Genomic DNA, 1,153,433 nt, shown 5'->3' on the forward strand with positions numbered 1-1,153,433 from the left:
TTTCTATGGAAGCTGTTGGGAAAAGTCCAAGAGGCTTGAAATTGAGGTAAACAGATGAACAGCTCTCCCACTGCACCCCCTCTACTTCCCCTGAAGCCTGCACTAGGCAGGCCTCCAAAGCAAGCAAAGGCAGGTGGCTCTCGGAATGTGGTTTGTCCTGAGCCACTCAGAGCTGTGTCAGTATGTCCCAAAAGAGCGTTAGTGAGGGTGACTCCTGGGCCTGGTTGTCCCTAATCCAGCCCAAGTTCCATGCTTTGCCACCCATTTTTCCTCATATCATGACAAGCACAGGGAGAATTGCAAGGAACATTCTAGACTCTACTCTTACGTCCTTCTTTGTAAGTAGAACAACCAGATCCTGGCACTATTTTGGATATTTTGTGCCAGTATGACAGAATAGAACACTCTAAATGGCAATTAAAAATAACCTTCTCGGCCTTCCCTGGTGGCGCAGTGGTTACGAGTCCGCCTGCCGGTGCAGGGGACACGGGTTCGAGCCCTGGTCCAGGAGGATCCCACATGCCGCGGAGCAACTGAGCCCGTGCGCCACAGCTACTGAGCCTGTGCTCTGGAGCCCGCGAACCACAACTGCTGAGCCCGCGTGCCACAGCTGCTGAAGCCCGCGCACCCTAGAGCCCGTGCTCCACAATAAGAGAGGCCACCGCAGTGAGAGGCCTGCGCACCGCAACGAAGAGTAGCCCCCACTCACTGCAGCTAGAGAGGGCCCGTGCGCAGCAATGAAGACCCAACACAGCCAAAAATAAAATAAAATAAAATATAAAATAAAATAAATTAAAAAAAAAAATAACCTTCTCACCCCTTGCCCCATCACCTTACATCATATTGCCAGTTCCTCCATGCACTTACCACTATCTGAACTGGTATCCTGCTCGTGTTCATGTTTGCTGTAATGTACGATTGTTTGTCTCGTAGAATGAGGGTTCCAGGAGGGCAAAGTTCTTGACTGTCTTCCTTGTCACTGCTGGATCCCCAGCACCTGGAACAGTGACCAGAATATAGTAGGCATCCAGTGAATATTTCTGGAATGAATGAATGATACTTGCCCCAGAGCTCAGCATGGTGTCTGTGTTCCAGACACAATAATCTCTACTGATAATCTCTGCTCAGCCTCCATTTCTCCTCTGACAGAACCGATCAGTGTCTTCCCTCAGTGCCTCTGCTTCTGGGGCCCCTCCACATTGGGAGGCGGGTCAGAGGATCTCCCCCAAGACACACACTGCCTCTGCCATCATGGCTGATTGGACCTGGGGTGAACTCCTTCCCTAAGCTGAGACACTCCTAATTATGTTCTGGGAAATTTTGGTTTGGCACTCAGAGATTCTGATTAATAAGGGTTGGAGCAGGGACTTCCCTGGTGGCGCAGTGGTTGAGAATCCACCTGCCAATGCAGGGGACACGGGTTCGAGCCCTGGTCCGGGAAGATCCCACATGCCACGGAGCAACTAAGCCCGTGCGCCACAACTACTGAGCCTGCGCTCTAGAGCCCGTGAGCCACAACTACTGAGCCCACTAGCCACAACTCCTGAACTCCGCATGCCTAGAGCCCGTGCTCCGCAACAGGAGAGGCCACTGCAATGAGAAGCCCGCGCACCGCAACAAAGAGTAGCCCCCGCTCGCCACAACTAGAGAAAGCCCGCGTGCAGCAACGAAGACCCAACTCAGCCAAAACTAAATAAAATAAAATAAATAAATTTATAAAAAATAAAAATATATTAAATAAGAGTTGGTGCTTAAAATGAGAGACTGGAGTTGTCTGGTCTCAAATATGTTCAAAGCAGAAGGAGCCAGTATGAAGGTAAAGAGAATGAAACGCGCTGCAGAGAGGAAGTGAGATGAGAGAGGAGCGGGGGCAGAGAGAAGGAGACATAGTCTGGGCAAGTGAACTCGCTGATTGGAGCATGCTGGTTTCGAGTTTTTCATCTTATCCCTCAAGACCTGGCTGTACTTCCAGCCTTACTTATTTTTTTTCAGTTCACATTATTAGCTGGGTTTTTATTTCTTGCCCACAGATAGTTCCTGACCACCAAACCCTAGCACATGGGAGGCATCCTCAAAACCTTTGTTGACTTGATTTGATTTTTCATTCATTCATTCATTCATTCATTTGTTCACTAACTCAACAAATATTTATAGAGCCAGGCACTGGGCTAGAAAGTAGAGGCGAACAGGTATGCAAAAAGTTAGACACCGCCCCTGCCTTGGTGGAATTCTGGCAGGGAGACAGCCATTAATAAAATAAAGACAAGAAGAGAAATAGTGAATTTAACTATGCGTCATACACTGCCTAGTATGTGCCAAGAATGGTGTTGGGCTTAAGTCATCTTAAGTATTATGGTGACCACCATCTGCTCAGAATGGGGACCCGCATAGAGTTCTTTTTTTTTTTTTTTTTAATTTTTATTTATTTATTTATTTATTTATTTATTTATTTATTTATTTATTTATTTATGGCTGTGTTGTCTTCGTTTCTGTGCGAGGGCTTTCTCTAGTTGCAGCAAGCGGGGGCCACTCTTCATCGCGGTGCGCGGGCCTCTCACTATTGCGGCCTCTCTTGTTGCGGAGCACAGGCTCCAGACGCACAGGCTTAGTAGTTGTGGCTCACGGGCCTAGTTGCTCCGCGGCATGTGGGATCTTCCCAGACCAGGGCTCGAACCCGTGTCCCCTGCATTGGCAGGCAGACTCTCAACCACTGCGCCACCAGGGAAGCCCCCGCATACAGTTCTTTACCAGAGAGCTAGTACACATTTTATCTGATTTGACTCTCATGCTGATTCCACATGACTGGTCTTAGAAGATGCCCATTTTTTACAGGCACCCACAAGGGTTAAGTGACTTATCCAAAGTCAATGAGGCCCGTCAGAGGCAAAGCCAGAACTTAACTGCTGTCTTCTGTCTCCAAAGCCCAGTGGGTTTTTTTTTTCCACTCCTACAAAATGTTGCCTCTTCTGTGAGATGGCACTGCACAGCCCTGTGGAAAATACAGGCAGAAGGAATCCAGGCAGGACTCGCTGTCCTATTTTTAGGATAAACTCTGCCAAAACAATGCAGACAGCAAAGGGAAGAGGCATCTAGCCAGCTGTCTCTGCTGAAGCACTGGTCTATCCCCAGGGCAGGATCTCTGATAGAGGCCCAGGGTCCCCCCAAGAGGCAGGGTGGATGGCTGAAGTGTGTGAAGCCTCCTATCTCTTCCCCAAATCTCCCGGGCAGCCAGGGTCTTGTACCCGGGGGTTTCATATTCAGGTACCACAGTGAGACGATAAACACAGTCTGGCCACAGAGCTTCCAGGAGGCTCAGACCAGGCTCATCACAATTACATTAAAGGACTCGAATAAACTGGAACTCCTGGGGAACCTTGTTTTCCTCCTGACCCATCTCCCAGCACTCATAGGAAGGATAGAAATTACCTCGTCGGAGCTATAAAAATGAATGTCAGGGCTTCCCTGGTGGCGCAGTGGTTGAGAATCTGCCTGCCAATGCAGGGGACACGGGTTTGAGCCCTGATCTGGGAAGATCCCACATGTCGCGGAGCAACTAAGCCCGTGCGCCACAACTACTGAGCCTGCGCGTCTGGAGCCTGTGCCCCGCAACGAGAGGCCGCGACAGTGAAAGGCCCGCACACCACAATGAAGAGTGGCCCCTGCTTGCCACAACTAGAGAAAGCCCTCGCACAGAAACGAAGACCCAACACAGCCAAAAATAAATAAATTAATTAATTAATTAATTTTTTTAAAAAAATACGCATGTCAGTAAAATCCCCAGAGCTTTCTCGGTGCGCTGAAACCCTGTCTTCAGACAATCTTTCCTCCAAGGAAGACAAAATCATGAACTAGCTGGGGTTTTCATTTGACTCTATAAGACTAAGGCACATTCTGTTCCTGTTTCTCAAGGTGTGCTCTGTGGAACACCTGTATTCAAATCAACTTTATCAGGATAAGCGTTCAGTTGACTGGACCCCCGTTCCAGACTGGATGAACCAATACCTTAGAGCATGGGACCCAGGAAGCTTCATTTTAAACAAGCACTCCTGCTAATTCTTAAGTACAGTAGAGCTTGAAAATAAATGACCATTTTATACTGTATATTTCCCTACCAGTGTGCCAGAATATACTGCAAATAAATCATCGGTTCTAACATCTTGTCCCTCTAGGTCAGGGGTCCCCAACCCCCGAGCCGTGGACTGGTACGGGTCCGCAGCCTGTTAGGAACCAGGCCGCACAGCAGGAGGTGAGCGGCAGGCGAGCAAGTGAAGCTTCATCTGCCCCTCCCCATCGTTCCCCATCGCTCGCATTACCGCCTGAGCCATCTCCCCCCACCCCCGCCTGACCGTGGAAAAATTGTCTTCCACAAAACTGGTCCCTAGTGCCAAAAAGGTTGGGGACCGCTCCTCTAGGTCAAGGGTTCTCAACCTCCATACTGTCAACATTTGGGCCAGGTAGTTTTTATTTGAGGGAGGGGGTTGGCCTGTGAATTAGATGATGTTTAGCACCATCCTACTAGATACCAGTAGTGACAACTAAAAAAGGCTCCAAATGTCAATAGAATGTCAATGACAAATGTCCCCTGGGGACAGAATCCTCCCCCCTACCCACTACTGAGAAGCACTGCTCTAGGTAAGTGGTTTCCAACCCTGGCTGCACATTGGAGTCACTCAAGGATCTTTGTAAAACTTGGATTATTGGACTTTACCCCAAGAAAGTCTTATTTGTTTGATCTGGGGTGGAAGCTAGGCACCTATGTTTTTAAGGTTTCCCAAATAATTCTAATGTGGCAGAGTTGAGAACCGCTGCTCTAGGTAGACACTTGGAGGCAAGGGTCCACATGTATGTTTGTGACTTCATGGAAGGTATAAACACTCAAGTCACAAAGATGGGATTATTTGAGCACCTATGTATCATCAGGACCAGTCACCCAGATAGGACGACATGAGCCACCTTTTCTGAAACTAACAGACAACTTCAGCCAAATACATTATAAATTCCTCCCACTTCACCCCATACATAACCTAAATCAGAGTTTAAAATAGACCTTTTCTTGATGGCTAGGAAAACAGAAAACCTCTTTTCTACTGGTTGGTAAAATATAGAGATATGACAGCTGAAAGAGCTACAGTCATTTTGCCACCATCAGAGAAGTCGACCAAAAATGGAAAGGGCACTCAGAGGAGGGGAGCACCAAGAGAATCACAGAGAAACAAAGCTGTAACCTTGATCAAATGGTACCTGAATTCCACCCTGTCAAGTTATATTCAGTTACATGACTGTCTCCTGGCTTATAATCCTCAATTTGGCCTGAATAAAAATTTCCATTTCTTTCTTAGATTGACTATTTTTAAAATTTATTTATTTTTGGCTGCATTGGGTCTTTGTTGCTGTGCATGGGCTTTCTCTAGTTGCGGCAAGCGGGGGCTACTCTTCGTTGAGGTGCACGGGCTTCTCATGGCGGTGGCTTCTCTTGTTGCGGCTCACCGGCTCTAGAGCACAGGCTCAGTAGTTGTGGCGCACAGGCTTAGTTGCTCCACGGCATGTGGGATCTTCCCGGACCAGGGCTCGAACTGTGTCCCATGCATTGGCAGGTGGACTCTTAACCACTGCGCCACCAGGGAAGTCCTAGATTGACCATTGATTAATTTTTTTCATCAACAAGGCTTGCTACACAAAGAGTGGTCCTTGAACCAGAAGCCTCAGTGTCACCTAGGAACTTGTTAGCAATGCAGAATCTCAGGCTCCTCTCCAGATCTACTGAATCAGAAACTGCCTCATAAAAAGATCCCTGAGGAACTTGTATGAACGTTAAAGTTTTAGAAGCCTGGGCTTAGATAACTGCTCTCTCAAGCACTGGGCTAGATGATAGGGAGCCAAGGATAAGGAAAAAACAGACTTGTTTACTTGGCTTCTCTGACTTGATTAGATGCCCTGTTTTATACTTGCCAACACCTCAACTTCATCAGTTCATTCATTCTTTCACTCATTCAACAAGTATGTATTTAGCACTACATTTAGGAGTTTAACAAAATTAGCAAAAATATTAAAAAGCGAGCAAAGAAGAGAGAAGAGGCAAACTCTGCCCTTTAAGAAGCTCCCTGTGTATTTGAGAAAACAGATATCGTAATCACACAGGTAAATGTTAAGGTGCCAATTACGTCTAAGCGCTACCCTGGAGAGGTACTGTGGGGATTCCTCCCATGGGGGATATTTGATCTGATCAGGATGGTCAGGCAAGCCTGCCCTGAGGAGATCAGAAGGGTGGGTAGAGAAGGGTGGGACAGGTAAAGAGGAGAATGCTCAGGGCAGAAGGAAAGGACAATGCGTAAAGCCCTTCCACGCAGGAAGAAGCGGGTGAACTCAACAAGTTGCCAGGAGACAGGGAGCGTGGGATGCAGAGAGCTGACCTGGGAACGGGGAGGGTCAAAATGAGCTCAGACAGGTAAGCAAGGGTCAGCCTCTTTTAACACTTTAAAACCCACATTAAGGAGTTTTTCCCCTTAATCCTCAAACTAACAGAAAGCCACTGATGCATTTTGTTTTATTTTAATATTTATTTCACTGTGGCAAGAATACTTAACATGAGATCTACCCACTTAACACATTTGTACATGTACCTTATTGTTGACTCTAGGCTGGCAGTGTTGTACAGCACATCTCTAGAGCCTATTCATCCTCTTTAACCGAAACTTAATGCTCATTTATTAGTAACTCCCCATTCCCCCCACTTCCAGCCCCTGGCAACCACCCTTCTACTCTCTGATTTTATAAATTTGACTATTTTTGATATCTCAAATAAGCAGAATCATGTAGTATTCGTCTTTCTGTTTCTGTAACTGGCTTATTTCACTCACCGTAATACCCTCAAGCTTCATCCATGTTGTTGCATATTGCAGAGCTTCCTTTTATCATAAGGTTGAATAGTATTCCGCTGTGTGTATATACTACATTTTTTTTATCCATTCACCTGTCAATGAACATTAGGTTGTTTCCACACGTTGGCTATTGCGAATACTGCTGTCTTGAACGTGGGAATGTTAATTTCTCTTTGAGACCCTGATTGCAATTCTCTGGGTTAAATACCCAGAGTTGGGATTGCAGGATCACAGAGTAGCTCTATTTTTTAATTTTTTGAGGAACCTCCACACTGTTTTCCATGGTAGGTGTATCAGTTTGCATTCCCACCAGCAGTGTGCAAGCCTTCCCATCCTCACCATATTCCTCGCCAACATTTGCTGTCTCTTTTGATAATAGCCATCCTGACAGGTGTGAGGTGATATCTCATTATGGTTTTGATTTGCATTTCCCCAATGATTAGTGACATTGAGCATCTGTTCATATACCTGTTGGCCATTTGTATATCTTCTTTGGAAAAATGTCTCTTCAAGTCCTTAGCTCCGTTAATCAGGTTTCTAGTTTTTTTGCTGTTGACTTGCAGGAGTTTCTTATATATTTTGGAGATTAATCCCCTATTAGATACGTGGTTTGCAAATATTTTCTCCCATCCCATAGGTTGGGATCACTCTGTTGATTGTTTCCTTTGCTGAGCAGGAAGTCACTGATGCATTTTAAATATAGTGTTTTCCCGCATAGCACAGTTTATCAACTGAGAATGTGCACAATCTGAGCCCTGTCCCAACATCTTTTGTCCTTGTCTTTCCCCTTCCTTTCCTTATCACCCAGCAGAGTAGACCAGCATAGCTTAGCATGTTCACACCACACTTGTTATTTGGGGCAGACAGACAGAATGGAGCCGTGGGTCAGGCTGACTTGGATTAAATCCATTTCTACATCTTCTTTGCTGCGAGGGCCACAGTGACAGTGGTCCTACTGCAAGTGACACCATAATCACAGCATGCTCAGCACTCCACTGCATACCCAGGCCCAAAGAAGGATGGACTAAATAACTGTTGGATGAATGGCCTAGCCCAGGTTCCTTCACCTCAGAGAGCCTCAGTTTCCTTGTCTGTAAAATACGATAATAATAGTACCCGCTTCCTAGTGTTGCCTTAGAGATGTGACCATATAGTTACATAGCACAGCCAGACGTTCCCTCAACACACACACACAAGAGGTCCCAAAGGAAAGATAGTATGAGCTGCCGGTTTCCACCATCACCTACCGCAATCACAGAGGGTCTATTAAATATTGTCCAAATAACTCCGGAATTATCCAGACGGTTTTGCAAGTGGATGGAGAGAAGGAAATGTCCTCATTTACTACTATCTCATAGTTTCTGATACTGTCTCAATTTCATCCTGTTAACTACTATTCTTCTAGGTGCCATATTATACGTTTTTTCTTAATTATGCATTTTTTAAGTTCATACTTTTGTTGTTCTCACAGCACAAAGCTACCTTTTAATAAAGTCACCTTTGTACGTCAAGTTCCTCTGGTTTGGAGATGTGGACCCAAGCCTTTATCACAGCCTAAACTTTGATCTCCTGGGCTGTTGTACTGACCTGTGAATGAGGAGTCTCTGAACCTTGAAAAGCCTCACGTTGGGTCACAGACTAGACACTTGTCACCGATCGTTCCCTTCCCTCACCCTTCTCCTCCTACCCATGGAGCTCTGACGTGTGCTAGCATGTGACCTTGGATAAATTACTTGTCCATGTCTCAGTTTCCTCAACAGTAAAGCAGGGCACAGAAGAATCATGGTAGAATGGTGAAGAGCTAGGTGAACCCCAGTTGGCCTGGGACAGTCCTGGTTTGTGTTTAATTATTCCAGTGTCATTATAAAAGTGTCCTGGCCCAGCTGATAAATTGCATAGTTATTTTATTAAAAGCATAGGTTTGGGGTTGAGCCAACCAGGATCTGAATGACAATTTAGTCCCTTAGTGCCGTTAGCAAGTTACTTAACCTCTCTGTACCTCAGTTTATTTACCTGGAAAATGGCGATAAGGATATTATTTCCCTCGGACTTCCCTGGTGGCGCAGTGGTTAAGAATCTGCCTGCCAATGCAGGGGACATGGGTTCGATCCCTGGTCCGGGAAGATCCCACATGCCGCGGAGCAACTAAGCCCATGTGCCACAACTACTGAGCCTGCATGCCACAACTACTGAAGTCCACGCGCCTAGAGCCCGTGCTCCACAACAAGAGAAGCCACCGCAATGAGAAGCCCGCGCACCGCACCGAACAGTAGCCCCCGCTCGCCGCAACTAGAGAAAGCCCATGCACAGCAACAAAGACCCAACGCAGCCAAAAATAAGTAAAATAAAATAAATAAGTTTATTTTAAAAAAAGAATATCATTTCCCTCAATGGTTATTTATTTATTTATTTTTAATTATTAGCACCTTTTAATTATTATCTATTTATTTATTTATTTATTTGGCTGTGTTGGGTCTTCGTTTCTGTGCGAGGGCTTCCTCCAGCTGCAGCAAGCGGGGGCCACTCTTCATCGCGGTGCGTGGGCCTCTCACCATCATGGCCTCTCCTGTTGCGGAGCACGGGCTCCAGACACGCAGGCTCAGTAGTTGTAGCTCACGGGCCTAGTTGCTCCGTGGCATGTGGGATCCTCCCAGTCCAGGGCTCGAACCCGTGTCCCCTGCACTAGCAGGCAGACTCTCAACCACTGCGCCACCAGGGAAGCCCTCCCTCAATGGTTATTATAAGAATAAATGAAAACAATATAGGAAAGAGCACCATGAACAGTAGCAATGACCACCCTCATCCTTCTCATCAGAGATTCTGTTCACTCAGGACACTTTCAGTCTCAAGTGTGAGAAATACGCCTCCAAGTAACATAAGCAGAAAAGAAAACTTAAACATAAAACTGCAATGTCCAAGGGATTTTCTACCTTCACGTGCTTCAGGGTTCAGGGGCTTCAGTGATGTCATCAGGAATCTATTATCTTCTTCCGTCTTTCAGTTCTCCTTTCCTCTGTGTTGGCAGCGTTCACCAAAAGGCTCTCTACATGGTGGCAAAGGCAGCCGCTGAGCGCTCCAAATTTAGGCTTTAGAGTTCCTGATTTCAGAAGGAGAAAGATCTTTATTTCTCAGCATCCATACCAATCCTTGGGAAAGGTCTCTGAGTGGCTCCAGTGGGGTCCTGTATCCACTTATCCCCATGCAGAAGGAGATGGAGCATGCTGATTGGCCAGGCTGGGTCACATGCCCCCACATGGCAAAGGAAATGGGTACTCGTGATTAATGGCTCCATCAAGTAGAGGTGGGCAGAAAAAGTTGCCCAGAAGGAATGAAGGATAGACAAAAAAATAACAGATGTCTTTCACATATATCCTTAAGAAATGATTATTAAACTACACTCAGTTCTCAGTGTTCCCATGTTGAGAGACTGGTCTCTGATACAGACACACAGAATTTAGTTCAATTCCATGAAGAGCTAAAAAGAAGAAAATAATGGATAATAAAAGAAAAAAAGTTCTTCAAAATGGCGGGAAGATACAAGAGACATAGCCCATAGCAGATAATGTATCTTTATAACGTGGTTGCCTCTCCATTTGCTCGGGCACATCCATTATCCTCAGCTCTCTGCCCAGCTCTGTGTTCTTGAGGCCCGCCTCTTAGGAGGGCCTAAGCCAGGTTCCACTGGGATTGGATCAGGGGAAGAAATAGGGGCTGGCATAATTGTTTCCCCCAACTCAGTCTCTGTCTTGCCAAGATCCTGCCAGACTCAAGCTTTCTCCAGACTCTGTAATCACGTTCCTTCTCCTTGGCCTTTTGTAAAGGTTGTTAACAGCTTCTCATGTTGCGTCCTTGGGTGCTTCATCATGAACTATTGACTTCTTAACCCTGCCCACTCCTCTCTACAAAGTGATTAAACTCAGTTCAACTCTCTTTGCTGAAACTCTTGAGTATGCCTTCTGTTTATAGCCAAGACCCTGACCCCTAGTTCGCCTATATTAGTTTTCTCTTTTCCCCCCATATTAAACAAATAATACAGATCATTGTTAAAAAATGTGAGAATACAAAAAAGAAAAGAAAAAAATCATACCTTATCTTACCCCTAGATGTGATGATTACATAAATTTTGGGATATACCCTTCCATAATTTATTTTTTGCATGTAAATACATATATACACATTGTTTTTACAAAAGTGGAATGATTATCCAGTTTTTAAATAGAAAGTTCTCAAAAGTGAAAAGTGCGTAAGAATAGTCTACCTTTCCTATTAAAACAGATCATAGGAAGCTAATGTTCTCAGATTAAATTTCAATCATACAAAAATTAACTTTATGTTTGTAGAACATTATTATTATGATTATTATAACTTCACTTTTTTTCCAGAACAATTACAAAATGATTATTTTCAGAGTTCTCACTTATAAAGTGACTTAACTTTCAAATTTTACTCAGGCTGGGAAAAATAAATGTGAGGAATATTTTTTTACTTAGCTGGTTTTCAGTGAATTTCTTCTACAATCATAGAGGAGAAGGAAAAAAAGAGAGAACTGAAATGAGATGGCACATTTTCTAGTTTTGATTTCCATCTGGAGGGGTTATATTTAGCTCAAAATGAGGATATAACATTTTCCCTAGGTACCTCACTTTCAAAGAATAAAAAAAAAATTGCCAAATGGTGATGAGTATTTTAAAAAACACAAAAGTTATGTGTCGCACAATCTGAATGGAATGCTGATTCAGCAATGCCTGTCAAACAAGGCAAAAGAATTTGGGACTTTGTATCTTGCCAAGAATTGTTTTATAACTGGATGCCCAGGCATGGCTGAAACTATTCGAAATGTTCTCACCAGTTGGTACTTTAACAAAAGTAATAAATATGAAGTCCACTTTGGAACCTGATGTGGTCAGCAATGAACTGAATTATTTGTCTCCCCCCCACCAACCAAATTCATATATTGAAATCCTAATCTTCAATGTGATGGTATTAGTGGGGGGAGGGAGGGCTTTGGGAAGGTAATTAGCTCCTGAAGTTGGAGCCCTCATGAATGGGATTAGTGCCCTTATAAAAGGGACCCGAGACAGCTCTCTCACCCTCTTTCCACCATGTGAGGATACAGTAAGTCCAATTTGCAACCCAGAAGATGGTTCTCACCAAAACCCAATTATGCTGGCACCCTGATCCCAGACTCCCAGACTCCCAGCCTCCAGAACTATGAGAAATAAATGTTTGTTGTTTAAGCCACCCAGTCTATGGTAGTTTGTTATAGCAGCTTCAAATGACCAAGACAGTGTCCTTTAAAATGAATATGACCACATTTATCGGTCCAAGTTATTCAGAGTGATCTAAAATAACAAAGTGTTTATCTACCAAAAAGAACTGGGAAACATTTACTCATGCAAAACTTGTGAAGCATTTATACTCCCACTCAATCATTTCTGTGATCTGATATCTTCATTTTCTCCTCTTAGATGATATTCACTGCTCTTCTCTCAGTGTTTCTAATACTGCTTAGGGAAGACATGGCAAATATAGATTTTTTTCCCCCCAGTCTCCAGCCCCATTAACTCAGTTTTTTAAACCATTGATTTTACAGTAATTCCTAAAAGATTCCTTCTGGACTGCATCACCTCTCTGACTCACCCACCCCTGCCCTCATGGCTCCAGAAAATTCTTGGCTTGGGCGTAAACCCTGCTTCTTGGGCTGGGGCTTCCCCAGTTGCAGAAGGAACTGCAAGGTCAACCAAACGTCTGACTCTTTCACCTATATAGTCCTTGTAAATGTTGTCTGGAGTCATGTTCTTTACATTTATTCCAGTTCCCAGAACTTTATGAGTATTGAGCTTTTGAAAGCATGCTGAGAGAGGCGAAGAGATACAGAAGCCCTCAGCAGTGACGTCAATGCAGTGTCTACTTCCATTTAACTGTGTCTGGTAGTGTGTACGAGAGTCTGCACAAAAATCACTCTGTGCTCTTGGCCTCAGTTGAGCCGCCTTTACTTCCAGGACTCTGCTCTTAGAAACCCACATTCTAAAAAAATAAAAAAGAAACCCACATTCTTAGTCCATCTCAGGAGACAGTCTTCGGCCCTGGTGGGCATTATGGTATGCTTCTTATCATCTATTTGCATCCAATTGTCTTCCACACACACCACAACCTGCCACCCCTCAGCTCAGCACTCCTGCAGATCCTACGCATTCTCTGTGAAGCAGAATACAGTTTACACATTCAGTAAAATCTGGGGCCTCCCGGGAGGGACCTGGGGAACACCAAGTGTACCGTTTCCTGCTCGTTGAGAACCATGGGTCCAGAGCCTGAAGTTACCTAGACAGCTTCAGTGGCTTCATTCCAAAGAACAGGCCCCACTTTTTACTGATTAAGATTGTAAGAGCTTGGGGGCCTTCTTCGAGGAGCGTACTGGTAGAAATCATAATTCAACACAGGCTGACGTCACCAGGCTCCAGCCACAGTGGCCTCCTTTTGTTGTTTTGGTTCCTTAACTACACCAAGGGCATTCACGCTTTGGGGGCTTTGTTCAATCTGTTCCCTCTGCCTGGATGCTCTGCCCCTAGATCTTGATAAGCTGCTTCCTTTTCATCATCCAGGTCTCAGCTTGAACATGACCTTCTCAGAGAGGACTTTTCCCACCACCTATCCGAAATAGCTCATGCATTCCCGGTTGTTCTCCATCATGTGACCCCATTTTGTGTACTTGTGGGTGCTCAACAGCTGAAATGACCATATTTATGTTTTTTTTGTCAGGGCTGGCTTCAGGGTGAGTGACATGTGAAGTCTCTTGGAGTCCCGTGCTGAGAAGTGTCCTCCATGTGGTTTAATGCTCTGCTGTTGCCATCTTGAAATTCTTAATAATTTTTTTCCAAGGAGATCTTCATTTTCATTTTATACCACAAGTTATGCACTTCTCTGGCTTACTGTTTATTGTCTCTTTGCTAGTAGGGTACAAGCCCCAGGAGAGCAGGGACTTTATCTTTTAGGTTCAATATTGTGTTGTCAGCACTTAGAACACTACAGGGAATAGTGTAGCTGCTCAATAAACAGTTTTTAAGTTAAACAGAGGATTATTATGTGACCCAGCAATTTCACTACTAGGTATATACCCAAAAGAACTGAAAACAGATGTTCAAGCAAATACTTGTATACAACTGTTACACTGGCATTATTCACAGTAACTAAAAGGTGGGAACAACTCACATGTACATCAGCTGTTGAATGGATAAACAAAATGTGCTATATCCATACAACAGAATATTATTCAGCCAGGAAAAAGAATGAAGTACTGATACATGCTATGACACGGATGAATGTTTTCCTTGGCAAAACATGTTAAGTTAAAGAAATCAGATACAAAAGGTCACATATTTACAATTCTGTCTTGTGAAATATCCAGAAATAGTAAATCTGTAGGGATAGGAAGCAGATTGGTGGCTGCCAGAAGCTAGCGAGGGCAGGGGAGGGAGGGGAGATGGAAAGTAAATGTTTAATGAGTATGGGATTTTATATATTTTGGTGTAATAAAAATGGGTGGGACTGGATAGAGATGGTGGTTTCACAACATTATGAATGTACTAAATGCTACATAATTGTTCGCTTTAAAATGGTTGATTTTGTTTTAAAATGATTAACTTTATATTATATGAATTTTACCTCAATTTTTAAAAAAGAAAACTGAAAAAAATATTTGTTGAATAAATACATATTTATAGAACTTGTGTCAGAACTCTTTCCACAACTAAGTACAGAGTATTCTTAACTCAGCCTAGGGCATCAACAATTTCAGTCCAAAGCTTTTGAGTCTGCATGAAGATAAGGACACATTCACACCACTATCCGGAAGAACATTTCAAATATTTGCTTCCATCAAGATGACATCAGACATTGTTATCATCATGATGCCAACACTTTATTACTTTTTTTGGTGGTTGTTTTTGTTTGTTGGTCTTATGTTATTTTTATTTTTAAAAATTTTTATAAAAGAATTTTTAAAGATAATTGTAGATGCATATGCCACTGTAAAAAAAATTACGCAGAGAGATCCTGTGTTCTTCCCCAGTTTCCCCCAATGGTAACATCTTGCAAAATTATAGAGTAATATCACAACCAGGAAACTGACATTTATACAATCCATCTATCTCATTTAGATTCAGTGGTTTTATTCGTACTCATTTGTGTGTGTGTGTCCTGTTTCTATACTGAAGTGTAACAATAGTTCCTTTTAGTATTATTATAGTCTGTCGATGGGTAAGACATTCCAGAGAGATTGTGGCACCACCAGAATAACCACAAGTAAATGGTCCCAAGTACAAGTTAAAAGAAAGAAACATTTCTAAAGTAGTAACAGGGGCTTAGCAGTCTGGAACCTGTTAGTTCAGCGATGCCTTATTTACATTCACTTGACCCTTTCAGCACCAGGATTCTCAGAAGAGCTGCTGCACATTTTGGTAAACTCAGCAGACCGAGGGATGGGGTATCGTAAGACGTTCTTCTTTCATTTGAGAAAATGGGGAACTTAAAAGCTGGCAAACACTTAGTGGTGGCATAGAAAAGATGTCAGAAGGATTGTTTTTACTTAGGAGGATGTTCCATTCTACATTTCATTGGTTAAAGGACTAGACATCTCTTCTGCCTAGTCGACATCCCTCCCACCATCATCTGCTAATAGCATGTAGATTTTCCCCTGAGGGGCCACTCACCTCCTCTCCTAGTCTAGTTGTTTTGGTGGTGCTACACACAAAGCACATTTTCTCCTCCCCACCGCCCCCATGGCTCAGGAGAAGGACTCCATCAAAACATTCTATTCTTCTGGACACAGTGATTGGTTCAGAAAATGCACATATCCAAAACTGGTCAAAGAGATGTAATCCATGATCTTTTCCTTGGGTTTGGAAAGAATCTCTTTCCATTGGGTGTGAAGGTGTCAATACACAGGCATAGAGCATCAGTGGACACCAGCAGTGGCATCATGCTGGAAATAAAGCCAACATGGAAGGGAGCAGAATTGACAACCCTACCTGAGCGTCTAGAACCAGCAATACCTGAAGGTCTGAACTTCTTAGTTACACGAACTAATAAGATAATAAATTACCTTTTTGTGTGTACTTAAATTTTTTTGAGGCTTTTTTTTTTTTTTTTTTTTCTTTTTTGGTCACTTGCAACTCAGTGAGAAGGATCAAAGCAAATAACAGTTGTTAGGCTAAGCTTGGGGCCATAAATCCTTAAGCTAATTTACTACTTGTACTCTCATCATTCAACAATTCCCTTATCTTCTCATCTGTCTGCATTAGTGCCTGCAATAATTTGCCTGACCCAGGCTTTGGTTCTCAGTGTAAAAAGAAGTAGCTCAAGTAGAGTGAATGAATGGCGCTGTGAGAAGACTAGTGCTTCTGCCCCTACAAATGTCGTCTTTTAAATAGGTTATGCATGTGTAACGCTGCAGCTGACCATCTGCACTGATTATTTAAGTTCTGTAATGAAGTGGTCGGGGGCCCTCATTGTTTATTTATGTGATGCAGGCAGCCACTCTCTAAAACCTAATTCAATCTTCAGTCACTGTTTTGTAGGTTAGGAGCTCTAATGACTGCAAAAGAAATGTTTGCTGCTTCAGATGGTGCTATTAAAAGAGAATTGTTTCCAAAGAAATTCTTATCTCCTGATGGGGGGAGCTAAATCACTATAAATTATGGAAAAAAATTGCAAATGTGTCTTGCTTTCTCTTTATTGGAGGCATTGTTTTATCACAACCGTCAAGGAGAGCGCGCACCTATTTTGAAAAGCTTTTTACAGCTTTGAATTAAGCCCAAATGGAGAAATAAGAGGCTGCACAATTAGAGCAGCTGACTGTAGTTCTGCTTTGCAAGGCAAAGGCAGAGTTTCACCATTACTTTCTTATTCACAAATGGCACCAGCGAGGGGGCAGGGCGGGTCAAGATTCTGGAAAAGCCGAGAAAAGCAAGAGCAAAATACAGTTAAGAGAAACAACCAAAGAGATCACCAGAGACCTGGCAGGAGAATAATAAGAATCTTGAAAAGAAAAGGGGAGACCTTTAGAATTTCATTACCCTGGGGAGGAGGGGAGATGGGGGGGTGTGGATTCTCATTTGTTTCAACCGAATAAGCACAATCAGTCAATCCATCAATGTTGATGTAAACTTTGATCTTATAAAAATTGCATAAAGGGTGGCTGTTTCTCGTCTGTCCATCACAGGTGATTTCAAAGGCCTCCGCTCCTCTGTAGTCAGTGCTCACATTCATCACGCAGTGAATGTGTTCGGTGAGACCAGCAGAGGGAGCGCAAGATTAATGGGTGGTTCCAAGAGTCACCAAGGCAACCATCTCCCTCATTCTGGACCTCCCAATCCAGTTTGCGCAGGTGAAGCTCTGTCTCCCATGCCTCCTTTCCTAGCTCCCTCCATCCCTCCATCTCCTTCTCTTTCCCTACCCTGCCCCCCAAACAGCCCTGCCCTGCCACCCAAACTGTCTGACTGGTCATCTGGGAACATTCTACCCAAGAGTTCACAGGTTGACATTCTGTCGGCATATCTCACGATGGATGAGAAAGGAAGGCCCCACTGTGAGGCAAACATTAAAAATCGTGCTGAGCGAAAGAATTCTCAACGCCAAGTAAAAGGCTTAGGATCTGATGTTCAGAGAAAATAACAGGTTGCAAAACTATGTAGTAGTAACAGGAGGGAAGGGAGCAGGGCACAACCTTTGAAAGAATGCCATAGCCCGAGGACATGACATAAACGGATTAGAACCAAATGGGTCCAAGATGGTGGACAAGTCGACTTCCACTAGACCTTGAGCCTCAGTATATGCTCATTGTAACACATCAGCAAGCTAAATGACACACCCACAGGCACCGTGACAGTTCTAAGGCGACCACAAGGATCAAAAAGTGGGCGGTGGCCCAATTCCTGGAAATCCCTGACCCTTCCCGAAATAGCTGGAATACTCCTCCCACTCATTAGCCTATGAGATTACCCACCACTATAAATACTGTCAATCCCATACCCTGGTGCCTTTCTCACCTTCTGAGATGGCCCACACTCTGTCTGTGGAGTGTGTTCCTCTCTAAATAAATCCACTTCTTACCTATCACTTTGTCTCTCACTGAATTCTTTCTGCGATGAGACATCAAGAACCTGAGCTTCATTAAGTCCTGAAACCAGGTGTGTGATCTCAGTTGGAAGACTATGGGTTTTGTCCGGGTTTCACTCCCAGCCACATGGGTTCAAGTCCCAATCTGAGGTGCACGGTTTCAGTAGTATCTCAAGTATATAAAGTTTTTTCTTTTTTTTTAATTATAGATACGAATGGAAGTTTGACAAATTAAGAGTGGCTGACTTTGAGGTGTGACGTGTGTATAGGGAGGTGGGATTTGAGGGAGGACTTGTTTTCTTGCTTTATTATCTTTTCCTGTATTTCATATGTATATTCTGCGTGCAACATATACAGTGTATACATTGACCATATACAACTTTGATAATCACGGGGAAAAACAAAAGATTGAAAATGCTTGTGTATATTTCATGTGTTCATATGGAATACTCTCTGCTTTATAATAACATAGGAAGTCCTGTGACCATACTAAGTAGCACCACAGAAGGAAAGAAGAAAATAAGCTCTAATTGAGTCCTATGTGCTAAGGAATGTGTGAGAAGCAGAAGGATAAAAAAGATAAACTAGGTATGCCCTGTGACCTTGGGAAGCTTATAGTCCCCTGTGTCATCTTATTTCCTGTCACAATGACTGTGAGGTAGATAATAGTATTCTCAATTTGATGGGTAGGTTCCTATTGGTAAGTGACCCAAGGCCAATTAACTCATACAAAACTGACTGCAATAGTCCTGGATTTTCACCTCCAAAGACTCTCCTCCATCCTAAATTTGAGGCCTCATAAGAGTCATAGTTTTTGCCATCTCCTAACTCATAACTATTATCTTGACCTATTTTTAACAGCAATCTATTTTAAAAGAAGCTTTATACTACTAATGTAAATGCGAAACAGAATGATTTTCCATAAGTAAAAGATTAAATAAGCACAATAAAAACAAACAAACAAAAAGAATTACGAAGAATTACTACTGACCCTGCTGGGGAAGCTCTGAGTCTCTCTCCTTGTCGTAAGGAGAGTAGCAAGAACAAGAGAGATGTTGAAGGCACACACCCACCTCACTGAGGCTTTCTTCTTGACATAATCAGAAGGCCTGAGCAGGCACTGAGTGGGAGTAGCTATGTATGCAATTGAATGCATACCTTAAATGAGACCAACTGAGGCTTTGAGAAATATGGTATTATTTGATGGAAAGCCAAGAAAAATATCTCCGCCAAAGCAGAACAGAGAAACCTAGCAGTTAGAAAGACAAAGCTGAAGTCTGAGACTATATAAATCAAATTTAACTACTATGAATCTCAAGATAACAGGAGTATCCTTTATTTTATTTTATTTTTTGGATAAAAAGTAATTACTTTGAATATCAGCATCAACTGGAACATTAAGCTAAAAGCAGTCTTTTAAAGAATAAAAATCTATTTCTCAGTAAGAAGGCAGTGCTAAGAGATAGAACAAAACAATAGTTTAGGAACTGAATGGACATGGATTCAAATCCAGCTCAGCAATTTATTACCTGTATATAATACCGTGAGTTTCTGTGAGCCTCACTGTCTTTATTTATAAGCCTAGGGAGAGGGGTAAGTGGCTTTCTATGACGCAATGGTCATTTGTATATCTTAGGTTAAAGGATAATTTTCCCCAAAAGGTAAAAGCATGATTCTCATACGGATATGAAAGGAATACCTCGTAAATATTTTTTTTACCTCATTATCAGTGAAATGTGACAACCCATTCAGAGGAGAAGTCAAAGAGAGGAGACATGTATAGATGGGAATGCTAAAATAAATTTACAAATGGACACAAAGCTGTCTTCTTCCACACCAGGAGAGGAAAATCAGTTGACTATCCACAGGACAGAATTTCTTTGCTTGTCTGTGGACAAGAATTCTTTCCATTACTACAGTTTTCTCATCAACTTCTGAATTGTTCTGGTCAATTAAAACAGTTTTCAAGTTGACTTTTATCTCAACAGACTTGTAAAATAGCTTAGTCACAGGCAAAGATATATATTCCTGTAGGGGTGTATGATCCCCAGAGATGCCAGTATTCTGCTAAAGGACTATCCAATCATCCCTTTTTTAATTCCAAAGTCTTAAATTTTTCCTTACACTTTTGTCAAGACCTGATCTGCAGAAGTTAACACCACTTTTGAAAATAGCAGATTTATAATACAAAATAGATGAAGTCGGGGGAAAAATATTGTTCACCTTTAAAATATCACCAGTGTTAATGATTCTGTAGTAATCATCTAACTGATGGGAAAGATGGAACAGGAAAGGCTCCTTCCAAGCCTAAAATTTTAGGGTCCTATCATCTAGTAGTTTACAATGTTTACTTGTATTTTACAAAAGCTAAGTTTCAAAAAGGTTGGGAGTAAATTGAAAATCAACCTGATGCAGTCACTGTGGAAAAGAGGGAGGTTTCTCCTAAAACTAAAAATAGAACTACCATATGACCCGACAATTCCACTCCTGGAATATACCCCAAAAAAACAAAAACACTAATTTGAAAAGTTACAGGCACCCCCAATGTTCCTAGAAGCATTATTTACAATTGCCACCATATAGAAGCAACTTAAGTGTTCAACAACAAATGAACGGATAAAGAACATGTGGTATATGAATACAATGGATGTTACTCAGCCATTAAAAAACCCCAAATTTTGCCATTTGCAACAACATGGATGGATTTGGAGGGCATTATGCTAAGTAATATAAGTCAGACAGAGAAAGACAAATACTGTATGATATCACTTATATGTGGAATCTAAAAAAATACAACAAACTAGTGACTATAACAAAAAAGAAACAGACTCACATATATAGAGAACAAACTAGTGGTTACCAGTGGGGAGAGGGAGGGAGGGGCAATTTAGGGCCAAGGGGAGTGGGAGGTACAAACTATTGGGTCCAAGGCTACAAGGATGTATTGTACAACATGGGGAATATAGCCAATGTTTTGTAATAACTATAAATGGAGTGTAACCTTTAAAAATTATATTTTTAAAAAAGATGATAAACACTTAAGTGTATTATGTCATCAAATTCACCTTAAAAAAAGAAAGAAAAGCAACCTGAAATAAAAATAATTGCTGAAATTAAAACGTAAGTCAAGAAAAACAATAAGAGTTAACAACTTCCCTGGTGGCACAGTGGTTAAGAATCCGCCTGCCAATACAGGGGACATGGACTCGAGCCCTGGTCCAGGAAGATCCCACAGGCCACGGAGCAACTAAGCCCGTGCACCACAACTACTGAGCCCGTGTGCCACAACAACTGAAGCCTGCGCGCCTAGAGCCCGTGCTCTGCAACAAGAGAAGCCACCGCAATGAGAAGCCTGTGCACCGCAGCAAAGAGTAGCCCCTGCTGGCCGCAACTAGAGAAAGCCCGCACGCAGCAACAAAGACCCAACGCAGCCAAAAATAAATAAATAAATAAAAAATAAGAGTTAATAATAGAAAAACAAAATAAAAACAACTTTCAGTAAAATTTGAATTATATAATCCCAGCCTTTTCCTTATTTCAGAAATACTGACAAAGAATGACACTATCAAAGATGAAGGATGACAAAAGCTCTAACTCAATGTCCTGGTCATCACAGAAATTTATGGTAAAACAATTTCCAAGACTTTCTTCAAAGTGACCTACATAATGATTTTTAACTCATTCCTTTGCAAGTTCTTAAACCCTGTTCCAATAACAAAGAGTATCACTTTATACAGCAAAAAAGGTAACTCAAGCTGCATTGTCTAAGCAATTAAGGTGGCTTGTGAGCAGTTGGAAGCTGATTTCTTAATTTCATTGATTTCTTAATTTTACTGTGAACTCAGATTTCCCAGGAAGCTCTGTAAGTCTCTTAATATTTCGCCACTGGCCCCAAATGGGATGATTCTTATGGTCAGTGCAGGGGCAGTTCCCAGGGACAGATCAACAATTCAATAATTCTCTCTTAGCCATTTAAACCACCCAAGTCCTCAAATAAATTTAGTGAACAAAGCAAAGGAGTCCAAGTGACATTTCCTTCTATTCACAAAAACGTCAACTTTTATGTTCAGTAATTAATGGCACTGTTTAACCAGGAATGACATTACAAAACGGGAGCAGTTTTTATTTACCATCGTCTTTTAATAAAGTGTCAAAGGTTATCACAACAGGATATCTGTGTTTAAATGGCAAGAGATAAAGAGACAAAGTCAAGCTAGTTTTCCCTGTTTTGTTTTCCAACTGGAGGGAAGTCTGCTAAAATAGACTTCTAAATACCTACAGCTGCCATCTCAGCACCAATGGTAATTTTGATGTCCTAGCCCTTCTTTCCTTCCAATTGGGGGTGATAAAAGCGAATATTAGAATACAGCAATTCTGACTGAGTGCCTGCAATGTGTACTATTTTGCTGGCATCTTCTCATGATCTGTATGGAATATGCATTTTCATTCCCATCTTATAGAAGGAGGGTAGGTTGGTTCTAGAAACAGTATGGAAACAGTGACAGTGAGCCTGTGCCGATGGTGGTTTGGGAGTGTGGACACCATCATGCCTTCACTATGACCACCTTCTCTCTCATGCTTTCTCACAGATTCCTCTACCATCTTCTCATCAGGATTCTAACAACTGCCATTTCAACCCTTCATCTTTATTTTTATTGAAAAAGGCACAGCTTTGGAGGACCACTCATCCCTCTCCCTGGGCTTATTGAGGAAAGACTTTGAAGCTTAGAGGTTTACATTGCGTATGCAATCAATGGTCAGTTGGGTTTGAACCCACGTCTATTCAGCTCCTAAGCTGATGTTCTTTCTCCCTCATGCCCTCCCTCCTAGCTTACTTTGTATTCCTTTAAAAATTGCTTTTAGAGAATTCCCTGGTGGCCCAGTGGTTAGGATTCTGAGCTTCCACTGCAGGGGGCACGGGTTCGATCCCTGGTCAGGGAACTAAGATCCCATAAGCTGCAGTGTGGCCAGAAAAAAGAAAAAAAAAATTGCTTTTACCTGTTCCTAGTAAACGTAATTCAAACTACGCAGGAAAAAGCAAAACGAGGGGGCTTCCCTGGTGGTGCAGTGGTTGAGAATCTGCCTGCCAATGCAGGGGACACGGGTTCGAGCCCTGGTCTGGGAAGATCCCACATGCCGCGAAGCAGCTAAGCCCGTGAGCCACAACTACTGCGCCTGCGCGTCTAGAGCCCGCGCTCCGCAACAAGAGAGGCCGCCACGATGAGACGCCCGCGCACAGCGATGAAGAGTGGCCCCCACTCGCCGCAACTAGAGAAAGCCCTCGCACAGAAACGAAGACCCAACACAGCCAAAAAAAAAAGCGAAACGAGGAAGTAAAAATTACTCAAACTCCCACCCTACAATGGTTAATACATAAATATTTGGTTTTCTGTGCATCTTAGAAAATTGGAATCATCCAGTAATTACATTATTCTATATCCTCCATATTTTTATTCAACATGATACTAACACCATATTAATATTTTAAGAACGTGGTTGCTAATAACTGCAAATAATTCCTTTGTATTAATGGACCAGTTTATTAAAACCATTCAAGAAACATTTAAAAATCATTTTGATTATCAAAATCTTTCATCTGAGATCTTTATCCTGTAAGTAGAATTATTACATGAACAAGCTACAGAATTCAGAAATTAAGAGCATAGGGTTTTGTTGTCAGAAGTTTCAAATACAACTGATTAAGCAGCAGGGACTCCCTCTAAAGCGAAGATCATTACCAAAAAAGTTATAGGTGCTAAAAACATGAACAGGTCTGAATCCATTATAACTCAGATTTCTCACAATTAAAAAGAAAAACTTTTCACTTAGGCAGCATTTACACAGTACCAAAACATCCAAATAAAGAATGAAAAAGTCATCTGGATGTGGCAGTTTTGCCAAAGTGCTAAGTTATCTGGGCAATCATGGTAATATCGGGGGTAAAAAAGTGCAACACATAGCACAACACTGCAACCTAAAAGTGAAATGTGATGGAAAGCATTTTAAACATTTCTATATGAAGCATAAAAAGTCACTGGTGAATGTAAGGGAAGGTAGTTTGTTACATCCATGTTACAGCCCCAGTGTACACTGACATTTTCCCACCCTTCTCCTGTTTTGTTTTGTTTTGTTAATATTTATTTATTTATTTAGGCTGTGCTGGGTTTTAGTTGTGGCACGAGGGATCTTCATTGCGGCATGTGGGATCTTTAGTTGCAGCATGCAGACTTCTTAGTTGTGACATGCATGCGGAATCTAGTTCCCGGACCAGGGATCAAACCAGGGCCCCCTGCATTGGGAGCACGGAGTCTTATCCACTGGACCAGCAGGGAAGTCCCCCCTTCTCCTGTTGATTCTCTTGAAAGTAGACTTGAATGCACCTGGATTTGGGTCTAGGCAGGAGTTTTAGGAGCCATAGTGGTCAACTTGCACAAAGTTGCAATTATAGCATAAAAGGATTGAGAAAAAAGAACTGGCAGCAAGAGACCATACATCAGCAGTCTCAAGAAAAAATAAGTCCAATAGCATCTGAATCCGTTATTGTGGCCAGCAAACCTTCAGATGTAAAAATCACATTTCTACTGTCTTACAACACCTGGGCACTTGAGAACCTTTCTAAGGCTAGGTGTGAATTAGAACGTAACACAAATAGAGTTTCACCCAACATCACAGCCTCTTGACACTAAAACATGGAGCTCTCAAAGTGCATCTTCTTTAATATTACCTACATCCACCAGACTAGCTTACGGGTTCAACAGAATTTCTCTAAAATTACTCCCTCTCTTATAAATTGCCCACATCTGGCTTGTTTTCTGGAAATATTTTTTTCTGGCATTAACCTTTACCAGGCTTAAAACAAACAAACAAAACAAAACAAAAAAACACAATGCCCTTCAACCCCTCCACCTCATAACCATTTACCATTATTGCCAGGAACAACATCATTTTTGCTCTGTGTGTCTGGCAGAAGAGAGGAGAGAATTTTAAAAAGCATCAAAAAGGAGAAAAGGACTCATCACAGCTTTGAGAGAATGTTTAGGAAAAATAAGGTTGATTTATCCCACATCTTGAAAGCTGGATTTTATAGAACTAGGCAGACATGGTTATACTGCTTTCTTGTCCTGGATTAAAATATAATCTTGTCCTGGATTAAAATATAACCAACAAAGGATCAGTAAAATTGCAGTTGATCTTGGCAAGGTTGCCTCTGTTTCCTCATTCAGAATTCAGCTGCAGTGTCACCTCTTCTGAGAGCTGCTTCCCTGACTCCTAGGTACAATGTAGCATCTGAGTCTCTCTAATGCCTCCCCTTATTTTACTACTTTAGCACAGCACTTGTGGGTATTTGGCTTTTTTTTTGGCAAGGGGGTATGTATGTATTAGTGGGTGTGTGTTTGCTTTCTGGTTTTCTGTTTGCCTACACGACAGTGACAGTTTCAAGGGAGTATGGTTCTTACAAGTCTCAGGGCAGCAGGCATTGCTAGCCACTTACTCAAGGATGCACTTAATTGTACCCTTCTTCCCAACTCTGTTTACAGAATTACCAAGGAAATCAAACTAACCAAAAAATGCCACGTTTCTTAGCTTCCCTGCTGCTAGGTGGCCAAGAGATGGGTAAGACAAGGTAAGCGGGGATGGTCCGGTGGAACTTTTCGGGAAGGGATTGATCATAGGCTGAGGAATCCTTTGGAACACACATTTTTCTTTGGCCATTCCCTCCTTCCTGTCTGGAATGCAGATGCTGCCAGAATTGGAGCAGCAAACTTGGGACCACATGGAGAAGGTAGAAGCAGACAGGGTCCCTGATGGCCCCTTGGAGCCACTGTATGAGCCCTGGACTGCCTACGTCTAGACTTCTAATTATATGAGAAAAATAAAACCCCAACTTGATTTAAGCCATTGCTTTTGATGTTTCTGCCACTTCCTGCCAAAAGTCATTCCTAACTGATGTAGGGCAGTATTCCTAGAATTTAAACAGTGCCTGGCACGTGATAGATGGTCAACATTTTTGAGAGACCATGAGGGCCATTGAAGGCCATTCATAACCAGGTCCTAATAGGTATATGTTGGTGTTCGTAGATATCGATTAGTCATATTTTTCATCTCTTGGGGATTATAAGTCAATCGACAAATAGACACAGGAGACAAATAGAGACTTTTTAAAATGACCTCTCAAAAAAGAGAAAAAGGGCCTGGGACCTACTAGGACATAAGTAAATTGTTGTTGAATAAATGCGTAACAAGTTATGAAGACTTCCACTTTTTATCTGAGAGCATATAGCTTAAATTGCAGATGCAAATAAAATCCATATTTTCTTATTGCAAAAAAAAAAAAAATGACCTTTCCTTCATTCATTTAATATTTATTGAACTCCTACTATGTACCAGCCACCATGCTAAGTATTGGAGATAAAGCTACAAACGTAACAGAGAAAAGTCCTGCCCTTGTTGTGCCTCTGCAGAGTGGGTGAAGAAAGACAATGAACATGATACACATGTGTGTTAAAAGTTGGGTGGCAATTTAAAGAAGGTGATCAGGAAAGGCGTCGCTGAGGAGTCATTTGAACATAGACCTGAAAGGCTAAAAATGCAAACATCAGAGGGAAGAGTGTTCTAGGCAGAGGGGACAGCAAATTCATGGCCCTGTAGTGGACACTTCCAGGATCTCACCCACGCCTCAGGCTTTATTACTTGAGGGCCAGCCTGACATCAAATTACCAACATTTGCATCCTTTTTGCCTGTAGGCTTTCTCTGGGCACTGGAGACTGCTATGCCCAGAGACAGACAGACAGAAAGACAGACAGGCACGCACACACGCACACACACACACACACACACAGTGCTGGCTGGCAGTGGTGAGATCAACGCCTGCCAAAGACAGGAGAGAGCCGGGGTATTAACCCCCCAGGCCCCTTGCCTCTCGGGAGGGCTAACCCTGAGGTGTCTGTCCTACCCTGGCTCCCAGACTTTGCCAGTGGAACTGAGATCAGTCACCCACAGTAGTAGGTGGCTTAGTCTCATACTGTATTAGGAGCCTTCCCTTTCCTATCTCTCTTCCCAATGTCCTACGGGTATTTCCTTCACTTTCCCAAATAAATAATTTAGACTCAAATCCTTGTCTCTGAGTCTTCTCCTGGGGGGGACACAACCAGAAAGGCCCCAAGGGTGGGCACGTAAGGAGGCCTGTATTGCTGTAGGGAGGGAGGGGAATGACAAGGGAAGAAGTCAGAGAACAAGGTAAGGTCATGTGGCACAAGGCTTGGAGGATGCTCAGATTTTACACCAAGTGAGATGGGAAGCCATCGGAGGGTTTGAGGTAGAGGGGTGATGTGTTCTTTTCTTTTCTTTTTTTTAATTTTTATTTTATTTTATTGTATTGGCCACGCCACGCAGCTTGAGGGATCAATTCCCCGACCAGGGATTGAACCCACACCCTTGGCAGTGAAAGTGCGGAATCTTAACCACTGGACCGCCAGGGAATTCTTGAGGTGATGTGTTCTGACTTATGTTTTAAATGCTCGCTTGAGCTGCTGTGTGGAGAACAGATTTTAGGAAGAGATCATATTGGAAAAAGGGAGACTTAGCAGGAAATTATTACAACTAATACAGGTAATAAAGGATGAGAGCTTGGACCAGAGTGGGAGCTCTATGGCCATTAAAGCTGGAGGGAAGAATACTGCCTAGATACAGAGCCAAAATAATCTTCCTGTCCCTCCTCGCCTCGGATGAATTTATCCCCCAAGTACAGCAGCTGGAAAACCACAGACCTCCCAGCACTGGGCAGAGTCAGCATTCAGTAAGTTCCACATCCCTGGGTTAGAGTACTGGCTCCGTCACTTACTACCACTGCATCTTTGCACAAGGTACCTAATTTCTCCAGGGCTAAAGATACTACCTACTACAAAAGGCTGCTGTGAAGATCAAATGAAATGCAAGAATGTTTGAAAATTGCTGAGTGCAAATGCTTGGACCAATAAATTACAGCTTTGATATTATCATTCTAATTATCAGATTTCATCAAAATATAAGACACCATTGTTAGTAAATGCATTGTTATTTACCTACCTCCAAGGAAGAGTAAAAATGCTGCCAATCAGGGCTTCCCTGGTGGCGCAGTGGTTAAGAATCTGCCTGCCAATGCAGGGGACATGGGTTCAAACCCTGGTCCGGGAAGATCCCACATGCCGCGGAGCAACTAAGCCCGTGCGCCACAACTACCAAGCCTGTGCTCTAGAGCCCACGAGCCACAACTACTGAGCCTGCGCGCCACAACTACTGAAGCCCACGCGCCTAGAGCCCATGCTCTGCAACAAGAGAAGCCACCGCAGTGAGAACCCGCGCACCGCAACGAAGAGTAGCCCCCGCTCGCCGCAACTAGAGAAAGCCCACGCACAGCAACGAAGACCCAACGCAGCCAAAAATAAATAAATAAAACAAATAAACTTTTTAAAAAAGCTCTACATTAAAAAAAAAAATGCTGCCAATCAAACGACGACACAAGGCCTTAATGACAGTCCTGCATGACACCTGAACAAGATAACATCAGCTTCTCGCTGCTTTAAAATTTCTTTCATCTATTTCAAGGAATTTGGCCATTTATCCTTCCTTCGGCTGCGTGGCTTGACGTGGGATGGGAAATGCTTTTGCACATATCTGAGAAACAGCATGAACTCAAGTATGATTGGCAGCTTCATCTCCTTGAGGGGATCTGTGTTCTTAGGTTCCTTCCACAAATATTTAGAAGAACCGATGTAATCCTCCCTTGACGAATATTTGTTTCATCACGTCATTTGCACCCTGCTACTCTGTTTCTGTATCCACAAAAACTGTGGATATTATAACTTTCCATTCTGGGACTTCCCTGGCGGTCCAGTGTTTTAAGACTCCGCGGTTCCACTGCAGGGGCCATAGGTTCCATCCCTGCTCGGGGAACTAAGATCCTGCATGCCCCGCGGCGTGGCCAAAAATAAAATAAATAACTTTCCATTCTAATGCTGAATCATTATGTGCTCTTTTGTAAAGTTTATCAAAAATCAATCAAACCCAACACATGTAGTTCCAACAATGTACAAAATGTCGTTGAAGAAACAATGTTGAACAGATACGACCAAATTAACAGACTCACAGGGAAGAACACCTATATTATAACCCCAAAGAAGTGCATACGCGTGTGCACCAAAACTCATGTACTAAAATGTTCAGTTACCCTCTTCCTCCTAAGAGCCTCAACCTGGAAACCTCCCAAATATCCATCAATGGTGGAATGGATAAATTTCGGTATGTACATACTATGAAACACACAGCAGTCAAGAGGAATGAGTAAACCACTATCAGCAATGACAAATATAAATCTCACAGACATAAGGTGGAGACAAAGAAGGCAGATACAAAATATAATTTTATTTATATCGAGTTCAAGAACAAGCAAACCTCACCTATGCTATCACAAGACAAGAGAGTTATTTCTTGAGGGGAGGATGGGGCAGTGGATAACTGGATTCGAGCATGAGAGGAGAATTCAGGGTGCTAGTAAATTTCTGTTTCTGAAGCTAGGTGCTGACTACCTGGATGTTAAGAGTTTATGAAAACGAGAACTCACTGAGCTGTACACTTAGGAGTTGTGCACTTTTCTGTGAATGTATTATAGACCACAAAAGTTTAAAATATTGAAGTTCTGGAACATTATATACACACATACACAGGTGTGCATATATAAATGCAAAAGTGATCTTTTCTGTATTAGGCTGCAAAAGTGGCAGTTGAGTAAAGGGTGACTTGCCCTTTATCATAAAATTTTATGTGTGAAAACTTTATGCCAAGCGAAACAATAAACACTTGATTCATTCTTTGCCTCTTGCAAGTCGTTGCCATCAGAAATAACATTTTATCGCGTAAGAAGTAATTTCTTTTTATTAATTTCTTTCAAGGTCAAGTCCCGCTAAGCCTGCCCTTACACCAAACCCACATCCACACTAAGCACTGAAGCTTGCACCTCATTTGAAGTTTTTATCCAGTGCCAGTTTTCCTCACATTCGGAGGACCTCCCATGGGTGCAGAACACTGCAGAACAAACAACCGCTTCTGCCTGGAGGAATCTGGAAAGCATTCCCTGAGAAGTGTGTGAAACAGCGGCTTCTGCACAAGGATCCGTAGGTCACGAGGTCAAGGCTCAATTATGAGATGAAATGAGAGTGATGAGCTAGAGGAAGGCCCACGCTCCGATGGGATTCTGCTTCCTCTGCACACGTGTAAAGTTGTCTCTTCTTAATCATGCTGCAATTTACCAAACGTTCTGTCATTTCCCCCAACTTCTCTAACAGCCCTAGGGCCTGAGAAGACTTCAGTCTTCTTTCCAAGAGTGCCCATTCTCTCTTCCTGCACAATAGAGGGTAACTGATTTTCATTGGCTCTAACGTGCTTGGCTGTGAGAGTCAATTTACATTTCTCCTCAATGAACATATTAGTTTACCCCCAGCTGAATACCAGTGATAGACTTCCAGCTACCCCCCATGGATCAGGACCACCCAGCCCATATTCTGTATCCACCAAACCATGAGATATAATCAAATGTTTTTTTAAAATTTTTATTGGAGTCTAGTTGATTTCCAATGTTGCGTTAGTTTCAGGTATACAGCAAAGTGAATCAGTTATACATATACATATATCCACTCTTTTTTAGATTCTTTTCCCATATAGGCCATTACAGAGTATTGAGTAGAGTTCCCTGTGCTCTACAGTACGTCCTTATTAGTTATCTATTTTATGTATAGTAGTGTGTATATGTCAATCCCAATCTCCCAATTTATCCCTTCCCCCCTTTCTTCCCTGGTAACCCTAAGATTGTTTGCTACATCTGTAACTCTAAATGTTGGTGTATTATGTCGCTGTTTTGGTGAAGCTTGGTACACAGCGAGAGATAAATGGAACAGTAACAACTGGATTCAGATGATGAATAATTTAAAGGAAATACATTGAACTGGGGAAAAGACTGAAAAAGTTATTACCCCATAAGGATAACAGAATAAGACAATGGAAATGAACCTTAGAGAACCACTGGGACAAACCTTTAAGTTTTGGGGGTCTTGAAGCTCAGTCCTTGGTCCTCCGGTCTTCTCTAAACACTCCTTGGGTGATTTCTTTTAGTCCCATGGCTTTATAAACATCATCTATACGCCAATAACTGCCCAATGATATCTGTAGCTCAGATCTTTCTCCTAAAGTCCAGACTCACTTTTACAACTACCTGCTCAGTTGCCCCCTTGGACGTCTGTCTAATAGACACGTGGAAATTAACATGGCCAAACTCCACTCCCCTTCCTCCACCCCACCCCTGACTTGTTCCCTTTGCAGTCTTTCATATCTCAGCAAATTTCCACTTCCTCTCTCCAGTTGAGCTGGCCAAAAACCTGGGATTCATCCTCGTTTGCAATCTTTGTCTCACTTTCCATATCCTATCCACCAGGATATCCTGTTGGCTCTACCATCAAATTGTATCCACGCTCTGTGTTCTTTTATGAGACAGTCAGTAAGTCATGGCCACAAGAACAGACACAGGAGTGGCTCAGGCAAACAAGGTTTAATATCCTCACAGGCCCTAGAAACAGGAGGCAGGGCAGGCCACCCAGGGCCATGCAAGGGACACAACGTTTGGGTCAGGGGAAGGAAGACAGGAAAGAGGGGAAAATCTAGGCCAGAGCCTTTATTGGGGTTTCTGCAGGAATGGCAAGGCAAGGTAGGGCAGGGTAAACAGTTTAGGATTGGCTACTTGGAATAATTTCTCTGGACTTTAAGCTATTAAATGTGGTCTCTAGTTGCCTTGTCCCTGGCTTTGGGATGATTAAGGCAGAGGAACATTGCCTCCTGGGAAGCAGGGGCCACATAGAGGAGGTCTAGTTCTGGATTGGTTAGTTTGCATATCAAAGGCCTGCTGAGCCCTTTACTATCTCTAAGAATCAGCTAGCCCTGGGAGGGGCAGTCCCTCCCCAGCCAGAAAGGGTTTTGTTTTGTTTTGTTGTTTAGGCAGCGCCACAAGGCTTATGGGATCTTAGTTCCCTGACCAGGGATGGAACCCGTGCCCCTGCAACGGAAGAGCGGAGTCTTAACCACTGGACCACCAGGGAAGTCCCCAGAAAGGTTTTTTAAAGATGTCAAAACATGGTAACATACAGAAAACTCAAAAATATAGACAACTCAATCCAGAATCTGATCCCTTCTAACATTTCTACTGACAATACCCTGGCCCAAGTCATAATCTTCCCTCACCTGGATTAAGCCAACACTTGCAGCCACTGGAGAAAGATAAAGGCGATGGCAGGGCACCAACAGCACGGACTGCAGTGACATCACACAGAGCTGCACCTATGACCCAAGTCATCTGGCTGTCCACGTTAGGGTGCTTTGCCTTCCGGCACAGACACATATTCATTCAACAAACATATCATGAGTGCCTACTCCGTGCCATGCGCTTTTCCAGGCACCATAGACACAGGGCTGAGCAAGGCAGGCAAGTTTTGTGGCGCTCATAAATGCTCCCCTTCATATTCTAGGGGGGGCAGTAACAAACCTGGACTTGGCAATGATCAGAGTGATTCATTTGCCTTATCTAAGTGTGACTGAGAATTATTTTAGATTCTTCCTTCTTACTTTATATATTCAATTGATCTCCAATGAATAGAAAAAATCAAATACATACATATATAAATATGTATGTATGTCTTTGTATATATGTGTATGTATATGTATGTATACGTGTATATGTGTGTGTGTGTGTGTGTGTGTGTGTGTATGTAAACATTCTTCCGGTTTTCTTCCTTTGCTTCCCACCTTGGAATGTTGAAGGGACTCAGGGTGGATCCTGGCCTAGGCCACCATCTTTTCTTCTTCCTTCATCTGCCTACTTTGCTAACTGATGTCACGAAGTCCCATGACTTTAAAACCCACCTACTTATTTGTGGACCACCCTTGGTAAAAGAAAAAAGGAAACATGGTAAGGGAATTGCTTAGTACTATGTACTGGCAGTGAAGGAGGTCACCAGCTCAGATTTCACTTGGGGGCACAATCTTAAAAGTACCCCTTGGTGAACTTAGAGCAGAAATTAAAAAGCCTTTATCTAAAGCAAAGTCTCCACAAAGAACAAGCAGCCAGAGTGTGAAACTGATGGTCCTATCTTTTTCTATTACATACAGACGTTTCCCACTGGAAGAATTTAAGAATATAAATGTGCTCCGCTGGCCCACATGTAAAATCAGCTTCTCCAGCCCAGCTGGGCTTCTGCGAAGTAACAGAACCTCTAAACACCACTAAGGCGAGGGCCACTGTTCTCAGCCGGGGCTGTTTTGTCCCAAGGGAACATTTGCAATATCTAGAGACATTTTTTTTGTTGTTACAGCTAGAGGGGAGGTGCCAGTGGCATTTAGTATGTAGGGGCCAGGGAGGCATCCGGCAATGCACAGGTCAGCCCCTGCAGCAAAGAATGACCTGGCCCCAAATATCAAGAGTGCTGAGGTTGGAAAATCCTGGGGTAGGGATAAGTACCTTCCCTCCTTCTTCCCACCCCACCCCACTCCATCCCACTAGGCATCTCTCAGCCCTTCAATGATCTACTAAATTCAATAGTTATGACTCTAGCAGCTTAGACCACAAGCCTTCACAGTCTGGGTCTCAGTTTCTGAGTAGCTAATACGCACAGATTGCCCCCAATAAAGCACACCCACTGATACACACGGCCTTGTATAGTCCTCTACCCTTGAATCTAAATGGCCCCGTGAAGAATGAAATAATGCCATTTCCAGCAATATGGACAGATCTAGAGACTGTCATACTGAATGAAGTAAGTCAGACAGGGAAAGAGATAATATCTATAATATCGCTTATAATGTAATATCATATAATATTGTTTATATGCGGAATCTAAAAAGAAATGATACAAATGAATTTATTTACAAAACAGAAACAGACTCATAGACTTAGAGAACAAACTTATGGTTACCGGGGGGGGGGGGGCGGGGGGGGGGAAGAGGGGGGAGGGATAGTTAGGGAGTTTGGGATTGACAGGTACACACTGCTATTTAAAATGGATAAACAACAAGGACCTACTGTATACCACAGGGAACTCCACTCAATATTATGTAAGTACCTAAATGGGAAAAGAATTTGAAAAAGAATAGATATATGTGTATGCATAACTGAATCACTTTGTTGTACACCTGAAACTATCACAACATTGTTAATCAACTATACTCCAATATAAAATAAAAAGTTAAAATAAATAAATAGCCCATGACTCACTGTCACCAGTAGAATGTGGCAAATGTGACACTATGCCCGATCTCGGCCTAAGCCTTAGGAAGGCCCGGGTGGCTTCTGCTTTTGTGCTTTGGGGAGCCCTGAGGTGCCATGTAAGAAATCCAGCTACCTGGCTAGAGAGAACAAATGGAGAGGCAAAATGGAGAGGCCATGTGGGGAGAGAGAGGCTCTGAGATGACACGCAGAGAGAGAGAGAGAGGCCCAGTGTCCTAGCTGAGCCCAAACTTCCAGCTGTTCCTGTCAAGGTAGACAAGTAAGCCCGTTGAGCCCCCAGGTAACTGTAGCCCAGCAGACGTCACTACAAGCAAAAGAACTGCCTGGCTGAGCCCAGTCAGCTCACAGAATTGTAAGAGACTTCAGGCTGCTGTTTGAAGCCTCTGTGTTTGAAGGTGGTTTGTTCTGCAATAATAGACAGTTACAACTCTTTCCTTATCTTTAAGATGAGAAGAGGACACAAGATCACGGATGTCTCAAATTCCTTTTAGCCTCAGACTCCTTGATCTAAACAAAATCTTATCTGGAAGCACCCTGTGTGTATATCTCTCAGGAATGCTTTTTTGGACGCAAGTGACAAAAACCCAAATGAAGAAGCCTAGACAATGAACCTAGGGGGTTCGTTTCCTCACGTGGCAAGAATTCTGGAGCCAGATGTTTGCTGGCATTGGTTCAGTGGCTCATTGATCAAATTCCATGTCCCTCTGATTCCAGGCATTCCCACCATGCTTATGGACACATGGTGACAAGATTGCTGATGGAGTAGCAGACGTGATGCTGGCCATGAAGGGAGGGGAAGGAAGAAAGTCAAGGTCAGAACAAGCCACACATGTCACTCACTAGTGGGGAAATCAAAGTTTCCCCAAAGCTCTAGCATCAGGAACTTCTCATGTTTCCTGAGCCAAAGCTGGGTCATATGCCAATCCATAGCTGCCAGCAAGGTGAGGAATTGAAGGGCGGGATTGCCATGAATGACTTTGATCAGACCCTAACTTGAAGTTGGGTCCATTGCCACTGCACACAAAATCAGGGTATAGGAAGGAAGTGGGGGGGGGGGAGGATTGAGCTTCTGAACTAGCTTCTGAAACAAGGCAAAAGGCATGAAAAGGAGTCGATTGGACTGGATTAGGGGAGGAGGGGCAGAGATTCCTGTCACCGCAGTCTCCCCTTTATTAAGATTTCCCCTCTACCGCAGTGAGACTCCATGGGGGCTTCCAAGAAGACCCCAGGACTCCAGAAATCCAAGTCTAAAACTCACTTGAGGACTTCCCTGGTGGTGCAGTGGTTAAGAATCCACCTGCCAGTGCAGTGGACACAGGTTCGAGCCCTGGTCCAGGAAGATCCCACATGCAGCAGAGCAACTAAGCCCATGCACCACAGTTACTGAGGCTGCACGCGACAACTACTGAAGCCTGAGTGCCTAGAGCCTGTGCTCTGCGACAAGAGAAGCCAGCGCAATGAGAAGCCCGCGCAACGCAACGAAGAGTAGCCCCCACTCGCCTCAACTAGAGAGAGCCCGCGCGCAGCAACGAAGACCCAACGCAGCCAAAAAAATTAAAAATAAATAAATAAAACTCAATTGACTATAGCTTGACATTTATTTCTGCTTTAACTTTCTAGAATCTGTACAGTCAACATATGTAATTTCTTCAGATAGTAACTTCCATATTTTTTTTTTTTCTGAGTAGGATAAGCATCTTACACTTTATCTGTCTCAAATGGTAAGACTCCCTTCTTCCCATGAGATTCCATTCATCCATTCACTAACCAAGGTCCTTTAGGAAACCCCGGTATTTCTCCCACATGAAATAATAACAGGTTAAAAAATTTTTTCAGGATCATTGTTCCCATGATCTTAACGGGTACTCTGTGAGGTAGGTATTAAATATTATCTCATTTTACAGGTGAGGGAAGGACACTCAGGAAGATGGGGGAATGAGCCAAGGTTGCTCAGTGCCGGAAATGCCACCCAAATCATCTGATCCCTTGTCAAATGCTCTTTGGTACTAAGGACCACGGTCTCTTCCAGGAGCTGGGGATGGAGTGGGGAACAGGGCAAGTGAGGGTCTTGCTCTCATACACCTTGTGTGGTAGATGGGAAAGACATAAAATAATCAAACTGGTAGGGACTTCCCTGGTGGCCCAGTGGTTAGGACTCTGCACTTCCACTGCAGGGAGCATGGGTTCGACCACTGGTCAGGGAACTAAGATCCCACAAGCCACACAGCGTAGCGGAAAAAAAAAAGAAAAGAAAAGAAATGGTAAGTGAATAAGCAATAATTTCAGAGAGTCTAATGGATTAAGAAAACAATAAGATAGGGTGAAGTGTTAAAAGAATATTGCTGGGGTGAGCTGGGGGGGCTCCTTTCAGCAGGGTGACTGGGGAAGCCTCTCTGAAGAAGTGATCCTTGAGTTGAGAAAGTGCCAGGCATGAGAAGATCTGGGGGGAAGAGCTCCAAGTCATCATGGAAGAACTTGCATATCTGAGGGGTTGTAAGGAGACCAGTGTGGTTGGACTTGAGGGTGGAAGAGGTACTGAGTCGAGAGGAGTGGTCCGAGAGAAGCCAGCCTGTTCATCGGTCCACAACTTCGTAAGTCTCAGACCTCACCTTGGTTTCACTCTTGGACTCACTCTGGCTTCACTCTTGGACTCACTCTGGCTTTACTTTTGTCTTCTTTGAGGGTCAAGAGCTAGAAAGGTCAGATCCACTGATGCTGATTCTGGAACCCATTGGTTTTATAAGAGTAGGCTTGGAGGGGAAATGGTAAGAGAGAGCCTACGGGTGAATCTTCCTAACGCTCTTTCTTTTTTTTTTTTTTTCTTCTCATTTGGAACCTGGCATGGACCAGATGAATCATGGTCTTTGCAGCTAAGAATTGCTAAGTCAAGAAAAGATGATGCTTTGCTTTATGGGACGTACGCTCCATCTGTAATACATTTATCCTGAGGTGGAAGGGCGGGGAGCCACTGCAGTGAAATATGCTCCAAAATATGAAGGGACAGCCCTAATGTCCTTAGTTCCACAGCTGCAGAATTTATGGGATAAGCTTTTGGTTTCTGTTAGAAACCATAGAACAGACTTTATAACTGCCAAATTACCCTAGACCAAGTGTAAACAAATTGATTAATGATGCCTGCCAGCAATGAACAATTCCTCAGGATTATTGCCCTAACAAACTCTGCTAACATGAGATAGGAGTTTTGTTTTGTTGCTGGTGTTTTTAAGTAAGACAAGGGAGGAATTTGACTGTTGGGTGTGATGCTTTTGAGCCAGAGCATCAAGAAGCTTCAGTGGACAAGGAGAATCTTTCACTATGAAGGGGAGACCTGGAATTTCCACAGGGCTTTCAACACTCCCCACGTGCTATTTATAAGGCTTCCTAACAAGACAATGGGAATAAACTTGAGCTAACTACACTTGTCCTCTGACGTGAGAGCTATAATGACTTTTAAAGGAAGTTTAACATAATGGTGGTATAATCTGTAACCAACCAATGATCGGAAGACTGATCTACAAGCACCACCCTTGCGTGGCCTCATGCCTTATGATGATGGCCATTATCCCTTTAATGAAGTGAAGTTTCACTAAAAACCCTCAAATGTTAACAACATGGAACAATATGTCAACGAATGGAACAAGAGTGACCCATACAATAAAATGATGACAGTGATGACCATGATGATGACCATGATAACTTCTGCCTTTTATTAAGAGCATATTATGTGCCAGGAGCTTGACATGTGTCATCTCATTTGGTTCTTACAACATTGCTGCGAGGTAGATACTAGTATAACAACAAATACTATTATAACACTACATGTCGTTATAGTCCCCATTAAACAGAAAATAAAACTAAGAGTCTGAGAATTTGGTAACATGCCCAAGGGCACTGAGATACTTAATTCTAGGTCTTCTGATTCTACAGGAAGTGAACTTAACCACTAAGCTTTCTGCCCCTTAAACAGAATTTGTGCCAATAAGATCAGATTTCTGTTTTTAAAGATCCTTTGAAAACAGGTGTTTCGAAACCCCCAGAGGCTGTTTCTCATTGGAGGGGGGGCTTTTAGTTACGTTTTGATTTGGCTGTATTTCTAAATCCACAGATTCACAGTAAACAAACATGTCAAGCTCAAAGACGACCTAAAGTATACACTGATTTGGTTGGCTAGCCATCCACGTTCCATGTCATTTGAAATGGTTGGTTTGCACACTGCTTGTTTTCCAGGAAAAATTCCGTGAAGGAGTTTAACCTTCTTAACAAAACAAAGGTAATCACACATAAATCTCCCTTTGGAAGGAAGGAAGGAAGGAGGGAAAGGAGGAAGGACAACCTCTCATAGCACTCTAATTGACATCAATGGAGGGAGGAGACCAAGGAGAGAAAATCATCCTTTAAGTTCCTGAGATGCCCAACAAAAGGCATCCCTCAGCATATACCTGGAGAAAACCATAATTCGAAAATATACATGCACCCCAATGTTCACTGTAGCAAATAGCCAGGACATGGAAGCAACCTAAACAACCATCAACAGAGGAATGAATAAAGAAGACGTGGTACATATATACAATGGAATATTAGCCATAAAAAAGAACAAAATAATGTCATTTGTAACAACATGAATGGACCTAGAGATTGTCATACTGAGTGAAGTAAGTCAGACACAGAAAGACAAATATCATATGACATCGCTTATATGTGGAATCTAAAAAAAGGGGTGCAAATGAACTTATTTACAAAACAGAAGTAGAGTCGTGGATGTGGAAAACAAACTTATGGTTACCAGGGGATAAGAGGGGGAGGGGTAAATTGGGAGATTGGGATTGACATATACACGCTACTATATATAAAACAGATAACTAATAAGAACCGGCTGTATAGCACAGGGAACTCTATTCAATACTCTGTAATGGCCTATATGGGAAAAGAATCTTAAAAAAAAAAAGAGTGTATATATGTATATGTATAAGTGATTCACTTTGCTGTACACATGAACCATATGCCAATAAAAATTGTAAATCAACCATACTCCAATAAAAATTAAAAAAAAAAAAAGAAAGCCACCCCTCTGTCAGGAGAGTTCTTGGCCAAAGATGAAGGGAGCGGAGGCTCCCTTCTCCGTACCAGCCTCTGATCAGTTAGTTCATTTTGTAAGGTACTGAGCGGCAGGCTCAGAACTCCAGGAGGTAGACTTCAGTTAGAACCGTTTTCAACAAAGTCCTTTTTACAGTCCACTCAAAACGACAGTAAGGGCTTCCCTGGTGGCGCAGTGGTTAAGAATCCACCTGCCAATGCGGGGGACACGGGTTCGAGCCCTGGTCCGGGAAGATCCCACATGCAGCAGAGCAACTAAGCCCGTGTGCCACAACTACTGAGCCTGCGCTCTAGAGCCCGTGAGCCACAACAACTGAGCCTGCATGCCACAAATATTGAAGCCCGCGTGCCTAGGGCACATGCTCTGCAACAAGAGAAGCCACCGCAATGAGAAGACCGCACACTGCAGAGAAGAGTAGCCCCCGCTCGCAGCAGCTAGAGAAAGACCACGCAGCTACGAAGACCCAGTGCAGCCAAAAATAAATAAATTACAAAAAAAAAAAAAAAAAACGACAGTAAGTAATGTACTAAAACACATACCTCATACATTTTCTCAGATTCTATCTGCCCCCCTTTTCTCTCCTGGTTAGTGCTTCATTCACGTGGGGTTCTTCTTCTACTTCCGGGGCAGGGTATCTGTTTCCTGAGCAGTTGCCAAGGGATTGGGTGATACAACAGGAAGAGAGGAGAATTAGCTCCCCATGAGGGTAATTTGACAATGGGAAATGGGAACTGGGAGGAAGAGGAACAAATAAATCCCCTTCCTTTTCTCCTTCCATGGATTACTCCCAGGCACAATGTCTCCTCGCAACCTGCAGAAAAGCATTGTGTGCAAAGCCAACAAGCCTGAGGACTGTGGTCCATGTGTCTCTTCATCACTGGCTCATCATGCAAAGCATCACACTGCTTCCCATCTTTCCTTTCCTGGCTATAATTTTCCCCTCACCATCACCTCCCTGGGTTTGAACCTCCCAAATCAAAGTTTTAGTGCCGTACCCATGGCTTCACAGCGAGAGACCAAACCCTTGCATCTGGGTGTGGCTATTTGACTAAGTTCTTGCCAATGGGATATGAGGAGAGGTGGTATATACAAATTCTAGGTTTTGCCCTTAAAAACAACTGAGTATACACCTCCCTCCCATCCTCTCTCTTTCTGTCTCTCTATGACCCCACTCCTCACTGGCTGGGAAACAGCAATGATTTGAACAGTTTTGGAGGCTACAAATCAGTGATGGCTGAGCTGCCATGCCAGTACTGGACCGTTCATCACTGGGTCTGTACGTAAGAGAGAGAAACTTTGATATTTAAAATGAAAATGTATTAGGTGCCTCGATCTTTGCCTCAGGCTCTACTTTCTAAGGAACTCAAGCCAAGACCAGTAATAATCAGGTATTATCTGCATTCTGTTTGCCAGCTTTCTTCTGGTGAACACTCTTCGCCTGAAATATACTAAATATCCTGGTTGAAACCAAAGTTGCTACTCCAACTTAGGAAGGCAGGTACATCTGAAAAGAAATGCTTCCATGCTCAAGCATCACAGCCATAACTTGGACCCAGCTTTTCCCCCTGCAGGGTGACCTTCTTTCATGCCTGAAATGATTGACAGATGACATCCAAAATCAAGCATTGATCTCTGGACCACTGAGCAGTTGGTTTCCTTTACTCTCAAATAAAATTATGACAAAGATAGAAAGTATGCTCAAATTCTCATGATGTAGAGAAAGACAGAAAGACTCAAGAAGCTCCCAGACTCCCATTCACTTCCACTAGTAAAATCACTAAATTAACTCTTAAGAATAAAATAGCCTGTGTGCCATGATCTTTAGCACTCGACTCTTTTAATATGAAAGAAGGATCACTGCAAGGCAAATAGCCAAGGTCTTGGCCTGCTGACTTAGGATCAACCAAGAGTCCTCTGACAAAATACCTAAAGCTAAGGACAATGTATCTGGAAATAGATTAGAGGGATTTTGAAAATGAAACAAGAAGGGGAAAAAAATCCCAAATATCTCCCTTTGATCAGCGATGTACTTCCAGGAATTTACCTTCAGGAAATTACTAAACAGTTAGAATTACTCTAAAATGATATTCATGGCAGGACTGTTCACGTTAATGTAATAATATGAAACCCCAAAATAGTAGAAGTATCTATTATTAGGAACATGGTTTTGCAAGTTCTGATGGAGCCACACAATATAATACGAGGTAGTCACTCAAAATGATGATAAAGATTTGTAGTATTCATTGACATGAAAACGAAGTCCATGAAAGATTTGAGTTTTAAAAGCATGTTGCTAAATATTGTAAGATGGTGGCTATATTCTAGAACAGCAGTTCTCAAAGAGTGGTTCCTGAACCAGAAGCTTCAGCGTCACTTGGGAAAATGCCCTATTTCAGACCTATTGAATCAGAAACTCTTTAATGGATTCCAGCAAGATAGCTTAATAAGCCTTGCAGGTGATTTTAATGAATGCTGAAGATTGAGAACCACTGGTCTAGGCAAAGAGGAGGTTGCTATACATATTTTAAGGGATGAGTAACAGCATTCCTTTGTTATTTTAACACAGCCTAATACCAGGGTCATTAGTTACAGAGGCAGGTAATAAAAAAAACCTCAGCCCAAATGGTCTTAAACAATATGTAAATTTATTACTTTGCATGAACTTGGATAGGGCAGGTTCCAGGACCTGCTATTTAAGGCTCCATCTCCATTTCTTGTGATTCTTTCACATATGTGCTTCATTTTCAGCCTGGCAGTCAGATGGCTGTTGCAGTTCCATGTATCACATACCACATCCAGAGGCAAAAAGGGATCATTTCTTCTGGAAGCTCCTTCTTAATAGTAAGAAAACCTTTCCTAGGAGCCCCTGTCTCCCTCAACAGACTTTGTTCCTTTCTCATGGACTGGATGTATGTCAAATGCTTATTCCTTAGCTAATTACTGGTGAAAATAATAGGAAAACCATAAGTAGCTTAATCAGTATTCACCCCTGAGCTGGTGATCATCGGTTCACCTCCCGTGAAGGATGGCTGCTGAACAAAACTGAGGTCCTGCTAGTAAGCAAGAAGAGAGGAAATAACTTTTGAGTAGGGCAACAAACTGTGTGCAACACTGAATCTAGGCTAATAATTGCTTTTTTGTACTTTTTCTATAAAACTGAATTATTCATTACTGCTATTAACTTGTCAGATGAGATGAAAAATGGGGCCTGCTGTGTTTTGTTTTGTTTCTTTCTTTCTAGGGTGTTCCTTGCTTTGGAAATGTCTCCTGAGTCTCCAGAAGAAGGACTTAAGTCATGCAAAGTTTTTTCCTTTTTCTTTCTTTTCCGTAAAGCGACTGAAAAGGCTGACGATATCAAATGCTGACAAGGGTGTGGAGCAACTGAAAATGTCATACATTGCTGGTAGGAATCTAAATTGGCACAAACACTTTGAGAAACTATTTGGTAAGATCTACTACAGCTAAAAATATCTTACTCCATGACCTAGCAATTTCACTCCTTGGAATTCCTAAGAGATGTGTGGGCGGACAGGCATAAGAATGTCCATAACAGCTTTCAAACTGGAACAACCCATATGCCTATCAACAAGAATGGGTAAGGCAATTGTGGCACAGGCATATAAAGGGATACTACACAACAATGAAAATAAACAAGCTACTGGTACTTCCAACAATATGGATGCATCTCACAGATATATGATTAAGTGAAAAAAACCACAAAAAGATTAAGTGAAAGAAGTCAGACACAAAATAATACACAATGTATAGTTCATTTATATGAAGACCAAAAACAGGCAAAATTAACCTACAGTGATGGTAGTCAAAATAGTTGTTCCCCATTCTAGGAAAGAAAAACTTCATGTGTGGTCTTGCTCTATCAGATAAATGGTCTTTATAATTAAAACAGTGTTGCACTTGCAAAGGAAAAGACACATAGACCTGTGGAATAGACTAGAGAGCCCAAAAATAGACTCAAGGATATATGAAATTTTAACATATGATAAAGGTGGCATCTCAAATCACTAAGGCAAAAGATAGATTTTTAATAAATGGTGACGAGATAACTGGGTAGTCAGTCATAAAAGATAAAATTTAATGCATACTTCACACCTTACATAAGAATAAGTTACAAATGGATTAGGAAGCCAAATGGAAAAATGAAAATCAAAATCAAAAAGAAACTATACAAGTGTTAGAAGAAAACATGGGAGAACTCCTCATCAACTTTAGTATAAGAAAGCCTTTCTAAAAATGATGTAAAAATTCAGAGGCAATAAAAGACTGATAAAATTGACTGCACAAACATTCAAAATTTTTCATGACCAAAAAACACCATAAACAAAGTAAAAGAACAAATGACAAACTGGGAGAAAATATATGCAACAAGCATCATAAAGACTAAAACTTCTAAAATATAAAGAACATTTTACAGTGAAATATCAGAAAGGGAATGCAAACAAACAGTCCCTTTTAAAATTGCAGCCAAAAACCAAAAACTTAGGAATAAACCTCACCAAGGAGGTGAAAGACTTATATTCTGAGAATGACCAAACATTAATAAAGGAAATTGAAGATGAGTCAAAGAAATGAAAAGATATCCCATGCTCTTGGATTGGAAGAATTAGTATTGTTAAAAATCTCCATATGGGCCTTTCCCTGGTAGCCTAATGGTTAGGATCTGATGCTTTCACTGTGGAGGCCCAGGTTCTATCCCTGGGTCAGGGAACCATCCTGCATGCTGTGCAGCGTGGTCAAAATGGAAAAAAAAAAACAAAAAAAACTCCATACTACCAAAGCAATCTACAGATTTAATGTGATCCCTATCAAATTGCCCATGACATTTTTCACAAAACTAGAACAAATAATCCTAAAATTTATATGGAACCATGAAAGATGCAGAATTGCCAAAACAATCCTGCAGAAAGCAGGAGGCATAACCCTCCCAGACTTCAGACAATACTACAGTAATCAAAACAGTGTAGTATTGGCACAGAAACAGATATATGGATCAATGCAACAGAATAGAGAGTCCAGAAATAAACCCACACACCTATGGACAATTAACCTTCGACAAAGGAGGCAAGAATATACAATGGGGAAAAGACAGTTTCTTCAGCAAGTGGTGTTGTGATCCAGCAATCCCCTTTCTAGGAATTTATACTGAAGCTACATCTCCAGCAATACAAAAATACATACACACAAGTTATTTATTACAACCTTGTTTGGAACTGCAAACTACTGGAAATAATCTACATGCCCCCCCACAGGAGACTGGCTGAATAGCCAGGGTGCACTCAAACACAGTGCAGTGCTGTGTTGCTGTGAAGGAAGAGAATGAAGAGGGTCTCAATGAATGGATATAAAGTGATTTCCAGAGTATGTTTTCAGTGAAAAAAGCAAAGTGCAGAAGAGTATCTGTAGTAGACTCGCTTTCATGTAAGAAAGAAAACATTTTCTTATGAAAATATGCATGTGTCTGTTTATGTGTACAAAAGAAACACAGGAAAGGTAAAATGGAAACTAATGAAAATGGCTCCCAATAGGAGCTGGGTGGCAATGGGGTGGAAAGAATGGGGAAATGGGAATGAGGTAGAAAAGATGCAAAGTAAGCAACACTTCTGAGTACAGTTCTGGATTCGAGAACCATGCTAATATTTTGCATTCTCAAAAATAAATACACAATTGAAATCAACCAGGACATGGGGGGAACCCAAACACAATATAAACGGTAACAAATGAACCTGTGTTACAACTGAATAACAGAATGACTCAGGATGAGAGGTGATATGAACTTTTTTCTAAAGTAACTTTGGAAAACAGTGTTTCCACTCTATGTTGTAGCACTAAAGAACTGTCTTCAACAGGGGTGTGGTTAGCAATTCTGAAGCTATCTTATGTGTATTCAAGGATGGAGCAAGTTAGTGAATATATTATGGATGAGATATGGGTTTCTCACTGTCAGAAAAAAGACTTACAAATGAGAAAAAAGGAAGACTAGAATATCTAAACCCTGTGGTGTTGGGTTGGCATTAGAGTTATCAGTATGAAACCATGAGGTATATACATACACACACAAACATACACAGTTATACACATAGATAGATGCAGAAACAGATGTAGATTGTGTTAGTCTACACGTATATATAATAAATATAAATATTTATATACAAGCATAAATATATATATTTCTGGATCCTGCTGAGAGGATCCAGAAGTAATGAAAACAATGACACTTAGTGGCAATGAGCGTCTGTAATTCCCAGATCATGGTCTCTATACTATTCCCCAATAAAAGGAATCAGGACTTCTTAAAGAAATGGTTGATTCCAGGGCTGGGGCAGGGAAAATACAAGATGAGCTTGGAACTTCCTATGGTTATAGAAAATAAGAAACTGCTCAAAAAGACTAAGCCTCCCCCCACAATGTTCACTGCAGCACAGTTTACAATAAACAAGACATGGAAGCAACCTAAATGTCCACCGACAGAGGAATGGATAAAGAAGATGTGGTACATATACAATGGAATACTATTCAGCCATAAAAAAGAATGAAATAATGCCATTTGCAGCAACATGAATGGACCTAGAGATTATCATACTAAGAGAAGTCAGACAGAGAAAGACAAATATCATATGATATCACTCATACGTGGAGTCTAATTTTTAAAAACGATACAAATGAACTTATTTACAAAACGGAAACAGACTCAAAGATTTCAAAAATAAACTTATGGTTACCAAAGGGGAAACGTGGTAGGGGGAGGGATAAATTAGGAGCTTGGGATTGACATACACATACTACTATATATAAGATAGACAACCAACAAGGACCTACTGTATAGCACAGGGAACTCTACTCAATATTCTGTGTTAATCTATATCAGAAAAGCTGAAAAAGAATGAATATATGTATATGTATAACTGAATCACTTTGCTGTACACCTGAAACTAACAAGGCATTGTAAATCAACTCTACTCCAATAAAATTAAAAAAAAAAAGATAATGGGACATGTTTAAAGGACACAGGAGCCAACATGAAGGCACTTCCAATGGCCTAAGCTGCCCAATGGACAATTTGAGAAAGAAAATAAATACTGATAGTAATGAATTATAACACATAGAATAAAATAAATCCCCACGAGTACAGACTAATATTAATAAATAATTAAGTGAAGAAATAAATGGAGGAGAAGGGACAGCTGTTCCTTACAGGAGAATTTCAATTCATAAATGGAGAAGGAATGATAAAAATAGAAAACCACCGTTTGGCAAATAATGGATGCTAAAATTAGTCGGTAAATGTCTGAGTAATAAGATACTTGCATGGTCTCAAAATATCTCCCAATAAGATAATCATTAATTAGAAAGGGGAAAAAAACATCTTTACATTTAAGAACTCCGGGAGACATTACCTTCATGGTGTGATCAAGGCTAATGTCAATAATAACGAGACATTATCATTTGTCTCCAATTAGAAAGCACTAAGCAGGCCACAACATTATTTCTGGGGCATTCTTGCCAAAAACGTATAACCTGAATTTCATCTGAGGAAACATCACACAGACCTAAATTGAGAGACGTTGCGCAGAATAATGGAACGGTCTCTTAAAATGTCATGAAAGACAGGAAAGACGGAGGAACTGTCCCAGACTGGGGTAGACTAAAGAGATATAACAGCAGGATACAATGTGTGAACCTGGCTTGGATCCTGGACCAGAAAAAGAACATGAGCGGAATAAATGAGATAAAGTCTGTAGAAGAGTTAACAGTATTGCATCAATGTTAATTTCCGGGTTTTGATAACGGTCCGTGATTAAGAAATATGTTATCGCTTGGGAAAAGTAGATGACGGGTAGACAGGAATTCTTTGTCCCACTTTTGCAAGTTTTTTGGTAAAGATGAGATTATTTCAAAATGCAAAGTTACAAAAAAACATAAAAGAATATTTGTTCCCCTTGGGGGAAGTACCAACTGGGAGGGATATAAGGAAACCTGGGGTACTAGATATTCTCTATCTTGATCCTGGTTGGGAGTACAGGGGTGCATACATATTTAAATTTCCTTGAGCACTACACTTAAGATGGATGCATTTTGTTGTAGGTATGTTATTCCTCAATTTTTTTAAAGCGCTAAAAAATAAAAGAAGAAGAAGAATCAAATCAACTTTAAGTAAAAGAGATGAGCCAGCTCAGTGATTTGCATGGGGCTAAGCTCCTAATAAAAGTCCAGACATGTACTATTATTTATCATCATGGTGCTCTCAAAGAATACAGCAAGTCCCCAGGAGAGACATCAGATGTTAAATTCACAGCCCAATTCAGCACTTCACATTATGTGAAGTCATTTTTTTTTCACTGATTTTTCCTGACAAAACATTGAAGGAGATTTTAGTAGCCTTTTTGAGATGAGGAAACCAGGTCTCAGAGAAGCAAGAAGACATTGACCCCTCAGGCAGATACTGGCAAAGCCAGTCTTTCAAGACAGATGCATCTGCTTCTAAGTCTTGGAGGTTTCCTGCTATCCCACACCGCCTTAAACAGGAAGATTTTGATTTGTATTTTAAAAGAAGGAATTCCAAGTCATTTTATATAGTTCTTAGCACCCGGATTATGGTCATGATTTTAGCTGCACTCTATCCCCCCCAAAATACCTAATTTAAAAAGGGTTTGGACATGACACTTGATAAAGAAAATGTGACTTCAAATGTTTGGAAAAAGATCTTCCAGTTTAGCTTTTTATCAGCTTGATTTATTTTTCTCCTTTTGCTAACTTTCGGACTTCACTTCATTAACTTTCCCTTGAATTTAAGTTGAACGTCTATCACTAATTTTAATAAAATAAAAGAACAAGTTCAGACAGACTCATTGTCAAGTCAATGACTAAGCACAGTAATTCCTTCTCAAAGTGCTTCTTGGTATCTCTTTTCCACGCATATTAAAGACGGGTCTACCGCACCTCGAATATCTCTTATTCCCATCAGTCCAGGAATCCAGAAATCATCTGCTTCTATCCAGAGTTCAGCAGTCCCTCTGTGGGTAATACAACCTGGTGTTTGAGACTAGAGCCCTTCAAATCTAGACACGTGGGTCAAGTCCTGGCTTTTTCGTTTTTCAGTGGTATGACCTTGGGCAAGTTATTGAACTTTCCTGAAGTCCAGTTTCCTGATCATTAAAATGAGGTGACTGCTGCCACTACTGCTACTACCACCTACAGTCCTTGGATTTGGGGCAGGCGGAGGAGATCAAGCAGGTAAAACACTTCGTATATCCTTCAGCACGTAATCATGGTTAACTATTATTATTTTCTGGCACGAACCCAAGCTGACGGATATTCTGTTCATGGTTCAAGTGTTCACTCCTGGTATTTGCAATGAGGACTTACTATGCACAAAGCACTCTGAGGGACACAAAGATGAATTCTTTCAGTACATCAAAGCGAAATAATTTTACTCTGGAATTCATTATAAAGATATGGAATGGGCATCTACCACACGCCAGCCATTGTATCAGGTACAGGAGAAACAGTGGCAAATAAAACAAAGTCCCCAAACTCCTAAAGCTTATATTCTTTTGGGAGGAAACAGGCAATAAACAAGAAAGACTCAAGATGATTATGGCTTGTGCCAAAAGTAAAGCAGTTTTGTGTGGCACAGAGCACCTGAGGGAGTCACCAAGTGACTTTGCTCCTCGCCCTCTCTGCCCTGACCTTTCTGATCGCTTAACTGCCCACAGAACCAGAGCATCCCTACTGGACAATAAAGTGGACGTGGGGGACCCGAGACAGAAGGAGCCTCCATCCTGGGCGCCACGCTGCCCCAGCTGCTCTCCTCTGAGCCACTGTTGGTCCATGCTTTTGTCACTCCCAGCCAAAACAATGTCGTACTCTCTGCTGGGGATGTTTCTGCTTCCCACCTTATCAAATATGGAAGTCTGGGGGCTTCCCTGGTGGCGCAGTGGTTGAGAATCTGCCTGCCAATGCAGGGGACACCGGTTCGAGCCCTGGTCTGGGAAGATCCCACATGCCGCGGAGCAACTAGGCCCGTGAGCCACAACTACTGAGCCTGCGCGTCTGGAGCCTGGGCTCCCCAACAAGAGAGGCCGCGATAGTGAGGGGCCCGCACGCCACTATGAAGAGTGGCCCCTGCTCGCTGCAACTAGAGAAAGCTTTCGCACAGAAACGAAGACCCAACACAGCCAAAAATAAAAATAAATAAATAAATAAATTAATTAAAAAAATATGGAAGTCTGGAAGAAATTCAGAATTTGATTCATAAAAGAAGAGTTCTCTCCAGAGACTACAAACCAGTAACAATTTAAACTTATTTTGTACATTTTTTTTTAGTACTTATTGAGTACTAATTTGTGAAGCTTCATTCATACTCATGTGTAAATATCACAGTTACTTTTGATTCTCTACCTCAAGCCTCATTTGCAAGGTCAAACAAAATTCCAGTAGTCAAGCACTTAAATAGGTGACTGAACTGAGATTTAAACCCAGGTGTGAACTAGTGTCAAGGACAAACTTTTACCCCCTGCCCCATACCATCTCCAAGGTCGGCCAGGAAAGGCGAGAAAGTAAACTGAAAACATAGAGGTGCACGACAGAAGAAGGCTGAAAATAAAGAATCGGTGTTAGACCCACCTCCAGAGCCCTCTTGGTGGTGTCCAGTTCTAATTTTGTGTCTGGAGGCAATCACATTTGCAAATTTTTATAACTTGAAGGTACTGCCCAGAGCAGGATTCCCTACCTAGGGGAAGAAAGCCCTCACGCTCTGCTCTATGGCAAGCTTAGGGATGGCTCTCAGGCCCAGCCCTGCCCATTGCCTGTTTATTTTTAAATAAAGTTTTATTGGCACAGAGCCACTCTTGTTCATTCATGTGTTGGCTGCTGTTGCTTTTGTACTACAGTGGCAGAGGTGAGGGGTTGTGACAGAGCCATTTAAAGCCTTAAGTATTCTCTACTCAATACTCTGTAATGACCTATATGGGAAAAGAACCTAAAACAGAGTGGATATATGTATATGTATAACTGATTCACTTTCCTGTACAGCAGAAAATAACACAACATTGTAAATCAACTATACTCCAATAAAAATTAATTTTTAAAAAGGCTTAAGTATTGACAATCTGTCTTTTGTAAAATAAAATGAAATAAATAAATACACAAACAGAAACCTCAGTTAAATAGAGTCAGGAGACCAGAAGGGGGAGCCCTCATGCCCTACAAAGAAAGACTTTTCCTCTTTCCTGGCAAGGACTCAGCCAATGAAAAGCCATAGACCCTTTGTTTACTCTAGCCCTCCCAACTTCCCTTTCCCCTCTATAAAAGCGGTCTCCTTCCCTGGCCGAGCACGGCACTTGTGCACGGCTTGCCAGAGTTGTAGACCCCAAATTGCAGTTCTCTGCTGATCCCAAGTAAACCCTTTTATTTTGCTGGAGAAATATCCAGCAGTCTATTTCAGGTCAACACCTTTTACATAAAAGTTTACCAACCTTTGCTCTCTCATGTGGCTACAGTTCAAAGGTCTTCCTAGTTGCACTACACCAGCTCCCCTGTCACATCAAGCTAAAGACTTGGGACCAACACTAAAAATCTGTTTCCAGGGACTTTTCCACTGCTGAACCCACACATTCAGGGGAAATGCTGGACCTCTGTACCCTAATGAAAACTTTAAGTAAATGCTTGGCAACACCAAACCTGTTCAGACCAACCCCCCTCCTGTGTGCATGATCAGTCTGTACACCAGGAAGGAGACACTCCCTGAATCCTGTTAGCACACGCCCTTGTGCACGGCCTGCTGCCTCGCTGAAAAACGTGACGATAGCCTTAATTAAGTTTAAATCCACTTGATTCATATTTTATCAAGTCACAATAAAAGAAAGTGAAAGAAAATGAGGAAAGTCGCCTTGGGGAAGATGGCTTTTAGAACGTGGTTGGGAAATAGAGGGAAAATGGGCATCTTGGCTGTCTTTTTGAACTGGCAGAAAACTGCAGGGATTACATTATTCAGCTAGTAATGAAATGTTCTCACACACTTATTCTCGGAGGGGAGAACCTGGGGTTTTAATCAACTGGTAATGCACTTCCCTCAAATCTTGCAGATTTGTCAAATGCTATAAATGAACCACAGTTTTCTCTCTTTCCATCTCTGGGGGCCAGCTCTATTTTTTTCAATCATAGCACAGGCAACTTTAAGCAGACAGGACAGCTTAAAGGGAAATCATCCTTCCACGTCTGAGCGCCACGTGCTGGCCCCACTTGTATGAGAAGAACTAGGTGAGGGGCTGCCAACCCCGCCGATCACTCAGGTTTTCCTGAAGCCTCCTTTAAGGCAGCAGAGGCAGAAGGAACTGCAATATGTAAAATTTGCCTGGGCTCCTAACGGGACGGCTCCCTTGGTAGAGTCTGGTTTCTGTGCTCAGTTCACAGCGGCCACACACATGCTTTGATGCCTGACTCGGTGTGATCCTTTTCCTGTGTAATTTCAGCCACTTGTCATTTCTGTTTCCTCTTGGCTTCAGATGCATTGTGGCAATCCTTTCCTGGGGGCGGGGGAGGGGGTGTACCATCAATCTTCCTGTGGATTATTCACTGGGTGGATTATGCGAGGCATGTTTCTAATCCCAGCTGGGCTTCCACATGCCACCCAGCATGATCTCAGCAAAACCCTCCTCTGTCATCTTGCGTGCTGGGGAAATGAAAGCCAGTTTGAATTAGTTAATTCTGGTCTCTGCCTAAGAGAAACAGTACTACTGGAGGATTAAGAGGAAAGGCTTTTGGAGTAAGACAAACTTGGATCTGAGCGTCACTTTTGCCCCTTCCTGGATGTATGGCCTGCAGTCAGTGGCTTAGCTGTTCTGAATCTCAGTTTTCTCATTTTATTTTTTATTTATTTATTTTTGGCTGTGTTGGGTCTTCGTTGCTGCGCGCTGGCTCTCTCTAGTTGCGGCGAGCGGGGGCCACTCTTCGCTGCGGTGTGTGGGCTTCTCATTGCAGTGGCTTCTCTTGTTGCGGAGCACAGGCTCTAGGCAGGTGGGCTTCAGTAGTTGTGGCACGCGGGCCCAGTAGCTGTGGCTTGCAGGCCCTAGGGTGCAGGCTCAGTAGTTGTTGCGCACGGGCTTAGTTGCTCTGAGGCATGTGGGAATCTTCCCAGACCAGGGCTTGAACCCGTGTCCCCTGCATTGGCAGGCGGACTCTCAACCACTGTGCCACCAGGGAAGTCCCTCAGTTTTCTCATTTTAATATGGGGTGGCAATACTCAACTCCCAAGCATGTTATGAGGATTAAACGAGGACACGTATAAAGAGGACTTAGCTCAGATCCTTAAAATAAATGTTCATAAGTAAGAGTAAATCCGCCTAGAAACTGTGAAGAAGAAAATGTCAGCAAAGCAAGAGAAATATGACAGGAACACTGACAGGTCACAGAAAAATAAATGGCTCTTAGCCATTTGAAAAGATGTTTGACCACCTCACTTATAATAAGAAAACTGCAAGTCAAAACTACACCAGTACATCATTTTTCACCTATCAAGTTGACAAAAATTCAATTCAAAAATTTTATGCATCATGTCCTATAATAAATAGCAGAATTAAGCATTTTCACACATTGCTGGCAAGAGTGCAAAATGGTCCACAACACTTTGGGGAGGTCATTGGCAATCCCTATCAAAATTATGACTGCATTTTCTTTTTTACTGAGCAGTTTCACTCCTGAGAATTTTTTTTTTTTTTTTTTTTTTACAGCTCTACTTAAACCAGCATGAAGTAAAGTGACATAAACCCCATTACGGATCGCAGGGCTGTGTGCATGCATGAGCAAGTGACTGGAAATACCCAAGTGTCCATCTAAAGAGGAGTAGATAAATAAACCATGGAACTGCCACACAGTATCACACAGCTGCAAAAAGGAGAATGCAATTCTCCACGCTCTGTGGAAATATCTCGGGAAACCTATTAAGCGAAACAGGATGCAAAACAATACATGTAGTCTCCTAATTTCTATGTAAAAAGGGGGTAAATAAGAATGTATTTATATTTGTTTATATCTGCACAAACACAAACACTAGAAGGCTATCCAAGAAATTAATGAGTGGTTACATACAGGGGGCTGAAGATGGGAAATTGGGTAGGTGGAGTCAGGAGTGACAATAAGACTTCTTTTGATTGCAATTTATTTTTGAGTCATGTGAATATAGGACCAACTCCAATAATAAAATCAAAATAAATAAAATTATTAACATCTAAAATGAATATGGACTTCCCAACTTAGAATCCTTATTTGAATTCTCTGTCTTTTTTTTTTTTTTTTTTTTAATTCTCTGTCATTTTGAAAATACTATGGCCCTGTGCGAGGTTGTACGCAACCCTGTAACTGGGTGGCCAGGCATGTGTCTTACTCTCAATCAGGGAGTTCAATGCATACTTTTTTCCTGAACCAGTGAATAAACAAATGAGCTTTTCCTGCTTTCAAGTGCAGAGAGAATGATCATTAGCTGACTGTCAAAAACTATCAGAGAACCAAGGAATGGCATGAAAACAGTGAAGTTTTCATTTTTAAAATGGAAAGTAGAAAGTAGACCACTGAAGGAAGAGCTTAATGACCTAAAAGGGAAAAAAGAAAACTATAAATGTACTCCTTCTCTAATCCAGCTTCCTTTCAGGGATTTACATTTGAAATTGAAACCCCAGTGCAACAGCAGTGCTCTCTCTACAGGCTGGGAAAGAGGCACTTACCCACCCAGTCATGTTAAACCTGGGGAGGGACTTGTTAGGTCAAAGAGGATGTTTCTCCACAGAACTTTCAACTCTTTCCTCATCATCAATCCCCTAGGAAGAATAGGGAGGGAAGATCAGCCCAGACAGATGACCAATAAAATGACTTCTATGCCAAGAAGCCAATAAAAATTTGTTCATCCATGCTTTTTCTTCCTGGATCCATAATAATTTATACAAAAATGCCATCTCCTTACTGTAGGGTGCCTGATTTATAGATGGGGGCATCTGTTTCATATCAAGGGGCCCTGGATGGAAAAACACTCCACGTTCTAACAAAACAGAGAACTCATTTCATAAATCACTTTCAACCCATCAGATATCTCACACTGAATTTCTTTTAAATCCAGGCACATTTTTCTTTTCCTTAGAGCTTGCCCTGCATGTTTCTATCGAGAACACAAAAACACACATGTACTTGAAGCTTTGAAAAGACTCCAGAAGAGCAATAGCAAACCTAGTAATCAGTCTATTTCTTTCGTTTTATCCTATAAGAAGAACCTTTTATAAATGTTTTCAGGAGGAAATATATTTAAAAATCAATGTCCTCAGAGGGCCCAGAGAATCCAGGAATTTGCAAACAAATGGAACTTACTTTGTCACTTTCTGTTCCTTTGCCCATAGCAGACATTACTAATCAATCAACTCCTTCCCGCTGAGCTGGCTTGAAGTCCTGCTGTCATTCTGGGCCCCAAATTCCAGGCAACCTCTATTAGGAAGCAGCAATTAACATGCAGGATGGAACAGTCTGATCTGATCACGTCTAAGATAATAGAACTGAACCACGGAAGAGGAAGAAGACTTTGCTATGGTTACACAGCGAATCAGCGATGCACCCGACACGTACTCCTGAGTACTGAACCCCTACACGAACACATGACTTCATTCAGAACTCAGATATGAGTTTGGGGTGAGTGTGGTGGGCAGGAGGGTGGGGTTGTTTTGTTTTTCAGCAGAGTTTTCTTCAAAAGAAATCCTTACACACCAAACTGATCCCAATTAGCCATCTTTTCCAAATGAAGAATTTACTAATCATTCCGATACAAATGATTTAGAAGCTCCTGGCAGCCTGCTGCTCTAAATATTATTTTGTTTCAGCAATAATCTTCTTTTCCCATCAAATACACTTCCTTCTCAATGAAGAAGAGATAATTGTTATTAAACAGGAAACTATTTTTCATTTGGGCTAACACAAAGGACAGCGCAATGTGCTTGAATGCATGGACAATACCCTCCATCCCAGTTACACAAGGATGTGGTAAACCTGCAGTGGCTCTTTAATCAACTTATTACAGAGGTTAATAAGTCTCAACTTATTGTTTTCTTCTGCTTCACTGAAATTTCTTTTTTTGTTTGTTTGGTGTTTTATTGTTGTTTTTTTGGTCACGCCACTCGCCTTGCAGGATCTTAGTTCTGACCAGGGATCGAACCTGTGCCCCCTGCAGTGGAAGCACAGTCTTAACCACTGGACTGCCAGGGAATTCCCTGAAATTTCTTAGAATTACAGAAGGTCAGAGCCAGATGGGACCTTACAATTCATCTGATGAAACAACCTTGAGAAAGCAGAAGGAGAGTCCTAGAAATGACTTGCCCAGAGTAACACAGCTAGGGCCCAGGTCTCATAATTCCAAGCTCCCACTAACTCAGCATCTCACAATCCTGAGAGTTCTCTGATCAATGCTTCTCAAACTGTAATGTTGGGGCTTCCCTGGTGGCGCAGTGGTTGAGAATCTGCCTGCCAATGCAGGAGACACGGGTTCGAGCCCTGGTCTGGGAAGATCCCACATGCCGCGGAGCAACTAGGCCCGTGAGCCGCAACTACTGAGCCTGCGCGTCTGGAGCCTGTGCTCCGCAACAAGAGAGACCGCGATAGTGAGAGGCCCGCGCACCACGATGAAGAGTGACCCCCGCTCGCCACAGCTAGAGAAAGCCCTTGCATAGAAACGAAGACCCAACACAGCCAAAAAAAAATAATAATAAATAAAATAAATAAATAAATAAGTCAGAAGCTCTTTAAAAATAAAATTGTAATGTGTGCATAAATCACCTGGGGATCTTGTTAGAATATAGATCCCTCTTATGTAGGTTTGGGATGGAGCCTGCAATTCTGCAGTTCTGACAGCTCCCAGGGGACACAGATGCTGCTGGTCCCTGGACAAGTCCTCTGTCTAGTCAGAGAGCCACCTGGTTCTAGCAGAGAATCTTCATTTGATCCCAAACTAACAAGTCACATATGATTATTGGGTCAATCAGGTCATCTCAGGTTGTAAAAACTGAGATACGGTTTACATAGTAATGAAGGTTTATCCGAGAAACTGGCTAATTAAATGAATTGAACTTGATAAGAGAAAGAAGGAAGCAAATTCAATTCCCCCACTGCCATCTTCAGATCTTCTCTACTGTGCTTTTCTCCTCTACCCCAGGTCAATATCTAGGGCAGATTCCATGGCTTGTTCGGGAACATATGAGTATTAACAAACTCATTTTCAGGTATTAGATGTCCAATGTAGTTTTAATATCAAAACTTCAGTTTTTCATCCACTTCAGACTTTTTTCCCCAGTAGCTCAGACCTAACCCCCTATGGTAAGGCAAAATGATTTGAGGCTTCTCTCTTTGTTTGGCCTCCAATTTTAGCCACTTTTGGCTTCTTCTGGATCACGGAGAGTTGGGGCTGAGAGAGGGGGAGGAGCTTACGGAAGCAGACAATATGGTCTTACTGAACACCAAAACCAGGGACTTCTGACAGTGCCCTATTTCCTTAGTTAATGTACTCTTTCACCAACAGTTGTGTCGCCTCCCAGCCTACTCTGTTGGTATAGCCCATAATGCCACATTCAGCTACTCTCCTCTTCAGAGGGGGGGAATCTTCAGAGAATCAAACAAGGTTACCAATGCCAATGGAGTGTCCACGCTCTTAGTTCACAGGCCGCTCTATATGCTTTGCCAGGAGGGATTATCCCTCGGCTATTCATCTTTAGGCTATTCCGTGTAAGTCAGGTTCTGGGCCCTCCAAACTCCAGAAGAAACTAGTCAAGCCCTTCTATGAAAATTTCCATTGTGCACCAGTAGGTGACATTTGCCTATTTTTTTTTAATTCACGACAAGTGTACAGTACAGAATGATAATCTTTGGACCTTAAATCCCTAGAGGTGTACGTTTGTAGACCGAAGTATGTTTCTGAATATAGAGTGGTTTTATATGTCTAATAAAATGGTGTTAATTCTACTAGCATAAAGGTGGGCTAGATGGCATTGAATATTTCTTCTAATTCCGTTAATTACAGCAGTTGAGCACCTACTAATTTCCAGGCACTCCTTGAAGACTTAAAACCCTAAAATTGCTATGAATTAATGATAAAAGTACTGTTAGAATTCCAGTAGGTGACATTTTAATTTTTTTCTCCCCATGAAAAATGGATCATATAGAACCTTAATCTCGTGGTATATTCATACAGTGAAATATCTACCTATATGTTACTATGGAAAGACGTCTATGATAGATTTAGTGAAAAAATGTTTATAGAACAGACTATACACATTATGTATGTGTAAATATAGTTTGTAAGGGTACAAGTCATCACGTTAACAAAATGATTCAGATTATGGGAGAGCTTTTGCTTTCTAATTTATTCTTTTCTGTACTTCTGACTTTTTTTTTTTACTGTACTATCATACATTTACAATCAGAAAAAAAGATTATTAAGAAACAAATAATGATGCCATGGAACTAAATCTCCAGTTTTTTTCCTTTGCAGGTATCTTTTGCAATACGTTAGATTAGCCTACCCAATGGAAAATAAGCCACAGATAAAATTTTATTCTAAGTAATAAAATATTTTACTTAACCCAATATATCCAAAAGATTGTCATTTTAGCACATAATCAATGTAATGCCATTGATATATTTACATTCTTTTTTTTCCCTAAGCCTCCGAAATCCTCTGTATTTTACATAGCACATCTCCGTGTGGCTAGGGGTGGCTGTATTGGACAGTGTGGTTTTAGGTAGGCATGTGCCATCATTCTGCAGAACAATAGGGTAATGAATTCTGTTTTTTGGTAACTTTCCACTCGCTTTTTAAATTCAAACAGATCATTAAAAAACAAAACAAAAAACAAAACAAAACAAAGACCTGCCCAAGAGTTAACAGTGCTTATTTTTAGGAGAGTCTTTAAATTTATAGGTTTTTAATTTCTAAGGTTGCTTGATTCTGTTAAAATGATCGTGTATTATAACGGTAATCTATCTTTCTTTCTTTCATTCTTTCAATAGAAAAGGTGTTTATATATTTTTTATTGGAGTATAGTTGTATATCGGTAATCTTTAAAAGACAGCTGGTGTTGGGTTGTTCGTTTAAAGAAACTGCAGCTGTAAGGGATGCTTGGGTGAGGCCCTACCTCTCATCCTCATCTCTACTTTCATTCTCCATTGTTGACAGGAGGGGTCAGAAGTCAGAATCTTCAGTAGCTACAAGTTTTGCTGGCCCCTGGAGGAAGGAGGGGCAGGGAGACAGCAATAAAAGGCCGCACTTAGCAGAGATCACTCACTGCACCACGGGAGAATGACTGGAATTATCATCAAGCTTCTCTGAATAATTGAAATGACATATCACAAAGGTCTGATTCCTTCTAAAGAGTAACTTCCCTGCTGCCTTTTTTTTTTGTAGTAGAACCAACCCCAAGGGGAGATTTTTATTGCCTGACCATGAACGAGAGGGACGGGGCTGCAGTGTAACCAGATGGGCATGGGTTTGTGTGTCTCTGGGCTTCCATTTCCTCAACTGTAAAGTAGAGATCATACCATACAACTTATTTCATAAGACTGTGTCAAAATTTTTTTTTAAGTTAATTTATTTTTGGCTGTGTTGGATCTTTGTTGTTGCGCGCAGGCTTTCTCTAGTTGTGGCGAGCAGGGGCTACTCTTGATTGCGTTGCTCGTGCTTCTCACTGTGGTGGCTTCTCTTGTTGCGGAGCACGGGCTCAAAGCGCGGGCTTCAGTAGTTGTGGCACGCAGGCTTCGTAGTTGTGGCGCATGGGCTGAGTTGCTCCGTGGCATGTGGGATCTTCCCGGACCAGGGATTGAACCCGTGTCCCCTGCATTGGCAGGCAGATTCTTAACCACTGCACCACCAGGGAAGCCCCAACTGTGTCATAATTTGATGAACCTTTCATAATATTGTATTGATATTCTGTACCAATATACAAAATATAGATAGAAAAGTGCAGACATCCTAAGTGTAAAGCACAATGAATTGTCACAAATTAAAAATATACTTGTGTAGGGAATTCCCCGGTGGTCCAGTGGTTAGGACATGGCACTTTCATTGCCGTGGCCAGGGTTCAATCCCTGGTTGGGGAACTAAGATCCTGCAAGCGGCGCGGCATGGCCAAAAAAAAAAAATTTATACAGACACGCACATGCGCACACACGCACACGCACACACACACACACACACACACACACTGGTGTAACCATCACTCGGATCAAGAAGCAGAATGCTCTCAGTGCCCCAGTAGCTCCCTTCCAGTCCCTACGATCTATATTAATTTTCTACTGCTATGTAACAAACCAATTTAGTGGTTTAAAGCAACACACATTGATTATCTCAGTTTCCATAGGTTGGGAGTTGGGGCGTGACTCAGCTAGATCCTCTGCTCAGGTCACAGGTGAGAATAAAGGTGTCAGCCAAGGCTTGGGTCTCATCTGTGGCTTGAGCTCATTCATTTTGTTGGTGGAACTCATTTCTTTTTTTTTTTTTTTTAAGCAGATATTCATTTTTAATTATTATTTTTTTATTTTTGGCTGTGTTGGGTCTTTGTTTCTGTGCGAGGGCTTTCTCCAGTTGCGGCAAGTGGGGGCCACTCTTCATCGCAGTGCGCGGGCCTCTCACTATCGTGGCCTCTCTTGTTGCGGAGCACAGGCTCCAGACGCGCAGGCTCAGTAGTTGTGGCTCACGGGCCTAGTTGCTCCGCGGCATGTGGGATCTTCCCAGACCAGGGCTCGAACCCGTGTCCCCTGCATCGGCAGGCAGTTTCTCAGCCACTGCGCCACCAGGGAAGCCCCGGAACTCATTTCTTTACGGTTGAATAACTGAGGTCCCCTCTTTCTTGTTAGTTGTTGGCCGGATGCCAATCTCAGCCCCTACAGGCTGCCCACAGTTCTTGCTACATGGCTTTCGTCCAGTTCACACTGCTGCTTTCTTCCAGACCAGCAATAGCTCGTCTCTCTGACTTCTATCTCTGACCTCTAAATGTTCTTTTAAGAGTTCACCTGATCAGTTCAAGCCTACCCAGGCCAATCTCCTAGGTGATCAGGGATCTTAATTACAGGAGTAACATCCCATCAAATCACAGGTTCCACTGTATTCAAGTGGCAGTGATTATACAAGGGAGTAAGGCTACTGGCAGGGATGACATGGCCGCCTTGGAATTCTACCACACCATCATGTAGGTGTAACTACTCTCTGACGTCTAACACAGGCATTTTACCTATTTTTCAACTTTGTAAAAATGGAATCATACAGTATGCCTCTTGTGCTGGCTTCCTTTATTCAACATTATGTTTGTGAAATACACTAATTCTTCTGTATGTAATTGCAGATCGTTCATTTGCATTGCTGCAACTGTGAATATACCACAGTTCATATACCCATTTAAAAGTTGATGGGCATTTGGGTAGTTCCTCTTTGGGGGCTAATACTAACAGTGCTCCTATGAACATTCTAGAAGATGTTTTTTGGTAAGCACCTGTACACATCTATGTTGGGTATATATGCACTGAGGAGTGGAATTGCTGGGTCATAGTGTATGCATACGTTCAGCTTGGGAGATAGTGCCAGTTTTCCAAAGTGGCTTTACCAAGCTGTACACGCACCAACAGTGTTAGAATATTCCATAAGCCTGTTTTGAAGGATATAAAATATGATCATGATAAAGAACACAGGACAGAGCTTGGGATATAATAATGACTAAATAATAGTATTCCCAGTAGAAATTAATTAATGCCAAGTGTTATTTTCTGCTACACTATTAAAGTCTTTGAGATGTGTATGTCCAGCTTATTGATATACCCCTAGTGCCAAGCCAAAATGTATTAAACAGCCCAAGGAACACATCTGTGTTGAGCAGTTTTCTGATCAGAAACAACTTCAGACTTGCATTTACTTTTCTTTTCCTTGGTCTCTGCACCAAGGCACGAAATAAGAGGATAATCTCCATTGCTCAGATCTGAAAGTAGTCTGTACAGGCCTCACGGAGAAGGTAGTTTCTTTGAACAACAAGCAAGCCAGCAAGATTAAAATAAAGCACCATGGTGCTTTTGCATACAGCATCTATTTCTAGAACAAAACCACTCAGGTTGTGTCTTTGCAGAACTTGATTTAAAAAAGGTAGTTCAGTTGATGGGATCATCAAACCACAACAAATACTTTGCTTTAAAACCTAGCCTACGGAAAGATTTTTGTCTCCCTTTGCAGAGGATTAAGACTTGAAACTCAGGCCACTTAGCAGCAAGGAAATGCTAATCTTCTGTACTGGGTTATCGTTTTATCCAAGGGCTCAGGCATACCAATCAGCTCTTCCTAATTGTTTGTTTGTCGTTATTCCTAATAGGAGTGATGAGTCACCAGGTTAACTGCCTTTGCTGCAAGGCCTTAGAAGGCCAAGTCAAATCAAAAGGAATAGTAATAACACCAGCCTTTCAGCAAATCAACGTTCTTGCCTAGACCAAAAGCTCTTCAGAGATTGGTCTGACTTTAATCAGTGGTCACTTAGCCTCTCTAAACTTCTAATTCCTCATTTGTAAAATAGGGCAGGGACTTCCCTGGGGGCACAATGGTTAAGAATCCACCTGCCAATGCAGGGGACACAGGTTCAAGCCCTGGTCTGGGAAGATCCCACATGCCGTGGTGCAACTAAGCCTGTGCGCCACAACTACTGAGCCTGCGCTCTAGAGCCTGCGAGCCACAACTTCTGAAGCCCGCACGCTCTAGGGCCTGCATACCACAACTGCTGAGCCCGCGTGCTGCAACTACTGAAGCTCCCATGCCTACAGCCCGTGCTCCACAACAAGAGAAGCCACCGGAATAAGAAGCCCGTGCACTGCAATGAAGAGTAGCCCCCGCTCGCCGCAACTAGAGAAAGCCCGTGCACAGCAACGAAGACCCAGTGCAGCCAAAAGCAAATAAATAAATAAATAAATTTATAAAAAAATAAAATAGGGCAAATAAAGGCATCAACTTTATGAGTATCAATCATTCATTGATTCAAGAAATATTTAATTTCCATTATTACTAGGCTCTGCTTCAGGCAAAGTATTTATCAAACGCTAATCATGCATCAGATATTGTTTAATAACTTAATTATTAAATAATTATTTGCATACCAACTATCCACTGGGTGGGAAAGTATCTGAAACATCTGGAGTCTTAGGCTGGCTTCATAACCCACCCACCCCTAAACTTACACACAGCCACATAAATAAATCATATGCCCACTCTCGGCCACTGGGGTAAATCCAACTCCTCAAGCCTATATCCTCAATTATTGTGAACCAAGAATGAAAACTAATTTTATTATCAGCCTAAGTGTTTCATAATTTAAAAGGTAAATATGCCACATTTCAAAGTCAGAGAGGAAAACAGGGGGGATTGATTGTCATTTTCATTATCTGCCCCACATTTCCCCTCCCATTAAGCATGTTAGGGGGCAGATCAGAGATGGGTCTGAAAGTAGACAGATTCTTACTCCCCCTTGTACCCTTACCTCCCCCATCTCCTGTCCCCTCCGCAGCCCCACTCCCAGCCCCACTCCTAGGACACTACATGAAGCTAGCAGCGAGCAAACATTTCTAGAATGCTTTTTTTTTTTCTTTGATAGAGAAATCTTCAAATTTGCTTAGGGCCTTATTCATATAATTAAGGAACAAATACTAATTTAACATTGGAAGAGGAACAAAGTCACAGAAGCCAGAGAACAGTACGAAACAAACGCTTCATCTCTGGAGCCAGAATTCTTGGGTTCAAATCTGGGCCATTCCATTTTAGGACTGCCAGATAAAATACAGGGCACCCAGTTAAATTTAATTTTCAGATAAACAGCAAGTACATTTGAGCCCCAAATCTGCTTATGAGGTATTTGTATTTATACTAAAAAATTATTTGTTGTCTGAAATTAAAATTTAACTGAGCATCCTATATTTTCATTTGCTAAACCTGGCCACCCTACTCTATTTACTGCTTCTGTGACCTGGGGCAAGTTCCATAAACTCCCTGTGTTTCGGTTTTCTCATCTGTAAAATGGGCATAGTAAAAGCACATTCTTCATAGAACGGTTGCAGTCGTCATTTTTCTTGTTCAATAAATATGTCTGCTTCTCTTCCTTCCAGAAACATGCTAGGAAAGCACTGTTTGGTCCTCCTCAAGTTAGGTGAGGCCTATTACTTGCTTCAGCCAATGAGAAGTGAGCGGAAGGTGTCACTTCCAGGTAGGAGTCTGTAAGTACTCCTGCACAATTTGCCACCCTCTCTTCCCTTGTCACAGAGCTTGCAATCTGCCAGGTGCAGTCAAGGTAGAGAGTGGATGACGTGGAGAGGAGCCCCCCACCTATACAAACACCAACCCAAGGAAGACTTAAGTGTGAGGGAGAACTAAAACACCTGTAGTTTTTTTGTTTTTTTTTTTAATTGAAGTATAGTTGATTTATAGTGTTGTGTTAAGTCCTGCTGTACAGCAAAGTGATTCAGTTACACATATATGTACATTGTTTTTGGGTTTTTTTTATTTTATAAATTTATTTATTTATTTAATTTTTGGCTGCATTGGGTCTTCGTTGTTGCGTGTGGGCTTTCTCAAGGTGCAGCGAACGGGGGCTACTCTTCGTTGTGGTGCGCGGGATTCTCATTGTGGTGGCTCCTCTTGTTGTGGAGCACAGGCTCTAGGCGTGCAGGCTTCAGTAGTTGCAGCACGCAGGCTCAGTAGTTGTGGTTCGCGGGGCTCTAGAGCGCAGGCTCAGTAGTTGTGGCGCACAGGCTTAGTTGCTCGGCGGCATGTGGGATCTTCCCGGACCAGGGCTCGAACCCGTGTCCCCTGCATTGGCAGGCGGATTCTTAACCACTGCGCCACCAGGGAAGTCCCTATACATTGTTTTTCATATTCTTTTCCATTATGTTTTATCACAGGATATTGAATATAGTTCCCTGTGCTACACAGTAGGACCTTGTTTATCCATTCTATATATACTAGTTTGAATCTGCTAATCCCAAATTCCCAATCCATCCCTCCCCCTTGGCAACCACAAGTCTGTTCTCTATGTCTGAGTCTGTTTCTGTTTCATAGACAAGTTTGTGTCACATTTTAGATTCCACATGTAAGTGATATCATATGGTATTTGTCTTTCTCTTTCTGACTTACTTCACTTGGCATGATAATCTTTAGGTCCATCCATGTTGCTGCAAGTGGCATTATTTCATTCTTTTTTATGGCTGAGTAGTACTCCATCATATATATATATATATATCACATCTTCTTTATCCATTCATCTGTGATGGACATCTTGGTTGTTTCCATGTCTTGGCTATTGTGAATAGTGCTGCTATGAACATAGGGGTGCATGTGTCTTTTTGAATTACAGTTTTGTCCAGATATATGCCCAGGAGTGGGATTGCTGAATCAATTGGCAACTCTATTTTTAGTTTTTTGAGGAACCTCCATACTGTTCTCCATAGTGGTTGCACCAATTTACATTCCCACCAACAGTGTAGGAGGGTTCCCTTTTCTCCACACCCTCTCCAGCAGTTGCTATTTATAGACCTTTTAATGATGGTCATTCTGACCTGTGTGAGGTGGTACCTCATTATAGTTTTGTAAACACCTGTAGTTTTTTAAAATTATTTATTTATTTATTTATTTATTTATGGCTGTGTTGGGTCTTCGTTGCTGCACGCAGGCTTTCTCTAGTTGCGGTGAGCAGGGGCTACTCTTCGTTGTGGTGCACGGGCTTCTCATTGCGGTGGCTTTTCTTCATTGCGGAGCACGGGCTCTAGGCACGCGGGCTTCAGTAGGTGTGGCATACGGGCTCTAGAGCGCAGGCTCAGTAGTTGTGGCGCAGGGGCTTTGTTGCTCCGCGGTACGTGGGATCTTCCCACACCAGGGATTGAACCCATGTCCCCTGCATTGGCAGGTGGATTCTTAACCACTGCACCACCAGGGAAGCCCAACACCTGTAGTTTTAAACACTGAAATATGAGTTGTTACTTACTTAGCATCACTGAGTCCACCCCGATTGAGAGTTGCTATGAAGATTGCATGACTTAATAGTTGTTTAGCTTTGAGAACATGACTAGTAAATAGTAGGCACTATGTAAGTAATTATTAAGTTAAGAAAAAGTATGCAACACTCTTTTAATACTAAAAAGGGATTGAGATAGGCCTTGCTTGCGGTCCGAGTTTTGGTAATAAGCATGTCCAGTTTTCTTTCTCCAGGCCGAAGAAATCGAATCTACCTCTTCCCCATGGTGTTTGGTAATAAACTGTGTAAAGTCAGCAGCGTTGAGCTCGGGAAGTTTCTTGAATCATTAGACAGAATTTTCATGTCGAAAGCACCCCTGATATGGGTCCACTCAAATTGCAGTGTGGGTTCCAACGGAGCGGCAGACTGGATGGCAGATGAGCGGGGCTGAGCAATCTGCGGAAGCCAGCCATGTGCGCAGTAATTCAGAGAGGACCAAGGAGCCAGATCCAGGGGGGGAAATCATGGCAGTTAATGAGAATCAGATGCAGTGTAATTCAGACCGCAGCGCTCGGTCCTGATCTCCGGGCGCAGGGAATTACATCCATAAACAGACCAGGCTTGATTTTATACAGCACTTTCATCCCCCAAAGAATTCCAAAAGCGTTCCGAAAGAATGCTCTGGTTACTGGTAGCTCAGTGATGGGGAAGACAAACAGGGAAATTGTTGTGTTCACAACTCAGGCTTGGAACCTTCGTTAGAACCCGTGCCCGCCACAATAGGCTGGCTTGGGAGGCCAGGGACCCTTTCCTGTTATGAAAAACATACTCTCCCCTCCCCCCTCCAATGTAAACGTGCTCATAAAAGAAACCCCAGCATGCACTCAAGAGGCTTTCAAACTTTGACCAAGACTCACAGTAAGAAGCACATAGTTCATGTCAGATTCAGTGATTCACTATATTGATTTCTATGTATACATGGATATATACATTTTTTTATATACAACTGAAATGAAACTAAATAAAATAGTACTTGCTCTTCTTATATCTGATGTATTTTTTTTTTTTTTTTGGCTGCGTTGGGTCTTTGTTGCTGCGCACAGGCTTTCTCTAGTTGTGGTGAGCGGGGCTACTCCTCGTTGCGGTGCGCGGGCTTCTCATTGCTGTGGCCTCTCTTGCTGTGGAGCATGGGCTCTAGGTGCACAGGCTTCAGTAGTTGCAGCACTTGGGCTCAGTGGTTGCGGCACGCAGGCCCTAGAGTGTGCGGGCTTCAGTAGTTGTGGCACATGGGCTCAGTAGTTGTGGCTTGAGGGCTTTGTTGCTCCGCGGCATGTGGGATTTTCCTGGACCAGGGATCAAACCCATGTCCCCTGCATTGGCAGGTGGATTCTTAACCAGTGCGCCACCAGGGAAGTCCCTATGTGATGTATTCTTGATATTATCTATTCTATTTCATTTATTTTAAAAAGCTGACCACTTCCTGTAAGTTGATACTACAATCCACGTATGTGTAGGATCTTACATTTTGAAATTCATCTCATTGAAAATAGTGAAAGACAGTGGAAGACTCTGACACCAGGACACTTCAATTATACCACAACATACGGTCCTGGGACAGTAACTTCACCTTTTTAGGTCACAAACCTACTGGGAGTCTTCCAGGTTTAGCTTGCTGAAATTTTTACATACGGCACCTGTGTGTAGATAAAGCAAAATATGCTGAACCCAGATTCACTCGCTGAGACTATTTTCAAATTCTGATGTTGATTCAGAGGTGGGGTTTAAGGTATGGAGAAAGCCCATTTTCTTTTAGTACTAAATACAGCTTTGGGTGACCCCTAAATCAGTCGGAATTTTTTTTTTTTTTTTTTTGGATTGCAGGTAACAAAACCCTCCCTCCATCTAAACACACACAAAAGAAATCCTTCGTTTAAATAGTGGACTACTGCAGGGGCTGTATAGGTTTTAGCACAGCTAGCACTGAATGCTGAGATCATGCCATGGTAACCTGTCTTTCCCCATCTCTGGGTTCTACTTTCCTCTCTATTGGCTTTGTTCTCTCCTATTATAGATAGGATCCCTCCTTGAAGCCAGAAGAAGATATTCATCAGCACTTCTAGACTTCAATTCTACCAGCCTAACGACCCAAAGGAAAAAGGGCACCTTTTTTCTGACTGTTTAAGTGAAAGCTCTAGACTTCTCATTATCCCAGCTTGGGTCACATGCCCATTCGTGAGTCCATCACCGTGACCAGGGATACGCATTGTTCCAAATGGTCTCGTCTGCCTACCCCGGGGCATAGTGATGGTGTCAGAACAACCAAACTACATGAACTCAAGAATTTCACAAAGGAAAATCAAGGTGCCATATCTAGAAGTCAGGGACATGAATTTTAAGTAGATGATGAAAAAAAAAATGGCCATTACTGAGCTCTGTGCAGATAGACCACCAATCCCTGCCTCCTACTCAGTCTTAAAGTACAGAGACAAAGCTGGCATTCTGTCACTACACTTGGAGAGTACTTTTTTTCACCAAGAGAAACCCTGACATTCTCTCTCTCCAATCATTTTGAGAAGTTAGAAGCTGTGGGAAGGGATTCTCTTAGCTTTCAAATGGAAAACTTAATGTGCCATGAACTTCTGGTCATAAGCTAAGAAGTAAAACCTCTCTTTGGGCCTTTTAGAAATCAGCTCTCCAACTTTATGTCCATGGTTTGTAATGCTGTAATTGCCTCCATGGCTGTATTGTAGCTGCCTTTGCAAACAAAGTTGAAACATGCAGGTCACCTTAGATTAACTAATGTATTGTGTGCACAACTGTTGGGGCCCTGAATACGTGCTCTGTCTTGCACTGAAAACCACACGAACAGGGAACACACACACGCACACAAAACAACTTCGACTAAATCTGACAAAAAGGAGGAAAGCATATTGGAGAAAGGTGGCTCAGGTATGATTATTTTCCTGCATTTTGCGGAACACCATTTATCATCTGGGAAGCAGTGCAAACAGAGCTGTGGCCTTTAGACTCTGCAGATATTATTGCTATGCACGTGAGGAGATTAACTCACTGAAACGTAGAAAAAGACAGACTATAAGGAGTAGTGTAGATTCTTTCTTTTGGCTTGTGCCCTTCTCATACCAGATTATCAGGGCCAGGGTTTTGGTTTTTTGTTTGCTTGCTTTGTTTGGGTGTTGGTTGTTGTTTTTTGTTTTTGTTTTTTAATGATTTCTCATAGAATAGTTCAAACCAAACTGAGAAAAGGCAACCTTGTTGTGATTCAGGCACATTAATCACCTTCAAGAAATTGACAGTTTTCCTTTGATAACACTATTTTGCCTTGGGTTTAAGATGCAACATACAATCGTTATTACTTTATAGGTACCACATCAGGAATAAAGAAACTGGTGCTTTTCCCACTGCCTAGAACATTGTCCCTTCCCTCTCCCTTGGCTCTTTCTTTTTTCAGCCTTCATATCTTTGCTTAAATGTCAGGCTTTAGTTTCTTAAAAATTAAACATATGCAAAAGTAAGTAAAATTACCACAACAACTGAGCAGTTCTATTTCTAGGCATGTGCCCAAGAGCAATGAAAACATAACATCCACACAAAACCTTGTGCATGAATGTTCATAGCAACATTATTCTTAAGAGCCCCAAAGTGGAAAACATCCAAAGATTTGTCAACTGGCAAATGGTTAAACAAAATGAGATATAGCCATAGATTGAAATATTATTCAGCTGCAAAATGGAAAGAAGTACTAATACATGCTACAACATGGATGAACCTAAAAAACGTTATGCTTGGGACTTCCCTGGTGGTACAGTGGATAAGACTCCACACTCCCAATGCAGGCGTCCCAGGTTCGATCCCTGGTCAGGGAACTAGATCTCACATGCATGCTGCAACTAAGAGTTCGCATGCCACAACCTGACTGCTGCAACTAAGGAGCTCTGGAGCTGCAACTAAGGAGCCCGCCTGCTGCAACTAAGACCTGATGCAACCAAATAAATAAATGTTAAAAAAAAATGTTATGCTAAATCAAAGAAGTCAGTACAAAAGATAACATATTGTGTGATTCCACTTGTATGAAATGTCTAGAGAAAGCAAATCTATAGAGACAGAAAGTAGATGAGTGGTTACCTGTGGCTGGAGATAGAACAGATATTAACTGTACATGGGAATGGGGGAGCTTTTGGGGTGATGAGAAAGTTCTAAAAACTGGATTTTGATGATAGTTATACAACTCAGTCAATTGAATGAAAATCATTGAATTGTACACCAAAAATTTTAAAATAACAATAATAAGGCCAGGCTTTTCTTAGCCTGAGATTAAATAAAATGCCCTTGCTATACCTTCCCTTGGCCCCTACTTTAGAAAGCTTCATCCCACTTGCAAGTACTTGGATTTGGTCTCAGACACATGTGGATTCTAGTCTCAGCTGTGCCATTTGTTGGCATGATCTTGGACAAGTCACTTGCCCTCCTTAAGACTTCAGGAGATAGATACCTTTGTATTAAATTATTTGTCATAGTCTCAAAATGTTGTCTATGTTTGTGTCCTTTCTACCTAACTGGACCATGCACTCAGGGCTTGTTCTTCCATCTCTCTTGTACCGTACCCTGTGACACAGCTCAGGTCTCTGGGCAGTGCAGCATGGTGGGTAAAACCTCTGCAACCAGGGTGCTTGGATTTGAACCTACTCCCCAGCTGTGTGACCGTGGCCAAGGTATTTAACCACTCTGTTTCATCATTCTTAAATGGTTTTTTGTGAGTTATTAAGGTTCTTGTGAAAATTAAATGAGATGATACACGTACATGCTGATACATATACAGTGCTTAGAACAGTGCCTGGCCCATAGGAAGTGCTATGTGTTAGCTATTATCTGTATACCCCGTATTCGGACAGATACAAATAACATACATCTGCTTGGCGTTTCACTTCCCAGGAGTGTTTGGGTCCACTCTGGACATGCATCACCACCAACCAGCTAACACTCTTCAACAGCAAATGCTCACCTTGACCTCTGAACAACCTGGGTATTTGTGCTTCTCCCAGCAGATCCTTTAATCCCTCACCTCAGTTTCTCATCAAGGTAGGCTGTCTTGGGACTTCCCTGGTGGTGCAGTGGTTAAGACTCTGCACTCCCAATGCAGGGGGCCTGGGTTTGACCCCTGGCCAGGGAACTAGATCTCACATGCTTGCCGCAACTAAGGAGCCCACAAGCCGCAACTAAGGAGCCCACAAGCCGCAACTAAGACCCGGCACAACCAAATAAATAAATATTTTTAAAAAAACCAAAAACAAAGTAGGCTGTCTTTTAGTAAAAACTCAACAAATGCTTTTGTACTCACATTATGTACTAGCAAATTCCATTAATTTGTTGAATTGTGCATTTAGCATACAGTATTTGAAAGCTGACTGAGTGCCAGAGTCCTAGGAGGTAGGGACTAAACACATAACAAGGTATTGATATAATCCTTGTCCTCAAGAAGTTTGTGATCAGAATCAGAGGTTCCCAAACTCCCTGGGCATCAGTGACCTGGAGAAACAGTGGGGTGGTAAGGTATGGCATGGGAAAGGAAGGTTTAAGCATCACTCCCCCGCCCTATCACCTCCATCCACCCCATAAAGTTACTTTGAAGTAAAAACAATTTTTTAAAAACAAATGCAGTATCTGCAGAAAGCCATCTTTAGAAAACTTTGCTATTTTCATTGATCTGTAACATGCAATCAGTGTAAACACAGCATGCTTGCTATGCAAACACAGTCTCAGGTAAGTCCCCTGGGGCGGGGGGACTTAAATTATTTTTAAGCACTCTCCAAAACAAACTCCTGAGTTTCCCCTATATTGAAATTTTGGAGCTGTCATCAAGGTATCAAGCTTTGTTTGTTCATTTACTTATTTAATCAGTATGCTGGTGGTTTTATAAAATACAGATCCACTAGACTTTCTGACTCAGAATCTCTAGGGGTAGAATCCAGGCACCTGTACTGTTAACAACCTTCTCGGGGTTCAGTTAACGGATCTGCTTTGGGGAACCACTGCCCTACGTCACAGGTGGCAGGAAGGGAGGATGGATTAAACTAGACAGGAAAAAAAAAAAAAAAAAAACTAGACAGGAAGAGCAGTGAGGAGGTGATAGGTGAGGACAGGTGAGCCAGGCAAGGAGGATGTGGTGGGCTTAGCCCCCCCAGATGTCCATGGCAACATCCTGAATGTTGAACCTGTGAATGTTGCCTGACATGGCAAAAAGGACTTTGCAGATGTGATTAGGGATCTTGAGAGAGGAAGATTATCTGGATTATCTGGGTGAGCCCTTAACGTAACCACAGTATCCTTATAAGAGGGAAGGAGAGGGAGATTCAGCTGCAGAAGAGGAAGAAAACCTTGGATGAGTGACCACGGATGCAGCGAGAGAAAAGCTGATGTGCTTGGAAGAAGCAGCCATCAGCCAAGAAATGCAGGCGGCTTCCAGAAACGAGAAAAGATGAGGAAATGGATTCTGCCCTAGAGTCTCCAGAGGGAGCCAGCCCTACTGACACCTTGATTTCAGACCTGTAAGACTCATTTCAGATGTCCGGCCTCCAGAATTGTAAGAGAATAAATTTGTGGGTTTTTTTAAGCCATTACGTTGATGGTTATTTGTTACAGCAGCCATAGGAAACTAATACAGAGGATTAAAAAAAAAACGAATACAGCTGACCTTGAACAACATGAGTGTTAATCCACATATAATTTACAGTCAGATCTCCCTGTCAGTGATTATTCTGCACCCTCAGATTCAACCAATAGTGGACCATGTAGTGCTGTAGTATTTTCTATTGAAAAATATCCGCACATAAGCCGAACCATGCAGCTCAAACCTGTTGTTCAAGTGCCTGATGTACAGAAATACGTAGGTGTGAAACCATTAAGATCTGGCAATTGGTAGGATATACAAGCTTTAAAAAAAGAAAGCGAGAGAGAAGGAAGAATCAAGAATGAGTCTAGGGATTTCCCTGGCAGTCCAGTGATTAAGGCTCTGTGGTTCACCTGCAGGGGACATGGGTTTGATCCCTAGTCTGGGAACGAAGATCCCACATGCCGCGCAACAAGGCCAAAAAAAAGTCTAGATTTCTAATTGTTGATGGATGAATTGGTTTGGTTGCTGACCCCAAATAAAGGAGGAGGTTAAAAAAAAAAAAAGAATTCGCTGTTTGGGCCTTTGCTCAGGGGATGTACAAGTGAAGATGGTCAGCAGGCAGTTGGATATACAGGTTTAAGGTTTGGATTCTATCATTTGCAAAAGGGAAGGATGAAATATTCCACATCTGGTGGTCATGAGGACTAAGGAGACAGTGTGTGTGGAAGCCTGGCATGTGTAGGTATTCAACAGATGTCAGAGGAAATACCTCCACCACGACATAATTCCATGATCTGGGGTTTGTTTCCAGGCAAAGTGGGCTATGAGACTCTGCCCCTTATCCCCACCCCTACCTCATCAGTCCATTTGGCAGAATGCAAAATGCTAACTGGAGCGATCGTTAAAATAGTCACTAACACCAGCTAAGGTTTAAGTGCCTGGTGAAAAGTGCTTCTATTGACCCCAGAGGAAGACGCAGGCTAATGCAGCCAGTCAATATTTCTTAAATGAGTAAAGCCTCATTAATTGGGACACAGAGAGGCTCAACGAGAGTTTAGGTTTTCCTCTCTTTAAAGAGAAAGAGTTTGGGAAGCAAATGAAGAGTTTAACAAGATTTCCAGAGGGACTATTTAAATGCCTTAGAAAAACAAGCTGCTTTTAATCACCTTCAAACACTTGAGGAGCACCACTGGCAGTCCAACCGATTTGTGATTGGCAAACCATTTCTAAGTCTCTATTAAACAAGTGCTGGGGATCAACGAAGGAATCATTTTAAAGCCTGGTTCTATTTCCTGGAAATAGTGAAGCTGTTTCCTTTAAAAATATTTCACCGTCCTGATATTCCATTCATTCTGACTGAACTTCCTCTAACAAGTAGTCAGACAAATGAGGGTTTCATAGATCTTTTTCTCCAGAGCTCCTCCTCCACTGCCTTTGGTTTCTTTCTCTTCTCTCCTCCCCAGGGGTCAAGGCGGAGGGACTGAAAGTTCCAACACTCTAATCACATGGTTGGTTCTCCTGGCAACCAGACCCCCCACCCTTAGTTGTGATACAAAAGTTGCCTCACTAATATAAAAAAAAATTGTCACTTTCATCAGTTAGGAAATTCCAAGAGTTTTAGGAGCTCTGTGCCCGAAATTTGATGAAGACCAAATACATATTTCACAACAAGTCAGGGAAAAACCTAGGGTTGACCCTCAGTACTCTTGCATGTCCCTATCAAATCCGTCACCAAGACCTGACCATCGCTACACATTTTCCTTTATTTTCACCCTCAAAATTCTAGTCCCTAACATCTATTTATGATAAAAACTCTCAACAAAGGTGTGTAGAGGGAAGGTACCTCAACATAATAAAGGCCATATACAACATGCCCACAGCTAACATCATATATAACAGTGAGAAACTGAAAGCCTTTCCTCTAGGATCAGGAACAAGACAAGGATGCTCACCTTCACCGCTTTTATTCACCACAGTATTTGCAGTCCAAGCCAGAGCAATTAGGCAAGAAAAAGAAATATAAGGCATCCAACTGGAAAGGAAGAAGTAAACTGTCACTAACTGCAGATAACATGATATCATATATACCATATGTCATATGTAGAAAACCCTACAGACTCCATCAAAAAACTGCTAGGACTAATAAATTCAGTAAATTTTTAAAAATTTATTTATTTATTTTTGGCTGCATTGGGTCCTTGTTGCTGCACGCAGGCTTTTTCTCTGGTTGCGGCAAGTGAGGCCTACTCGTTGTTGAGGTACGTGGGCTTCTCATTGCAGTGGCTTCTCTTGTTGCGGAGCACGGGCTCTAGGCGCACAGGCTTCAGTAGTTGCGGCACGTAGGCTCAGGAGTTGGGGCTCACGGGCTCTAGAGCACAGGCTCAGTAGTTGTGGCACATGGGCTTAGTTGCTCCATGGCATGTGGGATCTTCCCGGCCCAGGGCTTGAACCTCTGTCCACTGCGTTGGCAGGCGGATTCTTAACCACTGTGCCACCAGGGAAGTCCCTAAATTCAGTAAAACTGTAGGATACAAAATCAGTACACAAGAAATCTGTTGTGTCCCTATATACTAATAGTGAACTATCAGAAAGAGAAATTAAGAAAACAGTCCTATTTATAATTGCATCAAAAGGAATAAAATACCTAGGAATAAATTTAACCAAGAAGGTGAAACCCATGTACTGAAAAGTATGAGACGTTAATAAAAGAAACTGAAGAAGACACAAATAAATGGAAACATATTCCATGCTCATGGATTGGAAGAATTAATATTGTTAACATGTCCATACTACCCAAAGTAATCTACAGATTCAATATAAGCCCTATCAAAGTTCCAATGGCATTTTTCAAAGAAATAGAATAGGGCTTCCTTGGTAGTGCAGTGGTGAAGAATCCGCCTGCCAATGCAGGGAACACAGGTTTGAGTCCTGGTCCGGGAAGACCCCACATGCCGTGGAGCAACTAAGCCCGTGCGCCACAACCACTGAGCCTGCGCTCTAGAGCCTGTGAGCCACAACTACTGAAGCCTGCATGCCACAACTACTGAAGCCCGCATGCCTAGAGCCCGTGCTCCGTAACAAGAGAAGCCACCGCAATGAGAAGCCCGCGCACAGCAACGAAGAGTAGCCCCCGATCGCCACAACTAGAGAAAGCCCGTGTGCAGCAACGAAGACCCAACGCAGCCAAAAATAATAATAAAAAAAATGAATTTTTAAAAAATATATTTAAAAAAAGAAATAGAATAAATAATCCTAAAATACATATGGAACCACAAAAGACTGCAAATAGCCAAAGCAACATACAGTAAGAAGAACAAAGCTGGGGATATCATGCTTCTTGGTTTCAAACTATATTACAAAGCTATATTAATCAAAACAGTATGGTATTGGCATAAAAACAGACATATAGATCAATGAAATAGAATAGAGAGCCCAAAAATAAACCCACGAATATATGGACAATTAATTTACAACAAAGGAGCCAAAAATATCCAATGGGAAAAGGACAGTCTCTTCAATAAATGGTGCTGGGAAAACTGGACAGCCACATGCAAAAGAGTGAACCTTGACCACTGTCTTATACCATACACAAAAATTAACTCAAAAAGGTAAACACTTGTGGGGCTTCCCTGGTGGCGCAGTGGTTGAGAATCTGCCTGCCAATGCAGGGGACACGGGTTCGAGCCCTGGTCTGGGAAGATCACACATGCCGCGGAGCAACTGGGCCCGTGAGCCACAACTACTGAGCCTGCGCGTCTGGAGCCTATGCTCCGCAACAAGAGAGGCCGCGATAGTGAGAGGCTCACGCACCGCGATGAAAAGTGGCCCCTACTTGCCACAACTAGAGAAAGCCCTCGCACAGAAACGAAGACCCAAGAGAGCCAAAAATAAATAAATAAATAAATTTTTTAAAAAAAGTAACAAATGTTCAAGTACAATTGGTGTCTTTAAAAAAAAAAAAAAAAAGGTAAACACTTGAACATAAAACCTGAAACCATATAACTCCTAGAAGAAAACGTAGGCAATAATCTCCTTGACGTAGGTCTTGATGATGATTTTTGGAATCTGACCCCATAAGTAAAAGCAACAAAAGCAAAAATAAATAAGTGGGATTACATTAAATGATAAAGCTTCTGTACAGCAAAGGAAACCATCAACAAAATGCAAAGGCAATCTACTCAATAGGAGAAAATATTTGCAAATCGTATATCTGATAAGGAGCTAACATTCAAAATATACAAAGAATTCATCAACTCAGTGGCAAAACCCCAAGAAAATCTAATTAAAAAATGGGCAGATATGCTGAATAGATATTTTTCCAAAGAAGACATACAGATGGCCAACAGGTACATGAAAAGATGCTCAAAGTCACTAATCACCCGGGAAATGCAAATCAAAACCACAATGAGATATCCCCTCACACCTGTAAGAATGGCTATTATCAAAAAGACAAGAAATAACAAGTGTTGACAAGGATGTGGAGAAGTGTTGATGGGAGTGTAAACTGGTACAGCCACGATGGAAAACAGGACAGTGGTTCCTCAAAAAATTAAAAATACAACCACCATATGATCCAGAAATTCTACTTCTGGGTATTTACCTGAAGAAAACAAAGACACTAATTTGAAAAGATATATGTACCCCCATGTTTTTAAACACATACACACACATATATATGTACAGTAGAACATTATCCAGCCACAAAATAGAACTAAATCTTGCCATTTGCAGCAACATAAATGGACCTTGACGGTATTATGCTAAGTGAAATAATTCAAAGAGACTATTACCAAATGATCTTACTTATATGGGGAATGGAAAAACAAAAACACAAAAAAACAAGATCATAGATACAGAGAACAGAAGATTGGTGGTTGCCAGAGGTAGGGTGGGGGAGGGTGAAGGATGGGAGGAATGTGTTAAAAAAAAATTAAGAAAAAATTCTAGTCCCAGCTCCCATCACCTCCTACGTGGACTACTGCAACAGTTCTTCCTCTAGTTTGTTGGATCTACTCAATGCCCTTCTAATTCCCCCTTCTGACAAGTGCCAGTGAGATCTATCCAAAATAAAGTGTAGCCTCTAGAGTCAGATGGAATGGGATCATTAGCCGTGGGGCATTTGTCACCCATAGCCTTTCTGGGCCTCATCGTGTTCATCTACAAAACTGATAATAGTCACTGCCTCTGAGGTTTCAGGTGAGGGTTAAGGGAAAGTGAAGTGCTTTCCTTTGTGCCTGCAGATAGCAACTGCTCAGTAAATATTAGGTCCCATGACTATGACCACTTGGCCTGCCCACCAGCCAGCCATTTAGGACAATCTCACCCCAGCTATTATGAACAAGCACATGTTTATTCTACAAAATTCATTCATCAGTTTATACAGGTCAAGTGCAAAGTTAGGTTTACGTCTTGTTTTCTTTTTCATCATTTTTGAGGGGCACAATTAGGAGAAAATGCATATAACTTAAACGAAACCAATCATACTTAGGAACGGTTTAAGTCACAGATATAAAAGGAGCATTTAAAATAGGAGTAGATGGACCATTTATTAATTCTTCCTTTTAGGTTAATACAATTCCTTTCACACTCCTAACAGATTCTTCCCATAACTTATCCCTTATGGCCCCCAGTAAAAAACAAAAACATGTTCAAAGAAATAAAAAAATCAACTATAAGTAGAGTGGGCCATTAAGCATTCTGAAGGGCACTTCATCAGAATATGAAGAAAGAATTTAATCCTTAGCTGACCAGAGATAAACAACGAAAAATCAGAAAGTAACGCTACTCTGAAATCTTCACTGTAACTCTCTCTAGACACAAATAAGTGTTTTCTATCAGGTGATTCCTTTTATCTCAGGAGCTGTTCTAATTGCTCAAAATGTGCTCCGAGTTGCATAATTCAAAAGCAAAGTCTTTCACCACCATATTTTGCTGGAAAAGCTCATTATCTCAATGTGAAGGAAGCTTTCTCTAAAATGATGAAAAGGATAGTTTTAAATGAAACACTGTTTTATTCCTTTTAAAGGACGCAGGGCTGCAATGAGTACTTTAAGAGGCTCTAAAGACCAAAGACATTACAATGGCTTCTTCCCTCACCCCACCTTGTATTTCTTTTTTTTTTTTTTATAACTTTTTTTTTAAAATTAATTAATTAATTTATTTTTGGCTGTGTTGGGTCTTCGTTTCTGTGCGAGGGCTTTCTCTAGTTGCGGTGAGCGGGGGCCACTCTTCATCGCGGTGCGTGGGCCTCTCACTATCGCGCGGCCTCTCTTGTTGCGGAGCACAGGCTCCGGACGCGCAGGCTCAGTAGTTGTGGCTCACGGGCCTAGTTGCTCCGCGGCATGTGGGATCCTCCCAGACCAGGGCTCGAACCCGTGTCCCCTGCGTTGGCAGGCAGATTCTCAACCACTGCGCCACCAGGGAAGCCCCCACCTTGTATTTCAAAATAAAAATGACCCTAAGATAAGTGGGAAAAAAGGCCAAAGTTCTACTTTTCCCCAAGGACTACATTATTGATTTCCTTGAAATAGCATATATTTAATTCTTTCTCAAAAATTTTTTCTTGGTGAAGTTGCTTTGTTGGTTTAATTTGCCTGCCAGGGACTCAGCACTGTAAGGACTCATACGACTCAAACTTGTTTGGCACAGAGTGTGGTCTAGCAAAGGCAGAACTTAAAGACTTGGATCCAAATCCCAGTGGAGCCACTTACCACCTGTGGGACCCTAGGCTAGTTCTTTCTCTCTTAGCATCAATCATTTTGTCTGTGGCTAAAACGTGGCTGTGTGGGGATAAGAAAAAGTAAACAGCAACGCAGTCCCCTAAATCTGTCCCCTCAATTTGCTAACTAAATAATAGTATAGAGCTCTTTGCCATTAACCCATCACTTGTATGTAAATAGTGCCTCAGCAAAGCACTATTGATTTCCCTAAGTAAACTAAATGGGCACTCTTACATGGTTTATTTACTTCTAAAATTTGCTGAGCATGTTCAGATGACAGAGAGTGTTTCAAAAACTCCACAGGTTTCAATTTATCAGAATTTAAGTTAATGAGTTTTTGGTATCCTAACATGTGGAGAGAAGGAATGAACAAAGAAGAGAAGGAAATTATGTATAATGACCATTAAAGATAACAGAACAGGGCTTCCCTGGTGGCGCAGTGGTTAAGAATCCGCCTGCCAATGCAGGGGACGCGGGTTTGAGCCCTGGTCCGGGAAGATCCCACATGCCACGGAGCAGCTGAGCCCGTGCGCCACAACTACTGAGCCTGCGTGCCACAACTGCTGAAGCCCACTTGCCTGGAGCCCGTGCTCCACAGCAAGAGAAGCCACTGCAATGAGAAATCCACGCACCGCAACCAAGAGTGGCCCCCGCTCGCCACAACTAGAGAAAGCCTGCGTGCAGCAACGAAGACCCAACGCAGCCAAAAATAAAAATAAATAAAATAAAAATAAATTAAAAAAAAATGATAACAGAACACCTTATTGTCAGTAGATTTTAAGCAGTTGGGAAGTAAACAAAATATTTGTTGCAGGAGTATCCTTGACACCTGCTGTGAAACTCACTTCCATGAGAAGGTGAAGGCTTTCGATACCTGCTCAATTACTTCGTGCCTTGTCACTACGTTAGGTGACTGAAATTTTAAAGAAAAAAGAGATGGTACCAGTTAACACATCTGAATACACCTCATCCCTGCAGGAGTCATTCATTCAGCAAACATTTTACTGAGTCTACTCAACACCAACCCATTGTGTTAGATAATTAGGATGAAATTACCAACAAGACTCATATATGGCCCTCATCACATGGAACATACATGTTTGGAAGGGGGAAGAAAGGTGCTCTTGAGGACACTTATTTTCCAGTAACTGTGTGCCAGGCACTGCTTTAGCACATTACACATGAATGGATTTGTTATGAATTTCACTGACAGTACTGAATTAGAAGTTATGCAATTCCCATCTCTCCTTTTCTTGCAGTTACCATCAACAGTTGTTAACTGGGAGGGATAAATTAAAGGTTGGGATTAATACACACACACTATACTATATCTATCTATCTATCTATCTATCTATCTATCTATCTATCTATCTATCTATAATAGATAACCAACAAAGACCTGCTGTAGCACAGGGAAATATACTCAATATTTTGTAATAACCTTTAAGGGAAAAGAATCTGAAAAATAATATATACATATATGTATATATATATATATATATACACACACACATATATATATATGTATATATATACATATATATATATGTGTATGTATATATATACATATATATATGAAACTGAATCACTGTGCTGTACACCTGAAACTAACACAACATTGTAAATCAACTATACTTCAATTTTTTAAAAAAGTTGTTAACTGAAAAACAATAACCACCACCATTAAACCTACATTTCTCCAAAATTTTTTTCTATGTAACTTATTTAAAGAGGGACCTGTGTTCTTCAAAAATATCAGTCATGAAAAAAAAAAAACCAAACAAACGAAGAATTGATCAAAATTAAAGGAAACATAATAACAAAATGTAATATGCAATCTTGGTCTGAATCCTGTACTGTGGAAGAAAAATACAATAAAGGTCCTTATTGGATCAGTCAACAAAAGTGGAATGTGGACAGTAGATTAAATAAAAGTATTGATCAATGTTTAGTTACCTGAGGTGGGTAACTATAGAGCGGTTATGTAAGAGAACATTTTGTTCTTAGGAATACACACTAAAGAACTTAAGGATAAGGTGGCATAATGAATGCAACATAAGTACAAATGGTTTGGGAAAAATATTTTATATATGACAAATGACAAAGTAAATGGGGCAAGACTTTAACAATGGGTGAATCTAGGTGAAGGGCATTGTGGAGTTTTTTTGTACTATCCCGGTAATTTTCTTTTGATACTTGTAATTCTTTGCAAATAGAAGTTTAAAAATTCTGTAAATCTAAAATGTAGGATCCCTAATAGCACAAAGGTAGGGATGAAAATTCCAAGTACATACTCTCTGCAGCTGGGGATCATTAAGAATGATGTCCTTGTGACCAGATATTAAAAGTCTGATCTGTCATGGTCAATTTCTATGGATTTGAGCAATAAAATGGAACACTCTCCCAGTCCAGGATTTTATTATCATTCCTCTGAGAACGTATTCTTTGTCAGATATTCTTTACTTTGGCTTCAGATCACCTACAACTTCAGATTGTGTTTTGAAGTCAATTCATTTCTAAGGCCATCCAAATATTGAAAACGTCATTAAAATACGAAGTAGAACTGAACAGATTTTAGTGTTAAAATTCTTCCAGGACTTCCCTGGTTGCGCAGTGGTTAGGAATCCGCCTGCCAATGCAGGGGACACGGGTTCGAGCCCTGGTCCGGGAAGATCCCACATGCCACAGAGCAACTAAGCCCGTGTGCCACAACTACTGAGCCTGAGCTCTAGAGCCCACGAGCCACAACTACTGAGCCCACGTGCTGCAACTACTGAAGCCCACGCACCTAGAGCCCAGGCTCCACAACAAGAGAAGCCACCGCAATGAGAAGCCCGCTCACCGCAACCAGAGAAAAAGCCCGCGTGCAGCGACTAAGACCCAACACAGCCAAAAATAAATAAAATTAAAAAAAAAAAGCAAACTAAAGAAAAAATTCTTCCAATCCATTCCCATTTCCACTCATCACTGGGAAAGTTTTACTTGAAATCTAAAATCCCTTAGTAGCTTATTCTCTGGATAGCTCAAACATAACTTTTTGCCCTGATTTAAAGTTTTAACAATGTGATTTATGTGCTAACTTAGACATATCTCAGGAGGTGAGGGATTCAAAGAGCAGCCATGACTTGGGACTTTGGGAGGGAATAATTTTATGGAGGCTCAGTTATAAATGAGGAAAATCATTCTTACCTCAGAGGGGATGATATAAGAGATAATTATCATTTGCAAAATGCCTCAAGGTCTTGAGATAAAAGGGGTCATTTTGGTGTATCACGCTGTCATTTTTATTATGTGCTCTCTTATATTTCTTTTACAGAATATGGGGCAAAATCGTTTTAAATGAATTGAAGGTGGTTGCCTTACTTCACTGATTAAACAGAACAATCTACTTGCCCTTGGCCACAGGCAGAGTTCTTATCAATGGAATGAGGAATAAAGAAATTCCTAGCCTTGTTGCTTCTCCTTTTTCACTGGCTTACTTAATGAGCTACATTATTTTCAATTTATTATTCTACTTTAATTATGTTCACATTATTCTTTTAGTTTAATATGATACAAACGATGCTTGCCTTAGCACTTTTTAATGGTAAGTGTACAGCCAGGGTAATTCAGTTTCACTGTCTTAGTCTATTTGGGCTGCTGTAACAAAGTGCCATAGACTGCATGGCCTATAAACAACAGAAATTTATTTCTCAGTCTTGGAGGCTAGAAGTCTGAGATGAGGGTGCCAGCATGGTTAGGTTCTGCTCAGGGTCCTCTTCTGGCTTGTATACTGCCTCCTTCTCCTTGTATCTTCACATGAAGGAAAGTGGGTAAGGGAGCTCCCTGACCTCTTCTTATAAAGGCACTAATTCCATTCATGAGGGCTTCACCCCATGACCTAATTACGTCCGCCTCTGAAGTCCATCACACCGGGAGTCAGAATTTGGTGGGGAGGGGGACACAAACATTGAGTCTATAACATCCACCAGTATTTATTGAACACCTGTCATGTGTTAGGCGCTAAGAGAAAACTGATGGACAAACAGACCCACTTGCAGAGCTCACAAAGCTCAGAGTCCAGTGGAGCAGAAACACGGGAAATAATCGTAAAATAAATATTCCATTTTAAAGTTTGACAAAAGACATAACCAGAGACCTGAGATTATTAGGATGGGACTTGATATAAATAAACTTCCAATAGATCTTCCTCTTTCTGTTTGTAATAAATGTGATCACAGATGTCCTCAGAGTTAAAACATTTTAATAACACACTAATTTGTCAGGAACAGTATATCTAGGTCAAAGGAAGAGTTCAGTCTCATTTGTTAGAGTTGCTTTTGATTTTCTCTGAGTTTTAATATTTTTGAGGATATGATGGAACATTACAACTGTAGAAAAAATTGCAAATGCTGAGCAAAAACTGGTTCTTATATAATTGACAGTAAGAATCAAGAGGAAATAAAAATTTCTAAAAATAAAAATACAAAATAAACAATATTGCAGTAGTGAATTTAGGGACAAAATATTTATGAGTCATTGCAATTCCCTAGTGAACATCTAGTTATCATTTACTGAATGCTTTCTATTTGTACAGAGTGCAGGCTCAATAAATGATACCTATTACTATGTTCTATTTTGGGGGCTCGTAATGCGGTAAGGACTGACTCAGAAACGTGGAGATGTCAAAAGGACCTGAAAAAAAAAAGGCAACCAGGAATTTCAGCTCTGTGGTAGAATGATCTCACAGGGACCCAGAAAATGCAACGCTCTAGCCTAACGGTAAGAAGAGGACCCATCTTACTTCACAGAGACCTGAATGGATGGAAGATTTCCCTAGAGCAGTGGTTCTCAAAGTGTGGTCCTTGGATCATCAGCATCAGCGTCAACTAGGAATTTGTTAGCAATGCAAATTCTCAGCACCACCCTCCAGACCCACTGCATCAGAAATTCTGACGGTGCAACAAGCATCTCTGTTTTAACAGGCCCTCCAGGCAAGGGCAGAAGATTGTTTCTGGATTTCCATCACCCTTACCATCTAGGATGATTCAGACAACAATCACCAATTAAACAGAAGTCTCAAGATAAACAAGAAGTGGAACATATGGACTGACTTACTGGAAGAGTCCAGAAGCATGGACTGTCTCTGCAAGTTTGAGAACCATTGCCCTAGACCAGACCTGACCTTGTTAACTCCGGTTAGTCACTGGGTTTGGAAACCTTGACTTCAACAGTTAACATGACTAGGCTTCTCCTCTCCTTTGGTTTTGCTTCCTTAGCTAACATTTATTTTATTTTCTCTGTATCTCAATTCAAAAGGATCTGATTGGGGCAAGTTGTTACCAGCATTCCTATTGGACAAAGCTTTGGAGTCAGGCCAGATCATAGGCCACCAGCCAACCTATAAACTGGTTGCCCTGAGGTCCCATGCCCACCCCTGGTCCAATCAGCCAAGGCCACAGAGCTGGGGCTACATGTAGCATGGAAGCTACATGGGCATTGATGCTTAATGAATGGCTTAGAGCTGTTTCTTGCAGTAAGAGATTGTAGGGAATGCTCTCCCTAGAAAGGGGCTGTTGGTCCCTTGCTTTTATCACCTAGAAATATTGACTGACCTAGCATAGACATGACCCCTTCTGATACAGGTCCAAGACTGAGTTGGTTTGTACTGAAGTAACTGTGAAGCTGTTACAACTAAAGTCACTTAAATATTAATGTGTATAAATAACCACAGATGATTGGCCGTCCATTGGACCTATTATCTTCTTCTCCAACGAACATGTCATGTTAGGCCCTTGAGGTAAGGATCGGCACCAAAATATTCCCTGGCACATAGTGAGTGCTCAATAACTATTTGTTGAATGAATGAATGGATGGATGGATGAGTGAGAAAAAGGAATCCACCTGGACATAGAGACTATCATGCTAAGTGAAGTAAGCCAGAGAGAGAACGACAAATATCATATGATATCACTTATATGTGGAATCTAAAAAATAACACAAATGAACTTATTTACAAAACAGAAACAAACTCACAGACATAGAAAACAACCTTATGATAATCAAAGGGGAAAGCAGTGGGGAGATAAATTGGGAGTATGGGATTAGCAGATACACACTACTACATATAAAGTAAACAACAAGGATTTGCTGTACAGCACAGGGAACTGTATTCAATATCTTGTAATAACATCAATATAATGGAAAAGAATCAAATATATATATATATATATATATATATATATATATATATATATATATATATATATATATATATAACTGAATCACTTTGCTGTACACCTGAAACTATCATTATATTGTAAATCAACTATAATTCAATTTTTTAAAAAATTTATTTATTTTTGGCTGTGCTGGGTCTCCGTTGCTGCGCGCGGGCCCCCTCTAGTTGCATCAAGTGGGGACCGCCCTTCGTTCCGGTGCGCGGGCCTCTCACTGCGGTGGCCTCTCCCGTTGCGGAGCACGGGCTCTAGGCCCGCCGGCTTCAGTAGTTGTGGCTCGTGGGCTCTAGAGCGCAGGCTCAGTAATGGCACACGGGCTTAGTTGCTCTGTGGCATGTGGGATCCTCCTAGACCAGGGCTCAAACCCGTGTACCCTGCATTGGCAGGCGGATTCCTAACCACTGCACCACCAGGGAAGCCCCTATAATTCAATTTTTTTAAAAAAGGAATCCATCTATTTGTTGGGGGGTGGGGAAAGGTTAACACACACACAAAAAAAGTCAACAAAAAACAATTTTTGAATTCTTGTATTCAGTCTCAGGTTTAAAACTTTTGATTGAACAGCCTATATTTATATAGACTGTTGTTGAGAACATTTTATACAGCTTTCAAACAAAGGAGCATACATAACATTTGTTGCAGCTTTGTGTAAAGTAGCTAAAGGTTACAGCCTAAATGACTCTCTATGGGAACTTGGTTAAATAAATCACAGAACCAAAAAATGGAAGAGTTTGGAGCTGTTTCATAATTTTAAATGAATTTCCTCAGAAGTGTATGAAAGGTGTTTGCTACCATTGTTTCATTTCACTGATTAAACAAACTAATTTACTCACCCTTGTTTGCAGGTAGCAGTGAAATGAAGAATGAAAAATTCCTAGCCACGTAGCCATATTTAAGAAGCAGCTTTTTCATTAAAAAAAAAATCTGAAACGTAATATTGCCCATCAACTGTATTTCAATTGAAATAAAAAATAAGGAAGCAGCTTATATCTTTTCTGATATGGAACAACCTCTGAGATATATTTGTGAGCAAAAAAAGCAAGATGCTGACAGCATATAGCAGCATTTGTGTAAATTAAAAGGGAGATCTATGTACAGACTATCTTAAGAAGTACACATAAGGGCTTCCTTGGTGGCACAGTGGTTGAGAATCTGCCTGCCAATGCAGGGGACACGGGTTCGAGCCCTGGTCTGGGAGGATCCCACATGCCGCGAAGCAACTGGGCCCGTGAGCCACAACTACTGAGGCTGCGCGTCTGGAGCCTGTGCTCCGCAACAACAGAGGCCGCGATAGTGAGAGGCCCGCGCACCGCGATGAAGAGTGGCCCCCGCTTGCCGCAACTAGAGAGAGCCCTCGCACAGAAACGAAGACCCAACACAGCCAAAAATAAATAAATAAACAAATTAATTAAAAAAAAAAAGAAGTACACACAAGAAGCTTGTAAAGGAATTAAAATGTTGCCTTTGGGGAAGAGAACTGAGAAGAATGGGGTGGAGATGCCCTTCTCACTGTCTACCCCTTCATACTGTTGTCATTTTTAAGAAAACATGTATTTTTACTTATTCAAAATGTCATTAACATACTTAAGGCATTAACTCTTGGAAGATTTCACTTAAAAAAAATTAGGAGAATATGGATCTTGCAGCAATTACACCTGCATTCTGATTTTTTGTACATGCTACTATATTTTTAGAGGACAGAAAATTGTTTCTACATTTCTATTACCCTTACCATCTAGGATGATTTGGCCACCAAATACAGAAGTCTCAATTTCAATAATAAACAGAATGTATGGACTTACTTCATGGAAGAGTCCAGAAGCATGGCAGGATTCAGGTGCAATTTGATTCTGAGCTTCACCACGTTTTGGGGCTTCACCGCTCTCTCCATTCAATTCTCTCAACCTGGCCTCCTCTGAACTAGCACTGGCCCCAGGGTGGCATGCCCTATTGGTGACAAAAATCACCACCGCTGTTCCAGGTGCTGCCGTTACCACGCAGCCCAGCATGAAGGAAGCCTCTATCCCAGCATTCCAAGTGCAGCGCCCGAGGTTCGCTCCAGGAACCAGCCTAGCTCCCACGTGCAGCCCCGGATCCGTGACTGTGGCCACGTGAACAGAATGGGCTGCACCTGGCTTCCCTGCTCCAACCCTGGGGAGGGTAGAATTCACTTCCCTGGTACCACAGGCGGCCTCAAATGCAAGATAACAGCTGTTGGGAAGGAAGAACCGGGGAGTGGAGGCTGATAGGAAATACCAGGAATTGTCCCCCAAAAGTTGATCTTCAGCTTTGCAAAAATGAGGGCTTGGCTAAATCTCTGCACTTTGTCCCAGAGTTATGCTATACACCCCCTCCCTTTTTTTTTTTTTTTTTTTTCTCACAGTGAAGATGCCTTGGCAATCAGTCTACTGGCTGGGCAACCGGTGTCTTAGATGACATCACACGTTCTTGAAATAAAAAAACAATATTGTTTTCTCATCTGACAGTTTGACTCTTTAATACTATGCAATGAGCACCCAACCTAGAAGTACACTATCACCAAGTCAAGATGAAAACGTCATCTTAGTATGACGAAGGGAGAACAGTGCCATTTGGACTCAGCTTCTCTGTGGGAGGAGATCTCCATGGTCACAGTCGGCTTTTATCTATGATTTTGAAACATAAATCTCAGCTCTGAATACTGCCGAGTTTGCTGGCCTTTCCTGAACCCAGAATCTGGCAGAGCCAACTACTCACAAAACGCGAGCTGCTTGTTACCACTGAGGCTCTCAGCTGGTTGTGAGATTGCTGGAGATATTAGCCAGCCACGGAGCCCACAAATACAAACCGTGCCCTTGCAGGGGGCCACACCTGGAGTAGGAGCTGGGGATACAGTAGTGAAAGGAGACAGGGTCCCAGCCCCCTGGAACTTGCTCCAGCAGGGAAGGCAGACAGTAAACATACTCATTTAAACAGTTAAGTAATTACAAACTGCAGAAATCCTGTGCGATATGTCCCCTGCTCATACCCTCCTGCTTATCAAGGAAGCTTTCCCCCTCATTCTCTGCAAGGCAGATGCCTGGATCTTCTTTGTCCTAGAACCAGCCCTGTTCCCATCCACCCCTCTGAACACAAACACTTCGAGCACACACTGTTCCCTTTACAGGAAATAGCCTCCCTAATACCCTACCACCTCCTTCCCCTTCACCAGGTTAACCTCGCTTTCTTCTTTGGATTTCAGTTTAAACTACACTTCCTAAGGGAATCTTTCCCTGAGATTCGATCAGCTATTTTTGTAGGATCTTCCAGCCCCATCTGTGTTTCCCTCTTGGCACATGGGCTCTTCAGAATTAGACATCTATTTGGGAGATATTTGATTACTCTCTGCCTCCACAACCAGACTCTACGTTCCAAGCAGGTAAAACCAGTGTCTAGTGTTTTCACCTTTCTATTTCCGTGCCATACCAAGCACGCTCCACCCCAGGGCCTTTGTTCGTGCTGCTCCCTCTGCCTGGAACACTGTCTCCCGGATGGCCACATGGTCCACTCTCTGACTTCCTTCAGGTTTCTGCTCAGATATGAACTTAACCATGAGGCCTTCCCCAACTCCTTCACACAAAATAACAGTCCCAACTCAGGGCATCACAATTCCCTTTATCTTGCCCTGCAGAGCACCTCTACTATTCAAAGACTCTATTTTCTTCATTTTTGTATTGCTCCACTAAAATGGAAGCTCCACGAGAATAGAGCTTTTGTTCATTTCGTTGACTACATTTTCCTTGGAAGCTCACCTGTCTGGTACATATTAGGTGCTCAGTAAATATTTATTGAATGAATGGCTGAATCAGTACCTAGTGCTTAGCAAATTGTCATCACATAGTAGGCACTCAGTAAATATTTTTGAGTGAGTAAGTGCCTGTATGAAGAAGTATAGGTGCTGCTCAGAACATTTAACCTCCTTGTAAGTCATATAAGGTATATAGAATAAAAAGGGGGTTTCAGCCATTTTGATTGCATTAAGCCAATATAGGCATACCTCGGAGACACTGCGGGTTCAGTTCCAGACCATTGCAATAAAGTGAACATCGCAATAAACCAAGTTGCAAGGAATTTTTGGCTTCCTAATGTCAAAAGTTATGTTTATACTATACCATAGTCCATTAAGTGTGCAATAGTATTATGTCTAAAAGAACAATGTATTTATCTTAATTAAAAAATACTTCATTGCTAAAAAATGCTAACCATCACCTGAGCTTTTTTGCTGGTGGAGGTACTTGCCTTCATGTCGATGGCTGCTGACTGATCGGGGTGGTGGTTGCTGAAGGCTGGGGTGGCTGTGACAATGTCTTTTTTTTTTTTTTTTTATAAATTTATTTATTCAAAAAAAAAATTTATTTATTCATTTATGTATTTTTGGCTGCGTTGGGTCTTCGTTGCTGCACGCAGGCTTTCTCTAGTTGTGGCGAGTGGGGGCTACTCTTCGTTGCGGTGGGCAGGCTTCTCATTGCGGTGGCTTCTCTTGTTGCGGAGCACGGGCTCTAGGCGTGCAGGCTCCAGTAGTTGCGGCACGCAGGCTCAGTAGTTGTGACTCACGGACTCTAGAGCGCAGGCTCAGTAGTTGTGGCGCACGGGCTTAGCTGCTCCGCGGCATGTGGGATCTTCCCGGACCAGGGCTCGAGCCCGTGTCCCCTGCACTGGCAGGCGGATTCTTAACAACTACACCACCAGGGAAGTCCTGTGGCAATGTCTTAAAATAAGACAACAATGAAATTTGCCACACCAATTGACTCTTCCTTTACCAAATGATTTCTCTGTAACATGCAATGCTGTTTGATAGCATTTTACCCACAGTAGAACTTGAAGCCAACCTTCTCAAACCCTGCTGCTGCTTTATCAATTAAGTTTATGTCATATTCTAAATCCTTTGTTGTCATTTTGATAATCTTCACAGCATCTCCTCCAGGAGTAGGTTCCATCTCAAGAAACCATTTTCTGTGCATAAGAAGCAACTCCTCATCCATTCAAGTCTTATCCTGAGATTGCAGCAATTCAGTCACATCTTCAGGCTCCACTTCTAATTCTAGTTCTCTTGCTATTTCCACCAGAGCTGTGGTAACTTCCTTCACTGAAGTTTTGGACCCCTCAAAGTCATACATGAGGGTTGGAATCAACTTCTTCCAAACTCCTGTTAATATTGATATTTGACCTCTATTAATATTGACCTCTTCCCATGAATCTTGAATGTTCTTAATGGCATCTAGAATGGTGAATCCTTTCTAGAAGGTTTTCGATTTATTTTGCCCAGATCCATCAGAGGAATCACTATCTAGGGCAGCTATAGCCTTATGAAATATATTTCCTAAATAATAAGACTTGAAAGTAAAAATGACTCCTTGATCCACGAGCTGCAGAATGGATGCTGTGTTAGCAGGCATGAAAACAACATTAATCTTGTTGTACGTCTCCATCAGAGTTCTTGGGTGACCAGGTGCACTGTCAATGAGCAGTAATATTTTGAAAGGAATCTTTTTTTTCTGAGGAGTAGTTCTCAACAGTGGGCTTAAAATATTCAGTTAACTATGTTGTAAACAGATGTGCTAGCTGTCATCCAGGCTTTGTTGTTGCATTGATGGAACACAGGCAGAGTAGATTTCGCATAATTCTTAAGGGCCCTAGGATTCTCAGAATGGTAAATGAGCATTGGCTTCAATGGCAAATCACCAGCTGCTTTAGCCATAACAAGAGAGTCAGCCTGTCCTTTGACGCTTTGAAGCCAGATATTGACTTCTCCTCTCTAGCTATGAAAATCCTAGATGGCATCTTCTTCCAAGCGAAAGTTGTTTTATCGACATTGAAAATCTCTTGTTCGCTATAGCCACCTTCATAAATTATCTTAGCTAGATATTCTGGATACCTTGCTGTAGCTTCTACATCAGCACTTGCTGCTTCACCCTGCACTTTTATGTTACACAGATGGCTTCTTTCCTTAAGCCTCGTGAATCAACCTCTGATAGCTTCAAACTCTTGTTCTGCAGCTTCCTCACTTCTCTCAGCCTTCATAGCATAGAAGAGAGTTAGGACCTGGCTCTAGATTAGGCTTTAGTTTAAGGGAATGTTGTGGCTGGTTTGATCTTCTATCCAGACCATGAACACATTCTCCGTATCAGCAGTAAGGTTGTTTCACTTTCTTATCATTTATGGGTTCACTGGAGCAGCGCTTGTAATATTCTTCAAGAACGTTTCCTCTGTGTTCACAACTTGGCTAACTGTTTGGTGCAAGAGGCCTGACTTTTGGCCTATCTATGCTTTTGACTTGCCTTCCTCACTAAGCTTCATCATTTCTAGTGTTTGACTTAAATGAGAGACATCAGACTCTTCCTTTCATTTGGACACTTAAGAGGCCATTGTAGGATTATTAATTGGCCTAATTTCAATATTGTTGTGTCTCAGGGAAGAGGGAGGCCTGAGGAGAGGGAGAGAGACGGGGAACAGCCGGTTGGTAGAGCAGTCAGAACACACACAACGTTTATCAGATAAGTTAACTCTTACTTGGGCATGGTTTGTGGCCCTCCAAAACAATTACTATAGTAACATCAAAGATCACAGATCACCATAACAAATAAAATCATAATGAAGAAGTTTGAAATATTGTGAGAATTACCAAAATGTGACACAGAGAACTGGAGTAAGCAAATGCTGATGGAAAAATGGTGCGGATAGATTTGCTCAAGTCAGGGTTGCCACAAACCTTCAGTTTATGAAAATACAGTATCTTCAAAATGCAAGAAAACGAGGTATGCCTGTAGGTCAGTGAAACTTTGTTACAGTTGTTGGTAAGACTAGAATGCCTGAGCAGGAGTGGAAACTGTTAAACCCTTCCCTTCCCTTCCCTTCCCAGACACCTATCAGACCCACCTCCCTGCTCTTCATATAGTCACTCAGCTGGCAGCTTTTGTTGTCCTGCAGTTTCTTGCCAAGAACAAAGATTGAAAATCTCCCAGAGAGCAATTAGTGTCAGGGTTGACCAACTGGAAGCCAAACCCTGCAGCTATTTTCCCCGCATTCCTCAACTCCCAGGAGGGCTCCGGAAGATGAGGAACAGAGGTTAGAGGGCAGGGTTCTAGAAGTTTCTTTCTCTTACGAAAGGCTGAGTTGTGTGGGTGGAGGAATTGTATAGGGTATAGAGCAGAGAGCACTGGGTCTGAACCTTTGGGAGATGGATTTCCTCTGCCTCTTTAAACGTTTGGCCTTTCAGTTACTAATGATACTAAAGGGGCTATATGGTTTCTTCTGGAGCTGTGTCAGGATTTGTTCCATAAATTACCTGGGAGGATGCCATATGCAAATTCAAGAAGAAATAGCAGTCTTCATATTCATGGGGACAGCTTAGTTATCCTCAAAGGGAAGGGAAGGAAAAATAGGTATTTTTTTTCTTAATAAAGTCTTTCCTATCAACTCCCATATTCCACGACTGTTCTTCCTTAGTAACAGGTTGGGAGCAGCCTAGAAATTTTACTAAAGCAATTTAGCCTGAATTTCAATATAACCTCACATAATAGTTATAGTGAATTGCTAGACTCCTTTGGAAGCTACTTTTTTTTTTTGGCCGTACCACGCGGCATGTGGGATCTTAGTTCCCTGACCAGGGATGGAACCCGCAACCCCGGCAGTGGAAGCACGGAGTCTTAACCACTGGACCACCAGGGAAGTCCCTGGAAGCTATTTTAAAGATCTGTTCACAGGATACTTTTCCTGGGATGTAGAAAGACACATATGGTGATAAAACTATGATGGCTGTCTCCCTAAACCCTTTGCTTTTAATGAAATGATCATTAGGAAGACAAGCAACACTCAATTCACATATATACAAAGGAAAAAAAGATCAAAGTATATATTAATCTTCGTCATCATATTTAGGCTAAGTGACAACTTATATAAAAAGTATTACATTATAACTAACAGCAATTACACATAGTTGATGAATGAGGACAGCGAGTCTTATACAGGTTATAAAACTTGCCTAAAGATAACTAGTCATTATGTGACAGCACAGGGCTTTGATTCTAGAGCTGCTAGTTTTGAAAGTCCATACTCTAAATCAGGATGCTGTACTGAGTACTGGTATTTCATGTAATATTTATATTTTTTCCTTTGTAAATTGTATCGTATATCCCAGCACATTCTATATTATTTTAGTATGCCACCTTTTTAAAATGGTGTCAGGGGGCTTCCCTGGTGGCGCAGTGGTTAAGAATCCGCCTGCCAATTCAGGGGACACGGGTTCGAGCCCTGGTCTGGGAAGATTCCACATGCCGCCGAGCAACTAAGCCCATGTGCCACAACTACTGAGCCTGCGCTCTAGAGCCCACGAGCCACAACTACTGAGCCCACGTGCCACAACTACTAAAGCCCGCATGCCTAGGGCCTGTGCTCCACAACAAGAGAAGCCACCACAATAAGAAGCCCGTGCACCGCAACGAAAAGTAGCCCCTGCTCGCCACAACTAGAGAAAGCCTGCGTGCAGCAACAAAGACCCAATGCAGCCAAAAATAAATAAATAAAAATAATTCTAAAAATAAATAAATAAATAAATAAAATGGTGTCAGAGTGAGTTTTTAAATTTAGGTAAAATTCACATAACATAAAGTTTGCTATTTTAACCTTTTTTTTTTTTTCCTGGCCTCCTGGCTTGCAGAGCCAAGGATTGAACGGGGCCACTGCAGTGAAAGTGCCAAGTCCTAAACCCTAGACTGCCAGGGAATTCCCTATTTTAACCATTTTAAAGTACACAATTCAGTAGCATTTAGTACATTCACAGTGTTGTGCAACCATCACCTTTATTTAGTTCCAGAACATTTTCATCACCCCAAAAGGAAATCCCATAACCATTAACCAGCACTCCTCCTCCTGCCTCCCCACAATTCCTGATAACCACGAATTTGTTTCTTATCTCTATGAATTTGCCTGTTCTGGACATTTCAGATAAATGGAATCACACACTATGTGGTCTTTTGTATTTGTTTTCTTTCACTTGACATCATGTTTTCAAGGTTCTTCTATTTATAGCGTATATCAGTCCTTTGTTCCTTTTTACAGCTGAAAAATTTTCCATTGTATGGATAGCCACATTTTCTTTATACATTAATTTTTTTGATGGACTTTTGGGTTATTTCCATCTTTGGCTATTGTGAAAATTGCCGCTATGAACATTCATGTACAAGTTTTTGTTTGTACACCTGTGTTCAATTCTTTTGGATATATATACCTAGGAACTAAATTGCTGGATGGTATAGTAATTCTGTTTAACTTATTGAAGAGCCATCAAACTGTTTTGCACAGTGTCTGCATCATTTTACAGTTCCAGCAGCAATGCATAAGTGTTCTAATTTCTTCGCATCTACACCAACATTTGTTATCTTCCACGAAAAAAAAAAATTGTACACAGCCTAGTGGAGGTATAGTAGTATCTCACTGGGGTTTTGGTTTGCATTTCTCTAATGACTAATGAAGTTAAACATTATTTTTTCATGTGTTTAGTACTGTTCTTTTAAAAAAAATTTAATTCTAGAATAGATAATAATAAATAATCTAAAATTTTAGATTTATAGAACATTTGCAAAAATTATATAACAACATTTTAATAACACAATCTCCATATCAAATGTACTGGAAGGCATTTCTCTGCCTCCTCTACTTCTTCCACCTTGAGTTTTTAACTTTTTGATAGAGAAATATGTCATTGGAAAATATTATAGTTATTGATGAAGGTTCTGATACATTGTCTATTTTGCTTACAAAATCATGGGGGTAGATAGTATTACAGTGACATTAGAAATTAATAAATGGTGGTACATAGCACAGTAATTAAGAACATCGTCTGTCTTAGTCACCCCAGGTCTAAATATACTGGCCATGTCATCTTAGGCAAGGTATCTAACCTCTCTGAACCTCAGTCTCTTCTTCTGCGAAACAGGGATAGCATCTACCTCATAGTGTCATTATGAGGGTCAATTGAAAAAATGTATTGAAAGCACTTACATGCAGTATTTAGCACTCAATAAATGAGGGATTTACTTTGTTTGTTTGCTTGTTTCTTAAAGCACCAAGCAATCACCTAATTTATCTGTGTTCCCATAGTTGGTCAGGATTTATGGGATACCATCATTCTATCTCTGCATCCTTCATTCATTCATACATGTATTCATTCATTGTTCAAATATGCATTGGGCCCATATTATGTGTTAAGCTGTGGTCACAAAGCTGCAAACATCAATAGCATTAAGAATCAAAAGTCTGGAAGCAGAGAAACCTAAGATTAAATCCCAACTGCCACTTCCTAGGTGTGTGATCCTGGGCAAGTCACATAGCATCTGTTTCCTCATCTATTAAGTGGGACTGCTAATACTCCCTGCCTCATAAGGTAGAAAGGATTAAGTAAGTGCATCACTGAAAGCATTTACCAAAGCATCCGGCACACTGAGCACTCCCTCAAAATATGTTAACCACCAGAGATTTAACAAGTTAATAAATGCAAAGATTTAGAAGAGTACATGACACATTGTAAATATGTCTCAGTATATTTTGTTTGTTTTTTAACCACTGAAAAACATATAACCATTCTTAGCTTGTAGGTAATACAGGGAAAGGTTAAGAAATAAATTTGGCTGTGGGCCATAACACAAGGCATAGTGCATCATATGAAGGAAGGATAAATATGGTTTCTTGAAACTTTTGTTTCAATTATTTATATACATGTTTATGCGTGTATATGTGGTGGTAAAACAAAATGCATTTCTTATTCTGAACAGCAATCAAAAAATTTGAAAACATTAACCTAGAGAAGGTTATCTGGAGAGCGGTGTCATAAATGCCAGCTTGCCTTAGCAGGTGGATCACATAGCTTTACTAGTTTTAGGCTTTAGTGGTATCAATTCAAAAATGTAAAGTCATACCAAAGTGATAGATTAAAAGGAAATTAATAACTGAAGGGGAAGTTATTTAGACTAGGGGTCTAGTCTAAAACAGAGTAACCTAAGATTTAAGCAAAGAAAAAAAAAGAAAGAAAAAGAGAGAGAGAGAAGAAGAAAAGAATTGCTATCTGTCTAGTTTTGCTCCCATCACTCAGCTGTGAGTGTTCCCAGCACTCTCAGGATTTTAGAGGAAAGGTCACAAGATCAAGGTCAAACATCTGAAAAATGCACATGCTGTGCGTTTGGAAGCAGAAACATTCCCAAGCATATGCCAGCTTTTAAGTTCACTGAAGCAGGGAACTAACTTAATGATTAAAACTGCAATGTCTTCCAACACTTAGCTTAATTCAGCAGTTCTCTGCTGCATGTAAAATCCTTGGGGTACCCAAACTCAGGCAAGCTGAATTTCTCAGCCAGGAGTGTCAGGAATGTTCAGGATACAAGCACGCCAAATTTGGGCACTGATTCCCTGGGGGACGCTGCTCTTAACCACTCCCGGTTTGGCTAAGCCTCCCCTCACCTGGGCAAGAGTCCACAAAAATGAGTTTAAAATTCCAGGAATGTGCTAAATCTGGAAAGTGAATAACACATTTTTTGGGGTCCTCATTCATCTGGCTACAAGGTTTTATGGGGAACAATTTTCCAAAGGTGGTACAGTTAAAGGAGCAAGGTTGCTCAGATTCCAGATTGCTGAGTCATTTTCTAAAACTCTGCCTAGTGTTTGCTGGATCGGCTTTGTGGCAAGACAGGGTTGTCCTTTATGGAACCATATATTCACACTGTGGGCAACTGTAACCATCTGGGAACTCGGTGAATGGTTCCATAAAGCACACCTTCAAGTATCATAATGTGATCATAAAACTGGACATTGTCTTTCACTTATTAAAATACGATTAAAATAAATTATAGGTGGAGGATACAAGAAGTTCTTCTAACAATGGCACCTTTAGTTTCTGAAGACATATTTGTGAATTACAATCCTCCCGAAAGAGATGTCCACCAGGATCACCCTAGGGTCCCTGGCATTGAACTTACCCAACACTATTGAACTGGTATGTTTTCTTGTCTCAGTATCCAATGAGTATTCGATTAGGAGGTAAGCTTCCTCCAGCAAAAAAACAGCGTGTCTTTTAGTGCTGTACCATCAGTGCCTAGTAGGAATTGACAAAATAAGTATTTCATGAACATCTGTTGAATGAAAAAATGAATGAAAACAATCTGCCAACTGTCATGGGCCATCTTAGAATACTTAATTTTCTTTTTTAGTTTAGCTTCAGAAAAATTTAAGATTCATTTCAGAATATTTGAAATTGATGTCGTGTAGTTTAACAAACCATCTGTATTAAACAAGTGTAACACTTGACTGGCTTCCTTTGTAAAGGGTACAATTCTGCACTACTGCCAGCTTCAGAATATCTTCAAAATAGCTACCAATGTGTGGGCCAACCACTGCAGTTTCGATTGAAATCAAACTCACACTACGTTTGAATTCTTGGAACTCTTAGTTAACTGTGGAAGAGGCGACCACGATCGGAACTTGTAGAGGAACTCACTTTAATGAGGTTTCCCTGAGTCGTCTCAAGTCCACACATACTCTGCCAGGCTTGATCAGGCAGCCAATCATGTCTGTGACTCATTTGTGTTTATTCTCAAAGCTACTGAAAAGTAGGCAGACTCCGTCTACTCTCCACAATTGAAACTGAAGGCTTTAATACAGACTGAAATGTCTCTCATTGCTCTTCCCATCTGTTAGTGAAAAATCTCCTTTATTTTGGGATTGCTAAACCTGGATGACGTAAGTTGCACGTGGCTATCTTTCCCGGCTGTCGGGAGAAGGCCAATCTGTATGTAGCAGGAGGGGATGAGGGCAACAGAGGAAAAAATAACCAACAGATGGAGAGAGAAAGCTGAGGGCATCGCTTGGGCCTCTTCATCCAGCCTTGATGAAAACTAGTTTCATCTCTACTCTTGCCAGTTATATGGAGTAATATATTTCCTTTCTTGCTTAAGCTAGTTCAGCTAGGTTTCTGTCACTGGCAACCAAAACATCCTAATACAAGTAATTACTTCAGCCCCGTTCAGAATCCTAAATGATCACTAATAGGGCATTGGTTTAATACATTTTGGAACATTCAAAGAATAGAATATCATTGAGCTAACAAAAGTGGTCAGTAGAGGTTTATATTTAACAAATAGAAAATTGAGGATATATTGGTAAGTAATAAAAGGTATAAAGGATTATTTTATTCCATAAATTAACTGTAAATCCCAAATGGGGAGAGAGGGAGAGAGAGAGACAACTTAAGAAAGTAGATTGCATGCACGTGTACATACTTGTATTGACCAAAGTCCAGGAGGAGATAGATACACCCAAATGTAGAAAGTGCTTATCTTGTGGTAATACAATTTTTTTTTTTGGCCACGCCCCAGGGCAGGTAGGATCTTAGTTCCCCGAACAGGGGTCGAACCCAGGCCCCCTGCATTGGAAGTGTGGAGTCTTAACCACTGGACCACCAGGAAAGTCCCTTGTGGTAATACAATTTTGAATAACTAAATTTAATGTTGCCTTTTTAGTTACCTATTTTTAAAATTGTTCTGCAACAACTTACATTACTAGGGTATTTTTAAAAATATGGGCATTCCATCTTTGATTTCAACGTGTATTTTCCTTCTCTCTCATTCAGTTCAGTTTCCGTGCAATAAATTGTTAAAAACATACAATAAAGAAGAAGACATATAATGAGTGAACACCTTCAATAATAAAATCCTGTATTATTTAAGCATCTACCATATTCCAATTACTATATTTTCATAGAGTTGGTGGGAGATGAAATAAAAGAGATACAAATATCTATTAGGAAGAAAATGCAAACACCCTGTTCTCAAGGAATTAACAATATCATGAGGTATATGTTCAGTGGAATTATGTAGGATGATATGCTACATTACAGCTGAACATTTTGGAAATTTTAGGAGAGATTCCCATGATAAATTCTTTGGTTTCTCTTGCTTTCTCGGACCCAATGTCAAATTTCCAATCTTCCAGTTACCAATATTCATTTTTTTCCCATGGAAGTGAACCAGAACATTAGCCAGTATTAAACTCTCTTCCTCCTCTGGGGTATTAAAATAATAGTTCACATGTGATGTCTTGAAAGGTCACAAGAATTAACATTTTATTTATTCTTGCCTAGCTGAAAGGACTAAAGGGAGGGGTACCATGGTCAGAAAAAACCCATCTGCCTCCCTGTGAGGAAAAGAACAAGTTATCAAGCGAATCATAAAAGCCTCTCCAGGAGATGACTTGGAAAGTTGTCCTGTCTGTTTCCTTCAATTTGAACTAAGGGCTTTAACCTCCTCTGTTGATCTTCTGCTCTAAATTACCAGTTTGGCGTCAGTTACCTTTCTTGAATACGAAATATTTACCTTGATGTCTATAATATACGCCTCGATGGCATTCTTCAGAAACTAAAAGATAACCAATTTTCATGTCCTCTTCTGCCCCACACCAACGAACTTATCTCCCATCTGCGCATTTTCAGAAAAAGGAGGTAAGTTACCACTTTAGACTACAATAATGATTTCCTTACTCACAACTAGAAAACTTTGAAAAGAAATGTTATTTGTGAGAAAGAAAAGCAATGTACAATTTATATTTGTGGATTTTTTTTCTTCCTTTTAGTTCACCTAGCTATATGAAAATTAAATCATCATCTGCGCAGAGTTCATTGTGTCACAGTTTACTTCTCATCTCGATCCACTGTGTTTATTAAGAGTTCATTGTTGAAATGCTTCCGCAATAACAGTTATAAGGCCATTTGGCACGTCGCCTGTACCGGAGCCCACAGATCTCCAAACACTTTAGAAATGTTTGCAAATTAATCCTCTTTACATTACGGTAAATTATTCGATCTTCAGAGCCTACAGAAGGGGAACTGGAGATTGGATTCTGGAGTGGAACACTGTATTCTTCCAGTTTCAAGGGAAGAGATAGCAGGGTGACTTAATTGATATGCACACACTATGTGGCAGATTCAGGAGCCAAAGGATGCTGGTACCCAAATATGCTAGATGGTGGATGGCCACGTCCTACACCTTCAGAGTGCAGTGGTTCTCAGAATGGGCTTTGGTTTGTGCCTCTGGGTTCACATCCTAGCTTTATCACTTCCAAGCTCTTGAGCAAGTTTCTTTACTTGCCTAGCTTCACTTTCCTCAATTGTAAAATCAAGGTCATTCATGCAAATCAAGGTCATACCTACCTCACACGATTGTTGTAGTGATTAAATAAAATAATGCACATAATTATCCTGGCACACACGGTAAACCTCCAAGTTAGATATTTTATGGCATTATATTGTCCACTGGAACGTATTGTCAAAGTCACAAGGTAAGTGAGAGAAGCCAGAACACTAGGATCCCACTTTACATCTATTCAAGAAAAATATACTCCAAGATAACTATAAGCTCTTTCAAAAAAACAATCTATAAATCGGTTCTAGCCACCGCATCTAAATGGGCTTCATGCTGAAGGCCATATATTATCCAGTTTAAGATCACACTTAATCCGGGCATTCATGCATTTTCATTAAGTGTGTATGGTGCATACTCCCCTCAAGGCATGGATTTAGGTGCTGAGGATTCAAAGGTTGGAAAAGGATAGATATGATTTCTGCCTTGAAGTTGTTTCCAATCTGGGACATAGGCACTGCACCAGGAGAAACAGAGTAGACAGAGTGTCAGAGGAGGAGCAGAGAGCCTGGGAATATCATAAACTTAATGAAAAATTGACAATCTTAGCTGCACCGGAGGTTCAAATTACTTCTTTTTATGTTCCTGGATGATAATATGTCTCTCTATACCTCTCTCCACCCTGCTGTCTGTACCCTTAGGTATCCCTTCTTTTTTGGGGGGTTATTCCACATCTAAAATCTGAAGTGGGCTAAATTCCAAGTCCTTTCCTCTTCTCAGCCTCAGAAACACGTGGAATCCTGGAGAGGGAAGGTGGTGCTCTGCCAGTGGGAGGAATCGCAAACCACTTGGTCTTGCCCATCCTTTGGACTCCTCCAGGTGGGAGTGAGGTAGGAGGTAGGGGACCAGTGATTGGAGGCAGGTGGGGGAATTCTTGGCAAGCAATCCTAGAATATGGGCTGCAGAAGTGAGGAACATACAAGGTCAAGCTTACCGGTGATTTGTAGGGGAATCTGTGATTTCAGTCTAAGGTGTTACACAAAAATGTGCATTTGGGGGGAAGGATTCACTCACCAAATACTTGAGCATTAACCAGGTACCAGGCACTGTTTTAGGAACTGGGAACGCACCAGTAAACCAAACTTCACTGCCCTCCTGGAGCTTACACTCTACAGGAAGATGTGGACCACAGGTTTCTTCTCCTAAAAGGATCTGTGATGTAAAAAATGCTCAGGAATCAAGATGCTAGACTTGTGGCCTTCATGTTGTATACCAGCACCACTTCAGGGGAACCTTAGAAGTCCAGATGATAGAACCCATCCCTAAGAGTCTGACTGGCTACATCTGTGTTTGGTTTTGGGAATGAACCTTTTGAATTTCTCACTCATCTTGATTCAGTCAAGTTGGAAACAAATGGGTATCTTCCAGGAAAAGAGGCTGAAGACAAAGTTTCCCTCACCAAGAAGAGCCATGGAAAACTGGCCACTTCCTTTTTTTACAAATACTACAAGGCAATAGGATTTTTCAGTTCTGGATGTCTCAAGAGAGAAACAGCAACATTCTTCTTTTATTTATATTGGCTTAGAATAGCACCCTACAAACAGTGCTTTAAAATATTTAAATGTATGCCTATATATTTTAAGCTTTAGAAAGGAGAGGAGGAATTATCATCATCTAACTTGAAACCCCAAATGATTCCTAATTTTTCCAACTACTACTATTATTACTAATACTACTAAGTTTTTATTATATGCCACTTTACAAGTGTTCTCCCTGTAATACTCCCAAGAATCTTGTGAGGTATTGTTATACTTACTTAACAAGGGAGAAACGAAGGCTCTGAGGGGTCCCGGCGCTTGGTCAAGGTCACACAGAGATTGGACCGGTGGGAACCTAAACCCCAGAGCCCGGCTCTCAACCGTGACCTCTGCAGCACCGCATTCTTTCTGAGTCCTTTACAATCACCTCCCTTATTTAGCACTTGAAATCTCTCCTGTGACCAAAGATGAATAAACAAGTTATAAATCACTGAGGGAAAGAAAATGCTTGGGAGACTATCGCCCAGGCCAGATGGGGAGTATGTGGGGAGTGCAGCCTTGCCGGTGCACGGTATTCTTTCTGTCCGCAGCCCCCGAGCACGTTCCGAAAGCTAGCAGGGATAGAAACTGGCTCTACCTCAGTCCCCGGAGCTGCGAATTCCGAGAGGTGGCTGCCGCGCCCACGCCCCCGCGGGCGCCAGGACTCGGGTGCAGATCCCAGACCCAGAAGTGATCCTTATCTCCTGGCCCTGGGGCGGGTCCAAAGGTTGCCCAGCTCAGCCAGGAACTTGAGCCCGAGACAGATGCATGGCTCCAGAAGTCTCTCCCGGCGAGAGAGTTAAAGAGCTAGACCCCTTTTCGGTTGAAGACCCGAACCCCCTCTTGCCTTTTGGCTTCTTTCCCTCACCTATAGTTTTCCCCTGTGTCCAAAAAAGTTGGCCCCAAAGTGTAAGGGTGTGTGTGTGTGTGAGCGTGTGACTCTCCAGGGATCCCAGTTGGGAGACCCAGGGTACACTCACGGTCCCCCTCCACAGGATCGCAGACCCACGGGCAGACCCCGCTCCAGGAGCCGAACCCGAGGGCTTTGTGCAGGCGGCGGACAGAAGCTTCGGGGTCGGGTACTGCGTATTATATGGAAATGCGGCCGGGGGCGGGGGTGGGGGGCGGCAGACAGTGCGGGCTCGGTGACCGACAGCGGGGCCAGCCACTGGCCGAGGGCGGTAAGGAAGCTTAGGGCGGCGTGAGTGCGTGCGTGTGTGCGTGAGTGTGAGCGCCAGGGTGAGTGTATGAGGCTCCCCAACCCCCACCTGTTTGAAACGGTTTTAAAATGCCAAAGCCAGACTGCCTATGTTTTCAGAAGTTGCAAACGGTTGGAGGAAAACACTTGCGCATCCCGCAAACTCCCAAAGGGATTTGTCGAGGCGTGGGCACTGAAAGAAAAGGAAGAATAAGAGGGGTGTGTGAAGGGGGGGAAAATTGCCTGCTTCTGCTAGAGCGGCTTTAGGACCCAACGGGAAGCACATTGGAATCTCTCCCTTCGGGAAGGCGGGGTGGGGCGGGCCGGCCGGCAGGCGGCCGCGGGGCGCATGCGCGCGCGTCTCCTCTCGCCGGCCGCTGCGCTCGGCGGCGCGGAATAGAATGAACTGTAACAAAACAAGCCGAGCCTTTGTATCTGCTTAAAGGGGACGCAGGCACTTCCCTCCTGTCCCTCTCCCCCGCCCCCCCGACCCCCCCCCCCCCCCGCCGCGCTCCGCAACCGCGTATCCAGGGCTCCCAGCAACTGGCTGGAAGGGCTTCCCTAACCCTCAGGAACAGCCCGCCAGCGAGGAAAGGCGAGCCAGGCGGGAGGCAAAGAGGAGACACCGCATTTCTAAGAGGCAAGAAAGAAAGGAAGGAAGGAAAAAAATAACCCAAGCGGCGCAGAGTGGACTCTGGTCCCGGAGAGCACGGTCAGGCGCCGGAACGTGGACCTAGAAGCACCGGAATGCAAACAAAGCTCGCGGGCGCCTGTGCAGGGCTCGCGGGGAAGCCCAGAAAGTTTGTTTTATGATGGCTTGAGTGCGCGAGTGTGTGCAGGGAGCGAGTCTGCCAAGTTTCTCTCTCCCGTTGCGTTATTTGAGGGGAGATGTCTCTCCCTTGAACCAGCGTGGGCTTGGGGGCTTGTGCTGTGGAAGGCACCTGTCTCTCATTTTATTGTTATTTTTTTTGGGGGGGGGAGGAGGGGCGTAAGTCATCATGTCGAAAGTGATCCAGAAGAAGAACCACTGGACTAGCAGGGTTCACGAATGCACCGTGAAACGGGGACCCCAGGGCGAGCTGGGGGTGACGGTGCTGGGGGGCGCGGAGAACGGAGAGTTTCCTTATGTCGGAGCGGTGGCGGCGGCCGAGGCGGCGGGGCTTCCTGGCGGCGGCCAGAGCCCTCGGCTGGGCGAGGGGGAGCTGCTTCTGGAGGTGCAGGGGATCCGGGTGTCCGGTTTACCCCGCTATGACGTACTGGGAGTTATCGACAGCTGCAAGGAGGCCGTCACCTTCAGAGCCGTCAGACAAGGTAAGACGGGACGCGCCTCCGGGAGGCGCCCCCAGAAAAGGGGATCGGCCTGCGGAGGCTCCCCCCGCCCCCCGACTCGATTTCCCGCTTTTCTCCTGCGAATGCGGCTTAGAGGGGAAGTTGAGGCCGTGCGCCCTGTGATAGCGAAATATACAAAGTTGCTGAGAGGTTGTGGGTTGTTTGCTCACCTGCATTGGGAAGAGGGGCTTGGGTTTGCGCGGGGAAGCGCGGAGATTTTTCCCAGTCCTGGTTTGCCAACCTGTTATCTCCGCCACCAAGTGCAGCACAGCTTGCCTGCACCTGGAGGAGAGTTGGCAGGGGCAACGTGGACGCTCTCCTGACTCCCTGGGCGAGTGTTGCAGCAGGCGCAGTTGCTGCGTTCTTTGGCCACTTGTCTGTTTTCAGACCTGGAGAATGGGTACGAATGGAGGTGAGGGTCTTTGGGTGTTGGGCTTCCTCCATCAGAAAATCAGCGTCACCCGCGACCGCCCAGGTGAGTCCGGGCATCACCGCCTGGCAGTTCCAAAGCCCGCCGCCTGAAGATCCTGCATTCACCCCACAGCAGGATGACGCATGTGTCTCGACCGTGTGGCCCGGCCCCAGGCTCGTGGGTGGCGGTGGGGGGAGAGAATGGAGAGGGTATTTCAGTGCTACTCAAGCCCAAGTTTATACTGCCACCAACATCACCAACATCACCACCACTAAGACCGTCATCATCCCTGTGATGATGGTGATAGCTGCTATTTCTTGTTAGCTTACTACGTTCCAGGCTCTATGTAAAATGCTTTCCTTGCACTATCTTGTTCTGATTGACAACAGTTCTGAGAACGAGTTGTTCTTATAAACCCCATGTTACAGATAAGGAAACTGGGACTGATGTTGGTTCAGTTACTTGTCCAAGGTCACACAGATGCCAAGAGTGAGGGTTTGAGCCCTTGTTGCAGAGCCTTAAGCACTGAGGAGGAAGCAGTGGGGGAATGACCGTGGGAGCCCCGAGGAGCGCACTTGAGAGGAGGGAGTGGAAGCAAATTCATCTCTCAGAAGCCCGGAGAGTGATGACCTTTATGATGGCTGCTGGTGGGGGCGGGGAGCCCCTTACATCTTAGTTCGGTGTAGGCATGGGGCTGTCCCTGATACAGTCCAATAGAGAAGGACTGGACTCCCTTAAAGGGAGCCCTTGTACGACCATGCACCATGACGCAGGTTCTCCCCCGTGAAAGCGCCAGGTTGAGCCCTGGTGAAAAGTTCCCATATGTGCCTGCGCGGGCTTGGAAGGGCAAGCAGCAGCTGGAGGAATGTGTCAGAGGAAAGAAGGGTTGGGCTGAGCTAGTCCTCTTTTGGAAACAGGCCCGTTCCAGATGAAACGGAGGAGGGGGACAGGGAGAAGAGCTGGGCCTTTTGGTAGCTTTGGGAGCTGAGGGACTGACGGTTATGGAAAGCTCCTTCCATTTATGTCCTCATTGTCCGCTTGCACACCTCCTCCAAGAAGCCCTCAGGCATCCTGCCCAGATGAACAAATCCTTCTTCCTCTGGACTCCCCTAAAGGTGTATCTTGTAGTTTTTTACTTACTCTGAACTATGTTAGTTCCCTCCCCTCATTTCCACACAAGGTGGTAAGCTCATTGAAGGGAGAGACTGTGGCTCATTCATTGCACATCTCCCCAGCTTTGCTTGAGGTCCATCACCTTGCCTCACTTGAGAATGTGTCCTCCCTCATCTGTAAACTGGCTTTCTTGTGTCACATAAACTAATAAGCACAAAGGGTGCAGAACAGTGCCTGGCACATAGTAAGTGCTCAATAAAGATTAGCTATTATTGTTATGTTTAAAGTGAATTGGGGCAGTTATTTATTTCTAAGTCTAGCTTTTAGTGTCAGGAACCTGAATTATGAAGTTAATACCAGTACCTGGATTACTAGGACTTGATAGAACTGTAGAGAAAATACTGTAGCATTTGACGGGATCAGCTGCTGGTCGCCGTGCAGGGGCATTTTGGAGAAAGGGCTGGTGGAAGGACCGGCAGGAGTTCCTGCATATCCTGTGCGGGGGTCTACTGGTGTCTAATGGGTCCAGTGGGGGCTTGTTCTCAGTGTGCAAGCTACTGCATGTGGCTGAGCCTCCCTCCATCAGTTACCAAAGATTGGGAGGCATCGTCCCAGGGCTACCTCATCATGGCAGTCTGGAAGGGTTGGTCAGCTAACAAAGTGTGTTTGGAGTCAGGTATCTCTGGGTTCGAAGGAAACTGTAGTGTCTCCCCATCTTATTTCCTTTCACCCGGAACTATTCTGTGTGCTCCGTAGGAATGCTCATAGAACGTGTGTGTGTGAATATGTGTAGGCAAATCTACTTGTTCTTCTTGTAATGGGATAGAATAAAGATATGGATGGGGACGCTTGAATGGCCTGGAATCCACCACAGTGTAAAAGCTACTATTTCCTGTAATGATTACACAGGCACAGGTAGCTCTTCTAACATCTTCATTACAGAAAGACGGCACTAGAAAGCATTTCACCAGCCTTCTCTTTTATATTGAGAATAAGATTTAAATTATACTACGAAATTGCTCTTCCTGTGCTTTCATTACTGTGTTTTAATCATATTAGATAGGCTTCTACTTGGTACATGGTAAAGGAAAATGTTACTTTTGTGTTGTCTGCACCTTGAACTAGCCACTACCAGGGACACGCGTCACTCTGGGTGCTGTCTGTATGAAAATGCCACGGTCTTCTTGTGGGAGAAGATTCTGCTGTTTCTATTTCATGGCAACTCTGAAAAGATGCACAGACCAAAATAGTCTGTAGCAAATGGTATTATGTGAAGCAGGACTGGATTGTGAAAGAATCAAGCTAAATGGATCTACCAGGTTAGAGTTGATTCATTTTAAATGGAGAGGACAGTCTTTTGTCACAAAAGTGCCTAAAAAGAATGTACAAATACATATATATGTTATATAAAATATGTTACTTTATATATATAATAAAGCATATATATGTACTATATATACTATAGGTATATATTTACCTGTAATAAAATGCGCAGATCTTAAGTATATAGTTTGATGGGTTTTGACAAATGTATATTCTCATGTTAGCTTCACCCAAATCAAGATACAGAACATTTCCATCACCCCAGAAATTTCCCTCCTGTCCCTTTCTAGTCAGTCCCCCCCCACCTCTTCCAGCGGCATTGACTGTTTGATTTTTCTCACCATGGATGAATCTTGTCTGTCATTGAAATTCATATAAATGAAATAATGCAATGTGTACTCTTTTGTGTCTGGCTTTTTTCACATATTGTGTGTATCATGGTTGTTTTGTGTTGTTGAGTAGTATTCCATTGCATACATATACCAGATTGTTTATATTTTTGCTTGTCAATGGACATTTGGACTGTTTATTTTTTCATCTATTATGAGTAAAGCTGCTGTAAATGTTCCAGTTCTGCCACGTCTTTGCCAATCTTTGACCTGGTCTGTCTTTTGAACTTTAGCCATTCTAGTGTAGAAAAAGCGGAAAAGTACAATAATTCCCCCTTATCTGTGGGTGATACGTTCCAAATTAGGCACAGTAAGAGATTAAAAACAACATGAGATAGAACAAATTATAACTATGTAGTATAATAAAAGTTATGGGAATGTGGTCTCCCTCTCTCTCAAAATATCTTACTGTACAAATTTATTGCCTTTTCCATCTTAACTAAGCACTTATCATGCACTATGGCTACAACTTGTGCAGTTTTAAGTACGACAGCAAAACTAGCACATATTTCTTTTTTTTTTTTAACATCTTTATTGGAGTATAATTGCTTTACAATGGTGTGTTAGTTTCTGCTTTATAACAAAGTGAGTCAGTTATACATATACATATGTCCCCATATCTCTTCCCTCTTGCATCTCCCTCCCTCCCACCCTCCCTATCCCACCCCTCTAGGTGGTCACAAAGCACCGAGCTGATCTCCCTGTGCTATGCGGCTGCTTCCCACTAGCTATCTATTTTACATTTGGTAGTGTATATATGTCCATGACACTCTCTCACCCTGTCACATCTCACCCCACCCCCTCCCCATATCCTCAAGTCCATTCTCTAGTAGGTCTGTGTCTTTATTCCCGTCTTGCCACTAGGTTCTTCATGACGTTTTTTTTTTTTTCCCCTTAGATTCCATATATATGTGTTAGCATACTGTATTTGTTTTTCTCTTTCTGACTTACTTCACTCTGTATGACAGACTCTAGATCCATCCACCTCACTACAAATAACTCAATTTCGTTTCTTTTTATGGCTGAGTAATATTCCATTTTATATATGTGCCACATCTTCTTTATCCATTCGTCCGATGATGGACACTTAGGTTGCTTCCATGTCCTGGCTATTGTAAATAGAGCTGCAATGAACGTTGTGGTACATGACTCTTTTTGAATTATGGTTTTCTCAGGGTATATGCCCAGTAGTGGGATTGCTGGGTCGTATGGTAGTTCTATTTTTAGTTTTTTAAGGAACCTCCATACTGTTCTCCATAGTGGCTGTATCAATTTACATTCCCACCAACAGTACAGGAGGGTTCTGTTTTCTCCACACCCTCTCCAGCATTTATTGTTTCTAGATTTTTTGATGATGGCCATTCTGACCGGTGTGAAATGATATCTCATTGTAGTTTTGATTTGCATTTCTCTAATGATTAATGATGTTGAGCATTCTTTCATGTGTTTGTTGGCAATCTGTATATTTCTTTTTCCTTCTCACAATTTCACAGATAGAAAATTCATTCTTACTGTAGATCTTAGCATCCACAGCATACGATTTTATTAAGTCGAGAACATTCACCTTTTCACTTCAAGGAAGCACTTTACGGCTTCTGTTGGGCAGATCCGAACTGCCAGCATCACTCCTCTCGTGCTTTGGGGCCATTATTGAGTAAAATAAGCGTCACTTGAACACAAGCACTGCGGTACCTGGATAGTCAATTTGATAACTGAGCTACTAAATAACTAGTAGCAGGATACCCTGGACAAAGGGATGATTCATGTCCTGGGCAGGACAGAGGGGGAAGGCGGGAAATTTCATCCTGCTATTGGTGTACAATTACAAAACACGATTTTGTGTTTTTCTGGAATTTTCTAGTTAATATTTTCAGACCGTGGTTGACTGTGGGTAACGGAAATCACAGAAAACAAAACAGCAGATAAGGGGGAACTACTACAATTAAGGAAGTTTAGCTCTAGGATATAGCTAGTATTTTTTGAGCACTTGGTTTAGGAAGTGCCAGGCCCTTGGCTAAGCTAGTGCTTTATGGGCATTTTGTTCTTTATTCCTCTCAACTGGACTCACGTGTCAGAAACTGAGGTCCAGAGAGTGTGGGTGGCTTTTCCAAGGGTCATACAAGTGGGTGAAGTAGAGCTGGAACTCAGCCGTGTTGGATTTCAAAACCCATGCTTCTAGTTCCTGGGTCATTGAGTCTCAAAGTAGGCTCCCCAGACCAGTGGTATTAACATCACCTGGGAACTGGTTAAACATGCAGATTCCCGGGCCTCAGCCCTACTGATACCTGAACTTAGGAGGGTGGAGCCTGTGCCGTGTTTTTAACAAGGTGACTCTGATGCATGCTCAATTTTGAGCACCACTGGCCTAGGGTATGGACTGCATTGAAAATATGGCATCGAGGGGGGCAGGTGATCTGTGTTCTAGAACAGGCTAGGCCACTAGTGCTGTCATCTCTGGTGAGTCACCTCTTTGGGCCTTTCTTCATACCTAAAATAAGTAGATGTATCCTTTTAGGTCCTTTGAGCTCCTAAAATGCTAAGATTCCCTGAATAACCCAGACTCCAAAAGTTTAGAAGGGTGTGATTGTAGTTTCCCAAACTGGTAATATTGTAGGTCACACTTACATATTTTTGTAAGTGAATTTTGTGGCTTTGCAAATTACCCAGGAACCAAACTGTCCCTCCACTTTTTTTATAGACAGAACGGAGGCAATAAATAAGACACAATTTAAAAACCACAACACCACCACCAGACCCTTCCCCTCACCGTAATGAGGGACTTAGGACCACATACAATTGAATATAGTTCTTTGTGCCCTTCTGGGTTTTGTTTTGACATTGTGTGTTTATTTTGACCAGTTGGAATATATTACAACAGCTCTGTAACAAAATAATTCTGTTCTCATTTTGAAACACAGCTCCATGTCTTGCTTAGTTTCCTGTGCATTCTGCTTCGGGGTCTCCGGTCTTGCTTTTTCTCTGCTTCCTCCCCACCCCTACACTCCGCCAGAATGGTCACAAGATTGACTCCTCTCCTTAGTGTCTCTTCAGAAAGACCTTCTCATCCGGTGGTGTGCTGCTAAAGGCTTAACAGCCGGCTCCGGTGGAGGGGAGACTGATTTGTAGCATCACTGGAGTTGGGAAGAGATGCATGTAATTGGTTCTCCAGAGCCAGTAGGAGCTGGCCCCACCATTCCACTGACCCCATATAAGATAGCGCCTTGGATCACATGCCATCCCCTCATCGTAGTTTGTGTTTCAAAGCTTTGACATAATTTCACATTATTGGGCTTCCCTGGTGGCGCAGTGGTTAAGAATCTGCCTGCCAATGCAGGGGACACGGGTTCGATCCCTGGTCTGAGAAGATCCCACATGCCACGGAGCAACGAAGCCCATGAGCCACAACTACTGAGCCCGCGCACCACAACTACTGAAGCCCGCACGCCTAGAGCCCGTGCTCTGCAACAAGAGAAGCCACCGCAATGAGAAGCCCGCACAGCGCAATGAAGAGTAGCCCCCTCTCGCCACAACTAGAGAAAGCCTGCGTGCAGCAACGAAGACCCAAAGCAGCCATAAATAAATAAATAAATTTATATATTAAAAAAAAAAAAACCGTGTAATTTCACATTATCTTCTTCTTTTGCTTCTTTATTGTCTGTCTCTCTTCCCACTGGAATGTAAGGTCCATGAAAGCAAGAAGTTTATCTCACTTGTTCACCCCTCTATTTCCCAGCACCTAAAATAGTACCTGGCAAGTCATAGGTGTTCACTAAAATTTGTTGGCTGCGTGAATGAATTTTCTCTTGTTGCTTCTTATTCGGATGGTAAGTGCAGACCAGGACATGCACATCTTTCCTTCTTTCCTCCCTATTCGTCTTTGATTTCTTGTCATTTAGGATCCTAATATGTTCATTTTCTCATCACCAGATTTTACAATCAGCTGATTCTCAGTGTCTAATAATTTATACCGAGCTATAAATAAATAAATGACTGACAAGGCTTAATGAATTGTATTTAAGTATTTCTGCCTGTTGACTCCAGGTGGAGTTTAAGAAGTGAAATTTCAGATGTTCATTCAGCAAGCAGGATGATGAGGAGCTTTTCTGTTTTCTGTTCATGCGGGACCTGGTCTATGTCAGCATCCAGAAGAATGACACGTTACCTCCATTTTCTTGTAGCATTGTCCCTGTGTACAGTGTTTCCAGCTGACAGCAAACTGGATCTTTGCTACAGAAAATAGTCTGATTTTTGTCCCCTCTTGCTCTTAAACTGTGCTTGGTGTTTACGTCTTTTTTTTTTTTTTAACTTAAACTTTCAAAAATCAATCTATTTTTGTTCTTGCTGCCAAAAGATCACTCTCTGAAGGATATTTTTAGGTTACATTGTGGAACATTCTACGGCTTTTACAAAAAATAATGCAAGGACAGGCAACCCAACATGTCCATTGTTTCTGGAGGCCTCCCTTTGCCAATGGCTGTGTTATTTAAAAATAGATTAGCTTGACCTTATGATGCAGTGGCATACAGTTGGCTCACTGCATTTGTTGGCATTCATTACCCAGCTAGTTTCGGATGGCAGAATTGATGATATCCACCAAGGGGAATTAAGTGGTTTATAAGAGAAAACATTCTGACATCTCCTTACCACAAGGGTTTACATGAAGGATGTTGCTTTATAAACGATGGTTATTTAATGCAAAACACCAGTCTCTGATCTTAGTGGTCCCTTCCTTGAGTTTGTATATATGTGTAACAGGATATACTGATTTTGTATACACTGAGAATAAAGGCTGTCAAATTCGTTAAGGGCTGACATTCATATCCTAAAAAAGTAGGTTACTGCCTTCCTGCCTGTCTTTATGCAGCTCATATGTGAGATCTATAACCTTGAAAAATCCTTGGTAAATATTGGCGCTTTGCTCTACTGCACCCCTATGGATGTCGACATCCATATAGTATGTCTGGTGGATTTGTTTTGGTGTGTTCACAGCTGAACCCCCATGATGTCAAGGACAAGCAAGTGATGCTGACTTTTGCTTTATAGTATAGGGGCCCATGGAGGGTCCAGCGTGTTCTGGATGTCATCCTTTCTGAAGGCACGTAGCAAACATAATTTGAACAATGTCTTTTGTTTTATTTTATTTTTAGCCGTGCCTCAAGGCTTACGGGATCTTAGTTCCCCGACCAGGGATGGAACCCAGGCCCCCGGCAGTGAGAGCGCCGAGTCCTAACCACTGGACCGCCAGGAAATTCTGAACAATGTCTTTTATGATTAAATACTAATCTTCTCTTTTTATAGCCAAGTGATTAAAGTATGGAGTAATCCATTACATACAATCATTTCTCTAGTCCCTTTCTCTGAGGGGAAACGGAAGTCCTCCCAGTGACTCACAATCTGTCCTGTGACTTGTCTTCTCTCTCCCTGGCCGTGGCCTCCTGGCCCGACCTGGACACCTGGGAGGCTTACTCTCTCACGAACTTCAAGTCTTTCCCACTTGCCTTGTCATTCCCTATTCCCTCCTCTGCTTTATTTTACTTTATCATATGTCGATCATTTCAAAATAACTAAGTTCCTTGTTTTGTCTCTCTTTCTTTAATATAAGCTCCGAGAGGGCAGGGCTGTTGTTGATCCCAGTACTGAGAATGGTGCCTGATGCATAGTAATTGCTCCAGTATTTCTTGAACGTCCACTGTCAGATTTAGAACTAGAATAACTCTCTCCTGAGCTCGGTTGCCTCTGAAAATTCCGATATTTGAAAGTCTCTGAAAATGTAGGTACTTTGTGATGGATCGCATTAAACTTGATAAGGGTTTAACATTTGCAGTCCATGACTTGGGCTAAATAGAGCTTCACTGATTGATCTAGGAATATTCTTGAAGACAGTGAGCGTTGCTGGCCGGGCTCAAATGGTCTTTATTTTAGGGATTTAAGGCAGCACCATGCTGAGTCTGTCAGCGAACTTTGCACACTCTCTCACCCTCCAGCGGACTGTGAGATGTTCTTCTGGGCACCATAAGCTGTGTGTATAGACTTTTCCTGTTACCATCTGCAGTGTGGTGAGAATGAGTTACGTAAGAGAATTACATCCTCCCGGCTCAGGTGTCAGCCCCATTCCTATTGCCAACAGAGCCATTAGTGTGCGCCTTTAACGGAATGCAGTTATGTTTTCCACAATAAGGCTAATCTTTCAGCCCATTGTGAGACTCGAAGCTCTCTTTATGGACAGTGGCATGATGGTGCAATTAAAAGGCCATTATGCCCTGATTACAAGCCATGTTTCACAAGTATTGCCATATACAGTGTTAACAGGACTGCAGTGCCGCTCGTAAGATAATCCACAAGTATCCATTTATTGATGTGTTGTAGATCGGCAGGTTTTGGACTCAGGCTGATCGGGGTTAGAAACCAGGCTTTTCAATTTAGTAGCTGGGTTACTCAGGGCGAGATACTTCCCCTCTTTCTTGCAAATGGGGATAATGATACCTAGTACCTGAGGCTGATGGAGGAATAAAATGAGGAGATTGAGGTAAACCACACGGCACAGGGCCTGGCACGTGTTGAGCGCCCACAAAATATTGGCTTCTGTTATTGCTTGAATGTTCCCTGTTGGAAAGCACTTGGGAGGGAAGAAAGAATCTCTTGAGAGACAGAGATTGTGGTACACAGTTCCCTGGAGAGCTTTTCAAGTCTAGAAAAAGCCCTCATTTTCCTGCCTGATTCAGATGCCACTATTTAAAAAGGCTGAGACTGGATTAGTTCAGACAAGTAAGAAGGAAACCTCTAGATTTCACCGTGTGGTAGAGGTCTGAGCTGCCTGAACTTCTACGTTGTCACTGGTGATGAATTGATTCTAATGATCGTCATCGGGACCCAGGTTCAGTAATGTGTAGAGGAAGGACAGGTCCTCTCCTTACTCCCTGGAGGTCCTGGGCAGGGCAGTACCAGCAAGGGTGATCCTTGAGAACTTGACACTGAGGTCCTCTGATCTTCCTGGCACCATACCTGGGCTCCCAAATCAGGAAAGGCTGGGGAGGCAGTAGGGCTTGGTGTTATAAGGGTTTGGAGTCAGGCTGGTTAGGTCCAACTCCAGCTGAAGAACCATGGGCATGTTAGCCCCCCCAGAACCTCAGTTGTTCCGGTTGAAAATGAGAATAATACCTACCTCATAGGGTGGTTGTGAGGATTAAATGAGAAAACGTATGCAAAATACTTTGTCCTCTGCTTGGCGTGTAAATAGTGCTTACTGCAATACCTACCTAATAGCAGCCATGTTCACTTTCAGTTGAGACGTGAAGACCCATCAATGATTTCCTCTAAAGCAGTGATTTTCAACTGGGGGTGATTTTGACCCCCAAGGGACATTTGGCAATGTCTGGAGACATTTTTGGTTGTTACAGCTCAGGAAGGGGGAGTGCTAGTGGCGTTGAGGGAGCTGAGGCCAGGGATGCCGCTAAACTTCCTGCACAGTACAGCCCCCATGGCAGAGAGGTGTCCAACCGCAAATGGCACTAAGGCTGAGGCTGAAAAACTCTTCTCTAAGGTATAACTTCATGGTTGAGACGGAGAATCAGAAATAGGAGCAGTAAACTAATCACTGTAATCACTATTATATATTGATCTTCTGACATGTCCCTGAGACCCCGGTTAGGTTTTTACCTGGGTAGATGATGTCATTCTTATTTTAGCCCTGAGAAAATCAGCTGGAGAGGTCAAGTAATTTATCCTGGCCTCCAGGCAGCTGACAGAGGTGAGATTCAAGCTCAGATCCGCCTGGTTCCAAAATCCTTATCCCAGGCTTCCACACTAGAAGTGTGTTGACCTCTGTTAGGCTGTAATATTGCTGCCTGAGACAGCATACCATGCCTGGTGACGCCACCAAAGAGAGTCCCAGAAATTAAAAAAAAAAAAAAAAAGGATTCCCAAAGTGTTTGTTGGCCAGAACACAGAGGGTGCTGCTGTATAGTTTCAAGCAATTCTGCTTATTTGCCTTCTCCTTCTGTTTTCCCTGATCTCCCTCACCAACACTGTTGATTCTTTCCTCCTCTGTGCTCTCTCTGGCTTTTCTTTTTCCCCACACACAACATGATTTCAAGAGTCACAATAGTGTCTTGTAATGTAGATTTGCTCTTCTGTCTCCTGTACTGGATTATGTGTTTCTTGAATTCTTGAAAGCAGCATCCCTGTTTTATGTCTCTTTGCAATCTCTGCCCTCTCTAGGTACGCAAGCAATCACTTTTGAATTGAATTCTTTTGAGGTAATGGGTAGGCATAACTTTTAAATAAATAAGAAAAATTCTTGCCTAAGATCTTGTTGGCTCGAAGATCCGCGGCTTATTTTTAAAGCATATTAAATATACTTAGCCATATGTCTGACTTTTCTGTGATGATTTAAAATGGTTGTCTGCCAGTTGTTGTAGCATTTTGAACTGTCGGGAAAATATTGAATTAGTTGTGTTGAAGGTCTTAGAGGGCCTTTATTCTGACCAGATGTGTGCAGTGATGGAGCCTATTGCTTATGTAACGCGGCCACAGAAGGCATCACTTTGGCTTGATTTAAATAGAGTCAGTATTTTACCACCTGGATTCTTGGCCAAGCGTTGGAATTTACATCTGATAGGGAGAGCCTGTTCATTTCCTCCTCCAACTATCAGCCTGTTTAAGTCTGTGTGACTTGGTTAAGAATTCAAAACTCAAGATCAAGTTGTTAAAAAAGGACTTTCTTTGGTGTTGGAGCATGTAGATTTTTGTTTTTTGTTTTTAGAAAGCATAGGCATCATCTAGATTTTTTTGGTTTCTAATCTTTTAAAAACTCAAAATAGTTTTATGATCATGGATGACTGTCAATCACTCCATTGTTGGTCTGTGCTTCCACAGCTTATGGTTTTTTCATGGTGAAATTTAATTTTTTCCCTCATTTAAACAATGTGTATGATAGAGAAAAATGTGAATATATGAAAGGAAAATGTATCCACGTGGCCCATAATCCCACCTCCAGACATTTATATATGTAAACATATATAAATACACACACATGTTTTTTTGGTAGATTTTTTTGGGAGGGTCTTTTTCTTCTGAAAATTGGATAATCCCACACACGCTGTTTTGGTGAGATTTTTCTTTGTGCCTCACAATATATCACAGACTTTTTTTCTATGCTACATGTAGATCGACTGTACCATTTTGGTGGCTGTGGAATCAGTTTTTGGTTGTGCTGTAATATGTTAAATCATGCTTTCAGAGTGAACATTTAGGTTGTTTTCAGTTCCTATTTTACACAACACATTGATGAATATCCTTATATATACATTTTAGTGAACTTCTTCAGCTATTTTCTTTGGATAGATATCTAGAACTTCTTGGCTCACATGAATTTTATCTTTTGAAGACCTAATTCCTACCATCATCTTGTTCTTCAGACCACTTATCAACTTAAATCCTTGCTGCCTGCATGTGAGAGTCCTGTATTTCTTTACTTATCTCAGTTAGAACAGATCCTACGAAGGCCTGGAATTGTTCCTTTATAATAGTCATCACAAACGCAAATACTGACTGGGTATTTTAAAGGGCATTAGGGAGTGGTGGGGACTAGGGTAAAAGGGAGCAGTTGCCACTCAGCTTCGGCCTGTTGTTGACATGTGGGGGCATTGCCCACCGTTGCCAGATTTTTCAAGCTTTCAAGAGAATGCAGAAGCTTGAATTGTTAAAAAAATGAACTTTGCCAATGTAAAAGTGTTGATTCAAAGTTATCCAAAAGCATGGATAAACCAAGCCGAACACATCTGGGAGCCATATTTGGTCCTCAGGCAACAAGCTTGCAGCCTCTGGTTGACATATTTGTCTTTCTCACTTGATGTCTCTCACACTTCATCTCTTCAAGAGCAGTCATCACATTTCTTACTCTTGTCTGTGTTCTCAGGGCCCAGGATAGCGACCAACACACAGTAAAGGTCCACAAATGTGGGTTGAAGTGAATAATAAGTTCCAGAAGTAGTCCAGTTTGTCCCTGTAGCCCACGTAAGATTATTGGAGGCTCAGCCAGTGACAGCTCTCCCAGTCGAGTTGCGAGGAGTGGGGGAGAGGATATATTTTGACAGCTGATCGTGATTCTTGGACTATTTTATTGCAGGGTCGTGGTCTGCTGAATCTTAAAACTGGGTGCAAAATAGTGTCTCGATGATGACATTTATATGAATATGTACTGGGAATAGTATACATTCTCTGCTCTAAGGTGATTTTACTGGGAAATGTGTGGTCTTACAAATAAAAGAATGAGTTTTATGTATACTTCTTAGGGCGGTTTTAGATATAGCAAGAAAATCCCTAATAACATGACTCGTTTGGGCATTCTACAGGTAAATCAGCACCCTGACTTTTACTCCAAGAGTGGATGCTTTCAGAACACAGTTAACCTATAAGACTGGCGAGCATCTGTTCTCCAGGCCAGCGTTATCTGGTAGAATTTTGTATTTTGAAAACCAGAGCAGCCCTTCTTTCTTGCCTGCGAAATAGGTTGTTCTGCGTTGCAGAGTTCATGGCAGGCACCAGGTTTGCTGGACTAGGATGGGGAAGGGAACTTAGGTAATTCAGATTAGAAGTTTAGGCAGTGCAGTTTTTCTGTTAAAGAGCTAAGCAAGGAAGGGCGTGTAAAATGAAAACTGTGTAGTTGTCAGCAGAAGCCCGACATGGAGTTCAGACTCTGCCAGGTGTGGATTGGGACTGTTTCTCTTCTCTCTTCTCTCGTCTCCTTCCCTTTCTCCATATCCGTATCGGAGTAAGAACATTCCAAGAGACTGTCTAGGAATTCAGATTCTAGATAGGACATTCTATATGTGATCCAGTACTCTGGATGTGAGACAAAACTAAGGAGCGTTTTCCAGTTGAGATGACTGTATGCCCTGATCTACCTCCTTCATTATGATCACCACCTTTGGGGCACCCAGGATTCCCCCAAGCTGACATGAAATTTGGCTTCTGTTCTACTTTAAAATGCCCAAGGGGGACTTCTCTGGTGGTCCAGTGGGTAAGACTTCGCGCTCCGAATGCAGGGGGCCGGGGTTCGATCCCTGGTTGGGAACTAGATCCCGCATGCCGCAACTAAAGATCCCGCGGGCTGCAATGAAGACCCAGTGCAGCCAAAAATAAATAAATAAACAAATAAATACATATTTTAAAAAAATCATAAAATGCCCAAGGATAGGATGTAGCAGGAAAACTTATATTCTGCGGTGTCTGAGACTGGACAATCATTGGTAAATTTCCCGAGCTTTGGTCTTTGGTAAAGAGTCTAGCCATAGTGAATCATGCCATATGCAAAATCACAGTTTAGTACCTGCACAGGGTCTAGGAAGACTTTAGAAAACACAAAGTGTTGTTTCAATATTGATACAATGTACACATATCATGATTTATAAGAGAAATATCAGAGAGATAGGATGCCCAGCAAAGGAAAAATTGATGCAGCTCTTGCCTATTTCTGTCTAAGTCTGCGGGAAAAAACTGCCATAAGGAAGAAAGGACCAGGCTTTCTTAAGCAATGTGAATCTGTTTCTGAGACATTTTAGCTAAAAATGTAAGCTTAAGTTATTCTGCATGAAATAATTATCTCCAAGGAAGACAATTGTGAGAAGATGGCATTAATGGGAAGATGATAGCCGGTTGTCACTGTTGGAGTCTTTTTTGGTGGAAGGAACCCATCCATGGGTTTTAATAAAACATGATGAGTCACCCTATTGCCTGAATTCCTGAGGGAAGAGAGACATCCTGAAAAGGCTGTGAGGGAAATTTGCAGCCCTGGGCACCTGTTACCAGGCACTTACATTCACCTGATGGCTGCCAACAGCTTGCAGGCAGAGCTGATTGGAGAAAATGATCAACTTCAGAACCAGTGGCCCACAGATTGGGTTTTAGGTAAATGGGAAGTGCATCAGAATCACCTGGGCGAGTTTGCAATCTCTGGGCATCTGCGGGCGAGTTTGTTAGTGATGCTGACTCACGTCTCCCTGCCCAGCGGAGTCCTGATAACCCCAGCTGCAAAGAAAGATCCCCAGAACGGTCACCGGTTCAGAATCATCCAGAGGGTTTATGAAATGTGGGGATTACTAGGCGCCATCTCAGACCTGGGGAATCAAAAATCCTAGGGGGTGGTCCCTGTGAATCCACACATTTTAGAAAAAGTTCTGGCTCGTTGTGGAAATTTAAAGCTTGAGACTCCAGGCTCTAACATGCTGGCCACTTCAAATCCAGTTCCCTAATAAATGATGGTAACAGACCCCACTGTATACTCGAATGAACACTGATTGGGGAAGGGAGTCGAGAATAGAAAGACTAACTGAGTTACTCGAGCCTCCGGTTCTTCTAGGGTGGCACGTACTGGCTATGTGCAGGTGTGTATGTGGAAGGTCATTTTCTTGCTTCAGGATCCTAGCATTAACCTGGCAATTGAAGAGACCTCTTCCTCACCACCACATGCCTTTTTAAAATAGGAAAGGAACTCTGGAGGAAGGAAAGTGCAATCCAGTAGAACTTTCTGCAGTGATGGAAATGTTCTTTACCTATGCTGTCTGGTATTTTATCCACTAGCCATATATGGCGGTTGTGTGCTTGTCATGTGGCTGGTGTGGCTACCTTTCACCAGCCACACTATGAAAATGAATTTTTTCATTTTATTTACATGGAATTTATTTAAATTTAACTCTCAGTAACCACATGTGGCTGGTGTCTACCAGACTGAACAGTACGGGAGACATTGCCATTACAAATGGTGAGGACAGTCATATTTCTTTGACACATTCAGCTGCTCCAAGAAAAAGAGGCTGGAGTGACCCTTTGTGTTGACGTTTGTTAAATGTGAAAGCCTGGGATAGGTAGTTTTTAAGTGTCTTTTTGACCATTTTATCAATGTATTTACTGGTGACAGTTTTCTTAAAGAAGTTCAGTGTATGGCGATGTGCTGATTCTCCCAAATGGAGTGGTTTATATGGAACAGATATGTTCCGTGAAGCTAGGGATGATGTTTTTCCTGTGGACTGCTCTGTCTCCAGCACCTAATATAACAAATGGTTGAATAAATTATCTCAATTTGAGTATTTTATGCAGAGAGGGAGACTCTGAGTTATCTTGGAGTTGCATAAACCATTTTATCACCTTGATGCTTTTGGTTACAAGTCATAAAAATCAACTCAAATGACTTAAACAACAAAGAAGATTAACTGATGCAAGTAACCAAGAATTTCAGAACAAGGAGGGAGCTTCAGGTAGGGTTTGATCAGGGCATGGGTCCTGTTTCTCTGATTTGCTTCAGAGCTGCCACTAGCCCATATGATGTCTTTGTTCAAAGTAGAAACTATATATCTCTTCTGGGCAGACACATTCGTGCGTGGCCTGGAGAGCAGAGTATGGGCTGGATTTCAGCCTATACTTCTCAGCTGTAGGGACACAGCCTAGATATTGTAAGGGATAGCCTTGATTCTCTCAGTGCTGCTCTCTTCACAGTGCTGGCTTGGCCTTAGAATGGCTTCTGTTGTTTGCAGATGGGTGATCATGGCAAAAGGGGTGACATGCCTGCTTATTTACAGCTAGGGGGAGAGAGACTGAGAGGAATGCCATATGCTGTGTGCTGAGTGGCTTAGGTCTGCAATCCCTAAACCAATTCTGGAAGCTTAAGCAAGTCATTGGCCACTTGTAGCCTACTGCAGTAGAACCAAGATTTAGAAACCCTGGTCCAGACTCAAGTGTTACCTTCTCATAGAACCTTCCTCTCCTCCACTCACTCATCACTTCATCACTCTTCTTTTGTCTTCACCCTCATCACTATCTGACATTAGCCCCTTTGTTTATTATCTGTCCCACCAGAGTATAATTATCTTGAGGGCAGGAACCTGAATCATATACTTTCTTATTCTTATGGTGAAGCAGTACCTGGCACCTGACAGCTGAGCAGCACAAACGTTTGTTAAATGGACCAGTGAATGAATGAATCAACCCAAATGGCTGCCTTCTCATGGTGGGGAGGTGCCTTCAGATGTGGAAGTGGCTCGGGGAAGAGATGAAAATTAACCAGGAGCCTTGAGCAGTGCTGGAGAGCTATGGAGACGTGCTGTGGATTCCCCAAGGGCAGAGTGAGAGATGAGCAGACAAGTTCTCAGTCTGCTGGCAAAGCTTGACAAGCACTGACTTGAAGAGGAAAATGGGAGGTAAGTAAGCAGGACAAGCCTGTGTTGTGCTGAGTGAGGTAAGAGCCTGAGCTTGGGTGGCTGATTAAGACCCTGAGTACCCAGAATGCAGGGGATGCAAAGAAGGCCACCAGCCCCATTAGCTGTAGCACGTACCTCTGGAACCCAGGCCATAGGGAACCATGATCCCTGTGAATCAAGAGAGCTAAGTGTTTACAGTGGGCTGCCCTGATTTCAATTCCAGCCCACTCCTTACCAGCTGTGTGGCCTTGGGCATGTGACTCAGCCTCTCTGTGCCTCAATTTCCTCATTTGTAAAAAGCAGTGATAATAATAGTGCCTGGCTGGAGGCCACACAGCTCCATGCTTAAGAGTTTTGGAATTGCACATTGGGTTCAAATCCTGGCTCTGAAAACCCTGGTAGGTCGGTGGAGGGGGGGATGCCATCTTTAGGGAAAGAGAATGTGGCCAAATGCTGTTACCCAGGCAAACAGTCTTTGGAGGAAAATAGTCTGCTTTTACATCTCCTGAGTGGTGGTAGCAGAAAGTTACAAATATGAGGATATGCATGGGCTGCTCGTGCGTGTGTGTGTGTGTGTGTGTGTGTGTGTGTGTATGTGTGTGTGTGTGGTGGTAGGGGAGTGGTTAAAGGTATTTTGTTCCAGGTTTGTAAAATATAATAACATCAAATGTGCACATGCACACAACAAAATGTCCTCACTTTATCTTTGTCTCGTGTGTGTGTGTGTGTGTGTGTGTGTGTGTGAAGTATAGCCAGCAATAATTAGGGACCCCATCTCTGACCAAGATAAAAGGGAGAAAAATAAAGGAATCTCAAATAATAAAGCAGTTGACAGATATTAACTCCCAAAGAAGAGTAAGGATGTTTGCTTTTCCTTTTATCATGTTGGGTCATGGCATTCTCACAGTTCAACTCTAATGCCTTTCTCCTACTTTATCGTGTGAGCCTAAAAGTCTGTCTTTCTTGTCAAAGTCGGGAAGCCTTCCAGCTCTCACCTCCTCACATCGTCTGCCAGTTGGACTTCAAGTGTGGGAGTGAAAGCCTAGCAGAGAAAGCTAGTAGCAATGATGCCAGTGAGAGCAAAACGAGATTCAGTGCTGGGCAGGTCTGGCTTTGCTCTGAGGGCTGCCCAAGCCTGATCTTTAATCCTCAGCACGAGCCATGAAGCGTGTGTACAATTCTCCCATTTTAGAGGTTGGAACACTGAGGCTTGAGAGTCATTACTTGTCCCAGGTTACTCCTCGGATTTAAGTGACAGCGATGGGTTTCCTCCAGGCTTCCACCAGCATGCTGCATTATTGCCTCGTGCCATGTGGTGGGATCTACTTCAGATGGCACTGCACCACTGTGCGAATTCAGGGTATAGAAGCTTCTGGAGTGTGGTCTGGGGAAGGCCGGAAGCCAGGTACCCTTTCTTGTGCTCAGGGAGGCCACAGTCCTTGTGTCCTCCATGAGGAAGGAAACATCGGTGCCCCGGGGATGCTTTGGGGTGAGTCTCCTTGGCTCATCACAGCTCAGGGCTTCTGTTTGTCCATCTGCAGCCATGCCCTGTGCAGGTCCGGACACAAGTGCCTGCCTCTTCCAGTGCAGACACACAGCTTTCTCCTGACATGGTTCCAGGCAATGGAACTTGCACTTTATGGCCATAGCAAGGTTCTATTTGACTTTTTGAAAAATGGTGGTGAAATACATGTAACATAAAAGTTTGATCATTTCAGCCATTTTTAAAATGTATAGTTCAGTGGCATTAAGTACGTTCACATTGTTGTGCAGCCATCACCACCACCATCCATCTCCAGAACTCTTTCATCTTCCCAAACTCTGTATCCATTAAACACTAACTCCCCATTCTCCCCTCCCCTCGTCCCTGGCAGGTACTGTTCTAGTCTCCGTCTGTATAAGTCAGACTACTCCAGGTACCTCATATGAGTGAATCATACAGTGTCTGTCCTTTTGTGTCTGGCTTCTTTCACTTTAGCGTACTGTCCTCAAGCTTCATCCATGTTGTAGCATGTGTCAGAATTTCCTTCCTTTTAACAGCTGAGTAATATTCCATTGTATGGATATACCACCTTTATTTATCCATTCATCTGCCAATGGGCATTTGGATTTCTACCTTTTTCTATGTGATTTTTGTCTTCCCACTGCCCTCAGAAGCAGGTGCAGTTAGGTTTTCTTGATGTCTTGGCCTCCACTCTTCTGCTTTTTCTCCTTTCTCATAGCTTTGCCTGACCTTCCCAGGTCTGTCAGGAATGCCATTTGCCTAATGTCTCTGGCTCTGAGGATGGAGAATTTGTAGCCTGAGTAGAGCTTTGCCAGCAGTGTGTCCTTGTCATCTCTTTGGCAGTTAGAGCAGTTTGTGAAGCATATGGGTATTGGTCACAAGGTTTTTTCTTCGTTGTTTTGTTTTGTTTTTTGCCTTTTTTTTAAAATTAATGCTGCCCCTGGTCACCTGGTCTTGGAGGCTTCAATCCCACCATCAGCTTTGACTTGGCCAACATTTCACCTTTTTGGGTTAGAGACCGTATGCTCAGTAGTGATACAGGCTTTGCATTTCAGGTAGTCTGGGTTCACATCCAGTCCCACTACTCACTTGCTATGGGACCTTGTGTGCATGATTTTACTTCTGTGACGTAGTGATAATAAGAACACACACCTCGTATGGTTGCTGCAAGGATTAAAGGAAACGTTGCAGGGAATCTCTCAGCGTGGAACAGAGAGCAAAGGCAACATTGAATGAATGATAGTTATTATTATATTTGTCAGTTTCCCTCTTTTGAATCTGATCGCTTTTGATTTTAGGTTTGTGGAGGTGCTGAATTTACTGCATAATTGACTCAAAACACTTCTTTTAACACTGGGTTTTAATCTTCTTTCCTGGCACTAACACTTCCTCTTAGATTTTATGGAGCTGAATTTGTTGGACCAAATTATATGGAGCAGATTAGATAGAGACACATTCTAAGTATACTATCTTTATGTCTTTATGTTATTTTTCGTAGCTCTCTCTCTTGAAGTCTGAATTTAGTCGCCACTCTGTGGAAAGCTACAAATGATTATAGAGCAATTAAAAAGCTACAAATGATTATAGAGCAATTAAATGACTCCTGAGTCCTTAGAATTCTAGAATGATTGATATAAAGATAGGTATTTTCCAGTAAACTTGATACCAGGAAAGTTACCTGGTTTGTTGAGTTTTTCTTGCAATTGATTGTTCCAGCTGTGAATGGGATCACAAGGGAACTGCTAGACATTTATTGCTTATTAAAAATTTTGTATACTCTTCTCTCATTTAATCCTTATTAAAAGTACTAGTTAGGGACCTCCCTGGTGGTTCAGTTGCAGGGGACATGGGTTCGATCCCTGGTCGGGGAACTAAGATCCCACATGCCGCGGGGCAACTAAGCCCACACACCACAACTACAGAGCCCACGTGCCGTAACTACAGAGCCCATGCACTCTAGAGCCTGCACGCCACAACCACTGAGCCCGCGCACTGCAACTACTGAGCCCGTTTGCTCTTGAGCCCACGCGCCACAGCTAGAGAGAAGCCTGCGCACCGCAATGAAGAGCCCGTGTCACAACGAAAGACACAGCGTGCTGCAACTAAGACCCGACGCAGCCAAAAAAATAAAAAGTGCTAGTTAGATCCTTGACTGTGTGCTATGCTTGCTGTCAGTGCTCTATATTATTTCATTTTCTCCTCAAACAGCTCCATGGAGTGTAGATACTATAATCATTCCCATTTTACAGAAGAAGAAATTGAGGCTCAGAGAAGTTAAAGTATTCTCTACCATTGCTGTTAATGGCAGAGTGCTGGGATACAAAGTAGGTTCTCAGGTCCTGGGATGATGGATGCCCTTCTGAGCATTGGGAGGTGGTTGGTGGCATCTTCACTTATTGATGAGGAAATGGACCTCTCTGGGGTCAGCAGAGCCCATCCAGGTTTTTTTTTTTTTTAATTGAAGTGTAGTTGATTTACAGTGTTGTAGTAATTACTGCTGTACAGCAGAGTGACTCAGTTATACATACTGGCTTGGCCAAAAAGTTCGTTCGGGTTTTTGGTAAGATGGTACGAAAACCCGAACGACCTTTTTGGCCAACCCAATATACATACATTCATACTCATGTTCTTTTCCATCATGGTTTATCACAGGATATTGAATATAGTTCCGCCCATCCAGGTCTTTGATGCTGTATCCTGAGCTGATTTTGACTTATCACAGCAATCCCCATTTATCAATTAGCACATGTACATTATGTCTTCCATTTTTCCAAATCCAGAAAGACCATCGATATATGACAGGGGCAGTTTGGACAAGCCCTGCAAATGATGTAACAGATCAGCATGGCTGTTGAAGGGAAAACATTGTACTTCCCAACTATTCCATTTTATTCCTACTTTCAAGTGATAAGTAGGAATACTTTATAATGCTACTTTATAATGCCGGTGCCTCAGTTTCTTCATCTGTAGAGAGGCTACTGTGCCATATTTGTAGATGTCAAGACAAATTTCTGGAATTCAGCGAAGTTATTACTTGCATGTCTACCAAGGCCAAGCATCTGTCACAAGGACGTGGTCTCTGTGTACCTTAAGTACCAGCAATGGCTTTGGCTGTGCAGTTGTCCCCCACAGGGTTAGAAGTTGCTGATATGGTGCTGGCGCAAGGCTCACTTTGGACTTGTTCCCCAAACTGCTGCAATGCCCAGTCTTGTTTCCTGTCTTGGGGCCGCAGGCTGAGGCAGAGCCATATGAATCTGCCTTGGGCCTGCAGGCTGCAGTGTGGGAGCAGCTTCAGGACCTGCAGCACTGCAAGAAGCCTTGGCTGAGCCTGGCCTCAGAGCCCTGGCATTCTCCCTCCACAGCACTGTTTCATCTGTCCCTGCTGTCTGGGCTCCTTTTATTTTTATTTTTTATTTTTTATTTTTTAAGATTTTATTTCACGTTCAGAATATTCCGATAATGTCAGTGTTTTATTAATTTATTTATTTTTGGCTGTGTTGGGTCTTCGTTTCTGCGCGAGGGCTTTCTCTAGTCGCGGCAAGCGGGGGCCACTCTTCATCGCGGCGCGCGGGCCTCTCACTATCGCGGCCTCTCTTGCTGCGGAGCACAGGCTCCAGACGCGCAGGCTCCGTAGTTGTGGCTCACGGGCCTAGTTGCTCCGCGGCATGTGGGATCTTCCCAGACCAGGGCTCGAACCCGTGTCCCCTGCACTGGCAGGCAGATTCTCAACCGCTGCGCCACCAGGGAAGCCCCTCCTTTTATTTTTAAAGTAAATATTTGGTTTCGTTGGTGGGGAGAGCTGGTGAGGGGTGGGTGAGTCAAGGACAGGGACACTTGAGTGGTGATTGCACTAAGCAGCAGGTTTTCTCCCCTCTGAAAATCCAGGCCCTACGCATATGAAGGTATTTATTTTATATTCTAGGAAAGAAATCATATGTGAGTAAGACGAGGAGGTCTTGGGACTCTGTTGACTTCACTCTGTAGTGTGATTTTAGCTGCAGTGTGGGGGGCAGCGTAGGGACACAGACTCAGGAATGTGTTAGGTATAGACTCTGGAGTCAGGTAATTGTGGGTCTGAATCCCCATCCACCTGTGGCACTGGGTAAGATTTATAACCTCTTCAAGTCTCAGTTTTCTTATCTGTAAAGCACCTACCTCATAGTATTGTTTGTGAGGATTAAAATACGATAGTGGATGAGAAATATTCATCAGAGTGCCTTGTACATAGTAAGTGCTCAATTCACGTGAGATGCCTTTATCATTATTTTTATATGATCCACTGAGCAACAGGATTAAAGTCTTCATTCAACAGATGCATGTATTGTAGGATTTCTACATGCAAATGAATGTGCGAGATTCCAAAGGACTCACGAGTGAATGAAACATGTCATCAAGGGATCAATTCCACTATTAAATAGTAATAAATTGTTAGCATTTCTTTATCTCATCTTATATGTTAAGTATTTTCTATACATTTGCTCATACAATTTTCAAAATAAAACTTAAGGTAGGTACTATATATAATCCCCATTTTACAGATGCAGAAACTGAGGCCTGGAAATTGGGGCAGGGCAGGTCTTTGTGCCTGTGCGTGCCCGTAGCCACTTGTCTCTGAGTCTGCACGATTTAGGGGTGACTGTGGACGCTGATTCAGGTTATGAGGAATGGGTGCAGCAGGGGGAATTAGCAGCGCTGTGGGCTTTCCTAGGAGGAAAAGATGATGTGAAGACAGTTTGTAGTCAGGCTCAGGACAGGCCTTATGGAGGAGGTTATGTTTGTTGTTGGTAGGATATTTATAGAGATGGGTGGAACGTTATTCTAAGTGGATGGAACAGCAGAGCAAAGGCCTAGAGGTGGAAAATTCCATGTACACCCAGGGCCCAGACTGTCTGGAGTTGAGGGACCACATAAGGAAATCATGGAATGAGATGACATCCTTTTTATTTTTTTCAAATTTGGCACAGTTTATCAGGGTATGAGGATAGAAATGTCTTTGACATCTTATCTTGGATCATTTGGTCAAGTCTTTTGGAGCGTGGTCTCCGACCCCTACACAAAAGGCCACTTTACCTGCTTATCTTTTTTTTTTTCTTTCTAATTTGTGTACATTTACTTAAAAAAAAATTGAATAAAAGATTATTTAAATTCCATAGTGCTTTACAGTTTTCAAAAGTTTCACACACATGATTTTATATAATCCCATAATAACCCTTTTTATTCCCCTTACCCCTATATTGTCCCTCCCCTGCTTCCCTCTCCCCACTGGTAACCACTAGTTTGTTCTCTATATCTGTGAGTCTGCTTCTTTTTTGTTTTATTCGCTAGTTTGTTTTATTTTTTTATATTCCACATATAAGTGATATCGTACAGTATTTGTCTTTCTCTGTCTGACTTATTTCGCTAAGCGTAAATACCCTCCAGGTCCATCTATGTTGTTGCAAATGGCAAAATTTCATTCTTTTTTATGACTGAGTAATATTCCTTTGTGTATATACTGTATACCCCATCTTCTTTATCCATTTGTCTGTTGATGGACACCTAGGTTGCTTCCATACCTTGGCAATTGTAGATAGTGCTGCTATGAACATTAGCACTGCATAGCATGCTTCGTTTATCAGCTTGGCAGAAATTCAAAACTGTTGAGTAACTGTTGGTCTTGATGTGATCTGAGAAAGCCTTTGTGGAGAGCATTTCGGAAGAACCCTTCAAAAATGGTAACATTTGATTTAGCATTTCCACTGCTAGAAGCCTATTCTGTGGAAATACGCAAGCCCTTAAAAGATGTGTTTAGGGTTATGTTCCCTGTAGCCTTGCTCGTAATGACAAAAATTTGAAGTTGACTTTATATGTGTTATAGGTGATTGAAAAATTATGGCACCTCCGTACAGTAGCATATTCTGCAGTTAACTAAAAAAATGAGATGGATCTCTGTGTGCTGACATGTAGACACATCATGATATATTAAATTAAAAGAGCAGGAGACAGAGGAGCATCTAGAGACTCATCCCATTGGTGTAGCTCGTTCACAGGTGACCTCATGGGTGTGTTTGTGTGTGCCTTAAAAATGTAAACGACGGGGAACCATTAGCCATGGCTACCTCTGAGTAGGGTGGCCATCTGTTCCGGTTTGCTGGAGAAATATCTGGTCTACACCTGTTATCCTAGTGTAATTATTCATTGTGCTCCCTTTTGGTCTTTAGTGGCCTGGTTGGGATGATGAATTATATGGTTACCCTACCTTCCTCTGAGGATTAGAATTGGGGCAAGAGGAATGGGAAACTGGCTGTCACACACGTGACTTGGTATAGTTTACAGCAGGCAAGTATTATTTTTATAAGGTATTGAGGATTGTGCCCCTAATACATTATGCAGTGGTTCTCTGCTGAGCCACCATGGGTGGTCATTACTTAGGGAGAAGTTACCTTTTTTGTTTTTGTCTGATATCTGAGCATCTACTTTGTTCTGCTTAAATAAGTCTTCAGTCAACTCATTGAAGATATTCCTTTGTCTGAGAAAAGTACTTATTAGCATTCCCACTAATATGCTTCTTCATTGACCTAGTGGGGATTTTTGCATTTCCTTCTTTCATTTGGCTCCTAAGCCATTGAATTGAAATTCTCCTTTGGAAAAACAACACACCTTTAAAAAAAATGTAAAAATTGTGGCCTTCCCCACCCCTGGGTTCCTCAAACGTAAATTTAGACACAATAGGATTCAGAATTATTAAATGAGCTAAATGCAAACTCTTGACCTAGAGTGGGCTTCAGAGTTGGCTGGGTTCCTCTTTTCTTTGCTTCCCAGTAAAATCCTAGAGGAAATGGGGATGGGTGGGAAGTAGCTGCAGTTAAAAAATAGCAGTGATTCAGATTGCCCAGACATCATGGGCACCTTTGATGTGCCGTGCACTGTGCTAGGTCATTTGTCATCTGCCATCTCATGTGTTCTTTACCAGAACTCTTCAAGAGTATTTTTGGGCCCTTTTTATGCCGATGGAAACCGAGGCTCAGAAAAGCTAAGTTCCTGCCCCAGGTACTGGGGATTCCATTCATGCTCCTTTGATCTGGGATTTTAGTGCTCACTCCACCCCACTAGGATTTCTCCACCTCAGCACTACTGACATTTTGTGCTAGATAATTCTTTGGGTTGGGGGCCACGGTGAGTGTTGTAAGATGTTTAGCTACATCCTCGCATCCTTGGCCTCTACTCATTAGATGCCAGTAAACCCACTCACCCACTAGTTTTAATAACCAAAAAATGTCTTTAGATGCTGCTAAAATTAGTCCCCAGGTGAGGCATGGGCTGTGCAGAATAGTCCCTGGCTGAGAATGGCTACACGACACCAAAATCGAAGACCATCATAGAATCCAGACAAATCAAGAGTTAAGAACAGGCAAGCAAAGGTAGAGACTCTTACACTTGGCTGGCTGTGTATTCTTCCAGGTCTAATTTTCTTTGCATGCCGTTTTTATTACCTGGGAACTAGGAAAAAGCAGTTGAAAATCATATTAGTTAACCTTGGCTCTGGTCAAAATGTTGCAAAGGTTGAAAATATTGGACTAAGAAGACATTTCTTAGCTGATTAATCTCGCTCATCCTCTGGTCCATCAGGGATGTATGTATGTGCTCTAACCATGAAGGCTCATGTTACGAATTCCATATGCCTCCATTCAGAGTTATAGCAAGAGGCTTTGGTGACATTATTTAGTGATATTTGGCCTTTATGCCATGCATAGATCCTTAAAGACTATACAAGTCTATTGCTCAGCCAGTTAATGGCTCGTTCCTGGAAAATTCCTTCTAAGTGAGTTAACAAAGTCTCGCCATCTGCTTTTCTCTCTCATCCATTTCCACCTCTGCTTTTTGTAATTAGCTGGTTATTTCTGAGCCTTAAGATCTTTGCTTTGTGTTTCAAGGCAAGTCTGGTGACAGGGAACTTTTAATACATCTCTTTTCATATTTCTTTTTTTTTTCCTACTTTACCAGGAATTTTTATTCATTTTATTTTTTAACATCTTTATTGGAGTTTAATTGCTTTACAATGGTGTGTTAGTTTCTGCTGTATAACAAAGTGAATCAGCTATACCTATACATATATCCCTATATCTCCTCTCTCTTGCACCTCCCTCCCGCCCTCTCTATTCTTTCATATTTCTATGCCTAAGAAAAACTGGGAATGACTGTTTGCTAGATAAAGTATCATTCGTATTATTCAAATTTAGTGGATCAGGGTATAATTTCTTTGTCCTCTGCTACAAAGTAAGTTTAAGATATTACTGGATTACTTGTCCAAGAAAAGTTTTGTTTAAGTGTTTAACAGATTAAAGCCTGTATGCATTTTTAAAAATAAATAATTTATTTATTTATTTATTTTTGGCTGTGTTGGGTCTTCGTTGCTGCACGCAGGCTTTCTCTAGTTGTGGCGAGCGGCGGCTACTCTTTGTTGCGGTGCGCGGGCTTCTCATTGTGGTGGCTTCTCTTGTTGCGGAGCACGGGCTCTAGGCACGCGGGCTTCAGTAGTTGTGGCTTGAGGGCTCTAGAGCACAGGTTCAGTAGTTGTGGTGCATGGGCTTAGTTGCTCCGCGGCATGTGGGCTCTTCGCGGACCAGGGCTCGAACCCGTGTTCCCTGCGTTGGCAGGCGGATTCTTAACCCCTGCGCCACCAGGGAAGCCCCTGTATGCATTTTAAAGTTGGCTGTTTCAGGTTAGCTGACTGTAAATAGTGTCAGTCCTGGTCATTCTTTTTAATTTAAAGGATATAACTTTCAAATATCCACTTTGCTGTTCATTCCAATGAAAACAAACACAAGCATATCTGATGTAGACAAGTTTATGTGATATAGGGAGAACTGGAGCTAAGTAAAGAGGAAATGTTTAGTGTCTGTTGGCCACCATGTAAAAAAATTACCTCAGTTTTGTTTTTTGTTATTCAGATTTGCATTTTACTTAAACCTTGGAGAAATGACAGTCAAATACTATAGTACTGTGAAGTGGTCATAGTTTGCTCTCCCTCCCTCTAGTTTCTTGGTGAAGTATGTTGTTTGGCTCCCTAGAAAGCAAACTCAGAGGTGGAGATTACCATATGGGATGTTTGTTCAGCAGTGCTCTAAGAATCAACCCCTGTGGAGGGCTGAGGCTGGAGGAGAAGTTAGGTTGTGGGGTCGTCTCAGCAAAGGCCCCAGCTGACCCACAGGAAGCTTTGAAGTTGAGCTGGTTCTTCATCATTGTCCTGAGCTGGGACGAGAGGGTTAGGGTGGCCATGTCAGCTAGCCATTGGAAGTGGGCTGCTTCTGGGGGGGTGATGTGACCCTTGGGATGGCAGCTCCCTACTGTCAAGATGAGTCCTGACCGGGGATCCTGGAGGGAGGCGTAGACAGTATTCATTTCACATGAGCGTGTAATGCAGGTGAGTTTGTGTGTGTGTATTAATTTACTAAGTGCCACTTTCTTGAGTAACTTGACCGAGAACACACATCTGGAAAGTAGATGTGTCTGGATTTGAGTTCACGTTTGACTAGTCCCCAGACCTGTTTTGGGACTTTTACTGCTTGCAGTGTTAGTTGCCACAGAAAAGAATACCCAGGGCAGCCCCTTTCGTTGTCCGTGTGGCTTTACATCTGCTGCAGTGTGGGAACATCCTTGAAGTTTGCTGAATTGGCTTTCTCCAACATACCTTTTGTCACAGGGGGTGAAAGGAAAGGTAACATCATTTGTCCTAAATGAATCATCAGTCTGAAAAAAAGTCTGAACTCTAGCCCTCTATTATGTTCCTCAGCCGGGGTGACTTTGAACAAATTGGTGTCCTTCCAGTTCCCTGGGGAAGCACTTGACTCACCAGGCCCCTTACCGTTAAAATCCCACAGGGAACACTTGGCTTCCTCTGAGAAAGTTCTCAAGTCCTGGTCCTTTGCTTACAGCTGGCTGGCATTCTGCACGTCCCCCGACATCACTAGAACAGGACCGGCTATGAAAGATTTTCTGTATGCTTTTATCACTGCCTGGAAATCCTGAGGGCAAAGGTGTTTTCTAAATACCAAGCTGGTGGTGGCCATGGTGTGCAAAAAATTGGAAAATAAAGGTAGTTCAGTTCATGGTTGAAAGAAAACAGAGATGAAGCAATTCCTCTAAATGCCCCAAACAGGAAATTCCAAAGAGAAAGTTTTATCTTACCAAAACTCAGTCCTGAGGGATTTTTGGGGTCACTGGCCTGCTAAGGACACTGCAGACCAGCCGAGCAAGAAAGGTATAGTGAGGTGCTCCTGGGATGTACACTTGTCTTCAGCCTTTCTTCCTCTTCACCTGATTCACAGGGTCAGATTCTTTTAGGGGCAGCTTCCTTCATCCCAGCTTTCATTCAGTGAGAATTTGGGTGCACCAGGCCTTGTTGGGCGCCGGTGAATTGAGAGTGCCGTGCTTCAAGGAGCTCAGGGGTGAGTGGGAGAGCCCTTTGTGGGAATCGCCTCCCTTACCACACGGGGCGTGCCCACTGGGAGCCCTGAGGAGCCACGAGCCTGCTTAGGGCCTGGACTCACTTGGTGCGTGAGCAAGCCGCTTGTCCTCTTTGTGCTTCGTTGTACGGCAGGGCTGATAGCAGCATCCACTTTGCAGAGCTATTGTGGTGACTTAATGAGATAATAAACCTGAGGTGAGGGCTTAGCATTGTGTCTAAGCATTTGCTCCATGCTAATGATTATTATCTTTTAACGAAGAAACTTGTAGCTTCAAGAGTTAATAATGTGTCCCTGGAGGCTGGCTGAGAACCACAGTGATGTGTAAAGATGCTACATCTTCCACTGAACACCTACTGTGTGCTGAGTGCCTTGCTCCGGGCTTGTAGACTCTGTCTGCCTTGTTCAAACCAGTCAGACCCTTGTGACGTAGAGATTATTATGCCCTCTGAGTAAATGGAGGCTCAGAGGTGTCCAGGTAGTCAGTGGTAGAACCAGGTCTGAATTCGGATATTCCGTGTTTCTAAGAGTCTTAAGTACTACTCAGCATCCCTCCAACATTCCGGGAAGCCATTTAGGCTCATTCACTAGCCTAAATGTATGTTTCTCTTGCTGTAGCGTTGGGGTGCTTCTCGCCTGCTCTTCAGTACGAAAGGGGCTCACTTTGTCTTGTGGGATTGGTGGCAGGCAGGATATAGCCCAGGATCAAAAGGAGGGAAGGTAAATTGTACAAACAGGGTTGTCTGGGGTCTCAGTCTTGCTTCCAGAGTAAAACCTCTGGGATCTATCCACTTCTCTTCACTCTCTTTTCTTCTCACCTTGGGTAACCTGCTTAAAACCTGTCAGGGGCTTCGCTGTGTTGTTAGGATCAAATCCTTCATGGATCTACAGGAGCCTGTATGGTCTGGCCCCCGCCTCTCTCACCAGTCTCATTTTGCATATGCTGTTCCCCTGTAGTTCCTTTAATGTGTGGTGTTCCTTCAGGCCACAGGTCCTTTGCATATGCCTTTCCTCTCTACCTGAATGCTGTTCCCTCCCCTCCTTACCTAGTTAATGTCTAGTCCCCCTGCAGATCTCACTTCTATCATCAATTTCTCTAGGGAGCCATCCCTGACAGGGTCTGATCTCCTTGTTTTATACTCTCATAAGACCACACGTTTCCCTTTGACAGCACTCATCACACTTTTTTGTTGTACTTTTATGTGTATTTGTGGTTGTATGAGTCGTGTCTGTCCCCCTCTCCCCGCCCCCCCCACCCCCCACCCCGCCACAGTGCTGAACTCTACGCTGCATGAGGGCCAGTAATGTTCTGTTTTTCATATCACCACTGTATCCACAGTCCCTGCCAGGGGTGGTGCCTGCATGCTGTGGGTGCTCACATTTTGGAGACTAGCTGAATGAAGACAGGAGGAGAAAATGGAACCTTCTGGGTTCACCAAATGGTGTAGGGCCCAGGAGGGTAAATCCACACACAACTTGAATGTGGATGTGAATCTCCTGGGGATGTAGATTCTGACTCCGTAGGCCCAGGTCGGGCAGCTCTAACAAGCTCCCAGGTGATGCTGATGCCGGTCCCGGGGCCACGCTTGGAATAATAAGAGTCTGTGCAGCCAGGTAGGATCCAGAGAACACGTGTGGCTGGGGTGCGTACCCCGCACCCCCATTCTGTACCTTTCGTTCTCTTCTGCTCCTGAGCAAAGTATAGCAAATACACTGACATGGTTACCTCTGTGCTGTGGCTTGTCACATTTAGTTGTTCTCTGGTTTCCTTCTTGTCTGCAGTATATTTTCTCTTTTGTGTCAGGCTCGTCCACATCATGTCCCAACACCCGTGATGAACGGTCCTGAAACGTTTCCTCCTAGACAACTCGGCAACAGCAGGTCTTACCGACTACAGCCGCTTGGGAGGCAATTAAGGGATTTCTCCTTGGCCTGGCACCGTTGTTCTTATCCCTGTACATTTGTGCAGCTGAGTTTCTTTGTCCTCTCTCCTCCTCCCCGTTGGGGTTGGACTGCGTTGCTGACTTGCCGTGTCAGAAGGCTTGGAGGCAACTCCTGGTGTCTCAGGCATCCATTAGGTTTCGAGTGTATGGCTCAGCTTTTCTGCTTCTTGTTGCCCTTATCCCCTTGTTTGCAACTTGATTCTTGCCAGTTAATTAATAAGATGGGAAAAGAGGCAGTGACTCATTGGGAAGATGGTAATGCCACTGTGACCTGGGGCTTAGATGAGATAATTAGATAGAACTGGTAAATGTTTACCAAGAAGGGACCAGGGACTCACTCTCCTCCCCTGACTCTGGGATCCGGCCTCTGCACTGTGCCCTGAGCTTTGTGGAACTCAATCCAATTTATAGGAAGTTTATGCTTTTTAAAGAGAAAACTGCTGAGCTAAAAACAAACCAAAACAAAATTTTAAAATTTATAATCCCATTCTCTGTAAATATTCATGTGTCTGTGTGTCCAGGTGTTTTTATGTCTATATGACATTATACTTTAAACAGTATAATATGTGACATCATTAGAATCTTCCTTAAGTCCTGGTACCGTAGGATGGTTACCATGAAGCCAGTAAAAAAGCTTTATTCGGCATTTGCCTAGGGTTTGGTATTTGCTGAAAATAAATCCTTTTAGCTTGACTTAGGTACACACACGCACATACATACATACACTCAAATATATACTTAAATGTAGCTATATGTAAACTCCTATATACGTATGTGTGCGTGTGTATTTGTGTTGCAAGTAAAAAATTACTTGCTTGACACTATGAGAAGTTCCTAAGACTTTAAAACTCCAAATAAAATCCTTGGCCGTTTTCTCTCTGAGAAAGTGGGAATTCCTTTTGTTTCGCATCCACCACTGGCAGTAATTTTTCAGCCTCTCTTGAGTTAATTCTCCTTTGCTGATGTTATTTGCATAATGACAACACAGATGCCTCCTTTCCTGGTTGCAGGTCCTGACCTGGTGAATAGCTCATTCTCAGGAGCAGTTGATGGTAAGGGCTAAATGTATCTGTTTGGATTTCTATTTGCCTCATAGTGTGATGCAGTGGTAAATCACTTTAGTGACAGGCAGAACTGAGTTGTCACTTTTCCAGTTACTGACCTTTCTAAGCCTTTAAGCCTCCTTCTATTTTTTTTTGGCTGCCCTGCGCAGCTTGCAGGATCTTAGTTCCCCCGACCAGGGTTCGAACCCAGGCTCCCTGCGGTGGACGTGCTGAGCCCTAACCACTGGACCTGCAGGGAATTCCCTCTAAGCCTCATTTTTATCAGCTGTGTGGACCCCAAGGAAATCTAGAGATCCTAAGTGGCCGACTCTTGGAGCAGTGTCTCATTCAAACAAAGAGGGTCCAAGGGTAGAAGTGATTCCCATCTTATGTCTCTTGAAGAACATTTAGAAGAACTCAGGCAACACTTTCCTTCTCCGACAATTTGGCTTTAGTCGCATTCTTGGTACCTGGTAGATGCCTTGACTGTCTCCTCATTGTATGTTCTTTACTCTCTACTAAGACATCCTGCTGCCCTTCCTCTTGGTCTCTTCCACCTTCTCTTTTTCTTTGTCCTTCAGCTGCTATTTTCTTGTCTGCCTTTACTTGCCCCTCGTCCACCCACACACACACTGATTGCCTCAATATGTAGGGTAAATCACAAGGAGTTTTAGGAATGGGGTTAGTAGTAAGTGGCAAATGCCAAAGATTTTCTTGGCAGGTGAGGGGAGGCAAAGAGGCAGTGAATATTGATTATTGAACAAGTGGGGTGGGACTGTTGCAAAATAAGGATCTTAGCTTAATATCTGATAGTGATGGTGGCCCTGGTTCGTGCTGGCACTAGGAACCTGCGAGACGGGTCTGTTGCATTCTAAGACAGAAGAAGAGGCTGGAGTAGGGATTTTAGGTTTAAGAAGGGGAAAAAGTGCTGAAAATCATGGGATACTCAATGTCGATCGTCTGCTCTGCCTCTCCTCCCCTGCCGTCCTGGAGAGCAGGACTGCTATGAGGTGCCGCATTATTGAACACTGAGGTCTCCCTTGCAATACATCCAAAGACCTGTAGGTCACATCAGCTCCAAATTAACCCAAACCCACGTCTCTGCATATGGGGTTGCTTTACAAACAGCTGCTCTCTGTATTCAATTAAAAAAAAAAAAAAATCTGTTTAACATGGTCAATTCATAGTTTCATAGATTTCATCTCAATGTCATCTGAACTTTGGAATTGTAATTCAGCAGATGCTTTATTACTCTTGTACATTTAAATCGTATGTCAGTGGGATACAGAAAGAACCAAGCTGTAATAAAACAGCAAAGGTATATATTGTCTGTCGAGGACCCATCTAATTGTTACCAGAACCAGTGTTTGTAATCGTGGCTTCAAAGGCAACTCGATGGGCTTCTGTGGCTAAAATGCCATTCCTCCAGCTCCTGGCTGTGATCTTTTGCCTATCAAAGTGTTGGCTTTAAATCTATAATATTCAAGGGTGCCTGAGACCCAGATTTTTGTACTTCTCTTGTTCCTGGGATTCTTCTGTCAGGGGTCTGTCGGCATGGTAGACCGCACTTTCCAAAGATGGAGGCAAAATAAGTCCCATTCCATGTGCTCATCTTATAACATGTCTGTGACTCTTCTTCCATAGAGTAGGGAGGGGGTGTTTATATCCTCTGCTCTCGAACCTGGGCAGACCTTTGTGACTGTCTCGACCAACAGAGTATGATAGCAGTCGTACTGTGACTTTCGAGGCAAGACCATAAAAATGCCATGTGTTTCTGCCTTACTCTTGGAAGGCACCATGCTGTGAGGAAGCCCAAACTAGCCCTTGTAGAGAGACCACATGGAGAGGCCATGTGTAGGTGTTCCAGCTGATGGCCAGTGTCAGCCTCCAGACATGTGAGTGAAGATGCCTCCAGATATTCCAGCCCCCAGCTGTCAAGTCATGTCTCCATGTTGCTCCATCTGAATTCTTGAACTCTAAGAACCACTGAGCCTAGTAAAATGGTTGTTTCATACCACCAAGTTTTGGGGTGATTTGTTTCAGAGCATTAGTAACCAGAGAGAGAGAGAGACTGGAAAAAGGCATTCCGTTCAAGTGAATTCTGAGTTGTCCGCCCCCCCCCCCCCCGCCCCACCATATATATATTTTTTGTTGCATAAAGCATCACCTTATGAATTGTTTAGCTTGCCTCCCAAGTATAAAGGAAGTAGCACTGTCAGCTTAAAAAAAGGGTACAGGTAGATGATTGTGATGTACTACACCTTGTTCTTGGTACTGTTCTATTATTAAAACAAATAAGCAGGAAGGTGAGAATTTGCTCCAGTCAGTTACCAAGTTAGCTTTAAATTACCAGGTTAGCCTTAAAAGCAGTTGAAGCTTCTCTCCTTAACTTGGAGCGTTTGAAAGCTTTTGGTTTCCTGACATTCCCTAGGACCTGCTGTATTCTTGGTTTTGAGTTAATATCTTCCTTTCTAGCTCCCTATCCATGATGATTTTTCTAAACCAGATTTGACATATTTGGTAGAAGGCACTTTCTGGTAAAGAGTCTCGGGGCTAGAAGGGACCTTGGAAGTCACCTCATCTGTTATCTTTATCTTACAGAAGCCCATGCCCAGAGAGAGAGATGACTTGGCTGGGGTCATACAGCCAGGATGTGGGAGAGCTTAGACTGGGGTTCTGGCCTCCTGGCTCTCAGGCCAGCACTTTTCCTGGGACACCACACACTGTTTAGAGGCAGAAGTTGCCTAAAGCTCGGTTTAGTGTCAATAAAAGCTCTTTGCATTCACAAGAGATGCCCTGGGGACTACTACATTCGTTTCTTTCCTGGTCCAAAAATACGTAGATACATTAAAAAAATTTTATCCGCCCATGAGTGATAGAAACAAATAATATGACAGTAGATTTTCCCTTTTTCTGTAGTGTAGTAGTTTTCTCTCATGCCTACCCCCTTTCAACCTTAGGAGTCAACAAGCCAATTTACTTTCCATTATACTGTGGCCAGATTGCCAGTGCATAGTGCGGATGCCAGTGAGAAAGGGGTGCGGCTGGGAGGGAGGGAGGGAGGGAAGGGATAGTTTGGATGAGAGTTTATGGCCCTCCCATGATGCTGCTGTTCAAGGGAAAAGGGCCTTACGGTTTTGCGCCACCTGTCCTGTTCATCGTCACTGTTTTATTAGGTATCAAAGTTACCATTTCCTCTTCTTTCATATGTTCATGGCAAACAGGTCTGAGTAGTTCAAGGGGAAGTTTTGCCTCATGTATGAATATAGATCTAATACTGCTTGGATGATGTGTGTTTGTGTGTGTATTGTTAACGCCACCCCTGCGCTGATTCTCCTGTTGGGTCAATCATTAATTTACCTGCCTGAGCAAATGGTGCTTCTCATGCCAGTTGTACCTGAAAATATTAAAGGGCAGCTCTGAAATGTAGTGAATCAGAAGCACTGCTTTTGATTTATTTATATTTTATTATTATTATTTTTGGTCTATGTTGGGACAGGCAAGTCTTAAGAAGTACCCACTCGTTTTGGTGAAGACACACATCATCTTGCGCCCTCCAAAATGTCTTAAAAATAGGCTCTAATTCTTGCCTGAGACCTACATCCTTACAAATAAAATTGGGGCTGTAGTGTTGTCTGCTGTGTATTTGCATCAAAAGGAAACAAAATGTCAAGTGATTAAAGTGGGTAGGTAGGGAATTCTTTAACATAGAGACATTTAAAATAGTGAGATCTCACTCCCTGTGCAAACATATTTTTTCTTTTCTGCAAATTTGCCCTTTGTTTCTAAAAATGCTAATTAAAAATTCTTGATTTCTAAGCATTGATCAGAAGTTGATTGTAAGCATGATTCGAGGCATGATTATGGAAGTTAATGATTTGTCTGAGGACAACAGATGCGAGTGCCTTTATTGGCAAGAGATTTCTGTGCTGACCATTTGTTTTTGTTTATGAGACTCACTCCATGAGATTGAGGCAGCAAGCATGTCAGCTGGCTTCAGAGGCTGTGAAGGCTTGAGGCAGAAAGTGGTTTGTTAAGCCTGAGCTTTCTGTCATGAACAAGTGCAGAGGCTGGGGGAAGATTTGGACCTTGACAGTCATCGTAGAGGGTAGCTTTTGTTTTATATACACGAGAGCTTTTAACGTCCATCTTTTTCTAAGGACTTTCCGGCTTGGCCTGTGGGCAAGCAATTATTTCATTAAAATTGGCACCGATGTCCAAAATTTTCCATTGTTCTTCAGACTACTTGTTTTTGATTAGGCAGACATACTGTTATGAACTGGACAGGAAGTGAAATCTGAAGGGCAGGTAGGAACAGTCTTTAAGGCAGAAATCATGTACGTTTCTGCGTTATATAGGAATGGAGTCTAATCACTTATTTGCCATGTTACTTAACCCCCACCTTGAGCCTCAGTTTTCCCCACTGTAAAATAGGGCTAGTTATAGGACCTACCTCCTTTAGCGGTTGTGAAGATTGAGAGAGATGCTGCCAGTCACGAGTTTATGACAATGCCTGACGCATAATAATCACACTGATTTTTAGATGTTATACATCTTTTTTTTGAATACTCAACGTTTATTTCAAGATTTTCCCTTTGAAAGCCCCATGGAGGTGATTTTTTTCATCCTGGAAGGTCTTCACTCCCTTATCTCCCCCCTCCATCCCTGTCAAACCAACCCCTCATTGTCCTTCAAGACCGAGCTCAAACACCAGGGCCTTGGGAACCTCTACCCCAAATACCAGCTTAGGGCCCTCTTTTGGATACCTTGTACTTGCTTCTAGTTCTTACTACATTCAGTGACCGTCTGAAAACCTTTCTGTCTCCTCTGTTTGATGGCAGGCCCCTTAAATATAGTTGCATCCTCTTCATTTCACCACTTCCAGTACCAGGACAAGGTATCTTCATAATATGTTACTGCGTGCTGACTGCAACTCTTGGAGCCTCAATTTCCTTCTTGCTCACTGGAACATCGGAGTGATTAAACAAGATCATGGGTGTGAAGCACTTTAGACAGGGCTTAGCCTGCCGTGGATTGTCACTGGGGTTGGTGGACTGAGAACATAAATAATTGCTGCCCTTTCAGAAAAGCCTGATAGAGAAGATTGAGCCCATGATACAGGGGACTGCCCTGTCGCCAACAGGGAATAAACATTCATTAAGTGCACACCGCCGGCCCAACCCCTTGTGCTGAGTGCTGCACTAAGTGCCCCCAAGGGAGGCATGGGAGCTAAGCCAGGTTCTCAGCCCACCTGCTTCCTTTTTTGATACTCCAGTTTGGAACACTTTTCATCTTGCCTGGTGTCTTTGGATAGTCTTCGTTTTCATTCCCTACAGACCCGTCATGTACCATTCGTCACTCTTGGTAGATAACCAGGGTTAAAGCATCAGAGTGTGTGTACGGGGAGTATTTTTGCCTTAGTCATATTAAGTTTATTTTTTAAGCCTACTGTTTTTTTCAATAAGAAAATTTAATTGAGATAGGAAGAAAGAGAAGGGAAACTAAAGATGAAAACTGCACCTGGTTTTCTGAGTCTCTTTGGAGTCCTTAAAAAACCTTTGGGGAGGGAATCTCAAGTTTTTTTCAGTATTAAACGAGAACAAAACCTAGTGGACAAAAAAGAGGTTTTCTAAAGATACAGTTACCTAGGTTGACTAAAATATCAAGTTTCCTTACTTTTAGTTGGAATTATCTCAACTCTGTTGGCTTCATTGGCTATCTTGGGAGCAGATAAGTTACTGATTAGTTCATAAGTGCAGCGGGGGATCACAGACTTTTCATGACGGGGCTGTATTTGCAGAACATGATGCAATTAGCTCTGGATGGCAAGAAGATTATGGACCACAGGTATATCCTATCACGGCTTGAAAGGGAACTTAAAAACTTGACAATAAAGAAGAGAATAAACCAACATTACTACCATGTCTCAAAAAGTGATTTGAGCTTTCCAACATAGAGAACATGATGGACTTCCCAAGGTGTCCTAGAGAGCATTTTGAAGTAATCTGGATTTTAGGTCATCAAAATCGCTGAATATTTCACCATATATTCACCATCGGGCCCGGGTATTCTGTTAGGTGCTTCTCCCATATTTTTTCACACTTGGAAGGGGAGAAGGAATCGATAGATTATAACCATCTGCACATTTGAAATTTTGGTATTTCATATGCTTGGCACATTCAAATTAAACGTATCGTTACCATAGCTGGGAGACATATTGGTCTCAGATTTTTTTCTTTTTTTTTTTTTTGGTCTCAGATTTTATTGGTCCTTTCCCCTTTCTGTCTGTCTATCCTCCACATCCCTGACATTGTAATTTTATTAAAAAGAGATTTCTTCATAGCCGTTGCCTTGAGTGTTAAAGGGTCAGAATGAAAAGGTACTTAGAGAATGTAATGTGGTTTTATCCCCATTTAGATGTGATTCTATTCTCTGCTAAGAAATGAAGTCCATGGCATTCAGCAGTAAGTATTTATTCTCACACTCCCAGGTCTGCAGGTTGGCTAGGGAGCTCTGGTCTACGTGTCTCATTCTGGATGGGGAATGAGGGGCTGGTGGGGATATTGGTAATTTGGGGCAGGTTCTCGTTATGGCAAGAACCCAGGCTCCCAGAGGAACAAGCAGGAACGGTGTAGACAAGTAAGTCTGGTCTTGGAACTGACATGACGTTGTCATTTAGGCACATATCCAAAGCATGTTAATGAAGTATATTCCTCCCCTATTGGTTAGAGGAGAAGGAGGGAGAGATATTTGCCAGAAAATAATCGAAGCCACCACAGCTCCTATTTGCTCTATACCTTGTGAGGTCAAAGTTACAGTGGTGAACAAGATTGATAAAGGCCTTGCTCTCAGGGGTCTTTATTCTTGTTTTCTGTGGGGGGGCAGGAGTGGAGGGAAAAGATGGTAAACACAATAGCAAATACTTGAACAAGATAACTTAGACAGTGGGTGAGGTGATGAGGTAGAACATACTAGATGAAATGTCATATATGTATATTAAACTTTGTCATTTGTATTGAGTTCTTTAGGGCTGATATTCTTTTCTTGCTAGTATGATATTGCTATAGTGTTATAGGTCTTGGCAAATCTGAACTTTGGTCTGTGGACAACTTGGTGGAGGTTTTCGTGGTTTGGATCTTGTATAAAGTTTCACATGTGCCGTTCAGTGGAAGTGAGGAAATCTGTTGTCAGACCACGTCCATCAAGGCCGAGGTGTGCACTCATACATGTTTTTAAGTACTCCCTGGAGCAGAAACTGTTTTCTAGGGGTTGTCAAGGGCTGGAGGCAACAGTTACCTGCAGGATAAAATCTAAAGAACCATCTGCATCCCGATTAAATTTCTACCCCCACAAAGCACAGTAGGAGCCAGCAGCCCAGTTCCTTTTCAGGTGTGAGAAGTTGGAAGTTGAACACCCAACAAGGTGTGTCCTGGAGATGACGTCATTTGAGACTGTGGATGGCCCCAAACAGTTGCTTAAGAGGCAGGCATGCTAGTTATTTGGTGATTGAACCTTTTACCCTGGCTGGCTGGGGCCCTCTCACAGTTCAGGGTGCTGATATCATAGGAAAATACCCCAGAAAGAATGGTAGAAAGCTTCCTGAGTTCCCAGCCTCTCCCCCCGACTGTCCCAGCTGTCAACACAAATTGCAGTGTCTCTTGCTTTACCTGGCAGAGAGCTCCCGGGCCCAGAACAGGAAATGTGGGAGTTCTCCACCCAACCTTGACAGACGGGAGTGGAAAGGAGCAAAGCTAGCGGAAGTCTAACTTCATTTTTGGTTTTCAGACCGTCAGACTGGGAGGGTGACTTGAAGTTGGGGATATTTTTTTTTTTTCTTAGTTTTTCATTTATAGTTATCACTAAATATATTCCAATGATGGAAAATTGCGGCTTTTTACTTTCCATTTGGCAGCTGTGCCTGTAACTCTTTTTTAGTTTTTGGTGCATATTTGAAATTCAGTTAGACTTGAATGGGATGGAATTAGGAGACTTAAAAAGAATGGAGTGTCTCACTGCTAATGTAGGGTTAGGTGCAGTATAAAAAGACAAGTTATAATAGTAGCTAGCAATTATTGAGAGCTTATTGGGTGCCATGTCCTGGGTGAAGCACTTGACAGACATGATATCATTTTTTTTTTTTAACCTCCTAACATCCTTATGAGGTGGGTGTTATAATCCCTTATTATAGATGAGGAAACTGAGGCTCAGAGATGTTCAGTAGTTGCCCAAGGTTACCAAGCTCATGAGTGGCGGGTCCTAGATTGCGATCCATACCTGTTTATTTTTTAGAAAGCAGAAAAAGAGTCCTTTGAACTGGTGCACAAACTTTTGTTGCAAAGAACCTATTCCCAGGGTTCCCACAGCACGGATTTGGTAGACATTGAGTACTATGGAAACGAACACACCTGAATAATTACAAATGGGAATAGAAGGGCCCAGCGGAGCTGTGCTCTCTCAGCTGGAACAGATTATGGGAGGTTGTTAAGTTGGTGTATTAGGAATGTGCTTGCTGGTTCCTTCATTTCCCCTCCTCCCCTGACTATAGCTGGAGTAGGATTTGAATTCATTGTTTGGGGCCTGGAGACACACTTTGGATCTGACCCCTATCTCCAAAAAACCTTTAAGGAAGCCATCATTCCCTACAGAGAAAATGGGAGAAAAGAATGTGTCCTATTGTTTCGATCAGCTATACTGTTTAAAAAATATTTTAAATTTCTAATTAATTTGAGCTTCCAGGGGGACCAAATCTGTCTGTTATTATTTCTTGGCTTCCGCATGTTGGGACACCTCCAGCCACTTGCCTCCTAATGACTCATTGGAGTTATTGGCCATCACCAAACCCTCTGGACAGGCACCACTGGGTAGCAAATCCACCCCAAGACCCAATTGCATGTATTATTTATGCTGCTGCTTATCTCAGCGCGCTTATGGAAATGTGTTTCTTGTTGTCTGCGCCAGGGAGAAGCCAAAGCTGGGTGACTCATCAGAGGGTCGCGGTGCCTTCCGTGTTTGTTTGGGGCCTGTAGTGCGTGAGCCTCCGGGGGTCAGTGAGGAACAAGACAGTGTTCTCGCCCCCTGAAGCTTGTACATTGGTGGAGGAGCTTCCTGTCCAAGACTCCGTGCCCCTCACATTTAGCACCTGACTTCTTAACCTTTTTGTAAGCATTTCTAACCAGCCTTGCCTGTTTCAGCCATTCTTGCTGGGACCCCAGACTCGTGAGTGTACAAAGTGTCTGGGACGCCCCAGTCCCAGCAGATACCACTTGCGAAATAATGAAATGGTTGTTGTTTGTTCTAAGCCGCTAAGTTTTGGGTAGTTTGGTATAAAAAAGATAATCGAAACAGATGTATTCAGGAGATACTTAGTCAGCACTAAGTGTAGGTCCATCACTGGGCTGGTCTCTCTACCTCTGGGAGCTTAGTATATGGATGGGAAGAAAGTGATTTGATACAATTTCCCAAGTTACAAGTATTTTGAAAAGGGCATTGGGTTGCCTGAGTTCTAGAGCATTTTGTGTTGGAAGTGTTGACTTTGGCTTACCGTTTACCATTTTCTGTGTTTGTTGAACTGCTTCCCCCTGTGGGTTGTACTCTCTTTTTCATGAGATGGTAAACTTCTTGAGGGCAGGCAGGGAATTGCTTCTCTCCTCTGAGGAGGGAGCTCAGACTAGAGATTAAGAGCATGGATCTTACAATCAGGTGGGAGTTTGTTCTTTGGTATTTATTAGCTGTGTTACTTGGGAGAAGTTTACTTAACCACCCCAAGAGAGGTGTGTGTGTGAGAGATCTCTTTTTTTTTTTTTTTTTTGGCCGCACTGCACGGCATGAGGGATCTTAGTTCCCTGACCAGGGATTGAACTCGAGCCCCCTGCAGCGGAAGCGCAGAGTCCTAACCACTGGACTGCCAGGGAATTCCCTGTGATTCTTAACTACAGATAATGTTAACCTCATGGAGTTTGAAAACTATGTAAGATGATGTAGCAAGCGGTCTGATGAGATAGTATTTGAACTGCCTAACGCAGAGGCTTGTTGTGACCAAATTTCATTCAATTTGATTAAAAAAAGTGTCTTCCAAGGCTACAGTAGTGAACAAATTTCTGGGTTCAATCTACGGAACCTAGAACAGGTTTGGCACAGTTAGTGCCTCACCAGTGTTTGTTGAATGAATGACTAATGTGTGAAGTCTGTTTGGATGTAAGTTATTCTTGGCCAGTAGGTGTTCAGTAAGGGCTTGCTGGTTCTTCTAGTTGCCTGTGGATTCCTACAGCGACTCAGCAGCCTCTAGCTACATCGGCTCTTGTTCCACCAACGCAGGGCCACACCCTGCGGAATAATAGGCCACAGAGCTGTCAGTTTGAAGCGTCAGTGGGGAAACTGACATCAGATGGGTTGCCAGTAAAATCAGGCGAAGTAGGCAGATTAGTTCTGTGTCATTATAACTAACTACATAAGGCCCGGTGCAATGGTTCTCCATTTTTAAAAATAATTTATTTATTTATTTATTTATGTTTGGCTGTGTCGGGTCTTCATTGCTGCGCGCGGGCTTTCTCTAGTTGCAGAGAGCAGGGCCTCTTCTTTGTTGCGGCACACGGGTTTCTCATTGCGATGGCTTTTCTTGCTGTGGAGCACGGGCTGTAGGCACGCAGGCTTCAGTAGTTGTGGCGCATGAATATTAAAGTAAAAGTGCTGCGTACGGGCAGACAAGATACACTATTACTACACAATTAATTTTTTAAAAAAATTTATTTATTTATTTATTTTTGGCTGCGTTGGGTGTTTGTTGCTGCGTGCGGGCTTTCTCTAGTTGCGGCAAGCAGGGGCTACTCTTCGTTGCGGTGCGCGGGCTTCTCACTGCGGTGGCTTCTCTTTGTTGCGGAGCACGGGCTCTAGGCGCGCAGGCTTAGTAGTTGTTGCTCGTGGGCTCTAGGGCTCAGGCTCAGTAGTTGTGGCGCACAGGCTTAGTTGCTCCGCGGCATGTGGGATCTTCCCAGACCAGGGCTTGAATCCGTGTCCCCTGCATTGGCAGACGGATTCTTAACCACTGCGACACCAGGGAAATCCCCTACACAATTAATTTTGATCACAAGGCTGTTCACTGTTTTTGGCTCAGTACCAACTGTATTCAATCCATGTATTTTATTACGAGAATGAAGGATATCACTCGAGGACCTAGGGAAGGAGAGCAAATACTTGTCCTAAATTATTATGGACTGAATGTCAGTTGTCAGGACATTGGTGAGGTACTGTTGCCTTAACCGTGTAACTGGCTGTTTTGCTCAAGAAAGGGAAAGCGAGCTGACATTTATTAAGTGCCTCTTATATGTCAGTGTGCGAGCCGCCTTCTGTGTGTTATTTCATTTAATCCTCTTAAAACTTCCTGGAGATTTTGGGAGATCAATTCACTTGCCCATGATCAAACCCCACATCTCTCTGGCACCTACACCCTTCTATGCCATCATCCTGCACACTTCTTTCTCATGCCACTGGGATTTATTTTTTAAACCAATATCATCATGAGATTTCGGGAAGAATCTAAGTAAGAAAAGAGTCCAAGTCAAAACACATATTTGATCGATCAGAGCAAAGTCTTAAATGTAATAGTGGTTGGTAAATATTTGAATTTCATTGCATCAGAAGCAGGCCAAGGAGACAGTCTGCTAGGACTGAGCTCATACGAGCTATTTTTTCAGTTTCCTGGGAATGAGAAAAAGTGATGTCTAGGTCTGCATTTCCAACACCTACGTTTCATAAATACATTGAAGCTGTAGAGAAACATTTATAATGCCATTGAAGAACACTAAAACACATATCTGAAGCAGAAGTCCTCAAATATGAGTCACTTGGAAACCACCTTCACGATTTTCCCCCTATTCACATACTATTATTGTACAATTGACCTGTTTTTCTGTAACTGATTCACTTTTAAAGAATTAGGTGTATTTTAGGAGCAAGCTTTTTTTAAATTTTTATAAATTTATTTATTTATTTTTGGCTGCATTGGGTCTTCGTAGCTGCATGTGGGCTTTCTCTAGTTGCGGCGAGCGGGGGCTACTCTTCGTTGCAGTGCACAGGCTTCTCATTGCGGTGGCTTCTCTTGTTGTGGAGCACGGGCTCTAGGCATGCGGGCTTCAGTAGTTGTGGCGCATGGGCTTCAGTAGTTGCTGCACACGGGCTCAGTAGTTGTGGCTCGTGGGCTCTAGAGCACAGGCTCAGTAGTTGTGGCACATGGGCTTAGTTGCTCCGCGGTATGTGGGATCTTCCTGGACCAGGGCTTGAACCCGTGTCCCCTGCATTGGCAGGCAGATTCTTAACCACTGCACCACCAGGGAAGTCCAGGAGCAAGCTTTATATCACAGTCATAAGTGGAAACCTGCACTATTTGCTATGAATATAAGCTATACCATAAATACAAGCTTCTGAACCTGAGTCCTGTTGTCCATTCATTAAAGAGTGCAATTAACCAGTGTAAGGTGGGGGAAAAAAACCCTATAGTTCCAAACTGTGGCCTTCTGAGATCCAAAATCTGAAGGATTGAAAGAGAGTTAGGAAATAATTTTCTCAAAATGTGATTCACTCTTACTTATTTCTGTGTCTGTATACCATTGGAATTCTCCTGCCCATTGGCAGATATGCCTGAAGATAAGTAAGTTTTCATGGTTGGAATTCTCTTTCTAGAGTCATCCCTGAGCAAGTGGTTTAGTTTATAACACGTCGACTTTGGGAACATTATATTATACTGAGTTCAAGTTCATCATTTACCCTGTGTGCGGAGGCAGACTGCCTCAAAGGAACATAGCACCATGGCAGGAGCTGAATTTGAAGAATGAAACTTGAAGCTTGCATGTGCCTGAGAATGGCTTGTCAGCTATGCTCAGATGGTTTTAGAAGCTTCAGCTAAATAAGGAGAGTCTCCCTTACCCTGGGGGCCGTTCTCTGGCAGGCTGCCATAGTAGGTGGCATCTTCCTCAAGGGACTTGTAGATCTTTCTAAGGCAACTAGCCTGAGCAGTTGATTTCGATGTTGGTCTTCCATCAGCAGCCTCCTTAATCTTTAGCTTTTCCATTTCTGCCCGTGGTGGAATGCTTACTGAAACCCTAGCAGGTGTTTATAGTACTTGAAGCAAGATAGAGAACTGAGAACTTGACTTCATTTTCCTGCACTTTGTTATGACTCACTGTTTTTTTTTTTTTTAAGTCTTCATTGAATTTGTTACAACATTGCTTCTGTTCTGTGTTTTGGTTTTTTGGCCCCGAGGCATGTGGGATCTTAGCTCCCCAACCAGGGATTGAGCCTGCACCCCCTGCATTGGAAGGCGAAGTCTTAACCACTGGACCGTTAGGGAAGTCTCATGTCATGGTTCACTCTTGTTCACTCCTTCTGCCTCTTCCCTGCCTCCTGCCGGGTCTTCCTCTCCTCCTGTGTCTGCTTTTCCCCCTCTCCTTTCTCTCCAAGACCCCTCTTTCCCAGCTTTTATCATCAAAGATCTAGACTTCAGTCATACTTGAACCACCTTCATAATTTCTTCGTATCTGTCTACCACCTGTACAGGTTTTTACTCATATTTTTCTTTCGGTCAGAAACTTTTTAAATGATAGTCTGCAAAAATCTGTAAAATCATTGGTTTTATACGACTACTAATGTTTCCCAAATATTCATTAAAATGAACACACAACTGTTAACATTAAAAATTTTTTTTTTTAATTTTTAATTTTTTTGCCTGGTCTGACAAAATCATTTCACCTACCATCCTTGCCCATGTACTTTGGGTACCAAGCTCTGACCCATAGCAGTGGTTTTCAGCTGAAGTATTATATTAGATTCATGTGGGAAGATATTAAAAAAAAAAACCAAACAACTGAGTGAGTTCCCTGGTGGTCCAGTGGTCAAGACTCTGAGCTTCTGCTGTAGGGGGTGTGGGTTTGATCCCTGGTCGGGAACTAAGATCCCACATGCCGCGCGGCATGGCCAAACAAACAAACAAACAAAAAACGATGTCCCAAGCTTCATCAGTTAAGTCAGAATTTCTGGGAATGGGATACAGGTATAGAGAGGTTTTCAAAAAAGTATATCAGGTGAGTCCAGTGTGCAGCTGAAATTGAAAACCACTGAGCCTAGAATAGGGTCAAATAGTCTTACTATCTTTAATCTCTACCTGTTTTAATCCATGTTTTACATTATTTTTATGTTTATCTTCTTAAAACTGTGATTTTCAAAGACTTTTGGTTATACAGAAATAATTACAGTGCTGTGAATAGTATCTGCAGAGGGAACATCTTAGGTATATAATTTTGTGATACTGGAGTGAAAGTGAGCAAACGTGGGTTCTAGGCTCAGTTCTGCCACTTTTTAACTTGGGGATTGTAGGCAAATGGCTACATCTTTTTGAGCTTTGGTTACGTCAGTGGTCACATGGAGAGACTCATCACTACCATGTGTATCTCCCAGCTCAGTAAGGATCAAATGAGAAAATGCATTTTTAAAAAGTGCCATCAACTGTCTTAAGGGTATCATGGCGTATAACTATTATTAATTAACAAGTCTGGGGGAAGATAAAAAATAGGATAGGAAGAGTAGGAGGAAAAATATTTCACATTAGTGGTGGTGATTTTAAAAAAGACTTCTTGCTAATTGTAATTATAGAACCTACCCTGTATTTTTGCTCTTGGACTACTCACAGTCTTCGAAATGGAACAGCTGGGCTCATCTTAATGCTTGAAATGAACAGTGGCTGCTAATTACAACTAAAATAAAATATACAGTCTGGTCTGATTTTGGTGTCTCGAAGTTAGATTCCCTTTCACTGTACCTCATTGTGTTTGTTTTTGCTGCAGTGTGTTAGCTCTGGATTTGCCCTCATTTGTGGTGGAGTCTTGGAAGTTGCATGTTTCCACATCGGTGGTAGAAATCTTGCTTTGCTCTGGAAGATGGCCCAGATGGAGGGGTGTGGGTGAAGGGAAACATCTACCCTTACCATCTCCCAGTGGACTTAGGGGTGCTGTGTGGATTCCTCCTTTACTAGGGACAGTTTTTAACATTGTCAAGAACAGAATTATGCCTGGTTTAACCTTCAAGTTGAAAATAGCTGGCCTCCCTGGCTTCTGGGAACCATAGGCTGAAAAACATTGGATCTCACAGGCAAACTAGTACCTTGAATTTCAGGACAAGTGGAGATTTAAGTGACTTGGAGAGACTCCCGAATATTTCCATTACCTACTGGCGTAGGTTTCTTTTTTGATTGGAATGTCGTAAGTCCCCACTAATGAGCTCCAAAAAATTGAGAAGATTTTTGTTTTTCAAATTTTAAAAAAAGCATTCAGATAGTAACTTACACCTGTCTTCTATTTTCAGTGCATTTGCAGATCCCCACTGTCATTTTAGCCTTGTAACACTATGAGGTAATCAGGAAAGGTGTCATCCTCATTTGACAGAAGTAAACGGTGGTGGCAGTTAAAATCCAGCTTTAAATAAGCTGGAGTCAGGAGGTAAGTGTTTTGAATTCTGGCTTCTGCCGCTTACTAGCTGTGTGGCACTGGGCAAATTACTTAGCCTCTCTGAGCCACATTTTCATGGACTATAAGAATAGAGTACCTGGGTGTATGAAGAATTAAAGGATAACATGTGGGGATCCTTGTAACTTAGCAAAGAATTTCTAATTAGTAGCTAAGTTTCACACTGGTTAATTGTAGGGTGTAGGTCAGAGAACTAGTTTGTACACAGGTGTCCTGATGTGTGATACTGAGGAAAGAGCATTGGCCTGAAAGTTTGGAAGTTTACTTATTAGTGCTGACCAGGCCACGGATCATCCATGTGCTCTAGAGCGTACCCTGTCCTGTGTTTATACTATTTACATTTGAATAATTACAATGAAATGAATAGCAATTAAATAAAATCATACATTTAATGCCATAGTTACACTAGCCTCATTTCAAGAGCTCAGTATCCACTGTGGCTGGTGGTTCCTGTAATTGGATAACTCAGCTCTCGAACATTTTGGTCATCACTGTAAGTGCTATTGGACAGTGTTGCTGCAGCAGGTAATGAACCTTATGGTCCCCAGTTTGCGTTTTGCGGATTTGGTAAAATGCAGCCATCAAGAGTAGTAGATCTTTGGAGTTATACTGTCTTCTGGTTCTCATCCTGGTTTCTCCTTCTTGTCAGTTATCTGACACTGTGGACAAACTGCTTATCCTCTTTGAGCTTCAGAGTGATCGTCTATAAAATCGGGATCGTCAGAGCCCCCTTACAGACTTCTTGTAAATATTATATGAGATGTTGTATATACTAAGAGCTCAAGAGATGGCATATATGTATTTTACATGAAGCTCAGCACTTGCCCCAGGTCTTGTAAGCGGGGGCCTCTAGCTGCCTTCAGAGCTCAAGTTCTTTAAACATCACTGCAGTGCAGCACCTTCTGACCTTGTAGGAGTGAACATCTTAATTATGTAACTTAAAATAGTAGAGGGATATTTTCCTTGCAGTGCCGTTTTGGCTGCAGCTGGGTTTAGTCTGAAGACAAGTGGCTGCACCTCTTGACCCAGGCCCCTGGGCATCTGGCCCTTTCCTAGTGGCTCTGGGAAGAGCACTTGACTTAGGGAGAGGGTTTCCATGACCACTTCAGCCTGAGATTGGCTTGAGGTTCAATTCCCACCCTTTCCTTATCTCTGGGGCTAAACTTGGGCAGGCTGTGTGCTCCTTGTCTTGTGCTAGATTTTCCTACGCAGCGTGCAGCTTCCAGAATAAAGGCAGATCCTTGTTCTGTTACCTTTCTCCTCACCGGCAACACACTTCATTCCAAGTCCTGGGCAGAGGTCGAGAGACACTCGGGTACTTTCCACCATGCGTTCATAAAGGGAATAAATGCCAAACACAGCTATAAAAATGATGGTGTATTTTAAATATTTATGCCTAATAAATTAGTGCTCTTACTGCATACAAAATAGCCATGTAGAGTGACTGCCATTATTAGATGATTGTGGTTTCATAAAAGATATTAATTACTGATGTCTCGGAGGATGTGTGGTCTGGTAATGAGGCTCCTGTGTAAAGTTGTAGTGACAGTGGTATAATTTCATTCCAATCAGTAGATTATAGTCACGTATATCTAAGCTCACTATGAGACAATGCTGGAAGGCTGAATTTGAAGCCCTCTGTGACTAAGAGATCCTGGGACTAAAAGCTCTCAAAAGCTCTCATGATAGCCCTGGGAGGGAACAGTCTAGCCTATAAAAATTAAAAAAAAAATTTTTTTTTTAACAGCAAGGAATGTGGATATTTTAACGCATAGGGATTCTTAGAGGAGAGGAAAGATCCAGGCTACCTCATAAAGCAGAACTTGTTTGCTTTCTGACATAAATATTTGCTTCTCTTTTCTCTATTATGTGGACTTACTATTTATTTCTCTCATCTTGCTTTCTACTTCAGTAGTTCCTGATTTATGGACCATTGCTTACTTGTGTTCCCCTTTGAAGCTGTGAAACGAAATGAAGTTCTTTTATCCAAATAATGTGAAGTACAGTGTGGTTTTCTGAGGTCTCTGTGAAGTGACTTTAAAACAACTGGCGAGCATGGCAACTCTGGGCTTTTCTGTCTTTTAAAATTTGCTCACATAATTGGGATTAAAAGAACTGGAGCTGATGGGAATTCCCTGGCAGTCCAGTGGTGAGGACTCCACGCTCTCACTGCCGAGGGTGCAGGGTCAGTCCCTGGTTGGGGAACTAAGATCCCACAAGCTGAGTGGTGTGACCAAAAAAATAAATAAAAAATAGAAGAAAATGAGATAACTGGAACTGACAACGAGATTTAGAAAGCATGATTCCAAATTTGAGTGCTTTTCTCTAAGTACGTTTTCTTTTTAGATAAATATTATGTTTTTTAAAAAACCAAATTGAAGGGTTTGGTGGCCAGCGTTTTAAATAAATCATTTATCTGCCCCTCCATATCCCCCTCTTCCTCTCAATTATCCTCTCATTATTCACTCACACCCTCACTCATTCCATCCCTCAGCACTCCTAGAGTGGACGGAAACATTCATTAGTTGGGAGCAGCTACTTTCTGGTAACTTTGCCAGATTACTTAACCTTGCTGCGTCTTAGTTTTCCAGATTTGTAAAATGGGAATAGTGATGTTACTAGCCCCAGAAGGTAAGTACCATAGGTACAGTTTATAAATTGGTGGGAGGTTTGAATGAGTTAATGCATATAAAGTACCCGGCACCCAGGAGGTCCTCAGTACATTGTCATTAATATTGGTTTTTTTTGATGTTTTTATTATTGGTCATCATCATCATCATCCTTTAATTCACTTGCTCCCTCGTTCATTCAATAACTGAATGCCTTCTTCAAAGGCAGTGTGCCAGATATTAATGGAAAGAGGTGGTTTTGCATTCATGGATTCTTGAAACTAATATTTATTTATTTTAAAAAAATTCTGTTTATACTGGGAAGGGAATGCTTAATGGAATTGTGATGGCCAATCTGCATGTTTGTATCTCCCTCCCCCTTTTAAATATATAAATATAATACCATTTTATTCGCAGATTCATGTTGTGCTGTGGAGAGGAGGGGAGATTTTTTTTTTTTTTTTTTTTAGGAGGGGAGATTTTTCCTTTGTTTTGCTTTGGAGCAACTTGAAGTTCTACCTGAGTCCAGTTTTTTGTAGTAGCCCTTGCAATCCACCTTCGGTACTGATGGCAGCCCCATTTCCTCATTTATTGAACATGTATGTGAGCCTTTTGTAAGACTGTTAGCCTCTCGAGTTCTGTGATGAATTAGTAGCCATTCTCTGGCCCTGAGCGTGTAACTAGAAGCATGCTGAGTATTGGATGGAGTTTGCAGTGTTTCAGGAACATGTGAGAGGTTGTTCTTAACATCATCTGAGTAGAGGGTGGCAGGTCAAGGACTTGCAGGAAATAGCATTTAAGCTGGGACCTTGTTCATGAATTCAGTCTCTTCTGAGAAGGGCCAAAGTGATCACAGTGGCCTACTTGGTGGCCTGATCATTTTGGTCATATGCAGGGATATTGTCAATGGCTAGTTGGAGCTAGTTGGTATCCAGGCTCTTCCTTGTTGGAAATGTACGTGGTAAGCAATTGGGAAAAGTTGGAAATGCCTATCTACCTGTCTTGGTCTCACTGAAAATTCTTTACATGTGTCATTCTGAAAAGTTCGATGAGATTGAAGGTTATAGAAGTGAGTACAAGACTAACAGACTGTGTAAAGGACGAATCCCTTGCCTTTTTTCCCCCGGTACTTTGAGAGTCTAAAATAAACTTCATTTCCAGTATTGGATTGTTTATTTACTAACCACCTTTTTGGAGGAAATGTCATATTGTCCCAGAACAATAGGGCTCTGATTTCAGACAGTGATTTGGGATAGACCCAATTTGGCTCAAGTTTTTTGCATCTGTGAGTTCAGGTGAAAAGGCTAGTGGTATTGCAGAAAATCCAAGAGAACTGGAAATAGAAAACTAAAACAAAATTAGTGTCCATTTTTAACCTACACCATGACTCAATTTAGAACCATAAGTCAAGAAGGATGTATTGTATTAAATGCTGCAGAATTCTACCCTAGTTGATAGATCCCTCTCCTTCATTGGCTTTTGGATAACCAACTCAAGGGTAAGGGTTTAGGACTGGGGTAGCAAATAGGTTAGGTCTTGTTTCCCCAAGCCCACGGCAGACACAGCCTATCAATCTTGGCACCTTCTCCCACCAAAACGTAGTTGTGTTTGCAGAGTTATTCTCAAGTTATGAGAATTGGTACATGAAATGAAACGTGTGTTATTCATGATAATATGACATGATTTTTTTTGATGTGTCCCAGATTTTACCCATATTAACTTTAAAGAAAGATTGGCTTATCTTAGAAGAAGAGTTAATATTTGCAGAGATCCTTAGGTTCAGTTGAAGAAATAGGTTCTATAAATACATTTACAACCTATACGAATTTTATCCATGGATGAGTTGGGGTGTGCACCTGAATTTGTCTCTTGCATCTGAATCAGGGCCAACCTCTATGCTCTACTAGAAGTATGTAATTAAGGTAAGGGGATTCGAACAGGCCAGCCAGTCCTAAAATTAGCTCTTGCTTTGATGTTCCCCAGGTGCAAATGCACACATCCCTGTTCCTTTCACCCTTGATGCACTTAATCTCGTTTTCTAAGGCTTGTGCATGCCTTACCAAGGTTGCGGAAAGTTTGGTTTTGGCTCATATTGGGGAACTGAGATTGTTTTCTCCTGTGGTTCATTAATCATATTTGAAACATCAGTTGGAACCTGAGAAGCTTGTTTGTCTAAATATTCTTTTAAGGGGAAGTCTTACATTGCTTGTATTTCGTTTGTGATAGTCCAATAGTCTTCTTTCAAGCTATTTTTGGGCTGATATATTGGGAACTATGTTGTATTCCTCGGTCGCCCTTTCTTTTAAGTGAAGATAGGCAGTGCAATTAAGGAAGGGGTTTTAAGCTTACCTGTCAAGGGATATCAGTATAGCTACAAATTTCCCACCAGCTGCTTTGGGAGTGAAGCCCTTGGACTCCCTGCATCTTTGGGCAAGTTACGTAACCTGTTTTGAGTAAAATGGGAGATAATAACAGTACCTACCTCTTAGGGTTGTTACCCTAAGGATTAAATCAGATGACATAACAGAGATGAGTAAGTCAACTGGCACGTGAAGCTTCAGATGTAGGCAGTTACTCCACAGAGATGGGCTGCCAGGGCAGGGACTTGGATGAGGCACTCACCTTGGCTGTAAAATTTAAGGGGTGCCAAAACCTCAGTAACCAAGGTAAATAATAGTGAATGCAATAGTTCAAAAATCAGAATTAATGAAAACATTTATGAAAGACAAAATATTAAAATTTAAGATAAGTTCAGGATCTGACCCTGCACTCGGACGCCCCATCCTCAGTCGTCTTACCTGCATCTAGCCCTGGCTGTTATTCGGGGGTGCTCTCACCCAGGGCCAAGGGCTCAGCAGCTCTTTCAGGAATGGTGATCCGTTGTACTGACCCAGTTTGCAGGCCAGTTCTTCTTGAGTCATCAGCACATATTTTCAAGATGACTCTCTAAACCCAGGGGTGGGTGCAGCTGAATCCTGGAATATTGCTGAGCTCGTAGTTTATAAGGAGACTCACTTTGTATCCTTGGTCACATAGCCTGGTGCTAGAACCGTCTGAGCGATGCTGCCATAGACATTGGAGTAATTGGCATGTCCTATTATCGCATAAGGTATTCACTCTTAATGAGTTCCTTTGGACCGCATATCATCAAGTGTATCAATGCAGCTCTTCTTTAGAGAGATGAGGTATAGGTCCCAGGTCCTACTGCTGGCCTGCGTTCTGCAAACAAAATGAGGAACAGGGAGAGAGAAAGAAGATTCCAGAAGAGGCATCAATTTTTGCTCATAGTTCTCTGGGTATTTTACGGCTGTAGTAAAACAGAGATGCTGCCGTTCAATTCCCTGAAGTGAAAACAGTTAAGAGTTTTACAAGCACATCCCCAAAGAAGCTAATTAAGGTTCTTTGGGGTTGCTGGGCTACATTGCTTTGAGGAAAAATAGCACAACCCTGAAGAGTAAGAATAGCTGAAACCACCGTCCCAGTGAGCTTTCAGCCAACTGCTTCTGAAGGAAACCGAACTTAACCTCTAGGAAGGTTTTTGTTGCATGGTATTTTGATTAAGCAGCAGGCTACTTCCCAGCCTTGGGAATGTGACCTCTTGTAGATAGAAATATTATGGTCCACATAGAAGCTGGAGGAGCAGCAAGGGCTTGTAGGCTGAGGCTGTGCCTTGTTTGATAAATTACTGTAAAAAAAAAATTGGACTGGGCTTTTAATGTTGAATTCTTATGTATTGTTCCAGAGATGTTGAGATCTCTGTGTATTGGCTGTGGCAGAAAACAAAACAAACAAACAAAAAGAACAAAACCAAAAGCTGGCTGTTCTCTCTAACCTGACTCCTTTTTCTGGAATTAAAAAAAAGTGAGTGAGTAAAGTGGATATTTGGTCTCTTTGGATGAAGGAAGAGATGCTTTCTGTATCCTTAAAATCGTTACTCTGTGATTGAAGAAATGTAGAGCTGTGTCATCCATGTTATATGATTTCAGATTACACCTGGCAGTGAAGAAGCTGAGCCCACTGGTGGAGGTTGGTAGTATTTGGGGTGATGGGGAAGGAAATTGACCTGGGGTAGGAGATAAGTTAGATCCCTTCATTTAACCCTTTCTTCCCAGCATCCAGCAGTAAGCAGAACAGAGAAGATCTCTGCTCTGATGGTAGGGCACAGGATGTGATGGTTAAGAGTATGGATTCTAGAGCCACATGCTTCTGGATTTGAATCCCAGCTTTACTACTGAGTAGTGGTGTGTCCTGGGCAAGTTATTTAACCTCTATGTGCTTGGTGTTCCCATTTGTGAGATGAGGATAAACGTATTAGCTGCCTTATCTGGTTGTTGAGAGAACTAAGGTACTTAGAACTATGCCTGGCACCTAGCGAGTCTTATATACAACATCAGCCTTAGTTTTTTATCAACTGCTCTTATTATACAGCTTGCGGCTTTATGTGTACCCATATGACAGGTGATAGGCATGTTAATGAATAAATGTAGACAGAAATAACAGCTAATGATAAGAGATAATGGGAGACGCAATATTAGATTGGCTGGTCGGGGATGGCTTCTCTGAGAAGTTGATATTTGATACAGGACCCGGATTCTGAGGAGTTGGCCTCTTGATGATCTGGGGGCAGAGGGGCAGGCACCAACAAAGGCCCTGAGACAGAAAAGAACTTAGTGAGCCTGAGGAAGAGCTAAAAGACCAGTGTGACTCTAGTGGCATACAAACGAACGATGGCTCAAAGACGAGGTAGCGGCCATTTCATGTAGAGCTTTGTAGACCGTGGAGGTGAGCTTGGATTTTCTTGTAAGGATATTGTAAGGTGGGTGTTGTAGTGAGCAGTGATGTGATCTGGTTTTGGAAAAGCTACCCTGGAACCTGTACTTAAGTGTGCTCTCAGGATGAAGTCAAGTGGAGTTGCCCGCCGGTTGAAGGTGACAATGACACTGGCAGTGATGTTGACAACCCTACAAGCATGCCATCGGGTGGGGAAGGAGACCACAGGGTTAGATTCTATGATGACCTCTGGTCTCCTTTCCAACACTGAGGTGCTTAAAGTACAAATTAAATGGAAGGAAACCCCATAACACCACCATCTTTTATAAATAGGTATTGAGCGTCACTAAAAAAGCCCAGGGTTAAGTGCTTTAATTGACATTTTGGTTTCCTGAAATTAAAATTTGAGTGATTGCCTGCTGGAGTGGTTTCCTTTTCTTATTAACTTGAAATATTCAGATGATTTGTGCTTGAAAATACCTGTAAGAGATGCTGCTGAGAAAGAAGGTGTTCTTTGAAGATGCCTTCTGCCTGTTGTTGCTTTTGAACAAAGCAAGTGTGAAAGTGTGTAATTTGAATTAGGGCAGGTAAAAAGCTTCTACTAATTTAGTATCACGACTTCTAATGCTTTTCTTGGTTTACCTGTCCTTTGAGGTAAGTGCGTTTTGATTGATTCTTATATGTAACTGAGTTTGGTTCAAAAGATGAACAGAATCAAATGCAAGAGTAATTAACTCTAAAACATGATCAAAAATGTTTTACCATCAATAGACTCAATGGTGAGAAAGGATTTTATATATATATATATTTTTAAATTGAAGTGTATAATTGATTTACAATGTGGTGTTTCAGGTGTACAGCTAAGTGATTCAGTTATACATATAATACAGTACAATACGATACAATATAATAGTATGTGTATAACTTTTTCAGATTCTTTCCATTATGGGTTATTACAAGATATTGAATATAGTTCCCTGTGCTATACAGTACGATCTTGTTTATCTATTTTATATATAGTGGTGTGTATCTGTTAATCCCAAACTCCCCATTTATAGCCCCATCCCCTTTCTCCTTTGGTTACCATCTTTGTTTTCTATGTCTGTGAGTCTGTTTCTGTTTTGTAAATAAGTTCATTTGTATCATTTTTTTCAATTCCACATATAAGTGACATCATATGATATTTGTTTCTCTCTCTGAGAAACCTGAGAAAAGTCTTATAAATAAATTTTGCATGGCCTGTATTTTAACACTCCCACCTCACTTTGTTTAAAAAATAGTCATGCACAATAATTTCCATCATTTGAAGGTGTTGGCGATGATTTGCTTTACTTGTGAATATCTTACGACTCAGCAGCTTTTATAATATCATCTAGTGTCACATACAGGCTGGCTAGGGAGGGGCAGCAAGGGGTGATAACTCACAGAAAGAAACACAATTGAGGTTACCAAATGCTTCTGGCTTTTTCAGCACTTGGAGTAGAACTTTGATGAAACATTTGCAAAGGGCAATTTTGAAGGTACCAGGATAGGAAGCAGCCATAAAGACTGCCCTTTGGGAGAGGGACCCTCTCCATCATTCAGTGGCAACTGAGTGCAGCCTGGCATTTGTTTCTCCTTAATTCCAGATTAAAAAAAAAAAAAAAAAAGATTTAAAGTGCTTTGTATTAATATATGCTGGCCACTGCCACCATCCTCTGGAAGCATTTAAAAAGAGGAAGAATGTGCCATATACGGATACTCAGGGGCTTGCTTGATCCAGTCACGGAAGAGCTCAAAAACAAGGGTCAACATCTGTCAGTTATGACTTAATTTTAGTTCAAGTCTGAGTGACATTTGATTCCAGACAAAGAAATAGAGGGAAACTGGTGCAAAGCTTTTGGTGATGTAAAAGCCATCTTCCAATTCACACTTGGGTAATAAGGCATTCTAGAAAAGTGTTTCCTTCTATTTTATGCCTTACATAAAATGTAATGTGTTTATACAAGGGCTAGAAACACCAGCCTATTTTGTGGTCTAAACTGTTTTTTCATTTACATCTAACCTGTGCTCCAGAAAGAGCGGGATGTGATTTTGGCAATTTGCCTTCTTGGCACTGATGTGTTTGCTGAGTTAAGTTCTGAATTTTTAGAGTGAAAACCACTATTGCCATGAGTTAGAGGTTAGACAGTAGGAGTATTTCAGTCATTTTTGGGTCAGGAAGAAAATCAAAGTTGACATTTACCATAGATAGTTACTTTTTCTTCTTTATAGATATTTCCTTTTTTATCTTTCCAACACAACGTGAATGATTTGTATAAGCTTTTGAAACTGTGCAAAAATAAATCTGCCTCTGATGCTGTGTTAATTTGTCAATGTCTGAGCTTGGCTCCAGGATTTAGAAGATTTGATGATCTCAAACTTTATAGCCTCCAAGATGTCCCCCAATGATTCCTGGTATTCACACCCTTGTGCAGGACTGGTCTGTGTGACCACTAGCAGAAGTGATGGTATGTCTTTATAAAAGTCTGCTTTCTTTCCTGAGCATTCTTTCTCTTTCCCTCTCTCTTGGATCCCTCCCTCTGGGGAAATCCACGTTGTGAGCAGCCCTATGGAGAGGCCCATGTGGTGAGGAACATGAAAACAGCCATATGAGTGCGCTTGGAAGAGTATCTCCAGACCTAGTCAAGCTGCAGATGACTGCAGTCCCACTAATGCTTTGACTACAAGGGTGTGAGAGATCCTGACGCAGAACACCCAGCTAAGCCATTGCTGGTTTCCTGACCCACAGAAACTGTGAGATAATAAAGGTTTGTTGTTTGAAGCTAATATGTTTGGGGTAATTTGTTATACAGCAATAGATAACAAATACAGTCTGCTAATATAAGATTGGTTAATTTATCCACCCACCATCTACCCCTCTACCCATCTACCCATCCATTCATCCATCCATCCCACTCTCCATGCTTTCAACAAATATTTGAGGACTTACTCTGTCCTGGGAACTGTGCTCGGTGATTAAAAGCTAAAATGAATGCCACAATCCGTGTTCTCAAGGAGCAAAATATCTAGTTTTCCCCATTAAAGCCATACTTGAATTCTCCCTTTTTCACTATATTAGGGTTAAATTAGACTTTGAAAAGTGAATAAATATTTAAAGAAAATTCTTGTTTTTCTCTGTCTTTCCTTTTTTATGTTCTTTATGCTACTTCAAAACAGATAACAATAAACATTAATTTAAATAATATTTGGTTTATATTATAAAAATGAATTTTAGATGAAATTAATGCAAAATATATGGCATCAGTATTTATAAGTTGTATATAATGCTTTAATTGAATTCTTGATATTACTTGTTTATAATTTCCCCTGATTATATGAATTGTTCCAAAAATGAAAAGTTACTAAGGAATTTCAGGAAGAAAATCTGATTTGAGCCAAATTAATACGTAATAGTAAATACTAATATTGATTGGAGTGCTTTCTCCATGCCAGATTCCATGCTAAGTAATTTATGTACATAACTTCTGTTAATCCTCACAAGGTATTATAATTATTATCCCTATTCTATGGTTAATGAAACTAAGATTTAGAACAGTTAATTAGCACAAAGTCCAAAAAGTAAGTAAGGAGGTGACTTTCAAACCCAGGTCTCAAGATCTTAGCTACGCTGCTATGCATAGATGTATATGCTTGTGAACTGATACACAATGCCATGCTACATGTTTCAGGAGTTTATAGTTTTATCCAGATACTCTCAGTTGTCCTGTTTGCTATGTGTAAACAGACCCCTTAAAGCATGATTTGGCCAAACTTGTATCAGAATATCATGGGGGCTGCAGTAGTCAGAACTTTAAATGGAGGTTTCTTATCAAATCCTGTGCAACCCAGAGGAACTCTTTGGTACTTCCTTTGTAAAGGTGATGAACTTGGGAAGAAAAAAAAAAAAAGAGAGAGAACATACCAGATTAGAGGTTTCAGGAAAACTTTATCTCATTAAATTTTGATCACTGTGAAGAGAGGGGGCTGAGATGAGTCGACTAATGTCTCCTGGAAGAGAACAAGCCCCCTTACCTTTTGTCTTCAGAAAGCTGTGTCTGTCACCCACCTGGAGGGCAGTGCACTAGGGAAGTCCTTCAGAGATCAGGACTTGAATTAATTGGCCCTGGCTTTAATCCAAGCACCACTCTACCAGGTGTATGACCTCCGTAAGATGCCTAAGCATTTTTGAGTATATTTTCCCATATGTAAAATTAGAATAATATTAGCATACTTTTATGTTGTCCTGAGGACTGAGTAAATGCATATATGTGCTTAATAAATGTTGACTGTTAATAGTTGAATATAGGGTCACTTTTCTTGCTTTTTTTTTTTTTTTTTTTTTTTTTTCCTTTCTCCCCCTCTTCATCGTCATCCTTATCATTAGCAGGCTTCAGAGGCATCATCATGATTTTAGCAAGAATACACGAGATTATAGGCTGGATAGAAACTTCAAATAAAAATTAGGGAAGGAAATGGTTCCAGCCAAGTGAAGGTCAGATGGTGCTGACTACCCAGGAGGTTACATAATAGAAACTAAGTTAAAAGAAACATCTTTAGTTCATTTACAATTTAAATAAAAGAAGAAACATATGCATATGACAATACACATAGGGCAATGGAATGTTACTGCATCAGGAAATGTTTAAAATTGACAGGGAAAACCCCCCAAAAATAAAAACCCCCCAAAAATAAAAAGAGAATTGCCAGCGAAATTTCATCTTTTGATGAACCTCTTTCTAAAGTATTTATAGGCTATGCTCCTTTTTACATTACTTAACATTTTCAATTTAAAACAATGACTTTCTGTCACAAATCCCTCTTTTAATGGTTTTCTCCTTTCTACTTTTTTCACTGCTGCTAGTGTGTTTTTCTCCTACCTGCTATCTTATGTCTCTGTCAGTTTTCCAAATGAGAAATGGGTACTGCTTTGCTCTGTGATGTGGCAGAATTTGGGACCGGCTAGAAGGCTGCACAGATGGAGGGGTGTGCTTGAGAAAGCCTTGATTTAATACCTTCTCTCTTGTGCCCTAGAAATCAGTCTTTTCCCAGGTGCTGTTCCTCTCATCCCCTGGATAGAATCTTTTTCCATTCGCCCTTGGATTTTTCTTCTGCTCCTTCTTGCTCGGTGCAGCATGATTATTTATTTATTTATTTTAAAAAATAATTAATTTATTATTTGGCTGCGTTGGGTCTTTGTTGCTGTGCGTGGGCTTTCTCTAGTTGTGGCGAGCGGGGGCTACTCTTCGTTGCGTGGCGTGGGCTTCTCACTGCGGTGGCTTCTCTTGTTGTGGAGCACGGGCTCTAGGCGCAGGCTTCAGTAGTTGTGGCATGCGGGCTCAGTAGTTGTGGCTTGCGGGCTCTAGAGTGCAGCCTCAGTAGTCGTGGTGCACAGGCTTAGTTGCTCCGCGGCATGTGGGATCTTCCCGGACCAGGGCTCGAACCCGTGTCCCCTGCATTGGCAGGCGGATTCCTAACCACTGCGCCATCACGGAAGTCCATCAGCATGATTATTGAATGTGCCCAAGGGTGGGCTTGGGGCCTAGCAGCCTAAGACATTTGCCCCTTGGGAAGAAAAATAATCCAAACCATTCCTCCTCCTTCGCTCACTTGGTACAGAGGTGAAGGGAGGCTGGGGTAGGACGTGGAGCTCTTGAAAGCCCAGAGAAGCACATCAGGAAGAAACCGGGAAACTTCCTCCCAGCAAGATGCAGGAAGGCATCTGTGTTGTGGAAGTGATAGTGTTTTGGAGTTGGCTTCACTGATCTTTGTGCATGATGACAGGGCTCCTGTGAGCCCTCTGATTGTTCATGGTTTGGTTTCTTTGACTTGCGTCAAAACACGTGCTCGACTTGGATGCGAATTTTATTTCCTCCGTGGGAGAGGGGTCTCAGATTGTAGAGTCTGTTGGCTGCCAGCTTGGAGTGACTGCCAGGGACTGCTGAAAGGAGAAATTTTAAAAGGAGAATGCTGAGTGAGGCTTGAAGTGCTTCAGGGAGCATTTCAAATTGGATCCTTTTTGAATCAGATGGTCTTCTCGGATGATAATGCCTCATGAGAGGTGCCAGAATTCGTTTTCTTCAGGTTTATCACCACTTAATACCATAAGCCACAGGGCCTTAAGGAATGAAGCACAATTCTACGTTGGACTCACCTTCTTCAAGGCTCTGAGGCCTGGTGGGCCTCCTAAATATTAATTCATAAAAGTTTATAGTTCAGGGCATTATATTTAAAAGAACAGATATATGTATAATTCTGGAATCCAACTCCTCCTAAGCACCCTTGTGGCAAGTACTCATTAACTCTATGATGATTCTCTTGGTGGCAAAGCCATGACCATTGAAACCCATTGTATCAGGTAGCTCTTGCTATAAACATGCTGTGTAACAAACTGCCCCCACGTCCCATAGCCTACAACAACAGCATGTCTTTCTCTCAGTTACAGGTTGGTGAAGTGGCTTTATGTCAGGCTGTGGGTTGGCTGGTCTCGGCTCCAGAGTATGGAGTTGAGTTTGTGTCTGTTCTATTTATTTCCTCTTTCTTCTCTCACAAGCAGCTACCGTGGCATTTTCTTCTCATGGTGTATCACCAGAGTGTGAGAAGGCAAGCCAGACTGCCAAAGCACATTGGAAGCCTCTGTTTGTGTCATGTCATCCTGGGAACATTCCATTGGCCAAAGCAGATTGCATGGTCAAACTCGACATTAGTGGTGCAAGGGAAATATACTCCATCCATATTAGAGAAAACTACAGACTTACATGGCAAAGGGCATAGGTGTATAATTTTAATACAGAGGCAGCATGAAGAATCATGAGGCATGCTTCAGTCCACCATACTGTATTAAGCTTTGTAGGTCCGTCTGTCCATCCATCCATCCGCCCATCCTCCCTCCTTCTCTTTCTTTTGTGGTAAAATATACAAAAATCTAATAGTTCTTTCTGTGGCATTAACTACATTCACATTGTTGTGCAACCATTACCATCATCCATCCCCAGAACTTTTCATCTTCCCCAGCTGAAAGTCTGTACCCATTAAACACAAACACCCCATTTTTTCTCCCTCCCAGCCCCTGGCAACTTCCCTTCTACATTATGTCTTTATGAATTTGACTATTCTAGGAATCTCATAAAAGTAGAATCATATAATATTTATTATTTTGTGACTGGCTTATTTTACTTAGCATAATGTGTTCAAGATTAGTCCATGTTGTAGCATGTGTCTAATTTTCCTTTCTTTTTAGGGCTGAATAGTATACATACACCATATTTTGTTTATCCAGTCATATTTCAGTGGACACTTGGGTTACTTCCATTTTCCTGATTCCTTGTCACTGATTTTCCATTTTCTCTATGGCTGGAGTCATCTGACTTTGCCTAATAATCCTTTTCACTCCAGACGCTGTGTTCAATCTTGTCCATTCATTTATTCATTAATTCAACGAATACTTATTAAGCACCTAGTATGTGCCAGCAGCTTTCCTAAATGACCCTGAAATTTCTCAATACATAGAGTTGTGCTTTCCTGTTTGGTAGCCAGTAGTGACATGTGGCTACTTAAGTATAAATCAGAGTGAAACAAAATTTATTTATTTATTTATTTATTGGCCGTGCCTTGTGGCTTGTGGGATCTTAGTTCCCCGACCAGGGATCAAACCCAGGCCCTCGGTAATGAGAGTGCAGAGTCCTAACCACTGGACCACCAGGGAATTCTTGAAACAAAATTTTAAAATGTACTTCTTCATTTGCAGTAGCTGCATTTCAAATGATTAATAGCCACATGTGGCTGGTGACTACTGTATTGAATGGTGCAGATACAAAACATGGCTATCGTGGCAGAAAGTTCTACTGGACAGAACCGACTTAGGGGGTTTAGGGGAAGCCATATGGTAGTTGTGGAGCAACAGCTCTCTCCTTCTGAAAACTTTCTTCTAAAATCACAAGCCTGTCAAGGTCACCTTGTGAGTGCAAGATGGCCATAATTTATTTGTCCAGGTCTGAGCAACAAGCGAGCCAATCGGAGCCCTTCCTCAGCACTTTGGAAGGTAAAGTGAACAAGGAATTCAGATTTCTCTAGGTCAGTAATAATTTTACCCCGAGGAGGCATTTGGCAGTGTCTGGAAACAGTTTTGATTGTCACAGCTGCAGGGAGAGGGAGGTGCTATTGGCATCTCATCTAGAGGGTGGAGGCGGCCAGGGATGCTGGTAAACCTCCTACAATGAGCAGGGCAGTCCCGGCACCACAGAACGGCGGCCCCAAATGCTAATAATTCCAAAGTAGAGATGTGTTCCTGCTCCTGGTGAATTGTTTACAGATAAGAACCAGGATCTGAGAGCCATGTTTCCTGGCGTGTAGAAGAAGCTGGTGTCAGTGAGAGAGAATGCAGCCACAGAGTTGGGGACTCCTGACCGGGGGTCCAGCCTCCAGCTTCCTCGTTCCTGAGACCAGCCTCTCTCCCTCATTGGGGTTCTGTGAAGGACCTCAGTATTGGAAACCTTTCCTCTTTCACGTGAATTATTTTGAGTTGAGTTCTTAGCCTTTTGCTACATGTTCCTTCCTTGTTTTAGTTCCACCCTGTGTAAATTGGGTATTACATTTAAGGCCGTCCTATGAAATGTCTACACAGAGTAGGCATTCAGCGCAGTAAGCTCATGGAGACGTTTTAACTACATTCCAAATGGACTGTCACCTGTATGGACTGAAAGACCTGTATGTACTTAAAGGGGGACGTCTGATTTTTTTAAAGAAGACTTGAGTTTTAATCACTTGGAAATGGTATGAATGAACACGATTTCCCAAAATCCACAGCCCAAGACTTTGATTTTGTCACTGAAGAAATCCTTGACAGAATGTCCATGGGAGGGACACGTTTTTGTGCTGGAGATTTTAATCAAGAGCAGTTAATTGTACATATACAAACGTTCTTTTTTGTATTCTTTTCCATTTATCCCTTTGCTGTACAGCAGAAATTAATACAACATTATAAATCAACCCAACTTCACTTAAAAAAAAAAAGATTACACAAAACCAAAGTCACAAGGTTTCAAACCATAAAAAAAAAAGAACAGTTAATGCAAATGAAAGTGACTAAAGTCATACAAATTTAAAGTATTTTAGGATATGCCACTAATTGTCACAGCCCCTAGGGAAAATAATTTAGTACAAATTCACAAACAAAAACAGTAAATATATTGTGAGCCTATATAAAAGAGCCTTTTAATGGTCTGATTTAGAATATCTGCATATGTATTTACTTTTATTTATAGTGAAAGAGGAATGCAGATGTGGAGTAAAAAATTCAAACAGTACAAAAAGGTATATAGAGTGAAAGGTCTCTGACCTCTGTCTTCTCCAGTTTTCTCCCAGGTCTAACTACCCTTGATGGTTTCTTGTTCTAGAAATTGTTTATACTATATAAGGATATTCTTTCTCCTCTTCCCTCCTTTAATAAGAATAAATAGAAAAAATATAGATAGAAACGAGAGTATGTATTTATGTATGTGTGCTACATACACACACACACACACACACACACACTCTGTGTATTTTTGGATGGTCTGTATGTGTCAGGCTCTGTTCCTTATTTTTTTCAGTTAATATTTACAACTCTTCCTTGGAGCTGTTTTTCCATCAGTACTGAGATTGGCTTCATTCTTTTCAATGACTTGGAGTTCGCCTTCGTGTCAGTGTTCCATACATAATTCACTGAACCAGTCCCCTGCTGATGCGCATTACAGGCCTTTCCAACCTTTTGTTTTTACAAATAATGCTGCAAAGAGTAATATATTTTTGTATCTTGATCTTTATGCATATACAATTGTATTTATAAAATAAAATGCCAGTAGTGGACTTTCTGGTTCAAAAGGTAGGTACATTCTATGTTTCTATGACCTATTGCCAAAATCCCCTTTTAAAAAGATGCACCATTTTTAAGATGTACCTTGACCTACTGTTTATGGACATGCCTAAAATTTCATTCTCCTATTTCCTTACAATCTTTTCCGCCTCATTTCTCTCTCCAAACCCCCTTCCTGCCCCCGGACACAGTCTAGAGGTTGGGAGGCCTTCAGTTGAAGGGTTTATCTCACAGGAGCTTTCTTGAAAGGCGCAAACCTGTTCCCTTTTGTGAGCACTGCTCAAATTTCCTCCCTCGCTGGGGTAGGCAGTGCTGCTGGGCCCCCCCCCACCACCACCTTCCCCTTTATTTGCTGGCTCAGCCTCATCTGGGTGAAATCCCTTTCCTCACTCTTTCTGCTGTTCGTTCTCTTGGGAGGCTTTTAAGAGCTGGTACTCATCTCTAGCACCCAAAAAGTCAAAATCTGTTCACTTGTCTTGGGTGCTTGCCAGTACTTAAAGATAGGCATGGTTGGACCACTGCATTCTTTGCCATTTCAGAAGAAACCGTGTATGTTTGCGTGTACAGTGTCAAGAAATGATTTCCAGATGACTGCTTTGGCCTGGCATCTCCATTAATGCTTTCAGTGGGGAGATGGTTTCTCCAGCTAAGCTGGCAGAGGACCAAGGTTTCCATCCCCCCAGCTCCTGTCTTTCTCAGCCTTCCACCCCATTTGGGGTTACCTGTAACTTGATTCTTTGGCCTATGGAATTGAACAGGGACACTTAAAAAAAAAAATCCTTTCACCATGACATTATTGGCAAATCCTCTTTTCAGTGTTCTTCCATTTTTGAGCAGGAAACAGCATACTGGGCTTTCCCTTGCTCTCCTTCCAATATTTTATTGTGAAAAGTTTTAAACATACAGCAAAGTTGTAAGAATTTTATAGCGAACACTCATATGTCTGCTAATAGATTCTGCCATAAACATTTTACTATGCTTGTTTTATTGCATAGCTATCTCCCCACTCGTCATTTGGGGTTCTTTTAGTGATATCTCTGGCATTTCAGAGGCATCATGGCACGAGGGTGGTTTGGAGGGTGAGCTGTGGAGCCTGAGTTTGAATCCTGGCTCTGCTGTTTGAACCCTGTGATCTTGGGCAGGTCACTAAACCTCTTTGTTGCCTCAGTGTTCTCATCTGCAAAATGGAAATAATAATAGTGTCTACTTCAGGGGGTTTGTGAGATTAACTGAATCAGTATATGTCCAGCATTTGGAACAGAGGATACAATATATTAGTCATTTAGTACATGCCATAAAGTGCTAAATTAATTTTAATTTCCTGGATTAAAAAAAAAACTAATAGATTTCCTGGATTTTAGGGAGGAGCAACTGTGTGTCTGGTACTGGGCCAGACATTGTATGTACATTGCCTCATTTGATCCTCACAATAATCTTAAACAGATTATCCCATTTGCGGATGAGCAAGCTGAGGCCCGTAAATGGCAGGAACGGGATTTAATCACAAATCTATCCTACTCCAATGGTCATAATCTCTAGGCTTTGCCCTTTCTTTTTAAATCATGAGATGGAGAAATTGCTGGATTATATAAGGTGGCAGAGATATCTATGGTTGGGGAAAAAACCTTCCTCTGAACTCCGGGAAGCAGGTACAAGTACCCAAAGTTTTACCACTTTGGTGTGACCTTGAGCTGTTGAAGGTCAGTCTTGTAGAAGAAAGAACTTGCCATTTTTTTGTGTGTCTTGTTAAAATTCTTTCCTTCCCATTAGCATTTCCAGTTCTGGGTCCTCCTGCTGTCTGGTGTGCTGGCTGATCTCGCTGGGTAGGAATTACCTTGGGGTGTTTTGGCGTGCCATCATTTGTCAACTGTTTAACTTCTTACGTGCTAGGCATAGCTCCAATTTGCTGTCCAAAATCTTTTGTGGAGAGAAGGGCAGCAAATAGAAATAAATGTGACAGTTGACTTTCTAGCAGACCTGGATGTTTGGAGGAGAAGCTTTGCCCTAGTTGGTCACTTGAGGGTGAAAGTTGTGGCCTTGATAGCATCTCTGTCTTGGAAAGGAAGTCTGCAGTAAGCTGTGTTATGCGCATACCTTAGGCAGTAAAGAGGAGATTGAAATAAAGCCTCGGCTTTTGTCTTCTTACTGGAGTTCCTGCCTCCATTCAGATTCAATCCTTTCCCCTTAATTCTAGGTGCTAATATGTCTTTAATACCCTTTAACATTTGCTAATCTCCCTTTCTAATTGAGAGGCCATGGTTTTGAATGCCATCATTTTGCCTTGTTTGTATTTGCTTTTGGAGTTATTTATTTATTTATTTATTCAGTTTTTGAATTATTTATTTATTTATTTATTTATTTATGGCTGTGTTGGGTCTTCGTTTCTGCGCGAGGGCTTCCTCAAGTGGGGGCCACTCTTCATCGCGGTGCGCGGGCTTCTCACTACCGCGGCCTCGCTTGTCGCGGAGCATAGGCTCCAGACGCACAGGCTCAGCAATTGTGGCTCACGGGCCTAGTCGCTCCGCGGCATGTGGGATCTTCCCAGACCAGGGCTCGAACCCGTGTCCCCTGCATTGGCAGGCAGACTCTCAACCACTGCGCCACCAGGGAAGCCCCTGGAGTTATTTATTTTTATGGCAACTGATTCTATATGTTTGCTTATAGAGTAATATAAAATTTCCACTTAAAATACATTTAATTACATAAAAAGAAGGTTTTTTTTTTTTGAAGCTAAGATGGGATAGTAAAATGGTACTCAGTTGTGGCAAAAGTTGTGAGAACGGGTATGCAAATGATGGCATTTAAATAATTAATTAATTAATTAATTTAGTTTTGGCTGCGTTGGGTCTTCATTGCTGCACGCGGACTTTCTCTAGTTGTGGCGAGTGGGGGCTACTCAGCGTTGCGGTGCGTGGGCTTCTCATTGCGGTGGCTTGTCCTGTTGTGGAGCACGGGCTCTAGGCGTGCAGCTTCAGTAGTTGTGGCACGCGGGCTCAGTAGTTGTGGCTCGCGGGCTCTAGAGCGCAGGCTCATTAGTTCTAAGCGGCGCATGGACTTAGTTGTTCCGTGGCATGTGGGATCTCCCTGTACCAGGGCTCGAACCCGTGTCCCTTGCATTGGCAGGCGGATTCCTAACCACTGCGCCACCAGGGAAGCCCAATGATGGCATTTTAAAAAAACACTAACTGATCCTCAGGGTTGTGTGTCTTGTCTCCTTTGACAGTAGATGCTCTGGGCAGAGGGGATATTTATCAGAAAGTTGCATCTGTCTTGAAGATGCTCAGTAGAAAATCCTTTATACCCTACATCTGTTTCTTGGCTAAGAAAGTATATGCAGTAGGTTTTGGCCTCTGAAAGGTTTCAGAGCAAGACTAATTATAATTATGCCTTGGGGCGTTGGGCAAGCGTGCATATTTTCATGAGACAGCCCTTGGTATCTTTGGCACCTAGAGTAGGTGAGTTGGAGGCTGATTTCTTAACTTCTCCTTGAAACCCTTTGAGTTTCTTATGTGTCTGGACACCAGGAAATGGGTACTGTATGTCTGTTAGTCTTGGGGTGACTTCATAAGGCAGAAGACCATCAAAAAGGGGCATCCTCAGAGAGTGCCCTGCAAGTGAATCGAGGATAAGCCTGAGGATTGGCATGATTCTTAGCGATTCTGTTTAGGAAGGTAAAGGTTTGCAGCTGCTCACAAAATCTGTCTGAGCTGGGTTAGTGCTAAATCACCTGAAGTTTGGAAAGGAGGGAAGGTAAGGGCAAGATCTAACCTCGGAAAGAGAAGCAGATGCTCACTGGTAAGAGCTTGTTCCAATTCATGGACCCTTGAGAACGGGAGCAAATGAAAAAGAGAAAAAGAGATTGATTGAATGATCGATTGATTGACAGATTGATTGGGAGAGATTGGGAGATTTTTAGGTACATAAAGGGAAACTCCTTTTCTTTGCATCTCTTGGTAAACGGGGAGCCAGTGACTCATGCCCCTGCTCTGTGAAGAGTTCTTCTCTCCCTTTGAGTCACTTGCTGACAGGCATATGGGGCCCATTTGGAATGTCAGGGTGATTTCAGATGAGCCACGTCTACCCTTTCCTTTTCCCTTCTCCTTGGGACTGATTTTGATATCAGTACGGAAGTGACTTCCTCCAGCAGGGGCCATGGTATCCACAGGCCTGTGGTTTGGCTTCTCCTGAGTCCTGGCCATCTTCAGTTCCCCATGGAGCTGTGACTCTAAGGTAATTCTTGGGGGCCGAGGTACACTGTGAAAGAGACAGTGAAAGGACAGTGAAAGCCGTGGGTAGGGCACTTACTTCGTTACTGGGTTAAAACTGTGTTGTTTCTCAGTCTGCAGGATGGTGTCTCATAGTTGCCTTGCAGAGAAGTGTTGTGATCTTAAAAGTGGTGTTAGAAGGACCAGACCCACAGTCCTGTCGGGACTCAGAAATGCCACCACCTTTTCTTGGGAGCCTGGTTTAGCCACTTAATAGTCTTGTGGTCTCAGACAAGTTGCTTGAGAGTTATGAGCTGCATTTGTCTAACATATGACCTTCAGTTAACAGACTTTATTATATACCTACTGTGTGCCTGGCACTGTGCCAGATCTTAAGATAAATGAGTGAAAAAGCAGGCAAAGCTCTCTGCCCTCACAGAATTTCTTTCCTTCTCATTTAAGATTATTTTGAAATTTAAATAAATTAGTGTCTGTAAACGGGTATAGGGCTCTTCTAAAAATTAGAAAATATCTATTATGGAGAAGTTATGAGCTACACATTCTACATTGGGGTGTCATTGTTCAATAACAGAACTCTTGGAACAAATGACTTCATTATTTTATACACAGTATTTGAAAAAAAATGGATGTTCTTTTAATGTTCTTTTTCCTTGTTTTGCCTGCTTATGAGAGGAAACTTAATTTCTCTTTGCCCATTGTGTCATGACTTTTTAATCGCTATTTTGATGTAACAAAGTCCATCTTCTCAAACAACTGAGTTGGAAAGTACATTTGTTCTGTGTGTGTGCACGCATGCGCGTGTGTATAACTCCTGGAAAAACTTGAATACGCTTGAGCAATATAGTTGAGGAGTGTCTATGAGAAAAAACAAGCCAAATATGATTCCTTCTTATCCTGATACTACTGATTATGAGAAAGATAGTAGAAGAAAAAGATCCTGTTGTTGAATATTATGCCAAGTCTAATCATGGAAACTGTCCCAACTGGAGAAATAACCTTTTCCAAAGAACTTAGCTGATTTGCTCAGGTGGCTCCCAAGCGCTTAGCTCAAACCAAGCAACTTGTCGTGAGCTTCTTTCTTCTCAGCACAATGGAACATTCATGACGTTCATCAGGCAGAAACTTCATTAAGGCAAGTCTGACAGGAAGGTCAGGGGGAAGAGGAATGGAGTCTGTCTTTATTGGAAAGCTTGTTTTTTGAAACATGTTAAATGACACGAACGGATGTAGTTCTGTGTAATCTGTTCAGCTCCTGACTGTATTGAAAACCAGGATACCTGTTCTTCATAAAGTGCCTTTTGAGGCACGATCTAGGTACCAGACCTTCCTGATCTCATTGGTATCTCCCAAAGGGCTCCATTTTAGTATAGTTTCCCAAGATTCCCAGCATAGCACATATACAAAGGTATTTCTACTGTTAAAGTCAGCCATGCAGTATGCACGTTATTTTTCAATGGATTTTTTTGGTTTTATATTTTTTCTTAATTTACATAAGGAATCTTCAAGACCCTAGTAATTTATTCAGTGCTGACAGTGTGCAGTTCATTTACACATGTTCAGTGTTGCTTAAGGAATTTGAGCTGAAAATGATGATAGCAGCTACCACCCAGGAAGGAATGGGCTGAGTTACTGAATGAACTCAAAGAGGTAAGGAGAAGTGGATGCTGAGTAAGCTCACCAAGATCAAGGTGACTTTTGTTTCTATAGATTTGTGTTGAATAAGTTTTTTTTTTTTTAAAAACATCTTTATTGAAGTATAATTGCCTTACAGTGGTGTGTTAGCTTCTGCTTTATAACAAAGTGAATCAGTTATACACATACAATATGTTCCCATATCTCTTCCCTCTTGCATCTCCCTCCCTCCCACCCTCCCCATTGAATAAGTTTTTGACTTGATCTAGAGTAGTTTCCTGTCTGTCCTCCTTCTGATATATCTCAGCACATGGAAATAGCATGAGGCAGGGGTATACCAGATGGCAAACAGCAATAATCTTATCCCTCTTTGTCCCTAGAAGCTTGGTGTCCTGGAAGTTCAAAAGGTTATTCTGGCATTTCATGTTATTTCACAGCAGAAAAGGAACCTAATTCATCCATCTAGCCTATCAGCATTTGCATGCCTGCCATGTGCTGCCTAGAACATGGAAAAGACAGATGAGTCCCTGCCCACCAAGAGCTTATAGCTTAGAGACAAGGTACAGAAAGTCAGTAAGAGTTAAGGGTTATTAATAGACAAGGAAGGAATGCATGTAACTAGAAACACATTTCTCAGAATTTTTTTCCTTGTGGCCACATAGGAGAAAGGATAGGGAAATTATATGCAAACTAAGGTGGGGAAATTTTAGGGGAGAGGTGGGAGAATTGAAATGGGTGAAGGGTACCAAGAACCCACTTCCCTGCATAGTTCTGTTCCAGGGCAATCTTGTGTATATTTGTATGGACAATAAGATCCACAGTTCCAGCTTGAAACCTGGGAGATTTTTCTCCTCTGTGATTTTCTCCTCTGTGATTTCAGCATAAAATATTGTAATTAAGTCATGATTAAGCACTTTTTCACTCTTTTGGAGTCATTCCATAGGACAGACCTCCTTTTTTGTTTGGCAACCACAGGGACCAGTGACATGGTAGCCTTCTTAGAATTGTTTGTACTTATGGGTTTGTTAGAAACCACTCTAAAGACAGATGTCTGCCCACCCATCCCCCAGCTCTCTTCTCCAAAGATGTCAAAACCCTCGGGAGGAATCTGTGAAATGTGAACTATGACTTGGTTATACGAGGTTCAGTGAAATAGCTGGAGGTTTTCCCAGCAGAAGGCTAAAGCAGAATCGTCTAGACATCACTTTCTCCTTATCTCGGCAAGCCTTTCTGGGAGCTTTTCCACATGGGGAATCTAGGCAGAAAGGAACATGAACTTTATCTAAAAACACTTCTGACTTTTAGATCACTCCTGAAACTTACCAGGCTGCAGTTGTTGGTTTGAATAGAACAGGAAGATATTTGCCTTTGTTGTTATTGTTGGTATTAGGAGAGATTTTTTTTTCATTTGTTCATTAAGACTTTATCAAGCACCCACTATGCACAGATATTTTGCCTTAGGGAATCAAAGATGGGCAGAAAAGCGATGTTCTTTGCAGTGAATCAAATGATTGTATAGATAAGGACATAATGACGATTTGAGTGAGGGACTGATTGGAAAGGAACAATGTTCTAAGGGTCTAGAAGGGTCTAAGGGTCTAGAAGGGACTAACACAGGGAAGGGGAGGTCAGGGAAAGCTTGGAAGCAGTGAGCTTGAGGTGGGTCTGAGCTGTTTCAGGGAGTTAACCAAATGAAGGGGCCGGACAGACAAGCCAGTTTGGAGTCCCAGGGTCTGTATCTTTTGGAGCTACCATGCCCTCAGGGGCTTCTGGAGAGTTTGAAACCTCATTTGTGCTTTGGCAGGGGTGAGAAGCAGTGGAATTCTTTCTATACTGGCCAAGGGACAAAGTGAGTATTTTTCCTCACTAGGACCATGGACATTTAAAATTTGTTGACCTCAGTTATATGGGCCATATTATATTATGTAGAGCCCTGTTGTCTTCTCTAGGACTGTTGGAAGTAAGGCTGCCATTTTGAATAGGACATTTAAAAGCAGACTGGACCTTGCTTCTCTTAGGAGCCGCTGCAGAGAATGCACAGTTTTTACCCTGACTTAGGGTACTTGTGTGTTAAAATAGTAAATGACTTCATCATTGCAATAAGAGAGTTATCCTTTCAAACCCCAGGCACTGTGTGTGTCTGCCTCTTCTTGAGACGGATTACATGTGTGCCTCTTTGGTACCACAAGAAGCAGGTCTTTACTGAATACAATAGGTTTGTCTGTGTTGCGGATAGCTAGAGTTCATTCATTTTTATTTTTGTATGATATTATAGTATGGAGATAGCAGTGTTTACTCGGGTGCTCTACTTTTTTAAAAAATATTTATTTATTTATTTATTTGGCTGCATCAGGTCTTAGTTGCGGCACGTGGGCTCTTCGTTGTGGTGCGCAGGCTTCCTTCTAGTTGTGGTGCATGGGGTCAGTAGTTGCGCCGTGCAAGCTTAATTGCCCCGCGGCATCTGGGATCTTAGTTCCTGGACCAAGGATTGAACCCGAGTCCCCTGCATTGGAAGGCGGATTCTTAACCACTGGACCACCAGGGAAGTCCCTTGGGTGCTCTACTTCTGATGACATTTGTGTTGCTTGCAGTTGCGGACTATTATGAATAATATTACTGTCATTATGACCATCTATGACTTTTGGTGCACATGAAATGTACTTGCATTTCTCTGGGGTGAACCCTGGAGTGGAACTGCAGGATTGGGGCATGGACTATGCATTTATCTAATTCCAGTAGATAATTCCAAACAGTATTCCACGGTGGTGGTTCCAGTTAACATTCCCACCAGCAGTATATGAGTTTCTGTTGTTTAACATTCTCACCGGCTTGGTATTGCCAATCTTTTCATTTTAGACATTGAAAAGTGTGCCTACTTTAAATTTTTAAAATTGATCATTATGGAATCTGGGGTTTTGTTGAAAAGAAATGAGGCTGAGGTTTGGAGCCCAGAAACCTTGAATGAATTTCACTTAAACCCTGGTTGAAGGACGTGGGCCAGTCTTTTTATTTTTATTTTTATTTATTTATTTATTTATTTATTTTTTAAAAGCAGGCAGTTTGTTGAAATGCAGGCATTAAATTTTTTTTTTAATTTTTATTTATTTATTTATTCATTTTTGGCTGTGTTGGGTGTTCGTTTCTGGGCGAGGGCTTTCTCCAGTTGCAGCGAGTGGGGGCCACTCTTCATCGCGGTGCGCGGGCCTTTCACTTGTCGGGGCCTCTCCCGTTGCGGAGCACAGGTTCCAGACGCGCAGGCTCAGTAGCTGTGGCTCACGGGCTTAGTTGCTCCGCGGCACGTGGGATCTTCCCAGACCAGGGCTCGAACCCCTGTCCCCAGCACTGGTAGGCAGATTCTTAACCACTGCGCCACCAGGGAAGCCCCGGGCCAGTCTTTTTAAAGTTCAGCCTCCACAGTCTAACAGACCAGGGTCCAAAAGCTAGGAGCAAACTATGTAAACCTACACTGTGACTTAACCTCTGTGAGCCTCAGTCTTCTCATCTGCAAAATGGGAATCATTTCAAATTCATCACAGCTTTGGTATGAAGAGTATGAGTCAATCCACCAACGAGCATGTCGTTCCTGGCCCATGGCCCACAGTCATTATAAAAAAGAAGCTATGAGATCGTTGTGAGTCACAAGAAGAAGTGGCTGGCTACACTGCTTTGGAATACTCCTATATTTGTTTTAGTTTATCTATTTTTAGGGGAAACAAAGTTATTTCACCCAGTGCGTTAGACGTCAAAACCCAGTATATCCTTTCTGGAATGAACTCGTTTGTTTGATGTTGGGTGGCTCTGTGTGTTGTTTTGAAGGATGGCGTGTTTATGGCTCCGCAGGACCATAAACACTCCTTGAGCCCAGGGCAGCTCTGGATTTGTGTGTGGTTGACACAAGGGCAGCAGAGAAGGAAATCATCTTCAGCTTGTGTTTTGACACAGAGGAGTTTTGTTTTTCCTTTGTCAACTGTCTGCATCCTCTACCGAAAACAAACAAAACACTCTAGCCCTGGTAAATATTGTGATGGGCAGCCCCGTGTGGTTGTTTTTTCCTTTCCTGCCATCACATGGTGACCGAGGGTGGCATTTTTGAAAGATCAGTTATTGTCATGCTGATACTCGAAGGACAACCAGCTGTAGCATTTTTCCATAAATGAAAAAGTGATGTAAAGAAAAACAGAAGCCTCAAGGTAAATATTTCTTTTGAGGGAAACTGGGAGACATCTCAAGGAGGAAAAAGCATAGGAGAGTTATGTGTGTTGTTTGCGTTCCCTTCCGTGAGCGCCCGGATTTATTGTGCTACCTCTCTTGAGCCTTAGGAGAGATTTTTCCAAGACAGTTGAGGTTTATTGGGTCTCTTCCCTATGAGCGTGGCCTTCCTCTGCTCTATTTGCCTGGCTGGGGAAAATCAGCTAGAATTGAGGTGCAAGCCAGGCCAGGAGGGCAGGAGAGGAGTAACCCCTCATCTTGTAGCCTCCGAGAGTTTGACTTGGTGGAATTTCATTTGTCATTAATTAAGATTATTTTTCTTAGTAAAAAAAGTATAATATACCCTAATATGCTTTTTTTTTTTTTCTTTTAAACTTCCCCCATCTTTTTCTTTTTTAAGAGAAAATAAGTTAGAAAAGAAAAGCCAGGGACTTCCCTAGAGGTCCAGTGGTTAAGACTTCCACCGCAGGGGGCATGGGTTCAATCCCTGGTTGGGGAACTAAGATCCCACAAGCCGTGTGGCTTGGCCAAAAAAGAAAAAAAAAAAAAAAGGAAAGGTAAGAAGGAAGGAAGGAAAGAAAGAAAAGAAAGAAAGAGAAGCTAACCCTGCTGATTTGAAGTAACACGTGAGAATTGCACTCGCCTAAAGTACTTGGTATATATCCATTCATTAATCCTCACAACAGCCCTGTGGGTTGTGGGCTCTCATTTATAGAGGAGGAAACTGAGGCAGAGAGTGTTTAACTAACTTGACTCAGCATTACTCAGGTCAGAAGGAGCAGAGCTGGGATTTGCATGGGCGGCAGTCTGGTTCCAGAATCTATGTCCTTCGTCACAATATTGCCTTGTTCCCACTGTCCCTCCATCTTTCACTCTTATCTAGAGATAAGCATTTCACAGGTTGGTGTAACCCCTCCTATGTAATTTGAAGCAAGAAGCCTGGTCCACTCTGTGTATCTCGCTTGTTCCCTGACAGGCTGTCACAAACGTTTTTCCAGGTCAGTCCCTATAGCTCCACCTGTGTCAAAAATTAACCACCTTGGCAAGAGCTGGCCATTTAGCCCAGCCTTGGCGGGGGCTGGCTGGCTTTCAGAACAACCCAGTTCTAGCTGGCTTGCTGCCTAGGAACTGGCTTTCTTTCCCACAAAGTAGCTTCTGAGAAAAACTGTGGGAAACAAATGACTTCAGAGGTTTTTAGAAACAAAAGTGCAAACTCTAACAAATTTCATCTGGCCCCAAAATGTTATTACCCCAAATCTTGAAAATATTTTCCTATAGGATTATTCCCCCAAGGTTGTTAATCTGAGAATGAGCCAGGCCTATGAGGCCTGACTTTTTGCCCCCTGCTATTGGAGTGCATGTATTTGAGTGCCAGAGTGTGGGAGTCAAGGTAAAAATATTTCTCTGGAGGAAATGAAGTCATTTTATTTCATATTATAGTTACCACTGGGACTCTATCATTTCAGCAAGGGGATGGCAGTTCACACAGCCAAGAAGAAGCTTTTAAATTAGTCCAAGAGATCTTTTTAAAGGTAGCAGTTGGTTTTTAGAGCCACAAATATTAATTGATTGTATCCGCCCTGAAGAATCTTGCTGGAGTTACATTTTACCTAAGGAGCGTTGTCTTTCTAGAGAAATGTTATTGTAACATTATCTGCCTCTTTCTTTCAGTGCTTGGCGTTCAAAGCCTTTTTACTTCCGGTGCTACAGAGTGGCAGCCTGCTAAAATGTTTCTGTGTTGAGATTACTGTGTGGGGGGGGGTTTATCCGGCCTCGGGAGCCCAGCACAGCCCCAGACAATCTTGGCGTTTGTTCACAGGAGGGAAGAATGCAGCCCTTGTACACCTGCCTCCCTGGATACACCTGTAGGGCTGGTTTCTCTGATGAAAACTCATGGCTGAGCACCTGACACAGGCGGGGTTTACTCGGCCCTGGCAACAGTGTCAACAGTGACTGGACCCCTAGGAACTCAGGTTTCTGTGTCATTCTCCTGCTGGTTCAGTCCTGCGAGTATGTGTGTAATTTCTCTTAAGCTGGTGTGGTGAAGTCCAAACTTGGCTTATCAGGGGCGTCAGTTCTCCTGGAACGTATATTAGATAAGAGTGGAAGAAATGCCAGGCCCAGCATTCTCTGCCCTAAGATACAGAGGAGCTTATTTTTCATCACAGACAAAGAAAGGCATTTGGTTTAATTTTGAAACCTGTTTGTGAATCGGCCAGAAGGTATAAAGGTGGCCTTTCTTACCTCATCTAGCTTTGCTTTTTCAGCGAGTGATTTAGAAGCAGGGGATGAAGGTGGTAAAACAAAATGAAACAAAACAAAACCCTTAGCTTACTTGTTGTAATGAGCAGTCTTAAGGTTCCATTGTTTGGTATTTTCCTCACCTTGAAAATACAGTAGGCAGCTGGTCTCTGTTGGAAGTCCAGCTGTGTGACCTTGGGAAAGTTACTTAACCTCTCTCTGAGCCTCAATTTTCTCATTTGTCATATGGGGATAATACTAATAGTACCCAGGTCGTAGGATTGTGTTAAGGATTAAGAAGTTAATACTTGGAGTCCGTAAGACAGTACCTCACACACAGTAAGTATTGTAGAGTGTTTGTAAATGAAAATAAACTTGGAGATACTTTGTGCAATTGTATTAAGTGCCACTGAAATTTATGTGGTCTTTCTGGTTGCTGAATATTGTGACACAGAAATTAATCATTAGATCAAAAGAATAGTTGTTTTGGTACTATGTAGTTAAGATTTTTTTTTCCTTTTAAATATATATTCCTAAACAAGGTCTTACTGTATAGCACAGGGAACTATATTCAATATCTTGTGATAAACCATAATAGAAAAGAATATAAAAAAGAGTATATATGTATAACTGGTCACTTTTCTATACCACAGAAATTAACACAACATTGTAAATCAACTTTACTTGAGTAAAATTAAAAAAAAATAAATTTACATTTCTTACTGCTCTTCCTGTTCCCTTTGGCAAGCAAAAGTATCGGAAAAAAACAAGTGCAAGCGTTTCCTTATAATATTGGTTTGGTTGTGGTCAAAAACAGGAATTGTGAGTCATAAACTCCAAATGAACAGGAATGAGCCAAGGTAAAATGACATCCTAAAGATAGGGGTCATCTTTGACAAACAGATTCAGGAATTCACCAGGTATCAAAACAGCCCTCTTAACCTAGAGTCTATGGATCCCCAAAGGGGTCTGTGGGTAGAAATCAGGGGATTCATACATTTGGGCAGGGTAAAAATTACCTCTACATTTTCCCTCACCCCGAACTGAACTTGAGCATTTCCTTCAATTATGAAAGTAGGCAACAAACCACAGCAGCATAAACAATACCCACAACTTTGCCATCAATAGAAATCTCAGCTATTTTAATATGGCGTGACAGTTTCATTTATGCTTGTCTCTAGTTAGAAATTATACTAGTTTTTAGACTCATCACTGTTTATTTATGATTTTTCAGTGCCTTAATTTTAAGAAAAGCACAATTATAAAATTATTTTTTAAATTATTTGGGCAACTGTATTTCAGTATAATTGGTTTCCTTTATACTCTTACGCATTTTATTTTATTCATTTATTATAAACATCATTCAGAGAAGGACCCATGGGTTTTATCTGACTGCCAAAGTCCAGGCACAAAAAAGATTAAGAGCAAGTTTTAAAGCTGAAAGTTTAAGCTGATTTGAATCTGAAGAGTGGTGCTGTCCAATGTAAATAAAATGTGAACCACAGGTAATTAAAATTTTTCTAATAGCTACTTTAAAAGAATAAAATGAAGTACATTTAATTAATAATAATACAATTTTATTATTGTATAAATAAAATTAATTTTAATTGATGAATTAATTATAATAATTAAGTTAATTTTAATGATATATTCAATTTGACCAAATCTATTCTGGATATTATCATTTTAACAGGTTGTCAATATTAAGTTACTAATGAGATATTTTACATTTTTTTTTCATACCAAGTCTTTGAAATCAGGTGTATTTTTACACTCAGAGTTTGGATGCTACAGTTTCATTGGAAATACTTGATGTGTATATACGTTTAAAATAATTTAGTTGAAAAAGTAGATTCAGGTGGTTTTAAATGTAATGAAAACTTTTCCATTAATTGCACTGTCATTTTAATTTAAATCAGTGAAGTTGAAATAAAATTTAAAATGCAGTTCCTCTGTCACACTCGCCACCTTACAAGTACTCAGGCCTATGTGTGTCATCCTGTTAGCCCAGCTCTGGGCGCCTGACTAGACACAGAGCCCTTGACGAGGAGAAGCAGGAAGAGGGCACTGGGGAGATTTCATTAAGACAAAACATGATCTTTTGTTACTTTGTTTAGTGAACCAAGTGCTTATTTTTGGTCCTCTCCTTAAAGTCTCCCCAGCACTCTGCCTGTCCCCCAGTAGACCCACACAGAATACAGAACTCTGGCTGGAGCTTTGTGTGATACAAGGCAGGCATTTCCGTTTAAGTGGTGGCTTTTGCAGATCAGTTGGGGGTGGCATATTGTAATTTCCATTCCAACTGGGAGAAGAGGGATTAACAAATTCTTGGAGAGATTCTAATTATTTTCCTTGAGCAATCCTTTGGCATAATAAGGGAATTTAATTTACATATGAATTTATAGTAGTTGTATCTGTGTCTTGCAGGACTCAATTTAATAATTTAATCTTTTACCTTAGTCCTTACTTTTTGGATTCAAAGCCTATCTTCTTTGACTATCATTTACCAAGTAGGGCAGGTGCAAGCCTAGTGTTTTGTTTTGTGTGTGTGTGTGTGTGTGTGTGTGTGTGTGTACTGAGATATAGTTGATGTGCAATACTATATGTTTCAGGTGTCCAACATAGTGATTCACAATTTTTAAAGATTATACTCCGTTTATAGTTATTGTAAAATATTGGCTGTATTCCCTGTGCTGTATAATATACCCTTATAGCTTATTTATTTTATACCTAGTAGTTTGCATCTCTTAATCCCCTACCTCTATCTTGCCCCTCCCCCCCCTTCCCTCACCTCAGTGGTAACCACTAGATCTCTATATCTGTGAGTCTGTTTCTTCTTTGTTATATTAACTAGTTTGTTTTATTTTTTAGATTCCACATATAAGTGATAACATACAGTATTTGTCTATGACTTACTTACTTCACTGAGCATGATGCCCTCCAGGTCCATCCATGTTGTTGCAAATGGCAAAATTTCATTCTTTTTTATGGTTGAGGAGTATGCAAGCCTAGTGTTTTTAGTCTTTTGCGGGGCTGAGAGGAGATGTAAATCCACGTGGAGGTCCTTTACCAGGAAGGTTAAGCAAAGCTCCACATTTCCCACAACTGACTAAAGTTGTCCCATGTCTTTTCCTTTGCAGGAATGGATCTCTGAAGTTAAGCTAGGTAATTTCAGCCAACACCAAGCTCTCCACTTGGGCGGTCTAACTCTACTTTCATATTCCAATGTGTGTGTCTAAATTTTGATCCCGGATGTGGCTTTTTCATTTCTTTTGCTCAAAACTGACAAGCTGTGATGACATTATGAACCAATAGAGTAGCTAGTCCTGATCCAGTTTACTGTTTCCTAGATATAAAAGTTTAAACATTTGGGGTTTAGGTAGATGTGGAGGGCAGTCGGATGCTGTTGGTAAGTGAATTCTGCCCATGAGTAAATCCTGGGTGTATTTCGCTCTTTGGAGAGAATGTTGAACTCTTTGGGACTTTAGAAACCTGGAAGCATGTCTCACACTTCAGCTGAATGCTGGGCCTGTATGTTGAATATTATACTGTGCTACTGAAAGTGAACGAAAGGCACATTACCTGCTCTCCGGGCATCGTTAGTCTTGGTAAAATGAAGGTGTAAATTTGGACAAGTCTAAATGATTGAGACAGAAGGAACGTTTGTCAGTGGATTCTGTTTTGTTTATTTAATCCTCCACCTAACAAAAACGTAACAATTTCCAGCCAAGCAGTAGTAATAACGACAGAAACAGCAGTGGGCATTTATTGGTTCATTCAACAAATGTTTAGTGGGTGCTTCCTATATGTCAAGCACTGTTCTAGACTATAGGGACCCACACAATGGATGCAGGGTTTGCTTGGGTTTATTGTGCAGGTGCTGGGAACGTATCTGATGTGACACAGGCACACTTGCATTTTAACGACTTGAGTGAAGAAAAATTTATAGCTTAATGTTCCACTGCCACGGAAGTGTGCTCAGGAAGTGACAAATGCTTGGAAGAATATAGAGCGATAGGTCTGGTGAGGACACTTGGAGGAGCGCCATTTGCCTTCTTTTCCTGTGCTTCCTTCACTCTGCTCTTGTCATCTTAGGTTGGTTACTGGGCAGTTAAAGGAGACTGTGGGTGAGTCAGTTCAGTCCTTTTGCTTTGGCACATAAAATTCAGCTGCATGGTTCACAGTGTATCTGCAGAAGCATCTTCATGTCTCATAGATTTTATTTCTTAATATATCTCTTAAGAGATTTTATGATGTTAAAATCAAAACAGATTTTAAATTGTTCAAACAATTTCAAGCAGTTTAAATTTTAGGTAATTTAAATTGTTGCTTAGACATTATTCCTGGGCATAGATGGCTTTTGAAATCTGTGAGTTGAAGAGAAATGTCTTCATTTGTGACATACAGTGATTTGTTTTACAAATCTGTTGAATAAGCCGAGCCAGTGTGAGTCTTGTTCTTATCTTTTAAAGGAAAGATTTCCAGAATTCAAACATGGGTTTTGAGTTAGCTCGACTGAACTTTTCCAAGAATTTTCAGGCTCTTGGGTCTAACACAAACTGTAATTTAATGAGGCTGGCCAGGTGACTTTTAATCCCATTTCAAAGTTTACCATAGCTGTACTTGAGCAGTTTGGATTTTATTATAATAAAAGGGCAAATGTACTGGGCATTTTATTCAGGCTGTTACAGTAGGGAAAACTTTCATTAATGAGGAAAGTCTCAAGGTAGAGAGAGAAAACTCGGGTTTGTCTTTTTTTTTTAAAATAAATTCATTTATTTTATTTATTTATTTTTGTCTGCATTGGGTCTTCGTTGCTGTGGGCGGGCTTTCTCTAGTTGCGGTGATGGGGGCTACTCTTCTTTGTGGTGCGCGGGCTTCTCATTGCGGTGGCTTCTCCTGTTGCGGAGCAGGGGCTCTAGGCGCGCGGGCTTCAGTAGTTGTGGCGCATGGGTCAGTAGTTGTGGCTCACGGGCTTAGTTGCTTCGCGGCATGTGGGATCTTCCTGGACCAGGGCTCAAACCCGTGTCCCCTGCATTGGCAGGCGGATTCTTAACCACTGCGCCACCAGGGAAGCCCAAAACTCAGGGTTTTATAAAACAAGAGAATCACCCTGAGGGAGGGTGGAGGTGGGTCTCATCTCAGAGTATTCCAGAGCTGAGTGGTCTTTTGCCATTAGCCCTTTCTTTGAATACAAAAGGGTCACCAAAAAGAGGCAGTATATATTGAACTGGTCTCCTTTCCTTGGGCTTAAAGTTCAACACTGTCAGAGCACACAGGGCAAAGTATTTTTAAAAAGGTACTGCTGATTAAAGCTTTCACTTAAAAGCTTCAATAGTTAATCAGAGATGTGTAAGTTATAATTAGTGTTATTTGATCATATAATTTCATGATAGCTTGTCTCAGTGTACTCATTTGATGATTTTAAGGTATCAGTACAGGATTTTTAAATCCTTACAATTTATCTTAAGCCAGAATTTAGGGAAATGCTGTTGTTTATTCTTCCCATCCCCCTGTCTTAGGTTAGTGGTATGATTTTTGTCCGTTCTTAATTCTCTGTGGGGAATAGTTCTATCTTGCAGTTCTGTTTGGGGGTTTTACAAATTCTAATCCCAGCCCTAGTATCTATACACCCATAAATATGAAAGGACAGAGGCCAGATCTCTTAGCACTTTGTTGGTCTGCTTTCAGGAACTGTTTACTGTGGTTTATAGATCTAATTCTTTTGTAACTTTGGGGTTCTGTTTCAGGGACTGTAGGAGGCACAAGCTGGGGAATTATTTTACGTAACGTATTTACAAGCTACGCAGGGCCTGAAGGCCTTAGGGCACCGAACATAATTCAATATAGAAAACGAACCAGTTTTCTTTGACATTTAGCTGTAAATTGAAATTAATTCATATAAAATACCTGAGATGAAACACTTCAGCAGTGGAATTTTGGGTACTCCTTGGCTTTCATGGTTTTGTCATTTTAGATTTAATTTCAGAAGTGTGCCATATCAACTCATTAGCTGGATAAAATTCTCCAGCTATCCACATTTTCCCGTACTTTCTCTGTAGGTGAAAAAAATATTTGCGTATTTAAGATTTTTATGTGTTTTGTTCCATATGGATTGTATCTTTTCTCTTTTTTGTTCCCTTGTGCCTGGCCCTGCTTCTTCTGGAGTCAAAGCAAGCTGGAGGGGGCCAGGGAGGCAGTGTATTGCTGTGTGTGTGTGTGTGGGGGGGTGTCACAATACCATTTTTGGGAAATGGATGACTACAGAACAGCCAGACCTGACTACTTGTGGGCAAATGACATAACCAACAGCTTACTGAGTGCCTTGCCAAGACAAAAAGGATTGAGTTATCCCCACTGGTGGCTGGGGGATGTACTCAACTAGTACATTCCTTTTTGAGGGAAAAACAATTCGGGATCACTTTGTGTGAAATGATGTTAAGAAACTGCAAAATGCTTAATGGAATTGAGTAAGAATTCCTAAGCACCTCCCTTGAGTTAGGCACAGGTTTAAGGGACTTGTAGGCTGAGTCACAAAGAATGCTTCTCTCTGAGACTCTTTTTTTTTTCCTTCCATTTGAGAAATATAAGAATTAGCTAAGATTCCTCAAGCTTTGTGATGCTATTCTGTTACCATGGAAGAAAAAAATGTTCCCAGTCTATAAATAAATTTGAGGCCTTTGAGTTCTACAGAATTAATCCATTTCTTAATTGCGGAATTTCTCAACTTGTACTGTGTGTGGGGTATATGAAATAAACAGTTTCCCAAACTTATTTGACCACAGAACCCCTTCTTTAATACCTGCTGATCTTACAGTCTGGGGGATACTTGTCTGAAGTGGTGTTTTTCAAATGGTAGGACAAGATTCATGAATGACGGTAGGGAAATCTATGTAGTGGGTTGCAACCAGAATTTACATGTACATGTATATAAACAAACACACACACACACACACACACACACACACACAATTAGTGTATCACATATACTGGGGTATTGTTTTCTGCAAAAAAAAAAAAAAAAAAATTTTTTTTTTTTTCAGGATGCGAGTGTGTCCTGAAAGTTCAGAGACAGAAAGTGACATTTCAAAACAGTGTTTCTGCACCTCCTCCCACCAAAAGAAAAACAAAACAACACAAAAATACAGCCAATTTGACATGAAGAATGCCAGTATAAACATTAAAATTTCATCTTCAAATAACAGGGCCATGTTAACTTTATTTATTTAAAAAGCACTTAGGTAGTATTCACTATGTGCCAACACTATTGTGAACCTTTTACAAATATTGACTAATTTGATCCTCATAACAACCCTGTGCTATTATTATCCCCATTTTATGGATGAGAAAAGTGAGGAACTTGCTGGCATTCTGTCTGATACAATTAACTGTAAACTCAGAAAGTGGCAGTGCAGTAATAATTACTCTAGTATGTGTAACTTTGACCTAATATTTAATAATGGTAATTAAAACCAAAAAGAGAAGCCAACCATATTATATTAGAGTTGGGATCATGCCAGATGTTCTTTCTGGCCCCGTAGTAATGGAATTGGGGGAGGAAGCAATTTATGCTCAGACCCTAGAATGATCAACTGTCTGTTTGAGGGCTCTTAAAATGTGACAGTTCCCCAAAACATGGATAAAACTTCTTCAGATATTGCTTGCCAGCCACCCCCAGTAAGGAATATTTTTGTTTTATAAGGGAGTATTTCACTAGTGTCAGGACTACTCCTTTTGTTGGTTTTGTATCTGTCTTTCCTGCGGATAGTATAAAACACTCATAAAAGTAACACTTCTCACAAACTGAACTGTGTATATAGCGACATGCTGAGTTGGCTACAGCTGAGGAAGGGGACAGGGTTCAGGACACACTACCCCAAACTGTGGCACCTTGGTATATTGAATTTTTTTTTTATTGGAGTATAGTTGATTTACAATGTTGTGTTAATTTCTGCTGTACAGCAAAGTGAGTCAGTTATACATATATATATATTCTTTTTCACATTCTTTTCCATTATCGTTGATCATAGGATGTTGAATATAGTTCCCTGTGCTATACTGTAGGAGTTTGTTGTTGGCATGTTGACCATTTTAAGCTGAAGGAGTCTGAGAAGTGGCATTTGCAGGAAGGACTCTCTGACCTTCCCCTGAAGCAGGCTTATGACCCTTATATGCCCTGGAGGAAAGAAGCATCCTTATTTCCTAAGACACCAAGAGGAATCTGAATTAACAAGTCTTGCTAGGTTTCCCCAGTTCACTATACCCTTTGCTTATATCCTTCTGTCCTGTCACCTTTTTCCACGACTCTGTGCTCTTCATCAAACCTAATATAAAAAATGCTCAGGTTTTACTACTTTGTTGGGTCTTTATTTCCTTATGAAGGCTCCTGTGTTGTGTAAAACTTATATTAAAAAAATCTGTACCCTTTCTCTTGTTAATCTGTCTTTTGATACAGAGCCCCAGCCTAGAACTGAGCAGGAGAGAAGAAAAGGATTTTTTCCCCCTCCTCTACAAAGGAAAGTGGCATTCTCTAAGAAAGTCAATATTCTTTTCCTCGACTGCCCCATACCCATTGGGAAACACTTTTTAATTTCTGAAGAGTTTACTTGATTCACTTACGAGAGAAGCTAAACCCATGAGCTTCTGACTTTATACTAGAGTCGTGGTTCTCATTTCAGTGACGTTACACTAGCAGTGGTTCTCCACAAGGTTGATGGCGTCTCCCAGGAGACATTTGGCAATATCTGGACACTTTTTTTTTTTTTTTTAAAGGGAACGCTATTTATTTATTTTGGCTGTGTTGGGTCTTCGTTTCTGTGCGAGGGCTTTCTCTAGTTGCGGCAAGTGGGGGCCACTCTTCATCGCGGTGCGCGGGCCTCTCACTGTCGCGGCCTCTCTTGTTGCGGAGCACAAGCTTCAGACGCCCAGGCTCAGTAGTTGTGGCTCATGGGCCTAGTTGCTCCGCAGCACGTGGGATCTTCCCAGACCAGGGCTCGAACCCGTGTCCCCTGCATTGGCAGGCAGATTCTCAACCGCTGCGCCACCAGGGAAGCCCTGGACACTTTTTTGATTATCACAACTGGGAGAGTGCCATTGGCACCTAGAGGGCAGAAGCCAGGGATGCTGCTTAAACGTCCTGCAATGCACGGTACAGTTCCTCAGAGCAAAGAATTTTCTAGCCACAGAAGCAAAAAGTATTAAAGTTGAGAAAACCTGCTTTGCAGCAATTAGATACAGTTCTGTATTAGCAAACCCTCTTGGTTTTAACTAGGAGCAACAGAATTCAACTCCTTTGCACCTAGATTATATTAAAATATTTTTCTTGGCTACAGTTTCATATCCAGTTTCAATTTTTTGGGGGGCGGGGCGAAATACTGCAGTGGCGAGAAGAGGTGAGAAATGGTGTCAGTTGCCAGGAAAATTGTGGTACTGGGAATTTCTCTAATTGTTGAACTTTGGAATAAGAGGGGGTTGTTAGGGGTTTGGAATTGTGAGGTGGTGGAGCTCTTCCTCTGAAACACATGCTACAAACAAACTAAATCATGGTTAAAAATTTCAGGTTGTCTCTGTGTTGGGCAGTGTGATAAGTGCTTTGCATATATTATTTTGCTTACTCTTAATATCCAATAAAATTCAAAATGTACCCATTTTAAAGATGAAAAAGAATCTCAGTAGTAAAATAACTGGACTCCCTAATTCTTTGTTGAAGCACGGAGCAAATAGTAAAGTCTTTGAGTGGACATTCCTAAGTGTTGCTTTCCTTGTGAGCTCTGCTTTGCTTGGGATAAAGAGAAGTGAGGTGTGGATAACTCCTTCCTAAGTGTGACTCTGGTGCTTTGAAACCTTCCCTTCGTGATGGTCTTCTAGCCCAGCTCCTGGTACTTGACTACCATTCATGTGGAGGTTCTGTTACTAAGGGACAAAGGGGTACGATTGTCAACAGGCAAATTACAGCTTGTACTACACTGATATTTCAAGATTCCTCTTTTTTTTTTCCACTTAATATTCTTCTTTCTCATTTTATTCTTCCTTTACCTCGAGAGACTATGAAATGATCCAGAAACTTAGTAATATTTTGAACGGCCATTTATCAAGTGGCCACAGTGTGCTTACTAATGTTTAAAGAATATGAGGAATGTCAGCTTTGCTTCCAAATCCTCGTTAGCCCCAAACTACTTGATTCTGTGACTGCTTAAGTCTTTTTACTCCCCAAATCAATCACCCTTTCCTTTCTTGTAGGGTCTTAGATGCAGATGATACATTCCAGGGAAGATCAGAGGGGCTGGTGTGAGTGATGGAGAAGTAGGAGTTGGTATTTTATATGGCCCTGGTCACTCCTACTAAATAATTTAGATAGCCTCATCATTTCCTATCCACCATTGAAATGTTTTCTCTGAAGTTAGAAAATGAGCCATTTTTAAGACCACTTGACAATGTTTCTTTGGAATACTCTTAAATTATTCAGGTCTGTCTATGAGTAATTCAAGATCAACTAATTATCTACATTTAGCTGTTTTTTGTTTAGAATTAGCATTGGTGATCTGTGTGGTTATTATTTTTTTTTCCCCCACACAGTGTGTAAACATGAAAAACTGTGAAATAGTGATCTTGGTGGTAAAATGTAGTTTGTATATTTTTTAATAATAAAGATTACACATTTTGCTATTATACTGGTCTTCCTGCCTATAGTAGTGGGAATGTGGAAACCTGCAGGACTTGAAAAAGACAACTTAAAAAAAGGCAGGAAATAAACAGAAAAGACTTCATGTTCAACTGTGGAGCCACAATAAGTTCAAAAGAGTGTATATCATTGATGATCTGAGTGTCCCATTCTCTGCCTGATCTAGGTTAATTTAAAATATAAATAGACTGGTTTATGTTTTTCTCTTTAGCTGCAAAGTCGGTCACAAAGGAATTACTAATGCTAGTTATCACTCTATCAGCTTAGGTTCTCCTAAATTAATGAGTTAAACAGGACAGGATGTAACAGCCTTTGCTGTTTACCTCCAATGGCTGCATCCTCTGTAAAAGAAAAAATATGCCCCGCCCTCTGCTACAAAGGCTGTGCTCTGCCAGCCTACCACAAGAAAATGATTTCAGTGAAGTGGTCTCATTTCAGGAAATGTTTAATGAGTCTCAGGAAAACTATAAATATATCTCATGTCACTGTTACACCAAAGAACAAGGACATCTCAAGGCCTTGGATAATTAGGATGTCCCACCGCCCTTCATTACAAGCAGTCTGCATTCCAAGGTGTGCATGTTTGACACTTTGTTTTAATTTATTTCATTCAGGGCTTTAAATTGTTTTGTCTAAATGCTGAAAGGGGAAGAGTATCAAGTCTCAGTGAATGTGGCTAATGGGGAGGTTTTTCATTTTGAACAATGTCATCTTAAGACTGAAGGAGACATTCAGAGGTTGGCCATCCTATCCCAGCGTCTATGTAGTACTTGAATCACCTTGAGCTGGTAAGTGAGAGCAGAGTCCTTGTTAAAGGCCGTTAAAGAATTATGTTGCAGAATTTCCCCCGAGTAACACTAGTTAATTAAGCTGAATTGAAAGGAATTGTTCCTTTCCATGGATCAAGTTCTGTATTTCTCATGGCAACTCTATTTTTATTTGTAACGTGGATAATTGAAAAAAATTGTCAGTAGCTTGAAGATTGTCTTCCTTGTATGTATTTGAACTTGAGAGCAAGGAAGATCATATTGACATTTAATATGGAATATACCACTTAAGGTCAAGGTGTGTGGTTAAATAGTTCATTCTTAGAAGATTATTATTTTGTTCATATTCTTTTGATTCTGGCAACTGCTCTTAAAAAAAAAACCCTAAATACATAAATAAAATTAAATAAAGAGTAAAAGAATTGTCATATTTTGTTTTTCATTAAATTGACTGAGATCCTGACTTCACCTATTTCTAACTCTTTTGGACTAAAGTAATCATCAAATAGAAGAATGTCCTCTAGGGAAAGTTCTTATTTAATTTCGATGTAATTTCATTCTCTCTCTCTTTGCCCTTCTTTGAATGAAACATCACCCTTTGCAATAGCTCTCCTGTTTGTCAGAAGTTAAGTTGGAAGTAAAAAAATAATAATAATAAAATAAAAAGTATGACTTAAAATTTTTATTTAGCAGGTGAGGGATAGTGAGTCCTGGGTGGTGCTTATCTGAAGCAGTCCATACATCAAACACACATCTAGACAGGTAGCTCACATTGCAGAGGCTGCCCGAGGCTAGGCGGTCAGTCCATCATCCACAAATTGGCCGGCCAGGGGAGCGCTCTCAGCTTCAGAGACGACCTCCCTGTCTCCCTGTGGGCAGTCAGGCCACCTCCAGGAAAAAGCTGACTTCCAAACAATTTCCTGGTGAGCCAGCTGGGGAAGGAGGGGATTTCCTTAGCTGAACACTATGCACTGCCATTCAAAACAGACAAAGCTGGTTAGCCTGGGAAATATGAGGGAAAGGGCAAGGGAGATGCATGCGACAGGGAGGGGCAGGCCGAGGTCTGCAAACTGGTTGAAAGCATTTTCAAGGTAATTGGCTGCCATTCTTTTGACAGCTCTTTGTAATCTCCAACAGTCGTAACTTGCTATTGGAATTTAGATTCCAGAAAATAGGCCTTCCTCTCTTTTGCTAGTTTACTTTCCTGATGAGATTCTCTCTCTGGTATAAGCACACGGGTGTCGGTTTGCTTTTTGTTATCTGTACAAACTGGCTCCTGATTGGGATGAAAGATACCGTCTATAGAGAAAAATAGGTGGAGAATTTTTTTTTTTAAATTTTAGCAGTTGGACTCAAATTTCTCTGAATTTTCTTTATTTTATTTTTGGCTTGCAAGGTAAATATAATTTCTTCTTCGCTGTATTGATGGGTTGGCACTTTGGTGTGGTAAGCCTTTTTGTCTCTTTGCTTGCTACTCTCACTTCTGAAACCTTCTCTCTCTTCCCATATTTGCCATTTGAAGATAGTCAAGGAATGGGACATTTTGGAGAGCCTCCCTTCTGTGGCTAATCCAACAAGTTAAAATGTACCCCACCTCCCAGATGAAAAATAATATGTGTAACTACATAAGAATTGATTCACAGTCAACCTGCTATGGATTGCAGACATCTAATGAAACACGGATGAGTTCTGATCCTGCCTTTTTTTTTTTGTATTTCTTAATCCATCCCCTTTCTCCTACCACCTTTACAACATTTTTAGGCCCTTGGAAATCTTGTTGGCCTAGGCATTGTGTCTGTGGTACTGATGGATTATGTTGCTCTACTCTTAAAACCCTTCCGTGGCTTGCCATTGATTTCAGGATGATGGTCAAAGTCTTTCACCTGGTCCTGTGCTATCTGGCTTCTTTCTGTTTGCTAACAAAATCCCCAAAGCTTAGTGGCTTAAAAACACAACAAACCAAAACAATAATTTGTTATTTCTCGTGATATTTTGAGTTGGCCAGGTAGTACTTGGGCTAGTTTCACCTGGGTTCCCTCATCTGATGTGCTCAACTGGAAGGGTGACTGAGCTCTAGAAGGTCCAAGGTGGTCTCCATCATGTGTTTGGTCTTTGGTTCTAGTGGTCCACTGGGGCACCTTGGTTCTCTTCCACGTGGTCCCTTTGCCTCCATTAGGCCTGACTGGCTTCCTTCCCTGGTGGTTTCGGAGCAGCATTCCAAAAGAGTGAAGGTAGATGTGGCAAGGTCCCTTGAGGCCCAAGCTATAGAGATTACACAGTGTCACTTTTACCGCATTTATTGGTCAAAGCACGTCCCAGGCTGGCCAGAATTTAAAGGGTGAGGAAAGAGACTCCATCTGTTGCTGGGATTTGCTGCAGAGAATTTACCCTGCCAAACCATTCCTCTCCCCCCCTTTTTTTTAAAAAAAAAATGTATTTATTTATTTATTTTTGGCTGCATTGGGTCTTCATTGCTGCGTGTGGGCTTTCTCTAGTTGCGTTGAGCAAGGGCTACTCTTTGTTGCAGTGCGCGGGCTTCTCACTGCGGTGGCTTCTCTTGTTGCAGAGCATGGGCTCTAGGCGCGCGGGCGTCAGTAGTTGTGGCACACGGGCTCAGTAATTGTGGCTCGCGGGCTCTAGAGTGCAGGCTCAGTACTTGTGGCACACGGGCTTAGTTGCTCCGTGGCATGTGGGATCTTCCTAGACCAGGGATTGAACCGGTGTCCCCTGCATTGGCAGGCGGATTCTTAACCACTGCGCCACCAGGGAAGCCCTCTTCTCTCCTTTTCCACTTGCCCCCTTTTACTCTACATCCTAGTCTCTCACTTCTTTCAGTTGCTCAAACTCACCTTGTTTTCCAGATTTTGGCCTGAAAACATGTATTCCTTTCTTGCCTTTTTTTTTTCCAGTTAACGCAAACACATACTTTAACTGCATTATCATTTAATCAGAGTGCCCTTCCTTGACAGTGTCTTAGATTTCGGAAAATATAATCCCTCTTCTATGATCTAATAGTTCCTTTGGATTTTTCTTATCATGGTAACACTCATCATTCCCTTATCAGAATTAATTTTTTTCTTTTTTTGGCCTTTCCTGATAGACTGTAATCTGTCAGAGGGCAGGACTGGTGTCTGTCTTGTTCTTACTGGGTGTCTAGTACCCAGCACAGTGACTGGCTTCCAATAGCTGCTGTTAAATAAATGTTTGTGGAATCACACAATCAAGTTGGTGCAGATTCCATATTGGTGTTTGCTCACAAGATGATTTTGAGGTTCCCCTTGGAATACTGCCCTTCCCCCCCTTAATTTTTTTTCTTTTTTTTTCTGCTCAGCCCACCAATCTAGCATCAAGGAAATAGCCCAACAGAAGAGGAACTTAGTTATATAATTAGGGTGGAAGCCTTTTTCTTAGACTTACTGAGTCATTAGAGCTGTTAAATCACTTGCTAACCTCAAATGAATGAATGTTTGGAAGAAGTCCTACCTGTAGTGCATAAAATAGGTGGTTAAAAATGTGGACTTAAGCTAAGCTTTTGTTTGTAAAGAGTGGAGAAAGGCTTTCCCCTAGCTCAGCCACCCTATTAGTTCTTCCTTTTCTGAACCTGTATTGCACTTAGAATCAGTTTGTCACTCTAATTGCTCTCTAATTATGCCATGTGCAAGTCTCAGCTTCTCACCTGGAGTCAGCTCTTTGAAGGAACAGGACTGTGTTTCATACCCCATTTATTTTCTTCACAGTGCATACTATCATAAATAATTAATAAACCCTGGCTTAGCCAAGACATCGTCCTTCTTTTTTCTTTTACTCCAAGCATTAGATTTAGTGTTAACTTAAGAGTTTCAATGAATGTTTCAATGAATATATATTCTAATCTAGCCAGTTGTGGTAGACAGCCTCCAAGACATCCTCCCCCCACCTTAGCAATTCTCACCTCCTTGTATTCATGCCCTTGTAACCATGCCCATGTATAGTCTCTTCCCACAACAGATAGGACTGACATTTGAACCAATGCAGTATGGTGGAATGGCAGTGTGTCACCCCCAAGACTAGGTCATAAAAGACCTTGTGGCTTCTGCTATGCTTTTTTTGATCACTTGCTCTGAGGTAAGGCAGCTGCCACATTAGGATATGCAAGCAGCCTTCAGGAATTGTCCACATGGTGAGGAACCCAGGTCTCTTGCCAACTGCCATATGAGTAAACATCTTAGAAGCAGATCCTCCAGCTTTCATCAAGCCTTCAGATGACTCTAGCCTTGGCCAACATCTTGACTGCAACCACATAACAGACTGAGTTAGAACCACCTTGCTAAAGTGCTTCCAAATCCTGGCCTTCAGAAATAGTAAATATTGAGATAATAAATGTTTAGTATTGTTTTTGGCTGTTACACTTTGGAGTAATGTGTCACGCAGAAATAGAGAACTAATATATCGGCCATGTTGCATTCTCCCTGGACTCCAAGAAATGAGCATGGCCTTTGTCTGCAACAGGATTGACTGAGTTTAGCCCTGGAAAAGATCCTCCCAAGCCATACATATTTACACAATATATCTAGTTATTGGGAGAAGCATAACTATAACCTTTTCTGGATGCCCAATTTTCAGTGGAACGTTGGGTTAGATGCTACTTAGAAGCAGAGGTGGGATCGTGTCATGTTTCATATCATTCATACCTCATAAGATTAAAACTTTGAAAAGATAGAAATGTTAAGTAAATGAAGTCTGGTATAGGGTAGCATAGCATAGTGCTTTATTTAAACTTATGAATCAGCTTTGGTTTCAAGTAACAGCATAAGCAGGAGGGAAATTTATTATATAGAAAGAGAAATGTCTCATGGAACCCCAGCTTAAGGATGGAGGAGGGTCTCATAAAGGGTCTGGAACTGGAGTAGAAAATTATAAGGACTCTTATTTCATCTCTTCTTTGCTCTGAATATCTTTTTCTCTAGATGGTCTTTCTCTGATTTCCCATTTACAAGGCGGAATTTGAAAGTCCTAAAGCTCCCTAATTTATAATGTGACAGTTTTAGTCACACAGAGACTCTGTTCTCATTTCCCCCCAAGAGAGAATTTGATTGGTAGAGTCTCTGTCAGTTGTCCATTCCTGAGCCAATGAGCCATTGCCCTGGGGAGGAGCTGGAGGTGGGGTGTGGGACTATGGGGCTGCCTGGAGCATTTTCCTGTTGATTGTATAGGTATGTATAGGTATGTGGGGCTGGGCTGGGCATGAGGGGGTCGGGTTGCTGTAGTGGGGGGATTAAGTTCTAAAGGAGCCTGTGGGACAGACAGATACCTCAAAGGTATTTGCTCATGTAGGGGAGAACCAGTTTTAGAAAACATGATGTATTATCTCAGCTTTATGAAGCAGCGAATTCTCAGCCTGTTGTTCTACAAAACGGCAATCGATGATAAAACCCTAAATGTAATTTCCCTTCTCTCCCTTATTCCCCCTTAGATCCTGGGTTATAAATGTTACTACCAAGAGCTTTAGTGAGATAATAGCTAATCACCCATGCTAAAAGTCAAAATCAAAGACTATATCGATAATGTACTTTTATGACACCTATGTGGAGAGTCAGCGTTCTTGGCTTTTCCAACTCATCACTTGTAAAGAGTGAAGGGAGTGAGAACAAATATCCTTCTCTGGTCAGTGTAAACTCAAACATTGTCTGGGAATTTGGGCATAATACACGTGGCAGTTCTGATGTTCTTATTTGCCACATACAACTTCGAGTCAGGATGTCTGAAATATTTCCTCCTTGAACAATATAATGAAGTAATTTGAATAGAGCACTGGTCTCCAACAAAGCTTTCTTTGCATTGTTTTAAACAGATCGGAAGAGAAAATGAACAAGAAAATGACGTACTAGTCAGATTAAAAAGTGCAAGTTTGAGGCATTCCTCGCTGAAAAAAATAGTTCACTGAGATCTTTTGAACTGTTTCTAAGCATTTGTGTCCACACAAGTGTAGATAATTTAATGAGGTTTCTTTCTATTCCAAAATGCTTGTATTCTCAATCTCTTCATTTATCTCTGGTTTATTTTCTGGAATATTTGGCATCTCTCAGTTTCAATGAAGTACTTTTATATGTGATGGTATTCCAATGGGGAGGGGGTATTTTTAAACACATAGTTTAATTAGTGTCATAAGGCTTTTCTGTGAGTGTACATATGCACGTACTCTAGTTATAGTACTGTTGCAGGAAGGGGGACCCCTTCCAGGGCCCGAGAGTGGGCTCTTGTCTAACGCTCAGAAATGAATTGTCCAAGGAGACACACATACTGTTAAAGCGAAAGACTTTATTGGCAAGGGGCACCTGGGCGGAGAGCAGTAGCGTAAGCGAACCCAGGAGAACTGCTCTGCCGTCTGGCTCACAGTCTCAGGTTTTATGGTAATGGGGTTGGTTTCCGGGTTGTCTCTGGCCAATCATCTTGCTCGGCCCGTAGTCTGACTCAGGGTCCTTCCGGGTGGCGCGCGCATCTCTCAGCCAAGATGGAGTCCAGCAAGAAGGACTCTGGGAGATTACCGTCTCCAAATTCTCCCGGTTAGTTTTCGGCAGCACCGTCCGTGTTCTTTATCGGGACCTTCTGTTGTGAGACACTCAGGCAAGTGGTTATCGTGGTTCCTGCCCATGAAAAGTCAACTGTAAGACATAGGTGGGGATTTTCGCTGTGGCATACACAAAATTGGGGTTCAAATCCACTTTTTTAAAAAAATTAACTAATTTTTATTTTTGGCTGCGTTGGGTCTTCGTTGCTGCACGCGGGCTTCCTCTAGTTGCGGTGAGCGGGGGCTACTCTTTGTTGCAGTGTGTGGGCTTCTCATTGCAGTGGCTTCTCTTGTTGCGGAGCACGGGCTCTAGGCGCGCGGGCTTCAGTAGTTGTGGCTCGCGGGCTCTAGAGCGCAGGCTCAGTAGTTGTGGTGCACGGGCTTAGTTACTCCGCGGCTTGTGGGATCTTCCCGGACCAGGGCTTGAACCCGTCTCCCCTGCATTGGCAGGCAGGTTCTTAACCACTGTGCCACCAGGGAAGTCCCTCAAATCCACTCTTCATGATAGTGTTTTTTGTGCCCTGGGGAATAACGCATAACCTGTTTTTTTTTACCCTGTAATATAAGTTGAAAAGAAGTTGAGCAAATACAAGAATGCAAGTGGTCTTTTCGATAAATACTTGGAGAAGCTAGTTAAAGGCCAGAACATAATTGGAAGAACTTGATGCTTTAGATACAGTGTACATTTTTGTTATTCAGCGTTTGCTTTTAAAGAACTTACATTGGCATACTTTTAAGTGATTTACACTCTAGGAAAGGTGTGAGGTCCACAGGGGAGTATTTTTCTTTTTGCTGATGAAGAAAACTATAACTTCATTTAATTGCTTGCCCAAGGCCACGTAACTATTAGTGTGTCAAAGAATGAACTAGAACCCCGGATTTCTGACTGACCACACGTTCCATGTTACAGCCCTTTGGTGCCCCTCAGCTTCTCATCCTGAATTATTCCCCTGTGTTGGTTTGCTCTGAGGCCCCCTGGTTTGTGGTTTGTGGTTTGTGGTTTACGGTACCTTGTTTGTGAGGATTTGTTTTCATTTCTCACTTTTATAGCTTTTGCAGCATGAAAGGGTCTCAGGTAAAGAGGTAAAATTGTCCAGTATCTTACGCGGATTGCATTGAATTCTGGCTATAAATCTTTTGATTCCATTCTTGTGTGATGGTGGGGTTTTTGTCAATTTGGGAGAGGATACTGTGTGAAATGAATTTCGAGTCAGGATGAGGAGAAAGGATGAAAGAAGTACAGTATAGGTAGGTTTTCAGGACAGATGCTCTGCAAACATGTTCATTGTCACAGGCTTTTTTCATTGAATGCCCCGCCCACTCGTTATCATTGCATCTCTGAAAACTCCTGCTAATTGCATCATTGTCAAGGTCCCTTTGAAGAACAGAAGTGATTTCATTGTTTTGCCAGGAGGCTGGAATGAGAACACTGCAAGGTGTAGTTTTCCTTATGTAACAGCTCCCATTGTTATTTTCTTATTTGAAAGGTAGGTTTTAAAAGGTGAAACTGCACCTTTTATATTTAAAAGAAGGCACTGGTTCCCTAGAGATCAGAACCAAGGAAGTTAGACCTAATGTAATTTGATAGGTATTACAGAATTTTAGAATCTTGAGGGAGAAGGAAACAATTGAATACTGCTACAATACGCTGCGCGCTTGCCCCTGTGGCAGTGTCGGGAGATGCAGACATGTGGACAGTGGAGATTCCTGGGCTCATTGAGTCGGTGTGAAAACAATGCATTGACTGCATCTCATGTAGTCCTGATAAATGATGTCCAGTGTCTGTTTAAACATGCTCCTGGGGCCAATCTGGAGAACTCTCTCATTTGTAAGTTTGTCCTTATGTTACTCTTGCCCCGAATTCTGTTCTCAAGTGTAATCAGTGTTGTGCTGGTTAATGGTTATCAACCTGCTCTGGGCAGCGAGCACTGATTTGTAGTGTTTGCCAGTTTCCATTATGTAAATATTCCCACCTTGGCCAATGTTAAGTGACTAATGTAAAGACACTGAACACAGGGTTGGGAAGAGTTGCATGCAGTTGGCTCTTTGGTGTTAATACAGGTGGCTCCTGCCACCACTGAACTCCACACACAGTAAATTATCATGACTGATAATGTAATAACCATAAATGAGGATGGATAATGGTTCATTGGGAGCAAGAGTTTTAAAAGCTCTTTTATACACATTATCTTATTTGAGCACCATGATAACTGGGAAATAACTGCTATTAGTCTCCCCATTTTATACAGTCTCTATTCCCAAATACTTGGATTCTCAATCTCTTTATAGTTATCTCTGTGAAACTTGAGGTTATCCAAATATTTAGAGTGTAGTTGCTTGTAAGTGGCAGATGTCAGATTCAAACCTGTGTCTTTCAGATTCCAGAATCTGCACTTAAAATCACTATAAAATATAAAATTAAAAAATATTTAAAATTAAAAGCTGATTGCATTTTATCTAAGCTTTCGCCTTTCTGGTGGAAGCATCCACAATTCTAATCAAATAGTTCATTCATTAATTTAGTTTACTGAGCATCTGTATGCGTCAGGCATTGTTCTATGCACTCCTCGTGCATCCGTGAACAAAACAGTAAATATCCTCGTCCTCAGGGAGGGAGATAGACAACAGACTCATGTAAAAGCAAGGAATGTTGCATGTTAGGAGGTGAAAATGCTGTGAAACAAAATAGAACAGAGTAAGGGGGATTATGTATACTGGAGGGACTTGGGTTGCTATTTTAAATAGGGCGATAATATTCCTCATGTGGCTTAATTTTCAGACCTTTCTTTCACCATCTCTGATTGCCTTTCCTGAAAAGGACATGCTGTGTTAAGTAGTTGTGTGCCCTGAGTACCAGGTGTGGTCCGCCAGGTTCTTGGTGCAGTCTGGGCTCCCCTCCTTCCCTTGTTTTGGTCCCTAACAGGTTAGGAATGTAGCCTAAGAGGCCCTTCTCTCTCCACGGACCCACGTCCCATTCTTGGCTGCTGTTGATCCTGTGGTCAGTGCAACCCACAGGTCCTTTGCCTTGGGAACGCCCTCCAGCCAAGCCAGGTTTCCCTCATCAGATCATTTTACCACTGAGTGATTGAACCTAGAGGCAAAACTTTACATTTATCTCTGTGGTTTCTCATTATGTAAAATACCTACAGGGGTAACTTGATTTATTGGCAGAAAAAATCTTTATTTGTGACATCTCTAGGTCTTAATGCTCCTTGAAGCAGTGTTTTCCAAAGTGTGGAATCACCCATGAAACGTGAAGGGGTTGGCATTGAATGACACCAAATCTTCAAGTGAGAGGGTCACTCCCCCTTGAAGTTCACTGTCATTGGGTGTGATTCAGTTGAGGAGACAGTGTCATTTTGGTGCCAATGAGTCTTTAATGTCTTGTAACAGTTGCTGATGTACCTTTTGACAAAAGAAAAAGGGGTAGGGGGAGAGAGAGAGAGATGAACTTCAGTCTTGGAGTTTCAGCAGATGACAGTTTTTAGCTAGAAATTAACATTCCTTTAGTTATATTGTATTTATTTATCTTTAGGGCTGTTTTTTACTTAGAGTAGATGATACTGATTTTCCTCTCACAATAATGAAATAAAATATCCTTTCAAATTGAAACTATTCATGTTAAAAATGTGTTTATTTAAAGAAATGTGAAATAACAGGCGGTTTTCAAGCATGACACATTATGAAGGTAAGTCTTCAAGGTCTGAAGTTTTGTTAATATTTGTCTAAATAATGCTGCAGGATCAGAAGTGGATACAAATCCTTTTAAGAGCCCAGGTTGTAAGATAAGTAACAACATTTTAGAACTATTTATCTCATCATAATGGTGGATGTGAATAGCCATTAAGAGTGTGAACCGAAAGTCTCCTGATTTGAATCCCTCTTTTTACTAGTCATGTGGTCTTGGGTAAGGTTCTTAATGCTTGGTGCCTCCTCAGTTTGCTCACCTGAAAGATGGGGTTAAAAGTCTTCACATCAAAGGGCAGTTGTGAGGATTAAATGAGTTACACATTAAGGATAGTTATGGCTACATAAGTGTGAGCTATTATTATTATTTTTTACTTATTTTTTTAAGAGGGTGAGGTTCTTCATTTTTTGGTGGCAGGGAGGTTCTTCATTTTTATCAGTCTAACCAACATGTTCTAGTTCTTAAAAGAGTGTTACTTAGTGTTCTAGGTAAATAGAAAAAAGAATAAGCCATATTGTGTTAATATGATGAACAAAAGTTCCTATTGTTTTCCTCCCAGCTCCACATTATGTTTTCACTGGCCCTGGGTTGTTTATAATTGTCCTCAGTGAGTCAAGGTGGGCTTTTTTACACTAAGTCTGGGCAAGGTGCCCTTTATTGTCATTTCATGTGACCTTTCAGCCGATTTCTTATGTATAAATAACACATTAAAAACACCACCTGGATTAAGGCCTTTTATTACTTTGGAATTAAATTCCAAAGGAAATATCAAGGACGATTCAATAGATGAGGAACTGGAAATTTAAAGGTGGCCTAAATATGGGTCTGCTTTTTCTTCTTATGCCCTCTCGTGACTTATAAGTTAAATCTCCTTCTGGATTCCTGAATGAGCAGTGGGAAGTAAACACGGCAGAGACACAAAGCTGGAAGCTGGGTGTCCCACGGTGAGCTCTGTAGGACTTGAGCTCCCCTAGTGATAGAAAGAGGGGAGAGAAAAGGATCTGGTGTCCAGACGAGTTCGGGAAAAACTGGAACACATAAAGCTCAACGGATTTATCTCTTTGCACTTCCATTCAGAGGGCTTTGTGTATGGAAATCCATCATGATGCTTTAAAAATGAAAATAACAGTAAGAGTTAACTTTTATTTAGCACTTACTATGTGCCAGACATGGTTCTGAGCACGTTGCATGTATTAACTTGTAAATCCTCAGAATAGCTCTAGGAGGTAATAAGCATGTCTATTTATTCTCATTTAATATATGAGGAAACTGAAGCCTGGAGTGTAGGATGTGGGATTTCTTAAACGTTATCTGACCGGAGACAGGTTTTGTGATGCACCTCATGTGATGAGAGCCGTGGGAAGCCTGGTCTCATGCTCTAAGCACACTGACTCACATTTAGATGATTTTGGAAGTAGGATGGCCTCTCTCTGACTGCATGTTACTAGGCCTCCTGGTTTCTGCCCAGGAAATAAGTGATGGCTTCTCTTAGAATAGCCACGTTATATAGATTTGTTTCCCAATGATATTCTTGCTTGATTTGAGGCTAGAAATTCTGAAAGTGTGGGACTCAAAAATCTTAAAGTGACAGGTTTAATTTTCCAACTTTACGATCTCCTGGTTGGGGAGAACAGATCCCATTTCTGCAGACCAAACTTTCTTAATTTCAGCATTTTAATAGCTTCTCTTGAAGGTGACAACTTGCTATGGGGAAATGGAAGACAGCTTTGAATAGGGCCTGTGATCCTACCTGAGTCAAATGAAAGGGCATCTGATTAATAAAGCGTTTAAATCCTCCTGAAGTTAAGAGAATGAAAAAAGCTATATTTTTCATCATGGTTTTAAATGCACATCAGTTGGTGAAGAGCCAAAATGGCATTTTGACAGATGGTCTTCGTTTCAACTATTTATACCTGTCCTTGAATTATTTCAGTATTACACAAGTGACGAAATCATGTTGGCTAAATTACTGCCTCTGCTCCCCTAGACAGTTGAGTGTAGTATGTAAAAAACTCTTCCAATATTTCCCATTACGCTTAATGTAAAATCCAAATTTATTAAGGCTGCCTGCAAGATCTTGCCCCTGTCCTCTACAGCTTCAGGGCTGGTGCCAGTTTTAATTGCTTCTTTGTGGTAATGAGAAAATAATGCTCTTCTGGTCAGGCTGTACATATGGACAGGGTTGCAATTTAGCTCCCACATGTTCCTCGGCCAGGTGCCCTTGGGCAGTACACAGCCTGCACAGCTGCACATGACTGGCCACCTCATCTCATATCCCCCATAGTATCTTTTATGTTTACTTGGTAATTGTCATCTCACTTAAACTACGAACCAGTAAAATGCCAAGTACCCAGTAGGCTCTTTATGATGTTTATTGTTTATGATGTTTATTGAAAGCAGGCTTGACAGTTGCATTCATGGGTGGGCTCATGGATACATATGGAATGGATAGAACAAGCATAGGTCTTACATGGAAGGATTAGAAATCTTTTGCCTGGGGTATTCGAACCTGGGATCTTAGAATCAAACTTGCAGGCTGGTATAGAATAATCAAGTTTTATCCAGGTGCTTCTCAACCCTTAGGGAGGCTGTATTTTGCACATTTCTTCCGTTGTGAATCTCTTACATTTGACATAACCAGATGTTCTTGCTATCAAGAAAAAGTGTTATGTTTTCTCATTATGTGCTGTGCTGCCAGAGCTCATCGTAGATGTACATAGTTGCAAGCTGGGGTTTCCAATGACAGTTGGAAGGGACTGTTAATACACCAGTGGTTGATATTTGACGCTGACCTGGTGGTCTTCTGACTTTCATATTGCTGTCTCTCCCTTTCCCAGATTTTCTTTGGGATGCAATGCTATTTTGAATCATTACATCCTCTTCCCAGATGTATTTGTTTCCTAGGGCTACCATAACAAAGTATCACAAACTGGGTGGCTTAAAACAACAGAAACTATTCTCTCACAGTTCTGGAAGCTAGAAGTCTGGGATCAAGGTGACTGCAGGGCTTTGCTTCCTCTGAAGGCTCTGGGGAAGAATCGTTTCTTGTCTCTTCCTAGCCTCTGTTGGTTGCTGGCAGTCCTTGGCATTCCTTGGTTTGTGGGTGTATCATTCCGGTTTCTGCCTCCCTCTTCCCATGGCTGTCTTCCCTCTGTGTATCTGAGTGTCCCCTCTTTTCTTACAAAGACGCCAGTCATGTTGGATTTGGGGCCTACCCTAATCCAATCTGACCTCATCTTAAATAATAATACCTGCACAGATTCTACTTCTAAATAAGGTCACCTGAGGTCCTAGGTGGACATGAATTTGGGGGGCTTGCAGACACTAGTCAACCCACTATTCAACTCTTTCCTTGGCTGCTAGTCTGTGAGTTTAAGTCTACGCTCTGCTGTTCTTTGTGTGACCTGCTGCGTGTTGTGTCATATTTTAGAAGCTCAGTTTCTGTAGAAGGGCACTAGTAATGGTACTTGTATCTTACGAAGTTTTCAGCATTAAATGCGATGATGCAGAGAAACAGTGTAATACATAGCCAGCACAGGGTAAAGCATTTACTACACTCTTATTGTTATTCTCTTCTTTCATATCTAACCTGAGCCTAAAGGTATTTTCTAAAAAAAATTTTTTTTTTTACTGTTTTTCGAAATCAATTCTGATTTTCTTCTGTTTCTCTAATTTTTATTAGTAGGTTGCATTCACTTATTAGTCTTTTTAATTGATTCTTCTAGGACTGATTGGGCAGAATGATTACTCCTGGGGGGGGGGGGGGGCGGGGATGTGTTGCAAGAGAGGTAATGGTATCTGCATTGACTGGAGATTATTCCAATCTGGTGGTAAAGGTTTTAAGAAAGTTGTAAGTCAAGGCTCAAACACAGACTTTAAAAAATTGTCTTTTCAAGTCAAATTTTTCTGATTGCATATTGGCTTGAGCAAATATCATGTGGTAGGGTTCTTCCAACTTGGCAAAACCACATTAAATAATTTCTGTAGCGGGTTGAAATGGTAATAAAAGTCAAAATCATATGTTTGCATTTTTAGTGCAATTATAATTTGAACTGAACTTATTTTGGCAGTGGAGTAGATTATAAGTATAAAGTTGCAGCCCAATTCCATTTTGTACTTAGCGAATGTAAATGTTGTAATATAAATTAAAACCCATGTATAAATAATCACAAGGGATAATTCAATTTAACATTAATTTTCATTTTCTTCTGAAATGTTGAATTGAGTAACTGTTGTTAAGTATCTTTTTGAGCAGGGGCACAATGGACTAAATTTAATTATACTGTATTGTTTAAAAAATATGTAAGTCCCAGGAGAGAATGAAGTTTATAAATATGGAGTGCCTTGAGGTGATTGAATCTAAGAGAAGAGAGATTAGGTTTTCACCTGACGCATGTATTATAGCTTAAAAAGAGATAGTTCAGGATTAGAAATTTATATGGTGTTTGTATGTGACTGTCAGAATTTGATGGAAGATCCAATATGTTTTGTTCCACACGGCTTAAAACTAAAAGGAAGGTAATTTTAGAACCACTTGTTCTTGAATATCACTGTGTCTTTAATGACTATCACAGAGGTATTACAGAAAATGAGGGCAGAGCCTGAGGTATTTAGTTGGAAGAAAATAATATAGCAGAAAGGAGGTGGAGACCAACACTTTGAATGGGTGGACGGCTAATATTTGTAAATGAACTTCAGTTTGTTTTCTGTGGACCTAAGAGATGTGAACAGGACTATGGCAGTAATTGGTGACTTGTGAAGCTTCCTGAAATGAGATTTAGCCACCTAGAAAAATGGGTCGTTCATTGGCATCTGAGCTCTCCAAGCCCAGCCTGGGTCATTCCAAGCACAAGTTGTGAATGGACCCAAATATTAGATGAGAAGTTGGACCAGGTGACCACTAAGATCTCTGTCATTCCTGAGTTTCCAGGAATTTTAAGCAGATGGCCATTGGATACAACTGAAAAATTTAAAGGGGGCAATATGATTGAAGATCTAGAATATTTTGCTAAAAAGTAGAGTTTTGATATACAAACGAGTAGCTGGATACTAGGGAGGAGGCTAAGAGTATGTATGAGGAAAATTATTGCAGTAGTATTTAGTGGTCATTGTCAGGAAAGCCTCACATGGGGGAAATTGTGTTTTTTTTAACTTGGCAATATGAGAGAGGTGTGGAGGCTGGAGAGAGAGAGAGAATATGAATATGAATGAGAATCTATCCAAGTTCCCGTCTGTATTCCTTCTCTTGTTTGTAAAAGTGTTTTGGGGGTTAAAAAATGGAAAATTTGTATAAAAATATTGAGTTCTTATGTTGTACACCTGAAGCTAATATAATGTTATATATCAGTTTTACCTCAATTAAAAAAAAAAAAAGAACTGGTAAGTTATGTTGTTATTACATATATAGTTTCAGAATGAGAAGTCAGCATTTTATCTCCTGGGTGGGAAAGAAAATCTCTAAAATCAATGATATTAATTCATTCTTCTCCAGAAGAGACACTGATGAAATTCTGTTGAGCAAGGGTCATGAAAACTGATTGTCTTCTCAAATCAATGTTTACCGTATTACCTGATTCCATGTTCACTGAATCCCCAGTAGACCTGCTATTGCTGTCTGCCAGAATAATATGGGACTCAAATTTTATGCCCTTTCAGCTAGTGTTCATTTTGTGTTGGTTTATTTATTTATTTTTATTTTTTGGAAAATGAGGATTAGTATCCTTCAGAAGAACAGATCTCTCTGGGATATGATTTAACTCTTTAGTACTTTTTATAAGCATTCTCCTTATGTGGCATTTGTTTATTGGGGGGACAATTTGAAGAGGAGAAAACCATTTGAAATATTCTGATTTTAAGCACACATTAATTTTCAGTTCACATGTCTAGCCACCAAGCAATAGGATAAAAGCAATTTATTTGTTGCAAATAAATCAGTTGAAGAATGTTGTGGAGCTAGATATTTGTACAGATTCTCAAAAGAGTACACTGTGCAGGTGAAAGTTTCCTACTACAGATTTTTAATCAAGATAAGCAAAAGTAAAGAGTGCATAGGGGAGGGCTTCCCTGGTGGCACAGTGGTTAAGAATCTGCCTGCCAATGCAGGGGACACGGGTTCAAGCCCTGGTCCGGGAAGATCCCACATGCCGTGGAGCAACTGAGCCCATGTGCCACAACTACTGAGCCCATGCACCACAACTACTGAAGCTCACGCACCTAGAGCCTGTGCTCTGCAACAAAGAGAAGCCACCACAATGAGAAGCCCACGCACCACAACGAAGAGTAGCCCCCACTTGCCACACCTAGAGAAAGCCCACACACAGCAACAAAGACCCAACACAGCCGAAAATAATTAAAATAACAATAAGTTTTTTAAAAAAAGAGTGCATAGGGGAAAAAAGGGGGGTTATTATATAAAATCATGTGTGTGAAACTTTTGAAAATTGTAAAGCACTATAGAATTATAAGAATCTTTCATTCAATAAATAAATACATAAAAAAAAGAATTTTGTGTTAAATATAACACTGTGATTAGACTCACAATAATTACGAAATACATTGGAAACCCAGTTGGTGCCAATAGTCAAATAATGAATGAACTATTTGAGGGGCATAGACATCTTAATTTTAAGTACTTTTAAATTATTCATAAGTGCACAAAATCTGTAATCAAGAAATAGAAATATTCCTGTATAATAAATTGGATCTGGAAGATTAAAAAAAAAAAAAGTGGAGAAATTAACCTAGTATAATTAGTTAAATCCTTGTTTAAATTATAGCTGTCCTGGGCATTTAATAAAAATGCTTAAGGATAAAAATTTATTTGTAATGATTCTGACCCTACCTCAGTAGGTAGCCATTCTCTTTGTAACCATAAAATTCATTCAGTCTCATTCTGATATTTTTCTGTGTAGCTTTTTTTTTTTAAGTAGATTTTATTTTTTAGAGCAGTTTTAAGTTCACATCAAAAGTGAGAAGAAGGTACAGAGAGATTGTGTGGTAACACTATGTTTAGTTTCATAAGAAACCACCAAAATGTTTTCCAGAGTGGCTGTACTGTTTTTCATTCCCACCAGAATGAATGAGAGTTCCTGTTGCTTCTATGTCCTTGCTAGCATTGGGCATTGTCAGTGTTCTGGATTGTGGCCAGTCTAATAGATGTGGAGTGGTATCTCATTGTTTTTCCTCTGTGTAGCTTTTACTTTAATTTAATTGTTCAAATTTTAAAGGTGATACTATTGCAGAAAGATAGAGAAAAAAGCAAAATCTTTAGTCCCAGGCAACTCCTTGTCCTTAGAGTTAGTGGTCTGATGTATAGCTTTCTAGATATTTTATATATATACAAAAAAGAGAAATATCCATGGATAAATTTGAATTAAAAACAGATTAATGTAAACATTTTTAGTATTAGTAATTTGAGATGTAAGAAAATACCTGGCAGTCCAGATAAAATTTTAAAGAGTCAAAGGTAGGGCTTCCCTGGTGGTGCAGTGGTTAAGAATCTGCCTGCCCATGCAGGGGACATGGGTTCAAGCCCTGGTCCGAGAAGATCCCACATGCCGAGGAGCAACTAAGCCCATGCGCCACAACTACTGAGCCCGCGCGCCTAGAGCCCATGCTCCACAACGAGAGAAGCCACTGCAATGAGAGGCCTGCGCACTGCAACGAAGAGTAGCCCCCGTTCGCTGCAACTAAAAAGAAAGCCTGTGTGCGGCAACGAAGACCTAATGCAGCCAAAAATAAATAAATAAATAATAATAATAATAATAAAAAAGTCAAAGGTAAATTTTGGGGGACCATTAATATATTCACCTTTATCAAAAGATAAGGGTATACAATGAAGAGTAATTGCTCCCTCAGTCAGCTGGGTTCCTCTCACCTCCGCCAGTGGGCTTTCCTTGAGGTAATGACAAGGTGTGTATATGTGTATGTGTGTGAGTTATATATATCTGACATAAATGGTAACTTTATACTTAATTTTGCATCTAGCTTTTTTTATGCTGACAGCACTCTTTGATTTAAAATAAAGCTTGATTTACTAATCTCTGAGCCTCTTGCTTCAAGGTTACTTAATTATTTTTAGAATTAAGGAAACACAGATGAACTGGGATGTCCACAGGGAGGAAAGCCAGGAAGCAGAAAATACCATTGCTTACCTGATAGTCATCATTTTACCAAAGCGAAGAGAAGGCAGTTCTCAGGAAAGCATATGGAATATGGCTCTTGATGGAGCTACGTGCCACTTGAAGGATACACGTGGATAACCCACAGGGATGATTCACTACCAGTGCAGCTGTAAACTTCTTTTAATGAGGTAGGAAGCACCTGGGTGTTATTACTTCATCATTTTTCCTCTTCCCAGTCCAGTTTCTTCAGGGATTAAAAAAAGAAAAAACCCAACAAGTTGGAATTTAAATTTTTTGTAGGGGAGAGTGTTCAGTGTCTAAAAAAGGGCAAGTATACAGGTCATCTGCTGGAAGACGAGGTGAGAAGAGTAGCATTAATGGGCGTGAATTTTGGAGGACAAATGACTGTGCACATTGCAGGGTGTTTGGCAGGGAGCTGTGTATTAGCATCCTGTGTGTGTTTGGATTTGCACTTGTGATTTGTGTTTAAAAATATTTAACAGAATTAATGCTAAATGTGTACAAGCTGTTGTTCAAATTCTAATGGCACTAGTAGTTTTTAATCTCCTCTGGGCTCTGAGCATTTCCCTGAGTTGGCACTGGCATCTTTCCATGACTTCTGGAAAGTGACTGAGATTGGTCACACGATTAGTAGCTTCTTCCAAGGGGCTGATCAGCATCATTTACCTAACAGTTTACCTGTGAAATTTACTCTATCGCCCCATGAATTGTTCTAAACATCACTTGTAGTAGTAACTGAAATATACTTGGTAATAAAAATTATTAACCATCATTAAATTGAGTGTGTTGACCTGAAATGAATATATTGCCAGAGACTTCTCCAGCAAAGATGGGTTTATTTGGGATCTGCGGAGAATTGCTGTTTGGGAGTCTGCAACATTGGCAAGCCTCCTGCAAGTTCCCTCTGCAGCAAGGGAAGGAGACCACTTTAATAGAGGGGAAAGGAAGTTGGGGGAGGGCTAAGGTAAACAAAAGAGTCCATGGCTTTTCATTGGCTGAGTCCCTGCCTGGAAAGAAGAGTATTTCTTCCTCCCATTGGGCTCTGCTATTGCAACAGGGCATTGACCCAACTCTATTTAATTGAAGTTTCTCTTTATTAATTTTCTTACAAATGCCTGCTGTCTGCTAAGAGTGTTACAAATGTATTCTTGTGTAACCTACACTACTACCCAGAGGGGCTGGTATTATCATCTTTATTTTATAGATGGGGAGACTGAGGCTCAGAGAGGTGGCATACCTTGCCCGAGGTCACTCAGCAGGTGATTGTAAGGCATTCACCTCAGTTGTGCAGTGTTGAAAACCTATCATATTTGTATATACACCTTGCAAAAATTTGTCCACCATAAGCACATTTATTTGACACATCTGGGTTGACACTCTGTTCTCAATTTGGCAATCTGTGAATTTAATGTGTTCATCAGGCATTTGTAGAAGAGGAGCTTAAAATCCTCTTAAGGATAGTGGGTCTCCCAGAGGTCTCAAGCCAGCAGCCTGTGGGCCGAATGTGGACTGTACCTGTTATGCTTTGTTTTGGAAGGAGAGGGGGAAGGGAAGCCAGCGCTGTGTTTTAATTGAATTGAGCATGAAAGTCTTGAGGCTTATATGTGCTCCCAAGTTCCCCCCTTAGTCCCCATAACTCCCTATTTCCTTAGGCCCTGCCTGCTTTACTCATTAAGGTTATCTGTATGGCCCCTGATGGCATCCGAATATGTGATTGCAGAAACCATTAAACCAGGAAGTATGCCGGTTAGGATGCATTCATTTGTGAGTTCAGATTAATTAACAAATCGATTTTTGCCCTGAAATAAACATTGCTGGTATTGACATTGCTCTCTATAAGACAATGGATAGACTTTATTACCAATTCACTGTTAACATTTTTCACAGAAGGCCCTTTGATGGTAGAATTTCCCGCCTCATTTATGTCTGCTGACCTGTGTGGATAGAGTCATATGGTGCATGTTCTGAAAGCTGATGTTTGATTGATTAGAATAATATGCCCCGAGGTGAAGTTCTTCATAAGTCTAAATCTCTTGAAGAAAAAAATGAAAGCAAGTTGGTTGTTCAGAAGCATTAGGAGAGAAAGGAGAGTCTGTGGTTCTTTTTTCTTTCCTTTTCTCCTCCCTCCCTTTCTTCCTGCGTTCCTTCCTTCCTTCCTAATTTACTCTCCAGTTTTAGTTTTATTTATTTATTTTTTAACATCTTTACTGGAGTATAATTGCTTTACAATGGTGTGTTAGTTTCTGCTTCATAACAAAGTGAATCCCCAGTTTTAGACGAATTGCATTCTGGCCCTATATGAGTGTCTTCTAAATTATCAATAATGTTCAGGAACTTAGCACTCCTCGAATAGGGTGAAGGGAACCTGGGATAGTGGGCCAGTGGCAGAACTTGCCTCCCCCATGCTGCTATTTATGTACATTGCTGTGTGTTTTGAAAAATGGTCTGTTCCATGTATTTCCATCTTTATTTTCTGCCACATTTTCAGTGTGTTTCTCATGAAATTCTTCCCCGTGTTTTCCATGAATTCATTCCCTGTAGGATGCCCCGTACAAATAAGTTTGGGAAATGCTTTTTATTTCAACACCTACTCAGGGATTTGAAATGCATACCGTGTCAGAGGCTCTGAGCAGTACCATATTCAAGGAACATACTTTGTTTTGCCTAACACAGCATTTCCCAAACTTAGTTGACCAGAGAACCCCCTCTGGAGCCCATCCTTTCTGTACATCACCTCCCTGTCCTCTAAAACTACTACATGTACCTATCAGCTTTCTACAGAACATACTTGGAGATTGCCTCTTAGTAGAAGTTGCCTAAAAGCATGGAGCCATGTTTTTTTTTGGGCGGGGGGGAAGGAGCATAATCCTGATTCCATTTCAGTGGATTTATTTTGTGAAATGCAAGTTTGTCGAATATGAATAATTATTAATGAAGAATTGAACTTCATGGCTTGGGAGTATTTAAAATGATTATGCTACATAAAAGCTATGTCATTCTTCATGATATCTGGTGGGTGGATTGCTTGATGACATGGGGACTGGGTTTCTTTTTTTTCTTTCTTTTTTTTTTTTTTTTATAATGAAACTCTCTAGGAGTTAAGCCAGCATTTTTTTTTTTTTTTTAATTTATTTTTGGCTGTGTTGGGTCTTCGTTTCTGTGCGAGGGCTTTCTCCAGTTGTGGCAAGCGGGGCCACTCTTCATCGCGGTGCACGGGCCTCTCACTGTCACGGCCTCTCTTGTTGCGGGGCGCAGGCTCAGTAGTTGTGGCTCACGGGCCCAGTTGCTTCACGGCATATGGGATCCTCCCAGACCAGGGCGCGAACCCGCGTCCCCTGCACTGGCAGGCAGACTCTCAACCACTGCGCCACCAGGGAAGCCCTGGGTTTCTTTCTAGTTCGGTGACTCGCAACTAATCTGATCCTGCAGTTTATAATACACTGGACAAACTTGTCTAAATGTCAACTCATTTGGACCTGCATAGCCTCTTCTGGGCATATTTGTTAATATCTTGTCATGGTGTTAAATCTTTCCCACGTAAAATGCTTTCCTTTGATTCTTATAATAATCCTGTGAGATAACTACCAGAAACATATTTCCCAATTTTATTAAGGAAACTGGTCCTAGGAGATTAAGTCACTTGTTCAGGATCTTATGGTGAGTTAGTTCAGTGAATTAGCCTTTCTAGCTGCATGTCTGCATTCCCCAAACTAACTCTACTTTGTGTATGATTTGAAAAAATACCTTTATGTTACCTAATTTTTTTTAATCCTAAAGCCAGAATTTCTTCCTTTTTGCCACTTGTTTATTAGACAAAACAGGGAGCCCAAATAAAACCAGATGTGAGCTGTTTTTAACCATGCCCAAATCCTAATGATCCATTTGTGAATTATCCACTTGTAGCTAATTTTTAATCCCCTGCTGGGTTCTTCCCAGCTTCTCTATCTGCTATTCTGTCTCTGTGCCCCTGCTGTGGCTTTGTCAGAGCAGCATATAAACCAACCCTAAAGTCTGAGGACATCGTATATGTGATTTAGGATGCAGACATCTTTCTTTAGAGGACAGGATTTTTTTATGTTTAGCCGAAATAATGGATTGTTCCATTTAACTCTGAATAGTTTTCAAGACAGGGCTTGTGGACATTCAAATTGGCAGAGTTTTTAAACCAGACCCAAGAGAAGATATGGGTTTGGTCATCTGTAGCCAGTTAACAAAATTAAAATTCCCAAGGTACAAGTATTTTCATACCCATCGCCTCCTCCCCCTCATCAAATTTTTTCATCAGTGGTTGGGAATTTAGGTTTTTGAGGGTACACGTGGGTTTAAATCCTGGTATATTCATTCCGTAGCTGTGTAGGTATATTCTTAGGCAAGGTAGTCTCTTTTCAGCCTTAGTGTACTCATCTGTTAAATGGGATAACACTGCCTATCTTGTGTGGATTAAATGCATAATGAATGGTGGGAATAAGTACTTAGTAATGGTAGATAAAAAACTTTATCACCTTCTAGGTGGAAATTCATTGCTGGAAAATCACAGGTCAGTGGGCTACAAAATTTTGCTTTTAAATTTTATTTGGAAAAAGTAAATAAAAAATAAGAGTACATGATAGGACTCATAAAAGCTACGAGGAGGGAGGGTCATGGTGTTGGGGTGGTAGCATTGCGGGACTTGGAAATTATCAGAGACTGGGTGTTTTTGGTACCAAGGTACAAGAATGATCTTGGCAAGCATGTGAGTTGGTATATTTTGGTTGCAAGCAGCAGAACATCTGCCCTGAATCCACCTTCAGCAGAAAATACATTTATTAAAAACAAATAATAGAGATATGGAATAGCCTATGGAGTCTGAGTGACGCCTGAAAAATAAAGGTTACGAACTGGGCACCTCCAGGGCTGCTAGATGGAGGAGGGGATGCACCATCTCTGCCAAGCGCCTCCTCAAGGATGAATCATCTCTGACCATTTTCAGTCTTTTTCTGCTGGAGAGTCAAATGGTCTGGCTTGGGTAAAATGCCCACATAGAACACCTTGACTGGTGGTCCCACTCAACCAGAGCCAGTGAAGAAAGGATCTTGTCCTTCAACAAAATTGGATTGCTCCCACCAGGAGCAGGGAAAAATGGATGCTGGGTAGCAAAATCTACCATGTATGAAAGAGACTTGAAGGCAGAAATCCATCCATGATGTTGGGTAGATGATGAGGAGAGATTTGACAAGACCAAGACCTTTACATCAGGAGGATGTTGGCAAGGAAAGTTGGAGAGCAAGTTGGGGATTACGTCCTGAGGGTATTGGGAAGCCTTGGTACGATTTTGGTGGAGGTGGAGGGTCACATCTTGTTTTTACAGCAAGATATTATAAATAAATAGTTCTTTAAAAAGGAACACCGACTCTTTCCTTAGATTAGTTTGTTATTTTTCCTGGCTACCTCAGACCTCCACGTCCCCCATCATATTAGTTTTTCCATCGTGCTGGCCCAGCAACCACTTTAACATATAAATGAGAAAGACACTCACAAATGGTGACGTGCTCTTTTGGTGTTTTTCACAGGCTTATTTTCAAGGGTGTTTGATTTTCCTCTGGAATGTGCCTTTGACAGACTTGTATATTGTCAGCACAGTATTTATTATCATTTTCTACATATTTGCTTTGAACTAACTGGTATAGTCAGCTCTCTGTATCCACGGATTCAACCAACCACGGATCAAAAATATTTGAAAAAAAATTCCAGCAAGTTCCTAAAAGCAAAACTTGAATTTGCAGCACATTGGCAACTATTTCATAACATTTACAATACACTTACAGCTACTTGCATAGCATTTACATTGTATTAGGTATTATACGCCATCTCAAGATGATTTAAAATATATGGGAGGATGTGCACAGGTTATATGCAAATAGTGCACAATTTTATATAAGAGACTTGAGCACCTGTGGATGATGATATCCACAGGGGGTCCTGGGACCAGTTCCCCCAGCAGATACAGAGGGATCACTGTACATTCTTTTCATGGGGATAAAAAGTCTCCTCCCAAATTTGACATTCCCAGTTATATCTAGCTCTTAACAAAGGTAATCTTTAAGTCTTTAAATTAATAGCCCAAACTACTCAAACTATTTATTGTTTTATATTCAGTTATTCAGTGTAATTTTTGCCAAACACAGACCTATGGTTGTGAACTAGCATTGTGTTGATATTATCTGCGTTTGCTTAAGTTTGGAATCCCCAAATCTCTGAAATAAAGCTGACAGCGGCTACTTTGGGAAGAGGTGGACTGTAGTACATAATTTTGACACCAGCATTTCATTGATGGTGTCATTGCAGGAAAAGGGATTTTATACACGTGCATACAGTTTGAGGGTCGCCCCATGGGGAGGGGAGGTTCTGTGAGCAGAAAGCATCCTCTAGTAAGAATTCACATACTCTACTTGGAAAGAGTTTCACTTTAACTTGATTCCCAGTTGTGTACAGGGTTGGCATTATAAAATTGGTTAGTTTCTCATAGCTGGGAGTCATCCTTTTATATTTTATATAAAACCATAAACTTACTATTTTTATTAAAAAATTGATCTGCATCAGCATAACATACTAGGGCATGAGCAGACTTCTGAGTTTCAGCCCCACTGTGTTGCACATGGAAATGAAGGGCCTGTGAATGGTCCTTATGGCTAATGACCAAGAGAATCCTCTAATGATAAGACACACTGGAAAGTTGCCCTGAGGACAGACGTTGGAAAGAGTGATCAAAGTTTTTGGGAGCAGAAGATGGCCGGAGAATCCTGATATATAATTTATGTTGGACAGCTTAGTTATCAGTTTTTACTTAGCTGATTTTTGCAACCTAACCTATTTCCTAGAGGGAGCAATACAGCTGATAATTTGTAGCCACAGTTAAAAAGTTATTTTAGAAACATTAGGGATTGTGGAGGACGATATTGGCGGAGGGAAGCGTGTTAAACAGCAGGAAGAAGAGGTTGTTTTTTTGTTGTTTGGTAGAAATTTTCTGTATATACAGCCTTTGCGTGCCTCTCTACCAGCACAATAGTAGAGCTAGCAAAATGGTCAATATTTGGTGTCTTCTGTTATTTTGAATTTACTGACAGGAATATTTCCTTCAGGGTATGTTTGTTTATGAAATGTGGCATCTGGTTCATTCATTCTGTGTTAACTTTGATTCTTTCTCTCTTTTCTTTTAAATTGTACAGAGTTTACCTGTCCAATGAATGAATAAGAATCTCTGATAGTGATAAATGCGAGGGAGAAAGTAAAATGGGAAGCTAATATCGGGTGATAGGGGGTGGCATGAGACAGTGTAATCCTAGTAGGCCTCTTGGAGGAGGTGATGTTTGAGTTGGAATATTGAGCCCAGCCAGGCACATGGATATTAGGGAAAGAGTTCCCTGCAGAGAGGATGGCAAGTGTCGAGGGCCTGAGGCAGGAACAAGTCTGAAAAAGCCACTGGATGTTTGAGGAAGGAAGTTGGGGTGGAGAAGGAATAGTTTGAAACAGGCTCCAAGGACACTGACAGTGAAGTTACCCAGAAGGATGAATCGTGACTGTAAACGAGGATTCAGGGCTGGGCAACGTGAAAAACCAGGGCTACTGAAGACTTCAACCTGAAAAACGTCAAGCCTTTAGTTGGCCACTTCTGGAGAGCAGAGTATTCCAGATTTTAAAACGATTTGTGCTTTTGCTTTTAACATGGCCTGTTTGCTTTCATAATTGCTTATGTTTCAGTAGCCGAAACTTGACTGGCTGAGCCGTTACAAGATTTAGGCGGGGGGTGGGGGGTGGGGGTGGGAGTGAAAGCATTTTGCCGGTGGTGACCTTCAGAAGATTGGGCACCAGAGACCTGAGTTTGAGTCTTATTTCTGTCACTGACTATCTATAGGACTTTGGACAAGTAACTTCATCTCACTAGAACCTCAGTCTGTAAAAAGATGGTGATATACACCCACTAGGGTTTTCTGCAGGATGAACAGGAATAACATATAAAGTGTTTATTGTTAATAATATATTTTACATCATGTTTAAACCAAAGGGGGAAGTAAGCAGTAATATTCTTAGAAATTAAAAAATCTAATTAAGGGCTTTCTTAGGCAGTAGAGTGACTAAAGCTAATACTATATTTGTACTTGAGCTCTTTCTTTTTAAAAATCCTTAAGCTTCACCAAGCTGAGCTTGTTCTGGTGGTTTTTGTTTTATGTAAACAAGAAGCAAGATTTTTCTCACTGAATTTGTGGGTAGATCCTAGAGACAATAGGGGAATCTCATTTTTCTCACCACGGCTCAGATGCACGGCTCAGATACAGAAGTACATTCTCAGTTCTCCTTTTTAAAACTTCCTGGGAAGACCATGGCCTTTGGTTTAGATCATATTTAAACTTTTCTCTGTCTTTCCCTTGAGAGAAATGCATTGACTTTCGTGTATACTGAGGAAGGCAGGAATGGGCCCGGAGCCTGGGGGACTGTCCCTTCCAGGAAAAGACAAGTACTCACCACATCCCTCTCTCCCTCCCCATGGCATAGCCCTTGTGCTACAATTAGCCAGTCGTCTTGCTGTCCATCATACTGGGCTGAAGTCCCTCCTTGCTGCTTCTATCTGCCTGTGTAATCCTAACCATCTTTAAGCCCCACCCCTAGTGCTGCTTTCTGCGCAAAGCATTCACTTGCTCTTCTGAGCCTCCCTGGTCTCTCCCATCCTTTCATTAATTTTAGACCATGAGTCTCCCATTCCTCATTTAGTCCTGGTTCAAGCCATACATTCTCTTTATGGTTAGATGCTATCATTTCCAACATGTGCTTTCCTGATAGGGAGAAGCACATTTTTAGGGAGCATATTTTTAGGGAGAAGAATGACACACCTCTCCATTATTAGGTAATGCAAAACACATGTTCCAATATAGGGACGTTAAAACAAAAAACCAAGCGAACAAATGCAAGGTTATTTTTAAAAAAGGAAATACTTTAATTGTGTATAAACCACCCCAGAAATTCCACTTTTTCAGCATTCTAAAAACACTCCGAGAATGTTTCCTTGTCCCCAGAAGCAGCAGAAAAAAACCTATCAGAGGACGAGTCTGTCCTGATATCTGTCGTGTTGCTGTCTGGTTTAGATATGCAGCTGTTTAGTGTAGTGTAAGTTGAATGGTGTGCAGTCCTCAGCTAAGTTGTTAGACTATATTTTGTTGCTTTTCTGTTCCGTCTGGATAGTGCTGCTCTGAACATGGGCTTTGTAGACTCATGTCAGGGTGCAGACTGTGTTTTAGTTACTGATGCATAAAGTTATAAATACAGAAATTGAGAGTAAGCATTTAGAAATTTAATAATAATGGCACAGAGCAACTGTACATCACTTGAGTTTAGTAATAAAAAAACTTGAGGCTTGTATTTTGTACGTGTTTTCTTTTTCTGGTTATTCACTTTTATTGGGTTTGGATACTTTTGGAAACGAGACAACTGGTCCTTCCCCACAGAATGCTTGAGAAGCAGTTCTCTAAAGTGGTGGTTAAAACCCGGGCTGCACAGTAGCCTCATGTGAGGGAGCTTTTACCGAAATCCCCACACCGGGGGCTATACTGCATGTCACTTAAATCAACATCTTGGCGATGTAACCCAGGCATCAGTATTTTTTTTTTCCTTTTAAAGTAATTTTTAAAGCTCCCTTTATTGTAATATGGGGTCAAGGTTGAGCTCCCCCGTGTGGAGACTCTGACATTTTGCTGAGATGTTTGTGAAGACTTGTTGATCCTCATAAAAGATGGAAAGTCTTCAAGGTGAAGCCTTTTCTTTGCCTGTTACCTGATTTAGCTTTGTCTCAAAATGCTGTACAGAGAGGAGCTAGATGGGCTTGGGGATCAGCATGTGGCCCTGCCCTTGGGGACCTTCCAGTCTCGTGGGGGGAGGGAAACAGGCTGTAGAACAGGCTGTGAATCTGTAGGGGGAACAGAATCTGCCACCCCAAAATGTGTCTCTTTGGCGTGAGGATAAATTTAGGCTGATTATTTCTAAGAAACAGGAGACTCAAGAAGTGTTTCTTGTTATTTCCCTTTAAGTGCCTAAAATTATTTAGATAAAGGGCCTCTTCCTGGGATAGAGATATCACCAGACCTGTCTACGAAGAATACGGGCTCTGTGGTGGGAGAAACTGGGCAGGGCCTAGAGGTTAGAGTTTGTGTCTTATGGCCTCTGGTGCCCTGCCAACTTTTGTTTACCAAGCATTTGCTTTTCCATCTCCATGTGAATTGCCTCCACCCTTTTGAAGTCCCAAACCTGTACCCTCCACATCCTCTTTTGGTTGTAGCTGCAGATGGTATTTAAGGCAATCATTTTTGGCAAGTTACTCCGTTTTCCGGGGTCTCTCCCATGTATACATGTCATTAAACTTTTGTTTGTTTTTCTCTTGTTAATCTGTCTCATGTCAATTTCATTCTTAAACCAGCCAGAAGAACCTAGAAGAGCAGAGAAAAATTTCTTCCTCTTTGATGGAATGAAATGGTAGGGGGTCAATATTAGGTAGAGTGGTCTAAGACCTGGAGAATGAGAAAGAGCTAGAGGTGGGAATAACAGAGAAATAACATTCTGGGCTGAGAGAGGGTGGGAACAAAGTCTCAGAAGTGGGTGGAGCTTGGAGTGTTGGTTGAGGGTGCGTCCAGGGAGAGTGGTGGGAACTAGATGGGGGGTGGCGGGAGCAGAGGCCAGCCCACTGGGCCCTGAAGCCCATGGTAAGGGGTTTAGATTTTGTTCTAAGGGCAGTGGCCAGCCTTTGGGGGTTTTAAAGCAGGCAGTGAGCTTCTTGTCACCCAGGTTGATAACTCAGAGGCTGAATAAGCCTTTGGAGATGTGGTAGGTGAGAAGGGCCTTGAGAGTGGGTGGCTTTATTGCCCCTTCTAATCCTGAGAATCTGATTTCAGGTCAAGCAGGGAAGATAGAAAACGAATTGGGGTTGGTCAGTGTAGGTCACTCTGGCCCTAACCAGCTCTGTTCACCTCATAGTTTGTAGAACTATCAGCCATCAATGTGATGTTGTTTCTGTACTGTCTGGAGTTAGCTGGAAAGGTGAGAGCTGAATCAAAAAGTTATTGCACAATCTAGATGACTTCCCCAAAGGTGACGTATTCTCCTTTCTAATTTGCTAGGTTTATGTGGTTTCAAGGAATTTAAAATTATTTTCTGTGCCTGGCTTCAGGCAAATCGAAAACTGGGCCATTTGTAAAAGGTACTTAGGAACTTTGATGAAAGCAAACCAATTGGCAAGGAATAAAAACAAAACCTTTCAGGGAGTATCTTCTTTTCTCTCTCTTCAGGAAACTAGTCTCTGGGGAAGGTGTGAGTGTGTGTAGATTCTTCTGGGTTGTATTACCCTGATAATGACATTTCACGAGTGCTTTCTGTGTGCTTGGAATTTAATTCTCACCCCACCCTATGAGGTGTAGGCACTGCTGTTATCCCTGTTTTGTAGATGAAGAAACTTTATCCCAGAGAGAAGTGACTTGTCCAAGGTCACGCCCAACTAGGAACCGGCAGAGTCAGAGTATAAGCCCAGGTCCCATAGCCCTAGCTCTTATCTGTTGTTCCTGCACTACATTAAGACCTCTAACTCAGAACCCCTGGCTGAATGTGGACTAATTCCATGGCTCCTTTTTAACCATTGGCCCTGTGCCTTACTCCAGCCATTTGAGTGACACCCATGACCTCTTTTGTTCTCTTCCTTTGATCTTTAATTTCTGATTCTGGTCAAGGTCCTTAGGGCAGTTTTAGTTTCCTGAGGTTAATAGTAATGCTGGAAGGTCAGTGCTGATGGCCTGCTTTCTCTCTTAAGCTTGAGATGAGGGGGGCATCCTTGTCCTAGCATCTCCCTGGTGAGGGAGCATGCTCAGTTTCCTGCACGCAGGTGCAAGCAGTAACTCCAGCAGCCCCGCCCCTTTCACAGAGTTGCCGGAAGAGCCCTGGCGGCCTGTCCCAAATTGGAATAAGGGGGAGGGAGCTGCTGGCTGGTACAGGTAAGAAGAGCCCGAGCTTGGTCTGTTGTTTTACAGGTAAAACTTATCCCCTCTGCTTGTGACTCCAGCAGGGCCGTGGGTGCTTCCTGCAGCAATGAATGACTCCATGTGAGGGTTTATTTTCACACGTTCAAGGGGCTGGGGCTGTCCCTGCCTCTGAAGTCAGTGTCGGTGGGTGGCTGGCTTCCTGCATTGTTGGAATTTCAGTGTGAAGGAGCCATCTTGGCCCTTGTTATTTTTATTCCACTCTTGGAAGCTGGGCTTCATGTAGAGGGCTGGCAATCTGTGGCTTCCCTTCTGGATGGAGAGGCAGTGTTCCTGGGACCAGTTCTTTGAGAAGACAAAGCTCAGAGATGCGGGAAGTCCTTTCTCCTTCCGCTTTGCTTGTTTGCCTCCCTTCTATTTGTGTAATGCTAACATCCCAACCTGTACGATTGTTCAGGAAGCAGAAGCAGATCCAGATATTTATTCCCTACCCTTGCTATATAAGAAGATATCATTAATTCATAGCAGAGAACGCTCCCAAAGAGGTTTTATTTTTGTTTTCTTTAATGTTTAGTATCATGAGGAAAAATTAAGAGGTATGTTTGTCCACTGGGGGAGAACAGGCTTGGTAGTTCTTTTTGTATGGTGAAAGGAGTGTTTTTAAATAATAATGAATTTTTCAACCTGGCAGGTATCTTCTGAAGCAGAATGAGCATGTACTAGTAAAAGTGGTAATTATTGGAACTCTGTGGGATAGCAAACATCTAGGGGAGTTTTTAGCCATTCTTGGATATAATCAATGCCAGTGTGTGGAGGTCGCTTAGGAAATGAGAACAGTAGAATTAGTCTCTACAAAATTAGCTGTTTTCCCAGAATCTGGGGATTGGGCCAGAGCCCTGGTGTAACTTGAACAGAAGTTATTTGTGTATGTAGATAAGTGATTTTCACCGTTCTGAAGCTTAAGAGAAATATTTTTCAATAGAAAAAACTCCCTTGTCACAGCAGTTCTTTCCTTTCCACAGCGGTAGCAAGTGGCGAGTGAGAGAATGTTTTTAATTGAAATCACAGAACTTCATCTCAGCCAACATTCAACTGCTTCCCCTGTGCAGCATTTTGCCAGAGTTTCAAACAAGACTGTACAAGAAAGGAAAAGAATGTGGTATTCACAAATACTAGCACATTGTAAAAACAATGCTGATGTCTGTAGCCAGTGGAGTCACTGTGTTCCCCACGCCCTTCCACAGGTTGTGAACAGAACTGCAATTCATCCACTTTTTCTGAGCTCTCCTGGCTCTGTCCTGGCCCTGCATGGCGGATTCCTCATCTGTTCAAGGGCCACCCTGGATCATTTGACCTTCCCTTTCTCATCCTTCTTATCTGTTGGTTATTATTATTATTTTTTTAATTAATTAATTTACTTTTTTGGCTGTGTTGGGTCTTCGCTTCCGTGCCAGGGCTTCCTCTAGTTGCGGCGAGCGGGGGCCACTCTTCATCGCGGTGCGCGGGCCTCTCACCGTCGCGGCCTCTTTCATTGCGGAGCACAGGCTCCAGCCGCGCAGGCTCAGTAATTGTGGCTCACGGGCCCAGTTGCTCTGCGGCATGTGGGCTCCTCCCAGACCAGGCCCGAACCCGTGTCCCCTGCGTTGGCAGGCGGACTCCCAACCACTGCACCACCAGGGAAGCCCTGTTGGTTATTTTTGTTAGTCTTTCATGTATGGCTACTGAGTTGTGAGTAGTATAATACTCTTGAGCAAAAGCAAAAAGATGGTGTATATTTTTAGGGTATAAGGTGCCTGAGGGATGCTCAAGGTAAGGGATGTAGTCAAGCCTTCAAAACACCCCAAGACTTGGGGCTGTGAACCTTATTTGGTTTTCCTACAGGTATCTGTCTTTTCCCCCTTAATACGCTCTTGCTTCATTCTTCTGTTTTTTAAAACTAGACTCATCTGCCTTCCATAGCAGAGCCTGGCTGCCCACAGTTCCCAGCATACATTTCTTACCCTCACCAGCTCAGCCAAACTGAGGCTGGAATCTTTTAGTCCTTGTTGTGAATTCCAGGGGCTCTGTTGGGTCCGTAAGGGCTTGGATCCGTAAACGGTGGCCAGTGCAATGGAGTTAACATGCAGATGTGGTAGCTGGAAGTGTGTCTCCTGAAACCAATAGATAGGGGTATGACAATGGCTAGAAAATTGGGGGGGCAGCAGAGTATTTGCTAGGCTACCCAATGGTGTTCACCACAGTTGGATTTTATGCTTGTTGGTTGGACTTTGTTGGACCTCTTGCTAATTCCCTCCCCATCGTAACTTCAACTTTATCAGAACCTAGTCAAACGCTGGTGAGTATTTATATGCGTGGTGTTGGATAGACAGGTATGGCAAAGTAATTGTGTCTAGAATATTATTACTTAGTGAGCATTTATTGAGTGCCTACTGTATGCTAAGCCCTGTTTCAAGTCTAGTACTAGACATCAGTTACATGAGTCATTTTATTGTTGTCCATACCTTTTTACTACCTCTTCCCAAAATTTTTTTAAAAAATTTAATTAATTACTTTTTTGGGCTATGTTGGGTCTTCGTTGCTGCGTAAGGGCTTTCTCTAGTTGTGGCAAGCAGGGGCTACTCTTTGTTGCGGTCGCGGGTTTCTCATTGCGGTGGCTTCTCTTGTTGCGGAGCACGAGCTCTAGGGCACGCGAGCTTCAGTAGTTGTGGCACACGGGCTCAGTAGTTGTGGCTTGCGGGCTCTAGAGTGCAGGCTCAGTAGTTGTGGCACATGGGCTGAGTTGCTCCGGGGCATGTGGGATCTTCCCGGACCAGGGCTCGAACCCGTGTCCCCTGCATTGGCAGGTGGATTTTTAACCACTGCACCACCAGGGAAGTTCCCCTCTTCCCAATTTTAACCCTCTGTTTTCTGTCCACCTGTCACCCATCATGTTCATTATAGTGAGCTGCATGTTACTTTGAAGTTTAGTGAGTGATGTTTGATTCATACCTTTTATGTCCTGGGTGATGGGTGTGACTTTAAATAGCTAATGAATTCAAAGCGGCCTGACAGAGGAAGGATTAGATCTATAACGAACTGCATGTGTCCTTGAAGGAATATCCAAGGCAAGACGATTGGGTATCTACTGCCCATCACTTGTCCCAAAGACATGCAAAGAAGCATAATTTACCAGTAGGCTAGAAAGCTCATTACATTTTGGGTCCAGGTAATTGTAATCATGGGACACATAATAATGTGAAACCTGAACTGAATTTCTTTTCGAACTTTATTTAATTATTCTCTTTGATCTAAGCATACAAGTGATTGACTGCAGGTATGTGTAATACATTCCTTTCCCTCTGTCTTTGGAGGCAAGATGTGGATTTCCATCGACTTAAGGCCATTTTAATACTCTCACTTTGGACTTGACCAAGATTTCTATGGTCTCTGGAAAAGTAATACATCAGGGAGTGTTTGTTTTAATTTGCATTCCTTAATCCAGTTTTAACTTTAATCCCCCTTTGCAAGTCTAATTCAAAATGTAAGCGAGTTACCTGAAGTATATTATAAATTGTGTTAAAAATCTCTGTGGGTCTTTGGTGCATGTATGGAAAATTAACATTGCTGCCAAGGTCCTTGGTATAAATTAATTTTCCAACATAACAAATGAGGACAGCTCATAATTGTTCTGTTTCCAGCCCTCTTCATTTTATTCCTCTCGTATTGTTGTCTATTAAGGATTTTAATCCAGTCATGTCAAAGGGCTGGTAGTTTTTGGCGTGGGTGATATTTCCACTATTTGTCAGCGCCTCTGAAAAGTTCTCATTTTTTTATGAAGTTGGCATTCCTCCTCTGCCTTCCTGTGATCTGTTTTCATTTCATGATAAGCCTGACTTTTTTCAGATGAATAATCATAAAGGTACATGTTATTAGTAAGAATTATCGAGAGAAAATAGACCCAAGTAATTTGGAACTTCCTGCCTCTGATGGCTGTTTTCATGGAGCTGAATCCTCTTGGTGTGGATTTCACAGTGTGAATGCGTTTTCTGTTTCTGAAGGACAGCCTTTTAAAGTGTATTGCTTTGTCATTGGTTGCTGTTGTGTTTATTTGTTGCTCTAGGTCAGTGTATTTTGAAGGACTTTGTATAATAAGCATTCCAAAATAGTAATAGGAACTTTTGCCGAAATGAGTCATACAAATGAACGAGCCATTAACTTACTCCTGTTTTTTGTACTTGCCGAAATTTGAATTTCAGGTTATCTTTTTGTTTTTGTTTGATGTGTGTATGTGTGCATAATTATACACACATACACACGTGGATACATAATACAAACAAACGTGTATTTATTTTTACAAACAAATGCCTGCATTTTTACGTTGCCACACCAAACTCTTCTATGTTACTGCTTTTTCTTAAGGTGTTATAAAATAGTACCTTTCCTCCCATCCCTTCCCCCACCCCCCCTTTGTATTTAAAGTTGTCAGTGGACTATCATTTGGGAAGAATGAGAATTTGATCCTTTATGTCATAATTAAGGTCGGACTTCTGGGTGAAAATACCTAGCAAAAGTAGATAAATTGAGAAGGGTCATTTTGAGCCTTGAAAGAATCATTAAACCTACTGGCATGTCAGACTCTCTGGCTAGTGGTCAATCTTATCTCAAGCACATATTCTTAGGAATTCTACAGAGAAAAAGAGCTAATTATGGAATTATCTTGGGTTCAATATTTGCATTTGGGCTACAAGTTAATTTTAGGGAGCAAATATCTGTCTTCTCTGAAAACAGTATGCCTTTAAAAATGCTCCATTTAAAGGCATAGAATGTGGGTGAAATGCTTGCATGCTTTCCATTAATTGTCTGATGCCAAAGAGTGCTATGTGTTTGTTATAGAAATATTAGAACAGATCCAAAAAAAAAAAAACACCTTTAACTCCACCAATGTTATCCTTTTGGGATATGTTACTCTAGATGTATATTTGTATATAAAATTAAAATTTATATTGAATGTGTACATGTTGCTACTTGAATTTTCACTTCCTAATAATTCGTGAATATTTTGTCCTGTCAAAAACGCCCCCATGTGGTGACTTCCCTGCTGGCGCAGTGGTTAAGAGTTCGCCTGCCAGTGCAGGGGACACAGGTTGGAGTCCTGGTGCGGGAAGATCCCACATGCCGCAAAGCAACTAAGCCCGTGCACCACAACTACTGAGCCTGCGCTCTAGAGCCCGGGAGCCACAACTGCTGAAGTCCGTACACCTAGAACCCGTGCTCCGCAAAAAGAGAAGCCACCGCGATGAGAAGCCCACGCACCAAAACGAAGAGTAGCCCCGCTTGCTGGAACTAGAGAAAGCCCTCATGCAGCAAGGGAGACCCAATGCAGCCAAAAACAAAAAAACAAAAAAACCCCCCAACACCCCCATGTGACTTTACACTGTCACTTTTAAGGTTTGCATAGTATGCCACCGTATGGACATATTACATACATATAACTGTTTCCTTATTCTCAGGTATCTTGGTTGTGTCCCGTTTTTCACACTTTAAACAACTCTGTGGTGAACATCCTTGTACCTAAATCTTTGCCGAACAGATGAATGATTTTCCTGGAAGGCCTTCCCAGATGTAGAACTGCTGAGTCCAAGATGTTTGTTGTTTGATATTTCTAAGGCTTTTTTTTGGAATCACATATAACCAAATTTTCCTTTATTGATCACCTTCCTACCAGGACTGGGCATGGTTGTGTTCTCATTGTTGTGACTACTGCTGCTGTTGTTATTATCATGATGATGATGATTTAACATCCTGGTGGTTTCTGTTTTGACTGGGGCCTCAGTTTTCTTCCTTGCCCAAGTCTGTTTACTCATGCCTGAATTTGAGGTCTCGTAACATTTGCCTTTTGGCCGCTGCCTGTAAGGGAGAAAAATACCACAGCTAGTAGAGATGCGGTTTGTCTGGGACTTTCTCAGCCAGGCTGTTGGGTGTTATTGATAGGATCCTCTTTAAGCATCCCTTCACGAGTGTGGCAGGGATGCAGTGGGAGTGAGTCTGTAGTCCTCTCCTTGCTGGAGGAGTGCTAAGCAAGTGTTTCCACTGCAGAACAATCAGGGTACCTCTGGGCTTCTAGGCAGCTAAGGAATGCTGAATAATTAATCGGTTTCCAGGGAGATATTAATTTCTATGGTTGAATACTCTTTTGGGCTTAATGCCAATTATAGTTTGATTACTGAAGAATCCATTAAAGGCAGAAAAGTGTTTAGAAGTAAGTGTATTGATGACATAGATAGGCATTGCTTTTCAACATTAATATGGAGGGTGACTTTGTGTAATTTTGGATGAGGCATCACCATTTAGATGCGTTTGTTTTGATTTTAGCTATTAACTATGCACTTGGCACTTCAAACCGTAATTAATTTATGTTATTCCCTTTGATAAAGAAAGCTGCAGGATAGGTAGATAGTGCTTAATCATTTCATGATTCTTGGTGGGGGTTTGGAAAGAAAAGTTGTGATTATTGTTTGAAGACACAAAGGTAGTGTCTGCTGTGCCTTGCCTTCTGGAATGAAGGACAGTAATTTTGAGAGTTCTGGCCTCTGACTCTGAGGTGTCAGTTTGATTCTGAACTATTAAGACGTCACATGATTAAGCCCAGACCAGGAAACGCTGTGTGTGTTTCACATAATATGTTCTTTAGTGTCTTGGTCAAGGCTTTGGGTGGAGAGAAAAGGGATTGAAAAAGAGGTTCTGAATTTTAAAGTAAAGCATTCGGCTTATTGTACTTGATATGTACCCATCCTGGGAGCAAGTGCTGACACTGCCACTTAAAAGATGCATTTATTCAAGAGGTACAGTCACTTTCATGCCTGGCATTTTCCTCAACCCAGTGGTGCAGTAGAGGACTGATGGATTTATTGTCAAGTTATACAAGACCATGTGCATAGTGCTAAGTCTCCCGTGAACACCACAGATCCCTAAAAAAGAGACGTCTTGATTTGTTTTAATAAATAACATTATTAGGTGTCTCTGTTTCCGATCCTCATTGTATTGTTCAGTTCTCTTTGGAAAGGTCACAGCGATGGGTGTGTGTTATCTTGACCTCCTGTGAAGGTGCCATGACAACAGTAAACGTTCACATTACAGGTTTTCTTAAGGCAGTAAATGTGGATGATGCAAGCAGCCTCGGCCTGCAATAAAGGTGTGTTGTGAAATTTCCCATGCCAGAGGAGACACTCATCGCTGGGACTGGCACTTTCAAGGCTGTCGATGGTGATGACTGAGAGCTCTCTTTTTGGATGTCTCTTGACATCAGGTGGAGATGGTAGCTCATTGGGTTCCCTGTGTTGCCTGGGTCTGTCCTGTGTAGGCTTGATTGGATGGTTGCACCACTGCCCTAGGTGGTTCCGTTCTTCTCAAGGATTCTCTTTGCAGAATACTCTTGGTATTTTATTTCTCTTTTCTTACACTAATCCTCAATTAAAAACAAACAAACCCTAGTATTCAACATGATTGACAAGGCTAAGGATGTAATAGGATTTCCACTTGCCACCTTTCCAAAGTCTGATAATTCATATTTGGATATTCTCTTAGCTATGGGATGCTTTTCTTTATTTTTTCAGAAACATACATGTGTACTAGCTTTTGCCAAAGAATAGCACAGTTTCAATGGCATGTTTTACAAGTATGGTGTAATGTAAATTGCATAGGATTTGAAATCGCCAAGGCCTGTTTTAACATCTTAGTATCGTTTATTAATTATGTCAACTTGGGCAGGTCACACAGGCTTTCTGAAACTTAGTTTTTCACTCTTAGTTAGGAATCATAATACTCATTGTGTTTTAGGGAATATGGCAGCAATTGAGTGCAGTGATAGCTCCCATTCCACATACTCCTCTTACAGTGTGACTTGGACACTGCTTCCATGGGGAGGTAAGGGGTGGTAGTGTCTGTGTTACTTCTCTTTGAATCAAGGGGGATTTATGATGATGGTGGGAGTGGTGCTGTGAGAATTCCATGATAGGGTCATAAAAAGTGAGAGAGCTTCCATCTGAGTGTCTTGGGACATTTGACTTCGGAATCCAGCCAGCAGGCTGTGAGGAAGCTCAGGCAGCCACGTGGAGATGCTCCCATTGGTGTTCTGGTGGACGGCCGCAGCTGAGCTAGGTGGATCCTGCAAAAGTCTACCCCTCGCTGTCGAGTCACCCTCAGTCTTCCCAGTGGAAGCTCCAGGCATCAAGGAGCAGAGACAAGACATTTCCACTGTGCTCTGTAGAAAAGCCTGACACACGAAAATTGTAAAAGATAATAAACGTATGGTTGTTGTCTGAAGCCATGATGTTTTGGGGTGATTTGTTGTGCAGCAATAAATAACCAGAACAAGTTCATTGTGAGATTCAAATGAAACAGTCGTTCTCCTTATAGGTTTGAATACTGCCTCCACCACTTAATAGCTGCATGACCTTGGGCAAGATATTTAACTTCTTTGTATTTTGTTTCCTTATCTATAAATGGGGCTCCTTCTAGACTTAATGATAATTAGTGATTTAATACCTGTGAGATGTCAAATAAATGCTCGTTGTTATTATTTTCTTAAATTAAACTGTATTGTTGGAGTTTGAGAATGTGTGGATAGATTTATGTTCATTTTATTATGATTTTTAAAGGAGTTATGCAAATGTTGTTTAAGTGCCTTTCTCTAGGTAAGAAACCCATGGGGCTTTTAGTTTGAAAGTCATTTTCGTGAAATGAAAAATGAAAAATAAATCTATTACTAGTATATTACTAGTATCTGCCAAACATTTATTTTACATATTTTGCTAAGATTGTACATGTCCAAGAACCTTTGGTTTCAGTTGGTAGAAGGAGGCATTAATACTCCGTTACAGGAAGTCAGTAGAAGAACAGGTGAAGAACAGGGGATAGGAAGGAAATCTTGTTTTACTCATATTACGTACCAGGATCTGTGCTACAGGCTTTTATCAGTGTCATTTTCATAGACACTCTGAGGCAGATAATGAGAAAAGAATCTTATGAAATCTTTGCTATCCCTGAAATTAAGTTTGTTACTGTCCTTCTCTGTTGTGTTTTGGGGAAAGAGGAATTTGTTGTATGTCACTAATGTTATTCAACTAATGGTATTCAAGAATAGTCATCACTATGGCTCATTGTGTAGCTGAGTAGACAGAGAATTATGACTCTGGACTGAAAATGTTGAGTGTATCGCTAAGCCCAGAAGGGAAGGATCTGTGCTGACGGAAAATCCTCAGAAGCAACGTGATCTGTACAAAGACTCCTAGGAACAAAAGGGAGTTTTTGCCTTTTTCAGTTGATAGATCTTTCTCTTCTCCTTTCACATGTTTTCTCCACTACAGGTCGGATGATTGTTCTCTTTGCTTAGTTTATTCAGCCATTTCACTGTGACCCAGGGCTGATTTAGTTACTCTTGCTAGCTATCAGACAGTATATTGTCCAGGTCAGTTGAAAGATCACTCTGGATAAGGGTGGTGGTTTCTAGTCTTTTAGAGTCTATATTTCAAAAAAAATTTTAGACACTTACTTAATATTAGTTATACTTTTAGGATATGTTAGTTTTGGAAAACCACAATGAATCTGGTAGTGCCTATTTATTGTATATCACATCTCTATATTATTACATCTGTTTGCACATGTGTGTAATGGAAAATACATATATTTAAATTACATTGTTTATTTATTATACAGCTAATTCTAGGTATCCATATAGAATACCAAACCCCTTGGAATAACTGTTTTCCATCTATCAGATTTTGTGACCTGCAGTTCATGGGAGCATTGGATTGGAATGTCTTGAACCATCTGGGCAATCTTTATGCTTTCTGTTTTTTTTAGAATGGGGGAATTAAAGGCCTTTAGTTTTTCATAATCAGTATTTTGTTTTTGAGTGTTTTTTTAATTGTAAAGAATATTGTTTTAGCATTTTAAAATTTAATATCTGTGTGTGTGTGTGTGTGTGTGTGTGTGTGTGTAAGACTATTGTGAATCAATTTTCAGTTTTGGTAGGTTCTAAATCTGTGTTCATTGGTATTAGAGATTTTATCCCATTTACTACGTGAATACTTTTATTTTCTTAACCTCTGCCAGTAATAATTTTCAATGAACACCAACGTTTTTTTCTTCTCAACTTAGCCTCATAAGAGTTCATTTGGACCTTGAGAGTTATAATGAGCCTCTTAAAACTTTGATTGCCTGCATTGGACATATACTAAGTCCCTGATAAATGCTCAACACTTTTCCTTGGTTCTGGCCTTGGAGATGAAAGATACAGTCCCTGTTTTCTCCAGCTCTCTTTGAATACCCTTGGGCTTTTATAAAGTTCTTGAGATGGATTCTAGGTGCTTAATATGTCTCCGTAGATTTAAAGTCCTACAAAGATTTGGAGCACTCTTTTCTAGGAATACTCAAAGTTGATGGTTTCACACACTGTTATGTGGCTGCTCTTTTACCATGAGGCTGGGCAACGGTGATTGTTTTACAGTAATGAGAATGTGATTTAGCTAATCCACCAGGCACCTTTTATAAAGATTGGGTGCTGCTGATCTAAAGAAATTTTAAATTGATGGTATGTTCTTCATGAAACAAGTATACTGTATTGAACTAATGGCAGCCTGAATGAGATAGCCAGTTATTGATACTGTATTACTCAGGCTCTAAGAGTCACTAACATTCAGTGTATATGATGTTAATGTGTGTTTGATGTGCACTATTATTCAGTGTAGTGTAGCTGTGCTGTTGTTATGTGAGAATAAGTACTTGGCAATGGATAATGTATCAATGCCCAAGTTTGATAACAGGCAGCCTTCCATACCCTCACAAGGTCTTGATAGCCTTCAGACACTGATTGAGGCTCAAAGATGAACCGACTTAACATCCAAATTGAAAATACTGTGCCTTAGATCCACGGTTGTCCTGTGATTGTTAGTTTATTGATGTCTTAACCAGATATAGAATGTGTATTTTTCTGTTCCTTTCATTTTTATCAGTTTTCTTTTTTTTCTGTTTACTGTCTCAGTCTGAGAGAAATTTTTGTATCCATTAAAGGAAAAGAAGTTAAAGAAATAGATTTTAAGTTTTACGGTGTGCTACAGTTTTTTATGTACGGTAGGAGTTACGAGTGTATGGATTTACTTCATTGACTTCAGAAGGCTGTGGTTTTATTTGTACATGGAAATTTCATTGCCTCCTGCATCTGCTTTTTTTTTTTTAAAACCAGTGTAACTTAGAGTTCTAATATATGCTTTATTGTTGAAACTTTTGTATATTATTAAAGTAATACATGTTTATTGCAAAAAATTCTAATAAAACATATGTATATTTAGAAGAAAACTACATTTTTTCCTGTTACCTCCCTCTTTCCCCAACCCAAAATTCCAGGCCTACAGAGGTAAACCAATTTGAGTGATATTTTTTAAATTTTTTTCTACACATATAAATTATGCACATGATCGTTAGAATTTTTAAAATCTAGATGGCAGAAATACTTATTTTCCTTTTTTTTTCCTTTAATTTTGTGGCCATGTAATAAACTTCTTTTTCTTTTTTTTTCTTTTACATTAGCCAGAGTTGGTTTCTGTTGCTAACCAAAGAAACTTATCTGAAATGTATTTCACAATAGTTCAAGGGAAGCTTGTGCAGCAGCCAGGGGGCCTCCAAGGAGGGTATTTTACCCAGCTGCCAGGAGCAAACTCGCATTAATTCATCTCACAGAATGATGAGTTAGACTGATCACATATGAATTTATAAAAGAAAAGCAGCCGTTTCCTGTTGGCAAGCCATGTAGAAGTCAGGAGTTTCCCAGATAGAAGGTTGCTTGGTGAATAGGATGAGCTAGTTGTATGATCCTAGATAGAAACCTCATCCCCTCTTGACAGTGCTTGGGTGGGCTCTGCCATCCTACAGCTCTTTCCCCTGCTAGATTTCCAGAGGCTCCCATGCCTTTTTAATTTTTAAAAATTTTTGGCTGCATTGGGTCTTTGTTGCTGCACGCGGGCTTTCTCTACTTGTCCCGAGTGGGGTCTGCTCTGTTGTGGTGCGCCGGCTTCTCATTGCAGTGGCTTCTCTTGTTGTGGAGCACGGGCTCTAGGCGCGCGGGCTTCAGTAGTTGTGGCGCACAGGCTTAGTTGCTCCGCAGCATATGGGATCTTCCCGGACCAAGGATTGAATTCATGTCCCCTGCATTGGCAGGCGGATTCTTAACCACTGCGCTACCAGGGAAGTCCCTCCCGTGCCTTTTTAACCGCCTTTTACTTAGGTGAGGAAGAGAACTTTGAGCTTCCTCTCCCACCCAGCTCACCTGCTAGGAAAAGTACCTGGACGAATTTAGAAAGATGCTAGGAGCTGAGGCCCCCCACCGTAAATTTGAGAACACATTCTTCTCTAAACCTAGACTTTCTTAAGGCTAAGTCCAATCCTTTGATAAGTTTACTCCAAATGTGAGATGAGCTTATTACATACACCCCCATGATGGTCCCAGCTTCCTAGGACTTCAACCAGACCACCTGGATTGGACTTTGGGTGCTTCTGAATTCTTCAGTATACATTAGAGAAAACCTCGTTGTTCACACTGTAAAATGGCTATTCACAGTTGCTGGCCAAGAGGAACAGCTTTATTCCCTGCCTCCTTTCCTTTATCTTATTTTCCTCCCAAGATCTTGGGGGAAATCTGCTAGTAACAACTCTAGATTATAGATTGGTCAAAGGACCCACCCTTCCCAGAAAGATAGCCAGACTTGACTTCCCCCGATGTTTTATATCATGTGTACGAGTCTAGTAGGTCTTAGGATAGTTGGTACCACTGATGTTTCTTTGCTGTCACTTTCCCTTCCCTCTGGATTACTATAACCAGTTTACTTGGTTTCCCTGATTTTAGTCTCATTCTTTCACTTAATTTTGTTGATATGATCAGAATAATTTTCCCCCAAATTACTTTGATCATTCTATTTCTGTGCTCAAGCATATAAAGTGGCGCCCTCTTTCTGTAGAGGAGCCATATAGCACACTCCTCTAGAGCCCAGGCTCTGGAGTTCAAGTGCTTGGATTGACCAGTTCTTCCCTCGGGTAAATTATTTTCCCTCTCAATGCCATGATTTCTTCATCTGTAAAACGGGGGATAATAGTAGTACTCATATGGCTATTGGGAGGATTAAATGAGTTAATACGTGTTGAGGGTTTTGAATATTATTCTTTGTCTTGACTGTTGTATCTGGCACAGTGAGAACCATGCATGTGTTTGGTATTTAATCAATAGTCATAGGTTATCAAAATGGCCTTCTTTGTTCTAATTTTTAAGGCTCAGTTTGATTTCCAGTTCTTAAGCACTAGTATGTGTCATGTACTATGCTAAGTTTTGTTAATATGTTGTGAAGTAGACTTTCTGCCATAGCCATTCAGCTAAGCCGGTCTTCAGCTCCATTTTTCATGTGGGAAAATAAGACTTGGAAAGATTAATCCCCAATGTCAGGTTATTTAGCTGGTGAGGTAGTAGAAGAAGAATTCAAACCAAGTTCTGCTATCTCCATGCTGTTGCTCTGTGTTCCTCTTGTTAACCTCTGTACTGTATGAAATTCTAACACACGTGGCCATGGTCATTTGGCCAGTAGTGTGTCTACTTTCAAGTTTTCAGTGTTGCATGGCTTAAGAATTAGGGCATGCATTATTTTTCTAATCAATGTAAAGGCTCTAGCAGAGATTTTTAAACTACTTAGAAAAAAAAATACATAATCTCTTGGAATAAAATTCCTCCGCATCAAAAGACTAAACAACTTTTAAATACTTTCAAATAATTTTTTAAGTTGACTCTATTACTGAATCATTTTAAAGCAGATTCAGTGTTACATCTTGGCAGTTCTCATAAAATTTCAGTGTTTTTAGAAAAGAGGGTCATTCTGGATAATCATTTTATAGACAGAGAATTGAAGACAGAAGGATGTTTATTGACTTGCCAAAGGTCACCTGGTAAATTAACAACAAAACTGGCATTAAAACCCAAGTTTTCCAGCTCCTTCTGTGCAATTTCTACCCTGAGACCATCTTGTCCTTTAAGACAAGAGAGTGATTTAAAATTTATATGTGATGCTTCCTGGGAAACGAAATCTGTTTGATATGGTATTTGGGAGGAATTGACACATCTGCCAGGCAGCATCAGGCTGATATGTGTGGATTTTAGTGATGGAGAAAGAAGAGATGAAGGTGCCTAAAAATTGGTTACTTTTACAATGATGGGATGTCTATAGTGTGCTGGTTATTTGTAACCTTGAATTCAGGCTTGATGTAAATCTGCTGTTCCTTCCACCTGGGAGGATCCACACCTTTTCTGTCTCTCATCCTCCTCAACCCACCTACCTTAGTCTTAGTCATAGTTTAGGTCTCAGCTTAACTCTTTCTTGGGTAACCTGTCCCTTGTTCACTACTCTGATTCTTCCTCATTTGACCTCAGTTCTGTTCTTTAAAAAATCTCCCCCAATTCCCATTCCAGTTTCTCCCTCCCTCTTTTGGTCGCCAACATGTCAAAACTTGACTTTGAATCATTCCTATCGACTCTCCTGCCCAAAACATATTTTTCTTGTTGGTGAAATCATGATCATCAAAATCTTCGGATTGAATCTTCATATTCTACTACTGGTTGTAAAACATACGCAGTGTTTCCAGATAAGCATGTTCACATGGAGAACCTCTCACAAGGATCAGTTTTCTTACTTGTTACTTACCCCAACCTTTCCTAGCCATGTAGACACAGTAAACTTTTCTCCTCATCAGTACCACCCATCTGTATTGTTTGAATAATTAACTCTGTAACATGATTCTTCCCGTTTAAGGGTGAAGGCTGCTTGGGGGCTGGTTCAGTTCCTGTCTTGGTCATTGTTATATCCCCAGGGCAATGTATGGCACAGAGGAGGAGCTCAGTAAATTTTTGTTGGATGAATGAACGTTTTAATGAATACATGCAACCAGGCAGTGTGTGGGAGGCTGGGGGTGAGTGGGAGGGTAGAAGGATGAACCCAGGCACCCAGGAGCTTCTAGTCCAGAGGGAGAGACAAGTGGTGAATGATGACATTCATTTACAGGATCAGTTGAACTGAGGGTTAATTGGCACATCAAGGAAGGGGCTGAGTTGAAGACAGAGAGTAAGGAGTGATTGGTCCCAACTGGGCTCGGAAAAGACAAGGTGGACCTTGCAGAGGAGATGACATTTAATTTGGCCTTGAAAGATAACTGATTTAGCAGGGCGGGGAAGGTGCCAAAGCATGACAAATTACGGTTGTGTTTATGCATCTCTGGACCCCTTGTATGATATCTCTCCAGTCAGGGTAGGAGAATAATCCTAGAGTTGGAAATCAGGGGACCTGAGTTTGCTACTACTGCCTATCCATGGGACCTGCGCTCACTGCTCTGGATTTCAGTTTACGTGTAACAGAAAGGCATTACACACAACTTTGAAGGACTGTTTCTCCTCTAAAACGCTAGAATTCTATGGATGCCGCTTTGTCCTTGATCACTGTCTGACTCACCTGAGAAATGTGCCTTGCTTTCTTTTTTTTTTTAAGATTTTTTTTTTTTGATGTGGACCATTTTTAAAGCCTTTATTGAATTCATTACAATATTGCTTCTGTTTTATGTTTTGGTTTTTTGGCCTCAAGGCATGTGGGATCTTTGCTCCCTGACCATTGGAAGGTGAAGTCTTAAACCACTGGACCGCCAGGGAAGTCCCCCTTCCTTTTTTTTTTTTTTTTAGATTTTTTTTGATGTGGACCATTTTTAAAGAAATGTGCCTTTCTCTTGTGACCTTTTTTTCTGCAAACCATGGAAAACGTCAGTGAGGAGTTAAGGATGTGTCACGGTCCTCTTCGTGGCTTGCTGACTGGGGACATCTTTTAGGGTTTCTCTGGTTTGAGTTTTATAGGTGAGACGTGCGGTTTGAGCATAGGATGTGTGGTAGGACCACAACCTCTTGGACTCTGGTTGTATTGTTCCAGGCGCAGAGGGCAGGGCTTCATCAGGCTGAGTTGGGCCCACTTGACTTGGGAGAATACAGATGGCGAGCAACCCCATTGATGTAGACTTGGTCATTCTTACTTCCTACACGTGGATTTGGGATCACAGAGCCTTTTGACCTGCAGGTGCTGAAATTCCTTCTTGCACATGAGTTCCTAGGAGAGATGTCAAATTATGAGTCACGTGGAAGCTGGGGGGTCTGAAGAAAGGAACAAGTCTGGAATTGAGTCAAACTGCAAATATTACAAGGGTGTCTATGGCCTTTGCAGATCTAAAATTATTTTATTATTTTATGTTAATTATACTATGTATTGAGAACATTGTGTCCTGAGTGTGATTTTGTTTTCACATGAAATTGCCACATCTCTGCTCTCCCTCCAAGGGTAAATTGAGAAGTTTGGTCATTAGATAATCTTTGATATTTCTTTCAGTTATAACATGCTATGAATTTTTTAATGAAGGTAGGCATAGGGTTGAGTAGGTAACAGAAAAATTGGGATAGGGGAAGCATCTCCTCTTTCTTAAAACAGTATTACCCGTCCCCTCAAAAGAATTCTGTAATAAACTTTAAAGTTAAAATCTCGTCTTTAGTATTCATCTCTTCTTTTGGCCAACTGGAAGTAGCAATCTTGGATTTCTCTCTCCTTCACTTTTTGCCCTCAAGGAGTTTGCTCTTTGGTTGGAAGAGAAGAATCAACAATGATGAGCTTCCAGGTTGTGAAAACAATAGTGTCATCTGGTTAATTACCTTTTCTGCTGTGTGGATTTCTTCTGTCTTCTCTAGGAAGGAAATGTTCAATATATACACAATAAATTGCAGGGGTTGTGTGTGTGTCTGTGTGTATATGATTCGAGTTTGATTTAAGCCCTCATTTATGATGGCAGGGATCTGTTCGTGAAATGGTGAGTTGCAAACGTTCATCTTTTTTCTTTGTTTGCTTCTGACCCGCTAATGAACTTTGCATGTAAGGCTTGCAAATTGTGAGGATCCAAAGAAATAGACTGACCCTTCTGTAGAGAAAAAGAGAAAATAATGATAATCAGGTACCATTTATTTACGGAGTCCTCAGTGTTTGCCTGTTAAGAGATTTATATACATCACTTATGCTTTCAGCAAATATTTATTATCTACTTAGTATGTGCCAGGTACTGTTCTAGGTATTGGCTGTATAGCGGTGAACACAACTGAACCCGTGCCCTTATAGAGATTAGGGTGAAGAAGAGGAATTAAAATCAGACCCAGAGATGTTTCATTGTCCATGAAAATGAAGACAATGTAGACGAGGATGAAAGTGATGATGTGGCATTGCTGAGATGTGTCCCCAAGAGTACCGTCTTAACTGTTAATTTAGGAAGTTACAACGATTTCTCAGAGCAGTGACTTGTATTTGATTTTCTCTAGTGGAGAAAAATTAAGGCCACTTCCTCCGTGCCTACCCTGCTGAGAGGGTCTAGCAAGGACGCCTCCCTGTGATCTGTGGTTGTCAGCTGTTCATCAGCTTCTCATATGTGAGGTGTGTAGCACTTACTTCTATGGCATGAGCATTTGATATGCTGATCCGCCCACCCCACCTGTCATAAAGATCCTTGTTTTGGGACCATTCAGCAATATTTCTTGTCCATAATTGTCCTGCAATTGCAGAGCTCCCTTTCTGTGATATCACTTCCGGATCCCTGATGTTTTAGCTGATTCGTGGAGTCTCTCCTGACAGGGGAGGTGAGATGTTGTATATACACACCTTAGCCCACAGTGGTATGCCAAGGGTCACTGACTACTGCTACGATGATGACAACCACCACCACTGCCACCACTACTACTAGTATTACTACTATATGGGCTTTTTAGGGAATTTCAGTTTTTCTTCTAAGATATTTTATCACATAGACAAGCCAGTAGCTGATGTCATGTATCCACTACGGACAGTAAGGAGAAGGGTACAGGGGAGAGGAGAGACTGTGACAACAGTGGGAGCTCTGGAGCCCATCAGACCCACTTCTGCCATTTATCAGCTGTGTCACTTCAGACAAGCTTGTGGTCCCTTCTAAGCTGCTTTCCTTCTCTGTAAAACAGGAATAATAATAATAACCATAAAATAATGTTGATTCCTTATTATGAACCAGGCATTTTACCCAGATTGTCTATTTCGAACCTTTTAACTCCTCTTTGAGTTGTAGGAATCAATTTACAGATGATTCTCAGCACAGAGGGGTTAAGAGCTTTGTCCATGAACACACAGCCAACGTGAAGGGGGGCTGGGATTGGGACACAGGCGGTCTGGTTACCCTACGTTGTTATAATACCTGAAGCTTTGAGCATCACATCACTGAATACATTGTCACGTTTATTCAAAGTATAATATCATGATCACAAACTGGGCTTTAATCATCAAAGAGACCTGCTTCTTCCCCCATGGAGGTGGCCCTGACTGCTCTGTGCCCAGAACCTTTACTCCCATTTGGAGTTCTGCCGCTGCAGGTGGAGGTGGGTCTGGTATTCCAAATTCCAAAGTAAGAATGACTACTTATTGAGTGTTTTTAATGTCCATCCTGGGACTCCCAGTGAACTTAAATTGCTTCTATTCACTCTCTGCTTCCACTTTAACTTCTGGCTTGGCCTCAACAAGTTGAGAAATGTTAAAGGAGCTTTGCAGCTAAAGTCTCTGGTGCACTGATGAGCTGAATCACCCACCATTAGGCTGCAGACCTGCCTGGTGGGGATACTCCTGTTTACTGAGGAGCATTTCTTTTTTTTTAAGGTGGATTGATGGCATGGAAGCCATTCCAAAGCAAGATCTGTATTGACTTCAATCACTCCAGCTCCCACCTGGAAGAGCTCTGGCCCCAGGGCCAGGGGAAAGCAGCTCAGATGGGGTCAATGATGAGAACTGGGGGGAAGAAACTCTCCAGTGCAAAAAACAGTTCCCACCTCAGTCCCTCTGTCCACCCCCACCCTGCTGCATAGATCAGTTGGAGGTACCTTCTGGTCGGAGCTGATCGCTAAGTCAATCCAGGCAGCTTTCCTTTGGGCTGTGATCAGGAACAGGGTTCTGGGCTATTTGTAAACAGGTTGACAGCATCGAAGCAAAGTGTAATATTGAAACTGTCACACACGTAACATGCAGTCATGGTGGGAAACCTATCCCGTCTCTGGTGTGATTTGTCCTCTACTTTTATTTCTTCCTTCTCATCTTAGGGTATAAGAAACACTCATTTGAGGACTGGAGAGAATGATAATTCATTTTGTCTTTATTTGGGCAATTAAAGAATGGACATAGGTTCTCACATCCAAACTTTTGATTCGAAGCCTGAACATTGTTACATGAGGATTTCATCCAAAGCCAGAGTGGTTGTGGGATGTACCATGGTCCTGGTTTATCATGGGCTGTTCTATTCTTGCAGGTGATCGGGTTCTTTTCTGATGATCAGAAAGCTTCAGCACATTAGTTAACTGAAAATTCAGGTGACTATATGTGGTGGGCAACTATTTCTCTGTCTTTTTCTTACCTTACTGATTCTGTTCCTGAGAGCTAAGACACTTTCTCTGTGGATGAGGACTGCTTGCTGCAGCTGGACGCAAGCTCAGGTCGTCTCTAGGGAACCTGTCCCCATGGGTGCAAGTGAAGAAAAACACATTAAAATGTCTGTGGGCTTTTGAGAGCTGCTCATACTTGTAGGGAGGCTGCTGGTGTTTATGGCCCTGCCTAATTACTAGTGTGACTCATCTCAGTTCAGTGTTAGAAGAGAGGGAGTTCAACTGTGGAGGGTTTCATCTCTTCTATGGAATGAATGAACTCATATTGATGATCATGTCAGAATGTCTTAAGATGTTTTCTAAGACATCTCCAAGATCATTTTATATAAATTCCAGAGGGGAAAAGGCCCCGTAGGTAGGGCCACAGAGTGTGTTGATCACAGCACGGATTTTGGACTGAGACCTACATTTGAATCACAGCTCAAACTTGAATAGGGTTTTTGGTTTTGTTTTAACTTAATTTTTATTTAAAAAAAAATCAAAGCAATACATGTAGATAATTTTATGAAACTCAAAAAGGACTTTAAGATTTATTACAAAAATGTTAGAATCCCCAGCGTCATCCCTCCCTGCCGTTCGGGGGGATCCCCCAGAGGGTACCATTTTTAACTCTCTGACCTTTTTCTTCTAATATTTCCCTTTATGTTTAGAAATCATGTTTGCGTTTCTGTTTCTTTCAGTTTCAGATGTAGGTATCATCTATTGTTATCTATTATTATCCCTAGAAAGGACCTTGAGGATTGTTTTCTCACTTCACCTAAAACCACACTTGCCCTTCCTCTACCCTCCTAAACTCTACATATCAATATCAGTATATCAGCAGTTTTGCTTGAACATTCATAGCTGAGTCACATAGTGTACTATAATTACGTTGCTTTTTATGGCGCTGATAAGTACTTTGCTTTTTCTGTTCCTTATTTTTCTTTGTGCCCATGTCTAATTCTTCTCCAAACTCTAGCAGAACTGAAAAATCCTCCCAACATAGTCAAACCAATCAAACTCATTAGTTCCTTTAAAATTTTTTTTGAGAGTCCTGTCTCATGTTGTTTAGTGTCCTCTGGCTCAGATCTGGACTGGGTGTTGTCTGTGTCCACATCCCATAGTTGTTGTCCTGGAATTTCCCTTTATAAAGTCCTTGAAAGGGAAAGTATTTTAACCCTTCTCAGCCATGGCTCTTCATCCGTGGAATGGGGATAATATTATCTATCTCAGGGAGTTATTGTGAGAATTTAATGAGCTAATAGACATGGAAGGCAGCGGTATGAAGTAAGAACTTAATCAGTATTAGTTACTGTTGTTAAAAAAAAATCTTTCTCCTCTTCTTTATCATGTTAAACTATGATCACTAATCTGAAATGCATCTTTAAGAATCAGGCATATTTTTATAGCTGATAAAGAACTGAGACATAACCCTTCATTTTACAGTGAGACCCAGAGTAGATACATGTCTTTACCAAGGTCATGGGTGTAGTCAGTACAGAGGGGTGGAGCCAGAACCAGATCCCGGCAACTGTAACTTTAGTTATAGTCATGTGTTCTTTCCATTTTCTCACACAGCCTCAGTAGCCTGCAGGGTTTTTTGTTTTGTTTTTATTGTGTAATGCCTTAGCCATTTCTTCTCCCTTTGCCTAATTTCTTAATTAAAGAAAATATATAGCAGCTTTATTGAGATACAATTCAAATATCAACCAACCATTTAAAGTTTATAATTCAGTAGTTTTAGTATATTCACAGAACTGTGGAGCCATCACCAAAATCTGACTTAACAGCATTTCCACCATCTCAAAAAGAAATTCTGTACAGTTTCGCTATTACTCCCCTGACTCTCAGCCCTCAGTAACTACTAATTTACCTTCTATGTCTATAGATTTGCCTGTTCTGGACATTTCATATAAATGGAGCCTACAATATGAGGTCTTTTGTGACTAGCTTTATTTAATTAACACAGTGTTTGCAAGATATATCCATGTTGCAGCAGGTATCAGTATTTTATTCCTTTTTATGGCTAAATAATATTCCATCATATAGATAGACATTTTGTTGATCCATTCTTCAGCTGATGGACATTTTGTTTGTTTATAATTTGTGGCTACTATGAGTCTTGCTACTCTGAATATTCATGTACAAGTTTTTGGACATAAGTTTTCATTCTCTTGGGAACATATCTAGGACTGGAATTACTGGTTCATGTGGAAAATATTTTCAACTTTTTGAGGAATAGCCAGACTGTTTTCCAAAGCAGCTGCACTATTTTTACATACCTACCAGCAGTGTATGAAGGACCCAATTTCTTCATCTCATCACCAATATGTGTTATTATCTCAAGTGCATGAAGTACACCAACCTTAAGTGTACTGTACTTTTGGTGTATATTTCCCTGGTGGCTAATGGTACTGAGAATCTTTTCCTGCCCTTACTGCCCTTTGTTTGTATTCTTTGGAGAAATATCTATTCAGATGCCTTTTCCCCTTTTACATTGTGTTATTTCTGTTGTTGAGTGATACAGTTCTTTATAGGTTATGGGCACAATTCCCTTACTGGTTGTATGATTTGCGAATATTTTCTCCCATTCTGTGGGACATGTTTTTGCTTTCTTGATGGTGTTATTTGCAGCACAAAAGTCTTATTTATTTTTTTCCTTTTATGTTTGTGTTTTTGCTTCATATCTAAAAATGCTTTTGCCTGCCTCAAGTTCATGAAGATTTTCTCCTATATCTTTTTTTTAAAAAATATAAATTAATTAATTAATTTATTTTTGGCTCTGTTGGGTCTTACTTGCTGTGTGCGGGCTTTCTCTAGTTGCAGAGAGCGGGGACTACTCTTCATTGTGGTGCGCGGGCTTCTCATTGCGGTTGCTTCTCTTCTTGCAGAGCACAGGCTCTAGGAGAGCAGGCTCAGTAGTTGTGGCGCATGGGCTTAGTTCCTCTGCGGCATGTGGGATCTTCCCGGACCAGGGCTCGAACCCATGTCCCCTGCATTGGCAGGAAGATTCTTAATCACTGCACTGCCAGGCAAGCCCTCTCCTATATCTTCTTCCAAGAGCTTTATAGTTTTAATTCTTATATATTTAGGTCTGTGGTCCATTTGGAGTTAATTTTTTGTATGGTGTGAGGAAAGGACCCCAACTTCATTATTTTGCATAGATGTATGAAATTGTCCCTGCACCATTTGTTGAAAAGACTATTCTTTTCTCATTGAATTATTTTGGAACCCTTGTCGAAAATCGAATCTACAGGGTTTTGACGTAGTGTCAGGCTATCCTGCTCTCCCACAAAGTGTGGGTGAGTAATGTAATAATGTGCATGATAATAAAATGAATGGATTCCCAGTAATACCCTTTGTCTAAAACCTTTGTGACTAGAGGGAATAAACATTTTGGAGGAATGCATTCCTGGTCTGATAAGGGAGTATCATAATGTACCAACTAAAAACCATCAAATGTACCAGAAAATATGAAATAGGAATTATTTTGAGGGTTAGAAAAGAACACAACACAGAGTCAGCACAAGCAGCCCAGCTGTGGATGAGCTGTGCTCCAGCTTTTGCTGCAGATCTCTGCAGGCCTGAGAGCTGCTCTGGGACCAGAAGATGTAGACAGCAGAAGATGCACTTGGCTGTGACTCCATTGGATGTGCCCTGATGTACACCATTCCTAGCCCTGCACAAAAGGTTTTCTCAGGTCTCAGCCAAGAGACAAATCAGCAGTTTGCCTGAGGACAGTACCAAAGCCCGCCATCTTGGCCACTGCCCTAGAACCCTGGAGACCTCTGCAGTGGAGTGGATTTAGATATTTTCATTGTCTTCGTTCTTCTTTATTGAAGTTTAAAATACATAAAGTACATAAAGTGCACTAATATTAAATACAGCTTGGTGACCTTTTAACCTATGTATTCTTGTGTAGCTGTCACCCAGATCAAGATATGGAACACTGATAGCACCCCCAAAGGTTCCCTCCTGCCTCTGCCCATTCAGTGTTCCTTTTTCAAAGAGGTCACTGTTGTTCTGGCTTCTCTTACCATACATTTGTTTTGCCTGCTCATGAATTTCGAGTAAACAAAAACTGTATGTAGTATGTGCTTTTTTATGCCTGGCTTAACTTGTTCAGTATGTTTGTGAGATACATCCATTTTGGTGTATCAATAGTTCATTTATTACTGCTTCTGTAATATGACCATACCATAATAGATTTATTCATTCTTCTATTCATAGATGTCTGGGTAGCTTGTAGTTTGGGGCTATTTTCAATAACAATGCTGTATTTATTCTTGTCTGGCAGGATGTTTCACTAGATATAAGAAGAGCTTGGGCGGATGGTAGGTTTGTATTTGGCTTTAGAAGACACTGCCAAATGGGTTCTGATTTTTAAAAAAAAGATAAATATATTTATTTATTTACTTTTGGCTGTTTTGGGTCTTCGTTGCTGCGTGCAGGCTTCCTCTAGTTGCGGTGAGCCGGGGGCTACTCTTTGGTGCAGTGCGCGGGCTTCTCCTTCCGGTGGCTTCTCTTGTTGTGGAACACGGGCTCTAGATGTGAAGGCGTCAGTAGTTGTGGCTCGCGGGCTCTAGAGCACAGGCTCAGTAGTTGTGGCACACGGCTTAGTTGCTCCACGGCACGTGGGATCTTCCCGGATCAGGACTCAAACCCGTGTCCCCTGCATTGGCAGACGGATTCTTAACCACTGCGCCACCAGGGAAGTCCTGGGTTCTGATTTTTTATCCTCTTCGCCTGTTTACATCTATCTCTGAGCTCTGTGGTTCAGAGTATGTGTTCATGTCCTCAAGTATACGTAGGTTGGGGACAGGAAAGAGGTGGAAGAGAAACTGATGAAGGAAGAGAGATGTAGGGGGATGGGGAAATGTGTATTAAAGGAAAATAGTGAAGAAAATGGAGAGAATGACTTGGAAACAGTATGATCATGAGTTGGGAGCACGAGCTTTCAATCTGGATTCAAAATCTCGCTCTGCCATTGACCACCTATTTAACTTTAGGAAACTTATGTCACTTCGGAGGCAAATTTTTCTCACCTGTGAAACGGAACTAATAATAAGCACTTGTATTATAGAGTGATTGTGAGCAGTATATGAGGCATTGCCTAAAAGTAACAGCACAGCTTATATTTATTGAGCGCTTCCTGTGTGCTAGTCACTGTGCTAATGTAATTCTCTAATATAATCTTTACAACAACCCTGTGAGTTATGTGCTGTTATTTTACCCATTAGGAAGCTGAGGGTCTGAGATGTTCAGTAACATGCCCCCAGGTCACAGTGTTGGTAAATTAGCCGAGTGAGAACTCTGATAGGTTGACACCAATGTATGGATTGCAGAGACTGTGGGAAGTAGACATGAAAGGCAATGTCCTTGTTTGTAGACACCAACAAATGGAGAACTACTATCCATGTAGGCAGGATAAAACACCGGGTGACTCATCCAGGGTTTTCTGGAGTAGTTCAAGAAGGGACAATGACCATATGGGGTGAAGGACAAGGGAAAGTTGGCAAATCTCTTTCCATAGTATTTAGCCCCATCCCCAGGGCAAGTTTTCAAGTTTCTTTCTCAGCATTCACTAGAAACTTTGTATAGAGGTGATGCTAACTGACCCAGATCACTCCTTCCCCCCCCACTTTCCTGAAGTCCTTTAGCTCTTTCTGAAGTCTCATCCCTCAGTCTGGTCCCAGGTAAAAGTGCCGTCTTACTCCTTTCTCTCCTCCTCATTCTGCCTGCCATGTTTTGCACTCTGTTGGCCTTACACCACCTTTCTGCTGCTTCTGAGATCCAGCATTTGCTTCCTGGGGAGCACCCAGAATTCCATAATTATTTTTCTCCCTTTTCCCCTTGGCAGTTCCCACATTGTCTTCTCTCAGTGCTGTGCTCCCAGCGGGATAGCTTTGCTGTAGTCACACAGTCCCAGTACCGGAGCAAGTCACACATTACAGAGGTGCAGGAAGAAAACGTTAACCCATCCTCCTTCCCCCTCCAGACTCACCCTTCCCTCAGCCCCACCCCAGGCATCCCGTGTTGCCAGATTGACTAGTTTTTCACGCCTGTAGGAACATATAAAGTGTAAAGACCATAGTATGTCTTCATTTCTTTACTAAAATGGTAGGGTGTTGCTATGCACACAATCCTATTTTCCCCTTCCCTCCTCAACTCTCCTCCTTCCTGTAACCGTTCCTCCTTCCCTCCCTCCTTCCCACCTGCTTCCCTCCTGGTCCATACTCTCTCCCTTTCTGGCTCCTTCCCTTTCCCCCTCACTTCTCCCCTCTTTCCTAATTTCAGTGAGTTGCTTCCTTGGTCCAGTCATTATGCAGGGACCAGAGGATGTAAAGGTGCATTAAGATAAGGCCCTTGCCCTCTAGGAGATCAAGGTCTTGTGAGGAGATCAGGATATGCGTAGATTATTGTTATGAAAGTTTTCTCTGTCATTTGGATCATCCTCCTCATTCACTTAGAATGAAATTGAAGAAACATTGGAGGCCCAGGCCTTCTACTCAAGTATTGAATTGACCTTGGGGCCTGAGAATTAAAAAAAAAAAAAAAAAAAATGTATCCCAATGCTCAGGCAGCCTATTAAATTAAGTCCATTCCTACCCTTCCCATTTTGTTCACCGATCATTCTAGACATTCCTGCATACTGTAGGCTTCTGTCTACAGTAGAAATAAACTCTCAGCATCTTTTGTAGAATAAATAGCTCTTTCTCAGAGGAATTGCATTTAATGAAGAATGGCTTTCGCAACCTCAGAAGCAACTTGACCCATTGTAAAGGTAGCAATCAGTGGCTCAATCTATAAAGCCAGGTATGGAACACAACGCAGATTTCATTTTCTGTGTTGAAGAATAGGGAAGATCTATTGACACTTACTCTGTGCCTGGCCTTATACTGCATGGCCCGCACGTATCTCTCACCCTCTCATTCTCACTGTCAGGCATGAAATAGGGAGCGCTAGAACCATTTAATTGTAGTCAAGGAACGTGAGACGCCAAATAGTAAGAATATTCATTTCAGTTTAATTTATGTAGAAGTATTCATTGGGTGCCTACTGTGTGCCAGGCTCTGTTGTAGACACTTGTAATACATCATTAAATAACAAAGAGTCTTGCCCTTGGGCAGTGTACATTCTAACAAGGGTGGGCAGGTAGGGTAGGATGGATAATAAACTATAAACATAATCAATTAGTAAATTATGGAGTACAGTAGAAGTTGATAAGGACCGTGAAAAAAAAGAAAAAATAGAGCAAGGTGAGGAAATTGAAAGTGGTCAGGGTTTAGCAGTTTATAGTATTTAATGGAATAGTCAGGTTAGACTTTATGGAGAGGTCAAGAATTGAGTAAAATATGCAAAATATCAATATTAAAAAAAAGACTACTCTGTCCTATCATCTTGCTAAAAGGGTTGAAGAACTCGTTTAACAAGTCTTTGTTGAGCTGGGAGATGCAGGAATGGTTCTTCCTGTCACCCATGCTCCCTAATGGCTTATGGTTTCTCTAGGGAGATCTGTTAGCCCCCAGGAAATGACTGGGTGTCCAAGGGAGTAGGGCCGACGGATCTCCAGTGGAGTTCAGAGGAGGTAAGACTGGATGTCGGTAAGCACCTCCCAGAGATAAATGCTCAGCACACATGATGTGGAGGCCCTGTGACTGACTCACAGAGATTCAGAAACATTTTTCCAGAGTGCTGGGAATCTCTCTGGGAGGTTAAGTGGTGAAGCCTTGTCTTGGGAGTCAGACTACCTTTTGAGTCTGAGCTCTAGCATTTGACTATGGTTAGTGTGTTCCTTCAGCTCTTTGGAGATTTGCTTTCTTCCTCTGTAAAATGGGAAAATTAATACTTAACTCAGAGAGTTGTTGTAAAGCTGATGTAAGCATTGTTGACAGCGTTTAGTGTGGTAACTGACACGTTGTCACAATGGTGATTATTTTCATCCATCCTCATCTGTAGGATCATCCGAGGTTTTGTTCCAAGATAGGAGTCTCTGGCAAGATGGCTAAGACAACAGTTAGCCTCACCAAGGGCCCTCGCCTAGGCCGGGTGAGAGGCCCAGAGGAGGGAGGCCCTGGCATTTCTCACTTCCTCTTCCCGACACAGGACCAACTTTCCAGAATACCACATGGACCAAAAAAACTCATAGGGATTTTTCTCAGCAGGTGGACTTGTAAACAAGTGACAGGGCGGAGAGAGGTGGCTTGGGGAGTCCTGATAGATGAGCAGTTGTCGGGAGTCACCCCTGGGACTGCCATCTGTTCCCATCCTCCCCAGACTTGTCACAGCCCACCTCCAACCCAGACTGGAATTCCGAAAGCACAAGTAAAGGGCCAGGGTCCTTGGGACCGGATTGAGGGCAGCCTTACGTGGTGGCTGTTTTCTGTGAAGCCTAGTCACACCCTTTGAGATTAGGTAGGTTTTGGGCTGGTGATGCAGGAAGGGATTCGTGGACCTTAACTTTTTAAGAAGTATTCCATGACTGATTCATGTATTCAGAAAACACTACTGCCAAAACTGTGCTTGGGGTCAGGTAACCAAAGCTAGTAGAGGCACAGGCCCTGTCTTCAGGGAGCTTCTAGCCCTGATGTAGCTTCTAGCCATCTTCAGGCTGGCCCGTGGGAGCTGCTGGTTGGATGATGATAAACCTGGAGTGTTTATCTTGGGCCAGGTAACGTTCTAGCCTCTCTATACATATAAACGAGACAGTGCCTCTCTTTAATTCTTTAGGTCCAGAGCCCAGATTACATAGGTTATTCTTTCATGATCTGGTCTTTCTCAACTAGCTCTTCTGAATCCCAGCCTAGGATTCCTTTTTCCTTTAGCGTTTTCTTTCTTTGTTCCCACCTTTAAAAAAAAAAATTGCACATCTCATTTTTAAAGAAAAAAATAGAAAATACAGGAAAGAAAAAATGAAGACAGCCAATATCCACAACCCCTCCCAAGCATACTTACTTTCTTCATATGTAGTATACCTTCATTTTATATATGTCTTATATATTTTTATATCCTATATAATATTTATATTTTAATGGAATAATACATATGTTTATTTATACATATAAGTTATATGTTGAAGTTACAAAATTTGAATCAATATATGTAGTATTTTGCAAACAATATAGTGTTTTGAAGTTTGTTTTTCATTTAATAACATCATGAACATCATTCCATGTCAGCAACTGCATCTGTGGTTTTTAAAGTATGCAAAGTGCTCCCTTTTTTGGTGTGCCATAATTGCTTTAACTAGTTACTGCTTTGGATGTTTCTAAATTTTCATTTTGGCACACATCCTAGATTATTTATTTGACAAATTTCCAGGAAAAAAATTGTGCCGTCAAAGGGCAAAGATTATCAGCCTATGCTGGCTAGCTCCCCCTACTGCTGATTTTTTTTTTAACCATTACCATTTATTATATGTACCCTCTACATATGTATGTATGTATGCGTGTGTGTCTGTGTGCATGTATTGTTTGTATATGCACGTGTGTGTGTATATATGTATGTGTATATGCACATATGTATGTGTGTATATGTGTGTGGCAAAATTACAGATGTCCTTATCTGAAGTATCAGAGGACAGAGCTGCTTTTGTATATCATTATGATAATGGTGGACATTTACATATAGTCCTTTATCCCTGCCAGCCTTCCCTATAAAAATCTTCATCTCCCTTACTCTGCAGCCTCAGTGAAATCTCCATTTTGTGACTGAGGTTTGAGTTTAAACAGCCACAGGGTGACTAGGCAGGACTTTCCCATTGGCTCAATATTTCCAGTGAATCTCCTCGAAAAGCCACCTGGTTCTCCCCTACAGCCTGGAGGCAAGTGGCAGGGAAAGGGCACACGGTACTTTCGCCCCTTCCATCGCTCATGTCTTGTCCATAGTGAGCTGGCCTAAGCTGGGTAACTGGAGTGAAAGGTGCTGTTTTTTCCAGTTGGATGTGCAACTGGCTACGCAGTGCCGGACACAGCGGTCTAGCCACTCGTCACATGCCGTGGTTCCCACTGGATGGACAACCTGGGCTTTCCACACTTTCCCATCACAGCTGCTGTTTGCTCAGTTGGCGAGCAAAACAGGGAAGCAGGCCACGTCCTCCACCTGCTCATGGAAGTTGTCCATTCCATTCATCACTCAGGGGAAAACTCCCCTGGACTGGACCAGGGAAGAAGAAGAGCCTGGAATCTTCTGAATGGGGTCACAATCACCCTATACAGATCTTTTCATCTTGGCTAGAAAAACCCATTGTTGATATTTTGGTGAAGAATCTTCCAGAGGTTCCTCATTGTGTGTGTGTGTGTGTGTGTGTGTGTGTGTGTGTGTGTTGGCAGGCGGGTGTAACATTTTTTCCTTTGCAAAATAGGATTATGTTGAATACGTGCTTATGTAACCTGATTTTTTAAATTTACAAGTATATTTATTTTTCATGTCAGTATTCTGTTGAATATTCATTCATTTATTCATTCATTCATTTAAAATCTAACATTTAAAAATAGGAGAACATTCTTTCCACCGTCATTCATTTAATATGAGTGGGAGAGACAGATAATAGTCAAATAATTGTAGCAGTGAATGTGAAGGAACTCTGAAGGAAAGTTAAGTGGTAGGCGTACTGCAGAGGGGACACGATCCCTGAGGAACTGTCACTACAGTTGCCATCTGAGGACTAAAATGTGAACTTAGAATGAGAAAAGATGGGTCTGTATCCATTTTTATAGCTGTGTAAAAATTCCATTTATGGATATGTCATAAATTACATAAGAAACTGTTAGACTTTTTTTCAGCTTTATTGAGGTATATGGGGGCCTTTATATTATTGTTGATTTTTCATCCATTTTGTTCATTTTTATGGACTGATTCGATCTTTGAACTCTTGATCTAGCAGTGGAGTGGATTTGCCTGTATTTACCAACATCCTCATCTGGCTCCTGGTATTTAATGATCCAAGTTTTCAAACCTCAGCCTGGGCTGTAGACGAAGGTAATAGACCTGCCAAGGAATTGCTCTGAGGAAGTGGCCTCATTTCAGGGATGTTGAGGCCAAATAGCCACACCTGGACATACTATAATCTCATGGTAGCTGGAATATATGAAGATACAGAGGCAATTCACTCTATAGTATCCTAAGCCATCCTCCTGTAGTAAAGGAGTGAACTTAGTCTGTTCCATCTATTCTGAAAGCCTGAGGACATGGTGACCAGCTCTACATGAGCTTCTCAGAGGAGTTTGTGAATGAACTGATCCTTGAAGGCTGATCAGAATTTTGTCAAATATTAAGGGATTTGGGGCCTTCTGATAGAAGGAACTCTAAGTGCAAAGATTTCAAGGATTACAGAGGCCTGGCGATATCTGGTACTAGCTTCTTTGTGGGAAATGGGTTTGGAGGGAGGATAGTTGGGGCTGGATTGGGAGAAACCTCGATTGCCATCCTCGGAAGGTTAGGTCTCATTCTGTAGGTAGTGAGGAGAAAGTCATTTCATCAGGTTGATTATGTTAGGAGAATGTTAGCTGATATAACAGATTAACCCCAGAGCCTCTGTGACTTCATATCATAGAAATTAATTTCTCCTTCACATAATGTCCGAAAGAGGTGTTTGTAATTAACAGGCTGTTCTCTAACACGTGGTGATTCAGGGTCCCAGCCTTTTCCATTTTGGAGGTTCTGCCATCTTCAGCCTGTGGCTTCCATGTCACTATGCATATCTGCAACAAGCTGGTGGAAGAAGGAAAAACAGAGTAGCATGAAGTTTTTATACGCCAAGTTTGAAATGGTCTCTCACGTTACTTCTGTGCACATTTTCATTGGCTAGAGCTCAGTTCCAGGATCCCCCAAGCTGCATGGGGGGCTGGGGAATGGAGTCTAGGTGTCTTGCATGGGATGAAGAGGAATAGAATAGCAGACCCTGCTGCATTGCTGTTTTAGTTGTGGTGGTGGGATTGAGGGTGATCTAGAGGAGAGGAAGGCCAGAGACAGGGAGGGAAAAGGGCTCAGCATGAAGGCATGAATAATTAAGGTTAACATTTATTTGGTACTCAACTCTGTGGCAGGAGCTAAATTATTTCGTAAGCATCAACCCTATGAGATAGGTACTGTTGTTTCCCCCATTTTACAGAAGAAGAATCCGAGCCTGGGGGTGACTTGTTGAGAACTAGAAGAACCAGGGTTCAGACCCAGGCAGATCTTAGTCTAGTGCCTGAGCTTTTAACCACAACTGTCTCTTGCTGGGCAGTGCTGTCTTCCGGGAGTGCAGGAGGGAGGGGAAGGTGAGCAAGAGGTCCGAGTCTGCAGTGAGGTGGCCAGTGCCTCATGAGATGTGAGGAAAAGAAAGGAATCCAAGCTGAACAAGATGTCAAGCTTGGGAGCCCGGGGGTGCCAATTAGAGAGACAGGGTGTGCTCTGTGTGACTCTTTGTGCAAGAGGCCTCACCAGTTGTTCCAGATCTGCAATCTCACAGCGCCTGGCCCTGATTTAGCACATGGACTGCACACGCCTGTTAACATCTTGACAAGTTGCTTTATAAGCATTTTTATTGGTTGCTCTGTATTAAAGGAAAGTTCACTGCATTGCACTTTTTAGATGGGACAATGGAGGCACAGTCCCTGTGACTCAGCCATTGATTCATTTTGCTCTTCATTGTGTGAATGTCTTTGTCTCAGGTTACCCCACCCCTCTGCAAGCTTCCACTCACCTTGAAGACCAAGGTCAAATGGCCCCTCCCTGGGAAGCTTTCTCCAACTTCCATGGGCAGAGGTCGTTTTCTCTCTTCTCTGTTCAGCGTTAACTCTATTTATTTATTTATAATAATCTATTCTGGACTCTGTTTCCTCTATGAGGATATTAACATCCCCAGTTCCTGGGGTTTATATACAAGAGGGATTAAGGGGGGCATAATTTTTGTGGAGATTAATTTTGTTCTTTTCCTCCTCTGAATATATAAAATGGGGGTTGCAACACAAAGTGTTTAGGGGCCAGGGAGGTGACATAAGAGTGACCCTGGCCTGTCTGGGACAGTCAGAATTGGTGAGGTGGTAGCCGGATAAGAGAGTGCACGCCTGGTCTATAAAACTGGTAACTGAGCTTAAAAAAACAAAAACAAACAAACAAAAAACACAAAAATTGTTTTGGCAGACAGAATATTTACTTAACAAGGGTTATGTTCAGCCCTTTGGTTTCTTGTTTGTGATCTCTGATAAGGAATATAGCTCTTTGTAGAAATCTTAGAAAACAAGGATTAACATCAAGAGGATATAGCCCAGTCCCCTGTCTCCCCCGCAGCTGAAAACTAGAGTGAGGAGAGCTTGTTTTCCATCACTCTTAAATTTGAGGGTGACCCTGGCCCCCCTGGTCATAGGTGTGCTGTTGGCTGACCCTTTCACATCCTCTGAAATGCTGCTGAATTCAGGATCTTCATTAAGGCACAAGCTGTGCCCCTCTTATTTGAATTCTGTATGTTACTTCGGAAGTAATGAGGAAACGAGAGAGAAGTAATGAGTATTGTTTGTTACTTTGAAATGGCTCAAAGACGTAATTTGTCATTTCTCCCCCTTTCCTGCCCAAGGTAAGAATTTCTTGCTCTTCAAGTTCGAAGATTCCACTTGTATTTATAGTAGATGCATAGAAACTTGGTGTTAGCTCATTCGGAAGTGAAGATGAGTTAACTCTGAATTAGTAATAAAGTCAATGAGAAAATAGGATTTGATTTATTACTATTGCAGTTTACACATAGTTGGAGATTATATATTTGTGAAAAATAATCCTTGAAAATTGCAGTTGAAATCTGTGAAGGACGGTTTCCCCTTTCAAAGGAGCTGACGGAAATGGAAGAAGAGGGAAAATTACTCACTGTGAGTCTACCGTACGCACATCCTGCTTTTCTCCCCCGAGGATGCCCTTCACTGGTACCAGCTGCCTTAGTGGAGGGCAGCTCGAAACACAGTCCCAGAGGGACGTTCCCTGTGGTACCTGGCTGAGGATGCCATCGCCATGGCACAGCCCCATAGCTCCTGTTAGAAATGTACCCAGAGATCCCTGTGGCCTCTGGCGAGGACTTCTCCCTCTTTTGAGTTAGTGTGGAGGGAGGGTGGGGAAGCGTACGGGCTGCAGAGACCAGCGCTCTCACTGCCCAGCTGTGGGGCTTCTGGCTCATCCCCAATCCAGTGTTTGTGTGCATCTGTAAAGATGGCTCTGTCAGTGTGCTTGTTTACAGTTCTGCTATAAGGACTAAATACAATCACATATTTAAAGCACATACCATTCCACATATCCCTTCTCCCCCTTTCCTGCCCAAGGTAAGAATTTCTTGCTCTGTAAGCTTGAAGATTCCACTTGTATTTATAGTAAATGCAGAGAAACCTGGTGTTAGCTCATTCGGAAGTGAAGATGAGTTAACTTTGAATTAGTAATAAAGTCAGTGAGAAAATAGGATTTGATTTATTACTATTGCTATTTACACATAGTTGGAGATTATATATTTGCATAAAATAATCCTTGAAAGTTGCCGTGTTGTTTCCTCACGTTACCCCACAGGAGGAGTTTCTTGCTAAGAGATAAGAAAAGCAGACCTTTGGTGTTCTTAAAAAGCAAAGTTTTATGGTCAAAATGCTATCCACTCTTCCTTTCTTCTTCCCCAAAACAGAGGTAGTCACAATCACATCCCATGAAGAGATAAAGAGTAGAACAGAGTTAAAGGTAAAGGAATTTTCAGTTCCTGCTCGGAAGAAGCAATGATTTAGTGATGTCTTATTAGAATTTTGAAAATCCTGTTTCTCATCTTTTCAAATTTATTAATAGCATTACCCAGCCAAGCAGAGTTACAAATCCACAAGATTAAAAATTCGCTGAATGTGGCGAATTTCAGGGACCCACCGATGTATTGTCTCCATAACAACTGGCTTGTGTCATTGATGTGAGGCATGGCACTTTCTTTTTGCTAATCACACAGTTTTATAAACATCCCTTTATGTTGTGTCAACATGGAACAGTGAGTTCTTTCTGAAGTCATCAGGAAGCTTCAGTTTGTCATGAATTTTTGTTCTGTGGTAATGATTACATTTAAGCTTAGGCCATTATTAAAATATTATACTTGTTATCACCGTTTTAGAGTTAATACAGTGGAAAATACTAGGTTTTTATGAATCTTTACTTAATAGTGGAAATGTTTTATAACTTGGTCAATTTGTTCCCTTCCTCCTTGCCATCCTGTTTCCTTTTAAATGCCCAAGGGATGTTTTCAGTGTGTCCCTCCATAAAAGAATGGAATGCAGGTAAAGCAGGACCCATCTGTGTCTGTCCCATTTATAGTCTGGCAGACTATAGCACCACCTAACCTGTTTCCTAGGGCATAGCACTTTTTAGAATTTCAAGAAAGGCAGGGATCTCAGGTGTGTACCTTTCTAGCTTTTTAGGGAAGGGAAAATAATGTTTCATCTACCGTTGTAGGTTTTAGCTGAGACACTCCCCCCAACCTTCAGTAATAAGTGACAGATTAACAGGAGGAAAACAAACAAAAGTTTAATAACATCTATACCTCCTGTATACATGGGAGATGCCCAGGAAAACTGAATAAAATTTCCCAAAATGACCCAAACCATCCCTTAAATACCATCTCCAGCTAAAGACAAAAGAAGATGTTTGGGATGGAAGGAAGTCAGTTATGGGAGATTATCAGAAAACCACAGTAAACAAGGGTATGCTTGTTATGCAGATTTAAGTCCTTGATTCTCTGTTGATAAGAATTTCTTGAGTTTATTCATCCTCCTCTTCCTGGTACAGATGGGAAGATACCCTTACAAATGGAGATTTCCCGTATCAATGTAAATGTCTCTTAACTCCCACTCAGTTTTCAGAGTTTCACCTTTGTCTGCTGTTTCTTAAAAATGATCAGCATAAAATAATATTTTTGCCTCAGAGGCATATTTTGGGGTCGTAAATTCTGCTCCCCTTCAGGTTCTTCCTTCAGGAAAGTACTAGAAAAAAGAGCCAAAAATCACAGCCTTGCAGATCAACTCCCTGCAGCACATCCCTGTGAGGAAGTCAGAGACCCTGGGCTCTGAACTGTGTGATCTGGCAGGACCCTTGACTCTTGCTTTGTCCTCCATGAATTGGGTTCCAAGATCTCTGCTCTGGCTGGAGTAATGTGAGGCTTAACCGGTGTAAATTAGAAAATAGCCATGAAAGCATTCTGCTTTACAAATGATGCTTGGGTGATAATTACACAATTTCATCAATTTTTAAAGTTGTTAAAATGTGAAAAATAGGGCATAGCTGAAATCATAGATGACTTGGCTTCATTTTTGTGTTTTGATGGTTCATAAAATCTAAAACCGTCTCAGATTTTGGGCAGTCCTCTCATGTTTCCTCCCTCCAGGAAACCGCTCGCCAGTCCTCTCAAAGACCAGCTCTATTTCCTGTTCTGAACACCGTTGACCATGACTCTAGCAACTGACCCTAGGAACAAAGGCCAACTCCCATGAAGAAGTAAAGGCTGCCTTTCTGCCAGGTGTGCTTGTATGTGTGCAGTGGCCGTGAACCCTGCTAAGCCCCATTACCTCTGTTTGGGCTGGCTGATTCCTGTCGAGTGAACAGGGCAGTCAGGTTGCATTGGTTTTCATGTGGTTCCTGCATTTTGGGGAGACTGGTTGACAATTTTTCATATGTCACTCAATTAAGAGGAAAGGAAGTCTGGCTCCAGGGGCAATTTGAGGTCCCCTTCCGTTAGGCGTCCTGTAAACTTGAGCACGTATCAAGCTTCCCAGAGAAGGGAAAGTCCTGTTCCTCCATGCTGTTGGCTGCAGTTGAAACCAAGTTCCCCTGCCGAGTTTACGATTAACCTCTCCATCCAAAACTATTCCCTTTCTTGTCCTGGCCCTGTTCCCGTCGGGATTGAGGAGTATCAAAGAAAAGGGGGATTGAAACCCAGCAGGACCCCATGGGGCCCTCCTGTGTCCACCGTTTCTCCTAGGCCTTCCCCAAGTTCCAAAGAGCAGACTGAAGCAGTTACTAATTAGGGAAGTAAGGTAGAAACCAAGGAAAAGCAGTGAAGCAAGAAAAGTACTGATAGCTTAAACAATAGTTCAGCAATAAAACAGAGTCCTAGTTCCTCCTTAACGGATGGATATACATAATAATCTGTTGCCTATCTTTGAGTTGTTCTGCAGAAACTAAGACTCCATCCAGGTGGAGGATGGTGACTACGTGCTGACCACAGCACACAGAACCCAGACTGGTTGGAACCAGAACGTTGATGATTAAGATTCCTGAAACATCACCTTTTTACCTCACCATGAACCAATCAGAAGAAAGTTCACGAGCTGCAACCCTCACCCCAAATGTTGCCTTTAGAAACCCTTCCCTGGAGAGTTCAGTTCTTTTGAGCATGAGCTGCCAGTTTTCCTTGTTTGGCGCCCTGCAATAAACACTTTACTTACCTTCACCACAACCCGGTGTCAGTAGGATCGGCTTTGGCACAGCAAAGCCAATCTTGGGTGAGGGGACCCAAGTTTGGTCCCCTAACACAGTGGGGAGAACTTTCCAGCTTGCAGAGCAACTTGAGACTATCAGCCCCTCACTAATGTGCCCCGGGCGTCATATAGTGGAGGCAAGCTGACCTCTTGAAAACGTACTGTTGACATGAAGGTTTAGTGCATGATATTCTCCCTTATTCATCTGACATATGTCAGAGTGGAGAGGAGCAAAGCTTGGTGTGTTCTCTTAGACTCCCTGTTTTCTGTAGCACTGCAACATTTGTGTTGATGCGAAGGTGACCTTGTCATTCTGCATGCAGGGATGTGTGGGAAGGAAACAGCATCAGGCAGCATGCCGTTTAGACTAAATTGGATTGGGCACCTGAGTTCATTGACTCAGTGCTCTGGTAGAGACTTTATCCGATCAGACCTTGAGTGTTTGCCACCATCTGCCATTCATTTTTAACTTCTGTCACCTGGGAGGGCTTGTTACAGGGTTGGATGGAGGAGGTAGGCATGAAAAAGCTGAACATATGAGCTATTTAATTGGTACAGAAAGCTGAGTATATGAAGGGGTGTTGGGGTAAGTCCTGCATTCCATTCTTCTGGGGTCTTCAATTCTCCTTGCTTCTGCTTTTTCTTCTCCCCAACCTGAGGACTGCTTGTCCAGATGTTCTCCCTACACCTGTGCTATCCAGTGGTGGCCATTAGCCACATGGGCTATTTAAATTGAAATATAAATTAATGAAAATTAAATGCAATAAAAAACCCTCAATCCCTCCAACATAGTAGCCATGTTTCAGGTAGTCTGTAACCACATGTGGCTACCATGTAGGACAGTGCAGATCTCAAATATTTCCATCATGGCAGAAAATTCTGTTGGACAGCACTACAGACAGTACACTCGAGAAGAACAGAGGTCCTGTGTATATGTGTGTGTGTGTGTGTGTGTGTGTGTGTGTATGTGCACGTGCTTGTCATCAAGTCTTTAGTGCTGAACCAGGGGTGCCTGACCCATGAAAAGCTCCCAGGAACTATCTTCTGCGTGAGTGAGTGAAAGAATGAGTGAGAGGCTATACATGAGTGAATGAATGAAGGAGTTTCGTCCTCCATGAGCTTGGTTTAACAATGCCCTTCTTTTTCTCACTGCAGCTGATGTACCCAGTGCGGGTAATGCTCTCCAGGCATGGTTCTTATAAGTATACATGTGCCATCTGCCCCCTTCTGACTTCATTTATTTAATTACATTTCCTCCCAGTTCTTTAGTGCTGTTTGATCTCTTGCCTGCAGGTCTCCAAGCAAACATTTCACAGGCCATTTTCTGTCTTTTGGATTCATGCAGGGTCCTACTCCTAATGGCATCTTTTATTGAGCACATCCTGTATGCTGGCTAGGGCACTAAGTGCTTCAGGTAAACAATTTAATGCAGTCCTCCTGGCAGGTAGGTAGGTTCTACTGGGGTCCCCATGGGAAATCTGAGGTCTGCCAGGATAAGAAGCTTGCCCAAGGTGAGCCAGCTCCCTAGAACATGGCAGAGCTAGTGGTCACATCCATAGTGAAGAATCCAAAGCCACCAGGCTGGACCCTCTTTTACTGTACCCTCATTGCTTTCATTTCTTTCAATATTTTGATTGATCTTGGAAGTACCTCAGGCTCTGTATCATTTAGGATTAATTGTATTGTGATGATAATTCAGAGACCCTAAAATAGTAACCTATACAAGATTGACTGTTTTCCCAGGAAATGGAAAGTCCAGGCAAAGGTGGTCCAGGGTGTTTAGAGCCCATTGTAATATCACCACTTTTGTTCTCTATTCTGCTGTCCCTGGGTCAGGCTCTTATCCTCACCTCGAATGAGCCTCCTGGATCAAGTTCAAGGCAGGAAGAAGCGAGAAGGATGAGAAGGGGGCTAAGAACAGATGACAGCTGTCTGTCCTCTTTTAAGGACGTTTTCTTGAAGTTCCACCCAGTGGCTCTGCTGATACCTCCTTGGTTTCCCCTCACTGCAGGGGAGGCTGGGACACATAGTCTTTCATCTGGACACCCTGCCTTCAGTGACAATGGCCCTTCTACCCACAAGCGCTAAGGGAAGACTGAGTATTGGGTAGGCACCCTGCAGCCTGGCCCAACCTCATGTTTTTATTTCCATTTTAGAGGTTGTGAACTCACACCCCATGGATGCGGGCAGGTTCTATTTTATCATCCCAGACTTTATTACTTTTTATCCTTGAGGTCTGGCATACCCTCTCCAGCTGCAATCAGCACTCTCCCCTCTTGTATAATGCCCCCTGTGCTAGTTTACATCACCTTCCTGGTCCCTGCAGACATTTGTTTCTTCAGCCCCTGATTGGAGGATACTATTCCCACCTTCTAGGTGTCATACCTCTCGCTCGGTTGTGGGCTTTTACTAGGTATTTCCCCCTTCAGGGGTGTGACCATCTGTCACGGCTTGTCACTCGGGAGATGTGTGGAAACTGCAGTTCGTAGTGCGACCAGAAGAGCCAGCTGACATAGCAGCCTGTTTATTAGCAGAGACTAGCTTGGTTTGTAGGTCTGTGGGGCTGAGCACCCTCTGGTAGGACGTTGTGTGCAGATTCCCTCAAACAGGACTTCCTGGAGTGGTGTTTATAAGACTAGCTTTGAGCTTTTCCGTGCATATGTTTGAAAGTTACCCATGTTGCAGAAAGGGTGGTTCTCTTAAGTCTGGCCTTTGAGACCGCTTTTATTATCTGGTGGGCTCTTTGTATAAATCATATGGAAATGTTGATTCCTGATTCCTGCTGGTATAGGAATTCCGAGCTTTTTGAGAGTGGAGACATGGGTTCACATGATTCACTTCATTCATTCATCCATCCACCCATCCAAAGATCAGATATTTTGTATGTACAAAGCACGCTCTAAGTTACTACTGGGTTGGCAAAATCCTTGAGTATATCACATTTGTTTATGTTTTTCTGTTTCTGTCTGCTTAAATGTTTTTTTTTTCTTAAATAAAAAGGTTAGAATTTTCATACAACCGATCTATTTTTGTTAGGGCCCTTTCTGAGGGTTCTTGGTTCAGAAGACCATTTTCTTCCACAAAGGTTTCTGCTTTTAGCATTAGCTACAGAATAGCCAGGCAAAACATTTTATCGCAATTTAATAAAATATGGTCTTGTGTAGATAAAGACTGCTTTTCTTTCCTTGTCATCCAGTTGCCCTTTTTGGACACATCTTAAGGTTTATTTATTGATCCTGAAATTCATTGTATATTTCTCTAATATTAATTGGATGGGAAGGATAGTGTGAACAGAGCAGAGAAATGAATAAGGGTTAGTTAGATGTATCAGAACTTGCCAGCAGCTGAGAAAAGTGTGGTGTTTTAGACTTTTGATATTGAGGCATTTGAGACTTTTTATATTGAGACATTTGAGGGATGGAACGTGTGTTAACAATATTATCAGCACAGGGTAGGCATGGAAGAATGAGCTAAGATCTTGACCCTGCCAGGAACTCATTTATCAGTCTCTTAAACATGTACCTGTAGGACGAGTCATATCACACAAGCAAAGTAATGCTCACAGTTTCCATTGAGCTGTTCACTACATCCGTGTTGGGTTGGGCTAGCTAGAGATTGTCATCAATCTCAAGACACTTCTTTTTGAATCTTGGGTCATGAATCAACAAAGGATCTGGTGGTGTGCCTCCCAGTAGAGACCACAGATATTTTCTCATACTTTGCCAGTTACTTAACGTATGGGTATCAGGCATGTCTTCTAATTTTTTTTTTTTTTTTTTGGTAATAGACGTGTGTACATACACACATGTCTAGTGTGTGTTTTTACCTGTTAGGTATGAGCGTCACATTTTGATCCACCATCCTAAATGTGTTTGACCACTATCCTCCTCTTTCTGGACAGGCTGAAATCTGATGCTGACCAGGGGTGGGAAACCCATCCCTGCCAGCCTGCTGTTCCCATACTAGGTGCTGTATCACCTCATGGAAGCCACCAGGAGAATAACCTTGGCCAGGATCTCTTCCTTGTGCTGGGGTCCATCCAAAAAGAGGGCAGTTGTAGGTAGTGTTGATCCATGAACACTTGATATCTAGGCCAGTCGTAACCCCACCTGGTGGAAGAACTGACTGCTTGTTTTGGGCCCATGTGCTCTTGAGCCTCACGCCCCAGCTCAATTTATTCTCTTCTAAAACCTAAAAAACTTTCTCTGTATGATCTCAGCTTTTGGCCTTCGTCCACATTGCTCTCAAATTCTTCCCCTTTTCCTCTTTCTCTTGTAGATCTGCACTGTGCAGTCTCCTCTTCCTTTTGATGCTTATGTCTTCAAACTTTTTCGATGAAACTTTGTTTTATAAATTTATTTTATTTATTTATTTTTGGCTGTGTTGGGTCTTTGTTGCTGCCCGCGGGCTTTTCTCTAGTTGTGGCGAGTGGGAGCTGCTCTTCGTTGCGGTGCGCCGCCTTTTTATTGCAGTGGCTTCTCTTGTTGCTGAGCACGGGCTCTAGTCGCCCGGCCTTCAGTAGTTGTGGCACGTGGGCTCAGCAGTTGTGGCTCCCGGGCTCTAGAGCGCAGGCTCAGCAGTTGTGGCGCACGGGCTTAGTTGCTCCGCGGCATGTGGGATCTTCCCGGACCAGGGCTCGAACCCGTGTCCTCTGCGTTGGCAGGCGGATTCTTAACCACTGCGCCACCAGGGAAGTCCTGAAACTTTGTTTTATATTATGAGTATAAACACTTGATTTCTGCCAACATAATATATTTTAGAAAATATTCCCAAACATTTGTGACCATGTCAGTATGTATGTATCTTAGCCTAACAGACTTCCCCCCAACTTAAGTTTACAAATATACGCACCATTACCACTACCCATCAAAATCCAAATCAGGCAATAACATAATATCCGTAAGTCACTGAATGGGAGAAAATAAGATCAAGAGAGTTGTAAAAATAATAAAATCACTTTCATACAGCTTTTATTAATAGGCAGATCACTTCCGTAAATATGATCATCTTTGATAGATTCTCAGATCCTAACGTGGGTAGTAGTTTTATCCCTGGCTGGAGATTTAGCCACACATTTAGGGAGACACTGTAGAGTGAGCCCCTCCACATGCTAGGCCTAGTTCTAGGTACCAGGCACGTAGTGCATTGTGAATAAAGCAAAGTCCCGGCCTTCTAGTGGGGAGTGCTTGAAAAGAAAGGATGTGTGATTGTGCCTTTGAGGGGTTCAGTGCCTGGCCTAAGTTCATGCAGCAAGGTAGGGAGGGAGTGAACATTGCATCCTAGGTGTTTCTATATCAGTGGCTTTTTTTCTGCAGTCTTGGTTATCAATTCTTTCCACCCGTGTATCTCTATAAAAACAGAGCATGAAAAGCTCAACATTACTTTGACGGCTTGAGTTTTTTCCTAAAGGTTCATGCAGAGTTTACGTAGTATACTATTACATATCTTTGTTTTAATATAAAACTCTTTTCGGTGATGTAATGTCCCTCCCTTTATCTTTTCACTCCAGGAAGATGTTTCTTGCTTATTTGACGCTTCAAGGGTATCTTTGCATTATTAGGGTGACTAGCCATGCTGGTTTGTCCGGGATTGAGGGGCTGCTGGGATGTGGGATTTTCTTAAAATAGAGACAGTGTTGGACTTCCCTCCTGGATTGCCTGCGACTGAGTGGTTTCCTGGGTTTGCAGGGCTTTTGGTGTTAAAACTGGGTAAGTCTGAGGCAAAAAGGGACTAGTTGGTCATCCTAGATTGCATACTGGAAGTGGAAGGGGACTGTATTCACCACGATTTAGACCACATCACAAACATACCAGTACAGACTCTTAGAACATTCCCCAAATAGTTACATTTAAATTAGCATTCTTCTTCTTCTTTTTTTTTTTTAAATGAAGAATCAGGGTATCTCAATAAGTTTGGCTAGTGATATTTTATTTTACTTCTAATATCAATTATTTTGGAGAAAAATATGATATGGCCCTGAAACGTAATAGTGCATGATTGGTAAATTGATTTTAGTTGTGTATTCATGCTTTGTACCATATTTGTCAAGTAGCTTATTTATCTGCATGGCAGAGAAAGTCTCTGCAGTGTGTGTCTGTGTGCGTGTGTGTGTTTTCCTTCTACACTGAGAATTTTCAGTGAAGGGAAGAAAATGACCTTATAATTTATACAGAGATAAATACAATTTGTAGTCGGGAGGGGAGGACAGGCAGCAGTGTAGCTTAGTGTCGAAAAGCTTGGGTGCTGCACCCTGACAGTCCTGAGTTTGAGCCCTGCCACCCGCAAGCGGGATGCTCTTGATCGAGTTACTTCAGCTCTCTTGGAAGCTGACTCTGGAGAGAAGAGCTGGTCGCTTTGGGATTGAATTTCTGTAGGTTTCCAAAGGCCAACGTCAAATCTTTAGTGGAACCTGGAAAGAAGAAAATGTTTCTTGATTTATATTTTAGTTTCAGTTAAATTAGTTCTCTGTTAGGTGTAAAGAAAATATATACCTCCAATGTACCCGGGGAACACCATTTAATCATTTGTACCTGTCTGGTAGAAATGCTATTTCTTACCAAAAAAAAAAAAAAAAAAAAAAAAAATCAGTCATTCATTGAATACTTATGGACATCTTAACATTTACTCCTTATAACCAGCTTATAAAGTGGTCTATCACTCAGTATTGTCTGCAGTAACAGACACAGCCAATCCCCAAATACCAGTGTGGTCCCTCAAAGAAGAGAGTTGTTTTTGTTTGTTTTTTTAGCTCAGGATACTTGTGCATCAAATGGGTCAGTGGGTGGAGAGGGGGGCCTGTCCACCATAGTCACTCAGATCGACAGGGAGCCCACCCTCCCACCATTGCTGGTTGCTGTGTAAAAGGGAAAAGAAGGCTCTGGATGGTCTTGAATCTGCAGTTGAGTGTTTGGACTGGACTTGATACACTTTGTTTCTATACACAACTGATGGGCCAGAACTAAACGCATGCCCCCCTACCCACCCACTCATAAAAGAGGAGGCCAGGTAGTTAACCCTTCCATGTCTCCAATGGCAGAAGGCCAGAAATAGTCGGCGAGCTGCTCTGATGTCCACCACATCCGGAAGTCTTCTCCTTTTGAAGATGAGGAATATCAGACCAAGAGCGTTTAAGTAACTTGACCTAGAGCATCCCGCTTGCAGGTGGCAGTGCTCAAACTCAGGACTGTCAGGGTTCCAGCACCCAAGCTTTTTGACACTGAGGTGCCCTTCCTCCCTTTCCCGCTGCAGATTTTTTTTTTTTTGTCTCTTTATAAATTATAAGATCATTTTCTTCCCTTCACTGAAAACTCTCAGCATAGAAGGAACACACACACACAATTACATACAACATAAGTTGGGTAACTCTACCAAAAAAACAGTCATTTTCTTTGTGCAGACTGTGCCTCAAGTTATTTTCAGTCCATTTAAATTAAAAGTTGTCTGTCAGCTCTTTGTAAGTGTTGTATTATTGTAAGCTGAGCAATAATGGGTCCGCGGGGCCAGGGGTAGATGTACTTAAGCGCTGAAGTGGATTCCCAGTCCATAGGATATGAATCTGAGCATCTTATTAAGATTGTTCAAGCCCAGCACGGGGTGTGAAACACTCTAGGTCACTTGGCCTTGCTTCCCCCACCTCTTTAACTGTCCCATTTGGTTTTCTTCTGCTCGAAACTTCATTCAGGATAACACACAGTTCTCACGGCCACCATACTTCCATAACCCAGAGACACGTGGTTGGACAGAGCGGATTTCTTCTGACTTGTTTCTCCTTGTTGATGCTTGGTAGAAATTTGACAGGCGTCCTTCCTGTCATTTGGGTAACTCTTATCCTCTGGTTATGTCTTTTGTGCTTCTATTGGGGAAAGACATTTAGGACTTCAGAGCTACCCGAGGTCAACTGAACTTTTAACCAGTCAGCAAGTGTTTGAGCACCTGTGTGTCCAGTACAACTGCAGCTTGACTTGGTAGGGTTGCCAGCCAAGGAAAATGTCAGCTAAACTGCAGTTAGTTAATAGGATTTAAAAGTGGAACTCTTCCACTGTCATGCAAATGTATTTGGATTAATCAGCATCGTGATCATCAAGACAAAGCAAATCATAGCATAGCAGTGAGGAATATAAGAACAGGTAAAACTGCATTTAAATCCCAGCTCTGCCGCTTACTAGTTCTGGGACAAGTTTCTAATTCAGGCTGAGCCTCATTGTTCTCACCTGTAAAATGATGACAAGGACAGTACCCGGTGCAGTTTTATCATCAAAAGCACATTAGACTTACAGGAAATCATCTCTGCATCAGCATGAATGAATGAATGATGTGGGTGGTTCCCCAGGGCTTTGTAAGTTCAGAAGTGCTCCAGCTGAGCTGGGCGTGAGTCTTGGGGATTGCCAACTGGTGTATTTTGATACAGGTTCTATATTTAAGAGAATGCTCTAGAGATGGGAGTATTTCCACGTGGATAAAAACTAAATTTGTTCAACACTTTAGTTAGAATTATGTGAAAGAAATATAAATTAAAGATTGCCTCCTTTCTTACATGGATAACCCTGACAGCGAGAATATATTCCAGGTCTTAGTTTTATGGTTCAAGGGGACTTAGGTTTTAGAGGGAAAAAGAGCCACCAGGTGGTGCCAGCCATTTTCTGATCCAGAGAGAAGAAATACAAACCCAGCTAAGGAATTTCCATCCGGGATACCCTTAACAATTTGGGATCTCTTAAGGCATTCAGCTATCTGCCTCGGATTTAATGCTATTAAGTACATTGAAATTCTTGAGCTTTAAATCCTCATGTAGAAGACTCTGTCTCTGATTTGTGATCTGTCATGCTATACTCTTATGGCTGATCGCATTTTTGTTTTTACAAAGAAAAAAAATTGCCTGTAGTGATCAGCTGTTGCTTTTTGCATAGTCATTTCATTATGTGGCAGTGTATAAGCACCTACCCTCAGGGTAGTAAAAATTTGGTTCAGGAAATAATTGTGTTAAAATCAGCAAAAACAATGTAATCTGCAGGGAGAACAAATCAATGTTTCCCCCTTTTGTTTGGGAGGGAAAAACGCCATAGAAGATGAAAAGATCAGATCATTATGTTTATCAACCCATTTATCCTTTCACAAATATGAATTAAATTCTTCCTTGGGGGCTTCCCTGGTGGCTCAGTGGTTGGGAGTCCACCTGTCAAAGCAGGGGGCATGGGTTTGAGCCCTGGTCCGGGAAGATCCCACGTGCTATGGAGCAACTAAGCCCATGCGCCACAACTACTGAGCCTGCACTCTAGAGCCCACGAGCCACAACTACTGAGCCCGTGTGCCGCAACTACTAGAGCCCATGCTTCGCAATGAGAAGCCACCGCAATGAGAAGCCCGTGTACCGCAACGAAGAGTAGCCCCTGCTCGCCACAACTAGAGAAAGCCTGCGCACAGCAACGAAGACCCAACAGAGCCAAAAGAAGAAAAAAAAAAAATTCTTCCTTGGGGAGGCAATGTGGTCCCATGGCTAGGCCTTCACTCCCTGCAGTCAGACTGCCTGGGTGTGAATCCTAGCTGCAGCACTTCCTAGCTGCCTTGGATCAAATTCCTTAACCTCTAGGCACATAGTTATCCCATCTGTCATGGGGATAAGAGAACCTACTTCGGGGTTGTTACGAGCTAAAAATACGAAATACTTCTTTCACAGAATAAGTGCGCAAAACATATTGTTGACCACGAATGTTGTTACTTAGGATTATTACAAGGACTCTCATGGAGCCAGAGACCCCGTCCCAGATTCACTGCCCTCCTGTGCCATTGGTGGCAGAGCGTCATTTAACTCTTAACAACCGAGAACGTCCAGACCATGACCCCCATTTTGCAAATGAGGAAATGTTGCTTAGAGTGGTTAAGTAACTTATTAGGCCAAGCTGCATCCAGTGTCTCAGTGTTGCTATAGATTTACAGTGTTGTAGAGTCTGGGGTGAAATTTCCCTTTTCAGCTGTTATTCACTTGAGACCACCTTACATCAAGGCTTGCATCCTAGAATGACATTAGATTTCAGTCAGCCTCTACTCAACTTTAGAGAGTCTTGAGAGCACCTTGAAAATAACACTTTTACATAAGCACTGCCTTCTGTTCGTGTTAGGATGGGGCTGGCAGTTGCTGCATTTATAGCTGCCTAATCTCCTGTTCCCTTGCTCTGTGTGTGTGCCGACGCCCCAAGTCAGCTTCCGTGGGTTCCGAACTGGCCAAATGAAGGGCTAAGGGGGGGCGTCGCTACTACTGATTTGTAGCTCTGATGCCCAAATTTTATGAAAGGAGGATTTATGCTATTTTAGCACAACCATCTACTTACTTTTCATTTTTGAACTCGATAGGGAGGACAAAAGGATTGGATAGGTTTTGCAGGTTAATCTGTCTGCTAAACCGTAAGGTCAGTAAAATATTGGGTGGCATCATGAATGATATTGGAAGTAAGACAGCAAAGCTTTCCTTTTTTAAAAGACTGTGAAGCTTCTAAAACTGAGATGGTGATTATAGAACTGTCTGCAGTTTGGAACTAGAGAAGGTGGAGGCAGGTGTGGCCGGAACACGTGGAGGTGAAGAGCTAAGAGCTGCCTGTGGGAGTGCGGTTAAAACATCACATTCTTCAGCCTGGCAATGCAAAAGCATAGCAGAGACATGGAATCTGTGCAGTTGTGAATGATATGGTTGAAGCTTCTTGAGATGTTGGGACTCTGGTAGAAACTTACAGGGGATAATTTCAGATTTGATGCATGGGATGATGAGAACTGTATCAGTAGGTGGCATTTGGTAAGTGCCTACTCTGTGCCAGGCATTGTGCCAAAACTAAACATAAATTATTTCATATAATCCAACAAGCTACTTATTATTGTCTTTATTTTACAAATAACAATGATGACGCTCATCAAGGTTAATTGATATGTGTAGTAAGTGATGGAGCCAGAAGTCAAGTTCAAAGTTACTCTAGGGCCTAACTTCTTAACTGCTACACTGTATGTTCCCAGGCATTTGAATTGGCAGAACAAAGAAAGAAAGGGTTGAGCAAATTTATGCATGGGCACATGGAATGCTGATGTCTCCCTAACCTTTAAATCTGGAGTGAGACTGGGCTCATGCCCTCTGGCCTGTCCTTTGGAGGAAGATCGGTAAATGAGAATCAGTATCATTTCATTCACAATTTCATTTTCGTGCTTTTAGAGTAGGATCTCATCTGGACTGGGAAACATACTATAAAATAAGATCCAAGACTTGTGTGAATTGGGTTTTCACTTACTTACTTCACTTTGAGAACTGCTGCATTGGATCCCTCTTCTCCAAAGTTTGTCATTTAGAATGTGACTGAAGTAGGATCTTAATAAAAGATTGAAGTTAAGCAGAGTGCCTTTGTAGGATTTCTCAGAGCTTTCAATATACTAAGGAACCTTAGGGTTCTCCAATAGGGCATAGCTTGTGTTCCCCAAACATTTTTTTTTTACCCCCAAATTCTCTTTTCTCAGAACTCCTCTGAGACTAGTGTTGAAAACTGAGCCAAATTTGAACCTTACTGTCTTTTATTTCCTTTGTATTTTGGTTGCTTCAATATGAAAAACATTCCACACAGTTGAAGTTAAGGATGGTGACTTATTTCCGTACACCAGGAACCTAATATGGTGAGGGTCCTCTGAAATCAGACGCTCTTTGGTAAAGAGCGAGTTAAGTGGTAGGTGTCAGAGTCTTATCTTGGCTGGAGAGGGCTTTAGCTGGGAAGGTGTATTCACTGTAGGTTGCTGTATAACACATTCCCCCTAATTTATCAGCTTACAATAGTCAACGTTTTGTATTTCCCAGTTTTTGTGGGTCAGTCATCTGAGCGTGGCTTAACTTGGTACCTTGGGCTCAAGGTTTCTGTTGAGGTTGCAAGCAGATCGTTAGCTGGGGCTGCGGTCCCACCCGAGGCTTGATTGGCGTGGTGGTGGGGCTCTCCCTGCAAGGTCACTCTTGTGGTTGGCAAGCATTGGTCCCTCACCACATGACCTCCACCCAGTGGCTACGTAATATGGCACCTGGCTTTTCTCCCAGAGAGAAGGATCCAGGAGAGAGGGAGAGGGAGAATCTAAGAAGTCACAGTCTTTTTATAATGTTATCTTGGAAGTGACATCTCACTACCTCTGCCCAGTTCTTTTAGGTAGGAATAAGTCAGTAAGTCTATCCCGCACTCATGGGGAGAAGATTATTCAAAGACCTGAACACCAGGAGGAGGTGAGGATCACTAAGAACCATTGGCCACTTACCACAGCAGTGTAGAGAGGGCTAGGGTTTTCTTGATGGAGAAGACAATTGCAATTTTCATTTGTGGTGAGAAGACAGAGAAGAGGTTAACAAAAAAGCTGCTGTCTTCCATTGTGAGTATCATATTTCATGGCCCAAGAGTAAGCAGAGAAAAGGAAGGTATGCATGGAACTAAATCAGGAACAGTCAGTCACCATGATTTTGCCCCATCCCACCCCCCCCAGGAACCCTGTGGGCTCCAGAGCTTGCTGGAAGGGAGAGAGGGAGGGAGGGAGAGAGGAAGGAAGGGAGGGAGGGAGGGAGGGAGGGAGGAAGGAAGGAAGGAAGGAAGGAAGGAATTACAGAGAAGCATTTTGCTGTAGTCCAAATATTTCTTTCAGCCGGAAACAATATTAGGTTAAAAGTACACATTCAGAAAATTCAAGGGAGATAGAACTAGGGAAAAAAATGAGGAGAAAACAGGTGCGAATTTGTTTCCTTGATTAAATAACCTTTTATACTTCCTCCCTTAGTAGAGTATAAACTGTGGCCTTACAAATGCTGGTATTGTTTATTTGTTATCTCTTAAGACACCCAGGAGGGAAAAATCAACTGCTTCCTCCTCCCTAGGAAACAGCTCCATGACTCAGGGCTGTGACATCTGTTTTGATGTTAGAGAAATGGCAATAAAAATTTGATGGAGGCAAAACATTTCAGTGGGGGGAGGTCTGGAGCAGGAACTGGAAAGGTAGAAATAATGATAAAAATGCTCCCACTGATATTTAAATATTTAGTTATTTAAATATTTAATTACCAGGATTGGCTTCCTTTGTGTCTATATTATCACACTAAATAATGAGCCTGTTGTTGAAATGAGCCCCTGATGTCACTCAGGCATTTTGGGTTGGCTCCTTTTGGGCCAGTTGTAATATGGATCATTTGTTCTTCAAATGTGAGAACTCCCATCACCCCCTCCCTCCACCCGGGCGTATTTTGGTAATGTCTTGAGAAATTTTTTGATTGTTGAAACTGGTGGTGTGGGGAGATGTTCCTGGCAGAGGCCAGGGCTGCTGCTATACATCCTACAGTGCACAGCACAGCCACTGCAACAGAGAATTATCCAGCCCTACATGTCAATAGTTTGAGAAACCCTAAGGAAGTGTGAGGTTTGGAGTTATGCCTTCGAGGAACCAGATAACAGTATCAGACAGGACCTCATAGATGAGCAAAGACCAACGTAGATTAGAATGCTGACAAAGACCGTTCTTGTGAATCGAAAGCAGAAAAAAGTATAGCATAAAGAGAAAGAAAACGACAAAATTGGAGTTACTTTGTGCTTTACAGTCACGTGTGGTTTTTAGGCCACAGGTAAAATACTTGTTGTTGCCAAGCAGCAGGAGCTTGACCGGAGCTTGGGTGAGCAGCTGGTTGCAGGGCCTGCATATTTCATACAAGCAAAGGATGAAAACCCCTGCTGGTTGTGGTGTTCCCTTGTGGTGAGGTGGCGGGATAGATATAACGGGGGTCTGACTTTGCAGGTGTGTGGGCGTTGGAGAATGTGGCTGGGAGAAATCCAGGGGCCCTGTCCTACCCCTGGGAGGTTGTTGCATTTTCCCTCCTCTTCCTGTTTCAATACTGCGACCTGTCTTCCCTTAGCAGGCACTGCAGCTACAGCTGGTGTTGACCTGAGGGTTTGTTCAGTCAGCTACTGCAGAGACACCAGACGGGGCCCAGGGTGGAGGTGGCAGGGCCAGGGAGGCACACATCTGCCTTGGAAACTACATTTGGCCTGGGATTATTTCTAGCAGGAGGTGGCTCCCATATCCCCCTGTGTCTCCTTGGACCTGAGATATCATGGTGTTTCACAAGGAGACCGATCTGAATCCATTTTCATTTTTGTGTATGTGTATGTGATTTTTAAAATATGTTATTGAGGTATAGTTGATGTACAATATTATGTAAGTTTCAGATATACAACATAGTGATTCAGGATTGTTAACAGTTCTATTCCATTTATAGTTATTATAAAATATTGGCTAGGGACTTCCCCTGGTGGTCCAGTGGTTAAGACTCTGTGCTCCCACTGCAGAGGGCACAGATTCGATCCCTGGTCGGGGAACCAAGATCCTGCAAGACGCGCAGAGTTGCGGGGGGGGAATATATATATATATATATATGCTATATTCCCCGTGCTATACAATATATTCTTATAGCTTATTTATTTTATACTCCATCTTCATCCTGAACTTCCTTCTCCTTGTCTTTTCTTCACCATCCCTGTCACCAAGCCAGTGCTTCTTGACAACTTAAAAACACACAACAGAAGGGTTGTGAGTTTAAATTTTATTCAGGTTCTTACTGAGGACAATAGCCAGGGAAATAGGCACTTAGTAGCTCTGAGGAAACTGCTCTGATGAAGTAGGGGAGAAGCCAGTTTATGTATGATTTTTGGCTGGGAAACATATGCAGTCAAGCATACACTGAGCGAAAAGATTACTGTTAATCACAAAGAACAGGTATCTCAAGGTAATGATCTTAGTGCTTTTCTATACAGAGGACAATGCAAGAATCTGGGGTCATTGAAATTCTTCCTAAGGTATGTATCCAACTAAGGGCCTGCTTGTCCAAAGCATAGAGTGCCTCACCCTGTTTTTTCATCCTGAATTCCATTTGGGGTACAGTGGGTTATGACGTAACCCTTGTAGAACTGGGTGGAGAACAACGTTCTTTGTCTTAGCAATCTTAATTTTTTCTTCATCGACATCCTCAACCTCTGTGTGTTTCAGAGGTCCTTTAAGGAGCCAGAAGAACTGCAGGAACATTGCACTATGCCTGCAGAATTAGATTGGTTTCTTGGTTACCATCTAGCCTGTCAGTAACTAGGGCTGTTTACTCTCCTGATTGTAATCTCTCATGTATTCGCGGAGCAGCGTTTTCAGATTTTCCAATGAGAGTGTCATCCTTCTTTGACTTTGTGATGTTGTGTGTAGTTCCTTTTACCTCTTACTCGGCCTGGGTATGCCTCGCTTCGATCCTGGGTCACACAGTCTGCTTCAGGTAGCATAGAGCTGGTAGACCTCAGGAATATGTACTTGAGGCTCTGTGTGTGACGTGGCAAAAGCCACCAAACTAGAGTGTCCTGATACTGGGTCCTCATATTGAGCAGGGAGCACCCTGCTTGTGTGCAGTGATGTGGACTTCACTTTGCCTTTCGTCTGTTCTCCATGATACCAATTTCATTATTAAAGCAGGAATACACAAGAAGCGTAGTAGAATCTACAAGGGAAGAAGCAGGGCCGTTGAACAGAAGGGCTGCATTCTGGTTTCAATCACGGGGTGGGAGAGCCTATATATGGTGCAGTGGGTGCTAAAATTGTAAATATAAATCATTAAATCTGCCAAATAATGGTCTATAAATACCTAGTGTAAAATAAGAATGTTCTCATTTACATTTAAATTGTTTAGATTTCTTAGATTTCACTTTAAAAAAATGTAATGTTAATGCAAATATTATTTGGCAATGAAAGTAAATACAGCAGACAGAGTTATTAACTTCTTATACACAGTCATCTATTTTCAAATATTGGCTTACCATGAAGGACCTTTATCATACTTATGAGTCCTATTTGTTAAAGTGTTTAGAGTCAGAAACTCAGGAAATGCAGATTCATGGAATTAGAAAACGCATTGGTTTTGGGTTGAAAGTGAACCTCTTCTCCAATTGCTTGATATAAATTAGCTTGCTGGTACATTTGTCACTGCTATTAAGAGGCCCTTCTGACACTTTTCTCTTCCTGCCAGACAAATCTGAACCAGTGAATTTTTAAATATTCTTATAATATAACTGTATCTCTTGTTTCCTTGATGTGAGTAAAGTAGTTACATAATATCTAGTACATAAGTCCCTGGATAAAATCAAATAAATATTGTACCAACAAGATATATACTCAAAAATACTCTAGATAAATCAAAGTGGAATTCTAAAAAAATGTTCAGGCAACACACAGGTAGGCAGAAAGATAGAAAAGGAGAGACAAGAAAACAGAAAAAGCAGAAAACAAAAAATAAAATGGTAGACCTAAGCCCTAACACATCAGTAATTTCATTAAATGCAAGTGATATAAGTACACCAATTTAAAGACAGAGACTGGCAGGGTGGATTGAAAACATGACTCAATTATATGCTGTTTTCAAGAAACTCACTTCAAATAATACGAAATAGGTTCAGTATGAAAGGATAGAAAAAGTATATCATGGAAACAGTAATCAAAAGAAAGCAAAGGTGGCTAAATTAATATCAGATAAAGTAGAGTTCAGAACAAATAAATTAACTAGAGGTAGAGAGGGACATTTTATAATGATAAAAGAGTCATTCCACCAAGTTGATATAGCAATTCTACATGTCTATGCACCAAACAACACAGCTGCCAACTATGTAAAGCAAAAACTGATAGAGATGAAAGGAGAAATAGACAAGTCCACATTTATGGTGGAGACTTTAACATCTCTGTCTCACCAATTGTTAGAACGACTAGGGAGATCAGCAAAGGTATTGAAGAACTCAGCAGTGCCATCAACCATTAGGTTGGCATTTATGGAATTCTTTTCAAGTACCCGCAGATCATATACTAAGATAGGCCATATCCTGAGCCATAAAACAAGCCTCACTAAATTTAAAAGAATTGAGATCATACAGGATATGTCCTTCGACCACAGTGGAATCAAAGTAGAAATCAAGAAGGGAAAGATAGCTCCAGCTCCTTGGGCTTTCTGTATTGTTTCTTGAACATATTAAACCCAGTCATACCATTTGAGGTCTGTGTCTCAAATCTGTCCTCAGATTTTCTGCTGGCTTTACTCATCTAAGCTCTAAATTCACCACCATTTCAGAAATTTCTGTAGTTACCCTATCTAAAAAGACTTTGCACAGTGCCCTGTGGCTACCATCTTCCTGACTTCATCACCCTCCACCAACTTTTGTATTCCTCTGTCATTTTCTTCTAAGTACTTATTAATATCTGAAGTTACCCTTTTTGTTTATTTACTTATTTATGAGCTGGTATTATACACAAGAATAGTAGCTTCAGAACAGTAGGAATACATGTGCCATGTTCACTACAGCATCCCCAGCCCCTAGGGCAGTAGGTGCTGAGTAAGAACTTGTTGAATGGACTGTAGATCTCTATTACCTAGGTAGCCACATATACTAGGTATCTAAAGATATCCTCTCTGCCACAGAAAGCCACTAGGAATCTTGTGCAAGTTAGTAAATAAACTCTTTCCTGCATGCAAATGAGAAAAAGAGAACTAGCCTCTCTGTGTTTAGCTAACCTTTGGTTTCATGTATTTGTTTTGGTTTCATGTATTTGTTTTGGTTTCATGTATTTGTTTTGGTTTCATGTATTTGGTTTCATGTATTTGGATTGAAATAGGATGAATGCTTAAAAGCATTCAGAAGCCTGCAAACTTGACTTGTGGAATAAGGCTGGTAGTTCCCCAAAGATGGTTGTAATGATGAAGTAAACCTGGCATTTAAAAATGAATATTCTCTATTTTATGTAGCATTGACAAGACTTGCAAATAGGTAAATGATTACCAAACAGTGGTTACCCTATTAAATAGATAGTTGAACATACACATGCATATTAAGTGAAAGGTCATTGTCAAGTTTTTCAGTCTTTCTGTTTTGAACTGGAGTTGGACATAAGTTGTTGGGTACGTTGGAGAGGTCGTAAGGCATGGGTGTTGGAAGTTTGATAGATCTAGGATCCAGTCCTTGCTCTGTCACTGATTATCTTTTTAAAAAAATTTATCTATCATCTATCTATCTATCTATCTATCTATCTATCTATCTATCTATCTATCTATCTATCTATCTATCTATCTATCTATCTATCTATGGCTACGTTGGGTCTTCGTTGCTGCCCGTGGGCTTTCTCTAGTTGCGGCGAGTGGGGCCTACTCTTCGTTGTGGTGCGCGGGCTTCTCCTTGCGGTGGCTTATCTTGCTGCGGAACACGGGCTCTAGGCGCGCAGACTTCAGTAGTTGCGGCACGTGGGCTCAGTAGTTGCGGCTCGCGGGCTCTAGAGTGCAGGCCCAGTAGTTGTGGCACACTGGCTTCGTTGCTCCACAGCATGGGGGATCTTCCCGGACCAGGGCTCGAACCTGTGTCCCCTGCATTGGCAGGCGGATTCTTAACCACTGAGCCACCAGGGAAGCCCTGTCACTGATTTTCCTGTTGGGAGATGTTTGAAAAGTCATTTACTCTTTCAAGCCCTAGTTACGTCACCCATAAGAAGGGGAACGACAAAAGCACCACTATAGAGTTGCTGTAAAGATTTTAACAACAACAAAATAATGCCTGTTTAATCTGTTGCCTTGACGCAATCTTACACCGGGTGAACGTAGTGAGTAGGGGTCAAGCTGTACCCCTCACCCCCACAATTGCCTAAAAATAATCAGACTTGCAAACTCAACAATATCCTTGATGGTGTGCTATTTTCCTCGAAGTTGATGGAGACCTAGATGGTTATATTTGAGGCGCATGCTTTGCTTGATGGACAGTCATGGCAGTAAATACCAAGTACCACTTGAATGTCTTGGGTGGGGCTAGGCTGTTGAGGTACAGAAATGAACAAGAAGCTCAGGTCTTGGGAGAGAGATGGTTGGAAAAAGGAACAGCTACAAAACACATGGTAATTGCTAGAACTGAAGCTCTGGGCTGGGCTGTTTTGTGGCGGAGAGAAAGCAACATCTAGCTTCACCCAGGAGTCTCCAAGGATGAGTGACTCTTTGCCTGATAAAGGTGGAGGAATTGGGTGGAGCACACTTGCAGAGCAGAGAGGCGTGGAAGATCACCCATTCAGAGATTTGCTAGCAGTCTGGCTATGAAGAATTGCCCGTAAACTTTTTAGTTTTGTGATTTCCCAATCCCTAGGAATTTTATTTTCAATGGGTTTAGTTTTATTATATGCACTAAAAACACACTGAAAGTCATTCCCCATTGTTTTGAAGAATCTCTGTTCACTCCTCCTTTGGCATAATTTTTAAAGGACTTAACCGAATCATAAGGCACGAGGACTCTACAGAACCAGCTGCATTTGAAGGCACTGATTTGGGAGACATCAGTTCTGCCCGTTAAATGTGGCGGTTAGTGGATCTGCAGTGTGATTTATGCTGATGGCTGTGTGGTTGTTCCCTTTCCAGACACGATTAAACATTCCTCTGTGGGCAGACAAGAGAGAGGTGCTCTCAAAAAGAGGAATGGTTGGGAACAACAGAGACCAAAAGGCACTCGGGAGTGATGATAAGAAAACGGTAAAGACCTATTGATAAATAACAGTATGAAGTCTCTCGAGAGTACTGGCACTATTACTGAAAGCAAGGCCCCTACAATTACCAGTCACCGTTCACTAGGTCCAGGAGTGCATAAATGATGTAAATTAGAATTCTGAGGGTGTTCTCTTCACTGTAACCTTGTGTCTCACATGTGGGGTGGCAGGATTCAGATTTGCCTTTTTCAATTTCAAATTTGCAGTAGCACATTCTTACCCCCCTCCCTTCCCCGCTTCTCTCCCTCACGCCCTCCCTTTCTTTAAAGTCCTTGTAGTTCAAGGGGGCATTTTATCTAAAAGTCCCATTCCTGCAAGTAGATTTTCTCCAGTAGGTGCTTTTCAAATTCTCGCTTGCCAAAAATCCTTGTGGAATTTTGTTTTGTTTTGTTTTTGCTTTCCTGCCGAAATCTTAAGACCAGGAGTCATTTAGTTCTTTGCTTTTTTTTTTTTTTTTTCTGTTGTTGTTCAAAGACTTGGCATGCTATATTGTGCTTTATTGTGGTTGCATGCCAACTGTCAAGAGTTAGAGGCCTATGTTCAAATCTGTTTTATGGATTAAGTGTTCTATTTTGTGTACTTTGGAAGAATGGCCAAGTCCAACAGTGTACTTGGTCACAGTGAGATGCTTTCCCCTATTTCTCCCCTCCACACACCCCATTCTTCAAAGTATGAAGGAAATGGAACTTACTCGTTTGGAGCTTTAGTCCGAGCATGTTTTAGTTTTTGTAAACAGGGATGCTACTTGGGTTATATAGGAATTTCTCCCCAGTTAGCCCTGTTTTTCCTCACAATTAGAAGAGGAAGCTTTTAGCAAAGGAGAAGCTGAGGCTTGCTGGGATATCCATACTAGCTTGAGGTTGTCCGTCAAATCAGGGTTCGAAGCAGTGGGCTGACTGACAGCTAGCTCGGTCTTAGAAGTGAGGAACATCATCAGGACCTGAGGGCAATAGTTAGGGACACTGCTCTTCCCCGAAGCATTCGTGAATTTAGAAAGCAGAATCAAATGCAGACCAGCCTCATCCTTTTACCCATGACGGGGGAAAATCACTTAAGCTCAGAGAGGTCCAATTACTTGCCTGAAGATGTACAGCTGATTATTGGCAGAGTCTAAATGCCAGTCTTGTTGTCACTTAAAAATTCCATATAACCTTCCTAAAACCATCAAATGCTACCTTCTCTTTGGTTTTGCATACTTATTTGCTTCAATTTAATACTACAAACCTTTTCGTTGGTTATCACTGGATGTCACATTTGGGATTCATGATAAACCATGGAAGTACTGTCATCTCATTATATTTTACTTATCCATAGTATTGAAGTAAGATTATATTGTAACCTTGATAAGCCTTGGGCAAGTGTTCCAGTATTTAATCACATGGGCACATCTGATTATTTTTAATGGATTGTGCAATATCATACTGTTAACTATAAACCATATTGGAAATTGATTGCATATGTAAGTGAGCCTTGTTGAATTATTTGGCGTTGGTTGCAGGATCCCATATTGATATAAAGTCTGCCTATGGGTGTCTGGTGGAAGTAATGTCTACTGGTAGAAAATGAGTGTAGCAGCATATTCTGCAAGTATTGGTTTTGTCTGATTTAATATTTAGAAAAATAATTGAATCCATTTTCTTTTTTAAAACTTATTTTATATTTGCCTTGAGAACTTTTCACCGGAGTCATATTTGAACCTATTATGTGTTGGTGATAAACTGAATCATGCCAACTACAGCTAACTCATGTATTTTTTGGGAAGTGACTTTTTTTTTGTATAGTCATTTTGTTTACAATATCTTCCAGGTGGGGCTTTAGCAGCACATAAAATAGCTTCAAGTGGATTTGTAATTATTTAAAAAATCCCTTAAAATACTCAGAGGATTAAAAATCCTAAGATATTAAAAAATATCTTAACTCATCTTTAAGATAGAGATTGGAAAAACTGTGATGCCCCAAACAGAGGTACCTTCCCTCTGACACAGTATGTGCCAAGACCCTAATGGTGGTATTTAGTCCATGACGCTGGTTTTCATGTTACAGGTCTGGGCAGTGTGGTGGCCAGGACCCAGAAGAATCTTAGCATCCATATGTGTACCAAGCTTTGTCTGCATAAATAATTTTCTCCCTTGTGTGTGGAGTGCAGTTTTTCACCTGTATGTAGATGCCGTTGTGATTAATAAGATTCAAAATCATTTACAAGCATTAATGAAACCAGACTAGATTTGGGGGATTATGTCAATACATACTTACTGAAAGCACATGTTCATGCAGGAGTCCATAAAAGCTTGGAATTACTGGTCAAAGTTAATTATCTTTGCATTTGAGAATAATCTGGGATGATTTAATATTTGGGGTAATAATCTTTCAGAGACTTTGCCCAACACCAAGAGCTGTCTTTGGCATTGTAAATGTGGTTCTACGGCAGCTCTCACTAAAGAACATTTGTAAACAATATACTATGTAACTGGTTCCTTGTGATTTTAAAGACTGAGAGCCCAAGAAGATGTTCACACAAGGGTTTGTTTGGCCTGAGCCCATGTGTTAGTTTTCTATTGCTGCCATAACAAATTGTCATGAATTTACTGTCTTGCAGCTACACAAATTTATTTTATACTTCTGACACAGGACCCACTGGGCTAATATCAAGTTGTTGGCAGGGCTCCGTTCCTTTCTGGAGGCTCTAGGGGGAGATCTATTTCCTTGATCATTTGGGTTGTTGGCAAAATTCATTTCATTGTCATTGCAATAATGAGATCCCTGTTTCCTTGCTGGCTGAGAGCTGTTCTCAGCTTCTAGGCCTCTCCGCAACAACCCCCTGCCCCCCGCCCCATTTTCCTTAGCTAGTGGCCATATAGTCTTTCATGTTTAAAGCCAGCAACAGTGGTTTGAGTTCCTTTTGCTTTTGAAATCTCTCCTCCTCCTTCTATCGCATCTCCCTGACCAGGAAAGGTTCTCAGCACTTAAGAACTCGTGTGATTTAGATTGGACCTACTGGATAATCCAGGATCACCTCCACATCTCAAGGACCATACCCTTTATCATATCTGCCAAGTCCTTTAATGTAAGGTAACACATTCACTGGGGATTAGGATGTGGACGTCCAAGGGACCATTATCGTGCCTACCACAGCCTAACATGACTTTAAAACTTGAAACCATGTTAATTTGCTTAGGTTTCTGTCCTTGGGATTTGGAGACCAGAGCATTAATCATTAACCACAGGGGTAATATGGTAGTCCTTGCTCCCTTTCCTCTAGTGCCCCATCTTAAAGAATCATTAGAAGAAATCCAGCCATAGATTTAAGATTACACTCCCCCAGAGGGCAGCAACAATGCAGAAGCTAGATTTAGCTACAGAGACGTGTAGAGAAATGGAGAGAGGTTTCGGTGGTGAAAAATCTCATTGTTGTGGGATGGCCCTTCTCCCCCTTCCCGTGGAAGTTGAGCTCCAGAGTTAGCCTGTGATGCTGATGCTTGATGTTCACCCAGCTTGTGATGGAGCTTGCTGAAGAAATGGTCCTACTCTGGCCTTGAAATCTGTTAGAATGGACTGAGTTAACAGGGAAAAGTAGAACTAGATGAGAACTTTCAGTTTCAAGTTCAGATAGAAACATTCCAGGCTCAGGTCTAAAATCCATCTCCTCTACACTGCCAAGAAAGCAGATGGGCTCTTGTCACTGCAGAGTGAAGCTATGTTAATTAATATACTATGAAACTGGCTCTAGTTGAACATGCACTTTGTATGAATGGTTACTGGTTCGTCTGGAAGGAAGTGCTCAGGGAATTTTTTGGATGGATGTAAGTCTCAGCATCGTCATGATAGATGTAAAGACACTGTTTATTTTTACACATAACTCTTTTTTTATTGTGCTGCAGGCAATTGGAAGGATTTGATGGGAAAATAAACTTACGTGTTACATAACTATGAGAACCGTACTTCTCAGTACTGAAATGGGATAGGAGAAAGCTTATGCCTGTTTGTAATAATTATCACAGCAATCTTATACAACTTCTAACATGCTAAGAGCACATAGCTTGGGAACTAGAAATTTAGTGTGTGGTGGAGGGAATGTAGGTGAGAAGGGCTTGAAGTAAAGATGCACCTGATACGTCTATGGTTGGCCCCCTTGACTCAGGCATCCTGGGTCAAAGGCATCTTAAGGTTTAGACCCTAATCTTGGAGGTGGAAGATTATAGGGCTTAAGACAAAGGGCTTTGGAGCGAGGGTGATTTGACTTGATAGTTAACTAACTTTGCTGTGTGTGACTTTGGTATTATCTCATTCTGCTGAATATGATCCAGGTGATAGTCTCCCGAAGGGATTTTTGAGCATTGAGAGACTTTTTTTAAAAAAATAATATGTTGGCATTGTGCCTGGCCTGTATACAGTGAAGTGATCAGTAAGTGGAAATAATTGCTTTCTTCTTCCATCTCATCCTCACTTGTTGTCTTACCTCCCAATTCAACATTAACTTTCTAATGTTCTGCAAATCTCTTAGGCTCTCGGTCATGGATACTACCGTTTTGCCCTTGTATCAGGGAAAAGAGTGGACTCTAGAAAGGAAAATAAAGAGAACTACCCAATGATTAGTGGTGAAGATTTAAGTTTATTACCAACCCTGGGTTTCTTGGGACTGGCTAAAGGAAATCTTTAATTTATATATATATATATATATATATATATATATATATTTGTGATCAATACCCCCTGGGGCTGTGCAGTGTGGTGGCCCTGGAGATGGTGTACAGTTGTAGAGCATATCTCAGATTCCTAGAACCAAGGGACAACCATTGAAGCTGTGAAAATATAACTGTAAGATAAATGAAATATTTCTATCTAACATAACTGATAAGAAAATCCCAGATCTCAATTTCTCAAAAAATTGTGCAAGCTAAAAATATAAATAGCAACAAAATAAGTAATGATAGTATTGGATTATAGCCCAAAGAATAAAATGGTTATCCATGAGTCCACAATGATAATGAGTGATGGAATATATAAATAAATGGGGAAGAAAAGATAAATCTTCCTTACAGAAGAATTCCAAATACTCTATGTTGATACTTTCACTTTTAGGCGGGGAAGATTAATTTGCCCCCTCTGAAGTGTGGTGTGGACTCAGTGACTTGCTTCCAAAGAATACAACGTAGGGAATGAAAAGTAGTGACTTTACCATGGAGAAAACTGGTAGACACAACTTTACTATGTGATCATGGTCAACATCACCAGTGATAAGCCATGTTAACATCATGTACCCGTAATGTGGTGTGATGAGAAGCACACCTCGCCTGTTGGTATTCTGGCCGCAAATTTATAACCCTAGTCGAATCATGGGAAACACATCAAAGTGAAATTGAAGGTCGTTCTGCAAAATACCCCATTTGGTGTTCTTCAAAATCGCCAAAGTCATGAAAAAACAAGTCTGAGAAACTTGAATGAAAATAAGGAAATCCTTATTTTAAAAGCCTTTTGATTATCTGATTACCCTGGATTATGGAAAGTGAATCCCCATGGGAGATGCAGAATCTCCTTGAGAAGTAGGAATCTAGTTACGGAGTAGGATGCAGGGGATGGCGGTACAAATTCATTTTTGGGTTCGAGCAAGTCAGGTAATGTGAAGAGAAGCTGGCGAATGTTGCTAAGGACGGACAGTGCTGACAGAATGGATTAATTTCCTCTTATTCATTTTTAAAGACTTTCTTTTTCCTCTCACTAATGTTATCATTCATATTATGTTTGATAAAAATGTTTAAAAGGCGTTGTGGAAAAAACTTACATTTGAAATGTGAAGTGGGTCATATTTCCATCTTCAAAACCTACTGCAAAGGGTTTCTGGAGGATCTGAGATTGTTAGAGCATCCGAATGGCAGCACTGTTGATGTCTCAGTGCAACGCCTTTGCTGGAAGTAGAGAGAGAGTTAAAAATATATATATATATATATATATATATATATATATATATATATATATATACACGCTAATAAATGTGATATTGGCCTGGTCTTCTTAGTTGGGTGCAAAATGTACCGAGTGTTGAATGCTGTGGACCAGTGTATGCAGTGATAGGAAAGGTCACTAGGAAAGATTTTCTTCTCAGTTATATACTAATTTTTTTCAAAGTTTCATCAGACTGAGTAGCCATCCTTAATTAGTCCAGAAGCAGGTGAAGGCTCGTTTAGGTCAAAAGAACTTTTGAAAATTTACACAGAACTCTTCTATCAAATTCATTTCAGTACATTTAAAAAATAATACTCCCCTCTACTTCTTACCCCAGTCATCTTCAGATATAAATGGTTCATAATGCTAGCACTGAAATGCATACACTTGGGCCAGTATAATAACACTAAGTTCTTTTCATTTAACTTTCATTGAGGTCCCCTACCCATTTTGAAAGCATAGCCATTCATCCCAAAAACTTCGGAAAATTCAGAAAAGTAAGATGAATAAACTGGAATTTACTCATACCCCTACCAGCCGTTGGTAATGTGTTTTTACCATTTTGGTATATATTTTTCCAGATTGTTTCTGTGTGTATGTGTGTGTGTGTGTGGAGATATACATGTGTATCTTACTAAAATGGGATCACATATAAAAATACATATGTGTATATATAGTTTTAAAATTAAGTATAATACATAATTGTAACTTAAAAATACTGTGGACATCTTTCCTCCTTGATCAGTATATAGTTCTGTATTACTTTTCAAGGTGTTTTAGAAGCCCAGTGTATAATTGCGCCATAAGTTATTAAACCAGGCCCTTTTTTTTTTTTTTTCCGGAGTGCATCAGCTTTTATTTTTACAACAATCTTTGTACCCAAACCACCATAGCATCTTTTTGTTTTTAACATCTTTATTGGAGTATAATTGCTTTACAATGGTGTGTTAGTTGCTGCTTTATAACAAGGTGAATCAGCTGTACATATACATATATACCCATTTCTCCTCCCTCTTGCATCTCCCTCCCACCCTCCCTATCCCACCCCTCTAGGTGGTCACAAAGCACCGAGCTGATCTCCCTGTGCCATGCGGCTGCTTCCCACTAGCTATCTATTTTACATTTGGTAGTGTATATATGTCCATGCCACTCTCTCACTTCGTCCCAGCTTACCCTTGCCCCTCCCCGTGTCCTGAAGTCCATTCTCTATGTCTGTATCTTTATTCCTGTCCTTACCCTAGGCTCTTCAGAACCTTTTTTTTTTTTTTTTTTAAAGATTCCATATATATGTGTTAGCATACGGTATTTGTTTTTCTCTTTCTGACCTACTTCACTCTGTATGACAGACTCTAGGTCCATCCACCTCACTGCAAATAACTCAATTTCATTTCTTTTTATGGCTGAGTAATATTCCATTGTATATATGTGCCACATCTTCTTTATCCATTCATCTGTCGATGCACACTTAGGTTGCTTCCATGTCCTGGCTATTGTAAATAGTGCTGCAATGAACATTGTGGTACATGACTCTTTTTGAATTATGGTTTTCTCAGAGTATATGCCCCGTAGTGGGATTGCTGGGTCGTATGGTAGTTCTATTTTTAGTTTTTTAAGGAACCTCCATACTGTTCTCCATAGTGGCTGTATCAATTTACATTCCCACCAACAGTGCAAGAGGGTTCCCTTTCCTCCACACCCTCTCCAGCATTTATTGTTTCTAGATTTTTTGATGATGGCCATTCTGACCGGTGTGAGGTGATATCTCATTGTAGTTTTGATTTGCTTTTCTCTAATGATTAGTGATGTTGAGCATCCTTTCATGTTAAACCAGGCCCTTTTTGATGGATATTTAGCTCCAGGATATTGTGCTGGTAAGTGTTTAACAACTGGCTCTGTGGGGAAAAAAGAGCCCTGATTTGTAGCACTTGTTGATTTCCATGGTGTAAACAAAGCCACCATAGCTGATTTCAAGCTACCAATATGATGTCACTGAATATGCAGTTGAAAAGAGATACTGCAAGCCAGCTTCAGCACCCCAGTGCTAAGGTTCAAGTTTGATCAACAATTGCTGTTAAGGATAGTTCTTTAAGAGGAGTATTGTTTACATGCTAGACAGATTCTACACATGATAAGAGACCCTCTAAGCAAGGGGGAAAAAAAAATGTGCCATTGGCCATAATGTTTAATTGATAAGCTAGAAAGCACTTTTCATTGCTTCCGTAGATTTCCCAAAACTAAAACCTCAGGCTTTGCTTTTCAAAGGAAAATCTATTAAAATATCTTAAACCAAGATGCTGTTTACAAATGGTTAATGCATTGTCTTTGTCTGTGTGCTTTTTGAAGATGTTACTCTCTCTTCTTCCTTACTTCAGGGATATCTTCCCTTAGGCTGCTTGTGTGTGGATGTTTGGTGGTTTGGGGTAGGGGGTATAGATCATGCTTCTCTCAGGGAGCATCTGTAAATATTTAATATCCAGGTAATCTTAAAATATTTTTGAATATTCCCACGAATTCATTGGTGTGTGGGAGCAGAAGAGGTTAAGATGGAAAGTAACACTTTTCTACAAGCAGTTATTTCCTGTAACTTACTGAGATATTAAATTATTGATAGGCAAGAGAAAAACCATGGCTTCTAGCAATATTGCCTTCCTGACTAAAAACCCAAGCCCTAAATGCTGCATTAGATTCGAAAGGTATTTAGGTGGCCACTTTCAGGAGGAAGTGGAGGGCTATTGTGTCTTGTTTCTCTGTTCGTGAATCCATTAATGATGGAAAGAGATTGAGTCTGCTGAGAGCAGTGGATGGATTTATTTTTGAAGATAATGAACCTTATGCAAAATCCTTTCAGCAACCCATTTGGCTTGTACATGCTGCTTTCTAAGGGCCTCCATCACCATTCGTATGTTTTTTAACAGCTCAAAGTTGGGGAATTAACCTTCGGCCTTTAAGACCTGCTGGACCTGCTGTTTGCTTCCATCCGTGCCGTGGGGTATGTTCATTTGCCTCGTGCAGCAAGCAAGACAAAATGCTTTGGAACTTTGGCCAACTCTTGGCCACCGAAGAGTTGGAAAGAAGTCCAGATGTGATGTGCAGAGAAGTCCTACTATTTGCACATCTGCAGCTCCGGTAGTTGTTAGATCTCTCATCTGAGATCCCCTAAGGGCTTGGAAAGAGCGGGATGGAGATTCTCAAAATCATGTCCAATTCCAAGTTAGCAGGGGTGGTGGGTAGATGTGGGTAACTTTGCCCAACAGCCTTTAATCCTCTTTTAATTAAAACAAATTAATCTTTAAAATTTTCCTAGGAAAATACCTGGTAGGATAATGAGTAGCTTTATTGATTGTTTTGACTGGGTACTGTGATAATCATTTTGTGTTTAATTCCAACAACTCTGGGAAGTAGATTTTTTAAAATGTTCTCCATTTTACCAGTGAGAGCATGGAGATGAAGAGAGTTTAAATAATTCATCTAGTGTCCCACCATCTGGTAAGGGACAAAACCAAGATTCCTATGGGGTCTTAAATTCTAGAGCCCCCTGTGCACTGCTGCCTCCCATGGTGACACTGGAGAAGGGGTGTGCCAGGCCTGTGTCCCTCCTTAAAAATCTAAGTGCCATGAAAGGGCTTTCATCCTCAGGGTCTAAATCAGTTCTGGAACATAGTACAGGAGCAGTCATTATCCATTGTTCTAAAAAAATCAGATTGTTTTGGCCTCCTTAAAAACCTAAGTGCCATGAAAGGGCTATCATCCTCAGGGTCAAAATCAATTCTGGCACATAGTACAGGAGCAGTCAGTATCCATTGTTCCAAAAAAAATTAGATTGTTTTGGGTTGGATTTTTCTCACTTTTATTGCATTCCCATAGTCATGGAGATGATGTACTAAGCTGTGAGTACTGAAAGAGAAGCCACCTGGAAGTATAACAGTAGTGGCAGAGAGGAGGAGATGCTGTTGACAACAGCGGTGTATGCGGTGTATATATCAGTAGAAGCAGGCTGGGGAAGGTTTTATTTAGATTTATATGGGGCTCCCCATGCTGCCACTAGCCTTGGATTAATGGAATGAGTAATGTGAACCCAATGGATAATATGAACTAGTGGGAATACCCTCTCCATTGTTCTCTTTCTCTGGTTTTTTTAATTGAAATGTAGCTGACATACAATATTACGTTAGTTTCAGGTGTACTACATAGTGATTTGACATTTCACACATTATGAAAAGATCACAGTGATGTCTAGTAACCATCTGTCCCCATACAAATTTATTGCAGTATTGTTGACCATATTCCATATGCTGTATATTACATCCATGTGGATTATTTATTTTATAACCAGAGGTTTGTACCGCTTAATCTCCTTCACCTGTTTTGCCCTCCCACTCTCTATGTTTCCCACTTCTGGCAACCAATCATTTGTTCTCTGTTATCTGTGAGTCTGTTTTCGTTTTGTTTTGTTTTTTAGAATACACATATAACTGAGATCAAATAGTATTTGTCTTTCTCTTACTTTCACTTAGCATAATACCTTCTAGATTCACCCATGTTGTTGCAAATGACAATATTTCTTTTTTTAAAAAAATGGCTGAGTGGTATTCCAGTGTGTGTGTGTGTGGGAGTTGTGTGTGTTGGTGTACCACATCTCCTCTATCCATTCATCTATTGATGGACACTTAGGTTGCTTCCATACCTTGGCTATTGTAAATAATGCTGCTATGAACATTAGTGTGCACGTATCTTTTCAAATTAGTATTTTACCGTCTCTTTCATTTAACAGATATCTATTATGCCTCTTCTTTTTTTGATTACCACAGTAAGTTTATTGAACATCCAACATCTCATATATATACAACGTTAAAGAAACAGAAAAAAAAAAGTTTTTTTTCCTTATTATGATAACTCTTACGGTTTACCCTGTTAACAACTTTCATAGATAACATACAGCAGGGTTCATTATATTTATCATGCTGTGCATTACATCCCTAGGACTTCTTTATCTTATAACTGGGAGTTTGTACCTTTTGACTACCTTTATTCAATACCCCCTCTCAGCACCCCTGCCTCTGGTATCTACAAATCTGATCTCTTTTTCTGTGAGTTTGTTTATTTGTTTCTGAAGTATAATTGACCTACAACACTATGTTAGTTTCTGGTACACAACATAGTGATTTGATATTTCTGTACATTTCAAAATGGTCACCATAATAATATGCCTCTTCTTTTTCATGAATTGTGCCAGGGACTAGGAATAGAGAACAAGATATCTAAGCCTCCTGATTTTGTAGAATCCACGTTCCTTTTTGTTTCCAGAAAGTGAAATGGAACAGAGTAGGCAGAATAATATAATGAACCCAGAGTGCCACCGCCCACTCACAAGAGCTCTCCTCAATCTTGTCCTCCTTCCTATTTCATTTTGAAGCAATTTGTAGATGTTATATCACTTTATATGTATTTCAATATGTGCTTCTAAGACAGAAGAAATTTTTTAAAAAGTAATTAAAATTTTTTTAATATATAAATTTATTTATTTATTTATTTTTGGCTGCGTTGGGTCTTTGTTACTGAGCATGGGCTTTCTCTAGTTGTGGCGAGCGGGGACTACTCTGTTGCAGTGTGCGGGTTTCTCATTGCGGTGGCTTCTCTTGTTGTAGGAACTTAGTCGTTAAGTATCCAGTGAGTGTTCAAATGACTAATTGTCACACATCATAAAATCTTTTTTTTCCGTTTGAGTAAGGACCTAACTACAGACCACGTGTTGCAAGTGGTTGATTGGTCTTTTATGCTTCTTTTTATTCAAGTTCTTCTCCATTTCTTACCCTACCCACCCCATTTTCCTCTCCGTGCAATTTATTTTTGAAAAACTGGGTTGTTTGTCCTGTAGTTTCCCACCATGTGAATTATCTGATCCCCTGCCTGTGGTGTCAGTTTACATGTTCCTCTGTTCTCCTTTAAGTTGGGAGGTGCCTATAGACCCTTGATGTCTTCCTTCTGTGTGTGAATGGAAAATGGAGTGAGTTGATCACGTTGAAGATGGTCACCTTGATACGCAGAAAAGAGATTCTGTAAAAGAATATTTGTCTCAGGGTTTATTAGCTTATCTAAACCATCATTCTGCTGGAGCGTGCCTTGTTAGAGTTTTGTTTGTTTGTTTGTTTCCTGTTTATTTGTTTTTTGAGTTTCCTCACCATCATGGACCATCTATCTTTTTGCCCCTCTGTTGGGTCTTAGCTGCTAGTCTTAAATTTTGCCTCAGTTTGAATATGTTAAGTCACAGGAGCATCAAGAAAGCCCTTTGCCCAAATAAATTAGTGACTGATTGTATTATGACTATGTTCCTTCTTTTGGTTTTGGCATTTACTGTAGGTTGTGAATGATTTCCATTCGTTGTGATGTCTACTTGAGCTCTGTGTTGGTGGATACAAATCAGACCTCTTATTATATAACATCTTTGACCTCTGAAAGGGTTGGACTGAGAAAATCCTTGGTGGTTCACTTGGTAAGAAGGAAGATTTGCAAGTGATATCTTTAGGACGTATTTAGATGTAATAGTTGTGTTACAATTTATTGAATTTCTCATTCAAGAAACACTTGTTGACTTCCAATAAGTGTGCCACGTGTGGGGTAAACAGTGAGGGGTGGGACAAACATGGCTCTTGCCTCCATGGAGTTACAGTCTAGGGGTAGAAGGCACCAGTCACATATATGTATACACTGTGGCCAAAGTACAGGTGTCTTCAGTCCCTGAAACAGTGCTGAGGAATGACCCTATCCTGGTGAGTCCACAGAAGGTCTCAGGATCCCTCAGGGGCCCAAGTCCAGACCTTGAGGATCAGTGGTCTAGATCAATATGTTTGTCTCCTTGAGTTCTGAGAGTCTGTGATTCCAAGATTCTAATGCAAAAGCTTAGACTCCTTAAGTTCAGTGTGTCGATTAGGAGTTGGTAAGCAGTACCCACTTCCTGTCTTCTAGCAGCGGACTCTTGGATTTACATTGAACTACTACTATCCCTTCCTCTGCTGATTTGGTCCGTAGCTCCTGGAGTGGGTATGTGGCACAAGATTGGGCAGAGAATCATGCCTCCTTGGCTATAGTGATTGATTCAGAGATGGGCCTGTGACCCAAGCAGGAACAATTAGAGGTAATACTGTGAGTTCTGTGCAGTGGGATAAAGGGTACTGTCACCTTTCCTTCAGACTTGAACCTGCAATGGCATTGACCTGGAGCGGGTGGATCTATGTTATTACCACATGGATCCTGAGAATGAAGCCCACAGAGATGAAAAAGAGACAATCTTGATGATGCAAACTGTACCTCCTGACTCAAGTTGTGCTATGTTATTACACGATATGTTTGTCATGTTATTTGTATAAGACAAGGTAGTAGGTAGGGTGATTTGAGTTAGCTTGACTTAAATTTCCTATTTATTGGAATTTGAAGAATCCTAACTAATATAGATGCATTTGGGGGTCCATGCATGGGCTTCAGAAATTACATTTAAGATTTCGTGATTCCAGGGAGGCATGGCCCTATAGGCTCAAGTGGGTGTAGCCCAAAAGGTTAAGGACCCCTGATGAAGATGTGTCTAAGTTAGAGTGGAAGGTGTACTCCTTGACTTAAACAAAAGAGATCGCTACTCTTTCACTATCCGTTCTACCCATTGGCCCCTTGAAATAGAGGATGATGTCACTGATGTAACTGGAGATTGGCTGTAAGTAGCAAGAAAATCATGGAGAAATCTCAAATGTTAATGAGCAGGCTTCTAAAACTGTTCCCATTAGTGGCAAGAGCACCAGCGACTCATCTCCGAGGATCTCCCAGAAAATGGTAATTTTATGCAGTGCAAGCTGAAAGGCAAAAAAAAAATTGCTATGATAAATAACACTATTCAAGTGTGGTGATTTTTTTTTCCTCACTTTGAAATGCTTGTGCAGCAGTAAAGACTTGTTTTCTCTTTGGGTGCTGATTTTTGGATATTCTAGTAAGTCTACTTAAAGGTCAGTTAACTAATTTATAAATTGCTGGGATGATGCCTAGAGTGGTCCAGTGGGATGCTTCTTGAGTTATATCCCTGTGTGAGTGCAGTGTATTTGCTTCATGTACAGATACATAATTCTGTTCAACAGTTCCTGGATGGATGCCTTTATTCCTCAACTTTGCTTTTTATTTTTTTAATGCTGGGGTGCACTCTGTCATATTGGGTGGAATCAACATTGTTAAAAAAGGAGTTACCTGAGTTCAGGGGAAGATCTGTCTCTAATTCTGACCTGCCACTATGCAGTTGTATCCATCCATCACTGGGATGACCGACGTGAGGGTGGTGGGAAGGAGGTGGTAGAGTGCAAAAATTTAGGGGAAGCTAATTTAGTAATTATAAAACAGCTCAAATCCCATATTCTGTGGATGGGGAGCACATGCATTGTTAGTAAAGAATGATAGAAATATATATATTTTTGGAGTGAATAGGTCAATGGATATGTTTTCCAGCATGAATTAATTTGAATCAGTGTTACCGATCTTGCATTGGGCCCCGTTAAGCTGCATTCTGGGAGGCAGTCTGCAGGACTCTTCTGCATTCTGGCATCTTCCATACTCCAATCTCCTCTCTCCAAGGCTGCCAGAACAATTGTCCAGTAAAACTCCTCCATGTGTGGCTCCTCCATGCTGTCAGGATAGAAGCTGAGACTCCTTAACAAGAGGTATGAGTCCTTTGGCGGTTACCTCTGCTCATTCTCCGGCCTCATCCTGAACCTCGAGCTTAGTGAACCTTGCCTTCTCCTTCATTCAGTGCCATGCCCACTGCCAAGTTGTTGGACAGTGTTATTTCTTGGGCCAGTGATGCTCTTAACTTCCCCTATCCTCTGCCCCTCTGCTGCTTCTGTCGGCCAGCTTAGAGCCACTCTTTGAATCCCATCTTCTGGAAAGCTTTTTCTTACTCCCACATATGGGCTGGATCCATCCTTCTCTATGATCTGACAGTATCCTGTTTGTACTCCCATTAGAGCACTTATCAGACCTTATTCAGCCATAAATCTATATATTGTTCCATCAGACCACGAAACTTACCATGTTCATTATCATATTGCCAGCATCTGGTATGGCGCTTGGCATATGGAGCCTCAATAAATATTTGTTGAATTAAATATTGGAGATAGATGTACAAACTAAAAATAGTGCAGTGAGTGCTTTGGTAGAAAAATGTTTAACTCACAGAGGATCAATTAACCAACTTTTTTTTTAGGCCAGGGCAGTGTTTGAATAATATGGAACATTGTGCTAAAAAAAAACCCCCCAAAAAAACAAAAAAAAGACTGGGTTTAAAAAAAATCTTAAAAAAAAAATAAAGTCAGAGAGACCGATAATTTCACTCAGTTGTTCTTTGCCGCAGTTAAAGTGTTATGTCTTTGGCTCTGGAAAGGAACAATTAGTAGATATCATGGTCTCCTGCCCTGGAAATAGCTGTTTTAGGCCATTATCATAGTCCAAATTTCTTTTAGGATTTGCTTTTCATTTTTATTGGACCATTGTGTCTTGTTCTGTTACATTTGCCATGTCATTATCTTGAAAACAAAGGCAAACTCTTCCTTTCCATTGCTGTCATAAAAGGAGTATTTTTATCAATGCCAAAGCAGTAGTTGTTACTTAGATGATATAGAGTTGGATAGGAATGGTCCAAAAGAGTTGTATCCTCAAAGCAACTAATGACCTTGAGTACATTTGGGACATTTTCAATGTTATTGAGCCCTCTTCCTCTCTCTTTTATAGCAACTGCTCAGTTGTTAACCTGTTTTCATTTTGGAAAATGGGAGGAAGTTCAAGTATATTATCCAGTTAATGAGAAGTATATCAACAAGTTTTTGGTTTTTATCTCCAGACAACTGAACTTACCAGACAAAGACTCCTGTTTTCTTTTAGATTAGTATTATGTCCAGGTTTTGGATGACTGAAGTGTAAAGGTAAACTCAGAGCCATAGATGATGTTTCCTTTTTGAAAGTGCAATTCAGAATATAGTAAATCATCTTAAATTATGGAGTCATTCACATATACAATTAGTTAAGTATAATTTACTGCAAAGCATTAAGTTAAATTCTAAATTAAATCCAGATACAAAATGTGTCAACATTTGATATAAAAAATTCAAATAATCTGAGGCTTTTAAAAAAGCATCTCACTTTATGGCAAAATTTAGGGAAATACACACAACTCTGGAATGACTACTGACATGTAGTCTTGTAGCCCTAATTAAGGAATGTTCAATAGCTTGGCACACAGGCATATTACATACCAGAGAATTTTAAAAATTCTTATTGAAATAAAAGTGAGGCTTTGTTTGTAGACTCTATATATTTTTAGACTGTAACTTGTGTCCAAGCCCTTATATTCCTCAAGTATGATTAGCTACACTATTCAAGATATTGGATAAATGTATTTATATTTGCTCTATCATAAAATGACTAATTAATCCATTGGAAAAAAATATATATATATGCACTTTAGTAGTTGCCAAAGGTGTGAAGATGCACAATTTCTCACGTCCGTAATTGTCTTCATTTCTTTGCATTATCATTATGATATGGCATATATGACGGCCATGGCTAGCACTTGGTACCTGCTTTACACAGAGCAAGTGAAGAATGATCCTGAAGAGTTGTGTCCTCAAAGCATATTTGGCTGAACATATTGGACATACGTTCAATGGCATTGATCTTTTTTTTTTTTTCCTGTAAGTTACTCAGAGCATCTGAATCGTTAACAAAGCTCCATTTTGGAAAATTGGTCAGATAATGGGTATGAACAGTCAGACCTTATCTACTTTGCCTCTTTGCTTCCGGTCCATATCTCTCTTCAGCCATTGCAAACCAATGAAGCTGAGGCACGCTGAGGGACCTCTGGAGCTGTGCTATCCAATATAGTAGCCTCTGTCCTCTACTTACATGAAAAATAATTGAAATTAAATTTGAAATTCACTTCCTCAGTCACACTAGCCATTGTAGCTAGTGGCTACCATAGTGGACAAATTATAGAACATTTCTAACACAGAAGGAAGTTTTATTGGACGGTGCTACTCTAGAGTTTTCTAAAACCTCATTTGGTCACTTAGCTGCTTCTGTTAACATTTAGTTTCTACCCCACATCCTTTCAGATGGTGGTTTCTAACCTTGATTCTCTGTAAAAATCACCTGGGGAGGTGTATAAAAATTCTGATGCACAAGCCAATTGGAATCAGAATGGGGATAGGGGACTGGGGCCCGGGCACCAGCATTTAAAAAAATTCCCTGCACAATTCTAGTCAGCTGCTGACATTTAGCACCACCGTTCTGGACAATAACATTTTGTTTTTTAATGGGGCAAACCAGTGTCCTTTGTACTTGCTACCTCTGTCTTTCGTTGACCAGCCTCCTTTGGAATTTTGTTGGAGAGACATGTAGACTATTATGTTAGAGTTCAACATTGGGAATCAAGTGAACCTGGGTTCTTCTGCTTCCTTACTTGCCGAGTGATGTTTGGCCAGTTACTTAACCAAGCTAAGCTTTTGTTACTTCCTGAGTGAAATGTAGATAATAATAGAACGTGCCTTGAAGCACGTGAGGATTAATTAAGATAAGGTATATAAAACACTTGTGACAGTCCCTGGCACATAAGCCCTTAATAAATATTAATATATTTCATAATAGAATATATTTTAGAACATAAAATATATTTTATAATTTTAAAGTAGAATAGAAAATTCTTGCTAAGATAATACTACAGGATTTCTCTTCATGGATTTTGCCCTCCCTGTTGGGGAAATTTTAAATGTTTCCTTACTATGTCTCATGGCAACTCAAGGTAAGAATTTAGGCACCCCTGTCCAATGAGTAGGGAGATAATTTGGAACTGGAAGGTTTCTGTAGAGTCTGCTGTACCTACCCGAAGTTGCTTGCTCAGCTTTCTTGGTTCACAACGTAAAATTGCTGAGCAGGATTGAATTTGAATGCTGTTAGCAGCTGTTCTCTCTTGAGACTTGACTGGGCATGGTATCGCCTCCATGCTTAGAGCAATCAACAACCGCTTGTTGGCCCCAGTTTGGATTAGGCTGGACCATGTTATTCCCAGACAACAGGCCAAGACTTGTCAGACTTTGAGGAAAGAAACGACCTTCTAGTTCTGTGAGTCCTCGAGACTTCCATGTGGTTGGACATCGACGAGGTGGTGGAGGGGCAGATATCAACTCTGCTGTTCTCTGTTGGCTCCTGGAACACCTTAGGCAAGGGGCTCTCATGGCAGCAACTGGCTGGGAACAGTACCACGTAGCACTTAGCAGTATATCAGTGGATCTGTGGATTGAGTTTCCCAAGTGGATGATCTTGCAGCTTTCCCAAGTCAAAACTAAAATGCAGTTAAATTTTATGATCTTCATCCATCCTTTTCCTCTCTGTAGACATTAGTATTTTCTTTCAAAAAGTATGTTTTCATAAGCCGCCTGTTAAAATGGCAAGACTCTTAGCAACCGGTTATATAAATGAACCATTTTATGTCTGTGTTTTAAAATGATCAAATCAAATTACTATAGAAGTGAAACCTGAATTATTGCCGTTTCTCCAAGACATAAAAACACGACAGCCATACTCTTCTCCATAAAAGGCTTCCGTAATGTTCTGTGATGCTCTGAGTGTTCTCTTAGCCGTCCTTTGGCTGTGGGGAAGGGTGACCTGTCGGGGTGGTTAGTGAGTATCTATGCAGTTGTTTAAGAAAAAGCAGTGCTGGCTTCCTTAGCTGCAAACCCCCTCGTCGCCACCAACACCTGTACAGTTCAACGACTGGAGTCCTTTGGGTGAGATAAGTCATTTTTGACTATAGAAAAGACTTGGTTTTGAACCATCTATAATGTGAAACATGCCATTTTTAAAAGTTTTGTTATATATATGATCCTTTGTGGGGAGGGGCTTTAAAAAATATTACTTCCATATTTAATTTGGTCATTTATGAATATATTCTCCATTATTCCAGTTATACATGAAGTTATTATATTTTCAAAGAACAGTCAATGGAATAGAAACATATGGATTAAACAGGCATTTTGATTGAAGACAGTTTGCATTCTATTAAAATTTCACAGAAATAAAATGTCTTTCATAACCAGAAAAAAACAAAAGACTTGGTTTCATGGATGCCTTCTAGGATGTCTGAGCTGATGATGATTTTTTAAAAAAATTTATTTATGTTATTTATTTATTTTTGGCTGCGTTGGGTCTTTGTTGCTGCGTGCGGGCTTTCTCTAGTTATGGCGAGCGGGGGCTACTCTTCGTTGCAGTGTGCAGGCTTCTCATTGCGGCGGCTTCTCTTGTTGCGGAGCACGAGCTCTAGGCGCGCGGGCTTCAGTAGTTGTGGCACGTGGGCTCAGTAGTTGTGGCTTGCAGGCTCTAGAGCGCAGGCTCAGTAGTTGTGGTGCACGGGCTTAGTTGCTCCGCGGCATGTGGGATCTTCCCGGACCAGGGCTCCAACCTGTGTCCCTGAATTGGCAGGCGGATTCTTAACCACTGCGCCACCAGGGAAGCCCTGATTATGATTTAAATTGCTACCTCAGTAGAAAGTGAAGGATAAACACTGGCTAAAGTGAACTTCTAAGCTTTAGGCTGCTGTGTAGTAAAAGAGCTTCCATTATGGAGTCTTGTGTACCAGACATTGAGGCAAAAACTTTTCCATCATCTCAATTAAGTTTCATCACCATCTTAAGAGTGAGATTTTATCATAATTGCCTTATGCAAATGAGGTTAAAGAGTATATTATGAGTATATTAGGGATAAGAATCCTGGTATATGGCAGGAAAACCTGTGTCTTTAGCGGGTACTAAAGATCAGCCCTTCACTGAAAGCTACTAGATATTTGGGGAGCAAACCACCCATTTAAGTCTGTATATACCTTCACATAACATGATTTATAACAGTTGCATAATAGTCTTAATAAAGTCCAATAATTTTTGTTTCTTAAGCAGTAGAACCATTTCATTATGAATAATTTTGGGAGGTTGCCTAATAGGTAATGCATGTTAAGTCTGGGATGAATGAGAAAGAGACCCAGCCACTGAAATTCCCTGGTCACTGCTGCAGGGGACCTTTAACTCAAGGAGCTGCATCAGCAGCTCCTTGAGCTTTTCAGAACAAAGTTTGAAGAACACTGGTCTTAAATATAAGTGCTATATTTCAAGGAACCACTCCACTATTATGAGACCTTTAGGTTGGTCCCATTGCTCCCTCTTATAAGACCGTTGTGTGGTCTTCATTGTTCTGAACACCTGGGTACCCTCAGCACTCGTCATCTTTCTGATTATTGCCATAGGATAAATTTCTAGAAGTTGGAATTGCTGGGTCAAAGTGGATGCATATTTTAAAGACATGCTTATTTCCAAGACTCCCTCCAGAAAGACTGAAACACATTAGCCTCCCACCAGTCAATTCTGAGTCTGTTCTTTTTCTCCATGTGCACTGTCACTTTGTGGATATGTTTTTTTCTGGTTAACTGCCTATTTGGTAGGTCCCAAATTAGAATAGAATCTTGTTGTTTCCTTTTGATATATTTGATTGTTAGTGAAGGTGGTCGTGAAATCTTCTCACCTGCCTACTTTCCTTTGTTCCCCCAAATTGCCTTCTATCAGCTTTTGCTTGAGAATAGTCATGCTTCTCTGTAGGATTTCCTGGAGCAGGTTGACAGTGACCAATAGAAGGACCCTTGGCTGTTTCAGGTTTGACCTAGCTGGTGCTAGATCCTCACTCGAGCTGGGAGGAGTGGGGGTGGGAGCCTTGGTGAGACCTAGAGAGGAAAGCTTGCGAAGCAAATGCTCTGTTGACCCCTCACTTCTTCTGGATTCCTTCAGAGGAGTGAAGATGCTTTTATTTCCTCAAATGCCATTGTGACTGTGTATTTTTTCGTGTTGTTTCCCTTTAATAAATAAATATACGTCTACATTTTTTCTTTTAAAAAAATGTGAACCAATTTTTACTAGTCACTTTGTGTCATTCATTTTAGGTCATCTAGAATTCCTTTAAAACATAGCATGCCAAGTGTCATCGCTGACTTTTATAATTATCCTGTAATTTTATTCAATCCTTGCTCAGAGAAGATGTTTTTATGGATTTAGTGGCACAGCAGTGTATGCCCCCACCTCGCTGGCCCTACTGGGGAGCACTGCGTCAGGAACAGGTAAATGGTAAGAATAATAGCAACAATAACAGCAATTAACATTTCTATAGAACACCCACTTTGTGGCAACTTTTATATTGCGCCAAGGTGAGTCAGAAATGCCATAGGCGGCTCCAACTTTGTGGGGCATTATTTTTCTCCCCCTACACTTAAAAAAATATTTGTCATTTTTCTAGGAAAATATGTTTCCTGAAAACTCTTTAGATGGCTTGGCTTTGAGTTACAGAGATACACAAATCAGTTTCATGCTGAATTAATGCGGAGATCGTGAGATTACCCCCCCTCAGAGTTTTTGTGGGAGTTTGCACAAAAAGAAAAAGTTTCATGTTTATATACCTGTGTATGCATGTACTCACGCATATGTGTGTAAATATACAAAAGGTTTTCATCTTCTTAGGATACGAGCACATACATACTAGGTTCCAATCAATGAATTAGTTAGCAATGAAAGTAGCTTAAGTAAAAGAAGAAAAAGAAGGAGTCTATTATACAGGGGTGTCTCATGCTGTTCACAGTCAGGAGTGAGCTGGTATTTGGGAATGGGCTGTAATCTGGACCTGGAAAACCATTGGCACTTTCTCTCTCCCTCTTGCCTCTGCTTTTTAGTTTTTGCTACATTCTGTATTTTTCTGCATAGCAGCTTTTGTGTGGAAGAAAACATGAATAACCCCTAGTTGCTTCTACAGTTCCAGCCACCCACGGAGACTGGCTGGCTGGCTGGCTCTCATTCACAGTTCCACATTCCCTGGAAAGTTAGATTCTGCTTTGCCAAGGCTGGGTCATGTGACTGCTCTTGGCCAATGAGTGGAGCTTGGATTCCCTGTCCAAACATGGCAGCCTGGGGCTCCCCTTGGAGATCTGGCAGGAAGCTTCTCAAGAAGAGGGTTGGCTTCTGGGCTTGGCAGGCAATCCAAAAGATGTCCAGTATAATAAGAAAAAGGCTACTCAGGATTTAGACACTAATCTCTTAGACTCTATCCCGGACATGTTAGCAAACGTAGTCTTCATTGTTTGTTCATGTCAGTAGGGGCTGAATTGTGAGACTAAGAGAAAAGTTATCGTAACAATAAGATGCTTTATAAATATTGAGGGACCAAGGTGCAAAGAATATTTTGTGAAACTTCATGGAGATAAATAATGAAGTATGTATGGCAACTTTTTGCTTTCTTGTATACATACTTTGGTATTGTAGAATGTTTTCTACGGTTAGCTTGCAGAAGCTAAAAATCTGTGATACATTGAGAAGAAAATCATCCATATGTGTTATGGACTGAATGTTTGCATCCCCTCCAAATTCATATGTTGAAGCCCTACTCCCTAACACGATGGTATTTGGAGGTGGAGCCTCTGGGAAGTAATTAGGTTTAGATGAGATCATGAGCTTGGGACCTCCTTGATGGGATTAATGTCCTTCTAAGAAGAGAAATAGACCAGAGCTCTCCCTTTCTTCACCATGTGAGGACAGAGCGAGAAGGTGGCCCATCTGGAAGCTGGGAAAAGAGCTCTCCAGGATCCAGATCAGTTGGCACCTGAATCTTCCACTACCCAGTCTCCGTAACCGTGAGAACGAAATTTCTGATGTTTAAGCCACCCAGTATTTTGTTAGGACATTTGTACCTAACTGAGGCAGTTTGTAGCTGTTCATTAAATTATTCATCAATCCTTTGTTTAAAACCAATGGATTAATTATCCCAATAAATATGTGTGAAGTGCCTACTCTGTGCTAGGAACTTACACAGTAATGAGGATACTGTCTGGAGCCCTCCTGAAATACATAGTCTTGTGTGGGAGAAAGGGGAGAGAGACTGAACATGTGTACAGATCACAAAACAAGTGCAATTTCAAGGTGTGTAGGTGTTATGAAGGGTGTAAATAGGTTGCTGAAATTGTGAGTCTGTGGACCTAGGGATGGACTAGGGCTGTTTTCCTTACCACTGTTTTCAGGTCATGAAAAAGATGCTTGGGATTGAGACCGCAAGAATGGGAAGAATTGGGCAAAGACCTTTCTAGATAGAGGGAAGGGCAGTTTCGTTGCTGGGTCATAATGAGCAAGGCAGATTGGGGTGTGCATGAGCCTGGGTCATGAGGACCTGGTAGATGGTGAGTTTTTATTTCTTAACAAGTCTGCATGGTTCGTAATCCTTTTTTTGGAATATAAGACAGATACAGCAACAAGCAAATACATCTGGGGATGAGAGGTACAGGGGACTGTGGGGTCACAGTCAGCATCCAGATTTCTTTGGAGGGAGAAAACAAAGTAGGGAAGACTTCTGACCATTCCCAGGTTGGCTGAGGTGTGCCAGTGTAAGGTCTGGATGTTAGCTATTTTTGTTTCATCTAAAGCATCACACGTCACATTCAGAGGTGTGAGTTGAGAAAGTCACTAAACAGGGGATCCCACTGAAACTGGAAGACAGATCTCAAGGTTGACCTTAAAAAAAATCTGTATGCCAAAGGAAAATACCTTTAGCAATTATTTAGTTAAATTACTAAGAAGGCAAATATGTCCTTCCAATGGTAACATTATTTGTGAGTTATTCTGCAGTTTGATTAACTGCATCATTGTGTGTTATTGTACATGTGGATGTATGTGTGTATGTTGTGTAAGTAGAAGAGGAACAGGAGTTGAGCTTGTATTGCCCGTATTTTGTGGAAATGGAGAAACCTACTCCTTGCCATATGCTGAGACTGGGCTGTGCCTCCTTGGCTGATTGAGGAATGCAAGATATACAACAGAGGGCTGCCATCATCCTTCCCTGTCAGTGACCTCTTCATGTCACTGACAGACATGGAACTTTTGCTGGATCCTTGGAAATGAGAGAAGGAAAATACCCATCAATTCATTCGATTCTCTCCGGGGAGCCAAGTTGGAGTTCATTCTCCATTTGTTGTGGTGGTTACTAGTTTCTTGTCTGGAGCAGTTTCTGACTTGTGTTCCTAATCAACACTCATGGGATTACTCATGTTTCATTTAACTGTCTTGAAATAACCTTTTGGAAGTATTCGTTTTCTGTGTAGAGGCATTACTGGCAACACGAATCAGCCTTTTAGGTGGATGGGGTAGAGATTGGATAAAGAGAGAGGGCTCCTGGAGGCTAGAGTTCAGAGGCAGTCTGCCTCTGTGGCATGGTTTGAAGCCCATTAGGAAGAAAGGTCTGCTTGGTCTCCCCAAAAGTGCCACAGTATCTGAAATTCCACCATTAGCATGCATGCCTTTGAGTCAAAATAACTTTACTTAATGGGACGTTACAGGCAAAGATGAAGATTCAACACGTTTTGGTGAATGAATTCTTGTCCTGGCTCCTGTTCCTGCCATAGATGAAGTTATAAGATACTTGGGAAAAGAGGAGATCCTGAAATGAAGGAAGATGACAGATGATGGAGAGAAGTGTGTGTGTGTGTTTATGTTTGGGAGGGGTACTCAGATAAACACAGAGAAGTGGGAGGGGAGTTGGGGGAGGGGCATTCAAAATGGGGGTGTGTAGTAGGGCAGTAGAGAGGAAAGTAGCATAGGTGAGTTTGGAAGACTGACTGTGAGTTCTTCTAGAAAGAGGAACTGTGCAGTATTCACCATTGTATGTGCATGAAACAAGATCAGAATGTGCAGGGTACGTTTTTGCCTGCATCACATCCATTCTCCTTGCCTTGGTAACTGGGTACCACTTCGCTCTGGGCATCCCACCCTCTTCTCCTTCGCTAGCCTCTTCCCGGGCTTCCGGGCTCCAGGGCTGGGTGTGTGACTAGGTCGACAGGTGAGAGTATTCCATCTTCAGCTTGAGTTGGGTTTTCCATCATAACGGAAAGGTGTTTTTTTCCAGGTTGTTCAGGATTTCTGCAGGATGATGGGACTGAGCAGAACAAAGTGAACAGCCCAGTGCAAAGTGTTCCTCAAAGACCCCTAATTTAAATTGTCCTTTCCCACCCCGGTGATGTCTCTTCTCTGCCACCTTTATTGCCTTGGGTTGTCTGGCTTGTATAGTAAGCTCTACTGTTTCCATATTGTAAGGGAGCTTAAGATGGATGACATCTGAGAAGTGAATTTCTGTGATCCTGGTAAAGGTTTATATAAAATTCTCTCACCTACTTATTTAACTTCCCTTTGGAAATAGTGACAATTGTTACTATGTCCTAAAGGCCTTACATTTAAATGTATCTTCTATGTGGGGGCTGCTGAAACATCCAGAAACAAGCGTAGGGTCCCAGTGTGGTCAGTTATCCCAGCTGTCAGAGTATCTCATTACTGTCTGTGATGGGAGGAGTGCGCTGAAACCTCAGGCAGTGTTTTCACACTGGTGTGCGTATGTGTGTGTGTAGACTAGTCTCTCAGTGTAGATGCATTTTAATAACAACCCCTGGGCCCTTCTGGACCATAATGATGGCCTCAGTTCTCCTGTGGAATTCCCAGTATCCAAATATTTCTCTCAGATTAAATATCTGTATTTTAGATTATTCCCTCCTTGGGTGTTGCTCTCATTTTCCCACCATAAATCTCCCTTTCTGTCTTTCCTTCCCCCTTTGGATTATCCATGAGACCCATTGTTCATGGACCTCATACGTCCCAGCTGACCTTCAGCTGTGAAGTTAATAATCTGGTAAGGGGAGAATTCATTTAGGAAAAAAACAAAATATCTGGTTCTGCTTAAACTTAGATCTAAAAAGCCAAGACCTATATGGGTCCTGAGAAAGTCCAGAGGGACAGGAGACCAGAACAGTCCCCAATTTGTGAGGCGGTTGGAGCATGAGTGAGTTCTCTTGGTCTTCTCAAGGTCTCACCACAAAGTGAGACCCAAGGGTATTTCACCCACGTCAATTACCGCTGATGGTATGTTGGCTGTTTACGTTATTATGGTTCTTCAACTCATAATATCATTGTATCCCTAGCAATTGAAGCTCAGTTGTCAGACCAATCTCATTTTACGGCTTGGCTCCATCCAGAAAGCCAATTATGTGACCTTGAATGATTTGTTCAAATTTCTTTGGATGCAGTTTTTTTTTTTTACCTGTAACACGGGAATGCTGGTGTCTATCTTGAGGGGTTGCTCTGAGGATGACTGATATTGTAGGTAAAGCATATGTTATTAATGGAAGCCACACGAGAGTTTCCTGTCCACTGGTGGCCTGTTTCACCTGTCTGTAGACGTCGTCTGTTGTATCCTTTGGGTACCACGTTCTACATTCACTCTGTTTGCAATAGCTTGTGTGGTGTTGCATTCAAAGAACACTCATAATTCCCCTTGTGGAGACAGGAATATATAGCATGGTGGTTAAACTTACTGCAATAAAAGTTGAACCCCTTGTCACCCTCTTACTAATTGTATGACCTTGAATAGGGCACTTAACTTTTCTTAACTTTAGTTCCTTTATCTATAAAATGTGGACAATTATAGTACCTATCTCATAGGGTTGTTTTACAGAATAAAGCATATATAAAGTCCTCAGTACAATATCTGATGTAAATACTGAATAAGTGGAAATTGTTTTGATTTATTTAATATTGTTATTGTTACTATCGTCATCGTCATCATGTGTCATTTTTATAAATTAGTGGTTCTCATCCAAGGAATGTTTCATCCCCCAGGGGACATTAGGAATGTCTGGAAATGTTTTTTGGTTGTCATGGCTTGGGGGTGTACTACTGGCATCTAGTGGGCAGAGACCTGGGATGCAGTTAAGTATCCTGCAGTGCACAGGACAGCCTCCTTTAAAAAAGAATTATCTGGTTCCAAGTGTCGATAGTGTTGAAGTCAAGAAACCGTGATATAAATAAATTGTCCACAGCAGTCAGTGATGTCATCTGGAAATCTTTCCTCTGTTTTGATGTTCTGGAATTACCGTGCCTCTTTTACTAAGCCATCTGAAAAATGCTTTGTTTTGCAGAATGATGAATTCTTTGGAAATTTCTGCCTTTCTTGTGTTCTGTTCCAAGCAGAGTCTGTGCCAGGCTGTGTTCAGGAGCTAATGGTGTGATACTTCTCTGGGTTTCTACATTGCTGAGACAAATGTTTGTTTTTCAAACTTCTTGAAGGTTACACATGGGACTTGAATGTCCTTGGAGTTGTCCCAGGGAGAGACAGAGAGTGGATTTTAGAGATTCCTTAAACAGTTGTACTGGATTCTTGTTAATTTATCATTATTATCTTAAAGGTTTAAATAGTTTCTATGGACCTTCATTAAAAATTTTTTGAGGCCCTCATGTTATCGTTCCTGTGTAAGAGAAGCTATGAGGTATTTTGTCCTTAGCAAAATTCATTTAACAAGTTATTTTGCCTTCTGACATTCTCAAGTGATGGATGGAACAAGGTTTCACAAAGGGAACAGTTTTAAGATGAGAATTTTGAGGGAGCACATTCTGTCACATCTGAATATTTCCTTAGTATATCTTTTATTTATAGTCAACAAGCATGTAGATAAAAATTATTTAAGCATTGACGATTGAGAATAAATATATTACAAATAGAGACCTTTAATGCATTTTCATTTACAGAATACCCTTCACAATAAATATCACCTATGTAATTTAGGTTGAATTTTCATCTCCTGACAGAATACTGTTAGATTCCTCATACTATTTTTAGTCTGTATCACTGCTAGGTTAGAGATGTTTACTCTAATAAGAAAAATCAACTAATTTATCTATTGTCTTATTCAAAACCTGTTTCACTTTCCAAGTAGCAGAAAACAAAGAAATAAAAAGTGGGGGGAAGATGTTATCAAAAAGAAAAGGAGGCCATACTGAGGGAGTCTGTTGGGATTGCTTGTCCTCATCTGCTTGATGGTTTCATGGATGTAACCATCAGTAGAAGACATCCAGATGTAGGCTCAATTTGTGTTCCTCACTGTGGGTAAGCTAGATGTCAACAAAAGACAGACACACCGGAGTGATCCTTTGCGGGGGAGTCTTGGAGAGTGTGTTGGAGTCATCAAGGAAGGAAAAATGGTCAACATTCAGTCGTTGAGGCATGAGATTAAGGTTTCCTCAGTCATTCATTCTTTTAGCGAGCCATTTGATAATTACATAATTGAGTGTTGGTTATATGTCAGCCGTTGTGTACTTGATGGGGTTTACGGGGATGAACAAAAGAAAGATGGTTCTTGCTTGAGTGTTGCTACTAATTCTCATTAGTTTGTAAACAATTAGTTGTTTACTAATTCTCATTCATATGAACAACTGGGTAGAGCCACTGGTTTTTAATTCAAGCATGCAGTGTAGGGTTGGGTTATCTCATATTCTGGGGGCCGCGGGTGGGGTGGGGTGGAGGTTAAAGTAATTGCAAAGGACTTTTACTTTTTAAAAATATTTATTTATTTATAGCTGCCTTGGGTCTTTGTTGCTGAGCGTGGGCTTTCTCTAGTTGAGGCGAGCGGGGGCTACTCTTCGTTGCGGTGCGTGGGCTTCTCATTGCGGTGGCTTCTCTTGTTGAGGAGCACGGGCTCTAGGTGCGCGGGCTTCAGTAGTTGTGGCTCGCGAGCTCTAGAGTGCAGGCTCAGTAGTTGTGGCGCACGGGCTTAGTTGCTCCACGGCATGTGGGATCTTCCTGGACCAGGGCTCGAACCCGTGTCCCCTGCATTGGCAGGCGGACTCCCAAACACTGCGCCACCAGGGAAGCCTGCAAAGGACTTTTAAATTTTTCTAGACATCTCTTACATAATTCTTTTACCCGCTCCCTTTAGGTTTAGTTTCATGACTAATTCATGAATGCATCCATATGGTCAAAAATTAAAACTCCAAATATAAAGGGAAATTTGCCTCCATTTCTTTCTCTTCCCTCCCTCCCACAACCAAAAAGAATTCAGAATTCCCCTATCAGAAGTAGCCACCTTGTTCAGACTTCTTCTGAGAGAGAGGGGTCAGGGAGGGAGGCAAGGAGAGAAAGTTTTCAGGGGCCAGATTTGTGTCTCAAGTTCTCTGAACAGTGTCTGGCACATAGTAGGAGCTTAGATAAGTTTTAATGGAATGACTGTTTTTAAATGAATGCAGATACTTTGGGGATTAATAAAATAGAAACTCTTTTGGTGAATTTCTTAATGGTTTTTGTTTATATGTATTTTCTTAACCAACAAATATTAAAAATATAAGTACTGTCAGTCCACTAAACTTTAAAACCTATCTGTGTATTTGGGAAATTTCAGAGCCACTGGGTTGGAGTGTTGGACAAGCAATGGACGGGGAAGTTCCTGGAGAGCGAGGCAGGCTGCCAGGGAGATGGTTTCCCAGATTTGTAGAGATCTTCCTCAGAACCTGGATAATGTGGAGCTTTTTCTGGCCAAGTTTGCCTAAGAGGCTACTTCAGCGAAGTGATCCAAGTGCAAAGGTTTTTCTCCAAATTTTGTGGTCCTCTTGATGGCATCTAAAATCTAAGCAAACTGTCATTTTTCTAAAATGTTATGAGTTGCATCTGATCTCAAGACCTTGCTACTTTTACTGGTTCAAAGCTTCAGATTTTTCTTTTCTTTTTTTTTAAAACCAACCCCTTGAATGTACAGTATTAGATCTGGAAGCACTCAAGCCATTGGTATTGACTGCATCAGTATTTTTGTATAACTGGAAGCTAAACACCTGCTGTTTTTTGAAATCTGTATTTTTTTTTTTCCCCTGTCTGTGGTTGTTCCTTGCTATTTCAAAAATGAATATTCCACTGGAAATTTTAACTCCGTGGTATTAGCCCCAAAGAATGTTACCCAGAGTTGTTCTTTCTCATTTTCATAAACATCTAAAATAGAAACCAGTGTTGCTTGGCGGTTTGGAAATAAATATAAGGTGACTGAGAAGGAGAGCTAAGTATAAGAACTTGCAGAGAAATTTGCCTGAACTCACCTGATTCATACCACCTTCTTGCCTCCAAGAAAAATCAAAAAAATATGTAACAAATAGATTCATTCTAAGACGAAGGAAGTAAATATGCCAAAGAGTTTCTGGTAGAATATAAGAACATTGAAATACTTGGAAACCATAGGAGTGGACACATTTTTATTTTTTCAGTTTTTATTATTTTTCTTTCCCAGACATGACAGTTTTGCCAGTTTCTTGCATGGCAATTTTTTCTCCCTAATTTAAATATATCTCCCATGGTGGGAGTACCTATTGCAATGAATGCATTTCACATATTTGAAGCAGTTCCTGGTTTGCCCACTGAGCTCCTGTTTGCTGGACTGTTTGCTGGGTGATCAGAAGACTGTGATAGTGTTGAATGGGTCTAGCTGACACCTCAAGTCTGGCCTTCTCTGAAGATCCCTCCATCTTCTCCTGGGGATAAGAGAGAAATTCAGAATTACTGAATGGTGCTCTTCAGTTTTAAATAAAATACTCTGAAGTAATGAAGGGTTGATTGTGTTTAACTTTTAACACTTTACCTGCCACCCCCCCAATTTTACCTACGTATACACTGAACTTTTATGGCACCTTTAAATGTGAGGACCAAAAATTGATGAAGAAGAAGAAGATGGTGATGATGATGGTGGTGATGATGATGGTGGTGATGGTGATGATGATGGCGGTGATGGTGATGGTGGTGATGGTGATGATGATGGTGGTGATGATGATGGTGGTGATGGTGATGATGATGGTGGTGATGGTGATGGTGGTGATGGTGATGATAGTGGTGATGGTGGTGATTAGCACTTACTAAGGGCTTGCAATCTGCCAGATATTTTTCTAAATGCTTTACATACATTGAGTCATCTCTCTTACTTAGAACCCAATATGGGGGCAGCATTATTAGTATCTCCATTTATAGATGAGGAAACAGAAGTATTGGGAGATGAAGTAACATACTTAAAGATGGCTCAACTAGTATGTGGTTGACCTGGAATTATGTAGCCTGAATCTTCATTCAGGGTGTCAAAAAAATCTGGAAAAACAGTATAAAATTATTTTTGAGCAATATGTTAATTGTTTGTTCAAATAATATGCTCCCTCTTTTTTTTTCTTTAACCGCTAGACATCTTTTCAACTGAAGAACACTGAAATGTAAAGCATTGGGTCTACTTATTAATCTGGAGAAGAATGTACAGTATGCTACAGCATTTCCAAAGATTTTTGAAACACTGATCAAAAGAATATACTTTAAAAATATTTAAACGTGGGTTTTAGTATGCATTTAAAACTATAGTTGACTGATTTGTGAATCAAACTTTTAGTATAGCTGTAGCATTTCTGGAAAGTGTTTTAATTAAAAGAAACCTCAGTTCACAATGAGGGTTGCCTTAGATCTTGGGAATATTTATTTTGACTGCAATCTTCTTGAGTGTAGGGTTTAATGAAACTCAAGGCATTCTTCCGAAGCCACGGTAACGAGGCAAGAACTGTAGCAGCTCTACACCCATCTTGACAGGAGTCCTACCACTGAAGTCTTTCTTTGGAACTTAAGGGTGACATCTTTGATGTGTGTTTCAGAATGATGTCTGCTCTCTGGGTTCTGATGACTTAACGTTTCCTGGGAGGAAGGACATGGAAGGGTGGGGAGGTCATTGTTCAAAGCATCTGTGGCTGTGTTTTTAAAAGGAAGGATTGAAGGTGTGTTCTAGCAGCTCAGGCAAGTTATATCCCTGTCAAGAGCTGCATCTCAAGAGCTGTACTGCCCATTTACTAACATTCCAGGTTTATCTAATCCAAGGATGTACTTGCTCATAACACTGCAAGCATAACATACTTTTCCAACGTGCTGAATCAGTTCTGTTATTTTCCCTGTCTTTATTCTGGAACTCTTCAAAGTTCCTGAATGTTAATATTGGTTAAAATATTAATATTTATAGAAGCTGGGTTTCTGTTTTCTTTGTTTTTCATTTTAAATCTGTTTCGTCAGAAGCAGCAATTGCCATACTTAGAGTAATTAAAACGCTTTTCTAGAATAATGCAGTTAGTCCTAAGCTCTCTCAAGGCACCTTAGCCCTATTAAAGCTTCCTTACAAGCTTCTTCAGTGTTGTCTGCGCTGTAGTGTTTATCTGTCTCCACTCTTTCTTTGAAAACTTGAGAGACCATTGAAGCTGGATTATGTCTTGTACTGTCCACACTAATTAGGCTTGACGTCTATCTCAGAGACTGAGGGTTTTAATTTTTTTCCCTAAAGTTAAAAAACTACCAGCAAATAATCACTCAAGATTCAATGTGTAACAAATAATCATGACTCCTGAGGCATAGCCAAAGTTTTCTCGATAAATAGCAAGTGCTATTAAAAAAAAAAAAAAAGTATATTTAGTTTTACTTCAAGATCACACCGTGAAAAGACGAAGGGAGAATGAAAACTTCTTGAAAATTTGTTGGCCACGGCTAGCACAAAGATCCTCAAACTGTGGCCCTCAGGCCAAATCTGGCTTGTGATCTGTTTTATAAGTAAAATTTTTTTTGTACTGCACGGCATGTGGGAACTTAGTTCCCTGACCAGGGATCGAATCCGTGCCCCATGCAGTGGAAACGTGGAGTCTTAACCCCTGGACTGCCAGGGAAGTCCCTATAAGTAAAGTTTTAATGGGACACAGTCATTCTCATTTGTTTCTGTGTAGTCTAAGGCTGCTCTCCCACTATAACAGCAGAATTGAGAGGTTAGGGTAGAGACTGTGTAGCCTGCAGTGCCTAAAATATTTACTATCTGGCACTTTATTATAGATGAGATATGCCAACCACTTGGTTAGAGCATGAGAGTCAGTGTAACTGTCATTCATAAGGTTTAAGCTTTATAAAGTATTCAAATTGAATGACTAAAAATACCTTAATTCTGTTTCATGGCACATCTTAACTTGCTATTAGCAGGCTTGCCCTGCTTAGATTTCTCAGCGCTCAGAGCCAGTTCCCTTGGGAGACAAGGTGCCCCACTCCCTCCATGTTCTCTGTTTAGTAACCAAACACCCAACAGAAAAGTGCAGGATGAGGGCCAGGTTGACGCAGGCAAGGCCAGGGACAGAGGCCACGGGGAGGCCATGAAGTGAGGGCCTCACCCCAAGGTGACCTTAGGCCAGAAGGACTGAGCACTGTGGTGGCAGCTGAGGAAAAGGCAGGGTTGAGTTTTGAGAGTCCCTTATATATTCTAGGTCCTAGTCCAGTGTCAGGTGATTTGCAAATATTTCCTCCCAGTCTGTAGCTTGTCCTTCCATAGAGCGAAAGTTTTAAACTTTGGTTAGGTCTCATTCACAGTTTTTCCTTCTATGGATGGTGCTGTTGGCCCTTCCAGGTCTTCTAGCCATGGCTTTCCTCTCATCCTTTTATGGTTATTGTACCTTCTAGCTTTAGGATGTGGTCCAGGAAGGGAAAAACTTGGGACCCAAGCCGTATTTTGTATTGTGGATGTGCAATAAATCCCAGATACTCTGGCCATTTTGTCCCAGGAGAAAGTAAGGGGATGGGTTTGCCTGGAGTCTGCAGGCTCACTGGAGCGCAGTCAGAGGAGAAGGTTGGAGAACTTCTCAGCCAGCGGGAGCTTCAAGCACGGTCTGGATCCACAAGGAGCTAGCATCACATAGCAGAAAATAGACTTGTTTTTGTCTATGTGGTACAGGTGCAGAAATATATCTGTGTAATCTATTTTCTTTATCTTTTCCTTAACTAGAGTCTCCTTTAGAGTGTAGAGAAGACAAACTGAGGGGAGGAACCAGGGACAGAGTGCCCTGGAAATGCAGTTCTCCCAGACAACACAGCTCTCTAGCTGCTTCACCCAGGCGGGTGGTTGGTCAGATATTTGCTTCAGTTGTTTTCTCTGAAATCATTATCTCTTCTAGATAGCACCCCAGATTCTTAGCTAACCCTTTGGAGTTAGCTCAGTGGTTATTTTAATCCTCTAACTTATCCGTAGTCTCCTTTGGGATAAATACTTTGAATGGTGGTGCTTACAGCCAATGCCTCAGCCATCCTCCTCTTCTGATCAGTCAGAGGTAGGGGTTTGGATAATTTCTCAGTTCCATCTCACCTCTACCATCGTGTGATTTTGGGATTCACAGTGGAAGGCAATTGGTTTAATTACCTCAGGCTGTGCTGGCGAGAGCTCTTTTCATTAGTACCATTGTGTATAATTAACCAACTTATATATCAGTCATTTTATCCTTTGCCAGGGCCTGAGTAATTTTATTAAAGATGGTCACAGATAGAATCATCCCATATACCATCTGTCCTAGCTAAACTGGCTTCGTCCCTTCAGTTGAGCCCAGAGTGCCTAAATGGTATGAATCAGTTGAATGTGACCAAGCCCTGCCAGTAAATGCCAGCTTCAGTCTGTGGCTCTGCCTTTCAAAGTTCCTGTCTTCCTAAGCTTGGCTTCCCCAGAGATAGCCTTCAAAGGGTTTCTCATCAAGGCAAGAAACCTGTTCAATTTAGCTGATTGCCTGAACAAATCATTAGCATCAGAATTTAGCCTTATAAAGAACCAATTTTTTAAACTCAAAAACAGTACTTCTCCTACTTTGATGTGCTTGAGAATGAATCAGTGAGACAGACTTAAAATACAAATTCTAGGGCCTCACCTCAGAGGTTTTGGCTTAAAAGGATGGAGTGGAGCTAAGAACGCTGTTTTAAAAAGGTACCTACAGGCATTTGGGTTGCTCGTCCCACAAACCTCACTATTGCACAGACCTCTCACTGTTACATCAAGGGGTGGAGGGGAATATATATATGTGTGTGAAAATAACGTATTTTCAGTGTAGAAAACTTGGCAGATGGAAAAGGATGAAGAAGAGAGTAAACACGGACCATAAGCTATCAATGAGAACATTTACCTCATTGTTAATTTCAGTTAGGGGGAAAGATGGTAAAGCCTCCATTTCTTCCCCTTCTCTTGCCCTTTTCCTTCTTCCTTTTGTCTCCTCCCTCCTTCCCTTCTGTGTTTAAAATATGTAACTCTATATCCACTGATAATTTTTTTGAAATTCTCATTTGTAAGCTTCTTCTACCTAATGTCCCTTAAATATTTTCTAACACTGATACCTTTTCAACCATGTGCTTTTTAATTGCTGTCAGTCAGTCACTGGGGTGTAGGCTCATGAGGGCAGAGATCTTAATTTTGTTCACAGCTGAGCCCAGTGCCTATTACAGTGCTCATAAGAGATGGTAAATATCGGCTGAGCAGTATCTGCACTTGTGAATCATAATTTATTTAACTAATCCTATATGGCTTGTCATTTAAGTTTCCACCCAATTTTTATTATTGTAACACACTAGTGAACACACTTGTATACATACATGTATTAGTATATTTATCTAGCCACTTTCTTGAGAAAATTATACATCAAGGTGGAATTCTATATTGAAGTGGAAATATCAGACCAAAGGGTGTTTTGATGAGAAAGTAAACCTATTCCACTTAACTGAAGCATGAAAGGAAATTTATTGAAGGACACAAGGATAGCTTCTAGAACCCAAGAGCCAGGAAGAGAGCTGGGCCTCTTGTGGAACTTGACCTGGTTGGTAGAAATTCAGTAAGCAGAGTTCCAATTTGTCTTTCCTTGATTTTCTTATTTCCTTCTGTCTCTTTTTTGCATCTACTCCATTTTCCTTCCCATGCCAACTAGCTTTGTCTGTTTTCAAATGGCCATTGCAGCCCTGACTTTATGGGATGTTTCAGTAATGGGGCCACAACCAAACACCTAGAATTTGTGTCTCAATTCTGAATACTGGGAAAGAGTCTGACGGGGACCTAGCGTGGGTCAGCCAGCTCTGATGGGGGAGATCATGTGTTCCGCACAAGGAGGCAGGTCGATCATCAGGGGCTTGGGGTGAGAAGTTGACAGGAATGGAGGAATGAACAGCACACACTGTAAGGGGTGTCCCTTGCTAAAGGATTGCATGTATAAAGCATGTTGATTTGAACATTCTTTTATGACACCAGTCTCTAACTACTGTAGGATGGAACGGTCCCCCTGCCCCGTGTTCCCCCAGGAGGCTGAGATTATTCGGTCGAAGAGTTATGAGGCTACCATTTCCCTACTTTATTAGCTGAAGCTTAACATTTTTTTATCCTGTAGTCGATTTAACAGAACTAGGACAGTGTTATCCTATCAAGTTCTAATTCTTAGTGTTTTGGGAAAAATAGGCTGTGTTTTTGTCCTCTACGTTACCAATAATATGGCCATCCAATTTGGCTTTTAGTCCAAAGGAGGAGCATTACTAGACTTCAGAAGGGTTGGATTAAAAACTCACTGAGTCTTGGCTAATAAAAGGCTGATTTAGGCAGAACCATGCTGGGCAAATATTTTGCGAGAAGGCCTCAATGGACTTCCTTGTTCTTTTTCTTTTTTCTTCCCTAATTATGTGAACTGCTGTAATTAAGAAAGCGTTAAGATCAAAATGTCAAACAAAGCATTCTATCATTTGTTTTTCTTTTTTTTAAATTATGGTCCAGTGGTCTTATAGTTAGTTGTTCCTGATCTTTTAACATTGTATCTTGATTTTTAAATGTTGGGTTTATTTGGTGAAATTAGGGTAATTATAAACTTGCTTTGGCTCTTAGGAAAGTTAGAACTAGTTTTTTCCCCCAAACCCTTCTTTGATCTTTAAGAAGAATAATCTTTCTGTTGGTCATCTTTAGTCCTGCAAGTTTTGAAATGAGAGGGATGCAGTATATTTATTACATTAGTAATGGTGCTAAATGATTATGCTTTTAATAATAATGCTTCTTGTTCTGAGTGCTCTGGGCAAGACATCATTTTGAGGAATTAAAGATTTTTGTTTGTGTGCAAGATGCTTCCTTTTTGTGAAAAATAGAACAAAGACAGGAAATTTTGATGAAATTATTGAGGTTGTATACTGTTGAAGGACTTTATTAAAAGCAAGCCTTGTGATTTTTTTTCCCATTTGTAAAGTACTTCATAAATTTTACATAATCCTCACCAATTTTGGGTTCCCAATGGCAGCATTAGGACCCTGAGGGAGTGAGACATTTACAAAATCAGCCTCTTGAGGTGTTTCTATCCCATTATTTAATGTTTAATGAGCCCACAGGGTACTTGCTTGGACCATACACGAAAAAGGTTTTCTACAGTGGCCTTAGAGATTTGAGCATGGAGGCACGTTTTATTCAAAATGACAGAAATGGCTCCCTAAGTTAGGGCTCAGAGATTTGAGTTTGATTTCTGAATTTTCCCTAGACTGGCTAGTTGACTTTAAATTACCCAGACTTTCTGATAATCATCTGCCTCAAGTGTAAAATGGGTCTTAATTAAACCTGTCAGGATTGGTTGAAGGATTAAATGGTACTCAGTGATTTGCAAATGGAGGGGTCTTGGAGCTAAGCAGAATGTCCCGTGACTTGTGACTGTAGGTTGTAGTCAGGATTTCAGCATCTGGGTCAGTCTCTTGTCTCCCCCAGTAGGACTTCCCAAGGCCTTTGTTACCACCTGCAGGAGCTCATGACCCAGGAGGATTAAGCATCCTTTGAGAATGGTGGAGGAGGGAGGAACCCCATAGGATGGGGGTAGCCTCACTAGTCCACGTGCTTGCTTTTCTTCCTTCCCTAATATCGAGGTGTTTTGGTCTTTTTGTTTTGTTTCTTTTTTTATTTTTTGTTTGTTTTGTGAGTTTGGTGCTTGGGGAATCAATAAACTTTTCTAAATTTTCCTTTTAGTCTCACTGAGCAAGCCCCACACATGATTGGAGAAGGTGTCTTAGGCTAATGTTATTTTCCTTTGAGAATGCCCAATTTCTCTGAATATTGATTTACTTTCTGAGATGCTTCAGTTTGGTGTGAGTAGCAATACAGAGAGATGCAAACTGGAAGTAATTTGGAGGGAGCTACAGTACAGTTGATTTTATTACAGCAGAGGGTCTTGAGTGCAAGCTGGATTTGGTAGTCTTTCTTAGCAGTCCACAGATCTCTGTGACATAGCTGGCAGTAGGGCCTGTGAGGAGTGAATTTAGGTAGAACAAACTGAAAAAGCATCTTCCTGAAACAGAGTGAAATGAATTACCTAAAATGCTTAGGGAAAGGTGGTCATGACTCATGTGAGTACTAGCAACTTGTTTCCAGAGGGAAGCAGCTGTTACAGTAGCAAAGAAATAATAATTGGAACAAGAGAGGCCAGGTTTGGGGTCCAAGTATTATTACTGAGTTCATGACCTTGGCTAGTCCATTCTCCTTTTTGAACCTCAGTAGTACTATTTGTAGGATTGGAATGAGAGCCCCTACCTCGTGGGATGGTTGTGGGATTGCTAGGACAAACTGCATATGGAAAACTCTTTGTAAAACTTTAAAGTGCTTTTTCACCTACATGTGATTTGTGAGTCCTGCCCACATGGGCTTTTGGAGACTTCTTGCACAGTTGAGTGACAAAGTATGTTAATTACTTTCTAAGGTTTCTAGTCTGACCTCAAGGAAATTCAGAAGAGTCTAGAAAATGTGGAGGAAAGGAAAAATGCAGCTTCCAGACTTGCAGGCCATTGCAGCCATGGCTCCCGCAGGATCTAGCCTAAATAAACATTTTTTTGTGATTGGCTCATCTTTACCTCCTTCACCCTTGTCGGTCTCTGTTCCATACTTGGTTTCAACTATATTAAACTCTGTTATTTCTTGACCTTGCTAAGCTATCCTGCTCCCAAGCTTTTGTACAGGCTTTTTTTTTTTTTCTGCCAAGGGTATTTTTTCTACTTATGTCAGTGGCTAGATCCTGCCCTTAAATTTCAGCTGTATTATCCACATCCATTTATAGTTATTAGTAACCACCCAAGGTTAAATTAGGTGTTCAGCCTCTGTGTTCCCATAACGCCACCTGCCTACCCCTGACATTCCAGGCTCTTTTGTTAGCACCCATTTCTGTTTGTCCATCTGGTCTACAAGGCTGTGTGCTCCCAGAGGGCAGGGAATGTGCCCTTTTTGCTGTCATGTCTCTAAGCACCTAACATAGCCCCGAGTTACATGGAGTAATTTTTAGGTATATAAATGAACGACATGTGAGGGTTAGTTTCCTTGTCGTTCAAGTACAACGTGTTTTGGCATTCTATTTAAAGTTCCTGGGCTGCCTAGAACCGGCTAAACATAACATCTTTGTTTTGACAGTAGACTCTTCAGTATAAAATGGCAGAGGAAGACTTTTCAAGTTGAGTTTATTGTTTGGTGATCGAGTTTCTTGTAGAGTGTGTTGCTGTGTAAGTGCTCCAGTGCCTGATAAACTCAAGGTGCCTTGAAGATGACTGGGTTCTGTGTCTGCAATAGCTCATCCTCCACCCATTTGTTAATCCCAAATGAAAAATCAGTCTAAAAAAATCATGCCTAATTTTTACTGTGGCTGAGCTTAGAGGGAAATAGAATATTTGCAAGTAAACATGGCTGCTGGGCAGGGAATAGGACCAGTATTATTATTGCTCAAAATACTATTCTGATGTCAGACCATTTGAAATATGAGATGGTTGGATAGGAATGTGGCTTCTTCTAATGAAATGTTCTGTGCTTGTGGTGTATTGAGAGGTGCATTGATTGAAGAACTTTAAATAGGAAGACCAGAGATAAAGCATTGAGAGAGGTGTGTCAATCAATATTAAAGGATTCCTTGGCCAGAGGAATTATGTTTAACACCACAGAATGTCTCTATGAATGTGTTTGGGAGATACTTATTAAGTGAAATGACTGTAATATTTTATTCATTTGTGGTATGGATCAAGGGAAATATTTTGATCTGGCTTCCAAGGCATAGTAGATAAAACTTGTTTTTCTTCCTTAAATTTAAGAGCTGTGGATTTCACTCAGTCATTCATTTCTCTGATTCATTTCATGAATATTTATTGGGTGCCACTTACACCAGGCATTGTTCCAATGGAAATAGCAAAGAACCAGAGACCAAGTCTTTATAACATGTTTCATTTCTTGTAATGATTTTGTTTGTCTCAATGAATTTTATGCTAAATAAATAACTTTGTGTTATGTGTTAGATAACAAGAAGAGAAAGAAATAATGTGATACAATGTCATCCATAGTTTCTCTGATTGAGGCTGAATTTAAACATTTACTTTTTATCTGTGTTTAAGTCATGATTTTCTAAACCTGTCACCTACTCTGGTCACACTTTTGGCTTAGATGTATTGGATGAAACATACTAATACTCCACCCCCATCCCCAACAAAAAGGGGGGAATGAGATCAAACTGGTAAACATTACCCAGGTAATGAATATATTGACAGAACCTTCTCGATCTGTAGCTATGAAGAAAGCGCCCTCTTGTGGTTGCCTGTGGTTTTAAATTATTTTTCAAATATCTGCTTCCTTATTTAAAACTGTGGAGTATATCATGAATACATATGGAGTACAGAATGGTACATTAATTATATCTCAATAAAGCTTACAATGTGATTTAACTTCTGTACTCCATATGTTTTCATTTCTCTTGTGTGTATACCTAGGAATGGAACTGCTGGGTCATAGGGTAACTCCGCGTTTAACTTTTTGAAGAACTACCAGACCGTTTTTCAAAGTGGCTGACCCATGAGGGTTCCAATTTCTCCACATCCTCACCAATACTTGTTATTAAAGCCTTTTTGGTTTAAGCCATTCTAGTAGATGTGAAGTGGTATTTCACTGTAGCTTTGATTCACATTTTCTTAGTGAGTAATGATGTTGAGCATCTTCTTATGTGCTTATTGGCCACTGTGTATCTTCTTTGAATAAGTGAATATTTAAATTCTTAAACCAGTTTTTAATTGGGCTGTCTTTTTACTGTTTTTTTTTTTTTTTTTTTTTTTTTACATCTTACAGATATTGGATCCTAAGCATTACATGATTTGCAAATATTTTCCCCATTCTATGGGTTCTCTTTTCACTTTCTTAATAGCATCATTTATAGCACAAACATTTTTAATTTTAATGTAGTCCATTTTGTCTGCTTTTTCTTTAGATGCTTATGCTTTTGGTTGTATCCAAGAAAACATGGTTTAATGAAAGGTCATGAAATTTACTTCTGTTTTCTTTTAAGAGTTTTATAGTTTTAGCCCTTACATTTAGGCTTATGATCCATTAAATCGATTTTTACCAGTGGCCCAGTAGTAATTGCATTTGCCTCATAGTTTGTGAGGACTTAATGAGACAGTACTTATATCTGGAACATAGTAGACACTCAACAAATGTTAATTGTTGTGGTTATTGAACTTGAAAACAGATCAACTTTACTAAAATAGAGTCCTTTAAAGTATTAAGATTATACCTTAAACTATAATAAAAGCAAACTTCAATTACTCTGGAAGGCAGATATTTTGTGGAAAATAATCATAATAATAACATGAACTGTTCATCTAACTTGTGTTTTTTTTTTTTTTTTTGCTAGAAAATAATCCCATGTAATTCTTTTAAAAAGAGTTTATATTATTCCTTGGTTTAAGAGGTTTAGAAAAAACTCATTAGTTACTCCCTGTATTAATTTCCTTTTTACTGCTGCAAACAATTATCACAAACTTAGTGTCTTAAAACATACACATTTTAAAAAACATACAAATATTTGATTTATTACAGTTCTATAGGTTAGAAGTCTGACAGGGGTCTCACTGGGCTAAAATCTGGTTATCTGCAGGGCTGTGTTCCTTTCTGGAAACTCTAGGGGAGAATCTGTTTCCTTGACTTTTCCAACTTCTAAAGGCCCTTTTCTTCTGTCGTCACAACCAACAATGTTGCATCTTTCTTCCATAGTCACAGCTCCCTCTGAGTCTTCTTCTGTGCTTCTCTGGTCCACTACTAAGGGCCCTTGTGATTAGATCTGGGCCATGTGGATAATCCAGGATCACCTCACTATTTTAAGGTGCTTTACAATTAGCAACCTTCATTCTTCTTTGGCATGTATCATATTCTTACGTTCTGGGCATTACGTCGTGGAAATCTTTGGGGTCCATTATTCTGCCTTTCACGCTTCCTAATTATAGTGTCTGCCAGCTGTGACTGCACAGTATTTCCCTTTGATAGCTGTGGGTTCTAGACTTGGGACATGTGAGGAACTGACATGAAAGGTATCCCATCCCAAACTCTATGAGACTGTGAAATCTGCCAATCTGACCAAGAGGATGCTCTCCTCACGTGTCTCTGTTTTTACAGAACCATTCGCAGTGAGGGGCTCTCCAGTCAGATGGTTCAGCCTCCCACTGACCCTGTGACTTAAGGAAAGCTATCTAAACTGTGTTTTTGTAGCTTCTGAGGGAGGGGCAGGGTGATGGAGGTTAATCAGAATTGAGCTCAGACCATTACCAGGTCCCTTTCATGGCGGTTGTTTTCATTATGGATGTTGCCAATATAGCCCCTGAAGCTGTTATGATCCTGTAACAGCATCTCAGTCATGAGATGAAACTGAATTACCTATAATGTGAGTTTAATGCAAGTCAATTTCATTATATCCTTGGTCTTTGAAAAGCTGCAGTTGCTATATAATTAGTATTTATAATAATTCTTTTAATGAACCTATTTCTATGAAACAAACTATTTGGTTTAAAAAAAAATTGACTCCATTCCCTGATCAGGGTAGATAGGGGACTTGGGAAGATGAAACAAATAAATGCTCAGATAACCAAAGGAAACCCTTAGCCTAGTGCCTGGCGCATCGAAGTGCTCAGTGAATGCTATGAAGTATCTTATGATGTACCAATATTTGTTTTTGAGGATGCTATTGGCAGGCACTATTCTGTTTTCCTTCCAAACTTATAAAAATAAATATGGAAGCACTGAAACATAAAAACTGAAAAGTACCGAAAAAGTAAAATTCATCTGTAGTCGAAGCCCTTATAAAATAAGCAGTGCCAGTACCTCCTTCTGCCCCAGGTGGACTAGATTCTTTTCCTCTTCTCTCATCAGCCCCCTTCTGTGAACCACTGTTAATAATTTGATACCCATCCTTCCTTAATTTTTCTAAGATTTTACAAACAAATCCACACATGCCTTTAAAATATACGGTGGTTATTCATCCAATTGGTCAAAGTAATGATTTACTTCAATGTTAGGATCTTTTATTTAGAAAAATGGATTCTTTCTTCAAAGAGGAACTTTAGTTCAGCTGTTAACACTTTCTGACCTTGTGTAATCTTGAATATGAGTATTAAAAGTATCTGTGAATAAATGTGCAAATTAGCCCTCCAAGACTCTTCTTTTAATGGTTTCCGATCTGGTGTGTTCATCCTTAGTAGTGTGGGTATAGAACTTCTACTCTAAGCCTTCTTTAGTGTTTCTGCGAGTCCTTAAGACAAGTTAGTAATTTTAGCATTAAGTGTTGATTTAAAGTACTCTGTAAAAGTTTGGTAGGGTGAGTATTTTTGCCTTCCTGCTTGCGTGTTGGGTGGCTGTAGACTTGTGTAAATCTTTCCTTTTTCCTGCCTCTTCCTGTGACACATTAAGTTGACAGCGTCGTCTCAAAAGGCACCCCCTCTTTTTCAGGTTGTCAAATATGTTACAGCTTTCATTCCCCCCCACCCCCTTCTTAAATGCTGTGATTTGCGTGACAATTCAGGCTCCCTTCACAAGTAATGGATAACAGATCTAGCTAGTAAGAAAATGGTTAGAGTTACTTGCTACTGCCTTGGCTTAACACATTCTTGTCACTTTCAAAAGATGGATCTTTTTTGGAGACCTTAAGGAATCAAGATCTTTTCCTTTATGGTATGAGAAAAATTCACTAGACTGTGACTAAAAAAAAGGCTTGTGTTCCCACAGGTGAACTATCCATCCAACTAGACCTATAAATCTTAAGTTGAATGTTTCTGGGAAGGGGCAGAGGCTATCAAATTAGGGGATAAATCTATCAAGTGACCGTGCAATTCCTGCTATTAGAAAGCATATTTAACTTTGCCCTTGCAAAGTTTAATTTTAAATTGTTTAGCAATTTCTGGGCTTCCCCGGTTGCGCAGTGGTTAAGAATCCGCCTGCTAATGCAGGGGACGTGGGTTTGAGCCCTGGTCCAGGAAGATCCCACATGCCATGGAGCAACTAAGCCCGTGTGCCACCACTACTGAGCCTGCGCTCTGGAGCCCGTGAGCCGCAACTACTGAGCCCGCGAGCCGCAAGTACTGAGCCCACGTGCCACAACTACTTAAGCTTGCGCACATTAAAGCCCGTGCTCCGCAACAAGAGAAGCCACTGCAATGAGAAGCCTGTGCAGCGCAATGAAGAGTAGCCCCCGCTCGCTGCAACTGGAGAAAGCCCGCGCACAGCAACGAAGACCCAGTGCAGCCAAAAAAAAAAGAAAATTGTTTCATAATTTCTTATGCCAGAAAACACAGGCAGAGAGGACCACATTGCTGGGGTGAAGATGTATCATATCTGGAAAAAATGTTGAGTGTGACAATGAATGGCATCTGAAAGATCCTCCCCCTGACCTTCCTTATTTTGGGCTGAGTCCTTCCAGAAGCTAATTGGGGACCTTCTATGTCAACTTGAAACCAGCCTCGGTCCATTAGTTCCCATCTACATGGAGAAGAGGGCCATGAACGTGAATGCTGGCTGAGCCCAGGATGTGATGGAAGAGGTCATATTGCCAGTAATGTCTGCTGAAGCATAAACTTAACAGTGGAGAAAAAATGAGTATGTTAAGTGGTTATTCCTCTGGAATTCTAGAGCATAACCAAGTACAAGCACAGAACAACTCTTTGGAAAATCAAAGATTTTCACTTAATTGGTTAATACAGGATTTCTTAACCTCAGCCCTATTGCTGTCTGGACTGGATAATCCATTGTTGTGTGTGGAAGGGCTGTTCTGTGCATTGTAGGATATTTATCCACATCCCTAGCCTCTACCCCTAGCCAGCAGGAGCATGTTACTTGTTGTGACAACCATTAATGTCACTGGACAGTGACAGTGTCCCTGGGAGCATCATTAACCCCTGTGGAGAACTTCTGGAATACATTGCCATCCTTGGAAACTTGTTAATAGCACCTTGAGCTGAGATGAGAGTTGTCTTTATAAAAGTTACTAAATGTGAAGATAAATTTTGATTGTTTGGCTTTATTCATCTCTGTTTAGGAAATTTAAAAGAGACGGGCATAAAGTCAGGTGGATCTGAGTTTGATTTCTGGCCCTGTGACTTGTGTGGTTTTGGCAAGTGGCTTAACTGCTGTGTTTCCTCACCTGTGCAGGTGAGGTGATGGTATTAATCTTCTTGATGCGCAGTGAGGATGAAATTAGATTGTATAATGGAATATTACTCAGCCATAAGAAGAAAGAAAATTGAGTTATTTGTAGTGAGGTGGATGGACCTAGAGACTGTCATACAGAGTGAAGTAAGTCAGAAAAATAAATACCGTATGCTAACACATATATATGGAATCTAAAAAAAATGGTCATGAAGAACGTAGGGGCAAGACAGGAATAAAGACACAGACCTACTAGAGAATGGACTTGAGGATACGGGGAGGGGGAAGGGTAAGCTGTGACAAAGTGAGAGAGTGGCATGGACATATATACACTACCAAATGTAAAATAGATAGCTAGTGGGAAGCAGCCGCATAGCACAGGGAGATCAGCTCTGTGCTTTGTGACCACCTAGAGAGGTGGGATAGGGAGGGTGGGAGGGAGGGAGACGCAAGAGGGAAGAGATATGGGGACATATGTATATGTATAACTGATTCACTTTGTTATAAAGCAGAAACTAACACACGATTGTAAAGCAATTATACTCCAATAAAGATGTTAAAAAAAAATTAGATTGTATATGTAAAGGGCTCTATATGGGGCCTAGAATGTGCTGGGTATTCAACAAATGTTATCTCTTGTCTCTTCCTATGTTTCTCAAAAGGTTTTTCTTTTTAATTTAATGTTTTGTTTTTAATGAAGTTAGTGCTATAAACTGTCTCTCACATGGCTTTTGTGGGGCCTTGCAGAATATGGATCTAAAATTGCTTCTCAGGACATAAGTGCTCAATAAGTATGAGATGCATGCGTAAGTAATGCACAACATATAAATTATTATATTATTATTATATTATTAATTTAATCTTCACAAAAACCCTATGAGATGGGAACTGTTACCGTCATCTCCATTTAGAGATTGTTTACACAGAGGCCCAGAGATTATACAACACCCCAATCAAATAGGCAGGATTTGAAGCCAGCTGTGTGTATTTGTTCCTCATTTTTTTAGGAGACTGAACGTACTTTTCATGTTCATTCGGTATTTATACTAAGGATGGCGCCTGTGTTTTAATAAAATAGTGATAATGAACTTGATGTTTATTTGCTTTTACTTACTTTTCCCCCTTGACTTTTATTCTGTAGCATTCATCCTGTTCCTGTTACAAACAGTAACGCATGTAACCCTTACAACAATCCCCTGAGGTAGGTGCTGTTACTCTTTGTTTTATAGATGAGGAGACTGAAGCACTGAGGCTAAGGAATTTACCTAAGATCACACAGCTACTGAGCACCTTTTCTATGTGTTTGCTTCTGAAAGTTAGAATAAGGATCCTCAAGAATTTAAAAATAGAACTACCATATGATCCAGCAATTCCACTTCTGGGAATATAGCCAAAGGAAACAAAAACATTAACTTGAAAGATAACTGCACCCCCAGGTTCATAGCAGCATTACTTACAATAGCCTAGACATGGAAACAACCTAAGTGTCCACTGAAGGATGGATGCATGAAGAAGTTGTGATGTATACACACAATGGAATATTATTCATCCATAAAAAATGAGGAAATCCTTCCATTTGCAACAACGTGGATGAAGCTTGAGGGCATGATGCTAAGTGAAATAAGTGAGACCGAGAAAGACAAATACTGTATGCTCTCAGTTATATGTGGAATCTAAAAAACAAACCAACCAAAAAACCCCCCCTTAACTCATAGAAAAAGAAATCACAATTGTGGTTACCAGAGATTGGGATGGGAGGAGGGAGAATTTGAGGAAGGTGGTCAAAAGGTACAAACTTCCAGTTATAAGATAAATAAGTACTAGGGACGTAATGTACAACGTGATGACTGTAGTCAATACTGTTGTGTGATAGGAAAGTTGTTAAGGGTGCAAGTCCTTAGAGTTCTTATCACAAGGAAGAAAAAAATTTTTTTTTTTAAAGTTTCATTTTATTTTATTTATGGCTGTGTTGGGTCTTCGTTTCTGTGCGAGGGCTTTTCTCCAGTTGCGGCAAGCGGGGGCCACTCTTCATCGCGGTGCGCGGGCCTCTCACTATCGCGGCCTCTCTTGTTGCGGAGCACAGGCTGCAGACGCGCAGGCTCCGTAGTTGTGGCTCACGGGCCCAGCCGCTCCGCGGCATGTGGGATTTTCCCAGACCAGGGCTCGAACCCGTGTCCCCTGCATTGGCAGGCAGATTCTCAACCACTGCGCCCCGGGAAGCCCCCCAATTTTTTTTTTTTGCTATTTTTTATTGCATCTGTATGAGATGATAGATGCTAATTGTGGTAATTATTTCACAATATATGTAAGTCAGACCATTATGCTGTGCACTTTAAACTTACACAGTGATGTATGTCAATTATATCTTGTTGATTGGAAAAAAAAAACACACACATCGTTAGACCTGTACCACTTTTATTTGGGGACCTCACTGAGGACTGCAGCCTGGGAGACAGCCTCTCGGATAGCTCTGAGGAACCACTCCAAAGAGGGAGGAGAAGAGGCCAGTATTTATAGGATTTTGGCTAATGAGTACATGCAACCCAGCATACATCTCAGTTACTGCTAGTCAGGAGGAAGAGATGTCACAGTTAATGATTTTAGTGCTTTTCTAAGTATGGAAAGATGCAAGAATCCAGGTTCACAGATTTTTTCCCCCTGAAATGTAACTACCTAAGGACCCGTTTTGACTGTTTTCCCGGAGCACAGAGTGCCTCACCCTGTTCTTCATCCTGAATTCCTTTCAGGGTAGACTGTAGGTCAGCAACGGCAGTGGCTAATGACTTAATCCGTGTAGAACTGGATGGCAGGCAACATTCTTTGTTTTATAATCTCGAGAAAACTGGAAAAAACTTTAAACAATAGAAAATTTTGTGTTTTATAAATTTGTAAATGTTATAAAATTTGTAAATGTTTATTTAAAAATTTGCATTTATGAATAGTTTTAGAATCAGTAAAGTCTTTTAGTTTTCAGTGGTTGATTTTGGTGCACATTCTTTTTTAGAAATTTATTTTATTGAAGTATAGTTGATTTACAATGTTGTGTTAATTTCTGCTGTACATTAAAGTAATTCAGTTATATATACATTCTTTTTCATATTCTTTTCCATTATGGTTTATCACAGGGTATTGAATATAGTTCTCTGTGAGATACAGTAGGACCTTGTTGTTCATCCATTCTTTGTATAATAGTTTGCACCTGCTAATCCCAGACTCCCAATCCATCCCTCCCCATTGACAACCACAAGTCTGTTCTCTAAGTCTGTGAGTCTGTTTCTGTTTTGTAGATAGGTTCATTTGTGCCATATTTTAGATTCCACATATAAGTGATATCATATGGTATTTGTCTTCCCTTTCTGACTTACTTCACTCAGTGTGATCTCTAGTTGCAGCCATGTTGCTGCAAATGGCATTATTTCATTCTTTTTTTATGACTGAGTAGTATTCCATTGTCTATATGTACCACATCTTCTTCATCCATTCATCTGTTGATGGACTTTTAGGTTGTTTCTGGTCTTGACTATTGTACATAGTGCTGCTATGAACATAGTGGTGCATGTATCTTTTTGAATTATAGTTTTGTCTGGATATATGCCCAGGAGTGGGATTGCTGGATCATATGGCAACTCTGTTTTTAGTTTTTGAGGAACCGCCATGCTGTTTCCCCAAGTGGCTTTACCAATTTACATTCCCACCAACAGGGTAGGAGGGTTCCCTTTCCTCCAGATTTTGGTGTACATTCTTGATCTGTGCACTCCTTCACCATCCAGTCTATCAACCCACAGCCTCTTGTTGAGCATCTACTCTGTTCCAGACACTGTCCTAGCCATGGATGCCCTTCATGGACTGTGGGAAGATGGAAAGCAAGGAGAAAGTAAAGGCCTTGCTGGAACCAGTGGCAGAAGCCAGGAGTACTGTTCTTCACAGACCTAACCCGGGTATGAATGAAGCAGCCCATGGTGGGTGTCAACAAAAGTAGCTGAAATGCAGAAAAGGTCTGATGGAAGAGATCAAATCACTCTTTGTTCATGAATCACACAAATGTCTTTCAGCTGCTCTAGGCTAGAAGCCCTGTGGATTCATGTTTTACATTAAATCTGTGGTTATTTTGGGGGGGAGGTCGTACCATTTTTTGTTGCTGTCAGGATTTTTTTTTTTTCATTATGATGTCTGAAAGCTGGCATTAATTATTGTAGCAGTGTGTCTGCCCAGAGAGTTCTTCCAGCTGCCAAGAAAACCAAATATTCGCAGAGAGTCAAAATCACCCCAGATGTGTTCTGTTATAATTTAGAAATCAGCCTTTACAAAAGTGATGTCCAATTTATAATTTAATGTGTTTGACAAGGAGATCTTTGTGCGTGTGTGTGTGTGTGTGTGTGTGTGTGTGTGTTTAAAAAAGCATTACCATTAAAAAAAATTAGGTTTTCTGGGACTCAGAGACCTTAAAATTTTTTTGAAACTATGTCTTCATCCTTTCACTTCATCACTTTTTTTTGACGTTAATGTTTGTGTGGCTTTTTAAAAAAAAAATTGAAAGGAGGGTTTAATTAATAGAAGGTAAAACATTTAGAAGCCATAAAAACCCCCAGGTGTCTAATGCCAATAGTGTTTCATGCAGAAAGTAGTAAAGAATGCTGCTCTGATTTCATTTATTCTTTTGGTACCACCTATGGAGAAGGCAGGGGAAAGAGTATTTATATTTCAAGGAACTGGTAAAAATTACCAACTGGGTAGCAAGGGTGACCAAAAAAATGCATTCGTGTAATATATTCAACTAGATATTGAACACACTGTAAGTTGGTGGTTTATGTTTTATTTCTTTTATGGGAACACATTTTGTTTAATTTCTTTACTTCAGAAGTAATATATGTTCATCGAACAACAATTAGAAAATGCTGTTAAAAAGACCTATAGTCTTACCATTGCTTGTAACCACAATTAACACTTTGGTGTAAATTATTGCAGATGTTATCTGTGCATATCCATTCTCATATAGACTATGCTTTCTTTATTATAAGATACTGCTTATCGTAATGCCTGTTATTGTTCCCCAAAGTTAGCAGCAGTATTTTTGCAGGGTAGAGGGGAAAAGGTGAAACTTTATTATATAACATGATTTCAGAAAAATTAGAATGAGAAAAATGCATTTGAGATTAATGTATATCTCTATTATATTAATGTGGGTCTTTTGTATGATAATAAGTAGGATAATGATAATAAGAATTATAGCTAATATTCCTGAACTCCTACTCTATGCCAGGCACTATGTACTTGATGTACATTGTTCCATCACATTTTCACTGCTGCCCTGTGATGATGGTAATATTTTTATCCCAAATTTGTAGATGAGGAAACCGAAGCTTACAAAGGCTGAGTAATTGACTCATGCAGCTAGTCAATAGCAGAGGCAGAAATCAAACCCAGGCCTGTCTAGTTCCAAACACTTCTTAGTATGGTCTCCCTGTTGTTCATCACCGAAGGGGAAAGTATTTTGAGCACGGTATTTCTCTTAGAGCAGATGAATGTCAAGGTAGAGAACGTGTACACAGTGCATCCATAGGCCGTGTGAACAGTAGCTTGGCGGACTCTGATTTTTAGGGGACACTTGCCAGTGGAGTTCTAAGGAAAGTGTGTGAGTACTTATTAATAAGTCCTTTTCTACCAAAGCCTGGGTATTCAAAATAAGAAGGAGCCCTTTGCTCCAAGAAGATTTAAAATGTAGAACAGATTTGGACTTCAGAAACTAATTATTCCAGAAGCATTGGCAGGACAAAAATTGTGCTCATTTCAAACAGATTTCCAGTGAATTCATGGGTGAAAAAAATCACAGTTAGGAAGTAGGTGCAACAGTAATATCACTGATAAATATCTTCTGTGCCTTTAAGAGCACCATGAGAGGTGATAACCACCATTTTGCCCTGCTCAGGACTTCTGTGCTTGTCAAAAACAGAATTTTAGTTCACCCATAATTACACATCATAAACGGAAATTCATAATAAAAGTTCCATCCAACGTTAGACTAAAAAGTCACTGTATATCAGTTTTTAACTTTTGTTTATTAGCTAGAGAATCTGTGGCTATGAAAACAAATATCCTGTGCCACTTAATTATTGGGTTGGTTGCACTGTCGGATTCTGTAGTGTGTAATTTCTGCATCAGAGCTATGTCTCCTTTGGAATTTTCTCTATTCCTGTGAATTCTTCTTCCTCTTTGTTCTTTGTAAGGAATTATTCTAATTTGTAACTTGTTCAGCAACCACAATTAATTCGGATTAAATGGAAAGTACAATGGGATATAAAAATTCTAATCGTTGTATCTAATTACAAAAATGTCATTAAAATTCATGACTTAAGTATAATTAAGGCATAACCAGCCTAGTCAAGGCGATCTGAGGCCTGAGAAAAGCAAATTAGAATAGTTATAGTTTCCTTCTGAATTAACTATATTTTCCAGAAGGCAGTCTTGTGCCCTTCTTGATCACAGAGCAAATTCAGAGGTGATTGTAACTTAGAATTACCAAGCCTATCTACCAGCACCACACCCTTTGGAACTTTCTAAGCCAGTGGCCGACTTTGAACAGTTAGAGTGGTGTTGCTTGGACCTGGTGCCAGAATATTCTGAGTTTATCTGCCAGTGATCCCCCTACCCCTTCCCTTTAGGTCATTTGTGTTTTGGAGGTGTTGGCTGTTCTTTTAATATATCAGTCCTTGGTCATAGTGATTCAGGGTCAGTGGGAACTTGAGAGTTCGTGTGTTTTCTTTAACTTTGCATTTTATGGAGGTAAAAGTAGTAATAGGTAGCATTAATGGAGAACAATTCTGTGCCAAGTGCTTTTCAGAAAACTTTAAAATATGATTTCATTTATTTCTTATAACAGCCCTGCCAAGCAGGTACATTTTCTCCATTTAACAGGTGAGGAAACCCTGAAAGATAAAATAACTTTTTTAAAGTAAGGAGGCAGTGGCTGGTCTGAGGCAGTCTGCATGTTAACTCAGTTCTCCAGTGCTTATAATCTCCCATTTCCCACCCCCTCACATTGTTTCCTTTCCCTAAATTCTCATGTTGTCTACAGCTTCCTGTGCATCTTTTCTGTCATCCTTGAAGACGAGAAATCCTCACTGGCCTGTTCGGTAATCAGGAGCTGGATCGCAAAATCAAGTCCCTGAAAACATGTCTTGTCCCAAACACACACTGATTTACAAATGCCACCTCTAGTTCCTCTGAACTTTGTGAGCTTTCTGGGTTGTGAGGCTTTATCCTGGACTCAGCAGCGTTCTTTTCTCTGCTCCCTGGTCATGTTCTCTGTGTTTGCCTCAATCCCAGGAAGGGATTCTGCACACGGCAGCCCCAGGCTTACTTCTTTCCCACACCCAGTGATCTTGAGGAAGGAGGCACCTCTTCCTTCTAGCACCATTATCATTCTCTGAATGAAACCCAGTTGACTCAGTTGGGTCCCTTGCTTACATCAGGGTTGATTGTCCACAATGGATTCTACATCCACCCCTGTGGCAGGTATGGCAGGGTCCTGTGATGGACAGCTCTATCTGAGTCCCATGGAGCCTGGGCAGAAGAGACAAGGAGGGAAGGGGTTTCCCCCAAAGTCTGACAGTACTAATGGGTAGACCTTTGAGTACAGAATCATCAAGTCTCTATTTTGATAAGGAAAGATGAAATTGACAGGCCTAGTGCATCAGATTTGTTTATAATTTTTAAAAAATGCACATATTTCTTTGTTTTTTCATTAAAATATTTACAACCATAAATTAAGATCTTCCATGATGAAGAATCCTAAAATGCACTTCAGACACCATCTGGCCCCTGGTCCTCATAGTGTGCTCCAGGCCGTGCTGAGGATTCATGACTTAGGCTGAAGTGTATAGTCTTACGGAACAACAAGTTAAATCCATTAAGCTTCTCCTTTTGTCAAAGTTTCTTAAATTTTTGTTGCTTACTCTACCTTATTTCCTTTGGAATGCTAGCAGAAAATAAAATAATGTAAGCTAATAGCAAATAACTATTAACCACCATATTTAAAGAAGGCTGGTTATACCTCATTTTGAGAGCCAGTTTTTTTTTTTTAAACTGCAGATATGTAATATGGTAGTTGTGATTTTATATTACATAGCTATAAAATTTTCCTTCTGATTTATGTTGAAATCTCTGCTCTGCCACCTGAAAAGACTGAGAACCACCTTTAGGATTTGTTTTTCCACATTCACATACCATCTGTGCTGATATTTGCTCAATAATATTCTTTATGTCAACTTCCTTAAAATAAAAAATAGAAATAGCCAAAAATAAATAAATTCAATAAATTAAAAAAAAAGATCAAATGAGGTGGATAATGAGATTAGGTAGTTTCTTACAACGGTTCTGAAATGGTTTTTTAAATTTATTTATTTTATTTATTATTTATTTTATTTTTTATTTATTTTTAGCTGCTTTGGGTCTTCGTTGCTGTGCGCGGGCTTTTCTCTAGTTGTGGCGAGCGGGGGCTACTCTTCGTTGCGGTGCGCGGGCTTCTCATTGCGGTGGCTTCTCTTGTTGCGGATCCCGGGCTCTAGGTGCGCGGGCTTCAGTAGTTGTGGCTCGCGGGCTCTAGAGCGCAGGCTCAGTAGTTACGGCGCACGGGCTTAGTTGCTCCACGGCATGTGGGATCTTCCTGGACCAGGGCTCAAACCCGTGTCCCCTGCATTGGCAGGCGGATTCTTAACCTCTGTGCCACCAGGGAAGCCCCTGAAATGGTTTTTTAAATTGTGCTTTTGTTTTCACAACAGTTCAGAGGTAAATAAGACACATTATCATCATCTATGGATCCACTCTACAAAAATCAGTCCATGCTATTTTTTTAAAGGCACTGTTATATAGAGATAGTAACTATACATTTAAAACAAGGTGCATATTTATTTCCTTGGTGTCCAGAGATATGTGATGTCAGTATCTGTGTCTGTATCTTCTCACCACAGAAGAATAGAGAATGGTACTTTGTAATCATCTTACAGCCCAGGGATTCTTCAACTTTCATTTGCATACGAATCCCCTTGAATATCCTTAAAATGCAGCTGGTAGCTGGGGTGGTGCCTGCCTCCATGTATTTTTAATAAGCTCCCTGTGATGCTGATGCCCATTGAGCAGCAAAACCAAGGGCAAGTGTAATGTGACCCCATATTTGTAAAAAGATTATGAAACAGCCCCTAAATATACACACTGATTAGGATTGTATACAGTAAAGTAATCATTTTACCTTGCTTATTTGTATTCTTTTTGTCATCAGAAAAAAAAAAAGACTGACGACTATTAAAGGACATTTTCTTATTTCTTTTCTTCGATGATAAAGCAAATATTGAGTTCAGACTTTGCACAATTTTTCTGCATGGCGCTGCTGCTTATTAAGGAGTTGTTGGCTTTACAACTGAAATACTTCGATTGAAAGTTACCAAAGGCTATTTGCTAGTTTTACATTTCATGAGTTCTCAGCACTGAGTTTGTATAGGTAGGCTTTCTCAGAATCCCAGTGGGCTGCAGTAAGATGGCACTGGAAAAATTTGCTTGTCCCTGGAGTTTAAAGGGGAAAATGTTATTCTCTATGCGGAACAGTTTTTATCTTTTAAGAACATGGTTCTCAAGTTTTCTAAGACAATGATTTCTTTACAGTAATGCCACCGTCGAGTTGTCTAAAGCAAAGATACTAAAAATTAAATTCTAGGAAGGTTCAAACACACACTCGTGTGTGTTCTTTCTTAACTGGAAAAAAATGGGCCTCCACTGCTACACTTCGTCTTTGTCATTTATTTAATAGATGTGAATAAAGTCATTCTACCCTGCAGCTGACTCTGTTATGTGAACCCTGCAGGAGTGATTAGTTTTTCAGAAAGCATTCTAACTTTCTGCTTTTTGATTTCAATAGTTGTTGTAAGTATATGTGTGTGCTTTAGTAATGCAAAAATGGTTTAAAAACTTAATTGAGGCAAGTGACCTTTGTTTTACCAGTTCTTGAATTTGATATGGTGGAACCAGTGTCCTTAAATAATTTTTTCTGCAGTTTGCTTAGAGGATTTCCATTAGGAAGAAGATGCTTGCCTAATTAGGAAGCTCTGTTGTCAGTGCTTCATTCTGAGGTGTCCTTTCCTTGGTGGAAGAAGTAGATGGCTTTGTGCTTTTTAAATGCTATAAAAATATTCTCCAACTTAGGATGATGGGAATTTTGAAAATGCTTTGAGGAAAGTTTTCATTAAAAAGACAGACAAAATTATGGGTGACTCAGAAAGAAAAAGCATAGGTATTTTTGGATCTGGAAGAAATATTACAGAATTTAGGGATCACACGGGTCAGGAAGGAAAGTTAAATGTGTGAATAGGTGATTATTGATAAGATGGAGAGGTAACAAGTGTCGGGATCTGAGGAGTTCATCCTGGCCAAACAGAACGCGTGTGCCAATTGATTTTGCATGCCACGATTCTGCCATTTCTGCTAGATAATGGAGACCAAACACACAGAAGAGAAAAAAGAGAAACTGAAGCTCACAGAGGGAGATATGACTTGCCCAAGATGGTGGTCTGCTACCTAGTGAGTTGGGACCAGAACCCAGGCATTTTTACTCCCAGGCTAGTGTGTTTTCTGTTGCTCCACCACAGTAATGGCTGTGATGAAGATTTTCCTTTCACTTCAGCAGACCATATTCTCCACACTTGCCATTTTATCAAGAGGACTCCAGTTTGTCTTTTCAGGTGTCTTGAAGCTTTTGCAGGTAATTGGTAATTGCCAACTGTGGTGTCACTGGGATTAGATCATAGATGTCTAGTCTAGGCCACGTTGAAAAAACAAATCTTTAGCATCGCTTTCCTAAACGTATTCATTAACATGTTAGTATTTTTTAAAACTCCAATAGGAAGCTATGATGTGTATCGTATCATTTCCAACTCTTTGACTATAAGACCCCCATCCCCCACCCCCTTTTTTTAGTGTATCCCATTGCATTATGTTTTGAGCTAATTTAAGGAACATTGTTTTAGATATATACCTAACCGTAGAATCCCCTTCAACCTGGTTTCAAATCTCTTTTATTTACATCTCCTTTGGACACAATTTGCTTTGCGTCTCTCAAGATGTGGCACCCAGAGTGGACTGCAGTAGCTTGGGTGTTTTCTCACTACTGTAGGTCCCCCCTTATCCATGGCTCTACTTTCTGTGGCTTCATTAACCCGGGGTCAACTGTGGTCCGCAAATATTAAATGGAAAATTCCAGAAATAAACAGTTCATAAGTTTGAAGTTGTGTGCCTTTCTGAGCAGCATGATGGAACCTGCCATCCTGCCCCAGACGTGCATCATCCTTTTCTCCACTGTATCCGCCCGATAGTCATAGTCTCATTATCAGATCGACTGTATTCGCACCGCTTGTGTTCCAGTGACCTTTATTTTACTTAATAACGACACCAAAAGTGCAAGACTACTGGTGACGCTGGCAGTTCAGGTTTGCCAAAGAGAAGCTGTAAACTGCCTCCTTGAAGAGAGTAGGTGAAAGTTCTTGACTTAATGAGGAAAAAAAAATTGTGTGCAGAGGTTGCTAAGATCTCGAGTAAGAATAAATCTTCTATCCATGAAACTGTGAAGAAGGAAAAAGAAATTTGTGCTAGTTTTGTTGTCACACCTCAAACTGCAAAAGTCATGGCCACAGTGCGTGATAAGTACTTAGTTAAGATGGAAAAGGCATTAAATGTGGGCAATAAGGGATTTTGAGAGAAAGAGAGATAATATTCACAGAACTGCATTACAGTATATTGTTATAATTGTTCCATTTTCTTATTTGTTATTTTTGTTAATCTCTTGCTGTGCCTCATTTATATATTAAACTTTATCATGGGTATGTATGTCTAGGGAAGAACATAGGTTTTGGTACTGTCTCCAGTTTCAGGCATCCACCGGGGTGGGTCTTAGAACATATCCCCCAGAGATAAGGGGAGAACTACTACATTGCCCACTAGAGCAGGACTTCTCCCTTCTTTTTTATTTTTTATTGAAGTATAGTTGATTTACAATGTTGTGTTAATTTGTGCTGTACAGCAAAGTGATTCAGTTATACATATACATACATCCTTTTTTATATTCTTTCCCATTATGGTTTATCACAGGATGTTGAATATAGCTTCCTATGCTATAGAGTGGGACCTTTTTTAAAAAAATTTATTTATTTATTTATTTATTTATTTATTTATTTATTTATTTAGGCTGTGCCAGGTCTTAGTAGCGGCATGCGGGATCTTCGTTGCGGCATGCAGGATGCGGGATCTTTTAGTTGGGGCATGCGGACTCTTAGTTGTGGCATGCGGACTCTTTAGTTGTGGTATGTGGGATCTAGTTCCCCTACCAGGGATCGAACCCAGGCCTCCTGCATTGGGAGCACAGAGTCTTACCCACTGGACCACCAGGGAAGTCCTGGGACCTCATTTTTTATCCATTGTATAAATACTGGTTTGCATCTGCTAATCCCAAACGCCCACTCCATCCCTCCCCCGCTCTCCTCCCCCTCGACAACCACAGATCTGTTCTCTATGTCTGTGAAGACTTCTCCCTACTTCTAGGTCATATACTACATTGAATACCACCAAAGCTCATTAAAATCCCTACTTCTGAGTGAAGCAGGTACTTCCCACTTACCCAAATGACGTTTTCTGAGGATTAATTTGTTAACTTGTGCTGTGCCTTGTAGAAAGAGCTGTGCTAAATCTATGAAGTTTAATTAGTACTAAATATGTTAGGAAGGCAAATGCAAAGGGCCATAGTTGTTAATTAAACAATCAAGGAAATGTTAGGCATAGTTCATTCCTACCTGTTTATCTCAATTTAATAAGTAGCAAGAATAAAGCCACAGATGGGGCTGAGGGTTGGGATGGTCAAATCAAATTATTTAGCTAAGGCCAGCAAATATTTTGATTATATTAAGCAGGGTCATGTACATATTAAGAAGTTTGGCAGATTTTGCAGAAATGTGAATACTGTATAGGAAGCATCATTACTTACCTTGCATAGAAACAAGTTTGAGAAGGACAGAAAATCTGAAACTGTCAACCCATGTTGAAGATTGTTCATTGACTTGCTTACGAAAAAAAAATGAATTGATTCCATAGGGAAGGAACCACTGGCATTCCTGAGACAGTGATTAAATTCTCTACAAAATTAATTCTAAAAGGCTGTACAGCCTTGGTTAAGTGTTTCTAAAGGCCAGTCTCACAGCTTCTCCAGGCAGCATTTTAAGGCAACATATGATGAAGGAAAGGCACTAGATGTTAGTGGATTTGGGGTTAGGCTATCCTGAGCTTGATTCCTAACTCTTCCAACTCTCTAGCTGAATGACTTTGGGTAAATTACTTAAATACTTTAAAATTCAGTTTTCTTTATTATGTAAAACAGAGTTAATAATATACACTTTCTAAGGTTGTTAAGAGCACTAATGAGACCCTTGTGCTTAATGGCACTCAAATATTAGAACATTTATAGTTGTCACCACCACAATCAATTGTTGAGAGAGGACCAAATACTTGGCACTAAATAAAGATCAAGCCCCCTAATAGCAATCTTGTTATAGGTTGGGTAGCCTTTCCCTTTGGTATCAGCCCATTCCCAACACCAGCGCTCTAAATGGGATTCATCCTGTTTGCCAGAGATTTTCATTCTACAGGAGTTGATTTCGTATATTATACTTTTAAAATAGAACAGGTAAGTCAGATGATGTTAGTCAGATAATGTTAATTATTAAATTCTTTAGGACTGATGACACCACGATGAGGGCCATCCATTGACCTCCATAATGGAAAATATGCACTGCGACTCAAGGGACACGGCCCCTAACGAAAACCAATCTCACTGTTTGGTTGACTTAATTTAGTTCCTATAATTTCTTTGATGATTGAGTATCCATTTTTCTGCCATATTCTTGGCTCAGTGTTGAAACCTCAAGGAAATAGTACATAGTCTGTTGCCATGGCACTTTGAGCCAAGTGAAAAAGACATGAAAACGGACAAAATAAGAGGTGCTGTTTTTATTATTTATTTATTTGGCTGCGCCATGCTGCATGCAGGATCTTAGTTCCCCGACCAGGGATCGAACCCATGCCCCCTTCAGTGGAAGTGTGGAGTCTTAACCACTGGACCTCCAGGGAAGTCCCAAGAGGTGCTGTTTTTAAATGTCTGGAAGAAATCAGCAGGCCCCAGGCATGCACCGAATCTGTGTATGCATAGCTACGCTTATCCTAGAAACAAATGAATTTCTGAAATTCCATTCAAAAAGTCATGTTAATTGAAAATATTTTTTTTCTCACCATATCTTAAAGAGGATTTTTTTAAAAAAGGGAACTTGATTTATGGTAGATGTCTGCTTTCTGCAAACTATAGGGCTTTTGATGAATTTTTCCTCTAAGCGTTTTGTCAGGTTAGGTGATCTTTCCATAAGGCCTCAGTTGTCAGGACTTCTTTAAAACTTTAGGGTAAATTGAACTTTGATTTAGAGTAAATAAAACTGATATTTCCTTTCTTTTAAAATGATTGTTGTTTTGAAAACATAGTAAAGGTAGTAAAATGGAATATCAGCAACTATTGAAATGGCAGAGCTGGATGTTCAGGCTTTTCTTCCCATTTTGAGGGAGGGGGAGAAGCAGAGAGAGAATGAATCACAACAGTAAGTAATGCTATACTGGCTTATACTGAATGTTTACCTGAGAATCTCTTGATAATTCAGTATCATACCATTTTGACATCTCCGTCCTTTCTTTGGTGGAAGCAGGGTAGGGGGGCTAGAAATTCCACTAACTGTATTAAGTATTGGTTGGCCAAAAAGTTTGTTTGGGTTTTTCTTACAGAAAAACCCCAGATAACCTTTCTGGCCAACCCAAATTTTCATGTTCATTATAAAAGGAAAGAAAACTATTTTAATACCCAACTATAAACTTTGTTAACAATCAACATTTTTTTTTTCTTTTTGAAAAAGTGTGTGTGTGTATATAATAAAATACTGAATATGCATACATTCCCAACAAGGAGATTGTGTTGTTTTGTAACCATTAGTGTAGGGTCCTGCTTAAGAACAATCAGATAGCCTGGATTGGACCCCTAGCTCTTGCACTTGGTAGTCATGTGATTGGGTGAGTTGCTTTGTTTCTCTGTGCCTCAGTTTTCTGGGGTGGTTGTGAGGACTAAATGAGCTAATATATGAGAAGTGCCTGACAGTTAGTGAGTACTATATAAATGTTGCCATCATCCCCTCACTTAGCTCTGTGTTTTCGTTTGTAATGACTGCATATATTACATTGTATGGCTTTACCATAATTTATTGAACCAGCCCTACTTTGGTGAATAGAGGTTGTTTTCATTTTTTGGTTCCAAATTATGTTGCAATGAATATCCTTGTATGTGCACTTACGCCTGCATTTAGATCACGTCCTGGAGGTGGTAGAGTGATGCATACATGAATACCATATAGAGAATGCTGCTCTGTATCTTTTTCTAAGTGCAGACCAGACTTTAAATCTTGTCTCAAGCCACTTACTAGTTGTGTGACTGTAGGTGAGATACTTAGCCTCTCAGCACCTCAGTTTCCTCTTTGGTAAAATGGGTGGAACCAGTAGTACCTACTTCAATGGTGGTTACAAGGATTACGTGAGAAAAGCATGTGAAGCACTTAGGGGGAGTGGCTGACCCATAATAAACACACCAGACATGATGTAACCAAAGGAACAAGTAGGAACAGGATCATTATTGTTACTGATAGCATTCGTGCTTCCCCAGAGCCCTGTTTCATGGTTCTCCAGTACATGAATAAATGAGCAGTGAGAGGTTTGCTACTTTCTTGGGATTATTATAAAGTAGGATAATGATGGCGTCTTTTGGAGAGCTGTGCGTTTTTGCTTCTTTCCCCACCCCCCTCCTGCTCTCTGTACCTCACGTCCATCTGCTGTGCGGTAATGAGATTCGTAAGAGAGGCTAGTTTGGGGAGAATGAATAGGTGCTCCGAGAGTCATCTTTGCTGCAAAGATCTCTTTTCCATCATCAGAGAGGTCTGCAAACAACTGTACATAATTTCTGATTTGGAGAAGAGAGATGGATTTTCAAGGAGGTGCCGATGGGAACCCCTTCCCAGGACATGTTTGTGGTTTTTGTTGGAGAGGGAGAAGTAGAACCAGTTGAGCTGTGATTATTCATGGTTTGCCTGCCTGAAAGGACCTGGGCTTTGGAAGTGATTTTTACCTGTTGAAATGCAATCGTTCTGAGTATTATGAGTGCTGCATACAGGAGAGTGAGTTGCCGGAATGAAAATGGGAAGCAGTTCCCACCACTGCCCTGTTGACCTCCTGAAACTTTCCGGGTTCATATCACCATCTGCTCTAGTGAGGCTTGATTCCTGAAGGGTTAACAGTCCTGGCTTTGTGTCCATCGAGTCTGGAAAATGCAGCTCTTTGTCCTGTCAAGACCACTTTTCATTTCTTGTAGCACCTGACTTGTTTTCACAAACACTTGGAAGCCCAGCAGTCCTCCCCTTGGAGGGGAGATAAAACGGGTCACATTCCCTACCAAGTGGTCCTGAGAGGCAAGCCCCATCAGTTTCACCTGCAGCCATCTCGGGTATCTGTTTTCCGTGATTGCCACAGAGTTGTGCATTCCAGACTCATTCTCGGCTGGTTACGGGGAGCAGGCTGGCTGACAGAATAAAGACTTCTTTTGCGGCATTGTCCATTCAGTTGGTGGCTTGTGTGAAGCAAAATGGTTCTCTCCTCTTAAACTCTCTGCCTTTGCCACTGTACAAAAGAGACAGACATAAAAGCGTTTGGAGAGGTTAGGAATGAAACCTCATGTAATTACTATAGGAAATGGCTTAACAATGTTGGGATTTGGTATTTTGCTGTAGTTCTGTAGAGTCCTTACTTGACAAGACTACTCCTAGGACTATTGGAAATGATTGATTCTTCCTAGACATTTCTAACGGTGTTCTTAAATTGACTCCATTTGCCTTCTCTGGCTGTGTCGGTGTCTCCAGTTACAATCTCGCATTGAATAATTATTCCTCTGAATTTGGTTGCTGATCAGATGGTGAAGTTGTATGGCTTTATGATGCCTGAAAGCTGGTTTTCCCGAAAAATCCTATCTTTTGCCTTCTACATCTCAGGGACACTCTGGAAATTGGACATGCCTGGTGAGAGTCAAGATTGAGGGTTTAAAATAACATACGTTATTTTGCTGCATCTGTCATGTGAAAAGGCTCCATCCTTTCCTTCTTCAATATCTGCCTTTGTCAGGGATCCCGAATTCTGTCTTTAGGTCATCTGTCTATATACACTAAATATGTTTAAAATGACAAACAAGCTCACTGTACTCAAAGAAAATTTCCCACCTTCCTCCATCCCTTATTTTAAAGAAGTGTTTCCAAGAAGCTTCCTTCTGACAGACCAGCTCAGGCATGAAGTTTCTTTTCCTGGTTTTGAGGTAAAGCTCATATGTTGAGATTTTAGGTCTATGAGAAATTTCTCACCCTCCCTCTCTTTCACTGATCCTCTGTTATAAGACAACGTTGTCAGGTAGCTAAGGATGTAAGCTCTGAAGCTTGATAGCCTGGGCTCACATTTCAGCTCTGCTACTTCCTAGCTGTGTGACCTTGGGCAAGTTTCTTAACCTCTCTGGTGGCCAGTGTCTTCCTTTTCAATGCGGATAATGATAGTAACTACCTCATAGTACAGTGTCTGGCACATAGTAAATAATCATTAAATGTTAGCAATTATTAATCAGCAGACATTTGTTGTGAGCCTGCTGTGAACTTGGCGTTACGGATGATGATGGTGTTGATGACGATCATGGTGATGATAGCAAAAAGCAACATCAGTAGTGATGGTTAACATTTATTCTACATGTACAATGTGCTAGACCCTGTGTTAAGAGTTTGACATACATTGTATCATAAGAATCTCAAAACAGTTCTATGAGGGGGAAGTACTGTTGTAGTGTCCAGCTTTGCCAAGGAAACTGAATGTTAACAGTGTTATGTAACTTTCTACTGGTCAGTGCTAGAAAGTGGTAGAGCCAGGATTTGAACCTGGGCTGTCTGATTTGAATCGGGCTTGAGTTTTAATTTCAGTGCCACATCAGTCACATTAAAATGAGCTCCATTTTGAGTCTGTTTGACCTATCCCTTTAAACAAGGAGATTAGACTCAAATTAGTTTTACTGGGCAAAGATATTTACAGTAGATGCTGTTCGTGGTGGCTTTCCTCTCCCACCGTTGGGTCGTTTGCTCAAATATTATTCTGCTCTAATTACACCCTTGGCCTGGGATCCCAGTTAACACAAATAACAACAGCAGCTGCTTGTTCTTCTGAGAGGTCGTCTTGTGCCAAGTACAGACTAAGGAGCATTATTTCAATTACTCCTTACAACATAAGCCCATTTTACAGGCAAGGAAACTGAGACTTGGACAGGTTTATAACGTCTGTCAGTGTTTGGTGTTGATGAGGATGGTTACAGTTTTAGCAGCTCAGTTCCGTATTTACAAAACTATCCCGGAAGAGAGCATCATCGTAGTGGGAGGAAGAACAGCACAATTAGGGACAGGATTCAGTTCCCTGCTCTCCTGTGCACCCATTGGGAAAATCCAGACAAATTGCTTTATTTCCCTCAAGCCCAGTTTCCTTCTCTTCCCAATGAGCATGATGCTTCTCCTTTCTGGGGCTGTGGGAAGGCATATGTAGCTGTGAGGTAATGTATAAGAAAGCTCGCAAGTGTTAGATGGATTTAAAATGTGAATTCGGCTAACATTCACAAACATACGTGTTCATCGAGTGTCTTTTTTTTTTTTTCTTTTTTTTTTTTTTTTTTTTGGCTGCGTCAGGTCTTTAGTTGTGGCACGCAGGCTCTTCATTATGGTGCGCGGGCTTAGTTGCTCCGCAGCATGCAGGATCTTAGTTCCCTGACCAGGGATCGAACCTGCGTCTCCTGCATTGCAGGATGGATTCTTTACCACTGGACCACGAGGGAAGTCCCGAGCGTCTTATTTCTTAAAAGTGGGAAATAAGTAAACATTTGCCTATTTGTCAGACTTCTTGGAGGGATATGTTAGAGTTAATGAAGAGTTTTGAGTCATAAAGTTTATTACCTGCTGAGAAACAGTGGTCTCAATGAGTGAAGGCAACAAAAATGCTATCATTGATTTCTCTAGGACAGGGTTTCCCAAGCTTGACACGATAGACATTTTAGTCTGGACGCCCCCGGTTGTGGGACGTCTGTGCATTGTGAGATGTTTAGTGACATCCCTTGCCCTCTACCCCTTCCCTGCTAGTGGCATTCCTCTAGTTGTGAAAACAAAAAATGTCTTCAGATATTGCCATACATCCCTTGGGGCAGGAGGAGGAGCGATGTCACCCCCAGTTGCGAACCATTGCTCTGAAATTATATATTGGAAACTAATTCACTTAAAATAAATATACTACAGGCTGGGTAAAGTGTGACACTGAGTCCCTGTGGACAGTTTGCAAAATCTGGTCCACTCTGGATAGAGAGGAATTTTCCCAGGTATTTCAAGAGTGCCTTTCTTGGGTACGAGCTCCATGTGATTAAAAGAAAAAAGCAGTGAGACAGACTGGCTGTCCAATATTTGGAAAGTTTTGAATATAATAAAATCAGTATCAGGAAGATCTTTAAAGATGACGAATAACCTTTCTTTCCCTCCCTTCCCTTGGTTTTGTTATGTTAGTCTTATTCTGCCCGCACCTCCCCCCAACCCCGCCATGGTCTGCTTTGTTTTCTTCACATGGGAAGGTGATTCGTTTAGCCATGTCTTTTTTTCTTTTTTCTTAGTTTTCCTTTTGTCCTTTTTGGCGAGTCTCTGAGAGACTCAACTAGGACTGGGAGGTTTATCTCCTGGAGAGTCAGTAGCTCTTGAAATCAGCAAGTGTCCTTTTTCGGGGTTAGAACCACTTAATTAGGCTCTAGGATTTCAGCTGCCTTCGAGCTGTGTGTATGAAAGGTGCTGAGACATCACAGAAATGGGCCTCTCATGTTAGCTCTTCCTGAGAGAAGTTTCTGGCAAGAGAAGAAATGCTCTTCAGTATCTCCCTGGAGCAGAATGTCTGTCTGTGTTTTTCAGAGGAAATTAGGTGATTCATTTAGTTAAAATTCAAGTGTGTCTTACTTTGTATATCAAAAGATGAAAATCTCAACTTTTAAACAAGAGAAAGCAGAAATGAATATTTTTTTCTTTTCTTTCCTCTTTTTAATTTTTAAAAGAATTCATTTTAGAGTTCCATTTTAATGGATCAAGTGGCAGAGAAACCTAAGACTGCAGTTGTTATTTGCCCCTGCATAATGTGAGACACTTCTGAGAAGATGGTTTAAGTCATTAAGAGGGTATGGTTTTATTTATAGAAATTTAATTTATAGTATATTAAAAAAACAACCGGTTATATAGCTACAGTGGAGTTTCTTTGTTTTCATGTTTCAGAAAATCTCTTTTCTGTAAACGCCCTCTAAAATGGTTATAAATCAGTGCTTATTGTGAGCTCAAACACAGTGAGGATGGAAAGCGTCTACATAGACAATCAAATGTATTTTTTTCTCCAAATTTCTGGTAAAAAATAGCAAATGGAAATCTCCATAATTTGAGAAGGGCTTTTAAATGAGTTTATAAACTTTACATTCAAAACTGTAACAACCCAAATCTATGATACGTTATGAGATTCTGAAGTATATCTTCTTAAGTGTCTGAAATAGAATTATTTCATTATGGTTTTAGAGTTACCTTCTTGAACTGAAAAGCTTTCAAACTTGGCCTTCTATGTACAGGTTCAGATATAAGTTCCAAAGGAATTCTATTTTTCATCAAGGGTAGGTAACAGAATTAAGTAGGTAGTAGTTAAGTATTTGTTACGATAGTTTATTTGTGGGCATTATTTTGTTTTAGTTAAGACTGAAGTGTCTACCATATAGTTTTCATTTTAGCTCTGAGTACTCTGCATTGATGATAAGAATGTCTACCATTGAACTCAGGATGTGTCACTTGGGAATATGACCATATTTTTTCATACATGTAGTTTACAGGAAGAGACTGCCACCATACTTCACTTTGGAGCATGTACAGTGGGCAAAGAGCATATCTCAGGATGTCCAGATACTTATGAAAGGCTTGTTGCTATAGAGACCTCTGTGGATAGCAGGTGCCGGAAGCTGGCATACACACGTCATGTTTATAACGCTATACTCATGCTGTCTGGTCCTAGAGCAGTGTAGCATTTAAAGAAGCATGGTCCCAACAAGAATTTTGATCTTCACTCATGTTTTTACGAGATATTGAAGGTGGTCCAAAATTACTGACTACTTGACAGCTCTCACTGAAATTTTCTGGCTTCTCTTTTCTCTAGCTCCTAAGTGTGTGAGGACTTTGCTGTCATTTACACCATCATGTACCACCATTCATTTCCTTAGCTGTGCTGCACAGAAATGTGTACAATTTCTTCTCAACAGGTCCTGTTCCTCCAGTGGAAGGCAGCCTCCATTTTAACTCTGGTGTGGAAAACTATATCACTTTGTCCCTTTTCTTTTCAACCAATGGAGGTCAGGAAGGAAACTCGTTGGGAAAGAGAGAGGAAGAAATCCACGAACTCTCCCATATTAATGTTTTCATCACCTGCATATTGTGTAGTTGTTCCCAGATGTGGAATATCTTTGGAATCTTTCATTTTGAAAGTTGAAAGTATTTTAAAGATTTAAGGGGAGAGCTTTTTCACAAGTGGAGGAGGGATAAAGGTAACACTATATGAATTTGACATGGAAGAGATCAGAGATGATAGATTTTGAATTATCCAGGTTCAAAGATTATTCACTGTTTGTATTACAACATAATAATGCGTAAAGTTGCCTCCGGGGTAACAGTTTTCTGGAATTGGCACTATCTGAAATAAGTTGGCACAGGGTTAATGAGATTTTATTTTAATAATTATGGTAACTTTGAAGAATAGCTGTTGCCTTAATTTTTTTTCTAGGCTTGCTTGATTGGGGTAAGTTAATTTTATTATTCACATGAGAAAATATTAAAGCATTGCACTAACCTTCCTGTAGGCCATCAATATATATAGTCATATCCTTGGGTCTCATTTACATTTTTTAGAAGATATTCATTTTATATGCCTGTATGTAAATTTTTACTACCTCGTGCTGAATCCCAGCACAGACTGTGTGGAAGAAATTAATTCTAATACCGCCCACACTCTTTCCCTGCCTTCTCTACAACTCTGCGCAAAACAGTGATTTTTACTTCAAATAAACTCCCACATGCTTGTGCAAATGTGCCACTATCACAGACCACAGGTATAGGGCAAATAGTATGGGCTGCATCTGGTCAGAAGTGACCATGAACCCAGACAAGTCAATTAACTTTTCTAAGTCTTTTCTTTAATTGTCAAAAGGAGATAACTACCTTCTTGGGTGAATTGCTGTAAGCATTCATTGAGGGAATGTGTACATTGGTACAGCTACTATGGAAAACGTTACGGAGGTTCCTCAAAGAATTGGAAATAGAACTACCATAGGATCCAGCAATTTGAATATATCTGAAGGAAATGAAATCACTATCTCAAAGAGATGTCTGCACCCCCCATGTTCGTCACAGTATTATTTATAATAGCCAAGACACAGATGCAACCCAAGTTTCTATCAATGGATGAGTGGAAAAAGAAAATGTGGTGTACTAAGAGGGAAGTTTATAGCAATACAATCTTACCTCAAGAAACAAGAAACATCTCAAATAAACAACCTAACCATACACCTAAAGCAATTAGAGAAAGAAGAACAAAAAACACCCAAAGTTAGCAGCAGGAAAGAAATCGTAAAGATCAGATGAGAAATAAATGAAAAAGAAATGAAAGAAACAATAACAAAGATCATTAAAACTAAAAGCTGGTTCTTTGAGAAGATAAACAAAATTGATAAACCATTAGCCAGACTCATCAAGAAAAAAAGGGAGAAGACTCAAATCAACAGAATTAGAAATGAAAAAGGAGAAGTAACAACTGACACTGCAGAAATACATAGGATCGTAAGAGATTACTACAAGCAACTGTATGCCAATAAAATGGACAACCTGGAAGAAATGGACACATTCTTAGAAAAGCACAACCTTCCAAGACTGAACCAGGAAGAAATAGAAAATATAAACAGACCAGTCACAAGCACTGAAATTGAAACTGTGGTTAAAAATCTTCCAGCATACAAAAGCCCAGGACCAGATGGCTTCACAGGCGAATTCTATCAAACATTTAGAGAAGAGCTAACACCTATCCTTCTCAAAGTCTTCCAAAATATAGCAGAGGAAGGAACACTCCCAAACTCATTCTACGAGGCCACCATCACCCTGATACCAAAACCAGACAAAGATGTCACAAAAAAAGAAAACTACAGGCCAATATCACTGATGAACATAGATGCAAAAATCCTCAACAAAATACTAGCAAACAGAATCCAGCAGCACATTAAAAGGATCATCCACCATGATCAAGTGAGGTTTATCCCAGGCATGCAAGGATTCTTCAATATCTGAAAATCAATCAATGTGATATACCATATTAACAAACTGAAGGATAAAAATCATATGATCATCTCAATAGATGCAGAAAAAGCTTTTGACAAAATTCAACACCCATTTATGATAAAAATTCTCCAGAAAGTCGGCATAGAGGGAACCTACCTCAACATAATAAAGGCAATGTATGACAAACCCACAGCCAACATCGTTCTCAATGGTGAAAAACTGAAAGCATTTCCTCTAAGATCAGGAACAAGACAAGGTTGCCCACTCTCACTGTTATTATTCAACATAGTTTTGGAAGTTTTAGCCACAGCAATCAGAGAAGAAAAAGAAATAAAAGGAATCCAAATCAGAAAAGAAGACGTAAGACTGTCACTGTTTGAAGATGACATGATACTATACACAGAGAATCATAAAGATGCTACCAGAAAACTATTAGAGCTAATCAGTGAATTTGGTAAAGTAGCAGGATACAAAATTAATGCACAGAAATCTCTTGCATTCCTATACACTAATGATGAAAAATCTGAAAGAGAAATTAAGGAATCACTCCCATTTACCATTGCAAAAAAACAAAAAAAACAAAAACAAAAAAAACCACCTAGTAATAAGCCTACCTAAGGAGACAAAAGGCCTGTATGTAGAAAACTGTAAGACACTGATGAAAGAGATCAAAGACCATACAAACAGATGGAGAGATATACTATGTTCTTGGATCGGAAGAATCAACATTGTGAAAATGATTATACTACCCAAAGCAATCTACAGATTCAATGCAATCCCTATCAGACTACCAATGGCATTTTTCACAGAACTAGAACAAAAAATTTCACAATTTGTATAGAAACACAAAAGACTCCGAATAGCCAAAGCAGTCTTGAGAAAGAAAAATGGAGCTGGAGGAATCAGGCTCCCAGACTTTAGACTATGCTACAAAGCTACAGTAATCAAGACAGTATGGTACTGGCACAAAAACAGAAATATAGATCAATGGAACAGGATAGAAAGCCCAGAGATAAACCCACGCACATATGGTCACCTTATCTTTGATAAAGGAGGCAAGCATATACAGTGGAGAAAAGACAGCCTCTTCAATAAGTGGTGCTGGGAGAACTGGACAACTACATGTAAAAGAATGAAATTAGGACACTTCCTAACACCATACACAAAAGTAAAGTCAAAATGGATTAAAGACCTAAATGTACGGCCAGACCCTGTCAAACTCTTAGAGGAAAACCTAGGCAGAACCCTCTATGACATAAATCACAGCAAGATCCTTTTTGACCCACCTCCTAGAGAAATGGAAATAAAACCAAAAATAAACAAATGGGACCTAATGAAACTTAAAAGCTTTTGCACATCAAAGGAAACCATAGAAAAGACAAAAAGACAACCCTCAGAATGGGAGCAAATATTTGCAAATGAAGCAACTGACAAAGGATTAATCTCAAAAATATACAAGCAGCTCAGAATCAAAAAACAGACAACCCAATCCAAAAATGGGCAGAAGACCTAAATAGACATTTCTCCAAAGAAGATATACAGATTGCCAACAAACACGTGAAAGGATGCTCAACATCACTAATCATTAGAGAAATGCAGATCAAAACTACAATGAGGTATTACCTCACACTGGTCAGAATGGCCATCATCAAAAAATCTACAAACTATAAATGCTGGAGAGGATGTGGAGAAAAGGGAACCCTCTTGCACTGTTGGTGGGAATGTAAATTGATACAGCCACTATGGAGAACAGTATGGAGGTTCCTTAAAAAACTAAAAATAGAACTGCCATACGACCCAGCAGTCCCACTACTGGGCATATACCCTGAGAAAACCATAATTCAAAATGAGACATGCACCACAATATTCATTTCAGCTCTGTTTACAATAGTCAGGACATGGAAGCAACCTAAGTGTCCATCAACAGATGAGTGGATAAAGAGGATGTGACACATATATACAATGGAATATTACTCAGCCAGAAAAAGAAATGAAACTGAGTTATTTTTAGTGAGGTGAATGGACCTAGAGTCTGTCATACAGAGTGAAGTAAGTCAGAAAGAGAAAAACAAATACCGTATGCTAACACATATATATGGAATCTAAAAAAAAAAAAGGTTCTGAAGAACCTAGGGGCAGCACAGGAATAAATACGCAGATGTAGAGAATGGACTTGAGGAGACGGGGAGGGGGAAGGGTAAGCTGGGACGAAGTGAGAGAGTGGCATGGACATATATACACTACCAAATGCAAAATAGCTAGCTTGTGGGAGGCAGCTGCACAGCACAGGGAGATCAGCTCCGTGCTTTGTGACCACCTAGAGAGGTGGGATAGGGAGGGTGGGAGGGAGACGCAAGAGGGAGGGGATATGGGGATATATGTATACATATAGTTGATTCACTTTGTTATACAGCAGAAACTAACACAACATGGTAAAGCAATTATACTCCAATAAAGTTGTTTAAAAAAAAATGGTGTATGTATGTACAGTGAAATACTATTCAGCCATAAAAAGGAAGGAAATCCTGTAATTTGTGTCAGCAGGGATGGGCCTCCATGGTATAGAGAAAGACAAATACTCTGTGATCTCACTTAGACATGAGAACTCATAGAAGCAGAGTACAAATTGGTGTTTGTCATTGGCTGGTGGTAGGGGTGCGGGATATGGCTGAAAAAATTGAGATAATGTAAATACATTGTGTTTTGGGGTGTAAAATAGATGTTTAGCTGATCCTTCCCCCTACCCCTGTTTTTATGGAAGATACTCTCTTTTAAACATGGAGAGTAGCAGTCAACTGATATACTCCAAATGGGTTTAGCCTCCAAGATAATGTTCAAATTAGTTGACTAGGAATGTGCCATTTGTTCATCTGTAACTTGGCATATTTGGTTTCAAATAATGAGAATAAAGAATTTGAAACCTAGTGGGGCTTCTCCAAAGTTTTACTTCTTTTAGCTGCCTGGAACTAACGCTGCCTTTGGGGGGAAAACTGGTTTATGTAAAACTGTTTTCCTTAAGGTATTTCCTTTCACAATGGCCCTGCTAAAAAGGTAGACTCAACAGTAAAAAAAAGTACGTAATGAAATACAGCTAATAAAATGTTTGTTTTGGAAGCTTGTGAAATAACTTCCTTACTCTTGAAAAATGATGATGAGGCTAAAAATCTGAGGACTGAAAAACAAGTGAGTGAGCATCAAATGGGGTGAATATGTTTTCAGGTGCCCTGAATGTTAATGTCTTTAATAGGTGTTTTAAATAGTTAATTTCTTTTCATTTCATCACTAATTAGCTCTTTATTTTTTTCCTTCTTGCAGCTGTCACTTGAATAGGGATAGAAATTAATTTTTAATGTGCCGTTGTTTTTACATCAGATCCTGGCATATTTGCTTGATTTACCCTTTGTGGTAATGATCAAAATTCTGTCTCTCATTGATTAAGTAGGAAATATAAGTTTTGCTTTTATGCTTTAAAATGATTGGAAAAAATTACAGTTTTCTAGCAGGAGCCATCATGTGTTAGATTTCAAGTGAATAGAAAATGGGTTAGGAAGGAGAAGAAAGTTCTCTGTGAGGAACTTTTGAAAAACAAGGAGAAAGATTTTGTGTGATTATAGCTAATGTTGGGGGTAGACTAATTTACTTGATCTGTTTGATATTGTGTCCATTCAAAAATTGCTTGCATCCATGTGGTCAGCTAACAAGATTGTAGCTGAAGACAGGTTAAGATAATCAGATATCAAGGGTGGGGAAGATGACTTAGTATGATTCTTTGCTAAAATGGGACTAGGCAGGCCAAAGACAGAATGAGGGCCAAGGCCAAGAAGAAGGCTTGGAGGAGCCCAACTAAAGTTTGGTCAAGCAGGGAGTCTTTGTCAACACACAGGGACACACCAAGGCCTTGTCCTCAACCAAAAATAGATGCCTTCATGATACCATCCCCTTAGTAGCTTGGCTGTCCTGGGTGCTTAAGGATCATACCTCTGGAATTGCAGTTGTACCTTTGCAGATCATTTCTCAGATTTTGTTGAGAGCAACCATTTTGGATTAATTACGTAGTTCATTTTGACTTTAAGTTATGTTTATGTGATTGGTTACCGTTTGTAAAGCAGTTTCCTATTCGTTATTTCTTTTTTGCCTCACAAGAAAACTAAGTAGTCATTTCCTCATCTTAGATACAAAAATTGGAGCTTAAAGAGATGAAGTGACTTGCCTGACCTGATTTTTTTTTTTTTTAATAAATTTATTTATTTATTTATTTATTTTTGGCTGTGTTGAGTCTTCGTTTCTGTCTGAGGGCTTTCTCTAGTTGCGGCAAGTGGGGGCTACTCTTCATCGCGGTGCGCGGGCCTCTCACTATCACGGCCTCTCTTGTTGCGGAGCACAGGCTCCAGACGCGCAGGCTCAGTAGTTGTGGCTCACGGGCCCAGTTGCTCCGCGGCATGTGGGATCTTCCCAGACCAGGGCTCGAACCCGTGTCCCCTGCATTGGCAGGCAGATTTTCAACCACTGCGCCACCAGGGAAGGCCCCCTGACCTCATATTAAAGGATAGAACCTGAGTTCTGAATCCAGATCTTAGAGATACGTTTAAGTATCGTTAAAAAGCAGCTTTAAAGATAAATACCTTTAAAAATTTCTTCTATAAGGAATTCTGTATTTGTAAAAGACTGAATGAAACAAAAAAGGAAATTTTAAAAATTAGTTAGTGATCAGGTCTTTTTATTGTTATCTCTTTGGTGTCTCTTTCCTAAGGTCACTATTAAATGACACAATTGTCATCTTGTCCTCTTGGTAAGAAGTACTGTTAGTGTCTAGGAAGTGTTTTTTAGAAAGCAGCTTATCGGAACCGTGTAGAACAGCGCCCTTTTCTCCGAAGGTCAGTGTGACGTCATAATCTGAGATTGAAAAGAGACATGAAAGTAGACAAAGAGAGACACTGTTTGCTCTTTGAAGCTGACCCTCCACACAGTGAAACCTCTCTGGCCTGACTCTGATGCTGCAAACATCTCTCATTTCTCTTTTTCTCTCTGTTAATATCCTGTTGCCCAGCAGGGGGCAGGACAGTTTGTTTCTTTCTTTGTGAGAAGCTGCCAGCTGAAGGATCCTTACTTGTACTTCAGAGACTCTCAGGGCTAAGGGTAGAAATGTAATTGACACTCTTCTCTTCTGAATGAGGAACTAGTTATATCATTTTAATCAGATATTTCATCCAAACAGTTATAGCTTATACCCATCAGGCATTTGCTCTGTGCCAGGTATAGTAAATGTAAATGTACACAGTAAATGTATTAGCTGGGTCAGTCCTTTTAACAGATTTACATTATTTTTTATCCCCATTTTAAAGATGAAGAAAGTGAGGCTCTGAGAGGTTAAATAACTTGCCCACTGCATCTTTTTTTTTTTTTAAACTAGCATTGAGTCATTTTGGGGGGAGGTATAGTTGATCTACAGTATTACATGTTTCAGATGTACAATATAGTGATTCACAATTTTTAAAAGTTATACTCCATTTATACTTATTATAAAACATTGGCTACATTCCCTCTGCTGTACAATATATCCTGGTAGCTTATTTATTTATTTTATACATAGTAGTTTCTACCTCTTAATCCTCTACCCCTGTCTTGTCCCTCCCTCCTTCCTCTCCCCACTGGTAACCACTAGTTTGTTGTCTGTATCTGTGACTCTTTTTCTTTTTTGTTAGAGTCACTATTTCGTTCTGACTGCATCTCACATAAAGGAAGGTTCAAGAGATTTTTACAAGCTGCGTCTTCTTTGGTAACTCATTTCAATATCCAAAGATACCTCCTGTTGTAAAATTCTTTCTTCAGCTCCACAAATTCCAAGTATTACTTTATTTCTTGTGTTGATTGAGAACAGTTGAGTATGTAAAAGCCCTTCCTTCGAGGTCTACTTGCTTTCCCCTGGTGGCTTTCAAATTTCACTGTTTGTAAAAGTCCTTAGGGGAGCTTGTGGAAATTTCACATTCCTGTGACCCAAGGATTCCAGTGAAATGGATCTGAATTGGGGCCATGAAGTGTGCATTTTCCACAGATATCTCAAGTGAGAGACAGCTAGGCTGTCGTTTTGCCACATTTGGGGAAAGTCTAATCTACATAGCAAATTTTGAACTTAAGTCTGATTCTCAGAGTTGCTAATGACATTGAATAGGTTTCCCAACTGTGTATAAACCAGCATTTGTTAAATAAATCACAATTTAGAGGACCTGTGTTGTGAGTCTTTTATAAAATTTATGAGTTCATCCTCTTCATTCATTTCATTTGTTAATTTGATTGTTAATGCCAGATTTTGTCTTAGATGGAGATGCGTCTCTACATGAGAAGCAATATTAAAGATCCCTTTCTTACCTCTCTGGTTATAAATCCCAGTTTCTCATCACTTTTTTAAAATCCTATTTTCCCAACCCCTCTGTGACATGAGTACCTCCCTGATGAACTCCTTTTATCAATAGGCTCTCCAGATTTCTGTCCCCGTCTCCATCAGCATGCTTTGCAGAGTTACAGGATGCTTGCTTTATGGTCCCCAACCATCATTTTACTGATTACCCACTCATCTTGTTCTCGTGTTTGCCTGCGGGCTTCAGCCTTCTGATTTTAATTTGTGGCGTTTATCTAAGCTTCAGCAACGACTGGACCCCATCCTGCTCTGCCTGCCCTTCACCAGAGCCTTGCCCTCCAGGAGGCTGGATTTTCCTCATGTGTGCTGCAGCCTTCCCGACCCGTCTTCCATTGCATCGTTATTTTGACTTTAAATCCTCCCCCCAGGGTTATTAAGCAGGTGGAACGAGGATGCTCTGTCGGTATCACCTGGACCTTGCCTGCGGAGGCTCAAACAAAACATGTATTTTAAAATAAGGATTCCAGAAAATAGCTGGAGGCCTCTCCTTTGTTTGCTTGGCCCGCATTTGATTCTGTAATATCAGCTCTTCCTGAATATAACTTTCAACCTCACTCACATAATAGATGATTAGCCCACAGCACAGTTTAACAGCTGATTTTGGTCACGTTTTACATAGAACAGAATCAAATTCATCTTTATTTGTCCTGATGTTCAGTTATAAGGAGAGCTCCAATAATAGTCTTAACAACCGCTATTACTAATCACATTTATCAGGCACTTCCAGGCATTGGGTTTTCTTTCATCTTCATCACCACCTCTGCTAGGGTTTGCTGGCTGCCACTGACTGCCTTCCACTCCTGTGTGACCAAGTCTTAGACACCCATTAGCTCTTCCACTAGAGAGAACTGGCTATCTGTGCTGTGTTTCCTATCTTTAATTCTGTGCATCTTGTCACTCCCAGAGTCCCATCAGTGCTATTCCAAAATATCTCTGAAGCGATCTTCTCTCAAGCTGCTGCTGGCCGGCCTAGTTGAGGCTGCCATCACGACCACAGTCATCACTCCTCTGTCTTCTCCAGCCTCTGGTTTAGCCCCCTTTCTCAGGGCTGCTTTGAGATCCTGAGTTGCTTCTGCCTTTTTGCACATGTGTTCCCCCCAGTGTCAACACTGTTGTGCCTTTCATCCCTTATTCCTAGCCTGGCCAAATACTACTTGTCAACCAGGCGTCAGGTTTGACAACATCTCCTCCAGGAAGCATTTATCTTGTCGGACAGCTTTCTTCAGAGCCACGCCTTCGTTCTAGTTACCATCTTCTCTCATCCTGGTTGCCTAACACTCTGCTCACAGGTGTCTCTGTCCATCTCCTTCAGCAGCTTCAATTCTGCTTTCTCATAGGTCAGTGGCTCTCAAACCTTTTGATCTCAGCACTCTTTATCTCCCCCCCAGCTTTCTTGTTTAAAGTATAATTGATTTACAATATTAGTTTCAGGGGTACAACATAGTGATTCAAATGTTTATAGATTATACTCCATTTATTGTTATGATAAAATACTGGCTCCATTCCCTGTGCTGTACAATATGTCCTTGTTGCTTATCTTTTTTTTTTTTTTTTTTTGGCTGCATTGGATCTTCGTTACTGTGTGCGGGCTTTTCTCTAGTTGCGTCGAGCGGGGGCTACTCTTCGTTGCGGTGCGCGGGCTTCTCATTGCGGTGGCTTCTGCTGTTGTGGAGCATGGGCTGTAGGTGCGCGGGCTTCAGTAGTTGTGGCTCGCGGGCTCTAGAGTGCAGGCTCAATAGTTTCGGCGCATGGGCTTAGTAAGCTCAGTAGTTGCTCTGTGGCATGTGGGATCTTCCCGGACCAGGGATTGAACCCGTGTCTCCTGCATTGGCAGGCGGATTCTTAACCACTGCACCACCAGGGAAGTCCCAGTCCTTGTTGCTTATCTATTTTATGCATAATAGTTTCTACCTGTAAGTCCTCTACCCCTGTCTTGCCCCTTCCCCCTTTCCTCTCCCCACTGGTAACCTCCAGTTTGTTTTCTGTATCTGTGAGTCTGTTTCTCTTTTGTTATATTCACTAGTTTGTTTTATTTTTAAGATTCTGCATGTAAGTGATAACATACAGTAATTGTCTTTCTCTGACTTACTTCACTGAGCATAATATCCTCTAGGTCCATCCACGTTGTTGCAAATGGTGAAATTTCATTTTTTTAATGGCTGAGTAATATTCTATAGAATGTGTGTACATGTGTGTATATGTGTGTGTGTAACATCTTCTTTATCTGTTCATCTGTTGATGAAAACTTAGGTTGTTTCCGTATCTTGGCTATTGTAAATAATGCTGCTGTGAACATTAGGGTTCACGTATATTTCCAAATTAGTGTTTTTGTTTTCTTTAGATATATACCCAGCAGTGGAATTACTGGATCACATGGTAGTTCTGTTTTTAGTTTTTTGAAGAACCTCGGTACTGTTCTCCATAGTGGCTGCACCAATTTCCATTCCCACCAACAGTGCACAGGGGTTCCCTTTTCTCCACACCCTCTCCAGCATTTGTTATTTGTGGTCTTTTGATGATAGTCATTCTGATAGGTGTGAGCTGATATCTCTTTGTAGTTTTGATCTGCATTTCTCTGATGATTAATGGTGTTGAGCATCTTTTCATATGCCTGTTGGCCATCTGTATGTCTTCTTTGGAAAAATGAATATTTAGGTCTTCTGTCCATTTTTTAATCAGGTTGTTTGTCTTTTTGATATTGAGTTGTATGAGCTGTTTATATATTTTGAATATTAACTCCTTATCGGTCATATCATTTGCAAATGTTTTCTCCCATTCCTTAGGTTGTCTTTTTGTTTTGCCTGTGACGTCCTTTGCTGTGCCAAAGCTTTTAAGTTTAATTAGGTCCCATTTGTTTATTTTCATTTTTGTTTCCTTTGCCTTAGGAGACAGATTTTTTAAAAAATTGCTACAATTTATGTCAAAGAGTGTTTGTTCTGCCTATGTTTTTCTTGTAGGAGTTTTATGACTTCCAGTATTACATTTAGGTCTTTTATCCATTTTGAGTTTATTTTTGTATATGGTGTAAGTCTCTCTCTTTTCAGTAGACTTCAGTTTTTAAGAGCAGCTTTGGGTTTACAGAAAAATTGCACAGAAAATATATACAGTTCCCAATATCCTTTTCCCCTTCACCCATAGTTTCTCTTATTAATAACCTCATGTGTTGTATATTTTTGTTACCATTGATGAACCAGTATCAATATATTATTTAATTGAAGTCCATAGTTTACTCCTTTCAACTCATAAATATATTTGCGAATGCAAAAAATGCCTTGTTTCTTATGTAGTCACCTTTATAGAAGTTGAAACTGAGAAATTAAAAAAATATAACATTCCTTTATATTTTTGCCAATCTCTTTCTGGTGTGATTTAATAGAAGACAGTTGGTGTCTCATAATTGCTTCTGCCTTCATTGTGTTGTGATGCCACTAGTCAGATAGCCTCTGGAAAACACTGCTGCACACTTGTGAAAAAAGTGAGTGTAAAGGGCATAAACGTTAGTATTATTAGGAAATGGGTTTGAGCTTATAGATCCTCTGAAGGGATCTTAGGAATTCTCATGGGTCCCCTGATCACACTTTGAGAACCACTTGCATCCACCTAAATGATGCTTCCTTTAAGTCCTGTTAATTCTTTAGGTCTCAGTTTAGATGTGTGTCATCAAAGAGGCCTTCTCTCACCTCATACTGCATCTCTGTGTTCTACCATTCCATCACACACACTTATATTAGAACATCTGTATTTGCTACTGGACTATAAGGTCCCTGAGGGCAGGGACTGGGGCTTTTGTTCACTGTTGTGTATTCCTAACACACATGTTCTGGTTATACTTACTGCACCAATGATTGACTAGGCAGAAGGAGTAAGAGCGAATACAGTGATTTTTTAGGAATTTACTAGTAAAGAGGGAAGAGGCTTGAACATCGTTTATTTCTCCATTAGCATCCAAAGTCCTTGATTGCTGGTATCATGCTTTTTCTCTGTGGATCATCAGTGGACATAGTTTGTGTTCAATAAATGTTGTGCTGAGTGAATGGATGGATATTCAACTAGTGAATGGGTGAATTCAGGGGTTAGATGGGATTTCGAGTGCGAGTGGAGGGTTCATTTGATGATGTGATTATCGTGTCCTGGAAATGACTAATTGCCCTGTTAATACTTGCTGCCAACTCTGAGTTATGTTTGATGCAGTCGTTTCATATATTTGTGTTAGGAACACTTATCAAATATACCTCGTAGATGGGAATGTTTCCATCAAAACAATCTTGAATTTGTGGGAACAATGTGCTTTAAATTAAGATTTCAGTATCCCCTTGTCATTGCCAGCCTTCCATGAGAAGAAAAATAATTGATTAAACATGTGGCTTAAACGACTAAGAAAGACATACAGTTATACCAATTGAATTTTAATATGTGTTATGTGTTTATGTTTTTCAGGTAAGGAATTATATTTCGTTCTGCCTGGTTTCCTAAGGAACCTGACAGGTGCCGTCTTCTTGTGTTCGTTTGTAACCTGCCAAATCATGCGAAATACACTCGCCTACAAAACTAGGGCTTCAGTTGTAAGTAATATGCTCTGTGCTTTTGTCAGTGGAGTGGGTCTGGAGGTAAGGGCTCTGCAGGGCACTCTGGCTTGCATCTGCTCTCTGTTAGGCTGGTTACTGACCACTGCTCCCCACATCGTTGTGGAGACTGTCTCCCCTCTGCCCCGTGCCTGCTATATTCTTCCTGCTTGGGGTGACTTCCCTTTTCTCTTCTGCTTCACTGTTTATCACTCATTATTAAACCACGAAGCCTGATGATTTCCTGTATATAACATTTCCACTGAAAAAAAAATTCAGATATACAAAGATAAATTTTTAAAAAATATCAGTTGAAGAGGAAGCTTGAAACCGTTATGCTAATTGAAATAAGCTAATTGTCCCCAGACACAAAGGGACCAGTATTAGATGATCCACTTAAATGAATTCTTTAGAATTTATAGAGACAGAAACTGGACTCGAGGTTACCAGGGGTGGGAGGAGGTGATTCGAATTATTGCTTAATAATTGCAGAATTTTTGTTTGAGGTGATGACTAAGTTTTTTTCCCCCAGTCTTACTGAGATACGATTGAAAAAGTTTCGGAAATAGATAGTAGTGATGGTTGCACAACATTTTGGGTATAATTAATGCCACTCAATTATATACTTAAAAATAGCTAATTTAATGGTTTTTTTACACACACACACACACACACACACACACACGTTTTTATCACAATTTTTAAGACGTTAAAAAATAAATCAGCCATAGTCCTACCCCTCAGAGATTTCACTGTTAATACTTGGGCACATTTTTCTTACTTTTTATATTGTTAACATGTTTCCTGATAGTCTTTCTTATTACTGAAGTTAAACTCCTGTAGTACAGTAAATTCTACATCTACTTCCTTTGATTTAATGTTGTTTCATAAGTATTTTTTCCGTACCTTTGGAGCCTTTGCATCCATACTACCAACTACGTAAGATTTTGTCCTAATCAGTCACATTCATTCAAGACCGAGTGCCATTCATCCCATTCCTGGTTGCGCTGACTCGTCCGTTTCATTCATTCAGCTTGTAGTTCTTGAGCACTCACTGCATGCCAGTCATTCTTCTGGGCCCTCTGAGCCCAGAGGGTTTGACCAGTCAAGTTTGACCGGCAGAGTCCCATCATCTGACCCATGCAAACTAGTTCTGTGGGGTGTATTTTGGGAGACACTGGGCTGGACGGTCTATGATTCTGTCCCCTTCCTCTGGTCTGAAATTCTCTGATGCAGGTTGTTTAATTCTGACACTTAGTTAAGTGCAGGTAACCTGCCCATGAACAAACTATTGTAAGCGTTTTCCAAAGTTTGCTCTCCTGGGACTTCCCTGGCTGTCCCGTGGTTAGGACTCTGAGCTCTCATTGCCAAGGGCTAGGGTTCAATCCCTGGTCAGGGAACTAAAATCTCACAAGCTGCGCATTGTGGCCAACAAACAGACAGACAGACAAAACAAAGTTAGCTCTCCTTCTTTTCTCTGTCAGTGGATAGATACTCAAGACGCTTTTGACCTCTCCTCAAAACTGATTTGTGATATAATGAACAATTTGAAAGAGTTGTTAAAAAAAAAAACCCCACAAAACTCAAGTGCATCCCCTTACTAGAATTCTAATGAAGGAGGGTGAAGTCTCATTTTTTAAGAAGTAGAAGGACAAAGCTTGCACACAATAGTGGAGTCTTGGTGAATATGTATCTTTCCTACGTGTAAATGAATTCTCCCCAGAGTTTCTTTTCTTCTACTAAAATGTATCCCACTCAAGATTAGAGAACCAACAGAAGAAAATGAAAATTTTCTTCCCCTAGGGACAGGGGAAAAATACTCATTTTTCACAAAAGCCTTAATGAAAGTAGTGGAAATGTTTTTTAGCGTTTTAAAATACTGGCAGAAACTAGGTTTGCTTCAGAAACATTTTTCTTGGTTGACTTAGAAGTGGGATGGTGGAATATAAATAACTGGGTGGACAAGCTCTTCGGGATCTTCTTGACTGTCTCCTCATTGTGTATAATGGTACCAGGCACATAGTAGGAACTTGATATACAGTTGAATGAATGAATGGATTTTGAGAGGGTGGAACTTCTTTACACTAGGCTACGAATATTATCACCACGGGAACAAAGATATTTATTTTAACACGTGATCTCAGGAAAATGAGAGCATGATCATGACTCCTGTTTGTATTCTTATAAGTATCTAGTATTCGGACTCTGTGCAGATACCTTTGTAGATAGAAAGCAGATAGGATTCTTTTTCCCAGAGATCGACGACAAGATAAGGCTTATTTCACCCTACCTTCTATTTACCCCCTTCAAAAGCTAAATTTCGCATCTGTTTTCAGGCTTGTTTGTGGGCAGAAGTTTCTGAGTTTGTTTACAAACATTTCCAGGACATATTGTCGATCAGCAGGTTTCCTCAATTAACAGCAGCTTCTTAAGTCTGTTTTCTGTTTTGATTGTGTGACAAATGCTATAGGGTTTTGTAGATGCAGGGACAGAGAAGTTTACCGACTCAGCAGAATCCAGGTGAAGTCTGATAACGAATCTAGACAGTTTGTGTAGAATGGAATTCATTAAAAGGGTGAGAACACAGGAGGCAGTTTGGTTGCAGGTCTTCGCTTGAATAAGGACATGGCCCCCTGCTGTGCACTTATCCTGCCAGGTCCCAGGCATTGCACACACACATTCACTCACTTGTGGTATTTTATGTCATCCTCTGAAGAGTTCTGGAAAAAAGACTGAACTTTCATTTCATGGATGAGGACAAAGTGGCTCAGAGACCATAGAATTTGCCAACGTTTGGACAAATTCCTGGTGCAGCCCCACATCACATTCTGATGCGTCAGGGTTCAAAGCCCTTATTTGCTCTCTATAGAAAAGGAATTATTGAATGAGAAACGTGTTCTGGGGTGTGTTGGATTTTTGTAAAAGGAAAAAAAAAATGCATGCATTGTCTCAAAACATGAGCATAGGGATTCTGAGAATCATCTCTTAAAATTAAATGAGATTATGTAAAATGTTTGACCTGGTCCCTGATGCCCCATAAGTCATGCCTGTTGTTGCTCTTGTTTTTGTTATTGACACATAACAACAGAAGCCTTTGTAGATCAGCCTCTGTTGTTCTTGTACTTGATACGGTGGGTGTGGCTTTGAGAAATACAGGGGTTGGAGTCAGGCTCTCCACGTTCAGATCTCAGCATCTTAATTTACTGGGTGGGTAACCTGTCGGCCAGCTCATTAAGCTCTCTAAGCATTGCTGTCTGTCCCCGTACAGTGGGATGGTAATTGCACTAACCTCCTAGGATTCAGGCGAGGATTAAATATTAGGGTCATGTACGAAATGTACCTTGTGCAGTGCCTGGCACTCAGAAAATATTATTAGTGTTATTATCAGTCATTAGTGTCGTTGTCAGTTCGTGATCATAAAAACGTAAAAGGCACCCCCAGTGGAAGGTGATCCATGTTGTGTCCTGGCAGAAATGTGAATATGGGGTGCTGGTTTGGTGTGTGTGTGTATACACAGAGGTACGTGTGTGTACACACAGAGGTACGTGTGTGTACTGAGTATACCTTCCTATCAGAGGCTTTGGTTAAACTAGCACAAGAAAACCATTATAAGTCTTCTTGGAGGCCATGGAGAGGATCAGTGCTCTTTTCATTGTCAGCCCGCGATTTAAACACTTTGGGACCGTAGGGAGAAGATGTGGCCTGAAGCCATTGGCACAAAGTGGAAAAGAAAACTGGAGAACTTTTGAAAGCACTCTCGTTTACCCTGAGTCTTTCTTTTTAAGTTAGAAAATTGTAAAGGAATACAGAATCTAATTTTAGGAGGCCTAATGAGGCTGGTTTCATAGGCTAATGGTATGCGTGGGTGGGTATGTGTTTTCAGTAATCCGTGAAGTGAAACTTTAGACTCCCTATCATCCCCTTCTGACCCATTTACCACAGGAAGCTGGAGTGATGCTGATGAAGTGGAATCTGATGACCTCACTTCCTTGTTTGAAACCTGTCCATTGGTTCTAATTTGACATGACTTACCTGGGCCTTTGTGACCTGGCCCTGGCTACCTACTCACTGAAAGTCTTTATTTCCTGCTTTCAGCAGGGTTGGAAGGGCTGGCAGTGGGTGGGGGCAGTTGGTTGTGAGTGAGGAGTGGCTGAATCCCTTAATACCAGGCTTTCAGGCCCCACAGCTCATTGATGTCACTCACCTGGTGCTGTAGACATTTGCCACCTGTGAAGGAAGGCACCCCTGGTGTCTGTAGGACAGGGATTTAGCTCCCTCTTGCTAGGTCCCCATAATACTCTCTGCTTATCTCTATTGGAGCACTTGGAGCAATATTATACCATTGTCTTGTGCCCCATAGGATTCTTAGTGACTACCATATTGTTGAGTTCTAATTCAAGGCATATTTGGTGAATGAATAAATTAGTTCCAGAGAGTGACTTGTCCCTTACCTGAAGAAGTTGCTTTTATCATTAATTTTGAAGCCGACCTGTCTTTCTGTCTAGCTATTTGCCCAGGCAGCCAGCCATCCACTCATCCACCCATCCATCCATTTAAAAAGGCTTGAAGTAGACAATATTAACAATCAGTTCTGGCAGGTAGGAATATAGGTATTTGTAATATTTGGTGAATGATGTTGTCTTTGAAATTAATAGTATTCTGTTAAATGGGAGCTCTGTTCTTGGCCCCTGGAGCTTTATTCATCTAGAAATAACCACTGGCAAATCCCAAATAGGTGTGTCTGCTGCTGTTTCTTGAAACTTTTCTTATGGGTTTGAGATCCAGTGACAGAGTGAAAGTCCTTTTGTAGCGAGACCCATAGAAAACCACAGGAGAGTCGAATGATGGGAACAGAGAATGAGGGGTGGATAACCAACCGTTTCCTCTCTGAATTCACTTTAACAAATATCTGTGTTATTCCTGAAAAGTCTGCGTCTAGGAGTTTTAGTTGTTGGAGCATCTTAGGTAAGATAATGTGGCTTTGGAGGTAGAGTCTTTGGGTTTGGGCTGCAGCTCAGGTTGACTCACTGGTGGGGTGACCCTGACCAGGCTGTCTATCTCCACGGGTGTCCATGAACTCTGACTATGGGGATAAACACGGCAGCCTCACAAGGACTTCCTCAGGATTTATTGACACGGTGCCTGTAACGTGATTGGCGTGGTGCCTGGCATGGTCTATATAAATTTAATGGATGGTGGCAGTTATTCTTAAACTGTTTGTATTGAAATGTCTAATTTCTTTAGTTTTAAATGAGAATTAGCGGAGGAGAGATCTTTAATTGTGGAGCTCCTTGGTCACCACATGTTGCCTTTCTTTTGGTCTTCAGTAGGCTGTTGATAATAATCACTATTGATTTGCTGCTCTGGGGCCTGGGGGTTGTATTTTTACACCAGCTTAGAGAGTTGCCGCTGATTCGGAATGATCCATAGCAAGAGCTATGCATAATGAATTCAGTGCCGTCTGAGCATGAGTAGAGTCTTCAGGTTGCACTTGACCCTTTGACAACATGACTGATTATTCTGATTTATAATCTCCACATGATGCAGCAAGTCTACGGAATCCCACCGATTCCACTTAGTGGCCCCTGGGTTCCTGTCTTACATAACCTTAGGTGTCACTTCCAACGTTTATATTTTCTATTGACCTCCTGTCTTTATAAAAGTATACTTAAAGAAATGGGCCTTACCCACTTTTAAAACGAGAGACCAACACAATACATGAATTCTGCTTTCGTTTGCCTATTATTAGAACACTTGCAGACAGCAATCAATACAGTGAAATTGCAAACGAAGCAGTCTGCGTGGCTCTCATACATTCATTTTCAAGGGAAAAATTAAATGCTAGAGATGTAACACAGTTCTAATAGGGATCTGAAGAAATCTTTGGAGATTAAATTACATCCATTTTCTTTAAATGGATGTCATCCATCCATTTCTTTAAATTTAACTTTGTATCTCCTTCAGGAATAATTTATTTTTAAATGATTGATAAAAATTTGGCTAGCTTTTTAAGTAACTTAATCGTATGTACAGGATCATGCATTCTTTAATATATAGAGAGAAACTCTCATGTGAATTATTATACAGTGGTTAGTAGGATAATTTTAGGGTTTGTTCTCTCGCTCACTCTCTCTTTTTCACTTGCTCAGTCTGTCTCTTTTTTCCAGAGCTGTTAATCCAGATATGATACTGGATTTAGGCCCCCTGGGAATTTCTGGTAAATGCATAAATATATTTGGAGAGATTGGGTCTTTTTATTAAATTTTAGCAACTCTGCTTCCTTCAGGAATCTTCAAAGGTCATATATTTGAGTTGGGAAAAGTCACCAAGGAGATTTCAGTGCTGCTTGCTGAAATAGAGATTTGACTAATGATAGTAAAGGTTATATAGATAAGACAGTGCATTTAACCTGCAAATGAAAACGAGTTGGCATCTCGCCAACTCATCCTCATTTGCTAAATCTCTTCTCCATGCCTTGATCTGTCAGCTCTGGGAAAAATGGACTTGGAGTCTGCACTCATTTTTGAAAGGATAAATGGAAGTGAGGAAGGGCCATTATGCCGATAGGTAGAGTAGATCGAAGTTTAAATCAGACCCAAGATGTGGAAAAGTAACAGTAGGGGTTAAGACTGGAACTTCTATGTTTTAGCAGGCCTGCATTGCCCTTCCCTGGGAGAGGATTCCTAACAACAATGGTGACATGGCCTCCTGCAAATGTTAAGGCTGTTCCTCCACTTCCTTCTTGGGTGTATCCATCTGACTCTCTGTCCTCAGAGCTTTTGGACTGAGCCAGCAGGGGAAGAAATAGTCCAGACTATGGGAGTGATTTATTTATGCTTTAATCTGCCATATAAAGCTACTTTGTTTCAAAATTAAGATGAAACACCCAAGGAAGATTTAAGCAGTCTTCCAATTACCACATCTGCTACATCTGTCTCTATTAACCAGATGGTTTTTTGATAGAATGAATCTCATTGTAGGAGAGATGGATGAGTTTTTCCTTGTCTGGTTTGTCTCTTGGCGTGCAGTTGCCATCGACAGATGATCTTACAGCAGAGATGCCTGCTCTGGTGGGCGAAATCCAATCTGTTGTGATTTCCTTCCCTCAGTATAGTGTTTTGTGGTAATTTAAACGTCAAAATTATGGAGATTTTATATACATTTTGGGGGGCTTTTCTTTAAAAAAAATTAGGTGCTTTTGCAACCCTGAGCCCACATAATCCACAAGATCTGAGTAGATCGTTACCCCTTTAAGGGGCATGAGCGCTCCAGTTTGTAACAGCCCTCACCATTCCCTAATGTTCTATACTCAGCTTATTTCTCTCATTTGAGTTTCTAATCAATGTATTCAAGAATCACTGAGTCACCATAAAAAAGAATGAAGTAATGCCATTTGCAGCAGCATGGATGGACCTAGAGATGATCATACTAAGGAAGCCAGACAGAGAATGACAAATATCATATGATATCGCTTATATGTGGAATCTAAAAAAATGATAGAAATGAACTTATTTACAAAACAGAAATAGACCCACAGACATAGAAAACAAACTTATGGTTACCAGAGGGGAAAAACGGGGGAGGATAAATTAGGAGGTGGGGATTAACACATACAAACTACTGTATATAAAATAGATAACCAACAAGGACTTACTTTATAGCATAGGGGACTATACTCAATATTTTATACTAACCTAAAGGGAAAAGAATCTGAAAAAGAAAAAAATATATATATATATACACACACACACACGTATGTATATATATGTATAACTGAATCACTGTGCTGTATACCTGAAACTAACATGATACTGTAAATCAACTGTACTTCAATAAAATGAAATTAAATTTAAATAAAGAATCACAGAGTCACAGTTTTTTAGAACTTAGAGACACTTCTTATAGAGCCTGTACAGTCTAGCACCTTCATTTAGTGGATGTGTAAACTCCAGGAAGTGGATCAGACCTGGGGGGATGGGGTAATGGATTAATTATGCTTAAACGTGATATACAGTCTGTGGCAAGATTTTTGCATGATTTCCTCAAGGTAGTCAAAATGGAAAAACCTAAGTCTCAGAAGAGTTTTGAATGTTACACTGAAGAAATCCTCATTTTAAATCAATTTCACATTCTTGTTTTTAAGTCATCAGAAATAAAATGAATAATAGTTGTGTGATGGATGATATGAAAGCTTTAGCAGTCTGGTCTTCTTTTCCTGCTGTAATATTGAGCTCCTTTAGAAGGCAGTAGAGAGCAACTTAGAGTTTGGGGCAGGGATACTGGTTTGGAATAATTCAGAAACCTTTTCTTCTCTCTTTCTTTCTTGCATGGCAAATTCTGGGAATGCAGAGAGTTCTTGGAGCTGTGAGAAGAGGGATGAAAATTAGATTCTCTGCTAGGTGTTGTTTAGTAGCCTCCCTAGGAATCAATCAAGTAAGAAGTGTGTATGTACAAAGTATTTGCAAGTTTTTGTGTCTTTTAAATCAGAGTGGCCAAATACCGCCTGCGTGTGTGTTTTGTTTGACTGGTGAGTGCCACAGAACTGGACTGTAATTCTAGCATACAGACAGTGAAAAGAAAGGCAGGAGCTTTTCATCTCTATATCCTGTTGTCTCAGATTTCTGGGCTTCATCTTTACGCCAAGATTGAATTCCTTTCATTCCTGAACAGGTTGGCAAGAGATATTTTGCCTAATTGATTTACATGGTTATTTTCTACTAGGAAGCAAAGTAATTTAAATGGGAAAAATTTCCACAACTTATAATAGAATTGTTTAATTGTGACATTTTATTATCATCTGAATATGATATCTGAACCCCAGATAATCACTGATAACACTATTATATTTGGCCGTTTCTAAAATTTGAAGACTCATTCTGCCCTGTGCTTATAAACTTAGCAAGAATAGAGATTACACCTTACATTCCAATTTTGGCGACTATCAACATTCAATGTTCATCTTAGTCCTTGATTCCTGGGGATAAATATGCACAGTTAGCTTATTGGCTGAGTTTTAAGAAGTACCATTTACTATTTAAAGCACTAAAAATTGCTAATTTATGCATGATAATGTAAATTTCTTTATATGCTGCTAGAATTCAGTTTTAGCCAGACTGCAGCCAAATTTTAAGATTGGCTGTGTGATGGTGTTTTTAGCTATAACATGGAAATTACTTGTATGTGTGTCTGACTTGGCAAACAAACTTCCTTATATTTCCTTTGGAGCTCTAACATTCTGAGGACAGATTTCCTCCAAGCGTATTTAGAAGTTTCACCTTTTCTTTATATGCTACTTGTTATATCACTGGGGTATGTGTTGTACATTTAAAATGGACATTTAAATCACCTTCCAGGGAAAGTGGATGAAGTACCTGTTGTAGTTTGGTTACCCTTTGAGTTATCCAATCACTGCATTTGGGGGCGGGAAGTTATTTCCAGAGGTGATTTGATTTCATCCTGCTTCTTTGCAGAGGATATGGTAAAACTTGGTATGGAGATGACCATCTCTCTTATTAAGAACAAACCCCAGAAAATCCAGGGAGGAGAGTTAGATAATAACTCATCCTCTTTTATAGCTCTGACCCATTTCAGCTTCCTACAATATTCAGGTTTTACAGGAAACAGAAGACATACTGTTGTTTTTCTTCTTTAATGGCCATGTGTTTATGGGGTTTTTCATACATCCTTCCAGTCTATGAAACACTTGTGGCATAAACAACTGTCATTGCCTACCCAGCACCTATCTCCCCCTTGTTCCTGCTAAGAGAACCCCAATTTTGTGTTTAGTCAGCACCATTACTTGGTCTCAGGCAAAGAAGGCGTGACCCAGTCATCCTTGATGAATCATGATTGGTCTAAGCCAGTCTGGTCATCCCATTCTGCTTCAACGGTGATTGGTGTAGAATTGTGCATGTGACTTAACTCTGGCCAACGAGGCTTAAGGGGAAATGGGAGAGATTTCCTCCCTGAATAAAAATGACAGACACCCATGAAGATAAATCCTTTTGCCTCTGTCTCTCTTGCTTCCTGCTTTCAATGAGGATACGTTGCTTGGAAATGTAGCAGCCATCTTGTAACAATGAGGTGACAGGCTTGAAGAAAATTCACATGCTGAGGATGGTTAAATAAGAGAGAGCTGTGTCCTTGTCAGCATTGTTGAATAGCTGAATCACCCCCAGGGACCACCTCCCTCCAGATTTCTAGGCGAAAAATAAACTACTAATTATTGAAGCCACTGTTATTTAAGGATTCTCTTATTTGCAGCCAAAAGCATTCCTAACTGATACACCACCTAAAAGGCAACTTATGCAATGGAGATGTTCACCATTCAACTAGATGAAAAGACAGCAGTATATTTTGTCTCAATCTGCTTTTCTGTAAATATTATTTTCTTTTGGCCTGGAATGAAAGACAGATGTTGAGAAATGTAATTAGATTCTTGGTGTATGTGGCCAAGTTTTAATTTTTAATGAACATGAGGTCCCAAAGTGTTTGGCAACAGAAAGAAAATAATCCAGCATTTCTTATTTAATTAAATCATCCTGTACTACTGTATAACTGAAGATCAGAGCTAGCAGGATTGCATTACATGGTGATTTTTGTGTTGCTGTCTTTTATTGCGAACCACTTGTTTTAAAATCTAGTCCAGTTTGCTTAGAATGCAGTACTGTATTTACAGTGGACTGACTCAGAGGTTGTCTCAGGAGACTCTGGTTACGGCTGCGTTCCTGGAACAGCTGAAAAGGTCAGGAGGTGGAGTTTACTTTCGTTAGTGATGGGAGCCTCAAAGATGGGTTCCCAGAGAGGACAGGCACAGGTCTGCTCAAGGAATCTCCTCTGCCTTAGATTCAGCATCATTTCTAAACCTGAACAGCTGGAGGTTATTGCACTTTGAAATTCAGGTAAAACCAGGTATGCAAGTGACCAAATAGAATATGCTGGGTTTTTATTATCTATTGTGCATAATGTTAGAATGTTAAAACACACTGATTGCTGTGATTTGAACCAACCTCAAAGGCTAGCTAGGATTACTGAAAATTTTCAACTGGGAAATATTTTTCAATGAATACATTTGTTTTCTGATACACAGATGTAAGCAACCTCAAAGTAGGCCAACAGTGTGATAGAAATCTTTAGGTGGCCTGCAAAAAGGAGTAGATGAGCAGCTTGTAATGAGTGTGTTGGTTCTGTATAAATATATTCTGTATAGTTTGTTCTCTTCAGATTGAATACTGTCCTCCCTGCCATTGTTTGTTAATCACTAATTTGTCGAACAGAATTGGAAAAAATTGGATAAAGCAGAATACAGATGCAGATTACCCAGGTCCAAATTTTTACAAAATCCCATTTAATAGGGTCAGAATTAATCAGGTTTTACTGTATGCTGTGTTTTTCTTTTTTAAATCTCAGGGGTTATTAAACATAGTAAGTTATCATTTTGTGAGGCAGTGTTATATGGGTATTGATTATGAATCAAGGTAAAGCCTTACTATTTTAAAAAATAATTGTCTTTGATACACACTTGGGTTCTACTAGAGGAATAATGCTTATGTAGTGAAAAAAAGTTTTATCCTCAAGTTCTTTTTTTTTTTTTTCTTTCGGTTAAGATTCAAAAGAAGGTTGTTAAGAATAAATGATGCCCTAGACAAAATAATATGAAAGCAAATGTGTTTTGTTTTGTTTTGCATCGCTTCTTTGTGATGACTGTATCTCCTCTGACAGTAGTGCAGTGTCCCTGTGTGACAGAACATCTGGTCCTTCTTAGCTGGGTGAATATCAGGTTTGACTCATCCTTCCAGGATTTGGACTTTTAGGCCCTGAGGTTTGAGGAGGTAACCTACCATATTTAGGTGTGAATTACTGCTGCATTTCTTTAGCTTTTCCTACTGCTGTTTCCCACATAGCAGCACCTGTTTTTAACAACAGAGACCATGTCAGTGCCTTTTCCTGCTAAAAAGTGCTGAGCCACTTTCCTTAGATGAACATCCACATTCCTTACTATGGTCCCACGTGATCCGTTCCCTCCCTGGGTCTCCAGGCTCATCTTTTGTCACTTTCTCCCTCTTAGGAGGTGCTCCAACTGTGGTTGTTCTGTTTCTCTTCCCCACAAACTCATTTCTATCTCAAAGCATTTGCACGTGTCATTTGCCTGGTAAGGGAAATCTCTTTTCCCAAATTTTTGCTTGGCTGACTTAGTCTCATTGTCACAGACTCCACTCCTATGTCACCCCAGTCTTTCTTTCTATGTCACATCACCCAGGTTGATGGGTAACACTTAAAAGCATAACATAATTTCACATCTGAATTTATTTTATATATCAACATTTCTATTGTCTGTCTCTCTTTCTGAGGATGGAAGTTCCATGTGGCCCACTCTGTTTATTTCTAAGGATGATGGGATTCCCCAGTGCCTAGGGCACATAGTAGGCACTCATAAATACTCCTTGAATGAAGCAAAAGGAGACAAACAAACAATGTACAAATACACCTGGAATATTTTAGAAGTAAAATGGCAGAATTAATTGAGGCCATCCAAATATATTCTTACTCTCTTCTCCCAGATCACATTCTGTCCTTTGTATCATAAAATGTCCATGTCACTGGGAACTCCATCTGGAATAATTCCCCCTTTCTTTTTTATTTTTAAAAAAATAATTCAGAGGTAACTGAAATGCTTATTGAAGCCCCTTCATCAGGGCACAAGTTAACTACTTAGAGCAGCATTTCTCAAACTGTGTCCTATGCATTCTTAATCCTGATGAAACACCATTAAAATTCGAGTGCTGTCAAATAAGTTGGTGAGATACAGAAGTATCATATTCCTTTAGCATATTCTGTTAGCATATTAAGGAATTTTTCAAGGTCCTGTAGTGAAGAAATCTCTTATTACTTTGTCTCACTGTTTACTATTCTCATTTGGCCACAGAATCCTCATCCCCATGTGTTTTGTTTTCTTCCAACTCCTGTTAACATTGTATGCAGCTATAATATATCCTGTCCTTCCACCTCCAACTTTTGGCATATCATGGCTGAAATAGACAATGGTGATATTTGCATGACATTTTAGAGGGAATTTACAGCTCTAATAAAATGCACATAGGGTAAGACCACGCTGGGGCTCTCAGCTCCGCAAATCCCCACCGAGGCCTCCAGGGCCGAGGGCATCAGTCTTCCTAGGAACCCTGGTTGAGAAGCTGTGCTTTCTAGCACATTTATGGATGGTGGCCTAGAGAATGTAGAGTATGGCCTTCTTTCAAATCAATGTGTATGCAAGACCATCATCATCCTCTCTGGCTATTTCCTAGATATCATCTGTGAACTAACAGTGGCATCATTCAAAGATTCTGGGCTTTCTAAATGCTGCAGAAACTTGGTGCCCCGACAAGAAAACATGGCAGTATATGCCTGCCTTGTGGTATGATTATCAAAGATTTGGTAGAGTTTCTAAATCCACTTCCCAATTGTAGGAAAGTGAATGGCTAGCATCCCACACACTGAATTTGCTTTTCTCCTAGACTCCCATTTTGGCATAATTTAATTCAAAAGCAGGGTTCCTCTTTGTGAAATATTAAGCCAAGGTGTTTTATATAAAGAGCATTGAATTATTTTATTCTCTAGGTGGCATAGTTTAAATAAGATGGAAGTGTAAATCTAATCAACTACAAGACCGTGTCTCTTTTATACTGTATAACTTCTTGAAAAAAGACTGATTCATATGCAGCAGTAATTCATTTAATCTGAACCAGTCCTTGCATAATTTTATATTTCTCTACTATACTTTCTCTGCCAAGAATTTGTTTGTATAAATCACTCTTCCCCTGCTAAACTGGCTTCAGAAAATATTTGAAAAGCAGCTAGACTATTAACCCTTTAAATAATAGTTTCTTTCCCCTTTTTCTTTCCTTTATTTATTTATTGCTAATTAAATGATCTGGAATCAAGTTTTCTGAGAGGTTTAGTTTCCGCATTTTTCTCGTTATGCACAGATTTTTCTAATACTGGAGCATCCGGCTTGCAGCATCTCGGAATCCTAACCTCTAGATTTTTTTTGTCTGTGATCGGCTAAGGCTGGCTACTTCCATTATTTTCTTAGTTGGCTGGAATGAAATGTGTTGCCACTCATTCTCGGGTCTGGGTGGAGAGTGACGGAGGAGATTCACAATTCCTGTCTTTCAGCCCCCTTGGCTTGGTCTCACTGAAGTCCCTTGCATTCCTTCTTTTTTGTGCTGTGGATCAAAAAGCCCACATGTTTGCTTTCCAGTCTTAGTTTCTGAGCAGCTGATGGAAACGTACATCTATTCATTGTGGTGTGATCTTCAGAGATTTGGTACAGAGTTTCTAAGTCCACTTCCCAATTGTAGGAAAATGTCCACCAGCTTTTGCATAGTTGAGAAAATGGAAGGCTACCTGATGATTGTCATTTCTGCTTCCTGGTGGGGAGAGTTAGACATGTAACAAGATATATAATATCACGTGGTGGTGCTGTAGTAGGGACTTGGGGATGTTTTAGTGATCTTTTTATGTATAGCATGTGCTCAATGATAATAGCCGACATGCGAGGTAGGTCCTATTAACTCACTCTCTTTCTCAGATGGAGACACTGGGGCACACATAGGTTAAGTGATCCCTTTAAGGTCATGCAGTGGTAGAGTCAGGATTCAAACCCAGGCATTTTGGTATTGGAGTCCACTCTCTTCACCATTGTACTCCTGTCTCAGTTGAATGACTTCATGATAAATGGAAGGGATAAAGACTAAAACTTAGGAATTTTACTTGGAGTTCTGAGCAGATTGAAAAATTGAGTTCTTTTGACCCTAATCCTGGGCCTTGCGATTTTACAACAAAGTATGGAGTTTTATGCTGTGGTTCTCATTAGTGCTGTGTTTTTCATTGTGATCATTCATTTAACAGATATTTATTGAGCACCTAGTATGTGCCAGGCATTATCCGAGGTAATGGGGATTCAGCAAAGAACAAAACAGGGGAAAAACCCTACTGTCAGGTAGCATACATTCTCGTGGGCAGTGCTGGTAATCTTGAGCCAGGTATGCAGTAAAATTTCCTTTCCGAAGACCTTGTACTTATGGCCACACTCAGGTGATTCAGAACAATTGGAGTCCTGTGCCTAAAGGGTTTTCCTTTGGACGGCTGAAAGATAACTTGAGCAAGTCATTCTGGTGAGAACCTGAGAGATGAGACAGAATCACTCAGAGATCTCCAGTGTGGTGGCAGTTTTTTGTTGCTATGGAAACCACTTCTCTTAGTATCCCTCTCCACCGCTACATCATAATTTTGACAGGACAATGTGACTGAGTTTATGTACACACACATGTGCTTTTTATAAAACCTAGTTGGGGTGGAAGAAAGCTCTAATACCTGCATTGTCTTTTATAAGGATCCACAGCGTTCAGGCTGATTAAACCTGTCTGTGCAGGTTTATCATTGTCAGTGCCATGCTTGGAGTATCAGATTGCCTTGTTTGTGGTGATGGTGTGTCGGCAAGTGATGGACTTTTTAAAATATATATGTTCACAGGTACACCTAGCAGATTCTCACTTTTTCTAATCCAGAAAGCACGCTAATTTTCACACCAAGCTCTCTGAGGCTCATGCTGCATCTCAGTGAAGATGAAATACTTGAGGCTCTAATGAGGCCCTCCAGTGTGATTAAGATTTCATTACTCTCACTTTAGCATAAGTTCTCCACCAAAACTGTGATTATGATGTACATTTGACATGTCAGAATTACTAACTTGGTCATCTTTTGTTGTCGTTGTTGCTAACTTCCTAACATTAATGAGGGAACGCTACTTAAACAGGAGGTGTGTGTTGAGGAGGCATAGATGCCAGCTTGTTCTGGATGGTGGTGGAAGTTACTGGCATGTTACAAGTGTAACATCTACATAATCTAGTCCCCTTCCTGGGGAGCCCTGTGCGCAGGGGAAAGGACTTGGTAGAATGATTTTGGAAAGTATAAAGGGGTCCTGAAGCTTTGTGAACTGCTGCTCCAGGAGTTTCCACAGCCAGAGGTGCCAAGATAAGGCCCCCTGCTCTTGTGTCTGCCGTCTGGAGGTTCTCAGCTTCCTTTTGGAGCCGCCTTGGAGTGGGGAGATGTCAGATGCTGGACATTCTGCATGAAAAGTCCAATATGAAAGCTTTTGGTGAGGTAGCTCTTTTTTTTCTCCACATACCCACACAGTTCCTCCCTATGGTGTACCCACAGCGTCACAAGGGATTTCACTGCTATCCATACTCTGTCCCTCCTCTCAGGGCCATCATTCACTCATTCATGTATTAAAAATGATGTCATAGATGAATATGAATTGGTATAGAACAGTGTTTGCAATGTGTAGTGCAGGTGGTAGAAAGAAAGTTACAAGATAGCACGTAATATTCCATTGTTTATTAAAAGTTATCTGTATAGTATCTACATAGTACTCTATACAGTATCTATACAGTACATGTAATGTAATAGGTATGTTTTACAAAAATGAAATTGTATATAATATGTATGTATTGTATATGTATGTATATGTTCTATGTATTTTATGTGTGTTTGTATATATGCAAACACAGTTTGAACAAATCTAGAGCAGTGTGTTTATATTGATTATCTTTGTGTGGATGGACTGCTGCTTGTAGATTTCTTTGTGTTTGTGTCTTCTGGCGTTTTGTTATGAATATATAATATTTTGGATTAAATGTTATTTTCCGAATGATTTTAAAAAATCATTTTTAGTATCTAGCAATTTAGGGCATTTGCTCTGTGTCCTTTTGTTTGTAGGGCTGTGTCGTGCTAGTTGGAAATTCTGAAAGGCAGCTCATGAGATGGGATGAGGAGCAGAGAGAGGGCAGAGTGCAGCTGACAGTGTCTCTTAGTGGGTTTTGGAAGGAAGGAAGAAGGAAGGAAGGAAGGGAGGGAGGGAGGGAGGGAGGGGAAACAAACAAGGGAAGGAAAAATACTGTGTTCTAGTTTGAAAGGACAGATGCACATCTGTAAAGGATGCCTAGTGATGCCTGGCTTGGGAAGCATGAATCCAAACATGACAAATATATTGTTTCTGGGAGATTCATATGAAAAAAAGAGGATTTTATTCATCTTACTTTTTATGTTGCCCTCCTTAGTGTTATATAAACTTCTAGGTTTAACTCTCATGTTTGTATGTGAATCCTATAATAATTTGACTTCAGTACATGCTCAGAAATCTACATCATTCTTGACCACAGGCTACTTTTGACTGTTATTATATGAGAGTTATGAAAAGGTGAAGAAATTTGAAGGCAGGGCACATGACTAATGCTTAACTAAAGTGAACCGCCTATGCTTTGCAGAGAAAAGAAAGTGTGAGAGGAGAAGTCAGTTTGAAAAGCTAAAGCAAAGACTCACCATTTACAGGGTTTGGCTGGGCCACTGAAGTCGTTTCTGTTTCTCCTGTCTATTTCTACGACTGATCAAAGATTGGTTCATCTTTGTCTTGGTCTAGAAACACGTATTGTGAAGAGAATTGCATTAAGTTCTCAGACTAATCCTTTTGTCATCATCTTAGGAAGTTATCTTTTAGATCCAGCCACAGTGCTTCTGGCAATACTATATAGCTTGCTTCTACTGGGAGAGTATTCAGCCACGGCATTCTTTTTTTTTTTTTTTTAATTTATTTATTTACTTTTGGCTGCGTTGGGTCTTCGTTGCTGCGCGCGGGCTTTCTCTAGTTGCGGTGAACGGGGGCTACTCTTCTTTGCCGTGCACAGGCTTCTCATTGCAGTGGCTTCTCTTGTTGCGGAGCATGGACTCTAGGTGCGCGGGCTTCAGTAATTGTGGCACGTGGGCTCAGTAGTTGTGGCTCGCGGGCTCTAGAGCTTAGGCTCAGTAGTTGTGGCGCACGGGCTTAGTTGCTCCGCGGCACGTGGGATCTTCCCGGACCAGGGCTCGAACCCGTGTCCCCTGCATTGGCAGGTGGATTCTTAACCACTGCGCCAGCAGGGAAGTCCCAGCCACGGCATTCTTAAAAAAAAAAAGTCTTCTTGACCAAAGTCGTGTCACGTTAACCTCAGACAACACAGCCTGTCAACTGTATGTCGTTGTGACCCTCTGAGAAACACTTTGATGGGGAGCTAGAGTCATAGACCAGTCAGTGCAGAGGCCCAGGGAGAGGTGTGGAGGTAAAAGATACCAGTTCATGGAAGATGTTGTTAGGCAGTGTTTATAAAACCCTCCGGAATCACTCTTTGTCCACTTGATGAGACAGAATCTACTACCGCAGCAGACACTTAAAAATCTTTCGTACATTGTTTCCCTTTGGTGGCCATCTTCTGCTATTGCATGATGGTTTATGTGGAGCTGGAGCTGACTCAGCGCTTTTGGCCCCAGAGGAGGGCATGTGACTAAGCCTGGCCAATCGGAATAGTGCTCCATCCTCATAGCCAGTGCGATTAGTTTAGGAGTCAGGGGATCAATCAAGATGGGCCAATCAGAGTCAACCCAAGGACTTTGCGAGACCTATCAAAGAAGGGATTTCTGAGATTGAAGGCTGTGGGCTTGAAGCTGTATGCAGCCACATTGCTACCATGTGGGGAGCCCTTACCTGAGAATAAAACTAATTAAAGCCAAGGGACTTACCTGGTGGCACAGTGGTTAAGAATCCACCTGCCAATGCAGGGGACACAGGTTCAATCCCTGGTCCAGAAAGATCCCACATGACACGGAGCAACTAAGCCCGTTTGACACAACTACTGAGCCGGTGTGCCACAACTGCTGAAGCCCGTGTGCCTAGAGCCCATGCCCTGCAACAAGAGAAGCCACCGCAATGAGAAGCCCGCGCACTGCAACGAAGAGTAGCCCCTGCTTGCTGCAACTAGAGAAAGCCCGCGCGCAGCAATGAAGACCCAACGCAGCCAAAAAGAGCAAACAACTAAGCAAAGCCAAGACATATAGAGAAATGTGTCAGCATTGTGTTGTTTAAGACAGAGCAGTGTTGACATTTTTGGGCTGGATGATCCTTTGTTGTAGGGGGCTGTGTTATACATTATAGGATGTTTAACAGCATCCCTGACCTCTACCCACCAAATGACAATAGCACAACCTCCAAACTCCCAGTTGTGATAACCGGGCATGTTTTCAGGCTTTGCCAGATGTCCTCTAAGGGACAAAATTGTCTCCAACTGAAAACTGCTGGTTGAAGCAACTGGGTTTGAGGGAACTCTTGGACTTTTTAGTCAGTTATACTGTATTAGTTTTCTACTGCTGCTGTCTATATGACTCTGCTTCTGTCTTCATGCCTTTTTTTTTTTTTTTTTAATTTATTTATTTATTTATTTATTTTTGGCTGCGTTGGGTGTTCGTTTCTGTGCGAGGGCTTTCTCTAGTTGCGGCGAGCAGGGGCCACTCTTCATCGCGGTGCGCGGGCCTCTCACTATCACGGCCTCTCTTGTTGCGGAGCACAGGCTCCGGACGCGCAGGCTCAGTAGTTGTGGCTCACGGGCCTAGTTGCTCCGCGGCATGTGGGATCTTCCCAGACCAGGGCTCGAACCCGTGTGCCCTGCATTGGCAGGCAGACTCTCAACCACTGCGCCACCAGGGAAACCCTGTCTTCATGTCTTTGACTAAAGCCAGGAAAGATTCTTCTCTTTACGGAGTCGTGATTAGATTGGCCCATCCAGATAATCCAGAATAGTCTCCCCATCTTGGTTCTTTACTCAGTCGCATCTGCAGAGTCCTTGTGCCATGTAAGGTGACATATTCACAAGTTTGGGGAGTAGGAAGTAGACATCTTGGGCGGGGGCATTATTCTGCCTACCGCATGCCCTGATAAATTTCTTTTTTGCTTGAACTAGATCGACTTGATTTTCAGTGACTGCGGCCAAGTGTTAACGGTAAAATGTTTGAGACCTAGTACTGGAAACCTCTTTTTAAATCATGCTATAGTTTACAGAATCAGTTTTTGTTGTTTTTTTTTTTAACCCCCAGCAGCTCCCCCAGCAGCTAACACAAAGCCTGATATATAGCGGGCCCTCCCTTTTGACTCAGTAAATGCGAATTTATTCTTTCCTTTCCTCTTGGGTGCCATGAAGAAGAGTTATTAGAAACTTTACCGCATGAATTGTTAGGTAGGACTCTGGGAGAGAAAATACAGAGAAAGCAAGTAAACATTCCCTGCGAAGATAAGCAATTAAGTGATTTTAAAGAGCTGGGATTTCAGAGTCAGGTAGCAAAGAACGAATTGCAGTTCCCCACTGTTCCTACCACTCTGTGAAATAAGATAGTCAGTCTTCGTGTTGGTCTAATTGCTGTCCCTCCTTCCCTTTGTTTTTTGTGCCTTGCACATCGAGGTAAGTGACTGATAAATCAACCCTGGGTGTAGAAGAATTTATTACTTTTATTTTCCTTCTCAGAGCAATTTCTCATGATGAAATATATTTATGTCCTCAGCCTGTGTGTTCTGGAGTCTGTGAGTTTTCTAACAGGGAGATTACACAGATCCCTTTGGAATTGCAATTCACTGACCTGGAGCACATCCAATAGTCCCTTCAATGCCTTTTGTGTCCTCAGAGACTCTTAGGTTCTCAGGCTGGTCCTGCCTCTGATGTAGTGCCTCACTCCATAAGAGATGGTGTCTGAATTATCAGCCCCCGAGATGAAGACCAGGGGATGCCTTTAATTTAAAGCAATCCAAGAGACCCTGACTGCTTTAGTTGAGCAAATACTCTCTTGGAGGCCAATTTTTCATTTTCAAAGGCCGTAGGGAACCGAGAGACCTGAACCTCACATACCTTGACTTGTAACAGGGAACTTTTTGAAAGCTCGATTCTCACAAACTGCTTCCAGCACCTCTGGTTGCCCAAAGGACAGCTGATACGGGAGCTGCCCTGGCTTTACTTTACTCAATTTACAAGTCCCGAACAGAATGAATTCGACAACGTAAACTCCTTCCGCTTTTTTACTTCAGCAGAACAAAATCTTGGTTATAAAATGGAGTGTTTTCCTATAATGAGTGCACATAAATATTTCACTGATGCAATTATCTTTGACGTGAAATATTTCTACAGCCTGGCTAGTGCCTGGGAGAAGTGATCAATCTACTTCCTTCCCCCAAGTGATTTATTTTTTAAATAAACAAAATGTGTGTCTGAAACTGTGGTTCATGTGTGTCCATGTCTCTTTGTACACGCAATTTCCTTCCCTGGAAAGTGCACGTGAGTTCTAGGAGTAAGTCATAATGAGAAAGGAAAATGGTGTTCTTTTGTTTTTTTGTTTTTTGTTTTTGTTTTTGTTTTGGCTGTCAAGATGAAATAGGCAAGTGCTGGTCCAGTTGGAATTTCCGAACTCCCAGCATTAAAAATGCATTTCAAATTCTGAGCTTTTGGCACATATAATAAGAGTTAGTGAGTTCAACTTACACCTTTGCACTTAGGAAAAAAAAAATTGGCCTGGAGAGTAGAAAGAAAATACAATAAGGGCACCAAGAAAAGCTTTCTGACCCTGCAAAAATTATAACTTCTGCCTGTCCATTTTTTACTTTTACTTGCGATACAGAAGATTGTTACGCACCATTTTTACCATCTGATAAAAGAGATATGCCCTTGACAAAAATGCCTTTTTTCAAAGCGTTGCTGATTAAAACTTACTTGTCTGAGTTCATTTTTCTTCCTAGATAGGTCTCCATTGTGAGAGCAAATCTATATGCTTTACCATACTTGAAAATTTGCCACCTTCTTTGTTTTTATGATTCTTTGACGCTCCCTTTCTCACTCTCTTTTGTCGTCTTATAACTTTGTCACCATACTGTATGCTGATTCTAAAGCTGTGTCTGTATAGGGTCCCTGGTCTTTCTGACTTGCTGGGAGAACAAAACACCATCATTCATATCTATAATAGTTCTGCAGTGGTGAGGAATAAAAGAAGCTGCCCGGCTTGGCGGTGGTGAGAAACAGAAATCGCGGATGATTTAGACTGGTGTTGTGTGGTGTGTGTGTATTTATGATGATGGTAACTAAAAACCATCATTAAGAGAGCCTGCTATGTCAGGGAGGAAGTGACTGAGGACTTGACTTATCTGTAGAAAACCAAGTTAAGTGTCACTGGTGATTCTGAAAGGATGCTGTCAGGATCTGAGATTGTACCCTGCATATGAGCTAGTATCATCTATTATGGTTTCATGCGTGCTTCCAGAAAACGTGAAACTCTTGGGTCAGATGAAGGACTTAAACAGTTACAGCACAACAAGCAACGAGAGCGTCATTTATGTGTCAGCTCCCCACATCCCAAGCGGGTGATGTGAGGAGGGCTAGGTGAATACTGTGCACACTGGGTTTGCTTCTAAGCCAAGGAACCCTGAGTTTGGGGAATCCACCTCTTTCATGCAAACTTGCTTTTTGCCCTGGAGGGAGACAAGACTTTTTCCCTCAAGATTGCTCCCCGCAGACACAGCCCTGAGTGTTGGTCCAGGCAAAGAGTGGTCAGGGCTTAGCATTCTTTGCTGGGACACTCAGGGCTCAGCGCTCAGGGCCCATGGTGGATTGCCACTTCCAAGAGTCACCCAAGGTACTTTGACATATATTAATCCTAAAACCAGCTGCCATTTACTGAGCATCTGTGCTCCAAGCACAGTACACATGCTCAGTGTGGTTTAATTTGCATCCTTGCAGCAAGGTGGTGCAGTAGTATGACTGTTTACACTTAAAGAGTTGAAACAGTGCTACCTGCCCTAAGGTGAGACTCTGATTTTGTTTTAGCTCCTTATTTGTCTCTTTCCTGGCTCTTGTCACAATACGTCATTTTGTTTAAATTTTTTTCTCTGTCTCTACTGCTGGAATGAAAGGTCTTTTAAAGTCAAGGACTTCATCTTGTTCACCTGTGTTTTCCCTGCAGCTAGATTATGTGCCTGGTGGTGTGTTAGGCATGGGGTAAATCTTTAAGGACTATGTCTGTTTTGTATCCCAGGGGTTTTCTCAATGTGTAGCAAAGCACCTTGTGACCTATTAGGTGCCCCAAAATATTTGTTGAACGAATATATAAACGAGTGAATGGACTTCCCCAGCTATTGTACTTAGTAATGGAGTTAGGACCAGAAGTGAGTTCTTTCTGGCTTTAAAGCCTTGTACTTTATATTAATCTCTATCCTTCTCAATTAGTGGTGGATTCAGCCCAGTGCACAAAAGTCCTTGGGACTTAGGGTTCTGTATCACTTGTTTTAGTAGTTCCCACAAGGTAGGCAGTAAGTATTATTTTGGAAGTTGGTTAGAAAGGAGTTTCATTTGTTTTTATTTTTGAAATATCTCTTGCAGCTTGATAGGGAGTATCAGAAATAACCATTTTTACTTAAATACGAGCCTCTCTTTCCAGAGCTTCCTGTGGGTGATAGCATAGAGAATGTTGAGCTGGTCTCCATGGTGATAGGGCTGGGGCGGGAGGGAGAGGAAGCGCAGACAGGGTGATGTCGCATCGTGATGTAACCAAAATCCTTACGGCCACAAAGAGTAGGGTCTGTGGCCCATGACTGGACAGAAACTGGCTCATAATGTGCGAGGAACGGGTCCTGAAAAGCTGTTTTTGTCTGTGAAAGAGGGATTTGCCTGTATTCGGGCTCAAGGCTTAAGAGTAGGATTACTTCTCTAACTATGACTTGCCTAAATGCGTATTAAGTTGGAGATTTTACCTGTGAGAGAATAAAGGTAGAACGGTGCTCACCTGGTAAGGTTCCCAGAGACGTCCCAAAGCACTTAGGGGGCAAATTTGTAGAAATATGTCAGAAAGAATTTCACTGAGAACATATTTATAGAATGCTGTCCAGGTAATCTCTTGCTACATGACTGTTCCAAAGCAAATTGCTTTAACATAACAACTTTATTATTATCTCTCCTGGTTTGAGGGGTTGTTCTTGCTCTGGTCTCCTGTGTGGCTGCAGTTCAGATGGGAACTGCGGCTGGATTCATCATGGGGGTTCCTCATTCATGTGATGCTGGCTCGTAGCTGGGACCTCACCTTGGACTGTCAGCCAGCACACAGGCTCGTGGCTTCTATACCTGTCCTGGTTTTGTCACACATTGGTTTTGTCATACAGTGGTGACTGGGGTCCAAGAGTGGGTGTCCAGGAAAGAGGAACTGGAAGTCTCTTAAGCCCTCAGCCCAAACACTGGCACAGCATTGCTTCTACCATATTCTGAATGGTCATGTTGTCCCAAAGCCCATATTGAAGGGGAGAAGATGTAGACCCTACCTGTCAATGGAAGGAGGGTGAAAAAACTTATAGGTTGTCTTTTCAGACTACCACAAGTGCCGACTCTATCCTCTTGCTGTCTTCCTGGAGTTTATAGACAAATCTAGAAACTACTGTGTGCTCTTGAAATGTAAGGGGGAAAACGATGCTCAAAATCAAGGGTCTTCTAATCTTACCCAGTTGAAGCCTATGTCTTTTCAGTTATGCCTAGATTGTCTCCCTCCTGTAGTATTTTGCTTTTCTAAATCAAGACTCAAAAGGCTTGTGAAATCTTGGGGAATAACTTCTTAAACTTTCTTTAATGGGGAGGTGATCTCCAAAAGAGAGCTTTCAAAAGTCAAAAACTTATTATTATTTTGTTTAACATCTTTATTGGAGTATAATTGCTTTACAATGGTGTGTTAGTTTCTGCTGTATAACAAAGTCAGTCAGCTGAAGATATACATATATCCCCATATCTTCTCCCTCTTGCATCTCCCTCCCACCCTCCCTATCCCATCTTAGACTTGTATGTGCCCCAGTTCATTCTTTTCTCATCACGTAGGCTTTTTGGAGGAGGTTTGGCCGTAAGGTTCCTGATTTTGGAGACAGTTTTTACTCATAATTTAAAGCACACCAGGTACTTGTAGGCAAAAGTGTATCAGGCATGGTCTGATTTACACCAGTTATAGTTTGTGTTTCAATTAATACAGAGGCTGGTGTTATAAGTAAATTAGAGCTACTCAAATTCTTTCCAAATTGCTTGACAAAAGCATGTCTTGAATTTTTAACCTGTTACACATGACGCATAAAGTGAGCACTCCTATATGTTGATTGAGGTGACAGAATTGGACATCAGCATGCCTAAACACACCTCTAATGGATAAGGAACAGATAGGAAGATATTAAATGCATCTGGTCTTGCTAGAAGCTCATGTTGGCAAAGAAATGCTGATGTTTTTGCTTTGTCTGTAATTTCTCATCTTCGTTTTTCCAAAACTCAACTATGATGTTTCTAAAACAGGTTCACATATTTTCTCCTCCAATCTTGTTCATTCAGTAGCTTTTAAAAATGGAGGGAAACCTCAGAAGTGTTAATAGAGGTGGATGAATCGACTCACTTTTAAAGGCAGAGACTTGTCAAAAGACACAGCTTCAAAGATAAGTTTTCTTAAAACTTTAGAGGACTCTGTAATCCAATGTGCTAAGTGTTGGACTGGAGAAAAAGAGATAGAGGGTTTTCATTTTTGGTGTGTCACTAGCCGCCTTGCCTTGAAGGTTGGTTTAAGAAATGTGTCAGGCTGCACATTTTATCCCCCCTCATCCCTTTTTATACTCGGAAAAAACCTGAGAGATAGTGATATGAATGCAGAGCACATGTCTGCCACATCAAAGGGAACAGAGATCTATTATATATGTAACATATATGTGTCCATCCATCTTTATTGGAAAATGACTGACTAGTTTTAAACTTAATTTCTTCCCTGCCGAAGCTAGGGTGTGGGAGTTCTGTCCCATCTTCTGGGGTCTAGTTACATTAGAACAGTTTGCTAACCGTTATGAAACCTCAGATTTCCCCCTCTAAGGCCACAGAACCAATAGAGAATTGAGAGAGAGGGTGAGAGCGTGGGAAATTACTCTTTCCTGCTTGGCTGGATTTCCCCTTCCTTCAGATACCTTGGCAGTTGGTGGGGAAAAAGAGAAAATAAAGACAGTGCTAATTGAGATGAATGCAAGGTCTCTTTGGAAGCTGTCAGAAAACATGGAATGCTATCTTCTGTCTGTTCTTTCTCTTTCCTCTCTTTTCTTTCTTTTCTTCTTTTGCCTTCTTCTCTATGCCCATCCTTCAACTTTTCTCTCCTTCTTTCCTCTTTTCTCAATGTACCTTCCTTTTTCTTCCTCTTCCCCCCACGACCAGTAACACACTTGTCCATCTTACTGTTTACCTAAGCCCTACTTAGAAGAAATCACTGATTGAATCCTTCTTCTCAAACTCATTTCTAAGAAAATGAAGCTTTTCTGGATTAATGAGAAAAAGGCGTCTCTCAGCCATTCTCTTTTTCTCCTGCATCTATGATACGGCTCTTTCCCCCATCACTGAACACAGTGGTTGCTCTTCGGACCGGATTCGCTCTCTTTCCACGGGGACAGAGAGCTCTGCCCAGACTCCTCAGTCTTCATTTCAAGCGGCCAGAGGATACTTATCCCAGTGAAAGCAGGCCTTCCTGCTCTCCTGGCCCTCACTGTCTTCTCTTAATTGGCTTAAAAACAAAAGTCTCCATATATAAATGGGATTACTTTTTTTTAAAGGTGGGACTTCCCTGGTTGTCCAGTGGTTAAGGCTCCGAGCTTCCACTGCAGAGGGTGTGGGTGTGATCCCTGGTTGGGGAACTAAGATCCCACATGCCGTGTGGCGTGGCCAAGGAAAAAGAGCAATCTTGAAACTCAAGTTGGAGAAGGTTTAGTTGTGGGAGAGGCATCAATTTTGTTAGGCTAGTTCTGAAGATTATTTTTTAACTTATAGAAAGTGGGTTGCATTTGTTGGGTTGATTACTTTGGTAAATAGGTCATATGCAGAACTGTGTCCAATTCCATGCTTTTTGATGATGAAATGCTTTTTAAATATATATACCTTGATGCTCTATCAAATGAGGCTTAGCTCTTTGTACCTCTTCAGTTGTATATTCTTCACGCAGTCACAGCCCCAGGTTGGATTGGCATGGTCATAACTTTGGATTTTTACAGGCTTTCTAATTGTCAATATTTTATTGACTTGCTTTCCTCTGATTCAGCTGTCGATGTAGTTTAAAGGCTTTACTGAGAAAGAAACTTGAGAGGGAAGTTTTGAAACCCACGACTGGCAAAACATCTTTTATCGTTGTGGCTTCATAACTCTCTCTTCTCCAGGGATGCTTTCGCCATCGTGATTGCATATTTTGATTATTTACAAAGTGCTTCCATGTGGCATAGCATCAGCCTTGAAGCATATGAGTCATGAAATATTTAATTTGCAAGTGTGAAATGTCAGGTTTAGTTTGAAAGTTATACGTTAGGAGCCCTGATAATCAGCACCGAAGAAAAGTTTCCTACATCTAAGGTTTGATCAGACTTTGGGGATAGAAGTTCCTACACTATCTACAGTAACTATGGCAGGCATATACATTCATGTTTAATCAATGAGCTGTCACCTCCCTAAATTCTTTGCCAAGTCTATAGTTTATCCTGCTGCCATGCTGAGACAGTGGTTCACTGGAAATGATGAATGAAACCCACAGGTGGTTTTGCTATGGAAATTATGCCTCCCAAAGATGGACTTACGGGACTGGGTTTAAAGCAAATTGAGCATCCTGAGTACATGCCTTCAGTACATTCCTGTTGAAATGAAAATAAGATGCAGAAGCTTATTACCATGGCCAACAAGGCCCTGTGGTGTCTGGCCCCTCCCTGCTTTTTCACTCCCATCCCATGCTACCCACCCCCCTTTCCATTCGACTGGAATCAACAGAAAGGCCATGGTGCTGTCAAACTCATTTTGTCTTAGAATCTTTGCATTTCCATATCTTCCTTCCTGACTCTCTCCCTTCTTCTCCCATGCCTGGGTCCTCCTCATCTTTTACTCCAGTCAGGGCTATCCCAGGTTCCCTCCCAACATCCCAAGCTTCCCTCTGCCCTTTTCACTTGGCGGATTCTATTGTAGTGTGTCTGTTTCCCAGCTCATTGAGACAGGGGACCTTGGCTCATTTTCGACAGTTTTCCCATGTGTAGCATTGTGCTTGGCACCTAGGAGGTGCTTAGTCCACACTAGTTGAATCAGTGAATGGAGTTATAAACAGATAGGATAGAGGGGGTCCCTGGAGAAAGAGAACCAGACATAGCTTTCTTGGCATAAGAGAAGCCATTTTTTGCCCAAACCATTTTGTGATCTGAGCGTGACCATGGTGCTTGCCCTTAAATAAATCTCAGTAATTAGCGACCTTAAGGGAAGTGAGGGAATGCAGGAACAAAGGAAGAGTACTCAAGAAACAGTGGTCCAGGATGGTAACTTTATGCTGAGACCCCAGACTGGTTGGAATGTAAGGCATGATGATGGTGACTTTTTTGACCCTCGTGACTTCAGTCAATTAAAGCTTGGACTCTGTCAACCTTTGCCCCAATTCTATGCTGAATTCTCTCCTGCCCAAGCCCCTTCATGAATGTGCCTGTACCCTTAGCTTAAAACTTTCCCAGTTTTGATGTTTGGGAAGACACTGCTCTGGGAAAGATCCCCAGTGTTCTCCTTACTTGCTGCAAGTAATAAATCCTTCCTTCTCCCGATCTTTGGCTTGGTGACATGTTTTGGCTTGATACCCACCAAGAGATGAACCCAGTTTTCAGTAAATTCCAAGAGCACCTCATAGCTGGCCTTGGTCTGCCACTGAATGCTAACCGCTTTGTAAAACTTCATAGGGCAGAAAAAATATTCAGTTAAGCTAACACACTCAAAAAAAATTGTTAATTACTTAGAATTTAAGTTACTTAGAATTAAATTTAAATTACTTAGAATAACACTTCATTATCCAAATGTAAGCTTAGAAATTATTTTCTCTTACTTCAAATGGACCTTGATTAGCTTGACTTTAACACCATGGAAATGAGAGTTTTTATAAAATCTCCCAAAATTCTCTGCATCAGTGCCCTACCTAGTATTTGTATGAAAGTAATATGAGATGAATTGTGACTGATCCTTCACATCAGCAAAGTTCTCCAAAATTTCAGCCAGACAGAGCCATTTTTAATTGATTGGGGATTTGGAGTTTGCCACTTAGGAGTTTGTGTAGCAGTAGAAAGCCGTATTTTGAGACAAGAAGGAAAGTAGGGATTAATGGGAAGAGTAGGTAAATATGAGACATACCTCACAGGGCACATCTACTGCAGAATGGAATGATATGGGGTCTAGTGCGTGACTACAATGGAGGAGAAATATTTAGCTCATTAGACAGGTGCATTTCTACACAGGGTGCATTTCTACACGCTGATGCTACCTGTGCCAAAAAAAAAAAAATCTGAAGAAATGAGTCTTCACAAGGTAAGGCATTCAATTCTCAGAAATTGATGAAAATAAGTGTTAAAAAGGAAACTGACCTACAATAGCATCCCTAAATTGAAAAACCACTTAAGCCCCATTGACTCTTGTCAGACGTGCAAGTTCTTGGTGCCAAGTCAGATGGAAAACAACAACACATCCAATTCAAAACAATCTGTCTGGACAAAGATAACTGGAAACAGAGATCAAGGGCAGGAGGAACCTGGCAAGTGGTAATGTCCAGCACATCCTGAGGAAGCGTGTGGAGATGAGGGGGTGTGCCACAACCACTCGGACTTGAGCCTCCCACTGGGAGGGATGGATGGTCATCCCTGGGCAAAGTGGCTGAGTTGATACCTGGGGCTGGTAACGTTTGGTAACAACTGTGTCTAAGAAAATTGGAAAGAGGTGAAGCTTGGAAACAAACTGCAAATGCACCGTATTTTCTAAGAATGACAGAGCTCTATTCAAGGATGGGGCTAACTGTTCGCGTTGGTGAACGAAAACATAAAATGAATGAGGCAGAACACATGGCCGGCTGGACATGTACGGTGTTGCTCAAGAAGTGGTATTTTCCTATGAGGATTGTTAAGAGAGAACAGTGGATTGGTGACCCCCTTCCTTCTTCCACTCCTCCTCACACACTGCCTTGGGAGATCCTTCATTGACTGAGTCACTTCAAAAGCTAAGAAGGGAATAAAGGGCCATTAGGTTGTACCAGCTTCCCCCCAAGTCCATTGAATTCTAGGCAAGTGAGTTTCTTTTTCTTCTTTTTTTAAAATTTATTTATTTTTATTTTTGGCCGCGTTGGATCTTCGTTGCAGTGCGTGAGCTTTCTCTAGTTACGGTGAGCAGGGGGCTTCTCTTCGACACGGTGCACAGGCTTCTCATTGCGGTGGCTTCTCTTGTTGCGGAGCATGGGCTCTAGGCGCGCGGGCTTCAGTAGTTGTGGCTTCTGGGCACTAGAGCGCAGGCTCATTAGTTGTGGCGCACGGACTTTGTTGCTCCGCGGCATGTGGGATCTTCCCAGACCTCAGCTCGAACCCGTGTCCCCTGCATTGGCAGGCGGATTCTTAAGCACCGCACCACCTGGGAAACCCAAAGGTGAATTTCTTGATAACTTTAAGGCTATCAATGTCTAAGAAATCCCCAGCTAATACAGAAGTTAACAATTCTCAGGTTAATGGGAGAGTGGAGTAGCATTTTATTGACAGTGTTCACTGCCATTTGTGATGTAGAATTCATTTCGTTGAGGTTCATTTACCCAAGCAAATCTGTCCAGTCACGCCCTCCCTCCCACCTACCTACAGGCATCCCCATCCATGAGGGGGAACGGCTGTGTAGTCTTTGGTGTCATCTAAACCTGAAAAGAACCTGCCATTCTCTATCGGCATAACCTTAGGAAAGTTTTGCACATTCTGAGTTTGAGGTGACTGCAACATATCCAAGCAGTGTCCAAGTGGCAGTTGGCGATATGGGAGAAGCTCAGGAGAAAGGTCCAGCCTGGAAGACTCATTAGCATAGAGATAGTAATTGAAGCCTTGGGCTCAGATAGAATCACCTAAGGACAGTACATCTAATGGAATGAGAAAGCGCACCGGGAGTGTATTTAAATTTTCTTGCACAAGCTTTTATTGGGTCTTTATACTAAGCAGTGAGGAAAGTTGTCCAGGGCAGTCTTGCTAGCATTTGAATAGATAATTGACTCACCAGGCTTGGGTCCTCACTTACATCCCGCTCCTGGGTTCAGTGTATGCGCTCCTGGTGTTCATGACTCTAGTCTAGCTGACTAGCATTGGAGCAGCTGTTAGATTTGCTCATCTTCTGGTTCAGTGGCCATACAGCACATACAGCAGCAAAGACTGAAAATCCAGCCACCCTCTGCCGAAACAGGAGGGAAAAACACATCATGCCTTGAAGCCCAAATGAGGCAGATTGGCAAGTGCAGCGGGGAGCTTCTGAACTTGGAGGGTGGCCTGCCTCCATAGGTTCCTCCTCTCAGTGTCTCTGCTCCAGATTTTGCTTGAAAGTATTCTGTGAAGGCAAGTACCTTCCATCTTCTTTAGCGGGGGGCAGCCCTGCATCTCAGAGATCTAAGGAAGAAAGTTTCTCACCACTGTATGTAGAACTCAAGCTTTTAGGAGTGGACATTTGAAAAGGGAGCTGCTTATTTATTCATTTCCTTGACTAGCATGCATTAAAGGCCAAGGCGTAGAGATACTCTGTTGCCAATACAAACAAGGTCTCTCCTTTCAAGGAGTTGAGATTCTGGAAGAGATATACTATAGATAAAATAAATAAAATAATTACAAGTGGTTGAAGTACTGTGACAGAAAATAATTGGGTAATCTTCTTCAACTAGGGATGGCCTCTCCAAAGAGGGGACATTTAAGCTGAGTCCTGAAGGATGCAAAGGGGATAGATTTAGGAGAATCAAGACCAGTTAAACAATTACACGGGCCAAGCTGGAGAGGCTTTGGTAACGCTAGGAAGCGGGAGGTGTATGCTAAGTGTGAGATGTCTCCCGGGAAGCCTACAAATTACCCTGTGACAAGTGACAGTAGTCACCCCGGGGGCTATGGTGGCATTGAGCTTTCCTTGGTTTCCATTATAATCCTCTTTTCAAAGGCATTGGGTTCAATTATGAAAACTTTTTCTGCCCAATGAGTCAATCCAAGAGGTGGTTTGTTGCATGCGTGCATTGATTTTTAAAGAAGCAGGGTAGCAAAAGTCTGCCTGTAACTGGGCCGAGGCCTTTGAAATTGACACTTAAAAAATATGTGTATACACATTCTTCTTGACGTTTGGATTTAACGCTGCCATTGTAGGAGACCCATGAACATATGTACGGAATACCGATCAGAAACTTCCCTCAGATTTGTCATCTCCACTACAGCAAATGTTCCATCCAGAGCGCTGAGCCAAGAGGGCAGAGTTCCGTTGTTTCTACTTGAATTTCCCAAGGGCCACATCCTAGGGAGAGTGGGGAGGGGGGGGAATGACAGGCATGGGAATATATGTAGGCTTTATTTTTGCATGTGATTTGCATAGCACTTGATAAGCTGAAATCTGGCCTCAGAAAATGTTCAAATTAAAAATTTATCACGGCTACCAGTGCAGCCATTTCTTAATATTTCCTTCTCTGTTTTATTCTTTTGCTCAAATTGGCTGTCTGTGATGCATATATCTTTTTGTTAGAAATGTACAGCTGTGATTCAGAGCATCAGAGAAGGAAAAGGGGAAAATCTGGGTCTGCCAGAGACCATTTCTTGGCAAATGAAGTTTGTATTCGAGCCTTCAAGCCTAGTCACATCTTTCTCAGTCCTATAGTAAGAGTGCCTTTATTTGGGGGTCTGTCTTGGAAGCGCAAGGAAGCCATATGTGTGACAGAAAGAAAAAAAAAAAGTGAGTCTTGTGTGGAAACCTACTTGGATTCAAGATCAGGCTTTGATCTTTGTATTGTGCAGTTTTAGATAAGTTACTTTGCCTGTTGGCACCTCAGTTCCTTCCTTTGTAACTGAGGATAAATACATACTTCTGAGGGCTATTGTGAAAATGAAACAATATGTACTATGAATGTAGCACTTAGCACAAGGCCAGCAATTCATATTGCTAACTTGTTTATATAAACTGTCCTCCAGCCATATCGTGGGCATGTTTTTTGTCTCCGAAATTTGATAATGAGCACCATGGTGGTGGCCACCATGCATTGACTAAGTGATATGGGGACCCCAACCCTCTGTGTTCTCTAGAGCTGGGGAGTGACTGGAGTGCTTTGGTTTTCTGAAGAGCCGTGCACATCTTATCAGTACTCACATTTGCGCTTAATATTTAATTAACATATGCATTGACTTTGTTAGAAGCATTTAGAGAAACTGCTTCAGGTAGAGGCATTTTGGGAAATTTCTGGAAGTGGGACTGTTAGACACTCACGTTTTCAATCCTTCGAGGATTTCTTATAGGTTGTTTTACAGGCATTTTTAATTTTGCTGATTTCTGCTAATTATCAGAACTGTTACCTGAAACAGTCAGAACATTGGGATGAAATTAGATGTGCTTGTTCCGTTTTATTTGTAAGTAGATCCGGGGCAGTTGTGGAATACGAAGCTTGCTTTTTAAAAATATTTAACACATTAGACCCATTTGTACAACTGTTAGTCAAAACGAGAACCCCATTAAAGTGATAGGATAAAATTTGCTGTTTATTATTTAAGAGCTATCTCACTCACCTTATAGGAATGATGTTTTTAATTTACAAGCCAAAAGACTAAAATTGTGCCTAGTTAAAATAATTTTGAAAATCTCACGTCTTCCTTCAGGGCAGTAGTTCTCAACCTGGACTATATATCAGAATCTTTTGGAGGGCTTATAAAAGGGCCCAGATTTCTGGGCTTCCACCTTCAGAGTTTTTGATTCAAGAGATCTAGGGTAGGGCCCAAGACTTTGAGTTTCTAGCTTGGGGGATGGCGTCTGATGCTGAGTCCAGGGACCATAGCTTGAGAACCACTGCTTTAGGGAAAATCTATAAGGGGTTATGCAGGAGAACTTTTCCCCACCTTGTTTCTTTATTACATGTGTTTCAGGGTGGGGTACATTGCTTTTTTCTGAGAATCCAAATGTGTATTTCCATTTGGCTTTTCACTATAATTGTTTCAAATTGGGAAATTGGGTTTATGGTATTTGGTAGGAGGGTAGCAAGATATGAAGCTCATATATGTTGCAGGAAGTGGGGGAGCCCTTCCAGGGCCCGAGCTCTTGTCTAACACTCGGAAATGAATTGTCCAAGGAGACACACATACTGACAAAGCAAAAGACTTTATTGGGAAGGGGCACCTGGGTGGAGAGCAGCAGGGCAAGTGGACCCTGGAGAACTGCTCTGCCAGGTGGCTCGCAGTCACAGGAATGGGGTTAGTTTCTGGGGTGTCTCTGGCCAGTCACCTTGCTTGGCCCATATTTGGTCTGATTCAGGTCCTTGCTGGTGACACACACATCTCTCAGCCAAGATGGATTGCAGTGCGAAGGATTCTGGGAGGTCGGTAGGATATACTATGGGCTGGCGTCTCCTCTCTCCTTTGGGCCCCTCCCAATTCTCCCAGTTAGCTGTTGCCGGCAGCACCATGTTCCTTGTTGGGACCTCCTGTTGTGAGGCAGCTCATGCAAGCAGTTACTATTGTGCCTGGCCAAGGCGGGCAGTTTCAGTCAGTGGTTCCCTAGTATATAGATATGTTTCCATGGGTGGATAAACTGTTCTTTAGATGAAAATAGGCTTTAATCATTTTTTTAAAAAATGTTTATTTATTTATTTATTTTGCCTGCGGCAGGTCTTAGTTGCGGCACACGGGATCTTCATGACGGCATGCAGGATCTTTTAGTTGCGGCATGCCGACTTCTTAGTTGTGGCATGCATGCAGGATCTAGTTCCCCGACCGGGGATCAAACCCGGGCCCCCTGCACTGGGAGCGCAGAGTCTTACCCACTGGACCACCAAGGAAGTCCCCATGTTTAATTCTCAGTGGGAATTTATTTATTCATTCATTCAACACGTATTTATTGGGGACTCCTTATGTACCACATATTGTTCTAAGTGTTCTGGATACTTCCAGAATAAAGAGGATAAAATTCCTTTTCTAATGGGGTTTAGGTATTAGGTGGGGCATGGGAAGGGGTGGATGGGAGGAAACAGACAATACATAAATCATGTCAAGTAGGAAATGTCCTGAAGCAGAATAAAGCTGGATGGGATTACAGAAAGTGATGGCGAGGGAGAGCGATTTTACATGGAGTGAGCCAGGTGGGGCCCTCAGGTAAAGTGAGGGCTGAACCTGCAGGAAGGAAGTAGGAGGTCTGTGCCTGGGGGTGTTTGGGGGAGGAGGGTGTTTCTGATGGAGGAAGATGCTTCCAGGACTGGGAGTCAGGAGTGTCCTTGTTGTATTTGCGGAACAGCAGTTGGTACCCACTGGATGAGAGGGAGGTGGATGTTGAATGGCCATTGGATTTTATTCTGAGTGAGAAGAGGTGTCCCTGCAGGGTTTTGAGAAGTGCAGTAACAGAATCTGCCTCACCTTGAGAAGGAGGAGCAGTCTGGCTGCTTGTGGAGAGTGGAAGCCAGGAAAGCATCCTAGGTGATGTAGGATGAGTAAAGGGTGAGTAAAACACCGACGTACTTGTTGCAGCACAACAAATCTCTTTCTGTCTGTCCCAACAGTTCATATATCCAATGGCTTTCCAATGGCTTCTATCCTTAGAAGAGGTCTGGGCATCTGCCCCCAGCGGTATTCATGCATCAACACTGTATACTGAACATTGTGAGGCAGGCAATAAAAAGAAGTCCATAAGCAAATGGACTTGATAATTTGAGATCATAAGAACTTTGAAGAAAAATGACATGACTGAGACCTGAAAAATGAGGCAATGTACATAATAGGGGAAGTAGAGGAGCAGCAGGTAGAGGGTCCCATGGCAAGACGGACTGAAAGGGAGTGTGTCTAGGGCACAGATCCTGTTTTCTCTTAGTTCACACATATCCCTCTGGTCCATGCAGACTGTGCGCTCTGCAGTGCTCTCCCTGTGACATGATTGGCAAGTCTCTGCATCCTTTGATGGGGGTGATGCCTGAGTCATTTTTGGGCTTTCCCTTTAATACTCTCCCGCCCAAAATATCTCTCTTCTCCTGCACTCATTTCCATTTTGTCTTCCTTTCTCTACTTCATTTATTTCTTATCCTCCTTTTTTCACTTTGCCATTACCTTTGTTGAGGAGGATTGTGTGGGGGAATATATCAGGATGGATTTCACGTGGCATTCGGGTACTAATAAGCTTATTAGTTTGGGGACTTTCTTCCTTCCTTCTTTCTCTCCAGAATTATTTTTTTGTAATAAATGCCCATTTCATTTATTAAGTTTTCCCTTGAGCACAAGCAACCTTATATACAAAAGAAATTTCTCATCTTGCACCCTGATATAGTGTTTGCTAAAATATACACACAGAAAAAAATCATTCAACAGGAAAAATAAAACAGAAAGGAAACCAATTGTTTCATCTGTTCAGAGAGGCATCCAGCCAGAGTAGTGAGTAGTAATTGCAGTATTTTGTCATGGAAGTCTTTGGTTGTATAATAGATTTCTGCTTTTTTGGCATACATTTGTTTTATTGCCCATTGGATGTCCTTGCTTTGAGAAGTGCAGCTGAGGGCTTAGTCACAGGAGTGTGAGTTAGCGAGAAGTATCGGGGCAGCTGCTCTTTGCTGTGTGAGAGTTTCCAGGTGTTGTTGGTCAAGAGCAGAGGCTCAGCCAGAATCAGCTGTCAGTGTTGTCAGCATCTGTCTTCTTTTTCTTTCTTTCTTTCTTTTTTCTTTTTAGCATTTATTCATTCATTTGGCTGTGTCTGGTCTTAGTTGCAGCATAGGGGATCTTTAGTTGCGGCATGCGAACTCTTAGTTGCGGCATGCGGCATCTTCATTGCTGTATTCGGAATCTTTGGTTGTGGCATGCAAACGCTTAGTTGCGGCATGTGTGATCTAGTTCCCTGACCAGGGATTGAACCCAGGCCCTCTGTGTTGGGAGCGTGGAGTGTTAGCCACTGGACCACCAGGGAAGTCCCTAGCATCTGTCTTGATTAAGGGACTCTCCAGTGAGTCCTTTTTGCCCTCCAACCTTGAGGATGGCTCACCATGCTTTGGTTTACTCATCTGTAAAATGGACTTGATTGGCTCCACCTTATTGGGTTTCTGTGAGGAAGAACCCAGGGTGGTGGTGATGAGAACAGTTCACATTTTGAGCACTTAATACCCACCAGGCATGTCCCAAAGCACTTTACATTCACCATTTCAGTTAATCCTCACAATAGCTGATGAGGTCAACACTGCTGTCCCCGTGTTCCTGTTGAGGAAACGATGGCATGGAAAGTTAGGTGAGCTGCTCAAGGACACACAGCTTAGTGCCATGCCTGACACACATGAAGTGTTTCTGGAAAGGAAATAACTGCTGTTGCTATTGTTTAGGTTTAACTTTTAAAAAAACAAACAAACATACCTTGAATATATTACAGAGTATAGGAAGTCCGATTCTCAATGTGTGTTGTTTTCTGTTTGCTTAGTTACCTGGCTCCATTTCACAGCACTCATTTTCATCTTTATTGTTTTTCTGCAGATAGGAAAACAGTCAGTTTAAAAATTTTTTAACACGTTTTTTCCCTCCTATAAATGCTCTGAGTGTGGGCATCCTATCAAAGCACAATATTTGCTGGATCTCTTGAATCAGGCCTTCTTTGGGCCATCCAGGAAGACTCACCTTGACTCCCCTTTGGGGATAGGGGAGTAGACATTTCAAATAAGGCAATAAAGATCCTCCAGGAAATTATGATTGTGGGCATTCCTTCCATTTCTTCTAATTTTTAGCATCTTCAGAGTCTCACTTGGCTTTCTTGGAAACACGGCCAATTTGTGTGCTACTTTTTATGTTCCAGGTGTGTTGGGATCCTCTTAGGAAAGTCTCTCAATGTTTTAGCGTCTCAGCCCCCATAACTACAAAGTGGGGCTGGTGGGGATGATGATATGATGATGATGTTAATGAAACTAACATCTCGTAGGGTTATATGAATTAAATACAACTTTGTAGGTTAAGGCTACTAAAGGCTTTTATTCCTCTTCTCAAATAATATACTTCATTTTCTATGTGTCCTACTTTTCCTTCAATATCTAGTTTCCCTTACAATGTTCCTTCCTGCCTTCCCCATTCTTCCTTTTTCCATTCTTTCCATCCTTCCATCTGTCCAACAGTCCATCTGCCCACCCATCCACCCATTCTTCCTTCCATACACCTGTCTGTCCGTCCGTTTGTCCATCCATCCATCCATCCATCCATCCATCCATCCATCCATCCATCCCTCCATCCCTCTCTTCAACTTCGAGTACCAATTTTACCAAATGCCCTTTTGCACCCTGGGCCTACAGCAGTGAACAACTTGTCGCCAGTTACAGTGTGGTGGCCGCATAGATGTTAATCTATACCATGATCATCTAGATATATGTTTTCTTATTTTATTGTGTTTATATTCTGTCCCCCCCCGCCCCGCACCCTAGATTTTTCACTAATACTATAAGTGCAGCTGTATCCCCAGTGTCTAAAAAAGTACCTGGCACAGAGCGAACACTCAACAAATGCTTTTGAATAAATGAATGGATCCTAAGTGAAATTTAACATGCAGGCAAGTTGAGAAATAGATGAGCCTGCATTTTATAAGGACCTGATTTTTTTTTTTTTTTTTAACAGTTTTGGCAGTTTCAGAATTGTTGTAGCAGAAGATAACTCTGAACACTTTGCAAATGATGGCCTTTGTAGATTTGGGAGTTTCTTTTAAGTGTGTTGGAATGGATTTTCTGGGAGAAGAGAGAAATGCTGAGCTGATGTGACTCTGGGTTCCCACACCCAACTTCAGTCAGGGTGGTTCTGCCTTTCTCTGGTTTATGTATCTGGCTTCTCCTTAAGGTCTGATTTGAAGAATGGTTTCCCCTACTGAAAAGTTTCACTTTAGATTAGAGAGTTCTTCAAATGCAGCACTGCTGTGGCAGTCTCCTGTTTTGGCCACTCTCTGTCCTCCTTCAGGCATTCTCCACATCAGAGCCGGAATGATCTTTCAAAGTCTAAGCCTGACCACCATGTCACTCCCTCAAAACACCACAGGGGATTCTCATTAATAATAAAAACAATATCTACTGTTTACTAAGCCTTACTAAGTCCATTCTGAGCATTTTCTGTGTATTAACTCATTGGATCCTTTGTACTGGAAAGAGAGTCTTCTAAATCCCCATTTTACAGATGAGGGAACCAAGTCTCAGAGATGTTAACAAACTTGCCCAAATGATGCAGCTAGCCGTTAACCTTAGAAGAGAGACAAAACAAGGATCTTAAGGGTTCCTAAACTTTTTGTGCCTGGACCCTTCTGGTGCTCTGGTAAAGCCTGTGGAAACTATCTCAGCATACTATTTTTAACTGCATAAAGTAACATAATATTACAAAGGAAACAATTACCTTTAAATATAGTTAGCAAAATATTTTAAAACTTGGAGTATATGGATCATAGAAGTAATATATGAGCTTCTTTAAATGCATTAACTTGCAAGATCCAGAGCCAGACACAATAATGCCATAATCTTTAAGTAGTGATGAACACATATGAATTTCATGATGTCTGCAAAAACCCTAACAAGATAGGAAAATACTTCTAATTTCTATTGGTGAAAAAGTGGCAGATATTGCTATGATACCATCACGATTTGTTGCCTACATTCATAATAGAGGGAAAGGCTGAATTTTAATTAAAGGCTAGTAAAGATAGGAATGTAATTTTTACCCATCCAAGTTCTCAGACCCTTGGAATATAATCTTAATAATAAGGCCTTCCTTGTCTTGTACCCTACGTCTTGGCCTCTGGTTACCTTGCCAGCCATGTATCCCCTCCCACCTCTCCTTGCTTTCTGTTCCCTGGCCACACTGCTTACCTTTGGTCCCTCATGTTCCTCTCCACAGGACCTTTGCACATACTGGATCCCCTTCCTGGAATGTACATCTCCTCCCTTCTCACCTGTTAACTCCTCTCCTACCCATCTCAGCTCAGGTGTCACTTCCCCAGGGAAGACCACCTCGGTTTCCTCTCCAGGTCACTCTCCTCTGTCACAGCACCTCTTGTTGGATCTCCATGCTCCCATTCAGAGCTACAGGTCTGGGTTTATTTGCGTGATTATTTGATCAAGGTCTCTCTCTTCAAATACAGTTTAAACTTTATGAGCGTATTGGTTTGCTAGGACTATCATCACCAAGTATCAGACTAGGTGGCTTAAGCAATGGAAGGTTATTTTCTCACAATTCTGGAGGCTAGAGGTTGGTTTCAAGCCGGGTTGGTTTCTTCTGAGGCTTCCTTCCTTGCCTTATAGATGGCCATCTTCCTTCTGTGTTTTCACACGGTCTTGCCTCTGTGCATGTCTGTGTTCTAATTTCCTCTTATAAGGATACCCGTCATATTGGATTAGGGCCACTGTGATGACCTCATGTTAACTTAATCACCTCTTTAAAGACCCTGTCTCCAGATACAGTCACATTCTGAGATACTGGGGGTTAGGACTTAAATGAATTTGGCCGGCATGGAGGTGGGGCCACAATTCAGCCAATAACAAGAGGGAAGGGAGGAAGTGTATTTCGCTCACCAGGCTTTCTCCATCATCTAGCATCTAGCACTTAACCCAGAGTTGACCATCAATAAATAACTATTAAATGAATGAATATGCACGCAAGTTTGAATGAATGAAACATACTTTATTGACCATTGAAACATTAAAAACATGCCTTTGTATCACATGTTCTAACATTGAGCTTATTCTTCGAATTCTAATTTTCACTGTTCCAAAGTGAGTACATCTGATCTAGGAATGTCCAAATCACATTAAATGAAAAATCTCATGTGCCTATACTTGTCTACTTGACTCAGCTCAAAGTAGCCTTAGTCATGTAATTAAATCACAGGTGCAGAATATTTAAATTTCAATTCTGGAGTGATTAGTTACAACCTGAAGTTTACTCTGTTCTGACATGCAGCATGTTGACTTTTTAAAATTAATTAATTATATTTTTGGCTGTGTTGGGTCTTTGTTGCTATGTGTGGGCTTTCTCTAGTTGTGGTGAGCGGGGGCTACTCTTTGTTGCGGTGCATGGGCTTCTCATTGCGGTGGCCTCTCTTGTTGTGGAACACAGGATATAGGCGCTTGGGCTTCAGTAGTTGTGGCACATGGGCTCAGTAGTTGTGGCACACGGGCTTATTTGCTCCGTGGCATGTGCGATCTTCCCGGACCAGGGCTCGAACCCTTGTCCCCTGCATTGGCAGGCGGATTCTTAACCACTGTGCCACCAGGGAAGTCTCAGCACATTGACTTTGATTGTTAAATCAAATCGCTATTTGGTTGTAGAAAGCAGGGTTTTAGCTTCTATGAGAATCTAATTAGGTTGGAATTGGTTGAAGCAGCTATTTTCTGGGATGATTGCAGCCCCTTTATGCATACCTTTTTCTTTTTGCTCATATGTAAGCGCAAGTAGCCACAGCAGTCTCAAATACAAAATTGAAAAATGTAGCACAGTGCTGACCGTATAATTTCTGGAAGTATATTATCATGTGATAGGCTGTGATGGTGGGGTTCAAATTCTGTCGAAAAATCAAGGTTCTTACCATTTTTATCAGTATAGCAGCAAACTGGGAAGAAAGAGACAAGGGACAAGACTTGAGATGGAGATGGTGGGTTCTTGAGTGCAGTGTTTTCCCTAATGAAATATTACTGAATGTTGCTAAAAATAAGTAAATAAAAGTCATCGTAATAAAAGAAAGTTATGTGGTCGAAGAGCACTGGGAAGCAGGTTTCTGATGTGCAGAAGTTCACAGAGCCCTTGACGTTGCTAGTGTCCATTGTGACTTTTCAAGTGGGGAGTACAGTGTGTAGACTCACACACATTTATCCCCACACTCTTTTTTTCTTAAGGGACTGGTGTCCTGAGAAACTTGCTTTGAGGGTGGTGCCTCTCAACAGTCTAAAATTAGTTCACACATTTTGTTGGTTTGGAGATATTTATCAGAATTTCGTCTTTTACCATTCAGGTATCAGTATTATATGTTGGTATTTCACCGGCATCATTCTAAATATCAATTTTTAATGCAGACCATTACAGTGGTTAAAATTTTATAGATCTGAGTGTAAGTTTTTAAACAAAATTCAGCAATTTAAAAAATGCCCTCAAAGTTTCTGTGTTTTTTGTTACAAGTGTCAGAAAACCAACTCCAACTGGCTTTAGCAAAAAATCGTGTGAAAGTGGCTGCAGAGGGATTTATTAACTGAGAAAGGAATGTGTCATCGGGATTCAGCCCTGCTCTGCCTGCTGGATTTTCTCTCCTTCCATAGTCACTTGATCTCAAGGAAGATCTTCGCCTGTCTAAGGAAATGGACTCCAGTAGGTCTGCTCACTTAGCATTTGCAGTAGAAATTGAATTTTTCTTTGCTTTTCTTTCAACACAGGGTGAAGTAAGCCAGAAGGAGAAAACCAAATGTCATATATTAACACATATATGTGGAATCTAGAAAAATGGTACAGATGAACCTATTTGCAGGGCAGGAATAGAGATGTAGATGTAAAGAACGGACACGTGGACACAGGCGGGGAAGGGGAGGGTGGGACGAATTGGGAGATTAGATTGACGTATATACACTACCATGCGTAAAATAGGTAGCTAGTGGGAAGATGCTGTAAAGCGTAGGAAGCTCAGCTTGGTGCTCTGTGACCACCTAGATGGATGGGGTGGGGGTGGGTGGGAGAGAGGGAGGTCCCAGGGGGAGGGGATCTAGGTATACATATAGCTGATTCACTTCATTGTACAGCAGAAACTAACACAACATTGTAAAGCAATTATACTCCAATTAAAAAAAAAAAAAGGAATGGAAAAAAGAAATCTCATTGGCCTGGTTTGGGTCCTGTGACTCCCTGCCTTCCACCCCCTCCTCGACCTGTGCAGGCAAAGCTGGATCATGTGCCCTCTTTTACGCCAAGGGGTGGGGGCCACCCCATGGTAAGTCCGTGCACTGAGCCAGGGAAGGGACATGGGATATGGACCCCTAGGAGAAAATGGAGGTACTTTGGCCCAAAAAAGCAGAAAAGTATGTCTGGCCGGTGAAAATAACAGGTATCCCATTCCCCTGTCTTCAGGCTTGTGAATATCTCTTTTGCTGTAAATCCAATGAAAAAGATTTCAGTTAGTCGAGCTTCTAGTTAGTTAAGCTGCAGCTAATTAAGTTTGTTAGATAACTAGGTGTGATGGAATACATAAATAGAAGTGATGTCACAGTAATAAAACCAACACGTCCTGACAGTTGGTTCTGTGTGGGAAGCAAGTGCAAGGGAGGATTCAAGGATGACTTTAAATATCCCAGATGATGTGAGTAGACTGTGAGGATTTCCTGTCTGTGAGCTTCTTCACCTTGGGTACTATGTCTTTTCCATCTTGATGTCACTATGGCCTCTGCCACATAGTTAATTGTCAGTGACTTTTTTCACTGTTGTAGAAGTAGGAGATTGGGATGATTTTGTTTGTTTTTTTTGTGTGAGGGGTCATTAACTGAAATAAGGGAGCATAGATTTAGGAGAGAAGATGCTGAGTGTGAATTTGAAAGTGAAATGCATTTGACTTGCCAGTGGGACAGTTTGGCAGTTGGGAACGTGGAACTCAGGTCCATTTGATTGTATCCTGGGAAAATCCAATCTTAGCTGTAACTTTAGTTCATAATAAAACTTTCTCTGGTAAAAGTGTAGGCATATTTCCTCATGAGAAGCAGGAGGTGGGATGCTTTATCAAGGAATAAGACTATTCAAGAGAAGTGTTTATGGAGTATTTGTTTTCTCTTAAATTCACTGGTGTCTGGGTCTCAGAGAGATTATGTTTCTAAATATTTCCATTTGTGAGTGGCAAATTGTGTTCATGCCACATTTTAGTGACATAATATCACATTGCCTCAACGAGGACAATTTGGGGCCCCAAAATCATAATCGAGGAAAATTCACATTTGTTTCTATTGTAGTCAGCTGAAGTTCAACTGTTTTCCCAGCGCTGGGGATAATGTAGAAAAATAAAACTACAAACAGAGCTGGCAGTGGGTAAATAGTTTCTTAGTCAGTAGTTCTCAACTCCGAAACTTCCTGTTTTATAATAAATATTTTTAGTATTTCCTTTATTATGTAAAAATGAAATTAGTAGATAATATATTCTTTAATATACCTAATTGTTTTTTTCTCTTTTATTATTTTTTTATTGAAGTATAGTGAGTTTACAATGTTGTCTTAGTTTCAGGTAGATAGCAAAATTTTTCAGTTATACGTATGTATCTATTCTTTTTCAGATTTTCTTCCATTATAGGTTATTACAAGATACTGAATATAGTTCCCTGTGCTATACAGTAGATCCTTGTTGTTTATCTATCTTTTTTTAAAAAAATGTATTTATTTATTTATTTATGGCTGTGTTGGGTCTTCGTTTCTGTGCGAGGGCTTTCTCTAGTTGCGGCAAGCGGGGGCCATTCTTCATCGCGGTGCGCGGGCCTCTCACTATCACGGCTTCTCCTGTTGCGGAGCACAGGCTCCAGACGCGCAGGCTCAGTAATTGTGGCTCACGGGCCCAGTTGCTCCGCGGCGTGTGGGATCTTCCCAGACCAGGGCTCGAACCCGTGTCCCCTGCATTGGCGGGCAGATTCTCAACCACTGCGCCACCAGGGAAGCCCTATCTAGTTTATATATAGTAGTGTGTATCTGTTAATCCCAGACTCCTAATTCAACTCTAATATACCTAATTCTTAAAAATCATGTAGAGATCTAACTAACCATAGAAAATAAAAGGAAAGTAATGGATAACAAATGATGCGTATTGCAGTAGGTAATTGATGCTTCGGCACAAGTTTACTAGAGCAGTGCTTCTCTTGAGAATCTTGTTAAAATGCAGATTCTGATTCAGCAGCTCTGGGGTGGGGCCTGAGGTTCTGCATTTCGAACAAACTGCCAAGCGATGCCCGGTACCACTGGTCTTGAGCCCCACTTTGGATGGCAGGGCTTTGGAGGACATAATGAGGTATCAGAGGCTTGGCGCTTATACCTGTAATCCCTGTGAATGCTTCAGCTCTAAAACCCACTGCTACAGATGCATTGAATGGGCTACCATTGCCTTTGGTGATGCCATTTTTGAAATGATAAACGATCCTTGGTAAAGTTCCCGACAGAGTAGAATAGCATTTTCCTCTCATTTTACACAATTTTGCATGCAGTGTATATTAAAACCGTAAAAAAACAAACAAAAAAAACTTTGCGTTTATGTGAACCGAAGGAAGGTTCTAGGCTCGGGCGCTTGGCATTTTGTTTCCTGCCCACTAGGGTAGTCCTGAGTCCTGCACAATTCTGTGAGACGCCCTGCCCACCAAATCCCAGTGTCATTTCTCAATTGCTGTGGCAGCTCCCGTTCCCTCTGTATTCAGAAAACACCGCACAGATTTCCAAGATGCCCCCTAGGAGGAGGTACCATCTGTTGAGGACTTCTGAACCCGAAGACCAATAAATGGGAATAGACCACAGGGACATTCACAGGGGTGATGTCACTACCTATACATAGTTTATTTAGGCAAATTGTCCCATAAGCCAGGGCCCATGGAAAACACAGAAAATGCAGTCCTTGCACAGCACATGACAGCTGAGGGGCACATTCTTTTTGGAGGTGTTTTCTCTGCTGTTCACTTTGTTACCCTGGTAATTGGGGGAAAGTTGCTATGGCCGTATTTGCCGCTGACAGATTTGTTTTGCAGTGTGTTGTGAGAGGGTGTGAAATGCAGGCCTGTGAAGAATCTGAAGCAAATGGAGATAATTTGGGGGGGGGGGTGGAAATAAGGAAGTGTAACTTCCTGGTAACCACAGACTGAATTGTTTTTCTAGCTTCGTTTCACCTCTCCCAGTGGCCCTGTATTTCCAGTGTCAGAGAACATTGACTTTCTCGGGACACTAGAAAGGAAAGTACAGTTATTCAGGGTGACATAATCCTCTGAAGTTCTACCTTTGCACCATTCAGTTCTGCTGAAAGCCTTATTTCTAAAATAGCAAAGATGGGATTGACTGAATGAAAATAGGAATACGTAGAATAGGTTTTATTAGTTGTATCACAAGAGATATTTATATTCAAGGGACCACCACTTCTGAATTCAACGTTACTGCCTCAGATAGGCCCTTAGCTTAAAAAATCTTAACCCTCAGGCAAGGTGCCTTCTCTGACATTGTGCTGGATAAGAAGTGCATAAAATAAGGATGATTTTTTTTTCTCCATTTGCTATCAAGCATTTTTAATGCCATTGGAGTATAAGAACAATGTATTCATTTGACTATTTGAAAAAATAAATTAAAATTTGAGAAAAAATTAAAAAGCAAATAACAGTATGCATAATCTCACCACCCAGAAATGACAACCGCTGACAAGTATTTCCTACTAATCTTTTTTTTTTTTTTTTTTTAATGCGGGAATACACAGGGGCATGCTTACATCTTAACAAAATTAGTATAGTTCCACTAATTCTGTAAGCTAGTTATTTTTATTTAGTCTTCTGAAGTAAACATGTTAATAATGCTTCACTTTTTAGCACTTATTTTTTATTCATAGAAAATTTTGAGGTAATCATAAATTCACATGCAGTTTCACGACAGCCCTTGGACACTTGGCTCCCTTTCCTCCAATGGTAACATGTTGCAAAACGCTAGTATAGAAACAGGCTCACAGACATAGAGAACAGAGCTGTGGTTGCTAAGGAGAGGGGAGGTGGGGGAGGGATGGAGTGGGCGTTTGGCTTAACAGATGCAAACTATTATATACGGAATGGATAAACAACAAGGTCCTGTTGTATAGCACAGGGAACTATATTCAATATCCTGGGATAAACCACAATGGAAAAGAATGTAAAAAAGAATGTAGATACATATACACACACACATAGATATGTATAACTGAATCACTTTGCTGTACAGCACAAACTAACACAATATTGTAAATCAAACTATACTTCAATTAAGAAAAGAGAAAGAAAGAAAGATCAAGTGATTAGAGGGTTGGAAATTTCAGCCCCTGCCACTGACCTTCAGGGAGAAAGGAGTGGCTAGAGATTAGCTCTATGAAAACTCTCGAACCACATGATCTGGGGAGTTTCTGGGTTAGTGAACACAACCGGGTGCTGACAGGGTGACACACCTGGAGAGGGCATGGAAGCCACACACACGCACACACACTCACACAACATCTCTTCCATTTGGCTGTTCCTGAGTTGTATCCCTTTATATTAAGCCAGTAGCAGTAAGTAAACAACAAACAAACAAAAAACCTCTAGTATAATATTGCATCCCAGATATTGATGTTGATATAATCTACCAGTCTTGTTCAGGTTTCTCCTATTGTGCTTGTACTCATTTGTGTGGCTGTATGTACTTAGTTTTATAAAGTTCGATCACCTGCGTAGGTTTGTGTGTCCACCTCCACAGTCATATAGGAACAGTTTTGACATCACAACTGGTGCTCCTGTTGCCTTTTACAGCCATACCCATCTCCCTCCTGCTTCCACTTCTAACCCCTAATAACCACTCCTCTGACTTCAATTTCTAAAATGTTGTCACTTCAAAATTTTATGTTAATGCAGTAATACATATTAACCTTTTTGGGGTGGACTTTTTTCACCCAGCCTAATTCTCTGGAGATTCATCCACATTGTTGCGAATATCAGTAGTATCAGTAATACTGCTTTTTAATTGTGGAGTAGTATATCATGATACACACACTCACCCCCCCCCCCCCATATATATGTGTACATCACTGTATGTCAGTATATCATTACATATATATGTTTAGATGTATATACATACACACACGTATATTCTGTGTATATCACAGTTTGCTTAACCACTCACCTGTTGAAAGACACTTTGGCTAGATCCTGTTTTCAGCTCTGATAAGTAGAGCTGCTGTGAACAATCATGTACAGGTTTTTTGTTTGGTTGCTTGTTTTGAATAAAAATTTTCAGTTTTTTCCTAGGATAAATGCACAAGAGTGCAATTGCTGGTTGAATGTTTAGTTTTATAAGAAACTGACAAACCATTTTCCAGAGTGGTTGTACCATTTTCCATTCTTACCAGCAGTATATGAGTGTGATTCAGGTTTTTTCCCATCCTCACCAGCATATGGTGTTGTCACTGTTCTCATTTTATCCATTCTGATAGGTGTGAAATGATCTCATTGTAGTTTAAATTTGCATTTTCTGAATGCCTAATAATGTTGAGCATCTTTTCATGCACTTGCCATCTGCAGATCTTCAGCCAGACGTCTGTTCAGGTCTTTTGCTCATTGTTTAATTGGACTTTTTTTTTCTTTTAATGTTGAGGTTTGAGAGTTCTTTATATGTTCTAGATACTAGTCCTTGGTCACATATGTGATATGAAATATTTTCTCCCAGTCAGTAGGTTGTCTTTTTCTTTTTCTTCACATGGGCTTTCATAGAGCAAAAGTTTTTAATTTTGATAAGGTTCAGATGATCAGTCTTTCCTTTTATGGATCATGCCTTTGGTAATAATACTAGCTCTAGATCCTAAGGATTTTTCATTTTTTTTCCCTAGAAGCGTAAAAGTTTTACATTTAAGTCCATGATCCATCCTGAATAAATTTTTGTGTGAGGTGTGAAGTTTAGGTCAATATTCATTTTTTTTGCCCATGGATATCCACTAGTTCTAGCACTATTTGTTGAAAAGATTAATCCTTCCTCTACTGAATGCTTTTTTGTACCTTTGTCAATCAGTTAGGCGTTTTTGTGTAGGTCTATTTCTGGGTTCTAGATTATGTTCCCTTGATTTATGTGTCTCTCCCTCTGTCTTGATTATTGTAGTTCTATAACCAACCTTAATATTGGGTAGAGTGATTCCCTCCACTTTATTCTTTGTCAGGATTGTTGTAGCTTTCCCAGGGCTGGACTGCTTGTTGCGAATGGGTCCTCTTTTCTGGTTTTGCATGCCTGTTCCTGATGTTCATTTTTAACCCTGGTCTCATTTTCCAGTTTTCTCTCCAGAGATTATTTTGTTTTATAAAAGGGAGCATTTCCCTTTCCCTGGGAATCCTGTCTTTTCTTTCTCCTCACTTTTCACAGTTAAAATTGTGGATGTGAATGATTTTATTTATGTCCACCTAAACCCACCAAACTCTTCAACACCTTGCCATGGACGTATTCTGCCTTTTTTTTAAACATCATCTGCTCACTTTGGTATCTAATTTTTAACTTCTTTTGATTTTGTTCCGGTTTATCTACATGATTGGGAATGGGGATGAAGAGTGGAAATTACCTGCTGACTATCTAACAGTGTTCTGTTCAAAAGCAAGAGGACTTTGCACTGGGATATCAGTGTGAACTTGAGCATAAATACAAGTGCACAGGGTCTGCCAGTGTTTATTGAAACAAAGTTTTTTGGAGTTATCTTTTTTGGAAAATATTTCCAAACAATGTGACAGCAAAATGATAGTGTAAATTGTAATGTCTGTCCCAGTTAGATTTATAAACATAAGAAGAAACTTTTTCTGAAAAATGTTTGGGTTGTTCATTCAGAGTGAAAATGATGTAACTCACATTCAAAAATAATGGCAGGATGAAATAATGATTTTTATCTTTGAGAGTCATATAGGTCCTTTGTTACTTTGCAGGGAGTCTGGGGGAATAGCTTGTTTGGGGCAGATGTTTTTAGACTATGGTCTGTGAGTAAGACCCAGATCTTTGGAAGAGAGAAGGAATACATTCAGGGAGAGATGATTTAGAATTATTCTTATTCCGTAAATAATGGAATGGATGCTCTCAAGTGTCTGGGATCGTGCTTTAGCCACTAAGCCAAGGAGTACGTAAGCTCTCTTCTCAAAGTTCCTAAGACACTTGTGCACAGAAGATGAATCCGAGTGCAAGCACCTAGATGCTTTGTCCCCAAGCCCCCCTGCAGATCTTGATTAAGCACGTCTGGACATATGGACTTGTGGGGAACACCTTTCCTGAGCCTTGTCAGTGAGCCAGAGTGGCTTAAAAACTAACATAGGCCAAAATCAATCCTTCATCCTTTATCCTTTCCAAAGCTCAAACTTGACTATCTAGTCTTTCTACTCCTTTATGAGAAAAACTCATACCATACTTTACTGGTTTGCCTGTGACAATTCTAGTACTATATATCCCTGGTCGTCCCAGTATAGTTATTAAAAGTACTCCCTTTCACTCTCAAGAGTGTCCCTGTTTGGATGGTAAATTACATGGTCCCTGTAGCCTTAGCTTGCTTAAATCACAGACAAATGAAAAGGAAGGTATTAATGACAGCACAAGACTGTGCCTTAATGCTTGGTGGAGGCTACTCGAGGCTGCTGTCCACTGATGTGCCTTGGCCGAGGTGAGTTTGGGACAGGGCATGGGAGTTCAAGGGAGATACTTGCAGAGCTGTTCTACCTTTTTCCATGAAAGAATAGAAAGCGTACAAAGGAAAAAGTATGAAATATAAGAGCTTTTCCTATAGGATGCCTTTCCACCTTTCTTACCCATATTTTGAAGGGAGAAATCTTGAGATCAAGGGAGAAAGGACTAGGTTTTGTCTACCTTCATCTCGCTTCATCAAGAGAAGAAAGAATGACAGAAAATCAGTGTCGTCTGGGCATGCCCTGTCCTATAGCCGCTTTAACCCTGCTGCTGCCCAAGAGCCTTGTGGAAACTGGGGAGATGGGAACGGTTCTGCAACCCCATGCACTCAAACTTCTGATTGGCAGAATGCAACTCCACCCAGTCTTGGAGACCACTAAAATGTCCTTTACCCTCTCCAACTATTGCAGTCCTCTTCTTTCTGGAGGGTAGAGTGAAGGTGGGAGATATGAGGGGTTTTCTTAAAGCCATACCTATCTTCCACTCTTGATGAATAGCCTTGGGGTCTGGTCATTCTTCTGCCTCTAAGGAATGGGTGACATGATGATACTTTTCCACGAGATTAGGGGTAACATCAATGCCTCTACTCTTTTTAGGTATAGCATTTTTAGCGGTATGTTTTAAACATCTAAGTACTGATACTAGCAATTGATATATCTCAAAAAGTTTCATTTTAGCATGGAAATAAAATTGATATCTTAAAAATTTCATTAGGGAAGTGTTTGTTACTATTGGTTCCAGCATAATTAAGGACTGTGTGCAATATTTGACATTTGAGTTATAAAATTCACATATTTCTCATTGAACTCAAGAAGGCATAGGAGAATGCGGAGCTGAGAGGACTACCTTTTTTTGTGAACGTGCCCCCACATCATTCCAGTTCATGCAAAAAGTAGAAAACAATCTGTAAACCTGAACACTTGATTGTTAAGTTTCTTGTGACATTCTTTCTACCCTTGTGGGAAGATAGTGGGGTTTGGGGACTGCTGACCAAGAGTGGAAGCATTACCCAGCTGTGGGCCTTGAGTCATCTATACAGGTAACATGCAGGACCCTCTGAAGGGAGTGCCTTCTGTATGGTCCTGTGGTTTGGATTTGTTCTCCCTTCTTTTTGATGGGTGTTCTGATTAGTCCAGGGGATACTTATGGCCGTGGGAATGCTGTTAAGGAAATGGTAAGACTTACCCAAGAATCCCCAGGGAAATGTCAGTCACAGTTCTTATCACCATGGATACCTGTACAAGCATGGTCCTAAGATGAAGTAATCACTGGCTCACTCTGGGTAATCCATGTATCGAACACAATGCAAGTGCAGAATATTTGAGACAGTTGAATATTTAGCACATTCATGTTTTTGAACTAAAGGATGTAGGCAGGTAAAGGGAAAACCTTCCCTGCAGAAATGACACACCCTAGGGGAAAATTGCTTTGTTAGTCCAAAGATATGCTTAGCTGATGAGAAATTAAACAACATAATTGAGGAGGAAAAGCTGAGCAGGTAGAACATGGATATAAAAAAGAGTTCTGTCACCATTGAGGCCATTATTTATGTTGGAAGGTTGGATGGCTCTTAATTATTCATTTAGGTATCCATGAGGATAGAGAACAACTATCTTCGAAGAAAAAAGGATACGTTGAAATGAGTAAGAGATTCTCAAGATTCAGAGAATGAGTGTATGTGGAATTTTGCAGATGTTCAGAACCCTGTTGAGTTTTCGGAGTAGGAGAGAGATGTTCTACCAATGGACAGTTTTCTTGTTCGAAGAGCATTAGCACACAGGCTGACAAAATGTGAAAAGCACAGTGCTGATGAGCAAGGGGAAAAAAAGATGGCTCTGAGGTTTCTGTGTTGAGGAAGGCAAGCTGTGCGTTAATGTCCCTGCAATCAAATCCGACTACACTTTCCTGAACCTTCGTAAAGTCCAAAAATACAAGTAAGTAGACAAGAAGAAGTGTCGATTATCCATTCCCTCCCCTTAGGACCAGAAAGTCTTCTGTACATCTACCTTAATCCCATTATGTTTTTACTTGATCTCAAGTAACGCTCCCTTTTATTTTGTTAGCAAGGAAGTTTGATTTAATTTTTGGTCTGCAAGTTGGATACTTAAAGAAAACGCAAAAATACTACCACTTAGTAGCTTTTTTTTTTGGGGGGGGTGGACACACAGCCTACCAATGATTAGTAGTGTTGAATTTTTGTCCTTACCTGTGGCCCAAGCCCTGTTGTCTGTTCTTGAGGTCATTTCTTTGTGGACTTGGATTAGGCAGAGATGGGTCGCTTGGTATATGAAGAGTTTTACCTTTTGACATGGGCACAAAAGAGTAAGATTAAGTGGGGGAAGTTGCCACAGAGTTTCATGCCAACTGCAGAAAGCTGTAAGGTGTAGAAAGTACGGAGGCAACACAAAGTGGTGTTTCCCTTTCCTAAAGGATAAGTCTGGGTCCAAGTTTGGCTTTTTAAACTGCCTTCCTGTTTCCACGTACTGACGTGTTTTCTTCTCCACTACCTTAAGCACTCTTCTTGAATCCAACATTTTTCTTCCCTGTTTGTGTCAGTTACTGGAACATACCCTGTTGCTGTTGATGAGACTACCAAGCCTTGCTAGTCTGTCATCAAGCCAGGTCAAGTCTTCTTTGATGTGTCTGGGTCACTACCCTTCACCCAGCTGTCCCCACTGGACGGCTTATGACCGTGGAAGCCTCTTTCTTATACTTCTGCCTCCATCTCGATGTATGACCTGGCCAGACCTTCAGTCTGGCTCTCCTTTCCAAAGCTTATCTGACCTTGCTGGCAAATAGTAAATATCAAAACAAAACAAAACAAAACACTTAAGGAGGAAGACAAAATAAAATAGTAAAATTTTAAGAAGTCATAAAAAGTTCCCCCCTTACCCTGTTTAGTCTAGTCTCAACTCTAAAGATCTTATTTATGCTATAATAATAATCATCATCGTATTAATGATGATGATGGAGTGCATTCTCCTAGTTAATCTTAAACTATCCTGAATTGTTTATCTCTTTCTCCACTATGCAGTTTTAAATTTGTAAAGGGCCCTCCACAGCTCATAATAAAATACCAAATGCATGGGAGACACAGAATTAATATTTGTTGAATTAAATTAAATACATCTGGTGAAATTCCTTTGAATAGCTCATTAGTAATGAAGTCTGGTAAGTTTCTGTGTGAGCAGCAAACTGGGATATGTCATTCTGTGTTGTCGAACACAATGTTGTCCCTCCAGAAAAACACTGTTGGTTTCGTGTGATTCATTGACAAATTCAAAGGATGGTGTGACCATCTGTTTTCTATAGCTCCTGAGGAAAGAACAAAAGGATTGGGCTCCGAGCTGAGAATGAGGAGAAGGGGGTAGATAAAAGGAAGGATTTTTTTTCACTGTTCAGGTTATATAACCATTGACTGGATTATCCAGGAACTCTGCCGTCTTCTTCCCTAGAGTCTTCATAAAAAGGAGTGTCTTCTTTGATGGAAATGATGGACATAGTTTTTCCAGATGACCTCTCTGGGATGGTTCCAATTCTGTGGTTTTTAATTCAAGTTTTTCCCCCCTTATTCTCCAGATTTATGTATTTTTTTAATTATAAGAGAAATATGTTCGTTTAAAAAAATCTGAGATTTCAGAAACTTATAAAGTAAAAAAATGAAAGCCTCTGCTCCACTTTCTTTCATAAGAGCTAACCAGTATTAATGGTTTAATGTCTTTTCCTGCTTTTTACTTTAAATATAAAAACTTACATATGTACATGTCATGACTTTTATAAAAATGCGATTATAGTTTCCATTCCCCTTTAGTTTGCATCTTTCCTCTCATTATTGTGTGTCTATGTTTTCTTCTTTTTAACGATTATGCACAATTTCTTTGCATAGATATACCATAATTTTGTAGCTGCTCTCAGATAGATGTATACTGGGGTTGTTTCCAAAATTTACTATTGAATGTAATGCTGCAAATATCCTTGTGCTTTACTAAAGGTGTGTCCATAATATGGGCTCAATTTTATCAAGTGCTTTTTTTACATTATATGCTCAGGTAACCATATGGTTTTTCTCCTCTAAACTATTGATATATAGAGGGTGTTACGTTGAAAGTCATCAAAAAAGGTGAAGATTGTATAGGAGGTCCCTGACTTATCATGGTTCAGCTTATGATTTTTTGGCAAAAGTGAAATGTATTCAGTAGAAACTATACTTTGAATTTTGATCTTTTCCTGGGCTAGTGACATACAGTGTGATCCTCTCTTGTGACGCTGGGCAGTGGCAGCAACTGCAGCTCCCGGTCTGCCATGAGGTCAGGAAGGTAAACAACCAGTACGGTTATAACCATTCTGCACCCTGACAACCATTCTGTTTTCACTTTCAGTATAGTAGACAACAAGTTACATGGGATATCAACACTACATTATAAAACAGGCTTTGTGGTAGATGATTTTGCCCAACCATAAGCTAATGTAAGTGTTCTGAGCACATTTAAGGTATGCAAGGCTAAGCTATGATGTTTGGTAGGTTAGGTGTATTGAGTTCATTTAGACTTAATGATATTTTACACTTACAATGGATTAGTCAGGACATTATCCCACTGCAAGTCAAGGAAGTTTTTTTTTTTTATTATGTAAATATGCCAGTATGTATTTTGCTTTTTTTTTTTTTAAATTTTATTTATTTATTTATTTTTGGCTCTGTTGGGTCTTCGTTTCTGTGCCAGGGCTTTCTCTAGTTGTGGCGAGCGGGGGCCACTCTTCATCGCGGTGCGCGGACCTCTCACTGTTGCGGCCTCTCTTGTTGCGGAGCACAGGCTCCAGACGCGCAGGCTCAGCAATTGTGGCTCACGGGCCCAGTTGCTCCGCGGCATGTGGGATCTTCCCAGACCAGGGCTCGAACCCTTGTCTCCTGCATTGGCAGGCAGATTCTCAACCACTGCGCCACCAGGGATGCCCTCAAGGAAGTTTTGTACTGCCATATTTGCTTTTGAAAATCCATCAAATCATCCCTCCTTCTGCTCTAGTATTTCTTAGTGAAAACAGTTGAGCTGAATTTCCCTCCAGTATTGGAATAGATCATTGTTTCTTTTTTTTTTTTAACTTTAGATCATTGTTTCTTTGAATGAATCTCATGAACTGGTTGGCTTGTGTTAAAGAACCATCTTTTATCAAAGACAGTTGTTCTTGGTTTTGTTATTATTGTTTTGAGCTCAGTTATACAGTTGAAATTTCTAAGTCAGATGTGGGTATGAGGCTCTACCATCGTAATGAACTACTGCAAAGATCTTTCTGTTGTACTTCCCTTGAATTTTTGGCTCTAGCCCTACTTGGCTCACGGTGGGTTTGCTTTTGTTTTTAATATACTGTTGAATTCACTGTGCTCCACTTTTATATGAGTTTGTATGAGTTTATCTCTTTCTGTTTTTCACAAGTTCCCTAATAGGTAACCTTTGTACATGTTCTATAATGTACTGTTAATAAACTTTTTCAAGTAGTATTTTTCTGGCACCTTTTAAAAAATATCCTGTGTTTAAGTAGCCATTTATGCTTTGGCAGAAATTACTTTGAGACTGATGACTGCAGCTTTCCAAACTGATTTATTCAAAGCAAGCATCTTCCAGTATCCTTGAAGTTTGGAGACCATGGGGGTTCCATTTTTAAGGCCGATACGTTGCTGTTTTAAATTATACCGAAAACTCTAAACATATGGAGCTTTTCATCTACCCTTCCATCACACATGTTAATGAATGTCGTAATCTTATTTTTATTTGGCCTCATGAATCTCAGTGCCCACATGATGTGATTGAGACTGATGGTATGGTTGAAGGTTAGTTAGGAAGATCAGAGAGCATCAGGTCAGAATGCTTCTCCCCCTCTAATTTCTGAATCTTTTATCTTGTGAGACACAGCAGAGCTGGCTGCTTGCATCCTTGGGGAGTGCAGCCTTAGAATATCAATGGCACTCTCCCTCCTCTCTATTAGGAATCCAGCGCAAAAGCAAATTGGGGATGCACTTTACAGTGTCTGCAGGAAGTTTGCAGTTTATTTATTAACACGAAATGCATCTGTCGTGCTGCGGTGATGAGATTAATCCTCATTTTTAATATTTGATTTGCAGCTGATTAATCGCTTGAAGCCTTCGCTGTCGTACAAATGTAGAGTACTGATGTGACTGGGAAGTGTACCAGATTTTGAATTAAGACAGCAGGTTGTATGGTGGGCAGCCCTCAAACCACAGAACACCTGGAGCTGGGCTGTAGTGGGAATAGTGCCAAGGTGAAGGGGCACACTGGAATTGTTTTTTTGTTTTTTTTTTTTTTGGTGGTGACTCTAGGGGGAAAAGGTAGTGTTGAAAATTGTCTGAGAACATGAAATCTGGGAAATAGCTGCTGTAGAAATGAGGGAAAGCTAAATTGTGTGAGTAAAAAAGAGAGAAAAAAGGGGTTATTCTTATGATCACTGCCTCTGACACTTTGGCATTTTCCTTGAAAATATACTTCCCATATGTGGAGTTTCACAGGCACCTCATGGGATTGGGACTGTCTGTGATCATAGGGACGAAATAAAACGCCTGGTTTTTGTTCTTGAAAATACATTTGAGGGCTTGCATTCTTCAGTATTTGCAAGAATCTGAGCTGAAGACCTCACGCTGATCGGGCTGTGATTGGCTTCTCTGTGCTGGTGCATTATACTGTTGGGCTTGTCAGAATGTGAAAAATCCACAGGCCACCAAGTGGGGAAATCTAAGCTACTTAACATCTTTTTTCTTTAGGTGTATATATATTTTTTTTTTGAAGACTTTTTTTTTTTAAGAACAGTGTTAGGTTCACAGCAAAATTGAGAGGAAGATACAAAATTCCTATAATATACCCTCTGCTCTTACACATGTATAGCCTCCCCCATTACCACCATCCCCCACCAGAGTGGGAGATGAACTTATAACTGATGCACTTACATTGACAAGTCGTAATTACCCACAGTCCATAATTTACATTAGGGTTCACCCTTGTTGTTGTACATTATATGGATGTGAACTAATGTATAGTGACATGTATCCACCCATCACTACAGTATCATGTAGAGTATTTTCACTGCCCTAAAAATCCTCTGTGCTCTGCCTGTCCATCTGTCCCACTTCCTTAACCCCTGGCAACCACTGATCTTTTACTGTGTCCCTAGTTTTGCCTTTTCCAGAATGTCACAGAGTTAGAATCATACAGTATATAGCTTCTCAGATTGGCTTCTTTCCTAGTAATACACACTTAAACTTCCTCCCTGTTTTTTCATGGCTGGATAGCTTATTTCTTTTTCGTGATGAATAATATTCCATTGTCTGATCGTGTCACAGTTTATCCATTTTCTTACTAGACGACATCTCAGTTGCATCCATGATTTGGCAATCATGAGTAAAGCTGCCCTAAACATCCGTGTGCAGGATTTTGTGGGAGCCTAATGTTTTAATTCCTTTGGATAAATACGAAGGAGCACAGTTGCTTGATCATATGCGAAGGGTATGTTTGGTTGAGTAAGAAACTGCCAAACTGTCTTCCACAGTGATAGTACCAGTTTTTAAATTCCTATCAGCAATGAATGAGAGTTCCTGTTGCTCCACATCCTTGCCAGCATTGGGTGTTGGCAGTGTTCCAGATTCTGACTATACTAATAGGTGTATAATGGTCTTGCGTTGTTTTAATGTGCACTTCCCTGATGACATAAGATGTGGAGCATGTTTGCATGTGCTTATTTGCCATCTGGATATATTTTTTGGTGAGGTGTCTCTTAAGACCTTTGGCTCATTTTGAATTGGGTTATTTTCTTATTGTTGAGCTTTAAGAGTTCTTTGTACATTTTGGATCTTCCCTTAGGTCTTTAGCGTCTTTTGTCACAGCCTTGAACTCCAAATCTAGCCTTACTGACTTCGTGTGTATATAAATATGAGGTGACCCCACATATAAGGCATTTCCCCATCTTGCTAATGAGAAGAATGCAGGGGGCTTTTGTTTTGCCAACTTGAATACAAACGCTTCTATTAATACAGGTGAAATGGGAAATGTCTCTTTATAGTATTTATTGACTTAGTCATATACGCTATAAGATAACAATATTATTACATTTTTCTGTGCCCACATGTTGTAAAAGTGTGTACCTATGTCTCACCAATAGAGGGAGAGGAGTGAGGCTTATGTCTGGGGATCTGATGGTCATTGTTGCCGAGGTGGAAGTACCCTTAGAGATCCCGTCCAAGACCCTTAGGTTACAGGTAAGGAAACTGAGGCTCAGTGCAGGCACGCAGCAGGCTGTGGCAGAGCTGAGCTTGAGTTCGTGCCGCTTTTCCTCAAACTGGGGTAAAAGTGTTTCTGGGGGTTGTAAGTATCCAAGAACGTTGAATAGAAGGGAATCTGCAGGAGGTCCAGAGGAAAGGGGAGAGTTCATGAGAGTTCATGAGAGTTCCTGGGTTACATGAAACCAGGGGCTAAAATATGGTACACCCACAGGAATCATCAATTTAACCTGAATATGTGGTGATAAAACGTAAGAAGTTGAACTGTAAATAATCTTGAGTGTTTTTATATAGAACTGAGAGTGGACTTCTCTGGTGTTGAGCGTAAAATTCATATGAAATTTTAAGATAAAATATGAGACATCAGGAAATTTGAGGCAGCTTTACCTCCAGATCACCACAGGGAATTCATTCAGTGTCCAAATACGTAAGGGGTACAGGTATTAGGAGAAATGGTTAAGGACTTCTGTCCTACACTATTAAGGATGTTATAAAGATGCTCCTCCACACGTAAAACTTCAATTAAGGAACATTGACCCGATGTGAACAAAGAAACTGCGAGGCGGAGTAAAAGTGCAACTCTACCAACCACCAACAGATGGTGCTAGTGGTCGTTTAGTTGATGCCCCTTTGGGCTTGGGCACAAATATTTTTTAGCACTCACCTCTTTTGAACCTAGTTAACACGTCAATAGAGAAGCTGGGCTAGAAGAAAGCAATTTTTCATACTTGTTTATGGCCTGGTTGCATGCCACTGAAGATCAGTTGATTCCCTTCTTGTGTAATTCCGTGCTTGCCAAGAAAGTTGGAATAGTTTCTTTCACACTTTAATATTGAATAAGACCTGTCTTGATAGAGTGTCCTTGGTAGTCCATATTTAAAGGAATGGATTTGAAATTACAGCTACAAGTCTGTTTCCTGTGAGATCAGTTTCTCGTAAATTGATTTAGCGGTATCTGATCATCTCTTAATTAACTGATAACATGCAATTAATTTCTGGGCAGAAGACCGTATCATGGTGTTATTATAATCCAGGAACTCTCCCCTTTCCTCTGGACCTCCTGCAGATTCCCTTCTATTCAACGTTCTTGCGGGGTTTCTTTTTTCCCCTCCTACTTGAAGAATGGCAGAATGGTTATTCTCTTTCTTACTTAAACAACTCCAGACACTTTCAAATGTAACCATTTTCATTCCATGTCTGCATGTGGGCATATAAAGTAAAAGTGACAGTAAACTGATGTAACATGCAGATTATACACAAATTGGTATAAGCAAAGAAACATGGCTTCTTTTAAAGCTCTTTGTAAAATCCCTCAGCAGTTTTCTACTTGTGCACCTAACTAGTATATACAGATAGAGCAACGACAGCTTGATTCTCTAAAGTACTTTTTTGTCATGGAATGAATTTTGTCAGGTTGGGGATAGGATCTGGGATTTTCAAACTAATGCCTGCAAGTCTGTAGTGTAGATAATGTCCACTTTTTTCTTTTGCATTCTATTACGTAAATGACATGAACGTATTTCCTGAATCCAAAAGCGTGAGCACATTTCCTGGTGTCTCTTCAAGTCAAAGATTTCTGGTGAATACAGTTTATTGTAATACTAGTTTGGGGGATTGTTTTTCTCAGGGATGCAGCAGATACTTTGCATAATGGATGGCTGCATTTCTAATTTGGGATTAAATTTTCACCTCCCTCAGATGTGAAGTGGAAACTAGCCTTTTTCCAGCAGTGATTTCACCCCAGCTTTGTGTCTGTGGTGAATAGATTGTATTTCTATCAAGGAATCTGTCTTTGGCCAGATTGTCTCATAGTTCTATGAAGATTGGAGTTGTACAAACTTTTCTCCTTTGGGAATTTGACCCACTGTGTACAGTGTGGGATGGAAATCTGGGAAGGAGTAAAGCGATAGGTATCATGTGGTTTCACAGAATGGATTGTTAGCTATGGAGAGGTCTTCCATACAGTCTAGCTGTGTCCACTCAATTCATAGAAAAGGGATTTGAGGCTCTGAGAAGGCAAGTAATTTCCCAACATGACACAACTAATGGGGGGCAGATGTCTCCTGTTATAGTTTTTCGTGAACCATTATGCCAGACCTCTAGAAATTAGAGATTATGGTAAGGCTTGGTGTCTGCAATTTTATTCTTATTTTTAAAAGTATCTCACAGGTATTTCTAATTTATAGCCAGGTTAAGGAATTCTACTCTGTTTCTCCTGATTTACAGCAGTGCTTCTCAACCAGGGACGATTTTGACTCACAGGGGTCATACAGCAAACTCATTTGGGTGAGTTTGGTTCTTACCAGAGACACTTTTAATTGTCACACATGGGAATGGCTCCTGGTGTCTAGTTGGTAGAGACCAGAGATGCTGCTAAACACCTATAACGCACAGCAATGCACAGCAAGGAATTATTCAGCCCCAAGTGCCATTAGTGCCAAAACTGAGAAGCACCTAACTTACTGGGATTTATATAGCACAGGGTCTAGAGTCTGCCAATCTCCAGATTGAATTTTAGTTCTTACCAGCTCTGTGGCCCTAGGCAAGTTACTTAATCCCTTGAAGCTCACTTTTCTCACCTGTAAAGTGGAGATATTAACAGGATACTTCACAGGATAATGTAAACACGCTGAGAAGAATTCATGCCTGATAGTAAATTCTCAGTAAACATTCGGTGTTATGATTAACAGTTATCATTACAGTGCATGACTTTTAGTTTTGATACAACGTCATAAGACATAGCTAAAAACTGTAAGGGAATAGCCTCCAAAGATGGAAAGTTACACAAAGCACTTTGGTACATTCTGGAGGCTTAATACATGCTTGTTGATTTTTATTAACTTGAAAAATATGAGTGAGTGAGTGTGTGTGTGTGTGTGTGTGTGTGTGTGTGTGTGTGTACCATGGCTGTTTTTCTGTACATATCTAGTAGGAATGATGAGTCGCAAATATGCACAGCCTCAGGCTATATTGATCCATATCAACTGTGGAGGGAGCTGAGATTCCTTGGGGAAGGAGTGAGAACAGATAAGCTCCAGCGGTGCTCAAAATGATCCCAGGGAAGACAGTGCTCACTGACTACTTGGGGCCAGATTCCTGCTTACACTTCCTTTAATCCTGTAAGAGGAGAATAAGGAGTGACGGGGTAGGGGAGGTAAGGTGAGTTTGGGTTTTACGTGTGGCATTTTCTTTGCAAACAATTTTAGCTACGTTGTAAACTCCTTATGGGCAAAGACCTTTGTTATACCTCTTCTGTAGCCCATAATGACTAGGCCTGTGCCAGACATGTGGGTGGTCCATAAGCATTTGTTTTGGGGTTGCAGAATTGGGGGCAGCCTCAGAATTTCCATGTAACCTGTGTAAAAGACAGGAATACAAATGACCTAGTCTCTGCTTGAGTCATGTTAAAAAAAAATCTTAGTACTGATAATAATAATGATGGCAAACATGTATGTATATATGCATGTACATGTATGCAGTTACATGTATATACATACACGTGTGTGTGTGTGGGTGTGTGCATGTATATAAACATGATGTGCTGGTAAATGTTTAACGTTGACTCTAGCTTTGGCAGAGGATGACTGATGTCACTGAATAGGGAGTTGGGAAAAGATTTGGCTCTCGTGAGCCAGTACACGTCAGCTCCAGTACACGGCTGTTTTTTTTGTTTTGTTTTGTTTTAATTAATTAATTAATTAATTATTTTTGGCTGTATTGGGTCTTTGTTGCAGCGCGTGGGCTTTCTGTAGTTGCAGCGAGCGGGGGCTACTCTTCGTTGTGGTGTGGGAGCTTCTCCTTGCAATGGCTTCTCTTGTTACGGAGCACGGGCTCTAGGAGCACGGGCTTCAGTAGTTGTGGTTCGCAGTCTCTAGAGCGCAGGCTCAGTAGTTGTGGCTCACGGGCTTAGTTGCTCTGCAGCATGTGGAATCTTCCCAGACCAGGGCTCGAACCCATGTCTCCTGCATTGGCAGGCAGATTCTTAACCACTGCACCACCAGGGAAGTCCCTAGTACACAGCTGTTTAACAGCTCTGGTGTGTGCCAGGTTCTAAGCTAAGTGTTATAAGTGTATTAGCTCAGTTAAACCTCATGTCAGCCCTTTTGACGTAGATGTACTACTACTATCATCCCCATTTTGCAGGTGAGAAAACTGAGCACAGAGAGTTTAAGCAACTAGCCTAAGGTCACACAGCTGGTAAATGGCCGAGCTGGGTTGGAGACACAGGCAGCCTGGGGTCAGAGTGCATGCCCTGCACCTCAGCATTATACTGTCATCTCTCAGAAAGCTATAAGGAGTCCAGAATTACTTCTGAAAGGCACGCATTCCTCCTGGCTCTCTCTTCTCTCCCACACATGCAGCTCTTCCTTCCCTTGCCAGTGCCAAGAAGACATCACGCTCCTCAGGCAGGCGTGTCTCTGATGGCTTCGGAAGGTAAAATTAAGTTTTACCTTCTGGCTGCTTGTCTCACAGGAGCTGGCCACTGTGGAATTTTGAAGAACCGAACTCTTCTCTGCATTACATTTGTTCATCCTATGTAAACCTCAGTGACGCCACCCCCTCCCATATCCCCAGAGACTCGAGTCCCACTCGTCCCTTTTGAATTGTCCCTCAAGGCCTAGCCCCTTGCTTCCTTCTTTATGGAGTCTCTCCTGATGTCACCAAATTACTTAAATAAAGGCCTTTTGAAAACGAAATTATCTTATTTTGAAGACTTTTTACCTCTGTTCTGATTCGAGGCAGAGGGAAGGCCGTTTGTATTCCATGTGGACAAACAGGACACTGCCATTTTTCTTGTATAAGACCATTCTTTTGTCATGCTCAGCTGTCCCCGTGGGATAGTTGTAGGTGTTTCTCAAAGACTGAACCTGGATCGCATTGTCTGGTTTCGGATGGATATCGTCATGGAGAAAAGGGAAGTGAAGACCAGTGCTCATCTCCCCCTAAGGACCCTTAACTGTGGTCATGCAGCAAATGGGGCAGCTGTGGGCTTTCTGAAGGGATTCAGAGCTGGGTAGTGATTGATCTGCGCTGAATCCTTATGTTGAGGAAGGGAGAGTGAGGGGTCATAGAGGATCCATGAGAACACTGAAGGGCCCATTGGTGGTGGATGATTTTATCTTTCTCTGTGGCCTCTGGCACCAAGATATTCAAACAACATGTCTCAACATTGTTCCCTGGAGTTTTAAAAGAAATCCATTGTCAGCTAAGCCTGGGAACTGCTTATTGAGCCGTATTTTAGACATGTATCTTTCCTATATTCCCTTTAGGGATTTTCTGAGCTTTTATTACACTAACATGTGACGGAATGTCTGCAAGGTTTTACCTAGCAATTTTCCTAGACTAACCTGCCATAGAAGTCTTTCTTCTCAAAGAATTTTATGGGACTTTTGTTCAGTAGAACAGCCTCTGGGGAATTCTGTATTGAAGATAAAAATTATTGGACATTTGAGGATGACCCTGAGATCCACACTGAGCAGGAGTCGGTCATCGTTCTCTTAAGAAAATACATTTCCAGGAATTCCCTGGTGATCCAGTGGTTAGGGCTCCGTGCTCCCACTGCAGTACGGCCAAAAAAAAAAAGAAAGAAAGAAAATACATTTGCAAGTCATTATTCATAGTCCTGTCATTTGTGTACTGCTCTGATTACTAATGTATTAGTACATGGTAAACACGTGCACAAATGGAAAGTTTTCAAGAGGTGGGAAATTTAAACTTCCTGAGAGTGACCAGGAGTTGATGATGAACCCCTGTTATGTACTGATCAACACGAGTCAGTGTAACTATGGTTAGTACAGGAAGCCTTCTGCCTTAGCAAGTAGACTTCTGTCTGGAATTTGGGGTGGGACTACTTTTTGAATGACCATATGGAAGGTGATGGAATTTTTTTTCCTAATGGTTTAGGTAAATTGTTGCCTGGTATCAAAGATATGATCCGAATAGTTTCACAACATCAGCTTGTATGACTGTAGGGAACTCTCTGTGCCATTCACATTGAATTCAGGGTGATGGCAAAAGCTAGGATGAATAGTTAAGTTTTGTTAGAGAGCATCTTTTATCCCAGGTTTTCATAAACACAGGCCTGGATGAAGAACTTTTCAAACAGTTAGATTTATGGACCCCAGTGCTGAAAATTTTAATTCAGAGCACTGAGGTGAAGCTTAGAAATGTGTGATTTCTAAAAGTAGTCTAAAAACAGTTGATGCTTGTTATTTGCAGTAGTTATGTTCCGTACAGTTGCCAGAACGCTAAATTTGCAAACATTGACCATTGCTCCTAAGGGAAATACAGGGTTAGGTTCCTGTAAGCTTCTGGTCACATTTTCATCAGTCACTCAGTACATGTCCTTGTCTTATTTGTGTTTCTGTTTAAAGACACTTTATGTAACATATAGTTCTAAAAATCATGTATGCAGTATTTCTTTATAATAAAACAGGAAACGAGAAAGATTTAATAATTTCCTAACCCTGGATAATGTGACTGTAAATTTCTTTGACTTTCAGTCTCACAGTGCTGTCTACTATGCTTTTTTTTTTGTTTTTAATCAGTTGTCATCTCAAGAACTCACAAATACAGCCGCTTTTCTATTTTTCTGTAGCTTTATCACGCACTATAAATGTTACTTTTAACACTCTTTGGAGTAGCCTCATGTACAGATGGGCAAATTTTCTCTTTCTTTTTCTGGATGTGCCTTTCTGTTGAACTCATGGCTAACAGCACTATACAGTCCCTCGATGTCTGAGGGGGGATTTGTTCCAGGACCCCTGCCCTGGGGATACCAAAATCTAAGGATACTTATATAAAACGGAATAGTATTTGCACATAACCTAGGCACATCCTCCTATGTATTTTAAATCATCTCTAGATTACTTATAATACCTGATACAATGTAAATGCTATGTAAATAGTTGCTGGTGCATAGCGAATTCAAGTTTTGCTTCTTGGAACTTTCTGGAATTTTTTCTTCTGAATATTTTTGATCTGAGGTTGGTTGAATCTGCGGATGATCAGGGCCACCTGCAGTTCATGCCTAAATGAAGCTTATCTAATGCATAATTTCTCTGTAAGGCACATTACAGCCTTCATGTACTTTGGGACACGAGACAGCCTTTTAGCACTACACTTGAGGGTTCCTTTAAATAGAGAAGTCATATCAAAAAGCACAAAAATGTGAAAACATGGCACTTAATAGATGCCATGGAAAAGGCATAGATGCCAACGAAAAGGACACTTGTTTATACTTTGAGAGCTGAAACAAGAAGGTAGAGCATCACCTTATTCGATCTCCTGTAGCATGCATGTTGGTCAAGTAAAATTTTTCACTGGTCCTTTTGTGTCTGTGAATCACCAGCAGAGTGCCGCAAGTGTTGATTTTTGGGGTCACAAATAGGTGAATTCACAAATATCTACTCCATGAATTATCAGGAGCAACAGTATTTCTCCATGTGAAGCTAGATTGGGGAACCACTGGTGTGGCAGAATTCAAATCCCTCTTCCATCAGTTTGTCTGAGAGTAGTGTGACCTCAGACACGTTATTTAGTTTCTCTTAGCCTCAGTTTTTCTTCTATAAAATGTGGCAATATCAGATGCTCCCTCATAGGGTTGTCATGAGCATTAAATGAGATAACAGTCTTAGAACAATAGTTTGCATACATGCATACTCAATAAATGTTACCTTTTGTGTTATTGGTGGTGATATTAGACTTGGAGTAAACTGGGGTGTAGAACTACTTCATGCAAATGGGTTAATTTCTCTGAATCTGTTTTCTGTGCAGTACGTACTGTAATAATTACAGTTATTGTACACTGCCGAGGTTAGGAGGGACCAACCTTCTGTGCAGTTGAAAATCTATGTATAACTTTATAGTATTTTTGGTTCCACATCCAGAGATTCAACCAGATCATGTAGTAACTTAGTTATTTATCAATGAAAAAAAAAGTCTGCGTGAAAGTTGATCCACCCAGTTCAAACTTGGGTTGATCGAGGTTTGAGCTATACTTAACAGGGCTGCGGTGAGCATTCCATGACATACCATAGGTGACAGAATTTGGTTAGTTCTGAAGCCCAACACAGTTGGGAACAGTTGCAATGTTATGGAGAAGTATGAATGCAGTCTACCGTTTTCCTAATAATCATAAATATCACTTAGCATTTACAATATGTTTCCATGAGGATTTAACATTTTGGGGTTAAAATGCTTTCCTCACCACTTGGCGTATTATAGTTCTTGTTAGCTGTAATTATCATTCCTTTGCTTTAGGCTAGTGGTTCACAATGGAAGTGATTTTGATCATCAGGGGGCATTTGGCAATGTCTGGAGACCTTTGTTGGTTGTCATAACTGGAGGAGGTGCTACTAGCGTCTAGTGGGTAGAGGCCAGGCGTTCTGCTAAGCTTCTTACATACACAGGACAGCTGCCCACAGCAAAGAACTATCCGGTTCAAAATGTCACTAGTGCCCAGGGCGAAAAACCCTAAACTAAACTGACAGTTCCCTGAGGTCAGGTACTATGACTTACTCACCCTCCTGAACCCTGGTATAGGAGTGGAAGATTGTACAAAGGCACTTAGCCCTTTGGTTTGGTGTATCCGCAGATTGGCTTCATGACCTCCAAGTCTTAAGAGTCAATCCTTGACATATCTCCTCCCTTCTGATTTTATTATTTTAAAAGTTTCAATTGTGCCATATTTGAAACATAAGGAAAAAAACAGAAAATAGTATAAACAGTGTTCGCAGTGTGGTCTGTGGACTGGTGCCAGTCTGCAAACTGTTATCAGCCCAGAAGGAGGCCAGTAGAGAAGGTGGGAGAAAGAGTTTAGGCATTGTGAGAGCAGTTGGCCCATCCTGTGGTGTTTCTGTTGCATATACAGAAGTATCAGGCTGCAGCAGGTTGGACATTTAAAACTACCCTTCTCTTCCGGTAGTTTGAGAAGCACAGATAACCAATGGTCGGATTCTGACTTTCCAGATTTCACAGATGTTGACATTTTGCTATCTTAAGTTCATATTTGTCCCTCCCTTTGTCTCACTCTGTCACCTTTTCCCTATTTGTTAAAGACGTAGCACACTGCAGACATACTTATTGAACCCCCAGTCTGTGCTTGGTACAGGATTCGTCCTTCTCTGGAACAGGTGTTGCAGTGCTCTGCCCAGCACCCCACATCTCTGCTCTACCCATTCCCTGCCCCACCCCCAGCCCCCGAAATCACAGCAAGTCCACAGAACCAGCAGCTAGAAAAACAACAAATACATACCTACCATTCTGACCTCTCAAACTTCCATTAAGATCAGAGATTGGTAAACTACCCCCATTTCAGTAAAGTTTTATTGGAACACACCCATGCCTACACGTCCATGCATTGTCTGTGGCTGCTTTCACACTAAATGGCCGAATCAAGTGGTCGCTACAGAATCCGTATGGTCTGCAAAGTCTAAAATAATCAGTGTGGCCTTTTATAGAAAACATTTGTTGATCCCTAATTTAGAAAAGTACTTTTTCATGTAAAACCAGGCTGGGGTGCTCATTTGCATATCAGATCTAAGCAAATTGATTTCTCTTTGGACTGAATAGGTCCTACTTGTTATGGTGGGGCTGAGGGGAAGGGATCCAATCTAATGACTATTTTAATTTTTTTTTCCTTTAATTCACCTTTTGGTTTGTTCTGATTGAGCTTCTATCCTGAATTTGTTAGTGGAGTTCTTGGTAATTCCTGTTTTTTCAGTATGCCCATGGCCTGCTCTCTTGGTGGCAATAATAAAGAAATACAAAGATGATTATGAGACTAGAAGTAACAGGTAATGATTACTAATACGAAGTGCCAGGTTATGTACTTCATATGCTTCACATCATAACAAGTCTGTCATCCCGTATTTTCAAATGGGGAAACTGACGCCCACAGATGAGATGCCCAAGGTCTCCCATCTTGGAAGGAGCAGGACAGGGATTCCAACTCAGAAGTCTTGACCTGAGTCCAGTCGTAACCCTTATGCAGCAGAGCCTTTTGATTATTGATGTGTTGCTGTGGTTTCTGTTTCCCCTTATACTTTAGAGTGTTAATTTTCCAGCTCTTTTTCTGAAAAACCAAGATGTCATTTTAAATGGCTGTTTTCTGCTGAATTTGTCCTTGTTTAATTATGAAGGTGACTTGTGTGTTTAATAAGATGCCCCTTCCAAAACAACATACAGAATTCATTTTGTTGACAGGAAATCATTTATTCTGTAATTTACATAGGATAATGGAGGTATGCTTTGACATTTGCTTTTCTCCCCACTCATTCTAGATTGAGACTGGGGATCGGAAAAGGCCTAGTTCTACCCTCTGTGGGGATATATACCCACAATTAATCTCTTTGCAAACCACCTGGTGCACAAATGTGTAAAAGACAGACATTTGAGCTTTGCAATTTGTTTTTTATTTTCTAGAGCTCTAAACTGATGTCAGGAAAGATGATTCTGTGTCCTGAAGGGTGCCTAATTTGCTTCAGAAAATGAGTCTTCATGCTGGAATCCTGGAGTGTAGTTTAGTGTTTTGTTTGATGTGCCTGTGAGGTGCCAGTTTGATAAGTGTGTGTTTGTTTGAACTTGATGCTTTTCCCCCTACCATTCGTATTCCCAGAATTAAATTCTAGTAATAATTGGTTCTTTGGCATCATATAGATGATTCCATCATGTTGTAATAGCTTGTTATGGAAGACTACACATTGTGGCCTCCCATGGAGATGATGTTCCTTGTTAATCTTGTTTCATTACAGCAAAATTTGTCTAATATGAAAGTGAAAAGAATAATTAGAAGATGTCAGAAAACTTTTTGACACTTCTGCTTTCTGTGATTTTAAGTATAGTTTGAAATAATCATATGATAAGAGCAGAAATCTGGCCCATTTTCCCCTAATGAGATCTGGAAACTTTTTCAAAAGACAATAATGTTCTTCGTTCCCAGTGAATGTATAGATTTCAGAGTAGTCAAGGGACAGTCACTTTGTATAGCTAGACACCGCCCCCCCCCCAAAGGTGAATAAGTATGGGTGTTTGCGTGTTTATCTTAACCTTGTCTGAGTTTTCTAGGATGTTTTTTGTCTGTGGCCCTAGACAAGGCCATGTCTCCCCTAGCATTTTGTACTTGACCCTTGTTGCACTCGCCACAATTGTCATTATTTGTATAATTGTGCATTTAATGTATATTTCTATTGCTTGACTGTGACTCACAGAGGGTGAAACCCTTGTCTGATGTCTTTACCTTCATGGCCCTAGGACCCTGCAGAGTGGGTGACATGGGGTAGTCACTTAGTGAATATTTGTGGAATGAATGAATCAAATCAATGATCTTTTACCACACCAAAAATATTGAGTTCCCTTGGAGGCTGAAACTATGCCTTCTCTTTCTTGTATGTATCCAACAACAGAGCACAGAGGAGTCATTTTCTAAATAGCAGTTGAATTGGATAGCTGAGTGATTTCTATGTGGCCAATTTATATAATCTGTTTTGTTTTTTTTTTTCGTATTGTTCTGGGCAGGCTATAAACCATGGGTTCAATCCATCACCTGGAGAGACCCAACCAAACTCTGGAAACCTGCTTTCTTCACCATCTACTCATTTGGAAATTTGAGGGATGAGAAAGGTGGAACCTGGGGCTGACATCACTGTAACACAGGGAGTGGATTGGTGCGGATTTTCTCCAGAAGCAGAATTCGCAGTTCTGGGATAATTATACATCACAACATAGTGGGTATGAGCATGGACTTGGTAGTCAGACACACTCGGTACTTCCTGTCTGGGTGACATTGGGGAAGTTATTGAATCTGGCTGAGCCTCACTTTCCTCTTCTACAAAATAGAGATAAATAGGACCTACCTGGTGGTTGTTGGGTTTAGATGAGTATACAGGACTGGCATGAAACACGTAAAGAGGGAGCCACTATCATTGATCCTTAAAAGAAGGAGTTGTGGATATAAGTTCTGGTTGATTTCTAGTAGTTTTTGTGTCTTCATCCTGATGTACTTATATCAAGGTACTGGGACAGAAAACCTTCACATTTGGACTCCACACAGTTTTGTACTTCGAAGGTATTTCATTTGGCTTTGGCATTGGACAGAAACTTAGGTAGGAGGACAAAAAGTGGCTTATGAGCTGACAGAAGAAATTCAAAGCTGGATTTAAGAGAGAGTGGGCACACGTGATAGATGACTTGTATCCCACGTCCTTGCTACTCAAAGTGTGGTCCATGGGCCAGCAGCATGGGCATCACCTGGGGGCTTGTTAGAAACTCAGAATTTCAGGGTTGGCCTCAGTCCCTAGGAACCAGAATCAGCATTTAAACCAAATTCCTAGATAATTGAAAGAAAGGCACATTAGTATTTGAGAAGAGATATCCTATAGAATTCATTTGCTCATTACCTTAATTTGGTAACTAGCAAGTGGGAATCTTGGTGCTTATAGATGGTATTGCAGGACAGAAAAGGTAAAAAATCATTTTTAAATTAAACTTGATTGTGAAAATAGTAGCATTTTACTTGACCACTGGGTTTTGACTGAATAGCAAACTGGAGCTTTCATTCCTCCACTGACATACTGGTATTTGGTTCATCACATCCTTATGAAAAGTCAACAGTGATATTTATAAAGAGAACTATATAGTTCTCTGGAGCCCCAAAGAAAGATTTTGTAAGTGATTTTGAGCCAAAAAACCAGAATCGCTTAATGTTAAGAAACCCTCACCTCATTCCACCTTTGCAATGCAGATTGTTCTTTTCAGCCTTAAATCTCTTTCCCCAGGGTATATAGGATTAAGTCACTAATTTTCCTTGGCGTGGCTTCCACATCATTTTTAAGTCCTAACATACTGAATTCATGTTAAACTCCAAATGATTTTCTGTGTTCACACAATGATTCCCTGATAAATATATCAGATGTGGTGTAAGCGTTTTACATGCATTATCTCAATTAACAATGACCCTCTAAGGAAGATATTGCTATGCTAGTTTGATAGATGAGGAAATTTCACTCAGACTGTTGGTGACCTTCCCAGTAGCGGGTAGCCATTCAATGGCAGAGTCAAGATTTAAACCAAGGTCTTAGTGCTGTTGCTTCTATTGCAGGTTTTTATGCAAGTTGGTTTGCTTTTTATTGGGCTTTGCTCCAGACTTGGGAGCAAGAGTCATTGCTACTGGATTTTGGCTGCGCAAAGCTCAGGCTAATTAGGATGCAGCCAAGTAGAGATTTTCATAGAAACCAAAGTTTAACCAGGCTGTTGAAGCGGGCGGGGTGGGGAGGTTCACTGCACTGGCTCCCAATTGCTTGGGGATCCTGCTTTGTGTTCCCTTTAACAGAGGGGTTTATTTAGGAAATAAGCGCAGCTTTCTCCCTCAGTGACTAGCTACATATGCCTCTTGTACATACAAAATAGAGAGTATTTTCCCCCATCCCTCTTAATTAATTCAAAGGCATATTTTCTGTTTGTTTTACCTGGGAGGCATTGTTAGGATAGGCTCTGGAGGTGAATCCCAGCTCCACACTGACTGTATACGTTGGGCAAGATACTGAGCCTGCCTCTGTTTCTGTTTCCTTTCTTTACATTGGGGCTAACAGTAGTATTTACCTCCTAGGGATGTGGTGGGGTTGAAGGTAGGGCGGCATATAAGGTTCTTAGTCCAATACTTGGCAGGTAGTAGGCATTCCATAAATCTTAACTATTGATATCATTATCCTTAGCCTCCTTATCATCATGTTTGCTATTGTATCTCTTTTTTGATGCCTCCAGATATAGCCTATGTTTGGTGTGGAACACAATAGGTATTCTTTAATTTATTCCCATTTCTTTGTTAGATAGCCCTTCTTCATTTCCCCCCCTGGAATAAGAAGTTTGTACTAAAAGATTCTTTTGTCCTTTTACCTATGATAGTTATCTTATTTCCATTAGCCTCTTTTATATTCCATAATATTTTATATGCATAAGATTTAGAATTGAAAATTGCTTAAAAGATGTATATTGGTCTGTGTTTAATGATCGTTTGGCACATAGAATTTGACTCCCTTTGAATCTGAGATCTAGTTTGAAAACTGACACCAGACTTCACCTCATTTCCAATACTAAGCCTTCTGGGAAGCCAACTGGAAAACACAAACAGAGCTGACATCCTATCAGTGTCATATGTAGTTTGAGAGACAGTAAAATGCAGCAGAGGCAAAGGGGCTTTGAAATCGATGCAAGTTTTCTAACTTTTGGTTAAGAAGAATGAATTTTCTCAACATATGGTCTAGAATTTCTGTGGTGATATTGAGGGAAAGTGTTTGTTTTTTTTTAATTTAGCACTTCTGAAACTTCATTTCTCTTTCCCTGATGCAGACTTGATGACATTAGAGGATTATGTTTTTATTACAAAACTGAAATCTGGAATGGTTAGCAAGAAGACCCATGCCTTTATGCTCAGACAGCTCCAATGTCTTTGACACAAGAGCTTTCCAGGTTATCAGTGAACTCAAGGTACAGCCAACCTTTGAGAAGAAACTAAAAAAAGAGCAAAACCAAAAAACTTAGGAAGATTGTTTCTTTGCTAAATAACATGACTTTTCACAAGAGTGTGAAAGAGCCTGGACACTGGAATTGAATTGCTTAAGTTAAAATCCAATTTCTACCTCTTACTAAGCTGTGTGACTAAGCTTGGGCAGCTTTGTCAACTTGTCTGTCCTTCAGTTTCTCTTTCCTAAGACAGAGGTAATGATAACTCCCATTTCAAAGAACGGTCAGGATTGAATTAAATAATGGATGTAAGCACTTAGCACAGTCCTGCAATAAATTGCAGTCATCGTGGTGATGGATGAGGACGACTCAAAATTCTCCTCTACATGTCAAAGTGAGCAAAATGGAAAAACTCTGTGAGTTAACAAAATCTGTAGGCATTGTACTCTTAGTGGAAAGAAGAACAGAAAAGCTCTTCATTTTCTCATCTGTGTTTTGCTGAGTTTGGGTTCTATTTCCAAAGTCACAGTTGACTGTGTATGTAATAATCTGTACCATAACTCTGTGTGGCTGGATGTAGATTTTTTTCCTTTTAATCAGTGCATCACTTTATATTTTCTAAAGTCTTTATGGGTTTTCAGTGAAGTGTCTTCCAGTGCCATCTGGGACTACAGGTGGTGAGATGGTGTTTTTTTCCGCCTCTCTCCTCTCTGTGTCTGTATTCCCAGTCATCATACTGTTCCAGTGCCAGGGAGTTGAATGAGAGCCCCCCACTGGCCTTCACACTGGTAGGAAGATGCATTGTGTGTAATAAAGGGAGCTTATAAAGGCTCCTGTAATGATTGCAACTGGGCTTGCTGTTCTGAGGCAGGAGGCAATTTTCACTTTTTGAAATTGATATGAAAGAAATGGGGTAATAGCAAGAGCATTTTCAAGTTGAAATTTAAGTTATTTGACAGTTGCAAAATACATATATCACTCCACGTGTGCTTTATGCTTAAGATCTTACATTTCTCAAACCACTGGGCCATGAAGTCAGTATAGCTTGTATTCTTATAGTTGGGACCCAACACTCAGAAATTTAGGAAAAGAAATGCAGTGAGCAGGAGGACGCAGAGGGGTTGGTGGTTCCTACGCAAATGTGCATTTCATGCCCTGACCAAGGTTCATACTGTGACTTTGGGGTGAGAAGAGGTAAGAGCAGGTAAAATTTGGCATATTGGCATATCACCATGCCCAGAGTGAAAAAGACATTCTTCAGGGCAAAAAGTGGACAGTCAATACTCTTGTCACTAGCACACAGAACAAGACTCAATAGTGTGAGTTGAATGAAGCTGTGAATTTGAAGCTTTTTACTATTGGTGAAACCTTTGATTTGAAAGTGGCAAGGAAACCTTTTCACTGATCATTATCAGGCACTCTTACTTCAAAACTGCGCTTCTCCTTTTGTTTATATTCCAGATGGGTCAGCATTCCACAGCTTTCTCTATACCTTTAACACGTATGCTAGTATTCTACTACCACCATTTAAAAATTTTACTGGAAATTTCTCTGTCCTCAGTTTTGTATATCTTGCTGTGTGTGTGTTGAAAACGTTAGGGATGATTGATTAACTTGTGAACACACCACACGACAACAGTTTCTATTCTGTGCCCCCCGTTATCTGGGCACAAAGATCTACACCTTAGCAGAATAAGGGCAAGTGATAAATCTTTTCATTCTAGAACAATGTGATGCCACCTTTGCCGTCTGTTCTGTATCTAGGCCAATATATAAAGGAGACTTTCAGGTACAAGAAGGTGCTCTTTCCCCCTCACCAAGTTGTGAGTTCAGTGCAGATTTTCACTGGGAAAGAAATAGAAAAATAACATGCAGGGTTGCTTACCCTCCTGAATTTATTGTATAACCACAGGTGACCTCTGTGGATGAATGAGCTCACCTGGTGAACTTCTAACTACTCAGAGTTCCTAGACTCCAGCAATTTAGGCTAATAGGGGGTCATATTTTGATGATAACTTTGACCAAGACTGCAATCTGCTTACCCACAGTTTTGGGCATAGTGACTTTTTCAGGTATGCCTCATAGTAACTCTGGTCACTGGCTTCAGCCTTCAGAATTACACATACGTTCAGTCTCTAGAAAACCAGTGACCAGTTAACATCACCGTGATTTCAATCCCTGTGAAGCTGAGGCCTCTTCATGCATGGACTTGCATTGCATGAAATCTACTAATACTTGGATGATTCCTAATATGCAGTCATAGGAAGCTGAATGGTGACAGTCATTCTGTTGCGTTGGCAAACCATGAAACCACAGAGGGCTAGGGAGATTTCAGTTTCATCTCAGGATTCGACTAGGCTGCCCTTTGCTTAAGTTAAAGCAGTGGTTCTCAACTGAGGACAGTTTTTCCCCAGGAGATGTTTGACAATGTCTGGAGATGTTTTTGGTTTTCACAACTGACAGCAAACGAGTAGTAGCATCTGGCATCTAGTGGGTAGACCCCAGGGGTGCTGCTGAACATCCCACAATGCACAGCACAGCCCCCTACAACAGAGAATTATCTGGCCCCATATAAGGTTGAAAGCCCTGAACTAAAGTAAAATTTTATTTTTTCCAGGTGTTATGGTGTTATTTCTCCCCTCTGTTATTCACTTCAAATGACTATGAATCTCACTTTCTTCTTGAAATACTTAAATAATGGCAAGTGACTTCATTTATAGAAAGTGAAACCAAATTTTCTTAGAAGACTGTTTATTTATCTACCCTTTGATGATGAGAGTTTAAAAATATTTAAATAATGACTTCATAGCATGAGTGTGACTAGTATAGAAACAATAAGAGAGCTCGTTTAGTTTTCATTTTGGATGGCATGTGTATAAATAATTGTTGAAGTTTGGAAGTAGATATTGTTTTGTTCAGCCAACTTAGCATTATCCCTTTAATTAAAGTGTTTTTTTCTTTTCCCTTCAGTGTGGTAGTTAAAGAAGATAGGTTTTTAGATGTTTACATATAAATATTCCCGGAACATGTTTGAACTGGGGCACTACGTACTCTAAAGATGAGCTGAAGAGTTTATCTGAAATGTAGTCATTTTAAGATGGGAGGTGGGAGGAAGTTGGCTTGTAGTAAAAAGTCATTTGAAGAATTCACTTTGGGGTTAAGTGAAGCATATAGTTGCTTTCAACTAGGAGACAGGGATTATCTCTTGGATCCTCTGAAAATCTGGTGGTGTTTTCTTGGTGCCATTTACAAGGATGGCATGCTTGGGATGTCTGCCTGCAGTGAGAAAAAGAAGGAAGCAAAGAATTTAAAAGTTGACTCACTCTTAACAGTCAGTTGATTTATTTGTTTGGTGTTGCTGATGCCATGTGGCTGGAAGAGTGGGCTTAATGTGTAAGCACATAGGCCGTAGTGTCCTGCTAACCACCATCACGGTCAGGGCACTGAGAGTTTCCGGTGAGTCCTGGGCTCTTGCTACCAGATCTGTATCCTGGAGCAAGTGTAGACCCAGAGACTTTGGACATGCAGGGAGTATGACTCTACTGACAACTTAGACCTTACCTCCAGAGTGTGTTTGAACTGCTTTGGGTGTTCCTTCAAGTGAGAAGCCTCTGGACCACTATTTTGTGTTATTCCTTTTGCAGGTAGTTGAACTGGCTAAAACCAAGCCAGGGCCCTCGTAGACCTGGTTGTTCATGAGCCTGGCTAAGCCCGGTGTGTGGGATTTCATTCCACCAAGTCATCATGGTCCTAGGAAAGCAGTAAGCAAAAAAGTCAAATGTTCTTGAAAAATTATCATATAACATATTAGCAGAATTATAAGAAGTGTTAAGAACAAGAAGTGGGGGTCTTGAGGGGGAAGGAGCCACAATCCCTCTGTCCCCAAACAGCTCTTTTTCCGTTTTGCTTATTTCCTGCGAGGCCTTGACTTGTATGCACACACACAAATCACATTAGAAATATGGAATTTCAAATGTGTACCCTGCTTATTTTACATACAGGGGTATCATAAATGCTTTCCATGTTGGTACAAAGTCATCACTATGGTGAGTCAAGAATCGTGTAGTAGGGAATTCCCTGGTGGTCCAGTGGTTAGGATTCTGTGCTTTCGCTGCTGAGGGCCTGGGTTCGATCCCTGGTCGGGGAACTAAGATCCCACAAGCCGCATGGTGCAGCCAAAAAAAAAAAAGAATCTCGTAGTAGTTCATATTAGTGCCCCTCAAAATTTATTTGCATTCTCGTCACCTGGTAATGTTGTTTAAATGGTGATTGTGACTCACTTTGCTCTGCTCAGGACCTGAGGCTCTGGATTCCCAACAGGTTTCCATGGGCTGCTGATATGGTTGGTGTATTAGTTTCCTGTGGCTTAAAAGCACAGAAATGTATTCTCTCATAGTTCTGGAGGCCGGAAGTTGGAAATGAAGATGTCGGCAGGGATTTGTTCCCTCTGGAGGATTATAGGGGAGAGCCTCTTCCTTGCTTTTTGCTGCCTTTTGTCATTTCAAGAATGTTGTGAAAATGCAATTATACAGAAAGTAACCATTTGGGATTGGCTTCTTGCTGCCTTTTGTCATTTCAAGAATGTTATATAAATGGAATCATACAGAAAGTAACCGTTTGGGATCGACATTTTTCGCTCATCATAATTCTCTGGAGATTCAGCTAGAGTGTTGCATGTATCCATAGTTCCTTCTTTTTATTGCTGAATAGTATTCCATGGTATGGATTTACCACCTCTGTTTAACCATTCAGCCACTGAAGGACATCTGAGTTGTTGCCATTGTTTTTGTATATTACAAGTAAAGCAGCTATAAACATTCATGTGTAGGTTTTTGTGTCAGCATGATTTTTCATTTTTCTGGAGTAAATGTCCAGGAGTACATGGCTGAGTCCTATGATAGTTGCATGTTTAGGTATTTAAGAAACTGCCAGACTTTTCCAGAGCAGCTGTATCAGTTTGCATTCCCACCAGCAGTGTATGAGTCATCCACTTTCTCTGTGTCCCAGCTAGCATTAGGTGTTGTCATTATTTTAGCCACTCTGATGGGTGTATAGTGATATCTAATGATCTTAATTTGCATTTCTCTAGTCGCTAATAATGTTGAATATCTTTTCATATGCTTATTTGCCATCCGTATATCTTTTTTGGTAAAGCGTTCATATTTGATGTCTCTTTGATGCCTGTTCATATCTTTTGCCTGTTGTCTACTTGAATTATGTGTTATTGCTGTTGAGTAGTAGTTTTCTCTCTGTTCTAGATACTAGTCCTTTGTCAGATATGTGGTTTGCAAATATTTTCTCCCAGTCTTTCCGTCTTCTAAAGGTCTTTCCCAGAAAAAAAAGAAAACTTCTGTCTTGCTAGTCTACCTATTACCTGGTTCTTTAGGCAGAGAGAGCAGGCTTTTGTTGGACTCCTGTCATCTGCACCCATTGACATTTACCAGTTTGTTGGCTTCTTCAGCTCCAATGCTGGGTTATACGGGGTGTAAAGAAAACCCATGGAACTCACCTGCGTGCTGAGATCTTTCCTGAGGTTGCTAGCTGGTCTGCCTTCTTCTGTTTACATTTCAGAGACTTCTTGTTTGTTTTATAGATGACATCCAAGGTGTATTGTACTTAGTGGGAGGAATAGGGAAATGCACATCTGCCCCATCTTCCCAGAAGGGGAGGTGTTACTCCTTTACATTTTATAGACTTGCAGGTGGAACATTGACTTGGCTCTATAATCCAGAACATTTATTAATGAGAACTGTTGAGTTGGCATGAGATGTTTGCTATCAGCATGGTTTTAAAGGGGATAATAATTACTCAGAACACTGGTTATACGCATTTATCCAGTTATTTTCTTTCCAGCCCTTCTAAGGGACCCTGAACTGTAGAGGCACTAATGGAAGAGCAGAAAGGGTGAGAAGCTGAGAAATGAATAGTCTACCCCACCATCTGGCCTGCTGCAGTTCAGAAAGTCACACAGCACAGCCAAGTTAGTTCTTCTTCTCTGTGTTTATTTGAGGTGCCAAATGCTAGACTTAAGCCAAGAACTGATTTTGAAAATATTTTTCTACTTCTGTTTTGTCAAACGTGTTCCTTGGCGTATTATGTTAGGGCTTGTTCTGCTAAAGCTTAGCAGAGCCTTCTGTTTCTTCAGGCTGATTTGGCTTTGCGCAATTCAAACATTAGACCCTCGTTTTGGAACAGAATTCTTCTCTAGAGATAGCATGAAGTGTGTTTTAATTTCCAGGCAGGTAATACCTATCAAATGAGAGTTGGAGCTTTTATTCTTTAGCTGTTATTCTTTTATATATGGGACTTCTGTTTTAGCCCTTTTCTGCTCAAGCCTGTTTGACTACATTTTCTCTTTCTAATTACGGGGAGAAGAGCAAATGTTAAGCTAGCCTTCTTTTAACAAGAAAAAGCAATGAAAGTGTCACTGCTTTACTTTCATAATTTGATTTTGCTTGAACTTTTAAGATACCGGTGTGCTTTTTGTATAAATAAATAAAGCCTACATATCAAGGTTATAGGGAGGGTAGATGTCAAGGTAAGACAGTACATAAACACTTCAAGGAAAATTTTGGTATCAGGATGAGGAAAGGGTTTTCTGCTGGGGTTAAATATTTGTAGTTGCTGATGAAAAAAATGTTAAAGCCTTTTCACTTATTCCCCGGGAGTCTTGGAGAGAAGGATAATTGTAGCAGCTTCTATATCTCTGACTAGTGGCAGAATAATATCTCATTAAAGGAAATTGATTGTTCCTGTGCACGCTGAACAGCTTGATCAGGACCTGGGGGTGGCTGAGAGCCTCACTTGGTGTTGCTACTTGAAGAAATGAGGCAGCCCCTGGTTCAGCGTTAGCTTGAGCGTAGAATCCATCGACAGAATAATTGCCCGATTCACAGCAGTCACGTTTGAGTTGTGTTTAATTTGGGGGAGGCTTCTATTTGTTCTTTCATCTTCTCTAGTTCTTTCTAAACGTGCCGGCGCTTTATTCAGCTCCAAAAATCAGCCTGTACCACTATTTGAGACATCAGCATTATTATTTCAGTGTGGGAAAGTCCTGCATTTGTGCTCTCAGCCTGCCCTTTCTCACCTTCTTCTTTGTCATCCATTACAGCCCCTTTCCCACCTTTTACATTTGATATGTGTTCTTCAAACTAAATATGTGTAACTTATTACTTTTCTCAGGAATTGGTGTGAAAGCCAAGAGGATGGCTGAGCTGCCGTGAGAGACATCAAAGTCCAGGTCACCCGCCATCCCCTGATCCTTTGAGATGAATTTTCTACCCAGCTTATTTGAGTTTTCTTCCCTAGGCAGGGCAGGCAGAGAAACCCAGTTTAAACTCCCAGGGCTGTGACTCTAAGAGGGGTTTGGAATTATTATTATTATTTTTTTAGCTCCCTTTCCCCTTGATGTTCTTCACTGCCACCCATCCCTCCCTGCTCCTGGCTCAGTCTTATTTCTACTTTGAAGCTCAGGGCACTTCATCTTAGGAGATCCTACAGGATTCTCTATACACAGATGGTTCTGCATAGATGTTCTCACAGTTAGCGAGTCCACTGAGAATTCAGGATCAGAGAAGTAGGCTAGGCTTAGAACCCTGGCTGCACGCTGGAATCACTAGGGGAGATGGAAAAAACAAAAAAACAAATAAACCCCACCAATGCCCAGTCCCTCCCCTAGATTCTTGCTCTGAGTTGGGGGATCAAGCACTGGTATTATTTTAGCTGTGCCCCAGGTGATTCTAATGTTCAGCAAGGTTCATAGCCATCCCTTCCAGGCAATGTCCAGTTACCTCTTAAATTCTGAGTAAGCCTGGCTGGTTCCCTGTTACTAGAACATTCCAGGTCCCAAGGAGAGAGCAGCTCTCTGCTTTTGCTGTTAGAGGCATGTGAGGGAAGCCGGGTGAATTCGGTTCCTTCAGGTTCTCATGGTGACTCTAAATCAACATCACCTAATTTTCTTTTTTAATATAGGCTTATTCTAAAGCAGGAATTCTCAGATGTGGCTTGTCATCTCCCTAGGGTGTAGGCTGGTCTCAAAAGGCATTGCAAAATTTATTTAAAGTCACTTTAATTTCTAAAGATAATTTTCTGTCTCCTAAGGACTGGTCTGAAATCAAGCAATGGAAAAGAGGTTGTCAGAGGTTCCCAAAGGCTGAGGTGTTGACATGCTTCTGTTTGTTCCTCTGACAAATGTTGGATCCCCTTCTGTGTTTTGGTAACTGCAGTGTCAGCTGTGACTTGCTTGCCTAATAACAGCAGTCAGTAATTGGGTTTACTGACTCATTTGGTGTCTTTGTTGCAATTTTTTTAAATGTCATTTTAGAAGTGGGGTGAGTATGCCTGCATATAAGCTATTTATTTATTTATTTATTATTTTTTCCTTTTATTTATGTTTTTTGGTTTGTTTTTAGCGTCCTGGTTTTTTTTTTAAATTTTTATTGAAATATAGTTGATTTACAATGTTGTGTTAGTTTCAGGTGTACAGCAAAGTGATTCAGTTATACATATACATGTGATTCAGTTATATATATATATGATTTAGATATATATATATGATTCAGTTATATATATATATGTTTTTTTCTTTTTTAGATTCTTTTCCATTATCAGTTATTATAAGATATTGAGTATAATTCCCTGTGCTATTAAGAATTCAGCTGTTATAACCCCTGTGGTGTGTAAACAGTCAAACAGCTTTGAACTGTCTGAACTCCTTAGCGCTCTGCTTCCTCAAAGTGGGGGGAAGCAAGCCAGAACAGGTTTATATGTAGTAGGGGCCTGTTAGAGTGACTGCCGAGTTGATGAGCCAGGAGGATGCTTTGTCACTTTTTCTGAGAGGCCCAGCTGAATTAATTTTGCAAGAGGACACCCAAGGGAGAAGCCCTTGCAGGAACAGAAAGGTGAGACCAAGATAAGTATCAGATTTTTAAAATGGGAGAGATCTCTGAGATTGTCAAATCCAGCCTATTCGTTTACAGATATGTGAACCAGGCCAATTTATTAGGGATTTCAGCAACATTCATTAAGCACCTATTAGAATGCTACATGCTGCGTTGGAGCTAGAAGAGGTAGATGATGTATTAGGGTTGGAGATTTTATCGATTTATGTATAATTTATTATAAGAAATTGGCTTATGCAGTTATGTAGGCTGACAAGCCCCAGGATCTACAGTTGGTACACTGGAGGCCCAGAAGAGCTGATGGTATGGTTTCAGTTAGAGTCTGGAGGCCTGGCAATAGGGAGAGCTGATGGTGTAAGTTCCAGTCTGAAGGCTGGCAGGCTTCAGACAAGAAGAGCTCATGTTTTGGTTTGAGTCTGAAAAAAGGAAAAAGCCAATGTCCTAGCTCAAAGCCTGAGGCAGGAGGAATTTCCTCATATTTGTTGGAGAGTCAGCCCTTTTGGTCCAGCTTGCTTTCAACTGATTGGGTGAAGCCCACCCAAATTGGAATGGGCAATCTGCTTTACTCAGTATATTGGTTTAAATGTGAAAGTCATCCAGAAGCATTCTCACAGGAACATGCACAATAATACTTGACAAAATATCTGGACACCTTCTGGCCCAGTCAGGTTGACACATAAAATTAGCCCTCACCAATGACTTTTCCAAACACAGATGACACAGATGTAGATCTTAAATTCAGGTCTCCTGACCACTGCCCAGAGTTCTTCTATCTACTTCATGTTTCCTGTTGTCTGACTCATCTTTAACAAATGAATAATAAAGACAAAAATAACCATAAAAATTGATAAATGAGACTTCATCAGTTATCAAAACTTCCACTCATCAAAAGACATCCCCAAGAAAGTGAATAGACAAGCCACAGACTAGTAGAAGGTATTTGCAAAACTATATTTCTGACAAAGGACTGGTATCCAGGATGTATAAGGAACTTTTTAAGTCAATATTAAGAAGACAAACTAATAAAAAAATCAGCAAACAATTTGAACAGGAACTTCACAAAGGAATAGACAGTCCATTAGCACCTGACAAGATGCTTAACATCATTAGTCATCAGGGTAACGCAAATTAAAATAATGAAGAAACAACATAGCACATATATGAAGAACATTAAAAGAAATGCTGAAATAAAAAAGGAATGCCAGATTTCCTCATAAGCGGTGCTGGACTGAAGGGTGGAGGGCAGTTGTTCGATGCTCCGCTCTGTCATCAGAGTCCGCACAAACCTGGAAGTCCTGTCTTTTTGTTTGCTTAACCTTTGGCCATAGAGCGTACTTCGAACGCTTCTGTTCGTAAGTGTTCAGTGTGTGAACGCAATCTGGTGATTGCACAGAAGTTTTCATTAGTTTTCAGCCTCGTGATATGGAAAGGTCAGCTTGTTTAACTTGTTTTATACATTTAGTCATAATCATGAATCTTTTAAAAATTTCTCTCCTTGAGGACAAACAGAATTCCACGAAAGGTGTTTTTCGAAAGATGTTACTTTCAAGTCAGGGGGAGGGTAGCTAACATGTATTGACCATTGCATTGCACGTTTTAATTTATTACTCTTGACAGCCCTGTTGTACGTACTGTCATTTTTCCCCGTCTTGCTGGTAAGGAAACAGAGACCCAGAGTGATTAAGGAACTTGTCCAAGAACACGGAGGTAGCAAATGGCAAAGTCAGGATGGGAATGCAGGTCTGCCTGGTCCTGGATTAGCCACTGTGTGTATTATTTTAATTAGTGTTTTCATCCTTCATCCATTCATTTAGTCATCACTAGGTCTATGCCAATTTCTCCTCGAAGCTGAGAGGGTCTCAGCTCTCATGCGAGACTCTCACGATGGGGGAGGACAGGTAATAAACAAGAAAAAGGAAAATAAATCATTTCAAAGAATGATAAAGGCTGTGAACACAGTAAACTAGAGCAATGGGCTAGACAGTGATGGAGGGGCTCCCTATTGAGAGACTTGCCAGAGAGGGTCTCTGCTGGACCATTGTGAAGATTAGCGCAAACCTCTGGTCTCAGCACTAAGCTCTGCTTCCTCTTGGTCAGTACCTCTATACTAGAAGACAGGTATGTTTATGTAAGTGTGTGCAGAGCAGATCTTAGCAGTTTGGAATCATCCCCAATAAGTTTTTATTTTATTTTTTTTTTGCAATATTCTTTTCTAATATGTTCTTGGATCTAAATGGAAAAAAAAGAAAGAAAATTCAACAGTTAAGGAATAACTGTTCCTGATTGCTATTCATTTACCCATCTCCCAGGATGGGACTGCCTCACTAGGGTTGTCACAATGACTGGGGAGCACTTTAGGCATTTATTTGGGAGCTGCCAAAAACAGGACTGCTGAGGTCCAGAGGGTAAACCCACCATCAGCAAAGAATTTTCCTGCCCGTATAACCCTGGTACTTGGGTAAGAAACACTTGGTGAATCGTACAATGGGCTTAAGCTTATGTGTATTGAAGTCTTGTGTATTGAGGGGGTGAGATTTGGCCATCGAGGTCTGAGTTCTTTTGTCCTTGGATTTCACTTAGGCCTTTCCCATTCTGTGACAAAGGCCAGGATTCTGACCAGATGCAGTTGATGATGTTCTCTGCTTTCCCTCCTGTTATCTGGATACATGAAATGGCAAGACAGAAAATGGTTTATTGAGTTTGGTTTTCTTTCCTTGTATATAAAATTTTAAAAGCTGTAGCACTGAGAGCCTCCCATCAAGCCTCTTAGATAGCCTCAACCACCAGAGGGCAGACAACAGAAGCAAGAAAAACTACAATCCTGCAGCCTGTGGACCAAAAACCACAGTTACAGAAAGATAGAGAAGATGAAAAGGCAGAGGGCTATGTACCAGATGAAGGAACAAGAAAAAACCCCAGAAAAACAACTAAATGAAGTGGAGATAGGCAACCTTCCAGAAAAAGAATTCAGAATAATGATAGTGAAGATGATCCAGGACCTCAGAATAAGAATGGAGGCAAAGATTGAGAAGATGCAAGAAATGATTAACAAAGACCTAGAAGAATTAAAGAACAAACAAACAGAGATGACCAATACAATAACTGAAATGAAAACTACACTAGAAGGAATCAATAGCAGAATAACTGAGGCAGAAGAACGGATAAGTGACCTGGAAGACAGAATGGTGGAATTCACTGCTGCGGAACAGACTAAAGAAAAAAGAATGAAAAGAAATGAAGACAGCCTAAGAGACCTCTGGGACAACATTAAACGCAACAACATTCGCATTATAGGGGTCCCAGAAGGAGAAGAGAGAGAGAAAGGACCAGAGAAAATATTTGAAGAGATTATAGTCGAAAACTTCCCTAACATGGGAAAGGAAATAGCCACCCAAGTCCAGGAAGCGCAGAGAGTCCCATACAGAATAAACCCAAGGAGAAACACGCCGAGACACATAGTAATCAAAGTGGCAAAAATTAAAGACAAAGAAAAATTATTGAAAGCAACAAGGGAAAAACGACAAATAACATACAAGGGAACTCCCATAAGGTTAACAGCTGATTTCTCAGCAGAAACTCTTCAAGCCAGAAGGGAGTGGCATGATATACTTAAAGTGATGAAAGGGAAGAACGTACAACCAAGATTACTCTACCCGGCAAGGATCTCATTTAGATTTGATGGAGAAATCAAAAGCTTTACAGACAAGCAAAAGCTACGAGAATTCAGCACCACCAAACCAGCTCTACAACAAATGCTAAAGGAGCTTCTCTAAGTGGGAAACACAAGAGAAGAAAAGGACCTACAAAAACAAACCCAAAACAATTAAGAAAATGGTCATAGGAACATACATATCGATAATTACCTTAAACGTGAATGGATTAAATGCCCCAACCAAAAGACATAGACTGGCTGAATGGATACAAAAACAAGACCCATATATATGCTGTCTACAAGAGACCCACTTTAGACCTAGGGACACATACAGACTGAAAGTGAGGGGATGGAAAAAGATATTCCATGCAAATGGAAATCAAAAGAAAGCTGGAGTAGTAATATTCATATCAGATAAAATAGGCTTTAAAATAAAGAGTGTTACAAGAGACAAGGAAGGACACTACATAATGATCCAGGGATCAATCCAAGAAGAAGATATAACAATTATAAATATATATGCACCCAACATAGGAGCACCTCAATACATAAGGCAACTGCTAACAGCTATAAAAGAGGAAATCGACAGTAACACAGTAATAGTGGGGGACTTTAACACTTCACTTACACCAATGGACAGATCATCCAAAATGAAAATAAATAAGGAAACAGAAGCTTTAAATGACACAATAGACCAGAGAGATTTAATTGATATATATAGGACATTCCATCCAAAAACAGCAGATTACACGTTCTTCTCAAGTGCACACGGAACATTCTCCAGGATAGATCACATCTTGGGTCACAAATCAAGCCTCAGTAAATTTAAGAAAATTGAAATCATATCAAGCATCTTTTCTGACCACAACGCTATGAGATTAGAAATGAATTACAGGGAAAAAAACGTAAAAAAGACAAACACATGGAGGCTAAACAATACGTTACTAAATAACCAAGAGATCACTGAAGAAATCAAAGAGGAAATCAAAAAATACCTAGAGACAAATGACAATGAAAACACGACGACCCAAAACCTATGGGATGCAGCAAAAGCAGTTCTAAGAGGGAAGTTTATAGCTATACAAGCCTACCTAAAGAAACAAGAAAAATCTCAAGTAAACAATCTAACCTTACACCTAAAGAAACTAGAGAAAGAAGAACAAACAAAACCCGAAGTTAGCAGAAGGAAAGAAATCCTAAAGATCAGAGCTGAAATAAATGAAATAGAAACAAAGAAAACAATAGCAAAGATCAATAAAACTAAAAGTTGGTTCTTTGAGAAGATAAACAAAATTGATAAGCCATTAGCCAGACTCATCAAGCAAAAGAGGGAGAGGACTCAAATCAATAAAATCAGAAATGAAAAAGGAGAAGTTACAACAGACACCGCAGAAATACAAAGCATCCTAAGAGACTACTACAAGCAACTTTATGCCAATAAAATGGACAACCTGGAAGAAATGGACAAATTCTTAGAAAGGTATAACCTTCCAAGACTGAATCAGGAAGAAATAGAAAATATGAACAGACCAATCACAAGTAATGAAATTGAAACTGTGATTAAAAATCTTCCAACAAACAAAAGTCCAGGACCAGATGGCTTCACAGGTGAATTCTATCAAACATTTAGAGAAGAGCTAACACCCATCCTTCTCAAACTCTTCCAAAAAATTGCAGAGGAAGGAACACTCCCAAACTCATTCTATGAGGCCACCATCACCCTGATACCAAAACCAGACAGAGACACTACAAAAAAAGAAAATTACAGACCAATATCACTGATGAATATAGATGCAAAAATCCTCAACAAAATACTAGCAAACAGAATCCAACAACACATTAAAAGGATCATACACCACGATCAAGTGGGATTTATCCCAGGGATGCAAGGATTCTTCAATATACGCAAATCAATCAATGTGATACACCATATTAACAAATTGAAGAATAAAAACCATATGATCATCTCAATAGATGCAGAAAAAGCTTTTGACAAAATTCAACACCCATTTCTGATAAAAACTCTCCAGAAAGTGGGCATAGAGGGAACCTACCTCAGCATAATAAAGGCCATATATATAAAAAAAAAAAAAAAAAAAAAGCTGTAGCTCTTTGGCTCGCAGATCTGTGCTCTAGTTGAGAGAAAGATGGCTATTAAGAGCCATGTTTTCACCTGCAGTTGGAGAGCCCGTCAGAGGGAAACCAGGTTGGCAGATGTGACGGGGTTGCCTTAGATAAATCACCTTCAATTGTCGCAGTGGGCATATGGCCAGTGAGTGTCCTAATTATTGAATGGCTTTTATAGCCCCATTATTTATAATCACTTTTGAATAGCAGCTGAAAGACAGTGAGATGGAATGGAAATAGTTCAGTATGAAAATGATAATCACCTATGGAATTACGGGGATTAGAAATATCTGATGATCAGCCTATGAATTAAGAACTCTCTCTCCCAGATAATTTTTAGCGGGGTATACTACATCCCATACTCTCTATAAATGAGAACTGTGGTCAATCCAGAGAGATGAATCTGTATAAGAATTCTTACCTACTGGATTTGCAACAAACAGCCCGAGAACCCTGCACATAGGCACATTCACATAAGTGCATTATATACATTTTTTATAAATAAATTCTATTTTGGAATATTTTAGATGCAAAAAAGTTGCAGAGATCATACGGAGAGTTCTGGAATCTCCTTCGCCTAATTTTCCCTAATGCTAACATCTTGCATAACCACGATACATTTGTCATAAGTTGCTTTCACTAGCATCCTTTTTGTATCCCTAGATCCAGTGCAGGACCCCATGTTGTATTTAGTTGTCATGTCTTCTTAAACTCCTCTAGTCTGTACCGTGTTCTTAATCTTTCCTTGCTTTTCCATGACCTTGATAGTTTTGAAGAATATCAGTACATGGTTTTAACAAGAAGTTTCACTCTTCACTGCTGGATAAACACCTGGTTTGGAGTCACAGAGATGGAAGGGGGAAAGTGTAGAGCTTTGGAGTTAGGACACGTGGGTTCTAATCCTGCGTCTGACCCCTTCAGCACTGGGCGTCTCACTTTCTTCATCTGTTTTAAAGTGGGAATAGTGCCACCTTTCTCACTGGGTTTTATAAGGTTTAAATGAGATAATGTTCATGAAAGAGATTTATGATAAAGCATCAAACGTATGATCATCAAAGGGAAATTATTTAAAATGTATGAGTTTTTCTATCCTTCAGTTTTGTATAAGCTGGAGATTGATACCAGTAACAGACTTTATTCCAGGAATCATTTAATAAATTTCTCAGAAGGCTCTCTAAGTCTTTAAATGTGTGAAATTGTTCTACTTTCTAGAGGTCATGGGGATGGGGTATTTTTAAGCCATTGAGTCTTTTATGAAAGCCCCATCGGTGCAGACCCATGGCTCGCCCTCCTACTCTTTTTCTAAGGGAATAGTTTATACACCAGCACTACCTGCGTACACACAGATGCACAATCATGCAAACCCTGGCAACCTTAGGAGAACATAGCATGTTTTTGAGAGAGACACAATCCTCTGTAATGTGGGTGATGACGAACTACAGCTTTTGGGCCAAGTCCAGACGGCTGCCTGTTTTTGTAATAAAGTTTTATTACAACACAGCCAGGCCCAGTTGTTCACATCTTGTCTAGAGTTGATTTTCCTGCTAAAAAAGCAGAGCTAAATAGTTGGAACATAGACTTTACAGCCTGCAAAGCCTAAAATATTTACTATCTGACCTTTCAGAAAAATGTTGCCTGCTTCTGCTGTAGACTCTTACTGATGCAAGATGTTTTTCTTTCCATTCTCGCCTGTCTGGAACCATATACTTGTGATTCTCTCGTTTGTTTCCAGCTTTGAAAGATTTGTAAAGGGGGCGCTGTGTAAAACATAGACTCATAAAGATGCTTTGCTCCGGGGAAATGGTCTCACCTTTTTCAGACCCATCAAATGATGTGCAGATATCACTGGTGGTCTCTGTTCTTAAAATCCAGCAGAAATTAGAGTGGCGTGTGCTGATGTTACCCTGCTTGTATGAAATTTCCCAGTGTACGTCAGAGGACCTGGAACTCTGGCCCCAGCCTACTGTTGCTTGAATGATATCAGACCATATTAGAATATAGTTTACCACCCGGATTATCCATTGCTGTCTGAGAATAAATCGGAGTGAGGTTAGGAGGGTAGGGGAACAGTTGTGTTAATTACTGTGGATTTTCAGGGCTATAGAATGCCAATGGGATCTCAGTTTGTATTTGCATACGCACATTTAAAACTTCTTACTTGTCAGCAGTGTCCTAAGACCCAAGAGTACAGGGCTTCAATCCGGGGTGCCGGTTCCTAGGAAGGAACCTTGCTTACACTCCCTGGCTGAGTGTTCTCTGGAAGCTAATGCTGTTCAGATGTCACTTTCTTGGTTTCTACATATGTTGAGCATCAAGAGGATATTGGGACAACTGTACAATGTACCAGTTTCATGGGAAGTCAGTCTTTGGTTTTTATATTGAGATTCACATAGATGTTTTCTAGTGGCATGGTGAGTGTAACTGCTTAAGAAAAATAATCATTTTATTTTACTCTTTTTTTTTCTTTAAACATCTTTATTGGAGTATAATTGCTTCACAATGGTGTGTTAGTTTCTGCTTTATAACAAAGTGAATCAGCTATACATATACATATATCCCCATATCTTCTCCCTCTTGTGTCTCCCTCCCATCCTCCCTATCCCACCCCTCTAGGTGGTCACAAAGCACCGAGCTGATCTCCTTGTGCTATGCGGCTGCTTCCCACTAGCTATCTGTTTTACATTTAGTAGTATATATTAGTCCATGCTACTCTCTCACTTCGTCCCAGCTTACCCTTCCCCCCACCCCGTGTCCTCAAGTCCATTCTCTACATCTGTGTGTTTATTCCTGTCCTGCCCCAGGTTCCTTATAACCTTTTTTTTTTTTTAGATTCCATATATATAGGTTAGCAAACGGTATTTGTTTTTCTCTTTCTGACTTACTTAACTCTGTATGACAGACTCTAGATCCATCCACCTCACTACAAATAACTCAATTTCATTTCTTTTTATGGCTGAGTAATATTCCATTGTATATATGGGCCACATCTTCTTTATCCATTCATCTGTCGATGGACACTTAGGTTGCTTCCATGTCCTGGCTATTGTAAATAGAGCTGCAATGAACACTGTGGTACAAGACTCTTTTTGAATTATGGTTTTCTCAGGATATATGCCCAGTAGTGGGATTGCTGGGTCGTATGGTAGTTCTATTTTTAGTTTTTTAAGGAACCTCCATACTTTTCTCCATAGTGGCTGTATCAATTTACATTCCCACCAACAGTGCAAGAGGGTTCCCTTTTCTCCACACCCTCTCCAGCATTTATTGTTTGTAGATTTTTTTTTAAACATCTTTATTGAAGTATAATTGCTTTACAATGGTGTGTTAGTTTCTGCTTTATAACAAAGTGAATCAGTTATACATATACATATGTTCCCATATCTCTTCCATCTTGCATCTCCCTCCCTCCCACCCTCCCTATCCCACCCCTCTAGGTGGTCACAAAGCACCGAGCTGATCTCCCTGTGCTATGCGGCTGCTTCCCACTAGCTATCTGTTTTACATTTGGTAGTGTATATATATGTCCATGACACTCTCTCACCCTGTCACATCTCACCCCTCCCCCTCCCCATATCCTCAAGTCCATTCTCTAGTAGGTCTGTGTCTTTATTCCCGTCTTGCCGCTAGGTTCTTCATGACCTTTTTGTTTTTTTTTCCTTAGATTCCATATATATGTGTTAGCATACTGTATTTGTTTTTCTCTTTCTGACTTACTTCACTCTGTATGACAGACTCTAACTCCATCCACCTCATTACAAATACCTCCATTTCATTTCTTTTTATGGCTGAGTAATATTCCATTGTATATATGTGCCACATCTTCTTTATCCATTCATCCGATGATGGAAACTTAGGTTGCTTCCATGTCTGTAGATTTTTTGATGACGGCCATTCTGACCGGTGTGAGGTGATACCTCATGGTAGTTTTGATTTACATTTCTCTAATGATTAGTTATGTTGAGCATTCTTACATGTGTTTGTTGGCTGTCCGTATATCTTCTTTTGAGAAATGTCTATTTAGGTCTTCTGCCCATTTTTGGATTGAGTTGTCTGTTTTTTTGATATTGAGCTGCATGAGCTGCTTGTATATTTTGGAGATTAATCCTTTGTCAGCTGCTTCATTTGCAAATATTTTCTCCCATTCTGAGGGTTGTCTTTTTGACTTGTTTATGGTTTTCATTGCTGTGCAAAAGCTTTTAAGTTTCATGAAGTCCCATTTGTTTATTTTTATTTTCATTTCCATTTCTCTAGGAGGTGGGTCAAAAAGGATCTTGCTGTGATTTATGTCATAGAGTGTTCACTGCCTATGTTTTCCTGTAAGAGTTTTATAGTGTATGGCCTTACATTCAGGATTTTAATCCATTTTGAGTTTATTTTTCTATATGGTGTTAGGGAGTGTTCTAATTTCAGTCTTTTACATGCAGCTGTCCAGTTCTCCCAGCACCACTTATTGAAGAGGCTGTCTTTTCTCCATTGTATATTCTTGCCTCCTTTATCAAAGATAAGGTGACCGTATGTGTGTGGGTGTATCTCTGGGCTTTCTATCCTGTTCCATTGATCTATATTTCTGTTTTTGTGCCAGTACCATACTGTCTTGCTACTGTAGCTTTGTAGTATAATGTAAAGTCCCAGAGCCTGATTCCTCCAGCTCAGTTTTTCTTTCTCAAGGTTGCTTTGGCTATTCAGGGTCTTTTGTGTTTCTGTACAAATTGTGAAATTTTTTGTTCTAGTTCTGTGAAAAATGCCACTGGTAGTTTGATAGGGATTGCATTGAATCTGTAGATTGCTTTGGGTAGTATAGTCATTTTCACAATGTTGATTCTTCCAATCCAAGAACATGGTATATCTCTCCATCTGTTTGTATCATCTTTAATTTCTTTCATCAGTGTCTTATAGTTTTCTGCATACAGGTCTTCTGTCTCCTTAGGTAGGTTTATTCCTAGGTATTTGATTCTTTTTGTTGCAGTGGTAAATGGGAGTGTTTCCTTAATTTCACTTTCAGATTTTTCATCATCAGAGTATAGGAATGCAAGAGACTTATGTGCATTAATTTTGTATCCTGCTACTTTACTAAATTCATTGATTAGCTCTAGTAGTTTTCTGGTAACATCTTTAGGATTCTCTATGTATAATATCATGTCATCTGCAAACATTGACAGTGTTACTTCTTCTTTTCTGCTTTGGATTCCTCTTCTTTCTTTTTCTTCTCTGATTGCTGTGGCTAAAACTTCCAAAACTATGTTGAATAATAGTGGTGAGAGTGCACAACCTTGTCTTGTTCCTGATCATAGAGGAAATGGTTTCAGTTTTTCACCATTGAGAACGATGTTGGCTGTGGTTTTGTCATACATGGCTTTTATGATGTTGAGGTAAGTTCCCTCTATGCCTACTTTCTGGAGAGTTTTTATCATGATTGGGTGTTGAATTTTGTCAAAAGCTTTTTCTGAATCTATTGCGATGATCATATGATTTTTCTCCTTCAATTTGTTAATATGGTGTATCACATTGATTGATTTGCATATATTGAAGAATCCTTGCATTCCTGGGACAAACCCCACTTGATCATGGTGTATGATCCTTTTAATGTGCTGTTGGATTCTGTTTGCTAGGATTTTGTTCAGGGTTGTTGCATGTATGTTCATCAGTGATATTGGCCTGTAGTTTTCTTTCTTTGTGACATCTTTGTCTGGTTTTGGTATCAGGTGATGGTGGCCTCGTAGAGTGAGTTTGGGAGTGTTTCTCCCTCTGCTATATTTTGGAAGACTTGACAAGGATAGGTGTTAGCTCTTCTCTAAATGTTTGATAGAATTCACCTGTGAAGCCATCTAGTCCTAGGCTTTTGTTTGTTGGAAGATTTTTAATCACAGTCTCAATTTCAGCGCTTCTGATTGGTCTGTTTATATTTTCTATTTCTTCCTGGTTCAGTCTCAGAAGGTTGTGCTTTTCTAAGAATTTGTCCATTTCTTCCAGGTTGTCCATTTTATTGGCATAGAGTTGCTTGTAGTAATCGCTCATGATCCTTTGTATTTCTGCAGTGTCAGTTGTTACTTCTCCTTTTTCATTTCTAAATCTGTTGATTTGAGTCTTCTCCCTTTTTTCTTGGTGAGTCTGGCTAATGGTTTATCAATTTTGTTTATCTTCTCAAAGAACCAGCTTTTAGTTTTATTGATCTTTGCTATTGTTTCCTTCATTTCTTTTTCATTTATTTCTGATCTGATGTTTATGATTTCTTTCCTTCTGCTAACTTTGGGGTTTTCTTGTTCTTCTTTCTCTAATTGCTTTAGGTGTAAGGTTAGGTTGTTTCTTTGAGATGTTTCTTGTTTCTTGAGGTAGGATTGTATTGATATAAACTTCCCTCTTAGAACTGCTTTTGCTGCATCCCATAGGTTTTGGGTCATCGTGTTTTCATTGTCATTTGTTTCTAGGTATTTTCTGATTTCCTCTTTGACTTCTTCAGTGATCTCTTGGTTATTAAGTAGTGTATTGTTTAGCCTCCATGTGTTTGTATGTTTTACAGATTTTTTCCTGTAATTGATATCTTGTCTCATAGCATTGTGGTCAGAAAAGATACTTGATATGATTTCAATTTTCTTAAATTTACCAAGGCTTTATTTGTGACCCAAGATATGATCCTGGAGAATGTTCCACGAGCACTTGAGAAGATAATATATTCTGTTGTTTTTGGGTGGAATGTCCTATAAATATCAATTAAGTCCATCTTGTTTAATGTGTCATTTAAAGTTTGTGTTTCCTTATTTATTTTCATTTTGGATGATCTGTCCATTGGTGAAAGTGGGGTGTTAAAGTCCCCTACTATGATTGTGTTCCTGTCGATTTCCCCTTTTATGGCGGTTAGTATTTGCTTTACGTATTGAGGTGCTCCTATGTTGGGTGCATAAATATTTACAATTGTTATATCTTCTTCTTGGAATGCTCCCTTGATCATTATGTAGTGTCCTTCTTTGTCTCTCATAATAGTCTTTATTTTAAAGTCTATTTTGTTTGACATGAGAATTGCTACTCCAGCTTTCTTGTGATTTCCACTTGCATGGAATATCTTTCTCCATCCCCTCACTTTCAGTCTGTATGTGTCCCTAGGTCTAAAGTGGGTCTCTTGTAGATAGCATATATAGGGGTCTTGTTTTTGTATCCATTCAGCCAGTCTGTGTCTTTTGGTGGGAGCATTTAATCCATTTACATTTAAGGTAATTATCAATATGTATGTTCCTATTACCCTTTTCTTAATTGTTTTGGGTTTGTTATTGTAGTTCTTTTCCTTCTCTTGTGTCTCCTGCCTAGAGAAGTTCTTTAGCATTTGTTGTAAAGCTGGTTTGGTGGTGCTGAATTCTCTTAGCTTTTGCTTGTCTCTAAAGGTTTTAATTTCTCCATCGAATCTGCATGAGATCCTTGCTGGGTAGATTAATCTTGGTTGTAGGTTTATCCCTTTCATCACTTTAAATATGTCCTGCCACTCCCTTCTGGCTTGCAGAGTTTCTGCTGAAAGATCAGCTGTTAACCTTATGGGGATTCCCTTGCGTGTTATTTGTTGCTTTTCCCTTCCTGCTTTTAATATTTTTTCTTTGCATTTAATTTTTGATAGTTTGATTAATATGTGTCTTGGCGTGTTTCTCCTTGGATTTATCATGTATGGGACTCTCTGCGCTTCCTGGACTTGATTAACTCTTCCCTTTCCCATATTAGGGAAGTTTTTAACTATAATCTCTTCAAATATTTTCTCAGTCCCTTTCTTTTTCTCTTCTTCTTCTGGGACCCCTATAATTCGAATGTTGGTGCGTTTAATATCCCAGAGGTCTCTGAGACTCTCCTCAGTTCTTTTCATTCTTTTTTCTTTATTCTTCTCTGCAGTAGTTATTTCCACTATTTTATCTTCCAGGTCACTTATCCATTCTTCTGCCTCAGCTATTCTTCTATAGATTCCTTATAGAGAATTTTTAATTTCATTTATTGTGTTGTTCATCATTGTTTGTTTGCTCTTTAGTTCTTCTACGTCCTTGTTAAACGTTTCTTGTATTTTCTCCATTCTATTTCCAAGATTTTGGATCATCTTTACTATCATTACTCTGAATTCTTTTTCAGGTAGACTGCCTGTTTCCTCTTCATTTGTTTGGTCTGGTGGGTTTTTACCTTGTTCCTTCATGTGCTGTGTGTTTCTCTGTCTTCTCATTTTGCTTAACTTACTGTGTTTGGGGTCTCCTTTTCACAGGCTACAGGTTCATAGTTCCCATTGTTTTTGGTGTCTGCCCCCAGTGGCTAAGGTTGGTTCAGTGGGTTGTGTAGGCTTCCTGGTGGAGGGGACTGGTGCCTGTGTTCTGGAGGATGAGGCTGGATCTCGTCTTTCTGGCCTGCAGGACCACATCCGGTGGTGTGTTTTGGGGTGTCTGTGACCTTATTATGATTTTAGGCAGCCTCTCTGCTAATGGTGGGGTTGTGTTCCTATCTTGCTAATTGTTTGGCATAGGGTGTCCAGCACTGTAGTTTGCTGGTTGCTGAGTGGAGCTGGGTTTTAGCGTTGAGATGGAGATCTCTGGTAGAGCTTTCTCTGTTTAATATTACGTGGAGCCGGGAGGTTTCTGGTGGACCAATGTTCTGAACTCGGCTCTCCCACCTCAGAGGCACAGACCTCACGCCTGGCCAGAGCACCAAGACCCTGTCAGCCAAACGGCCAGGTACGTGGGGAGTTTCTTGCCTTTTGGGAAGTCTGAGGTCTTCTGCCAGTGTTCAGTAGATGTTCTGTAGGAGTTGTTCCACAGGTAGATGTATTTCTGATGTATTTATGAGGAGGAGGGTGATCTCCACGTCTCACTCCTCCACCATCTTGAAGGTCCTCCCCTACTCTTTGGTATTTAGAAAAACTTCAAACCCATATGGCTAGTGAAAAAAACAGCATAATGTCAGTGACCTGCTATTACCATCTTGCCACGCCCATTTCATCTCTCTCTATTTACACATATTTCCACTTTGCTGTATTACCTGGGTGATGGGGCAATTTGTGAGCCTAGTTTCTTCTTCTGTAAAATAGGATTGGAAATAGAACCAACCTCATTGGGTTGGAGTGAGGATTGTGAAGTTGTTACTTAACACTGTGGCTGGCGTGTCAGAAGTGCTCCATCAGTGTTCACTGTCAACACTTGAGTCCAGCAGGTTGCCCGAGCACAGTTCTGTTAGATCCTAATGTCTTTTAAAGTATTTAGTGTCTTGTTGAAGGACACACACACATCTTCAGATTCCATTCAAGATTCTGAGTGTAGAGATATCTGAGTTCAGCTTTTGGTGAGGTCATGCAGCTGTTTGTTGGTTAGGGTAGGCATAAGCTCACATCAGCTATGTAATGTTGCCAGCAGGGGAACATTGTCTTTCTTCTTTCTTTTTGTAAGTATTTTATTTTTGTTCAGAACAGGTGTTATTCTACTGCACTGGTTCAACTGGAGTAAATATAAGAATCACAAAAGGCTGGAAATAATGAGAAAAATAGAGATGATGGAATTTAAACCTTGATTTTCTTTCCATGCTTAATTCTAGTTTCTTCTCACTGTGGGATAAAATTTGTTATCAAAAGATTGACCAGGAAAAGAAGAACAGAGAAGGCAGGCGGGAAATAATAATACAACAGGTATCCTGAAGCACTGCCAAAATGTTTCATGCTTGTCCCTGTGGGGAGTTAAATGTAATAGTAGTTTCTAGAGCTTCATCAGCGTACGTAAATCTGTCCCACAGACTCTATTTCACATGACAGACTTGCTGCACATTTTTCTTTTCTTTTCTTTTCTTTTCTTTAAGTTATGCAGAAACAAGACTGCAAGAACAACAGTCTTTGTACCACTAGGGGAAAGGATTCAATCTCTGCAGGTCTGATGAGGTACCACCTGCCTGGAGTCATGTGTGCTGTGCCTCTTATTATAAGGTGTTATTACTAGTCCAGTAGTGGAGTGGCAGCATCTCTCTTGAGGTTTGCAAGAGATGAGAGAAATAGGAAAGTATGCTCATCCTCAGAGCCTAGCTCCCTACATTTTGTTAAGGGACTTTGCTGGGCTTAGACTGTTGGTTTGAAAACTTCAGCACGTATTAGAATCACCTGGCAGGCTTGTTCAACCATAGATTGCTAAACCTGACCTTCAGAGGTTCTAATTCAGTAAGTCTTGGAGTCCAGTAATTTGCGTTTCAACAAGCTTCTGGGTAATGCTACTTAGGCTTATCTTGGAGACAAGGAATACCCTCTACTAAGAATTACACGAGGAGAATTGCTCACCTAGAGATGGAGGACCAACATCTGGACCAGGAGTTAGTCAACTGTGGCCCTTGGGACAAATCTGCTGCCCGTGTTTGTAAATAAAGTTTTATTAGAAAACAACCTTGTTTACATATAATCTATGACTACTTTCATACTACAAAGGCAGAGTTGACTAGTTGGACAGAGTCCATACATGCTCCCAAAGCCGGGAAATATGTGCTATCTGGCTGTTGGCCCTTTACAGAAAATTTTTGCTGACTCCTGACCTAGACCAATGCTGGCATGTCGTTTGGGGAAAGGGACTTGGAAGTAATTCTGTAAGTAACTCGCACACTGAGTGTTCCCAACTTGTGTGTGTTTTAGACACAAGGGTTCTTTTGTTTGTTTTTATTTTTTTATTTAAATACATATGATAATGGAATTCACTCATTATTTCTCAACAAGCCATTCTCCAAATTAATTTTCTCATCAGAAGCAACAGTTTCTCACAATGAAAAGAAACTTAGTTTTACCATCCATGCTTACTCTCTAATACGGGGCTGGCATCTCTTTGAATTATTGTTGGAAACTTTTTTTAAATCACATAATTAAAAGGAGAAAATCATTCTCATTTGAACACTGTAATTGTCAAATAAGTGATATTATATTTCCTTGAGAAATTGCTGTGTGGAATGCAATTTGTCAATATGTGCCACGAATCTTTAAATATAATGTTCATACTCATTGCTTTATTTATTCTGCTTTCAGGAAGTTTCAGCAAATATTCATATTCAAGGTTTTCCATCACAGCATTGTTTATAATCATTTTTTTTTTTTAAAGGAAAGACATCTAAATATCTATTAATATAAAGCTAATAATATTACGGTGAATCCACACTGCTATTTTGGAGCCATTTAAAATCGAGCTGGATGAAGGGAAGCTGATATAATCTATTTGGAGGGGATTTTCTGTCAAGAGCCTTAAACATTTTTATGCCTTTTGTCCCAATATTTTCACTCTAAGAATCATGAGAAAGTAATCAGAAATAACGGTAGATTTTGTATAAGGAGGATAAACACAGTGGAAACAATTCATATGCTTAATAATTGGTAAAGATTACATAGGTTGTGATACACTGATAAGCTAAAATACTATAACTATTAAAAGTATATTTTGAGCACTAATAGTATATTGGAAATGCTTATGAATTACTTGTTAGAACATATGGATATAAAGCACATACATCACATGATCCTACACATCTCATGTTAAATAGGGACCTCATGGAATTCTGAATTCCACTCAGATCTGTTCATGACCAGTTAAGCTCAGACATTTAAGTCATTTTGATTTTTTGGCCGTGCCGCGTGGCATGCGGGACCCTATCTCCCCGACCAGGGATTGAACCCGCGCCCCCTGCAGTGGAAGCGGGGAGTCCTAACCACTGGACCGCCAGGGAAGTTCCTAGAAGTCATTTTTGACCTCCTGCCTTGCATTTGGTATCTTCCTCTATCACACTGATGAACACTATCAGTTTCAGCTTTAAATTACATCACCTCTGTTACCTGCTGCCCCTCTTCCTGGCCATTTCTTTAATCCAGGTCCCTTCAGGTCTTGTTTGGTCCGCTTCACTGATTTCATCCCATAACCTGCCTGTACGCTTGACCCACTGCACAGCTGCAAGAGTCCTCTCAAAATTTAGACCAGACCTTCCCACCTCCCTGACTAAAATCCCTTGAGTGGGATTCCTACTGAGCTTAGAATAAAATACAGACTTTTTCTCATGGCCTGCGAGGTACAGAATTATCTGGTCCCTGCTTCTCTTTGTAACCTCAGTCTGAGCCTACCCCTTGTCCGAGCATTGTGCTGTTTCTCTAACATGTTAACCTCTTTTCTGCTTCTGAAACTTTTGCACATGCTGTCCTTCTGCTAAGAATGCTTTCCCCCCACACTTGGCAAAGCCAACCAGCTTCTTGTTTTCCTTCTCATCTTTACAGTTACCTCTGCCCAGAGGCCAGCACTGTTCATCCTTCCCAACACAGGCGTGTCATTCCCTACTCAGAAACTCAGTGTTGTCACACTGTGTCTTCAGGGCCCACAGAGTATCGGGCTGAAGGCACTTAAGAAAGATTTGTTGAGTGAGTGATTGAATTTCCTCCAATGTCTAAGCGTATTATAAGTGTATATGTATGTATACCTGTGTATACATACCTAGGACATATAGTACTGTTAATGGTGATGCAAATTAACAGGTGATTTTTAACTTTCTTTGTTGTACTTTTGTGTTTTTCAAATTTTGTAATTAATCTATCTTATTTCTTTATTGTGGTAAAATCTACATAACATAAAATGTATCATTTTAACCATTTTCAAGTGTACAAGTCTGTGGCATTAAGTACGTTCACATTGTTGTGCAACCATCACCACCATCCATTTCCAGAATTTTTTTTTCATCTTTCCCAGCTGAAACTCTATACCCATAAACGCTAACTCCGCAGTAATTTATCTTATTTTTCCAATAAGAAAAATGTTAGGAAAAATGTGTTAGAAACAAATAGCAAACATATTTTTCAGACAAAGCTCATTTAAATATATGTCAGATTGTACGTTTCAGTGACTATAAAACTAGTAAATTTGTATTTCACTTTATAATTTTGTATTAAAAAAAAAACCCCTGTCCTTTATAAATCCAAACTGCTGAACTGACAGTTTTTGTTTTTGTGTTTGCTATAAGAGCTCCACTGCAGTATAAACCATTTGTGTTACCTTAAAAAATATACCTTTCCTGCAACTATAGTCATTCCTTGAAAAAGCAGGGTGGTAAAGCAGAGAGTCATCTGGCAGTGTGATTAGCTTTATATCCTGATTCATGTTTTTTCTTTAGCCTTGAATATTTGAAATCTATTAAAGTCTAAATTCTAGCACTATTCTTTGACTTTCTAGATGTTCTGGAGCTCATATGACACAAGGAGTGTTGTATTTTGTCTTCTCAGTCAGAAATGAATGAATGAAGAGAACTCAAAAATGTTCTCTCTGGAAACCTAATTTCTTCTTTTTTTAAAATTGAAATATAGTTGATTTACAATGTTGTGTTAGTTTCAGGTGTACAACAAAGTAATTCATATATATATATATATATATATATATACACACACACACACACATATATACATATACATGTAGATGTATATATATATTCTTTTCAGATTCTTTTCCATTATAATTTATTACACGATACTGAATATAGTTCTATGTGCTATACTGTAGGTCCTTGTTGTTTATCTATTTTATTTATAGTGGTTTGTATTTGTTAATCCCAAACTCCTAATTTATTATCCCCCCTCTCCCTTTGGTAACCATAAGTTTGTTTTCTATGTCTGTGAGCCTATTTCTGTGTTGTAAATAAGTTCATTTGTATCATTTTTTTTAGATTCCACATATAAGTGATATCATGTAATATTTGTCTTTCTCTGTCTTACTTCACTTAGTGTGATAATCTCTAGGTCCATCCATTTTGCTGCAAATGGCATTATTTCGCTCTCTCTCTCTCTCTCTCTACACACACACACACACACACACACACACACACACATATATCTTCTTTATCCATTGATCTGTCGATGGACATTTAGGTTGCTTCCATGTCTTGGCTATTGTAAATAGTGCTGCTATGAGTATCTGGGTGCATGTATCTTTTCAAATTAGAGTTTTTGTCTTCTCCAGATATATGCCCAGGAGTGGGATTGCTGGATCATATGGTAGCTTCATTTTTAGTTTTTTAAGGATCCTCCATACTGTTCTCCATAGTGCCTCTACCAATTTACATTCCCACCAACAATGTAGGAGGGTTCGCTTTTCTCCACACCCTCTCCAGCATTTATTATTTGTAGACTTTCTGATGATGGCTAGTCTGATTGTTGTAAGGTGATACCTCATTGTAGTTTTGATTTGCATTTCTCTAATAATTAGTGATGTTGAGCATCTTTTCACGTGCCTGTTGGCCATCTGTGTGTCTTCTTTGGAAAAATATCTATTTAGGTCTTCTGTCCATTTTTTGATTGGGTTGTTTGTGTTTTTTGTTATTGGGCTGTATGAGCTGTTTATATATTTTGGAAATGAATCCCTAATTGGTTGCATCATTTGCAGATATTTTCTCCCATTCCATAGGTAGTTTTGTTTATGTGGAAACCTTACTTCTTGACCATGAAGACTATTTCTACTGACTAGCATTCTCCCTTAGGATCTTTATTCTAGGAGATAGAGATCAGAGCAAACAGAGTCGCCTCATAATCCGTCACCTTAAAAATGATGCTTCAGGTTGAGCTGGCAGAAAACTATAACATGGGAGAGGAAAAGTTGGAGAAACAGCACAACTCAGTTATTTTTAGGGGATTGCTTCATGTTTAAATAATGACAAGCAAAGTTTGTAACATAAATAATTGGTGAAGGAATCATATCCAGAATATGTAAAGAGCATCTTATCAAGAATAACAAGACAACCCATTAGGAAAATGTGCAAAGAATATGAACAGGCAAGTTATAGGAGAGAAAACATTAAAAAAATGATAGAATGTTCAATTTCACTAGTAATCAGTAGTTGTAAGTTAGTATAACATCAATATATCATTTTATCTTTATGAGATTAGGAAGATTTTTAAAAGGTGGACAGTGCAGAAAAGAGTTAATGATTGTTAATTTTAAGGCTGGCTTACCAAGTTGGCTCTTGGCTGGGATCTGGGAACTTGTATTTCAGGAGGGTTCCTTCCATTCCCAGAACTAATAGCAGCTCACTGTGCTCTAACTGTTCATGCAAAAGATATGCTTTATGCTTTCCTTCTGAGAGTCTGGAGCTTGGTTTCATGCCAGGCAGAGGCTGTCTACATGGCCAGTTCCTAATAAAAACTGTGGGCCTTTATGTGTAATGAGCTGCCTTGAGTGTCTAACGGGCACATTTCACACATTGCCCTGGGAATTAGAGTGACTCCACTGGGGAGGGGACCCTTGGAAGCTTGCACCTGATTTCCTTTGGACTTTGTTCCCCCTTGAGCCTTTTCCCTTTACTGATATTGCTTTGTACCCTTTTGCTGTAATAAACTATAGCTTTGAGTACAATTACATACTGAGTCCTGTGAATCCTCCTAGCGAATCTTCAAATCTGGGAGTGGTCTCAGGACCCCTGCTACACTAATAATAGCAATATATTGGCCTAAGTGTGGGGAAATGGGGTCTCCAAGACTTTTGGTAGAAAAGTAAGCTGGCACGACCATTTTGGAGAATTTAGTGATACCTAGGTAAGTTGAAGATGGCTATGTCTACTTCCAGGTTTAGATAGTTTAGAGGAAAAGAAGATTCACACGTTTGTTTAAAAAAAAGCATTATAATGACACTTACTGCAGCCTTGTTGTATTGTCAACAACATTGGAAATAACCTAATTCTCTCTGAAGGGGAAATAAAATTGCTATGTTTTTTAAACGGAATATTATGCAACATTTAAAATAATTCAAAATTACATTGATTGACGTGGTTAAATTTCTGTAGACTAATGTGAATCAAAAAGAGCTATACTGTTGTAAATTTAAAAGCCACAGAATTCCAGGTATATACATATGAAAATATGAAATAATGGCTAATCCAGGACAGGGTCTAAGCCCCCCTTTTCCTATTTAAATGATAAAATTGTCTTAAAATAAGCTCTGAACCCTTTTCTTGGAAAAAATTCCACACATTACTGATCTGTGTTCTTTTCCATTTGCAAAACAAATCTTGAATTTCATAGTGAGTGAAGATGCTTCGACTCTTTCTCTAGCAATTTATTACTTCATTGGCTCACTGCCCTTGACAATTAGGAGAAGATTTATAGACATGTCCCCTTAATAATTGGCAATTAATTGGAGATTAGATGCCAAAAAGTACAGTATTTTTAATGTAATGAGAAGGTTGAGGCTTTTCGCTTCCAAATGTCACGGAACACAGAGTAAATGTTAACCGGCAGCATAGTTAACCCTGCCCTTTTGCACATCCGCAGTGAAGAGGAGTTTTAGTTTGATGATCATAAACTTTAGCTAGTGTGGCTAGTTTGAATGTAAAGCTCAAGTGTAAACAAAGAGTGCCTGTGTCTTAAGAATGCTTCCAATCTGTGTGCCCCTGGTTCACCTTTATAGGTGCTGAATATGATCAGTAAGGATCTATGTGGGATAAAGAGATACTGTATCCTGAGTCTTCTTTGGAATTTTGTGTCTCACTCATAAGGACCTATATGGGATAAAAAGATACTGAAGCCTCAGATTTGGGAATTGCTTTTGACTTAGGCGGCAGTACATTTGGATCGCATAACATCTTCACTACTCGCAGTTCAAATGATAACTGTTAGTGTGTTTTTATTGTCTAGAACTCTGGTCTCCTAAGGGGAATATATATCCTAGGTTCTAGGCAATGGAGATTTTGCTGGTAAATACTTTTGTCCTTGTGGTCAAATTCAAGAGTGCCTTAGACCTAGAAGTAGAGTTGGCAGGTGTGACTATCACATATCAGTGATTGACCAGTTGGTTTTATTTTCTGAACCACAGTTCAAGCACAGTGCCAGGAATATATTAAACATGCACTAAATGTTAACCCGTTTACACGTGTCCAGACAGTTTTAGCGCAAGTAGAGTTTTATTCCCTTCCAGAAACTCTAGAAGTGTCCTTTAATCCAAATTTCCCTGTGCCTGTATTTTGTTTCTGTCCATGTAAGTCAATAGGTTTTATGTTTATCTGCATTTTTAAAAAGAGTAACCGTCCATCTTTGGACTGATCTCAGCTCTTTCTCCACTGCTTCAACTGTTGTCCACTCTAGGGGGAATCTCCATCTTTCAGTAAGTGCTTTCTCTCTGCTAAGCAGTGTCTGAATCTCATTTAATCCTCACAACAGGCTTGTAGCAGAGCTGCTGTTACATCAGAGCTCTGTTTTTACACATGAGAAAGGTGAGGTTCAGAGATTAAGCAAGGCACTTGGGTTCACCAGCTAATAAATAGTAGAACCAGGATTTACACACGGGCCTGTCTGTTTTAACCACCAAGATTTACTCCACTCTTCTTTCAGTTTGTTTCTCTAATGGGAAGTTGAAAACTAAGCATTTACAACAGTGCCTACCACAGAGTCATTCAATAATAATGTATAGTTTAAACTTTTGAAATTGATTTTATGAAGTGTAATTTACACACTATAAAATGCACACATTTATATATACAGTTCCGTTAGTTGTTTTTTTTTTTTCCAACTCTCTTGAAAGTTTTTGAACGTCATAGAAAAACTATGTACCAGGATATATGCTGTTACTAAAAAAACAACAAAATAGAATAAATCAAATATAACTGATACACATGCTACTACTGGCTTCCACAAGCTGAGAAAGGAGTTAACTACTTGGTAAAAGAAATAGTCCTTGCTAGACTCTTAGAATACATACTTCAAAATCCATTATTATTGTCAATTTAGAAATTGGCTAAAGTTGATTTTCCAGATGAAACAAAGTTGGAATTTGCTTGCAGTCACATTTCACAGGCTTAGTGAATTTTATAACCATTTATGTATCACTAAATGCACATGTTCAATAATGCACTGGAACACCATCATTAAGAACCCCAAATGTAGATGCTCACTGAACGCTTTTGAGTGTTCTGGAGAAAGAAGAATGACATTTTGAATATGGAGTCATTTGAGGCTGTCACTATTTTATATTTCTTTACTTCAAAAGAATTTGGAGTATCTTAAATATGTTTTCTTGTAGCTATAAGATTCACAGCGGGTTTCTTTAAACCCAGCAACTGGAAAACAAGTGTACGCAATCACATATATATAATCTCATATATCCCATCATCTTTACATAATTCTATTGATTAAAAGCAAGTCATAGGTGCTTCCCACAATCAGTGAGAGGGGATAACACAGTCATTAAACTCCTGGCCATGAGGAACATATGTGCCACTTTAATGCCTGTGCATTAACAGTTACAGTTCCATAAGTTTTGATAAATGTATAACCCTGTGTTATTACTACCACAATTGATATTTACTGTATTGGAATCACCCAGCCTCCCAAGTTTCCTTGTGATTCCTCCTTTCAAAGAAGTTTTTTCAGACTTCCTGTGTACCCTTCACCCTGTTTCTTCCAGTGGTAACATTCTTACATAACTACAGTACAGTTGCAAAGCCAGGAAACTGACATAGATACACCCCATAGATCTTATTCCCTTGTGTGTCAGTCTCTGCCTACCCTCAGCCCCAGGTAACTGCTGGACTGCTTTCTGTCACTATAGTTTAGCCTGTTCTGAAGCTTTCTATATAAATGGAATCATACAGTATGTTCTCTTTTGTGTCTAGCTTCTTCTGCTCAGCATTATGTGTTTGAGATTCATCAGTATTACTGTATGTGTTAGTGGTTTGTTCTTTTCAATTTTTGTGCTGCATCCTATTTGAATATAGTACAGTTTGCTTATCCATTCACCTGTTGATGGACGTTTGGGTTGTTTCCAATTTGAGGCTATTCTATAATGAATAAAGTTGCTGTGATGATTCATCTGTAAGTTGTGCGCACGCATGCGCGTCCGAGTGCGTGTACTTGTTTTCATTTCTCTTGCATAAACAATAGTGGAATTGTTGGGTCATTTGGTTAGTGAAGGTTTAACTTTATAAGATACTGTCAAATTGTTTTCCCAAGGGAATGAAACGTTGTATACACCCACTAGCAGTATAAAAAGAGTTCCTGTTGTTTCACAGTCTTGCTCAGGCTTGATTTTGATTTTGCCATTCTGGCAGGTAGGTGCTGGGATCTCATTGTGGTGTTAATTTGCCCTTTTCTGATAAGTAGTGAAATTGAATATCTTTTCACGTGCTTAATGGACAATCATATATATATATATTTTATGAACTCTCTATTCAAACCTTGTGCCTATTTTAAGGAGGGGTGGGAAGTGGGGTGTGTGTGTGTCTTCTTCATTTAATAAATATTTGATGACTAATTAAATGTTTATTGAACGACCTGAGATTGACGTATGAATTTTCATTTTGGCCAGTTGAAGCCTTACATGTACTACAACTCAAAAGGGTCAAATTGGGTTTCATTAGTCTATTGGAAAATGATCAGCTAAAGCAGGGAATCTGGTTTTGAACATGATACTAAAATAAAGATCAGTAGTTTCCTCCCCTGCATAGGTCATAGAATCTTCTGAACCATCACTGTCATCCTCATGACTTGCTCTTTTTGACCATGGGAAAATTATCATCTGAAACTGTGAATTTTGTGGTTCACATGGATACTGCCTTGCTGCATTGTTTCTCTAATGCTAGAAATGCTCTTACCTAATTTTTATCTTGTCAAAAAATGGAAGGACCATCTTAGCCTTGTTATTTTTAGCTGTCACTGAAGCAGTTTTCTCCATTAAGAATGAACGTTAGCGAGGTTGATCTATAAGCCTTCTGCTGATCCTGTAGACTATAATTTGTGTTTATAATTTAAAAAAAAAAGTTTGGTTACCTTCTCCTTTCTATGATACATTTTTGTAACAATATACTTTTTTTTAGCTTTTGTTTTGTTCTGTTAACTGTAGAGAATTAAAAAGAAATAAACACATAGACCAGCCCAGGTAACTACTGCTTAAACAACAACAAAATTTGAAAAAATTATGTGTTCAGTGTTTATAAATCAAAACAGAAAAGTAACATCTATATATCGGTATCTGTCTATGTGATGAAGAATGATGTCTCTTCCTTTATTTCCCAAACTCAAGTCCTTCTCCATAAAGGAAGCGATTGTTAAAACTTTCTGATGATTCCTTCCATTAATACATGGTCTCTCCTTTTCTTTATTCTTCTCACACAAAAGTGGTCAGGTAGTAGGTACAATTCTACATATTTTCCTGCAGTACCAGCACATGAAGATCTAGCTTTCGCAGAGTAGTTATTATGTGGATGAACTGTGCTTTACTTAGTTGATCCCTGGTGGTTGTTTCCAGGTTTTTGGTGTTTATTTTTATTTATTTGCTGTTATAAAAATGCTGCAATAAACAATACTGGAGATTTGGGCAGACTTTTGCAAATATACCCATAGGGTAAATTTATTCCATTTGGATCCCTGGTCAAAGAACATTTTGTAATTTGTCAGCTATTGCTAGATTGTCCTCTTTAAGGTTTCAGCCATCCACTCCATCTAATAGTGTCTGCAAGTGTCTACGACACACCTTTTAAATGTAATAGCCTCATTTCAGTTCTTTGTTATTTGAGCCTCCTAGTGTTGTGTGACCTGGGACCTCCAAATTAATGCTGTATCAATGCTGTTTTATCTTTGTTACATTCTTGCTTGCTTTTTCCCCTGCAGAGGAAAACCTAAAGTAAATCTTCTTGATGACTGAGGGTGGCGGACTAGAATGGCTTTGCGTGGCTTTCCCTCACACAGCTCTCAGGCTGCTCAGTCTCTAGGCAGCCCCGATGGTTGATGCATTCTGTTTTATATATTTCCTGTAGGAGGAAAGCTGAACAAGGACCTGCGACATTTTCTCAATCAGCGGTTCCAGAAAGGGTCGCCTGATCACGAGCTCCAGCAGACCATAAGAGATAACCTTTACCGCCATGCTGTGCCTTGTAAGTAGCCAGTTTGGGGTGTCTTACTGCTGGGTGGGTGTGTGAAAAGTTGAGGGGAGAAATAAGAGCTCAACAGCTGGATCTGGGACACTTGGCAGTTTGCTCACGTAGTGACTCCGTAAGTCCAGGGAGTCATGATTGACAATGGGACATACAGTACTGCGCCAGGTAATCACTCGGTTTTCAAGTTCTGGCTTGAGAATGCTGGGCAAATTATTTATCCTTTGTAAGGTCCAGTTTTCACAACAGTGAAAGGGACATCTCACTCCTACTAACTTCACGGAACTGTTAGGAAGTCAAAGTCAGATGCTCGTCAATGCATTTGTGTACAGTATGGGCATGGTGTAAGCCTCGTAAATGTTAACCATGATTGTCGTTAATGGGGTGGGCCAGGCCAGAGGTCTTCATACCGACCTCTGAGGAGATCCATGGGACTCTAATAGCCTCTCAGCAAAGGGAATGCCTCAGTGGACTCTCTCTTCCTCCCCACCTTTATCAGATTCATAAATCATGGTTTCACATATGATTTTCTTTGAAGAAATGGTTTCCACAGATTAAAAAACCCAAAGCCCCAGACCCATTAGATCAGACCAAATCTGAGAAAGCGAGACATAAAACGTGGGGACTATGAAATCAGGGATTTTGTGGCACGGAAGGAAGAAAGGGAAGAAGGAAGGGAGGAGGGAATCAGCCTATGGGGTAGATGAATTGGCAGCTCAGTGGTCATGAGGTATTGCCATGCTCTACCAAACTACATTGCTGTACAGCTCATTATGAGGTGGGAATTCTGGGAAGACATACAGTTTCTTGCTTTCTTTCAAAAGAAGAAGAAAGAATGATTCTGATTTTATTGCTTGGGAGTTTTCTTTTCTCCTCTCTATTACCCAGTCCTTCAAATTTTGACAGTTTTTTAGAAATATTTTTTTTTAATCAACAAAAACAAGGAGGAATAATTTGAAGTTCAAGGTACCCTGCTTATGGCTGTGATTTGTTTGCTATGAATGACTTTCTTTAAAAAAATAATATTTTGCTAGTGATGTCCTAGAGTGCTAATGTTTCCTCCTACTACCGCAAAATAATGAATAGGACTGATTTCAGGCATACCATGGATCTGCAAGGACTTAGAATGGAAGTCTTGATGGGGAACTTTAGTGATCAGATTTTAGAACAGCCCTGCCTTCCACTTCACTTATTAATAAAACCGAGGCTCCAAGAGGAAAAGAAGTTGACTACAGGTAACTTGGGGCAGTGCCCCAAGGTTGCTTCTTTCTGCTGAGTGGCAGAGCTGCATTTCACAGAGAAAACATGATAATGTATTAATGTGAATCTCTGGCCCTCAGTTCTTTTAATTTTGCATCATTATAATTGAAAACTATAATTCTAATAATATCCTAATAATAATTCCGTACACTTGGATTAGTAATAATAATTCCTAATGTCAATCTCATGAATGAGGCAGGGATTATCTGTCTATTTTTTTATAGAAATAAAGAAAGAAACCAAGACAAGAAGATAAGCCAATAAAAACAAGGCTAAAAAACAAGACCTGATGAGGGCCTCAGGTCATTGCCTCATCTCTGATATACTGCCCAGTTTTACTCTTAGAATATTCCTTTGAGGTTGGGGTTTTTAACACCCATTTTACAGGTGAGGAAACAGAGACACAGGACGACCAAGTAACTGTTAAATCGCAGATCCAGGGCTTTGGAACTCTTAAGCCATCCAGGGCTATTTTTGTAGCTTGACCATAGCTGCCTCTGAAGTTCTAGTACAGCAGATTGGATGCAGTTTTGCAGAATTCAGTAATTGCAGAATCATGATTGTTCTCTGTGTAATTTTTTCCCTACTCAGATTCCAATTTAAGAAATGGGGAATGAAGCAAATGAGCACACCATTTCTTGACGCATCTGTGGTGTTACTATGGTTACATTTTGGCAAGCTTTTCCATTTATTTTTGCCACTGATTTATTGGGCCTGACTGTGAGCTAAATGGCTTGATTTTAAGCTTACCACTGTGTAGGAATTGGGGCAAAAATGACCTCAGCCTTTTAAAACAGTGGAAAATCATGTTTTGTCTTTGCTTGTATAACGCCGTTGGTATTGATGTTTCATTTCTATGAAACCAGTAAATCAGGAACTGAGAATGAGGAAAGGGTCTTTCTACTAAAGAGAAAACAAGTAACATTTCATTTTATATTTCCTGCATAAAACAGGAAGGAAATTCAGGAAGAGGTCCATTTCTCAGTCTGGCACAGTGTGTGTGTCTTTGAACATGAGTAGACCAGGGGCGACTTGGGATTCAGTTATGGGCTTGGATAACTGGGGCCACATTTGGGTTTATTTTGATTCTTTGGCCCATGTGACTGGTAGGGCAGAACTCTGTACCAAGCTTTTGTGCTTGTGGATTAGGAAGCCCTTGATTGGAGCATCGATCCTCCCAGTGATACTGTAACTGTGCCACAGGGAAATGAGCTCCTGTAATCTGTATTTTCCAGAACTTCCTGCTGCCAATAGTTCGGTGACTTCAGTCTTTTGAGAAGGGATGATCTCATGAACAGGTGCTTGCGAGCTCGGGTACACTTCCTGTACCTTTTAGGAGGCTCACATGTCATTCGAAATTAACAAATAAAACCTGTTTGTTCTCAAGTTTGTTTTAGTGTCATCATAGTGTAGTAGAGCCTTCTGGGCACCATGATGGATTTTGCCGTTCAGAATTCCATTTTATCCTAATTCTTTGGCAAAGACAATGCAGGTAATACCATCCCTCTTTTACAGGTAAGAAAGTGAAGTAACAGATGTAACTTCCTCAAAATCTTACCAGTTCTTTTTTTTTTTTTTTTTTTTTAAACATCTTTATTGAAGTATAATTGCCTTACAATAGTGTGTTAGCTTCTGCTTTATAACAAAGTGAATCAGTTATACATATACAATATGTTCCCATTTCTCTTCCCTCTTGCATCTCCCTCCCTCCGACCCTCCCCATCCCACCCCTCTAGGTGGTCACAAAGCACCGAGCTGATCTCCCTGTGCTATGCGGCTGCTTCCCACTAGCTATCTATTTTACATTTGGTAGTGTATATATGTCCATGACACTCTCTTACCCTGTCACATCTCACCCCACCCCCTCCCCATATCCTCAAGTCCATTCTCTAGTAGGTCTGTGTCTTTATTCCCGTCTTGCCACTAGGTTCTTCATGGCTTTTTTTTTTTTTTTTTTCCTTAGATTCCGTATATATGTGTTAGCATACTGTATTTGTTTTTCTCTTTCTGACTTACTTCACTCTGTATGACAGACTCTAACTCCATCCACCTCATTACAAATACCTCCATTTCATTTCTTTTTATGGCTGAGTAATATTCCATTGTATATATGTGCCACATTTTCTTTATCCATTCATCTGTCGATGGACATTTAGGTTGCTTCCATGTCCTGGCTATAGTAAACAGAGCTGCAATGAACATTTTGGTACATGACTCTTTTTGACCTATGGTTTTCTCAGGGTATATGCCCAGTAGTGGGATTGCTGGGTCGTATGGTAGTTCTATTTGTAGTTTTTTCAGGAACCTCCATACTGTTCTCCATAGTGGCTGTATCAATTTACATTCCCACCAACAGTGCAAGAGTGTTCCCTTTCCTCCACACCCTCTCCAGCATTTATTGTTTCTAGATTTTTTGATGATGGCCATTCTGACCGGTGTGAGATGATATCTCATTGTAGTTTTGATTTGCATTTCTCTAATGATTAATGATGTTGAGCATTCTTTCATGTGTCTGTAGGCCATCTGTATATCTCCTTTGGAGAAATGTCTATTTAGGTCTTCTGCCCATTTTTGGATTGGGTTGTTGGTTTTTTTGTTATTGAGCTGCATGAGCTGCTTGTAAATCTTGGAGATTAATCCTTTGTCAGTTGCTTCATTTGCAAATATTTTCTCCCATTCTGATGGTTGTCTTTTGGTCTTGTTTATGGTTTCCTTTGCTGTGCAAAAGCTTTTAAGTTTCATTAGGTCCCATTTGTTTATTTGTGTTCTTATTTCCATTTCTCTGGGAGCTGGGTCAAAAAGAATCTTGCTGTGATGTATGTCATAGAGTGTTCTGCCTATGTTTTCTTCTAAGAGTTTGATAGTGTCTGCCCTTACACTTAGGTCTTTAATCCATTTTGAGTTTATTTTTGTGCATGGTGTCAGGGAGTGTTCTAATTTCATACTTTTACATGTACCTGTCCAATTTTCCCAGCACCACTTATTGAAGAGGCTGTCTTTTCTCCACTGTATATTCTTGCCTCCTTTATCAAAGATAAGGTGACCATATGTGTGTGGGTTTATCTCTGGGCTTTCTATCCTGTTCCATTGATCTATATTTCTGTTTTTGTGCCAGTACCAAACTGTCTTGATTACTGAAGCTTTGTAATATAGTCTGAAGTCAGGGAGCCTGATTCCCCCAGCTCCATTTTTCGTTCTCAAGATTGCTTTGGCTATTCGGGGTCTTTTGTGTTTCCATACAAACTGTGAAATTTTTTGTTCTAGTTCTGTGAAAAATGCCAGTGGTAGTTTGATAGGGATTGCATTGAATCTGTAGATTGCTTTGGGTAGTAGAGTCATTTTCACAATGTTGATTCTTCCAATCCAGGAACATGGTATATCTCTCCATCTATTTGTATCATCTTTAATTTCTTTCATCAGTGTCTTATAATTTTCTGCATACAGGTCTTTTGTCTCCTTAGGTAGGTTTATTCCTAGATATTTTATTCTTTTTGTTGCAATGGTAAATGGGAGTGTTTTCTTAATTTCACTTTCAGATTTTTCGTCATTAGTGTATAGAAATGCAAGAGATTTCTGTGCATTAATTTTGTATCCTGCTACTTTACCAAATTCATTGATTAGCTCTAGGAGTTTTCTGGTAGCATCTTTAGGATTCTCTATGTATAGTATCATGTCATCTGCAAATAGTGACAGCTTTACTTCTTCTTTTCCGATTTGGATTCCTTTTATTTCTTTGTCTTCTCTGATTGCTGTGGCTAACACTTGCAAAACTATGTTGAATAATAGTGGTGAGAGTGGGCAACCTTGTCTTGTTCCTGATCTTAGTGGAAATGGTTTCAGTTTTTCACCATTGAGGACAGTGTTGGCTGTGGGTTTGTCATATATGGCCTTTATTATGTTGAGGAAAGTTCCCTCTATGCCTACTTTCTGCAGGGCTTTTATCATAAATGGGTGTTGAATTTTGTCAAAAGCTTTCTCTGCATCTATTGAGATGATCATATGGTTTTTCTCCTTCAATTTGTTAATATGGTGTATCACATTGATTGATTTGCGTATGTTGAAGAATCTTTGCATTCCTGGGATAAACCCCACTTGATCATGGTGTATGATCCTTTTAATGTGCTGTTGGATTCTGTTTGCTAGTATTTTGTTGAGGATTTTTGCATCTATGTTCATCAGTGATATTGGCCTGTAGCTTTCTTTCTTTGTGACATCTTTGTCTGGTTTTGGTATCAGGGTGATGGTGGCCTCGTAGAATGAGTTTGGGAGTGTTTCTCCCTCTGCAATATTTTGGAAGAGTTTGAGAAGGATAGGTGTTAGCTCGTCTCTAAATGTTTGATAGAATTCACCTGTGAAGCCATCTGGTCCTGGGCTTTTGTTTGTTGGAAGGTTTTTAATCACAGTTTCAATTTCAATGCTTGTGATTGGTCTGTTCATATTTTCTATTTCTTCCTGGTTCAGTCTCGGCAGTTTGTGCATTTCTAAGAATCTGTCCATTTCTTCCAGGTTGTCCATTTTATTGGCATAGAGTTGCTTGTAGTAATCTCTTATGATCTTTTGTATTTCTGCAGTGTCAGTGGTTACTTCTCCTTTTTCATTTCTAATTCTATTGATCTGAGTCTTCTCCCTTTTTCTCTTGATGAGTCTGGCTAATGGTTTATCAATTTTGTTTATCTTCTCAAAGAACCAGCTTTTAGTTTCATTGATTTTTGCTATTGTTTCCTTCATTTCTTTTTCATTTATTTCTGACCTGATCTTTATAATTTCTTTCCTTCTGCTGGCTTTGGGGTTTTTTTGTTCTTCTTTCTCTAATTGCTTCAGGTGCAAGGTTAGGTTGTTTATTCGAGATGTTTCCTGTTTCTTGAGGTAGGCTTGTATTGCTATAAACTTCCCTCTTAGCACTGCTTTTGCTGCGTCCCATAGGTTTTGGGTCGTCGTATCTCCATTGTCATTTGTTTCTAGGTATTTTTTGATTTCCCCTTTGATTTCTTCAGTAATCACTTCGTTATTAAGTAGTGTATTGTGTAGCCTCCATGTGTTTGTATTTTTTACAGATCTTTTCCTGTAATTGATATCTAGTCTCATAGCGTTGTGGTCGGAAAAGATACTTGATACGATTTCAATTTTCTTAAATTTACCAAGGCTTGATTTATGACCCAAGATATGATCTATCCTGGAGAATGTTCCATGAGCACTTGAGAAAAATGTGTATTCTGTTGTTTTTGGGTGGAATGTCCTATAAATATCAATTAAGTCCATCTTGTTTAATGTATCATTTAAAGCTTGTGTTTCCTTATTTATTTTCATTTTGGATGATCTGTCCATTGGTGAAAGTGGGGTGTTAAAGTCCCCTACTATGATTGTGTTGCTGTCGATTTCCCCTTTTATGGCTGTTAGTATTTGCCTTATGTATTGAGGTGCTCCTATGTTGGGTGCATAAATATTTACAATTGTTATAGCTTCCTCTTGGATCGATCCCTTGATCATTATATAGTGTCCTTCTTTGTCTCTTGTAATAGTCTTTATTTTAAAGTCTATTTTGTCTGATATGAGAATTGCTACTCCAGCTTTCTTTTGATTTCCATTTGCATGGAATATCTTTTTCCATCCCCTCACTTTCAGTCTGTATGTGTCTCTAGGTCTGAAGTGGGTCTCTTGTAGACAGCATATATATGGGTCTTGTTTTTGTATCCATTCAGCCAGCCTGTGTCTTTTGGTGGGAGCATTTAATCCATTTACATTCAAGGTAATTATCGATATGTATGTTCCTATTCCCATTTTCTTAAATGTTTTGGGTTTGTTATTGTAGGTGTTTTCCTTCTCTTGTGTTTCTTGCCTAGAGAAGTTCCTTTAGCATTTGTTGTAAAGCTGGTTTGGTGGTGCTGAACTCGCTCAGCTTTTGCTTGTCTGTAAAAGTTTTAATTTCTCCATCGAATCTGAATGAGATCCTTGCTGGGTAGAGTAATCTTGGTTGTAGGTTTTTCTCCTTCATCACTTTAAGTATATCCTGCCACTCCCTTCTGGCTTGCAGAGTTTCTGCTGAAAGATCAGATGTTAACCTTATGGGGATTCCCTTGTGTGTTATTTGTTTTTTTTCCCTTGCTGCCTTTAATATGTTTTCCTTGTATTTAATTTTTGACAGTTTGATTAATATGTGTCTTGGCGTGTTTCTCCTTGGGTTTATCCTGTATGGGACTCTCTGTGCTTCCAGGACTTGATTAACTATTTCCTTTCCCATATTAGGGAAGTTTTCAACTATAATCTCTTCAAATATTTTCTCAGTCCCTTTCTTTTTCTCTTCTTCTTCTGGGACCCCTATAATTCGAATGTTGGTGCGTTTAATGTTGTCCCAGAGGTCTCTGAGACTGTCCTCAGTTCTTTTCATTCTTTTTTCTTTATCCTGCTCTGCAGTAGTTATTTCCACCATTTTATCTTCCAGGTCACTTATCCTTTCTTCTCCCTCAGTTATTCTGCTATTGATCCCATCTAGAGTATTTTTAATTTCATTTATTGTGTTTTTCATCATTGCTTGGTTCCTCTTTAGTTCTTCTACATCCTTGTTAAATGTTTCTTGCATTTTGTCTATTCTATTTCCAAGATTTTGGATCATCCTTACTATCATTATTCTGAATTCTTTTTCAGGTAGACTACCTATTTCCTCTTCATTTGTTAAATCTGGAGTGTTTTGACCCTGCTCCTTCATCTGCTGTGTGTTTTTCTGTCGTCTCATTTTGCTTATCTTACTGTGTTTGGGGTCTCCTTTTCACAGGCTGCAGGTTTGTAGTTCCCGTTGTTTTTGGTATCTGTCCCCAGTAGCTAAGGTTGGTTCAGTGGGTTGTGTAGGCTTCCTGGTGTAGGGAACTAGTGCCTGAGCTCTGGTGGATGAGGCTGGATCTTGTCTTTCTGGTGGGCACGTCCACGTCTGGTGGTGTATTTTGGGGTGTCTGTGGCCTTATTATGATTTTAGGCAGCCTGTCTGCTAATGGATGGGGCTGTGTTCCTGTCTTGCTAGTTGTTTGGCATAGGGTGTTCAGCACTGTAGCTTGCTGGTCATTGAGTGATGCTGGGTCTTGATGTTGAGATGGAGATCTCTGAGAGATTTTTACCGTTTGGTATTACGTGGAGCTGGGAGGTCTCTTGTGGACCAGTGTCCTGAAGTTGGCTCTCCCACCTCAGAGGCACGGCCCTGATGCCTGGCTGGAGCACCAAGAGCCTTTCGTCCACACGGCTCAGAGTAAAAGGGAGAAAAAATAGAAAGAAAGAGGCTATAATATAGTGAAGTAAAATAAAGCTATTGTAAAGCAAAGCTATACAGACAAAATCTCACCCAGAAGCATATACATATACACTCACAAAAAAAAAAAGGAACAGGGGAAAAATTAATATATCCTGCTCCCAAAGTCCACCTCCTGAATTTGGGATGATTCGTTGTCTATTCAGGTATTCAACAGATGCAGGCACGTCAAGTTGTTTGTGGAGTTTTAATCCGCTGCTTCTGAGGCTGCTGGGAGAGATTTCCCCTTCTCTTCCCTGTTCACACAGCTCCTGGGGTTCAGCTTTGGATTTGGACCCACCTCTGCGTGTAGGTCGCCTGAGGGCGTCTATTCCCCGCCCAGACAGAACGGGGTTAAAGGAGCAGCTGCTTCGGGGGGGCTGGCTCACTCAGGCCGCGGGGAGGGAGGGGTACGGAGGAGGCGGGGCGAGCCTGCGGCAGCAGAGGCCGGCGTGACGTTGCACCAGCCTGAGGCGCGCAGTGCGTTCTCCCGGGGAATTTGTCCGGGGATCACGGGACCCTGGCAGTGGCGGGCTGCACCGGCTCCCGGGAGGGGCGGTGTGGAGAGTGACCTGTGCTCACACACAGGCTTTTTGGAGGCGGCAGCAGCAGCCCCAGCGTCTCACGCCCGTCTCTGGGGTCCGCGCTGATCGCCGCGGCTCGCGCCCTTCTCTGGAGTTCGTTTAGGCGGCGCTCTGAATCCCCTCTCCTTGCGCACAGCGAAACAAAGAGGCAAGAAAAAGTCTCTTGCCTCTTCGGCAGCTGCAGACTTTTTCCCGGTCTCCCTCCCAGCCAGCTGTGGTGCGCTAACCCCTTCAGGCTGTGTTCACGCCGCCTGGCCCAGTCCTCTCCCTGCGATCCGACCGAAGCCCGAGCCTCAGCTCCCAGCCCCGCCTGCCCCGGCGGGGGAGCAGACAAGCCTCTCGGGCTGGTGAGCGCTGCTCGGCGCCGAGCCTCTGTGCGTGAGTCTCTCCGCTTTTTCCTCTGCGCCCCTGTTGCTGTGGGATCTGCGCTGTTAGCTGCGGCTCGCGCCCGTCTCTGAAGTTCGTTTAGGCGGCGCTCTGAATCCCCTCTCCTCGCGCACCAGGAAACAAAGAGGGAAGAAAAAGTCTCTTGCCTCTTCGGCAGCTGCAGACTTTTTCTCGGACTCCCTCCCGGCTAGCTGTGGTGCGCTAACCCCTTCAGGCTGTGTTCACGCCGCCAATCCCTGTCCTCTCCCTGCGATCCGACCGAAGCCCGAGCCTCAGCTCCCAGCCCCGCGCGCCCCGTCGGGGGAGCAGACAAGCCTCTCGGGCTGGTGAGTGCTGGTCGGCACCGCTCCTCCGTGCGGGAGCCTCTCCGCTTTGCCCTCCGCACCCCTGTGGCTGCGCTCTCCTCCGTGGCTCCGAAGCTTCCCCCCTCTGCCACCCACAGTCTCTAACCGCGAAGGGGCTTCCTAGTGCGTGGAAATCTTTCCTCCTTCACAGCTCCCTCCCACTGGTGCAGGTGCCATCCCTATTCTTTTGTCTCTGTTATTTGTTTTTTCTTTTGCCCTACCCAAGTACGGGGGGAGTTTCTTGCCTTTTTGGAGGTCGGACGTTTTCTGCCAGCGTTCAGTGGGTGTTCTGTAGGAGCAGTTCCACGTGTAGATGTATTTCTACTGTATCTGTGGGAAGGAAGGTGTTCTCCGCGTCTTACTCTTCCGCCATCTTCTCTCCTCCCCCCCTTACCAGTTCTAAATGCCACATTACTCACTTCTCAATACAATGCTATTTTTTTAAATTGGCTTTATTGAGATATAATTCATATATCACACAATTCACCACTCAAAGTGTTCATCCAATGCTACTTTTGCTATAGTTATTATTATTCTCTACTCCTCTTTTATTTTGCTTTGATTCAAAAACTTTGATTATTCCCATGGTATGAAAAATGTCAGCGTAGTTAAAATTTAATTATATTATCATTGAAAATCACCACCCCCAAAAATTTATGGCAAAAAAAAAAAAAAAAAAGAACTAGATGCAGAATGAGTCAGCCCTGGTGTGAAATCTGAGGGCTGTTCTGTAGCTGGCTGGCCTGGTGTGAGTCATGTAACCTCTCTGAGTCTTTTTTTACTCTTCAGTAAAATGGAACCAGAAATACCACCTCCAGCATTGTCTCACCAAGTCCTGACAGCAGCCCTAAGAGATGGGTCCATTGGAGGAAACAGAGGCTCAGAGAAGTATATAGCTTGCTTAGAATCACACAGCAAACAGCATGGTTAGGGTTTAATCAGTTCTCTCTCTAACTCCTTACTGGGTATAATCGACAGTAATGTGATAAGATCAGTATACCATGGGCTATTGAGAGTGAAAGAAAAAAGAAAAAAAAATTCTCATTGCTGAATTTTTAGTTTTAGCTGTTCAAAATCATGGGGTTTTATGTCTTGGGGGTGGGGGCTAGTTAAGGCACCATATCTTACAAATAAGTATCTTCTCTGTGATTTTCACATATTTCACTGGGTGTGTACAATAGAATTTTAATAACTGCCTAATGATTATTCAGCTTTTAAAAAAATCACTACAGGATTCTCTTGGGATATCTCAGTTTATCTTATTTTTCTTTAGATCTTTTTTGGTATACACATGAAAAACCACCTTAAGAGAAATGGATTTGAAATGCATGAAAACGTCATCGGTGTTGCTCACTTCTCTCATTTCTCAGAATCATCTGGATACTATTCCTGTCTCCCGCCCCCTCAAATTCTGATTATATTCCCAACCTGCTCCCCCTCAATTCTTTAGTCATACAAACTTCGTCCATTGCTCAAATACACCTGGTATCTTCTTGTAACTGGGTATAAATTATTACCTCTTATCTCTCCATCTTTCCATCTAACCAGTTCATAGCCTTCTTGTGAGCTTTAGCCTAGAGGCCACTTCCTCCACGAAGGCCTCCATAGATTGGCCTATTGCCTTCCTCACTGCTCCCACAGCGCCCCCTCTGACCCCCTTCCACCGCATACACGCCTGCTGCGTGTCTGTCTGTCCTGTTAGAATCTAACTTTTCTGAGGTCAGGGACTGGATCTACCTCAGTGACTAGCCCACACCTAGCTTAGTGCCTAGACCATGGGATAAATATCTGTTGAATGAATGATCAGATGAAGAAATGGATAAAGACACTTTTTGTTTTTCTTGTTTTATTGTTTTTTCTTGATTACATAACATTTGGGAGAAACAGCAGAGCTGCTCTTGCCATAAAGCTCTCAGAATAAAGGGCAGCTCAGAGGCTTGAGCTCTGAAATGGCTGATGAGGACCACACTGATTACTTGGCTGGGAATCCCAACCCAGAGGAAAAAAATCAAGGCTCCCAGTGAGCTTGGAACTAGAGTGCCCATTCACAGCTCCTCCTAATTACAGTCTAGGTATCGCTGTACCTCCTGCACTGATAGCGGTCCTGCTTTATGACTTCTTGTCCTAGCTGATGTGACAACATCTGAGATTCTTGCTTTGGAACGGCTGCTTTGCCCATGAAGATAAATGCATTACCTGACAGGGCTTTTCATTTACTCTACTGCTGCTGTCAAAACGAGATGCAGCTCATCCAGGAGTCCTGAGGCTCCGGAATACTGAACCAAACCCCTCCTGCTCCTTCTCCCTTCTCTGGGCTCAACAGCGATGGAACGCATCTTTCTTTTCAAGCAGAGGTCGTCTGAAAGAGGAAAGGATAAGTCAGTTTTGTTCTGTAGGTTAACACGTTGTTGATCAATGCTCTCCCTAATACCGAGACCATTATAATCTGTGGAAGAGACACTGATCATTGACTTAAAGGAGTTTACAAAGGGATTAAATGTGTTTGATCTCCAAGACCATTTAAATCTGATGCAGTAAACATGGGTGATCCTGGTCTTTATTTGTAGAAGTGCGATATTCTAATGGGCATGTTAGCGTTTGCTAACCAACAGTTGGCATTGTTTATTATTTTTGAAGGTGACTGTGATGTCAGGACCATAAATTACCTTTGGTATTATTTGAATGTGTTAGTTTCTCTTAACCATAGCTGTTCCCAGTACTGCTTGCCTAGAACCAACTCATTCTACAATTAGAGCTGATGATATGAACTAAACCAGTATATCAGCAAGAGGCCAGGATAAAGAACTGGGTGTTGGAACATTGCTTCTTTCGTAGAATGTGCATCTCTGTGTTCAGGTTGTGTTTGACCTGAGTGGAAGGCTTTAGGTTGTCATACATGAAGTAGACAGTTCTGTAAGCATCCCCAGGACTGATCAGATGAAAGTCACTGGAAACTTTCTCACTGTGGCTATTGCCCTTGTCCTCTTAGCAGAGTTAAGTGCAGTCTAATATTAAAGGATCACTTTAGTCTTTACCAAGCCTAGCCTTGTTGCAGAACTCTGACTAGTAATAATAACGGCTGTCCAGGGTTTAGACTCCTACTGTGTGCCATGTACCCTGCCATGATGCTTGTACATAGGTCATCTCTCACTCTGGCCTCATGGAGGCCACACAGACTATTAAAGATCTGAACTCAAACTCACTGGACTCTTAAACCCTCCCCCTTTTCTATTCAATCGCAAATGTTTGTTGCCCATAATAAGAGTGTATGTCCTCATCCCTTCTCCATCAGTTCTCAACTCTTTCTCTCCCCTTCCCTTTTACCCATCAGTACTGTATTTTCCCATGTGCCCCTAGCCAGTCTGTGGTCTGGAGATTCCTCTTACCCACCCTTACTGCCTACACCTGACCTTTCCTTCCTTCTCCATCAAGTCTTAGTTCTTCTACGTTGGTTTCCCATTGGCTGTCCTCTAAGATGCCAAGAACTAGAATAAAGAAGTGAATCGTTCATATTATGGTATAGGGTTCTCTATCCTACATAATACATATATTTTAACAGATAACTTTAAATGTGGTGCTGCTAGAACGACCCTATGAGATGGGATGTTCTGGCAACAAGGCAGATTCATAGGTAGGGATGAATTCTTATGGTTTTGACTTGGTTTTGTACATTTTCTAGTGCTTAACACAGTGCTTAATACATAGAAAACATTTTAAACACAAGATTGTCTATGTCAAAGGGCTTTCCCCCTCTGCTTGCTGTTTCACTTCTCAGACCTAGTTTCCTGTTCCACCAAGTATAAGCTGAGAAAGTAATGCAATAGTCTAGGCAAGGAGTTTTGTGCCAAATTAAAAACTAATGGGAGCACTTCAGTGGTGGCACAGTGGTTAAGAATCCGCCTGCAATGCAGGGGACCTAGGTTTGATCCCTGGTCTCGAAGATCCCACATGCTGCGGAGCAAGTAAGCCCGTGTGCCACAACTACTAAACCCACGTGCCACAGCTACTGAAACCCACGTGCCTAGAGCCCGTGCTCCGCAGCAAGAGAAGCCACCACAGTGAGAAGCCCATGCACCGCAAGGAAGAGTAGCCCCCGCTTGCCACAACTAGAGAAAGCCTGTGCGCAGCAACAAAGGCCCAATGCAGCCAAGAAAAAACCAACACCAAATGAGGCTAAATATAATAAAATATATTTAAATTCTTAAAAAAATAATGGGATTAGAAAAAAAACCCTTTTTGTTTAGATGTGATCTGGAGTTAGAGTTTGGGCTCAGATAACTATTAACAAATTTTCATCCAGTTGAATGTCTGCTGGGGCATGGAGAGATCACGAGGGAAGCAGGACGATCCTTTGTTATTCTGATAAATGCCAGGAGCACACCACTTCTCATTTCTGTGGTGCCCCTTAGGGAACATTGAAACCATTAGTGTGGAATCTATTCTTACTTCTCACCAAGGGAGGAGAGAGTTATCCCATCAGTGAGTTCCTGAGAAGGACTTGGACATTCCTGATTTGAACATTTTCTCTTCTCCTTGGGGCTAGATCATCAGATGTGCTGGCTTTCTGGTATGGCAGACTGGAGCTGCTGGCAGGCTCTACCCCTCACCAGCGTTGTTGACTTGGGTTTTCTGGGACTCTGTTGTCTCATTACCTGTATTGATGTTTCTGAGGTACCTAATCCCCCAGCAGTGATCATGGCACTTCATAGGTCCTCTATTTAAAAGTCCTCTATGTATATGTTTTTTGTTTTGGTTTGGTTTTGGCCGCGCTGCACAGCTTGCGGGATCTCAATTCCCTGACGGGGGGTTGAACCCATGCCTCTGCAGTGAAAGTGCCGAGTCCTAACCATTGGGCTGCCAGGGAATTCCCAGACGTCCTCTATGTAGACCAGTCTTCTTTTTTCTGTACGCCCTTTCCCTCCCCTTTCTAACACGACTCCTCAAGTCCAGCATGCTCCCTTTTTTCTTTCAAGTTCTCTTTAGACTTTGGGCCTTATGTACATGATTCTCCTTTTTATGATTTTTATGATTTATATAGTTCTTTTGGGGGGGGCAAGCTAAGTTAAAAAAATGATTTTCCAACATTTCTTGAGTAACAACCCAACACTAGATGCTAGGTGAGAACATAGTGAAGATTAATAATTGGCTCATTTAGCCAATAATAGGCATGCTTGAAATAGCACATTCTCTGCATATTCCCAGCATCAGCTGATCTCCTAATGTTCTTTTTTCTTTGTATTTCTTATTATATGTTGTTAACCCTAATTGCTATTGTATATTTGCTGAGTGGATGGAGTCATATTGGAAAAAAAAAAAAAGGAAAGAAAAACTATGAACTTAAAAGCTCATTACAGTGGACTTGATTTATATGTGTCTGCTAATACACTCACATAAACATGGTTTGGCTGGTGTTCTTTATTCTGAGGTTCTCAGGAGTGTAGAACGAGGCAAAGCCATAGGAGTTTAGATTTAAGTTTAATTAGAGTTGATGTAATTTATAATCTTCTTATGAAAATATGTTAGACCAACCTTATTGCTTAATAACATCTGTCGTTAATCGAGTGCTTACTATATGTACCAGGTACTGTGCTCAGTGATTTACAAGTTTTGTCTCTTTTAACCTTCACCAGACTCTGAGAGGCATAAGGTTATCGTCCCTGTATTAGGAGCGTGGCAGTTGAGGTGTGAGGAGCTTATAAGCGGGTTGTTCAAGGTGAGCAGTTTAATAATGATGGAACCCAGATTCAAACCCAGTTCTCACCTCCCCCGAGAGTCCATGCTCTTGGTTCATATCTCTGGGTTCAGTCAGCTTAAAGACCATTTTTTAAATTAATGTATTGAATTTGAAAAAGAGTCTTCTCTTAATAACATACGGATTAGTCCTTGGCTGGGTGTAGGATACTAATATATCTATTTGGCAGCCATGTTAATTCATTAAATTGCTTTATAGTTTTAGTTTACATTTTTCGTCAAGATTTGTTGCAATTATAAAGCAATTTCCACAATTTCCAGCAAAATTTATGTAGGGACAGGGAGGTTTCATAGTATCCTTACCATCTATTATTTATTTTAAGAAAAGTTTTTAATTCTAGTAATTTTAGATTTAGTAAGAATTATTTAAGTCAAGAGAATGAAATGCAATACATTTTTAAAGAAATCTTGTATCAAATGTGTTTAATAAAACTACGTACAAATAAAATGTCTGGCTTCTCTAATGGATAATGTGCATTTATGCTGAGATCCAAGTAAGAACACTTTACCAGTTATGGTCTGATGGGCTTACCTAAACTCCATATGAAATGAGTTACCCAAAATGATTACCTTAAATTTAAACAACAAGAAAATGTCAGTTGTGTTAGTTCAACCATAATATGAATAAAGTAGACTTATTAACCACTCAATGACATTTTTTTGTCTTGCATTGAAATGAACTAATTATACATCTCTATTTTGAGGAAATACACTCTAATGTATTTAGGGATAAAGGGCCACGGTGAATGCAACTTACTCTCAAATGGCTATAAAACATTAAAAATGGTTAAAAATTTGTACTATTCTTATTCTTGCAACTTTCTGTAAATTTGAAATTATTTCCAAATAAAGTGTTTCAAAAGTAAACCCATACCAAAAATTTTTTTAAAAAGCAACCAGTATAGTTTTGGGAAAGGGGGATTTTATGTGAATGTTATGTTTTTATTTTTCCCCCTTATTAATATTAATGTGTTTTTAGCCTAGAATTGAGATTTTGATAGTTGTTGTCTGTTAAACTATAGCAGGACTAGCCTGAAAGACATCGTGCGTATAGTAAAACAAAAATCTAACACCTGTGGAATACCAAGTACATGCTAAGTGTTTTAATTATGGTTTCTCGTTTAATACTGTAATTGTTATTATTTTCATTTACAGATGAGGAAACTGAGGCTTAGTAAGATTAACGACTTGTCTTAAAATTGTGGAATGGGACTGGAGCTCAGGCACTCAACATAGATACTAAAGCTACCACTAGTAACCACCACATTTTCTTTGCTCAGACTATGTATGTGTACATCTGTGTGTATAGATACATATACACCTACTAAATACATCTTAGAAAATAAATTAGGAACACTTTTTTTTTTGCTTTTTGTTTTTGGCCACGCCGCCCGGCATGCAGGATTTTAGATCGAACCCATGTCCCCTACACTGGGAGTGTGGAGTCTTAACCACCGGACTGCCAGGGAAGTCCCAGGAACAATTATTTTAAATGGATCCTAAATATCTGCTAATGGGATTCTAGATGAATATAAGAGTGTAATAATCATCATTAGAATTGTTAACATACATTGAGCACTTGCCATATGCTAGGTTTTATTCTATATTAGTGTAATAACTCATTTAATCCTCACAATGGTCCTGTAGGTATGTGCTATTACTCTCCACATTCAGGGAAACCGAGGAACAAATAGATTAAATAACTTGCTCAAGATGTCACAGCGAATATGTGGTAGAGCTGTGTTGTCTTGTTCTAGAAATTTCCCTCTTAGCCAGTGGCTCATATTGCCTATTATTTATAGTTCTAGAGAACATTTTTTAAAAAAAAGGAAAAAGAATCAGTAATTAAACATACTCCTTTTCTGGGGAGGGGAGGAGATACCTTTTGTTATGCTTTTGAAAATAATTTCATCTTAGTCTTAGATCCCATCAGAGCCACCACATTATACAAATCCAGGGGGCACTATTCAGTTCGTCATGTATGTGAATGGTGCCCTTGGTGGTGGACAGCACCCTGACTGCCTGGTTTTATGCAGTGGCTGAGTTCCAGTAGTAGATACTTAGCTGGCCTGAAAGATAGAGCCAAATTGCCATTCATTTGGGAGGTATTCGTCTCAGTCATGGTGAAGTGGTACCTTACTCCAATGAGGATGATATCCACTGGATCCTTGAACACCAGAAGCCTAATCCAGTCCAGTTACGAGATCTCTCCATTCTTAATTCAGCTAATTAAAGGTTTGAGATATACTAGAGTTGGATCTTTTGGGGTACTAAGTGTTATTTCTTTCGTTTACCCTTCCTTCAATCAGTTGATCAATCTACTCACCCAGCCATTCTCCATTTATTCCATTTATCTGTCCATTTAACAAACACATCTTGAATACCACTATGAGCAGGTCACAGTGATAGAGGCTCAACATTTAGGGGTAAACTGGTTACCTTTCCTGCTCTCGGGGAGTTTATAGTATAGCAGCCAACCACTATAAGAAACAAGAGGCAGCTAGAAGAGAGTAAGGTAAATCCCACAGTCGGGTAAGCCCAGGACTATATGACATACAAGCACAGGCACCAAGCTCAGTCTTGAGACCAGTGAATCAGCGTGACTAGGAAGTGAAATAAAAAAGAGAGACAAAAGGAAAAGCAGCGGAACCTCTTTCCTAGGGAGAATCAGGAAACATCTACTCATGTAACCATGGGCAAATGACCCTATTTAACATCTCTAGGCTTAATTCCTCTTTAAAAAGGAGTCTTTATTAGGGGTATAATAGACTCATTAAGCATCTTAATATCCCAGGCCCAGTCCGAAGATAATGTAATCCTTTGCACAGTGCTCTCTCCTTAGGACCCCTCAAGAATAGACCACTTATGTTTTTGAGTGTTCTGACATATTTAAAAACAACAACAACAACAAAAACCAGTGCTACAGCAAAAGATAGGACATAGTTTTAACGTTTGCAGTTAATTGATACTTTTAACATACACATAGCAATGCAGTATAATTGTGCTGTTCATCAATTGCAAGATGTATGAAACATTAACTGAAGGTACTCTAAAGGCAGTATAGTCTGATAATAGACCCCAAGTTCAAATACTTATCATTCCTTCTACTGTATCTTTGTAACTGTAGACATAACTTTATTTGACCATAACAAAAGTCTAAATTTAAGGCTCTTCATGAATAGGAGACCTGGGTCAAAGATCTTCTTGCCCCTTCCCTTCCTCGGCAACCTCAGTAGGTATGGGATGCTACGAGATGACTCTTTGGACCAAGGTTTGGCTCTTTCAGATCCAGGTTCAGTTGCCTGTTAATGGAAGAAGCCAAAGTAGGGTAAGTAACAGTGATCCAAGGACTATCTAAGCAGCAAGATGGGCCCTACCAGAACCCCATTTGTACCAGGGCTCAGCCTTCTCATTGTATTTCTCACACTCCTGAAGGAAAACATTTAATTCCTTGGACCATTTCTTTGGAGGTTGCCACATTTCTAGTTGGGACTTCTCTCCTCTCCTGACCTCCCTATTAGAAGTGAGGCCATACTATCCTCTTAAGTGCTTTGCTTTGAAAAGTGAGACAGAATTTGGTTATACTAGAAATGAAGTCATTTTCAAGGTCAGCGAGCTTGAAAGATTTATTACTTTGGCTTTCTAATTGTAGTTGCTGTACATAAATGAAGTTGACATTTTTCTCCTTTCCTGTCTCATAAGATAAGGCCATTACAAACAGACCTTACAGGATTGTCAGAAGTTACAACTTCTGTATTCTTAGTTTTCATCATCAACTGATTTGAGGGATGCACATTCCTTATTTCCATCTCTAAATGGTTTTGCACAGTGTCAACATCATTTAATTAGTGATATGGGGCCGGGGAAAGCACATCTATTTCAGTGGAAATTTGAAAAACATGTTGCCTACGTTGTAGATAAAATATTCCCTAGATACATGACTTGAAAATGAGACATCCTATAAAACCATCAGATGAACTGAAATTTGGCGTGAGTTCTGATGGTTTGGTGCGTGACTGTAAATAAGTCTGAGAATCTACATGTTTTTGCCCCAGTGGAATATTTGTGGCTAATATAGATTCTATTGAATTTCAGGTTTGCTGCTTAATCTGGGCCTCACATAGGCTACCTGCTAAAAGGTGGGCATTCAGCATCCTTCATTAGGCTAGAATCAGACACCCCATGCAAATCCACCACCGTCTGGGATCCTTTGGGGGAATTTTGTACCTTCTCACTGTAGATATGGATGATTTACAAACTGAGAAGCAAACTGTCAGATACAACTTAAAAATATGGTATCTTTAGGGAACATGGAGTAGTTGACAAAAATAACTTATTGATATAATTCTTGCTGTTTTTTTCTGAATTCATGTTGTATGTGTTAGGGGCCTGGCCTGGCATGGCACATCAGCCTTTCTCCTTTCCTCTGTTCTTTCCTCCCTCCCACTGTCCTTCCCTCCTTCAATTCCTTACCCCCTCTCTCTTTTTTTCCTTTCCTTACACCAAAGACTGGTCCATTTCTTCGCCTTGTTCCAGACTCTGGCAGTAGAGCACAACACTCAATGACCATTAAAGGAGCTAGGTGTATTTGGGTTCTAACAGAGACCTTTAAAAAAAAAAAGTTAAGGTAGAAAATAAATAAAATACATATAATAAGTTACGTAAGTCTTAAGTGCAGAGCTTGATGAATTTTTACATCCATGTGCACACCCACACGTCACACACACACACACACACATGCACACTCATCTATGTAACCATTACCCAGATCAATATATAGAACACTGAGCGTTCCAGCAGGCTCCCTCGTGTCTCCTCCCATTGAACACTTCTCTCTCCCAGAGGTAATCATGATTCTGACTTACCCCCCTAGATTATTTTGCCTGTTCTTGAATTTCATATAAATGCAGTATGTATTATTTTGTTCTAACTTCTTTTTCATCCACATTGCTTGCACGTAGCAGTAGTTTGATTTTTTGTTGTTGTTGTGCTGCCTAGTCTTACATTGTATGAATATACCACCATCTTTATCCATTCTTCTGTTGATTTAAACTATCTCCAGTTTTTAGCTACTGCTGGGAACTTTCTTATATAAGTGGATGTATGCACTCATTTCCTACCTAGGATTGTTTGTTCCCTGTGTAGTCATATGTAGGCAGAAGCAGCTCAGCTACAATAGATATTGCCAAACAGATTCCAAAGTGATTGTACCAATTTGCACTAGTACCTACATGCGTGAGAGTTCCAGTTGTTCCTTGTCCTCACCAACATTTGCTATTGTCAGCCTTTCCGATGTTTCGTCATCCTGGTGGGTATCTCATTATGATTTGAATTTGCATTTTTTCTGATGTAGAGTATTGAGCACCTTTTCAAATGTTTATTGTCTATTTGGAGACTTTTTTTGTGTGAAATACCTGTTGAAATCTTTTCCCATTTTTCTTTTTAATTGGGTAGTTTGTCTTTTTCTTGCTGATTTGTAGAAACAGCTGGGTTTTAATCCTGACTGCTTCTTATTAGCGGTGCTTGGACAGGCTGCCTCATCTTTTTGAGCTTCGTCTATAGGATGGGTCCAATAATACCTGTTTTATAGGTTGTGGTGAGGATGGCTTGAAGAAGTGGATGTTAATGACTAGCTGTGGTTCCAAGCACAGAGAAGGCGTGGGTGACTAGTATCTAAATTGAGAAAAAAATCTATTCTAATATCAGATGAGCAGCCCATTAAGATATTTCAATATATTTCTTTCTCTTTCCCAATGTCCTCTTTTCTTTTTTATATTAGTAGTACAAAAGGAAAGACAGTGGCCATGGGCATAATACATAATAGGCCAAAGTGACTGATCTCTTACAAAGGATCACTAGAAGTCGTATCTATTCTCCTAAGAATTTTGTGCTTGCAACTGGGACAAATGAGAACCAGAAGAGAGTTTCTGAAAAGAAGAGAATAAGATAAAATGCAGATGTAGGACCCAATTAAAGAAATCTGCCTGCCCTGGGTAGTGGTGGGAAGCATGTCTTTTATTTCCTCTTTCTTCTTTGTCAGCCAGCTTCTTGAGACTTCTTTTCCTCATTTTCAAAATAGGAGTAACAATACCTTCCTTAAAAGGTTGTCAGGAGACCTGGCACAATCTTGGTCTCCTGTAAGCACTTCACATCTGGAGGATTCTGGGATGGGTTACGGTCATGGTGATAGTGCTAGCCGTGATTGGATGGCGGTGATGGTGTTGAAGATGCTGAATGGACCACTTCTGTTAGGAGACTTGTTGCCAGCCCAAGTGTATAGCTGCTTCAGGGACAGAGGCAATGGCAGTTTCAGGGAGTAGTGTGAGCTGCAGCATGAGGTGGGAAGGCCAGAAAGGGGGAAAGAGTCCTCTGCTCTGGGAGCAACCAGCACAGGATGCCCACTTGTACACCAGATTCGTGTATGTTGGAGTTGATATGGGCGTCCCAAAGCATATTACTGTGATGGATTATATAGTCCTAAAATATATAGAAATCAGAATAGGAAACATATCCTAGTGACACAGGCAGTTATTGAAACTCGCCTTGAACACCCATATCAGCAGTGAACAGAACCTGGTTTCAAGGGAACTTCCTGGAAAAGCAGCCTCCTTCAGACTTTCAGACCGCTGAGAGGCACAGGGTTGTGACTGCTGAGTAAACACAGGCTTTGGATGTGGACAGAAGTAGGTTTGACAAACAGCCCCTCCATCCTCTGGCTCTGTGATCTCGGATAAATTACTTCCCTGAGGCTTCCTAATTTATAAAATGGGGACAATAGTATCATCCCAATAGAATTGTGGTGAGAGTTAAGTGACATAATACATAAGAAGCACCAAGAGAGGCCCTGGCAGGTAACAGGTGCTCAAACTGCAGAAATACATCCATGTATCTGATGAGTCGATGTGCACACTCTATTTCCATGACAGCTGTTTAGTGAGCAGAGTGGAGTGATGCAGAGGAGGAGAGGGTCTTTCGATGTAACCAGGAGCACTTGCTAGACCTTATCTCTGGGTTGTGGATAAAAATGGGCTTTCTTGCAGAATTTGGTCTCTGTAATTCTTCCACTACAACGTTTAGTGTTAGAGCAGTTACAGTTGAGATGAGTCTGCTGTGTGACTCATCCACCATCAAGGCCAAGTTGGACAATTAATAATTTACTAACATAAGGCCCACTGATAGGCACTTTCAAATGGTGCATACTGTAGGCTTAACTCATTCTCTCTTCCTCATTAACTCTGATCTGCTGAAAGCCCTTCAGCACACCCTAAAGGTAGGATAGGCTAGGCCAAGTGGAAAGGACTAGTTGGCCCCCATGGGCTAGTTTTTCTTTTATTGCCAGCTCTTGTGCTCTCTATCCCTGAGTCTTTGCATATCTGCCAGAAGATAAGCACCCCCTACAGTGGTGCCCCGCCCCCAAGAAGCACACTTGCCTTTCACATCACACTCCCAGGCGAGTATCAAATCTGTGTTTCATGCCCCCTTTACTTACTCATTGTGACAGATGTATTCAGAAGCTCATTTGGCTGGTATATGAGCATAGTGACAAGTTCTAACATGCACATGGTAAATATACTGTTGGGAGTTCTAATTTGTGTTCTGAAGGCAGCAGGAGTCAAAAGACACAAAGATGATACTGTAGGTTCAATGTAAGTTGCACAGCTTCAAGGAAGGAGGGGTGTGGTCTTGTAAAACAGGTCATTTGTAGAGAGATGTGGTCATACAAATGTAAAGAGTCAATTTTGACAGCATCCCTTGTGCAATCAAAGTCTAAAGTTCCTGGAACTTTGATCTTTGATAGTGCATTGCAGGATCATTCTTCTCCTTTAGCTATCTTAAATTGCATATTTGCATTGCATGAGCCATTTTCGGTTGTAATAGCTGGAAGCTTGCTTTTTCTGCATTTTCTTGGAAAACCTGTAGAAAAAGCTCATTTGTGTTCCATTCAAGAAGATGGTCATCTTTCACACCTTGAAGAGAAGTAATGCTAGAATTGTGGCACTTGAAGGTAAACGTTCCATGTCTGCCCTATTTCCATTTCTTGTTGAAATTTACAGCCATAGGAATTCTGTTTATTTCCCCTTTGCTGTTTGGTCCCCCTGTTGACTTACAAAAGCCAGAGAATTGTCAATGGAGTTGTTTCTTCATAAAGGGGTCTATTCCTCACACTTTCATGGCAGCTCAAGTTAAAATCCAGCTGGAAAATACTACCTCAAGCTGATATATATATTTTTAATGGTGGAAATCAAAGGTTATTATAAGGAAAATACCCATCTCTTTGGGTATATAAATACCCAAAGCTAAGTGATACGTCATTTATCTTTGACATATGAAAGTCATTATTTTCCATAAGTCATGAAAAAACATGAACAATAGAAACTCTAATATCACTCTTCTCTTACATGTTGATCTTATTATATTCAGGCCCTTTGGTCACTTTAAAAAGCATCAGATATAAGGAGACAGTTCTGTTTTCCTTCCTAACACTATTTTCCTTAATAACCAGAATATTTGTTACTTCTTATAATCATTATAAACTTATGTCCATATCTAACTAGACATCATTTTCCAGACAGAACTTGGCTGCAGAATCTAAACAACACAGATTAAATTATTATCATATGAAGAGTGTTTTTCATTTTTATCAGTATCTCCCTTGGTCTGTTAGCACCATTATTTCTTGATTCTCAGAAAGTAAGAAATCAATACTTTTTTCTGCATTTGGCTGTTGTTGAACATAGATGTAGATGTTTAATGTGGTAGTTTTCTTTTTTCCTGAAAAGCTGTTAATTCATAGATGTATCTTAAAATTAATGACATCTTAGAACTAAGAAAATTTTGGTGTTATAAAAATTACCAGGCTACTGCTTTAGTTCCTTAGGGATTTTGCCTACAATTATAATAAATTGCCATTCGGTGGCAATAATACTTCCCTCTTATCTACCCTCCATGGTTCACTCAATGGCACAGAAAATTTAGTCCAAGTCTCCAGTGAACACCTTAATTTTTTTCATTCCAAATTAATTTTTCTCTTACGTAAGTAATACATACCCATTTTTTCATTAAAAACAAAAGCATCACAATAAATTTTAATACCCTCTTTAACCATCCCACCCTCATACTGTTTTCATTTGTCTTCCCCAAAGGTGACCATAGATTGCCATTTAAAATTATTCCTCTGGGATATTTTTCTAATCATTCATAAATATATATATGAATCCACAGAAAATGGATAATATATAGTAGAGAGAGAGTGTGTCTGTTTGGATTAACATAAAGGGTACCACACTCTTCTTTGAAAGTCTTGGTAAAATCTGTCTGTAAAGCATCCTGGCTTGGGACATGATTTTTTCCTTATAAAAGCTAGGAAAAGGGGGCAAGGAGATAATTCTTTAACTTCATTTCATTTTGGTTAGTCATTGCTCTACTCAGGATTCCTACTGCTTCTTGAGCTAGTTCCATCAATTTATTGCCCGCAAGAATGATCTATTCTAACTAGACTTTGAAATTAACTGGTATAAAGCTGTACATGGTATTCTCTTATACATGAAAATAAATCTCATATATTTTTAATGCCACCGTTTTTGCTCTAAAGTTGATTTCTTTTGTGATTTCTCCCCACCCTCCCCAACCCAGGGTCATATTTGCCAAAGGCTTTTCAATTTGATTAGTCCTGTCATAAAAATAGCTTTTTCTCTTGATTTTTTTCTTTATTGCCTACAGTTACCTGTCTATAGTTCTACCTTAATTTCATTATTCCCTTTTTCTACATTTTAAAAACAACTTTATGGAAATGTAATTCACATACTATACAATTCACCCCGTTCTCAAAAATTCAGTGTTTTTTAGTATATTCACAAGGTTGTGCAGCTGTCACCACAATCTAATTTTAGATGTTTTTTTCTCCCTCCAAAAGAATCCTAGACTCATTAACAGTTATGCTCCATTTCCTCCCGAATCCCATAGCTTCAGGAAACTACTAATCTATTCTCTGTCTATAAATTTGCCTGTTCTGGACATTTCATATCAATGAAATCATACAGTATGTAGCATTTTGTGTCTGGTTTCTTTAACTTAGCATAATGTTTTCAAGGTTCATCCAAGTTGCAGCATGTATCAGTACTTCATTCCTTTTTATTGCTGAGTAATATTCTATTGTATGGATATACTGCATTTATTAATTCGTTAGTTGATGGACATTTGGTTTGTTTCCACTTTGGGCTATTATGAATAATGTTGCTAGCAACATTCATTTACAAGTTTTTGTGTAAAGGTATGTCTTCATTTCTCTTGGCTATAGAGCTAGGAGTAGAGTTTCTGGGTCCTCACCAATACTTTTTAATGATGGCCATCCTAGTGAGTATGAAGTGGTATCTCATTTTGGTTTTGATTGGCATTTCCCTAATGAGTAATGATGTTGCACTTCTCATTTGCTTATTGGCCACCTGTGTATTGTCTTCGGAGAAATGTCTGTCCAAGTACTTTGCCCATTTTTTAATTGGGTTATTTGTCTTTTTGTTGTTGAGTTGTAGGGGTTCTTTATATAGTCTAGATGCAAGTCCCTCATCAGGTATGTGATTTACAAATATTCTCTCCCATTCTGTGGATTGTCATTTCACATTATTGGTAATACTGTTTTCAGCACAAAACTTATTGATTTTGATGTAGTATAATGTACCTATTTTTCCTTCTGTTGCTTGTGCTTTTGGTGTCATTGTCTAACCCAAATTTACTCCTATGTTTTCTTCTAAGAGTTCTATAGTTTTAGGTGTTACTTTTGGGCCGGTGATCCATTTTGAGTTACTTTTTATGTACGGTATGAGGTAGGTTTCTAACTTGATTCGTTTGTATGTGCATATCCAATTGTCTCAGAACTATTTGTTGAATTTTCTTTCATGTTTTAAAAAATTCATTTCAGTTTTATTTTTATAGCTTCATGAATAGAAAGCATAAGTCATTAATTTTCTGTCTCTCCGTTTCTCTAATAAATGCATTCAAGGCTATAATTCCCTTCTGTGTAGGAATCTAGGTCTATCCCACAGATTTTATTATTATTATTCTTGATAATTTTTCCTTCTTTTTCTGTTAATTTCTGTTTTTATTGCATTTTACTCCATGAAGGTGGCCTGTATTGTGTCACATAATAAAATTGAACATAATTTTATTCAAAGGGCATTTCTATTTAAAAATAACTATAAAGTCTTTTTTTCCAACCCTATAGATGTATTATACTTCCTTTTACACCCAACAGTGCTCTGTACTTGGCATGTGCTAATACATATTTAAGGGAAGATATATGCAGAGCAAGCTTTTAGAGGAAATCCACACCTAAATGTTAGAAATGATTGATGTGACAGTAATAACTAACGCTTACTGAGTACTTTTCTCTGTGCCAGGCACTCATGTAAGTACGTTGCCCAGTATTTACTCGCTTAGTCTTCATAACAATCCTATGAGGCAGGAACTCTTTATTCCCATTTTACAGGTGAGAAAGTGGAGGTGTAGCAAGGTGGAGTCTCTTACCCAATGATTCACATCAAGAGAGAGCCAGAGGGGTGGGTTTGGAATGCAGCTAGGGTGGCGCCAAATGCCACTCTGATAACTACTATGTTCTGTTACCTCCCAGGTGGTCACTTTTCCACGACATTTAATTGGCCCGATTCCTAATCATTTCTGTAATTGCTTTGAACGCAGTCAGTGAAGGAAATTCTTGGCCCTTTTCTTTCAGTTGTTTGTTAAATAGTGTTGTAAAGAAGTGTCTACATTTTGCTGCCACTCTAAACTGTGCCCTCAAGACGCTGCATAGCTCGACCTTAAGGATTAGAAGTCAGACACGCAGGAAGGAAGGCTAGCCCAGGACCTTATTGATTTTCATTTTTTGTGTGTGACAAAAGAAAATTCAGAAGAAATGCAATTAAGCATCTCTCCTGGCTTAGGCTGGAGACCACACAAGCTCAGAGAGTCTCAGTTTTTGAGATCAAGTGTCTACACTGATTAAAAACCAAGTAGATTTTCATGGAATCTTTTCATTGTGCCTCACTTATACATAGAGAAACCTGGTCGCTGGAGCTCTAGTTGAAAATAATTTGTTATTGTTAAGCGTATTTCCAAACCAAATTAGGGCTATTTTTCTCCCCTTATTGAAGATTGGAAAGCTACATCCTTGAATACTTATTGAATAAAAGTTCCCTTCTTTCTTTCATAAAGAGAATGGCTTTTATAGTTTTGTTCCCATCGGTGCAGTCTCTAAGCAGATTCCTAGCAAAAGAGCAATTTAATTTGTTCTGCACAATCATTTTCTTGTGGAAAACTAATAACACACAAATTCCATTTTTCAGCATTAAGTTGTAGCTAAAGGCTTTTGAAAGTTTTATGTGGAATCAGCTTTCCTTTTTCTTTATTCTTTTTTGATGATGATTGAGAGGGGAAATGATGTAAATGTTCACATATATTATGTACACGGTTGATAAAGAAACCATCCCCTTAAGTTTTTATTGTTTCTCGCAAACCAGAAATGTAAGCTAATACTTTGCATTCAGCTCTCAAGGCCTTTCCATCTTCCTAAAAGTAGATGTGAGACAAGAATGAAGCAAACGAAAATGTTTTTCTTCCAAGGTGTCTCATTCACTGTTTCTGACGGCCGAGTGACATCCAGGGTGCTGGTGTGTGCATTTTGCTAAGCCCTGGGAGCTGTTCCAGTTTGCAGGTGTCCTCAGAAGTAGAAGATGGGGGCTTTCATTTTGTGAGTACACTTTATGTAGAGATAACGTCATAATAACAATGATAGGTGACATTTAGAAGCACCTTTTATGTGTGGTGAACTGTGTCAGACACTTGTATATATTATCCTCACAAGTAGGTAGTTTTGGTACCGTTTACACATGGAGAAACAGGTGCAGACCTAGCAAGTAAGTTACCTCCATGCCCACAGCAGGAAAGTGGAGAGATGGGGCTAGAACCCAGTGAGTCTGATCCAGAGTTGAGTCTTTTGACCATCATAAGTGACCGGAAGGATGAGGAGCTTTAGAAATGCCATCCCTCCACATCCCGGTTTGTGCAGGAAACAGACAGCAAGACAGACGTGCACACAGTGACTGCTTACTGAGTAGCAAATATCGAAGGAACACATTTTGGTTTTTCATCTGCTGCAAAACCCAGCTGATACTGCATTCAAGGGAAAGATTTATGTTACTTTGTGATGTGAATGGCTCTGCTGCCCTCTCACCTTTTCCTCCCTCGTTCCACTTCACCGTCACATGAAGTCTGGTCCTCTACCCATGTTGGATCTAGGTTCCTCATTGCCTGTGTCCTCTCTTCCCGCCAGGAAGAGACATGTCCCTTGCTTCCTCCCTCACTTTTTTTATTTTCTTGTCATTCATCCCCTCAGAACATTCCTCCTGCCCCGTTATCTCCTCCTGTCCGAACTGAGTCAGGAATTCTCCGAGGATGGTTGCACGTGGCTCTGTCACACCTGGGTTGGGGAAAGGCAGGCAGCAGACGCCTCCTTCCTTTGACAGTCTGCGGGGTTCTCTGCCTTACAGCGAGTGGCTGACGTTTCTAAGGACTGGCCACTTGACAATAGAGAAGAAATGTGTGCCTTTAGAGCCAGAGGGCTTTCAATAAAGTTTTCTTGCTAGGGAGGGTGGGAGCTATAGGGGAGGGATGCCTCATCAGAAACAGAGTGAAGATGATACCACTAGGCTCTTACACATTGTTTTAAGGAGTGGATTTGAATGGCACAGAGATAAGCCTGAAAGAAACAGCTTGATTCTGAACCAGTTTCCACCTTGAATTCTTGACGTGGCTCTTCCTTGAAAGGAGATTTCACAAATTAATATGCTATTCTCCATCCACCTTTAACTCCAGGGAAAAATTATTTCAGACATCAGAGTTATTATCTTTGAAATTCCCTCCAGAGTTGACAAAGAGGCAGAAGGGCAGCAGTGGGTCCTACCTGAAGGCGCTTGGAAGCCTGCTGCCCCTTCCTCTTGGGAAGTCAGGGTTGCATCCCTAACCAAGAGAATCATCCGCTACCCCCCCCCCTTTCCTTGGCCAGGGGCTCCCGCAGGACCTCGCGGGCGATGGGGACCTGGCATGCCTGGTGGGAGAGGCAGTGCCCGCCTCGCTGGGCTCCCGCCCGCTCCGCAGGTGCAGCCCTAATCCCCCTGGCCTAGATATCCGGCAGCCTCTAGGAACCCGGGCTCTGTGATGTAATGCTCTTTTTTCACACTCCCGGCTTAAATACAGATGGAAATTGTTGTCATGTGTTAGAAATGTCGCCAGTAATATAAAAGGCGCAAGCTTGGGCATCTCCTCTCCCTTCTCGCACCGTCACCTGCTCCTGCCGCCAGCGCCTTCTTCCCTCGCAAAACCTCTCCGTGGTCAGGAGGCCGAGGTGCCCCCAGCTCGCCTAGAAAGGGGTTCGGATCCCCCCCGCCCCCGCCTCTCTTACAGCCGCTGCAGAGCCGAGGACAGGCGTGGTGGGAGGCTCTTTCAGGCTCACAAAGGGAAGGATTAATCTTGGCGATCGGGCTGGGATTTGCAGGCAAGTACAAGTGGTCCAAGATCGCCCCCTCGCCGCCCCCGCAGGCGCCTGCCCACCTCTGGATTCGAGCGATCCGCCCCTGGAGGAAGCCTGGGCACAGGCAGGCGGCGGCAGAGGCGCCCCGCCGCCCGAGGTTTGCGCTTGGGTTGTGGGAACATCCATGGAGGTGAAGATGCCATGTGTGGTGTGTGGACCAGAGAGGAGGGGCGGGGAGAAACCGGGCCAGCTTGGGAGGGCCAGATGGCTGCGGCTGCGTTCTAATTCACCGGGCAGGCCCGTTTGGCCGGGCAGGGCGGGCGGGGGAGGGCGGGGGGAGAAAAAAAATCAGGGGTCAGTGGGTAGGGAGAGGCCGGGCTCTGGAGCAGATGCCTGGCGAACAATGGGGCTTTTGAAGGAGATGCTGGAGGAAGTGTGGCGCGCGCTTTGTATTGCCTCCTCCGCATTGCAGGTTGGAATCGGGCAGCTAAATTTTAATGAAGTGCATTCCAAAGTGTGCTCGTCAGCCTGGGCTTTCGAGCGAGGGGCTCGGCTGAATGGGGACCGGCGGTGGGAGGGGGAGGGGACCGCCGAAATGAGTTCCCGATGGACGGTAAAGGAGGAGATGAAAGCCTGCTCAGTGTGGAGGGCAGGGGAAGGGATGGGGGGGAAAATCAATACGTCCCCGTGCATATTAATAGGCTCCAGCAGGTGTTGGGAAATGTATGTTGCTGCATTGTTCCGGCGCCCAGGCTGGGGAAGGCGGGGGAGAGGCTGAGCTACTTCTCCCGGGCGCGGTGGGCAAATGCCTTTGCACTTTGAAGGGCTTTACAGGCTCCCGGGGAAGTGAAAGGGGGAATGAGCTGCCATACCCTCCTCCCGTTTTCCCCATTTTTAAAAGAAAGAGAGTACGTGCAGAAGGCTTTTTAAGTTTCCTGGAAATTAACGTGTGTGTATCAGAGCACTGTCTCATCTAGATAAGGTATGCATGTCTGTGGGCAGCCAGAAAATAGAAAGCGGGATCTAGGGTCTCTGGCTTGCTGAGTGCTTGGGAGCCGAAAGGCTCTTCTCTCATTTCTGGTTCTTGTAAGTGAATGAGCCAAGCCAGGAAGGCTGGGCGAGGGGGAGGCAGGTGTTTAAAGAGGCATGAAGGCTGGCCCTTCCCCTTCCCCAGTCCTCAGTCTGTCTGACCTGAGTACCAGGCAGCAGTGGAGTATGCAAGGAAGCTGTCATGTCCATGGTGTTGGAACACAGACTTTGCCTCAAACACAAAGAGAATGGATTTGTGTCTGAGCCAAATTATATGAGGCTATGTGAGCATACTTATAAGGATTAGGAGGTATGTAGTGTCCTTTTCTCTTTCCTAGAGTTTACCACGCTCTCACTTTGTCAATTGAGAATCATTTAGGAGAGTACTCATGAGCATGTGCTGACCAAAAAAGCCTTGCTGGTTTTCATTGTTGCCTGTTTGTTTGTTTGTTTGTTTTACACTCCTCTTGAATTCAGTGCTTTCAAAAGGTTCAGGCATGTTTGTTGGGGGCTCCAATAAAACTGGAAGCTTTTGCATGAGGTCATTATGACTTCTTAATATTAAAAATATTTGGCTGTGGGTGTGTATACAATGCACATGAACCCATGTATATGCACTTAGCAACCCAAGAATAACATATTGTCTTTCTGGTTCTGGGAAAATAAATGCATTTCTTAGCTGAGAAAAACTTATCTTTTATCACCTGTAAGGCTATTACCTTCTAAAAATTGGTGTTTTTTGATAACTTTGGAAGCTCTTAAGTATTGGTTGGATATGCTTTTAGGTTTTTTTGTGATTTAACTTGCAGGGGAACTTGTCAACAAGATGCAGCTCATCACTTGCCAAGGAATTTTAGTGATGTTGAAAGCTTTAGCAGATGAATGGTATCAGCAGAGACTTGATTCCTCCATTTCTCAACTGAGCAAACAGAAGCAGGCTGCTCTACCCTCCCAATATCTTTCCTCTTCTATTTTGGGAAAAGGGGATGGGCCAGAGGGGAGAGTTCCCTGCTGATGATACTGGTCTCTAACCCTGAACCCCGCTACCCGGACCCCACCAAATTAAATACTGAAGGTAACTCATTTGCATCCCTATGTAGTTTCTTTCTTAGGCTGTATTTCTGTGGCAGCAGTAAAAAAAAAATGTTTGGGTTTTGGTATTTGGATTTGTTGTGCTTATAATAAAGAGATATGGGATCAGTTTGCTGTTCTTTTCACTTAATTATAGCTCCTGAATGGGTCTATTATTACCTTTAGACTTGAGTCTTACCTGCTTGCTGGTCTGTGCTGAGCAAAAACATGGGCAGTTGTGTTTATCATGAGACCTCCTCCGGGGGAGACCAGAACCCCACTGCCTTTTAAGTTAACTGAGGTCACAAGAAGCAGTTTGTGATATGGCCCATGGTGTGTTTGCTGGAGCTACCAACCATTGAACCCAGGTTCTCTGAAAACTTTCAGGTAATAGTTTCATTAACAGAAAGGACCACCTCAAACCAGTGTATTTTTCCGATACCTAGGACTGCCTTTGTGATCAACAGCTGTAGCTCCTTGACATTCTTAAGTATAAGAAGACAAACTATGCCCGTGCATTAAAGGCACCACAGAAGCCATGACAGTAGCTGGTATTACTAAGGCACATGTAGCAGAGGCTTCTGATGAGGCACTCCCTCTCTCCCCCTTATTTTCCATTCTCTCTTAGCATATGGATGTGGGTAGGGGAGAGGAAGAAGAGGAGAGAGAGAATGAGCCTCCCATATTCACGAAGGAGCCAATCATCTTGATTAAGTGATACCAGTGACTGAAAAATTAAATTGTAATTTCTGTTTGCCCCTATGCTGTGTCACATAAAGCAGGTGATGTGATATCAGTAGAGATTGCTGATTTAATAATCCCAGTGAGTATATAGATCCCTGATGCTGGCTTATTAGGGTTGCTGTAGGGAATAGAATTTGGGAGACACCTATAACTAAAGGTAAAAGGATTTCTAAAGGGAAAAGTAAACATAGAGATGATAGTACTAGAAAATCACAAGATCCACCCCCCATCAATACACCCCAAGTATTTTTTTCCTTGTAACTATATTTTCATGGCAAAATCCAGTTAGAAAATGGTGATCACCATTTTCTCAGCGTGTTTGCTTCTTCTTCTTTCTGAAAATGTTTTTATGTTGATAGTCAGACCCCAAATATTTGAATGTAAGCACATCCCTTGCAGTCATACTGACATCCTCTGGCACCAGAAAAACTGTCAGAGCATTTTTGAGAAGCCTGGTGGGAAGAAAAACCAGCAATGCCAACCATTAATTCAGTAATTCTGCTGATGGCTGTGTCTGACAGCCAGTCGGCTCTGGGTGACTTTTAGGCTTTTGGAGTATTATAAACACTAAGTGCAAAGATCCTGCTGGCTTACCGGGTCTTGATGCAAGTTTCTGCCCTTGGGAGTCTCTAGCACAACTACATGATCAATTTAGGATGCCCACAGCCAGGAAAATTATGCCCAAACAGTGCCTCTGAAAGACTGTGATATGCCGTTTTCACTGATTTGATAAAAATGGCACTAAACCCATTCACTGCCCAGTAGTCTATTGAGTTGATGACTGAAGGCTGTCTAGATACCTGTTTTTGTTTTTACCTGATAACAGTTCCAGAGCTGCTGTTGCTGATTTTTATTTCTTCTTCTAATGAGGTTGGTATCCCTTAAAGTTTCAATAGGCTGTCAGATTTAAAAACAGAATGGGGAAAATATTATCTAATTTTTACTAAGGTGTTTGAGAAGATTGTAAGCATGAGAGTAAAGAAGAGGTCTTAAAAATGAATTACTAGGCTGAAAGTTCTAGAATGTAAAAAGTTTGAACGTGTTGACATTTGTGGTTATCTAACCTGCAAGGGCAGCACAAAACCATAGTGCATGTAACACTGTTTTGTGAGGCTTAGCAGTTTTGTCCCTGGGTTTTCACTATTTCTCTTTCTATATCCCAGTTCTAAGCCCAACACTTAGCTCGTAACGTGTGTTCAACAAATAGTGGATGAATGAGTGGATGCATTGAGAACTTAGACCAGTCATTGTTAAGAAGTTTGAGTTATTTCCTGGAGTGGAGCTACTCTTAGCAAAACAGAGCAAAAAGCACAACTCCATGAAAAATCATTTTAAAAATAATAAAAGGAAACACCATTTTCCCTCATTTTTAATAACATACGTTGTTTCCCACAAACCAGTTAGTTTTTCCTGTAGTTCTGTTGGAAATTTAAAAAGAATTTAGATTTCTACTCACTGTTTAATTGATCTTAAATGCTGTGCTGTTCTCCTGATTAGAGAATCTCCTTTTCCCACGACCTGTCCCACTATAGTTGACGTGGGTTCTGAATTATCGCACTGGGTATACTTCTTTGCCGCAATAAAGATTAGATCAGTGGGAATCTACAAATTTGACAACAACCATGTTAAGTAACTTGCCTATGAGACAGTAAGTGCCATAATTTTCTAATTAATTGTGGAGCAATGCCAAAGAGAGTTGCTTTAAAAACACATAACGATTGTAATAGAGACCTGAAAGGGAAGCAAAAAAGTCTAAAACGTTTAACTCCTTATTTTGAGGCTTAATACTCTAGATTATGGAGGCCTTTGCTATTTCTTTTTTAAACCCTTTCATTCATTACTTATGTTTTTACCTGGAGGTGGTCTCATATTAGAACTAACTTACTTTATAAATATTTGAGTGCCTACTATGTGCCAGGCACTTTTTAGGTATTAGGGATAGCGCAGTGACCAAAACAGACAAAATCCCCCTGCCCTCCTAGAGCTTGTCTTAGAATCTGTGTTAATTTAGTCCTAATAAGATCAGGGAGTAGGGAATAAGGTTGAAATGATTAGTTAAAATGAAATCTTTCAGCTGTAAGAAGTTTGTGCTTAAAAATTACTGTGGTTGGTAAAACTGAGGTTTGCTTGATTGCTTGCACAATGAAACAATGCAGTATAAAATTACACATGAGCCCTCATTCTCTCCTCAGCCTTACTCCTCAAAAATAACATATTTTTAAGTATAAAGTTTATATATATACATAAATTTGGTTTCCCTCCCTTTTTACATTAGTATATACACACACAACTTTTTTTCTCTTTTTTCTTTCAAAGTAAATGGTATCACACTCTACATCCTGTTCAATCAATAACAACTTCTTTTCCCTACCCGAAATTGACACCTTAATATGATAAAACAAACATTCCTACCTAATTCTTGGTAACAATGACCTGGTAGCCAAAGCCTGGGCTTGAGGGTTGACGTAATCTATTTAACTATTACTTAGATGGAGAGATTTAACATTGTTTCTATTTTTTCAGTATTACTAACAATGCTGTAATAACTATCTTTGCACACTAGTAGCTTGGTTTTTCTTATTGCCATTACAGATGGCCAACTTTCCACATTAGTACATGTATGCTTAGTTCATTCTTTCTAATAATTGGAACCTACATTTATTAGATGACTCTTTGCTAGGGCTGGTTCATTTTGTTCTCACAAAACCTCTAAGGTATTCATTCAGCAAATATTTATTTAGCAACCTTTATGTGCTAGGAACTGTTCCAGGTGCTTGGGATATTATTGACCAAAAGAGATAAAGATCCCTCGTGGGGTTTATGTTCTAGTCAGGGAGACAGACAATAAACAGTAGATGTACTCAAGTGAGTAAATTATTTTGTGTATTAGAAGGTGGTATGGGGGACGGCAGAGTAGAGTAAGGTGGTCAAGACCATGGAGATGGGGCATGTTGCAATTTTAAACAGGGTTGTCAGGGTAGACTTCACTGGGAAAGTAGCATTTAAGTAGAAATTCGAATGAATGAAGGAAGGAGCCTTGTGTGTATCTGGGTGAGGTACAGATGCCCCGTGGCAGAAATACAAAGCCCTGAGCAAAGGCCCTGTGGCAGAAGTGATACCTGCGTTGTGGGAAGAGTGGCTGGAATAGAGAGAATAGTGGCTAGAAGTGTGGAAGGAGAGATCAGAGTGTAAAGGAGAGCAGACAGGTCATGCCAAGCACTTTAGACCATTTTAATTACTTTACTCAGAGTGAAATGATAGTCATTGCAAGGTCTTGATTGGGATAATGACATGCCTCAATTAACATTGGAAAAGTCTCACTTTAGGTCATGTGTTAAGTATATATGGATGGGTGGGAGCAGAGAGCACAGGTAGGAAGCTGTTATCGAAATCCTGGTGCAAGATGGTTAGAACAGAGTAGTAGTAGTAATAGAGGTGGTGTAAGAAGTGGTTGGGTATATTTTGAAAGTGTACCCAAAACAATTGCCTGATGGGTTAAGATGAGGGGTGTGAGAAAGAACAACAGGAGTTTTTTTTTTTTTTTTTTTAACTGAACACCTTAAAGGATGGAGCTGCTGTTTGCTGGATGGGGAGAGCTGGGGCTGTGTCATCTCTTGGTTTAAGATCTGGAGTTTCATTTTGGACTTAACTGAGTTTGAGATTTATTAGACATGGAAGTGGGCTGTCAGGAACACAGTGAGCTTGGTGTGTGGAATTCATGGAGAACATCACTATACCATGATTTCCATCATCATTCCCAGGTGTGGAATGCTAGAAACAGTGCTGAAAAGGAGCATCCTTGCACATATACCTGGGTGCCCAACTGTGAATCTTAACTTAGGTTAAACTGAAGGTGGCATCACTGAGTTTAAGAGTGTGTGCATTTTAGGATTCGAAAATACTTTCAAATTACTCTACCAAAAGAATTGTATGATTTATGTTCCCATCAGTGTGTATAAGAGTATTTATTTCCCTTCATCTATGCCAAAACTTAATATCGTCTTTTAGAGTTTTGCCACTTTGATAGGTCAAAGACTTTTTATAGCCTTTTACTACAAGCTCATGTGTCTTCCGGTCTCAGAAGCTCTATCCAGCTTCTGGAAGATGTAGAAATTTTCCCTGCTCTGTGAAGGTTTGTACAATGGTGATGCAGGTCATACTTGGTAGGACAAACTAATTGCTTGAGGACTTAGCTCTCTGCAAGAGGATGTAACATATTCAGCATTGTTCAAGCAGCTAATTAAACACTAATGGGGAGGCAAATCATGGCGTGAGAGGCTAGTATTTCTGGGAAGCATCAAGTCATTGATGGTTGAATGTGCAGTCATAAGAATTGTGAGGGACCAGCGAGGGGAGAGACACAGAGGCCCTTGTATGTCCTGCCAAGCAGCCTGGAACTTATCCTGAGGGCAGTGGCAGTCTTAGAAGAGTTTAGGGTGGGGCATAACGTGGTCTTATTTGTATCTTTTGAAAGCCACTCTGGCAGACATCTAAGACAGGGTTCGTCAAACTATGATCCTCAGGCCACACTGCCTGTTTTTGCTAAAGACGTTTTACTGGAACACAGTCCTATGTTGATGTATTGTTTATGGCTCCTTTTGTGCTACGGTGGTACTGATAGTAGTTGAATCAGAGACTGTATGGCCTCCACAGCCTGAACTATTTACTGTCTGGCCCTTTCCAGAAAAAGTTTGTCAACCCTTGATTTAGGGGATGAAATTAATGCAGCGGGGGCCAACAGGGAAGCTATGGCCAAAGTGAAAAGTTAAGGCAAAGGAGGAGGGGAGGCCCAAGAGGTATTCAGGAGAGAGAACTTAGTGAGTGATGGAACGGGAGATATAGAAAAAGGGAGGAGTCCAAGATGGCATGCAGGGTCCTGGGAAGAGTGACCAGGCAGACCGGAAGGTCATAAGGGAGCTCTCAGTGGAAATGTCCAGCAGAGTGCAGGATAAATGAACCTGAGTATGGTATAAGTGGGTGTTCAAAATGGCAAGTTTGGACCTGTTTTCAAAATATCTTGTTAATACATAAAAGTCCAGAAGCATCTTATCCTGCTGCCCCATCTAATATCCTGTTCTGGAGATGCGTCCCTTCTCTGCCATTTTTTTTTTTTTTTTTTTTTTTTTTACATGGATGACCACAACAAAAGCAACAATGATTGCAATTACCAAACATGAAACACACTCATACTATGTCATAATATTGACATTCAGTCCAGTACTTCTCTGCCATTTTTAATCTTTCTTGACCATTCAAGGCTTGGCTTCATGTCTGTGCCCTTCAGGAAGCCTTCTCTGCAGACTACAAGCTGTCCACACTGACCTATCCCTGCTTTGAACCCTTATATAATATAGTGGAAATCCTTTACTGCCTACATGGTTCTTCTCTCAAGTAATCATTTCTCATTTCCCTATCTAGATCATAAATTCAAGGATAGTTTCCATGTCTCATGCATTTTTGTGTGCCTACCAGGTCTACCATGAAGTCCCAAATTAGGTGTATAAATGTTTATTTCTTATTTACAGAATAGTCAAATGATGGGACAAAGCAAACTTATTCTACCTCAAATATCATTCATTCAGTCATTCAACAAAAATTTATTGAGTACATTGTATATGCCAGGCACTCTGCTAGATATCAGGTGTATAATGATTACCCTCATGGAACTTATATTTTTAATGGAAGATAGAAAAGATGTTACCCTCTATGCTCTTCTAATTCATAAAACTATAGAGCATAATATTGCAAGAGAACTCTGAGATTGTATTCTTGCTCAGCCCTCTTATTTTATGTATTTTTTTTAAAACATCTTTATTGGAGTATAATTGCTTTACAATGGTGTGTTAGTTTCTGCTTTATAACAAAGTGAATCAGTTATACATATACATATGTTCCCATATCTCTTCCCTCTTGCATCTCCCTCCCTCCCACCCTCCCTATCCCACCCCTCTAGGTGGTCACATAACACAGAGCTGATCTCCTTGTGCTATGCGGTTGCTTCCCACTAGCTATCTGTTTTACGTTTGGTAGTGTATATATGTCCATGCCACTCTCTCACTTTGTCATACCTTACCCTTCCCCCTCCCCAAATCCTCAAGTCCATTCTCTAGTAAGTCTGTGTCTTTATTCCCGTCTTGCCACTAGGTTCTTTATGACCTTTTTTTTTTTCCTTAGATTCCATATATATGTGTTAGCATTCTGTATTTGTTTTTCTCTTTCTGACTTACTTCACTCTGTATGACAGACTCTAACTCCATCCACCTCACTACAAATAACTCAATTTCGTTTCTTTTTATGGCTGAGTAATATTCTGTTGTATATATGTGCCACATCTTCTTTATCCATTCATCCGATGATGGACACCTAGGTTGCTTCCATGTCCTGGCTATTGTAAATAGAGCTGCAATGAACATTTTGGTACATGACTCTTTTTGAATTATGGTTTTCTCAGGGTATATGCCCAATAGTGGGATTGCTAGGTTGTATGGTAGTTCTATTTTTAGTTTTTTAAGGAACCTCCATACTGTTCTCCATAGTGGCTGTATCAATTTACATTCCCACCAACAGTGCAAGAGGGTTCCCTTTTTTCCACACCCTCTCCAGCATTTATTGTTTGTAGATTTTTTGATGATGGCCATTCTGACCGGTGTGAGATGATATCTCATTGTAGTTTTGATTTGCATTTCTCTAATGATTAATGATGTTGAGCATTCTTTCATGTGTTTGTTGGCAATCTGTATATCTTCTTTGGAGAAATGTCTATTTAGGTCTTCTGCCCATTTTTGGATTGGGTTGTTTGTTTTTTTGTTATTGAGCTGCATGAGCTGCTTGTAAATTTTGCAGATTAATCCTTTGTCAGTTGCTTCATTTGCAAATATTTTCTCCCATTCTGAGGGTTGTCTTTTCGTCTTGTTTATGGTTTCCTTTGCTGTGCAGAAGCTTTTAAGTTTCATTAGGTCCCATTTGGTTATTTTTGTTTTTATTTCCATTTCTCTCAGAGCTGGGTCAAAAAGGATCTTGCTGTGATTTATGTCATAGAGTGTTCTGCCTAAGTTTTCCTCTAAGAGTTTGATAGTGTCTGGCCTTACATTTAGGTCTTTAATCCATTTTGAGTTTATTTTTGTGTATGGTGTTAGGGAGTGTTCTAATTTCATACTTTTACATGTACCTGTCCAGTTTTCCCAGCACCACTTATTGAAGAGGCTGTCTTTTCTCCACTGTATATGCTTGCCTCCTTTATCAAAGATAAGGTGACCATATGAACGTGGGTTTATCTCTGGGCTTTCTATCCTGTTCCATTGATCTATATTTCTGTTTTTGTGCCAGTACCATACTGTCTTGATTACTGTAGCTTTGTAGTATAGTCTGAAGTCAGGGAGCCTGAGAACTTGAACTGCCCATCTCACCAATGGAATGGTGAGGCTTTCATCTGCGTTGTTCAGATTGAACAATGTGATTTGGTTTCCATTCAAGAGCATAGTAATTCATTGTCTTAATGCACTTTTGTATATAGGGAGTTGCTTGTCTTTATTCTGGTGAGTGTCCATTCTAAAGTGGGTTTTTTTTTTTCCCTGCTATTAATACAACCCTACCAGACTTGTGTTTTACTGCAAAAGCTCTGCCTTAATGGGGTCAAATTTAGGGAGGAATGCTTCACCCTGGTTCCCATTTTATTCTCATATAACATACTGATATCTGTATTCTTGGAAACTGACATGGAAAATGAAGGAACACGGAGTCTCTGGCAGCTTCCTGTTTTCATCTTTACAGGAGTTGAAGGCATCAATTTTCATTTCCTGCTCTGAATTACTTGTAATATAGGTTTTTAGTGAGTCTTTGGTAGGCAGATGAGCCTGAGCTCTGGGCCTGTTCACAAAGGAGCCTCTAAGGAAAGCAAGAGAATAGGCTCTCAAGCCCCAGGGAGGGGACCATATGTGTGCTGGGGAATTGAGATCCGAGAGCGTTGCTCTCCCATCAGTGCCAAGGGGAGCTGCTCTGGCTTGCCAGACACTTCGTAAAAGTGCTTGCTGATCGAGTGCTTTTGCTTGGTTTCTTTGTATTATGATATGTCATGCAAAGAAGTGGAGTCAAAGGTGCGGCTAATATTCCAATGACAGTAAAAAAGCATAGAGGTAAAGAGAGATTTTGGGGCCCAAAGATATCTTGTTGGGGAATGGCAAAAGATGTCAAAAGGAACTAACCATGACTTTGATAGCCAAGCACTGACCCAGCAGTAGATGAGGATGGAAACTCCCAGGGCAACTGACCAGGTTATTCTTATGGTGCTTCTTCCCTGATGGGAAACCAGCAAGCCTTTGGAAAATTACAGCTTCATGACAGTTTCTCCCCTGTAAAGACTTACATTAGCTACAGCAGATTTTGTGACATTACAGACTGAAGAGAAACCTGCCTCCCCCATCCCAGAAGCTCTCCTGCACCGCGTTTTTGTATTTTCCAGTATCCAGAGTGAAGGTGCTGGAGGGAACTGTTCTACTTGCCAACTAGAAAGAAGGTGTTAAAGAAAAAATGTCTGTTACTTGCCAGTTGGAAAATATGTATGTTCCAACATTTTGTCTTTAAGAAGACTACTTGTAGTTTGAGACGGCTGTAATCTAGGTGAGTTTTAAGTATTTTAATGCATCTATGTTTAATTTCTCATGTTAAAATCACAATTTTTTGAAGTGAATTTTATTTACCATTTAGAATTTACTTACAATAATGTTTGCTCTTTTTGCTATATAGTTCTCTGAGTTTTGGCAAATGCATACAGTCTTGTAACCACCTTTCCATTCAAGGTACAGAATAGTTCTGTGTCCCCCCACCCCCCCCCCCCGCCCACCCCGGGGCAAAATTCTTTCCTCTTACCCACCCCACCCCCTTTTTTTTTGGCCACACTGCACGGCATGCGAGATCTTAGTTCCCCGGCCGGGGATTGAACCCGTGCCCCCTGCAGTGGAAGCACAGAGTCTTAACCACTGGACTGCCAGGGAAGTCCCTCCTCTTACCCTTTCGTTGTCAGTCTCTTCCCCCACCCGTAGGCAACCGTCTATTTTCTGTTCTTAATAATTTTGCCTTTTCCCTAATGTTGTATAAATGGAGTCATGTAATATGAAGCTTTTAGATTTAGCTTCTTTCACTTAACAAGGGGATTTCAGGTTTATCCATATTGTTGCTGGTATCACATTTGATCCTTTTTTCTTGCTGCATAGTATTCCATTGTATGGATGTACCATAGTGTGTTCATCCATTCACTAGCTGAAGGACAGTTGAGTTGTTTACAGTTTGGGGGGATTATAAGTAAAGGCAATAAAGGAGCTTCCAAAGAAAGCAAGAGAACAGGCTCAGAGCCCCAGGGGAAAAAATCAAAGGTGTACTGGAGAGGTTTTGTGTAAACAACATAGGTTTTCATTTTGCTTGGGTTAATACCTAGGAGTGAGATCACTGGGTCATGTGGTAACTATGTGCAACTTCATAAGAAACTGCCAAAGTCTTTTCCAAAAAGCTGTACCATTTTGCATTCTCCCTTAGCAGTGTTTGAGAGTTCCAGTTGCTCTGCATCTTCACCAGCACTTGGTGTTGTCAAATTTCAAAAAAGGTTTCTCCCCCCTAGACTTTCTAATACCCAGTGTAGGGGTATTTCATTGTGATTTTTAACTTGAATTTTCCACATGACTAAGATATTGAACATGTTTTCATGTGTGTATTTGCCATCCATATGTCTTTGGTGAAGTGTCTTTTATCCATTTTTTAAAGTAGAGTCTTTTTTAATCACAAATTTTAATGGAATGCACCATCACTCAATCCTGCTAACATTTGGCTTGCCTGATTTTTTACAAAATACCAAAAGTTTGATACTTTCAAACATTTATAAACATCTTATTTTCTTTTTTAAAATTGAAGTATAGTTGATTTACAATATTGTGTTAGTTTCAGGTGTACAGCAAAGTGATTTATATATGTATATATGTACTTACGTGTGTATGTATATATATATGTGTGTGTGTGTATATATATATATATATATAAAAGAATCTGAAAAAATATATATCTATAAAGAATATATATATGTAGTTTTCAGATTCTTTTCCATTTTAGGTTATTACAATATACTGAATATAGTTCCCTGTGCTATACAGTATAAACATCTTGTTTTCAAACATTAAGCTTATGACAGGAATTAGTGAAGTCTGGACTTACATCGTGGCTCTGTCATTGACTATCTGGCTGAGCTTAGCAAATCATTTGACCTCTGTAAGACTCAGTTACTTCATCTGTAGAATGGTCTCAATGCCTAATTGCTGATGGGTGTTAGGATTAAATTAGCTCATTGCATAAACACAACACGTAGTAGGCATTCACCAAATAATAATTCTTCTTACAAATATCAGTATCACTGACTCAGGTGAACTTATGTAGGCAGGTCCACGTTATCCATTGTAGCACCAGTGTCTAGTATAATACCAAGTGCATGAAAGGAGTGAATGAAGTGGTTGAATGAATAAGTGAGTCAAGGAAAGCATGCCTACTGTTTATACTCAACTCACCAAGGATATCACACATACAGTTTTGTGAGGCACTGTCTTGAATCTAGGGGTATTTGCTGAATTGTAGCTCTGTTACATTTTCCATTTATTTTAGTGCTGTAGTTATTGATATCTTTTTACCCATGCACTTCAAATTTATTTTTAGGGAGGCTGAGGGTATAAGGATTTGGGATGTCACATGATTTTCTTCTTCTTCCCTCTGTTTTTATATGCTTTTTCAAAGGTCAAAGAACCATGACCCATGACTCATTCTTAGGTTTCTGTCCCACTTGAAAGGGATACTTGCAAGTAATTGCAGATAAATCTATGGCTTCCCAGCTTTGTTAAACGCTGCTCATCACTCAGTTCTGCTGGAGGTTGCTGCCAATTATGTCTTGGCTGTTTTTGGGGTAGTGGGTGTGTGTAGGCTGGTCTTTGCCTTCTCCAAGAAAGAGGGCCTGTAGATAGAGCCTCTTGAGTTCCTATAACCTGACCCCATTTTGAAGAAATTGCTGACTTTGGCAGGGTGCTTTCAGAGCCTCACCCATTCCAGAAGTGGTCTGAAAAACCATTGTTCCAGCTGGTTGCTGCTGAGTCAGCTCTTAGAACCGGGCCAGAAGATCTCATTCTGTAGGCTGAGCAATATTGGAAACCAGCCTTCCACCCTAAAGGGAGGGCGTTAACATTAAGCCAGTTTGCTCTCTTCTGCAGAAGTAGCTTTTCTAGGTTGTGGGAAATGGAAATAAGGGTGGAGAATGTCTGAGTCTGGATGCTCTGTGATGTGTTAATTATTTTATGTTCCATCTAGCTTCGAACTTCACACCACTGTCGCTGTGGAAAGTTCTCCAAATTGAACTGCCTTTCATATTCTGGTAATCCATTTCACCTTTGAGAGTCTAGTAGAAGCAGTAATCTCATCTTTGAGGAGAAAATGACAAAGCTCTTCTTGGTATAGATTTTCAAAGCAACTCTCACACTTGGTAAATTCCCACCTAACATAAATGTGTTTTCAGTTCTTCTTCATTAAAAAGTTGGTTAGAACATTCCTTCGAGTTTTTACAGAGTCATGTTCTTCTTAAGCCTCATCTTGGTCGTTTCTATTAGACCCCTAAGAGCTGGCCTATAGGGGTGCAATTATAATGAGGAGGTAAATGCACTTGAACTTTGTCCTGCTCTAGCCCTTTTCTGTTGCTGTTCGTGTGTTTTGGTGATGTTGGCATAGCTGTTTCAAAAAACGTTGCAGTCAGCACACACTTGCCCTTGCCATTGGTAAGAAACCCCACTGTAAGAAACTTAAGGAAGTTGATGGAATTCAGGGAAATGGGTTCCAGTTAGAGGTCAGAGAAACACATATTATTTTCGAATAACAGAGACAGTAGCTCTGTCTTACTCAGCTGTCCTTTCTTGCTGTGACATTGCTTCATTTAACTGCCTTGCAAGGAGCATGTTTTTGAACCTGAGAATAATGCAAGTGATGTCATTATGAGTTAGAAGACGTTTTAAAATTAATTATAATATCTTTAAATGGCGCTCCTCTGAGATTAGCAGTAGCATGCTGAAAGAGAAAGAACTTAACTTCCAGACTTGGGCTGTCCATTGTGGTAGCCGGTAGCCACGTGTGACTGCTGGAGCATTTCATATGCGATCAGGCTGCATTGAGATAAGCTGTCCATGTAGAATATATACCAGATTTTGAAGACTTGGTATGGAAAAAGAAGGTAAAATATCTTATTAATAATTCTTTGTTGATTTCATGTTGAAATTACAGTATTTTGGATATATTGGGTTAGGGTAAAAATTTAAACAATGTTAAATTTATTTCACTTGTTTCTTTTTACTTTCTTCAAACCGTTTTTAAGTATAGTTAATTTACAATGTTGTGTTAGTTTCAGGTGCACAGCAAAGTGATTCAGTTATATATTTATATATATGTATACAATGTATATATGTATTTTAGATTCTTTTCCATTAGAGGTTATTACAAGATATTGAATCTAGTTCCCTGTGCTATACAGTAGGTTCTTGTTGATGATCTGTTTTATAGACAGTAGTGTGTATCTGTTAATTCCAAACTTCTTTTTAATGTTACGTGTGTAATTTAAAATTTCGTATGTGGTTCACATTACGTCTTTATTAGACAGTGCTGAAAGATTGACTATGGCAGTGGTACCCTTCATTCCGAAGGCTGTAGATGTCGTAGTCCTGTCTCGCGGCAGTGTTCATTTGCTGAAGAGGCCTCTCCATCTGTGGAGCGTTCACATCTGTGGAGCAAAGCCTGTGAGAGCTGTGGTAGATCCGAAGCCCTGGAGGTAGGTAGGTGATGGCTAAGGTTTCTTCCCTGGATAGTTGGGCTCATGGCGGCCTTAGTGTGACTTTCAAGATAGAGAAGTGAGGTCACAAGGTCAGAGTGTGAAGGGAAACCCCAGCAATTTCTCTGGAGAAGCTTGCTTTCCACAGGAGTTCTACTTGACCTCTTTTTCGTGCTTGGTATCCTCGCACATTGGTGAGGCTCTCTCTGATGTGATGAGCTGAGTAGGAGTTACGGAGGGCTGCCACCTGAAGTGGCGTGCTTCTGTGCCATGTTTAAAATCATCCCTTTTGCTAATATTCCTGAGAATATTGAGGGAGGCCTGTGTGTGGTGCTGCCACCTGGGATTTTTTTTTGATCTGGCTATTAGGAGAGTAGACTAAGTTTACCCAGAGCTGAGCCTGGGTGCTAGATAGGATCAGACACTCAGAACCAACAAGAGCTGTATTTCTTGTGCACAGGGAGCTTACGATATGCCACACATTATTCTAGGACCGAGGATGCAGCAGCAAGAAAGCAGACTAAAATCCCACCTTTAGGGAGCTTACATTCTGGTGGAGCCTATAGTGCAGTTAAAAACTCTCATTTCGAATAGATTTGTGAGCTGGAGGGGGTCTTGGGGATTATGTAGCCCAATCCATTTATTTAACAGAATAACTGTCATTTTACGTGTTGAATCTATCATAGGGGCTAGTGCAGTGCCTCACATATGGCAGACTCCAATTGTGTACGTTCATTTATTCAACAGGTATTTATTAAATACCTACTACATTTTAGGCACTTTTCTAAGCATTGGGAATATATTGGCAAACAGAAGAAAGATTACTGTTCTCAAGGAGCTTCGATCCCATCTGGGTGGGTAATGGGGTGTCAGTTGGTGGCCATGAAATATAAGTAAGTTATATGGTATGTCTGAAATTGATAAAGATCTGTGACAGGAACAAGGCAGGGGGTATCGGGAATGCTGATGGGAGATGGGTGGCAACTTTCAGTAGAGCCTAATTTGGGAGGTGACTTTTGTGCAAGAGTTGGGGTGGAGGATATTTACCATGCAAATATCTGGGGTTGCGGTTGGTGGTAAGGGCACTGGGGGGTACATTCCAGGCGAAGGGAGCAAACCAGTGCAGAGTCACCAAGGCAGGAGCCTACCTAATCTGTTCGAGGAGCAGTCAGGGGGGCCAGTGTGGCTGGACCACAGTCTGCACAGAGGAGAAAGAGTATTGGAAGATGAAGTCAAAGAGGTGATACGGAATCGGATCATGGGTGAACTTCACTTTTACAATACAGGATTTTGAGCAGAGAACTTCTGTGGTCTGACTTACATTTTTCATTTGTTTTTTTTAACATACAGTAAAATTCCTCTTTTATTGGTGTACAGTACTCTGAGCTTTAATAAATGCACACAGTCATGTAACCACTATGATAATCAAGGTACAGAATCAGTCCTTCCTTCCATCACTCCAGAAACCTTCCCCGTGCTGCCCCTTGGTAGGCTAAACACCTTAAAGGACAATTCTGGATGCTCTGTGGATCTCAGACTATGGGGAGGCACCTGGCACACAGGAAGACCAGTTGGGAGGCTTATGCAGCTGTGGGTAAGCAGTGATGGAGGCTTGCCTAGGGTGAGTAGGAAGGTAGAGGTTTGATGGGAAGTGTGAGAGAAAGAGAGGAGAAAATGATGACGTGATGATTTTTGCCCTGAGCCAAAAGGAAAGGTGGTACCATCATTTACTGAGATGGGGCAGGTTGCAGGTTTGAAGGGGAAGAATATTGTTCAACTTTGGACATTTTTGGTCTCATAAGCTATAAGATATACAAGCAGAGATATCGATGGGGAAGTCAGATGAATTGAAATGCACAGATGATGTTTAGAAACCAATTTTCACATCGTGAAACAGTTGGGGGAAAAATGTGCGATTCTTATAGAAACCACTTGTGAGTCTTTAGGATTCAGAGGTGCTTGAGTAATCTGATCCCCAGGATTTTTGTCTGCACATCTTTTTTATGGTCCTTCAGTTCATTTCTTTATTCGTTCTTTGGTAGATAGATATATATCCTTTCTACGCAGAGAATACCACAAAGTTCAATGCGACTATAGTGGTCCTGGTGTTTGTTTGACTTGTTAATTGAAAAAAATGACCTGTGTTAGGAGTAAGGAGGAACTAGTTCAGAAGGACTCTTTTTATTCCACCAAAGATGTTTAACTCCAGGAAGAACTTCTGGTGTTTGACTTTGGGTCACTGTGTATCGATTGACTCACTTCTGGTGCCTTTAGCTGCCAATGCACTTGAGTTGAAGAAGAGAGAACTGAAGGGAAGGCTAAAATTAAAAGCAAGATATGATGTTAGTTGGCAAAGAAAAGTAGAATGCAAAATTCTATATATGGTCTAATCTCAAATTAGATTGAAAACTTGTATGTACATGTACAGAATACATTCTGAACAGAATATCCTAAAATACAACAACCACTGTCTCTGTCCTGTGAAATGATGGGACACGTTCGCTTCATTTAAAATATTTTTCCACGTTTTTGGGAATTTCAATAAATAGATATATTTTTCTTTCTTTTTAAAAAATTTATTCAGGAAATGTTTATTCAATATTAGATTCAGACCTGGATGGAGGTAGATCAGTGACTAAGACAGGAAAAGGCTTTGCAACTTCAGGGAGCTAATAGCCTTGTGAAATCATTACAGTTTTATAATTAGAAGAAAGACACACTAATTAACGAACAAAGAATGCAAGTGAACTTGTCTGGTTTAATTGGCTTTTTTAGGCACACGAACTGAGCTAGTTTTTTATGAATCACTCTCCATCCACGTTTCTCCCTGTGATGGTCTTAGAGGAGTGAGCCTTTGTGACTATGTGACTCCTGGCTGCATTTCTGAAGCCACTCATGTAATATGGAATATCTTGTAGTAGTGGGGTGAGGGGTCTCTCCCCCCTTACCATGGAGAGGGACTGCATAAAGCCCAGACATGTGCCAGCCTTGGGCTTAAATGATCCTACCACAGGGCAGCCGAAAAGATCATGGTTCCTTGGCAGAAGCTTTGGGGGAAGGTCACACCTGCTGTCAATCTGACCTAAGATGAGTTACCCAGCCTTGCTAAGCAAGACTCTGCTACCTAATCTGGAAAATACCTGGAACTAGGCGAAACTGATTCTCTGTGACTCCAGAATTTGCACAGTGGTGGTGCTGGACAGTGCCTACTTTGGACTTCAAGAATGTTCACCTCATGGATATTATTTACATGAACATATTTATCCAACCTCCCTTCTGTTAAGAGATGTCCTGTGCCAAACCCATACTTTGTTTCAGTGACCCGAAAAATGGAGCTGATTTTAGAGAGTTTGCAGAGAATATCTGTTCTCACTGAGAGACTTGGACCAGGAGATTTAATTTTCCCCCATGACTGTCTCTCCATTTAGGTTGAAATATGTTTAATGGAATTGGCATCCAGCTCTTACATTAGTTGGTGACTGGCTAGATGCCACAAGTGGGAACCAAGAGGAATAGGAGGGGTTATTTTGTACCTGAAGATTTGAATCCTGCAAGAAACATTTTCTCATACCTTCTCTGTACTGGATCTTGTAGCTGGTTGAGTTTTGCTTTCCTCCTTTTTTTCTCTCTTCTTGTGTGAAAATGTTGATATGGTGACTTCCTTCTAATTTTATCAAATACAGTATGTCCAGAAACAAAACAGAACCATGTTTCCGTGTGTGATTCCTGGCAGAAATGGTGCGATTTCATCTCTGGATAAAACTGTGAATTTGTGGGAAGCAATATGGTATGGGTACTTAGGGAAAGCAAAAGGAATACAGAGCCTGGCTGCCAGTCGCCTTTGTCTTGGTGGCTGGAGGAAATCACTCATGATTTGTAGGAGCTGAGGCTCCAGAGGGTAGAGTCAGTCAACAAGCAGGCAAGCCGGGTGAAGCCAAGGAGCAGGCAGTATTATATTTCCAGTAGAGCCACATTATTTATGCATTCATATTGCACAAGTGTGTGTGTTTGTGTGTGTGTATGTGCATGAGAGAGACAGAGGCAGAGACAGAGAGAGAGAAGGAACACAAACAAGAACAAACATAGACAACTATCAATAAAATAGTATAGCCTTGAAGGCTGTCCCTAGAGTTGGGGTGACATGGAAGACATGATTCTGCTGGTCTCAGTTCCCAGGAGCCACACGCAGCATTAGCACCTCTTGAGCCGAGTATGACGATGCTGGTTAAAGACACATTTTGTATATGGCAAGGCTCCTTAAATGTAAACCAGCTTCTTCATGCTGGGCTCATCTGGAGAAACAGTGAGCTGTTCCAACACTGGAGACAAACTGACTGAGTTTAATGTATTGAGAGTAGAATACATTTCATAGATGGTCTAAGGGCTTTTTCAACAGTTTTGACTGTTGTGCAGTGCTGGGGTTAGGTGAAGCCAATGAGGCACTCACCTTCAGCACAAAATTTAAGGAGGTGCTCAAAAACTTCATAATCAAGAGAAATAATACTGTAATGCATTATTTTTTAAAGGTAAAAATTATTTTAAATAAAGGTAGATCAGTGTTACTTTTTTCCTTTTGCTTCAGGCTTCAATACAGCTGAGCATGGCACTGTTAGCTGATTTTGTCTTTATTTCAAGCTGATATTTGGTTCATCAGGGATTTTTTGCATTAATTTTTATTTTAAAAAGTATTACATGAAAATAACTGTTTCTCTCAGTTACTGAGTTTTGGGGACACTTCTGTAAAATTTGTACCCTAGGGTTGTGCCTTATTTGTTTCACTCTAGTCTGGCTCTGTTCGTGATGTTTGCCTTAATTTTTAACTTTAGAAGCCCTGAGTAAAAAATGATTCTAAGGGACAAAAAGAGCACCCAGGGTGGTGACTAACTTCAAGAAGCTCAGTTCTTATAGAGTATTATCTATGTTCATGAACTGAACTCCTTTTTATATGCCATGATATGGGAAAGACTACTTACATATTCATTTATTTAATGGTTATTTATTCAACACTTACTGTGTACTTGACACTATTTTAGGTGCTGGGGTTACAGTGATGCACCAATTAGACAAAATCCCAGCATTCATAGAGCTCACACCCCATTGGTAACCATACATCATATCTAGTGTTCACAACAACTCTGCAATATAGGTATCAATTTCACCATTTTACAGGTGAGAAAAGTGAGGCTCAAAGAATAACTCTAGCTGCAGATAACTAAGTATGGCATCGTCCAGCATAGAATCTAGTGTTGAAAGGATTCAGAGAAAGCCACACTTAACTGTGACGTGGGCTTAGTCAATCGGAAGCTTCCTGGAATAGGAGTCCTATATTGGTTCTTAAAGGAGAACGTTATGGAAACGTTTAAATACAAAACTGAATGTAGGCAACAATACAAAACCCCTTTTCCTTGATTTTGGCAAAGCAATAAAATGGCACAGAGAAAGCCAGGCAAAAAGATGAAGATAGAAAAGTATTTACCTATCTCAATCAGCAGCAACCACTAGATGTCTGGAGTAGCAGTGAGAGTTCACCTTTTATACCAGCTCCAAGCTGTTAGAATTGGAAGCCTTTATCCAGGTTTAGAGAAGAAGAGTACAGTGATTGATTAGTAATGTCTGCATGGGATTGCCATGGATCACCACTAGTTTTATGATAGTATGTTACATACATTATGATATTGGTATCACTATGTTGATTGTCCTAGTGCCCTAAGCTGAATTTCCAGATTGTCAGTATTAGGATGTGTAGAAATTATTGTCGAATGGGTTATTAATAATTGTCACTTGATGGGCGAGTTTGTCCATTTCTACAAAAAAGTATGGTGGGATTTTGATTTCGATTGCATAGAATATAGAGATATAGATCAATTTGGGGAGAACTGACATTTTAAAAATATTGAACATGAATAGAGTACATCTTTTAAAATATTTCACAGTAAAGTTTTACAGTGTTTATATAGGTCACGCACATTTCTAGTCAGATTTATCCCTATTTTTTGTTTTTAATGCTGTTATAAATATTATTTTAAATATTCAATTTCTGATTACAAATTACAAGTACAGGTATACTTTTGAGACATTGTAGTTTCAGTTCCAGACTACTGCAATAAAGCGAATATTGCAGTAAAGTGAGTCACATGAATTTTTTGGTTTCCCAATACATGTAAAAGTTATGTTTACACTATACTGTAGTCTATTAATTGTGTAATAGTATTATGTCTAAAAAAACAATGTACATACCTTAATTAAAAAATAAAAAACAAAAACATAATTTCAATCATCAACGATATCTGATCATAGATCACCATAACAAATAAAATAATAATGAAAAGTTTGAAATACTGTGAGAAATACCAAAATGTGACCCAGAGACATGAACTGATCAAATGCTGGGAAAATGTTGGGAAAATGGTGCTGATAGACTTACTCGATTCAAGGTTGCCACATAGTTTCAATTTGTAGAAATGTCAAGTGCAATAAAGCAAAGCACAATGAAACGAAGTATGCCTGTATATAGAAATATAATTGATGTTTGTATAGTAATCTTGTATTCTTCAGTGTTGCTAAACTTGCTTATTAGTAGATAGTTTTATTGTATATTTTATCAAATTTTCTATGTAGATCAGGAGTTAGCAAACTTTTTCTTAAAAAGCCAGAGAGTAAATATTTTAGGCTTGTGGGTCATATAATCTTCGTGGCAACTTCTCAACTTTTCCCCATTGTATGGGGAAAGCAGCATAGACAATACATAAGTGCACATGTGTGACTGTGTTTCAGTAAAACTTATCTAGAAAAACTTTTGTGGTTTGCCATCTCCTGACATAAATATTTTGCCACCTGAGAAAAAAATATAGTTTTATATCTTCCTTTTCCAATCTGGATGCGTTTTATTTCCTTTCCTTGCTTTATTGCACTAGCTAGTATTTCTAGTAAAATGTTGAATAGAAATGGAAAGAATGGATGTTCTTGTCTTGACACTCTTTCATCATTAAATATGGTGTTAGCTGTAGGTTTCTCATAGATTCCCTTTCTCAGGTTGAAGAAGTTTCCTGTTACTTGTAATGTGTCAAGGGTTTTTATCAGGAGTCAGTGTTGGAGTTTGTTAAATGCTCTTTCTCTGTCTGTTGAGATGATCATATGATTTTTCTTAAGTTTATTAAGTATGGCAGATTATACTGATAGATTTTTCTGATGTTAAACTGATCTTGCATAACTAGGATAAACCCCACTTTATCATACTTTATTATCCTGTTTATTTGTTGCTGGATTTGATTTATTGATATTTTATTTAGAATTTTTATAGCAATGTTCATATGAGATATTGCTCTGCAATATGTATAGTTTGCTATTATTTTGATGAAAAGAAACAAACCCCATATATATATATATATATATATATATATATATATGAAAGGAGTGAATATTTACATTGCTTACTTTAGACATATGATTGGGGAATAGGGATAGGATAGTTTAACTTTGCCTTCATGTAACATGTTTCCTTTTTCTTTTTATTTGTGAATAAAATGTGTAAACCCAAAGTGAAATTCATGATAACTTCTGGGAAATTCTTTGGGGTCTGTGTAAGTTGGAGAGAAATTATCTGGGTTTAGGTGAGAATTAGATCCTTCCTAAAACTGTTGACTAAATCAAGTGTTTCTATTGTCTGGTTGCTCCTTTGGGAAGGAAAGTAGTGTAGTGGGCATGGATTTTTGTAACAGACAGATCTGACCTTGAATTTTGGTCCTGTTAACTGACTTGCCTGTGGGCTTTTAATTTTTCTATATTTAAAATGGGCATAAGATCTACCAGACCATATTGTTGTAAGGATAAAGGGTACTGTAAGGAAACTAGCATATAGAACATTTTTAATAAATGGTAATCTTTACTACCACTGTTGCTGCTGGTCAATTTATAGGATCAAAGAAACTCAAGGTCTCAAGTTTAACTTTGCACTCAGTGCCTAAGTTGTCTTCATGTTTGACAGGTGATCTTTTGCCAATGTGACCTTGGATCATCCTTTAACTTCTTTGAGTCTTAATTTAATTATCCATGAAAATGGGATAATAGTGGTGCCCTCCTAGTTGAGTGGTATTGATGAGATATTACTTGTAAGGTGTTGAGCATTAATGGTGCTTGACACATACTAAGTGTTCAGTATTATCAACTAGCCTGGTCGGCCTCATTCTTGTTAGTCACAATTTAGTAGGATTAGTTCCTCCTCTGTTTTTCACATGACTTCTCTGTTAAAGGATAAATCCTTCCTGTCCTTTTCTCCTAAACGCCCTCCCCCCCGTTGGCGTATATGTGCTCATATACACATATATATGAGCACATATACGCCAACGGGGGGGAGGGCGTTTAGGAGAGGTTGGGTATATTTGTCTAACTGACAAAGTGATTTTAAATCTTTTATGCAGCAAATTATCAACACTGTCTTAGAGCTATTTTTGATTCAGCATACCATTTGTGTTTTCACTGAAGATAAGCACGTGTCTCTGAATGGGTTGGAGTAAATGTGGAGATTGTTGACATCTCTCAAAATTGATATATCAATCTGGAGGATCTGTTATATATACATTTGTAATAGATGAAAAATAAACCAGATTGCAAATCTTTTTTTTTTTTTTTTTTTTTTTTGAAGCAAACCATGTACCAGGTTTTTGGTCCAAATTGTGTAGGATAAGTTAAATTGCATTCTGTTAACCCATATGAGTATATTTCTTTAAGCATGATTATGTTGAAATAAAGTTTTAAAAAGCAAACAAAAAAAAATTTGAGCCATCAATAAATACTCTCTGTCCAGTTACTCTTGGCTCCACCCTTTCCAAGGATGTCACAGGAAAACCCTACCAAATGGCTTCTGAAATCTAGATACCCTTTGCTGTATTCTTTGACCTATGATCTGTAATAAAGAACTGTAAGAATTACTGAAAGAAGCTGGTTGGTTATGGTTTTTTCTTGCTAATCTTGTGGTATATCCTGTTAGTCATTACGTACTTTTTTTTTTCAATTTATTTTTGGCCGCACTGCATGGCAAGCAGAACTTCCCCGACCAGGGATCGAACCTGTGCCCCCTGTATTGGAAGCAAGGAGTCTTAACCACTGGACCACCAGGGAAGTCCCATTACGACCTTTTGAAGGATACATTTAATAAATTTATGAAGTAGAAAGGTCTGTTTAATAAAGTGTTCTGAAAATTTCATCTAAGGATTCATTTGAAGATCATCTGGATACTTTTACGAATAACACTATACAATTTTCTTTGAGTGATAGGCCTTCATTGTATGTATTCATGATGTTTAAAACCATTTAAAGAACACTTATTTTCTTCTATGTTTTCCAAAGTATGAGGAACAATTCCTATTATATATTTCTATTGCCTTGATAGGAAGTTATACGAAATAATTCGCATACAGTTGAGTGATGGGGGGAAAATGCCCCTTAGTTTCAACCACTGCGTTTTTTTTTTTTTAATTTTTATTTATTTATTTATTTATTTATTTATTTATTTATTTATTTATTTATTTATTTATTTATTTATTTATTTTTGGCTGTGTTGGGTCTTCGTTTCTGTGGGAGGGCTTTCTCTAGTTGCGGCAAGCGAGGGCCACTCTTCATCGCGGTGCGCGGGCCTCTCACTATCGCGGCCTCTCTTGTTGCGGAGCACAGGCTTCAGACGCGCAGGCTTAGTAGTTGTGGCTCACGGGCCTAATTGCTCCGCGGCATGTGGGATCCTCCCAGACCAGGGCTCGAACCCATGTCCCCTGCATTGGCAGGCAGATTCTCAACCACTGCGCCACCAGGGAAGCCCCACTGCGATTTTTAAAATGGAATTTTCCAAGCGATTAATCCCCAAATGTGGGCAGGTGCATTTGGGTTTTTCATTTGCCAGAACATATTTCATGCTTAAAATTTTAATGAAAAACAATAAAAAGCAAACTGGTTTTTAGGTTTCTGGAAAAAGAGATGACCTTTCTGTCTGCCGTCTTTAAGATAACAAAATTAGTAAATGCATCTGATTTTAAAAAGCATTTAAACCCATTTTTCTACAGATACAGTGGCAAAACCGAATTTGTTATTTAGTAGTTGGCACATTGATTTGCTTCCTTTTTTTAGTAGTTCTTTTGAACCATTAAGTTTAGAAGAGACCCAAAACAACTTGACAGCTAGAAGTCGAGTGGTGCAGTGGGAAAAAAAAATAGTTGTTTTGTCTCTGTCCATTGCTTATTCTGTTTTCTGTTTTTAACTTGATTTTTTTCCCCCTGTAAGAGTCGAAAGAATGTTGTAATGAATCTAGATATACCCATCACCTTGCTTAACAATGATCAGCTCTTGGCCAATCTTGCTTCATCTGTACATCCATATCCCCGTGACACTGGGTTATTATTATTTAAGATTCTTTGATGTGGACCATTTTTAAAGTCTTTATTGAATTTGTTACAATATTGCTTCTGTTTTATGTTTTTTGGTGTTTTGGCCGCGAGGCATGTGGGATCTTGGCTCCCCGACCAGGGATCAAACCCACAACCCCTGCACTGGAAGGCAAAGTGTTAACAACTGGACCACCAGGGAAGTCCCAGACACTGGATTATTTTGGAGCAAATCCGGGACATTGAATAACTTCATTTATAAACATTTCAATGTGTTTGGTCTCGGGGTGGGGGTAGGGCATTCCTTTTCATCCTTCACATGGTCAGAATAGTTACAGAGGGAGGAAGAATGGCCCCAAATTTAGACTTTTGACGTTATCTCCAAATGAAGGTTGACATAGAGCCACATAGATATATATTCACAGGATTTTAACTAATATATCTAAAAATAAATCACAATTTTTATAAGCATTTCTGGATGTTTTGTAGCAAAGACCTCAAAAATTGAAAGTTTCCTGGGCCTCTCCTGACACCACAGAGGCCCTGTCAGTTTTGCCTGCTTTTAGAGAAGCACTGCTAATTAAAACTATATTGTACCTTGGATTGCTTTTTGCTAAATACCTAAACTCTTGAGCACAAGCATATGCTACACATTCCAAAGCAAACAAACAAACAAAACCACAGTAACACTGACTCGGGAAAACTGACCTTTGTGTTAACATGTCATGTTAGCCAAAGCCTTAAGAAACTCTGAAAACCAATGTCCCCAGGTTATGAGTATGAAGTGTGTACTTCTGCCTTTGCTACCATTTGCAGTTCTTGTAACTATCACAGATCATTTGTGTTCATTGTGTAAAGAAAACACAGATAAGCAAAAGGGGGGAATAAAAATCACCCAAGTCCCACTACTTGGTCACTGTTAATATTCTCATGTTGATTTCCTTCCTATTTTTTTTTTTTTCCTGTGAGTATATAGGTGAAGTACGTAGATATGTAACATGTGTACCTATGTTAACCAGAATTGTTTTTTATCCTTTTTTCCTACTTGGAATGTTGTGCCATTTTTCTCTTCCAGTTCCTATACCTGCCACATAACTGGTAAGGGCTCCCTCTGTATCCATTGCGTGATGAATTTTCCCTTAGCTGCTACATGGCTCACTTACGGACATGTAGGTTGCTGCATAAATATTTCTTAATGAGAGTAGTTTTACCCAAACTGAACCACATTGTCTAGCCAAAGAAGGTAAGGATCTGAGATACTAAATCAACCAAAACACTTTGACTTAACAATCATGAATGCAGATGGCCACTGCATGTTTTTTGTTTTTTTAAAACTACTCCTAAAGTCTTGTGAAATATTTGTTGTCCGTGAATGTGCCTACATGTATTCTAATTATTACTGACATGCTAGATTTGGCAACATATTGTGGATAAGCCATTATAAGAATATTTTCTATTAGGGTTAGCCTGTATCTGATATAGACCACAGCATTTGATAATGAGAAATAAAGGGAAAAGGTACCTTAAATCATGCATATTTTTCTTTCTCTTGCTCATTGGTCACTAGAGCTGTGTTTAACCCTTGCATGCATTGCTTGTGCGCACACGGGGGCATGTGTATGCATGTATGTGTGCACATGTGCCTATGGGCTTGTATTGGTGCCTGTTGGTGAGTATCTAGGTTTGGGCAGAACTGAGTGTCCGTAGTATCTTGGCAGTTCAGCTGGCCTTGACTGAAGGTCTGCTGCTTTTTCTTCTCTGGGGAACCTGTAGTCTGAATATGTAGCCTGCTGGCCCATCTCTATTTTAAGTTGTTATCCCACTTGGTCTGAAACCTTTGGAAGCATATTGTGTTTCTGCTGTGGATGAGTTGGTTGGCAGTGAGAGGCCGGTAAACTTATTCTCTCATAGGAATTTAATGACATTAAAACATTGGTGATGCCATTTAAGAGCAGTTTTGACAAATAGTCTCTCTGCTAAAGACCCTGGCTGCAGGTTAGAATACTGTTAAGCCATCAAAATGTTAAGCAAATAAATGTTGAGTTTGCTATTGAACATGAGATGAGGCTGTGCGTATTATTAATTTCCTGGGGGATTCGGGAATAGCTATTACATGGCCCACTATTTTTTTTTTTTTGGTCTTCTTGTTGTTAGTATTGTAAATTGGATGACAACTCTTGTCCATAGTTATTTCAAGATTTCTGCAGGAGGTTATTAATAAGGGATTTTTTAAAATAAAGTTCATTCATTCTTACGGCATCTAATTATCTCTTTTCCTTGGCTGGATCTATTCAGTGAACAAGAAAAATCAGAATTAGATGTGGAAGGAGGCCAAAAGCAGGGGCAGAAGATGGCAGTGGAAATACCAAAATCAGGGCACTTGTGAAGCACATTATGATTGTAAAAGGAAGGAAAGAATCTTTAAAATAGGTTTGTTCTGCCTTTTTTTTTCCTTAAGAGATTTGTTATCTATTTTTGTAGCCTTGTCTAAGGCAGGGGCACTGGTCCAGGATTCATGAGGTCACCTGCCAGCCCTACACTCCATTCCGATTAGTTTTTAATGACCTGGTGAGGAGGGCCGTTTTAATGGGAGGAAAGGAATGGAAAACGGCAAATGCAGGAGCTCGGGTGGTCCATTTGGCCAGTGGGGACCTGTCTCTTGTTTCCCTGGGGCCCAGCCTCTCATTGCTGGAGTGCTTCTTTATCATATGAGCTTTTGCTGGAAGCTGCATCTATGAAGTACTTTCCCAGTGCCACAGAGTAGTACCTACCTTAGTCGGTGAGAAGACAAGGGTGAAGAAGCCTTATCATCATGAGAATGACTACAAATATAAAGGCTTGGTCTGATATAAGTATGCATTCAGTAACCATTAGTTGTTAGCAATATTTGTACTGAATTTATAGCAACTCCTCATAACAACCCAGTGAGTTCACATGATTGTCAAACCCATTTTAGTGATGAGAATATTGAGTCTTCTGGAGTACCTTACTTACCCAGCTAATCAGTGGCTCTGTCTGGGTTCAAACCCAGGTTGGAATGGTTACTAAAACTTATGCTCATAAGCACTGATAATATTAGAGGTCAGTACCAGTTGTGTAATGGGTGCTTGCTGTTGGCAACTATTTTGTAGACATTCTCATGTAATCTTTATGAAACCCGGTGATGTTGGTCTGACCTGACTCACCCAAGATCACACAGCTTACAAGAGGTGGGGTGGAGTTGTGAATTCAATCTTGATTCTGTCTTCTGTGGTGTCATAGTGATTTCAATCCTGGAGGCCGAGGAACTACAGGGTGAATTATCTGTGATTTTACTAAAATTAGGCTCCTACTTTTGAGCCGGAGTTCAGCTCTGATTTTCCTCTTCAGTTCTTCCTGCAACCTCTCTACCCTCCTCATACCTGAGGAAGTTGGCGCTAGTTAGAGGGAATCCACCACCATCCCAGAGAGTGAGCAGTGAGCAGCTAGAATGCCCCTGCTCTGACCAGTGCCAACGGGCAAAAGACCAGAAGAGAAGCATCTGTGCATCAACCTCCCCTTCTTAGTGTAGAGCAGGGAAAATGGGTGTATCAAAGTCAGGCTGACTGTGTGATTTGGGGTAAATTCTTAATCACCATGACCTGTTTCCTTATCTGTAAAATTGTGTTGACTGTATCTCCTTTGTAGGGTAATTATAAAAAATAAAGTATATTCAGGACACGTGAGAACCATCATATCTATTTCCATTTTTGCCAGTCAAAACCCACCCTTGTTCTCTGAATTTTGAGGTCTTAAGAGCCTGCTTCACCTAACACATGCTCCTATGTTAGCCTCTTTTGTATTTCATAAAACGGATTTATTTAGCTAAGCCTTGACCATCAGGATTTGAATAAAACGTCAGTAGTTTCTGCTAATTGATCTTCTTTGCATACAAAGATGGACTGGATTGGCTATTCTGAAACGTAGGTATTTTCCAGATCCCTTTTTCCTTGTTTCTCTGCACCTGATTTTGTTTTGTTATGAAACAGATTTGTAGGTGGGCTTTAGAAACCCAGTTTTTCAAGCCTGACTATTCCAAGGGCTGATCACTTCCCCATGTAGACCTTTGGAAGTACAATACAGTGCAAGAGAGGAAAGCAGGCAGGATTGAGGTTCTCGGCTGGGAGCCACTTGTAGGTGTTAAGGTGGGATACCTGGCTATGGGTACTGGTTTGCCATCACGAAGACAGCAAGCACTGGTGGGTTGGGTTTTCCTGGATCCTCTTTTCTTCCCAACTTCCATTTGTGTACAGGGCTCAGTCATCTTTAACCCAACCCTGTTGCTTACTGCTGCCATTGTCGCCTTCTCTTAATTATTACTCATCTTTGGTTCAGTGCCTTAACTGGGGAATTAGGAAAGGAGACAAGAGCCTTGCATATAAAGGGATATTTGGTAGCCTCCAGTAGTACAGAAATTCAGAGAACCTCTCTTAAGGAAGCTTCACTTAACCAGCTTGCTCTTTTTTTTTTTTTTTTTTAACATTTATTTATTTACATTTATTTATTTACTTATTTGGCTGCGTCGGGTCTTGGTTGCGGCACATGGGATCTTCGTTGCCGCGTGTGGGATCTTAATTGTGGCATGCGAGATCTAGTTTCCTGACCAGGGATCGAACCCGGGCCCCCTGCATTGGGAGCGTGGAGTCTTAACCACTGGACCGCCAGGGGAGTCCCATTAACCAACTTGCTCTTCATTCTGAAAGGTGCCCTCAGCCTAGAAGGCTGCTGCATTCGTTATCACTTCTATGTGACAAACTGTCCCCAAACTTAGTGGCTTAAAACAATGCATGACTATACAGTTTCTGTAGAAGGGGAAACTGGAAGTGGCTTAGCTGGGTGGCTCTGGCCCAGGTTCATCTCAGTGGATGGCAGCCTAGGTTGCTGACACAACCATTTCCTAGGTGTCTCACTTGCACGCCTGGTTAGTTTGTGCTGGTTGTGGGCAGGTTGTTAAATTAGGCGTAGGAAGGACTGCAAAATATAAAGAGAAGTCATAAAAAAATCTAAAATACTCACGCTGCTTTGCAAGTGTCTTTACATTATCACTCCATTTCAATTGAACCCAAATTGGAAATCGTAGACTCTAAATTATAAGTATTTATATCAAGAAAGAGCCTGTAGAATCCTAAACTGGTAACATAGGTCCAAAAAAAGTTCTCAGTCTACTTTAAAAGATAGATGAAAGAATGAACGCCCTGTGTGTTAAAATAAGATACTTGAAGTATATATGAATAATTTTGTATGATTTCTTCTCTTGTGATTAATTCAGTATGAACTAGTCTCAGCCATGTTGGAAAGAGGACTTTTAATGTATGTAATGTTCCACAGGCTTTCTCTTACATTTTAATTATTACCAAAGGAAGTTCATCACATTCTGTTCTTCCAAGAGCCATATAAATCAAGGCATTACTTTTTTGCATTATCGTATTTCATCAAATCTAAGATGCATAGTATTTTAGCGTTTTAGAAACGGAAATGCGTTCTACCATGTTATTTAATTGGCAGTATTTTTTCTTCCTTATTGCTTCATAAATTACAATTGTTATCTTAGACTTGGTGAAGCACAGTATGTTTTATGATTTTATTTTCTAGAAAATATGTTAAATACATGTGAACTGCTCATTATAGTTGAGGTGGGCATATCTGCCCAGCTGTGGTTCAGCTGAGTCTGTTTAAATGTATTAATAAAGTTTTATAAAGCAGTGGCTTGTTTTAAAAAGTGAGAAACTCAAAAAAAAAAAAGTGAGAGACTCATATTTTTTCTTCTTTAAGTGAAGGTAGTAAACATCACATCTGTGTGTCTCAGTTTTCTCATGTGTAAAATAGGAGTGGCCATAAATTGTGTCTAAAGCCTCTGTCAGCTTGAACATCCTAAGGTTCTGGGTCTCTTCTAGAAGAAACCAGAACTTAATTCTTAATCTGGGTGGGTGAGGGGGAGTCAGATGTTTTTTATAATAGGATGAAATCCATCAACCCTTTCCAAAAAACAGTGCTCATGAGGGCATAATCTCAAAGTTTGTCTGTGATTTCAGGGGGCTCGTGGACCCCGGCCTCAGAGCTCTTTCCTGAAGAGCCCAGGGTTCTTTGACCACAAGCTAAGCAGGTCCTTGAATTTTGCTACTTGAGTTTGGATTTTTCTGTGTGGTGGTTTTTTGCTTTGTAAAAATACGTGAAGTAGAACTCTTTTGAATTCTTCTTAGTTTACCCTTTGCTAGTATCCTCCACTTTAATCTGGCTAGAGTCCTGACTTTTCCTTTGCCCCAGCCATAGATATTCTAACTTGGACCCTGGTTCTAAGGATAAGGGAGTGAATACAAGTATGGAGGGGGAAAACAAGCTCTCAATATACTTTAATAAAATGATCTCTTCTTTATAGCTCAAAGCTTTTCCAAATAGGAAAGAGTTATTGATAGAAAAAAAAAGAAATCATTGTTACACGTTCTGAGTTTTCTTAGTGGTGTTTGAATATCTATGAAAGCTTTTTCTACGTGAAAGTACAAAGTCTCGATAAAACCCTCAGGTATAGAGCCTATTACAGAAATAGGGAAAGCACCAGGTTTGACACAGAAGTGCCTTAAACAGCTTGTTTTTATTTATTTCCTCTCCGATGTTTATTTTTTCCTCCTTCCTTCCGCTGACTTTAGGTTTTATTTGTTCTTCTTTTTCTCATTCTTTTAGATGGTGGGTTAGGTTGTTTATTTGGGATTTTTCTTGTTTTTTTGAGGAAGGCCTTGTATTGCTATGAACTTCCCTCTAAGAACTGCTTTTGCTGCATTTCATAGATCAAACAGCTTGTTTTTATCTTTCTCTATATATCTGTCATACTGGTTGTGTTGTCTCAGTAAGACTTACTGAAGAAAGGATGTTTTGGCTGGAACATTTTCAGAAAGTGGGCTTCCTCTGTACTGATGCAAACATTTATCTCCATGGATCACCTTCTTTGATGCTCAAATCTATGACTTGAGCATTCTCCATGTGGAATCTTCACCAAGCAGTCTTCAGCCCAGATTTCCCAAGTGTTTGGAGATTTGCTACTTGGCTCTTCTTGTCTTTAGTGGGCACCATAGCAGCAAACCTTGCTGCATGGGCATACCTCTTCACTGTGACATTGTAGAAGATGGGTTTTCTTGGTGGCTTTGCTTTTTATAATGATAAGTAACATAAAAATACCTTCTGATAATTTCTCCCAAATGCTCACCTGCTGAAGGAGATAGTGTTAGGCAACATTAAAGTTGGTTTCTTATTTGTGAGTTCACTAAGGAAAGTGAACTCCAAGAAGAGTATTGTTATTTTCATTGTTCTATGCCTTTTTTTTTTAAATCCCCACCTATTATGAAAAGGAATTAAGCTGTCTGTTGTGCAGTGTGTATAATTTGGTCCTTTCGGTTCCTTTGTGAGAAGCCTAATCTAGCAAAGTAGTCATCCTTGAGAATGAAGTTCCTAAAGTTAGAAGGTCTATTGTTCTCCTTAGTTTTCTGTCATTTGTATTAGAGCAAATATGTGCATTTGTGAAATCACAGTCCGTTATAGTGGAAGTGATTTTAGGTTACTTATAAGGTTTTATGCCTGGCAGTAGAGCCCACTTCTTGACTTACTTGTTAAAAATGCAGATTCCTAGGCTCTTTCCTGGGAATTCTGACTGTATCAGGCTGGAGTCCAAAATTTTTTCTTTTTTTAAGCAAGCACCCCTGTTGAAAATGTGTATTCAAGCAAGGCTGGACAACCCTAGGAGAAAATAAAATCTACCACCAGCTTTCAGTTAACATTGTGTGTTGATAGCCTGTCAAATCTCTGGGGCCCTACTGGCTGTATTTTACTTTGAAGATGATTCCACTTATGACCAATAGTCTTAATGTTACCGAGGGGAGACCAACAAAGTGGTTGTCATCTGTGGTCTAATGAAAATCAACCAATTAAAAATAGAAACAAATCAGGGCACTTAGTCCCCTGGTTGGGTGTTGATAGCATTTACCTCTAGTTCTTAGGAAGACATTGTACTTAACATGGAGAATGGTAACAATTAACCTTCAAGGGTGAGAAAGCCTGTTAGTGCCCTGGACTTCCGTAGATCTGCAAGACAGTGACAGGAGGGAGAGTGCAATCTGGCCAGACCTGGATCAGATGCTATTTTATTGTTATTATTAGACTGTTGGGTTTGACAGCATGTGTTCCCTTTTGAAGGCATGCTGCAGAGTGCCATTAATGGTGAATGAGGCTGTGTATGGGGCACTTATTTACATGGATCTCTCATATTAATTACTGACTACATTTAGGGCTCATATTATGTATGGTGACTCCCTACCAAAAGCAAATTTAGCAAGGTGATTATATTCTTGAAGAAAAACCTTCCAGGTATCAGACTCTGAAAACTGAATCACCTAATGTTTTTGAGGGTCCTCTTCGTGCCTGGTGCAAAGTTCTGGAAATACCGTGGTGAGCTGGAGAGACAAAACTAGTGAGGAGACCAACCCTGATCAATTTACTTCTATAAATACGTAATTACTTAATGGGATATGCACGAGGAAGGAGAGGAATAAGGTTCTGTGAGAGGGTATGACAGTGGTGTCTAACCAACTGTATTCATTATCTGTTGCTGTGTAAGAAATTACCCCCTCCCCCAAACTACCCTAAAACTTAGCAATTTAAAACAACAAATGTTTAATCTCAGATTCTGAGGGTCAGAAATCCAGGAGTGGTGTAGGTGGGTGGACCTACTTCAAGGATTCTCACAAGGATGCAGTCAAGCTGTTGGCTGGGTCTGCAGTCATCTGAAAGCTTGACTGGGGCTGAAGAATGTACTTTGAAGATCATTTATGTGGCCCTTGGCAGGAGGCTTCAGTTCTCACATGCTTATTACAACATGACAGCTGCCTTCCCCTAGAGCAAACAGTCCAAGAGGAGATAGAGAGTGTGCACATATGACCAAGATGGATGTGGTAGTGTCTTATAATCTAAACTTGGAGGTGACAGACCATCACTTTTCCTACATACTATTGGTACCACTGACAACCATGGTACCCTGTGAGTGGAGAATACACAAGAGTCTGAATACCAAGAAATAGGCATCATTAAAGGCTATCTTTGAGGTCACCAACTCACTGAGTCTGGGGTATTGTTGAAGGCCTTTTATGAGAAGGTGCTGTTCAAGTGAGACACAAAGGTTGAGTAGGTAGAATGAGGGTGATTTTGTGGAGAGCCTTTCCCAGGTGGTCACAGCTTGGTATGTTTTGAAATGAAGGCTAGTGAGGAAAGAGCAGAAAGAGCCAGGAATCATGTGCTGAGAGATAATGTTGAAGAGGTTGGCAGAGACAAGACCAAACATGTCCTTTTAGGTCAAATTAAGGATTTTGTTCTTTGGAGACTTAAGCTGGTGAATGACATAATCAGATTTACTAAAAAATACGTGTTGAATAAATTAAAATGAAAGGATATCATATTTGAAGACAAAAAAAATTCAAAGCGAAACTGAATTACTTCTGTTTGAGGTTAGGGCCACGATGTTTGCACTTAAACAGATAAACAGCAACCACCGAAATGTTGGACAAGACACATACCTACCACAGAGAAAATAAGTTCTGGGTGGCCATTTGAATTTGATTGCAGAAATTGCCTCCAGTTACTCAGACTCCAAATGTATGACTTAATATTGTTATACCATGCAGAGCTGAGAGAGATTAGATCAGACTTAATTTTTCCATCCATTTCGAGGGGTTCAAAAAAAAAAACCCAACCAGTATTATTGTTTGAGACAGAATGTTGATAATACAATAGAGTGAAATATACAGTGTCATCTTTTCTTTTTCAACTGAGTATCAAGAACAGCTCTTTCTGTTTGAGGTGGGGACTAAACCTACCTGAGATGTATTATAGCCCTGGACAGATGAACGAAAACCCCAAGTTGTATGGGATGTAATTTCGTTCCCCTGAGAAGTTTTACACTTACCATCTGTGAACAGGAAACAGAAATTGGTATATCACACAAAACCTAAAGTTCATCTCCTAAGCCTTACCAAGGCGTAGCACGTGCATCTCCTTGAGATACGCAGAAGGTTCAGCAGTGGCTACAGAATTAATTTGGATTTGCCAAACTACCCCCTACAGACAAATGCAAATTTCAGTTTTCACACACCCTTCCTAAAGTAAGTAATTCAGAGGATCAGGGCCCAAGAAAGGCTAGATTGGCTCAAAAGAAGCCCATTTTCATATATGTGAGTGGAGATAGACAAAAGGATGGTGACATCATCACCAAGTCCTCATTTTCTTGTTCCCAGTGGCATTTACTGGCAGCACTGAGAGGGCTTCTAAGAAGGTTCACCATGGGTGCAAATGAAATGAGAAGTCATGTAGCTCAGAATCTGAAAGTGGATAGGAATTTTGCTGGCTTCTTCAAAGGCTAAGCCACTCTCCCGCCCCCATGTGAGATGAGCTGCTTTTGGATGTGGGTTCAAATATCTTTCTCTACATCACATTTTTTTTAGAGTCCTGTCAAGTGGCTTTTTTGTTTCCCTTTGCTTTTAATTCTTCTTTTCCCACCCCCTGGAAGCTTATAAGCCTTGGCATTATATGGTAATTAGATGGTGATGCTGGGAAATAGGGACAGAGGACACACACACACACACACACACACACACACACACACACACACACACGGCCCTATTACCTGGGCGGGCTGTCCTCCAGCCTTCTTCATGAAGAGGTGGGTGCTTCAGGGCTTCTAATTACAGGCTTTCTGCCTCCTAACACTCATCCTTTGAGAACCCTCTCAGCGGGAACGCTGTGTACTCCAGGCATTCCATTCCACACACTGAATGACCTAATATAATTATTCGAACGAAAATCACTTTCACTTCAACAGGAGGATCTCAACCACCTCCACCCCCCCTACCTTTTTGGAGTTACTAATGTAGACATTCCTTTACTGCATCCTGTCACAATCAGGCTTATCTAGTCTTCTGATGAGCTCCGCTAGGGAAACTGTGCTAGCTTTGCTCTGGGAAACCCCTCATGTCAAATCCTTCTACTGTGGCTGCTTAAAAAAAAAAAAAGACAGAAACGTAAATGTGATGTGTTACTCTTTGGCTAATGCATTTCCACACCTTTGAGGGGAGGCCTGCTTCAGACCCTGGGTGTGGATTTCATTGTCCTCTGCTTCTATAATTCATGGGGAAGCACCATTTTAACATTATGTAAAGTGTTTCAAATAACTGCTTTTGGGCTTCCTCCTTGGGAGATGATTTGCTGTCCCAGGCAGTGATGTGCACATGCTGGGGGCTAACCCCAATGTTGTCAAATTGATTATTTCCCATGAATGCCCCACTTACGACTGCCATGCTCCACCTGAAATTAGAACTAAAATTCTATATAAATCAAAAGGAAGAGCTGAGCTGAGGTGACAGGTTCAAAGGGGGCTCTCCGGGATTTTGTTTTTCTTGGCCCAGGGAGTTCACCTTTTTCGAAAAGGTTTTATCCTTGCCATAGAAGAGGTGAAGTATCTTCTGAAGTTCAAAAGGCATGCCTCTTGACCTTAAAAGTTTACAAAAGGCAGTAGCATGGGGAGACCAAGATCTGGGACTTTGTGAACTTGGACTGACCTGAGACATTGCTCCAAGCACTTAGCTGAGTGACCTTTGGCTGTAACTTAACCTTTCTGAGCCTCATCCTTTTCATCTTTCAGAGTGAAGACAAAGGGTTGCATGATGGTGAGATGGATCAGCTTTGGGGCTGGAGAGGAGGGTCCTTTTAAGGAGAGGGTTTTTTTTTAAGGGACCTTGAATGCTAAGCTAAGGTGTTTAGCTTTTTTTTTCTAAGGATTGGGGCCTATCTAGGTTTCCAGAAGAGTGAAGAGATGATTTGTATTAACCAAAGTGTCACTGTGCTGGGCTGGAACACCAGCACAGTACTTTCAAAATGGTCTGCACCAGTAAAGAATATTTTTGGCTCATAATAGTCATTAGTACAAGGGCAGGTGCTATTTAATAACAGTTATTATAAATAAAATAATGATGATGAAGGTGATAATGATGGGAGGTTCCCCTTTGCTTTAGTCCTGCTATATTTTACAGCAAATCCGACTCTCCTGTTGGACCCGCTTCTCTACATCCGTTTCCAAGGTTGCAACACTTAGTGGGCCCACGTTTCCTTGGCTACCCTGGGCCAAGACCACGTGACCTCCCCTCCCACGCTGGGTACCGAGAAAGCCCTGTTTATCCCCTACTGCCACCCAGGCCCTGTGGATGGGGGCGGGCGGGAGGCCGCCACTCCCCTGGGACCCAGCAGCGGCCCCTGAGTGTGAATAGCTGGCATTGACGCCGCTGCCGCCCAGGCGAGCGGGCTGGGGAGCGGGCTGGGGACGCCCTGGCAGTGCTTCTGCCTGCGGGCCCCATAAAAGGAGCAGCTGCCGCCGGGGCCGCTCAGATGCGCGGGGATGAGGCAGGAGGCGGCTGAGTGCGCGCCTGGGCTCCGGCCGTGACCGAGGCGGACCTGGGGGCCCGCAGGTAACCGCGGGCGGGCGGGTTTTGTCCTTGGGTTTGGAGGTGACAGTAGGAGGAGGGGAGGGGCTGGAGTCAGGGTGGCAGGAAGGAGGCTGGGCAGGGATGAGGAAGAAGGGAAGCCTGGAAGAAGGAAAGGAGGAGGAAAGGGAAGGAAGGAAAAGGGGAGGGAGGGAGGCAGGAAGGAGCCGCGCCAGGGAGCGGCTGGAACGCGCTGCACTTGCCTCCAGCTCAGGCATTCAAATTCCCCACCTCCGACCTCTCCCAGCCGCCAGGCCGGGCGCCGGGCGCATCCCTCCCTAAAAGGCTTCCGCGTCGCGCGCTCATCGCGGACGCTCAGCCATGTTTTCTGGGCGAGCGTATCCGCCGGCACAGCTGAGCGGCAAGGCCTGCCCGCGGGGACAGCCTTGGCTGCGGCGTGGGGACAGGTGGAAGGGGACGAGAGCGGCCGGCCTGCTCCAGGCTCGCGCTGCTTAGGGCAGGGCCCCGTTGGAGGATGCTTTACTTTGCCTCCAGTGGGGTAAAACCCGGGGTGCGCCCCACCCCCGCCGCCAGCCGTTCCCGCCGTCCCCACTTCACTGGCCTGCTGCCACTTAATGAACTGTCGGGTCCCCCGCCCTGTTCTCCTTCCCCAGCCTCTCCAGGAGCCTGTATTTTGAGCTTCTTTTAGAGTGTTGTTTGCATAAAACTGGGCTCAGCTGGAGAAAATGGAGAGGGACTGAAAAGGAGGAGGTCCTTTTGTGCGGAGCCCCATTGTAGAGCCGTCTTTCTCCCCAAACCCTGAGCCGCTGGAGGTCCCCAACACAGAAAGAGGGATGCTGAGGTATCCCAGACCTCCTTGGCTTGCTGTCTGTCAAGTGCCCCTCTCCTCCCCTACTGGGATTCTTCATCTGTGGGTAAAAGGTCGCTCTGAAGCTGTGAGGGCTCCGTGTCACCTGGGATGCCCCCAGACACCCCGTGGCTCTAGTTTCCATGGCTTCGCTGCCCACTCACAGGAAATGCAACTCTCGGCAATCAAGCCTGTCTGCCAAGTTTCTTCCTCCAGCCCAAAGCAGATACACAGCAGTGAGCTGTGAATTCTCGGCAGGGTTGGGTGGTTATTAGAGACCTTTGCTTGAGGAGCTCTTGGATGGGAGTTTGGGAGTTCCTCAATGACTTCCAGTGACATCTCAGCTGAATGTTGTCCTTAATTTTCTCCTAATAATGAAGCTTCAGAGTTGGCTTTTTCTGCAACGTGTGGTGTGTTTCAACCCCAGGCTGCACCCTGAGGTAGTCTTGTGCTGGTTTATATGTGGGATAGAACATATGTGATTGCAGGTCTATTATAGAATGAATATAGGCAGTGTCACCACAGCAGTGAGCTGTCTAGAGAGAGAATCTAAGCATTGACCAGACCTGTTCTCAGCCCTTCACATGTATTATCCTCTTTGATACGTACAGCTACCAAGAATCTCTAGTTAATAAACAGACACATCGAGAGATTAATTTGTCCCGTGTCCACAGCAACTAGATGACCGTGCTGGGGGTTGAATCTAGGCAGTATTAGTCCAGAGCTCCTGCCCTTAACTCTGCCTCTTTGCGAAGGTGGGCAGTAAAAACCTCTGCGTGGCGTCATCATTCTGAGGTACCACGAGGTGGATAAAAGAAGACTAACTGTAAAGTCAGGTAGATTAGGTTTGAATCTTGGATTCAACATTTATAGAATTTGTGAGTTAACCTTTATCAATCCTACGTGGTATGTTGTACAGTAATTTAAAATGCCTAGCACATAATTTATAAACAGTTATTAGATGTATTTTGTAGTTGCAAGAGCACAGTGTCATAACCAGTTACAGATTTTAAAGCTGAGGTTGTCTGTTTTTATGTTCAGCCCTGTCACTTAGGGGCTGAATAAACTAGGCAAAATACTTGAACCTCTCTCTAAGCCTCTGTTTTCACATGTGTAAAGTGGGTTGTTCTGCAACCGAATGAGAGACGTACTTAAAACCGTTAGCACAGGGCCAGCGTACATAGTGCTCAAGAAATGTTGCGGTCGGGGTTTGTTGTTTGGTTTGGTTTGGTCCGGTTGGTTTTGTTGTTGTTGTTTGTAAATCAGTGCAGGTTCCTGTATTGGGTTTGTTTTTGTTTTGTCATTCCTGGATTAGTGTGGTTCAGCAATTACTCCTTGGACTGCAGTGCATCATAGACCCTCTACAAGTGTGTGCGCACACGCACACACACCACATGCACACACCACACAGCCTAGAACATCCACTTTTGAAATTACAAGGACTGAGTGAATTCTGCCTTGTTCAGCAAGAGCTCTGTTTCTCTTGGCAAAGCAGTCACTGACTTTTAAGGGTTAGGGAAGCTTCAAAGTTAATTTTAAAGCTGTCTGAAAACCAGCTGGAATAATTAGCGCCACGCCTAACAGTTGCATGGGGGAAAAAATGGATTGATGATGACATTTGCTTTCTTAGTAAGCTCTGAAAAACTGTAACATATTCTGCTAAACTGTTATAAATAATCAACTGGAATCTGAACTTAAACAATTCTAGAAGAATATCTTCTCCCATGTGGTTTTATAGATGTTGGTTAAATGAAAAGAACTCAGTGAATGAAACTTCAAAATACAGTGTTGACATAGATTAACATGTTCTAAACAGCTGTTTAGAGTTTAGCCCAAATATTTGTTTATAAATGAAGAGGATGCTGTAAGATCAACATTTATAAAAAAGAATGCGTTAACTGGAGAATGACCTAAAAGCCCATCAATAAGGAGCTGGTTAAAGAAATTGTAGCATATACTTACAGTGGGTGAATATACCCCATTGAAAGAATGAGGTGTGGTTTATATGCTGATATAGAATGGACCATTGCAGTATCAATTCCATGAGTTCAAAAATTTCGTCTATTTTGATCTAATCTCTAGCACCTCCTAGAACAGCGCTTGCTGAATAATAGTTACTTAGTAAATCATTGAATGAATGAGTGAATATTGTTCAGTGAGACGAAGCAAGGTACTGAGCAGTGTTTATAGTGCATTGCCATGTGTGTTTTTAAATGAGTGAATATAGGTTTGTGTGCATGTGTACAGAAAACAATGGTTGTCTCTGGGGAGGAACTGAAGGGCTGGGGGTAGGAGGGAGTTTTTGTGTTTGCTGGTTGGTTGTTTTTTGTTTTTTTGTTTTTTTAACCCTACCCCATTATGTCTATGTACTAGTTAAAAACAAAAAAATTGAGAGGACCTGATTTCCCTGAGTTTGGTCTTAATTTTTATTCTGTGTAACTCACCCTTCTGTTACCCCTTTACTGTAGGCTATTTAATTTCTTTGCCTTATTGAAATACCTGCAACCCTTTGATAAGATGATATGCATGGACTGTTTTTGAGGGGTGCCTTCTGAATGGAACCCCTATATAGTAAGCGGTGCATTGTCCTGCCTAGGAGGTTGCTCATGCAAAGACCCTTCTTTTCTCCATTAGAGAAAGCTTTGTGGACCTCCATGCCTTATACAGACCATGGTCCCTCTCAGGAACTCCATAGATTATTTTCTAATGAATAGGTATCTAAAGTATGAGTCACGTAAGAATTTATAATTTCATAGCAATAAGGGCAAGTCTCAAATTAAGCAATTTTTGCTTCCAGACAGGTAATTCCTAGTCTTTGAGAAGCACCTTACATGTACTTCCAGAATTCTGACCACATAAGTAGATCTTTAGGGAGGTGGTGTCCAAAGTGCAAGGTGACCCATGAGAATACAGGAAGAAACCATCAAGAGTTCTTTATCTTTTTAATATTGTTTATAGCCCCAGATGTTAATAGTATGTGGTACTTGCTTTCTCTCATTGTTTTCTTTTGTTTTGGTTGAACCATTGAACGTTTGTTGCCCACATTATGCCTTATGCTGTTTCACCTTTGCCCACTTTTTTCTTCAGTCCTTAAGTTGTTTTTTTACTGTATTTGGGGATAGGTGTTACACTTTTTTCTTTCTTACGGATTTTTAAAGAGAGACGTTAGAGTTGGGAAGAAACAGATATTTAAAAGTTGTTTCTGAATTTTTAGTGTGTATCCATTTCAAAGATTTGGGTCTTAATTTCTACCGTCCTTAACCACCTTGGTAGACTAAAACTAACGCACGAGTTTCTGTTGCTGCCTTCTAAAAGAATACTGATTCTTATGTCTTACAAGAGATTGATACAGGTGACAATGAAGGTGAAGATGTTAGCAGTATATTAATATGTATATGGCACACTCACATGTATTACTTAATTTACGAAATAACCCCATCAAGTTTGCATTGTGCTTGTTATCCAAGATAACACTCATCACACTGCCTTTTCCTCGATATTTTTAACAGCATATCTATTCCTTGACATTCGGGAGCTGGCCTGCTACCGTCAGCGAGGCCTTCATGATGGATCAGGACGAGACCACTCATAATCATGTCTTAGCGCGGAGAAAAACGTAAAAATTGTCCAGACCACAAAAATGACCATACGTCCTCTCCTGCTGATTAAGATGACTCATCGCTGCTTCTTGATTTGTGCAGTTACAGATGTAGCATTCTGGATAGGATTTATTTGAACATGCAAACAGAGAATTGTCTCCACTTTTTAACAGCATCCAGTTTGGAAGGAAGCCTGGCTTCCTTCAACCTTCCCTCAGATCACCCGAAGTCACCTGACTCATGCCCAGGTGACTCATGACTGAAAGCCCTTGGCCACACCTTCTTCACCTGCTTCGTGAACGGCCTCGCCCCCGCCCCGCCCCCGTCTCCATAGTGTGCATTCTTCCTGTTGCAATGAGTAATAAACCACTGGTTCAACTATAATTATGTTTCTGGTGACCTTGGAAGCATTTGCTCTTGAGCTGTTTACAAACAGAAGAACATTTCACAAGTGTTTGAGTAATATTTGGAAGAAAGTACAGCATTTTGTCCGTAAAAAAGTAATTACTCGTTATAGAGAATCTGAAAAGTACACAAAGGTATCAAGAATGAAAGAAAGATTCTTATTAATTTCATAAGCCAGGAATAATCTTTGTGAACACTCAGCTATATTTCCTCTGTATATTTCTACATCTACTTCTACAGCTTTCTCTCCATATAAATAAGTACTCTCTCCCTCCCTCTCTTTCTCTCTCTGTATGTATATACACATACATATGTGCATATACATTTATGTGCACACACACACAACTTGGATAATTGGGATTATTCTATATATGTAGTTTGGTATCCTGCTGTTTTTCATTTAACATATCATGAAAATTTCCTTATGTGAATCTGATTTTCCCCAATTACATATTTTTTATTGTTAAATAGTATCTTGTCATACGGCACTAGACAGTTGCTCGTTCATTGTCCTGAGTAAAATCATCAGTTTTTCTTTTTTAACTAGCTAGGAGAGACATCTTCATGTTTTAATGTATGTTCAGATTTCTGTTTATTTCTTTAGGATAGTTTTCCGTAGGAAGGTGTGTACTTTAAAGAAATTCTTGATATCTGTTGCCTAATTATTTTCCCCCCAGAATTGGTGGTTCTTGTGCTGCCCAGAGATGTGGTAACAGTTGGGAATCGGGGCTGGCGGCACCATGGGGAGCCCTGACGTCCTCTTTCATCCCTGCTGCCGCTCTGAGCTTCTTCCTCCGTCCCTCTCCCCACAGACTGGTTGTTATGTTTGACCAACATGGCTGCATTTGCTTTTGCCATGTGGGAGGAGGGAGAGGGGCACTTCCCAGGGAAGGAGGAATTGATGTGCCCCAGTGTGTAGGAGCTGACTTCTTCTAAAATCTCTTTAAGGGCAGCATCTGGATAATCATTAGCGCTTCCTCAGTGCCTAGCAGGCAGCACTGTAAAATGTGCTGTCCAGTGAATCTTTGTTGCCTAAGTAGATGATAATCCTGTTTCAGACTTAAAGCAACCTGCAATATTAAAAATCCTTTTAATCAAATATATCCTTCTCCGCGGAACAAATATATAAAATTTATAACTCTTACATTTTTTGAGATAATGTTTTTACCTCATTTTTTGAGGTAATATTATGAGTACTGGGGGTATAGCAGTGAGCTCAACCAACCTTGCATTATGGAGTGTAGATACAGAAAATAAACCCCCAATAAACGCAAAATGCCAGAGAGTGATACATGTTTTGGTGCAAAATAATAAAGCAGGGTGAGGAGATTAAACACAGTAAGTCCTTCCCTTACTAAACTGCACTTTCCTCGGTTTCAGTTACCCGAGGTCAGCTGCGGTCCAGAAATGTCAAATGGAAAATTCCAGAAGTAAACAATTCAAAAGTTTTAAATTGTGCACCGTTCTGAGTTGCATGATGAAATCTCAGGCCGTCCTGCTCTGTCCCACCTGGACGTGAATCGTCTCTTTGTCCAGTGTGTCCTGCCCGTTGGTCCCTTAGTAGCCATCTCAATTATCAGATTGGCTCTCCTGGTATCACACTGCTTGTGTTCAAGTGACCCATATTTTACTCAATAATGGCCCCAAAGCACAAGAGTAGTGATGCTGGCAGTTCGGATCTGCCGAGAAGCCATAAAGTTCTTCCTTTAAGGGAAAAGGTGAAAGTTCTCGACTTCACGAGGAAAGAAAAAAAATACTATGCTGAGGTTGCTAAGATCTACAGGAAGAGCAAATCTTCTATCCATGAAATTGTGAAGAATGAAAAAGAAATGCATGTCACACCTCATGCTGTAAAAGTTATGGCCACAGCTCATAAGTGCTTAGTTAAGATGGAAAAGGTGTTAAATTTGTACAGTAAGATATTTTGAGAGAGACCACATTCATGTAATGCTTATTACAGTATATTATTATAATTGTTCTACTTTTTAACTAGTTATTGTTGTTAATCTCTTACTCTGTCTAATTTATAAGTTAAACTTTATCACAGGTATGTATGATTTAAGAAAAACATAGTATATATAGGGTCCTGTACTTTCTGCAGTTTTAGGCATCCACTGAGGATGTTGAAAGGTATCCTCCTTGGATAAGGAGGGACTACTGTAAAGGGATTTGTAGTTCTTTGGGGTTAGAGTGGTCTAGGAAAGCAAGTGTAAATTAAGAAGACTCTCCTATTTTTTGGTTGTGATAGGTGATCTAGAATATTCATCATACCTTAGATGTTACTGAACGTCTACTAGTTGTCACTGTGTGTGCTTTATGACTCTCCCTTTGAGCACATCTTGGTGACAAGCACTTTCTATACGTTATTTAATCTATTTCCCGCTGCTCTTATGAGAGAGCTATTATGCCTTTTTTAAGTATATGGCGGAGCAAGAGAGGTTAAGTTACTGGCCTAAATTCACGTGGCTCCTAAGTAGTAGAGCTGTAATCAAATCCAGACTTGAAAGACCTTTAAAAACCCAAGGCTAAGAGTCTAGAGTTAGTCCTTCTCTGGTTCCTGAGGCTCTCAGAAGGAAAAAGCCCTTGTGGTCAAAACCACTGGTGAAAGGTTAATTAGAAACCATTGGTATGTAAACTATTTATATTGATGACAGACTGCTTTTGTTTCCAGAAAGTGGGTACAGGCACGGGTCTCTCTTCATATGCTAACTAGTTGTACACAAGCTGATAAAGTACTAAGGAAGCCAGCTCCCTTTGTGTCTAGGAATAGCATGGCAAGGTTTGCTCTGCTTTTGATCCGAGTTGTGCTGTAGTGAGTTATTTAACATATGTTTCCTTACATCCCCGTTATTGAGCACATATGCTTTGGCCCACGATCACAAATGCGGGCACAGGTTAAAAGGACACAGAAGTCTTTTTTGGTTGTTGTTTTTGTTCTCTGGAGATGTTCTTGTTCCCCAGAGAATGGGGATATCCATTTCAGATGGCCCCTTGGCAGTAGTGGGTGGGAGAGACTTTTCTGTTGGACGGTAGTTGGTGTGTGTATCTTGTTTCACAAAAGAAAAATACTGAGGACCAAGTGGAGAGAAAGTGGTTGCTCTGGCTCTGGCTGCTGCTCTTCATGTCCTTCGGGTTCTGACATGAATCTTGCTCAGTGAGACTTAGATGATAGGGCAGTGTCTAGTGGATTTTACCAATTGAAGAGAATTACATTGAGGCTGTAATTAATTTTTCAGCTCAATTACATACTTCTCTTGATAGCCCTGGTATTTTCTTCTCCAGATTTCAAAGAGGTTTGGTAATTTTACAGTTAAACCCAGCCTAACTTGGGATGAATCTACCTGTAGGAGATTTCTGGATGTGTGTATTTCTTTCAGAAAATGTTTAACACAAGACAAGTATTTTTGGATGAGAGAGGGAGAGAGACCAGTGTCGCACTGCACTAAAAGTGTGACGTGTACTTTTCAGTCTGGCCTAGCAATTTCCTGTTGAGTCTATCCTAGTTTAAGGATTATTCTTAGCTAAGGCAGTTTGTTGACTATATTGAGAGTTTGGTGGCCTTGAGGCCATTGCTTTCCTGAAACCCGTAATTCTGCCCTCTGGTTTTATTCTTATGCTTCAACCTGCATGCGATGGGAAATGGCAGAGGTAGATTCAGAATTGTGATTACGTTTAACTTCATTAACTTCATCCTCTGCCTCTTTTTTAAAAAAATTAATTTATTTTTGGCTGCGTTGGGTCTTCGTTGTTGCACACGGGCTTTCTCTAGTTGCGGCGAGCGGGGGCTCCTCTTCGTTGCATGGGCTTCTCACTGCGGTGGCTTCTCTTGTTGCGGAGCACGGGCTCTAGGCGCATGGGCTTCAGTCGTTGCTGCATGTGGGCTCAGTAGTTGTGACTTGCCGGCTCTAGAGCGCAGGCTCAGTAGTTGTGGTGCACGAGCTTAGTTGCTCCACGGCATGTGGGATCTTCCCAGACCAGGGCTCGAACCCGTGTCCCCTGCATTGGCAGGCGGATTCTTCACCACTGTGCCACCAGGGAAGTTCCCATTCTCTGTCTCTTTAAACATATGCTTTTCAAGAGCTTTGGTGAGAACATGGAATCCTAATTTGACTACTAGTTTAACAGTGATTGTTTCTAGTGATTCTTCAGTGTAAGGAGAAAGATGGGAAGGTTATTTTGGAAATACGTGAATCTAATACTGAGCTCCTGATTTTTGCTTTTATTCCAAGATGTCTGCAGGTCCTCAAGACTCTTGTTCAGAAAACATCCTTTTCCCTGCCCTCCTTTCCTTCCTTTCTCCTTCTCACAATCATTTATTGAACATTAAACTGTGAGGAGATAAAAGTGAATAAGTTTACTTTCTTGAATATGGACTGTTGAGCAGGAGGAGAGATAAAGGAACATATAACAGTAGTCCAGTGTGGCAAGCCATAAGATGCCGTATCATAGGCAAAATGCAGAGGGAGCACAGAGAAGGGAGTGGTTGTTTCAGCTTGTGAGTGTTGAAGATGGTTACCACAGAAAAATGGGCTTTGTAGTATCAGTAGTTTTCCAGACAAAGAAAGGAGGAAGGATCTTGTAAGCAGAGATAATATCATGAGCAAAGACATGCTGGCATAAATGTGCATGGTCTTTTCATGAGCAGTCGATAGAGGAGGGCATCTGACATTGCAGTGCATGGAGTGAATGGTGGATGATGGCAGATGAGGTTAAAGAAAGTTGGTTGGATTATATTGTGAAGGATCTAAGTGTTGCAAACCTGTGCTAATCCTCAGTAACACCCATGTTTCACTTAGAACTCTTTTCCATTACCATAGTCAGAATCTGAAGTTAATACTGACTTAAACAGAAAAGAGAATTAATTGGCTTATCTAATGAAAAATCCAAAGATATATCTGCCTTCAGGCATGGCTGGATCCAGGTACCCAAAGGTTGTTGTCATGAATCTGCCCTGTCTCAGCTCTGCTCTGTGCTGTGTTGGTTGAATTCACAGGCTCATCTCTGGTGGGAATGGCATTGTTCCTCGCATCTGTAGACTCTCATCCTTGCAGCTTAGCAACATCCCTGAAAAGCGAGTTTCTTTTTCTAAATGGTTACAAGCAGAGTCCTGAGATTGAGTCCAATTGGATTAACTTGGGTCATATGACCACTGCTGAACACTTTGGCTAGAGAATAGACCACACTGATAGCTAGGTCAGGGTCACACACCTGACTGCAGTAAAATGGGGAATGGAGACTAGATAGACCAAAACAGTACATTTCCAATACAAATTCGACTCTACCGATTAAAAGGATTGTCTCCTTTGAAAAGACCCTGGAATCCTTTCTTATGCATTTTACCTTCATAACTGTTATATGGGGGCCAGTCAGAAGTCTCATCACCCTTTTTGCAAAAATCCCTAGGAAGGATAAGATGTAATAATATTTTCACAGTTGTCTTTAAAAAAAATCGTATTGCATTAGCAGATCATTTTTTCCCCATTCATATTATGCAGTATAGGGTTCCCGAGAACCTCCTATGTGGGAAGTACTAGAAGTTAGGAACTTACAATGTGCTAGGAGTTATTACACAAAGATGAATTTTACCTTCACAGAACTTACAGCTTGTTAGGAGAGATAAGATTAAGACAAAAATAATAAATAGTGAAGTGTGAGTCTATATAAAAAACAAAATCAAAATCTATTAGGAAAAGCATATAAATAATACAGTCCATGCCAGTTGCCTTTCAACACTGTGGGTAAAAGCCCCAGAGTGAGCAGAAATTGAGGCATGAATCAGCCTTTTTCATTTGTTTTCAGTTTCCATGTGCCCCTTATGGTGTGAGCATCTCACCAAGTGGGTGTGAATCTAGTTCTTTTATGGTTGTTTTTTTTTTTTTAATTAAACATGGTCCTTGAATCCAGGCCAGCTTCCTCAGCTGCTGTTTAACCAAAGAAGTAGCCCTGAAGGGTGATTTTGTGTAAGCTGCCAAGAAAAAAATATTGAGGTGTCACAATTAAGAAAGAGATTACCTAACTGATCTCTATTTTAAGAAATATTAATGTTCACCTTGCCAAATACAGCCCTTCTCTGTTTTTCTTTGAATCATCCCTCGAAGTCAAATGCATAAAATAGCTTTCAGCTGAATGAATGATGGTCTTTGCATATCATTGATAGTTTCATTCCATTGAAAGAGAAAGAAACTGAATATTTGGGTTACTTTCTGGATTTAAAATATTACCATGTTCATTTTCCTGGTGTGAAACATACCTGTATACTCATAGTAATACACATTAGGTATATTCTTACAGATCCTATTTCAACATTCCCTGCCCTTTTTCTTTGAACATAAACTTCACTCCTAGGGATTCGTGGGATCAATCTCTACAGCTTCTTTCCTCCTCTTCCCTTTGCCATCTCTGGCGCATTTCCTGCACCCAGAAGCGTATGTCAGAGCCGCAAGAGAGGAGCCATCTCATCTAGTTCACCTGCCTTTTTTTTTTTTTTTTTTTAAACAGGACAGGAAAGTGAGGTTGTTAAGCTTCCTCCAAGTTAACAATGATCTTCTCTTGATGCAGATCTTCTCTTTGAAGAGTTGTTCATGCACCAGGCTTTTAGGAAAGGGGAAAATTGTTTTAATGACCTGACCTTAGAAATACCCACTGTCATCTGTCTTCCTTTTCATCTTTCAACTCCTTTTCAAATTCATGATCAGGAATGACAGTAAAATCTCTTGGGGATCAAGAACAGCCCTGAAAAGGAGCTGACCTGGGCTGACATCTCCTACCAGCCGTATTGGATTTTGCCAGGGTTATTTTTGCCCTTGGCAGTCTTAATTTCTCCCTAATTGCAGGGCCATATGTTGCCTTGTCCCCCATGTGGAGAGTTGGCATTTCCCCTTCAATCTCTGTCCTTCCTGCTGCACAAATTACCTGCCATGGTGATGGAGTTGAAGAAACTCATCCTCCAGAGGCTTTGCAGCTTCTGCACCTTAAAAATCAGAGCTGAATGCTCCTTTCGATGGTCTAGATTGGTGACCAGCAATGAAAAAACTATACAAGAAATAGTGAAATGAGGTTGAGTTTCGGAGACAATCAGATCTGGGTTCCAGTTCTGGCTCACTCTTGCTGTCATTGTCATCGTTCTCACTGACATCACAGTGGACATTTATGGCAGGCACTGTGGTCTTATTTCCTGGTCTCATTTACTTGTCACCTTAGCTTTCGTGGAACTGAGGCTTGGAATGGTTATTGAGACACTTGCCCACATCATGTGGTTTGGGCCAGTTTCAGACTCTGGTCTTTCTCTTTCCAAATGTTGGAGATCAAGTAGTGATCCCTGCCACAAACAGCAAGCGCGAAAGCTTTGCCATGTTCAAAGCCACTGTGGCTGGGAATTAGTGGAAAGAGAATGGAGGCAGATGGGGTTAGACAGGGAAGCAGGAGTGAGATCATACAGGACTATTAGGCTATTGTTAAGATCTTAAAAAAATTTTTTGTTCTCAGTGGGAAACCATTGGAGCATTGAATGGAAACCATTGGAGTAGAAGGTGAGATGATTGGATTTAGGTTCTAGAAAGTGTAGTTTGACTACTATGGAAAATGAACTGTAGGAGGGCAAGTTCCCAAAAATCTGCAAATCCTCTGTAGGAACAGAGACGTGTGATAGGAGGATTTGCAGATTTATGGGAATTAATGGTGGTGGTGGGTTATACTAGTGCTGTTGGCAGTTGAAAGAGCCAGAAGAGGTCAGGTTTAGAGTACATGTTGGAGGTGGGTGTAAAAGAAGGAAAGTAGTAATAGCTAATTATTTACTGAAAACTTGTAATGCACTGTGCACCAACTGAAACCCTTTAGTATATCGACTCACTTATTTAATCCTCGCAGTAACTGGGCTATAGACGGTATTTATTCTCATTTTACAGATAAGAACCCTGAAGTATGGGTAGGTCAAGTAACTTGCCCAAGGTCATTTGGCTGGAAGCTGGAGGAGCCAGGATTCAAGCCTGGCAATCTGGCCCTAGGACATCTGCTCTTAACGCTGCTCTCTACCACCTGAGGATGATGCCTGAGTGCTTCCCCCATCCATGGGGTACACTGTGGTTCCTTTATTGAGATGGATGGGGGATTTGGGGCTGGAGAGCAAATCTATAGTAGTTTAGTTTGGGCCATGTTAATTTCAGTAAGATTATTAATAAATTTTACTTTGGAAATAGTTTGACTTACATGAAGCTGCAAACATAGCAGAGAGTTTTGTGTACCCTTCCCCCAGCTTCCTCCAATAATAATTTCTTAAGCATGCGCTGTATTAATTCTGAGATGATGTCTTAGAGATCTAAGTGGAGATTTCACGTAATAGGCAAGTTGGATAATAGGCAAGTCTGCAGAGTTCAGACTGCAACTCTAGCTATAAATTTGAGATTCATCAGTATTTAGATGGAGAACCATGGGTCTGGATTGGAACAGTTAGAGTTGATTTTCCCAGAGATTTTGGTGTGCCCTAAGAGGGTTTAGTGTAAGAGGAGAGATTTAGCTTAGACTTGGAAACTACTTACTAATGGTAAGAGGTACCCTTGATTGCACTGTGTGTGTCGGGCACTTAGTTAAGTACTTCACATGGATTACGTCATTCACTTCTCTCAGCAACTCGCAGGCATGGGGATTATTGTCCTTGTTTCTTAGATGGGCAAATAGAAGTTTCTGGGAACTGTAAAGAGTAACATGGCCAGTAGAGATTGCAGCAGTGGGCTGTCTCCAAACCTGTATTTTTAACCTCTGTGCCATACCATTTGGAGGAGTTTTATGATGAAGGGAGAAATCAAGATCAGTCCTAGCACTTGCCTAATTCAACAACATGGGTGAATTGGTAACAGGTATTCAGAAAGTGAAATTCAAGGTAGCACTCTGAGCACTGAAGTATACCCTTCTTTATTTTAACCTTGAATATTGATTATGGAGTAATTTTCCTTCAGGTGCTCCCTTTGTCTTTGCTCTGTGCAAGGTACTGCTTCATTCATTCATTCAGCAAACATTTATGGAACAACTAATACGAGCTAGGAACTCTTCTAGATCTAAGGGTAATACTTAAGCAGGTGGGTATGGAGAAGACATAAAGTCATTTAAGAGATTACAAATGTGAAGGTGGGAGTTGGTCAGACTCAGTTAATGATGGAAAAGGGAACAGGAATGGCCTTAACTGAACAAGTATAAGAAAGCATTACTACAGAAGTTACATGCTGTGTGTATGTGTGTGTTTAGTGTAACTACCTATAAATTGTATCTACGTATGTGTTATATGTGTGTATATGTATGTATGTATGTTTTGTGTTTTATGTATGTATGTATATGTTTCATATGTGTGTATATATATGTTTAAAATATCTAAAACCTACTCCTAGGTGTATACTCAAAATATTGAAAGCAGATGTTCAAACAAAAGCTTGTACATGGGGACTTCCCTGGTGGTCCAGTGGCTGGGACTCCACGCTCCCAGTGCAGGGGGCCCAGGTTCGTACCCTGGTCAGGGAACTAGATCCCACATGCTGCAACTAAGAGCCGGCACAGCCAAAAAAAAAAAAAAACTTGTACATGAATGTTTGTGGCAGCACACTCTTCATAATAGCCAAAAGGTGGAAACAACTCAGATGTCCATCAACTGATAAGTAGATAAAAATGTCATATATCCATATAACAGAATATTATTCAGGCATGAAAAGGAATGAAGTACTGACACATGCTACAGTATAAATGAACCTTGAAAACTTTACGCTCAGTGCAAGAAGCCAGACACAGAAGGCCTCATATTGTATGGTTCCATTTATATGAAATGTTCAGGACAGGCAAATCCATAGTAGTTACCAGGAGCTGGGGTGGAGGGGAATAGGAGTGAATGCTTAATGGGTATGGAGTTTCCATGTGAGGTAATGAGAATGTTTTGGAACCAGATAATGATGATGGTTGCACAGCATTGTGAATGTTCTAAATGCCACTAAATTTATACAGTGTAAAACGGTTTGAATGGTGAATCGTATGTTTTTTCTCTTTTACCTCTGTAAAAATAAGTATTCAAAACCTTTCACTTTTAAAATGGGAACAGAAATCCCAGGATTTCTTTTTTATTTTTAGAACAGAAAACATTCTAATTAGACATTAATTAATGGCAATATTTTGAATAGCTGAAAGTAACGTATCAGCACAGTGGTGAATTTTTACCTTGGGAAGAAGGAAAAGAAATGTGAGTTGACATTTGCTGTATGTATTTTCTCTTTTTCGGCCCTGTGTGAAATGTTTAACTAGGTTATCAAATTTAAATAGCTCTTTGTGGTGGGGGGCATTTTCTCTGTGTTACGCGTTCAGAAATTGTGTTGCAGTTGTTCTGTAGCCTGTCCACTATCTCACACAGAGAGGTGCAGTCTCTGTGAGTGCCAGGGTCCTTAGGTGCTCCACTCCATGGGGACAGACACTCCCCTCTCCGTGTTCATCCACAGTGACCTCAGGCCCCGGCCCCTGACCCCACAGGGACATATGTATCGAGTCTGGTCAGTGAATGGACATAGGACTTCAGCTACATAAAGCAGCTCCGTGTTTGATGATGATTGCACCACTTTGGAAAAAAGTCAGTCCTGAGGAAACAGATGAATTTGGCACCATTAGATGAATCTCTATTGACTGATGTGGAATAAAAGTGAAGTGCAAACGTGGTATTTCTGGTAGTTTAAAAAGTCTAAGTTTCAAGTCACACTTTTCAAGGTGTTTCAGTTCTTCCTGATGTAAATGATAGAAGTGGAGCAAGAAGGAGTTCATAAGTAGTTTAGAATTAATTTATTGTCCTCTTCAATTTTTGGTATTCTTTTCAGTCAACCGAAAAAGGCAGTCTATAAAATTAACTTTAGGTAAAGGTCAATATTCTGTACTTTTTGTGAACTTGCCTGTTGGTACTTATAATCTCTCTGAAATATAATTGACTTTGAAAACAATATTGCAGATATGTAGATGTGAGACGTTGCTGAGTGTCTTCATGGTAGCATCCCCAGCTCAAGCGGCTGTGGAAATACTGGGACTGCTGGCTGGGACTTGACTTCCTTGGAAGAGGGCTGCTGGGGTGACCAAGGCGTGGTTACTTTTTCTCTGCAGGTTCAGCCTAAAAGCAATGATTTAGGACTGCTGTTTGAGAAATCAAGAAAATACCAGAGGAAGAGAAAATGTGTGACTGTTAGCCTTCCTGAAATACAATGGCCACTGTCAGTGGTTTAAGCCTGCATTCTTGCCTGTATTCATGTGTTTCAGGCCTGGAATTAAGGACCGGATATTCCTTTTTTGCCTTTCTCACTTCTGCCTGCTGGTGGCCTTTACAATTCCCAGGAAATGCTAGGGCTGAACACCTGTGGGTTTGATGGCCATTTGATTTTTTAACCTTTAGAGGATCGTGGGACTGTTTAATCACCTGATTGCTCGTATGGGCAGTTGAGAGAGCGCTCCCCTCACAGCACTGAAAAGGTCAGGTCTGTAGAAGGTAGCCTGGAGATTCCCCTCTTGGCTGTTTTACTTATTTAAAGTGGTGTTGAGGTGGGTTAAATGCGGGGTCCCGCATGCAAGGGGGGGTTCGGCTCTTCAGTTGGTGAGCTGTTGCAGGTACATGCAGTGAGTTATTAGAGTAATTGAACCGTGTTTCCATGAAGAGGACAGTTTCATTATCAAATTCTTGTTTGAATACTGTCATAATAGCAGCTGTAGCACATAGGACCTAATTTGCATGCAGGTAAGGAATTCTAGACAGCTCGGTAGCATAATTACTGCATAACATACATTGCTGGTGAGAACTGGATGGGTCCCAGAGGTCTGCTCCGGGGACCCATCTCCCTGACTTTGTTAGGTTTCGAATGATAGACAAGCAAGAAGTAGCCATTTCAGTGGCTCCCCATTTGTTTTACAGGCAGTAGCCTCCCAAGTTACCCTAATTTGAGCCGCCTTTTTGGCATAATACGGTAGCGGTGTCAACAACACCTTCACAGTGAACTGAATCTCAGGAGGGCAGGGGAAAAAAAAGAAACAATCAAATATCCCATCTTGTCATTAGAGTGAAAAGCACAATAATGTTACTAACTTGAAGGTCTAATGAATTAGGGCAATGTAAAATTATGATGAAAATGGGGACTATAAGACTAATTGTTTGAAAATCTAACCATATGTAACAGAAGATTCTTTGTTGCTTTTGCAAAGATCAGGAAGCCTTTTTTCTATGCACGTTGTCTAAAAACTGCCCTCTCTCTGTGGCTCTGATTCAGTGAAGTCACTGAGGTCCCCAGGGGAATGAGCATCGTGAGGATAGGAAACTGTTTGCATCCCTTACACTAGGCATGGTGATTAAACATAGTAGGTGCTCAGTAAATATTTATAGAATGAAGAACTGTGTTCTCTGACTATCATCAAAAAGTCTACACATAACGATTGTTGGAGGGGATGTGAAGAAAAAGGGACCCTCGTACACTGTTAGTGGGAATGTAAATTGGTGCAGCTGCTATGGAAAACAGAATGGAAATTGCTCAAAAAACTAAAAATAGAGGCAGCGTAAGATACAGCAATTCCACTCCTGGGTATATATCCGGTTAAAAGAAAACACCAATTCGAAAAGATACATGTACCCCAGTGTTCATCAACAGGTAATTAATTGGCTTAAGACCTATGGTATATATATATATACAATGGAATATTACTCAGCCATAAAAAAAGAATAAAATATACTGTTTGCAGCAATTTGGACAGACCTAGAGAAATAATGCTTAGTGAAATAAGTCAGACAAAGACAGACACTGAATGATATCACTTACATGTGGAATCTAAAAAATAACACAAATGAATGTATATGCAAAACAGAAACATGCTCACAGGTATAGAAAACAAACTTGTGGTTACCAAAGGGAGAAGGGAAGGGGGGAGCGACAAATTAGGGGTATGGGAGTAACAGGCACAAACTACTGTATGTAATAGTAGGTAAATAGATAAGCAACAAGGGTATACTGTAAACCATAGGGAATTATACCTATTATCTTGTAATAACCTATAATGGAGTATAATCTGCAAAAATGCTGAATAACTATGCTGTATACCTGAAACTAACCTAATATTGTCAATCCAACTATACTTCAGTTAAAAAAAAAAGAATTGGATTCTCATCACTGAATCTGAGGATGTTAGGAATTAGGCACATTCTACTATATCACTGATACGATAATGTTTTGGTTCTCATTTTGCTTTTTAGTAAATTTTCACGAATCATAGGTTCTTCGTATCTGTGATTGGAAACCTCCATGATATTAATCTCAAAAGATAATACCGTGGAGCACATATGGTTTTTCCAGACAATAGTACATGTTTTATCATTTTAATATATAAAATAAACAACAAAGGATTTACTATATAGCACAGGGAACTATATTCAGTATCTTGTAATAATCTACAATGGAAAAAATCTGAAAAAGAATATATATGTATGTGTATATATATAACATGTGTATATATATATATATATATTAAACTGAATCACTTTGCTGTACACCTGAAACTAACACAATATTGTAAATCAACTATAGTTCAATAAAAAACAAAGACACCATTTTATTTTACCTTTTTCCAAGTTACTCTAGTGGACTTGAAAACTCAGTATTCTTTTTTTTTTTTTTTAAACATCTTTATTGGAGTATAATTGCTTTACAATGGTGTGTTAGTTTCTGCTTTATAACAAGGTGAGTCAGCTATACATATACATATATCCCCATATACCCTCCCTCTTGCATCTCCCTCCCACCCTCCCTATCCTACCCCTCTAGGTGGTCACAAAGCACCGAGCTGATCTCCCTGTGCTATGTGGCTGCTTCCATGGACATATATACACTACCAAATGAAAACTCAGTATTCTTAAACTTAGTATTTACATTTCTCAGATTACTGCTGATCCTTTAGTGAAAATGAAATCTTTAGGTATCATGAATTTATCTTAGTTCTCTAAATTTTAAAAGCATTCCAAACATCAGCCATTTATTTCTCTGCAGATTACCTCAGTATAGCAGATAATACGCTTGGTCTTAAAAACTCTAAGCAGAAGAAGGGAAACAAAACTACTGAGCGTTGATGGGGTTTGTGAGACTGTCAGCTGGAGCTGCCGATTTGAGGAAGGCATTCTGTTCTGCACACACTGGAATTTCCCCAGGAAGCTTGTCTACAAATGAGGCAGCTTTGACGTCAGGGCAGAGGGATGGCTGCATCTGGGGAACGTGTTGATTGATAGTTGTGAGCTGGAAAGGGACCACCGACTCATTCTAGGGAGATGAGAATGTTTAAAATTTGAGTCTAGAAATGCAGCTCTAAGTAGGTGTATAAAATTCTGGCTGAGCGGGGTGGAGCAGAGGGGAGCAGAGAGTAATTTCTAGTGAACAGCACAAATGAACCTCTATTTTAAAGTAATTGTTTCTAGAAGACGTATGTGAGGCTGCACCTCCAAGCCCTGTGGTCTTGAGTGCTTGATCTGAAGGGCACGGTTTGCAGATTATTAATGGGCTGGGCTGGGAGCTTTGCCACTTTTCCTATTACATTTTTCTGGATCACAGCCAAAACCTTGTGGGTGAGCTCTGACCTCCAGAGAGAGCCCCATGGAGCTGAGAGAGTTAGAATGTGAGTGACCACAAGGAACTCTGCCTGGCCTGACTGATCAGATATCCACCTGGCATGATGTGTTGTTTGGCTCATCTTGGTTCTGTAGTGAGGACTACACACTTGCTTATTGCTCACTTGTCTTCACACTCACACAGCAGGCCAGGGCAGCAGGATGTGTTGACACCTTGTGGAGCATTTGCTCAGTTTTTCTCTGTCCCTGTTTTACCTGATCCCACTCCGTTCTAGCATGGTCAGTCTGGAACTGAACGATGCCCTGAAAGACCTCAGCATTTGCTCTGGAAATTGGTCAAAAAAACAACTACATGCCTGTCCCTTTTCTCTAAGCAAGAACAGAATGATAGAACTAGGGGCTCACAGTCATTAAATTCTGTGAAGTGCCAAGCCCTGTGCATGTAAAATGTCCTATCTGTTATATCAGAATTTTCAGAACAATTCTCTGAGCCCATGATGAGAAATGAGCACTTCTGCCTTACTGTGGCCCTTTGTTTGTCTTCATAATTATGGAGTCTATAAGAGACTCCATTTTTTCCAGATAGAACATGTCAGAATTTTTCCATTGGGTAGTATCTATTTTCACTGTATACCAAGGCTCATGGTTTGAGAGTATAGGTTACAATTTTAGTTGTAAAAGATTGCTGTGGAATTACAGAACTGTCCTAAAGACCAAAACCAACTTTCCTTTCTTCTTTCCCTCCCTCTTTCCTTTTCTTCCTCATTCTTTCTATTCTTTCCCTTTTCCTTCCTTCTCTCCTCTTTGCCTTCTCTCCCTCCCTCCCTACCTCTCTCCAAGTTTCATTGAGCATTTGCTTTGAGACAGCCTCTGGAGTAACTGAGGGCTGTGTCTTATGTGATCTCGAAATTTGAATTTCTGTTGGTGTCGGGAATAAGAGGATCATAGACTCTTCTGTACTGAGATCTCCCAGAATGTGCACTCTGCAAATATATATGGTTGTCCAAATGACAGAAAATTATGAAAGGGATATTTTCACCCTGGTGGCTAATATGTGTTTGCGTATTAGTTCTCACCACTATTTCCAGTTCTTGCTGGCACTGAAACAAGAATTCTTTCTTAGAATGCTTAGGCAGTTGAGTTTTATGAGTTCATGTTCAAGCACAAAAGGCAAACAAAATAGTTTAAGGCCAAGATTTGCCTTGAAATGTTCTTACTTGGTGAAGTGTCTAACACCGCCATGGGGCAAGATGCTTGCTTTGAGATGCACATGGAGCAGAGAGCAATGGGAGAGCAGCCTTTCATCTCCTGGTCACTTGAAGACAGAAGTTCATGTAAATGGAGTAACAAGAGCACTCTACCTTGCTTTTCTCTCGTGTTTTTCTTTTCTTTTCCCTCCCTCCCTTCCTTTCTCCCTTTTTATCTGATGTCACTCTTTAAGTTTGCCCACATCAAATGACATTTATAGTGATTGCCCTCTAACGCTCTCTTAGACCTTCACAGTGTGTAGACTAGAGCATTGTCTCATTCAGCATTCCTAGCATCTGAAGTAGACGTTTCTGCTCTTAAGATGAAATGGCACCCATATGACCCAGCATTCCCATTACTGGACATATACCCAGAGAAAACCGTAGTTCAAAAACACACATGCACCCCAGTGTTCGTTGCAGCACTATTTACAATAGCCAGGACATGGAAGCAACCTAAATGCCCATCGACAGACGAATGGATAAAAAAGATGTGGTACATATATACAATGGAATATTAACCATAAAAAGGAATGAAATTGGGTCATTTGTAGAGACTTGGATGGACCTGGAGACGGTCATACAGAGTGAAATAAGTCAGAAAGAGAAAAACAAATATTGTATATTAACACACATATGTCGAATCTAGAAAAATGGTACAGATGAACCGGTTTGCAAGGCAGAAATAGAGACACGGATGTAGAGAACAAACGTATGGACACCAAGGGGGAGAAGCAGGGGGTGGGGGGCTGGTGGTGGGATGAATTGGGAGATTGGCATTGAAATATGTACACTAATATATATAAAATAGATAACTAATAAGAACCTGCTCTATAAAAAAATAAATAAATTAAGTAAGTTAAATTTAAAAAATAGATACAAAAGAGAAAAAAAGATGAATTGGCGGGCATACAGTGGTTCAACAACAGTTTGTTTAGTGACTCTTATGGACTATCAGACATTCTGAGCAACTACCTATGCTTCATTGACCGATTGCAGTGTAAAAGGCTTCTTAGTAGACATGGTATGTGTGCCCAGACCCTATAGTTAGCACCAGGGCATGGACATGCTAGTTGAAGAAACAGGTAAACAGATCCTTTCTCTGGAGAGTGGTAAGTCCTGTGGTGTGGAGAAGGACTGGATGCTCTGAGAATCCACAGTAATGATACCCAGCCCAGCCTTTCTGTAACGGGCAAGGTTTCCTGGAGGAAGTGATGTCTGCACTGAGCCTTGTACCAAGAGAATATGCGAGGGTCCAGTAGGAACTGATGGCGTAAGTGTTGTGTGAGAGAGGAATGGCAGGCCTAAGGTCTCCTAGTGTAGACAGTCACGGTAGGTGCCACATTCAGAAATTAACAAGACTGCTCTGCCTTTGGAGCATTTGCCTGGGAGGGGGTGGTGAGGCGCCAGGAGTGCCAAAACTGAGATCCTGAGTGCTGGCAGATATGGCCAGAGAAGAAAGCACAAGCAGGTCATGGGAAAACTTCCAAAAGATCTGCAAAAATTGAGTTTTATTTTGTAGACTTTGGGAAGCCATTGGAGGACTTCAAACAGGTGAATAATGTAATTAGATTCAAATTGGCTGTTGTTGTCTTCTGAGTCTAGAAGGTATAATCTATCTCATAAATCATTGTGAGATTTCATCCTAAACTTAGCTTTATGTGGTGGGAGAGGGGGTAGAATAAGGATCATTTCTTCATACTGAGTTCCTCTGAAACCATGAGTAAGCTGCCTAGGGGGTTAGGGACAGTGGTACTCAAACTTAGCCTGTGTGGGTGTTTCTCAAAGTGTGCGCCAAGGAACACTAGTCCTGTGAAATGTGCACTGAAGAAAGAGTTGGGTAAACACAGCATAGTGTGCCCTTTTTGGAAACTCTCAATGAGCATCTTAAGTGCTTTGAAGAAGTCTTGCAGTAGAGGATTCTGTTAAATTGGATTAAACCTTGTGCTTTCCAAAATCGTTGGACTTAGATCTCTTTATTGCTGAAAATCTGTTAACATTTGCAGGCCATGCTGTGGGAGAAATCATTGTTCTTTTTTTTTTAACATCTTTATTGGAGTATAATTGCTTTACAATGGTGTGTTAGTTTCTGCTTTGTAACAAAGTGAATCAGCTGTATGTACACATATATCCCCATGTCTCCTCCCTCTTGCGTCTCCCTCCCACCCTCCCTGTCCCACCCCTCTGTGTGGTCACAGAGCACCAAGCTGATCTACATGTGCTATGCGGCTGCTTCCCACTAGCTTTCTATTTTACATTTGGTAGTGTATGTAGGTCAACGCTACTCTCTCCCTTCGTCCCAGCTTACCCTTTCCCCTCCCTGTGTCCTCAAGTCCCTTCTCTTCGTCTGCATCTTTATTCCTGTCCTGCCCCTAGGTTCATCAGAACCTTTTTGTTTTTTTTAGATTCCATATATATGTGTTAGCATATGGTATTTGTTTTTCTCTTTCTGACTTCACTCCGTATGACAGACTCTAGGGCCATCCACCTCACTACAAATTTCGTTTCGTTTTACAGCTGAGTAATATTCCATTGTGTATATATGCCACATCTTCTTTATCCATTCATCTGTCGATGGACACTTAGGTTGCTTCCATGTCCTGTCTATTGTAAATAGAGCTGCAGTGAACACTGTGGTACAAGACTCTTTGAATTATGGTTTTCTCAGGGTATATGCCCAGTAGTGGGATTGCTGGGTCGTATGGTAGTTCTATTTTTAGTTTTTTAAGGAACCTCCATACTTTTCTCCATAGTGGCTGTATCAATTTACATTCCCACCAACAGTGCAAGACGGTTCCCTTTTCTCCACATCCTCTCCAGCATTTATTGTTTGTAGGTTTTTTGATGATGGCCATTCTGACTGGTGTGAGGTGATACCTCATTGTAGTTTTGATTTGCATTTCTCTAATGGAAATCATTGTTCTTAATGATGAACATTGAAGGACGAATGAAACTCTGGCTTTTCCTTTCTCTGTGATAGTATGTTCTCTTGATTGCTACGTCTCTGTAGAAATAAAGGGGTTCAGGAACCCATTGCTACCTTACACTAATGTAGCTATAAAGAACAACAATGGGAATGGTAGAGAAACACATCTCCGACACATTAAATCCTATTGAACTAAGCAATAAGGTTAATAGCCATTACAAGTTTTTTTAAATAACAAAACATTGGCTTATGCTTTAGCAGATAAACGGTGGCTTCTCTGTAAAAACGAGAAGTTTTAGAACTGTTATTCTGTGATGACTTTCTAATGCATTTCACCATTTTGCAGTTTAAAATGATACCTTGATTCTTCATAAAGCTCTTGTGCCTTAAATTACTCTTTAACATATGGTAAGAGGTATATAATATTTACCATAATCTAACAACCACCAAATAGGAAGCTAAATCACTCAGGAACTGAGGTATGCATATTAACATTAAAACAGTGAATTTTCATCATTCATGAATATTCATTGTACTTTGTATTTACTCAGTAAGTAGTACAGGCCTCAAGTCAATATTTTCTGAAATCTATATTTCACAAACTAATGGTGCGTCAGCATACATATTTAAATATTTATTAAACTAGTTCTAAACATCTGTTGTACTTGCTCCTAAATCGTGGGCTATTGATATTTTTAAAGCAACATTCCCTTCTAATGTCCTTCCAGCAATATATCTTGAAGGCTGGTTGTTTAATATAGAGATATATGGCAGTAGGTTTTTCTGTTTTGCTATAACTGTTAGGTCAGAATTTTATTGCTTCTGGCTAAATGCCACAGAAAGACTTTTACTGTTAAAATCAGCTGTGTCTTCAGTGTAATCTCTGTAATAAAGTGGAAATGGGATGTGAGTATCTCAAGCAGTGATCTGTTATCAAGCCTAGGTTAATAAAGTGGTAAAGTGATCCTTCTGTTTGAAGTGTCTTCCACTGTCCGTGGTAGATGTTACATCGCATGTCTTGGGTTTTATAATGGAGTTTGCACTAATTATCAGCAGCAAGATTCTGGATGGAATGATAAAATCATTCTCTTTTATGAATTTACGGAGTCACATAAGTTGGTGTCATAATGGTTTGCTCTCCACTGAGTTGACTAAAATCTTTGCCAAAACAGACTTGGTGGTCTTAAATTTTGGGAAAGGTATTAAACTGAGGTAGTTAGTTAGCTTCTTCTATTACCACCATGCTTCACCCGCCACGAGAGGCTTCTGAAAGGAAGTTTGGCAGATAATAATAAGACATCTTAATAAACACTGTTCATGCTTAGAAGATGGGTAGTCAGCTGTGGTGGCAGATTCCCCTGAGACTAATTCTTTTTGCATTTCAGCTCTTAATGTATTGGAAATCAGGGAGTCAAGCCACAGAAGTTTCCATTTTGAAAATGTTCTGTGGAATAATGCCATTTTTTAAAAGGTGAAAAATCAATTCTTTTGCTAGCTTACTTTTTTTTTTTTAAAGAGCACTCATTATGTGTCAGACACCGGCAAAGTATTTTATGTACATTATCTCAATGTAACCTAACAATATCTCTAGGAACTAGACCCTATTATTTTTTTTTAACTAATTAATTTATTTATTTTTGGCTGTGTTGGGTCTTCGTTTCTGTGTGAGGGCTTTCTCTAGTTGCGGCGAGGGGGGGCCACTCTTCATCGCGGTGCGCGGGCCTCTCAGTATCGCGGCCTCTCCTGTTGCGGAGCACAGGCTCAGTAGTTGTGGCTCACGGGCCTAGTTGCTCCGCGGCATGTGGGATCTTCCCAGACCAGGGCTGGAACCCGCGTGCCCTGCATTGGCAGGCAGATTCTCAACCACTGCGCCACCAGGGAAGCCCTAGGCCCTATTATTAATCTCATTTACAGATGGGGAAGCTGAAGTTCGGAAAAATGAATGAATTTGCCTAGGGTCACCTGTTAAGTGGCTTACCTGGGTTTAAATACGAATCTTTCCAGAGCTCAAGTTCTTAACTGTGTTAATGTAATGTCTCCCAAGTAAGTGCTTAGGAACTTATTTTTTCCCTTATGGTTGATCCAATCTCCAGTGAATTCTCTTTTGGTTATCCATTGCTATGTCACAAATCAATCCAAAACTTGGTGGCTTAAAAACAATAACAAGCATTTGTTTTGTTTGTGAATCTGCAGTTAGACTTGGGCTCAGTGGGGTGTCTTGTGTCTGTTCCACTGAGAGAAGGCTGGGTGGTTCAAGTGAATTTAGAGGGCTTGCTTCTTGTAGCTGCAGGGCTGTGTGGGCTATTTACTGGGAGCCCAGCTGGGACTGTTGCATGGGAACTTCAGTTCCTCTGTGTGGGTCTCTCCAGCTCCCTCCTAGCATGGCTGCTGTGTTCAACGAGCCAATCAGCAAGTCTAAGAGACCACTTCAGAAGCTGTAAGAATTCTCATCAGCCTCGGGAATAACATAGCATCACTTCCTCCATATTCTGTTGGTCAAGCAAGTTGCTAAGCAGATCCAAATTCAAGGGGAGGAGAATTGGACTCCATGTTTTAATGGGCAGGATTACTAGCTCTTTTCTCTTATCACAGTCTGTTACTTCAATAACTATAGTATCCTCTTAACTATTGTTCATCTTCTTATTCTTGTCCATCACAGAGTTTATTCTCAACCCAATAGACAGAGTGACCTATTTAAAATTATAGTCTGTGAAACCTCTTGACTCTGGTCTGGTGAAAACCCTCTAATTGCTTCCCTTCTTCTTTGGAGTAAGAACCAAAATCTTTATGGTGGCCTCCATCTCCCTGCATTATCAAATCTTCATTATCTCTCTGCTCTCATGTTTGACTGTCTCTGTTCCATGTTCTCATTCAAACCCCAAGCATGTTCCTGCCTCAGGGCATTTGCATCTGGTGTTAACATGCTGTGTGCCTAGAATACTCTTCCAGGTTTTCTGTATAACTCCCATCTTTCCTTCCTTTAGATCTCTGTGCATATTTTACCTTCTCAGTGAGACATCCCCTGACCAAGAGAACATTGTAATTCCACTTTCACCATCCAGAATTTCCTATCACTCTTATTCTACTTTTTCTCCCTTACATTGAGTGTCATATGACATATTTATTAGCTTATTTATTGTGTATCTTCACCCATTAGAATATAAACTCCATGAGGACAGAGACTTTGGTTTATTTTGTTGCTGTATCCCAGTACCTTGCACAATATCTGGCACATAGTAGGTGTTCAGTAAATATTTGTCAAACGCACAAGGGAACTTGATTTCAACACAGATTTAAATTTTTCATGGCATTGATGTTTATGAAATATTTTAATTTATGAATATAACTTCAAGTCTCATCATGCTGTGGGGTTAAATCTCATTTACCAACAGCCATTTGGAATTCCAAGTCCTATCGAGGAGAACCACGATGAGATCGCTACTAACTCCCATCTCCTCCTACCTTGTCTTTTTGGCAGCATTCATGTCTTGTAAAGTTATCTGAGCTCCAACGAACCTTTCTTTCAATAAATAATTGTGCAACTACTGCATGCCCAGTCCGTGCTAATCATTGAGGATATAGTGGGACAGGCATAACCCTAGTCCTTACAGTGTTAACATCATGGTGAAAGAGAAAGGTAATAAATAATTGTACAGATACACAAAGTCATTACAGATTCTGAAAAGCAGTATGAATGAAATATGCAGTGGTCTATGAGGGAGAATTAGAGAGGATTTGCTTTAGATAGAGTCAGGGAGGCTTTGGGTACAAGGGGGTCTTTAGGCTGAAACCTAGGTAGTGGCTTCTGGTTAGTGTTTTTTTTTGGGGGGGAGCTGCATTGGGCCTTCGTTGCTGTGTGCAGGCTTTCTCTAGATGCCACTGGCAAGGACTGCTCTTTGTTGCAGTGTGCGGGTTTCTCATTGCGGTGGCTTCTCTTGTTGCGGAGCACGGGCTCTAGGTGCATGGGCTTCAGGAGTTGTGGCACCCCGGCTCAGTAGTTGTGGCTCGCAGGCTCTAGAACGCAGGCTCAATAGTTGTGGCACATGGGCTTAGTTGCTCCGCGGCATGTGGGATCTTCCCAGACCAGGGCTGAAACCCTTGTCCCCTGCATTGGCAGGTGGATTCTTAACCACTGTGCCACCAGGGAAGCCCTTCTGGTTAATTTTAAGCTACTCACGAGAGGGATACGTTCATTCAGCTAATGTGTATTCAGCACCTACTGTGTACCAGATGCTTTTCCAGGTGCTAGGGATTCAGCTTTAACAGGACAGAGAAACCCCTCTGTTCTCATGGATTTTACATTCCACCGTGAGAAGATACTTTTAAATGTTGTTTGTAATCTAAAATTAAAATATACTGTAATATGTTATAATATATTGGGCAGGGTTAAGTCAGGAAGACAGAAGCAATACTAGGTATTTCAGCAGAGGGAATCTATGGTAATATAGGGTCTGAAAAAGCAATAGGGGAGCTCTGTGTTACACAAAGAGAAGACGATAACGTCATGAAGTAGCTCACACTCTTCAGGAGGGAGGGTCCAACTGAAAAGGATGGGATTGTTAGGGGAGGGTCCCCATGGCTGAAAGCTCAGACCTCTGACGAGGCAGCACCACCCCTCGGGTGCAGGTACCTCTCAGATGAGATGGGGCTGGTTCTAAGGAATCTGTGTCCCGGAACCAAGTGCTACTACCAGGTGAAGAGCCTCTGCTGGGGACACACTGACAGGAACAGCAAACAAGTGGGAAGAAGCAAGTCCCTTCTCCATTCTTCCAGCCTCTCAATCTCCCTCAATTGGCCTCTGTTGCACAAGAAGCCTGGGAAAGACAGTTTGCAGACTCCTACTCCAGCATCACAGAGCACAGTATGGAGGGGTGGGTTTGGAGCTGAGAGACCGCTTTAATAACCAGCGCAGGCAGTGATGTATGCTATGGAGAAAGATAAAGCAGCATGGGTAGTACAGGGTGGGGGGCAGGGGTGGAGAAGGAGGTTGCAGTTTAAAATAAGGCAATTTAAATTAAGGAATTTCGCACGGAGAAGATGACTAGTCTGTTCCAGCTGCCATAGCAAACCAGTGGCTTAAGCAACAGAAATTTATTATTTTCTCACAATCTAGAGGGTGGAAATCCAAGTCAAGGTACCAGTGCGGTTGGGTTCTGGTGAGAGCCCTCTTCCTGGCTTACAGATGGCTGCTTTCTTGCTGTGTCCTCGATTAGCAGATAGAGAGCATGAGTGTGAGCTTGGGTGAAAGCTCTCTATGGTGTCTTTTCTTACATGGGCACTAATACCATCATGAGGGCCCCACCCTTATGACCTCATATAAACTCTCCCAGAGACCCCACCTTTAAATACCGTCACGTTGGGGCTTGGTGTTTCAACATATGAATTTTGGGGGGACATGAATCAGTCTATAGCAGTGACATTTGAGCAAATACTTGAAGGAGGTTTGGGAGCAGCCCTGAGGTTATCTGGAGGAAGAGTGACCACCTGGAGCAAGAGCGTCTTAGGGGTGAGTTATATATAGCAAGTGCACAGGCCCTGAGGCATGGAGTATTCTAGGAACAAGGAGACCAACAGGGCTGGCACAAAGGGAGACATGAAGCCATTTGGTATCAGACTTCAGAGCTTAGGCTCCGACGTCCGAAAATCCTGAGTTTTAATCCCAGTTCAGCCCCCTCTTTAACTGCGTGACCATCGTAGGCAAGTAATAATGTCCTTTTCAATGCTCAGTTTCCGCATTTGAGAAGCAAGGATATTAATACTATACCCTGTGGTTATGATAAAGTTTCAGGGGAAAAAATGTACTTTGCACAGTGGCTGACATATAGTAAGAGCTTAATAAGTACTCGGTTGTGATGGTGATAATAGTAGACCTGTATTACAAATTTAACACCTATGGCTGCTGCTGCTGCTGCTACTCTCCCCTTACCCCTTCTCCCCTCCCCTCCCCCTTCTCCCTCCCCCTCCCCCTTGCCTCCCCTTCCCCCTCCCCCTCCCCCTCCCCCTGCTCCTCTTCCTCCTCCTTATTGTCACCACTGTCACTGTCGAACTTGTTTCATGACCCAGAGCTTGAAGCCTGAGGCAAGAATTGCTTGTGATACATTTTGGAATGTTTATAATTCCAGTCCCTCAACTCCATGGAAAGATTTCTGAATTGTGCATCAGTCAGTATTACTTCCTCCACTAAACTTTGTGGCGTGTCCTCACTCTCATTTTTAGTGTTTGTGTAATTGAGGCATCATAGCGGCAGGCATGCTGATGCGGCTGTGGAAAATAGCAGTGCTTTCCCTTTGTCAGGGATTGGCCCACGGTTGTTGAGTGTTGATTGTAATGGAGCCCGCAGTGGCTAGGGACAATTCTGTTGGCTGAGAATTTACCTGAAGATGCCGGGACTTCACCCCTGGGCCTGGAGTGGTGACTGGGGACTTCAGACTTTTGACATATTGATAGTGCTCCTTTTTGCGTGGTGGGGATGCTTGTTTTCTTTGTGCTCTTTTATGCGTTCTAAATTTTCTAGAGCATGTACTCTGTGTACCTGAAGAGAGAAGAGAGTAAAGTTTATTAATTTTTAAGATAGCCACTTCTACCTCAAATTGGATCGGGTCCTATTTTGTGAATGTCATATTTTCCATTAATTTGGTGTAAATGTCATTCATTAACATTTCTCTTTCATTGCTGTTCATTTAAAGGTTTAGAAAAGCACTCTTTCCTCTTAAATGTCTCATTTCCTGTTTTACATAGGTAGAACAAAAAATTTTTTGTACAAACTTCTGTCAACTCACTAACTTTAAAAATGAATAGCTTTAATCTTGTATTAACTCTTTTCAGATGTAACATGTATTACATGTTGAGAGCAGAGGAGGCTTTCTGGATTTCCCAACTGGCTCAGGCAAATACTTATACCTTTTTTTATTTTTGGTTTTGTTTTGAGAAGCCAGGCCTGTGGAAGCCCATGCGGTAGCTTTTGGATTTATTTAAAACTTTGACTCTTTGCTCCCTCTGGGCAAGAATCTGGGTTTACTAGAAGGTGAGAGTGTAACTGCTGGGTAAATAGGTTAAGAGGCAGGTGTCTGATGAAAACTCCTTGTAAGAGCTCTGGGATCATCTATCACCTCCCCAGGTCTTCACCTGCTGACAGGAAGCTAATGGCAGTGGTACCTGTGCTGCCAGCTCAAGGAAATAAAGACTGCCTCTCCCTTCTCCCTGCCCTTGATCAGCAGGCGCTGTTGACAGGGATGATGAATTAGATGAAACCGGAGAGTGAGGACCAGTAAGCATTGTGTGATATGATGTTTAATTAATAGGTGTGAAATAAAACAAAAACTAATGAAAGCACTCGTTTTTTTCTAAGGATAGATTGTTCGTATGTCAGAACTAAGATGTCATTACCTTTTAATGAATCGATTTTAGAATTTCTGTCTTTAATGAAGAGTCATTGATTTGATCCTTGACCCGATTTTATCTGGCCTCCTATTAGGTCCAGTTTGTGTAGATGACAATGGTGTAATTTGCATTCTTGGGTTAAGGAAAAGTCTGTGGGCTAAAAATGATGTGGCCAGTTTGGAAGGCAGCGCTTTCACTCACCTGGCATCTATGAAATAAGGCTTGTTTGAAAAGGAACAATCTCTATTAGAGAGCATAGAATAATTTATAATTTTTAAGTAGTAATTATTCTAAGTACCTTATAATAATAAACATTTCTACTTGATTTTACTTTTTCAAAACTGGCCACTCACTTTCTAATAATACCTTTCGATACCTCGTATAGTTTTCTAATGAAATAATTCCTTTAAAAGTCAGTGTGGGTGATAATCACATGAGCACAGACTTCTGTTCATCACTGTCTACATTCTTCCAAGCGAATGTTTTAGAAGCATTAATAATTTGTGTTTAATTTCACCTCTAAAATCTACTTCATTTGGCTTACCAGGCAGAGTGAAAAATAATCATTTCTATGACTCATCCATCTCGGAAGTGTAGTCTATAACATAAAACAACCCAGAGTTGTGACTCTGGAAGTACTTCTGTACAGAAGTACTACATAATGTGAGACTGTAATTGCTCGCTGAGAAATGAACTAAGCAAAAGAAAGGCAATAGCAGTTCATCAGCTGAGTCTGCCTCATTTAGTAGTTGCTCCCAGTCCGTATTTTTTTGGAATGTGACTTATAGTTAGAGAGATAATTGGCAAGCGTTAGATAAGGTAATGGATGGTCCCAGGGTAGCGGAAGTCAAGGCGGTAATTCAGTTTTCTGGGAATCTGCCGATGTCATCATTTATGGGGGATACACATAAGTGACTTATGAACAATAGCAGAGTCCCAGGAGTGAATTCAGCTGCCTGGGAATCCATCCTTAAGTGATGTCGACATGCTCGTGTTCCTCAGACTTGGCTCATAAGACACCTTCCAAATGTTACAGTTAGGGGTTTTGTTTTTTTTTTTTTTGAATTTTTGAATTTTATTTTATTTATTTTTTTATACAGCAGGTTCTTATTAGTTATCCATTTTATACATATTAGTGTATATATGTCAATCCCAATCAGAGTTTTGGGTGCCAATAGAGCCTTTTCAAAGTGAATGGTGGTATTTAGGAAAATGAAAAAGGCAGAGGGGAAGTACCTGTTAAAAAAACAGAAATACTTAGTTTTTATGCTTTTTGCTCAGTTTCAACACTGTTCTGAAACATAATCCTAGAAATTTCACTGTTCACACTACGTTTTCCTTTATACTATAAAGGCCATACTCTTGTGTGTTTCAGTAAGGAAATACATAAGTAGTACCGTGTATCTTTGGTATACGCTTAATGTTGTACCCAGCTCCTCTTTATTCTTTTAGCGTCTTATATCCTCTGTCACACACTGTTTCCTTTTGTTTACTTTGACATAGCAGTATATATACTTGATGAGAGCCAAAGTAAAATTTACATGGTGATGACTGTTAGTCTGTATACTGGAGAAGGCTTTAAGAACTGTCATGACTAGGTCAGCTGAGAACCAGTGTATTTATTAAAATCAATACAAACTCCTTTTTTCTTATATCCATCTTGACTTGCTCTTATAACTGCTCGCTCTTGGTACTAGATATAAATTGATTTCTCTCTTTATATCCAGGTGTACAGTATTTCTTCAATAAGTAAATATTACATCCTTTCAATGAGAAGGAGTTAATCATATGAATCACGATTACATGAAATTAGGGGACTTGAGGGCCTCAAATTCAGACACTGTATTCCAGTAAATAGGCATCTCTCTATCCTCACAGATGCCAGTGCTCAATGACAAATGATTAACTAAAATTATGGTATTCACAGAACGAGTCGACTTTATGATTTCTTAGCAAAAGATAATCCAAAGAGTTGTGGTTGGGAGTTGTGTGCGTTCGTGTGAGAGGCTTTGAAAAATGATAATTAAGGATAGAATATTATGTGAACTGTGAAAATTTTGTGGGAAAAAAATGCCCCTCCTGGGAGAATTAAATTAGGCATTATGTACAGAAAACCTGTGTTCTGAGGTAGCAGTATAATGAAGGGTCAATAGTTAGATTCTTTACTTTTAAAGCAAAATGGTTGGAAAGAAAAAGGAGGGAATTGTGGTGGTCATGGTGACGATGATTTTGTTGTTATGGCCAATGTTTATAGAATGCAGATTATAACCAGGCCTAGCAGGTTATATGTATGGTCTTACACAATCCTGACACAACCTTATGAGGCAGGTATTATTATCTCCCCATTTTAGAGATGAGAAAACCGCAGCCCAAAATGTTTAACTTGGCTGTGGTTACACAGTTTGTCAATTTCAGAGCTGGAATTTGAACTCACCAAGTCTGATGTTAGATTTCATAACAGTTTCTCTATTTGGCCTTTCGGGGGGAAAACTCCAGACCCCTGCAGTTTTTAGGAAAATAAGATAACATGGTCTGTAATTTCTGATCTCATGCTTGCACTTGGTTCGTATATTGGAAGGACTAATGAAAGCAGGCTGCTCTTGAAGAACAAATGACGCCACGTGCCTATTATTCACAGAAATCTAACAGCTCCTCTACTGAATTGTAATATCCTTGAAGACAGAGACTACTTTCTGTTGTAGTGCAATATTGTTTTTAACAGCTTTATTGATAGACATTGTACACTCCATAAAATTCAGCATTTTTATTATATTTCTAGAACTGGGCAACCATTCCAGCTATCTAATTTTGGGACATCCTTTTTACCCCTCAAAAAACCCATCTACTCATTGGCAGTCAGTCTTGATTATTTTTTTTGAAACTGAAGAAAGAAAGCTGCCAAAGATTAGAAGCATTTAGCATTGGGCTTGCAAAGTCACCTAATTTGTGGAAACTTGATATTCTTCATTAATTACAGCTTTTCACCAAAATAATCATTTTCTTTCACGTGCTTTTGAAATTACCTGGTTGAAATCGTTGGCATTAGTTCATTCCATTTTATACAAACAATTGCTGTCATTAGTTCAGAGAAAGTAAAAAGTATAACCTGTCATAATAAAGTCTATCTGATCTAATCCCTTTTTATGATAGACAGTCTTTAGGACTAGACTATGGCATTACTGATTTTCAGAATTCCTTTCTGAACAAAAATGCCTCAAGATAATCCTCCAAAGTTGATTTTCGATAAGCATGTATCGAGTGTTGGAGATCTTATTCTTTATTGCCTGAATGCTGAATGTTTGCAATGACTCAATGACAGCTTGAGAATTTTCCCTTTCCTGTTTTTAATGAATGCAAGATTTCCGCGAGTATGTATGTGCCAAGGTTCCCTCCCCTGCATCAAAGAGGAAGAATGGTTAATATGCATGTTCAAGTCATTACTTGACTTTCCTATTCAGTGGATTCTGGCCTGAATTACCTCATTATTCTGATTAAGAGGTAGTAAGAAATAGTTCCTGGGAGCTCAGGTTTTGGATTAAGGAAGTCATGGGGGGAGGGGTCAGGCATTCTCCCCCAGCCTTAACTCCATCAGCACAAACTTTCTTTGATGAGGACAGGCAATGAAGAGCTGTGAAGACTCAGCTATCCCTCTCCCTGCCCTAGTTTGTTTCTATACCCAATGTCTTCTTTGTATACAGGGGTTTTGGCTGCTCTGTGGCAGTAGAATCTTGGGTTCAAATCCTGGCTCTGCCATTTACTAGCTGTGTAATTTTTGGCAGGTCACCTAATCTCTCTGTGCACTTTTTCTCATCTGTGAAGTGGGGATAATAATAATAACTATAAGGTTGTTTTTGTCTGTTTGGTGGATTTGAAAAGACACAAGTGGGGGACTTGTTTTCTTTTTTCTTTTTTTAATAACCATTTTTTTAAATTGAGGTACAGTGTAGTTGACTTACAATGTTGTGTTAGTTTCAGGTGTACAGCAAAGTGATTCAGTATTGTATATATATTCTTTTTCATATTCTTTTTCATTATAGGTTATTACAGAATACTGAATATAGTTCCCTGTGCTATACAGTAGGTCCTTGTTTATCTGTTTTATATACAGTAGTGTGTATATGTTAATCCCAAACTCCTAATTTATCTCCCCCCAACCCCCCGCCGACTCCCCACCATCCCCATTGGTAACCATAAGTTTCTATGTCTGTGAGTCTATTTCTGTTTTGAAATAAGTTCATTTGTATAATTTTTTTTAGATTCCACATATAAGAGATATAATATGATATTTGTCTTTCTCTGTCTGACTTACTTCACTTAATATAATCTCTAGGTCCATCCATGTTGCTGCAAATGGCATTATTTCATTCTTTTTTATGGCTGAGTAGTATTTCGTTGTATATAGGTACCACATCTTCTTTATCCATTCATCTGCATGTGGACTTCTTTTAGACATAAACACTTTGTCTTAGGAGAAGAGGTCAGTTGGCCTTTTGTCCTCCGTTCCCTGTGCATACCTCGTGTGCACTGGCAGGAGCAGCATGTGATACAAAAGCTTCAGTAAAAGCCAGTGCTTTTTATCCAGGAAGATCTAATCCAATACTAAGCAGATGCTTTTCTTTATAATTTTTAAAAAATCCTTGTAATTGTGTTAAGGAGAAAGTCTCAATTTGGTGCTAATAGGTCTCTAACAACTTTCTAATGTTTGTTAATCTCCCTTTGTAATAAGAGAATGCGGGCCTCAGGCTCTAGATAAAATGAAATGATTTTATTTTGGTTGTGTTTATTTTTAGTTATTGTCTATGGCGGGCTGAAACTGATTGTTCACTGGAGGTAATGTTAAATGTTTCCTTTTCTGAAGTTTTATAAGCAGTAAAATTCACTCTTTGTGGCGTACACTTCTGTAGGTTTTGAGAAATGCATCGTCCTTCAACCTCCACCACAATCAGGATACAGAAGAGTTCGGCCTCCTCAACCCCTCCACCCTCCCCCCGTTCCCTTCTACTGTCCCCTTTGTAGTCAGCCCTGACCACACACCTGGCAACAACTGGCTTATTCTCCATCCCTACTGTAGTACTGCCTTTTTTTTTTTTTTTTTTTTTAATCAGTCATCAGTTTTATACACATCACTGTATACATGTCAATCCCAATCGCCCAATTCAGCACACCACCATCCCCACCCCACCGCAGTTTTCCCCCCTTGGTGTCCATACGTTTGTTCTCTACATCTGTGTCTCAACTTCTGCCCTGCAACCTGGTTCATCTGTACCATTTTTCTAGGTTCCACATACATGCATTAATATACGATATTTGTTTTTCTCTTTCTGACTTACTTCACTCTGTATGACAGTCTCTAGATCCATCCACGTCTCAACAAATGACTCAATTTCATTCCTTTTTATGGCTGAGTAATATTCCATTGTATATATGTACCACAACTTCTTTATCCATTAGTCTGCCGATGGGCATTTAGGTTGCTTCCATGACCTGGCTATTGTAAATAGTGCTGCAATGAACATTGGGGTGCATGTGTCTTTTTGAATTACGGTTTTCTCTGGGTATATGCCCAGTAGTGGGATTGCTGGGTCATATGGTAATTCTATTTTTAGTTTTTTAAGGAACCTCCATATTGTTCTCCATAGTGGCTGTATCAATTTACATTCCCACCAACAGTGCAAGAGGGTTCCCTTTTCTCCACACCCTCCCTAGCATTTATTGTTTGTAGATTTTTTGATGATGGCCATTCTGACCAGTGTGAGGTGATACCTCATTGTAGTTTTGATTTGCATTTCTCTAATAATTAGTGATGTTGAGCATCTTTTCATGTGCTTCGTGGCCGTCTGTATGTCTTCTTTGGAGAAATGTCTATTTAGGTCTTCTGCCCATTTTTGGGTTGAGTTGTTTGTTTTTTGATATTGAGCTGCATGAGCTGCTTGTAAATTTTGCAGATTAATCCTTTGTCAGTTGCTTCATTTGCAAGTATTTTCTCCCATTCTGAGGGTTGTCTTTTCGTCTTGTTTATGGTTTCCTGTGCTATGCAAAAGCTTTTAAGTTTCATTAGGTCCCATTTGTTTATTTTTGTTTTTATTTCCATTTCTCTTGGAGGTGGGTCAAAAAGGATCTTGCTGTGATTTCTGTCATAGAGTGTTCTGCCTATGTTTTCCTCTAAGAGTTTTATAATGTCTGGCCTTACATTTAGGTCTTTAATCCATTTTGAGTTTATTTTTGTGTATGGTGTTAGGAAGTGTTCTAATTTCATTCCTTTATATTGTAGCTGTCTAGTTTTCCCAGCACCACTTATTGAAGAGGCTGTCTTTTCTCCATTGTATATTCTTGCCTCCTTTATCAAAGATAAGGTGACGATACGTGGGTGGGTTTATCTCTGCGTTTTCTATCCTGTTCCATTGCTCTATATTTCTGTTTTTGTGCCAGTACCATACTTTATTGATTACTGTCGCTTTGTAGTATAGTCTGAAGTCAGGGAGCCTGATTCCTCCAGCTCCGTTTTTTTCCCTCAAGACTGCTTTGGCTATTTGGGGTCTTTTGTGTCTCCATACAAACTTTAAGATGATTTGTTCTAGTTCCGTAAAAAATGCCATTGGTAGTTTGATAGGGATTGCATTGAATCTGTAGATTGCTTTGGGTAGTATAGTCATTTTCACAATATTGATTCTTCCAGTCCAAGAACATGGTATATCTCTCCATCTGTTGGTATCATCTTTAATTTCTTTAATCAGTGTCTTATAGTTTTCTGCATACAGGTCTTTTGTCTCCCTAAGTAGGTTTATTCCTAGGTATTTTATTCTTTTTGTTGCAATGGTAAATGGGAGTGTTTCCATAATTTCTCTTTCAGATTTTTCATCATTAGTGTATAGGAATGCAAGAGATTTCTGTGCATTAATTTTCTATCCTGCAACTTTACCAAATTCATTAATTAGCTGTAGTAGTTTTCTGGTGGCAGTTTTAGGATTCTCTATGTATAGTATCATGTCATCTGCAAACAGTGACAGTTTTACTTCTTCTTTTCCAATTTGTATTCCTTTTATTTCTTTTTCTGCTCTGATTGCCGTGGCTAGGACTTCCAAAGCTATGTTGAATAATAGTGGTGAGAGTGGACATCCTTGTCTCGTTCCTGATCTTAGAGGAAATGCTTTCAGTTTTTCACCATTGAGAATGATGTTTGCTGTGGGTTTGTCGTATATGGCCTTTATTATGTTGAGGTAGGTTCCCTCTATGCCCACTTTCTGGAGAGTTTTTATCATAAATGAGTGTTGAATTTTGTCAAAAGCTTTTTCTGCATCTATTGAGATGATCATATGGTTTTTATTCTTCAATTTGTTAATATGCTGTATCACATTGATTGATTTGCATATATTGAAGAATCCTTGCATCCCTGGGAGAAATCCCACTTGATCGTGGTGTATGATCCTTTTAATGTGTTGTTGGATTCTGTTTGCTAGTATTTTGTTGAGGATTTTTGCATCTATATTCATCAGTGATATTGGCCTGTAATTTTCTTTTTTTTGTATTATCTTTGTCTGGTTTTGGTATCAGGGTGATGGTGGCCTCATAGAATGAGTTGGAGTGTTCCTTCCTCTGCAATTTTTTGGAAGAGTTTGAGAAGGATGGGTGTTAGCTCTTCTCTAAATGTTTGATAGAATTCACCTGTGAAGCCATCTGGTCCTGGACTTTTGTTTGTTGGAAGATTTTTAATCACAGTTTCAATTTCATTACTTGTGATTGGTCTGTTCATATTTTCTATTTCTTCCTGGTTCAGTCTTGGAAGGTTATACCTTTCTAAGAATTTGTCCATTTCTTCCAGGTTGCCCATTTTATTGGCATAGAGGTGCTTGTAGTAGTCTCTTAGGATGCTTTGTATTTCTGCGGTGTCTGTTGTAACTTCTCCTTTTTCTTTTCTGATTTTATTGATTTGAGTCCTCTCCCTCTTTTTCTTGATGAGTCTGGCTAATGGCTTATCAATTTTGTTTATCTTCTCAAAGAACCAGCTTTTAGTTTTATTGATCTTTGCTATTGTTTTCTTTGTTTCTATTTCATTTATTTCCGCTCTGATCTTTATGATTCCTTTCCTTCTGCTAACTTTGGGTTTTGTTTGTTCTTCTTTCTCTAGTTTCTTTAGGTGTAAGGTTAGATTGTTTACTTGAGATTTTTCTTGTTTCTTTAGGTAGGCTTGTATAGCTATAAACTTCCCCCTTAGAACTGCTTTTGCTGCATCCCATAGGTTTTGGGTCGTCGTGTTTTCATTGTCATTTGTCTCTAGGTATTTTTTGATTTCCTCTTTGATTTCTTCAGTGATCTCTTGGTTATTGAGTAACGTATTGTTTAGCCTCCATGTGTTTGTGTTTTTTACGTTTTTTTCCCTGTAATTCATTTCTAATCTCATAACGTTGTGGTCAGAAAAGATCCTTGATGTTATTTCAATTTTCTTAATTTTACTAAGGCTTGATTTGTGACCCAGGATGTGATCTATCCTGGAGAATGTTCCGTGCGCACTTGAGAAGAACGTGTAATCTGCTGTTTTTGGATGGAATGTCCTATAAATATCAATTAAATCTATCTGGTCTATTGCGTCATTTAAAGCTTGTGTTTCCTTATTTATTTTCATTTTGGATGATCTGTCCATTGGTGTAAGTGAGGTGTTAAAGTCCCCCACTATTATTGTGTTACTGTCGATTTCCTCTTTTATAGCTGTTAGCAGTTGCCTTATGTATTGAGGTGCTCCTATGTTGAGTGCATATGTATTTATAATTGTTATATCTTCTTCTTGGATTGATCCCTTGATCATTATGTAGTGTCCTTCCTTGTCTCTTGTAACACTCTTTATTTTAAAGCCTATTTTATCTGATATGAATATTACTACTCCAGGTTTCTTTTGATTTCCATTTGCATGGAATATCTTTTTCCATCCCCTCACTTTCAGTCTGTATGTGTCCCTAGGTCTAAAGTGGGTCTCTTGTAGACAGCATATATATGGGTCTTGTTTTTGTATCCATTCAGCAAGCCTGTGTCTTTTGGTTGGAGCATTTAATCCATTCATGTTTTAAGGTAATTATCGACATGTATGTTCCTATGACCATTTTCTTAATTGTTTTGGGTTTGTTTTTGTAGGTCCTTGTCTTCTCTTGTGTTTCCCACTTAGAGAAGTTCCTTTAGCATTTGTTGTAGAGCTGGTTTGGTGGTGCTGAATTCTCTTAGCTTTTGCTTGTTTGTAAAGCTTTTGATTTCTCCATCAAATCTAAATGAGATCCTTGCCGGGTAGAGTAATCTTGGTTGTAGGTTCTTCCCTTTCATCACTTTAAGTATATCATGCCACTCCCTTCTGGCTTGCAGAGTTTCTGCTGAGAAATCAGCTGTTAACCTTATGGGAGTTCCCTTGTATGTTATTTGTCATTTTTCCCTTGCTGCTTTCAATAATTTTTCTTTGTCTTTAATTTTTGCCAATTTGATGACTATGTGTCTCAGCGTGTTTCTCCTTGGGTTTATCCTGTATGGGACTCTCTGCACTTCCTGGACTTGGGTGGCTATTTCCTTTCCCATGTTAGGGAAGTTTTTGACTATAATCTCTTCAGATATTTTCTCTGGTCCTTTCTCTCTCTCTTCTCCTTCTGGGACCCCTATAATGCGAATGTTGTTGTGTTTAATGTTGTCCAGAGGTCTCTTAGGCTGTCTTCATTTCTTTTCATTCTTTTTTCTTTAGTCTGTTCCGCAGCAGTGAATTCCACCATTCTGTCTTCCAGGTCACTTATCCGTTCTTCTGCCTCATTTATTCTGCTATTGATTCCTTCTAGTGTAGTTTTCATTTCAGTTATTGTATTGGTCATCTCTGTTTGTTTGTTCTTTAATTCTTCTAGGTCTTTGTTAATCATTTCTTGCATCTTCTCAATCTTTGCCTCCATTCTTATTCCGAGGTCCTGGATCATCTTCACTATCATTATTCTGAATTCTTTTTCTGGAAGGTTGCCTATCTCCACTTCACTTTGTTGTTTTTCTGGGGTTTTTTCTTGTTCCTTCATCTGGTACATAGCCCTCTGCCTTTTCATCTTGTCTATCTTTCTGTGAATGTGGTTTTTGTTCCACAGGCTGCAGGATTTCAGTTTTTCTTGCTTCTGCTGTCTGCCCTCTGGTGGTTGAGGCTATCTAAGAGGCTTGATGGGAGGCTCTGGTGGTGGGTAGAGCTGACTGTTGCTGTGGCAGTCAGAGCTCAGTAAAACCTTAATCCACTTGACTGTTGATGGGTGGGGCTGGGTTCCCTCCCTGTTGGTTGTTTTGCCTGAGGCAACCCAACCCTGGAGCCTACCTGGGCTCTTTGGTGGGGCTAATGACAGACTCTGGGAGGGCTCACGCCAAGGAGTACTTCCCAGAACTTCTGCTGCCAGTGTCCTTGTCCCCACGGTGAAACAGAGCCACCCCCGCCTCTGCAGGAGACCTTTCAACACTAGCAGGTAGGTCTCGTTCAGTCTCCCCCAGGGTCACTGCTCCTTCCCCTGGGTCCCGATGCGCACGCTGTTTTGTGCGCGCCCTCCAAGAGTGGGTTCTCTGTTTCCCCCAGTCCTGTCAAAGTCTTGCAGTCAATTCCCACTAGGCTTCAAAGTCTGATTCTCTATGAATTCCTCCTCCCGTTGCCGGACCCCCAGGTTGGGAAGCCTGACGTGGGGCTCAGAACCCTCACTCCAGTGGGTGGACTTCTGTGGCATAAGTGTTCGCCAGTCTGTGAGTCACCCACCCACCAGTTATGGGATTTGATTTTACTCTGATTGCGCCCTTCCTACCGTCTCATTGTGGCTTCTCCTTTGTTGTAGTAGTACTGCCTTTTATTGAATATCACTGAAATGGAATTATACAGTATGTAGCCTTGTGAGTCTGGCTTTTCTTAGACTTAGGCATTCTATTTGAGATTAATCCATGTTGTTGTGTACATCTGTACTTTAGCCAAGTTCATTGTAGGGACTTACCACAGTGTATCCATTCACCAGTTGAAGGACGTTCAGGTTGTTTTTCTCTTTTGGGTTGATTATGCATCGAGCTGCTATAAACATTTGTATGTAGGTTTTCGTGTGAATGTAAGTTTTCATTTCTCTAGGATAAATATTTAGAAGTGTGATTTTGGGGTCATATGGTCGATTTATGTTTAACTTTTTAGCAAACTGCCAAACTCTTTTCCCAGTAGCTGTACCATTTTGCATCCTTGGCAACAACGTTTGAGAGTTCCAGTTGCTCCATGTTTTTGCCAGCATGTGGTATTGTAAGATTTTTTTTTTAAATCCATTGTGATAGGTATGTAGCAGTTAAGCATTTCCTTTTTACATGAATATATTTAAGTTTTTTAAACAGCTTTAACTTGAAGTGAAAATACTGAGTCAGTAGTACTGCTGGTACCGATAGGGCAAAAATTGTGTGAGTGGTAGGTAACTGAGTGAATTTGGGGAAACAACATGTTCTACTCTGCTTCATCTCCATCAACTAAAGAATAAATAGTATAAGGCTATCCTGGATATTTAACCAATTTCAAGCAATGTAAATACTTGTTTTATTATAGAAAATCATGCACTTTCTTTAACATGGAAGCGGTTGGGATGACTATAATTTTTGGAAGTCTTATTGTTAGGTTTGGATAAGCAAGACCCAAATGAATTTAACATCAGTTGATATCCTTGAGTATTAATAGTTTAATCTTAGTAGAGTAATGATCACTGTATTAGCAACCTGGCCTTGAGGCAAGTTGGATAGGTGCTGAGTGACGGCTTGCCTAGAAACCTAATGGTATTGGAAACACGTAGCAGTAGGAAATAGCATGTTAGTGTCTCATTTCTAGGATTCTTTGCTGCCTTAACTGGATATTTCAAGAGAATTTCTAGAATACAAAGAGAGGGCAAATGAGCTCCGAATCTGGTTTCATTTCTGTAGCCATAGTTTGTGGAGTTTGATGACAAGGAAGGTCGTTTTCTGATTTCCTCAGCAAGGGTCACTCATGCCAGGTACACTGAAAGTTTATGAACCATAGAATGTGCCCAAGAAGCAAGCAGCCACTCAAGCTTTCGGGACAAACGTTTGGGGGCATTGCTAACTCATACTGAGACAGTCAGCAGGGCGTAGCTCAAATTAACTTGTTAAGTTATGATCTGGTGGCAGAAAAGCCTGATAGTATTCACTGCTCTGGTGCAAATCTTGTTAAATTTTAACACTTCAAAAGGACTCTGTTTAAGTGATGAACAGTTTGAGGTTTAAAAACCAAAATCAGGCAGAAAAATAGTGCCACCTTCTCAACTTTATTTGTCCTGTATTCCTATTCATAGCTAAAGGCAAGTGTTGGAGACATTGATGCTGGCTTTCTATGAGGTGGGAAACCTTGGGAAATATTGTGTGTTTGATTCACTTGGAGGCTCTATTCTTTGGCACGTTTTTGCAAGGACTAAGCTAATATTAAAGTTGTTTGAGTAGGAAGCCCAAGGATCAGGTAAAGATTTCTTAAATAATTATTTTATTTGATTTATAAAGTGCCAAAACAACTACGTGAGCAGTGGTGCAATTCAGAGAGATTTAAAGAAACAGTCCTTTTTTCTCTTCCCATTTCTGAACCCGCCCTCCTGAGGTTGCCACTGTTAAGGGTTTGTTCCCTCCGTTTAACTATTTATTAACTCATAAAACATGCAGCACCCGTAGGGCTTTCTTTCCTCTTTTTCAATAAAATGCAGTGATTTTTTTTTTTTTTTTTTGCACTTTATATCACTCAACTGTACATTGTAGATATTCTTTCTGGTAACTGCATGTACATCTAACAAGTATTCTTTATATAGCAAAAATATATATGCATATATATTTCCTAAGGGTGACTCTACCGTATTTCATTCAGTCATTCCCATATTCATAGGCACTCAGTTTTATTTGTTTGTTTATTTGGGGCGACTGCATTTGTTTTGGTCTGGTTTTTGGGTTTTGTTTTGGCTATAAGTGATGATGCCACAATTTATCTAAGGAGAATTTTTTTTTCTAAGAGACCATAGCCAACAGGAACCAAACGGAATTTTTAGTACAAAACATACAGTTTGACTAGATCATTTTTCAAAGCATATAAGAGTTTTTAAAAGGATGGGTTTCCTGTATGAGTACAAGATTCTGCAGTTTGATATGTTTCTTGTTTTTATTTTGAGAGCTGGAAGTGCTTTGGGGGCGTGCTAGTGAACATTGTACCGGAAATGCCCTCCTAGTTTAGAATTGCACTGGCTAGTCCAGTTGCCACATGTGGCTATTTAAATCTAAAGTAATTAAAATTAGACAAAATTTCAATTCAACTCCTCTGTCACGTTAGCCACGTATCAATAACCACATGTATACAGATGTTGAACTATAACGTTGTACACCTGAAATGTATATAATCAAAATAATAATAACCAGATGTGGCTAGTGGCTACCATGTTAGACTCACATCTATGGATCATTTCCGTTCCGGCAGCAAGTTCTATTGGCCAACAGTGGTTTCCAATGAGGGATAGTAAAGTCAGATTGCCTACTTTCAAACCATAGCTCTGCCCAGCTTACTTGTTATGTGACCTTGGGAACGTTACTTTACTTCTCTGGGTATCAGCTTCCTCATCAAAAAATGAGTATAATAACAATCCTTCTGTGTTTCCTCGGAAGATTAGATACAGCAGTATTGATTAAGTGCTTATTAACACCTTGCCTAGGACGTACGTAAGCATCCAGTAAATGGAGGCTATTATTTTTTTCCTGGTGTTTGATAATCTCTCTCTCTCTCTTTTTCTTTCTTTCTTTTTTTTTTTTCCCCCTTTTGGAAAGCGAGGAAGTGGGCACTGTGTTTGTTTGTTCAAACATAATAAGTGCAAGATATCGATGGCCTGATTTCTAGCTAGACCGGCAAAAAGCAATGTTGGTAGGCTATAGCAACCTCTGTTTGTCGGCCTGGTGATTTTCTAAAAATTTTTTTATTATGCCGTCCCCGAAAAACATGATAGAATTTGTTTTACTTCTCTTCTGCCAGGAAGTAACCCTTCTGGCTTTGTTAGAAGAGTGGTTTGTAATAATTGTACCCACCCCAGATGGCTCCTGAAAAACCTTTGAAATGCCATCTGCCAGGCGTGTGTCCAGCAGGCAGCCTGTCATTCTGCTGGAAGAAAAGAGGAGGCGGGGTCCCCTCCCAGGCCCTTTCTCCCTAGCGTCACTGAATGGAGCCTGGTCATGTGGGCCCAGACCCAGGGCAGGTTGCTCAGAGGATAACAGTGTAAACCTCCTCCTGGCCTGCAGAGTGGAAAGGTTTTGTCTGGGTAATAAACCCTGAAGGTTTTGTGGGTGGAGATATACCTGCCCCCACCCCCACCCCCTTCCCCTGCTGCTCAAAGGTCCTTCTAAGCATATTTATTTCCAGGGGAAAATGAGGTCTGCTCGTTTTCATTTTTCCTTTAAAATGTTCCATTTTTCAAGTTCTTGATTGTTTTCAATCCTTTCAGGAAATTAAGACCCAGAGGTTATTGTTGTCTTTATAGTTACACTGAGAAATTGGTTCAGAAAACGTGGGAAGAAATGACAAAGATTAAAGATGGTTATTGGAGGGAAAAAAAAACCAATCCTGTGTGGTGTAGAAGACTTTAAAAACCCAACAAATCTTTTGTTTGGTCTTATTTATCCTCATTTTGGGGGGGGGGGGTGGATTAAGTTAATAGAATTTTGGTATGGAGGCCAAATATGTGAGTTGCCATATAAAACATATTTAGGACAGATTCTTTCACAGCAAGTTTCAAAGAGATTCTGTTCTCGCCCTGCGCTGGAATTTCCCACTATGATGTATAGACTGTTTGTGTTTTCCAAGTAGCTGGCTGAACAGCTTTTGCACTTGGCTCTGAGGCATCACACCCTACTCCTCTGCTCCCGCCTTGCTGACTGTTGTCTCTTAGTCTCCTCTGAGGATCTTCCTCCTCGTCTCAGTTTCTAAAAATTATAAGGTTTTTGTGTTTAAGTCAAACTTCTTGGCTGCTTTTTCTATACTCTCTCTCTCCCTCGATTATCTCTTTCTGTCTCTTGCCTTCAAATGCCGGTGGTTTACTGATGACTCCCAAGTTCAAGACCCAACCGCCACTCTGATCTTCAGATTTACATAGTCACCTGTTCACAGCTCTCTACATCCAGGTGTCTGATAGGCATTTCATACTTTTTACATGTTCAGAAGTGAACTCTTAAATTTTTTCCCCTAAAAGCCATTTCCCCCATCTTCTTGATCTCTGTAAATGGCAGAACCCATTTGCCCAGGTCAAAGAATAAGATGGCAGTCCTTATTCTTTTGTTTTTCTTATACACTCCATCCACTCCATCAGCAGGTTCTGTCTTTAAAATATAGACTTAGCATGGCCTGATGAAGTGATGTACTTTTAATACATCTGTCCTGCGGCCTGTCTTATAGCTGTTTAAAATGTTTACAGTTCATAATAGAAATCTCACTGCTTCTTGTCACCTTTGTCTACTGTTCTTGTCTGTGCCCTGATTTTTTTTTTCTCACCTGGACACTGTAGTAACCAACTAACTTGTCTTCTTGCTTCTGTTTTTGCCCACCTCACCCTCCTACTCTGCCTGTTTTCTGCCCTTAGCTCAGTGATCTTTTAAAAATAAATCATGGTACCATCCTGCTCAAAACCCTCTAGTTGCTTCGCATCATCCTTAGAATAAAATATGAAATGTTTGCTGTGGCCAGCATCATCTGGCCACTTGCTTTCATTTCTAACCTCTTTTCCATTGCTCTGCTACAGTTAACTCTGGACTTTTTGCCCTTCCCCCAACATGCTAAATGTATTCCTACTTCTAAGCCCTTGGCCTTTGCCCAGGCTGGGATGCTTTTCCCATCACCTTTGTGCTGCTCTCAGTTTAGATGGCGCCTCCTTAGCCAGGCTTTTCCTGATTACCTGTCTCAAGTAGCTTTTCTACTCCTCACCTTGCTTCCTCCCTCTAAGACACTTTCAAACACTTGAAATTATATGGTATATCCATATACATATTTATAATCTGTCTTTCATAATAAAATATAAATTCCATTAGGGTAGGGGCTTTGGCTTCTTCTCCAGTGCCTAAATTGCTGCCCAGCAGGTATTGGGGCCTTAGTGAATAATTCTTGAAAAAAATGAAACATGTAATAATATATGTAATGTATTAATATATATAATTAATTATATGTGTATATAAAATTTGAACTATAATAGTCTACCAACTCATTTCATTCTAATAGTAACATAAACTATATATCTGGTAGCAGTTATTGAGCTTAGCCTTCTAAAAGTCTTATCCCACTCAATACACACAACAAACCTATAGTGTAGGTAGTATTATTATCCTTATTTCACAGGTGAGGAAACTGAGAAATAGCAGAAGCTCAGGAACATGCCCAAGACCACAGCCTGGTGAGCCAGACAGACTATGAATTCATCATTCCCATTCTATATACCTGCTCTACAGCAGTATATGGTACAGTTTATGCTTCTGGAATACCCACCATGTGCTTGACACCAGAGATATAAACATTGTGAAGCACCTCAGTGGCCTTGTCATCGTCTGTCAGGGGAGCCAGAAATGGGAACAAATTAGGATACACTACAAGAGTAGACTGCTGGACACTATACAAGCAGGCTTCTTTACCAGAAAGTCCCACCGTGCTGGGCATAAGCTAACATTTGTAATATAATTGTTCTATGGACAGTTTGCAGCTGTTTATAACACTCAAATTTCAGATAATAGAAAAACGGGGCTTGTTTAAAAATGTGTTTAGCCTGAATGAAGTATGCAACAAGTGTTGAGTTTTTTGATTTAAGAGAATTCTGGATATCCACTGTAAGTGCATGGAAATTCACATGATCAGAGACTGTGCTCTGCCATGAGCACTGGAGCTAACATACATACAGTTGCTTATTTCATTGTTTTAGGGAGAATTAGGGCTAGGGAAAAATCCCTGCTTATTATATTAAAAAAACATTGATCTGAAAGCGCCATAGGTAATGGTGCCTTGCAAAATGAACCCATGTTGATCATATCCCCTAACTTGAATGTAGGAGAAGTCATGAGTTTCGCTCTTTTTTGGTCTCCCCTAACGTTGAACATAGGTTCCTAGTATACACTATGTAATTGCTTCTTGGTTTATTTTCTTTTTTTGTTTTGTGTGTAAACCATATTCCTTCCACACTTTGGGGTGAGGTTGGGCTAAATTGATAGGTCTCCCGCCCAGCACCTGAGCTGGGTGACTTAAATATTCTAGAGGCTCTGTGTTATTTCATAAGAAGAATCGTTATATTTATTAGTCTTTGATGAGATTAATTCAGGGGGAGAATTTTCTAGCAAATGCATTGTCCTTTTTCTCCCATCAGAACTTATGGGTGGCCTCTTTTTGCCAAACATATTAATTACATGGAGAGCAGCAACATTTTAATCCCTGGGAGGTATCCAGCCACAGATCTTGGGCAATTGAATTTCTCTAGTGATGTGTTTATGCAGTGGCTGTCATTTTCTTCAAAGGGCTTATTACATTGGAAGTTGCCAGATGTGTTGAGGAACACAAGAATTTTGAGGCCTATGATAAAAATATAAACCCCTTAGGCTCTGAGCTTAAGGTGGATGTCTTTTTTAGAACTTACTGGATCCCTAAAAGCTGCTGATTGTGAATGTCACCTGTATAAAATCCAGTTCACCCTTTTCATTCAGTGCGTTTTTTTAAGTGATAAAAATCTCCCTGGGTTGCCTTGCTGTGCTTGGTTTTCTCTTTCTTGCATTTGAGGGGCCCGGGCATCAGAGGATGGAAGTGAGGATACTTTTCTGCTAGAAAGAAGTTGTCTTTACCAGGTCCCTGTCTCAGTAGGTGGGTCTGTCAGTTTAGGTACTCCAGCTGACTGAACAGGTTATTTTAATTACACCTGGATGGGGTGCTTCCTGTTTCAGTGGACTGATGATTTCTTGTGCCTTTGTCTTGTCTGCTGCAGGCACAACCCGGTCTCCCAGAGAAGGAGAGGTGCCTGGCGTGGACTACAGCTTTCTGACTGTGAAGGAGTTCTTGGACCTAGAGCGGAGCGGGACTCTTCTAGAAGTCGGCACCTACGAAGGTGAGCTGATGTGTATGGCAGCAGTGAGGACACCTGTCTGCTGGGTCCTGCAGAGGATCCAGGGCCATCCAGGCAAAGATTCTGTGGACTAGTGAAGTCTGAACATCTCTAGGAGACTGCAGTTCACCTGAAGGGGAATAATAATAATAAAATATATGGAATATGGAATAAGGCTTTGTGGAGCGCTTTAAAAATAATTGGGTTTTTTTTTTTCACTCGAGGAGTTTTCTCTAATTTATTGATTTAAACATGTGCGCGCATGTGTGTGTGTGTGCATGTGTGTGTGTGTTTAATATGGGCATGTACGGTATAAGAAAGAAGAGGAAGAAGAATCATAGTCAGTCATAAAATATGACCTTATTGGTAGTGGTGTCTTAATCTCAAGGGACTGGAATGTCATTTTTTACCACCAATTGCTATTTAATGTATTTTTTGAGTAGATGATACATTTACATGGTTCCTAAAGCAGAATATTTCAGAAGTATTCGATAAGTAAGCTCTTTCCTAGATCTGTCTTCCACCTGCCTAATTTCCATTTCTCCTTTCCCCAGATATTACAACCGCTGTTACTCGTTTCTGATTTCCCTTCTGAAACTGTTTAATGTTAATACAAACACATGTGCAAGTGTACACATACTCATATGTGTTTCATATGTGTGTTCTCATTTCTTCCCTGTCTTATACAGAAGGTAGTATACACTACATGCTGTTTGGCACTTTGCTCTTTTATATAACAGTATGTCGTACAGGTCTTCGCAGTTCAGTAATAGAGCACTTCTTGTTTTCTTTTTTAAGTGGCTGTGTAATCTCTTCAAATAGGTGGACCATAATTTATTTAACGTGGTCCCTTTGGATAAACATTTTTAATATTTCAAAATACAACTGTGTTGAATAACATGGATATAAATCATTTCACACAGGTGAAAATCTGTAGGATGAGATCCTACAAATCAGATTGCAAGCTCAAAGCCAAATGTAGGGGGGAAATTAAACTTATCTTTTCTGAAAACAATATTATAGCTTGATTGCTCTGTTGAGTGTTATTATTTGAGACAGAAGGGCATACTATGATACTATTAATAGTAAGTAGGTCAAGTTATTATATTATGTGTACTTTTTCTAAACTCAAAATTTGGACTTATTGGGCTTCCCTGGTGGCGCAGTGGTTGAGAATCTGCCTGCTAATGCAGGGGACACGGGTTCGAGCCCTGGTCTGGGAAGATCCCACATGCCACAGAGCAACTGGGCCCGTGAGCCACAATTACTGAGCCTGCGCGTCTGGAGCCTGTGCTCCGCAACAAGAGAGGCCACGATAGTGTAAGGCCCGCGCACCGCGATGAAGAGCGGCCCCCGCTTGCCGCAACTAGAGAAAGCCCTCGCACAGAAACGAAGACCCAACACAGACAAAAATAAATAATAAAATTAAATTAAATTAAAAAAAAAAGATAGCATCATGTAATGGCAATTCTATAAATCTGGATTTAAAAAAAATATATTTGGACTTATTGGACGATCCCAGTGGCATTTTCAAGATGAGACTTAAAAACAAAGGATGAATATGAAATAGGCTGTTGTTTTATTAGGGGTATTATAACTTTGATATGATAATTGCCCTGTTCCAGGCAGTGGCTAATAATTAAGTAATGATCATAAATATTAGGGATGCTGATTCTGGTTTGATATTTTTTGCAGGGGGACAGGGAAGAACGTTATCTTTGTACCTACTGTTTATTTTCAAATTGTGAATATACATTTAACATTGGTTAGGTATTAATCAAATTCCTGTATTGTGAATTCAGGAAGATTTACTTTGAGTATTGCTGATTATCAATTGTCGTAGTTTCCTTGAGGTGTTGGGATGTGACTGGTGGTTGGTGGGCTGGGAGGGCATCTGAGAATGCCCGAGGCAAGAATGATTTATTAAGGTCTAGGAGTGAGGGGAGGGAAGGGATGGGGGCCTGAGTGGAGGTACCAAGAGCTTCTTCAATGTGTTGTTTTGTAAATGTGAATCCAGTTAAAAATTCAAGTGGCTAAGAATAGAGCAAGTGTGGATCCTCTTTGGTTTAAGAAAGTGAATTGTCTTATCTGAAATCAGTTATTATGCCCATCAGGGGAGCTTGTGCCCCTAATATAAAAAACATCCATTTGCCTTTTTGGAGAGGTTAAATGTGGGAGTGGTTGTGAAATGCCAAAGAGTACTGGGTTGAAAAAGAAAAGTATGTGGTTAGACAACAGTTTGTCTGGGACAAAAAAGAAAATCAACTCATTTTATTGAGGTGGTTATGTTACAAGTGTTACATAGGTGGAGCCACTTTATTTTCCCAATAATTTGATCACTTTGACAGAGGTAGCTATTATCCCTGACTTTTTAGATGGGGATGCTGAGGCCAGGTATCATTTAGGAACTTTCTCAAGGTTGTGCAGCTGGTTCTAGAAGGCAAGAGCCAGGAAACAAACACAGTTGTTGGACTTTCAGATTCCATGCACTTTCTGGAAAACCCCAGAAGATCCTGGATGTAACTAAAAAGTTGTAAAAATAGCTCATTGGTACTTTCACCCAACTTCCTGGTGGGTAGCAACAGGAAAAAGTTTTTCAGAAAATGTCTTATCATCCTTCCACAAAACCATCTTTCTGTGAATGTCGCTCAGTTATTTTTGAGTTGAAATTCTCTTTTGCCACATATGAATCCACTCCATTTTTCAGCCATTTGACTGTGTTCTTCAGCCTTTTGACCTTTTAGCTGTATGATTTCCCTGTCATATGAGACAGCTCATAGTTTTTTGGAAGCAACTGGAATGTATTGTGTTGACTCTCATAAGCTGAAAGCAAAATGGAATTTTTATGAAATGCTGGATACTGTCACAGGAATAGGGCAGGATAGATCTTCAAGAGCTTTCTCTGTCTTTGCTCCCCCTGGACTAGCCCCTCGATGGCGGCTCTGTCTATTGGACAGTAGCAAGCGTGCAGGCTGGGCTGTGGCCCTGCCAGAGTTTGAGTCTCAGGCCCTCTGTTGTTGAGCTGTGTGCCCTCCAGCAAGTTGCTTAATGCTCCATGTCTTCATTTTCCCTTCGGTAGAATGAGGATAATAATAGTGCTTTCTCATAGGTAGGATTAAATGAGACAATAATTGGAAAGGGCTGAGCACAGCATCTGACACATGTAAGCTCTCCATCAGCCTGTTAGCTCTTATATTTACACACACGACCGGTCTGAAATTGCCACCCTGGTGGATGGGTTCCCTCCCCCTTCTCCTAGTCAGTAAACCAGTGGATTTACCAGTAAAATATCTTTATTTACTTCCCAGGTACTCACTGTCTGTTTGCCCTGCTCACATTTTTTTTCCTCTTGGCCTGTCCTGGTTCCAAAGAGGAAGACACCACAACACAAATCACTCTTCACAGCAAGACTTTTAAACAGTTTTAAGGAAAAGTCATGAATGTACATGATGGAATTCTTTCTAGAGTAAAGAACTTAAGTATATTTAAGTCTAAATTGATTCTCCTCCTTCTCCTAGGAAACCGCTGTTAAAGGGTCTAGTGCAAAGATTCAGAAAACTTAGACATAATCGGCATAAACATATGTATACCTGTTTATTTCACTGCATTCTTGTCCATTGTACTTAACACATCTTGGAGGTGTGTTAAGTGCACAGTCCCACCTCATTCTTTATAAATGCTGCAGCATATCCCATTGTATGAATATATGTAGTTTATTTATCGAGTCCCCTGCAGATGGACATTTGGATGCCCGTCTCCCCGCTTTTTTTGGTGTTTTGTAAACAGTGCTGACATGAACATCCCTGTGCAAATATCTCACTCTACTGTTTTGAGTAGATCTATAGAGCAGGTTCCTGACAGTGCTGTTTTAAAGCCAGCCCTTCTGAGCCCACACAGTTCATTTCAACATTGTCCCCAGGCGCAGGGTGTGACGTACAGGGCAGAAGACCAAAGCAGCTCTGCCTTTGAAGGTGCTTATGTTCTTTAGTTAATTATTTCTGCCAACGTTTGTCCAGTGTACACTACGTGCTGGGTGCTTTTCAAAGCACATTATGTGTACCAACTCACTTAATTACCCAGTAATCCTACAAGCTGGGTACAGTTTATCCCCATTTTACAGAAGAAGAGTATGAGGCCCAGAAATGCCCATTGTCTTTGCTAAGTTCATGGAGTGAGCCCGAGATCGAGCTGGGAATCAAACCCAGGCTGATGTGGCTCTAGGGTCTCTATAGACCCTCAGTCTTGGGAGACAAATTAAATTTAAACAATTTCAAGAGACGTGCTGAATGTTCTGAGAAGGAAACTACAAGGGTGCCCCAGAAGCATCTAGCAAGGGTGCTACATCGAATTTCGCATCAGATTCGGTCCCCTGGAGGAAGTGGCCTTTGACCTGAAGCTCGTCAGAGGATCTCATTAGTTCAGTGTTTCAGCACCAGCCACAAAGCCTGAATTCAGAGAGAGCTAATGCAATGAAGCAAGAAAAGGTCAGAACGCTGGTCCTAGAGATGGAGGAGCAGGGAACCATTTCTTGCTTCCTGTAGAACCAATGCCATCCAGTAGGACTTTCTTCAGTGATGGAAATGTTCAGTATTCTGAGCTGTCCAACATGGCAGCCACTGGCCACATGTGATTTTTGTGACTGAGAAACTGGATTTTAAATTTAATAGTTTAAACTAATTTAGCCTTAAATAGTCATATGTGTCTGATGGCTGCCATATTTTCCAGGGCAGTTCTTTTTTTTTTTTTTTTAGCATCTTTATTGGAGTATAATTATTTTACATTGTTGTGCTGGCTGCTGCTGTATAACAAAGTGAATCAACTCTACGTATATATGTATCCCCAAAACCCCTCCCTCTTGCGTCTCCCTCCCACCCTCCCTATCCCACCCCTCTAGGTGGTAACAAAGCCCCAAGCTGATCTCCCTGTGCTATGTGGCTGCTTTCCACTAGCTATCTGTTTTACATTTGGTAGTGTATATCTGTCCATGCCACTCTCTCACTTTGTCCCAGCTTACCCTTCCCCCACCCCGTGTCCTCAAGTCCATTCTCTACGTCTGTGTCTTTATTCCTGTCCTGCCCCTAGGTACTTCAGAACCTTTTTTTTTTTTAGATTCCATATATGTGTTAGCATACAGTATTTGTTTTTCTCTTTCTGACTTACTTCACCTTGTATGACAGTCTCTAGGTCCATCCACCTCACTACAGATAACTCAATTTCATTTCTTTTTATGGCTGAGTAATATTCCATTGTATATATATGCCACATCTTCTTTATCCACTCATCTGTCGATGGTCACGTAGGTTGCTTCCATGTCCTGGCCATTGTAAATAGTGCTGCCATGAACATTGTGGTACATGACTCTTTTTGAATTACGGTTTTCTCAGGGTATATGCCCAGTAGTGGGATTGCTGGGTCATCTGGTAGTTCTATTCTTAGTTTTTTAAGGAACCTCCATACTGTTCTCCATAGTGGCTGTATCAATTTACATTCCCACCAACAGTGCAAGAGGGTTCCCTTTTCTCCACACCCTCCCTAGCATTTATTGTTTGTAGATTTTTTGATGATGGCCATTCTGACCAGTGTGAGGTGATACCTCATTGTAGTTTTGATTTGCATTTCTCTAATAATTAGTGATGTTGAGCATCTTTTCATGTGCTTCGTGGCCGTCTGTATGTCTTCTTTGGAGAAATGTCTATTTAGGTCTTCTGCCCATTTTTGGATTGAGTTGTTTGTTTTTTGATATTGAGCTGCATGAGCTGCTTGTAAATTTTGCAGATTAATCCTTTGTCAGTTGCTTCATTTGCAAATATTTTCTCCCATTCTGAGGGTTGTCTTTTCGTCTTGTTTATGGTTTCCTGTGCTATGCAAAAGCTTTTAAGTTTCATTAGGTCCCATTTGTTTATTTTTGTTTTTATTTCCATTTCTCTTGGAGGTGGGTCAAAAAGGATCTTGCTGTATTTTCTGTCATAGAGTGTTCTGCCTATGTTTTCCTCTAAGAGTTTTATAATGTCTGGCCTTACATTTAGGTCTTTAATCCATTTTGAGTTTATTTTTGTGTATGGTGTTAGGAAGTGTTCTAATTTCATTCCTTTATATTGTAGCTGTCTAGTTTTCCCAGCACCACTTATTGAAGAGGCTGTCTTTTCTCCATTGTATATTCTTGCCTCCTTTATCAAAGATAAGGTGACGATACGTGGGTGGGTTTATCTCTGTCTTTTCTATCCTGTTCCATTGCTCTATATTTCTGTTTTTGTGCCAGTACCATACTGTCTTGATTACTGTAGCTTTGTAGTATAGTCTGAATTCAGGGAGCCTGATTCCTCCAGCTCCGTTTTTCTTTCTCAGGATTGCTTTGGCTATTTGGGGTCTTTTGTGTTTCCATACAAAGTGTGAAATTTTTTGTTCTAGTTCTGTGAAAAATGCCATTGGTAGTTTGATAAGGATTGCATTGAATCTGTAGATTGCTTTGGGTAGTAAAGTCATTTTCACAATGTTGATTCTTCCAGTCCAAGAACATGGTATATCTCTCCATCTGTTTGTATCATCTTTAATTTCTTTAATCAGTATCTTATAGTTTTCTGCATACAGGTCTTTTGTCTCCTTAGGTAGGTTTACTCCTAGGTATTTCATTCTTTTTGTTGCAGTGGTAAATGGGAGTGTTTCCTTAATTTCTCTTTCAGATTTTTCATCATTAGTGTATAAGAATGCAAGAGATTTCTGTGCATTAATTTTGTATCCTGCTACTTTAGCAAATTCATTGATTAGCTCTAGTAGTTTTCTGGTAGCATCTTTAGGATTCCTTATGTATAGTATCATGTCATCTGCAAACAGTGACAGTTTTACTTCTTCTCTTCCGATTTGGATTCCTTTTATTTCTTTTTCGTCTCTGATTACTGTGACTAAAACTTCCAAAACTATGTTGAATAATAGTGGTGAGAGTGGCCAGTCTTGTCTTGTTCCTGATCGTAGTAGAAATGGTTTCAGTTTTTCACCATTGAGAATGATGTTGGCTGTGGGTTTGTCATATATGGCTTTTATTATGTTGAGGTAAGTTCCCTCTCTGCCCACTTTCTGGAGAGTTTTTATCATAAATGGGTGTTGAATTTTGTCAAAAGCTTTTTCTGTATCAATTGAGATGATCATATGATTTTTATCCTTCAGTTTGTTAATATGGTGTATCATATTGATTGATCTGCGTATATGGAAGAATGAAAGCTCCTGCAAGGACGGGTGAGGACCTACTCAAGAAGATCCTTCCCTCCTCGCTCATCTGATTTCAGAGAGCTAAGCGCATCTTTTAAGAGTTAAGCTCCTTTAGAAAAGCGTAATTTTGAATCCTGCCAAAGAGGATGTTACTACAGAGGAGAGGCAATCTTCTTTATGTACATTCCGTGACATACGATAGGGCAGACAAGTAGAGTGAACCAATAAAACCTCAAGATCTGATAACCTTCCAAATATTCTTTCAGGTCCAATATTTGTTTGGGGTTTAGAATTGCCGGGTTGTAAAATTTTAAAGCTGGAAAGGCAGTAGAGCTCATCACTTCAGAAGACAGAACTGAGATCCAGAGAGAGAATGGTCTAAGATGGGGTCCCCAACCCCCTGGCTGCAGACCGGTATGGGTCCGCGGCCTGTTAGGAACTGGGCTGCACAGCAGGAGGTGAGTGGTGGGCGAGCAAGTGAAGCTTCATCTGCCACTCCCCATTGCTCGCATTACCGCATGAACCATTCACCCCACCCCCATCCGTGGAAAAATTTTCTTCCACAAAACCGGTCCCTGCTGCCAAAAAGGTTGGGGACTGCTGGTCTAAGACACCAAAGAGAAATGGGGACAAAACCCGGCCAAATGCCCCTCACTCAGGTCACGTCCCAGGCAGGACTGGGATGCCAGTCTTTCCTGAGTCTGCTGCCTGGAAATGGATACTTTTCTTGTAGAGTCTCTTACTAGTTTGTACATTCATTCATTTATTCATTAAAGATAAAATACTGAACAAAACCAGACATGAGCATTGCCCTTATGGGTCTTATAGTCTAGTTCATGAGACACATTATTCAAACAATCTCAGAAATAAATATACATTTGTATGTATGTTACAGGTATCAGGATATTTAAAGGAGACCATATGATGGGGAGATTTGATGTCTTTGGGGTTGGGAAATGCTTCCCATGGAGAAGCATTATAGTATTGAAATGAGCTCTGGTGGTTGAGCTGGAGTTAGGTTGCTAGATTTAGCAAATAAAAATACAGAATACCAGTCTTGCATTTTATCTGGCAGCCCTACATGGAGTTAGCTTTAGACTGCGTTGGTAGTGGTGGTGATAAGTTGACTGAATCTTGAGATATATGTGTGATTGTGGGGGGGGGGGTATGCTCTTTTATCAGTATAGGTATCTTAGAAAATACTGTAATTTTTAGAGGAGTTACACATTATTTTATCAACAGTATGAAATGTTTATGTGGACTTGGTTATCATAAGAAGGAAGTAGAAGATTCAGGTGATGATATTCCTCCTAGGATGACTCCTAGTTTCTGTCTTAGAAAACTGGGTAGATGCTGGCACCGTTTGCTGAGATAAGAAGCGCTGGAAAAGGCCAGGTTTGGTGTGTGTGGTGGGGGGAGTGGGGTCAGGGGTTCCATGATGAAATTTTCCATCCCCTGCAGCTATAATGCCTGGTATATGATGCGTACCCTCGAACAGAGTAGAGGCCCTTCCTCACTGTGTAAGGAACCTAACTATTGCCCCTCACATGGTATAAAAGTTGTGAGTGGAGCTCATAATTGGTCTTGGCTCTGCAATTTGAACCAACTTCTCATTCTGTCACTGGATGCAATCAACATCAAGGCAAGTCAAAGAAGACAAGACTAAATGTGTCTTTCCTCCTTGGCCCAACTTCCTAATTGTGACACTGAGCTAACGTATTTGATAAAGCTCTTGAAATAAATCAGCAGCACCATCTCCTTTTTGCCTTGCTTTCCTTTTATTTTTTCCTGTTGACATTTGTGCTCAGTAAGACAGGTTGCTGCCTCAGCCAGCCCTTGGGGCTTCTCCGGGAGAGAGTTTACAAGGGCTGAACTATTCAGTGGGGTGGTTCCAAACATGCCTGTTTTACAAATGCCTCTGGGTAGAAGAGGCTGATTATACACTTTGAGCTTGCAAAGATTGCCCCTCAGCATGGAAGTGCGGTGCCAGTGTGACATTTCCAATTGGAGTTATGGGTTGCATATCTCTGCATGTTAATTACGAAGGGGGGGTGTCAGCCTTCAATAATGGTACTATTCTGCTTCCTAGAAGGTCTACAAAAAGGCAGCTGCCAAGGGTCTACTTTGAGGGGACACGGAGATAAAGCAGGGGTGAAGAGAGTTCTTGTTTGTCATTGAGGAAGACGAGACCATCTGGAGTCCTGTTCTTTGGCAGGCCTCAGCAGCCTTCTGTTGGGATAAGCTCTGTTGGCAAACTCCACCATGCAGTGTTCTCTGTTGATAACGAAAGAACCAAAGAAAATCTGTGTGACAATTGTCCGTTCCTCTGCCTGTGAAGACGAGGAGGCTGAGGCCAGGGATGTTTCCCTTAATTTTCTGCTCAGAGATCCCCAGCAACTCCTGGAGTCGAGAGCATAGATGATTGGGACAGATCCATGTTTAAATGCCAGTCATCACTTATGCATTGTGTGAATCTCAATTTCTTCATCTGAAAATGGGAATATTGATGGTTTTTTTTTTTTTTTTCTGTAGGATTGTTAAAGGTTAGAATTAGTGAATGTGTGGCTAGTGACCTGGTAGGTGCACAATAAAGGTAACTTTTTGTTAATGTTGTTCTTTATTTTTTTATAAATTTATTGGTTTATTATTTATTTATGGCTGAGTTGGCTTTTTGTTGCTGCACGCGGGCTTTCTCTAGTTGCGGCAAGTGGGGCTACTCTTCGTTGTGATGCACGGGCTTCTCATTGCGGTGGCTTCTCTTGTTGCGGAGCATGGGCTCTAGGCACTCGGGCTTCAGTAGTTGCGGCGTGTGGGCTTCAGTAGTTGTGGCTCGTGGGCTCTAGAGCACAGGCTCAGTAGTTGTGCTGCACAGGCTTAATTGCTCCGTGGCATGTGGGATCTTCCCGGACCAGGGCTCGAACCCGTGTCGCCTGCATTGACAGGTGGATTCTTAACGCTGCACCACCAGGCAAGCCCTAATGTTGTTCTTTAAATACATACTTTGATAACAATGCCATCTTTTACATCGTAGAGCTGTTACCTGCTCACAGCATCAGGTGCAATTTGAAACACTGGGGTTTATTACATGCTAATATTGTGCCAGCACAATGCTGAGTGCTTTGTACACGTGGTCTGTTGACATCTATCTCTGTTAGGTGGATACTAGTCTTTACACCATGAGAACTGAGGCTGGAAAGAGAGAGGTCCTTTACCTTAGGGTGACAAAGCTATTAACTTATTTTGCCCTTTTTTGGTCTTAAATTCAAAGGTAAATGGCACTGGCAAGAACAAACCTCTAATTATAGGACATGGGCTTACTGTCCTTCTGTGCATGCACATCATAGATTTGTAGGGTGGAGCAGGTCGGAAAAGGAAGAGTAAAAAGAAAGTGATGGGAGCCTGGCCACCTCAGGACGTGTGTGTTGGCTAACACGGGGACTATCGGATGGTCAGGTTCGTGTCTCTTAGAAATGATGCAGGGAGTCTCTTGTGCATACTCTCTGTAAGGTTTGTGTTTCTCCCATGGCTAGGCTTGGTCTGATGGTGACCAAAGTGGAAATGATTGATAAGGTGGAGAGTTTCCCGGAAGGGCGGGGTTTTGAATTTAAGTGCCTGGGCGTCCAGGTAGGTGGAGTGAGAGAGTATATAGGGCTGGTAGAGGCAGTGCTGGTGGTAACTGTGGCAGATGGGGGAGTGCATGAGCCATCTTGCCCTTGGTTGCATGGAAAGACAACGTGGGATCATGGCATGACCCCATCAGCCAAAAGTGCAGGGTCCAAAACCAGATTCACCCAAAATCAATTCACTGAAAGACCAGTCTGTGAATTATAGAGGATTTTTGAAGTTTAAGGTTTTCTTCTATCCCTCCCGTGTGCATGCCCCTTTATCTGCCCAGACCTTTGCATTGCAACAGCCTTAGGGCACTCTTCTAGATTGGGGCCCAGATGTTTGTCTGGCAAGGGCTGGGCAGACCAAGGGTAGGAGCCAAAACCTTTGTGCAGAAATCCTTAATTCAGTGAGTGTGTTCCTGGTGAATTTGGTCACACACTTGTCACCAACATTGCCTATAAAAGACAAATCCAAAGAACCAGACCTTACAAGTTTGTCAAGCAGCACCTCCCAGTATATCCAGATTTTAATCAGAAATATTCAGTTTTTAAATGTTGGTCACTGATTCAGATGATTTTTAAAAATATATCTGCAAAGGAAAGTTGAACCCTCTGCCCTTAGAAAACCACGAGATAGAAGCTTTTCTGTAAAGGTTGTAGGCAATACGGGAAATTAGAAATGCTGGAGAAGTTTGAATAATTACACCGTCTCATACTTATAATACCTTATAGTTTACAGGATACCTTCAAGAATGTTACATCATTTGATTTTCATGATAATCCTGTGATGTTGTTAGAGCTCATGCTACCATTCGCATTTCACAGAGAAAGTGAGACTGAGAGTAAATAACTTGCCCAAGGTTATTTGGTCATTGGCATTGCTTGTTCCTTTACATCAGTAAAGGAATGGTACTCAGTTACCATGTGTCAAGCACTTCAGACACATTGTCTCATTAATCCTCCCAACAAGGTGTAAGGAACCTCATTTTAAAGATTAGAAACATACACTATTAACATTAAGTAGCATTTATCAAGCCTCCCTGTAGTGAAGCCTTTTATGTGTGCTAAAGGTATGAAATGGACTGTCTCATTGTATTCTCATAATAGGCGCTCTAGGTAGAAACTCGGTATTCTTAAAATTCCCAATTTTACAGAAGAGGATGAAGATTTTTTTTTAAAATGGTTAAATGACTTGGCCAGGGTTATATAACCAATTAGCAGTGAAGTTGGCATTTGAATCCCAGGCTGTGCTCTTCCAAGATCTTTGTCACTGCCATGTGCCGAGCACTGCCAATGCCTATACATTAGATTAACCCAAATGAAATTGCTGATATTCGGCAGTTTGTCTTTTACAACAGCAATTATGTACTGTTCAACCTAATAATATGTACTTTATCTGTCTCCAATTGATCTTAAAGCTAATTTCCAGAAACAGGAAACAATGATGAATAAGTGGGTTGTTTGGGGGGAGTTTGTAATTGCATTGAGAAATCTGCTAATCATTTATTAACCTCAGAAAGACCCTGAACTTGACAACTGAGGAAAATCCACACATATTTGTCAAATTTAACCAGAACTTTTCTTTTTCACACATTTATTTCTGTCATAAACTGAGGATGCCTAAGTTTTAATTGATTTTTAAATGACAGTAGTTTCATGAACATTGCCTTGGCTTAATGGCACTGAAAATGAGTGATAATGATTGCAAAATTGTAACTATAAAATTATGAATAAAGGGTCCTATCTTTTAGTCACATCTTTCAGTGTAAGATTCTTATTTGCAGACATTGGTCTTACTTTAACCTCTAACTCAAAAATGTACATGATGTTTTGGTATAATAGTGATCATAAGGAATTAGAATTGATTCGTTAGAGGTTTGTCTCTATCTTTTGTCCACGGTGAAGATTACTGTGTAAATAGTTAGCTGTTTTACTTACCTAAACCTCACTAACGGTCTTCAGTTCATGAAAATAGTCAACGCTGCAGCTGTGTTCCAACTTCATCAAAGGTACGGTTCATCCTTTGGTTGTAACCTCTTTAGAAATGCGGGTTGAGTCTTGGTCCATACATGTGTTCATTCTTCCCTGTGCTTGTGTTACTCCCTAAAAACACACATGGATGCCTTTTCTTCAAGCTGGTTCTGTTCAATCCCTATACCTTTAAGTTGGAAACCTGAAAGAAGTTTTTTGAAGAGGTTGAAGTATTACCTTCTGTGAAGGAACTGTAATGATTGAATTGAATACAAGCCACCAGAATGCACTTATCAGGTTTCTATTTGGTTTCCTTCAAATTGAAACATGGTGCCCGGTAGTCTACTACTGCTCTTTTTAATATGCATTTTCAGGGTTCCCCTGCTGAAACACGCTGTTTACACCACTCTCAAAGAAAGTGGGTGCATATACTCATAAATTTGGTGATTCATAAAATATTTTAGAGAAATAGTGTTAAGAAAGAAATTTTTAATTATAAAGATAAATTTAATGGATATAAATTCTTTATCACCTATGTGTCTCATGCTAAGCAGCATACTACTGTCTCCCTTTCTTTTTGTGCTTGTATAATAAAATGTGTATTTTATATAATTATGTGCTGAGGTTAGACAATGTGGTAAGATTCTTGGGAAGAAACTGTGTACAGGATTTGTTATTATTTACAAATTCTACTTTACTAAGCATAGAATTACAAACGTTACTTAGGCTTTTTTTTTTGGCTGCGCTGGGTCTTTGTTGCGACGCGTGGGCCCTTCTCGTTGGTGGTGCACGGGCTTCTCTCTAGTTGCGGCACGCAGGCTTAGTTGCCCCGAGTCATGTGGGCTCTTAGTTCCCTGACCAGGGATAGAACCCGCATCCCCTTCTTTGGAAGGCAGATTCTTAACCACTGGACCCCCAGGGAAGTCCCTACTTACAATTTTTCGAAGGGCTCAATATGATCTATCTTCCTGGCCTTACTCCTTTGATGTGAGAGGGTGAATGGATCAATGGCATTCTGATGTTGATGTTTTTTTATCATGTAGTCACTGAATATTATTGATTATAAGCTGTATTTTTCAAACTTTGGCCATTCATGACTCACCTTCATGATTTTGTCTATATCTTAACATAGTATCTTTTATTTACTTGAAGTTTTCTTTAAAAGAACTCAATTTTTACCTTAGGTGTTCAAAAGGAAGCTCATCGCTACCATTGCTATTATTTACTCAATTAATTTCTTATTAAATATAGCTGCTTTTTTAAACTTCAGGTTTAACTGCAAGTTTAAAAAAGTCAATTTTATAAAGTATTGTTTTATCACTTAAGTTTTAGAAGTAAATCTTATATTTTACTACCATCACTTACTAGTTAGATTTTTCTACTGCACATTAAAAATATACACATATTAAAATAAAAATTAAAATGTAAAAACCCATCCAGGTACCACTCAGAGTCACTTAGCACACACGACAGTCAGACCTGAGGCAAACTCTGGGAGAAGTGGCTAAAAGTGAAAATGGGCACTTACTAAACGAGTGACCCATGAGGGGTGCCACTGTGCCACTGTCGACACAAGAGTTTCCTGTTAAAACCGGGTGAGGATTTGTTCCAACCACACATGACCTGGAGAGTCAGGCCTGCCATTCAGTTAAAGAGGCGCCACGTGGTGTTCACTTTCTTTTTAAAAAAATATTGCCCTGGTTCCCTCTTGAGGAGTCCCCTTATTAATGGAGGGTGACCTCAACTTTGTTGGCCTGTAAGGGGCCGGCAGTAATGAATTTGTTATTTTGTGAGCCACTCTCTCTAAATTGGATTCCGCATTATGCTGGTGCATATATGTAAAAAGGTGAGCGATTGAAATTCAGATGTAATGAGGATGAAGCCCTGCCATTCAGCACAGACGCCTTTGTTTTTAGCCCTAGTAGGTTCTTTGCCCCATCACAATGCAGCTTGCCTCCTGGCTTCCGAAATCACCATGTCTAACTGGGTAGGACCGACATGTTTTCTAACCCATTCCAGAAATGAAATGCAGTTTGTTCTGGTTTTCTAGTTAAAAAAAAAAAATATTTTTTTTTTTAATGGGCTAATAAGAGATTTGGATTTGCAGTCTTGAGAATAACAAAGTATTCTTTCTGAAACATGCAAATGTGTCTCTCCATCACCCAGGAAACTATTATGGGACACCCAAACCTCCTAGCCAGCCACTCAGTGGGAAAGTGATCACGACGGATGCCTTGCAAAGCCTTCATTCTGGCTCCAAGCAGTCAACCCCAAAGCGAACCAAGTCCTACAATGATATGCAAAATGCTGGCATAGTCCACGCGGAGAATGAGGAAGAGGATGGTGCTCCTGAAATGAACAGCAGCTTTACAGGTAAAGACCAGGCGATGTTCCGCCTCGGTGGACTTAGGGAAAGAGCGCTGGGGGAGGCTTTTGTGAAGAGTCACAAGAAGGGTTCTATTTTCAGGAGGAATTTGGAAGGATCGCCAAAATTCAAACTCTGACCACACGGTGCTTGGGGAAGAAGAGATGGTCTTTTCCCTGGTCTGTTGTTCATGCTTCTTGGCAAGAGTATTTTAACCTCACCCAGCTGTCTTAAAGGGGCAGGAGGGCAGTGTTCGTAGAAGGAGATCAAGAATAATCAGCATCCTTTCTTTCTCTTCAAAATGATATCTATAAGAATCTGTTTTGTTCATTTATTACTTAGTCTTGGCATTGCCCCATAACTATGGCTGATTGCTTGTAAAGACAAACAGGAGAATTTGTTTAATAGTTTAATATCACTTGATGCTGTAGGAAGGCTAGCAGCCTCCTTTTTTCTCATACCCTTGCAAGTAGAGATACAGTGGAAATAAATCATGTGTTAACTTATGCAAATTGTACCATATTCCCTAAGAGGGAAAAGAGGAAAAAGTAATAAATACTATAAGATTATATACTGCATATGTATTTTATATTATATAGCATATATTACTCATTGCATTATATTTTTATATATGCATTCAGGGCTATCTACGCCCAAGCTTATGTAGGCTCTATTTTATGAGGGGATCTTCAAGGACAAGTCCTCTGGATAAGGATGCACAGGTTAGGAATTGCACGTTCCCTGGAGGCACCGTTCACAGAGGCTGTGATACATGTTCTTTGGGTTAGTGCAGTGACCCAGAACTGTTCAGTAATATCTTTGACTCTTTGGGGGTTTGACCTTATATAGTAACGCAAAACATCGCAGCTGAGTAAGACATGAGTTACTCCAGTCGATAATGTTGTGACTTCGAAGACCGCTGGTTTTTTCTGTTTTTCCTATACTTGTTTTCTTTGATATTTTAGAGTTACAGCTCCGTATTTTCCTCCTTGTGCTACCAAGTCTACTAGAATATATAGAAAAAAGTTTGTGTTAGTTGAATGCTTTCTCCTGCCTGTGTGGGCCTTTCTGAAGCCTAAAATTTTTCAAGGCAACAATTAAAAAAACATTTCGATGGCTTATCATCGTAACAGTGGCCCAACCCTTCCACAAGAAGCACTAGGGAAAGGAGGAGTCCTGGCTTGCTGTCCTAGCTTTGTTCATGGTAGCTGTCTTATTATGAACATAGTCTCTAACTGCTCTCATCTGTAAAATGACTGGTTAGGATTAAATCACATCTAGGTTCCCCCTTCCAGCTCTAAGAATCAGAGTCCATGAGAATTTCCATTTTCTCAATTAGAATGGATTAGGCCAAGTGGCTGACCTACAGTTGCAATATCTGGAATAAATTTACCCATTGCTACATATTTGTTTATTGAAATCAGTTAATTTCATCCACTTCAAAATATTTTATCCATTTATAGTAGTCCTCACCGAAATGAAAGCAGATTATGAAAAAAAAGTCAATACTTCCTTGAAAAAGAAATAGCCATTATTTTAATGTCTTGATCTTCCAACAAATAAGGATAGCAAATTATGATATAACCCAAAAATATAGATGTGGGCACAGAAATAGAAAGACCTTGGGGGTAACATGCATCGAAACCGTTCTGCCAAGCTGACTGGATGGTCCCCAAGAAGCTTGGATGCCTTTATTTGTCCTCCATTAACTAAGTAGATTTCTCGGTACAAAGCAAGAACAGAGTAGGGATAGTTGAGTGTAGGTCTTGATGCTTTTCCAATTTCTAACCACTGTAAATCTCTGTCTGTAGAAGCCAGGCCTCAGAAAATCTGACCTCATAACATCCCTACTTGAATTCCTGGTGTTGGAAAACAAAAAACAAAAAAACACCTGGGCCCGGGTCATCATTGCTAAAGGCAGTCTGATCATTAGTTTCTGCACAAAAAAAGAAAGCCAAGTGGCGCCTGATGGGATGCATGGAGAGAGACTTGATTTTGAGATACACAAGTGATGCGGCATCTTCAATACGGAAGGGATATTTTGAATAAATGCCTCCTCACTTACCAAACTACAAGTATGACAGCTGACAACATGTCATACACTGACTCATATGAATTCTTGCAAATAATTGAGACTACCCAGTCTGCGGTATGTGTATCAAGCTAGCTGTGTCAAAGCATCTTGCGCTCCTAACCTCTTTAAGTGGCAATCCACCAGCTGCTTCGAGCACAGAGTGGCAGTACCGTAATGAAGTCTTGGCTCCTGGTTGAGCCGATTGTGATAGAGGCATGAGTGTCAGATTCAAATGTACAAACACTATGGAGCTATTTAAAATGATATTTAGCAAGATATTTTTGATAACAGGCTCTTGGTACAATCTCAGCTGACTTCTGCTTGGGTCTTTTGAAGGGGGCACAAAATGTCTAAATAACATGCCTAAATAACATTAGCACTATCTACTGGTAAAAAGAGCAGGGAGTTTAAGGCCAGGAGCATCCTGGGGAGGTTGCTTCTTCCTTCCTTCCTTCCTTCCTTCCTTCCTTCCTTCCTTCCTTCCTTCCTTCCTTCCTTCCTTCCTTTCTGCAACCAAAGATGGAGGCAGGAGCTGAGTAATGAGCAGTCATCCCAGATTCTCACCGTAGAACTTGACTGTTGAACACAAGGCAGTAGGACAGTCTCCTACAAATTATGCCCAAATTACAGACCTAAAGGAGGCCCTGGAGAGAGAACACTCTTTATGTGTGCTTCATGAAGGTAGACTACACTGTTGGGCAAAGCACACAGTTATTTATGCAAGTAAATTAAAACATTTGTGAAAGTATTTTGTTCATTATAGACAACTTGAAAAATATGTAACAAACCACCGCAACTAAAAAGTTGCTGATCCATCCATTAACCACCTCTAAGAGACACCAAAAATGTTATTTAATTGTGTTCCTAAGCTTGTTTTCCCAACAGCCTCCCTATTGTTGAACATTAGACTGCTGATGCTTCTTTTTCATTAGCAGTTAATGATATAATATTGCTTTGGAATGTCAAGAGGTAATGATATTACCAAAAGAGCTAATGGTTCCCCAGTGCTCTGTGGCAGACGCTTTGCTACGCTCTCATGCATATACTAGGGAGGTCTAATCGCTTGTCCAGTATCACAGAGCCAGTGAGGGTGAAAGCTGTCATTTCAGCCCAAAAAGTCTGACTCCAGAATCTGCGTGGCTCATCCACTGTGTTATTTGTGTTTTTCTGCGTGGCTCATCCACTGTGTTATTTGTGTTTTAAGTCAAGTTTATTAGCCTTGTGTAGCCTCAAAGGTTTTGACTGGTTATGTACACAGTGAGGAAGGCACATAAATCTGAATGCATGTGTAATTTAAAATAAGCTCCAGAATGTATGTTTGACATCAGCTTATGTTGTCAAAGTCACCTTCAAATGGTCCCAAGTGTGTCTGCGTATGTAAATGCTGGGAAGCTTCTGATTTACCATGAATGAAAATGTTTTACATGTTTATTTACGGTTATGAATCATTTTCACATGTATCCTATAAACCTCCTGGAAATCTTGAGAGATAGGCAGCCTAAGTATTATCTTCCCCATTTTGCAGATGAGAACACTGAGGAATAGTGTGTGTTAAGCTCACTAGACAATGCGGAAATCCAGCCTCCTGTTTGCTTACCCAGTCTGTGTTCCAGTAATTCATTCTACCTGTCCTCTTTGGATGCATTGGCAGTCTTTAGTAAGAGAGTGATAGCAGTACTCTTAAATGTTTGGTAAATTAAATGAAAGAGTTTTTGAAGTCAGAGCATGTGTAAAGTCAAAGCCATGATTAGGACTATGAAGTTTTGGAATCTGCTCTATGTCTGCCCCAATCTCTCATTTTTGGACTTCTGATTTTCTTTCAGAGAATGAGATTGTTTTAAGGTTCTCCCGAACTAGAAGGAAGAAACAGAAAACCAAATATATCAAGTTGTATACATTAAATATCTATCACCTTTTTAAAAAAATTAACCAGATGGAAGGAATTCTTTGACAATGTACATGTGTATCAAATCATCACAATGTGCATTTTAAATATCTTAGTTTTATTTGTCAACTATACCTCAGTAAAGCTGAAAAATTAATATCTATAGATTTTTGTATGTCAATCATATGTAAATAAAGCTTTTTTTTTTTTTAAAGAAGACACTGAAAACATATAAAATAAAAAATATTTGGGTAATTTAAGATAAGGTCTAGTTGCTGGAGGGATTTCTTATTTCTCTAGTAAATTAAAATTACATATATATTTTTTCAGTGAGCTAATAGTCCCTTCATGTAGTCGAGGTTTTGGAGTACTGGCAGGACTTTTTCCTCCCCTCTTCTTCCCCTCCCCTTTCCATGAATTGTGTACATTCAGTATTTTAAACCAAGTCGTTTCTCTTTTCATATGTAGTGGCCCACCTATGGCCACCACCCTTTTCCTGTTACATCCAGTTTCTATTAAAATAGGTTAATTAAAATGTTTCAGTAAAATTACTGAATGTCTACTATTGTCCCAGCATTTCTCTGACTCTGAAATATCATATTAATAGATGATCGCTGACCTTGGCCCTTGGTATTTCCAGTAGCAGATCCCAGTCCTGAGCTCTGTTGAGCACTCGCTGAGCTCCAGGCACTTTTGCAGGCGTTTTGCGTGTATTGAATCGTTCCATTTTTGTGGTGTGTGTGTTATGCCCATTTTACAGATGAGGAAACAAATCCTCAGAAAGGTAAAGTCTCTTCTAAAGTCACACAGCTAGAAGTAGGCACACTATGATTTGTTCTGTGGTTTGATGTCAAATCCATCCTTTTTCTGCCTATTTGTAACGAATTGGCAGCCTGAGGGCCAGCTCTGCCCTGCAAACAAAAATTAATAATAACAACTTTAATGAAGAAGATAATGTTTACTGTACTGAGTGCTTTACATAAACTAATCCTCCCCACAACCTTATGAGGTAAGTACTGTTATTATCCCCACTTTACAGATAAGGAAACTAAGGCACATAGAGGTTGAGTGTGTTTCCCAAGTTAGTCAAGAGTAAAGCCAGGATTCAAATTCAAGCAGTCTGGCTTCAGAGTCAGTGCTTATAATCACTATCTTTCATTTTCTTGCTTGTGCTACACCGCTTTATTTTTCAAAGGAATTAGGATTGGAAAATTAGAAGTTTTTGCATAAAAATATAGATTTCCACCTTCTCTTGAAAAAATCAGAAATCCGGAAACGCTGAGTCCACTTTTCCCCAGGATGCTAATTGCCTGGCACTGAGTTCTCTGCTCCCTTCAGAAAGGATACACCGTCTCCAGTGTTCTAGACATACATCATTTGTGTCTCCGACCTGGCGTCAGTGGTCACAGGAATCTGTACCCTGAGGCTGCACCGTACCCTGGCTCATTGCCAGCTGGGCAAAACCCCTCCTAGAAGCGAAAGGTTCTAGTGATTTTTTGTTGTTGAGCACTTTTTCTATCTCTGTCTTCAAAGTGTAATGCTTGTACTTGAATCTCCATCACCTGGGTGCTCTCAAAATATACGTTTTTGAACCAAATTCCAAATCTTTGTCTGAAGTAGGGAGCCATGTCTGCATTTTAGCAATCTCTCCAGGGACTTCACTGGTAGCACAGTGGCTAAGACTCCACACTCCCAATGCAGGGGGCCTGGGTTCGTCCCTGGTCAGGGAATTAGATCCCACATGCATGCTGCAACTAGGAGTTCACATGCCACAGCTAAGGAGCCCACGTGCTGCAACTAAGGAGCTGGCGAGCCGCAACTAAGGAGCTCACATGCCACATCTAAGACCTGGTGCAACCAAATAAATAAATAAATATAAAACAAAACAAACAAACAAACAGATCTCTCCAGGTGATTCTTACATACGTTTAAGCTTAAGAAGGGTACCTTCCAATGATGTACCAGAAATGAATACATTTTGGCTCCTAGAGAATGAAGGGTGAATCTCTTAATTCTTGCCATGTTTTGAATTTTTGCTATTGATTAGTAATTTCAAATTTTTTCTTCCATAGTGGCCTAATTTCCTCTTTTTCCTTCAAACTCATAGTTGTTTTATTAACCTGCGATCATGGGTGCAAATTGTAAAATCAACTCAAATCGGTTTCAGCAGGAAAGGGAATTTAGGAGAGCAAGCAATTGAAGAGGCCAGGAGTACATGAAATCAGAGAGGCTTCATCAGGGGTATTAGGTGACTTTCTCTGTATTTCATCTTCTTTCCTCTACATGAGTTTAATTTTCAGACAAGTCTTGCCAAGCTTTACAACATGAGACTCTATCAGCTTAATAACTTCAGCATCAAGAGGCTACCTCTTGCTTGATAGTTCCAGCAAGCACTTCCATGCCTACATTAATTTGCCTTGGATCATGTGCTTGATCCAGTCATAAAGGCAAGAGTGATATGGGTGTGACTTGGGCCCACTGCATGAACTTGGAGTGGGTATAAGTCAGTCCCCACCTGGACCACATGGACCTTGAATGGAGGAGATGATTTCCAAATGGAGATCTGAGCGGTGGTACCAGAAGACGAGGGGATAGATGCAAGGCAGGGAAAGACCAGTCAGCCTCTTCAACGGCGGTGGATTTTTGGTGGAGGTGGTTGTTTAATAGGCTTGACATGTCCTCCATGCAACTTTTGGATTACCTTTATTCTCATGTGTGTTGTTGGGAGCTATTCATTGGAGGAAGATTTGGAAACGGCCTTTTATTATTCCTCAGTCTGCTTTGAGTAAATCAGAAATGTCTGCAGAAGAATTACTGTGGGAGATAGAAAATGACTACACCCCCAGATTAATATGCTTTAAAGCCCCATGGAGATTGAGAATGTCAACAATGCCGTCTGTGGAGACTTCGATGACATCACCTCATAATGTTTCTAGTTAATAAGAAGGCAAGGAGACTCAGGTACTTAGAGCCTTCAGGACTCAAGTCAAAGCAGTCCACCAGCAATACTGTTCTGGGGGTGACTGTCCTGGTTTTCACAGTAACATTCGCCTCACTTTTCCCAAGGAGGCTAGAGTCTGACTCAGTGGTAGAGCTGTCTCTATATTCTAAACGTTTTGGATTTGATTTTTTTCTCGCCTCCAAAAGTCCTCTTCAGTCATGAAACCAGATGATACCTACGGGATGAGAGTGCCGCTCAGTCTGTGATCTGACAGCCTTCTTAGTTTAAGGGACTTGAGGGTTTGAGTCATGAATATGTTTCTTCTTTGACATTTCCAGGATTGTGAGCAATGCATTATTTGAGCACGCTTTTCCCTTCTTTCTTTTTCAGTAAAATAAAGTTGATTCATCATTTTGATGTTTTCTATTAAAAGAACTTTCATCTAAATAAAACAGAGTATAGTCGATGTCCAGCATTTAGGAAAGGATGAAGGCTTTTAAGATTATAGTTGCCCACGGTAGTGAACACCTCAGTCTGGGGTATGATTGACGACGCTTTTTTTCTCTCCCTGTGATTAAACAGCCGATTCTGGTGACCAAGAAGAGCACAGTCTTCAAGAAGCAACGCTCCCGCCTGCGAATAGTAGCATCATCGCCGCTCCCATCACGGACCCTTCTCAGAAGTTCCCTCAATACCTACCTCTTTCTGCAGAGGATAATTTAGGTCCTCTACCTGAAAACTGGGAGATGGCCTATACCGAAAACGGAGAAGTCTATTTTATAGAGTAAAGTACCATTATTTCTACCTGAATCTCTCCCTTGTTTTCCATTTCCCTTCTTTCTCTTTCTCGAGCAGCTCTGATGTAAATTTATTGTAAAAGGACTGATCGTGTGCTGATGGTCTTCTCTCCTACAATTTAACAAGCCTTGTACAAAAAAGCAGTTAGCATAACATGCTAATCACTGAATCTGAAGAGCTGGAGGAAGCATAAGATTAATAATTTCCCTAAAGAGTTAGACAACTAAACTACGGTGTATATATAAATTATGGTATTATATATGAAGACTATATCTAGCTGCTTAGAATATATAAATCCTTTGCTTATTTTTTCTTAATTGGGTTGTAGTTTCCTTTTTTTTTTTTTTTTTTTTGAGTTTTAAGGGTTCTTCATATATTCTGGATACAATTCCTTTATTATATTTGTGATTTGCAAACATTTTGTCCAAGTCTGGCTTTTCTTTTCATTGTCTTAACTGTGTCTTTTGAAGAGCCAGAAGTTCTTAATTTTTATGAAGTCTAATTTATCACTTTGTTTTCCTTTGTGGATTGTGTTTTTAGTGTAGAAGCTAAGAAATCTTTGCCTAACTCAAAGTCAAAATGCAGTCTTTTTCTGCTATATTTCTTTTAGAAGTTGTATAGTTTACATTTTACATTTATGTCTATGATCCATTTTAAGTTAATTTTTTTACATGGTGCAAGGTATAAGGATTGACGTTTGAGAATATAGAGGTTGAAAAGTCTTTCAGAATTAAAAACTTAGTATTATATAGTTAAACATTTAGCAAATAACCTGTACTGGAAAGGAAAAAATTACATAAACCTGAAACCATTCTAGAAAATCTAAGATAATGTAATTTCTTAACCAGTAGTCAATTTTTTAAATGTACTTTGGCTCTATTGTTGAGATTCCCTATTAAGATTCACCATAGTTTTATGTACCACTAAAAAAGAAAAACAAAATGATCAATTAAACTATAAAATAATTAAAAACATAGGTAAGTCTGTTCTTCTTAAATACTGAGTGTTGACCAAAAAGTTCATTTGGGTTTTTCCATAAGATGTTACAGAAAAACTCGAACGAACTTTTTGGCCAACCCAATAGATTAACGTTGAAGATCTGCTGTTCAGGGAACAATAACAAAGGACATTTTTGAACAACATATGAAGTATCGCACCTTTGTAAAATATATGGGTATATACACATATCTGCTGTGTTATTATATGTGTATATTTGTTTTCCATGAATATGTAGATATAGTTCTATGTGTAGAAAAATTCTGGAAGTATCTATTAACACTTGAGTTTGAGTTAAGTAAGGAATTTAAAGAATTTATTTTCTTAACTACATTATACATGTCTGTGGGGTTTGAATATATATTTCCACTCAAATAGATATTCTAGCATATATTTTATAATTAGAAAAATCAGCAAGGGTAAGAAAGTATAATTTTCCTAAGGACATGGGAATGAGGGAAAAGGCTTGGGTCTCGGAACACCCTCTTTCAGAACTAACCTAGGAAATCGGAGGTGAGTGAACTATACCTCCTGCGTTATTTTCCAACCAGAAGGAGGGGACAGTCCACATTTCTGTCTTCATGTTCATGACAAATGCTTATTGCAGACAGGGGTGGATGATGAAGTCTTTTCCTGGGAGTTAGGGAAATATAGTGGTTAAGAGCTCCCCTAAAAACTCATGTTGTTTCTACCCCTTACTATTTGTATGATCTTGGGAACTGGAGTTTGCCTCTCTGCATCTCAGTTTTCCCTGTGTGTAGAAGGACGTGAATGTCGTGGATCATGCCTACCCTGTCAGATTTTCGTGAGAGTTAGATGAGATAATGGATGTAAAGCATGGGCTAGTATTAATTACTGAGCATTATTGTTACTGTTACCATTGTTATCATCATTTGGTTACCACAGAGGAGTTTAAATGTTATGAAAATGGATGTCAACTATAAGCTTAGAATTTTGTACTTAGCTTTTGCAATAAATTGCCTTTAAAGTTATGTCCATTAGTAAGGAAAAATTATGTTGAGCAAAGGAAAATATAACAGAGGAATTCCTAATAGAGAGTAATATGTGAAACTCAAATTTTTGGAAAAGAATGTATCGATAGGGGCTTCCCTGGTGCCGCAGTGGTTAAGAATCTGCCTGCCAATGTAGGGGACACGGGTTCGGGCCCTGGTCCGGGAAGATCCCACATGCCACGGAGCAACTAAGCCCGTGTGCCACGACTACTGAGCCTGCGCTCTAGAGCCTATGAGCCACAACTACCGAGCCCTCGTGCCACAATTACTGAAGCCAGCACACCGCAGCTACTGAAGCCTGTGCACCTAGAGCCCATGCTCTGCAACAGAAGCCACTGCAGTGAGAAGCCCGTGCACTGCACACTGCAACGAAGGGTAGCGCCCGCTCACCGCAACTAGAGAAAGCCTGCGTGCAGCAATGAAGACCCAACGCAGCCAAAAATTAAAAATAAATAAAATAAATTTATAAAAAAAAAAAAGAATGTTTCGATAGTTTTGCTCAAGAGTGACTTGATGAATTTGAAAAAAGAAAGTTGGTTATTTTGATGGTTAGTGAGGACTGTGCTTAGTAAAAATGGTTAGTAAAGACCCAAGACTGTGGCTGATTTATAAGAGAGTACAGTGATTTGCTTACTTTTCATAACCTAATTTAGCTTTTAACCAATGCTAGGGCAATCTTCATTGGCCTAATGTTTAATAGAAAATTTATGCAAAAGTATGGCTTATTATGACAACTCTGTGATTTGGTCTGCAGCTATCAAATTCTGTAGATATTAAATTATTAGATACACCCCATTTTTATTTTAGCCTAAATTATATATCCTGGTTAATGAGTTTTCGGGTGTCCTTCATTCTGAAGAACTTCATCTTAGAGTATCTTACATTGAATAGCAAGTTAAATTTCTATAGAATCAGATCTACCTTGTTTTACATATATGTGTCTATGTTAGCTTTACAGTTTATGGGAAATCTAAGAAATACCAGAATTTAAGAACATTAAAAAAGTAAGCATGGACTTACAAACTCTGGATATTATAAAGAAAGCGGACATAAGAAGACTTCGAAAGGAGATAAAAATAAGGCAGACTGGCTGGGGAACTTGGGATCACAGAAATGACAGGTGGTGAGTTCCCAGAGTTTTCTTTTTACTTCATATAACCCAGACTTGGGGCTGAAGAAGCCAGTAACTCAAAAACACCAACAAGTGGAGACCAAAAAACAAAACCCTCATAAAAGCCTACTCTCTCTAGCCAGAGGACCAGGAAGGGATATCCTGCAAGGCAGGAAGCTTTTATTCAATAACTTCTGGGCTTCAGCCAACAAGACACAAAAGCCTGTGCTCCCACCTCTGCCAGCAAAGATCAGGTGGGAAGCCTAGTCCTCTACCCTTCGCAGGATGTAACTAGGATCTCAAACCTCCCTGCAAGTGTGGTGTCCAGAAAGGCTTAGAAGATAACTGGGACTTTGTAGCCAGGCAGTAATGGGCACTCCCCCTTTCTTCATCTAAGTTCAATGGAGACCATGTTGAGGGGAGCCTGGATGCCCATCCTGACGTGGCAGTAACAAGGCAGCCTCTCTCCCCGCCGGGGTAGTGGCAGAGGAGGTTTGGTGAAGAGTCAGCATTTTTACCACCAGTGGTAAAGTGGCCCCCAGCCTCCTCAGGGAGTTAGTGGAAGCCAAGTTGGGAACAGTAACAAGGCACTCCTACCCCTCCCAGCCAAGCTGGTGTCAGAAGAGGCCTAGTGTGGAACTGGAACTCCCATCCCTACCCAGCAGTAACAAGGAACTCCTCACCCTCTTGGGTGGGATACAGCCAAAGCAGTGATGAGAGGTAAATTTATAGCACTACACATATATATTAGAAAAGAGGAAAAGTCTCTAATCAGCAATCTGAGCCCCCAATTTAAGAGCTTAGAAAAGAAAAGCAAATTAAATGTGAAATAAGTGAAAGGAAATAATAAAGGGCAGAAATTAATGAAATCAAAAGCAAACACAGCAGAGATAATCAATGAAACAACCAGCAGATTCTTCAAAAAGATTAATAAAATTGAAGAACCTCTAGCAAGATTGACAAAGAAAAAATCAGAGAAGATGTGAATTACCAATATTAAAATTTAAACAAAGAATCACCGCAGACCCTGAAGACATCAGAAAGATACGAAAATGCTGTCAGAAAGTGTGGACATATAAATTTGACAACTTAGATGAAATGGACCAAATTCTTTGAGAAGCACGAACTACCACAACTCATCCAATATGGAATAGGTAATTTAAATAGCCCTAATGAATTTATAATTTAAAAACTCTTGAAAAAGAAAATTCTAGAAACCAGATGGTTTCACTGGAGAACCGTTCAAAGAAGAATTAGATTTCTACACAATTTCTTCATGAAAATAGAAGAGGAGGAACACTTCCCAATTATGTTTAAGAAGCTAGTATTAGGTTGTTACCAAAATCAAACAAGGATAGTCCACAAAAAAAAGAAAAAGACAACTGCAGAGCAATATCCTCTTGAATATAGATGCAAAAACCTATAACAAAATATTAGCAAATAGTAATCAATAATACAGAAAAAGAATTACACACCATGCCCAAGTGGGAGTTATTCCAGGGATATAAGACTGGTTCAGTATTTGAAAAATTAATCAATGTAATCCACCATATTAAGACCCCAGTAAAGAAAAAAAAAAAATCACATGATCTTTTTCATTGACGCAAAGTATTTGACAGAATTCATTCATTCATGATAAAAAAATTTCAGGAAAATAAGAACATAGGGGAATTTCTTGACTTCATAAATAACATCTATAAAAAACCTACAGCTAACATTATACTTAATGGTGAAAGACAAAAAACTTTCCCTGCAAGATGGGGAATAAGCCAAGGATATTATCTCTTACCACTCTTGTTCAACATTTTACTGTAATTCTAACCTTAAATAAAAGGAAAGAAAAGACACAGATTGATTATCTATCTAGAAAATCACCAGAAATGTACAAGACAGTTCTAGAATAAATGAGTTCAGCAAGATAAAAGATAAGCATACAAACATCAGTTGTATATCTATATACTAACAATGAACAAGCAGACAACAAAATTCAAAAGAAAATATAATTCACATTTACTTTAAAAAAAAACGCCACTTAGGTATAAATCTAATGAAACATGTATAGGATTTTGTATGCTGTAAACTACAAAATGCTGATGAAAGAAATCAAAGAAAGTCTAAATAAATGGAGAGACCTAGTCTATTCATGGATTGAAAGACTCAGAATTGGTAAAGATGTCAGTTCTCCCCAAATGTGTATACAGGTTTAATATAAATCCTGTGGAAATCTCAGTGACGCTTTTTGTTAGTATAGACAAGTTTATTGTAAAATTTATATAGAAAGGCAAAGGAACTAGAATACCTAAAACAGTTTTGGAAAAGAAGAATGAAGTCACAGTAATCAGTCTGCCCTATATCGAGGCTTATTATATAGCCACAGTAATAAAGGCTGTGTGGTATTGATGAAGAAATAGGCACATAGATCAATGGAACCCAGAAACAGACCCACAAATGTGTCCAACCGATTTTCAACAAAGAATGCAAAAGCAATTCAATGTAAGGAAGATAGCCTTTTCAATAAAATGGTGCTGGAGCAAGTGTATAGCCAGAAGCAAATAAATTAACCTCAACCTAAACCTCATGCCTTAGAAACAAAAAAAAAAAATTAACTCAAAATAGATCATCATAAAGTACAAAATGTAAAGTAGTAGAACTTTTAGGGGGAAAAAAAACATAGAAAATCTTTGAGACCTAGTAATAGGCAAGGGGTTCTTTGACTTGACATCAAAAACATCCTAAAAGGAATAATTGATCAATTCAGCTTCATCAAAATGAAAACTTTTGCTTTGCAGGACACTGTTAAGAAAACGAAAGGACAAACTACAGACAGGGAGAAAATATTTATAAACCCCACATCTCAAAATGAACTGGTATCTAGAATATATAAAGAACTCTCAAAACTCAACAGTTAAAAAAAAAAAATCCAGTTAGAAAATGAACTAAAGACATGAACAGACATTTTACTGAAGACGATATATGGGTGGCAAATAAGTACATGAAAAGATGTTCAACATCATTAACCATTAGGGAAATGCAAATTAAAACCACAAAGATATCATAGGTGTATATATAGCTATTAGGATGGCTAAAATAAAAAATAATAACAACACTAAATGATGGTGAAGATGCAGAGAAACTATATCACTCACACATTGCTTGTGGGTATGTAAAATTGTGTGGTATTCCAGAAAACAGTTTGGCAGTTTGGCAGTTTCTTAAACATTGTAATTACCATACAGCCCAGCCATTGCACATTTGTCCAGAAAGGTGAATACTTATATTCACACAAAAGCTTGTGCATAAATGTTTATAGTAGATTTATTCCAAATAGCCAAAAACTGGAAACCACCCAGATGTCCTTCAGTGGTTAAAGTGTAGTACATTCATGCCATGGAATGCTACTCAGCAATAAAAAGAATTAATTATTGATGTATGCAACAATCTCGAGAATTATGCTGAATGAAAAATGCAAATCCCGAAAGATTACATACTGTATGATTTCATTTATGTAACATTTTTGATATGACAGTAGTATGGACACGGAGAACAGATTAGTGGTTGCCAGGGATTAAAAATGTGTTTCGAAGGGAGGGATTGTAAGGCAACCGGGTGTGGCTATCAGAGGGCAACGTGAGAGATCCTGTGATGATGGAAATGTTCCATATATTGACTGGCTGTCAGTATCCTGGTTGTGACTTTATACTATAGTTTTGCAAGATGTTACCCTTGGTGGCATCTGGGTAAGGGGGGATGTGGAATCTCTTTGTTCGTTCTTATAACTGCATGTGAATCTACAATTATCTTGATATTAAAAAGTGTTTTTTAAAATATCACACATAATCTTCCCTCCCATCAGTGACCATTTTTGCACTCTTACTATGTAGGAATAGCGCAGACCATGGGTTCCAGTGAGGGACTCCCTGGGTTTGATTCCGTGTTATCAACAGGGTGTCCTTGGACAGGTTTCTTCACATCTTTGTCCTCAGTTTTCCCATGTGGAGAATGGGGAGTAATCATTTTAATACTAACAATGCTCCTCTCATAGAGTTCTTGTAAGGATTAAGTAAATTGTAGTTTATATGTAAATGACATAACAGATTATGATAGTTCTAAGTGGACAAATAAGTACTTAAAGTATAAGTTGGTGATCCTACTTGTAACTGTATTACCTTTCATTTGTTTTTTTCTTCTAACACAGTTGAGATAATGTCTGTAGACGTTTGCACATTCTGTTTTTCACTTAAGCCTCAATTTTTTCCCATCAATTAATAAGATTTGAATCTAAAATTTAAAAGTGTGACAATTTTTTCAATGTATTTACAACCAAAACTTCAGACTTTAGATTACTACCTAAACTTCGGGAAAAAAAAATTTTTTTTTTTTTTTTAATTTTCTATGTTTCGTTTCTGGTTTGCAGCTTGAACTGCTGGACTTGTAGTTCTTTGCTCCTCTTATTTAGTTTGCATAGAATGGACTGGTTGCTCAACCAGAATTTTGTCCCAGATGTGCTTCTGGTCAATTCTCCCAGTCATTCTCCCGGCATTTCTAACGTGACTGAAGGGCAGCAGTGTCTATTGAAACACTTCCTCTTTGGTTGGGCTAGACCCTCCAGAAGGAAGTGGGGTGACATGTTCAGCTTTTCCAAGCTTTTCCTTGGTCTCGGTTCGATTTGTGATAGGTAATTTGAGGTTGCCTTCACTATGTCTGAAGCATAATTTAAGATACTGCGATGAATGATATGTCTTAGCAGCTTCGAGCCACTTGCATGCATTGAGGTAGTTTCACACAGTCATGGGAATTCTTATGTAATATAACGAGTGAAATAGCAGCCTTCTTTGTGAATTCCAGCATCCAACGTTTAAGTCATAGACAAATTGAAAATAAACTGGAATGCGCTCTTTGACAAATGTGAAGACTAAAATAAGCCTAGACAAGAGGAGGCCGTATAGACAAGGGGTATGATTTGGAGCTCAGTTTTCAAAAATAAAGCTGGTATTACCTTTTAAGCTTTCCATGATGGAATGCTGATGTCTTAGGGTAAGGAAGCAGCCTCCCTAAGACCCTCTTCAAGCCATTTCATAATTCCAAACCGGGGCTCTCTTCTGGCCTCAGTTTGCTGTTAGACAGTATCTTTGCTTTGGTAGAAGAGAGTAAATGTTCAAGACTGTTTAAATCTTCTGTCATTGAGCTTTTTACTTTTTTTTTTTTCTTTTCAAACATATTTCTTGTTTTTGTTTCTGGATTTCAGCCATAACACAAAAACAACATCTTGGTTAGACCCTCGGTGCCTGAACAAGCAGCAGAAGCCTCTGGAAGAGTGTGAAGATGATGGTAAGGAGCTAGGAAGGTCTGGGTTTAAGGGGGCTTGTTCACACATGCAAATATTAAAGCGTTGTAGCAAGGTCAACCGGGTTTCTAACAATGGGTTTTTGAAAGGTAATCCAGTTTCTAGTAAGTGCACTATGGTTTCCAAAAGCAGGAGAGAAATCAGCAAAATTGTTTTCAAAGAACGATTTGTTTAAACATAAAGGCATCCTCAGTTCTCTGTTAGAAACAGAACTTCATTGCAGTCAGAAACTATTCAAATGTAGAGCAACCTGTGGCCTTCAGGAACTTGGAGAAAATTCTAGAAAGTCTCTAGGAATTTAGAAACCAAAGATGCTCTGATCACTTACTTATTGGACGCTAATCATATATTGTGACAGTCTTAGAGGAAAAAAAAAAGCAGGAACTTTTCTTGAACTCTTCATGCTTCATAATTTGATTATTTCTCCAGGTTTAGCATAAAGAAAGCAGATTTTGTTGTGATTGGGAATCTGTGTGTGACTTAGAGTATATCCTAAATATGAGAAAGTCTATTCTTCCACAAAAGAGACTGAGCCCCACTCTCCCTGTTAATTAAAAGAAAAAAGAATCAATTGTCTATAAGAGTTACTATCATCAAAAAGAAAACTTTATTTCAAGGCTTTGGAATTTCTAATTACTTTTTGCAAAAGGAAAAAGAATTAAGATGGAACAAATGTGTTCCCTTTCAGTCTATCCTAAGTTCTACCAAAATTGCTTTTTGACATGGACGAATTAAAAGGGAAATGGCTTGCTTTGCTACTCACTGATTTCTGGCATTTGAATTAGTAGTATAATTTTGAATACACATTTTACTGTAAGATAGTGAAACTTTATTAATTTATCCTATGGGGCAGAATTGTTGCCTGTATAAATTTGAGGTTTGTTTGAAAATGTAAGCCAGTAAAATATGATCCTGTCAAAACCTTACACTCCAGAATATATGTGGATTGCAGATTACATGAAATGAACATAGAATTGCGTGTTCATGTTTAGCTGGGTGACTTCAACTGGAAATACAAATCCTTCTGACTGAGGAGGCATAGCTGAGAGGCTCATTTTATTTTGGTTGCTGAGTCCTGAAGAAGAAACGGAACAGGCATGGGAGCTGCATTATTTTGCATGCTTAAGGATAGTGGACTGTCCTGATTATTCACATATTGTATTTAATATATAATACAGAGGTGACCAGTTTTCAAAGTTCAGAACATAAAATACATCCAACCATAAAACTTCTCAGAACAAAATTTAATCTTTATTTGATGCCTGATGATTTTGAAGCCATTTTAGGCCCTCTTATTACCATCAGATCTTCAATGTCAGTATCCATTATAATTATACTGGGAATGTATGAAAATGCCTGTTAATATAATTTTATAGATAATAGAAGGCTCCACTAGCTTTTACTGAGAAAAATGGAGTAAAAGTATTAAGTAGAATTACTGCATGTTTTTATTAACAATGCTGGTCATTTTTAGTTCTTAGAATTCATGTCATTGGTGTTAATGTTATTCCCTTTGGAACAAGTAGGTATTCATACCAAATGCTTAGTAATTATCCATTCACCATTAGAATTCATATATTCTTTTTCTGCTAGAAACTATATGTATGTCTGTGTGCCTTTATACACAAATGGTATAAGTATATAACCAGATTATACCACAATGGCAAGTATCAGTTCCCATATTTGCCTTTTCTCTTGCCAGTTACCACAAAGCTGCCTTGTATTGTTTTTTATATCATAACACAAAGAAGAATCATATTGTTGGTCACCATATTGTTCCTGTGTTTCTTTCTATTCTCTGTAGGTCACATGCATATCAAATGTAACAGTATGGCATCATACTTATTGTAAAAATGTTCTATTTTCTTTTTCCTATCTTGAGAAAGTCAGAAACTAGTTTGGATTTTGATCTTCAGTGTATAACTCCTGTTGTTATTTCTGTGTTTTAGCAGTTCACTTAGAGGCCTTCTACCTTGCCTTTGAGCTCCAGGCCAGTATTTTAATCTTTAATAACACTGTTTGTCTCAAAGAGACTTTAAACTCATTCTGATTAAAACCCAACTAATGATTCCACCTCCACCCCAAATCTGGTCTTCTGTAAGTATTCCCCATCTCAGTGGAGGGTAAATTCATACATACTTAAGAGTCCCTCGTGACGTTTTAGTTTTCTTAACACCCACTTCTAACCCATGTACTACCAGTTGAGTTCACCTTGCCTCCCAAATGTCTCTGGAATCCATTCTCCATTTTCTTCACTGTCTCTACCATGCTGGTCAAGGTCATGCTCATCTTCCACCCAGACTCTTGCCCACTCTCCTTCTTACACCGTACTCAGAGCAGTTTTTTAAAATGTCTTTGTGTAATCACCACCGCCTCAAGCCCTGTTTAATGGCTCTGGTCTGTTCAGTAAATGCCAAGTCCATAGCTTGTGTCTCCAAGCTCTCTGTGGTTCAGTCTCTAAGCTTGTCTGACTCTCGTTCCAACCCGTACTCTGTCCTTCATCCCCACGAGTCCTCATTGAGCTCCTGCTCCGTGATAGTTAGATGTGCAGTTCTCCCTTCTTAGAATACTCTTACATTCCACAAATAATTATTGAATGCCTTCTCTATGTCCAGTGCATTCTGGGAATTTCAGATGTATCATTGAACACAATAAACAAGAAGCCCTGCTCTTGCAGAGCTTAAATTCTAGTCATTTTTCACTCGAAGTCTTTTCATTAAATTTTGCAAAACCTTCAGATTACAGCTCAGGGACTCTTCCCCTGACTTTGCCCCCAGATATGATTAGGTCAGTCTATTATGTACCTTAACTTCAGAGAACTTATCGCAGTTTTAATTTAATTTTTATCTGTGTGAGCTTTGGCCATGTCTCCTTTCCCAGAAGGATAGCGATGTGCCTGATTGTACTCATTTCGATGTCCCTGTCACCTGGCATAGTGACTGGCACATAGTAGTTCTCATTAAAGAATTTTTGAGGAAATGAATGAGTGCCCCCCAAGATATTTTAAATAATATCCAAAAGGCCATTTTCATGAACGATTTTATGTAAATAAGATTCCCTTCTTAGGAAATAATACCAGTGTCAACCTTATTGTTGGCGGTTGGAGAGTTTTTAAATCAGGAGTTTGCAAGGTGTATAGGGCCGTGTTGGTGACTAAAGTCAATAATCGATTCATTTGTTCATACATTCATTCATCCATTTGAGAAATATTTGGTACCTATTATGTATCAAAAACTTCAGTGGGCACTGAACATATTGCAGTAGTGAAAACAGGCTTGATCCCTGTGTTTGTGGAGCTTAGAGTGGAGGGGATAGCCACCCGCTGCGTAGCTGGAGTGACTGTCTATGACATGATGTGTTGTGTACTGTCCTGTGTTCTCTTCGCAGTCAAAATAAAATGCTTTACTGACAGCCAGAGACAGTCAAGAATGGAAAGGATCTTGACTTGCTTTGCTCACTGAAATTACAGAGAACATTTTCATTCTATTATTTCTGAGCTGTTTGACTTAGAAATCTTATGCAAAGTAAACTCCGTCTCCCACTGCTCCTTTTGGGGCAGCCTTCAAGCCTCACTTCCCCCATGTATATCATCCTGACGTAGTTCAGTTTTCTAACTCCTTTTGAAAGACGAAGTGTAGCTCACCTTAGAACCTGTATTCTCAATTTGACCTCGCCTTCCGTTTTTCAGGTAGCGGTATTACTTATAAGTCAAGTAATTTTGCCTCACTGATTAGAAGATTATTGAAGGATTAAAAAGACTAATATTGAAAGGTCTAACAGCTTTGTTTGCTTGATTTAAGACCTGTAATAAGTGACTTTCCACGTAAGAACGTTGAAACCGCAAAGGTGTTTGTCATCTTTTACAACCAATCAAATCCTATTTTGCCATGCAAGGAAATGAACCATATAATTATGTTGCCAATATCAGCTCTTCCCATTTTGTGACTTACACTGAGGTCTCGAGTTGAGTAGTCAAGCCAATGAAATAAGCCACAATGCAGGTAAGGACAAAACAAAGTGATGTGTTTGCTGCTGTTTTTCTTGAGGGAAGTTTCTTTTCTTGGTGCTGGTATCTGAATTTTTCTTTCTCTCTTTTCTGTCTCATTCCTGCTATTCCTTTGGAGAAGAAGGGATCCATACGGAGGAGCTGGACAGTGAACTAGGTAAACCGTCCCAGCCTGCATGACTTGCCCTGGATGCTTTGGTCCCCAGTGACTTGCTTAATCCCTCTGTTTCTTTAGTGTGCACTTCTCCCATTATGATTTTCATTCCGGCTTAGCCACGAAAGGTCAGTCGTATACAACCCATGTGTCTGACTGCAGACATCACACAGAGTTGTAATAAATTGTGTCTACAAAGAAGAAGTCTGAGGGAATCGGGACTCGAATGAGAGTTAGCAGATCGGTGCCAGATACTCTCGTAAATTGAGGATTAAGAAAAAACAGGGATAGATGCTTGCCATGTCCCTTGAACTCTCCTATAATCTATCTCGGGCTCATTTCTTTATTTATTTGGTGTGGGTGGCTTTCTCCATGGGGAATACAGAAAAGCAAAACAAAAATCTTCCAGACTAGCTGAAAGATCTTAGTGGGAGTAACAGCAGTACAACAATTCCACTGATTAACTGAATGGTTACTAAGTCCTAGTATTATATTGTTACTCAGTCACAGGCTACATGTTGACTTTGTAACCATAGTGAATGGCTTGTAAACCAGATGCTGGGTTTATATGTGTCATTTTCCTCAGAGTGTGTATGTCAATGGAAATCAAGTCTTGATTAGTCCAAGCTCTTGCAGTTCAGAAATAATTTACATTAGCAGATAATGCCAAACTCTTTTATCTTTGCTCTTGGAATATATTGAATTATATTCCCTGCTAAGTTAAATGTTTTATGTTCAGCTTTTTTTTTTTTTAAATAGATTTAATTATTTATTTATTTATTTTTATTTTTGTCTGTGTTGGGTCTTTGTTGCTGTGCACGGGGTTTCTCTAGTTGCAGCAAGCGGGGGTTACTCTTTGTTGCAGTGCGTGGGCTTCTCATTGCAGTGGCTTCTCTTGTTGCGGAGCGCGGGCTCTAGGCAAGCGGGCTTCAGTAGTTGCGGCACGCGGGCTTCAGTAGTTGTGGCACGCAGGCTCTAGAGCGCAGGCTCAGTAGTTGTGGTGCATGGGCTTAGTTGCTCCACGGCATGTGGGATCTTCCCCGGCCAGGGCTCGAACCCGTGTCCCCTGCATTGGCAGGCGGATTCTTAGCCACTGCGCCACCAGGGAAGTCCCGAAAGATCTATTTTTAAAGACATATAATACATTGTCATTGTGGTCATTGTGGTAGGAATGACTTGAGATTCAACCTGTGTAATAGAACAATTTGAAACTCATTTTGTAAATTTTTTAAAAAAGTATCAATCCAGTGATATTAGATAAAATCATTGAAAAAGACAGAACTAGCTTTTCCAGATGAAAAACAAGTGCCTCGATCCTTTGTAGAACCAATTTAAACTACTCCGGCCGCCTGACTAATGTGTGTGAGTGCCCACCACTGTGTGTGGGCAGTTGGTGAGATAATTCCACGGTGCATAGGGGCACAGCCTTATTTGCTTCTGTAGAAGCTTGAATGTTGAAGTTTTCAGGAAAGAATCAACTGTCTTCTTTTCTCATGTATCTGTAACATTGTGGAAACTTTCCTGTGCTGTTAAAGACTCTACAAAGTAAGTTTTACTGGCTTACTTACCTTCTTACCTTCTCATGGTCAGAGCCACAGTTCTGGGAGGTGGTTTGGTGAAGTGGGAGCTGTCTCTGGGGTCAGGGCAGGTTGCCTAGACTCATATCTGGGTTCCCCCACTTATTGGCTCTGTGACCTTGGTCAAGTCATTCACCTTCCCTTAGCTTCCTGTTTCTTACCTGTAAAGAGGGGCTGAAAGAGGAGCTCTCATTGGGCTTAAGAGGAGACTTAATAATTGTCTTAATATTTGTCCCTGTGATCAGCACATGTTGTTTTTGCCAGTTTTCTGATTTAGTAACTAATTCTTTATTGTTGGACTTTTTCAGTGTTTCTTATGATACTTTTTGTGTTTAATATGGGGCAGGAGAGCAACATGTATACAATAGAAATGGCCCAAATGTGTCCTTGTTCACAGACACACACACACACACACACACACAGTTTTTCCTTGCATTCACTTCAGATTCCTTTGACAAGCTCACTGCCCATTTTCTTAATAAGAGGATCCTAATTGCATACAATAGCAACTGTCAGGTTTTCAATGAACAGTAAGTACGATTCCAGATGTGACAAGGAAACCCTCTCTATAATCTGCCTCTGAGAGGCAGGGGCGGTGGGCTTGGGTGTTGGACACAGATCATTTGATTGCAGAATTGTCATTTCTGAACTCTGTTGTCTGGGCTGGGTGACTAGCTCCATTATGCACTTTGGTTTTGCAGAATTTATCACATCTTCTGCAGTAATCTCCCCAGAATGAAAAAACACTTGAAGAACCTTCTTTTCGAATTACAGAGTATTCATGTGCTACAACCAACTAGGAGAGGCAGAGACAGGGAAATGAGGTCCCCTCCCAATCAACACTGAATTACAGTGTAGAACCATATCTCTGACTGTGAACATGACTTTCAGTCTGTGTGCTGACACAACTCTTGGAACATTTGTCTGCTCCATATTCACTTCCATGGCGACGATTAGTACAACATGAGATTTTTAGTGGTAGGAACAGCAAGCAAGCAGGCCACATAGATTTGTGCAGTTCCTTTTGGGCTTTCCTAGAACAGTTGCCATTAGCTGAGCTTAGGTGCCAGGTGCTGTGTAAAAGGTTTTACAAACATCCTTATTTAGTCTACAGTTGACCTTTGAGGTAAATCCAGGACAAAGATGTGGTTTCGAGATGTTAAGTAACTAGCCAAACACTAGACTGATAAAACATTAGGGCTAAGAGGGAAGACATATGGGGATATATGTATATGTATAGCTGATTCACTTTGTTATAAAGCAGAAACTAACACACCATTGTAAAGCAATTATACTCCAATAAAGATGTTAAAAAAACAAAAACAAAAACATTAGGGCTAAGGTTCAAACCAAGATCTGGACAATCCCAAAAGGGTCTGAGCCACCTGAAATCTCAGTGACATCTTTTACAGACTGTTCTGATGTCTGACAGTTGTTAGACATGGGGGTGTGGCTCTCTATGTATCTTTAGAGTACTTTAGAAAAAAAAAAAATTGTAATGCCATCATTTTCTGGGCTTCAGTATTTTCTGCCGTTTTCAACTTTTTAGAACCAAATGGCACATTGGAAGACAAACATCTTCTGTTTTTAAATCGATGACCCATTTCTATTTTAAGCTTTTCAGAGACTAATTCCTATTATTAAGTTAATCACCACATGGGAAGTGAGAAATCTATCTTTTCAATTTTAAATGAGTTTTAGCTTGAAAAACTGGAACATTTCTGGAATTTGCTCATCTGTCCCAGAAGATGTGTTTAAATTTACAAACGTCCAGAAATACCAGTTGACCAACCTCATGTCTCAACTCTAGCATGTAAATTGTTGAGTAGGTGACAGGGCGTGTCTCAACTCTAGTATGTGAATTGTTGAGTAGGTGACCGGGCAAAGTCAGAGGTGGCTTCTCATCTTGTAGCCTCCTTGGACCTCCATCAAAGCACTTACCGTGTGATGAGTGAATTGTCTGCCCAGCCAGTGCACTTGTAATTATCTTTGTGTACCTGGCACCTAGCATACCTTCAGGCAGACAGTAGGCACTAAATAAATGTTTGACAAATAATGGAATGAATTGAATTCTTAATTTTTTTCCCTATTTTATCTAAAGATAATCAGGCCATATATTAAGGTTGCAGATTTTGAAAAGAAGTTTGGTTAAACATGATGTGGTCCCCTCACACCCACTCACTCTTCTGCCCCACGGCAACACAAGCATATGCGTGGGCACCAATTTGCATTTTTCATCTTCTGATTTCCCAACTCTTTGGAAATGTTTTCCTGGTTCGTTTGCATTTAAATGGTAATTTCCAGCATTGTAAGGGGAAACCATTTCTCAGGCATTTATTTGATTTGCATCAGTCCGCAAGATGCTGTGTATAAAAATGCCAAGTTATATCAACATCTGCACGTTGGCCCTGCCTTGCATTTTAGTAGCTTACGTCTCCCAGAATTCAGAGACTTCCTTAAAACCTGCTAAGTGTTTTGTTTTGTTTTGTTTTGTTTTGTTTTGTTTAAAAAAAGGAAGCAAAGGGGGGAACCTGTCTCTTTGTTTGAAAACAAATAACATGTGGAGCAAAAACCATGAAATTAATGTCTCTTGATGTGCAGCCAAATCTGAGCAAAACGCAAACTTTAAGTAATTAGCCTCTGTGTGTGTGTGTATGTGTGTGTATATGTGCACGTGCACATGACTCCATTTCTTACCTTGAACCAAAGAAAAAAAAAGGAAAGAAATTTAAGGAGAATTGCTGCTCTGCCTGAAGAATTGTTTAATGATGCAAAATACAGTGTAGTTGCTTCTTTCACCAAATTATCTGGTGCAGTGGGCTTTTTCACAGTAGGTTCTTATTATGACAGAACCCACTATTACCTAGTTAATGAAGTTGCAACGTTTGATATGAAACCTTATGAAGTTCGGTAGAGCACAGTTGAGTTTTCAGAAAGGCACACATATCCCCCAATGCCATTTTACCACCACATTTAAAGGAATAAAGTCTACCCCCTTAGGTAGTGAGTCTTGGAGAGCAGGACCTGTGTTTCTGCTTTCATAGGCACAGCCCCGGTGAAGACGGTCCTGTCCAGATATAGCAATTGAGTGATAGATGTGTGCAATTCAAAAATCCAACTCCAGGTGGCCATTTTTATTTACTCGGTAGCATTTTAATTAGGAACAAGGAGAAAATAAGATGCAAATTTTAATTTATTCCAGGGAGAGCAGAAATGGCCCTGTTGTATTGAAAATGAAAGGAAACATTCATCCATTTTTGCTTGTGTGATAAGGTAGTCTAGCAATAAAATGAGAAAATTGCAAATATTTAAAATAGGAACTAGGCGTTCGAGGCAAAACTTAACTATATTTCCATTAAAATATCATTTAATAGTTGATTTAGAATGAAGGCACCTGAAACTGCATTTTATTAAGTTTCATCTGCTTGTGCAAAATATCAGGAAACAGTTGCTCTTCGTGTAGAAAATCACACCAATAAAATAATTCTCACTCTTTTTTTTTTGGTTAGGATACGCAGTTTTAATTGGATTTAAGGCATTATTTTATGAGTCTTTCTTTTTCTGCCTAACCCAGTTGTTGAAAATCCTTAGGTTCTTCAAGAATATGCTCTTCTTGCTCTAAATGTTCTTTTCTTTTTCAGAACTGCCTGCTGGTTGGGAAAAGATTGATGACCCTGTCTATGGTATCTACTATGTAGAGTAAGTGCCTGTTAAAACACATTTGAGTTTGCACCATTCTGTAATTATGTACATTTATGCTGGACAGAGTTTGCCATTGTGATAAGGTACAAACAGAATAATAATAGTAACATAATTTTATAATGAAAAAATATTCAGCAAATCTAATGATGATAAATTATATTATAAAATTCATGAGGGCAGTATTCATGTCTTCTGTTTATCACTGTATTACCAAAGCCCAACATAGTCCTGGCCTATGGCAGGTACTGAATAATAAGTATTAGTTGAGTGAATGAGAAAAGCAAGGAGTCAGTACACTGAGTATGGGTTGTTTATCTTCAGGAAAAGAATCAGTTTTGCCTATTTCTTGACCTGCTTAAGTCTGAAGTTCTCAGTAATCATTTATTTATCCATTCAGACTTTCCAAAAGAGTCAGACAGATCTAAATAATATATGAAATGCTGCCACAATTAAGAAGGAAATTGAGAACTAGCCTAAGTGGCAAGACTGTGTAAGCCTCTCTGCCTTTACCATACCTGTGGCTCCTGTGTTCCATTTCTAAGAGTCTCAAACCCTCATCACTACTTCTCTACCATGTACCTTATTCTAGCAAGAGGCATACACTTGGTCCTTTCATCACAACCATATATTGGTAGCATGATACTCAAAGAAAATAAAAGAAACCTAAGTGGATAAACATTGAAAAAATGTTTTACATCATTTCCTCTGAGAAAGATGAGTAAGAAATAATAAAAGATCTTACAGAAGAAACACATGCCATATAAATGTTCTGTCATCAAAATCCTACCTGCCACAATGAAGATAACATGGAATGCTTTCTATCACTCATGCTGCTGGCAATGAAAAGTTATTCATATAATACCCTGGTGATAGAAACGTATGATGCAACAATGCCAGGCCATAAAATGCTCAGCATCTTATTGTAAAAAATTACGAGTTCAGTATAGCAAGTGTCCTTGGTCAATACTCGCATTGCCACCTCTTTACCTAACAGAAAGATTGGGGATTGGGGACATTAGAAAGGCAAACTTGAATGCCATTTGCAGCAACATGATGCATCTAGAGATTATCATACTAAGTGAAGTAAGTCAGAAAGAGAAAGATACCATATGATATTACTTATATGTGGAATCTAAAATATGACACCAATGAACCTACCTATGAAACAGAAACAGAATCACAGACAGAGAGAGCAGAGTGGTGGTTACCAAGGGGGAGGGGATTGGGGGAGGGATGGAGTAGGAGGCTGGGGTGAGCAGATGTAGCCTTTTACATATGGAATGGATAGCAGCAAAGTCCTACTGTATGGCACAGAGAACTATGTTCAGTGTCCTGTGATAAACCATGATGGAAAAGAACATTTTTTTTAAAAAGAATGTGTGTATATATATATATTTTTTTTTTTTTATATTTTTATATTTTTTTATATATTATATATATATATTTTATATATATATGTATGTATGTATAACCAAATCAGTTTGATGTACAGCAGTAATTAGCACAACATTGTAAATCAACTATACTTCAATAAAAAATTTTTAATTTTAAAAAATTTAAAAGAAAAAGAAAGGTGATCTTAGTCGTTTCTCTGACCCTCATAAAATTCCTCTGTGTGCCCTACAGATCCTTTTTCTCACAGACACACAGTGGAGCTCCTGTCTAATTGGGGCTCGTTTTGAGTTCTCCCTCAAATAATTTGTGCATCAAAAGAGAAAAAGAATAGATGACTGCAGCTTTGATGGATAAAGAGACTTGGAATGAGGGGCGAGTTGTTACCTTACCATACATTTCTCCTCCCTGTCTTCTCAGATCCATGTGCCTGTGAATGTTAGACTATATCTTAGCATGAAATTGCCTACCAGAATTAGGAAATAAACAAGTAGTCCTATAATAGGAATTAAGGGTAGTCAGTCTATCCACCCTACTTGACAAGCCTGTCTTTAAAAAATAAAGCCTGGCTTGAAAAAATATTTTGAGTTCTAAATAATCACATAATAGGAATATTTTCAAACTTCTTAGGAAGTATTATTTTGATGAAGGAAAAAAGATAGGAATATGTTTATGCTTGTGTGTCTGTGTGTTTGTGTACTATGTGTGTATGTACATATACATACACTAAATAAGGTGATGGCAAAAAAATATGCATTTGGAATTATATATATGTTTGTGTATGTGTATGTGTATTTTTATCTTGCCTTGGCCTTATTAGTTTTGGAGCCATCTGAAGTATCTGGGTCTTTGTCACTTTGAACACATCACATTTGCTTAGGTTAGCTGCATTTGGAGTCTTTTTGCCTAAGGCTTATCCTTTGAATCCTGACTCCACGCCTATTGATCAGAATAGTTGACAGATGTTGGTAGAGTCCTTCTTTTAACTTGATCGTTTGGGAAATGCTTATGCTTCCGTGAACTCTGTTGTAGAAAGTTACACAGAATTTCTGGCATTACTTATTACAGATAACACCACATCTTCACTTTAATCTCCTTTTAAAATAATTCTATAACCGACTTCTTGTTGAATTAAAGAAGCACCCTCCTGTCACGTGATTCCTTGGGCATTTGGCAGAGTCGGTGGTTATAATCCTGGGACTTGAAAGCAGGCCAGTCTGAGCTTGAATCCTCTTTACTGTTGACTAAGTTCTGTTTTGTTAGGTGAGCTGCTTCTTAACTGCTCAGAAACTTCCTTTCCTTATCCATAAAATAGGAATAAAAATAGGACCTCTATCATAGCATTTATTGAAGATTTTTAAAATAAAATGCATGTAAAGCTGGTAGCACAGTGCTTGGTACAAATAAGCAGTCAGTATCTGGAAACCGTTCATTTTTGTTTTTATTTTATTGTTATCTTCCTAACTGTGCTTTTTGACACAAGATGCTCAACATCTCAGACCACCTGCTTTGCTCAGGTCTAATCGAGGGACTTGGACTGATTGGCTTTTGCTTGTGGGGTGCAGTGTTTCCTAACTGAATGCAATCTGCCTTCTGCTCCAGCCACATCAACAGGAAGACCCAATATGAGAACCCAGTTCTAGAAGCCAAACGGAAGAAGCAGCTGGAGCAACAGCAGCCGCAGCAGCAACAGCCAGAAGGTTCGCTTTCCCCTGATCTGCGGGCCAAGGAGCTCTGGGCAAAGCCTGGGCACTGACACCCCCGTGTGGTCAGAGCTGGCCACGAGCATCACGTCCTTTGCGGTGCTGGGGACTTGATGTCCTGGAAGGGTGGAGAGTAACGCAGAGCCTCTGCTAGATTCCATACCCTGAACCCGGACAGCTACAGTGGGGGGCCCAGTTTAAAAGCACCCAATCTCCACTCTAATTTAGAAAGGGGCTGCCGTTAGATTGGAGAAGAGTTCTGATGGTGAAAGAACTACCTTGTACCCAGTAGCTTTTGCACAGCACCTGGTATCTAAATCTAAACCACTTTTAGCACTTTAAGAGGAGGTCCTGGGTATGAAACTAACTTTTACTTTTAGGAACATTACATATAAGAATCAGAAAACGCTGGTAGTTTTCAGTGCTTTTAAAAAATTACAAGTTAGTTCACGCTCTTCACAAAAATATGAACAATTTAGGAGTGGAGAACATTTAAGTTCTCCATTTAAGCCAGTGGAGGCCCTACTGGCTCCCTTCCCATTCTCAGCAATAAACACTGTGCAGAAATTTTCTGGGGATGTACAAATATGCATCTTTTTACAAAAAGGAGACCATAATTTATATATATTAGTATATTATGTATTTGTATATGTATTAGTTTTGTGACCTGTTTTTGTCACTTAAATATATTTCTTGCACAAATTTCAATGCTACTTAATATAGATTTACCTTGTAATTCTTTTTTTTAAACATCTTTATTGGAGTATAATTGCTTTACAGTGGTGTGTTGTGAATCAGCTATGTGTATACATATATCCCCATATCCCCTCCCTCTTGCATCTCCCTCCCACCCTCTCTATCCCACCCCTCAGAGTGGTCACAAAACACTGAGCTGATCTCCCTGTGCTATGCGGCTGCTTCCCAATAGCTATCTATTTTACATTTGGTAGTGTATACATGTCCATGCCACTCTCTCGCTTCGTCCCAGCTTACCCTTCCCCCTCCCCGGGTCCTCAAGTACATTCTCTACATCTGCATCTTTATTCCTGTCCTGCCCCTAGGTACTTCAGAACCATTCTTTTTTGTTTTTAGATTCCATATATATGTGTTAGCATACGGTATTTGTTTTTCTCTTTCTGACTTACTTCACTCTGTATGACAGTCTCTAGGTCCATCCACCTCACTACAAATAACTCGGTTTCGTTTCTTTTTATGGTTGAGTAATATTCCATTGTATATATGTGCCCCATCTTCTTTATCCATTCATCTGTCGATGGACACTTAGGTTGCTTCCATGTCCTGGCTATTGTAAATAGTGCTGCCATGAACATTGTGGTACATGACTCTTTTTGAATTATGGTTTTCTCAGGGTATATGCCCAGTAGTGGGATTGCTGGGTCATATGGTAGTTCTATTTTTAGCTTTTTAAGGAACCTCCATACTGTTCTCCATAGTGGCTGTATCAATTTACATTCCCACCAACAGTGCAAGAGGGTTCCCTTTTCTCCACACCCTCCCCAGCATTTATTGTTTGTAGATTTTTTGATGATGGCCATTCTGACCAGTGGGAGGTGATACCTCATTGTAGTTTTGATTTGCATTTCTCTAATGACTCGTGATGTTGAGCATTCTTTCATGTGTTTGTTGGCAATCTGTATATCTTCTTTGGAGAAATGTCTATTTAGGTCTTCTGCCCATTTTTGGATTGAGTTGTTTGTTTTTTTGATATTGAGCTGCATGAGCTGCTTGTAAATTTTGCAGATTAATCCTTTGTCAGTTGCTTCATTTGCAAATATTTTCTCCCATTCTGAGGGTTGTCTTTTCATCTTGTTTATGGTTTCCTTTGCTGTGCAAAAGATTTTAAGTTTCATTAGGTCCCATTTGCTTATTTTTGTTTTTATTTCCATTTCTCTAGGAGGTGGGTCAAAAACGATCTTGCTGTGATTTATGTCATAGAGTGTTCTGCCTATGTTTTCCTCTAAGAGTTTGATAGTGTCTGGCCTTACATTTAGGTCTTTAATCCATTTTGAGTTTATTTTTGTGTATGGTGTTAGGGAGTGTTCTAATTTCATTCTTTTACATGTAGCTGTCCAGTTTTCCCAGCACCAGTTATTGAAGAGGCTGTCTTTTCTCCATTGTATATTCTTGCCTCCTTTATCAAAGATAAGGTGACCATATGTGCGTGGGTTTATCTCTGGGCTTTCTATCCTGTTCCATTGATCTATATTTCTGTTTTTGTGCCAGTACCATACTGTCTTGATTACTGTAGCTTTGTAGTATAGGCTGAAGACCGGGAGCCTGATTCCTCCAGGTCCATTTTTCTTTCTCAAGAAATTGCTTTGGCTATTCGGGGTCTTTCGTGTTTCCATACAAAGTGTGAAATTTTTTGTTCTAGTTCTGTGAAAAATGCCATTGGTAGTTTGATAGGGATTGCTTTGAATCTGTAGATCGCTTTGGGTAGTGTAGTCATTTTCACAATGTTGATTCTTCCAATCCAAGAACATGGTATATCTCTCCATGTGTTTGTATCATCTTTGTGTTTGTATCATTTTATCTTCCAGGTCACTTATCCGTTCTTCTGCCTCAGTTATTCTGCTGTTGCTTCTTTCTAGAGAATTTTTAATTTCATTTATTGTGTTGTTCATCATTGTTGGCTCTTTCGTTCTTTTAGGTCCTTGTTAAATGTTTCCTGTATTTTCTCCATTCTATTTCCAAGATCTTGAATCATCTTTACTGTCATTACTCTGAATTCTTTTTCGGGTAGACTGCGTATTTCCTCTTCATTTGTTTGGTCTGGTGGGTTTTCACCTTGCTCCTTCATCTGCTGTGTGTTTCTCTGTCTTCTCATTTTGCTTAAGTTACTGTGTTTGGGGTCTTCTTTTCACAGACTGCAGGTTCATAGTTCCCGTTGTTTTTGGTGTCTGCCCCCAGTGGCTAAGGTTCGTTCATTGGGTTGTGTAGGCTTCCTGGTGGAGGGGACTGGTGCCTGTGTTCTGGTGGATGAGGCTGGATCTTTCTGGTGGGCAGGACCACGCCTGGTGGTGTGTTTTGGGGTGTCTGTGAACTTATGATTTTAGGCAGCCTCTCTGCTAATGGATAGGGTTGTCTTCCTGTCTTGCTAGTTGTTTGGCATAGGGTGTCCAGCACTGTAGCTTGCTGGTCGTTGAGTGGAGCTGGGTCTTAGCGTTTAGACGGAGATCTCTGGGAGAGCTTTCGCCATTTGATATTATGCGGAGCTGGGAGGTCTCTGGTGGACCAATGTCCTGAACTCGGCTCTCCCACCTCAGAGGCACAGGCCTGACACCCGGCTGGAGCACCAAGACCCTGTCAGCCACATGGTTCAGAAGAAAAGGGAGGAAAAAAAAGAAAGAAAGAAAGAAGGAAGGAAGGGAGGGAGGGAGGGAGGAAAAGAAAAGTTAATAAAATTAAAAAACATTTTTTATTAAAAAAAAAAAATTTTAAAAAAGGAAGAAAGAAAGAAGAGAGCAACCAAACCAAAAAACAAATCCACCAATGATAACAAGCACTAAAAACTATACTAAAAAAAAAAAAAGGACAGACAGAACCCTAGGACAAATGGCAAAAACAAAGCTATACAGACAAAATCACACAAAGAAGCATACACATATACACTCACAAAAAGTAAAAAAGGAAAAAAAAAAAGATATCTATATATATAAAAAAAAAAAAGGAAGAGAGCTACCAAATCAATAAACGAATCTACCAATGATAATAAACTCTAAATACTAAACTACGATAAACATAAAACCAGAAACAAATTAGATGCAGAAAGCAAACCCCAAGTCTACAGTTGCTCCCAAAGTCCACCACCTCAATTTTGGGATGATTTGTTGTCTATTCAGGTATTCCAGAGATGCAGGGTACATCAAGTTGATTGTGGAGCTTTAATCCACTGCTCCTGAGGCTGCTGGGAGAGATTTCCCTTTCTCTTCTTTGTTTGCACAGCTCCTGGGGCTCAGCTTTGGATTTGGCCCTGCCTCTGCGTGTAGGTCGCCTGAGGGCGTCTGTTCCCGCCCAGACAGGACAGGGTTAAAGCAGCAGCTGATTAGGGGACTCTGGCTCACTCAGGCTGGGGAGAGGGAGGGGTACGGAATGTGGGGCGAGCCTGGGGCAGCAGAGGCCAGCATTACATTGCAACAGCCTGAGGCGCGCCGTGTGTTCTGCCGAGGAAGTTGTCCCTGGATCACGGGACCCTGGCAGTGGCAGGCTGCACAGGCTCCCGGGAGGGGTGGTGTGGATAGTGACCTGTGCTTGCACACAGGCTTCTTGGTGGCTGCAGCAGCAGCCTTAGCATCTCATGCCCGTCTCTGGGGTCCGCGCTGATAGCCACGGCTCGCGCCCGTCTCTGGAGCTCGTTTAGGCAGTGCTCTGAATCCCCTCTCCTCACGCACCCTGAAACAATGGTCTCTTGCCTCTTAGGCAAGTCCAGGCTTTTTCCCGGACTCCCTCCTGGTCACACAGCCAACCCCAGTCCTCTCCCTGGGATCTGACGGAAGCCCGAGCCTCAGCTCCCAGCCCCCGCCTGCTCCAGCGGGTGAGCAGACCAGCCTCGGGCTGGTGAGTGCTGCTCGGCACCGATCCTCTGTGCAGGAATCTCTCCGCTTTACCCTCTGCACCCCTGTCGCTGCGCTCTCCTCTGTGGCTCCGAAGCTTCCCCCCTCTGCCACACCCCCGTCTCCACCAGTGAAGGGGCTTCTAGTGTGTGGAAACTTTTCCTCCTTCACAGCTCCCTCCCAGAGGTGCAGGTCCCGTCCCTATTCTTTTGTCTCTGTTTTTTCTTTTTTCTTTTGCCCCACGCAGGTACGTGGGAAGTTTCTTGCCTTTTGGGAAGTCTGAGGTCTTCTGCCAGCGTTCAGTAGGTGTTCTGTAGGAGTTGCTCCACATGTAGATGTATTTCTCTTGTATTTGTGGGGAGAAAGATGATCTCCATGTCTTACTCCTCTGCCATCTTGAAGGTTTCCTACCTTGTAATTTTTAATGACTGCATAATATTCCCTTTTATGAATCTCTGCACTTCATTTAGCCATCTATTTATTAATAGATGCTTTGGTTTTTCCTCATTTTTCATTGCAATCTTTAAAAATAATAGGCTTAGTACCCCTTCAATGTAATATGTGAATATCAGGTATATGAATATCAAGTATAATACTTCTCTTATTATAATATTGAATATAATAAATATAGACCGTAGCATGGAAGTTGGCAAACTTTTTCTGTAAATGGCCATATAATACATACTTTAGGCTTTGCTCTTCATACAATCTCTGTTAAAACTACTCATCTCTACCCCTATGGTATGAAAACAGCTACAGACTATATGTAAACAAGTGGACATGGCTGTGTTTCAGTAAAACATTATGTGTGAACACTAAAATTTGAACCTCATGTAATTTTCGTGTGTTACAAAATATTCTTTTTAGATTTTTTTCAATCATTTAAATATGTAGAAACCATTCTTGGCTTACAAGCTTTACAAAAATAGACATTGGGACCAATTTGGCCTGTAAGCCATAGTTTGGCAACCACTGCCATAAACTATATTTTAGAGAGAGCGTGTTTGTATGTGTTTGTGTGTGTGTGAGTATACTCACCCATGGAAAAGGTCTCCTTTCTACCTTAATTTCTTTCTATTTAAAATTTTTTTTAATTTTTTTTTATGAGTTTGGGGAATGGGAGTGTACAATTTAAATATGAGTGTTAAAATTGAGTGTACATATACAACTGACTATGTTTGCTTAGCTGGAAAAGTGACTTCGGGGTAGATCTCAAGGGTCACTCATAGTGGGTTATTTCTGGGCTTCCAAAGTGAGTACGACTTAGGCAGGACTCAGGAGTTTTAGTAATGGGTCCCATTTGGGTTTGAGAGATGATGGGGGATAGCACCTTAGCAAACTGCTAAAATCCACCTTCACTACCCAAGACAAGCAGGCTTCAGCAGCCCAGCCTAGGTCTAAATTGTATTAGAGAAGTTTCTCCCATATTGGGCCAGCTTTAGTTGACTCTATATCTTTCCTGATATTTTTTACTTGGTCTCACTTTGTACTCTCCAGCCAGAGAGAGCTGGAGATTTTATTAGTTGTATTTTTATTGGTTGTATTTCTGTCCTCAAAGATCTTAGGAGAAAGAGACAGGAACACAAGCGCGCGCGCACGCGCACACGCACACACACACACACACACAGTGGGAGAGACCTTATTATCCTTAACATAGAGTGGGGTCAGATACCAGTTTCTTTTCAATCGAAGCTCTCTGCTTCTGGTTTTATAGGTTTGGGTAGTTTTATAATTAAGTTTTATAATGAAGAAGAAGGTGAATCCTAAGTACGTCAACCTAAGTAAGTAATCTTAAATAAGCAGTTGGAAGGAAAAACAGCAAACTGTTTCTTGTCTTCTTGTAGAATGGACAGAAGATCATTCATCGCTTGTGCCTCCTATTATTCCAAACCACCCCCCAAGCAATCCGGAGCAGGCCAGAGAAGCTCCACTTCAGGGTAAAGTGTTATTATAATTGCATCCTAATTTGGCTCAAAATTTTAATTTTTTTGAAGAACCTTTAAAGAGTGGAATCTTGTAACTCCCAAGTCATTCCAAAGAATTGTTCCTAGACAGTTCTTTGTTGTGGGCTGTTCTGTATGTATTGTAGGACACTGAGCAGCGTTCCTGGCCTCTACCCACTAGGTGCCAGGAGAATCCCTCCCACTTTGTGACAAACAAGTCCCCAGATATTGCCAAATGCCCCTGGGGGGGCAAAATCATCTTAGAGTTGTGAATCCTTGATTTAGAGACCACAGATATTTAATATTGTGTTAAATAAGATACACTGAAAATTCAGCACTAGATATTTCAAGATTCTAGTCAACATATTTGCTTTTGACTAAGATTTTCTTGTAAATGTAAAATGGTTTGATATTATTGTGTTTTAAACTCTAACCTCTATTCTTGCTGCAGTTTTGGCATTTATGCATGTTTTATATCGCTTCATTGCGTCTCACTTATTTACATTCACAAGTAGTATGCATCCCCTACAGAGATTCAGTTTTGAAAATTGGAAGCTCCAGAATCTTGCTACTTTCAGGCCTCATTACTCTTAAGGGATAGAAAAGGTTTTGGGGTTTTTTGTTTAGTTTTTTTCTTTTAAATAAGGAAAATAGAACAAGCATCATATTCTATAGTGTTGGGGAGTTTGTGTTACAGAACCCTTTAAAAAAACTGTAAAATTTGTGTTCCTTCTCTCTACATTTTAAAAGAAATAAATAATTGTGTTAGACATTAAAAGATAAGTAGAATAACTCTTTTCCCTAATATTCATTCCTCCTTTATAATTTTTATAAGAAAAATTGTTTCCCTTTTAGCTGATATTGTCATGAGATTGGTATTAATATCAACTTATATAAAATAATTTCATACTTTTCTATGGTGTTAATGGTTTTAATACAGATAGAACATAGAAGATAATGACATATTAATTCATATCAACATGATTGTGGCCTGCGTTGTATTTTTTTAAATATGAAATTCCTCTACAGCCTCATGTTGTCTTATTTTCCTGCTCTTGGTAAGTTAGCTACACTAACTTTTCAGTTCCTTGAACCTCTTTTCAATTCCTTAAATCAGGGAAACTATGGACCACATCAGGGCCTTTGCATATGCTGTTCCCTGTTTGCAGCTGTCTTTTCCTCCCACTCTTTGCTTTGCTAACTTCTACTCATCTAAGGTTTTTGCTGGATTCCCCTGTCTTATTCACTCTTCCCATCTTAAACTTCTTATTTATAGAATTTAACTGTTGATAATTAGTGTTTATTTGTGTTCAATTATCAAACAACAGTTTCCTCTTCAGACTTTAAATCCTGTGGAGGCAGGAGACTGTTTTTCTTTCCCCACTGTGGGATACCCCGAACTAGACCTAATCGCCTCTGCTAAATTTATTATTGTGTGAAACAACGTATGTACATCCATGATAACCAGCCTAGCTTCCTTAAAGAACTGTCTGAGAGATTGAATCAATTAAAGCTTTAAAGTTTCAGGTTCTGGGTGCCAAATGCTTAGTGCACCAGCTGAGTTAAGAGTCCAGATGGAATTGATGTCTATTAGGAACTTTATCTCAGATTCTTCTCTTGTTTTAGGCCTTTTTTTCCTTTTCTTTTTTCTTTTTTTCTTTAGTCCTCTAGGGTCCCATAGTGGTTAGGGTTTGGGAGAGGCTCACTGAACTCCCTGTGGGAACTAGTCATTATTCTTAAAACCCTTCTACTCCATAGCCTCTACATTGATTCTTGTCTTTTAAATATAGTCATGTCTTCGGAATATAATGGATACAGAAGCCAGTTTAAATCCATACCCTTTGACTCCAAGCTGCAATTGTGAGAAACATTAAATTGGATATTATCATCATAGGTTACAACTCTGAGTTCCCTGCCTGCTGGTTAAGCATTCTGGTCTTCGTTCCTGACGGTACTCTCAGGAAGAAGCTATATAGCTAATAGGGTCAGATTGTTTGGTATTAATTTTGCTAAGTTCACTGCTCAACTAAACTTGCATCTGATCAAGAGTGTACTTCTCATCCCAGCAAATGATAATTTTAAGGAGATATGCTCTTGGGAAATCTCTCCATCTTCCACCTTATGCTCAGAGATTTTTGTAGCCGCCCGTTTACCCCACCTACTTCACCACCACCATCATCAAAATAATAGCCTACATTTATTGAGCTCTTTTATGCAGCAGCCACCTCCCTAAGCACTTTACCTATGTTATCTGTCCACAGTTCTTCCTTACAACCATCATGTGAATGGTGAGGTTGGTACCCTCATTACCTCCACTTATGCATCCGACACTCAGGCAGAGAGAGGTTTAGTAACTTGCCCAAAGCGACACAGCCAGGAAGTAGCAGAGCACAGATTTGAACCCTAGCTGTCATTAGGAACAGTTTAACTTTTGGCTAACACCTTTTTGTTGTTGTTTTTTGTGGGATACCTCATTGCATAGTCTCAATGTGTGCCCTCCAGTTTGGCTGCTACTGGCTACATGTTACCAGTTAAATTCAAGTTCATTACAATTAAAAACTGAAAAACTCAGTTCCTTGGTTCCACTCGCCATGTTTCAAGGGCTCGAGAGCTGCGTGTGACCAGCAGCTGCCATATTGGACGGTGCAGATACGGAGCATTTCCTGCGTCACAGGACGTGCTCCTGGACAGCACTGGTGTAGGGTATTCAAACAGTATTACCAAGAATAGTGCAGCTTGGCAGAGAAGCAAGCACCTATGGGTTATTCAGGAGTAGATGTTTGGGCCGAGACCCAGAAGATCCTGATTCACTGAGTCCAGGGCAGCCCCTAGAAATGAGTACATCTTTAAAAGGCTGCCCAGGTGATCCTCACACATAACCTCATCTACAAGTGGTGACTAGTAAAGAGATTAGCATCTCTTAGAAAATGACACGTGCCACAGGGCTGCAGCAGAGAGCTCCACATTCCACTGCTTGTGGGTAGAAAAGCACTTCTTTTCCAAAACTACAGTAACTGATGATCTACCCATACATAACACGTAATAAAACGTGCATAAATGTGAAACCCTCTGATCTTCCCTCCCTAGTTAAGTGTTGAAACAGGAAGTCAGTGGTGTAATTTCAAAGTCTTCTTCATGTCTCTTTTAAGCTGAAAACATTCTGAGCTCAAAATACGCTAATGGCTTTAAAACATTTCATTCAGATAATCTGCCAGACACATTTTTACATTTTCTAACTTTGCCTATAATCAGGGTGGAAAACTTACACACTCAACCACCTCTTTCCGCCTTCTCAAAGACACGTTAAATCTCATTTCTTTGTGCTGTTGTTCGTTCATTCATTCAACACACATTTTTGGAGCACATACAATGAAACAGGCCGCGTTCTACACGCTGGATATACAAGCAGAAATCCTCATGGGGTTTCCATTCTAGTGTTGTATGTCTGGGCATGTGCAGTGCCCCTCCTGCAAGGAGAGGGAGACAAAACCCCCAACCAATAAGTAAGATGTGTACTGTGTGGGATGGTGATAAATGCTAACAACAAAAATAAAGCAGGTAAGGGGGGTTGTGAATGTTGAAGGAGGTATTGCAGTTTTTAATACGGTGGACAGAGAAAGCCTCACTGTGAAGGTGATGGCTATTGATGTCTTTGCATAAGTGAAATACATTTCCCCTCAAGCTCTCCCTAGTAGCCTCTACCTCAAGAATGTCTGCTATTCACATATCCCGAAAAGGAAAATTTGGGGGTTATCTCAACGGTCCTCAATTTTCCATCTAGTAATTACCATAGTAACTGTCTCAGTACAAGCCCTGGCTGCACTTGACATCACCTCCCTGGTGCTCTGGCAGACGACTTCGCATGGTGAATCCTGCTAGGTCTCGCCTTTCATTAGCCACGGTGACAGGGCTGTAGTTTGTCATGCTTCCCACCAGCCTTGGGACTGCTCTAGAGAGGAGGAGGTTAGTGAGCACACCTGTGACTCCAGGAAATTTAAAACAGCCTTCTTAAGAGCCAGAAACTTTTGAAATGTGCAATTAAAGATTGTATGTGTGCCCAGAGACCTTTTAAAAAAGATACAGCTAACCAAAAATAACTTTCCTTCCTGGGTGCCAGCCTCCTAGTGCAGGGGTATATGGAGACATGGAGATTTTTTCTCCTGTTTGTTTGTTTTATTTTTTTAATTTTTATTTATTTATTTATTTGTATAGCATTTTTGATAGAAAAGAAATAGGGCAGATGGAGAAGCTGTGGCAAGGGCGGGAGATGGGAAGTATAATTAGGAGAGTTGAAAGAGTCTGAACATAGAATGACATTCACTACCGGGGATGATCGGGGAAATTCCAATGAGCTTCCCAATTACAGAGAAATGCCCAAACCCGAAATAAAATTTGGAGTTTGTGCACAAAATGTTATTTGTGAATGTTATCAAGAAAACTCAATAAAACCGTAGGTAGCATGTTTGGGAGCTGTATATCTATTAATTTATTTTAAATAAGACGACTGAATTTGGAGCCATCTGGCTCTTATTACTGTTTAGTTTAGGTTTTTTTCTTTTTCCTTAAATATTCTAAGCCACATGTCCTAAACTTTTTTTAAACATTAAGTTTTAGCAGCAGACATATCTGGGCAATTCCACAAATTGTTAAAAGATGCAAATGAACAGGAAAAATCAGGTGAAGTTTAGAATTCAATTCAGAGTAGAGTTATGACTCTTTAATTTTTAAAACAGTGATTCTCCGTTTTTATCAAGTTATTCTTCGTGTCTATACCACGTCTCCTAGTATTATCTATTTAGTTTCAGAATGAATTTTCTCTTTGTCTAAAAGCTAAAGTTTTTGCTTAATTGGTTTTATAAGTGGGAGCCAAGCACAAGGCAATATATTGGAAGCCATACTGGAAAATATAAACTATGACAAAACAGAAGACACATAGCAAAGACCCACTCCTCTTTCTCTGAAGAACCTCATGTAGTTTGCTGTCAAACTACATGAAACAAAACTAGGGATCCATGTCACATGATGGACACCAATGTCATCCTTCTCTTACATTTTCTTTTGGATCTTTGTGCTGACACACTATGTACCCTAGCCCCCTCCTTACACAAAGGGGCCTAGGAACTCCCTTAGTACTGAAATCAAGAGAGGACTTTCTTAGGACACCTTTGTGCCCACATGCCCCAGCACAGGAGCTTGGAGAGTTATCTCTAAGTTCTTATCATTTCTTATTTAATTCATCTTTTCACTCCTGGTGATGTTCCTTATACATTTCTTGTTTTAATCCAGGCAAACCCTTTTTTACACGAAACCCTTCAGAGTTGAAAGGCAAATTCATTCACACGAAGCTGCGGAAAAGCAGTCGTGGCTTTGGCTTCACGGTCGTTGGAGGAGATGAACCTGACGAGTTTCTGCAGATCAAGAGCTTGGTCCTAGATGGTCCCGCCGCGTTGGATGGCAAGATGGAAACAGGTATGAGACACCACATGGTCCTGTGTGGTCAGGACCAGATGACACCATGATTTCATAAGTTTGTAAGTGTCCTTTAGAAACTTGGCAAATGAACAAGGTTCCTGCACTAAGTAAATGCATTCCCTGGTATAAATGAAAAGCTTTGAATCATTTTAACTTTTCCCCATTTTGGGGAACTGTTAGGGTGCTGTTTAGTACAGTAAGGCAGTAATTTACTAAAAATGTAGATCCATTTGAGTAAATGAATTCTCAACTTGGTTTTTTATAGTGAGAATTTTTTTCAGAAGAAAGCTCCAGTGTTCTTTCAGTGATCATTATATTCTCATTAGCAGGGAAGACACTAGATGCTACAAAAATGCCTGATTAGCATAAAATAACTAATAGAAGCAGTCTCTTTGTGCTTTACGGTACTACCCCCAAACAGTTTCAGTTCAGCTTCGTATTGGTAGGATTTGATAGTATAAAATTGATATAACTTTTCTGGGCACTGTTTTTTTAACCGTCAACTCTTTTGCAGGAGATGTGATTGTGAGCGTGAACGACACCTGTGTTTTGGGACACACGCATGCACAAGTTGTGAAAATCTTCCAGTCCATTCCCATCGGTGCCAGCGTGGACCTTGAACTCTGCCGAGGTTATCCATTGCCTTTTGACCCAGATGACCCCAACACGAGTTTAGTGACCTCTGTGGCCATTTTGGATAAAGAACCAATTATTGTGAATGGGCAGGAGACCTATGACTCGCCGGCTAGTCACAGTAGTAAAACAGGCAAAGTCAATGGCATGAAGGACGCCAGGCCAAGCAGCCCTGCAGATGTGGCTTCAAACGGTTCCCATGGTTACCCCAATGACACTGTCTCTTTGGCTTCCTCCATAGCCACTCAGCCAGAACTCATAACTGTTCATATAGTCAAAGGGCCAATGGGCTTTGGTTTTACTATTGCAGACAGTCCTGGGGGTGGCGGCCAAAGAGTGAAACAGATTGTCGACAGTCCAAGGTGCCGAGGCCTGAAGGAAGGGGATCTTATAGTGGAAGTTAATAAGAAGAACGTGCAAGCTCTGACTCACAACCAAGTTGTGGACATGCTGATCGAATGTCCAAAGGGAAGTGAGGTCACGTTGTTAGTGCAACGAGGAGGTATGTAGATTTATTATCTTTCATTGTTTTTAAACCCAAATCCATTGTTGTACTTACTGGTTATCAGGTAGCTATTTGGGGCTCTCTGAATGTCTGTTCCTTCAAGATCATTTTTATTTAAGTATTGGGAAATGCATTCAAAATGCCTTCTGATTTCTCTAAACGCTAGCCTCTTTAGAATAAAGGTTGTGTTTATGCTTTATGTATTTACACAAAGGGACATGCAGCTACAGTGATACTGGTACTGAAAGTGGGGTCTGGCTGCTTGCCACTCAAAAGCTAATAAAAAGGCAAGGTTGGTGGAAAGGGAAGTTTGTTTTATTTCAGAGGCGGGCAACCTGGGGGGAGGGTGGACTCATGTCCAAAGGCCAATTCCCCCGACAGCAGACAGTCAGTGGGCAAGAGTTTTTATAGCCCGAGGGAGAGGGTTACATGCAGAACAGCACAGTCAGCTCTGACAGTCATCTTGAAATTGGTCATGCAGTGGTCTGATCAGTGCCATCTTGACTGTTTCAAGTACAGTTAGTCTTCAGTTCCAGGGTCAGTTTGTTCCCATTTCTTTGAGACCAGTTCTCAGAATTGTGGCAGCTTCTGTCATGGCTGCAGTCTGGTCATCATGTAGTTAACTTCTTCCACCTGGTGTGGGTTTCAGTATCTACAAACCTGCTCAAAGGATATGGCTGTGAATGTTTAGCCCTTGAGAAGGAACTAAAGGTCCCTGACTTTGCTTAATGACTAAACTGTTACTATTTGGTTCTGTTTGACTGTTTTCCTTAGCTTTTGCATTTTCTCACTTCTCTGATTAAACTTATTCTTTAAGTAAAGTTTTTCTACAGACAAAAGGCAGGTGGAGGACATGGCGGGGAGAGGACCATAGGGTCCTGCTCTGTTTCAGTACCTTTAAATGTAAATCAGACTGTGCCTTTTAAAACCCATTAAGCTTTGAAAACCTTATCCTTTAAGTCTCCTGAACCTGGTCGACACAGTGTGCATGCAAAACGTGGCTCTCGGCCACACTTCCAGCCTCATCTCACACTCCTCTCCTTTCCTCGCTGTGCTTGGCCACCTGGCTTCTTTTCTGTAGTGCCTTCACTACTCTAAGCCCCAGCTCTTCACTTGGCTGGCTCCGTCTCGTTCAGGGCTCCTGCTGAGCGAGGGCTTCTCTGATTACTTATCTAAAGTAGCCCCCAGCACTCCTATGTAATCTCTGCTGCATCACCCCATTTCTTAATAGCTTTTATCATGATCATTATTATCACAAGCCATTGTTTTGTATATTTACTTATTTTTCTTTGTTCCTCTCTCTTTTTCTTTTTTTTTATTGGAGTATAGTTTTTAAAATTTTTATTGGAGTATAGTTGATTTACAGTGTTATGTCAGTTTCAGACGTACCGCAAAGTGAATCTGTTATACATATACATATATTCACTCTTTTTTAGATTCTTTTCCCATATAGGTCATTACAGAGTATTGAGTAGAGTTCCCTGTGCTATACTGTAGGTCCTTATTGGTTATCTACTTTATATATAGTAGCGTGTATATGTCAATCCCAATCTTCCAATTTATCCCTCCCCCAACCTTACCCCCGGGAATCATAAGTTTGTTTTCTACATCTGTAAATCTATTTCTGTTTTGTAGATAAGTTCATTTGTACCCTTTGTTTTTAGATTCCACATATCAGCGATATCATATGATATTTGTCTTTCTCTGACTTCACTCAGTGTGACAATCTCTAGGTCCATCCAAGTTGCTGCAAATGGCATTATTTCGTTCTTTGTAATGACTAATATTCCATTGTATATATGTACCACATCTTCTTTATCCATTCCTCTGTTGATGGGCATTTAGGTTGCTTCCATGTCCTGGCTTTCGTAAATAGCACTGCAGTGAACATTGGGGTGCGTGTATCTTTTTGAATTATTGTTTTCTCCAGATATATGCCCAAGAGTGGGATTGCTGGATCAGATGGTAGCTCTATTTTTAGTTTTTTAAGGAACCTGCATACTGTTCTCCATAGTGGCTTTACCAGTTTACATTCCCACCAACAGTGTAGGCGGGTTCCCTTTACTCTCTCTTTTTCATTCGAATATAAGCTCCATAAAGCCAGAGCCCACCTCTGCATGTTGACAGCTGTATCCCCAGTACTTAACACAGTACCCGACTCCCGCTAGGTGTTCATGAATGAATAGGTAATGAATGAATGAATGGATATGTGATTATTTATACTTGGCAGCAACAACGGCTCCACCAATCGTATTAAAAACATCTCAGCATACCCACATTTTAATGAAGGGGTTAAAGATCTCAGAGAAGTGGGGTATTCTAAATCCTGAGACAGTTGGCTTTCTTTCCCCTGCCAGCAACCCCCCACCTCTGCGCCCCTGGAACTCCCAGGACCTCACACTGAGAAACATTTTCCGCCTGTTGAAATGTCTTGCTCCTGGGTCTGTACTTGTGACTAATCTTGATTGATCACCTCCCACAATGGGCCTGAGTTTGGTCGTTTCCTTGACCCTTGCCAATAGGATGTGTTTCATGCACAGAGTATTCTGACCCTCTGAAAAGAGATCAGGACCCAGACTTTTATTTCTGCTCGGTTTCACTGAGACAGAAAAGCTTGTTTATGTCGCAACAGCCATGTCCTCGGGCTCTCGTGAAGCTGTGTGTCCTGTGATCAAAATGATTGGGGTTGTGGGAAGGAAATCCAAAATTCAGAACTGTCTGTGTGAATCACAATGCTCAGTCCACCCTTCTTGAACAGGTGTAAAACCCATTTGCAGATTTTATTTTTTAAAAAGTTATTTCTACCAGTACGATTTTGAAGTTTCTTCTTGTACCTAGACCACTTGACTGCACAGATAATTTTGTTTTAAACAGTGACCAAGATGTAGTAGGAAATGACTTGAGGTTAAGGATGAGGAGGAGAGGGTGGGGGTGGGGGATGATGGTACCTGGCACTTACAGACAAGTGAGCAGTTTACAAAGCACTTTTCAAACCTACACACACCTCTCATGTCATTTTTACCACATCCCTGAAAAGGAAGGTACCAACCAACAGTAGGATTGAGAAGTTCACCTGGATTCTCTGGTTTCCAGTCTAGTGCTCTGCCCTACTTAACTCTGAACACCACTGATTTTTGCACAATTGCTGGTTTCAGTGGCCGGCAACTTGGAAACTTTTAAATAGTTCTTGGTACATCAGGGCATCTGTGATTCCAGCCACTGCTCATTTGACATCACAAATCACCCTGCTCTCCTTCTTCATTTATTTGCTCCTTCGTTTCTTTTGTCATTTTGTTCAGTTTTTCTTTTCCATTCAGTTCACTTTTAAGGAGACCAAAAAGTAAAATCTTATTGTAATTTACTAACTTACAGTGGTTACTGGAGCCATATTGTAATGAATTTGCCCAAATTAGCAAACAGCTCGTTATAAAAATATAGCCCTTGATTTCAAATATGTTTACATTTTCTCTTCTGAATTCCTAAGACCTTCTTTTGGTTAACGCCATTATATTTTATAACATTAAATTAATAAGATCCAGAATATATTGTCACATTAGTCAACATCTACATAGTTTATTCCAGAACCTGTGTAATTTAAAATCACTGTAACATCAGCAGTCTTTAAAATATGCCATATGCCTTATGTTTGATTTATGTGTCAGATAGAAAGTTTGTACATCTGCACTTGGCAAGCTAACACCAGCTACTATTAATCTTTTTAGAAGGCATATAAATGTATTTGTTTCTGCCATATATCAGTTACTTGAATTGGGGCTGGCATTTTAATCATTCCTCTTGTATGCTGGGGGTGTAAATGAGAAGGTTTGATGATCATTTAGGATAGCGGCTAGGTTAAATGAGAAAGTAAATGGCCACTTCACTGATTCTTTCTAATGAATCTTATTTCCATCATAACTCCTGGTAAGCAGATTGATAAACTCATTAAGTCTACACCTTTCTTGATTCTCAGGAATTCATATCTCAAAGGTGGGGCCTTCTATGCTTTAAAGAACTAGTCTTTTCTACTTTGGGGCAGAACTTAGCTACATTTGTATTTTGGTTTTCACTCTTAACTCCCAAGCTCATTTTTTATTTTTGTTCTGGTCGAAATCAGGTGCGTTTTGGTTTTTAGCATTTTTTTTCTTTAATCCCCCTCCCACCAATGGAAATAAGCAGAGGTTGAAATATCATTTGTAAATTTCTGGAGACAGTTTCCTAGGTCAGGCTTGGGCTTGCTGGGCCTGTCTATCCATAGCCCTGGCAGCTGGGACCATTACTTATTTGTTTACAAGTGTCTTCTTTATAAACATGTCCGTGCCTATGGATGTCACTCAAGTTCTTAAAGGGCAGCGCCTTCTTCCTGTGCCTGGCTGCCCATCTTCCCATGGTAAGTCCTTTCCTCCTTCTCCCTCTGCTGTCCAGTAAGGAGAATGCCTTTTATTTTTCTTAATTTTTCACATGGCATGTGCATTCAGACAGCCCATCACCTGACACCAGTGTGAGTCTAGAGGCTTTTTTAAGCGTTTGGAAAATCATGCTAGAAGGTGATTACTATTGTTTTGAATATTTTTTTTTTGAATTTACAAAAGATGTAGAATTTGTTCCATAAAGCTTTTTTTACTTTAAAAGAGGGAGTGGGACTTCCCTGGTGGTCCAGTGGTTAAGACTTTGCCTTCCAATGCAGGGGGTACGAGTTGGATCCCTGGTCAGGGAGCTAAGATCCCACACGCCTCGCAGCCAAAAAACCAAAACATAAAACAGAAGCAATATTGTAACAAATTCAGACTTCCCTAGTGGCGCAGTAGTTGGGAGTCCACCTGCCAATGCAGGGGACACGGGTTCGATCCCTGGTCTGGGAGAATCCCACGCGCCACGGAGCAACTAAGCCTGTGCACCACAACTACTGAGCCTGTGCTCTAGAGCCCACAAGCCACAACTACTGAGCCTGCATGCCACAACTACTGAAGCCCGTGCGCCTAGAGCCTGTGCTCTGCAACAAGAGAAGCCACCACAATGAGAAACCCACGCATCGCAATGAAGAATATCCCCCACTCACTGCAACTAGAGGAAGCCCATGTGCAGCAATGAAGACCCAACACAGCCAAAAATAATTTTAAAAAATATTGTAACAAATTCAATAAAGACTTTAAAAATGGTTAAAAAAGAAAGAAAGAAAGAAAAAGAAAAGGGATTATATTGGGACTTCCCTGGTGGCTCAGTGGATAAGACTCCCAGCTCCCAATGCAGGGGGCCCAGGTTCGATCCCTGGTTGGGGAACTAGATCCCACATGCATGCCACAGCTAAGTCTGCGAGCCACAACTAAGGAGCCCACCTGCCGCAACTAAGACCCCACGTGACCAAATAAATAAATAATTTTTTTTTAAAGGGGATTATATTATATGTAGCATAACTACCTGTGCCCCCTGTGTATTTTGTATATTTGGCTAATTTATACCTAGTAGGAGGTATGACACTCTTGAAGATCTCATTTGGGGTGGAGTCAGAAAACTCTGTTTTAAAAGACAATTTGGAATACTTTATGAAAGTGGAGAATGTGTGTTTTACTTTAGAGAGAAAAAGTGTACTGAGGAAAAAGCTGAACTAGAGGTTCCGGGAGCCCGCCTCCAGTTCAAACTGTGCCCATAACCCCTCTGTGCCTCTGACTGGGTTACAGCTCTTGCCCTGAGACTCATTTCTTTATCCAAAAAAATGGATATTTTGCACTAGCTCATCTTTAGGGTGACCCCTGCTAACTCTAATTTATTGCCCAAAAATGGCCTCATTGATGTGTAGGGGAAAGACCACAAGATTCGAGAGTCAGACAATGCGAGTTTAAATTGCAACTCCTGCCTTTATTCCCTTTGTGACCTTCGGCAAGTCATCTGCAAAAAGGTAGCATCTGTGCCAATTCCTGACCTAGAAGCAAGTCACATGATACATCAGTGGTGTTTTACTGATATCCCCTAGTATCAGAAGCCACTGGGTATGGTGGGTTTCTTTTTTAAAAAAGAAAAAACAAACTCTGGCGTGTACCTGCAGAAGTTTAATTTCAGCATGATGAGCAGGAACCTGTATTGTTTTTAGAAGCTGCACTGGCAATGCTGATGTAAAATCAGAATTGCAGTCAGTTTCAGGCTTCTGCCCTCGTGGTCCCTTCTCATTCTGATTCTGTGACATATAACTTGAGAGTGAAATAAGTTTATAACTCAACAGTTATTTTCATTTCTAAGTAATTTCTTCTTTTAAAGTCCGATTTCTAAGCAACAGATTTCTCCATCTTCCCTAAGATCCATTGCAGCTCCCGAATCTGACATTTTTCTACTTCAGAGGAGGATGGAAAGGAAGACTTGGTCTCAGAGATGCTTCTCTTGAGCACAGCTCTCCAGTGGCTTTTACTGATCGCAACAGAATTAGAAGTGGTGCTTTGTATACAGAGTGCTCTTGTCAGGGTACTAAGTATAAGTAATTTTAGGATCTGAATATAAAGTAACGAAATGTTAGGATTCCTGGAGGGGAGGACTATATCCAACTTGCACTTTTGTATCCCTGGCACGTCATGGGGAACCTGGCATGTAGTAAGGTCTTAGTAAATACTAGCTGGATAAATTAAACTTTCTCTGCAAGTCACATTAGAAAATTAATTATATAGCTTTGTAGTCACTCTTCATAACTTCAGAAAGATAAAAAAGAGATGTTAAAAGGCAAAATGAAATATGAAAATCATGGTAGTGATAGTAATAATGTTACAATAATCATTGATTACTTACTATGTACCAGGATTGTAACCATGGTACAAGTAATACATACATGTACACACAGGCGGAAATAAAACCTCACAACATCCCACTGTTGTGACCACGTTGGAACCATCCATTTGCAGTGTGATTCTGAATAGGACCCTGTGGGAAATGAAGGCAGTGATCAGTAGGAGAAAAAAAAAGAAGTGAAGGAATTGCTTTTGTTGTAGGTGTTGAGATTCCACAGCTGAATTTGCTTAGTATAAAGCAAGAGAGAAATTTCTGGTTTAGTTGGGAAGCATGTATAAGACTCCTCCTTGCTTAAAGCATTTGTAATACATAAAAACATTAAACGCTTCTGCAATGTGCCAGGTGTAGTTGGTTCTAAACATTTTACATATCATAATTCAGGAGCCCTCTGAGGTGACTAAAACCTTACCTCCACTTTAGAGGAGAGGGTGCTGAGCCCCAGAGAAGCTCAGTGATTTACCCAGAATCACACAGCTGATTAATGCAAGGTAGGATTTGAACCCAGGAATTCTAGTTCCACAGACCGATCTCTTACCCACTATGCTAAGCAGCCTCCTGGCTTGTAGATGAAAAGCTCCAATACCGTTAAGGAGTACATCTTATACATAAAAGAATGAGTAAGGTCTGAAGTCCGTGGCAAATTAATGCCACTTAATTTTCATCCAAATTTACTGATGATAGTTCATTAAATCGTCATCGATCCACACAGGGAAAGCAATATCTATCTCATCATCCAAGCGCATGATTAGCATTACCTCTTCTTTGCGTGTGTTTTTCCCCATCTGAAATGATGCAAAACCATCATAATTAGAACCGCGCTGCCGGAGGGTTAAACCTGGGTGATCAGGTGCCTCTTTTCTCTTTGCCCTCTGGTCGCGGACTGGAGAATGAATTGCAATTTGCACTGCTTAAGTGTATGACTGCCAGAATCTCTTCAGTTTGAGCTGCAGGGCCTCGGAAAGGAGAATTCAGGTTGCTGGCAGAGTGATATCCTAATAGTGGTGGGGTCTGTGTATTCACATCAGCACATGCCATCTATTCCCCCTCCTCTGTCATGTCATCCTCCCACCTCTTGCCCGGCCTCTGCCATCCATCATGTGGCACCTGGCCTTGCTGTGGCCTCGCAACAGGTCTCAAGCCTTCCTCTAGTCCGTTCTCCGGCTAGAGGGATTTAAAGTCAGTTGCAGTCACTGCTCATGTCAGGATGACGTCCCATCATTCAGAGTAAACTCCAAAGTCCTGTGTCACAGACAAGCACTTGCTCTTTCTTCTGTCTGTGTATTTCCTGTCACAGAGAGCCACAGAGCTTTCTCACTCCTGTCCTTGAGGCTTCTGCTCAAAGGTCCTTTCCTTCAAGAAGCCTGCTCTGACCGCTCCGTAGAAAAGAAAACAGCATCCACCGCCATCATGCTCTGCTCTGTCCTTCTTTCTCAGGCCATGGACCCTTCCTTGTGGTCTCTATGAGAGTAGGGACTGGGTCTCAATCATTATTTGATCCCCCACCGCCTAAAATCATGCCTGGCACATTGTAGGTCTTCAGAAAATCATCTATATTGAAGGAAAACTATGAATTAATGCAAGGCCCTTTGTTCTCATAAATGCTCATCATCCTTTAGAGAACTTTCTGGGGTGAGAGCTTGTCATTAGAGCTGGGGAAACAGGCAGCGGGAGATGGACCACCTCGAAAATCACACAGCATGAAGGTGAGACAGCCTGACTTCCAACCTAGGTTTGTTGGCCTGTAAAGCCCATGCCCTCTGTCACAGGCTGTTCTAAATGACAAGGAAAAAATGATACAAATAAACTTATATAGAAAACAGAAATAGACCCACAGACATAGAAAACAAACTCAAGGTTACCAAACACAACATTGTAAATCAACTCTACTTCAATAAAATAAATAAATAAATAAATAAATAAATAAATAAATAAATAAATAAATAAATAAATAAATGACAAGGAAATGCATTTCATGGCAGTGGATCATGTTGGTCCAATTAAGCCTGTCCTCCAGGTCCAGTGCAGTAGTCGCTATCCACATGTGGCTATTTAATTAATTAAAGCTAAATACGACGTAAAATTTAGTCCAACTGGCCACGTTTCAAGAACCGAATAGCCACATGTGGCCAGTGGCTGCCATATTGGACAGTGCAGTTATAGAACCTTTCCACCCTCGTAGAAAATGCTGTTGGACAGTGCTGCTCGAGAGATTTTGATTATTTTGCCCTCAAAAGTGATATGTCGCATGTCCTTTATTTTACCCTTTCTCTTATATGCCTTTGATAGAAGAAAAATACGGAATTGAAGGCAACTTTATGGTTAATACATTTCTTTTTATACAGATAATGATAATAATAGGTCCTATTTATTAAATTCTTTCCATGTGTAGGTACTGCTCTAAGCTCTTTACATGTGTTAACTGGATGTTAGGGGGTCACAAGGAATTGAGACTCAGAGAACATGAAAGACTTGTAAAGTCTTAGCACTTGGGCAACCTGCTCTGTCCTAATCCTCAGACAGCTCATCAACTTTTAATGGGGATTATAGGGCTTCCACCTGGCCAGGAAGCATCTCATCTTTAATCCTGGACTGATGTTAAGGAACTTAACTTAAATTATTTTATTATGTAAAGTATCTTCACTCTAAAAAGAAGAAGAAACTTTTTTTATGAATTTTATTTTATTTTTTTTAATACAGCAGGTTCTTATTAGTTATCCGTTTTATATATATTAGTGTATATATGTCAATCCAATCTCCCAATTCATCCCACCACCCCCCTCCACCACCCTGCTTTCCCTCCTTGGTGTCCATACATTTGTTCTCTACATCTGTGTCTCTATTTCTGCCTTGCAAACCGGTTCATCTGTACCATTTTTCTAGATTCCACACATATGCGTTAATATTCAATATTTGTTTTTCTCTTTCTGACTTACTTCACTCTGTATGACATTCTCTAGGTCCATCCACGTCTGTACAAATGACTCGATTTCGTTCCTTTTTATGGCTGAGTAATACTGCATTGTACCTATGTACCACATCTTCTTTATCCATTCATCTGTTGATGGACACTTAGGTTGCTTCCATGTCCTGGCTATTGTAAATAGAGCTGCAATGAACATTTTGGTACATGACTCTTTTTGAATTATGGTTTTCTCTGGGAATATGCCCAGTAGTGGGATTGCTGGGTCGTATGGTAGTTCTATTTTTAGTTTTTTAAGGAACCTCCATACTGCTCTCCATAGTGGCTGTATCAATTAACATTCCCGTCAACAGTGCAAGAGGGTTCCCTTTTCGCCACACCCTCTCCAGCATTTGTTGTTTGTAGATTTTCTGATGATGGCCATTCTGACCAGTGTGAGGTGATACCTCATTGTAGTTTTGATTTGCGTTTTTCTAATAATTAGTGATGTTAAGTAGCTTTTCATGTGCCTCTTGGCCATCTGTATGTCTTCTTTGGAGAAATGTCTATTTAGGTGTTCTGCCCATTTTTGGATTGGGTTGTTTGTTTTTTTAATATTGAGCTGCATGAGCTATTTATATGTTTTGGAGATTACTCCTTTGTCTGTCGATTCATTTGCAAATATTTTCTCCCATTCTGAGGGTTGTCTTTTCATCTTGTTTATAGTTTCCTTTGCTGTGCAAAAGGTTTTAAGTTTCACTAGGTCCCATTTGTTTATTTTTGTTTTTATTTCCATTACTCTAGGAGGTTGGTCAAAAAAGATCTTGCTGTGATTTATGTCAAAGAGTGTTCTTCCTATGTTTTCCTCTAAGAGATTTATAGTGTCTGGCCTTACATTTAGGTCTGTAATCCATTTTGAGTTTATTTTTGTGTATGGTGTTAGGGAGTGTTCTAATTTCATTCTTTTACATGTAGCTGTCCAGTTTTCCCAGCACTACTTATTGAAGAGTCTGTCTTTTCTCCATTGTATATCCTTGCCTCCTTGGTCATAGATTAGTTGACCATGGGTGCGTGGGTTTATCTCTGGGCTTTCTATCCTGTTCCATTGATCTATATTTCTGTTTTTGTGCCAGTACCATATTGTCTTGATTACTGTAGCTTTGTAGTATAGTCTGAATTCAGGGAGTCTGATTCCTCCAGCTCCGTTTTTTTCTCTCAAGATTGCTTTGGCTGTTTGGGGTCTTTTGTGTCTCCATTACAAATTGTAAGATTTTTTATTTTAGTAATTTGATAGGGATTGCATTGAATCTGTAGATTGCTTTGGGTAGTATAGCCATTTTCACAATATTGATTCTCCCAATCCAAGAACATGGTATATTTCTCCATCTGTTTATGTCATCTTTGATTTCTTTCATCAGCATCTTATAGTTTTCTGAGTACAAGTCTTTTGCCTCCTCAGGTAGGTTTATTCCTAAGTATTTTATTCTTTTTGTTGCAATGGTGAATGGGATTGTTTCCTTAATTTCTCTTTCTGATCTTTCATTGTTAGTGTATAGGAATGCAAGAGATTTCTGTGCATTAATTTTGTATCCTGCAACTTTACCAGATTCATTGATGAGCTCTAGTAGTTTTCTAGTAGCATCTTTAGGATTCTCTATGTATAGTACCATGTCATCTGCAAACAGTGACAGTTTTACTTCTTCTTTTCCAGTTTGGATTCCTTTTATTTCTTTTTCTTCTCTGAGTGCCATGGCTAGGACTTCCAAAACTATGTTGAATAATAGCGGTGAGAGTGGCCAGTCTTGTCTTGTTCCTGATCTTAGAAGAAATGCTTTCAGTTTTTCACCAGTGGGAATGATGTTTGCTGTGGGTTTATTGTCTATGGTCTTTATTATGTTGAGGTAGGTTCCCTCTATGCCCACTTTCTGGAGAGTTTTTATCGTAAATGGGTGTTGAATTTTGTCAGAAGCTTTTTCTGCATCTATTGAGATGATCATATGGTTTTTATTCTTCACTTTGTTAACATGGTGTATCACATTGATTGATTTGCATTTATTGAAGAATCCTTGCCTCCCTGGGATAAATCCCACTTGATCATGGTGTATGATCCTTTTAATGTGTTGTTGGATTCTATTTGCTAGTATTTTGTCGAGGATTTTTGCATCTGTGTTCATCAGTGATATTGGTCTGTAATTTTCCTTTTTTTGTAGTGTCTCTGGTTTTGGTAACAGGGTGATGGTGGCCTCGTAGAATGAGTTTGGGAGTGTTCCTTTCTCTGCAATTTTTTGGAAGACTTTGAGAAAGATGGGTGTTAGCTTTTCTCTAAATGTGTGATAGAATTCACCTGTAAAACCATCTGGTCCTGGACTTTTGTTTGCTGGAAGAGTTTTAACCGGTTTCAATTTCATTACTTGTGATTGGTCTGTCCATATTTTCTATTTCCTCCTGGTATCAGTCTTGGAAGGTTATACCTTTCTAAGAATTTGTCCATTTCTTCCAGGTTGTGCATTTTATTGGCATAGAGTTGCTTGTAGTAGTCTCTTAGGATGCTTTGTATTTCCACGGTGTCAGTTGTAACTTCTCCTGTTTCATTCCTAATTTTATTGATTTGAGTCCTTTCCTTCTTTTTTGGGGGGGATGAGTCTGGCTAAAGGTTTATCAATTTTGTTTATCTTCTCAAATAGCCAGCTTTTAGTTTTATTGATGTTTGCTCTTGTTTTCTTTGTTTCTATTTCATTTATTTCTGCTCGGATCTTTATGATTTCTTTCCTTCTACTGACTTTGGGTTTTGTTTGTTCTTCTTCCTCTAGTTCCTTTAGGTGTAAGGTTAGATTGTTTATTTGAGATTTTTCTTGTTTCTTGAGGTAGGCTTGTATTGCTATAAACTTCCCTCTTAGAACTGCTTTTGCTACATCCCATAGGTTTTGGGTCGTCGTGTTTTCATTGTCATTTGTCTCTTGGTATTTTTTTATTTCTTCAGTGATCTCTTGGTTATTTAGTAATGTGTAGTTTAGCCTCCATGTGTTTGTGTTTTTTACATTTTTTCCCCTGTGATTTATTTCTAATCTCATAGCATTGTGGTCAGAAAAGATGCTTGATATGATTTCAATTTTCCTAAATTTACTGAGGCTTGATTTGTGACCCAAGATGTAATCTATCCTGGAGAATGTTCCATGTGCACTTGAGAAGAAAGTGTGTGGAATGTCCTATAAATATCAGTTAAATCTATCGGGTCTGTTGTGTCATTTAAAGCTTGTGTTTCCTTATTAATTTTCTGTCTGGATGATCTGTCCATTGGTGTAAGTGAGGTGTTATAAAGTCCTCCACTGTTAGTGTGTTACTGTCGATTTCCTCTTTTATAGCTGTTAGCATTTGCCTTATGTATTGAGGTGCTCCTATGTTGAGTGCATATGATTTATAATTGTTATATCTTCTTCTTGGATTGATCCCTTGATCATTATGTAGTGTCCTTCCTTGTCTCTTGTAACACTCTTTATTTTAAAGCCTATTTTATCTGATATGAATATTACTACTCCAGCTTTCTTTTGATTTCCATTTGCATAGAATATCTTTTTCCCTCTCCTCACTTTCAGTCTGTTTGTGTCTCTAGGTCTGAAGTGGGTCTCTTGTAGACAGTATATTTATGGGTCTTGTTTTTGTATCCATTCAGTGAGCCTGTGTCTTTTGGTTGGAGCATTTAATCCGTTCACATTTTAGGTAATTATCAATATGTATGTTCCTATTACCATTTTCTTAATTGTTTTGGGTTTGTTTTTGTAGGTCCTTGTCCTCTCTTGTGTTTCCCGCTTAGAGAAGTTCCTTTAGCATTTGTTGTAGAGCTGGTTTGGTGGTGCTGAATTCTCTTAGCTTTTGCTTGTCTGTAAAGCTTTTGATTCTCGGTCGAATCTGAATGAGATCCTTGCCGGATAGAGTAATCTTGGTTGTAAGTTCTTCCCTTTTGTCACTTTAAATATATCATGCCACTCCTTTCTGGCTTGTAGAGTTTCTGCTGAGAAATCAGCTGTTAACATTATGGGAGTTCCCTTGTATGTTATTTGTCATTTTTCCCTTGTTGCTTTTGATAATTTTTCTTTGTCTTTGATTTTTGTCAGTTTGATTACCGTGTGTCTCAGCGTGTTTCTCCTTGGGTTTATCCTGCCTGGGACTCTCTGCGCTTCCTGGACTTAGTGGCTATTTCCTTTCCCATGGTAGGGAAGTTTTCGACTATTAATCTCTTCAAACATTTTTTTCAGGTCCTTTCTATCTCTCTTCTCCTTCTGGGACCCCTATAATGCAAATGTTCGTGCGTTTAATGTTGTCCTAGAGGTCTCTTAGGCTGTCTTTATTTCTTTTCATTCTTTTTTCTTTATTCTGTTCCATGGCAATGAATTCCACCATTCTGTCTTCCAGGTCACTTATCCATTCTTCTGCCTCAGTTATTCTGCTATTGATTCCTTCTAGTGTAGTTTTCATTTCAGTTATTGTATTGTTCATCTCTGTTTGTTTGTTCTTTAATTCTTCTAGGTCTTTGTTAAACATATCTTGCATCTTCTCGATCTTTGCCTCCATTCTTATTCCGAGGTCCTGGATCATCTTCACTATCATTATTCTGAATTCTTTTTCTGGAAGGTTGCCTATCTCCACTTCCTTTAGTCGTTTTTCTGGGGTTTTATCTTGTTCCTTCATCTGGTACACAGTCCTCTGACTTTTCATTTTGTCCATCTTTCTGTGAGTGTGGTTTTTGTTCCACAGGCTGCAGGATTGTATTCTTCTTGCTTCTGTTGTCTGCCCTCTGGTGGATGAGGCTATCTAAGAGGCTTGTGCAAGCTTCCTGATGGGAGGGACTGGTGGTGGGTAGAGCTGGGTGTTGCTCTGGTGGGCAGAGCTCAGTAAAACTTTAATCAGCTTCTCTGCTGTTGGGTGGGGCTGAGTCCTCTCCCTGTTGGTTGTTTGGCCTGAGGTGACCCAGCCCTGGAGGCTACAGGCTCTTTGGTGGGGCTAATGGCGGACTCTGGGAGGGCTCATGCCGAGGAGTACTTCCCAGAACTTCTGCTGCCAGTGTCCTTGTCCCTGCAGTGAGCCACAGCCGCCCCCTGCCTCTTCAGGAGACCCTCCAACACTAGCAGGTAGGTCTGGTTCAGTCTCTTATAGGGTCACTGCTCCTTCCCCCTGGGTCCTGATGCACACACTACTTTGTGTGTGCCCTCCAAGAGTGGAGTCTCTGTTTCCCCCAGTCCTGTTGAAGTCCTGCAATCAAATCCCACTAGCTTTCAAAGTCTGATTCTCTGGGAATTCCTTGTCCCATTGCCGGACCCCCAAGTTGGGAAGCCTGATGTGAGGCTCAGAATCTTCACTCCGGTGGGTGGACTTCTGTGGTATAAGTATTCTCCAGTTTGTGACTCACCCACCCAGTGGTTATGGGATTTGACTTTATTGTGATTGTGCCCCTCCTACTGTCTCACTGCAGCTTCTCCTTTGTGTTTGGATGTGGGGTATCTTTTTCTGGTGAGTTCCAGTGTCTTCCTGTTGATGATTATTCAGCAGTTAGTTGTGATTCCGGTGCTCTTGCAAGAGGGAGTGAGCGCACGTCCTTCTACTCCTCCATCTTGAACCAATCTCCAAAAGAGGAAGAAACTTTAACGCAAGAAAAATTCACCTTAAATTCTTATATATAAAATAATATATAATCTGCTGCATGAGCATCAGCAATTTACAGTTTGTCAGACCTCTATTTAAAAAGGAAGATGTGGAAGTTTTCTTGGTATATTTATGTGATTCAGTATCTCAAACTAATTGACCTCTGTGCTTACCTGTGGTACTTGGTTTTTCTAGTAATTTTGGAAGTCGAGTCCTCTTGTCAAATCTAGTGTACTACCTAATATTTTCCTAGCTATTAAATGTTTTTCACATTAATTTAGCAAACTTCCTGTCACTTCCATGGTGCTAAATAGGCTGCCATTTGTATTTACTATTAAGGAGCTGCCTTTATTTCTAATGCAGTTTTTAAGTTGCTGTTTTGGTTTATGGCCATGGTTGAAAGTTATCAAGGATTTTACTTGAGAATTCTTTATAGGAGGGTAGGTCACATTTACATTTGAGATGACTTCTAGCAAAAGATGAGATAAATTTTAAAATGTCTCTATTTTAGTTCTTTCATTATACAATGTATACAAATTACCCCTCACTTTCAGCATCTTAAGTAAGGAACTCTGATTTTTGTTCTCATAATTTTTAAATTGATTTTGGTCCTAATTTTTAAACCTAAGCAGACTGCATTTATTTGTTCTAACATTTATATGCAGGTTTTGACTTGGTTGGATGGTTTGAGTTGTAATCCTGTCATATTCATAATGCAAAGTAATCAGCACACCTAAAACCGCATTATTGTTTTTGTTTTTGTTTTTTTCTGGTAAGGGAATGTCTCATCCTCCTTGAAGGTAAACTTAATGCACCGAGTTAGTTGTTTTTGTGCATTATTTATTATAAATGTGTGTGATTTATAATTCTCATTGAAGAGTGGTGACATCGTTTCCCCTTTCTGGAAGAGTGTAGGAATTTCAAGTTAGAATTATTACATTGGTCGGCAGGCTGTAGAATAATCATTCTGTGTTTCTATCTACAGGGCTAAATTTGAATGTAAAGAGGTTCTTTTGTTTTCCCCTTTTCAGGGACAAATTCATGAACATGGTGGGCCAGGTGTTGTCTAGGTGCTGTGAATCAAACAGACCATCCAAAAACAAAGCAAACAAGTTTGCTCCTGATTTCATGAATGTTTTATTCTAGAGGAAGGAAAGAAAGGGCAGAAATAATCAGATGAACAAGAAAATATCATCCAGAGAGAAGTGCTATGAAGGAAATAAAACTGGATGAAGTTTTAAGGGTAGGGCCGAGAGGGCTGCTTTCGATTAGGTGGTGAGATTTGAATGACCATGAGGAAGGAAACAGCATTCCACGAACAAGGGACAGTTAGTGCAAAGGCCCCAGAAAAGAACTAGAATGTGAGACAGTGTGGCTGAAGAAAAGTGAGCAAGAGGAATGGTGATGAGTTTCAGAGACCAACAACCAGGGTTAGGAATTTGGATTTTATTTTCTGTGTGATGTTCAGTTTTAAGAATGAAGGGACGAGATCTCATTAACATTGTTAGACAATCCCTCTGGCATATTTGTGAAGAACAGATTTTAGAGGAGTTGGCATGGAAGGGGGAGACCCAATAGGGCCATTGTGGTTGGAGAAGGGAGTTGGCAGCGTAGAATCAAGTGATGGCAGTGGGGACGGGGGAAGTGGGGCATTGGGGATGTGTTTGGAGAGTCAATAGGACTTGGTATGTTGACTCAGAATCAGGGTTGGCAAACTCTTCTGGGAAGGGCCAGATTGGTCAGTATTTTCACTTTGTGGGCCGTACGGTTTCTGTCACCTCTGCTCTCCTCTGCCCTTGTAGCAGATGATATGGAAGCAAATGGATTGGTAACATTCCAAGAAAACATTTTTTTAAAAAATTTTATTGGAGTATAGTTGATTTACAATGTTATGTTAGTTTCAGGTGAACCACAAAGTGAATCTGTTATACATATACATATATCCACTCTTTTTTAGATTGTTTTCCCATACAGGTCATTACAGAGTATTAAGTAGAGTTCCCTGTGCTATACAGTAGGTCCTTATTAGTTATCTATTTTATATATAGTAGTGTGTATATGTCAATCCCAATCTCTCAGTTTATCCACCCTGCTTAGGGCCAGATAATTCTTTGTTACAGGGGTCCATCCTGTGAATTGTAGGATGTTTAACAGAATCCCTGATCTCTGCCAAGTAGCGTACCTGCCTCCACACCTCCTCCCCCAATTTGGCATGACCCACTCATGTATTTTTTAGTAGTCTCTTTAAAAAGTCTTTTAAAATTTGCATGCCTTTACCTGGCACCAACAATTCCAGTTTGCCACAGGCCTGCCATTCCCTTTTATCTTCCATCTGGCCTCATGCACTCTTCTCCATTACCTGCCCGCTGCCCGCAGACAGCGGAGTTTGAGACCCAAAGACAGCATGTGTGCAGGTACTGACGGGGGCATGGAGGGCATGGACCTGCTGTGGGCCTGTTTCCTAGAAATTTCTTTTTACCATCATCATCTCAAAATTTCAGGAACTGGCTGCTTTTCCTTTCTTTTTGGTTTAATTTAAACTTTTTTTTTTTAAAACAAAAGAAAGAAGATATCCTCAGACTTTTTTTTCCCTTGACGCTGGAGTTTATTTTCTACCTTTACTTTGGTTCCATATGAAAATTAACTAGTGATCACCTCCTTGGGATGGGGACTCCGACGCGAAAAGCATCTGCTATGAGGAACGTTATTACATTTCTTCTTATTATTTTGCCTTCTCTGATACTAGTTTTGCGACCTCACTTCATTGAGATTCTCTTTATTGGAAGAGGTGTCTTCCTAGTCTCCCCTCTAAGCATTTTGCAGTTCTGAACATTTTCAAAACTATTCTCTGAGGCAGAGAGTTTACTCGGGGTAATATTTTTCCACCTTCCTTCATTTTCCTCAAATTAAATCACACATTCTTAACCACCATCTGGAATTAAGTGTCTGCTATGGTTTTTATTGAGTCTGTCTTTGCATTGCCACCTGCAGATTTAAAAACATTCCCCAACCTGTACCTTGCCTGTTATTTCCCCTTTTTGTATTCCTGCTCAGAGATTAGTCATGTCCCTTATTTATGAACATAATCCTTTTTGGTTCTGAAATCTTGTTGGTAGAATCTTAATGTCTGAAAATAGCACTGGGTCCTTAGGAGTGTTGTTTCCACTGGCAAAATGGAACTTGCCTTTTTGATGCCAAGTTGGTACCTGGTTTTATTGTATATTCCTGTTCCTTTTTGTGTTTCTAATGTTCTCATTGTTTTTTGTTTCTCACCACATACAGCAAACACTATTCATTCTTTCTTTCATTCAGTGGAACTTCAGCACTGTGCTAATCTCTCATAATAGATGAATGATGTGCAAGTAAACATCTAAAATACAGTGTGGTTAATCACATCCTCTCCATTTCCTCGTGCTTAATTCTTTTCCTAGAAATTCCATTTGCCATATTACCTTTGCCTTGAAAAATTCTCATATACTGTTTTTGTGATTTTAACATTTGAGGCACAGTTATTCAAAGGATCCTTTTGTACTGTATCTTAGAGTAGCAGTCACAATAGCTAGGAAACTGCAACGTGGAGCAATTTTAAGATTCTGTAATAGAATTCCTTTCCATCCCTGGTGTCGGCTATCAGCTCACCTCATTCAGCAACCTAAGTTTTTATTAGACATTTATTTTGACAGTTGGTATGTTCAGAGGCCATGGCATGAGGAACCCATCGAAAACTCTGTATTTAAAAAAGCTTTCTTGTAGTTGCATAAACACTAATCAGTTTATTTTAATCATTTGGAGATAGTTGGAATTAGGTCTGTGCTTCCTGAGATATTTATGTTGTTTCTAAATTGAAAAATGTTCTCCGTCATTACTTTTGCCATAGATACCATTGACCAAAGGGGGAAATGCTTGCGCTGGAAAAATAAAAGCAGTGCCTATGAATTCATGGGGTTCTTTGTTTATGTAGTCTGCCCCTGCAAAGCCACTTTCACTTTGACTTTGGTGGGTGAAGGAAGAAGAGACAGTTGTTTTTTTATCCCAGAGTTTCTCAGACTGGGCACTCTTGGTGTCATGGCCTGGATGATTCTTTGTTGTGAGGGGCTGTCCTGTGCATCATGGGACGTGTCACAGCGCCCCCGGCCTGTACCCACTGGAGGCCAGCAGCACTCTCCTCCTCCCCAGCGATGATACCCAGCAGTGTCTTCAGACATGACCAGTGTCCCCTGAAGGGCAGCAGCAACCTGGACTGGGAACCATGGCTTTAACCCCTTCGACACTCTTTGTTTTTACTTCTTGGAAATGCTGCGTCTTATTTTTTTTACGATGCAAATGAAATCTGTTTATGGATTTTTGTGTGTTGAACTTGGATGGAAGAGATTTCACGGGAGAAGTCCCCATTTCTTCTCAGTCGTTGCTTCTGCATCAGCTCAGTGATGGAAGTAACCCCTTGGCCACGTCACATCTCCCTTCTGGCCTCCTCTCTGCCACTCGCTAGCAACACAGCCTGAGCCAGCTATGGGCAATGTCCCCGAGCCTCTGCATTATCATCTGAAATATAAATGGACCTGTACCTTCCTCAGCACTGCAGTGAGGATGGAATGAGGTGAGGGCTCATCTTACCCACACTGCTGCCCCGTCCTGATGGAGGGTTGACTGCTCTGTAGGATTGGTTGGGGCTTAGGAGAAAGGAGGTGGATGAGATACTCAGGTGGTCCTACCATTTTCAATACTTTAGGAGTAGTTTTCTGGGGTAGAGAAATGAGAAGGCAAAAAAGAGGCGCCTGAAGAAAAAACGTGGCTGGAGATGTTCCTTCTTCTGGTCTGTGATAACAGTGATTTTCAGTAAACAGGTAAATGAGAAAAAGCAGGAGAGAGTAGCAGGTTTTTCATGAAGTGAAGTTTTTCGAAGGTGTAAGACTCTCTTTTAGAGATTATATCCTTCCTATTTTTTTTTTTTTCTGCTGAACTATCCTTTTACTTATGGAATGGTAGTCGGTTGTTATTTACCTCCCCCTTTTTAATGTTCCTAGTTTGCAGAATAAGGAATTGGCATCTTGTGACCAGTCGCTCAAATCTGTTTAGTGAAAATTTGCTGGTCCCTGAAATCTAAAATGCAGGAATCACTGCTGTAGGGAAGGAGGCTGTCAGGAAGTTAGGGAGAGAAGAGGAAAGGAGGGTAGATGCTTGGAAGTAATGTGTGAGTGGCGGTCTAGAATCCAAACCATGGGAAGGGCAATGGGAACCTCTGCCTTTGTCTTACCAAGTGTTTCCACGGTCTCTTAATTTAGGGAGAAGCTGAGCGTGAGCTCAAGGCCAGGGATGGATTCATCACTTTTCTCTGTGTTGCGCCTACAAAATACTATGTTTTTTGCTTAGACTCTTTCAGAAATTCTTTGTCATGTATAAGTTATTAGGGTAACCCAGAGAATGTCCAATCCAAAAGCAAGAGAAAAATTGGGTGAACTGTACACATTCAGTGTGCATGGGGCACCTGAAAATATCCATGGCTAATTCCTTCTGTATAAAAAGCAGTCTCAAAAACTTTATGACAGCTTTTAAAAATCCATTTCCAGTGTATTTACATTAAGTTCTAAACCTGTTTAGAGCCTCATTTCCTTAAAAAAAACAAAAAAAACAAAAAACCCTGCCAAAATCAAACAGGAGAGGGAGCAAAAGGATTCTGGCATTTGATCTCTGCCATGAGAAACGTGTTGAGTATCTTCTGCACTATAAATGCTTACTGGGGGATCATCTATGTTGTTTCCAGTGTGAATTTCTGTTACTTACTCTTCCCTGCCATAAATGCAGTGTACTTCTTCACAGCAGTGCCCTGTTGTATATCTCGTTCCCAGCTAAAATATTTCATTAAATGGCCTTGCAGTCCTTGAATTTCCCCTGCCTCTTAAATGTACTTGACCGATAAAAGTTCTTTCTAATTGATATTCATCCTGAGTGGGGACAGTGTGTGTGTTGGGGTGTATGGGAGTGAAACTGATTCCCACATTCTGCCTTTAAGCAAATCCACGTGGCGAAATGAGTATTGATTGACTCACTGAATCCTGAAATCTAATAGTTGAACAAAGCATAAGCTTCTACTGCTTCCCATAGCTGTATGGGGCAGCAATCATTAGAAACTGACAAAGTCAAGGCAACAGCTTTTTTTCCTCTGTAATTCACATAATCACTTAGACCAGGGCAGATATTGTTTCAGCAAGAGGATTTTGAAGACATTTAATATCTCCATGGGAGATGAATGCGGCTGCTCATCATATGTCCTTTGCTCTTTAGAAAAACATGACTCTTTAGTAAATGGCTCTTTAGGTCTGACTGCCAGACGCTTTGAATAATGCAGTGCTTCAGGACTCACAAGTCGGATCCCCTTGCGGTTGTTCACCATGACCCCTGCCTTCCAAAGCTAATACGATCTTCTAAATTTAAGAGATGGGAGTCAAGTTTGATTCGGTGCCGGCGGTGGCTTCCGTCGCAATTAAGCAGTTCGGTAATGAAGTTAATTGAAATGGCTGAATAATAGACGCCCTTACCGAGCAGACAGGAAAATTGCCGTCCTATTTGGCAGAAGTACATTGTGGCAGAAAAGTGATTGTCACACCCAATAAGGCTGTTAAAACTGCTCCAGAGATTCATGGATTTGGCTGAAGAACGGAACCTGAAATAGTTTTCATCAGTGTGTGTTTGCCTTCTGTGGGGAAGGGTGAGACATATGGAGCTTTTTAACTCAGTGTTGTCATAAAAGTTACTTTTCTAAGGAAAGACCTGAAGGTGTCCTTAACTGAAAATGTGCTTAGATTCTCCAAGAGCCCCTGAGAACACACTCATTTGCTGGGACCCATAACTGTTGGGCTTGGGGTTCCTTTGTGAGCCTCCAGTTAAGTCTGAGAGCTGAGCGCTTCCCATCCGTTGTGATAAGGAATTTAGAACACAAGGTGGCACAGCGGAACCTTGCTGTCCGCGCAGAGGGAGGTGGCGGTGAGTCAGCCGAGCCTGGCAGCTCACCAGTAAATCAGGGAGCAGCCCAGGGATCAAGAGCTGTTAAGTAGTCGCAGCAGTGATGATGGTGAAGCAGTGATGATGGTGATCAAAAGAGGGGCCAAGCCGCCCTCCCCTCTACCTCATCCACTCTTCCCGCATCCCTCAAGACACAAACTCACTTCATGAGCTCCCAGCAGTCATGCATGCCTTCCAAAGATATTTATTGAACTGCGGACCAGATCCCATTCAAGGGCGGGGAGACTACCCCTAGCATAAGATACAAGGTCCCTGAAATGGAGACAATAAATAAGTAAATGATAACAATAAACAATATAAACGATAAACAAGTAAACAAATGTATTAATTTTAGAGAGCCACAGGGTCTATGAAAACAAATTGGGCTGTGTGAATACAGTGGGACAAAAAAGGTCGTTTCCAATCTGCTGATGGCCTGGATCCCTGGATGGCTTCTCTGAAGAAGTGACATTTGAGGAGAGCCCTGAGTGATGAGAATAAACTGCTCACACGTAGATTTCAGGCACAGTGTTCCAGACAGAGGGAACAGCCAGTGAAAATGCCCAGAGGAATGAAAGGAATGAGCCCGGAAGTGGAGAGAGTGCCAGTCTGGCTGGGGTGCACGATCAAGGGGAAGAGTGCTGGGATTTAAAGAGGCAGGCGGGCTCAGAGTGAGGAGGGCTTTGTGGGACACAGAAAGAGTTTGTGTTTTGTTGAAACTGTGTTGGGAAGCCACAGGGATATGTAGTCAGGAGTCCATATAATCTGATTTATGCTGTAGAAAGATGTCTCTGGCCTCTGTGTGGATAATGCATTAAAGGGGATGAAGAATAAAACAGAGAGACCAGGATTTTGGCGCTTGCCATCACCTAGGCAAGAAAAGGCGGTGGCAGTGGAGATGAACAGACATTTCAGGATACATTTTGGAGATGAACATGGTAAGAAAAATAAAGAAGCCTCAAGAAGGGCTTCAGATTTTAGGGATTTGGTGTCCTGTAAGTAGAAAACTCAGGATACCCTCCTGGATCTCTTACTTGGTCCTGTGCCTAACTTACATTGCTAAAAATAAGCAGCCACGATAAGAATCATTCTAAAAGTCAGTAATCCTGAAGAAAAGGATCCTGGCATGTATTTTTTTTTTTTTTTTAACCTAGAAACGTCTTGGCACCAATTACAGTGATAGGTTTCCCTTTGGGGCCAGTGATCTTAAAATAAGGGCCCACACAGCATCCTGTTTTTTCACCCCAGGAAAAGAATCCTTATCGGTTTTCTCTTTCAATGAGCTATTTTGAGCTATTGTTTCATAATCCTCACCATACATCCTATGCAGCTAAAAGTCAAACTTTTAACTTTGGAGGCAGTGACCTGGAGACAAGTTGTCTCTCCCGTCCCAGGGAGACCTCGATGAACTGTTGATAAGAAAGAATGGGTATAACAGGGCCAACCCTTAAGCATTTGTGCAAAAAGCAATTCAAATTTGAAATACGGGTGGTAGGAGAGCCAGCTGGGGAGTCTTCCTAAGAGGTAGAAGCATTTATAGACTAAGGTAAGATCTTATCCCAAATACCCAAATTACAAACATTTCCAACCCACATAGAGTTAGAGGGCTTTCCTGGAACCATTTGAAAAACTGGCTTAATTCCACCCTTTTAAGTAGATCTTGGTAGGAATATTCCCTGGAGAACAAAGATTGGCCTCATAGTACAACATGACAAATTAGTGGACTTTTTTTTTTTCCAATTTATTTTTGGCTGCGTTGGGTCTTTGTTGCTGCGCACGAGCTTTCTCTAGTTGCGGCGAGCGCGGGCTACTCTTCATTGGGGTGCATGGGCCTCTCATTGTGGTGGCTTCTCTTGTTGTGGAGCACGGGCTGTAGGGCACGTGGGCTTCAGTAGTTGCAGCACACAGGCTCAGTAGTTGTGGCTCGCAGGCTCCAGAGCGCAGGGTCAGTAGCTGTGGTGCATGGACTTAGGTGCTCTGCGGCATGTGGGATCTTCCCGGACCAGGGCTCGAACCCGTGTCTCCTGCATTGGCAGGCGGATTCTTAACTACTGTGCCACCAGGGAAGCCCTTAGTGGACTTTTTAAGTTGACTTTTTTAGTTCTTTTTCTTTTCCCTCCTGGAGAGAAGATGCTGTAACTCACCCTCCTTCTGACTCTCTCCATCTTTTCCCTATCACCAATATTTTTAAAAAATCCTATTATCAGGTAGTGTCAGAACACATTTTCAAGCTTGAAAAAAGTAGAGGCTTTCGAAAGTATTCCATAGGGCTTGGTGTCCAGCCAACCTGTTAGTTATGTACAATAGCTTAAAAGACTGGCTTCATTGCCTTCAAATTAGAGACCCATCTTGTTATATTTTAGCATGTGTAGCTTTAGATGGCCAATGGTCTCCATACTGTGACTTGGAGTAATATCACAGACATCTTAAGAACTTGATTGACTATGCATAGACTTCCGTGCTATTTGTAGAAAGGAAACCCTCTTCCTAGATTCACATCACAGTTATGGGTCCAAGATACCTCGACCCATTGACCTCTAGGTTGATAGCCACATAGTCCATGAAGCTATATGCAAAATTTGCTATGAATACACTTTGTATGCACCAACACTGTCATTTTAATCCCTTCATAATGGGCTATGATCCAAAACAGATGAAACACCTTTGAATGAGACTGTACAGTTCCGTGTTTAAAAGCACAAACTTGTCATTAGACCAAGTCTTCAGGCAGCTGCTCACCTAACTGTGTGACCTTAGCCGTGTTATTTAACCACCAGTGTCTCCATTTTCTCATCTGTAATAAAAGGGATGCTATTAGTACTTAGACAGCAGTTGTGAAGAATAAATGTATGTCAAAGGCAAACTCTCAGTTCTTGTTACTTTTGCACTCAGCCCTTGCTTTTGAAGACCCCCTTTAAAAATTTTTTGTTTAATTTAACATCTTTACTGGAGTATAATTGCTTTGCAATGTTGTGTTAGTTTCTGCTGTATAACCAACTGAATCAGCTATATGTATACATATATCCCCATATCCCCTCCCTCTTGTGTCTCCCTCCCACCCTCCCTATCCCACCCCTCTAGGTGGTCATAAAGCACCGAGCTGATCTCCCTGTGCTATGCGGCTGCTTTCCACTAGCTATCTATTTTACATTTGGTAGTGTATATATGTCAATGCTGCCCTCTCATTTCGTCCCAGCTTACCCTTCCCCCTCCCCTTGTCCTCAAGTCCATTCTCTACGTCTGTGAAGACCCCCTTTTTATTTACTTGTTTTTTAACAAATGAGAAGAGAAGCTGAGTTGGTGACCCTTCAAGGTGTTTTTCAGGTTTTCAAAAGCCAACAGTAGGACTATCCATGTTATTTCAATGGTACCCTTTTTGAAATGACCATTTATCTTTTAGGAATTGCATGAGGGCAATTCATCCATCTTACCTAGGTTTTGGAGCAGCCCAAAGTATTAATGACCCCTGTCTGTCCTCACCTGTGCCAATTCAAGGCTTATGACTTTGAGGTGAAAGGCTCTGTAAACCATTAGCAATCAGCAGCCTTGCAAGCCATTTATTTCTCTTCAGGACATATTTATTAGGCTATATGTACTGTGTAATTGAAGCAGACTTCTCCATAGCTGTAAAGCTGTACAACTATATTCTTAATCTTCTTAACAAAATGCCACCTGACACAGCACTGGGAGCTACTTAGTCCATACGTCGGAAGTCCAACTGTCTCTTTAAATTATGATGGCTGTAATATTTCATAATGACCATTATGAGGTCCCCAAAGGAAAGAATGTCTTCATCTTTTTGGAGACATGGAGTCTGATGCTCTCGTTCTTGGCAATTGGTATCATATTTGCATTGAAAAATTATGCTGCAGGGTTGATGATGGTATTTGGCTAGAGGAAGGAGAAAAAAAAATCAAACGTCTAAATTAGAACCATTTTCTATTTGGTTTTATGGATTCAGTTTTGTGATATATCGTGTTTGTAAGGTCCTTCATTGGAAATGTACTCTGGTTTTAAACTTGGCCTTGAGTTTATGCTGGCACACTAATTTAGGGGGAGAAAAAAACCCTTAAATAAAAAGTCGTCATCATTATTCAATCTAGCATCAATTATTGCATGTTGCTCCCAACCCCTTGACCCCGTGTTTAAATGCTGGTCCTCCCTCAGTGTTCATTGTCCTGTCTGCCCCCTTCTTCACAATGGATTCGCTTTCTTTTCTCCTGCTCCCAAGAGCAATGGCGCTCCCTCTTATCACAGCACTTAGCACTGACCACACTGCATTATAAGTGCTGCTTTGCTTCTTTCTCTTTTAAGACAGACTATGAAGTCGTCCAGGTCAGGGCCATGTCTGAGTTACCTTTATCTCTTGAGTCATGCTTCACTAGGCATATGGCAGAGCTCAATAAATCTTGCATGGATGAATAGGTACATGGATGGTCCCTTCTCATGATTCAGGTCTTAGCTCAAATACTCTCTCTTCAAGAAAGACATGCTTGGCCAACGAGTATAAACTAGCCATGCATCCCAGGCTACTGTTCCATTATCCTGCTTCGTTTTCATCACCGAAGTTATCACTCTGAAATTATTTGCGAAGTTGTTTCTTCTCTGTTTCCCCACAGAATGTGAGCACTGTGAAAACAGGACCTTATAGGTTTAGTTCAGTGCTTTTTCTCATGCCAGCTCTTGGCACATAGTAGGCCCTTAGCCCAGTTTGCCTAAATGAGTGAGTGCATTTTCCCTAATTTCCTTCCTGCCCTCAGTGGAAAGAACTAGGGCTGACTGTACCTGCCTTTTTCAGTTTTCTGAGCTGTCCTTATTAGCATTTCACCAGTAAGGCAAGGGCAATTTAAATTTATTTCATGGTTTATATATTGTGTATTAAACAAAACAAACAAAATACTAATTGGCAGAGAATGGTGCAGATGGCTTTTTTTGGAAAGGTTACTGACCATTAATGTTAATTGTTTAGAGCCACTGGTTTGCAGTCAAATAATCATCAATTCTGCATTGCCAGGAAAGTCACAGATTTTCTCACTCTGTTTTTCCTGCACCCCTTCCCATCTGTACCTCGCTGATCTCTTAGTATTTTGATCCATCATCATTACCTACTAGGTTCATAATATTTTCACGCAGCAGCAGTTTTGCTGATAAATATTAGCGTTCTGGTGTGTTCTTTAATGCAGTATCTCTCCTCAAATTTTTTTTTAGCTGTGCCCTTTAGATCTTCCCAAGAAAGGAGAAGGAGAAGCAAGCAATGGAACTTTTCCCTTTCTGCTTGATCCTTCTCATTGTCCCCTCTATTTGCAGATGAAGTATCTTACATACACTGTTCTTCTTAGAGGCACAAACTCAGCTAAAGTGAACCTCACCCTGGGAATTCTACCACCATAGCCATGTGCTTGGAGGAGATGATTTAACCTGAGGATTATAGACCCCAGTAGAATGGGTTTCTCAGGGTCCCCGGTCAAGGTTTCAGAGGCTCCTTGAATTTGTATGCAAAATTGTGTGCTTCTGTGAAGCTTTGCTTCAGAGAGTCTCTAACAGCTTTTTATCCCATTTTCAATCAAGGCCATGGCCCAGTAATTTAGTAAGTAGCACAGACACTTGAGTAGAAATGGCAGTCACTGAGCCAAGAGAGAGCTAGAAAAAATTCCAGTTATTTTTTAATCTAGCACTGCACTAAAGCTGATAGGTATATCCCATTGTCCAAGCACACACAGTATGGCTGCAACATTCAGTAACAATTAGCTGTTTATGATTACAGCTCTATTGTATGTAAAGTCTGGAAAATACCAGAAATAAGAATATGAATGATCTATTCATGCTAGCGTTCTGAAGCAACATTTTAATACATCTTCCTCTAGTCTTTGAGTGTATGATGTATGTGTGATATATACATATATCTATTTTTTAACAATGAATGTATATCCTCTGGCAGTTTTTAATCTGCTTTTCATATCTTATGTCATTACCATTTTCCCACGTCACTAAACAGTCTTCACTTTTACAATCCATTCATTTTTAATGAATTCATAAATTTTCATCTTGTTGATATAACAATATGTTTGCTCATTCCTTTGTTCTTGGAAATTCAGATTGTTTCCATTTTCTATCTTCTTTAAATAACACTGTGTTGAACATCTTTTTTATGTAAATCACTGTGAGACTCTCTGCTTGTTCTCTTAATACAAACTCCTAATGATAAGTTTAGTGAGTTAAAGTCAGCTGTAATCTTTGAGTCCTACATTTAGGATTACGTGTTGATGGGTTTTAGAATAAGAGAGAAGGCTGGTGGGGCCTGAAATGAAAATGTGCTCAGAAGTAGTCTTAGCCTCTTTGGAATCTAAGACTAGCCCCTGGCCAAGTTCTCAGTCTTCTCCTTTCTGTGGCTTTCCGTGGGCTCCATGAACTAACTCTCTCTCTTTCTAAATATATATAAGTTCCTTGCTTCTTACACATGGCATTACCGTATTCAGCACCAGGACAGTTGTTAATGCAGCCTTTTGCTACGCAACCCTCTAAAGAATCCCATGTGTTTGATGACCTGTGGATTAGTGACATAGTGTTTGTCAGAATGCTGAGGAGGAAACCAAATGTTTCCATTAAAATGCTCAAATCTAGAAACCAAGTACAAAGGGGATGAATATCACAATGAAACCAAAGTAGATTGATGACACAGTACAGTTCTGTTATTTGAAGATCCACTTTGCATTTGACAATGACTTTAGGATTCACCCTTTCCAAGCCCTTTGCACGATTTTTCTTGCTTCTTTCAGATAGTGAGGTTGATTGACATTCTCACTTCCTTTAAACCTAGAAGAAATGAGGTCCAGGGAAGTACAGTCTCTTTCCCAGCATCTCAGGTTTTGTTCATCTCGGTGCCAAAATGGCAGTGATTGGCTTCTTTTTGGCTTCCTGATAGCCCAGCTGAGCTCTCTGATGTCTTCCCTGTTTCCATTTAGCCACTAGGACAAACACAAGTCTTAATTTCAATAGGATGCTTAAAGAAACTCATTATGTGTATATTCATTTTGGGAAAAAGTAAGCAAGTCTTGGAGGATGTAGAGGTCAGTGATGGCTCTAGAGATTTAAAAATGCAATAAAATGTTCTGAAATTTGCTGCATTTGTCTTACAGAGGCAGTATAGACTTTTGTTTATTGTGGTATCTGTGGGTATGTCTATGTTCATAAGTAAATAAAGCTTTTCTTGTTGTAGAAGTTTCTAAAATAGGTAATAAAGCCATTCATGATCTCATGAGCCCAAGAACACACAGTTTAAGTGTATAGCCTTCTTCTATTCTTCGTTTCCAAATGCTTATGTATTCTGTTACATTTTTTACTTTTTTCATATAAACTTTTGTGTACAACCTTTTTAAAATTCCACCAAGAATAACATTTGCCATTTAGTTATACGAGAACATGTTCAGTAGTGTAGTTTATGGCCTTGATATTTAAGGGAAAGAGATTCCTCCTCCTCCTCACGTTGATTGGTCAGATCTCAGTCACTAGCAAAGAATTTGCCATTTGTTTTCTCCAAAGGGACACCTTTTTCATTGGGAACTTGAGAAATTCAGGTCCCAAGCTTTTCTCACTTCTGTAGATCACACTCAGACTCCCACTTTGAAGGTACACTTTCCCGTGAAATTTTCTGGGATCCCTTTGAAGTAGCATTTGCCACCTCCCAGGCTCTAAGAGCAGATGGTGCTGTCCGTGGATTCTTTCTGCTGCCTCTTCTCAAAATGCCCCTTCCTCTCCCTGAAGGGCGCAGACGTGCCTATTAGGACAGGTGCTGTTTCTGTCCATATGCCTCCTATGTAATATGTGACACGATTCCTACAAGTAAGCTTCCCGCTTCCACTGGGAGCACAAAGTGTGCCTTTGCCCTAATGAAAACCACTGACGCGCCATCAAGTGTGGGATCGTGCTGCTTTCTGTCACCCATCCAGCGTGGGATGGCCGCGGTCACCTCCAGCTAGACAAGGGCCACATACCAGGATTTCTCAGTCTTGGAGAATTCTTCCAGTGATCTCTTTTAGTGCTTCCAATCAGGTCTTCCCAGCTATTTTCAGTCTATCTGAATAGCTCTGAATTAATTACTGTTTATTTTTAAATTAATATTTTATTGCCTCAGCAAGATGTGAATGTGGTGTTGTTGAAAAAAATTCTAGATTAAGGCTGAAGTCTGCTTAAACTAGTCTATCCGATCCCGGCCCCCTTCTCTCCCCACCGGAAATACAATACTTCAGTTACCAGTTTTCATGTGTGACAGTCAAGGAGAGGGTGTGTGTCTGAATATGTTTAACACCTGCCTCCTATGGCTGCCCTTCTGCCTCGTGCTGTTCTCATTCAGCGTTATAGTTTGGAGACCATCCATGCTGTTACCCATAGAGTTAGCTCATACCTTTTAACCTCTGCGGACGGCTTCATAGGTTGGGTGTCCCTGAGTTTATCTAGAATTTCCAGTCATTTCCAGGTTCCCTTTATAACCAACCGTGCTGCACTGAGCATCCTTGTACCTGCATAACCTTTGGATGTGTGTGCGAGTGTTTCTCTCTGATAGAGAATCCACGGTGCTGTTTATTTGATACGTGAAAATCTTAACAGGTGGAGAATTTAAGATGGTCAGAGTTTTAGAAATGATGGGCAGAGTGCGGATCGAAGTCATTTTCCCTGACTTCTCCTGACTAGTTGGAGATTCTTTACAAAGTTCTGTAGAGGGTCATTGGGATCTTGGGTGACATCAAGTCTAGTAAAAGCTCACTCCAGTGAAGTGTTGCTTATTCCAATGAACTAAGAACTTCAGTCTGAATTAGGGAAAAAGCTGTATTTAAAGATGTGATATTTGACCATTTTAAGGTGTACACAGTGACCCAAACTAATATAACTTGATAAAATTCCTTAAGGGAATCACATTAATGAACAAATTAAGGCACCTAATAATTATTTTTAAGAAAAATGACATCTAAATTGCTCAAGACAGTTATTCTCATCCATAGGCAAAATATTTCCCCTACGTAGTTTTTGCATTTTAGCATGCTGGGCAAATGATTTTTCCTAATTAGGGTAAGATAACCATAACCACTTTTTTTCTTTTTTTCCCGAATGGTGTAAATTAGCAAAGGAAGGTAAAAGGGGTTGACACTTGAGGGCCTGCTCTGTGCCAGGTATGAGGCTTTTAAGCATTTTGTCTATTTAATTATCACAACGAGTACAATGAGTCTTATTCTCTCCATTTCATAAACTGAAAAACTGAGGCGCAGGGGACTTTAAAGCAGCTCACTGAAGGTAGCCTATCCAAGTTTGCCGGACTTGAAAGAGTAATAATCTTCGTTCTGCTGTATTATGGTTTCCTTAAATGGGGTCCTCCAACCTTCTTTGTCGGAATCTTCTGGGATGTTTGTTCATACTGCAGATTCCTTGGCCCCTGAAGGTGGGTCCTGGGGTTCTGCATTGATAAGAAGCCGCCACATCCTCCAGTGTGCACTCTGAAGTCCCAGAGCCACTGTGCCAGACCGTGGTGACCTCCTTTTGGTGATGTGACGAGCCGTGCCGGAAGAGCGCCCCCGCTGCCTGTCACGCCCCTCTTGCAGGGGGCCCATTAGCAGCGCTCCTCTGGGGGACTTCCTCCTACTCACCCACTGCCCCGGCCTCCTGTTACTTGCGCTGAACTTAGCACGGCTCCTGGTTTGACAAGTCACTTCCAAGAGAGTTGAAATCGTTAGTTACACTACCTAGGGATCGTGTTCTAAAAAAGGTTGACCTTTCCGGTGCAAAATCATCAGATCCCAATACATCAGGTCCCGCATTGTGCCTAACATGGGTGGAATCTGCATTTTGTATCCTAACCTCGGCTCAAACCAAAAATTAGAAAGCAAAATGAGAGGACTGCTTGCAGAAATGATTACTTTCGAAACACTGATAAATGTTTTTATTTTCCTTTCCAGCCCTCCTTTGCCACACTCCCTTGGTGACAGAGTTTCCATAAGTCTGCCCCTAATGGCTTCTGACTTTCCCAGAAGTGAGATCAGCGGTCCCTTTCAGCTCTCACCCTGCCACTATAGACAGGGTTTTGGCAGAGCCAGCAAGGTTCAGTGAGCCCCGTTTTCTCCTCTGCCTTTCTCTTTCTGCATCGTTATCTTTTTCTCTCAGCTCCATGAAATTTCTCTTTTCATTCCCCAGCAGCCTGCTTTCGAGGGGCTAGTCCCAGCAAGCTGCATAGGAGTTTGCTCGGATGAGTGATGTGTGAAGGGGTGCGCTGACAATCCAGAGGGTGTCCTAAACCAGCTTGGATTTGTGTTCTGTTCTGGCAAAAGAGCATCCATTTTTGTTTTGGTGTTCAGCTCATTCAAGTAAAGAAGGCATCTCCTCTCCTAAAAGGCAGAGGAAAACTTTAAAAAAAGGAAGAAAAGAAAGAAAGACCAAAAAAAAAATTTAAGTTTAACCATTTACTCCTCTGAAACTAAATATACACCCCCTTCCTCTGTCCTGATTGGTCCACTTCAGTTGACAAGTGGAAAGGAAAGGAAATATCCTGGACTTAATTGTAAATTAAGTCGCTCTTAATCCAGAAGAGCATTTGAGATTCTGTCCAAGTGTTCAATTTCCCAGGCCGCTGAGGTCTGTGAATTTCTTTTCCCAGCCTCCAGGCTGCTGCAGTACAAGTCAGCATAGCTAATGCAGATAGATCTCCTGCCTCTCCCTCTCCTCCTCCCTCTGCTTTGATTCGATATGAACAGCCTGGTAACTCCGATGCTGGGGAGAAACCTGACATAACTCTGCAGATGGCTAGGTTGCCATGAAACACCTGGGGATTGTTCTTAAAGGAAAAGGTAACATTTATATGCTAATGATTTCTTCCCCGCTTCCCTCCTTGTTGCATTTTTTCCAGGGCTGCCAGTTCCCAAGAAGAGCCCAAAGTCGGTAAGGACTTGTCAGTTACTTGGTGCTCGTTTTGGGGGGGGGTGGGGGCTGGTGGTGGGAGGGGACGCTATCTGGCTGGACTTAATGTGTTTTAGGGTGGGTGGAGGAGACAAGAACCAGGGCTCGTTTTATTAAGTTCTGGGGATCCGTTTGGTATAGAAGGTATTGGGGTTTGTCTTTAACTGTCTAGTGATTTGTAGGCAGGCTGCAGGAGCCTGGATAAAGAATGCATGTTTGGAATCTTCTCTGTATAAATGCATCACAACTCTCATTCCAGTGGATGAGTTTTTTAGATGTTTTAACTTGATACAAATGCTACTGTTTCTTTTGAGAGAAGGAAAAAACAAAAAACTCTACCTGCTTCCTGAGTAGCATTGCTCGCAGCTGGTGTTTCAAGCCATTCACATGGGTAGATTCCCTCCCTCAGCTTTCTTTTGCACTGGATGATGAATTATTTAAGGATTTTAAAGCCTGTAGGTTTATGGAAGAATTGCTCAGCCCTGTATATATGCCCATGCTCACATGGAAAATGCCCCAGCCCTGAGAATAAGACATTTCCTTGTTGTGGAAATATCCTTTGTTGTTTTGCCAGCTTTAGTGGCATTGTGCTGCAGGTATAGGAGTCTTTAAAAAAAAAAAAAAAATCAATGTTAGGCTGTCCTTTCTAATCTGGTTTCCCTGAAGATGCATTACCTAGTCGACATGTTCGCTAATAGCTTTGAGGCTCTAGCGTTTCGCTTGGTGGTGGTGAGCTTTTGCTCCCTGGGCACTGACAACAAATTAAAATGCTACTTAAAACCTCAAAATCTGGAACTCTGATGCCTGTGAAATTGAGGTGATGAAAGAAGCGTCCAAAATCATTAACAGTAAGATAAAGAGGGGTGTACTTCCTTGTGGCTTGAGAGTACTGGGGGGAGGAGGAATTGACAACCTCTGCCGTCCGGGAACGGAGAACCTTTAAAACTTTGCAGCTTACGGTGCTGCAGCTGAATTCTTTCCACCTGTCTCCAAGCCTGGCAGCAAGAGGCAGAAGTTTATTCAGGAGATGAGAGAGGGAGCTTCCTGCATTCATAAACCCTACTCCTAAGTTCTCCAAAGAGAAAAACCTGCAGTAATTGATTCCCGTGGCGTGGTGCCATGGTGATGGGAACACGTGACTTCGGGGCTGCTTCCCTTGTCGTTTTGTGTTAATGTCCAGGCTGAGAAGTGCTGGTAGGTGTCTACATTGGAACCACAGAGATGCCAAAGCCTGTGTGTGTGCGTGTATGTGTGTATGTGTATGTCTCCCCCTCCCTGGGTCACAGTCAGAAACCTATTCAGCCTTCAGAAAAATAGAAGCACATCTGAGAGATGTGTCACATGAGCTTGAGTTAGCAACACTCGTCCTTTTCTCTCCCGCAGCCCCAAGCATGCTACCTGAGGCATGGACTTATTTTACACCCTCCACATGGCATGGAGTCTTGACCAGAAGCATATACTGAGGGGGGGACAGTTTGGCACACGCAGCATGACATCGGGTAGCAAGGTGTTCTGTTTCATTTTGCATCCCATTTCAACTTGCTGTGCAAAAGGATTTTTGTAGAGTCATTTGCATCTCTTCTCCCCCAAAGTGTTTTGGAATTCCCCATTGAACTCAAAGGGTATCAAACAGGTGCAGAGCCTGCATTCACCAAGTCAGTTAAGAGAATTCCCCATGACCGTTTATTTTGGAGGAAGTCATGTCATGAACAAGCAGCAAACCAATTACTCAGGCTGCATTCCTAGGAAAAAAAGCTCTCTCAACTGCGTTGCCCACAGTCTGCTGGCTCTTAATTACCACAAGCTAAGAGACTGGTGTGTTGCTGGGTTAGAAAAGAACCATCCCCCAGCTTGGGGCTTGTCCTTCCCTGGCTTCTCTGCCAGGACAGGGATGATGGTTTTCACAGCACCGCTGGCACACTCTGGCAGCTGCTGTACAAAAGTAGGGGGATATCAGCCAAGGTCTGCTGTTGCCAGTGGAACCTTGTGAACATCTGTGATCAGTGGGGGTTCTGTACAGGTGGGTTGAAAGCTGTTTCCCTTTCCCAGTTTGAATTTTGATGAGGTCCTGCTAGAGAGACAGATGATGATGGGATTTTTCTGGTAGGGTCGGCGGGAATCCATGGGGACGCTGGATGACGTGGTTCCAGAAAGTCATTCCTATAATGATAGGCAGGGCCAGTTGGGCTACGGAATGAAACGCACACTGATTGTGCCTGGGTTGTGATACGCTGAGAGTTACCATTAGCTCTGAGATATACTGTTTGAACCCAGGACCACGTCTGTTCTTTATTCTTAGAGGCTCCCGCAATTGTTGGCTTGCTCATGTGACTGACAGCTTCCTTTGCCCTCATACCTTTTTTTTTTTTCCTATACAATAATTAAGTAGTTGGGTTTTTATTAGAACAGAAGGACTTCTCTTTTTGATCTCGTTTTCCCTCCTGAATAGCCTCTATAACTTACTCTCAATCAGCAATTTCACCTGCTAGATTTAGGGTAGATGTTAAATTTATGGTTTAAATACTCAAGGGGGACAACGGCAGTGTCTTAATAAAATTTGACTAATTTAATACCTGGACATCCATAGCGTCAGGGATTTTTCTGCCAAATGGCAGAGGCAAAAATAAGACATATTTGCTGTCAGGTTTTAGGCCTCACTGGGAAAATGGTTCGGTGGTCCACTTTAATCATCCTGACTGGAAACTTGTTTAACGGAGACTCTTGGTCGAAATCACACACAAGGATTTTGCGTGTGAGCATTGAAAACTCTAAATAGCACACCAAACCCTGAATTTTAGGTCAGTATTCACCCAGGTTTTTTCACTAGTTCATTTCCCAACTCTTGCTTCCTTTGCTCCCTTCTTTCACCTGTCCATTTGTCCATTTATCCGTCTGTCCATCCATCATATATCCATTCATCTATCCATGCATTTCTCTTTTATCCGCTCATCCATTCATCCTTCCATTCAGCAAGTTGGTGTTGAAAAACTACTAAGTGTCAGGTTTGGTGTGAGCCATTGGAAATGATATAATAAATAAGATGGTGCCCTTCTTCTTGGAGCTTATAAATGATTTACTGATTGCTCCTTTCAAAAAAAGGATTCATTGTCACAAATCACTAAAATTTTTTATGCATTTGTTCCATCAGCAGATATTTATTGGGTATCTCCTGCATGCCAGACCCAGCGCTAGTATATAACAGGAACTAAAACAGAAAACATTCATGTCCTCATACAACTGGGGAGAGATAAATAGGCAGATCTGTACAGACCCTCCTCATGAGGCCTAAAGTATGATGGGCATATACTTTCAAAAGGTAACAAAGCAGAAATATAACATAAAACAAGTACTCACATAATAAAACTCATTCAGCTCTTAATGATAATAACCTATGTGAAGTAGTCATCCAAAGCCATAAAAAGCTATAAAAAAATTGAATTAGATACTGTGATAGAGCTGTGGAATTCTTCCAAGTTCCCCAGCAGCCTACACAGCATAGGTAACCACATTATTTACTTAGCTTTTATGTTCAGATCAAAAAAAAAGCATAATGTGTTCAGTAAGGAGACAGTGTTTTCCTAGTTCCTAAAAAACTTCTCACAGTGACTTCCCTGGTGGTCCAGTGGTAAAGAACCCGCCTTCCAGTGCAGGGGACCCAGGTTTGATCCCTGGTTGGGGAACTCAGATCCCACATGCCGCGGGGCGGCTGGGCCCGCGAGCCACAACTACTGAGCTCGCACGCCTCAACTAGAGAGCCCGCGTGCTCCAAACTACAGAGCCTATGCACTCTGGAGCCTGTGCGCCACAACTAGAGAGGAAAGAATCCGCACGCTACAACTAGAGAGAAGCCCGCGTGCCGCAATGAAGAGCCTGCATGCCACAACTAAGACCCGATGCAGCCAAATAAATAAACGCTTTAAAAAAAAAAAAAGAGTTCTCACCTAAAGTTTTCATATAGGTGACACCAAGTGATGGGCAAGGAAGTGTCCTCAGCAAATGCAGCAAGCTGAAAGGTAGCAACAGTGACAGGTTTCCGTTCCATGGTCCTCTGTCCCTTTCCCGTGGAAGGGATGCTAAGGACATAGCTGACAGCTAGTCATTAAGAAATACGAGGGAGAGATCTTAGACAATGCGCACAGTAAGTGACCCCGGCCTGAATCCTCCTGAATGCTGCCTCTTTCTCAAACTCTCCTGGTGGCCTTAGCACCCCAATGCCACTTGTCCCAGATCCAAGGCATAGCACAACCCACCAAAGCTCCAAGCTACAAGGAGAAGCAGTGAGAGTGGTAGATGGGAGAGGGCCTAGGGTTACTTAAGTAAGTCTCCTTGCCCCTTGTTGCTCACAGCAGCTCGTACCCTCGGCCCTTTGGAGCCTTAAAAAATAGACTTTGCTGTTGTATTAGACTCCATTAAAACATTCAGTATGAACTGAAATTCATTTTCATATCCGATCAGTACTTTCCTTTTCTTCTCCATTAACTCCTCTTTCTTGCCTTTTGGAAGAAATCATTTGACTTTGACCCATAAATGATAAAAGAGAGAGACAAAAAGAAGGACCATCCTCTGCTTTGGCTTGTATTTGAGACTGATTTTCGCGCAACCTTTAATGACATTGGCCTGATACCTCATCAGCACTTACAGTTTTTCCTGTTGTGCATGTAAATCGCTGCGGTGGCCTTCAGTCTTGGCAGATACATGAACTGTAAATAATTTTGCCTTAAAAATGGATTGATTTGTCATTTTTAAGCCACATGAATTCTTTTCATCATTTAAGCTCCTTAAGTGCTGTCTGTATTCATTTGCTCTTCCGAGCAAATATTTTCAGCTCACTTTATAAGTACCTCCATTGTGAAATCATTCTGTGAAATACTAATGAGCTGACTTTTTTCCCCATTTCCATTTATAAAGTCCATTGCATCTTCCCAATTTCTCTGGCCTGTCAGTAATAAGGAAATCGTTTGTTTTAGGAAGGTTGGTACAGTTTTGTTTTAAGTGGTCTTATGACACAGGTTCACAGCCAGATGTGGCCAAGGATTTCTGTGGAGTTTTCAAAATTGAAACCGTTTCTTTTTTCCTAGTTGGCCCTGATTTGATACTCAGAAGTAAAAATTCTGCTTCAAAAATATCCACATAGTGACAACAGCTAGTGTTGGAGATATTCAACTCAATATGTGGTCCTCCTTTCCAAGCGTTTATTCAAGCTGGAGATCTGGAGGTGGATATTTGTGTTTCTGAGAACTCCTCCTCCCTCCCCCTTCCCCTTCCCCCTCCCCCCTTCCCCTTCTCCTCCTCCTCTCCCCCGTGCAGCCTTTCAGCAATGCCTATCAAATCTGGCACCAAAATATCTTTTGACTTTACTTGTCCCTCCCCCTTGTCACAGCTTTTCCCCTTGTATAAGCCACCCCGGCTCCCTCACCTGGTCTGCACAGTAGCCTCTTGACTGGCTCTCTGCTTTTACACCCACCCACATCAACCTGTTCTCCAGACGGTAGCCAGACCAAACTTTCTGGAAATAAGTTGGCTCCTGGCACATCCCTACTTTAAATTCACTAATGGATTCCTCCTCCCCAGAACTAAGAGTGAAACCCAAACTCCTTAAAGTAGCCCACAAGGCCGTTGCATTATTTGGTCTCCAAGTTCCTCTCAAGCCACCCCACTCCCTGCTGTGCCACACTAGCTACCTCTCTGCTCTCCAAACAGGCCAAGCTCACTTTTGCTTTGCAGACTTAGCACATGCTGCTTCCATTAATGGAACGTTCTTCCAGAGGCTTCTCCTTACTACTTACCTTAAGGACACTGCAGTGTGTTGTCATCAGTCTTTCATGATTATTTGATTAATATTCCATCTCCACACATAAACACACACACACACAAACACACACACACACACACACACACACACCCCTAGATACGTAGGTATAAATTCTCAGGTGCTATCTCTTTCTTACTTACACATTGTATTTTTCAGAATCTGGCTCATAGCAGGTGATCAGTATGTATTTATTGGATGAGGGAATAAATGTATTGCAGATTACTTAAGAGGGGCTATTCTGGATGTTCTATCATTGATGTATCTATCATTGATGGATTGCGCCATCCATGTTCTTAGCATGCATAGAATTACTTTAACAGACTTGAAAGTGTATCTTTATTAATGCTTATTTGAGGGCCAGTTTCTCACCTAGAAAAATGAGGTGAGAGACAGTCACATTTGGTGCAAGTCAGATCCTGTGTTCAGAAGTGAATTTGTCCTCATGGCCCAAGTCTTCTGGGAGGGAATCCAGACTGCTGAAAAGGCATACAAGGTGACTTTAATTTGAGAGCTATATAAACATGACTTTTCTCCTGGACAGTTCTGGACCCTAACCAAATAAAAGATAATGTCATATCTAATTAACATGTTCTCAGAAAATAAAAAGGCATATTTTGAACTTTTCTACACACACAGAACATAGCTTCGAAAAGCTTAGGTGCCAAGATACTAAATACAGAATGCATTTTCAAATTAAGTCATTTTCATAATTGAACTTGAGAGGAAACATAAAGCGAGGTTAAATCTTATCAGGGAAAAATCCAAAAAGCTTCCAGATGCTCATGTGTTTAGCCCGTGAGGGTGGGTTAGAATATGCCATTTAGTGATAGGGTAGCGATGGCCTAGTTTTTAGAGCATATTCTCAGGATGCTGCTATACTTTCATTTTCCAAATTTAGGAGCAAAGTTTAGACGGCATTCAAAGGGGATGCAGAGGTGCAGTTTGACGGAGAGGCAGTTTTGCAGACTCTGTCCAGACTGTATCTATCATTTTGTGATAAATTGGACCTAAATGCATCCTTTATGGGGAAGGTGAGAAAAGATGATAAAAGTTTTTAAACGGCCCAAGCCATTTCTGGTAAACTTCATTTGCACCCTCTGGTTATGGTAAAGCTGTCTCTTCATTTAAACTTGAGATTTCCAGGTCCTCTGTGTCAGATTTGTTGCACTGGGACAGCCATCGAAGGGTCTTGGAAATCCCTGAGGTGACATACAAAATCTGTGTGCATGCATTTGTGGGCGTGTCTGTAAAAGCACATGTGCATTCGCTGCTGGAGAAAGGTCCAGACTCTCTCAGTGGGACAGGTTGCTGGAAAGGTATTTTTCTCCTGTTCAGGAAGAGGCAGTGATTGGAAGAGGTTACATTTCAAGAGGTTACCGAGTATCCCCAGGAAAGGAAGAAGAAGAAGATAGTGAGGTTTCCCTCAGGTAATCCCGCAGTGCGGCTCACGGGGTCCCGGTGAGGCTTTGTGAAGAGGAACCTTTACACGAAGGAGACTGGAGCTTCCAGGGTCAGAGACTGACTCTAACCGTGAAATGAACTTAGTGTCAATGGACCGACCCCACATCTAGCATTTGCTACTCATCTGAAAAACCAGGCGAGGGTAGTCATTTGAAGAGAGGGATGAAACTCTCGTAGTTAATCCAGAGGTCCTTCATCTATTGAATTATTTGCTTTCACTTTTAAAATATCTTCTTCCTGCCCTTCCAAGAGGAGAGCGGACACAGAACACTACCAAAATGTAAAAAATAGAAAGTAACAGTCCCATTAATTCTCCTTACCGAGGTTCATTTCTAAATGAAAACAGCTTTACATTTGGTCTTGATTATAAAAAACATTCTCTGTACATGATAAAAATAAGAAGTAGGCAGTACAGGAAAGTGTAAGAGGGGGGAAACCCAGCCAGAACCCATCTTTTTTTCTGTTTATGCTGAGGTGTGTACACTACACATGCTTGTTTATAATGGAGACCCTTACGAAGACCTTGGTGAAGAGGAAAACAAATTCCCACGCTCATGCAAAAGGGAATGGGGATTGTATTCGTTACAATCGTTACAATCCCCATTAATGTTTACAATCCTTCGTTAATGTTTTCCTGACTCTGAAAATCTTCAGCATGTCTCCAGGGGAAGCAAGAAGACAGGTTTTGACCTTCTTAGGGAATAGAAAGGGGATAGCTGGCCCTGAGAGCCGAATTCACTTTGGGGAGGACCCTGTTGGAAGTTGGCAGAACCAGGTTCTGTCCCAAGTCTTCGGAAGGCAGATCCATCCAAGTCTGAGCGGAGCCCTTGACCCTCACAAGGGAACGATGGTGATGTGGGGTAACGGTGATGGTTGTCCCTGTCCAAACACCGGTGTGTTTTCCTGACCTCTGCACCCAGAGTATGTTGTCCCCTTGAGTCTGAGTGAATTAAGCCCCTCATATAGGTGGTTCCCAAGACCTCTTTGCTAGTTTAGGATATGGTCCTCACGTTTCTCCCACAGGCACATCAAGTATAATTTTAAAGGGTCTATCTTACCTTCATGAAATGCATGCCCAATTTTCGACTTTGAATCCTTGCTAAAACCTATCTTCAGATCTGTGATCTGGGACAGTCAAGGGAAAATGAAGTTTTTGTCCTCCTTGGCCTTAGTTCAGTGCTTATTTCACAGCAAGGACTGGAAGGGGAAGGAGGTGAGGGCCCTGAGAAGTAAATGAGCGGGACCTTGGAAGTTTCCTCGGAGATGCGAATGAAAGACAAAGACGGAGGGCCCTGAGAAGTAAATGAGCGGGACCTTGGAAGTTTCCTCGGAGATGCGAATGAAAGACGGAGGCCACCTGGGGGAGAGAATAAGGAAGAACAGTGTGATAGGACTGATTGCAAGACTGAGGGCAAGATTTTGACACTATAAAGAACTTTAGGGAACTGGAATGTCTAGGTCAAAGATCTTATAGACTACTCAAAAATCATAAGCTATACAGGATCTGTAAGACAGGCCGGAGATGCCCCTTTACAATGCTCTGAAGCAGTTAAGTGTAGTGACATGGCATCTGTTGTGTGAGAGACAGGACTCCAGGATTTTTCTTTTGAATGGGGGGAACTAAACACCTGGGCTTACCACATCTTTCATTGGAGAAAATAAGAGCTGAAATTATTTTATTTCCCATGCAGTATTTTTCCTCCCACTAGATTTTGCTGTTCATTCAGTGGCCCTTCCAACAAAGAGCATCTCATAAAATGGGAAGGGTCTTTTGCTGAGCAGATTTTAAGGAGCAGGAACCTACTTATTCTACTGAAATTTAAATGAAATTCTTTGTCTTTGACTCCTACTTGGAGTTTGGACAAGTTGCAAATCTAAGAAGGCTGACCCCCAGAGGTCAACCCATATATAAAGTTGGATCTTGGTTTTCAACCAACAGTAGTATCAGGAGATCAAGAGGTGTAATGCGATGTTTGCAAAATTGATTCACTAAGAATTTTGAAAGCTCTTCAGATAATAGTTTTTTATATACTTGTAAGTACAAGTGCACACATAATGCTAGGCATGATTTTTTAAAGATCTGATCCATGTTTCTTACAGGCTAGCAGGACTGATGGTAAATCCTTAGCAAGGAGTTGGGTATTTTACTACTAAAAGAGGGAAAATGTGGAGTCCCAAGGAGCATTTTTAGCCCTGATCGTATTTCTTCTGGATATTCTAGCTTTCCATTTAAACCACGCATGGTATTCTGTGTCACATGTTTGGTTTAAAAATGAAGATGTTAAAACAAGTATATTTCGTAATAAATGATCCCAGTGACTTAGCTGAGAACCTGTGATGAAAACTGGATTTGTTTTCTGCTCCAGCCCTGAAAGCAGTCTGGTTTGCCATGATGTCCTTCTGTCTGGCCCACCCCTCTATCTGTCTGCCAGTCCCCTGGGGATTTACCTGCATTCAGCATGAGCCGAAGGTGGAAGCCAAAACGTTGTTGATAAATTTATGTATGTGTGCGCGGAAGTGCTGAACAAAAACAAGCTGATGGAAAACACCCACTCAGGGAACCAATAATAATCTCTTCTTGCCCCTCTCACTCGCTTCCTTTCAGCAACCACTGGAAAGAAAAGACAGCCAGAATAGCTCCCAGCACAGCGCTGCCAGCCACCGAAGCCTGCACACAGCCTCCCCCAGCCACAGCACACAGGTGCTACCCGAGTTCCCACCCGCCGAGGCCCCGGCTCCAGATCAGACTGACAGCTCTGGGCAGAAAAAACCAGATCCTTTTAAAATCTGGGCCCAGTCCAGGAGCATGTATGAAAACCGACGTGAGTAGCACCCTGGCTCCTGTCTTCCCTGGACCCCGCCGCAGGGCTCCAACTCTCTCTTGAGGCTTACTGAGAATAGATTGTCAGTGTGTGAACAGGAGAGAGGTGAATCCAGGTGGGAGGTGACAGCATCTCAGAGCAGTGATAGAATCTGCTGGATATTCACTGAGGCCCCGTTACGTCTTCTGTTTGGGCAGGTGGGGTAGTCGTGGATGGTCGTCAGATGAAGGGCCTGGGTAAAATGGATTTATTTTTCCTCTCCGTTAAAAGAAGTGGCCGGAAAAAAACAAAAGAAGCGGCCGATAAGCGCTGCTGCCTCATTAATTCTTCCCTACGTGGAGACGGTGGCCTCCTCTGAGCTCCTGTCTTGTGAAACAGCTCTGATGTACAATAGAACATAAATACGATTGGTTTGGATTGCAGGAGTAATGAGAAGAAATTAAATGCTTTCTTAGTGGTCTCGGTTTTTAAGAATACTGGTAATTTTTTTTAAACGTTATCGGTCTTTCTAAACATTCCCCTTAAAAAGAAAAAAAGAGTAGCGAGTGGTTTGTGCTTTAATCATTTATACTGTGGTTAAGTATGTTCCTTTAGCTTCACCTTTTTGAAAAATATGAACTAGTGATGTCATACATAGTACCTTTTGGGCTGTTATAAACCGAGTAATCCCTTCACATTTAATGTTTTACTTTTTATTATGAAATGATTTCCAAAAACTATTCACTCTAAACAGTATTCACTTATCTTACTGTTACCAATCAAAGTTCCTAAAATGCTTTCGTCTTAGGGGATACAAATAGGCCATTTTTGTTTGTTTGTTTGTTTTGGCTGTTGCTCTTACTGACCTTTTCTTATGAGTATGATTGGTTGGGATGAAGCATCTACGAAGAACATGCACTTCATTTTCCCTTCTTGTCATAGGATAGGAGAGAATGATTAATGAGGGAGGAGGCCGGGTTTGCTGAAGGGTCAGATTAAAACTGGAAGAGAGAAGAGAAGCATTCTGCCTTTCCTCTTGGTCCCCAGCCCCCTCAGCACAGGTTTCATTTGGAGCCACAGCTGTGGTTCTCTTAGCAAAGCCCCGTGGAGGGCCGAGGCACGGGGGGCGTTGCGGCGGGGGGGGCACTGCAGCCACCCATCCACCCCCTTGGACTTGGCTGTGAAGCATTTTACCTGCTGGCTGGAGCCACTCCTCTGTGACCCAAACCAAACAGGGGAGTGAGAGCAGCACCCCTGCCTGAGAAGGAAAGTGGCCCACACTGCTGGGTGCAAGTCAGCACCTAGGAGGCACGAGGCATGACCGGAGTCTTGGTGATGATCAAGTTTTAGAAGTCACCCAGGGCTCCCTCTGTGCTTTTCCTCTTCAAGGAGGAGACATCGTTGCCTTCTTCCTACCATAGTGTGTGGAATTAAGTAGGCTGTTTTGACTAAGGCTTCACTATGCTGGCAAAAGCCCGATAACTTGAGAAAGGATTTATTTAGTCCCTGGACTAGAAAGACCCCTGAGTACACCTCACTCCGGGCCAGAGGAAATGAAGTTCCATTTGGAACATCCCTTGTAAGCAGTAGTTGCTAAGCATGAACCTGGTGTCCGTTCTCAGTGTGTCTTCTCACTATTTGGAATGATTTCAGGGAAGAAATGTTTTCCAAAGAGGAATATTTTCACATTCCCTTCACATTTCTCTTTAATCATGCAGGTCCTCCAATCAATGGCCCAACTTCAGTTGATGTGGAGATAACTGCTTTATTGACTATGCCCCTGCTTTTCTCAGTAGAGTACACGTTTATGACTGAGTTTCCCATGTATGAATCTTTTTGCGATAAAATAAATCAGGTTCTGAAGTGCTGGTGCGGGCCTCATGGATTGACAGACGATTCTAATGCACCCAAAGAATAGGAGGCTCTAGCTCAGATGCCATTTTTACCTTGATGGAAGCAGTATTTCTTCAGAATTTGGTATTTAATCCAATTTTTTAAAAAGTTTTCACCAGAAAAAAAATAAGAAAAATATGTAATTCTGCCACAGCCAGCTGCTCTAAGCATTGAATGAGAGGCAGACTGAAATATTTGTAATGGTGCCAGTTTAGGCCTTAACTTTCTGGAACATCTAAGGAATAGGATCTAGCAGCACAAATGAGAATCAGGTTTTTTTGCTGATTAAAGGCTCCATAATTGAGTGATTGTAGCAACCTAACCGATGTTAATATTCACATAGATTTCTTCCTCACCACTAAATCAGGATAATGATGAGACTTTTCCCTCCGTGATAATTATTCAGTATCTGTCACAGATTTTCTTTTTTTCACAGTACCTATGAATGAATCTACGTCAATCTTGTCTTCTAATCAGTATTTGGCTTTATCCCAGATCAGTTTCTGCCATTCCCTTAGGCTGTTTTTTATCTTGTCTTTTGGAAAAAAATGAAAAAGTAAAGCATGTAGCGTCATTAGATATGATTCCCTGCCCCTCTCCCCAAGGCATATTAAAATGCGCAAAGTACTCCAGGAAAAAAAACAAGAAGATTAAAGTCAGCAGTAGCATCTTAATTGTACCCTTAATTTATCCCCCTTTTTCTGGGAAAATATATTTTCCTCGTATTTCATTTTATTGTAAAGGACAATGTGAAGATTCTTAACAAAGTCTCTGATCCAGTTCCTTCACATGGTCTGAATACCGTGCAAAATATAGCATTCTTGATATGGCCATCTGTCAAAACAGCAGTGTGCAAATGAATCAATCTGAATTACAGATGTGTTAATAAATCCCTCTGAAGAGCTTAAGTGTTCAGTTAAGAACATGCATGGGTGGTGGTGGTGGGATGAACTGGGAGATTGGGATTGACATATATACACTAATATGTATAAAATAGATAACTAATAAGAACCTGCTCTATTAAAAAAATAATAAAATTCAAGAAAACCCGAGATTTATTTTTAAAAAAAAAAGAAAAAGAAAAAGCATGCATGGAAGTCCTTTAAAAGCCATGTTGCCTGTTTGTATTTTCTCTAGATAACATGCCAGTTGTGCACATCTTTTAAAAATGGCATCGATGCAATCTTATTTATAAGTGTTCAGGAAGAGCAGCTAGTACCCACTAGTGTTTACTGTGAAACAAAATCTAAAGCTTGCAGTTCAAACTTTGCCCGTTCACAAAAGAGTTGGGAAAGAAAAATGACAAAGCTGTCATTTTAACCAGCGCCCACCTGTCCCTCGAGAGAGACATGCTTAATGATCTGGAATTGGTGTACAGCTCCTTTATCATAGTTTCAGGAGCTTGGGTGAACGTCTAGATTTTAAGAGCTATTATGACAGTTCTTATTTGTGTATTTGTTCAGCTCTTGGCCAGATCTGATGATTTGTGTCACTAAACAAAAGACTATTTTGGTTGAACTGCCCTAGAATTCATCTGAACAGGTTTTAGCCCAAGAATTAATCCCACCAGGAACTTGATACTATTTTAAATAAACACAGTAATGTGGCAGTGACAAAAGTATGCTTAAATTTTTTCAAAAGGAAATAAGGGGTTAGACAAATCTCAAGTTCATGACATGATTCAAACAAGGTCATAAGAGAATGGGTACTTCAGGGTATCATGAAATCGGAAGAGTCTAAGATGGTAAAGGTAGTTCTGTGAAATTCTCAGCGGTACAGTTGTAAATTCTAGCTTTTTGACAAGAAAAGTACCATGGGAAAAAAAAAGAATCGAACCATAGTCTTTTAAAATCCACAGCAGCCTTGACCTTTACTGTGAAAGCTTAACTGCACGTTCCTTATCAATCAAAACTAAATTAAAATGAACTAAGAGAAAGCACATAACATTCAGCTTTGCAAAACTGTGACATTACTATTCCAGCTATGTCACCTTCGCCTGCATCGGGATTGAGCAAGGGTGAAAGAGACAAAGAAATCAATTCCACGAATTTTGGAGAATGTCAGAGTAAGGATCTGCTGAAAACTTTCATTTCTCCATTATTACTCATCCTGTTTGATGTTCCCATTGGTCTAGGGGGCTAGAAAGAAACTCAGAAAAAGGAGGGAAGAAAGAGGGATGCCATGAACAGAAGTGTTTGGGGGCGTTTTTATTGAGCAAGGCTAGAGCAAAGACAAGATGAAATTAAAAGTGATGGGCACATTTTAACCAAGTCTGCAAATGTGTTGTGTGTCTGTAGTAATAGAGACGCCAGGAGGGTTCTCTGCAAACATGGTGATTCCATTTTTTCTAATTATCAAAGGAAGTCTTTTGACTGCTTTATTGGGTCATTGGTGGAATTACCAAAGGAAATGAGCTGCTCTGATTGTCCCCTGTACCAGGGCTTAGAAGTGAAGAGAGCTGGATGAGATTTTCTTAGTTCTTCTTCATTTAGTCTCAAAAAAAGGGGGGGGGGTGGCGATAGTAATATCAGAAAGATGGTTCTACCCTGCTGCCTCCTGAAAACTTAATTCTAATAAAATCTGCCTGAAATAAAGAAGAGAACAAAAAATGTTTTGGGGGAATAGTTTAGAGACTTTAGTGCCTTTGGGAACAAGGGACAGCAGAGGACAAAGAAGAGAAAAATCATTCCATAATTCTCTGATATGTTTCAGTACTGATTGATCACCAAAGTTATATATTTGGACCATAGCATTTGGTTCGTAGAAGAATATAATTGTCAAGATGCCCAAGTTCAAGGACCAAAAGACGTTCTTTGTAACACATCTGTGTTTGTGTGTGTTTTCCCGAAAGGCTCATCATTGGCATCGTCTACATCCTTGGTGTCTGTCATTGGGCATCTTCGTTTTCAGTAGGAAGCTTTTTAAATAAATTTGCCATCCGTGTATTAATTCTCAGAGGAACAAATTTTTTTCCAATGGACTAAACTGTATGATAAGCCTAAGTCTGTTGGCCATAATTGCCCATCCCATGGTGGCTTACTCCTAAATGAACAATAAAAGGCAGAAACTTGCTACATTTGGTGACACTGTAGGGTGGGCAGGTGTTCCTATGTTAAACGATGCTGCAGAAAAAATTGGTCTGAGCTGGAGGTCTCTGCAGAGGTCTTTCCCTTGTTCACAGAAGGGCTCAGCAGATTTCAAGCAGACTCTGCCAACCAAGAACCTAGTGCTGGCTGGAAAGCACCCGTGGTCTGTTTTGGTAATAATCCTCCTGCTTGAGTGAACCGAAGACGGAGACTCAACCTGATTTAATTTGTTGTTTCAATGAGGCTATTACAGCAAATACCCTTTAGCCAGCTACTCAAACAGAAAGAAAATGTTGTTACCTTAGCATGCTGAAGAAAATACCATTCTCGAATTGTGTCCTGTGATGTAGCCTAACTCCATGTACCATGGCATCTTACAGCTTAGCCTTAGCAATTATAATTAAAAATCACTGGATAAGAAGCTCCCTTGAAAGCATGGCATTAAGATAGCTCAAGCACGAATATTCGATTCAGACTCCTCTGACTGGTACTTACCTGTTCATTTAGTTTCTTCTCTCTCGGCATACATTTTAAGCTCATGGGTGAGTCCCAAAAAAGGGACATCTATCGCCAGCTTGAAGTCTAAACAACCACCTTCTTCTTCCCTATTCCATTGTACAGAATCAGAGAAGATGGGAATTAAATTCTCAGTACATACACACTCCTTCAGCCCCAAAGCCAAGGAATTAAAGAAACCAGAAATTCTGCAGAACAGTATTTGAAAATCTCCTTTAGGATTCATGGCCACTAAATTATATATTTTTTTCTTTAAATAAAAGATTTGTCATTTTACAGACTGTAAAACATACTACTTAAACACTAAAATATTAAGTAAGAATTAAATAGAAGTAACCCTTTTTTTTATTACTTTAGTTAAGTAACAGAGTGGTATATAGGACCATCTCACGTACAGTAAGCACGTTCTTAAGGAAAATACTTTTCTTTAAAAAAAAAAAATGAGATTTTCATTTGAAAGCCCTGGACTATTACTGAATTTTAAAAGTAAAATATCAAGCTGTTAGATAATAAATGAATACTTATAGTGGTGAAATATTATAGGCAAATACTGGAATAAAGCACTTATTTTAGTGATGAAATATGGTTCATTGATATAGGACAATTTTGTTCTCACCAGTGATCTTAAGGATATAGAAGGCTGACTACTTTTTCATAATAGTAGTGAAATCATAGTAAATTTTGTAAATTTGGAAGTATTAGGATGTTTGAGAGTAACTCTTTTGGCAAAAATGATCTAACAGATCATATTATTGGCATTGCTAGTCCTGATTATTTTAAGGGAAAAAGAAGTGATTTTCTTTATTTTAATTGAGAACACTTTTTACCTCAAGCTGTTTTCTTTCATCTTCTAGTTGGTAACATCAGGTCTTCTATATCCTCGGAGCCAACCTCTACTTCAGAGGTCACTCTGACAGCGTGAGCTCCTTCCTCAGACATGGGCACCCACTTTGTGGTGCAGAGCCTGATGATTTTAATTTATTTAATTCCCCTTGCAACAATACCCAGGAGAGTGGTGAGTGCTGACTACAGCCTTCATCAGGGATAATGGCTTGATTAGGAATTATCAAACAGTGATTAGTCCTTTGAAAAAAATCTGAAGGCTCATTGACGATTCCTACCACTTACTTTGGCCCAGTGTCCTCTGTTATTACATCCGTCCAGATTATTTTGTTTGCTTGTGTGTGTTGGAACGCTGTCATCTGCTCAAACACCATCAGTATCGGTCCTGTTAACTGTGTTCGCCTTAGGGCTCTGATTCATTTTATCAGAGAAATAATCTCTCTCTTCCTCATCCCTCTCTGCAGTTCCAGATTATCAAGAACAGGACATCTTCCTCTGGAGAAAAGAGACTGGATTTGGATTTAGGATTCTGGGTGGCAATGAACCAGGGGAACCTGTGAGTCTTTTGTCTCCCTGCCCCTTGCCCCCCATCCCACCCTAGCCTGCACCGCCCCGTGCAGTTTTCTAAGACTTCAAAGCAAATTGGCAGCAGTGACGAATCACCAAGATTTGAGTCCCGCCAGGTGCACCCCTGTTTCGTCTTTTTTAAAAAATTTTATTGGAGTATAGTTGATTTACAATGTATTAATTTCTGCTGTACAGCAAAGTGATTCAGTTATATATATATATATATATATAATATATATATTATATATATATAATATATATATATAAAATTATATATATATATATTCCCTGACTGTTTCATCTTAAGCACTGGGGGTTATTCTTTGGATTTTGTGAGCTCTTTCTGTCTTGAGGAAGAAGGGACTAGATCTTTTCTAAAAAGCGTGTGTTCGTGTTTGTGGAAAGCGGCAGTTCCAGCGTCTGGAGCTCCCCATCAGAGAAAAGGGAACCGAAAAGCAAAATAGGAATAGGCATCAACTGAGAATACAGTGGCCTGATCCTTCTGGCCAATTCTGTTAAATCTGCCAGCAGGTAGTTGGCTTTGTATATTGCGTAGCCAGGACAGAGAGCACTTGACAAGGCATTATGAAAGATTAGAGAAAGTAGGACCACGCTCTTTACAAAATTAGAGAAAGAACCCTGAACAAGGATCAGGAGACATTTAACCTCTCCAGGCCTCATCTTTAGAATAAATTGAGGAGAACTTCACAGGATTCTTTTGAAAGGGGAAAAGAGAACTAAAGATAAGTATTGTTCATTTCCTCATCACAGTAAAAATAGCTGTTATTTCTTGAGTGCTTACTACGTGCCAGGTGCTATGCTGAAGGCTTCTAACATCCATTCTTCTCATGTATCCATCAAATCTATGAATCTATCCCCATTTTTCAAATCATGAAATAAAGACACAGAAAGGTTAATGAACCTGCCTGGCATCACAGAGTTAGTAAAGGGAGGGACTGGAAAGGGTGTGTTTCCAGAGTCCATGTTCTTAAGCACTCTTTTGTCAAAGTTCTTTGTAAGTGATAAATGCCATGTAAAGATCGTTGTAGCCTCATTATCTAGAGAGAAGGCAAGAAAGGCACAAATATTTTAGCTAAAGTTTAGTGAATGGTTAATATAACAACAGCAAGACACTAAATATAAAGACCTGCTCTGCATGCAGGTGCGATAGACTGTGAAAATAGGGATGCCCAGCCAGACTTTGCTTGATTCATCCCTTCATTTAACAGCATTTATCGTGCATTCCCTTTTGCTAGGCACATGCTGACCTTTAAAGCAAAGTAGTATTACTATTATAATTAGTAGAGTTTTCTGAACAGAGGCCTGCCTCTTAGGTGGATAGAAAAGGGGAAAAAGTTTTGCCAGTGAAGGGAGTAAAATGATTTATTTTTGCAAAGGGGAAAAAACAATGAGTCAGCAAACCACAGATAAATGTCAAGGTACTAAACAAGAAGAAGTTAGTTTTTCCATTTAAGAATTATTGTACCCACCTAGCACAGCACCTGGTACCCAGTGGGCACTCAATAAGAGTTTGTGGCATGGATGCAGACATGAATGAATGAATTGAATTGTTCTCAGAGATTGTGAAGGCTGTCGTTTTACAGGCAAACCTCGTTTTATTGCGCTTTACAGATGTTACATTTTTTTACAAATTGAAGTTTGATGGCAGCCCTACATTGTCAGATGATGGTTAGCATTTTTTAACAATAAAGTATTTTTTAAATTAAGGTATGTACTTTTTTTTAGACATAATGCTATTGCATACTTAAGACTACAGTATAGTGTAAACATAACTTTTATGTGCACTGGGAAACCAAAAAATTCATGTCACTTGTTTTGTGGTGACATTAGCTTTATTGCGGTGGTCTGAAACCGAACCTGCAATATCCCCGAGGTGTGCCTGTAATAGTAAACCAAAAGGTCAGTGTTTCATCCATCATCCAATTACTCAACAGATTTATATCGGTCACGTCGTACCACTGGGTGCTGCTGATACAGACGGCCGCCTGAGGTCTGGGGATGAATTAATCTGTGTGGATGGGACACCAGTCATTGGTAAATCACACCAGCTTGTGGTCCAGCTTATGCAACAAGCCGCCAAGCAAGGCCACGTCAATCTCACAGTACGGCGTAAAGTGGTGTTTGCGGGTATGTTTTTCATTCATCCCTTTAGACAGTGCCTTGTCACTTCATGCACAGAAGAGGCCCCTTTCCTGTGTCTGCCTCCTCAAGCATGTATTTTAGCAAATGTTTGTAAATGTGATTAAGCTCAGAATTTCCAGATGGAACCCTGCAAAACTACTGTCACTCAGAAGCACTTTAATGTGCCATCCGTACACGTTCAGCAAAGGCTTTTAGAAGAAGCCTAGTTGAGTAGATATGTTACCTCCCTCCATCCCCTTGCTAAACAGAACTTAGTCATTCTCTTCACTTGATGAGAATTCTCAACAAAAGAGGTTAGGAGAATTGTAGCTTCAAATTAAGAGAGCAAAAATTAGGTTTGCGCTGCCAAATAAGCTCATAAAAAAGCTGCTCTGCTGTTGACAGTCATATGTATTAAACTATTTTAATTTTTACATTTTTCTCTATAAGCAAGTTGTAGAGTTGGCCAGTTCTAGGTCATGGTTGAGTCCTTCCTCCTGCAACTCAAATTCATATACATCCTTCCAGGCCCAACTCAAAGATAACCTTACCTGTAAAACCCTCAGAAATTCCCTCCTTCCTCCAACTGTCTGCTGAGTTTAGCCTTCCCTTCTCGCCATCCTTGGGCATCGTGGTTCACTTCGGTATCAGAATCTGCCATTTTGAGGCAGTATTGGGTAAGTGTCTACCCTTCCCATTCATTCACCATCTTTGTCTGCAGCCCCTGCCTCCAGGTATTCAAGACAGAACCCAGAATGCAGAAGAGGCAGATTCCATGCGGTATCAGTTGAATTACTGAAGAAGGATGACATGAAATATTAGGAATTCTCCATAGCTGTAATACTAGTGAAACACCTGTTTATCAGATAAAATCAACTGGCATCTTGTTTTAAAAACAAACAAAAAAAATAACTCATAGGGACTTCCCTGGCAGTCCAGTGGTTGAGACTCCTCGCTTCCATTGCAGGCGACGTGGGTTCGATCCCTGGTCGGGGAACTAAGATCCCACATGCCTCATGGCACGGCCAAAAAAAAAAAAAAAAACAAACTCATAGAGCTCATTTAAATGGTGTATAATTAATTACAAAAGAATTAAGATATCAGATTCCAGTGTGAGAGCCCTACCTGTTGCAGCCACGAAAAGAGTGTTAATCACTTATGTCCCTAGAGCTCATTTATGGCCTCGGGATCTTAACGTAGTATCCCATGCAACCAGTAGCAGCAATCAGAAATGGCTTTTGAGATGAGATGAAAACTTTCTGACTTCACTGGTCCAAATAAAAATAGTAGAGCAATGTGATTTTTGTTTGTTTCAGATTTATTTTTTAGATCTTAAATATTGGGGTTTTTAAGCTCTGGGTTAAAGGCATGTTAAATCTTTGAAAACACATAAGACTAAGTGAAATAAGCCAGTCACAAAAGGACAAATATTATATGCTTCCACTTCCATGAGGTACCTAGAGTAGTCAAGTCATAGAGACAGAATGTAGAATGGTGGCCGTACCGGGGGCTGGGGTGGGGAGAGTGATTAGTTAGTGTTTAATGGGTACAGAATTTCAGTTCTGGAAAATGAAAGAGTTCTGGAGATGGATGGTGGGGATGGTTGCACAACAGTGTTTCTGTGCTTAATGCCACTGAACTATACACCTAAAATGGTTAAAATAATAAGTTTTAGGTTCTGTATATTTTATAACAATAAAAATGAAATCTGTGAAAGGAGGTGCTTTGGGGAATAAATTTAGTAGTCCTGTCGAAAACCTGAACACATATTTTGCTTTCGGCATGAAAACTAAGTCGGTCCCACCTACTACTGTGGCTATTTAGGAGTGCTTTACCCTGTCACTTGAGAAAGCAATAAAACTGAAACTTGATAAAACGAATGCTGAGGGAGGCTAATATATCCAGTTGTGTGATCAGAGTAGATCATTGACATCTGGAAGCGAGGAAGAGAAGCTAAGTATACCTCTGACAGGTGTTGTCAGGAATCCCACAGTAGGGAAATCTTAATGGTACTGTCAACTTACCATGTCTCCGGTGATGGAAAAAGCAAAGCAAAACTGTTTGCAAATCTGAGCAGAATGTGACTTGAGGGTAATGACAATTTGAGTGCAGCGAAGGGCGTGTCTCTGAGGCAAAAATGGTAGTCATCCTTGCTGTGGGCCACACCTATGCTTCCTTCAATGGGTCGTTTTTGTTTGTTTGTTTCATTGAAGTCTAGTTGCTGTACAATATTATGTAAGTTATAGGTGAACAATGCAGTGATTCACAATTTTTAAAGGTTGTACTCCATTTATAGTTATTATAAAATATTGGCTATATTCCAGTGTCATGCAATATATCCTTGTAGCTTATTTTATACCTGATAATTTGTACCTCTTAATCCCCTACCCCTATATTGCTCCACCCCCCATCTTCTCCCCACTGGTAATCTCTAGTTTGTTCTCTATATCTGTGAGACTGCTTCTTTCTTGCTATATACACTAGTTGGTTGTATTTTTTAGATTCCACAGATAAGTGATCTTATACAGTATTTGTCTTTCTTTGTCTGACTCATTTCACTCATCATAATGTCCAGGGGTTGTTTTTTGATTTGTGAACTGGGAAATATTTCAGAGTGGGCCGATCTTGCTGCAAATTTGACTCTGTATGCAGATGTTGAGATACAGTATGCTGTGAATGATACAGAATTGGGGTGTCCCCTTTGGTGTTTTCCTATGAGCTGTTTTCAATTCCTGTATCTCAGTTCTGTGAGGCCAGCTGCTGTCATAGCTGTCACTCTCTTGATTTCATTGCGGAGTCTTGGGGGAAGGAGGAAGGGGTGGCAGGCAGAGCACGTTTCTCGCAAAGGCGGGTAACTGAGAGGTGCCATCTCTTGCACAGCCTCCAAAACAGAGAACGAGGTGCCCTCGCCAGCCTCCTCCCATCACAGTAGCAACCAGCCGGCCTCACTGACCGAGGAGAAGCGCACCCCGCAGGGCAGCCAGAACTCCCTGAACACGGTGAGCTCCGGCAGCGGCAGCACCAGCGGCATCGGCAGCGGCGGCGGTGGCGGCAGCGGCGTAGTGAGCACCGTGGTCCAGCCCTACGACGTGGAGATCCGGCGCGGGGAGAACGAGGGCTTCGGCTTCGTCATCGTGTCGTCGGTGAGCAGGCCTGAGGCAGGGACGACATTCGGTGAGTGCGGTCACTTCTCCCCAGTGTTTCCTGGGATGCCTGGGACTGTTCTATGGCAAGTAAAAGACAGCCAAAATCTCATTAACAGAAATGCTTTTCATGCTTTCCGCTTCAGATAATGAAAGCCTTAATTGAGGATGGAGTTAATTGGGTGGCTTTTCCCCTCCTGAAGGCTGGGATTTTTTTGTTTTTAACCCTTCAGCTTCCATCCTGATTGCGTGTTCACAGGCAGACAATTTCACGGATAGGTGAAATTTGCAAAGCAGCCCCTTGACAGGATAGAGTGTGAGAAATTCTTGCCAGAGAAAGCTGTTTGCAAGGTCCTGAGCAGGGTATCAATCACAGCAGTTGCCTCAGAAGGTCTGAGTGGTTTTTTTTGTTTGTTTTTGTTTTTTAATAAATTTATTTATTTATTTATTTTTGGCTGCGTTGGGTCTTCGTTGCTGCGCGCAACTTTCTCTAGTTGCAGTGAGCGGGGGCTACTCTTCTTTGCGATGCACGGGCTTCTCACTGCCGTGGCTTCTCTTGTTGCGGAGCACGGGCTCTAGGTGCACGGGCTTCAGTAGTTGTGGAGAGCTGGCTTCAGTAGTTGTGGCGCACGGGCTTAGTTGCTCTGCGGCATGTGGGATCTTCCCGGACCAGGGCTCGAACCCGTGTCCCCTGCATTGGCAGGCGGATTCTTAACCACTGCGCCCCCAGGGAAGTCCCGGTGTAGGAGTTTTTAAAAGAAGCGTATGGCTGTAGAAATAAATGCCTGGGGAGAAAAACAGGTGTAAGGAGTAAAAATATATATGAAATGCCCCTTCATCTTGTCCTTTCTCTACTCTATCCCTGTCTGAAATTTTAAAATTTTAATTTAAAATAATATGTTTACTGTTGCCTGGTTAAGAATCTAATTAAAATCTGAGTTCGGAGCCGTTTGTCTTCACTGCCCTTGAACTCTAGCAGGGATGATCGTCCTGTCTCATCCAGATGTTGGGGGTTTCAGCAGAGTATGGAGAAACACGGTTGTCACCCTCTCAGAAGGTTAACTCTCTGCTGGGTGCAATAGCTGAGACAAATAGGAAGCCAGGTGATTCCAGGAACTAGGAATCTATGAATCTGTTTCCTATTAGGATGGATTATAAGTATGTACTCCAAAAATGATCACCTTCTTCACTAAATAAAACATCATTTGTTATTTTCCCCAAGCACATTTGTTAATTAATCTGAAATATGATGGGAGACAGGGAAGGGCTGTGCAGGCTTTGAAATGTACTTCACCTCTGTTTCCAAATGACTTACCCACAAGGAGTCTGAGGACCCGTGGCCCAGGTCGTTTGTTGGCTAACATCAGCTAGGTGCTCACTCCCGTTAGCTTTCTGCTCCGGTACAACTCCCTTTGCCTCCATTTAGTCTTGGTACATTGCTTCCTGCTAAAGCCATTTAGCAGGTGCGTTCATTAGGAGACAGTGAGTTAAGCCGGGTCCATGCATGTGTGGCTGCCGAAACAAACACCCGTTACTAACAGTGCTTCTGTGAGCTCCATTAATAACATTATCACAGCATGTCACGGGTGGTGGGTGACTTGACCTCAAGGCAAGGTTGTTTTTTGGTTTGTTTTTCAATTAGTTTTGGAGACCTTTTCTGCTTAATTTAAAAATAAAAAGAAAGGCAGGGGGGAAAAGAAATCTCAAGTTATTTTCTTTAGATCTACAGTTTGTCCCCATGTACCCTGTGATGGTCTCAGGATTTCAGAGTTCTCAGTTTCCCTTTCTAGAATGAAATGGCAGATATGTCTGTGTTATTTAATGAATATTGAATGACTTCACCCACAGTTTGGCCTTTGATTGCTTTCCTCTGGCTCTTACAATGAACAAATTAAACTTTCCCTAATACCTTGCATGAGACTTCTGAGCTATGCAGAGCTTTCCTCCCACCTGCTGTATGATACCTTTCCCGTGGGACTTGTCCTTGGAGATGGGCTAAATTTAATCGAGACCTTGAATTTGAGTATAGAGGCTTTCCACCACACCTGCTTGTTGCTTGTTCCAGAAGACTGTTTAACTACCTTTTGAAAAATTCTTTGACCTTGACCTTACATCCCGTGATACAGACTCAGGCAAATATGCTGAAATTGAAAGGAATTGTAGCTCATTTTCCCACACATTTTATCCTTAAGCTCTAAATTAGGATGGAAGAGCTCTCTCAGTTAGTTTCAACATCGTCCATGTTAGTTTTGTCACCTTTTCCCACAGTGGCTCAAGTATACAACTATCTTTACAGTCCCCAGAAAGACAAACTCTCAAAATCAGTGAATATGCCTAAGAAAGTTTGAAACTCAGTATGCGATTATCTGGAAGCCCTGTGTCAGGCGTCAAAGCCAATTTTCCACCTCTCTTTAAAAGTTACCAACGCTCTTGGTTGTGACATGAAACGCCTCAGAGCACACAGTAAACCTTCTTCTTCAAATGCACTTTTCCTGGTTTTTCCTATCGTAGCTGTGTAGTAACTGATCAGGACAAAGGAAATGATTAAAGGAAAAGGGTTGAGGAATGATTTGAACCTAGCTTTGGTTCACTGTTCTCAGCCTGAGTATGTACTAGATTTTCTTATTCCTTTGAGGGGATTTTTATGAGGAACAAGGAGGATTTCAGAGCTAATGAGCCATTTGGGCCCTTCTCTGAAAGCACATGAGAGAGGCTGATTGAGCAAAGGTCATAAAAGGAAAAATACGTGTCAAGGTTGGGTGCTTTCTTGGCTCATCTCGTGATTATGCCCTTTTGCTAAACCTTTCATCATTCTGGATAGAAGGCAGGAAGTCTAAGTGTTTGTCTATTAGGCATTTTCAGATTGGATTTTTGGCGCTAGCAGACTCTTAGGCCTCACCAGACGCCCAGTGATTATTTTTTCTAAATGGAGAAAGAACAAAACATTGGCAGAAGCGTAAGCAACACCTGGAGAAAATGATGTGACATGAACACAGAACGTGCAATAGCCTCCCTCCCAGCTCTGGGTTTCACGTTTGCAGTCCCCAAATAAGCCCACGGCAAGTTATTTTTGGGGCTCTTGAGAATCTTTGGAAGTTGCTAAAGATCCCAAATTTTGCCACTGATCAAAGGAGGGAAGCTTGGGGTCCCCCCTTGTTTTGAATCGGGAAAGGACTGCAGCAACGAACTATCATTTTTCAGGGCTGTAACTTCTTAAACAAACGCCCGGAACTTTGCCAATGTTTTGACCCCCGGCACAGAGTTCTCCTTTAATAACATTTGCTTAATGCTTTAATTAATTAACACTTAACCTTCTCTTTCCCTTCTCAACCCTTTTTCTCCTCCCTTCACTCTATTCCCATGTAACTTAAAAAAAAAAAATTAAAACTGACTATCAAAGCAGGCAATGCATGTGTGGCCATGCCTCACAAAATAGGTCGGATTATTGAGGGGAGCCCTGCTGACCGATGTGGCAAGCTGAAAGTAGGAGACCGGATCTTGGCGGTAAATGGATGTTCCATCACCAACAAGTCCCATTCCGACATTGTCAACCTCATCAAGGAAGCGGGAAACACAGTTACCCTGCGCATCATTCCCGGGGATGGTAAAGTATACCTATTGTGTGTGTCTCTCTCTCTAGCTCTGTCTCTATCATTAGTGTTCATGTCATTGAATAGTTTTGACTTAGAGGCAGCCTTATCCATGTCTAACTGAACATACCCATACCCAACATAGCCACTGTTACTAAATCTTACATCACCCTCTTGACTTCATCCTCTAGCCCTGGGACCCTGTCTTGCTACAGAGATAAACATTTCAGAAAATCTTTAACTTTCTCCGATTTATTTTGGCTTTGGTGCCCTTGTCTTTAAAACAGCAGAAGAGTTTGAGTACAGGTGGTGAAGCTCGCCTGATACTCTACCTGGCAATTATTAAAGATTTTTTTTTAAAACGATGACTAAAATCTGAATGCGTAGTATGGTGACATCACAAAACTTATGTAAGGACAATGCAGAGCCAGTGCTCTTTTTTTTTTTTTTTTTTTTTCAGTCTGAATAAGTGAATGTATCAAAGTTTTTTATTTAATGGGAGGTTATTAGGATTTGTGCCTATGTGGTTTGTCCCTAATTTTTGCCTGTGGATAAAAAAAAAATAAAATCTCTGTGTTTTTGATATTTTAACAGGCCTCCATTAAACTAGGCCTGTTCTTGTTTATTTGTTTGATTGGTTCAATTCAAATCTTTGGTTCTTTTGTAACAGTGATGATTCTGTCCCTTGGGGGGACATTTGGCATTGTCTGGAGCGGGCGCTAATGGCCTCTAGTGGGTAGAGACCAGGGATGCTTCTAAACCTCCTACAGTACGTGGGGCAGCCCCCACTGTCAGAGATTATCCAGCAAAAAGTGTCAATACTCATTTTATTATTCGTATTTAATAAAAATGAAGTTGATACGCTAATGTCACTAAGTATAGATCCTTCAGAGAATTAAGTCCTGTATATTGACTTCCTTCTAAGCAGACTTTGCCCTTGGGAAAGAAGTGATAGTTGTCCTAGAATGTTTCAGTGTCTTTTTTTTTTTCATTCTTGCTACATATGTTATAAAATAAAATATATTCTAAAAGTCAGTGAGTGTTTCTCAAGAGGAAACTTGTGATTTATGGGGGAACTGTGTTAAAACTCTCTGCCACTGATCTATAAAATAAGAAAATCAGAGATTTTATCTGAAAGTAATTCACCAGATCAACATTTTTATATACTAATTGCTAGAAAGTGAGCCATATTAGTTTAAAACTCAAGTGCTGTAGACTGCCTTTCAGAAGAAGAAAATCTAAAACCAAACAATAAATATTTGAACATCGTTGGTTCTAAGAACAGAGAAGTTCCTCTGTGCCAAAAATACCCCATACCAAATGTAGACGAAAAAATAGCTCCTTGAATGATGGTCTATTTCAGCCTGCCTCAAATGCATGGTTAGTAATTTACCATCTGGTCTAGAGTCCATTCTACCAATTCACCACTCTGGAAACCTATTACAATTTAGGAAACTGATCACAAGATGATAGAACATAGGTTCCTAATGGAAAGGATGAAGGAGGCCAGAAAAATTCGGTGACAAATGGTTGAGAGAGCCTAATGTAGTGTATAAATTCAGATACATTTATCTCCATGCTGTGGAGAGATTTCAAAAAAATTAAGTCATGATAACCCCCAAAGAAGCTGTTTTCTTTTTAACTTATACATGGGAAAGTAAAATTCAGAGAGGTGAAAAAAAAAAAAAATTAATCCAAAAGAAAGAGACACAGGAATTGACTTGCTGGGTCTATGTTGGTCAGTCTTAATGTGGGAATGAGAATTTCCAAAAGAAGGAAGGAAAGAAAGTGCTCCTTAAGGGAAGGGCTTAGAAAAAGAGTTCACAATCGGGAAAGATGTAAATATGCAGAAGCAACTTATACTCCTGTGCATGTACTTGTTGACTTAATTTAATGTTCTGCAAGGGAGAATATTTTTGGAGAACCTGAACACCAAAAAATAGAAAGCAAGATAGATTATCCAATAACAGTTGTCAATAAAAAGACATTTTTTAAAACTTCAGTCCTTCAACAGTGTAGAATTCAGACAGGCATATCATAGGCCATCTTGGTTAGAAGAAAGTAAGTAAACATTACAGTTGATACAGTGTAGTTAAGGAATGATGTGTTGCTGAGGATGTGATTTCATTCCATGATATTTCAGGAATTCATCACCATGGTAATAAAACTCTTCACCAATTACTTTGTAATTTTCAAAGTCCAGGTAAAGGGAATCAAGCCTGGCAGCCAGAGGGTGGGTTTGTAACGCTCATCTTTTAAATGGGGCCAAAAGTTGCCGTCTTGGAAATTAGAGTGAAGGCAGGGGAGTTAGATTTCTGGAGAGATGGAGAGATGCTGGAGCAATCCAGAAGGATTTTGCAAAAACCTAGAAGAGAGAGAGTGACCATTACAATCTGATGAAGAGAAAATCATGCTGGATCCACCTCCTCTCCGTGAAAGTGTGTTGGACATGGTAGATTGTAAGGTAAAAGGAAGGCCTTCTCTCCATGTTAGGGACCTCTGATCTCCTTCAGTCTCTCACTCTAATATTTAATGGATCCAGTAGCCCAGAGGCATTTTGTTCCATGATCCTCACAAGGAGACTGAAGTTCTTCATTAGAGTGGCTTTGGAGCTCTTAGAAATCCATCTTGTCCAAGGTACTGTTCTCGGAAACCCAAGAAGGCGCTTCACAAAGAGGCTCTCTTATGAGTCATACAGGAGAAAAGCAGACCAAACTTGGAGGAGACCAGGCTAAACACTTTATATGAGCTTCTGGGCTACAGTTACTTGTCCCTTACTGAGTTGAAGAAGACTAACTCATCCTTTCTTTGCACAGTTCGCCAAAGAGAAACTTACAAAGCAAGGTAGTCTTGAAATGTCACAATATGGTTGAGCAATTTTAACAATTTTAAGTTCTTGAGGTTTATTTTTATCAGACATTCAAGTCAAAGGTGTGACAAGGATTGAACTGACTGAAGTCATCGTTTTCAAACTGTCATTTAATATTTGTGTTCTCTGACTTTATGCTGTCATGTGAATCTTATTTCGACTCGGGATAAATAGTTGCAAAATATGTATCCAAAGATGCCTCTAAGAGATCACCTATCTACCATTAATGGAGTCATGAATTAAGGAGAGATTTGCATATAGTTAATGACCGAGAATGTCCCCAAATGAAATTCACAACCAAAATATTAATATACGGTTTAAAGGATTAAACTATACCTGGCATTAGTCCCCAAATGACTTTATGATATACTTTCCCTCTGTTTTCCATAAGGCATTGTAACCATTATTTTGATTTCTTACTACAAATTGTTTTAGTTTTCTAAATTAAAAAATGATCAAATTTAAGAAAAATAAAAGGAAAATGCACCACTGGCTGGGCAGTGCTTAGAACCCACTCCCCATCCACTGCCTTATCTAGCTCACGCTGCTTGTTCTTTTTTTTTTTTTTGCCACACTGCACGGCATGTGGGATCTTAGTTCCCCGGCCAGGGATCGAACCCGTGCCCCCTGCAATGGAAGTGCGGAGTCTTAACCACTGGACCGCCAGGGGAGTCCCATGCTCGTGTTCTTTTTTCTTGTCATCAGTCACCTGATTCTCCAGCTTCACTTCTCTCTAAGTAGTTTCCCTCACTGTCCCTCTCTTGTTTCCTTCTCACCTTTCTGGCTCCAACAAAAGCTTTGAAACATGACCCCCTTGATTTGGCACTATTGTGTTGTTCGGAGTCCTGCCTTCACAGTTCTAGGACAGGCCTGGCTCAGAGTTCTCACCGTCTCTGCTTTTACTACCTCTGGGACCAGGATAGGAGATGAAGTGGGGGCAGAGCCTCTTCTCCTATGAGAGATGGACAAGGGATAGGAAATTGATCATGGCAACACAGGAAGGCCCACAGAATGGCTGAACATACTGAATTTGAACTTGATTTTTGACTAGTTACACCACACATACTTCCTACCGCTTGTGTTATATAGAAGAAACACCCTGTGAAGTCTGACTTCACAGTCAGACTGTGAGTGAGACTCTAATCAGACAGAGCGGACCCTGACTGAGCCAGGCTGACATGGAAAATCATCAGCTTGAATCAAGTTCAAGGCAATGAAAATATTTATGAGCTTAAAAATATATTATTTAGGGACTTCCCTGGTGGTCCAGTGGTTAAGACTCCACGCTTCACTGCAGGGGGCTCGGGTTAGGTCCCTGGTTGGGGAACTAAGATCCCACGTGCCGCCTGGCGTGGCCAAAATAAAGAAAGAAAGAAAGAATAAAAATAAAATAAAAATATATTATTTAAATGTAGTGTTTTTTCTCCTGAAGTCTTTTTTTATTTTTTTTAATTTTTATTTTTTATTGGAGTATAGCTGATTAACAGTGTTGTGTTAGTTTCAGGTGTACAGCAAAAGTGATTCGGCTATGCATATACATGTATCTATTTTTGTACTTCACATCTCTCTGATTTAAAGTATTTGCTTGTATAGGTAATAGGGCTTGGCAACATAGATAGCGCTATTTCCTTGGCAAAGGCCTAGAAGAGTTTAATTATCTTAATAGAAAGCTCTGTGGATATGATAGCTAGCATATACTCGGGCAAGAAGAGCAGGGTTTCCACCATATACATTTTAAAAGTCTCCCAAAACTTTTCATATATTTATGGGATTTAAATTTTCAAATGCTCCCTTCAGATATTTATTACATATGTGTTTATGCCTTAAAATATTTATGAAAGGAATGATTGTATCCGTTGTCGATTTGCTTGGCCTTGTAATGTGGATTGCATAAGGATGGCTAAGGATATTAACATGGGAGCAAGGTTGGAATTGTAATCACTTGTCACGGAGATACCTTGAAACCCAAGATAGGCGGCGCTCCTGTCAGAAGTTAGTGCCCTGATTTAACATGGCACTGTGACAGTGCCTTGAGAGCTACGATATGATATGCTCGTCTTGATACACGATTGCTGTGGAAAGTGTAGTAATATCCATTTTCATTCCTCTGGGAGAGCTAAAGCTAGGTGTAAACACTGTTTAAGAAAGGATGTAGGGCACTTTTTGGAATTTATCATGAAAACAGCCAATCTGTCCATCTATCTGCCTTGGAGTTTTAAAAGTCAAATACCTTGACACCCCCTTTATAAAACTGCCTCTAGGGTATACTCTTATATCAAGCCCTTCTTTTATATTTTTTCTATTATATGGGGCAAATTTTGCTTTGGGATAGAGATATAAATTTGTGAGAATGGGCTTCATCTCTGTATTTTAAAAAGCTGGAGAGAATTTCAGCACATACTGTCTTGATTTAATTCTAAATGAAGACGTAAAAGGTCATTTAAAAACATATGTTTATGTTAATAGATATTTTAAAAAGCATCCTGGAAATCTAGGGTATACTAAAAGTTATTTTAGTGCTCAGAGATGGCCCAGGAAATGTAGAAGTCAAAACCAGAGTATTTTGTATCTTAATTAATCTGTGATACTGCTTAGTGAATTTGGTGGTACTTATACAGGAAGATAAAAGTACTTGCAAAAAAATAAAAAAATAAATAAAAAAAAAAAAGTACTTGCTTATTTGAAGGGAATGTACCAATCTGATACGATTTCCTTGATACCAGTGCATAATTCCCTTGTAAACAGAATGAAACTAAAAGTTAACTATCAGGCAGGCCCTTGGTTTAATTCCCATTGCCTCCACTTGCTCTCTGGAAGACCTTGGACATGTTGCCTACTTATTCTAAGCCTCAGTGTCTCCATCTATAAAGTGGGGGTAATTAATTGCACCTATTTCATTGAGTTGTGAGGATGAAATGAAATAGTACATGTGATAATGCACCTAACACAGTGCTTGGCGTGTTGGAAACAATCGAGATATGGTGGTTGTTCATAGATTAAGGAAAACAAGCAAAAGGAGAAAAATTCAGTGGGCTCAGCTAGGCGCTTGCATATTAAATGTTAATTTTTGAAATGCTTAAAATTAAGCTTCATTCCAAAACAGACTTGCATATAAATATGTGAAAAGTAGCAAAGGAATGATGGAAGGAAAATTAATAAAAGAATTCTATTTATATGTATGTTGAGTGATTATCTATTATACCTCATCAAACCTTGAAAATGGCATAAGTATTAAAATGGTTTGAAAATGGGATCTGCCCTGCCTAGAAAACTCTGGCTACCAAAAACACCCAAGAGGGACTTCCCTGGTGGTCCAATGGCTAAGGCTCTGGGCTCCCAATGCAGGGGGCCCAGGTTCAATCCCTGGTCAGGGAACTAGATCCCACATGCCAGAACTGAGACCCGGCACAGCCAAACAAACAAATAAATAAATAAATAAATCTTACTGATTTTAAGCTTTAAAAAAAAAAGCAAAACACCCAAGAACTCTAAAGGGGAACCTCTGCACAATTCAGTAATTATAATCACTTTAATTACAAGGAAACGTTCTTTTTGGTATCCTGATGATGATTTCCCCATGGCCCTAGCAATCTTGTGATTTCCCAGAGAGTCTCCATAAAATTAATTACAATGAGCAATATGAAGTTTTTTAAAATACACATGTTTATGAAACTTCTGGCAAATCACATTGACAGGCTGTGCGGTCTCCTAGTCCTTTGTACGGACACAGCAGGCAGACTTTATGAAATACCACTTAGATTTATCGCCTTGGTTGTGCCGCTTAACTGCAGTCATAAAAATGGACTAATAATATACTCAATATTGTGATAACAGTAATAAATACATGCCACCCATAAAAAAAAGATGCTCATCATTTTTTGAGCAGTTTTTATGTGGCAGGCACGAGCCCAAACACTTTCCTCCCAGGTAATCTTTGCACCAGTGTTCTTAGATATTTCTGTTACGCTGTATGTGTAGATGAGGAAACTGAGGCATAGAAAGTTTAAGTAACTTTGCTTCAAGTCCCAGCCAGTAAGTTGCAGAGTTTGGGTTGCAAAGCCAGGTAGTCTGACTCTAGAATCTGACCTTGTAACTATTATGCCTGACAAGCTTAAGAAGTACCACCTCCCCACCTTGGAGGGTCACAAAGCGTATTGGCACAGTTAAGGGTCCACAGGAGAAACAAAACACAGACACACAGAAACATTTCTCTCTGTTTCACCCACGATTTTTCACCCTATTTGACCACAGATTACTGTTCCCTCAGAATCTGGAGCAACATTTGGTAAAACAAATTCTGTGGGAGACATCATCCTAAAGCATGAACTGGATTCACATTTTAGTTCACCTGATCTAGTTACATTTTCTTACTAATCTTGCGCCTTCGCTATCCAGATCGTAATCTTTAGAGCTGGAATAGAAACTGTTAAAATCGTATTTCAACTTTCTAATTTTGCAGAGAGTTTAAGTAACTTATACACGTTACCACAGTAATAAATACAAAGTAGAAGTAGTAGCAAGGGCCACAGCTACAGTCAGTGTGTATTGAGTGCTTACTACATGTCAGGTACTGTGCTAAACATTTTATATATTTTTACCCAAGAAAAGGGAATTATTGCCATCATCCCCTTCTATCAGATGAGGAAAACAAGGCACACAGCTAATGAGCGGGGGACAAAGGGATTTGAACCTGGGTCTGATCTCCAGCCCTTGCTTTTAACGCCTATGTGTAATGAAAATAAAATAACAGGAAGTCAGACCTAATCTGAGTAGTATTTTTAGGAAAGTAAAATGGAAGTAGTATGTTTAGGAAAGTAAAATGGAAGATTTTTGGGGATTTTACTTTAGGAAAGTAAAATCCCAAAAAATTGGGATTAGTGAGATGTCCATAGAAACTTGGTTATACATGATGGGTAGATACATGTATTCCATGAACACTGGAGCGCCTACTGTGAACCACAGGACTCCTAGACACTTCTAGACTTCACAGCACACTGTGAATTAAATGGGCATTTATAGGCTAATCTAAGAACTTCACCACCGCATTTAGCATTTTCTTGATTAGAAAACGTGTGCCAAGTTCCAAACAGTCAACCTAAAAATAAATATTAAGAGTGTAACTTGCTCATAGTCGCTTACTGTCTGCCTTGACCTTAAGGGAGAAATAATTAGTAATAGAACATATAACTATTACAATGTGAATGATTATATTTTCATATATACATGTTGGTTTGCAATCTATAGGCATGTTCATGAGCGTTTTCAAATTCTGGGTCTCCAAACTCCCAGAGATTAATGAAGTTGCTTATGAATGTGTTTAGTGGAGAAGAAAGGCAGTTTTCATAAGAATATAATCATATTCATTACATTAGGGTGGCTTCCTGATCTGTACAACTTAGATTTATAAACTCCAGCTCTAACTAATGCAGGTTTTAAAATTAACTCTTCATGAGTGAATCTAGGCAAGGTCTCACAAGCATTCCACATTTTTAGTTGTGCTTCATTAAAAGCTTTGGGGAAGAAAGTAGATGTTACGTGCGTGTGTGTTTAACAAGATGTTAGCGCACTTTTGATTTTAATAGTCACATGAGAAAATCAAGCAGACTCACTAAAGATTGGTGATAAATTGCAGGGAACATTAGCAGAGACATTATCAGCCTGTAGAATTATGGGAAATAATTCTGGTATGGTGCCATGATTTGATGGGACTGCCCTTTATAAGTGATGGGGGAAGAGTGAGAGGCACCTACCTTGGCTACAATTTTAAAGTACCATTTTCTTGGGTAAACTCTTTATTTCATTTGCGGAGATGTCTGATTGGGAGGAGGGTAATGGGGGTGTACGTGGCTCACATCATAGAAGATCTTAGAATGGTCCTTTAAACTCTTCTTGAGAAATTCAGTTCAAAACTGTTTGAAGTGGTGACGGAGAAGCCAGATAGAATTCACAGGTGAGGCTTCTGCACGCCTCCTGGTGTGACAGTGTCTTCTCTGGGGCCTTCATTTCCTGATGCTCTGTCTTACCCTGCAGAGTCTTCGAATGCCACTTTGCTGACCAATGCGGAGAAGATTGCCACCATCACCACCACACACACCCCTTCGCAGCAAGGGGCCCAGGAGACCAGGTCAGACATGGCTTTGGTTTCTTTTGTTACTTTCAAGGGGAAAAAAAGTAACTCCTGTTGTGACGATGCTCTTCCTTGATTCTTTCTCTGTCCCCCTGTGGGTTGCTCTTATACTTTTTTCTCTCGCTTTGGCAGGAATACCACCAAACCAAAGCCGGAATCTCAGTTTGAGTTCAAAGCGCCCCAGGTAACACAGGTGAGGGCCATTTCTCTTTTTTCCTTGTTGGCTTGGTGTGTTTCCTTCCAACTTTCTAAAGCTATTTTTACCAGGTAGCTTCTATAAGGTACCCTCAATTAAAATAAATAACCTTTTGTGAGGGGTATGTACTAAACATGTACTCATATTGGTTTGTCAAGGAAATGACATTTTATTTTACTACCTTTGAAAAATATTCCTAGACATCGTTTTCTAGGCAGGGTGGGGGCAGGGGGGAAACCCAAACGAATAAAAAGCTATAATTATCTCAAGGATTGGTGATCAGAGAAAGAGCAGAACAGCTCATGTCTGCTCATGGTACTCATAAAGGCACTTATGTCAAGAAAAATGTCTTTTTGTTAAGGTGTTTCTCAGACTTGTGAATTTCAGGTGAGACCCCTTAAGGCTACCTACCTGTCGCACAAGGTGGTAATGGAGGGTGCACAAGTAATAGCAGGTGAAGCAAATTTGGGAAACATGGGGTGATACAGAGTTAAATAGGTTTCCCCCCACATACACACTGGCCTTCTCAGAGCCTTCCCTAATCCATTCCTGATTCTCCTTAATTAGCATGGGTACCACGGTCCAGATGTGTGGAGGTAGTTGTTGGTATCCTAACGATGAGATGTTTTTGGACGTTGGGCAGGGAGGCTGAATACCCAGCAGCGTGCCGGATGGTATTATTTAATGAAGGATTTTCCTGCCCCAAACGCAAGTCGCAGCCTCACCGATTAGACTTTAATATATGCGTGTTGGCACGCAATCTGTATGCACACTCATGAATGTTTTCACATTCCGGATCTCCAAACTCCTAAGGTTAATTGATATTAATAAACAATCAAGAACCACCAAGAAGGGGATAGAAACTGTGCCTTTGTGTCAAATGAGCATAATGGAGAACGTTGGGGAAGAGAGAGAGAGAGATGTGTGTGGATTTAAGTCCTCCCAGAATGACTGCACTTAATTTCTTTGAATAGGAGCAAGATTTTTACACTGTGGAACTGGAAAGAGGAGCCAAGGGATTTGGCTTTAGTCTTCGAGGGGGCCGAGAGTATAACATGGACCTCTATGTTCTGCGCTTAGCAGAGGATGGTCCTGCAGAAAGGTGTGGAAAGATGAGGGTAAGTAGGGAGAGGCGTCTGGAGTGGACATAAAGAAGTCATCTGCAGTGACTTCTTGACATCCTATGGTTAGAACCTGCACGTTCATGAGAATTACATGTTTCTAAAGCTTTCAGGACACTCCAAGTGCAGGACTCCCACCCTAGCATAAATCTCTCCCTCAAGCATAGTTAGCTGTAGCTGCTAAAGTTAGGTGAGCTCTTCCAACTCTGAGGTTGAGTGAAGGATTAAAGTCACTTATGAACTTATTAACATGGATATTGTCTGAATCCCATCTCCATAGTTCTTTTACTTAATCTCATGGGGCAGGCACATCACTTCCCAGGGATTCCTGGGTATCCCAGCATGCTTCAAGAGCAGGAAGCCGTGTGGTTCTGTAGGTTCTGGGTGGTGAGCGCCATTCAGTCTGTAGCTAGTCACTGCCGCCTCCCCCTAGGCCTCGGGAATGATTTAACACTCTGCGTTAGCAGAGGGCCAAGGAGTCCATGGCGTGACTATTCAGGGTCACTAGGTAGTCATCAAAGCTGCAAATTTTAAATGCACATGTGCCAAAAGTCCAATCTGTTCTGTTTAGATATCTAATACCTCTTACCATGTATGAATATGTTGCTCTCCTGGGCAGATCAGATGATTAGAAAAGAAAAAATCATCTGCTCATTAGAGATAGGGGGCCTAGATGGAGACATACATAGGGAACAATTTGCAAGGAATTAAAGAAATTGAAAGTCAGGTCAGGAAATCAAAAAAGTGATTAAAATTAGCCCTGAGCAGAAAGAGGGAAAAGAGTGACAAAAGGTGGGGAATTTAATGCTTGTAACTTAAGACAGAAACTTGAATTTTATGTTTCTTCAGACTGAATTTTTTAATGAGGTTTTTTTTTTTAATTGAGAAAGTAGACCATGAATGTGATTTTTAAAAATTAGAGGAAACTGGTGCATAGTGAAAATACAGTTTCCAGGGTCAAACTATATATCAGTTTCTTGTATATCCTTCCTCTATGCATACACATGCATAATTTGTGCATATACGGTAGTTTATATTCCTTTTGTTTATATTTCAAACACATGGCATATGCTTTTCCATGTCTTTACTCACTTAAAAAAGTTTTCGATTGAAAGCAATACCACTATTATGATATTTTGTATAATGTTGTATCGTTCACAAGACATATTGTAATATTCGATTGGACCCCCTCAGCATGGTAAGCATGGGTTGTTATCCTCCCCTTATACAGATGAGGAAGTGAACTCCAAAAAGTAAAGGACTTAGCCAAGATCACTTAGCTAACAAGTGATAGGACTCAAATTTAGTCCTTTAAACTCCAAAGCCAGTCCTTTCCTCTTCTACCTTCTAGAATATGTGCTCCATGAGAGCAAGGATCTGGCCTGTCCTGTTTACTCCTTTGCCTCCAGTGCCTGGAATAGTAGCTGACTCATAGTAAATGCTGCAATCAGTGTATCAGCCAGGAGTGTGGTCTCATCTGAAGGCTCAGCTGGGGAAGGATCTGCCTCTAAAGCTCACTCACAGGGTTGTTGGTAGGATTAGTGCATTTGGGGCTGTTGGCCCGAGCCGTCCTTATCGTAGACTCTGTAGGGCATCTCACAGCATGCGTCAGAATGAACAATTGAGAGAACAAAAGAGGGCAAGTAAGACAGAAGCCAAGGGACTTCCCTGGTGGTCCAGTGGTTAAGATTCTGTGCTTCCACTGCAGGGGGTGTGGGTTCAATCCCTGCTCAGGGAACTGAGATCCTGCATGCCGTGAGTTGTGGCTGAAAAAAAATTTTTTTTTAATAAATGAAATATTTTTAAAAAAAGAAGCCAAAACCATTTTGTAACCTTATCTTTGAATTGACCTCCCATCACATTTGCCATATTGTTTGTTAGAAGTAAGTGACTAATTCCAGCCCACATCCAAAGGAAAGGAGATTACACAGCATATGAATTCAAGGAGGCAGGGATCATTGGGAGCCATCCTAGAAACTGTCTGCCACATCCGCCTCCTCTCACAATTAATATTCCCTTTGCTACTTTATTTTTTTTAGCACTTAACACTCTCTAGTGTACATGCATTTTTATAATTTTCTTATTGTCTTTCCCCCGCTAGAATATCATCTCCATGAGGACAGGGATTTGGGGGTTTTTTCACTGCTGTATCCTAAACAATAGAAGATTTTTCTGGAACATGTTCAATAAATAGTTAGTGAGTCAATAAATGAAAGAATTTAAAATTACAGAGCACCTCAATAGCTGGTGAAACCCTTTTGTGATCTTCTCACTTGGCTCTCTCTTGCTTTGGCAGGTTGGTGATGAAATTTTAGAGATCAATGGCGAGACCACCAAAAACATGAAGCATTCTCGGGCTATTGAACTGATTAAGAATGGTGGCCGCAGAGTGCGTCTGTTTCTGAAGCGGGGAGATGGCTCCGTACCAGAATATGGTGGGTCAAACTATGAAAACATTCCTTCCTTCCCTGGCATGACTCCATGAATTTGTCTCCAGAACTGCAGCAGGAAAGTCTTTTTGTTTCCCCTATTCACCAGTGTCTTACCAGCCTCTCGCACCATGTGATTATTTGCCTCGCTTGTTCTGAAATCTCTACACATTTCATCCTTTTGCTTGCTTACGTGGACTGGGGCATGGCCTAAGACGAGCTCTTTATAGCCCCCTTTCTGATAATCAGAGAGAACATTTTGTCTAGTCCGACCAAGAGCGAAGGAATGTTTGTTTGAACTGTGCCAAACTGTTTCTCAGATCCAATTCTTAGCACAAAATGACTCTACTCCTTTTAAGAAGCAGGAAAGCAGGTTTCCTGAGTGATATGTTGAGGCACAATTCTTTTTTTTTTTCTCTCTCTCTTTCTTTTTTGGTTACTTGATATCTTCATTTAAGAGGCGTGAAATTTGGAGATGATTTGGGGGCCTTGCTCACCTCCTTGATGCTCTGTATGCAATACTTTTGCATCCCCCCCACTGGTCCCTACCCCACATCAGACCACCTGAGCCCACTGCTACAAAACAAACAAAACTGTTGGTATATTAACCATATGTTTTTAGGTGATAAAGGATGAAATCGATTCCCAGTGCCCATCGTGAGGGAAACATGTTACTATACCTTTCCTGTGAGGAAAGCCAGCTTTTACATAGAGTTCCTTTGTCATATCTGTAGACATGATTTGACTAAACAGTAATGCTCTTCACCTAGCCTAGTGTTCTGATGGTGAAATATTGTATATTATAATAATTACGTCCTATTTATTTGAGATTCTTGTTTAAAATTTAAAAAAAAAAGCTATGCCCTAGATGTAGGGCTTTTCTTCCCAACCAAAGGTCTACAAAAGTTTCTATAGAAACTGTGATTGAATGGTCCCCATATACGTTGGTCCCCTTTATTAGGGATTTATCTGTTGTCACCCTCTTCTCTGAAAGTCATTTGGCACAATTCCCAGTGGCATTTTGGACTTGATGAGATACTTAATTCAGATGCAGCTCAAGGAGAAGGATAACCCCTTCGAAGGACAGCCTTCCCAGGTGTTGGGCATTCATGCAGGCGCAAAATACAAGGGGCCCAAGGTGGGGGGGGGATGGGTATCAGATGAGGCCCCTTGAGACATGGCCAACCATGGGGGAGGTATTTTGACAATATTAAGATGCCACAGCTGTGCACTGTACTAAACCTTGACCATAGGTGTATCGATGCCACTGAAACTGTGTAACATTGTCTCCCTTTTCTGTCTTCCCTATGCTTCTGTTGGATGTGATCTTTCATTTGCGAGTCATCGTCAGTAACCTGTGTACCTTCTCAAAACCTATGTCTGTTGCACTGAGGATGAAAATCCAACACTAACAAATGTTCTTTGGGCTAAAAATAAAGATCATTGAAATATACCGTTTTTTTCCAAGAAGGGTTGAACGTGCCAGGGTTGTGCTACTGTAATGTCTCCATGTGTCATTGGGACTAAATCTCTCTAATTCTATTGATTAGAGTCACAAATGGGTTATAATATGTTAAGTTCCAATATTTTTCTGACTTGATTGGAACCTGCTTCTCTGTGAGGCTATTTTTGTAATGAGTTTTTTGTACTTAATTTAACTGCCGTGGTCTTGGGGGAGGGGGGATGGAGGGAGGGAACTTTGTTCTTTTGTTGTTTATTGTTAATGCTCTCCTATGCCAGCCTGTCATTGTTCCAGTTGTTTGAAAAAGAAAAAAAAAGAAAAAGAAAAAAGGGTGCATCCATTGTCTGGGTTCTCGAGTCACCTTATCTGGCTGTCTGAAAACGTCACTGTTCTGATTTTGGTCTCTGCAGCCTTATTTGAGTGTTGCCTTAGACTGTCTGACTGGACAAATAAACTCTCTTTGCCCTATGTTAACAAATGCAGACCTTTTTTTTTTTCTTTCCTCTTTGTTATAGGGAATCTAAACGTTCAACTTTTTCTCTTTCTCTTTCTCTCTTTCTCTCTGACTGTTCTTGGTGCTGGGCCCTCCCTTCTACAGCGATGATACCTCCTAATATCGCTGCATGTATGAGAAATGAAAAGCTCGGGGAGGCTTGCTTCTACCTTATGGGCCATAATCAAACTACGGTTTGTAGCTCAATCAATACTAGGTGTTTCTGTGCTGTGGCCTAATTTCCTCATTGCTTCTGCTTTAGCTCTATTTTGATATGTTTGGCAATTCATTCTGAGCACCCTGCGTTCTTTGAATTGTAAGTACACCGCTGACCCTATGGAAGTCTTACTCTCGCTTCTCTTAAAAGTAGGTGTAAGAAATCCCAAGGTTAGATTTATGATAGTCATTGAAGCCCCTTTCCTCACCTAGATCCTAAAATGACTTCATAAGCTTCTGCGTGTTGTTAATTCTAGAAGCCTACCCAGCATTCAGAGAAAACAAACCTCAGATCACAAAGCTCACACTTAGAGGGATAGGGCTTTGATAGACAGGAAGACGAGATTTCCTATTCAGTTATCTCTTGGCAAATGACAGCCCACAGACCAAATCTTCTCTGCAGCCTGTTTTTGTAAGTAAAGTTTTAGTGGCACATCGCCATGCCCATTTCTTTTATGCGTTGTCCACGGCTGCTTTTGCACTATAGTGGCAGGTGAACAGTTGTGACAAACTATGCAGCCTGCCAAACCATAAATACTTTACTCTTTGGCCCTTTACAGAAGAAGTTTACTGATTCCTGCTCTAGGCTATATTCCTGCTTTTGTTAAAACCCACCCTAGGTTTTGGGAGATGGTTCATGAAAGAGACTAACTGCTTAATGTTGACCTTGTTGGCTCATGAAAGATCCTTAAGGGGGCACCCGTGATTCCTTCGCCCCTGTGACTGTGGCCCTGGTTTGCCCTCCACGCTGCAGCACATCATTTCAGGTGCTTTGCCTGGAATGCAATAGTGTGTATGACTTGCTGGGTTTAGGTGTGACAAAGCATCCCTGTTTTGAAAAGAGCTGTCATAAATCAGGGATGCTACCTAAAACATTTGCAGCATCATTTCAAATAGTTTAACAGTAAATAGGAGCCCTGTGGGTTGCCCTGCTTTTTCATCTATAGACAACTTGAGGTTGTAAGAAGCTGTCCAGTGACTTCACGGCTCAAAGATGTAATTATGGCTGCTTCTATAGCATCAAGAAAAGTGCCTCTATCCGAACCCCATCTAATGTCAAATGTGTACCTGACAACCTCTCTTCCACTCCCTTTTATCTGTCAGAAGACTCCACAGTTTAAAAACAGTTCCTTAAACTTATGCAAAAGTAAAGAAAATAGTTGAACAACATTCACAAAGGTAGAGAGAATGTTTAACGGACCCTCCCATAATGTCACAATTGCCCATCATCAACATCTGGCTGTGTTGCCTCTGTAACCACCAGGCTGGATACTTTTTTTTTTTTAAATAGAAGTATACTTTGCTTACAGTAAAATGCATAAAGCCTGAGGGTCCAGTGCAGTGAATTTTTACCTCTCTATGCACTCGTTTAATCCCCACCCAGATCAAAACATAAAGTCCTTACATTCCCCCAGAAAGTTCCCTCATGCCCCTCCAGGGCAATAGCCCAGGTTGTTTTTAAGCAAATTAAAACAGTATTCTTTAAAGAAAGGAATATTTTCTGTCATGGGGGCTGGGGTGTGGGGGGTGGGTCAGGGAGGAAAGGGGGGTAGAGTGGGGAAAAAAGAGCAGGAGATAGGGTGGGGACATTTTGATATTTTTAGGCAGACTATTTGGGTTGTGCCTTTAAAGACTAAACTCATGACTGATGTTACAAGTTCTTTAATGATCTATGAGTGTAAAGAACAGTAGGCTAGCTGTGGAAAGCCACAAGTACCAGTTTTTTAACCCTGACTAGTTGCAGTTATACTTAAATTAACCAAGAGTCAGTTGGCTTTGATTCTGACTGCTGTTAACAGTCGTTTGTTTGTTGTGACTAATGGGATCTCACGTGTGCGGGTGGAGACAGGAGCCGAGGTCCTTGGTACCAAACTGTTGCTCTGGTTTCTCTTCCTCGCAGACCCCAGCAGCGACGGGAACGGCCCTCCCACCGGTCCACAAGGTGTTCCGGAAGTGAGGGCCGCGCCCCCCGACCGCCGACAGCATCCATCATTGGAGTCCAGTTACCCACCCGATCTTCACAAATCATCACCACATGGGGAAAAGCGGGCACACGTGAGAGATCCCAAAGGCAGCAGAGAGTATAGCAGACAACCCAATGAACATCATACATGGAACGGAACTTCTAGAAAACCCGACAGTGGGGCTTGCCGACCCAAGGACCGGGCACCCGAGGGACGAAGAGATGCCCAACCCGAGCGGATGGTGACCAATGGCCCCAAGAGAAGGTCTCCGGAGAAGCGGAGGGAAGGCACGAGGAGCGCTGACAACACTTTGGAGAGGAGGGAGAAGCAGGAGAAGAGGAGGGAGGTTTCCCCGGAGAGGAGGCGAGAGCGGTCCCCAACCCGCCGGAGGGACGGCTCCCCCGGCAGGCGGCGGAGGTCTCTCGAGAGACTCTTGGATCAGAGAAGATCTCCCGAGCGCAAGAGAGGAAGCTCGCCCGAAAGGAGAGCCAAATCCACAGACCGGAGGCGGACCAGGTCCCCCGAGCGGAGGAGAGAGCGGTCCCTGGAGAAAAGGAGCAAAGAGGACAAAGGCAGCCACCGAGAGAGGGACGAGACGAGTCTGAAACAGGATGCCGGCCGAAGTTCCAGACATCCCCCGGAGCAGAGAAGGCGACCTTACAAAGAATGTAGCACCGACCTCAGTATCTGAGACCCTGAATCACATTCCAGCCTTTACCGTGTCAAAGGTTCTAAGAGGAAGCTCACAGACCTGAAATCATTTAGTTTCTTACCTAGTGAAGCGTCTGACGTCAGCCTGATGATCCTCTGACTTGCGACAAACATTTGATGCATTTGAAATCTTATAAGAAAAAAAATATATATATGAAAAGTGTTGTGCCTGATGTATCATATTAAAGAAAGTATTTTTAAATGCATACGTTTTTGGAAATTATTTGCCAAATGCTGCCCCCAAGGAATATAAGTTTTGTTTCTACATAAACTGTAGAATTGTCAAGAATTGTTCCCTTTTGCGGGGAGCGATCTTCTTCTCTCCTGGTAAAATGGGGCTGTTGATCATTTTCTCTAAGTAAGGAAAATCATTGATCAAGTTTAATTAATTTGATAGAGACTTATGTAGTGATGTAGTGCTATACTGTAGTTAGGAGTTTTTCTTGAAAAAAAAGGAAAGAGCAAAAAGGCAAAAATTATATTTGTAAAAGCTGAGGACTCTTTGGAATGGATTAGGATTGCCGAGGATCCTAAAATTAAGCAAACTATGAAGAGACTACTATCGCAAATGAAGGATATTTATAGTTAAACGACACAGCACAAGGAAATGTTATGTTCTCAAGTGATAGTTGGTTCCAAAAACAGTTCGTACTCTCCCTGGCTGTAGAAAGGTGCCCAGAGGAGAAGGTTGGCCGCCATTACCCAAATGCAGCCCCAGCACAGATGCTCAGGTTCTTTAACGTCAACATCTAATAAGATTTCATTAAGGCAGTGCCATCACAGCTGTGCTCAACTACTGGAAGGAATGGATAACAGACACCTTCTGTGTTGTCTTGCCTGATTTGAGGCCGAATAGGAGATGGAATGGGGGACAGTGTGCCCGGTGTGAGGAGTCCTAAGAATTGCCAGTAGAGAAAGTATGTTTCCCCCCTTTTAGCATAAGCCCGCGGTTGCCCTTTGCCAAACTGGGGAGAAGGGAGTAAGCCTTCTTGGAAGGAACCTCTCTGTTAATGTTTAAAAGAAATGAGGGTTGGGCATGCTCATTCTTAGAAATGCCAGTTTTCCTTTGGAACCATAATGAAAGTCTCCAGGATGATTGAAAGGGAGAGAAGGATGAGATTTCAGTGGTTCTAGATCTAGCTGGCAAACCTCTGCCCTTATGACCCTGTTCTTTGAGTCTTTCGACAGAGCAAAACATAGTGATTTTTCTTTGATAAAAGACCCATTCTTTTGCTGTCTCACAGGAGGTTTGGTTGGGTCGGCTGTAGCCCCAGGATGCGGTTGAAATGGATTACTGCCTAGCTGAGCCAAAACCTTTGCTTGTACCTGTTGGACCACTGCAGCAAACCGCTGCTTATTGATGCATTGTGTATTTCCATAGTACTGTTTTGCATTTTCCATACAGACACAAAACTTTGCAAGTCAATCACTGTTGTTCTCATGGTACTGTTTAAAAAAAAAAAAAAAAAGGAAAAAGAAAAAAAATGGAGAAAACCAGCCAATTACCATGTGTACAGAGTTAAAAATTGTAATTAATAGAGCCTGTTTTAAAAACAAACAACTGTTGCCTTTTTTTCTTGTATAAAAGAGAATTTATGACAAAAAATTTAGCTGTGAGGAATGTGATATGTGTTTATATTTCTGAATATGGAACAAATTGATTCATTGGGATATATTTTACTGTAAACTAAATCAGGTATGTAAAGCTGTTTTAAAAATGGGAGACTATATAAGTAATTCTCTAAAGCTTTAGTTGGTTTGAGTATCATCATTTCCTCCATGGTGAGCCTGCTTGTGAATTATTAAGCACTTGTTTGCATTTCTGTTCTTCATTCATTTCTTGTGGTGTGCTATGGACTTAATGCTCTTTCTGTATTGATGAAAAGCAGTATGTGGGCCAATCTTTTTATAAAACACTATGCATATATAAATATTACATTGTTCATAGCTTTATTTGACTTATGGGTTTATACATAACATTAGAATGAATAGCTGTCATTGTGTGGACATGCACAAACCAAGTTCCTTTCCTGGAACGGACACAATTGTACATTTCTATAGCTAAAAAAGAGGAAAAAGTCTGTGACTGCTATTTTTATCTTCAGAGTTTTCCATACAGAGCATACATTGAACTACAGTAGTAAGGCGGAGCTGAATAATGATGTTCTTTTTTCATCAATTTCCTAAGAGCCAACTTGGGGATTTTATTCCTAAGCCTCCACTGCTAGAAATTCTCTCACTCTTTCTAGCCAAATCCATGATGTTAAATGATCGATGCTTTCAATTGTGGTCCAGAGTTTTAAATAAACGAAATCAAGAGGCGGATTTTTGGAGTACATCGAGAAGTTAACATTTTGATGTCTTTCTGTTGTCAGAGATGATACTTGACATCTTAAAATCTATGTGCTACCCGCCTGGGCTTGGCTCCGTCTGTGAAGACTTTTGATGTGGCAGTGCCATCTGAGTTCCATATATCAGATTTGCTTTGGAAATATCGTACTGTACAGGGACTATGCATTAAGCAGAAAGGTAGTATTTTCTCTGAACTACTGTAACCTTAAATTGGAGACTGATTCTTTTGAGCCTACTTTCCCTAGTTCCCCACTTCATGTACATGTCTTGATGAGAGATGATATGGATGAGTATTTTGTATGATTAAATCAAACCCTATAGGAACCTCCCTCCCACCCATGACACAGTCAATGCCTGAAAGAAGTTTGTGGGGAGAACTGAACACCCTACTTGTATTTTTTAAGTTTCTTTTGTGAAAGATTTTTTAATGCATTTTTACTGTAAAAAATACATGGAAATGTATGCATTCCATAACCACGATTGCCTCTGGATTGATATCTTTCTTGTCTCCGTGTTGTCTCAAATATATCAGGGTCACGTAACCAAGAGAGAGTGTCTGGCTCCCAATGCGATGAAGTGTCATACCATTCTGTTGAAAGGGAAGGAATTATGGTCTTGCGGTAGTATTGTGCCTTGCTACTCAAAGTTTGGTCCATGGACCAGCTCCCTCCTCGTCAGTGGGGAGCATGTTAGAAATTCAGAGTCTCAGGTCCCGCCCTCGACCTGCTGAGTCAGAATGTGCTTTAAACAAGATCCCCAGCTAATATGAATGCATGTGAAAGTTTGAGGTGCATGGTATTGCATAGAACCCTGGTGATAAAGCAAAACCTGTCAAGCCAAGAGTTTCATCACCTCCTAACTGTGTGATATTGGGCCAGTTCCTTAACCTCTTTTTAAGAATCAGTTTCCTCATCTTTGAAGGGGCAGATGTCATGGAGTTGTAAAAGGAAATGCAAGTGCTTAGCACACCTCTGACAATCAGAAAAATCCCCAGTAAATGCACTAAACTTTTTTTTGAGGAGGATTTTCTTCATGGCAGTCTGTATTCTACTCCTTTTCATTGTCCTGGTTTATTTTCCAATCAAAACGAAGAAATATTTTCTCTATTAAAATGGGGAAGAAGGACTTCTGTTTTAATTATAAAGTTAATGAACAATGCTACTTCACAAGTATAAAAATTACACTTACCAGTGTTTTGAAATAGGAATCCAAAATGCCTTGCTTTGCAAGTTAAGATGAAAATAATCTCAAAACGTATCTTTTGGAGATAGAGATGTACGTGGATTTAGACATACTTTTAACTAGATGAAAAGGCTAATCAGTTAGTGAGTGACTCAACATGTATTCTGGTTGATCATGTAGTTTGTAACCCTTTCCAATTTCCTTGCAGTTTTTGGATTGTTCCTTTGTATGGCTTAGTAATTAGGATTTTCCTACAGAGCCTGAGTTCCTGGGCACTCAAAACGGTATTGTGTGATAGTATGTTGCTTTATTTTGTCACCGGCATGGTGATTATGGACACTGCTCACTTCCCAAATATCTCTTTTGGTATCTAAAATGGTCCCTGACTTAACTGGCAATTGAAACTATTTGTAAAACCCTTACATCGCACAAGTTCTTTGCCTGCCATAAATGGTCACACCAAAAAGAAGGTACTGAGAGAGCTCTCAGGATTGTTCCTGCTTGTGGGCAGTCTGAGACCACCTTAGGTGGTCTGCATCAATCATGAAAAGAAGAGCCCTTCCAAGTTCCTCCAGGTGATTTCTCTTATCATCCCTCAACATCATCAGCATGTGGGTGTTCAGCACAATAAAATGCTAGTGCTTTTGGAATATGTGTCATTACAAACGTCTAAGAAGAAGAATGACAAAGCTGGCCCTTTCCAACACAGTTATTTTTCTTTTTCTTTTTGCAGGAGTGGGCCTTCTGTGAAAATGTTTTGACTAGTTCCACCCAGTGATGTCTTTAATCATTGTGCTCGTTGTCGGGGGCAGGAGTGGTATGATTTTACTTCTCTAGTGCAGGCACTAAGTGATCACTAAAGCCAAAGTGCAAGGTCATTTTGAAAGTACATAGATTTAACATTTAAGGTGGTGAAACCGCACAACTCAGATTGGGACTTGAACCCACTGTCTTTTCACTGAGATCTCAGGACTGGTCTCAGAACGTAATGAAACTCAGGTTCTTTATGTCTCGTCACAGAAGGAATTCACTGAGAGACAAAGTGATAGGTAAGAAGTGGATTATTTAGAGAGATACACATTCCGTAGGCAGAATGCGATCATCTCAAAAGGCAAGAGTGGCCCCAGGGCATGGGGTCACCTCAGAAAGTGAGAGTGGCCAAGGGAGAAAAACACTCCGCAGAGTGTGGACCATTTCAGAATGCAAGAGGCGCTGAAATATGGGGTGGTTAGTTTTTATGGGCTGGGTAATTTTTTTTTTTTTTTTTTTGGCCATGTCCCACGGCTTGAGGGATCTTAGTTCCCCAACCAGGGATCAAACCGAAGCCATGGCAGTGAAAGCGCCGAGTCCTAACCACTGGAGCGCCAGGGAATTCCCTGGGGTGGGCAATGTCATAGGCTAATGAGTGGGAGGATTATTCCAACTATTTGGGGGGGAGGGGCGGGGATTTCCAGGGATTGGGCCACTGCCCACTTTTTGGCCTTTTATGGTTAGCCTCGGAACTGTCATGGCACTGGTGGGCGTGTCGTTTAGCTAATGTATTATAATGAATATCTAATGAGGCTCAAGGTCCACAGGAAGTAGAACCTTCCGCCATCTTGGACCTAGTTGGTTCTAACCAGTTTATGTTGTGTCCTGTATGTCGTGCCCTGCCCCCTTCCCTCCAGTTTCAGTGGTATTAACAGTAAACGCTCGAGTTTTGCATGTGACTGCCACCTTGTACTCTCACCTTTCCGACTAACTGATAAATCTTCATTGTCACATCAGGAAATAACAACTTGCTCAGCACAGCCTGGCCCTCTAAATGCCACAGCACACCGGTAAACACTGCCCTTTTTATATTTATCTCTCAGGTAAGAAATTCTCTTTGATCTCCTAGGATCCTAGAGGTGAAGGGAAAAGAGCTCAGAAAGGCTGCTGAATTAATTTCTATATGTGTAACAGGCAAGACTGTGACTCATTTTTTTTTTTAACATCTTTATTGGAGTATAATTGCTTTACATTGTTGTGTTAGTTGCTGCTGTATAACAAACTGAATCAGCTGTATGTATGCATATATCCCCATATCCCCTTCCTCTTGTGTCTCCCTCCCACCCTCCCTATCCCACCCTCCCTATCCCACCCCTCTAGGTGGACACAAAGCACCGAGCTGATCTCCCTGTGCTATGCGGCTGCTTCTCACTAGCTAGCTATTTTACATTTGGTAGAGTATATATGTCAATGCCACTCTCTCACTTCATCTCAGCTTACCCTTCCCCCTCCCTGTGTCCTCAGGTCCCTTCTCTACGTCTGTGTCTGTGTCTTTATTCCTGTCCTGCCCCTAGTTTCTTCAGAATCTTTTTTTTTTTTTAGATTCCATATATATGTGTTAGCGTACGGTATTTGTTTTTCTACAGTTAACTAACTCAATTTCGTTTCTTTTAATGGCTGAGTAATATTCCATTGTATATATGCCACATCTTCTTTATCCATTCATCTGTCGATGGACACTTAGGTTGCTTCCATGTCCTGGCTATTGTAAATAGAGCTGCCATGAACATTTATTCTTTCAACACATTGGGGACCACTGTGGTTCAGGTACATCCTGGGACTAGAAACACCTGCTTCCTGATCTTGAAAGCTTACACTTTGGTTGGGGAAGGTGAACAGTCAAATACATATAAACCTCTTTTCAAGGAGAAGCACAGGGTGTTATGAGAGAAAAAAATCGCAGATTTAGCCAGACTGAGGAAGGTTATTCCAGAAGGAAGAAGAGTTAACTGGTGAAAGAGGGAGGGAATGTGGTCCAAAATGGAAGGGGTGGTGCTCTGAAGGGCCATTGGGGCGGGGGGTGGGGGGTTGTTATTCTGAATTTGAGACTGAAGTGTAATGGGAGACACCTGGGCAGGGTAACAGGGCCCCTGGTGAGCCGTATGTGTGTTGGGGGAGAATCCAGTAAAGCACTAGTGCGAGGCCAGAGAGCAATGCTTATCATGAAACAGCATCCTGGATAAGGCAGGATTTCTCATAAGTGAAAAGTCCCCAGGCCCATGTTTAACATCCTCTTGTTAGGAGAATTCATTTTCTTTTCAGCCTAATCCTCCTACCTCCTCTTTGCTAGACCTTTGTTAATAAGTGCAGAACACTCTGTGCCCAGTTTCTTGTGTTAAAGTCAGTCATTTGCTATTCTACCTGGTTTTCTCCAAGTTTACAAATTTCCATCTCACTACCTTTTTTTTTTTTTTTCAGATTCTGGCTTCAAACCTTGTAATCTTGTTTTCACTTCTTTTTTATTTTTATTTTTTGAGATTAACTACATCTTTCTCAAGCTGCAGAAGCCCGGTTAGATATTATCCCATCTTTGCTAAACATCCCCATATTTGTATTGAGAGAGGAACCACTCCTAGAATATCCTACTTTGAAAAGCAGTGTGGTTTTGTTTGGTTTTTGGCCGTGCCACGCGGCATGCTGGATCTTAGTTCCCCACCGGGGATCGAACCTGTGCCCCCTGCAGTGGAAGTGCGGAGTCCTAACCACTGGACCGCCAGGGAATTCCCAGCAGTGTTTTCTTGTTTTTTTTTTTTTAATTTACAAAAGTAATTAATTCTTAAAATAAAATATCCAAGTGTGTCAGGAAAGTATAGAATAAAAGGTGACATTGTTCCTTACTACCTGTCAACCCCAAACCAGAGAAGTAACCATTAACAGCATGGTTCATGACAGTTATGATCTTTTTCTACTTATAGACAAATGTGTGTGTGTGTGTGTGGTGTGTGTGTGTGTGTGTGTGTGTGTATATATATATATATATATATAGTTTGGGGGTTTGTTTTTATGCAACGAAAAATGGGCCATTAAGTACATACTATTTTATATACTGTTCCTTGACAATTTTTCACATTTTTATATATATATAATATATACATGTCATGTACATATATGTATGTATGTACATATGTACATATTATGTATGTACATATGTACATATATACACATATATTCTAATTCTCTATCTGTACTTCCTCCTGGATCACTGCAATAACTTTCTTCCTGTTCTACCTGCCCACCTACAGACTCTTCTCCACGTAGCAACCACAGCAAATCTTTTAAAATGTCAAGTGAAAGGTCAGAGTCCTTACAGCAGACTCGAAGGCCCTGTGTGATCCAGCCTTTCCTTTCCTTCTGACCCTCCCTCACCAGTTCTGCTTCATCCGCCCTCCAGGCACGCTCCCAGCCTCACTTAGGGCCTTTGCTCTATCTAGTCCCTGGTCTGGAAAGCTCTTTCCCCAAATATTCACAGCTGACTCCCTCACTTCATTCAAATCTGCTCAAATCTCACCCTTCCAGTGGGGCCCACTACTTCAACTTTACACATGATTTCCTTTCTTAGTTCTCCTCTTTTCCCCTCCATGGCACTTACCAGCTTCTAACATGCTATGCACTTTATGTACTTACTTATTATCTTTATTGTTTATCACCTGTCTCCTTCCTCTAGAAACTGGGTTAGTTTTATGGACACGCAACCCTGCACTTCGAAGGACCCCATGCTTGATTTAATGCTCTGCCATCATCATCTTGAAATTTTAGTAATTCTTAAATAAGGAGCAGCACATGTGCAGTTTGCACTGGGCTGTGCAAATGATGTAGTTTGCTTTGTCTAGAATGTGAGCTTCACAAGAGCAAGGATCTTGGTCCTGAACTCTGATGAATTTCAAGTTCCCAGAAGATGATCTTATTTACAGTAGAGGCACGTAATATGCGCTCAGTAAATAGAAGTATTCTCTTAGTAGTTTCATGTTCTGAAGTTGAACATTTACTTAACTAGTCCCTTATGAATTACAAAAACATGCTGCAGCAAATAACCTTATACAAAAACTTGGTACCCTTGAGTGGTTTGGTTTAAATACTTTTTTTTTTTTTAACATCTTTATTGGAGTATAATTGCTTTACAATGGTGTGTTAGTTTCTGCTTTATAACAAAGTGAATCAGTTATACATATACATATATTCCCATATCTCTTCCCTCTTGCGTCTCCCTCCCTCCCACCCTCCCTATCCCACCCCTCTAGGTGGTCACAAAGCACCGAGCTGATCTCCCTGTGCTATGCAGTTGCTTCCCACTAGCTATCTATTTTACGTTTGGTAGTGTATATATGTCCATGCCACTCTCTCACTTTGTCACATCTTACCCTTCCCCCTCCCCATATCCTCAAGTCCATTCTCTAGTAGGTCTGTGTCTTTATTCCCGTCTTGCCACTAGGTTCTTCATGACCTTTTTTTTTTTGCCCTTAGATTCCATATATATGTGTTAGCATACTGTATTTGTTTTTCTCTTTCTGACTTACTTCACTCTGTATGACAGACTCTAGGTCCATCCACCTCACTACAAGTAACTCCATTTCGTTTCTTTTTATGGCTGAGTAATATTCCATTGTATATATGTGCCACATCTTCTTTATCCATTCATCCGATGATGGACATTTAGGTTGCTTCCATGTCCTGCCTATTGTAAATACAGCTGCAATGAACATTTTGGTACGTGACTCTTTTTGAATTATGGTTTTCTCAGGGTATATGCCCAGTAGTGGGATTGCTGGGTTGTATGGTAGTTCTATTTTTAGTTTTTTTTTTTTTTTTAAACTTTGGGTTTATTTTATTTATTTATTTATTTATTTATTTATTTATGGCTGTGTTGGGTCTTCGTTTCTGTGCGAAGGCTTTCTCTAGTTCTGGCAAGTGGGGGCCACTCTTCATCGCGGTGCGTGGGCCTCTCACTATCACGGCCTCTCTTGTTGCAGAGCACAGGCTCCAGACGCGCAGGCTCAGTAGTTGTGGCTCACGGGCCTAGTTGCTCCGTGGCATGTGGGATCTTCCCAGACCAGGGCTCGAACCCGTGTCCCTTGCATTGGCAGGCAGATTCTCAACCACTGCGCCACCAGGGAAGCCCCTATTTTTAGTTTTTTAAGGAACCTCCATACTGTTCTCCATAGTGGCTGTATCAATTTACATTCCCACCAACAGTGCAAGAGGGTTCCCTTTTCTCCACACCCTCTCCAGCATTTATTGTTTCTAGATTTTTTGATGATGGCCATTCTGACCAGTGTGAGATGATATCTCATTGTAGTTTTGATTTGCATTTCTCTAATGATTAATGATGTTGAGCATTCTTTCATGTGTTTGTTGGCAATCTGTATATCTTCTTTGGAGAAATGTCTATTTAGGTCTTCTGCCCATTTTTGGATTGGGTTGTTTGTTTTTTTGTTATTGCGCTGCATGAGTTGCTTGTAAATCTTGGAGATTAATCCTTTGTCAGTTGCTTCATTTGCAAATATTTTCTCCCATTCTGAGGGTTGTCTTTGGGTCTTGTTTATGGGTCTTTTAAGTTTCGTTAGATCCTATTTGTTTAAATACTTTTGAAGGGATACATTGTGACTGCTAGTTCTTTTTTATTTCTGGTGACACGGTATTGTTGAGACTTTGCCTGCTTTCATTGGGAACAGCCATGTTTAGCAAAGTGCTTGCAGGCTACAGACCCATATCTCATCAGAGAGAGTTACCAAGCACAGTACAGCCACTAAACCAACAGTTCATAGCCTTGGCTACACATGGAAACCACCCAGGAGCTTTAAAAATGCCGATGCCTGGGCTTCGCTGGTGGCGCAGTGGTTGAGAATCTGCCTGCCAATGCAGGGGACACGGGTTCGAGCCCTGGTCTGGGAAGATCCCACATGCCGCGGAGCAGCTGGGCCCGTGAGCCACAATTACTGAGCCTGCGCGTCTGGAGCCTGTGCTCCGCAACAAGAGAGGCCGCGATAGTGAGAGGCCTGCGCACCGCAATGAAGAGTGGCCCCCGCTTGCCGCAACTAGAGAAAGCCCTCGCACAGAAACAAAGACCCAACATAGCCAAAAATAAATAAATTAAAAAAAAAAAAAATGCCGATGCCTGTGCCCACCCCCCAGAGATCCTTATACAGTTAGTCTGCGGTGTGGCCTAGCTTGTTTAAAGGTCCCAGGTGATTCTAATTGGCCGCCGTTGCATTCTTCATCTGCTTTAACCTCAGACTGTGTGGGGTTGAATGGGTCTGTTGTGCCTCTTTCTTTCTGCCTTATAGTATCTACTGTTGTCTTTTCTAGTTTGCAATATAGCAGCAGCTCAAAGGAAAGATAGTTAGAGATTATTTTCCCAGGGTAAACTCAAAAGCCTTTCGATTCCAGGAAGTTGTTAGCCAAATATAAAAATAATAAGTATATATGTTTCAATTGTGAATTCTGTTTAATATTCCTGTCACCACTAAACTTATTCATTAATAAGGATGATGTAGAGACTTCTGCATTCTCAACAAGAGATCTGAGCAACATCATTTAAACCAAGATTTAGCCAGAGTACTTTCACTTAAATTAATTTGAGAAATATTTTAATGGTCTTATGAAATGGGACATGTGGTATGTTAAAACCCAATGAGAGAGAGAGAATACCGAATAATTAGCAATTAGCAGTCGTGAGGATGAAAAATTGTTTTCTAACAAGTTCTTCCAAAGTATTTATGATTCTTTCACCCGCCACCTCCCACACAGCTCCTTTTAGCAGACAACTTTGGGGCTGAAAAGTTATTATGCCATGGCTGAATAAGGGCAATGTGGCATTCTTAAGACCAAAACAACATACATGCCTTAAATTTTAAGGGGTATAAAATTCTTGGGAAAATAGTGCTGGGAATAAATGCTATTTACCTAGCAGCTCCTCGATTATCATAAGAAGACTCTAACATTGATCCAGGCAAGTGTGTGGGATCCACCATTGATATGACCAGCCCTAACTCTGGGCCAAAGGGAAGTATATTTGAAATAGTCATGAAATCTAGAACGAGGCAGTATCCAGTGAAAATTTCATCTGTCCAACCTATCAACTAGACAGCCCTCCCTAAAGTCACCCCTTGTGGAAGGAATTTTTTGAGGCAGATTCTCCACGTATCCTTGGAAATGGTAACTTAGTTGACCTTAACTCTTTCCATTATCTCCTGAAAACAGAGCTTAGTTCAAAGCAGTTTTTTAGCAAATATTTAGTGATGACTGTTTTCCTGGCACGGTGCTCACTGTCAAACAAAGGCAATAAAAATCCCAGCGTTCCTGAAGTTTAGTCTGGCACGGTGGATGGACATTGAATGATTGAGTTCAATTGTGGTAAGAGCTGCAGATGTGTATGTGGTGCCCATGACCGTCTACAAGAGGACAGCTTACTCTGGACAGTTCAAAGAAAGGAGGCAAAGAGAAGGAAGGGCTTGCCAAGGAGAAGGGAGACCTTTGCAGAGGCTCGTGGCAAAGGGAGTGCAGCTTGTTCCAGCAGAGAATCAAAGACCCATGAGACTAAAGATCTAGCCCAGCAAGGGAGGAAGAGGGAGAAGCAAGACTTGGAATGTGTCTGTGAGCCTTAAGGAGAGAGACCCACTGCTTATTCCCACTGGGTAAGAAAAGGCAGCCCAAAGGAGCAATTGACAGAGGACCAAGTGATCCCCTCATCACTAAAGTATCTCCCACAAAGCAGTGAGAATAGACCACATTTGACATCTCTATAATCCTGAAACCTACTAGAATAACCACAAATATTTGAAAGAAAAGTCATGTGTTAGTCTCCTTTTTACAAAGAAGCAAATCTTTTATTTATTCTTCCTGCAAGAGCCAAACTTTGGGTTATAGAAAGTGCACTTGGGCTGGGCGTACCTTTGCTGTCAGTCACTTTTTTTTTTTTTTTTACCGGGCAGGTCTTACTGGAAACTTGTAACACAGGGAAACATTTCCTGCAGATAGATGGGCAAAATTTTTGAGCAAGATTACAAACTCCATGAAATCACCCAGTCTGGTTTATGATGTCTTTTCCTCTCAACATGGTTCAGTTTTATTTTAGAAATCTATTTCATGGGGGGTTATTTTTATCACTTGGGTGTATTCTGTTTGGATGGCTTTTGTTTCAGTCTTTATTCTTACTAAAAATTTGTTTCTCTCTCTTCCTGACTTCCATTGAAATGAATTGAATGAGAAATCCCAAAGGTGCATGTCTAGAGAATAAAAATGTCGTAATTGTCGTCCCTGTTAATGAACTTTAATTTGGATTTTGAGGAAGGGTTTGTTCCTTTGTGCCTCTCCCCCATGATGTCATGGACAGTGACATTCAAAGATTAGGAAGTGGTCTGCTCCATTTCTAGGATTTAGACCAAAAAGGATTCCCTATTCTCTACTATTTTATAATACTTTTAGAAGAAGCCAGATGTGGGCATCACTTAGAACATGACCCAAACTTTGAAAATACGGGAAGGACAGAGTGAGATGAAAACCTTAACTTTTTATTTGTTTTATGATACAAGTAATAGATACTACATTAGCTTTGTTTTAAAAAATCCAAATAGTATAAAAGACCCTCTTGATGACGCCCTCCCTCCAAATTTCAGTCTTACCCCAGAGCTAGCCACTGTTGTCAAATCAGCTCTCTCCATTCAGACACATCACTGTACATGTGCAAAGGCATAAAAATACATATATGTAGATAGTTTTTATCTGTGGGATTCTAAAATGACAAGTGCACAATAATGTACATATTGCTTGTCAGTGTTATTTGTTTTTTCTCACTTAATATATCTTGTAGATCTTAACCAGTTCAGTGAGTGTTCTCATGCTTTTTTTTTTCTTGTTTTTTAAACTGCTGAATAGTATTCTGTAGTGTATTAGCCTGCTTATGCTGCCGTAGCAGAACACCGTAGACTCAGTAACTTAAACAACAGCAAGTTATTTTCTCATCTTTTTGGAGGCTAGAAGTCCAAGATTAAGGTCCCAGGGTTGGTTCCTAGTGAGGACTCTTCCTGGCTTGCAGACAGCTGTCTTCTCACTGTGTCTTCACATGGCCTTTTCTCTGCTATCTCTTCCTCCTCTTGTAAGGACACTAATCTTTCCTGATTAGGGTTCACCCTTATGACCTCATTTAAGCTTAATTACATCCTTGAAGATCTTATCTCCAAATGCAGTCACACTGGGGATTAGGGCTTCAACATAAGAATTTTGGGGTGACACAGTTCAGCCCACAGCATTTAGTATGGATGTACTACACTTTCTTTCATCTCTTTATCTGCCATGGGAGAAATTCCTTTAAAAAAATTTTTTTAAAGTTTAACTCCAGCATAATTTTGTCCCCTTGGTCTAAAAGAGACCAAGATTTCCTTCACCTCTGGGATGGTGGGAAGTCAAGGGAGAGGGAATGGAGATGGGGAGGGATAGGGAAGCAAGAGATTGATTTGTAAAATGCTGATACCCAGTTACTCATTCTCATGAGCCCATGGAGTTTTCAGCTTCTTCTCTCCCTGCTAAGAAAGTGGGCGAATCTGGCATTTCAGGATGCAAAGTTGGAGGAGGTAGGCAAGGCCAGAAATGTCCCGTATGGGCTGCAAGCCTTCCTTAAAAAGTTAGCATTGCCAGTGGGAAACCTAGGAGGACCAAAAAAGCTCCAGGCCATAGGAAGACACCCCCAACTCAGTTTCTAGGCACTATCCAGACACCATTGTCCAGAGAGATGTGCATCCAGTTACAAAATGCTGTGTTCACTATTCTGTGAATCTTTTAGGAACCCTCTGTGTGCTTGCACACCCAAGTCCCTTGATGCCAAGGGAAAATCTGGCATTCTTTGTTCATTTAGACCAAAGAGTAATTACCCAGGGAAGATAAAGAAAAATTCTTTTCCCTGGTAAATCTACCAGGGCCCTCTGGAGGTGAGTGCTACTGGAGAGAAATAGCTTGACCTCTTGACTAAGCCAGTGGTTCTCAATTTTGCCCCCCAGGGCACAGTTAGCGACATCTGGATACACTTTCATTGTCATATCTAGGGGAGGGGGAGGGGCGCCGTGCTACTGCATTTAGTGGGTAGAGACCAGGGATACTGCCAAACGTTCTCCAATGCGCCGGACAGCAACAACGAATTATCTAGCCCAAAATGTTAACAGTGCCAAGGTTGAGAAAAACTGCTCTAAGCCAAATGATAGAAATTTGCTGGGGACTTGCAGCTGGGGAAATTATTTATTTTTTCTTTATTTTTTATTGACGTATAGTTGATTTACAATGTTGTGTTAGTTTCAGGTGTACGGCAAAGTGATTCTGATATATATATATATATATATATATGTGTATATATATATATATATATATGTGTATATATATATATATATATATATATATATATATTCTTTTTTTCGATTATGTTACATTATAGGTTATTACAAGATATTGAATATAGTTCCCTGTGCTATATGGTAGGTCCTTGTTGTTTATTTTATGCATAGAAGTGTGTATCTGTTAATTCCATACTCCTAATTTATCCCTCCCCTCTTCCCCTTTGGTAACTGTAAGTTTGTTTTCTACGTCTGTGAGTTTGTTACGGTTTTGTAAATAAATTCATTTGTACTAACTTTTAAATTCCACATATGATATTATATAATATTTGTCTTTCTCTAACTTCACTTAGTACAATAATCTCTAGGTCCATCCATGTTGCTGCAAATGGCATTATTTCATTCTTTTTTATGGCTGAATAATATTCCATTGTATATATGTACCATATCTTCTTTATCCATTCATCTGTTGATGGACACTTAGGTTGCTTCCATGTCCTGACTATTGTAAATAGTGCTGCTATGAACATTGGGGTACATGTATCTTTTCGAATTAGAGTTTCATCTTTTCTGGATATATGCCCAAGAGTGGGATTATAGGATCATATTGTAATTCTATTTTTAGTTTTTAAGGAACCACCGTACTGTTTTCCATAGTGGCTGCACCACTATGTATTGTCTGAAATCAGGAAGGGTTATGCCTCCAGCTTTGTTCTTTTTCCTCAGGATTGCTTTGGCAATTCTGGGTCTTTTGTGGTTCAATATAAATTTTAGGATTATTTGTTCTAGTTCTGTGAAAAATGTCATGGGTAATTTGATAGAGACTTCATTAAATCTGTAGATTGCTTTGGGTCATATGGCCGTTTTAACTATATTAATTCTTCCAATCCAAGAGCATGGGATATCTTTCCATTTCCTTGAATCATCTTCAAATTCCTTTATCAATGTTTTATAGTTCTTTGCATATAAGTCTTTCAACTGCTTGGTCAGGTTTATTTCTAGGTATTTGGTTTCTTTTGGTTTTTGTTTGTTTGTTTTTTGGATGCAGTTTTTATTATTTATTTATTTATGGCTGTGTTGGTCTTCGTTGCTGCGTGCGGGCTTTCTCTATTTGCAGCAGGCAGGGGCTACTCTTTGTTGCGGTGTGCAGTTTTCTCATTGCGGTGGCTTCTCTTGTTGCGGAGCACAGGCTCTAGGCCCGTGCGCTTCAGTGGTTGTGGCACGCGGGCTCAGTAGTTGTGGCACGCGGGCTCAATTGTTGTGGCACACAGGCTTAGTTGCTCCGCGGCATGTGGGATCTTCCCAGTCCAGGGCTCAAACCCATGTCCCCTGCATTGGCAGGCAGATTCTTAACCACTGTGTCACCAGGGAACTCCCTGGGTGCAATTTTAAATGGGATTTTTAAAAACTTTCTCTTTCTGATATTTTCTTGTTAGTGTAAAGAAGCACAACGGATTTCTGCATGTTAATCTTGTATCCTGCTACCATGCTGAATTCACTTATCAGTTCTAATAGTTTTTGTGTGGAGTCTTTAGGGTTTTCTGTAGAGCATCATGTCATCTGCATATAATGACAATTTAACCTCTTCCCTTCCAATTTCGATACCTTTTATTTCTTTTTCCTTTCTGATTGGACTTCCAATACTACGTTGAATAGAAATGGTCAGAGTGGGCATACTTGTCTTGTTCCAGAATTTAGTGGGAAGACTTTCAGCTTTTCACCATTTAGGATTATGTTCGCTGTGGGTTTGTCATAGCTGGCCTTTATTATGTTGAGATATGTTCCCTCTATACCCACTTTGGTGAGAGTTTTTATGGATTTTGAATTTTATCCAATGCTTTTCCTGTTCCTATTGAGATATTCATGTGGTTTTTGTCTTTTCTTGATGTGTTGTATTGCACAGATTGATTTGCATATGTTGAACCATCTTTGTGATGCTGGAATGAATCCAACTTGATCATGGTGTATGATCCATTTTATGTGTTGTTGGATTCAGTTTGCTAATATTTTGTTGAGGATTTTTGCATCTATATTCATAAAGACATTGGCCTATAATTTTCTTTTTTGGTGTTGTCTTTGTCTAGTTTTGGTATCAGGGCAAGGTGATTGTGGCTTATAGAATGACTGTGAGAGTATTCCCTCCTCTTTGATATTTTGGAAGAGTTCAAGAAAGATAGGTATAAGTTCTTCTTTGTATGAATTTGGGGAAATAATTTTAAAGAATATTGACATCTTAATTTTGCAGGAGATGTAATTTTTAGACAAGCCTCCAAAATTGCTGATTTGAATGTTTGTTTGAAATAGCAGACATCTCAGTGAGCAATTTCCTTTTATTTTATTTTTTTTCAGATAGCTACTGAGGCAGTCTGTTAAATTTTTTAGTTGTAACACACAGGTTTCTTGGAGGACAGTTTGTGACATCTACAGCCCTCCTAAGTTTGGTTACATATTCAGTTGGCTTATTTCTCACTATCAAGTGGCCTTTATTTAAATTTCAGCCACCAACTGAAGCTTCACCTTGAGTTAAAGAATAATGCACACATCAGAAGGTGTTATGGGGATTAATTAGTTAACTTTTGTAAGGTGCTTTAAAGATAAAAAGAAAACCCACTTTGAGTTCTAACTTTTATAATTAGGCAAATCAGGCACTTTTTAGCCATTACAAGTAGCTTTGATCCTGTCTGCCTTCTTCCTTGCCTGAGCAGTTAGTTTGCTGCGAGGAAGTATATTGGAATAAGCAGTAGTGACCTGTAGTGGAAAAATGCAAACCTCATTTGTGACGGCTATTTTCAGATTCTCTTTTAGTGGTGAGATGAGGAGAAAAAGCATCCCCAAGAGAAATTAAAATCCCTTAGTAGTGATGGGACACTTCAAGGTAGTGCTTCTTAAACACCAATAAGTAAATTAGAGAAACGGTGTGTGTTCTCTTGTTCATATTTATCCATTCACTCTGTGTCCCCTCCTCCCTACCCCCCATAAAGAGGAAAGTATGATTATGAGACTCTGCTAAAAATCTCTCAAGTAAACCACAACCTATATTAGGGAATCTTTATATTCTGTGCAGACTCTATTTTTTTACCCCTTTGGCGTTTGCTTCTTTCTTCCCTTATAATCATCACCATTGTCATTGTCATCGTCACCTTATGTTTGAATAATCTTTTGCAGTTTGGAAAAAAGTTGAATTCAGAATGTGCCAGGCCCTGTCCTGGGGGCTGCATACCTCATCTAATCCTCACAACACCTATTAAGATGGGTACCATTGTCCCCAGTTTACAGATGCCATGACTGAGGCTCACAGAGGCTGCTCTCATGACCATGGTCACAGCTGGGAAGCAATGATGCTGAGACTAACTGTTTCAAAGTCAGTGTTCTTTCCAGAACTTCATGCAAAAGAATTTTCATTGCACTTTTTCTTTTCCAATCTGGCTTTTTTCCCCCTGAGAGTCTAGTAGGAAAGGTGGTATTTTCTCTGTTCTCCAGGTAAAGAGACAGGAGATAAAGGTTTGCCTACAAATGTCACCAAATGTTGGTGAGTTTATCTGCTCACCACACATATTCCTCAGCCCCTGCAATTTGGCATTCCACATTGACCCCTTGTGACCCAGAGCCCTTAAAGGCTAATAGACAAGTCCAATACACAAGTCCTAGGAGACAAGTTCAGTGCTGCTTTCCTACTTAGCCTCTCTTCCCTTTCTGCGGCACTGAACACAGCTGGCCACTCCCTCCTTGATTCTCCACTTTGCTGTTTCCTTCCTCCCCTCTGACCTGTACTGTCCACTCCTCTTTGTTATCTCCTTGCTCCTATGTACATTTTAGATGCAGATGGCTCCCCAGGGGACCATCTTGGGCATTCTTTTCTACTTTGGTAATTCCACCTATGTCCATAATCAGTGCTTCCTAAATTTTGCTACATTTTAGAATCACCTGAGGATGCTTTTAAACACCCCAGTGACCTAGCAATCCCACTACTGGGCATATACCCTGAGAAAACCATAATTCAAAAAGAGTCATGTACCACAATGTTCACTGCAGCTCTATTTACAATAGCCAGGACATGGAAGCAGCCTAAGTGTCCATTGACAGATGAATGGATGAAGAAGATGTGGCACATATACAATGGAGTATTACTCAGCCATAAAAAGAAACGAAATTGAGTTATTTGCAGTGAAGTGGATGGACCTAGAGTCTGTCATACAGAGTGAAGTTAAATCAGAGAAAAACAAATACCATGTGCTAATGCATATATGTGGAAATTAAAAAAAAAAAAAGATTCTGAAGAACCTAGGGGCAGGACAGGAATAAAGACGCAGACGTAGAGAATGGACTTGAGGACACGGGAAGTGGGAAGGGTAAGCTGGGACGAAGTGAGAGAGTGGCATGGACAGATATACACTACCAAATGTAAAATAGATAGCTAGTGGGAAGCAGTTGCATAGCACAGGGAGATCAGCTCAGTGCTTTGTGACCACCTAGAGGGGTGGGATAGGGAGGGTGGGAGGGAGACGCAAGAGGGAGGGGATATGGGGATATATGTGTACATATAGCTGATTCACTTTGTTATAAAGCAGAAACTAACACAACATTGTAAAGCAATTATACTCCAGTAAAGATGTTAAAAAAAAAAAAAATCCCAGTGCCCAGATTGCACCGTAGACAATTAAAACAGAATCTCTGATCATCAGTGTTTTTTAAAACTCTCTCTAGGTGATTCCCAAGCACAGCCAAGTGTGAGAAGCAGAAGCGTGAAATCATCCTCCATAAGTGACTCTCAGGTATGCCCTTCTAGCCACGACCTGTCCCCTCAGTATGAGACATATGTCTCCACCTGCTCCCTGTGTCCCACAGCCCCCCTCAAACTCAGCACATCCAAAGAGTAGAGTTGCTAAATTTAGCACAAAAATATGGAAGGCTTCATTACATGTGTATTTCAGATAAACAATGAATAACTTTTTAGTATAAACATGTTCCAAGTATTGCATGGGACATACTTATCCTTAAAAAATTATTTGTTGTTTATCTGAAGTTCACATGTAACTTGGCCTCCTGCATTTTATCTGGCAACCCACCTAAGAGAAAATGATCTCTCTCTTTGAATCCCCTTAGCTTGGGGAAGAGCTTCCCCATCCTCCCTATCAACCAGGAATAAACCTCAGAGCCTTCTTTGACACAGTTCTTCCAACCCCACATCCAATCTCCAGCTCCTTTAACTCTTCCTCTGCAGTCCTGAAATGCTTTCCACATCTCTCCTTCTCACTTCTTTGCCGGTGCTTCTACCTCAAGCCTGCCCTCTTCCCCTTGTTCTTTCAGGATTATGTCAGTTTTGTAGCTGGACCCCTTTGCACATTTACTCTTTCCTCAGATGATGTGATTTCCTTGATTTGCCAAAATAACTTTATAAAGCGCAGATCTGATCATGTCACTCTTCTCTGTAAAAGCTTCCCAGGGTCACTCACTGCTGAAGACAAGGCAGTGTGTGCCCCACAGAATCAGATCCCGACCTAACTTTCCAGCAGTTAGGAAACTACCCCACCCCACCCCCCTTCAAGCCCCCCAGGCATCCAGTCTTCGAAAACATCATAGCCTGGCACTTGCCTATACTTTGGTTGCTGCTTGGCCTCGAGTGCCATCCCCTTCCTAACAAAGATAGACAAACAAAAAACTCACCTTGCAGTCACCTGTGTCACTTTCTAACCCATTAGTAATTCCTGTAGACTCTTCCTTCTAACTCTTAGCAGCTGTCAACCACTTCTTCCCAGCCTCACCATTCATGCTCTTTCAAGATACTAGCATCTTGAGCCTGGACTAATGTAATAACCTACAAGGTCTCACTTGCCCCCTTCTAGTGTGGGCCTGTTTAGAAGTCGGTCAGATCTTGTGTGTATCTCTCTGGGTGGCCCCTCCCTGCTTCATCATACCCTCTCCCCCGGCTGGTTATGGTCAGTGTACACCAGCTGGACTTCAATGGCCGGAACCTGAATTTTGAAGCCCATGAGCGATCTCTGGTCAGTGGAACCATTCTTACCATGTAAGCAGCAGGCTGGCAGGGCCAGGGATTAAACAATCCAATCCTAGCATTCCCTTAACCAATGCTTGACAAGCCTTACGTGTATGACTGACACTGTTTCTTAGAGTTCCCCAGCAGGATTAAGTGTCAGTTGCCCACAATGGTAATTTGCTTGTTAATTCACCATTCATTCATTCCTTCTGGTCTCTGTCTGGTTTTCTCACTCCTGTTTTGGCTTTTCCTGGGATCACCTCCCAAATACACTAGTTGCCCTTGAATCCTTGACTCAGGGTCTGCTGCCGGGGACCCCCAAACTAAGGCTAAAAGACTTCTCTTAAGCATGGTTAAATAGAGGAAAATAAGCAATGCCATCTTTCAGCTATTCTAAAACTTTGATATGTTGGAACAAAGATTTTCAAAGAATCAGATAAATGAATGCCTTTTCATGATATCACAAGATTGACTTCTTTTCCTCCTTCTTACTGAAACTCATTCCTAAAGCTGGGGAGAATTGTCATCATAAGCACTTTGGGGGTGTGCCTGTGCAATTCTCAACAACCTCTTAAGTGCCTCCTTCACCCACAAAACAAGGGGTGCTGGGAGCCATGTTTATAGTCTCTAACCCTGGTCATACATGACTGGACAAGCGTGGCCCTTTGATCCAAGCTGGACCAATAAAATCCACCTGCTCAGGAGTATGAAGTTAGGACTTAGACTTTCTGGTTCAGTCTGAGCTGAGAAAAATACACCATAGGAACAGCGGGACAGCCATTTTCCACTCCGTATTTTCTACCATGTAGGCTAAGCAACAGAAGAAGCTCGTCCACAGAGGGAGGAAAATAAAGTGGGCAGAGATGAGAGAAAGACAGAAAGAAAGACAAATTTGATATATTTGGAACGTTGATTTTCAAAGAATCAGAATCAGTTGATTTCTCCCACCTTTCCCCTGCTTAAGTGATAGCATGAGGTGTTCCAATCCAGAGAGCACATGCCTGTAAGGAGCTGGTATTTGAGTGGCCAGAGGGGTGGACCAGCTGCATTGATGACCCCAATTCATGGTCTCTCTGGATTTATTCCTTTCGCCCAGAAACTTTATAGTTCCATTTCAGTATGATTCTGGGCCAGCTCTGTGACTTGCTGTAGACAAAAGAATATAGTGGAAATGATGGTGCAACAATTTGGAACCTAGGTCTCAAGAGGGCTTACATATTTGACTTATTCTCTTGCTTCCACTTGGACTCCAGCCATGCCATGAGAACCAGCGCTGGCTAGTGTTCTGGAGAATGAAGGCCCCATGGAGGAGAACCAAGTCCTCCTAGTCAAGACCAAGCAAAACCAACCAGCCCCAGCCAATACACCAGCTGAATGCAAACACATATGCAAGTCCAGCCAAGATCAGCAAACTAGGTCCAGATTAGCAGAACCATCCAGGGGATCACTAGATGTTGGAGAAATGATAGATGGGTATTGTTTTAAGTTACTGAGTTTTTGGATGATTTGTTTTATAGCCTCACGGTAATAATGGATAGATGTAGCTGATATGCTACCAAAACTTTCTTCCATTGGAATTACAAATGCTTAAATCTCTCTCATGAACCTTGAAAGAAAAAGATATTATAATTCTGTTCACACGTGTTATTATAACTTTGCAACAGATTGGGAGGCTATATTCTAAATGATTTTCTTAATATGGGCTCTATTGTATACATCAAAGTCACTCTACAGATGACTCAGATGCCATCTGCAAGAGATTAATCCTACAGAGCAGAGCTGGACAAACTGCAGCCCATAGACCAAATCCCACACATGGCCAGTTTCTGTCAAGTTTTATTGGGATACAGTCATACTCACTTGTTTACATGTTATCTATGTTTGCTTTTGGGCCACAATGATAGAGTTGTATAATTTTGAAAGACACTATATGGCCTGCAAAGTCTAAAATATATATTTTCTTGCTTCTATAGGAAAAATTTGCCAATCCTTCAGAGAATCTAAAACTGAGGTTCCATGTCCCAGTAATTGGAAGAGATGTGCCATATGGGTTAAGACTACAAGGGCAGAGAAACAACAATGACAAATAAGAAGCAAAAACCTGAAGTCGCAGAGTTTGATGCTCCAAATGGCAACCACCCACTGGTGTTTTTCACAGGAAAACATGCATGCAGCGTGCTCCATGGAGAGAAACAGCAGGGGTTTGTTTAATTAATGACCAGTAGCAGTTTCTCTACTCAACGACAGAAAGCTCAGCTTGTTCAAAATACAAAAGTCACCCTCAAACTCCTTGAAAATCACTTTTCTCAGTAGTCAACATCTGAGTCTATAATCCTTCTCTCTGGAGTGCAACTTTTTTTTTTTTTTTTAATGTAAGAAACCATAGAGAAAAATATTGTAAAGAGATTGGTTCCAAAGAACTCTGCCACTGATTTACTGTCTAATAAATAAATGGAGGAGAGTCGTGAAGATTAACCCAGCTTCTCATGGATGATGGATCGTAGATACTCAAATAATTCCTCCTATCAACTATCCTATTTTAGCAAGAAAATATTGCGAGTGAAAGGTATGGGTAAGTGACATGGATAAAATTTTCTTCCCAAATTTGTCTTAACTGAAATGTGTGAGGGAAACGCATAATTTAGATAGCAGTTCATAAACGTTCGTAAAGAACCCTATACTATGATTATTCAGCCTTGTCTGCTTTCCCCCCTCTTTTTCTTGTCCCATTGATTAAACTCTTGCTATGTTCAGACGCCCCCTGGAATGCTGGAGAAGCATGTCAAAGGCAGCACATCCAAGCTGGCACTATTGGTTCCTCCATCCAAACTTGTTCCTGCCCAGTCTTGCCCAGCTCAGTGTAATGACATTAGTCCCACCCAGATGTTGTTCATACCCCAAACTAAGCACTTCTTTGGCTTCTGTTCCCTTCATTTCTCCCATCCAGTACATCACCCAATTCTGGCAGTTCTTCCATCAAAATATAATCTTTTTCTGACAACTTCTCCATATGCCCATTGCCATCATCACAGTCTCTGCACCAGCATCTCTCCTTAGATGCTGGAGCGAGCCTCCATAAGTGGTCCCATTGCTTCTGGTCTACCCTCGAGGGTCAGTTCTCCCCGCAGCAGCCAGTGAGATGAAAATGAAGTCAGAGCCTTTCCGTGTCCAAACCTTCCAGTAGTTTCTCTTGCCACTCACATTCCAAACTTCTTACCACCATCTCTAATGCCCTGAGTGATGTCACGCCTCACTGCTGCTCCGATTTCGCCGTCAACCTCTCTCTTCTTCCGTGACATCAGCGTCTAACCATCTAGACTCCTTCCTGTTCTTCCAAATCACCTGCTTATTCCCACCCTGTCCGTGCCTCTGCACTTGCCCTTCCTTCTGCCTGGAATACTCTGCCCTTGAACAACCACATCGCTCTCTCCCTTAGTCTTCCCCAGTGGTTCTCAACTGGGGCAGTTTTGCCCCACAGAAGACATCTGGCAGCTGTCTGGAGACATATTTGATTGTCACACTGTGGAGGGTGCTACTGGCATCTACTGGGTAGAAACCAGGGGAGCTGCTAAGCTTCCTACATACACAGGTCGGTCCCCATGACCAGGAGTTACCTGGCCCCAAATGTCAGTAGTGCCGCAAAGGATGAGGGACCCTGCCCTGCTCAGTTCTCTGCCCAGGTGTTTTCCCCTCAGAAAAAGAACTTCTTTGATGCCTTCTTTCCAAAACAGCTTTTCCCCTTTTCTGACCCCACTCACTTCTTATTCTCTTATTCAGTTTAACATCACCTGGAATCAGAGTACCCATTTAGGTTTTGTGTCTCTCATCCCTTAAATGTCAGCTCCCTGAGGGCAGGAGCTTTGTCTGCTTTACCACTGGTTCTTCAGTGTCTGGGGCAATGCCTGGCACACAGTAAGCCTTCAGTACGTGTTGATAGAGCTCTGAGGTTTGGAGAGGTTAGTAACTTTGCTAAGATCACACATGGCTAGTCAGAAACAAAGCCACCCATATGTCTATCAGCCCCTTTAAGGCCCTGCACAGACATATACAATCCAAGGGATAGCTTTATGCTGGTTATGCAAATGCAGCTTCAAGACAGTTTTCGCAACTTTCCCCTTCCAGTTCTCCACACTCTCTCCATTGCCCTATCGCAAATCCCTCCTATGTAGAAATTCTTGATCCATTAAAACTCAGATCCTCTGACCCCTTGGCAAATGGTTACTTCTTGTACCTTCTCTTCCTAATCCAAAAATGGCTAATGCAAGTGAGGTGGAAATGCCAGGATGCCGGGAGCCAGATCAGTCTATCAGCAAACCCCACTGTCAATATTGCATTAATTGCTTGCTTAACCTTGAGTTCTCTGTAGCTTTTCACTCCCAGACAAAAATTACCAGTCTCCTTCAGCACCAGCTTGGCACTAACAGAGGAAGATTTGAAATGATTATCCTCCTTTAAAGACAGCAGGAATTCCTGGATCCTTTTTTTATGAACATGAAATAATGAGTGTCCTTTGTTCTTGCAAAAGTGAGGAGCTTAAAAAAAGTCATTTATTGTCCCTTCTTGACTTTTCTGTACCTTAAAATGGCTTCACATTTTATTTCTCAAAGAGTTGGCATTTCTATATTTTAACGTTGGACATTTTCACTTTGGGCTTGGCCCAGTTTTCCAGATTTTCTTCAATCCCACTTCTGCTCCCCCAGCCTCCCCTACCCCGCAACGCGTCATTTCTAATGATGAATAAATAGCCATTGTAACCATGGAAATAATCTTGACCGAGAGAGCCAGTTGTCAAAGGGAGCCCCCAACTGGACACCACCAGGGCTGCAAAATGGAAGAAGCCGCTTCCTCCTTGCAAGGATGTTCCCAGACGTTTGGCTGTGGGCTTGCCTTTCTGCCTTATCAAAAGCTGTGTGCTTTTCATGGCACTGGAGCCTGTTCTTTAATGAATTAATTTCTTGGCAGGCCTCCTGGCATACAGCTGAGCACTTCATTTTCTCATTTGGGATTTCTTGTCGACCTTGACCTCCCCTGGCTCTGGCTGGGAAAGTAGCCTGCAGACTAGCCTGATTCCAGCCTCACTTAGTCTGAATTACCTCTTTTTTAGGAGACAAGCTGCATTTGTTTCCCCCTCCATAATCCCTCTGAGGTCTTCAACTTGAGAGGGGCCCTGAAGCTCTTTGAATCACATTCGAGCAGCTGTTGTGTTGGCTGCAAAATTTAAATTAGCCAAGCTCAGGAGAAAGTGACTAAGGCAATTCATGTTTCAAGGAGGTAGTATATCTTGAACATGAGGCCGGATGTCACAGGGTGGAAAGAACTCAAGCTTTGGGGGAAAGCACTGGTTCACATTTTATTCCACTGTGTACGAGCTGTGTGACCCAGGCACAATCACCGAACCTCTCTGGGCTTTAACTGCCCCACAGAATGGGATTTCCTTTACCTACCATTTTACAGTTTGGGGCAAGAATAAGAATAGAGTATGTATAGTGCCTAATAAAGTGACTGACATGTAGTGGGGCTATTTGTATTTTTACTGAAAATCTTAACTATGGAAGACTTGTTTTCTGTGAAATGCCCAGTGTATTTGTTTCCATCTAGAGACAGTCTGAATGATGACCCTCACTACTGATGTGTTGGGGAAGGCAAATGAAGGACTGAGGTTTCTGAGGCTGGGAATTTACATTTGAAGAACATGTAGAGAGAGGGAGGAGGTTTTTAGGGGAGAAAGAAAACAAGATATTTTATGTGTTGGCAGAGTTATGGGTATGAGATGCTGTGTTGTGCTGTGGGACCGTCCATTGAAGGAGTCCGGTGACTTTACCATCGGCTGACGGTCTGACCCAGAGTCATGCCAGGGCCCTTGAGGTTCTCTAGCCTGCGTGACTCCCAATTACCAGTTTGTACTTTCTGATCCAACTCTTTGTGATGCCCAGATTGTATCTGTGCACTCGGCAAGCAATGCGTTTTGTTTTGTACTGATTTTTTCCTGTTGTGTTATTCCTCTTTTTTTCCCTCTTCAAACAATTATCCCATATGTGTCTTAGGTTGCACTCCCCAGAAGCTGACCACAAGGTAAACCACTGAGTGCTAATAGTTGATTTGGAAGGTGATCCTGGGAAGCGCTGGGAAGGTGATGGGGAAGTGAGACGTGGAAAAGAAAGAAGCCCACACCAGGTAGGTTATTGAGCAGGCCGCCTCTGGGGGCAGCTGGGGCTCAGTCCCGGGGGCGAACCCCTGGGAGACAGTGTGTGGTATCCTCAGCGATGTTCCACCAAAAGCCAGGACATAGGGCTTCCCTGGTGGTGCAGTGGTTGAGAATCTGCCTGCCAATGCAGGGGACACGGGTTCGAGCCCTGGTCTGGGAAGATCCCACATGCCGCGGAGCGACTAGGCCCGTGAGCCACAACTACTGAGCCTGCGCGTCTGGAGCCTGTGCTCCGCAACAAGAGAGGCCACGACAGTGAGAGGCCCGCGCACCTCAGTGAAGAGTGGCCCCCCGCTCGCCGCAACTAGAGAAAGCCCTCGCACAGAAACGAAGACCCAACACAGCCAAAAAATAAAAATAAAAATAAATAAATAAAAATAAAAAAAAAAAAAGCCAGGACATAAGCTGAGCAACGGATGCTGAGAGATGTTGGCTAGGGCATTAATAGCATCTGAGACAGTGGGATAAGGTGAAGAAAACAGCACCTGAGAATCAGGAGGGCTGTGCTCCCAGAGGGGATCAATTCAGTTGTTGCTAAAAGAACCCCGGAACAGGAAATAAGGAGAACCAGTTTCGAATCCTCTGCCTCTACGGAGATGGGTAAGCTTGGGCAAGTGACTTACCTCTCTGAGACTCAGAATTTCTCATCTGTGGAGAAAGGAGCATGGGGTAAATGATCCTGGAGGCCCCTTGCAACTTGGAGAGTCAGTGGTTCGTTGGATCAAAGTCCCATGATGGACTCAAAGGAACAGGTTGATGTGCCCCACCAGCACCTTAACCAGAGATAAATCATGAGAGCTACTTTCTACTGAACACTTCCTCTGCAGAGATGGACTAGAAAGTTTACATGCAATATTTTATTTCATCTTTGTGGCAGTACAAGGAAACAGATACTGCTTTTATCTCTATTTTGTAGAAGAGGAAACAGAGCAAAATTGTCTAATTTGTCCATGCTGCATAGATAATAAGTGATAGAGCTGAGGTTTGAGCTTGTGCCAGTCTGACTAATAAATGCTATATTCTGCTACCGTCCACTTTTGTGGTGATGGCCCAGAACATCTGTGCTATAGAATCCTCTCACATGTGGGTGTATATGTGGAAATATGGTGGAACCACTTCCTCTGTAGTATCATAGGACCTATGGATTATGGATGCAACCTAGATCTGTCCATAATATAAGCTGTGTCCTAGGATGGGAATCTCTAACTAAAGTACAGTTTTCCCAACATCATTGTCATTGTCATTGTCATCATAGGATCAATCATTTTTTGATGAGTGACTACTTTTCTGGTCCTCTCTGTGCTTTACATATGTTAACTTGCTAACTCTGTGCAACAACCCTAAGAAGTAGGTACTGTTATTATTCCTATTTTAGATACAGGAAAACTGAAGCCCAGAGATGTTGAGTAACTTGGCTGGGTCTCACAGCCACATACAACCGAGTAGTGGGCAGAGCAGGGAGTTTGACTTAGAGCCCATACTCATTCCTTTATCACCAGTTTGCCTTTCCAGTCTCTGGTACTAACCGCTTTGGCATTTGCATTTTCATGGTGTCCTGCTAAGTTAGAGCTCAGTCTGCATTTCCCTGTGCCACCTAGAAACCAACAGAGGAGCGACTGAGAGCCATTGCAGCCAAGATGATCCAGGTGCCAGTATGTGGCTGGAAAGCGAACACTTCTGTGTTGTCTTTGTTCCCTGGTACATTCTACTTATTGCAAATGCTTTTTGCCTAAAAGAAATGGGTAAAGTCCAAAGAGACTTTTTTTAAAAATAAATTTATTTATTTTATTTTTGGCTGCATTGGGTCTTCATTGCTGCGTGCGGGCTTTCTCTAGTTGCTGCGAGCAGGGGCTAAACTTCGTTGCGGTGCGTGGGCTTCTCATTGTGGTGCGTGGGCTTCGCATTGCGGTGGCTTCTCTTGTTGCGGAGCACGGGCTCTAGGCACACGGGCTTCAGTAGTTGTGGCACGGGGGCTCAGTAGATGTGGCTCATGGGCTCTAGAGCACAGGCTCATTAGTTGTGGCACACGGGCTTAGTTGCTCCGCGGCATGTGGGATCTTCCCGGACCAGGGCTCGAACCCGTGTCCCCTGCATTGGCAGGCAGATTCTTAACCACTGTGCCACCAGGGAAGTCCCGAGACTTTTTCTTTTTAAACCCATTCAGGTACGTGGCATCTGTCTGGGTCCTTGTTATTGTTTGAAAGTTGTGTTGTATCCCAGTGTCCTCACAGTATCTCTCCTTCACCCAGTTACTCTTGAGCTGGGGTAAGCAGGATTATTCTGCACAACCAAGTCCCATTGGTAAAAGTGCTTCTGGATATAGGATCTGAGAACATTCTCTAAGTGAAGAGACACAGGCCAAGACTGACCATGCAGTCTTGCATGGCTTCTTTTTTTTTTTTTTAATTGAATGAAAGATTCCTTAAATCTAAACATGATTTCATATAATCCCATAATAACCTTTCCCTTCCCAACTCCTATATTTCCCCTCCCTCCTTCCCTCTCCCCACTGGTAACCACTAACTGGTTCTCTGTACCTGTGAGTCTGCTTCTTCTTTGTTTTATTCACTAGTTTGTTGTATTTTTTAGATTCCAAATATAAGTGATATCATACAGTATTTGTCTTTCTCTGTCTCATTCATTTCACTCAGCATAATGTTCTCCAAGTCTATCCATGTTGCTGCAAATTGCAAAATTTCATTCTTTTTTATGACTGAGTAGTATTCTATTGTGTGTGTGTATATATATATATGTATATACCACATCTTCTTTATCCATTCATCTGTTGATGGACACTTAGTTTGCTTCCATATCTTGGCAATTGTAAATAATGCTGTTATGAACATTGGGGTGCATGTATCTTTTTGAATTAGTGTTTTTGCTTTTTGGGGATATATACCCAGGAGTGGAATTGCTGGATTATATGGTCATTTTATTTTTAGCTTTTAGTTTTTCCATACTATTTTCCACAATGGCTGCACCAGTTTACATTCCCACCAACAGTGTATGAGGGTTCCCTTTTCTCCACATCATCAGCAGTGTTTGTTACTTGTGGTCTGTTTGATGATAGCCATTCTGACAGGTGTGAGGTGATATCTCACTGTGGTTTTGATTTGTATTTCCCTAATGCTAGCAATGTTGAGCATGTGATGACTTCTTTGCCTCGTGACTCTGTATCCACTCGTTCATTCATTCATTCATTTGTACGTTCATTCAAGAATTCCACACCAATTCATGGTCAGATTCTCTTTGAGGCACGATGGGGAACACAACGGGTGAACAAGACATTCGGAATCCCCAAAGATCCACTGGCCAGGTTTCTAAAATACGGAATTGAGGCATAGATAAGGGAAGAACCAATTAATCATGGAATGAAATTAGGATACTATCATGAAACAAACATTAAATAGTGAAAAGTAAACCACATTAAATATTTGGCCTTCAGAAAATGAAAGGAACATTTTGGCTGTGAAATAACAGAAGCATTCCTCAGACTAGAAAAAAAGAAGGGAATAAAACATGGCATGTTTTCAAAATAAATTAATTTTAATTGCAAATTAAAAGACATAGAGAATTTTTTTAGAAACTTGCTTAATTTTTTTTTCTTTTAATTATTTAGCAGGGTTAAAATTAGGTCAGATTGTGCTGGTATCTCATTTGAACTTAACCTCTGATCTTAGCCTGGAGGGCTCTCAAGGCTTGTTGTGCACTAGGGGTAGGTACATTTCCTTAGATGGATGTGAAAGCAGTTTGTAATTAAGCAGGAAGAGGGAGAGAGACTGCGGTTTTTCCTGAAGGTGACAGTTAAAAGTGCTGAAGTGTGGACTTCCCTTAGCGGTGATAGATCCGTTTGTCCTCCGGAGAGGAGAGAACTGAAAGCAGGCAGAGGAAAGTACTTCATTCTGAAGGATGTTTGCCCATCCCAACCTCTGCGGGTGGTTTGCTGGATTATTTAAAGAGCACTGGGGGTAATGCCTATGGGAGGTATCGGTGATGAAGCGGTATGTGGATCCTGTGACCTACTGAAACAAAAACTGGTGATGGGCACTTCTGCCTGGGTTACCAAAATCCCCAGGCTGTAAATAACAATGTGAACCATGCTCCTCTACTGAAAACACATAGTGTGTGTTTATCCCAGACTGTGAATGTCAACTACTGTTGACCTTATAATGTTCTGTCCACTTATCTTCATAATTGGTCCACTTCCTGTTTTGTTACCCACTTACTCCTATTCTGATCCCAAGCCACAAAGAGAATCTTATCCCATTCCTATCTTTATTTCTGACAATTGCCATGTGTCCTTTACCTTCGAAGATTGGCAAAATACAATCTGAGTTAAGGAGGCAATTTTCATGCAGTAGAGGTGCTACTGTATCAACTCACCTATCTCTAAGCCCTCTACCCAGAAAACTCATCACTTTGGAACAGCAGAGAAAAGCCAAGATGAAGGAAGAAGAGACCCTGTGGGATGAAGTCAGAAAGCCCAGGCACACAATCCCATAGGAGAATTCTTCAGGCCTGGATCAATACTCAGTTTGTTCTTATTGGATATAATTTTAACAGGTTGATTTAGTTGGTCTCTCAAATCAGCAGATTAATTATAGTAATTACTCTGGGGTAGTCAGAGTGGATATTCCAGACCAGTGCTGGCCAACAGAACTTTCTGCACTGATGGAAATGTTTTGTACCTGTGCTGTCCAGTATGGTAGCTGCCAGCCCCATGTGGCAGTTGAGCATTTGAAATATGGCTAATGTGACTGAGCAGCTGAAGTTTCCATTTTCCTTAATTTTCATTTGTATAAATTTAAATCTAAAAAGCCACCTGTGGCTGGTAGCTACTATATTAGACAGTGCAGCTCTAAACAGACTCATTGGCTATAGTGAAGTAACCAGAGCATTACAGGATAAGGCCATTTAGTGTAGCGACAAAGAGGCTCCTAAAATACCAACAATTGCTGACCCTCATTGAATTATAGCCCTGGTCATCCATTTGTTTATCTACTCTTCACTTGATAAATATTTATTAAGCAGCTACCGTGCTTGCACTGTTCTATGTGCTGGGGATAAAACAGTGAACAGACAGGAGAGAAATCTTTGTCCTCATGCAGCATATATTTTAGTGGAGGGATGTATCCACTAAATAAATAAGTAACAAAGATATATAGGATGTAAATTGATGAGGAGGGATATGTACAAGTGAGGGAAGAGTGTTGGGAGGAGGGGATGTGGGAGCTACAATTGTAAATAGGAAGGTGCAGAAGGTCTCACTGAGAAGGTGAAGGAGGAGGGTCAAGCTGTGGTTACCTGGTGACAGAGCCCGCCAGCTAGAGAGAACTAGAAACTCAAAAGTCCTGAGTTGGGAGGGTTCCTGGTAGGCTCAAGGAACAACAGTGGGATGAGTATGGTGCATAGGAGAGTAGTAGGAGATGGAAACAGGATGGAAGCAGTGGAGGTGACATACATTGCTGGTAGAGCCATTAGCATTTACTGACAATTTGGATGCGGCCTGTAAGAGTGAAAGGGGAGTCCAGGATGATTCCAAGGATGTTGGCTCAAGCAAATCAAATGATGGAGTTGCCATTTACTGACATGGTGGACCATATTTACAACGTAATCTTGATGAGCTGGTCAGCCACCATTTCTTTGCTCTGGATCCATGGTAGACATTGAGCATGGGCTTGAATGTGGCCTCAGAATCATTCTTAACATAGTTCTCCTGGAAGCCAATAGGTGTCAAAGTTGGCACTCAAGATGAAACCATCACTGGATTCATTTATGCCTATGACTCAGGTAGAAAGGTGGGAAAATATGTGACCCACTTCATGAAGAGTTCTAGCCAAGAAATGACCTAATTTCTATAAAATATAGTTCATTAATATGCTTCAGTTCTCTGCAATTCCTTACCCTGGGAATCCATGCAAGGAAAAATTTGGCCGAAGTATGCAGAATTATCCTTGGAATCCTCTGCCATCCTGACGGTAACATCTTTCATTGTAGAGTGGACACTACAGGATGATTCTTTGAAGGGCAGGAGCCATGTTCCATTCATTTCCATCTGTCTAGAACTTGGATCATTACAAATGATTAATAAAGTTGGTTACCTTGAACATTTTTGAATTAGCACAGGGTCTGATTTTAAAGTGACCTCACCACATTATGTAACACTATTAAGCATTTATTAAGTACCTACCTTGTGCTGGGTACAAAACTGTCCTTTAAAACAGGTGAAAGAAAAACTGTCAAAGTCGAGACAATGGTAAGGGTCAGAAAGTGACCCCCAAAATACTTTGTTTTCTTACTCCATGACCTGGTCTTGAAAAGAAAATTTTAACCCTCCACTGGCTTCCTGACACCTTTCAAGTGAAGCACCAAAGTTTTTACCATGGTCTGCAAGGCCTTGCCAACCTCTCTGACCTTCTCTCTTTCTTGTTGACTTCGCTGGTACATCCCTGGCTTCCTTTCTGTGCCTTAAGTACACTAGGCATGGTCCTACCTCAGGGCCTTTGCATTTGCTGTTCCCTTTACTTGGAACTCTTCCCCTACATCTCCCCAACTTCCTTCACGTCTCTACCCAGAGTGGCTGTCTTCGACCTTTACCTCCCTCGACATCTCTTTTTATTATCTTACCTTGTTTATCGTCTATGTAATTTTTTTAAATCGAAGTATTTACAATGTTGTGTTAGTTTCAGGTATACAATAAAGTGATTCAGTTATACACACACACACACACACACACACACACACACACACACAGGTTATTACAAAATACTGAGTAGAGTTCCCTGTGCTATACAGAAGTTTCTTGTTGTTTATCTATTTTATATAGAGTGGTGTGTATCTGTTAATCCCAAACTCTTAATTTCTCCCTCCCTCCCTTTCCCCTTTGGTAACCATAAGTTTGTTTTCCATGTCTGTGGGTCTATTTCTGTTTTGTAAATAATTTCATTTGTATCATTTTTTTTAGAGTCCACATATAAGCAATATCACATGATATTTGTCTTTCTCAGTCTGGCTTACTTCACTTAGTGTGATAATCTTTAGGTCCATCTGTGTTGCCACAAATGGCATTATTTCACTCTTTTTTATGGCTGAGCAATATTCCATTGTATATATGTACCACACCTTCTTTATCCATTCATCTGTTGATGGATATTTAGGTTGTTTACATGTCTTGGCTATTGTAAATAGTGCTGCTATAAACATTGGGGTGCATGTATCTCTTTGCATTAGAGTTTTGTCTGGATATATACCCAGGAGAGGGATTGCTGGATCATATGGTAACTCTATTTTTAGTTTTTTAAGGAACCTTGATACTGTTCTCCATAGTGGCTGCACCAATTTACATTCTCACCAACAGTGGCGGAGGGTTCTTTTGTCTCCTCTCCTGCGTTTATCATCCGATACAATTTATCATCTGGTATAATTTTTCAGTTTGTTTGTTTGTTCCCTGCCGTCCCTCAGCACCCAGGACAGTGCCTGGCATGTCATAGGTGTCCAATACATATTTGTTAAAAGGATGCATATGGCAAGATAGAGAACACTAGCCATGAACACAGACAGAGAAAAGATGCTGTATCAGTATGGAGATACTGGAAGTGTCCTACACATCTGTGTTCTGCCCCTTGGCCACTGTGTAACTCTTTGTATAGGTAGCTTCAAAAATGGCTCACGTGATCCCTGTCTCCTGGTGTTCATCCCTTTGTGTAATCGGTCCCCTCTCCTTGAGTGAGGCTGGGCCCTAGTGACTCACATTAACAAATCAAATTTGGCAAAAGTGGTGGGATAGCATTCCGAGATTAGGTTTTAAAAGACTGTGGCTTCCGTCTTGCTTGCACGTTCTTTCTCCGACTCCTCTTGCTTTCTCTCCTGATGAAGCAAGCTGCCATGCTGTGAGCTGCCCGATATAGAAGCCCATGTGGCAAGGAGAGAAGCACAACTGCCAGCCAACTGTCAGGGAACAACTGAGGCCCTCAGTCCAACAGCCCACAAGGAACCTAGTCCTGCCAACAACCATGAGTGGCTTGGAAGCAGACCCTTCCCCAGTCAAGCTTTGAGATAAGACTGCTACCCCAGCAACCCCTTATTAGAGCCTGTGAGAGCATGTGGGCCAGAGATTCATTAGTAACCAGACTTCTGACCCATAGAAACCATGAAAGATAAATATTATTGTTTTAAGTTGCTAACCTCTGCGGTAATTTGTTATGCAGCAATAGATAACTAATACATTTTTAATGAGTTCTTTTAAAATGAATTTATTTATTTATTTATTTATTTATTTATTTATTTATTTATTTTTGGCTGCATTGGGTCTTTGTTCCTGCTCGCGGGCTTTCTCTAGTTGTAGTGAGTGGGGGCTACTCTTCATTGTGGTGTGCAGGTTTCTCATTGCGGTGGCTTCTCTTGTTGCGGAGCACGGGCTCTAGGCGTGCGGGCTTCAGTAGTTGTGGCTCACAGGCTTAGTTGCTCCATGGCATGTGGGATCTTCCCAGACCAGGGCTCGAACCCGTGTCCCCTGCACTGGCAGGCGGATTCTTAACCACTGCGCCACCAGGGAAGTCCCTGAATGAGTTCTTCATCAGTGTTTTCCTTCCCTTTAAAATGTGGATCATAAATGACCCCTTCGCATAGGGTTGCTGTGAGGATTAAATGAGAAAACATTCAGTAAAAAATGATCCTTCCTATCAAGGAGAGTACAATCCGGTGGGAGGTTTTATGTCAGCTGTGGGGCATGAGTATAGAAATGAGATGGGAAAAGCATTCCCAGAATAGGAAAGGGCATGAACAGAGGCGTGGTAACTTGACAGCCCATGGCGCAGCATGTAGTCTGCAGCACAGGAGTTTGTGGAAGCAGGAGCAGGAGGTGAGGCTGGAACCAGGCCAAGGCCAAACTCTTGAGAGGACTTGTCTGTCCTGAGAAGGGGCCTGGGAGAGTGTCCTGTGGGCAGTGGGTGGAGTGAAGTAATCTGAGCTCTGGAGTATGTTGGAAGGGGCTTTGGCCTTATAAGATTTTAAGTTCTTCCTAACAGGATCTATTCTTAACTTGTTTTTATTTTGCATTTTTATAATGTATGAGTAATATGTGTATTCTCATTGTAAACAGTTTGTTAATACAAAGTAAAAGCCACCCTTTTCATTTTTTACCCCCCAATTTTCCCCTCCCCAAGGGCATCATAGTTTTGATTTGTTTTATCACACACAGGGGCACAACAGTGATGTGCCGGAGCTGGCTTCTAACAACCCTTGTGTTTAGGGACATCACGTTAGGAGCTTGAAACTGGGCATGTTGTTGCCATGGAAATTGGCAAAGACTACAGATCGGAGCTCCCCCTTGTAAAGCTTGTTTACAAGGACACCACTGGCTGTGTGTATCTATTAAGACCCTTTTCCACTTACTTACATGAAAACTTCCTTTCAGGATGATAGTTGGAAACATGCAGTAAGTGGTTTAGGGCATAAACCCTGGAGTCAGGCAACTTGAGTTCAAGTCCTGAGACTATCCTAGGTGACCTAGTCTATTCTGAGTCTAGGCTGGGTGACCTTGGCTGGGCTATCCAACCTCTCTGAGCCTCAGTTTCCTCCTCTCTAGAATGCAGATAACAATAGTGCTTATGGGACTTCCCTGGTGGTGCAGTGGTTAAGAATCCGCATGCCCATGCATGGGACACGGGTTTGATACCTAGACTGGGAAGATCCCACATGCCGTGGAGCAACTAAGCTCATGCGCCATAACTACTGAGCCTGTGTGCTTAGAGCCTGTGCTCCGCAACAAGAGAAGCCACTGCAATGAGAAGCCTGCGCACCGCAACGAAGAGTAGCCCCCGCTCTCTGCAACTAGAGGAAGCCCTCACGCAGCAGCAAAGACCCAACACAGCCAAAAATAAATAAATAAATAAACTTATAAAAAAAAAAAATAGTGCTTACCTCACAGACTTATAGTGAGGCTTGAATGTGTGAATATTTACAAAGGGCTTGAAGCAGTGCCTGCCACTCAGTAAGTCATTATAAAATTTAGTTTTTATTTTTAGCACAAATGGGGTCATACCTTAGGTAATGTTCTACAACTTACTTTTTAAAAACAATACCTCTTGGAGAGCTTAGAGACAGTATTTTCTTTTTTTTTTTTTTAATTAAACTTTTAATTTTGAGATAATTGTAGATTCACATGAAGAAAAAATACAGAGATCCTGAGTACCCTTTCACAAGTGTCGCCCAGTGGTAATATCTCGCAGAACTACAGTAAAATATCACAACCAAAATGTTGACATTGATACATCAAGATACAGAACATTTCCATCACAAAGACCCCTCATGTTGCTCCATCTACATCTCTCCTGCCCCACCCACTCCTTAAACCTGCAACTGCTAATCTCTCCTCTGTTTCTATTATTTTATGATTTCAGGAATGTTATGTAAATGGCATATTGTAGAGTGTAACCTTTTGGAATCTACTCTTTTCACTCAGTATAATTCTCTGGAGGTTTGTTCAGGTTATCACATGTATTCGCAGTTCCTTTTCTTGCTGAGTCGTGTTCTGTAGTATGGATGTACCACACTTTAATTTTTTTCACCCATTGAAGGTCATCTTGCTCCCTTCCAGTCTTGGCCCATTAGGAATATTATAAACATTTGTATACAGGTTGGACTTTGGCTTCTTCAGCTCCAGTTGGGGGATATATAAGGCAAAAAGAAAAGCAAGGGCATTTACCACTGTGTCATTTCTTTGATCTCTGATCCCTAGCTGAATTGCCTTCTTCATTCCTTTTACAGTTTCCTTATGTTTGTTTTATATATAATGTCAAGGGTTTTTATTTATACTTAGCAGGAAGACTAGGGAAAACTATGTCTATTCCCTTTTCCTGGAAGCAGAAGTCCCAGCATTCTTTTTAACTGGTGAGTATCACCCTATAGTATGAATGTATGGATATATCATAGCGTATGTCATCCATCTTCAACATTTTCCCACATTTTTACTCAAAAACCCATGCTCCATAGAATGGCCCGGTACTCGTCTTTTTGTGCTCCCATGAAGATGCTTTTCTGTGATATTAACCACAGTTGAATTGCTTGATCAAAGGTTATAAACCCTTTTTTTGTTGTTATTATGTAAGTTTCAGGTGTACAGCATTATAATTTACCATGTACAAAAGGGAATAAACTCTTATATTTTGATAGATATTCCAAATTGTTCTGCAAAAAGGGCTTTCCCAGTTTACTCTCCTACACATCCTAATATGCACTGGATAATATTTTATGGGCATTGAAGGCTAACTTTACACTCACCTGATGTTTAGTAGATGCAGATGAAGTAAAGTGAGGTAGATCTATTGTGACCTGTATGTGGGCTCAAACACGGGCTTATCTTTTCCTGAATCTCAGTGCTAAGCATTTAAGAAGCTGGCCAGGTGACTGATGAGAGGCTGGTCCCACAGCTCTTTGCTTCAGTGTACCAGTGGTGAGGGCCTCATTGAGTTGATTAGGGAGCTGTGTCCACTGATGGCATGATTCATAACCAAGCCCTTCTCAAGCTTGTGAAAGAGTTTGATTGGCTGGGGAAATCAGCCTGGGCTCAGAGCCAAGAAGAAACTAGGCCATAAGTCTAAAGGTTGGGGTCTCACTAAAGTTCAGGAAGATGCTAAGAGTCAGCTTTGTTGTGGAGAGAGGAAGAGAGTTGAGTGGTAAGAAAAGGAGGAGTGATGGGCCCAGGGAAGCAGGACCACAAAACTACGAAGATCTTACCAGGCAGAGGGAGCAGATTGTGTAGATATATTTGAAGTCATGGTGATCTGTGTGGACACAGGTAGAGAAATCCCTGTAAGAAAACAGGCCCAGAGTCACCCTTGTGGGAAAGGACTATTGGGAAGAGGCTGAAGATCAAACTGCCAGGGATGCCGTGGGACAAATTGTTAGCTTTTACGTGAGAAAAAGATGGAGAAATTTTGGATCTGATTCTTTACAAAGGGATGGGATTTCGAAGAAGACGAAGAGCATTCTAGAAAGACAGCACAGTACTTACAGTATTAGTTTTTTCTGCCGGGTAACAAACTTAGCAGCTTAAAATAATACATTTATTACCTCACAGTTTCTGTGGGTCAGGCATTTGGGCAAAGCTTGGCTGAGTTCTCTGCACAGAATCTCACGAGGCTGTAATCAAGTTGTTAACGAGGGTTCATTCTCACCAGAGGCTCAACTTGGGTAGGGTCCATTCTGAAGTTTCATTAAATTGGTGGCAGAATTGATTTCCTTGACGCTGTAGAGTTCAGGGCAGATTGCTTCTTTAAAGTGAGTAATGGAGAGAGAGAGAGATTCCAGATTGAATCTGCTAGCAATAAAGAATCTTATATAACATAATCGTGGGGGTAACATCCCATCGCCTTTGCCATATTCTGTTGGTTGGAAGCACACACTCAAGGGAATCAGATGATACAAAGATGTGAATACGCCAGGAACGTTGGGGACAATGGTGGCCCCCTTGTAGTCTGTCTGCCACAGTAGCAAAGATGTGGAAGGTTATTAGAATATTGGCTTCAAGAAAGAAGGGAAGAGGTAAAATGGCTGTTGACAACTATTGGAGATAAGGATGGATCTGAAGTTTCACACTACATTTTAAGGAGCCTTGAAGGCCAGTTTGAAAGATTTGCCCTTTTGTCATCGTGGAATTCTTAAAGGACCTTTCCATCCTTGGCCTCATGGTGCTTCCTGAAGCTAACATCCTTGCTAAACAACCCATTTTTTATTTCAATTCTCTGCTTAGATACTAATTTCCCAACCAATTATTTCTTTTTAGAAGTGTTTTAGAAATGAAATGACAATTGCATTTAAAGTGAAGTATCTACATTGAATTAACCTTGACCATTTTCTGTGGTTTCATTATTTGGGCAGTTGTTGAAATCAAATACACAAACTCATCCTGTATTGAGAAGGAAGACAATAGGTAACCTTTCCAACCTTTTCTGTACCTTGACTCCTCTGTGGAACTAATTGTAGAGAATAGAATGTGCTACTTGCTCAGTGCTTTGTGTCTCTGTCCTCTCCTGTGAGTGTCTGTTTAAGGAGCTCTGTTAGAAAAGGAAAGATCCTTTGGAAGTGTTGAGGAAGGTAAAAATTTATTTAGATGGAGCTCATTTGGACTATGTCATAAATAGTTCTCAAGGATTATAAAAAGGATTGAAAAATACCAGCAGTGCCAAATGAAAAAGTTCCCAGTAGGTGGAATTTATAAGCCTCTCAAATAGTGATTTGCACTGCTTTAGTTGTCAGAATGTTTTGTGAACTTCCATATGACGGTGGGTGTGTACCTATTAGCTTCCCTTGGTTGATAAGATGTATATTGACCAAAAGAAAAATTTTTATAACGAATTTATAATTTTTTGAAAATGACAACCCCATTGGTGATTAATTTTTTTTTGTCTGTTTGATAAGGACTTTTTTTGGGAATCTTGTTGAAAGCTATGGACTTTTTTCCTGAAAAGCGCTGATAAAAAATGACATACTGTTTCAGAGTGTTTACGGAACCCCCTGAAACCACCTATTGTGGACAGCCATGGATTCTACATTAAGAAACCTTGGGACGTCCCTGGCAGTCCAGTGGTTAAGGCTCTGCACTTCCACTGCAGGGGGCATGGGTTTGATACCTGGTCAGGGAACTAAGATCCCACATGCCACATGGCGTGGTGAAAAAAAAAAAAAAAAAGGAAAACTTGAGTTACATATATTTGGAAAACATATTAAATTGAAATATAAAATATATAACTTAGCCTATACCGAGTGATAGACATAGTTATGGATCTGAGAATCGCTCTAGGGATATTTTGGGCTACTGATCTAAGTGACAAGAAAGAGCCTTCAGTACATGTTTTGGTCTTTGTGTAAATCCTGGATGCAGAGGATAATGAAGACCCTGCCTTGTGTTTATATCGGAATTTTGTTTTCTAATAATGTGTGCATTTCTCTGCAGGGAAACTTTGTTTTTCATCATGATAGTGTGGGAGACATGTAATAGTTTATTGGGGTTAATAGTGAAGATAAAGTAATAATGCCATTGGCTGTTTGTGTCTGCATGCACAGGTATGAGAGAGAGATAGACAGAGAAAGAGACAGAGAGAGAAAGAGAAAGATGGAAAAAGTTACACACATACAGAGACAGAGAGACATAGAGAGAGACAGAAACAGAGGAAGACACACAGAGAGCCAGAAAGAGAGAGATGAGGGAGAGAGAAAGAGAGACAGAGAAAGACAGACAGAGAGAGATACATGTAGAGAGGAACATAAAGAGAGAGATGAACAAGCAGAGGGAGGCAGAGATAGAGAGGTTCACATGGAGACAGAAATGGAGTCAGGGAGGGAGGAAGATTTAGAAGTAGAGATAGAGCCAGGGACAGAGTCAGTCAGTCACATTGCTGTGGAGACCGAGAGACAAGCATGACACAGGCAGAATGAGAGGCAGAGAATTTCCCAGCCTGTGAACACCTGGGGGTGCTCCTACCTGCTGGCCAGCAGCGGGGTAGCAGTGCTGTGCTTTATCACCACGACTGGCCTGTGAAGGGGCTGGCGGATGATTAAACAAAGAGGCCAGGCCTCGCTGGGTGAGTTACTTCCTAGGTATAAATTAGGCAATTGAGGAAGGACATCAATACAGACCTTGTGCTGCCATTTGTTAAGCCCTTGTCTGGGACTGTGCTGCTGGGCTGGAAGGAACTGATGGATACCTCTTAGCCTTCCAGGAGTTTTTGTTGAATTTCTGAAAAAGTTTTGCTGAACTTCTGGAAATGTGTTCATCTCTTCTCTCCATGAATGCGAGGATGAACATCTAAAACAAAACGTGCTTTCAACTCTTCCTAGAAATTTGCTAATTTTTTTCTCTGAATACCTGGTCTGTGAATGTTACATAAGGCAAAAAAAGTTATTTAAAAAGACATTATACTAGTCTTTCATGGGGCATCAGTCAGGGTCAGCATTAACGTCCTGAGAGAGAGGGAAAATTTGGTGGCAACATCTTTTGATGTGCAGAGAATTACCCACTGGTTCCCCACGCAGTAAACAGCTGTAATTCATGCCGTGACCGTTCAGTGCCTTTAATGTCTTGTAACATGAAAGCCCTTGGAGTTTAAAATCTTGCTTGGAAAAATGATAGCTCATGTCTTAGTGCATATGTCCCTGATAAACATATGCTTTGAGCAGGTATTCAATCTCTCCTACCTGCTGAGTTGATGAAAACTCTAGAGAATTTACCAGAAAGGCTCCTTTTCATGTGTCATCATCACATTGCATTAGGACCTCATTTGTGTCAGAGGAATGACTTATTGTTCAGTCAACCTTGACACGAGCACTTTTCCAACCACCAAAATTAAGCATTAATACTTCCGTCCATCCTGGGACCCTACTAACTCGAGAAACTGTGGATGAGAGAATAGAAGTGAAAATCAAAATCATCCTGATGAATTGTAGTCTATAAATAAAGATGGGAATTTAGTGGATACTTATGTTATGAACCATCTTTAAAGGGTGACATTTTATAATAAGTGGCCAAGAAAGTGAGTGATGTGAAAGGAAGACGTTTTGGAACAGCAGCCTTGACTAAAATAGCTGGGATTAGGAACTGTGTCTGTCTTGATGATATTATTTAACATGTTACATTCAGAACAGTGCCTGGCTCTTAGTAGGTGCTCAAATCATATTTTTAATGAATTAAGTCAACAAATGAATAAAAGTAGTGTTATGTTAATCAGAAATATGAATATGTTAAAAGGACATAGAAAATATTGTTTAGCAATATAGAATTGTTCATTTTAAAGAAAAGATGGAGTGACAGGAATTTCAAAAGACCGCTGGTTGATAATGCAAAACAGACATAGCTAATTCTATGACTGGCAAAAGCATATAAACAATCACTTAATTTGGTTTCTTCCTATACTTTCAGCCCCCATACTCTTTGCTTCAATAAAATAGTTTGCCTTGATGAGAACTGAGTCATTAGGGACGTATCAGGGACCCTGGCTCTTTGGTTGAAAAAAGGTAAGTCTGTGAAATTCACACATACACGTAGTATGTAAACCCTTTACTTTTCTAGTGAGATTACTATTGTTCAGGCAATTGTCATATTGCAGGAGCATCTATTAAAAGTACTTTCCATTTACTCTGTGTTGGACATTGTGTTATATGTTTTATATGCTGTTATATAAACATCAAAGAATCTGCAATGTTAAGATATCATTATCTTTGTTTCCTCACAAGGGGAATGAGGCTCACAGAGGCTCTGCAATTTGCCCAAGTTTGCTCAGCTAGATTGGGAATGGAAGTTTACACAGAAACACTTTCATTACATGTCCAATTACTCTTATTTGCAAACATTAACTTCAATGCTAAGCTCTTTTGTCTGTGACATAAATACTTCACTGTCTAAGAATGTCCCAGATTAATTCTTTTATTCTGTGCCATGAGGTCTGTGGCTGTCTATCAGTGTTAATATTAGATTATTAACTCTTAGAGGACAGAGCTGGCTCCTAAACCTTTTCACAAAGTACTTGGCTTTGTGTCCCCAGAGCTGGACACTTAGAATGCACTCAGTAATTTATCCAACAAGTCAATGAATGAGTGAGCAAGTGTCACATGTAAATTAGGACCTTTCCTTTGGGCTCATGAAACCACTTTTAAGGTATAAATAAGTTTGTGCTTTACATGCTCATTATACACAAATTCCAAAGTTTCAGGGAAAATGATCAAAAAGGATGTTGAATTTCACATCAGGAAAATTACATTCACATTGTAATGCTGATGAGGTACATGCTTCTGTTCTCTCTCGTGGGGCCAGAGGTAGGACCGGCAACTCATGTCTCATTTTCCAGGTTGAGCATTGGCGATTTCAAAGTTCCTTTGAGAGCAATTGTGAAGAACTCCATGGGGAAGGGGCTAGCATGTTTTCTCTGCCTATTCCCAAGACTTTTACTATAGCTATTCTTTGAGGGCTAGTTAACATTTTAAGCCACAATAGCTGATTTTCTGCACTATCCTTAACTCCCTTAATATTTGTGTTCATGTGCTACTACCCTTCCTGTGGATTTTTTAAATGTCAAATTGTAGGGGTTGAGGATACCTCACAAAAAAACTTATTCTTAAATGAAGTCTTGGGTTTTCTTTTACAGGTGCCCATGAGGTGGTCCAGACTGGTATATCAGGATTGTATCTGACTGCTTGTGTGATGGTTCAATTTCTGTGTCCACCTGACTGGGTCACAGGGGGCTCAGATATTTGGTCAAACATTCTTCTGGGTGTGTCTGTGTGTTTTTGGATGAGATTAATATTTGAATTGGGAGACTGAGAAAAGCATATTGCACTACCTAATGCGTGGCCCTCTTCCAATCAATTGAATAGAACAAAAAAGCTGACTTTCGCATGATGAAGGGACAAACTCCTCGTGCCTGACTGCTGAGCTGGGACATTGCTTTTTTCCTGGCTTTCAACTTGAATCGAAACATTGGGTCTTCTTAGGTCTCAAGCCTGCTGGCTTTTGGACTGGAGTTTATACCCTCGGCTCTCCTGTTTCTCAGGCCTTTGGATTTGGCCTGGACTTTTACCATTGGTTCTGCTGAGTCTCCAGCTTGCTAACTGCCGATCTTATGACTTTTCAGCCTCCATAATCACGTGAGTCAATTCCTTATAAAAACAAATCTCTTGGGCTTCCCTGGTGGCGCAGTGGTTGAGAATCTGCCTACCAATGCGGGGGACGCGGGTTCGAGCCCTGGTCTGGGAGGATCCCACATGCCGCGGAGCAAGTAGGCCCGTGAGCCACAATTACTGAGCCTGCGCGTCTGGAGCCTGTGCTCTGCAACAAGAGAGGCCGCGATAATGAGAGGCCCGCGCACCGTGATGAAGAGTGGCCCCCACTTGCCACAACTAGAGAAAGCCCTCGCACAGAAACAAAGACCCAACACAGCCATAAATAAAATAAATAAATAAAACAAACAAAAAAAACCAAATCTCTTTATACCTATATCTGTATCTTTATCTGTATCTATATATCTATATCTATCCTGTTGGTTCTGTTTCTTTGGAGAACCCCGACTAATACAGCTTGTAATGAAAAAGCCTGTAAAACTTAAATGAGTAAGGCATTTGCCTCACAGAAGTGTCTGGGAGTCGTCAGTATTGGGTCAACATGGCAGCCCGGTGATCAAGGACCCAGGCTGTCTCTCTGTTCCTTCTTTGCTGCTCTGTGTGGCTTTGTTCTTATGCTCACAAGGTGGCTGTTGGAGGGACAAAGGCTAAAGGGGCTCATGGGAAGCCTCATGTGGCAGCATGGCTAATAAATACCTCATTGCCGGACTTACTAACTTGCTTACAGCTGTCACATGGACACACTTGCCTTCCGAGGGTCTGGGAGATAAAGCATTAGGTCATCATGTTACTGCTACAAATAGATTTGGGTTCTGTTAGGAAGAAGTGGGGAATGGATACTGGACAGGTCGCTAGCAATATTCTCCACATATTGTTACGTAACTATGACATAATCAAAAGGAGATTCCAGTACTTCACTGGCTTTGGAGATTATGTGGATTCACAATCCAGTTGAATTAAATATCATATATAGGTTTCTCCAATCCCAGTGCATCAAAAAACATTTTTAGTTAATGAGGGAATATACTTATATTTACTGAGCAGCTACGATATGCCATGAGCAAAGCCATTGCTTTCTGTGATATCTTTTCTGTTTCTATTGTCCTCATCTTATAAATAGAGAAAATGAGCCTCAGAGAGACTTTACATAAGTTGTTTAAGATTGCACAGCAAGCTAGTAGAAGAATCTGGTTAGAACATTGTGCCTTTATAAAACCCTTATGAAACTCTTGTTCTTATAAGAAAGAACATATAAATTATGTGTAATATATGTGTTTTTAACTCTGATGCTTAGCACAGTGTTTTGCAGTTAGTAAGCTCTCAGTAAATGTCTGTGGATCATATCAATTTTTTCAGTTGCAGCCACTGAAATTGATATTCCTTTTACAGGATCTTCTCTAAGTCCCAGTCTAGAAGAGCCAGCTCACATCTGAAGCCAGGAAATAACCTCATCAGTAAAAGTTATAGTGTCATTGATTTTCAGAGCATTCAGCAACTGTTTGCTGAATACCTATTCTGAGCCAGGTCCCTCCTAAGCCTCTCTTATTTTTCCAGTTATTTGTTCTGTGAGCTGCATTCTGGATAAGTGCCTTCTCTCTTCCAGTCCATTTATTCTCTTTATATGTGATCTCCTGCCCAATCTATATATTGTTTTAAATTTCAGTTATTGTATTTTTAACTTATGCAAGTTCAATTTGGTTCTTTTTCAAATCTGCTGTAACACTTTTTAGAATTTCCTGTACCCTTCATTCATTTTCAAATTTATCTCATTTCCTTAAACAAAGGAGCATAGTTGTTTTTTAATACTCCATGTCTGATAATTGCAGTATCTGAAGTGTTCAGGTGTCTGTTATTTCTGCTGGTTCTCACTCATGGTATATTATTTCCTTATATAGTTGGTGTCTTTGTGTGGCTCACTGCCCTTAAACAATTATTTGTGTGTACGTGTGGGGGGACTTCCTGATGACCAGAGAACTATTTCAAGTTAAAACCATGGCATATATCTTTTTGATCACTTAGGTGCTGCAAAATTGGGACTGTAAACCCTCAAGAGAGTTTATCCATGGTTTACCCCCTCTCAAGGACAATACTCTTTGTTTTCTCCTTCCTTTCTTTTCTCCTGCTCTGCTTAGCACCAAGGTACTTCTCCCAAAAAACTACTGGGGTGGAAATACTGATGGTTGATCCTTTCTGTGATGCTGTAGCCCTTTGAGATCTCAGCTTAATGCATAAATGCGAGATGGTTTACCAGACACACAACACTGAATGGGCCCCATGCTTTAACTCTTGTTTCCCTCGTCCCACAAGGCCTTCAAAAACACAGCTCCGTTTCTTCCAGATTGGCAAATGCCTTCAGAGGTAAAGCAAACCATAAATTTTCCATTTACCTTTCTTATTTTAATACTTACTTGGTATTTCCTTTCTATTTTGTCAGCTCTTTGATGCTGTTAAAGGGTTACAAATGTTTAATTTAGCAGTTTTAGCTGTTTCAGTGGGAGAGCTAGTCCAAATAACCTGGTCTGTCATTGTCACCTCATCAGGCTTTTAAAGAATTGTCTTTAAACATCTTTAATAACTTTTTTCCTTTTATAATCAGGAAAAAAAACCTAAGAAATTCAGGAATTTTTCTTTCCTTTTGTCTGACTTATGTTCTATTCTTTTTTTTTTTTTTTAATTTTGAGATTATTTCTAACTCTCTGGGATTCATTTTTTTTTTTTTTCCAATGGTACCATCAATTTCAGAGTGCTAAGGGAAATGGAGTGAGCATATGGTAACTACTGCAATGAAATTTGGTCCTTTACTCATGTCTCTACCAGATGTGGGATTGCATACATAATCACCATTTCTTTACAAAATCGACCAAATTGGCTAATTTCCTTAATTTATTTAATATGTTTCCATAAAGAAAGTGATCTGAGCTGAATTAATCTGGTAGAAAAACCAGAGTTATCCATGAAGAGGTAAAGTGCGGGGGGTTGGCGGGGAGAGTATGAACCACCCACTTCCTTAATATGAATGCAATTCCAGATTGCATGGATTTTGCAGGTCTTTACAATGAACTTCCTTCACTTTGGGTTTTCATTAACCTTTAGCTGTTTCTTTTTTTTTCATGCTTCATGAAATGCACTTAGGACCTCTGTATTGTATGATGGGACTGTGACATAAGATGTGTCATCCTCTGTTTAATGAATTTTTTCAGATCATGACTTCCCTCCCTCTCCATTATAAATGTCTTTTTTTCTTTCTTTTTTAAAAACATTCTCTGTGGTTCTATTTAGACTTCTTATGTTTATTTCTCATCTGACACATACTCAATTTACTTTTCTAAATGGAGATAGTTGCACTTTCATTTTCTCATTATTTGAGTAATACATCCCTGTAAAAATGCAGAAAACCAAAGCTCTATTTTTTTTTTTTTTCTGCAAAAAGCTTTATTGTTTCCATTTGGTCCACATCTTGGGAGAGGGCTCCAGGGTGGCTAAAAAGCTGCCTAGTGGCTGCAGAGAGGGGCTCCTCAAAGCCTGCTGGGCTCCGGAGGCTCCTAGTGGTGCTGGAGGGCGAGCCTCAAAGAGATATTCGCCCAGCCGGCCTGCGGAGGTTAGTCACGTGGTCGCCCATCTTCTTGATGAGTTTCACCTGCTCCTCCCGGAAGCGGCTCTCCCGGAAGTCACAGAGGCGGGGGTCTGCGGGGGCAGAGCCCAGGGCAGGCAGGTCCACAAGGGCCTGGTTCAGGTTCTTCTCCACGAGCACGGCGGCTCCCACAGCGTCTTGGGTTTTACCCCACTCGTCGTGGCGAGGCTTCTGCTCTTCCTGGAAGAGAGGGCGGCCGCCGCACTGGTTTTGCATTTTCAAGACGCTCGGCGCCCTCGTGCTTCTCCTCGGCCAATTCCCGGAAAAGTGGCCCACGCTCTCCAGAGCGACCTCGTCGAAATAGGTAGGTGTAGGAGGCTCGCGGATGCATGTTGGCCAGGTGGCTGACGACGGCCTCCACCTCGGTGGAGTAATTCTGAGGAATCCGGGAGCTCGTGGTTGATCGGTAATGAGGAGTTCAGCTCAAAAAATGGTGTTGGCCGGTCCCTGTGACCGAGGATAGCGGAGCGGCTGATTCCACAGGTTGTGACTGGAAAAAAGGCTGGAGGGTGGTGGGAGGCTGGAGCAAGGGGTGTCCCTGGGTCTGTTCTGTCCAAACGCTGTTGAAGCAAAAGACAGATCCGCGGGGCCTCGGAGCACACTGTCCAAAGCCCTTCTTTAACAGCACTTTCCAGAGATAATTTCTCTGACCCTTTCTTAAGGGTTTCAGTAAATATAATTACAAATTTCTCTTTCTCTCTCTCTCTATACACGTATCTAAAGTTGTGTGTATAATATGCACATGTATTTATGTATATGAAGTTACGTATGTGTATGTGCATACACACGTATGTTTTTATAAAAATGCAGTCATACTATATAACTATAAGAAGGTGTGAGAAAAACAAAACTGTTCTTTACTAGTAACACACAGCCACGTCTATGTCTTTAAGAGGTGGCAACATTTCTTTCTGGATCAGATAACCTTTTGCTTAGCAAAATACATTCATAGGCTATTTATCAACAAAATGGTGGTCTCTGTACAAGTCCTGAAGATAGAAAATTGAAACAAGAGAATTAAATGCCACTCATTAAAAAAAAAAAAAAAAAAAAAAGGAATGTGAGAGCTCTCAGGAGCCACTGTGGAACGAGGCAGAGGGGCTCTGGAGGGAAGAGAACTAGCTAGCAAATTAGCTAGAGACAAACTAAAAGCCAGTGGCAGTTATAGAGGGGTTGAAAAAAATGATGCGCAAAATCCAATCCTTAGTGACTGTCGCTACAAAAGTGTTGTGAATCTCCCGTTCCCTGCCTCTGCCCCATCAGTCTTTTCTAAACCATCTATAGAGAAGTTCATATACTATATTATCTTTTTTCTGGGGTACTTTATGGAGTGAAGGCACTGGGATGGTGTTCAGCGTGGCCTCATACTGTCCAGAAAAGCACAAGAAGGGAGAGATTCAGAGTAGTGATGGAGAATTCAGCATGAGCTAGAAACTGGAGCCAGAGTTTGTGAGAAGATACGTAAGCTGGGACTTGAACGTGGATCCCTGTTCTTAACCACTGGAGTCCTGAGCATGGTAGCCTCCATCCTTCCCACATACTAGCCTTTATTGCCCTTAGCTATAGTCCAGTACCAATATTATTTCCCAACTAGTATTGCATCCCTAGTCATTTAGGGATTTCTTTACTCCATTTATTATTGTATCCTCACTTCATACCTGTTCTCGAATTCTCCATTACCGCTTTGATAGACTATTAGCAAATGCTGTCTCTCCCTTTTCACATCATATAGGGTAGGACCTTTTTGAGTCATTCTCATCATCATTAAAAAAGCGGTATTTGAGGACATGATTTGGTTGATGGCAGGCACAAATGTTAGAACTTTTTAAAATTAGCTAAAGGGTCTGGTACACACTGAGCCCTAAAATTAGTAACTTCTTTTTTTTTTCTTTTACTCTGTATTCAAAAAAGCTATTACCAAGAGCAGGGTAATGAATGGGGCTGAAGAAACAGAGTTTGGTTAAAAAAGAAAATAATATGGAGCTATTAGAGCCCAGATTCCCTGTTCCACTCTGCCCAGACAGTAGACTACCCTTCCCTATGCACCCCTGATAAGAGACAGGATATTTATTTTCTGGTAAAAGGACACTGTCATGCTTGCAAAGACTCAATATATTTACTCTCAGATAGCCTTCCTGGGGAAAATTCTGGAGGGTGTACTCCTATAAACAATTGGGTAGAAAACAACAAAAAAAGCAAACATGGAATTCAGGAATGGGCACTCCAACACAGGAGACTTGCAAAGGAAAAGACCTAGAATAACAGTTGAGTAGCAGGCTGAGAAGTGAAGGTCCGGAATGGAGCAAAGTGGGTGGAAAGCTCTGGGAGGGAGATCTTTAGGGAAGAAAGAAAATGGAACTGATGTGTTTGGGTAAACGGAAAATATTATTCACAGGTGTGTGGCAGAGATGTTGAACCATTTGAAAAATATGAACAAACCTCACTTAGAAAACCAGACAAAAACAGGTAAACAAACAAACCCAAGGCAATGATTGACTCCAAGGACTATGAAGGCTTGTCCAAAAAGGAAGGCATATTCATAAAATACAGGTTGGCTCAGAAGCGTCATAAAATGTGTAGATAATGTCTAAAATGGGTAAGTTAAGAAAGAATAGTATAGGCCTATTATTTATAAATATGGAAGTAAATATTAAGGAAAACATTTAGAAGAGTTGAGTGTTGGCTGTGGGGAGTTGGTCTGAAGTATGCAGAGAGGTTAGGCAGAGGAATGTAATTTTTCATTATGTCATTAAGTGTACTATTTTGCATTTAAAACCATGCACTGATACTGTTTTGATAAACATTAATTTAAAAAGTCAGACAATATATTTTTTTATACAGCATGGCCCATAAACACAACCCAGACTTCATTTGGTGTTCAACTGAGAACTTTTCAATATTGCGGGAAAACAGTCTGTTTTGGAGTCACTGAGAGATAGTACAATGATATAATATCAAGTAGACTAGACTTTGAGTGATTTAAATGGTTTTTCATGATAATTTTTAAGACAGGCAATTTTTCCTTACTCACTATGTAAGATGGGACCCTACACTAATAGAGACTAAGGTTGCCAGACTTAGCAAAAACAAGCAAGTAAGCAAGCAAGCAAACAAGCAAAAGAAAAACCAAAACAAACTAGGATGATCAGTTACATTTGAATTTCAGATAAACAATACCTTTTAAAGTGTATCTCAAATACTGCATGGGATATACTTACACTAAAATACTGTTCATTGTTTTTCTGAAACTCAAATGTAATCGGGTGTCCTGTATTTTATGTGGCAACCCTATTAGATGCTCAAAAGATAATTGTTGGGCCTCTTTTTTCTTTGGGACCCATTATGATCTGTCATCCAAGAATTATCAAAACCTGCTTGCAATCTGTCTCTATTTTCAAGCTCTATCGGCTTTTGGGATTAATGAGTTCCGTAAGGTGAGTAACCACCTATAAGTCTAGAAGAATGAGTCTATCTGTGCTCCTCTGTCATATATTTGTCTGTAACTTGACAATGGCCAAACTAATGACCTGGATGCAAAACCTTAAGGGCAAATCCAGGAACAAGTCATGGTAAACAAATCTGATGTGTGACATGGAATGACATATCTGAATAAGTTGGCATATACTTGGTAGAAGGTGGTGACCTTGTCTTAAGACTGTCAGACATAAAGTTGATCTTGTCCTTCCTTTGAACTCAGGCTCAACATCTTAATAGTCATGGCTGTTACCAATCAAGCTTTTATCCCAAGTCAGTCCATTTTTTTGGTTAGAATTTTTCCTTGGGACCTCTTTCACCTTTAATATAATTGCAGAGTAATTCATTCTTCTTCATTGGCAATTAGCTGGTCAGGGTTGGTATGCCCAGTTTTCAAATCCTTTCCAGAATTCAACTCTTCAAACAGCCTGGAAAAATCAAAGAAGCCATAAAGTGGTCAATTGCATGCCTCTGCTTTTCAATTATTTCCAGCATGGTAAAGAGTCTATCTGTAATGGACTTAGGAGTATTAAATCCTTAACTTTAAAATGTGGTGTTTTCTGGTTATCAAAGGACTTTTTCTGAAATGAAATGTATCCTGCTATAATTACTTCCCTAGCTTATGCTGCTCTTTTTTCCTCCTCCTTCCTCTCGTTTATAAAAGGCAGAATAATTTTCTCCTCATAATTCCAATCTCTTTGATTTTCCATATCTAGCCAGAATGTCAGTAAGCCTCTCTGTTAGAAGATTATTGGCTTCTAAAAGTTTTGTAGCTTCAGCAATTTTATTCCTTTCATATTTTTCAATTTAATCAGTATCAGTCATTTTATTCATCTTCTGATAATTCACCCCAAACTGTAAGATCTAAAATGGCTTGTGTGGGCTTCCCTGGTGGCACAGTGGTTAAGAATCTGCCTGCCAATGAAGGAGACACGGGTTCGAGCCCAGATCCAGGAAGATCCCACATGCTGTGAGCAACTAAGCCCATGTGCCACAACTACTGAGCCTGCGCTCTAGAGCCTGCAAGCTACAGCCCCTGAGCCCACGTGCCACAACTACTGAAGCCCGTGCACCCTAGGGCCTGCACACCACAACTAGTGAGCCCACGTGCTGCAACTGCTGAAGCCCGCATGCTCTAGGGCCCACATGCTGCAACTACTGAGCCCGCGTGCTGCAACTACTGAAGCCCATGCCCTAGAGCCTGTGCTCTGCAACAAGAGAAGCCACTGCAATGAGAAACTCGTGCACCGCAACGTAGAGTAGCCCCCGCTCGCTGCAACTAGAGAAAGCCCGCGCACAGCAACAAAGACCCAAGGCAGCCATAAATAAATAAATAAAAAGAGAAAAGAATAAAAAAAAACACTTGTAAAAAAAATAAATAAAATGGCTTGTGTTATATATATGTGTGTGTGTGTGTATGTGCACACGTGTGTGTGTTTCAAAAGTAACATGTCAGGGGAAGACAGGGTACTCGAGTAAGTTGTTGAGTTTTGTTTAAAGATTCTAAAATATTACCTTGGGCAGATCTGAAGGACGGTGAGATGTTTTGGAAAGTAGACAGTGCTAGAGAACACAACTATAGGCAGTGAATTTGTGTGTGTGTGCATGTGAGCATGCTCGTGCGAGAAACTCTAAATAAAAATAATAATCCTGGGCTTCCCTGGTGGTGCAGTGATTGGGAGTCCACCTGCCAATGCTGGGGACACGGGTTCGAGCCATGGTCTGGGAAGATCCCACATGCGGAGCAGCTAAGCTCATGCGCCACGACTACTGAGCCTGCGCTCTGGAGCCTGGGAGCCACAGCTACTGAAGCCCGTGTGCCACAACTACTGAAGCCCATATGCCTGGAGCCCGTGCTCCGCAACAAGAGAAGCCACCGCAATGAGAAGCCCACGCACCGCAACGAAGAGTACCCCCTGCTCACCGCAACTAGAGAAGGCCTGCGTGCAGCAACAAAGACCCAACTCAGCCAAAAATAAATAAATAAGTAAATAAATTAATAATAATAATAATCCTGTGGTGGAAAGAGCCATATAGATCCAAATTTGAATCCAAGCTCTATGATTTTCTGTCTGTGTCATCAAAACTGTCCCTTTAGCTCTTCTGATCCCAAATTTTCTCAAATCTAAAGTTGTAATAACAGCATCTACCATGTAGATTGGGCTCAAATGAGATGAGAGTAAAGTTTGCATCAGATCTGCCACAAACTTGTCACATAATAAAATGTAGCTATTCAGAAAGTACTTCCGCACGAAATACCATTTTTTTGGGGTCAACCCCAGATCCACCACCCCAACCTGTGTTGGCAGAAGATATCTCAGCCTCAGCATAGATAACTTGCTTCACACCTCAGTGCTTCTGGCTAGACACACAGGGCTTAGAGCTTACGAATTCTGATACTCTCTGTTCTTTCGGATATACTGCAGCACCTCATGACTTCAGTGGTGAGGAGAATTTTTTTTAAAGCATCTGCTTTCCCTGAATTAAAAAGTCCTGCATTGTGCTTTCGTTAGATTATCTGAGGAGGTTTATTGTTTTTCAAGTCTGTCTTATACTTCTATGAGCTTTTGGAAACTTTTCCATTGTAGAATATACCTCTGGGGGCTCTCTGATGCCCCAAAGAATGGAGAATGGTTAAATAAAATCATCAAATATGAAAAATAATGAAAAAAGAGATTTGTTCTATGCTAAAGGTTGATGTGCATAACGTCTGTGATTTGGAATTGTGAGAATATTTGTTGCTGCCTACCAGGCGCAAGAAGCAGTATCCTGAATTACCACGGAAGGAGACACTGGGTAGTGCAGACCTGTGGTGAGGGCAGGAAGGGTAGAAGTGTGTTCGGCAGTGACAGTGTAGTCTGGCTGAATCGCCAGGGGGTGTTATTGGTTGGTGCCCTTTAAGAGCCTTCAGTAAGTTGAAGCCAGATTTGTTTCACCTGCCTCTGAGAGACGCTATAAACAAGGTTAGGTGCTTCCAAGGAGCCATTTGCCCAGCGGCTCTTCTGCAGTTTTTATATCTCTGACATAGAAGCTACAGAGTTGGACTTCCTTGGTGGCGCAGCGGTTAAGAATCCACCTGCCAATGCAGGGGACGCGGGTTTGATCCCTGGTCTGGGAAGATCTCACATGCTGCGGAGCAACCAGGCCCTTGCGCCACAACTACTGAGCCTGAGCTCTAGAGCCCGCGTGCCACAACTACTGAAGCCCGCGTGCCTAGAGCCCGTGCTCCACAACAAGATAAGCCACCGCAATGAGAGGCCTGTGCACCGCAACAAAGAGTAAACCCCTGCTCGCTGCAACTAGAGAAAGACCGCGGGCAGCAACGAAGACCCAACACAGCCATAACTAACTAACTAAATTAATTAATTAAAAAAAAAGCTACAGAGTATTTACATGGATTTCACCTGAAAAGTGGGAACAAACAACCATGCTGGTGGGTGCTTTTGTCTTGGGGAATCCACCTGACTGTGGATGAACCTATCAGTTGCCTACAATAGACAAAGACTTGCCTTTTTTCCAAAAACAGAACTCAGATTTTACTTGGGCAGTAACGTGACTAGGCTTAGGGGTGAATCGTGATTGGTTGAAGCCATGCCTTTGCCACTCCCCATGTACTAGGGGAGTCATCGATACAGTTCTTGCTGATTAGGTGTAAATGAAAGTCAGCTGAGGCATCTTGGAAAGCAGAACTTGTGCATACCACCCTCCTCTCTTCCTGAATTGTCAATGTGATGCCAGAAGCTACAGCAGTCATCTTGTAACTATGAAGCAACAAGCATGAAGACAAAAGGACAAAAGGTAACTGTGAGAATGAAAGCTAGCAATTACCGACACTCTACTTCTTGTGTAAGCCGTGGAGAGTTGGGTTTTCTATTACATTAAGCCAAAAAGCACTCCTGATAGCCCTGTTGGTAATTGCCAGTGGAGTAGGTTTTGAGTCTTCTTGCCTTTCTTTCCTCATATAATTTTAATTTTCTTATTCCTGCTTTGGAATAACCTTCAACTCTTTTATCCATCCTTCCCGTGGTATCTATGAGGCCGCACAGTAAAATAAAAAAAGAAGCTATTGGATTCAGAAGGCTTGAATATGATTATCATCTGATTCAGGGGCATGACCATCAGTGAGGATTTGAATCTTGAAGGCTTAGTTTTCTCATCTGTAAAATGAGGGTGATGATGACAACCACTTCCACACTAATGATAATAGCCTGACATGTGTTGCTCAGTTATGAAATGCCAGGCACTGAGCCAAAGAAATTTTTGACATTATCTAAGGCTTCTCAACATGATGATGGTGTAGATAGTTAAAAACTTTCTAGTATATTGATGAGAAAACGAAAATTTATAAAAGTTAAGTTGTTCGTCTTAAGTTTTGTGATATTGAACTCATCTCTTTCAGCTATTTATTCAATATCAACGTAGCCAGCTTCCAAGGAGGCCCCCAGCGATACTGGCCTCCTGATAGTCACGCTCTGGTAATCTCCCACAGTGGCCCAGGTTACATCTGTGTGACCAAGAGCATACAGCAGAAGGAGTGGTCTGTCACTTATGAGATGAGGTTCTCTCATTCATCACTTGCTCTGGGGGGAGCTAACTGCTGGGTTGTGAGGGCCCTCAGAAGCACATAGAGCCGTCCACCTAGAAAGGCACCGAGGCTTGCCAAACCGTAGATTCTTCAGCCGCAGCAAAGCCTCAGTTGCCTGCAGCCCCAGCTGACAGCAACTTTATGAGAGACCCTGAGTCAGAGCCACGCAACTAAGCTGCTCTCAAATTCCTGACCCACAGAAACTATGAGATAATAAATGTTTGTTGTTTTAAGATGCGAAGTTAAGGGCTGATTTTCTATGGAGCAATAGACAACCAATACAGTCACCTCAGGGAGTGTTTCCCTGACTCTCCTACTTAAAATTGACTCCTTCCCCTGCTATCACAGAACTCCCCAGCCCCCTTACACTTCTTTTTTCTTAGCCTTTACCACCTAAAGCCTCTGAAGACAGGGGTTTCTTGTCTGTTTTATTTAACTCCGTGTCCTCAGCATTCAGAGTGGTTCATGGCCCATACCAAGGGCAATCAGTACTTGTGAAATGAACAAATGTCCTGCTCCACAATCTCTACTCTTAACAGTCTTCTTTTGTCTGCTTCCTGTCTCATATGCAAAATAATATATAAAGATACCTACTGGAATGTCTGTTTTTGTTTACAAATTTGAATGACCTTTTGCAGTAGGATACTACCAATTTTAAGCCATGTTTCTGTCAGTACTTATCCCTACTAAAATTCTTCTCAATCTGGAAATCAATAAAATGGAAGGAATTTTAGGTAGGATGTCTATTAGAACAAGTAGATCCCAATTCTAATTCCATCTCCACCTCTCATTTATTTGTGACCGTGAAGAACACAATTTCTTCCAACTTATTTTTTCTCACCTCTTCAGTTTCCTTTTTATTCAAACACGTCTTATTCAACTTTATCTTAGAGAAAAAACATACTCCTTTCATAGTTTCTAAAAATTGTGCCTATTTTGTCTTCACTTATATTGTAAGTTTTGCCTAATAACTTCCGATGATGATCTTAGGGGAGAATAAAGGCCAAAAGGGTTGTAATTGCTTGATCTTCTCATGGGGCCCAGAGTTAAAGGAGCCTAGACGACATACTTGGAAATTTACAAAGCTGTGTTCAGGGGCTCACACTGACCATCACAATGGAATGTGTTGAAGAGTTAAGGCCAGTGGCATCTACCCAAGGCTTTGATCTGGAGTAATTGCTAATTTAATGAGGCTTTTAGGTTGAAGGCATTATCTTGCCCAACAAAGTCTTTTCTATGGAAGAGGGTGGAGTAAAGTGTGATGTGGCAGTAGAGTTTAACCCCCACTAGCAGTTTGGGAAAGAATTATTCAGAACATACTTCTCGGCTGCTCAATACCAGCTATTCTTTGTCATCTATTCTTTGTTCTAAGAAGTTTTGATAATATTTGGGTCATTCTCTGCTCTTGTTAATATTCAGCACTTCTGTTTTAGTTTATACCCTTCATGTTTCTCAAAGTAACTTTGGTCAAATTTTGTGTTAATGGCTATCTCGCATCTTTCAGTATTTATCTGGGTCTTTCTCCCCATCTCTTTCTCTGTCCCTTTCTCATTCTGTATCTTAGGAAGTTTTGATTGAAAATAAGAACATCTCAATTCAAGCTTTCAGAAAATATGGAGAGTTTACAGGGTGACATAAGTGAAAAAGTCTGAAGATAGAGCTTCAGATGTGGTGGGATTCACAATTTTATGATGTTACTAGATATCTAGGTACTTTTCTCTGGGATTTCCTTGATTCTGTCCTCTTCCAGGTGTCAGCTTCATCCTATTATTGGTTTCCTTATGGTTGTAAAAATTGCTACTGTCACTCAGGTTCCCACTTCAGCAAACCGTACATCCAGAAAAAGAATATTCACCTGTTTTCTTGGGTTCCAAGTTACAACACGAGGATCTGAAATAGTTTAGTTTACATGCCAGGAAGAGGCTACTGGTTGACCTCTAATATCTATTCTCCTTTTTTTTCCTAGTAACATAATTTTAGCTGGGCACATTTATGCCTGAAAAAAAGCCCTATGTTTTCCACCTTCCTTTGCTGCTAGTGTAACTATGTGACTGAGTTCTAGCCAATGAGATGTAAGCAAAGTTACTGTGTACAGTTTTCGTGTTTTTCCCCTAAAGTAAAGAAGAGGAAACATGGGAGCTTTCTAGTTGTAAGCAATCTTGGAAGTATGCATATAAGAGCAGGACTTTAGGACTAGAAGAGCAACAAGGTAGAAGGAGCTCGGGCCCCTGCTGCCTCCACAGAGCAGAGTCATCATCCCAGCTTGAGTTTTATCTGATAGAGAAATAAACCTTGATCTTGTTTAAGTCACTGTTAATTTTGAGCCTCTGTCCCATTTACAGTCACATCCTTTTAAAAACATCTACCTAATCCTGAAGCAATCACTGATCTGAAGGGTGGAATGCATGGATTGGTTCAGCTGAGGTCACTCGCTCCCCTGCTGGAGTTTTGGGTGGAGTCAGCTTCCCGGAACCATGTGGATCTCCAGATGCAAATCGAAGGCTGCTCAGAAAGGAGAGGGAGGAAGCATGGGAAACGACCACCAATTGTCCAGTAAGCTTTAGTTTCCTTTCTCTATCTCTGTTTATTTTGGTTGTAGCTCTCATGACTAATTTGCTTGCAACTCAGGGACTGTTGTTGGCTTTAAGCAGTCCAAACAGATAAATAAACAGCAAAACCAGGAGGTTGCTACATCTTAGAAAATGGTGGTACTCAAATGATGGTTTGGTGACCGTTGTGAAGGGCATGGCTGCTCCTTTGGAAGGATGAGGGAAGATTGAGATGCATGCTTTCCTTTGATTTTAGTGGGGTTTTTTTAGTTTTTTTTTTGTGAGTAGACGCTGTGTCTTCATCACGAAGAGTATGCTCAATACTTGTTTGTCACTTGAATGTGTTTAATCACTGCAGCACTGAGAATTAAATAGCCTTTCCAAAGTGGATCCTGAATGTGCCATTAACCAAGAAAAATAAGGGTAAGAAATAGATTGTAAAAATATGGAAATAACTCTTACGAAAGGAGAATAAATTTCCCCAATGGCACAAAAGAATAAGTTTTAGGATACATGAATAATAGCACATAGTTATATTTAACACATTTATGGAGAGGAATCAGAAATAGGGAGAGAAAAATCTTAGAGTAGATATTCCCCAAGTTTACCTGCTTACATTTAATTTCATGGTTTGCTTGTTCATCTGGAAATTCATGGATGGGGATTCAGTATTTAACGTGCTGAGAATGTGTTTTCAATGTGTATTCCAGGGAATGGGGGTAGGGGTGGGGTGAGCTGCAAGGCAGTTCACTTTTCTGCTTGTCCACATACATCCTGAAGAGACCCATTTCACAGATTGAAGTCAGTTGCCACCAAGTATCATTGTTTACCCTTACAGTTTCCCCTGTGCAAAAAATAAGGTTTTTTTGGATTTCACAAGACATTGCCCCTAGACTTTTTGAATAGAGTTAAAAATCGATTTATCTTTAATAGAGCTGAAAATCTGTATTACAAATACATTAAAGTCAGCGGCAGAAGTCCCCCAAAGTACTCTGTCAAGGAGGATGGAGCAAAAGCAAGAGTGCAGAAAAACCACCAGTAGATAATGAGGAAATTGCTGTGAAGGTACTTGTGTTTACATTTGCAAAAGAGCTCCAGCTATGTACATTGTTTCAACTAAATTTTTTATAATATGTCACCTTAGGCTGTATCAGACATCAGTCAAAGCACGGAGCTTTTGCTCAGTGTCTCTCTTTCCACTGTTGTATGAACAATGTGCTTCAAAAACTTGTCTAAACAAGGTTTTTTGCTGCTGCAGGCAGCAGCAATGACTGCCGGGATATCATACTAGAAAAGGCGGGGCGGGGGGGGAGTAGTTTAGCAATTGCATGGTTCCACCGTATGCAAATGCCTGGCCTGGATTAAACATGGACTTGGTGCGCATTGACTCTGGCTGCTGTTGGATGTATTTGCCTGGGTTATTGATCTACAAGTATGGGTACCACTCGTCTTTAATGACTTGCTGGGATCATATGGTGAAAGTGATAGCTTCATTTGGGCTGAGCTGACAGCCACAGGTATACAGCCCTCAGCTCTGGTGGTTTTTACAGATTTCAGGGAACAACTTCTGGTCTTGGTTAGGTGGCCTGCCGAGGGCAATGTTCATTCTAAATGTTCCCAGAAAATCAGATAGAGCTTTTCCTCGTTGTGGTGAGTCATTGCCAACCATATAACAAAGACCACTTAAGTGGGTAACTCCTCTGCTCTGAGCCTGCACAGAGACTTGTGGTGGGACCTTTTGGCTCGGAATCAGATGGAGAATGTTCTGTATCTCTTTGCGGCTATTGAGGGGCTGGTGCCTGACCGTGATCTGGGGGACCGGGATGGTCATTAATGGACAGCGTAACATTCTGGGAGGGAGTGGGATAAATTGAGGGGGAGTGGAACACAGACTTCATGAGTCTAGAGAGCTCAAAATATTTTCAAGGACTGTGGGCATGGGCTACAACTCGTGATTTATAATGGAACTGAAATTAATGTTTGAGTACCTCTTAAGTCTGGGCAAAGAAAGCTCTTGACTTTGATGCAGGAAACTGACACCTGGAAGGAGTCCCTGACTGCTGAGTTATCCTTGGTCCCAACTGAGTTAAGCTCTGCAGGAAAACAATTCTTTAATGTTGGTGGAAGATGCAGCACTGTCTATTCTAGAGACCATGGTGATGGGGCTGGGGGGCAGCTGCAGTTAACTCCCCGTCAGGGTCATCAGGGTCATGGTCCTCTAAAGCTGGAGTTTCTAAATTCTTTTGATCTTCAGAATCCCCTGGAGAGCTTTAAGCATACTGATTCTTAGGTCCACCTTGACTTACTGAATGGGAGACTTTGGTGTGGGCCTGAGATAAAATCTTTGAAAATAATCTCTGCAGAAAGTTTTGAGGATTGGACAGAATTAAGAACTGCCTTGAGCAGTGTTGCATCGTGGTAAATAAAGTGTGGAGACTTTGAGTCAGGCTGTATAGGGTTAATCTCTGCATTGCAACTTCTCAGCTGTGAGCCTAGACTAGTAACTTCTCTGTACTTCAGTGCTGTTACCTGTTATACGGGGGTAATGATGGTACTTCCCCACTGAGCATGAGTGAGGATTAGTGTGGGAAGAACTCAGCATAATGTGTGGCATGCAGTCCATACTCTATATAAGTTAACTTATTATTAGCTATTAGGGCAATGTTAGTCTTTAAGAGCCAAATCTATTCATACGTTCTCCCTTCGTCAAAGACCAGAACAACGATAGTCATGATAATAGTTAAGAGTTATTGAGTATTTACTGTGTGCCAGAAAGCACAAGGTTCTTTCCAATAATTATCCCATCTCGTTATCACATCTACTCCGTAAAGTAGGCAGTATTAGTATCTCTACTGTTTAAAAGAGGAATCTGATATGCAGAAAAGTGAGATCCTATGCCCAGAGCCCGTTCTTTATAGCTAGTGAGTGACAGTGCTGGGATTTGAACCCTGGACCATCTAACCCCAAAGCCCTTGTACCTAATAAGTTCTACCTTCTGCTGCTGCTGTACCTGCCATGGACCTCTACTTTAGATGAAAAAATTCTAGAACTGTAAAAAAAACTCATGTTCCCTCAATACTTTTTGCTGTCTTCTGTGTTTTGTACTAGCCACAAACTTGTTTAATAAAGTCTTACGTTTTTAGGGTATTGAATGCTTTTTCAAGTGTCAAACACCTTCTTCCTCTCTGCTGAGAATCACCGTCCTTGAACATGGTTTATCTGCTTCACACAACCATGCCCTTGGATAAACTGATTTACTGTTTCTCCTGTACAAACGCTGTGAGCATCTTAAGGACAATGAGGGTGTTTGTGGTCCTTCTTTTGCCTCCCTCATGGCCCAGCCCAGTGCTGGTAAAATAAGATGTCATGGGCCAATGCTCAAAGGGTCCTTCACTGAAAACAAGCTGACCAAGTTTGGGTTCATTTAGGACTTTTCTCTCTGAAATGTCTCCATTGGAAGTTGAGACTGTATTCCCTGCTCTGGAACACTTAAGTTTTCTTATTCTCAGCTCTATATCCATGGTCTATGTTAGGGAGCCTTAAAAAGATCCAAAAGAATTGAAATCAAGACCTTGAAGAGATATCTGTACTCCCATATTCATGGGAGCATTATTCACAATGGCCAAAAGTAGACACAACCTAAATCCTTATCACAGATGAACAGATGATGAAAATGTGGTATATACAAACAATGGACAGAAGGGCAAATACTGTGTGCTTCTACTTGTATGAGGGATATGAACTAGTCAAACACATAGAAGCAGAGAGTAGAATGGTGGTTGCCAGGGGCTGGGCGAAAGCAGAATGGGGAGTTATAGTTCAACAGGTATAAAATTACAGTTATGCAAGATGAATAAGTTCTAGAGATCTGCTGTGTAACATTGTGCCTATAGTTACCAATACTGTGGTGTACCGTTAAAAATTTAAGAGAGTTGGTCTCATATTGAGTGTTCTTACCACAATTAAAAACAAGAGGGCTACTCACATAAAATGGGAGCGAAACTGCCTTACCTGTCTGGTTTGGTCTGCCTCTCATTTGCCTTGGTCTTTCCTGAAGGTGACCCTTTATTGCTCTCTCATGTCAATATCCTCTTTACCTGTAGACATTTTACAATCTCTTTTGTGTCAGGGAGTAGTCAGATAGGCCTTCTATATAGTCTCATAGTGCTCTGTATTTTCCTTTTTAGCACTCCTCACCATTTTTCAAAGCATACTTATCTGTGTCTTGACTCATGTCTCTACCCCCAGACTGCAGCACCTGTGTCTGTTTTGCACAGGATAGTATCCCCAGTACCTATCAGAGTGCCTGGCACTCAAAAAATATTTGCTGAATGAATAGATGGATTTATTATTCATATATTTGTGAAAAACAAGCGTGGAGAGAAATACAACTCAAATGGACTCAATCACAAAAAGGGAATTACTAGCTCATATAATTGAAAATTCAGGGGGTAGATTCCTGAATGGAGGCAGGAGGCAAATGCTCAAACAGTGAGGATCTAAATCTCCATCTCTCAGCTCTGCCTCTCTCTGTTATCCTCATGCTTAGACAGCCCGTTACCTTATGGTGAATAGACTGCAACCAGCTGCAGCAGAGTATCCTCACAATTTTGTCATCTCAGTGTAAAAAGCCTCCTTTTTCTCAATTCTTCCATCAGAAGTCCCAGACTTGAATGTTATTGGCCCAACTTGGGTACATGCTCGTGTCCTGGACCAATCACTGTTGCCTGGAGGGAGGGTCATGTGAGTTGTCCAGGCTTTGGTCGTGCCCATCCCAGGATCAAGGGAGGGTGCGCTCAGCCCCACCAGCACTGTGTGTTCTGAGAGTCTGGGAGGCTGTTTTCCCCCTTGCTGGGACCCAGGTGTTATCTCTGGAAAGAAGAAGATGGGGTGCTGGATAGACAAAACTCATGGTTATTCACTGTGGTGCCAACCTATCTCTAAGTCTGATGAGTGTCCCTGAAGTTAAGAAGTAGAAAAGGTCTTAGAAAGAAGAGCTCATTGACTAAAAGAACTCACTAGATCACCAGGTGAGGCCCTCAATGGCAAAATCCAAAGTAAAGGCAGAAATTACCTGTACCAGCTTACTCTTCACTTCTTTCCTAATAAGAACCTCACTCTGGTTGTGAGCTGTGGTTTATTATGGTGAAGGGAAGTACACTGAACTGGGAGGAGTACACTTTATGAAAGACAGTGCAGGATGGAACGGGGCTTAACCAACACAAGGATTTGTAGACGTGTGCTTCCTTCAGTGGGAATTGAAATGCCTCCTTCCACCCACATCTCACCAAGTCAACCAGGTTTTCTAGGATTCTGTGTGTCCTGTTAGCTTGTTTTCATTATGTCACTCCAGGGACCCCAAGAAGGGTCCAAGTGATGGGAGGTGGCCCAGCTCTCTACATTTAGGCTTTAACTTCCTAGTGAAATTCTCTTGACTAATATATTTATCTATAACCTGGAATGACAAGCAGTTGACTTTCATTTTTGGCTCAGTAATCATTCATCTTCTTAATGCCATCGGCTTTTTTTCTGGAGAATTATCCCTCCTCCATTGGATGTGGGCTTCCATGTACCTCTCTCCTGCTGCAGAAACCAAGGGGTGAGGAGAGGAGAGCAGATTCCACCTCCACCTGTTCTCTGAAAGAGGCAGCAACTCGATGTGTGACTTGAGTTCAGCCAATCAGATGCCCTCTCCTGGGGCTTAAATCTCTAAGTAGTGATACAAGCATAAGCAAAGTGTTTGGAGGAATTTTCACGGCCACTGTTGGCAATGGCATCGATAAGAGTGGTATCACCTGCAATATTCTGGCTAGACTATTTCTGAAGAGAGAGAGTTGCTGTGCTTCCTGTTTCTAGCAAATCAGCCCCTGGAGCCCTTGCCATCACCAAACCCCACGTTCCAGCTGCCCCCTGGAACTGAGCCATTTACATGCTTCCAACGAATCCTTCTCACTAAAGATCATCGCAGTTGGTTTATCTTCCTTGCAGCCAGGGATCCTAACTGATGCCTTTGTTTTTTTAAAAAAAATTTCTTTGACTGTATTTTATAGGTAAGGAATTCTAATTACAAATTCATCCACTTTCTAGAAAAGATTAGACCTTAGGGTAAAGCCACTGGGCTGGGAGTCAGGAGCACTAAATTTAACCCCCAGTGCTCTAGCCATTTAGCTATAGGATTTCAGTGAGTCATTTAATGTCCATCTCAGTTTCTTCACCTATAAAATGGGAGTAGGATAATTTTCTTTCTTTCTTTCTTTTTTTTTTTTAGTTTGTCCTATTACATGACTAAAATCTGGGGATTTGTGTCTTACAGTAGTTAGCATTACCATAACTAATACATGTTAGGTATGTTATAGTTACTCAAAGAGAGAAACTGATCTATAAAACGAATTACTTACACAATATGCTTACTGTAGAAGTCAATGCAGTTGGAGAATTGGGATTACTACCAAAGTTAGAGAGCAGTGTCAAAGAGGCCAGCTGGGACCTCAGGCAGAGCTTCATATTGTTTAATGTCTTCGTAGATTCATCATGATACAGGTTCTGGCTCTCTATATGGTGGGTTCAAAGTTAACTTTGCTCTGGTGACCTAACTCACATTAGCCAAATTCGTTAACAGATGATTTATAAAGCCTGATGCCAATATATTCATGTACTGTGACACCTGTACCTGTTATACTGGTCTGAGTACCCAGGGTAACTCCAAGAAACATATTTACCAATCCTACCTTTTGATTCTTTTTCCCCCCCAGATGCTATGAAGACCACAATTCCGTTAACATAATTATTTTAAATAGTCAACTTATAGTACAAATGAGCAGATAAATGTTACATCATTATCTCCCTGCAGATATATCTGACTCACTTAGTAGATAGAGGCTTGGAAGGGATTTATTTTGAAATCATTTCTTTAAATTTTATTTTTTTATACAGCAGGTTCTTATTAGTTATCTATTTTATGCATGTTAGTGTATACATGTCAATCTCAATCTCCCAGTTCATTCCACCACCACCACCCACCCCCGCTTTCACAAAAATTTTCTGCTCATGGGGATGTTGTGAGTGCCAGTGAGAGTGTGTCGCAGAGCACTGAGAAGGAAGAATACCATATAAACTATAAATATGAGATAGAATTATGTGGATCGTCCATGAGTGGATGAATTTGATTGAATTCTTCAGAGTTGCAACTTTATTCTACCTCTCCTCAGCACATGCTAATTACTGACATTGGGATTCATGTATTCATTCCAGAGACTTTTATTAAGTGCCCACTATGTGCCAGGCACCAGTTTCTAATTAGCATTTTTATAAGGAATTTATCATTTGCTGCGTGGCTGGCATCTTCTTCCACGTCTACGGAATACACTATTCAGATCTCCATGCCTGCAGGATGAAATCATTGACTAGTTTCCAGGTGTTCTTCCTCCTTTGCCAAGTCACCTTTTTCCTCCTGAGAAAGCACTGATGAAACAAGGGCCATCAGGAAGCATCCTTTCTTTCCTGCAGTGTCTTCGCTTTACCCAACGAAAAAAGTTTCAGCTAGGTACGTCTTGGTGCCGAATTCTACCCCCTGCCCCCCAGCAGTTTCTCAAGGTGTCCATGCTGGCTGGGGGAGAGGACCCTGATTAGCTAGCATTAAGACTTTCATGTCAGTAAGGGCTGGCAGAACAAGCAAGGGGGCAGATGATAATTTAGAGCATCAACCTCAGCTAGCACTGCTTTTTGGGGAAAAAAAAAAAGAAAGGAAACATAAATAACAATATCATAAACACTTTGGCAAATAGAAGAAGGCACAATGCCGTAAGAACTGTTCTCAACTAATGAAATATTTTTTTCCGACAAAAAATCATCAAAAAGTAAAGAAAAAAGGTGAGGTCTTCAGTTCAATAAATGAGTACAATGCACAAGTCTTGAAATGAAATTTATTTGATATGCATTGAAAGCTACATTGTGTGATCAGCAGGGCAGAATTTCAGAAGGTGGTTGCAGTTAACAGTGATGACTTGGAAAGCTTGGCAAGTGGGGTTTATCTGGAACAGGCTAAGGATCACTTATTCTTGTATTTTAGGGGAAGAAGGGGTCTAAGTAGACCTTTCTTCCCCTAAAATAGAATCAATTTTGCTGGGAGATTTACTTGTCGGCCTTAATGGAACTACAAAATTATGCTGTCTCTAAGTGCTAATATCTAGCTCATTCTTCTGATTTTGGGGGTGAGAGCTGAGGTGAAAAGCCATTGTTTATGTCGATTATTTATAATTCTTAAGCGAACACAAAGAAGGGAAAGTTTCGCTGCTGCCTAATTATTCACAGTGATTCAGTATTTCTGGAGCGCCAGCTCTACCAGTGGCACATGAGAGTGGGCCCAAAAGCTTGTGTTGAGAGGGGCCTTTTACCTTTGTTCCACGAGGCTGATTGTTTTAATGAAAGGTGGACAAACCTCCCTCTGCTGGGACTGGCTTCCGTTTACCACTTGCAAGCCTTTGCAAGAGGTGACACGTCGGAATGTGGATTCACAAAATGTGGGAACTGAAAGGGACCTTGGAGATCATCACATATAGCGCCCACCCACCCCGCCCCACATGCTTTTTCCCCAAAAACTACAAGCTGGAGGACCTAAGTGAGTCCTAAGCTGGTGACAAATGTCATACTGGAATCGAAGACTTTGAGAATTTCAAAATCCTTCCTGTAGCCATGTTGTCTCTCCATTTCTGAAAAACAGAACCATTTGAAGATATAGCACAGTTTAAATACCAGGTTATGGTGGCTTTATCAATCTATGAGGTTGGGTCTTTGCATCCCCTTTCTTAGGGATTATCTTGTTCCTTTTAAATAGATTGCTTTCTAAGGTAGTATGGAGTGGAGGGAGGGAGAAGCAAATGTCATTTTCCAGAAAACATCTTCTGTGAGAGCAAACAGAGAAGAGAGTACTGGAGAGTGTGAGAGATTCAGCTTCCTGAGAGAGGCTCAGTGGGCTTGATGACCTTGATGTTCATGCTATAGTTGTTATGGCAACAGGAAAGTGAAATGCTGGTTGCTAAGGGACACTGAACTCAAGCAGTCTCCATCATTACTGGTCATTCCACTCTGGAATTCAGAAATCTACCCAAAGCTAGGATGAGTCAGCAAAACAAATTTTTAAAGATGGAGCTAAAATCTGGCTATATTTAGTAGTATTTCTTCTTGAAGAAAGTCCCAAGATTTGGTAATGGTTGGGGCAATTGTTTTATTTTTATTTTAAATATTTAATTAATTTATTTATTTGGTTGTGCCGGGTCTTGGTTGCAGCAGGCGGGCTCCTTAGTTGCAGCTCACTGACTCCTTAGTTGTGGCATGTGTGCTCCTTAGTTGCAGCTCGCCGGCTCCTTAGTTGTGGCACGTGTGCGCCTCAGTTGCAGCTCACGGGCTACTTAGTTGCAGCTCGCCGGCTCCTTAGTTGTGGCATGCATGTGAGATTAGTTCTCTGACCAGGGATTGAACCCAGGCCCCCCTGCGTTGGGAGCGTGGAGTCTTAACCACTGCGCCACCAGGGAAGTCCCAGGGCAATTGGTTTAAAAGTCTCAGATGACTTAAATGTGGTAAAATCTTCCAAATGGGAGGTACACTCATGTGGCCATGTCTGCAAACCTCCGCAGGCACCACGCCACCGTTTCATTTACAAACAGATGAGTTTTGAAACAGGTAATATATTCACAGTGTCAATCTTTGCCTTGAGAAAGGTCAACGTAATTAGTGAAGAGAAAGCTCAGGCTGTACCAGAAAATGACTAGTGAGTCATTGAGTGGAATGTCGCCCTGTACCGTCTTGGGGGAACTGTCAGTGACATCAATGTCCATTTTCCCGAGTGATGACCCTCACTCTTCCTCACAAAATTCACAGTGCGCAGAGGATACTTTGTTGACCAAATAATGCTGGGAAACAGTGACCACAATAGAATCAACTGCCCTTGTGTTGTGATGCTCGGGATAGAGACTACATGCATGAGTCGGGGGAGATGTTCTCTCTCCATCTGGTACACTGTAGGCACTCAATATATATTTGGTAACAATTGGGTGGATGACAGGAAGGGCAGACTACTGTATACAATGCAGCCTGTGGATGAGCATTTTTGGATACATGCAGAGATATATAAAAAATGGTTCCTGTCCTTTAACCCTTCTTCCTTTATTCTTTCCCTCCTGCCTGACCTTCTTTCTTTCCCCAAACATTTCCTGAGCATGTCCTATCTGCCAGGTGCTGGCAGGTGCTGGGGATACAGAAATAAATAAAGGTACGCCCTTAGCCCTCAAGGAGCATATTCGTAGTGGGATCGTGAATTTGTAAACAACTGTGATAAGGTGCTAAGTGTGATGATGGAGGTGTGAAAGATGCAATGGGAATAGAGAGGAGCTAGTGCTGTCTGGGGGTGTCAGGTTGGTGCTCAGAGGGGCTTCCTCATGCAGCATCCTTAGCCGTGGGTGTGCATGCCCATGCGTGCCCTTTCTCCCACGGGTGTACGGGAGAACGTTTTTGTGGGTGGTTTTAGTGATTTATGACAGGTAGTTTCCTTGGGAAGCAGATGCCAAGATAGAGGTAGGTGTGGAAGAGGTTCGTTGGGGATAATACCTATGAAAGATAAGAGGAGGGGAGGAAAAGTAGGCACAGAAACCTTCAGACCATGAGGCAGGGCTGACACCTATGAAAGGTAAGAGGAAAGGAAGGAAGAGGAGCCTCACAAGGTAGGACAGATCTGAGAGAGTCTTGGCCAGCCCCAAGGGAGCGCTGGTGTAAAGGTTACCTGTAGAAGCATCCCATGCTAGTGAGTCCTGTGCTGTTACTGTGCTTGTCACTGGCTGGGGTGTGCCTGGGAACTGGGTGGCCTTCGCTAAAAACTGAAGTCGATTCTGAAGACACTCACAGTGGAGACTGACGGCTAACTGCACTCTCTGTCTCTCTCTTTTTCTTTCTCCTTCCGTCCCCCCACCCCCTATTGTGGTCAAAAAGACGTAACATAAAATTTACCATTTTAACCATTTTTTAAGTGTACAGTAATGTTAAGTAGGTGCACATTGTTGTACAGCAATCTCTGGAGCTTTCTCAGCTTGCACAGCAGAAACTTGATATCTCTCAAACATCTTCCCTTTTCCCCCTCCCACAGACCCTGGCAACCACCAGTCTATTTTCTGTTGTTAAGAATTTGACTATATTAGATACCACATATAAGTGACATCATGCTGTATCTGCCTTTCTGTGACTGACTTATTTCACTAAGCATACTGTCCTCAAGTTTCATCCATGTTGTAGCATGTGTCAGAATTTCATTCTTTTCTCAGGCTGAATAGTAATCCCTTGTAGGTATATATCACACTTTTTTATTCATTCATCTGTTGATGGACACTTAGGTTGATTATACCTGTTGGCTATTGTGAATATTGTCACAGTGAACATAGGTGTGAAAACATGTCTTCGAGATGCCGGTGTCTCTCTTGAAGGAAGGTCTGAGTGGTACACCCCCTGACTTTGGCACTGTTAGAGTTCACATCTCTTTGGACGGATTGTCAAAATGCATAAATGGAGATGCCCATCATTGAGATGTTTGGAAGAAGCCAGATGATTGATACAAGGCTGTCATTTTAATATCCAAGGTTATTCTAATAGTTTTTTAAAAATTTATTTTATTTATTTATTGTTTTTGGCTGCGTTGGGTCTTTGTCACTGCGCACGGGTTTTTCTCTGATTGTGGCGAGCGAGGGCTACTCTTTATTGTGGTGCGAGGGCTTCTCATTGTGGTGGCTTCTCTTACTGTGGAGCACGGGCTCTAGGCGCATGGGCTCAGTAGTTGTGGCTCGTGGGCTCTGGAGCGCAGTCTCAATAGTTGTGGCACATGGGCTTAGGTGCTCCCTGGCATGTGGGATCTTCCCGGACCAGGGCTTGAGCCCGTGTCCCCTGCAGTGGCAGGCGGATTCCCAACCACTGAGCCACCAGGGAAGCCCCTCTAATAGTTTCTTTTGGGCAGCTCCTTCTCTGAGAAGTTGTCCCTCTCAGCACACAAAGAAGTGATGTCCTGCAATCATGATTACATTATGTAACTATACTCTTCCATGACTCCAGCAGCTTGGATGAGGATAGACACCTGAGTAAAGTGAATCTTTTCATTGGTTGAGCTCAGCTAATCAGACATTCTCACCTGGGAATTTGTAATTGGGACACAGGGATGATAGGGAGCTAGTTGGTGGCATTGGAACTGGGAAGCAGTAAAGGCATTCAGGCAGCTGTGATTCATTCATGGTTAAGAAGAAACAGAAAGCTGGGCTTGAGAAGAATGTGCACACATAAGGGAGAAGAAGGAGCGAGAGACCAGGAGATGACATTGCAGTGAAGAATGGAGAAGAGCAAGATAGAAAATAGCTTCCTTGGTGTGAGCTAGCTTTTCTAGTGTCAGTTTCTCAACAGCCTTAAATTTCCAAGAGATACTCCTGAACCTTAAAAAAAATCTCCTCTTATTTAAGGCAGTCTGGGTGGGTTTCCATTTCTGGCAACCAAATAACTCTGAACCTTTCTTAAAATGAAACTAACATTAATCTCTTCTGATGCACAACCCAGAGTTTTCACCATGGGGCTTGAGAGTAAGCTAACCTGATGAGAAATAACCCTGTTCATTTGTGGACTAGAGGAAGGGATATTGGTTCTGGACTCAATTTTAGTCCCCTTTCTGCTACTTTTTGACTACGTGACTTTGGACAATCACTTATTCTCTGGGCTGAAGTTACTACATCTTCAAAATGAGAGTTGCTCCTGGCTTATAAAATACTGTGTTTTGGTAATATGTGTAATGCAATATATGTTAATGGACTGTGGTGGTCTATAACAAGTACAAATGGCTGCCATATTTTAGATGCGTGGTTGGTGGAAAGGCAGCTATCGATTTTACATTTGGTAGTGTATATATGTCCATGCCACTCTCACTTTGTCCCAGCTTACCCTTCCCCCTCCCTGTGTCCTCAAGTCCATTCTCTGTGTTTGCATCTTTATTCCTGTCCTGCCCCTAGGTTCTTCACAACCTTTTTTTTTTTTTGGAATCCGTATATATATGTTAGCATGCGGTATTTGTTTTTCTCTTTCTGACTTACTTCCCTCTGTATGACAGACTCTAGGTCCATCCACCTCACTACAAATAACTCACTTTCATTTCTTTTTATGGCTGAGTAATATTCCATTGTATATATGTGCCACATCTTCTTTATCCATTCATCTGTCCATGGACACTTAGGTTGCTTCCATGTCCTGACTATTGTAAACAGAGCTGCAATGAACATTGTGGTACATGACTCTTTTTGAATTATGGTTTTCTCAGGGTATATGCCCAGTAGTGGGATTGCTGGGTCGTATGGTAGTTCTATTTTTAGTTTTTTAAGGAACCTCCATACTGTTCTCCATAGTGGCTGTATCAATTTACATTCCCATCAACAGTGCAAGACGGTTCCCTTTTCTCCACACCCTCTCCAGCATTTATTGTTTGTAGATTTTTTGATGATGGCCATTCTGACTGGTGTGAGGTGATATGTATCTATTCTTTTTCAAATTCTTTTCCCATTTAGGTTGTTACATAATACTGAACAGAGTTCCCTGTGCTATACAGTAAGTCCTTGTTGGTTATCCATTTTAAATATAGCAGTGTGTACATGTCAATCCCAAACTCCCTATTCCAAATAAGAATAGGTAGGATTTATAGTGGCAGAGAGGGAAAAGGAGAAGGAATTCCAGGAAGGGAGAAGATCATGAGGACAGATGGAAGTAAAATTGTATCTGCGCTCGCTTGCTCTTGCCCTCTCTCTCTGTCTGTCTCTTATCTCTGTACTCTATCTCTGTTGCTATCTGTCTCTCTCTCTCTCCATCTCCATTGCTATCATTTCTAGAGATAGAGATAGCTGTACATAGAGACATAGAAATAAATAGATATAGGTATAGGAAGGAGTGAGATATAGGAGGGAGAACAGGGAAGGGAGGGGATGAGTGGGGGTAAGGAAACTCACCTGACTTCATAGGAATTTACTAGCATTTTAAGAATAGAACTATAAATTGAGAACTATTTGCTAATGGCATTGTCTAACCTAACATGGAAAAGTATGGGACATAGTGGATGTATGCCTTTTTCTTTGGTTACCCAGTATCCAAGGCCTGTCACATTTACAACAGACTCTCCTATTAAGGGCTCTTTCTGGAAAAATGAGGGCGGCCATCATAGATTGAAGACAGATCCTGAGACAGACATTTACTTGCCTGTGTGTGGTTCACTGGGGTGCACTCTTAGGAACAATGCCTGTAAGGGAGAGAGGAAAACAGGATGAACATCATCCTGTTGAACTGTGTTTGCATAGACATGTCAGCCAACACCACAAGGAGCTCTGAGTCTGGGATGGTCCTTCAGAGATGTCCCAGATTGAGGCACAGGGGCCAGACTTTTGTGTCCTTGTATCCACTGGCGTTGAATGCAGGCTGCCTCTAGTAGAGGGTGTACCCTTGGGTGAGGCATTTCCTCCCAGTGGACTATGATTCCTTGGGAGGGAGTCATCTGTGGGGCATCAGCAGGCAACATCTCCAGCAGCTGGGGGATGAGGGCCTGGGCCCTGAAGGGAGGCACTGGTGATTTACCACAGCATCCATTCCTGCAGCCAGTTTCCCTGTCTCCCTCTTGCCTGGCTGCTATGGCATGTGCACGTGCGTGAGCTCAGCCCATCATATTCTCTCACCAAGGACTTTAAATCTTGAGGAAAGAACACAAAGAAGGGTCCATTAGCATTCACTCAGGGCGGCAGCAGCAGCCATGGGCATGGTTGTCTTTTGAGGTTTGTGGGAGCAGTAACTAGCCAAAATATGCCTGATACCCAGCTTTCCAGTGTCTCAGTGTCTCAGTGATATTGTGTTTCTAATTTCCTGTCAGTAAATTCAATTTTATCTCCAGACATTGAGAGTGCATTTTGGTTTCTTGGAATTAGGAATTCTAATTGATAAAGGCAATAAATGCCAAAAGAGAAAGAGGAAAGAAGGAAAGCTAAATTCTAGAGTAATGCTTATTATCTATGCTAGTATTAGTAGGAAGGAAGTATCTTTTTAACACGATATGACAATGGTAATAATAAGTTGATTATTAGTACCCCCCTCCGCCAGACTTCATTTCTTTAACCCCAAAAAGGGATAAAAAAAGAAAAAGAGATAAGGTTCTGTTTTTAAAAGTGCATTTTAAAACAACTATAAAAACGAGAAATTTGATGGACTATGTCAGAGGTGGTATACATTTTGTATGCCCCTTTTGCATCATATTCTCGAACATATTTGCAAAAATGAGTGAGTTTTCAGAAGATGGATTTGATTAAGTGGGTTAGGCTAATCAGTTGAGAAAAATAGGAAGCTGCCACTGGGCTTATTAAAAACCTCTGCAGGGGGCTTCCCTGGTGGCTCAGTGGTTAAGAATCCGCCTGCCAATGCAGGGGACACAGGTTCGAGCCCTGGTCCGGGAAGATCCCACATGCCGCAGAGCAACTAAGCCCGTGTGCCACAACTACTGAGCCCACATGCCTAGAGCCCGTGCTCCGCAGCAAGAGGAGCCACCTCAATGAGAAGCCCGTGCACCGCAACGAAAGTAGCCCCCGCTCGCTGCAACTAGAGAAAAGCCCGCGCGCAGCAACTAAGACCCAACGCAGCCAAAAATAAATAAATAAATTTATAAAAAAAAAAAAAAACCCTCTACAGGGCCAAGATAGGTGAAGTCAGATTAAGAAGCATAGAAGTTGGTTAAGACTTTGGTGGCAATCCTGTTAAGGCCTCTTTGGCTAAATCAGAGTTCAAGGCTGAAGGGTGTACGTAGAACATGAAGTAAGATGGGGATGCCACTGGTTCTTGGGGCAGGTACACAGAGGCCGAAGCCCCCAGAAGTCATTCCAAGAAGTGGAAAAGAAATGTGAGAGATCGGGTAGCATAAGTATTAATGACAGCATGTTTGGGGTGTTGAAATCTTTGACTAATAGCTTAATAAATCATGGATTAATAGTGAGAGGTCTCTGGTGGGGAAATCAAAGTTCTCAACCAATCAACTGATATGTAGATAGAATGTTCCCAAGTTAGGCTGTTAAAACTCTGTCAGAATGTACTTAGCAAAGCACGTGGTACTAAATGGGAGGCTGAATTGCCTCGCCTTGTTGACTTCATTGAAAGCAAATCATCTCAAGTGGGTCCCCCACCATCCGAATGCTATCCCTTTTGGAGAGTGCCCGCCGATAGAGGAAATGGATCCCAGCAGGAGCAGATCTCGAAGTGTTTAATCTCTTACTGCTGCTGCAGCAGCGTTCATGGGCTTCAAAGAGCCAGGATAAAAACTGGGGTTTCTGTTTCTCAGTCTCGAGACAAGCGAAAGAAAGGAGATGATGTGAAAACCCTGGAAGAAGGTGTCAAACCTTCTTTTTGGGGGGATGGTGTTGGGCTTGGAGGAATAATGCTCTTTGGTAGGTTGCTCAGAGAAGGGCTCATTCAGGAGGTCATATTTAGGGTGAGACCAGTAAGGTCAGAAGGAGCAGCCATGCAAAGAGGTTGGGGATGAGGCTGGGGGTGGTAGGGAAGAATGTTCTAGGCAGAGGGAACAGTGCTGGGAGGAAAGAGCTTGGTATATTTGAGCAACTGAAAGGTGGTCAGTGTGGCTGAAATCAGTGTGTGGGGGAGGATGATGAAGGGGGAGGGGGAGATTGGGCACCAGACATGGTTAGAGAGGCAGGAAGGGAAGCATTATGATTCGCCAACTGGACCATGATACAAAGTTTGGATTTTTGTGGCATCTAAAAGCATAAAATGAACTAGTGAATATAACAAAAAAGAAACAGACTCACAGGTACTGAGAACAAACTAGAGGTTACATGATCAGATGTCTATTTGTAAAAGCCACTATGGCTTCTACAAGGAGAATGGATTGGGGGGAAACAAGTGGAAGCAGGCAAACCAGTATGGAAGCAATTACAAAAGTCAGGAGGAGACACGGTGATGGCTTGGTCTAGGGTTGTGGTACCAATAGAGTTTGAGAGAGGCTGAAGGATTAAGGGTATAATTCGGTGGCAAAAAATGAGGATCTAGGGCTTCCCTGGTGGCGCAGTGGTTGAGAATCTGCCTGCCAATACAGGGAACACGGGTTCAAGCCCTGATCTGGGAAGATCCCACATGCCGCGGAGCAACTGGGCCCGTGAGCCACAATTACTGAGCCTGCGCGTCTGGAGCCTGTGCTCCGCAACAAGAGAGGCTGAGATAGTGAGAGGCCCGCGCACCGCGATGAAGAGTGGCCCCCACTTGCCGCAACTAGAGAAAGCCCTCGCACAGAAACGAAGCCCCAACACAGCCATAAATAAATAAATAAATAAAATTTACAAAAATAATGAGGATCTAGTGATGGATTGGCTGGCGGAGAGGGATCATTAGAATGGGAGGAAGATAGGATAATACCCAGGTTTCTGTCTTGAGCTACTGATGGTATGTGGTAGAGCCATTTTCTGGCTTGACTTCTAGCTATTGGCCCAGTTTTATTCTGACATTTTATTCCTTTAGGCTCTTGCTAAGTCTAGGTCTCAGTCGTCATTCTTCCTCACTCTTATGCCTGCTCAGTGTCCAGAGACTGAAAAAAAACCCAGCTTCTCTCCTGAGCGAGTTGTGCCTCTTGCCAATAGAACTGAAAAATGGAGCTCCTTTTGGGTTATCAGCACCACATGACTCGCCTCTCTTGCATGCAGGGCTGGATTACTGAATGATTTAGAATCAGCTCTTCCTGCTCAGCCCTAATATGAATGCAATACCTGTTGATTATCTCAGACACAACTTATTACCCTGAATTTAAGACTCTTTCAGCGATGTTTCAATTAATGTGGCAGTGAGTGTGTGCATTTGAATGGCCAAGCAAGAGCCAGGATTTAACTGATTTAATTTGCATATCTCATTCTGAAAGAATTATATGTTGTAAATTCACCCACTGGCAGGACCTGAACATTGCTGCCTCCTTTGTGAATGCAAAGTTAGTTTTCCTGGTTGCCTTTAGATCACTTAAGATTCGTAGTGTTTGTTCCATCTTTTAAAAGGAGAGTTTCGAACCCTCTTGGGAAATGAATGAGAGTTCAGGGGAAGGCTGAGAGTGTGACTAGATTGCTCGTGAGAGGACCAGGAGACCCTGAGACTAGCATCACCTTGGAGCCATCTTCAAGGGATCTTTCAGGGACTGTTTCTTTGGGAGCTGAAGTCAAAGCAGATGGTTCTTTGATGGAAAGAATAATGGGAAAGAGAGTTATTGTCTCTTTCCGGGCAAAGATACCTTTCTCAGAAATCTGGATACCTGTGTGGATGCTTTTGGCAGTTTTTGGAAAAGAGAATGTGTAAAATGCAAACTGATGGAAATCTTATTTTTCATACATACACCTGTATATAAACTATATTATACATATAAATACACACAAACACATATACAGCTGGTCATCCCCAAGTATGCACCAAGTACAATTATACTAGCTGATGAAATGCTGACATATTTTCATAGCACTTGGTAAATAGCTGCTGCCTTCACATGCTCCTCTTGCCACTGTATAACCCACGGTCTCCCCATGATCCAGCAGGTGAAGTGACAAAACTTGGCCCTTGGAGGGTGCCTCCAGGCCCCTGCCCCAGTCCTACAGCCAGCATCCTTTCCGATTGGTTCCTGAATTTACAGATTGTTAACTATTTCGAATATCATTTGTGTGGATTGGGCATGTAATTGGAGTCCGGCTACACGTGTGTTCTTTCCTCTTGGCACAGTGATTGGTTCAGTGCAGTAAATGTCAGCCCTAAGATATATGATGGACATGTTAGAAAAAGGCGGTTTCTCTCTTTGTGCTGGTGTTTCTAAGTAGATCAGCATCTGGTGGTCAGTTTACTGTTGTGAGGAGAGCCAGCCACCATCTTGGAAAACAAAGTTGAGCTATGAAAAAAAAGCACATTCCTAATGGATACCATCCAAGCATCTGGATTCTGCCATGCTGATGCCCACAGACCTGCTGACCTTTTTAGTTATGTTGGCAATAATACCCCTTTCAGTTTAACTCAATCAAGGTGAGGTCTTGCCACGTGTAAGTGAAGAGGGCTGACTGGTACATCTTACTCAGCAGAGTAAGCCACTGGGACTCTTGGGAACAACACAAATTAAAAGGCAAGTGGACATAGAGGACTTTGTCAAGGATGTAAAAATGGAAATGTCAGAGAAATGGGAGGAGAACCTACACAGCTGCTTGTACAAAGAGCTCTGTCTGCCAAGGCAAATATGGTTTATTCTCCTAAGTAAGTCTCGGGGCAGGGTCACCTTTGCATACTGACCAGGCACATAGCCTCCTTTTTCTGTTGAAGTTGGTCATATGCAATCCATATAATTTGCTTCCAATCCATATAACTATTTCGTTTGTTTTAAAAACACTTTTTAAAAATCAGCAGTTCAAAGGGAAATGCCAGTAAGGCATTTTCCTTAACTCTCCTGGATCTGAAGAAGCGGATTTTGATTCAACGATGTTTTATCATAATGCCTTCAAACACTTTTTTTGTATTCTTCTCCTCCTTGGCTAATATCAGTTTAAATGGGGACCACTTCATTTTGACATTTGTACTTCTGATTTCATGGCAAGCTAACTTAATAATAATGTGGTAACATCGGTAATAACAATATTGATCACTTACTGCATACCGAAGACTGTTCTAAGCTCTTTGTGTGCAGCTGGGCTGTGAGGATGGCAACCGTTATTAACCCCACTTCAGAGACGAGCAAACTGAGGTGTAGAAAGACTGTGAAATGTGCCCAAACTCATCCAATTAGTAAGTGACCAAGCTGGGTCATCGAGCTCACTTTTATTACACTTCTGTAGGAAAAATTTTTTTCTATTATGAACACACATATGGAAAAACTAACCTTCAAAGGGCTAGATTTTATGCTCTCTGACATTCATTTTATTTGACTTTTAATTTCTTAGTCCTTCGATGACGTCTCATTGCTCTGTATATCACCTCTAAGTCAGTAATTTACAAGGCCTCTCATTAAAAACAAATAATAACTCTCTTTTTTTCTCTGGGCAACTCTGATGACCAGGCTCTCTAGCCCTCTCCCCAACCTGTTAAAAGTCACTGCCTTCCATGGATCCTTTTGTGTGATTTCTGAAACATCGCAACCAATATTTTATCCTCGGTTGCTTAATAAATACAATCAACACTGCAGCCCTTCGTGTTTCGTGAGAACCGCTCTTTGATTTCTCAGCAATAATGAATCTACCAGAGGAACAGCCTGGAGGGACGCTATTTCTTGTAGAATGGGATGAAAAATTTTGCCCATAAAATAAAACCAGAAAATCTGGGGCTTCCCTCCGTGCTATCTCATGATTTTTCACTGCTGCAATGGCTTTAAGCTCTGTGATGGTTATCCCTCTGCATCATGGTACATGCAAATAATTTCTCAAGTGACCGTTAAGAGATCCAGGCGTAGACCAGTTCAGATTTTTTGATGAGTATTAAAGTAGGTATATGTTCCTTTAGAGGAGAGTTTCTTACAAATGCCAAAGCAAGACATACAAAAGATGATAGTCTCATATCTTTCAAATTTAAATTCTTTGTAAAACATGTTTGAGCCAAGCCCTCTCCTTGCTTTTATTTTTACTCCCTGGGAGGAGATGGTTTTTACCCACCACGTATCTTTTCTGAACTGCCAACTAAAAAAGAAATATGACCAAAGAAAGCTTCATGGGAGAACTATTCCAGGACCTCTCAGCTTGTTAGCAGTGAGGAGAAAGCAGAGCAGTTGTTGGTAATGAAGTCATTCTAGCAGCTGCCTCCTGTGCGAGACCTGCCTGTCTTAGCACAAAAAGAGTGCTCCTTGACAAAAGAGTTCGCAGTCACTGTTTGATTTTTTGGAGGGGTGACAAAAGTTCTTGGCCCTTAGCTTCCTCAAAATGGTTGGTTCATCCCTTCAGTGTACCCACGCTGATTTTTTTTTTTTAACCACTTAGGGTAAAAGAGTTGGAACATTCTATACAGGTTTCTAATTTTTGGTTGAGTCTCTCTATAATCTGAGTTGGGCTGACTCAGATCTGCCTACTAGACGAGCATGTCCACCTAGACAGCGTGATGGGTTTAGAGATGTGCCCTTGATCCATTGTAGTTCCGTAAGAGTCTTCCTCCTCCACCCACCAAGGTTCCTCTGCCAAAGCTCTGAAAAGAGGCTTGTTTTTTTTTTTTTTTTAATAATAATAATTATAGATTTAATTCAGTTTTTCTTTTTCATGTAAATGCACAAGATTTCACTCACATTTCCACTTTCATGTTATGTTGTAGGCACTTCTAGAGGACAGACAATGCGTATAAACAATTATTATTATTATTATTATTTTTTAACATCTTTATTGGAGTATAATTGCTTTACAATGGTGTGTTAGTTTCTGCTTTATAACAAAGTGAATCAGTTATACATATACATATGTTCCCATATCTCTTCCCTCTTGCATCTCCCTCCCTCCCACCCTCCCTATCCCACCCCTCTAGGTGGTCACAAAGCACAGAGCTGATCTCCCTGTGCTATGCGGCTGCTTCCCACTAGCTATCTATTTTACGTTTGGTAGTGTATGTATGTCCATGCCACTCTCTCACTTTGTCACATCTTACCCTTCCCCCTCCCCGTGTCCTCAAGTCCATTCTCTAGTAAATGCTTGTTTTTACTACGAGGAATCCTAAACATGTAGCGTATGAATGCGGGCGCTGCTCATGATGGCTTGCCACCATGAAGGCTGGACCTATCTGAAGGTGAAGCCAGATAGATTCAGGAAGATATAAGAAATGGAGGGAGATGCAGAATTCCTTTGACTTTGCTTGGACCTCTGGGTCAAACTATGTTTAAGTCTGTTAACTTTTTTTTTTTTTTTTTTTTTTTAACGGTCATTTATTTTTTATTTTTTTATTTTTTCACACACACACACACACTGTATTTTATTTTTACAAGAGATAAATAGACTGACACCAAGCATTGTACATGGATGACCACAACAAAAGCAACAATGATTGCAATTACCAAACATGAAACACACTCATACTATGTCATAATATTGACATTCAGTCCAGTAATCCTCCACTGTAACAGCTCCTTTACTTTGCAGTGAAAATTGATTTGTATATTCTTTGCCTCTGAGTCCTTGTGGGATTTTTTTTTTTTTTAAATTCAGACAGAAAGTCACAAAAATTACACTCATCCTCATCAGTTCACTCAGTCCCATGTAATTAATTTTTTTTTTCATCTTGATCTTTTTGTTAGCACTTTTATGAGTTCATCAGTTTTTCATTAGAGTTCTGAAAATGCTTATTCATTCAGTTCAGCAGTACAGTCAGTTACCAGAAAAAGTCTGTTAACTTTTTGATTCCTCAGTTTTATGGTCCTATAGATTTCCTTTTGCTTATACTGGTTTTAGTTGGGTTTCTGTCACTTGTAATATAGAGTTCTGACTCAAATTATGTAACTTAACATGATCTGATGTTCCCCCTCCTAAATTTATAGCTAGAGACCATCTCTTTTTGTAAAAATGATCATGGAGATTGTAGCATCTTGTTTCTCACAGAAATCCACATTTCATTGTGGGAGGTATTCGGAGAGCCTCGCTTCAGGCACACATTGGAGCTCCTTGTGGGTGGGAGTGTGGACAGTTCAGCCCTTTTGTGGTGGTAGAGTGGACACTGGGTGAATGAGGTTGTGTCATTTAAAACTGGGGTGACCATATCAGCAATGAATGTTAGATTATATCTTGTACTTCTCTCAGGAGTCTTTTTAACAAGCACCTTTTTAGGTGTAAGACTCATTTATTCATTCAATATTTTGGAATCTCGACTCTGGGGATGAGTGTAGTTAACTTTATACAAAGGACAGACTGTATAACTCCACTGTTTACATACTGTAATGGCTCCACATTGCCTAGAAAAAAAAAGTCAAATTTTTGGTCCTTCTCAATCCAATCCTAATGTGCCTTCGAAGCCATAGCTCCCACCATACTTTCTCAGAGAGTTTGTGTGACAGGCATACTGTGATATTGACCTCTTAACAAGCCTTCATTCTCCCCACTCCCTATGACCACCGTTACCTTTGCTCACACGAATCCCTTGGATACAGATGCACTTCTTTGCCTACTCGTTTTTCAAGGTATGGATCAGGTAGCACTTATTCCATGACCTGATGTTCACATTATGATCAAACCCTCCTTTAAGCTCCGAATGTATTTTTTGACATTCCTCTTATTAGATTATCACATCATAATAAAGTTAATTTGTGTTTTTTCCTTTATTATGCTATGAGTATTTATCTCTTTTACCCTTTTATCTTCAGTGCTCCAAACAAACTAGGTCAATTTCTCTTTTATATTCTGTTGTGACATCACATATTTCTTTACAATATTTGTCACGATTGGAATTTTATAGTTGTTTGTGTGACTTTTGGATTAATTTGTTTCTTCTTTACTAGATCAGAAGCCTAAAAGGGCCAGGATCAAGACTAATTTTGCTTACCAGTGTATCCCTCCTGCCTAACAGAGTCCCTGATACATAATAAGTGCTAAAAAAATAATCACTGAATAGATGGGTAAAATTTTGTTGAATGAATGAACGAATGAATGAATGTTATTCTCCTTCAGGAATATTAGTAGTTTAAAAAGAGGAGCCAAGAGAAGATAATACTTTCTTCTGTTGGAGACAACTAGTAATGCCAATAATAGTGAAATTTCAGGGTGAGGGGTATTTAAAAACAAAGTTTAAATTCCAGTCTTAAACAAAAGTTGAAGAAACCACACAAAGAACTTTATCCCCTCTAGAACCACTTGAGAGTAAGTTGCAAACATAAGAGTTCATTCATCCCGCAACCCTTTAGAGTATACTTGGCGTAAAAGAGGACATTCTCCTGTATAACTAGAATACAACTACCAACATCAGGAAACATTAATAAATGACTGTCATTTAATCCACAGGCCCCATTCACGTTTTGTCAATTGTTGCATTAATGTCCTTTATAGTAAATGGATCTAATCTTGGTTCGCACGTTGCATTTGGTTGTGGTGTCTCTTTAGTCTCCTTTTATTTAACTGAATAAGTTTGTTAGCTTGACTTATAAAACAGGTCCCTATAGTATGTAGACCTCCATTTGTACTCTTGCCCCGGCCCTGCAAATGTTACTGGTGGGGCTTTCTCAGATCTCCCTATCTACCCCGCTACTTGTGTGACTCCCTAAATTTATCATTTTCTTGAACTCTTGAGACAACTCAGAGATTATTTTCAAATTCTGTGCATTGGAGAGGATTTGGATGTGTTTGTCCCTATAGTAGCCATTGGCATCTGCTTCATCGTCACACAACCTTGTATACTCTCAGGGGACTCCTGTGTGCAGTGTCTTCTTTTGGTTAAGGTCTGATGGTAGTTGACAGTTAAAGCCGGGCTCTAACTAACAAGAAGGTTAATACACTTCAAAAATGAATCTGGTCTTTTAGAGTTGCCCAGCTTATTGTTTAATTATCTCCTCACAGGTTGGTGTTGATCTATAACACAATGGTGTGTTTGTGCCACTGGCTCCTCCAGAGTTCCTGTGGAATCTCAATTTGAACAGTGCAGGGTGCAAGTGTTTCTAGAAAGGAAGCTCTTCCCCTTCCAGTAGGGAACTAGCTGATGTTAAAGAACTGCCTCCACTCTACCTTCCTTCTCACCGCCACTTTGATCACATGCATTTTTCTTTTCTTATCACAAAAGTGATACATGTATATAGGAGGGAAAAAATATGCAAAGAGAAGAAAATAACAACGCCAACAATCCTACCAGGCAGAGACAGTCTCTGATAACATATCAGTTTATATCTTTAGAATCACCTGGGGAGCTTTTAAGGAATACCAATGCCTGTACCTCTCTCCCAGAGATTCTGATTCCAGTGATCGAGAGTGGGCCTGGGCAGGGGTCGTTAGTTAAGTTCTAATGTGCAGGCGAAAACCACAGGTCTGGGCATTTAGTATACAAAATGTATATTTTACCAAAATGGGCATTCTATAATACAGTTTTGTAACCTGATTTTATCTAAAAACAGTTTATTACAAACATCTTTCCATAGAAGGATGAGTTATCTAACCCATCTGTTCAATGACCTTATCGTATGATTTAACCTACTTAACCATTCTCTTGTGGTTGGATAGGCAGGAAGTTTTCACCCAGGCCAGGGGACAGAGCAGGGGTGGGGGTTGAGGGTGGGGATGGAAGCAGAAAATGCATCAGAAAGCTCATGGGTGCCAAGAAAACTGAAGCAAGCTTGGTTGGGTTATGACAGATGAAACAAAGACTGGAATTCTCTCACTATAAAGCTATGATTTTCAGTGGGACAGTCTCTAAATAATTGCTAGTTAGCCATAGACACAACTGGAAATTCTTTCAGTTACTTACTTCTCATTCATTCATTCATTCTTTCAGTCAACACATACAGAACACTACTTAGGGTCTACTACTAGACATACAAAGATGGATAAGATTTTGTTCTTCAACTCAAGGAGTTTATAATCTAAGAAGAGCTGAGACAGATATACAGATAGTGACATGTGTATTTATTGAGCACCTACTCTGTTCCAGGTATTCTTCTACTCACGTTAAGTCAATTTCGTCAATTAATGTTCACCACTACCTGATGAAATCAGTAGTATCATTACCCCATTGTACAGATGAGGAGACTGAGGCCTAGAGAGGTTACTTCGTCCAAGGTTATACAGCCAAGGATGTCTGGCTCCAGAGTCCAAGCTCTTAATCTCTGTACCCTGCTACATCAATGAATATGCCAAAGGACTGTATGTACCATAATAAGGTTCATAAAGGAGGAAGTGGTGAACTCTAATGTGAGGAGAGAGGAGGAGGAGTTTCAGAAAAGACTATGGACTCAGACAAATTATTTCATTTTATAAGGGAGAATACCATAAGGAGGGAGGATATGTAGATACTTGCCATACATATTCATAGTGCTGTTTGTTGGGAATTTTTTATTGCCTCTCTATGTCTACTATGTCTGCATAGCCCATGGGAGCTGCAGGAAGACCAGTCGAGTTAGCCTGGTAGCCAGTAGGGTGTGGGTGGATCCACTGATGCATCAGTCCCAGGTGGGACAATGGAGACCCCAGGCTGAGAAGGATGGAACATCTGCAATGGGAGAAAGGCCAAGCTTGCACCTTTTGACTAGGTGCAGATAAAAGTATGCACAGAGGAAAGAGGGTAGCATCACTTCAAGGTCCTTCTCCTAAGGGGAGGCCACTGAACCAAGAACTGAGAAGATAAGACTCCAGAGAAAATCTGACTTATTGTGAGATCTGAGGGAACTGCTCAAGGAGTTCTGATCAATAGGTTTATCTAGAGAGATATTCCAGAATGCCCACTGCTACAACCCGCATTGCTAGAGGTGCCCTGGCTGGCTGGAAGAGGATGCTGGTTAAAATCTACTGGACTTGTCAAGCAGAAATAAGCACAGAAATAGATCTTGTCAGTAGGGGGCAGAAAATCGCATGGTGAGAATTAGAAAGCAGATCACCCCTGGAGAATGTTAAAAAAGTTCTTATATACACTGATAATCTTCTTTAACAGAGTGGATCCTGGCCTTGGTTCTATGAACATCTAGATGGGTTTCTTTATACAAGTATGAAAGTGGGAACTGTAGAGATATGAATGCTGTAGAAAGATGCTTTGCATCAAAGGAAAAATGAGATCTTGCCCCAAATGGGCTTAAAGATGAAAGAAAGTTTGGCTCATAAGAGGAAGTCTAACAGTAGAAAGACTTCAGGGTTGGTTGATTCAGCACTCAAGGAATTCGGCTGTATTAATCAGTGTAAGAAATGTCATGTGCTATGTCTTAGTCTACTTGCTCTACCGTAACAAAATACCGTAAACTGAGTGGCTTAAAGTCAGCAGAAATGTGGAGCTTAGAAGTCCAAGATGAGGGTGCTAGCATGGCCATGGTTCTTTTGAGGGCTCTCTTTTGGGTTGCAGACTGCCAACTTCTTGTTATACCTTTATGAGGCTGAAAGAGAGAGAAAAAGCTCTCTGGCCTCTTCTTATAAGGACACTAATACCATTCATGAGGGATTCACCCTCATGACCGAATTACCTTGCCAAGGTCTTACCTTGAATACCATGACCCTGACGATTAGATTTCAACATATGAATTTGGGGAGGACACAAACATTCAGTCTATAATGTGCTACAGCAAACTAGTCCTGAGATCTCAGTGGCTTCACACAATACAACAGTACTGCTCATTTATCTAATCATTCTATGGAAATGGAGACTTCTTCTGCCTCCAAGGACCTTGCCTTCTTTTATGCTGTAGCCCTGCCATCTTGAACATGGCTGCAGAATCATCTGCAGGCACAATCCAGCCTGCAGATGGAGAAAGCAAGAATGTGGAGGATCAAGCAGGATGTTTCAGAGGCCAGGCCTAGAAGCTGTAAACATAATTTCCACCCATAATCCACTGGTCAGAGCTCAATTTTGTGGCACTGCCTAATTTCAGGGGAGGCTATTAACTGAGGTTTGCTGGGTGCCCAGGAGGAAAATAAAATGAGTTTGGTGAGCTTACTGTATTATCTCTATCTCATGAGTTCACCTTCCTTCTCCTCCGGTAGCAAGATGGCTCCATCACTTCCAGGTGTCACGTCTAATCACCGTGGCTGAGGGAAGAAAAGAAACTGTCTCTTTTTTGGTTGTCTCCTTTGAATGAAGACACTTTTTCCAGAAGCCCTGCAGCAAACCGTCCCTCACTTCTTATTGACCATCAATTGCTGCCCCTACCTGCACATATCACTGGAAGGGGAATGGGATTCCTGTTTGACATGTCAAGCCTGCTGTTGGAGCAGGGGAGGGAGGAAACGTCCTCTGAAGCACAGAGTTGCTTGTATACGTAGATTCCTAAATATTTCAGGGTTCTATTAGAATGCAAAAGAGGAAAATGTTGCTGATTATATAAACATCAGTGTCTGGTGTGTTTATTCTGCATACTCCAGAGGGACTAGGTTGGCTTCTCTGGGAGATGAGTGAGAAGGGCAGTAAGGAGAAAGGTTGGTGAGATGGCAGGAGCTCTGATGTGACTGTTCTCCTGGCCCCCTGTTCTCTAATAAATTCTTCCTTGCTCTCAGCATTGCTTTTGCAGAAACTGGCAAGGGACCGAATTTTTCATCTGGGTTGACAGAGGAAACAGAACACATGCAGAAGCTGGGGATATAGGAGAGATGGAGAAGTGGTAGAAGACATTGGGAGGGCAATGTAATTGTGGGTTAAAACCGAGTTAGTCTAAATGTCAGATGGAGAGAGGTCTCAGCAGCAGCCATACAGATAACAAGAGGACACCTGCAGATTTGGGGATTTTTACCTGAAAGCATCATCATTCCAGAAACTGTAACACTAAGAAAAACACCTTTAGTCTGGGGGAGACTTAGGATTTGTGGAATTCTTTGGGTAGTTTAATGTGCCATTTACTACCAGGTACGTGTTGATTCTCCCTCACTGCTTTAATAAAATAAGACATGGACGTGAAGAAATGCAAGGCTGTCCAGGAGGAGGGTGAGGTTCCAGAGATCTGGATGGGAGCTGGGGCTAAGTTGAGTGTGATTTACCCCCTAGGAACTAATACAAAGATTTTCTTCTGTCAAGGAATTTTCAATGATGAACATGCCCAATGGACATCCATTGAAGTGGTAACAAATCCAAAGTTCTATTCAAACAGATGTCCCAAAGGCTTTGATGTGCCCATGGGTGACCAAAGCATGTTCCTTGGGAGGTACTGTGATGTAGAGAATAAAAGTATGGCTTCTGAGTCAGAGAGTCCTGGGTTCCAAGTTCCAGTCTATTTCTAGCTGTTTGACCTTGTGTGGCTAACTTAACCTCTTTAATCTCAGTTTCTTTAACTGTGTCATATATCAGGGTCATTATGCAGTTTCTAAGAGGTAGTTAAAGTAAAAGTGCTTGACAGAGTTTCCTGGATGGTGAAAAGTGCTTAATAAAGGCTGGTCTTGTTACTGTGATTTAGCGTATAACACAGCAGCTGTGGTGGTAGAAATTGAGATGCGCTTTGTGGATTACATACGGGTGAATAAAAAGTCCACACACAGCACTGTGGAAGAAGACTCTCTCAAACCACTTTTTAAGAACAGGCTATATTGTGACCTCTCTAGCATGGTTGGAAACCAAAATAGAGGGCATAGTGCCCTTCTTGGGAAGAGGAGCTCTGCTCTTAAAGATGCTTGACATTTTTTTGTGAGATTTTAATGAGCACACACGGTGATTGTGTCACCATGCATTTAGCTAGATTTATTTTAAACAACTAAGAATTTCATTCAAGTAAAAGTTCTGTACATGTGTAGATGGAAAGACTGATCTGCCCCTGATGCATTCATTATCTATCTGTCTACCTACCTACCTACCTTCTTACCTACCTACCTGTCTATCTCTGTCCGTCTATCTGTCCATCCATCTGTCCACTTATCCATTCCTGGCACTGGGTAATGTCCATGGTCTATAAATGATAAAGAATTTCCTGCACTAGAGTAGCTTACAAGCTGTGAGGGAGAAATGCAAGTGTACTGAGCATTAGGATTAAAGTATTCATGGGTTGCTTGAAAGCAGCACAGAAGGGTACTCCTTCCAGATCGGCAGTCAGCCAAGAAGGCTTGGCGTGCTTGTCAGGGAAAGCTGTAGTCCCTTGCTCCTCAAAGTGTGGTCCTTGAAGTCGGAGCCTCAGCATCACCTGGGAGCTTGTAAGAAATGCGGAATCTTAGACCCCACTCTTGACCTTCTGAATCAGAACCTGCATTTTGACAAGACCCTCAAGCAATGTGCTGCCCACTAAAGTTTGTGAAGGATTTCTATGGAGTTACTGGTCAGGGGTAACATTGTAAATGGTCTGTCAGTAATGGTTAGATCCTTTATCTACTAGGGATGGCATGCCACTGAAAAGCTGTTGTTTAGGGAGTCGGTATGGTCAGATTTGTTCTTTGTTTTATTATCATTATTTATTCTGTACGTTAGCATTTAATATATTTCTTTTTTCTTTTTCTTTTTTAATTGAAGTATAGCTGACATACATTAGTTTCAGGTGTACAACATAGTGATTCGACATTTATATACGTTACAAATTGATCACCACAATGAGTCTAGTAACCATCTGCCACCATACAAAGTTATTACAATATTATTGACTATATTTCCTATGCTGCATATTACATCCTTGTGACCTATTTATTTTATAACATGAAGTTTGTACCTCTTAATCTCCCTCACCTATTTCGCCAGCCTCTCATGCCCCTCCCTCTCGTGACCACCGTTGTGTTCTCTGTATCTATGAGTCTGTTTTGTTTTGTTGGTTGGTTTGTTTTGTTTTTTAGATTCTACATATAAGCGAAACCACATAGTATCAGTCTTTCTCTGTCTGACTTATTTCTCTTAACATAGTATACTCTAGGTCCATCCATGTTGTTGCACATGGCAATATTTCATTCCTTTTTATGGCTGAAAAATATTCCATTGTATATACCACGTCTTCTTTATCCGTTCATTTATCTATGGACATATAGGTTGCTTCCATATCTTGGCAGTTGTAAATAATGCTGCAGTGAACATAGGGGTGCCTCTTTCTTTTCAAATAAGTGTTTTTCTTTTCTTCAGATAAATGCCCAGAAGTGGAATTGCTGTATAGTATGGTAGTTCTATTTTTAATTTTTTGAGAAACCTTCACACTGTTTTCCATAGTGGCTGCATATATTTATATTCTGCATATATTTACATTCCCACCAACAGTGCACAAAGGTTTCCTTTTCTCCACATACTTGCTAACACTTATATGTTGTCTTTTTGATAATAGCCATTCTGATAGATGTAAGGTATTGATTAGTATCTCATTGTGGTTTTGAATTGCAGTTTCCTGATGGTTAGTGATGTTGACCATCTTTTTCAGGTGTCTGTTGGACATCTGTATGTCTTCCTTGGAAAAATGTCTGTTCAGGTCCTCTGCCCCCTTTTTAATAGAATTTTTGTTTTTAGATGTTGACTTATATGAGTTCTTTATATATTTTGGATATTAACCCCTTATTGAATATATCATTTGCAGATAACCTCCATTCAGTAGGCTGCCTTTTTGTTTTGTTGATGGCTTCTTTCACTGTGCAGAACTTTTTAGTTTGATTTGATCCCATTTGTTAAATTTTGCTTTTGTTGCCCTTGCCTCAGGAGACATTTCAAAAATATTGCTAAGACCAATGTCAAAGAGCATGCTAAAAAAAAGAAAAAAAAAAAAAAAAAAGCGTGCTGCCTGTGTTTTCTTCTAGGAGTTTTACAGTTTCATCTTACATTTACGTCTTTAATCCATTTTGAGTCTATTTTTGTATATGATGCAAGAAAGTGGTCCAATTTCAGTCTTCTGCATCTGTCCAGTTTTCCCAACACCATTTATTAAAGGAACTGTCTTTTCCCCACTGTATTTTTTTGGCACCTTTGTCATAAATTAATTGACCATATAAATGTGGGTTTATTTCTGGGTTTTCTATTCTGTTCCAATGATCTATGTCTGTTTTGGTGCCAGTACCATACAGTTTTGATTACTATGTCCTTGTAGTATAGTTTGAAATCAGGGAGCATGATACTTCTAGCTTTGTTCTTCATATTCATTGCTTTGACTCTTTAGGGTCTTTTGTGGTTCCATACAGATTTTAGAATTATTTGTTCCAGTTCTATTAAAAATACTCTTGGTATTTTGATAGGGATTGCCTTGAATCTGTAAATAGCTTTGGATAGTATGGACATTTTTAACAATATTAATTCTTCCAATTCATGAGCATAGTATATCTTTCCATTTATTTGTGTTGCCTTCAATTTCTTTCATCACCGTCTTACAGTTTTCAGAGTACAGCTCTTGGTTAACCTTGGTTAAGTTTATTTCTAGGTATTTTATTCTTTATGATGCAACTGTAATTAGAATTGTTTTCTTCATTTCTCTTTGTGATAGTTTTTTATTAGTGTTTAGATATGCAAGAGATTTCTGTATATTGATTTTGTATCCTGCAACTTTACTTAATTCCTTTATTCATTCTAATAGGTTTTGTTTTGTTTTTTTGTTTTGGTGGAGTCTTTAGGGTTTTCTATATATAGTATGTCATCTGCAGGTAGTGATGGTTTTACTTCTTCCTTTCCAATTTGGATGCATTTTATCTCTTTTTCTTTTATGATTGCTTTGGCTAGGTCTTCCAATACTATGTTAAATAAGAGTGGTGATAATGAGCATCTTTGTCTTGTTTCTGACCTTAGAGAAAAAGCTTTTAGCTTTTTATTGTTGAGTATGATATTAGTTGTGGGTTTGTCATATATCACCTTTATTATGGTGAGGTATATTCTTTCTGTACCCATGTTGTTGAGAGTTTTTTTTATCAGAAATGGATGTTAAATTTTGTCAAAAGCTTTTTCTCTATCTATTGAGATATCATATGATTTTTATCCTTTGTTTGTTAATGTGGTGTATCACATTGATTGATTTGCACATATTGAAGCATCCTTGAACCCCTGGAATAAGCCCCACTGATCCTGGTGTATGATCCTTTTAATGTATTGTTGAATTCGGTTGGTTAATATTTTGTTGAGGATTTTTGCATCTGTGTTCATTAGTGATATTGGCCTGTAATTTTCTTTTTTTGTAGTGTCTTTATCTGGTTTTGGTATCAGGGTAAGTCTGGCCATGTAGGATGAATTTGGAAGTCTTCCTTTATGCATTTTTTGGGAATATTTTGAGAAGGATAGGTATTAACTCTTCTTTAAATGTTTGGTGGAATTCACCTGTGAAGGCAGCTAGTCCTGGACTTTTGTTTGTTGGGAGCTTTTTGATTGCTGATTCAGTTTCATTACTAGTAATTGATTTGTTCAGAGTTTCTATTTCTTCCTCATTCAGTCTTGGAAGATTATATGTTTCTAAGAATTTATCCATTTCTTATAGGTTGTCCAATTTGGTGGCATATAATTTTTTGTAGTAATCTCTTATGATCCTTTGTATTTCTGTGATGTTTGGTTGTAACTTCTTTTGTTTATCTTTTTAAAGAATCAGCTCTTAGTTTCATTGATCTTTTCTATTGTTTTTTTAGTCTATTTCATTTATTTATGGTGTGATCTTTATATTTCCTTCCTCTGCTAACTTGGGCTTTATTTGTTCTTCTTTTTTGAGTTCCTTTAGGTGTAAATTTAGATTGTTTATTTGAGATTTTTCTTGTTTCCTGTGATATCACTATGAACTTCTCTCTTAGCACTGCTTTTCTTGCTGCCCATAGATTTTTTTTAAATTTAATTTTTATTTTATGTTGTAGTATACTTGATTTACCATGTTGTGTTAGTTTCAGGTGTACAGCAATGTGATTCAGTTATACATATACATACATCCATTCTTTTTCAGATTCTTTTCCCATATAGGTTATTACAGAATATTGAGTAGAGTTCCCTGTGCTATACAGTAGGTCCTTGTTGATTATCTGCCCATAGATTTTGGATTGTTGTATTTACGTCTCCAGGTATTTTTTGATTTCTTCGTTGACCCATTGGTTGTTCAGAAGCAGTTATTTAGCCTCCATGTGTTTTTGGTTTTTTCCACTTTCCTTCTTGTAGTTGATTTCTAGTTTCATACTGTTTTAGTTGGAAAAGATGCTTGATATGATTTCAGTCTTTTTAAATTTATTGAGACTTGTTTGTGGCCTAACATGTGATCTTTCCTGGAGAATGTTCCATGTGCGCTTTAAAGCTGGTTTGGTGGTGCTGAACTCTCTCAGCTTTTGCTTGTCTGTAAAGGTTTTAATTTCTCCATCACATCTGAATGAGATCCTTGCTGGGTAGAGTAATCTTGGTTGTAGGTTTTTCTCCTTCATCACTTTAAGTATATCCTGCCACTCCCTTCTGGCTTGCAGAGTTTCTGCTGAAAGATCAGATGTTAACCTTATGGGGATTCCCTTGTGTGTTATTTGCTGTTTTTCCCTTGCTGCCTTTAATATGTTTTCCTTATATTTAATTTTTGACAGTTTGATTAATATGTGTCTTGGCGTGTTTCTCCTTGGGTTTATCCTGTATGGGACTCTCTGTGCTTCCAGGACTTGATTAACTATTTCCTTTCCCATATTAGGGAAGTTTTCAACTATAATCTCTTCAAATATTTTCTCAGTCCCTTTCTTTTTCTCTTCTTCTTCTGGGACCCCTATAATTCGAATGTTGGTGCGTTTAATGTTGTCCCAGAGGTCTCTGAGACTGTCCTCAATTCTTTTCATTCTTTTTTCTTTATCCTGCTCTGCAGTAGTTATTTCCACCATTTTATCTTCCAGGTCACTTATCCTTTCTTCTGCCTCAGTTATTCTGCTATTGATCCCATCTAGAGTATTTTTAATTTCATTTATTGTGTTTTTCATCATTGCTTGGTTCCTCTTTAGTTCTTCTACGTCCTTGTTAAATGTTTCTTGCATTTTGTCTATTCTATTTCCAAGATTTTGGATCATCCTTACTATCATTATTCTGAATTCTTTTTCAGGTAGACTACCTATTTCCTCTTCATTTGTTAAATCTGGTGTGTTTTGACCCTGCTCCTTCATCTGCTGTGTGTTTTTCTGTCGTCTCATTTTGCTTATCTTACTGTGTTTGGGGTCTCCTTTTCACAGGCTGCAGGTTCGTAGTTCCCGTTGTTTTTGGTATCTGTCCCCAGTGGCTAAGGTTGGTTCAGTGGGTTGTGTAGGCTTCCTGGTGGAGGGAACTAGTGCCTGTGTTCTGGTGGATGAGGCTGGATCTTGTCTTTCTGGTGGGCACGTCCACGTCTGGTGGTGTATTTTGGGGTGTCTGTGGCCTTATTATGATTTTAGGCAGCCTCTCTGCTAATGGATGGGGCTGTGTTCCTGTCTTGCTAGTTGTTTGGCATAGGGTGTCCAGCACTGTAGCTTGCTGGTCGTTGAGTGAAGCTGGGTCTTGATGTTGAGATGGAGATCTCTGAGAGATTTTCGCCGTTTGGTATTACGTGGAGCTGGGAGGTCTCTTGTGGACCAGTGTCCTGAAGTTGGCTCTCCCACCTCAGAGGCACGGCCCTGATGCCTGGCTGGAGCACCAAGAGCCTTTCGTCCACACGGCTCAGAGTAAAAGGGAGAAAAAATAGAAAGAAAGAAAGAAAGAGGCTATAATATAGTGAAGTAAAATAAAGCTATTATAAAGCAGAGCTATACAGACAAAATCTCACCCAGAAGCATGTACATATACACTCACAAAAAAAAGGAAAAGGGGAAAAATTAATATATCCTGCTCCGAAAGTCCACCTCCTGAATTTGGGATGATACGTTGTCTATTCAGGTATTCAACAGATGCAGGCACATCGAGTTGTTTGTGGAGTTTTAATCCGCTGCTTCTGAGGCTGCTAGGAGAGATTTCCCCTTCTCTTCTCTGTTCGCACAGCTCCTGGGGATCAGCTTTGGATTTGGACCCGCCTCTTCGTGTAGGTCGCCTGAGGGCATCTGTTCTTCACTCAAATAGGATGAGGTTAAAGAGCAGCTGGTTCGGGGGCTCTGGATTACTCAGGCCGGGGGGAGGGAGGGGAACGGAATGCGGGGCGAGCCTGCGGCGGCAGAGGCTGGCATGATGTTGCACCAGCCTGAGGCGTGCCGTGTGTTCTCCCGGGGAACTTGTCCCCAGTTCACGGGAGCCTGGCGGTGGCGGGCTGCACAGGCTCCCGGGAGGGGCGGTGTGGAGAGTGACCTGTGCTCGCACACAGGCTTTTTGGAGGCGGCAGCAGCAGCCCCAGTGTCTCACGCCCGTCTCTGGGGCCCGCGCTGATCGCTGCGGCTCGCGCCCGTCTGTGGAGCTTGTTTAGGCGGCGCTCTGAATCCCCTCTCCCTGCGCGCCGTGAAACAAAGAGGCAAGAAAAAGTCTCTTGCCTCTTCGGCAGCTGCAGACTTTTTCCCGGACTCCCTACCAGCCAGCTGTGGTGCGCTAACCCCTTCAGGCTGTGTTCACGCCGCCAGCCCCAGTCCCCTCCCTGCAATCCAACCGAAGCTGAGCCTCAGCTCCCAGCGCCGCCCGCCCCGGCGGGTGAGCAGACAAGCCTCTCGGGCTGGTGAGCGCTGCTCGGCGCCGAGCCTCTGTGCGGGAGTCTCTCCGCTTTTTCCTCTGCGCCCCTGTTGCTGTGGGATCCGCGCTGTTAGCTGCGGCTCGCGCCCGTCTCTGAAGTTTGTTTAGGCGGCGCTCTGAATCCCCTCTCCTCGCGCACCAGGAAACAAAGAGGGAAGAAAAAGTCTCTTGCCTCTTCGGCAGCTGCAGACTTTTTCCCGGACTCCCTCCCGGCTAGCTGTGGTGCACTAACCCCTTCAGGCTGTGTTTACGCCGCCAATCCCTGTCCTCTCCCTGCGATCCGACCGAAGCCCAAGCCTCAGTTCCCAGCCCCGCCCGCCCCGGCGGGGGAGCAGACAAGCCTCTCGGGCTGGTGAGTGCTGCTCGTTGCTGAGCCTCTGTGCAGGAATCTCTCCGCTTTGCCCTCCGCACCCCTTTGGCTGCGCTCTCTTCCGTGGCTCCGAAGCTTCCCCCCTCTGCCACCCGCAGTCTCTGCCCGCGAAGGGGCTTCCTAGTGCGTGGAAATCTTTCCTCCTTCACAGCTCCCTCCCACTGGTGCAGGTGCCGTCCCTATTCTTTTGTCTCTGTTATTTCTTTTTTCTTTTGCCCTACCCAAGTACGGGGGGAATTTCTTGCCTGTTTAGAGGTCGGACGTTTTCTGTCAGCGCTCAGTGGGTGTTCTGTAGGAGCAGTTCCACGTGTAGATGTATTTCTACTGTATCTGTGGGAAGGAAGGTGATCTCCGCGTCTTACTCTTCCGCCATCTTCTCTCCCCCGGCCCATGTGCGCTTTAAATGAACGTTCACTCTCCTGCTTTCGGACGGAATGTTCTTTATATATCTAGTAAGATACAATATATATTGATCTGATCTAATGTGTCATTTAAGTCCCATGTTTACTTGATTTTCTGTTTTACATTGATGTAACTGGGGTGTTAAAATCCCCTACTTTTATTGTATTTCTGTCCATTTTTCCCTTTATGTCTGTTGATATTTGCTTCTTTTATTTAAGTGCTTCTATGTTGGGCCCATAGATACTTATGAGTGTTGTATTGTCTTGTTGGATTGATCCCTTTATCATTATGTAATGCCTTCTTTGTCTCTTGTTGCCGTGCCTTTTTTTTTTTTTTTAGTCTGTTTTGTGTGATGTAAGTACTGCTACGTCATCTTTCTTTTTATTTCCATTTGCATGGAATATATTTTTCCATTCTTTCATTTTCAGTCTGTGTGTGTCTTTAGATCTGAAGTGAATGTCTTATATACAGCATATGGATGGGTCTTGTTTTTTTCATCCATTCAGCCACCCTGTGTCTTTTGATTGGAGCATTTAGTTCATTTACATTGAAAGTAATCATTGATAGGTATGTACTTATTGCCATTTTGTTCATTGTGTTCTTTTTCTTTTTTTGGTAGTTGTTCTCTTCTCTTGTTCTTCTGTCTTCCCTTGGGATTTGATGGTTTCTTTAGTTTTGTGTTTGTAGCCCTTTCTCTTTATTTCTTGTATATCTTTTACAGGTTTTTGGTTTGTGGTTACCATGAGGTTCATATATAACAACCTATGTATAGAGTAGTCTATTTTAAGTTGATGGTCACTTAAGTTTGAGCTCATTCTAAAAGCACTGCATTTTTACTGCCCCCACCAAAGTTTTATGTTTGTGACATCATATTTTACATCTTTTTATTTTGTGTATGGCTTAACTAATTATTAGAGACATAGATGATTTTCCTACTTTTGTGCTTTAAACTTCATCCTAGCTTTAAAGGTGGTTGACCCATGGCCTTTACTGTAGGTTTGTTTTATCAGTGAGATTCATAATTTTCTTGTATCTAATTATTCCCATTTCTTTTTCATTTAAAGAAGTCCTTTTAGCATTTCTTGTAAGGCTGGTTTACTGACGATGAACTCTTTTAGCTTGTCTGGGAAATGTTATCTCTTTTTCAATTCTGAATGATAACCTTGCTGGGTAGAGTTTTCTTGGTTGTTAGTCTTCTTCTTACAGCATTTTGAATCTATCATGACATTCTCTTCTGGCCTATAAATTTCTGCTGAATAATCAGCTGACAGTCTTACGTAGGTTCCCTTGTACCTTACTAGTCATTTTTCTCTTGCTGCTTTAATGATTCTCTCTTTATCTTTAAATTTTGACAATTTAATAATAATGTGTCTTGGTGTGAGTCTCTTTGGGTTCATCTTGTTTGAGACTCTCTGTGCTTCCTGGACTTGGATGTCTGTTTCCTTCCTCAGGTTAGGGAAGTTTCAGCTATTATTTCTTCAAATAGGGTCTATTCCCCTTTCTCTATCTCTTCCTTCTGGGACTCCTGTAATGTGAATGTTAGTATGGTTGATGTTATCCCAGAGGTCCCTTAAACTATCCTCATTTAAAAAAACTTTTTTTTTCTTTTTTGCTATTCCAATTGGGTGATTTTAACTATGCAGTCTTCCACATTGCTCATCTGTTTTTCTGCATCCTCTAATATGTTGTTGATTCCTCATGAAGTATTTTTTGTTTCACTTATTGTATTCTTTAGATCAGATTTAAAAAAATATTTTCTATCTCTGTTGAAGTTCTCACTGAGTTCAGTGAGCATCTTTGTGACTATTAATTTGCATTCTTTATTTGGTAAATTGCCTATCTCCATTTTGTTTAGTTCTTTTTCGGAGGTTTTTGTCTTGTCCTTTTTTTTGCAAGGTTTTCCTTTGTCTCCTCATTTTGCCTAACTCTCTGTGGTTGTTTCTATGCATTAGGTATACTACCTACAATCTCCCAGTCTTGAAAGAGTGGCCTTATATACAAGGTGTCCTGTGTGGCCCAGTGGCACAATACCCCTTGGTCACCAGAGCCAGGCGCTCCAGGGTATCCCCTCTGTTTGCCTCTCAATTGTGGTTTGGTCACGATTGCTATAGGGACACTGGTGGGTGGGCTTGGCTGCCAGGCCAGCTGGCTCCAAGCTCAGCCTCGACTGCTGTGGGTTCGTGAAGTGTATCTTGCTTTGCTCCGTGAGGTAGTAAACCTGGTCTTTCGATGTGCCAAGTTGGAGATCTGCACGTGACTCCAAGGTGAACAAAAGGCATATCCCTTTTCCAGTTCACTCTTACCTAAAATGCCACCAGGATTTGTTCTTCCTGCCTAAAGCTCTGTCCATAATTGAAATGCAATATTGGCTAAGACTGTTTTGCTGTGACACTCTAGGCACTGTACTAAGCAGTTTACTTTAACATCTTGGTAATCCTCACAGAAGCCTTGTGAGAAAGGTACTATTAATACTTGCACTTTACAGGTGAGGAAACTGAAGGCCAGAGTGAAGCATTGGGTTTGAAGTCAGGCCATCTACAGATTCCATGGGTTCTGTAGTTTCCTGAGACTTCAGAAACTACTGTGACTCGCCATACTTTTGCAGTCGCTTCTCCATGTGACTGAGTTTTATCAGCTGTGTGACTGAGATGTAGTTTTGATAGGTGGAGGGAATTGCTGGGTACAGAACTCTGTGTGCCCTGAAAACGGAGGTACTAAGAATCAAGACAGAGGAGCCTGATAGTATAATGATGATAAGAATTCTTATTCTCCCCTGAAAAATGGCACAAAATTGACCTTCCCAGTTTCATTTTGTGACATTGTTTCCCTTCCCTGCTTATTTGATTTTAACTCTGTTTTTAAATTCTCTCAACACATTGAACTCCTTCTTTTATTATGATTTTCACCTTTACTGTGCCTCTCTTTGGAAATGATCTTCCTCTCCTTTTCCCTACCCACTATCAGGTGCCCTTTCTCAGGGAGAGTGAAAGTCCCTCAGGGAAACCTGTCCCCAACTGCTAAGCCAGGTAAGATGACCCTATTATCACCTCTCAAAATACTTTTGCTTGTCTCTCCTGCAACACGGAGGGGGCTCTGTGTGAAAGAGACCAGCAGGGGGCACAATATTTAAGACAAAAACAAAAAAGTGGAAATAGAAGATAAAGGGAAAGGGGGCTTCTTGGTCATTCAAGACATGGGGAATGTACCAAGCCCTGGGCAAAGCTGAAACTTCTGGACTTGGTAGAAAGAGTTCGTCAGAAAGCAAAGTATGGCCTAGTAGGGGATAAGTCAGGGAGTGGAAGAGAAGCACATAGAGTGGATTTTTTAGGCATCCCTGCTGTGTGTGCAATCCTCAGACATCTTATCCTAGCCAGAGTGTCCATCTTCTAAGATAACCACAGAGATGGATGCTGAAGTTAAAAAATCAAATGGAAATAGTAGATCAATTCTCAGAAGTTCTGTCCCTGGAAGAGAAGAGCTCACCACCAGAGGCATTTATGCGGTACCTTTCTGTTTCACCTTATCTTAGAAGTCAGCTTGGTTGCATCCTTTTTGCTTCTGTGATTTATAGAGCATTCAAGGTTTCCTGGATCATTTTCTTGCCCATCATTTCTTGCCCAGAGTGCTGAGTGATGACTAATCAAGAGAAGAATACTGAGACCCAATTTTTGAGCTAGGAATATGACTCAAAAAGTGGCAATTTGTGTGTTATTTGATGTTAGGTTCTGCCCTTACCTTACTTATTTTTTACAAATAATCTTTTGCAAACTGGAAGCACTGACCATCAGTTTTATGAGACACACTGCTCCGAAGTCTGCAGAGCACACCACCATTAAAAAAAAACATTCTCTTATCTTATTGAGTTTAGTTTTAGGTTTTGATTGGAGCTCCTAATTAATCTCTGCAAACATGGAGATGTGGAAAGGAACTCAGCAGAAAGACAATTAAAGGACTCTCTCTGATTGTTTTTCCCATTAACCAAGTATATTGCAGTCACTAAGCCAGCTGTGGTGAGTCTATTTAACAACTTTCTTTTCATTTCCTGATTTCTTACTCAGTTTCTCCTGCACTCCTCATTCCTGGGCAGCCTGGATTCATTGTTTGCTATTTCTGTCCATCTGCTACTTTAAAATAATCACATGTGGATTTATGTTAAAATCTGCCTTTAGAGTTGATTTTCTTGGTCTGCAGTTATCAATGATGGAAACCAGTATAAAAAAAGACTGGGATAAATGATGAAGGGAGATAAACAAGAAATATACCCTCTGCTCTTCAGCATAATTTTCGATAAGGTGCTGAAATTATAAATTTTATCTTTAATTAAAAATAATCTTTTGCCCAAAAAGGCCCCTTGTGTGGTGAGGCACAAGAGGGCAGTATTACGTTAAATTAGATTAAATTAAACTTTATGAAGAAGTGATTAGTTTTGGAAACCTGGAGGGATTAGATGAATCATGATGTTGGAAATGAGGCTCCGGTGCTAGTGGCAGTGAGAACGTGAATAATGCGAGAGGAGAGATCGGAACCCATCTCCCACTGCTCAGATCCATTGACCACACTTCATGGTATTAGCCAGTAGACTAATCTGAGCAGAGATGGGAAATTAGTCTTCTGCAACTGAGCCATATCATGGATTTTGCAGGCCATGATATCTTCTGAATCCATTTTTAATGACCCTTGGATTTTTAAATGTCATGCTTATCTTTATAATTTGATATTGCTCTAGAGAGCTCTAAAAAGGTAGTGTATGGCCAAGGAAAAGCTGGGGGTGGGGAGAGGGGAGGAGGATAGTTGAAATGAGAAGAAGCTTTATTATTGCAAAGGCTTGTATCCCAGTGTTCTGGAGTCAGTGGACTTTAGGGCTTCACGTAACCATCTGGGCAGCTGAATATTTGACTCAGGCTCCAAAGCCAAGAAATGTTAGTGTTTCAACTTCTGCAACGTGCTAGCCAAGGAGTATGCTTGGCCTTGAATGAAGCAGACTTTGTTTTCTCTGCCTTGTGCCTAATTGCTGGCCTCTTTTGCTTCTAGTAAATTCTCCATCCCCTCTGGGTACCATGATTGTGTCTTCCTTCCACAACATCATTCCACCTACCCCTGGATGATTCCTCAATGAGCCATTGCTCTGTCTTGTACCTTATTTCCACATCTGTAGAAACCTGTTAAAAATGAAACCATAAAGCTTATACATGAAATAAAATGAGCAAAGTCCTTACCATAATGACTAGCATACTTCCTTTTTAATAAATGGTAAATAATTTTATTATCACTATGATTCTGTCAATCTATGATATGAATGATATTGAAAATGAGTCCAACTTCTCTTATAATTTTAAGGTACTTTTTAAAAAAAATTAATTTATTTATTTTTGGCTGCGTTGGTTCTTCGTTGCTGCATGCAGGCTTTCTCTAGTTGCGGCGAGCGGGGGCTACTCTTCGTTGTGGTGCACGGGCTTCTCATTGCGCTGGTTTCTCTTGTTGCGGAGCACGGGCTCTAGGTGTGCAGGCTCAATAGTTGTGGCACACGGGCTTAGTTGCTCCGCGGCATGTGGGATCTTCCTGGACCAGGGATCGAACCCGTGTCCCCTGCATTGGCAGGTGGATTCTCAACCGCTGCACCACCAGGGAAGCCCTTAAGGTATCTTCAGCATCAAAATATCCTTAAACTTCTTCTTTTAAATGTTAGATTTACTAAAATTAGGTTGACTGTATAATTGCATTTACCATTCAAGCTGGAATACCTTTGCAAGTGAAAGGTAATGCTATTAATAATTACCCTAGGACAACAGGAATAAAGCTGCTCTATCCTAGCCAAATCAGGATGTATGGTCATGCTAATAAAATGTACAAGTTTTGCTGGAGCAATAAGTACAAATTCTAAATGTAGGGAGGCTGTCAAATGAAACTTTATGACACGAGCATGCAGTGAGAAACTATCGCAGAAATTGTAGAAAGAGGGAAATACAGCAGTTGGAATCATTTTCCCAATTTTATTAGAACAGAAGCTCTATTTTTATGGTTTTTGGTATGAATATCTGCAGTACACAAGCAAGAAAACCATGCCTATCTCAGGCCATCAATTCCAGTGCCTTAGAGTTTACCCATGCCTCCTGGAGCTCTTTCCTTCAGGCCAGTTTTCATAGCACTAAAAGCTGGGTGGGGAGTTTTGCTTTAGTTTCCTAATATCTGTAGAGTGATGTTTGCAGTTCCTGTTGGGGGTGGAGCTGAGCTTGGGAAGAGGGTGCCATTCAAATATCACCTACTCAGGGTAAGACCACTGGAACCCTCTTCCCTGGTGCCATGGCCCTTTTTTGCATTACATTCTGATTGCATTACCTTCAATGTATTGACTACTGGGGACAAGGAAGTCTGTCTCATTCATCACTGTCAACAGTCTATGAGGACAGTGCCTGGCACATAATGCAATGTCCTTGAATAAAAGAGTGAAAGAAAATAAAGGCTTGAGCCCTTGAAAAGTTAGAAAGGAAAGGGCTAGCCAACACAGTTAGATGCACAAGATCCTTCCAAAGAAGACGTAAAAACTATAATGATAGTTAACTAAACATTTATTGAGCTCTTATTATGTGCCAGGCCTTGCTGAGCTCTTTACATTTTGTTTGCATTTAATCTTTACGACAGTCTTAGTCCTGATTTATAGATGGAGAAATTGAGGCGCAGAGATTTTAGGTAATCAGCCTGAGATCATATGACCGCTAAGTCAATTTAGACAAAGACAAAGCTTTCAGACACAGCTGCTGAAGGAATTACTGAGGGATAACACAAGGTGTGGGCTCTCAAAGGTGGGTGAGAGCTGTTCCCATGTTATGTCTGACAGGGAGCCATCATTAACCAAAAACCCTGTGATCCTTTTTTTTCTAATACAGACCCATCCGTCACACCCTTTACCTCTTCTTCCTCTAAGTGGTGGAGAGAAGCCATTTATTTCTCTGGTTGGTATTACTGGTGAATTCAGTCTAATTCCAGTTGCCTGTTAACAACCTCATTTGCCCCTTCTCTTTGTCTCACTGTTAGATTTAATGGGCAGTGATCTGCCTTCCATTGTGCTGGCTGCTTGCCCCCCCCCCCACCTCCCCACGCTGAGTCACAAGCAACCAGTTAATAGTGGAGATTCTAGCTTTTTGCAGAGGTTCTTGCCAGCTGCTCCGACACCATTCTGGGGTATATTCTTGGCAGATAACAAAGAAGGAAATACAGCAATTGGAATCATTTCCTCAATATTATTTAACAACACAGGTATCTTAAGAGAATGAGCACATCGTGTTTGATATTGGGCCACAATTGAATCGATCCTTTGAAACAATAACAAAATCAGTATCTTTAGCCTGCTCTGAGTGTGCGCTTGAAAGCTCCTATTTAGGAAGGGTCTAGGAGTTGAAATTTTATGGTTAAAGCTTCTTACTATTTAGAGGATGAAGTATTGTTTTTTCTGTGCAGCATCTATTCTCTGTCCCTCAGGATGAGCTAGGTGTTGCTGCTATAACAAACAACTCCCCAGTCTTATTTCGTGCTTAGCTGCATGTCCACTGTGCTTTGTCTGGGCCTTGTTCTCATACAGTCTTTCGGAGACCCAGGTTGAGGGAGGTTTCATCTTAACATATGCTTCCTTGATCATTGCAGCAGTGGGATGGGAACTTGGAGAATCACAAATAGGCCTACACAGGTTCTTCCAGAAGGGACACCAGCTTACATCTCTAGGCCGAAGCAAGTTACTTGTCCACATCTAAGTTCAGAGAAGCTGGGAAGTATAAACTCCCCGTATGCCTTGAAGGCAGAGAGCTAAAAAATACTTCGTGACTAACACTAATGACCTCCATACCTTCTTTTTTCTACCAACCTTTTATCATGAAAATGTCTACAGGGAAGGAGTTTGCTTGGATCAGCTGCCCTTTCTGGGTCAATTGCTATTGCAGGGAAATTTGGAAATACTTCTGTTCATGTGACCAAGGAAGGGAGTGGACACCATGGTTGACCACTCATAGAATAGGTGGTGGTTGTTGTGGATGCAGTTCCAGAAATAAGAATGCTGGGCAGAAGAAAGCGACTGGGTCCTCTCCATCCACCCACCTACCCATCCAGCCAGCTAGCCAAAAAAAAAAGAAAGACGTTTACTAAAAGTATATTATAGGTACAGCAGTGTTCTAATTCCTGTGTGAGACCCTCAAGGATTGTTGAGCACAACTCACAAATCAGGATAGTGCAAGGTCAGAAGTGCTAAATAGGGTAAGAGAGATATAGTTGAAGGGCTGCACATTTTCAGGGGAAGGAGCTATGCCCTATAGCCAGGAGAAATTGGCAATTTTTCACAAGTAATATTAGCTTAATGATGAAATGCACGCGTTACTGGCACTTAAAAGACTAGAGTTTGATTCTTGGCTCCACTAGTTATCAGCTGTGTAACACTGGCACTCTCTAAACTCACTTCACTGTCTCCAAAATGGGGGTAAGATAGTATCTGCTTCCTAGGGACATGGCCTCGAGAAGAGACACATGCACGTTTTTAGCATAACGCCTAGCAGGAAACAAACGCTCAGTGAGTGGCAGATGTCATCATTTTATTGTAATTGTTTTTAGAGCTTTGTTTGAAAAGTTCCACCTGGAAAAGAAATGTGTCATTCTTAATGACATTTGTGAATGTGCTAAGGATATGGAAAGCTGGTGTGATTATAAAAACACCGTGCTTGTTCTGTGGAAATGAAGGAGGAAGGGGATGTCTGTTTTTACATGATGGGCAGAAGCCTCGTGGTGGGTGGCAGCTAGATTGTGTCATACCCAGTTGTGTGCCCAGGACTTCGTGTTTCCTGTTGAAGAGGATAAAGAGAAGAGGAAAAATAGACATGAATTATACGGGAAAGGGCACTGAGTCTGTTTTGGATTAGTGGCAGTGAAATGGGTGGAAAACATTTGGTTGTTTGATCATAAGAAGAGCTATTTAAAAAGTCCCAGGTTTATGTGTTCTCCAGAATGCTTCCTCTAGTGATAACGCCAGGGGAGTCTTGTGATGTAGGAAAGAATATGTAAGTTGGACTTGGAAGAACTGGTTTTAGTCTTGACGCGGTCAGGTTCTGTTATGGGAATATGGCAGGGCTCACCTAGAGCTGCCAGCCTCCATTTCCTCACTGCAGTTCAGGGTTATGCTCTGTCTTCCTTGCAAGGTCGTGAGGGGGAGAATCAAGTAACACAGCAAACTATGAGTCATTAGCACTGCAGGACAGTGGGAGGAGTATTGGACTAGGGTTCGAGGGGCATGTCTGGTCAAGTCAGGACAGCTCAGGATTCCCTGTCAACAGAGTGGAGCTTTTCTACCTGTGGTGTCCGCCTAAGCCTGGAATCCATGGCCCTGTCTTTGGGGAATGACTTGTTTGCTTTTTTTTTTTTTTAATTCATTTTAAAAAAATGTTAAAATTGAAGTACAGTTGATTTACAATGTTGTGTTAATCACCGCTGTACAGAAAAGTGATTCAAATATATACATTCTTTTTTCTTTAAATTCTTTCCATTATGGCTTGTCATAGGATATTGTATATAGTGCCCCTGCTATACAGTAGGACCTTGTTGTATATCCATTCTATATATAATAGCTTACAACTGCTAACCCCAAACTCCCACTCCATCCCTCCCCAGCCCCTTCCCTCTTAGCAACCACAAGTCTGTTCTCTATGTCCATGATTCTGTATATCATAGATAGGCTCATTTGTGTCATATTTTAGATTCCGCATATAAGTGATATATGGTATTTGTCTTTCTCCTTCTTGCTTAATTCACTTAGTATGATAATCTCCAGCCATATTGCTGCGAGTGGTACTATCTCATTCTTTTTTATGGCTGAGTAGTAGGGAATGACTTGTTTTCTGTGAGGGTATTTCAGTATTGTGTTTTTTGTTTTGATGAAAATCTAACAAAAACAATATAAGCATGTTCTGAATCATCTGTTTCTCCTTATAACAAAGTATTGCCATGCAATGCCAAGGCCTGTCTTTGCATTGGTGTTTATGACTCTGTTGGAGCCAAGAAGAACTATTTTGATTGTCACAGGCTAAAGAGTAAAGGCAAACCTTACACATAAATTCTGATTTCCTGCCAAGGGAAGGCCACATAATAGCATGGCGCACTATATGAACAACTCAAGTAAATTTGCAAGTGGTGATTCAGGGTCAGCAAACAGCACTACCTCTCCGATTATTATTTATATTAGTGTGAATTTTTAGTTTTGTTTGGATTTAGTTTTTAATTTTTATAGTTACATAAAATTTATAAGTAGAAGAAATGTTTGCCTGATTTTATATTGGCATTTTATTAATATCATAATAAAAATAAATACACCATAAAAGTTATTTAAGTAAAGTTTACGGATTGGTATGATTTTACTTTTTTCTTTTAAAAAGGATCAGATTGTATTTGTTTGGGAAACAGCGATGTTGCATATAGAAGTTTGCATTTAAAATAACCGCATGAGGGACTTCCCTGGTGGCGCAGTGGTTAGGAATCCACCTGCCAGTGCAGGGGACATAGGTTCGATCCCTGGTCTGGGAAGATCTCACATGCCGCGGAGCAACGAAGCGTGTGTGCCACAAGTACTGAGTCTGCACTCTAGAGCCCACAAGCCACAACTACTGAGCCTGCGTGCCTCAACTACTGAAGCCTGCGCGCCTAGAGCCTGTGCTCCGCAACAGAGAGCAGCCCCCACTCGACACAACCAGAGAAAGACCGCACGCAGCAACGAAGACCCAAAGCAGCCAAAAATAAATAAATAAATACATTTATAAAAAATAAGGGGGGAAGTGGGAGAGCTGGATATAGGGAGGCAAGTGGAGGACAAAGAGGAAGAATTTATTCAGGAAACGAGTCTCGTTTGTTGTTGTTTGTGGTTGTTCACAGCTCTGAGGCTGTGCTCCTCAAGGCGTGATCCCTGGACCAGCAGCATCACATCGCATGGGAGTTTCTTAGAAATGCAACTCAGGCCCAAACCCAGATCTGCTGAATCAGCAGCTGTGTTTGATTTAATATGAACCCCAGGTGATTTGTGTGCATATTAAAGATGGAGGAGCAATAGGAGGGATCATCTCAGAGGGTCCTTCCTTTTTTTCAAATACTCTGCCAAATTTTTTGAGTATGATATAACATAATATCTCATTTTAAATCTTGTTGGGAGGAATCCAACAAGGAAACCAGAAGATTATACCTCAGAGAGAAAGGCAGGTCAGAGAAACATTTGCTAGAGGAGGTTACTTCCCAGAACAGAAGGCTCTCCATTAGCCCTTTATAAAATGATAATTTGGGATGATTGGGGACAAAATGACATCAACAGAAACTCAGTATTTATATACTTACCAAAAGGCTCCATTTATGTGGTTCATTTTCAGACACTTTCCAAATATTGCAACTAACACAATAAATTTTTCTTTCAGGAACCTGATTTGATGGGCCACTGTTTCAGTTCAGTTATAATCAATTGAACTAAATTGTATGTCGGGTTTCGTGTAAGAGCTTTTGGTGAAGTGTCTTATTTAATTTAACCCTCGCATTAAGCCTATAAAACAGTTACCATTAGTAAACCCATTCTTAGAAAGAAGGGCAATGTGGCTTATGGTAGTTGGTGATTTGCCCAAGGTCCCATCCAGCTACAAGTTGGCAGCACAGGGATTTGGCGTTGGAAGCCATGTCTGTGTAGATCAGAGCTTGTGTGTGTGCCAAGGCTAGGAGGGCAGAGAGAGGAAGTGCTTGATTCTGGAGATGGCCTGCTGGGTCTTGACTCACTGTTGAATGGAAGAATGAATGAACAAGTGACTTTGCTGTATAAGGTGACTGTGGGGCAGGGGAGATGGTACAGAACACTCCAGATGACTATCAGAGATGAGGTAATAATTCTGGTGAACAGGAGGGCAGCATGGTGGCACTCAACCCCTAACTTAGAGGGTTGGGAGTCGGGGATCGGCAACATAGTGTAGATAGGAAGGATGGAGTTGCTGGGGGATGGAGATGTTGATCATGAAATGTGCCTGTATCACATCTTTGCCCAAATTAGGTGATACACGTAAGGATTGTATCTGGCACATGGCCTGACATCTATTAGCACTTAAATGGTAACTATCACTAGGCCCAAGAACAAATCGATTGTTACTGTTTTCTGTCAAGCGAAAGGCTCTGCAGCAACCAGCTGCCTCATCTATTATTTCATTGTCCTCCTTTTCTGAAGGAAGTTATTTCAAACTGGAAATCCCAGCCCCACACAGCTCCATCCTAAAGGTCTATTTCAAAGATTACAAAATACTTCTTGGCAATTTCTCTCCTGTATTCTTTTCTTTGGTAACCTAACTTGATTTTTAGTATCACTTAATTTAAAAAAATCTTAAATAAGAAATTGAAGAAAAACAGAAAGAAAATACATATAAGCAAAAACAAGAAAAACATATAACTCTGATCTTTTGTTGTTTAATATTTAGGTAATTGGCAATATCTTACCATTATAAATAATGCTTATATGACCATCCTTGTCTGCAAATCTTTATGCATATCCTTTATTATTTAATTAGGATATATTTTGCAAGCAGAACTAACAAAGCTATTTGTCAACAGCTTTGGTTGTGATTTCTGGCCCTAGATTCAGGGTATAAGCCCCAGGTAGAAACTTAGGTCTGTCCTTGGGGGAGAGGCTTACTCAGTGGTGAAAATTTGCCCTTCCTGATTTACATGTAGCTTCCCCTGAGACTGAGCCTGCTCTGGGGTGTCTCAGAGGTAACACTTCAAAATAATATTTGGGAAACTTACCTAATAAAAATGCCTGAGGACTGCATTTTCAAGTCTGCAGATCTTTTCCCCAGGGTTTTCCTGCACAGCTACCTCTAAACCCAAGGTCTGAAATGCCGATAGGAGCGGTGATCTCTTTATTAAGTATAAAAGTTTCTTCACTCTTCAAGAGAACTCAAACTACTATTTTAGGTACTTTTTGCACAGCCTGAATTCTGGAAAATTGCATCATTTTACCATCAACAAAGAAAAACTAGTTCAAATTGGTCATTCCAGTGATGAACAGAGCATCACTATGGACAGAAACCAGATCTAAGCCAACAAATCATGTTTATTAGAACAAAATATTTTCTCTAAAAGCGAAGTAAAAATTAGAAAGAAAATCAGTTCTTTTCACTAGGAAAAGAAAGGGCATAGAAGAACATTGCAGGGATTCATGCTGAAAAAACCTTACCTCCATGTATCAAGACTATGTGATCACTGATGGAAGAGTTCCCCACAAGCTGAGAAAAAGCACCCTGAATCATTTGTGCTGCATTCAAATTACTTATGAGAAAGGAGATAGAGGGAAAGAGATGTGGCTGCTGACATGGACATTAAGGATTTAAAATATTCTCCAACTGGCTTCCAGGGGAGTTCCACAGCACGTTTGCAGCCATATCTCCAGTTTTGTGGCCCCAAATGGACCTCTGTCCTCAAGACCCAGCTCCCATGTCTTTTTTCAAGGCTCTCGTCTGTCTAACAAAAAAGGGAGGTAATCTAACCACATAGCAAGACAGAAATTCCTGTTCTTCTCAGCCTCTTGTTATAGTACTCGGCTAGCTGAAATGTTTATCACATGATCTTTGTAAAATGCTTACATGGAAAACCTGAAGCTAAAAATGTGTTAGAGTTGGCAACCCATTTTTTTTTTTTTTTTGTTAAATGGGAAGACGTGTACAGGCACGTCGCCAAAGAGGATTACCGAATGGACAATTAGTATTTGAAAGTATTTGAAAGGCACCCAACATCATTAATTACCATAGACATGCAAATTAAAACCACTGTGAAATACCACTACAAATCCATCAAAACGGCTAAAATTGACTATGTCAGAAAGCCTATAGTATGCATGGATATCTAATGCATTCATAATTCAACACTAGTGTGTTGAATATCCAGAAGGAAATGTGTTCATATGTACACTGAGAGGCACATATAAGAATGTTCATAGAAGCATGATTTTAATGGCCACAAAACTGGAATCAACCCAAATTTTATCAGCAGTAGAATGGATAAATAGTGTTATGTTTACACAGAAATACAAAACTATAAACTACCGTACATGCAACAACATGGATAAATCTCAGAGATGTTGGGCAAACAAGCCAACACAGAGTAAATACTTTGTGATTCCATTATATAACATTCAAAACGGGCCAAAATGATCAAAGATGTAGGTCAAGATGGTGGCTACCTCTCATGGGGGAGGGGTAGTGATTGGTAGGGAGGCAGGAGAGAGACTTCTAGAATGCTGATCACATTCTATTTCTTTTTGATTCCATGGGTATGAACAATTTGTAAAAATTCACTGAGCCACACAGTTACGTATGTAGGAAACTTTTCTGTATGTAGGTTATACTTCAATGAACTAATTTACTTTAAACTAAGATCACAAAGGGAAATGTCTAATAAATAAGCAGGCCGGCTCTTTTTATGCGGTGAAGAAAAGGACTATGATTGATTCAAGGATAGTGATTTTTATAATTGTATCTTATTCTGCTAAGTGTGGGATGAAATATTGTGGGTAAACACACTTTGCTAAATTGAATCTTGTTCTTTAAGGAGATCTTGTGGTGAATCATTTTGAGAAGGTCCTTGCTCTCTAATTCATCTTGTCTATGAATTAAGACTTTTATTCATTAAACTTGCCCCCAGGGAGGTGCACCTGTAGTGCTTCAAATATGGGTCATTTGCAGTTATTCTGTTTTTCTTTAAATTAAGCTGTATTCTGAAATAGGATCTACATTCACTACCATATTTGATTCTCTTTTTTTTTTTTTAATAAGTTTATTTATTTTTGGCTGTGTTGGGTCTTCGTTGCTGCGCGCGTGGGCTTTTTCTAGTTGCTGTGAGCGGGGGCTACTCCTTGTTGCGGTGCACGGGCTTCTTATTGAGGTGGCTTCTCTTTGTTGCAGAGCACAGGCTCTAGGCGCACGGGCTTCAGTAGTTGTGGCACGCGGGCTCAGTAGTTGTGGCTTGCGGGCTCTAGAGCACAGGCACAGTAGTTGTGGCGCATGGGCTTAGTTGCTCTGCGGCATGTGGGATCTTCCTGGAGCAGGGATCGAACCTGTGTCCCCTGCATTGGCAGGCGGATTCTTAACCACTGCACCACCAGGGAAGTCTGCTACTGTATTTGATTCTTAGGGCTGCCAGTACAAATTACTACAAACTGGATAGCTTAAAACAACAGAAATGTGTTCTCTCATAGTTCTGGAGGCCAGAAGTCTGAAATCGAGGTGTCAGCAGGGCTTCATGCCTTACAAGGCTTTGGAGGAGAATCCCTATCTCTTCCAAGTTCTGGTGGCTCCTGGCATTCCTTGGCTTGTGGCGTCATAACTCTAGTCTCTGCTTCTGTGTCTGCACATGGCCTTGCCCTCTGGATTCTCTCCTCTTCTTAAAAGGGAGAAGGGCCACCCTAAATTCCATGTGATTTGTATCTTTATCTTTGCTTCTTAACTAATGACATCTGCAAAGACCCTATTTCTAGATAGGTCACATTCTGAGGTTCTGGGTGGACATGAATTTGGGAGAAATGAAACCACTATTCAGCCAACTCTAATGCGCTCATCCTACCCACAGCCCTGCATTGCATGCTCTTGGCTACATGCACTGGAAGCTCCCAGGAGCCCCATCTCCTAGAACACTGATTTTTCCCTTCAGTCATTCAACAAACATTTTTGAGCCTCTACTACTACATGCTTGATGTTACCCCAGACACAAAGGATAAAAAACTTAACAAGTAATGTTAGGATACGACTAGGGGCCAAGATTTTTATCATTTAATCCTCTGCACCGGGACTTCCCTGGTGGTCCAGTGGTAAAGAATCCGCCTTCCAATGCAGGGGACACGGGTTCGATCCCTGGTCGGGGAACTAAGATCCCACATGCCACGGGGCAACTAAGCCCGCTCGCCGCAACTATTGAGTTTGCGTGCCTCAATGAGAGAGAAACCCCGAGCCGACCGCGCACCGTAATGAAAAAGATCCCGCTTGCCAAAACAAAGATCCCGCGTGCCGCAACTAAGACCTGACGCGGCCAAAATAAAAATAAGGAAAATAAACTAAATAAATATTAAACAACCAACCAACCAAACAAAAACTATACCACATGGCATTGGGCATTAATTGAATACTCACTTTGGGCCAAGGCCCTGAATTAGACAGTGGGGCACAGAAGTGAATGAAACACAGGCCCTGCCTCTGAGAAGCTCATGACCTATATACCTGCTTAAACCAAGAGTATTAATGGAAAACTGTTCATTCAACGAATATTGATACGTAGTGAGAGCTTTGCATGTGCTGGGCATGGTTTTAGTATGATGAGTCATTGGTGAACATGACACATAAGATCCTTCTCTCTTGGAGCTTATAGTCTATCAGGGAGAACGGAATAATAATAAGCAAGCGAAGAGGAAATACATATGACCACATTGTGACAAATATTATGAAGGAAGTGAATTGGGAAATCAGTAACGGTTTGGTGTCACCCCTTCTGGAGAAATAGTAGTTTAGCATGACCTTGGAGAGCAGAACCAAGTGTAAACACTTGAGGTGGTAGAGCCTAGCGGTTAGGGTATAAGGTGCTACATAAATCCTGGCAAAGCTACTTATGACATGGGTGACCCCAAGGAAGTTACCAAAAGCCTCATCTGTATATTAAGGATAATAATAGTTCCCAGTTTGGAGGGTTGTTTTACAAAATGAATTAATAAATAGACGTAAAGAATTTGGCACGGTGCCTGACACATAGTGAAGGCTCAGTAACGATTAGGACTCATAGTTTAAGGCAGGCACTAAGGGTAGAGAGGAAGATGGAATGGTAACTAGTTGCTAAAGCTTTCCTGCCTTCCTCTACCTATGGTACCTCTATTCATTTGACCCATATCCCCTGCACAGGGGGCTGGGACTCCCAGCAGGCTCACACTCAGTTTAAGAAGACAGTGGCTGACCACGAGGGAAGGCGGGTGCAGTGTGTTCTCTCTCTTAGGATCCTGCTGTTATTCCTCCTGCCAGTTTATAGCCTTTGAACCAAGCCCACCTCTCATTCTCTGTGCACTGAGCCTGTTTCCTCCTACATCAAAGTGACTCTTTGCCCAGCGGAGCCTCCCCTCCCCATTGGCCCATAGTATGCGCATGCACAGACGATGCTGGTTGCATCTCATTAAGCATCCAGGGGAAGTGTGAATGTTGACAGCAGTGACTAGTCGCTGGACGCAGGCCACGATTGCAGAGTTGATTTCTCTCTCTCCCCCTCCAGTGATATGATAGATTTCATTCCCTGAGAGATCTGTGGACAAGATTTAAGTCTGTTTTCCCCTGCTGTGAGCCTGGAATAAAGTCTTTGCAGATTGCCGAAGCAAGTTCAGTAAATCACTGCCGCTGACCGGCGCTCTTCGTTCCTCCTCATGGAGGATACAACCCGATTTAGTAAATGTCACTCTCCCCGTCCATCCATCACCAGCCTCAGACACACTGCCAGGCGGTGATACTCAGCTGTGGATGTTCCTATCAGCCCATTACAGAAGCGAAGAGCCTTTTCCCAATGCAGCCTTTCAAATGGGAGATGGTCCTTCTGCAAGACACAGAATGGCAACATGCCAGGGCCACTCTGTGGCCTAAGAAGCCAGTGATCCCTGGGACCAATACAGAAGCATCAGCTCTGGAAAAAGCCTGTGTCAAAGCTGGTGATGGCTTCTGTCAAGATGTAGAATTTTCTTTTCTGTTGTTGAAGAGATGGGCTGTCTGGATTGTTCGGACAAAATGTTTGCAAAGGATAAAAATACTGGCTTAGGAATGATGAATGATGTGGCTCATGTTTGACTGTACCACTTATTGTAGCTTTGGGCAAGTTGTTGAACCTCTCTAATCCTCAGTTTGTCTGTAGAATAGTACTTAATTTGGGGGTTTGTTACATGGTATAATGCGTCAGAGTGTGGTACCTAGCACCTAGTAAATGTGAGATAGATATTATCTTCAGCGCCAGGTGAGTCCAAAACCTTAGGTTTAACCACTCACTGTCTGCTCAAATGAGATCGCGTCTTTAAAGATGAAAATTTTTTTTTCTCAGAAGATTTCTTAAGTATCTTTTCTTAAATTTCTTAAATATCTTTCTGAATCCTTAAGATGGCATTTAGAGGCCTTTGAGGGCTGACCCACGCCAGATTCCCGTCCTCATGTCCTAGTATTGCTGGGGTCTGTGCTTTGTTACTGTAGCCGTAGTTTTCTTTCCCAGAACATGCCATTCTCTCATAGGCCTTTGAGCCTTTGCGTATCTGTTCCCCCTGACTATGATGTCCTTCTCCTGTCTGCTGTTTACCTGAAAAACTTGTGTTTTTTTTTTAAGCTCCGGATTGTTGACCTTCTCTATGATCTGTGATTCTGACCTCTCAGGTAGACCCTGTTACCTTGTCCTTTGTGTTTTCAGGGCACCCTCATAGCACGTATCACATCCTTCCAGGATCATCTATGAATCTGTGATTATCCCTGTTCAAAATGCTCGTTGGTAAACTTTGAATTGCCAGCACCAATCACAGTACCTGGCATGAAGTATGTGTTTAATACATGCTTCTGGAATGAGTGAGTGGAATGTGCCTGGTGGAGATTCTGCTCCCCCTTCGCCTTATTGATCTTCCCCTACCAGACCTGTGATGGGGAGGAGGCTTTTCAGCTCAGTGATGTGTTCAGCACTACAATGTAGGCTAGGACAGGAGATCTGTATTATTTCGAGAAGGTTGGTTTGTCTTATAGTTACTCCTCTCTAGTGCCAAGAACTTGGGCAAATGTTTCTGTGTTGGGCTGGGGCCAGGAACACTGGTATTATGTGTATCACTGCTACACACATGGCCACCAAATTCCACATCAAGAAATTCATCCTGAAAATATAATCATTACTGGTGAAAATATTTTATTGTTGTTCATGATTGTATTTTATGTAATAGCAAACAATTTATGAAAAAATCGAAATGTCTACCAATGTGGAATAGATTGAAGACATTTTTGTAGGTCTGTATAATAGAATTCAAGTTATTGATTAAAAATAACATTGTAGATGAACATTTTTGACACAGGAAAAAAGGTTCACATGTAGAGTAAGAAGAGCAGATTACAAAATGTATGGATAGCGTGATGCCTTATTTATAAAAATATATTATGTGTAATTTTATAATATTTCTTTAGAATTCTTATCATATGTGTAATACAAACATCTCTGTGTGTGTGTGTGTGTGTGTGTGTGTGTGTGTGTGTGATATACACTTAGGAAAAGATTTGGAGGTTATATACCAAGGTGTTAACAGTGCTTCTCTCTGGTTGGTGGAATTATAAGCATAAAAATTCTTTTTTTTTGTAACAAAGGTATTCTGAAGTTATATTTAATTTTAAATATGTTTTTATCCAAAGCTGTATTCAGTAGGGTTTGTTTTCTAAATGCTAATGTTTCCATTACATTAAGACAAAAATTCTCTTCTACAGTAACATAGTAAAATGAAGCTAGCTACAAGTGATCAAAGTTTCCTTTTTTATTATATGTGACAAACTTTCTGAAACTGACATCTTTTTTTTTTTTTTAACTTTATTTATTTTTGGCTGCGTTGGGTCTTCGTTGCTGCACATGGGCTTTCTCTAGTTGCAGCGAGCGGGGGCTACTCTTCATTGTGGTGTGTAGGCTTCTCATTGCGGTGGCTTCTCTTGTTGTGGAGCAGAGGCTCTAGGCGCAGGGGCTTCAGTAGTTGCAGCACACAGGCTCAGTAGTTGTGGCTCGCGGGCTCTAGAGCACAGGCTTAGTAGTTGTAGTGCACAGGCTTAGTTGCTCCGCGGCATGTGGGATCTTCCCGGACCAGGGCTTGAGCCTGTGTCCCCTGCATTGGCAGGTAGATTCTTAACGACTGCGCCACCAGGGAAGTCCCTGAAAGTGACATCTTCTGGGCAATTCACAATTGGATAGCTGGGGTGAAAAATTATCTTACTACGGGCAGAAGGAGCAGGTGAATTATAATTGATTCTTTAAATGGATTTTATGTGGAGAGTTTTATCTGATTGATTTATGGTAAAAATCAGGCTTTCAGAAAAGTTCCCAAATACGTCAGCTGACAAAAATGGTTAACCCATCCAGACTCCAGAGATGGTAATATAATGAGATGTTTAAAATAAAGATCATGAGAAACTACTCAATTGCAGGCAAGTTGCCATCTGCAAGGCTAATGTAATTATAGAGACCAAATCTCATATAGTTTTTCTCTTCACCAAATTCCTCTGGTACTCAAGATCTTTTCTTCACAATCTAGCCCTTGATTAGGCAGTATCTTTTATTCTTCCCTTGTTATTTGGAATGAATTCTGTTCATCTCATCACAGAATTTCCTAATAGATGCCTTATACTTTCCTAGCAAATTGAAGCCCAGCTAGGGATTCATGAGTAAGGAGTAGTGGATGAGAATCCTTGGCTTTTTTAGGATTTCAGAGTGTCAACCAGACATGGTATGTTTTCCCATCCTAAAGCCATATAGGCCAACTAAAATGTCGATTGTCTTTGCTCTTTCCTGACAAAGAGGATAGGGCGATAATCCTAGTTACTTTTTGTTTGCTCGATGTGCCAGTTGGCTGCTGAGGACGTTATAGAAATTTCTGGGATGGGTGTGGAGAACTAGTTATCAGAGTCCTATGGGTTGATTGTGAAAGAATTGCAATCCATTGGCTGAGGACGTAGATGAACACGATGTTAATGTTTAATATATATTAGTTGGCTTGGGTGGGGGACCCTTTATTTCATCAAGATAAGTTATTCAGTTTATTTGACACTGAATCAATTTATTTGACACTGAGTCAAGCAGACCAAATAAAAGGTTATTGACTGAGATTTTCAGTTCCACTTGCTTGTTTTGAGGCTATGGTTTCCCACAAGTTGCATCAGAATCACCTGGGGAACTTTTGACACTACAGAATCTCTGGTTTCCCTCTTTTCTGTATTCCAAGATTCTGATTTAGTAACTAGGTTTGGGCTAAAGACCGGGAATCTGAATTTTTAACAAGCCTCCAGGTAGTTACTATGCACATTTAAATTTAAGAACATCTAATGTAGATCAACATTAAGTAACTTAAAAAACTAAATACGTTTAAAGTTTCTTTTTAAGTCAATGAAACAATAAGGATGCCGATGAGTGACCTGCCTTGGATGATTGCTAGAATGTTCTAGCTCTTGCTGACTCTTCTTTCTCCCTGATCTTATCCCCGAGTACAGCTTCTGTAGAATGTTCCCTGAATGAAATGTGAAGACGGTGTTACTTGCCGTGAGATTAATCAGATTCTCTGCTGATAATATGATTCTTTCTCCTCTGGCTTGAAGGATGTGAAGACTCTAGAAACAATTAAGGGGCGGGGGAAGATAACCAGATAGTGTTAGTGTAAATTCTTAATTCAGAAAGGAAACAAAAAAGATAGAATTTGCTTCCAGATTATATTTCAATAGATACACATAACTGTTATACTCCTCTCCTTATAAGATCATTCGTGTTTCCAACACTGTATAAGCAAGGTAGACTCTTAGCTGGGCTGGGTTTGAATCCAAACATTTGTCCACTTTGGAGGCAGAACCCCTGAGAATGTTTTATTTACTGTAATGATGCAGTAAGAAGCCCCACTGCTGTTAAGAAAATTCTATCTAAATTATAAAAACCAATATAATTTAATACAAATAAACTGTATTGAAATTGAAGTTAAATTGAAAATCAACACACGGAAATCCATGTAAAGGAATATTATTTAGAGTAAACACATTTTGAGGAAACAAGGATGACTTTTAAAATGTTTAAGATACAATGCTAAGTGAGAAAAACAATTAAAAAATATATACCAGCATAAACCAAATCTGGGGGGAGCCCAAATAGAAACATAAATTGGCTGGCAAGGAACACTCCAAGAATATTATCAGTGGTTATCTTTGGATGACATAATTACAGTCATTTTTCTTTATCTTATTATAATTATTGTAAATTTCCCTTTATTTTCTAGATTTACTACACAAAGCACATGATAACTTTCTGATCAGAAAACAAAATAAATTGATTTTTTAAAGATTACCTGCATATACATTGGGTACTGATCTAGCTTTTATTGATCTACACCTCTACAAAGATTGGAATCCTGAATAAAGAAAACAGATTAGGGACTTCCCTGGTGGCACAGTGGTTAAGAATCCGTCTGCCACAACAGGGGACATGGGTTCGAGGCCTGGTCTGGGAAGATCCCACATACCGCGGAGCAACGAAGCCTGTGCGCCACAACTACTGAGCCTGCGCTCTAGAGCCCGCGAGCCACAAATACTGAGGCCGCATGCCACAACTGCTGAAGCCCGTGTGCCTAGAGCCTGTGCTCCGCAACAAGAGAAGCCACCACAATGAGAAGCCCGTGCACTGCAGCGAAGAGTAGCCCCCGCTCGCCGCAACTAGAGAAAGCCCACGCGTAGCAACGAAGACCCAACACAGCCAAAAATACATAAATTAATTAATTAATTAAAAAAAAAGAAAAGAAAACAGATTAGTGTTTCATGAACAGCATGAAGCTGTTGGTGTCAAATGAGAAGGGAGCTGGGGACAGGGTTGACAGAGTGGCAAGTGCCTGGCCAATTTGGGGTCACCCACTCCCCACCCTATGAGACCTATGTCAGGCATGACCAACGACTTCAGCCCTCTTTCCCACAGAGCCCTGGCTTCAAACTTCCCAGCATCCCACCAGTGACCAGCAGTTGACTGGAAATGGCACAAAGGGAGCTGGTCTTCACTGGCTTATAGAGTCCCTGTCCCCAGGTCACTATCTGATTGGGAGACAAAGCACACGTAAGAGAAGTCAAGTAAATTGACTTGACTTGATTAAATTCCTGGTTCAAAATAACCAGAGAAAGATGTGTCACAAGGCAGTCCGCGATTAATTACCCAATGAATCAGAGGAGGGGGCATTTTATTTGGGGCTGCTGAGAATATCACATAGTTTCCAATATGTGCCAGCTTGTCTTTGCGATGTCAAGATGTGTGGAAGAAGAATGTCTCCGCCTCCCACTTTGCAGGTCAGAGTCCTTTTCCACTCCTGGGTGAACAGCGCTGAGACATATCTAGTCAACCAGTGAACGGGAACATGCTGGTTTCTCCCTGTGGGTCTTAATTTTCTCTTTCTTTACGGTGAGTTGGGAGGCTTTGCCATCAGAGGTTGCAGCAAATGTGATGATATGTCAATATTTTGAAACTGTAACAGAGAAGCCTGAAGCACTTAAGTATAGTAAAAGCCCCTTTCAAGCTTTTCTTTTCACAGACCCAGTTTATCCCATGTATCAAGTGATGGCCTCCCTATGTTTCTGCTGTGATAAGGCATCTTTTCCACTCTACTTGGGAGGGTTTGCAAAACTGATGGGTTGTGCGATGTTAATTAAACTTACCCCCCTTTTAGGATGTCTGTATTGCTTTTCATTTAAATACTGATGGAGTCATAGAACAAATTAAGGCATGTAGTGGTCGGCGACCACGAGATAGTTATGGAAGGAAGGAATGCACGTTTTGTTGCTTCCCCAGAATGGATGATGGCTACTTCACTTTAATTTGTGAAAACGGTACTTTGTCATGAGTTTTCACAGCAGCAGAGCATTTCATATTTGTTTTTATGCTGCTGACCAGATAGAGGAAGAGTCCAAGGGTAGAGAGGCAGAGACCGTATTATGACAGGATGTGGAATGGTATTTTCTGGTGCTGTGCTGGAACCCAGAAGACCTGGGAGCTAGTCCCAGCTTGGTCAGTCACTCACTCACTTACATGTCCTCAGGTGATATGAGCCTCTGTTTTTGATTCCTCACCAAACTCCCACTTTCCCCTTCTTAGGGTCACAGTGCCCCAGTTTTCCTTTGAGTAAGTGCCCTTCTCCATTCAGCGCAAAACCCTGAGTGAGGGATGGGATGTGAACAGGCCTGGCTGATAAGGACAGCGGTGACTGCGGAAGCGATGGGCATGTGATCCAAGCTGGGCCAATTAAAGTGAATCCTGAAACTTTGCCAGAATTTCTAGGAAAGGAGAATTCTCTTTTACCTGGGAGTCTGCTAAACCTCCCATCTTCTCACTGTTAGAATTACCTGCCTGAGAATGAAGCCAAACTAGAAGAAATGAACTATAAAAAAGAGAAAAACATATTCCGGACAAATATGATTTGATCATCTAAGTTCAACTATTACTGAAACTGGAAATAGTCCACCCAAGGCCTCACAGTCCTGTGAATCAGTATGTTAGCTGCTTTGCTTAAATTTTGAATCAGATTTTTGTCGCTTGCAGCCAGAGTTCTCGCCAATTGGGCAGTTTCCCTTCAGGGCTTTAGTTTTCTTCTTTTTAAAAGGTGAGATAGTTTAAAAATCTTTATTTTGCTTTAAAAAGCAATATATGCTCATTGTAAAACTATAACATTGTAGGAAAGGATTATTAGGTTGTGTCCACATAACCATTTTTAGGTGGTATCAGTTAACTATTGCTACATAACAAACCACACCCGAATCCAGTGGCTTGAAATAATAAGTGTTTATTATTGCTCGTGACTCTATAAATATTTGTTGGGTGGTTCTGCTGATCTGGTCCAAGCTTAGAAGATGATACTTGAACTTGCTTATGTGTCTGTGGTCAGCTGGTTTGTTGGCTGGGGCTAACTGGTTTACGGTGGCCTCATTTGCAAATCTGGTGGAGCTGGCTGTCAGATGGGGCAGAGAAGGTGTCTGGGCTGTGTCTGTTTTGTCACAGAGCAGGCTGGTCTGGGGCTTGCTCTCATGGTGGCTGAGCAGGGCCCTTAGAGAGCAAGTGGAAGCCTTTTGAGGCCTGGGTTTGTAACTGGCATTCCTTTATTCCTGCCGCTTCTATTGACCAAAGCAGTCTCATGGCCAGCCAAGATTCAAGGAGAGGAGAACTTGACTCCATATTTTGGTGGCAGGAGATGCAAAGTCACATTTTAAGCAGCATATATACAGAAAGCGGAAATAATGTGGGCTTTTATTGTAATCACTATAGAACTTTATTCCCTCAAAAATAATCACTGTTAGTGTTTTAATATTCTTCTGGATTTGTCCAGAATACTTATCTTCTTTTTATTTTTATTTTTTAGAACACTTTTTCCAGCAAATGTATTTTTAACTTTTTATTTTTGTGTCTGTTATGTTTATAAAAATCGATATTATATATATATATTTATTGTTTTCATCTTGGCAATATATTTTGAACATATTTCCATGCTTATGCATATTAACCTCTTATGAAGAGATTGAATATAGATGATTTTCTTAGCTTTGACCTTCTGAGACTCTGGAATTCTATGACTCATTATGAACCAAATTTCCCAAATCCTCAAGCTCATTTCCTCAAAGTGATAAGAAAACTGCTAGATTCCCAAACAACTAAGAAGTTGAGCCTGTAATTCTGGCTGAGACTATGTGTCAATTTCAGTGTTGAGTGATTTCATCCTTGCTGGTTAGAAAGTTACTTGTCATTATTATTATTAATTATAATGACAATTAAAAGACAATTTCTGTTGAAATTCCAGCAATTGTTCTCATTAGCCCATGGAAGTATACGTTGATTATTCTGGATATACTGCTTGTTTTCTTGTTTGTACTGATTTAGCAAATATGCTAAAATTGGAAGACAGAACATGCTACTAAGAATAGGTAACCCAGTTGCAGTAAGTTAAGTGCTCACCATGTAGATTGCACACCGTCAAGTTAAAGAAGGATGATGGACTGAGGGTTATTGGGCTCTGGCTTCTTTCTGGCTCTTTGGTTTTGATAAATCATGAAGTCTTGAGAGCTGTTCACACTTCTTCCAAGCATGCTCTCCTAGTTCTTAAGCAACTTCAGCCTGAAGACAGCTGAGACTATGGTAACTGACTTCGGAAACTGGAATAGATTCTTTCTGTATTATGATGAAGAACTTTGGGGAAATTTGAGCTAATCGATGTTAGCTAAAGAATGACAAGGCCGTTATGAATTCTATGATAAGTGACTCATCCCTGAAGTGGTTGCCTACAGTCTCTCTTTTAGCATAACCACAAGTTAGCCATCAGTTATACTGACAGAATTGATCAGACTAATGTGACATGAGCTAAGAACAAGTGGACATTTTTGCCTGCTGTGGGGCAGAATTTTTTCATCCATCCATTCATTTATTTATTCAAAAATATTTATTGATCATCTGCAATTTGCTATGGGAATATAAAGATGAATAGAAACAGTTTTTGTCCTTAAGGTCTTACATTTTAGTAAAGGGAGAGTGATACCTATAATGTGATTTGCAGTGTTCCGTGGATAGAAGTTGATGTCATAGTCCAAAGGAAAATTGAGATGGCATACAAAGATATCTAAAATAATGAAGTACACTGTAATAATATAATAGTACATGCTTATGTAGTGTTTCTGTCAGTCAGAGTTCTCCAGAGAAATGGAGCCAGTAGGAGACAAACAAACAAATCAATAAATATTTTTTCCTAATGGGAAGAGGGAGAGGGAGAAGGAGTGGGAGAGAAAGGGATTTCTTTTAAGGAATTGGCTTAGAAAACTTAGAGGCTGGCAAGTCCAAAATCTGCAGGGCAGGCTGGCAGGCTGGAGACCCAAGGAAGAGGTGATGTTGCAGCTCAAGTCTGAGGGTGGCGTGGAGGCAGAATTCCTTCTTCCTCAGAGGACTTCAGTCTTTTTCTCGTAAGTCCTTCAACTCATTGGATGGGACCCACCCCCATTATGGAGGGTAATCTGCTTTAGTCAGAGTCTACTGATTTAGGTATTAATCATGTCTAAAAAATACCTTCACAACAACATCTAGGCTGGTGTTTGACCGAAAACTGGGTCCATGGCCTGGCCAAGCTGACGCATAAAATTAGTTACCATAGTCCCCCCTTTTCAGCTTGGCACCTGTACATGTCCCCTTCAACTACATTTAATTTCCAAATAAAGAGAATAGAAAGGTCATACTTCTGCCTACGTTGGTGCAGACATCTTGCTTACAACAAAAAATGCACAAATCATTTCCCCAGAAGAGGATACAAAGTCGTTGTGTGATGTCTCCTGAGTATCCTGTAACTTAAATACTATGATGTAAAATTAAAAATACATAAATACTATTATGTAAAGTTAATACATCTTATGTTATAAGTGAATAAGAGAGGGGAAAAAAAGATACTTGCTTAATACAAACACACCTTTGTAACAAAACGAGAAAATATTCATGGCAGTTACAGCCCCTGTTTCTGTAACTGGTCTCATGGCCATCGTTGGTATTTATAACTGCTTTACTACCTGTTTGTATGCTCACTCTCCTCAGTAAACACCTTATCTGGTAGTGGTTGTTTACCTGGTGGGGTGACCCAAACCTTCATTCCTGAAGAGTCTTGGCCCTAAGTAGTCCTGACTGAATTGAGTTGTTGTAGTTTGCTATTGACTTAAATTACAAAGCGAAAGAGTACATACTAAGAGACGCCCTGAGGGCTCTCCTGTGTTCCAGGTGCACTCTTCCTTACCTCCGGTGTGGAGTAGCAGTCCAGGTTCCCCTTGGTAATCAGGATCAGTCACCCCAGCCAGCACAGTAATTCTCTTCTTTGCCTGTTAATTCAGAGTCATGGGGAGCCCAAAGCGGTTGGGCAGCAGTCTTAACTTTTGGTTCAGTGGAATCGTTGTGGCTTCTGGTAGAAGCATTCCTTTGGAACTAAGACCTGTAGATCTGCAGAAGATAAGGTTCCAGGAAAAGGAAGCAAAATTTGCTAGTGGATCACTAGGGGTATTTGCCAGTGGATCCCCCTTTTGATTCCTGGACACATCAGTCTTGGCTTTGGGAGGAATCTTGGCTATGGGATGCTGAATCGAAGCGTATATAGCCTCTTGGAAAACCTTGCCCCAGCCCTGCAAGGAATTGCCACCTACCTGCCACTGTGACTGAGTCTTCAAAAGATCATTCCACCAGTCTGTCAAGCCAGCCACTTCAGGATGGTGGGGAACATGGCAGGACAAGTAAATTCCACAAGCCTGGGCCCATAGCCACACTTCATTTGCTGTGAAGCGAGTTCCTTGGTCAGAAGCAACGCTGTGTGGAGTAGCGTGAATGTGGATGAGGCATTCTCCAAGTCCACCGATGGTAGTTTTGGCAGAAGCTTTGAGTTCAGGGAAGGCAAATTCATATCCAGATTAAGCGTTTGTTCCAGTAAGAACAAAATGCTGCTCCTTCCATGATGGAAGTGGTCCAGTGTAATCAACATGCACCCCGGGGAACGGTGCCATATCAGGGACTCAGTGTTGGTCTCTGCTGCTGGGAGAGGTCAAGGTCACACAGCTAGAAATGGAATGTGGCTCCAGAGTCTGTGTCGTAACTGGTACAACTCTGTCTGGCTCATCACAGTGAGAAATGGTCCCCAAAGTGAGCACAAAATGAAGTAGTTTTCAGGAAGACCCTGGTGTTGAGGCTGACGTACTTAAGTAAGCCTCAGGAGACCTGACTCTGATTACCAGTCAGCCAGTAACTTTTATATGACTTGAGTAACCCCCTTTCTTATGTGCGTTGTCTGTAAAATCACAGTACTGACTTAACATCACGGGTCTTCAAATGGTGTTAATCATGTTTGGTTTTTCAAAGGTCTGGCCGTGAGAAACCTCTAAGAGGTAATTAGAGAGGCTGAACAGGTGGGTTTCTGGGTGTCTCCCCACTACCACCTCTACTTCAAGCAGAGAAACTCAACTTTCATCTAGTTTCAGCTATGGGAGGTTGAAGACCTCTGGGCCAGAAGATCAGGTGCCTTCTGTCTTCAACACTATAGAGGAATGAGATTGAGCTTCAGCCAACATTTACAATACTAGAAGTTTCTCTACTTAAGAGCTTTAAACCTCAAAACTGTTTTCAGTTATATATCACTTAGTGGCTTAACACAACCCTGTGTTCTTTCTTACAATTCTGTCAGTGGGCTGAGTGGTTCTTTTGCTCAACATGGAGTTGTCTGGGAGACCTCATGAAGTTCCATTCAGCTGGTGGCTGGGCTGGGCTCTAAACCTCCAGCTTCCTGTCTCACATGTCGGAGGTCTCAGTGCTGGCTGATGGTTGGGAAGCCCTGGTTCTTCACCTTGTGTCCTCTCTTCTTCCAGGGTCTCTCCTTGAGGTCTGTCTCACAACAGGCTAGTCTGGGCCTGTGTAGCACGACGGCCTCTTTAATGTCCATTTCTGCCATATTTGATTAGTGCAAGTTACAATGACAGTCCAGATTCAGAGGGAAGAGAAATAGACCCCCACCTCCTGATGGGAGGAATGGCGTGTGTGTACAGGGAAGGAGGATTTACTAGTGACTTGCCTTTGGTTTCATTGATTTTCTTTACTTTTACTTTCAAACCCTCTATACTTCTATACGTTATAGGCCTAACAATACAATTATATATGTATTTTTGGTACAGTTGCTTTTTAAATTAGTTAAGAAAAGAAAGTAAAAGAAAAAAGAATTCATACCATCTTTTATAATTACATAATTACCTTTACTGGTATGTACTTTATTTTTTGGTGTGGATTTGAATTACCACCTGGGAATATTTTTTTTCAGCCTAATGAACTTCCTTTAGTACTTATTGTAAGGTGGATTAGTGACCGTTTTAGGAGATAATCTACCATACATTGTAGAATTCAGCAAAGTCATGCACTGGACCAGGAGCACATCAACTCTACCCACTACCAACAGATGGCATTAGAGGTGGTAGCAATGGCATTATAAATGCACTGATGATCACCTTGATAGGAGCTTTAATTGTAAGGAGAGGACATTTCAGTGATGCTGCCAGTGTGCTAAGCAAGCCTTCTGGGGAGGGGTCCAGGAAGGTCAGAGGACGCTCCCAGCCTTGGGCCAGAGCCTCAGAACTGTCAAAGAGCCTGCGTTGGTTGGTCTGACACACAAAGCAGAGGAAAGGAAGCTTCCAGCTCTGGCTCCTTCCCAAGACAAAGAAAATATTCCCAACTATGCTGTGGCAGCTTAAAAATAGGTCACATCTACAGCCTGAGCTATTTTGTGGTGACTCTGTAATCTAAACCAGCTCCTTGCTCTCTGTTTAATTTGGAAAATCATTAAAACAAAACAAAACAAGAGCCCTGTTAGGAAAGACCTGCTGCATAACAGATAATTACTGCTTTTTCAGAAAATAAGTATCTTTGGATATACCTGGATTGGGAACGGCAGTGCCACATGCCACGGGCCAGGCACTGTCCTGGACATCGTCAACAATTTCTCTCTAATGCTTCATGAAAACAACCCTGTGAGTCAGATGTTTTTATCTCCTGTTTATAGAAGCAGAATCTGGAGCCCTGAGAGTTTAAGTAACTGGCTCCAGTCACATAGCTCATAAGTGGAAGAGAGTTGAAATGTACATCTTTGTGTCCCAGGTCTTGTGACAGCTGTAAGGGTCAACTGGTCAGTTCAGAGCGGTGAGAGCACCTTTAGTTTTTCTGGCTTAGCTCGGACCATTTTTGCTTATCATCATCCCCCACTTCCCCAATCTGTCTGTACCCAGTTTGTGTTCAGTGCTTTGCTCTGTTTTATGCATAGATTGATGCCCTAATGTAAGTACATTCTATTTGATGCTTCAGTGGTTTGGTAATTTTAGCATAATAATATTTGCTTTCTGTTATTCCCCCTGTTGGGAAGGAATCTGTGGGGCCGTATTGGCCTTCTCAATAGTAAAAACTTAACTCGAGTTTGTGTGTAAGGTTGACCGGCAGGTCCTGACACCTTGAACACATTCATGATAGCATTGTAATCAAAGCTAATTACAATCAAAATTAATTTAAAAAAGGAAAGGCAACAAAAGAAAAACAACAAAGCTAATTAGATTCCTGGTTGGTGGGTAAAAAATACCGGCCTGGCTGTCATGAGATCTTAATGCATCACTACCTCTACCACAGACAAGTTGCATGATTTGGGTGGGGCAAGTCATTTTGCCTTGCTGGTCCTCCATTTTTCCATCTGTGGAATTAGAGGGTTGTACTTGATACTTCTATGTTTCTATGATCTTAGGCTTAGGACTTTGTTATGGCCTCATCAGACCATTAGAGGTTGGGAGAATAATCAGAAAGGCCCACAAGCTGTGTTTTCCATGTCCCACCATGACTCTATCCACAGGACACATAAGCCAGTTGCCCAGCTCCTGGCCCATCCAAAGTCTCTCTTTCCCACCTGACTTGAAACCTTGTGTCTTGTTACTCTCTGAGCTTTTTTGGTTTCTGAATGCAAGGACTCACTCTTTCCATAACCTTCGTACCACCAACATAATGATGGCGCTTGCTGCCTTCTGTTGAGCCCTGTTATATTCCAATGTTCTGCCGTGTTTCGAGCATCCACTAATTGCACCGCTAAAAACACTTTACTTAGATTATCTCATCTAACCCTTACAACATGCCTGTAAAATGGATACTATTATTATCCCCAGTGTGATAGGATGAAGAAAGTAAAGCGTAGAGAGAGTAAGAAGCAGAAGTAGGATTAGAACTCAGGCTCTCCAACACTTGAACCTGTGCTCTTAGCCACGAGGAAAAGTGAAAGACTGGGAAACCTCAGCACAGCTCATCTGGAGTGGGGGTCCTGGGCGTGAGGTTCATCTTCCCAAACTGTGTGTCTTTTTTCCAGTGGGGGATGAATAGAATGAATATTTGGAAGTAACTACACTGTCTAATCTGGGGCTTTAGATAAAATTGCTAAAAATCGCTTATGTCCAGATAGGAAGTTACCAGTAGTTCATAACTAAGTATTGTCTATCAAAGAGAGGGATTAAGATTACAGAAAAGGCAGATGTGATGTTCCCATGGGCAGATGGGAAGGACAGGACTCTCCCATCCGAGTTGGAGGATCTGAGAATGAAGACCAACAAACCAAGTTTTTGGCTATCATGTCCCCTGTTACATTCGCATCCAATGGAATGATGTATGCAAGCAGACCACTTCAAGGACCATTTCCACCTTGGAGTTCCTGGATGTGTATACCTATGGTGTGTCTCCTCTAGCCACAAGTCCTAAAAGCTATTCTAACCCACCCTGATGAGATGCCTTTCATGGACAACACTCAGTGAGACCACAAAGTGTAGATGCTTGTCCTTGCCAGCTTCGTTTCTAATCTTTGGGTTGAAGGGCATAGGAAGAGAGAGGAACATCCAAGCCACTTCTCACAGAAAACTCTGAGTCTTAGACTTTTGCCCTGACTGTTGGTAACTAGTTTGAGAAGGAACGTTAAGGAGGGTTGATGACAATTTTGAGGGTCAGAGCCAACTATAAAGTATCAATTATTATAATGGTGTTTTGGTGACGGGAAGTAGTTTTGTAGCATAGCTCTCTGCTGATGTACAATATTTGTCTGTAGATCACATATCTTGGTTTAAAAGCTAGATGGCAGGTTACTTTTTGTTTTCCTGAATGAACTTGACCCAGGCACAACTTGAATAAAGGTGAACAAATTCTCTGTTGCTGCTTTTCTTTCTACCTCAACCGTGGCATTCCCATATGGGAAACACACTTACAAGAGAGAGATCTTCAGGCTCCTGGCTAGTGCCTGTTGTTCTCCAGGGGCAATCTAACACTGCCTTTTACATAGATGGGGAAATGGAGGCACTTATTCAAGAATAAGTAGCAAACATGCATAACCTAGAATGTACTACTCTATGTGGAGAAAAAAGTAAAAACTGTAAGTATCTTCTTCTATAGATGCTTCTCTAAAAAGAAGTGCAACTATTTTTAGACTAAAGCACCCTGGAGTCTAAAACTTATTCTAAAATTCTATATTCAGTAATTTTTATGCAAATGATTTCATCCTTTTTCTTGTGCCAAATCCGAATAATGATAGCTCTTTTTTAAAGCTTAACAGAGAGCTGTTTGATGGTGTCAGTTTGGTTTTATGGATTCATTTTGCTGGAGAAACATGTTTACAAAAGCAAATAGGATTTTATGGAGTAATCAGTGGTTAGAAAAAAGGAGGAATGAACTTTTTTTTGAAATGGAGGGGGCCCAAGTGCTACTGATAAGCAGATAGCTTGCCATACTCTTTCTATTCCACCAAAGTCATTTACTCTGAACTCTAGCTACATTCTTACAGACCCAGATGCACCTGTGTCTCTAAGCAGTGGTGCCAGGTGAGAGTGACCTCAGTGGCTTGGATGGAAAGGCCTTGGTCCAAGGCCAGTCTTCTTTTAGACCAAGAAAATTGTGGCTTTTGTGTTATGATTCAAAAATTTCTGATACTGGCACAGCTGAGGCTTGGAGAAGGTCTAGTACTATAATCTCCATCCATTAGTCTCACTCCTCGACCACTCACTGGCAAGCTAAAAGGAAACGAGACAAATGTAGTTTTCACCTTCCCACAAGACTGTTGACCAGAGTCCCGTAGTATACAGTAATAATAATGCTGAAGCAGCCTGAGTTTTGGGGAACCCCATCCTTCAATTTCCTAAAAGGAGTTTTCTGCCATTGCTAGTTTCTATACCAAGAACTCTATCATAAGACACTTGTGGCTTTAAGTTTGGCTTCAGAGGATGTAGAAGCCTTCGGTGAAGTAAGAATATCCCTGGAGAAATACTTAGCATCTACAATGGTGCCCACTGACCCCGGCCATGCAGTATTCATGTCCTTGTGTAAGAGTGGGCTGGACCTTGTCACTTGCTTAGAATAGGGCAAAGTGGGGGATGTCATTACTGGGATAGGGTTATAAGAGACTGTGACTTCTGTTTTGCTCTAACTTGCCCAGTCTTTCTTATTTGCTTGCCCTGATGGTAGCCTGCTACCATGTTGTGAGCTGCCCTCAAAGAAGTCTGTGTTGCTGGGAACTGAGGGCATCCTCTTGCCAACACACAGTGAGGAACTGAGACTCTCAGTCTATAGCCCATGGGGATATGAAACCTGCCAATAATTACATAATGAGCTTGGAAGTGGATTCTCCCCCAGTTGAACCTTCAGATGAGACCCTACCTCTGGCTGATACTTTGATTGGATCTATGAGAGATCCCAAGACATAGGACCCAGCTAAGTTTCTCCTGGATACCTGACCCGTAGAAACTGTGAGATACTAAATGTTTTAAGTCACTTAGTTTGGGTTGTAAAGTAATATTTGCATCTTAAAGTAAAATAATTATTAAGTCAAATTTCAATTTTTATCCAGACCCCTTAATTCCTTTGTTTTCAGTTGGATTAAGTATGTCATGTGTATTAAAAAATGAAGTGTATATTTTGTTTTCCATCAGGGGTATGTAGCATTTGTATGAATAATTATCATTGCAGTTTGTTTCTGGTTAAATTTGTGCTTATCTCTTTAGCTCTTTCCTGACCCCTTTTTCTAAAAGGCTATTGAATTAGAACTCATTTTGTAAGTGTCAGAAACCAGACTCAAACTAGCTTAAGCAAAAATGAGGCTTTATTAAGGCATGTGTGTGAAAAGTCCAAGGAGAGGGGGGACCTTCAAGATGGCGGAGGACTAAGAAATGGAGATCACCTTCCTCCCCACAAATACATCAAAAATACATCTACATGTGGAACAACTCCTACAGAACACCTACTGAATGCTGGCAGAAGACCTCAGACTTCCCAAAAGGCAAGAAAATCCCAAGTATCTGGGTAGGGCAAAAGAAAGCAGAAAAAAGAGAGACAAAAGAATGGGGACGGGACCTGCACCAGTGGGAGGGAGCTGTGAAGGAGGAAAAGTTTCCATACACTTGGAAGCCCCTTCACTGGCGGAGATGAGGGGTGGGTGGGGGGGAAGCCTTGAGCCATGGAGGAGAGCACAGCAACAGGGGTGCAGAGGGCAAAGTGGAGAGATTCCCGCACAGAAGATCGGTGCCGACCAGCACACACCAGCCTGAGACGCTTGTCTGCTCACCTGCCGGGGCAGGTGGGGGCTGGGAGCTGAAGCTCGGGCTTTGGAGGTCAGATCCCAGGGAGAGGACTGGGGTTGGCTGCGTGAACACAGACTGAAGGGGGCTAGTGTGCCACAGCTAGCCAGGAGGGAGTACGGGAAAAAGTCTGGACCTGCCAGAATTGCAAGAGACCTTTGTTTTGGGGTGCACGAGGAAAGGGGATTCCTCCCCATGTGCCCACAGAAGGCAGAGCACTGCCTAAGCGAGCTCCAGAGACGGGCGCGAACCGTGGCTATCAGCTCGGACCCCAGAGATGGGCATAAAATGCTAACGCTGCTGCTGCAGCTGCCAAGAATTCTGTGTGCAAGCACAGGTCACTATCGACACCCACTCCCTGGGAGCCTGTGCAGCCCACCACTGCCAGGGTCCTGTGATCCAGGGACAACTTCCCTGGGAGAACACACGGTGCGCCTCAGGCTGTTGCAACGTCATGCTGGCCTCTGCTGCTGCAGGATCACCCCACATCCAGTTATGGCTACCATACCGCTCCCTCCCCCCGGCCTGAGTGAGCAAGATCCCCCTAATCAGCCGCTGCTTTAACCCACTCCTGTCTGGGCGGGGAACAGATGCCTGAGAGCAATCTACACGCAGCGGTGGTGCCAAAACCAAAGCTGAACCCCAGGAGCTGTGCGAACAAAGAAGAGAAAGGAAAATTTCTCCATGCAGCCTCAGGAGCAGCGGACTAAATCCCCACAATCAACTTGACAAACCCTGCATTTGAAGAATACCTGATTAGACAATGGAGGTTCCCAAAATTGAGGCAGTGGACTTTAGGAGCAACTGTAGACTTGGGGTTTGCTGTCTGTGACTGATTTGTTTCTGATTTTTATGTTTATCTTAGTTTCGTTTTTAGCGCTTGTTATCATTGGTGGATTTGTTTATTGGTTTTGTTGCTCTCTTCTTATTTTTTTAATTATTTTTTTATTTTAATAATTTTATTTATTTTATTAGTTAAAAAAATTTTGTTTTCTTTCTTTTTTTCTCCCTTTTCTTCTGAGCCATGTGGCTGACAGGGTCTTGGTGTTCTGGCCTGGTGTCAGGCCTGAGCCTCCAAGGTGGGATAGCCGAGTTCAGGACACTGGACCACCAGAGACCTCCCAGCCCCACATAATATCAATCGGTGAGAGCTCTCCCAGAGATCTCCGTCTCAATGTTAAGACCCAGCTCCACCGAATGGGCAGCAAGCTCCATTGCTGGATGCCCCATGCCAAACAACTAGCAAGACAGGAACACAACCCCACCTATTAGCAGAGAGGCTACCTAAAATCATACTGAGTTCACAGACACCCCAAAACACACCACCGGACGTGGCCCTGCCCCCCAGAAAGACAAGATCCAGACCCACCCACCAGAACACAGGCACCAGTCCCCTCCATCAGAAAGCCAACACAACCCACTGAACCAACCTTAGCCACTGGGGGCAGACACCAAAAACAATGGGAGCTATGAACCTGCAGCCTGCGAAAAGGAGACCCCAAACACAGTAAGTTAAACAAAATGAGAAGACAGAGAAATACGCAGCAGATGAAGGAGCAAGGTAAAAACCCACCAGACCAAACAAATGAAGAGGAAATAGGCAGTCTACCTGAAAAAGAATTCAGAGTAATGATAGTGAAGATGATCCAAAATCTTGGAAATAGAATGGAGAAAATATAAGAAACGTTTAACAATGATCTAGAAGAACTAAAGAGCAAACAAACAATCATGAACAACACAATAAATGAAATTAAAAATTCTCTAGAAAGAATCAATAGCAGAATAACTGAGGCAGAAGAACGGATAAGTGACCTGGAAGATAAAATAGTGGAAATACTTACTGCAGGGCAGAATAAAGAAAAAAGAATGAAAAGAATTGAGAACAGTCTCAGAGACCTCTGGGAAAACATTAAATGCACCAACATTCGAATTATAGGGGTCCCAGAAGAAGAAGAGAAAAAGAAAGGGACTGAGAAAATATCTGAAGAGATTTAGTTGAAAACTTCCCTAACATGGGAAAGGAAAAGGTCAATCAAATCCAGGAAGTGCAGAGAGTTCCATACAGGATAAACCCAAAGAGAAACATGCCGAGACACATATTAATCAAGCTATCAAAAATTAAATACAAAGAAAAAAATATTAAAAGCAGCAAGGGAAAAGCAACAAATAACACACAAGGGAATCCCCATAAGGTTAACAGCTGCTCTTTAAGCAGAAACTCTGCAAGCCAGAAGGGAGTGGCAGGACATATTTAAAGTGATGAAAGGGAATAACCTACAACCAAGAATACTCTACCCAGCAAGGATCTCATTCAGATTCGACGGAGAAATTTAAACCTTTACAGACAAGCAAAAGCTAAGAGAATTCAGCACCACCAAACCAGCTTTACAACAAATGCTAAAGGAACTTCTCTAGGCAGGAGACACAAGAGAAGGAAAAGACCTACAATAACAAACCGAAAACAATTAAGAAAATGGGAATAGGAATATAAAAATCGATAATTACCTTAAATGTAAATGGATTAAATGCCCCAACCAAAAGACATAGACTGGCTGAATGGATACTAAAACAAAAGCCGTATATATGGTGTCTGCAAGAGACCCACTTCAGACCTAGGGGCACATACAGACTGAAAGTGAGGGGATGGAAAAAGATATTCCATGCAAATGGAAATCAAAAGAAAGCTGGAGTAGCGATTCTTATGTCAGACAAAATAGACTTTAAAATAAAGACTATAACAAGGGACAAAGAAGGACACTACATAATGATCAAGGGATCAATCCAAGAAGAAGACATAACAATGGTAAATATTTATGCACCCAACATAGGAGCACCTCAATACATAAGGCAAATGCTAACAGCCATAAAAAGGGAAATCGACAGTAACACAATAGTAGGGGACTTTAACACCCCACTTTCCCCAATGGATAGATCATTCCAAAATGAAAATAAATAAGGAAACACAAGCTTTAAATGACACATTAAACAAGATGTACTTAATTGATATTTATAGGACATTCCATCCAAAAACAACAGAATACACTTTCTTCTCAAGTGCTCATGGAACATTCTCCAGGATAGATCATATCTTGGGTCATAAATCAAGCTTTGGTAAATTTAAGAAAGTTGAAATCGTATCAAGTATCTTTTCCAACCACAGCACTATGAGACTAGATATCAATTACAGGAACAAAACTGTAAAAAATACAAACACATTGAGGCTAAACAATATGCTACCAAATAACCAAGAGATCACTGAAGAAATCAAAGAGGAAATCAAGAAATACCTAGAAACAAATGACAATGAAAACACGACTTCCCAAAACCTATGGGATGCGGCAAAAGCAGTTCTAAGAGGGAAGTTTATAGCAATACAATCCTACCTCAGGAAACATGAAAAATCTCAAATAAACAACCTAACGTTACACCTAAAGCAATTAGAAAAAGAAGAACAAAAAAACCCCAAAGTTAGCAGAACGAAAGAAATCATAAAGATCAGATCAGAAATAAATAAAAAAAGAAATGAAGGAAACAGTAGCAAAGGTCAATAAAACTAAAAGCTGGTTCTTTGAGAAGGTAAACAAAATTGATAAACCATTAGCCAGACTCATCAAGGAAAAAAGGGAGAAGACTCAAATCACAGAATTAGAATGAAAAAGGAGAAGTAACAACTGACACTGCAGAAATACAAAGGATCATGAGAGATTACTACAAGCAACTATATACCAATAAAATGGACAGCTGGAAGAAATGGTCAAATTTTTGGAAAAGCACAACCTTCTGAGACTGAACCAGGAAGAAATAGAAAATATAAGCAGACCAATCACAGGCACTGAAATTGAAACTGTGATTAAAAATCTTCTAACAAACAAAAGCCCAGGACCAGATGGCTTCACAGGCAAATTGTATCAAACATTTAGAGAAGAGGTAACACCTATCCTTCTGAAACTCTTCCAGCATATAGCAGAGGGGGGAACAGTCCCAAATTCATTCTACGAGGCCACCATCACCCTGATACCAAAACCAGACAAAGATGTCACAAAAGAAGAAAACTACAGGCCAATACCATTGATGAACATAGATGCAGAAATCCTCGAGAAAATAATAGCAAACAGAATCCAACAGCACATTAAAAGAATCATACATCATGATCAAGTGGGGTTTATCCCAGGAATGCAAGGATTCTTCAGTATACACAAATCAATCAACGTGATACACCATATTAACAAATTGAAGGATAAAAACCATATGATCATCTCAATAGATGCAGAAAAAGGTTCTCACAAAATTCAACACCGATTTATGGTAAAAACCCTCCAGAAAGTAGGCATAGAGGGAACTTACCTCAACATCATAAAGGCTATATATGACAAACCCACAGCCAACATTGTTCTCAATGATGAAAAACTGAAACCATTTCCACTAAGATCAGGAACAAGACAAGGTTGCCCACTCTCACCACTGTTATTCAACGTAGTTTTGGAAGTTTTGCCACAGCAATCGGAGAAGAAAAAGAAAGAAAAGGAATCCAAATCAGAAAAGAAGTAAAACTGTCACTGTTCGCAGATGACATGATGCTATACATAAAGAATCCTAAAGATGCTACCAGAAAATTCCTAGAGCTAATCAATAAATTTGGTAAAGTAACAGGATACAAAATTAATGCACAGAAATCTCTTGCATTCCTATACAGTAATTACAAAAATCTGAAAGAGAAATTAAGGAAACGCTCCCATTTACCATTGCAACAAAAAGAATAAAATACCTAGGAATAAACCTACCTAGGGAGACAAAAGACCTGTATGCAGAAAACCATAAGACCCTGATGAAAGAAATTAGAGATGATACAAACACATGGAGAGATATACAATGTTCTTGGATTGGACAAATCAACATTGTGAAAATGATTATACTACCCAAAGCAATCTACAGATTCAATGCAATCCCTATCAAACTACCAGTGGCATTTTTAACAGCACTAGAACAAAAAATTTTACAATTTGTATGGAAACACGAAAGATCCCGAATAGCCAAAGCAATCTTGAGAAAGAAAAACGGAGCTGGAAGAATCAGGCTCCCTGACTTCAGACTATACTACAAAGGTACAGTAATCAAGACAGTATGGTACTGACACAAAAACAGAAATATAGATCAATGGAACAGGATAGAAAGCCCAGAGATAAACCCACACACATATGGTCACCTTATCTTTGATAAAGGAGGCAAGAATATTCAGTGGAGAAAAGACAGCCTCTTCAATAAGTGGTGCTGGGAAAACTGTATAGCTACATGTAAAACAATGAAATTAGAACACTCTCTAACAGCATACACAAAAATAAACTCAAAATGTATTAAAGACCTAAATGTGAGGCCAGACACTATAAAACTCTTAGAGGAAAGCATAGGCAGAACACTTTATGACATAAATCACAGCAAGATCCTTTTTGACCCACCTCCTAGAGAAACGGAAATAAAAACAAAAATAAGCAAATGGGACCTAATGAAACTTAAAAGCTTTTGCACAGCAAAGGGAACCATAAACAAGACGAAAAGACAACCTTCAGAATGGGAGAAAATATTTGCAAACGAAGCAACTGACAAAGGATTAATCTCCAAAATACATAATCAGCTTATGCAGCTCAATATCAAAAAACAAACAACCCAATCCAAAAATGGGCATAAGACCTAAATTGACATTTCTCCAAAGAAGATATACAGATTGCCAATAAACACAGGAAAGGATGCTCAACATCAGGAATCATTAGAGAAATGCAAATCAAAAGTACAATGAGGTATCACCTCACACCATTCACAATGACCATCATCAAAAAATCTACGAACAATAAATGCTGCAGAGGGTGTGGAGAAAATGGAACCCTCTTTGCACTGTTGGTGGGAATGTAAATTGATACAGCCACTATGGAGAACAGTATGGAGGTTCCTTAAGAAATTAAAATTAGGAACTGCCATACGACCCAGCAATCCCACTACTGGGCATATACCCTGAGAAAACCATAATTCAAAAAGAGTCCTGTACCACAATGTTCATTGCAGCTCTATTTTCAATAGCCAGGACATGGAAGCAACCTAAGTGTCCATCGACAGATGAATGGATAAAGAAGATGTGGCACATATATACAATGGAATATTACTCAGCCATAAAAAGAAATGAAAGTGAGTTATGTGTACTGAGGTGGATGGACCTAGAGCCTATCATACAGAGTGAAGTAAGTCAGAAAGAGAAAAACAAATACCATATGCTAACACATATATATGGAATCTATTAAAAAAAAAAGGTTCTGAGGAACCTAGGGGCAGGACAGGAATAAAGATGCAGACACAGAGAATGGACTTGAGGACACGGGGAGGGTGAAGGGTAACTGGGACGAAGTGAGAGTGTAACATTGACATATATACACTACCAAATGTAAAATAGGTAGCTATTGGGAAGCAGCTGCATCACACAGGGAGATCAGCTCTGTGCTTTGTGATCACCTAGAGGGGTGGGATAAGGAGGGTGGGAGGGAGATGCCAGAGGGAGGGGATATGGGTTTATATGTATACATATAGCTGATTCACTTTGTTATACAGCAGAAACTAATACAACTTTGTAAACAATTATACTCCAATAAAGATGTTAAAAAAAGAAGTCCAAGGAGATGTATCCTGGCTTTTACATGACTAGATATATGGGTTCAAAATAGTCGCTGTGACTCAACCACTTTCTGCCTCTCCACTCCCCACACTATCTGCTCTCTACACCTCTTTCTCTGTACTCTGTCTTCTCTTGTCCTACCTTTGTTTCCAGGCCAACTCTTTTCCTTCTGTCAGCAAAGATGCCATCCCAATGTTAGAGAATCCAGAGACAAGGGCAACATCTTTTTCTAGAGTCTGCATTGATTCCCCCAAGGCTCTCTGATTGGCTCCTCTGTATCATGTGTCCCCTGCTTTGGACCAATCACTGTCTGCAGGGTGAGATACTCATTTGATTGGCCAGGTTGGGCCATGTATCTGCCCAGAGGTAGAAGACCTCTGGACTTGGTGGACAAGTCCAGAAAAATCATGTAGAATCGGAGAGGAGAAAAGTTCTTAAAAGGAAAAAAAATTCCGGACAGGTAAAAAGTACTAGAGGTCCACTAAGTAGAAAGATGATAATTTATTTGTTAGGATATTATGATTCTTTATTGCTACGTGACAAATTATTCCAACTTCATGGCATAAAACAGTAATAATCATTCATTATTATCTCCCACAGTCCTGTGGACTGACAGGCTTAGCTGTATGGTTCCCATTTTGGGGTCGTTAGAGCAGCAGCAGTCAAATGGTGTCAAACCTGGAGTCATCTGAAAGGTGTCATCACTCAGATATTTGGCTCCTGAGCTGGGAAGACTCGAACAGCTGGAATTCCTGGCTCATCTCTCTCTCTCTCTCTTTGTTGTCTTGCCAGTATGGTGGTTATAAGATAGCAAGACTTACAGGGTGGCTCAGGGTTCCAGAGGTGTATGTCCCAAGAGGTGAGAGAGCAAGGTGCCCTTTATGGACCTAGCCTCAGAAGTCACACAGAAATGTGCTGCCTTCTCTTCCTTAGAAGGGAGCCGTATTCAGCGGGAGTAGAATGGAAGTCCACTCTTGATGAGAAGAGCATCAGAGAATACATTTTTAAACCATTACTGGTGGATTAAAAAAATTCTCTTTTGTCTTTCTGAGCCAGCACTTAATTGTGAATTATTCCCAGGTGAGACCAAGATTTGACTGAGACCTATGTATTGGACCGAGGAAGGCGATCAAGTCACTGAATCCAAGGATTGAGGTTTTTTAATTTCTGGGAAAAAAAATTACATTTATTTTCTTAATCAGTACTTCATATCCCCAAGAAATGTGTGATTTAATACTGAGCATTTATACACACATCGATATGTGTTTGCTTTTTTATTTATTGACTTGAGCAATCCTCCCAGTGAAGGGAGGGTAGTGTACTTGCTCAGTTGTAAACCATTGTATTTCCTGAGCATACAGAGAGTCCTGGATATCTTCAGAGGCTTGCTTTCTTGTGTACAGGATCATTTTTTATTGAGGAAAGATATTCCAACTGGTAGAATTGCTTTTTGCTCTCTAAGGTTGGCTAATCTCCTTTCATGCCATTATTTGTAGTATATTCCCCAAGGATTTCTAAGTTTACAGTTGTGTTTGTGGTTCTGTGTGTGTAAATAAATGGTTTAAAATGTTTTATTAGCGAAACCAAAGTGAAGCAGTCATCCTTTTCAGTCTGAGAAAAACTTGAATGGCTGGCCTTACCAACTCTCTTTGCCACAAACTTGGATTGTGTCTTTGGGCAAATTGTGTCATCTTTCTGTGTCTCAGTTTCTGTGCTGGACTACCTTGGGCATGGAGTGTAATGTATTCAGGAGCTCATATCTAAAACCCATAAACCTTTAAGCCTGAGGTTCTCAGCCTCACACACATTAAAAAACGCCCTCCTATATACGTATCTTAACAAATTCCTTCTAGATGTGCTTGAACCCCATAAACCTTAAAAGGGACAAGCTCGTCCTCTCAATAATTCTCTGCTGTCTCTGTGTCACTGCCGCATGCTTCTACTCTTCTCTTGCTGATTAGATACAGGAAGAGATGGGACATGCAAGGTGCATTTTATGATTTCCCTGTTCCTCTACTGGTAAGATTCAGGAAGAGCAGAAAAAAACGAGATGGATTTCATGAGATCATTTGGGGGTTACTTGCTATGGGAGCAGGAAGCAATGAAATATGAATTTTGTAACAACCTTGTGGTGCTCAGTTTGGACTCCCTCTCTGTGTATCTCCAGGGGGAGGTGGAGAGCTGGGGATGGTTTGGGGGACTCAGCCAAAAAGGAGAACACACCAGTGAGCTCAGGCCGGATGTATTGGTGAATTGGGGTGGTGGGAGTTGTGAGTTCAGAGACCCCTCTGACCATCTCTGAGCACAGTTGCCTCTCCTGAGTTTTAGTAAATAAACATTGTACTTTTCTTAAATTAGGAGATTCTTGTGATTCATTTCTTGGGCAGTGAAGTCTGTGAAGCATCCCCTCAGTGCCTGAGTTGACCTTTGGAGTTTGTGGCCATAGTGTAGGGAGAATCATGAGCCAGGCTGACTCTTGGGAAGGAAATCCTCTTAACACTTTCATCCATAAACATGGGGTCCAAGCTCGGGCCACATCTGAGGTCTTTGTTAGCTGTAAGTCTTTGCTTTCAGAATCTTATTCATCTACCTCCTAGTGCGGTGCCTAGCAGACAGTGGGAACTCAATAAATACTCATTGAATGAATTAATTTATCTAGGCAGCAAGAAGCAGTGGAAAAACTATGGCTGTTGGATGCACACAGACTTGAGTTTCATCTCCAGCTCAACTTCTTTTAACTGTGACCTTAGACATGTTAAGTATGGTCTCTGTTTCAGTTAGGATCCAACCAGAAAAAGAGAACACTCTCTGTATTTAAAATTGAGGGGATATAATGCAGAGAATCGGTTACATGGGTCATGGAAGATGGGCTGAGTAGCCAGTGGGGGTTGACAACCAGACAGGAACTATGGGAAACTTGTATCACCCCAAGGGGTGAGGGACAAAGAGGAGAGACAGGATTACTGAAGCTCAGGGTCTAGACTCAGCTGGCGTAAGGCCACTAGCTAAGTAGATTTTGGTTGAGCTTTAATGTGTATAGTTTATATCATGAAAATAATAGAGGTATTACACATATTTTTTTTTCAGACTACTTATGTGCCCTTCCCTTCCCCTCTCCCTAACCTAATTCTAATAGCCTCATTCTATTAAGAGCCCCTGAAATAAGACAAGTTGAATCAGGGAACAGAAAGCCTGGCTCATAGCAGATGCTTAATAAGTTTTTCAGCAAAATGAAATTGTAATGCAGACATCTGTGGGGGAGGTAGATTAAGTTGCCATCACCTTGGGGTGAAGTAGCTTGTAAGGTCTTTTCCTGTTCGCTGGGTCATGGATGGGCCTGGCATCCTGGTGGCTCCTCATCCAGAGGCACATAAAGAGGTCAAAGTGTCTTAAAAACGTGACCACCCCAGATCTTTTGGCACAGTGGCATTACAAATGCCCGGCCTCAAGTCTCCCATCTACCCCAAAGGTATTACCTGGCAGGTAATTCCTTGCTGTAAACGAAGCTTTGGTATGTGTATCTTGTATACATTTTAAGGATTCACAACATCTCAAATACTATCTTTCCCTAATAAAAGAAAATACATCTAGTAATGCAGAGACCTGGAGTAACCATGAATTAGCCCTTAGCCTCTGGGAGGAAAGGCCACTGGGCCGTCTTTTTAAATTCTTCTAGAGAATCAGGCCTTAGCCTGTTTGCTCTGTAAACCAGTCTTTTTTGGTATTGGTCAAGAAGACACTTCTTTTGCTTAATCCCTATTTTCTAAAAGGGTCAGAGGTAGACTTAGACTGGGAGAAAGCATTTAAAAAGTCCAGATAAGAATCTCCCTGGGGGCTAGAAGAGGGATGGATTAGCAGTCTGCTTTCTTTTCCCCAGACACACCGTCTTGCACAAAACACCCACTGGCCCCTCATATTTTACTACAGAGAACGCTCATACTCAGAGGAGAGAATTCGTCCATCTGTAACAACACAAAGTCTTCATCTAATTCTATCAAATATAATGAATGGCATAGGAAAGAAAGTTTGTTTTTTTTCCAAAAAGAAAAGATGCCAATATTAAGAAATTATTATAAAATAATTGAAAAATTTTTTTCCTTGTTTCTCAGAATGGCCAAGACCAGTCCTGTCTCAAGAGTCTTTGCGTTTGTGTCCTGACAGGAGCTCTCTTTCCTCAGCTTGATCCCTCATGTCATTTGGGGATCCCTGTGGTCTCTGCTCATATGTCACCTCCTCAGAGGAGTCTTCCTTGATCACCCTACTGACAAAGTTTCTGCTCTCATAGAGCTGACCTTTCCAGGGATGACAGATAAACCAATTAATGTTTAATGTTTAATATCACATGAAACCAAGAAAGGGTAAGGGCCCTAGAGAATAATCTGGATAGGAGGAAGGGGGCTTTATTGGTTAGTCAGCAAAGGCCTTGCTGATGAGTGGACATTTGAGCCAGGTAATGACAGGAACTTGCTCTGTGTATTCAAAGAAAAGAAAGCCAGAGGTCTGGATTGGGGTCCCTGAAAGGCAAAGGTAGGAGGTGAGATCCATGAAGTAGCAGATCACGGAGGCCAGGATAAAACTTTGTACTTTATGGTTCTAAGCAGAGGGGTAACATAGCCAAACTTCCATTTGGTCATTCCGGTTACTTTCCGGAAAATAGACTGTTGTAGATTGAGGGAGGACACAGAGAGACCAGTTAAGGGGCTCCTGGTTTGGCATTTCTTTGGGTGACTGAGTAAAGAGTCTATGTATTTGAATTCCCTTTTGATTTCTGGACTGTGTTCCATTGACAGCCCTTCTCTAAACTCTCATAAGACTGGCTGTACTGGCTCATGGGAATTATCTCATTTACGTGTACGTGAAGTGCTCACAATGTACCAGCCTCAATGCCAAGCACCAGGGTACAAACTTGCCAACCCATAGTTATTAATAAAACCAAAGGATGGCATGATCCTAAGTAGGCAAAAATTTTCAGATGATGTGGCTCTTTCAGCCAATGGTTTTTTTTTTTGCTTATTTAACAGAAGAATGTTTCAAGGGGTGGGGTGGGAGAATGAGCTGCTTTGTTTTTTCTTTCCTTGCTCTCCGACTTATAAAAATGTTTGTGAGACACGCACACGGCCTGAACTTCAGAAGGAAGATTAGCAAGAAGGAGGAAAAATCAGATTCATCTTTTGAGTCATCTGGCAGGGGCAGAGAGGTTCTGAGCTCAAAGGAGGCCCTCCTGCCTTAAGTAACTCATTCTGTCAGTTCAGTTCAGTGGCAGGAAGAGCTTTCAAGGCCAAGCTTGGGTCCAGGCTCCAGTTCACTTGAGGGAAACCCCTAAAATTATTTCTAGCAAGGAGACAATGCTATTGGTTCAATTTGAGACCCGAAAGTGCCAAGAGAGAAGTGTCCATGTGGTGTGAAAATCACTTCCAGGCCCCAGTGGCTGACAGTCATAACTAGTAGCATCCTGCTGCCATGACAACGAAAGTGTCACACTTCCAATGACATCCATGGGTGGCAGGAGGCAAAAGGACCCTGAAGAGACCAAGTTATAAAGCTTTTCAATGTTGTGTGTAATGCTGCAGAGCCCACTGTCTTGAGCCTGTTTGAAACAGAAAATGAGTTGCAGGTGAACTTGTGAGAGAGTAGTTCTGGAATCTTAGAACATTCCTGTAAATCTTAGAACATTCCTGTCCCCCGTCCCCTTTTACTTGTTTTCAACTGTTAATGAGATGGGTCGCATTCATCCTAGGTATCACCTTGAACTGGAGTTGAAAGTTCACACTTCTACCAGGACCATCACTTGGGGAGATAAAAAGATCAGCACCCTAAGACCAGCACATAAATTAAAGCAGTGTCACGGTCACTCTGTTTTGCTAACACGACCTGATGCTCAGGTTAAAATTCCGTACATGGAGCCTCTCAGGGTCTTCATTCTAACGTAAGCCTCAACATCCCAAGTTGGAAGAACTGTCTTTTGTGGCTTATTTTGCTTAGTTTCCTTGGTGGAGGGGGTCGTCAGTGATTTTTTGTTAAATTAGGTCGAAAGTCCTTGGAATATATGATAGAGGGACATTTTGTAGAACAGGAATAATCTTTATGCTGTGAAGGACACCAGACTAGCAACGAGACTTTACACATTGATCTCATGAGTTTACCTTTGTCGACTCCATGACTGCCTCTGTTTTCTGCTCTCCTTTTGAGAGATGGGAAACGGAGACCGCAGCACAGAGCAGGCAATAGATCTGGCAGGGTATGACATAAACCAGACACTGCAAGGTGGCATCAGCTGGCCAGCTCCTAGCAAAAAATGAGAAGGGGCTCTCTGTAATGATTCACTGACTTGGGACATGGAGGAGACTCCAGTGCAGTCAGTCTGATGGGTGCATAAATGCTTTAGGGGAGTCTCAAACCCCTCTGTTCTCCTAGTGACAGCCATCCACCTTTGATGTGACTCACTCTGGGTACCAGTTTTCATTTGGAGGCTTTTAGTAACGGATGGATGGAGCAGGGCTGCTGCCCTGGTGCCATTCAAGGGCTCCCCATGCTCATTTTCGTCTGTGTCACTGGTTCTCAGCTGGGGATGACTTTGTCCCTGGAAGACATTTTCCAATGTCTGGAGTCATTTTAGATTGTCACTATTGGGAGGGGGGGTGCTTCTGGCATCTAGCGTGTAGAGGTCAGGGATGCTGAACATCCTACAACGCCCAGGACAGACCCCCTCAGCAAGGAATTATCGTGCCCCAAATGTCTATAGTGAGAGGTGGAGAAACCCTTTGGTGTTATTTTCATTCTTTTTTTAAAATTTTTTTGAAGTATGGTTGATTTGCAATGTTGTGGTAATCTCTGCTGTGCAGCAAAGTGACTCAGTTATACACATACACACATTCTTTTTTTAACTTTCTTTTCCATTATGGTTTATCACAGGATATTGAATCTAGTTCCCTGTGCTCTACAGTAGGACCTTGTTTATCCATTCTATGTATAATAGTTTGCCTCTGCCAGCCCCAAACTCCCAGGCCACCCCTCCCCGTTGGCAACCACCAGTCTGTCCTCTGTGTGAGTCTGCGAGAAGCCCTGCTCTTAATGAATGATCTGATCCCCGCCCTCCCCCCCCACCCCCCATCCCATGTCCTTCATTGTGGCCCTTAGGAGGACTCAGGACAGAAGACAGGCCTGCGTTTGTCTTTGCTTTCAGATTTTGTTTAATAGTTTTGTTTAATAGTCTCTATTATATTTAATCGTCTGTATTCCACAAGGGAGTAGAGAGTTGCTCTTAAGAGCTAGTAGGCTTTGCAGTGAGACAACCTAGGGTTCCCTTCTTTGGGTCTGCTACATGCTTTCTGTGCGGCCTTGAGCAAGTAAACTTCACTACTTGGAACTCAGTTTCTTCACTTTTAAAATGCGGGGAATAATATCCATGGTGAGGATTAAACAGGAAAAATTAATATAAAGCAAAGAGCACCATGCCTGGTCCATAGTGAGGCTTAGCACGTGGTAGTTCTGTGAAGAAGACAGAGCAAGACTCCATGGGCTGAACTTGTAACAGCGCTGCCTAAGCATCTGTGCTAGGCTGAATGCGTGATTGCTGCACTAATTGTTTTTATTGTCTGTGGTTAGGAAACTATGTGGCAGTTTCTGTGTCAAACAGAGATTCCCTGAGCACCATTCCCTTTTTGGAAAAATGCTGCTTTATGTATGGTGTATAATCTTTGGTATGGAGGCATCAAAATCAAAATAGAAAATATTCACAACTACAAGCAAAGGTAACTGAGGAGAGGAGAAACATTGAACTCAAAAAATTAAACAGTGACTTAGATTTTGTGGTGATATCATTCTGGAAAAACTCTTAATTGGAAAAAAAATTGCTCTTTTCAGGGAACATTTCTCTAATCTTGAGCCATTTCGCTTAATGATTCTTGCCTGCACCTGCCTCCCTAACCCTGACTCCCCAGAAACGTTTCTGAGTTAACCAGAATTTCCAAGCAAGTTTCTCTACGTTCACATGAGTCGGGATTCTACTAGGATTCTGAGAATGCCTCCAACATGGCTTACGATGGATGTGTGTGATGGAAGGCCCCTGTGGTTTTCATTTTGGACTTGACTTAATCAAAAACAATCACGCTAACAAAAGAGAGTGGGAGGGAGTCTGCTTCTTCCAGTTTTTCTATTGTGTGGCCAATTTAATGTCGGACTTCTCAAAGGGCTTTAAAATATAAGGCAGCAGGAAAAACAATTTAATGTAGAAATGCCAGCATGGACTAAACTTAAGTAAAGTAAATCAAGCATGAAGAAGTAGAGTGTCTTAAGGGTATAGGTTTTGCTTTTTTTTTTTTTTTAATTTCAATGCTCGACTGCACAGGACCATGGAGTTTGCCTTTCCATGCATGAATATAACCGTCAAGAGAAGGCTTTCATCAGACACACCCCAGCGGGTACTAGAGCCCCTCTCACTAGAGTCGTCAGCCAGTCTCATTTCCCCATTGGTTAAATAAGATGAGAATTTCAGACACAAGGCTGGCATCCTGTGCTGAGATGGAAGAAGAAACTGATTGTATCATGTGATATCCAGACAGATCCAAAATATTTCCTCTACTCAGCTACAGTGCCTGAAATTCCTCCTTTGAGGTAAAGCTTTATAGACCCTAAAGCACAGATAGGGTATTCAATCTGGAAACGGCAACCCAGTAGTTATCAAGCTTGGTCGCATATTAGAATCAGTTGGAGAGTCTTTAAGAATTATTGATGCTATTCAATATCTACAAGAAAAGATAACTTAATTGGCATAGGGTAGAACTGGGCATCGGTATTTTTAAAAAACTCTCTCACAGAATGTTTTAACCTGCAACCAGTCTTGAAAACCATTGCAGGGACTTCCCTGGTGGCGCAGTGGTTGAGAATCCGCCTGCCAATGCAGGGGACATGGGTTTGATCCCTGGTCCGGGAAGATCCCACATGGCACGGAGCAACCAGGCCCGTGCGCCACAACTACTGAGCCTGCGCTCTAGAGCCTGCAACCCACAACTACTGAAGCCCGTGCACCCTAGAGCCCGCACGCTGCAACTACTGAGCCCACGTGCTGCAACCACTGAAGCCCGTGTGCTCTAGGGCCTGCGTGCTGCAGCTACTGAAACCCGCACGCCTAGAGCCTGTGCTTCGCAACAAGAGAAGCCACCACAATGAGAAGCCGATGCACCACAACGAAGAGTAGCCCCCGCTCGCCACAACTGGAGAGAAAGCCTGTGTGCAGCAACGAAGACCCAACACAGCCAAAAATAAATACATTAATTACATTAAATAAAAATTTTAAAAAACCATCGCAGTAACAATTTAAGCTCTGTTCCTTGGATTTTTTTTTTTTTTTCTTTCTGATTCAAAACACCTACAGATGACTATATACCTTCATTGATCACAGTGACTCCCTTTGGCACTGATTCATGAGATAGAATCTTGGGTTGGGGTAAGGGAGCAGAGAAGCTGGAGGGAAGAGAAGGAATGGCATATATAGCGTGAACAGGCTCCATGTGCAGGGTGATATTAAAGTATTTAGCAATGTGCCACAGGTCCTGAGCTATCAGCACAGATGATCCTTAATACCAGGTCTGCTCGTTGATGTACCCCTAACTTTGAGAATCTGAGCATTAGGACACTGGCAGCTCTTTGTGACTCTTTCACATTGTGAATTCATCCTATCATCAGCAATCTTCTAGCAAAAATCCAAGTCAGGGGAGGGGAGAAGAAGTTGAGTATTGGGGGACCAAGGATGCAGGGTGTGTGACTGGCTATCTAGTCAGGGAGAGAAGGGTTTAATAATAGAGCAGCACTGGACAGAAGGCTGAGAGGTTTGAGGTACAGAAACAGATGTTACCTGCGTCTCAGGGTTGCCTTGGTTCAGCCATGTTCTTGGGTGTTGAGATGTTTTATGAATGTAGTGCCCTTTGTAAGAATTCTAGAGGTGAACTATAAAAAACTTGGAGCTTAAAAAAAAAGTCTTCTGATGAGAACTAATGGTTGTCAGTAAACTCCCTCAGGTCAAATAACAACCAAACTATAAAATGTAGAGCCTGAGACCCCAGCGAGGGGTCACCATGACATCGTGTACATCGTTAAACTAGTGACCCTCTGCTTGCCTGTTGGTGGCCGAGGGCCTCTCTCCTGCAGACTCAATCATCTGTGTTCTTTGCAAGTCCGAGAAGTTCCAGGGAAAAGAGCAGTCCTGGTTTCAGCTGCCCCTCCAACCCCAGCTTGGCTTTCATCAACATTTTTTCCCCCGAAACCTTCCCTCTGGCAGTCCTGTTGATACAAGGCAAAAGCTGGAAATTTAAGTTGGAGTACAATTGAAAGTTCATAGTTAAAAATCCAGTGTGTAGTTGTCCTCTGACCTGGGAAATGTGCCTTGTTCCACATTAGTCAGAGATGCTCTTTGGCTTTGGTCCACCTTTGGCTCAATTCACGTTGATTTGAAAAATGATGTGCGTTGAAGTAGATCTGTTTTTGCAGATATCAAACAATGTTCAAACCCTTAAGATCAGAAATCTGAAAATCAGTTATACCATGTGCCTTTCAGATGCATTTCCAAGCTGTGGTGATTTATTAAAACAGTTGCCAGACACTATCTTTTTCCTCTTTCTCTACAAATGCTTGACTGCTCATGGTCAAGATTTTCCTTTCCATCATTGAAGCATTGCATTGCTAAGCTGTTATTTATGTGATTTTTGAGGTCAAGAGGATATTTGATCTTCCTGTCACTCCCACCTTCAAAGAGAAGAAGAGTTAATCTTATTTCCTAGCATCTCCTGGTAAGTGAAAAATATCTCGGTGGCAAAGATAGGCTGTTATTTAAAGGTCATTTCAGCTCCCTTGTATAACAACCTTCATTTCTGGTTCAGAATCAGTATTTAATGTCTGTACAAATGACTAGTGACAGGTCTTCATATGCAGCTTAGAGGCTGTGTTCTCAGACTGAGAGCCACCCCCCCAGTCTTTCTGAAACTACAGTCATAAAAGTGTTTTATTTATTTGTTTTTAAAAACTTGTAGACAACCTACGGAATGGGAGAAAATATTTGTAAATGATGCGACCGACAAGGGGTCAGTATCCAAAACATACAAACAGCTCATACAACTCAATATCAAAACAACAAACAATCCAATCAAAAAATGGGTAGAAGACTTGAATAGACATTTTTCCAAAGAAGACATACGGATGGCTAACAGGCACATGAAAAGATGCTCAAGAAAGCTAATTATTAGAGAAATGCAAATCAAAACTACAATGAGGTGTCACCTCACACTGGTCAGAATGGCTGGGGTCAAAAAGAACACAGATAACAAATGTTGGCGAACATGTGGGGAAAAGGGAACCCTCCTACACTGTTTGTGGAAGTGTAAATTGGTGCAGCTACTGTGGAAGACAGTATGGAGGTTTCTCAAAAACCTAAAAATAGAGCTACCATATGACCCAGCAGTTCCACTCATGGGTATATATCCAAAAAAACCAAAACCACTAATTCAAAAAGATACATGCACCGCAATGTTCATAGCAGCACTATTTACAATAGCCAAGACGTGGAAGCAACCCAAGTGCCCATCAGCAGACTGTTGGCTTAAGAAGATGTGGTATATATGTACAATGGAATACTACTCAGCCATAAAAAGAATGAAATACTGCCATTTGCAGCAACATGGATGGACCTAGGGAATATTATGCTCAGTGAAATAAGTCAGACAAAGAAAGCCAAATACTATATGATATCACTAATATGTGGAATCTAGAAAATAATACAAATGAATGTATATGCGAAACAGAAACAGACTCACAGATGTAGAAAACAAACTTGTGGTTACCAAAGGGGAGAGGGAAGGGGAGGGGAGAGGGACAAATTAGGGGTATGGGATTAACAGATATAAACTACTATGCATAAAATAGATAATCAACAAGGATTTACTGTACAGCACAGGGAATTACACTCATTAGCTTGTAGTAACCTATAATGGAATATAATCTGCGAAAGTACTGAATCACTATGTTGTACACCTGAAGCTAACACAATATTATAAATCAACTATACTTTAATTAAAAAAAAGAAAAAAACTTTTGTTGTGGTTGTTTTTGGACCTCCAGTAGAAAGGCTTCTGTTGCTTGTACACATCAGTTGCTGCCACGTTACCATCATTGTTCCGTGAAAGATCCTCTTTTGTTCTATTTGTCATTCACTCCATTTCATTGGCACATGTCCCACTCCCATTTATGCAAATGGTACTCTTTATTATTTTATAGATATTTTTCAATTTCCTACCTTTTTTTGCTAAGCATTGGGCATTTCAGATTTGCAGTGACCAATAGGATGTCAATTGCAGGATCCAGCATTCTCTTCCCATTAACTGGAAATGAGTTGGATGGGATTGGGGGCTCCTCCCCTCTCTCCAGGAGGATGGGCTGCAGCCAGCCTCAATTTCCCAAAAGTCTCTGCGGATGCTATCAGCATGGGCATGCAACTCCCCTGAATAGCCAGCATGCACTCACAGCCTGGTTTGGTCCTGTTTTGCTGCATGCAAGGCAGCTCTCACAAAGCTCATGAAAAGGGGTGGGTTGTCCTCCTCATGCACAACCCACAGTACATCTGGCTACCCTCCCACCTAAGAACTTCTCTCCAAGGGATGCTGTGATAAAGGGCAACTGCGTGTCCAACTTCCTGCTGTAACCCTTCTGCCTGGGACTCCTGGTCTGTCTCTAGGTGGCTTACACAGTGTGTGACAAAGCCCCACAGTCAACAAGAGTTCTCCCATGTGGCTGTGTGTAGTCCTTTGCTTCTCATTGCTGCATAATACTCTGCTATGTGCATCCACTGAATTTTACCTGATTTCCTCTCACGGTAATGGACACGCAACTTCTTGCCAACACAGTGTGCAAAGAACATCCCTATTCATGGCCCTTTATGAACTTTTGTGAAATTTTCTTTGGAGTGGAATTTCTAGGTCACAGGAAATGCATATACATTATTTGCCTGAGTAGTTCTTCTACTGGAAGATTGCTCTTCTATGAGAACTTGCTCCTCTGCTGAAAGCTGATTGGCAGTTGGATTCCATGTGGAAATTCAGAGTCAGGAAAGATAGTCTGTCTAATCATCTGAATTGGGGATCCGCAATCTTGTGAGATGTAAGAATGGCCAGTTTCTGTCATGCATGCCTGGAGTGGCAGAGAAAGCTATTTTAGAGAGAAGAGTGAAGTTGACCTACAGAGAGGCAGAGATGACAGAATATCATGTGGAGAGATCGAGATCCAGAGACTGGCTGTCTAGGTCTTGGTTTCCATCCAAGAACTATTTCCTGCCCTTGAGTTCCATAATATATTCTGTTCATCTCCTACCCCAAAGCAAGATTCAAAGAATTTCTGTTACCTGTGACCAAATGAGCTTTTAACACAAAAGAGATAAATCCTTCTAAAAATTGACAACAACAAACAGTCTGAATGTTTTTCTAAGTTTGCTGGAAGCCATATTCTAGAGATTTTTGGCAATGAAGTTTTGAATTGAAAGTCAGGTTTTATCATTGTCTGTTCTCATGGAGAGATGGGGTTCTTTTATCAGATGAAGGCAGTTCTTGAATTTCTACTGAGAGATTTAAGAAAAAAAGACAAAGTATACATCAGAAATGTTTTGCAGGACAAGGACCCTATAGAAATTCTATAGCAAGTCCCTAATGTGAAGACAGCTGTTGTAATGTATGACTTTCAAGTAAATTTTTTGGTGTCAGGTAGACATAGTGTATATATGATGAGTTGAACTTTTCCTATTGAAATATTTTGTATCATGGTATAAATTGCCCTTTTGCCTATGATCATGAATTTTAACATAACTTTTAAGATTGCAGGGACTTCTTCAGTCAACTGACTCTGTTCTCACCTGTCCTAGAATGTTTGGATGGGCTAGATTTCAGTTTCAGCGGACATTGGTTTCCATAACGTCTTTCTGCAGTGCTGGTTAAAAATGTGTGGTGAGTTTTGTTTCAAGGAGAATGCCATGTTGAGTCAGGAATATGGGAGTTGGTGGATTTAACATCATTGAACATGGTTTCTCTCTTTTATGACCAGTAAGTATACAGAGAGCTATGGAATGAAATCGTTGATGTCAGGACATAAAAATATGCTTGATACAATGCCAAGGTATCTTCTGTGTTTCTGGGTTGCAGTAACAGTTAAGGTGAATGCAGCTGTTTTTACAGTTTTATTAAGAAAATGTTTTTCTTCATTTAAAGGTAGTTGTCGGATCTTTGGTTTTGTTTTGTTGGGACTACCTCTTCCATCCCTGTTCTATCCTTTCTGAGAGCTGTTTCATCTTCTGTGTAGTTTTTGCCCAATAATTTTATCTTTTCTCTCCTCCCATTTTATTTTCCTTGATTCATAGCCCATCTGTTGTGAATCTCAGATAAAATGTAGTAAAAATTCAGATTTATGGCAAGGGAAAATCAGAATCAGGTGGTTTGCAGTTAAAGAAAAACAGATTCATAATGGCAAAAATCTAGCGAAATCACATGTAAACCTAGAATATGTTGAGTTCTCGTCACAGGAAAGCATAAGAAAGATAAGTGAAGATGATCTTGAGTTTTCATTTGAACGTTTCTACACGGTCAAGGCATAGATCAGTAAAAAACATTTGAGGTTGTGGGGAAGCAGTAGCCTAGGTCCTGTGAGTTTTTACCAGAGGAAGCTTGCTCTTTTCAGCTTGTAAGCTTTTGCTTTTCCCATGAAGATAAAAGGCAGAATTTCAAAGCCACAGTTCTCCTTTTGCTCCCAGGAAATGTTTTTGTGTTCATACTATTGTTACAAGTTTAACATTTTTTTCTTTTTTTAAAATTGAACAAATGAATTGCTGGGGTTTTACCACATATTTAAGTTTTTAACCTCTTTTAGTCCTTTAAACTTAATGAAATGAGTCAGAATAAGTGGATATGGGAATTCTAGTTTCTGGCTTTCAGGTTATGGGATAGGCTTCGTCACTGGGCTTGGATTTGTGTGGATGTCCTTTGCTCCCTGTGAACAGAACTTGCCTCGGGACTGTGGTGGTGGCCTGTGACCTCCGAAGCCCTCCTTCTCTCTGAGGGCTGAGCCGGTGAGACTTGAGGGGGTGCTTCTTGGAAGTCTCCTCCAAGGCCTAAATTAAAAGTGGCCAAACATTTTGTTTGGCCAACCTAGGGCTTCATGAAAATTTTAAATGTCAGTGCATTCTCCGCTACTCCTTTTTACTAATACCCAGCATAATTCACACACTTACGCTATGTGCTTGGCTCCTGTGGGGATTTTGTAATGCCTGGCTTAGATGATAGACAAATGGCACCTCAGACTATCCATTCATCCATTCTCCCACCCTCCACCCATCCATCCATCCATAGAAGTTTATTTAGTGCCTCTATGTGCTAGGTACTATGTTACATGTTGAGGATATAATGGTGAACATTAAAATTCCAAGTCTCTGCTCTCCAGGAACTTAGTCTGGTACAAAAGACAGGCATTACTCAAGCAATCCGACTAAATGAATGCATAATTATAAACATTTAGAAATACATCTAAACCCTGTAAAAAGGGAAAGAACTGGCTCTAGACTGGGGGAGGAAATATGGTCATAAAAGGCTCTCTCCAGCAGGACAGTTGAGCAGGAATCTGAAGAATGAGCAGGGTTAATGGAGGAGGGAACACTAGAGGCTGAGGGAGCCTTTGCACAAGGCCCTGTGACACCAAGGGCTCGGTGTGGCCACAGGTCAGTAAGATGGCCAGAGTGGCTGAGCACGTGGGGAAGTGGCTCCAGTTGAGGTGGATGAGGGGCACAGGGGTCGTCTATGAGGGCCTCGTAGACCAATTAAGGCTTTTGTTTCTTATCCTGAGAACAATGAGAAGTCACTGAAGGCAGTGATGTAGCATGGCAGGTGTTTCACCAGGGACCTTCTGGCTGCTAAGTGGAGAATGGAGGGGAAAAGAGGGGGAGTGAAGCAGTGAAACCAACTAGGAGAAGGCTGTTGCTGGAAGAGAATGGTGGCTTGGACAGTATGGTGAAGGGATTTGGAGAGTGGTTGGCAGAGCCATTGGGTAGGTGATAAAATCGACTGTCCTAGGTGATGGGTTAGATGTGAGGGTGAGGGAGAGACACTTATCAAGAATGACCCCTAGATTTCTGGCTCTGCAACAGGAGGGATGGTGATATATCATTTTATGTCAGAGAGACAGGTTATTATAGAGGAGGGGCAACGCTACTGCATCTTGGTCATTGGCGTCTAACAGCCTCCCTCTGGTCACCTGTGTTTCATCTCCAAGTCAGTATACACTGAGATGCAACTTGAGATGAGGCAATTGGGGAGAGTTTGAAAGGTAGCAAAAGGAACAGTTTTTTATTGAGCACTTACTATGTGCCAAGCAATGAGTTAATCATTGGGATTCTAGTAGTAAGGAAAGTTAAATCATGTTTTTGCCCTCTTGGAATGTCTAGTCTAACAGGGGAGACATATAGTATATAATTACTTCATTAACTATATTTGCTTATGTGATAAATACCATGAGTGTAAGACAAAGTGAACTAATCAGGTCTGGTTGGGGAGGGGTGGGCAAGGTCAAGGCAGGCTCTCAAGGAAGGATGAAAAGAAAAAGAAATCATTCCAGATGAGGGAATAAACATTTTTGAAGTTCCCAAGGAATCTAAAGTATGGAGTGTTTAAAGAACTGAGAGAGAGATGTCCTTCTACCTGGTGAAACTGGGGGATACAGTGTGATAATGACGTAGACAGAAATGGGGTGTAGACCTGTTCCTGGCAGATCAGTGTCACTGCTTTCATGACCCAGGCATCTGAAAATTGTTTTTTTTATAACTTCCCATTCAGAGAACTCGAGAAAAAAGAAAGACTCAACTGAGAAGAGTATGGTACTCACAAAGTAGAAATTGTAAAGAGAAGGATAAAGGAGGGACTACATAGCGGTAGAAGCAAGGAGGCTGGTCTAGGGGAAGAATTTTTGAATCTTTGTGTATTTCAGACTCAAGCTTGGATTCATCCTTTTTCTTCTTTTTTGCGCTTGACCCCTTGGTCTGGGATAATTTTATTTGATTCCCCTTTAGATCCCATTAGTTCCTGAGCTCACTTTTTGACCAGAGTTATGGAAAATGTACCGTCTGGTAACCAGTCTCATCAAGTCACGCACGGAAGTGTTTTTTCTCTTTGGTACTTACCTAACAGCCTTCTCCAGAAGATGTGGGTGTCGTTTTTGTCCTGGATGAGAGAGAAGATGAAGATGGTTCATAAAGAAGTAAGATGCCCAGTGAGGTAGTCTTGTGGCACAGTGTCCCCTGCCTGCTTTCTGTTCTAACGTGTATTTTGGTATGAAGATACCCTGTGGTTCTCTCCTTATTTTTTTCTGAAATTTTCTCCAGTCTCCTTGCTCAGTTTTTGTCTCTTTTACCCTGCCTTTCATCATGTTGTAAGTTCCTTCTGTTAGCTACCAGAAATAGAGGCCTCACTAGGAGCTCTGTCTCATTTAATAACTTGCTTGAAAGAAAGAAGAGTGTCAAGGAGCATTTTAATCTTTCCCATTTTCTAGATACACTTAGCTGAACATAAATTTGAGACACTTCCTTTGAAAGGAGATCATGGCTTTCTTATCTCCGTGGCTTTCCTGATAATTTGAGTTGTGTGCATGTTCTTTTTTTTTTTTTTAATAAATTTATTTTATTTATTTATTTATTTTGGCTGCATTCGGTCTTCGTTGCTGCACGTGGGCTTTCTCTAGTTGTGGGGAGCAGGGGCTACTCTTTATTGCGGTGCGCGGGCTTCTCATTGTGGTGGCTTCCCTTGTTGCGGAGCACGGGCTCTAGGCACGCAGGCTTCAGTAGTTGTGGCTCGCGGGCTCTAGAGTGCAGGCTCAGTAGTTGTGGTGCACGGGCTTACTTGCTCCACGGCATGTGGGATCTTCCCAGACCAGGGCTCAAACCCACGTCCCCTGCATTGGCAGGCGGATTCTTAAGCACTGTGCCACCAGGGAAGTTCCTGTGTGCATGTTGTGAGATTGGGAGTTTCTTCTTGGGCAGTTCTGGGGACAGCATGATTGCTTCTATCTTGGAAACGAAATCATCTCCCACTTGTACACTTCTGCTATCACAGATATCCAAGCAATAGCTTCTCTCTGCCTGAAGACAGAAAAACATAAATAGCTTTTAGATTTGTTTTGAAACAGATTAGACACCCTAGATTTCACTTGAATTGGTGTTTGTGTGCACGTGCCTACATGGATATGAGTGTGCGTGTGTATTTGGGTGGGGGAAGGAAGAGAAAGCGCTGTGCCATGGAAAGAACACAGGACAAGGAATTTGGAATTCCAAATCAGAATCTCGGTTCCGTCTGTCCCCGGACTAAGTTGTATAACCCTGGGCACATCATCCCACTCCCCTGACCTCAATTTTTTCATCTGAAAATGTAAATAATAATAATTCTTACCTATCCTCAGCAAAATGCTGGCTTGAGGATATGAACAAAAGCTTTTTACATATGAGGACATTATTATTAGAATTGCTGCTTCCCCTCCTGTGGTTAATCATTCATTCATTGGTTCATCCATTCAGTAATGATGGGGAGTGATGTGATGTGACTTGCTGGAGGGGAATGTGAGTGGAGGTGGGGGTTCAGTAGGGTGGCTGCAGTCATCTAGGAAGGAAATGCGCGTGTCCTAGACCCAGTGGTGGCTGAGAAGGTGGAAAGAAGTGAATAATTCAAGTTACGATAGAGTGCACTGATCAGTATCTTTTTGAAGGAAATAAAACTTAACTTTAAATAACTGAAGAACAAGATGAGTTCTTGGGGACAAATATGTAGAAAAGTGTGCCCTGAGAAGGAAAAGGTCAGTGAGGCTTAGGTGGGAACTACTTCCTGTTTTGTTTTGTTTTTAATCCTCGAAGTCATATATTTAGAAAGGAAAAGGAAAAAAGTTGCTTTCCATGTAAAAGATCACAAGCCATCAGACTGATGGCTTTTCATTTTAAGTAACATATGGTATGAATGATTTCTTTCTTTATTAACTTCCAATTACTTTAATTTCTCAGGGTGTGGTAATAGCAACCTCAAAACCCCAAAGAAACTTAAACTTTGTAGCATGGTTCAGAATGACTTTTATATTTTACTGAACAAAGGCTGGCTTGTGGGACAGTCACAATATCTGTGGAATGTGTTAAGACACAGATTCACGGTAGAGCTGCTGACACTTTCATTTGCCTGTTAACACAGTCATTGTTCACAGAATCAGAATCAACGCATCAGTGCTAGTCTGTGCAATAAAGCCTGCATTGCAAACCTGCATAATGGTAATCAGCCTGTTGCCTGACTCATTTATTCTCTTTTTTTTTACATCGCTGAGTGACAAATGTACAGCACGTGGATAGGAGTTCTGTTGGTTGAAACTATCACAATAGCAGACAACAGTCTTTAGAGACTGTGGTTGAATTAACTACAATAAGTATGTGTATGTTCATTACATTCTTCACTTCTAGATCAGCCAATTCACGTGTTTTATGGGAATACACCATTATTATTCCATCTAAATAAATGAAGGACACACATTTATATAATTTTTCGTTCACATAGTACTGTGCATTATCTAGCTATATTTGGAGGGAATCATTTATTTTTTAATTTTTAAATTATTCATGCATTTGGTGAGCATGTGTTTTACCATATGCTAGGCATTGTTTTAGGCACAGGGATTCACAGCGGATGGGCAGACATTATTTCTGCTCTTCTGAATGGGGCACACTGACACATACCTTAAATAAAATATTGAATATTAAATAATATTGAATATATTACAGTGAATAATATAATAAGTAAATATATAATAAATGAATAATGATAATGAATTGTTCATTATTTTAGTAAATTAAAATCAGTAAAATAATTGCAAATTAGTAAAGTAATTTCAAGTTGTAATACTATGCGGGCCTAGTATATTGTGGGAGGGATTTGAATTTTAGTCCAAGTGTAATGGGGTAGCCGTGTAAAGTTTTAGGCAGGGGAGTATTGAGACCTGGTGTGGGTTAAAGACTATAATTTTGCTTCTGTGTGAAGAGTAGATTGAGCAGCAATAGAATAGCCAATACTCACAATAAAAGATGCTCAACATAATTAGTCATTAGGGAAAGGCAGATCAAACTATAATGAGATACTACAATGAGGTATCACTTCACATCCACTAGGAAGACTGTAATCAAAGTGACAGATGAAATAAGTGTTGGCAAGAATGGAGAGGATCTGGCACCTCAGATATTGTCGGTAAGAATGTAAAATAGTACAGCCACTTTGGAAAATAGGCCATTTCTCAAAATATTAAAGATAGAGTGGGCCATATGACCCAACGATTCTACTCCTAGGTATATACCCAGGACAAACAAAAATATATGCTCGTAGAAATACTTGTATATGAATGTTAAGAGCAGCATTATTCATAATAATCAAAAGGTGGAAATAATCCAGATGTCCATCAACTGATGAACTGTATATAAAATGTGCTACATTCTTACAGTGCAGTATTTTTCAGCCACGAAAAGGAGTGAAGTACTGACACACGCTACAACAAGGGTGACTCTAGAAAACTTTATGCTAAGTAAAAGAAGCCCATCAGAAAAGACCAGATATTGTAAGACTCCTTTTATATGAAACGTCTAGAACTGGCAAATCCATAAGAGACTGAAAGTGGATTAGTGTTTGCCCAGGGATAGAGGGTGGGGATGAGGGCTGACTTAGTGGGTATGGGGTTTCTTTTTGGGGTGATGAAAATATTTTGCAGTTAGTGGTGATGGTTGTACAACTCAGTGACTATACTAAAAACCATAGAATTGTATACTTACATGGGTGAGTTGGATAATATGTGTATTACATCTCAATAAAGATGTCAAGGAAAAGAGAAAAAGAAAAGAGAGGAAACCAGTAAGAACATGAGTTATAAGTGGCCTTTGTTCTTGCTACAGGTCACAACTGGCGTACTTGGGGAATTAATGTGCCAGATACATACATACTAGCTGTCAGGATTACCTCTGATCGCCCTCTGTATTCATATACCAGCCCCACAAAATGACCTCCATTTCTCTGAACCAGCCCTGCACTTTTGTTCCTGCTTACCTTTGTTTAGGCTCTGCTATGTTTTTCTTTTCCTTCTCTTTCTATTAGGAAAAAAAATGTACAAATTCTACAAGCTCAGTTCAAATTCCTCCTTGAAACTCTCCTTGGTTGCCCAGTAATACATCATTCTTGTTTTCTATGGGTTCATTACATGTGGCTTGTGCCTCTGTAAGATCTCAACCACGTAGCATTTCAAGACCCATCTTGAATTCAGTTCTCTCCCTCCCTCCCTCGCTTCTTCTCTTCTCTCCTTCCTTTCTTCTGCTCCAGCTCCTGTACGCTCTCTCCTTCCATCCCTTTTTGACAGTCAGAAGGAAGTTTCTCTTTAAATTCCCCAAATCTCTCTTCTCCTATTTGATATCTGTAGATCTGCTTACAACTGGTTTTCCAAGACCTGTATAATAGATGTTCCTTGAACAGAGTTTCACCTTATTCTCATTATAACATCTCCCTCCTTCCAGAACTCAGCTTTGGCTGGCAGTTTCAAGCAGGATATATATAGTAAGCAATTTTTAAAATAATCCATTCAACAAAAATTTCCAATAAATATTTATTAAGCACCTACTGTGTGCCAGGCATCAGTTCTTAGGGATACAACAGGGATCAAGACAGTTATGGTCTTTGATATTATTCAAGATCAGAAAATAACAAGTGTACTGCAGAGGCAAATTGAGTGATGGGAGAAAGAGTAGAAAGAGTGAGTGTGAGGCATCTTAAGATTGAATGGCCAGGGAATGTCTGTGAGGAGATGTGACTTGAGCTGTGATCTGAATGACAAAAAGAAGCAAAAAAGCATCCAGGCAGAGGGAAAAGCTCATGTGTAAGCCTCTAGTGTCAGAAGGTGCTTGGAGTGTCAAAGGACCTGAAGAATGTTTCATTTGGTGAGTTTGGTGGGCAAAAGAAAGAGAGAGGCAGCAGTGCAGTTGGAGAACTAGCCATGGGCTAGATCTTCTGTGGTTCTGCATGTTGGTGGAAGGAGTTGAGATTTATTCTAATTCCAAGGAGAAGCCACTAGAGGATACTTGACACGTGTACCAGTTTCTAAGTTTGTTGAAGTTTGGGGATTTCCTGTTTAAAACTTGTTTTGGTCTATGAAAAGTTAACATTCCAGGCCAGAAAGTGAAAAAAGGAAAGTGGAGAGAGGGTCAGGAGGAGTTGGAACTCACTCTAGCTAAGCGTTAAACTGGTAAATAAGAACTCACAAAATACCAAGCTTCAAATGATAAAGGACAACAGCTAGAGACGCTATTACCAGAGGTTACACAATAAGTATTGTGGGCTTCATATTTTTGCATAATCCAGTTCCAGCTTAAAAGCCCAAGGAAAGGATTCTTTTCTATCAGAAAGAGTTTTAAAAGCCCTTCTCATTGTCACACAGAAGAGAGTATGGATCTTGTAATGGAACTGAAAATAGATTCGACTGGTTAAGGAGACAAAGAACTGTAGTATCACATTCTCAGCCAGAATTGTAAAGAGCATTTTGGAAGGAATGATGCATTCCAATAGACAGCTACTGAATACACCAAATGCTTTAATAATGTTTATTCATTTTGGATATTGGAAAACTTGACTCCTAGGAATTTATCTTAAGGAAAAGATCAGAGATCTGCACAAACAATTACCAGCAAGGATGTTCAACAATTTTTAAAAAATAGTAAAAATTTGGAAACCTTCTAAATATTTAGTAATAGGGGAATGGTTAAATAAATACTCCTAAGCAATGTAATATTCTTCATTAGGCATAATGATATGGTAGGAGAATACTTAATGACAGGATTTTTTTCCTCCATGAAGTATGGTTAAGTGAAAAATATGATTTTTTTCCAATTATTTATGGTTAAGTGGAAACAAATTAGGTTACAGAATACCATGTATACTTTATCCTTAGTTCTGAGATTTTATATTAAAAAAAAAAAAGGAATAAAACTTTTCCGAAATGTTAACAGTGGTTATCTCTGAGAGAGTGGATAAAAGAAGATTTAAAATTTTCTCCCTTTCAATTTATTTTTCTTCCTTTTAGTTTATTTTCTGAAATTTCTAAAGTGAATATAAGTAAAAATTAATAAAAGTCCATTAATCAAGAATTAATTAATAAAAGTCCATTAATCAAGAATTAATTAATAAAAATAGCTGAAGATTTACCTGCTGTTCGCCAGGCACTAACTGCTTTACCTTATCATAGATAAGTTTATTTAATGCTTACAATCATTTTTCGAGACAGGTAATCCATTTACTGTTGACAAAACGGAGGCACAGAGATGTTAGTAATATACCCAAATCACACATCTAGCAAACATTGGTGCTGGGTTTAGAATCCCAGGCATCCTGGTGCTGAAGTCCACCCTTTTCATTAGGATACTATATTTCTCACAAATACCTAAACAGAAAGTAAAAAGTTTGTCTGTTACCAGACACAGAATGAGAACTGTTTCCTCAGCTTCTTTGTTAAGAGGTTATCGCCAGTTCCTCAGTGAGGAGTGGCTCCAGACTACATGTCTTCGATTACAAATTTTATAGAATGTGGATTTTCTCATAGAACATGAATTCCATCATCTTCTATGAGCCTCTCAGGTTTTGTGATTAAACACATCTGTGTATTCCCATATGTAGGTACTTAGACAAGAGGCTCATACCAGACTTTATGAGTTAAGATTCTGGTGTCTCTCCAATGGGAAAAACCAGGTAAAACTGATTGTGCGTAGCTGTCTTAAGTAGGCTTCTGTCTCACTGGGGCTGCAGTGTGCTACCCCACTTCCTCTTATTGTGGCCTTGTGTCAGATGGCTTGGGCTGGCCCTTGTCATGTATACCTTTTTTAAGGTATTTAGATTATTTTAGCAAGAAGAACACACACTAAGAGACATGAAAAAGAAGACTTTACACCAGGACTGAAACTGGAATAAGATGTCAGAAGAGGCTATGGTCTGATTCACTTTGCGGTACACCTGAAACTAACACAACATTGTAAATCAACTATACAATAATAAAAATTATAAAAGAGGTTATGGTGAGAACTGCCCCATGACCATGACAATAGCATGTATCACGTAACACATATTATTATTATTTATTGAAGTATAGTTGATTTACAATGTTGTGTTAGTTTCAGGTGTACCACAAAGTGACATATATATACACACACACACACACACACATATAGTCTTTTTCAGATTCTTTTCCATTATAGGTTATTATAAGATGTTGAAAGTAATTCTCTGTGTTATACACTAAGTCCTTGTTGTTTATCTATTTTATATTTAGTAGTGTGTATCTGTTAATCCCATACTCCTAATTTATTCCCCATCCCCGCCTTTCCCCTTTGGTAACCATAAGTTTGTTTTCTGTGCCTGTGAGTCTATCCTACATAACAGATATTATTAATAAGTGCTTGCTTAGTGCACATAGTACATGTAATTCCCATTACTCCTCACAACAGTCTATGAGATGTGTGTCATCATTCTCCCCACTGATGCCAGGAGAGGTAAATTGCCCAAGGCCGTGCAGTGAGCACTACTGCTTTTCATTACAGGGCTATTTTTGCTCTCACAAAGGCAAATGGCATCTTTGACAGCCAACACCCTGCATCTCTGTTCCTTCCTCAAATAGAAATCCTTAAATTATTATTTTCATGGTTGTTTTACTTCTTCTAAGAGATAAAGAAATGAAAGTTTTTCTTTTTGTGGGCTTTCAGTGTTTCTTGTGAGAGAACCTTTTCCAACCTATCATAAAAAGTCTTCATTGAAATGTCTGTGTTCCTTCAGCTGCCCCTAGGGACTCGTGATCCTGCGTTGCGCTGGCAGAGAACATGATGCTTCACCATAAGGGGCTCTGGGAGTGGTCTGATCATTGTGAAATGATTTCAGTAGGCACTGAGTCAGGAGGGCTAGAAGCCTTTGGAATCTGACAAATTCACAACTTTCTTTATTTACCTGCTTGGTGGGAGATCAGAGCCATGTTTCAGGGATACCCCTTCTGTCTCTGCCAGCTGCTTACCAGAAGTCCCTAACTGGTTGTCAGCAGTTACGCTCTGGTCCTTCAAATTGGACATTTTCCCATTTGAATGCATCATCACTTCAACGTGGGTCATTTTCAGCTAGTTTTTAACATGGCACCTTTCCCCCACTGGCATTCTGTACTGACTCCCACTCTCCTGTCCTGACAAAGATTCTCCCTTTCACCTTGCTGTTCAGCACACACTCTAAGTGGTTACAGTGTTTATAACCTCACTTTCGGTATTGCCTTTCTCTTTTCAGCCCATTCTTCAATGAATTATAATGCATCTTTAAAGGATAATCACTCCTCCCCTCAACAGAAAAAATGATCAGTGTTCATTTTACAAGATCAAAGAGGTGAAAAAGAGAAAATGAAAATTACGTGCAATTAAGGTGCCCAGAGATTACTATTACCATTATACAAGTGTCTTCCCTTTGTATTGGTACCTGTGTCCTATACTTTACAGGTAGAGGTATGCACATAAGCTGTACGGCAATGAAAACTTATTTTATAAATTATTTATTTATTCTTGGCTGCGTTGGGTCTTCAGTGCTGCGCGCGGGCTTTCTCTAGTTGCGGTGAGCGGGGGCTACTCTTTGTTGCGGTGCGCGGGCTTCTCATTGCAGTGGCTTCTTTTGTTGCGGAGCACAGGCTCTAGGTGCGTGGGCTTCAGTAGTTGTGGCACGCGGGCTCTGTAGTTGTGGTGCACGGGCTTAGTTGCTCCGTGGCATGTGGGATCTTCCCAGACCAGGGCTCGAACCTGTGTCCCCTGCATTGGCAGGCAGATTCTTAACCACTGTGCCACCAGGGAAGTCCCATGAAAGTTTATTTTAAAAATTGACGTCATTTAATGTTTCTGACAAACCTAGGGGCAGGACAGGAATAAAGACGCAGACGTAGAGAATGGACTTGAGGACACGGGGAGGGGGAAGGGTAAGCTGGGACGAAGTGAGAGAGTGGCATGGACAGATATACACTACCAAATGTAAAATAGCTAGCTAGTGGGAAGCAGCTGCATTGCACAGGGAGATCAGCTGCGTGCTTTGTGACCACCTAGAGGGGTGGGATAGTGAGGGTGGGAGGGAGACGCAAGAGGGAGGAGATATGGGGATATATGTATTCATATAGCTGATTCACTTTGTTATACAGCAAAAACTAACACAACATTGTAAAGCAATTATACTCCAATAAAGATGTTAAAAATTTTTTTTTTTAAATTGATTGCAACTTTAGCTGACTAGCCAAGGAAGATGGACATATTTGTTTGAGATAATTGCTGTTTTGTTTCAGCTAATGCTTATTTTTCCCCTTTAAAAAGCATACATCCATTATACTGCACAAATATTCAGTGTATGGTTTAAGTCTTACATACGTATATACCATGTAACAACCCCCAAGATTAAGAAAGAATGTTTTCAGCACCCCGTACCCCAGAAAATTCCCTCGTGACCCTTCCCAGTGAAGAACCCGTTTTCCCTAAGAGGACTATTCTGACCTCTCTCACCATAGATTAGTTTTGTCACTTCTTGAACTTTATATAAGTGGAATCATCCAGTGATAATAATAATCTCCCTTCAGTGTCTGATTTCTTTTGATTAATATTATGTCTGTGAAAGTCATCCATGTTGTTGCATTAACAGTAGTTTGTTCTTTTAAAAAAATGGCTGCGTAGTATTCCTTGCGTGAATACACCACAGTTGATTTTGTTGATGAACAGTTTTGGATTGTTTCTAGTTTTAGGCTTTGATGAATAAAGATGTTATTTTGAATGAGGCTGAGTCCTTTGTAGTGATTGCGTCGTTGCCCAGCTTCTCCCTCTGCCCAGTCCTGCTCCCTTTCCTCTCTATCCCACCGTCAATTTTGAAGTTCTCCTTAGTAATCGTCTCTCATGGCGATAATCTCCATCTCACAGTCCACTTCCTGCAAACCTTATCTGCAGCAACAGCCTGGATGGATACATGTCACATTGGCTGTGCTGTTTTATTTTGCTCTAAGACTTGGAAATACTAAACCTTAGAAGTCAGGTTTTCGTAAGGTCCTGGTCACAAAAGGGATAGAACCTGGCATGCCAGGTGCACTGTCAGATTGAATGTCACGGTCAATAGTAATTTTCCAAAAACACGAATGAGAGTTCTCTAGATTTTTAGGCAAAAGCTTCATGTAAAATGAGAAGAGTGGTGTTGTAGGAGGTGTCATCTGGCTTTGCATGTACAAAATGAATTGAGAAGAAACCTGTTTTGGACAATTACAAGAGTTCTGACATAAGGAAACAATAAGAAGGGAGGGAGGGATGGGAGAACCTTTGTGAAGGTTGGAGGCCCAGCTTGAGGGCATTAAGGCTGTGTGTAGGTTTGTCAGTGAAGAAAATGGAGAAGTTAATGATGACACCCATGCTCTGAATCCAAACGGCTGGGATTACATTTCTCGTTCCATTCATTTGGGCTTTGGGGAAGGGGAAAAAAGAGGGTAAAGGAGCATGCCTTTGAAAAACACCATGAGTGGGGGTAAGGAGATGCAGTGTTCAGTTTAAGAGTATGGTAGGGGCTTCCCTGGTGGCGCAGTGGTTGAGAATCTGCCTGCTAATGCAGGGGACACGGGTTCGAGCCCTGGTCTGGGAAGATCCCACATGCCGCGGAGCAACTGGGCCCGTGAGCCACAGCTACTGAGCCTGCGCATCTGGAGCCTGTGCTCCGCAACAAGAGAGGCCGCGATAGTGAAGAGGCCCACGCACCGCGATGATGAGTGGCCCCCGCTTGCCGCAACTGGAGAAAGCCCTCGCACAGAAACGAAGACCCAACACAGCCAAAAATAAATATAAAAATAAATAAATAAATAAGACCCGGTGCAACCAAATAAATAAATAAATATTTAAATGCCACTGCATACGTGCATTTAAAAAAAAAAAAAAAAGAGTATGGTAGAGCCATAAAAAAAACTATCAAGGAATAGGAGATATGGGTCTTTTATGTACAAAGAGATTTTAGAAAGAGGGATAAAGATCTGGAGGTCACATCATGTATTAGTTATCTATTGCTGCATAACAAGTTACCCCAAGACTTATCAGCTGAAAAAGACAATATATTTCTTATCTCACAGATCTGTGGGTCAGGAATCCAGGGGCATCTTAGCTGGGTTTCTCCTGGGGCTGTAGTCATCTCAAGGCTTAACTGGGAAGGATTTGCTTCTTAGCTCACTTACGTGTTTGTTGGCAGGATTCACTTCCTTGTGGGTCGTTGGACTGAGTTTCAGTTCCTCATGAGCACTTCACCATTCTCGATTGGTTGCCACATTGGTCTCTCCACAGGGCAACAGACAACATGGTAACAAGGGAGTGAGAAAGTAAGAGAGAGTGCCAGCAACAGACAGAGAAGGCTAGCAAGATGGAAGTCATATTCCTTTGTAACCTCATCATGGAAATGACATCCCATCACCTGTATTATATTCTGTTTGTTAGAAGTGAGTCACTAGGTCCTGTACATACTCGTGGAAAGGAGGCTACAGAAAGGTGTGGGTCCCAGGAGGTGAGGATCATTGGGAACCCTGCCAGAATTTGCCAACCACATCTGTATAAAGTAATATTGGAGGACATGGTGCTGATACAATACAGAAAAACTCTCTAAGCATTTTTGGCCACCTATAACTTTGCAGTTAGGAACTTCCAGAAGAACATTAGAAATGTTCTCCTTTGATAGCAGGCCATATGTCAGTGGAGGTGTTTTTGGCGTTTACTAATGCACTCAGTAACTTGATTTGAAAAGTGGACTGTGCAATACTGTATAATTTCAAACACTTTTCTAGCAAAAATGTATTACTTTAATTAGACTGATTTAAAGCTGTTAAGATTCTTGTCAGAAATAATTTTTAAGTGGATATGTCAAGATAAAAACAGCAGTTGTCAAGTGAAGAAAGCAGTAATTTGTGCCTGTGCTGTCTGGCTTATGAGCAATTGGGTCTTTAAATACTAACTGAGCATTTGTGCTTACCATTTCTCTTCTGGAAGCCATTCTGGCAGTGAGGGATTCAAACTGTTGGAATGCTGTTGTTTGTGGTAAATATTTGTCCTATGACTAAGGAATTAAATTTGGTTTCTACCCTGTAATATAGACAAAAGCATCACTAAGAAGTGAAAGCATTTAAGCAATTCATTTCACGAATTGGTCAAACACATAGCATAAGCAAAGCATTCTGGGTGATTACAGAGTGGAATAACAATAACAATAATGACGACTACTCTTTGATGAGAGCAAATCAGGTGACTTGAAGCCCTTGAGAAAGCTTGAATTCTATTTGCAATCTTTTTAGGCTATTAATTTCTTTAGCAAGCCTTTGTTATTGGGCAGTGGAAAGGAGGGCTTTTGCTTGACCTCTGTGGCAGGGTTTCTTAGTAGTGGCACTATTGACATTTTGAGTCACATAATTCTTTGTTGCGGGGTGCTGTCCTGTGCATTGTAAGACGTTGAGCAGCATCCGTGGCTTCTACCCACTAGAGGCCAATAGCTTTGCTTCCCCTATCCCAGTTGTGACAATGAAATATATTTCCAGACAGTGTGAGAGGTACCTGGAGGTAGAGGGAGAGAGGCAAAATCACCACACTATGGGAATTAACACAGCTTTGCAATTAACATTCTAAATTAACAAGAGGTACTGTTATCTTACTTTTACCTCTTGCATTTATGAATATGTTGTCTTTTCTCTTGGTATTCAAAAGCAAAATTCCGTATGCTATATACAGGATAATTCATTATTTTATTCTTTGAGCCAGTAAACATTCATTGAGTGCCCACTGCATGCAATGGACTTTACCTAGGCATTGTAAAAGATACAGGAAAAAAAAAAAAACTGTTACAGACTTTTGTCCTTAACAAGCTTGAGATCTTAGAGGAGGTGGAGTGGGGATTTAGGTCATGAATATGCATAACTATAATGCAAGTAGGAAGCATTCAATTTGACAAAAGAAAGAGGTAAAATTTATGAAATGTCTTAAAGGAGGGGAACTTTTATTTTCCTTTTGCAGACCAGTGGTAGATGAGAAGTTCATTCCTGAGCTGGGATTCTGGAATCTGAGTTTAATAGGGTGAGGCTGACCTACGGTTTGGGGTATGAGAGTAGATGTGGAGTTGGAACTAGACCTCTGGAATAAAACATCAAATCAATAGGGCCAGGGAGAGAGATGGAAACCCAGCCTAAAGCCTTAGTGTGGGTTCTCAGCCAGAAATGGCAAGATGGAGGAAGCATATTTAATACCAAAAATGGGAGGAACCTGGAGAAGGTTCCTGAAACACTGCTAAACATCACTTGGTCCCTTTTGTAGGAATCTGCTAACACGCCCAAGATGCAACAGGGGCTGTAAGAGCACTAAACTGGTTTGATGGGAGGGAGGCCTCCAGTGGGACCACAATTACTCTTCTTTTACTTATGGTACCCCATTGCTCAGGAGTGGTATATGGAGAGCAATTGAAGCCGAATACAGGCAGTAGAAGAGTAGCCATCAGAGGGTACCAGGTACCTCCCACTGACCAGCCACGTGTTCAACATCTCTACCGTTAGAGCTTTGTTGTTTGGGTGAGCCTTCCAAAAAAAAAAAAAAGGAAAATTCTCCCAGAGATGATGTTATTATCCACAAATCTCATGGTGCTAAAATTCTCAACGTCTATTCCAAGACTGTTAATAGGTGTTACCTTGAAGAGTTTAATCAACAAATTTGTTTTTGAAATGTGAGTTAAAAAATTAAACACATTTGTTTACTGCACAACTTGTTAGAGTCGTTAAGATACATCATACATCTCAAATGGAGGGATATAATATGAAAACATTTCCAAATTATTTGATTACTAAGCTCTTTTGTTGTGTAACATCTCATGAGAACATGGTCTAGGCTACCTGCTTTGTACAGCCCTGCCTGGTTATCAATGAGTTGGTAGAATGAGAGCCTGTTGTCAGCTGGACTTTCAATGAATAGAGTATAGCAGGGCAAGTATATCATCATGTGAATATTCACAGACCCCTCTCTTCTTCACCTGCTAAAGAAAAACCTGACTCTGCTGGCTTGGTTCTAGCAAATAGGTTCCTGTCTTGATCACCAGCTTCTTGGTCTTTATTCTACATCACTGTACATGCTGAGGTCTGGGGACACTAGTTCATTACTCTAAAAAGGTCAAAGAGCAAATGGCAGGAGGAAAATAATAGAAATAATAAGGGGGAAATGAAAAGTGGGACAGGTTTAAAGAGCAGTTGTTGGTGTTTACCTTCATGCCTCTTGGAGTTTGAGAAAGAGGGAGTGTTTGGTAAGAGACTGTTTTTCCTGATGTTACAAGAGGAATTCTTGAGTTGGCTTTTTACCTTATCAAACTGTGGTAAACATTTAAATTGCTTTTTATTTACTGGCTACTAGGATGAATTTCTTTCAGTATAAAAATGAGTTGAAGCGAGGCTTTAAGATGGGATCCAAAAGGCCTGTATTTATAAGGGTTATTACAGGGACTATTTAATTGGAAGCAGAGCTTGTGGGTTAAGGTGAAAGAGGGTCAGAGTATATGAGTATCCTGGAAATAAGTGCTTAATGGAATGATTTGGTGAATATCTGTTATTTTTGTTTTCCAACCCACGTTCTCAGAACAGTTAACACTCTCCTTCTTCTAGGAACTGTTCCTCTTCCACTCCATGTGGTACTGAGGAGTTGCCAATGACAGGATATAGACCTGTGGCCACAGGAATGGGCACACAGAGGAGGCCTGGCCAATCACAGTTACCCATTCCCATGGCTTCAGGGATGAGCATGTGATCCAATCCAGGCCAATCAGAATCCTTCCTTGCAATTTTATGTAGAGAGGTGGTGGACTAGAGAAGCTGTGATGGGATTAAGCAGGGATGATGGAAACCTGGAGTTGTCTGCGTTCACGTTCCTGTTACCGTTCCATCCCTCAAGCTGGCCACTAGGAAGAAGCCAGTCTGTAGAAAAGGAGGACATCAGCGGAATCTGAGTTGGGAAATAGAGGGAGATTGTAAAACGTAATCACATTGTCTAAGTTACTGGGCTCCCTGTGGCCAGCTTACCTCTGGACTCTCCTGTTATTTGGGCCAACCATTCCAGTCTAGCTTAACTGATCTTAGTTTCTGTCAGTTGTAACCAAAGGAGTCCTGGGGAATCATCCAGCAATGTTCTGAGTGCCTTGAGGACAGAAAGGTGTAGACAGAAGTGACAAAGGAGGAAGGCCTTGGTGATGGAGAGAGAAGGCATTGCTGTCAACTTTCTCATGAGCTCTGTTTGCTTAGAGCAGAACCTGGTGGGAGACTGGTGGGGTAAGGAGGGAGTGGCGATCGTGAAGTGAGTGAGCACTGAGAAACTGATTTCTTCTCCTCACCCTGAGTTGGCTGCCCTACTGAGGTGATAAGGCAGAATGAACTGGGTCCCCTGGTTGGTGATTTGATTTTGAGTCATACCTAAATTTATGCTCTAAAGATTGATCTTTTCTCTGATCTGTTTATCACTTGTAGTCGTGGTATAGTACCATAAAAATATATTACTGTAAAATACATATGTGGTATATTACCATAAAAATATATGGTATATTATCATAAAATCATACAGGTCCACACTTTTTATCAGTTGCTTGTTTTATCAGTTGCACATCTTTATGGTTTGAAGAGGCTATAGGTACAAAGAAAATATGATGCTTTCTTCAGATACATCTGGTGTGGTATTCAGGCTGTGGATATGAACAGGATGAAATAGTGGTAGCATCTACTCACATCCGGCTGGGCAGGGTTACTCACGTCATCAGTGCAGGGTGGTACCCATAGATTCTTCTCACATCCATTCACTGTGTATCTGTTTAAAAAATTCAGTTCCTCCTGCATAAATTCATGTCTCACTTTGTGTCTTTGTGAAAGGCAGTAACTAAGCAGATGATATGCCTTTGAAGTAGGAAGCATTTGGGTTCTTGAAAGAAAACACAGAGACCGTATTGATTTTTCACTGTGAACCTGAAACACAAATGGGAGCGCTACATCAGGGGGTTTTTTTCCTTGGTATTTACTTTATTTTATGTCTCTATCCTTCTGTTAAAAATAAAGTTCTTGTGCTGCTGTCCCTGGTCTTAGCTTGTCATCTTCCTTCTCTTCTATTCCCTGTATACCTATTAGGGTTGAATTAGAAATCCATTTCCAAAGGTAACTGAACTGGGAAATTAATTTACTCTTTGGTCCGTGTGCATGGGCATGAGGTGTGGGCATGGCTTAGTGGGAGGAGGTGGGCAGTAAATCCCTCATAAACTTGGCAGCAGGGCTAGGGAACCTCTAACCATAATCCAGGGCCGTTTCTGCCTAGGTTAAAAGGTCTTGGACTCTATGTCCTATAGCGACTCAATAAATGTTAGCTGATTTTTTAAACAGTTGATATGATTGTGTGTTCCTTGAAGAAACTTAGGGTGTGTAGCCAAGTGAATGGAACAGATGTGGGGAAATTGATGATGCAAATGCTGGAGACTAATATTTATTGAACACCTACTGTGTGTAAGGCACTGTTGGAAGCACTCTATACATGTTTTCATTTAATTGTTACACTGACTTTATGAAGTTGTCCATCTCTCAGATGAGGAAACTGAGGCTCTGAGACAGAGCTCACATAGCTAGTGTATAATGGAATAGGGTTTGGACCCAGATCTCTGATTCCAGAGGCTAAGTTATAAAGGAGCTAATTGGAATTCGACTAGTGAATGGTAATTTGATGTGTCTATCAAGGCAATGGCTGTCTTGTCAGGCTGTTCCTATAGATGCCCAAGTCTAGGTTGAGGGTTATGGTCAGGGCTGTTGTAGAGAGAATTTCCATCCACTGGGTAAAGAGGACAGGATGAAGACTCAGAGGGGAAAGGCAGCTTGTGGGGGAGTGACCTCAGAATTTGGACAGGTAACCAAGGTCATGTGTTATTAATAAGGATTTGGTATCTTAATCCTAAAACCTTACAAAGCATCGGAGAGGCTTCAAGCCAGGGTAGGACTTGCATTTTTATAAGATTATACTGGGTCACTGAAAAATGGATCCAAGTGGCCAGACTGGGTCAGCAGGGACTTTTAGGAGGTCATTCCATTGATACCATTGACATGGGAGAGCTAATCATGGCTTGAACTAAGTTACTCGATTAAAATAAATCACCAACTTAGGCAGTATCGTCCCCAGATGTTTAGTCTGTCACATTCCCATTCATTCCTCCTGTCTTGTAATTCTGTCCATTGCTCACCACTTTCAGCTGGACAAGGAAACTTGGGGAATTTTGTGAAGAAGCTACTCATTATATCTGGATAGTGAAGGAGGATAAGTGAAAATAAGTGACTAAATCCCATTTCTGGATAGAGGTATCTGGGCGAAGGAGGAAAGTGGGTCTGAAGGACAGAGCTTGCCGTTGGTGGGAGGTGGAAGGATTGAAGTTACTATTTGTTCCCAAGACAGGCATCTCAGGGAAGTAGAAAAAGCTGTGAACTGGGAATCAGGAGACTATTACTTTTTATTTATTTATTTTTTTTAAATTTGTTTTATAGAAGTGTAGTTGATTTACAATGTTGTGTTAAGTTCTGCTGTACAGCAAAGTGATTCAGTTATCCATATGTGTACATTCTTTTTCATATTCTTTTCCATTATGGTTTATCACAGGATGTTGAATATAGTTTCCTCTGCTCTACAGTAGGACCTTGTCATTTATCTATTCTATATATAATAGTTTCCATCTGCTAATCCCAAATCCCCAATCCATCCCTCCCCTACTCCCCTTCCCCCTTGGCAACCACAAGTCTGTTCTCTATTTTATTTATTTATTTTAAAAAATTTATTTTATCAAAGTTAGTTGATTTACAATGTTGTGTTAAGTTCTGCTGTATAGCACAGTGATTCAGTTATATATATATTACACATTCTAGGAGAGTCTTTCTGAACTATGGAATTCTCGCTGTGTCACTTATTCTCCTTAAGCCTCAGTTGTTTTGTCTAGAAAGTGGGAATAATAATGATTCTTGCCCTCTGTTGCTCATAGATTGCTGGCATATGTGGAAATGCTTAAAAAGCCACAGATCATTCTATACACATGAACTATTATGTCCAGTCATTGAGGTGAAAGACAATTTATGGATGCAAAGGACAACTTCAGGGGAAAGCACGCTCATATTTTAACATTTCAGTTACCTGTGTATCTAAGTATCATTCCTAGAATCTGATTTTATTTTCTGTTGTAAATAGCAGCTTATCAACCAGCATTTGTTTTGGGGAAGCAGTACTGAAGAGTGCTCAGACCATGGACTTGGGAGTCAGACAGATACAGGTTCAAGTCTACACTCTGCAATTTGATAGCTGTATAACCTTGGTGAAATTATTTAACTTCTCTGAATCTCAGTTTCCTCCTCCGCAAAATGGGTCTATTAGTAGAACCGACCTCCTAAGCCTGATTTCAAAATTAAGTGAAATATTACATGGAAAGTTGTTAACGCAGTGGTTAGTCCATGTGAAGAACTCATTACGTGGTAGCTATTACTATTTCTATGTGCTTTCAATTTTACAGGGCACTTTTCAGCTCCATTTTCTCATTTAATCATCCTTAACATTATCGATAAGGTGGTGGTGGTGGGGAGGCCTGATTATTATGCAACTTACATCATTTATCCACTTAGCTAGGTTTTGCATGGATATATGAACGGTCTCCCCTTCCCCCCTTTCCCCCTTTCCCTATATTCCCTGGGAAATGCTCTAGGAGAGGGAATCAAATGGGAGAGAGGTGGATAATGATGAGAGCAAATGACATTAGGCCACTTCAAAATCAGGACGTTCCCACGCCCCTGGGCACCTATGACACTACAGAGAAGTTCCCATCAGCCCTTGCATCATTAGCGGTCCTCCCTCCTCACTGACCCACGGGAGAGCACTTTGGTGGCGCATCCCGAGGTGATGCTGACGCACAGCCTCGCGATGTTCCAAACAGTTCCGGGGACGTAGTGGGCACCGGGCCAAGCTGGGACTCGTGATGTCACAGAGGGACCTTCGCACTTGGAAGGCTGACAGAGCCTGCTTTTGCCAGCTACGCACTGCAAGTCAGAAGGGAATTGGACCTACACAAAGCACACTGTCACTCCAGCCTGGAGCCAGTCAAAATCAGAACAAGACTCTTTGTGGTTTCAGATTAAACTGAAAGTGAGGAAAATGCTAAAGGGACGTCTCACTGTCCTGAGTAGCACCCTGTAATCCTAAACCGATGGATTAAAAATTATTCCCATCCATAAGGGACAAACGCCCAGCCCCGCATTCCTGTATCAGACCTGGGGGTTCTCAGCCTCCATTGCCAAAGCTGAGGACATGGACGGAGCAAAAGCTCTAGGGGGAGCTATTTTGTTTTGAATGCGGAGTGTAGTCTGCCTTTTCAAGTAAGCAAGATAGTAAAATTCTCTCTTAAGAGTTTCTTCTGGAGAAAAATTGTACTTTCTGGGGCATTATGAAAATATTATAGAAAGAAGCCCTGATCGTCATGTAGGAAACTTCACGTAATATGTATCAAGGTTGAGTCTGAATTAGGAAATGAGGCACGTGCTCTTCCCAACTATACCAGACAGAATTTGGGCATTTTGGGGGATAAGGAAAAAAAGCACAGGCTTTGAAGTCAAGAAGACATGGGTTCAGGTCCTAGCTCAGCTACTTACTAGCTAAGTAGCCTAGGGCACGTTGCTTCCTAACACTGAAAAGGAAATATGAAAGCACCACCCACCCACATTGTTACTTGGATTTAATTTGACAAGTGCATTTAAAGCTTGACCTGTAGTAAGTGCTCAAAAAATGATTTTTCTACCCTTCTTATTTCTTAAGAGTGTCAGATATCATACTTGTTCATCCCCATCTGTGAATTTTACCTCTCTAATTGGTGTTTTTGCTTTTAATATGGAAGATGTGATTAGGTTCTCAAAACAGGGCACATACTCAAATTAGTGCTGCTGTGAAGCTAGGTGTCCTCCTTTCATACCTTTGATAGGATGGTTTGAGGATAGAGTCTCGGCAGAAGAGTGTTTGATGCTGTGGGGAAATGTATTTGTGCTCCGGTCAGAGAGAAAATAATGACAGAATGGCATTTGCTTCTGTGGAAACGCCTGGGCAGTGACTTGCAAATGATTCTTGAACAAAAGCATATTTCCTAGCATGCTATGGATATGCCACTGGGGCAGCCCAGGGACTGCTTGGCTCCTCAGACATAATGTTCTGCTAGAGTTAAGCCTCCTTCAGAACCCAAAAGGCTAGAGGTCCAACAAGCCAATTTCTCTGCCTGCAACAAAACAGAGATTGCTTTGGAATCCGTCTTATAAATCACAAATGGGGCTTACCACCAGGCCAAGGAAACTATGAGTAGTTAACCAATAAATGGAATCAAGAGAGGGGAAAAACACAGACCCACAAAAGAACAGCAACAGATTACAAGGGAAAGTGTTCTGCGTGTTCTCTCTGTTTCTGGTGTGTTAGGCCCCGGGCATGTTAATAAGGAGCTATATTCTCTCAGGATATTACGTCAGAGAGTCTCTCAGAAGCCTTGCTAAGAGGTTGCTTTCTTAATTTTTTTTCTCCTGCCACATGTATACAAGAGAATTCCATATTTGACAGTGTGCTGGTACTTCCTTTATTGAACAAAGGCATCTTAATTTTTCCATGACGATAACATTTAAGTTACCTCAAGTCCAGTCTTAAAATAGTTGTTACGCTGAAGGGGTATTATTAGAATAAAGCTGGAAGGAAACATGGAGACAATTACTCCAATTCCCTCATTTTATAGGTGACAATTCGGGTGCCCAAGTTTAGTGCCTTCTTAAAGCAACAAAATGACTGAGGTCAGGGCTGGGTCAAGAACTCAGATTTGTATTTCCACGCCGAGGCTCTTTTGACATATCATCCTCTGGGTGGTACTCGATAGTAGAAAACTTAGAACATTATTAGGGATGTACGTTTAACAGAATAACACCAAACAGGCCCGTTATTAGGGATGTACGTATAAAAGAATAACACCAAACAGGCCCATTTTCCACTTGTGGAAAGTGGTGACACACAGAATGAAGGCACCACAGAGATCATGGAGTTTACATTTGAAAAAGAAAACGTAGCAAAGAGAAGGCAGCCGGGCTCATCACTGATGGAGCCAAGATTTGAACTCATTGTGTCTGGCGTATCTGGTACTAGTTACAAATAAAGCGGGAGTTGGCCAAGGGTTTTACTGGACTCATCTGTGTTTAGAGTATTTTGAGAGATTTGCTGACCCGACTTCAGTGCTGTGTGAGGAAGTTTGCACTTTGGGAGCACATAGAGAGGCTGGAAATGGGAATTCTGCTGAGCCTGAGCAAGGAGAGTTTTCCAGCTGCATCTCCAATCCTGTACCACATGGGAGAGTAGGTTGGCTTAATAGGAAGAGCCTAAGTGACTTTGAAATGTGTGTGTATATTGTCGGGGAGACTGTGTTCTGCTTGAACACAATCTGTCTTTTCCTTTTTTGCCCTTCACCTCTTTTAGGGACCCTTACAGCCCAGAAGAGCTTTCAAGGTCCCTCCGTTTTGACAAGGGGTAGACACAGATGGCCCCTATGGAAGCCCCTCTCCAGGGTTTTTGCACTTGGGCATAGTGATTGCATTAGTTACCTTTGGAGAGATGAAAGTCATATAGACTGGTGATCTAAAGCCACAAGGGATGCCATGATCAGATATGTGTTTGAAAGTAGAAAACAACTATGTGGAGAGAAACAGATAACTGAATGAATGAATGGATTGCATATGCTTTATCTTCTCTGTAAGGGGTACTTGAACTGTGATTTTTCATTATGACCTTTAGGAGTCTGACCATAAAACCAACACAATGGAAGACAGAGTCGAGACAAGGAATGAAAATGCGTCAGGGTAATATCATTTGGATCTGGAATCTAGTTGAACCAAAGCCAACCTCTACCTTAGACATTTCTGAAAAAGAGGCCAATAGCTTCTCTCTTTTAACTTAAGTCAGTTCAAGTTGAGTTTTCAGCTTCATGCAAAAGAGAGCTGTAACTGACACATGAACTTCACATTGCCAGTGAATTGCTTTGTTTTGCAGGATGCCCAGTCAAGCTTTAAGAAAAAAGAAAAGAAGTGCTGGGTTGGCTGCTTTTTAAATTGTGGTTTTATTTATTTTTCATTTATTTGTTTTTGTAAAGAACATGTAAGAAACACTCCAAATGAATTCCACACGGTGCCTAGATCCTGATCCTCCTGAAGCAAAAAAAATTTTTTTCCATTCTCTGGATGGTTCCTGGACACTGTGGTTCTAAAAGAATAAGACACAAAGAGAGTTGGTCAGAGTGAAATTTTTTAAAAAGTCAGCAAACTGAAGGGGGTAGAAATGATCAAAACAAAGAAAAACAAACAAAAAGAGAAATATCCAAGTTTGAGGTTGATTTCATTTGCCAAATGCTCCTAGTAAATTGAGAAGTTGGCCAAAAATACAATAAGGAAACGCTCATTTGGGAAGGTATGCATTAATTAAGTAACTCCCATGGAAACAGAAAGTCTTTCTTGCAAAATAGAGTCCTGACATCGAAACTCATTGGCCTTAACCAGCCTGGATTGAGCTCCTTTGTTCAACCTTGAACTAATCACGATGGTCCCAGGGCTGAGATGCTCTGGTTGGTCGGGCTCAGATGTCTGCCTGGAGCTATGGAGTTGAGGGACACCACCCTATTGAGATGATGGAAAGGGTGGTACAAGAAAAATCAGGATGTGAAAGATGAGTGAATGGAGGTCTGGGAGGTAACAACATAGACCATTCATACTAGAGGTGTCTCTAAAGTGGGCACTGGGTCAAATCCAAACTCCTTTAATGACGTATTTCTCAGGGAAACATTATTACCTAACATAAGCATTTCTTTGAAATTTATAGCAAACATACCTGTTTCTCTATGTCGGCATTTTCACACTTACAGGAATAGTCCTGAAACACTGAAAATGTTAGAAAAGTATAGAATACTTGTGGTTTAAAATGTAACACTGAGAAAGTAAGAACTGAACATTATGAAATCAGTTTCAGTTACTTGTCATATGGCCTTATTATAAACTCAGGATTTCCTTCAGAGTGGTATTACTATAAATAATTTCAGAGCTATAAAAACTATAATTTTTGTGAAACTATCAGCCTTGGGCTCTTTGACTATAACACATTCAGAACTTTCTCACTGATGCAGCTGTAGAGAAAAAATACCTTGGTTAGGGTGAATATTTGCCCAACTAGAATGATTCTTGGAATCATTTGGCCCCCTTGCAAGAAGTTTCCTATAAAACAAAAAATATATATTGTGTCTATTCAAAGAGTTGGGTTTGGTAATTTTTATCATTGCACTTCTCTTATTCCTTTCTCTCAGAATATTTGTTACATAAATAATTCATTAATTTAAAAACCTTCCCTCACACCTAGGAAATGTGTCTCATTCTGAGAGGAAGATGGATGCTTATAATAAAAATAAAACATGGGGGGGCTTCCCTGGTGGCACAGTCGTTGAGAATCAGCCTGCCAGTGCAGGGGACACGGGTTCGAGCCTTGGTCTGGGAAGATCCCACATGCCGCGGAGCAACTAGGCCCGTGAGCCACAATTACTGAGCCTGCGCGTCTGGAGCCTGTGCTCCGCAACAAGAGAGGCTGAGATGGTGAGAGGCCCGTGCACCGCGATAAAGAGTGGCCCCCGCTTGCCACAACTAGAGAAAGCCCTCGCACGGAAACGAAGACCCAACACAGCCATAAATAAAAAAAAAAAAAAAAAAAAAAAGTTGTTACTGGTATCTACTTTAAAAATTATTAAAAATAAAAATAAAAATAAAAAAAACATGGGAAAGGTAAATGGGCATTGCTGGATAAATTCATTGCTGTAAGAAAATCAGATGGTGGGCCTGTCATTCTGGCCTGGCTTTCCCTTCTTTGACTTGCTAGTCCACCTTCAGAAACAGGTGACTGTGCCGTCCATCATATTCTTCATTTCCTTTGTAGTAAATTTCACTGGTTTTAATTACCATATATCATTGGCTTAATGTAATATGCAGTATTTGAGTTGAAAGGGGGCATGGACAACTAAAATGACATCTCATTTTTTAAGGGACCTTTGTTCTTAAATACAGGAAGTTGTAAAATCTCCAAGAGCAAATTTCATTAGTTCTTAGGCAGTACTATAAGGGATGGTATTCTACTGAGTCAACTCCTTAAACATGAATGAGGAGATTAACTTTTGTAGCAAACTGTCAATCTTTACTCCTAAATTATGGTGAGCAGTGATTTCTTTGGTTTTGGCTTTGAAGTTGAATTATTCTTTTTCCTCAGTTCTGTCAGTCAGAAAGGAGGTTTTTCTTCTCAGCTGAGCTCTGCCTGGTTTTCTTTAGATAATTAACATCTCTTCCCCCTCCTCCACTATGCCATTACTTTGTTATTATTCTCATTTATCAAGTTCTAAATATTTCTTTAAAATTCTGAGGGGCTTGACAGGTTGAACTATATCCCATTATTGATGATATTAAATAACACCTTTTGAAAACCCCTCTTCAGGCTTTCTGTCAGATTTTTAGTAAAATGTCATTATATTTGTATCTTTATTTCTTTAAGAGAGAGAGCACGAGGTCATTCAGAACCATTTGCTAAAGCTCTCTGCAATATGTTCTTAGATAAAATTATGGTTTAGGAAAGAAGAAAACAATACATTTCTTAGACACATTCTATACTATCCATTGTCAACAGGCAAATGAGCTTGAGTGTTCACATATACGTGTCCAGGAATTTTCATTGCTGCCTTATTTGTATCAGCTAAAAAACAAAGATAGTAACAACCTAAATTTCCGAATAGGTGAAACATTAAATAAACCATGCCACAACATAATGTTAAATAATATTGAAAAAGGATGAAGTAGATTTACCTGGACTCACTTGAAATGAAGTTCATGGAATATTATTAGAAATAAAAAGTAATTGCATAATCGTCCATATACAGTAAGTCCCCTACATACGCACCTTCAAGCTGCAAACTTTCAAAGATGCGAAGGTGCATCTGGTTCGAGCAAGGAACCAGAACCTGTGCCATCAATGTCAGGTGTGAGTGAAATTGCATCTTGCCCTCCGTCTCCTATTGCTGACGATACTTCAGCTCTACCATCTCCCATCTCCTTTCCCACCTCCAGTAAGTAACTCTTCTTGCCTGTTTACTTGATGCCAGCCCCTGTACGCCAGCTGTTGTACTGTACTACTGTACTTTTCAACGTACTGTACTGTAAGATTAAAAATGTTTTCTTTATTTTTTGTGTTTTCTTTTTTATGTATTATTTGTGTGAAAAGTATTATAAACCTATTACAGTACAGTACTATATAGCCTATTGTGTTATTTGGGTACCTAGGCTAACTTTGTTGGACTTAAGAACAAATTGGACTTATGAACGTGCTCTCAGAATGGAACTCGTTCGTATGTAGGGGACTTACTGTAGTAGACTCATTTTTTTTTTTTAAACATTTTTATTGGAGTATAATTGCTTTACAATGGTACGTTAGTTTCTGCTTTATAACAAAGTGAATCAGTTATACATATACACATATCCCCATATCACTTCCCTCTTGCACCTGCCTCCTTCCCACCCTCCCTATCCCACCCTTCTAGCTGGTCACAAAGCACCGAGCTGATCTCCCTGTGCTATGCAACTGCTTCCCACTAGCTATGTATTTTACATTTGATAGTGTATATATGTCCATATATACACTACTGCTCTCTCACTTTGTCCCAGCTTACCCGTCCCCCTCCCCGTGTCCTCAAGTCCATTCTCTAGTAGGTCTGTGTCTTTATTCCCGTCTTGCCCCTAGGTTCTTCATGACCATTTTTTTTTTTTTTTTAGATTCCATATATATGTGTTAGCATAGGGTATTTATTTTTCTGACTTACTTCACTCTGTATGACAGACTCTAGGTCCATCCACCTCACTACAAATAACTCAATTTCGTTTCTTTTTATGGCTGAGTAATATTCCATTGTATATATGTGCCACATCTTCTTTATCCATTCATCTGTCGATGGACGCTTAGGTTGCTTCCATGTCCTGGCTATTCTAAATACAGCTGCAATGAACATTGTGGTACAGGACTCTTTTTGAATTATGGTTTTCTCAGGGTATATGCCCAGTAGTGGGATTGCTGGGTCGTATGGTAGTTCTATTTTTAGTTTTTTAAGGAACCTCCATACTGTTCTCCATAGTGGCTGTATCAATTTACATTCCCACCAACAGTGCAAGAGGGTTCCCTTTTCTCCACACCCTCTCCAGCATTTATTGTTTGTAGATTTTTTGAGGATGGCCATTCTGACCGGTGTGAGATGATATCGCATTGTAGTTTTGATTTGCATTTCTCTGATGATTAATGATGTTGAGCATTCTTTCATGTGTCTGTTGGCAATCTGTATATCTTCTTTGGAGAAATGTCTATTTAGGTCTTCTGCCCATTTTTGGATTGGGTTGTTTGTTTTTTTGATATTGAGCTGCATGAGCTGCTTGTAAATTTTGGAGACTAATCCTTTGTCAGCTGCTTCATTTGCAAATATTTTCTCCCATTCTGAGGGTTGTCTTTTCGTCTTGTTAATGGTTTCCTTTGCTGTGCAAAAGCTTTTAAGTTTCATTAAGTCCCATTTGCTTATTTTTGTTTTTATTTCCATTTCTCTAGGAGGTGGGTCAAAAAGGATCTTGCTGTGATTTATGTCATAGAGTGTTCTGCCTATGTTTTCCTCTAAGAGTTTCATAGTGTCTGGCCTTACATTTAGGTCTTTAATACATTTTGAGTTTACTTTTGTGTATGGTGTTAGGGAGTGTTCTAATTTCATTCTTTTACATGTAGCTGCCCAATTTTCCCAGCACCACTTATTGAAGAGGCTGTCTTTTCTCCATTGTATATTCTTGCCTCCTTGATCAAAGATAAGGTGACCATTGGTGCGTGGGTTTATCTCTGGGCTTTCTATCCAGTTCCATTGATCTATATTTCTGTTTTTGTGCCAGTACCATGCTGTCTTGATTACTGTAGCTTTGTAGTATAATCTGAAGTCCGGGAGCCTGATTCCTCCAGCTCCGTTTTTCTTTCTCAAGATTGCTTTGGCTATTCGGGTCTTTCGTGTTTCCATACAAATTGTAGAATTTTTTGTTCTAGTGCTGTGAAAAATGCCACTGGTAGTTTGATAGGGATTGTATTGAATCTGTAGATTGCTTTGGGCAGTATAGTCATTTTCACAATGTTGATTCTTCCAGTCCAAGAACATGGTATATCTCTCCATCTATTTGTATCATCTTTAATTTCTTTCATCAGTGTCTTATAATTTTCTGCATACAGGTCTTTTGTCTCCTTAGGTAGGTTTATTCCTAGGTATTTTATTCTTTTTGTTGCAATGGTAAATGGGAGTGTTTTCTTAATTTCACTTTCAGATTTTTCATCATTAGTGTATAGGAATGCAAGAGATTTCTGTGCATTAATTTTGTATCCTGCTACTTTACCAAATTCATTGATTACCTCTAGTAGTTTTCTGGTAGCACCCTTAGGATTCTCTATGTATAGTATCATGTCATCTGCAAACAGTGACAGCTTTACTTCTTCTTTTCCGATTTGGATTCCTTTTATTTCTTTTTCTTCTCTGATTGCTGTGGCTAAAACTTCCAAAACTATGTTGAATAATAGTGGTGAGAGTGAGCGACCTTGTCTTCTTCCTGATCTTAGTGGAAATGGTTTCAGTTTTTCACCATTGAGGACGATGTTGGTTGTGGGTTTGTCATATATGGCCTTTATGATGTTGAGGTAAGTTCCCTCTATGCCTACTTTCTGGAGGGTTTTTATCATAAATGGGTGTTGAATTTTGTCGAAAGCTTTCTCTGCATCTATTGAGATGATCATATGATTTTTCTCCTTCAATTTGTTAATATGGTGTATCACATTGATTGATTTGCATATTTTGAAGAATCCTTGCATTCCTGGGATAAACCCCACTTTATCATGGTGTATGATCCTTTTAATGTGCTGTTGGATTCTGTTTGCTAGTATTTTGTTGAGGATTTTTGCATCTATGTTCATCAGTGATATTGGCCTGTAGTTTTCTTTCTTTGTGACATCTTTGTCTGGTTGTGGTATCAGGGTGATGGTGGCCTCGTAGAATGAGTTTGGGAGTGTTCCCCCCCTCTGCTATATTTTGGAAGAGTTTGAGAAGGATAGGTGTTAGCTCTTCCCTAAATGTTTGATAGAATTCGCCTGTGAAGCCATCTGGTCCTGGGCTTTTGTTTGCTGGAAGATTTTTAATCACAGTCTCAATTTCAGTGCTTGTGATTGGTCTGTTCATATTTTCTATTTCTTCCTGGTTCAGTCTCAGAAGGTTGTGCATTTCTAAGAATTTGTCCATTTCTTCCAGGTTGTCCATTTTATTGGCATAGAGTTGCTTGTAGTAATCTCTCATGATCCTTTGTATTTCTGCAGTGTCAGTTGTTACTTCTCCTTTTTCATTTCTAATTCTATTGATCTGAGTCTTCTCCCTTTTTTTCTTGATGAGTCTGGCTAATGGTTTATCAATTTTGTTTATCTTCTCAAAGAACCAGCTTTTAGTTTTATTTTCTTTGCTATTGTTTCCTTCATTCTTTTTCATTTATTTCTGATCTGATCTTTATGATTTCTTTCCTTCTGCTAACTCTGGGGTTTTTTTGTTCTTCTTTCTCTAATTTCTTTAGGTGTAAGGTTAGGTTGTTTATTTGAGATGTTTCTTGTTTCTTAAGGTAGGATTGTATTGCTATAAACTTCCCTCTTGGAACTGCTTTTGCTGCATCCCATAGGTTTTGGGTCATCGTGTTTTCATTGTCATTTGTTTCTAGGTATTTTTTGATTTCCTCTTTGATTTCTTCATTGATCTCTTGGTTATTAAGTAGTGTATTGTTTAGCCTCCATGTGTTTGTATTTTTTACAGATTTTTTTTCCTGTAATTGATATCTAGTCTCATAGCATTGTTTTCAGAAAAGATACTTGATACGATTTCAATTTTCTTAAATTTACCAAGGCTTCATTTGTGACCCAAGATATGATCTATCCTGGAGAATGTTCCATGGGCACTTGAGAAGAAAGTGTATTCTGTTGTTTTGGGATGGAATGTCCTATAAATATCAATTATGTCCATCTTGTTTAATGTATCTATTAAAGCTTGTGTTTCCTTATTCATTTTCATTTTGGATGATCTGTCCATTGGTGAAAGTGGGGTGTTAAAGTCCCGTACTATGACTGTGTTACTGTCGATTTCCCCTTTTATGGCTGTTAGTATTTTCCTTGTGTATTGAGGTGCTCCTATGTTGGGTGCATAAATATTTACAATTGTTATATCTTCTTCTTGGATTGATCCCTTGATCATTATGTAGTGTCCTTCTTTGTGTCTTGTAATAGTCTTTGTTTTAAAGTCTATTTTGTCTGATATGAGAATTGCTACTCCAGCTTTGTTTTGATTTCCATGTGCATGGAATATCTTTTTCCATCCCCTCAATTTCAGTCTCTATGTGTCCCTAGGTCTGAAGTGGGTCTCTTGTAGATAGCATATATGCGGGTCTTGTTTTTGTATCCATTCAGCCAGTCTGTGTCTTTTGGTTGGAGCATTTAATCCATTTATATTTAAGGTAATTATCGATATGTATGTTCCTATTCCCATTTTCTTAATTGTTTTGGGTTTGTTATTGTAGGTCTTTTCCTTCTCTTGTGTTTCCTCCCTAGAGAAGTTCCTTTAGCATTTGTTGTAAAGCTGGCTTGGTGGTGCTGAATTCTCTTAGCTTTTGCTTGTCTGTAAAGGTTTTAATTTCTCCGTCAAATCTGAATGAGATCTTTGCTGGGTTGAGCATTCTTGGTTGTAGGTTTTTCCCTTTCATCACTTTAAATATGTCCTGCCACTCCCTTCTGGCTTGCAGAGTTTCCACTGAAATGTCAGCTGCTAATGTTATGGGGATTCCCTTGTATGTTATTTGTTGTTTTTCCCTAGCTGCTTTTAATATTTTTTCTTTATATTTTATTTTTGATAGTTTGATTAATATGTGTCTTAGCGTGTTTCTCCTTGGATTTATCCTGTATGGGACTCTTTGCTTCCTGGACTTGTTTAACTATTTCCTTTCCCATATTAGGGAAGTTTTCAACTAAATCTCTTCAAATATTTTCTCAGTCCCTTTCTTTTTCTCTTCTGCTTCTGGGACCCCTATAATTCGAATGTTGGTGCGTTTAATGTTGTCCCAGAGGTCTCTGAGACTGTCCTCAATTCTTTTCATTCTTTTTTCTTTATTCTGCTCTGAAGTAGTTATTTCCACTATTTTATCTTCCAGGTCACTTATCTGTTCTTCTGCCTCAGTTATTCTGCTATTGATCCCTTCTAGAGAATTTTTAATTTCATTTATTGTGGTGTTCATGATTGTTTGTTTGCTCTTTAGTTCTTCTAGGTCCTTGTTAAACGTTTCTTGTATTTACTCCATTCTATTTCCAAGATTTTGGATCATCTTTACTATCATTATTCTGAATTCTTTTTCAGGAAGACTGCCTATTTCTTCTTAATTTGTTAAGTCTGGTGGGTTTTTACCTTGCTCCTTCATCTGCTGTGTGTTTTTTGGTCTTCTCATTTTGCTTAACTTACTGTGTTTTATGTCTCCTTTTCGCAGGCTGCGGGTTCGTAGTTCCCGTTGTTTTTGGTGTCTGCCCCCAGTGGCTAAGGTTGGTTCAGTGGGCTGTGTAGGCTTCCTGGTGGAGGGGACTAGTGCCTGTGTTCTGGTGGATGAGGCTGGATCTTGTCTTTCTGGTGGGCAGGTCCACGTCTGGTGGTGTGTTTTGGGGTGTCTGTGACCTTATTATGATTTTAGGAAGCCTCTCTGCTTATGGGTGAGGTTGTGTTCCTGTCTTGCTACTTGTTTGGCATAGGGTGTCCAGCACTGTAGCTTGCTGGTCGCTGAGTGGAGCTGGGTCTTGGCGTTGAGATGGAGGTCTCTGGGAGATTTTCACCGTTTGATATTACGTGGACCTGGGAGGTCTCTTGTGTACCAATGTCCTGAACTTGGCTCTCCCACCTCAGAGGCACAGCCCTGACGCCTGGCTGGAGCACCAAGAGCCTGTCATCCACATGGCTCAGAATAAAAGGGAGAAAAAAAGAAAGAAAGAAAGAAAAAGATAAGATAATAAAATAAAATAAAAGTTATTAAAATAAAGAACAAAAAATAATTATTAAAAAAAGTTTTTTTAAAGTAATTAAAAAAAAAGAGAGAGAGAAGGAAGAGAACAACCAAACCAAAAAACGAATCCACCAATGATAACAAGCGCTGAAAGCTATACTAAAAAAAAACAACAACAAAAAAAATGGACAGACAGAACCCTTGGACAAATGGTAAAAGCAAAGCTATACAGACAAAATCACACACAGAAGCATACATCTACACACTCACTAAAAGGGAAAAAGGGAAAAAAAGATATATATCGTTGCTATCAAAGTCCACCTCCTCAATTTGGGATGATTCGTTGTCTGTTCAGGTATTTCAGAGACGCAGGGTACATCAGGTTGATTGTGGAGATTTAATCCGCTGCTCCTGAGGCTGCTGGGTGAAATTTCCCTTTCTCTTCTTTGTTCACACAGCTCCTGGGGTTCAGCTTTGGATTTGGACCCGCCTCTGCATGTAGGTCACCTGAGGGCGTCTGTTCTTCGCTCAGACAGGACAGGGTTAAAGGTGCAGCTGCTTCGGGGGCTCTGGCTCACTCAGGCTGGGGGGAGGGAGGGGTACGGATGTGGGGCGAGCCTGCAGAGACAGAGGCCGGCGTGACGTTGCACCAGCCTGAGGCGCACCGTGTGTTCTCCCGGGGAAGTTGTCCCTGGATCACAAGACCCTGGCAGTGGGGGGCTGCACAGGCTCCCGGGAGGGGCGGTGTGGATAGTGACCTGTGCTTGCACGCAGGCTTCTTGGTGGCTGCAGCAGCCTTAGCATCTCATGCCCGTCTCTGGGGTCCGCGCTGGTAGCCACGGCTTGTGCCCGTCTCTGGAGCTCCTATAAGCGGTGCTCTGAATCCCCTCTCCTCGCGCACCCCGAAACAATGGTCTCTTGCCTCTTAGGCAGTTCCAGACTTTTTCCCGGACTCCTTCCCGGCTAGCTGGGGCGTACTAGCCCATTCAGGCTGTGTTCAGGCAGCCAACCGCAGTCTTCTCCCTGGGATCTGACCTCCGAAGCCCGAGCCTCAGCTCCCAGCCCCCCGCCCGCCCCGGTGGCTGAGCAGACAAGCCTCTCGGGCTGGTGAGTGCTGCTCGACGCCGAGCCTCTGTGCGGGAATCTCTCCGCTTTGCCCTCCGCACCCCTGTGGCTGCGCTCTCCTCTGTGGCTCCGAAGCCTCCCCCCTCTGCCACCAGAGTCTCCGCCCGCAAAGGGGTTTCCTAGTGTGTGGAAACCTTCCCTCCTTCACAGCTCTCTCCCACTGGTGCAGGTCCTGTCCCTATTCTTTCGTCTCTGTTTTTTCTTTTTTCTTTTGCCCTACCCAGGTACATGGGGAGTTTCTTGCCTTTTGGGAGGTCTGAGGTCTTCTATCAGCATTCAGTAGGTGTTCTGTAGGAGCTGTTCCACGTGTAGATGTATTTCTGATGTATTTGTGGGGAGGAAGGTGATCTCCATGTCTTACTCCTCCGCCATCTTGAAGCTCCTCTAGACTCATTTTTAAAATAAATGTTTTCATCTCATATGTGATATGAAGTTTGTATATATGAATGCATACAAAGTGTTAAGTGTAATTACGCCTGAGCAGTGAGAATTGTGAGTAATGAATTCGGGGGGTGTTGCTGTTACCTTGACATACCCGTGTGATTTTTTTATAAGAACATATAAAAATTTTAAAATGCACATGGACAAAATACCTTATCATGCACTCTAATCGTAAAAGTGAGAGAACTGAGGATGGAGAAATCAAATGACTTTTTCACAGTAACACAACTCATTAGAGCCAGAGATGGAATTTGCATCCAGGTCTTTGGATTTGAACTTCTGTATGATTACTGCTGTATCAGATTGGCCCTCTTTGTAGGAACTAATTTTAAAAATGTGTGAATCATCACTACCCATATCTTTAAAATCAAACAGAAACAAAGCCCACCACCCCCACCTCAAAAACCTTGGAATGTAAATTTTAAAAGTTCAGCTCTTACTCTTATTCATCTATAAATGTACTTTCCTGTATGAATTAGAATTAAGTGCTTCTCTTCAGTTTTTCAAGTGAGCTTTATTATCATCTAACAGAAAGGATAACCCTAGTGCAGGGAAGAAATATCTTAATTAACTGGAAAGTTAAATTGAGTCATCAATTCCACATGTGAAATTAAGAGGATGAGGGCAGGGGGAGGAAGGCAAGACTGCATTTGGGCTGCTTTGTGTAATAGTCTAATCTTCCAACACTGGGGAAAGTCTCCAGGTCTCAGCTCTTCCAACAAAGATGCTCGTTGTAGTGATATCTATGAGTCTACTTCACAAAGACCATCTATCCAGGTGGGTTCTCAATTGAGCTCTGCTTCTTCTGCTTTTCCCTTGGTTTCATTCATTCCTTCCTTCCTGGCTGCCCGCAAAAATTGCTCTGGATAGATGCTCCAGTACCTGAATTTACCTTGCTGAGTACTTTATTCATTAATTTTTTGCAGTCCTCTTTCAATTGCAGATATTTAAATTTATCAACCTGTTGATATTCTCTTTCTGTCTGGGGGATATAGACTCTTTGAGAGTTGAGGAAAGAACATTGTGAAGGAGAGAGAAGGGAGATGATCAAAAGAATAAGGAGTTTCTAAGCTAAATTTTGCTGTCACCTAATCATCACTGTCGTCTTCCTTACCAATCATTAATCACCACCATCATCAATCTAATCCTTGTCATCATCAGAGCTACCATCTCTTAAACATTGACTGGGAGCCAGGCACTGGGATAGTCATTTTATATAGCCTTTTGCTTCAGTATAACTCATGGGGTTATATTATTCCCGTTTGTATATAAGGAGATTGAAGCCAGTAAGGCTTACATGATTTGTTCAGGGTCACATTGGCTAAGGACTGCCTTGCCTGTTTTGGATAAAGATTGTCTTCTCTCAGGATTTAGGGTAGGAAAACAGGCCAAGGGAACATAATAAGACACTCATCACAGAAGTGGAATCCTCCAACACTTCCCCCCTGTGCGCCCCCCCCCCCCCCCGCCCCTGCCCCTGTGTGTTCAGCTTATTACTATATAGGGGAACGCTTTGACTTTCTGAAAACATCTATTGATTTCCTTGTGTGGGGAGATTTACGGAGACAATTTGTAGGTCTCAGATGCCATTGAAACATTCACTGCTTGATCGTGGATAGGAAGGATGTTTGTAAAAGGAAGGCCCATCATTTGGCCTCATTTGTGCAATGGATGACTGTGTTTCTGGCACTGAGAGAGATGCCCCAAAGCCATTTGAAAGATGAAAGTGCTTATCTTGAAACAAGGTTTTCTGCAAGATCACAAACCAACCATCTAAAATGTTGGTTCAGAAAAAATGAGAGCAAGGAACTTTCAGACTCTTCGAATTGAAATTTCTAGTTTGGATTTTAACAGCATGTAGGAAAATTATCCTTGCTCTGATCTTTGAATTTGATTCTTCTTATAAGAAGGGGAGAAGGTTTTCCAATCCTTTGGTATTGGGACTTCAAAGACATGCAGCAATTAGGATGTTTTCATTTTGCCCAACTTTGGTATCTGGGCATTCTTGCTGGATTCTATAGTCAAAATTCTTGTCTGCAGCTTGGGACTGATTTTAATATAAATAGCAGGTTTATCCTATCTCAGGTGCTTTTTAAAACATCATTCAGCAATTAGCTGAATCAAAAAAGGAACATAGTACATCTATATTCTGTCTCAAAGCTTGTCCATATCTAAGCTGAGAATCTTACTTTACTCGCATTACACTGCAGCAGCTGTTGGGTTGGGTGCCTGGGCTATAAATAATAGAAGAAGCAAGTGCCACTCTTTGGAGTTATCTGAAGGGGAACAATTTCTGCTACCCTCTCTCTGCTAACATCACTAACTAATTTTGGAAGTGATAAGGGTGGATTCCCTGAGGTCATCCGTGGCTATGTAACATGTTATGAAATAAAATAATTGTATTGAAATGTTGCTATTTCTTACAGCACTTTCCACAAATGTTTAAATTCTACATAACCTCCAAAGTTGGATATTAAGTGCTGTTCTAAAAAAATATTTTAAAAAGATTTACCCCTATATAATTCTAGACTGCAACAATGTGTGTATTGTTATTACCATTGGGATTTTTTTTGTTTCCCTTCCAGTGAATTTGGGGAAAGTCCCTGAGATGTTGCTATCACACTAAAGGGTTAAGTTTTTTAGGGCAAGTCTGAAAGAATTTAATTTTCTCAGCACTTTGCCTCATCTCTAGTATCTAGTACAACATGCCTCATTTTGGTAGCATAATAGTTGAGGCATCCTTTGGGCATGGCAAAAGTAACAAAAATAGGGAATCTCCCCTCCTCATTCTCCCTAGCAAGTACCATGAGGATATATAGTGTAGACATGAATGTTTGGTATAGTGAAAATATGATTGCCAACTCTGCTTGGCTCTGAGTTAATAGTTAGCAAAGGGAAATGAGCTTATATGTACAAAGAGTGTGCTATGTCACTGAAAGAAAGATTTCTAAAACTTTTGGTTAACTGGCACGTACATTTTTCTTTGTTATTTTTTGGAATTGAGAACTACTCCACATGCTCACTTCCTACTAGATGCATTTTCCAAGGAAACTGGCTCAAGTCTTATCCTTGATCACTGTTTTCAGAATTGTAGAGTAGGAATTTCAGAAAAAAAGGCATTGGGCCACCTTCTGGAATTGTGGAATAAAGACCTCCAAAAATTCACTCCTCGATAAAAGGAATGAGAACACTGGCAAAAACTGTCAAAATCAACTTTGGAACTCTCAAAATTAACTAAAGACTTGCAACAACTTGGGGAGGGTTTATTCAAGAAAAATGGCTGACTCTTGGTAAGAACAGCAAGATTTATGGCATTTTAAATTTGCTGTAATTCCACCCTTTTCTTCAGCTCTGGTAGGCTTGACAAACAGCAGCCTTGCACAGTGATAGCTATAGACACCACAGCCTACCAGCCACTGGAGGGGGAAAAATGGGTTTGGAGCTCCCCTAAAGCCCAATCCCCAGAGAATTTCCACTATTTAGCTGGTCTGGAAGCTTTCCGAAAAACGCCATTCTCAGAGCTTGTTCTTATGTAACTTGATTCAGAACTTATTCTGTACAAACAGCATTTTCCCCAGGGTATTTGTTGGAAAAAATCAATGGCGATTGTTTACAATGACCTGAGGTACCATTACCAGTTAGGGCTAACAAGAGGTTGACCAACAAATTTGAAAGGAAACATTGAGGAATGGGAGACCCATAGGGGGTTTTGAAAGTCCCTGCCATATTCCTGGGAATCCAGAAGACCACAGAAATTCTCTGTAGAAAATCCTTAGGAACCCACAGAAAAAAAATTGATTAGATTTAATAAATAAGTTCAGCAAGTTGCAGGACACAAGATTAGCGTATAAAATCAATTGCATTTCCTATTTTAACAATGAATAAATTGAAAATGAAATTATGAAAGCAATTCCATTTACAATAGCATCAAAAAGAGTAAAACACTTAGGAATAAATTTAACAAAATAAGTGTGAGACTTGTACACTGAAAACTTAAAAATGTCATTGACTGAAGCTAAATAATACCTAAATAAGAGGAAAGATACCCCATGTCCATGGACTGGAAAATTAATACTGTTAGGATGACAAAACCTCCTCAATTAATCTATAGATTTAACACTCTCTCTTTCAAAATCCAAGCTGCCTTTCTTTGCAAAAATGGACAAGCTGTTCCTGAAATTCATATGGAAAAGCAAGGGACCCAGAATAGAAAAAGCAAGCTTGAAAAAGCAGAACAAAGCTGGAGAGTTCACACTTCCTGATTTCAAATCTTACTTAAAAATCTGTAGTAATCAAGACAAGGTGGTACTGGCATAAGGATAGACATACAGATCAATGGAATAAAACTAAAAGTCCAGAAATAAACTCTGAAATTTATTTTAATTGATTTAAATGATTTTGGGCAAGAGTGCTAAGACAATTCAATAGGGAAAGCACAGACTTTTCAACAACTGCTACTGGGACAACTGGATATCCACATGCAGTAGAATGAACTTGTATCCCTACCTCACCATCATATACAAAAAAGTAACTCAGAATGCATCATATCCCTAAATGTAAGAACTTAAACTAAATCTTTGTGACTTTTGATTAGGCATGGTTTCTTGGAAATGACAACAAAAGCAAAAATAGAAAGTATAGTAAGTCTGACATCATCAGAATTTAAAACGTTTGTGCTTCAGAAGACACCATCAATCAAGTAAAAATACAATTCAGATAATAGAATATATATTTCTTATGTCTCTAATAAGAATCTAGTATCCAGAACATATAAAGAATTACAGCTCAACAATAAAACCTAATTTAAAAAATGAACAAAGGATTTGAATAGACCTTTCTCATAAAAATATACAAATAGTCAATAAACCCATCAAAACATGCTCAATATCATTAGTCAATAGGGAAAGTGCAAATCAAAACCACAATGAGATATCATTTCACATCCACTAGAATGTGTGTAATCAAACAAACAATAACAAATGTTTCCAAGAAACTGGAAGTTTCTTGCTGGTAAGTATGGCAAATGGTGTAGCCACTTTGAAGAAAGTTTGGCAGAGCCTCAAAAATTCAACACAAGGTTATCATGGCCCAGAAATTCCAACCTTAGGTATTGAATATATACCCTAGAGAATTGAAAACATGTCCACACAAAAATGTTTATACAAATGTTCATAACAACATCATTCATAATAGCCAAAAGTTGAAACAAGCCAAATGTCTATCAGTTAATGAATGGATAAACAGAATCTGATATATGTATACAATGGAATATTATTCAGCCATAAAAAAGTGAATACCACTATATGCTACAACGTGGATGAACCTTGAAACATTATGCTAAATGAAAGAAGTCCATCACAAAAGGCCACATATTGTTGTACTCTGTTTATATGAATTGGCTGTAGTCAAATCTATGGAGACATAAAGTAGATTAGTGCAGGCAGGGCTGGGTGGAGGAGGTGGTGAGGAGTGACTTTTTAATGGGTATGGGGATTCTTTTGGAGGTGATGAAAATGTTCTGGAATTGGATAGTGGTGATGATTGCACAACTTTGTGAATATCCTAAAAACACTGAGTTGTATGTTTTAAAAGGATCAATTTTATGGGATGTGAATTATATCTCAATAAAGCTGTTATTAAAAGAAAAAGATAAAGGCATTCCCCAGCTGTTCTCAATTAATGCTCTCAGGATGAGTGACTCAGCAGAGTCAGTAGTTGTTAACTTATATTTTTAAGAGAGCCAAACTATTTTGCAACATAGCAAACATATATTAAAGTGTAATCATCACATCTCACTGTTATAAACTAGATAAACAAAACAGATTTCTTCACAGACAATATATGGAGATGGAATTCATCCATCAATACATCCAAGTTGTTTTGGTCACTTTACCTTGAGCTTGAGTTGGCAGAGAAAGAGAGAAAGGGAAATTAAGGCCGAATAACCTCGGCCTGATAATTCTGCTCTTGATCAAAAACAGTACAAAGGCTTTTGTTCCATCCTTCCCTGTCCAGCCTGGCTCTCTGTACTGATTATCTTCAACAGATAATAGTTTGTTGGCTAGGTACTGGTAATTATTTTAGATGGTGCGATTTCACTGTGATTAAATTAATTAAAATCTGTCTCCTCGGCATCCTAAATAAAGCCTATACCTCTCAGAGTTTTTTTTTTTTTTTTTTCTTAAGTTGGAGAACGGTTAAAAAGAGATTGGTGTTTCCTTGAAAAAGAAAAAACTCAGACTCTTCTACCTAGTGTCATAAGAAAAGATGATAATCAACTAAGAGTTGAGCCTTGTGGCAATGACCTGAACTGTTCCTTTGTATTTCTTCTTGGTCTGGTCCGTTCCTTTCCAGGTCAATATCTTTGTTTATTTAATGCTCAGATTTTATTCTAACATTCTAATGCTAATATTTCAGTCCCAGCCCTTTGGATGCACAAGAATATATTACAAGTAGATAATATCCTGCTGGGATGCTTTTAATTGCCGTGAGAAATAACCAAGTGCATCCTTAAAAAGAAGGGGCACATAAGAAATTTAAACAGTTTGAGTTTTGAGATTTTAGTTTTTAGGTGTTCATATATATAAATATTTATATTTTTCTCTGTGTTTGCTGAGGTAAGTCTTACATGCTCATATGATCTTGGGTATAACCAAGGCCATACCCCTGAGAAGATGAAATTATGAAATTGGATTGCAATTTAAATATTCCATGGGAACAATCTAAGAATATTGTTCATCTTATGGATTGATAAGTTTTTAAGGGAGAAGTTGAAACATCGATCAAGCATACCTCTTCCTCTTAGTGAACCTCTTCAGCCATTTGACAGTTATTCTACTTTGGACATATTTATCTTAGGTTTGTCACAAGAGGACAAAGAGGGAGGCTTTGAACTGTCATCTGCAAGCTGAATTATCTGATATCATTTATACATTTTAAGGAATCTGGGGGCAGAACTTGTTTGTTTAGATCTGATTTATGCTATGTAATTCCCATGTGGATATGAATATGGTAATCTTGAAGGGTAATTTATATTTTCTGTTGCTTTTTCCTAGTGACCGGTTTTTGCTAAGGAATGCATATAAATTACAAATTAGAAGGAACAATGTCTCTAGAATTCTGAACTTGTACTGGTGACTGAAATAGTTCAGCATTGTCATAAACAACAGAAAGATCTGAAAATGTTTCTAGATGAGGTGGAAAGTTATTGTCTCAGATCTGCTCAGCAACGTGAATCCCAAAAGGAAGAATACATTAGTAGGAAAATTAAAGGTTGGCTTAATTTTGGAACAGTTACATCCAAAATGGGAGTGTGTTTTCAGACCTTGGTCAGAATCTACTGAATCTCTGAAAGTTTTGGAGATGAAATCCAGGAATTTTAGGGTCCCAGCATGCATGCATGAATGCATGACAGCCCTCCGATCTCCCATTCAAGGCAGACATCACTAATGGAACAGGACAGACTTGGCTGTTAAACTCTAAGTATGATAGCCAGTCTCCAAAATGTCTCCCAGTGATCCTAGCCTCCATTGTGTTTCCATGCCCTTGTGTCGTTCCGTCCCATATTGCATACGGCTGATCTGTTTGAACCATAGAATAGAGCAGAAGTGACAGTGTGTGACTTCTGAGGCTAAGTCATAAAAGATGTTGTGACTACTCCCTTGCTCTCTTTTGGATCATTTCCTGGGAGGGCAGTCATCTGCCATGTTGTGAGGACCCTCAAGCAACACTGCGGCGAAGTCCGTGTGGTGAGGCCTCCTGCTAATAGCCAGTAGCAACTTGCCAGTGATCTGAGTGAGCCACCTTGGAAGTGGACCCTCCAGCTCCAGTCATGCCTTCACTTGACTGCAACCTCATGAGAGGCCCTGGGCCAGAACCACAGAGCTGAGCTTTCCCTAATTTCCTGACCTGGGGAAACTACAAGAGGTAATAGGTGTTTATTGTTGTCTCAAGCTGCTGAATTTGGGGACAATTTGTTATACAGCAATAGATAACTAATGCATAATGTTTGAATGGTGATCCTAGGAAGCTGAAATGAGGGAGTGAGGAAAATGAGTCAGGGGAGAGAGAATAAAGGGTACCTTAATATGGACAATTGGGCTCAGTCCCATTGGCATATCACTGAGGGTGATTTACCATGTACCTGAGAATTGTGTTACCACGGGATAGGGAACTTGTGTATTTTTCCACTGACTTCCATTTCTCATTGGATAAAGGTTGTCTCTGGGGGCATGAAATCTTCAGTACTTTCAGGCTGCCTTGCTCTTGGGCTCTCAAAGAGTCAGAGAAAATCCTCAGAGAAGCAGAATGCTGCAGGTGGTTGAAATGGGATGCTGTCAGCATGTAACAGAACTGTCCACTGAGGCCACAGGTGAACTCAGGGGTGGATGGAACGGATGAGGAAATAGAATGGGACTTCAGTAACATCAGCCACATGGCTTCATCGTCTTTTCCATTGCCACAGTTGGATCGGCCACTCCCAGTCAATTAGTGTTGGGATTTGAGGTGAAGTCACTTGTTTTCTCTAGTCTGGAATATACTCCCCAATCTTTGTTCTGTCTCCTCCACTCAACACTTCTTTCCACCTGGTAAGTTCTTACTTAACTCTCAAGGGTCAAAGGTTACCTACCCAGTGACCCTTCCCTAATACCGCCTTTGCCTGGCTAAGTTAACCTCCCTTTCTTTGTTGGTTCCCTGCTTTCAGTAGGCACATGGATTGTAATCATTTCTTTGTGTGTTTATCTCCCTGACTTACCTGCTGGTGAACTTTTGCTCATCTTTATACTTCCAGCATCTGACATATATTAGACCCTCAAAAAATGCAAGCTAAATGAGCAAAACTTAGAGGATTTGAGGTCAAGGTACAAATCTCCTAAGTGTTCTACAGTGTTTTCCCAGACTTTATTCTCCCTACGGAGGTACTCACAGACGTGTGTTTTACTATGGATAAAAGAAACATATTGACATGCTTTTGGATTACTTGGATTGCTCTTTATAGAAGAAATAATCCAAGTAAGAATAAAGATTCTGCCAAACTGGTATGGAAAAATGTAATTTTAAAGCCTCAGGCCCTCCAATACCTGAATTTACATACCACATGTATTTTTCAAACTGTTGTCTTCTACTGACTTGGTAGAGAAACTTTTTTAGTCAAAAAAATGGACTCTCCATAGCAAAGTCATGGAATGGCTATGTTGCCATGTGACATGTGGCATGAGGTTTGGTTCTTATTATCAGAGTTTGAAGGATACTGTTTGTAGGTGGGGGGAAGGGGAAAGTGACCAGCACTATTTCAAAGCTGGCATTGTTTCTAAAGGTCCCTGGGGAATGTTACCATCCCCAAACACTAACAGATGTCACTCTCCTGTCCTGGATTGACCTGAGGCTGTTACCCATGGTTCACTTGTGCAGCGATTTAGCCCATGTGCATTTCGCCGTCTTTCCCTTCAGGGCAGGACAAGCAAAGAGAAGAGAAGTGTTTCATTTTGGCTCATTTTGTTTTGTTTTTGTCCCATCAGAGCCACTCCATGGCTTTGTTTAGAGCATCTAATACTTGCTGGACCTGGAAAATCCCTTGTTGGATGCCAAGAGTTAAATGTATTCAGTGCATTTTCCAGGGGGCTTGATGAAAGGTGCTAACAGATGTCGATTTCAGCTTTGTCATTCAGGTGCTTCTCAAAAACCACCTGATGTCTCTGGGTTAGAGCTTTTCTTTCAGCCTTTTCTCATTACATTTTAGCTGTGTTTTGTGAATAAACCTTTGAAGAAATCTGAGAGCTATTTTGGAAACCCAAGGAGTAGAAAACTTGAAATGTCTAAGCTCTGAAATATGCATTTGGCCTTATTCTCAATGCCTGTAGTCCAGGGAAGGCAAAGGCAGATGCTAAGTATTTTTCTGTGCTCTGAAAAGATGATATTCCTTTAAAAAATTAACCATTCATTCTAATTATATATACAATATATATTATATACTATATATACATTAATTCTATTATAATTACATATACACACACTCAACTTTTTCCACTGTGGTCTTTGTAAAAATCCTTTAAATTTGGTGCTTAAAAAGTTCATATGTTTAGAACTTTTAAATGCTTTTATTTATCCTAAAGGTGAATATAATAAATCTGCATTCAAATACTCTTTTTTTTTCTATAGGTACCTGTAGTAGAGACAGGGAATAAATGCCAGTATTAGGCTCAGGGTTTGCATTTTCAGAAGTAGTTTGGGACTCTTCTGACTGCAAGTAAAATGTAGAAATCTTTAATTCAGCTGATTTCACTTCACTTCAGTTCTAGTAGGGGCCTGATTCAGTTAGGATTGTAAGCAGTGTTTGACTGTTTACATGAGTGAATAGAAACATAGCATCAAGTATGTCGCTGAAGTGCCCTTTCACATAAATAGTCCCACTTTCAGCAAGTCAGAAATGACCTGGTATAGACGTGCAATGTCAAGGTTATGTCTTGTATTTGTTGGCCAAGCACTCCTGTCCCTTTTCTAGAGAACAGCAGGCCAAGTTTCCATTGAGGAACCACTGATCTCTAATTCCCAGTCTCCCCCCGCCCACTAACCCCCAGATGGGGATGATTCTACTTTGATGGCTCAAGACTCAGCCTGGACCAATCAAAAGATCACACTTGCCCTGATTGCAATGATTGGTTCAGGCAGATCAAAGCCTTTCTGAAGACTTTTGCTGGAATTGTAGTGCAAGAGTTGCCCATGTCTTCAGGGTCTAAGATGTCAAGAAATTTAAGCTCAGAGTTGTCAGTGGCCATGTTGGTGAAGAGAATCTGCCTTCAATAAGAAGCAATTCAGAGGTAAGCTGAGCCAGGAGATGGTGAGAAAGAATCCTTTTGAGATCCAGCCATGCCAGGAACAACTGACCTTAGCCTTCCCTTTGAAGTGAGCCAGTAAGATCCCCTTTTGTTGTTGTTGTTGTTTTTCTATGAGTTGGAATGCAAACTAATATACAACACTCCCTGGGAGCTCCTTTGCAGGGTGCAGTGGGACTTCCTGCAGACTGGACGGGGTCCTGGGAAGTGAGGTGGCAGCGGGGAGGTCCATAAGGAGGGGCTCTACTCTGGCTACACTCCACTTCTTCGATACGAACACCATAATTTCTGGCAGTTATTTTTTAAATCCATTTTTGGGGTGGAGAAAGCCAGAGTGAATGCAGAACATGAGCTTGGGTTCCTGCCCCTGCTCTGCACTAACCCATAACCTTGGGGAAGCTTTGACTTCCCCTCTGGGGACTGCAGTTCCTTCCATAGTAAACCTAGGTCAGTAGATTTCAAACTGTTTTGCAGAGCCCTTGGGGGAAGAACTAAACTTAGGAAATAAAGGAGATCAAGCCATCATGGTTTGGGTTTCCCTACCACATTTCCCATCCTGTTCAACCTGCAAGTAATCTTTGACTTATTTTATGTTGAAAATTTCATTTGAAGAAGAAAAAATAAAAAGCCTTTTTCTTAAAAATGTTTGAAAACCACTTAGGGTGTCTCTAAGTTTCCTTCCAGCTTGTTTCTCTGACATCTTCAAGATAGTAATCTCTGAGGACTTCATGTTGAAGGGCCTAGAGCCTGGTCTGCCTCTCTATCTGAGCTCTATCTCTTGACTGATGCGCTGAGCCAGAGACACTGTGTTTACCTCTTTCCTGTTTCTAATTTGTGAGTTTGCTTTCTTGGAGGTGTTAACAATGTTTAGATCACTGACCTCCTCTCCAAAAAGGGCTCTTTGATGGATGGTTTAGTGTATTTGTTTCTTTTTAAAAAGAGTTGTTTAAGAACTGTTTTTAAAATTGCATAACTAGTACTTGCTCATTTTAGAGATTTTTAAAAATCTAAAAGTTCAGGGGGAAAATATCTTCCATAGTCCCACTACTCAAAGAGAAGCCACTCTTCTGCTGAAAGTCTCCCTGATAGCTTTCCAGTGTAGTTGGGATCAAATCCCCTCTTCCAAGCCCGCCCCCTATGAAAGGGATCATTTGCTTTCACCTCCAAACATTTGTACCTGCTGTTACCCACCTTCTTCACCTGCTAGCTTCTCCTTGCATTGTGGATCTCCGCTGAGATGGCCCTATCCTTGGGAAAGCTGCTTTCCCCAAGGGGGCTTTGCTAGGCATACTCTTCTGGAACATCCTCTACTTTCCTGAGCACAGCCACAAGTTAATACTGTCACTTGTTTATCTCCTGGTAGCTGCGTGACAACAGACACTAATTAAATCTTTTTTCACCATTAGACATACCTCCCCCACCCTCCGCCGTGCTTAGCCCTCATCCGATATAAAGTTGTTACTCAGTATAGCTTGGCAGAATGAATCAATGCTATTCAGTAACTGAATTTTTATTAAGACAGTTTTTTTTCAAATAGCTTAGGTTCACAGTCAAACTGAGAGGAAGGTACAGAGATAGCCAGTTTACATGCTTAGCTACAGGCTGAGCCTCCCCTATTAACCAACATCCCCACCAGAGCGTACACTGATGGGCCTACACTGACACACTGTAATCACTCAAGCCCATAGTTTACATTACAGTTTACTTTTGGTGTTGGGGAAATGTATAATGGCATTGAGCCATCATTATGGTGTCATGGAGAGAATTTTCACTGCCTAGAAACCTCTGTGCTCTGTCTGTTCATCCCCCAGCCCTACACGTCCCAACAACCACTCATCTTTTTTCTGTCCCCATAGTTCTGCCTTTTCCAGAATGCCATACAGTTAGAATCATACACGACATAGCTTTCCCGATTGTATTCTTTCTGTTAGTACTATGCGTTTTAAGGCTCCTCCATGTCTCTTCATGGCTTCATAGCTCATTTCTTTATAGCACTGAGTGATATCGCGTTGTCTGGATATATCACACTTTATCCTATTAGGTATCAAAGGCCACATTGGTTGCTTCCAAGTTTTGACAGATATGAACAAACTGAATATTTGTGTGCAGGTTTTCATGAGAACGTAAGTTTTCAACTCCTTTGAATAAATACCAAGGAGCACAATTGCTAGATTGTATGCTAAGGGTGTGTTTAGTTTTGTAAGAAACCACCAGTGGCTGTACTATTTTTCTTTTTCATCAGCAACAACTGAGAGTTCTTGTTGCTTCACATCCTCACCAGCACTTAGTGTTATTGATTTTGGCCATTTTAATCAATGTATTGATTTTGGCCATTTTAATCAATGTGTAGTTGTTATTGTTTTAATTTGCATTTCCCTGATGACGTATGATGTGGAGCATCCTTTCATATGCTCATTTGCCATCTTGCCATCTCCGTATCTTCTTTGGTGAGGTGTTTAATAGGGTCTTTGGCCATTTTTTAATTAGGTTGTTTGTTTTCCTATTGTTGAGTTTTCAGAGTTCTTTGTATATTTTGGATAGTACTACTTTATCAAATGTGTCTTAGAAACATTTTCTCCCTTTCTGTGGCTTGTTTTCTTTTTCTCTTGGCATTGTCTTTTGCAGAGCAGTAGTTTTTAATTTTAGTGAAGTCCAGCTTATCAAGTATTTCTTTTATGCATTATGCCACTGATGGTGTATCTAAGAAGTCATATCTAAGTTCATCACCTTACCCAAGGTCATCTACGTTTTCCTTTATGTTGTCTTCTAGGATTTTTATAGTTTTGCATTTTACATTTAGGTTTGTGACCTATTTTGAGGTAATATTTGTGAAGGGTATAAGATCAGTGTCTAGGTTTATTTCTTTGCATGTGGCTGTCCAGTTGTTCCAGCACCATTTGTTGAAAAGACTGTCTTTGCCCCATTGTATTTTCTGTTCTCCTTTGTCAAAAATCACTTGACTGTATTTAAGGAAGTCTATTTCTGGGCTCTCTGTTCTGTCCCACTGATCTGTTTATTTCTTCTTTTGACAGTACCAAACTGTTTTTGATTACAGTAGTTTTATAGTAAGCCTTGAAATCAGGTAGTGTTAGTTCTCCAACTTTGTTCTTCTCCTGCAGTATGGTGTTAGCTAGTCTGTGTCTTTTGCCTCTCCGTATAAACTTTAGAATTGGTCTGTTGATATCCATAAAATAACTTGCTGGGATTTTAACGGGGATTGCATTGAATCTACAGATCAATGGGAAGAACTGACATCTTGACAGTACTGAGTCTTCCTATCCATGAACATGGAATATCTCTTTGTTTATGTAGTTCTTTGTGAATTTTTTGATTTATTTCTTTGGTCTTGACCCCTCCACCTCAAAATTATCTTTTAAATATAATTTATGCCAACAGTTGAAGCTTCAGTCTTTCTCTGGGTGTTCTGTTAAACCTTGATACACTAAGTGAGAACCATCTCTCCTTGTTTTAATTGCTGTCTCTTCTGTGCCGAGACATTACTTTTATTTATGTGCCCTGCCCCTGCTCTGTGCCAGGTACTGTGCTGAGTGCTTGTCCATATACTAGCTCTGATGTATTCTAGAGCCATGCAGAGTAGGGAGGCTTTATTACTCTCATTCTCTAGATTAGAAATTGGAGGCTTATAGAAGTTAAATAACTTGCCCAAGGACAGCACATCTTAAGTGTCTAAGGTGAGGTCTGAACTGGGATTCAGGTGTATCTGAATTCAAGGTATTGCTTTACTCCTGTGATTGCTCCCTGGCCTGTGAACTCAGGTTAGTCTGTAAAAAAAGTTTTTGTTGGCTCTAACAAAATAAAGAATTTGGAAAAAGGTAAAAATTTTCTATTAATTAGCTTATCTAGAGGGTGAGGTTACATACACAGTACAAATGTAATCGTAGATAAAAAGTCCAACCTGTTTTAATATGGAAAATCTATTGTTGTCGCTGCTACTTTGGAAGAGTTGATTTAGCCCATCTGAGAATGAGGTGTCTTCCTGAAGGATGGCAAGTAAATATTTCTTCTCACTTCTATGAACTGAAATTAAAGAATTCTGTTTTAAAGACCAAACCATTCTTGTCCTCAAGGGAATGGCAACCAAATTTTTGCTTGCTGAATTTAGATTCTGCTTTAGATGGGGCAGTGAAGGTTTCCAGGTGGGCCAAACAAAGAAAATAGGATTTGGGGGATGGTGTGAAGTTAAGTGATAAGCTATGGGAAGAAAAGCACACAGAAAGGAGCCTAAAGCCTGTGACTCTGGGAGGAAGGGATTTGGTGGCATCTCGGATCTGTTTAGGAAGTGCTTGGTGAAAGGGCCCTGGAGAAAAAGCACTGGGTAACAACGTATATTAACTCACTGCTCACTCCCACAAAATCAGTAAATTCACATGGCCTCTGGCAAGAGCTCTGGCTGATTAACAGGCCAATCTTGACACAAAGGTACTCTTAGTAGTGACTACCCAGCAGGAACAACACTTGGTCAAGTGGCAAGTCTTCCATCTCAGGACCCATGTGCATACCTTCTAACAGTCTTCCCAGAGCTACTGTAGATTCAAAGGGACCCCTTGAAGTGGGATGGAAGCAAACGCCCTCCTGGGTGTGGAATGAGACTGAGCATGAAGGAGATGTCTCTCTTATGCCCAGTTGGATGAAAGACCTTGCCTTGGGCAGTTTTGGATTGTGAGATTGGAATCAGAATATAAGCTGCACACTCCAGACATCCTTTCATCCTGTGTAGCAAATGGCATCATCACTAAACCATTAGAGAGCTCCTGCTGTGTGTTCTGATGAGATCATGTTTAAGCTGAATCTTCTACAACTTAAGGAAGCTCTAAGGCTTCCCCATGATTTTGTAGCATTAGTGCTTCTGCTTTTCCCTTTCTGCTTCCTGAATTTATTCTGCCCTCCAGATTTTGCCTTATGTTTGATCTTAACAGGAAGTTCTGACTCTTCTTTTCCATAAAAAGTTGGTCACTCTCAGTATTTTGTGAAGCATTGGTAATTTCCCTGAAGAGTTGGGATGTAGCCCAGGGCATGGTTACACCAGTCATCCAAGGCTGACTACCTGTTACCTTCAGGTACTACACATGACATGACCCTGCCCACAATGGCAGCCATCTGGGAAAGTAAGCTTTAGTTCCCCATTTACCCAGTATTTTACCTTGGAGTTTTATATCATAGTGTCTGGCACAGTGCCCGGAGCTTCATCCACATTTATTGAATGAATTAATGAATTTGTACATATATGCATGAGTAAATAAGCATTAAAAAGCCATTCTATGAATGCCAAAGTGAAATTGAGAAGCTTACAACATTGTAAAATGAGAGTTATTGTCTCTTATCTGAAGAGTACACTAAATACACCAGTGAGAAGTAATGTTAGGAACTGCCTCTCATGCCCCAAAGGTGGCAAATATTTCATCTAACTGGCCCAGGCCAGTTCTTTTCTGTACAGAAAGAGCTTTCCTAGGCAGCCTTTGAAACAGTGAGAAGCTCATTTCCCACTACTGTGATTAAAAAAAAAACAAAAAACAAAACTCCTTCAATCTTCTGTCTAAAACCTATGCAATCTTAGTATCTAGCCTGGCTTCACATTTTAAAAATGAGTATATGGGTAATAATATAGTATTACTAGTTCCTCAGTTAGAACTCACATCCTTTAATTTCACCTCTTGGTTCAGAATTCTTTCCTGTATAACTTCTCCTTTCCTCTAATTCAGGGCCCACATGCTCAAATGCTTTATGAGGTCCTAATAGGAAATGTAAAGGAGAGAAGTTGTGATGTATAAGACAATAGGGAGTGGTGGGGAGTATGGCAGCCTAGGTCATATGCTTCATTTAAACGACAAGCCTACATTTTAGCTCTTGCCAGTGTTACATGAGGGAGCATTGACAAACCTGCTTCTCATAGAAAAATCTAAAACCTGAATGTTTATGTAAAAATTTTCAACCTTTACATTCTGACAGAACATTTTTCAAAAACTTAAAAATATATGGGCTGAGCAGAACATGTATTCAGGACTTGCCCACAGGTTCTCACTGGTGACTTCTGCTCTATACCTTCCAGTGAACTTGACCACAGAGCTAGGATAGAGAGTTATAAGTGTTGTCTCAAGTCATTTGATACTGATCTATGCTTCTCTGTACCAATATCTGAAGACAATTTCCTGTTTAAAAGTATTTTTGTGTGGATTTAAAGTTCTCTAATGCTAACTCTCACTTTCTTTGCCTTTGGTTGTGTTTTATGAAGAGGGAGATAAAAGGATGCAGTTACATTTCTGTTTCTCAAGAAGTAGTAGAGTTAGTAGTCAAGAGCAGAGTCTCTGGAAGCTTTCTGCTGGGATATGTGACCATGGGCAAGTTACTTAATCTTCCCATGCCTTGGCTTCTTTATGTGTCAAATGGAGATAATAATAGTACCTACTTCATAGGGTTGTTGCAAGTATTAACTGAGTTATATGTAAATCGCTTAGAACAGTGCCAAGGCACCTAGTAAACACACAGTAATTTTAGCTATTTTTAGGATTATCTTGTTAGTATTGCTGGTGAGTCGCACGTATCCTTGGATTTACTACCCACTAATTTTGTCCTTCATGTGCATCACAGCTGAACAAAGGGTGGGTGTATGCACTGTTCTTTACAACATTTAGGCAGATTAGGGTTAAGAGTAGCAAAACGTAATCCCCAGGTCTTCTCATTTGGCTATCCTTTCAGGGGGATCAGGAGGTCATCGGGCTGTGTAGACATTGCCAAAAGAGAAGGAATACACCTGGGGTTCAAGACCCTCCAGAAGTGGCTTCTGAGGTTCTGAGAAAGGGGCCCAGGCTGATTTAAAATGGAGACTTCTTTTAAGCTAGTCTGTTACCTATTTTTTATTTTATCACCAATACATCATTAAAAATAACAACCTCTGTTGCTCTGATGGGTTATTGGGCTACTCAGTGTTCTCAGAATTTCTACTAAGGCGTTTTAATAAATTTGCATTCATTTTCTGATACCACTGTCTTTTATTAACCTTAACCTTCATAATAGAATTTATTTATTCTCTTGGTTATTATCTTGCAACGTGCATGCACCATCTTTTAAAAAATTAATCAGGAAATCTAAACAAGAAGGGATATATGTATACGTGTAACTGATACACTTTGCTGTACAGCAGAAACTAATGCAACATTGTAAAGCAACTATGCTCAAAAATTAAAAAAAAAGAAAAAAATTAATCCAATATTTATTATTATTTTTCTACTTTTATTGAGAAATAATTGATGTACATCACTTGTATAAGTTTAAGGTGTATAGCGTGATGGTTTGATTTTACATATATTGTGAAATGATGACCACAACATGGATGGATGGATGGTTTAGCTAACATCCATCTTCTCATACAGATATAGTAAAAAAAAAAAAAAAAAAAAAAAAAAAAAAAGGAGAAGAAAAAAAGGAAAGAAAAATATCTCTTTGTGATGAGATCTCTTAGGATCTACTCTCTTAACAACTTTCGTATATACCATACAGCAGTGTTAGCTGTAGTCATCACATTGTACTTGGCATCCCTGGTACGTATTTATCTTATAACTTGAAGACTGTACTTTTTGACCACCTTAAAGCCTATGTTTTCTAACTGGTTGAACAAGCTAGAATCTCTTGCTCAGGTAGAGGAATAAGCTCATTTTATTTAGAGAGGGGGTGTCCAGAAAGAAATCATGTGACAGGTTGCCTGTGTTTCTTAACAGTGCAAACAGCAGGAGTGTGATAGGACCAGTTTACAATCTGACCTCATAAACATCCTAGAGCTGCACTCTGTGTCTCTCGACCAATAGCCTGCCTTTCACTTGCGGCCACCTTGCCATGTGCAGAAACCCTCCCAGGAAAGGGGATGAGCACATCTCTCCAGGTGGCAGACAGGTGTCATAGGAAAGGAATGTGGAGACTCCAGTGGGTTGTTGCCATGAGGTGGAGATCATTGCAGTTTCTCTTCGAGCTGTCAGAGGGGCCATGGTGAATCCGTGTGGAGAGGACTCTTCCTCCTTAAGAAAGGCTCTTTCTTTAGGTGTTCTTTCTCTGACCTCTTCCTTTGTGTGGATCATCTCTTCCATTAATCTTTGTTTTCCTTTTCAGGAAGAGGGCTATAGGACAGTGGTGTCAGGAAGATATTTGCTGGGCCTGCTCTGCACACCCTCCCACCTCCCACACTGACATTTATGAGATAGAAAGAAGATAACCCAGGGTCCATAAAAGTTGATGTGGATGCCTGAAGGGATGTGATCATTTCCTGCGTCAAGGGAAGTCTCGACAGGGTGACTGTGGCAGGTGCCCGTGGCTGGTCCCCTCTGTCTGTCCTAGGAACTCATTGGATGGTGGTGGGATGAGGCATGGCCAGACAATAAGAGGCCACTAGGCTTGCCTGAATACCCCACTGGGGCTACTTCCAGTGAACGTCTATACCTTCTTACTCCTCTTTGGTCAGGACTTTCCCTGGATGAAAAGGGCTCAGCGGGACCTAGTCTCTGTTTTATCCATACCTCTTCTCAACAGCACCAAGACCCTATTGCCCATTTATGCTTGGGATTAAGTGATTTCTTTAGAGTTTTAGGCTTTCATCCAAGAGTTCAATTGTCCTTTTCAATGTCATCTCTGATTAGTAGGAAACTGAACTTTATTTCTCTATTTTGATTTGCTTTTTCTTGAACTGTGATTTCTCCGTCTTGATTGAAACAGGAATGATTTGCTTATTATACTCTTTCCCTGTCTAGAAATTGTATCAGGATTGGAGACGTCATGGGCTGTCTCTTGAGCTGTTCATTGCATAATGTCTTCTTGATAGGCCAGTTACAGTGAACAAAGCATTTTAGGTGACATCTAACCAGAGGCTTGTAAACTATATTGTCACTTTGATTTCTGTTCTATCAGTTAGTATTGTGTTTTCTTTGCTTTGGCTACAATCCCCCATGTGGCTTTTAATCCATCCCAGGTGCTGAACTTTAAAAATGTATTTGTGTGGTCAACATGTTACACCAGAATAGCCTCTCTTAATCTGGAGTGAGTTTGGGGTTCAGTTTACACGTGTTTGTACCAATTCTTGTCTCTAAAATTCAAAGCCCTTTTCATTTTTATGGTTACTGCTGAGGAAGCTATTCATATCCTGGTATTTACGTGATTAACACACACCCCATTTCATGACTTCTAGCATCTCCAACTGTAGATAAAAAATCTTCGGTAGCAGTGCATTCTATTTCAAGTTGTGATAAGCACTGACTTTCATGTTTACTGATGATAAAGGGATTTTTTAAACGTCCATTTACTGATGCAGCATTGGAAAGCCTTTATAAGTTGAAAGGAAAATATCACACCCTTGACATACTGGCCTCTGTCTCTGCAAAGTCTGTACCTTATGCCTTAAAGGGTGGTGACATCGATGTCCAACAGATAAGCACTTCCCTGGCGGTCCAGTGGTTAAGACTCTGCTTCCACTGCAGGGGGTGCGGGTTCGATCCCTGGTCGGGGAACTAAGATCCTGCATGCCATGCGGTACAGCCAAAAGGGAAAAAATAAAAAAGAGGGAATATCCAACAGGTCTTTCTGCAATAATAGAAGTGTTCTACTCTATACTATGCAATATGGTAGCCACAAGCCACATGTGGCTGTTGAGCATTGGAAATGTGGCTAGCTTGCCTGAGAAAATAAAGTTTTCCTTTCATTTTATCAGTTTAAATTTGAATAGTCACATGTGTCTAATAGCTTCCTTATTGGGCAAGTGGTAACATATGTGAACTGAAGGTTGATTATTGAGACTTCCAAATTTGTGAATTATTCTCCTGCCCTTTCTTTCCTTGTGTTTAAATCTGCCTTGAAAAATTAATAATATTGGTGGTGATTAATACTTTTGAGTTCTTTTTCTGTGCTGTGTGTTGTCTGTGCTTTGTGTTTTCACATGCATTCCCTCATTTAATCTTTACCTCAAACTACAAAGGAGCTCTTACTGTTATCTCTATTGTTGCTTAAAGAGAGACCAAGAGAAGAGAAGTAACTTGCCCATGGTCACACAGGAAACTGGGGCTGTAGCCTGAGGCCACGTGATCCCAGGAGGGTGCTTTTCTTTCTTTCTTCCAGACACTAAACTGTTTATGCTTTTCCTTTGTTTATGGATTGTCTAAATGAGCGTGGTACTAATTTCCTAGGGCTGTCATAAAAACATACCACAAATTGGGTGGTTTAGAATGACAGATATTTATCTTCTCACAGTTCTAGAGGCCAGTGCCCACAGTGCCATGCTCCTTCGGAAACCTGCAGGGGAGAATCCCTCCCTGTCTCTTCCTGGCATCTAGTGGTTTGCTTGCGATCTTTGGCACCCTTGTCTTGTAAATAAGTGACTCTAACCCTCCTCATCAAGTGGCGGTCTCCCTTTGTGTCTCCGTTCACACGGCTTCCTTCTTATGAGGACACCAGTCATACTGGATTAGGGACCCACCCTACCCCAGTGTGACCTCACCTTAACTAATTATGTCTGCAATGACCCTATTTCCAAAGAAGATCACTTTCTGAGGTCCTGGGGGTTAGAACCTCAACATATCTTTTTTGGGTGGACACAATTCAATGCATAACAAGAAGCTGTTTTATTCTGTTAGCATGGGGACTTTTCTGTATTCCTAGATAATTTTAGACTGAGATTTTTCTGGAAGCAGAGTACCATAATGGGAAGAGCACTACAGTGGGAATCAGGAGAGCTGGGTTTGAATCCTGGGAATGCTTCAGTCCCTCAGTTCCTTGGTTTTCGATCTGTAAAATGGGCATAGCACGAACAGCGGTCTGGTGTTCCATTTCTCTGCTCTTACTCTGGCAGAGCTTGCTAAGCGAAGGAAGCATGGAGGCCATGGAAAGCTCAAAGCCATCCCGCTCCCCAACAGAGCCTGCCAGTTAATGGTGATGGCTCTTGGTCCCATGCCTCTCCTCCCCATGCAGATGTCAGGATTATAGCCTTTCCCACAGGTTCAGATGAAGGCAGGGGAAAGTGGTGGCAGAAGACGCATGACTTTGCACTCACATTGGTTTTCAGGACTCCTGAGGACACCTTGGTATTGTACAGTGGGTGGTCCTGGTGGTCCCGATGGAAAAGAAGGAAGCAGTGGGGGTGGGGGCACCACCACGTGCCATGATGCTGTGGAGAGAAGGCTGAGCAGCAGGGTGCCTGCTCGGGATCGAGCTCTGTGGTCTTCAGCTGTGTGACCACTGGGCACAGGCTTCCGCTCTCTCTATCCCAACTGATTCCCCTGTGTGACTGCAGAGTTCCATTCCATGTTCGCTGAGCCTTCCTCTTCTCCTAGGTTTACTGATTGATGCAGAGTTAAGCCAAAGACCAGTGAGGTCTTTAAATAAAGTTTGTTTGTGTAGCCCGCAATCATTTCTGCCTTTCGCAGCCTTGCATATTTCCTTGGAAGCATGGAAGAAAAGTTTGACCTTTGCTCTTGCTGCATTCAGCAGCTTAACATGGGTGCCTCCTCTGAAGGTAAGGGAAATGTGTAGTCTGCGTGCTGCTCACCCTCTGCATATTTAGAGGCTGAATCCTTAAATTCTCTGTGCTGCTCATGCCTAAAAAATCTAGTGGTAATTCTTTATTTTTTTTTTTTAACATCTTTATTGGAGTATAATTGCTTTACAATGGTGTGTTAGTTTCTGCTGTGTAACAAAGTGAATCAGCTATACATATACATATATCCCCATATCTCTTCCCTCTTACATCTCCCTCCCTCCCACCCTCCCTATCCCACCCCTCTAGGTGGACACAAAGCACGGAGCTGATCTCGCTGTGCTATGCGGCTGCTTCCCACTAGCTCTCTATTTTACGTATGGTAGTGTATATAAGTCCATGCCACTCTCTCACTTCGTCCCAGCTTACCCTTCCGTCGCCCCGTGTCCTCAAGTCCATTCTCTACGTCTGTGTCTTTATTCCTTTCCTGCCCCTAGGGTCTTCAGAACCAATTATTTTTTTTTTTTAGATTCTGTAATATGTGTTAGCATATGGTATTTGTTTTTCTCTTTCTGACTTACTTCACTCTCCTTGAGAGACTCTAGGTCCATCTAACTCACTACAAATAACTCAGTTTCGTTTCTTTTTATGGCTGAGTAATATTCCATTGTATATATGTGCCACATCTTCTTTATCCAGTCATCTGTCGATGGACACTTCGGTTGATTCCACGTCCTGGCTATTCTAAATACAGCTGCAATGAACATTGTGGTACAGGACTCTTTTTGAATTATGGTTTTCTCAGGGTATATGCCCAGTAGTGGGATTGCTGGGTCATATGGCAGTTCTATTTTTAGTTTTTTAAGGAACCTCCACACTGTTCTCCATAGTGGCTGTATCAATTTACATTCCCACCAACAGTGCAAGAGGGTTCCCTTTTCTCCACACCCTCTCCAGCACTTATTGTTTGTAGATTTTTTGATGACGGCCATTCTGACAGATGTGAGGTGATACCTCATTGTACTTTTGATTTGCATTTCTCTAATGATTAGTGATGTTGAGCATTCTTTCATGTGTTTATTGGCTATCTGTATATCTTTGGAGAAATGTCTGTTTAGGTCTTATGCCCATTTTTGGATTGGGTTGTTTGTTTTTTTGATATTGAGCTGCATGAGCTACTTGTAAATTTTGGAGATTAATCCTTTGTCAGTTACTTCATTTGCAAATATTTTCTCCCTTTCTGAGGGTTGTCTTTTCATCTTGTTTAAGGTTTCCTTTGCTGTGCAAAAGCTTTTAAGTTTCATTAGGTCCCATTTGTTTATTTTTGTTTTTATTTCCATTTCTCTAGGAGGTGGCTCAAAAAGGATCTTGCTGTGATTTATGTCATAGAGTGTTCTGCCTATGTTTTCCTCTAAGAGTTTGATAGTGTCTGGCCTTACATTGAGGTCTTTAATCCATTTTGAGTTTATTTTTGTGTATGGTGTTAGGGAGTGTTCTAATTTCATTCTTTTATACGTAGCTGCCCAATTTTCCCAGCACCACTTATTGAAGAGGCTGTCTTTTCTCCATTGTATATTCTTGCCTCCTTTATCAAAGATAAGGTGACCATATGTGCGTGGGTTTATCTCTGGGCTTTCTATCCAGTTCCATTGATCTATATTTCTGTTTTTGTGCCAGTACCACACTGTCTTGATTAGTGTAGCTTTGTAGTATAGTCTGAAGTCCGGGAGCCTGATTCCTCCAGCTCTGTTTTTCTTTCTCAAGATTGCTTTGGCTATTCGGGGTCCTTTGTGTTTCCATACAAAGTGTGAAATTTTTTGTTCTAGTTCTGTGAAAAGTGCTGTTAGTAGTTTGATAGGGATTGCATTGAATCTGTAGATTGCTTTGGGTAGTATAGTCATTTTCACAGTGTTGATTCTTCCAATCCAAGAAGATGGTATATGTCTCCATGTGTTTGTATCATCTTTAGTTTCTTTCATCAGTGTCTTGTAGTTTTCTGCATACAGGTCTTTTGTCTCCTTAGGTAGGTTTATTCCTAGGTATTTTATTCTTTTTGTTGCAATGGTAAGTGGGAGTGTTTCCTTAATATCTCTTTCAGATTTTTCATCATTAGTGTATAGGAAATGCAAGAGATTTCTGTGCATTAATTTTGTATCCTGCTACTTTACCAAATTCAAGGATTAGCTCTAGTAGTTTTCTGGTAGCATCTTTAGGATTCTCTATGTATAGTATCTTGTCATCTGCAAACAGTGACAGCTTTACTTATTCTTTTCCGATTTGGATTCCTTTTATTTCTTTTTCGTCTCTGATTGCTGTGGCTAAACCTTCCGAAACTATGTTGAATAATAGTGGTGAGAGTGAGCAACCTTGTCTTGTTCCTGATCTTAGTGGAAATGGTTTCAGTTTTTCACCATTGAGAACGATATTGGCTGTGGGTTTGTCATATATGGCCTTTATGATGTTGAGGTAAGTTCCCTCTATGCCTACTTTCTGGAGGCTTTTTACCATAAATGGGTGTTGAATTTTGTCAAAAGCTTTTTCTGCATCTATTGAGATGATCATATGGTTTTTCTCCTTCAATTTGTTAATATGGTGTATCACATTGATTGATTTGTATATATTGAAGAATCCTTGCATTAATGGGATAAACCCCACTTGATCATGGTGTATTAATGTGCTGTTGGATTCTGTTTGCTAGTATTTTGTTGAGGATTTTTGCATCTGTGTTCATCAGTGATATAGGCCTGTAGTTTTCTTTCTTTGTGACATCTTTGTCTGGTTTTGTACCAGGGTGATGCTGGCCTCGTAGAACGAGTTTGGGAGTGTTCCTTCCTCTGCTATATTTTGGAAGAGTTTGAGAAGGATAGGTGTTAGCTCTTCTCTAAATGTTTGATAGAATTCACCTGTGAAGACATCTGGTCCTGGGCTTTTGTTTGTTGGAAGATTTTTAATCACAGTCTCAATTTCAGTGCTTGCCATTGGTCTGTTTCTATTTTCTGTGTCTTCCTGGTTCAGTCTCAGAAGGTTATGCTTTTCTAAGAATTTGTCCATTTCTTCCAGGTTGTCCATTTTATTGGCATAGAGTTGCTTGTAGTAATCTCTCATGATCCTTTGTATTTCTGCAGTGTCAGTTGTTACTTCTCCATTTTCATTTCAAAGTATTGATTCGAGTATTCTTCCTTTTCTTCTTGATGAATGTGGTAAAGGGTTTATCAGTTTTGTTTATCTTCTCAAAGTACCAGCTTTTAGTTTTATTGATCTTTGCTATTGTTTCCTTCATTTCTTTCTCATTTATTTCTGATCTGATCTTTATGATTTTCTTCCTTCTGCTAACTTTGGGATTTTTTTGTTCTTCTTTCTCTAATTGCTTTAGGTGTAAGGTTAGGTTGTTTATTTGAGATGTTTCTTGTTTCTTAAGGTAGGATTGTATTGCTATAAACTTCCGTCTTGGAACTGCTTTTGCTGCATCCCACAGGTTTTGAGTTGTCTTGTTTTCATTGTCATTTGTTTCTAGGTATTTTATGATTTCCTCTTTGATTTCTTCAGTGATCTCTTGATTATTTAGTAGTGTATTGTGTAGCCTCCATTTGTTTATATTTTTTACAGGTTTTTTCCTGTAATTGATATCTACTCTCATAGCATCATGGTCGGAAAAGATACTTGATACTATTTCAATTTTCTTAAATTTCCCAAAGCTTGATTTGTGACCCATTATATGATCTATCCTGGAGAATTTTCCATGAGCACTTGAGAAGAAAGTGCATTCTGTTGTTTTTTGATGGTATGTCCTTTAAATATCAATTAAGTCTATCTTGTTTAATGTGTCATTTAAAGCTTGTGTTTCCTTATTTTCATTTTGGATGATCTGTCCATTGGTGAAGGTGAGGTGTTAAAGTCCCCTACTATTATTGTGATACTGTCAATTTCCCCTTTAATGGATGTTAGCATTTGCCTTATGTATTGAGGTGCTCCTATGTTGGGTGCATAAATATTTACAATTGTTATATCTTCTTCTTCAAGGGATTGATCCCTTGATCATTATGTAGTGTCTTTCTTTGTCTGTTATAATGTTCTTTATTTTAAAGTCTATTTTGTCTGATACGAGAATTGCTACTCCAGCTTCCTTTTGATTTCCATTTGCATGGAATATCTTTTTCCATACTCTCAATTTCAGTCTCTATGTGTCCCTAGGTCTGAAGTGAGTCTCTTGTAGACAGCATATATACGGGTCTTGTTTTTGTATCCATTCAGCCAGTCTGTGCCTTTTGGTTGGAGCATTTAATCCATTTACATTAACGGTAGTTATCAATATATATGTTCCTGTTATCATTTTCTTAATTGTTTTGGGTTTGTTATTGTAGGTCTTTTCCTTCTCTTGTGTTTCCTGCCTAGAGAAGTTCCTTTAGCATTTGTTTTAAAGCTGGTTTGGTGGTGCTGAATTCTCTTAGCTTTTGCTTGCCTGTAAAGGTTTTAATTTCTCTGTCGAATCTGAATGAGATCCTTGCTGGGTTGAGTATTCTTGGTTGTAGGTTTTTCCCTTTCATCACTTTAAATATGGCCTGCCACTCCCTCCTGGCTTGCAGAGTTTCTCCTGAAAGACCAGCTGTTAACCTTATGGGGATTCCCTTGTATGTTATTTGTTGTTTTTCCCTTGCTGACTTTAATATTTTTTCTTTGTATTTAATTTTTGGTAATTTGATTAATATGTGTCTTAGCATGTTTCTCCTTGGATTTATCCTGTATGGGACTCTCTGCACTTCCTGGACTTGACTGACTATTTCCTTTCCCGTATTAGGGAAGTTTTCAACTATAATCTCTTCAAATATTTTCTCAGTCCGTTTCTTTTTCTCTTCTTTTTCTGGGACCCCTATAATTAGAATGTTGGTGCATTTAATGTCGTCCCAGAGGTCTCTGAGACTGTCCTCAATCTTTTCATTCTTTTTTCTTTTTTTTCTTTAATTTTTTTAATCAGTCATCAGTTTTATACACATCACTGTATACATGTCAATCCCAATTGCCCAATTCAGCACACCACCATCCCCACCCCACCGCAGTTTTCCCCCCTTGGTGTCCATACGTTTGTTCTCTACATCTGTGTCTCAACTTCTGCCCTGCAAACTGGCTCATCTGTACCATTTTTCTAGGTTCCACATACATGCATTAATATACGATATTTGTTTTTCTCTTTCTGACTTACTTCACTCTGTATGACAGTCTCTAGATCCATCCACATCTCAACAAATGACTCAATTTCGTTCCTTTTTATGGCTGAGTAATATTCCATTGTATATATGTACCACATCTTTATCCATTCGTCTGTCGATGGGCATTTAGGTTGCTTCCATGACCTGGCTATTGTAAATAGTGCTGTAGTGAACATTGGGGTGCATGTGTCTTTTTGAATTACGGTTTTCTCTGGATATATGCCCAGTAGTGGGATTGCTGGGTCATATGGTAATTCTATTTTTAGTTTTTTAAGGAACCTCCATATTGTTCTCCATAGTGGCTGTATCCATTTACATTCCCACCAACAGTGCAAGAGGGTTCCCTTTTCTCCACACCCTCCCTCTCCAGCATTTGTTGTTTGTAGATTTTCTGATGATGCCCATTCTAACTGGTGTGAGGTGATACCTCATTGTAGTTTTGATTTGCATTTCTCTAATAATTGGTGATGTTGAGCATCTTTTCATGTGCTTCGTGGCCATCTGTATGTCTTCTTTGGAGAAATGTCTATTTAGGTCTTCTGCCCATTTTTGGATTGGGTTGTTTGTTTCTTTAATAGTGAGCTGAATGAGCTGTTTATATATTTTGGAGATTAATCCTTTGTCCGTTGATTCGTTTGCAAATATTTTCTCCCATTCTGAGGGTTGTCTTTTAGTCTTGTTTATGGTTTCCTCTGCTGTGCAAAAGCTTTGAAGTTTCATTAGGTCGCATTTGTTTATTTTTGTTTTTATTTCCATTACTCTAGGAGGTGGATCAAAAAAGATCTTGCTGTGATTTATGTCAAAGAGTGTTCTTCCTATGTTTTCCTCTAAGAGTTTTATAGTGTCCAGTCTTACATTTAGGTCTCGAATCCATTTTGAGTTTATTTTTGTGTATGGTGATAGGGAGTATGCTAATTTCATTCTTTTACATGTAGCTGTCCAGTTTTCCCAGCACCACTTATTGAAGAGACTGTCTTTTCTCCATTGTATATCCTTGCCTCCTTGGTCATAGATTAGTTGACCATAGGTGCGTGGGTTTATCTCTGGGCTTTCTATCTTGTTCCATTGATCTATGTTTCTGTTTTTGTGCCAGTACCATATTGTCTTGATTACTGTAGCTTTGTAGTATAGTCTGAAGTTAGGGAGTCTGATTCCTCCAGCTCCGTTTTTTTCCCTCAAGACTGCTTTGGCTCTTCGGGGTCTTTTGCGTCTCCATACAGATTTTAAGATGATTTGTTCTAGTTCTGTAAAAAATGCCATTGGTAATCTGATAGGGATTGCATTGAATCTGGAGATTGCTTTGGGTAATATAGTCATTTTCACAATATTGATTCTTCCAATCCAAGAACATGGTATATCTCTCCATCTGTTGGTATCATCTTTAATTTCTTTCATCAGTGTCTTATAGTTTTCTGCATACAGGTCTTTTGTCCCCTTAGGTAGGTTTATTCCTAGGTATTTTATTCTTTTTGTTGCAATGGTAAATGGGAGTTTTTCCTTAATATCTCTTTCAGATTTTTCAATTCTCAATCTTTTCATTCTTTTTTCTTTATTCTGCTGTGTGGTAGTTATTTCCACTATTTTATCTTCCAGGTCACTTATCCGTTCTTCTGCCTCAGTTATTCTGCTCTTGATTCCTTCTAGAGAATTTTTAATTTCACTTATTTTGTTGTTCATCACTGTTTGTTTGCTCTTTAGTTCTTCTAGGTCCTTGTTAAATGTTTCTTGTATTTTCTCCATTCTATTTCCAAAATTTTGGATCATTACTATCATTACTCTGAATTCTTTTTCAGGTAGACTGCCTATTTCCTCTTCATTTGTTTGGTCTGGTGGGCTTTTACGTTGCTTCTTCATCTGCTGTGTGTTTCTTTGTCTTCTCATTTTGCTTAACTTACTGTGTTTGGGGTCTCCTTTTTGCAGGCTGCAGGTTTGTTGTTCCCGTTGTTTTTGTTGTCTGCCCCCAGTGGCTAAGGTTGGTTCAGTGGGTTGTGTAGGCTTCCTGGTGTAGGGGACTGGTGCCTGTGTTCTGGTGGATGAGGCTGGATCTTGTCTTTCTGGTGGGCAGGACCGTGTCTGGTGGTGTGTTTTGGGGTGTCTATGAACTTATTATGATTTTAGGCAGCCTCTCTTCTAATGGGTGAGGTTGTGTTCCTGTCTTGCTACTTATTTGGCATAGGGTGTCCAGCACTGTAGCTTGCTGGTCATTGAGTGGAGCTGGGTCTTAACGTTGAGATGGAGATCTTTTCGAGAGCTTTCGCCATTTGATATTACGTGGAGCCTGGAGGTCTCTGGTGGACCAATGTGCTGAACTTGGCTCTCCCACCTCAGAGGCACAGGCCTGGCGCCTGGCCGGAGCACCAAAACCCTGTCAGCCACATGGCTCAGAATAAAAGGGAGAAAAAAAGGAAGAAGGAAAGAAAAATAAATAAATAAAATAAAATAAAATAAAATAAAGTTATTTAAATAAAAAAATGTAAAAAGTCATTAAAAATAAAAAAAATTTAAAAAGTAAAAAAAAAAAGAGAAAGAAAGAAAGAAGAGAGCAACCAAACCAAAAAACAAATCCACCAATGATAACAAGCGCTAAAAACTGTACAACAAAAAAAAGACGGACAGACAGAACCCTAGGATAAATGGTAAAAGCAAAGCTGTACAGAGAAAATCACACAAAGAAGCATACACATACACACACAAAAAGAAAAAAAGGAAAAAAAACTCTATATATAAAAAAAAAAATTAGAGAGCAACCAAATCAGTAAATAAATCTACCAATGATAATAAACTCTAAATACTAAACTAAGATAAACATAAAACCAGAAACAAATTAGATGCCGAAAGCAAGCCCCAGTTCTACACTTGCTCCCAAAGTTCACTGCCTCAATTTTGGGATGATTCGTTGTCTATTCAGGTATTCCACAGATGCAGGGTGTATCAAGTTGATTGTGGTGATTTAATCTACTGCTCCTGAGGCTTCTGGGAGAGATTTCCCTTTCTCTTCTTTGTTCGCACAGCTCCTGGGGTTCAGCTTTGGATTTGGACCCGCCTCTGCGTGTAGGTCGCCTGAGGGCATCTGTTCTTCACTCAAATAGGATGAGGTTAAAGAGCAGCTGATTCGGGGGCTCTGGATTACTCAGGCCGGGGGGAGGGAGGGGAACGGAATGCGGGGCGAGCCTGCGGCGGCAGAGGCTGGCATGATGTTGCACCAGCCTGAGGCGTGCCGTGTGTTCTCCCGGGGAAGTTGTCCCTGGATCACTGGACCCTGGCAGTGGCGGGCTGCACAGGCTCCCGGGAGGGGCAGTGTGGAGAGTGACCTGTGCTTGCACACAGGCTTCTTGGTGGCTGCAGCAGCAGCCTTAGCATCTTGTGCCCGTCTCTGGTGTCCACCCTAATAGCCGCGGCTCGTGCCCCTCTCTGGAGCTCGTTTAGGTGGTGCTCTGAATCCCCTCTCCTCGCGCACCAGGAAACAATGGTCTCTTGCCTCGTTGGCAGCTCCATACCTTTTCCCGGACTCCCTCCCGGCTAGCTGTGGCGCGCTAGCGCCCTTCAGGCTGTGTTCACACAGCCAACCCCAGTCCTCTCCCTGGGATCTGACCTCCGAAGCCCAGGCCTCAGCTCCCAGCCCCCACCTGCCCTGGCGGGTGAGCAGACAAGCCTCTCAGGTTGGTGAGTGCAGGTCGGCACTGATCCTCTGTGCGGGAATCTCTCCACTTTGCCCTCCGCACCCCTGTTGCTGCGCTCTCTTCTGCAGCTCCAAAGCTTCCCCCCTGCCACCCCCTGTGTCCGCCAGTGAAAGGACTTCCTAGTGTGTGGAAACTTTTCCTCCTTCACAGCTCCCTCCCAGAGGTGCAGGTCCCATCCCTATTCTTTTGTCTGTGTTTTTTCTTTTTTCTTTTGCCCTACCCAGGTACGTGGGGAGTTTCTTGCGTTTTGGGAGGTCTGAGGTCTTCTGCCAGCGTTCAGTAGGTGTTCTGTAGGAGTTGTTCCACGTGTAGTTGTATTTTTTATGTATTTGTGGGGAGGAAGGTGATCTCCATGTCTTACTCCTCCGCCTTATTGAAGGTCTCCCAAGGAAGTTATTTTAAATTGGGAGATCAGGAAAGACTTGTAATTTAGACTCGAATGGTACGAAGGTGCCAGCCAGGCAGACGTCTCTGAGCAGCAGCTTCCAGGCTGTGTGCTCCCTCAAAGTGAAGAAAAGCAAACCTGAAGAGTGTCTTTTTAAAAGTGGTTCTCTTTTAGATGGATGTCTCTTAACTTGTCATGCAACATTTCTTCTTAAAATATGGTTTTTACTTCCAAGGATTTTGTTCCAAATGTATATTTACCTTGCTCCTTGCTTAGATTTCTTGAGGGAACATTTATCTTCAAATTATGATTATGCCAATTTTGTAAATTGTGCAATAACATGTTAAAGGAATTTAATAAGTGTGTGTTTACTATTCAGCCCTGGATTACATTTCATTGGGAATAACAGAAAAAAAATCCCCAAATAGCCATGGCTTAAAAAAGTTTGAAGTGAATTTCTTTTTCATACTTAAGAAAGTAGAGGTAGTCCACCCAGGGACAGCATGATGGTGTATGGCATCAGAGAACAAGATTTCTTCCATCCTTTTTTTCTGTCATGTGTACTTTTTTCCCCATGTACATCTCATGGTTGAAGATGGCTGCTCACTTCCAGCCATTACATCAATGTTCTAACCAACTGTAAACAGAAAGGAGTGGCAAATGGCTCTCCCCCTTCCTTTTAGGAAACTTCCTAAAAGTTGCACACACACCGTTTTTGCCTATATCCCATAAACCTGTTAGTGCCACAGTTATAACTAGTTATAAATGGGTCTAGGAAATGGTAGATTTTATTCCAGGTTGTTTTGTGCACAGCTAAAAAACAAGTGTTCTTATATTGAGAGAAGGTAGAAAGGATTTTAAGAGAACATTTAGTGGCCTCTCCTCAAGCACTATGCCCCAAGCCAAGTAGGGTGCTTGCTAAGTAGAGGAATGACCCAGCCCAGCCTAAAATTCCCTCCAGTACTTGGTCTTTGCTTACCTTTTGATTCTCATCTTTCAATCATCTTTTCATAAATATTCTAATCACCTATACATTGACCATCTCTCAATTCTTCCCATTGTTCTTTCTTAGCATTGAGCCTTCATCTGTGCTGTTTCTTTGGTCTAGAATGTTCTCCTCTTTTCCCATCCTCCATATTAAATTCTGACTTTTTTTCTATATCTTAGCTCAGATTCCGTATCCTCAAGAACACTTTGCTGGTTCCATGCATGTAAGGTTCTGTAGTCACATAATTCCATCAAACCATGTTCCTTTAGAGCATTGATCACTGTTTTCAAGGATACACCCATTCCTGTCTTTATCTGATGACCTTCTCTCTTCTCACTTAGACTATAAGTGCTCCTTGAAGGTAGAGATCATGCCTGTGTTTTTCACTGCCAAACCCACTGTGGCCATCAGGATGCTCAGCATATAATGGACAATTATAAATATATGTTGAACCAAATTAATGTGTGAATAAATGCTCTGATAAAACAATTAATAGTTTTACTAGGGTAATACAATACACAGAGTTTACTTAATATGTGCATGAAATACATGCAAATGGCTAAATAATTAAAGAAAAAATTGAGAGAGAGCAACCTAATGAATCAAAGTGTCCAGCTATGAAAGATTCCATTTTCCCTCCTACCATGAGTTTTTGGGTTGTCATTTAGACTTAGCTTAAGAGTAAATCTAGTCTCCATATTAGTAAAAATGGTTGTTTTCTCTCAGTAGTCAGTTGGCTTTACGATGTTCCTATTAGGTTATTATGTTCTTATTTTGATCTGATCATGGAAGTGAGGGATTATGGTTCTGTTCCCACCATGTGCGAGTGTCTTCACTCTCTGTACATCAGATTCTCATTGAGAAATGGGCTTGATAAGAACATCTCCCTCTTAAGCAGTGCACTGGTATGGATGGGCCATGCTGCACCAACAAATCCCCCCAAAACTCAGGTGCTCAATCTGACAAAGGTTTATTTCTTATTTACACAAAATTTGTGGTGAGTCAGGTGGCTCCTCAGAGCAACTACTGTTCATTCAGTGGCTCGGTGTGATCTAGGTGACCTCAATCTTGTGACATTGTCCGTTCAACGCACAGCTTCCAGGAACAGGAGAAAGAGCTGGAGGAAAGGGGATCGTCATTCCGCAGCTTTTAAATGCTTCAGGTTGGAGCAGACACATGCCACCTCTGCTCACAGCCCATTTGTCAGAACTAGTCCCATCACTTCCTGTAAAGCCAGAGGACAGGGAAGTGTGGGCGAGCACATGGATTTCAGTGGGCAATAAATGTATTAGCCATGGGGTAACAGTAGCGGTTAAATAATTTATGATGGTGATGATGATGACATCCAATAGACATTTCATTAAGAGCACAAGTTTGATTTCTTGTTATCCCTCACACCCACCTCCCCACCTACAAATAGGTAGTAATTAACACCATAAATACCCTGAGTGATATGGTTGCCGAATAACAGAACACAAAGGGAAAAACAGAAGCCAGCATTCGTTGAGTGACGGCTGTGATGATGAGGCTGGGGTTCCTATGAAGGAGGAAGAAATGGCAGCTGAATGCACCGAAGTCTTCAGGGAGTTGCTGAAGGCACTTGAACTGGCTACGTAGGACAAATAGGATTTGAGTGGTAGAGAAAGTAGTTGGAATGGAGGACGTGGGGAATTCCAAAAATATAAGCAATGTCCCCAAGGCATTAAAATGTTACGTGTGATAGAGGGGAAATTTTACGTGGCGAGGCCAGTAGAAAGAGATGAGGTGGACCTGAGGATCCTCTTGAGGGGGGTGTCTCAAGTATTAAGTGGCTGGTTATACAGTCGTCTTCAACTAGACAGATGCTATGGCTTTTCCTTCGCTCGATTGCTAGTTTCTCCCTGGCTCCCCGTTACTGCTCCTCCCATTTCCAACGCATCAGATCCCAAAGAAAGGAAGACAGTCACATTTTTTGATCTGTTTATCTGATATGCAGAGAACCAAGAAAGCCTTTCCTCCACTCCTCCAGAATTACTCTATAATTTTTGTACACTTTGTAATGAAAATATGGAAAAAAGGCTTTGAAACAAAAATATGTTTGTATTTTTTTTTTTTTTGACACTTTCATCAGATCTCCCTGTTAACTCTCTAATAGCTGGCAGGGTTGGGTCAGTTCTATCTGGGCCTCTATTTCTCTCATCTATTTAAGGAAAATACGTTTGTGAGGAGCCTTTGGATTTGTCTTTTCATCTGTTGTTTTTCAAGTTTTCAGAAAGTGAGCAAACGTCATTGGACTTCGTTTCCCTTTCCTTTCGCAAGTGAAGTGTCCTTTTTGTCTCTATGGAAGCCCTCTGGAAGTGCTACCAGTATTTTTGGTAGAAGCCACTGGTGCTTTATACCTTTGCATTGTTGCTTCCTGCTGCAAATCTGAGGCCTTATCATTTGATTGGGCCAAGTTCTCTAAGAGTGTGTTCTGTGTTTCTTCTAAAAGTCAAGTTTCTTACGGTATCACAAGAAGAAGGCAAAGATGCAAAACTCATGGTGGACCTTAAGGTGAGAGATGGTTTCCAAGACGCCCTAGCCAGAGGGTGAAGCTCCACGTTGAATCTGAGGAAGCTCAGGGAGGGAGCAGTGCCCCAGGTGGAACGCGGTGGCTGCCGACATCGCACATCATGGGCGAATCTTTCTAAGCGTGATGAGGAGCACAAATGAAGGCTCTGGGGGAGTGGATTGGTACATTCGTCAAGGGAATTGGACTCCTCATGCTTTCTTTATGCATGCTGGAATACATTAAACTAAAAACCAATCCATCCCGACCACTCCGAGGTGCAGGCACCTTGCCTGGAAGATGAAAAGGGAGGGAAAGGAATTTCATCTGGTGGTAAGGTGTGTTGCTCTCGGACCAGGCGAATCAATCAGTGCCTGGAAGGGGTCTGGCGGCCAAGTGGGTTGTCGGCTTGTTGGTATCACTCTAGTGGTCGGGGAGTTTGAGATAATGGGAAGAGTGGGGGAGGACCGGGGCATTATAAGCGAAGAGAGAGCAAACTGTATCAGAAGCCCATGCGAGCAGAGTGCTTAGATGTCATTAAAAAAAAAAAAAAAAAAAAAAAAGACTTGACTACACACAAAGATTGATGACAAGAGAAGAAAGAAAGAGGAAGGAGCTTTTGAAAGAGCTTTTCTCTTGATCAGGTGATAATTTATTTACTGTTTAATATGACAAGAGATGCAAAATGAGATCCTGGGTTGGAGAGGGGGATTTCAGATTTGGCCATCAATTGGGACCTTAAAATAGAGCTTCCCGAACCTATAGGCCAAACAGGTATGGCAGTTTAGCAGTGTGTGAATAAGAAGGGATTTGCCTACAGCGGTGTTGGGGGGTCCTACATCTGGTGGCTGACATTGCACATGGACTTGGAGATAGAATGTGGCAGATTTGAAACCAAATCAAACAAACTATAGGGCCAAAAATGTGAGGAGGAATATCTCTGGGGCACCTTTTAGAGTAGATTTCCATCAAAATAATAACTGTCATTTATTGAGATTTAACTATGAGTATATTATTTGAATTAATCTTTACAACAAATTATGAGTTAGACCAAATTGTTGTGTCCATTTTACAGATGGATAGACTAGGGCTCAGAGATGTTAAGTGATGTGACCAGAGCACAAAGGTTGGGGTTTGAGAGTTAACTCAAAGTTGAAGCTCTTAACTGCCGCCTTTCCTATGGGACTCTTAAAGGGTAGAATATGTGCATGAAGATCAAGGTAAATGTGTCCTGCCTCAGGCAGGGGTTAAAGGGCAAAAATATGTGTTGAAAACCGTGTTGTTTCCTGTATACTTTTCTTGATTCCATTACCTCAGATCCCCGGCCTGAGTTTTTCGGTTTTGTTTATTTCCTTTTTCCCTTCTTCTATTTGTACCTCTTAGACTGTGACTTTGATCTGTCACCTCATTCTGCTTTGCTTTTGTTTATATCTAAGCAGTCAACCTAGAATAGTGGTTAAAGGTGTGGCTTCTGATGTTGGGTAGCCTGGGTTCAAATCTAAGCTTTGCTACTTGACTAGCTAAGGTGGCCCTTTGTGCTCCAGTTTCCTCGTTGGCTTTGGTCATTTATGGCTATGTAACAACCCACCCCACAAGTTTGTGGCTTAAGATAATCATAACCACTAGTTGCTCACAAGTTGGCCAGGACTGCACATGGATGGCTCATCTCTGCTCCGCGTGGTGCTGGCTGGTGGGGGGGCCGGGGGCGGGGGTTTGCCTGGAGCTGGAAGAGCCGTGATGGCCTCATTCGGAAGTCACACAACATCAATTTGGCTGCATTTTATGGCGAAAGGGTGTCATGAGGTCACCCCAGTTTCAAGAAGAGGGGAAGTGTGCTCTACCTCTTGGTGGGGGGAACGGCATGGGTATAATTGTGGGAGGCCATTTTTGCAGACCATCTACCATGCAGAGGTGACTGGGCTCTTGAGGTAGGTGGCTCCTATTATCCTGACCACAACTTCATGAGTTACCAGGAGAAAAGTATTGTGAAGTACAGACTCTGGGATTCTGTTTTAAGATGAAATGCACACCTGTGCAAATTTGGAGCAGGGCATGAATTCACTGGCACTAAATCCTCAGTAGAAGCCACGTGGATGTGCTCATGTAAAAAAACATCTACCATTCAGGTGACATTTTGTTTCCTTCAAAGGCAGGGTCATGCCAAGCCTTTCCAAATAGCTCATTAATTATAGTCCTCTAAATAGTCATCTAATAGTCATCTAAATTATAATTTGAATTTCATAAGGGTTTTAAAGAATTATTGTTACAGGAATGGGAGTGAAATAAGGTTGACTTGCCTAAAAAATCAGGAATTTACAGGTTCTTCTTGAAAGTAGCTAATTGAAGACACTGTGACATATTTTCCCTCTACTGCTTTTGACGATGCCTGTGTCGTAGCATGTTACATTTGTCATAAATATGTGGACCCAGTCAGTGAAGGTACACCCATGAGTATGGTTGCTGAGATGTATCACGGCTTCTGAAGAGGAGTCCGTGAGTGGTGGGATATACAAAGTCATCCAAGGTGGGATCAGACAGGAGCCTTAGCAAATCCAGTAAGGCAAACATCTTGAATCTCATGTCTTATTATCGGTATGAAGAGTTTCATTTTTTTCCTTCCACGTGGAATCCTGAGATGCTCTTCTCTGAAGCCTCCCATGCCCCTTTCATAGACACCGAGCTCAGCACTAAGTTCTCAAGGCCATCTCCTTGGAGGACCGTGATATGCCCACCTGACTTACATGAGTTCAAGCACACACAATAGGTGAGGCCCCTGTTGCTTCACTCATCAACAGGCAGTGGATGAATTTAGTCTGGGTGTGAATCAAGTATTATCGTATAGTTTTTTCCTGAATGTACATTTATGCTCGTGTCTTTCGTAGAGCATTAGTTCCATGAGAATGAGGAATAGTTGTTTAATTGATTCAGCAAAAGCTTATACGTAAATATAGCATACATACATATAGTAGCTTACAAAAATTAGGTATTCATCCATAGTCAGCAAGTGTTTATGAAGCACACTATGTGCCACATACTTTTCTAGGCTCTGGCAATATAGCAGAGAATGAGAGTGACATAATCCTTGATCTCCAGTATCTTTATCCAAGATGGATGTTAGATATTTAATAAATACTTCTAAATAATTAAGTAAATAATTTTAAGGGTACATAGTATCACAAAGGAAAAGTTCAGAATACTATGGAATGCACATTAGGGACCCCAACTTGATCTGGAGAGTAAGAGAGCTCTCGCTGAAGGAAATGCATGCTTAAGTTCAGTCAGTCAAGGGATAGTTATTGAGTATCTCCTGCATCCTGGGTACTCTTCTAGGAATTGGGACTAGAAAAGGAACAAGATAAGAGTAGGGCATACCAAGATGAGTAGAGTGGGGACCAGCATCTCAGGCAAAGGAAATGGCGTGTGTAGTGACCTGGAGAGAGCCTGGAATATTCCAGGAACTGAGGAAAGTCAACACAGCTGGAGCCGAAAGAGAGAGGGAACAGTGGAAGAATGGAAGGCTGGAGGGGTGTATAGGATTCAGATCATACCAGTCTTTGGAGGCCCTGTTGAGGTTTTGGGTCTTCATTCTACAAGCAGTGGAAAGTCTTTGAGTGCATAAGCCAAGGAATGCAATTCATTCACTCATTTTCATTCAACAGATGGCTTTTGAGCCTTTTTACAATAGCATTGGCCAGGTCCTGGGTATAGAGCAGCAAGTAAGACAGATGTGTCTGAGACTGCTAATTGCACTCTGGTATTAGTTTCCCCTGTCATCTTTAGTAATAAAATCCCTGTTTTTTTGGCTGAGCCTGTTCAAAAGTAAACACTACATTTCCCAGCCTCCCTTGCAGGAGATATGAGCATGTGACTTGGTGTAGGCCAATGAGATGTAAGCAGAAGTATATTTAAAGGAAGGAGGGCCTTGCTTCTTTTCACCTAGTCTTCCTTCCTGCTGGTTGGAAAACAGAAGCCATGACTGAACCTTGAGGTGAAAGTCTATTGAAGGCAACAGATTTAAAAGTTTGAAAGAGCTTGAGCGCCTTGAGGGTCTTCGAGCCACTGTATCAGCCCTGGACGGCTTACTTCTGGACAACTTCTACATGGAAGAAAAAATGAGTTCTTATCTAGTTTAAGCCACTGTTAGTTTGGATTTTCCATGAACAGCAGAGCAAACTCATCTTAATTGGAACAATAGATAAGGTTCCAGTTCTTACGGAGTTTACACTCTGTTGTAGGGAAATAGGTCAGAAACAAATGGAAGGGAAAGTCATTTGGAGAGAGGCACTGAAAAGACAAATGTTGGAAGGCTGCTTGAGATTAATGGCTCAAGATCTCTTTGAAGAAGTGTGAGTTAAGCTGTGGCAATGACAGATTTTGTGAACGATTGCTGGCAGAAGTGTGGCGAATCGGTTTTAAGAGGAGACATTCTCCCCCTCTTTGAACAGGGCAAAAGGATATGATTTATGGGAGTTTTCTAAAATCAATCCCTATATACTTGGATTTAACTGCACCCAACATCCTCTAACATACAAATACCATCCTCTAACAATACGGATACCTCAAACAGAAGTCCAAAGAAACATCAGCTCATTAGGTCTGTACGCCTGTACTCATACCAGTTGCCAAAGCATTGTTCTAACTTCCCAGCCATAGGGGCAAGCTGCCTGGAATCTGAACCAGTGATGGAAAATGAGTGCATTTGTGTTATGCTGAATGACAGACCTTGTGGTCCACCCTGCCAGTCTCCATTTGCAGATCCTAGATTTTAGATGAACGCAGTGGCATTACCCCATGTTGAAGCTGAGGAACCTTTGGAAAGTGTCTAATAGATGCTTGAGAAGAGAAAGCAATGATTTGTGAGCTCCCGTTTTCCACAGAGAAGTTGCATTTCACCTACCAGCGAGGACACTCTTTCCTCAGCACTCTGAAATTAAGACTTTTGTTCTTGGACCAGAGGCCATGTTTAGAGCAGTGGGCATGTACACTTCCCCTCTCCTGGCTTGCTTTTCCTTTCCCCAGCACCACAGCGTCACTTTGTCTCATTCTCTGGGACTGACAGACTAGGATGCTCTTTCAAGTGGTTGGGGAAGCGATGTGGCAGAAGCAATCTTGTCCCGTGGACAAAGTGAAACCAAATACTTTACTACTGTCTTCACTGAGGCAGCAGGAAGTGTAAGAAGGACTTCTGTAACCAGAGTTTGGAAGGGGAATTTAGATACCTGCTGTGACTGCGGTCCCTGTCCGCAACCTCTGACTCGTTTCGTTGCCAAAACTACAACACTTCTTCCTTGTTGGGTTTGCCTCTTTCTATCAAGGTTAACATCATTTGCTGACATTTACTAGGGAGCCATAAGGAGGTTACTTGGGTGATGGCGCTAAGGACTCCCGAGCTTCATGGGAGAATGATTTGTGTCCTGGGTAAGGAATTTCTTGATCCATGAGAAGGGCAATGGCCTAGGAGTCAGAAGGCTCTGGTTTTAGTTCTAAGCTCTTCCTCTGACTGACTCATCTGGTGACCTTTAGCTATGCTGGTAATGACCCCAGCCCACTCCCAGTTCTCAGGAACTCTGAGGGTGGGGTATCATAATGTTTACAGTCACTGGGCTATTAGGAAGGCCGGAACTCTGAGTAATTACAAATATGGAAGTCGATCAATGATTATATCAACTCATTCAGTATGGCTTCTAATCTGAAAGAAGATATCAAATAACGGTTAAGCAGTTAGGCATGGACTGTGGAGTCACATAAGTCCAGGATGAAGGACCAACTCTGCCACTTTTACCTGTGTGACTGAGCAAGTTCCTTAGCCTCTCTGAGGCTCAGTTTCTTTATCACAGAAGAATGATAAAACAGTACGTTCTTCCAAAATACAATGATGTTTAAATAAGTCCATGCCTAGGGAGCATCTAGTACCATGCCTGGCACTTAGTAAATACTGAGTAAAAGATGCCTATCAAATTTATTTAAATTATTAATAGGTAACAATAATTAATAAATAATAATAATTTGCACTTTTAAACATCCTGAATGACCTGGCTTGGAAGTCCCAGTGAGAGGAGACTAAAGAGAACATTCTGTGCAAGCAACAAAGCTGTGATAGAATGCAGTGGAGACAAGAAGCATAAATGGCACTCTTGGGAAAGTATTGAGTGTGGAATATGCTTGAGAAATCCTTAAAACAAGAAAACTTAAATGGTGGAAATTTCTTGATCGCTTCTGGAAGCCTTATGTTACAGACAGTATTGTTTGCCTTTCCTCCCACCCCCACCAAAAAAAACCCCAAAATACCTCTTATTCCTTTTCAGTAGAACTTCCCCTCACCCACACACCTCCAGATGTTCTTCCAAGAAACAGATCCCTCTGTCTAGCCAAAAGGTGAATCCTGAATCAGTCAAGAATTTCCCTTCCCTATCAATTATCTTAGGTGTGAGCATGAAACCTAGTTCTGGCCAATAAAAAAATGAGAGGTTGGCTGGGGGAGTTTTCAGGAAGAACTTCTCCAGAAGAAAGTTCTGTTTCACTCAAGTTCAGGAAGAGGCAGTCTCTTTTCTGCTGGATCTAGTTTTGTCCACATATGAAGCCTTGAACTGTGTGGCAGCCATTTTATGACCATGAGGGGAGCTAACCCAAAGTAAAGCTCCTATGTTGAGGATGGTAGAGTCTAAAAACTAAGGAAAAAGATTTTTCTAATGTACACAGTGAGTGATTCTCCTGAAGTCTGCTCCGTATAAAAGTTGTGTCCTGATGTCACACACATGTGCCCCTGTTATGCTCTTCCCACGTTGTACATATAGAACTTGAGTTATGTTACTAATCTTAACTGCTGCCCGGCAATCATGGAAATCATGGAAATCATGGAAATTATCTATTCTCTTCAGATTATCAAGGCACAGAAAGGTATTTTTTTTGTGTGTGTGTAAATTAGTGGTGGAATAGAAAGAATAAAATATTCGTAGCCTGAATACCTCAACCATGTGTATAGAATAATGTGATACAGAATATATATATGATATATATACATCATTGATACCTTTAGCAAGTATAAGATCTCATCACAGGTCTACAGCTAGCAGGAAACATGCTATTGACGTGGTTGGAGTGCTTTGTCTTTTGTTTGTTTTATCCCTCTGATTTATAAGAGAAATTCAAACTGATTTTTATTCAAAGGTAACTTAAGAACAACCCAGAGGGAATAATTTATCCTTATTTTTCTTGGGAGTATTAAGCCTAGTGAAATGTAATAGAGAGAACTTCCTCATCCATATTCAGAATAGATGAGAGCGTGTCTACCACCTCCAGCCCCCACTTCACAGTGAGATGCAGAGAAGTTCAAATACATCACCCCCTAGCGAAAAATAGAGTTTCGTGCAGAAACCTAAGAATGATACTGTCCATTTTTGGACACTAACAAGCTGCTTTCCAGACTCAGATATAACCTGGGAGATGTCTTTTGGAGTTTCAGAGACCCAGCTCAAGGGAAATAGAGAAAATCTTATAGCTCTTGCCTAAAAGACACACCTCAGAATGTCTTTGGACTGGGCTATTTCTCTGTTTCCCCTTGGTTTGTGCTGTTTTACTCTGTTGGTACCATCATGTGACAGGCCGTGGAATGGGACAAGTTTCTAAGCTTTGTTCATTGGCACTGTACTTTTAGAGATTTGCACTTAGAGACAGAGATGAAAAAAACTTAAGGTTTGTGGTTCTAAGTTCTCTTCAATGGCTATGACACTAGTAGCTTAAGAAGACGATAACATCTATTTTGTCTATTGTTTGTCTCTTCCACTAGAATGTCAGCTCCATGAGATCAGACCTGTCTGCTTTGGTCACTGTTACATTCCCAGCACCAGAAATGTACCTGTGTCATGTGTTGCATGGTTGAATGAGAATAAATCTCACTAGAAAAAAAACCCGATAATATCAAAAAGAGGTGATCAAACCAATCATTTAGTGTTGTAGAAACAGGTGGGTTTCAATAAGAGCACTTCCCTCTAGGGGTTGTGTGGGAACTACGGGTACAATTCTGGTTGTTCCAAGGGTTGGGAATATTTGTAGCTTTTGTGCTCCTCTGCACAGATGAAATCTTCTGACTCTTTTATTTATGACTTTTAGTCCACAAACATGCAAATACTGAAATGCATAACATATTACAATAAGTGGCTTTTTCCCCTTTATATTACAGGTGGGGCATATTTATTTATTTAAATGACATGTTGGTGTGTTATCTGTGAATTTTATTCCTGAAGAAAGAGGGTGTTGCAAAAGAAATGGCTGCTAACCACTGGCTTACAAAAGGAGGAAACTTCCCCGTGGTTCAACAGAATTTTTCAACTTTATAACCAGTTGATTCAGGGTTGTGTGGACATAACCTCTCTCCTTGCAGAAAGCATTTCATCAGTGCCAGCTCCTTCCTGCTCAAAAAGTGTCTGAAGACAAGAAAATTCATTCAGTGGCAAATAATTTAGTAATGAGTCAATGGAGAGCTGGGATGTTAGAAGAATAATTTAGAGGACAGTTTTGTATGTTTCTGGGTAATTAATCTGTTTCATGATTTACAGTACTGACTACAAATGTGTATTTACCACATGTGACTGTTTTTCCTTCCTCCCAGGTTATTTTTGTATACAAGGTTTATGTCTTAAGTTGTGTTTCTTGGTTACCAATTCTTAAAAGAGCTGAAATCTGCATGAGTATTTAATGTGGAATGTTGAGCTAGTTTTAATCAGCAAAGTGCACTGTCGTAAAAATTGCAACCCAAATCTTTTTTGTATGGTTACAAATACTGTCGTGTTCTGTGCATGGATTTACAGCTCACTTCTTATAGGACTTGAATCCTGAGGTTATGAGGCTCTCTTATTTTTTTTTTAAATTTTATTTATTTTTTTATACAGCAGGTTCTTATTAGTTATCTATTTTATACATACTAGTATATATATATCAATCCCGATCTCCCAATTCATCCCATCACCACCATCCCCCACTTTCCCCCCTTGGTGTCCATACATTTGTTCTCTACATCTACGTCTCGATTTCTGCCTTGCAGACCAGTTCATCTGTACCATTTTTCTAGATTCCACATATATACGTTGATGTACGATATTTGTTTTTCTCTTTTTGACTTACTTCACTCTGTATGACAGTCTCTAGGTCCATCCACATCTCTACAAATGACCCAGTTTCGTTCCTTTTTATGGCTGAGTACAAGGCTCTCTTGAGCACTGTTTTTATGAGCAAAGAAAAAAGAGAGACTCTAGAAGTGATGGGGCTAAGTGGACAGTTCAAAATGAAGTCTATCAATAGAAACACACTAGGGGACAGGTTGTGAAAAGGTAACTTGTGTCCCTATGAAACTTTACGTAAGCCCTTGATGATCTTGGCACTCTTTCCTGTTAAGGAAGGATAGAGCCCCAGAATCCTAAGCACAGAAGATAATACCAACTCATCCTTGGCACATGAAATGAGTCATTTCCTTTTGTACATGCTGGGGTGTGTCTTTTAAGTGTGGGCAACATGTAGAAGAACCCCAAAGTATAAAAGAACTCAGACTTTACCTGGAGAGGTGCAAGAAGGAATTCCTTTAAATGATGCACAGCATTGCCTACTATATGCAAAGCTAGCACTGGAAGTTATCTCGAGTTGTTGGCTGGTTGCTAGGACCGGCATCCTAAGACAGAGATTTTCTTAAGCCAGAACAAATACAGTTAGAAGATGTAACTTATTTAGTATGTCCAAGATTTCTCTGATGGAAAAAAAAAGAGAGGAAAAATGATCTTTAAGTCTTTAGCCACACACGTTGACAGTGCAGTTAATCTCGGGGGAAACCAAAGTCAAAACAAAAATATGGAATCACTTTGCAGATGAAATCATTTATCAGTTGTGCTTGCAGACAAGATATAATGATGCCTTTGGTTTTGCAGGCACGATTGCCTAATCTATCATTTCGGATACAGGAAACTTTTCAGGTTTGCTACTTAACAATTGGATTTTGTGAAAACGTACTGAAGATATCCAGCTTATTGGTAGCATTCTCTTGTAAACACCTTTTAGTTTGGATTCTAATTGAGAACTTTCACCCTAACATAGATTTTGTTAAAAAAGTACCTAAGGATACTGCGCCTAGAAAAATCTCAACCTTGCTCATTAGAGATGTAACTATAAGATAAGAAATATCCCCCAGGCTTTATTCTATTGGAAAACAAAACATCTCAAAATATCTAAATATCGCATCTCTCAGTGTCTCCCCTTGGGTTTTCTGGCTCATTTCCTGAAGTGCTTTTGTTCTCCTTCTCAGCTTTGCTGCATGTGAGACGCTCTGAAGGAACTACATTTCGACATTGTGTGTAATTCAATATTTCAGGGCAAAGGCAATGGCGGATCAAACAGAGTCCAGAGTCTTCTTAGGGGAGCAAATAGAAAATGCCACAAGTCTACCTACCCTCGGGCAGATTTATGGCTTGGTGTCTGGTGAATCTTTAGATTAACACTCTCCAACCCCTATTGTCTAGACCTGGCAAAGGCAGAAGATTAATGTCAGCAGGGAGGCAGCCTGTGCTGGATGTTGGAAATACAGATTCTGCCTTTGACTGGGCTATAGATCAAAGAAGCTTGCCATTTAGACAGCCCCTGGAAGGAGATTTGCAAATCGAGGAGAGGCATGCATGTCATGAGTGAAAAAGTAAGCCTCAGAAAAGAAAAAGAAGGTGTGTGAAGACTCGAGTTAAAAGACCAGAGCAATCTCATATTTTAACTTGAGCAACTTCTGTCTTATGGGTTAAAGTTCGTTGGAAATGGAGGTGAGAATGAGGATAGAGATCTTGTCTGTGTATTACAACCTTTGTTCAGTGATGACAGATACAAGGGTCACCTCTGAGGTCTCACAGGCAGAAGCAGGGTATTTGTTTACCACCATTAGTTCCCAGTCAAATGCATGAGTTTGGAAATTTGCTTTCATCAAAAGAGGTTTAAAGGGGATGTTTGGAGAGATCATTTACCATCTCTCCTCCCCCGAGTAAAATGTTTCGGTGATTTAGTTCTGTAGAAGGTAGGAGGATGAAGATAAATCATAAAATACACTCTGTCTGCAATGAGAGCACAGGGCTGGCTAACATCCAGAGTACGAGTGGTCAGTGGTCCTGATTTCTGATGGGAAGGGTCACAGATGGACCCGGGCTGAGTTTCTATGGGCTATAAGTCACCCCTGGTTTTGACTTGTTCTTTGGTTCTGCTGTTTTAATTCTTTGTTGTTTATTTGTTCATTCAACAATGAACTATTACTCTCCCTTTAGATCTGAGCTTGGCATTGGGTTTTAAAGACCTCTCTGTCTATCAGAGTGGTTCTCACCTGCTGCCATTTTGGCCCCCTTACATTCCATTCTCCACACAGAGCCAGGGTAAACTCTTCAAAAATGTGAATCAGATGAGGTCATACCTTAACCAAGACCCTCCAAATGGCTCCCTTTCTCCCATTTAAAATAGCATCCGAACTACTTCTGTTGACCTTTAAAGCCAACAGGAGGTGGACCTCACGCAAGTGCCACATCTGCTGTGGACTGATAACCCAGGATGGGTGAGGACACCAGCGTAAACGTGTGCACGGTTGTTAATAAACCTTACATTTTAAAACAAAAATAAATATCAAGAAGATTGATGGAGAGTAATACAAGGTGAGTTTGCAGAGAATGGCAAGACATTTTAGGGTAAGGATAAGGAGTGTTATCAATACTTTATCCTAAGTGCAGGGAAAATCACTGAAAGGTCATGTGATCAGATTTGTATTTTTAAAAGACCCCTTGGGCTGCCATGTGGAGGATGGATTGAAGAGATCAAGAATATAAGGGGAAACCGAGTTAGGATACCATTTTAGCAGCTTAGGGAATGGAAAATGGGTCGATACAAAATGTATTTTGGAAATAAAATTCATGGGATTAGAGTTAGATTGGACATAGAGTGGTGTGAGGGAAAGGGAGGCTCTTGCTTGCTTGGTGGTTACCAGCTTCTCTGTGAGGTATCATTCCTATGACCCAGGACTCAAATGTCGCCACTTTCACGATGGTTGGTAGCATCAGTGGTATCATCCACTGCTATATGCAGAGTTTAGTTGGGTTTTTGCTTGCTTTTGGCAAAAATATGACTAATTATGTCAGAAACTCACTGGGCTTGACCTAAGAGACTCTGTCAAACCAAGATACTCCAACATCTTTTCTTGAACCTGAATGAAGCACTTACTAAAAGATTTCATGCTTTCCTTTTTTCCTCCACAAAGTGTATGATTGTCAACAAAAGTATGTGTCTTGGGATTAAAAAAAAAACAAGGATTTGAGACATGTTAATAATACACATCTCTTATGAGAAGGTGATAGTGAACAAATATATTGTCTCGGATGAATTAGTGTAAATAAAAAGCATAAAATATTAGATAATTGAAGGCTTTCTGGTGGGACCATCTATTGAGTAAAGCCAAATGCATTTTGAACACATAAAAATACAGAATATTAACAGTGAAATATCTGCAACATATAGTTGAAAGTTCTGGCATCATAACAATTCTTCAGATGAGGTTCTTTCAGCTAAGAATTAGATGGCTGACTTGACACCATCTTGCAAATTGCATTGTCTTTTCACACTTTCAATTAAAATCAGCCAATAATTTAGCCTAACAGCCTGATGCTGCCTAAGAAGTCCTCTTCGACAAGTCTGAGCTTTGCATGTGAACGATTAGTGGTTGGTCTTCATTCTGTACCACTTACAGCTGGTCCTCATATTGTTCAAAGCAAGTGACATCATAAAATTTCCCAAGAATCATTAATAAGAGCGGTAATACATTGGTTTTCAATGATTTAAAATGCCCTCGGAAGTCCTCTATTCTTCCCTGCAGAAAATTTTAACCTGAAATCAAAATTATTAATAGTTTGAGTATGATCAGGAATTTTAGCCTTCTGTTTGCCTTTATAAAAGCAGTTTTTTCATCTGTATTATTTATATGTTGTCAGCATGCCACATTTGTTTGGCATGTACTCCAAAGGGATTGCATAAGCCTTTTCTTCTTCCAAAGGAAGGTTTTAATCATGAATTTTCTCCTGTGTTTGTATTTCATCTAACTTGTTTTAAGGACTTACTAAAAATTACCTAGATTACAACCATCTTTTGAGTCCTTAGGAACTCTACCCATTATTGTTTTTCTTTATCTCTCACATCCCTACCTTTTCTCCTTCCTTCTTGTCATTTGTCTTCTGTCTCCATGTCTCCCTCCCTTTCTTCTGCAAGCAATTTATCTTTAAGCTACTTTATATGTGTCAGGCCCTGAGCTATGCATGGAGGTAGACAAAGACCCTTTGCCTGAAGGTCACATGATTAAATGGGTGAGACAGATTCAGAAACAAGAAATTGGAATATTGGTAAAAGAGGCTCTTAGAGAAAGTATGGGTAAAGTAGTAAGATGGCTAATGGGATTATCTGACTCATATATCTTCTCCATTTTATTCATTCATTCAGTTAACAAATATTTATTGAGCTAGACAGAGCTTAAAGCCCAGGAGAATAGGCAGTTAAAAAAATGAGCATATAGCAGTATAACTGCAATCGTGGTATACGTTATCATGGAAAAGTTTAGGGTCCTATGGGGTCACATAACAGAGGAAACAGACTACTAGTTTGAATATGGAAGGTGGACTTCTCCTGAGGAATGGACATTCACACTATGATTGAAGGATGGAAAGAAAGAGTTAGGAAGTCAGGGGCAAGTGACAGTGATCTGGGCAGAGACCCTATGGTAGAAGAAAGCCAGTACAGCTGAAGACCAGTAAGCCAAGGGAAGCGTGGTACAGTGAGAACTAGGGAGCTGCCAGGTCATCCTAAAGACTTTGACCTTAATCCCAAGAGCCATAGAAACCATTTAAGCAAAAGAGGGACAGGATCTTGTACTTCTCAACATTTTACTTTCCCTTGCCTCCCGAGCCTTGACTTTTGGGCAATTTCTACAATGCATTTGGTAGCTGCAGGATTGGAGATCAGTACCCAGGATTAGCGTATTAACTGTAAGTAGAGTTCATATACTGACACCCCAAGCCAGAAAACACACTGACAGCATGGCCTGAGGATGTAAAAGTCTACTAAGAGACACACTGCCCATGTCACCTAGGTTTAAACAGTGAGCTTTGAGAGCAGCAATCAACCCAACACAATATTTTGCTTTCGCCATGTTTGTGTTACAGCCTGCGAAACACTTGAAATATTATAGCCTTGATAAGGTCTTTGGAAAGCATATTTGGATCAGTAACCTCCCTTTTTCTCACTCTCTTTTTTTAAATCTCGAGAACTTCGGTGATAGCCGCACCAGCAATTAATGATAATAACTCATAAAAATTGAGTACTCATACCATATTTTCATGAAGTTTAGCACTTTTTTCACCATCCAGTATTCGTGTGTGTGTGTTTTATAGGCCTTTTCCCATGGGCTAATTAAGTACCACCTTGGAGAGAAAGTGTCTTGTGAGCGTCTTTGAAATTGTTCTGAAGTGATATATATGGTAATATATCTAAGTCAAGCAAGAACGTGTGTCACCACATGTAGGTAATACAACATTGAAGGCTATGCTTAAATTAAAGCAAAATCCTTTATTTTTGTTTTAAGAATCCCCAATCTTGAGTTCAAATCAGACAAGCACCAAAAAGAGCAAAAGAGACAGGAAGGGTTTCTCTCTGATTTTTTTTTTCTTCCTGATCTGAAAATTATTTTAAAAATAAATGTTACAAGAGTTGTTTTCCAAGGAGAGCTATCACTTCATCTCCAATAACCTTCAAAGACTTTTCATGACAGATTTTTTTGGTTGTATATATTTTTTTGATGTGCACAGGCTTTACACAGCAGTCACAAGGCCTCAGTAATTGTGTTCTACCAAGTGGTTTATAAATTCCCTTTTCCACTATCACCTTTACTCATTTAGGCTCCAAAATAAATACTCTGTTATGTGCATAGAAAGAATAATGGCTGCTGATGTTCAAACAATTCACTTAACTAAAAACCAAGGCTGAAATATTCTTATTGATAATTTAGTTCCACAAGTTGGAGATTATTTTAATTTATTCTCATTCACGCTCGTCAGGAATACAGAGCTAAACCTAGATGTCAGGATCTGTCTTGTTTTTTCCTCTCTTATAAACTGTTAAATTACAGCCACTTGGGGATCTAGCTCTAATTTAGCATTATTAAATAATTCAGTGCAAAGATGAATGAAAGTCAACAAAAACATTGTGAAATAATGAAAAAAAAATTCTCTCTTTTTGGAAATGGTATAGAATGGTCACTGCATTTTCGTAGATTGTAGGAGTTGTCTTGAATTCTTCTTGCCTTCACTACCGTGTTGCCTAAAAAAGATAAGAAAAGCCCACACATATGTAACTCATCTAAAGCCAGGGTCCCTAGTGGCCCCCTCTCATCCAGTTTTGTGTAAAAGAATCACCAGTAATGACACCTAAAGATAGTGAAGAAGTTTAAATCTTCTATGAGGTCTCTTAAGAAATGGCGATTGGAGACCCATTTAACTTCGCACAGCAAGACTTTTCCCAACTCTCTCTGTATTTGCAACTGCCGTCCATTTCTCTTTCCTGTCTCTACATTTCCCTAAACTTCACCCACAAACTCACCCTGCCTGAATCTTTCTCTTTGCCTTTCCCAGCTCTGCTTATCTGTCTCTTCATTATGAATGTCTGCTTAGCTTCTCCTATCTCTTTCAATTCTCCTGGCTATCCATTTTAGGCAAAATCAAAGGTGAGGAGACTGCAAAATAAGTAGGGAGCCTTTTCTCCTTAATAGGGTGGGTGGGGGGGAGGCAGATATGAACCTAGACCTGTGCTTCTCATATTTGAATGTCTACATGAACTACCTGGGGAACCCTGTTCAAAAAGCAGATTCTAATTCAGTGGGTCTGGGATGGGGCCTCAGATTCTACACTTCTAGTCAGCTCCATGATAGTCTGTTGCTGCTGCTTCCTGGACCACACTCTGAATAGCAAGGCCTTTAAGAACAGTCAAACTAGTTACCAAGAGAGAGAAGGCCTGGATGTAAAGAAAGTAGCTAGAATATAAACTAGCCTGACTCTACACCCAGTGAAGACACTAATGATGTCTGCTTTATTTGCCGCTGTAGCACATGGCCTGACACAGTCTACCATATTCAGTAAATACATATATTTTCCCTGATGATGTTCAATACAGCAAGCCCCGAATGTTCCTGTTTTTTCAATCTTGTCTTCTCTTAATACTTAAAACGCCTGAGCAGTACCCACGTTTCTTGAAGCAACCCCATTTATTCCAGACATTCTTCTGGCGTCTGATTCACACTGAAGCCAGAGGCACTGAAGTACTTTTGTCTGACCCTTGCAGTCTTAAGAGATTCATTCTTCACTCCCAAGTACACTCACATCCCACCCTTGGCCATTGCTCACTTCTGACAGTCTGGTTTGGATGTTAATCATGGCTCCCAAAGTTTTAGTTAATACAGCTTTATCCGTAAGCTTAATCAACAAGCTCTCCACTTTATCATATCAGTCATTGATCAAACAGCAGCCAGTAAATCAGAGAGAGCCCTGGCTGATCTCTGGAAACTATGTCCATTCTTGATGCTGAGCCATTGATGAAAACTACTTGTATATTGCTTTTTTTAACCACTTATTTACCAGTTTTATTTTAGCAGAATAACTCATAATTAACAGTTTTTAATTTAAAATAAAATAATAATTTTATTATTTATTTAATAGCAAATGTGAAACTTGCTTTTTATTTTAAAAATGAAAAAAAATCATAATCTAGTACATACATCTACATTTATTTATTTTTTTAATTCACTAAGATCAAACTATGGCTATTGATCTGCAGCTTATTTTGTTCACTTATCATTTCTAGACAGCAATCCTTGTCAGTTATATTCTAAGACGATAAAACCATAGAACCAGATTTTGACATTTAATAACCATCCTCTTAACATAAAGTCTGACAAAATTTATGTATAAGGTAAATATTGAACATATACCTGTCTGCAAGTATATATATAAATATTTGCCTTGCCATTTAGTCATTTGTAAATGTGTTTTACAATAATTATGTATAATCTTATACGTAAAAAAAATCTGGTAGACCTAAAAAACATCCTCATGAAGCAAAAATATTGAAAGCAGTTTTTTTAAGATAAAAAATTTAAGAATGCAATGAATAATGAGCCAAAAGCAAAAACAATCAAACAACAAACAAAACTCTGTCTTTTAAGAAATGATATAGAAAAGCATTAGTTTATTTCTACATGATAAACTTTAAAATACCTAATTATTGAAAAAAGAGAGGAGGTTATAAAACACAGGAAAACATAAATGTAAAAACAACAAAAAATGACTGAAGGTATAGCTAATTTTCAAGGGATGATTTCACATTTTTAATGGAAATTTTGAGAAGTCAGAGTTCAATTAATCTAGGGATTTTATTGTAGAAACAGACTCACATCATAGGAAAGCTATGTTGAGCTTTTATTTACAGTCTTGATCTATGAGGCTAGGTCAGGGAAATTTTTTAAATCATCATTTACAGACCTTTGATTTTTTTTTTTTTAAACACCTTTATTGAAGTATAATTGCTTTACAATGGTGTGTTAGTTTCTGCTTTATAACAAAGTGAATCAGTTATACATATACATATGTTCCCATATCTCTTCCCTTTTGCACAGACCTTTGATTTTGTTTTTGTTTTTGGTTTTGTTTTTGGTGTCTCTGCTTATCAGCAACCTGACTTCCTTTAGGCTGACCCCATTGTATGCTCTCTTATAACAGTACCTTTTGTGCAATCCCATTTTTTCCCGTCTTGGTGGGAAAGAAAATCAAGTTGTACATCCTTCTTATCATGGAAATGAGGGGGAACCTAGAAGTATCTTCTGTCAGCTCCCCCCCCCCCTTTTTTTCTATTGTGGTGTGGGAAAAAGTAGGAAAGAAGACAAAGTGAAGGCAATGATAGATCAGACATTAAAAGACAGGTTCTTAATGTGCTAATATATACCCCTGGAAGAATAGGGGTACACATTAGCCAACCTCTACTTTCTCTTTTTCTACTTCCTTCCTTCTCTCTTTTTAAAAAAAATTTTTATTTATTTATTTATTTACTTTTGGCTGTGTTGGGTCTTCGTTTCTGTGCGAGGGCTTCCTCTAGTTGCGGCAAGCGGGGGCCACTCTTCATCGCGGTGCGCGGGCCTCTCACTATCGCGGCCTCCCTTGTTGCGGAGCACAGGCTCCAGACGCGCAGGCTCAGTAGTTGTGGCACACGGGCTTAGCTGCTCCGCGGCATGTGGGATCTTCCCAGACCAGGGCTCAAACCCGTGTCCCCAGCATTGGCAGGCAGATTCTCAACCACTGCGCCACCAGGGAAGCCCCCTTCCTTCTCTTTTTATTTTCTTTTCTATTCTTTTTTTTTTCTCCACAAACTTCTTTATCACTTTTTATTTTCTCCCACTTCCTTGTCCTCTTGACTTTTATTTCCTTTTCCTTCCTAGCCTATGCTTTTTCTTCCTTTGGTACCCAAGACATTCACCTCCAGAAATCTGTTACCCTGTGTTTCTTTTCTGTCTAGTCATCCAACAGTGTTTGTGTCTCTAATAAAGTATTCTCCTTCTCTTTATCTCCTCCCATATCCTTGTCCTTTCATTATATCAAGATACTCAGAGAAAGAAAAATTGTCTTGACTCTGTTTTCCACAACTCGAATTGGATGTAATCCCGTCATTTGCTGAGGAAAGAATTTCATGTGACTTGCAGCGGTTTCCTTTGTCTGGATGTCCCACTCATCATTGGCTACTCTGGCTGTGAGGGATATACGGGGCCCAGACTATGCTGTCTGCCCAAACATTTGCAACAGAGGTTGGTCCTGAGGCCTTCAGTCTTCTGCACATAATGATGGTTTTGCTCAGTTCTCTGCGTCTAATTTTCATATATTTTTTTCATTATTTCAACTGTATTCTAGCTGGAGCTGCCCAACCCACAAAAATTTAAATGTTTTTGTCAATTGTGGACAGCAGGCCAAATAGCTTCAAGCATCTTCCAGCCCCCTGAACTGTAGCCTGTACTTCCTCTCTCTCATCCCTTTTCTATCCCCTCCCTTCTCCCCAGCACACTCCCCCATTGTATTTTACAGTAACAGTACTGTTAGAAAAACAATACATAAAAGCATATTCTATTGGAAACTGTAAACCACTGAGCTGGCCATCAGAAGCCCCGTATCATTGGTATTATACAAACATGTATTATTTTTCAGCAGAGAAAGAGATGGTGTCAGAAAGTCTGAATCTGTGCACTTTATAGAAACAATGAGGTTATACAAATGCATAGACTCAAGAAATATGATCGATGCTCTTGTGGTTTGTGTGATCTGTTTCTGTGATGAATGGCAAGCCACTAAGCGGGATCAGTTAAAGATGAAGGAGGAAACCTCAGGTTTATATTAGACAGTGGTCATTAAGGTCAGATGTGGGTATTTCCTTGTGCTTTTCATCATGAATCTGATTATTCTGCTCACGATGATATGTTTTGGCTATCTCAGAGGAAATATTGGGGGGCATTATTATTTGATCCAAATAAATGGAAAGAAAACATATATTTCGAAAGACACTCTAATACTAGAGAGAAGTCCAAGATGACTTGGTCCAACTCCCTTATTCTTCAACATAGAAGCTGAGGTCCAGAGAAATTAGAAACGTGCTCAAGTCACGCAGGCATTTCTGGACAAAATCAGGTCCAGAATCAAGGTCTCTGGGCTCTGCGATTGGTGCCCTTGCCTCTGCTTGGAAATTTACATTTATGTAATTTTTCCTAACGACAACTGTATTTTTGTGTTTTCTGCATACTTAAGTCCTTTTTGGTAGTTGTAACAAGTTCAACAAATATATATTCCTTCACATCTTTACTTTTTAATGTTTATTATATGCAAAGAATTGTGCTAGTGGTTTGAGTGTATATGGGGGTAGTATCGTTGTGTTTGTTTTCTGTTGCTGATATAACAGTGACAACCTTAATGGCTTAAAGCAGCACAAATGTATGACCTTACAGTTCTGCAAGTTAGAAGTCTCACAATAGTGGTTAAGAATTTGGGTTCTAGGCCCCAGCTGGCTTGGTTTGAATGACAGCTTTGTGACTTTGGACATCTTACTTAACTGTTCTCTGACTCAGTTTCCCTTTCTGTAAAATGTGGATATTGATGGTACCTGCCACTTAGAGATACTGGGAAGATTATAGGAGTTCATTCACATTAAACATGTAGAACAGTGTCTGGCACACTGTAAGCACAGGAGAGAGAGAAAGATAGATTCTTCTTATTATAATTATCATTACTAATAAAAAAATTGGGCAACAGAATTCCTGATATTTAGGAGCTCACAGTTGAGTTGTCAAGAGATGTACTATGAATAGTGTTTTACACTGTGAATTATTCAATTTTTTGAATGGTTCTGATAATGTAATGAGATGAGTGTGCTTGGTGTACAAGAGAAGATAGGACAATTTTGAGCAGGGGGCGAGTAAAAGAAAGGCTTGAATCCAAAGTGTTGAATCTGAGCATTGTTTATCTAGCATGTGTGCTGGACAAGTGTGGAAAATGGACTTAGTTTATTGGTTTACATTTGTCCAGATCATTCAGTAAATATTGGTAGCCTCTGACAGTAAAAGCTGGGTGGGAAGTGGATGTCCTCTTTCCCTACATATAAATTTTTCTATCGAGTGGTTTGTCGTTAATGAGAGCAAGGCTCAAAACAATTTCTGCCCCAAGTATGAACATTTACTAACAGCTCTCTTCTGTAAACCTGAAGCTAACTCTGTTCTCTGTTGTTTTAAGTTCTTTAAATACTACCTTGAGGCAAAGGGTCACTCCAAGACAGATGGGGCCATGCTCTGATGGTGGGATTAACTAATGTAGTTGTATCAGGCAGCAGAAACAACCGTGATGTAGGTCTGCATATGGCTGAATGGTACCTTTGTAGTAGAGTTGCTAGGCTACTGGGCTCACCAGATTCTTAGGCCCCATCTTTGTAAGGCTGAAAACTCCTGGATAGTACTTAAAATCAACTACCTATCTTGAGTATCATTTATTTCACCAACGGAAAAATTACTTCCAACATCTGTTTTGCTGATTCATAGATCCTCTGTTGTACCTTTAGATAGAGATATTTGAAATGCTTGCTATAGAACTGCTGGATTATGGATTCCTGTTTAGAGTCTTCTAAATGCTAACTAACCTGATTAGGATTATTCAGACTTAATCACCTGACTGCAGATCCTAGATTAGATTTGATTTATACACACACTCACCTATATATTACATGACCTGTTAAAACTATTTTCAGTTACATACAAATGGCTATAGTTGAGGGTTTGTGTTATGGAGCTAGAAGCAGTAAGATTACAGATGGGTGTTGGCTCTTTGGTTCTCATGCTCTTCCTGACATTTCCAAATTCTCTGTTGCATATAACCTTCAACATAAAAACACACTCTCAAATCTCCCATCATAATAAAATCTTCCCTTGAGTCCACCTGTCCTATGGCTACTACCTCATTTCTTTGTTTTCCTTCAAAAGCAAACCATAATAATTCCAGTTCTCAATTCCCCTTTTTAACTTTTTTTATGATAAAAAGTATTTTTGAAATACTGAGTGAGAGACATTGTGAGGGAGCCTGAGTGAGAGAGGTTGTGAGGGAGTCTGAGTGAGAGAGGTTGTGAGGGAGCCCGAGTGAGAGAGTAACTTGCATGTAAGAAGAGTGTATAAAATGTACTTATAGTTTAAAGAATAAAAATAACATGCACCTCCATAAACCCATTTTCCAACTTAATAGAATACTATCTGTATCTTAGAATCTTCCTCCATGTCTTTCCCCAATCAAGTCCCCACCCCTCTCTCTCCCCTACTCCCAAAGTAAGCGTATTGTGTCTTTTGTGTTAATCATCCCCTAACCCATTTTTATAAGTATTAACTTGTTTTTTTGTTTCAAAAAACTAAGAAGCAAACACAAGCTTGGCTATGCGAGGAAAAGACAGTATTTTCATTATTAGAAGAAGGACTCAGGAGAAGAGAAGCTTAACAGCATTTCTGAGTCAGACTTTAGCTTCAACTTTCTTAAAAATTTAACAGTCTTTTCTGGAGAAGTTAAGCGAGCAAGGGTGGGAGATGACCAGAAAAAAAAAGGGTTCCCCACAGTTGGTGCACTTGGAACAGGTTCTGATATCAACAGAAATACAGTCAAAAGATTATGATTTTAAGTGAACCATGACCTCCCTTTGAGGAGTAGGTCAAAGCAGAATTGTTCTGGATGGCAAAGCGTCCTCAGATGATACAGAAAGCAAGGACAGAGGGAAGAGCAAGAAGTCATCAGCACTTAACACAGTTCAGAATCTGGGGCGTTCTCTCCTTGGGTCAGGATAACCAGTAGCAGGTATCATGGCAGTGGCGGCCTCAGGATTCCTGTTTCCGTAGTCACGTTGATCCAATCTGGACTCATAGCCTTCTATGTCTGGTGCGTGGCTGTCACTCTGGGACAGCCTCTCTGCTGTGATTGGGTCTCCTGTATTCATTTCTTCCTCTTTCTTAGTTTAGTTTCTCATTTTTGATGGAACTCATTCTTTGATAGCTTTTGAAGAAAGATAACAGAGGCAGTACTGTTTTTGAGGATATGCATATTTAAATGGGATCCTCCTACCCTCATACTTGACTCACAGCTTAGCTGAGTGCAGAATTTTAGGTTGAAAATCATTTTCCTTGCTTGCAGTGTCATGTTGAGAAGTTCAAAGCCATTCTTATTTCTGATCCTTTGTTTCTGACCTTTTTTTTTTTTTTTCTTTGCTTTCTGAAAAATTAAGGACTCTTATCTTTATACTCACTAATGTGTTTATTTTTCACCTTTTATTTTGGGCACTCAGTGGGCCTTTTCAATCTGGTGACTAATGTCCTTCAGGAAATGCTGAGTTATTTTGTTGATGATCCCTACTCCTCTCTTTCCTTTGTTTATTTCTTGGAAGTTGGACTTTCTATACTTTTTTCCTAGTCTCCTTATTTTTTCCTCTTCTGTTTTCCCTCTGTTTGTTTATTTATTTTGCTTTCCTTTTTGAGTGATTTCCTTAATTTAATCTTCCAATTCTTGCTCTACATAACTTTTCAATTTTGTTATCATGTATTTCATTTTCAAGAGCATCTTGTTTTGCTTTGTAAACAATATCTTTCTTTTACCATTTGGAAGGTATTCAAAATGGTAATTTTTTGAAGTTTATGTCTGTGTAGTATCTTTTTCCTCCAAGTATTTTTTTTCTCTCTCTATTTTGTAATGGTCTCTGTCTTCCATGTTAGAGACTTTCCTCTGTATGTCTGGTGATGCTCGAGTGTATGCTGTATGCTCATGATTAAGAGTGGGGGGCACTGAACTGATGGGATGACCTGAGTGGGGCTCATCAACCTTGAGCTCTACTGACTTTTAGATGAACCCTCAAGGTTAGTATCTTTAGATCCTTCTCCATTGATTTGATCAGGTTCCCCAGGGAAGTGTTTCCCCATCTCCTGCCTCAAGGAGTAGGTTCTGAATCCATGTGATCTTGGAGCCAAGTAGGCAAAGAGAGATAGGGGGTCTCTGTATTCAGCATTTGATATGCATATGGTCATTTAACCTGCCTTGTTCTCAGTATGGCATTCACTTTCGCAACAAATCCAGAGACCGTCTGTTTTATTTTCGATAGAGAAAAAAAACCGCTAGACTTCTCTGGGGTAGAAGAGGGACAGGTTCCCAACAAGGTGAAATGGGGGAGAGAATCAAGGAATCTTGTTTTTCAAACAGTTTTCACCAAGTCCTTTTCATTTTGGTAAACTCCTCCAGCCCCCTAGTTCTAATTACCAGCTGCGAATTTCCGAGTCAGTTGAGGACTTTGTGGTATAAATTGGTTTGTGCTCAGATTTCCTCATGACTAGCTTGGAATTCAGCTTTCCTGAGTCTGCTAAGCCATTTGCCACTCGTCCATCTGTTTTCAAGCTTCCAAGATTTTGTTGCTTTTGTCTTTTCTCCTGTTCTCCTCATCCTTGTAGTCTTGTGTCTTTTTTTTTTCTCCTCATTTTGATGTTCTTACTGAACTTTGGGAGGAGGGGAATTAGATGTGTATTCAGTCCATCAGCTTGACCCAGACAGTCCCCATTATTCTTCAACTTGCTTTGATCTGGTTTCTGCTTCTATTGCACCAATAAAAGTGATTGTATTTAGGTCACTAGTGACTTCCGTGCTACCTAATTCAACATCCATTTTGGGTACTCATTTCATTGGACCTCTCCACATCACTTGACACTAATATCCATTCCTTGGAACCACTGACTTGCCTTCTGTGGTATGGCCCTTTCCTGATTTTTCTCCTGTGTCTTTTAATTCGCTTTATTTTCTGGCTTCACCACCTCGGAGCCACACTCTAAATCATAGTTTTCTTTGGTTCCTTGTGTCTTGTATTTACTCTCTCACCCTAGGTTAGCAATATGTTCATCATAGTATCAAGAAAACACCTGTCTATTTATTGCAACCCAAATTTCATCTCCATTATTAATTTCTTCGCTGAGTTTTCAGTCTTATATATCCAACTATTCATTTTCCTTATAGCATATTCCATTTCTCATTATGTAGTAGTTTATATATTTAATTGTATCGTCATTTTCTTCCTAGACTCTGAGGCCTATTAAAGAAGAAACTGTATCTCTCTGCTTACTATTATTTACCTAGTATAGCACCTGTCACGTGGGAGGGGCTCAATAGCGCATGTTTAATTAATTAATATACATGCATAAATATATACATATATATATGAATGTGACTTAGATTTTGGCCTCATATTTTCCATTCTCCAATATATTATACTTTTGGTCTAGGACTGAGGTAGGAACTTTTCAGACCATTGAAAACTGGCATGGATCACTGCCCTTGTTTTTCTTTTTTTTTTCTCTGTGTGCCCTTATCAAAGCCTTAGAGAACAGATTCAACCACTTGGTAACATACATTTAAAATCAGACACCTGAGGAGAAGGCAACGAATTATATGAGGAGAGTTGAGTAAGAGTTCCTTTCTAAAATACCTATTTAATTTGTGAAAAATAAACCCCAAATCAGCAGCATTTAAGTTCTTGCCAAAATCAAAAATCAAAAAAGAACCATGGGTTTCCCCCCCCCCTCAATTTTCCATAGTCTTCCATAAGGGAAAAAGGTACTATGAGATTAATCAGGCACCTAATCATGGGCTTTTACATAGTTCTGGAGTCTATATTAACTCCTGACATCTTTATTTGTTGAAATATCATTTTGGGGATCCAAGAAGAGTAGAATTGAAAACGAGGGGATTTCCACCAGTCTCCTGGCTAGAAGTTTCCCCTTTAGTTCCTCACATTGCCTAAGGATGGTAAGCCAAAGATTATTGAAAACAGTGATTTGCCAGGTAATGTGATACGGAAAGTCAGTGTTGGCTGTTCAGGAAATTGCACCTCCCATGCTGTTGAAACAGGCTTGCTTTATCATGTGTTGAAATCACATTTTATATTCTCAGCTATGCTTCCATGTCTCTGGTGGCTGAGCCCGTCTCTGAAGTGAGTTTAACTGGGCCTAGATTAAAATCCAATTTAGTTCAAAGAGCATTTGCACTGTATAGTAAGTATACATGACCTGTGAAACAACCCTTTGAGAGTCTTTTTTTAAAAATGTTTTTAAAAGGTACAATTAGTTTGATAATGATGGATACAATTCAGTCATTAAAATAGTCTAAGACATTTTATTCACATAAATTTTGAAGAGCTGCTATCCAACAGATGCTGTCTTAGGTACTCTAGACTTTGTGGCAAACAAGTCTAAAAGTTGGAGAAAGATAGAAAATAAATATATTGAAAATCCAAATACTTTTTGATAAAACAAATGGTGTGATGTGATTTTCTAATGTCTTAGAGTGGGTATATGTGTTTGGGTTCTTTAGATCAAGGTGATCATGGAGGACCTCTTTGAGGTGGTACTTTCAAGCTGAAATGTGGAGAATAACAAGTAGTCAGTCATTTAAAGACCCAGAAAAAAAGTATTCTGTGTCAGGGAAATAGGGCCAAAATCTATGTCCTCAGAGAGCTTGGTTTGCAGGTAGAATTAAAAGACCAGCTTGGGGCTTCCCTGGTGGTGCAGTGGTTGGGAATCCGCCTGCCAGTGCAGGGGACAGGGGTTCGAGCCCTGGTCTGGGAAGATCCCACATGCCGCAGAACAACTGCGCCCGTGAGCCACAACTACTGAGCCTGCGCATCTGGAGCCTGTGCTCCGCAACAAGAGAGGCCACGATAGTGAGAGGCCCGCGCACTGCAATGAAGAGTGGCCCGCGCTCGCCGCAACTAGAGAAAGCCCTCGCACAGAAACGAGACCCAATACAGCCAAAAATAAATAAATAAATAAATAAATTAAAAAAAAAAAAAAAAAAAAAAAAAGACCAGCTTGGCTGAGTGCAGTGAGGAGAGTGGGATAGTGTTTGGTGATGATATGAGAAAGGTGGGTGGAGATTAGATCATGCAGGACAACGGGCCTCAAAGACTCAACTGGAAGTCTCCAAAATCAGAGAATCTGCAACATTAAAATGACTTTGATAATAATGCTGAATGTTAGTTGCCTTTTTCACCTTCATTTTCTCATGTGCATATGAGTTTTTCAAAGGCTACACACAACTTTTCTTGCAACAGTCAAACTTCTGAAATCTCAGGGCAACCAAAATTTAAGGTAAGACAGGTGCCTCCAAAGAGAGAAGGTACGTGAGTCATACTAGCCGATAAGAAAAATTTCAGCTAAAAATTTTAATGCCTGAGCTAAAGGCTGAGCATGGTTAATATGAGGGTCTAGAACCCTTAGAAGCCTTAGACTCAAGGGGGCTTGACACTCACTCACAGGGTCTTTTTCATGGTCTTTAATGGGTACTTTTGAGAAAGACTGGAGTCAGAGTAAGAGTCCAGAGTAAACGTCACTGGTGGTGCAGGCCTGGAAGAGGGAACAACAACCTCTGTGGGAAAGGCATGAAGCCGTAACCAAGTCCTTCAGTTGGAACTGTCAGACAAGAGATTTAAAATAAGTTGGATGAATGTGTTAAGGGTTCTAGTAAAACATAGGACAACACACGATATCAGATAATGAGCTTCAGCGGAGAGGTGGAAATTATAGGAAACAATCACATGGAAATGCTGTAAATGAAAAACAGAGTTAAAAAATATCATCGACAAGCTTATAAGTAGACTTAAACTAGCTGAGGAAAAGAATTTGTGAAATTGAAGGTAGGCCAATAGAAATTACCCAGTCTGAAACACAATGGAAAAAAGAATTGAAAAAAAAAAAGAACTGAGGATTCAAGAGTTGGGGAACAATATCAAGTGATTTAACATACATTTAGCATACCTATGATTGGAATCCTAGAAACAGGAGAGATAAAGAATAGGACAGAAGCAATGTTTGGAAAACATGGCTGAGGATTTTCTAAAGTTAATGAAAGATACCAAACCACAGATCTGAGAAGCTTAAAGACTCCTAAGGATTCAAAAAGAAAAACAAACAGAACAAAATCCAACAACCTAGACAGCCCATACTCAAAGTTCTGAAAACCAAAGACAAAGATAAAACCTTGAGGGCAGTACAAGAAAAAAGGTATGTTATGTAAATAAGGACAAAGATGAAAATTAGAAGAGACTCTTTTTCAGAACTCTGCAAGCAAGAAGACAATACAGTGACATTTTTAAAGCACTGCAAAAAAAAGTCAACCCAGAATTTTGTGACACCCAGCAAAAATATCTTTCAAAATGAGAAGGTAGAGACTTTTTCAGACCAATAAAAACTGAGAAATTCATTACCATCAAATCTGTTCTACTAAAAATGTTAAAGGATCTTCTTCAGGCAGAATAATATAATACAATAAAAACCTGGATCTATATGAAGAAGTAAAGACCACTGGAAATGGCATTAATGAAGGAAGATACAAAGTTCATATTTTTCATTTTTTCACTTTAAATTGCCCTACAAGATAACTTTTCCAAGTATTTGTCTAAAGCAAGTGGTAATATATTGTGTATTTATAGCATATATATAAGTAAAATTTATAAAATAATTGCAAAAGGAGAGGACAGAGGAAGTAGAAGACTGTTTTAAGTTTCTTGTATACCATGTGACGCAGTATAATATTATTTGAAAGTAGATTGATTAAAGGTATATGTTGTAAACTCTAGAGGAACCACTAAAAGTTATACTAAGAGAGCCGTAACTCCTCAATATAAATAAAGAAACAAACAAATAAATAAATACATTGTAATTATAAAAAATAAAAGAGGCATAACAGTATTTCAGCTTTAATTTCTAATATGGTAAGTATCGATAGGTATAATCCAGCTTTTTGCATTTTTCGCTAATTTTTAGGAGTGTAAAAGAGTCCTGAGACCAAAAAGTTTTACAGTTGATGTAGCACCTTAAATGCCCTAGTAAGGAATTTGGGTTTAATTCTAAGTGTGATTTGAAGCCCTCTGAAAGTTTGAAGTAAAGGGGTAAGATGACCCGATTTACATTATAAACAGATGTGGAGAGTAGATTACAGGGAGCAAGAATAGAGGCAAAAAACCAGTCAGGAGTCATCCAGGCCACGTGGGGTGATGGCTTGACCAAAAGTGGTGGCGATGGTGGGGTGTGGATGGATCGGGCTGATCTTACAAGGTGTGCTTATAAGATAAGTGCGGGTTGAGAGAACTTGGATTAATCAAGGATAACTCCTAGATTTTTAATCAGCTTTATTGATTACACTTTTACCCTTTTAAAGTGTTCAACTGGATGAGTGTAGACAGATGTATACACCTGTGAAATAACCACAGTACTGAAATATTGAATATTTCTACCAACCCTAAAGAATTCCTTGTGCCCCTTCCCAGGACTCCTAGATCTTTTACTTTAGCAACTAAAGGAACAATGGTGTAACTAAGTCCAATAAGGGAGGAGTATATTTAAAAGGGGGAGAGGTGGGAGTTGAGAATTCTGGCACTAGATTGATAGACTGTTTTCAGTGATCATGTTTTATATCCTCCAAAAGATGTCCATATTCATTGCCTTTTGCTATTCTCCAACTGGAGGAGAGCTCCAATTCCACCCTGCAATAGCACTCTACAATTCTCTTTATCATACACTCACCATGTTGCTAGATTGTAATTGCTTGTATATCCCCAAATACAGTGAGCTCCTAGGCGCTACGACTGCTCTCCTGCACAGTCTGATAGATAATGAGCATGCAGTAAATGCTCGACGAATAAGTGAACGTGAACGATTCTCATTTTGCTGGGATTTCCCATCATTATTAAGGTGGCATTCTTCATACCCGCCTGGAATACAAAATATCCACCACCATCCCCCAGCTGCAGTGTCAATTGTAAGATATTGTTTCATTGGTTAAGATACCTTTTTCTTTATGTGACTGTGGTGTTTTTGAGCAACAGACAGCATCTGTAAGCTGGCTGGCTGGGATGGAAAAGCCTTCTAGGTTTAGAGCAGAGCGATGATAACTGCTAAACAAAGACTCCAGCCCTTTGAGCTCTGAGTGTTGACACAAGAAGCCCAGACAGCCCTCAAGATATGCTCCATCCACATTTTCTTTAATGTGGTACTGCCTTCTGGAAGAACAATGATGAAGACTTACAGTGTGCATCACATTTTAAACATCGAGATATAACATACGTATGATAAAGTACACGATGAATTTTTGCATATATATTCACCCATGGAACTGTCACCCAAGTGAAGATAGAGAACTCAGACTCTAAGAGTAAAGGGAGGAAAAGTGAGTGGGCACTCGTCATGAATGAGAATAGACTGAAATGTAGAGCATTACAGCTCAAATTGTATTTTCATTTCTGTCTATTATGTAAGCACAGCAATTTAAATGCCATTTTGCCTGCCATGTGATGCAGTATAGTATTATTTGAAGGCAGGCTGATGAATTAAACATGTATATTGTAAACCTGTGGGCAACCAAACCACTCAACATTCTTTTCAAGAGGTATGAAAGTTTAGGCAATATGTGATTGCCTCTATGTAATCATTATTTTTCTTGTTCTTTTGCATGGGGATGTTTTCAAAACTTAAAAATATATTTTTAACTTTCTCCTCTGAACTCTTATTTTATTGATAGTTTCATTTACCTAACGACTAGTTTCATCAGAGAGCTGAGAGCAGAACTTCACAGATTAGGTTGAATAATCGAAATGGTTGAATTAGTGGGAGCTGACTGAAAAGGTCGTGCAGATAATAATTAAGAGTTCTTTTCTGCATGTCTTGTCCCAGTCAGCTATATCACATAAAACTGGGAATGGTGTTCTGGACTGAGAAGACCACACTATTTCATTTGAGTGCCTTATGGATTCACTCACTGATTTGAAGTATGTCAACACTCAGAATAGAAACAAGAGATACGAAAATCATGCCTGTCTGTGTTTCATTTAAAGTCAGATTTACTGGAAGAGTTTTAAAGGCATAACCCATTCCTCCAGGAGGATGCTGGATAAGAGATTGACATGCATTACATAACAAATGTTCTTCCAGTAATAACAATACTTGCATTTATAAGCAGCTTTTAACTTTTCACTGGCTTTTACACATATCATCTCATTTGAGATCTTTCTACACGCCTCCTAAAATGCACATGAATGCCGGATTTCAAACATAGATGAAATTTGCAATGGATTTTTGAAGTAGTCATAAATTGCTGCGGATGTACCCCCAAGAACATGCCTTCCTTAACAAGAACAGCGTGTATCTTTAAACCTCCGATGTTAAGAGGCTGACAATTGATATATTACTGTAAGAAGCAAGCTCTTTTCCAAGTCCCTCCCAGGAATCATTTGCATGTTTTTCAGATATGGAGCATTCAGAATTGTTTTTAATTTGGAGCCAAGAACTTTTCTTTTCAGCTGACTCCTTTTCTTGTTTTTACCTGTATCCCCTTAAGCTGGGATTGTGAGGAGAGTGATTAAAATCAAACAGATACCTTCTTTCTGTAGCTAGGGAGAGATCATTCTGTAAAGCAGGGGAATTATTGGTAGAGGGAACACCAGATTTTAAGTAAAACCTTCCACAGTTAGATTTGGTGGGAGCAGGGTATCGCTTGAGGGCGTTACAAAGTTGGGGAGAGATAAACGTTTGTGATTCGAGAAATATTGCTCAAGGAGAAAAACAGCTAAAAGTTGGGTAGGTCTATCTGGTGTTGTTCTATCAGGTAACTGTATATAGTTGAGTTACTATGGGAGGGCTTGGGAGCCTGAGTTTGCCTTAAGACTGAATTATATTTGATTCCAAGCTCAGTGACTTAGGGTGACTTAGCCTCTCTTGGGCCTCAGTGCTCGACCAGTAAATTGGGGGCACATGGTCCCAACAGTACAGATTCATTCAAAGATTAATTGAAAGAATTTACATAAAGCATTTAACATTCCATTTGGCACACAAGAATTGCTTCATAAGTGCTACCCTCCATCAGGGCTGAATTTTAACTAGTGTTATCAGAGTGAATGCTCATAAATTGAAGAAGCTAAAGAATCCAAATGGTGGGAGAGACAACTGAATTTTTGAAATGAAACCTGGAGATTTTATATATTTCATGGGTAACCAGTTAAAGGATTGCCCCATCATTTAAGGTTTCCTGATTAAATAAAATGGTAGAACGCTTAAGTTGAAATGCTGATTTTACATGGCAGAGAAATTTCTTTTTCCTAGAGTTTAATTTTCCCCACTGTAATCTGGATTCTGGTACTTTTATACTTACAAACACGATAATCATAACTTTTGCATCGGTAACGTTACTTCACATTTCTTTAGGTAGCCGCACCATTTTTTTTTTTTTTTTTTAAATAGCGAGATTGGAGTTGAGAGTTTTGCCTGTCCTATTCCATGAAGTGTTACATCACTTTTTTCCTGAGAAAATCAATTCCTTTCTTTTCCCTGCCTCCTTCACTGAGCCCCCCTAATCCATGTGAATTAAAAACTTCTCAGTTAGGGCTCTAGGCACAAAATGTTTACATGCATGAAAACATCAACTAAACTGATGATAATTAATAATAATAATGTTGTTGTTCTTGCTTGACTACTAGGTGCCAGGTACTGTGCTTCTAAAATGAACTCCTTTAATCACCTCAGCAACACTATGAGGCAGGTACTACCGTTCCAAGTGGGAAAGCTCAGCAGAGGTTGAACAACCCCCAGCACGGCCACAGTCAGTAAGCAGCAGTGTTGTTATTCAGAGCAGGGCAGTTGACCCCAGAGCCCTAACTCGTGGCCTCCATGGCTTGATCAGGGCCCACATTAAGCCAAAGCACTGTCGGCTTTTGCTGGAGAACCCGTATGTCCCGAGTTGCCCAAGGCAGTCCAGTTTCCGTGTAAAGCAGTTATTAACCGTGCCCACGTTTACTCCCCAAACTGTCCTGGCCTTGTTTGGATGATAAATTCTATGGTCTCCCTAGTGTTTTGTCAGTTTTTATCCACATGTCTCATTAGGCCTCATATTTCCATTCATAGCCACTCTCCCAGGAACCGAGTGCCACGTGTTGCCCTGGGCTTTCTCCACTTTTCTGCGTTGGCTGCTTTTAATGCCAAGTTGCTACAAGTGTCAGCCGCACTGCATAGGCTCTTGCAGATGCTGTGGACATCCCTCTTCACCGTGATACCCTTCATTCATCTTTGGGCCTCTGTGCCCATTCTGTCACTATGCCTCGATGCCCACCTGGTGCTCCTAGTGTGCGGGTGATCTCAGTCACCCCTTTGGATGTGACTTCTGACATTTGCTCCTCAGCTCCATGCACCCATAACCCCCTGATTCCAGAAAATTCTCTTCTTTGGTTTTGAGGCACCATAGCTTGGCTCTGTGAGCTGTGTTTCCTTTCATGAGAAGCTGATGACCACAAATTACCGCCGGTGTTCTCAAGCCGGGTGTCCTTCCTTAGAAAGAGGCAGTTCACCTGCTAGGGGGAAGAAAGACATTGAATACCTATGTATTCTCTGTCGAAGGGCTCATTTGTTGAAAGTTATTCTTTTACAAAACATGTTTTTCATATAAATATTGTATGCGTCCCTAAATAGGTTATGAAAAACTGGCCTGTGACGTTACAAACAAAAGAATTTATGACAAGAGCAAGGAACCCATGGTTTTGACCCAGTTAAGGGAAGTAGAAATGGTCCCAATCAGTACCCTCTTGTGTCCGCCGGGATCCCTGTGATGCACCCGCAGCCCATCGTCCTTCCCTTTCCTGGGTGAACCTGTTGCACGTCCACACAGGGGCCTGAGGCTGCAGATGCTGAGGCAGGGAGACAGTGGGTAACACTTTGCACTGCAGTCACGTTCAGATCTTGTCCTGTACCTTCTGCTATTTTGTGACTCCAAAGACCCAAGAGCGACTGTGAGATCGTGATCATTACATGAGAGAGCAAATGCTGCACTCACAGGAAATCCCTACATTTGTTCCTCCAATTAAGGTGGAGTTTAAGGCTCTTCCTTAAAACTGTTCTTAACAATCATCCAGTACGTTTCACAAACATTTCAAGACGCTAATGGCAATCCGTTATATCTCTACCCCAGTGACCGTCTCATTATTACCTTACCCTGCGAGGTAAATAATATGATTTTCAATTTCATCAGGCAAGTGTCTGGCTCAAGGTCACATCACTAGCCAATGGCCACTCCAGGCCCAAATCAGATATTCTTTCCCCTCTACTGAGCTTCCTTCACATTTCTTTTCCCTCCTCTACAAAGGAAATCCTACATAGCCAGAGAAAAGAGGTGGAAAATCCAGTGTGTGGAAAGGAATATTTCTTCAGACAGCTTGTTCAAAAAGCACATCCAGTACTGCATTTAAATGAACGTCCTGGCCTTCATTTATATTCAGGTGATGCAATGTGCAGAAGTGAGAGATGGAGCAGAGGGTTTGACCATCGTCATGTCGTGTCCATCTAATGCATCTGGACAGCTTGAAACATACACATGCAAATAATTTGGCAAATGTAAATGTCCTCTGACATGTACTTGGTAGTAAACACAAGTGTCCGACTTCCTCAGCGTCGTCTGCTTTATTACTGAAAGTATACTCTCTCCCTGTCTTTCTCCTACTCAGTTTAAAAAGTTATATTAAATTACTTCATATTTTCTTTCATGGATCGGAACACTGGAGAGAACAACGGAACACCAATTCTAGCAAGAAGTGTGTTTTATACTAATCAACTTGCTGTATGTAAAAATCTAGAAAGGAGGAAAATGACATAGAAAAAACATATTAAAAGCTCAATCTTTATACCCAAAAGGATTTTTAAAATTAGTCAGCTTTGTTTTTTAGAGCAGTTTTGAGTTCATGGCAAAATGAACCACCTTTGGTGGTGTACGTTTTATGGGTTTGGACAGATGTATAATGACAAATGTAAAATGACACATATTGTCGTATTGTACAGAATAGTTTCACTGACTTAAAAATCCTCTGTGTGCCATCTATTCATCTTCCCATCCCCAGCCCATGGTCACCACTGGTCCTTTTACTGTCTCCGTACTTGGTCATGGGCTTTTAAGCCACAGAATTGCCTCCAGGTCACACCTTCAGTATCTAGTCAGGGCTTCCTCCTCACCCTGCATCTTGAACTTTTTCATTTCTGTCTTAAGTAGGGATGGCTGGTTTCTAAAAAAAGGAACTCTCAAGCTCGTTCAAGTAAAGAGGAAGGTAATTTAAGGCTACAACAAGCAATGTATAGTTGGGTTTAAGAGTGTGAGCTTTGGAATCAGAACTGAGCTTTGCTACCTTTCACTCATCATGAGGATTGTATGGGCAAATCACTTTATCTCTCAGCTTCAGTGTATCCTCTGTAAAATGGGAATAATAATAGTTCTTACTTCCTAGGGTTGTTTGAGAATGAAATGAAACATTGTATGTATGATGCCTTGGCTGTGTGCTCAATAAAATTGGTCATTATTTCTTTGTCATGAATTTGGATACTGAGTCTTCATGAGACCGGAGGTGGAAAGTTGGTAAGAATGGAGGCCAAATATTCAGTCTTTTTATCTCCTTTATAGTGTTTCATGCTTTTGTGTCTTTTAATTTTTCCTCTTTCTTGACCGAGGTCCTCAGTTTTCTCTTTCTGTCTCTTGACTGTCATGGCCTATGTGACCATTAGTCCTAAATCTGTTTGACTTTCTGATTCAGTGTTCATCAGTCGTTGACTATAGATTCTGAATAGCTTAGTTCAAACTCTCCATAATGACAATCTGATTGGTTGCTGGGTTGACACCTTGGGTCCATTTTTCCCTCATAGTATAATTAAGCTCATGGTCAGGTTGTTGACTTCTAGCATCAAATAAGTGCCGCTTTTCATCCTAGTTTGAATCTCAAAGTGTTTTGTTCCATCATCCCTGACCCTCTGGCTTTAGATTCAAGGACTTGAGTGAAATGCCTTCCTTGTCTGAAATCTAAAAGATCTGTCACTTAATATGTTCAGGCTTCTTGTAAGTTCTGAGGACCTTTCAAAGGGATGTTTCGAAAGCTTATAGACAAAGATAATTGTGTCAAAAGGGAAACAGCTGTCTCTGTATTTGCAGAGGAGAAGAAAATTAAACAAATAGCAAAGATGAGACTCACATATAATTAAAATTGGATTATTGCAGCATTTGACTCACCAGCCGGGAGCTCGATTCCTCTACCTCGGTATCCAGTGTCTTACCATTCCTTCATGCTCACCCTGCATTCCCATCTTTCATTCAGTATTTCCCTTTCATTTCGCTGGAATGCTTTTCTCCCTGCTTCATAACACATTTCTCCATCCCTATACTTCAGCACCATTCCTTTCTTCAAGATTCTTTTGTTCTTTCGCTTCTTGTTTGTTTTGTCTGTTTTGTTTTGTTTTTTCTTTTTCCTAAGAGGATAGATGAAGGATATGATAAATTCTTATATTACTTTCCTTTTATTTATTTCTGGAAACAATCATTTTAGCTTTTCGTGTGGTAAAATCTCACAGAACTCATTAAAATCAGTTTCAAAAGCATAGTATTAATCTCTTGCTGTTTACATGTAAGCAATTTCAGCCAGTTTTCCAAATGTTTAAATACTTGGTCAGAAGCTGTGGTTTACCTCCCGACTTTGTTTGGGAAAACCAAACTAAAACAGGCCTTTTCTCTTTAGCCTGGGCTCATGACCACAGAGTTTCTTCCTTGAATCCTTTGACATTGGACAGATGGACTGTTTGTGTCTTGTGTCTTGAATGTTAAAAAGTCACAAAGTAACTTGTTCTGAAAACCTCTAAATTCGTATCAATCAGAAGAGATATATATGTTATAAAAGTGCCAGCATTTTTACTTTCATTAAAATATCAACAGCTCATCAGCAGTGTTTCTTTTTCTTTTTTAAAAAATTGAAATATAGTTGACTTACTGTATTAGTTTCAGATGTACAACAAGGTGATTCAATATTTTTATAGAGTATACTCCATTTAAAGTTATTAGAAAAGAATGGCTGTATTCTCTATGCTGTACCATATATCCTTGTTGCTTATTTATTTTACACATAATAGTTTGGACCTATTAATCCTCTACCTCTATCTTGCTCCTCCCCTCTTCCTTCTTTCCACTGGTAACCATTAGCTTGTTTTCTGTATCTGAGTCTGCTTCTATTTTGTTATATACATTCATTTGTTTTAATTTTTTATTCCACATGTGATAGCAGTATTTGTCTTTCTCTGTCTGACTTATTTCACTAAGCATAATATCCTCTAGGTCCGTCCACATTGCTGCAAATGGCAGTATTTCATTGTTTTTTATAGCTAAGTAATAGTTCATTTTATATTTCTACCACATCTTCTTTATCCATTCGTCTGTTGATGGACACTTAGGTTGCTTCCATATCTTGGCTATTGTAAATACTGCATCTATGAACACTGGGGTGCATGTATCTTTTCAAATTAGTGTTTTTATTTTCTTCGAATATGTGCCCAGCAGTAGAATTGCTGGATCATGTGGTAGTTCTGTTTTTAGTTTTTTGAGGAAACTCCGTACTGCTTTCCATAGTGGCTGCACCAATTTACATTCCCACCAACAGCATATTAGGGTTCCCTTTTCTCCACATTCTTGCTGACATTTGTTAGTTATTTGTAGACTTTTTGATGATAGGCATGACGGTGTGAGGTATTACCTCATTGTGATTTTGATTTGCATTTCTCGGATGATTAGCAATGTTGAACATATTTTCATGTGCCCATTAGCTGTCTGTATGTTTTCTTTGGAAAAATGTCTATTCAGGTCATCTGCCCATTTTTTAATTAGATTGTTTGGTTTTTTTGATAATGAGTTGTATGAATTGTTTATATATTTTTAATATTAACCTGTTATTAGTCATATCATTTGCAAACATTTTCTCCCATTCCGTAGGTTGTCTTTTCATTTTGTCAATGGTTTCCTTTGCTGTGCCAAATCTTTTAAGTTTGATTAGGTCCCATTTGTTTATTTTTACTTTTGTTTCTTTTGCATTAGGAGACAGAACCCCAAAAATATTGCTGCCATTTGTGTCACAGAGTGTTCTGCCTATGTTCTCTTCTGGGAATTTTATGGTTTCAGGTTTACTTTTCAGTTTTTAATCCATTTTGAGTTTATTTTTGTATATGGTGTGAGGAAATGTTCTAATTTCATTCTTTTACATGTAGCTGTCCAGTTTTCCCAGCACCACTTATTGAAGAGACTGTCTTTTTTTTCATTGTATATTCTTGACTTCTTTGTCATAGATTAATTGAATGTAAGTGCTTGGGTTTATTTCTGGACTTTCTATTCTGTTTCATTGATCCGTAAGTCTGTTTTTATGCCAGTACCATGCTGTTTTGATTACTGTAGCTTTGTAGTATAGTCTGAAGTCAGGGAGCATGATACCTCCAGCTTTGTTCTTTTTTCTCAAGATTGCTTTTGCTATTTGGGGTCTTTTGTGGTTCCATGTAAGGTTTAGGATTATTTGTTCTAGTTCTGTGAAAAATGTCATGGGCATTTTGATAGGGATTGTATTAAGTCCATCAGCAGTATTTGATTTGTTCCACAAATATTACTTGAGTGCCTACTAAGAACTAGAAATAAAAAGAGGTAAGAGGGTACATGATAGATACATACTGGAAGACGTTTAGTGGAAGAGCCAAACAATAAATAATAATGATGGATAAATTGGCAGTTGTTTGAATTTGCCACATTATTGTGGAATAACTATGCAAAGAATTATTAGAAACTCTTACATACTGATTTTATTTTGAGAAGGAGAAAAATCACTAAATAAAAGAGTTTGGGTGCTTCTAGTTTATTTTAAAAACCTCAATGAATTTTGATTTCAACCTGAAATCTCAGTTTATATCCACTTTATATTTATTTACATATTCAACAGATGTTGACTAGTACTGGGGCAGGTATTAGACAAGTAATCACATATTTACATATTTATTTACAAATTAAGTTCAATGCTATGAAGAAAAAGTACAAGGAGCTGTGACAGTATCATTGGGAACCAAATTTAGTTTGTGGTGTTATGATACAGAGCAGAGTGTTTAGTTGTGGAGGAGCTGGAATCAGACAGACCTAGCTGCCGATTCTGACTGTGCTACTTACTAGCTTTATGACCACAAAAAAGTGACTTAACCTCTTTAAGCCCACATCTGTGAAATGGGCACATGCACAAATACTTTCTGTTTCAGGGGTTTGTTGCAACAAGCACTTAGACATAGAATAAATGCTTTTAAAAAGTGCCCTTTACTGTTAATTCTAACCAAGACACTAAATACAGAAAGCAGGAAGTAGGAAAATAAACATTATTTGGAAACATTTATGCTCACAAAACCCCAGTGCAGCACAATGCCAAGACATGACCATTTTTTCCAGGAACCCTGGATATTAGGTGTTATTGAGACTTCCTTCATTCTGAAACTGTGTCCCTGTTTGGAATGTTGTGGCTCCATTTCCTCTCGATTCTGAGGCAGGGGGAGGGCTCTGGGTGGGCCTGGTCACGAGTCTACCTGAGGTTATGGTTTACATCCATTTCTACTGTTATCTGCACGTCATCGATCTCTGTCCCTGACATGCCTTGAAATATGAGCTCTACCTGAGCCAGGCCTCTCCTCACGTCCTCCTTCCCAAAGCTAGAAGCAAAATAATTGCTTTTAAAGTGTATTCAAGATTTCAGGAAGGTAACACAGTGGACAGCCTGAGACCCAAATACCCTTTGATTTACAAAGCATACAACTCGGAGGCAGACAGGCCAGCTGCTACACACTTCCCTTCATGGGGTCACGTCTAGGAGGCCCTCCCCGTTCCCCAACCCCAAGATAGGGCTTTACAAAACACGAGCAAGAATAAGGCAGCTTCTTCACCAATCAATTTCTTTCTAGCCCTATGTCAGTGTTCTTAGAAAGACGGGGGAAAATATATAGGTGTGGAAATGTGTATAGTCACTGGATTATTATTCTGTACTAGTTTATGGTTTAGGAATAAAGACAATAGCAGTAGTCACAGCCAACAGTTTTGAAGCACCTACAGTGTGCCAGAGACCATGCCAAAGGGTGTCCTGGCACGTACCATTTTTGTCATTACAGTAGCATTATGGGGAAGGAACTACCATTGCCTGCCTTTGAGGGATGAAGAAGCTGAGACTCAAAGAGATTGTCTCTTGTCTAAGGCTACTCAGCCCATAAACAGCAGAGCTAGGGTTCCAGCCTAGCTGTGTTCGTTGTCACCCAAAATATGAGATTGTATCCGTACATATTTATATTCACTCATTCATTTGCTCATTTGACATTGATTTGTTGAGTATCTACTACCTATCAGACGGGATTCTAGGCACCAGAGATAGAGGAGTGAGAAACAGGCAAAACTTCTACTCTTGTGAAGCTTACGTTCTAGTGGAAGAACACAGAAAATAGACAAAATATGTAAATTTTATAGTGCAAAGTAACAAATGCCAAGGAGAGAAATTAAGGAGGGGGGGAGGTGTAATTTTAAATAGGGTAGTCAGCAAAGTCTCAGTGAAAAGGTGATCTTTCACATATCACAAACATCAAGCTTATATCATTCAGGGCCTGGTACAGAGAATGTGCTTGAGGTCAGTTCTTGTCTTTCTTCCTTAGAGTCCCAGGCAGTCTTTTCCTCCAGGATCTCTGAGCAAGCCATCTGTACATTGACCCCAGCCAAACACACAAAGACATTTGCAGCCATTCTGTGTTGGTGTGTCCTTTCATAGGCACCTCACTCTTGAAAGTCACTGGCATGGGATTAAAGAAGAGCTTTGGACTTGGAAATTCTATTAAGATTCCTTTTGGTTAAGAGCTGCTGTTGAAATATGTTTGGACATGAATACAGTTCTCCTATTCAACCTAGGTTTAGGGACTGTATGATGGTAAAACAGAGCTTCCAGGTGAATTCTTGACTAGTTCAAAAGTCATCAGCAAATGCATTAGTGAGGGAAGGCCCTGGTCATGGTGTCCAGAGCTTCCCAACACACCCAAGGAGAAAAACCACAAAACAAACATTTGTAGGTCAGGTGCGCCTCCTAGAAGCCATTCTATTCAATCAAATATATTATAGCAATATAGTAGATGGCAAGAGTAAGTTTTACACATACGTGTGCACGCACACCCAGACACACACAAACATATATACATACGTATATTTCAATTTTCAGCCTTTCCTCACTTGTAACAGTAAGAACTTCTAAGATCATTGGGACAACTTTGATACATTGGACACCAGTATTGTGAAATGTGTTCCTCAGGAAAGAGCTTGGGATCAAATAAACTTTTCTACCATCTTTGAAGAAAATGGTCACATAAACAGCAAAGATAAGATAGCAGGAGATGGTGTAGCTTTTTAACATCAAACTGTTTTGCAGTGATTGGTACACCCTGAGCAGCAGCCCCTGCCCTATCATGAGTGTACTAACCAGAAATGATTTTACTCCTTAGTAGCTCCAGTGGGACCTTACCGACCTGGGAAAGTCATTTGCTGTTGGTCTTTGCCCTTGAAAGCAATACTGCTACATCTCCTTAAAAAGTATCCATACTTCAGATTTCGTAGTGATTCCAAGTGGCCATCACCCCAGTTACTCCTAATTAGTGAGATTTGCCACTTAGGCGCCTTGCTGTGGTCATATGTGAGTGGTCACGGATTCTTAACATCACCGTTCCATTGCCTTTCAGGTGCTGGCTTCCAACCCCACCTTGCCCTTTTACCAGTTTTCACAAGCTAGGTAAGCAGGATTAATTCTGTTTCTGTATCTCTAGCTGTTTTTTGAATCATTAATTCTGCTTTTATTGCACTGTGTTTCCTATGCATTACAGAATAAAAATGACCTTGCCTTGGGGTATTTCACATTCTCTCAGCCTCCTCAATGTGCTCTATTTTTTAAAAGCCCATTCCAAACCTCCTAAAACTTAGTGTATTCTCTGGGCTAATTCCTGTCTGGTGGTGATATGCCCATTTTGCTAAAACCAAGTCATTTCCCAGTCTTGACATTTCATTTAATCAGCCCCAAATTTCCAAGCCCGTGCAAAACAGTTCAACAATCTGGGCTGTCCATGAATCATACAACAGGGTAATTCTGTACCTTCTACTGAGAAACTTTATTTCCTCGCAGTTTCATATAGTACTGTATCACTCACCCAGGAATAATTAAAATTCTTATGGAAAAACCTATCCTATCCTTCAATAGTGAAATGAAGAAAGAATATGAGGTAGTTAGAATTCATCAAGAGAGGAATGCTGGAATTGAAGGGTGATTTTGTAAATTATATAGCAGGGGTCAAAAACCTCAAGTCTCTCCAGGGAATTGGCTGGTACCTTAAAGGTGTCGTCCAGTCTAGACAAAAGATACTGGAGAGTGGCAGGCCAAGGTCATACAGAGAAGAGCAAGTGCTCATTTCAGCCGTTCAAGTTAGACATTTAAAGGCACAGCAACAGAAGCAAAATACGCAGGTCAATAAATTGTATCTGTTGGTCAGATTTGGCCTGGGGGCTGTCATCTTAAACACCTGGTTATTGACAAAACTAGCCAGCTTTTAATTACCTGGGCCAAGACCAAAAACTGGTAACCAGATAGCTGATGTCCTAGATAACCAACTTTTAAATGACTTTCCAGATCACTTGTGTTTGTCTTTAAGGTTGGATATTTATTTACCCAACTAGTTAGTTTCCTTTGTGGCTTTAGCAGAAGGCTATTTGCAGAGCACAACAAAATGGCATCCCTCATGTGAGGAGTTCATTCTCTTGATCTGGAAGGAAGGTCAGCCAAATGCAGACACTTTTGTTGCTCCTTTCTGCATTGGAAGCCCTCCTGTCCTGTAGCATTAAACTATCCACTGTCTTTTGAAAAAAATATTTTGTATATATTTTATATATATATATATATATATATATATATATATATATATATATATATATATATATATATATACTATTGGCTCACAGATTATGCAGCTTTTTATATCCACATATGGTTTTCAAAGAAGTTGGCCTTTTCCCAGTATTTCTTTTTCTCTTGCCATGGATCTTTCCAATAGACAAGAAGGCCATGAATCTGGAAAATTTCCCTTTTATAGACAAGGAATACTCAGGCTTTTTTTTTTTTTTTTTTAAACATATATTGAAACCAGATCCAGGAGATTGGAGGCAATTTTAATCATCATGTCAATTAAATGATAGTGTATCGTTATCTGTAAGAATGAAATATGTTTCTTGGATTGACGGGTAAAAATATTTCCCTCCAGTGGTTCTCTTTTTCCCATTAGCACCCCATCAATATCTTAAATGTTACTTTCCCATTCCTCAATAATTCACTCAAGACATCACACTCTGGCCTGATGTTTTACTTTTCGTTTTGACTCTATGGTATCCAAACTTACCTAATTTATGTCTTACTCTGTCAGATCCCATGTCGAATGGCTATTGGTGGCTGGATGTGTTATCCATGTTAGGGAACATGTTGACCTTTTATGTCAGGGTGAAAGATATTCCCAGCAGGCCACAAGTTAGATCTATATAGCTCAATAACTCTTTTTCCTGAGTACAGAATTACCCTCAACAGATGCAGAGGACAACATAAAGAAATATTTCTCCCCCAACCAAATAACCCTTACAGCAGTGATCTCAAAGCATGCCTCCTACCCCAGCCGTTACCAGCCTTGTTAGGAATGCAAATTCTTGGGCCTAACCACAGATCTACTGAATCAGAAACTATGGGGATGAGGTCCAGCAATGCGTGTTTTAATAAGCCCTCTTGGCAATTCTGAAGCATGTTAAACTTCCAGACTCGCTTTAGTATGCTTCCCTACAAAGCTTTGTAGGCAGCCTGTATTTTCCCACCAATCTCCCCAACCACATTATAAATTCCAAAAGAACAAGAAGCTCTCCTGCTTGTTTGTCATTAAGTCCCCAGTCTGCTGCAGGAACACCTGGCACATAGTAGGTGCTTCATATGTATTTGTTGAACATAGGAGCAAATGCATGAGTGGTTGACCAAGTGGTTGACCTACTTCTGTAGTGGTACATGGTGTAAAGGCTGCAACTTCCCCAGCCCATTCATGCCAGCATGACAGTGGAGGATTGAGTAGGGATTCTTATGAGAAGTACCGTTCTGATTTAAATCTTTGCTTCACCATCTATCAACCGCGTAACCTTTGGGAAATTGCTTCACCTCTCTCTTTGTACCTTGATTTTCTCATCTGTAATGTAGGTATGAAAATAGTACATCACCCTCATAGGGTGGGTTTTTTCTTAATGATTAGTTGTGGTGATGGTATTTTTTCTTATTTTACCATTCTGTTTCTCCATTCCCATGTGGCAGCCAGGCCACTCTCTACCCCAACCTGCAGAGACTCTGACAAAGGTCTGGTTCGTGTTTGCCCCACCCCTTCATTAGCATAATATTAAGAGAACTGGATCCTGCAGACCTCAGTCCAACTCTTAGCTTTGTCATCTTCCTTATTATGATTTAGTACATCATTTATTACTTCGATTAATATTTGCATTGCAAATAATGCCTTGCAGGAATACTGGAATGGACTCTTAATCTGGTTGCATAAACAATGTCAGTGACCTAATATTATTTCCGTGGTAAAGCTTCTCTCCAATCTTTTCTTACTTCCTGACACAGGCCTGTGTTCCTATTACCTTTACTAAGACCTCAAATGGTCGGCATGGTTAAACCACTAAAATGCGAAAAAGTTTTTTTTTTTTTTTTTTTCGGTTCTGCCACATGCAGTAATGTGCTATTTATTATCTCCTTCTGACTAATCCCCATTTTGTTTTTAATGCTCAGCATTTTCCTTTCTGTGCAGAGCCATAGACTGGCAGGAGTTCAAGGAGAGGCTGAAAATGCTTCTTAGAAACTATTTTAATCCCAAACAGTTAATGTTTGGAGAACAGGTTGAAACATATGTAATATAGGCACCCAAATGTAGGCAATTATCTCCAAAGGGCAAAAGGGGACAGAGGATAAAGGCCATGCTGCCCCGAGGTCGAGGGTAAAGCACTGAAGAAACGCCTCCTTTGGTTTTCCAAGGGTCACAATGTCAATTGAAGAATGAAATGATAAGACAAATGGAACAGCTTGATAACACCCAAATGGGTGCATTTATTCACACAGTTGGACGATTGGAGCTCTTTTCCTGTCCGCTGACAGCAAGTCTGAGCATTATAACAAGATCCAGAACTTGATGTCTAGAAACCCTTAATGATACTCTGTACAAAGTGGATGAAGGGTGACAAGGCGGACGGAACGTGTGCAGAAGTTTGGCTCAAAAATCCTGTGACTTTCAGAGGTTCTTTGTGTTGGCTTCAGCCTTTGAACAACACAAAGACAACGGCTCTTGCCTCATGCTTCTGAAGATGGAAATGGACGTCCCAGAGTTAGAATTGCCTTCTGTTTCAGTAATGCCATTTGTTCTGTGCTTGGAGCTCTGCATGGGACAGGACGAGCTGCCTCTGGTCTTCCTTCCGTAGTTTCATCTGCTGTTTAACCATGTATATTCATACACACACACACACACACACACACACACACACACACACACACACGCAATCCTTGGTAAAGCACTATATGTTAGGGTTTGCAACACGGTAAGGCAGTATGACTTATTATTTAATATTTACCATGCAGCTATTATTCAGTGTGAGTTTCAGAGAGGAAATACACTGTCAAAAGCATAACGCCGCCTTGCAGGATCAGTTAGGGGAAAAAATATGAGCTAAGGAGCCGGAAATCCTTGTTTAGTATTACAGAGAAATTATGACAAGCCGTGAAAAGTTCCATAGGCTTTTGTAGCACTCAAATCTTTCCTTTAAAACCAACTTCTATGAAAATACCCTATGCCTGGAATTTGCCCTGTCGAAGCCAGACACATTTTTTTAATTGAATCTTGCTCTGAGAGTAGTGAATTTTTCCCCCCTCCATCTGTAATTTGCTTTTTATGTGAATGGAGAGACATTCTGTTTCTCTTCTTTGGAGGGTTCTCATATTCCTGTAAAAACAATCAGTGTTGGGCCATTTATCTCTTGCTTCATCAGACTGTGATGTGGGGTAGAAGTATGTGTGTACGTTCGCAATATAGATTTTTCATTTCTGTATTTCATAGTCACATTATTGGCAAGTGGCCCTCATTTATTTTCCAGAACATTTCTAAGCTGATGACAGCTCTTTAGTCTTTGTTTGTTAACTGTGTCCTGCCTGTCTAGCTTTTCATGTAATAATTGCTTTCAGGGAATGAAACAGAAAATGGGGTATTGCTTGGTTGAATATTTTTCAAATCAAATACAATATAGCACAACCATCTGTGAAAATACATTTCAGCTTTCATCAAATTCTGCAAAGGCTTTTTTTGAGGATTAATAATCCCTTCGTAGGGGTGTGCTTCTATGGCTAATGTAATATTGTTGGGCAAAGACTAGGTTATATTTATGTTATATTTACTCAGGTAAAAAAAATAAAAGGATGTGTTGAGGGAAGAATTATTGAGCATTTTCGTTTCTGTATTTTTGTTACTTGCAGAACAAGTGTCTTTGAAATGGAAAATATTGTCGAGAAGCTTTTGGCGGGGGGGAAATGTAGAAGTAAAAACCATATTCACTTTTCTTGTATGGAGAGTACAATTCTCTACCAACCAAATAGCCCCAGCAGAGGTACCTGCATAGCAGCAGGACAGGGACTCCCTAACCCTAACTGATGGTGGATGGTGCCTTTCAAAGGTTGGTTCTGGGGAAAAGGGTTTGTGTCTCTCCTGTTTTTTCTTGGCAATTGTGACCCCTGTGCTTCCTGACCATCTTCATGTCCCATACATCACTTTCTCCTTTCATTCCCCAAAACCCCACTAATACAGAGCTGTTGCATGTAACTGAGGCTGAGGCGGTGCAGGCTGTGGCGGGGACTATAAGATACTAAAGAACATGATGCAACTGGAATTCCATTAAGACACATCACTATCTTTCAAAGTTCCTTGGCAACTGCTTCCAATAGCAATTTCTTATCAGTTCTGAACTCCTACTGTATTTCCAGAACCCTTGTCCCCAGACTGCCCCTCACACTCTCTCTAGGTGTTACAACAGGAGAGCACATAATTCATAATTAGATGAGGTCATTGAGAAGAATGTAGTAAAGGGACTATTATTTATAAGGTCATAGGCCACGTATAGGAAAATAAACTATGCACCGTCAGTTCTGTTATAGCAGTTGTTCTGAAAATTCAGATTTGTGCAGTGCCATTGACATATTTGGGAACAATTTGAGCCTAGGTTTGCACTTGCTTTTGTGTGATTTCATCCATGAGAAAGGTTAGGTGAACACAGAAATCTGCACCCAGTTGAACCAAGCACTGTAGGAACCTACTAGATGCACATCCCTCCCCCAAACACCCTTTGCCCACTTCAGCTGACCACATTGTTATGTACCACACCATCCTTATCTGGCGTGACAATTTTCTGTTCCCCTTTCAGATAAGCCTCCTGATGCCGCTTCCCAGTAGCTCACAAGCTGCAACTCTTGTGAAGCTTACTTCTACCAGCAAACTTCAGGGTCTTGTTCAAGGTAAGATGCAATATTTATTGTATTTATGTATTTCTTAATCATGTAACAAGTGTAACACTGGCAACTGTTTTTATTAGGTTCCTCTCTTTTTGAAATGTCATAGATGCTAGTTGTGTGTGTGCCTCTAACCCCGTTTTCCCATAAGCGCCATGTTTTTCGTTGTATAGTTTTGTATTGTATGATGATTTCCAAGAACACATATGTTGCTTACAGCAGAGCTGACTGTGTGTTGAAGCATTCTGTGGCTGTCAACAGTGGGGAGCTGTTCTTAACTCTCAGGTCTGAAGGCCAAGGGCAGAGAAGCAGTCTTTGCAGCATGGAGGCAGGAGGCCCTCTGTGGGAAAGAGTTGCCTAGTTTCTGCGGGCCAGAGGCCCAGCACAGAGAGAGCCTGAGGCATAAACACCCTGCGCTCACTCTCCTCCACTCTCCTCCACTCTCCAGTCGCTGGCAGTTACCTCCTGGCACAGTGCAGTTGGAAGCCAGGGGGTTAGCGAGTCTGTTTAATGCCTTCCGTAGAGGACAGGTTAATTAACACAGCAGAGTAGAATAGGAGGGAGGGTTAGATCGCAAGACCTCTCTTGCCACTGGGGAAATTACTTTTTTAAGGAATTGTTTTTACTTTATTATGTGAATCATCTTTATTCTTCTCTTACCAGATGGTGGTTATCTAGGCCAGGGCAGTTAAGGAGACTCATAAAGGTGTTTTTCTAAACAAAGGAAAACTTTCTGCCAAGGAAGAGAATCTGCACTTCTTTTAGTCCAACCGATTCAAACGAGAGCCGCGTTAGAAAATAACATATTTTTTCCCACTTCTCATTACGTATGCACACATATCTTTATTCACTGTCCCTTCCATATGAAACCTCTTTCTAAGGGCAAACATGTTTTCACCTTTAATGCCTGAATTTTGCCCAAATTGGTTGGATACTGTTAAATAATTTACTACCTTTTATGCTTGGTCAAGAAGAGAAATACTGAGGAGATGGTATAATTCACTTGCCTACACACCTCCCCTTTGAGTAGGAGATTAATTTCTTTTATAGGCCTATTACAAGACACCTGGGCATTTTCCTCTAATGGTTAAGTAGTAGAGCGGAGATGTGGGGACTGTCTTGAAATGAGCCTCTGTAGTAGGTTCTGCCGACTTTCCAGATGCCTCAGCTTGATCTTAAATTCAGAAGAGACCATGAGCTCATAGTTTTCAGGGTAATTATACAAAAGGATGTTAAAACTGAAGTGAATCAATTTATCATTGATTGGAATTTATCTTCCCTGCCCAGAAACAGCCTGCAAACAAGGAGAGAGATAAATCGTATGGTCCTATAGACTTAAGATGTTTATTTGAGGAAAAAAATACAAAAAATTTTAAACTTTAAAAGAAAGTAAAACATATATCTTTAAAAAAAATTTCCCCAAAGTTTCCTTTTTATGAAAGAAGAAACTCAAGTCTTATTCTTTCATAAGTAAAAATTGATTCACCATTAGCCATAATTCGGTGTGTTTTAGGCTAAGGTGGATAGCTCATACTGGTTACGCTATGACTGGGGAAAGTAATAACATGGTATTGACAATGTTAATAGGGATAATAAAGGTGAAGATTTAGATCTTACTGGAAGCTCACTTACTTTAAAAACTGAGATATAATTCACTTACCATAAAATCCACCCTCTTAAAGTGTACAATTTAGTGGGGTTTTTTTTTTTAGCATATTCACAAAGTTATACACCCAACACCACAATCTGATTTCACAACATTTTCATCACCCCCAAAAGAAACCCCATATTAAGTAAAAGTCACTCTCTATTCCTCCTTCTCCCAACCCCTGTCAACCATCAATCTACTTTATGTTCTATGTATTTATCTATTCTGGATATTTCATATAAATGGAACCCTATCATATGGCCTTCTGTGTCTGGCTTTTTTCACTTAACATATTGTTGTAATGGTCCATCCGTGCTGTAGCATATTTCTGTATTTCATTCCTTTTTATTGCCAAGAAGATCCCACGGCATACTGCATACAACATTTTGTTTATCCATCAATCATTGGATGGACATTTGGTTGTTTCTACCTTTTGGCTATAGTGAGTAATGCTGCTATAAACATTCATGTGCAAGTTTTCGTGTGGACATATATTGTCACTTCTCTTGAGTATGTTTCTAGTAGTGGAATTGCTGGGTGTATGGTAGCACTACATTTAATCTTTCAGTGAACTGTGAGACTGTTTTCAAAAGTGGGTGCAAAATTTTACATTTCTACCAACAGGAATGAGGATTCCAATTTCTCCATATCTTTGTCAGCCCTCGTTAATATCTCTCTTTTTTGGTTATAGTCATTTTAGTGGATATGAAGTCATATTTCATTGTGATTTTTATTTGCATTTCCCTGATGGCTGATAACATTGAGCATCTTTTCATGTGCTTGTTGGCGATTTGTGTATCTTTAGAGACATGCCTATTCAGATCCCTTACTCATTTTCTAAGAGGGTTATTCATCATTTTATTATTGCATTGTAACAGTTCTTTATGTACTCCATCTACAGGTCCCTTATCAGATACATGATTTGCAAATATTTTCTCTCGTTCTGTGGGGTGTCTTTTTATTTTGTTAGGTATCCTTTGAAGCACAAACTTTTTTTAAAATTTTGATGAAGTCCAATTTATCATTTTTTCTTTTGTCACTTGATCTTTTGGTGTCCTATGTCAGACAACTTTGCCTAATCGAAGATCATGAAGATTTTCTCCTACATTTTTTTCTAATAGTTTTATAGTTTGATCTCTTATATCTAGGTCTGTGATCCATTTTGAGTTAATTTTTATGTGTGAATTGAGGAAGTGGTCTAACTTCATTTAGTTGCATGGGGATATCAAGTTGTCTCAGCATCATTTGTTGAAAAGACTATTATTTTCCCATTGAATTTTCTTGACACTGTTACTGAAAATCAATTGACAATGAATATATGGGTTTGCTTCTAGACTTGCAGTTATGTTCTAGGCTCATAGACCTTTAGAACTAGACATGCCCTTTGAGGTCATGGAGTGTAGGAGTCACACATTGAAATAGCTGTTAAGTGTAGTCAGGCATAAATGAATGAAGTGGGTCAGGTATACCTGAAAAATATGGACTTTACCCAATGGTTGCCATACGGGAATACAGGGTGAGGTTACTTAATCTTTTGATTTTTCAAAAGAAGCCAGAAATTGTATTATTTTTCTGGCACAATGTCTTGAGTTAAAGTTAAGCAACTAATTCAACTAGCCAAAAAAAAAAACACATCTTTAGGCTGCACTTGGCTCATAAACCACCAGTTTTCAACCTCTGAAACACTTCAACTCTTTCATTTGTATGGATAAGGTTGCCAGGTCACAGAATGTTTAGGTGACTAATCCTAGGTTGCACTGTTAGTTTATGTCAGACACAGATCTAGAAATTCAAATCTGTGCTTTCTACCCCCCAGTTTAACTTAACTGATATACCAGTATGCTAAGAATTCACTAATTTTCTAATAGTATTTTCTTATTACCATGATCAGATATTGTATTTTCCTTTAATATTAAAAAAAAAATCTTTGAGCCCTAAACAAATGTTCACTTAGGAGCTATGTCAGTAACAGTTCTCCACTGTAATCATTTAAAAGGAGAAATCTAACATGTTTTCAGAAGTGGAGTAGAAAAGCTTTGTTTTTTGTTGACAATAGAAAAGAGAGCGGTGCACAGCTCTCTCCCCTAGAGCACAGGTGCGCGTGCACACACACACACACACACCCACGCCCTGTAGACCCAACAATGAAAAGGCATGCTTTGGAGAGTCTTCCCACAGTTGGCACGGTTGTAAATATACCACATGTGGAAGGATTAGAACTCACCCTTTTCAATTTTCTCTGCTCTGTTTTGTGTTCAAAGCCTTTGTTAAGAGCAGACATTTCCATCCCTGAGATTCCCTCAATGACATATTTTCTCATTCCAATAACTACTCCTAGAGGGACGTTCCCGACTCCCTGGGGGAACGTCCCCAATCTATTGGAGAAATGTTGGTCTCCAACAATATTAATGCACCTTATTTCCCAACTCTTTCACATTTAATTCAGTTCAGCAAACGTGTGATGAAGACAGACAAGGAAAGCGTGAGGAAGAGTGAGGGGATTACTAAAATGAATAATAAGTATGGCAATCTCAGAGACAAATATACGTTCAGAAAGAAGTAAGTTATAACTAATAAGGTGCAAACAGTAGACTGAAGTGGGATAGAACAGTGACAGTACTTGGGGAGTTAGGCAAGACTCCACATTTTATGGACATTTGTACATCCGGGCCAAGTGATTAGAATCTACCAAGACAAAAACATGTAAACACGCAGAAACTCGGAGCTAACGGACTGTACCTACGCTAGGTTCAATCAGGCCAAAGATGGATGAAATATTTAGTTATCCTGAATCCTTTATCTGCTTACCATCAACCATCCTGATGTTTGCCATTCAAACAGAGCAATTAGATAGTTGATAAAATTTTACTTCTCATTCAGTTATATGCAGTCAATAATGTGCTGTTTGCCAAATCTTGAGAGGAAAGTCTATTACCCTCATAATTTATTTCTAAGTAGCAGGAGAGAATTTGGAAGTTAGCAAGAGGTTCTTGAGGTTCTTTGAGGAAAGTAAACTGCAAGATAGCCAAGTCTGCTTCTTTTCCCGGAGAGTTACCTTGGGTAAATATGCTTGTGACAAGATACTTTTACTGCTTGGTAAAAGTACTACTACTTTTACTACTTCCTCTTTGTTCTTACTTTGCCAGAGGTTCTCATTGTTCTTGAACTTGGGAGAAAACATGTTGTGTTAGTCTGAGAAGCGGATGCCAAGATGGGATTAAATGAGCAGGGACTTAATTAGGGGAAACACCTCGGAGAGAAAATGGAGGAAGGACCTGGTAAGGTTGGGAGCACCATCAGATCGTGAAACCACCTGCCCCAAGTGAAGGGAGAGGGGAGGAAGATTGGGTGGAAGTATTTTAGATGGCTGTGCTGTCTAAGAAGTTTTGGCAAAGCCACCGAGGAGTCCTTGAGTCACAGTTGGCTGTTAGAGGAGTCTCAAGTCTCCCAGAAATGAGAGTGCCTCCCTACCACGCCTACACTGTGGGAGGAGCTTGTGGGAAGTGAGGGCTGGGTGCATGCGTGGTGGTGGATTTCAGATTGCAGCCTCTGGGTCTCGGTTAATTACACTCCCTGTAGTTGGGAGTCTTTGAAGTACAGTCTCATGGCAGGAAAAATGGTAGTTTTGTTAGGATATGGATTAGCTATAATAAGAGATGTCAGCATAGTGGCTTAAACAAGACATAATTTTATTTATCTCTCAAACTGGGATTTCAAGCTAAATATTGGGGACCCAGGCCCCTTCTGTCTTGTTGCTCTACAGTCCTAGCATGTTGCTGTTATTCACACGAGTGGTAGCACAAGATGGCTCACTAGCACTTCTGCATTCCAGCCGACTGGATAGAAAAGAGAGAAGAAGGAAAGAAGCACCTTTCCCTTGAAGAGCACGAGCTGGAAGCTGGACACCTCCTTTTCTGCTGATATTTTATTTGCCAGAACTTAAATTGGTTACCTATAGCTGCTGTAACCCATTACCGCAAATGTAGTGGCTTAAAACAAGAGAAGTGTATGCTCTCACAGTTCTTTCTCGGTTTCACTGAGCTGCAGTCGAGATTCCCACTTGGCCGTTCTCCTTCTGGAAGCTCTAGGGGACAGTTTCCTTGCATCTTCCAGCTTCTGGCGATGGTGGTGTTCCTTGACTGTGACTGCATCGCTCCCATCTCTGCCTGCGTGGTCATATTGCCTTCTCCTCTTCCGTTATGTAGTCTCCTTCTGGCTCTGTTTTATAAGGACACTTGTGATTGCCTTTGGGAACCACCTGGATAACCCAGGACGATATCACCATCTCAAGACCCTTAACTCAGTCACATCAGCAAAGAGTCTGTTACCACGTAAGGGAACATTCACACGTTCCAGGGATTAGGCTCTGAATATCCTTGGAGGCCATAATTGCAACTACCTCACCTGTCATATGACCACATTTAACTACAGGGAAGTGTGGGAAATAATACTCTTTTGTTGCCTGCTGTGCACCTATCACAAATTGGGAGGGGGTTGTTATTACTAAAAGTAGAGGAGGAGAATGGATATTAGGTTTCAGCCATCTCTTCCTCAGAAGATTTTTTAAAATACTGTAGTTTGAATCTTAGAGTAAAAAGCTTTACATCATCAACTCTAAATTCTGTATTTTATTGAGTACTTTGAAATCCGAGAGAGGATGGAGTGGAAGTGTATTGTTTTTGCCTGCCCGCTGTTTATCATGCATTCCTCACTTTTTCTGGGAACACTGTCCTGATTCACCTTTGAGCAAATACCCCCTCTTAAATTTCAGTCCATGCTAATATAGTCTAGACCTGGCTAATTTACATGTTTCATTGGTTCAAGGTTGGGCCTGAGATCCAAAGGGTCTCTCCAAAGACTGTGGGACGTTTACGGAAACAACGGAGAAAGTAATGGTCTCTTTCCACTGGGATTGCTGAATTGATAGACATAAGCTAAAACTGCTGATAATCATCTTTTCACAGTATGTGAAAAGCCCATCTAAGAGTAAAGCCAACCCATAGGACAAGGGAGCTGGGGGCTAGGGAGAAATATGTTCTTGATGACATCTTTTAAGCACCTGGATCCAGCCATACCTGAAACAAATTTACCCCTGGACTTTTTATATGAGCTAGTGAGTGGCTTTGCTCTACCCCTGCTTTTACCTGTTGTTTTGCCAATTGTGTTGGGTTCTGTCGCTTGAAACCAAGAGGCCTGGCTAATGCAACGTTGAGTGATTGTGCTAAAGGAGATGCATCAAGTTAAAGTCAAAGCTAAACTTGAGATGCCCTTCCTTCTAAGCTTTTCTATTATGCTGCCTTTCCTTCATTTCACATAATAGCTATTGACCAATTTCTTTTGAGTCCACTATAAAATGGAAGTCATTTAGTCCTTTTAATCACTCTTGATTTTTACAAATGGCTTGAGTTTTTATGTGATTTCTTCTCATCTGGCCTACAAGTTTCAACAGCTTATCAAAGGAACATCATTGACAAATATAATTTGTGACAACATTGAATACCCTGGTTTTGTCTGGGAAGTAACAGAGAGGAAGGAAAAGAGGGTAATTTCAAAATGCCAACAAAAAGTAAGGAAGAGATTGATGACCTTTTTTGTTGTTGTTTCCAGCAGATTTATATTGCAATAAAAAATTTGTTCTGCAATCCTTTAGCCCATGTGGTTGACATTAGACTTTTCAGTCAAAACTGTTCATGTCTTCAAGAGGCTCTGAAGCTTTTTATTTAAGTGAAGGATGCTGCTAAAACATTGAACTCATCATTCCTCTGAAGGACTGTTATTATGAATAGTCCAGTTTTAAGAAATTCCAGATGAATTGTGCAAACCAAGATGAAAGACGAAGCTTACAAGCAGCTGTGCACAGGAATTATGCAGAAGTATGCAAATTTTAACCCCGGTGATGATGGAAATGTTAACCTTATGTTTCAGTAATAATAATAACTGCTCTGATCTAATGGTGAGCCAAGCGGTGCAAAGGGCACTTGGAGTCAAGAATTAATAAGAAGTAAAGAGAGCTTTTCCCCCCACGATATCAGGTTATTTGTCTGAATACCTTATTGTTCAGTGCAGTTCACCATAGAAACAAACATTAACAATGACATATTCATGGCACAGGTACTTCTCATTAAATGTAAGCCTGTTTTATAGAAATTTGATCCTTAAGCTTCCATAAGACAGTATACAGTAGTCCCCCGTTATCTGAGAGGGATGCCCGGAACCACAGATAGTACCAAACCCTATATATACTATACTTTCTTCCCTAGATTCATATCTATGATAAAGTTTAATTTATAAATTAGTCACGGTAAGAGATTAACAACAATAACTAGTAATAAAATAGAACAATTATAACAATATACTGTAATAAAAGTTATGTGAATGTGGTCTCTCTCAAAATACCTTGCTGTATATATTTAATGCCTTTTTCATCTTAACTAAGCACTTATCATGCAAGATGGCCATAACTTTTAGTTTAAGGTGCAACAGTAAAACTAGCACAAACTTCTTCATTCTTCTTCTCAATTTCATGGACACGAGATTCATTCTTACCGTAGATCTTAGCAACCTCAGCATACAGTTTTTTCCCTTTCCTTATTAAGTTGAGAACTTTCACCTTTTCACTTAAAGGAAACACTTGAAGGCCTCTCTTTGGCACGTCCGAACTGTGAACATCACTACTGTTACGCTTCTGGGCCATTATTAAGTAAAATAAGGGTTACTTGAATGCAAGCACTTTGATACCAGGACAGTTGATCTGTTAACCCAGAGGCTCCTAAGTAACTAATGGGCGGATGTGCTAGATGAAGGGATGATTTGGTGCCTGATGGTGCAAAGTGGGATGGTGGAGATTTCATCATGTCACGCAGTTTAAAATCTATGAATTGTTTGCTTCTGGAATTTTCCATTTAACATTTTTGGACTGCAGTTAACCATGGGTAACTGAAACTATGTAAAGTAAAGCCGTGGCTAGAGGGGGACTACTGTATATACTGATTTATTTTTTCTGAAGCTAAATCCTTAGACCTTATAAACAGTGTTAGAATTTGGTGGCAGGATTGAGTCAAGTCTTTCTATCATGGGAGGGTAAAAAAGAGAAAGGAAGCCAATGGGCTTTGGACAATGGTGACAAGAAGATTCCAGAGCTGGGCAAGTGCTATAAAGTTCTAGAAACATGAATGGCTGTCACTGAGTAATCACTATGTGCCAGACACCATAAAGCACTTTATGGTTACAATGTCATTAAAATCTCAGAATAACCCTATGAGTTAGGGAAAACAGAGACTTCCCTAGGGTTTCAAAACTGGAAAGAGGTGCGGCAGAACCTGTTCAAGTGTATCAGAGCTACAGATGGGTGCCCTCAAACCTCATCCTGTAGCATATGCCGTGCACCATGCCACGCTCCAGGATGCTACGTTTATCTCTTATGTAACCAAAGTCTCTTAGGCTGACTTTGGAATATCTTCTTCTTTTCAAGTCTTTCTTTTTTGGTTTCTTTTAGGTTTGAAAAACCAATGGTTATTTTGCAATCTCTGTATAACTAACGCTTCTGTAAAAAGCAAAATAAAACATTGCAGGTAAGGGTAGAGTTTGCTTTGCCTACCACCACTAGCATTATTCCTTCCTTGCCTTTCTGCTGGGATTCCACGATGACCACCCATTTCTGTCTCTTGTACTTATTCTTCTCTTTTATCTGTTGCTTTCTCTTTGTTTGTACTATTAAATGAACTCTATTAAATGAACTCCGAAAGTTCTTTGTGTAAGTCCTCAGAAATCTACACATTTATTTATTTACTAAAGGAGGCATCCAGGGGTGTGATGAAGCCCACTTGTACTAGACAAAAGAATTCCTAGCAAATGAAAAACCTATAGCAAACATTATAGTTAATAGTTAAACATTAGAAGCATTCCTTTTAAAATCGGGGGAAAATATCAATAAGTATTGCCCTTGAATGTTATTTGTATTTAATAAGAAGTAGACATTCTTGCCAAATAAATAATAGTAAGAAAATGTATAAAAGTTAAAATGGAAGACATGAAATTATTGATTATTTGCATATGATTGTCAACATTGCAAATACAAGAGAATCTGCAACCTATTCAGCAACAGACAGGTCAGCAAGTTTGCAAGATACAAGATTAATATATAAAAGCATATACACTGTTCCTGCTTTAATCAATTAGAAAATAGTAATAATAATAATAATAATCTACCACAGATCCATAAAAACTACATAGTCCTTCAGAGCACACCTAGCAAAAATATGCAAGACCTTTAAGGAGAAAATAATTCAAAAATTATTGAAAGATAAAAGAAAATTCTAAGTAAATGAGAAATCACATTCTTAGATGGTGATTCAGTCTCATCCCTGTATGAATCCTCCTCAAATTGGTCAATAAATTCAATGTGCATAAATTCAAGAAAGACATAAAAGGGATTAATAAATTCCTGTATTTAATAAAAATGTATCACTTATATCCCACGTCTTCTTAACATGAAGCATACACTTGTTATGGGTTGCTTGTTTGTTGTCTTTTTTAAAGGGTACAAATAGATTGTTACTAAAAAGGTGTACTCTTGTAGCCACTGTAATTGTTTCTAAATAATATGTATCTAGAAAATACTGTTCCTCAGATCCTCAAATGCATAGTAATTCTCAAGCTAAGTTTTGAGACGTTTGACTTACAAAAGATAAAAAGTAATCATTTTTAGAAATGCAACCATCATTTTCTTTAAAAAAACGAAAAATCCTTTTGGATCTCTGGGAGAAATAAGTTTTAAAAATAATTACAGACATTTACAAAGCACTTTTTATGTGCCAGGCAGTGTGCTAAAAGCCTTGTGTAGATTTTCTCATTTAGACCTCAAACTAATATGGCATTATTAGTCTCAATTTATCAGTTAGGAAATCAAAATTCAGAGGAAGAAGGGAATTAGTAAGGTCACTTAACACATAATCAATGGATGGAGCAATGAGATGTAAAAATAGACTTAGGCCGTTAGATACAAAGTGACATAGTCTCTTAACCGTGAGTTATTTATTCACGAACCAGCAATTTATTGAGTGCCTAATATGTGGAAGACACTATTAGAGGTGCTAGGAGGACACACAACCCCTATCCTCAAGGAATCTACAGTTTTTCAATCGTCGTTACTATTGTAGGCTCTGGAGAAAATTCTATTTAAGTCTTAAGGCCTTACTTGTGATTTTCTTTATGCACAAAATCTAATCTGAGTGTCTCATTCAGAATACCTCTTTCTCTTGGCAGCGACAGAAATGTAAATTCTCAAGGCACAAATGGATTGTTACTAAAAAGGTGTACATAGACTATATTAAGCATTCAAGACAAATGCACTGGTAATTCAGCTCAAGGTGCATAATTATCACACAGGAATTATTTTATAGAGCACGGATGTCAGCCGATATATTTTTGAATTAGAATTGAGTGTGAAAATCTTCAAGTTAAAACATAGTGTTCTGTTATTTTGTGCCTTCCAGTTTTAGAGGAGAGCGAAACATGTATTTATTTAGATTTTTGACAGTGTGGATGTACTTTAAAACGAATGTGACAATGAATTTTATTCTAGAATTATCTTTTGATACCAAGAAAAGAAACACACATTTGGCTTACTTACATATCTGTAGACACAGAAAATTATATGATTCCTTCACCCTAGTAAAGTCAATCCTGGTCATGGTACACATCATGCATTTGGGGAGTGGTTTCTCTCTGCATGTACTTATTAAGATGTTAGCTCATCCTCCTGGCCAAAACTATTTTATGAGCTTCCTCTAAACAGAGTTTTATTTTACCAGGTCAGTCACAGGCCACTGCTTGGTTATGGGTCAGGGTAGGAGGTGCCACTTACGTTTCTGACCAGGCCTAAGACCCCATCAGTGTGTTGCAGACACCATTTTTCAACAAGCATTCTAGGTTGTATCTCCAGTAGATAAGGAATCTTCAAAAACATAACTACAATGCTATTAACACACATAGCAAAATTATGAATAATTCTATCTCAGTTATATCTGGTTGACCACTGAATCTGGCCCTTCCACAAGCCAATCAACTTCCCTTTCTATTTAAGACTACTCTGTTTATAGACAGACTTCAACTTTAAGTTGAAGTTTCTGTTACTTGCAACCAAAGTAGTATGCTGAATACAACACCAGAAGAACAGTTTGAATTATTTAGGAGTAGCATATGATTTTTTTTTTCAGATGAACATTGGTAGCGTACATTAAAATATAAGTAATGAATGTACTACATAAGAATCATCACGTAAATAACTAACCCTTTATAGCTTTGTACTTCATGGGTTGTAAAATGTTTTCTCATGCATTCTGTTCACAGTTGCTGTATGAGACAGGCGGTGATTATCATCCTCAGTTTATGTGAGGGAACTAAGATACAGATCACTTCAGAGACGTTTCCAGAATCAACAGAAGTGAGATAAAGTGTCATAACCAGAACCATCTTCCTCCTAACACTCCCACTGGCTCCTGTGAGCCTCTGTGAGTCACTAGTTCCAGGCCAGTAAGAGCATCTAACAAAAGATATAACTAGGTTAATAATGTATATGGAGAACAATTCAAGTGTGTGTGTGTGTGTGTGTGTGTGTGTGTGTGTGTGTTTAATGAATAGCTTCTATTAAAAAAGTTTTTGGCAAAAATTTCCAAAAGAAACTATTATTAGTCCTTTTAAAGAGGTGCTTACCTAGCAGCATTTAGCTTTGATCTAGTGATCCAAGGTAAAGTCAACAAGTTTTCTTAAAAGACCAACATCCCAAGACCTTTGAGTTAGACCCTTGCTTTCCAAAGTCTTAGCCAAGAAATCCACTGTGGTAAACTGTCTTCTCTATTTATCTAATTTGGGAGGATGAAGGCCCACGCTGACCTGGCGGGATTTGAACTCATGGTTCCAGGAAGTCTAAATGAGCCAAAGATAATGCTTGGCCATGGATCATTACCCCTGTTGGAGAACAGGCAGAGCTTGGAGCTTGTTTACCCTGACAAAAGTGTTAAGATAAGGGATTAAAATCCTCCCTAAAAGCAGAGCCTTGATGTCTGCCTTCATGCAACAGGTAGATCATTTCAGAATACTTCTGTAAAGTAGTTGAGATACTCTCCATAGTTAGGGATAGGGAACTTATTTACCTGTGACAAAAACAAAAATGACAAGCAAACTGTTCTTCCCTATGTTAATATGAGTAAGGCCCAGGCTGAGAGACAGTCTCATACTACTCTAAGAAGTCGTTAAAAAGAAGTAACTTTCTCCTCCCTCCGGCTCTGTGGTAAAGTGGTTCAAGTTGGAACCTAAGAGAAAGGCTAGCAGCTTCTGTTTGCAGCCTAGATAATCATTTCCTGCTTGTCCTTAGGCAAATTGCCTCATCAGTTTGGGGAGCCTTGAGTACCTCAATTTACCCATCTAAAATAATAGCTGTTTCATCAAGGGTATTGTGGGGTTTAATCGAAGCCCTTGAAGGGTAATGAGATCCTCAGATAAGACCCTGTGTAAACACTAAGTAATGCATGTCTGCACATACTCGCCACGTACAGATATAGGCCTGGGTCTACAAAACTGAATTATCTGGCAAAGTTGTTTTCTTCATGACATCAACATGCCCTACGCCAGCTTTGTTGTCCCACACTTAGAAGATAAATTCCTTCAGGCCAGTGTTCTCCAAGGATTGCCAAACGCTTAGGTAAGGCACCTTGGTGAAGTATTAAATGCCATAGCCAACTTCAGGTCACCTGCCTTCCTACAATATTTCCCAAACTTCAGGCATTCATTTCCCAGATTCACAAATTTTACTATTTCTGCTTACCAACTATACCACCGTTTACTTAATATCTTTAAACTGAGATAGTTTTTTGTTTTAAAAGTTTATTTAAAGCAAACACTTTCTATGATTTTTGTTTATAGAAAACCAGGGTTTTCTAATATACATTAATCTACATATATCTATTAAAGTTTTAAATGTTTATTCATGTTATTTTTAAATTATCTTGCATGCCACTAGCTTATGCATATCACATTTAGATGAGGTCAAAAGTAAAGATAATTCAAAAATGCATATAATCTGCAGATTGCTTATATTTTATATGTATAACACATTTTGATGCTATTCTTTTGGGCAGCTTTGTCAACAAGCTACTGCAGTGTAGTAAACTCCTGAAAGTTCAGAGGCTTAGAAAAATAAACATTTATTATTACTTAAGGGTCTGTGGGTCAGCTGGGCAGTTCTGATGATCTTGGTCAGATTTGGTTGACCTTGGCTGGCTTGCTTTTGTGTTCCTGGCCGGTTGGCTGGGGCTGGCTGGGCTAGGATGGCCTCACTCACATCTCTGGTGGTTGTCTGAGTTTTCCCTTGGGGTAATGCATTGACTGGATCACATGTCTTTTATCTTCCAAAAGCCTATGCTAGACTTATTCCTAAGTTTCAAGGTTCCAAAAGAAAGCAGAAGCTATGAAGCCTGTTGGGACCTAGCTGGGATCTGGAACTACTTCCCCTCCACCACATTTTACTGACCAAAAAAATTGAAATGCCTGCCCACATTCAAGCAATAAGAAAATGGGCTCTGCCTTTTCATAAGAGGGGGTGTATAGTCACACTGGAGGGCACTGAGTCAGGGAGGCGCGTAGACCTGTAGCCGTTTTATAGTAGTTTTAACTTTTGTTCAGGTTTAGCTTAGGAAAATATTAAAAGGAGTGAGCCTTTCTTGAATTCACATGAGGTGGTGGAGGAAAGATGACATGGAGTTAGGAAACCTGGCTTCTGGATCCACTCTTTATAGTAGAAGTGACCTTGGACAAGTTATTTCCATTCTCTGTCTCTCAATTTCCTCACCTACAAAGAGTGGGGTTGGACGACCATGAGTCACTAAATCAAGAAGCTACTATGGTATATTAGTTAGGATTAGGTTTTGTTGCAGCCCAAAGCTACTGTGCTGGTTCTGAAAACTCATTAGGGACCCGCATTCCTCCAAAGGAGTGTGCAAAGGGGCCTGAATTTATTTCTATCAGACTGTGCAGCAATTTATGCTCTAGGACAAACAAAAAATAGAGCAATTTAGTCAGCAGTGAGTGGAGTCAAACAGCTGGGTGTGATACCAACAGACAGTTTAACAGAAAGACCAGGGAAAGAGACAGTCAAAGAACCCCACTAAAAATACGATCATCTCACTGCTAAAAACACTTGTCATCCCAGGGTGACCATCCACATGCCCAACCTTATTAGGAAAAAAAACCAAAATTGATAAGCCTTTGGCAAGTCTGACCAAGAAAAAAGAGAGAGAGAGAGAGAGAACACAAACTACTAAATAAAGAATGAAAGAAGGGGTATTACTAGTAACTTTATAGAAATAAAAATTATTACAAAAGAATATTATGAACAACTGGATGACAAAAAAATTAGATAACCCAATGAAATGGACAAATCCATAGAAAGATACAAACTACCAAAACTGAGTCAAGAAGAAGTAGGAAATCTGATTAGACCTATAATAAGAGATTGAATTAGTAAGTAAAAACACGAAGAAAAGCCCATGACCAGATGACTTCACTGATAAGTTCTAGCATAAATTTAAAGAGTTAATACCAATTCTTCACAACTGTCCCCCAAAACTAGGAGAAAAGAGGACATTTCCCAACTCAGTCTGAGTCCAGGATTACCCTGATAACAAAACTTGACAAAAACATCACAAGAAAAGAAAGCTACAGCCAATATCTCCTATGAATAAGACACAAAATTCTCAACAAAATACTAGTGAATTGAATCCAGCAATGCAAAAAGAGGAGTATACATTATGATAAAAGTGGGATTTATGCCAGGAATGCAAGTTTGGTTTAATATCCAACAATTAATTAATGTATGTACTGTATCAGTAGAACCAAGGGCGTAAAACATGTGATCATCTTAATAGGTGCAGAAAAAGCATTTGACAAAATTCAAAACCCCTTTATGATGAAAACATTCAATAAACTAGGAGTAGAAGGGAATTTCTTCAACCTGATTAAGGCCGTAGCTAACATTATTCTTAAAGGAGAAAAGCTGAACACTTTCCACCTAAAATCAGGAATAAGAAAAGAATATCCATTTATTCCACTTTAATTAAAAAATATACTTGAGGAGTTAGGAAATTAGGCAAGAAAAATAAAAATCATTCAAATTGAAAAGGAAATAGTAAAACTACCTCTATTTGTAGATGACATGATCTTGTATGTAGAAAATTCTAAAGAACTAAAAAACATATTAAAACTAATAAATGAGTTCGAGTTTAAAGGACACAGATCAATATACAAAAATCATTTGTATTTTTATGCAGTAGCAAGGGACAAAGTGAAAATGACATTAAGAAATTAATTCCATTTACATTAGCATCAAAAAGAATAAAAGTCTTAGGAATAAATTTATCAAAGTAGTACAGAAGTTACACTCTGAAAACTACAAAGCATTGCTGAAAGATGTTAAAGAAGACCTAAATAAATGAAAAGTCATTCCATATTCATGGGCTGGAAGACCTAATATTATTAAGATGACAGTACTCCCCAAATTGATCCACAGACTCAGTGCAATCCTATTCAAAATCGAAACCATTTTTTTTCTGCAGAAATTGATAAGATGAACCTAATATTTATATAAAAATTTAAGGGATTTAAGATAGGCAAAACAATCTTGAAAAGGGAGAACAAAGTTGAAGGACTCACACCAATTAAAAAATTTACTACAAAGCTTGTAATCAAGACAGTGTGGTACTGGCATAAGGATAAATATATAGATCAATGGAGAGAATTGAGAATCTGGAAATAAACCCTCCCATTTACAGTTAATTGATTTTCTACAACGGGACAAGGAGAATTCAAGGAGGTAAAAGGAGTCTTTTCAACAAATGGTGCTGAGAGAACTTGGTATCCACGTGTGAAAAAGTGAAGTTGGACCCCTTCTTCACACCTTACACCAGAATTAACTCAAAATGGATCACAGACGTCAATGTAAGAGCTAAAACTATAAAACTTTTAGAAGAAAACATAGGAGTAAATCTTTGTGACTTTGTTAAGTAATAGATGCTTAGATGTGAGTCCAAAAGTACAAGCAACAATGGAAAAACAGATAACTTGGACTTTATCATAAGTAAAACTTTTGTACTCAAAGAATACAATCAAGAAAGAGAAAAGATAATAACCCACCAACTGGGAGAAAATCATATATCTGATAAGGGACTTGGCATCTGAATTATAGATACAAGAATTCTTACAATTCAAAAATAAAATGACAAATAACCCAATTAAATAATGGATACAGGATCTGAATAGACATTTCTCTAAAGAAAATATGCAAATAGCCAATGAGCGCATGCAAAGATCTTTAGCCATTAGGTAAATGCAAATGTAAACTCTAAGGAGATATCATTTAACACCCATGAAGATGGCTATGATAAAAAGGCCAGACAATAACAAGTGTTGGTGAGGATATGGAGAAGGGAGAATCCTTACACACTACTGGTAAGAAATTAAAATTTTGAAGAGACTTTAAAAAATGGTCTGGTAGTTCCTCAAAAAGTTGAACAGAGTTACTATGCTATGTGATCTTATAATTCCACTCCTAGATACATACCCAAGAGAAATGAAAACATATGTCTACACAAAAATTTGTACATCAGTGTTCATAGCAGCTTGTTCATAATGGCCAAAAAATGGAAACAGCCCAAATGTCCATCAGCTGGTGAATGCATATGTAAAATGTGGGATATTCATCCATAATCTGGAATATTCTTGAGTCATAAAAATAAATGTTAGGGCTTCCCTGGTGGTGCAGTGGTTGAGAGTCTGCCTGCCAATGCAGCGGACACGGGTTCAAGCCCTGGTCTGGGAAGATCCCACATGCCGCGGAGCAACTGGGCCTGTGAGCCACAACTGCTGAGCCTGCGCGTCTGGAGCCTGTGCTCCGCAACAAGAGAGGCCATGATAGTGAGAGGCCCGCGCACCGCGATGAAGAGTGGGCCCCGCTCACCACAACTAGAGAAAGCCCTCGCACAGAAACGAAGACCCAACACAGCCAAAAATAAATAAATAAGTAAATTAAAAAAAAAAAAAAAAAGGTAATATGCTACAGCATGGATAAACCTTGAAAACATTGTGCCAAGTGAAAGAAGCAAGTCACAAATGACCAAGCATTGTATGATTGCATTGATATGAAATACTCAGAATAGGCAAATATATAGAGACAGAAATTAGATTAGTCATTGCCGAGAGGTGGAGGATTTGGTTATGGTGGGTGGGGAATGACTCTTCATTGGTATGGATTTCTTTTGGGAGTGATGAATATGTTGTAAAATTGACTGTGGTGATGGTTACACAATTTTGAATATACTGAAAACCATCGAATTGTACATTTTAAATGGGTGAATTGTATTGGGTTGGCCGAAAAGTTCATTTGGGTTTTTCCGTAAGATGTTATGGAAAAACCCAAACGAACTTTTCGGCCAACCCAATATTATATGTGAATTATATCTACGTAAGAGAATATGCTAGCTCTAAGAGGATGACTGATGAACAACTACAACAATAACAAAACATGTCTGGGGTTATATTTAGCCCACACATCACCAATTTGTGGCGCCTAGGATAGATTCTCTTCAAGATCCTCTTCTACTTTGAGATTTTCATTTTATGGCAGAGAAGTCTGACCCAGAGAAAAAGGAATTAATGTTCAGTATATAGGAGCAACAGGTGACTGGAGTTGATTAGATATCCATCTATCTATCTAAGCTGACCAATGTTATGAGGAAATGAGGAATAAACGTTATGCCTAGCTGACTAGGTAGACAAGAAGATAGAGTTGGGTGCTAATTCCAAACTTAAAATAACAGTCTGAAGACTAAAATTGCCTCCTTAGCAAGGACACCTAATCTTATGAACTGAGATGCAAAGAAGGTCCTGGGAAGAGCAAGAGGTTAGGGATCAAATAGTACCAGGTAGAAATTCAGGCTCTGTCAACTGTTGCTGTAACCTTAGACTTACCATTCCCAGGCCTCAGTTGCCTTACCTATAAAGGAAGACAACACAGCTATCCTGAAAAGTTGGGGGTAAGTGTTAAAGTGAAATACGGTTATAAAGTGCCTGGCATATTGACGGTACTCAACAAATTAATTTTCTTCCTTTTGTGTGGCAGGAAACCCAGCCAGAGTATAAGATAATACAGAATACAAGAAAATATTTCTCCAAATTCACTAGCATAGACCCAAATCTATCATCCTGTTCCATGTTGGCATTCCCTCCTTTTAAAAAATTCATCAATAGGCTCTCCCTATATTCTGGGGGAAGCATAATTTACTATCAACATGATAGTATTTGAGAAAATTGTGTTACTTTATTTAAAGGAGAAAGGAAAACTCCCTACCACCACAACTACCGCTACCAAATAGCATCAACTCCCGGCTTCTGGATATCAAAATAAGTTGAGTGGGAAGGATAAAGAAAATTATTTGCCCAGAAAAAGTAAAATTCAGCTTCAAAGCTGAAAGTGGTCCCAAAGCAGAATTTGGTATAAAATCCTGTGAGTGCAGCCAAGTCCTGTAAAGGAGAGGAACAAGGTATTCCAGGAGAATACAGAACAAGAGCACTTCGCTTGGTCCAGCTGGCTCTTAAAGTAGCTCTGCATCACCGTTTCTGCTTCCTCCCACTCCTCCCCGCCAAGTGATTTGAATCTGGCCTTTTTGAAGTTGGTCTTTTAAACAATCATTTGCTGTCTTTAAAAAGTTTTAAATGGCTGTCTTGGTAAAAGTGAAATCAACATTCTTTCAGCCTGGGCTTTTAGCAGATAATGTCTCCCCATAAATCATGGGCATAATGACACTGGAATAATTCATCATCTCATTACATTTACATATGATGTGCCACATTGTTCTGAAGCGAAGGTTATCTTCCCTGCCTGGGATTCCATCCAGAAACAAATAAAAGACGAAGGAACCTGATGATTTCATGGTCCGTTTATAGATGCTGTTGTGGATCAGTTTTCTGTCCGTCAGCTACTTTTTCTTTACAGCTCTTCTGTGCACACAGTGCAGGAATATATCCTTTCAGCCCAAGAATTTCAATAACCTTTAAAACTTTATTTGTGCAAGAGGTGCCTGTCTAGGTTGAAGATGTTCTCTGTACTCTGGGCTTCTTTTTATATCAGTGCCAGGTCCAAGTTCATTAGTAAAACCATCAAGTATTTATTGAGCACCTACTATGTTTCAAGTATGACCCTGGATGCTGGGGATACATATAAAAAGAAGGATGGACGTGATCTCCGGTCATTGAGCTTAGCATCATATGGGGAAAGATGAACAAAGAACTCCTGACAAATAATCATGCCATCTTTGCTAGTAGTAAGTACTGGGAAGGATCAACGAAGGATGCTATTGATAAAGGACCCTCTTGACTGGTCTGGTGGGGCATAGATTTTGGAAGGCAGCCCTGGGAGTGGTGTTTAGGGTAAGACCTAAAGGTTAGGTATTGCAATTAGAGCATTCCAGACAGAGGGAACATCATACTGTTCAATAAATACTAGGTGAAAGAATGAATGAACAATAACCAAAAAGCAAACTAATAAATAAATAGTTTAGATAATGGCTCTAAATCTTGAGGACCTACTCTTAACCTGCTCAAGGAAAATTGAAGTAGTAAACTGTCAGTGAAGCCCTGTGGCATTACCCCTTCAGCACTAACTCTTACCAGTTATACAGACTGCTGGAATCCTGACCTGGGTAAGTACTTAGAGAAAAACAGACCCAAGTGAAAATTTTAGAGTTACACCTTACAGTTAACTTGGTCCAAGTTTTCCTTGGGTGAATTACTTTCTGAATCTCAGTTTCTTCCATTGTAAAATGGGAATTACATATGAGATCCTCTTAAGGCTGCTGTGAAGATAAGAAGAGATCATGAATGTCAAAGTAGAAAAATATAGGAGTTAAGAAGCTAGGCTGGGTCCCTGAGCAGATTGTGTTTGAATTTCTGCTGGGCCACTACTTAGCCGTGTGACCTTGGGCAAGTTTCATAGAGTTATGCTATAACACAACATATGTGTTTCTAAAAATCACTGCACTTTGCAAAATTGGGCGAAAGAAAATCACAGAGCTTATGGGGAAAATTGAGGCTAGGGCCACATGGCAAAAACTTGTCAGTGATATATTAAGAAAAAAAGATAGGAGTCTAATAAACAGTAGACAGTTTACATGTGTTCAATAGCTGGGAAATACAAAAACCCAATAAATACTGCACTTTGCCTTGAAAAAGATCGGGAGTTTGCTTGTGGACATGGGCATCGAGTGGGTTGCAGTTTTTGAGCACTTGTGAAGTGGTGGAAGCAGGGTTATCGGAAATGGGATGGAAAGTTGTAGCACCAGATGTAGATGGTGTGACTCATAACACCTGTGGTGAACTGAGACAGATGGTGGACACTTGAGGGATGTGCAGCTGTGCGTTTTGTATACTTCCATGCAGCTCAGTTCGGCCAAGTGTAGGTTCTGCATTCACCCAGTGTGTCTTGCAGTGAGAACTGAATGTCAGCAAGCACAAACATCACAAATTCCCGTTAGGCTCAACCTGTCCCCTAATGTATCAGTTAGGTTGGAACACATGTGCGTTGTAGCAGAACTGAATGTGTGTATCCTTGCTCTGCCTCAGTTCTCCCATCTGTAAACGGGGATGATCCTAGTGCCGGCCTCCGAGGGGTGTTGTGATCCTGACTATACCATTTGGTGCCGTATAAAATGCCTAGTACTGGGCCTGACATATAGGTGCGGTGCCTTTTCCCTAAGCATTTGACATTTCATGGTGCGTTAAATTTGATTTGGAGATTTTGACTAGAGGCCAGGCATCACTTCTGGTGAGTGAGGGTTGCGCTAGTTGCCTGGGCCTGACAGAAGCGCACGCTCCTACACCCTCATGATACATGCATTGAGTCTTCTCCTCCTGCTCCTCAAAGAAACAGGCCTGGCAAGGGAAGCTGCAGGCCATGTTTTCATGGGGAGGTGGGAGGGAGAAGAAATGGCATCACCAGTTCCATAGATTCAGGGAAGGGCCAAGGACCAGCAGGCGAGTGTTCCACGGCCCACCTCACGGGGAGTCCTCTGTTAGCCATGGCCTCAGCTCCAGCTGTTCTCGCCTGTAGTGCTGGGGTGAGTCACCTAAGCTCTCTGTAGCTGTAATCCGCTTCTTGGTGACTCTCCAAACTGAGCCTGGATTCCAGAGGTTTCCCTATCAATGATTACAGTTGGCTCAGCCTGCCGTGAAGCCCAGATAGGTAGTTTCATCTTTCATCTGTCCTCCTTTTGGGTGGTTGCAGACAGCTGGCTAGGAACAGATACGAGGGACCGTGACTCACAGGGTGTGGTGGGCTGAGCTGGAAAACAAAGGCCACAGGCTTGCGTGAGATGCGCGCAAGTTGTGTGCAGGAAACTCACGAGGCATGGGCGCAGGCTGCTGTGTGTGCTTGTCTCCTGTAGTTTGTATCCAGATGCATCTCCTACAAGCTCCTGAGTCATGTATGCTGAACGTTTCCACCCCCAGCTGTGTGTTTAGGGGCCGCAGAGCTGCCGCCTCTTTGGCCTCCATCCCCAGAATGCCGTCTCTTATTTGACACATCTGCTCTCCTTCCTAGAGTGACCTCAGCCCCCATACCTGCATTGCCACCTTCTCTCATCACTTCTGGCGCTGAATGCTTCGCTCATACAATTATTATTAGCTCCTTGACACTTCATCTTGTTCGTCTCTCTGGCCTCCAACTCTCTGATCGTTGTGTTTTATTGTACCTACATCTCCTATCACCCCAACTCAGAACAGAAGGGTGATGTGATTAAGAGCAACAGACTTTAGAGGCAGGCAGATCTGGGCTGGAATTCTGCTACTTCTGCTTAGAAGTGGAAAGATACTTCATTTTTCTAAGTTTTAGTTCTCTTATCTGCAAAACGTGAGGAGTAATACTGGTCTCCTTAGAGTTGCTGTCGGGATTAAACAAGATAGTATCTCTGAAACATTCAACACAGATTAAATACTCCATAAATGTAGCTGTTGTGATTATCAGGAGGTTTAACTTCTTCCAAACAATGACATTGGCTTCACAGAGCTAAATCCATGCAGTAGGAAATGTACAAATATTTATCAAATGAATAAAATTATCACTTGTTATTAATGTTGAGTGTTCCAGTTCATATATATTTAGGTGAATGTTTCGTTCATTCATTCTTATAAATTGTTCCATATGTACCAGGCAAGGAATGGGGGATAGGAATAAATAGGATAGAAGGTCATTGCCCTCCTGGAGTCTCAAATGTAGCAGAAGAGAAGAGTTACAGAGAATTACCCAGTCTTGATTTTTCCCCCTAGGAAATTGTCTGCTGAGGATTTTTGGCGTGAATTAACTTTTTAATAAATATATTTGAGTTTATCTGGGAATAAAATATAGATTTTGACTAGCAAAATGATGCATCACATAGGCAAAATATTGGTGAAATAACATGCAAACACCAAATGATGAGCCCTTCCTTGTAATAAATTAGACAGTATCACTAAAAGTCAACTGTCAAAATAATTCTACTTCTTGACCTTGGCTTTCACGAGATTTATAATCTGGAGGATTTTAAGGTTGGATTTAGAGGCTGCTGTACCATTTTGACTGGATTCCCTATTTAATGTAAAGGTCCTATTCACATTCAAGAAACATGGATGAATGGTTTCGTAATGAAGGGATTAGCCTAACTGAATAGAGGCGTATTATATAGAACAGTGTTTCTCAAAGTGCAGATTCCAGGGGACAGTGCCCAGTATTGGTTTTTCGTTTTGTTTTGTTTTTAACGAGTATCTCCAGTTGGTCTTGACATAGGTAGTATACACAGTCCACAGTTTGAGATGTACTGGTTTAGAGAAAGTAGGTGGATTGGTTTCTGAGTCATAAGTTATAAGTTCAAAATGGATATGAGTAAGTGCCAGGGACTGTGGATTGGGATCAGAGTGAATTTGTACTGTGGGAATAATATTCAGGTGACATGATGACTTGGAAGTTTGAGGTATAATCTGGACTGCTCTAAATTTGCATTTTCACAAGTCCAAAAAGTATTAAATCCACTCGCCCAGACTTCTAGCTCTATTAACTCAACCTCAGTCCACAGTGCCTCTACAGAACTTTGTTAATAGAAATACTGAAAAGACTGCTTTTAAGAAATTTACAGTTGACTTGGAGGGATAAGACATGTTCATATGAAACTTTCAAATATCAGCATGGGCTAGCAGATAATTACTTGTTGATGTGAACCCCAGAAATAATCCACGTGATGGGGATTCAGAAGTAGGAGAGATCTGGTGCAGCTAGAAGGGTTAGTGGCAATCCAGGTTAAAGGTGAGGGAATGAGTTTATTGAACTGTAAAAAGGGATGGTGTATATATCTTGGAAGAAGGTGAGAACAGGGCATTCCTTGTAGGAACCACAGTATGAATTGTGGAGGAAAGCGTTGGTTCTCAAAGGGAGCACAGCCACTAGGAGGCTTTTTAGGAATTTGTGGGGACTATTTACGTTGTCACAATTGAGGGGATTCTACTGGCATTTAAGTGGGTCGGGTCTGGGGGTGGTAGGCATCCTATAATGCGTAAGATGGACACACAAAATAGGAAATTTTCTGAGGCCTGTATGACTTTAACATATTCTGCTGGACATTTAATTTGGTTGAAAAACCTGCATATGATTATCTTATGTAGAACCTAGAGTAAAAAAAAAAGATGATAGATAGATGATATACAGAGAGATAGACAGATAGATGGATAATGGTTTTAATATTATTTTTTCTAGGAATGCAGCTACAGAAGGTAGGTTATAGTTGATTACCTTCAGAGGTTTACTAAGCATTGTTCACCATTTCAGAAAATCATATCACTGATGACAGTACAACTTAGGAAAATTTGGGTTTGAGTATCAGTATGAGTTTGTAGCTGTCACACTCGTGGTAATTCTATGCATGTATGTATGAATTTACTTATTTCAAAATGTCAAATGGAAAGGGAAAGAATGGCTACATCTTGTGAGTACTCTAACTTTTCTTAAATCCGCAATTCTTTGATATAAGGGGATGAAGTGTCAGTATCAGTAGTGTGATCAGGCCTGAGCACTTACATTTTATAATGTGTTATTATACATTAATTTTCTTTCTTTCTCCTCTATAATGTAGTGAGGTCATCATGTTAATATTTTTTCAAATTATTATCATTATGTGTGTAGGTTGGTTATGTTATCAACTATTTGTAATATAAAGGGGATATGGGGTTTGGTAAGCCTAAAAACTCCTGGATTAAGACATCAAGCCTGAGAATTACAAAGACATGTTTACTTAAATTCAGTGGTGGGGATGGGGTCGGGGGTTGGGATGGGTTTGGAGAAGAAGTGAACCTTTGTTCAGCTTTTGATCTTCCCTAGTGCCACAATAATGTTTGTCCAGATATATCAACTTCTAGTCACCTATTTTAACAAGAGGTAGATAGGCCTTTTGATATTTTTTGCAGTATTTAAATAACATATATCTGATATGCATCTTTATGGAATAATAGGTTTGGCCAAGAAAACGGCTGTTGTATTACTGCCTTATCAGCATTTTCAGTGGCTCAAAATGTTTTCCTCATGTTCAGAAACCACAGCATCAGAGAGGTTTCCACTGAGCAGATTTATCTGAATAAGCCATTTTAGTGATAAGGGAAGCACGAAACCCAACAGCTGCCCACACCCCCCCTTTTGGGTTTATGTTCTTAAGCCCCAGAGAGCTTCTTTTTCTTCTTTTTACAAACTAAGTCATGCTTCCCCCACCCCCTGACATATGTTTGATGCTTCCCAGAACTCCTTGCTTCTCCAGAAACTGTTCCATAGGCAAGTCTGAGGTCCACTTAAACCAAACTCTGGCAAGAGGGAGAAATCACATGTTTCCTTCAGGACATAATGCAATGACAAAGCACGGGGATAGGTCTCTAGCAGCTGGGGCTAGAAATTGTTCATAAATGTTGTCAGGAAATTGGTGTCAGGGTAAATCCTAGGCCTCGTTTCCGCATGTTTGAGGGTGGCAGCATGTATCACAGGGGCTTGTAAGATTCTACCAGGAGAAAATAAACTTACTACTGTCACTTAGGAAATATATGTCCTCTTAAGAAACAAAAGAATGAAGCCATAAAATAAGTAGTGATTGGCTATAGACACATGAGCTATGTATTGCTGTTAGGTGTTAGTAAAAAGATCATCTAGACCCCATCTCAGAGATACCCTGGTCGTTATTTGAGATGAGGGCTATCTATCTTAAGGGATAAGTAACCAAGAAACAGCAAATGTGGTGCTCCTTTTATGCTGGGATTGCAGCTAGATGTCATGTTTGCTGTTCTTGGGTCTGTAGGACCCCGTAAGAAGGGGCTGCTTATACCACAAATGGTATGCTAAATATATAAATAAATAAATTCAGCTTACTCATGGTAAAACTGCAGCATTGATTGGGCTGAAAAAACACTCATCTAGGAAATGCTTTTCAATTAGGAAATGTTTTTTGTAATGTGATCCACTCAGGAATTTCAATCCAAGAATCATTTTAGGATGGCTGCCTACCGCTGAGTATAGCAAATGGGCTGACTCGTTGGGGTTTGGGTTTTGGTTTTCTAGGAAGCTGTTTTGGCACCACGTAGACATTGACCAACATTTTTAAGTAGACGATAGTCAACAGTATGGTCATGTTTAAGAGCTTGGGCTTTGCAAGCAAATAAACTTGAATTTGAAACCACAGGCTTTACTCATGAACTGGGTGCCTTTGGGATGTTATATGTAAAAGCAACAGCAATGACATTGTATTATAAAGAAATGTTAAGCATAAATAAAATTAAAGAAAATGTACAGTAAACCCTCATGTACCAATCACCCCACTTGCCAAATTGTCAACATTTTGAGCAAGTTTTTTAACCATGTTCTCAGCAGTAAAATGAGAATAATAATTCCCATGCCCAATAGCTAGTGGGAAGCAGCCACGTAGCACAGGGAGATCAGCTCGGTGGTTTGTGACCACCTAGAGGGGTGGGATAGGGAGGGTGGGAGGGAGACGCAAGAGGGAAGAGATATGGGAACATGTGTATATGTATAACTGATTCACTTTGTTATAAAGCAGAAACTAACACACCATTGTAAAGCAGTTATACTCCAATAAAGATGTTAAAAATAATAATAATTCCCATGCCCAAGAGTTCTTGTAAGGATTATAAAAGCAATAGTATATACGACCTTTTAGCACAGAGGCTGGCATGTAATAAATGCTCCAGAAGTTTATTCAAATGTAAACCAAGAATATCCTTGGTTTAAATATACAGCCACCTATGCTGAATGGAAAGTAGGATCTTTGTGCTTTTACTGGCCTTCAGGAACTTCACAAAACATACAGGCCCTTAGCATGAAGTGATTAGATCTTATATTTAAAAAGTAAACCCCCAAGTAGTACAGGAATCTGATGCTTAGCTAACTAGGTTTGAGTCTCAGTGAACATTCTAAATGACTCATGAAAGAGAAAAACAGTTCCTTAGGGAGATGACATTGTCCCTGATAAAACAATGGGTACAATAAAACAAGAAGTTTATGGCTAGAAGATCTTACCCCAGGGAAAGAATATGCTTTTCCTTAGGTCTCAGGCCACCAACACTAGGACTAAGAACACTCCTGCCATTTCCTTTTGGCTGGTCTCAAAAGTCTTCATGGTAGTCAGTGAAAGCATTATTTTGGTACCAAAAATAGTTGTTGCACTCTGGTTAGAATGAGAAACTTTTTGCCGAGCTTCAAGATTCAGAGTGATTAACTTGCAGAAAGCTCTCGAATGTCAATTAGATGGGGCTGGCCTGCTTGGAGAGGTGATAGGGAAGACTCGTTTTGGAAGATGAAGAATGAACTAAGTACCCATGCTGCTCTGCAGAGCAGCTCAGAAGGTAACAATAAGAAAGGATAGTTTCACACTTGATTTGTGGGGACTGTTATGACCTTCAAAGAGTCAGTGGAGGGCTTCCCCGGTGGCGCAGTGGTTAAGAATCCGCCTGCCAATGCAGGGGACACGGGTTTGAGCCCTGGTCCGGGAAGATCCCACATGCTGTGGAGCAACTAAGCCCGTGCGCCACAACTACTGAGCCTGCGCTCTAGAGCCCGCGAGCCACAACTACTGAAGCCCGCGCGCCTAGAGCCGGTGCTCTGCAACAAGAGAAGCCACCACAATGAGAAGCCCATGCACCGAAACGAAGAGTGGCCCCCGCTCATTACAGCTAGAGAAAGCCCGCGCACAGCAACAAAGGCCCAACGCAGCCAAAAATAAATAAATAAATAAATAAAATAAATTTATATTTCAAAAAAAAGAGAGTCAGTGGATAGGGTAAATAAAGATGTAGAATTATAAAATTCAGAACTAGAGTTTTTAAAATTTTGGACCCAACGGCAAGTTAATTTTACAAGGGGAGTTGTACTATAGAGCACATGCTGTTAGGTCTCAGTTCTGCCACTTAAACTTTGTGACCTTGGGCAAATTTCTTAACCCATCCTAGCTTCAGTTTCCTTGTCTATAAAATGGGGATGATGATATTTTCCCTTCCATGAGGTTTTTACCAGGGTAAAAGAGATAACACAAGTAAATGCATGCACACTGCTTTAAAATACTAAAGGTAAAGGCTTACATCATCATCATCATCATCATCATCGTCATCATCATTATATTATTTTTCTCATGAGTTGATTAGTGATGCTACTGGATGGAGAAATTTTTCTGAGTAACTGTACTGTTGCCTCTAACTTGGCAATAGGTGGATGATGAACTTGATGTAGAAATCTTGATGCAATATTTTCATGGTTTCTTTGTCCCAAATTGCAGACAGTCCATGCATATATCACACCTCTTCTCTTTGGCATCTGACCTGTTCATTCTACTTTTACTTTAAACAATGAGTCAAGGCTGTACCTGGCAGGGTGGGAGTTTACAGACAACAACAAAGTCTGATTCTTTTGGTTTTGATCCTAGCCCAGGGCCTTTTACTAAGCAAGCGTTCAAAGCTGATATGTTAAATGAATGAACAAATGAATGAATGAATGAATGATATACATTTATATTGTCAATTCTGGGGTTTTTTTCCCCTTAGGGAAAAGTGTTAGGCCATGCTTTGTTTTTTCCTTACATTTGATTTATCTGCATATCTAAACAAAACCAACCTGTTCAATTAATGTATTTTCCCCTTGTTTTATAACCCACCTCTTGTTTTTATTTAAGTAGAAGCTAAACACTAAAAACTTGGGAGTATTTTATTTTATTTTTTAAAAATTTATTTTATTCAATTTGGATTCCTTTTATTTCTTTTTCTTGCCTAATTGCTCTAGTTGGGACTTCCAGTACTATGTTGAGTAGGAGTGGTGAGAGGGGGCACTCTTTTCTTGTTTCTGATCTTCAAGGAAAAGTTTTCAACCTTTCGCTCTTGAGTATGATGTTGGCTGTGAGTTTGGCATGTATGGTCTTTATTATGTTGGAATATGTTTCTTCGATACTAATTTGTTGAGAGTTTTAAGATGAAATGATGCTGAGTTTTTGTCAGGTGCTTTTTCTGCATCCATTGAAATGATCATATGATTTTTATCTTTCATTCTTTTAATGTAGTGTAGCACATGTACTGATTTGCGTATGTTGAACCATCCTTGCATCCTGGGGTTAAATCCCACTTGATCATAGTATATCAAGTGTGCGAAAATAAATTTCAGTAGTTTAAAAAAAAAAAATTTATTTTATTGAAGTAGAGTTAATTTACAATGTTGTGTTAATTTCTGCTGTACAGCAAAGTGATTCAGGTATATATATATTTATACACACATATACATGTATTCATATCTATCTATATATATATACATTCTTTTTCATATTCTTTTCCATTATGGTTTATCACAGGATATTGAATATTGTTTGTTGCCTGTGCTATACAGTAGGACCTTGTTGTTTATCCATTCTAAATATAATAGTTTACATCTCCTAACCCCAAACTCCCAATCTATTCCCCCCACCTCACCTCCCCCTTTGGGAGTATTTTATTTTAAAAAGCAACTTCAGCGTGCTCTTTTTTTTGGAAGAGTACAATATTGATTGAAAAAGGCACAATCCAAAGTGAATGAATTTAAAAGTGTAATGGATTTTAAAATTCTTTAAAGGGACTAGTGTAGAAAAGCCCAAATAAATACTCAGGATTTAAGGATACGTTTTGGAAAACAATTCCATTTTGTAGGATTGCTCTTCATCCTTCTTCTTGGTGTTTGCTCAGCCCACTGCAGTCACGATTATAATGTGTGAATTGCTCAGCATGAGTTAGGCACTGTGACCAACAGTTAATCCTTTACAACCATATTTTAGGGTATGTATCCTTACACTTATTTTATCCATGAATAAAAAATGAGTCTCAGAGAGACTGAGCATCTTGTCCAAGATTACACAGCGAGAATTTGTAGAGCTAAGGTTTGTGTCCTAATCTAGCTGGCTGTGAATCCCAAACTTGATGTTTGCTGTTGAACAGGGAGTAATTTGGGCCAGAGGAAAAAAAATATTTCCCCCATAGACATTCAGATAGACTCTCATATAAGTAAAGGACTTCTGTGATCTTTAACTTTCCATTGCTTTTACCTTCTGCTGCTGAGTCAGCAAATCTTCCCATGATTGTCCATTCTCCAAAGGTAATTGGCCAATGAAAGAAAGGAAAGCAAAACCTAGGGCGTAGCATTCTTGAGATCACCTGTAATGAAAAATAAGAGATGGGATCTTTCTTGTTAAAGAGTAGGTAAATTTTTGCAACTATTCGGTGGGTTGGTAAAACAAATAAACAATGAATATGGTACTTAATAAAAATGTAATGAGACCAGAAGGCAAATTGGAGTGGTAGGAAGGGTAAATGAGAGGTAAAAAAGGAAAGAGTGAACTCTTGATTCATTTGGCAGTAAATGGGGAGGGGAAGTAATGGGTTTGGACCATCACTGGGGCGGGAAGAGATTGAAAATAATACCAAATGAAGGTTGGGGATGAAACACTCTGTCCTTCCAATTTCTGCTATAGCCTGGCCCCCATCTCTCCTCTCTTCCTTTGCCATATTAGCTGTCATCATAGTGAGGTCTGCCTTCTTAAGCCAACAGACATTCCTCATCTTAGTTGACCTCTGAGAAGCACCTGCATTACTGCCTACTGTTGCCTCCCTTCCCTTGGCTTCAGGGCACAATTCTCTTTGACTTGGGTCCTATTACTTCTTGTCTCTCTCCTTTTTTGGCTCACCTTCTACTAGCCATTAAATGTTGGAAGCCCTAGGTCCTCTGCTCCTCTTATTCTAATTTCTCTCCCTGGTGATTTCATCCACTCCCACGGTTTCATATCTCACGTACACTCAGATAACTCCCAATTTTTATCTCCAGTCTTGATCTCGTGACTTAACTCCAGACTCTTAAATTAGCTGTCTACTTGCCATCTTTTGAATGCCTCAAAGGTACCTCACAGTCAGCAAGCCCAAGACAGAGCTCATCGTCTTTTCCTCCAGGCATGGTCCTCCATCCAGGGTCCCTCAGTGAATAGCACCAGTGTCTGTCTAGTTGCTCAAGCAGAAGCCAGGAACAACTCTCTCCCATAACCCTCCTATTCAACCACGTCCTATAGATTTCATGCTCTCAAATCCATCTACTTCTCTCCATCTCCACTGCTGTCAACCTAGTCCAAGCCACGATGATCTCTTTCCTGAACGACTGCAGCATACCTTCTGACTGGTCTATCTGCATCCATACTGGTCTCCCTACGTAGTCTTTTCTCCACCCTGTGAGTAGTCCACCCTGCAACTCTAGTTGACTTTTTATTTTTCAAAAGATGAATTGGGTCATATCACCTTCATGTAAAAATCCTTCAATAATTTTTCATTCTCCTTAGTATAGAATCAAAAAAATTCATCTCCTGGCCCACCAGGTGCTGTATAGTCTAGGGCAGTCGTTCTCAAATTGTAGTCTCAGAATGCATCAGCCTCACACCAGTGTGTGTTTTGAAATGCCAAGTTTTGGGCGCCACCCCAAGTCTCATGAATTGGAAACTCTGGGGATGGAATCCAGCAGATGGTGTTTTAACAAGTACTCCAGATGATTCCGATGTGTATACTCAGGTTTGAAAACCACTGCTCTGGAGCCTACCTACCATTCTGGCTCTATTTGACTTCGTGCTCTCATCATTCTAGCCTCTACAGCTTTCTTTCATTCCCCACTTTTGCACTATGTTTCTTTCTACCACAGGGCCTTTGAACAGCTTTTTCTTGAAAGCCTTTCTCTCTCCTCCTTCCCTGGTTAATATCTACTCTTCCTTCAGGCCTTAGCTCAAGAAAGCTGACAACGACTGATTCCTCCTAATACCGCATACTACTCCTGTGTAGTGCTTAAAACAGTTGTTGTTGTTTTTTTTTTTAATATGTATGGTTACTGGTTAACATCTGTCTCCCCACTAGACTGTAAACTCCAAAAGAATTGGGACAAGATCTGTTTTTGCTTGCTGTTGTCTGCAGTGTCTGGTACTAGAATAGAGCCCGTGCTCAGATGTTTGTTGAATGAATGAATACAGAAATGAATGAATATTTCCTTTCAGTATCTGGATACTGTTTGAGAGCACAGACAGCCTGGAATTCTCATGGTCAGCTCCCATTCCTCTCATTTTCTAAAATGGGGATACCTACCTCATGGGTTTGTTGAGACAGTTAAATGAGGTAATTCATGGACAAAACCTAGCACCAGGCCAGGCACACAGGTCGTTGATAAATGTGAGCTCTGACCATCATTATTATTACGACTCCACTGTTACTATTATCATTTCCAGTTTCCAAAATCTCCTTGAATCATAATGGTGGAGTGTAGCTAAAACTAAACAGTATAGTTCTTGACAAGAATATACATTTTTGAACTATAAGATGAAAACCAATGCCTGTGCAGCGTCTCAGGTTTTTTTTCCCCCCAAAAGCTATTCATCTCCCAGAATATTTACTCCAAGGAATTCTGATTAGCCTTGTTATTAGTTTCTAATGTCATTCATTTATTTCCTTGGCAAATAATTAAGGAGTGCCTAAATGTACCGAGCTGGGTTCTGGAGATGTGGTAGTGACCAAGAGGGTTGTGTTCCTTATAGAGTTGACAGTCTAGTGGGGAAAAAAGGTATTAACAGCCCAGCAAGGAAATATTTCACCACAGTGGCCATAAATACTATGGAGAAGCACAAGGTCCCACTTCTGTGTGAACTCAGGAGGCTAAGCCGTAATGGGGAGGGGAGTTTTCATTCCTAGGCCCACCTTTGACCCTCAGGTAGAAGCTGCCTGTGCACAAACCAGGCCAACCATTTGGGGTAGGTGGTGGCCTGTGATGCAAACCAAGTAGGTGAAGTGGATGTTTCTCTCCTATTCTGAATCACACTGGTCTCTGTATGTGTTAATTCTGTGTTCTTACAAACAAGGTTTCCATGAAAACCAGCTAAAAGGGGAACAAAAGGCAAAGGCCAGCTGGGAAGCCTGCACTGTTAACGTGTTTCCCAGGTGCTTTATATGCAGACTTAGTGGTTAGGAACTATTCCTTTTTAGGCTCTCTGCCTGATTCTCCTTTGGCTGGCTCTGATTTCTTTACCTCCTGAACACCTGGGGCCAAGACTCCTTTTCGGAGCAGTTTGAAAGCCATCCTTTCTTTTTCTCTTTACTCAGTTTGGTCCAGGTCTTAATCTTTGAACAGCATCAGCTCTTCATTGCCACTTGACAACGCTGGGGTTGGAGGATCCAGCGTTTCCCAAAGCAGGTCTTGCTTTACCATTGGTGATGCAGTGAGCCTGTCAGCAAGTCTGGCTCTAAGTCATCCAGGCTCAATTAGTTTATTTCAAAGAAATACCCAGGTGTTGTTTGACCTTCAAACATATGGACTGCTGGAATAAATGAAAGTCTCGCCTGTTCCCATCATGCCGAGGGAGCTGGATGGGGTAATTCTTTTTTGTAGTCTCTGAGTTTTGTGAAGGGGTTATGAGGTTTGGGCTCAGTGAGTTATTTACTTTAGCAATATGCTTGGCGGTGGGCTGCCTTTGCTGAGACAACAGCCAGGTGTGAGTTGTCACCAAGTACTACTAGAATGGTACAGAGGTATGGAGAAGAATTGGGCCACATAGCTGGGGCCTGAGCTCTGAGGCTTTTGAGGGAAACAGCCTGGGGTACTGTCGGAAGCAGTAAGGTAGGCATCCAGCTGAACTCTGTGACCAGGGCTGAGCAGCTCTCCACAGCAGAGAGAATTGGTCCCTGGGTTCTTCTTGCCTTTTCCTAGCATGGGGGGTGATGACCATCCTCTCAGACTCTGACTCCTGACTTGACACCCTCAGGCTTTCTTTGGTCTTGTTCAAGAGGCCAGCCTACCCAGAATCCTCAGAACTTAGCAGAACTTAGCAGAACAGCCTATGTTTTTGCAGCCTAAACAGTTTCTAAGAATTGGGGCGAGGTTGAAAAGCATTGTCCTGTGGCCGAGAGCGAGGTTTTTGGAGTTAGAAAGATGTGGTTTCAAATCACGGCCCATCCTACTTGCTAATTGTGTGACATCAGGCACGTGACTTCACTTCTCTGAGCCCAGATGTCTCAGGTATACAGTGGAGCTGATAATTTTTATTTTAGCCTTTTACAAAATATGTTTAAAAGATATTTGAATATTCATCCAACTAAAAAGAGATTTAATGGTCAAGTACATTTGAAAAACCCTTTAGACTCTTTTCCTCTATTTTGGATTTGATACTGCCTATTGTCAGATTAAAGTTCCTGAGAAGTTCTGAAGGAAAAAAACCTGTTTAACTTTGTTTAATCCAAAATGTCAAAATATATTTGAGTTCATGAGCTCTTTTTCTTTTCTTTTGTAGAAAATGGGAGCAGTGTTTCATGAAATACAAATGACCTCATAGGATTGTTGGAAGAGTTAATAAGAACTTATGAAAAATGCTTCCCATGGTGCCTGGCCCAGAGTAAGTACTCAATAGTAGCGAGTATTGTATCATTATTATTGTATGATTATTATTAATGAGGGGTTTTGGTCCCCAAAACATAAAACTCTAAATTGGATATATCTGGTTTTTAATCACAAGCCCTTTATTAGTGTTTACCAGTTGGAAATTTACAGATTTCAGCTGTCAGTGATGGCTAATGGTTGTGATTTATTTAGTGCCTACCACGTTCCAGGGTGCATTTTAGGTACTTTACCAAATCGTTGCTATATTTGATGGTCATAACTATTCAGCAAGGTAGGTTTTATGCTTTCATTTGTAAATGTCAGCACTGAGGCTTGAAGATGGCGTGTGTCCAGCCCAAGGTTATGTAGAGACTCTGCTGTGGAATTGGGAATTTAGCTTGGATTTGTTTGGCCCAAAGCCCTTTATTATTCTCTGCTGGCATTCTGTAAATCTACAGGGGTCTGTGAAAGCACCAGTGATGTGAAAGAAATTTGCAGTAAGTCTAATAGAAACCAGACACTTGGCCACCACGAGGCACTGGAGAACAGTATGTTGGGAGGTCACCCTCCTGCCCTACCAAGGATCTTTCCTTTATGGAATCCACCTTGTTCTCTCACCTGCAGTGGTTGGCCTTGCGGTGGTTGTTCCCTTGGCCGAAAGCATTCTTCCTGTGTCTCCTTCCTTGGTTATCTCTCAGTCACCCTGCAGTCCTTTTACTTGCCTATCTCCCCATCAAACTGTGAGCAGGGACCAAGTCCTGGTCAGTGTTGTATCCCGAGCATGTAACACACTGTATTCTATAGTTATGTATTGATGAATGAATGCTGTCAATTCAGAACCTATATAAGAAAATGATTTATGCCTTAGAGTAATAAAGAGTGGGAAAATAAGTTTATTATTTAGTAAGTACCATCTGTTTGATATATAAGAGTCTCAAAACACTGTTTCATGGAGATTTGGGCAGTAAAAATGTTGAAAATTCCTGTGCAGAGCAAGGCCTGCTACTAAACTGTAAGGAAGGCTTTTTACCACCTTGGAGATTGTTGAAGGTGGCAGCCTCTTTTTGCTGAGTATTGAGTGCGTCTGTAGAACGTTGTCCAGTTCAGCAGTTTCAGAAACACTTTTTAACAGACCCCTGTGTTCAGGGAAGGGTGGTATTTATGATTCAGCTCAGGGAAACCAATTCACTCCAATGCCAGTCAATTATCATGGTTACTGTCTGTGAAATGCCTTCTTTTACCAAGCTGTGTCCTAGGCATATTACACATCACCTCTCATTTTTATGGCATGACTCCAAAGTACTGGGTATTATTCCCATTACAAATGAGGAAGCACAGCCTCTGAGAAGCTTTGCAACTTGCCAGAGACAGCCAGCTAGAAAGCAGTGGGGCAAGGATGTAAATCCAGGTCTGTCTGTGTCCGAAATCCATTTTGCCCCCTTAGGCGACCTTGACATCTGAGATGGGAGCTATGGGAGCTCCACTGGCAATGTGATCAGTATTGGACATTAATGAGCAAGTTCCCCCTGGAACTTTGCAGCAGGAAGATGCCTAGTGACCTTAAAGCAAAAATCAAAGCAAGTGTTGCTTTAAAGCTTTGTACATCCAGCCTATTCTGGCTACTATGTCATCTTCCTCAATTTCATGAACATTTTGATAGTGATAAAAAGGAATAGTTCTCAATATCAGAACACCTGTTTCCTTGGTGTTCCTCTGCATCCATGCTTCTCCTTTGAGATCAAATCCTCCTTATGGTCCATGTCTCTCATTGTTTGAAAATACCTGGTGTCAGGCTTCTTCAAGTTTGACATTAGCTTCTTTTTTTGTATGCAGGGAGTTACCCTGATTTTAAGAGCCAGATTGACTGTCTCAAAGGTTGATGGATTATTTCCTGCAAAGATCTCCACAGATGAATGCTTTGATGCATTTTATTCTGATCTTACCTGTTTCATGGCATATCTGGCAGGAAAGGAGAAGAGGGGAAATTGATTCCCTTGAGCACAGCCTCCGAGAGTGGCATGTTTTCAATCATATATTATGGTAATATATTGATGAGATAGTTGTTTTGGTTAAAAGGAAAAAAAAATGTTGGGGAAGCAACACTAAAGCAAAGGGCTTTAGTGTTGAATACGTGGTTGAAACATCAATGACGGGATGATGGGAAATGAGAAAAGTTAACCAGAGCTGTCAGCATTTGTGATGCTTCCTCTTCACCCACAAATGCCACAAGCATCCTTTTCCAAACTTAAGCCCCATGATGTTGGAATCTGGCAATGCTGGCTGTCTGGTTGTGACCAGTGGAGGAGCTAAAGTGTGTCAAGTATCTGGCACCAGGGCACACAGCACGAAATAAGAAGGGGGGATATTTATTCTATTTCAGTTCCATGAGGTGATCTATTCTAGTCTGACTTCTACATTCTAAAAGTATAATTCGTTCCTTGGGACTCCTTTTGATTAACTGGATTTCCAGGGGCCAATTCCTGAGAGAGTGGGCATCCCCAGGGCTCTTTCCTATAAATGAAGGGACTCATCCTTCCATCACAGGGTTTTTCAAAAGTTTGGTCTAAGGACCAGTGCATGAGATTCACTTGGGGCACTTTTTAAAAAAATGTTCCCACCTCACACCTATACACCTACATTTCAGAGGCTGAGGCATTAGTTTCTTTCTTTCTTTCCTATTTTTTTGCGTAAGTTTCTATGATTTTAACAAGCTCCTCAGATGGTTCTTCTCAGAAAATTTTTAGCTTTAAAATGACCATGTGCAAGAGGCCAGGGTTCAAAGGAGGCAGGAGCTGAGAGAGCCCTGGGAGATCAGACAGTCAGTTAATTCCTATCATTTCACAGAGGAGGAAACTGAGGCACAGAGACGCACCAAAGTTGGGGATGGAGCTCAGGGAAGACCTGAATGTAGGCTTTTCAGAGCTCTTCCAGACTCTGAGGGCAAAAATCATTTCACTACACTAAAGGTGACATTCCCTTTTTCTGCCGGGAACTGGAATTGCTTTATAAGGCTGTGTTTTATAAGGAAAAAATGGTAACTTATTTGCCCCGGCAGTGCCATCCTCTTTTAGAGTCTCAAATAGTAACATTTCAATTAACTTACTTAAAATTCCTTTGTGATTCCCCGATGTCTTGAGAGTGGGTTTCAAATGGTGGATAAGCCTGTATCTGTGATTACCACTCACATCTCCAAATATCTTCCACCCGTCCACTCTCCTTTACCTCCTTTGCATTCTACTCTCCAGATATTCTCAACTATTTTCAGTTCACCAAATGAGCCATATTCCTCCTTCTGGAGGGTTAGCACATGCTATTATTCTCTCTACACTATTTTTTCTAGAAAAGCTGTCTTCATCTTTCAATTGTCAGATGTCAGTTTATATTTCCCCTCCCCCGGGAACCTCCCAAGTGTGGGTAACAGACACTACCTGGTAACCTATACAACCCTTTTCAAATTAATTGATATTGTATTGCAGTTGTTATGGTGCTTTTCTCCTTAACTATATTTTAAGCTCTAAAGGACAGGAGTCATGTTTGGTGTTGTAGCACACATAGTAGGTAGTGCCTGATCGAAGGAGGCACTCAATAAACTATACGCGACATAAATGGCGGGATGATCTTGAGGTTCACATACCAAAGTGCTCAAGCAGATCATGTCTGCCTGGAATAGAAGATGACATTAGTCAGTGGTAGTAGGTGAGATGGGTTAGGGCAAGCTGAGCTCGATCCTGAAAGGCTTTGGTTTGAGTTGAAGATGTCAGCTCAGCCTGGACCTGGTCACTGCTAATGACTGATTGATGGGGGGTTTGTGAGGAAGATTCCATGGCAGCAGCAAGGAGCATGGGTGGGAGTGAGAAGAGGCTAGAAACCACGTGAGAATTAGGATGTGGCTACAGTCGTCCAGGCTCAAGGCAGTGAGAGTCAGGAGCAGGCTAGTGCCTGTGGGGATGATGAAAAATGAGTGAATCCCCGAGATGCTGCCGTCAAAGAGTCAAGAGTACTTGGTAGAAGAGTCAAAGATCCTTCCCAGGGGGACCTTTCTTCTTTCACTGATTTGTTACTTTATTAATTCAACAAATGTTGATTGAGGTATGAGGCCCTGGGACTATACCAGTGAGTAAAATAGACATGCTCCTTGCTCTCCTGTAAGTGAATGAGACAGATAACAGATACATAAACAAACCAAAGAAGAGCTGCCTAATGTAAACGTTTAGTAGGCAATGAACTTCATGAGTCAAATTAAATAATTCCTGTAAAGCACTTGGCACAGTGCTTAGTATATAGTAAAAACCCAATAAGTATTATGAAGTCTGTCTCCCCCACCATTCTCTAATAAAAATTTTAAAATTTCCTCTTATGTCTCACAACTATTTTTGAAAATTTACTGTATTGAAGTATAGTTGATTTACAATCTTGTATTAATTTCTGCTGTACAGCAAAGTGATTCAGTTATATATATGTATGTGATTCAGTTATATACTTTTTTTTCATATTCTTTTCCATTATAGTTTATCATAGGATATTGAATATAGAATCCTGTGCTTTACAGTGGGACCTCGTTGTTTATCTATTCTATGTATAATAGCTTGCATCTGCTAATCCCAAACTCCCAATTCATCCCTCCCTCACACCCTCTCCACCTTGGCAACCATAGGTCTGTTCTCTCTCTCTGTGTCACTCAAAACTATTAAATGAATCATGACAATGGCTACCATACATCAAGTACCTATTCCATAGCAAGTTCTATGTTGTAGGCTTTGCATGTATTAACTTCTCCTTTTAACCACTTTGCAAGATAGTTATGATTGTCTTCTTTTATTCCGATAAGGAATTGGAAGCTAAAGAGAGTTAATCAATTTCCTTAAATTCCCAGAGCTAGTGAGCTGAAAACGCTAGGTGTGCCCAACTCCCAAATTCCCTTCTCTTTCCATTGTCACAATGGATCTATTGCCAACCAGTGTTACAACAGTCTGCTTTATAGTGAATCTGGCAGTCTCTTTAGACCTATCTATTCGTTCAAGTAACTGAAATACCTAGTAAGTGTTAAGGAGTGCATTGAAGCAATTACTTATGACTCAGTTACCCACCTCCAAGTATGGCCAACCGTATGGTCCTTCCCTGCCTTCCAATGAGCATCTTTGAATTAGGAGGAAATTTCAATACAGTCATCTTGTAACTTTCAAAAAAAAAAGTGTTCATTTATTTATTTCTGTATTTTTAGAAATCTTAGACTATAGACAAAGCACCTACAATGTTGTTCAACTCAGATTCTGGGTGTTCACAGTGTTAGGATGAAGAGTCTAAGCTTTGCAGATTTGGTTGAAGTCTTTCCTTTGCCACTTACTGGACTATGAAATTGAACAGATCTCTTAAAGCACTCTCAGCTATATTCTTATTATTTATAAATGATGAAGAAATAGGAGGGTAGTAATAGCACCTATCGGATAGGATGTATCTGGGACTGAATTAGTGAAAGTAAGTGAAGTGTGTTCTTAACTGCTGGCAGTTTTGCTCCCCCAGGAGATATTTAGCAATGTCTAGTGACATTTTGGTTGTCACAACTGGGGGAGTGCTACTGGCACCTAGTGAGTAGTGACTAAGGATGATTTGAAACATCCTACAGTGCAGAGACTGTTTCCTCAGCAGAGAATTATCTAGCCAAAGTGTTAATAGTGCCGAGGTTAAGAAATGGTGTATATCCTAATATCTGTTGTGTTGCCATAACAAAAAAATCCTAAAATCATCCAGGAATATGGAACACTTGGAAAATCCCTTTGGAAGCACTGAGATTATGACATACGGATGAAAATACATCTGGAGTATTGACTAAATATTCTCCTTTTCATCTAAAAATTTCGAAGTCAGGAACTAGATATTTCCATGTGTCCACCTGGGTTGTGGGGTGGTGAGGATTTTTTGTCAGTTGTTTAGGAGTTGCATAAAGCTGAATATGCATCTGATGTCAAGCTCTGTTTTTTTCATTTCAGGAGTAGTTTATCCTACACCATTCCTTGTGGAAAGGGAGGTTTATTTGTTTTTATGTATTTTTGTTTTCTTTGTAACTTAAAAGCCTCTTGAATTATTAAACCAGTTATTTTCCAGGCCTGCAAATGTTTTCAGCATGTGGCCCTAAGCTTCCCTGAGTCAGCACATAGTCCTGCATCTCGGAAGACCTTAGTTGGTCAGAACCATTCCTTTAAGATGGTGGTATTTTTCTTTGGGGTCGGGATTTTCGAGGTGCTCATTCTGATACAAGAGGGCGTGTGTTTCTCCCAGACCCCCACATTCAAGGTTGTGGTGGGAATTCTGCTCAGGGCTTAGGGGTATGTATCACCGTTTCAGACTAGAGAGGAGAGTTAGAGGAGAAACTCAAGTGGCCATTTAATATCTTCCCCTGGTGTTAGACTCTTGCTTACTTCTAGCCAGGAGCCAAAGCATAAGGTAAATCCTCCAGCCCACATTTTACCAGTGACCATAAGAAAGTACTTCGAGTTACCACTGAAAAATTATCTTTTTCTGCTTTGAAGCCAAATGCTTTTATAAGAGGCAGAAAAAGAAAAAAACCCACCGAAGTCAAATTGATGAAAACCAATCAAAACATGGCCTTGTTGTGGCTGATACAGCTATCCTGGCCGGTCCCAAAATACTGATGGCGTCTTCGGGCATGGTGCTCAACACTGATGGAATTAGATTTCTGTGACAACTCCTTGGAAGCTGCAGTCCTGCACCACACGTTTGCTGAGTGTATTACTGACAAAGATCAGACCTGTTTTGTTCATTACCAGGAAGCAACAAAGAAGGCTGAAAGGCTCTCTACGGCCAGTACAGGCTGACTTTTAAACAAATGTCCTCAAAGCTCGTGAATACATCATGTAGGGGCCGAAGCCTTGGGGAAGGTATCTTTCCTGAAAACTCCGTGGACATCTCTGCTGAAGTCACTGGCCCCTAGATGTTGGAGAGCCTCCCACCTAAGTTAGTAAGCACTTAGAGATGATGGTTTAGTTAGTAAGCACTTAGAGATGATGGTTTGCTCTTAAGGAATAAATATGTGTTCGTTCTTGATTTTTATCTTAAGCAATATTTACTGATACAGAGCCCAGAGAAAGAAAATTTTTTCTTTATGTCAAGAAACCTGAATTCTGCGTAATGGAATCATGAGATTATACTCCGTAAAGCCTGAAAAGGACCTACCTCATCACTGGACTCAGTTTTACGGGGAGGCTCCTAAGATCCCAAGCTAATGATGGCTGAAGGGGGGATAAGAGCTCCAACTAGAAGTCTTTGGGCTACAAAACATGTGGCAGCCGAGCCCTTACTATTCACTCTTCTCTTTGTTGCTTTCATCCAAGGCTAGACTGCCCAGCTCTTGCTTCTCCTGATATTTCTCACAGTTCATTTGTAACCCCTGCCCCTCCCCCTGTCTGACTTTGAAGAACCTGAATTCATTTAGGCTTTGATTAGTGGTAATTACTTACCTGTCAGACCCCAGCTGGACTGCATCACCAAAGCTGAGTCACATAGCTTTGCTTCCAGTGACTGCTTCCAAACAATTAAATCAGAGAAGCACCTGTGTAAATATGCAATATTTGGCGATAAGAAAATGATGAGGCAAGAGAAACTGAGCAGAACTGGTGAAAAATAGTGAATATTTTCCCCTGGGGGTTTTCACACATGCCTTTAAGCATCTCCATTCTCAAGAGCAAGGTCAGGTTACTTTCCCACCCTTCCCATACTTTGTGGGGGTTTTTTTGGAAGACATAGCTAATCTGATATCACCAGATGTGATTTGTTTGCAAACATTAAAATTGTAAGGTAATCCTCTCATAAGTACGCTGAAAGACAAGAAGTTGAAATAGGGTGAAGGACTAACCAGTAATTTTCTTTTCCCAAGCCAAAATGTCTATCTGAATAGATAAGCTGACAATTGAAGCTCATCTTGGACAATGATATCTGTTCTTCTTTGTATTTAGGGCTTCCGTGATGGGAGTTAAAGCTTAGGATGGTGGAAAGAGCAAGAGCTTTTGTAATCAGATAGACCAGGAGATGAATCCCAACATCACCACCTAGTAACTGTGTGACCTTGAACGTGTTTTGAGCCTTAGGCTCCAAATTTGTAAAAAGGACATAATTCCTGGCCTTACATGCCATGCCACATGTAAAGTGCCAATCTCAGTGCCTGCTTAGCAAACATTCACTCTGCCCCACTTCATAATAGTAGACCAGAAAAATACATCATCTTTGACCTGGTTGCCATTCAATAAGACACAGTTAAACTATTAGTGATTTTTGTTTTAACATCTTTATTGGAGTATAATTGATTTACAATGGTGTGTTAGTTTCTGCTGTATAACAAAGTGAATCAGCTATACATATACATATATCACCATATCTCCTCCCTCTTGCATCTCCCTCCCACCCTCCCTATCCCACCCCTCTAGGTGGTAACAAAGCCCCGAGCTGATCTCCCTGTGCTATGTGGCTGCTTCCCACTAGCTATCTATTTTATATTTGGTGGTGTATATATGTCCATGCCACTCTCTCACTTTGTCCCAGCTTACCTTTCCCCTTCACCGTGTCCTCAAGTCCATTCTCCAGTATGTTGGCATCTTTATTCCCATCCTACCCCTAGGTTTTTCATGACCTTTTTTTTATTGAGATTCCATATATATATGTGTTAGCATACGGTATTTGTTTTTCTCTTTCTGACTTACTTCACTCTGTATGACAGACTCTAGGTCCATCCACCTCACTACAAATAACTCAATTTCGTTTCTTTTATGGCTGAGTAATATTCCATTGTATATATGTGCCACATCTTCTTTATCCATTCATCTGTCGATGGACACTTAGGTTGCTTCCATGTCCTGGCTATTGTAAATAGAGCTGCAATGAACATTGTGGTATATGACTCTTTTTGAATTATGGTTTTCTCAGGGTATATGCCCAGTAGTGGGATTGCTGGGTTGTATGGTAGTTCTATTTTTAGTTTTCTAAGGGACCGCCATACTGTTCTCCATAGTGGCTGTATCAGTTTACATTCCCACCAACAGTGCAAGAGGGTTCCCTTTTCTCCACACCCTCTCCAGCATTTATCGTTTGTAGACTTTTTGATGATGGCCATTCTGACTGGTGTGAGGTGATACTTCATTGTAGTTTTGATTTGCAATTCTCTAATGATTAGTGATGTTGAGCATCCTTTCATGTGTTAGTTGGCAATCTGTATACCTTCTTTGGAGAAATGTCTATTTAGGTCTTCTGCCCATTTTTTGATTGGGTGGTTTGTTTTTTTGATATTGAGCTGCATGAGCTGCTTATAAATTTTGGACATTAATCCTTTGTCAGTTGCTTCATTTGCAAATAATTTCTCCCATTCTGAGGGTTGTCTTTTTGTCTTATGGTTTCCTTGGCTGTGTAAAAGCTTTTAAGTTTCCTTAGGTCCTATTTGTTTATTTTTGTTTTCATTTCCATTTCTCTAGGAGGTGGGTCAAAAAGGATCTTGCTGTGATTTATGTCATAGAGTGTTGTGCCTAGGTTTTCCTCTAAGTGTCTGGCCGTACATTTAGGTCTTTAATACATTTTGAGTTTACTTTTGTGTATGGTGTTAGGGAGTGTTTTAATTTCATTCTTTTACATGTAGCTGTCCAATTTACCCAGCACCATTTATTGAAGAGGCCGTCTTTTCTCCATTGTATATTCTTGCCTCCTTTATCAAAAATAAGGTGACCATAAGTGTGTTGGTTTTTCTCTGAGCTTTCTATCCTGTTCCATTGATCTATGTTTCTGTTTTTGTGCCAGTACCATACTGTCTTGATTACTGTAGCTTTGTAGTATTGTCTGAAGTCCAGGAGCCTGATTCCTCCAGCTCCGTTTTTCTTTCTCAAGATTGCTTTGGCTATTCGGGGTCTTTTGTGTTTCCATACAAATTGTGAAATTTTTTGTTCTAGTTCTGTGAAAAGTGCTGTTGGTAGTTTGATAGGGATTGCATTGCATCTGTAGATTGCTTTGGGTAGTATAGTCATTTTCGCAATGTTGATTCTTCCAGTCCAAGAACATGGTATATCTCTTCATGTGTTTGTATCATCTTTAATTTCTTTCATCAGTGTCTTATAGTTTTCTGCACACAGGGTCTGTTGTCTTCTTAGGTAGGTTTATTCCTAGGTATTTTTTTCTTTTTGTTGCAGTGGTAAATGGGAGTGTTTCCTTAATTTCTCTTTCAGATTTTTCATCATTAGTTTATATGAATGCAAGAGATTTCTGTGCATCAATTTTGTATCCTGCTACTTTACCAGATTCATTGATTAGCTCTAGTAGTTTTCTGGTAGCATCTTTAAGATTCTCTATGTATACTATCGTGTCATCTGCAAACAGTGACAGCTCTACTTCTTCTTTTCCAATTTGGATTCCTTTTATTTCTTTTTCTTCTTTGATTGCTGTGGCTAAAAATTCCAAAACTATGTTGAATAATAGTGGTGAGAGTGGACAACCTTGTCTTGTTCCTGATCTTAGAGGAAATGGTTTCAGTTTTTCATCATTGAGAACGATGTTGGCTGTGGGTTTGTCATATATGGCCTTTATGATGTTGAGGTAAGTTCCCTCTATGCCTACTTTCTGGAGGGTTTTTACCATAAATGGGTGTTGAATTTTATTGAATGCTTTTTCTGCATCTATTGAGATGATCATATGGTTTTTATCCTTCAGTTTGTTTATACAGTGTATCACATTGATTGATTTGCATATATTGAAGAATCCTTGCATTCCTGTGACAAACCCCACTTGATCATGGTGTATGATCCTTTTAATGTGCTGTTGGATTCTGTTAGCTAGTATTTTTTTTTGAGGATTTTTGCGTCTATGTTCATCAGTGATATTGGCCTATAGTTTTCTTTTTTTGTGACATCTTTGTCTGGTTTTGGTATCAGGGTGATGGTGGCCTCATAGAATGAGTTTGGGAGTGTTCCTCCCTCTGCTATATTTTGGAAGAGTTTGAGAAGGATAGGTGTCAGCTCTTCTCTAAATGTTTGATAGAATTCGCCTGTGAAGCCATCTGGTCCTGGGCTTTTGTTTGTTGGAAGATTTTTAATCAGAGTCTCAATTTCAGTGCTTGCGATTGGTCTGTTTCTATTTGCTATTTCTTCCTGGTTCAGTCTCGGAAGGTTGTGCTTTTCTAAGAATTTGTCCATTTCTTCCAGGTTGTCCATTTTATTGGCATAGAGTTGCTTGTAGTAATCTCTCATGATCCTTTGTATTTCTGCAGTGTCAGTTGTTAACTTCTCCTTTTTCATTTCTAATTCTATTGATTTGAGTCTTCTCCCTTTTTTTCCTGATGAGTCTGGCTAATGGTTTATCGATTTTGTTTATCTTCACAAAGAACCAGCTTTTAGTTTTATTGATCTTTGCTATTGTTTCCTTCATTTCTTTTTCGTTTATTTCTGATCTGATCTTCATGATTTTTTTCCTTCTGCTAACTTTGGGGTTTTTTTGTTCTTCTTTCTCTCATTGCTTTAGGTGTAAGTTTAGGTTGTTTATTTGAGATGTTTCTTGTTTCTTGAGGTAGGATTGTATTGCTATAAACTTCCCTCTTAGAACTGCTTTTGCTGCATCCCATTGGTTTTGGGTCGTCGTGTTTTCATTGTCATTTGTTTCTAGGTATTTTTTGAATTTCTCAGTGATCTCTTGGTTATTTAGTAGTGTATTGTTTATCCTCCATGTATTTGTATTTTTTACAGGTTTTTTCTTGTAATTGATATCTAGTCTCATGGCATTGTGGTCAGAAAAGATGCTTGATACGATTTCAGTTTTCTTAAATTTACCAAGGCTTGATTTGTGACCCAAGATATGATCTGTCCCAGAGAATGTTCCATGAGCTCTTGAGAAGAAAGCGTATTCTGTTGTTTTGGGATGGAATGTCCTATAAATATCAATTAAGTCCATCTTGTTTAGTGTATCATTTAAAGCTTGTGTTTCCTTATTTATTTTCATTTTGGATGATCTGTCCATTGGTGAAAGTGGGGTGTTAAACTCCCCTACTATTATTGTGTTACTGTTGGTTTCCCCTTTTATGGCTGTTAGCATTTGCCTTATGTATTGAGGTGCTCCTATGCTGGGTGCATAAATATTTACAATTGTTATATCTTCTTCTTGGATTGATCCTTTGATCATTATGTAGTGTCCTTCTTTGTCTCTTGTAATAGGCTTTATTTTGAAGTCTATTTTGTCTGATATGAGAATTGCTACTCTAGCTTTCTTTTGATTTCCATTTGCATGGAATATCTTCTTCCATCCCCTCACTTTCAGTCTGTATGTGTCTCTAGGTCTGAAGTGGGTCTCTTGTAGATAGCATATATACGGGTCTCGTTTTGTATCCATTCACCCAGTCTGTGTCTTTTGGTTGGAGCATTTAATCCATTTACATTTAAGGTAGTTATCAATTTTTATGTTCGTATTCCCATTTTCTTAATTGTTTTGGGTTTGTTATTGTAGGTCTTTTCCTTCTCTTGTGTTTCCTGCCTAGGGAAGTTCCTTTAGCATTTGTTGTAAAGCTGGCTTGGTGGTGCTGAATTCTCTTAGCTTTTGCTTGTCAGTAAAGGTTTAAATTTCTCCATCAAATCTGAATGAGATCCTTGCTGGGTAGAGTATTCTTGGTTGTAGGTTTTTCCCTTTCATCACTTTAAATATGTCCTGCCACTCCCTTCTGGCTTGCAGAGTTTCCGCTGAAATGTCAGCTGTTAATGTTATGGGGATTCCCTTGTATGTTATTTGTTGTTTTTCCCTAGCTGCTTTTAATATTTTTTCTTTATATTTTATTTTTGATAGTTTGATTAATATGTGTCTTGGCGTCTTTCTCCTTGGATTTATCCTGTATGGGACTCTCTGTGCTTCCTGGACCTGACTATTTCCTTTCCCATATTAGGGAAGTTTTCAACTATAATCTCTTCAGATATTTTCTCAGTCCCTTTCTTTTTCTCTTTTTCTTCTGAGACCCCTATAATTCGAATGTTGGTGCATTTAATGTTGTCCCAGAGGTCTCTCAGACTGTCTTTAATTCTTTTCATTCTTTTTTCTTTATTCCTCTCTGCGGTAGTTATTTCCACTGTTTTATCTTCCAGGTCACTTATCTGTTCTTCTGTCTTAGTTATTTTGCTATTGATTCTTTCTAGAGAATTTTTAATTTCATTTATTGTGTTGTTCATCATTGTTTGTTTGCTCTTTAGTTCTTCTAGGTCCATGTTAAACGTTTCTTGTATTTTCTCCATTCTGTGTCCAAGATCTTGGATCATCTTTACTATCATTACTCTGAATTCTTTTTCAGGTAGACTTCCTATTTCCTCTTCATTTGTTTGGTCTGGTGGGTTTTTACCTTGCTCCTTCATGTGCTGTGTTTTTCTCTGTCTTCTCATTTTGCTTAACTTACTGTGTTTGGGGTCTCCTTTTCGCAGGCTGCAGGTTCGTAGTTCCCTTTGTTTTTGGTGTCTGCCCCCAGTGGCTAAGATTGGTTCAGTGGGTTGTGTAGGCTTCCTGGGGGAGGGGACTGGTGCCTGTGTTCTGGAGGATGAGGCTGGATCATGTCTTTCTGGTGGGCAGGACCATATCTGGTGGTGCGTTTGGGGGTGTCTGTGAGCTTATTATGATTTTAGGCAGCCTCTCTTCTAATGTGTGGGGTTGTGTTCATGTGTCGCTAGTTGTTTGGCATAGGGTGTCCATCACTGTAGCTTGCTGGTTGTTGAATGGACCTGGGTTTTAGCGTTGAGATGGAGATCTCTGGGAGAGCTTTTGCTGTCTGATATTACGTGGAGTTGCGAGGTCTCTGGAGGACCTATGTCCTGAACTTGGCTCTCCCACCTCAGAGGCACAGGCCTGACACCTGGCTGGAGCATGAAGACCCTGTCAGCCACATGGCTCAGAAGAAAAGGTAGAAAGGAAGGAAGAGAGAGAGGGAGGAAGGAAGGAAGGAAGGAAGGAAAATAGTTATTAAAATAAAAAATGAAAAAAAATTTTTGTAATATAAAGACTTAAAAAGTAATAAAAAAAAGAAAGAAGAGAGCAACCAAACCAAAAAACAAATCCACTGGTGATAACAGGTGCTAAAAACTATACTAAAAAAAAAAAAAAAGCGGACTGACAAAACCCTTGGACAAATGGTAAAAGCAAAGCTATACAGAGAAAATCACACAAAGAAGCATACACATACACAGTCACAAAAAGAGAAAAAGGAAAAAATATATATATATCTATATATATAAAAAAAAAGGAAGAGAGCAACCAAATCAATAAACAAATCTACCAGTGATACTAAACTCTGAATACTAAGCTAAGATAAACATAATGCCACTACCAGATTAGATGCAGGAAGGAAACCCCAAGTCTGCAGTTGCTCCCAAAGTTCACTGCCTCAATTTTGGGATGATTGGTTGTCTATTCAGGTATTCCACAGATGCAGGGTACATCAAGTTGATTGTGGAGATTTAATCCGCTGCTCCTGAGGCTGCTGGGAGAGATTTCCCTTTTTCTTCTTTGTTCGCACAGCTACTGGGATTCAGCTTTGGATTGGCCCCACCTCTGCGTGTAGGTCGCCTGAGGGCATCTGTTCTACGCTCAGACAGGACGGAGTTAAAGGAGCAGCTGATTCGGGGGCTCTGGCTCACTCAGGCGGTGGGGAGGGAGGGGTACAGAGGAGGCGGGGCGAGCCTGTGGCGGCAGAGGCCGGCGTGACATTGCACCAGCCTGATGCGCACCGTGCATTCTCCCCGGGAAGTTGTCCCTGGATCTCGGGACCCTGGCAGTGGCGGACTGCACAGGCTCCCGGGAGGGGAGGTGTGGATAGTGACCTGTGCTTGCACACAGGCTTCTTTGTGGCGGCAGCAGCAGCCTTAGTGTTTCATGCCCGTCTCTGGGGTCCGTGCTGATAGCCGCGGCTCGCGCCCGTCTCTGGAGCTCGTTTAGGCGGCGCTCTGAATCCCCTCTCCTTGCACACCCCAAAACAATGGTCTCTTGCCTCTTAGGCAGTTCCAGGCTTTTTCCCGGACTCCCTCCCGGCTAGCTGTGGCGCACTAGCCCCCTTCAGGCTGTGTTCACACCCCCAACCCCAGTCCTCTCTCTGGGATCCGACCTCCGAAGCCCGAGCCTCAGCTCCCAGCCCCCGCCCGCCCCGGCCGGTGAGCAGACAAGCCTCTCGGGCTGGTGAGTGCTGGTCGGCACCGTTCCTCCAAGCAGGAATGTCTCCGCTTTGCCCTCTGCACCCCTGTTGCTGCACTCTCCTCCATGATTCCAAAGCTTTCTCCCCACCCACCCCCTGTCTCTGCCCGCGAAGGGGCTTCCTAGTGTGGAAACTCTTCCTCCTTCACAGCTCCCTCCCAGAGGTGCATGTCCTGTCCCTATTCTTTTGTCTCTGTTTTTTCTTTTTTCTTTTGCCCTACCCATGTACATGGGGAGTTTCTTGCCTTTTGGGAGGTCTGAGTTCTTCTCCCAGCGTTCAGTAGGTGTTCTGTAGGAGTTGTTCCACACGTAGTTGTATTTTTGATGTATTTGTGGGGAGGAAGGTTATCTCCATGTCTTACTCCTCCGCCATCTTCCATGTATCTTTTTGAATTACAGTTTTCTCCGGATATGTAGGCCTGGTATTTTTAGTTGAAGGACATCCATAGGTGGAGCTTCATGGACCCACTCCTGTTGTGTTCCTTGTGTATTTAAGGATGTCATTTTGTGCAGAGCTCAAGCCACTGTTTCATCTCTTCCTAAGCTCTGTGATCCTGGGCAAGTTAATTATTCGTCGTGTTTTTTTCAATTGCAAAATGGAGATCATGATAACTAATGCTTCAGATTATTCAGAGAATTCAGTGAGTTACTTATAAAGGACTTAGAACAGTGACTCGAACAGAGAGGAAAGTTGTAGTTGTGATTGGTATTATTACTGGGACAAAAGTAGGCAGCCAACAATAGACTTGATTTTACAGAAGGAGCTAGTGTGCATAACAGATCAATCAAATTTTCCCAAGTCAAAATGTTCAGTGTTAATTTTTTTCCTCTTTCATAAAAGTCATTTTTAATTGTATTTAGTTTGAATGTAATGTTTTATTGGTAGCTTCTGAATAAGACAGTGAAAAGTAAGAAATCCTTCAATGGAATGTTACTAAGTTATTCATAGAGGCAGGTCCAACTGTCTTTGGTCCTTGAGTCTAAAATGAAATAATCACTAGTTTTTAAAATCCCCAGGATACTATTTACTCTATGACATCAAGCTGATATACTTGTAAGGGTAAGTAAGGGAGTAAACAGCAAAGAGTTGTCAAAAGTCAAGGTTTATCTACTATTCCTTTTGAAATATTTTAAAACAGGATTATGGAATGTTATAGGATATAAACATATCTCATTCTGCTGCACTAAGCATTGAAGTTACCCCAAATTACCTGATCATTTTGTTAGTTGGATGGCATCTTCTATTTTTGGGGAGCCCTTGGCTTGTTTGAAGAGGTATTTTACCACCGAACAAGGCAAGCATCCTAAACATCCCCAAATTTCCTGAAACCAAAAGATATAGTTAAGTTGTGACTGCAACGATAATAGAGATTTGTAGGAGGCTGTGAATGGAGTTTTTAATGCAAGATTTAAAGAAGGATCACTCTACTTGGAGTGCATCTTTTCCCTTCCTAATCCATTAAGCGAACTGATTAGTGTTAAATGAAAAGATTCGTTGGGTGACTTGCTTTGGAATAGAAAAGTACTTTGAATTATTAAGCTTCCTACACATCTTAAAAATAAATTTACTCTGAACTTCCCGCTCGATCCCACTGAATTCACTGAGCAGTATGGCCTCCTGGTTTTGTTTAACAGCTCTGCTTTCCCAAAGGGGTTGATGACTCATTGTGTTGGAGCTGAGCTTTAATGTGCTTCTTCCCTGAGGCCTCATCACTTACCTAGTCTGTTGATTAACTCTGTACATCGACATAGCATGGTCCAATTGAGTAGGCTGTATGATAAGCATCTCAACAATAACACAATAAAATCTAAGCAGAGAAATACATGGTACACTGATAAATAAAAGTGTATGCATTGAATTTTAAAAATATATTTTCCCGTTCTGGACTTTCAAAGCCACAGTTTAAATACCCAAAAGTCCTTTCCATGAATCCATCAATGCATAGTTCTCTAACTCTGCTATATTTTGAATACATATTGGTCCAGTTTTTCTAGGAAATGGAGGTAATTTTTATTCTAATGCCACATTTTGGGTCACTTATTTATAATTAACCAAAGTTTTAAAAATCTGGTTTAAATATTCTGGTAGTACCTCTTACAACTGAATTCCTGGTCAGTTTCCATTTACAGCTACAAACTCTCAGGCAGCTATTGATTCTGTGTCTCCTTGTTAAAGGTTACTAACTTCATCAACAGTAATGCTGTAAGTTACATCTCTTAAGATTCTCTTATTGTTGCTAGCTGAGACTGTACTTTTGTTTTCTGGCTATTTAATGTTGTTGACATTCATTTTGTTCCTCATTCTGCAAAGACAATTGGACCGAATTATTCCTAGATACCATTACCCAGTTGACATACTTTCAGCTTTTGAATCATGGGCTGAAACCAAAAATCTGATGTTTTTGGCAGCCAGACCCATAGTCTGTATTAACTTTGGTCCAGACAGGCTTTCAGATCATGAAAAGGCATGTTGAGTTTTACTCCAAGCTTCTTTCTGCCTTCCTTCACCAATGCATGGTGTTCAGGAGCATAGACTTGGGATAACATCCTTAGTTTGTGTTTAGAAGAAGGGAAACAAAGCAGAGTTGTTTAGGATCTGCATAAGGAACAATTAGCTTAAGCATTATGGCATTAATATGAGCTAGAAGTTTGTAGGTCTTTGAGTCTCAATTGGTATACTACAAACCTTTCATGGGTATGTCACCTAACTGGGGACTGCCTGTGAGGTTTTCTTTTTGTACAACTGAAAGTATTTGTAGATATGACAACAGCTGTCACTTATTATGTTGGTCATGCAACATATTGGGGGAAGGGCTAAAACCTACCAAGAGTAGGAAAGGAGAGACATAGACTAGCATAAATCTGACACAGAAAAAAATATCCAGAAGATACATGGTACAAAAGATGTATAGGCAGAAACCTGCAATAACTTTGACCTCTGTGTGTATACATATGGGTATATTAACAAATTTATTGAAGTATAATTTACATACAACAAAGTGAATGTACTCATTTAAAATGTACAGTTCAATGAATTTTGATGTGTGCATAAACACATGCAACCATCATCCAAATCAAGAAACAGAAAATTTCCAACATACTAAAATAGTCTCTTCAGCCACAGCCCAGACAACCTCCCAATCCAACCCCAGGTGCCATTACATTTTTATCAATATAGACTAAATATACCTGTTTTAGATCTTCATATAAATGGAGTAATATGATATGTACTCTACTGTGTTTGGCTGCTTTCAAGTTTTTGAGAATCATTCACATTGTATGTATCAACAGACATTCATATACAAATATACAGTCTGTGTAGACATAGGTTTTTATTTTTCTTAGGTTCTTACCTAGGAGATGAATTGATGGGTTATCTGATAAGTTTGTCTTTAACTTTATAAGAAACTTACCAAACTGTGTTCTGAGATATTTATATCATTTTTCACTCCCACTGCCAATGTATGACATTTCCAGGTCTATATCCCTTTTGTTCTGTTTTGTTTTATTTTCGTTTTTCCATGTGGAAGTTGAATTATTTATTTAAAACAGTGGAAAATATGGATTGCAATACCAAGAATATAAATTAGCTGTTGACATCAGGTTCCCATCCCAGTTTATGTTTCTTTGTTTCATTTCTTCATCATATTTTGTTGTCAGATCTACATCCTTGCCAAACTTGGTAATATCAGTCTTTTTCATTTTAATCATTTTAGTGGGTATAGAGTGGTATCTTATTGTGGTTTAAAATTGCATTTCTGTGGTGACCCTGATATGAAAAATCTTTTTAGTGTTTATTAACCACTCATATTTTTCACTTTTGTGAAATATATGTTCAAATATTTTGCTCATTTTAAAAATTGGGTTGTGTTTTTATCATTGAGTTATAAGAGTTCTTTTAATATTCTGAGTAGAATTTTATGTTAAAGTTTTGTACTGTGAGTATTTTCTTTCAATCTTTTACTTGTCATCTTTTTTATTTTTATGGTGTCTTCTCAGTAGAAAAAGGTTTTACTTTTGATAAAGTCCAGTTTATCAATTTGCTTCTTTAATGGTTAGCATTTTTTGTGTCTTAAGAACTCTTTGCCTGCACAAAGTCATAAAGTTTTATAGTTTTAGATTTTACATTTAGTTCTGTAATGTTTCTAGTTTATCTTTGTGTGTAGGAAGAAGTAGGGTTCAATATTGATATTTTTCAATACAGACATCTGATTGTTACAGCACCAGCTTTTGAAAATACTATCCTATGCCTGCTCTGTTCTGTTCAAGTTCACTGACCTTGTCTTCTGCAGCATAAAACTACTATTATAACCATTTGGTGATTTTTTTTTTTTTACTTCAGATACTATATTTTTCTGTTTTAGAAGTTTCATTTGTTCTTTTTTTAAAACAGTTTTCATTTCTCTTATTGCATTCATGTTTTTTTAAATAAATTCTAAAACTATTTATAATAGCTACTTTAAAGTTTTTGTCTGCTAATTCCATCATCAGTGTCACTTCTAGGTCTATTTCAGTTGACTAATTTTTCTTCTGGTTATGGAGAAAAGAATTTTTCCTAGTCATTTGCATGTCAAGTAATTTTTGGTTGGATGCTGGGCACTGTTGATGTTTCATTGTTGAATGTCTGTATTTTATTATGTTCCTTTAAAGAGTGTTGCTCTTTGATGTGGCAAGCATTTAAATTTTGTGTGAATTAGTTTAACCTTTTTAAGATTTGTTAAAGAAGGTGTAAATTAGTCTTTATTCTAGAGGTAATGTTCACCAACTGAGGCGTGGACATTCTAGGGTCTCTACTGAATTCTGAATGGATTCAGTGGTGTGTCTCCAGTCTGGCTGACTGCAACTTAAGTATATCTCAGCCCAGTGGGAGATATGGTACTGCAACTTAAGTATATCTCAACCCAGTGGGAGATATGGTAATCATTCAGTTTACAGTTCTTCAGTTATTGTTCTTTCCCTAGTAGTTGTTCTTTGTCTTGTGGAGTCGCCCTGTACAGCTTAAAAATGAGCCAAAAACTCAAAGTCACCCTTGTGTGTATTTTTGGAACTCTTTTTTTTTTTTTTTTTTCTATATATCTTCTCTTTTGGTTCTCTTTCCTACAAATTCCAGTCACTTCAACTTATGCAATCTTTGATTTCTGTCTCCTCTACTCGGTGAGTCCTCGTGTTCTACCTGGGTTTCCCTTCCCCAAGTGGCAATCTGAAAAGTATCTCTTGGATATTATGTCCTCATCCCATTTGTTTTCTTTCACTCAGGGATCATAGCCTTGTGCTGCCTGTTGACCACTGTCTGAAAACAGTGAGTTCATATATTTTTTCTTGTTTGCTAATAGTTTATGGTGAGTGGTCCTTTCAGTAGTAATTAGTCTATCATGGCCAGAAGAAGAACAGATATATTTTATAACAGTACAATTAAGGCAGTTACTTTACCACAAACAGGGATATAGTGCTAAAGGGGACCCAGCTAAATGTTATGGTTACTTTAGATGTGATTCATTACCTTTGAGAGCACTAGTCAAAATTAGGTTTTAGGATACATGCCATTAGTAGTGATGGAGATCACTATTTCCCAAACTGCACTTGCTTTTGTCTCAACTTTGTGATTTTTGCTGTGAAGAGCTTGCATTATAATTTCTTAAAATATTTTCTTTCAGTTAACTTGCTTATAACTTAAATTTATTTGAAAAGTGAGCTCTAAAACGTTATCATAAATGGAGTTGAGAAACTAATTATTTTTTTCCAATATATTAAAATAAGCAAAACTCTTCAAAAATAAACAAAATGTATCTTTGGACTACTGAAAGCATCTGTATCCCACCGGGCACTTTTCTACACCTAGGCATACGGGAGTAGATCACATAGGCATTGAATGAAGAAGTGATGTAGGTGATGGAGATAAAAAATGTGATGACAATTTTTTACTTGTAGTTTCTGATAGAACCATAAAAGTTTAAAACTAGAATGATCTAATCCAATCTTCTCATTGCACAGGTGGACGAATTCCTTCCCGAGGCCTCACAGCTGGTTAATTAATTCAACAGATACTTATCAAGGGCTGGGCATGTTCTAGGAACTGGGAATACAGCAGTGAACAAAACAATCTCTCTTGGAGCTTACATTCTAGTTAGGAATAGAACCCCTTTCTTTGGCTCTTTGTCCAATTGTGTGTTATTTAATGGTCCATTCACAACAAAAAAGGGCACCTGAACATTTTAATACCTGTCCCCAGTTTGTGTGTCAACACCTTTAGAAATAAGATTTTGCTCTGTGTAAAATCAACCCAACTGCATAATCCTTTCAGTCTAACTCACCTGAAATACACCAGCTCACATGATGGCACTCTGTACTCCCTAGTGGGGTTACTTCTCATGCTTTTCTCTTTAGCCATAAAAGGGAAGACAAGTCTCTCCTTTTTATGAGAAAGTACCCATTACAATTACGTAATCTGGGACTTTGTGGATATAGTCAGCCTTTGGTTGCAACATACATTAGAGCTTGTAGACAGGGTCTTTTGGTTTCTTATCTCATCTTGCTTCATGATCTTGTTCCTGCCCTGTTTTAGTCTCTCTTGACATATCACCCTCCCAAGGTGTTTGTGCTATTTATCTGTATCAATTCCTATATTCCAGCTCTGTCTCCTTTCAGACCAGGAAATTCTTACCCAACCAAGCCTCTTCTGGTCTGAGGAAAAGAAGACTCTACTCTGACATTCCAATCTTGAAAGCTGACTCTGTTCCTGACAATGTCAATCGTTTTCACAGGCCCAACCACCCCCAGAGAGGCAGCAAGGGTAGGATGGAAGAAATCATCAGAAATGAGTTTGGGCACACAGTTGCGTCTCTCCTTTTTGTCTTTAGATCAGTGGAATTAGTGAAAGCTTCTGTGAACTCCTGGAATTTTCAGGCTTTGGAATTCCCAGATGTCTTCAAGTTGTCTTTGAAGAATGCTTATTTTACAACGTGTGCTTTTTCTTAGAAAAGGAGAAAAACAGAGTGGGTCTTGTTTGAGGGATAACTGAGACTTGAGGATAACTCCTTTTTATTATGGACTGCTATGTCCCAGGCATTGTGCTATGCACTTTTCATGCTTTTGCCCTTTTGACCTTCCCAACAGTCCAGTGATAAATGAGTTATACGTAGCCTCATTTTACAAATGAAGACATAGGGTCTTGGAGAGGCCACTTAGCTTCCCTAATATCAAACAGCCAATATATGGTTAACTCGAGATTCAGTACCAATGAAACCCTTCTATAGTTCATTAATATCAGTGTCAGGGTAGAAATCATGATACCAACATATGTATAAAACATTAAACATAGGATTTGTTCTTATATATTCATTTTGTCGTTGAACAAATTGAGGCAGGGTTTGTTGAATTTGCCTCAAAATCACTGCGTTAAATAAGTGGTGGTCTAAATCAGAATCTTAGTTTTTTGAATTTTATTACTAGGTTTTTCCAACACAGCATTCATTGTGTAATTCCAAGAGAAAACTGTCCGCTTTTGCATTGGCCTGAGTTGTTTGGTTAAAACCCAGTGTATGAACAGTCACAACAGAAGGTTTAAAGACAGTGTTATAACACTGGCAAAACCCAGTGTATGAACAGTCATGACAGAGATTTTAAAGACAGAGTTATAACATTGGCATTATAAATAATATTTAATTCTGTTAAATCTAACAAATATTTATTCAGATATTTATTGTGTCTTTTTATTGATGACATTATGCTTTTTTTTTTTTTTTTTTTTTTTTTTTTACTACTGGACCTCCCACATAAACTATTCTATTACCAGGCCAAAACAAAAGATACGATGCCCTTTCAAATTCAAGGAAACTGTCCTGGTCTATCTAGATGGTTACTCATCCTGTAAGATGTATAGATATGTTACATTCATATGGTACTGAATACCATAGGAAATGTCTCTTTCCTCAGAATGCCTTGTTAGGATGTGCCATTTGAAAGAGAAAAAAAAAAAAAAAAGGTTTAATCAGAACCACATAATCATTGAAAACAATCTTGTTTCAGTCACCATCACTGCAAATGCAATTATGACCAAGTCTCATGAGTCTGTGCTAATGGGAAGAAAGTGTAATACAGATGGTCGACAGGCTCAGATAATCCAAATACCTGATTTTCAGTAATTCCCCCACTAAACTTCTTTACCAGCATTGCTAGCAAGGAATGGAAATTGCTGCTTCTAGTTTCCTTCCTCTCCTCCCCACACCCAGGGCCCCTAGTCCCAGTCACCCTTCAATGGAGATATTAGTAAGCAATGAAATGGCCAAAGAGCTGTGGGAGGAAGAAGAGAGAAGGAAAGCTGATCAACCCTTGAGTTAAAAATAGAGCTATTTTAATGTGATGCTCTTGAAAAGGAAGGTCCTGCTCTTTGTAGACTATTGTTTTGATTGATTTCCTTATCAGATATACTTGTACAAGCACATCTCAAGTACAGTTTTATTCCATTTCTATTACATGATTAAAAATCAATTCATTTTCTTTGTTTTAAAATATTAAACATTATAATGATATGATTGAATTTCTTTTTTTTTTTTGACCTTTAACCTCCATCTCAGACCTGCCTCCTTTTCTGAAAAGGAACACTACAATCTTGACATCTAGTTATTATTATATAAAGTGTCCAGTTTTTTATCTACCCAGTTTTTTTCTTTGTATTTACATATAAATTTAGCCAAAGAACATAAGCATGGATTTGTTTTGTTTTACAGTAATAATAGACTGTATTGTTTAGCTATGTGGTAGACACTGTGATGCATTGCCCAACTCCCTCTTTAATGAAGGACTCATTGCCTCAGTAGGGAATGCTGTCAGCAGACAGTTCTAGCCGTCAGGCCCTTCACAGATTGCCTCAGTGGCACAGAGCCATCTCAGCCTCACCCCCTCCAGAGTCAGCCAACATCCAATAACTGATCTAGTTCCAATGTACAAGTTCTTATGCAAGTTCATTGCAAGGCTATAAATGTCTTGCTACGTTGGCCCAACTTGGAACAACTCAGAATGACCTTTCAAGGTTGAGAGCTCTGCATGGGGTGACTGAGGCTGCTGTTGGGTCTGTGTTATAGCTCTCCCTCTGCCCAATCCTGCTTCCTCAGATGTTGATAAGCAAGAATATTCCTTAATAAATATCCTAACCAGTAAACAGTAAACTCATAGTCTGCTTTGTAGGGAACCCATCCTATGACATGCCTCTTGCTTACTTTTTCACTCAATAGTATGTCTTGGAAGGCTCATTTACCAATAAACTTAGATCTGCCCTCTTCTTTCAGTATTCTTGTAGTGTTTGTGACAGAAACTGAGTAGTTGTTCATCAAAGCCCTGGTTCCCTTTCTTCCCGAACCTGTATCTAGACCACATAGTGATTAGGAATAGGTAGGTTACCAAGTCCTGTCCACAGGATTGTGGAACTACGTGATGTATGATACTTACAGTCCCAATCTGTTAAAATGGTATGAAGTCTTCCATGCCTTTTCTCATATCTCATGTGCCAGCTAGATGCAAAGCATTTAGCAGAAGATGCCAAGGTCCTAGAGGATGGCAGAGCCACAGATGAAATAAGGCTGGGTCCTGAAATCACCACCTGAGCTGCCTGTGAACGCTGCATCAAATTGTTAATCTGTTGAGATATTTAGAGTTATTTCTTATAGAATTAGCATCTCTTACTTAAAAGTGAAAAACCTTTTGGTAGTTTCCAAGTTCTCACTATTCTGAATATCTTGTACATATCTCTTCAGGTAGGTGTTTCTCAAATGTTAAATGTAGGGAAGTGAAATTGCTAGGTCTCAAGATACATAAGCTTTCAAAAAATTCAGTAAATATTCTTGTACCCTTTTCCGAAATGGTTATACCAAGTTCTGTTTCCACTAGTAGTGCATGGGAATATCTCCTTCACATATCTTTTCAATGTGGGATTTTAAGGTAAACTTCATTTTTGGATGAAAAATATTTTTGTATGTAGTTGAATTTTAGTTCGCTTCGTATCTCAAATTCCAGTAAATATAAAAAATAATAGACACTTGATACTTGGAGTTTAGTCTCTTTGAAAGCAGTCCCTGAGATTCATGCCATGAATCACCATGTTGCTGTAGCAGAAATTTGAACTGTACGTGCCGTGGCTGACTCATACCCATGTGTGTTTCACTACTGAAGGGTCCCAATCAAATGCCCAGATTCCACCTCAGACAGCTTTGCTATTACCTATTTCTCATTCTGAAGGAAGAAAAAAAAAGCAATAATGATAACTGGCTTTTACATATTGAGTATATAATATATGCCAGGCCCTTTGCTAAGCATCTTATCTGCATTAACTTATTTGAATCTCAAAGTAATCCTCTGATGTATAAGTTTCTATTACTTAGCTCTGCTTTTCAGATGAGAAATCTGAGGTCAAGGTAATGTCATTTACAGGTGAAAGAGCTAAGACATAAGCCCAAGATTGTCAGGCTCCAAGCTTAAGGTTGGATCTCTTTTCTCTTACACTCTGTTGCCTGCATAAACAACTCTTATTCATAGTTGGAAAATGTCACATCCGTCACTGAATTAAATTTTGCTGGACCTCATTGAGGGAAATTCAGGGCTGTGGTGGTTTTTGTATATCTGGGAATTAACCAGGTCATGAGGAAGTTTTCTTCGTGAATATCCAGGGTTCGTTTTAATGGTAGAACAACACCCATTAGGGTTAAGCCTTCTGTCTCAGCTTTGGGGAAAAAAAGTATCAAAGTGTACAGATCCATAAGTCATTTAAAGGTTTAAAAAAAAACAAACCAATAAAATCTGCATTCTGGGTGGCTGCTTGCAAAGCAGCTGTAATCGCTTCGCCAAATCACATCTTGCTCCGTGCTCCTTCCTGAACTTCCTTTGTCCTCAAACTGAACACAATGCAGAGGAGGGCTGTGTGGGTCTGGGGCAAGATGGAATTTGGTCCAGCTGTTTTCAGAGGTTACATTAGAAACTCAAGAGGCTAAAAGGGGTTGCTGTGAAAACTGCCTTCTCACACTGGAGTCCCCGCATTGCATCATGTGTCTGTACCAAGAAAGCTCAGTGGGGGTGAAACTGGTAACACACAAATCTTCCCAAGATTAGGCCCTACCGACGAGGCACAAGGACCTATCTGACTTTCTGAATTTCTTCCATTTTTGCGGTTTTTGAGGTTGCAGTAGAATTCAAACCTCTCCGGGTTCAAGTTCATCTAGTCTTGACAAAATATGACTTCCTGGATCAGTGAAAGAAGGTTTTGATTAAAAAAAAAAAATGAGGACAATTAGATAAAATCGTTTTCATCAAGTATAAATGAATCAAGGTTAGATGTCTCAAAGTATACAGGGGTCAAAAATCTTGGGATGAAAAGTAAGCAATAGACTGATTCGGGGCTTCCTCGGCCTTTAGCACATTGGGAAATGGTGAGTTCTTGTAAATCCCAAACTTGGTCAAAGGGCAAGAGAACAGAATGGAAAAGACAAAGAGGGCTAGATGGGTATATGTAATCTTTGGGCAGAAGGCTTAAATTTGTTCTCTTCTTGGGGGCAAATGTGTCCCTTCACAGCTGTCATCCTCTTTGTATATAGATAGATATTTGTTCATTTAAGCAACGTCTATTGTGCTAACTCCATGTCTGGCACAGTTAGAAACTTGCTCTACAGCAGAGAGTGAGGTAGACACAATCTCTTACATCTTACAGTCTTTGAAGGAAGAGATAAGGAAATAAGTGAACATGACTATTTATAAACAAGTTTTGCAAACTGAGACAGTTGCTATGAAGAAAGCGATCAGAGTCCTCTGATGCAGAATGGAGGGGGAGATCTATGTAGATAAAGTCCTCGGGGGAGAGGTGTCTGAAGAACCTCCACCTGAATGGGGGCGTGTGCACAGTGAGACTGGGGTGAAGTTTCTTGGACTGAGGTCTACTCCTAGGAAGAGCTTGGGCTGACTGGAGGCTGTGGCGAGAGCATACTGGGACAAAGGGAAGGTGACTCAAGCAGAGGCCAGATAGTCCCAGACACTGAAATGGCACTGGACAGTTTTAAACGGGGAGGTGACGTGGTCTGATTTCCATTTTAGAACTATCACTCCAGCTGCAGCGTTCACACTCAATTTGGCAGAGGAGATGGGTTGAAAAAGGAATAGAGTGGAAGCAGGGGGTTGAGATAGTAGGCGATTACAATAGTTCAAGTGCAGCACAAGTGAGATGTATTTATTTATCTGTTCCCTTGTCATTGGCTGTACTCATTTGGACCCGGGTCAAAGCTGACATGAATGTGAAATGTTTGTATAAGTCTGATTACATTGCATGAATTCCATTAAGCATTCTCAGGGGAAATAACAATTAGGGAAGCTGGAAGGCCATGGCTGCTGCTTTAAACTTTGTCATTTGCCAGAGATTGTGAGTATACAAAGCGCCTATATCTGTGATTATAGTCATGTGCAAAGCACTTGAACTTCTGGGGTTCTGCAAATGTCTGCATGTGCGTGTGGTTGCCATGGTAGTGAGCTTCTCTGGCAAGGTTAGGAGGGGATGCACTAGCCCCTGGTCTCTTTTCTGTTTCCTTGACATGGGGTTGAATGGAGAAGGCAGAGAATAGCCAGCGTAATGAGTTTCTGATTTTTCTGCACTTATGCTCATGGATTATCTGAAAAGAAAGGAGGGCATGACATCTGGTTTCAAATGACTGTGCATTGAGGCTCAAGAGCTGTGAATTTTCAAACTCCAGTGGAGATTTTTGACTGGCCTTGAGATGTTTCCCTCATTGTGGATAGCCTTTATCAAAAGCAGACTTTTTTTTTAATTTAAGCTGTGCTAGGCCCACTCCTACCTGTAAAATTGTTTTTATTTTAGTATTTGATTGTCCACCAAAGATGTCTGTGGGTTTCTAAGGTTCTTGATTTATGGTTTTGGAGAAAGTAGGGTATCGAATGTCCAGTACAGTTGGATTGCCGGGCATTGGTGAACATCCATCTGGGATCTGTGGCCATGAATTCAGAGTGATGTTAACCAACACTTTCACTTTGAAACAGTCATGATACCGTAGTCTTTTAAGGCAAATAATATTTTCAATGGCAAGTTGCTTTAACTTATTTCCCTTGGTATCTGTGGTTTGAGTCTTCTTTCACTGAGTGATAGGTATTTCTTCAGCATCTGTGAGGAGCCGAGCATTGTGTTGACAGAATCCTCAGTAATAAGCGAAAGGAAGCAGAGTGAGGGGGCAAAAGACAGAAAGTAGGGGAGAGAGATAGAAAATAACTTGGGAAATAGACTTCAAAATTCCTCTGGTGTTCACGTTCTCGTCTGTCATTTTCCATCCACAGGACCTCGGGCTGATAACTTAATCTACGTCTTTCTTGCCCTCTCTAAATTTGAAGCCTTAATTAAACTATAGAGTCTTTGGTGGGCTTTCAGAGCAAGGTGTAACTCAAGTGCCAAGTATGACACATATTTTATATTTCAGATGTCTTTGAAACTGATAAGCTCCAAGGATTTTGGTATCTTATTTAATAGGTAGCAATAGCAAGTAATTTTGATAAAGTTCTCCTCAGAGATTGAGAACTTGGTGAAGTTTTCTGTTCACAAAAGAAAAAGAAAAAAGGATTACTGCTTAGCAGGCTGATTTGTCTTGAATTTTTTTTTTTTTTTTTTTCTGTTTTGCCTACAAGAGAAGAGTGCAGAATCTTGGGGGCTTGCTAGAGAGAGAGAGAGTTATATGTTGAATTGTGTGTGGGCAGTGCTGGCAATTTGTCTTTTATTACACTGAAAATATAAAACATTTGGCACAGAGGAAACAAAGCCCCACCTCATTTGCTTTTACTTTTTTGCTCATTTCTGTGTCTCCATGCTGACATAATCCCAAATGCTAATTTAGCCAAGTATGGCTAATCCTCTAGAAGCCTTAGCCATCAGCTACATGAATTCAGTGGCACTCTACAGAACCTTCAATTCAATTTCTCACATTTGTCAAGGAGAAGGATAAAAATGAATTTGTCTCACAAACCAGAAACAGCACTGAGAAATTTTAAATAATATGGAACTGAGCATCCATGCTGATACGCCAGCCTTTCCAGCCCCATTGTCTAGAGCACTGGTTCTCAGTGTCAGGCAGTTTCGCCTCCCAGGGGACTTTGCAGCGTCTAGATACTTTGTGATCATCATGACTCAGAGATGAAGGTAGGCAGAGGCCAGGGATGCTTCTAAACACCCAATGATGCACAGGGCAGCCTTCACAATAGAGAATTATCTCCCAGATCTAGATCATTCCTTCAACCCCCTAGTCACATATGCCAGTTTCCTAGGATTGTAAGCCTGCTGAAAGAAGAAGCTAAACATTTAATTTAGATTTCAACATGGTATCGATACATCAATAGCTTTCTGATGCAGATGTGCTTTCAAGTTTGTAACATCAAATGTAAAACAGGTCCGTTTGTAATAAAAATAATAGTAATCCCTTACATATGTAAGGCATATTGTAGTGTGGAAAATAGATTTATATACAGCACCATATTTGACCCTGTTAAAGAGTTGTACCTGGTATCTAACCATTTTATAGAAAGGGAGTTGTTTTTGCCTCTTGAATCTCTTGAAATGGCTTTTCAACTTGTGATAACACCTTAATTATTGAGGAGTCACCCGCAAATCATTTCAAGTATTTCTAGAAAGAAATACTCAGGGTATGGGCTACTCATGTCTCTCTTACTGGGCATGAGTGAACTCACCGCAAAGGAAAATAGAGCTTCAGGGACTGCCTTGGAAGAGTTAAATTGTATGGTATGCTACCATTGCGCCACACATCTAATTAATAAAAACCATATTATGGAAGGCAGCAAAAGATATTAGAAGTGATTTTCTTACTTGAGTTGCCTTTTTTTATAGAACCTGAAATAGAAGGGGGTTATGATCAGGGAAATTTCCTGGCCTGTGATCTAATCTTTGTATGGCTTTACCGTGCTGTGATCCATAGAGCATCACTTGAACATTTAGTGAAGAAGATACTGGGGAAATCAGATGCTGAGCTGCTGTTTGGGTTTCCTTGGCAAGCTAAAAATATATGAGTATGAATGTGTCAAGTCCATTAGACACTCAAAGGACCCTCTTTGATTCTGGAAATGTCTTAAAGACGCAGAGTTCCAAGAGATAATCAAGCCAGAGCAAGGATTCAGAGGATTCTTTGCTGAATGTGGGAGGAGTTCTTGCCTCTTTCAGGACTGACACAGAGCACATTGCTTTTGAATCCAGATGTTAGCAGGTGGCAGGCCCAGAGTGAAATGCTGGCTTGACCACTAGCTAGGTCTCTGAAATGACAAGCCGTTACACAATGATGCTTGGTTTCCTCATCTGCTGGATGGGGATGGTACTCTTTGGGGGCAGCATAGAGGATTAAAAATGCGATGTAGTGGACTCAGCAGAGTGCCAAGCACATTCCAAGTACCCAAGGATAGCAGATCCTTCTCGAAGGTGCTGTGAAGTTCTGATTAGGCTGTTCTTGCTTGTATGATCCCTGTTTGTGAGACTTCTCTGGTGTGCATGCATGTTCACTATTGAACATACTGTGTTCGGTGCCACTGTCCAAAATCAGACTCCTGACATATTTTGCCAACACACCACGAATGAGACCAAACCCTGCCTCTACTTAAAATCATTCAAAGACTCTAACTTTCTTAAGGGAGTAAGTCTTCCTTTGCCTGCCCTTTAAATGTTGGGGCTCCCTAGGGTTTTCTCTCTCATGTTCCCTGAGGTTGTGTTTTGTTAAGTGTTGTATACACCAATGTTCACATTATTCGCACTAGCCAAAAGGAAGCAACCCAAATATCCATCAACACATGGACGAATGACCAATGCATATACATATAATGGAATATTAACCAATGCATATACATACAATGGAATATTATTCAGCCCTAAAAAGGAAAGAAATTCTGACACATGCTACAACATGGATGAACCTTGAACACATTACCCTAAGTGAAATAAGCCGGACCCAAAAGGACAAATGCTCTACGATTCCACTTACGTGAGATACCTAGAGTCGTCATATTCATAGAGACAGGTAGTAGGAGAGTGGTTTCCAGGGGCTGGAAAAAGGGGGAATGGAGAGTGTTGCTTAGTAGGTACAGAGTTTCAGTTTGGGATAAATGAAAGGGTTCTGAAGATGGATGGTGGTGATGGTTACACAACAGTATGAATGCACTTAATGCCACTGAACTGTACACTTAAAAATGGTTAAAATGGTAAATTTTATGTTATGTATATTTTACTGCAGTAGAAAAAATTTTTAAATAAGCATAGTATAATAATAACAAGAAAAATTGCTAATATTTATTGAATATTTACAGTGTACCAAGCATTGGGCTGGTCATTTTATGTATAGTCGTTAATTTAATCCTTCCATTAACTCTTGGAGATCAGTGCTATTGTTATCCCTATTTACTAATGAGACAAATTGAGGCCCTGAGAGAGGATGAGTAAGACCAAGGTCACACAACTAGGAAGTTGTAAAGCTGAGATTGAAACTCACATATCAAGTTCCAAATTCTTAATCATTATGCTTACTCCCTCACCTAGTCCCTCTATGTTGACAACCATCACATTTTGAATCTCTAGCTCAAATCTTAGAAGAATGATAATGATGGCAATTGTATTGATGCTTTGCTAACATTATGTTCAGCCTCTCAAAAAAATTGTGAAATAATGCCCATCGTCCCGATTTAAAGATGAGAATCTGAAACATAGGGAGTTTAAATAACTTGTTCAAGTTCACTCAGCAATGGCAGAGCCAGGATTTAAACCTAAGTCAATCTAATTTAAAGCCGTATTCTTATTATAACTGTGTTCTTAAATGTTCCACAAGCACCCCCTTCTAAGATAAACTCTCTTCTTTCATATTTTAGATAAAGTTTATGAACTGGGGATATACCTTATGGTATCAATACAGTATTCTCCCTATACCCCAACAGTAACTTGATGGATGGACTTTGTAGAACTCAGAAAATAGGGTATTTATCACTCTTGATATAGTAAGTGCTCAGAATAAATTTGGTAAAACACGATCTGCCCCAGGATTACCAATAACTAGCACTTAGGTAGAGATAAATGAAAGAATCAGGAACTTGGGTGAGATGAGCAAGTGCGTATAGGAAAGAATCCTCTCACAGCTCAATGAGATGCTTCTGAGGCTAGAAAACCTTGGCTATCCCCAGGCGGACTTAGAGAATATGTAATTTTTTCAAAGCAAATAACTTTTTATTGAAATATAGTTGATCTACAATGTTGTATTAGTTTCAGGTGTACAGCAAAGTGATTCAGTTATATATATACAAGTAAGTCCCCTACATATGAACGAGTTCCATTCCGAGAGTGCATTAAGTCCAATTTGTTCGTAAGTCCAACAAAGTTAGCCTGGGTACCCAACTAACACAATCGGCTATATAGTACTGTACTGTAATAGGTTTATAATACTGTTCACACAAATAATACATAAAAAACAAACAAAAAATACAGAAAACATTTTTAATCTTACAGTACAGTACCTGGAAAAGTACAGTAGTACCAGATACATCACCGCTGCTTTTATGTTTGCTTCCAGGAATCTTGGGCTTGAAATAAAGATACTGTACTACTGTACTCTATACAGTACTGTACAGTAAAGTACATAAAAGCACAACCATTTGTAGAGGATGCACACACTTGATAATGTACACCAGACACTTGAACTAACTTACGGGATTGGACGTGCAAACGCACGTTCGCATCCTTGAAAGTTCGCAACTTGAAGGTTCGTATGTAGGAGACTTTATGTATATATAGTATATATGTATACCATATATATATATATATAGTATTTTTTCAGATTCTTTTCCATTGTAGGTTATTGTAAAATATTGAATATAGTTTCCTGTGCCATAGGAATCAACAGTAGTTCCTTGTTGATTATCTGTTTTATATATAGTAATGTGTATCTATTAATTCCAAATTCCTAATGTAATTTTTAAAAGTTAAACCATTCTGCACCCATTTTGGTCCCACATTATGGCTCCCTTTCTCTGTTGCCCGTGTTTCTTTCCATTCTTAGTGAGCATCTCTGCCTTATTACCGAGAGCTGAGACCCTTGGTGGCCCCTGGGTCTTTTTGCTGGCAGTGGTGTCTTGCATCAATTCACACTGTTGCCTCTTACCAGTTTGTACAATTGCCCTCAGAGACTGCAATAAATGGAACCGAAAACTTGGAGCCCAAACACAATTTCCAGGACTTAAATCCCTGACCCCCATAGAGATCCTTAGAGGTGCTGTGGAATGCAAATTCCCCCAACAAATCCAACCTGCTTTGTTCTATGAAGGAGTTCTCTAACAACCATGAATCATTAGGCATCATAAGGAAAGGCCAATTTTCCTTCTCTAAAACCAGCTTTTCATAAAAATAGGCATCCTTGATGTCATGAGCAGAACTAAATGACCTGAATGCAACTTTTTAACAAAGGAAATAGTGGCTAAGAGTTTTTGTTGTGGCTTTGTTTTCCTTTCCATAGAGTATATCTTGCCCATAGCCAGATCTAGATCTGGAAAAAGTTACTTGTAATAATAATTAGACATTACCATGACAAATGCAATATTTAAAATTGCTGGTAGTAAAATAAATCACTTCCCAAGGAAAATTTTCTGTTGAGCAAATACATGCAATTTTTCAAGGCATAACAAAAAAAATGTGTGGTTACCTTAAAATGTACTATAATTTTCCCAGTTATTACTGATTATGTAAATGCAAAATGCAGTTGAAATGAAATTTCAGTGTGATAGAGTCATAATGAATTTTTAGGTTGACCTGACTGGTATTATCATATAGAAGAAGAGAAATAAGCCTGTGATTGGAGAGTGTCTGGAATTACTCTGGTTATCAAATATTCGTGCTGTAAAAACTCTGCAAAATGATGTTTCCTAAATAAATGTCAAGAGTTAGATGGCATTCAGTGAATGATTCCAAGATTAGTGCAAACAGTGTTTGTTTAATTAAACGCAAGCAAAAAATGATAACTAATTAAATGTCATAGTGGGACAGAGAAAGTGTAGGAAAGAAAGGGCTCAGTGGGAAACCAGGTCAGAGATTTGGACTGACTCTGAGGAGAGGGAAGCAAGGGTCAACTTCCTCATATCTGCAGAGCCAAGTTCCAACAATGCCCCATAGTAAAATACTAGCAAAAGTGAGTCCACAGAAAGGAGAGCCCTAGCATTCCTTTAAAGGGAAGGAAGCTGCAGTAAATGTAATTGGGAACGTAGGTTGCTATTATTATAAATAATAATAACTAACATTGAGTCAGTATTTCGTCTATGTCGCAGAGTTTGATAAGCATTTCGTGGACTCCCTCTCATCAGACTAAACTTCTGTACAGTGTACCAGTGAAGTACACAGAACCTTTTTTTTTTTTTTTTTTTTTAAGCTGGACACTGATATTTTGCATTTTCAAAAAAGCGTTGAATTGGTCTCAGAGGAAAACTCGAAATGCTGCTGAACTACCTTTGTTCATATTTTGAATTGGTATTGTTTTTATTTTAAACTACATAATAGGAGGTGGGAGGCGGCACCATAATCTTTTCAGTATCAAAACCTCTAAAGCTTTGTCCCTGGCCGCTGGGCCTTCATCACCGCTCCTTCGTTGACTAGTAGCCCTGAGGTCATCCCATGATGAGGAGGAAAGTAGGACATACGTCCTTAAATAAGACTGGAGGGCTTCCCTGGTGGCGCAGTGGTTAAGAATCCGCCTGCCAATGCAGGGGACGCGGGTTCGAGCCCTGGTCCTGGAAGATCCCACATGCCACGGAGCAACTAAGCCCATGCGCCACAACTACTGAGCCTGCGCTCTAGAGCCCGTGAGCCACAACTACTGAGCCTGCCTGCCGCAACTACTGAAGCCCACCCGTCTAGAGCCTGTGCTCCGCAACAAGAGAAGCCACTGCAGTGAGAAGCCCGTGCACCACAACGAAGACCCAACACAGCCAAAAAATAAATTAATTAATTAATTAATTTTTTTAAAAAAAGAAAAGACTGGAGTACCGGTCTCCCTCCTACCCTGAACTTGCTCTGGAGAACCTCCTGTCCATCCTGGATGCACTGCTTGTTGAGAATCCCCCCCACCCCACCTTGTTGTTTTTATCGGAACTTTGTGTCTGATTCCGTATCATCACTCCCCAGGATATTTCTACCCAGGTTGAAAACACAATCCCGCTTCCAGGCATCTGCTTCACGTTTCCTGGATGGACCAGTAATGTGTTTGTTTAGCTCACTTCGCGCATTAGACTATAGGTTTTGCCAGTGGCCTTTTGAACACTGGCCTCAGGATGTTTGTTTTTGTAAGTTTTTGTCTTATCTCACTTCCTCTGAAAAAGCCTCACTTTTCACAGCTTGGCTGAAGCCTGAATCAGCAGCTCCCTGAGCCCTGCTTAGACATCTTGCCAGTACACGAGACTAAATTTGTTGCCATTTGAAAATCGTGACCATTCTGCATTGCAGTGTTTCAGCAAATAACCAGAAGAGCATTCCAAGAACTTGGGCAAGAAGAGTACAGTAAACTACGTCAGTGGCTGTCTGCCTATCTCCTTTCTTTCCCTTTCCTGCTGTCTCCCCATTTTTCCTCCCTCTCCCTCCTCTCTCCCCAACACCCCCTTCTCTCTCACAAACGCATGGAACTGGGATGAAGTTCAGTGCTTCTCAAATGCAAGGCAAGCACCTGGGGGATTTGTCAAAATACAAATTCCCAGACCACATCCTCAGAGATTCAGACTCAAAACAGCTGGTCGAGCCCTGGGAATCTGTCTTTTTAACAAATATGCACCCTCCACACCACCCACAGCGTTTTGATGAAGTTTTTTGTAGACCTGAATGTGAAGAAACCTCAGTAAAGTGGTGAAAATCTTGAACTTGAAAGTCTCGGATCTGGTTTTGAATCCAGCTCAGCCATGGCCTGGCTGGGTAACCTTCTGAACCCCAGTCGCCCTCAAAATAACTGGATAAAATAGAAGGTTTTGTGGGAAGTCAGTGGGCTTGGCATGAAGTGAAGTTCGGCAAATAGTAGCGCTTATTTTTAAATCATCCTATTTTAAAGAAGCACAGAAGAAAAGAAAATAGTAGAAAACAGAATCTTATTACTAGTCTTCTATGAGGAACAAGTGGGTTTAGCCTATGTAAAACTAAAGGTGCATGTTGCACCAAAACAGGAAAGACAGGAAACAAGTGCATAGCTCTCTTATTTCTGAAGATCTACAGCTCGTATTTCTCCCTCATCTTGGTACCCTCCTCAGTCCCATCTTCACTCAGCATCCTTTAGGAGGTTTCTTGAATTTGCTTCCTCAGGGAGGGTGGCCTTCCGGACCCCTAGGTTAAATCCACAGCATTGGTGACTTCCTCTCGATGTGGTATTCACGTGGTATTGTTAATTACTAGCTAGATGTTTGCCTTCCTGCTAGACTGTGAGCTCCACTACGGGATGGGATCTTATTGCCTATCATAGCCTTCTTTCCAATGGGAAGTTCATAGTATGAGTCTGATAACAGACCTTCTGAGGGAATAAATAAATATACGGGAGATTTTAAAAGTTCATTAGTGCTGTTCAACTCTGAAATGGAATATCTTGGATACAGTCTTGCCTGTAATAGCAGGTCCATTCAAATGGACCACATGGATATATTACTAAGGAAACCCCTTTAGGGAACTTGGTGACCTTTAAGTTCTCTTCCAGTTGGCGGAACAGTTTTCTAGAGCACCTCAAGGAAATCTTGGACAGTTTCTTGAACAAAATCATAACGAAGAGCTCTGTTTTGCCATTTGCAAGGAGTTAGACAAATTGCGCAAGGAGACACAGGATGACAGCATCAATTTTAATTATGTCTCAGTGAAGCACCTGAAGGTACCACTTCAATGATGCACTGCTACAGCCCACAGGACCTCCAAACGATGAAGGGAGAATGAATGAGGTAGAGGCAGAATGTTTTTATTTTCCAATCTACTCCCAGCTTTGCCGCATTTAAATTTTTTTCCTTCCTCATATGGAGAAATTTTAGCTTGGCATTAATATTCCCACAAAGGAAAGGTGATTCACCAGCGGAATGAATTAAGCATTTTACCAGACTTGGTTTCAAAAGTTGGAAAACCGGGAAAAAGCACATATTATTTCAAGTCTGGAAAAGCTAATATTTTTTTCTCCATTGTCTTTCATTTTATACTTCTGGTCAAAAATAGAAAGCCACTTTTATATCCTTTTAAATGTGTTTCTTAGGGGGAAAAGACACCTTCCAAGTGGAAGCAGAAACAAAGAATAAATGCTAAGTTCTGTTTCTTTTAGCTTGCAGACTTCATTTGGATTTTGCTCCTATGGCTAGAGTTTCTGTTACTACCAAAAAAAAAAAAAAAAAAAAAGGGCAGGGGGTGTACCTGGAAGCTTAGAAAAAGTGAAGTAAGAAGGCTATATAATTCTTAGCCATGTTCTTAATTTAGTCCTTATTACAACTTGACTCCATTTATAGGACAATCCTTCTGACTGAATATTTATATTCCATTGTTTTCAAAGAAGATCAAGAGTGCCATAAACAGTGACAGTTGTGTGTGGCAAGCATGTCAGTGTACATAGATAAATTATGCCTTCATTCTTCCCTTTTTTTGGCAAAGTCATAAAGCTGCCATTTTTAAGGTATTTCTACACACTCCTCTGTTTATTTCTTTTGAGCCCATTTGTTTTCTCTTCCGGGAAAGAAAATACACTGAAAGCAAAGACCAAGTATACACTCTAGCAAAGTATTAACAGTTCCAGCAGTGGATTACCTCTGAGTTCTGGGAGGTCATTTGGCAAAGGCTCTGGACTTAGTCTGGTTGATGAAGACCTCTGATACTTGTTAGTAGTGTAGTTTGAGCTTTATTAGGTTTATCACTAGCCATCAATACAAGGAAAAGCCAGTGTGGGGACAGCCATATCATCAGATAGGAAAGTATTGAAACATTGTGTAGAGACAGATCTCTTCTCTACCACACACTGGGTGAAGTCTGTGCAAAAATAGAGCATTACTGTCCCTCCTGAGTGGATAAAACAGCAAGAGAAGGATTCCTTTACTAAAGAAATTTCCAAAGTGTATTCCTTACATGCTCTTCTGTGGTCACAAAGGTTTTGCACAGTAACGCCATCTTATTTCTACTTGCACAGTAGAGAGAAATGCATAGCAGAGTCACAATGCGTTTTCATCAATTAAAGACCCTAGGAATTCCTGAAACCATGTATATTCTTACTAAATTTAAGTTTGCCCAAATTCATTTCACCCCTATTTTACAGCACACCTGTTAACAGTAACTCAATTCCATTGAAAAATAGTACCACAACCCGTAAGCCCATCTGCACCTCCCCTCCCCCAACCCCGGAAGCTCTTCTTTTTCTCAGATTTTATTTAATGCAAGGATGACCTATAGTAGCTCCAGTACTTTGCCATCTTTTATATGTCATGACACCCATAGACATGTATAATAAAAATTATAGTAGTTGCATGTCCCACATATCCAAAATGGATTATGAGCATCCTTTGTCTGCTTCATGGTTTTTGACTATCTTTACCTGTCATAAAATACTCTGTGACTCCTTCTGTAAATTTATGAAGCACTGGCCCAGACGGGAGGTCATAGCCCAAGGGCTGAGGGGATCAGTCGCATGAGGAAACTCTACCACTTGGGACATTTCACTGTGACGAGCTAACAGGGATGCACAGGATGAACCCACCCCGGCTACCGGGAATATCTGTGTGTTGAGTGTGGAGTCCTCTATACTCACCCATTGTTTGGTGTCTTCAGGTACCTACTTACCCAGCGTGAAGTCAGATGTGAACACTGTAACTGGTGCCCTTTGTTTCACTGCCCAGCCCACCTCACACATTTTATGGAGACCTGGTGCTATATCATCCGAATGACTCCCCTCATTTCCTGTGTTAGACAGACTTCATTTTTCCTCTCTTGGTTTCCGTAAGAGGCAGCAGGCCGGGTGGACGAGAACTGAAGGTCGATCCATCAGCCCTCCCTGAGACATTGGGAGGTTTTCACTTCCTTTCAATTAGGAGCAGACTATTCTAGAGGATCACCTCCCCAGCCCCTCCCCCCATGGCCTACTTGCTTTCAAAGCATACAGCTAGATGTTGATTTTGCTGTCAGAGCTGCGGCTCTGGGAGAACCAGTAACCAGGTAGGAAAAAGGTAACTGTTAGGGAAAAGTTATATTCAAATGGATGACTAGGAGCTGGTAGGATAACAGGTATTTTCTAAATACACCTCTCACCTAATACCAGGTTCCTTTTTATTTCCTTAAAAAGTAATCCATCTTCATTGCTCAAAACTGAAACTATACAAATGAGCAAAACAAAGAAAACAAAAATCATATAAAACCATCACCCACATAGAACCATAATTAACATTATAATGTATTTCCCCCAGTCTTTTTCCTTGCATAAATATCTGTAGTCTATTTTAAAACATTGGAATATTTGTGCATAGTGTATCATAAATATATTTTTCCACCTTACTATGTCCCTCGGTTGTCTTTAGATGCCATGAAATATTCTTCTATGATATCATCTCTGGAGGCTGCATGAACTCCCTTCTGTGGCTCTATATGTGATGATGTATGTGATTCATCCCTTCGTGTGGTCCAAAGCAGTGGTTCAATGTTTCAGATTTTTTTTCCTATGACAAACAGTATTAATGTTAATACCTCTGTAACCAAACCTTCAAACACACGCCCCCTTGACTTTGTACTATTTTGGTTTCATTTCTTGTGAGATATAATCAACATACAGAAAAGTACATAAAACGTTTTTACAGTTAGTTGAATCAATGTAAAAATGAACAGCAGTGGTTGCATACCGGTATGAATATACCTAAGGCCACAGAACTGTACACTTAACAATGGTTAAAATGGTAAATTTTAGGTTATGTATATTTTACAACAGTAAAAAAAGAAAGAAAAGAAAAAAAAGAGAGCACGAATATAATTACCACGTCGGGCCAGGAAAAGATCATTGCCAGCAGCCCATGAGCCCTCCTCCCCATCACAACTCCTCAGGCTTCTCTGGACCCTTGTGATGTCCATCTTTTCTACTTAGTTTTACTAAATATGAATGAATGCCCTGAAATACCTTTTTTGAACTTTTATAAAAATGGCATCATATTTTTGCGTCTGACTTCTTTGGCTCCCTGTATATTTGTAAGATTTATCCACGTAGCATATTCATTTACAGTGCGGCATGGCATACTATTGTATGAATATACCGTAATTTCTCCACTATATGCAGGATGGACATCCCAGATTTGCGCTGCTACAAACAGTCTGCAATAATCCTGGGGCATATGTGCACCCATTTCTCTAAGATATATACCCAAGATTGAAATCATTGAGTCATGGGATAAATATATCTTTGATTTGAGTAGACAGTGCCAAAATTAGTGATTATAGTTTTCACACCAAGTGTGTATGAGGATTCCCAATATGCTACACTCTCTCCACATTTGGCATTTTCAGAGCATAACTTTTTTGTCAATCTAGTAGAAGTACGGTAGTATTTCATTTTGGTTTTTATTTGTGTATGTCAGATAATTAATGAGATTGAATGCCTTCTCATATATTTACTGGTCATTTGAATGTTACCTTTTGTAAAGCAGAAGACTTGAATCTTTTGCAGATGTTTTTCTATTATGTTGTCTATTTTTGTCTTATTGTCTTGGGAGAGTTCTTTTAATATTCTGAAAATAAGCCCTTGGTTGGTTATGTGTTTCCCCAACCTATAGTTTTTCTTTTCAGTCTCTTAATGGTGTCTTTTGATAAGCAGGTTTTCTTTTAAATGTAGTGAAATAGACAAACTTCTCCTTACAATTCTTGTATTTTGTTTAAGGCATTCTCGTTGACCTTGCACTCATGAAATTATTCTCCTGTATTTTTTTTTTTAAGTTTTATGGTTTATCCTCTCCTATTTGGATCACGAACTGATTGGAGTTATTTTGTACATGATGTAAGGTAGAGGTATAATTTTTTCTTTTTTAAAAAACATATGGATGCCCAATTGTCCTAGCAGTATTTATTGAAATCTATCCTTTCCCTGCCAAACTACCATGATACCTCTGTCATAGAACAAATGCCCATATTACATGCCTGGGTCTGTTTCTGGACTCACTATTCCATCCCACTGGTCTGTTTGCCTATCACTGATCCACAGTTAATTCTTACATCATAGTAATTCTTGATCCTTGGTGGGGCACACCTCCCACATTGTTGTTCTTCTTGGTTCTTATTCACCTTATTCATCCTTTTCTGTTCCATACACATTTGACACTCAGTTTATCATATTGTTAAAAAATTTGGGCATTTAGTTGGGATTATACTGGAGGAGAATTTATATTTTTACAATATTGAGGTTTTCAATCTATGACCATTTATTTAGGTCTTTTTAAATGCCCGTTAATGACATTTTAAAATTTATTCAGTAGAAGTCTTAACACATTTGTTAGATTTGTTCTTACATATTGTTGATGCTATTATGAATGCTATTTAAAAAAATTTTTATTTGTGTTTGCTAATACATATAGAAGTACAATTGATTTTTTCATATTGATATTATATCTAGAAAACATGTTTGATTCTCTCATTATAAGTCTGTAAATAATACATCTGTAATTTCTTTGGGGTTTTATGTGTATAAAGTCATATCATCTTTAAGTGACAAATTTGTTGCTTCCTTTTTAATTCTTGTGCTTTTTATTTTCCTTGCCTCACTGCACTGACTGAAACCTTCAGTGTAATTCTGATTAGAAGTGGTAACAGTGGGCAAGTTTGTCTTTTTATTTGTTTGTTTGTTTGTTTGATCTCAAAGTGAGAATACACCTTCAAGTATGATGACTGCCAGTTTTTTTTTGTTTTTTTAAAAATTTCCATTATCAGATTAAGGAAGTTAGGGCCCTTCTATTCCTGGTTTGCTATAAGGCTATAAGGCTTTCTTTTTTATCATTCATGAATATAGAATTGTTTCCAAATGCTTTTTCTGCATTTCTGCATTCTTTGAGATGATCTTGTGAATTTTCTCTTTTATCTATTGTTTTATAACAAACTATACCAGTATTTAGTGGATTAAAAGACTACCATTTATTATCCCTTACAATCTGTGGGTTGAGAGGGTTCAGCAAGGTGGTTCTTCTGCTATTCTTGTCTGGGTAGTCTCATGTGGTTGCAGTGAGATGGTATCTGGTTCTGGATTCATCTGGAAGCTCAGCTTGGACGTTGAACTGTCCCAGGTGGCTCATTACATGTCTGGCACTTCCTTGGAGGTGACTAAAAGTCCCAGTGCAGCTGGGATGCTGGGAAGGCTGGTCCTGTCTTTCCCCACGTAGTCTCAGGGCCTCTTTCTCTCTCTGTGGCCTCTACATGTGACTTTACAAGGTCTCTCCAGCTGGGTGGCTTACGTATTACATGGTGGCCCAAAGTGTAAAGCAGGAGCTGCCATGCCTTCTTAAGGCATATTCCTGAAATTTTCACAGCGTCACTTCTGCCATGTTCAGTTGTTTACAGTAAGTCACAGGCCAGCCCAGATTCAGTGCCATAGGGACTACACAAGGACCTGATGCCAAGAGGCCATCTTTAGAGACCAACTACCACAATATATTCATGGGTGAATTACATCAGTTAGATTTTCTAATGTCTAGTAGCTTTATGTACTTGGGATAAACCCAACTTGGTCATAATGAATTATCATCAAATCTAATATGTTACTTTCTTAGGTAGGCTCATTTTCACTTTTTCCTCATAATATATTTCAAGAAAAATTGTGGGTCTATCCTTGCCCTTAAAAATAATCCAATAATACCTTTATATGAAAAGTTGAGGCACCATGTTCTTTCCTCTCCTCGTGAATGTCCTGAGATGAAACTTCTTTGATCCTTCCTTGGAGGGAATGGGACACTGGGACAGTTGTACTGGTCCCAGCTTTGGCAGGCATCGCAACCTGAGCAGCCATGGTTTCACTTAATGACTCACTGTCACACTGGCATATCCTGTTCCCTGTTGATGGTGCCACCTTTTACACAAGAGCACACAGAACCCCCTGCATTTGCGATGAGATTGCATTTGCAGTCCCCCTCTTCTGTGGAACCTCACAGTGCTTGCTTGCATTGGAAGGATTATGACAGCAACTTCCTGCAATCCTACAGTGCCCAACAGATGGAGGGTGACTCATGCCTCTGACAGGGAAGTTAATGGCTCTTTTCAGTGCTTATATTGGTCACTTTTCCCTGTTTGCTCCCAACATTTGCTGGTCCAGTAAGTTTATGAAAAGATTGGAGGACATCACTGTAAGGTAACAAGGATAGCATTTAGTTACTATTACAGTAGATTCCATTTGAAAGATTATAACTTAACATGTACCAGACACTATATATACTATGTGTGTGTGCATGTGTGCATATATATATGCTTTATATTCTGTGGTGGATAAAACATGGGCACAAATTTATCAACATTCTTCCCATTGAGAGGTGAGTCTATGACTCCTGCCCTTGAATCTGCATGGGCTCAGAAACCGCTTTGAGCAGGTGGATATGGAAGAAGTGATGCTGTGACTGTTTTCAGGCCCAGGCCTTAATAGACTGGCAGCTTCTCCTTCCTGCCTCTTGGAATGCTCATTCAGGGAGAAGCCAGTGGCCATATAAGTCCAACAACGCAAAGACCACCATACTGTGAGGAAGCCCAAGTTAGCCACAAGAGAATAGGCAGAACTGACTTAGCACCCACCCAGCTTTTTTGGCCATTCCAGCCCAGACGGCAGACCTGTGAGTGAAGAAACCATTAGATGATCCAGCCTCAATGACCATCTCTTGATATCAACCCACAGAGAGATTATAGGAAGAGATACCAGTGTGTTTATGAATAAAGACGAGTTCAGGGTTGGTCATGATGTGTTTGAGGTGCTGTGGGACATCCTGATAGAGCTATTGAGAGAGTACAGGTGTCTGAAGTTTAGGTGAATGAACTAGACTGAAGGTATAGACCTGAAAATGCTGAGAGTGCGTGTTGCTGGGTTCTGAACCACGGGATACAGCTTACATCTTGCTTGTAGTAGTCACTCGCTAAGGGTAGGGGCCACACCCCTGGGGGAGTGGAAGAGAGTTGCACTTACGGTGAAGAGGGACAAAGTGTGTCATCCGCTTGAGGGAACCCTTCTCCCAGGCAATTCTAGTATCTGTCTCCAAGGAAAGGTATCAATTCTGCTCTCCCCCGCTTGGCATAAACTAAACTAAAATAAAATGCAAAAGCCTCATATTAGCATACAGACCATTGTTCATGTGTTTGGTATAGTCTTTTGTATAGCTGTTTTTCCACTGCTAAAGTTATGTATCAAACTCTGTCTTCCACTCTCTCTTTTTTTATGGCCTGTAAAGACCAACAGCATCTCGTTCTTGGCCCACGCTGATCTCATTTCCTTTAAATTTCATTCATTCACTTTGCTCCAGCCTCCCTGACTTTTTTTTATCTGTCCTTTCCATTTACCAAGCTCATTCCCTCCTATGGGGGGTTTTACACTGATTATTCCTCGTATTTAAGAGCTTCTTATATTGTCCTATAGTTCTGTCCCTATCCTATAGTTGTCCTATAGTTCTGTCCCTATCCAATAGTTGTCCTATAGTTCTGTCCCTATCCAATAGTTGTCCTATAGTTCTGTCCCTATCCAAATTCAGAAGTCAACCCAGAACCCAAATGTCACCTCAAAGAGGCTATGTCTGCACGCTATGCTCACAGCCTATTTTATCTTCTTTGTAGCACCTATTCATACCTGAAATTTTTTTTAAAACTTAATTTTGTTTGTAGAACTATTAGCTCCAAAGTATTGGATTTTTGAATTTCTAATTCCCAGTTCCAAATGAGTACACAGTGGATTTCCAATAAAAAACTGCTAAGTGAATGAGTGAGCTTCTGGATGCAGGAGAGGGGGACCAAGAGAGGGAGGAGGAGGGCAAGTGAGCACATGTCTTATAGGGGTCCCTCTCCAGGGCTCCCATATCTAGTGCACTGGTCGGTGGGTCTCAAATTCAGCTGCACGTTAGAATCATCTGGGGCCCCACTAAAGGCTGAGACCCAGTCCCAGAAATTCTGATTTATTGGTATGTGGTGTAGGCATCAAGATTTTTCAGAGCTCCCCAGGTGGTTATTATGTGCATCCCGATTGAGAACCACTTATTAGGTGTTGATAAAACTGAAGTTATCTTTTCCTGGGCCTCTTGTGACTTTTTTATTAAGTGAGTTCTGAGACTCTAACCCTAGAGCCATCAAGCAATGCTAATCTCTAAAGATGTCCCCAAAATACTTGGTTTAAAGAAGGATCTGGACTGCTCATGTTTACCTTAAAGATCAAATCCCCATTGACTGGTGGGAACGTTTTGGATTATAAGAAAAGATACATGGAGCTTTTGTTAGAAGACAAACTAGGGCTGGAATGTGAGCCAAATTCAGAATTTTCCACATTAGTGTCTTTCATGGTCATTGTATATAAAGTAGGATAGGAAAGTAACTTAACGGTCCTCCTGAGAATAGGAGCACGTTTTGACATTTTGAATGTCACGTCTCAGCCCCCAAGGGAAGCATATGGGAGAATAGAACCAGGTTCATTCCCTAAGCCCATCTCTTGGAGAACATGGGGAAGGTACTGATGGTATTGAGGGGGCACTGTGGAGCGTGAGTTAAAAATCTTGAAGCAGTGAATCCCTCTTTTCAAAGAAAAGCAAACTATAATCCCAGTTTGTAAAGCTGATCGAAGTGGGGCAGCTCTGTTTGAAGTAAGGTTTGTAGCCTGGAGGCCAGCTCAGTCCAGCTTGCCTCACACAGTCCCTACCCCCAGGTGGCCCTGGAGGACTGAAGCCTAGGGCTCTGCCAAACTTACCTTGAAAAACACTCTTCCAGATGATGCTTTTAGGAGTAGTAATTGTAGATCTGTCCTGTTTAAAACATCCACCACAAGGGAAATTTAATAACAAATAGGTAAGGGACTGCTGCAGTTTCTTTGGTATCGAGATTGAGCAGAGTATCAAGATTAACCAGGTTGGTCCTTTACAGGAGCATGACACAGAGACCTTGGTAAAAATGCAGGTTCTGACTTAGTGCGTCCTGGGTAGGATCCAAGGTCCACTTGGATGAGCTCCCAAGTACTGCCAATGCTTTGAATACCAGAGTTCCAAATCACAATTCATATATCAAAATCCCCTGGGAGACTTATTAAAAATGCGGATCTTGGGGCCCCATCCTAGGGCCTCTGGAAGGAACCCTCTGGTTGTGGGTCTGGGAGTCTTGTTTTAACAGGTTCCCCAGGTTTTTCTGATGTTCGCTAAACTTGAGAACTGTGCTTTAGCATGTATCTGTCTACTTTTCTTTCTCTTAAGGGACCCAGAAGAAGAGCCCGAGGCTCCACAAATGCCAGGGCTGGAAGAGGCTTTGGAGATCATCTAGCCCAGCCTTACTCTGTTATTGGTTAGGAAACTGAGCTCCCAAAGGGCAAACAGTCCTGACAGGTGCCTGTAGCCAGTGGGTAGCAGAGCAGTGCGGACACCAGAACAGAAGTATTTGATTCCAACCCTCGCTTTTCCTAGAAAACCATGGACCTTCCTTGGTCATTGCTTTTCTGTGCTGCTTCATGAGACTGTGTCTCTCTCATCCTCTGCTATATTCCCCAAGCCTAGTGTCTGGCCTAGGGAAGATGCTATATATATAAGTTACTCTTACTGTTGTATATACCTGCTACACTTGTGCCTAATCAATTATCTTCACATTCTCTTATTAAATATTTTCAAGTTATAAAAATGAACACTGATGTTCCCAGATAAAATACCAAAGTTCTCAGTAAGAGTCTAAATGTAGAAGGCATTCAAGAACATGGATTATGGGGAGGAGAGGGGATGGCCCCAGTTCCATAATTTATTAACTATGTGCTCTTGGGAATTTTGCTCAACTTTTCTGACCCTCAGTTTCCTCATTTGTAAATTAGAGATATCACTGGACCCTATGTCATGGAGTTGTATAAATATTGAATTGGTCAATGTATGTAAAATGTTTACTGTGGTGCCTGGTACATAGTAAGGGCTAAATCCAGCCATAGCGCTCCAGGTTTCAGAAGCAAAATAATGTTTTATCAGTCACACTGGAAGTCACAGCATTAGGAACCCCTTGCCAGCTGCCAATCTGTAACAGTTAGAAATGGGTCACATGTAATGCATAGACCATAGGTCTGGAGTGAACAATTTTGAGTTTGCACAGATTCTAAGAAGAAACTTCCTACAGCATAAGGTGTGTTACCCTTGCATAGCGAAGTGGTTACTGAGATACTGAGGAGCCAAGTTACTGAGTTGGGTCACTCCTAACGAATGAGATGGCAGGAGGGGTGTGTAGGCTGAATTCCCCACCGGGATTCTCTCCACAGGGTCCAAATATTGACTAACCAGCTCAGAGTTTGCTGCAGATCTGTGGTGCAATGGCTTTCAGCAGTGTGTTTCAGTCTTTACCCAGAGAGTATAGGAAACATATTTTTAGCCTGATTACTAAATGATGGAATGTGAGTTTGAAATGCATGCCTCCAGAGTTCACCAGGGGAACGAGACTGTTTGATTCTTACTATCAGGAGGGGTGTTTTCTCCACGTGTCCCTGGGTTTACAGAGTAACTCTGATTTTCAGACATTCTGCTCTGTTGTTCCATGAGTATAATTCTACTTGTCTGAGCAGACATGCTGATTTGTGAGGAAGTGGTTGGGAAAATATGGCCACCACAGAGCGATACAGAGATCACATCAAAGATACTTGGTGGTAGAGGAAGAAGTACGACATATTGTAAGCAGGTGTGACTTCACCTTTTACCTCAGTAATGAGTCAGGCTTCTTTCAGTTGCAAGTGACAGAAACTAACTGAAACTTGCATAGGCAAAAAGGGAGTTCCCTGGCCCTTGTAACTGAAAAGTCCAGAGGATTCATGGCTGGCTAGATACAGGTTCTCGACCAGTGACCCAGCAAACCCACATCTCTTACCTCCTCACTCTGGCTCCTCTGTGTGGGTTTTATTCTCAAGCAGGCTGCCCCTTTGGGTGATCTCAGCATCCCTGGGCTTGGATCCCGCCAGGGGTTTCAGCAGAAGCTCTGAAAATTCTCTCTGGCTGGACCTGAGTCATTTTCCCTCTCAAACCTACCAGTCCCTTAAACTGTAAGGACTAGAAGACTCTTCAAAGGAAACTGAGGTATTGCTGTCAAAAACGGAAGGCATGGATTCCGGACAGAGAAGTGCAATAAATGCCTTACATCCTTTGCTCGTGTGTCAGGAATTTGTTTGCTGTCACTTCTCTCTGCCCAGTTTTCCTAGAATAAAATTCTTACGCCCACCATCGTCATCTACCCACAAGAGATCTGTCTCTTGCTCATGTATTCTGTTCATTTGCCTCCCCGCGCCTTTATTTTTCTGCCTTCAGGAAGAAGGATAGTGCCTTCAGCTGCAGGCAGCCAGGAAGAACTTCTTCTAAAATTTCCTGGGAAACATGTCGATGCAGTTTTGCCACCATATGCAGCGTCTCTGGTAAACTGTAGAATGGGCCCCTGGTTCATCTTAGTTCACCAGAGCAAGGACTCCAGGAACGATTTGCTTGGCTCTGATTTGCAGTTTGCTTTTAGAGAGCTGAAGAGATAGGAATTTGCACTTGAGGACGGCTACCCTTGCAGGGGGCAGTTTGCTTTATTAAACAAGAGGTGACAATGTTGTGTGTCGTGTACTTAGTAAGGTTCACAGCTCTGTACACAGTGGAAGAGCTCTAAGAGTGACATGTCACAGGTTTAGAAAGAACCTCAGACAGCAAAAAGGGACATTAAAATCAAATGTATGTTTTCATTCAGTACAACGCATCAGAGCCTCCTATAAGGCTTATTAAAAAGAATTAGCATTTATGGACTGCTAAGTGTCAGACACTGGGCAGAACCCATTCACTCCCCCAAATACCCAACAGGGTGTTTATTATTCCCATTTTATACCAAAGGAAACTGAGGAACTCGAGGTTAACTGACTTGCCCTTGGTAACATAGCTGGACAGTGAGGGAACTTCAGGTCATTGGACCCCGGGCCCCAAGCTCTGACATCCTATATAGGTCTCTATGATGATCAGTTTGGCTATTCAGAAATTATCCATGACTGGGTTTTTTGTTTGTTTGTTTTTAAGACTTTATTTTTAGAACAGTTTTGGGTTAATCACAAAATTAGGAGGGAAGTACAGAAATTTCCTATATGCTCCTTGCCCCATACACGCACAGGCTCCACCCCCCCACCCATTGTCAGTATCCCCCGCCAGAGGTTACATTTGTTGTAACTGATGAACCTGCACTGACACATCACTATCACCCAGAGTCCATAGTTTACTTTAGGGCTCACTCTTGGTGTTATGCATTCCATGGGTTTGGACAAATATGTAATGACAAGTGTCCATCATTATGGTGTTGTCCAGAGTATTTTCATTGCCCTAGAAATCCTCTGTGCTCCGCCTGTTCATCCCTCCCCTGCTCCTCACTACCCCAGCAACCATTAAAATTTTTGTTTGCTTTGCCTTTTCTAGAATGTCATAGAGGAGGGACCACACAGTATGTAGCCTTCTCAGGTTGGCTTCTTTCACTTAGTGATATGCCTTTAAGGCTCCTCCATGTCTTTTCATGGCTTGATAGCTCATTTCTTTTTAGCACTGAATCATTTCCATTGTCTTGTTATAGCACAGTTTATTTATCCCTGTTCACCTACTAAAGGATACCTTGGTTGCTTCCAAGTTTTGGCAATTATGCATAAAACTGCTGTAAACATCCATGTGTAGGATTTTCTGTGGCCATAAGTTTTCAACTCCTTTGGGTAAATACCAAGGAACACGATTGCTGGTTTGCATGGTGGTAAGGGTGGGTTTAGTTTTGTAAGAAAACACCAAACTGTCCTCCAAAGTGGCTTTACCTCTTTTCATTCCCAGCAATGCACGAGAGTTCCTGTTGCTCCACATGCTCGCCAACATTTGGTGTTGTTAGTGTTCCAGATTTTGGCCATTCTAATAGGTGTGCTACCTGCCATTTAAAATTTTTTCTTTAAATATGTATTATATGACTTTTAAGTGCTAGCTGCTAGATGTGTGCAATGCTCGGGAGATTTTTGAGAAGTGACTCCCAGATAGCGCCTGAGATGAAAAACAGTAGCTAAAACCTATTGCGTACCTGCTGAGAGCCATGCCTCGTGTTAAGGGCTTCGTGTTTTCATTCTCTTATTCATTTAATTCTCATGTAACCTTCCTGAGTTAGATACCACTTCATTTTAGAATAAGGAAACCAAGGGTCAGAGGGAAGACATTTGCTTAAGGGCATCTAGAAAGTAAGTGACAGAGTTGAAGTTGAGTCCAGGTAGTTTGTCTCCACAGCCTTTGCCTTTGACCTCTGTGCCTCTCCACACCACACCACGCCATGCCATGCCACACCACGCCACGCCACGCCACGCCACGCCACAGCAGATCCTGTCAGTCACTGCCAAGACCACGATGCCCTACTAGAACCCAATCAGTTTTATACTTAGTATTCCTCAGTTATTATTCAATAGTCTTTTCCTTTTTAAATTTTTTAAGGCCATCACCTATCAAAACATTAAGTAGTAGGTATTTCACTTTTAAATTCCGTTGCAAAAGGACAAAATTTTTGAAGAAGGAGATTTTGTCACTGAATAAAGTGACAGGATGCTCATTATCAATTCAATAAATTTCCCAAGATGGGTTGCAAGTGCCAGGCTCTGTGGTAGACATTGGAATGCATGGTAAGACACAGGCAGTGCCACAAGAATGTGCATAGTTGGGTGATAGGTATACAAATAAGTACAGGGAAATGTGTTGAGTTTTGAAGAACTAGAGGGAAGGCCAAGGTGCTTTGGGGACTTGGTCTGAGCTACCATGACAGCCAGTGAACTGGGTGTTCCCCAGAAGGTAATGGAAGTCTTGTCCTTTAGTTAAAGGGGTCAGATTTGAAAAATTGTGTGCTTAGTTAAGAATTTTTGGTTGGAAAAAAAAAAGATAACAGAAATTTAAACAAATAGTGAGTTAATTAAGAGGTCAACAGCATTGGTTCTCTTGTTCCATGCTATCACCAGTGTCCCCTCTGTCTACTCTACCATCTTAGTTTTTGGTATTTCATATTCATGATTTTACCTCATTGTCACAAGATGGCTGCTGTAGCACCATACAAAACCAAGGTAGGAAGTGGATAAAGGTGTGGTAGGTGTAAAAAAGCTCTTTTCCTGTAATGGAACTCTCCTTCTGTTAACAAAAGGAAAAACTTTCTCTAGAAGCCTCCCAGAAAAATTCCCTTTCCGTCTCTTGGCCAGAATTGAGTCACATGATGACACTTAACTGCAGAGGAGGATGGGAAAGAAGCAAGTCTCTCCAGGTTTTTTCCAGCCTCTTTAGGGCAAGGATAACAAAGGAGATAGAAATGGCTCTGTGTTATCTAACCAATAGTTTCTGCCACAGTGTGAAAGAGTGTGACACATTTGGAGCATTCCTAACCATACAAGTACTGTGACCAATGATTTGTGACCTTACGATCATTTAATTGGTCAGTGTGTTGGAGTTAATCATATAGAACTGGGTCACATGTTGGAGGATGGGAAATTCCTGCCCTGTTGCTCATGAGTTTTAAAAACTCTTCCCAGGGAAATTAACTGACTAATAATTGGCTTATCTGTTTCCACTAGAGTTGAAATAAGGCAGAATATTTTTTTCATAACCTAGGGCTGGACAGTATATCCCAAAATTAGCGTCTAAGATTAGCTGAACTCTATGCAGTTTTGTTTTTTTTTTTCTATGCAGTTTTTAAAGCTTGTGTCAGTTATAGCTTATGTGCTATGGACAGCAGTGGCCACGTAATTTGTGAAGCTCAGTGCAAAAAAAAAAAAAATGTAGGGCTCCTTGTTCAAAAATTATTAAGAATTTCAAGATGGCAGAGCAAAGCACTAAGCTAAGCATGGGGCCCTGTGCAATTGCACAGATTACACGTCTACAAAACTGGCCCTGGCTGAGGGCACCTGGTTTGCTGCTGAAGCCTAAACTTGGAGGCGGCTGAACTCAAGAGGTTGGCTACAGGTGTGGCATCTGCTCCTCATAAGGGCAGCATGATGGTTGAATCCACACTTTTGAATAGGCCTGCTCTGTATTCTAATCCTAATGCTGCCACTTAATTGCTCAGTGATTTTAGAAACTTCTTTAGCCTTTCAAAGATTCAGTGTCCTCTTGTGTAAAAGGAAGATGATAATATCTCTTTCGTGTATTATTGAAAGGAGTAAATTAAATGATAGATGTTATCTCCTTATCATAGCACATCCCTGTTATATGCTATACTCTGACCTCAGTGAAAGGTTGCCATGACCTGTGACTTTTGCTGATCCCAAAACTCAGTTTTACCATGTCAGACAGAGGATATTAGACTGTAGGGGGCAGATCCTTGCACATTAGACTCACAGGAGAATGATTTGTGAGTCAGAATGTCCATTTCTTCACATGTAAAGAATTGGCTGGACTTGGAATGACATCTAACATCTGCTCTTTTTCAGAATCCAGTCTGGAAACGATGCTCAGATTAGTACACAGAATCAGTATTTTCTTCGGACGCATGTGTCCTGACATTTCCGAGGCCAAATACACGGAAATCTTTTAAATATAGCCAAGGTTTCCTTTTTGTAGGACTTGGGAGAACCTGTTTAGGAGGTTTAGGAGCATGTTTAGGAGTTCTGTGAATTCCCAAGGGGATTTCCAAACTCAGCCAAGCATGCATGATTGGATCAATGTGGGGACTCACTATGGTAAGCATTTAACATAAACAGGGTCATGTTTTGTATGTGAACACAGGCATGTGTAAACTACCCTCAGCCTACCCAGTAGGAAAAATTAGCATTTGAAGCACCCTCAGCAAGAATCTAACCTCAGCGGTAGTTACTTAGACCTTTTGAATGCGCCTCTTGTAATCTACACCCTAGGATTTGTTAATTTGCAAAAGAGAAATAGAAATGCTTTTTTGATTGCTGAAGTTAGTGGTGTTCAGCTATGTTACGGGCCAGAATGATGACATAGCCCTACCACCCTTCCATGAATGAAGTATAGGGACTGGGGGAGCCAATCACCTAATCTTTTTGGTCCTCAAGGTCCTACACCCCCATTTCATGGAGGGCTCTGGCACTGGACACAGTCCTTTAGTGGATGGTCCAGCCACCAGAGGACAGCGCTCTCAGCCTGTCGTAGGCAGAGTGAACATTTTATGTAAGGAGCTTATGCAAGAACCTCAAGGCAGACTGAGACTTCTCAGAGCTTATAAGAAAAATGCATTTTCATCTTGTGTGCTTGTTTGTTATTACACATATGTGCGTTTGGCAGAGTTTGGGCCTAGGCTTGCTTGCGTTAAGACTTCTTATTTGGCAGCAGGGATGTGAGGTGGAAACAATCCAACCATTTTTTGTGGCCAAATGGGCTTAGGGCAGTTCGCCATGAAATGCTTTCTTTGTGGTACAGTTCATGGAATTAGTGTTCTCAGGAACACACTTTGAGAAAATGTGGAATTAACTTACAAGCAGAGGGTTAATTTCTTAGGTGATATTTCCATCAGTCTAGAATAGATGGGGACAGTTGATCTAGTTCTTTTCTGTTTGTATTTTGATTTTCCGATCTGGGGTGTCATGTATAAGAAAAGTGTTGGGGAGGCATCACAATGAAATCTCATTTGATTTTGCATTTAACAATCTACTTTTTTTTGAGAAGAGTAAAATAGAGGAAGTTTGGGGAAAACAAAAGACACGATCATTTCACCTGTGCACTCACAACGGATCTGTGGATGAGAAATGAAGCACTTGCATCATCAGGGTGTTTCTGTATGTTTAAGTGCTTTCTCTCGATGGAGTGACTTTTAGAGGACTGACTAAAAATTGCACTTTCAGAAGCATGATGCTGTGAGACACATCCTAAGATAGAAAGCCCTTTGTGGAGAGAAAATTCACTGCTTTTCTGTGGCATCTATAACCAGCACACATCTAGTTATCAAAAGGAGAGCTGCATGGAATAAATACAGTAGTTGACTTCTACCCAAATCCTTTTGAAAAGAGGAAGTGGAGCCTTTCTGCTCTTTGACACACAAAAGCACATTGCTTTATAATGGATTCCACCAAAGAAGCAAAATCCAAACAAAGCAACATCTTTTTGCCCTAACCTACATACAATGTAAGTGAGATTCCAAGTATGCAAATGGTGGGAGGAAAGAAATGCGTGTTCACTACCCCAGTTATTGGATATTGTGTAGAATATGAGTAGTAATTGCCCACGAGTTGGATGATTAATGTGCACAACTTTTGTTCTTCTTCCTCTTCTTCTTTAATATTTGGTCTCAGTCTAATCTTTATCTGCTCTTTCTATGATTATTTCTCTTTCTGTAAAAGCTGGGTTGGTGTTCCAAGAACTGAATCCAACCCCCATCAAGCCCAAGCCATCAGGGTGAAATATAACAACAGGTCTCTTTATCTGGGCCGGTCGTCTCTTTTTAGACATCAGTAACACTTTCTTTATATCCATCATGAGCTTGGTTTTGAAACCAAACCTGTCTCCATCCGTTTACTCTTGTGGTGCAGGTGTGAGTGGAATCAGTGCCATTTTAGAGCAATTTCTGTGAAGTGCAAGCTCCTGGAGCTACAAGCCTAGATGGGTACTCAGCCTTCCCCCCCAACTCCACCCCTCCGACCAGATCCTTAGGATGTGTGAGTTTATCAGTCTATCCTCCCTCCTTCACTGTTAGGCAGGGACCTTGTTTAATTTTCTTTGTGTCTCCATCTCCCGCCACCTCTCCCCAGTGCCTGGGCCAGTGTTCTATCCAAGTAGGCTCTGAATGTTCGTTGACTACTTAAATACTTCTGGAGGACTGTTTAGGGTTCTGTTGAGGGGGTGGGAAAATGGCTTTGCTGGAGCCACACATGAGGGTGGAGGCTTCGTTCTACAGGCTGGAATGAAGTACAGTGGGAGGATGAAGGATGTTTGCAAAACTGGGGGTGGAAGGCACTAGGGAAAAAAGAAATGCAGAAGGGAATTTTGTGTTCTGTCTTTGGAGTTAAATTCATCAAGACTGTATAAACCTCAAGGCATCAAAAATGATACCACCTCATAAAAGTCTTGGACTAAACTATCCAGTGTGGTAGTCAGCTGCATGTGGCTATGTAAATTGAAATTACTTGAAATTAAACAAAAATAAAAATTCGGTTCCTGAGTCACACTAGCTCTATTTCACATGCTCAGCAGCCACATGAGACTCATGACTGCTGTATAGGAGAGCAGAGGTGTAGAAATTTCCATCATCTCAGAAAGCTCTGTTGGACAGCCCTGCTCTAGAAGATGGTAACATCTTCATTTTTTTTTTTCACTCCTTGTTCATTCATCCTACAATATTAACTGAACACCTACATTTCCTGGCAATGCTCTGAGAAAAGCCTGAAACAGCTAAGAGCCTAGACCCTGGAGCAATGGGTTCAACTGCTCACTCACTGTGGGACCTTGGACAAGTCACTTAACGTCCCTGTGCTTTAGTTTAACCAGCTGTAAAAGGAACATAATAAAATCATTCCATAGGGTTGTTATGAGGATTAAATGGGTGGGTGTTTGTGTATATGTGTGTCTATGTAGATAAATTTATGTACATGTGTGTATCTCTATGAGTATATATATATGTGTATGCATATATATGTATATATGTGTAGATACACACACACATTTATTTTTGTATGTATCTTAAATCACTTTCTGGCACATATCCAGTGCTTGGTAGGAGGGAGCTGTTAGTAGTAGTAGCAGGTATTTATTACAGAGTGATGAACAAAACAACTATGGTTCCTGTCGTCCTGGAATTCACCGTCAAGTGGGAGCAGCAGATAGTAAATCACTACACAAGTTAATAATTGCAAACTATGTCAAGGATTGCAAAAGAAATGAATGGGATGAAGCAACAGAGAATAGTAATGGAAAAGCTACATAGAAAGCTTCTCATTTAAGCTAGAAAAAGAGGAGAAATGGCAGCCATGCAAAGGGAGAAGGAGAGAGAATGCTAGGCAGAGGAGAGTACACTATGAAAGAGGACAATGCGACTATAACAGACCAGGCAATGGAAGGGCTCCAGCTAAGGTTGGAGGAAGCAGTAAAATGCAGCCAACTCACACAGAGCTGAAGCCAGTGGTAAAGAGTATGTGCCAGGGGAAATGTATTAACATTACGTATAAACTGATCACTCTTGAGTTGTGGGAGGCACATATTGGAGGGGTAGCAGGAGCGAAAGTGGAGTCCATTGGAAGGCTATTTTAATAGACCAGGAGCGGGGGAGTGATGTAGATTCCGGCAGTAGGCACGGAAGTAGAGTGAGATGGGCAGTTTCTAGTTATAGTTGACAGAAAGAACCAATGAGACTTGCTGATGGATTACAAGTGGTTGATAAGAAGGAGGCATCAGGCTGATATTCAGGCTTTTACTTGACTAAGTCAGTGATAGTTTTATTTACCGAAATAAAGAAGACCTATAAAGAACATTTTTGAGGAAGACTAACCAAATCTGCTTGATGACAAGCAGTCTGTTAGAGATGGAAGTCTGGTTTCCAGATGAAAGGCTGGTCTGAAAATAGGCACATGGGCATCATTAGCTTGTAGATGATATTTAAGAGGTTGGATAAGAGACTAACTTCTGGAATGATGGAGTGAGAAACACAGCAAACGTTCTCCCCAGTGAAACAACCATTTAACTGAAGAAAATTATATATATTCTTTGAAAATTGTCTAAGGGCATACAGCAATTAGAGCAATATTCATTCAAGTAAAATTTAGTAAATCTCAGTAAGAACAGTGAGAGAGAGTCGTTGACATTTGAGCCGTGACACCTCCCTCCCAGCTACATCTTTGGAATCACCATGGAAGGGGCAGGCTGCCAGCATTTTTCATCTTTCTCCAAAAGTCCCATGTTGCAGGAGCTTTATTCAGAGAGAACTGGGCCTCTATTCCTCCACCTAGGAAATATCCATTTAATACAAATGAAGGCAGTAAAAGAGGAACAGAAGAACAAAGAGATTTGAGACATAGAAAACCAAAAGCAAAGTGGCAGATGTAAATCCAACCGTATTAGTAATATTGATTATGGATGATACTAAAATGTGGATGATCACACAGTCCAATTGAAAGGCAGATTATCAGATTAGATTAAAAAAGTAATATCATCTAACTGTATGCTGTGTACAGGAGGCACTTTAGATTCAAAGATACAAATAGCTTGAAAGCAAAAGGATGGTAAAAGATACACCATGAAAATAGCAGCCATAAGCAATGTGAAGTGGCTATACTAATAGCAGACAAAATAGACTTTAAAACAAGAGCTGGAAATGGGGGAGACTATCCAAAAAGAAAGCAGTGCTAGAGAAGAACAGAGGGCTTGGGGGGGAACTTTGGGAATTCTCAAATTTAGAAGCAGGCAAGAGGGGAAGGATCATGAAAAGGAGACACCCAAGCTACAATATTTTTCCAGGCTCTTACAGATCATGCTGTGGTATAAGCACACATACTAGAATCCTTCCGCATCAGCCCTAAGAATGCATGCAGTTGAACTGATCCTCTCGCTCTTTTACCTGCCCCAAGTTGACAAATCAGGAAATGAAAGACTGAACAGTGACTTCCCCAAAGTCAGAGAAACATAGTAACAGAGCCAAAACTTAAAAGTTCACGTGTGTGTGTGTGTGTGTGTAGTGTGTGTGTGTGTGTGTTTGTACACTCACCGATTCAGCAACATTATGTTACATTACAGCATTAAGATACATTGTCATAATTTTCCTCCTTCTCTCATACTCCCTAAGTCTTTATCTTGTGGATAAAGATAAGGTGGACTTGTACAGCAGGGTTGCAGCGTGCTTTGGACCCTGATAGAAAGTTCATAAGATTTAAAATCAACGAAGTGAAATTGGGTTGACTTGATATTAGCTGTATCTTTGTATGTGACTGGTTAACTTCCCACAATCTTGGTTTCCTCATCTGTGAAATGGAGGGAGTCGTACTCCAAGGAGGGGTATAATTATTAGGAATGAATGAGGAACACAGAATCCCTTAGAGCTTAGCTTATATTTCAGGAGCCCATCAGATGGGTTTGGAATCCCTGGTCTGTCTCCAGCCTTCTGAGGGCATCATAAAACATTCAAGATGTAATACTTCTGCAGTGAGAACTTACCTCCATAGGTAGAAAGCAGCAATTTTGGAGAGTCCAGTGAAAACACCGTGCTGTGTTTCAGATGCCGAAGAAGAGCCACCACAAAATTACCGGTTTCCAGTAGCAATTATAACTATAATACAGGATTAATTAACATCTACATGGAACGAACATAAAACTACAGTCTTGACATGAAAACACCAGTGATCCTATACTACCCAGAAAAGTAAAGTGCTTGTTGGCATTTAAACATGCCATAACCTAAAATGGCTAAAGGCATTTAATACCCTTATATGCTTTTTACTTGGGTAAACCATCTATAGTTCAGATCCTTTCATCCTCAGGAAGTCAGCGAGAGTTCAACATGAATAAACTTAATTTATATCCTTTATAACTGTCTCCACATTGTCCCCCTTGGTGTTCACTACGATGAAAATCTGACCCCAGTGTTACCCCGGTAGAATCTGGTCAGTATGTTTAAAAAATCCGTTACATATAGTATCACTTTTGGATTAACAGATCAATATCACAGTAAAGACACATTGAGCCAACTCTTCTCAGAATATGAGCAATGATATGGGAGAATATTAGGTAGTTTGGGAGACCACGGGACCCCCACTGGGGTTATACCATAGAGTCCCACGCAACTTGCAAATGCAGAGTGACTGCAATTTGAGCCATTTTTCAGTTTTACTTAAGTTTTTATTGGGTACTTCCTATTGCTGATACTATGGGAGATTAAGCTAAGCATTATGTTACTTAGAACCTACAGTAGGTTATAGCATTGTGCTGGACTCCAGAGTTAGAGTTAACCTATAGGTTCCACTTTCAGGCAACTGGAAAGAAGTTGCCATGCTCAGTGGAAGACAGATGTGGGTGGTACTGGATACTTTTTTTTTAGTTGTTGTTAATGGAAGAAAGAAAATTACAGATGGAGGAGAAGTTTCTGCTTTCATGTTGAAGAGATTTTAAGATATGGAAAAGTCTATCTATTTATTTAATTGAAGTATAGTTGATTTGCAATGTTGTGTTAATTTTTGCTGTACAGCAAAGTGACTCAACTATACATATATATACATTCTTTTTAATACTCTTTTCCATTATGGTTTATCCCAGGATATTGAATATAGTTCCCTGTGCTATCCAGTAGGACCTTGTTGTTTATCCACTTCATATGTAATAGTTTGCATCTACGAATCCCAAATTCCCAGTTCATCCCTCCCCCACCCTCCCTCCCCCTTGGCAACCACAAGTGTGTTCTCTGTGTCTTTGAGTCTGTTTCTGTATCGTAGTTTCATTTGTGGCCATATTTTAGATTCCACATGTAAGTGATATCATATGGTATTTGTCTTTCTCTTTCTAACTTACTTCACTTAATATGATAATCTCTAGTTGCATCCATGTTGCTGCAAATGGCATGATTTCATTCTTTTTTATGGCTGAGTAGTATTCCATTGTATATACACACCACATCTTCTTTATCCACTCATCTGTTGATGGACATTTAGGTTGTTTCCATGTCTTGGCTAATGTGAATAGTGCTGCTATGAACATAGGGGTGCATGTATCTTTTTGAATTATAGTTTTGTCTGAATATACACCCAGGAGTGGGATTGCAGGATCATATGTTAATTCTGTTTTCAGTTTTCTGAGGAACCTCCATACTGTTTTCCATAGTGGCTACACCAACTTATATTGCCACCAACAGTGCAGGAGGGTTCCCTTTACAGATATGGACAAGTCTAGAATAGTTGGGTACTGCACAGAGTGATCTTGACGCATTTGACAGTATTCTTCATAGAACACTGTGAGTGAAGTAAAGTGGAGCTTTAATGAAATTTCTTGGAGGAAATTGCCTCCTCTCAGTTTAGGTTGCCTAATGAAGAGTAAGCAACATCGTCACTACTTAGAGAAGTAGAAGAAATTGAGAGGGTGAAGCAATAGAAAGAAAAGGCACTCATAAATTTTATTGCCATTATTCGTAATGCTGCAATTTTAGGTGTTTTTCTATGGAGCTAATCAGCTCTTCAATTAAATCTGACAGCTACTATTCAAAAATTGAAAATAAATGTTCTGACATTTATAGGTAACATTTTTTCTCACCAAGAATATCTATCCTTGCCTGTGTATGTTTTCTTCTTGTAAGTTAGCATTTGCAGTTTATTAATATTATATTTAAATAAATTATCCACTCTTTTTTTCAATGATATGAATCAGCTTACCACAGTGCATTTCTTTTTGGTATAAATAGAAGGAAACAGAGTTGAATTTATTACAATCAATTTAGAAACAATTTATTTGGATTAGAGCCTAATCTTTCTTGAGTTTCCTTATTACATTGTAAGTCCTTTATCCCTCAGATCTCTATTCATTAATACATTAAGCCAAAAATCATTATTAAGAGTCCTGCCTCATTATAAATTGCAAGAACTAGCTTTCCATGCTGGAGTTTTACACTGAAAATAGCTTCTGGGGAAAGATAACATTTTCTTTCACAGCTCCTATTTCAGGCAGTCAGCATCATATCATTATTGACAAGTGCCCAAATCAGAGCACCTACTGAACATGTCCATTCAACAAAGATATTATTGCCTATTGTTTTTGAACAATGGCCTTAAGAGCAAAAGTACATCATCTTCCCAAGTACTTTTCCCCCATCATTAACTAGTTATTCTTACCAATAACCTTATGACAGAGGCCATTATAAAGAAAGGAAGTAGAAGTGGAAAAAATTCTACAAAAAAGGGCTGTGTCAGAGGTTACACATTGCCAATGTCACATTCTGATGGGAGCAAGTGCCTTTCAATGATTTATCTCTTTTTGATGGTCAGTTACACCCCAGCATGACTGATCAGATCAATAATACTCCTTAAATTGCTGGGGAATCTGAGGCTGGGTTGAAGGTTAGAAACAAAATCCTTTCTTCTTCATTTCAGTCAAACCAATCAGCCACAGGCCTCCAAGGTGACAAAATTGGCAGAGCTGTGGTGTCACATGTTCCAATTGTCCTTCCAGAGAGGAAAATCATCCTTGTACTCTTAGAATCGCAGTCCCTTCTACTTTAAAGGGAACATAATCCCTGGGTTCTTAACCTTGAGTTCGATCATGGATTCCTCCAAGCATTCGAGTCAAGATACACATGGCATCTCTCGCTCCAAAAATATTTTAAAAAGCATTCTGCTATGAGAGCCCATTCACAAAACTTACCTTTGTCTTTTTTTTTTTTTTAAGATTTATTATTTATTTATTTTTATATCTTATTAGTTTTGGCTGCGTCGGGTCTTAGTTGTGGCATGCGGGATCTTCGTTGAGGCATGCGGTACCTGTTCATTGCGGCGCGCGGATTTCTCTTTAGTTGTGGTGTGCGGGTTTTCTCTTCTCTAGTGGCAGCACGCAGGCTCCAGGGCGCATGGGCTCTGTAGTTGTGGCGCGAGGGCTTATTTGCCCCGAGGCATGTGGGATCTTAGTTCCCTGACCAGGGATGGAACCCACGTCCCCTGCATTGTAAGGTGGATTCTTTACCACTGGACCACCAGGGAAGTCCCACCTTTGTCTTTTTAAGTGAGAAAATACAGACCCAAGAAAGTCAAGTTAAATACTCAAGTTCACCTAACTCCTAACCTGGTCCTCTTCAAATCATTCATCGCTGCCTCTTGAGAGGGCTGAGGTAACCTCAGGTCTTCCTCAGCTCTTCTTGGAAATGATAGTGTTCTGATTCTTCAGCCCAATTCATCCATTCAGCGGTATTGGTTGAGCCATTCTATGTGCCAGGCACTGGCATTCGTCTCTTCCATAGCACAGGTGTCAAAACTGAAGAAGAATCAAAATGGCGGTCTTATCTTTTGATCTGACCAGTTGGTAAAGCTCCAGAGGACATTCTTTTGCCTTTTCTTTTAATCAATGAAGGTAACAGACCTCTAAAACTGTTCTAACTCTACTGAGAACCACTAATGTTCCTCCAGTGCTCCTAAGACCACACCCATTCAGTGCCTAGTGTGGAAGGTCCATGCATACATGGGAAACCTATTTCCAGACCCCTTTTCTCAAGACAAACCATTCTACTCACTTTGTACCAAATCATTAAAAAAACAAAAACAAAAACACAAACAAAAAACAAAACAAAAAAAACCATACTGTTATTCATTCAAGCAATTCTCACCCAGAAATTTACTGTAGTTCTATTCATCCTTCAAGGCCTGCATAATATCACCCTTCCTCCCTGAATCCTATTCTGATTACCTAACTTAAAATCCCCCCCCCCTTTCTCTTCTTAATTCCTACAGCTCATGTGGCTATGCCCAGCTGGGGGCTAATGGTTGATGGTCCTGTTTTATCTCTTCATGCATATATGACTTAGCACCAGTGATAAATTTAAGCTTATTGAGGACAGCTAGCATGTCTGTGGTTCATTATATACCCTCCCTCACTTGATGGATTTGTTCAAATGAGAACTAGTAAAAATGGCCTCCCTTCAAAAGATTCCCGAAGTATTTCTATTTTTAGTAGTTGACTATTAACAGAAAGCCCAGTCCATCCACATATTGAAATCCTTGAATCTGCCTTGAATATGGATTCCCTTGGCCAAGAATACTCTCACTTTTATTTTCTTCCAGAGTCCAGAAAACCTTGGAAGGCTGCCTTATGGGGTGATGGAATGAAAAACCAGACCAAACCAACCAGGCATGGGCTCCTTCTATAAATGTACATTCCACAGCCCAAGACAGGGCATCTTCCATTTTACTTGCTCAGCCCCCAAATGCCTCCTGGTTATAATTAAGGACTTCAAAGTCTCCCAAACACCCTTTTGGAAATGACTACCCCAGATACAAAATGATGTCCAGTCAGTTGTACATCATCACACAGCAGGGAGGGAGAGGCATGGAAAGCAGTCATCAGCACATGGCCTAATCAGAAAGCCTGGTCCCTTGATGAGGATTTTTGTTTTCTCGTTGGTCGTCTTTCTAGCCACTGAATTCTCAAGTGGCCAATTTACTCCCTATTGGTAATCAGCTAGTTATTTTTACTCTCATTTCTCTCTCTGGGACTGTCAAACTCTTTGGAACAATCCATCACCCACAGCGGCCTAACCCTCCTGTGGCGGGAAGTGGGGGAGGGAAGCTATTATCTTGGAAAAGATAAGTAGAAAACTGTCTCACCGTTTATATTTGGTTTTTAAACAATGATTTCCCCAATGAGGTAAGTCAAATAATGACACAACTGGGTAAGAGTGAAACAATGAAAGCTCCAAGGGTAAGTGCGTTAGGCAATGGGAACGCTTTCCGGCTGTGCTTTGTGACTCTGAAATCACTTGTTCTTAGATTGTCTTTACAACCCCACAAAGGAGCATCGTCTTGCATTCATGACTTACGTTTGCAGGAAACTGCCTCTGTGGAAATTATAAACCCAGAAAGGAGAGTTTTAAATATGTATAACGCATCGGTGTTTTTTTCAGGCAAACTTTACCCCACTAACGAGAAGGAAGGTAGCCTTTGAAGGTTGTTTTGTCTGAGGCAGGAAGGTTTTTCCGCTGGTTCCCGCAGGTCTTCTCGATTACAGACTCTCACTTTAGTTTGTCTCTTGTTCCCTCGTCTTCCAGCTGTTGCTGTCTTTGTCTGTCTCCAGTGAAATCATTTCCAAACGCAGTTTTTGGGCTGCCGTTTTTCTGAGTTCACCCCAGGTGCCATGGGAAAGTTGACCCCACTACTCTTGCAACTAAAACTCTGGTGTCAGTACATTTTCTAATGACTGGTGTCTAATTTGATCTCCTCTCAAATTTCCCTCAGTTCTTCAGAAAAGCCTAATATCAATCCCTCAAGGCTGGCTGTGCTCACTGGAGCTAAAAGTTTACATTTCTGAAGTCCATGTTCCCCCTTAAGAAAGATGTTAGTGTGACACAAATCGGCATTTTCTTGGCACTTCCATTGCTTGAAGCAAACTCTTTATTCCTTGGGAGGAAGCTGAGCATTGAGCAGCCCTTCTCGCTATTTCCTTAGAGACTCTCCAAATTGGGGCAGCAGCAACGTGATCTGAATCTTGAAATGTTTCTCTTCCTCCACCATTTTTCATGTCTCAGACCCTTTCTTGTGTCCTTTATGTTTCATATAAACATCCACATATGTAACTTCACTTTTAGGTGTGTCGATCTATAAGGAGAATTGAAAGAGACTGAGAAAGCACGTTTACATACCGCATATTGAGTTTGCTGCCTTTTCATTTGCTAATTCCCTCCAGCATGGCTGTTCTCACAATGGGTGATATCACCCAACAGCTGTCTTGGATTGGAAACGAAAATGCTTGTAGAATTTTGGTCTTTTGTCTTACCTACTTACATCTCTCTCTTTTCCAAGATACCAAAACAATACAAGGATGGTTGGCTGGCTTCAGTGAAACATTATTCCTGTGACTTTATATAAATTGTTTTACAGCTTATTCTCTTCATCTTTCATGGTAATTGTCCCTAATTCTAAATTTGCTTTCAAGAATCATTAACGACGATGATACTGACATGAGCTCTTATAGTTGGTATTTAGTGAAACAGGAAAATTGTTTTTGTAAAAATCGGTTTTTCCATCTGCCATGTGTGAGTAGGAAATGAGTGGAGAGAAGTAACACTTTACCTGCCCTGTGTCCCCAGGTTGACCTGAATGAGAACTTTAATATCTGACGTGGTGCATATTTCTTGATTAGCCTCTGGATTGGCTGAACACAATGAGCAGAGATCTCTGTGCCCCCTTCTCCATAATTACTCTGGTTACTTACTGAGGTCCCTTGGTCCTACTCTTCTGAAAACAGCAGGTTCCTTTCATCGTCACCAAAAATTGCTTCATCACCAAAATCTTGATTTTTAAGACAAATCTACTTTCCTACCTGTTCTTCCATTCTCTTTAGTCTCCATCCTTATCACAATATCCTGTTCCCTGGTTCTATCCTCTATTTTGGGTCATTGTGTTAACTCTATTTATTCCCAAAGAAGTGTGCTCCTGGGAGAGTGAGAAAGCCTCCAGGGAGCAGCGATCCTAGAATCCACAGACTGCCAGCGGTTCACAGTGTTATACAGACATTGTATACAACTCAACACATTTTCCTAAACTAAACACATCTATTTGACCAGCGCCCAGCTCAAGAAGAAGCATTTAGGAACTTTGCTAGCCACTTGACAGAATAATGTCTATTGAAACTAATAAGCAAATATTGGGACCTGTATTTTGCCTTTCTCTTTATTCCATTTTTAATCCTTCCTTTTTATTGTTTTTTTTTAATGTATCGACCAGTGAATGATTAGAAATAAATAGCCAAACAAAATGAAATCAAACAACAAAACGGGTCCTTTACCTCTGATTATTTGAGAAAAACCAATCTAGAGGACGTAAGAGTCCTATCAGATTTTGTGCATGGTTATTTTCAGCTGCTAAACTTCAGCGTGCCTGTGAGAACCCACCCTTCACATGAGGCCCCGCTGTCCTAGACAGTTAGGATAACACCTTGTAAGGAGATCACTCACCAGAACCTGTCTTCTACTATCAAAGCACCTTTCCTTGGATTTAGAGTTACCACAGTGTGTCTCTTCAGGGTCCTCAAAGTGTTGCTTTCTCTGGGGTCCCTGCCTTGCAGGCATCGGGCTTGAATTTCACTAGGGTAAGTTTCCCTTCTTGGAGCCCAACCTCTCCTGTGACGATGACAGCATGGTCTACACTATAGAAATGATTGTTCTGCTTCTAATATAGAAGCTGACACACAGGACTGGACTTTTCCTCCCCTCGTGCCAAAATTGTCTGCGGATATCAAACTTTCCTGTTGTGAATGGGTACAGGCTGTGATGTGGCCCCTCCAGGACTTCCAGTAGCGGTAAGAGGAAAACTACGAACCAACTCCCCTCGGAGAGGAAGTGCCTATTGAAAGAGCGGTCAGCGGCGGCAAGCATGGTGGCTTCCTCCTTCCTATCAGGAATGGCCCCACCTCTGCAGCTGCCGACTCTCCCGTCTCAGGGTCTGTGAACTGGCATCCCACGAGGAGGCTTGGCACAGGCAGCATTGCACATATGCACACTTATCCCGCGAGCACTTTGGCAAAGAATCAGCTCCTTGCATTTCCCCGGAAGGCAGGATTTCCCTTTCTCATTGATGGTGTCTTCAGTTTACAACAAATGCCTTGAAAATGGGACACATGTGATATTGTAAGCCTTCTACACATTCGAAGAGCAAATGACCCAAGGCTCATTTTCTACTTTTTTCCCCTTCTTCCAGAAATTGATTGTTGGAATGGAAGAGGTAATACACGGGCGATACAGCTGGAAGGGCCCTTACAGATCAGCTGGCAAATCCCATTTTATAGATGCTGAAACGGAAGCCCGGAGAAGGCATGTGAATTGCCAAAGATGAGATTCAAACAACACAGATTGGATTTTAGGGTTTTATGTTTTAATTTTCCTTTTGTTTCAGTAAACTATTGATGGAAATACAGTATACTTACAAAAAAGTCACAAATCATAACTGTAAAACTCAACAGATTTTCTTAAACTAAGATACCCATATAACCAGCACCCAGAGCAAGAAGCTAAGCATTTCTAGTACTCCCCAAAGTGTCCATAATATAACGTAGCCACTGCTCCCTCCCAAGGGTAACCACTATCCTGCCTTCTAGTATAATGTCTTGGTTTTGCCTATTATTGAAGGTCGTATAAATCGAATTATGTAGTGTGCTATTCTTGTACCAGGCTTCCTTCATTCAACACTGTTTTGGTGAGACTTGTCCACTTTATTGTGTATAGTTTTTTTTGTTTTTTTCTTAAACATCTTTATTGGAGTATAGTTGCTTTACAATGGTGTGTTCGTTTCTGCTGTATAACAAAGTGAATCAGCTATACATATACATATATCACCATATCTCCTCCCTCTTGAGTCTCCCTCCCTCCCTCCCTATCTCACCCCTCTAGGTGGTCACAAAGCACTGAGCTGATCTCCCTGTGCTATGCGGCTGCTTCCCACTAGCGATCTATTTTACATTTGGTAGTGTATATCTGTCCATGCCACTCTCTCACTTCGCCCCAGCTTACCCTTCCCCCTCCCCGTGTCCTCAAGTCCATTATCTACATCTGCATCTTTATTCCCGTCCTGCCCCTAGGTTCTTCAGAACCATTTTTTTGTTTTTTTAGATTCCATATATATGTGTTAGCATACGGTATTTGTTTTTCTCTTTCTGACTTACTTCACTCGTATGAGAGACTCTAGGTCCATCCACCTCACTACAAATAACTCAATTTCGTTTCTTTTTATGGCTGAGTAATATTCCATTGTATATATGTGCCACATCTTCTTTATCCATTCATCTGTCGATGGACATTTAGGTTGCTTCCATGTCCTGGCTGTTGTAAATAGAGCTGCAATGAACATTGTGGTACATGACTCTTTTTGAATTATGGTTTTCTCAGGGTATATGCCCAGTAGTGGGATTGCTGGGTCGTATGATAGTTCTATTTTTAGTTTTTTAAGGAACCTCCATACTGTTCTCCATAGTGGCTGTATCAATTTACATTCCCACCAACAGTGCAAAGAGGGTTCCGTTTTCTCCACACCCTCTCCAGCATTTATTGTTTGTAGATTTTTTGTAGATTTTTTTGATGATGGTCATTCTGACTGGTGTGAGGTGATACCTCATTGTAGTTTTGATTTGCTTTTCTCTAATGATTAGTGATGTTGAGCATTCTTTCATGTGTTTGTTGGCATTCTGTGTATCTTCTTTGGAGTAATGTCTTTTTAGGTCTTCTGCCCATTTTTGGATTGGGTTGTTTGTTTTTTTGATATTGAGCTGCATGAGCTGCCTGTAAATTTTGGAGATTAATCCTTTGTCAGTTGCTTCATTTGCAAATATTTTCTCCCATCCTGAGGGTTGTCTTTTCGTCTTGTTCATGGTTTCCTTTGCTGTGCAGAAGCATTTAAGTTTCATTAGGTCCCATTTGTTTATTTTTGTTTTTATTTCCATTTCTCTAGGAGGTGGCTCAAAAAGGATCTTGCTGTGATTTATGTCATACAGTGTTCTGCCTATGTTTTCCTCTAAGAGTTTTATAGTGTCTGGCCTTACATTTAAGTCTTCAATCCATCTTGAGTTTATTTTTGTGTATGGTGTTAGGGAGTGTTGTAATTTCATTCTTTTCCATGTAGCTGTCCAGTTTTCCCAGCACCACTTATTGAAGAGGCTGTCTTTTCTCCATTGTATATTCTTGCCTCCTTTATCAAAAATAAGGTGACCATATGTGCATGGGTTTATCTCTGGGCTTTCTATCCTGTTCCATTGATCTCTATTTCTGTTTTTGTGCCAGTACCATACTGTCTTGATTAGTGTAGCTTTGTAGTATAGTCTGAAGTCCGGGAGCCTGATTCCTCCAGCTCCGTTTTTCTTTCTCAAGATTGCTTTGGCTATTCGGGGTCTTTTGTGTTTCCATACAAATTGTGAAATTTTTTGTTCTAGTTCTGTGAAAAATGCCATTGGTAGTTTGATAGGGATTACATTGAATCTGTAGATTGCTTTGGGTAGTATAGTCATTTTCACAATGTTGATTCTTCCAATCCAAGAACATGTTATATCTCTCCATCTGTATCATCTTTAATTCCTTTCATCAGTGTCTTATAGTTTTCTGCATAGAGGTCTTTTGTCTCCTTAGGTAGGTTTATTCCTAGGTATTTTATTCTTTTTGTTGCAGTGGTAAATGGGAGTGTTTCCTTAATTTCTCTTTCAGATTTTTCATCATTAGTGTATAGGAATGCAAGAGTTTTCTGTGCATTAATTTTGTATCCTGCTACTTTACTAAATGCATTGATTAGCTCTAGTAGTTTTCTGGTAGCATCTTTAGGATTCTCTATGTATAGTATCATGTCATCTGCAAACAGTGACAGCTTTACTTCTTCTTCTCCAATTTGGATTCCTTTTATTTCTTTTTCTTCTCTGATTGCTGTGGCTAAAACTTCCAAATTGTGTATAGTTTTAATGCATTGCTTTTAATTTCTGTATAGCATTCTTTTCTGTGAGTATAGTACATTATTTATCTTTTCAACTGTGGATAAACCATTTAGGTAGTTTCCATTTGGGGGCTGTTATGACTAGTGCTGCTGAGACCATTTCTCTACATGTCTTTTGGTGAATATATATATAATCAAATTGGGGTTGACTCATACTTTGTGCCTAATGATACTCTCAAAAAATGATAAGAGGGGGAATGAACCAACTTTGTGCAAGTCTTTGTGCCGTGAGACATTGTCACCGCACCCCTGTCTGTGCCAGCTGTCAAAAGGGGACCACTTGAGGAATTACAGTAGCCACATTGCAGTCACCAATACAACATTTATGTTTGGGACTGTTTGCAAGGACTCTCAAAAGCCAAAATAAATAGTCATGGCATTTTTGTTAATATAAAAATCTGTTCTTTAATTTGCTTTTATTTTTACTTATTTTTATTTACAGAAGTAATATATAAATACATTCTTGTTCTATAAATATACCTCACAAAACAATACTGCTAGGATGTAGATGTCATGGTTGCAAGGATTTTTGTCTGTTTTTTGATCACAAAGCAGCATCAGTGCCTGGCATGGAAGGTGCCTGACATTACCTGTTGAATGAATGAATGATGGGTGGTACCCATGACCACTGCTCTCGAACCCTGGAGCTTCCCCAGAGGTAATCTAGTCTTTGAGTTTGATGTGTGTTTTTCCCTTCCTTTTTTTTTTTTTAATATATTGGTTTTGTGTTTGTGTGTTTGTGTGTGATAATATCATTGGATGATACCATGCTTTGTGGATTTTTAAAATTAAGAGTATGTCTTAAGCATTTTTTATTGGCAGTATATAGAGAAGATCTACCTTTTTATGAGCTGTATAACATTCCATGGTATGGATTGTTACATTTCAGCTATTGCTGATTTTTTGATACCATTAATGATGGTGCAATGAGCATTCTTAAGAATATGTAAAAATGTTTCTTGATGGCAGATATGTAAAAGGGGCTTACTTGCTCACAGGTTGTGTACATTTTGAATACTTCCAAAATGGCACATCCAATTCACACTGTCATCAGCGATCTTTCATCAGTTTACACTTTCCTCAGCAGATGCTTACCTGCTTCCCCTCAACATTGCCATGATTGATATTATCAAACTTTGACATTTTTCCCAAAATGATATGTGAAAAATGTCATTTAATTTGTGTTCCCATCCCTATTACTGGAGTTGGGCATCTTTCCATATATTTGTTGATTAGGTTATGGTTTGATTCAAGCCTGCTGCAAAGAGCGAGTGTATAGTTGGAAATAATTTAGTGGGTGGATGAGACCTGCCAACCCCCCAACAGGGCACCTTCTTTGGCCATGTTATTCCTTATTCTCATCTTCAGACTGTAGGAATCCCAGACAATCCCTGGTTATATCTCTGCCCAAATGCTAAGGGTGTAAAGAAGTGAGTTAACCATTTCTTCAACATCCTAGGGGATAAGCAGAATCTTGACCTGTCTAGTGTATTGATACAAAACAAAAGCATTTGGAGACTGGATTTTCCAGTTAATTATCCTAGTGCTTTCTCTTTATACCAGCAACTGCAAGGAAAAAAACAAGTCCTACTATGTGACTTACCTATCTTTGCCACCAAAATGGGGTGTGAGTTCTGAAAAATGCCATACAGGGTATGAAATTACAACTAAACCTGCAACGAGCATCCAGTTTAGATTCCTGCATGTTGGGTTCATTACCCAACCAGTTCCTGACCAACATTAAGGGCAGAGATTCTAGGGGTGAACTGTCCAGCTTTTAATCCTAGTCTCTGCTGGTTTGTAAGCTAGAGCATGTTTCTAAACCTCTGCTTCTCTGTTTCATTTTCTATCAAATAGAGCAAATAATAAAACTTACTTTGTAGAATCATCAACAGAATTAATTTATCAGTAAATGTAAGGTACATAACATAGAGCCTGGCATATACTAAATATTCAATAAAGGTTACTATTATTATTAATAGGGTTAGCTTTGATTGGGTCAGAGATCAAGGTTTAAACTGGAGTTGAGAATATGTTCAAGTTCTTTTCTGCTCTTATACTGGGGAAGAAAATCGCTCTAGTGGGCCCTTCACATTCATCTACAGATGTACACTCACGTTGGGTAGAAGAAGTCATGTTGGCCTCTGATGTTAATTTTATACACAGCTCCTTGCAGCTTTTTAGTCCAGAACATGCACATGAGGAATATTTAACAGAAAGGCTCGCCAGACCACTAACTTGCCTATGAAGTTTTACCTAATGCATAAATTGATTCAAGTTTGCTCTGATCAGACCTTGGCCTCATGAGCCGTTGGCTGACATTTCTGTTTGAAACCTGACACCCTGCCAGAAAGTTTCTTCAGTTTGAATGAAATGAAATGGGGAACTTAATTCCAATAACAGATGGACCCAGCAGGGCCAGCAGTTGGTTCGGATTTTTATTGTCCCACAAGAACTTGGCTTCCTAGGCCATGACCCCAGACTTATACACGTTCACCTCGCGTTCAGGATAGAATAACCAGAGGCTCACAGAGGGGACATCTGGGTGGGATAAAGTCAAACTCCAGCTGCCTTTGTTCTCAGCTTCCTCAACGGCTCTTTGAGGTCCAACCACTCTTGGTCTTGGGGATGAGACTGATTTAATGCCAAGGCATCTGCTGGGTACGGTTTGAGAAACGCTGGAAAGATGCCTTCCTCACCACACTCATTCCAGAATGGGCCTTCCGTACGGAACTCCTATGTGAGAATTCTGAGATTAAGATGCATCCTTCGTTAGAATCTTCTTTCAAAATGCAAGTGTAGCTGGGGAGAATATTAAGCTATGATTATTGCATCAATCCCTCATTTATTCATTCATTTACTTACTCCCCACATATCTGTGAGGACTTACCCAGTGCCTGACTATGGACCAAAGGGACAGTGGCTAACAGGCAGACACAGTCCTTATGGTCCTTATGCCCTGCATCACCCAGTCAAATGCGGAGACAGACACTGGACAGGCAAATACCTCAAAGTGTGTTGAATGTAAAGGAGTCACCAGGAAGGGCCCTGAGGGACTCGGGGTTCAGTGTTTGGCCTTGACTCTGTGTGGCCTGGATCTTTGCTCCCTCTGTGTGAGCCTGCATGGTCATGGGGTGCCACCCTTGATGCTGCTCCCAGTGACAGTTTTACCTCTTGGAAGGCACCGGAGCATGCAGCCAGCTCAGGGCTCCGGGGTAGTTTACGGAAGTCTCATTACAGTGTCCCTCTTGGGGTCTCTGCCACAGGTTCCCAGTGCAGGTGAGACCACCTTGTAATGATGCTTTTCTCTGCATTTCACCCTGGAGTAAACTGAAATCCAAGTTGAGACAGAAGGAGAGAGGAAAGAGGAGAAGGGGAAGGGGAGGGAGGAGGGGGAGGAGGAGGAAGAGAAGAGACAGTAGTGACCCTGAGTAAACAGAGGCACAGGAAGAAGAGAGAGACAGGTAGAGTGTGATCCTACTGTTCTTATTCCCAATGCATCTAGTACCAAACACCCTTCCCCTGTCCAGGAGGAAACATGAGAGTTTGACTCAGGGCAGCTGGGCTTGAGCAACACTTCCCATCATTCGCCAGCTCTGACCTTGTCAAGTCATTGAACTTTGGTTGCTTCAGTTTCCTCATTTGCAAAAAGGGATTTAAATCACTGTATCCCGTTCCCTGGGTGGTTTTGTCACTTGAATGAGATCAAACAAGTCAATACCTATCCACAGTGCTTTCAAAACATAAAAAATATGTTAACAAATACTAGTTGTCATTGTTATATATACACATTCACTACGTGTATGTACAGTGGATGTAAATGACAGAATCTATACTTTTGAGTTGGCTTGGGGTCAAAGGATGGACCGAGGCTGGCAACCTGGGTCTCCCAGAAAGAATGGATTCTAGCATTCTTCTCCGCTTCCTCGTTATCTCCCAAGTGTATTTCCATGACGCCCCTAACTTTTCAGAGCGCTCACACATCAGTCATTTCACTGTCTCAGTAGGTTTGTTACTGAGTGACCAAAGGTGCTCAAGTGACCCACCTCTTTCGGTCACAGATTTTGAAATGGATGTAACTTGACATGACTGCATTGCTATCCTCATGAGGCTGGAGGGGGATGGAGTACACTGTAGGCTGGGAGACCTTCGTTCCACAAGCCATGTCCTCTTAAACCTCTGAGCTTCTCATCTCGATGGGAAAGAGAAAGTGCAGAGTGAGGGCATGCCATCAGACGTGAGGGGGACATCACTGATGAGAGCCACGCTTGCCAAGTCCAGAACAAGACTCTGTTAAGTTTATAAATGGTTCCCTCTAACACACCCTAAAAAGATGCTTAACCTCTAGCCTCTAGTGCCCAGGGTGCCACTCTTCCTCCAAGAAGGAGCAGCCCTCCTGGGGAGCTTCCAGAAACCATGCATTTCCTGACATTTGCAAAAGGCTCTTCGGGAACTGCTTCTCTACATCTGTCTGCTCCAACTACAAAGAAATGGATTTCAAAACCATGTGGGAAAAAAACGTGACACACGGGGCAGATCAGCCACACCACCTGCAGCTGTGGCACCCAGCATCACCAGGAGAGCACCCAGCCTCAGAGCACCCCTGCGCCCGCGGGCAACGCTGCAAGGTGACTTTCTCAAGTCGGGACATGGGCTCAGTGCTGCTCCTCTCCTCTCACAGCCCCCAGCCTCCCCACACTCTTCAGCGTCCTGGTTGTCAAAAGGCCAGGGGCTGTTGGAGCTGGAGGAGCCGCGTTGAAATGCCAGCCTCATCACTTATGAACTGAATCATTTTGGACAATGTTTTTTATCTTCTCTGAGTCTCAATTTCCTCATCTGAAAAATGGAGATGATCTTCTTCTTACAGGGTCAATGTGAGGATTCAGTGAGACACCGTGGATAAATGCTTAGCACAGCCGCTGACACATAGCAGGTGCTTCATCAGTAGTGGTTGCGTTCACTGTTTCGTCCATCCATTCATTTTAGGGAGGCAGAATGAACATGGTATAATTTAGACCCTTTTCCTTCTTTCCTAATAGGTGACTTTATCACTGAGGCCTGTCCTCATCACCCTATTACAAATTGCAAACCTGTATCACGGACTCCCCTCCCCACACACCTCCAACCCCCTCCCCATCCTTTCTGCACTACCGTAGTTTTTTTTTTTTTTTTTTTTTTTAGTATTTATTTTATTTGGCTGTGCTGGGTCTTAGTTGTGGCATGTGGGATCTAGTTCCCCAACCAGGGATGGAACCTGGGCCCCCCACATTGGGAGCGTGGAGCCTCAACCGCCGGACCACCAGGGAAGTCCCACTACCCTAGTTTTTAGAGCACTTTCACTTTCTTTTTTTCTCTTTTAAAAATTTTATTAAACTATATTTGACTTACAGTGTTGTGTTAGTTTCTGCTGTACAGCAAAGTGATTCAGTTATCCTATCTATCTATTCCTTTTCATATTCTTTTCCATTATGGTTTATCCCAGGATATTGAATATAGTTCCCTCCGCTTACAGTAGGACCTTATGGTTTATCCATCCTGTATGTAATAGTTTGCATCTGCTGATCCCAAACTCCCTATCCTTCCCTCCCCCACTCTCCCTCCCCTTAGGCAACCACAAGTCTGTTCTCTATGTCTGTGAGTCTGTTTCTATTTCGTGGATAAGTTCATTTGTGTCGTATTTTAGGTTCCACATATAAGTGATATCATATGGTATTTGTCTTTCTCTTTCTGACTTACTTCACTTAATATGGTGATCTCTAGGTCCAACCATGTTGCTGCAAATGGCATTATTTCATTCTTTTTTCTGGCTGAGTAATATTCCATTGTGTAAATACAACATCTCCTTTATCCATTCATCTGTTGACGGACATTTAGGTTGTTTTCATGTCTTGGCTATTGTGAATAACCAAGACAAGACCTATGAGCATGGGTGGCATGTATCTTTTCTAATTAGAATTTTGTCCAGATATATGCCCAGGAGTGGGATCGCTGGATCATATGGTAACTCTATTTTTAGTTTTTTAAGGGACCTCCATACTGTTTTCCATAATGGCTGCACCAATTTACATTCCCACAGCGTATGAGAGTTCCCTTTTCTCCACAGCCTCTCTAGTATTTGTTATTTGTAGACTTTTTGGTGATGGCCATTCTGACCGGTGTGAGGTGATACCTCATTGTAGATAAACTCCCTTTTTGAACATTAAATACAAGATGATGAAGTTGATGCTGATGATATCTATAGCCATTTATGGGACACTTACTCTGTGTTTTATATATGTTATCTCCAATCTCAGTAACTCTACAAGGTGCATTTTATTTTCCCCAATTTGCACGTAAGGAAACCGAGGCTCAGAGAGTTTAGTTAACTTGTCCGAAGATGTCCATCCAGCAAATGGCAGAACCAGGATTTGAATCCAGATTGTCTTAACTCCAGAGCCCAAATTCCTTCCATTCCCCACGAGCTGGGTCATCTTGGGCAAGTACTTAACCTCTCAGTGCCTTAACTTTTCCCCCTGTGCAAAGAAGGCAACAAAAGTACCTAACCCAAAGTGTTGTTGCTTAGATTAACAGAAATAATTCATGCAAAACGCTTAGCGTAGTAATATTAGCTATGACATAGTTGTTTTTTATACCAGGGCTTCTCAAACATGTCTTAGAAGTACTCATCCCCTCTAAATAAAAAGTGACAAATAATTTCTGCGTAGGCTGCGAGTGACATCTACCTCTCAGTGGTTTTCAGCGCTTATTCGCAGGTTAAAGAGTCTGAGAAGTTCCACAGTAAAGAACCCAGTTACGCTCTTCCCCAAACTAGAAGATATAGATATTTAAATCGGTTAATTTTCACCTAACATTTTAGTCCTACCAAGAAAGAAAGGGGCCTTTTACGCCTGATTTGGAATGGAATTGCTTTGATAATCTCACCCTCGGCCAGCGTTGGGAAAAGGTCCTACTGGAGAAACATACCATTAAGAAGGACTTGCTTTGATACCGGCTGTTAATCCCATGGCCCAGCTTGACATTGTCTCTTAGCAACGTCCTGTCCTTTTCCCCTTTTCATTCTTGTGCCTCTAATGACATTTCCTCTCCTCTGGTTTCTCTTCAGGCTTTCACAGCCCCTTTAAGCCTCGTTTACACAGAGAGAAGCAGGAGCCGAAGGCCCTGCGCACATATTTATGTTAATAGTACCGAGGGGAGGAACAGCCTGTTCTGGGGGCTGCTTTCCAACTGTCACATAAATCAGTCAGAAAAAAAAAAAAAAGTTACTATTTTCACAAAGACACTGCCAGAGTGGAGCAGCAGGTCTTGGCAAGGCATCACCCACGCCTCCCTCCACTTATGTGCGCCCTCCGTAATGTCCCCCTCAACCCTTAGGAAGGTGGGGGATGAAGATTCCATAGATGCAGAGGATTTCCAAGTCAGAAGGGACCTTTGAGATCATCTAGTACTAAATCACACGGAACCGTCTAGTAAATACCTCTGCTCGGGTCCTTTCCCCAGATGTTCTGGTGCTGTTGTTTGGAGGTGGAGCGTAAGAGAGATTTTGAAAGCTTTCCAGGTGACTCTCATGCGCATTGAGGCCTGGAGTCCTGATGTCATCACACATCACGCAGGGACTTAGTGATATGGCCGAGCCCTGGCACCCAGCCGCGTTGTGTACCGTGATGTCACGCTGTCACTGAGTTCTGGGAACAGCAGCAGAAATACTAGACAGTGGTATGATTCGGGTTGTGCATCCACATCACTTGGGGAGCTCTTTTAAACTTACTCCTCACCCCCACCCGCCCTTGCTCTACTTGGACCAACTGAATCAGAATCTCTTGGTGGAACCCCAGCACATAGATTCTGGAGAAAACCCTCCGTGGCAATATCGATATATATCCCAGTCTAAAAAAAGATGCTAGTCTTGTAGACCACTCATTTTAGAGTTAGAAAAACTAGTGCTTAGATCCAGGGTCCATCAAACACATCAAACGTGTTTTGTGGACAAGTTATGTGACCTCCCTGATCCTCAGTTTCTTCATCTGCAAAATGGGACTGCACAGCTAACTCTCACTCATTCTTCAGTTTTGTGGTTCAAAAGCCATTTCTCCTTGGAAGTCAGGGCTGAGCTTTCCGACCAGTCCAGTCACTCACCCTCCCAGGATATGTCCTCACAAAGAGCACCAGAAACGTGTCCTTTGTACCACTGACCACAGTTCACCGATTCAGCAGTGTGAGACTGAACATGTGGTTTTTCAATGGATGAATAAATCATTAATAGTGATTAAATACTCGTGTAGTGGATTATCCACTCTCAGTCCCCACCACCAGTATTTAAGTTCAGTGAGATAAGAAGTCAAACTGTCTTGTTTACGGCTGCATCCACAGTGCCTGGTGTGAGGCTAGCACTCAACACACTTTGAGTAAACACACAAAGGGCCGAATACATGACTGGACAAGTGACTGATATATATGGAGCTGCTGGCTCACAGTGAACATTTAACAACCGTCAGCTGTTCTAATAATTATCTTCAGAGAGGTCCAGTGTCTTGCCCAAAGACACACAGCAGAGCTGAGACCTGAACTCAGTCCTTTGGACTGCCAGCCTCATTTTTCATCCATTATGTCAATCTGCCGTCCCTTTCACATTGAGGGGAGGGCATCTAGGAAATAATGGCAGCCTGGCTTTGCCCACTAGAATGAGCTGGAAACCCAGAGCTTCTTGCACATTCCCAGCCTCCAGTGATGCAGTCCATGCACATGCACGCACACACATTTGCCGATGATAATGACTATTGGCACGAAGCTCCTTGGTCCCCTCTTGAGAAAGTTTTGGATCGTAAGCTCCTTGAGGGCAGTAACCGTGGTTTTGGCTCCCCCCACACGATAGACCCATAGGAACTCTACTGTTTGCTAATGACAGGTTTGTGGTGGTGACACTGTTTTGATCTCAGCACCAGTCAAATCAAATGCATGGTGAGGCCAAATACCTGTGATGATTTCCAAATTTCCCCATTGGCCATCATGCTGTCTGGGATGTAGGGGGAGTTGGCACCTAGGGTGTCACAGAGAGGAGGTGGAATTCACGTTATTGGCTGCTTAAGCACCACTGGGGAGGGGAGTTTCAGGATAAGACTAGGGGAGAGTGTTTGGGGGAATGACTCTGAATGATCCCTTCTCTGTCTACACCAGCATGGAAATCAAGAACTTTTCAAATTTTCTTTCTAGTAGATTTCATTAACTTAAAAGTTACTGTGAACCAGATACTAAGCCAAGTGCTTTATAAACATAATTTCATTTAATTCTTTTGATTCCGAGGGGTTTCAATCATTAGTGTCATTATCTTACACAGGTGAAAACTGAGGCTGAGAGTAATTCGCTAAAGGTCACAAACACCAGTACAAGGCAAGACCAGCACTGGAAGCAGGCCTAACTAATGATTCCTTAGTTCAGTCCACAAATATTTATTGAGACCCACTATGTGCCATGTTTTCTAGCTGCAAGGAATATATAGTCGGCGCTCCATATCTGCAGGTTTCACATCAGGGGACATGGAGAGCCAACTGTGTATTCACTGTACTATGCCATTTTATGTAACAGACTTGAGCATGCCTATAAACTTATAGGCATGATCTCTGCCCTCATGGAGGTAATGGATAAGAGAAAGGACTCCCGTTTTCTTGGGGTACAAAGACTTGAAGTGAGGGAGTATATTCAGCAAAGGCCTGCAGCGGGGAGAGAGAAGATGGCATGTTTAAAGAACTAAAATAAAGGAAGTATGGCTGAAACATAAAAGGAGAGAGGGGAGACATGAGACATGGAGAGACATGAGTTTAGAGGGGTAAATCTGGATCTGCCATGCAGGGCCTCCAAAGCCATGATAAGGACATGTTGAGAACACTGGAGCGACTTCCCTGGTGGTCCAGTGGTTAAGAATCCACCTTCCAATGCAGGGGACACAGGTTCGATCCCTCTTTGGGGAACTAAGATCCCACATGCTGCAGGGCAACTAACTACGGAGCCTTTGCGCTCTGGAGCCCGCGTGCCACAACTAGAGAAAAGCACACCACAACTAGAGAGAAGCCCGTGCGCCACAACGAAGGTCCTGTGCGCCACAACTAAGACCCAGCGTAGCCAAAAAAAAAAGGAACACTGGGAACCCACTGAAAGGTTTTGAGCAGGAGGCGACATGATCAGATTTCGGTTTTAGAAGGATTACTCTGGCTTCCCCTGGGTGAAAAAAGTGTGTGTGTGGAGTAGGGTGTTGGAGGGATGCTTAATTTTTTTTTATGCCTAATGCTGCAGTAACTGCTCCATCTTCTTGGGGTGGCCCCAAGGGCAGTGGGAGAGGCAGGAGAGCAGGGGGATGTGATGTCAAACATGGGCATCTCGATGTATCAGGTGTGATGCTAAAAAGAGATGGTGCACATGATTTCTGCGGTTGGCAGTGTTCTGAGATGGCCGCAAACGGTCCCCACTTCCTGGTTTTCACACCCCTGTGCAGTTCCCTCCCCTGGAGTGTGGACTGGACCTGGTGACTTCCTTCAAACAAATAGAATGAAGGAGAACTAGTGGGATGTCGCTGCCATGACTGGGTGACAGAAGACTGTCTTGCTGTGCCTCTCCCCCTTGCTTGCTCTGAGGTACCTTCCTATATGAGTCTGTTTATAGCAGAGGAACTGAGGGCTGTCTGTAGTGCTCAGCCAGTGATGCCTGGAAGCCTCTCTTCCACCACCTGCAGAGCCTTTAGCCTGGCAACAACCAGTGAGTGAGCTTGGAAGCAGATCCATCCCCAGCTGGGAACCCTGTGGCTCCCACCAGCACCTTGACTGTAGCCTGTGAGAGAATCTACAACAGAGGACCCTGTGAAGCTATGCCTGGTTTCCTGACCCTTGGAAACCATGAGAATGAGAAATGTGTGTTGTTTAAGCCACTCATTTTGGGGCTAATTTGTTACACAGCAACATAGAGCTGAGACACTGTTACATGATGTCACAGAAGACAAGTGAGGACACGGTATTGAGAAGAGGGAGTGACAAGCATCGTCAAATGTGGCAGGGAGATCAAAGATAACCAGGAATGATAAGGAAAAAGAAAACATTGAATCTGACAAGGAAGCAATGCGAGGGAAGCTGGGGTGGGGTGGGGTAGAAAGGGTAGCTTCAAGACTTCTATGGCGTCCATATGGATCCTATATGATGTGACCAAATTTAAACTCCAATTACTGCTTCAGGCGGGAAGTATGACCTTTTGAGAATGAATAATGCAATCTGTTTTTGCTTTCTGTTTCTCATTTGAATTTGGGTCCCAATCCTATAATCCTGTGCTTCTAAAAACTCTCCTAAAGGCATCTGTTAATGAATACAGCATCTGGATTTGCAGTGCTGATCCAAATTCTTCCTTCCCTTTCTCTGGATTCTGCTCCCACTGATGCACCCCCTGTGTCCTTAAAGTGCATCTTTTCTACACACTACCTGTTGTCTTTGGAGCAGACTTGGGAACAAAATGAAAAACTGTATACACATGACCTGGCGTGTGAAGTCAGAGTCTGGGTAAAGTCAAGTTCAAGTTCTTTCCTTGCTGGAGTTTCTTACCTATAAAAGACTCATAGACTGCCACATGACACTCCATGTCCTTGCCCTCTCTCCAGCTTAAAATGTTCCCCTTCAGTGCACAGCAGGAGAAATAATCAAAGAGTTTGGAGTCCCCATTTTATTGCTGTGTGGCTTTGAGGAAATGATTTAATCTTTCTGAGCCTCAGTCTCCTCTACTGCAAAATGGGAGCAGTAGTACCTCCCTCTTGGGGTTGCTTGGAGGTGGATGAAAGGAGTTGATGTAAATAGGGCACTGAGCGAGGTCTCAGCATGAAGCCTTGCTGATGTGAGGAGCAGCTAACCTTCTCAAGCTTTCTCACCTGCATGGCAAACCCAAAACCACTCTGGAGGCTACCAGGCCAGCTGCCTGAGATGTGTCAGAAACAGCCTGGGGAGGCAATTTGCTTTCAAAGAGAAATAGGCAGAGGGGAATAAAAACAAGACAGCCAGCAGCGGGCCCAGCCCTGAGCCAGGATAATTTGGCACTTGGCGGCTTCGGCTTCGGCTTCGATGGCTAGAGGTGCACCGCCCAGAGAGTGAGTCTCTGCAGGAGCTCACAAGCTCAGGACTGTCCTGAAACCCCATGTTGATCGGGAAGATCTGGCGGGGCTGCTGCTTGGCACCTGTACCTGCCTATTCGAAACCTAGAGTTGCCTGAAATTACCTTGCTCTGATTTTTTCATGCCACCGAGGCCCGCTCCTCCTCCTGGCAGTAGAGTTGGTTTTCTCTCTTTCATTCTCTTTTGACGGGGGTGGAACAGATGCCGAGGCTGCCTGAGAAAAGTATGCAGGACACTAGCCAGCTGTTGCCAGCATTTAGTCACTATGAAACTTAGAAAACAACGTCGTGCCGGCTGTTAGCATGCGGGTTACAATACAGGAGTCTTCACCATGCTATTTATTACTGTGTTTTCTTTCTGGAAGACAGTTTCTGGGTTTTTGGCACACAGATCCTGGCCTCCTACTTTGGAAGTTGATGTGCCTGGCTTCATTTCACTGTTCAGGTCCCAGGTCACCTTCTTGGAGAGACCACCCTGGTAACCCGCTCTAAGCAGCCCCTTTGTCTCCATCCCCTGCAGAGTTACTTGCTAACTCAATAACCTGTTAAATTGCTTTCTAGCCCTATCTGGCATTGTTCCCTTAGCCTATATTTACACCAGTAAGTTGTCCATGCTCCCCACTAGAGTCCAGTTCAGTGTGGGCAGGAACTTCATCCAACCCCTTCATCTCCATATCTTTATCCACCCTATGTTGAAGGGATGATTATTATCATCCCCATCTTACAGATGAAGAAACTGAGGTTCAAATAAATCAGAAGGGTTTCCCTAGGTCATAGAACTAGTTAGTGGTGGAATGAGAATTAAAATCAGGGTATGTGAGTGTGCTTGTCAATATAGTAGCCACAGGCCACATGTGGCTATTGAGCCCTTGAATTGTGGCTTGCCCAAACTGTCATGTACTCTAAGTGTAAAATGCATACTGGATTTTGAAGACTGAGTACAAAAAGTAAAAGAATATTAAAATATCATTAATAATTTTTTATGTTGATTATATGATGAAATGATAGTCTTTGATATATTGGGTTAAATAAAATCGAATATTAAGATTAATTTCACCTGTTTCTTTTTTAAAACTTTTTATTGACGTATAGTTGCTTTACAACGTTGTGTTAGTTTCTGCTGTACAGCAAAGTGAATCAGCTATACGTATACATACATCCCCTCCTTTTTGGATTTCCTTCCCGTTTAGGTCACCACAGAGCATTGAGTAGAGTTCCCTGTGCTATACAGTAGGTTCTCATTAGTTACCTGTTTTATACATAGCAGTGTATATATGTCAATCCCAATCTCCCAGTTCATCCCACCCCCCTCTTCCCCCCTTGGTGTTCATATATTTGTTCTCTACATCTGTGTCTCTATTCTGCTTTGCAAATAGGTTCATCTGTACCATTTTTCTAGATTCTACACATAAACGATATTATACGGTACTTGTTTTTCTCTTTCTGACTTACTTCACTCTGTATGACAGTCTCTAGGTCCATCCACATCTCTGCAAATGGCACAATTTCGTTCCTTTTTATGGCTGAGTAATACTCCATTGTATATAGGTACCACATCTTCTTTATCCATTCCTCTGTTGATGGACATTTAGGTTGCTTCCATGTCCTGGCTATTGTAAATAGTGCTGCAATGAACTTTGGGGTGCATGTAACTTTTGAAATTATGGTTTTCTCGGGGTATATGCCCAGTAGTGGGATTTCTGGGTTGTATGGTAGTTCTATTTTTAGTTTTTTAAGGAACCTCCATACTGTTCTCCATAGTGGCTATATCAGTTTACATTCCCACCAACAGTGTAAGGGGGTTCCCTTTTCTCCACGCCCTCTCCAGCACCTGTTTCTTTTTATTTCCTAAAATGTGGCTACTAGAAGATTTAAATTATATATGGGGCTCAAGTTGTATTTCCATTGGACTGCCTTAGAGTCTATACTTTTTTTTATTGAAGTATAGTTGATTTACAAAACTGTGTTAGTTTAGGTCAGTACTTTTAATCACGTCACATAGTAAGAACTGAAATATTAGTAGACATGATATATTGTCACTGTTAGTGCTAATAATAACACTAAAATTCAGTCATCCAATTTAGAATTCCCTCTTCTGTTTTCTAAAGTTCGTTTGTGGTGGGATGAATTGGGAGATTGGGATTGACATATATACACTAATATGTATAAAACAGATAACTAATAAGAACCTGCTGTATTAAATAAATTAATTAATTAAATTTCAAAAAAAGTTCGTTTGTTAAAAAAACAGTTGCCCTTTTATTTACCTACATATATTAGGTGCCTACTCTATGCAGACCACTGTGCAAGGTGCTTCTTGATGCAGTCAGAACCTGCATTAATCAGGAAGTGACAGAAACCCAGCCTGAACTACCACAGGAATAAGAGAGGAATAATATCTCAAAGAATCCTGGGTAGCTCACAGATCTGAAGAAAGAGCTGAGTGAACTGTGTCAGGAATGGGACTCCAAATCTACTCTTTCCCTCTCTCAGTTCTACCTCTTTCTGAGTGTTGGCTCCTTTTCCTCAATCAGCTTCCTTCCATGGCTAGAGGCAGATTTGACGGCAGCTTCCAAGATCACTTCTTCCCAGCTTCATCACCAGAGTCAAAGGGCTGCCTCTGTATCAACTCCAAAAAGGACTCTCATTGGCTTAAATTGATCACGTGTGGCTCTCTCAGTCCAATCACAGGTGGCACATGATGATTGGCCCAGCTGGGTCACATGCTCATCCATGTAAACTGATTGGCGATCCCCGTTCCAACCAAAAGCTGGAAAAGGAATATTTCTGAAATTAAAGGGCGATTCTTTTGTGATGAAGGGAGGTATGCTGAGCAGATAGACAAACGCATAGTGCCTTTCTGGGTGCCACTGTCTTCTCTGTGGAAACGAATTTGAGAAATGATAAAAATCTCTGTAAAAGTGAAGATGAAAAAACTGGTACTAAAGGTCCGAGATATTAGAGAAATTTTACGGAAAATTAAAATGGGAATAGAAGTCTTTTGTGGGTGGTATAAGGGGAGTATATAAGCCGACTCAAACATAAATATCCCTTTAAAAGTGCCTGCCATTGTCTCTTGTGACCATCTATGTTCCAGACATAGCCCTGAATGCAGTGAAGCTGGACTAATAAATGGACTCCACCTCTCATCACTGTTGGAATATTGCTGCTCATTTGTTGAGTACTCACAGTGCAAAACACGGAATTAAAAACAGTTCTGGTCTACTAGACAAACAGTCTCATTCAGGGAATATTTTCTGTTGAACGACATGCCCCTGAAAAACCCACTTGTGCTCAAAACGGCTTCCTTTTTCTTAGAGAAGAGGCTTGGTCCCTACACACACACACACACACACACACACACACACACACACAATGTGCCTCCTCTTCATTAGGGGTTCAGCCCCTCCCCCCTTTCAGCTTTATGCTATAAAGCTGTCAGCTTATTGTCATCTTATACCACCACCTCCAGCGTCCAAGAGCAGAGCCTTCCTTTGTCACTTCGTCGTGGAAGTCACGTTTGGACACATTTCATTAAAATTGAGAAAATTGGGCTTCAGGACTGGAAACATAATTAGAGTTGAATATGCAGACACTAAAGAGACCTTGGAGTAAGTTATAAGGCAATCCATCCATGCCCAGAGAACCCCGTGGATAGCTTGAAATACATACATATCAACACCTCTACTAACTTCATAGAGATTTTTAAAAGTATGTGCTCACATTCATTTTTCACTCTTTCCTGTATTTTTGGAAAGATGTAGTAGGAGTTTCCCCTCTTGCTCTCTTTCTGACCGCTTAGTTTCACAAAGACAAAGAGGTGAAATTCTAACTTTTCAGCTCGGATGGAGGGGTCTTGTCTAAACTATAGGGGCAGAGAGAGCTGCTCTTTGCTATGCATGCCTGAAGCATTATGCAAATAAGAGTCAGGTTTCTTGGCTGGCAAGACCATGTTTGGGGGAAAAAGGCTGGGGAGAGGGGTTGTCTCAGGAGGTAGCTCAGGCCTGGTGTACAGTCTTTGTCATCATCATACTCTTAGGAAACCTCTGAGCTATGTTTCCACCAGCTCACCTGCAGTGTGCCACGGAGGACAAAGATAGGTGGGCCCAAGAGACAACCCTTATATAAAAATTTAAATAAGTTCCCTTTAGAGGTGTGGTTTGGTTAGACAAAACCCGGAGAGTTTTGTCTGGACCAGTCCTCATTACACAGTTTTTCTGATTTGAAGCAAATTGATGCTTTACACAAATAATTAAAAATTAGTTCTCTAATGTGTGTAGCCTCTTTGGAATGAAGATCAATGGAGACATTTTTTAAAAGTGGAGACTGGGGGTTGGGGGACACGTTTTCCTCCCTGGAAGCTTTCATGTTTAATTAAATCTGTAAATTAAATATTTTTCCCCTTCTCATTTTAAATCCCAGCCAACTGGTGTCTTGGCTTTCTGGCAAGACAAATCTACATGTCTAGCTTTGCAGGTAATGGTGACTCACTGTTGTAACCCAATGGGAGGGAAGAAAACAGACACAAAAAAGCTCTCCTCCTTACTGCAGAACACAGAATGCCATTTCTGGAACAGTTAGTAATTTCTAGTTAAACACTGCCAGTTTTATCTTAAAGGAACCGTTACATGGTTTTGCTTTTGCTTATTTCTGATTTTTATATCTGAGGTTATTGCAGAGCATAGAAAGGGAATGAAGTTGATCATCCATACAAATAGAGTATCCCTTTGTAATGATTTGCCTGTGTAAAATGATGGCTTTGATGTCACTGGTCGTGAGATTTCAATCCCCACATCACAGTATTTCTTGAACTGCTCAGTTTAATTTTAGGCATTGAAAGGAACCAGAGCTTTTGGCAGTAAAATTCCCAGTTATATTTTCTGTTCTAATTCTGATGTTTTTCCTACGCTATGACATACAGAGATGTTCTCTTCTCCTAAGATGTGCCCCAAAACTTTGCCTTGATGCGTTGGGTGTCTGGAAAACAACTTGAATGTCTTTAACCAGAACTGAAAGAAGAAATAATTTGGTATTACGTGCTGAAGGCTTTTCTCCTAATAATCAAGCCCTGAGTCAAATGAGTCAGAGTTCTCAGTAACTTCCCAAGTATCCGCCAGGCAGTTCACGATTTGGAGGACCCCATCGTGTGCCCACCTCATGGCCTTTGCACATGCTCTCCCTCTACTTCCACCTCCCTCCTGCTCATTCTTCTTTCCCTGGACCTCTCCTACTCATCGTTTCCCAGTTTAATATAACTTCCCTGATACTTCCTGGTTAATTTTAGTCCCTGTGGCGTCCTGTGATTTTTCTTGTGAAAAAATTATAATTCCTTAATCAGGTAAATCTTCACTGGGACAGGCAGTGTTAGGTAAGGGGAGCTACAGGGCCTAGCACTGTGTCTGACACATAGCAGCTACCCTGTAAATATTTTATTGAAGGAATCAATCCATTCACTGATACTGCATTTAAATCTGGGGCAGAGGGTGCCACGCTTAGAAATAATTGAGAATTAGGTCCAAAATAGAGCCCACAAATGTTAGAGGTCCAGCTGTCCATCCCTGCATCAGACAGGGCTGTAGCTGGTCTTGTGATTATAAAACTTCCAACGTATAACCCCAGCTTTGATAAGTTCTGCTAAGAGTCTCATCTCTGGTGCATTGCTTCCAGTGGTTTCTAAACACTCTCCGTATATATTGGTGCCAAAGGTAGCTGGTCTTGAAGACGGCCCCCAACTATCCTCAGCTCCTCTTCTTCTCTCCTTTGTGTATTTGTCCCCCACATTGAATCAAGGCTTGCCTATGCTCACTTCTTGGCTAGTGTGTGAGTCTGAGGCTAGGTTATAAAAGGCATTATAGCTCCTGCCTTAGTCTTCGAACAACTTGCTTTGGCCAAATCCAGCCATTGTGGTAGAGGATGCACATGCAGCCCTTTGGAAAGGCCCATGGTGGGAGGGACTGTGGAAAGGGATGGAGGCCTCTGCTAGCGTCCTTTGTAGCCACGTGGATAAGCCACCTGGGAAATGGATCCCCCATCCCCAGAGTTACTTAAGAACACTAAGCTCAGGGCTTCATTGACACAAGCAGAAGCTGAAATACAATAGAGGTGCATTCGAATGTTTCCTGCCTTGTCAACCTCTTCAAAACATAGAAAAACAAGAGAGTTATTTTTTACTCCTCAGATGCTGGTAGAAAAATTCATTCTGTGAATACTCATTGCAAGTGGAGTAATGCAATAAATCCCTTATTCTCTCTCTATTCAATTAAAATCAGCTTCTTGGATTAATTGACAGGTTCAAAAGCCTCAGTCCAATTAACAAGGCCCATCTTTATATTTTTCACAATTCTTTTCTAATGCTCGGAATACTTCCGCTAAAGGTGGCCATATAAATCCTTCTTCACTTGGCGTGTTGGCTCTAAAATTTTCCTTCAAGATACATTTCTATTTTAGCAAACTTCAGCCACCTCGTGTGTAGTCCACACACAGACATGGACAGAGAAATAAACTTTACCTTCATGGAAGACAACACAAGGCACCGTATTCCAGCAGAAATGGTGGACAGTGGGTCACATCTACTCTTGGCATGATAAGTACTAGGTGTCATGTCGCTGCCTTACACCCTGCACATTTTATCCCATTTTGTATCACTGAGCACTTCTATCCTCTTTTTCATTTTCATTCTTTTTACCAAGTGGTCTTTCATTCTTGCCATTGAGGCTTGCCTTGGCAGGGAACATCTGCTTCTTTGTCAAGGATGTCGTGGCCACCCTGGTCCCTTTTAGACCCACATTATACCCCAAGCTTTAGGGCCAGAAGTCATTTGATTTTTTAAATAGTTTTATCTTTATTTTCTCATAAAAGCAATGCATGCTCATGGGAAAGATAAATACCAAATGATACAGAAATACATAAAGCAGAAAAAAAATCATTCTGTCTTTTATGGTTAAGAGTTTATGGTCCACATCTTTTACAGCTTTTATGTTTATTTTTTTCCTTTTTTTGAGTAAGTATATATGTATAAAGGAAATGTTTTATATAAATGGGATTATTTAATAAACAGTATCATGTAACCTAAAAAAATCTGAGGAACATATTGTGGACATATTTAGATGATAGCTATGACTTTTATGTATGGAGTTATTTAGGGACCAGACTCTGTGCTAAGCACTTTACACGAATTATCTCACAGAATTCTCAGAACAGCACTGTGAAACAAGTGCTATTAATGTGCCCATTTTATAGATAGGGAAACTGTGACTTAGTGAATGTACATGACTGGCCTGAGGCCACACAGCTAATAGGAGATGAGCTCAGATTCAGTCTCCACCACAGTCAGACTTTAACGTCTTAGCTCTTAGCTGCTACCCCCGTCCATGTCTTCAAATCCAACTCTCTCATTCTTTATCATGTGCATGGTACTCATTCCCTTCAACCTTGCCACCTTGCTACCCTGTCCATCTGCTCTAGAACTTGTCTTATTTCCCCTTCTTCTTCTGTGTTCCCCCCTCCAGTGACCATCCCCCTTGACCACCTTCCCAAGCTTGTTACATCCCTGCTTTATTTGTGGGCTCTGAATAACACGTCCCTTCTCTCAAGGTGTGTTTTGACACTGATAGATTGGTTTTATGCTGATTTGGGCAAGGATGGATGGAGTTTGGGGGCTTAATGCATTTGGGGTTTCTGTTTGTGAGGTCTACAAGTTCTGTTATCTTAGAAATTGGCACGCTTAAAGAATAACGTTCCCTTTTCTTTCCCTCTCCTACTCTAATTTTGATTCTGCTCATTCCTAACTGGGTTCACGGTCTCTTCCTGAACTTTCACTAACAACGCTTTGGGTGTGTCCAGGCAGCTCTGAAATTCTTCTCCCAAGAAAGAGAAAGAAGAAAAGCATCTTTATATGTGGGCTAGAGGGGGGATGGTAGGGGAGCTGGGACACAAAGAGGTGAACCATCTGGGCTTGGTTTGAGGACCGGGAAGCCAGGCTAATGACCAGTTGCTCTTGTAAATCTGTACCATGTCATGATCCGAGAGCACTCCCAGCCTCCAACCAATCATTATGCCTGTGAGAGCTTGCTGTCTGAGAATGAAACCTAGCCCCTTGGAGAGAAGGCAGGCTTCCAGACCTCGCTGTTGGCACAGAGGAGAGTGCCGTTTTCCTCCTGTGGTAAGCAACAGACCACCACGGCAGCATCAAGACTTTGGAAATGGTGGCGTTGCAACTGGCTTGGTGGCAGAGGGCCCCAGGCTCTTTACATGGCATCCTCTCTTTATCAGTGGCAGTTGGGCTGCAGCCTCTGAACCATCACATCTCAGATGAATTTCATTTCTAGGAGTTATCAAACAGTCTTTGGAAAGTAGCATTGACCACACAACATGCAAACTTGACTCTTTTTTCACTGTAGCCATTAAGATAAAGGCTGAACAGCAGGAAGAGGTGATGTAGGAGTACCCAATAAGCAGGACATTGAATGCCAACAGCTATTGACCAGTAATGGCTGCCCGGAGTAATGTGTGTGGAGAAGGAGTCTGTGGTCATTTCTAGGCTCAAAGGGAAAGAGCTAGTAATGTCTGCAGTGGGCAGGGGAAAGAGCATGGTAGCATAAGCATCATGTATTTGTCCTAAGAATAAATGGTAGAGTAATTTAAGACTGCAGTGCAGGCTCAGGTCTGCCACTTTCTAACCGAAGTTAATCCTGGTGCAATTGACTTAATTCTCAGAGCCTCAGTGTTCCCATATATACAATGGGAGTTTTACCTCTTGGATATTTTTTGGAATGGTGAAATTCTTATCAAGTTAAACTTTAAACATTAGAACTTCTCAATAAATGGAAATTATCCAGACTTATTACTGAGGGTCGTGGTACCACAGAAGTATTACTGGGGCCAAGGGAAAAAGCAAGTATGTGTGATGATCCTATTGCTAAATTTAATGGTGATTTTGAAGATGCTTTCTCCTTCTATCTTTTCTTTTGCTGCTGACTGGTTTTATTGTGCTAGGTGACAGTGCCTTGAGTTTTCAGGTGTGTCCTGCCATTGATATAAATTGGGGCCAGACTCCAAACTCCCACCTATTTTCTTCATTATACAGCCTGATATGCAGTAAGATGACTCTCATGCCCTAGTGACCAGAATGTGATGCTCCACCTTGTTTTTTTTCTTTTTTATTTGTGGGCCCTTTGGGCAAATTATTTAGTGGTGCCGAGACTCAGTTTCCTCATTAATAAATGGGCGTAATATATACTTTACAGGATTTTCATGAGGTTCCATTTAGATAACTTTTGTGACTTACAGAGTCACTGTTATTTTAAGGTTTTATTAACATATCAAAATTATTGTTCTGTTCATGCATTTAGCTTCTGAATTTAGGCGGGCTGGAGGAACGATTAAAAACAAATGTCAAAATGACCTGAAAAAAACAATAATGATAGGATTTACTATTTTCTGAGGTCTACTTGGTACCAGCAACTAGATTCGTTTCTACCTCATCTTATTTCAGAAGAAGAATGAATAGTTTAAAATATTGGTACATCCCAAATATTGCATGGGACATACTTATAATTAAAAATGATTTGTTGTTTATTTAAAATCAAACTTAACTAGGCACCTTTTTTTAACTAATTAGATTAGAGTTTGCTGAGAGTATTAAGTGTTAATAAATATAAACTACAGGTGACCCTTGAACAACCCAGTGGGGGCAGTGGGTTTAGGGGCACCAACCACCCATGCAGTGGAAAATGACGTATAAATTTGTAGTCGGCTCTCTGTATCCAAAGTTCCATATCTGTGGATTCAGCCAACCTTGAAACACGTAGTAGTGTAGTGTGTATTTATTGAAAAGAATCAGCATATATATGTATAAAATGGATAAAAAAGAAAAAAAAGAATCCGCTTGCCAATGCAGGGGACACAGGTTTGAGCCCTGGTCCGGGAAGATCCCACATGCCGCAGAGCAACTAAGCCCGTGTGCCACAATTACTGAGCCCGCATGCCACAACTACTGAAGCCCACGTTCCTAGAGCCCGTGCTCTGCAACAAGAGAAGCCACCACCATGGGAAGCCCACGTGCCGCAACTAGAGAAAGCCCGCACACAGCAACGAAGACCCAACGCAGCCAAAAATAAATAAATAAACTTATAAATAAAAAAGTAAAATAAAATGCACAGTTAATAAAAGGAAATAATCTCACAAAAAAAAAAAGAAAAGAATCGGCACAGAAGTGAACCTGCATAGTTCAAACCCCTGTTGTTCAAGGTCCAACTGTACTTAGAAGAGCTATGCTTACATCTAAGTGCTCAATAAATGTTAGCAGTTAGAGAGACAATGCAATATAAAGGTATGGAGGGCACGCTCTGGAGCCAGATTTCCTGCACCAAATCCCAACCGGGCCGCTTGTTAGCTGGGTGGCCTTGGACAAGCTACTCTATCCCTGCAGGACTCAGTCGCCTCATTTGTAAAGTGAGAATGACAGCCTCTTTCTCATAGGACTGTTGTGTCACTGAGTTAATACATGTGAAGGTTTTGGAATGGCATCCAAAGCAGAGAAAGTGGTCAAAAATGTCAGCTATGAGGATATTATGGTCATTGCTATTGGACTCTAATATTTGAGTATTAATGCTTATTGTAATAAAGGTATGTGTATCTGCTATCCACCAAAAAGGTTTCAGACAGCTAGGCAAGTGTTGCCTCATCCCCATTGCACAGAGATATATCTAAGGTCAGAGAAGTTGCTAATTTCCCTAAGGTCACACAGCCAGAACTGTGGTTCAAACCCCAGGCTCTCTGACCTTACGGCTGAATAACCTTCCACTCCTCGAGCAACTGAGATCTGTGATCTATAGAGTGGAGAAAATGGCTATGAATTATAACAGTAGCACCATCTGTTAGTTGTATGAACACTCTATAAATTTTAGAGAACATTATCTGAATTATAATGTTATATTTTATTATTTATATTTATTTAAAAATCTATATAGTCTAAAGCATATTATCTCCTTTGTTCTTCCTCACAGCCTGTGAGGTGGGCAGAGCAGGTTTGATTGCCACCACTAGGCAGAGGAGGGAAGTTAGAATCCAGGAAAGCCGGGTGACTTGCTCAGAATCACCCAGCAGAATAAGACGTAGCGGGTACGACCATCATCCTCAGTGTTCAAAACCCATGTTTGTTTTCTGACCCGTGGCACCTCCCTCATTATAAACACATTCCTCCGTTAGAGCTTCCAACATGGTCTGCTTTGGTTTTTATTAAATTAAGTGTTGCGTCCACATCCAAAGACAACTCGAGTGTTCTGTCTTATAAAAATTCCCCCTGCATTGGATTTTTCTTTCCCGTTTATCTCTAAGATAATAAAAACAAATAATTCACAAATCCAGGGGAGAGATTAGCAAAACAAACTTTGCTGTTATTTTTGAGCTATAAGCAGAGCAAGCAACCGCCATAATTGCTAGCAAATGTTCTGTAGCCTATATTATCTCATCAGCTAATTAGACAGCTAAGGCCACGGCACCCCACATTTTCTTTAGGAATCACAGGTATAATTCCCACCATGTTATTACAGCGTTTTCAGTTTTCAATTACACTCCAAAATGCTTATTTGGCAGTCAGACGTATTCTGTGCATCTCTTTTTGGATTCCTGAAACTACTGCCCATGCGGCATGTCTCCAGACCATCGTTAACGTACAATATGCTCATCCTTAAATTTCTTTCCACTTAAAAAAAGAAAACAGCAGTAAGATGTTTATGGAAAATGCTGGGTTTGGGGATTTTAAAAGGAAAGTGCTTTGAAAGACCAGGCAGGAGTCCAAGCTGACCTAAGGCCAAAGTCTCTATCAAAGCTGATGGTCTCCAGCCCAGCGGTATAGAACTGAGCTTGGAAGGAACTGCCAATCCGTGGATGTCACGGGATAGCCCCTTGCCCTCTGAAATACCTTCCCGGGGAGGGGGGGGTGGCGCAGAAGGGTGACAGGGTGTGGGTAGGGGACCACAGAAGTTCCTCTGTCCTTTCTCAGAAAGACTTAGATGCTAGTCACAGGCACTACCTTTTGTAACAGGATCAGGAAGGGAAAAAGTATTAGAATTTGTAGATTAAGTCACATTTTCATTTTTTTAAGGCTATGCAGAGAGACTGAGAGGAAAAAAAAAAGCCTAGAAGGGTATCCACATGAATAGAAATGTGGTTATTGCTGGGTGGTTGGTCAAAATTATTTCACTTATAAGTAAGAGAATCTCACCTGAAACTAGTTTAAGTGAAAAAATATGCAACAAGAAGCATATTGGCTTGTATGACTTTTTGGCCCATATACAGAGGTCATAGTTTCGGGTATCACTGGATCCAGGTCTTCTAACTGTCACTGGGGATATCTTACTTCCCACTCTTTTTTCTCCCTATCCAGAAAGCTAGAATCTGCTCTCTTCTCTATTCTTCACCATGGGAATCGTCAAACATATTAATCATAAGTCTCACGGGTCCCAGAAGAAAAGAGCATCTTTCAGTAGCTTCAACAGAAGTCCCAGGGGAGCATCCGCCTGGTCCACTGGCCCATGCCTGTGGCAGGGTCAGCTCTGTGCAAACCACATGGATGGAGCAGAATTACTGTGCAGTTGGGAGAGTTGGTTCCCCAAAGGGAGGGGGGTAGGGAGATAAAAATCATATGTCCCTTACTCTGTGATGTTCATCTGCTTTTTGTTAGACTACTTTATCTAAATAATTTTTAATGAACCTATATTATTTTAGGATAAGATTTAAAAGCTTTAAAATTTATTTTGAAGCATACTGTGATGAAAAGGAAAGGAATCTGAGAGATCTAAGCACCCAGGAGACTTTACACTTCTAATATCCCTAGCGCCCTTCCAAGGAAATGGATGCTAGTAAATTGCCAGTTTGTCCATGAGAGGCTGCCACCCAGAGTAAGTGGGACCAGAGAGAATCACCCTAGCCTAAAAATAAAAATAGCACCGTTCCGTCTATGTATATTAGGTCATTTAGTTTTCACAAAATCCATACTGTTAATATCTCCCTGCCACAGATGGGGAAACTGAGGCACACAGAGGTGAAGCAACCTGCCCAAGGTAAGTGTAGGAGTTGATCTTCACACCCAAACAGAGCATCTGCCTAGGGACGAGTTAAAAGCAAGATCCTGAGAGAAGGACCCAGATACAGAGGGAACAGCAGAGGCAAAAGGCGAAGGTAGCGAGGATGGGAGAGAGAAACTTCTGAGAGCACATCCCAACACCCAGCACTCAGAGCTGCTGTTATCCTGAGAGATGAGCGGCTATTGGTCCAGCTCTTCGTGAGCTGTTTTCCTGTCCTGCTCACTTCCCCATGTCTCTTGATGATAAATGCTCTGTCGCTTGACATAGGGTCACCTCTTCCTCCGTATCAAAATGCCTGACTCACATGTGTGTCAGGGGAGTCGTATGGTCCTGCATGCAGCTGGCTGGCCCAGTTAACCACCACCAAGCCAGAGAAAGCCAGTGAGCTCATTCATTTCTCTTACCCTCGCTCTCCGGAAGTTCTCTGTTTGGAAGTCTCTTTTGACACTGATTTCATTCTGCCTGGTATTACCAGGAGTGGTCAGTGTTTCTTTCCCTTTCAGTGCTCAGTAACCACTGTGAAATAGAATTGAGGTTTGTCCTGGCTCCTGAGGGATGTTCCTCTGTATGACAGAGCCCTCTCTTATGATGGCCCTGTCCCCAGAGGTCAAGAGCTGGCCCCTTCTTCCCTTACTTATCCTGGCCCTCACTGTGCCAGAGAGTGAAGAACCAGCCTTCTCTTATCATTCAAGGCTGCATGCACTCCTGCGACAGACCCTCCAATATCATCCTCAAGGGCCAGGCCTGGGCAAGCCTGTGGCTCTAAATGGCATTCCAGAAGGGGACCACCCTGGGAGATGCCTGGAGGGGCTGGCTTGAGGGCACAGGTGAGATCGGATGGTGTAGACTCAGCTGACTTCCAACAAGAAGTGGGTCCTAGGGACACTGTACTGTTTCTTTATAGTATTGCTTTTGGAGACTAGGACACAAGGCCTTTGAAGAACAGGTGGATGTTCATTCAGCTTTTAGGGACTGGTTTTAATTTGTGAGGCCGCATGAGATCTTGGTGGGAGATGCTGGAGAATGGGATGAAACCATTAGGATGGCTGCCTGGAGACAGAACTTGATGAGTTTCTTTAGGTATCTCCGAAATCAAGGAACATGGGAGCATCATTTTATATTCAGCCAAAGTTCTCTGATGCTTTTGGAGGCTATTTCCTTAAGAACAAGGAAGTGGATGGGGAAATATACCAAATGTCCACTCAACAAGCTCCAGCTGGGGCCTTCTTCATCAATCTTCCCTAGTCACACTTTACCCCTCACTCATGATACTCCAGGCCCCTCTTTCAAGTCCTCAAATAGCCCAGTCTTATGCCCATCTCAGGACCTTTGTACTTGCTGTTTCCTCCTCCTGAAATGCCCTTCCTTATATTACATTGAATCAAGGAGGTGTCAGCTCATATTTCACCTCCTCAGAGACACTATTTTGGATCACTCAACCTAAAGCAATCCTCCTCTGGCTGCCCTTTCTCCCATTATCCTCTTTAATGTCTTCGTAACCCTCTCTACCGTGTAAAAGTATTTCCTCTATTGGTTTATTGATATTGCATTGTCTGACTTAACTAGAATGTAAGAGTTCCATAAAAGTGGGGTCCTGGGATCTCTCTGTCTTTGTGTCTATATCTCTGTGTGACAAACTCTAGCAGGTTTTGGATGTAGACGATCATCACCATCCACAGGACACAGTTTGCCCTGCCCTGCGCTCTTGGCTGTGGGAAAGATGACTTTTCTCTTTCACAGACAGACCAAGTTAGAACCTGATTCTAAGTTTGGATCCTTAGAAGGCTCTTTGATGTAGCATCTCAGTAGTTATGAGTTTCCAAGGCTATTTTTGCTGAACCTTGAGATTTATATGTTTGGTACTTGGTGGCATTTACAGGAATTCCCTTTGGAGTTTTACCAGCTATAGCATAGCATTGGCTCGGTGTGTTGAACTAAATGATAGTTCTTGGAATTCATTGAACTGCTTGAAATCCCAGTTTTGGAATTCTGTTCTCCTAATTTTGTTCCTTAAGAGCTGCTTCCACCAGGCATTAATGGGTGTCCTGTATGAAAAATAAGAAGGTAGAGGGGCCATCTGGGCAGCAGACATTGTAATGTCCCACTCATCTCCCCCTGGCACTCACAGTTTCCATGCACAACAATCTGAGTGCTCTACTGCATGCACCTGCTACTCTTTGCCTGACCTCATTCTCTGGATGTCATGCAGGGCAGGCTGAAAGTGCCAGGGAGTTAGTGACCCTGGGAGCAGCCCTCATTTATGATGGATGAGAGTTGGTGGATAAATATCCAGCTCCCTCACTCCTGAGATGGGTCACCTCTGAGGCATCTTCCCATCAGTCCCCAGCAAGGCTGAGTCCCAGTTGCCCACAGGGGTAAATCTGCCCATGAATGCACCCTGGATGGGCCTCCTTCCCTTTCCATCCTGCTTGCCATCTCCTCTATGATGCTTTCTTTAAATTCAGCTCCCAAATAAAACTGCTTGCACTTAAATTCTTATCTCAGGATCTGTTTTTGGTGCAATCTAATCCAAGACGGCATTCTATGGCTAAACATGGTCAAATAAACTTAGGAACTGAAGAAAGTTAAATAGAATTTTTTTTTCCCCTGCAGCACCTCTTGGCTTCTCTAATGTGCTAATGTGCTTTGTGAATTTCAAGACAAGGGTTGCTGCAGCATTTCCTTTACTTATTTGGCCACAGAGACTAAGGCAATGGTGCCCCTTTATACGAGGAAGTGTGTGGAATCAGTGAGCCTTAGAACAACACACTTTAGGATCATTTATCCGCTTCCTCCATCCTGACCCCCCCATGGCAGGAGAAGCTCTATGGCTGAGACCTGGCATGTTCACATTTTGGCTTGGTGACTATGGGTTTAAAGCTTCATGTTGTCAAAAAAGTGGTATGAATGTAACAGCACTCCCTCCTCAGCCATCTGCGCACTCTCTTGGCAAAAATAGTGTGCACAGATTCAAGCATCTGTTCTAAAAGGAACATAAAACAGACAAGGCTTTCCAAATGCTTCCCTTCCCAGGATTACTCACCCAAAGTTCTACACTTTATCTGGGCAATTTCAGTCATCTCTTGTCCCTCCTCTTTGTCATGCAGAAAGCCACAGAATTAGAAATGAGCTGAAGGGAACTGAGTATACTGATGGTTAAAGAATTGAAAATGATGTGTCATTAATGAGTCCATTATTCACACTGTGAGGTGGGATACAGATGTGAGGGTATCCTGGCGCCTCAGTGTAGCAGGTGAGATGGATATTGAACCCACAGTTACAGAAAGAATGAATCCTCCTAAGTGCTCTAAATGAAAATGTAGGTTCCCAAGAGAGTGTATAATGTATTGCCAGGAAGGCTTCCTGGAATAAGTGGCATTTAGGGGGAGACATTAAAGAGTGAAGAGTAGGGGCGAGAGTTGGCAGTGATACTAAGGCTGGGAGTGAGAAAGAGCCAGGCATTAAGCGAACTGCCTAGGGGGATCAGATCTCCGACAGCGAAAGGAGAAGGGTGGGAACTCAATCTGGTGAAATGGACACAGGCCAGATCAAGCTCATGTATTTGCTTTGTGAGATTAAATAGTAAACATTCCTTAGCCTCTGTATTCTCATCAGCAAAGTAGGAACAATAATAGTAATTGCCAAATGGGGTTCTAGGATTAAGTGAAATTAATACATGTAAAGCCCTTAGTAAAGTTCTTGCTACACAGCACATGTGTAATAAATGATATCATACTATTTACATATTATTGATGCTAAGTCAGTTGGTTAGTGAGAGAACCAGGATTCAAGCTCAGGTCTTTTTTACTGGAGTCTTCCCTATGAACTGCAGTGGTATATTTCCTGGTTCGATTTTACATAGTGCTCCTCAGAGAGGATTCTGTGGGTTACTAGGTGCCATTCGAAGATCAAGTTTTTGAAAATATTTAGGAAATAAGTATATAGGACAATAGTCACAAGATTTTTAGTAAGAAAGTGCATTCTGCAAAATTTTGTACACCATTATCCCACCTAATATTTAAAACATTTAGAAGAGAACTAGATTTTTAAAAATAAAAATGGTGGGGCTTCCCTGGTGGCGTAGTGGTTGGGAATCTGCCTGCCAATGCAGGGGACACGGGTTTGAGCCCTGGTCCAGGAGGATCCCACACGCCGCGGAGCAGCTAGACCCGTGCGCCACAACTACTGAGCCCATGATCCACAACTACTGAAGCCCACGCACCTAGAGCCCCTGCTCCGCAACAAGAGAAGCCACTGCAATGAGAAGCCCGCGCACCGCAACAAACAGTAGCCCCTGCTCGCCGCACCTAGAGAAAGCCCGCGTGTAGCAACAAAGACCCAACACAGCCAAAAATAACTAAATAAAATAAATTAATTTAAAAAATAAATAAATAAAAATAAAAATGGTAAAGCATTGTTAGAGGATGGAAGTGTGAGTGATGTTCTAAATAAATTTACCTTAATCGCTTTTATAACTGTCCCCCCGAAAAGGAAAAAACCTGGTGAAGTTCCAAATTTTCTTCCTGGCTCCAATCTTAGGAACTACTCATTTCCCTATTTCTGAAAAAAAGTTATATGTGTAGGATGCACATCCTACCAGGAATTGACTCAAAAGACTATTAATCAAGCTCGAAAAGGAGTTAAAACTGGTTGACTCTGCATCCGGGTCCACTTGAAAAAGGAAAGGGATGCTTTCCTGCTCTCAGGGGGAAGTCAATGCAAAAGTACAGGAGTGGTCCTCTTCCAGTCTTGGCGGGCACACCAGTGCTCAGAACGTCAGTGGGTCAAATGGCTGGCACAAAAAAGAGTAACTGGATTAGCTTCCTTGCCTTTCTTAGTGGCTTAGCTCAAACGCCTGAGGCGTTTTCCACAGTGCATTGGACGCGAAACTAGGCTTAGATAACACCTTGGATTATTAATGAAATCCTATATGTACCTGTTCTGAAAATGAAAATCCTATGTTGTCCCAGAGAGAAAGTATGAGCATCAAGGCCCTATGTTTCCCTTTAGAAATGTGTTAGCCACAAACTTGACACCAGACTCAACAAAAGCATTCCTCAGGATTTGCCAGGAACACAAGAGCACATGATCCCTGCAGGATTTGAAGTCCATCTTCAAGCCTCCATCCATTCTTCCTCTGTGCACATACATCAGCAGATCGAAATGTGCCCCCACACTTACACATTCTGTGAGCTGAAAAGATGATTGGCAAAGGAACGTCAGCAGTGTTGAGTCAGAATGTTGATGTAGCACATGTAGCTTTAATTCGGATTAGGATGCTCCAGCTGAAAAGAAAATCGTGTCATCTTGGCAGATTTCCACCGCCCCCGCACACACACATGAAAAATATTTAGCTGGAGTTGCCCAACCTTTGTTCCCGAACAGTGTCTTCTGCAGCGTCCGGAGGTGTATTCCGATGGACAGTCATTTATTACATGTTCTTAGGTGTCATATATTGCAAAGGCGTGCCTCAAAGGGGAGAAACTGGTCATTTTTCTAGCAAGCAGACTCTTGGCAAACATTTCTGAGGTAAATCAGGATTTATTTGAAGCTTAAGGTAGAGGATGTGGACGCCAGATGGTACTGGTGTGAGTGAAAACTCTTAAGTAAAACAGAGCTGACCCCAGAGTGTAAGGAGCACGTTTTGGCAGATTATTACACCATCTGTCACTTGAGGACATTTGAATAACGTCTTTCACAGGAAACTGGGGAAGTTCCGGGCCTCTTTTTGAAGGTCTCGGTTCTGAAAGAACAAGCTCGTGAGGCATTCATTGATTTCAGAAGGTGGGCCCTCAGGAGACGGAAACGGTGTGCTCAAATCCTCAAAAACTCATAATCTCCATCAGCAACCATGATCAATCACTGCATTATAATAATCAATAAATAGTGGACAGTTTCCATGTGTTGGTGTAGGAAGCATCTGCACAATGGTAGCCTCAATGCCTGGGACTCTCGAGTTCCAGGACACACCTACTAGAGTTCTATTTTGAAGGTCCCAGGTATTTTGAGAGAGATAGAAAGTACTTAGTGAGGCCTGACATCAGTAGTCACGTCCCAGGAGTGCCCGGACTTAGACTCTAAAGCACCATGTTGCCTATGTTCTTTCCGTGATGTACCCTTCCTTTCTTTCCCTCCGGGATGACTCTTTTCCACCGTTTAGGACTCTCCGAGGCAAAGCTGAGTGTAGCATCCTCCTTTACCCATGGCATCCCCTGCCTCTCTCAATGACAGCCCCATCGTCATTATGTGGCTGCCTCCCCACTAGACCGTGAGTACTTTGATGTCAGGGAACAAGTCTTATTCATCTTTGTACCCATAGTACCCGTCTCCGTAGCCAGCACAGAGTAGACCCTGAAATGGATCTGGTGGTGAGGAATTGGAAAAGGAGAGAGACTTCTCCAGGATCTTAATCCATTTCTTATCTGTTAAATCACAAGTCTTTCTTTTGATGTGTGTCGACCTTAAAGAACAATGAGAGATATTTGATGTTCTGGTAACATTTTGAAATAAAGTTCAGGGATCACCTGGTAAAGTTTTTGAAAGCCAGTAAGGGGCAGTAGTACAGCAATACATTTATTTAATGTGCTGTGAGAGGAAAAAGTACATTTTATGTGGGCTTCCTGCTATAAACAGTGTAGTGGTTAAGAGTGTGGGTTTGGGTGGAGGTCAGAATACCTGGCTTGGGTCCTGTGACCTTATACAAATCATTTAAGCTCTCTGAACTTTTAGTATCATTCTTTATAAAATAGGGATGATATATTCATCTCATGGGATCATTGTTTTAGGTAAACAAGTTAATGTACGTGGGACTTCCCTGGTGGCGCAGTGGTTAAGAATCCACCTGCCAATGCGGGGGACACGGGTTCGAGCCCTGGTCCGGGAAGATCCCACATGCCGCGGAGCAGCTAAGCCTATGTGCCACAACTACTGAGCCTGCGCTCTAGAGCCTGCAAGCCACAACTACTGAGCCTGCGCTCTAGAGCCTGCAAGCCACAACTACTGAGCCCCCAAGCCACAATTACTGAAGCCCGCGCGCCTAGAGCCTGTGCTCCGCAACAAGAGAAGCCACCGCAATGAGAAGCCCGCGCACCGCAACAAAGACCGAGTGCAGCCAAAGAATAAAAAATAATGTATGTGAACTGCTTAACTAGGTACATGGCAACTAGTAAGTCCATTCTAATTATTAATCAATAATATATGTTTAGCATTTGGTAGTTAAATAAGTTTAATCTAAAAGTATTTACTTACATTCGACCCAACAAAACTTTCCCTGGGTGCCCAGCGCTCAGTAGGGACTTAATGAATGATATTACTGTTATAATGATTATGGACTTCCTAAAGTACCTTAGTATGATGACATCTCAGCTTGGCTTTCTTCTCACTCAAATGAAAGACTCATCAAACTTGAAAGTGCAAGAAGATGGTTAAGTATTTTTATCTCATTAAAACCGCCACCCAGTGAGCAAGACATGAGGAAAGGAGTGAATAACTTGCTTTCTTTCTTTCACAAAGTTTAGCGACACAATCCCCACTCCCAAAGATTACCTTTTCAAGTACATCTTGTCTTTTTAGCAGGTAGACTCTGTGAGAGCAGGGATTATGTCTCACGTGAGTTCTGTAGATCCTCAAATACACAGTGTGAGTACTTAGTAAGTGAGCAAGATAAGAAAGCCCAAGAAAATAAGATGAGTGTCAAAAGGATTTCATTTAGGGGATAAGAGTTGTGAAAACATTCAAATGTTTGATGCTGACATATTCCCTGCCAAGCTTATTCCTCATATAATCATTCTTCTTCAGCATCATAGGTAATAGAACAAACCCATATATTTGAAAAATATGTGTATTTCAACCACTGAGAAATATTTCATTTTATGTACCATGCAAATAAACCTTATATTACAGAGTAGTTCTAATATATTGACATTGGGAGCTTACCCTGTGCTTGATTGTGCTATGAACTTGAGCTGCATTACATCATGTGTGCTTGTCCACAATCCTTTGACATACATACTGCTATCTTCCAGAAGTTAGAGATTACAAAGTTGAGGTTTAAGTTAATTTCAAGGATTTGAAGCTAGGTATTTCTGACTCCAAAGCCTAAGCCTTTTTCCCCTTATCCTTGGGGTCTGCAATCTCCCCAAATGTCTGTAGTTTCAGTGTTTGTAAAGGAAACATTTTAAAGTATGTATGTAGTTTTAAAAACTCAACAATTTTCTTCATATGGATCTCACTATATCTGTGAGGTATATATTCAATTCAGACTTTTATGTATAAGGTTTCGTTCAAGCAGAGCACACCTGGGGTTACTCACAAAGTATGAATATGAGGTATCTAGCAAACTGATTATACCTCACAGACACTTCATAAATGATGACTATAAGGATGAATAATCAATTGAATGAAAACATTTTGTATAGTACATACTACTGTGCAAATATCCACACTATCATTTCCAATAACTCTGTTGTTTTCTAATGTTCTTAACCACCACATTATTTCACAACGTTTTCTGGAACTTAGCTCATTATTATCAGTACATTGTCAGCTCTGTGTGAGTATTTGAGCACATAATGTGTCCAAAGTGATGACTGGCCCTCTGATTTTTAGAGGTGTGGACCACTTCCTTTTTGGTTAGGTGAACAATACTTTTGAAAATTAGTTGACCTGTATAAATGGATGTATTACTTCTCAGCAGTACAGCCTTAATTACTTAATTTCAAAATCTATTGTCTACCATAAAAGGAAATTTCAGGGTACCATGAGTGGAGATCAGAGATTCCAAATAAATAAAATCCACAGCTGCCTTATCAAGTCAGATGTTTACAAAAAAATTGTGGTCTGAAAACATGGAGGCAATATACATTACCTAATTAAACACATATTTGACAGAGTCAGTAACGTGGGGTAATACATGTTTAAACTTTTCACAAAGAAAAAAGTCAACCGTGATTCTTAGTTCGTTTCCGACTCAAGGATAAGTGTTGAAATCCCTTTGTGTCTTTTCTCTGTGTAAAAAAGCAGTTGTGTTCCATTCTAAGTATGTGGTTATCTTGGGTACTTGGCATGGTCTGGGAATATGGTATCCTAATTAATCCAGTGTAAAGTTTCTATAGATACCCTTTGTGGATGATCAAGTGTCATAGTGGTTGAATGCAATGTAACACAAAAAAAATGTTTCTTGAGGATTCTGGTTTTGGTTAAGATGGACTAAACATGTGCCACCTCTTCCTAAGCTTTGCACAGTGCAAGGCACAGAGACGGTGCTGGGCCAACACAGGTAACTTGAACAGATGCTAGTTTCTCTGGTCATCTGCTCCTACCTCCACCATCATAAATATATATTAAACTGTCCCAGCACCTTAAATGAGGTCTCCTGGATGTAAAGAACAAAGGAGACTAGGAGGGTAGGGTAGGAAAGACATACCAACAGTGAATGTTTCTAGGGAGGCAAGAGAAGAGTTATGAATTCATGGTGTGGCACAGCCTGGAATCATATAAGCCAAGGAAATTCAAGTGTGGGAACAACCTCCATAGGGTGAGGGTGTTTCCGGAAGTCTTCCTGAAAGGGCTTGAACGTGAATTTCCTAATTGGGTGTTTTTCAAACTGTGGGTTGTGACCTAAGGGTCAGGAAATCACTTTGGTGAGTCATGACCAGATTTTTTTTAAATGAAATACAATGAAATCAAATGGACAATAGCAGAGTGTATTACTGGCTCACAGCATATAATGTATTTCTTTCTGAGGATTGTGATCCAGAAATGTTTGAAACACATTGCCCTATCCTTAGGCTTGTGAGAGGTTGCTCTACGCCTGTGATTCTCGTCCATCAGCCACTGTTGAAGATGATCTTCTATCCTGCTAGGGATGGAGAACATGGTACAACTTTCCCATCCTTGAAGAAATCACCCTTCATCTTTCTGTTGTGTCTGTTTCTATGGGGCAGTGTTTTATTTGGAGATACAAGCTAACATATATGTAGTCCAGGCTCAGTACCAGGCAACTGAAACACACGATCAACGTTTAATTCTCACCTAATCTCCTTCTGACCTTATCATAACCCAACAAGGCCAGGTTCATCATTTCCTTTGTACTGATGAGAAAACTGAGGGTCAAGATGAACGTATTACTAGTCACTTGCCAGGAAGTGGCTGAGCTGGATTTGAACTCACTCTCTTCTGCCTCTGATGCTAGTCTCAAACCCTCTGCACTACTGCAGATAGTCCTTTCTTTTAACTTGGAATTTTTGTCATGGAATTATATACTCCACTTAACCAGAGCATAGGCAGTCAGTCTCCATGTTGTGCCCTTCACAGTGAATCCTTAAGTTTGTGCCAGATTATTTCCCCAAATTTTTATTGTGGTAAAATATATATAACATAAAATTTCCCATTTTAATCATTTGAAGTGGAAAGGTCAGCGGTATTCAACATATTCCTAATGTTGTGCTACCATCACCACCATCCATCTCCAGAACTCTTTTCATCGACCAATTGAAAAATACACCCCATGTTGTTTCTATGAATTTGACTACGCTAAGTTCCTCATATAAGTAGCATCTGTACTACAAAAAGTCAAATACTGTATTTGACTTTTTGTGACTAGCTTATTTCACTTAACATAATGTCCTCACGTTTCATCCACGTTGTAGCGTGTGTCAGAATTTCCTTCCTTCTTAAGGCTGAATAATACTCAATTGTCTGAATACACCACGTTTTGTTTATCCACTCATCCGTCAGTGAACTCTTGGGTTGTTTCCGTGTTTCAACTATTGTGAATAATGCTGCTGTGAACATGGGAGTGCCCATCTCTTTGAGACCCTGCTTTCGGTTCTTTTGGGAATATAATCACAAGTGGCATTGCTGAATCATATGGTGATTCTGTTTTTAATTTTTTGTTTTCCACAGTAACTCTACCATTTTACATTTCCACCAACAGTGCACAAGGGTTCCAATTTCTCCATTTCTTCACCAACACATTGCTTTTTAAATGTTTTGATAGTAGCCCTCCTTATGGGTTTGAGGTGGCATATTGTAGTTTTGATTTGCCTTTCCCTAATGATTAGTGATATTGAACATCTTTTCATGTGCTTGTTGGCCATTTGTATATCTTCTGTGGAGAAGTGTCTATTCAGATCCTTGCTCTATTTTGAATCAGGTTTTTGTTTGTTTGTTTGTCTTTTGCAGTTCAGTTTTAGGAGTTCTATATAGATCCTGCATATTAATCCCTAATCAAATATATGATTTGCTAATATTTTCTCCCATTCTGTGGGTTGCTTTTTTATTCTGTTGACAGTGTCTTTTGATGCACAAAATTTTCTAATTTTCATGAATTCCAGTTTATTTTTTCAGTTGCTACCTTTGCTTTTAGTGTCATATCCAAGAAATCATTGCCAAATCCAATACCATGACGCTTTTGCGCTATGTTTTCTTCTAAGAGTTTTACAGTCTTAGGTCTTTGATCCATTTCTGAGTTAATTTTTGTATGTGGTATTGAGTAAGAGTCCAGTTTTATTCTCTTGGCTATGGACATCCAGTTTTGCCAACACCATTTGTTGAGAAGACTGTCCTCTCCCCATTGAATGATCTTGGCACCCTTATTGAAAATCATGCAAATAGTTCTTAAGTTACGTTTGTAATGCAGCAGTATGGATTTGTAATGTCATTAGCATTGCCTAGTAAGACTGAGTAACTGTCTGTTTTCTATCTTTGGAGGCTTTTAAATTCCCATGTTATATTTTAGAAGAATGGAGCTATGCATTTCCTAGTTTCAAATCTAAAGTGTTGTTTTCTCATCTCAGTTCCATCTCTTGGGTCTGTCGTCTACGTCTCTTCAGCTTCACTGTCATCACACAGTCCATGCCACCATCGTCTCTTGCCAGACAACCTGTAATAGCTTCCCAGCTGGCCTCTTCAATGTAGTCTCTTCTGATTTTTTTGAAATGCACATTCCATCAGTCCACTGCTCATAATATTTCAATGGCTTCTCTTTGCTCTTACAATAAACACCATATTTGTTAGGCCGACTATGTGTTGCCGTAGTTCTGACCTCCCTCTCCTCTCCAGCTTCATTTTGTACCATGCTCTTTGCTCTTATCACCATGCAGGCCTCCTTTCAGTTCCTCTGAGATACCTTCGTCCCTCCTTTCACAGGGCCTTTGCACATGCTATTCCTCTGCCAGCATCACTCTCCAAACCAATCCCCTATTCCTGTTATCTAAAGAACTCCTGTCCATCCATCAGATCTCCACTGATTTTATTAGCTCCCAATGGAAAATTTCCCTGTCCTCCTTGCAGACAATTAACCATTATATGATCTCAAAGCACCGCTGAGTCTTTACTTCGTAATACTCTTCCTTGTAATTTTACATTTATGAATGTGATTCTCTGGTTGATGTTTCTGTCCCCCACTGGACTATTAGCTCCATAAGGGAAAGAACTGTGTGTCTATCTTTTGCCCCCAGGGCCTTGACCAGTATCCAGCTCATAGAGTAGGACATTAAACATTCAACTTACTTGACCTCTTTAGAAGCAGGTGCTCATATTTGGCCAAAAGTCTCAACTCAGAGGGAGGTAATCAAGGCAGACCTCTGAGGGATTAAAGAGTCAGGTTTAGCAGTAAGAAGAGCTTTCTGAGTATAAATGTTGATGTCTCAGAGCCCTGGTATTTATGGTTTCTCCTTTATTTGGTCTGGACACAAGACATTCCTCCATCTCCGTTGGGTACCATCGTTTCCTTGTTTAGGAGTTTAATTAAATCTGCACCTAACATGCTACAAACAGTTGGGGGGAAGAGCAGTGTCTGGTTTATGGCTTGGAGGGAAATGTTAACCGTGCAGAGCTTTGTAACCCCAGGATTTACTATGTGTATAATTCTTGGATGGATTTGCATAGGCCTCCATTATCCTAGTCCCAACTTCAAGCTGTCTCCCTGGCTATCTATTTCCCAAGGGATCTAGGGTAGAAAGTATTAAAAAAAAAACCCAGAGATAAGACTTCTCCATGAGCAAAGGTATCTTTTCCAGGCAAGCCTCTTATCCCAGCAACCACTGGGGCATGTTGAGGGGATATTATTAACAATAATGGTAATAGTAGTAATAAGGATAACAATTATTATTATTTTTTTAGCACTTATTGACCTTTTGTTATGTGCTAAATGCTTTGCCTGCATTATCTTACTTAATATTCCCAACCACCCAAGGAAGGACTCTATTTTACCCTGGAGTAAACTAAAACTTAGAGAAGTCAAGCTCTTTCCTTAGGACCACACATGAAGCAACAGGTGGTGAAGGGATTTGAAACTGGGTGGATGATCTTCCAGTCCCATTGCTCTTGACCACTGTTTTATCTGCCCTTTTTTAGAACTTAATCATTCCTTTAGTAAATCTTTTCTTTTTAGGCATTTATTGTGTGATGGGCACTGGGGTCCAAAGCAAGATAAGTTATAGATGGTCCCTTCCCTGGAGAAGTTCAGCACTCAGTGGGGGCCATATCAACATTATCACCTCCTTGCTGACATTGATTGAACACTTACCGGAAACCAGCTCTGAGCTAAGCCCTGCACCTGTGATAGTCTCAGAACTCTCCCCAGGTAGGTGCTATGATCATACCCTTTTTACAGATAAGACAACGAAGGCCCAAGAGAAAGTACCTTGCCCAAGGGCCCACCACCAGGAATCCACTGGCTGGGATAGGGCTTCAAGTTTATTTGACTTTGTCAGATGTCTGTGCCTTTCACTACGACCCTGAATTGCAGAAATGTGGAGAATGCACGCACAGGGGAGCCTGCAGGGCACTTTGAGAGTTCAGGGCAGGATGTACTTAATTCTGTCTAGAGAAGCCAGAGAAGGCTTCCTGAGGAATATTAGATCTAGAGAAGAAGAAAATATAGGTTTTGGTTGAGTAACTGTGCCCTCTGCCTTCCTGCTTAAATATATTCCACATCTGGCAACAAGTGAGATTGGAAGGAAGTGAAAGCCAATGGGGAGACATTCCTAGAAGACACATTCGTGTTCCACATAGAGAACTTTCTGATGATTATTCCAGACTAAGAGTAGAAGGGACTATTGGGAAGCAGTGAGTTCCCCACCATGGAGGTTTAAAGGAGGCCAGGGATCCACGAGGGGGATATTCAGGTACTAGATTAACAATCAGATGAGGTCAAGGGTACCCAATTTAGTTGTGCATAAGAATTGGCAGGTGATTTGTTTAAACACCAGTTCTTGGGCCTTTCCTCTACACGTTCTGATTCAGTGGGCCAGGACAGGGTCCCAGGCATCTGCATTTTTAACAAGCTCCCCAGCTGATGCTGAAGGATCTGGTCATGGTGAAGTCACACTGCCACAAATGCGCTAGGTGACCTTTAAAAATCCTCCAGTACTGAGGTTCTCTAAACAGTGTTTCCTAGTGTGTATCTCACAGACCATTCAGTCTGTAATAGGAGTTGATAAACGTTTTCCTTCAAACAACAGATAGTGAAGGATTTCGGTTTTGTAGGCCTTAGGGTGTCTGTCACTACTCAAATTACTGTGTAGTCTGAAAGGAGCCATAGATAATATATAAATAAATGCGTGTGGCTGTGTTACCATAAAATTTTATTTACAAAAATAGGCAGTAGACCAGATTTGGCCTACAGGCTGTATTTTGCTGACCCCTGGCCTACAAAAATTAGTGCTATGTGTACGATGTTGGCTGTGGGTTTGTCATATATGGCCTTTATTATGTTGAGGAAAGTTCCCTCTATGCCTACTTTCTGCAGGGCTTTTATCATAAAAACTAGTGCTATGTAAAAATGAGTTTGTGAAAAGCTACAGACCATATCTCTTCATGAATAATCGCAGTGCATAGTAGCATCTTAAAAGCTCTGAGCAGGCCTGAGAAGTAAAGAGATTTGTTTAGTTTTGACTGACCCAGAATTTCTCAAATTCTTTTCACCAAAGGACCTTCTTACTGTATAACACTCCCATACCCTTAGAACTGGTGTTCCAGAGAACACACTTTGAGAAGCACTCGTTCACATCTTACAAGTGGGCAACGTACGTTACAATTTGAATAGATTGTCCTCTGAGAGTTTAGGAAGAAATTTTCCCTAAAGTACTTGCTTCACCCAGATCACTGTTGCCTAAACTTAACCTCTTTAAGCTTGACTTAGGGTGCTGTACCCTGATTAAAATGAAAACACTCCCAATGTAAATGGGCTTGTCAGTTTCCTTCCTCAGGAAGGTGGTTTTGAATGCAAGTGATGGGGCAGAAGACATGGCGTTATTTGGAAGGGGTCAAAGAAAAGACATCTTGGAAAGGAAGAAGGAGCAGATAGGGGTGTAAACAATCATAGCATGAGTTATTAAATACTTGCTGTATGCCTACCACTATACCAAGGCCTTTAGATCTGTGGTTCTCAACTGGGGGCAATTTTGCCTCCCAGGTGACCTTTGGCAATGTCTGGAGACATTTCTGATTGTCAGGACTGAGGGTAGGGGATATTGTTCTGGCATCTACTGGGAGGCCAGGGAGGCTGCTAAACATCCCACAGTGCACAAGATAACCTCACCCCCACCCCCAGCAAGGAATTATACAGCCCCAAATTTCCATAATGCCTCTGTTGAGAAACTCTGATCTAGATGATCTAATTTCTTCCATATAACAACCTTGTGAGGTAGTGGTATTATTTGTACATTTAAGAAATGAGGAAACCTGAGGCAAAGACAAATGTATCTTTCATTCTGACTTTCCGTAGTTAGTGACAGTGTGAGCCCACACTCTTAAAAGCTTACATTCAACTGCCTGTGGCAAAGACAGCTTTCACTTCCTTAGCCACATAGCCCATGACTCCAAGAGGTCTTCCCACAGACCTTCACATCACGGTCCCCTTTTGCTCCCCCATTCCCTTTCATTTTCTGCTCTTGATACCTTACTTAGGTTAACACCCAACTTTATCCATCTTCTAAAAATATATCTCCAACAACCACCGAGACACTCCTTATTTAAGCGTTGAATGGCCAGCCTGACCATTTATGATCAGTTAGGTTTGTAACACCAGGCAAATGATTTTGACCTATTGGTTTTGGTTTCACCATCTGTAAAGGGAAATGATGACAACATATGCCCGTGCTACCTTGATTCATTTCGACTCAAACATAAGCTATTGGCTCAGGATTCTGCTTGGAACGTTGAGGGATCCAGAGAATGCACAACCCCCCAGGGAGAGTATGCTGAGCGGATGGGATCTTTAAGGAGGAGGCAAGTTTCTTGTTTTTTATAAGCCTGTCCAGCTCCAGTTTTTCTAGCAGCCTACAAGAATGCTGCAGAGTGTGAGAGTGGGCTTAAGAGGGTCTGGACAATATCATGAAAGGGCAGTTGTTACCCCAATATTTGGCCTGGGGATAAGGAGGGCTAGAAGTGCATGCACGGTAGCACATTACAACACTGAAGGTTGAAAGTTCCTAGACAGAGCTCTCTCCAAGAGGGCAACTGGGGTGAACATGACCAGGACTTGCGAGGAGACCTCCTCAGGGCCCGGCACTACGAGTTACCCTCCTTTCTGGTAATTAAGAAACATGAAGCCCTTGTACTTTATTTTTATCACTGCTAAATCGAGCAGTCAATTCCGACAGTCCATGAATAAGGAGGTTGTTTCTGGGAAGACGATAGCCCATGGATTATCATTAAGCATTGAAACCAATACTCAGAAAATAAAAACAGTGCAATGGCATGAATATTCAAGATGGCGCATCATAGTGATGAGGTATGAATATGGCAGAGAGTCACAAAGTGTGGTCCTGGAAGACTGGCTTTCCCTTTACTCTCTCTCATCTTCTGCTCCTTTTAGAGATGTCAGCCCTTTGTTCTCTCTCCGTCTATACTGACTCTGGCTATTCGATTATTTCACAGTAAGAGAAGATACTCCTCGAATTGGAAATGACAGAGACTCCACAATTGTAATGAAACTTTCTTTTCAGAATCTCAGGTCCTCATGGAAATGAGTGATTGTTGAACACTGGGTCTTGGTACTCACAAATACTAGGAATTAAATAGTCTAATAAGAAATGCATGTCCCATAAATGGCCATTCCCCACCTTCCCAACCGTTAACAAAATAAATATTGTGATGTCAGTGTGGTTTGAGGTTATCTGACTTGGGGATGAACAGGGGACATTAGGGCACATGCCCAGGGAGATTCATGGAGGCTGACCAGTGCTTATGAAAAAAGAAGTGAGGTTGTTCAGTTATTTCATAGCAAGAGATATGTCATACATTATGGATATTTGTGATAAATCATATTTTACTTGACTCCTCTACTAAATCTCATTCCTTTTTTCTTTCCGTAAGTCCTTTCTCTATAGAGTTTCTCAAACAGCAATAAGGGGAGTGCAAAGACCTATGATTTGGAACAGATAAAACCTGACGTTCATATCTTGGCTCTGCCTCTAATTAGCTGGGTGGTTGGGGATCGATCACTTAGCTTTCCTAGGTCTTAGTTTTCTTAACAGTTCAATAAGGAAATATTACTTATCTCATTGGATTCTTTTGTGAAATAAAGAAAATGATGTATGTTAAGTGCCTAGAATACACCAGGCACTCAAAAATGCTAACAGTTACTCTCAGTCAAATAGAAATGAAATTATATTAATGCTCCGGTAAAATCGCTCTATTAAAGATACCTAACTGCTCCCCATGAAGAAGGAGAGCTGCTCTCTGTACCTGGTAATGAGCAGCAGACATAAATGATGAGAATTTCAACTTGTCATTTTTTTCTAGGGGGACCTCTGATCATTCCAAGTTGGAAGATATAGTGCAAAAGAAAAAAAAAAAGAAAGAAATCAGGAGTCTCATAGTAAACAGATTTACAAGAATCCAAATTTGATTGTAGGTAAATTATTGTTAAAAGAATTCTTGTAAACACAGGGTTAACAGTCCTTAGAAGGGTAGTCGATCTGTTTCATGTTATCATTTCTTGGTTTCTTAAACCCAGTGACTCAAGCTGGGCTGCCCTCTTAGCCTGGGAAATCCCTAAAGCGGAAAACGGGGGGGGGGGGGGTGGGGGGGGCGGAGGAGGGGAAAGAGCCCCTTTGTGATTTTCTCAAAATGAATCACTAGTGATTAGAGCCAGTTCAATCTTGGATTCGTTCAACTAAGTCACCTTGAAAAGTGGAAGCACCTTTGACTTTCCCTTTTCCTTTCTTTGTTCTCTAGCCAGCCACACCCCCCTGGGCCCACCACAGCCCCTCACCTCTTACACAAAGACCTTCAGAACTGGGGGGTTTCAGCTGCCTCCTGGGGGAGAGCCCTCTGCAACCTCCCCCTCCATCCCCACCCTCCAGTCTTTTCCTGTAGGTGCTGGTTGACTCAGTTTTCCCTCTGGGCAATTTTCGAGTTTTGCTTTTCCTCTCTTGCAGTAAGTCCGCCCCCTGCCACCCCCCACCCATAGCTAGCTCCTTGTTCCTTGGAGTTAGCAAATGCCTGGGTAGGTAAGACCACCCCTCACGGTGAGGAGGCTCTGAGAGCCCTTGGTTCATTGCTCTAAGGGCAGTGGCCGCTCTTTGCACATGCCTAAGCAAGCTTTTATGCTGACTAGAGCAGCCGGGAAGATGACAGAAGCAACAAAAAAAGCCATCCGGTGGGCTTAGATTGGGATAGGCTCCTGTAACACGGTATATTTGTATCACTTGGGGACGTGGTGGGGGAAGAGGAGTTGTGATCTTCCTTCCCCTCTTCCTGCTTTCCCTCTGTTCCAGGGAGCAGAAAAAATAGTGTTTTAAGGAGGCAAAGCTGATTCTGTGACAGAATTTTTTAATGCAGTTCTGCATGATTTGATTCAGCAAACCATGCCTGAGCCTCAACTCTGGGGGGTGTGGAGCTGAGTTAGGTCCTGTCCCTGCCTCCTAGGAAGGCAGATGCCCATGTTACAAAACACCTACCTTTTCCAAATGTCTGTCTTGTGCTCAAAAATACTGACTGAATGAACGCACCCCACCTTCACAGATTTTGCTCTAAAACCATAGCAAGGGGACTCACTATTCTTATCTCACTCACTATTTTTCTTTAAACTGACTTTCTGTCTCTCTTTTTCGCTTAGCCTCATCCTAATCAATACATTGTGAAATCATGGGTCTGATATATTAATTACATTGTTACAAATGCACATTAAAATAAATGCATGAACAAGTGAACCTGTTCCTCCGTGTACCACATACCCAGTGCGCCTCACATATCCTCTGCAGTGGGTAGACCACCCATGGGGAATCACTGCCATATGGTGCGCTGCATGTAGATACACGGCAGAGGTCTTTGCAGAGACTATCCCATGAAGTTGAGGAGGAGGAGGGTGGCAAAAGAGGTAGAAAGTGGGGGACAGAGGACTTCTCTGCAGGTTCTGGGCTGAGATTCAAAACATAAATGGGAGTGTGCTAGGGAGTCCTGGGGAAAAGGGACTCCAGACAGAAGGAGCAGAGAGAACTAAACTTAAAGTATTAGGGAAAGGAGTAAGGAAAGGGGTAAAAGATTGATTGAGGCATTCAATCGACAAGTATTTCATTTCAGACCACATATCTGTTTGTTAGTTTTCCACATGGTTGGTTCTGGGAGGATCCACCAGGAAGTGTGATAAATGGTGTTGCTCACAGTCTAGTTATACAGGCAACACGCACATACGCAGATACAGGTATCCTCAGGCAAGCATCCTTAGAGTGTACAATTAAGGACCAAAATAGCAGCACTGATAAGTTACTTACTGTGAGGTCAGAGGAGAAATTTCTGCAGATAGCACTGGCTGAGAAGGGCTTCCTGAAATTGACAGACTGGGAAGAATGGGGTAGAATTTGGAGATTGGAGGAAACAGTTCAGATAGGAGAAATAGGTCAGGAGGGGCAGCTGTGGTGACAGGGACATGTTTAACCTGTCTCCACCCCTCGGCTTCTAGACTGAAGGTGGATGCAGCTGTAATCCAGATTCTTAAGCCAGTGCCCTGGATGGATGTTAAGAGGTCTGTGACTCTCCAGACATTGATGCAAATGTTTTTGTGAATTCATGTGTGCGTTTTGCAGGGGAGAGTATTTCTAGTTTTCATCCGATGCTCCAAAGAGTAACACAGAGTTGCTCAGGGGCTTCGGCAAATCTATTGATGTGCCTTTATTATGTTGTTTCCTTAAATCTTACTCTTTTTTTTTTTTCTTTACACAGAGAATCCAGTTTTCACAAACTTGAAGGGCAACAAAATTTTTCAGAGTGATTAGGTTAACTTGCCCAAGGTCACTTGGTGGAATCAAGCCTCCCCAGTGAGATCAGACTCTAAGGCCCACCCATGCACTTAACCACCACGATATGCTTCTCAGTCACTCTTCCCACGGAGCAAATCTGCCCAGGGCCCTGGCCGGCAGTCTCACCTCTACTGTGAGGGCTTATGATATTCTCAGCTTGTGAAACAACCCCTCCGAGTGACAGGCCCTGGTCACCGACCTTGGCTTGAGTGTTAATTTTCTCCTTTTGACACCTGATTTTACTAGTCATCATACTCTACTTATAAGACCCAGTCCTTTGGAAACTGCAGAAAGAAAGCATGCTTTAAATACCTGCAGTACAGCCTGTCTTTTTAACGTGGTATTTCACTGCAATAGCTACACAGGAACCCTATGTTTAAAAACAGCCATTTAAAAATCACCATTTAAAATCAGTATTTATATGAACCTGCTTGCAAATGCACTGCTTAGACATAATTAATTCTTTCTTTTTATCACACAAAAGTAGAGAGATTATAACCAAGCCCCATGTTCCCATCTTCTAATTTCATTTATGAACACATGACCGTTCCTGTTTCCTCTTAGTCCCAATGCTCACTGTCCCCATCTGGGATTATTTTGAAGCAAATTCCTCATATCATATAATTTCATCCTTAAATATTTCAGCATTATACAGAATTTTAAATAGACTGTTATAAATAGTATAGGCCACTTGCCAGGTCATGGAAAAGTCTTGTGCTATATACAATGGCATGTGAAAGGGTTTTATTTAAACAGGGCTTCTCTGGAACATTTCTGTCTGATAATTTCTGTTGGTTGAAGGTCTCTTTGATAATGCAGTCTATCGCACTTTCGAGAATCATTGTTGCTGTGAAGTATAGTTTTAGTCAGTTCAGTAAATATGTAAATATGGACAGTCAGTTCTGCTCTAAGACATGTTTTGAACCCATGGATTTGTTCCAGTGCCATTGATATATTAGGGAATAATTTGGATATAGTCAAATTTCATGTTAGCTTACGCAAGATTTCGTCCCCAAAAAAACACTTGACGAGCATAGAAAACTGTCCCGAGCTGAACTGGGCTGTGTGGGAATACACAAAATACACACACACACACACACACACACACACACACACACACCCTCAGACATCCACCAGCTAACTTGGTTCACTCCACACCATCCACATCTGGTACTAGAGCTTTCCATCCAGTTTTAGATAACCCTGCTTCCACCACTTCATAATTGCCCACAAGCTGAGACCCTTCCAACACCCATTTCCACAGGCAACGACAGGTCTTTTTCAAGGCAAAATGTATATTTATTGCAGTTATTTATGCATTTTTTCACCAATTAACATAGGTAAAACAGTGTTTCTGTTTTTATTAGATTCCTATTCTTTTTTTTTTTTTTTTAATGTATTGCTGACAAGTTTTTGAGTGTTGTACCTCTAACCCAGGGTTTCTCAACCTTGTTACTATTGGCATTTGGGGCTGGATCATTTTGTGCCGTGTGGGCTGTCCTGTGCAGGGGAGGGGATTTAGCAACAACCCTGGCCACCTACTAGACTCCAGTAGCACCACCTCCTCTCCTGCCCACCCCCTCCCAGTTGTGACAAACAAAAATGTTTGTAGACATTGCCAAGTGTTCCCTGGGGAGAGGGGCAAAATTACATGAGATTTCGAGATTTTATGAGTAACTGAGAGCCTCTGCTGTAGCCCCATTTCCCATGAGCCCTGTGGTATTCCTTGCGCTACTTTGCATTGCGTGATAATTTTTAGGATCATGTATGTCCTGTCACAGCAGAACTGTTATACATCTGAAATGAGTGTCTCCATGTGAGTCCTCATGCTGATGCTATTTATGGTAGGCTGTTGGATTCCATTCACTGCATTGAGTTCAAAAATGTAAATTCCAGAATTAAGGGAGTCATTGACTTCTAACAACGTCTTTACTTTGAAAGTACATAGACCTTGAACCGTACAGGATCTTACAACATAAATAATAGTAACAGCAGCAGCTACCATTTTTCAGATATTCCTTAAGAACCAAGCACTGTGCTGTAAGCATTATATTCAGGGTCCCACTTAACCTTCACAAGAACCCATTCTGGGAGCCACTGTCTGTCACGCCCTTTAGCAGGAGAGAGTTCTCAGAATGGAGTCTGAGTCCCTGAGGAATGGGGTGATTTGCCTGAGGTCAACCATATAGGAGAAGGATGAGAAGCATCAGCACACGGCACCTCTAACTCTGAAGTCTGTGTTCTCGTGCCTCTGGAGCCTCCTTGCTTAAGGATATCAGAGGCTGTTTACTGAGCACGTGCTCCATTTACCAATGTCGTGACTGTAACCTTGATAACGCAGCAAATAGCTGAAAAGCCAAAGTGCTCAAAGGGGCTGAACTCAGTAAAAAGGATCTCACATTCCTACACTGAAGCCTATGCTAACATTAAATGTAAAGATGTAGAAAAAGAATTATATGGAGACATCTTCATGCTTTGTTTATCCAACAGATTGTGTATCTGTTTCCACACAGCAAAATACTGGAAAGGTGTTACACCAAATCAGAAAGTGCCATTATTATCTCTCTGTGCTAGGATTACCAATGATTTCTGGCCTCATCATTTTGCTTAACCATATTTTAAAAACTTTCACTTACTTTTTGGATTCAAAGCCTATCTTCTTTGACTATCATTCATCAGGAGGAAACCTGAACAAGGACCTGCTACATTTTCTCAATCAGTGGTTCCGGAAAGGGTCACCTGATCATGAGTACCAGCAGACCCTAAGGGATAACCTTTACCGCCATGCTGTGCTTTCTTTGCTTTTACCATTTGTCCTAGGGTTCTGTCTGTCCTTTTTTTTTTTAGTGTAGTTTTTAGCGCTTGTTATCATTGGTGGATTTGATTATTGGTTTGGTTGCTGTCTTTTTTCTTTCTTTCTTTTTTTAAATTTTTTATTACTTTTTTATTTTTAATAATAGTTTTTTTATTTTTTACTTTAATAACTTTATTTTACTTTATTTTTTTTATTTTTTATTTTTCTCCCTTTTCATCCTAGCCATGTGGCAGACAGGGTCTTGGTGCTCTGGCCGGGTGTCAGGCTTGTGCCTCTGAGGTGGGAGAGCCGAGTTCAGGATATTGGTCCACCAGGGTCCAGTAATATCAAACGGGTCCAGGTAATATCAAACGGCGAAAGCTCTCCCAGAGATCTTCATCTCAACGCTAAGACCCAGCTCCACTCAACGACCAGCAAGCTACAGTGCTGGACACCCTATGCCAAACAACTAGTAAGACAGGAAAACAACCCCACCCATTAGCAGAGAGGCTGCCTAAAGTCATAATAAGGTCACAGACACCCCAAAACACATCACCAGATGTGGTCCTGCCCACCAGAAAGACAAGATCCAGCCTCATCCTCCAGAACACAGGAACCAGTCCCCTCCCCCAGGAAGCCCACACAACCCACTGAACCAACCTTAGCCACTGGGGGCGGACACCAAAAACAACAGGAACTATGAACCTGCAGCCTGCAAGAAGGAGACCCCAAACACAGTAAGTTAAGCAAAATGAGAAGACAGAGAAACACACAGCAGATGAAGGAACAAGGTAAAAACCCACCAGACCAAACAAATGAAGAGGAAATAGGCAGTCTACCTGAAAAAGAATTCAGAGTAATGATAGTAAAGATGATCCAAAATCTTGGAAATAGAATGGAGAAAATACAAGAAAAGTTTAACAAGGACCTGGAAGAACTAAAGAGCAAACAAACAATGATGAAGAACACAATAAATGAAATTAAAAATTCTCTAGAAGGAATCAATAGCAGAATAACTGAGGCAGAAGAACGGATAAGTGACCTGGAAGATAAAATAGTGGAAATAACTACCGCAGAGAGGAATAAAGAAAAAAGAATGAAAAGAATTGAGGACGGGGGCTTCCCTGGTGGCACAGTGGTTGAGAATCTGCCTGCCAATGCAAGGGACACGGGTTCGAGCCCTGGTCAGGGAAGATCCCACATGCCGCGGAGCAACTAGGCCCATGAGCCACAATTACTGAGCCTGCGCGTCTGGAGCCTGTGCTCCGCAACAAGAGAGGCCGCAATAATGAGAGGCCCGCGCACCACAATGAAGAGTGGCCCCCACTTGCCGCAACTAGAGAAAGCCCTCGCACAGAAACGAAGACCCAACACAGCCATAAATAAATAAATAAATAAACAAATAATTTCAAAAACAAAAACAAAAAATAACATAACCAATGGTCTCAAGGCCTAAAAAAAAAAAAAAAAAGAATTGAGGACCGTCTCAGAGACCTCTGGGACAACATTAAACGCACCAACATTCGAATTATAGGGGTCCCAGAAGAAGAAGAGAAAAAGAAAGGGACTGAGAAAATATTTGAAGAGATTATAGTTGAAAACTTCCCTAATATGGGAAAGGAAATAGTCAGTCAAGTCCAGGAAGCACACAGAGTCCCATACAGGATAAATCCAAGGAGAAACACGCCAAGACACCTATTAATCAAACTATCAAAAATTAAATACAAAGAAAAAATATTAAAAGCAGCAAGGGAAAAACAACAAATAACACACAAGGGAATCCCCATAAGGTTAACATCTGATCTTTCAGCAGAAACTCTGCAAGCCAGAAGGGAGTGGCAGGACATATTTAAAGTGATGAAAGGGAAAAACCTACAACCAAGAATACTCTACCCAGAAAGGATCTCATTCAGATTCAATGGAGAAATTTAAACCTTTACAGACAAGCAAAAGCTAAGAGAATTCAGCACCACCAAACCAGCTTTACAACAAATGCTCAAGGAACTTCTCTAGGCAGGAAACACAAGAGAAGGAAAAGACTTACAATAACAAACCCAAAACAATTAAGAAAATGGTAATAGCAACATACATATTGATAACTACCTTAAATGTAAATGGATTAAATGCTCCAACCAGAAGACATAGACTGGCTGAATGGATACAAAAACAAGACCCGTATATATGCTGTCTACAAGAGACCAACTTCAGACCTAGGGACACATACAGACTGAAAGTGAGGGGACGGAAAAAGATACCCCATGCAAATGGAAATCAAAAGAAAGCTGGAGTAGCAGTTCTCATATCAGACAAAACAGAGTTTAAAATAAAGACTATTACAAGAGACAAAGAAGGGCACTACATAATGATCAAGGGATCCATCCAAGAAAAAGATATAACAATTGTAAATATTTATGCACCCAACATAGGAGCGCCTCAATACATAAGGCAAGTGCTAACAGCCATAAAAGGGGAGATCGACAGTAACACAATCATAGTAGGAGACTTTAACACCCCACTTTCACCAATGGATAGATCATCCAAAATGAAAATAAATAAGGAAACACAAGCTTTAAATGATACATTAAACACGATGGACTTAATTGATATTTATAGGACATTCCTTCCAAAAACAACAGAATACACTTTCTTCTCAAGTTCTCATGGAACATTCTCCAGGATAGATCATATCCTGGGTCACAAATCAAGCCTTGGTAAATTTAAGAAAATTGAAATCGTATCAAGTATCGTTTCCGACTACAACGCTATGAGACTAGATATCAATTACAGGAAAACATCTGTAAAAAATACAAACACATGGAGGCTAAACAATATGCTACTAAATAACCAAGAGATCACTGAAGAAATCAAAGAGGAAGTCAAAAAATACCTAGAAACAAATGACAATGAAAACATGACGACCCAAAACCTATGGGATGCAGCAAAAGCAGTTCTAAGAGGGAAGTTTATAGCAGCACAATCCTACCTTAAGAAACAAGAAACATCTCAAATAAACCTAACCTTACACCTAAAGCAATTAGAGAAAGAAGGACAAAAATGGTTCTGAAGAACCTAGGGGCAGGACAGGAATAAAGACGCAGACGCAGAGAATGGACTTGAGGACACGGGGAGGGGGAAGGGTAAGCTGGGATGAAGTTAGAGAGTGGCATGGACAGATATACACTACCACATGTAATATAGATAGCTTGTGGGAAGCAGCCGCATAGCACAGGGAGATCAGCTCCGAGATTTGTGTCCACCTAGAGGGGTGGGATAAGGAGGGTGGGAGGGAGATGCAAGAGGGAGGAGATATGGGGACATATGTACACGTATAGCTGATTCACTTTGTTATACAGCAGAAACTAACACACCATTGCAAAGCAATTATACTCCAATAAAGATGTTAAAAAAATAAATAAATAAATAAAAACTTTCAGCCATAAACAAGCGTTACATATATATATTTATATTATTTCATATGTATTTCATTATATATATTAAAATATATATAAATATATATAATATATATATAAAACATGATTTTAAGGAAAAAGTGAAGACCAGGATAGCACAAGAGATAATAAAAGGGGAACCAGACACTAGTGAGTTCAAGTTGGATTAAATTCTAGAATATAGAAAGGACTTGCAGATGTGATTACCAAACCACTGTCAGCAATCTTAGAGAAATCAGAAACCGGGAGCCAGGCCAGGGAATTGGAGACAGGAATATGTTTTTCCAGTTTTCAAAAATGAGAAAAATGTGGATTCAAAAAACTAGAAGGCAATGGATGTAGCATTCGGAACCCGATCATTAAACACACCCTGTATGAACACATCCAGGAAAGAGCTCAGCCAGCAATGGCTGAGAGCCTGCAGAAGTTCAAGTCACACTGACCTAACTTTTTTCCTCTTTCAATTGTTTGTTTTTGATCGATCAGTAAAGTACTCCAGGTATCACGCACTTCAATTCCAGCAAGAGCATTTGATAAACAGCTGTGTGTTTTTTGTCGTGGAAAGCATGGGCTAGATGATAATTTGATGAGTTGAGTTCCCAGCTAACTGAATTATCCATACTCACTACCAGTGGCTGTAGATTACTTGAGTAAGGTGCTAGGCTAAGCATTTGAACACACAGCCTCGTCGGATGGGTGCCATGGTTATTCTTCTTCTCAGAGACGGGGAAATGGAATCTTGGAGAAGCTGTCCTATTCTTGAAGATACGTAGTATGTAAATAGCAGAGTTGGGATTGGTGCTTTTAACTACCACTCCATATTGCCTTCTTAGTAAATAAACAGGGATGGAAATATGAGGGCTGCAGTTGCAGGCTATGGGTCTTTATCTCATGCAGTATATTGATCAATGACTCCTAAGAGACTGTAGAACTGACAGCTGTCAGATTCCAGATGACATATAGCTGGCGTTAGCCACCCCTGTCTTCAGTGCCACTTCGTGTCCTTTGATTGCAGGAGGGGACTCTCCATTGGGTGGGGCTGGGAAAGAGGACCAGAGAGGCCTGGGCATGGGTAGAAACCATACTCCAATCTGCTTTTTCCAAAAATGTATTTGCTAAAGTCACCATGAAGTTCAGTCCTTTCAGTACTTTCCATGGACATTTGGCCTGAATAAGAAAGAGGCTTTTGGCCTATATATTTCCCCAGTTCTTTCAGCTGCAAATAAATCTCTGGCCAAAAAAAAAAAAAAAATTCCTCTGGCTCTGAAAATGAAAGATTTATTTCTTTTTAAACTTTCCCCCAAAAGTACTTCGTTATGGAACTTAGAAAGAAGGAAAAAGCAAGAAAGAGAGAGAGGGAAGGCGGGGGGGAGCAGGGAAGAAAGAAAGAAGAGGGGAAGGAGACAAAGAAAAAAGTAGTAGGGAAAAAAGAAAGGAGAGAAAGAAAGAATGAGAAAAATAAACATCTTTGTGTGATAAAATCAGATTTCTTTTTAAGGCATCAGGGGAAAACAAAAGGGGTTACAATTTCCCCAGCTGTTTGGTCTGGATGCAGTGTAAACAAGCCAGCCCCCCATCTGGCCCCCAGGACGCTGTGAATCTCAGGGGAGCCTGAGAGCCTGCTCAGCCAAACTGCCCCGAAGCCCCCAGGGGCCCCTGCTTGCTGAGTCAGCAGGGGCGACCAGGGGACTTTGTTTCCCATTTTTATTCGTCTGAGTGCCAAATAGAGTATGCAGGTGAAGGGTATTGTCCTGGAACAATCAAGGTCAGCTCCGATTAGGAAATGGGGACACAGTTCTCAGATGCTTCCTGACTCTGCAGAGTTGAGCTTGTGGCGAGATTATTCTTAGCCTGCATTAGGAAATGTGCACTGTGAAGATCTGGCCAGACTCATAACCCAGGGCTTGTATTCTTCTGGGCTTTATTTTCTTCTGTGTCAAGAATGTATCCTGGGGGCTTCCCTGGTGGCGCAGTGGTTAAGAATCCGCCTGCCATTGCAGGGCACATGGGTTCGAGCCCTGGTCCAGGAAGATCCCACATGCGGTGGAGCAACTAAGCCCGTGCGCCACAACTACTGAGCCTGCGCTCTAGAGCCCATGAGCCACAGCTACTGAGCCCACGTGCCACAACTACTGAAGCCCGCGCGCCTAGAGCCTGTGCTCCACAAGAGAAGCCACTGAAGTGAGAAGCCTGCGTAGTGAAATGAAGAGTAGACCCCCGCTCACCGCAACTAGAGAAAGCCCGCGTGCAGCAATGAAGACCCAACGCAGCCAAAAATAAATAAATAAGTAAATTTATTTTAAAAATCTTTAAAAGAACAAAAAAGAATATATCCTGGCATATTCATATCAGTGAAATGTGCTGCCGTCATTAAAAAAAGATGATATAGACTACAGGGCAATAGTACTTGGCAGGGACAGATGCCTGCCAAGTATTGTTTACAGGAGCTCAAGTGTAATAAGACACAGATAATATCGATTATCTCTAGGTGGTAGGCTTGCAGGTGATTTTTAAAATTTTATATTTTTCTATGTTGTTTATTTTTTATACTCATAATTACAGCTGTGCATTGAATATATGGAGGGTTTCCTAGGTGGTGGGTACGATGCCAAGTATTTCATGTGTATCATCTCATGGGCTCCGTGAGAGAGACCTGTGAAGCAGGTACTATTAGCATCCTCATTTTATTGATTACGTAACGTAATTAAGTCCCGTGCCCAAGGTTATGCAAGCCAGGAAGTGCCAAAGAATGGGACTGAAATCCGTAACCCACACTAAAGCCCGTTCTCTTAAGCACCACATGACATTCTTTTTCTGAAAACAGTCATGAAAGTGTATCCTGATAATTGGTTAAATCAACTTCTGAAGAAAATACAGCTATTTAAAATCAATTGGTTGACAATTGATGATGGTACAAAATGTTCCTGATATTCCATTATGTGAGAATGCAGTTTACAGGTATTATTCCATCGCGTGCGCTTGCGTGCCCACGTACGCCCCTAGGAAACAAATATCTTGCTGATATGTTAACTGCGACTTTCAGTGTTGGGACGGGGATCATTTTAGGCTCTTCTTTTGATTTTTAATGGTTTAAAATTTTTCTATAATAGCAGGTAGCACTTTTGTAGTAAGGAAAGAAGGACAGCAGCCTCTCCACCTGCCTTTCTGACACCCGGTGCAGCTGCCTGACCACCTCCCTGCCCCATGCCTTTTGCCAACTTCTGGAATAATAGCGCGTCTTTCTCTTCTCTCTCCCCTGGGACCTGCCACTCCATGGGCTTTAGCCTTCTTTGGCTAAAAGCTGAGCTGGTGCCTTAGAGACAAGAAACAGAAACTGGCAGATAACCTGCCTCCTGAGTTTCCCATCTCTGTTTTGTTTGCACCCTGGGGCAGCTCACAGAGGTCAAAATCTGGCTTGTCGAAAGGGGCTTGTTAGAGATAAAAAGACTCTTGACTCCCAGGGCTCAGGGGACAGGGTGTGGCCACTGGACAGCTGGAAGTTTAAAAACCATGTCAAGATGTCTGCAAAGGCCTCCATGAGAAGCAGCTGGAAAATGTCTCTCACACCTGAAGGGGAGACCATGTACTAGACAAGGGGACTCAGTGTAAACCAGGTGCCCTGCCCTTACATGCTATGAACCTTTGCCTGAAATTCATTCATTCATTCATTCATTCATTCAAGAACTACTTATTGAGTGCCTTCTATATGCAAGATACAGTTCCAGATTCTTGGGAGGCAGCAGATAACAAAACTGACCAAAGTCCTTGTCCCTGTAACACTTAACATTCTAACCCTTCCACCATCTGCCTGCTTAGAGAACACCAGCTCATGCTTTCAGACCAGAATTTTAGGCTCAACCTGGAGAGCTGTATGATCACCTAGGGGAAAGGGTTACGCACACTTTTCTCAGGTTCCATTGTATTTTATTGGCACTTATTTGTCTATTATATAACTTATTGTACATGTGTTTGCTTATATGTAATGTAATTGTTTGTTTATGTGTCTTTTTCTCAAAGACCATGAGCTTGAGACACCTGGGTTCAAATCCATGTTTTCACCACTCAAATAGCTGCATGACCCTGGGTCAATTACTTAAACTTAGTTTTTACTTAAGCCAGTTTTTTCACCTGTATCATAGGAACATTAATGTCTAACTCAAAAGATTGTTGTGGCGTTTACAAGAGAAATGAAGACCTGTTAATACAAAAACAGGTATGTGAATATTTTATAGCATCTTTATTCATAAGGATCCAAAACCGGAGGCAAGTCGTATACCTTTTGACTGATGAATGGATCATCAAACTGTGCTACATTTGGACTATGGAATACTACTCAACAATAAAAAAGTTGATACAGGAAGCAACATGGGTGAACATCAAACATATTATGGGTTTTTTAATGTTTTTTTGTAAAGTATACAATTTAACAGTTGTATTATATTCACGGAGTTGTGTATCCATCACTACAACCACTTTTAGAACATTTCAGTATGCTCCCCCCCAAAACACTGGCACCCTTTAGCTGTCATCCCCCACCAAATCTCCACTCCCCCATGCTTAGGGAATCAACTTTGTGTTTCTACAGATTTGTCTATTCTGGACGTTTCATATAAATGGAGTCAAACAGTATATGGCTTTTTGTCATTGGCATCTTTAGGTTAGCATATTTTCAAGCTTCACTCACATTGTTGCATGTATCAGTACCTCTTTCCCTTTTATTCCTGAATAATAGTCCACTGTATTGGTATACAACACTTATCCATTCATCTGTTGATGGACATTTAGGTTGTTTTAATTTTTTGGCTATTATGACTAATACACATTTATATACAAGTTTCTTGTTTTTAGTTTTTAGAATATATATATGTAGGACTTCCCTGGTGGCACAGTGGTTAAGAATCCGCCTGCCAATTCAGGGGACACGGGTTCGAGCCCTGGTCTGGGAAGATCCTACATGCCGCGGAGCAACTAAGCCCGTGCGCCACAGCTACTGAGCCTGTGTGCCACAACTACTGAAGCCCACATGCCTAGAGCCCGTGCTCCGCAGCAAAGACAAGCCACCACAACGAGAAGCCCGCACACCGCAACAAAGAGTAGCCCCCGCTCGCCACAACTAGAGAAAGTCCACGCACAGCAACGAAGACCCAATGCAGCCAAAAATAAATAAATAAAAATTAATTAATTAATTTTAAAAAGAATATATATGTATATACATATATCTATATACATATCTGAATCACTTAACTGTACACCTGAAACTAACACAACATTGTAAATCAACTATACTTCAATTTTAAAAAAATATATAACACCAAAACACCAGCAGCAATGCAAACGATAGACTGAAAATGAAAAAAGACCGAACACATTATGTTAAGTGAAAGAAGCCAGAATTAAAAGGCTACATACAGTGTAATTACATTTATATGACATCCTGCAAAAGGCAAAACGCAGTGACAGAACAAAGACCAGTGGTTGACGGGGGCTGAAGTGAGAGGAGGGGATGGCTACAAATGGATGAAAAGGAACTTTTTGAGATAATGTACTATTATCTTTATAGTGGTGGTTACACAACTGTATTCGTTGGTCCAGACTCATAGAATGGTACATCGTAGAACTGTGTTAAATGGATGGATGGATGGAAGGAAAAAAGGAAGGAAGAAAAGATGCTCAACTTAAAACTTCAGGGGGTTTAATGCCTCTGAACCTTTCCAATAGGAAATAGAAACCAGTGAATAAATTCTTCTCCACCACTGTGCATGGCCTCCCAAAACATAATCCCACAAGAACTTGATACCAAGCATTAGCGAACTCAGTAATGCCCCCTCCCATTTGCTTTCACTCCTTCCTTACCGCGTTCCATTGTCTTCCTCACTTCTGCTTCTCCGCATTGCACTCCCTGATAAAATAATACAACAGCTTTTGCTCCAGGCTTTGCTTTCAAAGGAACTAAGGATAAAACACTAGGCATGGCATGTAACTAGGTTCTTGCCAAGAGATATGGGAGCAGAAATGGTATGTGCTGCCTTTGGTTCTGGGCTCTCAACCTTTGGGCATGCTCTCCTTCATTCTCCCTCTTCTGCTTCCTATGAGTTGGAGCCCAGCTACAATCTTGATTCACATATGTAGACAAATTTGACCGCCTGTGAGATGGTGGCACAACCATATGGAAGGAGCTTTTTGGTTCCTGGACGACCCTGTGGAGAAAAGATCCTGCCAACCTGGACAACTCATGTCAGAACTGTTAGGTGAGAAAAAAAATAAGCTCTGTATTCCTTAAACCACAGTATTTGGCTGGGGGGGGGGGTCCCCTTTGTTACAGGAACATAACCTTTGCCTAAATGAATATGGGGGGATAATATGGTTTCTCAAGTACTCTCCGTGACGGTGACTCTTCTAAAAACATGGTGAGCACACATATTATCACTGAAATTGTGACACTTTTAAGGGTAAAGGAGGTGCTATTAATAATGATTTGGGGGTGATAGGAGTAAAGTAGTCTCCCTGTTTGTAAGCAACGTCAAACCTCTTCGAAGAAGATACCTGGTATATACTTTATCAAGTATATATGTAAACTATGTAAAGTTTTGTACCTTTATTACTAGGATCAGGATGAGGGATGGCGAGTGGCATTAACGTTGATAGTATCTGGCCAAGTGATGGTGGTTATCTGGAAAGTTCTGACCTTTGTATATAGAGTATGTATGGAATCTTCATTCCCAGGGGAATATGGATGTGGCTGGTAATTAGCAGCCCTGGAGATCCATGTACGTCGGAATCTTAGGTGAGCCTAGGGGGATCTCCAACATTTCTGTTTAATGAATATAAGGAGCCAAGAGTATCTTCATTTGGATTTGAGTGGGGAGGAGCCTGTAAGGTGGGCCTTAAAATTCACAGGTGGATGGATATGAAGAGATGGACATGAGGCTGCCCGTGGTTCAGTCTCACATACTGGATCTGAAAACTCGAGAGCCCTTTTCAGTCTTTGAGACACGGCAGCTCCAGAGTGTTGTATTAGGGCCCATTTGACAAAGTGCTGTTTGAGTTTAAAAGAAGGGCGTTGTTCCTACAACTGGAACTTGACTAAGTGAAAATGGCAGGAAATTCAAGGAGCCGCACTGCCCCATGGGTAAGTGCAGAGTTGACAGCTGGGTGAACAACAGAGTTCACGTCTATCCGCACTGCTCCTCTCTCCTTGCTCTCTCTTTTTTAAGGTGCTAGACAGGCGTCCAGAAAAATCAAGCCATCAGGTCAACATACAAAGAAAATATGCCCTTGAAATGATTTTTATCACATAAAAGTAGTGGAATGGCTTTCGAGCCCTCTTCATAAGGACTAAACCCTTACCTACACCATTTTCCTTCCATTGCAAACCCTGTTGCGGGACAAATTAGGATTATCATCAAACTAAATCCTGCATGCCTCAATTTGACCTTTTATCCGCTACTTTTTGTTTTGTTGTTTCCCAGTACCTTCCTGGACTATTATCCCTACATAAGGCAATACGATGTGAGATTGGGCTTACATCAGGCTAGTTAAATTTCAGGCAGGCTAGTAGCCACAGAAAATGTTAAAGGCCACATTATTCAAGTTATAAAGGAGTTAGTTGGAGAGAGGAAATGTTAACATTCAGATGCAAGAAATTGTAAAACCATAATCTGCCAAATAAAACTGTTTCCTTGGAGCTAAATAAATATTCTCCCAGGGACGGACCTGAGGCATCAGACAGCTGCATCTATTTATGGTTTCCCCTGTGTTTCTCTCTCTCCTCTGAGTCAATCAGCTCTACAGAAAGCAACGGCAGTTTCTTTATAAAGCCTCCCTTTTCCCAGCAAGGGACACGAGTAGCGCAAGAGTGAAACAGCGAGCCAGCTGCCACTGAAATGTTCCAACCATCTGCTCCTTCCTTATTTTTTTTTTTTTACTCTGTACACATTTAAATGTCCTTCCTTATTTATGTGTTTGTAGAGAGCAGATGGAATTATCATCATCATCATCATCATCATATTTCACACACTGAGCACCTACTATATTCTAAGCACCATGGTAGTAACTTCATATAAATTATCTCACGTCAACCTCACAAAGCTTTGATAAAGTGTAAGTTTTACTGTCCTATTTTACTGACGGTGAAACTGAGGCTTCGAAAGTTTAAGAGATTCGCCAAAGGCCACATAGCTGATAAGTGGGATGTTCTGAACCTTAAGCCTTTCTCTTTTCGAAAGAAATGTGTAAAGTGCTGATAAACCTTCAGAAAAGTTATGAAGTGGGTGCAAGTATGTTTAGCATCTTTTCAACGCCCTCTTTTCAAACCATCAGAATACCCTACTCCTCTGTACCACCTTTCCCAAAACTGTCAGGGATCCCAGCAGTTCCAAAAACATCCTTTCTTGTACCGTCTGTTTGAATATGGGTCTCATAGAAAGCAAGACAGTTGAAACATCCAAAGAAATAAACCTCTGTAGGCTGAATTTCAGACCATTCAAGCAAGTAACGGGGAAGATGTCTGTAGGTCAGTGGGCCTCCCCAAGGCTCCTTTGGTGACTCCAGATAGATAGCTGCTACTCTGAAAATTTTAACAACGCTGTGCCCTCAGCAATATCAGGTTCATATGCAGGACTTCCCAAGATAGGCTACCTATCGAACTTTTCAATTTATTAAAACTGAAACAACAGCAAAAATTCTTGAAGGCCATTGCTATGATCCCATATTTTGAAGGGGAAGACAAGCCCAATTTTTTTCAGACCAATAGAGTAGGAAA

At 40.8% G+C, this 1,153,433-nt stretch overlaps 1 protein-coding gene, 1 long non-coding RNA gene and 1 pseudogene across 9 annotated transcripts; 1 reads left to right on the forward strand and 2 right to left on the reverse strand.

The window, feature by feature from the left end:
- Nucleotides 1-89,354: 89,354 nt before the first annotated feature.
- On the reverse strand, nucleotides 89,355-102,742 carry LOC137773986 (uncharacterized). Its single transcript, XR_011075771.1, has 6 exons — nucleotides 102,649-102,742; nucleotides 101,908-102,084; nucleotides 101,166-101,303; nucleotides 99,330-99,431; nucleotides 96,939-97,054; nucleotides 89,355-91,396 (listed from the first exon to the last, which is right to left on the reverse strand). It is a non-coding gene; the product is annotated as an uncharacterized lncRNA (long non-coding RNA).
- Nucleotides 102,743-103,864: 1,122 nt separating this feature from the next.
- On the forward strand, nucleotides 103,865-722,345 carry MAGI1 (membrane associated guanylate kinase, WW and PDZ domain containing 1). Of its 8 annotated transcripts, none has more exons than XM_068557284.1 (23): nucleotides 103,865-104,177; nucleotides 468,048-468,164; nucleotides 585,797-585,916; nucleotides 600,862-601,068; nucleotides 608,543-608,744; nucleotides 617,124-617,206; nucleotides 621,347-621,385; nucleotides 626,601-626,658; nucleotides 629,656-629,753; nucleotides 636,175-636,267; nucleotides 641,560-641,742; nucleotides 642,260-642,880; nucleotides 676,075-676,106; nucleotides 686,003-686,219; nucleotides 693,001-693,092; nucleotides 695,059-695,251; nucleotides 698,126-698,419; nucleotides 701,789-701,992; nucleotides 710,878-710,971; nucleotides 711,107-711,167; nucleotides 712,145-712,288; nucleotides 714,588-714,726; nucleotides 718,792-722,345. In XM_068557284.1, exons 1-23 carry the CDS (start codon nucleotides 103,865-103,867, stop codon nucleotides 719,544-719,546), a joined length of 4,359 nt encoding a protein of 1,452 aa, XP_068413385.1. In that variant the 3' UTR covers nucleotides 719,547-722,345. The 8 variants fall into 8 exon arrangements, with proteins under 8 accessions (XP_068413385.1, XP_068413387.1, XP_068413388.1 ...); XM_068557286.1 differs by having other exon boundaries at nucleotides 701,792-701,992; XM_068557287.1 differs by having other exon boundaries at nucleotides 701,825-701,992.
- A 45,256-nt stretch (nucleotides 722,346-767,601) lies between these two features.
- On the reverse strand, nucleotides 767,602-788,108 carry LOC137774003 (ferritin light chain pseudogene; annotated as a pseudogene).
- Between the last annotated feature and the right edge of the window lie 365,325 nt (nucleotides 788,109-1,153,433).

Source organism: Eschrichtius robustus, chromosome 12 (assembly GCF_028021215.1).
Source record: "Eschrichtius robustus isolate mEscRob2 chromosome 12, mEscRob2.pri, whole genome shotgun sequence".
Lineage (NCBI taxonomy): Eukaryota > Metazoa > Chordata > Mammalia > Artiodactyla > Eschrichtiidae > Eschrichtius > Eschrichtius robustus.

Bases quoted from the DNA above. Each gene is read 5' to 3' on its own strand.
- MAGI1 (XM_068557284.1), top strand. From the start codon at position 103,865: ATGTCGAAAGTGATCCAGAAGAAGAACCACTGGACTAGCAGGGTTCAC. The intron at 468,165-585,796 runs GTAAGTAGCCAG...TGTCTGCTGCAG, and splicing joins TTACCGCCATGCTGTGCCTT to GCACAACCCGGTCTCCCAGA. The intron at 686,220-693,000 runs GTGAGTAGCACC...CCCTCTCTGCAG, and splicing joins GAGCATGTATGAAAACCGAC to TTCCAGATTATCAAGAACAG.